The 1101518-nt window shown below is 43.5% G+C and overlaps 13 protein-coding genes and 2 non-coding genes across 28 annotated transcripts; 9 read left to right on the plus strand and 6 right to left on the minus strand.

The window, feature by feature from the left end:
• Positions 1–18762: 18762 nt before the first annotated feature.
• GFRA1 (GDNF family receptor alpha 1) lies at positions 18763–249758 on the minus strand. Of its 4 annotated transcripts, none has more exons than XM_061403584.1 (11): positions 249634–249758; positions 249040–249333; positions 247915–248208; positions 246590–246673; positions 180546–180560; positions 89769–90105; positions 56468–56577; positions 53526–53660; positions 49551–49732; positions 21797–21850; positions 18763–20867 (listed from the first exon to the last, which is right to left on the minus strand). In XM_061403584.1, exons 2-11 carry the CDS (start codon positions 249077–249079, stop codon positions 20712–20714), a joined length of 1407 nt encoding a protein of 468 aa, XP_061259568.1. In that variant the 5' UTR covers positions 249080–249333; positions 249634–249758; the 3' UTR covers positions 18763–20711. The 4 variants fall into 4 exon arrangements, with proteins under 4 accessions (XP_061259568.1, XP_061259569.1, XP_061259570.1 ...); XM_061403585.1 differs by having other exon boundaries at positions 249456–249758; XM_061403586.1 differs by lacking the exon at positions 180546–180560 and having other exon boundaries at positions 249634–249757.
• A 53054-nt stretch (positions 249759–302812) lies between these two features.
• Positions 302813–360824, plus strand: CCDC172 (coiled-coil domain containing 172). Its single transcript, XM_061403588.1, has 9 exons — positions 302813–302902; positions 303350–303492; positions 303664–303749; positions 334308–334424; positions 335646–335811; positions 339357–339458; positions 340135–340237; positions 359618–359705; positions 360530–360824. The coding sequence occupies exons 2-9, from the start codon at positions 303483–303485 to the stop codon at positions 360569–360571; spliced, it is 714 nt and encodes a 237-aa protein (XP_061259572.1). The 5' UTR covers positions 302813–302902; positions 303350–303482; the 3' UTR covers positions 360572–360824.
• A 45234-nt stretch (positions 360825–406058) lies between these two features.
• Positions 406059–528922, plus strand: PNLIP (pancreatic lipase). Of its 2 annotated transcripts, none has more exons than XM_061403593.1 (13): positions 406059–406065; positions 508884–508929; positions 510491–510645; positions 511395–511517; positions 513384–513518; positions 518380–518491; positions 520012–520131; positions 520220–520339; positions 520834–520952; positions 523757–523886; positions 525186–525294; positions 526380–526544; positions 528799–528922. In XM_061403593.1, the coding sequence occupies exons 2-13, from the start codon at positions 508884–508886 to the stop codon at positions 528860–528862; spliced, it is 1398 nt and encodes a 465-aa protein (XP_061259577.1). In that variant the 5' UTR covers positions 406059–406065; the 3' UTR covers positions 528863–528922. The 2 variants fall into 2 exon arrangements, with proteins under 2 accessions (XP_061259577.1, XP_061259576.1); XM_061403592.1 differs by lacking the exon at positions 406059–406065 and adding an exon at positions 508758–508771.
• PNLIPRP3 (pancreatic lipase related protein 3) lies at positions 409810–453421 on the plus strand. Its single transcript, XM_061403589.1, has 12 exons — positions 409810–410020; positions 421311–421471; positions 426065–426184; positions 426835–426966; positions 428516–428624; positions 433984–434103; positions 434193–434315; positions 441809–441927; positions 444670–444802; positions 448641–448752; positions 452043–452210; positions 452497–453421. Exons 1-12 carry the CDS (start codon positions 409972–409974, stop codon positions 452558–452560), a joined length of 1410 nt encoding a protein of 469 aa, XP_061259573.1. The 5' UTR covers positions 409810–409971; the 3' UTR covers positions 452561–453421.
• Positions 500691–503577, plus strand: LOC133239445 (dnaJ homolog subfamily C member 10-like). Its single transcript, XM_061403591.1, has one exon. It carries the CDS (start codon positions 501084–501086, stop codon positions 503463–503465), a length of 2382 nt encoding a protein of 793 aa, XP_061259575.1. The 5' UTR covers positions 500691–501083; the 3' UTR covers positions 503466–503577.
• Positions 528923–535444: 6522 nt separating the features above from the next.
• LOC133239447 (inactive pancreatic lipase-related protein 1-like) lies at positions 535445–553423 on the plus strand. The gene is given in 15 exon segments (XM_061403594.1): positions 535445–535493; positions 536438–536592; positions 536919–537044; positions 538941–539068; positions 539787–539900; positions 541661–541707; positions 541710–541781; positions 541882–542001; positions 543754–543872; positions 545056–545088; positions 545090–545147; positions 545150–545185; positions 547386–547494; positions 548212–548379; positions 553360–553423. Coding segments are annotated over 15 exon segments (1398 nt in total).
• A 5413-nt stretch (positions 553424–558836) lies between these two features.
• On the plus strand, positions 558837–558909 carry TRNAG-CCC (transfer RNA glycine (anticodon CCC)). The gene has a single exon. It is a non-coding gene; the product is annotated as a tRNA-Gly (tRNA).
• Positions 558910–564441: 5532 nt separating this feature from the next.
• On the plus strand, positions 564442–584252 carry LOC133239448 (pancreatic lipase-related protein 2). Its single transcript, XM_061403595.1, has 13 exons — positions 564442–564523; positions 564718–564820; positions 567877–568031; positions 570198–570323; positions 572741–572875; positions 573609–573720; positions 574744–574863; positions 576070–576189; positions 578995–579113; positions 579531–579660; positions 580862–580973; positions 582301–582468; positions 584133–584252. Exons 1-13 carry the CDS (start codon positions 564479–564481, stop codon positions 584194–584196), a joined length of 1509 nt encoding a protein of 502 aa, XP_061259579.1. The 5' UTR covers positions 564442–564478; the 3' UTR covers positions 584197–584252.
• An 18600-nt stretch (positions 584253–602852) lies between these two features.
• Positions 602853–610653, minus strand: SPMIP5 (sperm microtubule inner protein 5). 2 transcript variants are annotated; one of them, XM_061403609.1, is made up of 6 exons: positions 610549–610653; positions 609263–609326; positions 605799–606017; positions 603947–604133; positions 603332–603432; positions 602853–603213 (listed from the first exon to the last, which is right to left on the minus strand). In XM_061403609.1, the coding sequence occupies exons 2-6, from the start codon at positions 609315–609317 to the stop codon at positions 603068–603070; spliced, it is 708 nt and encodes a 235-aa protein (XP_061259593.1). In that variant the 5' UTR covers positions 609318–609326; positions 610549–610653; the 3' UTR covers positions 602853–603067. The 2 variants fall into 2 exon arrangements, with proteins under 2 accessions (XP_061259593.1, XP_061259592.1); XM_061403608.1 differs by lacking the exon at positions 610549–610653 and adding an exon at positions 609426–610318.
• A 1847-nt stretch (positions 610654–612500) lies between these two features.
• HSPA12A (heat shock protein family A (Hsp70) member 12A) lies at positions 612501–785586 on the minus strand. 2 transcript variants are annotated; one of them, XM_061403596.1, is made up of 13 exons: positions 785499–785586; positions 771342–771429; positions 647128–647213; positions 645489–645616; positions 642050–642236; positions 639536–639640; positions 631872–631988; positions 624001–624172; positions 620325–620411; positions 619639–619743; positions 618679–618937; positions 617890–617993; positions 612501–616714 (listed from the first exon to the last, which is right to left on the minus strand). In XM_061403596.1, the coding sequence occupies exons 1-13, from the start codon at positions 785499–785501 to the stop codon at positions 616077–616079; spliced, it is 2079 nt and encodes a 692-aa protein (XP_061259580.1). In that variant the 5' UTR covers positions 785502–785586; the 3' UTR covers positions 612501–616076. The 2 variants fall into 2 exon arrangements, with proteins under 2 accessions (XP_061259580.1, XP_061259581.1); XM_061403597.1 differs by lacking the exons at positions 771342–771429; positions 785499–785586 and adding an exon at positions 690319–690510.
• Positions 784313–812948, plus strand: ENO4 (enolase 4). 4 transcript variants are annotated; one of them, XM_061403606.1, is made up of 14 exons: positions 784313–784770; positions 790628–790756; positions 791659–791849; positions 794044–794189; positions 795864–796033; positions 796139–796270; positions 797927–797980; positions 801985–802041; positions 803334–803501; positions 805579–805704; positions 807041–807236; positions 809355–809422; positions 809939–810056; positions 812114–812948. In XM_061403606.1, the coding sequence occupies exons 1-14, from the start codon at positions 784696–784698 to the stop codon at positions 812233–812235; spliced, it is 1752 nt and encodes a 583-aa protein (XP_061259590.1). In that variant the 5' UTR covers positions 784313–784695; the 3' UTR covers positions 812236–812948. The 4 variants fall into 4 exon arrangements, with proteins under 4 accessions (XP_061259590.1, XP_061259591.1, XP_061259588.1 ...); XM_061403604.1 differs by lacking the exon at positions 784313–784770 and adding an exon at positions 785358–785664; XM_061403607.1 differs by lacking the exons at positions 784313–784770; positions 790628–790756 and adding an exon at positions 785357–785664.
• Positions 812949–815183: 2235 nt separating this feature from the next.
• SHTN1 (shootin 1) lies at positions 815184–925035 on the minus strand. 5 transcript variants are annotated; one of them, XM_061403598.1, is made up of 17 exons: positions 924453–925035; positions 906837–906889; positions 895271–895331; positions 881935–882029; positions 876783–876951; positions 874709–874806; positions 872697–872778; positions 867738–867832; positions 863177–863323; positions 860299–860452; positions 858393–858495; positions 853667–853749; positions 846870–846979; positions 843524–843577; positions 837991–838111; positions 833484–833676; positions 815184–816987 (listed from the first exon to the last, which is right to left on the minus strand). In XM_061403598.1, the coding sequence occupies exons 1-17, from the start codon at positions 924508–924510 to the stop codon at positions 816777–816779; spliced, it is 1887 nt and encodes a 628-aa protein (XP_061259582.1). In that variant the 5' UTR covers positions 924511–925035; the 3' UTR covers positions 815184–816776. The 5 variants fall into 5 exon arrangements, with proteins under 5 accessions (XP_061259582.1, XP_061259586.1, XP_061259583.1 ...); XM_061403602.1 differs by lacking the exon at positions 924453–925035 and adding an exon at positions 917209–917214 and having other exon boundaries at positions 906837–906887; XM_061403599.1 differs by lacking the exons at positions 906837–906889; positions 924453–925035 and adding an exon at positions 902346–902368.
• On the minus strand, positions 830222–830293 carry TRNAS-GGA (transfer RNA serine (anticodon GGA)). The gene has a single exon. It is a non-coding gene; the product is annotated as a tRNA-Ser (tRNA).
• Positions 925036–1004972: 79937 nt separating the features above from the next.
• On the minus strand, positions 1004973–1011093 carry VAX1 (ventral anterior homeobox 1). Its single transcript, XM_061403610.1, has 3 exons — positions 1010824–1011093; positions 1009481–1009668; positions 1004973–1007334 (listed from the first exon to the last, which is right to left on the minus strand). The coding sequence occupies exons 1-3, from the start codon at positions 1011062–1011064 to the stop codon at positions 1006759–1006761; spliced, it is 1005 nt and encodes a 334-aa protein (XP_061259594.1). The 5' UTR covers positions 1011065–1011093; the 3' UTR covers positions 1004973–1006758.
• A 53816-nt stretch (positions 1011094–1064909) lies between these two features.
• KCNK18 (potassium two pore domain channel subfamily K member 18) lies at positions 1064910–1077791 on the plus strand. The gene is made up of 3 exons (XM_061404007.1): positions 1064910–1065366; positions 1067743–1067871; positions 1076602–1077791. Exons 1-3 carry the CDS (start codon positions 1064955–1064957, stop codon positions 1077393–1077395), a joined length of 1335 nt encoding a protein of 444 aa, XP_061259991.1. The 5' UTR covers positions 1064910–1064954; the 3' UTR covers positions 1077396–1077791.
• Positions 1077792–1101518: the final 23727 nt, after the last annotated feature.

The following is a 1101518-nucleotide window of genomic DNA, read 5'->3' on the forward strand; positions in this document are numbered from 1 at the left end:
TTTAGTTCTGCAAATACCCGCAGGGTGAATGAAAGCTGCTCGGTTTTCTATTTACCTCTTGGGTTCATACCTTTGCTTTTTGTGTGTGTGTGTGTTCATGCTCCTTATTTTCTTACCAGCTCATCATGCACTTCAGAAGGTGTTCACAATTTTTCTTTTTGCTAACATTTCAAACAATTTTCAATGGGAAAATTGGTCAAGGTACCTTGTTTATTATTTTGCTGGAAATGAATATCAAGTTCCCTGTTTTTTTCTTTCCCTGGTTACAGACCAATTAGTGTATTGGGCATGACACTTATAACTATACATGTTTTATACACAGTGCAAAGCCAGCTTGGATTTCTTAGGTCAGTGTTTTACAGGAGGTGCAGATGGAAAAATAAGTCAGGAGTACTATTAGATAGCTGTTTTCACAGACCTTTCTCTCCCTGTTGATTCCCTGGCTACAATCAATTATAGGCCAATATGTGTGAACCTAACAAAGTCTTGTTACTGAGGCTTGTCCAGACCATGCTCTGGGATACCACTGAGTGTATCACTGTCACAGCCCCAAATGGTTGCCAGAATGATCAGTTAATAATTTCCAGCACCAAGGAAACAATTTCTGGCATCCGCATCTTTTTAACCTGTTCCTTAGTGATTGAGGGCACTTTTTTGAATGAGCTTGGAGAGTGCCTGGGTGCAATAAAGAATAGAAAAATATGCCAGGGAGATAGTTTGTTATTACTACCTGGGAGTGGCCAGTAACAATAATGAGCTAGAGGATGACATTGGGGGGTTAACTTTGTACAATTCACCATTCTTGCGACTTACCCAGACTTAGCAATCCAGGTGATCTCATCTAATTAACCTCAAGAACAACTGGCCCTGCTGTTTAATAATTGCCAGAATCAAAACTGATCAGGAGCTGTTGTATGGCTAATAAACCACCTCAGCCATTCACCTCATTCACGCACCTTGCCATTAAATTTTGGCAACTTGCTCAGGTAGGTGGGCGAAACTCTCAGCACTGAACCCCATAGATGTTTCAATGGTGTATTTTCATGGATGAGGTAGATACTTAGTTTTCCTATTGCGAAGACATCTTGAGATAAAATTATTACAGTTCTATGACATGAAAATGTTAGGCAAGAAACCCTATTTGTCTAAAACAGAGTGTGCTATGGAAAATCTTGGGTCTGTCTGCAGGGGCATGTTTCATCACGGCCAAGTGGAGATGGAGTGGCTTCCTCATCTAATTCAGAATCTGGATATACAGCCCATTCATTCTGTACACCAGTGATTTCCAAACTGTGTGTAAAACAATCTCAAACCTACCCCAAAATTTGACAAGGACGCTACAAACAGCTTTTCTGTTCTGAAGTACTTGAGAGTAAGCTGCTGAATTACAGATTATCAACTCATTATTTTCATTCCTGTGTTGGCACGGTCTTGTCTTCACTTACCAGTTTTGCCTCCTACATGGGTAAAGATTGAGAAAAAGTTAATGATGTGAAGGTCAGATGACACAGTCTTGCCAAGAATAAAAGAGGGGGCCCTATTTGGGAGGAACATGGGGAGGAGTGCGTGCCAGCTGGTGTCTGGTTCTCACACTGCTCTTGGCAAACCTGGATGACAGTCATCGCAAGGGCAGGGATTCCATGCCTAGGTTCTGAGGTCTGAGACCTGTTAGTGAAGAAGTCAACAGAAAGTTCTTATAGGACTCATGGGTTCATACTGACATATGGGATGTTTAAGGGGAAAGAATCAGTTCCTAGGTAAGTGATCCAGGGAAAGTCTTTGGTGGTAACAGGAAACATCTCGCCCATTTTCTGTGAGATTTTGTATCCCAGTTCCAGGACTTCTGGTCTCTAGACACTCTTAACTTATTCTTGTGTTTAGACAGCCTATCTCTTCTTGCGGGTAGGGTGATTCCAAGATGGGGTGAGCTTTGGGAAGTGCCTGAATGACCTTTCAGATCAGATCAGATCAGTCCTTTATGTTGTTGTAAATTATTATAACAGGCAGGGCCCATCTATCCAGTTTACACTGTGAAAGCGATGCTGCTCTGTATTTTTAAAATTGATTTCTTAAGATGGCTCAAGTCTTATCCATGTCATCACGGGTGGAGAGAAAGAACATGAGCTTAGGGATCTCACTTCCCAACATGCTAGGTCAGGAGAGAGATGCATTTATAATCCTCATCTGTAAAATGGGAGAAATCATCACGTCTTCCTTATGGGCTGCCTCGAGGAGTTAATGAGATGAAACGTAAAGCGCTTTGCCAGTGCCTGACATACGGGGGCTGCTGTGTGAGGGTAGCTGAGATGCCGATGGTGGTCGATGCACTCAGTGAGTGTTTTCTTATCAAGTGGGCAGGGCAACAGTGAGGAGCTCCCAGGGTGGGAGATGGGGGTTGAATGTCCCTGCCACTGGGGTCCTTCTCAGCTTCACTCTGAGGTGAATTGGTTGACTATACTGCCTTCCGGAGGAATCACTGGCCACAGATGATTAAAAAACAATTACCAAGTCTCTCCTGGAGAAGGGAATGGCAACCCACTCCAGTCTTCTTGCCTGGAGAATTCCAGGGACAGAGGAGCCTGGTGGGCTACAGTCCATGGGGTTGCAAAGAACTGGGCATGACCGAGCAACTAACACCTTCACCTTTTCACTCTTCACCAAGTCTTTCATCTCCTCACTGCCAACTCAATTGCCTGACTTCTCGGTAGACTTTTTCACCAAAACTCTGCCAGCAGGTTAAATATCCTGGCCCCGATATCCAACATGATCCCCGTACCTCACCTCGCCTGGCCCTATCCCTGGAAGCATCTCTGAACCTTCCTTGCATCCACTGCCTCTTTCCCTGCTTTCCCAAGCCAGGGACTTTCAATATGACAGCATTTCCCAAGAGCCAATATATAAGTTAAAATGGGGAGTGTGGAGTGGAGGGCAATAGAATGAGCACCCGCACCTAACCCTCCCCTTTAGCCCTGACCCTGGGGCTCACCCCAAAGCTCTGGGGAACAGTTTGAAAGTCACTGCCCTGGACAACTGTGACTGCCTTCCAAAGGGCCCCAACCCCTGCTGCATGCCGCTGTCACAGGCGGTATCTTTGGTAACTTCCAGCTGTGTTCCTTCCCTGCCTAAACTGTCTACTGCTAATACAGCCCACTACTCAGCTTGGTATTGCTGGCTGTGTGACACTGAGTAAGTCAGTGTGTGCCACTCAGTCTCTCTGCATCTCAGTTTCCGTATCTGTAAAATGGGGTTGTAGTGAAGTCAGATCCAACTATGCATAAAAAATCCTCAGCTCTATGGCTGGCACATTATGAATAGTGTTCAGGAAATCTTAGACGACAATCTATTCATTATTTAAAGACATCTCATGCTTTTCTTATTCGATTACAAATTTAACCCAGAAGACTTATAATCTAGTGCTTCATAAGTGGCCTGACATATACGTTTTTGCTCAGTGAAAATTTTGACTTTCTATATAGTTTTTCAGAATTGTGGCTTTGGACTGATAGATTATTATCTCAAAGTGTGGGTCAGATATGACCTGTATCAGAATCATCCCGAGCGTGTGGAACTGCCGAGAGCTTATTTCAGACTTCCTGGGGCCCAGGAATCTGCACTTCAACATATTTATGTAGGGATTCTTTTTAAAATTAATTAGGCTGCATGGATCTTAGTTGTGGGCCCTTTGTTGCGACATGGGGGATCTTTCACTGCGGTGCATGGTTTCTCCACTTGCTGCGTGTGGGCTCTCTAGTTGTGGTGTGTGTGCTTAGTTGCTCAGAGCCATGGGGGCCTTAGTTCTCTGACCAGGGTTCAAGTCTGCATCCTCTGCATCGCCACTGGACCACCAGGGAAGTCCCACATCTAGAGATTCTTGTGCGCCCTGTAAACCGATGTGCATGTTGATCCTTGCCTCTGGTTCTATCCTAGGCTCGGAGGACCTCTCTCAGCTTTGAGATGGTGATTCTTCGGTCCCATTCCCATCAATTCCTTTGTATCAACATTTAATTTTATTTCCAGATCCTCTTCCTGCCCCATGATGATGTGTGTGTGCTCAGTCAAGTCTGACCGTTTGCAGGATATAGCCCAACAGGCTCCTCTGTCCATGGAATTCTCCAAGAGTACCGGAGGGGGTTGCCATTTCCTTCTCCAGGGAATCTTCCTGACCCAGGGATCGAACTCAAATCTCTTGAGTCTCCTGCATTGGCAGGCAGGTTCTTACCAGCTGAGCCACTAGGGAAGCCTCCCCATACTGTCCTATACTGCCCCATACTGTCATATAATCAGCCCCATGCCAAAAATATTGATTCAACACAAGAAATTCTTGCAAAGCTATTTCTCCTTAAGTCATGATGTTATCTGGGGTTGGGGTGGACTGGGTCTTTTTGAATGGCTAGGTCTCACTGTTTAACAGTTCACAATTAACAGCAAAAGGCTTTCCATTTTTTCATTCATTTACCGTCGTGGTGAAAGCTTATTTTGGTTCCATAGAGGCAACTAATTAATTACCTAATGTTCTTTTGCATTTTTACCAACATTAGACCAAATTTACGTTGTGGAACAAGCCATCCATACCGTATGTGTCATAATTACTGTTTTGCAATTTCACACCAGCAAAAATTTATTAAAACTTCACGACTCATTAATAGTAAGTGATCATAATCACTTAATAGAAAAGGAAACTGTGCTAATGATGGCGGCTTTGATTAACATATTTGACCTTAAGTCATAAAGTCAAGTGAAATTAATATCACTGAGTGTTGAACATAAGGTTTTTTTACAGTTTGCATCATTTCGATCATCATAAAAGGCAAATAAACTAGTTTTGAGTTTGACTAGATTTGAAACCATCTTAACTCTGCACAACAGATTGAGGGAATATCAATGAGCTTCTATATAATGATGATGAAGTGAGAAAAGGTGAGTAGATGCAGAGGTGGCTCTTTTCTGTCAAGTCCTAGAGCAACACCATCCACCTGGCTGGGGAAATGTGCAGACACGTCACTGGAGTAGGAGCTTGTCTTGGCAGAATCCAACATATGGTGCATGCATACCAAGTCACTTCAGTCGTGTCTGACTCTTTCGGACCCCATGGACTTTAGACCGCCAGGTTCCTCTGTCCATGGAATTCTCTAGGCAAGAATACTAGAGTGGGCTGCCATGCCCTCCTCCAGGGGATCTTCCCGACCCAGGGATCGAACCTGTGTCTCTTATGTCTCCAGCATTGGCAGGCAGGTACTTTACCATTAGTGCCACCTGAGAAGCCCCTAACATATGGTAGTAAGGGACTTCTACCCTCTAATTTCGTCCACTTCTCTTGCCCTCAGAACCTGCCCCACCCTCCTTTGCACAGGCCCTGTACTGGCCCTGACTGTTCTCTCTGGCCCTTTGCTGGCCTCGTGGGTATGGGAGACCTCCTGCCTACAGTTCTGTGCCCTCTCCTAGTGCACAGCATCCCTGCCCATCTCCAGCTTCCCCATCTCTCTCCTCAGTCCCTCCATGACAGCCTTCAGCCTCCCTGGACTGACCACATTTGTTCCCACCTCTTGGCCTTGACACTGCCGTTCACCTGCCTCGAGCACTCCCTCCCCACTTCTGGTGCATTCTTAACGTTTAGACTTTACATCTGAGGACGAGCTTCCCAGGTGGTGCTAGTGGTACAGAACTCACCAGCCAATGTAGGAGACATAAGAGACATGAGTTTGATCCCTGGGTCAGGAAGATCTCTTGGAGGAGGGCATGGCAACCCACTCCAGAAATCTTGCCTGGAGAATCCCATGGACAGAGGAGCCTGGCAGGCTGCTGTCCATAGGGTCACAAAGAGTTGGAGATGACTGAAGCGACTGGGCACACAAACTCAATAAGCACTTCCCATGTATTTAGTGCTTCACTGAGTGCCCATATTATAAATACCTTGCCTGAATAAGCTCACATAATCCTCAGCATCTCCCTGGTATTATCGTCCTTATTTCTCAGATGAGGAGATCAGAGAACTGGCCAGCTCACATTTCTTTTTGTTTACCATCATAAATGTTCTTCCCTTGCCTGGGTAAGGGCCAATGGGAAGAAAAGTTTGTCTTCTCATATCCTCCAGCCTGAGCCACCCAGGTGGCACTAGTGGTAAAGAACCTGCCTGTAGGAGATGTAAGAGGCTTGGGTTCCATCTTCGGGTCAGCAAGATCCCTTGGAAGAGAAAATGGCAACCCACTCCAGTATTCTTGCCTGGAGAATCTCCTGGACAGAGGAGCCTGGTGCATACAGTCCCTAGGGCTCGGACACGACTGAGCAGACACAAAAAAGATCCTCCAACCATCCCCTGTGGGAAGGATGCCTGGTACTGAGTAGGGCTGACAGAAGTCAAAAAAGCCAGTGGGTTGCGAGAGTTGGAGGGAGGAAAACCTCCCCTGTGGGCAGGCTGGTTCGAGGAAGGTTCATTCTTCCCAGGGAGGCGGGAAATACTGGAAGCTGTGGGGGTGGGGGGGGCATAGGGAAAGCCATCCTGGGTCCTCACTCCAGGTGGCAACTAAAGCCAAGCCAGGGCAAAGGATAAAATTGCCAAAGAGGACAGGGCAGCAAGAAAGAGCAGAGGAACAGAGACTGAGCCTTTGTGGGCAGGGAAGTTGCTTGTATAGATACACAGACAAAGTTTGGAGTCAGAACTCATGAAAATGCCACCATTTCACTCATTGCCTTTAAAAAAAAAATGGGGTATAGTTGCTTTACAATGTTGTGTTAGTTTCTGCTGTACAACAAAGTGAATTAGCTATATGTGTACATATATCCTTGGAGAAGGAAATGGCAACCCACTCCAGTATTCTTGCCTGGAGAATCCCAGGGACGGAGGAGCTTGGTTGGCTGCTGTCTGTGGGGTTGCACAGAGTCGGGCATGACTGAAGCGACTTAGCAGCAGCAGCAGTACATGTATCCCCTCCTGGACCTTCACCCCAGCCCCCATTCCACCCCTCTGGGTCATCACAGAGCCCCTAACTGAACTTCCTGTGCTGGACAGTAGGTTCCTACTAGCTATCTGTCTTATACATGGTATAGATGTTTATATGTCAATCACAGTCTACCAATTCAGCCCAACCCCCACCGCGTCCATACATCCATTCCCTACATCTGCAGTTCTATTCCTGCCCTGCAAATGGATTCATCTGTACCATTTTTCTGGATTCCATGTACATGCATTAACATATATTTGGTTTTCTCTTTCTGACTTCACTCTGTATGACAGAAGTTCATTGCCTAAAGGACAGTTCTGTTTTACTGTCAGTAAATCCCAAATTAAAAAAAAAATCTAAACACATACATTGGTTTTTTCACATCACAAGAGGATTACCAATTTAAAACCTCAGGTTTCCAAAGACCTAATCCCTCTGTGGCTTTTACAAATGATGTGATTTTGCAGGAAGCCACTTCAGGAGCCACGCAGTTGCAGGATAAACAGCCAGTTGGTATCAGGCAGACCCTCAGGTTGAGCTGCTGGGGTTTGAATGCTGGGGTCTCCCAGCCAAGTTACCTAACCCCTGAGGTGATTTCTTCATCGGCAAAACTGGGACAGCAGCTCTCGTTTCAGGACTGCTGGAAAGATCCAAAAACAGGGTCAGTATTAGTGCTCAATAAATGAAGGGTGCAAGGAAACGCAGGTCTTCTACTGAAGATAGGAAAAGGCAAGGAACAAGCAGGGACCAGACAAGAAATGGGCTCAATACGGGAGGGGCTGGGAGTTGGGGCCAGAGACAGATCTGCAGTTTCCAGCTGGTGCCTGGGCTTTGTGGTTTTGTGCAAGTGCTGAGTTCTGAGGATGTAGCCACGCTGGACGTGGGGGCTCCCTGCCGGGCAAGGCAAGGCCAGCTCATCAGCACCTAGAGGTAACGGGGTCCACCAGTGGGCAGCCTGGGCACAGCCCTCGTCACCCTGCCCCCACACCTTGCTCTTGGTGTGCAACCTTGAGACATTTTATTGAGGTTGCCACCATCCCTGGAACAGAGGCCACCCTCCCCTGCCTCGGCTTCATCTGTTGGTCCACCATGGCCGAGGCTTCAGAGTAAGGGAAGAGCACAGATCACCTAGCAGATGGGTGCGAAGGTTCTGGATTACAGAAAAGGTCTTCCCTGGTAGCTCAGCTGGTCAAGAACCCGCCTGCAATGCAGGAGATCCCGGTTTGATTCCTGGGTTGGGTAGATCCCATGGAGAAAGGATAGGCCACCCACTCCAGTGTTCTTAGGCTTTCCTGGTGGCTCAGACAGTAAAGAATCCGTCTGCTGTGCAGAAGACCTGGGTTCGATCCCTGGGTTGGGAAGATCCCCTGGAGGAGGATATGGCAACCCACTCCAGTATTAATGCCTGGGGAATTCCATGGACAGAAGAGCCTGACAGGCTACAGTCCATGGGGTCGCAAAGAATCAGACAATACTGACCAACTAAGCACACAGCACAGATTACAGAAGAACACTTAATACCCTTTAAAAATTGCCTTGAAAAACTCAGTGGAATTAAAAAATAAACTCTAGAGGTGCTCGGCAAAAGCTGATAGTCAAAACAGTTTGCTATTCCCCAGTGAGTGAGAAGATGCCAGCAAAGGAGAAGGGAAGCTAAGGAGAAGGTCATGTTGTCGGAGGCGGGGCTGAGTGACAACTAGGGTGGGGAAGGGGGGCTTCTCTATCACTTGCAGGATAAAGACCTTTCTGGGCTTCTATTTTCACATCCATAAAATGGAGGTGCTCAACAACTCCCCACCTGGCAGCAGAAGAACGGAAGGAGAATGTGTGTAAAGGAGCTTGGTAAGCTGTAAGCACTTGCAGGTAAAGGAGATATTATCTGAATACCCTAAGGGTCCCCCAGAGACAGAAATGTTCTGCAAGAATGGAAACCAAGGAGCTTCGCATCAGAGCGCAGTGGCTTCTTTCCTCTTCCGATACTGGTTCCCACGGTTAGTGGGAGAGGCTTGGGGATTCATTCTCGATTGACTTCAAGGGAAGCAAGCCTAGATGAAGCTCGTGCATTGCAGAAATCACCTTTTCTTTCTGCCTGTTGTCCATTTTCTTCTCAATTTGGGTACCATTTTCTGAAGATCCTGTCCTGGAGTAGGAATGGAATCCTGGCAAGTCAAGGAATAAGACCCACTTTCCATTACTACTCTTGGTCTGTCCACTTTGAAAGTAGATACCCTAGGCCTGAGATAAGATAAAAGGAGCTGCTAAAGCCACAGGCTCTCTCTCCCCACACATCTTCCAGTCATGGGGGCAGAAGTGGGAGAGGTCAAATTTAGGGTATGAGGGATGAAGTGGTTTTCCTGAGCCAGCCACCCTGACAGTGACAGCTGGGGGAGTTGGGGGCTGTGTGTTCTGAGGATGTGACTGGGCGCCCCTCGAAGTTGGTACTGGGTCAAGTACCTCCAACATCTCACAGTAACAGGCCAGCCATGCTTTTCTGGGCACAGTCTGCGGGTAAATGAGATCCTGAAAGCAGTTAGGCAGGCTTTTGTCACTTGTTAACTGTGTATGTTGCAGCGACTTTAATTGGTTTTATGTCTAGAGTGAGGGACCGAGATGGAAGTGGGACTCTTGGGGGAGCGGTCCTGGCGCTCAGATGGCTTGTTACATTTCTTTTTTAATCTGCTGTTCTTTTCCTTAAGGCGAGGGAGGGAATATAATTATCTTTTGAAGACGAACGCATGCTGCAATATGTCAGCTTGGGCTGCTCTCATAACATGGCCTCCAGTGTGGGTGGAGGGAAATGAAGTGGGAATGTGGGTGGATCTGTGAGCTTTCCTACTCAGAAGTCAGGAGACTTTCCCCCGACAGGCTGGAGGGCAGAGAAGAGTTTGAATGGGCACAGCCCTCGAAAATCTGAATTCCTGTCCAGCTTTCCCGTGGCTGTGTGACTTTGCATCAGTCATTCACCCTCTCTGAGCCTCAGTGGCTTTTGCAGCAACATGAGATTAATTCTATCTAGGAGTTACTGTGAGGACTGAATGAGATCCTATGCACAGAGCCCATCCATCCTGGTCTGAGGGGCACGTGGTGAGCATCCGGTCCCACCAGCTGTTATTACCAGGCCATTATTGTCCTGAGCATTCTGAAGGCACTATCCACAGTGCAGGGTAGGCAAACCCTTGACGCTCTTGTCACCAGAAGAGCTGACCCAGCCTCCCCTTGTCTGGATGGGCCCTGCACAGAGAGGACTTCATCCCATGTCACCAACCAGAGTGAGGAATTATTTAAAAAATCCTCCTATGCACAGAGTGTACACAGCACCTCTGAGGTGCTTCTTCCCCAAACTGTGGCAATTCATCTCTAAAGAGGTTCTGCGGGGCGGATGCTCACTGCCTCTTGGGCTCTGTGGGGCTTTGCTGGACAAATAGAAAAACTCCAGTCCTGAGTGTGGGCTGAGACAAGGCTGCCCCTGCCTCTTTCTTCCGAAGGGCGGGAACTCTGAGCTGGTTTCCAGCCACTGCACACCTCAGTTTACTTTATTCTTTTCTTCTTTAACACTATTGATAAAAATAATATCCAGACATGGTAAAAATGCTGAATCTAGGTAATATCTATCCATCCATCCATCTATTCATCATCTATTTATCTATCCGCCTATTTACACCTTCTGTCTTATCTATGTATCTATCATGTTTTTAAATGTACACAAATAGGACTGTATTTTCATTGTTCTGTACCTTTGCTTTTTATTTAACATATACCATAGACCACTTTCCTTTTCAGTGGATGTACATCTAATTTTAAAAATAGTTGCGTTGTTGTTCAGTCACTCAGTCATGTCCAACTGTTTGTGACCCCATGAACAGCAGCAGCACACCAGGCTTCCCTGTCCCTCACTATCTCCCAGAGTTTGTTCAAACTCATGTCCATCGAGTCGGTGATACCATCCAGCTATCTCATCCTCTGTCGTCCCCTTCTCCTCCTGCCCTCAATCTTTCCCAGCATCAGAGTCTTTTCCAATGAGTCGGCTCTTTGCATCAGGTGCCCTAATATCCCCTTATTCAAATGCACCATGAGTTCTTTTACCAGTTCACTGTTGACAGACATCAAATGGTTTCACGTGCTTTGCTATTGCAAATTATTCGCCATGAAAATCCTTTTGCATGTATCTTGGCACTCCGTGTAAGAATGCAGGGAAACTCCCTGCAGTGGAATTGTTGGCTCAAAGAGGACGTGGATTTTAAATTATGACGTGTATTGGCAAACGGTTTTCTAGAAAAAGATTGCCCCTTTTTACGTACCCACCCAAGGTTTTCTTAGGCCAGGCGCTCACTTTATCTTTGAAACATGGTGAAGTCTTTGTCTACTAGCTGGGAAGGGAGAAACCTTCTCGAGGATAAAACCCATCAGGGCAGCAGCACCGCCAGTTTATGTGACTTTTATGGATACCCCTCTCGTATCCTTCACATCATTGTGTTTTCGTTTATGCTTTATTTATTTCACCAAACACAGTCTTGTATCTTGTTTCTGTCACCGCTTTTATTCACTTTCTTGGTATTTCTCTCAGGGTTTTATTAGTCATTGCTTGTTCCAGCTCCTAAAATTTCGATCACCTGCATGCTGGGGATTTGGTTGTATTCAGGAGATGATTAGAATACTAATAACTGCCAGAGGAAGCTTGAGGTCTCCCTCCCCTTTTCTGTTTGGTGATTCAGGGGACGGCAGAGTTCTGTCCTTCCTGGGGGGCTGGCCTGCTGCTGCTGGTCTCAGACTGAGCTTGGAGTTTTGATCAGGCTGCCCCAAGCCTGATATGTTGGGGTCTAGGGCTTTCTTGTATCTTTAAAATATCAGGCTCAGCTCCAAAGGCTCCCAAACTTTGAATCCAAACTATTGAGTCTGGCAGAAATCACCCTAAACTTGATCATTTGAAAGCAGCTCAGAAAGGGAATAGGAAAACGCAATTGAATGAAAATTCACAAAGAATAAAAATAAGTTCTACAGAATCTCAAGCAAAATGCAGCCTTCTCTGTCCTAACAAACAGCAAGGTCTTCTTGGTGTTGAGTGGGCTGCAGCTTTTAGACTGAAGCAAGTAACAATGGTGATATTAATTGCTGTGATTTGGGTTTTAATAATTTATCTTAAAAAAGCCAGGTGGTGATTTGGTACCAGAAATAACTTTCCCAGGGAAGTGAGGAAGTCATATTTTGAGCAACCATGATCATGATAAAAATCCAGCCTTATGTGGTATAAAGTGATTTCTCCTTGCCCCAGCACTGAGTTAGAAGTTGGAAATAAGAAAATGTCCCTGGGGGACTTCCCTGGCGGGCCTGTGGTTAAGACTCTGTGCCTCCACTAAAGGGGGTGTGGATTTGACCCCTGGTCAGGGAACTAAAATCCCACATGCCGAAAATGGTCTACTCTGTCTCAGTGGTTGTTGAGCACTAAGTCGTGTTCAACTCTTTTTGACTGTAGCACTCCAGGCTCTTCTGTCCTCCACTATCTCCTGGAGTTTGCTGAAATCCTGTCGTTAGTTTTTATCAAAATATTTACAATTTGTAACTGAATACAAATAATTTACCAAGTTTCTCTGGTGGCTCAGACGGTAAAGAGCCTGCTTGCAATGCGGGAGACCCAGGTTCGATCCAAGGGTCAGGAAGATCCCCTGGAGAAGGAAATGGCAACCCACTCCAGTATTCTTGCCTGGAAAATTCCATGGATGGAGGAGCCTGGTAGGCTATAGTCCATGGGGTCGCAAAGAGTCGGACATGACTGAGCAACTTCACTTTCCCTTTGGTTTCACAAATAATACATGTATGATAGTAACCAGAGAACCCACCAACCTCATCCTCTTAATATAAAACTGCACACTGAAGACACGAGATAAATATCAGCTGTGGCCTCACACTAGAACCAGGTTCCTCATGGTATAGCACAAAGGAGCTATTAGGTTGGGTCTAAAACTGTGGCTTCAACAAGTGGTGATGTTGGCGATTTGCTGCTGCACCCTCCCAGGTACTTGCAGTGTCTTTGGTGGAGGGTAGAGGCTGCCTCTGGCATCTGTGGGTAGAGACCAAGGATGCTGCTAAACATCTTACAAAGCATAGGACCAGAAACCCCTCGATGTGATGACACTGGGCACTTCTAGTGTTGGGAGATTTCAGTATCACTTTCCAATGAATTACAATAAAAGAAAAAGGCACCACGATAATCACTTTAAAAAAAAAAAAGAAAGAAAACAATGTTTATTAGGATATTCTGGGGCAGGGGAGATGGTTGAAGGGACTCCATACGTACATTCTGTAATGCTTGAGCAATATGCTAACAGAAAATTCAAATATCACAAAGCTACTTCCAAAAGTCCAAAGAAAAAAAGGTGTACTTCTGCATGGAGATGGTCTTGTGTGGGTGGTGGTGATAAAGCAAGGTGCAAAACAGCTGCGTGAGGATGCTGCATGGGAAGGACCCCAGGAGAACATCCAGGTTCCTCAAGAAGCAGATACATGAGATGATGAAATAAACACATTATCTTCTACATGTGAAAAACTCAGGAAACACACAATGTGAAAAGGAGACCAGAAAGAAAGCTGCTCATCCATACCCTCTTCTAACTGGGGGCTTCTGCAGGGCTCACTCTACCCCTCACCCCAGCTCTGATGAGGCTGGGTATCTGAACCCCTCTCCCAGGACAGAATTCTATAATGATCCTAAAACCCAGAATCCTTCTTCTCTTCCACCTGTATCGTTAACTTGCGTGAAATAGAACTAACATAACTGAGATGTACCCTCCGGTTAAGAGGAAAAATGCAACACCATCCAAAAGACACAGTAAAACAGCCCCACTTCCTACAGCTCACAGGGCTTCTCAGCAGGAGCTGGATTAAACAAGAGAAAATAATTTCAATATCAAGGGGAAATGCACAGAGGATGAGAAAACTCTTTAAAGCAAACTCTGGTTTAAAAAGTGTTTGCCCACCTCCCTTGGGGGAGAGAAGGGAGAAAAAGAGAAAAGACAGATAATTAGGAGAACTCTAAGGCCATGGATTTCAGGTTTCCGAAACCACTGCTTCAACCCTCTGAGGACAATCAGCTCTTTCTGAATCCAGAAAAACACATCAGGAATGTCTGATTACCAGAAGACCACAGCCAAATCAGGCAGGCAATCTGTGATTTGGTTCTGTTGTTTCCATTCTTTTTTTCTCCCCCCCGCCCCCACATTTCAGAAACGCCTTCAGCTAAAGCTAAAAAATACAAAACCAAATTCTAGACCAAGCACACTTTGCACACCAGGAAGATAAAGCTGGATCATCCAGCCCTGCAGCACTTGTGACACAGAAAGAGAATGGGAGCTTTACAGATGGAGCTTTAAGTGCCGCTGAGCCCAGAGAGCCCAGAGTACCTTCACCTGGACCCATGCAGACATCCTGCCAGCCTGGTGACAGGCTTTTACTGACTTCTAACAGCCTTACACCCAGGGTATCCACCGGGTGTTCTGATTTCTCATTCTGCTCTTCGCTAGTTCTAAGATTTGTATGTGGCGGACAGCTCTGGGGTCTCCCATTCCCACCAGCACCATGGCTGATGCCTGGCAGCCGGGACTTCCACTGGCCTGTGGAGCTGGCCGTGCTCCCGTGCTCACAGCCCCTGGAGGCTCAGAGGGGTGACTCCATTGGATTTTCCATTTGGCCTTTTGGGTACAGGCTGAGAGTGGATATATCTGCCTTCTTCATGATGGGTGGGCTGGGTGGGTTGTAGGCATGTGGACTGGGACTTACCTCTTACAGACTGAGTCTGAAAAACAGCTTTATGGACTATCTACAAAGACAATTTAGATTCTCCAAGAGATATCAGAGTGAAAGATTATGCCAATCTGGAAATGATGGTTGTTCCCTTAAGTGGCTGTCAGAGGGTCTTGTATTCTCAACTTAGCTTCGGCTCCAAATGATGGTTCATTCAAGCACGGTAGATGTTCCACACACATGCTGAATTGTTCAGCACCCGAGTTCGCTTCTCAGGATGCTGGCAGAGGCTGTATCCCTGGGGTTGGTCAAGACTGGTGGAAGGCTCCATCTTTCTTGCCAGCATCCTGCATTTGAGGCAAGGTTAAAACATCAGCAGACTCACTGGCTAATTTCCCACAAAGTCCACCCCATGTGGAGTCCTGTCCTTCCTTTCTGGTGACACTGGTCCATCACGCTCAGCTTTTCCTGGGGACAAATGCTAGGTTTTCATCTCTCAGCAGAAAACGCAGCAGACAGATTGAGGGTCACTTTGACTCTAATGCTTTTTTTCACCCTTTCTCCCAGGTCACCCTCAATAGCTTCATGAGGATACCTTGCAGCATCTTCATGGCTGCAAGAGGATGTTAAATGGGCCAGTCCTGACTACTGTATTACAGAGGAAACTGTTTGACGTCCTGAAGTTTTTCATTTACCCAGCAGTGTTTAACTTCCTACTATGGGTCACAGTTTCTGCTAGGGAAGCTGGTAAGGTGCAGAAAAAAAATGTTAGAAAGAAGGAGGTGATGGTCTCTGGCCAATGCCTTGGCATTTTCTGCAAAACGAAAAACGGGGATGGGTAAGAAAGCTGGGTCTGGGATGAAGAGAAAAAAATCAGAGAAAACCTTCTATTGATGCTGGTGCTGGGTTTGGCAGCTGCCCTTGAGCAAAAATAAACTCCCCGTGGCAGTGGGACAAGATGCTGAAACGGGCACCTGCCAGCAGCAGATCGCCGAAGTCGCAGCTGTGCTGGTCAAATGAGCCTGGAGCCCTCAGGGGGCTGGGAGCACCATGGCTGTGAGCAGGCTGCGTTCTCTGCAGGCAGTTTATTGAGACAGGGCTTGCGTGCCTTCCCCACCCCTCCAGGCTGGGTCTCAGAGCTATCACAAGTGCAGGTGGTGCAGCCCGCTGAACGAGCCGGGCTAACTCCGGGAGGGAGGAGAAGCTCGACAGAGAGCTCTGGGAGCAACAAAGGGATGCAGCAGACAAGACAATCCCAGAGTTCAGAAGAGGGAGCTCGGGAGAGGGCTGGCTGGATGCACTTTCTACTCTGGGATTAGCATCATCTTCAAATCGCCTGGCTCCTCAGAGAGACTTCTCCGGCTTCAAAAAGCCAGGGTTACGTGTCGAACCAGCATCTGACTGAACAGGAATTAATTTGGGTAGGACTAAATTCAGAATGATTACAATGAAGAACTGATAGGAAGAGACTCTGTTAATTACTTGGGCAATAAGTAACAAGGGCAGGGACTGGGGTTATCAATAATCAGTATGCAAGAAAAGGGAATCAGCCGGTATCTTAAGTTAATGACCCTTGGGCAATGAGGTGTCTCACTGAATACAGCCCAGGATGGAGGCAGTGGCCAAATCCACAGATTTAAGGCCTCTGCAATGAGAATGAAGTTCAGAGGTTTAGTCGTCTTGAAAATCCTAGACAACAGACTTCAAACAAATGGTCACTTGGAAATAAAAGCTGTGTCAAAGTCAAGAAGTATCAGATAAACACATGAGGTGCTTATCTTAGGGAGGAGAGAGAAACATAGCTTGTAAGGGTGTCTAATGAAATTCCCAGCTGTTTTGTTGTTTCAGAATTTCTAAAAAGGAATTTCTTCCTCTGTTCTCAAGATATTAGCTCTGGCTTGCTTTCTGCAAAGGCACTGGTATCTAATTCAGGGAACTCTGGCTGTTTGGTTGGGACAAGTTGCGTATTTGGATCAGACGGCAGGCTCCATTCAGCCGTAGCACGTGGTCTCTTGTGGCACCTTGATCTTTGCTCCATGTCTTCAAACTCTCCAAGCTCAGGGCAGACAGGCCCTTTGGCCAACATCATGTTCGGGCCATTGATAATTCACTCTTGTGTGTTGTCATTGCTTTGGGGTCGTTCTTGAAACGGTGGGTCTGACATGGTCTCATTTGTTTAATCAAAGAGCAGGAGCAACAAAGATCAGGGGTGTACGAATCCAAGAGATCAAGACAGTTTGAAAGAGAATGAGAAACTGTGTGTTCATTTAAACAGGCATTTTCTGGCCCTGCAGTTTATTGACTTAAATAAGTCGTGCATGCCTGACTACATGAATGAAAACTTATTTTCCAAAAGACAGCTCCTTGGAGGCCACTATTTTGTAAATAATAACAACAGAAATACATGTTAGCTGGATTCTAAGAAAAGAATTTGCTAATTATATAAACTCCCACTGCTCTTACATCTCTTTTCCCAAGCACTTAACACTGATTCAGAAATGCTTCCGCTCCCCCACTTCCCCAGCTCAGCAGATGGAGTGTTTGGGAGTGTCTGATTTAGACTACAAAGGGCAGGTGGGGGATGGGGATACAGCTGGAGACAACCCATCCTTGGAGCATGTGCAGGATAGGAACAATCTTAATATAGACCAGATCAAAGGCCACAGCAGCTCTGGAGGAGCCGTGGCCTATATTTGATGAGCTTGAAGACACAGCTTTTAAAACATTTCTTACTACAGGATTAAGAATTATTAAAAAAAATTTTTGTTTTTCTAAATGGAAGCAACACTCCTATCACACTTTGGATACAGTTTGCTATACTTAATGAAAAATAATCTATGTCATTCTCAACTTACACTGCTTCTACTAGAGCCTTGGAATAAATCAAATATGGAAAAATAAATATTCGGTGGCATTCTGAATTTCCTCTCTTTATTGTGCCCTTCTTCTTTCATGTGCTCTATTTTAAATGCTCCAACACCTCCAACACTTACTCCAACACCTCTTGGTCAAAGATACTCAACATTCTCAAGTGGACTGAACGTGCTTCTAATCGGTTTTGCAATCTTGCTTTTTTTTTTTTTCCTCTCTGAAAGGAGTGGGGCGTGGCTAGAGTTGACTTGGAGGCCATTGGTCTCCATGCATTTAAGTTACTATTTTATGTTTTGCCAAAATCAACTACAAGATGCTTTCTGCGACAGGCCCAGACCTCAGCAAACAGTCCTTGGATTTTGGTGGCACTTTCAATGCAGGGCAGTGAAGGACAGGAAGTAGTGAATCATTTTTTGCTTTTAGTGCTGCCAGAGGGAAGCCAGAGAAAGCCAGAGAAGATAAAAGGTTTGGCCTGTTCCAGTACTGGGGCAAATGATCGTGTTTCTGGGTCACCATGTTAAACTGAGATCACCCCAAATGGCATAAACACTTGCTTGGCATGATTTTTCTTGTTTTGGCTGCACCGAGAAGCAGGTGGGATCTTAGTTCCCCGACCAGGGATCAAACCCACACTCCATGCACAGGAAATGTAGAGTCCTAACCACTGAACCACCAGGAAAGTCCTGGCATGAGTTTATAAGAATCTCTCTAATGAGTTGTCATGGAACATCCTTCCCCGTTTATCAGTAATTTATTTTCAGACTGACGATTTGGTAACTCTCATGTGCTTCTATCTCTGAAGAAAAATGCGATCTATGTTGGTGAGAAATGAGGCTGTTTACAATTTAATTTATGTGTTGCACATCCACGCATTCTTCACTGAAGGCTACCCTTGTTAGCTCTGGTAACTTCCATTTCCTATTTGGTCATTTGAAACTAATTAGAGATGCTGTTTATTACAGAAGTAATCAATAGCTTTCTACAGTAGATTACATAGAATCAGACCTCTATGCAATTAGTCCAATGTAGATACACAGATACCTTAATTAAAACAAAATATGCTCTGAAGAGATATGTTTTCACAGATGACTGGAATTCCAAGTATTTCAACACATTTAATGTGTTTATTTAAAGTATGAGTCTTTATGAAACCTTTCACTAATCGAATTTGTTTGATGAATTTCCCTTGAAAACATTTTGAAGTGAAAAAACTCGGTACTTAGTATTATACATTTATGTTTATTAACATTTGGATATAAATGTACTTCAAACACCAACAGAGCTAAAAGACTATGCCTTCATCTTGGGTTTAACAGATTTCCCGCCCTAGTAAGTAGATTAATTCTTACAAGGCAAACATCCGTGGGCAAAGGGAATCAGGATGAAATGGGCACTGTGGGTTTCCTCCTCCATCCACTCTACTGATGTCAGAAGAAAGCCAACTTTTCGGATACTCTATTGGGTGAAATTTCCTCGCCTCTGTTCAGTTGCAAAGAAACATGGCTACTAGCACTCGATCCTTGTAGATTTCAAATCTCAGCATTTCAACCAGACTTCAGAAGTGCACTTTCGGGGCTATTCACTGAAGGAAGAGAATGATGGAAGGGACGTGCAGTTAACAAGTCAGATGCCTTATATCCAGAGTCCCTGTTCTGTGTCTCTGGGCCAACTTATCTCCATGGACCTAATGGTGACCGTGACTCTCTTGATGCCCCAAACTTTTTTCTTTTTCGCAGAGTCAGTCACAGTCTATCACAGAGGACACAGAACACAGTGCGAGCAGATATCTGATGACTTCAGACCAAACCGATCCACAGAGCGGCCAAGCCATCACAGGTGAAAGTCAAGACAATCCTTAGGATAAGAGCTGTGTATCCCGGGCATGGATCTGCTTCAGAAAACAGGGCAGCACGTCCTGTCTCCTGTCCCAGTCAAAGCTGCCATTGTCAGGTAACATGAAAACCAAGGCCCTGGTTTGTGTCAGCTGGCAACGGTGCCATTTGTAGTGTTTGTAGAACACTGAGTGGCCACCAGTTTTCCCACAGGTATGCACGCTTGTGTTTCCAGAAATGATAAAAGACAATGCTTGGCTGCTCTATTTCCTGCTGCCTGTCCACAGTAACGTGATGCAGAGCTTTCTGCTAAAGCATGAGGCTCCTCAGAGTCTGCTGTTGAAGACCTGTCTTCGAGAAGTCAACATCGAAGCTAACGCTACTTATGAGAGGAAAACAAGCTCCATGTATTTTGTATTAAACCACCGGTAAAAAAAAAAAAAAAAAAAAAGAATACAATATCATTACTTTCAAAATATAGAAAGTCAATAGTTGAAATCATTTAGTAGTAAAATTTTTTTTCTACATATAACCTCATACATGTAAAGATTATTAGAATGATGCTTCAGCTATATTTGACTCTTGTTAGTGTAAGGGCTTCTCACTCAAGTAAGGCTTTGGAGACTGTCTCAATGCTCAAGGTTCTGCGAAGTCTCACACCCACTCTCATTCTCTATTTTGACTAGGAGACAGACACTACATTGAATGTGGCAGGTGTGTTTTTTGTTTTCATAAGAGAGTGCAGAGCTGTTTACTGTACATAAACATTAGCGTGGCAAACGCTAGTACGTATAGAAAGAACACTGGTACAAGCTTGTTTGCACAAAGTCCATCAAGATTGTCATGAGAATCTTCGCTTTGTGACAAAAAAAGTTTGGCTTCCACGTACCACTGCCATGGTATGGTCATGTCATCGGAAAGCAAACCTATTCCATGAGATATAGAAGATTCTTTAGGATTACTGACTCCTTCTCTAGCTAGTCAAGACCAGAGTGAAACTGTTAAAAATCATCATCCTTATCAGGATCTTGAAAGCCAAGGCTCCAGTCCGCTTTACAGCCACATCAACAACAAACCATCTCTTTAAAATCCAGCATGCCCCAAAGCCTTCTGAGTGTGGAATGTAGCACTGTATCGGGGGATCCCATAAAAGCCTTAAGGATCACAAGAAGCTTTCTTAGAAAAAAAAAAAAAAGAAAGAAAAAAGTTCCAGTTGGATGAAACTGTTTTAGCAGTGTCTCAACTGAGCTCCTAAAATTTCGGATATACAAGAAGACAGGAAACAGATAACTTGGTTTTTGTCTTTTCACACGTCCATATGGTTCTGTAAATGCAGCTACGATGCTTTGGCCAAAGATAAAGACAATAGGGTGGACAGGGCAGTTACCACCAGGGCCAGCAGTGGGCTCAGACCGCAGCTTGGAGGAGCAGCCATTGATTTTGTGGTTATGTGGCTGGAAGCCCCAGCGAGACCATCCTTTTCATAATCACGCTGTAAGAAAGAACGTTTTCATTATCACCCACTGCATGTATTTGTTCTATCACGGCATATTTTAGCTGCACTCTTTCCCTCTTCGATCCCTGCCCCCAACTAGCTATATGGTTTACCAAAGCCCAAGATTTTTACCCCTGCTCCTAAGGTCACCCATCAGCTGTGCAACATGGAACCATCCTCCCTTTGGGTATCACTGACTGAGAAGGGATGCTCGCCCTCTCTCTCTGTCATGAAGGAGGGCAGGAAGAATCATCTCAGGAAGCCTGCCCAGGCAAGTACGGGCTCACATAGAGATGGGTCACAAATTGCATTGGAGCCTGGCAGTAGCCTTTCCCTCCACCGGCTGGTTCAACCCTGGACTTTACAGATGGAGGATCTTGCCCTGCTTGTCAGAGTCCCAGCAAGGACCCAGGCTCCTGAACTCTCAGTCAGCACAGCTGTTCTTCCCCAGGATGGATTCCTTCACCCCCATCCCTAGGACCTGCTCAACTCCAGAAAATCACATCCTGCCATGATGAGCTATAACTGTAAATTGGGCAGGGTAACGTGGCCTGCATTGGCTACTTCTGGGTCGCTGTGAAAGTCAAAGGAGCAGTCTAGGGGATATTTGGTAAGCAGCAAGAGGTGTTATGTATCTTCTCTGTGCCGGTTGAACTTATGTGACTGTGATCACAGAGGTTCTCATGGTACCAGGACAATGGTATCTGTGCTGGTCCAGTTCTGAGATGAGGGTCCTACACTTGGTGCTGCTTTGTACACCAGCATCTGCACCTGGTTCCGAGGGCAGAGGGACACCATGGGAGACTTAGATTTTTTTTCTGGGCCTGAAACCTTGTTGTCTTTGAGCCCTTTCCCATCACACCCTGTTCCAGGGACCCAAAGGCTCTGTTTCTAGATGTAGGGAGACTCAGAAAGAAACAACTTACATCAGAAAGACAGAGGTGAGTACTGCCTGATATGTTGGATTTCAGCTTCTGTGCCTGGGAAAAGACAAACACACACAATTATTTGTACATACTATGTAAGAGTTGGAGAAGGAAATGGCAGCCCACTGCAGCGTTCTTGCCTGGGAATCCCATGGACAGAGGAGCCTGGCAGGCTACAGTCCGTGGGGTCGCAAAGAGATGGACACGACTGAGTGACGAAACCATTATGGAAGAGTAGTTATTGATGATCAACAGTTTAAGACTGTGTCATTGTTAGAAATATGTGAGTCACAACTGTGAGCCCATACATAATTTAAATTTTTCTACTAATCCCATAAATAAAGAGATAACAGGTAAAGAAAATTTTAATGACATTTTCTTTAACTCAATATATTACCATTTCAACATGTAACCAGTATAAAAGATGATTAATGAGATACTTTTCTACATTTGTTAAACTTTCATACTAAGTCTTCAAAATTTGGTGTGAAAAAAAAATTTGGTGTGTTGGACAAAATACACCTGAGTTTGTACCCGCCCCCTCTCAAAGCCACTGCACAGGTTACAAAAGAAAAAAGTTTTAAAGTCATTTGCGATCTGTACTCATTTATAAGTTCTGAATATTAATGTTTATGAAGTGCCTTCTAGGTAAAAATGTTGTAATAAAAATCCTCATTCATCAGTAATATAGAGATAGGTCTTCCTGAATCTTGTGTATTTGTTCATTTGTTTATTAGTTGTTCCAGTCCACAAATACTTATTGAACAATTTTCCAGGGTTGGGCATACAGTGATATGACAAAAAGGCTGTGGTCCTGGGCTCCTGGGCCTGCCTTCTGGTGGGTAAACTACTCAGCGCTGGGGGGCTCAGGCACAGGGCAGGGACCCTTTGACAGGTCCCTTCCAAGAATCATGAAGGGTATCACAGACCCCAGCTCTATCCATCTTAAAACTGCTTCCTGGGAAGTTATAAGTTCCTGAGCTGTGAGGGCTCTAAGCTCCCTGTTTTCTCACAAATGGAACAAGTTTCCACTGGGTTTCTACCTGAGAAATCAAGTTAGAGGAAACACTCCATTGCTCAATTATAATAAAAACTGCTGACCCAATACAGCTCTCTTGTTTTATAAAGGAAGACAAATTAGAGAGCAGAGACGTTAAGTGACTTATTCAGGGTCACAGAGTGATCTAAGTTGTAGTCAACATTTAGAATACAGGTCTCTGAAACTTCTGAATGGAATCGTGCTCTTTCCTGCTTTCCAGTGTTTCTCCCGGAGATACTAGCATGCTTGACTCTTCATGCGCTACTTGCCCCCCAAATCCACTCAGAGAAACCCTCCTATACCCCCTCCCCCTGAAACTAGGAGCCCTTTGGTAGCAAAAGACAGAGAGTTCGTTTGTCAACAGGATGGCCCTGGTTAAGCATCACACCTGAATCTAGGAGCATCTGGGCAACCAGCTCTATGGGGATGCATTGGCAGGCTGCCTGCTGCAGGACAACTTCTGCAACTTGTTGAAGACATGCTAGGCTGAGATCATGGTATAGTCACACAAGGAGTAATTTATTGACCATAATGCTACTTGGGAGGCATCATAATCTTTACCTATATTTGCATATGCCAGCTGTGAATATGAAATTGAAACCTTTAAACAGGCATCAAGAAAAAGACACTGTGAAGCACCCCTGGGCTGTTCAAAGGTCACTAAATGTTACGTATAAGAAGATCAGAGGGCAAATCAGAAGAGGGATGGAGCCTTCCTCAAAAGCCTACTTTTAATCTATATTAATAGCAAATCTGGTCCACTGCATTGTAACCTATAGAGAATAATATGTAGAACTTTGCACATTTTATTTCTGCTCAAAACTGGAATTGTGCCACACACCAAAATGGCCCTAAAACATCACATTCTGTCTTTTCTTTTCCAGGTGGTAATCTATAAAAGACATAAAACCTTGCTAAGTACCTTTGCATAAGTAAGAAGTTCACTAAGACGTCCAACTCTTTGCAACACTATGAACTGTAGCCTGCTGGCGAGGCTTCTCCATCCATGGGGTTCTCCAGGCAAGACTACTGGAGTGGGTTGTCAATTTCTACTCCAGGGAATCTTCCCAACACAGGAATCAATGTCTCCAGTATCTATCTGCACTGGCAGGCAGGTTCTTTACCACTAGTGCCACCTGGGAAGCCCCCAATCTGTAAGAGACGTAAAGCCTTGCCAAGCGCCTTTGCATAACTCAGAAGTTCACTAAAACGTGCAAAGAAGGCAGCCTGACTTGTCTGGGATGCATTAATCCTTCCATTTGCTTCTGTGCTATTGTCATAGTTAAGCTACACCTCCGTGTCCTAGACTGCAGTGCCCACCAAGAGATCCAAGCGCTGGTTGGGTTTCCCTCCTATTTTGTTCTCTATGATTAGCAACAGACTACAGTGTTTTTCTCTTTGTTTGCACCATCTGAGAGACTCACTGGCTACACTTCTAAGTCACTTTAGGAACCTGCTGATGTATTAGAAAAGAAAGCCCGTCTATATTACCTGATTGTAAAGAGGCTACCACCAACGGAGTTTAAAAGGTCTTTGTGCTGTGCTATGCTTAGTCGCTCAGTCGTGTCCAACTCTTTGCAACCCTGTCGCTACTTTAACTAATTTTCTTAAATGGATTCTGCATTGACACAGGTAAATTCTGGTCCTCAACTAGTCACTGAGAGTTCAACTGTGTACAGGATTACAGTTGTACAACTGGGTAGACACGCCCTGGTCTAAATTCCTAGGCTCTTGCTTTCTGTCTGAGAATGGTTGGGATGACTGGTCAAATCACACAGGAAAATACATGGAGATCAACTCCAAGCCTGTGAAGGCTCTGAGCTCCTCTTCCCTGCAAGGCGGGCCTCTTGTTGGCCTCTGTCTAAAGCAAATAGTCAACTTCTGGCCTTGTCTCCCTGCAGCCCGATGGCTTCATTAAAGCTAGAGGCAGAAACTTCAAGCTCATCTGGCTTCAAGAACTATTCAGTGGGCAGAACTGGATGAACTGCTGAGGGAAAGTAACCATGTGCCACCAGGCTTCTGCAGAGTCTCTGAGAAAATGCTTTCTCTCCTATCAAACCCATGACCAATCCACAGAAGCACTCAGCACCCCAGAAGCTTAGCAGTCCATGTACGCTGGCTTCTAAATACTCTGCTTATATACTGAGTTGACACTGCTTCCCATCGAGAGGTTGCGGGAGCCCAGAAACCCTCACAACCTCAGAGGCAGGGCAGAGCAGACCCTGAGTTCCACCAGAACCTCATGAGAACCGCAGTAAGATCTGTGATGTGATTAGGAGGTGGAGGGAAGATAACACTTGCATAAACGAATCAGATTGCACACAGACATGAGATCTTTTAAAATCCCACACCAAACCTGGGCTGGAGGGCCAGTGGTCTGCTGCTTGGACTCAATGGTGTCAGCTGGGTGTCCAATGCCTCTAAGGGTTCATGAGCTGCAGGTGGAGGGGCAGAGCCTGGGAATTTATACCTGTGCATGCACTAGCAGTGTGCATGCTTATAAGTCCTGTATTCATTCTGAATCCCTCCTGTGACCAGCAAGGGTCAGAAATCCCCCTATGTGTATCCAGAGCCCACTTAAGAAAATCCAGCTCTTGGGAAGTCCCTTTTAGAAGCCTGAGCAATCTGTTACTTCCACCATGAAATTAGAAGACACTTGCTCCTTGGAAGGAACACTATGACAAATCTAGATAGCATATTAAAAAGCAGAGACATCACTTTGCCAACAAAGGTCCATATAGTCAAAGCTTTTTCCAGTAGTCATGTATGAATGTGATAGTTGGACCATAAAGAAGGCCGAGCACTGAAAAATTGATACTTTCAAATTTGGTGCTGGAGAAGACTCTTGAAAGTCCCTTGGACTTTGAGGAAATCAAACCAGTCAATCTTAAAGGCAATTGACCCTGAATATTCATTGGAAGAACTGATGCTGAAGCTCCAATACTTTGGCTACCTGAAGCAAAGAGCCAACTCATTGGAAAAGACTCCAATGCTGGGAAAGATTGAAGGCAAAAGAATAAGGGGGTGGCAGAGGATGAGATTACTAGATAGCATCAGCAACTCAATAAACAGGAGTCTGAGCAAACTCAGGGAGACAATGGAGGACAGAGGAGCCTGGCCTGCTGCAGTCCACGGGGCCGCAGAGTTGGACATGACTTAGCGACTGAACAACAACGGCAACAATCCTGAGTGCTTTTTAAAACATCAGCTATCACTGCCTTACTAGTCAGGTCTGATAAATGCAAACAGATACAATTACAGGGCATCTCCCACTTTTAGCTATTACAAAGATTATTTACATATTTTGAACATGGCCTCAATTGATGAAAATTCCAACAGTCCCAGGAAAACTGAAAACAAAACAAACCAACAAAAATTTCTGAGACTTTGCAAAGTATAAGGTAAGGTAGAAGAAACTGGAAGAGCACCATTTCCAAGTCCCAAATTGATAAAAGCAGGAGTGTAATAATGGAACGCATCCCATCTGCCAAGCCCTGCTTATTAAGAAGACAGGGGACTTCCCTGGTGGTCTAGTGGTTGAGAGTCCGCCTTCCACTGCAGGGGTCGCCATTCTATCCCTGGTCTGGGAACTAGGATCCCATATGCCATTTGAAGCAGTCAAAAGGAAGAAAGAAAGAAAGAAAGATAGGAAGGGGCCCAACATAGAGCTTGACTAGCTAGATCTATCTAGACACCAAACCATACCGTCTGTGGCTTTAAAATATGCTATCTTTCTCTTTAAAAAAAGGGGGGGGGATACAAAGGAAGAGAATGGATTTCAGTTTTTCTAAAAGTCAATTTTAACCACAGTTCCAGCATATTGAAAAATGAATTATTTAATCTCTTTTGTGAAAGAGGGTTTCCTATCACCTAACTGATAGTTATGTGGTTATGGGAGAAGCCTCCAACTTGGGGAAAACACCACCAAAACATGGGACTACAAGGTTTTATCTTGAGACAGTGAACAGGCTGCTGGAGAAATCCATCCACAAACCAGTAGCTTTTCTCTCTTTCTGGAACTTAATCTTTAGGCTCTTCACAACCCTTGTCCCTCCAACAGTCTTACAAGACTGTCACTGGCAGTAATCCCCAAGTCCAGGCACGTCACATAATAGAATTTTCATGTCACTGTAATTGCTGCCGGACTCCGCCAGTCCCTGGCACTAGAGGGTTAATAAATGCATTAGATGCTATTAATCTCTGTTACCTGGAGTCAGACAATGACTCTCCTGCTTTTTAACCCTGTGATTAACATTTGGAAAGCCTGCCTGGTGCCGACTGCTTTCCTGTACAGAATGCTCAGACACACATAAGAGTCCAGAACTCTTGGTCAAGCTAACTCATCAGGCACCGCGTGCCCCACGCGTTCTGGCCACAGTGGGCTCTCCCGGAGCCTCGGGCGGGATCAGGCTTTGGAGTTGCACACTTGCTCTGTTTATAGAACTGGAGGCTTAATACCATACCCACTTGCAGCTTGGCTTTTGCTGCCCCAGGACTCCATTTCTGTAGAGAAGCCAGTGTTTAACCAGTTTTATTTTCTGGAGATTTCTCTACTCTCCTCCATGTATAAGAAAAGCCAGTTTCTGCTCTACCTCCAGAAAATAAAACTGGAGGAAGTTGCTCAATCCAATAGCAACAGATTGCCCAGGCTGCAGCCAAATGGTCATAATTAATGATGCTTCTGGTTCTTTTCTCCCTTGCTTTACTGATTAGAGAGATTTGCTATATTAAGAACCTGTTTGCTTAATGACAGAATACAAGCAATAAACAGAGAAATACACAGACTGTAAAATGCAATCAACTTTGCTCTCCAGCACTCACTAAGTACCAAGCTGTATCTATCACACTTGTCAATACCAGTTTATCAGCATACGAGCCTCTTCTGCAGCACAAATTGGACCGTTGCTAGGGAAAACCATCGCATGAGTTCTTTCTGAAATAGTCCAGAACTCAAAGCCACTTCTCAATTTAAATCTGCACATTTTATATTTTCTCATAAGACAAAGCCTAAGAAGGCTGTGTACCTAATTTGAAGGATAACAGAGCAATCACTTATTACTTTCTCATTTTTCACACTGCATTTTAACAAAATGGATTCACCCGATTATAGACATTTATGGGTACATCTTACTATATAACAATTCTGTATGTGCACTTGACACATATTTGCCCAAGTTAATTTCTACACACACAGAAGACAGAAAAAAGAAGTTGCCTGCTTAGCAGATCTGAGCAAAGTAACGGTCGTGTGCCCAGTGGCACACTTTTCAGCTTTTCGGATTTTGCCTGTTGACTTTGGGAGAGGCAGGAGATGTTTTATTTCTGGTCAGGTCACAAGCAGTTGGCTAGGCTTTCTAAAATCCCTGTCCCTGTCTGTTTTGAAACTCACCTTCCAGGTGATTTGCTTTTGCTACGAACTTGGTAACAACCGCTTGCAACCACTGGTCTGAATAATGTGTAGTCAAGTCAGCGTGTAAAACAAGTGGACACATAAATAAGGTCTGCTCTAAGCCCCTGGGTTCGGGTGTTTGTCTTTCAGAGCCTATGTTCGGCTGTTTCCTCCACGCCGATTTCTGCCAGCCCCACGGGTTGGGAAGGGGCGGAGGAGGGTCTGTGAGGAGGGTACAAATGAGATAGGAGTGAATAATTCTTGGGCAGCTTTCCTACCACGTCTCGTCTACCTACTCCCCCCAAGACACTGTGTCTGCATATTCCCTGAACCTCAGCCAAAAGGCTTTCATTATATTAAGCTCTAAGAAGACCTTATAAAGATGTTTCACTCAGTACAGGTTTTGGAAGGCTCACTGGGTGCCAAGTTTAGCTAGTCTGGCAGGCTCTGGGCAGGTTGAGGCCGGTCATAAGAAGTGGGTGGGGAGAGGACTGGAGGCCTGAAGGCATACTTCCTCACCCCAAGAAAGCGCAGGCTCAGATCCCAGTTGGGCTGTTTAGACAAGGCCTCCAACAAGCAGAGTGCAGTGAACTCAAATGAGGCCAGATTGCGTGTGTGTGTGTGTGTGCGTGCGTGTGTGTGTGTGGTAGCCTTGAAGGTGATGCGGATTCATGTTCTAGAGTCTAGAAGGTCTTGGATTCTTGGGACCTGTGGGTTGTTCCAAGTGTAACATGGCAATTTAGGTTGAGTTTACGGCCAAGCCTGAGGAACTTCCCTCGTGGTCCAGTGGTTAAGACTTTGCCTTGCGATGCAGGGGGTGCAGGCTCAATCCCTGTTGGCATTAGTGGTAAAGAACACGCCTGCCAATGCAGGAGACATAAGAGATGTGGGTTCAATCCCTGGGTCAGGAAAACCACCTGGAGGAGAGCATAGCAACCCACTCCAGTGTTCTTGCCTGGAGAATCCCATGGACGGAGGAGCCTGGCAGGCTACAGTCTACAGGGTTGCCAAGAGTCGGACACGACTGAATTGACTTAGCACGCACGGCCAAGCCTAGAGTAGAAACTTCCTAACCTGACAGCACTGGGGGCTGGGCCCCTGGTCATTTGAGAAATTAAGTTAAGAGCAAAATCACTAAATCATTTTAAAATTACACATTTGTATCCTTTTTTTTTTTTTAACTTAGAAGCTCCTTTTTTTAAATCACTGTGATAAGAACACTTCACATGAGATTTACCGTCCTAAATTTTTAAGTACAACACAGCACTGTTATGGGCAGGCACGAGGTTATACAGCAGATCTCTAGAACTTACTCATCTTGCATAAGTGACCCTGCATTACTGCTGAACATCTCATGCTCCCCTCCCTCAGCCCCTGAAACACAAATTCTGTTCTTTGCTTCCATGAGTTTGACTATTTTAAATACCACACGAGAGTGGAATCATGCAGTATTTGTCCCTGTGATGCAGATGTTTCACTTATCAAGAGGTTCACATCCTTGCATATTGCAGAATCTTATCCTTTTTTAAAAAAGGCCAAGTAATATTCCATTCCTTCCAAAGAACACCCAGGGCTGATCTTCAGAATGGACTGGTTGGATCTCCTTGCAGTCCAAGGGACTCTCAAGAGTCTTCTCCAACATCACAGTTCAAAAGCATCAATTCTTCGGCACTCAGCTTTCTTCACAGTCCAACTCTCACATCCATACATGACCACTGGAAAAACCATGGCCTTGACTAGACAGACCGTTGTTGGCAAAGTCATGTCTCTGCTTTTCAATATGCTATCTAGGTTGGTCATAACTTTTCTTCCAAGGAGTAAGCGTCTTTTAATTTCATGGCTTCAGTCACCATCTGCAGTGATTTTGGAACCCCCCAAAATAAAGTCTGACACTGTTTCCACTGTTTCCCCATCTATTTCCCATGAAGTGATGGGACCAGACCTGGGTGTTCTTTGGAAGCAATGATGTTAAAGCTGACACTCCAGTACTTTGGCTACTCATGCGAAGAGTTGACTCATTGGAAAAGACTCTGATGTTGGGAGGGATTAGGGGCAGGAGGAAAAGGGGACGACAGAGGATGAGATGGCTGGATGGCATCACCGACTCGATGGACGTGAGTTTGAGTGAACTCCAGGAGATGGTGATAGATAGGAAGGCCTGGCGTGCTGTGATTCACAGGGTTGTAAAGAGTTGGACATGACTGAGCGACTGAACTGAACTGAACTGAATATTCCATTGCCTGTATTGTATCAAACATTTTAATTTAAAAATTGAATGGCATGCATTGACTGATTTTTGGATACGTAATCAAGGCCACTTTGAAAAGTTTTTTAAAGAAAGAGTTTGCTGACTGGAATTCCCTGGCTTACGTTCTGCCTAAGCTACACCTATCATTTACAATCTGCAACATCCAGTTTTCATTTCTTTAAAACAGGAATGACTTTTGTTTGATACCCACCAGGGAATCTCAGTGCACAATTTCCATATACTTAAATTTTTTTTTTTCAGTCTTTTATTGTTGGTTGGCCTACACCTAATCCAAAGCCATTTTTCAATGGAAGGGGAATTTACGCTGTAGCCAGCTTATTTAATTAAAATAGGTAAGCAAAATACCAAGTACAACGGCACCTAAAGGTTTGAGAACAAGTGATCCTGAATCTTTCAAGCCTGCATCTCCATTGGAGAAAGCAAGGGGCCCAGGTGAGCAGGAGAGAGGCCCCTAGTGTGGGGCATTCAGCCTGCCTTAGGCATCGGATATTTACAGGGGAATGGTGGAGAGGTTGGCTTATGTGGTGAATTGGTTAAATGTGGGTCAGTTAGAACTTCTAGAACTGACTGAGAACTCTAAATTGAATGATTTAGAAATCACTCCTGGTACCAGCTTGATTGATATGGTATGCTATAAAGAACACAGGTTAGGAAGATCGTGTCCTGGCTTTCCAACCATCATCTATAATTATAATAACCGCACCCTGCTGCCCACTTCACAGAGTTGTGAGAATCAAACGTGATACTCATGTTGGAAGTGCTTTTAAAATCCAAGTTGCTGTTGATGATCTCTGAGCTCTTCTGTGGTCCCTACGTTGAGTGTTCTCGGATTCAGGCAGGGGTGGGAAAAATGCAAAAGCTTCAGCTAATTTGCCTTGTGAACGTGACACTGAATAGAACTGGCTCGTGATCTTCTGTGTTTCCTCGGATTTAAAAATGAATGTGATGAAAGAGATACAGTCCTGTAAGATATATCAACAGTCCTCCATTAGCTAAGCAGTCCCTCGGGCTGGCCTGTCAGTCTCCCGCACACCATAAAAGGATGTCTGCAGCCTGGCGCTTGTAATTTAACACTAATGGCAGGATGGCAAGTAGCGCTGTGTGCAGACACTGTCTACAGCAGGGAGCTCAACGTGGCATTCGGCCTGGCCTTTCTTCTTTCCCTAACTTCACCGGATCATCTTACATCTATTTCGCTTTCCCCCAAGTTAGGGCAAAGACAGGTTGCCAACTACATCAGAGAACCGTGTGTTTTCATTCATGCTTAACTTGCTTGATTAGTAAAATACTCAGACAAGAAGCAATTATGAGCTGCATTTTAGAAAATTAGGCCCAATTAACAGGAAGATTATGCCAAACGTTGCTTGAAACAGACGTTTTGGTTTGGGGGTCGGGGAGGAGCTTTGTGGAGCCAATATTCAGTGATCATGCTGTAACAGTGACTGGGGGGGAAGCCCTAAAAGGAAAAATCTGTTTTCTCAAATGTGCATTCAGAAATGCAAGTGTGCAGACAGCAGCAGAAAAGATTCATCGTGGTCCCTGATGAGAAGTGCATAAAGCCGATCTCATCAGACACGTGCCCTCATCACCATCAGATAATATTTATTAAGCCTCTCATTCTCCTGTGCATTTATGTGCAGCTGAGAGTGTCCCTGTAATGGTTCTGTGACTTATGGTGGCAACTAAGGTTCGATATAAAACGCCCAGGTCTGGAGACAGAACGGACCCTGGGCTTTTGTTCACTTGCTGGATGGCAAGACAGAGCACTCGTGGTGCAGCAAGAAACAAGTAAAGGCAAAAAACTGAAAAACTTTTGGAAAAAACCATGCTTTTAGTAGCCAGAGAAAAATATTCTAGAAAATAGAGGAAAACCAAGTGGACTGATAGTGATAATGACTGTGATGATCATGACTGCTACTCTTGAGTATAGCCTCCATTGATAATGATTCCATCCACATGGTACTGAATGCTCTCCAAGAACTCAAATGACTTTCTGAGGGGGCATTCCCCTTTGGTATAGATCAGAACACAGGGGTTTCAGAGAGGTTGGGATCTGCCCAAGTTTCCACAGCTCTGAGTGGCTGTCCTGAGATTTGAATCTCTTTGATTTCAGTCTCTTCGAATGTAAAACTCATGCATATAACTCCATGCCAGACAGGGCAAACTGAAGTTTTAAGTCGCTCACTCTTTGCAACCCCAAGGACTGTAGCCTGCCAGGCTCCTCTGTCCACAGGATATCCCAGGCAAGAATACTGGAGAGGGTTGCCATTTTCTCCTCTAGCAGATCTTCCCCACCCAGGGATCGAACCTGGGTCTCTGCATTGCAGGCAGCTTCTTTCTGTCTGAGCCACCGGGGCACACATTACCTATTATCACCCATAATCCTTAGATCAACGCTTAGAATAATAAGAGTAAGATGTCTGGGGTCACACAGCCACCATGGACAGAGCCAGCTGAGGGAGCCTAGAATCAACCCAAAGGGTCAGAGGTCAAGCCAGGCCTGGTGGGTTTTGCTCCCCCAAGAGCCCCCAGAAGTGAGCATCTGTCAGATCACACTTAAGGTCCCTGGAGCCAAGGGGCAGGTAGGGGACAGCTGCCGTGGGGGAAAATCCTGTAATGTCTTCTCAGTACCCACCATCCTGAGCTCACACTCTAGCCTTATCCATGATGTGACTGGGCCTCAAACAGGAGGGACGCAGGGGAGGGGAGCCCTTCATTGAACCTCCCCCCAAGAGAACCAGAGCCAGTTTCCTCCCACAAGTGAGCTCCACAGTTCAAACACAAGGCACAGTCTATTATTCAGGGAAGCACCGTTGGTTAGAAGTCCAAAGGATAAAAGGTCAGTAGGGGATACAAGAAATTGGATTTATTTATAGTATGCGATCTAAGTGTGCTCAGAGGTATTCTTGTAGGTTCCCCAGAACAAGAGAACATATTTATAGCCAAGATGGTGCAGACGTCCTATTCCTTTTTATTAAGCATGTTTATTACCCAGCAATTGGGTTAAGCAATTGTCCAACTGCTGAATTACTATCCCTCTGATGGGCCGGCCTCACTGCCCTCTGGACCACAGGGGCTGGTGGCCTGATAGCTTTTCCCAGAATGCACTGAGGGGGCCTACTCTTCCCCTCCCCATCCTTAAGTGGTTATTCTCCCTTTTTGAGAAAAGTAGCAAAAAAAAAAAAAAAAAAAGTTTAGGAGAACACATCATAAATGAGTGACCATATGAAATTATTTCAACTTGACACCTACTCCCACAGGGTCCACACCCTGTACAATGCCCACGTTCATTTCCCAGATTATTCTGGGATAAAAGTCACTGAATGGTCCCTCCATAGAGGCTCCTTCTGTCTCATGGTCAGCAAAGATGAACCAAGAGGATAAAATAATGATATAAACGGTTACTGTGCTGGAGGCTCAGTTACTATGCTTAAGAATTTTAATTTGCTTAATTATCACAACCCTCCCAGGTGGTCTGCACATTTCCCCCATATTACAGACAATGAATCCAAGGACTGAGGAGCTGAAACTACTGTCTGCCGCAGTCCACAGGAAGGCCCAGTTTTATTGTAGCAAGAAGTCTGGTCCTTCAGTATTTTCTACTTCGAAGCACATGGCCTCTTTTTCCTAAAAAAGCAACTTTGAGAAACAACCATGCCACTCTTGATATACTGTCTGCATGATCCCTTGTCCAGCATCGGCACGGTCAAGGCTCGAGGTACATTACCTGAAAGTGAACTTGGTTTTGGAGAAAAACAAATGGTGGCATTGCCTTGACTCTCCAAAGGAATCCAGAATTACTAAGTGATACCCTCCCCTGATATAACATAGGGGTTGTCAAGTGCTGGGGTGGGGAATAAGTGCAGATAGCAGCTGAAGCCTGGAGCACATGCCTGTCCCTGGGCAGCAAGAATGCCCTTCAGCTGTGGCATCAATGCTGAGATGACCCTGACCCGGCAAAAGATATCCAAATGCGATTGGATAATGGACAGCCTTATGTTGCTCCTAAGCAACATCAAATTTCAAATAGAAATTCTCTGGAGCTGACTAAGAAGGGTGTGTCATCTAGAGCAGGGCTTCCCTGGTGGCTCCTTGGTAAAGACTCTGTGGGCCAACGCAGGAGATGCGGGTTTGATCCCTGGGTCAGGAAGATTCCCTGGAGAAGGAAATGGCAACCCCACTCCAGTATTCTTGCCTGGGAAATCCCATGGACAGAGAAGCCTGGTGGGCTATAGTCCATGGGGTTGCAAAAGAGTTGGACATGACTCGGGGACTAAACAACAACAGTCAACTAGAGCCCTGAGTGTGAGACAGAAAAGGAGCTAAGGCTGCATCATCTCCAGGGGATGCAGGAGACGGCTGTAGTCACTGTGGACGACCACTCCCTTTTTACTTCTCAGGTGGGCGGTTCAGAGTCAGCCTCCCCACTGTTCACAGACAAGGCTGCTTATAACAGAGTAGAAACAGGCTGTGGGGCCCAAGTCCTCAGATTGCATCTCAGAGAGAAAGGATTCCAGCCACACAGGGCTTCCTCTGATTGATGCCATTTCTCTGTAACAGAAACAGGGCTCTGAGCCAGAGCTCCACCCCCCTCACAACCCCAGAGAAACACACTGCACCCAAGGATTCTGGGACTGTATTCCCAAGGTATGCTCTGCATGCTCCATGGTTACCGGGTTTGGGTACCTGGCCCAGGACCTCTTATCTACTGATTTAGTGGTGGGACGATATACCCTGGAAAACCCCAGAAATACAATAACACGAACTATAATTCCAATGATAACATGACACAACGCCTTCTCCCTGACATCATATGTCAACACTTTTATTATGTGTAATGAGGAAATTAATCCTGAATATTCATTGGAAAGACTGATGCTGAAGCTGAAGCTCCAATACTTTGGCCACCTGATGTGAAGAGCCGATGCACTAGAAATGACCATGATGTCAGGAAAGATTGAGGACAGGAGGAGAAGGAGGCGGCAGAGGATGAGATGGTTGGATGGTATCATCGACTCAATAGACATGAGTCTGAGCGAACTCTGGGAGATAGTGAAGGACAGGGAAGCCTGGTGTGCTAAAGTCCATGGGGTTGCAAAGAGTCGGACAGACTGAGCAACTGAACAACAACAATAGTGTACAATTGTATGATCATGTGGGCTTCCCTGGTGGCTCAGACGGTAAAGAATCTGCCTGCGATGTGGGAGATGTGGGTTCGATCCCTGGTTTGGGAAGATCCCCTGGAGGAGGGCATGGCAGGCTACAGTCCATGGGGTCACAGAGTTGGACGTGACTGAGCAACCAAGCACAGCAGAGCAATGTAATAATGTAGGGCTCCCCGTGTTGCCACTCACACCACAGAAGGTGAAGTAGGGGGTTATCTGGAGGCATTTCTACAAGACTTCATAGAGTTCTTAGAGTTCTGAACTTCTTAGAGTTAAGAGTTGGGGTTGAAGTGGTGAGATCAAGGGGCTATTTGTAAAATGCAGAATCTTCTTAAGAGAGAGCCAATTCACTCCCTGTTCCTACTGAAACTTTACTGGCCTGGCTGCCATTCACCACGTGGGGGCCACAGGCTTATTCCAGCTCTAGGAGATTAGGGATTTAAGAGGGAAAAAGGGGAAAATTATAACTCAGAGATACTGTACTCTGTGCGCTTAATTTGCAGGGCTTTGCGGCTGAGAAAAATAGATGTTGCGATCTGCCTTTGTTGAGAAGGTGACATCTGGGTTCATTAAAGGTGTACAATAGATTTGGATAAAGGCTATTTTTCTCAGTCATTAAATTGGTTTTTAGGAACTTTACACTCTCCTTCATTTGAACAATTATTAAACTATAAAATAGAATTGCGCAATTGCTAAAATTGTAATCTGAAATTTTACAGCCAGCTATAAAATGCTATATTATTAAACTATACTGAAGATGCTCAAGCCCATTACAACTTTTTAAATGAATTATAAAACCCTTTACTGCTGATAAAATAATCTTAAATTACAGTATTGTGGATTCCAACAATATGTTGAACTGAAGTCAGCTACCATGCAAATATGCCAATCACAAAGAAATCATTACTTGAATTAAGTTTGCAGAAGCCCGAAATCTGATAGCATCTGATTCAGCACGGCAGACAACACCTGATGTTTGTAGGCTTCTCAGGAGAGCTGGTCCCCTAGGGAGGTGCCTTTCCTCTCCCCACATTCCTTCAACCACAGAACCACCAACAGTCAGAGCCTCTCATGTTCAAAGGCTACACAGGGGACATTTAGCAGAGCCCTGGGGATTGAAGAACTGCTTATGATAACAGCAAACTTCTCCCCTTAAAGTCACTCCATAGGTGAGATTTTTAAAATGCCAAATGTTTTGTTGCTGAGTACCTGCCATCTGTGTTATGTTACGGGCTCAAAAATTCATACATTGAATTCCTAACCTTCAGTGATCTCAGGATATGACTTTTGGTGGGGTGGTCACATAGGTGACAGTGGATGGAGACAGGGTCTTTAAAGAGATACTAAGTTAAAATGAGGCCATTAGGGTGGCCCCTCACCCAGTCTGACTGGCATCCTTATACAAAACGGAAATTTGGACACACAGACTCCAGGGTGTGCACACACAGAGTAAGGACACAGCAAGAAGGAAAAGTATTTACAAGCCAAGGAGAGAAGCCTCCAGAGAAACCAAACCTGTTGACACCTTGACATTGGACTTCCAGCCTTCAACACTGTGGGAAAGACTGCATTGGCCAAAAAGTTTGTTCGGGTTCCCTACTCAATACATTTCTGTTGTCTTACCCGCTGAGTCTACGGTACTTTGTTAAGGCTGCCCCAGCAAATGAACAAAGGCATGACGCTGCACTCTGGGCGACAGGGTGATGTGCATACGCACCTACTAGGAAGCCTAGGCTCCGAGATGAAATTCCTGTGTTTTGGTACCCGTTTTACCCTGCAAGCTTCCATTTCCAATAGGCTTTGACTACACAGTTGAAAATGCATTCTGGCATGCTGGATTGTATGGCAGCCTTAACAGAGTCCTCCCCAATTCTGAACTCTGAATTCAAGCATTCTCCTGGATGAAGGGCTTTGGAAACGCTCTACAAGCAGTTATTTCCAAAAGCGTTTTTACAACAAAAGCCTATTTCCTCCCGGGGCTACCGTGGGTGGATTCTGGCACCTGAAGCCGTGAAGATTAAGTCCCAGGAGGTCACTGTCAGTCTCCACGCTGTGAGTAGCTGGGCCCATCACACAGGCCCTGGGGCCACTTGGCAGTCTGATCCCGAGCTCTGTCACCAGGCTGCTGGGGGGACCCAGGGGCCGCAGTGGGTGGGGGACCCTGAGGTTTCCTGCTTCTGCTAAGGGAAGACCACCCCCACCCCTCCAACTCCCCGCAGCTCATTTCTCCCAGGACATAAACTCCATCTGAGTAGGAGAGCATTCTGCAAAGGAAACTCCAGGTGCAGCAAAAATTTGGATTTTTTCTTTTTTTATGACACATGAAACAACAGTGGGTGCTAGAAAACACTGTGTATTACACAGAAATGACGGCAGCCTCACAGAAACCATAAACCAAGCGCCACAAATAACATACCGCACCAAGACTGTTTTCTTAAACAGAAGGCCCGGGAAATGGCACCCAGAAGTCACATTTATCTAGATTCAGCGCATGTGCTGAGGGCTCAGTGCTGATCCGTCTGGTACTGGCCTCATGATCCCAGTGGGTCCCAGCCCTTCCTAAAACTCCCCCAGCCTCAAAGTCCACGCAGGAGAAACCCAACTGCAGTTTGGTCTAAACACTTCTATCCAATCTGGTTGCAGAGTAAAAGTCTTTTGATGTGTCACTTATCTGGGATGCTGGCTGGGTGAAATTATCACTCAGAGGGGCTGAGGCCTCAGAGGAGGCCCGAAGGCCGCAGTCACCTGCGGGTCCCTGAATGATGAGAAGCAGGTCAAATACTTCTGTTAACACCGCTTAGGACTCTATCACGGGCCTCACTCTGAGGCGAGTGTGGCCTTGGGGGAGTTAAGTGTCACAAATTGGGCATGTGGTGGTCACAAGAGCCCCTTTTCGTTGCTCTTGCTGGCACAACTTAGAAAGATTTGGTCCAACGCACCCGTCTGCTCTTCCATCTCCTGATGTTCCTCACCACACACAAGAAACCCGAAAAGACTCTCACATACCGCCATCTCCCATATTAGCAGAAAGAGGGCTTTTGAAGCAGCCCTCATTTCCTGGTCGAGTGTGTATGCTCATTTGTGTCTGATTCTTTGCGACCCTGTGGACTGCAGATCGCCAGGCTCCTCTGTCTATGGGATTCTTCAGGCAGGAATACTGTATTCCAGGAATACAGGAATACTGAAGATCCTCCAGGGGGTCTTCCTGACCCAGGGATCGAACCTGAGTCTTCTGTGTCTCTCACACTGGCAGGTGGATTCTTTACCACTGAGCCGCCTGAGTGGTCCTCCACCAGGGGTGAGTATGTCCTGCTGGGGACATTTGCTAGGTGTGTGGGTCCACTTTTGGTTGTCACAGTTGGGGAAAGGGGCTCCTGGCATCTAGAAGGCAGAGGCCCGGGATGCTGCTCAACAACCTACCAGGCACAGGGCAACCCCCAAAACAGAGCATTACCAGGCCAACAGGTTAATAGGGCTGGAACTGAGTAAGCCTGACCTACAGAACTCTTCCATTCACAGCCAAGAGGTCACTGAACAGCCTTTACGGAAGTTTCCACGACTGAATTTTTAGCCAGTTGGTCAGAAAAGCAGGTGGCCTGGAGACCCCTGAAGTTTGGCTGGCATCTGAAGTGGGCAGTCTTGTTGGGACCGTGCGCTTAACCTGTAGCATCTGTGCTAACTCAGGGGGCTAGCGTTGGAATTGAGTTGTACCGCAGGACACCAGTTGGCATCAGAATAAGCATCATTACCTTTCTTTATGCTGGTTTATGAACCAGTCTGGCACCTCAATCTGCCAGATGTTCAACAAGAATTTAGGGACTGATTTAGTCTCTACTGAATGAAAAATGTTATCCAGAAACAAAAAGGTAAAATGTTCTGATTTACGTATCATATAGTATAGCCAGTTAAAAAGGCACAGAGGAGAAATAGGCTGCTGTTCAATTTCTCTTCTCCTGATCAAGCCTCTCTGTGTCTCAGGTCTATCATCTGAAAAACGGGAATCATAACAGTAGTAACCTCATCAAGTTACTATCAAAATTGAATGAGTTTATATACATACATATATATATATGCACACATACATATTGTTGTTCAGCTGCTCAGTCATGTCCGACTGTTTGTGACCCCATAGAATGCAGCATGCCAGGCTTCCTAGTCCTTTACCATCTCCTGGAGTTTGCTAAAACTCATGTCCATTGAATCAATGATTCCATCCAACTATGTCATCCTCAGTCACCCTCTTCTCCTCCTGCCCCCAATCTTTTCCAGCATCATATAGCATATAAATATATTTATGCAATGTGCTTAGAATAGTTCTTGACCCGCCGAGAGAACCATTTGCATATTTGCTTTATTAATACAAAACCATAAAAAGCAGAGGTGATGCAAGTTACCAAAGAAAATAGCTCTAGGATCTGTCATATGAATAGATTTTAATGTTTCCTAAAGTGGGGTTTGGGAACCACTTGCATATGGGACATTATTTAGTAGCATAAAAACATTTTTATTACTTTAATATATATAATGATTTTTTTAATATAGAGAGCTATTGCATTGACTCTGGTTTCACAAATGTTATTAACGGTATACCTATTAATAGACATTGAGTTTAAAGATAAATATTAGGCAAATAAGAGCGCTGGTGGAATGCAGAAACAGGAAAGACTGCAAACTCTTGGTCTTTGAGGCTAAGAGGCAGGGTTAGCTCTCAAACACTATCTTTTTAGCAAATAAGAGTGCTTCCTTTTTACCAGCGTGTCACCTCTTCCCAGTGTCAGCACTAGTTAAGGAGATGTGGCGACGGCCTAGGGCAGACAGTCCTACTCTGACACCCAGGCTGGACCAAGACCTGACTACTGTCATAGCTCCAAGTTCACAGCACCGAGAATCTGCTTTTAGGCAGTTCTCTCATGAGACTCCTGGGCATGGAGGGATGGAGCTTCAAACAGTTCTAATCCCAGGTCCTTTCTTTATTGCCTTGGGTTTCCTTTTCTTCTTGGCCGGCTGTCCATAGAATATTCCTTCCCTTCCCCTCCTTCCTTGGGACATCCTACAATGACCACATAGAGAAAGCAGCAGGGTATCATGAGGTTCAAACCCTTCTTACAAGTTAAGGAAGCAAAACCTAAAGGGCTCCATCTTTCCTCATCCATGTCCCCCTCACCCCCAGCCCAAACCAGAGAACAACCTTCCTGTATGGCTCCAAGATCCAGAGCTAAAGCTCATCAATCATGGTAACAGCGGCCACCTCCAAGTGCAGAGGGCTGGCTAGTCACGCTGAGCCCTCTGCATAGTGGCACTGGTTCTCTAATCCTCACAACAAACCCCAGAGGTGGGTGATAACTTACAGGAGACATTTAGAGACAGTAAGAAATATGCCCCAGGGCAGAGAGCAATGCGAAGTGACTAGGAATCTCACTCAAGTTCAACCAACTCCAAAGCTGGTGCTCCTCCCAGCAAAGCAACTCTTAGGCTGCCAACCACAGGCTGAAAAGGAGGCACCTGCAAGGCAGCTCTAACCACTGGCAAGCATGGCATGAGTCCAGGGGACAAGTCCGCCATGCAAGGGACTGAGTGTGGAATAAGCATCTCTCCCAGCAGTCAGCCTGTGCAAAACCCCACCACCCTGGCCTTGCTCTCCAGCGCCTCTTCTCCAGAAGATTAACGGGACGCCAAAGCACCCCATTGCTCTGCTAGCATAAATTGCAAGGAAAACATTTAGAATATTGATTAAGTGCTTCATGCTAGAAGATTTAAATTTACCTCCTGTATTTCCAGGATTAGCTGACATAATGGGGTCAGTCTGCTGGCACAAATGATTTACAGAACACCCACTGGCAGCTTTCCTTTTAAAACTCAACACTTAAAATTTTCACTGGTCACAGCCAGCAGAGTCCTGGGTATTTAGCAGGGTTGGATAATTGCCTTCTTGCCATATTGAGACTTTTGGGGTTTGGCCTGTCTGGGAAGAGCTTCAAAATCATTTCTGGTCTGGTCTGGCCCTATCCGGGCAGATGGACTTTGTTTAAGGTCTGATGAAGTATTGGGGCAATGGAAGGGTAAGGCATGCTGTTTTTCCAAGATGGAAGATCTTCTTTCAGATAGAGATTTTTGCAATATTCTAATATTCAATATTCAAACATTCTAATATGTATGAGTTAAAGAGGTTATATGCAGAGGTTAAAGACAGCCAAATTGCATCACCCCCTGCCCCTACTGGGCTTTCCTGGTGGCTCAGCTGGTAAAGAATCCACCTGCAATGTGGGAGACCTGGGTTTGATCCCTGGGTTGGGAAGATCCCCTGGAGAAGGGAATGGCTACCTGCTCCAGTATTTTGGCCTAGAGAATTCCATGGACTGTATAGTCCATGGGGTCACAAAGAGTTGGACATGACTGAGCGACTTTCATTTTCACTTTTCACTTTCCTGCCCCTACTACCAATCTGTAAATGTGCTACAGCAAACAAGGGGCTTCCCTGGTGGCTCAGTGGTAAAGAATCCGCCTGCCCATGCAGGAGACGTGGGTTAGATCCCTGGGTTGGGAAGATTCCCGGGGGAAGGAAATGGCAACCCCTCCAGGGTTCTTGCCTGAAAATCCCATGGACAGAGGAACCTGGGCTGCAGTCCATGGGTTTGCAAAGAGTTGAACACAACTTAATGACTAAACAACAACATTCAAGCGCCCAGCGTATTTCTATAAACTCCAAACTGTACTCGGCCAAGAGAAGGGACTGTGCTGAGCGGCCAGGCAGGTGCAGACCTAGCCTGAAATCAACTGAATCCAGGTGGTCTGCTCCAGAAAAAAAATGCCCACCTCAAAGTCTTTGCCCTCGTGGCCCACAGAGGGCCAGCACGGTCCGTCTCAGGGCTAGCACAGTCTGACTGACAAAGAAAATGACACGATTGTTGAAGTGGTGAAGGGACAGCCAGGCTTTGCATTGCTGACTTTAGGAATAAGCATTCTTGCAAAAATTATTCATTTAGACCCTGCTCACATCTCCTTTCTGATTGAAAAAGTTGCTTTTATGAATCCTCCCCTAGAATGCTGCCTTAAAAGTCCCACTAGGATGAGGGGAGGGGACTTAAACCCGAGATGCACAACTGCTGTCCCTCCATGTCTCACTCACAGATATGTTTTTCTGGTTCATAAAAACAAACTGACTTTGGATGTCACTAGCCGTGTTCCCAAGAGTCCCCACCAAGTGCCCACAACCACCTGACCTCCATCCTGCAGCTTTGGCTCTGAGGGTGTGTCCCCACCTATCAGATTTTCTTCTCTCAATCACACATCACATCTCCTTCCAAGAAAAGGGACATAAGCAGTGAAGATTTCTCAAGGATCCTCAGCACTAGTCCCAAGGCTATATCCCCCAGTCTGTACAGTCTTATTTGATCGTTGTAAGCTAGGGCCGAAAAAAAGGCTACTTTAAGAGGTTGTCACTTTAAGCCACCAGAGTTAAGTGATGTTCAACAATGCAAAGTAGAGATTTTTTTCTAACACCTACACTTCCAAAAGATATTTACTTTAAATAGGTGACAAGTACAGTCCATTTGATTTAAATATGCTGAGCTTTTTCCAGCTCTTAGGCCACTCAAATGCACAGAAGATGAAATAATTGGTAGGATTTTTAATGTTTCTTTATCATGTGACCACTTTGTACAAGTCAAAGGGATATGCCAACAATAGCACAGCCTGTGTCACGCTTGTTACTAATATGCCTGCCAATTAATCCTGACATGGGAGCTTGGCTGGTTACCCAAAACCTGGTATTTTATCACCTCAGGGGGTTAGCTCTTGGATGTTTCTATGACATTTTATACTAATAAATCAATTTTGCTTTTTTTTAAAGCTGAGCCTTTCATAGGAACTGCAGATGAGCCCTATGCACACCACACCCAAAGCTACTCTTTTCCTCAAACAGAATTGTGTTTGGTTTGTTGATAATTACACTTTGAAACCGACTTTTGAAAATGTTTATTCTTATTTCTTCCCTTCCAAGGGGGAAATCTATCTCAAATGTTAAGACAGAAACCCAAGTCCCTCCGAGTTTTCTCATATTATTGTATATTTAAAAATATTACAAGAGGGTGCTTCTCAAGGGAAGTGAACTTTAAAGCTGCCAAAGATAGTTGACTTTCTCCAAATCTGTTACCAATGGATCCCAAGCTGGTTTAAGTCAGTTCTATTCTGAGTAATGACACATGCACTGGGACAAACGCCATGCTAAGATATTTCTAGGACCCCCTGGCAAATGGTAATTTGTCTGAAGACAGCCAGGCAGGCAAAGGAAGGACAGATGGGAAGAATGAGTCTCCTGGGAGCCCTATGTTGAAGCAGGAGTCCTAAATCAACGCCAGGGACCACGTTCTCATGGGCTAAGTCCCATTTCTCATCAGTCACTCATCCCTCCCGATCCTCTGGCTTCCACTGATTCTTTCAACCATTCTTAATGTAGGTCATTTTAAAGAGATCATCAAGCTGCAAGAAGTTTCACTGGCAAACTTTGTCTTTCCTTTATACTCTCTCTCCTGGGATTTAGTCTTGAAACATCCCTGCCTAAAGCATGAGCTTTCTGTTTTTTCCATCATTCGAACTGCTGCCTTCAGGAAGCACTGGGACACATGGGTCTGTCAAATCCAGCTTCTCCTTTCCTTTTTTTCTATCCTCCCTACCCTGCTACAGCTTTATGGAGGTATAACTGACAAATAAAAATTGTATTGACTTCAGGCATACAACTTGATGTTTCAATATATGTGTATATTGGGGGCTTCCCTGGTGGCTCAGATGATAAAGAATCTGCCTGCAATGCAAAAGACCTAGGTATGATACTTGGGCCTGGAAGATCTCCTGGAGAAGGGAATGGCTACCCACTCCAGTATTCTTGCCTGGAGAATCACATGGGCAGAGAAGTTTGGTGGGCTACTGTCCATAGGGTCCCAAAGAGTCAGACACAAATGAGCAACTAACACTTTCACTTTCATACACTGTGAAAGGCTTACAGCAGTCAAGCTGAGTAACATATTATTACACACCTGACATAGTTAGCAGTTTTGGGCATGGGGCGGGGTAAGAACAACTAACATGTATTCTCTAAGCAATTTCAAGCATGTAATATGGCATTGCTAAGTACTGTTGCCATGCTATATATATCCAGATCTTGTTCATCTTGCATGTCTGAAAGTTTGTACCCTATAACCAGCATCTTCCCATTTTCCCCACTCTTAGCCCCTGGTAACCACCATTCTAGTCTCTGCTTTAAACAGTTCAACTTTTTTAGATTCCACATATAAATGAGATCATGAACCTAGAGGACATTATGCTAAGTGAAATAAGCCAGACACAGACAAATACTGCATGACCTCTTTTTCTATTTTTTACTTTTTCCTCTCTATCCAGTCCTAATTCAAAGAAAGAGCCCAGGTCATGGAGCAAGGTGAACGTGCACTGGCCTCGGAGTCAGACATCTTAGCCCCACCAGAGAATTACTGTGCGATCTCAGTTAAGTTCCTAGCATGTCCCTGCCTCAGTTGCCTCATTTGTAAAAGAGAAGTATGACTACCATACCTGACTGTGGGATGCTGTGAGGACTAAAAAGCACAATGCATGTGAAATGTTTCACAAAATGAAACTCACTCTACAACTGTTAGTGCTAACTCACACCACCGTTCCCCAGTGTAACACCCCAAGCAAAGCACAATGCCACCATCCATCTCTTGCAAAGGGACTAAATGGCCAGCTGACTTGGGATTAAGCATCACATGTGACATTCTGGAACATTTACTCTACCCCAGGCAATGAAAAATTACCACCATTTAATCCTCTCAATCTAGCAGCTAGGAAGTCTGACTCTTTGCAACCTCGTGGACTGCAGCTGGCCAGGTTCCTCTGTGCATGGGATTTCTCAGGCAAGAATACTGGAGTGGGTTACCATTTCCTTCTCCAAAGAAGTCCTAGCATTTTGTAGATGAGGAAGTGGAGGCTTGGAGAGGTCATAGCGTTGGTGAGGATGAGAGTGTGGGTCTGCACACACGCTTGACTGCAAAACCCAAGCCCTCACCCCTTGCCTCACATGTCCAAAAATGAGCTCTGATAGGGAGTTATCTTAGGAGGTAAGGTGAGGTTTCGTGGAACCCTTAAGAGCTCCCTATAAGTAAAATGCTGTTTAGCTCCCAGGTGGGTGGACTGTGCGTGTATCATCAGGAAGCGAGGTATAGCTGTCCCCCCGCTTCCTCTGTATTCCCCCGTCTTCACTGCCCCACTCTGCTGAGAAGTTAAATGGCAATCCTGAGAGAAACATCACGCTTTAATTGTACTTAGTCCCTCTGTTTATGAGGCAGAGTCCCTACCACTAATATAGGAGAAGGAAAGGCTATTTCTTGGGAATAGATCTCATGGATCCCCTGACGTTGTCAGGGAAACCCTGCCTTGGTATAGGGTTCCCCTTACAGGGGAGATGGTCGAGCAGATCTAGATGGAGGTAAATACTGATGGCCAGACCAAGCACCACACCCCAAAAAGCAGAGGACAGATGACCTGGTGGGGTGGGGGCGGGCAGGGAGATGCAGAGAAGAACACCTCCTCATGGCTGGCAGACTGCTCTCCCATGGGGAAAAACTGATTTCAAGGAGCTTCCAAAATGACTATTCTTCTGAGATGCCACCTATTCACAGAGTCTGAACTTCCAAAGACACTGACCAGCTGCATCTTGCCTACTATTTGTACATTCACAGAGGACAGAATTTCAGTTTTGAATGCCCACCTCCATGAAGTTTCCAGAACACCAAAGGAAGTTAATAAGCAGGCTGGACACTGCCTCTGCCGTCAAGCTCCATGTACTTAGACACGAGCAGAGAAGAACCTGTTTCTGCTGCAGCCAGAGCTTTGCCTCTTCCTGTGGTCAGGAACCACCTCTGGCCACTGTTATCACCTCATTATAACAGGGTCCTGTCCTCATCTGGCCACCAGTCTTTATTGATGCTGGAGTCTGAGCGGACCCGATAAGAACTGAAGGCTGACCTAGGAGGAAGCAGGACACTGAGGCTTGGCCACAGAGAAAGAAGAGACTGCTCTGTGGTGCTACATCTGCTTCTAGACACATCTCTAACCAGCTGGTGACTTGGTGCAAGCGGCTTCCCCTCCCTGAACTGCAGGGCTCTGCTGCAGGGTGGTTAGATGCCGCAGTATTCCCCAAGCCTCCTCCTACTTCTGGCATTTTATGCATGGTGCTTTGAAGATGGGGACAGCTCAGGAAATGCTTTAGAAGTATGAAGAACATCTGGTTGACCCTGGATGCCTTCCCACCCACCTTCTCCTTAGTCTTCTGTGTGAGTGCATTTGAGAGTGTGATGTTGGTAGGGACTCAGGAGGACGAGAACAGAAACATAGCTCAGCTGAATGGCAGGTGGGATATCTAAGAAGAAGAGGGCAGTGTTGGGGCGAGAAGATAGCAAGCAAAGCAGAAGGAGAAAAACTGCCCCCGGGACCTCACTGGTGGTCCAGTGATTATGAATCTGCCTTCCAATGCAGGGGACGCAGGTTTGATCCCTGACCCATTTCAGGAAATGAAAATCCCACATGCAGCAGGGCAACTCAGCCTGAGGACTGCACTAGAGAGAAGAACTAGCAAGGAGCCTGAGCACCACAACGAAGGATCCCATGTGCCACAACTAAGACCCAGCATAGCCAAATAAGTGAATAAATAGTGTAAAACAGAAAAAAAGAAAAACTGCCCCCATACTTTCTAGGGAACAGACGAGGCGGTGAGTCGAGAAGGTATTCGCAGAGAAGTTTCTGGTAAGTGTTCTGTTGAGGGGGATCTCAGTGGGGCCCCAGGCGGGGGTGGTGGAGAGGTGGGAGGACATGTTTCTGTGACAAGGCTGAAGGGACAGCACTGTGCTTGGCACATGTCCCTTCCCCTAGCATGGCAGGAGGTAGCAGTCGCCACGTGGTCAACACTGCTTCTCACATCCAGGAGGAACCGTGGAAAGAACACAAGCCTCTGGATTCCAGGGCCGGTTCCATGACTTGCCAGCTCTGTGGGCTCGAGCCGAAGTGTCCCCTCACTGAGCCCCACATCCTCTGATGAAAGAACAAGGTGGACAATGCTGCAGTAAGAGCACAATCATACCATCCCTCCCCCAGCCCCCAGGAGGGTAGTATCCGAGGAGGTGAGGTGTGTGGAAATCCTTGGCGAGGATATGAAGAGGTTCCCAAATAGCTGAATACTCATTATGATGAAAAAAATAAAAAGGCAGAATAGGCACTCTGCTTTGACTAAAGTCAGGAAATGACCATTCGTAGGTCACTGTGGTCCTGGCCCTTAGAGATCTGCCTCAACCCCAAATAAGCCTCTGGGCCATTTTCACTGGATTCTGTTCACGCGAGGGGCTTTCAGTGCAGTGTTTCACAGCAACTCAAACGACAGAGTATCTTCTTGTGCTTCCTGAAGAATGAAGCTGTCCAGGATGCTACATTTGCCTTAATACTTCACTAATAACACTGTCTCTGGTATAGCTTTAGACACAGTTAAATACTCCACATTGAGTCTAAATGCTAGTGATGGAGACAAAGCCAAGGGCTCCCAAGACAATCCTCTGAATGGGAGAAAATATTTGCCAAGTGATATGACTGATAAGGGATTAATATCCAGCACATATAAACAGTTCATACAACGTAACATCAAAGAAATAAACAACCCAATTAACAAATGGGTAGAAGAACTGAATACACATTTTTCCAAAGAGGAAATGCAGATAAAAACCACAAGGAGATATCAGCTCACACCTGTCAGCATGGCTATCATCAACAAGGACACGGACAACATGTGGAGGATGTGGGAAAAGGGGATTCTTGAGTACTGTTGCTGGAAATGTAAGTCGGTATGGCCACTGTGGAAAACAGTATGGGAGGTTTCTCAAAAAAAACTAAAGACAGAGCTATCACATGAGTCTGCAGTTCCACTCCTGGGTATATACACAAGGGAAACAAAATGCTAATTTGAAAAGATACCTGCACCCCAATGTTCACAGAAGCATTGTTTACAGTAGCCAAGACACGAAAGCAGACTAAGTGTCCATCAACAGATGAATGGATAAAGAAGATACACCCACACACAACGGACAACTACTCAGCCATTAAAAAGAATGGAACTTTGCCATTTGCAGCAACACGGATGACCCTGGAAGGCATTATACTAAGTGAAATAAGTCAGACAGAAGAAGACAAATACTGTATACCACTTATATGTGGAATCTAAAAGATACAATAAATTAGTGAATATAACAAAAACAAAGCAGACTCATGGACAGAAAGAATAAACTAGAGGTTACAAGTACAGAGAAGGGTTGGGGGTGGGCAATACAGGAGTGGGAGGCACAAACTGCTGGGTAGAAGATAGGTTCAAGGATGTATTATACAACACAGGGAATATAGACACTATTCTGTAATAGCTGTAAATGGAGAGTAACCTTTAACAGTTGTATAAAATTAAAAAAAATTCTTTTTAGAAAGCCAAGAGTTCCTTCTTCCTTTTCTGTATGCTGCTGCTTTGGACAGAACACTGAAAAGCATACTAAATAAACAAATAGCCAGCTCAAATCTACCACTTCGCAAACAGAAAGCTTAAGGATTCATCTGCCCAAGCCCCTCATTTTACTGCTTGGACCAAAGGCCCATGCCTCGTAAACGGCAGAGTTGGTCCCAGAGGCCATCTGTCTCCCCACTCTACAAGTACATCATGATCTTCACCTCTTGTGGTTAAAATGCACTTTTAAGATTTAAACCTGAGCAGCATTCTATCTCTTTCCAACCATCTCTCAACGCATTTCAGAAAACGAGTCTGCGTCCCCACCCAGAAGACCGAGCCGACGGAGAGTTCGGGCCTCTTCTCTTACCTGTAAGTTTGCACAAGGTGGTAAAACATGAGTGGGGATTTCATTCTCAGAGCCTGCTGGCCCCAGGGGCTTGTTCTTGACCCGGAAGGCTGTGGTGGTGGTGGCAGTGGTGGTCTGAACTGGGAGGGCTGGCTGCCACACAGTCACATCCGAGCCATTGCCAAAGGCTTGAATTGCATTTTCTGCAGTAAAACAGGAGGAAATCCAATTTCAAAGTCAAGCGGCAAATGTAACAGACAGGATACGTGAAGCCAGAGAGGCACACTAGAAATTCTGATGAGAGCACTGGACTTCTCTAAGCAAAACCCATCCATCCATCCACCCCCTACACACTGAGAGCCAGCCACGGGTCAGGTGCTCTAAATCAATTCACTCATTAAACCCTGAACTGGACACTTAGCTATGCTCTGTAAGTGCAACAAATATTTACCATGTCCCTCTTTAGGTACCAAGTACTGAATAAGATCCTTTCCCTGAAACATCCATCAGTCAAGTCTTTTGAAACGTGACTCAAAATAGCCTCAGATCTGCTATTTGGGATCATAATCACTGTTCCATCTTTCAAAAAAATGCTTGTGTCAAAATTTTATACTAAAGGCAAGCTAATTAGTAAGTACCACATCCCTAATTATGAGACTGGGGTGACTCAGTAGCATTCATACGAATTCAGCAGGCAGTGAAATCAAACAGCAAAAAAAAAAAAAGTGATCTGCTACCAAAGAGCACCTACTATGAGCTCGGCATTGCTCAAAGTATAAACACAACCGATTTCTTTAAAAGAAAAATATATCCCAAACCTCATCAATAATATATCATGAAAATGTAAGCAAGATTATTTTTTTCCTTTCTGCTCCCAGTCTTCTGAACAAAATCTGCATAATTAGGAAGGTGCAGCCCTGCTTAAATGAAAAGTTTAAAATGTAAAACTTTAAAAGCTTATTACAATTTCATGGGATTAGATTGTTTTTTATGGCAAGAGTAAATTGGTTGTGTGTTGTTCCCCTCCCCGAGATGAATAAAAAACAGGTTTTAATCAGGTCCTCAGGGATTTGGCCTGGATTTAGGAATTTTTTTTTATTTCATATTCATTGTATAAGAAATCAAACTCTTCCATTTGGGACCTGAATGTGCAAATTGTTAATATATGACTCTTAGCTGGCATTTTTCGATATACGAGACAGAATAATTTAAGCCTAATCTTCCTCTCAGAAGTGACATTTTGTTCTAAAATTGTTATCCTTGAAGTTCAGCAAATTGGAAGCTTGTTTTTGAAAACTTTACATTTTTTAGTCTGTAGGAAACAGCTTCAAATTAATATCAATGCTTCTTGAGCTCCCAGCTGGGTTACAGAGCTTAACGGGTGGGTGGAGGGTAAAGAAGGTGGTACTTGGGCAACCAGTTTCCTTCAATGACCCCGGACTACAACAATAAAACAAAACCTTCCTTTGTCCCGTTAAGGCACGTAGATTCAGGAGACCCACGTCATTTGTTGGAACTGTGATTTCCAGCATGTTTGCCTTGTCATTTGGGAAGACTGTCCACTTGCTCACTCAGTCATTCGGGTGTCAATGGAATACCTACTAAGTGCCAGGCACCGTTCTGTGCTGAGAATCAGCAGGGGACGAACGACACCAACACGACAGAAAAGTCCCTGTCCCCTTGGAGGCTATATTCTGGTTGAGGAGGCAAACAGAGAAAGTATACAATACACTCTTGCTGTTCAGTTGCTAAGTCATGTCTGACTCCTTGCGACCCTATGAACTGTAGCCTGCCAGGCTTCTCTGTCTATGTGGTTCTCCAGGTAAGACTACTGGAGTGGGTTGCCATTCCCTTCTTCAGGGGACCTTCCCTTCCCAGGGACTGAACTCGGGTCTCCTGCACTGCAGACAGGTTCTTTTACCCTCTGAGCCACCAGGGAAGCAACAGATTGGCGTCATGCTTGTGCTAGGGGAATTAGAGAGGTCTGGTTAATTCGAAGGGATGGGGAACTGGGTTATTACATTTGGGTTGAAACCTACAAATTCCAATTCCTTCTACCCTAGGGCCTGTTGCAAGAGGCTGAATTTAGTCTTTGTCTTTGGTAGGCTGTGCTCCATCTAATCAAAGTATAAATGGAACGACTATGAAAAATTCTGGCTGGCTTTGGTCCTCATTGAAGACCAAATGTGTTTATGTTTATTAAAAAATCATTAGCATTAAGATGCCATTCTTCCCTTCACCAAAATATTACTAAGCAGGGACCACTTTAATTTCTCTCTGAGGCAGTGGTTTTCCAGCCCAAGTGAGTATAATCTTTTTTTTCTCACACTGACCTCTGTTGTCATTGCTTTATCTTCATTAAAACCTGGATTCTGCCAGAAGAGTGTGCAGGACGTGAAAAAGAGGGTACACACACACACACACAAACACACACACACATGATTTATTTCAGTCAAGACCAAAGAAGAGGCTTAAGGTATAGTTCCACGATATAGTGCCCAATGTTATTCTGGCAAATGTCTCCACACTTTAGACTGGTTTGAAATTTCACTTCAGCATCCAAAAGCTTGTTTTCATTTTAAGATGATCAAAGCATTTGGTTATAGCCAAGTACCCACTGAGTGAATCTCTTAGATTTCTCTTTTCAACAAAAGAAACAATGAGGAGGTTTTTGAAGTATCACTTAATAGCTTTCCTGTGTACAAGCAGTAAAAAGTTTGCTAATTCTTTACAAATCAGTCAGAGTACCATGGAGAAATTGTCACCTAAGGGCACAGTGCTCAGAGGTAGGTGAACCTTGGCCCACGCTTCCCACTGGGAAGTTCTACCTGGTCCTTGATGTTCAGGCTTGTGTTTTTATCCACCAGCCCCTCAATCTCAGGCCTGATGCAGAAGCCCATGGGGTGCAGGGGCTGCAGAGGAAGGAACTGGGTGGGGCTTTGGATCCTATCTCTGGCGTGGCTGGTCTAGGTGAATACCAGCCGCTTATTCCACTGTGACATGGAGATACTATTAAGTGCATCTCCTAGGATTCTTGTGCAGGTTATAGTCAATGAGACAATGTATTGGGCTGGCTAAAAAGTTTGATCAAGTTTTCCCTAACATCTTACATGAAAACCCGAACAAGCTTTTTGGCCAACCGGATATAAGTTACACTCCTCCTAAAAGGGAGTTTGCACACAGAGGAGGCAGCCGATAAATGAATGGTGGCTGCTGCAAGACACGAATGAGGTATTCGGCTGGATCTTTGCCTGGGGCACACACATCTCGGTGGATAGGAGGGAGACCTGGCACAGTGCTTCGAAGTTCATTTGATGAGGCTCATCGTTCACACTCGTACATTTCTCTCTATCCCTCTTCCCCTGGGAAACGTGTTTCCAGATTGCCTAAAGGAGCCTGCAATAATAATGGTACTGTTTCCAAGCAGAAACCTCCCCCCGACTCCCACCCCCAGCTCATCTCATCTCCGGAGGTATTCGAAGCTCCTGGCTGCATCACCAGCCCATTCCACTCAAGAACTGCTGCTTCTCCTCTGAGCCAACCCTGAACATCCAGGGGTCTATTGACGTTAACATTCTAATTTTTCTCAGAGCCCTTGGAGGCCTACCCTCATCTAACTTGCCCGAGTCTTTCACATTGTGTATGCTGCCCAGGTTTTAAAAACCTCTGGAACTGATGTGGGGCTGGTTGCCAAGATCAACATTTCATCTGTGGGTGGAAGTGTTCCTCCCCACACGCTGTGCCCTTGGCTATTGAGTCTTTCGCTTCCTGGGGCCTCTGGACTCGCCACCTTGGCAGCACCCAGTTCATCACTTGCTCTGGTCCTGCTGCAACATGCAGTGTGGCTAAAAGGATCTGGATTCACCATGAGCGATCAGGGAAAAAAAAAAAGAGAGATACACACACACAGACGAGGCGGACATAGGAAACACAAAAGTACAGTTTGAACTTAGGGGAAAACGTTTGTGTGGCTGTTGTCTATTTTTTCAAACTCACTAAGACATGTGTTGTCCTTGAAGAAATTCAGAAATTTCAAGCATTCCTCCAGGTCGTTTCCGCTGTTGTTGCAGTCACACCAGGGGGCCACGCTGAGGCTACTGGAGTCTATGTAGTTGGGGGTCATGACTGTACCTAAAAGAGTAAAAACAAGGCGTTTTATTCTTGTGTGATGATATAAACTTTCCTATAGCCTGAAAAGAAACAAATGTTCCTCTGACTACGGATGCGCCGTGGATAACACCGTGGATAATTACAAACACTGTGTTTGCTGAGTGGGAAATTATGTTAAGCAGTGCATTTTCTCGGCAATTTATCTTGAGCACATAAAATAATTTACACATTTACTTAAAAAATTCTAACAGAACTCCTTGAGCTGCGCTTAGGGTATTTTTCTCCGCACAAATGGTATGGATGTCATGGAGCAGGAGAGAATTAACTTAGAATGCATGAATTGCAAAATCCCTTGCATTTTCTTGAAAACGTCATTAATCTTCACAAATAGATAGAGCTGGTTTTACATATCTTAAAAGGCCTTTTAGGACTTTGCCATCTACTTCCTTCGGAAGCAAATGGCTCCTTCAGAGTAACCCAGGGAAGCTTAGAAGCTTTCCTTATGGGTTACCCCACGTTCTAGATGTATTCAAGGACGCCTCTGCTCACTAGACTCTCAACAGATTTAAACAAGGTCTTCCAAGTTGTGATGGAATTGGAAACAAACAGTGGAAATTTCCTAAGCCAGTGGCTCCTCCAGTATTGTCTTAATAGTCCTCAAAAATCCTCAAAGAAATGCTGGGTGGTCTCTTGCCCACATCTTCCTGTGTATCCATTGTTCTTCTGATGAGTTCTGTATTGGTGCAAATAAACAATGCACTTACACTTAACACAACCCAAATGTCTTCTCCCAGGTGGCTCACACCAGGCAATGCCTACTCATGCCAAGAAGCCTTCTGTTTTTATATATTTATTGGAAGTAAGAAGTAATAGGCAGTCCAGTGAGCCACAGGATATATTTGGTTCAGAAACAGAAAAAAAAAAAAGAATTCTTTTTAAGCTCTTATGGATCAAGGAAATATCTTCTTTGCGGTACATTCCTTACTGACTTGAACTAAACAATGTCCCATTCTACCTTGGGAGGAAAACTTCGACCCACAGCAAAGAGAAGCTTGTACCTTTAGGTGAGAAAGAACAGGCACCCCCAACACTGAATGAAGAGGTTAGAGTATGTCTGCTAAGCACCCACTGTATGTCTGGCTCCAGAATGGATCTCTGACATTTGGAAAAGGTAGGAACTAGCTTTGTCTTCAGAGATCTTAGAACCCAATGACCAGAGTGGAGGGAAAGATCTGGACCCAAGAGAGAAATAAATTTTGGCTCACAGAATGCACTGTTTCAACTAGTTCTTCCCTTAAGTGATTTCATTATCCTCAGGTATGTAATAGTTTGTTGAGCTTGAACCCACATGGAGTTTTCAATGAGCATGTGCACCTCGAATGTGCAGACTAAGGTATTAACAGTGATTATATCTGCGAGTGGAGCTACAGATCTTTTAACACTGTGGGTTTTTCTGCATTTTAAAAAACTCTTTACAATGAACACAACTTAATTCATTGTTATTTCTTAAACATGTAATTCTATCATTGATAAATAATCCTTACTAGGGACTACTTTATTTAAGAGAAGGAAAATCTGAATGCAAATTTGGAGGAGTGACTTCCCTGGCCGCCCAGTGGTTAAGACTCCAGGCTTCCACTGCAGGGTGGTCATGGGTTTGATCCCTGGTCAGAGAACTAAGAAGCCGCATGCCAGTCCGGCCAGTCTCACAGCATGGCCAAATAAAAAAATAAATAAAAATGGAGGGCTGACTTAAGGAAGACAAGTTCATGGGACCTATCAGTGCAAATGGTCAGTCGCTGGTGAAAGGTATTACCCAAGACAGCACAGGTATCCTTGCAAATAAAATTGGGCTGAGTGTACAGCACCTGCATATCCCAGCATTCAGTATGGCCAGTGATTTTCCCGGTGACTCTTGCTGAAGACATGCTGGCGACAAAGACTTTGGTCTGTGCTGTCACTCTTGATAGGACGTTCTTCTGCCCAGGGACTAGTGTGATAGTGGCAGGAGCTGGCGCCCTGGCTGAGCCATCAGGCTTCTGACAACTGTGATTTCCCTCATCCTTCCCCAGCTTTCACTACGTGTTCCTTCTCACACGACAGTCGTGAGGGAGCCCTGCCTCCAAAGCTTCCCACAGCCCCGGTACCAGGAGCCTCATCCTTTTCTCCTGCTGCCCTGTTTATTTCTGGGCACGAACCTGCCTCACTCCTGTCCTCTCCCAACTCACCAGTGCCTTGCCTAATTGCACTGCTCTCCTGAATGCCAAGAACCTCAGGTTTTAAAAGACAGAACAAGACTACTTCTGCTATGTTTGTTCTCAGGGAAAAAATATTAGGGAAACCTCCCCCCGCCACCAGGAGCTGAATTACCCAGATTATTAATGGCAAGCAGAACACCAAGTCTTTAGGGATTTTCCTTCCAAAGGGCCATTTCAGGGAAACAGCCTTTCTGACTTCCCCAGACTGCATGACTTCCAAGCTCCCCCTCTCCAAAGTTATGTACTTCACTTGGTTTGACTTGCTCTCCTCCTCCATAACCATGCTTTCCCTGCTTACTTCTGTTCTGTGCAGTCAGTTCTTCAACTGAGATGCGTCCCCGGTCTTCACACTTGCTGCCTCCCTGCTCTTTAATAATCCCTGCCTTTGTGCATTCATTATTCTTTTACCCCACTTTTTTAGAGACAAGTCCTAAAGAACTGAACATCAAAACGCCAGCACAGAGGGTTCCGGGGAGATTTTTACAACCACAGAGGCTACAGGCTACAATGGAAGGACTCTGGGTATTTGTGAACCAGCATTTTCTCCCATCCCATGTCTCCCCATCTTACCAATAAGCCCCGAGTAGGCGAGGAGGCAGTCAGCGTAATTTTCCTTTAGACAGCTGCTGACAGACCTTGACTCTGGCTGGCAGTTGGTGAAAAAATCGGCCAGGCGAGATCTGCAACAGAAGAAAGTTGGGGGAGGGGGGAGGATGTGTTTCAAAATAGCCCAAGCTTCTGCACAGACATAATTTTTCCTTATTCCTTTCTCGATAGGCCTTTTTCAACATCCCCAAATACAGAGAGTGTAGACTCTTAAAAGGTTAGCATCTTCTCTTATATACAAGCCCCTGGCCATCCCCTCGCCCACCTGTGTCTGCTTCTTTGCAGAGAAGTCTTCAGGGCCTGCAACTGGAGAAATCTTGATGCTTTGAAGTTTCCCTTCAATATTTATTTCTGACTAGACTTATTTGCATCTTTAGGAAATATGCTTCTGCACACACTCACCGGAGATCCACAGTGGGAAAATATTTACTTTATACAGAAACATGTCCCTGGCGTCCAAATAGGATCCTACAGCCCATCTGCTCCCGTAATTCCTAGTGGCTTTAAAAATATGCGTATCTGGTCTTCTAAGTCATCTCTCATCTACCACCCCAGGGAGGGCAGTAGTATATTCCAGCCAAGGGATGCTGAGGGGGAAGTTCGCCTTTCCAGCACTGCAGGGAAAGGCAAAAGGAACCGGGTGACACTGGCTCAGGATGCGACTGGCTGTAGGGGGTCCCCTGGTCGAAGTGCAGCATCTGTCTGCAGTTCAGGAAGCCTCCACGGGCCAACACAGTCCACCCAGAAGCCCTGGGTGGTGGTGAAGTTGCCGAAGTACAAAGGGGCTGCAGACATCACTGGTCTGCAGAGGAAAGGGGCTCTTTGTGGCCAACCGGCTGTTTTTCAGTCTGAAGAGGATATTGTTGGAGAAATTCTAAATGAGAACTGGGCCATCTCTGAGGTCATCCGAGCAGACAACAGCTCTGTTTCTATGTGAGGAACACAACAGACTTCAAGAGAAGCTAAATTATCTGGCGATTACAGGAAACAATGGATGGCTGTCTTAGCTTCTTCTCTTTAGCACACTCGAGTTGGCAGCCAACATACCCAGGGCTGTTTTTACCTCTTTCCACCCAAGAAATTGTATTTACTTAGCATCTCTAATGGTATAAATAGGGTTGCCTGGGTGGGGCTGAGCAAGGTAGAATGTGTGGAGATCACAGGGGTTTGTAAAGGGTCTGTAGGAAGCATATTCTGGGCCCTTTTCCTACAATTTGAACTGGAAGAAGATTAAAAGGCCTGATGAAATGATCTGTGTGCACAGCACATTGGAAAGGCTGCACAGTGTTCCTATGGGATTGGTCTCTCCTTGAACCCATGTAAACAAGGCGTGTCTGAGCTTTCCTATCTGCGCCGATCTGTACACTCCGTATGTCGTGTGCCTGGTTCCATAACTGTGACTCCCCGGGGCAGGTGCTGGAGTTCTGTTTTATTTTCTTTGCACAGCACCTGACACTCCTCAGAATGCTTCCCAAGCGGGGCCATGTGGTGCAGTTAAGTGGCTTGGCAAAAATCCTCCAAATGAGGCTGGTGCATGCGTCTGTGTGTGTGTGTGTGTGCCCGCATCCCTCCCACAGTCTGAGCCTAGCTGGTGTTTTCTGACTCTAATTGAACACACCGAAGGGCGTAAAACCTGGCCATTTTCTGTAGCCTGGTTAAAGGATTTATCTTTCAGAAGAAATCCCTAAAGGTGACTCAGACTTACTCAACTGGCACCAATGGCATCCATCTTGGATCGAGTGTCAATTTCAGAAGAGTTTTCCTGGTCATGAAAGTTAATGATCTCATGGTACTGGGCTTCTAACTTTGCAGAGGCCAACTGTGTGGTTCAGGCAGCTGGGACTCCAGCTCTGCACACAAGCTGATCAGCTCCCTGACCTGGCAGCCCCGCGCTCCCAGCTGCCCCCCAGAGAGGGATGAAAGGTCGCACTGTCTCCAAGCCTCCTGCTTCTCGTAGTCTCTCGAGCAGACTATTAACTGAACAGCACCGTGACTCGGATTACTATCCTCCAGCGGGAGGCTAATGCCACCAGACTCATTTTGCTTAACAACCTCAGAATTGACTCACAATTGGACTCTGGAATGAAAGGCTAATTGAGTTAGTCTGCTGCAGAGAACATAACCCTGATTGGGAGGATAAAACTAGATATACTGCTCTGAGCATCGCCCTGAACAGGCTGGTTTTGGAGAGAAGATTGTCAGCCCAGATCTCAGTACTAAGACAAAACCAGCCAGCGGATGGCAAGAGTTTCAAAAATAACGGTGAGCCCACGAGGCATTGCTGAAACATGAACATTTCGCTGGTTCCTTCACCTCTGATCCACCTCCCTCTGCCATTCATGTTTGGAGACACGATGATCACTTTATGGGATTCACATTTAACAGATACAAAAACTGAAGGCAGAAGAAGTTTATACGGTGGTTGCGCAAGCAGGTGGACTGGTACATTTTCATGAATTCTGCGAGTTGGTTAACTTCAAAGTGGTAGCTTGAAAGTGGACTAGGTAGGAGAATTTTCATCATGGTAATCTGCCAGCTCTACAAATCACAACCCTATGCTGTTCTTAGAGATCAGATCAGATCAGTCACTCAGTCGTGTCCGACTCTTTGCGACCCCATGAATCGCAGCACACCAGGCCTCCCTGTCCATCACCAACTCCCGGAGTTCACTCAAACTCACGTCCATCGAGTCAGTGATGCCATCCAGCCATCTCATCCTCTGTCGTCCCCTTCTCCTCCTGCCCCCAATCCCTCCCAGCATCAGAGTCTTTTCCAATGAGTCAGCTCTTCGCATGAGGTGGCCAAAGTACTGGAGTTTCAGCTTTAGCATCATTCCTTCCAAAGAAGGGCTGATCTCCTTCACAATGGACTAGTTGGATCTCCTTGCAGTCCAAGGGACTCTCAAGAGTCTTCTCCAACACTACAGTTCAAAAGCATCAATTCTTTGGCGCTCAGCCTTCTTCACAGTCCAACTCTCACATCCATACATGACCACAGGAAAAACCATAGCCTTGACTAGACGAACCTTTGTTGGCAAAGTAATGTCTCTGCTTTTGAATATGCTATCTAGGTTGGTCATAACTTTCCTTCCAAGGAGTAAGCGTCTTTGAATTTCATGGCTGCAGTCACCATCTGTAGTGATTTTGGAGCCCAGAAAAATAAAGTCTGACACTGTTTCTACTGTTTCCCCATCTATTTCCCATGAAGTGATGGGACTGGATGCCATGATCTTCGTTTTCTGAATGTTGAGCTTTAAGCCAACTTTTTCACTCTCCTCTTTCACTTTCATCAGAGGCTTTTTAGTTCCTCTTCACTTTCTGCCATAAGGGTGGTGTCATCTGCATATCTGAGGTTATTGATATTTCTCCCGGCAATCTTGATTCCAGCTTGTGTTTCTTCCAGTCCAGCGTTTCTCATGATGTACTCTGCATGTAAGTTAAATAAACAGGGTGACAATACACAGCCTTGACGTACTCCTTTTCCTATTTGGAACCAGTCTGTTGTTCCATGTCCAGTTCTAACTCTTGCTTCCTGACCTGCATACAAATTTCTCAAGAGGCAGATCAGGTGGTCTGGTATTCCCACCTCTTGAAGAATTTTCCACAGTTTATTGTGATCCACACAGTCAAAGGCTTTGGCATAGTCAATAAAGCAGAAATAGATGTTTTTCTGGAACTCTCTTGCTTTTTCCATGATCCAGCGGATTTTGGCAATTTGATCTCTGGTTCCTCTGCCTTTTCTAAAACCAGCTTGAACATCAGGAAGTTCATGGTTCACATATTGCTGAAGCCTGGCTTGGAGAATTTTGAGCATTACTTTACTAGCGTGTGAGATGAGTGCAACTGTGCGGTAGTTTGAGCATTCTTTGGCATTGCCCTTCTTTGGGGTTGGAATGAAAACTGACCTTTTCCAGTCCTGTGGCCACTGCTGAGTTTTCCAAATTTGCTGGCATATTGAGTGCAGCACTTTCACAGCATCATCTTTCAGGATTTGGAATAGCTCAACTGGAATTCCATCACCTCCACTAGCTTTGTTTGTAGTGATGCTTTCTAAGGCCCTCTTGACTTCACATTCCAGGATGTCTGGCTCTAGGTCAGTGACCACACCATCGTGATTATCTGGGTTGTGAAGATCTTTTTTGTACAGTTCTTCTATGTATTCTTGCCATCTCTTCTTAATATCTTCTGCTTCTGTTAGGTCCATACCATTTCTGTCCTTTATCAAGCTCATCTTTGCATGAAATGTTCCTTTGGTATCTCTGATTTTCTTGAAGAGATCCCTAGTCTTTCCCATTCTGTTGTTTTCCTCTACTAGCACAATGCTCTCAAAATACCAGCATGGTGTAGTCAATCCCACAGATAAAGGAAGTATCTTTACTTCCTTCGAGTTCTTGGGAACTCAAAGTTCTTGGGAGTTGAATTTCAGAGCTTCCTGGATGAGCTACCTCTCCCATCCCTAATCACCTTTGTGTCAAATGACATGTGAAATGGTGTCATAAATTAACCTCCCGTCTCCAGTATCTTCCAAAGAAAGAAAACAGTTCTCTCTAAAGATGCTCCCATCCCAACAACACAGCCACTGAAATCTCTCAAAGCAATGTGTGCAAATGATTACAGGTATTGACAAAGCAGCTGACTTCTTGTCCTTTGTATTGACTGAATGACGGGTCAAATGCATGTGTTAATAAGGATGAATGAGTTCCCTGTCCCTGAACCCAAATAACCTGCCATCTAGAAGCCGAGAGAAACAAGTAAAAAGATGATAATACCACTATGGCTAGTTCTCAGTAAAAGACAGGAAAGGTTGCTAATAAAAGTAACACAACATGAATCAAGTGTTTAGAATATGTTAGGTACGTCTTCATATACTTTATATTTTTCCCTGGCAACTCTAATAAGGTAAGGACAATTACTCTGTTATCTTAATTTCACAGAGGAGGAAACAACATCTTATTGAGTTTTGACTAGAGTGAAATAGTGAATAGCAGAACCAGGATTTAAAAGCTATGACAAACCTAGACAGCATATTAAAAAGCAAAGACATCACTTTGCTGACAAAGGTCTGTACAGTCAAAGCTATGGTCTTTCCAGTAGTCATGTACTCAATGAGAGTTGGACCATAAAGAAGGCTGAGTGCCAAAGAACTGATGCTTTGGAACTGTGGTGCTGGAGAAAACTCTTGAGAGTCCCTTGGACAACAAGGGGATCAAAGCAGTCAATCCTAAAGGAAATCAATCCTGAATACTCATTGGAAGGACTGATGCTGAAGCTGAAGCTCTAATACTTTGGCCACCTGATGTGAAGAGCTGAATCATTGGAAAAGACCATTATGCTGGGAAAGACTGAAGGCAGAAGGAGAAGAAGGTGGAAGAGGATGACTGTTGGATAGCATCAATGGACATGTCAATGGACATGAACTTGGGCAAACTCCAGGAGTTAGTGAGGGACAGGGAAGTCTGGCATGTTGTAGTCCATGGGGTTGCAAAGAGTTGAACACTTCTTAACAACTGAACAACAACAAATTCTTACTCTACAAGTTAAGCTTTTAACACAGCAGGAACTAGTTTCAGAGAAGTTGTAATATTGAGACTGAGGCTTGGAGGATCAGTAGGATCCTTCAGGTAAAGGTGGAAGAGGGTGTTCCCTCTGCAGAAGGAAGCAGTAAGTAATAAAGTAACCACATTCATAAAAATCCCAGGAGAACAATCATAGAGTATTTGTACCTGCCAGGCACTGATCGAAGTGTCTGGCATCTATTCACATATTTAATTTTAACTGTAATAGTTGATACTCCCAGTCCCATTTAGCAGATGGAGACACTGAGGCAAAGAGAGATTAAGTAACTCCTCGGAGGTTGTAGAACTCTGTGCTGGAGCTGTAATGTGACCACATTCTATGGGACTCCAGAACCATAGGACATTCTCAACCACTACACCTAACACACGGAGTCAAACAGACTCAGACATGACTTGGCAACTAAACAAAAACAGCAGCAGCAGCTAACACATGCCTCATCCAGAAAATTGTCAATTGTTCACTTGGGATGGCGGGGCCACAGGTGAGTGACAGGAGATGGTGCTGGCAAGATCAGCAAGGGCCTTGAATGACCTAAGAGGCTGGATTTTATCCTGAAAGCAGAGGGAACCACCAAAGGATTTTAAACAGAGAAATAACACGATCAGGTCTGCAGAAGAGAAGGACTCTTGGGTGTTTCCGTTCTTAAGCAAAGATTTGCTTGAAGCTTCTTCTGTGCCCTCCCTGCAATAGCAAAGATGAGAAGAGCAGGAAACTGGCCAAAGGAAGGAAGGAGGCTGAGCCAGTGAGTACCCAGAGGCAAGAACTGAGGACTAGAGGAGAAGGAGCGAAGGAGGATGCCCTGAATGGTAGGTGTTGAGTGAGTGAGTCAAAGTCAACTCAGTCCAGTCCAACCTGTGACCCCATGGACTACAGAGTCCATGCAATTCTCCAGGCCATAATACTGGAGTGGGTAGCCATTCCCTTCTCCAGGGGATCTTCCCAATCCAGGGATAGAACCCAAGTCTCCCTCATTGCAGCCAGATTATTTACCAGCTGATCCACCAGGGAAGCTCATGGTGGGTGTTGATGGAATGAAAGTCAAGACTGGGGATTTCCCTGGTGGTCCAGTGGCCAAGAATCTGACTTACAACGCACGGAACTCAGGTTCAATCCTTGATTGGGGAACTAAGATCCCGCATGCCTGTGTGCTAAGTTGCTTCAGTTGTGTCTGACTCTGTGTGACCCTATGGACTGTAGCCCGCCAGACTCATCTGTCCATGGGGTTCTTCAGGCAAGAATACTGAAGTGAGTTGCCGTGTCCCCCTCCAGGGGATCTTCCTGACTGAGGGATCAAACTCGCATCCCTTATGTCTCCTGCATTGGCAGGCATGTTCTTTACCACTAGCGCCACCTGAAAGGCCCCAAGATCCTACATGCTATGGAGCAACTAAGCCCTAGCGCTACAAATACTGAGCCCTCGTGCTCCAGAGCCTGTGTGCCACAACCAAAGATCCCGAGTGATGCATCGAAGATCCTCAGTGCCACAACAAAGACCCGACACAGCCAAATAAATAAATATTTTTAAAAAAGAAAATCAAGACTGCAAAAAAGAAGGGGGCAGAATCAGCTCAGTAGACTGTGGAGTCACAGAGTGTAGTGGGGCACCCAGGAGAGGACAGTTTGCAGGGAAGATAAGAGAGGTGGCTTGTGACTGTGCTGAGGTCATGGCACCACGGGAGTCAAGCATCTAGCAGGCTGCACGATTCTCAGACCTCCATCTGTCCAGTGGCCAACCAGCCCCGCATCCCAGGACGGCCCAGTACACATATCCTCCTGCCCACCCTGGGTAAAGAACCACACGATAACCTTTTTCAATGACTTCCTCTGCCTGGGCTGCAGTGATCCAAACAAGAAAGCTTACACGGCCAGGGTGGGATTAACAAAGAAATTCCACAAGTGCATGTCTTCTGGAGACATGAAATCTCCATGACAACAGCAGTGATGAACCTGATTGTTTTTCTCTGAGAAAATGAAAAGAAAATGAATAGGCACTAATGTAGAAATGTATCTCCCTCTGAAAGGAGAAATTTCCCACCCTTAAAGAGGAGAAAAATGCCCGCAAATGCCAAGTTGGCCTTAGGAAATCTGCTGAAGAGAAAACAGTGGTTTATGCAGAAAATATCGTATTAAAGGAAGCATGCTGCTAACTGGAAATAGAAAAATGATTATAATGATAAAATCTAGGAGAGTCTTCTCAAACAGCAGATGGTCTTTTGACAGTGGAGGAAAAATCATTTACCTACTTTTTCTGCTAACATTTTTAGGAAAATAGAGTTATGGGGAACAGTTCAAAAACATACTAGTAATGCCCAGTTTCACTCATCCTGGATTATTCTAATCCTGTAAATGTTTGTGTTTTTTTTTCTTCTCCCCAGGGCAAATCCCATACTTGGACACAAGCTGTGTGGTTGATGGAATGGAGCCTTGGGCGAAGAACTGTGAGATCCTGAATGGGATCCAGGCTCTGACACTAATTAACCAGAGTTCCTAAACATCATCATATGTTTGACAACTTTGGATTTCCCTTCCACTTCAGAACAGTCTGTTGGACACTTGAAGCTACTTGGAGAAGAAACCCACTTGTTTTCCATGCGTTATTATTATTTTCATCCATGATTCCACTCCACCATTACACACGATTTTAGTGTCAAGGCATTTGGCTTCTTTTGAGTATAGAGATCACATCTTTTTTTTTTTTTTTAAAGATGTTTTTGATGAAGACCATTTTTTAAAGTCTTTTATTGAATTTGTTACAATACTGATTCCATTTGTGCTTTGGTTTTTGGCCCCAAGGCATGCGGGATCTCAGCTCCCCGCTGATAGAACTCGCACCCTCTTGTACTGGCCGGTGAAGGCTTAACCACTGGGCCACCAGCGAAGTCCCTAAAGACCAGATCTTTCTACGGGATCCCCGCATCTCACATGCAAGAAAGCTGAGGGCCGAAGAGGTTAAGGTCCTGCTCACTGTCACATGGTGAGCGGTGGTAGAGGGCTTTCACTGGAAGAGGAATTGCTAGCTGTCTGTAACAGCCCAGGAAGGAAGAAGTAAGGAGGGTGTTGGACTTTAATTTCCCTGCGATTGAATTAAAGTCATCTAGTGTAATGGCAACCCACTTGCCTGGAGAATCCCAGGGACAGGGGAGCCTGGTGGGCTCCATCTATGGGGTCGTACAGAGTCGGGCACGACTGGAGCGACTTAGCAGCAGCAGCAGCAGTGTATAACTGCTCTGGCCTTCCCACTGTTTGACCAGAGTGTTCTCAGTCCTCTTCCTAAGATTCCACTGACAGCCTCAGTGAGCACTTTGCAGGCAACACTGGGGCTCAGGAGGGGTCAGAGAGGGTGCAGGACTCTGCCCAAGAAGGTGGTGAGTCTGTCCATGGACGAGGCTACCTTTTATTAAGGAGTCTTTGGGGCAACACCACTGCCCATACAGGACCGCAAGACTCGCTGACCCACTAGCAACTCAGAAGCTTGGAATAGAATCCACTCATTAATTTGCTTGTGTTAGAAATCACTGGTGTTTTGCTCTGAATCCAACATGAGTGTTAGGGCTTTAAAGTCTTGGATCGCAACTCAAGGCATTTAGTTTCTAAGAGCACTCTCAGTGGGTCAGTTGGAGGAGCCAAAAAATGACGGCCCTGGGAGTGGCATGCACCTGTTTCTAATCCCAGTCCTACCTTCCATGGTCAAATAACTTAGCTACGTATTGGACATCTCTAATCCTCAGATTCATCACCAGGAAAATGGGGTAATGGAACTAGAGTTGCCTTAAACGGCTGCCATGATACCTTACTAACAGTTATATGAAGCACCTTGCTCAGAGCCTAGAATACACTTTGTGCAACACATTTTTATTTCCCACCCCTTCATCTTTTCTCCCCAATTTCTGGTCCATTCTAATGCAAAGCACTTGCCACAAAAAAATACAGCAAGCTCAACACAGAGAAATATGTATCTTAATCTATCTTCTGCTGCTCTTTATATGACAGACGAGCAAACCTCAGAGATGTTGCAAGTAGTAAAGCGGATACTGCAATAAAGCAAGTCACACGAATATTCTGGCTTTCCCATGGATGTAAAAGTTTTGCTCTTACTATATAGCATTCTCATTGAGTGAGGGATACCATTAGGTCCAAAAAATGTACATACCTTAGTTAAAAATACTCTGCTGTTAAAAATGTCAAAACAAATGCAATAACAACATCAAAGGTCACTGATCACAGACCACCACAACAAATCACTTATGTATTAACTAGTATAAGAATTACCAAAATGTGACACAGAGACACAAAGTGGGCAAATGCTACTGGAAAAACGGTGCAGACAGACTCGTTCAATGCAGGGTTGTTGCAAACTTTCAATCTGTATAAAACGCAGCTTCTGCAAAGTGCAATAAAATGAAGTATTAACACATCTGTGCCTAAAACAGGTTAACCTGTATCACTGAGGGCAGTAAGACTGACCAAAACAAACTCAACAAATCTGAAGCTAGGGATCCTGAGGTGTTACTTAAAAACCTCTCAGCCATATGAGCTCATAGAACAAAAGCATTTTAAGAAAAGCTATTTTTCCCCCCCAGGAGTTTAGGGGGAAAACATATTTTTTTAAATGACTAAACATCAGTAAGTTTGTTAAAACTGCTGATCTCTTATGAAGAATAAAATCAATTAGAAAAACACACTGCCTAGGATGACAAAGCAAGAGCAGGGGAATGGTAATTTTCTGGAACAGTGACACAAAACAGATTTTTCCTCTTTCTGTTTTTAGAAAATTACCTTAGCCCTTCTTCTCCAGCAGCCTACTGGAGAACACATCTGGAAAGCATCCTTCAGCAAATCAGAGTCTATGTTGAACAGATTTTGCGGGCGGACGGTGGGGGGCGGTGGTGGTGGTTGGGGTGGTGGTTCCTGACTTGCTGGTCCCTTCCTTCCTTGGACAGTACACTCTGGCTTCCTGAAGCAGAGGCCCAGTGTTTGCCAGGGACGGGCTGGGAAGAGGGGCTCAGGCTGTCCTTCAGAAAGCCCGGGTCCTCCCACTCCCTGGGAGCAAATGTGACCTCTCTGGAGCAAAGGCCCGGGGCAGGTTCGCATGCCCCAGGCGCAGAAAGCCAAAGCCCCGCTGTGTTCCTCGGCCCCTTGACGCGGCTTCCCACCCTCAGCCAACTGATGTGTTTCTTGGTGACTTAGCCAGACCGCAGCCACATGTGACTGGGAAAGGGAGGTGTGAGGTCCCAGCAGTCTTCAAGGTTTGCCTAATATTTGTGTTTCCTGGAACAGGAAGGCCCCTGTGACCAAGCAGAAGTCAATGCCTGTTCCCCCTCAAATCCCTGCTCAGGTTCATCCAGATTCTTGGGGAGGTTCCAGCCCCTTTAACCCAACGCCCTGCACCTGTGCCCCTCATCCTCGGGAGGCCCTGCTCCGCTGGCTCCTTGGCGGCTCCCAGTCTAGCATATGGGTCCCAGGAGGCTGTGGTCACTGCCCTCTGGGCTTGACCCACAACAAGAGCGAATGTAGGTGGAGGCACGCATTATTTTAGTCCACGCATCTGGCTTGGGGTCTATCTCTGGGTGGTGGGCTTGGTAAAAGCAGGCTGCAGGGCAGAGATGCGATGCCTCCTCAGCCTTTCTGTTCACATCGAACTGCAGCAGCCCCCAGAGGGAAGTCCAGGTCAGCATCAGCTCAATCTCCACACCCCTCACCAAGTCACCCAGCATCAACAATAACAGCCATCCATCCACATCTGCAGAGGGCTGACAGGGCTTGACAGCTCATCTCTACATGGCAAATCTGAAAAGCAAGCTAGGGTAGTCGGTACGGGGATCCATCCCAACCCAGAAGAGGCTCCTTGCAGTCCCTGACTTGATGCCCCAGAGCTGTCCTTCAGCTGAGACTCCTCCCTTCAGCTCCCTCAGCAAATTTCTCCAATGCACACACCGCTAGTCATGCAGTAAGCAGACCTCAGTCATGATGGGAGTATAGCTACATCACAAACAACGCTATGCTGCATAGTCAAATCAAATAGATCTGTTTTGTATTATCCATGCTATAGAACGCCCATTATTGCAGAAAACCTAACTTTGGTGGTACTTGATTTTACAGGAAGAAATGGAGGTAGAAAAGAAATTGGGAGTTTTTTTTCTGGATAATGAAAGTATCATTTATGCTCTCAAGTATCCAACAGCTGTCTGTGACAAAGATGCTAAACCTCTTGAAGTGAATCTTATCCAATACTTTTTTTTCCTTTAATATTTCTGCAGGAAAACTTCAGTAATCAGTTTTGTGACTTTTGGCCACTAGGAGAAATAGAAATCTAGATGTTCACCCAATCTATCGCCAATAGAACCACATCCTAAAAACTTCAAACCAACAAGCTGTGAATTTACTTCATGTGGAATTCTGCAGGTGGGGCTTCCCAGGTGGCTCAGGGGTAAAGAATCTGCTGGCTAATGCAGGAGATGAACATTTGATCTCCAGGTCAAGAAGATACCTGGGAGTAGAAAATGGCAACCACTCCAATATTCTTGCCTGGGAAATGCCACGGACAGAGGAGCCTGGTGGGCCACAGTCCATGGGGTCACGAAGAGTTGGACACAAAGTAGCACACTAAAAAACAAAATCAAGAACTCTGCAGGCACCTCCATCCTTAGGAGTGAATTACAGAAGTGGCCTGACATTCATCCTGGAATCTAAGAAACTCTAAGTCAACTGCCTTAGGTACCCAGGGCAGCAAAGGTCACCCACCATGGTTTCATTTATTTATGCCCACTCTTGCTTCAGAAAGAATTTTGAGATGAATTCAGATGTAGCTTTAAAGCAACAGAATAAATGCAAAAACTAATGTGGGTATTTGGGGCCGAAGAAAGATAATAGAGAGGCAGTGGTGTGGTTAGTACAAAACGCACACATTGTCCTGGCTAGATTAAAGCTAGGTACCTGGTTCTGTGATTTCTAGAAACCACTGGGAAGGGGTGGGGGGTGGGAATCTGGTTCCACAATCCATGGTACACCAAAAATTAAAAACAAGATAGACGCTCAGGAGAGAAACTACTATGGGAGGTGGAACAGTGGTCCATGAAGATGCGTGCATTCTAGACGCTGGAATCTGAGACCTAAGACTATGTCAGCTACCACAGTAATAGTGCCTTCTTGCAGATACGGTTAAAGTTGTGGACCTTGAGGTGGGGAGATTAATCTGGATTGTCCAGATGGGCTCAATGTAATTACAAGGGTCTTTAAAAGTGGAAGAGGGAGTCAGATGAGGAGGTCAGGGTGATACCATGTGAGAAAGACCGGACTGGCTGCTGCCGATTTGGAAGACGGAGGGAGGGGCCGTGAATCAAGAAATGAGACAAGACAATAGAGTATATTTTCCCCTTAAGCCTCCAGCAGGAATTCAGCCCTGCAGATGCCTTGATTTCAGCTCAGTGGGATCCAGGTAGTGCTTCTGACCTCCAGAAACTGGAAGAGAATACATCTGTGTTATTTAAAGCCACCACATTTATAGTAATTTGTTCCAGCAGCAACAGAAAATGAAAACACTATGAAAAAGCAGGACTCAGTAAAGGTTTTGCATATAGAATTTGAAAATGGGCCAGGACTTAAATTTCAATTCAATCGCTTACTAAACCATGACATTTGGGGCAAGTACCTTAACTGTCCTGAAGCTTAATTTACTCTGGCTGAATGACAGGAAGTCCTTCCAAGTGTTCCTGAAGGATTATGTGTACCTGGCACCTATCACCTGTTTACAACCGAAGCAGATTCCTAGATGAGGGGAGCACTCATCTGCGCTGCTGTTTCCTGTTCTGCTCTGACCTTGAGACCTCTGTGAAGCCCGAGGGTAGAGATGACCACACAGATACTTCCCTTAGAATCCATCTGCTAATAAGTTGGCAGATGAAATGCTTTGTCCTGAGGTCACTAATCCACCTGTTCAGGGTCTGTATGTGCTCGATAAACTCATGATTAACATCGGGCCTTTTCCTTCCATTAGGACCAAAGAGAGATTTTTCTGGTGAGTCCTCTACATCTTCAAGCAGAGAAATAAGTTTTTAAGGCAGTGGAATCACACCCACAGAAACAGGTCAAGGCAATTCTACAGGTCACCACCCATGATCCCCATACGATATCCTCTACTGGCCTGGCTGGCATCAAGCCAGTGAAATTTAAGGAGGTGCTGTCTGCACCCCCAGAAGGACATAATGTTGCACGACAATGTTTATGACCAGAGAAACTGAACAATAATTATGGATACTTCTTTGATGAAACACAGGTAAATTCTAGAAATTCTCCCAAATGCTGCCAAGCTTCTTCAGTCAAACCTTGCTGCTTCAAGGGTTCCCAAAAAATGAAAAATTAAAATTACACAGGCTCTCTTGACTTAACCAATTTGCAAAGCTCCTTCTTTGTCCCTCTCTACCCCCAAACGGCTGTCCTGTGAGACCTGAGCCCCACGGTCCAAGCTCCGCTCAGTTGAATGTTAATCTGCCACATATTAAAGGAGCCTAGTTTCTGTGCCCTTCGAGGGGGTGGAGAGGGGGAAAGGCACACGGATGTCTGAATGGTTACAGCCTGCACTTGCACAAACAGACTTTAAGCAGAAACATATGAAAAGAAGATCTCCTATTAATCTTTAATAGGGTTGCAGACTTCCTAAGGAAAATTATGTTCAATAGTAAATACACACGAGGTCATTTTTCTTCCAGGCAAGTTGTTTTAAGGTCAACAAAGACTTTGAGCTCAGCAAACAACTAGTCCCTAATATCTTCCTTCCTAGATGGGGCACTGTTCAAGAGACGGGATTGTGGTGTTACATGTCAAAAGAATAAATCACTTATTCCACTACCATCAGACGATGACTCCCCCAGATTTCAGAAAATACATCCTCTTTTTAGGGACCTATTCTCATGTTTAACATCCTCCTTTCAACAGCACACTTCCACTTCACTCCATACCCCACTGCACCCACACTCCCAATCCCAGTTTCTACATGTTACCTAACGCTCTCAGTTGAATTTAAAACTACATTCCACCTTTTTCCCCCTGCAGAGCAGAGCAGCTGATTTCCATGCTTCTCATAAACCATTTTCTAATAAACTGTTCCCTCAACCACTCCACCCAAATGGGTGATCTTGAAGAGTTATTTTGACTCCTTTACAGTGACATCAAGGGTCTCCTCTGAGCCCTCCCACCAACTCTCCTTCCCGCTCTGAGCCCCACGGAGCGTGTTGGCTTTGGCCTTTGCATCCACATCTCCCTTCCATCAGTTTCTTTTTCACCTCTTCACTTTAATGATACACTGCTTCCGCCATGAGAAGGCAAGCAACTGGGATTAGGCCTGGCACAGTCGGACTGTGACTGCAACCATGAAATTAAAAGACACTTGCTCCTTGGAAGAAAAGCTATGACAAACCTAGACAGTGTATTAAAAAGCAGAGACATTGCTTTGCTGACAAAGATCCATATAGTCAAAGCTATGCTTTTTTCAGTAGTCATGTACTCATATGAGAGTTGGACAATAAAGAAGGCTGAGCAAATTGCTTGCAAATTGTGGTGCTGGAGAAGATGCTTGAGAGTCCCTTGGATAACAAGGAGATTAAACCAGTCCATCATAAAGGAAATCAACTGTGAATATGCACTGGAAGGACTGATGCTGAAGCTCCAATACTTGGGCCACCTGATGTGAAGAGCTGACTCATTGGAAAAGACCCTGATGCTGGGAAAGATTGAGGGTAGGAGGAGAAGGAGGTGACAGAGGATGAGACGGTTAGATGGCATCACTGACTCAATGGACATGAGTTTGAGAGAACTCTGGGAGATAGTGAAGGACAGGGAGGCCTGGCGTGCTGCAGTCCATGGAATTTCAAAGAGTCGGACAGGACTGAGCGACTGAACAACAATAAGGCAATGTTCAGAAAACATTCACTGAATGAGTGAGCGAACAAATGAATCCAAGTGCCACACGCCACAGGCTCCAGTCACCTGCTGGTCAATATTCTTCATGGACATCTTGGTGTTAAGAGTTGGGTTCAGATGAGGGGATACAGCAGTCCACGTCCAGCTGCTCCAGGCGCTGCACAAACAGCTAGGTTTATTCACAGCCTGTCACCATGCCCCATAACACCCCATAACCTGACCAGCCAGCTTAGTCTTATTTTACAGTGGAGGACCCTGGGGTCCAGAAAGGCCAACATCCAGCTGGTAAGAGATAGAGCCAGATTTTGCAAAGAAGATCAGGGATCCTCCAGCTTACACTTACTCCTGTAGCAATGAAAGAAGAATTAATGTTCCATCTTTTAATTCTAGCTCTTGGACATTTGCCGCCATTTTGCTGTGAACTGTGCATATAAGAAGCCGAAATCTGATTTAAAGGGATATAAGTGATCTTTACTAGGCCCAATAAAATGTAATGACAGAATTAGTGGGCATTCTTTTGGTTTAATAGTGCTTGCAGTTTAAAAACATAAAATAAAAAATAATATCTGTTGCTACTGCTCAGTAAGGTCCAAATCATTCCGAGGACACAGCCATGTGGAGAAGTCATCCTGGCCCAGGTGGGCCCTCCCTGAGCATCTCACCTCCCCAGGCGGTAAAGACGGTCATCCTCATCAAGGGAGGGGTGCAATACGTGGGGCTCCCCAGATCCACAGGGAGAAGAGAGCAGCTCCCTAAACACCCTTTTCTGGCTACAGAGGCCACTCCTGAGTCTGGAGACAGGAGACAGGGACTGATCTGGCCGGGACCACCTCTTTGGGTGCCTCGCCCAGCAGAGCAGACACACATGTGGGCCCTCCCTGGCACTGGTGGGTGTTGGGTATAGTGTAAAAGGGTGTGCGTAAGTCCTGAAGTCAGACCATGGTTCCAATCCCAAGAGCCCCTGCTGCGTTTTGTCCCTGCAGCTCCCTGAGTGTGAAATACAAGCACTTGACAGCAGGGCTGTGGGAGGATTAAGGCCCAGAATCCAGTGCCTGGCACCGAGTTCAGCACTTCACGAAGGACCGGATATGAGTGCAGCCATTACTACTACCAAAGGGCTTTCAAGGCCGGCTCTGTGTCTCCAGTCTCAATCCTGAGGGGCAGGTAACAGGGCAGGTGAGTTAAGTGAAGGGACAGGTAGAGAGGAAGCAAGCGCATTCTCCAGGACCCCCAGCCTAGGAGAGTCACAACATCAGCTGGGTTCTGGAGGCACCTGAGGCCAGCACCCTCCACTCCCAGTGGACGAGGACACTAAGCCTGGCTCCCTCAAGAGGATGCTCTCCCAAGGGGCCTGAGACAGAGTCCCACGGACAGGCAGTGTTTAGTGGCACCTCTTATAAATCCAGAAAACAGCCCTTCCTGCTTTCTCCGAGCCTAGGGATGCTGGGGAACAGCCTAGACAGAACCCCAGCATCTGACTAACAGACTAACAAAGGCACCTCGGCATCTAGGTGCCCAAGACCAAGGGTGCTGATCACCTAGCGCCTGGCACAGTGGCTGGCACAGGCTGCACTGGGTTCAACAAAGACACCCATTTCCCAAGGACCACAGTCACTAAGCACCTACGACGCGAGATGCTGCGTGTGAGGTGTGGCCCTGGTGGAACAGGGACAGAGATGGAGATGCAGCCCCGCTGGCACACTGCATCTGGTCCCCCACCAGCCGCACCTGCCCTATGACCAGCAATGAGCTAGCGGCAGGGAGACAGCCTGCTTATTTATTTGAACAAGTCAAGGTTCACGGTGATCTTGCTCATGGAATCGTAGCACTTTTGAATCTTGAACATCCATGTGTGGTTGAGTAACCTGTGTCACAGCTCCTCCAAAGGCACAGCCCATCCGAGTTCCCTCCTGACAACCAGAGACACTTCCACTTGGAAAAAGCAACAAGAAGAGCAGAATACGCATGTCAGCTTTCCTCATGTGAATCATTCATGCCGAAGAGTGCTCCGAAGGGCATTTTAGAAGGAAGATTTCTATTCAGATAATTGTCTTAAAACGCTCGGCTTTGCTTTCCTTTTTTTCTGGCATAACTCAGCCAAATGAATTCCAGTCTCAGGCCAAGCTCAGCCTATGGATGACCAGACTGTCTACTTCCTCTGCACAATCAATGCGGCAGGGTTCTGCCCTGCTGTTGGACTGGTTCAGGCGGGAACTAAATAGATTCACCTTGGCCATGGTTCAGCATCCTCTGAACCATCCATGGCTCAGTTATGGCCTGAGAAGACCTTAGAGTCCTCCACAGTGGGTCCCACAGCCATCCAGATAGAGCCCAACTTAGGGCAGCACAGAAACTGCCCAGCTGTTGTCTCCTCCTATGCACCAGCCCCCAAATCTGGGCTAACAGTCCACACTTCAGCCACAGTGTGCTGGCCTCTTCTAGGGCCCCTCCTAAGTCTCAGTGCCCCACAGGGCCCATGTGGCTGCCCACTCCTTCTCGTCCTCAGCTAGCAGACCCCGAAAGCAGGGTGAGGCCCATTAGCCTTGGCTATCACCTGGTCAACCTTCCTTATTTTTGTTCAGTTGTTGAGTCGCGTCTGACTCTTTGTGACCCCATGGACTGTAGCCTACCAGGTTCCTGTAGCAACGTTCCTTAAGACAGTGTCTTTCCAAGTGTGGGCCCCAGATCAGCATCAGCATCACTGGGAATGTTCTGGGCCCCACAAAGCACCGGGCACCCCAGCCCTGCTGAGCCACTGAAGGAACCAACCACCTGCTGGAAGGCTTGAGCAGAAAGTCAGCTTTCTCAAACCATCTTTGTAGTTAAAAATGCTTCAACTTGAATTTTTGAACTTGGAACATGGAAGAGGCATCTCCCATTTGCTTTGGTCTATTTCCACAGAAAGGTTTTCCCACAAGACAATGTCAGGATCCTTTGCTGGAGTGAACATCTCCCCAGATCCCCGTTCTAAGAAGTTTAAAGCTGTTAGATGGAGCCAGCTAACCATCTAATAGGAATGTCTAGGTGCTCACAGGACGCTCAAACTGCCAGTTTCCCAGCATCTCTTATTCTAAGGGTTATCTCGGGCCTGATTCCATTACAATCCTTTAGTTTCCCCCACAGCAAATGATGATGAAGCAGAAAGCAGAGAAGGGTTGCCTCTGACATGGTCCACATTCCACATATTGCAAGGACCAGACGGTTACCGGGGACACTCTGACCAAGCCCTTCCCGGAGAAAAAAGCACCACTGAGTCTTGGACACAATGTATTTTTACACGTCAGTCCAGAGTTCTGCCTGACTGCGCTGAATACGACACTAAAAAGCTTTGTTGCACTAGAAACCAGAAGGGAGGTGCTGTCTGTCGGGAAGGCATCTCCCAGGGCAGGAAACCAAGCTGGGCCAGACTCCCTCACTGCCACACAGCCCCGGAGTGGCAGCCGATGGGAAGTTCAGCAGCTTCCTGGTTACTGGTACCCACTTCCACCTGGAAGGGCTGTGTCAGCGGCTCCCAGCCACCTCCTCCAGCCTCACCATCCTGACCTGCTGGAGTGAACAGGCTGGACACGAGGCGGCCACACACACAATCAGACTGTCTCAGTTCCAGGAGACCACATGGACACTTGTGGGCACACGTCTTCCAGCCCAAGACGATTCTGATCTTAGTGCAGCAGTTCTCAAAGTGAAGCCTGGGAACCTGGCAATCTCAGAGAGACTTTTAGGTGTTCTTGAGTCAGAACTATTTTCCCAGCCACGCTAAGTCTTGGTTTATCCTTCTCATTTTCATGTCCTCACGAGAGTACTGCGGAGTTTTTCCAGAGGCCAGAGGTGACATGCAATACTGAAACCGCCTGAATGCCATAGCAGATATAAGAATCCACATGTCCCCTGATCTAGTAAGGCAAGAGGAGAAGGCAATGGCACCCCATTCCAGTACTCTTGCCTGGAAAATCCCATGGATGGAGGAGCTTGGTAGGCTGCAGTCCATGGGGTCGCTAGGACTCGGATACGACTGAGTGACTTCACTTTCACTTTTCACTTTCATGCATTGGAGAAGCAAATGGCAACCCACTCCAGTGTTCTTGCCTGGAGAATCCCAGGGATGGGGGAGCCTGGTGGGCTGCCGTCTATGGGGTCACACAGAGTCGGACACAACTGAAGTGACTTAGCAGTCCTCTGGTCAGACACTAGATTTCTGAAAGTGTAAAACGATGTCACGCTTCTCCCTGAATTTTTGTTTTGTTTTGTTTTGGAAAAATGTAAGGATTTTTAAAAAATAAAACTATGTTCTGTTATTCATGGTAACCTGTAATGGGTATCTTGGTCCTATTTTTAAATGAAGTAATAAATGCATAAACACTTTTCCAGCTTTGACTCCCAATACTGTAAGCATAGATAGACAGCCCACATATACAAAAGCCCTTTGGGATCCTCAGTGATTTTAAGAATATAAAGGAGTTCTGAAACCAAAAGTTTGAAAACCACTGTCCTAATGAGAAGTGAATCATTGGGTTGGCCAAAAAGTTCTTTCAGGGATTCTTCCACTTCCACCTCCTCCACCCCCCGTAACATCGTATGCAAAACTGAACGAACATTTTGGCCAATCCAAAATGTTTAATGAGGGGGCATTTATGCCTTATCAAGATCCCAAGGTCTCTTATTTAAAATTTTTGCTTTAAAATGAATAAAGAGTTAGAAACAAAATCACCTGTAATATCCGACTCCACATACCCCGAGCAGGTGGTTTTCAGGAGACACACGCATTGCACCAGAAACGGGCAGACAGCGGACAGAACTCTGGCTTTGCAGCCCCTTGGACCCCCTGGGCTCTGGTTCCAGTGACACCACTTGGAAAACTGCAGAAGCTGCTCAAGACCGCGCCCCCTCCTCTGTGGACCAGGGAGGAGGATGTCAGCCCCCACTTCCAGGGTGGTGGAGTGCCCAGCACAGTGCCTGGCGCACTGCAAATGTCACATAAATGTCACCCTCTTTGTCATCACCTCCATCATCATCGCTGTCACCCACACGTTCCTGCAGTAATGCCCCTGCTCTGCGGATTCTGAGCCCCTGAGTCTTGCACGAGCCATCCTGCGCCTGGCAGGAGCTTGCTTCCTGACAGGAGGATCAGATGAATCATGGCACAGAACCACGCAGACAAGACGAAGGGTCAGATTCAGCAGCCCTGAGTCAGTGACTGCCCTTTGCTGGGTGCCTCACATCCCTGACTCAGACACAAGCACCTCTAAGGACACTTTATTCATGGTTACTCTGGGTCACTGAAGCAGCACGTGCCCGGAGAGGCTGCCAGGGGCACCCCCACTGCCCATTCAGTTTAAACAATAGTGAATCTAGGACTCCAGGCCCAACAAACTCGTGGCCAGCTCCATCCGCATCTCAGTGGGTATCTTTGTATGGTGATAATTCTCTCTTATAGACAGAAGCGTTCTTGAGATGACGCATGCTCCAAACACCTCTGGACTCTGTCAACCCCCACCTCCGCCTCCCACTTTTCCCTAATGGTACCAACTGAAAAGATGGTGATGTATCAATACGAAGCTTAGCAGCACAGCTTCAGTGCTGTGTTGGATGTAACAGTGTTGGAATTTCCGCGTGCTGCTTAATGCTGTGGGTGCATAAACGTGTAAAGCAGTAAAAATCTACCCTTTCCACCCACAAATCCTACTTTAAAGGTCTCCGTCTGCTGATGGAGCAGGGATGGGGTGGGAAATGTTGCATTTGGAATCTTACACTTCCTTTGTCCTCTATGATCAAAATGTGTGGAAAGCGTGAGGGAGGGAGAAAGGAAAAAAGATTTATTGAATGTTTGCTCTGTTAGGTGGCAGGCTCTGTGCTAACGCCTTTGCCTAGATATTGCATTTAACCCTTATGGCTGCCCTGTGAAGATGGAGTCATTACCTCCATTTATAGATGCAAAACTGAGGCCATGAGCTGTTCATGTCCTTGAACCAGCAGAACCCAGATGAGAGCCCAGGGCCGCCTCACAAACACACTGACAGCTTACTGAAGGGGGAAGAAAGGCCCAACTCCAGCTTGGTGGCACTTTTCACATTGATGGTTGTTTTAAATGCTTGGTTTTTTTTTTTGATGCAACATTTTCTGCATAATTAATTGCTTTCGGAAATCACAGAGCAATTTCCCATTCACTGAGCCGGAAATGCCTCGTAGAAATGCAAATGCCAACGTGACTGCAGGATGTCTAAGCTGGGGCACTGCCTGAGTGGGGATCTGGGGTGTTCTTGGGTGGAGTGGGACTCCAAGTCTGGGTGTGAGAGCCAGGCACTAGTCAACGTGACAGCCACCTGGTGCAGGGCGGGGTGGGGGGCGGACTTTCCTGCACAAAATGAGATGGCTCTGGGTCACAGGCTAAGGGAACCACTGTCAGCAACAAACTTCACGTGATCAAAAGAAGTTGAGTGTCCTGTGGAGGCTGGGATGGGAAGGAGCAGCCTCAGCTTAAGGGCCCAGTATGCCCGCCAGAATGGGTACCCGTGGACCCCAAAGGCTGTTGGTCTGGATAAGGGGAAAGCCCTCTGGGACTACTAGGACCTCTCTTCCCCCCAATTGTTTGCTCCGTGGATAAAACACATGTGAAAAAAAGAAGGGTATGAAATGAAAGCATCCCCTTCTGAAATAACAGAGAAAAAAAAAAAAAAGAGAGAGAGAGAGACTCCAAAATCTGTATGTTGGATTTAGGTCTAGACTTAAGAGGGGAGCTAGGTGACGCTGTCTGGGAACTTCATGGGCCCTAGTACCTGAAAAGGTCACTGGGCAGAGCAGAAGAGTCCCCTTGGAAGAGCAACAATCTGCACAAAGCAGCAGAGGGGACCAACTGGGATCTTCAACAAAATGGGCTGAAATCTAGGGTCCCAGAGCTCCCTGCAAGTCCCCCACCCACCTCCGTTTCATCACTTTTCACCCACCGCCTGTTTTATCCGCACTTCATTCAAGACGCAAGCCACAGCATGGAGGTCTTCCTATGATTCATGAACTGGCCAGAGGGCAAGGAGAACATACGTAGGAAGACCAGCACTTGGATGACCCCAACTTGGGGACAAAACCATGGACTGTTTAGAGCCAGCTGTCACTCTGTGACAGCAGAGAGTTCATCTCCCCTGAGATACACAGCCAAGTCCTTGGTATCTGCTGCCCAGAGCAAGGTGAGGGTCAAGGACTCTAAACTCCGGCGACAGTTCAGCAAGGAGTTATGGAGGGAGCCCAGGCAACCAGGTGAGTGGGAACTCCTGGGTAACAGTCACGTGACTTACACAGCTGGGACCCTCGGGTCAGACAGACTGCGCTCAGTGAATGCGCCCGAGTAAGCGGTTGAGTTAATACTAAGAAAATCAGTGTGGTCTGGAAAGATTTTTTCCTATTTGTAAAAACAACTTTTGCCATCAGTAAGCTGTCACAGAGAAACCACTCTACAATAAGCAATGAGTGCTCAAAAGGAAATTAGATAAAGTAAGAACTTAATGAACATGTATTACCTGAGGAGCACTTTTTTTTTTTTTAATGTTTCGAATGATGCTAAGAGGCTGTGATGAACATTATGTCCTAAGCTCTGTGAAAACTGTCTTTAAAACCGATGCTGTCTTAGTTACTGAGCCATAAAGAGCGTCGAGATCCAGAGGCTGGCCGGGATGATCATTCTGCCTGTCTGGAACGAAAGGTAGTAAGGCTGAACGATGTAAGAACATTACATTCTTGTCGTGAAAGACAATCGTTTGGAAAGAATGACAGAAAACAGATTTCGGAGTGAGCGAGACCAGGCTGATATCCAGCTCCTCCATGTGGGCTGGGATCACAGAGACCAGTGCCTCTCATCACTAAAACCCAGCAAATGGGTTGTTGCTCCCACGTCTTCCTCAAATCCACAGCCCTGGGCCTCTATCCCGTTTCTACCACCGCTGGTCTCCTCCATGCCACTCATCCTTTCAGCCCTATTCAGAGGGCAGCTTCTCCAGGAGGTTTTGCTGACCCCCACCCAGGCCAAGGCCCAGTCGGCTATTCTTATCTCTGCCCTCCCGTAGCGCTTTGCGTCTTCCTGACCACAGACTCCCACACCAGGCTGAAATAACTGTATTTGCAGCTGTCTTCTTTTTTGTTTGGCTGGTGAGAAACCAGGTCTTTACTCCTGGCACAGTTACTGCAGACCAGCTGGATGGATGGACGGATGGACAGACAGATGGATAAGAGGATGGATGGATAGACGAGGGATGGATGGACGGGTAACTGGAGGAAGGGAGAGATATAGGTATGGATGGACAGATGGGCAGGTAGATTTCCTGTACGCTAAATCCATTCTGATTCCTCCTCTTCCACCCTCTATACCTTTGAACGACACAACAAGGCTCACCCCACTTTTATTCCTAAGAACCTGATCTCCCTCAGCTCTGCTGAGGTCTTTTGTGGATTCTCCAACTCTCCAACTTCCTACCTCCGTAAGGCCTTTGCTGCTGCTGCTGCTAAGTCGCTTCAGTAGTGTCCGACTCTGTGCGACCCCATAGACGGCAGCCCACGAGGCTCCCCCATCCCTGGGATTCTCCAGGCAAGAACACTGGAGTGGGTTGCCATTTCCTTCTCCAACGCATGAAAGTGAAAAGTCAAAGTGAAGTCGATCAGTCGTGTCCGACTCTTTGTGACCCCACGGACTGCGGCCCACCAGGCTCCTCCATCCATGGGATTTTCCAGGCAAGAGGACTGGAGTGGGGTGCCATTGCCTTTACAGATACTTTTTACCATAAACCTGGTGTTCCACAGGTTCAGTCTTTGGCCTATTTCTCCTCTCACCCACTTTCTCTGGGGAATAAATTCTATCATATTTACACCCTCAATGACTTCTATGTTGATAATCCTCAAATCTATCCCTATATGCAACCCCCTTCTCGGACCTTCCCTCAAGTTTTACACTGATTCACTCATTTATTCATTCAGCAAATACTAAGTGTAGAATACTGTTCAGGCACAGTTTTAGGCACTTGGGATATATCACAGTTCAAGAACCCGAACTGGGGAAGTTACATTATAGTGGACAAAAGAGGCAAATGATAATCAAAACAAATAAATAAATTATATAGTATGTTAGAAGCTGATTAGGGGAGTGGGCAAGGACTTACATGTTAAATAAGGTGACCAGTGTGAACACATTAAAAGGAGATTTAAGGAGACTTGGAGGTGATGGAGTTTGTCTGGGAGCGTCTGGGGAAAGAGTGGGCCAGCAGAGACAACAGCTGGACCAAAGGCTAGAGGTGGACACGCATGTGCATTCGAGGACCAGCAAAGGGCCCAGAGTGTCTGAAACAGATGAAGCAGAGACAGGGGAGCCAGAGGAGAGGCCGGACAGGCAAGGGCAGGGGGATGGTTCATGCTGGACGCTGAGATCATTAGAAGGCCTGTGCCTTCATCTCCGAGTGCCTGGCTGTATGGGCACTTCCAGGTGGGTGGAAGCGTGCACTGTGAACCCCATTTCATTTCCCTGAGGCTGGTACTCTCCCCTCCCTCTTGCTGTAGACACTGCCAACGGTGGCTTCTACTGGGCCAGAGGACATGGGCCCTCTGGCTGGTCCAGGGATGGGCACACGAGCCAAACAAGGCTAAAGTCTGTGACTGGGATTTTCCCAACAGGTTTCAGTGGGGGAAGCCCACTCTTTGATGGTGAGATGACAAGATAAGCACCTCTTATCTTGGGTGGGGGGAAGGAAGCGGAGCCCCTGCGCTGCGCAGGCGCAGGGAGGGCCTGGCTGGGGAAAGCCAGAAAGCTGAGTATATCTGGACAGGCATTTTTCAACAACAGGCTCCAGCAGGAACAGACAAATGGCTTCACACCCGCCTCTGCCAAAGGAGAGATAAGGAGAGAGATAGGAGGCGACAAGACGGAGAAAGTTGTAGTGGGTTTCCGCTTGATTCACAGCTCAGGTTACCCCTGTGAGACAGGGACATGGCAGGCTCAGACCCTGCTTAGCTGGTGCCAAGTGGATGCGCTGGCTTGGGGGTGGAGATCTGGAAGATCCACCAGGAAGTGCGCTCCTCCCCACCATTCAGCAGATGCTGGGGGGAGACAGCCCTACTCTCTGCTTGATGAATCTCTACACATACAGGAGCTTTCCCCGACCCCATGGGAGTCCCGGGGGGCTCCAGCCCGGACTGGGTGGCAGGCAGTTCAGGCAGGTGGGGCACCTTAAAAAATGAACCATCCCACCCTGCATCGCTAAAGACACCCATGTAATCATTTGAAATGAAAACTGCTCAAATGAACTGGAAAATGTTTTACTTGTGTTTTGTCATATTCCTGAACCTTTCTTTCCATGGTTCAAAAGTTTGCATTGTCTAATTGCTGATTTCCATTTGTGAATGAATCAGCGTAAAATAAAATTAAGTGCCAAATTAATCTCCCCTTCTAGTTTTAGGCATTAATTATCCTCTGAGCCATTTTCTCGTGCGCTTGCCACATGTCAACACAAGCCCGGAGATCGCGTGATGTCGAATCTAGTTTTCAACTCAGGAAGGTAGCCCAAAGAGCGGAGGACGTCCTTGCTCTTTAAAAGTCGCAGTTTACTATGCAAAAGAGCTTTGATTCCAAGCAAAGGAAATACATTCTCCTCTTTTAAAGATATATTAACACTGTCAGACCAAGTAAGTCACTGGAGAAGAAATTCGCTGCATGGTCTTGTAACATGCTTCCCCAGTTGTCCAGTTAACACATTAACAACAACATATTTCCTCTACGTATAACAGGGTCAGCCTCAGTGTGGAAAATGCGGTGTTGGCTAGGGCAGAATTTTGAAAGTTACATATGCTGTTCCTCTGGAGCTGTACCAAAGCAGACCTTCATGGTTCTGCTAAAAAAGCAAAACAAAACACAACACAACCAGGCCTCCAGGATACAATTATAGGATCCTTAGTTCCGGGGAAAGGTAAATCCGTATATGCTTGGTCACTTGGTCAAAGCTACCACTCTTAGCAACTATGGGGAGGCAGAGGCTGGGTACCAAGTCGGTTTTGTTTAGTTGCTAAGTTGTGCCTGACACTTTTGCAACTCCATGGACTGTATAGCCTGCCAGGCTCCTCTGTCCATGGGATTTCCTAGGCAAGAATACTGGGGTGGGTTGACATTTCCTTCTCCAGGAGATCTTTCCAACCCAGGGATCGAAAACCAGTCTCCTGCACTGGCAGTGTGTGTATATGTTAAGTCGCTTCAGTCATGTCCAACTGTTTGTGACCCAATGACTCTTTGTGACCCCACCAGGCTCCTCTGTCCATGGGACTCTCCAGGCAAGAATACTGGAGTGGACTGCCATGCGCTCCTCCTGGGGACTTCCCCAACACAGGGATTGAACCTACGTCTTTTATGTCTCCTGCATTGGTCGATGCTTTCTTTACCACTAGCGCCCCCTAGAAAGCCCCTGCATTGGCAGAGAAGCAAGTCAATCCTGGAGTAGGTGTGGACGAGAAAGCCTTGGAGACAGAGGGTCCCGATCCCTTTCCTTTTAAAATTCAATATTATCAGAATCTGTTGAAAAGGTATGCGATACCCTTGACCAAGCACTGTTTAAGCCTTAAAAAAGCAATATGAAACAATATGGATGAACCTGAAGGGCATTATGTTAAGTGAAATAAAACAGTCACAGAAGGACAAATACTGCATCATTTCACTTTACATGAGGTACCTAAAATCATCAAACTCACAGAAGCAGAGAACAGAACTGTCTGCTGCCAGGAACTAGGGGAAGCAGAAGCAGATAGTTTCTGATCAGTGGGAACAAAAGTTCAATTATGCAAGATGAGTAAGTTCTAGAGTTCTACTGTACAATATTTTGCCTGTAGACAATTCCATATTGCACACTTAACAACCTGCTAAAAGAGTAGATTTCATATTAAGTGTTCTTATGGTAGAAAGTGAAGAAGAACTAAAGAGCCTCTTGATGAAAGTAAAACAGGAGAGTGAAAAAGTTGGCTTAAAGCTCAACATTCAGAAAACTAAGATCACGGCATCTGGTCCCATCACTTAATGGCAAATAGATAGGGAAACAGTAGAAACAGTGGCTGACTTTATTTTTCTGGGCTCCAAAACCACTGCAGATGGTGATTGCAGCCATGAAATTAAAAGACGCTTACTCCTTGGAAGGAAAGTTATAACCAACCTAGACAGCATATTCAAAAGCAGAGACATTACTTTGGCGACCAAGGTCCGTCTAGTCAAGGCTATGGTTTTTCCAGTGGTCATGTATGGATGTGAGAGTTGGACTATAAAGAAAGCTGAGTGCTAAAGAATTGATGCTTTTGAACTGTGGTGTTGGAGAAGACTCTTGAGAGTCCCTTGGACTGCAGGGGGATTCAACCAGTCCATCCTAAAGGAGATCAGTCCTGGGTGTTCATTGGAAGGACTGATGCTGAAGCTGAAACTCCAATACTTTTGCCACCTGATGCGAAGAGCTGACTCATTTGAAAAGACCCTGATCCTGGGAAAGATTGAGGGCAGGAAGAGAAGGGGACGACAGAGGATGACATGGCTGGATGGCATCACCGACTCAATGGACACGGGTTTGGGTAAACTCTGGGAGTTGGTGATGGACAGGGAGGCCTGGCATGCTGCAGTCCATGGGGTCGTAAAGAGGTGGACACGACTGAGCGATTGAACTGAACTGAACACAATAAAACTTCAAGAAAAGAAGGAAAATGTTAACTACAACACTCAATCCCACCTAGGATGTACTGCCAGTCAAGGGAGAGTCTGAGATGCTGTGTTCAAGCTGCAGGGCTGGATCTGATGGGAATCCCCTAGGACCCAGCCCCCAGGGCAAAATGTCACGTTTTGGGAAATAGTGGGTGCAGACTGAGTAGGAACTAAGAGTTGTTAGTCTGCACCCAAGGATGTGGCACCTGAGCTGCAGGTGCAGAATAACCAAGAAGGGCACAGCCACCAAACCACCAAGCATAGTCCAGGCTGCTCGCAACAGCGACACCATGAGGCGGCTGCAAGAGTCACAAGTCAGGAGCGCTGGTCAGTAGCCTCCGGCTCCCTCTTTGCCTCCGGCTTCCCTCTTTGGAAGCAGAACAAGTTCTGGCACATAAGTCTATAATTCGTAGATGAAAACAGGAGGGGGCTTGCTCAAGAGGAAGATACTAGTCCTTTTCATAATGAAGAACAGCGAAGGTGCCTGAGTGATTAATTAGAAAAATTAAAGAGCTATGAACATATTTGTTTGTAGCACCCAATAACCTCAGACATGCAGATGACACCATCCTTATGGGAGAAAGCGAAGAAGAACTAAAGAGCCTCTTGATGAAAGTGGAAGAGAAGAGTGGAAAAGTTGGCTTAAAACTCAACATTCAGAAAACTAAGATCATGGCATCTGGTCCCATCACTTCATGGCAAGTAGACGGGGAAACACTGGAAACAGTGACAGACTTTATTTTGGGGGGCTCTCAAATCACTGCAGATGGTGGCTGCAGCCATGAAATTAAAAGACGCTTGCTCCTTGGAAGAAAAGTTATGACCAACCTAGACAGCATATTAAAAAGCAGAGACATTACTTTATTAACAAAGGTCCATCTAGCCAAAGCTATGGTTTTTCCAGTAGTCATGTATGGATGTGAGAGTTGGACTCTAAAGAAAGCTGAGTGCCAAAGAATTGATGCTTTTGAACTGTGGTGTTGGAGAAGACTCTTGAGAGTCCCTTGGACTGCAAGGATATCCAACCAGTCCATCTTAAAGGAAATCAGTCCTGAATATTCACTGGAAGGATTGATGCTGAAGCTCCAATACTCTGGCCACCTGATGTGAAGCATTGACTCATTTGAAAACACCCTGATGCTGGGAAAGACTGAAGGCATGAGGAGAAGGGGACGCCAGAGGATGAGATGGTTGGATGGCATCACAGACTCAATGGACATGAATTTGAGTAAATTCCAGGAGTTAGTGATGGACAGGGAGGCCTGGCGTGCTGTAGTCCGTGGGGTCGCAGAGTCGGACACGACTGAGCGACTGAACTGAACTGAGCCAGGGTCCAAGTGCTGAGCTTACTTAGTATGTCAGAGTTTGGGGGGAAGGAGGAGAGTTGCCAGTTTAAATTTTGTACATATAACCAGGTGCATCAAGGATAAAGGAATTGGCTCCCTTTAGGATCAAACCCAGTCCTGACATTCTTCCAGGCACTAAGGAAGACAACCAGAGAAAAGGGGCAAGGGAGATACTGCGCTTCAGGGTAAGACCTGGAGGCTGTTACATTTCATCACCCCCTTCCTGCTACTGCCTCCCAGTTTGCTTTTCTGCAGACAAGATTAGGAGGACTAAACACTCAAGCTCTCACCTCTCCCTTGCCGCTCCAAGAGGAAAAAAACCTGTCGGCTTCTCTAAAAGGGGAAGGCAGTAAAGGCAAATAAAGTCAAAAGGCAACGCTGAAGTTGCATCTGCTCTGTTTGAAGGCGTAAGGCCGGAGAGACAGGTTTTGTGCAGAGGCGCTGCTGATCCCTGGGGAAGGAAACCTGTGTGCTTCGAGTTGGAAAACATTAAGTGCAGGGAAGTTTTAATGAGCTTCAGCAGCTCTTTGATAATGGCTGATGTTGAGATGGCAATGGAGCATTTGAAAGGCAAGCTTTCAAAGAATATGCTTTTTAGGAAGTGATTTCCCCTCCTGTCATCTCTTCCCTTTGGGGATCCTCACATTGGGCCTTTCGCCATCCCACTGGGGGTACCTCCCTTCCTCCAGTGGATCTAGGTCAGAGCTACTTTAACGTAGCTACTTTAACAGGAATCCCCCTCTGCCAAAGCTCCAGCTGCTGCTGTGGGAAGTAGTAACTACAATGGCTTCACCGAGATGGATCGAGCAGGGATGCAATAAAAGGCATAAAATTAAAGGCAAGATTAATAAAACCTGAAACCTGATGAAGGAAAACACTGCCAGCCTACCTAGCAGCTTAAATTACATTTACCACATGCGACAGGGAGGGGGTAATCATGAGTAATAAGTCCAGGCTCAGCTAGGGAAAGAAATTCCAGCCTAAATAACAACAGGTAACACCAGGGGAAGTCACTGAATCACCTTCCTAGAGAGGACTCAAGACAGGGTATAAAACCCATCAATCACACTGAGGCCAATTTCCCCTGGTAGGGCCCCCGACAGTCTAGGATCTAGACTCCCAAACAGCCCAGAGCCAGAAACACGGCAGACACACAAAAGTGGCTTCTGGTTGTCACTTCCAGTCCAGTGGTGGCTGCTGTCACCACAGCCCGACCTTCGGAGTGACCAGGCACAGTCAGTCCTTAGGTGAGGGCTGTCCAGCTGTCCCCTGTTCCTTGTCACTCCATCAGCTGAAGTCACTCCATGCCACCAGGGCTGCCGCAACACACATGGTCCCTGGAGCCAACCTGGTCCCTAAACAGCACCCAAACCATCCCCTTACCTACAGATTCTTCCTTCCTCCTCCTCGGAACACTCGCAAGTTCCCAAACTTCTTGCTGTTTCTCACTGCAGCTTAGCAGGGAAGCAATCTGATTTGACTAGTTCTCACCAACCCTCCAAAGAATCTCTCTTTTCATAGGGCAGGCCAAGTGATGCAAACGAACCCTCAGAATAGGCTTTCAGGCTGCAGAGGGGTATCAGGAACCCCCTCTGGACCTCTCGTGCAAGACACACCTCGCTAGAAGAGGAGGGAAGGCTCCATCACCATGCTCTCTCCCTCCTCCCAGCCGTGGCCCAGTGGACAGAGGGCTGACTCACTGCTCCATTCCCCGCTTACAGCAGCCTCCCATCTCCAGGCCTCCTGGCTTGAACCATCAGTGAAAAGGTAATGTTTCCTGCAGAGACAGGGATGGCTGTAGCTGGCTTCCAGCCAAGGAAAACCCTGGAAAGTCCTGCTCTTAGCAAAAGGATTCCTTCTGCTCAAACCAAAGACCGAAGGGGACCAGGAACATGGGATTCAGGTGCAGGGTCTTCAGGTGATAATTTTTAGATTTTCAGCTCCCTGGCATTCTAATCCGAGAGGAAGCTCCGCAGTTTCTCCCTTGGTCTGGCCCCTCATTGCACTTAGTGGTAAAGAACTTGCCTGCCAATGCAGGGGACATAAGAGACGTGTGTTCGATCCCTGGGTGGGGAAGATCCCCTGAAGGAGGGCCTGGCAACCCACTCCAGTATTCTTGCCTGGAGAATCCCATGGACAGAGGGGCCTGGCGGGCTACAGTCCATGGGGATCACAAAGAGTCAGACAGGACTGAAGTGACTTAGCATTAGAGAGTTCTCAGAGTCCCGGGATGACTGGTTTCCGCAGGTTATGGCTGCAAGGAGGCCCTGCCTCTTCCTCAGGACCCTTAGAATACAGCCATCCCTGCTCGCAGCACTCAGCTAGGAGGGTCTCACTGAAACAGGGGTGACAGGTGAGGAAGGGCCTCACTGCCTGAACACCTGACTTCTCCCACAACGAGCTCAGTCATTTGAGTTCTTCCTCATATAATTTCCGTCTTGGAAAAAAAATGGAGACACTACTTCCAGAAAGTCTTCAGCACGAGGGGGGTTCTACGATTAACGAGCACTTCTATTTTCCTTTGGTCACTATTAGAGCTAGTCTAAGGAAAGAATGGGACTCCAGTCTATCAGAAGAAAAACCGACCAGAACTTTCCCTCACCAGAATCCTCCCAACTAATCAGACAGATTCTTCTCTGCCTTCTGCTCCTGAGAAAGGGGAAACTTACAAGAAAACAAGCATAGAGTCACACCTTCACCTACTTGTCCGCCCGTGAAATTCATCAAGTGCGTGGGATTTTGTCAGCGACCGTATTTGAAGACTCCTGACTCTGTCCCGGGGGCAGAGTACAGGCGCTGACCGACGATGCCCCCGTCTGCATCTTTAACCTGACATCCACCCTGTGCTCTGAATGCAGCACCGGCATTGCCTCAGGCTGCGAAGACTCGAGCCTCTGCTAATCAAAATCTACCGGCTTCCATCAGCAATGAATTCAACCCGAGGTTCTGGAAGGACACACATCAAATTGTTGACAGTGACGGCTGGGAGCAAGTGAGAACAGAAAGAAAAGAAACCTTTCCTCTCTTTCTACTTAATTCTCTACAGCTTTTTTGCTCTGAAAAAAAAAAAAAAATATATATATATATATAGAATATATTCATGGAGTCCCCGAAACATTAAAATAAATTAATACATGGCCAAAAAGGAAAAGCAAGTGCCTGTTTTCGGCAACACAGCCCAGACTCTGCCAGGTCTCTGATCGGGGCTAAGATCCAGAAGCATGGAAAGTATCTATTCTCAGACAGGTTGATGATTAAATGGCCCAGAACAGACCTAGGCATTCTGGAAGTTCTCTTCAGGGCTGGACACAGCTCCACCCTCTTGCTGCTGTCTTCCAGCTTTGTGATCTTGATGCAAAGAGCCCCTATATTTCTATCAGCCCTCATCCCCCTTTTGGACCCCTGGCAGATCTCAGTTCTAGTAGTGAGGGCACATGCCTTCAAGCTCACCTGATCTCAGGTGACTCTCCAAACTTACTGAGCACAGTCCTATTTCCCTCATTCCCTCATTCTCACATTAAAGATGGAAACCTTCCTGAGTGCAAGAGCCTGATGCCTGACCAGTTTCTGAAGGACCTTGTACTGGAGGCAGAGGTCAGTTTTGGCCCCATCCATCCCAACCACTCCCCTCTCCCACCCCACGCAGAAATTGAGAAAACAGAAACCGGGCCACTGAAGCCTCGAAAAGGTTCTCTCCGCCACCTCATTCATCACGCAGCTGCCAGCTCACTTACCTGCAGATGTAATTGGTCTTGCAGGAGTCCTGCAAGTTCAAGCAGTTGGGTTTCTCCCTCTCCTCGTAGGAGCACACGGGCACGATGGTCTGCCGCCTCCGCTCGGTGCAGGCGATGTCCCGGCAGGAACAGAAGAGCATCCCATAGCTGTGCTTGGCCGGGACCTTGTCGAAGAACTGCCGGAGGGCCTTGTGGCACTTGCGCCGGTTGCAGACGTCATTGGACATGCTGGTGGTGCACGGGGTGATGTAGGCCGACCGGTACTTCTTGCAGGTGTCGTCCAGGTTGCAGGCCTTGGCAGCGTCCAGGCAGTTGTTCCCTTTCGAGATGTGCTCCACTGCGGAAAGGAGAGAGAGGCAGGTGACCACAGGGCTGGGTGCCGGGGCAGCTTGCACAGGTCCTCTGCTTGCACGGAGACCTGGCCTCTCACCACCTGGCAGGCCTGGCAGCTCTCCTCAGCTCTGTGTTTTGAAGCTAATAACTTAATGAGTTTGTGACAATGAGGAAGCATCAGGGGCACAGAGGCTAGGAGCCCGAGGCTGCACACAAGCTCCTAGCATTGTCTCAGAGGTATAATTAGGAGGTACTGAGTGAGGCCAAAGGAGCTCAAGACACCTGCCTGCCTGGGTCTAAACAAGGCAACAGGAGAACAAGTTTCCAGCTCCTGGCTGGTAAACTGAAATTAGGATAAAAGAAAAAAGCAGCAAATTATATACTTGTTTATTATATAGTATATAAAATGATATGCTGAATGTAAGTATAATTGCCATGCGATCCTCCAGGAATATAATTATGTAATAAATGCACATAGCACATGCTAATTACTATATGATTACAGAGTAATTGCATGGTTATTTGAGCCCAGAAGACAAAATATTATGCCAGCTCTCTAAACAGGAAGAAGCCACTACATCGAAGCTGTATTTAAGTTTGAGCTCACAGGCCACTGGAAGGAAACCAGCATAAATTATGTAAAAATTTGCAAACCTCAATTACCATTTAACTTACCACATAGAAAATGTGGGATCTATGAGTACTGAGGTTGCAGATTAGAAAAATTCAGTTAGTATCCTGGATAGAATTTCAGGGGGCTTACAAACCATAGGCCTTAGAAATCTCACAAAACATAGGTTGCCTTCTGCCCAAGCCCTCTGTGCTCAGGCTTTCAGAGAAACCAGGGCCATCCACGGCCAGGAGGCCTTCTGTGAGGCTGGAGACAGAACACAGAGGAGGTGGGGCCCACTGGGGTGGCTAGGTGGGCTGGCAGGGCCAAGTCCAATGGGCAAAGTTAAAAATGAATGGACAAGGGAAACGAAGCCTATTTTTCACAATATAGGTCTTACTAAAGAGAGGGGAAAGTGATGGAAAAACCTCCGAGAGCCAAGTTATATATAATATGGCCCATGGAAAATTAACAATTAGGTGCAGCAATGACCCTCTGGAGACAGCTAGGAGGCAACAGGCAGGCATCCTACAACTGTGGGATTCAAAGCCCAGGAAGTTTCCGTTCAGGCCTCAGTCCCTTCTTGGGTCCTGAAACCCCCTTTCATTCTCTTTATGTCCCCCATTGATGGGGACCATGACGGCATTTGAGAATTAGCACGAGGGGAAAGAGAGTTCGGCCGGATTGGATGGGACCGAAAGACAGGACAGTGCGTTTAGTGTCCATATAAAGGGCACCTGGGATGTTTTTCCACCTTAAAGAAAGAAGGAAACATGCCATGTCCAAAAACATGAATGAGCCTTAAGGACATGATACTAAGTGAGATAAACCAGTCACAGGAGGACAGTATCCTCTATGACTCTACATGTGCAAGGCATCTAAAACTCTCAGACTCATAGAAGCAGAGAGTTGAATGGTAGTTACTGCTGTTCAAAAGTACAAATGATAGTTGCTGCTACTCAATAGTATAAGTGGTCCTACTCCCCATTTCCTCCCTTGTTCCAGCAAGGGAGGAAATGGGGAGTTGTTATTCAAGAAGTATACAGTTTCACTGATGCAAGATGAGTAAGTTCTAGAGATCCGCTGTACAGCATCACAGTTACAGTTAACAATACCGTATTGTGCACTTAAAATCTAAGTGGCATGATTTCACTCTTTTTGATGGCTGAGTAATATTCCACTGTGTATATAAACCACGTCTTCTTTATCCATTGATCTGTCCATGTACACTTTGGTTATTTCCATGTCTTGGCTAATGTAAATAGTGCTGCAATAAACATAGGGGTGCATATATCTTTTCAAATGATAGTTTCATCTGAGTATACGCCCAGGAATGGGACTGCTGAATCATAAGGCAGCTCTATTTTTAGGTTTTTTGAGGAACCTCCAAACTGTTTTCCACAGTGACTGCACCAATTTACATTTCCATCAACAGTGGAAGAGGATTCCCTTTCCTCTACATCCTCTCCAGCATTTGCATATTGTAGACTTTTTAATGATGGCCATTCTGTCTGATGTGAGGTGATACCTCACTGTAGTTATGATTTGCATTTCTCTTAATGTGATGTTGAGCATCTTTTCATCCATCTATTGGCCATCTGTATATCTTCTTTGGAGAAAGGTCTATTTAGGTCTTCTGACCACTGGTACCTAAAAATTATCATACTAAGTGAACTAAGTCAGAAAGAGAAAGACAAATGCCATATGATATCACTTATATGTGGAATCTAAAATACAATACAAATCAACATATCTATGAAACAATAACAGACTCACAGATAAAGACAACAGGCTTGTGGTTGCCAAGGGGGAGTGGGGTTAGGGGAGAGAAGATACAGGAGTTTGGGATTAGCAAAGGCAAACTATTATATATAGAACGGATAAACAATGAGGTCCTTACTGTATAGCACAGGGAACGATATTCAGTATCCTGTGACAAACCATGGTGGAGAAAAATGGGAGAGAATGTATATATGTGTATGGAAACTGACACAACATCATAAATCAACACTGTAAATCAATAAAATTTAAAAAAGAAATATGTCAAGAATATAGTGTTAGTCACTCAGCCAAGTCTGACTCTGTGACCCCATGGACTGTAGCCCACCAGGCTCCTCTGGGCCTGGGATTTTCCAGGCAAGAATACTGGAATGTGTTGCCATTTCCTTCTCTAGGGGATCTTCACAATCCAGAGACCAAACCTAGGTGTCCTGCATTGCAGGCAGATTCTTTTTACCATGTGAGCCACCGGGATCTCATGTTAAATATTCTACTGTTATAAAGCAAAATTTTATACAAGAACAGACACAATAAGTCCAACATTTCAGGGAATGAAAAATTCTCCTTGGTCTACTGATGGTGTGCCTCACTTTAAGAAAGAACTATGTGTAAATATCTGAAATCACAAAAATATACTCGGGCACTACTAGCAGTATCTTATGATGCCCCGGGTTCATGTTTCTATGACATGCGAATTCAACAATTTAACGTGCAAGGCTATAAACAAGACCTTCCACCCTTCTTAGGTGAGCAGTGCAGGACGCCAGCAGCTGCACGCACATCCTGCTGGTTTAACAAGCACACCTGAAGCACTTTCTCCATCATGATCTTCCCAAAGTGGCTTCGCTCCTGCGCCTCTGTTTTCACACTCAGGCATTTCAGGACCCAAGGAGTGAAATATTCACCACATGCCCCAACAGATCCCCAGGGCCTCCACCAGGCCCTGGTGACACTTCTGGTTTTTTCCTCTTTTGAGAGGTGGTGCTGTTGAGCCCGCTGGCAGCAGTGATGGATAATCCTGAAGGACTACAACTGTAGATTTCTTTTATTTATTTTCATTTAAAGCTGTCTGGGTCTTCGTTGCTGCGCCTGGGTTTTCTCTGGTTGCAGCCAGTGGGGATATGCTCTAGGTACGTCACGTGCGCTCCAGAGTGTGTGAGCTCAGTAGCTGTGGCACATGGTCCTAGCTGCCCCATGGCATCTGGAATCTTCCTAGACCAGGGATCTAACCCCCCAGGTCCCCTGCATTGGCAGGCAGGTTCTTAACCATTGGACTACCAAAGGAAGTCTTGGAGCTTTCTAAGTTATGCATTTTGGAATGATGATCTAAAATAAAGGAATATGACCAAACTCTGGATCATCCGGATAAGGCCCTTAAGGCTAGTTGATAAGTCGTGTCCCGCTCTGTGACCCCATGGACTGCAGCATGCCAGGCTTCCGTGTCCTTCACTATCTCCCAGAGTTTGCTCAAACTAACATCCATTGAATCAGCGATGCCATCTAACCATTTCATCCTCTGTCGCCGCCTTCTCCCCCTTCCCTCAATCTTTCCCGGCATCAGGGTCTTTTCCAATGAGCTAGCTCTTCGCATCAGGTGGATATACTTTATGATCTCTGGCTAAAATGAAAGGAATACAGGCGCAGAGGTTGACCTAATACTTACATGATGTAGCCAGGGACATAGGAACAAACAGTTCATGTAAGTTCAAATGGAGAAAAATGACAGAAAAATTAAGTGCAGGCCTGTCAAACTCAAACTGTCAAACTCAAAACAGAACATGCTGAAACAGAGAATTACATACAAACTGTAAGTTTCAGCAGACAGTATTATTTCTCATATTACATGTATGTTACCAACTCACATTTCATAGTTTTTAATGTTTTGTTAACACTTAATTTGTGTGTGTTGTCTTTACAGTTTGTATAAAAGCAAAGAATAAGAGCTGATGGTTTTATGTTTATAAACTTCAAATAAAATTATAATGAAAATAATTAAACTCAACACCCAAGGTCCAGAAAATTTACTTCTCTCTGGCAGTTATCCATATAATACAGTTTTTAAAAATTGGCCTGGAAAAAAGCTCTTTGACATGGGTTTTGGCAGTGATTTTTTGGGTATGACATAACCCATAACAACAAAAAATAAACAAGATGAATTACACCAAACTAGAAAGTTTTTGCACAGCAAAGAAAACCATCAACAGAATGAAAAGGTGACTTATGGAAAGGGAGAAAATACTTGCAAATCATGTTCTGATATAGAGTCAATTTCCAAAATATATAAAGAACTTATATGATTCAATCACCAAAGTAACAACAATAATAATAATAACTCAAGTTTAAAAATGGGCAAAGGACCTGAAGAGGCATTTTTCCAAAGAAGATATATGAAAGGCCAACAGGTCCATGAAAAGATGCTGATTGGTAGGGAAATGAAAATCAAACCACAATGAGATATCACCTCAGGCCTGTTAGAATAACTGTCATCAAGAGAACTTGTCAGAAAGACAAGAGATAATAAGTGCTGGTGAGATGGTGGAGAAAAGAGAAGCCTTGTGTACAGTTGGTGGGACTGTAAATTGGTACAGTCACTACAGAAAACAGAGAAAACAGTAAAAAGGTTGCTCAAAAAATTAAAAATAGAGCTAACATTTTCACACGACTGCGAGCTATCATATGATCCAGCAATTCCACTCCTGGGTATATATCCAAAGGAAACAAAATCACTTTGTCAAAGAAATATCTGCACTCCCATGTTCATTAAAGCATCATTTACAATAGTCAAGTGTTCATCAAGGAACAAACAGATAACAAAAATGTGGTGTAGATTTTCAATGGAACCCTATCCAGCCATAAAAGGAAGGAAATACTGCTATTTGCAACAACACAGGTGAACCTGGAGAGCACTATGCTGAGTACAATACGTCAGACAGAGACAAATATCGTCTGATCACATTTATATGTGAAATCCAAAGAAAAGTTTTGCATGAAGTGGGAATAGGATGAATCATTTTATGTCCAAACCAATGGCTCATAGTTCACTCCATTCAGCACCTGGCATGCTTCAGCCTCACTTTGAGCTGATTCTGTTTTCACTGATAAATAACACTGCTAGAGCACCATCTCCTTATCATTATTTCAGCCAGATTCCAGAGTGTGCAACCTGGCACATTACGATAGGCAAGAGGCCACTAACTGATTTCCAGCTTACAGGTAAATGAGTCACTTTTTGCTTCTAATTCTCATTCACACAAAACATTCTCATAACCCTTCCCAAATTGATACATGAAGCCAGCATTACCCAAATAGTAGAATCTAATGCAAAACAAGAAGAAAATTACAGGGAAATATTTCTTAGAAAAAAGTACAAAAAACAACATTAAATAAACTGGTAAGTTAGATTTCACTAAGTTAAAAACTCATCAAAAGACACTTAATTTCTTAAGAAATGAAGAAAACAAATAAGACAAATCACAGACTAGAAGAAAATATTTGCAAAACATGTATCTGACAAAGGACAAATATCTAAAACATATTTGCATTCATGCTCAGTCGCTAAGTCATGTCCAACTCTTTGTAACCCCATGGACTGTAGCCTGCCAGACTCCTCTGTCCATGGGATTTCCTAGGAAAGAATACTGGAGTGGGCTGACGTTTCCTTCCCCTGGAATCTTTGCAACACAGGGATCCAACCCATGTCTTCTGCAGGGGTGATTGGCAGGGGGATTCTTTACCAATGAGCTACATGAGAAGCCCAACATAAAAAACAACCCAATTGAAAAATGGGTTTTTCTTCATAAAAGAAGTTGTATGAATGGTCAGTAAGCACATAAAAAGTGTCAAACATCATTAGTTATCAGGGAAATGCAAATTACAACCACTATATTGGTGGTTAAATTTAAATCTGACAACTTCAAATGTTTACAAAGATGTGGAGCTCCTGGAATCTCATACATTCCAAAAGGAAAGTAAAATCGTCCATCCACTTGGGAAAGCTGGGGGCAGATTTTTATAAAATTACACATATACCTACCCTATAGCCCAGCATTTCCACTTCTAGGTATTCACCCCCAAAAATGAGGATATATGTCCATAACAATATTAGGACAAGAGTATGACAGCACTTTATTGATAATAACCAAAGACTAGAAACAGCTTATGTATCCATCAGTAAGAAAATGCCTAGCAATCCGTGGTCTATCCACATAATGGAATAACCCTCAGAAATAAGAACAGATGAACTATTAATACACACAGTGGCATGGATAAATCTCAAAAACACTGTTCTAAGGGGGAGGGAGGAAGCGTTACGAGAAAAGTACACACTGAATAATTTTGGGTTGGCCAAAAAGTTCGTTTGTATTTTTTTTTTCATAACATCTTTTTATCCAACTCAACATGTACTTGGAAGTTCTGGAAGAGGCAAAATTAATTTATGATGGAAAAATAATCTGAAGAGTGGTTGCTTCTAGGGGATGGAGGTGGGGGCTGACTGGAAAAAGGCAAGAGGAACTTTCTGGAGTGACAGTAATATTCTCTATCTCCGTAGAAATTTTGGTCAAAACTCAGAGAATGGGACACAATGTCTGTACATACAGAAATTTTACCTCAAAGAAAAATAAATATTAAAACTGGTTAATGGTAAATATCCTGAAGCATTTAGGGGAAGCATATTGATATCTGCATTTTTAAAACTTTGATGAACTGCTAGATGCACAGAAGGATGGGTGGATGGATACTTACAGAGCAACTACATTCAAATGTCATGGTAGCTTCTAGAAGGCAGCTTGATGTAAAACCTTTCCCACTTGACTGTATGTTTGAAAATGTGCAAACAAAACACTGAAAAAAGTTGATTCATGTATATACCTTATTCTTTTTTTTTAAAAGAAAAGTCTCACATGCACAGAATATGGAAAACAACAACCCTTAGCACCGAAAACTTTCACCTCCCTTTTAAGAGTCCTCACAAATTCACTGCCAGCTCTCTCTCAGATACCCTGCTGCAGTGAAGTTCACAATAAGCAGAGGTGAAATCACAGGACATAGCAGTCAGAAGTGAGCTTTTACTTGGTGGGAAGATTGATGCCCCATATGTATTAAATGCATTTCCCAGTGCACAACACTGCGACCTCACAGACTTGAGGGCAGAGGGAGAAGTGGCCAGAAGACGTGGATTTAGGGCACTGAGTCACACCCAACATCCCATCCACTCACACACGGGAGGGCGGAGGCGCAGGCGCGCGCCTGGTTTACGGGCTGGGCACGCGCACCTTCTCGCCTGTGTGGGAGGGCTTCGGAACAGCTTTACCATAACTCTGAGCACCATCCTCTCCACAGCTCATTTTAGAGCTCAGCATTAAACTGTTGCTACCCCGCTCCTCCTCCAACTCTAATCTCCCCCTCCATCTGCTGTTACTCATTCTTTAACTCGGTAGAATGTCTGGGATGCTGTCTGAATGGGAAGCATTCTCAGAATGAAGGCTGTTTACTAGAAATTCTTTCTTCTGGGGGAGGGCGTGTGCGTGTGGGTTTGGCGGGCTAAAGAACTCCCTCCAGCACCCGCCGGGCACTGTGTGATGGAGAAGCCCATTACCCAGCTTTTCCTTTCAAAGTTACACATCACCCCGCTGTTACTTTGCGGGTTACATATGGCTTTCTCTGTCATCATTCTAAGCTTTTCTGGCTGTGATCACATCTGATGTGACTTGTTTCCTGTTTTCTTGGGAGGTATAACCTTCACAGCAACTGGAGGGCCAGCTCCCAGACCATAATAAAAAGATGTTGCTAAAGGAGCAATGAATTCAGAGTCAGGGGGTTGAAACATGGTCCAGTTACCTGAGTGCTTTTCCTGGGTGGGCCTCAGTTTCCCCACTTTTAAGATGATATATCTAAGGTCCCTTCAAGCCTCAGGGTTTTTTATTTGATGCTTATAATGTAAATTGCCTTTTCTGATTGTAATATCGAGTATTTAGGATACAACTTGATCAGGGATGGAAGATAAAAAACGAAAACCAAAACCAAGCCAGCTCTTGACCTCTCAGCTGTTTGCTGCTCCAAAGAGTATACAAACCAACGATTTCCACCCCAACCTTCAGACGAAGCAAATGTAAAGAGTCCCTGCAATACAGGGAGATGTGGAGGTGTCAAGGATGAATTACGCACTGGGAGATGTTTTCACATTCTAAATTCCTCTGGTGCAAGGATCTGCCTTTATCTCAAGTACAATCCTCACACTGTCCCAAATCAAAGAGGCTATCGCTGTGTCTGGCAGCCCTTCATTATTTACAGTTAGAAAACGCCACCATTATTGGCAAATGCTCAGACCAGCAAACCAGTCAAAATGATTCAGGATGAAACACAGATGCAAGGATCTAGAAATCATTTCTATAGGTTATGAGGTGGAATAGAACAGTAACAATATTAAAATTTGCATGGCTCGCATGAAGATGCGTTTTTATTAAGCAGAAAATTCACAAGACATAGTGAAAGACCGTTGTTTACAAATGCTTGCCAATTTCCGGGTATCTTTCTGCCCTTCTTTTTAAGGCTGCAGAATTGAATTCACAACCAGTTTCCTCTTACTTTCTGGCTTGATTAATTACCATGTTGACATAACTACTGTTCTTCTCCTAATAGGCTCCCTCTAACGTGTTATCCCAGCAAATAAAAAATACTCAAAAAGCTCCAAGCTCTTCACAGGGGTAGAGCAGGCTTTTCTGGAAGCTCACATGGACAGTCTGGTCTTCTGCTGTCCACGTGGATCAGATGGCAAATCTGATCGTACAGGCTGTGACCCTTGTAATCGATCCTACAAGAGCTTGGCCTTTTCCAGCTCGGGTGCTAAAAATTACATTTAAAAGGCAATGTTGGCTCTTTGGAGCCCATTTTGTCCTTCATACACCGTTTGAGACATATTGTATTACACAATGATGAATCTCCTCCTTGCCCTGTTTTTTCACACCTTCCCCAACTACATTAAGCCTCAAGTCATATCCAAGATTTCTCTCTAGGGTTCACAGTGACTGAATTATTCTGAATATCTGTGAATTTGGATATAATTCTTCTGCCTGGTGAAGACAGTGCCCTGTATTAACCACGAGTCAGGCACTCGCCCCATGCTTGCTCACTCCAAGTTCACCCATTAGAGCTTCTGTTCCCATAAAGAACACACTGTGGCCCACACCCTCCACAGCATCCATATCTTAAAAAATTAGATGCCTCCTATAAGTGGTGTGTAAGTAAGTCACATGCTTGCTGCTGCAAAATGATTAATAGTGCTGTCTCAGCAAATGGGATCATTACATTTTTAATTAACCTTTCCAACCTCCTCCACCTTTTCCTTTTGTTACACATCGGATCTCTGAAGTTTTCTACTTGTTTATGTTCAACTAGCTTTGAAACAAAGGCATGAAAAACGATAGCAGGTGATGCAGGAGCTGGTGCCCAGGTGAGGTGGCTGGTGAGGGGCAGTGCCTCATTGTACATGGGACCTGGGGACAGGCACTCGGAACTTGATGGCTGGGTTCCCATCTAATTTTTGTTCTGGCAGCTTAGCGTTATTTAATGGCCTTGGCTACCAGGAAACTGGCTTTTTAAAATCTCTTTCAACCTAATTATAATTACTGTGTATAAATCATACAATGATCAATTATAAAAATCTCGGGTTCATAAATATTTAACTTAGCATTTAAATCCACACTGCAGGAGTGCATGAAAATTCCAAGTCCATCTCTTTGCAAACAACTGCTTTATTTCAGTTCCAATGCCAATTACTGAGAATTGAACCAAGTCTGCGTTGCAGCACACTCAGGCACATACTTGAACATAATGCCTTTCTGTGTATTAAGATGGCACAATTTAGTTATTTCTAAAATATGCATGCCTCTCATTAAAAAGATACTCACAAAGTCTTCTACTGCTATCTTTCAATTCCTCAAGTGTGGAGAGGCACAAGTATGATATTAGACATAAAAACACTCATTAAAATATATTTTATCTAATGTACGATAGATTCCAAGATAATTGAGGTCAGATTTGTTTGGAAAATATATTAAGACATGTGCAAACGCTGATGCAAAGAGGAAATGATCTCTTACAAGGATTCAAATAAAACAGCTAAATATTTTTCAGCAAAATCATAAAGCCGTAATTGGATTTCAATTTAGTAATAGTCAGCCTAAGACAGGCCATTTTTAATAATCTAATTATGTGTTCGAGGGCCTACCCCAGAACTCAGCCACTGCTTCAGAACTATTAATTGTCCTCAACGCTGTTGTATCTTCAACCATGAAATTTGCTATTACATGTAGACTGACTCTCACTTATGAGTATTTTTTTTCCCCAAATCTCAGATCATCTTTATAACATCCTCAAATGCCTACTCCTTTAATTTTCCAAAAGCAAAGTCTTTAAATGACTTTCTCTGGACCTGAACACTTGATCCCAACTAGCTCAGATTTGTGGTCCTGCTACAGACAAAAGTCACAATGAGATGGATCTACAAATATCTCTATTTTTGAAGATACAAAGAGCAGCCCTGCCTTTTGTCTGATTTTCATTAATTAGAGGTATTTAATTACTAACATCTCTTTAGCAGTAAAATTAATGAGTACTTCAACTACAGGAAAAGATCTGTATGATAATGTAAACCTAATTCATTTTACGGGGTATACACTGTGACTCCACTAATATTTAGCCTGTGAAAGCTTCACTGATATCTAGTCATTTCAACAGTGAAGTGCTAAACACTTCTTCAAAACTACTGCTGCTTCTTCCCTGAGAAAACAATAAACGTGGGCCAACCAAGCAACCAAGAACCTAAATTTCCCATCACTTTTCCACCAACATGCCAAAGAGAGCTAACTGGAAAGGAAACATGGAGTGGTTTGTTTAACAGTTTTCTGAGTTACTATAAAATAAGAAAGCCTTAAAATAATGGGCCTGAACTTTCAAACTAGCATGCCCAAATTTAGAAATTTCTAAGTGTGTGCCATGGAAAGTCTTTGCTCTGAGAAGCTGGACACTTATCCCAAAGAGGCTGCCAACACTCTGGACGTTTCATGGAACTCTTCCCTAGAAGCCTGAGGAGGCGTGTTCTCTGGAATATTCTGAGCAGCCACGAACCTCTACAACAGGGATGGATTTTAAAAGCCAAATGTCATATAGCACTAAGTGTGGTCATGAAATAGGTGATGATGCTGGGTAATGTTTGCTGCTGCTGCTAAGTTGCTTCAGTTGTGTCTGACTCTGTGCGACCCCATAGATGGCAGCCCACCAGGCTCTCCCGTCCCTGGGACTGTCCAGGCAAGAACACTGGAGTGGACTGCCATTTCCTTCTCCAATGCATGAAAGTGAAAAGTGAAAGTGAAGTCACTCAGTCGTGTCTGACTCTTAGCGACCCCATGGACTGCAGCCTGCCAGGCTCCTCCGTCCATGGGATTTTCCAGCAAGAGTACTGGAGTGGGGTGCCATTGGGTAATGTTTAGGGGAAGAAAATAAGTGATAAATATATGTAAGAATTTTTTCATATGGGGGCACTTACAAATTGGTCATGAAAATGACCATTGAAGTGGTTTTCCTGCACAGGTTTTGATCCAATGAGAGCCCTGGAGTAAGTGTTTTTCCTCGAGGTGACTATTGGAAGGACAAGATGAATTTGGATGTATGTGCTCTTGGTAGTTTTACTATCCATACTCATACCGATGTGCTGCATTTCTCCAATGAGACACAGCAAAAGGATGCTACCAGAAGGCAGGCTGGAGGCTTAAATGTCGTCATCACTATACAATCTATAACAGTTTTTCTGACCTCTGATATATAAACAGAGAAGAAAAGTATGCATTCTAAAGCCAAAGAATCAGCTGAAACAATGAAAAATGAAGAGGCTGAAGATCCTATTAAGTCCCCTGGACGATGCTGAGATAATAATGAATCATTGATGATGTTGGCGTTTGTCAGGGCCCTCACGGTGCAGGATTTCAGCAAAGATAAGCTAAATATCAGGTCTTTATTTTTAGTTAAAGAGCATAAAATCCAATGCCTTTCTTCCCACGAGCCTATTTACATACCTGCTGTGCTACCTATTTGCCTTCACCTGCTTCCCAATTAATACCCCATTAAGCCGATCCACCTGCAGTGGCTTTTACCTCTGCCACAGCCCGGCAACCATCACTCATCTGCTACAGCTCAATTGTTTCTTTGGGGAAGATAAACAAAAGCCGCATGAATAATAATGGCAGGCTTTTGTATTTTCAGGGTGTGCTTTCTCAAAAGATAGTAGCCAGACACTGAGGCTGGTTTCAGGGAGAGAAAGCCACCAGCTGGGCAGAAACGTCTAGACTTAGTGTAGCCACATTCCAGAAAATGATGGGGAGAAGGGACATCCATCTTAACTGGATTTGTGAATCTGGATTTTATCTATATGCATGCATGCATACTAAGTTGCTTCATTCGTGCCCAACTCTTTGCGACCGTATTGTATCCTGCCAGGTTCCTCTGTCCATGGAATTCCCCACTGGAATGGGTGGCTATTTCCTTCTGCAGGGAATCTTTCTGACCCAGGAATCGAACCCATGTCTCCTGTGGCTCCTACATTGCAGGCAGATTCTTTACTGCTAATCCACCAGGGAAGCTCATCATTATTTATATACATATTTTTAAATGATGTTTTTGCTTTATTCAAGAAAGTGTTTCATATCAAGTTGGGTTAATAAAATTTTGTTTGGTTAAAGATTCTTAGGTGACCTATTTCAATGAAAATTAGCACACCTTCTCTCTTTTTTGCCAACAGGTTTTAAGTGTTTGAAAAGTTGGTTGCTTCAAGCAGTGACAAACCTCAGGGACCTCAGAATCCTCTGGAGAACAAACTTGAAGAAATAAGGGGGAAAAAAAGCCCCAAACACACAGATTCCTAAGTTTTTCCTGTGCTATCCTCCCAAGAATCTGTTTTTTTTTGTTTGTTTGTTTGTTTGTTTTTGAAAATCTGTATTTTTATAAAGCTCCCAGAGTCAGACACGACTGAAGCGACTTAGCAGCAGCAGGAGCAGGTACTGCCAATGGTCAGACTTGGAATTCCTTGGTCTTCAGTCAGTTAAGCATTTCTTTTTACTATCCACCTGCACCTCCATTTATTTTCCTAGGACATCTAGACTTTCTGGTTGGTTCTGGTCACATTTTCAGGAGTGCAGTCCCCAAGAGGTACCTTCCAGTGGGTGACTCATTCAGGCCTCATTCCATGAAGACCTTGTTGAGGAGAGGATCCTGCATGACTGTGCTTCCAGTGTAACTTCATAATGAAGCCCAGAATAGATTTATCAGGGAGTCCCAGCCCGGATACTTCTAAGGTGGGCTAAGACAAGGCCTCTCCCACCCCATGTCCCCCACAACCTCTCATGAGCTGCAGAGAAAGCAGACAGCAGGACCAGAACGGGCGTGTATGTCCGTCTATGTACGTGCCTCAGTGAACCTCCGGGTTTTATTTTAATGGTGTATTAGCAAGCGTCCTTGTTCATTTCATTTCTAGCTTTAAATTGGTTCCAAATGCATTCACACGTTTACCCTTTTGAGCCCCAGCATAACTTTTCTTAGATCCCCATTTGAATGACTGTATCAGTGAGCTCAAGGATTAAGTTTAAAACCCGGGAATTTTTACATTAAAATTCCTTAGCCAGGACCTCCATTGTGTCTGTGCAACTTAATCTACAGCTCTGTCTCCTGCAGGAATGGCAGAGTAAATACAGCTATCTCCGCATGGTGGTTAGTGGGCACCTAGCCACATCTCCTCCCTGGAGGTGCTCTCCCACCTGGTTCCCATCCATGGGATGCTGCAAGGCTGCTGAGGCAGGTTGAGGCAGGGGGTAACCCAGAAGTCTCAGGCTGCTTCTAGAACGCGTCCTTCCTCACTGTCTCACAGGAGCATATCAGCTATAGAGCGGCTGTGTCTCTGATGTACACACACAGTGTGTTCCTGAAGAACACTGGGCTCAATGAGAGCAATCCCAGCTCCTAGAACCTGATATTTCCACTTAGCTATGTGCTTCAGAGAGCTTCCTGGGTGGCTCAGTGGTAAAAAACGAAAAAATCCACCTGCCAATGCAGGAGTTGTGGGTTCGATTCCTGGGTCAGGAAGATCCCCTGGAGAAGGAAATGGCAACCCACTCCAGTATTCTTGCCTGGGAAATGCCATGGACAGAGGAGCCTGGCAGGCTACAGTCCATGAGGTTGCCAAGTGGTGTCCAACTCTTTTGCAAGTTGGACCCGACTTAGCAACTAAACAACATGCACTTCATCAAAACAGGTACTGTGTGTGCTAAGTCACTTCAGTCGTGTCCAACTCTTTGCGACCCTGTGGACTGTAGCCCACCAGGCTCCTGTGTCCACGGGATTCTCTAGGTAAGAATACTGGAGTGGGTTGCCATGCCCTCTTCCAGGGGATCTTCCCAACCCAGCGGTCAAACCCACATCTCTAATGTCTCCTGCATTGGCAGGCAGGTTCTCTACCACTAGCACCACCTGGGAGTGGGTGCCCTTTCCCTTCTTCAGGGTATCTTCCTGACCCAGGGATTGAGCCCAGGTCTCCCACATTGCAGGCAGACTCTTTACCATATAGGCCACCAGGGAAGCCCCCTTCCTGAAAAAAAAGATACATTTTAGGCAAAATACATGTGTTCTACCCTAAAACTTCTTCAAGCATCAAAATGTGCCTTTTTTGATAAGAGATCCAGTTTTGTGTATTAGCTAGTTTGTTTGTTTTTTTTTTTTCAAGAAATGGCCACTCAAATGGTTACATTTAACCCTGGGCTGAAGCTGGATGTGAGTGCTGGGGTCAAGATGATTCCATCAACTTTATGCCTGGAGAGATCAGAATGACATTCAGCGTAAGTGCCAGGGTGCAGGCCAGCTGCTAATGCTGTCCTCAGCACCCGTGGACATGCCAGAGGTACAGGGTCACCCTTTCGAGAGGGCATTCAGGGACAACAGAAGTGAGAAGGGCCAGCTGCAGAGTGGCCAGCCACGCTGCTCTCTGGTAGGAAAGGGATAGAGAGAAGAAAAGCAGCTGTGAATTTCTGCTTTATGGGAGGAAGGCCTGGGCCCCAAACACCCCTGCATTCATGGAAGAAGCTCTGTGTTGCAGAAAATCTTGTTTCAAGACACAAGAAGAACCAACCACACAAAGCCAGACCTTTTAGGTCTGTGATTTAGCCTTCTGGTAGCTCAGATGGTAAAGAATCTGCCCGCAGTGAGGGAGACCAGGGTTTGATTCCTGGGTTGGGAAGATTGCCTGGAGAAGCGAACAGCTACCCACTCCAGTATTCTTGCCTGGAGAGTCCCGTGGACAGAGGAGCCTGGCGGGCTACAATCCATGAGGTTGCAAGAGTCAGACACGACTGAGCAACTAAGCACACACCACAATATTGCCAAACACACGGTTGGCCTTAAAAAAATGAATAATGAACAACTCCTGAGAATTTCCCTTGATGTGTCTAGAGTTGCCTCCCTTACTGGGAAAAACTAGACAGTTTTCTCCCTGTGGTACTAGCTAATAAAATTGACCCAAGAGAGTTGGGAAAGTTCCTAAAGTAGAAAATTTGGTAGAGGGGACTTCCGTAGAGGCCCAGTGGCTAAGACTCTGCGCTCCCATGCCAGAGGCCCAGGTTCAATCCCTGGTCAGCAAAGTATATCACGTGTGCTGCTACTAAAAGATCCCATGTGCCATGCAGCAACTAAGACCAGGAGCAGCCAAATAAACAAAATAAATATAAAGAGAAATATGGTAGAACTATAGGTCCTAAAGTAGAAATGGGGATTGCTCTGACTCAGTAAGAAAGCTGGCATTCCCAGGACCATCGTGTGCACTCTGAGAAGTTCTTAAAACAAAATGGAAGCCCAGTTGGCTATTTTTTGGGGAATAAAGCTTTCCCAGTTTTTGTTTTATCTATTGCATAGGACTGATGATCTTCAGGGTAAGATTTAAGACCTAACAGTTTTACTGAAAGTAGCTCCCTCTCTGTTCTATGAGCCCGTCAAGGAGTTCACATAAGAAATCCTGTTCAGTATTAAAAGTGTGAACATATTTACTGGTGTTTGAAGGTGATAGTGGTGGCTTATGCAGTTTGGAGATTTGACTTAGGAATACATTTGTTAAAAAAAAAAGCAAAAATTAAACATAGCATGATAGCATAATAACAGAGAATCAAACTTTTGGAAGTCTAACCTATACCCTGCAATTGCGAATTAATCTCTGCATATTAGAAAGCTAAATAAAATTGTCTAAATCTATTTCTTGACACCAATGAGAGATCCTCCTAGTGTGGTAAAGACTTCTTTATAGTACTGTTAACTCAGAAGTGCTTCTCACTGGAGAGAGAATAGGAAGAAAATTATAAACGTGATTACATATAATCCACACTGTCTTTGAAGGAAAGGGATGGCAATCATCTGCTAAAACTGAACACCACAGAGGGGAAAAGGTATCCACAGGAGATGAGCGTGTCAGTAAATACATAAAGCACAGAAGTCCCACATATTTGACATTTGAAGAACAAAGTGATCCATCAATGTCCTTGAACAGATCGATCAGACAGAATGCTACTGCTGAAAACCTAATCGTATGATGGTAATAATGTAGCCATAAAACCTCTGGTCTGTAATTGACTGCTTCCACTTGAAGCTAACATGTCTAAAGCAGTGACTAATATCCACCTAAAGATTTCACTTGCGTTGAATGACAATCAGTTACACCTGACACTAGTCTCGGTGGATGACTTGTGCTGGATAACGGCCCAGGGACAGACGCCAAGGGGTAGGGGGAGAGTACATCCCTAAATCAGCGATGCTCGGGTATGTGATGCTTAAATATGGATCTCATATCTAAATGCCACCTCCTTAGATCTGATGAGGCTGCCACTTTCTGACAAAGTCATTAGAAATGTACGAGGCTATAGAGTCCAGAACCATTACAGCACATTCCTCAGGGCATCCAGGTCGTAGTTGTTGAGTTTTGTTTAGTGAGCATATTACTGTAAATCCCATTCCTGGGCCTTAAGAGCTTATGCTCTCTCTCCTTGCAATAACCAGATGCACAGAACCCAGATGTGTGTGGGGGAGGGTGGGGGTGGTGTGGGCAAGGCAGGGGCGGCGGGGGAAACAGCATTCTCACGTCTTGGCTTTCTCTCCTCCTTTTCTTTAAGCTCCTAGATTGTCTGTGATTTGGGGACCAGTCTGGTAAATAGTTTAGCTGATTGAGTCTTCTCAATCAGTCTTCTCCTTGGACAGGAGATACAGCTGGGCTGTTGGCAGTAAGAACCGAAGTCTGAAAGGAAAGCTCACTACTGTTGTTAGATGACAAAATGGTAGATTATCTACCTCTCAGTACAAATTCAGAGGTGTCCATTAGTACAAATAGCTACTGCAGGGCAGAGACCCTGCTGTGGGGCTCATTCATTGTGGGCCTTTGCCACAACCAGATTGATCAAATGCAACACTGCCTGGCCACACAGCAGGATCAGCTAGGCTGGATGACACACATCTTAGTGTTTAGTTTCGTCTTTAATCTCCAGTGAAGTTTCACTGCACCCACCAATTTCGCAGGCTTCCCAGGTGGCAGTAGTGAAAGAACCTGCCTGCCAATACAGGAGACGTGGGTTCAGTCTCTGGGTCGGGAACATTCCCTGGAGGAGGGCATGGCAACCCACTCTAGTATTCTTGCCTGGAGAATCCTATGGACAGAGGAGACTGGCGGGCTACAGTCCATAGGTTCGAAAAGAGTTGGATACGAATGAAGCAACTCAGCACTCACACAGGCACTATTTTGGGTGGTGGTTTAGTTGCTGTCATGTCCGACTCTTGTGATCCCATGGACTGTAGCCTGCCAGGCTCCTCTATCTATGGGATTCTCCAGGCGAGAATACTGGAGTGGGTTGCCATTTCTTTCTCCAGAGGATCTTCCCGACCCAGGAATTGAACCCCGATCTCCTGCACTGCAGGCAGATTCTTTACCAACTGAGCTATGAGGGAAGGCCTACGCACCATTTTGGTAATGCTTAATTTCAAATTATGAGAATTCCTCCCTTCCCTTCAACACACACACAGGAGAAGACCCTGTCCCTTTCCATTCACAATCCTGAGTAACAGCCCTTTATATGTTGGATTCAAGTAAAATAAAATCATTCCCAGGTTCCACGAAGGCCCTCCCCTGCCCTCAAATAGATCTACAAGCTCCAGCTTTTCAGCTAGCCCATACCTATTTGTTACTCAAAGCAGAAAATTTTTATGCACATTGTAAAGTTCATTGTAACTAGAAATTTTAATTAATATGTCTGGTGGCCTCTAATGGACTTTGAGTACACATCAGATTGCTTTGTGCTCTTTGATATATACTTAAAGGTAATTGGGTAGTCCTACTGATGTATTTTTAAAGAGCAAACTATTGATTAATAATGTTTCAGTATTAATATAACCACTTTGTGTGGATCAAGAGACATCGATGGTACAAAAAAAAAACCCATATTTATCTACAAATTAACAACTCTATATAGATCTGTTACTTTAAGCTAAATGGGGTGCATCCACTCATTACCCTCCAACAGAGACTCGCCTCCTCATAATAAAGATTAAAGCCGAAGTTGGCCTTATTTCCCCACTGCATGAAATGAATGCTTCTCACCACTCCATGCCCTGGTGCAGCTGAAGAATAGCGGCAGTTAAGCACAGGTCCACTGCCCTCTCTGACAGGCCGGTATTTTTAATGCCTGACTTGATGAAAACATTTCATACTTTGGGAGCTTTAATTGCCACTACTGCCGAGCAGAATGAAATAAAAGATGATTGTACCATTCAGGATGGAGGTGAGGATGATCCCAGCTTTATCCCTGCTTAAAACCAGTTGTTCGGTTCATATACTCTGAGTGTATGTTCATTCAAATTGAATTACTGTGAAGAGAAAAGGCTGGGAGTATTTTGGAGACTTGTGATGAACTAGTTCCTGAGGCTGGGTTTTAGGACACTGGGCAAAGCACTTCTCAGACAAACAGGAACTGTCAGTTCCCTTTTATTTTTTTTTTTTAATACCTAGAAGTCCTAATGACTCTCCTAAGAAGGATGGATTGAATAAAATTCTTAGGTTGTCTTTAGCATAGCACGATGGGTCCACTGACCCTCAGGCACTCTGTGTAAACAACTGTTTGAGTGGCTAACAACCTACAAATGCCAGTGATGGTGGTTTCCAGGTTGGACCCCAAGCCAGATTTCAGAAAGGGTCATTTTGCTCTGAACTCATGACAAAATATCTGTACATTGCAACTGCTACCCGAATGTTATTTAGATTTACGGGCCGAGGACAAGATAGCAGCTGGCAGGGCTTCTGGTCCTAGTTTAACTCTCTCTCCCCTACAATGAACATGGCCAATTTAACTGTATCTCCAACGAGCAGGAAGAGCCACAGATGGGGAAATTAACACACAGGGAAATAAGAAACATGCATGAGGAGGTCACATGACCTCAGAAAAAGCCAGGAATATGAGACTCCAGGATCCAATCTTAAGCTAATGTTTTCTCCACTCTAATGTGTTTTGACCTGCGAGTGTGATGGATTTGCTAAAAGAGGTGAGCTGGCCTAAATGACACTGCTCTGTCGGGTAGAATATCTGAACAGGGATTCTGAATGACATTTCACTAAACAGGTGACTTAAAATTCTGATGAGCGATTAAGAATCTCCTGGAGACCTTGGATCCCACTCTACAGAGTCTGATTCAGTGGATCTGGGGTGGGATCCTGTAATGTGCATTTTAACACACTTCCATGTGATTCTGCAAGGCCACATTTTGAGAAGTACTGCTCTCCTAAGAGAAAACGGCTTCCTAGAAAGCCAAGTCCATTAATGAGATCAATTTCCTGCATCCTAAAGTATAAGATAAACCAATAATAATCTAAGCTATAACAAGTATCCTTTAAGAATTCTATCATATAACTCCTTCATCAATTCACTCATTCAATCATTCACTCATATTTTAACATTAACATTTATTGTGTTTACTATGAGGCTAAGTTGCCTAAATTTTGCCCCTGTTATTCTAAGACAGGAAATGCGCGTGACTATTCACTTACATTTAGGTCAAGTTAGTGAATATTAGCTAAACAAATTGCATGGGCTTAACTGTAGTGCTGGTTACCTGTGAAGACTACAAAATAATGCCAGCTAAGCAAGTTAGCCCTTTCATGTTAAAAATCTCAAGGAACAAGCATACCCAAGGAATAAAACACACACACATATGTGTGTTTGTATGTATGTGTGTGTGTGTGTATATATATACATATATATATGAATGTGTGTGTATATATGTATATATATATATATATTTGAATTTAGCAAAAACTGTCACTAGGCAAAAGTTGACCTACTTAAAAACAGTCCTATGACAACTGGATATTCCCTTGAAAAAAACTAAAAATTAGATATCTAAGGCATCCATTTACAAAAATAAATTCTAAATAAATGAAAGAATTAAATATGAAAAACAAAACTTTAAACCTTTAGAAGAAAACATAAATTATACTTATCACTTTAAGATAAGAAATTTTTAAAGAAGACACATAAATCCTCAGACCATAAAGGAAATGTTAATAAACTAACTGCATTAAAATTTAAAACCTAGTAGAACAAAAAATATCCAAACACACAGAACAAAGACATGCCACGACTAGAAAAAGGTACTTAAACCCAAAAAATGACAACAGAATGATACCCAAAAATCATTTAGAACTTCTCTGAATCAATATGAGAGAGAAATATGATGGGATTATCAATAATAGACTGTCAAACATAAAAATATACTGCATCAAGATAAAATTCTGAGAATGGAAAAATAGAATTTCAAATTCAAAGGGCAAAGGAAATAATATAAACTTTCTAACTATTAAAGGATATCTTAATAGTATATTGTTTAAATGGATGCTAGTGAGAGTCAAATCATTACACTATTTTCATTTCATTGAATTCTTTTTCAATCTTCAGTTTTATTTTTAAATATCTATATTACAATGTTATGCAAATTAATCCTTTCCAACTACATAAAGTTAGATTGAAATACTTTTTAGATGCCAATTAAAAATGTATGAAGAGTTACACAGTTTTTCAAAATTTTTTTAGGAAATATCCAAGCAAAAAGAGTTTACAGGTCACAGCTATAGAGCATCTCTCACACAGATGAATAAGATTTTCGTTGTGTGCTGTTTACTTCCATGTCATCATTATTATAACCCAAGTGCCCATTGACAGAACATAGGACAAATAAATTATAGTATATTCACACCTTGAAAACTATGAAAGTGTTAGTCGCTCAGTTGTGTCTGACTTTGCGACCCCATGGACTACAGCCTGCTAGGCTCCTGGGTCCATAGGACTTCCTGTGCAAGAATACTGGAGTGGGTTGCCATTTCCTCCTCCAGGGGATTTTCCTGACCCAGGGACTGAACCTGGGCAGATTCAATCACTGTACTGTATACTACAGGAGGATTCTTCACTATCTGAACCACCAGGGAACCCCATATAAAAACTATAAATCCAGTGAAAATAAACAAACAAGAGCAATATGTATCAAAATGTATAACTCTCAAAACAATGTCTGAAAATAAGTTGTAGAAGTATTTGTACTGAATTAATAACAATTTTGGAGAAGGCAATGGCACCCTACTCCAGTACTCTTGCCTGGAAAATCCCATGGACGGAGGAGCCTGGTGGGCTGCAGTCCATGGGGTCGCCCCTGAGAGCTCAGTTGGTAAAGAGTCCACCTGCAATGCAGGAGACCCTGGTTTGATTCCTGGGTTGGGAAGATCCCCTGGAGAAGGGAAAGGCTACCCGCTCCAGTATTCTGGCCTGGAGAACTCCATGGGGTTGCAAAGAGTCAGACACAACTGAGCGACTTTCACTTTCTTTCAATAACAATTTATATAAAGAAATAATTTTTTAAAAAGTGTACACACACAAACACATATGTTTTTAAAAAAGAAAAACATGCAAGAGAATGAGAAACACCAAATCAAGAGGGGAAGAGAATGTAGAGTCTAAGCACACCACAGGCTTGGAGGCCACAGCATACACAACAGGAGGAGCTCTTTGAAACATGAACACAGAGTTTTGAGCAGAAATCACGATGTGTTTATCACTGTGTATGCTACATTATCAAATATATTTCTAATAGAGTATTTCCAATGTGAGTTAGGATTGATCGAAGTAGGACAGTTTGCTTATAACTTAACATGTTGAATGATGTGACATTTTTTTCAGAGGCTAGTTTCTGACTCTATACATCTCAAACTGTTTCTCCTCTTCTACCCACAAATATCAGGTGTGGGCACCACAGGACACATCCATGTTACTCTATGACTTCTGGTCCTGTGCCCTCATGTCGTGTTGCTAGTGGGTGGGAACAGTGGGCAGTGGGGTATTCCTGGAAGCTGTGCCATCATGCCTCCACCGGGATGTCTTGCTGTAACTTAAAAATACAATGAAGTAACTGGGAGCCTCCTAAACATATCCTGCTAAACTCAAACTAAAGGTATTTGCAACATCAGCTTCCCCTTATCCAGATGCTTGAGTGTCTGAGACGCGTCTGATCCTCTGGACACAGGAGGGAATATGTGATGGAAGAAAGGTCAGGGTGGGAAGAGACTGCAATCTTCACCAATTGCCGCTAAAATCTCTCACTTGTGTGAATTTTGCAAAGCTTTATAAAAATATATAATTATTGAGACACTTTGCTAGGGCCTCTCCTAGAGATTGTGGAAGAAAGGGACCGTCATCTTAAGTTTCATTAGCTTCACAGCAAATCCGTCCCTGGGGAGCTGGGGATGATGAAGGGATCTGCAATGATTTATTTATCTGCATGTGCGTGTCTGTCTGAGTCTGTGTGTGAGAGAGACAGAGAGAGAGACACACACACACACAGATCAGATGCAAATACAGCAAAATGTTGAGATTTGAGGAAGCCGGGTTGGTGGGTACTTGTATATTACATTTATGTTACTGTTTATGTTTGTATAAGCGAAATGTTCCATTAAGAGATACTGGCGGGGAACATGGAGCCCACTGAATGTGCCTGCATTCCCAAGTCTCCTGGGGAAGGGTGGCAGAGAGCCCTGCAGAAACAGCTATGAGAGTTGACGGCTCCAGAGGCACTGAAAGCCCGACAGCTCTTGCGACAGCTGACCATCGCCAAAGGTCAAGCTCATGGGCACTACTGGCTACAGCTGGGGGTTCACACCTAAATATATCCTGCTAAACTCAAACTAAACGTATCTGCAACATCAGCTTCCCCTTATCCAGATGCCTGAGTGTCTGAGATGCCTCTAAAAATGCACACGGTGACACATCCTTCTTCCAGGAGAGGCCGGCTCTTGTCCCTGCTCCTGACTCCCCACAGAAAGGCTACGTGTTTTTATCAACACAAAAGAAAGCGCCCGCGCCAAGCGTGACTCTCACCACATGTCACTTCACATCAGCTAGCACATGTCAAAGGGTGACACAAGAAGCTGCCACCTGCCACGCTCTCACAGAGCACATCAAACCTCCTTTTGTAGAACACTTCAACAGCAAGCAACAGAAAATTTCCTTTATGAACCACGATGGCCACCTCAGTGAATGACAGCGAGGTGGAATCTCGCCTCCTCCAACTGGAGGTGACAGAGGAGGAAGCAACCCTCCAAAAAGATCTCAAGTTAAAAATAGACCCTCCACTCTCCCCGCCGACGAACGTTCCTTCCCCAGATACTCGTTTCCTGGGGACCACCGTGGAGGTGTCAGAAAGCCACGCGGAGCCTTTTTTGGAATATGAGTTGTGTAACAGTTTCTTCATGAAACGATGGATATTATAGCATGGGACTGCTGGAATTCTTTCCACTGTGCTGTCATCAAAAGTGATACTGATGCAAATTATTTGGTGGGAGGTAAAGGGGAGGAGGCGGGGAGGATGTTTTCAGAATTGTGCCTTTTGTCTTCTGGCTTAAGCTTGGAGCACTTTATTGTAATAATTATGGTGAATTTTAAAACTTAAAGGCTCAGTGTGGAGATCATCTAGTCCAATATTCTCATTTAAAGGTGATAAAAAGCCACACAGCAAAGCTAAGAGCAGAAGCAGGACAAGCACTCAGTCTTCCCACAGCAGGAACCTGAGTGGCTCTGGGCACAGACTTTCAACCCAGACCCCTACAGTCACGTGATTCTGGACAAGTTACTTAACCTCTATTCTTCCATCTCTTCATCTGTTAAATGGGGACATGCTATCAGAGTAGGAACCTCTTGGAGGTGTTGTGAGGATTAAATGAGATAATGTCTGCCTCACACACAGACCCGCCAATAGTGTTGCCTGTTCTAGTTTTATCATTAACTAGTTCGCTTACTTCTTCCACATTGCCATGACTCCACTGTCACCTGCCTTGTTCCAGAAAGAGCTTTACTGTGGGTACCTACTGACAGACTAATACACAGAAAATGAGCATTTCCATATGATGACTTCTATAAAATAATTGGCTTTGATCTTAAGTAAAAAAATGATTAAACACGAGGATGCAGCTTTTTCTCAAGACATGGAGAAAAGAGAGGAAGGATGAGAAGATGAGAAGCTGGTAAACTAGAAATGAGACAAGTGAGAAAAATGCATCTCTATTCTCATGGAATCAATTTTTGACTTGATTCAAATAAAATCTCCAACAGTATTTTTTAAAGGAAAGAAATCGCTCTAATAATAAGAACCCACTGGGTCTAAGGGTGACTGCACATACCTGGACAAAAGTCTATCTGGGCACGGTCACCACGCACGTGCCCCAGAAGCCCCGGAGCATGTGTGCATGCTAAGTCGCTTTAGTTGTGTCTGATTCTTTGTGACCCCATGGACTGCAGTCCACCAGGCTCCTCTGTCCATAGGATTTTCCAGGCAAGAATACTGGAATAGGTTGCCATGCTGTCCTCCAGGGCTCAAACCAATGTCTCTTGCATCTCTTGCAGTGGCAGGTGGGTTCTTTACCACGACCACCACCTGGGAAGCCCAGGCCTAGGGGAGTCACTAGCAAATTATATGGATTAACCATCTCCCATGTTACACGCATCTTTAAAATATGCTTCCAGTGTGCACCTGGAAGACAAGAGCCACTGTCATGTTGGAGAAGTTATAGCAAATTAATAAGGGTCTCAATATGCCTGAGAATACTTGGGGTATAACAATGAAGTCATTACTCTTTATCTCCCTGAATCCCAAGAAAGCAAGAAATAGCAGCACAATAAAAGATCTTTCATATAACAGTTGATTAGAAAATATGGCCTGCAGATAGTCAGGCTCTTGTCGCACTTTGCACATTAAAAATCCAAATATGCCAGAGAAACTGGGATTTTTAACCCCCACAGCTTTAACACAAAGGATCACATTAATAAGATACAATTTAGATTTGCATTTTTTAATAAGCTCAGGATCAAAGAAAATGCATAGCTGAAGGGGTATTAAGCTGTGTGCACACAAACTGCCTACTACACACTGAAGGGAGAAAACACGTGTCCCCCTGCAGGAAGGCACCGATAATTTGAGAAATAGAAAATGTATTCTTTTTCTAGTACGTGATCTCCACTGCTTTATAATTTCCAAGCATTTTATATCAGTCCAGGTCGATTCATTACTAATCTACTTAAGGACTCAGCCCATCCTTAATGTTGTACCTTCTGACATGTTCATTGAGGGCATTCAAAAAAAGGACCCGATCTAGGACCCTCTTATGCACATTCCCAGTTATGTAAAGATAAAAATAAGTCCCTTAAATCCTCCGGGTGGGTCACATATGAGAGTGGTTTAGTATTTATAAAAATAAAGCCACTACCATTTTAAAGGGCTTCCCTGGTGGCTCACTGGTAAAGAACCCACCTGCCAGTGCAGGAGCTGTAGGTTCGATCCCTGGGTCAGGAAGATCCCCTGGAGAAGGAAACGGCAACCCACTCCAGTATTCTTGCCTGGGAAATTCTTCTAAAGTTTGGAATCAGGGTCCCAGGGGCCAAGAGAGACTCATATAGAATCTTCCTTCTTAACATGTTCCAAGTGCTCCAAGAATGACCCACTGGGGGCAGGTCAATTACAGCCTTCTAAAGATTATTGGTTACATCAATTAATATTTACAGCTTTCTGAAGATTACTAGTTATATCAGTTAACATTTATGGAGGGTTGACTATATGTCTAGCCTGGTGTCAACTAAGCACTCTACCCGCATCATCCTACTCTGTTCTTCCCATTTTAAAGATGAGGAAATGGAGGCCCAGAAAAGCGAGGTGCTGGGGCTGCGATCTGAATTCAGGCAGAGGCCTCACCTCTCAGTCCACTGCATTCCTGAAGGTCCTTCTTGCTCCCACCCCCACCCCAGGCCAGCATATTCCCAGTCCAGCATACTCCTCTTCCTTTCTCTATTCTGATGAACAGGATTCCAGTGCTCTCCACTGACTGCTAAAACCAAAAAAGGGTATTGAGGCAAGACCCTTTTATAAGCCCCAAATGGGCCTTCAGTGCCTAGGTTTCCAAAAGACACACCCAGGTACCTAGTCCCCTCTATGAATTAAGCAGGTGGAGTTGGTTTCCGTTATCCCCAACCACTGAAACCATGGAGGAAGAAACATTTCAAAGGGGAAGCTTGATACTTTATGCTACTGATGAAGGAAGCCCCTCAGACAGGGAGGCTACAAACACACACCCACCAGGAGGCCAAAGTGGGAGGGGCACGCATTAGGCCAAACTGGGAAGGGCACGTATTAAGTCACAACCACCGACTCTTTGTAAGGGCAGGTAGCCTATGATCATTAATGGGGGACTGGAGCAGTAACTTATCACTGGATAAAATGGAACTGGAGATGAAACTTGAATGGAAATGACGAATCTGCCAGGAAGACGAGAGGTTCAAGCTCCTATGGCAAAATGGAAGGAAGAGAGCCTGCCCGGAATCTGTGACTGTCAGTGAAAGGGGCAGAGAGCCGGCCTGGTGGTTGGTGAGGGTAGGATGCGGAAGAACAGATCCATGATGACCACCTGGCAGGCTGGGGGCCCTAGAATCCAGGATGTGCAGAGGCTGATGACAGGTGGTCATTCATTTATTTATTCAGTTATTGAGCATCTGCTGTGTTCCAGGAGTGAACCACCGCTTAGATTTAGTGAGGGAGAGAAGCAAGAAAAACAAACAAATACACAAACAAGATATATAATATCGTGCTAAGAGAAACAATCAATTCTACCACCCAACTATAGGGGGAGAAGTCAAGGAAGAGCTTTCCCAGATCTCAAGGATTAAGCCAAGCTTGGTGACTTGGAGACTCCAGGAAGGAGACTATTGTGTCTAGAACACAATGTGAGAGGGAGAAGAGGTAGGAAATAAGATGAAAAGCTGGCAAGGGTCAGGTATGCAGATTCAGAAGCCCAGGAAAGCATCTGGATAATATCCTAAGTGCAACGGGAAATCACTGAAGAGTTCTCATCAAGGAAGTGACAAGACCCAACTCACGTCTGCTGGGTGGACAGTGGGTGGGCATGGTGGTGTTAGGTGGACCAGAGAGGAAGCAGGAATCCCAGCTGGGAGGCTACTGCAATTATTTTGTACCCTCCACACTATGTAATATCACAATTTCATCTTCATGACCACCATTTAACAATGTTCACCCAAACGCCCCTCTCTAACAGCATATTCACCCACTTGGTAGCAGTCAGGTATCAGTTCAGTTCAGTCACTCAGTCGTATCGGCTTTTTGCGATCCCATGGACTGCAGCACACCAGGCCTCCCTGTCCATCATCAACTCCCAGAGCCTACTCAAATTCAAGTCCATCACGCTGGTGATGCCATCCAACTATCTCATCCTCTGTTGTCCCCTTCTCCTCCCACCTTCAATCTTTCCCAGCATCAGGGTCTCTTCTAATGAGTTGGTCCTTTGCATCAGGTGGCCAGAGTATTGGAGTTTCAGCTTCAACATCAGTCCTTACAATGAACACTCAGGACTGATCTCCTTTAGGACTGACACGTTGGATCTCCTTGCAGTCCAAGGGATTCTCAAGAGTCTTCTCCAACACCACAGTTTAAAAGCATCAATTCTTTGGCACTCAGCTTTCTCTATAGTCCAACTCTCCCATCCATACATGACCACTGGAAAAACCATAGCTTTGACTAGACGGACCTTTGTTGGTAAAGTAATGTCTCAGCTTTTTAATATGCTGTTTAGGTTGGTCATAGCTTTTCTTCCAAGGAGTAAGCATCTTTTAATTTCATGGCTGCAGTCACCATCTGCAGTTATTTTGGAGCCCCCAAAAATAAAATCTAACACTGTTTCTAGTTTTCCCATCTCTTTTCCACGAAGTGATGGGACCAGAAGATATGATTTTAGTTTTTGAATGTTGAGTTTTAAGCCAACTTTTCCACTCTCCTCTTTCACTTCATCAAGAGGCTCTTTAGTTCTTCTTCGCTTTCTGCAGAAAGTGCAGAAGTAAAGAAGAACTTTCTGCAGTCACTTATACTCCAATTTAAATATGCAGTGTCTTTTATGCATTTATTTGGATGGTATCTCAAAATCGCACACCTTTGCTACCATGATCACAGGACAAAGCTGTACGTGGACAAAGTGGACGTCTTACATAATTTAAACTTATATTAGTACCTGCTGCACTAGATAAGCTAAGCTGATGACATTACTATTGAACAAATAACTATTGCTGAAGTTAGGCAGGGAGTAGAAAAATAAGTGTGCTTATTCCAGGTGCGTGTGCTCAGTCGCTCAGTGGTATCCAACTCTTTGCAACGCCATGGACTATAGCCCACCAGTCTCCTCTGTCCATGGGATTTTCCAGGCAAGAATACTGAAGTGAGCTGCCATTTCCTCCTCCAGGGAGGGAGGGATCTAACCTGTGTCTCCTGAATTGGCAGGAGACCCAGGGATCTAACCTGTGTCTCCTGAATTGGCAGTCAGATTCTTTACCACTGAGCCACCTGGGAAGCCCTGTAAGTTCTTTTACTGAACACAAAACCATATGTCAACACTGGACTGAGTACTTTATAAACCTAGTCTTATGTAATGGACAAAACAATCAATCAACCATCCATCCATCCATCCAACAAATAAATACCCTAAGAGGTCCTCTTTATTGTCCCAATTTTAAAGATCAAGAAACAGACTCAGGACAGTTAAGTAATCTGTTTAACAGTACAAAGCCAGCAATCTATGGAGTTCCTGAGCCAGGGAAACTGGTTAGAAGATGGACACCAGGATTTTCAAAGGATGCAGAGACAAGGTAAGTAAGAGGAGTTCTGAACAAACAATTAAGACTTTCTCAGAGCACCCACGGCTACCATTTCACCATGCCCTCTCCCTTTATAAATCTATCTGGAATTCCTAGAGCAGAAGTGGGTTACTACAGAGGAAGAATAGGACAGTTGTGAAAAGTCAGCAATCTTCTATGGCTACCTGGTCAGGGTCAGGTCCTTTGTGGAGCAACAGGGCTTTATAAAACCCATCCCACCTAAGCCATGCTAGAGTTCCTGACAAGTTGGGTGTTACCTGCTGCTTTGGAAATTAAAGAGTCATCACCTTACGATGTCACCGTGGATAGCTCCCTGTTTGAGAGTTCTTTAAAAAGTAGTAGTTCTACTATCTCTGAAAGTAAATAATAAACTTTCTAGAAAATAGGAAAATATATTAATGACTTGAGATAGGCAAAAATTTCTAAAACTAGACACAAAGAGCAGTTATCATAGAAAAAACTGATGAGTTGGAATACACTAAATAAACAAACTTTTGTTCATCAAATGGTATCATTTCAAAAATGAAAGGCAATCTATGGTGTGGGAGGAGATATTTACAATACATTTATCTGACAAAGGGCTTGTGTCAGGGCTTTATGAGCACTCTATAAATAAATCACAGAAAGACAAATGAACCAGTTGAAAAATGGGCAAAACACTCAAACACGCATTCACTAAAGACAACTTTCAAGTGGCCGAAAAAAACAATATAAAGTGCTCAATATCATTAGTCATCAGAGAAATGCAAAATAAAACTGCAATGAGATCCCACTACAAACCCACCAAGATAACTAAAATGAAGGGACAAATTTTTTTAAAATATGTAAGGGAGATTTTGGAGTTGTAGTTCTCTTACAGCCTACTGGGGGAGCATCAATTGGTACAACCACTTTGGAAAAATAAACTGGTAGCATAAAACTGCATATAAGCATTGTAATTTTATTTAGCATAAAAGTATATACATATTCACCAAAAGAAACATACAAGAATTTTTAAAACTTTTTATTTTGTATTGAGGTATAGCTAACTAACAAGGTTGTTATACTTTAGGGTAAACAGCAAAGGGACTCAGTCAAAAATATACATGTATCTATTCTCCTGCAAACTCCCCTCCCACCCAGGCTACCACATAACATTGAGCAGAGTTTTACTGGAACATTATCCATAGCCCCAAACTGAATATGACCAAATGTCTAACAACTATAGAGCAGGCAAGGTGTGATGTAGTCACAAGATGGAATACTATATAGCAATGAAAATGAATAGACTGTCTCTCCATGTGGCAACACGGATATATCTCATGAACATAATAAAGTTGTGTAAAAAGGAACAAGCCTCAAAAAGTACATATTATATAATTTCCACGTATGAAATGTGCAAATGGGCAAACTCAATCCATGCTGAAAGAGGGCAGAATAGGGTGGCCACCTCTGGGGGAACAGTGACCAGGAGGGTACAGGTGGGCTCCTGGATGCTGGCAATGCCCTATTTCTCCATCAGGTGGTGTTTCCATGGCTGGGTTCACTCTGCACAGCTGCACCTAGCTGTATAGTTAACTTCAGTGAAAAGTTAACTTTAAAAATACCAACCCCTAACACCTTCATCACAAGCACTTATTGAGCACCTACAATATACATAGTCCTGGCCTGCAGCAGAGAGGAAAGGAGATCTGCTCCTGCAGAAGACCAGGTCCCCTCACTTCCAGCTTTGAAGTCCCTGAGTCCCACTGCCTTGGCTGCTGCCGCCTAATCAGTGGAGACTATTAAATCAATAGACAATTAACCAGACACTAACCAGGAGATATCCAACTGAAAGCAACTCTACCAGTTCTTCAGAAAAGGGAATCACCCTGAGTAACAGAATCAACAGTCCAGAACCTTACCTGTGTTCTAGAGTCGGGGGTTATTTACTAGATATAGTAAAGCTGAAAATACTTGCTACTTTCAGTCTCCTCTTAAAGAGTTTCTCAGAACTCTTATATGTCAGGAATTTAACGTCATTTAATCCTCACAGCAATCCGAGGAGATATATCTTATTATTCCCATACTTAAAATACGAAAATAGATTTAAAGCAGGTGAAGTAACTTGCCCCCCCCCCCCGCCCCGGTCACGAAGACGAGGACTGGCAGAACAAAACGAATTCAATGCAGGTTCCTGTGCTTGCATACCTTTCAAGAACTGGTGGCTCTTAAAGCAACACAGCGACACACTCTCCCTCTAAATCCTCCACCCACTAGTCGAGGTAGGGAAGAGGTAAACATAGGAGGCCAGCTGTCACCTGCCTGTCACTCACAGGGTGCGGACAGGCAGCCCCAAGGTAAGAACGATCTGCTCCAAGTCATCCATCAACATCTAGAGAAGGCCCTGATGGAAACAAAGACCTTTCTCTTCCAGAGCCCAGAAACTGATCAAACATTAATGGAATACAAGATGATAAAATATGATTTTATATTTCACCACCCAGATTCACTGATTTGCTGGGCAATTTTTATCAACAGTCAGATTCAAGGAAACCCAGTGAACAAAGGCAAGCTCTGAAAGCAGTGTGCTGGGGAAAATGCGAGAAGGCACAATTAGTTCTCTAGCACCTCATGAAAAATTGAAGGTTTGGCTGTCAGGGTGTAAACAGCCCTGCTTCCGTGCCACAAAGCCATCACGCTAGATGCATGGTGGAGCCACGGGCTGTGCCAGAGCCATAACGCTTTACAGATTTGGTAAAAAAAAATAGATGGTTACAAAGACCAACCCTGGGTGATGAATCTAGCCCGTTGGAAAGGGAGAAGCCCTTTGTTGGAACAGGCTTTCCAGCACACCCGCTGAAAGAAAATGCTAGAAAACAAAGAAGGCCACCATTCCACGCAGACCTGGGTGGCCCCGAAAAACTGGCTGTGTGTGAAGCTGGTACCTAACGAGATTATTTGCATCTACAAATGGGTCTCTTGAGTCAAGGAAGAAAGCGATAAAGGGCTCCATGTTCAACCAAACTGAAGGGTGGGATAGAACCACAGCTTTCTGAACGGTTCCTGCTTCCAGAACTTAGATGGTAGATTGGCAAGGACAACAAAAGAAGATTCCTTTTAATGAGAATAATCTATCACCACCACATCAATCGGATTAATGTAATGGGACTATTTCAAAAGGAGGAAATTACAGGTCATTAGGAGTAATTTCAAATTAAGTTATGGGTTTCAATGATTTTCTTCAGTTTTCCACAGAATTTACCGAGAATTTTATTTTGCGTGTTTCATTCAGAAGACAAGTAATATTTACATGATTTTACAAACCTTGTCCATGTATAGAACCGTGTGGTAGTCGGAATGCTGAAATACAACTAAAACTGTTTCAAAACTCTGTCTTGCCCCGCACGTCTGCCAGACAGTGTTTTTTCCAGTTCCATCGATCACACGTTCCATCCCAACTGATTCTTTATTTATTTTTTTCAGTGATAAAACAAACACCTCAATTCTAGGTTGTTTACAAAGTGGTTTGATAATCGGATTCCAATTAAACGGCTAAGTACTACAATAAGAACAAAAATCTAAATCATGTTAACCATCTGTTTTTGGCTGACAAAGGCAGCAAATGGAAAGGTTACGTTGATACTCTTCTGCATTTCAACTGTGCTATTGTGGAAGGAAAACCCAATTAGAGACGATATTTCATTGTAGGCTTTATACTGTTTCTCTTTTGTTCTTTAATTTGAGTTACACCCATTGTTTTACCAAACTAGGGGAGGGTTCATTATCTCCTCCTCCAATGTGTGGCACTACAGTGCCCTCATTTATAAATTGAACATTGCCAACGTTGGCTAATTATAACCAACTACTCTCAACTAACGAATAACTCCTTTGCAGTTTAGCAGCAGAAACTGTCTTCAAACCATGAGACAATGGACTCGATCTCAACCCGCGGTGGTCTCCCACGTCTAATGACTCAGGTGAGAACTCGGTGAAAAGGTGCTTTCAAACATTACGCATTAAAAGGAAGGGCGAATCCAAACACTTCCTCTGGCCTCAGCTCTCTGGACGCGTTACGTGAGTGGACAGTAAAATCTGGAGGTAGAGTATTCCGAAAGAGTTTATTGAGAAAATCTTGCTGGCTGACCTGAATGCAAATTCCTCTCCAGGTGGATTCCAAAGTAGGGTTCTAGTGATTTCTTCTGAGGGTCTGATTCGCAAAAGCTGCAAGATCAGGGTGTCAAATGCCCAGGAGAGGCAGGCATGCTGTTTCTCGCACATTTCTGAACTAGCCGCCTGGGGAATACTCTGCCCACCTGCTCTTAGGTCACTAATGGCAAAAGGGACACCATCTGTTCTACCACTTTCCATAGAATCTAGGGTTCTGCTTGACCAGGCCTTCATGCTTCTGAACACGCCGCCCCTATGCCCTTAGCACCTCCTCACCCTTCTGCCAATTTCCTCCTTGTCCCTAAAGAAAAAGCCTTCCCTGCCAGCTTTACCATGCTGCCTTTGTCCTCCATGAGGCTGATCTTCTTCTGGGCCAGGCCACACTCTCACAGAACCGGTGACCCTTGTCCCGCACTTGTGGGCATGTCTGTCTGTCCTGCTAAACTGAGAGTTCTTTACTACAGAACTACCTTCATAAGCTTTGCATTCCTAGTGCCGTATACAGCAGTTATTCCTGATGAAGGACTGAGTGAATGGACAGACAGATGGCCACAGAGTCCAGTTCTTGTCTTGAATCTCGGGGTGGTGATGAGGGGCATCTCTGATGTGCTCTGAGGTTCCCCTGTGCTGTGTTTAGTCACTCAGTCATGTCCAATTCTTTGCAACCCCATGGACTGTAGCCTGCCAGGCTCCTCTGTCCGTGGGACTCTTCAAGAAAGAATACTGGAGTGGGTTGCCATGCCCTCCTCCAGGGGTTCTTCCCAACCCAGGGAATGAACCCAGGTCTCCCACATTGCAGGTGGATTCTTGACCATCGGAGCCACCAGGCAAGCCCCTAGCTTTGCATAAACACGGCAAACCTGAACTGACCGGAACCTTCTGTTCCTCAAAGAGTAAGCTCGGCAGGTCTGAAAACCTCCAACTAGGAAGATCATCATCCATCCTGGATTTACTTCTACTAACTAGTCCTGGTGGTGTGTGACCTGTCATTCCCGCTTTCACTAGTTGTCCCTGAGTTATGTTGATGCAGAATCCCTACCAGATCCATCCCCTCTCCTACCCACCAGTGGAGGCAGTAAGTACACTCTGCCAAGAGTCAACATCCATGGGCTGGAAGGTGAGAGGGCTACTCCTGGTCAGCATGCTGCCCAGAGAGCAATGTAGTCAGAGTGACCCCATGACTGAAGCTCTCCCTTGTGCCAGTGATCAAGCACATTCAGAAATGCCATGACCAGATTTCTGGAATGAAAACTCCCTGACGGCTGGGATCAATGATGGGCAGGGTGGCAGGCTCAAAAGATATTTGTCGAAGGAATGATTCAGGCAAACACTTGGATGGTGGGCAAAACAGGTGGTTTGCTGTGCATTTTACTCATGAGGAAAGTCTGCAGGCCCAAAGAGATGGCTCTATGCAAGTTGGAGTTGAATATCAGGCATCTAATGCAAGGCAGGCATGAGGCATAAGGTCCTGGAGCGGGGCCAGGCCAACAGACAGGAGACCATCAGTCCAGAGGAGAAGCCAGCAGTGCTGGGAGGACAGAGTCAGCCTGAAGACACTGGGGTCTAACCAATGCTCAGCGGATGCTGGATCCACCAGAGATGAGGAAGGGGGAGAGGAGACCTGTTCCCTCTGCCCCCAGGGAACACTCAGAGAGAGCAAAACAAAGAGGGTTCCTGCAGAAAGCTAGAACCCAGAGTCCTGGGGGCTACCCTGGTGCAAGGGCAGTGGGTGCCCAGGGGCGAGCTCACGGGGGTGCAGGGTGCTCCAAGCTCGGTAGCAGTGCTGAAGGCCCCACCCTGACACAACCTGCACCCCACAAATGATGCACCCACACACCCTGGGCCCCTCGGCGCCACCAAACACAGGGGCGGCCCATCGTCCACAGCAGACTGTTGCGCTGGAAGGCAAGAGTGCACTCTCACACCCTGAGAGAAACAGCTGCATTAAAAACAGATGCCAGCGTGTGTCCTGACGGTATTCAAATACGGATGACATAGCCATGGGCCAAAATGAGTGAGCGCAGGCCAAAATGGTGGAGGAAAAGCAAACCAGTCTCTGTCCTGACCTCAAAGTCACAAAGATCAGGGCCCCAGGTTACCTTCTGGCCCAGCCTCTCTAAAGGGGGGCAGGGTAACCCGGAACCCCACTGTCCCCAACTCCCTCTACACCCGTGGATCTCCCAACCCAGCGCTTCCCTCACGTGCCCTTCAGAACTGGAGGAAGGGGGTCACATGAAGAAGGTTTCCTCAGTCCAAAAGACCCGGGCCATCCTGGTTCAAAAGAAGCGGAGCACATTTCTTTCCTGTTCCCCTTCCTCCCCCTACCCCGTCTTCCCGCCTCCTGGGCCCAGTCCCTCTCCCGTGAGCACACGTTGTCACTGCAGACCTCCTCAGAGACTTTAGAGGCTACCATGTGGACGATGCCCAAGCGGGTGACACGTGTCCCCCACCGTCCTTCCCAGAATGGGCCCCAGAATAGAGGAAGCCAGAGTTTTCTGTCACAGGAAACCTCCCCACAGGACGGGGCTCCTTTCAGGGTCTAAAGCTCCATGGTGCCCGGGCCCTTGGGTCTGGCTGGCCGGAAGTGAGAACTCAGAAGGCTCTCTGTACCCGGCAAGGCTTTGGTTCACACTGTCCGCAGACAGGTGAGGTGAGAGACTGTGGCTGCGAAGGAGCCGCCAGCCCGCTCTGCTGACCCTAGGTGCCCTCCTGCGGCGTGCGGGCCATAGGTGGCCATGTACAGAGGGCCAGAGGGTAGCACATGCTTCCCCACCCCTCCGCCCCAGAGCTGCATTTAGATAGATTTGGAAAACAAAGAGAACACCAATTTGCAATTTACACAGCACGCTGGGCTGTGCTAAGTCGCTTTGGTCTTGTCTGACTCTTTGTGACCCGTGGACTGTAGTGCGCCAGGCTCCTCTGTCCGTGGGATTCTCCAGGCAAGAATACTGGCGCGGGTTGTCGTGCCCTCCTCCAGGGGAATCTTCCAATCCAGAGATCAAAGTCACGTCTCTTAGGTCTCCTGCCTGTGGCAGGTGGGTCTTTATCACTAGTGCCACCTGGGATGCCCTTACAAATCATGTAAGCTACTAATTAATCCCACCTCCCATTGATGACTGAACCCTAAAGATTCAAATACGCAACACTGATTTTCTTTACAAAAACAATTAAGTGATTTTTTTCCCCCCACCAACCAGTATATTAAGGACATCCTTCCTGGTCATCACACAACCTCCTCATCCACGCCATCTTCACTCTACCCCCTTGTAATTAACTGTCACTTATTCCCCAGTCCTCTGTTGCTGAACATAAAAGATTTTTTTTTTCCTTTTGGCTTTTATTTTCTGTTGTTACAAATAATGTGGCAATAAGTATTCCAGACTTTATGTCTTTAGGCATCACGTTTTTACCCTCAATTCTTAGAGACGGGATAGCAGAGTCATAGGAAAGGCTATTTTTAATTTTAAAAGACATTGTCAAATTACTCTCCCAAACCGATGTAACCATTTTACATTCCTGCCAACACTATAGAAGGGTGCTGAGCACTTTCCTGTAATAGTTATTTGGGTGTATGTCTTATTTTCACAACCAGTCTAGAAAATGCCTAGCGGGCAGCAAGCATCACTTATGCATCTGAGTAGCACAGGCATGGTGTTTCATCTCACTCACACTAGATGCTCAAGGAATATTTGCTGGATGAATGTCAGTGAGAAATCATTAGACATCATTCAAGTGCCTGGGATGAAACCATAATCCACAAGCAATAAACTAAGATCCAGTGTTATACAACATGACAAAGGCATACAATTATCTGTAAGAATAACTGTCCTAAATGGGCTGGAGATCAATGACCAATTAATGGGCAATATAAGTTTCACAAAAGGATGTATTGCCTTTAACAAATCATGCCTTTAGACAACCCCCAAGTGGCAGGACCACCAGGCACACGGCCATGAATAGATCTGAATCTCCATTCACGTGCCACATTCAATTCTACGCAAGCCACCATGGGTTCCTGAACTACTCGGAAAGGAGGACACCTGTCAATAACAACAATGAATTATTAATTCTATGGCTACAGGATCTTAATTTACTGCTCATTTTCTCATAGGAAATCCATGCAAGAGTAGAAACCGGGACATACCAGGGGCTGTGTCTCCTTCTCAGCAGGCAACCAGAGACAGAGGCTGGTTTTCAGCCTGCAGGATGGGCTGGGGAGGCAGAACTCAGTACAGGCATGAGAGCTAAGCTGCCAACTGGGAGAAGAGAGGTGAGCTCCAGTGCCTCGGGCTTCATTCATAAGACTAACAAAATTAGGGTGGGAGGGTGCATCTTTAAGCACAGTTGGGGAAATTTCCCTCTAGAAAACATACTCTGCATGGTCTTCTGAAACTCCAAGTTTTCTTCAGTGAGGTCACTGAGAGATCAATTCTCCAATCTGATGCTTCTCCCATGACTAACAGCATCTGATGTGTTGTTTCTCCTGCTGGTTCGGAATCCAAGACTCTCACCTTCCAACTCCCAAACCTGCAGATTCTCATGTAGGATAAACCCCACCATGTTGTACAAGAACAAATTTGGAAATAGTGGCGTTTCTGTAACAGAGCCTGGAAACCGCCTATGTCAAGAAGGAAGCCGATTACAACTACACCATGAAAAAAGGGCATCCTTTGCAAAATCCACTACTATTGTGCACAAAAATTGTAAGCTCATCTGCAAATGGCTCACATATAAGCTCATTTTCAAATGGCCCTTGTTAACAAAGTACTGAGCTGGTAGGCTACAGTCCATGGGGTCGCTCAGAGTCAGACAGGACTGAGCGGCTTCACTTTCACTTTTCACTTTTATGCGTTGGAGAAGGCAACGGCAACCCCCTCCAGTGTTCTTGCCTGGAGAATCCTGGGGACGGCGAAGCCTGGTGGGCTGCCGTCTATGGGGTCGCACAGAGTCGGACACGACGGAAGCGACTTAGCAGCAGCAGCAGCAGCAGCAGAGGGCCATTTAAGACACTCAGAATTCCCTTAGGCCACAACCTCAGATAGTAACACTCAGCTAAGAAGGGGTTTGTTTTCCATGTTGCTTCCTGCTACCACTTTCCGCCTCAGGTTCGTAGGATTATCTTCCTGAATTTGTTATCTGGGACTCTCCTGAGTTCTGACCACATCATGTCTTATCAGCTCTGGCAGAATCCAAAGGTGCCAAGACTGGGTTAAGCCAGCAGTAACTGGACCTGGAGTCTCTGCAGCCAGGCCTGGCCTGGCCCATGTCATGGATCAGAGTGGGAGAAAGTCAAGCCAGAGAAGGCCAGGGACCTAGGTCTAGGTAGAGAGAGGCAGAGATCAGACAGCCTACAGAGTAGCATTAACTCTAGTCTCAGAGCTCAGAGCATTACTTCTCCATCAGCTTTGGTGAATACCTGAACACCAAATTAATCAGTGAGGAAGTGGCTGGGGGCTGAGGCAATCTTGATGGCCTCCCCAAACTGCTGCCTTCCTGGGTAGGACTTCCAAAGCTCAGTTGGCTCACAGTCCCTTCTTGCTACGTGGTCAGGCCTCACAGTCCATCCCAAAGTTCATCTACAGAGCCTCTGGAGAACACACACATACACACAAACACACGGACACTTGACTTAACGCAAAAAGCTCACAGGAGTGCAAAAATCTCATGTTTAAAACTTTCAACCATCAAAATAGATTTTTTAAAAGACAACTATTCCATCCTTCAAAGGACCCTGTGCTGTGACGGTTGTACAGCTCTGTGAATATACTAACAGGCACTCTAAAGGGTGATATCATGCCTGTGTGCTAAGTCACTTTAGTCACTCTTTGGGACCTCATGGCTGTAGCCTGCCAGGCTCTTCTGTCCAAGGGATTCTCCAGGCAAGAGTACTGGAGTGGGGCGCCACTGCCTCCTCCAGGAGATCTTCCATCCAGGGATCAAACCTGCGACTCCTGGACTCCTACACTGTAGACGAATTCTTCACTGCTGAGCCACGGGGGAACCCCAAAGGGTGACATCAATGGTATGCAAATTATATCCCACTTGCTTACAAAAAGACACCGACTTAGAAAAGACTTCTTTGCCACGGCTACGCCTGCCTTGAGTGGAAGGACAAGGTGACTAGATTCACAAAGACAGATTTTGGATCTGGAGGCTCTGTCTTACAAAGGGCAAGATATACCTTCATGTGGAATAGAATGGGAAGCAGCCACCTCCTCACTGTAATGGTCGCAAGGCAACTGACCACTCTCATGCCACAGGCTGCTGCTGGCAGGCGACCCCTGGTCCACAGTGTGGGAAAGACCAAGCGCCCCACTCTTAACCTCTCTGGGCCTGGACGGGGAAATCAATGTAATGACCCATAAGAGAAGCCCAGTCATAAAGAAGGTCACTGAACACCTCTGGTTATTAGCTGGCTCTTCAGGAAAGAGAATACCATAAAAATCTGTGAATAGGGCATAACCCCACGCTCCATTAACACACGTGACTTGGGGAGAAAAAGGACTCATGAGCACTCTAAATAACACTTTCAGTCTCGTTTCTGTACATGCCCACCACCCTTGCTGGGGTTCAGCATTCACTACGTGCCTACAAGCCAGTACTTGCTGGAGAAACACCAGGGGCCAAAGCAGAGGCCCACACCCCAGATGAGCTATCTGTTCTGAACTCATGGAAGACGTTGTTGAAAAAAAACTTATCCACAGTCCAAAATTTCTAGCATCACAATCCTTCAAGGCCCATTTCATTGCTGGTTGTCAGTTGCTAAGTGCAAATGCCCGGCAGCATCTTGAAATTCATGTGAATTCATGAATAAATACAATTTGCTCCTTGGAAACAGGCCTTGGCCTTTCCCAGGAGGCCTCCCCCACCCCGCCCCCCGTATGAGATAGCCCAAGGCAGGTCCACAGAACGCAAAGCACATGGCCCTCACTTAGGGGTCCTGGACCCCCCACCTTCCCTTTGCAGACTGGAAGGCACACGGTGACTGTGGGGATCATAGAGGCAGGGGGACCCTGGGTGAGCCACAGCCTCATACTCTCCTTCAACGCTGGTCACAGGTCTTCACATTTAGGGATTGACTCAGGTGAGCCCTTGAGGGTCTGTGTCTTCAATTTAGTCCCTCTCCCCAGCACCAGGGTGATCCGGACGTTGCACGCCAGTGGTCCCTACACAGTGTCAACCGTCCTTGCTGCGGATGCTCCATAGATGCTCCCACTGAACCTCTGTTCAGCTGACATCATTCCTGTCCCTGAAGAGGTCTGCACAGCCCTAGATCCCCTGAGGGGATCGACAAAGGACAGCCATGCTTCTTAGCCCCTCTTGTCATACGGGTTCTGTGTGCCCCAGACAGAATGCTGGCTAATTCAGACTGACAAGCCCAAAGATCACACTCTCCTGGATGGCCCGTCACACCACAGCTCCTCATTACTGGATGTCTGAATGCACCGTATCCACGAACAGCAAGGCACAACCTGGGGCGAGGCAGCACTCACAGAGCATCAAACCCTCCAGCACCTCTCCTATTCTGTATTTCCCTTTGAATAAAAATTCAACACTGGCCCCCTAAAACCCTCAGACTGCTTGGTTTTTTTGGTAGTTTTTGTGTAACCAATTAGTCTCTTTTGTGCTGTAGGTCCTGCTTGGGTTTGGGCTAGAGTGAACAGCATTTAAAATGAAGGCATTGTTTATTCACAAATCAAATAAGCTCCTGACAGCTGCCCCAGCGGCTTCCTCATTCAGTTAAATTAATGCCCAAGGCCTCAGGGTGAATGGTCTTCTGGGGAGAATGTGGGCATTTATTTTCGGATTCCCATTTGGTGTTGGGTCTTTTAATGCCAAATTCTATTTAATGTACTTGTGTTATGTTAAACTGTGTGCAAATTTATTCTATGGACTACTTGACAGAATTCGTACTATTAGAGTCAGATACGATTTGCACTTGAAAAATAAGATCTTTACTCCACTTCCAAACAGCAGCAACTCAGTGTCACCCTTTAATAAGTGGAAGCCTGACCAGACCTGTCCTCCCTCCAAAAACCATCCCTTGTTTTTTTTCCCAACGACCAGTGTCAAAAAAGATCATTTAAAAGTATGGCTGACATCTTGTTCCTCACTTATGAAATCACTCATACGAAATTTTTGGAAGATTTCTTATAAAAAAAAAAAACTATTGTTCTTTTCACAGATGTTACTGACACTACTTCCTGATATTGTGTTTTCGCATTCTACCTCTCAAGGACAGACAGCTCTTAATAACGAGTTACTGGATTTTATAACTGGTCTTCAGACTCTCTTCTCTGGAAACACCAGGCTTCTCAGAGCTTTTAGTCCTAAAGTCTCTGCACCTGCGTTAAGTTTTGAATCAACTAGTCTTAAATTTCTTTGGTGGCTCTCTCTTAAGTACCTTGGCCTGTCTTCAACACGTCCCAGTGGTCAAAAACATCTTAAGAATGCTCTAAAGAGCAGACATATGAAGACTCTGCATTGTGATACTTTGTTTTTATCACTCAAATATGCATCTCCTATCGTGGATTGTTGCTGTTCAGTCGCTCAGTCCTGGCCGACTCTTTGCAATCCCACGGACTGAAGCACGCCAGGCTCCCCTGTCCTTCATTAGCTCCACGAGTTTGCTCAGATTCCTGTCCATTGAATCAGTGATGCTATCTAACACCATCTCATCCTCTGCTTCCCCCTTCTTTCTGCTCTCTCAGTAGTGCTTCAGATCAACTACCCACCCACAGTTATTAATAGTATTTTCTTTGGTCCCTGAAATCACTTCTAGCCAGGATAAGACTGGGGAATTATTGCTACTCTCCCAGCCCACAGAACAATTCTGGAAGCCACTGTGCAGCTATGAAGTTTCCAGTTACTGCCTTGGTCTTGGTCTGTCTGTTTGTGTCTCTCTATCTATCTCTGTCTCTTTCTAACATACACACACACACACACACACCCTCCTCATATACACATGAAAGAGAGACAGAGACAGGAATGTGACCTCATGGCTAATTAAACCCATTCCCATATCTATCCTTGTTTTGTGGGGCCGCTTCCCTTATATCTTTCATCTTCAGTTAATCTCGATCTCTCCACAAAGTCTTTTTCTGTGCATAAATATATTCAGATCCCCTCTCCAAAAAACACCTCCCCTCAGCTCCTCAAATTGCCATGGTACTATGGACAATCCCAGATCCGTCCTGAAGTTGGAAAGAGTAGAGCTAACACTTCAATCCCTTTTCTTATCCTTTCCTTAACAGACCAACCCATTTCTTTAACTCTGATTTCAGCCAAAACCGGCCATGGAAGTTCCTCCCTTGAAAGATCCAATGCCCTCCTTAATCTCAAATCCAACAGCGTGTTCTCAGACATATTTTCTTTAACCTTGAAATAGCAGGAGACTGTCAACTGTTCCCTTCATGGGCATCCCCCCCTGACACCAGACTCTCAAGGTCTTCCTAATTTGCCATCTGCTCTGCAAGTCTTTCCCATATCAGAACTTAGGCTAAAAATTTCCTCAGACTTGAACTTGTCTTCCTTCTGTCACCCACTGTCTGACTCCAACCCACCACTGCAGGTCCAGCTCCATGATGCCTTTGTCTTTGCTCCCCTCTGTCTTTCTCTCCCCTGAACAACTGTTAACACTTTATCTGATGCCACCCTTTTCCTCTCTACCTCAAGGTCATCTCTATTCACATCATTCCCTCCCTGGCCAGATCCTAACCTTGTTGCTGATGGAGACTGTCTCCATCCTCTTAAAACCTCTGTGCATTTGGCCCAGTGCCTGGTATGGAACCCCTGCTGCATGCTGAAGGAGTTCATTTTCAAAATTAGCTGTGACCCAAGTCGTTTTTTTCCTTTCCCAGTTTCTTTGTTAGAATCTCATTTGGTGGCCCCGGAAGACCAAAAGCTCTCAGACTGTACTGTGCAGAATAATTCAGAGAACCTGGAGTTTAAGATGGAGATTACCAGGCTCTGCCCCTCAGATCAGCTGAAGCAGTGGGTCTAGGCCCGATCTCCAAAACCTGTATCTTCATCAAGCATTCTGTGATACCATGACACACTTCGAGGAAGCCTGCTTTCTACTCAGAATCCCAATATAACCCTGCTTATGAAATACCCATGAGAGTGAACCTCTGGATCAGGTGCAAAGTTCAGTCCTGATTCATGAAATTCTTATTAAGAGTCAGTGGTCATAACCTTTTTAGGTCAAACAGGTAAGCGTGATTGTCCACTGATAATTATTCCTTGAGAGCCTACTAGGTACAAGGCACTGTTCTAGGTACTTGGAATATGGCAATGAGTTAGACAAAGCAAAAAACCTGCCCACCTGAGAGGCTTGACTTTTGGAGGAGCCTGGGCATCAGTGCTCTCCCCAAACCTGTTACCAGGTCTCAAGAGAGGACAAGGCAGGGAAAAACTGGTTTCCAAAGTTTCTCATAGGGTCAAACCACAAGTGTATCCAGAGCCTGTGAAACCAGTTTCCACACTGGGCAGCCCTGGCCCGAGATCCACCTGCATCAGCTACTTCCTTCCCCAAATGTCTGTCTGCTGCTGTGTCATCCTTGGCCCTGGTCCGGTCCCACCTGCTCAGAAGGCCTTTGAAGGAAGGGCAGAGGGGCTGCCCTGTGGAAGTAAATGCTCGGTCCCCCTTCAGGTGACACGGCAGGGGGGCAGGGGAGGGAGAGGACAGGGTAGCCCTGAGGGGTCTGGGCAAGGGGTTTTCCTAAGGTCCCCAGAGAGCCTCTCTTCCACTGTCTGGCAGGCAGAGGCTGTGGGGCTGGGTGCTGCATCTTTCATGTGTATCGGCTGCTGTTTTAGAGCTGTTTTATTCATTGTTACTTTTATTTGATCCAACTGTTTCTTGACGCCAACCACATTCAGCGTGCAGATTACATACATACTAGATTTTCTTTCAGAGATAAAACACACAATGCCTCTGCTATGTAAACAATCTGTTAGTACTTCTGATCACATCAGTAGCTTCCCTTTGAAAACAAAACCCCAAGTGGTATTTCAGGGGGTATCCAGATGGGGCAGCCTTTGCCCCTGGGAAATGAGCAGCCATTTCTCGAGGCAGGCCGTGGGCTGGGTCTCATTCCCTGACCTTTACTCACTTTGTACCCATTCCCTGCACTGGTGCTTCTCTCCACTAAGAAGTTCTGCCTGCAAATTCAAAACACAGGATGAACTCCAGGGCCTTTGTCAGATTCACCCAGTGCACCATGTGGGCATTAAGATTCTCCTTGACTTGAGTATTATAGTTCATTCTTTGCCTTTCAAAGGCTCATCTGTATCCTAAACTTTAAAAAGTGAAATAAAATACTCCTTCCCCCAAAGCTGACCCTAACTACCCACTCATCAAAGGCCTCAATGAACTCACTATAAGGATAGACTAGGAGGAAAATGACCAAGTTATCCACAACTTGACACTGAGCCTGTCTTGTTACGGAGTCTACTAAGTGAAGAGTTGGATCATAAAGAAGGCCGAGCGCTGAAGTATCGAGCTGCTTTCGAACTGTGGTGTTGGAGAAGACTCTTGAGAGTCCCTTGGACAGCAAGGAGATCAAACCAGTCAATCCTAAAGGAAATCAACCCTGAATATTCACTGGAAGGACTGATGCTGAAGCTCCAATGCTTTGTCCACCTGACATGAAGAGCTGACTCAGTGAAAAACACCCTGATGCTGGGAAGGGCTTCCCTTGTGGTTCAGCTGGTCAAGAATCCGCCCGCAATGTGGGAGACCTGGGTTCAATCCCTGGGCTGGGAAGACCCCCTGGGAGAAGGGAAAGGCAACCCACTCCAGTACTCTGGCCTAGAGAATTCCATGGACTGTATAGTCCATGCGGTCGCAAAAAGTCAGACACGACTGAGCGACTTTTACTCACTGATGCTAGGAAAGACTGAGGGCAGGAAAAGAAGGGGGTGGCAGAGGATGAGATGGTTGGATTGCATCACTGACTCAATGAACATGAGTTTGAGCAAACTCCAGGAGATAGTGAAGGACAGAGAAGCCTGGTGTGCTGCAGACCATGGGGTTGCAAAGAGTCGGACACGACTAAGTCGCTGAACGACAACAAGTGAATAGGACACATTGAGAAGAATCCTTAACCATTTTTTTAGCATCCACTGGGTATGTGACATTGCAAAGGAAGAGGGAGAGGTTAACCTTGTACTCTCTCTGGGCTACAAGGCTCACAAGCATCTCACTCTACTTTCAAGTTCTCAACAGATAATTCATGCAAAATGCTAGGAATATGACCTGGAAATCATAGTTACTCAACAGATGCTGCTCCACTCGCCCTGCTAAACTCCCATATTTTGGGCCAAATCAAAGAAAACCTGTACCTCTTTGTAACTGACTGCAATAGCAGAAGTCTCTTCCACTCTCTCCTTCCCCACCTCTTCCCTTAAACACATAAAAAGCAGATCTGACGCTGTGACTTTGGAATGTTCAATAAATATCTGAAGGCAATTTATTCATGTTGGTCAAGGCTTTGGAAATTTTGAGTTAAAGACTCAACAAGGCTCGGGATTCTATTCTCCAACAGGCCCCTGCTTTTTCCAACCTGATCATAATAAATCAAATGAAACAAGCTAGACTGTTTATGTAAATTTAAACCTATCAGTTGATAAAGCTGGGCTCAGATAGCAAAGAAAACCCCCAAGAGTTTTAGACGAGAAGGCACCAGACAAAGAGCTTCTCCTGAAAGCTTATCTGTTCTCCAGGGAACGTGATTTGCATGGCTGCTGTTAACCTGATGTCGAAAAGTTCTAGAAGAATTCATTTTCAATGTTAAATATTCACAGGACACTTCCTTTGGCTAACACACCCTGGCCAGGACTCCAAAGTCATCCTCACAATATTTGCAGGCTAATCTTTCCATGTTTAGTTGTAAAAGCTGTCAATTAGGAAACACGCTCTCTCTCTGACAGTCAGGAACTGCCTTGTATTTTCATGTACGTAGACACACTGTGAATCATAGGCTTCACTAATCCGTTAAGAGTGTTAGAGGTCCCGGGAGACTGTCGGAATGAAGGCAAACCCTGCCCTGTATTATGCTATTTCCTACTAATCCTAGGAAAATGAATGTTAATTTATCATGAAAAAGGGTTAATTATGCATTTATTTCCGACGTAGGTACATGAGATCAGGCTCAGAAATAATACCGAGCCTAATTCTCTTTTAAATGAGGATTCCATTTTAAGCATTTTTATCAAACAGACGCTAAACTGGGAGCAACTGTGCAGAAGAAAAAGGGTGGCTGGGTAATGACAAGACCCAACTATAATTTTAATTAACCTTCTGATCCTGTTTAAATATATTTTGCCTTGTAAAAATCTGTAATAACATCTATTTCAATCTCCTCCGCTATTAGTTATTATATTGAAAATGGATGCCTAGACTGATTTGGCAAAGATATTCAAGAAATTTTTCTTTATTCTCTCTGGTTTATTAAAGTAAGAATTTGCAGCATAAAAAAGTTCTCTGATGAAGTAATTTAGTGTAATTAAATCACCAGATTTATTAGGCTTCCTGAAGCAGGACACACACAGCTGGAACGATGGTGACTGCTGGCAGATGCTGAACCACAATCACATCTTGGCAGTGGCTCTCCGTGAACCTCCCTGCTTCTCAGACCAAGAGTTCATCAGTTTCACATGCCCTCTCCCATGGACTCTGAGGTTTCGAATGTTTCTGCCTACTGACTCCCTCCCACTTGCAATTAAAGAAGAGTCCCCAGGAAGGGTCACCCTGCAGGTGTTGGTGTGGAAAGAAGCAGAGGGGAAGGTGTGTCAAGGAAAAAAACACTCAGATTAGTCCCCACGCAAATGTCTCACGTTCCAGCTTGGTGGTTTCACCTCTTCCCTTCTCCTGCATCTCCAACAGCAACTTCCCCCCGCCCCCTGCCCCCCACCAACTGAATGCCTTCCTTGTCCGGAAGCTGCATTTCAAGACATCATCCTTGACTATCCTCAGCTCTGAGAACCCCTTGGAAACTGAGACCAGGTCAAATGTTTCTGAGCCAGATTTTGCCAAAAGCCTTATAAAGCCTTTGGGGTTTTGCTGGAACAAGAGCAGAAAGAATCCGGGATGACTCACTATCTTAAAAGAATATGCAGTCCCCAATCTCTTTGCCAGGCTGTTTGATCCTGGGAATTGATATACTAAAAATTACCAGGTAAGACGTGGAAGCTTTCATATCTCCATCCATCCATCCATCCATCCACCCTCCCAACAGATGTTTAGTGAGAGCCTATGAGGCTGAGGTGGTAGGGAGGAGAAACAAAGACCCAGGAATCCTCCTCTTGCTAAGTTCAGAATCTAGTAAGGAAGGCAGACACAGATCCTAAAAATCACAGTCCAACATGGTAAGGTTGTCAGTGTGAAACAGGAGGAAGCCCAGACATTGGTGGAAGAGACGATGCAGAGGTTTTCAAGAAAAAGTAGTACTTGTGTCCCTTCTCAAAAGGGACAGGTCCAGAGAGAGAGGGCCAGGCAGAAAGGGGGGCAGCTGTGAAGGCAGGAGGCCACACAGGGACTGGAACTTAGGGGGCACTTGAGTAGTTCCAGCCGGCCTACAGCGCAGTCTGTGTAGGAGGAGGCTGGAGAGCTGGCAGGAGTCACAAAGCGCATGGCCTGCGTGTAGGACGAGGTGTGGGGACCCTATTCCAACAGGGCTGCGCAGTCACCACCTGAGGGTTTCAATCCCCACCCTCTTGCTTGCTGGACAGACCGACTTGCTCAGCTCTGTGCTGGCGGAAGGCATCTCTGTGAGAAGGCGGGCTTAAGAAAGGGCGCGCTCAGAGACCCAGAGCCTATTGGTTAGCTGTTGTCGACATCTAGAGCCGTGAGGACAAGATACCTGATACAAAAACATCCTCAGTGGGCCGTGAGCTGCACCTTTCAGGGGTTACTTTGAAGGAGGCAGTATCAATTTTGATACATAAATTCATTCACTCATGCTATATAAATATATATATACACATATATATACACATATACACACATCTGTGGAATATATTCTGTGTCTCTGGTATTGGATACATAACTCTTTACAATCATAAGTTGTTACAGGCTCAGTTTCTTATATCAACACACTTTTTTTTTTTATTGGTAGAAAATTGCTTTACTATGTTGTGTTGGTTTCTGTCGTAAATCAATCATATATATATATATATCTCCTCTCCCTCTTGAACCTCCCTCCCCTCCCCCCATCCCTCTCCTCTAGGTCATCACACAGCACCAGGCTGGGCTCCCTGTGTATACGGCAACTTCCTACTAGCTATCTATTTTACACATTACACATGATAGTCAACGCTGCTTTCTCAATTCGTCTCACCCTCACCTTGGCCACAAGTCTGTTCTCTGCTAGGCTCATCAGTACCATTTTTCTAAATTCCATATATATATTCCAATACTTGTTTTTCTCTTTCTGACTTACTTCACTCTGTATAACAGGTTCTAGGTTCATCTACCTCAATACAACTGATTCAAATCCATTCCTTTTTATGGCTGAGTAATATTCCATCACATATAGGTACTACATCTTCTTTAACCATTCATCTGTCAATGGACATCTAGGTTGCTTTCATGTCCTGGCTATTGTAAATATTGCTGCAATGAACACTGGGTTACATGTGTCTCTCTTTTTTTAATTATTTTAATTGGAGGCTAATTACTTTACAATATTGTAGTGGTTTTTGCCATACATTGACATGAATTAGCCATGGATGTACATGTGTTCCCCATTCTGAAACCCCCTCCCCATTCCATCCCTCAGAGTCAGAGTCATCCCAATGCACCAGCCCTGAGCACCCTGTCTCATGCATCGAACCTGGACTGGCGATCTGTTTCATACATGATAATAATATACAAGTTTAAATGCTATTCTCTCAAATCATCCCACCCTTGCCTTCTCCCACAGAGTCCAAAAGACTATTCTATACATTTGTGTCTCTTCTGCTGTCTCGCATATAGGGTCATCATTAACCATCTTTCTAAATTCCATATATATGCGTTAGTATACTGTACATCAATACACTTTAAAGAGTACTTTCGTATAGATGATTTGGTCTCATCCTCACCCCTGCAGCCCTGGATACTGAGAACACCGTCCTGGTGGTTCAGAGGGTAAAGAATCTACCTGCAATGCCGGAGACCAGGTTTGAGCCCTGGGTTGGCAACCCACTCCAGTATTCTTGCCTGGAGGATTCCACAGGCACAGAGGGGTCTGGCGGGCTGTAGTCCATGCGGTTGCAAAGAGTTGGACACAGCTAAGCAACTAAACCACCACCACCATCACCTCTTTGGGGCTTCTCTGGTGGCTCAGATGGTAAAGAATCTGCCTGCAATGCAGAAGACCTGGGTTTGATCCCTGGGTCGGGAAGATACCTTGGAGAAGGGAATGGCTACCCACTCCAGTATTCTTGCTTGGAGAACTCCATGGACAGAGGCACCTGGCGGGCTACAGTCCATGCAGTAGCAAAGAGTCAGACATGACTCATTGACGAACACTTCACACTTCACCCCTGCAGTCCTGGGTAGTGAGAACTTCTACCTCACTTCCTGGAGCAGGTGCTATGGGACCGGTGCTTTTCCGGTTGCTGAGCCACGTGGTCTCGATTCCTTTATAGGAAAGGCTGGATCACAGTTCTGAGGGTGGGTATGATGGAGGCATGATGGCTGCTACGAACCCCATCACACATATACAGAAACTGAGGTTCAGAGTGTCCAGTGTCACAGAAGCTCAATGATGGAGCTGAGACCAGATGCCCCTTTCAAACCTTCCCCGTGCAGTGATTTCTCCTATACTGCCCTGCCTCTGGCATAAGGCACATTTTATATTTTAATCCAAGTACAATGAAGAGTACCCCTACTGCTTTCACACGATTGGCTTTCCAGTAACTCTACACATTCCCTTTGAAAGGTACCAGACAGATTAGTACCCCCAAGGATTCAGAACGATTCCCCTATTCAAAACTGAAGCACAGAATTTGATATTTTAAAAACAAAACATTGCATGACTACCTCCTTAATCTAGAAGAAGCTTTCTGTTATGTCTGTTTAGTTTGGACTGAACAGGTTTTTTGGCAGGTGAAAAAAAAAGTCCACCAGTGGTCCGATCTGCCAACCCTGATCTTTTCGAATTAAGCTTCTTTAAAAAGAGCACTTTGCTTTTTCCTCGCAAACCTCCAAAGAGTGATCGTGTCCTTGTGGGCTAAAATACGATTCCACTATATTTCTGATCCATATAAATTTACCATGTAACCAAGAGGCCCTTTCCAGACTCTGATATATCTATATTTCAGGAAAGGGTGCTTAGTGAATTCTAACGAACAAAATGAGCTAATTTTCTGAATCTTTCAACTAGTCTTTTCTCTGCATTCTTCTCCTTAATAACCTATAAATTTTAGTCATGAGAATCATTCTTCAGTGTCTGGGGCAGTAAAACTCTTGCTAAAAATCAATAGTCTGCCTACTTTTAAGACTTCAACGTGTTGTTAGGCTGAGCAGAGGAGGCTTTTCTTTATAAAACTCCATAATGACCTAAAACAGATTTGATTCTAGAAATCAGAATTCTCACACTAATAGACTTTCATTTAAGAAGGCTCTCGTAACTGAGAACAGACTCACCAAATGGGTTAGATTTTTCAATTTTATTCCTTAGTCCATAAGTGCTAATTTCTCAGTGGAACAGTCAGATAATATACTACTGGAGATTACTGAAACCTCTAGTCACAGTTCTGAATTATTAATTTAAAAAGCTATGCACCAGTGCTAATATAAATTATCTTTTAAAACTATCTGTATGGGTAACATTTTAATAAGCTTTAAACCATGATTTTTCTCTCGATATTGAAAGCAAAATATAATATATAAATGGCTCTGAGAGAGCTATGGATTTATCGTATTTTTTTTTCAAAAGATTTGCACGACCATTTCCCGTAACTGATGAGAAAGCCCCAACCACGGGTCCTGCCTGCAAATGCACTATCCTAATCAATTTTGGGTGGCAGGTGCACCTGGTTCCCTTGGTCCTAGGACTCCAAATGAAATCTCTTTCTTCCGCAACCTGTTAGAAAACCTGCACACGGCATTCAAGCTTCACCTGAGCACATCACGGTGAAAGGCAGGATACAGTCAGGCCCCAGGGGAAGCAAATAAAATACCAACGCTGCAGCAGCCTGCAGAAATGTCAGCTTTCCTCCAGGTTAATAGCGTTTGTTCTGAGCCGAGTGCAGAATGTGCACTGGGTTTTATCCTCAACATGGAGCCTTATCCTTGGGAGAAAGGATGACTTGGAGGAAACATGTGACTTCTAACTACGTGCCAGCTCCACAAGATAGGCTTGACATTTATCAGAAAGCGTGGGCAAGTGAGAGCCCAGCAGGCTGCCTTCCACCAAGGACAGAGAAGGGAAAAAATGCAAAGTTAGATTACCATGCATAGATCATTAAAGGGCGAGATGAATGCGGGTTGATTTTACGCTCATTACAATCCTTGCCGGGGAACCTCATCTTAGGATTCCCTTGCTTAGCTTGACTTTGTGGGCTAAATTATGAGCTTCAGAAAAATGAGTAAAGGTAACTGCACAGACATTTCCCATCCTCAGGGTCCCTATGTTTACGGGGCACTGCTTACCCTGCATCCCTCACCACGGGACTGCTCCATTTAACCATAGTTACAAAATGTAACCATCAATACGGTAATAAAAGGAAACAAAGAATTTAGTTATGCTGCTTTCCATGTTCAGGAGAAAATGGAAATCTTGATTTTCTCTTTTTGTTAAGTTCATTGCCTTATTTTCCAAAGGGACCTGGCCATTTCAACTTTGCAGGGCCTAAGCATTAAGTTAAAAAGCAGGCCTGCATGGGAGATGGAGTTCCCAGCTGGTTACCAAATGCCCTTCCTTTAGCTTTTTCCTAAGTGGAGGCTTTAAAAAATATAGGGGCTACTAATGTCTGATGCAGGCAGACTGTTTCCACCACAAGTAACCCAGCAAATGCACTATTTTTTAAAAAGATGACAAACAAAATCTTCAATTTATAAGCAGAAAAAAACTACCAACCAGCTTTTCTTCTTTTCTTTTCCATAGCCCAAGAGTTTTAAAGCACATTTTTCATAAACACATCCATCGATAAATACTAAGAGCCTACAATGTGCCAGTGCTCCTGGTTAGACATGGAGCAGCAAACAAAAAGTCCATGACATCCTCAGGCATCAGGGAGACGAGACAGAAGCGTCTGCTTGGAGAACAGAATACCGAACGGAATTCATTCATTCCTTTCTTCCACCTTTCCCCCTTTTCCCTTCCTTCCTGTCTTCCCTAACTCTCCTTCCTTCCATCCTTCCATCTATCCAGCTATCCCTCCTTCTATCTTTCAAACCATCCCTGCACCAGTGATATCAAGCCTACCATGGACTGACCCTGGAGATACAAAGATAAGATTCAAGAAGTTACCTTCTACTAATGCACCAACAGACATGCAGGAGACTGCCAGGCAGTATGGCAGGTGATGATGTAGAGCTGGGGTCTGTGTACAGAGCTTTACAGAGAAGAGACTTCTGAGCTGAGGCTTGAAGGCTGAGCAGTCATTCTTGAAGGAAACAAGATAGACAGAGACGAACAGACAGCATGATCAAAAGCACAGAGGTTGTACCAAATCTGGCTTGTTTGGGAAAGGCAAAAAGTCACTAAAAATAGAGGATGCTAGATAAGCTAAGGTGTAAAGGAACATGGAGCCCTGACTGCGAAGAATATCAAAGGCTTATAAGAAACGTAAACCTCCTCCTCCAGCAATAAGGAGTCACCCAGGTTTCTTGAACTAGACAATTATAGGGGCATATCTGTGTGTGATGACGGTGACCACAGCGGCAGTGCGGAGGACAGAGAGAGCATGGCCATCAAGAGGCATGTGTGATAGTCCAGGCAACATAACTAGGGCCTGGGCTAAGAGAGGAGATACAGGAATGGGACCAACGAGGAGGACTCAAAATTGACCCAGAAGGAAGAATCCCGGATCCTAAGGAATATCCACGTGGTGAATGGAGAGGGGAGGAACAGGAGGAAATAGGCTGAGTCCAGGCTCAGGGCTGACACAGTGTTTCTGAAAGGAAACACAGGAAGCGCACAGGCCTGGGCTTGGGGCACGGATGAGGCAGAGAAGGCTGAGGGAGAAGCATCAGAAATGAGGATCTGGAGCTTGGGAGGAAGGCCTGGGCCAGTTGGCAGGTATCAGAATACAGGTGGGTGATTGCAACCAGGAGGGCAGATGAGACTATGCAGGAAAGCGGGGGGAAAAAAAGAGGGAGCAAGCATTCACTCCCAATCTCCACAGGAACATGAGGCACCACCGAGATGGTACTTTACCCTGGAAAATGTATCACACGGACAAGGAGCAATAAAACTGCTTCCTGAACATCTGCATCATTTCACTATAAATATTAAACACCTCTACTCACCTCCTCCTATTTATTCCTCTTGACAAGTAAGTACACACACCTGTGTATTTGGGAGCATTGAGGACAAAGCCAAATGTCCCAACTCCTGTTTTTGTTGTTCAGTCACTAAGTCATGTCCAACTCTTTGTGACCCCATAGACTGCAGCACACCAGGCTTGCCTGTCCTTCACTATCTCCTGGAGTTTGCTCAAACTCATTTCCATTGAGTCGATAATGCTATCTAACCATCTCATCCTCTGTCTTCCCCTTTTCCTCCCACCCTCAATCTTTCCCAGTGTCTGGGTCTTTTCCAGTGAGTCTGGCTTTTCGCATTAGGTAGCCAAAGTATTGGAGCTTGAGCTGTAGCTTCAGGATCAGTCCTTCCAATTCTTGAGCTACCACGAAACAGTCTCCACCAAGGAGCCTAGGATCAGAGCAGCCATGAGACCCCAGTCTAAGCCCATTCCGCCATATCCACTAACAACAGGTCCTACTGCTACAACTACATTCTCAAAATCTGCACTTTGGCACTTCTTACAATAAAGTATGCACATTAGACTTATAAAATGCACACTTTCAAAAGCAGGGACAGTTCTGCCTGCAGTGTTCCTTGAACTGCATATAGATTTTGTCAGGGCTTGGCTTATTCCCAACTGGTAAATTGCGACGTTTTCAAATAAAGCTGAATTATAAACACACAGATCTTCACAGCACCCTCCCCTGGAGCACTCCAGCCCACAAGGTGTGTGTGTGGTGGGATAGGGGCTCTCTCTCCCCCACCAAAACTCACACAGAATGTATTGTTAATTAACTACTTCTTGATTTATTATTATTTAATTGTCATTTAGTCAGATGTCAGGCTTCTTAAGATGGGCAGATTTACACTGTTCTGTGAGTTCCCATGCAGGAATGCACTCAACAACTTCACCGCTTCATGAATGTCATTTAGCAGTTTGGAGAAGCAATCCAAAAGGTTTCAAAATTGGGTGCAGGAGACACATCCATAACCGATGAGTAACTGCACCAAGTTCTAAAAGAGGGAGAAACCATGGGCACTGGACACCCAGAAGAGGGCTGGGGTTAATTACCGTCTGTGATCTGATCGAGGTCCTTCATGGTGTACGTCTTTGCTGAAGTCAGTTGATGGTGTTCAGTTGCTAAGCAGTGACCAACTCTGCAACCCCATGGACTGTAGCATGCCAGGCTTCCCTGTCCTTCACTATGTCCCAGAGTCTGCTCAAATTCATGTTCATTGTGTTGATGATGCTATCCAATCATCTCATCTTCTTTTGTCCCCTTCTCTTCCTGCCCTCAATCTTTCCCAGCATCAGGGTCTTTTCCAGTGAGTCAGCTCTTTGCATCAGGCGGCCAAAGTATTGGAGCTTCAGCTTTAGCATCAGTCCTTCCAATGAATATTTAGGACTGATTTCCGTTAGGATTGACTGGTTTGATTTCCTTGCAGCCCAAGGGACTCAAGAGTCATCTCTAGCACCACAGTTTGAAAGCATCATCTCTTTGGTGTTCAGCCTTCTTTATGGTTCAACTCTCTCATCTGTACATGACTACCAGAAAAACCATGGCTTTAACTATATGGACCTTTGTTGGCTAGTCAGTAAATATACTCAAACCAAGGCAGCCTTGAGTGGAACCCAAAAACACTGTCCCAAAAGGAACAGAGGTGCACAAATAGAGAAGCATCGCCCTGTGCCTTCCCCCTTCTCCCCTGTGCTCTTCTAGGGCCCTTCCCCCAAGGGGTCATCCTCGGGGTCACTAAGAGGAGTTTCAAGTCCATCCTTTGAAGCCCTCGTATGCACTGGAGCACTCTGTATACAGGGGGACCACCTCTGTTTCCAAGAGCCAAAGCTCTTCCCAGCTCTCATCTGTTTCCGTCCTCAACCATGCTGATGTGTTATACAGTGTTAGATGGAGAGGGAGCTACACAGAAGCATGGGGTTGGCTGGCCCCCAAGAAGATGATGATGGTCCAGATGAGAAGACCAACTGCAACCCCAACCTAACCAACTAGGCCCTCAGTATCAAATGGCTATACTCTCAGGACTCTATTTAACATATTAAGCCCAGGATATGTCAGGTACTGATCTAAGTTCATAAAGAGTAACTAATTAACTCTTCATTAAAACTCTATGAGGACATTCCCACATGTAAAATAGATAGCCAATGAGAATTTGCAGTATGACTCAGGGAACTCAAACCAGGGTTCTGTAACAACCTAGAGGGATGGAATGGGGAGGGAGGTAAAAAGGAGGTTCAAGAGGGAGGGGACATATGTACACCTATGGCTGATTCACACTGAGGTTTGGTAGAAACCAACACAATTCTGTAAAGCGATTATCCTTCAGTCAAAAATAAATACATTTTAAAATTTTAAAAAACAAAACCTATGAGGCAAATACTTTCATCACCTTCTTGCTGATGAGGAAACGGAGGCATGGAAGATAAGTGGCCAGCTGTGGTTACGTGGCTGGTAGGTGGCTGAGCTGGCATTTGAACCATCCCCTTGGCCATCACAATACATGGTCCTCCACTCGTGCAGACACCAGGACTGGCCTCCAGAGACAAAAGACACAGCCGGCCCTTTGGGGCCAGTGGTCTGAGAGAATGGTCAGAGATGGAGAGGCACGGTGTGGGCCTGGAATAAGGAGTGGGATTTAGACAGAAAGAGAGGGCTGGAAACAGGCTACTCCAGGCAGAAAAAGGCTCAGAAAGAGAACCCAGAAAGTGCTGAGGGATCCTGAATAAACTCGCTCGGCTGGAGTGTTGGGGACAGCGGGAGAGTCAGTGGGAGAGAAGGCTGGACTGTGTCCTGTGCTCATCATAGAGCAAAGGCTGCCTGCAAGAGGCAGCTGGAGACAACTCACCAGTCCTGAAGGCTCTGAAGAGTCACAGGGGTTTGGAAGTGAGCAGGTACTCTAGAGAGACACATGTTTTATGGGAACAGAAGAGCAAGGGGCAGAGTCTAGAATTCAGGAGTCATTGGCCCAGAGAGGCTGGCCCTATGCACTGTCCCCCAGACTTGAGGTCACCCACCAAGATGACCTTGCAAAGGAGACATGTTATTTCCTGACTCCTGTAACGCTGTTAATCCACAATTTGTCAAAAGAATTCAATTCCCTAATAATCATTATTCCCATCCACGCCATTCAGCAAGTATTTCTTCCTGAACAAATACAGAATTAATTCAGACAACACCTTTTTGACTCAAAGGTTTTTAAAGTGCTTGGCTGAGGTGAACATGCAGGAAAAATAATGGTATTTCCAAAGGAAAAATCATACGTAGTTCAATTTACAATACTGTAATAAGACTTGGCAGCATAAATTCCAGCACACTGGACAGAAAACCTATTTGTGTAGCGTGTGGGAACATAAATAAAAGCCAAATACTTATACTGTCCTCACAAATACGAAATTTTCTTTTGTGAATCTATGCTCCCTGACACATATTCCAAGAAAGTTGGGGCCTGTGATAAATATTTCGGCTTGAAGGTCTTCATCAATATCAATGCTCTCTCTCATTATTCAGTTGCTAAATAATAAGGGTTGTAACAATAGAGTAACAAATAACAGAAAGATATAATTAAAGTTATGTATCAACTTTCAGCCAATATTCAGTCACTACAAATTTTGTCACTAACTTCTTAACTTTTCCTCCCAACAAAACTAATTACAAGCAGACCTCGTTTGGTTTGATTGCACTTTGCTTTATCGTGCTTCACAGATATTGCATTTTTTGCAAATTTGACAGTTCATGTCTACCAAGACTACTGGTGCCATTTTTTCCAACAGCGTTTGCTCAGTTTGGGTCATAGTTCGGTAATTTTCGCCGTATTTCAAACTTTTCCATTATTATTATTTTTATTACCATGATCTGTGATCACTGATCTTTGATGTGACCACTAAGACTCACTGAAGGCTCAGATGATGGTTATTGTTGCTGCTTAGTTAGTAAGTCGTGTTCAACTCTTTTGTCTGCCAAGCTCGTCTGTCCATCGGATTTCCCAGACAAGAATACTGGAGTGGGTTGCCGTTTCCTTCTCTAGGAGATCTTCCCGACCAAGGGAGAGAACCCGAGTCTCATGCTTAGTAGGGAGATTCTTTACCACTGAGCCACCAGGGAAGCCCAGATGATGGTTAGAAGATGGTTTTTAGCAACAAAGTATTTTGAATTAAGGTATGTACTTTTTTTAGCAATATAATGCTACTGTACACCTAGCAGGCTGTAGTTAATATATGTTTATAGTGTAAACAACCTTTATATGCACTGGAAAACCAAAAACTGTGTGACTCACGTTATTACAATACCTGCTTTATTGTGGTGGTCCGGAACAAAACCTGCAGTATTTCCGAGGTGTGCCTGTCCCTCATCCTTACTTTCTAGCTTCTATCCCCAACAACAGACAGACATTGGCCTCTTTCTACCTGCTTTTCCCCTCCTTCTTATCTTCTTTTAAGGATTCTAAGCTCTGTTTCGGTTTTGAATTCTGGGATTGAAGCTTCTTTTTTGTTCCAATTAAAAGCTCCATCCCTTCTCAGCTTCCATAGCTCCATCATCACCCTCTTCAAATAATATTCTTTCTAGACTTGTCTGTAAATTGTGTCTGTAGTCTCTTTAGAAAAAGCATCCCTCTTCTGAGATCTTTGTTCCATTTCTGAACAGTGTTTATAAGCCTTTCACAGAGCCACAATTCTAATAAGGAAAAGCCTTGGGTCCAGAAGCCCGATCTTCTCCTCCCTTCTAAATCATCGCATGCAACTATTGTCATCCATAAGTAATGTGTTTCCTGGTAGAGCGCCGATTTTGATGAAGCTCTTGAGGTGGATGCTAATAATGAACTGAAACAAGCCCACTGGACTCCATTTGTGAGAACCTAGAAACAAAGACACTATTATTCTTATGCCCATAAGAATAATCACATGCTGGGAAGACTACCTTTGCACTAGAGTATGGGAGGCTCTGCTAGCTCCTGTTGAGTAGCAAAGAGCAGAAAACATGGGTAGAAATGGTCTGTGAGCACAGCCTTTGTGAGACTAATAGAACAGGAGGGGAGAGGCCAAAAGCCTGGGTGCTCAGGCTCTGTCCAAGGGCTTGATAAGGATGTAATCAACAAGATGACCATGATCAGACCCTTTAACAGGCTCAAGTCACCAAGAGGTTTTAAAAAACTGAGGTCACGGACACAGTGGTGGAAAGAGCACAGAACGGGAGTTAGAGGTGAGGCCTGGCTCTGCCGTGTATGTGTGCCAAGTCGTTCTAGTCGTGTTTGACTCTTTGCGACCTTATGGACCGTAGCCCACCAGACTCCTCTGTCCATAGAATTTTCCACGCAAGAATACCGGGATGGGTTGCCATGCCCTCCTCCAGGGGATCTTCCCAACTCAGGGACTGAACCCACATCTCTTTCATCTCCTGCACTGGCAAGCAGGTTCTTCACCACTAGAACGACCTGGGAAGCTCTGCTGTTCACCTTCATATATGTTCTTAGGCTCGAAGTCTCAGCTTAGTTATTTGCAAAATAGCCATAATAGCACAACTTTTTCCAAGAATTTACTATTTTCTTAAAGACTATTTTGATATGGACCATTTTAAAGTGCATTTATTGAATTTTTACAATATTGCTTCTATGCTTCAGTTTTTCGGTCGCGAGGCATGGTGAGAGCTTAGCTCCCTGACCAGGGATCGAACCTGTAAGCCCCCTGCGTTGGAAGGCGAGGTCTTAACCACTGGACCACCAAGGAAGTCCCTCCAAGAATTTATTAAAATGCTCCTGCAGAAGAAGCTATGAACTCTTTCTACCTCTAAAAACACGAGTTGATCTTTTAAAAAGTTTTGTGTGGAAATATAAGAAACTGAACAAGCTCTGAAGTGCAATATCATTTGTGCTTTTTAAAAAATGGGCACATAAAAGCATCTTTTTCATGGATACACATATATTCATGAACACACATATTCAAGAACACAGACTAAACACATGTGAGTGGGGGTCAAGGGTGGGAAGGAGGGCACAGATGAGAAAGGAAGGGGGGAAACCTAGATATACCAAAGCTAGATAAACCTAGATAAACCAAAAAGCCTGATGCTGCCCCTTTGACAATGTAGTGACAACTGTCTTCCATAAATCAGGGAGGATGACTAACTGACAAAATGATATTAATAATAACACAAGAATTTTCTTTCTGGCTCTGAATTTCATTTAGGAACCACAGGAAGAGAACATGTCTTATATGTTCACTTAAAAAGCAAACGTGTTTTAAGTGGCAGAGTTTGGACTGAACATCATTCTGTCTGTAATCACTCCCCTGCCCCCAAGCCCCAGAAGTCAAAGCCTAATTTAAAAAGCACTTCCAAAGTTGCTGAGTAAGCGGATCTGCAGCGCTCTCGACTCTGGCCAGCAGCAGTCACTGCCCAACGTTCAGGAACACCCTAGATGCTAAGGCCAGTATCACAGCAGACCAAGTTGTTCCTCATCTTCTGAACTGGAGATGATCCAGAAGCAGCTCCGTGACTCAGTGACTCAGGAGCCAACAAACCACCATTTGTCTCCTGTCCAGCTTCTGGGCCACTAGAAAACCCCACCCATACCATTCTCACGCACCACAGATGGAAAGACATGCAAAGGACTAGTCGCTACCACTTTGCTGGTTGTGAGAGCTTTCCAGGTTTGGGCTTGGAGCGCAGCAGGCAGCAAGCCAAGTCTAGGACTGATGGCTGTAGTCACTTGGGCAATGACCTCCACCTTTAAGTCTCACCAAGGGCTGAGCCCACCAGGAATACACTTCACAACAATCTTGAGACCCTGGTTCCCCCACACTTCCAGCCTAAAGTAGCCCAGGAGTTTGTGATGACAGCACAGGGCAATTTATCCATCAGAATCAAGGTCACCCAAAAGAAAGAAAGTGAAAGTGAAGTCATGTCCGACTCTTTGTGACCCCATGGACTGTAGCCCACCAGGCTCCTCCATCCATGGGATTCTCCAGGCAAGAACACTGGAGTGGGTTGCCATTTCCTTCTCCAGGGGATCTTCCCAACCCAGGGATCGAACCCAGGTCTCCCGTGTTATAGGCAGATGCTTTACCATCTGAGCCACCAGGGAAGTCCAAGGGCCTCCCCAAATATCTGTCTGGACACACTTTTCCCTCTTCATTGTTCTTTACTTCCTGACTTTCCCAAGTCTTGAGTATTAAAGGGAGAAAAAAATGTATTCTTTTCCTCTAAGAGAACAAGCATGGCATTTGTTGATCAATTTTCTTTTCTTTCACTATTTCAATACCATCTCATCGGTACATTCTGGAAAGACAAGGAAGCAGCTTTGCTCCCTGGGACTGGAGTTCAATGCTGATTGATCCCCTCGGATCAGATAAAGCCAAGTGGGCAAGAACAGCACCTCACACTGGGAGGTTACCCACCATTCAGAGAGCACCCCAACTGGTCCATCCTCATTCTAACAGCTCATTCTCATTGCCTGCAGTGTGTATCCCTTGCCACTGTCTACTAAGGGTTTTAAATGCATTATGTTATGAAATTGTCTCAACAGCCCACAAGGTGCCCCTTATTATACCCATTCCATGGAGGATCTCAGGCTTAGAGAGGTTAACTTACTCAAGATCAAGAGGCTGGATTTGAATACTGGTGGGTCATGCTGTTTCACCCCCACTTTCAGCACCAAGTGGGCTGAACCCAGTGGATGGAGGGCAAGGTGCTTATATGCCATAAACTGGTAAAAGCATGAGAAGCAGGAAGAGGAAGACACTAGCAGTTCTTCCTTTTCCCATCCTTCTCCACTCTGGGAAAGGCCGAGGGCTCCTCAGGCTGGGAAGAGATGTCCAGTTCATGGTCCTCCCTCTTCTTTTCACCCTGTCCCCGTTTCTTCCTTTGCTCATTCACCTACTCCTTCTCGATGGTCACTGGGTCCCTCATTCAGATAAAGGTAACAAGGGCTGATGTCCTTGACTAGGCATTTTGGTGCCAGGCTGCTCTGTGTTTGGTGACCCATCAGGGCTGATCTGAGCATCACTGCCCACCTATAGATCCAGTTTCTGCTCGAGATCCCTGAAGGCTGGGAGAGTGTTTTCTCCATCTCAACATCCCCAGGGACATGCTCTGACTTCAAGATCAGGATCCGGGACAGATCTCCAGATCACCAGACTAATGTTCTTCACGTCACACCACTGCCTCCCCTGGGAAGTTCACTGGTGTGAGCGTCACTGCCTGGGCCAGTGCTCGGGAGCATCCCAGGGCACCGGCTGCAGAAAGTGCTTCCTGAGGTCGCATGGATCATTTTCACAAGGTGTGGTGCCCACCACACCAGGAAGCCTTCCAAGAAAGTCACCTGCTTTTGCCTAAGCCCAATTACTCATGAAATGCACACCTGTAACAGATTCTATGATTTCCGTATCCTGTAAACACAGGCCCAGAGGGGAAGCTTTCCTGACTTTCTATTAACCAGGTTGTCATATTGCCAGGCAAGCAATGAGATGCCCTCCAAAGCCCCCAGACAACCAGGGGAGCCCCTCAAAAGCACAGGCTGCCAGGACCTCCTGACTGGCTGTTAGAGGAGAGGTTTTGGAAAGGCTACCCACTCCAGTATTCTGGCCTGGAGAATTCTATGGACTATATAGTCCACCTGGTCGCAAAGAGTCAGACATAACTGAGCAACTAGAAGAATGAGAAATAACCCAGCTTAGAGGAAGACAGGGCAGGCGGGCTCCTTCTCTCTAGGTCCACATGCCAGCATCCATCAGCTTCCCTAATTTTCAAATATGCCCTCAACTCACCAAGCTAATGATAAGTGACAGCGTTTCCCCAGAGGAACAACGTGTTCCTTTACTGGGCCTGGCAGGGACCTGCAGCTTCTGGGTACAGCCCCAAACCAATCGCCAGACAGGCTGGGGTGGCTTTTGGCCACCAGAGAAGGCTGCTCTCTCACAAGGCCCTGACCTCCAACAGGAGGTGGCACCGTAGCCGGGCTCCCTGGCTGGCTGCCCCAGGACTAATTGAAACGTCTTCTCAGAGGTCACAGCAGAGATACGAGGCCCCCTCGGTGCCTCTTCTCTGCCATGGCAGGCGGCAGGATTGAGTTCTCAAAGCAGGAGGCTCAGGGAAAACTGGCCACATCAGTTACACCCTGGGGTCTTGGCTGTTTAACCAGAGCCCTGGCCGATGAACTAGAAGCTTCTTTGCTTTGGAGCGGGGACCCATGTGGAGAGCGTATTTGGCGGGACACCCCTTTCCCCAGGAGCCCACATGCCAAAAGGCCTTCATCCAAATCTGTCCTGGCTTCTCCCGCTTCTCTGTCCTGCCTCCCCTGCTCCCTTCCCAGTTTTTCAGGCAGTTCTTCCTTAAGGAATTATTTGCACACACATTCTCTTCTCAGAGTCTGCCGAATGCTAGCTGGACAATAAAGGCTGGGAACCATTGTTATCGTTACTTTTTAAACTATAGGTATTATTGTACCTGTCACAATGTCCTATAGGACTAAATTCCCCTAGTTGATATCTAGGCAGGCGAACTCTGTACCGTCAGGAAAGCTGCAGTTTAGGGCCTCTTTTTTTTTTTTTTTCATGAACTTCATTATTTTGGGGATGACTTCCCAGGTGGCTTAGTGGTAAAGAATCTTCCTGCCAATGCAGGAGATGCAGGAGACTCGGATTCAATCTCTGGGTCAGAAAGATCCCTCAGAGAAGGGAATGGCAACCCACTCCAGTATTCTTGCCTGGAGAATTCCACGGACAGAAGAGCCTGGCGGGCTACAGTTCATGGGGTCGCAAAGAGTTGGATGCGACTGGGCACGCATAGTTGGCTTACAATGTCGTGTTAGTTTCCTCTCTATAACGAGGTGAATCAGCTGTATGTAAACATATATCCCCTTCTTCCTGAGCCTCCTTCCCACCTCACCATCCCACCCCTCCAATCCACCTCTCTAGGTCATCACAGAGCATCGAGCTGAGCTCCCTGTGCTATACAGCTGCTTCCCACTAGCTACCTATTTTACACATGGTAGTGTATAAATGTCAATGCCACTCCGTTTTGAACCTCTTAAATTTATTTTACTTTATTCTTTTTTGGGGGGTGTGATGGAGAAAGTACCACAGGGAATTTCTTCTCAGGGCCTTAGGACACTGGGTCAGCCAGCAGCACCTATTCTGTGGTTTGATCCCAGCACGGGATTCCAAGAAAGCCTCTAGTGCTAACTGGAGTGGCAGCAGCACCAGCCCAGTGACAGTCCCCAGGAAAGAGAGAGACGGCCGAAGGTTCAAATGCAGTTAAAACAGTTCCGGACCACCTTGTCATTTCCAAATAGGTTTGCATTTTACCAGTGATGAAATGTAACTCCCCCATACCTCCTCCGAGGAACCAAATGACAAGAGGAAAAGAAGCCACATTACTTCCCGCAGAGGTGGTGGCAGTTCCTAATTACTGATGCGCCACTAAGCAAGGTCTTGCCAACAGCCAAGTGAGCGGGACACTTACAGAATGAGGGCATGTGGCCCAACTGATTGGTTCACACATATGCCAGTGACACTACACAATTCTGAAAGGCCAGACTCTTTATCTGCATAAGTCAAAGGGGAAAGGCTCTTTTAAAAAAACTTACACTTAAATGCCATATTGTTTCCCATCCAATTATCTCTGTACTCTGTATACAGATGGGGGGAAATGCTGAATGTTCATTTTAAGTGCCATCTATCATCCGCTTAATTAATCGCCAGCAAACTCCTATTTGCATTTCAGGTGAACAGAACATAAAAGAAATGAGATTTTCCCAGCAAATGAAAGTATGGTATTTATAAGGAATATGACTTTTTTCCTCAAAGAAACAGAACAATATTAACCGCAGTTCATGTCTCAAGTCCATGTGAGCTTTAAGCAAACATCAAATGGTTTTTCCACTCACCAGCCAGGCTCAAGCTAATGTCCCTTCAAGCTGTTACTCCCCCAAACTAGAGATGACCTGTGCACACGGGGTCACATCTCTGCACTTTTCTCAAGAACCAGTAATGTTCCTGGGAACTCGAACGTGAGAACTCAATGTACAGGTACCTTGAGGATTTTCACAGATGCCTTCAGATGACTGCTATTTAAAGCACTGCATGTCAGTGAAGATGAGGTTTTCAGGGCAGTGAGGTGTAAAAAACAATGAGGGCAATACTTATATTTGTTTTAAAAAGTACCAAGAATTGTAGAAAAAGATTTCACTCTTCCTGAATGCAAATACTCTGTGAGTGTTTAGTATTCACACACTGTTTTCTCAGAACCCTGTTCCAGTGTTTGCTCGGCCAGCATTTCTGGAGAACTCTGGGTGTCCCCGGAAGTCACCTCCTGCAGTATCTCCTTCACACAGTGACTCAGTTGGACTAGGTGCTCAGTGAGGCCCCTCGGACACTTCCTAGCCTTCTTCAAAGAGTTATATTCGAATTCTCCAGGCCTGAAAACTGCTATCTTATTTTTAATATTAATAAAGTCTAATTAGCATAATAATCTAAGAGTTAGCGGCTTGAATAATCCAGTGAAGCAGCTCAGCCATAAGGCATTTTATCATTTTATCAGGCACAGGAAGGTGGGGATTGACTTTTCTGTAGAAGAAATGTTTTAGCTTTTAATTGTGTTTTATTTAGGTGGGTATTAACCTTCTCCGAGTACATACCCATGGAAGGGATAGAGCAAAGCCGTTCACAATCTTGTTGCACCAGGAAAAGGAGCAGTCTGAAATCCAAGTGCTTGTGCTGGAAACTCCTTTGTAAAGGTTGGGCAGACTCTAATGAGAAGAGTTAGCATTTATCTCTGAAGCGCTCAAAACACAGACACATGTATGACCTCATGAGGGTTCACAGCCAAGGCTAGAGCCAGACGCCTTCCTTCACCCTCCGTCCACTACCCTACACTACAATGTTTACTGAGCACTTATCATGTGATAAGTGAGCACTAGGTCATGCTCCAGATAGACATCTAGATGCCTAGACGCCCCAGCCCTCTCAGATCTTGTAAGCTGGTGGAGCCATCAGACAATGAGGAGGAAACCATAAACCTATACATAATTCAGGCAGACAGGAAAAATTAGAGCAATAAGCAGAATACAGGGGCCAAGAGGGGGAAGGGATCTTAAGATAGGATGCTCTTCAGTGCACTGGGACAACCCAGAAGGATGGGATAAGGCGAGAGGTGGGAGGGGGTTCAGGATGGGGGACACATGTACACCTATGGCTCATTCATGTCAATGTATGGCAAAGACCACCACAATATTGTAAAGTAATTAGCCTCCAATTAAAATAAATAAATTAATTAAAAAAAAACAAAGATAGGATGCTCTTTGCAACCCTATGGACTGTAGCCCACCAGGCTTCTCTGTCCATGAGATTCTCCAGGCAAGAATACTGGAGTGGGTTGCCATGCCCTCCTTCAGGGGATCTTCCCGACCCAGGGATCGAACCCGCATTTCTTATGTCTCCTGCATTGGTGGGCGGGTTCTTTACCACTAGCACCACCTGGGAAGCCCTAGCACACAGCACAGGGCAACAAGGAGAATTCAGAGACCAAGATGGGGAAACAGAACCTCTTAGGACGGTTGGGGTGTGGGGCCCCTTTTGAGGCAACACCACTTAAGCCAAAAAATCTGCAGAGGGAGGGATCTAGTCACATGAAAATATGCCCATAGGAGCCGAGGTTGAGAAGAACAAATACCTGTTACATAGACTCTTGGTTATGATAAACCAGTCTCCAAAAAAGTAGACAACAATGAAGTAAGCCAGGCACGAAATGACAAATGTGGTATGACTTCTCTTATATGAGGTGTCTAGAATTGTCAAATTCACGGAGACAGAAAGCAGAAGGCAGGCTCTCAGGGGCGAGGGTAGGGGAGAAAGAGGAGCTATTGTATAAGGGATACAGGGTTTCAATCTGGGAACGTGAAAAAGTGCTAGAGATGCCCAGTGGCGATGGCTACACAGCAGTGTGAATGTATTTAACCCCTCTGAATTGTACACACAAAAATGGTTAAAACGTTAGGCACACCTAACATAAAATTGACCATTGTAACCACTTATGTGTGTACAGTTCAGAGGCATTAAATACGGCTTCCCTGGTGGCTCACACAGCAAAGAATCCACCTGCAATGCGAGAGACGTGGGTTCCATCCCTGGGTCGGGGAGATCCCCTGAAGGAGGGCATGGCCACCCACTCCAGTATTCTTCCCTGGAGAATCCCCATGGACAGAGGAGCCTGATGGGCTACAGTCCAAGGGGTCACACAGAATTGGACATGATTGAACAAGTAACATGTATATTACTAGAATTATAAGGAAAAGATAGATGGGCAGGCAATTGGGCATTTTTAATGCACCAAAACATGCTCCCTGGGCCAGTTAATGAATCCACCTGCAGGGAGAGATGTGGTTCTGCCTCTTCCCTGATTTAAAGGTGGAATAAACGTCCTTCCCCCCAAAGAGGGCAAGTGCTTGAGGCGGAGGGTCTCGGGGGGCAACCGGCACACAATACTTCTGTTCCTCCAAGTCCCAGCTCAAGAAACATTTCCTCCAAGGACCATTCTTGACCAACATATCTTGTTACCGAAGGACTAGCACTGCTGTGTTCATCTACACATTCACCTTCCGCTCTGCCTCGGAATGCATCGTCCCTCTGTCCTGCTGCCACACGCTCCCACCCCTACTCCGTATATACCCCGTCTGTTTTACTCTTTGGGGCAACATTTATATCTGCAACTAGATACATTAACCATCTTAAGTTTTATTCCCTTCAAGTATCAGGTGCAGCAGAATTAGTACATAAACAGGTTCTGAAATTCAGTCATATAGCTGTTCATGGATACTTCTTGAGTGAAACATCTCTTAGGCAAGAGAAATAAAGAAAGTAGATTGAAAACCATTGACTTCCCCAATTATATTCAACGCTTTGAGTTTGATTTTCTATTACAGTTTACAGTTCCAATTTTATCCAGTACAATGCTTTCTTTCCAAGCCAAAGACAGAATTTTCTTTGAAAACCAGGGATATATAATAGTTATCCATTTCTCCACTTATAGCACTCATCATTTTAGACGGTCAAGGCAAATGTATTAGGCTAGAGGGTTTTTTTTGGGGGGGGGTTGTTTTTTTTTGAAAGAACTCTTTTCCTGAAGAAGGTGAAGGTGGGCATAGGCTTTCTGCTGCTGCTGCTAAGTCGCCTCAGTTGTGTCCAACTCTGTGCGACCCCATAGACGGCAGCCCATGAGGCTCCCCCGTCCCTGGGATTCTCCAGGCAAGAACACTGGAGTGGGTTGCCATTGCCTTCTCCAATGCAGGAAAGTGAAAAGTGAAAGTGAAGTCGCTGAGTCTTGTCCGACTCTTAGCGATCCCATGGACTGCAGCCCACCAGGCTCCTCCATCCATGGGATTTTCCAGGCAAGAGTACTGGAGTGGGGTGCCATTCTAGAAGGAGACAAATACCCCTCGTGGAGGCATTTCAAACCTGATGAGAGCCCCCAGGCAAGGCAGGCAGAGAAACCAGAGCTGGGGAGGGCTCACATTTTATAATTGGGATGCAGCTGAGGGGAGCAGTCAAAAGTCAGGCCCAGAGCTGATACAGCATGCAAACACAACAGCTGGCTCCCATCGAATAAATCAGAATCGTTTATTCTCTGTGAGGTTCCCAGCACCCACCACGACACACAATGGGTGTACCCAAAACTTCACGGGTGTTTGAAATCAAACTTCTAGAACCGAATCATCCCCAGATTGTACTTCTCTCAACCTAGACAGAAGAGCTGAGCGCTGCACCCCACTTACTGAGGTTCAAGAGCAGTGGGCTCCCAGGAGGTCAGGTCCACTGGAGCCAGGGCTCCCAGACAGGAAGTTGGGATGGGGAGCTATCATTTCCTCCCACTGGGGGCTCCTTTCCTGCAGAGACCTGAAGACTGCCACCTGGATCCCACCCTCTGCTCCACCTCCTATGCAGGAAAACTGCAGAATGTATGTCTCATTCAGTCCTTCCAAAGAAGTCTCAAAAATCCTTCCCCCAAACACAGAATCAGGATCTGCCAATTCCCAAAAGCCATTTACGAGAGGTTCTGAAAGAAAGCTGAAAGCAAAGAGCTGGGAGAGAAGGAAGAAAAAAGGAAGTCTGATCTGACTCTGTCTAAGGGGGGAAAAAAAAAACCCACAAAGCCTTTCCCTTCATTCCCTTTGTGCCACCGATGTGCGTCATTTATTTGGTGACAAAGCCCTGAATGTTAATTGAATGCATTAAAGGCATAGTAACACAATCCAGAGAATTGTTTTGCCATATTTTTAAACTTCCGTGTGCCCGGCTACCTACAGCTGAACAAGTACAGGTAAAAGATCTCTCTGAAATAAAAAACAAGGGGACTCGAGAGGGGAAGCAGGCACCTACTTGAGCGTTCAGGGGTTCCCATGGAGAAAAGGGCAACTGCCTGGTGCAAGGCAGTTTGGTATCAATGCAATAATTTCTGGATAGCTGCCAGTGCGAAGGTTAAAAACAATATTACAAGGCTTCTATGATGACAGCCTACTGGGAGACATTTGTGGAAAATTGCTTTGCCTATCATTTAGTCAGCAAAAAAAACTCACAGTACTAGTTATGCAAGAACTCTGTTGAGTGTGCATCTATAAATGATTCAAATTGTAAGCACATAAAGCCCCCATACAGGTAGATGTAATCACCATAAAAGCCTAGAGCCTCAGCTCTGTTCTTTTACATTGATAGGCCGTATAAATTTTCACCATATGTTGCCAAATAAGAAGCATAATTATAAAGAAAGTGTATTCTGAGTTTTAAATTCAACTTTCAAAAATGAAATCACAATGACTTTTTTTGGCACAAGGCAATAAACTTTTCAGCAGCCACACCATGAAAAACTGACATTCTAAACCACACAGCATCCTGCAAGTTGACTTAATTTTAATGACACCTTTCACCCTGCAAGAAGGGACAACTCACACATTGCCAGGGAAAGATGACAAGGTTTTTACTAGGCTGTCTCCTCCAAATACAGTTGGCCCTCTGGAGCCACAGGTTCCACATTGTGGAATCAACCAATCACGGATCAAAAGTATTCAGAAAAAAGAAAAAAAATTCTACAAAAGTTCCATAAAGTGAGACATAGCATTTACATGTACTTACAACTATTTACCTAGTATTGTTGTTGTTGTTGAGTTGCCAAGTCTTGTCCAGCAATTTGTGACCCCATGGACTATAGACCACCAGGCTCCTCTGTCCATGGGATTTCCCAGACAAGAATACTGGAGTGGGTTGCCATTTCCTGTTCCAGGGGATCTTCCTGACCCAGGGATAGAACCTGTGTCTTCTGCAACGGCAGGCAAATTCTTTACCACTGAGCCACCAAGGAAGCCTTACCCTGTATTAGGTATTATAAATAATCTAGAGATTTCTAGAGATAATTTAAAATATATAGAAGGATGGGTGTAGGTAATATGCAAATTCTATATCATGTTAGATAAGAGGCTTGAGCATCCTCAAATTTTGGTATCCATGGGAGGTCCTGGAATTGATCCTCTACAATTCCGGGACAGGGTTGGGAGGTGGACTGTACCTAAAAACATTTTGAAATGAGCTAAAGCATTTAAAAGAAAACTAAAGGCCTGACGATATTTCGGTGATCAGGATAACATGAACAAATCCAAGTTAGTTTGCAGCCAACAGGAGGGTAGGAATTGTCTGGTAGAGCACAAATGAATCCTTTCTCTTGTTCCTCCCTACAAGTAAAGGAATAATTTCATTACTTGGTGGTTTGGGGCTTTTTGCCTGTACTGAGATAAAATGAACTTGTTTTGAATGCCCCACCCCACCCCCAAGCAATTCTTTGTCCCTCTGGGTGAAGAATGTCTATCTTAAAGCAAACAAATACATCCGCATTCTGACCAGAGACTGGGAGTTGGGGTTTGCAGGCTGGGTGCCTTGAGGCCTCTCATCTAGGAAAAGAGCTGAGGTAGGTCTCTGTTTGCACCTAGTTGTTAGGGGCTGTTATGCCCAGGAACCACCATTCAATTACCTGTCCCCAGCACCTCCATCTTTGATGGTGGATTGTGCATATGCGCTCAGTTGTGTCCGACTCTTTGGGACCCCATGAACTGTAGCTTGCCATGCTCCTCTGTCCATAGAACTTTCCAGGCAAGAATCCTGGAGTGGGTTGCATTTCCCTTTCCAGAAGATCTTCATGACCCAGGGATCCAACTCAGGTCTCTTGAGTTTCCTGCACTGGCAGGCGGGTTCTTTACCAGCTGAGCCACCAGGGAAGTTAGTAGATGGAGTCCCTGCTTCCAGGGCATCCCAAGTCAGATCAACACCAAGGGTCTAGTGAGGGGTGAGTGAACTGTCCAAGGCAAATACAGAGCTGGCTTTGTCTGGAGGCTGAATCCACGAAGAGTCAAACTGAAGAATCTGAGAATCAGAAGAACCTGCCTAGTGCACCTTCACCCCAGGAGAAAACCTCTCTCTCAAAGCTGATAAGTTTCTGTCCATCCAGCCTCAGCCCAAGCACATCCTCTTAGAAGCAGGGCTTATAAAAACACGGAAAACTCAATATGAAGGTGGCTCAAGATCCAAACTGGCCGTCCCAACAACCAGTTCTGGGCACCAAGAACAGTCAGAGAATTTGAAATGTTTCCTTTCTTTCTCAACCAAGCCTGGAGAAACAGAGGCAGTCCCAGGGGAGTGTGAGAAGGTACACTTTCTGCCTTTATGTTTTAAAGTGGTCAAGTGAAGGCAGAAACAGCTGCCACCTAGGAATCAAGTCCCTCCGCCCTTCTCACAGCTCACCCCTCCACCCTCATCTCTCCCCAGCTCCCCTCCACTCACACAGCCAACCCCCATGACAAAGAGCTGCTCTCTGATCAAGCTGGGAAACCATATTTGTCAGGCTAATTTTCAGAAGTTACAAAAGTGGCCTGAAAAAATGGAAGCCAAGGAGCATCAAGATTATGAAATAAAAATAGATTTTTTTTTTCTCATTATTGAGGCATTTTAAGAGCAATTATGTTGTGGCAGTCATAACAGCCACTTCTGCAAACAGCAGGTTTAGAAAGTACAAAAGACTCCTGCCACCTCCACACCCACTCCAGGGGCTATTAAAGTCTGGGGAGGGGCAGGAAACACAAAAGATTTTTAAGACGTTGGGGTTTTTTGAGTTGATTCTTAAAAATCTATTAACTTATTCTTTACCATTCAAAGGAAATTAAAACCAAATACATTCTGGGGAGATGAAGTGAAAAAAAAAAAAAAACTACGTTGGGGATAAGAGATAAAGGGCTTCATTAAGTCCCAAGTTCATGGAAATGTCACCAATCCCTCACCATCAATCACATCTGTCTTGTATTTTCTGATGTAGCCAGCAGAGAAGGACTGGTCTCCTAAGAGACACAAATCCTGTCTTTGTTGGAAAAATTCTGTATTCTGCTACCTGAGAAGACAGGCAAAGAGGTTGCAGACAGTCTCAAAGCCAAGTCCAGTGGGGGTCCTCTTACATTTGAACTTGCTTCCAGGTAGCACTCACTCCCTCCCTCCATTTACCTGTGCCAGCCCGTACCAAAGTCAACCAGTCAACAGTCTATAAAAAGGAAGCTCATTATAAACTCTTAAATGAGAAGCTTTAGGATGGTGAACGAGTTACTAATAATTTGCCGTCTCTCAACCTGCTGTATATGCAGACAGTAGTTTCTAAATATTCCTGTGGACTTATTTCACTATTTACAAATTGGGTCTGTTAGGTAAATCAATGTTGCCAAAGTTGACTGATAAATGAGAACAGAAAATCTAAAAATAACCACAGAAATTCTTTCCCACCAGAAAGTCAAGACAACAAAGCCATCTCCAATGAATCATTCCTGACCCAGCTCACCTTTCTGGGTCACCTTTAAACTACTTCTTACTTTGGGTGAACCCAGTAGACTCTCCATGCTCTCTAAATTATCTTGAAGAAATCGAAAGGGAGTTTGAAAGGTTAATTAAAATTTCTAGTATAGCTCTTGTCGATATCTAACTAAGTGCACAACATTTAGCTGGATCAAGGACCAGTTTTCTGAATAATGAAGTATTCTGGTTGACACAGAATTACCCTATATCCATGGATTACCAATGCTTAACAATTAGAACCAAAACAAAAACACTCAGAAACTTTTTTATAACCAACCCTTAGCCTACTGATTCACACATAGAGGAGCATCAATAATTTTTTGCTACATGACTGAATTAAGAAGATACTCCAACTTTTAGGAGCCCTTCTGAGACACTGAGAAGCTCATTTCATCAGTCCATCAACATCTTCATGTTAATTCCCTCAACAGACTGAGAACCATCTCTGAAACCGCTGATTCATTTTGTCTGCTGACCAAACACCTGCTGCGGAGGAAAGGAGGACAGGGGTTGGCAAATACTAAATGTTTTCAGTCTGTAGATCACATAGGCTTTGTGGAAACCGTTCAACCACCACTACAGTATGAAAGCAGCCATAAACAACATTCAAATGAGGGGGTGTGGCTGTGTTCCAACATAGTTTTATTCATAAAAATAACCAGCTAGCAGGCCACAGTTTATGAGCCCCCTATACTAAAATAATACTTTCGTTTCCTTCAGGACCAAGTTTAGAAAAAAAAAAATCCCCCACTGAGCCTTCCTTATTGTCTTTGGGGAGAACTTCTTCCCTACTTTAAGTTGACCTACTGATTTAGTTCTACCTTTTTTGTTATACTTTCACTATCAGACTGAGTGTCACAGCCTTCCAAATGGACTGCTAATTTTGTGCCCTTCAAATTGACAGCCTTTAAACAGTATCTCAGCATTCTTGTAGGAGGCAGGCAAGTGCTGTTTCAGGGGAGGTTAACCGGGACCATCAGTGGGGCTCTCAGATTCCCTACTTAGTTTCCAGCAATTCAGCTCAGACTCAAACTTGCAAACTCTGTTCATTGAACCCTAAGCCTCACCAAGGAAGAGGGTTCCTTTAGGGTTCTTCTAGTTATCCCAAACTATGCATCAAACAACCTTTTCCATATATATCTTGTATTCTTTTTTAAGAAGAGTCTTATAGGCTTTTCTAAACCATATTTGATAATGTTTGAGCACCCCTCATCCCTGCATACATGGGTGCCCTAAGCAAAGTCTTTTTTTCCATGCAACATAACGTAGTTCACACGTTTCAAGGATTTCGAGGCACAGATCCTTGGTGGGCCAATATTCTGTCTGCCATACTATCTTTAAAATCTAAAAGAATAGGGGATGAATGGAGAAAGAGACAGGCATTAGTTTCTGAAGGAGCGTTGTGCTGCCAGCCGGGCCACTCCACACTGGGAATCCCCACCAGAAACAGAGAAACCTTTTGAGTAAGGCTTCAAAAGCTGCCCCCAAAATTCGGATTGACTTTTTGGAAACCTGAATACCACTATTTCAAACAAGAAGCAGGTTCACAGAAGAGATAAAGTCCTGATGAGCTGTTGAAAAAACCAAGGCAGTCTCAGGGTGATTAACACTTAGTTCAAAGTGAGATGAAATACACATACACAGCTCACCATGCCCCTGGGGATGCCATGATGGAGGAGAGGCCTAAAAGCTAGTTAAGAAGGAAAGATTCAAACTGGGGGTGGGGTTGGGGAGAGAGACAAGGTATAAACAGCTTACAGTATCAAAGCAGAAGTGGTTGGAAGTCATCATTTCATAGAATAATAGACTACACAGGGTTAGTCTTCAAGATGTTGTCTAATCCCTTCATCTCATAGATGAGAAAATTCAAGCATTGAAACTAACTTCCCTGATAACACAGTAGTTAGGTACAATCCCCCCAAAAGTCCCCAAGTCCTCCTCAATGCCAGTGTACTACGACATGAATTTTCTACTTTTCACTCTATACATTTTTAAGATTTTAGAGCAATTACACTTTAGTGACTATAAGAAAACATAAGAACCACACCTTTGATCCATCATTATAAAAACCCTCATCAAGTTCTCTGGGGTTGAGACACATAGTTTTTTGAAGCAGAAGCCTGGTGTGTCTCCCTTTGCCTAGCAAAGCAATAAAGCTATCCTTTTATACTTCATCACCCCCTTCCCCAAAGAAAACATAAGACAAGAATTTAAGGAAATGGCAACCCACTCCAGTATCCTTGCCTGGAAAATCTCATTGACAGAGGAGCCTGGTGGGCTGCAGTCCATGGGGTCGCAAAGAGTCGGGAACGACTGTGCAACGAACACTTTTCCACTCAAACATATAAGCCATGACCATACCGCCAGGGGCCTCCTTGAACAGAACAGAATGCTAATATGTACCTTTAGAGTGGCCACACATATAATCATTTTTCTAAATTCTATACAAGGTTATTTTTCAGAATAAGGCTCACCATAAAGCTATTAGTCATCCATCCACCCATCCATTCATTCAAACTCCCATTAAATACCCACTGTGTAGCAGGCCTAGAAATAAAAGGATGACTAAGATGGGTCCCCCCAACAAGAAGCCTGTAGTCTAGTGGAGGAGACAGGAGAGCCATTCTGCTACCCCTAACACTACATTCTATTTCAGACCCAGACTGGCAATACCACAGCTGATGACTGGCTCACTTCAGTTAGCGATATGAACTTTGAGTGACCTTGAACTTATTTCCAAAATCCAGTCATCCTCATATAACCAGACATGCACTAGGAAAGGATATTAGAAAACCTATATTCTATACTACTTTTTCTTAAGAATCACGTTTTATTATTTACCAAAAAAAAAGAGAGAGAGAGAAAGTTATAATAAGGGGAAAGACAAGCTTTATACAAAAGTCCTACAATGTAACTCCCTTTGGCTAAAAACTGTAAAAACTGGAAAATTTGTTTGTAGATACTAAATATGAAGTCACATAGTCTTACAGTACAGAGAGGCTAGAGAAGGTCTGCGGGTGCATCAAAGCATATTTCCTTCAATAAAAAAATCAAAGTATGTACATTTTCACCAAAAAAAAGTTAAAATCATGTATATGTGTGAGAGAAAGAGAGAGACAGAGAAAAGCAGGTAAATGGCACTAGGGTGGGCTAGAAAAGATGCAGGCACAAGCAGACCCTCAGGAACTAAAATGACGAGTGACGTGAGCCTGCTGGCCTTGAGAACTAGAGGTGAGAGTTAAGATCAGGCACCAAGAGATTCATCAGGAGTCAAATCCACAGGATGATCAATTCTAAGACAAACAGCAGGCCCTACTGGGTGAAAGAGATGTGTTTGAGTGAAAAGGAGAAAAAAAAGTCAAATCCAAGTTTTCTTTTTTCTTTTTTCGGGGAGAGGAGAGGAGGGGTGACCATCAGAGTTACAATCCACCAGAGTGCTGTGCCTTCCCGGTCTGTCTATAGCGGCATACTCATCTGGCCCAGGTGTGAACAGCATCCAGCTCACTCATGGAAGGTCAGGCCCCAGGGGAGTCCAGCCTTGGGCTCCGGTGGGGTGTGCATGGAGGCTGCCTGTCCCTGTGCCTGTGAGGACTTCCTTCTGCTCCAGGACAGGCTAAGACCCCAAACCTCCCAGGGAACGTTCCAGCTCTGGCTTGGTAAGGTATAAAACTATACTATTTGGGGGAGATGCATTTCAAATAAGTCATAAAGATTCTAAGGATAACATTTTTAATTTCAATAAAGCTTTTGTGATGTAGTAGACTAAACCTCAACCTGAGGACCAGAAGGCTTGAGTTTGAATCCCGACTCTTCCAAATGTGTGACTTTGGGTGAGTGAATAAACCTCTCTGGGTGACATTTTTATCACCCAGAGATCAAGACAACGCTTATCCCACAGGGTTCATTAATGTGACAAATACTTATTGAGCACCTACACTCTGCTCAGCACTATTCTAAACACTGGGATGTAGGGATGAACAACACAGCAAGGCCCTGGTACCTGAGTAGTTTATATTCCAGCTGGAGAGACAGGAAAACCATAAGCAAACAAAAAAATGAACAAATGATTTCAGACAGTATTGGGTGCTATGTTAGTTTCTTAGGACTGTTACAACAAATGACCACAAACTTGGTGAATGAAGATAACAAAAATGTATTTTCTTGCAGTTCTGGAGGACAGAAGGTTAAAATGAAGGCATCAGTAGAGCCACATACCCTCTAAAGTTTCTAGCAGAGAATCCTTCTTTGTCTCTTCCGGGTTCTGGTGGCTCCAGGTGGTCCACGGCTTGTGGCAGCATCACCCCAATTGCTGCCTGCATCTTCATGTGACCTTCTCTCTGTAGTTCTCTGGGGCCTCTCTTCTTCTTACAAGAATAGCTAGTCATTATAGGACCCCCTCTAAATCCAGGACGATTTCATCTCAAGATCCTTCACTCACACTATTTCCAAATAAGGTCACATTGTGAGGTTTCAGGGAGCATGAATTTGGGGGGCATACTAGTTATTTTTAAACCATTTAATTGTACCCTTTATATCTTAAATTTTAAGAAAAAGATTTTGCTGTCCTTTGTGGCATGCGGAATCTTAGTTCCCTAACCAGGAATTGAACAGGCACCACCTGTCTTGGAAGTGCGATGTCTTAATCACTGGACCACCAGGAAGTTCCCTGGGGCACACTATTACCCCAATACCCATCTTGTTCAGTGCTCTAAGGAAATAGATGAGGCAATGGAGGAACGTGTCTGGGGAAATATCTTCAACAAAGATGGCCAGGGAAGGCGTCTCTGAAGAGGTGATTGCCTAACAAAGAGCAGCCTGCTACAGGAAGAATGTTCTGGGGTCCAAGAGCCCAAAAGGATGCCTAAGGAGGTGACCAAGAACTGAATCTGACATGAGAACTGAATGTGGTGAAAGATCTCAAGAACCAGGAGGTATTACCTCCCTCCTCCAAAGGGCTCAAAGGACTGAGCTTGTAATCCCCCCACCAAAGAGAGTGGGTGGTCCACGCTCAGGAAGCCCCAAGCCACAGAGGGCCTCCCTTCCAAGAGCACATTAATTTATACGCCTCTCTCCCCACTGCCCCTCACAATGCAGGTGGTTTCCTGACGCAGGATATTAGCTTTCAGCTGCTGGAGGTCCCTAACCTCCATGCTGGCCTAAAAGGTTTCGTCAGGTTTGGATAAGCCTCAGATAAGGAGCTGAACTTTTGCAGGCTTATGAGAACTGCACCTCCAATCCTTCAGAGATTCGCTCATCACGAACCTTAATCCATCTCAAATAAATCTTGTGCATACAGACGTGGTTTCCCACCATGGCTGTTTCACAAGGAAAAAGAACAGCTTTGTCTGCTCTGCAAAAGCCCTCTCTGTTGACATTGTGCCCGTAGATTTAATTTCCGAGATTTACATTTTAATTCTTTAAGATATTCAGGAGATAAATAAACAGAGAGGCCCATGGTTGAGACACAGCCCTTTCCTCGAAAACCTACTTGCCTTGTTTTCCTCTCTCTGGAGCCCTTGTTTCTTTCTCTTACCAAATTTAATTCAATTTTCTTCTCCACTCTGCTCAGGGTTCCCTCCCTATCTTTTAACCCTTTACTTTCTTTTCAGCCACCTTGTCCTCCCATAATCCCCTCTCCTTATACTGGACCTCCCAGATTGGCTGGTCACTTGTCATGGTTGAGTGGTGTCCCCAACTCAAAAGTTCATGTCCACTCTGAACCTCAATATGTGATCTTGCTTGGAAATAAGGTCTCTGTAGATGTCATCAAGTTATGACATGGTCACATTGGATTAGAGTGGCCCCTAAATCCAGTGACTGTTGTACTTATGAGAAGAGGCTGTATGATGGTGAAAGAAGAGATTGGAAAGATGCAGCTACAAGCTGAGGAAAACCAAGAGTTTCTGGGAGCCTCCGCAGCCTGGTTAAGAGGCAGGGAAGGACCCTCCCCTAGAACCTTCAGAGAGAGCAGGGTCCTGCCAACATCTTGACTTCAGACCCTTGACTTCTGAAACTGTGAGAGAATAAAATTCTGTTGTTTTAAGCCTTGAGGGCTTAAGTTTTTGGTTATTCATTACAAGAGCACCCAGGAAACTAGCAGAGCACTCAGCCTGCTCTCCACCTGTCTCTCACCTGGGTCCCCACCTCACCTGGAGTCCCACAGCTGGACCCCAGGACCGGCCCACTCCTCTAGGGAGGCCCAACCTCTGACTGACCTTCTCGTTATCCATGACTGTGGAGGCCATGTGATCTCTATTCCTATGAAGAACCCAACTAAGGTTTCTTTGTTCTCTCCATATTTTATTATGAAGTCTTCAAACATATAGCAGAGGTGAGATAATTTGCAATGAACACCCATATAGCTAACACCTACATTAACCATTAATCTGGTCCCTCCAAAATGACTTTGTGATTCGGTGGTAAGAATTTGAACTAAGTCCAATTGCCTGGTTCTGAATTCAGGCCCTGTTCTTTACTAGATGGGAGACCCTCTACAAAGTACAGCTACATGAGCTTTCTGAATCTATTTCAGCATATGAAAAATGGGGATAAAAAATGAAGATAAATGAGTACGTGAAACTCTTAGGGTCATTCTGGGGAAGAAGGGCGTTAAAGTATGTGCCTGGCACATTGTACACAAGTAAGCAGAGGCCGTCTTTATCCTCTGCCACCCAACACATAGCACTTTCATCGTGTACACAGTACATGCTATTTCTCTGCTCAAAAAGCTACAATGGCTTTCTTGTGGTTCCTAGAACAAATCTAAATTTTGCTGCCTAGATTTAAAAATAACCAAGAAAACTATTGTTCAAGCTATCTAAAATATCAAGCTAGTTTTTTTATGGATTAAACTTCCATCAACTCAAGGGCATAACTAATTCACTGTAAAGATTAGAAACACTGATTGGTCAACCTTAAACAGCAAAAGGCATAATAAAATGAATAAGGAAGTGCAGTAACTCAACAACAATACTATGCACTTGGTAGACAAAATCTTTTCAATCACACTGGTAGATTTTGGGGCACAAGAAAGCAGAGAGGCTTTTGGCCCTTGACAGTCTGTGAAGCCTCCATCACTGGTCCCACCCAGTCCTAACCTAGAGCCTGGTGAGTTTACTGCACTCTCAACATCCCACAAGCACAACACCAAACTTGTCTTTGCCTCCACCTCCATTCAGACTGTCTTCCATCTGCCACCTACAGGTCTGCCCTGGTCCTGTCCACTCAGGTCTTCCGCCTTCTTTAAACCATCTCCAGCCCCGCTCTTTCAGCGGAAGAACCCCCACCCTCTATGACTTCCTCCAGCACTGAGAAAGGGTAGTGCCCATTGGCCCCTTGACAGACTGGCTTTGAGTTTCCAATAAAGTGTCAACTCTTGGAAGGTAGAAATGTGTCTGCTATATACCTCATGTTTCTGTTCATACCCGCACAGACCACAGTACATAATACCTACTGATTCATTCTGGGTCCAAAACCTGTCCCCTCAAAAAAAAACAAAAACAAAACACTGGTGAAGGAAACAGAATGGAAAAAAGACTTTTGGACTCACGGATAAGAAAAGATTTGGCTTTGCTGTCAACATCCAACTGATGCAGTGACAGCATCTGCTTCAACCTTACTAAGCACTTAAATTGTCGAATATAAAAGGAAGTGTGTGTACATGTGTGTGCACGTTCATGCATGTGCACACACATAAACCATACACACAAAATGCAGTTCCTCTGAGCTTTGTCGTTTTAGTCCACTGTTATTCATCAAACATCTATTGAGCACCCACTATGTGCTAAGCACTGCACTTGGTGCTGGGAATTCAAATTAAAAGACACAGTTCCTTCTGTCCAGGGGCTTGATCTGGGGTGGGAAGACTTGCTCAAACAGATCATTACAACAACATGAGTTGAGAGAAGTGCTGAAGGAGGCAGGAGGCGATGATACGAAACTCCACAGAGTAGAAGGCAAATTCCCCACCTGCTGGGACGAGTGAGTCAGGGTAACCCAGCAGAGAGTTATCCTGAGTTTTACAAAGTGAGCAGGAGCAGGGACATATCTAGGAGAGGAACTGGGAGGGGAGCTGAACTCACAACCATTTCAAGATAAAATGTCATTGCAGGGATTGTAAGCATGATCCTAATAAAGACATTAGAGGAGACTGTGAAAATGCAAGCTTGCTTCTCACACACACATACACACATTGGAGACATGAGCATGGACCAAAGAGCTCATTCCCTTCTGCTTCCTGGGGACACAGAGAAAAGACAGCTTTCTCCAGATCAGGAAACTAGCCAGCAGCAGACATGGAATCTACCGGCAACTTGATCTCATACTTTCAGGCTCCAGAACCATGAGAAATAAATGCTTGCTATTCGACACCCCACCCCACTCCCCAGTTTATGGCATTTTGTTACAACAGCCGGAACTGACATAGATAGGTATCTAATAAACTCACCCCTCTGCATCTGGGTGGTCCTGTTGAGCCTAGGGAAGGTCAAGAATCTGCGACTGCAATTCACCAGGAGTAGAATAAAGTCCTTCAGTGGGAATCATGACAGTGTGTTGTAAAACCTAAGTCAGACTTCCTGAGTTGAAAACCCTGACTTAAGTGTCTCACCTTGGGAGTGGGAATGTGCGGATAAGCAAGGGGAGAAGCCTAGAATGATCCATGTGGTAATGATGAGAGCTAGACACACCAGTAAGAACTCGCATTTAATATAGATACAACTGGTTGTACATAGAAACAGACAGGCATATATACATGGGTTAGAATACACACACATGCGTTTTTTGCTCTGTTAACTGAGAGGGCCTAAAAGAAATGACACCCCAATAACAATAAGCATACCCAGCACCCAGATCTTGGTTTCTAACATCATTCTCCAATAAAAGGAAGCAGGGATCCTTTAGGAAATGCCTGAGTCAAGGACAGAGATGGGAAATACACAAGATGAGCATGGAGCATCTTATAGTACCAGAAAGTATTGCAGAAGGCCTCAAAAAATAATTGACAGTGATATGTCAAAGGGACACAAGGAGTCTGCTGAAAGAGCTTCCAATGGACAAGCCAAGAAAATAAATTAAATGTGTATTACATTGTAACCCAAGGTTTAGAGTAAAATTCTATGAGTCGAGGAGCCTGGCGAGCTACAGTCCATGGGGTCGCAAAGAATCGGACACAACTGAGCAACTATCACGTAAGATAGAGAATCCTTTGCCAGAGCAGGAGTTGTGAGGCGGATCCCTGGGTCAAGAAGATCCCCTGGAGAAGGAAATGGCAACCCACTCTGGTATTTTTGCCTGGGAAACCCCACAGACAGAGGAGTCTGGCAGGCTACAGCCCATGGACTTGCAAAAAGTCAGGAACAACTTAGCGACTAAATGACCACAACAAAATAGAATAAATAATCATAAGTCCATACTGATCTAAATATATGATTGAATAAAGTAATAAATGAAGCATAGGAACCAAATCTCCCTTGTAGAAAAATAACTTGAGTAGCTAGCCTCTGTATAATAAGATGGAACGATGGAACATAGCTCCGCACTTTCGCTAAGAGTAGGCTATGCATAGATTTCCTTCCAAAGAGTACAGTGTGGAAAGGAGTCAGAAAGTAATTTTGCAGTGGAAAAACTTGACAAACACTACGTCAGCCAGGTGTTCAAGATCAACATCAAGAGTCACAGATCGTGTTGACAGGAAATGCCTTTGATATGAAGTCAGGCAAATGGAGCTTTACCTCTGTGATCTTCCCCAAAACCCATAACCTCTGTCTAATCATGAGAAAAACGTTATTCAAATTCCCAGAGAGGGACATCTACAACAGAGACTTCTCAAAACACCAGGACTTCTCAACACTGTCAAGGTCATCGAAAACAAGGGAAGTCTTAGAAACTGTCCCTGCCAAGAGGACTCTAAGAAGACATGGATACTAAAAGTAATGTGATGTCTTGGATAGGATCCCCGAAAAGAGATGGAACTTAGGTAAAAACTACGGGAATAAGAATGGGCTTCCCAGGTGGCGCAGTGGTAAAGAATCCGCCTGCCACTGCAGGAGACAAAGGAGACGCAGGTTCAACCCCTGGCTTGGTAAGATCCCCTGGAGGAGGAAATGCAACCCACTCCAGTATTCTTGCCTGAAAAAATTATATGTAAAGAGGAGCCTGGAAGGCTACAGTCTATGGGATTGCAAAGAATCAGACACAACTGAGCGAATGATCATGCACACATGCACTCATGCAAGGGAATCTGAATAAGCCATGGAGTTTAGCTAATAATAATGGATCAATATTGGGTCATTAGTTGTAACAAATGAACCACGTTAATGTAAGATGTTAGTAATGGGGAAACGGGATGCAGGGTATATGGTGACTCTCTAGCTTCACAATTTTTCAGAAAATCTAAAACTTTACTGTAGAATAAGGTATTTCAACCAAAATAAATAAATATATATTTCCCTGGTCCCTGTCCCTTCTCCCTGTGCCCATCCTCTTGTGTCTAAGATTGTACCCTCTGCCCCCAGTCCAGCCCCGGTCCTTTCCTGAGTCCCTAGTGCATAGTATAAAGTGGTTATTAAATCCCCATGTATCCCGGAGCCAACTGCTGCTGCTAAGTCACTTCAGTCATGTCTGACTCTATGCAACCCCATAGATGGCAGCCCACCAGGCTCCCCCGTCCCTGGGATTGTCCAGGCAAGAACACTGGAGTGGGTCGCCATTTCCTTCTCCAATGCATGAAAGTGAAAAGGGAAAGTGAAGTCGCTCAGTCGTGTCTGACTCTGTGCAACCCCATAGACCACAGCCCACCAGGCTCCTCCGTCCATGGGATTTTCCAGGCAAGAGTACTGGAGTGGGTTGCCATTGTCTTCTCCTTCCCAGAGCCAGGGCCCTGCCTTTATCTCAGCATTCACACCCACTTTCCCTCCCCTTCTGCCTCCCACTCCCAGTCTTGCTCTCCTCGGCCCAAGCCCCCCGGGGCAGACAGGTAAGTAAAGAAGAGAGCAGAGCAGAGGCTGAGGTTGGAACTGAAACCAGCTGGAAAACACTGAGATAGTGTAGGGGGGGAGGGTGGGAGTCTTTAAGAAAAAGTCAGAAAAAGAGGAAAGGAAAAAATAAAATAAAATTGACTCTGGTGGGATTCGAACCCACAAAATATAAAATAAAATCCTGCCTCTACTATTCATTACTTATATAAACATCACTAGATGAATTCTATTCTGTGCTTCAGTTTTCTCCCCTGTAAAGTGGGATTATTGGTTATAAAACCTACTTCAAAAAATACGGGGACAGATTCAACGAGAAAATGTGTACAAAGCAATTGTCCCAATGCCTGGAATCCAGGACGTGGACAAATACTGATGGTACCATCATCATCATTATTATCATCCCAATAAAATAAAATTTGCAAAAGAAAAATTCCTCTTGTTATTAGCAACCATCTCAACAATAAAACTGACCCCCTTTCATTGATCTGGCAATTGTGAAACTCAAGTAACTGGGAGGGAAACTCTGAGACCTCACCTGAAATGCATACTTCAGGATTGGAGTGAGGACACAGAATCTGCTACAAGGAAAAGCATTACTCGAGGCCAGCTGGCAGGGAACAGATCACCTTGCAGAGCCCACGCAGAATGTTATGAAGCATCTCAGTGAATGTGATTATTTAAATATGCCTCTCGTTTTCCTACACAACACACTCACACAAAGTGAATCTACGTGAAATTAAATGGTAATGTTCAGTTTGTGCTGGAAAGATGAATGCATTTCCTACATGACTCGGAATATTCTACTGAGTCTGAACAGAAAGGGGGATGATATATATACAACATAAATATTAGCATAGAAACGTGTGACCAGGGAACCAGCCACTTTCCACCATAAGAATGTTCACGCATTTTTCTCATTTACTAGTTAGCATCATATGACAACTTGGAGTTTTTCCCTGGAGGTGGTAACAATAGATTTAATTTATTCACCCAAATCCCACATTCATAAAGAAAACAATATTTCATAATGTATAATGTTACCAGGGGGACCATAATTCATGGCTAAAGGGTCAGAGTTTTATAACAGATGGGTTTTCTGAAGTGGTTGGGAAAAACCTAAGATCCAACTCCAGCAGTTAGACCAACACATTTGAAAAATGCAAAAGAGCTTAAGTCAAGCACATTATAAATGGCAATGGTCACTGTTATCACAAACCCACCTCAACAATTAACGAGCTGGGCTGGGCTGCCAGAAAGCAAACTATGATTTATTGTTCTTTTCAGATTAGTAAAAGCAATGCCACCCAGTGTGAATTCCATTATTAACACACATAGGAAAGAACTGATGTTTCCAAAAAGCCTTGAGAGTACGTTACACTTCTGCAACCGTGCTTCTTTTCACCTTAATTCTCAGCCACCTCATTCTCAACCTGTTTCCACCCATGTTCTCTGGGCAATACTCAAAATCTGCAGCATGGGACATTTTTGTACTCTTATTAACTCAAGTTCACTTAAAACTTCTTAAAACAGAGCATCAGCAGGAGGCCACATTGGGTCAAGGATCTCCCCAACTCTCATTTTACAGATAAGAAAACCGAAGCTGCTGGGCAAAGCTATTGGCCCAACCTCCTCAACAAAGCAACAGCCCGACTGGGGGAAAAACTGATGTCTACTAGGCATATTTATACACACACACACACAGTAATGTGCTGTGCTTAGTTGCTCAGTCGTGTTCAGCTCTTTGCAACCTCATCGACTTTAACCTGCCAGGTTCCTCTATCCAGGGGGATTCTCCAGGCAAGAATACTGGAGTAGACTGCCATGCCCTCCTCCAGGGGATCTTCCCAACCCAGGGATTGAACCCAGGTCTCCTGCATTGCAGGCGGATTCCCTACCATCTGAGCCACCAGGGAAGTGCATACATTAATAATGTATATGTAATACAGATGATGAACACATACATATGCACTGGAGCAAAGTGGCTTTTTACAATCTGAAGACACATAGAAGAATATTTTATTGGTGTCTTTGAGGAGTATAATTTGCGAGCCTTAAGTCATGGCACAAGACTCCACACAGGCACAAAATATGGTTCTCAGCAGAGGTGAGCTGGCTGGGTGGAAGTTCCCACTACCCACCACACTTCCTCAAGGGAGCAACTAGGGCGAGGGCAGGGCCCCATCTCAGCCCAGCTCGAGCATGCTCAGCACTCAGCCTCGGTCCTGGTTTTAACTTCTTACATGCTGTTCTCGTGCATTTTCACAGCAGTCAGTGTGGTGCTTTTAAATGTTACTAAGACCATGTGACTCTTCTACTTAAAACTCACCACTACCACCATGGACTTCCTTCCTCTGATCCCTAGACCATGCCTGCCCTCCTCTCTCTGCTCATTTCATACAACTTCCTCTCTCACACCAGCCTCCTTCTGATTCTGGAATATGGGGGCGTTCCTGCCCACCAGGCCCCTCCCTTGCAAGTTTTCTTGCTGGTCCCCAGATCCTCCAATAGCTGGTCTTCCTTGTCACTCTCTGGCCACATCCATGTAACATCCCTGACCCTCTGAGCACCTAGCGTACCATCCATGATATTTTCTTCACTGCTTATGCTGTGCTGTGCTTAATCGCTCAGTCATGTTCAACTCTTTGCAATCACATGGACTACAGACCATGGAGAATCCATGGGGATTCTCCAGCTAAGAATACTGGAGTGGGTTGCCATGCCTTCCTCCAGGGGATCTTCCCAATCCAGAAATTGAACCCAGGTCTCCCACATTGCAGGCGGATTCTTTACTATGTGAGCCATCAGGGCAAGCCCAAGAATACTGGAGTGGGTAGCCTATCCCTTCTCCAGGGGATCTTCCCAACCCAGGAATCAAAAGGGGTATCCTGTGTTGCAAGCAGATTCTTTACCAGCTGAGCTACTAGAGAAGCCCTTACTTCTTGTATCCCTCTTGAAATTTACCTTGTTTATTAATTTGCATGCCTGGCACCAAATGTTCCCCAAGCTCGACCATGAGTTCCATGAGAACAGGGGACTTCGCCGTCTCAGTCACTCCTTTATCCTCATAGAAAGTACCTCACACACAGTTACCGGTTACAAGATAAACAAGTGCGCTATGTTTGAAAGGTATCAAAAATTACTTGAGCTGGAAGAAAACCCTCTCTAATAGCAAGATCCCAGCTCCAGGTGAGAAGTGAGGAGGAGGGAAGGCTATGCCTCTTAAGGCACAGAGTCTATAAAGGACTTCAGTTCACTGAGCAGAGAATTAACTCAATGGTGAAATCTTTATATGGTGCCTGCTGACGCTTTCAAATGCCCAGCTGAGTGGTGGTATTCTCATTTCCAAGCCACTCAGTTTCTGTTCGATTTCAGAATCAAGGTTGAGCCCATGGATGAGCATTCAAAGGTGCTTCAGTAACTTCAAATGAGCTGTGCAGTGTGTGTGTGCAGTCTTGACTTCATTATTAAACGATCAGTATAAAAGTGCCCTAAAACTCAAGATTCTAGACACATGCGCACGTACAGCATTTTCAATTGCATTTGATGTTGTGAAGAGCAATTCTGTGGCTCTTCAGAATTCCTGAGAGCCATCCAATGGCTCATGAGCTCTGTGGATGCCAGAGAATGTGGGTCAATTAAGGCTCCTTGAACATGTGGGCCCATGGTCCCCAGAACTCCTACACACGGAAAACCCAGCTGCGGACCCACTGGTCCCTGACTGTCCTCGGGCCCTGTGGTCTAACTGTCACAGCAAGTGGCATTTACAAATGAAAGAACCGAGACGAGCTCAGAAACGGCTCTGAGGGTAGAAATCGGCTCCCATGTGCACACACCACAGTACCAGCAGAGAAAGGCCGGCAGTAGCTGCTGCGCTGTCACCCGCTATAACAAGATTGATCTGTAGTGAAAGAAAAGATAATGCTATCCAGAGGAAAAAACTTGTTTCCTCTGAGAACATCTGATGTTGTCAACTTGCAAGTCTGTTTCCCTCTTCTGCCAGCCCTAATGCACAGCAGCCCCAACATGCAAGGATTCCTCTGGTCAAAGAGACCTCACTCACTCACGGCCAAGAGTACATTTTTGCAGACCAGCACCCCGCAACCCAGCTGCCCTTCAGTCCCTGGGTAAACCAAAGCAAGCCAGGCCTGATGCCCATGGCATGGCCAGCCCAGAGCCACTCACAGTGGCCTCGTGTAGATGGGCGGCAGAAATGGCCCTGTGGCTCCTGTTCACCTGAAACCACATAGTTTTCTGCTGTTTATTTCTAGCACACTTCATGGCCCCTGCGTTTCAAGTTAATGGCACAATTCTGGTAGCAGAGTCTCCGTGCACCCACCCCCCATCCCCCCGCCCCAAGAAGAAGCTGTGCAGTCACGTTTCAGACATTGTCTGCAAGACACAGAAGCTTTGTCTTTTTCCTGAGGTTACTGTCACTGACACATTTTTACTGAGCATTCATTTCACAGGCAGAATGGCCAGAAGCAGAGGTAAGGCGGGGTACCAGCTGGTGAGTTCTTGGCCATCATTTCAGAGAATGTCCCTCTGTATGAAACAGTCCTGCAAGGCCAGAGCCATGTAAATAATTCACAAAAGCAAGTTCAGTTCTCCCCATCTGTAATGCTAGTACTATCTCACAGGGCCAGGGGTAGCTAGCAGCTTCTGTCTGTGGAAGATGCTATTAAGTCTCGATAGTCCGAGATTTGCAGGTGATTTTAAGTTTTGCATATCATTGTTACCGACAGTCAAATCCCATCAATGGAATGGCATGACTGATTAAAAAGGAGGCAAACTTGACATGAGCAGCCTGATAAGCCATTTTTTATACTGAATACAATAACTGAACGCTCATGGTTTTAGGTAGAAAAGCCAGATCTGATACCAACCTTTTCTCTCTCCATTCTCCAGGGGCCTCAGCACACCAGCTCCAGCGAGACTTTTCCAAACTCACGCATTTTATGTCTCAAAAGAAGACATGTAGTTTGGCATTGGGGAGAGCTTGGCTCTCTATAGAAAAAAATAAAAACTGCCTCCCAGAGCATGTCATTGAACTCTCAATGTGTCAAGGAGGAAAACGCACTGTAGCCAGGACCCTGACGGCAGCACATGCCTTACACCCACAGTCATGGCACCTTCTCAATTTTGCCCATCGCTTCGTCTCCAGCCAAATGGAACTTATTACTTCTGGCTGGTTTAGATTTATGAATTATTTATAAAAGTAGGTCTATGACTCCACACTCTTAAAAGACAACATAAGTCCCTTCGTTGTTACCCACAACTGCACTTCGATCAGAGAAAGCAGACAGACCTTCTCCATCACACGCTGCATGTTTGGGGTAAAATAATCGTCGAGAAAATATCCAGCCCATAAAATCATTTGGAAGCTACTTATGGGATGCCTGGATTTTTTTTTTTTTTTTACACTGGTCTCTTTTATCCTAAGGCAGCCTGGGATTCGAGAATGAGGTGGCAGGCATGGAATACACATGCTTCCCATCTTGAATATATAAACAATCCGGTCTGTCCACTTTCTTCCAGTAGTTTGAGATGGTGATGAAAAACGGAAAGAGGCAGTTGCCCTGAATGTGTATCTAGTGGGTTCGGTAAGGCCATGCCCGCGAGACTCCCAGAGCGCAGAAGCTGTGTATCCTGAATGGGGACTTAAACATGAGCCAGAAGGACACGTAGCCTACGCTGTCCCTCTCCAGCTCCCCAGAACATATAAACTTGACTGGGAAAATGTGTAAGACACTGCACGCCCTTGCCGGGTTCCTCTCAATCACTGGCCCAATTGGAGGGGTTGTGAGGTTCCCTTGGGCTAAAGGGCACAAAGTGACCGGCCAGCCATGGTCTTGCCCACACCTTTGCTTGACAGAGAAGCCCCCAGGTGGAGGTGGCGTGTGGAGACCTGAAGCAGAAGCTGGCCTGGATGAAGGAGCTCTGAGAAACAGGGGCCTCCACCCGATGCCCTCCAGAGACATCTGCTCCCCACCTGTCTCACAAGCCCACAGCAGCCCTGCCCTCGGACAGGTGCCTGGGCATGAACCCGTGCCCAGTGTCCCTGCCCCAACTGTCCAGTCCTCGTTCTACCCCCAAGCAAGGTCCAGAGGAAGGGGCAGAGGCTGGATAGCAGAGGCTCTGGAAGGCTCATGGCACTTCAGGCCACCCCGGGCCATGCTCCTCACGGTACCTCTGTCCTAAAGTCCCCGTGGCACGTCCACAGAAGGATGGAAAGCCCCATAACCCTCTGCACACAGGTGATACTCTTTCCCAAAAGAGCACAAGCAATAGAAAAGCAGAGAGGAGGCAATGAGCTTACCTTGCTGGAAAACATCTGCCAGGAGGAAGGAAAAGCAGGAGGAAAAAGGCAGAGAGAAAGGAGAAAAAAATTAGTAATTATGTTGCAAATGACAGTGATGAGCATCACAGCTAACACACACTGACTGTCCTAAACACTCTCAGTACAATATTTCCTCTACTCAGAGGCAGCGGTTAAAAGCTTGAGCTCTGGAAGGGAACTGCGTGGGTTTAAATCCTGGCTCAATGCTTACTAACCCTGTGGCTTACAGATTCCTAAACCACAAATACATTTGCATTGGAAAGATTAAACAAACTGTGTCCTGTGTTTTAAAGTCTTAGACTGGTGTCCAGAACACGGTAAACATACAAAAGTTGCCAGTTACTATTCATTTTAATATTATTATTTTCACTACAACCCTATGAGGCAAGTTGCAATATTATCCTTACTGTATAGATAGGGAAACTGAGCTTCTGGATGGTTGAGAAACTGATCCAAGACCACAGAGGAATAAGCAATGAGCTCAGGATTGAACCCAATCTCCTGATTCCACAAACCATCTTCTTGCCTGCTACTAAGCTGCCGGGCTGGTTTATAAACAACCCAAGTGACAACGGCACACCACAGGATAAACAGAGGAAAGACCTGTGAATCTACTACAGTTCCATATTTAAATCATAATAAGCACAAAATCTGTATGAATTCTCCACATACAATTCACAACTAATAACACCAGGTCTTCATATAAAATCTGAAGTCAAAATCTGTGACAAGTTGAAAAAAAAATACTTATTCATCATTTTCAACAAATATTTGAGAGGCTACTATATGCCAAGCACTAGGTCTGGCATCTGAAAACACACATATTAGCAAAGAGCATAAATTAACAAGCACTGGCTAACGCCCTCCAGTAGTAACCACTAGGTATACTTCTGGGCTCTGTGCTCATTTGCTTCAGTTATGGTCAGCTCTTTGTGACCGCAGCCCACCAGACTCCTCTCTCCATGAGATTTTCCAGGCAAGAATATTAGAGTGGGTTGCCATGGCCTCCTCCTCCAGGGATCTTCCTGACCCAGGGATTGAACCCATATCTCCTGCATTGCAGGCAGGTTCTTTACCTGTTGAGCCAACAGGCTTTGTATAAATGGATTAATCCAAAACGAATTTGTTCTGTCTGCCTTCTTTACTCTACAATGATTATGGGGGTCATCCATGCTGTGGCATGTAGTAGGTCATTCATTCTCACTGCCAGGTAGTATTCTACTGGGTGATTTTATGATTTTATCATAATTTATTTCTCCATCCTAATGTGGATGGATATTTGGATTGTTTCTGAAGATCAATTGTTGGGCAATTACAAACTGTGATGTTTTGTCCATATCTTTTGGTGAACATGAATGCATAAGTCAGGTACATTTTTCAAGAATTTTTTTTTTGATGTGGACAATTTTTAAAGTCTTACTTAATCTGTTACAATATTGCTTCTGTTATGCTTTGGGTTTTTGGTCACGAGGCATGTGGGATCTTAGTTTCCTGACCAGGGATCGAAACCTTACCCCTTGCATTGGAAGGTGCAGTCTTAACACTGGACTGCCAGGGAAGTCCCTACAAGGTACTTTTTGACATCAGGCTCACCCTGCTTCTACAGACTCCCAATCACCCCCAAAATATTCCTGTCTGGTCCTACTTTCTCATCCAGTAATTCAAAGATGGAGGATAGCATTGGCAATACAGACACCACCATGCAGATGTAAGCCAGTTCCTGCCCTGATCATGGGGTTGTGCCATGCTCAGTCACGTCCGACTCTTTGCAACCCTAGGGACTGTAGCCTGCCAGGCTCCTCTCTCCATGGAGATTCTCCAGGCAAGAACGCTGAAGTGGGTTGTCATGTCCTCCTCCAGGGCATCTTCCCAACCCAGGGTTCAAACCAGGGTCTCCCACACTGCAGGTATATTCTTTACCATCTGAGCCAACATGGGGTTATAAATAGGTACAAAACTTCTACAAGATAGTTTGACAGTATGTATGGAAAAGTTAAATATACATCCTTAACCTAACAACACCACTGCTAAGGATGTCATCTAATGAAATACCTAAAGTCTACAAAGATGTTCATTACAGCATTGTGTATAAAGGACAAGCAACAGAGACTGTCTATTTGCCTGTCAATAGAGAATCAAGTCAAAAACAATACATCCATTCTATGGTTCAGCCATTTAAAAAGGGGGAAGATTTTTATTATTTTTGAGCAAAGAAATCAGAAAGTAACATGCAACATGTATCCTGAGCCCATGTATGTGCATGTATGGGTGTGTATGTCTAGAGACCTGTGATGATGGTCACAGAAATGTTAACCTTCAGGTAATTGCATCTGGGACCATTTTAAATATTATATAAGAATTTCTGTATTATTTTAAATTTAACAATGAACATGCCCTACAATTACAAGCTGAATTTAAAATTTACCTGCATCTTAAAAACTAAATGAGAATTATATCATCAACATCTGTATTTGCTGTCAGTCTTCAGCTAAAACATCAGCTCCCACAAGGTCACAAAGAGCCAAGGGGCCACAAATGGTGTGGATAACCATGTACTTAATGGGTTAAACAGACTGCAAGGAGAGAAAACCAGTGAGAACAGTTTTCATTCCAGGTTCCTCCGCCCATGGAAATCTCCAGGCAAGGATACTGGAGTGGATTACCAGTCCCTTCTCCAGGGGATCTTCCTGACCCAAGGATCAAATCTGGGTCTCCTACATTGCAGGTAGATTCTTTACCATCTGAGCCACCAGGAAAGCCCCCACTGGGGCACATGTGCCCTCATAAGGGGTGTCACTCACATGCAATACACATGCTCCCCAGGGCACACCTAGGCCAGTGGCTATAGGACAGATGAGACCAACATAGGCTTACAACTCCCAGGGAGTTGGCTAAATCACCACCCCTTCTCTCACACTCAGGAAAGCCAACTGGAATGTAAATGGGCCAGACTGGTGCCATTACAGGAAAACTTAAACCCTGCTTTAATTTATACATGCCATACATTACTCTCTAACCTCAGTAATTCATCACTGGCCCAAGTTCTGACACAGCAGTGTATACAAAGCTACTCGGCCCCCATGCCCTGACGGTCCAGAGACGGTGAGAAGGACCATGTGCAGCTCCCTAAATTAACACAGTCACGTGCATCTGCCGCCTGCAATGCACAGTCTGAACCATCCACCCTCTGACCAGCCTGCACACCTGGAGAAGCCCTCCTCCTCCCCCTTCAAATGTCACGGCCACTGTGAAGTTTCTCAGAGCCTATCCCTGCAGAGAAGGAAGTCGCTCTTTCCGCCTCTGTGCTCCCAGAGTAACTTGTGCATGTTGCAATTAGAGTTCATACTATAATTAGTTATTTATGAAGATCACGTGCTCCTGAGAACAAGAGCTATGCGTCTTGATGGCCTTTGTGGATCCTAACTGCCTGGCATAGGGTGTTCCCACACAGGAGGGAAGGGCAGGGGGCTGGTCTCTCTCAACACTCATCTGCTACAACCCCCTGTTTTCTAGATGAAGAAACTGAGTCCCAGAGAAGGAAGAGATCTCTCCCAAGATCACACATGGTGTCTGTGAAAGGCTGAGCCAGGACGACATGAGATTCATTTAACCTTAATGAAGCACAAAATCATCCCTATTAGTAGCAAAGTACAAATTAGAGATTTATCATTATCCTTTAATGAATACAGAAAAAAATTTCCAACATTGAAAACATCAGTGAAATGAGATTAGCCTTTCAAATACGGATCCAGCCTCGACATCCGTCCAGAAACTTCAACCTCCTTTCCATGGCTTTCAGTACTGATCTGAGTTACTGGAAAGTATCAGTGGGCAGGGAGGGAGGAAATTCAGGCAGAAATTCAGGAATCAGAGACCTTATTCATTCCAATCCCACTGTATATGTCATGGTTTAACAGACAAACCTACATAGAGTACTATTCCTATCTTCTATCCCAGAAAACTCTCCTGATTTTCATATAAGCTATTTCAGATTCTTTTCAAATCCACTTTTCAGCTTCATTTACATTTTGCACCTTTTTATTCAAATGTAAAATTTAATAAACACTAGTATAAATATTACAACAATTTTGCACATGAGTTATCTTGTAATTTACACTCTAAATTTATGTCTTTTGTACTCTATGACATAAATCATTCCATTCTTAGCATTACTTAGCTCTTTGCTTTGAATAATAACTGCTTGGGTATCCTCTTTAAAATTTCACTTTTCCAGACAGAAGCAGCCATCCAGGCTCGTGTTCAAATGATTCATGGACAGAAGAATGGAAAATAAGTGAGAAGAAGGTAGATTCTGTGCCATTTTACACCTGCCGAACTGCAGACCTCAGAGGACATCAGCCACAGAAATACCTTTTGTCATCTTCTATTCTGGTGCATGTGTCCACCACCTCCAACCCACAAGAACTAGTCACTTATAGGAATTAAAGGGTCTCAAACTTCGAGGGCAGTCATCTCCGTCCAGTCTAACCAACCACTAAGAATTATTTGGGAGTCAATCACTTACAACCTTTGAACCAAGCTGACCTGGAGAGATTTTAACGCTCATGCCATTGCGTTGGGGAGGTTAAGTCTGATGATTTACAAAAACCTTTCCTCATCCCCCATCCGCTGCAGCAGAGAATGACTGAGAATAAGACTCGGTGCCATCTTCTCTGCTCCGCCAGGAACTGGAAATCATGCAATTAAGGAGTTAGGAGTTTCCAGTACCCAGCCTAGCCACAGTCAGGTTGAACCCAAAGGACACCAGGGATACTTGTGCAGAGGAAATGAACTCCTTCAGACAAAGCTCTGCTCATACTCACTTCCCAAGGGAAAAAACCTCAACCCTAACCATTCACGTCAACAAAGAAAAGCCTGTTCTCTGACCCCACCCCCACCAGAGCCATTCTGGTCCTATAGACAGATGAAAGGGCATCTATAAATTGGCGATTCAGATGTAGGAAGAAGCAAATAAGAAAGAACGAACTCAGATTTGCCTTTCTTGGCCTCAGTGTCCACTTTCTTCTGTTAGGAATGAGCATCAAGGATATTTGCCCACCACCCCCACAGCTACTGAGAGATTCACACCCCAGAGATCTTTAATGCACTGAGTCCTCCAGAGACAGGAGCCATAAAAAGACCAGATTATTTATTATTATTAATAAGTTATGGCAATTAGGCTGGGTGATTCCTAAACGTTGCTGATTAAAAACTTGCTTGAGTGCTACTCATCCACATGGCTCGTGTTTACCTCTATTAAAAATGATTTAACCACACTCTGGGTGAACCCTTCTCTTGTGCCTGGGTTAATAATTAGCGGTGCACAGAGCCACGCAGGTTAAGTGAGTTGGATCTCCTTTATTTATCTATTGCTTTGTTTTATGAGGGGAACTAGATGGCAGTCTTATTGCCCGTTCAGTCTGCTAGGAATAATTTACTATTTCAATCCATAGCTCAGCTCATAACTATGGTTAGAGAAACCCCCACTATTATTATAGAATCACATTTAGCCCACATCCCACAGCATTAAAGAAATGCCAAATAGTGAAAGTGTGCCTGACTTCTCTAAGACTGGGGGAAGTAGTTACTGGCCCTCGAACAATGTGATCATACCACTCTCTCAATTTTGCTTTCTTTTCTAGGTTAAATTATGTATGAAGGGAGTTTAGTTTCTTGAAAATGCCTGTACTTAACTCCCATTTAGGAAGTCTCACCTGGGGAAAGAGCTGTCTCGTGAGTCCTCCTGTGGTTTGAACTACAGAAAGAACATTCTCTTTCAAGTACCATTCTCTTTCAAATGTCATTACAGTAAAGCCCCATAAATGCTACCGGGACCTAACTAACCAGGGGCAAAAGAAGGGACGTAGGGAGCAGTTGGAATGAACATCACTTCCTTGGATGGGGTCAAGTTCACCATTAACCAAAGTCAATTTCAAGGTCAGCGGAGCTGCCCCCTCACGAAGTTTCAAAAACCAGCAAGCTCTAGGCACAGATATTGAAGAGTTTCTAGAATTCAGTCTGTATACCTCTGCAAATCTCTGTAAATTTATTTTCAAGGTTGACAAGTGGGGCTCACCAAAGCCTCCCCCGCACTCCAGAATAGTTCAGCTTCAAACTGAAGAAGTCTAGGTCCAAAAATGACAGGTGACTTTCTCAGGGAGCAGGGTTAACACCTTCTCCCCCAAATACAGTCCAGGGCTGAGTCTCCACACGATTCTGGCCACCTGAACCCATGACCTAAGACTGGGTCCCAGCCCCTCACCAGGTGGAAACCCAAAGTGAAGCTTCCTGTAGCCTATGTTCTGACTTGTACAATCAGCTGATAGAGATAAGCTTCTGTCCTACCATAGGAGTATCATGACGGTCAAGTTAGATCATTTAATCAGCATGCAGCTCATAGACTTCAAAGTCACATAATACCAGGTTCAAATACTTGCTAGTCTACTATCCTAGCCATCTTGGGCCACTATTCAACCTCTTTGAGTGTCAGTTTCTATATGTAAAAAATGACGATAACAAAATTTCTTTCAAAATTCATAAGGATAACCCAGATCATATATGTAAAGCACTTTTAGGACATGGAGCTGGTTTATGGTAGACATTCAATAACTGAATTTAATGTTGGTGTAACAATAAGCAACAGAATAGGGTAGCAAGGTAGCAAAGAACTCAGGTCCTGAAGTCAGAACTAGTTCCATTTCTCGCTGTGTGATCACAGGCAAATTACTTAACCTTCCGAAGCCTTGTTTTTCTCATCAGCAACATGCAGATAATAAAAATAGCTAATTTTTGTGCTGGCTCATAAATTGCTTTGGAGATTAAACGAGGTAAAGCATATAAAGTGCACTGCTGCTGCTGCTGCTAAGTCACTTCAGTCGTGTCCGACTCTGTGCGACCCCATAGTCGGCAGCCCACCAGGCTCCCCCATCCCTGGGATTCTCCAAGCAAGAACACTGGAGTAGGTTGCCATTTCCTTCTCCAATACATGAAAGTCAAAAGTGAAAGTGGAGTCACTTGGTCGTGTCCGACTCTTAGCGACCTCATGGACTGCAGTCCACCAGGCTCCTCCATCCATGGGATTTTCCAGGCAATAGTACTGGAGTGGGGTGCCACTGCCTTCTCTGATAAAGTGCACAGTGACTAATATTTAGATAGACTTCTATAACTTATAGCATTACTAGCCAACAGACATTTATTGATTGCCTACTATTTGAAAATAATCATCATTTGTGACTTGTATGTGGGGAATGTGCTTAGGTACTCAGTCATGTCTGACTCCTTGCGACCCTAAGGACTGTATACCCACCAGACTCCTCTGTCCATGGGATTCTCTAGGCACAAATACTGGAATGGGTAGCCATTCCCATCTCCAGGGGCTGTTATTTGAAAATAATCACCAGTTGTGACTTGTACAGGACTGTAAAATATCATAAGAGGAAAATCCATTAAAATTAAATGATCGTTTTAATTCCTTCTTGTCATCCATAGCTACATACCATTAAGAAACTCTAAGGAATTATTAAATATTATTTTATGAATGAATTATTTTTAATCTTTAAGATCAGAGATCTATTTCCATCCTATCTCCAAACTCCAGTTTTACGGGGTTGTAATGAGCACCAGATGTTCCAGAAATCCAGAGCCTGGCCTTCATTTTTGGCACCACTTCACCCCTCTGGCAGTACCTGTGCCATTATGTCTCAAGGCCACCAGGGAAGGGGCTCACCCATCCCTGCCCTAGGGTGTGATGAGTGGAGGTCCAGGGTTTAAAAAAGGTAAGACTGCATGTGGCAGCTGAACTGAGAACCACTCTGCTCAGGACAGTGGGGTTCAATGAAGAATTTGCCTGGAAAGGGATCTGCTACTCATCAAATAAATTAGTAAAAGTTTGAACACAACAAACCACTTAAGTGGAACCCCTTCCTGTCCGAGTGCAGGTCTGTGCTCTCTTGGAGTCCAGCCAGAGCCCCTGCCTGGCCTCGATGGCACCACACGGGGGCTGTGATTAGTTTTCTGTGTCTCCAAAGCCAGACAGCACAGACAGCTCAGGCAGCCACGTGGCCACAGACCTCATGTCCCTGCCCCTCCTGCTTCCCCAGGGGTACCCAGGCAGCTTCTCACCGCCCGGAGCCCAGTGAGTCTTGGTAGTTAAGGACTAACTGCAAGGCTTCATTCCCCATCTCCTGCCCTCTGTGCCAAACACTAACTTGTTCTTTAACTTGTACGATCTATATCATCACGCTCTCCTTTTTCTTCTCTGTCCCATTTTGGATGCGGGCCAGGGAAAGTTCTATTGTTTTCCTTGCTCCTGGCTCCCCTCACCTTTTACCATGTTAGAAATGAAGACCCCTCCTTCGCCTGTCACTGTTGTTGAGTAAGAAAGAACTTGCAAAAGCCCCAAAGTCTCTTCCTGCTTCACTTCCTCTGGAATGTGCGACCAGCATCAATCTGAGGCTCTGGACTTGTGGCCCATCAGCTGACACTGAGTTGGGGAGGCGGTGCACAGGCTGTGAGTTAGTTAAGTCCCTAACATTTTTATGACACTCTATCCCGAGTATATCTCATTCCTAGCACAGAAGGATAAAGCTCTTAACTACTGAAAGAACATAAAAAAATAGATTTAGGAATAATACTTTTTATGATTGCATTCTGTATACTGTGAAAGTTATGTTCAAATCTGCTAGTACTTTATGGAGCTGATAAAGTAGAACAGTATGGCTTCCCAGCTAACAGGGTATTTTATATCCATTTAAAATGTTTTCTCTTAAATTGAATTACTTTTTGAGTAATTATAATAAGACTAATCTGGGCCTAATGAATTCATGTACAAATACTTTAGACTGCATTATTAAAACCTCTGTGATATGAAACTATATTAAACTCCATCCCTCTAGCAACCAGGGCTTTGCTTTGAAAAGCACAGCATATATGACTTTCTCTGAATTCTTTTAAATCTGCTAGCTGGGAAATCATAAGAAATCACATTAATAGCTCAAACCAAGGAAGATGCTGACAAACAATATTGTTCTAACTTCTCTAAATTTATTTCAGCATTAATTAGGAGTCACAGAAAATACTTTTATTAAGCACCGACATGTATAAAGGGCTGAAGAATTGGTTCATCTTGCAAAAGAAATCAATTATAGCTATGATTAACAATGCCATAAAACCACTATGGGTTAAAAAAAAAATACTAAAAGTGAGCGTGTGGGTATCACACCTTATGTTCTAAAAAAAATCTCCAAACTCAATAATCTAAATATCTGGATTCCAGTTCACACTATGGGCCAAGCCACTTGCCTTCTCTGGGGTTCTGTTCCTCCATCTGCAAAGTGACTTGTATTAGATGATGTCTAACGTCCCTTATGTTCTTAAACATGATGCTTTTAAGTTTAAAATTACACACATTATATCAAATGGGCTTTATGGCATATAGCTTATTTGTCATCTCATTCACGCTAAATTACATTCACAGAAAAAATTTCATTCCCTACAATTCACATACATCCACAAACATATCCATAATATGGCTAGTGATTTCAAATGTATTCCAAGATCTTATCTTGATGGTAAAGTATTTTTCCCATTACAGATAAATTATAAATCATCTGAAACTTTTAAGGGTTATGCTTCTTTGAATCAGTTTTTATCCACTTCCACCCCCATCCAACATATACTTCCCTAAAGATGCTTTCATCTCCATTTCAAAGCCAACTGATTAGTTTTATCATATGTGAATTCCTCAGGCAGGTCTGTGAGATCTGGGTTTTAATTTGATTGGTTACCCAGTCTCCTAAATCCAAACTAGATATTTACAAATGTCTAGTAGAATAATCTAGACAATCTTTCTTTGCCAGGTGATCATTACCAGGATGGACAACTTTTAAGTAAATGTAAGACAATGGCATCATCATTATTCTGATGACTTGGCACAAATTACTGTCATAAGAGCTCCCGGGAGCCAGAAACAATTAAAGTCTGAGTTCAGAGAAGCTGCCCCAGCATCAAGCATTGTTGATGAGAATGATTTTGGAGTAAATGTTACAGCAAATTGGCTCAAGTCCTCAAGGAGGAGGTTTGGCCATGTGATGTTCACTAGTCTAACATCAGTTTCAGGAGATACAGGTTCTGTCCTGGCTCTTCCATAAATCTCTGAATAAATGGGGCAAGTCATCTAAGCTTTCTAGATTCCAAAGAAGGTTTGACTAGAGAGTCTCCGCAATTCTTTCCTGCTCTAAAGTTGTATAGTGAACACAATCAGGATCTTTCAGTAGGACCCTCTGTGATACACTCAAACCCCACCTGTGTGTCTTCTTAGTGCACAGGTACACACTTGCAATTCTCTCACACTTGTAATTCTCTCTCTCTCCTTCTCACTAAGCTGAAAGCACTATGATTCCAGGGATGTTTTGTCCACTGATGTGTCCAAATCCAGGGAAGAATATCAGAGCATAGCTGGCCCTTTTTGGCATGCTGCAGATTAGGGGGTCACAAAGAGATGGACACAACTTGGTGACTGAACAGTAACAATAACTAACGTGTTTTCAAAGCTTCTCATATATCAGGTGCTATTTTAAGTGTATGACAGACTTTGCTTTAATTCTATCAATCACCATAAGAGGTAGTTAGAACTATAAGCAGATAAGGAAGCAGAGACTCAGAGAAGGTAATAATTAAAGTTGTCAAAAGTCACAGGGAAGAAGTGATCTGGGATTCAACCTAAGCAGTCTGGTCTCAGAGACTAACTCTACACCACTGTTACACTGTCTCAATGATAGCCCAGTTGGTAGATGTATGGATAGATGATTGAGCAAACATATCACATTCTTGGGGCTTCCCAAGCGGCCCTAGTGGTAAAGAACCTGCGTGCCAATCCATAAGAAGTAAGAGATATGGGTTCAATCACTGGGTTGGGAAGATGCCCTGGAGGAGAGCATGGCAACCCACTCTAGTATCCTTGCCTGGAGAATTCCATGGACAGAGGAGCCTGGCAGGCTACAGTCCATAGGGTCGCACAGAGCAGGACATCAGTGAAGCGACTTAGCATGCATTCTTTCCAAGCCTTCCACCCCCAGGAGTTAATTTGAGCCATGCCCATATTTTTAATACCATAATCCCTGTATGTCTAGAGTTCTAACCTTTATTATCTGCAGATTTGGGGTCCAATTGCAGAAACCACCTAGATGTGCCTTTACCTTTTTAAAAGTTTACAAATTCTCTTAAAAAAAAAAAAAAGCAACTATCTCAGTAGGTTTATGGCAACAGCTAAGGCAAGGGGGAAGGATGCAGCGCTGAATGAAAAGAGGAGAATTCCAAGAAGAGGATCGGGAAAAGAAGAAAACACAAGGACACATGGCTGAGTTACAAAGATGTGTGCAGCTGCTCCTGATCCAGCTGTCATCTTACTAGGATTCATGGAAAGGAGGGTGTGACAGGTGGAGAGAGGTGGTGGGAGGCAAAGAATGGAAGTAACTGGTAAGTCAGGGGAGGTAATACGCATGTGGGCTCTGGAGTCGAGTGCTTGCGTTTTGATCCCGGCTCTGCCGCTGGCAAAGTTAGAAGCCCTCTCTCTGTCTCAGCATCTCCACATGATACGGTGGGAGTGACAGAGGCTGTTGTCAGGATTAAAGGATGTTAAGCTCCTAAAGACTCAACACAGGGCCTGACACACAGAAGGCACTTACTGGAAGCAGGTAATCTGGACAGAGACTTGGGAGAAATTGAGTTTCAGGGTATCATTAAGATCAACGAAGTTCTTTGACACCCCAGCCTATATTGGGATGAATAAAATGTACTTGCATGGATTCTACAATCAAACAATCAGACTCTAGTAAAATATCACGGAGCCTGCTCTCCAGGTCCACCACCCTCCAGCATGGAAAAATGCCGGAGGGGCAGGGAGAGATATAGAAAACATCTCTAGCAGGGGAGCACGCAATCCCTCCTAGTCACAGGTGTGCTCTGGAAGCAGGATCAATGCTTATCACATGAACAAACATTAAAGCCTAGAAGTATTACCCCACACTCTACATCACGTAAGTGCTAGTATTTTTCATGGGTAGCTCAGAGCAAGTAATCAAAGGTGAATTCTAGATGCATCATGAATCGGTCAGAGCACAAGTCCTTCTCGTGGAAGGCAGTACATGTTTTTAAAGTCACCCACTCACAGGCTCAGGAGCAAACGCAACTCTTGTCCCTCCATCATCCACGTCAGTCACGGCTGGACAGCAGGACCTCACACTGTGCTGGGCTCTTCTACCGTGAAGCCAGGCAGATCAGGGGGCAGAGAGAAGAGCTGAGGACACCTTACAAACAACCTCTGTAGTTGTAAATGTCCATCCTGCTGAAGAGTCAGCAGGCAGTAATGTGCTTACCACAGACGGTATCCCACTGAGCACCTTTGCAAAAGGTGCTCATTTAAACCCGTATGGTATATTTCACCTAGTTTCAAAAGGAAAAGGGGAAGTTCATTTAAACCTGTATTATATTATTCACCTAGTCACAAAGTCATGAAATGTAAATGTCATTTTCATGAAGGATTTGTGAGGTTGGCTTGCCCTGAATAAAGGGATTCCAGCATCTCACAGACCTTAAGAAATTTATATATATATGTGCTGCTGCTAAGTCACTTCAGTCGTGTCCGACTCTGTGCGACCACATAGACAGCAGCCCACCAGGATCCCCCGTCCCTGGGATTCTCCAGGCAAGAACCCTGGAGTGGGTTGCCATTTCCTTCTCCAGTGCATGAAAGTGAAAAGTGAAAGTGAAGTCGCTCAGTCGTGTCCAACTCTTAGCAACCCCATGAACTACAGCCTACCAGGCTCCTCCATCCATGGGATTTTCCAGGCAAGAGTATTGGAGTCGGGTGCCATTGCCTTCTCCGTATATGTATATATATATATATAAATACTGTAACATACATTGCATATGTAATATACATATTGTATATAATATGCATATATAACATAATAGGGCTTTCTAGGTGGCTCAGTGGTAAAGAAACTACCTGTAAATGCAGGAGATGTAAGAGATATGGGTTCCATCCCTGGGTCTGGAAGATGTCCTAAGGTAGGAAATGACAACCCACTCTAGGATTCTTGCCTGAGAGATGTCATGGACAGAGGAGCGTAGCAGGCTACCATGGGGTCGCAAAGAGTTGGACACAACTGAGCACTGAGCACAAGCATGATAACATAATAAAAATATATATATATACAATATAATAAATATGATATATACACAAGTACAATATAATACAGAATATATACAAATTATATAATAGAATAAAACATCACAGTATTACTCTTCATGTCCAGAGGGCTAGATTCTGGTCCTAGCTCTGTCCCTAAATGGTTATGGTTAGTACCTTAGCCTCTCTTGGGCTCCACCTCAGTTTCCTCATCTGTAATTGAGAATAAACTCTGCTTTAACTATTTCTTTGAGGAAAATATAAGATAGTAGATGTGATCACATTCAGAAAAAAAAAAACTTAAAATTCTTCATAGTTTTTTAGTGTCTACCAGCGCTAACACACTATAATGAGCACTTCATGGACCCCAAAGAAGCTAAAACCCAGACCTTATAGTCAAAGAGCTTATAATGATAAGGCAAGTGATACACACTCAAGGAAAAGGTGCTAAATTCTACACAGGGAGGAAAACAGCACAGTGAAGAAAAGAGATACTTCAAGGTTGGGACTCTGAGCAGTCTTCATGGACCAGGTACAATCTAAGCCAGATCCTGAAGGGCAGTCCTAAACAAATCCAACACTTATGAAGCCCTCAATTCTGAGAACCTTTCTTAAATATTCCACATAATGCTCCCCAAAACTCGAAGAAGTAACTATCATTCTTATTCCCATTTAACCGATCAGGTTAATCTGTCAAAGATCCCACAGGCAAGCTGATTGTAAGGCCCTTCCTCACCACCGCACCTCTTGGGACTCAAAACTTGAAAACGAGGGAAAAGGGAACAGCACGATAAGTGAATCAGAAAACATTTCAGTATTTACCAGCTGGAAGACTCAATATTTTTAAGATACTAATTCTCCCCAAATTGAGCTACATATGGAACACAATCCTAACAGCAATTCCACCAGACTTCTGGTGGGAAATGAAAAGCCAGTTGTAAAATGTATAGGAAATATAAGAATCTAGAGTAATCAAAATAATCCTGAAAAAGAGTAAAGTCAGAGGACTGACACTACTTGACCTCAAAACATACAATAAAGCTATAATAATCAAGACAGAGTGTTGCTAACATTTGGATAGACGAATAGATCAATGGAGCAAAATAGTTAAGTCCAGAAACAGACGCGCAGCTTTACAATCACGTGATTTCTGACAAAGGAGCCAATGCAATCCAGTGAGGAAAGGCAAGTCTCTTCAGCCACTGGTACCTGAACATCCATGTGCTATGCTATGCTAAGCCACTTCAGTCGTGTCCGACTCTGTGCGACCCCAGAGACGGCAGCCCACCAGGCTCCCCTGTCCCTGGGATTCTCCAGGCAAGAACACTGGAGTGGGTTGCCATTTCCTTCTCCAATGCATGAAAGTGAAAAGTGAAAGTGAAGTCGCTCAGTCGTGTCCGACTCTTAGCGACCCCATGGACTGCAGCCTACCAAGCTCTTCCGTCCATGGGATTTTCCAAGCAAGAGTACTGGAGTGGGGTGCCATTGCCTTCTCCAGAACATCCATATAGAGAATAACAAATTTAGACCCTTACTTCACTCCATACACAGAAAAATTCATGATAAGTCACAGACCTGCAAATAAATGCTAAAACTGCAACATTTCTAGAAAAAAAAAAAAACAAAAACAGCAAAATACTCCAGTGACTTAGGAGTAGGTAAATTCATCTACAACTCACTAACAGAAAGACAAACAACCTGTTACTCAAATGGGCAAAATATTTGAACAGACAGTTCGCAAAGAAAGATATACAAATGATCAATCAGTTCAGTTCAGTTCAGTTGCTCAGTCGTGTCTGACTCTTTGCAACCCCATGAACCGAAGCACGCCAGGCCTCCCTGTCCATCACCAACTCCTGGAGTTCACCCAAACCCATGTCCATTGAGTCGGTGATGCCATCCAACCATCTCATCCTTGTCGTCCCCTTCTCCTCCTGCCCTCAATCTTTCACAGCATCAGGGTCTTTTCAAATGAGTCAGCTCTTCGCATCAGGTGGCCAAAATATCGGAGTTTCAGCTTCAACATCAGTCCTTCCAATGAACACCCAGGACTGATCTCCTTTAGGATGGACTGGTTGGACCTCCTTGCAGTCCAATGACCAATAAACACACAAAAATTGTCCAACGTTATTAGTCATAAAGAAAATGCAAATGAAAACCACAATAACATATCTCTATACACTTACCAGGATGGTTAAAGTTAAAGAAATTTACAAAACCATATGCCAGTGAGGATAAATAACAGCTAAAACTCTCATTCATTGTTAGGGGGGATGTAAAACTGCACTACTTGGGGAATAGGTCTAGTAATTTCTTATAAAACTAAAAATACACCTACACCATGATCCTGCAATTCTGCTTCTAGGTACTTACTTAAGACAAATGAAAACAAATTCCTCAAAAACAACTTGTATGTAAATCTTCATAATAGTTAGAAACAGTCCAGGTGTCCATCAACAGAAGAACGGATAAATAACCATAAGTACAACATATTCATCAAATAGAACACTACTCAACAATATAAAGGAACATAAATAGTAATAACACAGAACACGAATGAATCTCATTAATACTAGGCTGAGTGGAAGAGGACTTACACAAAAAGAGTATATACTGTACAGTTTCACTAATATGAAATTCTAGAAAACGAAAATTAATCTATGGTGGAAAAAAATGGCAATTCTCCCCAGACTCATCTACAGATCCAACACAATCCCATCAAAATTCCATTATTTCTTTGCAGAAATTGGTGAGTTGATCCTAAAATTCAAATGGAATTGTAAGGGATCTTGAACTGCCAAAAAATCTTGAAAGAGAACAAAATTGGAAGACTATATTTCCTGACTTCAAAACTTACTACAAAGCTACTGCTGAGTTTTCCAAATTTGCTGGCATATTGAGTGCAGCACTTTCACAGCATCATCTTTCAGGATTTGAAATAGCTCAACTGGAATTCTATCACCTCCACTAGCTTTGTTCATAGTGATGCTTTCTAAGGCCCACTTGACTTCACATTCCAGGATGTCTGGCTCTAGGTCAGTGATCACACCATCATGATTATCTGGGTCGTGAAGATCTTTTTTGTACAGTTCTTCTGTGTATTCTTGCCATCTCTTCTTAATATCTTCTGCTTCTGTTAGGTCCATACCATTTCTGTCCTTTATTGTGCCCATCTTTGCATGAAATGTTCCCTTGGTATCTCTAATTTTCTTGAAGAGATCTCTAGTCTTTCCCATTCTATTGTCTTCCTTTATTTCTTTGCATTGGTCACTGAAGAAGGCTTTCTTATCTCTCCTTGCTATTCTTTGGAACTCTGCATTCAGAGGCTTATATCTTTCCTTTGCTCCTTTGCTTTTTGCTTCTCTTCTTTTCACAGCTATTTGTAAGGCCTCTCCAGACAGCCATTTTGCTTTTTTGCATTTCTTTTCCATGGGGATGGTCTTGATCCCTGTCTCCTGTACAATGTCATGAACCTCATTCCATAGTTCATCAGGCACTCTATCTATCAGATCTAGGCCCTTAAATCTATTTCTCACTTCCACTGTTTAATCATAAGGGATTTGATTTAGGTCATACCTGAATGGTCTAGTGGTTTTCCCTACTTTCTTCAATTTAAGTCTGAATTTGGCAATAAGGAGTTCATGGTCTGAGCCACAGTCAGCTCCTGGTCTTGTTTTTGCTGACTGTATAGAGCTTCTCCATCTTTGGCTGCAAAGAATATAATCAATCTGATTTCGGTGTTGACCATCTGATGATGTCCATGTATAGAGTCTTCTCTTGTGTTGTTGGAAGAGGGTGTTTGTTATGACCAGTGCATTTTCTTGGCAAAACTCTATCAGTCTTTGCCCTGCTTCATTCCATATTCCAAGGCCAAATTTGCCTGTTACTCCAGGTGTTTCTTGACTTCCTACTTTTGCATTCCAGTCCCCTATAATGAAAAGGACATCTTTTTTGGGTGTTAGTTCTAAAAGGTCTTGTAGGTCTTCAGAGAACCGTTCAACTTCAGCTTCTTCAGCATTACAAGTTGGGGCATGGACTTGGATTACTGTGATACTGAATGGTTTGCCTTGGAAATGAACAGAGATCATTCTGTCATTTTTGAGATTGCATCCAAGTACTGCATTTTGGACTCTTTTGTTGACCATGATGGCCACTCCATTTCTTCTGAGGGATTCCTGCCCGCAGTAGTAGATATAATGGTGATCTGAGTTAAATTCACCCATTCCACAGGACTGGAAAAGGTCAGTTTTCATTCCAATCCCAAAGAAAGGAAATGCCAAAGAATGCTCAAACTACCGCACAATTGCACTCATCTCACACGCTAGTAAAGTCATGCTCAAAATTCTCCAAGCCAGGCTTCAGCAATATGTGAACCGTGAACTTCCTGATGTTCAAGCTGGTTTTAGAAAAGGCAGAGGAACCAGAGATCAAATTGCCAACATCCACTGGATCATCAAAAAAGCAAGAGAGTTCCAGAAAAACATCTATTTCTGCTTTATTGACTATGCCAAAGCCTTTGACTGTGTGGATCACAATAAACTGTGGAAAATTCTGAAAGAGATGGGAATACCAGAACACCTTATCTGCCTCTTGAGAAATCCGTATTGCAGGTCAGGAAGAAACAGTTAGAACTGGACATGGAACAACAGACTGGTTCCAAATAGGAAAAGGAGTTCGTCAAGGCTGTATATTGTCACCCTGTTTATTTAACTTATATGCAGAGTACATCATGAGAAACGCTGGACTGGAAGAAACACAAGCTGGAATCAAGATTGCTGGGAGAAATATCAATAACCTCAGATATGCAGATGACACCACCCTTATGGCAGAAAGTGAAGAGGAACTCAAAAGCCTCTTGATGAAAGTGAAAGTGGAGAGTGAAAAGGTTGGCTTAAAGCTCAACATTCAGAAAACGAAGATCATGGCATCCAGTCCCACCACTTCATGGGAAATAGATGGGGAAACAGTGGAAACAGTGTCAGACTTTATTTTGGGGGGCTCCAAAATCACTACAGGTGGTGACTGCAGCCATGAAATTAAAAGACACTTACTCCTTGGAAGGAAAGTTATGACCAACCTAGATAGCATATTCAAAAGCAGAGACATTACTTTGCCAACAAAGGTTCATCTAGTCAAGGCTATGGTTTTTCCTGTGGTCATGTATGGATGTGATAGTTGGACTGTGAAGAAGGCTGAGTGCCAAAGAATTGATGCTTTTGAACTGTGGTGTTGGAGAAGACTCTTGAGAGTCCCTTGGACTGCAAGGACATCCAACCAGTCCATTCTGAAGGAGATCAGCCCTGGGATTTCTTTGGAAGGAATGATGCTAAAGCTGAAACTCCAGTACTTTGACCACCTGATGCAAAGAGTTGACTCATTGGAAAAGACTCTGATGCTGGGAGGGACTGGGGGCAGGAGGAGAAAGGGACGACAGAGGATGAGATGGCTGGATGGCATTACTGACTCGATGGACGTGAGTCTCGGTGAACTCCGAGAGTTGGTGATGGACAGGGAGGCCTGGCGTGCTGCGATTCATGGGGTCACAAAGAGTCAGACACGACTGAGCGACTGATCTGATCTGATCTGATCTAACAGTGATCTGTGGCATGGTTATATATTTTAGACACATATCTATGAAATAGAATTAAGAATCCATAAAAAGAACCCTCACATTTATGATCAACTGAATTCTGATAACACAATTCAATGGAGGAAAATAATATTTTCAACTAACAGTGCTGGATTAACTTGCTATCTACATGCAAAATAATTAGATTATTTAATTTATTTAATAAATAACCTCATTTCATACCATATACTAAAATCACCTCAAAATGGTTCAAAAAGGTAAAACTATAAAACTCTTAAAAGGAAACACAGGGATAAATCTTTTGACTCTGGATTAGGCCAGAGTTTCTTAAGTACAGCATCAAAAACACGAACAATAACAACAAAAAAAGAATATAGATAAACTGAGCAACTTCAAAAGTAAAAACGTCAGTGTCTCAACGGGCATCATCAAGAAAGTGCAAAGACAACCCAGAGAATTATAGAAAATAATTGCAAATCACATATCTGATAAGACATTTGTACCTAAACTATATATAAAGATGAATTACAAGTCAAAAATAAAAGACAAATAACTCAATTTAAAAATGGGCAAAGAATCCAAACAGACAATTCTCCAAAGAAGATATACAAATGGCCAGTTAGCACATGGAAAGATGTTCCACATCCCTAGGCACCAGGGAGATGCAAATCAAAACCACAGTGAGACACCTCATCACACCACTAGGGTAATAGAATGGCTACAGTCAGAAACATAACTTGGTAAAGATCTGGGGAGGCTGGAACACTGCTGGTGGAAACGTAAAATGGTGTACCCACTGGAAAACCTGGCAGGTCCTCAGGTCGTTAATACAGAGTTTATGATATGATCTAGCTATTCCACTCCTAGCTGTTTACCCCCAAAAAGGAACACACACATCCACCGATATATGAATGTTCACAATAGTATTATTCATAATAGCCAAAAACTAAAAACACCCTAAATGACCATCATCTGGGAAATATTTAAATAAAATGTGGTATATCCATACAATGGGATATTATTTGGCAATGAAAAGAAGTACTAATACACGCTACAGATGAATCTTGAAAAACAGCATGCTAAGTATGGTTTCATTTGTATGAAACGTCCAGAACAGGTAAACCTAGAGACAGAAAATAAATAGTAACCTAGGGTAGACGGCAGGAGAGGATGAAGGGAGTGACAGTTCAGGGGCACAGGGTTTCTTTTGGGATAATGAAAACATTTTAAAATTGACTGATGGAAGGACAACTCTGCAAATATACTAAAACCCACTATATTGTACACTTTAAGTGAGTGAATTATATGGTATGTGAATTATATCTCAATAAACAGATTGAGGGAAAAAAGAGTGAGTCTTGGGCTGTTGGCTACACTTCTAATGACTGGCAGGGTCACTACTTCTTTGGGCCACAGCCGGGCAAGCCAATCTCATAACTGCATGCAGCACTTCATCCTATGGACACATCTGAAGAATCATGCTTAGGTACTGGGTACCATACTGGGCATCGAGAAAGCTGTGCATAAATGAAAAACAACATCCTCATTTCTCAGGGGATCCCCACCTAGTGCTTCAGTGTAACCTAGCCACAGGTGGCTACCGAGCTCTTAAACGTGGTGAGTCTGAATTGAAAGCGTAAAATAGACTGAATTTCAAGGACTGAGCAAAAAAGGTAAAATCGCTCATTAATAATTGTTTATACTGAATAACATGCTGAAATGATATTTTGGACAGGCTGGGTGAGAGTAAACATTAAAATTAATTTCACCTGTGCTTTTTTTATTTTTTGAATGTGAAGCTAGGGACACTTAAAATTACATCTATAGCTCATATTCTATTTCTATGGGGCAGTGCCGGTTTAGGTTTTTAAATATAAATAAAGCACTGAAACTTTCCTGACCCCCAGTGTTTTGCAAGATTATCTTCTACAGACTTCTAAATGGTAATTAACTCTGAAGTCCACTCAGTGGTTATAAAATGCCCACTGCTCTACAATTACGGAGGCACAAAAGGTCTCTTGTTTGCTGCCCTCTGCCAATTGGTCCCTTGGACTAGAGATGAAGATGCTCGGCTTGGCCTTTTAAATATTGGCGTGCCCGAGTCTTCACAAAGCACAAATGTTTCCCAAATAAGGCAGGCCCAGAAAATTTCATCTGAACTCTTTAAGACTCACGATCAAAAGGGTTGCCTTTTGAAAATGATTAAAGATCACACGGAAATGACAGGCGCCTATTCACAGAAGGAAAATTTCTGCTGAAAGAAATTCCATCTACAAGGGGCTTTGCATGTCATCTGCGAGGGTTCCCTTCAGCCCTCACTTATGAACCCTGAGCTGTTTAGAGAGATTTTCGCTTCTCCTTCTTTGACTTCCTTTTTGATCCACATGTCCAGGGTAATAAGAACTGGGCCTATGGGGCAGAGGCAAGCTCTACACTTCTGACCTTGTTGAAACTTTATAAGAAATCCAGAGGTATGTCTGTGCCCCTGGAGAGGACACAGAAATGGACCCCAGATGTGGCAGGCTATGGAGATGAATTGAGATCACAAAGTAGCTGAGACCCCCTACCAACAACATCATATTGTTTCTTCTTTACTCAGCAAATGCCCAAAGAAGTGTGCCAACTGACCTTTTTATTCCTTGGCTCTCTGGAGTTAAGAGAGAAGGTTTGGGGACTTCCCTGGTGGTCTAGTGGTTAAGAATCTGCCTTGCAACACAGGGGATGTGAGTTCGATTGTTGGCCGGGGAACTAAGATCCCACATGCCACTGGGGAACTAAATCCACGCACTGAAACTAGAGAGCCCACACCCCACAACTGTTGAGCCTGTGAACCACAGTGAGTTTCCCATATGCCGTAACTCAGACCCAAGGCAGCCAAATAAATAAACGAATATTTTTTAAAAAGAGAGAGAGAGATGGTTTGGAGGTGATGCAAGGTATCCAGAGTCGCAGTCCTGGTAAGTGGCACAGCTACGCTTCCAACTTGGGACGGGTGAAGTCCAAAGCGAGCAACCTTCTTCCGCGCTGAACTACACTGTCATCCTTTCATTCCACAAACACCACTCTGGGGTGTGTGCGGTGTGCATAGAAGCTTAGGGTGACATGTTTTGAAAAGATAATATGCACCAGAATCCTGCCTCCTCAAGGGAGATGCTCTTCAGTTCCTACACCTACTTCTGTTCAGTGGCTCCAGTAAACTGAAATGGAAGGCAAGTTTCATTGGCTTAATTACCTCCAATCTCGGCATAATGGAAGCAGAGACAAAATCTCTCAGGATCCTTCACCTCTTCTGGGGGGTGCAGTGAGTAGAAGTAGGGAACACAGGGCTTCATTCAGCATCCTGTCATAAAAGACCCACTTCTTCCACACAAGTGGAGGGCACGCCATGTACCACGCTCGTTCTACCACCCAAGGCAGGCCGTGCACGGTGCTCAGCGCTGGACATACAGAGACGCATACAACAGGGCCTCTGCCCTCTCGGCTGTTCCTCAGTAAGTGCCTACCAAATTATTTTAAAGGGCCTATGTTTGGGGCAAAGTGGGCTGTAAAGAACAAAGCTCATTTCTGGAGCTGGTTTGTGGCTTGAGACGTTGTCTCAAATTATAGCAGTCGTTACCAAATGTACCTGATTTTGTGTTTCAGAAGAACCCGATGTAACATGGCTATTTCTAGACAGCCTGTTGCAGGGCCCGGGTAATCAAAGCTCTCATTAACCATTCTCCTCCCACCACTTCCATTTTCTCCCAGGCCTGGCAGACAGTAAGCAATTGCCTGCCTTAGAAAAACCCTGGATGGTGTGATTTGGAAAAGTAAAGAAATTATGATGGAAATGACATTGTAGACCATCCTAAGTCTGAAGCCCTCTGTTCAAAGATATCTCAATTATCTCCAGCTAGAGACTCCTAGGAAGCCAGATGGCTTCAAAGGATAGCCAGGGCCAACACCCTCTCCTTTATCTCTGAGTACGCTGGGCAGAATAATGGTCCCTTAAAGATGTCCATGTTCTAATCCCAGCAATCTGTGTCTATTTTACCTTAATTGGCAAAAAGGACTTTGCAGATGTGATTAAATGATGGGTCTTAAAATGGGGAGGTTATCTCAGATTATCTGGGTGGAAACAATACAATCACATGAATCTCTAAAAGCAGAGAGCCTTTCTCTAGAGAGATGCTCAGACAGAAAAAAGGGCCAGAGAGATGCTAAGATGCTGATTTTGATTATGGAGGAAGAGAGCTATGAGCCAAGGAATGCAAGCGTCCTTGAGAAGTTGGAAAAGGCAAGGAAATAGATTCTCCCTTAGCGTATGCAGAAAGAACACAGTCTTATTAACAAGTTGACATTAGCCTAGTAAGACCCAAAATAGACTTCTGACCTATAGAACTGCAAGATAACAACTTTACATTGGTTAAACCACTGAGTTTGGAATAATCTGTCGGGGCAGCAAAAGAAAACCAACACTCTGGTTACACCCAACCAAACAGTGGGGTATCAGGCAATGAGGACAAGTGACCAAGGCAGTGACTGCACAATCAAAACAACTGGCTTAACCAACTCGTCCATTCTGTCCCAAAGAAGCTCAAGCATTTCTATGGAATGACCCCGTACAACTCCCATCAAAGATGAGACTGAAAGTGTAAACTGCACCAAAGCACTGGGCCGCAGAGAAGGAGCCAACACTTTGGGTTGATTCTGTATGTTCTTGTCGACCCTACAGAACTGTCGCGTCATTATTCATCTAGGACCTGCTCAGCATCATAGTATCAGACAGACCTCTTCTTGTGTGGAAGGAGATTAGAGAAAGCAAGAGTAGTATTCCCAGAGTCTTGCTCCTAAGACTTTGATCCTCCCCAACCTCCTTAAGGGGTTTCCCTAGTAGCTCAGTCGGTAAAGCATCTGACTGAAATGCAGGAGACCCGGGTTCAATCCCTGGGTCAGGAAGATCCCCTGGAGAAGGAAATGGCAACCCACTCCAGTATTCTTGCCTGGAAAATCCCATGGACAGAGGAGCCTGGCAGGCTGTACAGTCCAAGGGGTCACAAAGAGTCGGACACGACTGAGTGACTAACACACAACCTCCTTAAGTGTAGCCTGATGTGTTCAATGCAGACACTTGGAGTGACAAATGGAGATGAGGAGGTTGCTCCTCTCCTGGCTTATACCATAAACCTATGGCACCCCACTACAGTACTCTTGCCTGGACAATCCCATGGACAGCAGAGCCTGGTAGGCTGCAGTCCATGGGGTCACAACTGGGCAACTTCACTTTCACTTTTCACTTTCATGCATTGGAGAAGGACACGGCAACCCACTCCAGTGTTCTTGCCTGGAGAATCCCAGGGACGGGGAGCCTGGTGGGCTGCCGTCTATGGGGTCGCACAGAGTCGGACATGACTGAAGCGACTTAGCAGCAGCAGCAGCACGATGCTTCTATACAGAAAGTTAGTTGTAGGATTGCCCTTCCCCCCAACACACACATGTTTGAAGGAAATATGTTAGTTTCTGGAACTAACTGCTGGGGCTTAGTTCATGATGAAGGGACTGGTGGGCACCCTTCTCCCTCTTCCTTTTCTCCTTAAGGAAGAGATGATAGTTGATCTTAAGCAGTTATCACTGATAAAAATAATTGTGTTGGAGCTTCTTTGAGCCGCTTTGTACTTGATTACATCATCCATCCAAGGAAGTAGTCATCCACCTATTTGACAACTTTCTGGAGGTCTCAGTGTTTAATTTCATCAACCCAAAGAGCAAATCACTGAATAGCAAATAGGGTAACTGAGAACAGACAAACTTGTCAAAAGTATGGTTCCTAACCAAAGGGATTCCTGATCCATTAGGATGATTCTCAGCACCACTGCCTGAGTGCCTACCCTATTCAACGTACTGCATACGTGTTTTCTGATTTAATCCCAATAGCATCCCTAAAAGACGAGTTCATTATCCCCAGATGAGGAAACTGAGACTGATAACATGTTCAAGGTCACAGTGCGATTAAATAAAGGCGCTTGAATTCAGAATCAGGCCTTTCTCATGCCAGCATCCAGGTTCTTCTCACTATGTTGGATGGCCTTCCAGATGGACAATACTTGTTCCCCAGAAATTTCTTAAAAAGTGCTACAGTGTGTGTGTGTGTGTGTGTGTATGAGATTCTCAGTTGAAATCTAGCTTCTCTAACTAGTACAGGGACGGGTTCTTGGTGACATAAACAAGACTGGTTTCAATTCTAGAAATATTTATTGAGCAACTATTAGACAGAAGCCATGCATATAAACAGGCCAGAGCCCCACATTCTACTAAAGAAATGAGGCCTGCACACACACATGTGCACACATACACACAATTATAAGACAGAAAATAAGAATTGTATCAAAGCTGTCAGCTAGAAAGGTTCTAAATAAGCAGCAGCCACTGAAATTAATGGGCTTCAGGTGGCTCAGTGGTAAAGAATCCACCTGACAGTACAGGAGATGCACGAGACACAGCTTCAACCCCTGGGTTAGGAAGATCCCCTGGAGAAGGAAATGGTAACCCACTTTAGTATTCTTGCCCGTAAAATCTCATGGACAGAGGAGCCTGGCAGACTAGTGTTTAAGGCGGTCACAAAGATCAGAAAAGATTGAGCAACCAGGCACGCGCTGAAATTAACTGAGTATGCTTCAGAGAGAAGATACACTCCAAAAGCAGAAGCCGAAGGAAAACATGGGGATGTGGAAACACAGAGCGTCTCAGTGTTCTTAGGGCAGAAGAAAACAGAGAGGACGCTAGAAAGGTAAGAGGGGGCTAGATTCCAGGTTGGGGAAGGCACTGAATATGATGTTAAGGGAAGTTTGGACATTATTTTCCATTATAAAAATGTTGTTATATATATATATTTAAAATTCATTCCAAGGGGAACCATGAAGCCTTCTGAACAGGGAACTGTTTTCAGCTGTGCTTTAAGAGATTTCCAGAGACAGGTATGGGGATTGGCAATGGCAGTGGGTCCCTGTACAGTCCTGAGTCTGGGAGGTCTGGAGCCTAGGAGCCTAGATTTCTAGTCCCAGCTTGTTCACCACTCTCTGACATGAGTCAACTTATGATTAACTTCCTGAACCTCAGTCCTCACATACCTAAACTGATGAGGTTGAACTAAGTAATTGCTAAAAATCCATCTAGCTCTAAACTGCTATGATACAAAGTTACAAATCTGTACACATCACAGCAAATGTGCCTTTGCATCATGAAAAGCATGGAGATAACTAGTCCAAAAATCACTTGGATCTCATTGCGGAGTCAAAAGACATAATTTATGTAAAGTATTTTTTCTAATGTATGATATATGTTAAGTAAATCCAGGTGAAAGTTTCTTATTTTGAAGGCTACCTTGATTAAATAATGTCTTCCTTTCCCAGCCTTAAAAAGTAGTATTCCCTTTTCCCTTTCCAAATCAAGATCTTTGTCTTAACTAAAACCAGCTGCCAAGTTTTTCCCAACTCACCTGCTTAGTGAAGAAAAATAATCTGTTGGAATATACCCATAAATTTAAATTCTAACTACAATATAAAAGCTAATGCTCTGTGGCAGGCATTACTTCACATTTCCACAGCACCTAAATCAAGACCTGGGCACACAAGCTTATTTAAAATGAATTCAGCCAAGATATGAATCAACTGCACTTCCATCTGCAAAGAGGACCATTTCAGAGGGATTTTTTTTCCCCCCAAAATATGGCTATGTGAATGATGATGTTATTACTGGTATGGAGAGGATGGCCAAAGAGAAGAGAGAGGGGAAGCAAACCTCTCTCTTCCTCAATGGTTCACATTCTCTTCTTTTCAACAAATATCTAAGGACTCAAAGGTCAAGAGTTTCAGATAAGAGGGCTGCCTCTTTATGTCAAACTATCCAAAACAGCTGTTGAACTCTGGAAACTGTTAGAATAGACAGGTTAAAGATTAAACATATTCCATACTATTCAGAAATACCGTGAATAAAAACACCAGAGAATTCATCCTCCCAGGGAATATACATCACAGAGTATCATTTGGCCACCCTCCAGAATCTTGTCTTAAGTAGCTATTGGGTGATTTAAAGAGATGAGTATTTTAGTGCCTTGACTTTTCTTTAAATATACACCATTTTAATGAATTCATTTATTGCAAATATCAAGGCATTGTGTTTAAAATTCCATATCTCAAAAAAAGTTCTCGGGATTTTTCTTTAAACCTTTTAAAATAGTTAAATGATTCCAAATTAAAAAAAAAAAAAAAACCACGAATCCTGGTGTTTAATGATGATAAAGAACTTGTCTATTTTTGTAACAAATCACCAGAACAAAAAGCTATTATGGAGTAATTAAACACCACATTCGGCATAGATATGGAGAAAGGAAGAATTGCAAATTACTTTTTACAGCTTGTTCTGAAGTCTTCTGAAGTGGAACACATTTTAATCATTAAACTCCTCAAAGGTGTTTTTAAAAAAAAGTAATCAGGAAGGTTATGGGACCATCTCCAATTCAAGGGCCCCAAAGGCTCAGATGTTCCCAGGATCTACAACTAAGGGTCATCATCAGTGTGAAGTGCCATCTTGATCTTGATAAGTCACTTCAGAGGGAACTCCTGGAAAGCCCACTTCTCAGGTATTTTCCTGCTTAGGAGATCTCTGACCTTTCAGTACAGCTTGCTTGTTCAGGTCAAAGAAAAAGTTAAGTTCCGGCCTAAACCAGAATTCTAAGACACTCCCTTCTGTTCTGTGTTGTGATAATTCAAAAAGTATAGTTATGTTGAATTGAGTGAGTCAGATTTCTGAGTACACCTGGCAGTGTGTGAGCATATTAAATTATAAGGATTCCGTGTCTCAGGGAGTTCCCAGGATTAATCCCCAGTATCTCAGAGCAATCCAGCTAATGATTTCCCTGCACAGATGCCCAGGGCGCATACTGCTGCAACCTGGCCTGGCCCAGCTAGGATGCTGAGTCTCCCTGGTTTAAGGACCCAGGGCTCACTCTCCTCTCTGGTGACCCTCTCCCACCAAGCCCTGTTACACCTAGGGCTTCACAGAGGCACAGCCTGCCTGCTCCCTTGCTCACCTGGCTCCTCCTCCCTTCCCAGCCAGAGCCACAACCCATGAGACACTCCCAATCTATCAGCATCTTTCTCCTATTCAGCCCAAATGGCTTCCTCTTTGAAAACTCAACAATCTAAATACTTTGCCTGGCTTCTTTTAACACAACACACTTTTTCATTTTTTTCCCCCCAACACAAATTATATATAAAAGTCCGTCTCACATAAAAGGGGGAAAAAAGAATTTATTTTCCCTAAAACTCACTAACATGGCTTTGGGGAAAAGTCTTTTATTTACTATAACTGATGCCTGGAATGGGCAGCTGCTAATCGATTCACTTTTGGATATGGTTCCTTTTGTTTCGCTCCTCAGCCCCTGGGTTAAATAAGCATTTTAAATCTCTTTACTCTTTGGGAACAGGTAGAACTGCACTTACATTTACAACTCTGCTGCATGCCGAGTTTTTGTGCTAATCCAGAAAAGTGCTCTGATGACCCCACGATCACTGATTTTTGGTTACCTTTCAAGAAAATGCCCACTCTGAGTTGTTTTGTTCCCTGTCCAGTGTAACTTTTAAAGAGCTGGGAAGAACTTCCAGCTACAGAAACTCATTGAATTCTCATTTGACTAAGTCACACCACTTATTTTAACTGGAGAGCATCTTGGGATCTAGCGATATAAAAGGACAAACATAAAGAAGAAACCAGCTCCAACTGGTGTGGGGAAATCAGGGCTAGAATCCTAACATTTAGACAGCCTTTTTCACCTGGGGTGGATATTTCTGAATCCTCAGAGTAGAGCTTAAACTCAGGATACATAGCAATGGAGACTTCACTCAAGGGAGGTCCACTCACTGGGGTCCAGATTAGCTAATTCTTCATAGACATGGGCCTGTAAACTCTTCCCTCCATTAGATTATGCATTTGATCTCTTACTGTCCCCCTTATATACACAAACACTCTGTAATGTAAATTATACTACAGACATACAAAAACTGTATTACTCAGGGCCTCTGCATGGAGCTGAAGTTACACAAGGACCTACACCACTAACCCAGAGTAGCACTAGGAAAATCAGTCTTCAAGCTCCAGATCCACTGAGTCAGGATCATCTGTACCCCTCTCAGAGATCAGATAACCAAACCACACCAAACCCTTGGAGCTGGTTTGCCAAGGCCAGTCAAAGGGAAGACACGTGTAGCTGAAAGGACCATTGTAGCTTGTCTGAAGTACATCCTTTCCTAAGGAGCTCCAGGCTGTTAATCAAAGTTTCATTTTCTGATCCACAGATTTCTTTTTTTAAGAAATAAATCTCCAAGTACATGTACTCTCCCTAACAACGAGTGAAATGGTGCTGACCACATCTGATTGAATATCCGAACATTTTGCTAACTCATAACCCACCCCCAGTACACGGAACCCCAATCCAAACCAAAGAAGTCGATCCAGCCAGTGGCTGCCCCACACTGAGTAAGATGGCAGAGTCCACCAGAATCAGTTTCAGCAACTTTCCCTCCCCAAAGCTGACAGATGTCCACTTCTACCAGACGGAATGTCTATGACCACACTCCCCTCAAATGGCATCATGCTGGTACCCCACTTCCCAGTGTGATGGTATTTGGAGATGAGGCCTTTGGGAGGCAGTCAGGTAGAGATGAGAACCCTCATGCTGAGATTAGAGCTCTTCGAAGAAGAGACACCGGAAAGAGCTTGCTCCCCACATTCCAACCACCCCCCAACTACCAACAGACACGAAGAGATGATTTGAGCACACAGAGAGAAGGCAGCCACCTACAAGCCAGGAGGAGAGGACTCAGAATGAAACCTACACCTTGTTGGCACCTTGATCTTGGCCTTCCCAGCCTCCAGTGAGAAACATATTTCTATTGGTCAAGGCACCCAGTCTATGGTGTTTGTTATGGCAGCCCAAGGGCTTCCCACGTGGTGCTAGAGGTAAAGTACTTGCCTGCCAATGTAAGAGATATAAGAGTCAGGAAGATCCCCTGGAAGGGAGGCATGGCAACCCACTCCAGTATTCTTGCCTGGAGAATCCCATGGATAGAGCAGCCTGGCGGGCTTCAATCCATAGGGTAAACTGAGAAAGACATCACCCCTGTGAGCTTTGCCATTGCCCTTCAGGACAGTGACAGAGGAGGAATCCAGTAAAGGGAGCCATAAAGGTCACGTCTATTCTGACCGGAACCTATTTACCATTGCTTTGGCATTTGTTGGAGACACATAACCAGCAGGAGATGAACGTGGGCGCCCCCTAGTGTCTGCTGAGAATAACCACCCCTACCCAATGTCCCCCGAGGAGAGGGGCCCCAAAACAATGGGGCTGCCACTCCCTCCCCTGCCTCACCAAATAACTCCCCGGAAGGATCCTGAAGGCAATGCCTTTGCCAGGAACCACAGAACGGAGAACAACAATTCCCTTTCAGCACGGAACAGGGCCCCGGGTGGAAAATTTTCCTTCCATTCCCAAAAAGAAGGTTGCCAGGACCAGATACAAAAGGAGAAAAGTACATACTGTTTCATATTTATAAAAATTACCAAGTAAGAACAAATCACTAGGAAGAAAACAAGCTAAATTAATACGGTTCCTGCCTTCCAGGAGACAGGTGATCTGAGGAAAACAGATCCAGAGGTGGGGGAAAATATGATTAAAACCAAGCAACTAGTGAAAACTACTGAATAAATCCTCCATATATATACAAATTAAATATCCACTGTGGGTATCCCATATGAGGGAAGAAGCAGCTGTTAGAACTAAATGACACATTTATTTAATCAAGAAAGGATTTGAAGGTATATAGCGTTGTCACCTGGAGAAGGCAATGGCACCCCACTCCAGTACTCTTGCCTGGAAAATCCCATGGACGGAGGAGCCTGGTAGGCTGCAGTCTACGGGGTCGCTCAGAGTTGGACATGACTGAGCAACTTCACTTTCACTTTTCACTTTCATGCAGTGGAGAAGGAAATGGCAACCCACTCCAGTGTTCTTGCCTGGAGAATCCCAGGGACGGGGGAGCCTGGTGGGCTGCCGTATCTGGGGTCGCACAGAGTCGGACATGACTGAAGCGACTTAGCAGCAGCAGCGTTGTCATCACCTCTGCAAGGCTCCCTATCTCTTCCCCAAGACACTGAGGAAACAATCTCAACTAGGATTCCAGAATGTTTTATTCCTTCCCGGGCACCACATTGGTAATATCCTGTGAGTATCCTTTCTCCACTTCATAGGAAAGGCTTCCTTCTTACATGTAACTTTGTTTCAACATTGCCACCACAGCAACATAACCCGTGCTTATTTTGAGCCAGGCTTTGGATAAGAACTTGAGGTGCATGATCTCATTTAATCCTCAGAACTAACTTGCAAGGCTCTACTATCATTATTTTATAAGAGGCAATATATTTACATGGTATAAAAATATTTTTAAAAACACCAACATAAAGGTATATAGTACAGTCTCCCTCCCACTGCAGTCCCCCAGAGGCCAAGTTGCCACACCCCTTTCACATGTGCTATGCTTAGTCATTCAGTCATGTCTGTCTCTTCGTGACCCCATGGACTGTAGCCTGCCAGGCTCCTCTGTCCATGGGATTTTCCTGGCAAGAATAATGGAGTGGGTTGCCCTTTCCTCCTTTCCTGCATTTCCATCCTTCAGGGGATCTTCCCCACCCAGGAATAAACTTGCATCTCCTATATCTCCTGCATTGCAAGCAGATTCTTTACCACTGAGCCACAAGGGAAGGCCTTTCACATATAACTATTATTATTCGTGTCTTATGTATCCAACCACAGTTGTATATATGTCTCATGTTTTATATAAAAGGTAGCATATTATACAAATTGCTCTGCACTTGGAAATTTTTACTTATATTGGAGATCTTTACATAGAAAACTCTCATACTTTTCTTATAGCTATATGGAATTCCACTCTGTGATTGAACCAGAATATATTTAACCACACTTCTACTGATAGACACATGGATGCTGACACTATGATATTTTACAGATGAGAAACCTTATGGCTCAGAGAGGTTAAGTGACTTGTCCAAAGTCACACAGTTGGTATGTGGCAGAGAGAGGACTCAAGTTGATTCGATTCAAGCCTAAACTCTTAAGCAATTTGCTGTGTTTGTTGCCTGGCACAATGCCTGGCATGTAGCAGATACTCAATAAATATTTAATGAGTAGATTAATGAGCCAACAAAACTGCAAAAAATATAAAAAGAAAAAAGAAAAAACAGCAAGAGGAGCATCTCTTTCCTGCATTCTTCACTGTTAACCACTATTCTTCTGCACTCCCTTAGATACCCACATCTACTTCTGTATACTGTATCGTAACAGCAGAACAAAGACTTTCAGCCATTCCCGGGTCCCGCCTGATCCCTGTACATTGTTTAATCCTATTCAGATTCTGGATGAAGGACATCCTAGAATGGATGCAACATCACCTCTGTTGGCCAAAAGCCCCAAAGGGCTGCTCAAGAAGGTCACAAGGAGGTGGGAAAAGAGAGTTCCTAGGGCCAAACAACACCTGTGCCTAGACCCCGGGGGCCACAATGACACATCTGAGCGTCACTGAGGATTAGACAGCCAACTTCCAGATCACTCCCGGACTTCACAGCCGATTTTCCTCTACAATGCAGACATCCCCCAAACCTTCAGCTCCTTCCAAATGTGCCAAAAAGCTGACACATGTAGCCTTGTTTTTACACACTGTTTTACGTTCGGCTCAGCCGTCCAATAAATTTAACACCAGAATTATATACAACATTAAGTGCGTTCAAACACAGCTGATTTCTTCACAGGCCTTCGTGAGCAGCTGCTGGGAAGGTACAGTATCTGACAACAGGAAAGCTGTGTCTTTCAACACTACAGGCCCCAGGGATAACTGGCCAGGAAGGTAACCTCCCTGTGACCTCACAAGGTATCAGAAGGGTTTAATTCTCCTGACTTGTGTTAGGAGAACATTACAAACATCACCATCTGCACTCAGCCTTCCAGCCCCTCCAAAGACATGGGATGCCTGCCTTCAGATGAACCAGACTTAAAATGACTCAGAACATGACATATACCATGCTGTGTCTACATTCTCTCTGTGTATTCTGTATACATGTGAAATTTCTGGAAAGTGAGTGACCGCCTGGAGAAACACACACCCATCCTGCCTCTGATCCTTTGCTGTCGTGTTTGATAATAAGAGTTATTTATTCAACAAGGGCTCAGAATTACAACTTAATTGGTTGTCATCTGCTCAATGAAGAAATAATGTCCTCTCCAATTATTCTAATCTAATCCATTTAATCTAAAATCCATGCGACATTACAGATTTTCCTGAGACAGAATAGTTCAATCTCTTCCTCCCCATTTAATTCCAAACTATTGACATGCAAAACAAATGGCCATTCCTTTTAAAGGTTGCAATACCAAAAAAGAATCTATCATTTTTGCCCATCTTGAAGGCTAGCGTGCTAGCTATAGGATTAACATTTGCAATTCCCCTAAAGTGAGAAATTTCTGAAGATTATGTGTTTGCCTTTCATTTCCTCAACTGGGCTCACCCTGAAACACGGAGAACAGAAATCTCAAAGCAGGAATATCATGAGCCACATTCAGCTATGTTAGAAACAAATAGAAAAATGCATTTTACCAAGATGTCCAGAGAGAAAGAGACAGACGACATCCAGCCAATCAATCAACAGACACGTTCATCTTCATTTGTGGGTTTCCATTAAAAATGTTTATAGACATAGTTCTTTCTAACACATCATGTTAATAAATGTTGTGTGAACAAAGCCTGTGTCTAAACACTTATGCTTTGCATGCCTGTGTTTATCAGGTTTCATTCATAGTCAAAATGCAGATCACGACAGAACAATTTCTTGACATTTTTGTTTTATAATTATTATTATCACAGTGCAATTCTAGTGGGTCTTTGCCGGATATATATCAGAGGTGAAAATCTTTTTAAAGTAAATCATTATAAAAATCCCTTTCCTTTATACCATGCTGCAAGTGCAGCGTCTAAAGGTCTTCTGGGAAAATAAATAATGGAAATTTTGTTATTGATCTCATGCAGAGGCAGTGAATCTAATGAGTTATTGTTATTTTACCCAGAGCAAATATTATGTGGTCCAAAATAATAACATTCAATTAAAGAAAGAAAGCCAGATAGGACATAAGATAAAAACGTAACTTAACAATGAATTCCTTTTCATACTTCCTAAATGCTAATTTAGTCTGTCATGTACTTAGAATGAAATTCTTTTGAAAAAGTAGTTTCCCATGCCATGGTAATAATTAAAATGATTATTTATCTTGTTATAGACAAGTATCATCATCAACAAAAGAAGGTTACTGGTCTTCATTAAAAGATAATTTATATTTGGGTTTTTTTTTTTTTAATCTAACAACAATAGCAAAGCCAACAATCAAGTCTCCCAGGATTTATCAAAACTTTTGAAGAGTTAAGTCTGAGCAAAACCATAAATGCAATCTTGAAAATGTTGCACAGTGGAGCCCTATTAGCAGGGATCCTCATCATATGAGTTGAGGGTCATCAGACTAAAAGGCCACAATGTATCTCTTAGGACTTGCTGGATCTGGGAAATCAGAGCACTTCACCTTCAGCGAGAGAAAAAGAGGCATCTACAGCAGGTGTTTGATTTCTCTATGGTATATTATCAAAAATGGGAAGCCACTGCATTTAAAAATTCTGTATCTGGTTCATCAAGCCACCAAGAAAATCCAAGTGACTTGAGTCTTAGGAAGCAGCTGCCATAATCCTAAATCCTAGAACAAAGCTCCTACTGTTTTGCCAGGCTAACCTAACACACTTGGCTTTTTACTCGCATCCTTGTGACTTAACTGCTCCACAGCTCTGTGCTTGCTGGATGGTGAGACCTCCCAACCCTGGGCTCACGGACTCCGCTTTATCCTCGCATTATTCTTTCTGGGCTCAGACAATGCCTCAGCCATCTCCCCAAGCAGCAAAAATTAAGACTAAAATCTTCGCACCCATGGCTATTTTCTTCTCCATAAACAGAAACAAAACTAAATTTACAAAGAGGTGTTTCCTAAAGATGGATTTCTCTTCAAGGGGTTGAGTCCTAGCTTCTCTCAAAAACCAAAGAACCCAAAGAGTGAATGACTCACTTTGAACATTTTCCGTTTATGGACACATAAATGACATCTGAGTGGGAAAAAAGGTCTTCATATAGGCAGGAAACAACTAGAAAGGGTATGTCTGTCTACCATTCATCATAGGGTATCGCAGGTAGCTTTCACCTGCCTTTCAAACCTATTAGCCATGAGCGGCTTGCCAGAGGATAGAGACTAAATCTTATGTTTCTCTGTAACCACACAAATATTTGTAGACTAAAAGGAATAAATGAATGAAACCATCTGAGTGCTCACTCTATGTCAGGGAAGACACTAAGCTTTTAATCTTCAAGACAATCTCATAAGGTACGTAAAGGTATGTCAAGATCATCCTGTTTTGCAGATGATGAAACAGAAAGGTTTAAATTATCCAGCTAAGACTTAAGGAATTGGGACCTGGTTATCAAACCATATAGGGCTTCCCAGGTGGTGGTGGAGGTAAAGAACCTGTCTGCCAGTGCCAGAGATGTAAGAGACACGGGTTCCATCCCTGGGTTGGGAAGATCCCCTGGAGGAGGGCGTGGCAACCCACTTCAGTATTCTTGCCTGGAGAATCCTACGGACAGAGGAACCCGGCAGGCTATGGTCCACAGAGTTTCAAAGAGTTAGACACAACTGAAGCAACTTAGCAGGCATGCACAAAAGAATATGTTCCAGAACTTATGCTCTCAATCATTGTGCTAAAGTACTTAAGTGATTAATAAAATGGCTCTCAATCCTCAAAAGCAAGTCCTTACTTAAGATGCAACTATTTTCACATAATGGATAATTTATAATTTAACGATACACTGGATTTCTAAAACATGTGCATTTTTGAAAAACAATACTCTCAGACATTGTAGTATCAGGGTGTCTTTTGCCAGAACTTAAAGAACTTTAAAAATCAACAACAGGGGGAAAAAATGAATTCACACATTTCCAAGAACCTGTCACCAGGAGGTTCATGGTCCCCATGCTTTGGTCCAACTCTCTGGTTGTGAGCATTTCAAATTGCCTGGAAGAGACTGAGAAAGCAGAGGGGCCCTGGAGAACCAAATCTGTCAAAACAGATCTCAGCCACACAATTTCTCAGCTCTTATCGTGCTCTCACCCTGATGCAACAATGCAGAGTCTCTGAAGGTCTCCGAAACCTCCTCATTGAGAATCTCATCATTGTCCCCCTGACCGCGTTAGCATCCTCAGCTGATCCAAGCAGCAGCTCCACGGGTATTAATCTGTATTGCTGCACAATGCAGATGAGTTTGGGAACGGAATTAAAATGCATTGGCTGAGCCTCCACTTTGGCAGTAAACAGAGGCTCATCAGAAGCAGGTACCATCTGGAACTGATAGGATGGTCAAATTGGATATGTTTCTAAACACAGGAGTATTTGCCATGCTATTTGTGATTGTTAGATACAGGTGAAGACCGAAGCCTTTTTAATGTGCAGGACTTGATAGCACTGGCTAGACATCTGATTTCTCTAGAGGTTAGCTAGAAATATCACGAGGTTCAAAAAGAAGCTCTTTCAACCTTAGGTGCAGGAAAATCAACCTGCTACCCAGCCATTTTCCCTGGAAGGCAGACAGTACCCAAGTATATGAAAAGTAGGTTCAAGTATACGATCCATAAGCAAGAGTTTCGATATTGAAAAATGGTGCTTTCCAAAATGGAAACTGGAAGAAAAAAGTCAACCATACAACAGCTGTGTTTACACATACAAAGTGAAGTGGAAAACTGAGGCAATTACCCAGATGATTTCAATCAAAACATCCTCTCAAGTGAAATATCCAGAAAAGTGAAGATATAATATGGGGGACTCTTCTTTTTTAGCTTGAATTATCCAGATAATTGCTTCATCTCTCCACTATTCTTATTTAGACATAGCCTAAAACCCAACCTGTGCATTGGCAATTGAAAATACAATCATTTGCAGATGTACATACTTAGGGACACAAGTGTCTATGGTTACAATTATATGCAGATGTAACTCAACACAGACCAGACCAGTCAAGTCTGAAGATTTGGAAACCTGTTTTGAAATTCTGACTAAAAGCAGAGATTGTTCCTTTTAAACTCCACCTCCTATAAAAAGTCACTTTCACAGATAATGACAATTTATCCCCAAAACCTAATCCATATAAAACAAAACAAATCCTTAAAACTGCCCTAATTTGATTATTTCAGGAGAGAAATTATCTATGAAAGCAAATGCTTTAGTAACAAAGAATCCCTTCAAAAATTGCTTCCTTTTTCACTTCAAAAATATATTTCTTAAATCAGCTAGAAAAATGACCTCCTTTCTAAATATCACTTCTTTTCACCTTGATTTTTGAACTATCAGCTTTCTTCCCCCTCCCAAAAGTCCATAATTCCCATGTGTCCCCCCTCCAAATCTAACTTATTTTGGAATATATCTCCAACTACAGAAAATATTCAAATATTCATATCACAAAGGAGAAGCAGAGAATGCCACTAACTCAAATGCAGCCCCAAACTATAAATTCATTTTAATTAAAGATATTTGATAAGCACACATGCTGAAAGGAATGAAGAGGGGAGGGCTCCAGAAAAAGACTTATCTTTTTCAGAGAAATTAAAAATTGCACGAAGAATTCAACAAGCCAGAGAGGCCTCTTGAAACTTTCTATTTAAGTCCGATTATCTAAACACACTGGTTTAAATGTGGTGCTTCTCATTTCCGGTCAATACGATAACCCGAACAGATGCAGATATATAAACTCCTCCCCGACCCTCCCCCAAAAGATAAAAAACTAAATGCAAAAACAACAACAAAGACTCATGAAAGCTAGAAAAAAATCTGGGGAACTGGGCACATGCTTATGTGTATATGCTCAATTGTGTCCAACTCTTTACAACACCATAGGCTATAACCCGCTAGCCTCCTCTGTCCATGGGATTTTCCAAGCAAGATTACTGGAGCAGGTTGCCATTTCCTACTTCAGGGATCAAATCCAGATCTCTTATGTCTCCTGCAATGGCAGGAGGATTCTTTACCCACTGAGTCACCTGGGAAGCCTTGGTATATATTTATAAGGCAATAATTTTCAACTTAATAAATGTGGGTTGCACATTTAGAATCAACTAGAAGCTTTAAAAAAAATCTCTGTGGTGAGGTACAGGTTTCAGGATACTAAAGCTCCCGGGTGATTCCAATGTATTTTGAATTGTACATTCCATGTACAACCTACATGGAATTCCAATGATTCCAGCGTACAACCCAATGTACACTGGTGATTGCAATGTACACTGTTGGAGGGATGTGAGGGAACAGCCACCATGGTCACAGACCTTTGACCAGAAAACTCTGAAAGCCCTCCCTGCATGAAACCAGAGACCCAGAAGTTCTAGAACTTGAAAAGAGACCCAGAGTATCTCTGTTCACTAGCCTGGGGCAAGACACAGAAAGAAGCTTGAATCTTTTAAGAGTGCGGAGTCCCAAGAATGCTCTTCATATGATGTGTGAGTTCCAAACCCATAAAATCCATAAAGCCCAGCCAAGTAATAGAGATTACCTCAACAGCCTATGGTCTTGAATTTGGTTTCTGGAATAAGAAGGCAGCAATTTTTGAAGGGGCTCTCTGTTATTAAAAACTGTTTTCTAACACAACATTGTAAATCAACTATATTGCAATTAAAAAAAAAAAAACCTATTTGCATGGATACCTTCTCTCCTAAAATAATGAGAGAAGCAAAGAAGAGCCGTTAAGGACATGTTTTGTTTAATATGCATTCGTCTGGGGAGGGGACAAATTGTCATTCTCTGCTTAAGTGACTTTTTATAGATAGTGGAGTTTAAAAGAAATGATTTCTGTTTTTAGTCAAATTTTTAAAACACGCTTCCAAAACTTCAGACTTGACTCTGTTTATGCCAAGTTGCATTGCCTTCAAGAATTCTGCAGTACTTCGAGGGAAAGCCATTGTCACTACAGATAAACTTATAGTTGAAATATTAAAACCTACACCAAAGTAGATAGGAGCAGCAACTGGAAGAATGAGAGAAGAGATGAGTGTGAAAGTTTTTAAAAATATACATTCAGTGAGACAGAAAGAGAAACGGGAGCCACCAGAACACAGCTCAAAAAATAAGATTTTTTAAAAACACAGAGATTCTAAAATGAAAATATACTGTTTAAATAAAAACTTCCATAGATGAGTTCAGTGAAACATAGAAGAGAGAATGACTAGGGAGACAGGGCTGAAGAACTCAGAGAAATACAGAAATAAAAATATGGATCCACAGTTCTGAGAAATTGAGGAAAGAGTAAGACCTCTGTCTTACAGAAGTTTAAAAGGAAGAGAATTGAAAGAACAGAGACATACTGGAAGAGATCATCACTGAATTTTCCAGAACAACACAAAGGTACAGGTGTTCAGATAAAAGACAGAATAATACCTATTACCAAACAGGACAAATTAAAAACAAATCCTACCCAAATATCAGTGAAATCAGTGAATAGAAAACAACAGGGAAACCGTAAACTATTCAGATTCAGTAGAAAGAAAGAAAAATTTGAAATAAAAATTAAAAGGCTGCTCCAAGAAACAATCAGTAGACTGGCAACAGACTTCACATCAGCAACAACAGAAGCCACCTAGCAGTGGAATAATATTGTAAAAGTGCTAAAAGAAACTAACTGCCAAACTAAAGTATTATACTCAGGAAAATTATCCAAAAATGAAGACTAAATTAAGACATTTTGAAGTGTAAAAAGATGCAACGAAACACATAACTGATTTTAAAAATTACATATAAAACATATAGAGAACTCTTAAAAATCAATAATAAGAAAGCAAACAATACAGTTTTCAAAATAAGTAAAAATCTGAACAGACTTCTCACCAAAGAAGATACACAGATGGCAAATAAGCGTATGAAAAAGTGTTCAACAGCATATGCTACTAGGGAATTACAGTTTAAAACAACCATGAGCTATCACTCCACATCAATTAAAGTGGCTAAAATCCAAAAACCTGACGATGTCAAAAGCTGATGAGAATACAGAGCTACAGAACTCTCATGCATCACTGGTGAGAACACAAAATGCATGGCCATTTGGAAGAGTTTGGCAGTTTTCACAACGCTAACTATACACGAAAAAAATAATCTAACAATTGCACTCCTAGGTATTTAGGAGTTGAAAAGCTATGTCCACAAATGAGTTGAAAAGCTGTTCAGTTCAGTTCAGATCAGTCGCTCAGTTGTGTCTGACTCTTTGCGACCCCATGAATCACAGCACGCCAGGCCTCCCTGTCCATCACCAACTCCCGGAGTTCACTCAAACTCATGTCCATCGAGTTGGTGATGCCATCCAGCCATCTCATCCTCTGTCGTCCCCTTCTCCTTCTGCCCCCAATCCCTCCCAGCATCAGGGTCTTTTCCAATGAGTCAACTCTTCGCATGAGGTGGCCAAACTACTGGAGTTTCAGCTTTAGCATCAGTCCTTCCAATGAACACCCAGGACTGATCTCCTTCAGAATGGACTGGTTGGATCTCCTTGCAGTCCAAGGGACTCTCAAGAGTCTTCTCCAACACCACACTTCAAAAGCATCAATTCTTCAGTACTCAGCTTTCTTCACAGTCCAACTCTCACAGCCATACATGACCACTGGAAAAACCACAGCCTTGGCTAGATGGACCTTTGTTGGCAAAGTAATGTCTCTGCTTTTGAATATGCTGTCTAGGTTGGTCATAACTTTCCTTCCAAGGAGTAAGCGTCTTTTAATTTCATGGCTGCAGTCACCATCTGCAGTGATTTTGGAGCCCCAAAAATAAAGTCTGACACTGTTTCCACTGTTTCCCATTTGCCATGAAGTGATGGGACCAGATGCCATGATCTTCGTTTTCTGAATGTTGAGCTTTAAGCCAACTTTTTCACTCTCCTCTTTCACTTTCATCAAGAGGCTCTTTAGTTCTTCTTCACTTTCTGCCATAAGGGTGGTGTCATCTGCATATCTGAGGTTATTGATATTTCTCCCGGCAATCTTGATTCCAGCTTGTGCTTCTTCCAGCCCAGCATTTCTCATGATGTACTCTGCATATAAGTTAAATAAGCAGGGTGACAATATACAGCCTTGATGTACTCCTTTTCCTATTTGGAACCAGTCTGTTGTTCCATGTCCAGTTCTAACTGTTGCTTCCTGACCTGCATATAGGTTTCTCAAGAGGCAGGTCAGGTGTGAAAAGCTATAGCCACCACAAAAAATCTCAACACAAATGTTTATAACAGCTTTATTTGTAATCTCCAAAAACTGAAAGCAACCAAAGCTGGAAGGAAGACATCCTTCCATAAGTGAATGGATTAAAAAAAAAAAAAAAACACCTGTGGCTCATGCAGACAATGGCTATCATTCAGTAATAAAAAGAAATGAATTACCAACTCACAAAAAGACATGGAGGAAAGTTGTATAATTCCAACCTGTGGCATTTTGGAAAAGACAAAACTAGGGAGGCAGTAAAAAGATCAGTGGTTGCCACAGGCTCAAAGAAAGGGCAAAAATAACCAGATGTAGCAGAGGGGATTTTTAGAGTGATGAAACCATTCTATTTGATACTGTTATTGTTTAGTTGCTAAGTCCTCTCCAACTCATTTTTAACCCCATAGACTATAGCCCGCCAGGCTCCTCTGTCCATGGTATTTTCCAGGCAAGAATACCAGAATGGGTTGCCATTTCCTTCTCCAGGGGACCTTCCTGACCCAAGGATCAAACCCCTGTCTCTTATATCTCCTCACTGGCAGGGAGATTCTTTACTGCTAAGCCACCAGGGAAGCCATGATACTGTAATTGTGGATACAAGATATTCTACATTTGTCAGAAACCCACAGAACTACATAACAGAAAAAGGGAACAGTACATTTGTTAATAATAACATGTCAATATTGGCTCATTAATTGTAACAAATGTCCCACATTAATGCAAGATATTAATAATTAGAGAACTGTGGAAGAGGAAGCTATATAGGAACCTCTACACCATCTGCTTAGCTTTTCCATAGATCTAAAATTTAAAAATTTTGTCTATGATTTTAGAAAGAAAAAAAAGGGCAGCAATTACTAGGCATGGATACTTTATGAAATAACTATTAAAAGATATGCATCAGCAAAAAGAACACCCAGAAGGGTTGGCAAATAAATCAGTTAAATATGTTAGTAAATTGAAAAATGTACTGACTACTTAAAAACAATGAAAGTGGTTTTGGAAGATTTAAAAACACATGAAAATATACATCCCCTTATATGGTAAGTGAATTATATCTCAATAAAACTGTTACCAAAAATAAAATGTACATGGCCCATAGCCCAGTAGCTCTGTTTCCAAGTATAAATTCTGCCATATACATACAGAAAGCCCAGAAAAAAAAAATTATTGTGGCATTATTTGTAACCTCAAAAACACAGAAATAACCTAAATGCCCACCCACAGTGGACTATCATTCATGAAAAAACATATACAGCAAAGCACAAAACATGGACAAGATGAACAGCCCTGTGAACACCAAATTCCAGAGAGGAAGACCTCTGTTCGGAAGACTAAAAGCATTTTAAAGTTTAACATGTCCAAAATGGAATCCTAAATCCTCACGTCCCAGAGCAAATAACAGCACTCACCCCTGGTCTTTCCCATCTCAGAAAATGACACCATTTTTCACCCAGCTAAATGACAGCACCCACATTGCCTAGAAGTCATCCCTGCCTTCTCTCTGTCTCCCACCCTTAATACTCAACCCATAAGTAAGTCCTGTGCATCTCTCGAATCTAACTGCTCCAAATCACTAACCCAGTGTGAGCTGCCATTGGCTCAAGGGTTGATGCTACACAGTCTTCTAACTGGGTTTTCGGCTTCTCCTCTTGTCCTACCAGAGGCAAGATCTACAATCAAGAGTGCTACTTCTAAGACAAATAAGATCATGACTTTATCTTGCCACAAATCCTTCATTGGAAAAGACCGTGATGCTGGGAAAGATTGAAGGCAAAAGAAGGGGACGACAGAGGATGAGCTGGTTAGATAGCATCACCGACTCAATGGATATGAATTTCAGCAAACTCTGAGAGACGGTGAAGAAAAGAGAAGCTTGGTTTGCTGCAGTCCATGGAGTCACAAACAGTGGGGCATGACTTAGCTACTGAACAACAACTACAACGAACCCTTCACAGTCCTTCCAAGAGCTTCTCATCCCAGATGGTACAAACCCAAAGTCCTTATCATAGCCCAGCAAGTCCTCCAACCATGTCACCAGCACCAGCTGGCTCTTCTACCCCAGCTCATTCCATTGTCCTCCCATCAGTCGCCATGTTCAGGATCCAACAGTTCCCCAGCCCTGGGCCTGGGCATTGGCTGGTTCCTCAAACACTGTATCAGATTCCATGGTTACTTCAGGTCAAACATCTCACCAGAGAAGGCTTCCTGTGTCTAAGTGAGTGCTCACCCTCTGCTCCTCTCATCTCTCTCTCCTCTCTTTGCTTTCATTCTACATCCCTTTATCATCTGTCTCCCCCTGGCTCCTTGAGGGCAAGGCCCTTTCCTGGCTTGTTCCTCACTGTATCCTCGACATACAGAACAGCGCCTAGCCCAGAGAAAGAATCATAAAACACCTGGAGAATTAATCAGTTATTTAGTGATGCTTTTGTACACATCAGCTTTACATATAATAGCTTCAAATGGATAACCAACAAAGAACTACTGCACAGCACAGGGAACTCTGCTCCATATTCTGTATCAACCCAACTGGGAAAAGAATTTGAAAAGGAATAGTTACATGTATATGTACGATTCAATCACTTTGTTGTACACCTGAAACTAACACAATATTGTTAATCAACTATGTGGATGTTGCTTCAGTTGTGTCCGACTCGTTGCAATTCTATGGACTGTAGCCCGCCAGGCTCCTCTGTCCATGGGATTCCCCAGGCAAGGATAATAGAGTGGGTTGCCATGCCCTCCTCCAGGGGATCTTCCAGACCCAGGGATTGAACTTTCGTCTCCATCATCTCCTGAATTGTTAGGCAGATTCTTTACCGTGGAGCCACACTCCAATGTAAAATAAAAAGTTAGAAAAAAGAAAAATATAGAAGGCAAACTGAGGAGCCATTTGTGTGTTCCACAGGTTGAATGAGACAGACTTGTAGTCTCAAATTCCTCGTAGAATGTGGGTGGGCTGGGGACCAAGGGGCAGGAGGAGAAAAGAGGAGCCGTCAACCAAAAAGCTCCCTCGGGCTCCTTCGGGTCCCAGAGTTCTGGAGCTCATCATTTCACACTGTCTTGAATCCAGTCTCTCCCCAGAGTTGAAGGAAAATCAAAACAACCTGGGTTTGACCCGTGCAGTTCACAAAGCATCGCAGGCCACGTGTCATCTCACGCCTGCCTGTGATGGGCCGAGGAAGTACCCAGGGCAGGCGGAGTGTGACCCCACTTCACAACTGAGGAGACTGAGCCTGGGAGGACAGAGGGCATCAAAGAAAAGGGGGTTCTTTCTGAAACGCAAATGAGCGAAAGCCCTGGAAACCAGAGCTTGGGCTCAGGGCCTCTTCTTCCCAGATGACTGTAGTCAGTCCTTCCCAAATGTGACAATGACGACAGTGGGTTGAGAAAACCATGCAGCCCCACAGTTCCTGCCACGGTGCATTCTGACGTTTAGGCACACAGGCTGCGTGTGCAGGCCAGTCCTCCCCTGCCCAGTCTAACCAGCCGGAGGTGGCTCCTCAGTCTCAGCTCCCACTGGTCTCCTTCATCGCCTGCTCTCTCACATCACACGGCCTCAACCTCTCCCTTCCCTGCCTAGAATGTTCTTCCCACCCAGACCAAGTCTGACCCCCATTACTGGCTCTTATACAGCCCCACCTGTCTCTCCTTATGAGCATTCTTTATACCTGGAACTTTCTATGCGTGTGATTGTGTCTCTCTCCCCTGCTAGACTATAAACTCCATGAGGACAGAGCCAATCTGTCTGTGTTCCTCATTATACCAAGTATCTAGCCAGGGATGGCACATGTGAGGCTTTACGGTCTGGAAATGCTGAGGACCTTCTGTGACCATGAGGGAGGAGTATGCGGTGGCAGGAAGATGTCACCCTGCAACCCCTGGAGGGGACCGTTCAATACCAAGAGCAGATCCAAGAGCCAGAGGTCAAGAAGCCATGTTCTTGGTGCAGTGTTCGCCATTCACTTCAGTTCGGTTCAGTCGCTCAGTCATGTCCGACTCTTTGTGACCCCATGGACTGCAGCAGACCAGGCCTCCCTGTCCATCACCAACTCCTGGAGCTTATTCAAACTCATGTCCATCGAGTCGGTGATACCATCCAACCATCTCATCCTCTGTCGTCCCCTTCTCCTCCTACCTTCAATCTTTCCCAGCATCAGGGTCTTTTCACATGAGTCAGTTCTTTGCATTAGGTGGCCAAAGTATTGGCGTTTCAGCTTCAGCATCAGTCCTTCCAAAGAATATTCAGGACTGATCTCCTTTAGGATGGACTGGTTGGATCTCCTCACAGTCCAAGGGACTCTCAATAGTCTTCTCCAACACCACAGTTCAAAAGCATCAATTCTTTGGCACTCAGCTTTCTTTACAGTCCAACTCTCATACCCATACATAACATAAACCCACTTAATCTCTGGATATTTTGCATAATCTAAAAGGTAGTAATTCAGCATTCAAGCCTCTTAGGGGTGAGTTTTCCACCATTTATAAGACAAAGAATCCAATAGATGTACTTCTTTAACAAAACTGTTAAAGTTCCCAGCCTAGTTTTTGTACACTTCTGTTCCACCCAAGTGCTAGGCATGGAAGAAGTACTGAATAATTTGTCTTCACCTACCTGGCCCTAGCTCGCTGTACATCCATTCACCCATTTATTCATTCGACAAATTTTTGCTAGGTGCCTAAATGTGGCTTCCTCGGATTGAAGAGAGAGAAAAGGACAAGCCAGACGGGGTCTTTGCTTTTATGCAACTTAACATTCAAGTGAGAGAAATAGGTAAACAAGAAAATCAACCACAAAGTTTTGGACAGTGGTAAAACCTGTGAAGATAATGAAATAAGGAGATGGAATAAGGAAGGAGGGGGAAGCGAATTACTTATCTAGGTGGTTATGGAAGCCCTCTGAGTTGAAAATGACGAGGAATCAGCCAAAGGAAGATAACGCAGAAGAACACTCCAGACAAACAGGGGAAGCCAGAGCAAAGGCTCTGAGACAGAACAAACTCAATGTGTTTGAGGGACAGGCAAAAAAGCAGAGTGGCTTAAGAATCTATCACCCTCCCTGGAAGAGAACAAGGCAAGATGAGGGGCAAGACGAAGCAGACAGGGACTCAGTTATTTAAAAATTCTTCTTCCAAGGAAAGTCAGATGCCCGCCGGAACAGAGTCATCATGCCTTCAACTTCCCCATCCTCAGGCATGACTTACTCGGACACACTGCATATATCAGCTGGGAGAGGCATGAGTGTGGGACTGGGCCCCAGGATCAGTCTGCCCCCTTAGCAAGCCCCTCAACCATTCTAGTCTCCAGTCCAGTCATCCATTCATCAGCCAAAGGCCTGGACTTGGGGATCAGAAAAGACTCTTTCATCCTCAATGGTCTACAATTAACTTCCATTTCTTTGTCTTTAAAAAAGAGGCTAATCAATGGAAACCATAAATCCAGACTCGAAAGAGAACTCTCATTCGAGAATTATATTTTCAAAACATGTATCAGGAGGGCAACAGAGCAAAGTCAGAAACACTCAAACACAAAGCTTCCAGGTCCAACCCCAGCAGCTGCTCTGCTCATACCTCAGAATTCTAGAGCAGTTAACGGAGACATGGAACCTTTCTCGTGTAAGGTGCATGAATGTGCCTCCCCAAAGCAGGAACCGTGGCTCCAAAGCCTCCTAGTGCTCCCTGCACCCCCACCTCCACCGTGGCTCCCTTCTGACCCCCAGTGTCAGCCTTGCCCCCATCACTGGCCCCCTGCCCAGGGCAGCAGCAAGAGACCATCACCGGCAAAACGGTACAAGTCTCCCACCACACTGGCCTCCCTGTTCACGGAGAGGGCACCCGGGGGCCTCTGCACTCTGCTAAATGCACTCCGATCAGTGCTGAGGATGGGTAGTTCTTTGTCATTTAGGGCTCCGAGCAAAGTCACTTGCTCAGGGAGGCCCTCCTGTTGTCCTGGTGCGGTGGGGTTACCCTCTCCCCTCTATTTGCTGTCATATTGGTCTATCGTCTTCATATTACTTACTGTTATCAAAAACCACTAACTTCTTTGGACTCATTATGCCTCCTCCACTAGACCATAAGCTTCCTGAGTTCAGAGCCCCATCTGTCTCACCCATGCTGTGTCCTCAGGACCTAGCTCTGTGTTCAGCCCACAGACAATTGACTCGGTAAAAACTGGTTGATGAATGGAAGGAAGAAGTCATCCTAAGATCCCTGACAAAGCATCAAAGACCACAAGGCAGGTCAAAACCGACAAGTTCCCATGGAAATCATGGAGTTGTAGCCCAACAATTTTCAGCCAAGACAGCACACCTGGGGTGGGGTGGGGAGAGCCATCAGGATATCATAAACCTCCCCCATAGGACGATGATGGTACGTAATGCTCTATGATGCCAGGTCAGAACCACCAGCACAGCCCTCTCGCTGCTTTGCCAGAGAGGAACAGAGGGGCCTAGCAAAGGAAAGTAACTCTTTTAATGGGATGCTCAGTCTCAAACCCAGGTGTCCGACAGCAGCATAGACCTTCTCAAGGCCCCCAGTGCCGGTCTTCTTGGAGTTTAAACAACCCAGTCAACAGAAGCTGGAAACCAGTGGGGAGGGAAGTCTGCCAAAGCCAGCATCCCACAGTTGGCACGTGGAGATCCACAAGGAGGGACAGATAAGGTGGTGCCAGGTCCAAAATCAGGGCATCCAGAGCAGAAGAGCAGAGTCACTGGGGATGGGAGTGGGAGGGAAGGATTCATGTCTAAAAGGGGCATGGGATAAAGGTGGACTGAGAGGGAAAGTTCCAGAATGGGCAGGCCAGGAGGGTACTGCTCTGCTGTCATTCCACGTTACAAAAAGCAGCTCAGAGGAAAGGGGAAACAGCAATCGACTTTTTTTTTTTTTTTATAATCATCAGATATAAAACCCTGAGTGTAAATTTTTCTATTTTAGGGCTTCTAAATAACATTTAACTTAGTGAGTGTTTTACATGTAGGGTAAATATTTGCCCGGCGTTTCTGGCCCACGTCAGAGCGCTTATCTAAAAAAGCTCTTTGGTTTTGCTCCTGATAGGAAAATTCTACATTCAACTCAGCATCCTCACCAGGCATGTGAACCCACGAAGCACTCTCCTTCCCCCAGTCTCCAAGGTGCACCCCGACAGTAGCAGCCACAGGATGGGCGTAAGAGCACTTTCTGGAAGGTCTACCAGTGTGTGCTGTACTTTCTCTTAATTAAGGGCAAGGGCACAGAGGAACAAGTCCAGGACCGACCCTACTCCACCAGGCTGCAGAATGTTTGGGGACATCAAGGAGCTGTAAGGCAGGATTTCAGATAACAGCAAGAAAACAGAAACAGCCAGTGCAGCTCGGCTTCACGAGCTGAACCAGGCCACTGGTCACCGTGCAGCTCAAGGTGGCAACTGCAGATATACCAGGAGGTCCGCAGAAAGCAGTCACCTGGTCTGAGGGAAATCCAGAAGGCTGGGCACAGGACTGTCACCCTCTCCCTGGGTGCAGTGCAATGTCTTGAGGCTGAGGAGTAAGTTCTCATTTTTTTTAGTAAGAATCATTATTTTTTTTTAAGTAAGAATTTCTATCATTTCTGCGTGCATGTGCTAAGTTGTTTTAGACATGTCTGACCCTTTGCGACCCTATGGACTGTAACTTGCCAGGCTCCTCTGTCCATGGGGTTTTCTAGGCAAGAATATTGGAGTGGGTTGCCGTTTCCTTCTCCAAGGGATCTTCCCAACCCAGGGATCGAACCTGCATCTCCTGTGTCTCCTGCATTGGCAGGTGGGTTCTTTACCACTAGCACCACCAGGGAAGCCCTCTATCATTTCTACTTAAACACAATGTCTCACAACTCAGTTCTCACAATGACCCTGCAGCGTAGATATTATCTACACTGGAAAAAGTGAGAAATGGAGGCTTAATGCAGGTAAATAACTTGCCAAAGTTATGAGATGATGAAGTCAGGATGCAAACCCAGGTCTGACTCCAAATCCACATTCTTTCCACTTGGGCACTGCTCTCCCCAACCTATGAAAGTATCTCCCTAAAGGTTCTAAATAAGCCTCTTCCTGGTTCCCCCTGGTTTAAGAGAGGCGAATTTAACATGGAGCACATCTGAGTTACGACCGGAATTAACTCCAATATTTGGCGGCACCACCCAGCATGAAGTTGGATTGACTTAGCTCAAAGAGACTCAAAGAGGGCTCCTCGAACTGAGTACGAAGACTCCAAGGGAGATACTGGTCAGAGCAAGGGACTCAGAATAAAGTCCAGAGGAGCTGCATCAGCACGGAGGTGGAAGCAGAGACCCTGAGAACACCCACAGGCCAGACACAGTCAGTCCAGCCAAGGCAGGTACTCAACACACTATACCAGAGTTCAAGGGCAGGGAAGTATCTGGGAAAACCTTTGGCCAAGTCCAGGGCATCTTCCTGGTTGCTGTTGCTCAGTCACTAAGTTGTGCATGGGTGTGAACTAAGTCACTTCAGTTGTGTCCAACTCTTTGCAATCCCATGGACTGTGATCCTCCAGGCTCCTCTGTCCATGGGATTCTCTAGCCAAGAATCCTGGAGTGGGTTGCCCTGCCCTCCTCCAGGGGATCTTCCCCACCCAGGGATCAAACCCACATCTCCTGTAGCTCCTGCATTGCAGGCAGAATCTTTACCGCTGAGCCACCTGGGAAGCTCTACTAGCTACCTTTCAACCCTCTTTAAAATTAGAAAGATACTATTGTTTCTATTCGAATACAATAGTGCTGAGACCAGAGTTAACTGAGAACCCATCTTGCATTTGGTTGCTTTTGTTTCTGACCTAACAATAAAAAAAAGCAACAAGCAGAAGAGCTTATCAGAACCCAGATCTTAGGAGCTGGACAAATTTGGCATGAATTCAAGATCTTCCAAAAACTAGCTGTGTGGCCTTCGGCATGTCACTTGACTTTTCTGAGTTTGGGTTTCTTCTTACATAAGATGGAAATAATGCTTCCACCCCACCCCAGGCCAACACTCAGGATGAAATGAAATAATCTAAGGAGGCATCTGGTATCCTACTGCTGGGAAGCCAGCAGGCATTTCACAAGTGATGTTCTTCACAATTGCTCTCTGGCAATCATAGCCGGCTTTGACTCTGACCTCTCAGCTGGGACTTGAGTTCCTGGGGACCATCCCCTTCAAGACTGAACAGGCTTTCGATGGACATCTCAATCCTTGCTGGCAATGCCTAGTTCCCTAAGGTAGAATCTTGTCACATACACAAAGAAAAAGGTACTTCAAAATGCCAGAGGCTCAGAAACAGTGCATTGTGTGACCAACCGGCCAGCATTCAGGAAGCAGTTGCCACTAAATCCAGAAGGAAGTCATTTCCAGGCAATACTCTTCTCAGAGAGGATTCTAGAGGGATCGCAAACCCAGACAAAGGGGGCTGAGATGAATGGGCAGTGCTCAAGAATCCTGACCCTCACCTGACCCCGCGCACAATATAGAGGCAGTAACTTCACTTTCTCTGCAGTGACACAGCCCTCAGCAGCTGTGCAATGTCAAAAACAAGACTGGTCGGGTCTAAAGTTACCCCTCCTCCATCGGGAGGGGAAAGAAAACACATTTCAGAGTCTCTCCTTCTTTATGTTTTGCTTATGAGGAACAAATGTCGACAAGATATAGGATACGCTGCTCTGTTTGCCACCAAGATGCACAGAACATAATTTTATACGAAGCTACACCCGCTTAATTGTGATGCATTAAGTATTATGTTCATTGTTTCTAAAAGTGGGTAGAAATGAATAATTTATTTCAGACAAAGGAAACTCTTGAATATGAAATGCCTCATCTTTTAAAATTACAATTTGGAAGACAAGGATGAAAAAACAGCCATAGCCAGTGAACCTTATACTGCTAATAGAAAACAATGCTTCGACTGTTTCTGCTTTGTTTGCAAACATCACATTTTTTAAAACATTCTTGAGAATAATCAAGAAAAAGACACACTAGGTCTGCAGCATGCTCACAGCTGCTGAACACAGGGCTAGCCTATCTTATGTTAATTTCTCTGCTGGGTTTCCTTTCCCTTTCTACCAGCGCACCCTGGCTCACCTGGACTCCACCTCTGTCTCCCAGAGCTTTCCTCTCTCTAATGCATCCTACTTCCCTTTGTGGCTCTTCCTTCCCGCTCCCTGCCTGCCAATCCCTGTGCCCTGCATCCTCTTCCTGGTTCCACCATCCCCCCAGCAACTAGCCCAGTGCCAGGCACACAGGAGGTTCTCAGAGAATGCAACTACTATTATTTTTAGAGAAGATAATTGATGTTTTGGACTCAACTGAATTGGTGATCATCATTTCCCGTATAGCTATTGGTGTCTTTTTTTTTTTCTTTCAGAGCAGAAAAGAAATCTACATCCACTCAGATAATCTACTATTGCTGTTTCATGCCAATAAATTGGGAGAGGAGGGAGAAGGCAGGAAGTTAGGGCACATATAAAAGGAAGCTCCTGGCAGTCATTCACCTACCATTTCCCAAGCACTCCTCAGTGCTCATCCTAAGTGTTACCGCCAATAACTTTATGAATTGGATACTATTATTATCCCCACTTATAGGCCGAGTCTCTATTAACCCTGGGTCCCACAGCTAGTAAGTGCTGGCATGTGGAACTCAAATCTGGGTGTGTTTAACCCCAAGACTTTGCTCTTTACCACTGCTATTCTGCATTCCATAATTTCCTAGGATCACTGGGACCTCATTCCCCTGCCCCTCCCCAGCCCCACCCCAATCTCCGGAATGAATACAGATGGTCTGCCCAGTGGCTCTTGAGCAAAAAGGTCCCTGGCTCTGGGTGCGTTCTTACAGGAGATCAGCAGCAGCCATAAAGGGCAAAGTACAACCTCTTCCTGCTCCCACCCCAGCGGTATCATTAAAACACCATCATAAACACACTCTGGGCTCAAAAAACGACAGAGAGGGTTTGGTTTCTTCTTAGGAACCACTCCGTGAGCTTCAGCAATTACTGGCTGCAATCCCAAAGGCCCTCCTTCCTCATCCTTCTCTCACTGGGCTTGCCCTGGGGTTAGCGGGCATCTCTTTCAATTAAGACAACTCCCTGCATTTAGAATCTTTGAGTTTTTATTCAGACAGACTCTTGCAAAACGTTCTGAAGCAAGTCAAGAATGTGGCACAGAAAACTGCCAAGTGAGACCCAGGACTAGGGAGCCAGAAGGATTAAAGAGTATCTAGAAAAGAAATGCAGAAACAAGCCCATACATCAAGTCCTCCCAACAGGTGGACACAGACAAGGTGAGCAGGGCCATCTCTCCCAGCCAGGAGGACAACTCTGGCCTGGAGATCAAACCTGACCCATGACTGACCACTGTCCCCAAGTCAAAAAGCAGAAGCCCATCCTGATTCCAGGCTGGAGGACAGCACTGGGGTTGGATTTAGGCACTGCAGAAGGTAGACGGCAAGCACTGGAATGGTTGAGATGGTGGTGGTTTGGTCACTAAGTCGTGTCCAACCCTTGCGATCCTATGGACTACAAAGCCTGCCAGGCTCCTCTGTCCATGGGGTTCTCCAGGCAAGAATACTGGAGTGGGTTGCCATTTCCTTCTCCAGGAGATCTTCCCAACCCAGGAACTGAACCCAGGTCTCCTGCATTGCAGGCAGATTCTTTACCGACTGAGCTAAGAGGGAAGCTTGGAGTGGTTGAGAGGTAGAGAATCCACTGCCAATTCAGGGGACACAGGTTCGATCCCTGCTCCAGGAAGACCCCACATGCCTCAGAGCAACAAAGCCCATGTGCCACAACTACTGAGCCTGTGCTCCACATCAAGGGACGACACCACAATGAGAAGCCCATGCACCGCAGAGAGTAGCCCCCGCTCTCTGCAACAGCCCACGTGCAGCAATGAAGATCCAGCATAGCCAAAAATAGATACATTTAACCTTGGGGGAAAAAAAAGAAGGCAGGTGGGGAGCCATTCCTCTGGGGGATCCAAAACTGTCCACAATCCCAGTGACCTCCAGGCTAACCCTTTTCACCAGCCAGATCACTCAGTGGCTAAGGGGCTCCACTGAACAATTTTCCAGGACACCCTTTCTCCTGCTACAAGTCAATATGTCTCCTATAACAGCATGAAGACTTTTCATAACCTGGCCCCAGACCACCCTGCTTCCTGCACTCAGTCCCGCTGTGACCTGCTCTCCAGGCGCCCCACTCCCTTTGCGAGCCCACCCTGTGAGGTCCAGGCGGCCTCACTGACTCCAGCTCTTCTGCCCGCCCTGAGCACCTAAATGGGGGGCTGTGTGCAATGGGTACCTTTGGCATCTTCTCCCCCCAGGGAGAAGGTCTGAAAGAGAGAAGCTTAAACTTGACCTACACTTGCTCTGTGTCCATCAGGAGCTGAGATAAACAGGTACTTTCTGAGATGAGGAGTTACAAACCCTAACCCTATGTCATTCTCCAGTCTGGGAGCATCCAGAACCCTACGTGCTTTTATGACACAAAACTATATTAGGTTGAGCCATATGAAATGTGTGCTATTCTACCATGCTGACCTGCAAAAATGGCAATTTCATACGATTCAACCTAAAAATCCCGATTGTGCTAAGATACACGAGCCGTCATCCTTCCCTGGTTCTGCTGAGACAAAGGCCAAGCCTCTGAGCGTGAAAAACCCACATCTCTGCCCAGCTTGTCTTCCACCACTGCTCATACTGACGTCTCCAGCAGCTTATAACTGCAACCTGGACACTCAGCATCTTTGCCCAGGCTGTTGCCCCTGCCTGGAATGCTCCCCCCACACCACCTCTAGGTAGGAAACTTCTATCCACTCCTCAAAACCCAGCTCAAAGTCCCCTTCAGAAGCCTTTTCTCCATCTAGTCCAATATTCTCTCCTTAGGGCTACATCTGAGCCTGTACGGAGTTCTACTCATTTGCCTACCATTTTGCAACATAATCTGCTTTTTTTATACCTATCCATAAAACCTATTTTTTTTTGTTTTGTTATATACCTATAACCTATTTTGTTTTGTTTTATTCCTATCCCTAAAACAAGAAAAAAGAAATCTTAAAAGGCAACAGTAGGGTCTGAATCACCTAGGCCTCTCAGTAGGCTCGTCATACATTCTCAATAAGTATGTGATGAATGAATTTGACAGAAATGCCACTCTATCACACCAAAATACTGAAAGTCAACAGAGATCACAGAAACCAACCAATTCTTCTCTTCGTTATAGTGTACTTATTTTATATATAATATATATTACCTGTGTATATCATACACATGCTGCTGCTGCTGCTAAGTCGTTTCAGTCGTGTCCGACTCTGTGCAACCCTATAGACAGCAGCCCACCAGGCTCCCCCATCCCTGGGATTCTCCAGGCAAGAACACTGAAGTAGGTTGCCATTTCCTTCTCCAATGCATGAAAGTGAAAAGTGCAAGTGAAGTTGCTCAGTTGTGTCCAACTCTTAGCGACCCCATGGACTGCAGCCCACCAGGCTCCTCCGCCGGTGGGATTTTCCAGGCAAGAGTACTGGCGTGGGGTGCCACTGCCTTCTCCGATCATACACATACACACATATATATAACTCAGCACAAAATGTCTATGACTTCATGCAGTTTGTGCTCTTGACTTTCAGGGACTATCTCTCCTGTTACATGGATGCAGACAGACACTACAGCATGGGTTCTGGAGCAGGCCTCCTGGGTGAAAATGCAGCTCCACCCATTCCTAGGCATGTGCCCTCGGGCCAGTTCCTTACTTGGGTCTCAGTCTTCTCAGCCAGGAAGTGGGGCTAAGAGCACCTTCTACTAAACAAGGTTAATACAAGCTATTGTGTGTAAAACACCTAGCTCACTGCCTCTCACAGCTGTTGCTAATTATTATTTTTATTTTTCTTAAGGTCTCCTGGGGAGGGTAACCATTTCCATCAGGAGTATGTTTAGAGTTCACCTGGTCACTCCTCCCATTCAAATCCCACTTGCCATTCCTAAACATATGAAAATATAATAGTTCCATCAAGAACTCTCCAGAATTCTCTGATCTCCTGGTATCTTCTTCATCAAGAGTTTATTTGAAACTCATACTAACAGGGATCAATGAAACATTTCATAAACATGGGCTTTAGGAAACCTGCTGGCCTATTTCTACAAAGAATGCAATCAATACTTATTTTCATACACTATTAACTATACACAAAACAATAATGTACACAGGGCAACAGGAATAACAGTTGGCATGGTGCTTCTTACACCATCAGAGGGACGTCAAGGGAAGTGGTACCAGTATGATGGAAGACAAATGAATAGCCTATTAGGTCACCTTAAAGTGGGACTAAAGTATGTACTCCTTTCTTTACCACTGTGTAATGCTATTTATACAACAACATGACAAAAAAAATGGCTCTAGGCATTCTGCTCTACTTTAGAATCCTTCCATCTCACACTGAAATGAAAAAAAAAAGATACAAACCAGAAATTGCTTCTTTGGTTAATATTTCTGCAGTTCCGCAGGAATGGTTTTAATAGCACGCGTGTTCTGGATTTTACTTGTCAATTAAGAACCCATCGGAATGCAGGGCTAAGTACTAAAATAATAGATATTGGTTTATATTTCAACTTTAAAGGCCTTTTGTCAAATAGTGCTTTAAGGTAGAAGACAGAGGAAAGGAAACTGGGAATTAAGGGAAGACAGCAGGAACTACGTAGGTTCCTCCTTAATAAAGGATCAGGTCTGTGCTTAAAATTTCATCACATAACAGTAGAAAGAGCACAGGCTTTGAAGATGCAGAAATAAGATGTGAGACTTAACTCTTCTACTTAATGGCGGTGTGGTGCTGAGAAAGTTAATCATCCTCTCTGATCTCAGGTTTCCCTTTCAGGAATCAGAATATTATACCTACCTTTTCGCATACTATTAAGTGCTAACTGCTCAGTCAAGTTTGACTCGTTGGGACCCCATGGACTGGTAAGCTGCCAGGCTCCTCTGTCCAAGGAATTCTCCAGGCAAGGATACTGAAGTGGGTTGCCATTCCCTTCTCCAGGGGATCTTCCTGACCCAGGGATGGAACCTGGGTCTCCCACATTACAGGCAGATTCTTTATTGTCTGAGCCACCAGGAAGGCTCACCTTTTAGCATAGGTGGGGATCAAAAGGAAATAATGGCCTTGAGGGCACTCAGCGGGGCCTCCCCTAGGAACTCCTCTCCCCACAGTTATATCCTCTTTAAAGAGACAGCAGGTCTAGAGACAATACAGCTCTAGGACTAAGGGCAGAGCCCCAGAGGCAACTGTGGTTTGACCAGAAATAGGCCATTTGACCAAATGATTAAAAGTCTGTCATATGCTAATGCTTGGACGGGGCGGACCGTGGGCCAATTTAGTGGGAGTAAATTGCAATTGATTTTCGAAGAAATTGCTTGTTCTCTTGCCTTTCCTCAGCTGTGTCACACTCTCTCACACACAGCTGTCTTTGTCACAGCCAGAACCGACTGAAACACGTGTCAAGGAAGATCTTTTAGAGGCAAAATGTTTAATAATACAGACATCCACACTCACATACACACATATACACATGAACAGGCAGATATATAAATATATCTCTATCTGTGCGTGTGTATATACATGTTTATATAGATGTTTCTAAGGGGCTCAAATTCAGTAACAATTCTGCACCATGACTGTACCCTTCTGTGTGTTTTACAAATCCCTCTGTGGTTGGAAAGCTACCGAGTCATTTTTATTTTTACAACAACCCACTATTTGAAGAAAGATCAGAAAAGAGCACACCCCTAAAATCTCCTCTCCCTGCACTTCCCAGCTCTATCTGTGTAAATCCCTGGATATGAAAAGAAAATGGTTAAAAGATCACAGAAGATAAAAAATCATAAGAATAAAGGTTAACAATGGCTGCTTTCACCCTTAATTTCTGATATGGTGATAGACCCTCTTAGAACATTAATTAGAATGGGAAGAGAGATGAAAGAAATGCCCAGGGGACATAATAAATTAGCCCCTTATGCAAATTACCCATTCGTTCTCATCACTGACCCAGCTAGTTGAGTCTCTAAATTACGGGAAGTGGTTAGTTTCTTTAACAAAAAAAAATCCAGACAAAAGATTAATTTTTTTTTGAACGTGAAGGCTGGGCAGGCTTCAAGCAACAAATAATTTCTTAGTTTTCATTGCAGACAATTCTGAAGGGGGTCAAAAGAAAAGAAAATGTACATTCTGGCCACTGGGTTCTGTTGCCAAACAGAGACCTATTAATTAACCCTTGTTCTGAAATAATTCCGAAACAATGGACAGCCAACCCTTTAACTGAAGTCAAAGGCTGTGCTTCTCGCTCTAACTGTGAGAACAAAGTCTGGCAAACTAAAAGGGTGCATGGCTGAGGAGCGAGTGAAGGACAATTCAAAGGAGGTGAGGAAATGCCAGGAGATGGAGAATTTCAAATATCAATTTAAAAACAAACACATACCTAATTTTACTTGTCATCACTGTCCTCGACAATTTATGTTTCACCATCCTGGAAATTTATGGAACTCTCAGTTTTCTTATCAGTAAAATAAAAGGATTGGACTAGAATGACCTCCAAAAGTCCTATGGCATCTACCATCAGGGATTATATTTATCCCTTTGTTTTCACACTGTACTTCCAATAATTTGATTTGTTAAAATATAATCTTATGACATGCATTTTGTCTTCACTCCTGGCTTCCTTTTCTCTTTCCTACTCTCGTTTTGCCCTCTTCTTTATTTTCTCCACTTTCTTATTTTATCTTCTTGCATGTATTCAAATGAGATGCTTTAAATACACTCTGGTGCAAAGTAAGGTACATATTGAATAAATCATGCTTTACAAATGTCATTAATATGAAAATGTATATGGCGAGATGATGATTTTCTCTGGTAGGAAGAAAAGGCCGGATAGAAAAACAGTAAGTCACAGAATAACACAAGATTCCATAGTCAGGCCCTTAGAGAAAGAAGGAAGACATTACAGGTCATCTTCAGCGGCTGCCCTCATTTTACAAAAGGAGAAGGTGTCTCTCTGGAAAGGCAAAAACTTGCCAAGGTCACTGGCTAGCTGCTGGAGGCAGAACACAGGCTCTTGATTCCTGGACCAGTGCTCTTTGGATAAAACGATCCTGATGACTTCTCTTGATGATTCTCCACTGTATTCCAGACAATAGCAACAACAACAAAAAAAGGACATCCTTTGGAAAAAATAAGCTTCGACAGCAGAAAAATTAAGAGGTGGCAGAAAGAAATACTTCAGAAGACTAAGGGGAAGGAATGAGGACAGACATATTGGCTATAAATAATTTTGCACCTTGTAACAATCTTCAGTTCATGCAATTACCTGTCACTCACCGATGTTTTATCTCCCCTCTTTGGGTAACGGGACCTACAGTAATTCTATGCAAAATATCTGACTGTCTCTACTTCCACAGCCTGCACTGGAACATTCCTGCCGTTGCCAGAAGTATCGAGACACTGCAAAGACCTGAGGCCTTACTCACGGAACTTCTCAAGGTTGACAGTTCATCTAAATAATAAAGCTTGCCCTTAGGAAGGGGTCAGTGACGTAAGAAGACCCAGATTCCTCAGGTCATGAGGCAGGTAATAAGAAAGCAGGTGTAGACTACGACTTCATTTTTGTAAAAAAGAAAAAAAAGATAAATATATATGTACACACACAGTTATATATATTCATATATATAGGAAAAAAGCTGCAAAGGCTCATATCAGATGTTTACAGCGGTTATCTTTGGGAGCTGAGACTATGAATGGTTTAAATTCGCTTTCCTTTCCTACCTGTTTGTAATTTCTTACTGTCGTACCATAAACATGGATCGCTGAGGGGCCAGAGAGTGAGAGAATAGAAGCCAAAAGTAGCGGTCTGTGAAAGTGAAATGGAAGTGTACTTAGCAGGGCCTGTGGAGACGGAAGCCTTTCCCAGGTTGAAGGCATGCCCTTCTCAGGCAGCAGTAATTCTTCCCGCTATGAGGGGCGTTGCAGAGAAGATTTATGGGGAGAGGTTAGAAGAATGGGAATCAGTCAAGCTGAGAAGGGTAGGCTGATCACAAGAATCCTTAAGTACAGGAAGAGCTCCCACCCGGGGTGACAGCCAGCTGCAGCAAGAGCCAAAGGAAGGATCCGGCCCCAGAGGAACAGGGGGATCAGAGCAGGCAAAAGGAAGACCCTCCCCAGGGGGGATTTAAGACTCAAATTGGGTTATTAAAAGTTAGGGCTTTCCTCCAGGGCCCTTTTGATAGTGGATAGATTTCTTCTTTCTTGTCCAAGCCAGTTGATGAGCAGCCTTTCTGAAAGCTTGGGGTTGCTATGCTTTTCTAGACATAGAATCATGGTTCCATGATCAGGGAATCACGTGTGCATGTTCAGTCACTCAGTCGCATCCTAGTCTGTGTGAGCCCATGGACTGAAGCCCACCAGGCTCCTCTGTCCATGGGATTATCCAGGCAAGAATGCTAGAGTGGGCTGCCATTCCTCCCCAAGGGGATCCTGCCGATCCAGGGATCGAACTTACGTCTCCGGTATCTCCTGCACTGGGAGGCAGGATCTTTACCACTCAGCTACCTGGGAAGCCCTTTCCAGGGAATATGGTGTGTCGAAAACGAGCCCCACTTTTGGAGTCAGGAGTGAGCTGACAGCTAACACGGCCTTGGCACAGTATTAAAAATGACTGAGATTTTATTGAGGACCAATTATATTTCAGGCAGGAGGCAAGGCTTTGTACATATAGCCTTTTTAATTCCCAAGAACCTGTAAAGGAGGTAGTATGACCATTTCATCTTATATCCAAGGATTCTGAGGTACCATGAGATCAAATGACCTGCCCAAAACAAGCGGCAGAGCTGGAGATCCGCCCAGGTGAGTGCAATTCTGGAGCACGTGTCCCTTCTCCAGCACCAGCACATACAAAGATGAAAGAGGCACAAAGCTGCCCAGAGGACTGGTGGGACAGCAGCTGGTCAACCTAGTTTCTTTAGACACGGGCGACTGGGGTGAGATGGGAAGTTGATTAATAGAAGAATCTAACAAGGGAGACTGAAACCCGATCACTCCTGGAAGTCACCAAGGTGCTAAGGTAACATCTGGCAATGGGTGGCCAGGTTGAACAAGGAGAAACCAGACACAGGCGTGGAGCCAGTAAGAAGGCCAATGCAAAGCTCAAGTGAAAGGTAAGATAGGTAGACTAAGGGAATGGAGAGAAAGGCAATTCAAAAAACAGCAAGTAATTTCAGGAGGACTTAGTGATGGGTCCAGCGCAAGGAGTTGAGGAGGGGAGGGGAGATGGTGGAGATGATTCCAAAGCTTACGAGTTAGGCAGGCAATGCCTTTACGTAAGACAAGAGACTCAGGGAGAGGAGGAGAAAAGGGGAGAGATGATGAGATCCATTTTGGATGCACTGAGTTTGAAGTAACTGAGATATATATATCCTGATGGATTCAGCTGGGTTTCAACTGGAAATGCTGGTTTAGAGCTCAGGAGAGGCTAGAGAGGAGTAGGAGAGAAGGCTCTGAGTCATAGTGTCCATGGAAGCTGAGGTCCCAGAGATAGATGATGTCTGTTCAGACAGTAGGCAGAACAGAAAGAGGTCAATGCCGACATGCTCTAAGGCAGGACCAGATCCAAGAAAAGGTTCTGGAGGAGACCCTCAAGTAATGTGGCCCAGGCCAAATGGCTTCCCATCTCTGAACTTCAATTTTGTAAAAGCAAAGGATTGGACTAGATCTGTTCTCTGATATTCAACCACCTATGGTTGATAAAGCCTTCCCAGGTGGTACTTGTGGGAAAGAACCTGCCTGCCAATGCAGGAGGTGTAAGAAACGCCAGTCCAATCCCTGAGTCAGGAAGATCCTCTGGAGTAGGAAATGGCAACCCACTCCAGTATTCTTGCCTGGAGAATCGCATGGACAGAGGAGCCTGGCGGGCTACAGTCCATGCGGTTGCAAGAGTCGGACAGGACTGAAGTGACTTAGCACATATGGTTGTGCTAATGCCTGCTTACAGCCGGGAAGGATGCTCGATGCTGAGCAAACACCCGGCATCTCAAGCAAATCCCCGACTTTCCAGTGAGAAAGACAGACGCATAAATAAGTGCTCTCGATAGGCTGTGATTAACAGCTACCATAAAGGCAAGAGCGAACTGCAGCGTGAGAGAATCCTGAGTGGAAGTGCCTGTCTGGGGGAATTCCAGCACGGCCCTCAGAGATGAAACCTGATCTCGGTCTTGAAGAACTAACAGAAACCTTCCAAACAGAGGCAAAGCCAAGTGTCAAGGCACGGGAAAGCAAACATGCATGCAATACCTGGGAATGGTCTACTCGGTGAGCTTGACTGGAGAGGGGCAGTGGCTTCTAGAGGGACGGCAGAGCCAAGGTGGCCTAGGAAGATGGTCGTATGCTGTGTGTTCAGTCGCTCAGTCGTGTCCAACTCTTTGCAACCCCATGGACTGCAGCCTGCCAGGCTCCTCTGTCCATGGAACTTTCCAGGTAAGAATACTGGAGTCGGTTGCCATTTTCTACTCTTGGGCATCTTCCCAACCCAGGGATCCAATCTGCATCTCTTGCTTCTTCTGCATTACCAAGTTGATTCTTTACCACTGCACCGCCTGGAAGCCCCATGAAGGAGTTTAATACATACCAGAATAGAGAACAAAAGACTTATAAGGGTTCTCAACACAGGGACACATGATTAGAGAGCTGAATGAAAAGGAGAGGACCACCACACACCCCTAGCAGCTAGTACTTACAAGCGTTTCTCTCTTGTCATGATTTGACAAGACAGCAGATGGTCTTATAAGGCTCTTCTTCAACATATAAACATTTTAAGAAACTTTTCATTTAATAGTTACATAAATATGATGGTTCATTAAAACAGAAATGTTAAACTTGGCTCATGATTTACAGCATCATTCAAAAAGGAGCCAGACTCAGGACAGCTTAGGGGCATCTGATGCTGCGGCAAGCCATTTCCAATTACATGGGAACCAACCTCAAGATCCTAAGGTTTCCTCTGAAAATCTAAGCCACTCTCTGGGACTTTGGTAGGGAAATGGCTGCAAAGCCAAAGAACTAGAACTTTGTCTTTCACCAAAGCAGATAAAGAATGTTCAAATACTGGCACGACTCTTGTCCCACAATCTCTCCACTTGACTCTTGTTTGCAAATACCATTGACTTTGATTACCCCTGAAGAAGGTCTGACATTTCTTGACTCTTGTCTTCAAAATCCGACCTCCCAATCAATACTTTTAAGCCTTGGAGCCCTTTCTTAAAAAATATCTCTTGCTGCCCTCGAGGGGCTTATATCCACTCTCTGATCCTCCATCTCCAGGCTTTTCTCAGCACCCACTCCACTTCCACTTTTCAAATTTCTCACTGCTTTGCGCTCCCCTTCCAGAGAGTCCAAAAACAGTGCTCAAAGGCTCCTCTTCCTTTCAAATTACTATTTATTTCTTGCTGCATTTGAACTTTGGTGAGGAAGAAAAGGCAAAGCAGAATGGAAGTGAAAGAGTAAAGGCATGGCTAAGAGTCACAGTGTGAAATTATCACTTGACAGCTCCAACCTCCGACGCTCTGAGCACCCACACAGCTCTGCCCTCTCGGCTCCCAAGACACTTTCCTGGGTTTGGGCCTCTCTTCCGACGTCCTCTTGCACTGACTCACTTCTTCCTTCACTGATTCACTTTCTTGACTGTGTGGTGGGACCCCTAAAAACCACACCAGCATCCAGCCGCAGAAAGGGCGCTTCCCAGAGCCCTTCAAAGTGCCTTGGAGGCCAATGCTTCCACTTCTGCTATTGTGCTTCCAGGAGAAGAATCCCTCCAACTTCCTACCTCAATTCTCGCCACACTAGCCTGCTTGATTTCCCTTCTGCAGTTCAGGCTTCAGATGACAGTTTTAACATTACTCTACCTTATTTTTGGTCCCTTCCTTGTTCCCATCACTGATAATATCTCCATATGGCCTTTTAACTAGTGATCAAGTAAACAGTGCCAATGATGGCTGTGGGTTTGATGAGTCCAAGGAAAATGGAAATGCAAGAACGTCAAACATGTCTTGTTCAGTGAAAGGATTCAGCTCACCCTTAGCGTATGTGGATAAACATTCTCTTCACCTTGGGCAGACACCCAAATATGGAAACTCTGATGGCTACCCTATCTGTAAAAGGCAAAGGCCCTGCTGTCCCAGTTTCCTCAGAGACATTCTTAAAACAGAAGAGATGTTCTAGAAACTCAGGTTCAAACCATGAAGAGCAGCATTCATCATCCCGATCCTCTGTCCCTCTCCATCCTACAAATGCCAAACTGGATCATATGCATTATTCAATGGCTCGAAACCTCTCGAGGCTCCATTTGGCTCTCCTATACCCACTTAAGGAACACAGTCACTGTAGAGGTCAAAGCTCATTACAGCTGGAACCTAAATCCAATGCCCTTGAGATAGAAAATGTAGCTCCAGACAAGATCTTCCTGGCTCTGAGTTATGACTTCTGGGTCCTCAGCAGGCTGGGTCTTACAACATATTTGTTATGAAAACATATCTGTGTGAGAGAGCGATCCAAAAAAATGAATGGGTGGGACTTAGTCCAGGCAGAAGCATTTGATACCCATCAAAAAAAAAAAAAAAACCCAGACAAGCCAGTGGTATCCAAGAATGGCCAGGTCACTTTAAGTGGAGAAAGAATGCAAGGATTGAAAAGGGGGGGATTTTGGAGATGACCTCAATCTACCCTCAGAATCATGGACTGTTAGGACTGGGGATTTTTACTTCAATGGTCTCATTATACCAAAAAAAGAGAGACCCAGAGAGAGTAAAATGAGTCTATTACAGCCCTATAGTTCACAACAGTTTTGAAATTAAAACCCAGATGAACCTTCTTCCTTACCTATTTCCTTACTCTCACTTTCCCAGCAGGGGAGAAGGGTTCATATCCTTCCAGGCATTGGTACAAAGACTGAGCAGTAATGCTTCCAGGGCACAGGCAGCCAGCAGGAGGCACTGCCCCTCTCGGTACCAGGAAGGTCAGCCAGGTTTCTGGTACCCCACCCTAGTTCCTACTGATCTGCTAACACAAAAACTCTGATGGTCATACACTCTTGTCTGCACATTCCTGATACACTGTCTGAGCCACTGTCCTGGCTGGGCCGAAGGGACAGAGAACATTAATAGGGATTTGGGGTATAAGCTATCAACATTATTTAGGATCATGTATGAATGTCTCTGACACTAAACTTGTCCTCTTATATTTTATCCCAGAAAGAGGCCATACAAACACACACACACATACACACACACTTTTTCTCTGAACCAAAAAAATAATAGAGAAGAGTGATTCTCAAGTTTCTTGAGCATATAAAGCACTCAGCCCAGGGAGCTTCCTAAAATGTAAATGCTCATCCCACAGCTCTGGGAAGTAGCCTGAGAGTCCATACTTCTAACAAACTTCCAGGTGACATCAGTTCATGCTGATGGTCTGAGGAGCACAGTCTGAGCAGTAAGAGACAAATGTTACAAAACCCTGCAAATAAATCTGAGTTTAAATTCTGGTTCCACCAGTTAGGAGCTCTGTGATCTTGGGATGGTTTCCTAACTTCCCCTTGCCTCAATCATCTCATCTGTAAAATGGAAATAACAATATGTAAGACACACTTGATGATGACTACATAAGCCAGTGATGAAAAGATCTTAAACAGTGCCTGGCACATAACAAGAGCTTAATAAATGCCAGTTGCTGGCTGCTTCTAAGATTCACGGGAGCAGATATGCCTTCTATCTGGCTCACTGCCAAACTCCCAATGGTGAGAATGCAGCAGGTGCTCAGTGGATGTCTTGAGTGAATGTGTGTATAATACACTCACACATAATTTCAGTATTTACATACTGTCTTGGTTCTATGACTTTCTGCAGGAAAGCATAAAACATTTAGAACACTAGAAGACGCTCACCAGGACCAAACCACCATCTCATAGAATTACATTCAGTGTGAACCACCACGTTTAATCACCAAGAAACATACAATTTGTGATGGCCATGTATACTTGAGAAAGTCTTAACTGTAAACAAATAAAGACAACATCAGTCTGGAATCTGTATGTCATTAAGGGAAATCACTGCCTCACTCATTATTTGTGGGGCTATCTGAATGCAGATGTTATGGAAAACTTAACTCTAAAACTAAGTTCACTTCCAAACCAAATGTAGCTTTGCAAAGACAAAACAAACCATGGGAAGTGAGACCACTTTTGAAAGGGCAGGAACATATTCTTTCGTATATGCACATACTTGCTCGGGAAAAATTAAGAACAAAACAAAAAAATGTTAACAAATAGTAGAGCTTAATCTTTTCAGTCAAAGGCAGACACGTGAGTCTGTCCAAGTCTTCAACAATCTAAGATGATCTTCAAGCATCTTGTAAAGTAAAGCAGCATCATTTAAATAGATCCCATTTCCAGGGAGGCACCGTGTACAGTATGCAGCAAGAAGGGAATACGATTGCCACCTACAGACAGAAGTGGCACTCCCTTTGCAAGAGTTGGCCAATCATATTTTATTGCGGGGGGCGGGGGGAAGAAATTCAACCAAGTCACTTCCCTCCAACCTCTTTCAAACCACCACACCACATTTACTTCATTTAGAATTACTTTCAAGTCGTACAATCATCTCTAGGCATTCTGCCTCTTCATTATCATCATCCTGTTTCTAATTTCCCAGAAACACTGTGCCATTCAACTATCTCCTTATACACTGCTTGAGAGCCAAAGGGAATGCAAGCCAACGGATTTCAAGCCGGCGAAGGCATCAGAGTGGAAGTATGAATCTGCTTACCTGGTATGAATGGGACCACCCGGAATATATCAGACAATCTGCTGTTTACTGGCTCATACGGAGAATCTTCAAGCAGATCATTTCCTAAAAACAACAGAAAGACTGGGCTCAGATTGGAAAACAGGCATATTTCAGGCAGTTTTTGTTACTGAATCTGAATTCTAATTGTGTTATGATTGTGTAACAAAAAGATGCTGAAACTTTCAAAGATTTCAAATGCATCTATTTGGCTCTGGTTATTTCTTTTCATTCCCTCTGCCTCTGTTGTCCTTGCTCTCCCCAGAGTGCCATGAAAACATTGGAGAACAACCCAGGCTGATCTTGCCAGAAAACTCTCCCACTCTTTGCAAAGGAAGGAAACCAAAGAGGAAGGAATCAGTGACGTCACACGCCCAGATTGCCTCCAGGAGCCAATGGAAGAAAGGTGACCCCAAAGAGCCCCCACTCCCCCGATTTTGGTTGTTTTTTTTTTTTTTTGCTCCCAAAACATGGCATGCCATCACAAAGCAGGTACTCTGGCTATTAAACAGTCAGCCTCTGAAATAGGTTTTCATTAACAGGTTCTGGAGGAAGTAGCAGCTGAGAGGTCAAATCTGTATATTACAGATTTTCAGCAAGAGTCTCAGTGGAGAATGAAGGCACTGAATGTTTGTGTTAGATTTACAAACATGAGCCACCTCCTGCACACAAGGACCAAAAAACTGCCATTGTAATGAATGACTGTAACAAGTAGACCTGTCCCTCTCTAAGTCATTTCTGTATGAACCAAGGCTGAACCACACTAGCTGGTTCAAGACTCAGATCATCTAAGATGACAATTTTTTTTTCCCCCATATCTGCCTTTGATCAGGTTTGGAGGTGGGGGGATGGTAAAGATAGAATAGATTCCACTAGACTTTTTATTCTGAATTCTTTATCTTGTGTCAGAATAAAAGGGGAGAAGAGAGAAACTCCAAGCAAGACGCAGTGCAAGCTTTCCGATTATCCTGTGGAGCCAGTGCTCCTCCTTGGAGGGAAGTCGCAGATTCCTCGAGGCGGCCTTTAATGGATTCCTAACTCCGATGTTCTGACCAAGTTTCAGAGAGGTCAGCAGGGGTCCCTGGGATGTCCCTCCACCCCATCACGGGTTTGCCAACAACCAGGCCCCGACAGAGCTGCTAGGGAGGCAGCAAACACCAGCTGCCGACGTCCCTGAGGGCCCATGAAAGGTCCTCATTCTGCAGCTGGGGAGAACTGAGTGGAAGATGAGGTCAGCCAGACCCCGGGGCCCAGGGGCCCCCTGCCTTCAGGGGCTGGGGGAGGGGAGAGGAGCCGGTCGCGCGTACCCTGCAGGCTCTGATACATGCTCCAGTAGATGCGCAGACAGTTCTTCTCCTTCTTCATGCCCCGCTTGCAGCGGCAGTTGTAAAGGGACTTCTGTTTGAGGGCCTCCATGGCGCTGCGGCACTCGTCCTTGGCCTCGAGGCCCGAGGTCAAGCTGAAGTTGGTCTCCTTGCCCGCCACGCACTGCCGGAGCGTGCGGTACTTGGTGCTGCAGCTCTGCTCCTTCAGGCACTGATCGCTGGCTTTCACGCAGTCCAGGCGGTCCCCGCCGCTCACCTCGGCCGACAGGAGAACGTCTGCGGGCGGAGGGGAGGGCGCGTGAGTGCGGCGGGGCAGGGGCGCGGCGCGCCCGCGGGGAGGGAGGACGCGCGCAGGACCCTGCTTCTGGGGCTCCCGGCAAACCCGGCACGCCCGCCCCGCTACGCCCCAGAGTCCATCTTCCCGCCCCGGCACCTCCTGCCACCGGTCTCCCCTACTCCATCCCGAAGCTTGCGGGTTTCTCGCGATTTGCCCGCGAGCCAGCGCTGCCCATCGCGAGCGCCGGCCCTGCCGCCCCGGGACCCACCGGCCTCAGAGTCCGCTCGACCTCCAGGGCCGCCGGCCCCGGTTCCAGCCATTCGCTCCGCCCGGCCCGACTGAAGCCCAGGGGCTTTCGGAAGGCGAGAGCAGCGGGCTGGGCACTGGCCACGGTGAGGGCGAGTCCTGGTCCCCGGCCCGCCCGGTGGGGAGCCCTGAGATGCTATTGGGGAAAAAGTTTTTCCCTTCCAACTTTGCTCTCCTGGTCGGGTACTCGTCCACACCCAACCTGCCCGCCGCGCCTCCGCGAGCTCCCGTGGATTCGCAAGGAGCGTCGGGCTCGGGGCTGGAGGGCTCAGACCCTTTCATTGCCCGCAGGCTAGGTCAATACAAAACGTAGGAAACAAAAACCAAGGAAGAGAAACTGCGGGCAAGTGCCGCGCCGCCCGCGCCCCACTCCCCAACCGGGGTTGCTGGGGGTTCAGCAACGAAACTTCCCGCTCCCACCCCACCGCACCAGCAACACAATTGGGGGGTGGGGGTGGTCTGCTGCCGCTAGTGCTCCCGGAAAGACTCCGCAGATAAAAAAGCCAGCGGCGGCCTCGACTTACCCAGAAGCGGCAGTACGAAGTACAGGGTCGCCAGGAACATGGTGCCGGCGCGCAGCTGGTCCCCGCCCCCCCGAAAATCCCGGCCTGCCGCTCGGTCTCGCCAAGGGAGCTCAGCATGCAGTGATCCCCGGACGGTCGCGCTGTTCTGGCCGCCCAAAGTTCAGCTCCATCCAGGGCGAGAGGAAACTCCCCGGTCCGTCCGCCGCCACCGCCGCCGGCGACTCAGCTCCGGGCGGGCGGTTGGCGCGAGGGCGGGAGGCGGTTCCGCTTTTAGGGGTTCAGGTCCGACCCAACCTGGAAGGGAGAGCGCGCTTTGAAACCAGAGCGGAGAGCGCTGGAGCCTCCCCCGCCCCTCTCCCCTCCCTGGCTCCTGCCTTGGGGGACTTTTTAGCGCCCGGGTAAGGGCCCACCCCTACCCGGATCTGGGCACGGGGAGGGGGCCCCCGGGGGTGCATGTGCGTGTATTCCCGGGAGCCGCCCGCACGCGCAGGGTAAAGGCTGGAGAGGTCAGACGCGGGTTCCCAAAGTCCAAGGGGGTGTCTACTGGGTCCAATCCAAGAGGTCGAACGCAAGCAAATAAATAAATAACGTTACTTTCCGAGAGCGAGCCGGCCGCTGCCTGGAGTCGAAGCACTCGGCGGCGGCAGCTTTCTCGCCAACCCTGGCGCGGAAAGAGCCCCTTCTCCCGGGAAGTTCACCGCCCCCTCCTCGCGCCAGCTCTCTGGCTCAGCCGGCCCTCTCCACCCAAACCACCAATCGCTGCCCCCCATTGCCGTATCTCCTCCTCCTCAGGCTCGCCTCCATTCAGAGGCAGTCGCGAGAGGGGGAACCGATGTCCCGGTTGGGGCTGAAACCCGGCTCGCGCGCCCCTACCCGCCGCGCTGTCCTCGGCTTTCTGGCGTCCGCGCCGCGCAGACACTAGCCCAGCGCCCCGGAGTCGCGCGCATCATCGCCGTCACCGTGGCCGAGCGCACAGGGCCCGCAGCTCTGGAGCGCCAGGGCAGGTGCAGCCCCGCGCCGCGCAAGACGCTGCGCCCCAAAGTTCAGGGACGCCCACAAGACGGGTAGAGGGGAATGAGGGCGAGGCGACGGGTTCCCAAACCGACAGAATGGGAGAAATCTATCCAAATGCTACCAACCTGGACTTAACCAGCTGCGGCGAGATGCCAGTTTATTTATTTATTTACGGGGGGGGGGGGGCGGTGTTGTACTCGCCCCCTCCTTCCCTTTCCAATCTCACTTCTCTGCACTAGGAAGAAAGATGCGGTAATCTTCGAGAGCGCAGAGGACCAAGTTGGGCCAGGGTGTTTTCCGAGCAGAGCCCCGGCTCGGGAGGTCCCTTAGGGATGTTAGTGGTCACTGGGAGCTGCGCGGCGAACAGCGGGTTCCTTGGCCAGATTTCTTTGCCGGAGGACCCTCTGCCTGTTCCTGCTCCCGCCACCCCGCAGCACGCCGCCAGCCCCTCAGATACTCGCCCGCAAGGACGCCGTAGATGCACACACTCACGGGCCGTGGGACCCAGGGCCGGATCCAGCAAGCGCGCACAGGACGCACAGCGCTATGCAGCCGGCCGCGAGCGCCGCTAGTCTCTCTCTCTCTCTCTTCCCTCTCTCTCTCTGTTCTCTCTCTCTTTCACACACACACACACACACACACACACACACGCACAATACACAAGGCCTCTTTCTTCCTTCCCTCTTAGCACAATCAAACCAGGCGCCTCTTCTCAACGCAAAGTTTCTCCCCACGTCACCCGCGGCTGTGACTCAAGATTTGGCGTGTTAGAACACACACTCAGACCCTGGCCCTCGGGGCTGCGATCGCGGGATGTGTCCAGCCAGTCATCCACGCCAACGCGCTCACACTCACACTCGCACGTGCACACGCAGTCTCTGCCTCTCTTCTCGAGCCTAAACGAGGAAACAAAAGCGCACCCCCTGGCCCACTGCATTTCAACCGCGTTAGACCTAGCTTTGGGAAATTTATAAGCCGACCTCCATCTTGGCTGTTTCAAGAGTAAAATGTAAAATAATAATAAATTTAAAGGTTCACACGCGCAGCCCTCGACCCCAACCCTTGGAACCACTCATTCTCAGCCAGGCTGCTGACCCCCTACCCCCACCCCACCCCGCCCCGAAAACACGCTCCCCTCTTCACACGCCGGGGGGCGCACGGGGCACCAACGTCTACACTGGGTCCAGAGAGGGGTCTGGGCAACAGCTCGCGGTGGCAAGCTCATCCAGCCGCTCAGGACTTATATATGGGATCTTTGCTGATGTCTGAGTTCACCTCTTGAGGAAGCCGAGTTTTGCATCAAGTCTAGATGAGCCCATCTGTCAAATATGCAAACCCATCGTACTAGACAATGGGGTGCCAGAGAGAGACGGTCAATTTGATCGACGGAAGGGTGGGTAATTGAAAAGGGCAGGGGCTTGGGTTGAAGTTTGGGGCCGGGGTGTAAGGGCGGGGGGAAAGGAGGAAGGAAGCGGAGGGCTGCGTAGCTCTCCATTCAACTACACATCAGTCAGGCGTGTCCCTCATCGCGGCGGCGGCCGCTGGGTTGCGGGCTGCGCTTTGTTTGGAGTGCGCGGGGGCAACAACACTGGCTCCAAACCGAGGGGACATCCGACGGATCTGCGCTCCTGTGCACGTGTTCCTCCGGGGCGGGTATGAAACCCTTAACAAGCACACCCCCTCCTCACACGCGCCGCGCATACAAACGCGCACACACACACACAGCCACACCACACACGGATTTCTTGTTCAGTGTATCAGTTTACGCTTGGTTGTTGAGTAAACAAAGCAAACATATGTCACATTTTCGCGACAGATGGTTCAAACCAAAGGCTACTTGCAGTCTCAGTCTCTGGCAGTGGTAACAGTCTAAGTTACAGAGTGGACTAAGCGGAAATGCAATTAAGTCTTCCAATCAGTTTCTCCACGTCAAAACAGTTTATTTCCATATTTTCACACACAGACTAGAGAAATCCTGGGGAGGTGGTTTCAGTGAGAGAATTGCAGAAACGTGAATTAAGAGTTTATCTGAAGACTGTTTCTCCATGGACACCCAAAACATAAAACTCTTTCATCACTCCATTTTAAAAGTAGTGATGAATATCTCCGTTTGGAAGTAATCGGATGGATGGACTAGGGCTTGTCATTGCAGACCATATGGAATGGTTGGAGGACAATGAGATTTCATTTAAGGACATCATCCACGTCTTTTATAAGGGTTCTTTGTTAAAGTATCCTGTGCTTTCTTACCATTCCACAGGCATTTTTTAAATAAAATTTTGACAGGGAGCAGATATAAATAAAAGTTCTCCAAATGTAAAATATAGAACTTCTTTTAAAATATTTGTAAGCTTTGAGATATTTCTGAACTTTTCACTCACTCTAGTCTTCATTAAGTTCTTACTGATGATGAAAATGGGGTTTTAAAAAAATAAGCCACAAAGTATATAACTGTATTGTCCAACTCAATAGTCACTAGCCACATTTCCATCACCAGAGAAAGGTCTGTTGAACAAAACTTTACAATGTTGGTGTAAAATTATTTCATGTGATGTGTATATAAAGTTCACTAGCCATGTGAGTATTTCAATGAAAATTAAATAAAAGAAAGATGCAGTTCCTCAGTAGCACTGTGTGTGAGTCACTCAACAGTATCTGACTCTTTTTGAACCCATGGGCTGTAGCCAGCCAGTCTCTTCTGTCCAGGGAATTCTCCAAGCAAGAATAGTAGAGTGGGTAGCCATTCCCTTCTCCGGGGGATCTTCCTGACCCAAAGATCAAACCTGGTCTCCCGCATTGCAGGTAGATTTTTTACTATTCAGTAGCACTAAGTATATTTCAGGTACCCAATATCCCTCTGTGGCTAGTGGCCACCATATCGGACAGCATAGATATGGAACATGTCCATCATCACAGAAAGTTCTGTTGAACAGTCCTACTCTATAATGTTGGTGTGAAATTATTTAATGTGGTGTGTATATAAAGTTCTCAGAAAGTAGAACAAAGCAGGCCTAAAGTGAGTGTTTCATAAGCAGCAACAGTAGTCACCATTACTGTAATGATGATGATGATGTTAATCGTTCTAAGGAAGTTGGAGAATCCATGAGAACATAGCCCACTGCTGATTCTCAGAAGAATATCAACAGGTAAAGAAACTAAGGAAAGGGAAGTGATCTGCCAAGGATAGCTGTGTGCAGAAAGATGTGGCCCTTACACCACCCTAAAACTTCTTATAGTAGGAGCTCAAAAAAACCTCTGCTTTGCAACTATATCCACTACTTTCTAAAAGCGAGAAAAATACATGGCTGAAAAGTCCTTGGAATTTAAAAGATAGAAATGCAGTGTGAATTACTGTATTAGTATTATCTCTGTTCCTTTGGAGCTTATCTGTTCCCATGTGTACAGGACTGATCTCAGGATGAAAGGTGACATTGAAATATCAAATATTATTAATAATTATAAAGGTTCATGCCATCCTCTGTGACATGTTTTCTCAGTGGGAAATTGGTTTAATGCTACAAAATTAGGTTCAATCCACCCATAAGCACGTGAAGTGAGCAATTTTCTTGCATTTCTTGATGTAAGTGTATTTTCATAAGTTAACAGATGAGTCATGGTGAGTATGACAGTTTTATTCCATGCAGTATTTTGTCTCCTACTTTCACTGCCTTGGTCCTATAGAATATAATGCAAAATACATTCATTTTGTCAAATTATACTGCTCACAAATCACTCAAGGTTTTTTTTTTTTTTAAACTCAGACTAGTCTATCAAAGTATTTGACATTAGGCAGTTTGACAGGCTTACCTCTGTAACTACTCGAAACTGCTCATTATTACCTAAATGTGCCATGTTTTTGTTTTTTTTTTTTTCCTGCTACAAGCTTGCCCATGCTGTTCTATCTCCATCATATGCACTTTTCATCCTGATATGTGAATATCCAGCTAAGCTTTAACAGGTCATTAAGGATAGTGAGGACTTTGGTTAGGAAGAATCGTTGTTTATAATGTGTCCTCTCATGGACCAGTTGGAGTCTTTATCACAACTACTGTGACATTGCATTGTAGTTGGTTGCTATATCTGCATGTTCAACTGGAATGTGAGTTCCTTGAAGGCAGGAACATTTTCTACTCATTTTATTTTTGCATCCCCACCATTTAGAGTGATAACGGACACACCGTCACCTCCAAGAAATGTACTGATGCCATGCATAATAAGTGAGGCTGTTTCTCATTTTCCTCTGACACAATAATTCTACTGAAAGATTTACATAAAATCCCTTTACTATAGGAAAAATACTAAATATAAGTACCTCATGCAATTGCTGGTATTGCTGTTTCAATAATAGTATCAAATATGTATTATTCCTTTGGGGATTTGACATTTACTTTAAAAAAAAAACAAACCATTATTGTAATAGAATGCTGTTTTTCTGGTTCATTTTAATAGTAACATATGACATATTTCATTTCTGGGAAATGATAGCTTGCCTTAGGTCATATTTTAAGGCATAAAGCCAGAGGCAGAGTAACAGTCCCACCTGAAGTTCTCTAATCATCTAGAAATGTGTCTCTGGGAGAGAAGAATTTAGAAGGGCCAGATTACAGTTAACCTGTAGGCTTCATGCTCAAAAGCAAATTTTTAGAAGCCAAGTTGATCCAGAGTGTTAGCAATTCTCTTATAAACATGCAAGACCTTGTGCGGTCTTTCAGGAAAATGAGATATTAGAAATCATCCAAATCTAGGAGGCTGGCATAGGGTCAATATGGCAGCACCAATTTCACCCTTTAGGGCTGTACATCAATGTTTGCCCTTTGTGGGTATAGAAAGAGCCCGTTGCTCTCAGATTTCAGAGCCCTTTTCCAGCCTGACAATATTAAGGTATGTCTTTTGAACATCATTTGCAAATGGAAGCTTCTTATTGGCTGTCAAGGTGCCTGACCCTTAGGAGCCTCTGGTAGGAAACCTCACTTCCTCCTTAGTTTTCAAGCACTTTTCATTTCTTAGTAGTAATAAGCCAATGCATTTTAATGCATTTGTGAACGAATATTGCATTTTGTGAGAGTTGGAAGTCATTTGTACTTTGGCCTTATGCCACAAAATGCATTCAAGGTGTGCAGCTCTGATGCAATAAAGTGCCTGTCATGTCTTATTGCTTGGCTAGATGGCAAGAGATACCCCATCTGCAGGGGACTTGCGAGGTTTTCTTAGCAATTGCCAAAAGTGGTAGATGAAAAGCCCTGTACATTTCATTCCTCTTTATCCAGAAAGGATGGGGAAGGGCTGCACTGAGGAAACACCTTTTCTCTCCACCGCTCTCCTGATAAGCCCTAAACCCTGTCCCGGAGGGACTGTTCCATCATGAGGGCAAGAGGGAAGCTTAATCCCCAGCTTTGTCCAGTAATTAGCCTCTCACTCTCCGGAGGCAGCAAACACAGATGCCGATCCGGATGAGCTTTGGGATGTGGAATGAAAACAAGCCTGAAAACACTGACTCATTTCTTCAAAAGCCTTTTAGCAGCCTTGAAGGCAGTAAAAACTTCTGACTTCTTTTGCTACTCATTAGGTCTAAAGTGGTAGGATGGGGCCTCTCCCAGCAGTGATGAAACAGAGAAGCAGGAAAGACGACCAAAAACTTGGGAGTGAGTGGTTCAGAGGCACTGCCTGCAACAATGCAAAGCTCTGTAGCAAAGCACACCCTTGTCCTGCCACTTACCCAGGCGTCCTTCAATGAATGCCATGGAAATGCACTGTTTACCAAAACCAAAACCTCTGGCAGCGCTGCAGTAGGAACCCACTAACAAAATTAGCCGGCAGTTAATGATGCGGCCCCCACCAGAACTAATTAAGCCAACAGTGCTTGCAGCACAAAGGATTTGGGCCTGTTTTAAAGCATCGATTGTGACATCATTTAAAAGTCATTTCAAACTCATCCAAAACTGTTGCTCAGAAAACAAATGCAGTGTAATGTTCTTCGCGTTGTTGGTTTTATTTTCCCCTGTCAAAAATCTGACAAAAGTCAGTTGAAACTGTCAAGGAAGAAAACATCACACGGTATGAGGTTTTCCCCAGACTTGAAATGTATCGAAGGAATGACAAATCTGTTATATAGATTATTCTAGCACAAAAGTAAATTAGGATGGTCTAGGAGATACACGAGAGCAATGAAAATGTGAGACTGCCCTTGACACAGTTCATAAATTTGAGGCCATGACAAAGAATTAACACAAGATCAATTTGGTTTTGATCTGAATTATCTGTTAAGCTTAAAATACAGAAGGATCAATAGGATGGATATTTGTGTGAGTGTTTTATCTGCACATAACCCATAATAAGAGACAAAAATAATTTCTTCTTTTCCCATCCCTAGAGGGTCTCTTGGTGGAAAGCCCCCTCTAGCCTTCAATACTCTGTCTCAAGCGTCAGTAGAGATTCACCTTTATTTTCTAAGATTTCATTGATTGCCCAATTGATTCGTGGTCTGATTACTTTGGTTGACTTATTTATTTTCTTGTATACATCCAGGACTGTGAATAGTACTGTGATGTACACTACAAAGGATGCGGGTACTTGATCTTGCCTAAGGTCAGACCCAAATACTTCCTTCCCAATAGAGACTCCTAACTACCCGCTAGGATTCTTCTCTCATCCTTTCAGAGTAGTACCTTTCAAATTGCAGGCCATACTCCATTCATTGGTCACAAAGAACATTTATGAAATATAAAAATGCGTTACCCAGAGAAGGGGTAAAAATAGTTTCAAAAAACTTTTAATTTCTGAATGTGTCTGATGCCTGTATTGGATTGTCATGTAGAATGTGTTTCTTATCGTGAATCATGGTTAAAAACCTTGAAAATCACTGCTCGAAATTAATTAAAGCTCTGATTTTTATTTGGACATCTGACCCCCACAGAATAAAGATTATACTTCTGAGCCTTCATTACAGCCAGTTGTGGTCCTGTGGCCTGGAACTGATGAATCAGAGGTAACAGAGAGGATGTAAAGAATCTCTGAGGGCCATCCTTACTCTACATTTTTCTGTTGTTCTCCATCCTGCTGCTCGGTGTGTTACATTTGACCAGGTAGGTGAGAAGAGCAACTAGAGAAACAGAGCAGCAAACAGAAGGGACTTGAGTCCCCAGGATGACCTCCTGAAACAAAGCTGCCTGTCTACCCTGGACCTTCCATCTCCGTAGCATTATGTGAGAGACAGATAAATGTGTCTTATTAAGCCACTGTTATATTGGGTCTCCAATGCCGTGCTGTGCTATGTCATTTCAGTCATGTCCAACTCTTTGTGACCCTATGGACTATAGCCCACCAGTCTCCTGTGTCCATGGGATTCTCCAGGCAAGAATACTGCAGTGGGTTGCCCTGCCCTCCTCCAGGGGATCTTCCTGGCCGAGGGATCAAACCCGTGTCTCCTCCAGCTCCTGCATTGTAGGTGGATTCTTTACCGCTGAGCCACCAGGAAAGCCCTTGTGTCTCCAATACAAGCAGCCAATCTGGTGGAACTAGTCCATCCAATTTCTAATGGAAGAAAAAGAAAGAAAAAGAAATCCAGCAATTATTTCCTGAGACTCTATCATGGACCAGCCACCTGCTCCATTGCTGTGGGAAATAACAGAAGAACATCGGCGCTGAAGGAAAATGTAATCTCATTGATGAGCTGTGTGCCTGAAATAATCAATATGGTAAAGGAGTGTAGGGTGAATTGTCAACATGAAAGGAAATAAAAAATAAAGCTCTTCAGAGTCGCAGGAGATAGGTAGAAAGATAGAAAATGAGTGGAACCATGGAATTGAGAAAAGGGGGAAAGAGAGGGTCATGGAGTAGAAGGAACATTCTTGAGAGCTTTTCAGCTACTCTGAAGGACTAGAATGAAACTAAAGACCCCCAAAGAGAAGTATTATGCCCTTTATCCCAGGTCTCCCTAAAGCATTCCTCTAGAGCGTTCAGTCAAGGCTATTAGTAGGGCTCCATGCTACACCAAAGTGGCCAATCCTCAGACTTGTTCCTTATCTAGGCACAGACTTACTCTCATTTATCAAAGCCTTTGTTGCTATCATGATGGGCGGAAAGCTCTTTTGTTTGTACCTCATGCAGGGCTTCCCTGATAGCTCCGTTGGTAAAGAAACCGCCTGCAATGCCGGAGACTCTGGTTCAATCCCTTGGTCGGGAAGATCCGCTAGCGAAGGGATAGGCTACCCACTCCAGTATTCTTGGGCTTCCCTTGTGGCTCAGCTCAGCTGGTAAATAATCTGCCTGCAATGCGGGAGATTCGGGTTCGATCCTTGGGTTGGGAAGATCCCCTGGAGAAGGGAAAGGCTACCCACTCCAGTATTCTGGTCTAGAGAATTCCATGGACTGTATAGTCCATGGGGTCGCAAAGAGTTGGACACGACTGAGCGACTTTCACTTTCACACGCAAGGATGGGATGCTGTCTCTGTGGGAAGTTACTCTGGCATTGGTGGGGATGACTTCCTTAGGGGGTCACAACCATCCCATACCTCCACTTTAGGATGCATTGGTGTCGGCCTTTGTTGTTGTTGCTTGTGTTGCTGTTCAGTTGCTCAGTTGTGTCTAACTCTGCAGCGCCATGGACTGCAGCAGCCAAGCTTCCCTGCCCTTCACCATCTCCCACAGTTTGCTCAAATTCATATCCATTGAGTCAGTGATGCTCTCTAACCATCTCATTCGCTACTGCCCTCTTCCCCTTTTGCCTTCCATCTTTCCCAATAAGGTGTCTGCCTTATTCTACAAGTTTTCAATGAGGTTTCTAATATTTCTCTAGGTAATTCGACTTGGGAGTTCTGGAATTCTGTTTTCTGCATACCAACTCAAAACCATTTAACATTCTGGCTTCTCAACTTGGAAGATGCATGAGTCGGAGACGCCTTGCTGGCAAGGCTGGGCCATGTGAAAAGGCAAAGTGTTATTTCAGCAGACTCACCACAGAGGTATGTGTTAATTAAGTTAATTGCACCATCATTGAAGCAAAGGATGGCAGTAACTGCTCCCCATAATGGGGCTGGGTTATTGCCATCATTTATTAAACACGCTGGTTTTCTTAAATGCAATCACTTTCTCCTGTTCTATAAGTACATATGCACACACGCACACACACATATACACAAGCATACACAATTCGTAGTTTATCAACCACTTCTACATGAACTCAATCACACTATTTGATCCTGATACCTACTTGGTGATAGAGAGAAGATTTTTTTTTGATTGAGCAGATGAGGAAACTGAAGCTCAGGATTGTTTAATGACTTACCAAAGACTGATTAGCCCAAGGCTACCCAGCTTCTTAGTCAAAGAGCCAAGTTCTAAGTCCTGTGTCCTTCCCCTTATGCCACAGTATTAATCCAAGATTCGTGATGTTCTGAAGGGCAAAACCCACGTTTTTATATTCTACACTCCCTAGTGCACTGAATTGTTAGGTGTGGAATATAAACATGTCTGTGACAATGATTGGTGAATTGTCTAATTGATCCTTTCATGAAATGCTAAAGAATGATCAAGGCCAAACACAGTATGGACAAATGGAAATACGGATTTGAATTATTACCCTAGATCCCTTCACCTATATGCCTCCGCAAAATATTAGGAGACAGTTGGCTTAACCTGAGTCATTCTCACTGTAATCACTGTGAAGACTAAGAAATGAAGAATAAGAAATAAGAAATGGTGAAGAACATCAAGTCAGTGCAGCCTTTCAGTGAACTAACTGAGGCTGCTGTTGAATGCTTCCAATTTAGAGTGCGTAGAGGGTTCACCTGAGGGTTCAGGACAGCTTCCTATCCTACAGAAATGATTCTCTGCTTTGTTGGCTGAGGATCCATCTTTAAGGCTTTGCTATACTTAGTGCCCCCTGTCAAACACCAGCATCCGTGGGAGAAATAGCTTGAAAGTATTTTCAGCCAATTTTATTTTCATGTAACTGAGTTTGTGGTCACTTGGTTGGAAGGAGAAAGGGCTGCAGATTACACCATTTCTGGAGCAGAGAAGCATGTCCTGGAGCAGATGAGCATCAAGCTTACCAAAAAGAGACTCATTTCTGGAAACCTGTGGTCAGCTTGGAGTTGGTCTGTAACAGCACCCAAATGCTTGAGTGTAATACTTCTAAAAAAGGTATGATGAACTCCCACTTTTACCTCATGGTCAAGGAGTTGTAGGAACAGAGATAGAAAGGTTGCTTTGCCAGATAGCTGAGACTCACTCTGTCATCTTTTACAGGCTTCTTAGAGGCGTCATCTTAATTACTAAATAGAAGAAATCTGAATTCATTGATAAGTATATCAACCCAGCATGAGTTGGAAAGAGTGCTCCGAGAAGCTGAGTAATGTCTGCATTCACTATTCCCTGTTAGCATAAACACTTATTAGCAAAACCTAATGAATTGTGGAAAACATGTCTTTGGAACTGTGCAGGGAAAAAAGGCAACCCAGCAGACCTTCAAGTGCTATCCTGAGAATGCCCTGTTTTAAAGATTGGCCCTTATCTGGCATCAGGGAACTTAGATTTCAGGAGGGTTCCCAGCATTTCCTGACAAGAATGACTCACTGTGCCTAAATGGTTTGTGGAAACAATATGCTTTATCCTAAATACTCCCTTTTCTTCTGGGAGTCTAGAATTTTGGTTCATGCTGGAAAGAGGGTGACTATATGACCAGCCCCAGTAGAAACCTTGGCCACCAAATCTCTAGTGAACTTCCCTGTTACATAGTATTTTTCACATGTTGTCACAACGCCTTGTTGGGAGAATTAAATGGATCCTGTGTGACTCATCTGGGAGAAGACTCTGAAATTTGTGCCTGGTTTCCTCAGACTTTGTCCCATATACCTTTTCCCTTTCTGATCTTGCATTGTCTCCTTTCACTGTAATAAACCGTGGCCATGAGTACAACAGGACTTCCCGAGTGGCTCACTGGTAAAGAATCCACCTGCCAATGCAGGAGACACAGGAAGTGTGGGATTGATCCCTAGGTCAGGAAAATCTCCTAGAGAAGGAAATGGCAACCCCCTCCAGTATTCTTGCCTGGAGACTCCCATGGACAGAGGAGCCTCATGGGCTACCGTCCATAAGGTTGCAAGGAGTTGGACATGACTTAGCAACCAAGCATGTGAGTACAACTAGATGCTGAAATCTTATGCATCTTTTTAGAAAATCATTCAACCTGGGGGTAGTTTGGGGAACTTCCAACACTGAAATATTCTACATGTAATACAAGAAATGAATAGACAAGCAGTGTAAGAATATAAAGGATTAGGTTAGACACATCAAACAAGAAGTGGTTTCATGAGCATGAGATGGGATCCATGTTTACAAGGGTCCTGAGCTTGGCTTAATGCTCTGCTGTTGCTATTTTGAAATTCTTAATAATTTATGAACAAGGAATCCTGCGTTTTCATTTTGCATTGGGCCCCACAAATTACAAAACTGGACCTTGATTGAGTGACAGTGAAGAAATAAAAGAATGGAATATCTTACACCCCCAAATGCTTACCCTCTCACCCCTGGCAGTTTTTCACTCAGTTTTCCACAGGGCCTCAACCTCTAGCCATGAGTGATGCACTTTGTGGAGGAGAACATTCAGGAATATTAAATGGCTATTAGTTATTCACAACATAGGGAGAACTCACTTGCTCATATACTCACTGCATATTTGCCTTCCCTTGTGTGTGCATGCTAAGTCCCTTCACTTGTGTCCTGCTCTTTGTGACCCTATGGACCGTCACCTTCTAGGCTCCTCTGTCCATGAGATTCTCCAGGCAAGAATACTGGAGTGGGTTGCATTTCCTCTTCCAGGGGATCTTCCTGATCCAGGGATTGAACCTGTGTCTCGTATGTCTCCTGCATTGGCAGGTGGGTTCTTTACCACTAGCGCCACCTGGGAAGCCCACATTTGGGGTAGCAGGGACATCATTCAATGCATAACAAACTATCATCGTTTCCCAACATGTTTAGCTATTTGAAGGCCTAACTCACATGAACACCCTATGGAAACAATATTTCCCAGCATAGACTGAGAGATGAAGAGGAGAAGACCTGTGTGACTGCCTGGCTACAGTGCAGAGTGCCCAGAGGCGAAGGGGAGGGCCTGGGGGAGGGCAAATGGCAGGAGGCCTGGGGGCTAAAGTGGATAGGGGCCAGAAACTTCTCTGGATTCTGCCCTCTGGGTAAAGCAGATGTATCAGAGATTCATCTAGAACTTCTTAGGAATTTCTCACCAGGGAAGTGACAGCATTAAAGATGTCAGTGGAGACTGGAAAGGGCAGAGGCTGGAGACAAGGAGACTGAATAACACAGCCTGGGGTGCATGGTGAAAAAGTGAACTCAACAAAGGCAGCAGCAGTGGTGAGGGAGAAGGACTCCACTTAAAAGGTAGTAAAATATAAAAGATATACTTCCATTCATATATATGTGTATAGATTAAAATATATAAATATATTTGAATATATATTCATACCCATTACATATATTATGCATATACATTTATTACATATATATGAATATATTATTTTATATATAGGATCTTTATAAAAAGATTTCAGAGGAAGTGTCTTTGCCCTTGGAGCCTTTGCTTAGCCTAGCTGGTGGCCCTCAGGTGAAAACTCACAGAGGGCTGGTCTGGGAGGTCTGTCAGGCTGGGAGGACCCTACTTTGTCCCTATCAGTTTGCATGAATTCTGAGAGGCAGATGGAGTGACAGGGTCTTACATGATCTGCCCAGCTTCACCTTGCACCCTTCCCTCTCCCATTCCTAAGCTCCAACTGAACTGACCTTCTTTCTCTTCCACCTCAGAGCTTTATAATTTGTTGCTCCCTTAGCCTGGCTGTTGACTTGACCACTCTATTGTTTGGCTGAAGATCTTGTCTTCTAAGACCCTTCCTCTGGGAAGCCTTGTCCGCTGCTATCCCTTGGCAATGTCTCATCAGACTTGGAATCCCTTGTTCAGCATGTCTTTTTCCTCTAGACTCTAAGCTCCACGAAGGCAGACACATCAACCGTATTGTTTGTGTCTCCAGCACCCAAGGGCACTCTAAATATAAGTTGGGTGAATGAATGACTTACTATACACAAAGAATTTGAAACAGTGTAATGGAAATAATAAAAACAGAGAAGGGACTAGATGGTGTGATAGATTAGAAGTGAGTGTAGAAGCCACCCTTACCAAATGACTTTTAAATTTGAAGCCAAAGCAAATCTTAAAAAGTTTCTATTAACTTACTCTTATCCAAAGAAAATTCCTCTTTCTTAGAAAAATAAAAAGTATCCAGATTTATTTTCAAAGCTTCATAGACATCAAATTATTTTCACAAAGGAAAAAAAAAAAAGGAACCCTTTAGATAAATGTGTGTGACTAGAAATAGCCAGAAACATGTGGATTGCATTTCCCTTAAACTCTCTTGGGTTTGCAAATCAGGAAGAGTGGTTTGGAAGAAAATGTATTTTCTATTTTCCTGAAGTCAGTATATTTGGGAAACAGTGATGTTTGAGATGTTCAGGAAACTGAAAATATATGTGGGTACTTGTTTAAGTACTGTTATTTCCAGTAGTAACTAAAGTGGCTGATAAGAAAGAGGAAGTGGGCATTTTGCATCTGAAAAGAACCAATTCAAAAAAAAATTTTTTTTTCTGTGAGGCTTTCACACTCTCAAGAGAAATCTCCCTCTGCCTCCCCCCTTGACCACAATCAATATTTTTAGGGGATGAAGGCAGAAAGAGGAAAGAGTTTATTCAGGCTTTTGTATGTGACTGAGCTGTGGAAACAGGATGAAGATTTTGCTAAATCTGTCCATTAAGTGCCTCTAAGTGCTTTTAAAACATGTCCTAGAGCAAAATGGAGGGCACAAGAAAGAGAAACTGGGAATTAAGGCTAAATTATAACATTTATATGTCTCGATAGTAGAAATGTCAGAAAAAATAGCAGGAGTGACAAGCAGATAAAACTTCAGATGCTCCACTTAAATCTTCTTTTGTTGAGCATCCCTAAAAGCTGAAGAGTTGTTTTGGTTCTAAAACGGTCAAATTGTCTAAATTTCGTGGAGTGAGTGTTTCTTGTTCTTGATTTTTGTCAGTATCATTCTATAGATTTCCCCCAGATGTGCTAGGCAAGAATTGAATTAAAATATACCAACCTAAATGCTTAAATAGGATTATCAGACATTTTAATAATTTACCACATCAATAGAAATTTACTTTCTAATTTAGATTTTTAGACGAATACTTTCAGCATAAAATCAAGAAGCTCAATTACACATAGATTAAAAAAAAATTAATGGAAAGGAGAAAAAAGTAAAAAAAAAAACAGGAAAGAATTTTTGACATATCCTACTGGCAATTCTGTATATGGATTAAATAAAATTTAGATAAGATTAATCTATTGATATTTAGAGATGATGATTAAGAATCGTCCATTTTTAGATCGAAAACTGTTAGAGCAAAGCCATTTGAGTCCGAAAGGTGGACTGCTAGAGCCCCCTAGCTGTTAGAAATAATTCTGTCCTTCTGGGTGTAGAAAAAGAACCTAACTGCAAAGGCAGTAAATAGTTCACCAAGAAACCTATTGGAAAACAATTAAATAAAAGCGTCTGGCATGATCCCTCACTATCTTACCATTCAGGTTGGTAGTGATGGTCCGCACTGCTGTAAGCCTCCATGAACATGCATCTTGGCCTGCCATAGCCCTGGCCTTCCTAACAGGTCAGTATACAGACAGTGCCCACATCCTTTCCCCTATTGTTTTGATTGCTTTCAACTAGATAGTCTCCAATACCCAGAAGTACAGTGAGCCCTAACAAGACGGATGCTTCCAGTTCTGTTTTCATACAAGGAGGGTCTGTCCTGCAGACCTACGGTGTTCTGGGCCTCGGGATGAATCTGGGGATACAAACTCATGGCCCATGAACTAATGTGTTTTATTTGGTTTACACAGAACTTTCAAAAACTTTAAATAACCAGATGTCTTTTATAAATTGTGAAAGTTCAGGTGGAAACTCATGTTACCAGCTTTTCTTAAAAAAAATAAAATAAAATAAATAAAAGATCTGCTGGGTCCGGACTTGAGTACTCTTCTAGCACCAACAGACAAAAGCTAGGTAGTGGTAACGTCTTTTAGATGAACTATAGACACTCTGACCTCCACAGTACCCACCACTTTCTACTGGATATTATAAACCCAGCATGCTGAAAGCAATTTCATTACCTGCTTGGAGGCTGTAGGTATCTAAGCCTGTAACTCCTGGTCTAAACCTTGAATAGTTATACTCCTCCCCCTTCTAGGAATAATAATAACAGTAATTGAGCTCTTACTATGAGTCAGGCACAGTGGGAAGTCCTTTATGTGTAGTATCTCAAATTTTCTTATCAATCCCTTAAGACAATTATTATATTTATTTTCAAATAAAGTGTATGAAGCTCATGTTCAGACAAAGCAATTCAATCAATATATGAGTGCCACTCAGAGCCAGGTATTGTACTAAATACTGGAGATGCAATGCTGAGCAAGACATCCATAGTCCCTGCCCATGTGGAGCATACGGTCAAATTACAAGCATGATGACAGAGTGAGTGTAGATTGCTGTGGGAGGTATAAAGCACGGGCTATTTAATGTGGTTTGTATCTGTGTTCTGACATTTTCCATTCAATTTTTTGACTTAATAAGCCAGAGAGGAAGCCAGGAATATATACTTTTGAATGGCATTGAAATATGTATAATATCATATATGAAACGAGTCGCCAGTCCAGGTTTGATGCACGATACTGGATGCTTGGGGCTGGTGCCCTGGGACGACCCAGAGCGATGGTATGGGGAGGGAGGAGGGAAGAGGGTTCAGGATGGGGAACACATGTATACCTGTGGCGGACTCATTTTGATATATGGCAAAACCAATACAATATTGTAAAGTTAAATAAAATAAAATTAAAAAAAAATAAATAAGTAAATAAAATAAATTGTGGTGAAGTATAGATAACAAAATATTTACCATTTTATTAGTATTTAACACATTTAAGGCTATAGTTTAATAGCATTAATACATTCACATTGTTGTGCAACCATTTGTACTATCTTCAGAACTTTTTTCATCTTCCTAATCTGAAACTCCATCTAATAACTCTCCATTCTGCTCTCCCTCCAGCAATAAAATATCCTTATGTTTCTTCCCTGTGATAGCATGTATCAGAATTCCTTTCTTCTTCAAGGATGTATAATATTTTATTATGTGTGTGTATACACAGATAATATTTTATCTATTCATCTGTTGATAGACACTTGCATTGCGTCTACCTTTTGGCTATTGTGCATAATGCTGATATGAACATGATTGCATCAGTATCTGATACTGATAAGAATCTGTACTTTGATTAAGAACCCAGGTGGATCTGATACAGGTGGGTCATGAGGCAGACTAGTCCATGCGGTCGCAAAGAGTAGGACACGACTGAACGACTTCGCTTTCACTTTTCACTTTCATGCATTGGAGAAGGAAATGGCAACCCAATCCAGTGTTCTTGCCTGGAGAATCCCAGGGACGGGGGAGCCTGGTGGGCTGCCGCCTATGGAGTCGCACAGAGTTGGACACGACTGAAGCGACTTAGCAGCAGCAGCAGTATAGGAGTTGGAGAAGGCAATGGCACCCACTCCAGTACTCTTGCCTGGAAAATCCCATGGACAGAGGAGCCTGTTGGGCTGCAGTCCATGGGGTCGTGAAGAGTCGGACACGACTGAGCGACTTCACTTTCATGCATTGGAGAAGGAAATGGTAACCCACTCCAGTGTTCTTGCCTAGAGAATCGCAGGGATAGGGGAGCCTGGTGGGCTGCCGTCTATGGGGTCACACAGAGTCGGACACGACTGAAGTGACTTAGCAGCAGCAGCAGCAGCAGTCTAGGAGTTAGGGAAAGCCTCCCAGAGAAACTGACGTTCAAACCAGGTCTCAGAGCATGAGTAAGAGTTGATCAAGTCAAAGGGAGGTAATAACATTGACCCTGGATGCTTGGAAGTGAGACTTTGACCTTTACCTGAAATACTGAGATTTTGGAATCAATACAGAACATTCATCAGTCTTGAGGACTGTAAATCACTGTCAAAACTTAGTTTTTAGTACCTAGAAAAAGAGTATGAGTCAATCATTCTTTTACCAAATCTGTGTTAAGTGCCCTCTGTGTGGCAGGCACCTTGCTAGGTCCAAGAAATAACATGTGCTCTTTCATTCATTCACTTAGAACAAGCCAGGCACCATGCTATATGCTGGAAAATTGTAGGAAATTGTTGCTGTATATAATTTTGATAATTGTTTCACAAAATCCACAAAAATCACTTAAAATTATTAATAATTTCCCTCCATGCTGATTCCAGGAAATGTCAAAGGATGATTTAGTACTTAAATATCTATCTGTAGAAATCTAAGCTGATGACATTAATTTTTTTTTCCTTAGGCATGATAGAATTATCACTGGTGATAATATCTGTGTTTTGGGGGCATTCTTTATTTCAATCACTAGTCCATCCCTTTGTTACTGATCAAATATTAGCATTGATTTATTGGTTTCCTCCTTTGGGAGTGGCTCTTACACATTCACCAGAGTTCACCAACACTATATGAGATTATCAGGACACAAAAAGTTGACTGGAAAGCTTTTGTTCTTGGAGAGGGAAAATAGAGGAAGTCTTTCATGGCTAAGTTACTTTGAAAAGACCTGATATTATGAAAAAAGATAGCAGGTGGGACATGATTTTTTAAATGTCTGACTCAAGAAATAAAAGTTTAGGCTGAGGGAGACTTGAAATTCAGGAGAATGCTTTTCTGAATACTTAATCCACTTAGAAGTGAAGTCACTCAGTCATGTCCAACTCTTTGTGACCCCATGAACTGTGGCCTGCCAGGCTCCTCTGTCCATGGGATTTTCCAGGCAAGAATTCTGGAGTGGGTTGCCATTTCCTTCTCCAGGGGATCTTTCCAACTCAGGGATTGAACCCAGGTCTCCTTCATTGCAGGCAGACTCCTTACCGGCTGAGCTACAAGGGAAGTCCTTAATCCATTTAACTTGGATGATGTTTATTATAATATACCTTGTATTATAGGTTACTGTGTATATTTCTTATTTTACTTTACTAGGTTGCAAGTTTCTTGAAGGTAGGAATGATTTCTTAATGATCTTTGAATACCTCTCAACAACAGTACTGAGTAACAGCACTGAAATATCTCATAGTATATTATGTGATGGATACTTTTTTTAATAAAATGAGATCAAATAAAAATTCAGTGAATGAAAAAAGAAATGAACATGATTCGCAGAATTTGTTGTTGTTCAGTCACTAAGTTATGTCCGACTCTTTACAACTCCATGAACTGCAGCAGGCCAGGCTTCCCTGTCCTTCACCATCTCCCAGAGTTTGCTCAAACTCATGTCCATTGAGTTGGTGATGCTATATAACAATCTCATCCTCTGAAGGAAGCAATTTGGAAAGAGGCAAAAATGGGTTCAGTTCAGTTCAGTCGCTCAGTTGTGTCCGACTCTTTGCGACCCCATGAATCACAGCACACCAGGCCTCCCTGTCCATCACCAACTCCCAGAGTTCACTCAAACTCATGTCCATCGAGTCGGTGATGCCATCCAGCCATCTCATCCTCTGTCGTCCCCTTCTCCTCCTGCCCCCAATCCCTCCCAGCATCAGAGTCTTTTCCAATGAGTCAACTCTTTGCATGAGGTGGCCAAAGTACTGGAGTTTCAGCTTTAGCATCATTCCTTCCAAAGAAATCCCAGGACTGATCTCCTTCAGAATGGACTGGTTGGATCTCCTTGCAGTCCAAGGGACTCTCAAGAGTCTTCTCCAACACCACAGTTCAAAAGCATCAATTCTTCGGCACTCAGCTTTCTTCACAGTCCAACTCTCACATCCATACATGACCACTGGAAAAACCATAGCCTTGACTAGATGGACATTTGTTGGCAAAGTAATGTCTCTGCTTTTGAATATGCTGTCTAGGTTGGTCATAACTTTCTTTCCAAGGAGTAAGAGTCTTTTAATTTCATGGCTGCAGTCACCATCTGCAGTGATTTTGGAGCCCCCAAAAATAAAGTCTGACACTGTTTCCACTGTTTCCCCATCTATTTGCCATGAAGTGATGGGACCAGATGCCATGATCTTCTTTTTCTGAATGTTGAGCTTTAATTTACCATTTGCTTAAAATTAATATATTTATTATGTGTTAGAGAAGGAAGGCAGCAAAACAATTATGAAAACAAAATGTTGCAAATAAAAGTTTTTTTTTAAAGAAAAGCAGTACCTTAAGACGCTTGTGACTTAGCCGTCAAAAAGTGCCCTTCATAGAAGTGGGAAGGAATACTCCTGTCTGGAAGGATAAATTGGACCAGGTGCCAGGCTAGGAGAAGTTCAGGAACCCGTACTACCTGGAATAAAGAGATTGTTCCAAAGTCAGTTATAGGACATGAGAGAACAGACAGATGTATTTTGTAGTCTGTACATTGAGGCTTCAGGGGCTCAGACTGACACATGATCAGTGCTTTAGTCAGGGAAAGGGTAAGCAGAGAAAAATGGATGGAAGACAAGACATGCAGAGGGAAAGGAAAGAGGAAGTTTTAACTTGAAGTTTGAAAGGCTCTTTCCCCTCTATTCCAGGGAGAGAGAAAGAATTAAATAAAGCATTCATACAATAGAATATTATTCAGCCTTTAAAAAAAAAAAAAAAAGGAAATCCTGCAATTTGCAATCAGGTGGATGGACCTGGAAGACATTATGTTAAGTGAAATGAGCTGGTGCAGAATGACCAATATGTACTACACAATTTCACTTATCTATGGATTCTGAAAAAAGTCAAATTCTGTGAAATGGTGGTTACTGGGGGCTGGAGGGTGGGGGATATGGGGAGACGTTGGTCAGGTGGAATAGTTTTAGTTATGCAGGATGAATAAGTTCTTGAAATCGAATATACAACTTGGTGACTATGGTTAATAACACTGTATTGTATACTTGAAATTTGCTAAAAGCAGATCTTAAATGTTTTTACACACAAAGAAGAATTATAGCTAATAAATAAATCAATAAATAAGTCAGCAAAGCAAAGATGGAGCCTCACAAGATTGTTTTAAGTTACTTTGATACATTTTCTTCTGAAAGAATTGTTTCTAAAAAATATTTGCATATTTGGTCATTTTCAGGGGAGAAATCACAATTGAAGTTGTTTATGCTGAAGTTCACATAGGCCTGCTTATCTACCATCCTCTATTTCTGAGAGTTAATCATGTCATGTCCCAGTTACTGCTTCACTGGTTTTAATGGGAGTTCAAGAAAAATCTTGAATCTGTTTATTTCTATAGATTCTTGGTAACAGACTTCCTAAGCATTTTATAAACTGCCAGTGATTCCCAGAACCTTTTTTTACCCCTATTTAATCAGAACACTTTTAGATAAACTTCATTTGAGGCCAAATTCTATGTGAACTAGGGGAGGAATGAGCACACTGCAGGAAGAATCTAAGTCAATTGAGAAGACTTGGAAAGACAGAGGGGAGAGTTTGCAAACCCCTCCAGTTCTCTCCAAATGCAAGAACACCAAGGTCAAGCTGGCTGACATGCTGTAACCCAAACCACATTGTTTCCGGAGAGTATAAGGCTTATACATTTTTAAATCCTGTCTTCTCACGGGGATAACTTAGGGAGTCTGGACACAAGGGGTCCACAGTGTATGTCAGCAAATCAAAATCAAGTGTGTAGGCTTCCTTTCCGCTTGTTCTGGGCTGTATCTTACAGAACTGGGAATAAAGCCGGAAACACCCCCATCTGACACCATCTCATATATCATTTCTGATAACTGCGCTGGCTCTGCTAAAAGAGTGATTTTTTTAAAAAAAAGAAAGAAAAACTTGGGAATTATAAACATAGGAAAATGACCATGAGGAGTGTTCACTTACAGTAATATGTACTGTCTGCTAAGTCGCTTCAGTTGTGTCCGACTCTGTGCGACCCCATAGACGGCAGCCCACTAGGCTCCTCTGTCCCTGGGCTTCTCCAGGCAAGACACAATCTGAAGTACAACCTCAGTCTCCAGAACTCTGAGCACTGGAGAAAATCTACACTAGGAGGGGCGTCTAGTCTTTTCAGTCATCTCCCAAAACCTGACCCATTGGGAAAGCTTCATAATGTTTGTGGAAGGCAGTGGAATGTATGCAATGATACTCTATAGATAATTGTACAGCATGTAATTAGGAAGAGCTTGCTAAATCAAAAACCAAGCAGTTGTCCATGGGAAGTGATTATGCAGTATAGCAATTGTCAATTACTCAGCCCTTTGGATTAACTCAGTCTTGCCAACAATAGACTGTTTTCATTAGGGTGAACCATATGAAATTGCCAACATCTGACCATTTTTTGATCCCCCAAGTGACATTTTAATAGAATTTAATCTAGTCTAATTAATATAGTATAGTTTTAGTAGGCGGATGAACCATATGAGATTGCTATTTTTGCAGATCAAACACTGTCGGCTACCAAGAACTTCAACCAGTCCAACCATAGTGATAAATATGTAATCATTTGTTATTAGTGGAATAGCAATAACAGCTCCTATCACCTATTAAGTATTTACCATGTCTGCACATTTTGCTAAGTAGTTTATATAGACATTATTTCATTTAATCATATGAGATAGGTTCTAATAATATCCCTCAAATTATGCAAATACTCCAGGAAATAGTAAGACACTAAGCTTTTAGTCATTTTCATTCCTGAGACAGGCTTATCATTGGCCCTAGTGGCATGTTTTCAGAGACATAAGAATTGAAAGCTGAAGGGACTTCCCTGGTGGTCCTGTGATTAAGACTCTGTGCTTCTAATGCAGGGGTCACTGGTTCCATCCCTGGTTGGGAAACTAAGATCACGCATACTGTGAAGTCCAAAAAAAAAAAAACACACACACACAAAGCCAAAGCCATAAACTTAAAGGGAAACAACTTCAGTGAGGCAGGGGCTTGGGCCAGTTTTCAATTCTAGGCGGTGTTTTGTGGGACAAACTCGAATTTCATACATGGTTCCCAATTGGTCTTGAGGTCACAGCTATGCCCTGGGAAGGGCAGCGTGTCCCCTAGTGGCGGAAAAGACACACATACACACACACACACATAGAGAGAGGAGCTCTACAGATCATGCAGTGAAAGCTACTAGAGGGAGCTCTGTGTTTCACTGGGCCCAGGGAATGTACTGATATATGCCTGCTGTTCCTGCATAATTATTAAAAGTCCCCTAAGTCACCCCTAACAGCAGACTTAGAAGTAGGGGAATGAGGTGAGTGAGGTATTTGCTAGGGTGCAAAATTTAAGTGATGCCAAAAACCTCAGCAATCAAGATATATCACGTGTGTGCTCAGTCACTCAGTCATGTCCAACTCTTTGTGGCCCCATGGACTGTATTCCTCCAGGCTCCTCTGTCCATGGAATTCTCCAGGCAAGAATACTGGAGTGGGTTGCCATGCCCTACTCTGAAGGATCTTTCCAACCTAGGGATAGGATCAAATCCACATCTCTAGCATCTCATACATTGGCAGACAGATTCTTTACCCCTAGCGCCACCTGGGAAGCCACAATATATCATACTTTACAGCAATTAAAAAAAACCTTAAAAATGCAAAAAAAAAAAAAAATCCATGACTAACAAAATACCAAAAATTTAAATAAAAGAAAGATCAGTATTGCTGATTTTTCCTTTTGCCTCAGGCTCCCATATGGCTCCGCCTGGCACTGCTCAAAAGCCTACCAGTTTGCACAATAAATTATACGCTTTCCTAATTTAGAGTACTTCATAAAATAACAGCTAATGCTTACACAGCGATTCCACAACGCCAAGTACTATTCTAAGTGTTCTACATATATTAACTACGAGGCAAATACTGTTATTACCCCATTTACAGCTGAGGACACTGAGGCTTGGAAAGATTAAGTAGTCTGCGTAAAGTCATACAACCAGGAAAGAGAGAGGTCAACTTTAAAATCCAGGCAATCTTGTCTCCAAAGTCCATAGCCATGACCCTATACATGGTTCTGAGAAAGAACTTAGTGAATGTCACAAATCTGATTATTATTATAAGTGATAGAGGAGGAGAGAATCACCGGGGAAAGGGAGGTAAGAAGACAAGGAAACAAGTTTTACCTACTTCTCAATCTGGATTCAGTACAGCTCAGAATACAGCTGTTTGCCAGCTGTAACTTAACCTTTCTGAGCCTCTGCTTCCTGTCAAATGAAAAGATTGGACCAACTGAGCTCTAAGGTCTCTTTCATCTCCAAATAATAGCCTTTTACTCTATGAATCCTCATTATTATAGAGTATTTCTCTGGCACTCTCCAGTCTTCCAAAGTACTTTTTCCCCCCATCCATTTTCAGTTTCTGTTCATCCCCATCCTCCCTCCATATGGTTTCCCCTTGGTGATCTAATCCATTCTCACAGTGTCCACTCTCACCTCTCTGTGGCTGACTCCCAAATCCTTATCTTAGCTGCATCCTCTCTCCCAACCACATTTCCAGCTGTCAGCTGAACTCTTCTCCTAAGTCTCCCATCGGAAATTTTAAGTCAACATGTCCAGGATCAAATTCATCACCTCCCACCATCCTCTCCTTACCCAGACTCAGCCATCCACTGGTTTCTTGCACCCCCCACTCAGGCAGCTGCTGGAACCTGACTGTTTGACTTCTGCCAATTCTTCTGATTGCTCCCCTTCTTTTCATTCCAGCTGCTGTCACCCCCATCAGCCTCTCACTGCCTTCCTCCTGGTTGTCTCCCTCCAGATGCCCCAATTTTCACGAAAAAGGACAGTACTAGGATGAGTTTTCCTAGATTCTGATAGGATTCTGGCTCTCCTACCCAAGAACACTTAGCAGCCTCCCAGTGTCTGCAGAGGAAAATCCAAACACTGCTTTTGTTATTTCAGACCTGCCTTGCCACATTTTGGCTCCAGTCTGCTTTTCTAGTCTTATCTTTCCCTTCTCTACTTTCTATATTTTATATGCCATGTATATTGGATAATGTTTCCTGAATATACTATATAATATGTGTACTGTGGAGATCAAACTATGGAGATCAACCCTAAAGGAAATCAATGCTGAATATTCATTGGAAGGACTGATGCTAAAGCTGAAGCTCCAATACTTTGGCCACCTGATAAGAAGAGCCGACTCATTGGAAAAGACTCTGATGCTGAGAAGATTGAGGGCTGGAGAAGAAGGGCGCGACAGAGGGTGAGATGGTTGGATGGCATCACTGACTCAATGGACATGAATTTGAGCAAACTCCAATGGACATGAATTTGAGCAAACTTCAATAGAGAAGGACAGGGAGCCTGAGGTGCTGCAGGGCATGGGGTCACAAAGAATCAGACACAATTTAGCAACTAAACAACATTAACAAAAATACATATTTAGTATATCAATATAGCATATATTGATAAACACACATATATATTGCCCTTTGTCATGGATTCCCTTTGTTTAATATTCTTCTCTCTGCCTCTTCTTACCCACCCTTCAAGATTCAACTCAAATGCCCCCTCCTTTATGAAGTCTTCTCAATTTCCTCAGGGCAGAAACAGTCTTTTCCCCTTGTAAATATTTATGGCACTTTATCTATACATCTCTGCAGGCACTTATCTCCTTCTGCATCGTCTTAGAGTTCTATACATTTGCTTTTTATTCCACCACATTAGAGGCCTCTCAGCTGCAAGGTCAAGGCTTTCATCTCCCCCACCACAACCCCTCCGTGGTGCCTATCACATCATCGCACAGGAGGTGCTTGATAAATATGCAAGCACTAAATCACTTGATGTAATTTTTTTAATTACGAGTCTGTAAAATAAAGTAACTGACCTATACTTCTGAGTGAGTGAAAGGACAGAATCCAGATTATTACTCTCTCCCAGAGGGAAGTTATCCTGTCTCAAGAGTGTTCCTGTCCTGCTGACAACATTCCTTCAGTGCCTGCCCAGCAGCCTACAATTCATAATCTTTTTAACAGCTCGAGAGCATCTCATACCTAGTGAGGAGTCTGAAATTTTCTTTTTTGTGAAGATACTCCCAGGATTCTTGGGCAGCAGCTCTCTGATTTTTCCTCCCAGGTGTGCTGAACGCAAATGTTCCTTGGGTGATGACTCAGCATCTTCCAAACCCTAATCTACCCCTGTTTGTGTGGGTGCTGTTATATTCAGAGAAGGCAAAGAAAGATTTTGAGATAGGCTGCTCTTATGATTAACTGAAAACACTGGGGACACTTAGAAACGGCTAAAGATAACTTTCCACACTACATTTATATTTGGGCTTAAGAACAAACCCAAGAAATACGTAAATAAGAGCTAATGATTGCAAAAGGTTGTTTGTTCTTAACCTAACAGTTAAAAGACAACATTTACAAAAATGCATTTCCTGTTCAAGTGTGTCCTTGGAGTAACAACCGATCATGGAATTTTAATTTAATATTACCACATATGCTGTCTTTCTGAATTTAAAAATCCATGACTTGACTCCAAAATGTTTTCAAGTTCTCCAGAAGAACATTCTCACCAAAATAAGGTCATCAGTGGTAGTATTTATAATAAATTTACAATTTCTGAAAAAATGGAATCAATATACACAATTAATATTGCAAATAAATGTCAAAATGATATACTTTCCACTGTATAAATGAACCTTGTTTCACACATAAATGTGCTCTGTGGCAATGGTTCAAAATCCTTTTTCTTCAACAGTAAGCAGATTGAATGAAATAAAAAAATGATGTGCCAGAATTCAAAGGTACAAATGGTACAAATTTCAAATTATTGATTGCTGACTGCGCTTACAGACATCAAACAATACTTTTTCAGGCAGCTATAATCGTCCACTTCAATAGAAACATGATATATTACAGGAAAATTGAAAATGTGAGGACTATTTGACTGGTATGGTCATTTTAAATTATTAAGGTATGGAGTTTTGTTTTATTTCTAGGTTATAGAAAAAACAATGCAAATTAAGAGGAATCTCATTAACCTCAAACATTTCTTACCAAGTACCTTTATGATAGTTTGAAAATTTCCAAGATATTTAGTTAGACTATAAACTCACTTTGTGTTCCAATAAATGCACAATTGCAGAATCCATAGACAATGACATCTTTAATGGAGGCCCTAGCAGGCCAAAGCAATCACTCTTGAAGAGCCAGAATGTATTTATATAGGCAATAAGTTTTATCAGGAGGTAAATTCTGATGGATCAGTAAGACAAGTGTTTTAATAAAGTCTGAATCTGAATTCTCTCAACCTGCTCACTCCTTTAAGTTCACTCTTAGGTAACATCTTCCCAAAAGTAACAGTCAAGTATAGCTCCAAGTATAGCATCCTTTGGGCAGCAAGATCAAACCAGTCAATCCTAAAGGAAATCAACCCTGAATAGTCATTCAAAGGACTGACACCAAAGCTGAAGCTCCAGTACTTAGGCTACCTGATGTGAAGAGCTGACATATTGGAAAAGACCCTGATGCAGGAGGAGCAGGGGGCGATAGAGGATGAGATGGTTGGATGGCATCATCGACTCAATGGACATGAGTTTGAGCAAACTCTGGGGGAGATAGTGAAGGACAAGGAAGCCTGGTGTGCTGCAGTCCATGGGGTTGCAAAGAGTTGGACATGACTGAGCGACTGAACAACAGAGCATCAAAATTAAGTCAATGGCCCTGCATCATTGCACTTGGAATACCCTTCCCATAACCTGGAAAAGGGAAGCAGATTTATGTATTAGAAAAATATATCGGTCAGATCATTTTCAGTTGCAAGTGACAGAAACCAAACTCCCGCTAGCTTCAGCCAAAAGATAATTTATTGCCACATGTTACTGGAGAGTGGAAGCAAAGCTGGATTCAGGGGTTCATATGATGTCATCAAAAGTATGTTTTTTTTCCTCCATCTCTTAACTGTGCTTCCTCTGTAATGGCCTCATCCCCAGACTGGCTGCAACCATGTGAAAGGCCCCTGCAGAAAGCTGCCGTGGCCAGGAGGACATTTTTTTTTTTCCTATGCTCCACCAAGGGGTAATTCTTTTAAAGTTCTCACATTTGTTTTGTATTGATCAGCACTTGAGGCCAGAGCACTCTTCTGGATCTCTTACTCTGTACTGTGTACTATGTTCCCCACCCAACACATACTCCCAACTCTTTCCTCTCTCATGGGTCCACCCAACGGCTTCCGTGCTTTCACAAGGTAAGAGTCTCTATCTATCTGTCTTGCTCTGTATTTGTTTCTCATTTCTCTTCCTCCTCTCCACATCCCTCCCAATCCATATCAAATTTTGAAACAGGACACTAATTGGTCCTGCTAAGATAACCAACCCCCCCCAAACCTGACCAATCACTGTGCCCAGTGGGATGGAGTATTCTGGTGGGCCTAAGGTATCCCATCTCTGTGAGAAATTGAACCATATCTTAATGGACAGCTCCACCAAATATATGTGCAACTGGGGTAAGGGAGGGAGTCCTTAGAAGTAAGTGTGCTACCAAACGTAAGTAAGAAACCACTGAAACCCCTGTGAATAATCAGAATTTGCTGTTTTGTGTGATTTTCCCTGATCTTAGTTTTCTGATTCAGTTGAGATCTAAACAGCCAATTGAAATAATTCCAATACAGAGGTCTGTCACTGGGAGGTAAATGAGGAAAGGAAGGTTTGATTCTATTCCACCTCCTGCTGGACCCACCCTAACCAAAAATGTGTTGCTCAAAACTTGTGCACATGTACCCAGGCTTCCAAATGTGGACAAGGGACCAGGCCGTGGAGTAAGCTGGTGTTTCTTGCAAGAAATGAGGGAAAGCACTAACAATGGGAAGTTTCTCTTCCCTTGGAATTTGACTAGGGAGGCTATTTCTGGTACTGCTGCTGCTGCTGCTACAAATCTGGTTAAATAAAGATGGACTGCACAACTTTTACATATCAAACATTATGGGGACTTATTGGTGAATTTTTTTTTAATTCCCTGCCTTCAGAAAATGTACAGCTTTTAGAGAAGCGCAGGAAAGTGTGAGAATGCCATAACAAAGTGTTATAGGAACAAAGAGGAAGAGGTGGTGCATTTTGCTGGAGATGGAGGGAACAAACAGGAATCAGGGAAGTGGGGAGAGAGGAATCTCAGTAGAGGTTTCCCAGGAGAGATGACATCTGACCTGCAGAACAAGAGGGAGCATGATAACTTAGAAGGAGAGCAGCATTTTAGGCAGAGGAAACAGTAACAAAAGGGAGGGAAAATCAATCCAGCATCTCTCTAATAGTTGCTGGCCAAGTTTCTACAGCCAGCACAAGCGGGAGGATTGAAGCAATTATTGAGAAAACTGTCTCAATCTTTCCTTTCCTCCTGGCTGTGGAAATTTGGCCATTACTGCATTTTTGTTAAGAGCAAAGAGTCTTGGTTCCAGAGACCACACAATGTTAAGTGATGGAAAAATTATTTTTTAGACAGAACAGAGAAAAACAAGAACACCTGATTTCAGCTGGGGAAAACTAGACTTTATGAAACAAGGAAACAAAAGCCTTTCTTCTCTCTCTCTCTCCACTTTTTCCTCCACCTTTTTTTTCCACCCCCTGGAAGTGGGAGTGAGGAGGAGGGTTTCACCTCAGAGAGCAAATCCACGGGGTAAAAACCATGTGTCTATATGCAGTGAGTGTCTTATGAAAGCTTTGTAAATAGTTGTAGTAGGATGATGGTAATTATTCAAATAATTTTTCAAGAATTTACTAACATCAAAATCAAGCTAAAGTTGAACTCCAGGAACTGACTTCCAGGCCTTCTTCTGTATTATCCCATCTCCCCAAATGTCTGGGTGGCTTGTCAGCATTCAACATATCCTTTGAAGATTAAACAGCGTTAAATTTTTGCCTTGCAAGGAAAGAGATTATGAATTCATGTGAAAACAAGTCTTTGGTAAAAATGCATGCAGAAATCTGAAGAGGGAAGAAATACTGACTTAAAATCTACAAAATGCATCACAAATGAACAGAAACTAGATGGACGTCAGTTTGAATTTTAGCGCTAACATAATTAACTGTGTCACTTGAGATGAGTTTCTTAACTTCTCTGCTGCTGCTGCTAAGTCACTTCAGTCGTGTCTGACTCTGTGCGACCCCATAGACGGCAGCCCACCAGGCTCCCCCGTTCCTGGGATTCTCCAGGCAAGAACACTGGAGTGGGTTGCCATTTCCTTCTCCAATGCGTGAAAGTGAAGTTGCTCAGTTGTGTCCGACCCTCAGCGACCCCATGGACTGCAGCCTATCAGGCTCCTCTATCCATAGGATTTTCCAGGCAAGAGTACTGGAGTGGGGTGCCATTGCCTTCTTCGCTTAACTTCTCTAGATCTCAGTTTTAAAATAGGAATCTAGAGTATCACATTATTTTGGGTACTACAATCAACAATCCATGAAAAAATGTTTTACATCATGCCTGGCACACAGTATTATCTTGAAATTAATAGAGCAATGAAATTATAGAAAATTGCCCTGAAATTGGTACTAACTGGACTTCCCTGGTGGCTCAGATGGTAAAGAATCCATCTGTAATGCAAGAGACCATAGTTTGATCCCTGGGTTGGGAAGATCCCCTGGAGATGGCAATGGCCACCCACTCCAATATTCTTGCCTAGAGAATCCCATGGACAGAGGAGCCTGGTTTCACAGGGTTGCAAAGAGTCAGACACGACTGAGTGACTAATTGTTTGTTTGTTTTTTTGGTACTAACCACAGAAGCAGACAGGCTTCCCTGGTGGTACTAGTGGTAAAGAACCCACCTGACAATGCAGGAGACATAAGACATGTGGGTTCGATCCCTGGGTGGGAAAGATCACCTGGAGGAGAGCATGGCAACCCACTCCAGTATTCCTGCCTAGAGAATCCCATGGACAGAAGAGCCTGGTGGGCTACAGTCCATAAAGTTGCAAAAAGTCGGACAGAACTGAAGCAATTTAGCAGGCATGCACAGAAGCAGACTTTACATCAAGATTTTAATCTGGTACCATCAATCTCACCTGTTGGTCCCTTCATCAAGGTGTTACAATAACAAGGTTTGGGAACTGTCACTATGACATTGATCCATGGTGAATATCATCAAGAGGCCAAGCGATGACCTTTAGTGCTTTTTACCCTTCTGTTATTTGCAAAGAGGAAAGACAAGGGCATTGGGCTCCTTTTGCTGGAAACCTTGGCCATTTGGCAACACAAGAGCTTGGTTGAAGAGAGAGAAGGAGGGGGTGCTAGTGTGATGTTAATACTGGGCCCAAACAGCCATAACACAAAGCTTTTTACATCCTCAAAGCAGAAATTCCTCTTGTTGTCTGAAAACACACTTCCAAAACATGTCAAGCCTCAGAATTTGCTTATGTTTAATCTTTGGCTTGAGCTGTACGTTCTCTTTGTAAAACAGAAGGAAGCATAAGCTTCTAAGTGAAGTGTAGTGTGGGTTAACAGTGGAGTTGTCTATGATTCAAAAATGACGATGAATGTTGTGTTTATGTTACCCATAAGAAGTAGGTATATAATTCAGGGCTGCATGTCTTTAAAATGTATTTGCTTATTGGGCTCTTGACTTGGAATAGATTTCTTAGAAAGGAGCTGAAATATGAATTTGTGTGAAAGCAGAAGTCATGGCAAACTTTTCAGTGGGTTGTATTGTAAATAGATCTTTGTGTAACTGCTTCAAAACATTATAATTCATCTTGTTTAACATGAAAGGAATAACATATGACTGATTGCAGATATCAAATTGAGAAGAAGCTCCTGGAAGAGAGTACTTAGGGCTACACACTTTGTGGGCAGAATTTCCCATGACTTTATTCACATAGTTGCCATTTAAATTCACTTTTAGCTGGATATATACACCAAAGGGAAATGTCGACTGTTTGTGATTTATTGAAACAGCTGAACAGTAGTAAGACATGGTTCCTTGTGGTCATCCATCATTGTGAATGATGATTAAGTACAAAAGGGAGATACAATTTAGAAAAACTATAACATGTATTTGGAATAACAGGAGTGGGCCACACCATGGTTTGTATTCAAAATGAAATTTAAGAAAAAAATTAATGGAAAAATCATAAAAGGTATGTTAGATTTTGCAAAATTAAATAAACATAACTTTGCAGGATGGATAATTAACATAATTCCTATTCATAATTAAATGCTAGTTTCTTACATCAATTTCTCAAGAGACAGCGTGATGGTCTTTGGCTGTGTGTACACTGATTTCTGGCCTTTCTTTAAAAGAGTGTGAAGTTAAAAAAATGTTTAATTGGACAAAGAATCTATAGACTTTAAGGCTTCTCAGTTTAGAAAAAGCTAAGCAAAAGTGGTGACTTTTGTTTCTAGAACCAACTCTTATCACTTGCACATTTGAACAAATCAGAACCTTCAGTATCTTGATCTATAAAATAGAGACCGTGATCATAATTGTTCTGCTTCCTCACAGAATTGTCGTGAGCATCAAATGGGATAACAGATGTGAGCTACCATTATTAGTAGCTGAAAACCAATCAATTAAGAAAATTGCAGCTATTATTTTTTCTTAGATAGCTTAGATGTAGCCTTGTGTGGAGGCAGGGTGATGATACGCTATTTTCAAAGATAGCAATTGTCTTAAAACTGCGATATCATTGTGCTATTTATTTTGCAATCTTATTTTTATTCCCAGCCTGAGGGGTCATAAGGAAATATTGGTCATACTTACGTATCATGAGAAATAATGTATATGGAGAAGCCCTCCTATTCATTTGCAAAATTGAGTGTGTGTGTGTGTGTGTGTGTGTGTGTACACATGTGTGAAGACCAGGAATTCTGGAACCAGAAGGCTTAAATCTTAATCCTACTTACTTGTTGGTAATCCCAGCTCTCAATCTTGCTGTGTCTCAGTTTCCTTATCTGGAAAAGAAAACAGTTAGGTATGTTAATGTGGATTTAAAGAATTTATAGCCAAAGTAGTGAGGATGGCATTTCTATATACTACAAGTGCTGAATAAACATTCATTATTTTTAAAAAATATGTATATTTGGCCACACTGGGTCTTCATTGCTGCATGCAGGCTTTCTCTATTTTTGCAGAGAGCCAGGGCTATTCTCTAGTTGCTGTGTGCCGGCTTCTCCTTGCAGAGGCTTCTTTTGTAGAGCACAGGCTCTGTGGTGCGGGCTTCAGTAATTGAGGCTCATGGGCTCCAGAGCGCAGGCTCAGTAGTAGTTGTGGTGCACAGGCTTAATTGCCCCTTGGCTTGTGAGATTTTCCTGAACCAGGGATCTAACCCATGTCCTCTGCATTGGCAGGCAGATTATTAACCACTGAACCACTGAAAAGCCCAAATGTTCATTATTTTTGTCATCAAGGAAACATGTTTTAGCCGCAAATTATCAGTGATGATTTGCTCTATTCAAAATATACAGTCATGTCTTGTTCCCCTGGTGAAGACCAGTTTACTGGAATGCAAGTCTAGATCAGGAATATAACTCTCAGAATGCCTGGCTGGAAAGAAGCTGAATAGCCTATGACTAAGGCCTTGGTAGCTGCCTAGGACAGAACTCCGTACCAGGCTTGGAACCATATTATAGATTGCAAGACATCCCCAGCCCTAATATGGTTAAGTAAGTTACAGGAAACAAGGGTCATGGCCAGATTTGTTTGGGATCATTTCTTTAAACTCTACAAATCAGGTTTGTTTTTTTTTTAATATCAGGATGTCTCAGAACCTTAATAAACTAATGTGCATTGTGAGTCTCCAGGGAACTGTAGAATGCCGTTACCAAACTTTTTTCGTATAGAATCATTGCTCTTATTTTCTAGTGGGTTCCGGCATCCTCCTGTAGATGGAGGTTCAACAGGTTGTTGGAATTTCAGTGCTCTCACAGGAGGAAATGAGCACTTCTACTCCATCATCTTGAACCAATATCTGTTATTTTTTAAAGAAAGCCTATGAATACCTTGAGAAATATCTCATGCTAAGTGGTTGTAGTCATGTCCGATTTTTTGTAATCCTATGGACTGTAGCCCACCAAGCTCCTTTGTCCATGGGATTCTCCAGGCAAGAATACTGGAGTGAATTGCCATGCCCTCCTTCAGGAGATCTTCCCGATCCAGGGATGGAACCCGCATCTCCTACACTGGCAGGTGGGTTCTTTACCACGAGCGCCACCTAGGATGCCCAAGGGTTCCTTAAGGCACAGCTTGGAAAATACCTCTTTATGTATGTTTTCTTAAGCTCAGATATTTTAGGCTGGTAGGTTTTGAATAGCAGGAGAAAGAACCAAAAGAATCCAAGTCAAAAATGCTGTTTTGGGTGGGGTGGTTTCAGGGAGTCCTCTGCTGGAAGGTCTTAGGGTTGTCTTTGTAGGTAATGAATTAATTGTGGCTTTTCAGTCATTTTAAAAGGAACCTAGAAATTGCTGTGGAATGTAGAACCATAGACACCATGAAAACTAGACTTTAGGGAGATCACTTGCCCAATTTAAAGATGAGAAGGATTTCTTTTTTTTACGGATTAAAACAAAATTGTTAACTGCAGAGCAGAAGTTGGGTCAGACAGACATATTATTGCTCCTGAGAATGCGCTGCTGATGACTTGTATTTTATGACAGCTGAAGAATTTGAGCTGCTTGTTAATGAGACCAAGCACCATTACATATATTATGGGCATCCATAGAAGCTGCAGATCTATTTTAAAATATCTTTATGCTACATTTGTTCAAAGCATTGTCTTTCTGTTAAAAGAATTCACCTGCACATTGAATGCTCTCTATAATACACTACTGATAGTTTAGAGATTTATTTCTGTGTATCTCTGTCTGAATCTGGAAGCTGTGTATTTTCTTTGAGTTCCATTTCTTCTGAAAACTAGTTGTTGACAAATACAACTGTCACAGTGATTGTAAGACTGAATCACCCTGTTGATTCCCTAATTCGTTGCCTGAATTGTAATGACTCAAAAGAAGAGCAGTGTCTCTAAAATATTTTGTCATCTTACACTGTTTGAAAGATAAATGGTCTTAAACAGAATAGTTGCCGGAATTCTTTGTTAGAATTGAAGTTTTAACATCAAGGTCTATATCAGAGAGAATGTAGGTGGCAGGAGTGCTCTTTTGGGGTTGGTTTTTCTACTCCAAGCAGGGGAATTCTGTAGGGTCAAGTCTAACTTTAAAAGGAGAAGATGAAGCAGATGGATTTCTAAATCAAAAAGAGAGTTAGAACTGGTATTAAAAAGAGTACAGGGTTCCGGTCTAGATCCGTCATGAAACCTTAGGTAAATCAGACAGTTGTCTGGATGTCAATTTTCAAATTTATGAAATGAAGGGAATAGACATCAGTAATCTCAATAATTTTTATTAGAAAGATGATATGGAAGGGGGGGCGGAAAGAGGGAAAATATAGAGTCTTTCAACTGACTCCAGGTTTGTTTTTTTATTTTTCCCATGTGCTAAATGTGGCAAGAAAGTCATACCATTAGGACTCCTAATTCTGTATCCTTTGGTTACCATTTCACATGTAGATTAGCAATGGCTATTGCTTTGAGGGTTTCAGCATTTCCAAACTTGATTCATTTTTTCTGCCTAGAACTTTGTATGTTTTTTTTATGCCCAGAATGTTTTTTTCCCACTTCTCATTTGAAAGGCTTTCACTTACTATGCCTATAAGCTATGATATTAAGGCTCACTGCCAGTAAAGTTTCAGGGGAAAGAGTGAGAAAATTATTTAAAAGGACTACTTTTTGATAATGGCAGTGTTTTGACAGTTTTTGACAGGCAATTTGGAATAATGCAACCTCCTGGATTACAGCCAACCTCTGAAATGGGCTGTAATTTAGAACGATGGCAGCTCCTATGACCTCTATATTGGAGAGTCACTGGAATTAAAAAAAAAAAAAATTCTCTAAACAATTTAAGTTTATATTTGAAAATCTGGCTTAAATGTCTGACATGGAGCCATTTTATTTCATGAAAGGATTTTCTTGTCCTAGCCACAGCTCCAAATACTTATCCTAAAGCTGGAGAAGATTTTCTGCCTTTTTTTGTGTGTGGTAGAATTCTCCTCAGATTCCACTCCTAACCAGATTGGGAACATTCTAATGAGCTGGGTGTGGGCAGGTTTGCTCTCTTTGTTTCACTAGATGAAATTAGACCCACTCTGGTCTGTAACTATATCTCCTTCCTATCCTGCAAGGAGGGGAAGTCTAAAGTTGTTACAGTTTCCAACTTTCTCTTTATACAAATGTCTTGTCTCAGGTTCTGAGTTTGATCCTCAAGGCTCCCGTTTTGAAAAATAGGTTCTATTACTCCCTTAATTGTGAGAGTTAAATGCCTTTTAAAGAGTTATGTGAGTTAAATATGAGCTGGGTATGCAGTGTAGGGTTTTTTTTTTTTTTTTTTTTTTTACCAAACTGCAATTCTCCAAACATACCAATACATTCCAAAATTGCTAGTTGCAGGCCATAAAATATTTACATTACGGAGTAAATAATGTATGTTTAGTAAGAAATGATGAAATATTTACAGTTTTTCTAAAGATACTATACAGGTTTTTTCCTCTACCACAGCCATTCTTCTTGAAGCAGGCAAAATAGGCAACTTTAAGAGCTCTGAGAACAGCATGGAAGCATCTTTGAAGGAAGAGAATGTTCTCAGGCAGTAAATGGTGATGTTTCTATAAGGGAAAGAAACAACAGCTGATCCCAGATATCAAGATATACATTTCATATGGTAAAGGTCTAGGGATGCATTAGCACACAATTTTGGTATTTTTACCATTAAATGGAAAAGTCACTGGGTCCAGGTCATGTCATGCAGTCATTTGCCAAAGCCAATCAGTTGGAGTTGTGAACTCAGAAGATAGTCTGGCCATCTACGCTTCCAAACACATACCTTTTAAAACCTCTCCCACATGCTCAATGACCCTGAAGAAGCCAATCACAGTGTCATGAAATCTCCATTGCGTGTGTTTAGAAAAGACCCTGAAGAAGCTCTAATGAAAGTTTCCCACAAAATCACCGGAGTCTTTCAAAGACCTTCTCAGGCCCCACCCAACCTAAGAAATTCTGGTAGGATCACTCTAGCATAGGGTCTAAGAAGCTCTGTTATTTTTATTGAGTATAGATTTACAATGCTGTGTTAATTACAGCTATACATACAGTTATACATACATATACATATATAAGCAGTCTTCCCTGGTGGCTCAGTGGTAAAGAATCCATCTGCAATACAGGAGACTCAGGAGACACGAGTTCGATCCCTGGGTCAGGAAGATCCCCCTGGAGGAGGGCATGGCAACCCACTCCAGTATTCTTGCCTGGAGAATCCCAGGGACAGAGGAGCCTGGCGGGCTACAGTCCATAGGGTCACAAAGAGTCAGATACTGCTGAAATGACTGAGCACTCGCACACACATTCACATATACATTCTTTTTCTAAATATTCTTTTCTGTTTTTTTATCCTAAGATATTGAATATAGTTCTCTGTGCTATAATGTAAATTCTTATTGCTTATTCGTTTTGTATGTAAATGCTTATGTCTGCTAACCCCAACCTCCCAGTCCATCCCTCCCTTAACCTCTTCCTCTTTGCAACCATCAGTCTGTTCTCTCTGTCTAAGATTCCATTTCTGTTTCACACATAGTTTCTCTTGTGTCATATTTTAGATTCCACGTATAAGTGATATCATATGGTTTTTGCCTTTCTCTTTCTGACTTACTTGCTTTCAGTTAGTTCAGTCACCGAGTCGTGTCCAACTCTTTGTGACCCCATGGACTGCAGCATGCCGGGCTTCCCTGTCCATCACCAACTCCTGGATCTTGCTTGAACTCATGTCCATCAAGTCGGTGATGCCTTCCAGACATCTCATCCTCTGTTATCCCCCTCTCTTCCTGCCTTCAATCTTTCCCAGCATCAAGGTCTTTCCTAATGAGTCAGTTCTTCACATCAGGTGGCCAAAATAGTGGAGCTTCGGCTTCATCATCAGTCCTTCCAATGAATATTCAGGACTGACTTCCTTTAGGATGGACTGGTTTGGTCTTCTTGCAGTCCAAGGGACTCTTCAATAGGCTTCTTCAACATCACAGTTCAAAAGCATCAGTTCTTTGACGCTCAGCTTTTTTTATGGTCCCAACTCTCGCATCCATACATGACTACTGGAAAAACCATAGTTTACTTTACTTAGTATGATAATCTCTAGTTGCATCAAGAATCTCTATATTGAAAAGTTTCCCAGGTAATTCTGATGACCATCTGGGTTTGAAAAATGTGGTAGACTGAATAATGGACCCAAAGATATCCAGATTCTACTTCTTGGAACCTGCAAGTGCTACCTTAAGTGATAAAGGGGAGGTTACAGATTGATTAACCTAAGATTTTTGAAAAGGGGAGATTAGCTTGGATTACATGGATGAGCAGTGAACGTAATCAAGAGGGAGACAGTGAGCTTTGACTATAGAAGGAGGCAAAATGATGATAGAAGCAAGATGCCAAGCCTCTGGCTTTGAAGATGGAGAAAGAGGCCAAGAGCCAATGCATGTAGGTGGAACTAGAAGTCGGAGAGGGCAAGGAAAGAGATTGTCTCCTACAGCCCCCAGAAGGAGCAAGCCTTGCTGGCGTCTTGACTTTAACCCAGTGAAAGAGATTTTGAACTTTTGACCTTAAGAACTGTAAAATAAATCTGTGTCGTTTAAAGTCACTGTGTGTGGTAATTTGGTACAGCTGCAATAGGAAATGAATACAGGAAATCACTACCCTAAACTGTATCAATTTTAGTAGTCCCTGTTGCTAAACACAATTCCTCGAGCCAGAGCTTTCAAGGCCCTAACCTGTTTCCAAGGGTAGAAGGACACAAAGGCAGCCTTGTCTCTAGCAAATACTGCTGTCCCCTCCCGCCCCCCACCCCCCGCCCTCCCCGCCCCCCCCACACAGACACCTGTGTTGAATACTTTGCTCACAGTCACATTCCCCTGAGGAAGTCACCAGTGCCCAAGAGAAAAGGCAGCCATGTGGGACCCTGGCCAATAAGTGCATCCTTCAAGCTTAGACATCAAGCCACAAGGATTCATCATACCCCTCCCGTGCACTCAGCATTCTGCTGGCCACTGTGGGGAATGCAGAGAATTACAAGAGGTTACTCCCCATTCTCCTGCTGAGCACAGACATCGCAGAATGATTCCAAACAGTTTAGGCTGCATTTTCCAGAAATGTCAAAGCTGAGCTCCCCTAGTTACAAAGGATATTGTCTCATTTGGGGTTAGGGCAAATGCATCACATTTAGAGGAAAGAAGATGATGTCAAAGCATGGGCTTCCCAGTTGTACTCTGATTAGAAGACCTGGAAATCAAGTCATTTTTCCACAGTTTCAAGTTCTCAGTCCACTGAGGGATGTATTAATGAATTATCGGTGCAACATTTGAAATGTAGTTTTATTTTCTGAGCTAGGTGAGCATAGTGGGGGAGGGGGATCTCTATATTTTATCAGTTCTTGCTCCTATCAGAACTGCTCATAGAGAAGGTGGCGGGGTGGTGGGGGGAAAGATGGCAGCTGCATAGAGCTGGGATAGCATCTCGTTTCTATGACAACAGTGTCTGCTCTGCTCCCCAGTTCCATCTGGTATTTTCAGGCCTAACAGCCAGGTAGCATCTAAATGCCTAGCGGGGAAAAAAAAAAAAAAAAAAGGTTTCAATAGAGATTCTTCAGATCAGGCACAAATGAACACAGCAACACCATGTCCTTCCTAAGAAACACAGTGAATTACTTCACCAGCAGCAGGGCGTTATGAAAGCGGGCCACTGAGTACATAGGGCACACTCAACTCTAGCTCATAAGCTAAACAAGCACAACACGAAGGTAAAATTAAAGTAGGCTGTGGGAGCTGATGTGGGCTCTTTCCTAAAGGCAATCTAACAAAACTCACACAGGGCGATTCTATTTTTCCCTCTTGCCCTTTCTAGGTCCAGCTTGGTCCTGTTTAGTGGAACCGTGTTTGCTTTAGGTAATATGGATGCACCAGTTCTTACCTGCCTCACTGACTTTCCCTCCAGATTTTATCCTTGTTGATTACTGTTCCCCGGTAGCACTGCAGAATTTATGAGAAGCTGAATTTCAGTCCCCGCTCCATGGGCACTGGCTCACGGTGAAGCATACTTTTAAAACAGCGCAATGCAGCACAGCCAGTTTGCACTGTCTGCCCCCATTTGTGAACACAATCTCCTGACAGCACTTCCTTTTCTTCCTGCATAATATCATCGTTAAGGCAGTAACATCTTTACAAAGTTACAATTTGTCTAAAATATGATACAATATGACATTATAGCTAGATTGCCATACAATATTTGGAAAACACTTATATGAAAAATTATTCGTCGTTTATCTGATGTTCACATTTAACTGGGCACCTTGTACTTTTATTTGATAAATCTGGCAACTGTATTTATAGACAGGAGTACAGGGCTCTCATTCATTTGATCATTTAGGTTCTGATATGATGCATCAAAATGCAGTACATTGAATTGAGTATTGGTTTCTAGCATTTTCCTGTTATTGAAAGGAACATTTACACATTCATTGCCTATACAAAAAGACTTTGTTCATACCAAATATTTTCATATATTTATTTTTTTTTCTTTTCATTTAACACAGTTTCTGGGCCCCTGCTCTTTGCCTGGCACAAGATCTGGGAATTGGTGGTGACAAGACTAACAAGCACTTCCTAGTGGAGCTAACTGTCTGTTGTGGCTCCTGGATTTTATTTCAGGACACTTGTTCTCCCTGCATATGAGGCATTTTTTTTTCTTTCTTTCCTTCTTCACTGTGTCTTAGTTGAGGCATGCAGGACCTTTCGTTGCGGTGGAAGGGCCTCTCTCTGGCTGTGACATGTGCCCAGTAGTTGCAGTATGCAGGCTTAGTTGCCCTGTGGCGTCTGAAAATCTTAGTTCCCCACCCAGGGATCAAATCCACATCCCCTACGTTGGAAGGTGGATTCTTGACCACTGGACCACCAGGGAAGTCCCCAAGGCATTTTGATGTACAAAGACCCACCAGATATGGCCCAGCCCTCTCAAATTAGCTGTGTCTTACCCATCTTTAAATTTCCCCAAACCTCATCAAACCAATCCCATGTAGTTCCAGGGACATTAGGTCCCAGAGGAAATTCAAATTGCCATTTTTCACTTCCTTTGTGCCTTAGTATACCAGGTTGAGAGACAACTGATCCTGGAAGGGCTGGACATTATCTGGTGAATCCCACCATCAGTTTCTGGGGTCTTCTCTAGCCTTGTTGGGATCCATTCACTTGAAGGTCTTTGCTCTTCCCCTTCTCAGTCTTTACAGGAGATTTGGACACACAAGTAATATTTCTATTCTTTCTCTCTCTTCCTTACTCCATCTTTTTATATTTCTCCCAACATTTTTTCACTTTTAACTGTTTCATCTATTTGATACTGAGAACTACTAAATCAGATGGGAAATGAAAAGTCTGTAGTATTTAAAATAGTTCTTGAGATGTGGACCTATATTTTTTTCTGTATGACAGATTCTGTCATGTGTCAGCTTTTGACTATGACAATCAGATCTATTTTATGCAAATGTTAAAGTAACTTGTTATATACATTCAGAGATGATATTTTAAATATATAACCACTGTGGCAGTCAGAATAATGGCCCCCAAAGATATCTGCCTCTAATCCCTGAAACTTCAATGTCAGTTTATGTAGCAAAAGGGACTTTGAAAGTGTGATTGAAGTTAAAGATCTTGAGATAGTGAGATCATGACTTACCCAGGCAGGCTCAGGGGAGCCACAGGGTCTTTTAAGAGAACATCAGAAAGGTTAGACAAGGAGAGAGATTTGAGGATGCTATGTTGCTGGCTTGAAGATGGAGAAAGGGGCCAGGAGCCAAAGGATGCAAGCAGCTTCTGCAGGCTGGAAAAGGCAAGGCAACACATTTTCTTCTAGAGCCTCCAGAATAATGAATTAAAAAAAAATTTTAGCCCACTAAGACTGGCTTTGGACCTCTGATCTCCAGAACTGCAAGATAACAAATATTTTATACCCTTGAGTTTGTGGCAATTTGTTATAACAGCAATAAGACAATATTCTGATAAGTCTCGGTAGATATCAGAACTGACCCTGATCAGGTTCCTTGAGACCCTTTGCTAGGCCAAGCCAAGTATCAACCCTTAGTTGCCAGATAGTGGAGACCTGCATCATCATGGAGGTGGGCAGTCTGGCAGTGGGAGTTGACACTAGAGGGCTAGGGGCCTGGTTATTTACCAGCCAGTGTGAGAGTATTTCAATATTTTTGCAGTCCGAATGTGTGTGCTAGGGAATTTTGCTGTGCATACACTTATGAACAACTAAATCTAAAGGATATAGAGTAGATTCTAGCATCATTCTTGAATTTTTCTTCCTTAGGGCCCTGATATAAACTTTAACCAAAGGGACAAAGGCAATGACTCTAACAAATTTCTAGATTCTTTTCTATATATCCTGTGCTGTGGTGTTGCCTGTCATGTCCAACTCATTTTAACTCCGTGGACTGTAGCCCACCAGGCTCCTCTGTTCATGGGATTCTCTAGGCAAAAATCTGAAGTGGGTTGCCATGCCCTCCTCCAGGGAATCTTCCCTACCCGTGGATCGAATCCAGGTCTCTTACTGTCTCCAGCATTGGCAGGCAGGTTCTTTACCACTAATGCCATCTGGGAAGCCCTCTATATATCCTACGTTGGGCTTTTCCAGAATGGGGACTGAGATGACTCCTTCTTGCTTAAAGACTTTTATTAGTATTATTGATACTAAATTCTTAGTTGTTTGCTTTTTCGGTTTACTATCTGAAATTTCCATCTGCCAAGTATTGAGATTACCTTTATCATCTCTTTTGTTTCCTTCTCTCTTATACTCTTCCTCTCGATCCCCATTTGAAAACAAATGAAATAAGGAGGATAGAGAGTCAGTGACTTGTGCAAGGTCACATAACTAGTGATCAGCCAAATTAAGCTCTGGACCCAGGTCAGCACTCTGCATTTCCATCCAGTGATGTTTAGTCACTCCTCCCCCAAGGGAACAGGGCTTAGTGGTCATCGTTTGTTCTTAAAATGCAATCATTCCCCTACAGAGTCCTTTCATGACCATCCACTGCCTTTTGAATAAAACCCAAACTCCTTCCATTGCCTTCAAGACTGAGCATGATTGTGCCCTGACCATTTCACCAACCCCATCTGTGCTTTGATCCTACTAGCTTTCTATCTGTCCTCCAGACACCAGCTCTGTCCAGCCTGAGAGACTTGATGAAACATAATGTACCAGCCACAGCCTGCAGTGGGTCTCTGCCTCATGCGAATAGGTTTTTACACCATCACTCACTCAGTGTGTATTGAGCTGATGAATGTGTGTCTGTTATTTCCTGTGGCCCCTGTGGGCTCCATGCGGGCAGAGAGCTTATCCATCCTGCGTATTGTTGAGCCTGGTACGCACTGGTTATTCAATGAACACTCCATGAATGATGTTTGTGGTCATTCCTCCTGGCCTCACCCTAAATTCCTGCCACCACTCTATTCCTGGTCCACTTCGTATACCACCAAGATGGGCTGCCAATCAGATGCTGGGACTGAATAAGGGAAAGACAAGATGCCTGGTCAGTTATAGAAAATATCTTATTAAATAGATGGTACCGAAAGAAAATGGAAAGTAGCTTTCTGACCTCTCTGGTAATCAGCTTACACAGTGAAGCAGGAGATTTGAATCCCCTTATCTATTTGTTGATGAGAATATTATGTTTTATTCACAGCTACAGCCTTCTGGACTGAAATATCATATTTGATGAGTAATAGCATCTTTAAATAAGATAAAGACATCAAAAGAAGAAAATGAAAACATTTAAAATACAACAGTTGCTGAAATAAAATCATCTTTAGGACATACTTCTGACAAGTTCTCTTAGGCTTTATTAATTTCTTCTGAGACTATCCTCATGAATAGTCTGGGTCTTGTGTTCACAACCCTTGTGATTTTTCACTTAAATAAACAGAGTGCAGGATCTCGGCTGTTTTCTGCTTTTCTCTGTTTTCTTACCTTAGAAAAGGAAATGGTAAAGGTACATTATCAAACGGTTTAGGAGACCTGTGCATGTACACATTTTATAAGGAGAATAATGAGATATAACAACTGCAGAATTTCAAGACTGTCAAATTTCAAATGATGATGTATACACAGATGCAGTAAGTCTAATATATTGCAATATTTCTTCATTTATTTTCACATATTTAAATTCCTTTTACTCTCTTTATTCATTCCGTTCAACTGTATCCCAGAACTGCTTCGTATTACCTGTTAAATAATCAGTTTATTCTCTGTTTAAACTGTTTCTTAGGGAGCTCTTTTATTTAAATGCTAATTAATTGTTTCCTTTAACCATCTTACAGAGTTTCCATATCCTATTATCAACACATCTGCAATGTCAAATGAAAGGTAAGGTTTATGAGCCATGTAAACTATGATAGAACATTTTGAACTGTCTATGGCATCATGAAGAAAAAATAATGGCAGTGTTTAACTTTTATAGTGTAATACTATTGTACTAAGGCCACTAAATTTATTTTAAATATTGGAAACATAAAGCAATTTTACCCTGATACATGAGCAATTTTTCAAATTATTTTAAGAATATATAGGATTTATGGTTCACTCTATCTACACATGTATATATGTACATTTTCCTTCAAACTTTCTAAAGAGTCACTGTGAATAATTCATAGAAAGTAACAAAAATATTGAAATTTACCTCACATTTCCAAATAGTCACCATGATTAATTCACTGAATTAAATAGAAATTTTCATAAAAATTGCAAAAAGAGATTAGAGTATAATGTATTGATTGTGGGTTTAAATTTGGACTTAATAACTAAGGAGTCAATTATTTACTAAACTGTCATGAACTTATTAGGTAGGCAAAGAATACATTAATGACTAAAATAAATAACTGGTAAGAAAATAAACAAGTAACATATTCCATGTTCCTGGGTAGGAAGAATCAATAATGTGAAAATGACTATACTGCCAAATTCAATCTACAGAATCAATGTTATCCCTACCAAATTACCAATGGCATTTTTCACAGAACTAGAACAAAAAATTTCACAATTCATATGGAAACATGAAAGACCCCAAATAGCCAAGGCAGTCTTGAGAAAGAATAGAGCTGGAAGGGAACCTTCTTGACCTCAGACTGTACTACAAAGCTGCAGTAATCAAGAAAGTAGGGTACCAGTACAAAAACAGAAATATAGACCACTGGAACAAGATAGAGAGCCTGGAAATAAACCCATGCACCTGTGGGCACCTTATTTTTGACAAAGGAGGCAAGAATATACAATGGGGCAATGTTAGCCTCTTTAATAAGTGGTGCAGAGAAAACTGGACAGCTACATTTAAAAGAATGAAATTAGAACCCTTCTGAAATACACTTCCTAAACACAATACACTTCCTAAAAATACCCTTCCTATGCACAAAGATAAATTCAAAATGGATTAAAGACCTAAGTGTAAGACTAGAAACTATAAAACTCTTAGAGGAAAACATAGGCAGAATACTCAATGATATGAATCAAAGCAAGACTCCCTGTGACCCATCTTGTAGAGTAATGGAAATAAAAACAAAAATAAACAAATGGGCCCTGATTAAACTTAAAAGCTTTTGCACAGTAAAGCAAACTATAAACAAAGTGAAAAGACAACCTTCAGAATGGGGGGAAATAATAGCAAAGGAAACAACTGACAAAGAATTGATTTCCAACATATACAAACAGCTCATACAACTCAATATGAGAAAAACAAACGATCTAATCAAAAAGTGGGAAAAAGACCTAAACAGTCATTTCTCCGAAGAAGACTTACAGATGGCTAACAAACACTTGAAAAGATCCTCAACATGGCTCATTATTAGAGAAATGCAAATCAAAACTACAATGAGATACCACCTCACACCAGTCAAAATGGCCATCATCAAAAAGTCTACAAACAATAAATGCTAGAGAAGGTGTAGAGAAAAGGGAACCCTCTTGCATTGCTGGTGGGAATGTAAATTGATACAGCCACTATGGAAGATGGTATGCTGCTGCTGCTGCTAAGTCGCTTCAGTCGTGTCCGACTCTGTGTGACCCCATAGATGGCAGCCCACCAGGCTCCCCCATCCCTGGGATTCTCCAGGCAAGAACACTGGAGTGGGCTGCCATTTCCTTCTCCAATGCATGAAAGTGAAAAGTGAAAGTGAAGTTGCTCAGTTGTGTCCGAATCTCTGTGACCCCATGGACTGCAGCCTACCAGGCTCCTCCGTCCAAGGGATTTTCCAGGCAAGAGTACTGGAGTGGGTTGCCATTGCCTTCTCCAGAAGATGGTGTGGGGACTCCTTAAAAACTAGGAATAAAACCACCATATGATCCAGCAATCCCACTCCTAGGCGTATACCCTGAGGAAATCAAAATTGAAAAGGACGCATGTACCCCAATGTTCACTGCAGCACTATTTACAAGAGCTAGAGCATGAAAGCAACCTAGATGTCCACTGACAGATAAATGGATAAAGAAGCTGTGGTACATATATACAATGGAATATTATTTAGCCATGAAAAGGAACACATTTGAGTCAGTTCTAATGAGGTGAACAAACTTAGAGTGTATTATACAGAGTGAAGTCAGAAAGACAATTATAAATATTGTATACTAAGGCATATGTATGGAATTTAGAAAGATGATACTGATGAACTTATTTGCAGGGCAGCAATGGAGAAACAGACATAGAGAACAGACTTATGGACATGGGGAGAGGGGAGGAGAGGGTGAGATATGTGGAGAGAGTAACATGGAAAATTACAACACCATATGTAAAATAGATGGCCAATGGGAATTTGCTGTATGACTCAGGGAACTCAAACAGGGGCTCTGTAATAATCTAGAAGGGTGGAATGGGGAGGAAGATGGGAGGGGAGGGAGGGTTCATGGATGTACCAATGGCTGATTCATGTTGATGCTTGACAGAAAGCAACAAAATTCTTTAGAGCAATTATCCTTCAGTTAAAAGTCTTTTATTTGTCTTTTACCTCCTCCTGTGTAATCCCCAACCACTTAAATTTATTGTCATGGAAACTATAACTTGATATGACCAGATTTCAATTTTCTTGTTTATTCTTCTTTGTAATCGCAGATTCTTACTTGCCTTACATATAGAATATACATAGTAAATATTTACGAAGTAAAAGAATTTTACAAGGTGGAGAACAGTGGTTTCAAAGTTCTGTTTTATTTTTGTTTCCTGGGCCTAATAGTCTAATCTCATGTGGAGTAGCCTTCCTGGATCCTGTGCTGGGTTCTCGGCTCTGACAATGTAAAAATCAAGTTCAGTAGCTTTTTTCTTCCAAAAACCTTGGTATTTAATGACTCCTATGTGTAGAGTACATCATGAGAAACACTGGGATGGAAGAAGCACAAGTTGAAATCAAGATTGCCAGGAGAAATATCAATAACCTCAGATATGCAGATGACACCACCCTTATGGCAGAAAGTGAAGAGGAACTAAAAAGCCTCTTGATGAAAGTGAAAGAGGAGAGTGAAAAAGTCGGCTTAAAGCTCAACATTCAGAAAACGAAGATCATGGCATCTGGTCCCATCACTTCATGGGAAATAGATGGGGAAACAGTGGAGACGGTGTCAGACTTATTTTTGGGGGGCTCCAAAATCACTGCAGATGGTGACTGCAGCCATGAAATTAAAAGATGCTTACTCCTTGGAAGGAAAGTTATGACCAACCTAGACAGCATATTCAAAAGCAGAGACATTACTTTGCCAACAAAGGTCCATCTAGTCAAGGCTATGGTTTTTCCAGTGGTCATGTATGGATGTTAGAGTTGGACTGTGAAGAAAGCTGAGCACTGAAGAATTGATGCTTTTGAACTGTGGTGTTGGAGAAGACTCTTGAGAGTCCCTTGGACTGCAAGGAGGTCCAACCAGTCCATTCTAAACAAGATCAGTCTTGGGTGTTCATTGGAAGGACTGATGCTGAAGCTGAAGCTCCAATACTTTGGCCATCTCATGCGAAGAGTTGACTCACTGGAAAAGACCCTGATACTGGGAGGGATTGGGGGCAGGAGTAGAAGGGGACGACAGAAGGTGAGATGGATGGATGGCATCACCGACTCGATGGACGTGAGTCTGAGTGAACTCTGGGAGTTGGTGATGGACAGGGAGGCCTGGCGTGCTGCAATTCATGGGGTTGCAAAGAGTCGGACACAACTGAGTGACTGAACTGAACTGAATATGTTAATTGGGCTTCCCAGGTGGCATCTGTGGTAAAGAACTCACCTGCCAGTGCAGGAGATGAGAGAGACTCAGATTCGATCCCTGGGTCAGGAAGATCCTCTGAAGGAGGGCATGGCAACCCACTCCAGTATACTTGCTTGGAGAATTCCATGGACAGAGGAGCCTGGCGGGCTATGGTCCGTGGGATCACAAAACGTGGGACACAACTGAAGCAACTGAGCACACACACACATGTTAATGGAATTTCTGCAGTATATTTTACAACCAAAAAATAGAAGTTTGTTTTTCTTAATCAGTAACTAAGAATTGACAGTTTACTTTCATTTCTGTCTAAAAATGAAAACCTTAAAGCATTTATATTATATATATGATTTCATCATGTATATGTGAATATATATATATATATGTTTGTATATCAGATCAGATCAGATCAGTCGCTCAGTCGTGTCCGACTCTTTGCGACCCCATGAATATGTTTGTATATACTCACATATGAATCTATATGTGAGTATATTTGTTTGTCAATACTTACATACGTATATATGCACTTGTGTTTTCTCTACATCTGTCTACCTGTCTCTGCGTGTGTCTCTCTCTGTCTGTCTCTTGTTCCATCTATCTATCTACCTGATTTCCTTAAGGAGGACGGGCTCCTGCAGTAGATAATTGCCTGAGGCCTGCTCTGTACTCTAGTTGTGATACCCTTTCTTCAAACTCTTACTAGAAAGTTCAATATGGAAAAAGATAAAAGAGGAGTTGCTTTAACTGAAGTAGTTGAAAGCCACTGGTGAACAAAACAGATCTTTTATTGGAGCAGAAGGAATTAGGAGGGAGTTCTAGACGTAGCTCTGACATTAATTGCCTGTGCAATGTTGGGAAAATCCATCATCCTCCAGGCCTCAGTGTTAACATCTAAAAAATAAGAGGATTGTGCAAGATCTTTTCTAAAGTCAATTAAACCACTACAAATGCTTTGATTGTAATAGAAATAAATCTTAAAATTAAAAGAATCATAATTCTTTCCCGCAACTGAACTTTTAAGGTTTGTTATGATTTTACTTGCAATCCCCAATAAGAGACGTGAAGTCCTAACCCCCCAATAACTCAGAATGTGACCTTATTTGGAAATAGGGTTGTTACAGATGGAATTAGCTAAGATAAGGTCATACTGAAGTAGGGTAGGCTCTTTATCAAATATGACTGGTGTCCTTATAAGGAGAGAAGAACAGACAAAGAGGCAGGGACACACAGGGAGTCCGCCAAGGAACAATAGAGGCAGGGATAGGAGTGATGTATCTGCCAAAGAACTCAGAAGGCCAGAGACTACCGGTGAGGACAGTAAGCTAACAAGAAGCACAGAAAAGATGCTCCCTCAGAGGGCCTAAAGGAACCAATTCTGTTGACACTTCGATTTCAGACTTCTAGTCTCCAGAACTGTGATAAGATAAATTTCTGTGTTTTTTTAAACCACCCAGTTGTGGTACTCTGTTATAGCAGCTGTAGGAATCTAATAAAAATATTAAGAAACTAATATACTTTGTATGTGCTATGTTATGCTCAGTCTCTTCAGTCGTGTCTGACTCTTTGTGACTCCATGGACTGTAGCGTGCCAGGCTCCTCTGTCCATGGGATTCTCCAGACAAGAATACTAGAGTGGGTTGCCATGCACCACCCTCCACAAGAGGATCTTCCCCATTCAGGGACTGAACCTACATCTCCTGCGTCTCTTGCATTGCAGGTGGATTCTTCACCAAATAGTTTCATTTCTTAGTTTCATACTAATTTCATTTCTTAGTTTTACGTATTAATATGTAGCTGGTTAAATAAACATTTATAACAAATATGATCCATCTTCAATTATTTTGCTTTATATCACATTTAATTTTAACTTGTAATAGATGCATTGTGTTACTAATCCAAATTCTAGAAATCTGCAAGGTGTCTTAAAAATATGACATTAATTTGTTGATGGTAAGTATTTTTTAGAAAATGTATCTGTCTTGAAATATTAACAGAGATGCTGAAATTGTCTCATTTTCTCCAGCCTTTTATTTTTGGAGGCAGTAGATGAAGTGATTAAGTGTTTGCTTTAAGAGATTATCAGGGTTCAAATCCTGACTCTGTTACTTCTTAGCTAGTATTATATGTGACCTTGGGACAAGACAAGACGAGCTCTCTCTGCTTTGCTTCTCTGATTGTTAACTCGGAAATAATAAAAGCATTGATCTCATCGGACTGTTGGATTGATTATACTAATGAAAGCGTGACAAGGTCTCAAACAGTGGTTGGAACATAGTTGTTAATACATGTTAGCTGTTAGCCTTTCCTTTCTAGTGCTTCTAACCCGTTGCCAGATTGACTACGTAAAGCAATTCTGATGTGCCACTCACCAGCTAGCGAACATTACGGATATCTCCATCACATACATAAAAATGTTAAACACTGTCCAAAAATTGGCATCATCTAAGTTTCTGCTTTTTTTCTCCCTTACATGCTATCTACTGAAGTTTTATCCTCCTTTAAAATCCAGCTCGTATTTTATTTCCTTCTGAAAAGTCTTCCCAGATCACCTACGTCAGACATTCTTTTCCTCCCTGCCATATTTCCATCACATCAGCGTGAAGCTCTCATACACAGCCTACCAGGAGTCATGCCTGCTATGTCCCATTTGATAGATTATGACCTCCAGGAGGGCAGGGCCTGTATCTTATAATTTTGTATCCCCCATAGTAGTTACCAGAGATTTTACACTTAGTAGATACTCAATAAATGGTTGTTAAACTTGGTTGAACCCACATTTTTTTTCTTTTTGGCAGATGCCCTAAGAAAATCATAAAACAAATGAATTACTTTTCTTCTTTTCATTGCAATATATATGCCCTGGGCTAGTGGATATTTGCAAGCCTGGTTTAGAACTTAGGGAAGTCATCAATCTAAGAAAGGAAAGGAAATGCATTTTAAATCACAAGAGCAATATAGCCCCATATAAGGCCTTCTAGCAAAGCAATTATCGATGGCTCAATAACCCAGGTGCTAGTGTTATTATGAACAAAAATATGAGGTTGAGAGGCAGTGAGTGATCTCAACTTTTATATTCCATAGGTACACAATTCAGTGAAACATGTACAGATGGAAAGTTTAGATCTGAGAATCATATGTGGGTATCATAACACAAATAATTGGCTTTCTTTCTAAAGAACATCTGTTTAAACATCTGAAAGCAGTTGTTTATACTGCTGCCAAGATGCTGAAAAATATAATAATTCTCCAATGAGGTTAGAATATCCGGGGGAAGAAAAATACTTTTTATGTAGTTCTATTTTTATTAAATCCTGTTGTTGTTTCTCTAATATGGCACATAGGATATGCTCAATAATATTTGTTGAATGAATAGCAGAGAGTCATTAAACAGTTGTTGAATGAATCATCTTTCTTTTTAGGTTTTAATATATATTTTCAGAAAATAGAATGCCCTAGTTTTGCCATGTCACATATAATTTTTATTTGGCATAAATTTAAGTAATGCTACTCTTGCTCTAAACATTATAGAATGTAATTAGCATGCATATCTATAAGAAAAAATATCTTAACACTATGGAAAATGTTTTAATAAAGCTTGATACAGGACAGCAATATCTTAATATGTTACTTTCACTCATTATTATGAAACACTTTTAAGAATTGTGACCTTGCATAATTGTGTTTGTGCCTATAAATAAAATGAAAAATCCTGCTAAAGCCTATAGGTGTGATACCTCTAAGAAGACTCAAACTTGGGATTTAAAAGCACAAAAATATTCTGAGAGGTGAAGAAGACTACAAAAGATGAAAAAGCCATATTTCCCATGCCCCTTCCCCAGAACTTCCAACGGTGTTCTCTTCCATACTCCTGTGTGACTAAGGCGACGCTCCCTAAAGTCTGCCCAAATTTTTCTCTGCCAAGTTTTAGCACAGAAAGAGCATGTTAAATAATAAATGTGAGTTTGAGTGTAACTAATAAAATTAGAATGCTAAAGAGCAGCATGCTTTTGAAAACCAGCCTCCTTGTGAGGATGCTCCCACTGCAAGTCCACAGGAAATCATTCTGAAGGGAGTGATATTAATTAGTAATATAATTTATCTTCTGGAAGCCCTTTCCTTTGATGATTGCTGTGGCATAGTTCATAAGCCTCCAAACGAGTGCTCAAAGAAAAATGGTTCACACCACAATTTCAGCTTTGTTTTCCATCGCTGAACAGATAAAAGTCAAATTTATGTCAATATATGTAAATTTTACACATGCATCCATATGACGGAAGACTATGAAGTTCTAAAAATGTATTAATAAAAGAGTTTTCAATGAAATGGTAAAATGCTTGTGCTGTAATAAGAAGGAAAAAGAGCAGAATCCAAAATCAAATTCATGGCCTCTGATCTCAGAGCTTGCTCTGCTACATACTAGATGTGCAATCTTGGCAAAATACTTAACTTCTGTGCCTCAGTTTCCTCAACTATGCTCTGAAGGTAATAGTAAAAATCATCTCAAAAGGGCTTACAGTGTTCAGAATAGTACCTGGCAAATACTCAACAGATAATAACTATTATTATTACTTATTCACCATGCATTTGTAAAGAAAAAATGCAAATGCATGGTGAGGAATTACCTGAAGGGCAATAACCAAAACATTATGAACATTTGCTTCTGAATGATATATTTATGGGAAATTATTTTCTACTTCATTACACTTTTTGTATGTGTTTTTTATAATAAAGTTTAAAAATTAAGTTTTTGCATACAAGTCTTGAAAAAAGGTTAACATTTATAACCAATTATGCTATAGCATTATTGAAATTTTAATTAAGTTTATTATACAAATGATGTGACAGAATTTACATTTACCATTTTTTACTTAATATTAAATACATTTCATTAAAGTTTAGCCACTTTGAATTTAACATTTAGACAGAAAGTCAAATGTTTATTATAATCTTAATATTTTGACCTACTGAAACTAAAAATATTTTATTTTTTAATATAAAAATCCCATACCAAAGTCCCAAAGGTGCCTTTCATGTTTAAGCTTTAATTAGCAACCACTTTGGTCTCTGACACATATTACGCAGATATTGAAGTGTTAATATTACCACAGCTTGATTACAAAAGGCAGTGATTAATTTAAAAGCAGACAAAAAAGATACGCCCTGATTACAAAGGAATGATTAAGGCGAATGTCAGACATTGTACATTTATAGCAGTCTTTCCCATCGTCAAATGATAAGACTTTGCAAAAGTTTATATTTAGAATCACAGGCACTTTGTACTTTATTATAAGACTGGGTTTGTGCCTTGGAGACAGATCATTCCAACTCCCAGGACGACCTAAAGACTGTTGGGGGCCACATTGCCAGAGCGGAACCAAGCAAAACAACTGAATGCGCGTAATGGGCCCAACGAGACACCGTAGGCTCAGGTCCCAGAGAACCCCGCGAGGTGAGGCCTTCTGCTAGGTGTGCAGCCCACTATATTGTTGCAAGTACGTATTTTGCTGAGAGATTGCTTTGAGGACTTTCTATTTGAGACTGGGCATTGCGGAGCAGGGAAATGAGAGGCAAAGCCCGAGCCCAGAAAGGGCTGCTGTCCAAACTGCTCCAAAGCTCAGGCCTCGGTGACTCCATTTTTTTTTTCTCCACCCCCAACGAGAACGAAAAAGAACCCCGCACAGGGGCCAAGGCCTTGTCTGAGGGGAGCTGCGCTCAGCCAGAGGAACAAGGCAGTTTGAGACAGGTCACAGGAGAAACGAAGGCGCACAGAAGGGAAAAAAAGTCTGTCCAACTTGAGGCCCTGGAGCCTTGGGCCTCACCTCACCCCGTAGGGGCCCCGTCCTTGTTGGGCGGGGGGCGGGGGAAAGACAGGCCGGGGACAGGCCTCTGGAGGCCGAACCAGAAATGACCCTGGAATCAGGCTTCTTTCTGCTTTCCAGGATCCTCAGACTCGGTTATAAAATATTTTAAGGACGAAGACGGGAGCGGCAGGAGCGCGGCCTGAGATGAGTCTGGAGTCTGTTCCAGCACATCATATTCTCCGAGCACCAGGCAGAGGAGAGTCGCCGCTTGATGCGGGAAGGTCAGGGACTCTGCTGTTTGAGTTGGGGGCTTGGAGCCGGAGGGAAGGCCGGGGGCAGTGGGCAGGGTAGTGAAGGGTCGGGGAAAGACAGCCGAAAGGTGTCTTATCACAGGCCCCAGAATAGGGACTCCAGAGAGATGGACGTGTTTAAGCATTTAATTTTTATTACAGTTAGGTCGGAAATAAACAGATGTCGTGAGAAAATTAAGAAAGCAGCAGAGCAGCTGAATAAAGAGAAAATCCAGTTGGAATCTAAGGTATTGACATGCAGAACTTGCTCATTATCACTTGAAAAGGTGTTTTTATTTGACTTTTTGAGAATTTGATACTATTTAACTGGTTGTCCTTCCCTGTGGTGATTATGATAAAGAATCCTCCGGCCAGTGCAGGAGACCCACGAGATGCAGGTTGGATCCCTTGGTGGGGAAGATCCCTTCCAGGAGGAAATGGCAACCTACTCCAGTATTCTTGCCTGGAGAATCCCATGGACAGAGGAGCCCGGTGGGCTACAGTCCATGGGGTCACAAAGAATCGGACATGTATGAACATGTACAAAGACACACAGACTCACACAGACTCACACACAAACACACACGCACCCACCCACCATCATGAAGCATGCTACTATGTTAGTGAGTGTTCCATGCTGTCTGGTAATATTTAAAGTTCTGAATCTGGTGACACCTTCCACCCTAACATGAATTTGTCCTATAGAAACCAGTGTAAGTCATGAAGAATTCATGGTCCGTGTTGTGGAATGGTTACCGTTTCAAAAGAGCATAATGCCATTGGAAAAAGAATGATTCAATTAAGTAGTTGGTGTGGGAAATAAGTTTAGAAGAATAAATAATTTAAGAAGTGTGTTGTGTTGATGAAACAATTGAATGTAACTTTCAAAGGAATCTCTACCTTTTTTATTATAATGACTTTCTTTTTTTCACATTTTATTTTAATTGGAAGATAATTGCTTTACAATATTGTATTGGCCTCTGCCATATATTAACATGATTCAGCCACGGGTACAAATATGTCCCCTCCCTCTGGAACCCTCCTTGCATCTTACCATTTATTTTTCAGTTTTCTGCCACATTTTGGAATGTCTTTCATCCAGAGGAATCATTTTTTTTCACTAGCATTCAGTCTTTTCTGCAGCATTTGTAAAGTTCTGTTATTTTACACAGAAACAAAGGAATCTGATGATATCTTCAAGGTGGATTTTGAAATGTGGATAGCATTTTGGAGAGGCAGAGTGAAGTATAATAGTAAGAGAAAAGTATTTGAAGCAGGGGGGGAATATGAACAGAAGGGAGGCATAGGCAAGGCATTTGTGGAGAGAAATCTCTCAAAGCAGGGGTTGATGCCTGGGAATAGGAAGAAACCATCGCAGGATTTTGATTAGGGAATGGTGTGATAAAAGTGGGTTTTGGAAGATCTCTCTGAGCTCTGGGAGGATGGGAACTAAGCACATCATCCAAATAGGTCACCCATAGCCTTGCTATGAGTGGAGGGCAGACAGCCATACAAAAATATTTATCCAGCTCCTAAAGATAAATTATATGAGCAGTGTGCAATGGGAAATCTGTTTGACGAAGTCTGTTGGCTAAAATAAGTCAAATAGGCTTAACACTGTGAGAAATTTCCAGCTCTCTTTTTGGATAAAATAATCATAGATTCTTTCTTCACCTCTCAAGCTTCTTTAGTTCTTCCTTTCTTGTTCAAACACCACCCGAGAGCCCTCCCTTGTACATCTTGGAAAGATTGTTTTTATCGTAGCATTTGGGATATCACCTTATCATTAAACAGAGCATACTTGTATTTGTGTTTGTATCCCTCATTCTTTTGTGGGCAATGTATTTGGAATTTTTTTCTTAACCATCTTTTATTCCCACAGCCTGTATTCCATAACACACAGTATACATTAGTGTTTTGAATGAATGAGTACTAAAGGGAGATAATAGGGAGAGTTCAGTTCAGTCGCCCAGTTATGTCTCTTTGCGACCCCATGGACTGCAGCATGCCAGGTTTCCCTGTCCATCACCAACTCCCGGAGCTTGGTCAAACTCATGTCCATCGAGTCGGTGATGCCATCCACCATCTCATCCTCTGTCAGCCCCTTCTCCTCCTGCCTTCAGTCTTTCCCAGCATCAGGGTCTTTTCCAGTGAGTCAATTCTTCGCATCAAATGTCCAAAGTATTGGAGTTTCAGCTTCAGCATCGGTCCTTCTAATGAATATTCAGGATGTACTGTCTTTTAAAATAGAATTTGGAAATATGGTTCAGTGAGACCTTAGGTCCTATTTTGCCTGTGAGTAGTAGATAAACTAACTGCTAAAAATAATTCTAAAAGCTGATGGCATGGGCAAAGTTTTGAGAATGTCATGGTGTAGCTTAATTTCCTCTTTAAAAATAATTAAGATACTTTCAGAATTGTTAACTAGAAGCTAATACAAGTAATAGGCAAAACATATGGAATTAAGTAATGCATATCTAACACTTATTGCACACTTACTGTATTTTGGGCACTGTTCTAGATGCTTCCCTTGTATTAACTCTTTTAATCCTGCCGGGAATACTGTGATGAGGCACCATCATTAATTCCCCTTTTTGGGGGAGGAAAAAGAGAGGTTAAATGACTTGTTCATGGTATATAATTTAAAAACAAATGACAATAATGAAAGTAGTAATTGAGTAATGACAGTGTATTTTATTAAAACATTTTTTAAAGCTCATCTTAAACTTTTTTCTTCATGGAATTCATGTATAATAGGGTCTGAAGCTTTTGCATCTAGTCTAGGGCAGTATTTTTAAAAGGATAGTGATGTAAGTTTTTGTGCAAATATGTATTTCCTGGATTGGCAAAAATATTGACCTGGCAGATAACAAATGTTAAGAAAAAAAAGGTTTATTCTTGAATATTTTTAGAAAAATAGTAAGTTTACTCTTTGTAATATTTTCTCAGTTAAAAGCCTATTTTGCTGAAAATGGAAATGTAGTTTGTTGATATATACACATACATAAAAAGCTGATTCAAATAGTTTTATTTGAGAGAATAAAGAGCAAATCCCTAGCATTGCTTGGAAACATTTGCTGAAATTACTAATTAATATAGGCTCATGAATGCACATTGCTTTTTAATCAGCTCATATATGTGGGTAATAATACAATTGCTTTTACTAATACAATTAACATATGTGGTTCACAGTTCATACAGTACTAATTTATAACTGAAATAATTTGATTTATTATATAGTCAACATGGGGTGTGTGTGTGTGTATATAAAGATCTTTAAAGTGGAACCACAATTATAATGTAAATGACGAATGGGAAGAACTGAAGAAGTAATCATAAATTGATTTCTTGTTTCTTTTATTCTCAGAGTTAATTATATGTCTGCCAATAACAATGAAAATATATTTACTTGCATATTTGACTTGGCATTTATTGACCAATTTATCAAGTAGAAGCAGCATAAGGAGAAACTAGAACATAATTTGAATAGGCCAAGTGGTTGAGCTATTTGCACAGTGATACATTCAGAAAGTATTTTGGGCATTTATTTTGGAAGTTGCTTGTGGTCAAAAAATGAATTCAGGAAGTATAGTATTTATATTTTTCTGTTCTGTAAAACCCAAGTAGCATGTAATTAGAACTTGAATGATAGCATTTGCTTTTCAGGGCTCAATGAGTACTTTAAAATATATGGTTGCAAAAGTCTTAGATTATGTAGTATGAGTACTTTGTGAATTGGAGAACTATGATATGCCTGGTTAGGTTTGGTAATGTGAAAACAGAAAGACAAGAACATGCTCTGGATTTGTGTTAATGCTTACCAATACCTATAGCTTTTGATCATCAAGGAAAGGTTTTATAATATTGATGACAGGAAAAATCAAAATTAGGGACTCGAGGACATTTGTTGTTTTTTTTAAGCATCTGAAAGAGTTTTTCTTTTAAAAATAGTAGTATATGGTTAAAATTGGGACATTTTAATCTTTAGAAACATATTACAAAAAACCTAACATAAATCCATCTTCCCTCAAGAGGAAGTAAATGGAGGAAAATCTGAGGCAGTTTTACTTTTTTCTTCTTCCAGTTTTAATCTATTACATAAACATCATAACACTAATGAAATAATATTTCATGAATTTTTAAAAGAAAATGGTATTGAAATAAACAAGTAACTTAAGGTGGCTTCATTTACTTCTTTACTTCAGAATGTATGCTTTCATTTTTTTTCAATTGATAAAAATTATGAACTCTCCTAGAACAGCAGGCAGAGTCTTAATCTGTTAGGACTGATGCTAAGGCTGAAACTCCAGTACTTTGGCCACCTGATGCAAAGAACTGACTTATTGGAAAAAACCCTGATGCTGGGAAAGATTGAAGGCAGGAGAAGAAGGGGATGACAGAGGATAAGATGATTGGATGGCATCACCGACTCAATGGACATGAGTTTGAGCAAGCTCTGGGAGTTGGTGATGGACAAGGAAGCCTGGCATGCTGCAGTCCATGGGATCGCAAAGAGTCTGACACAATTGAGTGACTGAACTGAACTCTATTACCTAATTAGGGAAAGAACAAATCACAAATTATTATCATTTATAATAATGAAGCTGTGTAATTAAGATTTTTCCCCTTTTTAAGAAGTTTAATCAAAAATTTGTATACTACTTATGTTTCATTTTATTGTTGATGAAAAGTTGCTTAAAACATAGATAAAAGAAAGGCATTTCTTTTCTCCAATTAACATTTGTTTAAATAACAATACATTTGAATTATTTAATCTTAATTTTGAAAAATAAAGTTCAAATTCTCCTTACCATAGTTTAATATATACCTGTAGCTGTGTTAATCGTGACCAAGACACTTTTGAGGGTTCAGTTCAGTTCAGTGACTCAGTCGTGTCCAACTCTTTATGACCCCATGAATCGCAGCATGCCAGGCTTCCCTGTCCATCACCAACTCCTGGAGTTTACCCACACTCATGTCCATCAAGTTGGTGATGCCATCCAGCCATCTCATCCGCTGTCGACCCCTTCTCCTGCCTCCAATCCCTCCCAGCATCAGGGTCTTTTCCAATGAGTCAACTCTTCGCAAGCTTCAGCTTCAGCATCAGTCCTTCCAGTGAACACCCAGGACTGATCTCCTTTAGGATGGACTGGTTGGATCTCCTTGCAGTCCAAGGGACTCTCAAGAGTCTTCTCCAACACCACAGTTCAAAAAGATCAATTCTTTGGCGCTTTTGAGGGTAGTTATACTTAATTGCTTTTAATCTCTGACCTTTCCACATGAAATTACCAAGTTCTCTTGTCTTAAACATGTATAGCTGATTTTTTAAAGTTGTCATAGAAGTTTAGGTGTATTTCCCCTTTTTTATTCACCTTGGTCAGTTGTATAAGTCCATGTCCTTCTTGGAGCAGGGTATGGCAACTCACTCCAGTATTCTTGCCTGGAGAATCCCATGGACAGAGGAGCCTGGCGGACTACAGTCCATGGGGGTCACTGAATCTGGAGTTTCTTGTATGAAAAGTAATTTTTCTTTCACATCCAAGGTACCTCATAATTGATGGTTTGATGGATGTCCTCTTCACTCCCCAGTGCTGCTTCTAGGACATTATTTCTCTCCTTGCTTGTGGTGGTTAATCCTGTATGCTAGACTCTGCCAACTTTCCTCCCTGCTCTTTTCTGTCATTTTACTCGCTCACTGGGTAATCTCCCTTGTTCTTTAGAATTTGGCACCTGGCTCTCAGGCTTCCACTCTATCTCAGCTCTTGCCAGCATCTTGTATGATGTCATTGTCTATGTACTCTTCAGCTACCTTCCTGACCTGTTGGTTCTTTGGTCTCCACATGTTCAGTGACCTTATTCTTCATTCTATCTCAGCTTCCTATTTCCAGAATTATATTCTGGGTGAGTCGATTATTTACTACTATGCCAACACTCAGGAAATTCTAGGAGACATTTGATTCAATGTATATATACATGGATGTTGGCTTTAGTCTCAGTTGAGACTTCCACACTGCCTGGAAAACTGCTGCATTTCTCTTTCTCAGTCTCTGCAGTGACTGTTGTAAACCTTTTACTCTCATGTATTTTGTCCTTCTTCTGAACTACTTAACTGTCATGATAACTTTGCTTTGTGATAAAAAAAAAAAAAAACAACCTATAAAAGTTACATAAGCATGATACCATTTAAAAACACACAGACCAAATAATGCATCTTGTAAGGGATTTATATGTATATAGTGAAATTATAATGCTGTACATAGGAATGATAATAGCATATCAACTTAATGATTATCTCTGATGGGAGTAGAAGACAAGTGTAATCAGGGAAGGATATACAGGGTATTTCAGCTGTATCTATAATGTTTTATTTCTTAAGCTGGGGAACATAACTGTGAGATTACTTTAAAAAATAAAGATATGTCTTAAAAGTTGCAGAGTGGTGGCTTTTAGTCCATTCAAAAGGTTGTGCAACCATCACTATCTGAGCCCAGAATATTTTCATCACCCCAAAAAGAAACTGTACCCATATCAGTCACTCCTTCATCTCCCTCAAACCTCATGAGCTCTCGGTCACCACTAGTCTACTTTCTGTGTCTGGACATTTCACCTAAGTGTAATCATACAATAATGGCCTTTTATGGCTGTCTTCTTTCACTTAGCATGTTTTCAGGATTCATCCATGTTATAGCATGTGTCTGTACTTGATTCTTTTTCATGGCTGAATAATATTCCATCATATGGATGCACTTTGTTTATCCATTCATCAGTTGATGGACATTGGGTTATTTCCACGTTTTAGCTATTGTGAGTAATGCTGCTGTGAACATTTGTGTACAAGTTTTTGTACGAACATTACATTTCAGTTCTCTTGGGTATTCCACCTAGGGGTAGAATTTCTTGGTCATATGGTTAATTATAGGTTTAACTTTTTGAGGAAATACCAAGTTTTCTGCAGTGGCAGTTTTACATTGCCACCAGGAATATATGAAGGTTCCAGTTTTTCTATATACTCACCATCACTTGCTTTCTTGGAATTTTTGGTTTGTTTGATAGCCATCTTAGGGGCTGGGAGGTGGTAGTTCATTGTGGTTTGTATTTCCAGTTTCCTAATGAGATTAATATTGGACATTTTTTCAGGTGCTTATTGGCCATTTTGCAAATATATTTTCTAGATGGCCTACTTAATTAATAGTCATATAATTGGTTGCAGTTCTTTTATGGGAGGGTCTTGTCTCTGAGAAGTAGTAATCTTTCTCTATATTAATATAACTGAAATGATTTTATTTCTAAATGAAGTAAAATATTATTACATATAACATTTGTTGGACTCCTTTTTCTCAGCTTTGTTTTCATGATCTTAAGAAAATCTGAGTAATATTTCATGGTAATAGCAGTATAGAGCAAACCATATAACAGTATGCCAGATAGCCTTTCTATTTGCAAATGCGTATAAATCACAAACATTGCACATTTCCTGGCTTGGATCCATGAAGTGGAGAATCTACTGCATTGTTTCTAATTGTTAAATCTACTAGTGTGCTTCTATTCCTTTTTTAAAAAGAGCTGCTGCTAAGTCACTTCAGTTGTGTCTGACTCTGTGCGACCCCAGAGACGGCAGCCCACCAGGCTCCCCTGTCCCTGGGATTCTGCAGGCAAGAACACTGGAGTGGGTTGCCATTTCCTTCTCCAATGCATGAAAGTGAAAAGGGAAAGGGAAGTTGCTCAGTCGTATCCGACTCTTCACGACCCCATGGACTGCAGCCCACCAGGCTCCTCCACCCATGTACCCACTCTTTCCAGGCAAGAGTACTGGAGTGGGGTGCCATCGCCTTCTCCCATTAAAAAGAGCTACTCTAAATAAATTGTTTACCCTGAAATGTTAGAAGCATTTTAAACAGGAAAGAAAAGAAATACTTCTTTTCCAGGAACTGAGACAATGATCTTCTAATTAAAGACAGTAAGTTTGTGGCTAAGTATGCAGAAAGCATGAGATTAACATTGAGTTTGCTAGCCTCCTAAGAATATACAGCACAAAAGAATACCTCATAAAAAGTTTACCTTTTGATTTGTGATTTCCTGCAAAATCAATTAGCTATGCTCTTCACTTCTGTTATTCATTCACTCAACAAACATTCATTGAACAACTCTTAAATGAAAAGCAAAGGAGAAAAGGAAAAATATAAGCGTCTGAATGCAGAGTTCCAAAGAATAGCAAGAAGAGATAAGAAAGCCTTCTTCAGAGATCAATGCAAAGAAATAGAGGAAAACAACAGAATGGGAAAGACTAGGGATCTCTTCAAGAAAATTAGAGATACCAAGGGAACATTTCATGCAAAGATGGGCTCGATAAAGGACAGAAATGGTATGGACCTAACAGAAGCAGAAGATATTAAGAAGAGATGGCAAGAATATACAGAAGAACTGTACAAAAAAGATCTTCACGACCCAGATAATCATGATGGTGTGATCACTTACCTAGAGCCAGACATCCTGGAATGTGAAGTCAAGTGGGCCTTAGGAAGCATCACTACGAACAAAGCTAGTGGAAGTGATGGAATTCCAGTTGAGCTATTCCAAATCCTGAAAGATGATGCTGTGAAAGTGCTGCACTCAATATGCCAGCACATTTGGAAAACTCAGCAGTGGCCACAGGACTGGAAAAGGTCAGTTTTCATTCCAATCCCAAAGAAGGGCAATGCCAAAGAATGCTCAAACTACCGCACAATTGCACTCATCTCACACGCTAGTAAAGTAATGCTCAAAATTCTCCAAGCCAGGCTTCAGCAATATGTGAACCGTGAACTTCCTGATGTTCAAGCTGGTTTTCGAAAAGGCAGAGGAACCAGAGATCAAATTTCCAACATCCGCTGGATCATGGAAAAAGCAAGAGAGTTCCAGAAAAGCATCTATTTCTGCTTTATTGACTATACCAAAGCCTTTGACTGTGTGGATCACAATAAACTGTGGAAAATTCTGAAAGAGATGAGAATACCAGACCACCTGATCTGCCTCTTGAGAAATCTGTATGCAGGTCAGGAAGCAAGAGTTAGAACTGGACATGGAACAACAGACTGGTTCCAAATAGGAAAAGGAGTACATTAAGGCTGTATATTGTCACCCTGCTTATTTAACTTATATGCAGAGTACATCATGAGAAATGCTGGACTGGAAGAAGCACAAGCTGGAATCAAGATTGCTGGGAGAAACATCAATAACCTCAGATATGCAGATGATACCAGCCTTATGGCAGAGAGTGAAGAGGAACTCAAAAGCCTCTTGATGAAAGTAAAGAGGAGAGTGAAAAAGTTGGCTTAAAGCTCAACATTCAGAAAACGAAGATCATGGCATCTGGTCCCATCACTTACTTCATGGCAAATAGATGGGAAAACAGTGGAAACAGTGTCAGACTTTATTTTTGGGGGCTCCAAAATCACTGCAGATGGTGATTGCAGCCACGAAATTAAAAGACGCTTACTCCTTGGAAGGAAAGTTATGACCAACCTAGATAGCATATTCAAAAGCAGAGACATTACTTTGCCAACAAAGGTCCGTCTAGTCAAGGCTATGGTTTTTCCAGTGGTCATGTATGGATGTTAAAGTTGGACTGTGAAGAAGGCTGAGTGCCGAAGAATTGATGCTTTTGAACTGTGGTGTTGGAGAAGACTCTTGAGAGTCCCTTGGACTGCAAGGAGATCCACCCAGTCCATTCTGAAAGAGATCAGCCCTGGGATTTCTTTGGAGGGAATGATGCTGAAGCTGAAACTCCAGTACTTTGGTCACCTCATGCGAAGAGCTGACTCATTAGAAAAGACCCTGATGCTGGGAGGGATTGGGGGCAGGAGGAGAAGGGGACGACAGAGGATGAGATGGCTGGATGGCATCACTGACTCGATGGGCATGAGTCTGAGTGAACTCCGGAGTTTGTGATGGACAGGGAGGCCTGGCGTGCTGCGATTCATGGGGTCGCAAAGAGTCGGACATGACTGAGCGACTGAACTGAACTGAACTAAATGATACCAAGAGTAACTGGCAAATAAATTATGTAACAAACTTCTACCTTAAATAGGGGGTTGACATTAAGCAACTTCAACTATAGAAACCTAACTGTAAATTCAAAATTCTTGATGTTCTCGCTTTTTAAAAATTCTGTAATTACTTTAAATTTTCTGTGTAGTTCTCTAAAGAAAGCCTTATAATGTTTGTCATGAATTCTTTTCTAAAATGGGGAACTAGAATAATTCACCAGATATTTTAATGTAGCACTGGCATTTTCTAGTAGCTTACCACTAGGGATAATCTGATTTTCTAGGGTGTGTACCTTTGCAGTGGGTTTCTGAATTCTTGATTGAAAGAATAGTTTTGAATGTACCAGCCGTTCTTTGACCTCAGGGCCTTCGCACTTAGTGTCTTCTCTGCTTGAAATGCTGCTCTCAGCTATTGGTGTTTTATACACACTTCTTTTAGCTCTCTCCCAGTAAGGAGGCCAACCATTCTATGAGAATGTGAGACTTTCAGTTCTCACGTTGGAACAGTCACATGTAAGTCTTGATGGTTGGTTACCTTACCTCTCAGCTTAGTTGGCACTTTAGAGCCGTGGGTCTGAAAGTGTGATCTATGATCCATTGTTGTTCTGTCGCTCAGTTGTGTCCAGCTCTTTGTGACCGCATGGACTACAGTACTCCAGGCTTCCCTGTCTTTCACCATCTCGGTGTTTGCTCAGACTAATGTCCATTGAGTTAGTGATGCCATCCAATCATCTCATCCTCTGTTGCCCCCTTCTCTTCCTGCCCTTTATCTTTCTCAGCAGCAGGGTCTTTTCCAGTGAGTCAGCTCTTCGAATCAGGTGGCCAGAATACTGGAGCTTCAGCTTCAGCATCAGTCTTTCCAAAGACTATTCAGGATTGATTTCCTTTAGGATTGATGAGTTTGATCTCTTTGCTGTCCAAGGAACTCTATGCCATACCACAGTTTGAAAGCATCAGTTCTGTGATCTATAGGAAGAATTTTGTGAGGTCAAACTATTTTCTTAATAATATAAAGCTACTATTCATCATTTGCACTGTTCTGATATGTACATTGATAGTCAAAGGCCAATATTGGCACCTCAGAACAAATTAAGGCAGTGGCAACAAACTTCTAGTAGTCATTGTACTATTCACTGCCACACGCTCACAGTGAGAAAGCAAAACCCACCAATTTCACTGTATGCCCTTGATTAAAGTGTAAAAAATATTGTTTTGAAACTAACCATTCTGTGTATGTATTTTTAATATTGTGTGGGATGAAATGGGAAGTTCACATAAAGTACTTTGATATTCTGAAGTACAATGATTGTCTCACAGGAGAGTATTTATATGATTGAGTTTCAATATGAACTATTCTTTTTCTGGAGCATCCTTTTTACTTGAATAATTGACAGATAAGTGTAGTTATTTAAACTTGAGTATTTGGCATAATTTTCTCATGAATGAAATGACCCTGACATGTCAAGGCAAATATTATTATTTTGCCAATGATAATGTTCAACCTTTCACACAAAAATTACAATGTTGAAAGACTCAGATTTGTCACTATATGTGCAGTGTATGTGTCACTCTGTGTTCACTGTATGTGTCACTATTTGTCACTATATGTACGGTTTCCCAGTACATAAAGATTTTTCTGAGTTTGTAGGTGATGTTAATAAATGTTAGTTTTTAATATTGCATTATGGAGTGTATCAACTGTTGGAGAACCTGAATAATTCAGTGAAGGAATATTTTCGAAATGACCAGCACACAGTTTTAATTATACACGGATAGAAGATCCACTCAAAGCACAAAATAGACCAGTGGTTTTCATTGTAACAGGATGAAAAATTTATTGAAATGGTTTCAGATCCCACATTGCAACTAACCTTTAAGGAACTACCACTCATTAAGTTCCTGAAGAATATGGCATAATTATTCAGTTAGGGTATTAAAATACTCCTCTCATTTCCAGCTCTACATCTGTGTGAGGCTAGATTTTCTTCATATACTTCAACCAAGAAACAGTGCAAGAGATTGGATACAGAAGCAGATATAAGAATTCAGTTGTCTTCTGTTAAGCCAGACTTAGAAGAGATTTGCAAAAATGTAAATGCAATGCTTCTTACTTCATTTTGTTTTGGAAAATGTTATTTTTATAAAAATGCATTTATTTTAATATACAACAAATTTATTGTCATTATTCCTAAGTGAATTAAATATTTTCAAAGTTTCTCAGTTTTAATCTTTGATACTGAAAATATTTATAGATACAACTCACAAAAAATAATTAAATAAAAATCCTCAATAATTTTTCAAGGCTATAAAATCTTAAAGACCAGAAGTCATAAGATCAAAAAGTTTGACCCTCCCCTAAGTCCATATATAAAATAACATATAAACCGTATATAAACCTCATGCCATCTCTCTCTCTCTTTCCTGGTTTCTGCTTTATTTTTCTTTGTAGCTCTTAATTTCTTTTGACGTGTTTTTATATTGATCTGTTTACTGTTTATCTTTTCTTGTGCTGCATGTGTACTAAGGCGCTTCAGTCCTGTCCATCTCTGTGTGACCTTATGAACTGTAGCCTGCTAGGATCCTCTGTCCATGGGATTTTCCAGGCAAAAATATTGGAGTGTGTTGCCATGCCCTCATCCAGGGGATCATCCCGACCCAGGGATCAAACCTGAGTCTGTTATGTCTCCTGCTTTGGCAGGTGGGTTCTTTACAACTAGCACCACTTGTGAAGCCCTTGTGGATGTAAACTTCACACGGAATACATATTCCTCTGTTTTGTTTACTACTGTTATTCTTACTGTCTAGAACAGTGCCTGAATTACAGTAGGTGTTACATATTATTGAGTGAATAAATAAAACTTTTTTTCTCTTAGAATTCAGTTTCTTTTTGCTCTTCTGTGAATTCTGCTTGTGACATCTGTTGACGTTTTCACGTGGTGGTACACTTTTTTATGAGCCTTAAAATTTTTTATTGTGAACTTACCTTTAGCAGAACTTTCCTTTCTTGGGAGTCCTACCTAGTCTTGATAAAAAAAGATGTTCCTAAGGAGCAGTTTCAGCCCTGCTGCCAGAACCATGCAGAGTTCATTTGTTCAGGATGAATTTTCATGTTAATTTTTGGGCTCAGGACTTCTGCACTGCCTGGCTAGGAGACATTCGAATCTCACATCCATGAACGATACAAGTGTGGGTTTGGGGGTTCTAGGGTATGATTCTTTTTCTGTTCATGGCTCAACAGAGGCAGCTCACTTCGCTGCTGAATCTCTAAACTGGTGGTGGACTTTTCTTACTCCACGTGCATGGCCAGCATAGGCACTTTTTTTTTTTTTTTTTTGCAAAGAACAAAAGCAGCATTTTAGTTGAAAAGTCTGATAGTGTTGAAGTCGTTATACTTACTCCTCTGCCTTATTTCCAGACTCAGAGGTAGTCTCTGTCAGCAATTTCCTGTTAGGTATTTTTAAAAATTGACATATGGTTAATTTATGATGTTGTATTAGTTTCAAGTGTATAGCAAAGTGATTCTGTTGCATATATATAATACATATATGTATATAACACGTGTTATCCATATATGTATCAGTTCAGTTCAGTTGTTAGTTGTGTCTCTTTGCTTCCCCACGAACTGCAGCACACCAGGCCTCCCTGTCCATCACCAACTCCTGGAATTTGCTCAGACTCATGTCCATCGAGTTGGTAATGCCATCCAGGCATCTCATCCTCTGTCATCATCCCCTTCTCCTCCTGCCTTCAGTTTTTCCCAGCATCAGGGTCTTTTCCACTGAGTCAGTTCTTCACATCAGGTGGCCAAGGTAGCATCAGCCCTTCCAATAAATATTCAGGACGGATTTCCTTTAGGATTGACTGGTTGGATCTCCTTGAAGTTCAAGGGACTCTCAAGACTCTTCTCCAACACCACAGTTCAAAAACATCAATTCTTCCATGCTCAGCTTTGTTGATGGTCCAACTCTCACATCCATACATGACTAGTGGAAAATTCATAGCTTTGACTAGATAAGCCCTTGGTGATAAAGTAATCTCTCTGCTTTTTAATATGCTATCTAGGTTGGTCTAGGGCTTCCCTCATAGCTCAGTCAGTAAAGAATCTGCCTGCAATGCAGGAGACCCAGGTTCAATTCCTGGGTCAGAAAGATCCCGTGGAGAAGGAAATGGCAACCCACTCCAGTATTCTTGCTTGGAGAATCCTATGGACAGAGGAGCCTGGCAGGCTGCAGTCTATGGGGTCACAAGGGGTGGACACAAATTAAAGACTAAAGAGAGAGAGGATGGTCATAGCTTTTCTTCCAAGGAGCAAGTGTCTTTTAATTTCATGGTTGCAGTCACCATCTGCAGTGATTTTGGAGCCCAGAAAGATAAAGTCTGTCACTGTTTCCATTGTTTCTCTGTTTGCCATGAAGTGATGGGACCAGATGCCATGATCTTACTTTTTTGAATGTTGAATTTTAAGCCAGGTTTTTCAGTCTTCTCTTTCACTTTCATCAAAAGGCTCTTTAGTTCCTCTTTGCTTTCTGCCATAATGGTGGTGTCATCTGCATATCTGAGGTTATTGATATTTCTCCCACCGATCTTGATTCCAACTTGTGCTTCATTCAGCCTGGCATTTTGCATGATGTACTCTGCATATAAGTTAAATAAACAGGGTGACAATATACAGCCTTGACATACTCCTTTCCCAATTTGGAACCAGTCCCGTTGTTCCATGTCCAGTTCTAACTGTTGCTTCCTGACCTGCATACAGGTTTCTCAAGAGGCAGGTCAGGTGGTCTGGTATTCCCATCTCTTTCAGAATTTTCCACAGCTTTTGTTGTGATCCACATAGTCAAAGGCTTTGGCATAGTCAATAAAGCAGAAGTAGATGTTTTTCTGGAACTCCTTTGCTTTTTCTGTGATCCAACGGATGTTGGCAATTTGATCTCTGGTTCCTCTGTCTTTTCTAAATCCATCTTAAACATCTGGAAGTTCTCGGTTTACATACTATTGAAGCCTGGCTTGGAGACTTTTGAGCATTACTTTGCTAGTGTGTGAGATGAGTGCAATTGTGTGGTAGTTTGAACATTCTTTGGCTTTGTCCTTCTTTGGGATTGGAATGAAAACTGATCTTTTCCAGTCCTGTGGCCACTGTTGGGTTTTCAAAATTTGCTGGCATATTCAGTGCAGCACTTTAACAGCATCATCTTTTGGGACTTAAAATAGCTCGGCTGGAATTCCATCACTTCACTTGCTTTGTTTTTAGTGATGCTTCCTAAGGCCCACTTGACTTCGCAGTCCAGGATGTCTGGCTCCAGGTGAATGATCACACCATTGTGGTTATCTGGGTCATTAAGATCTTTTTTGTATAGTTCTTCTGTGTATTCTTGCCACCTCTTCTTAATATCAGAGAAGGCAATGGCAACCCACTCCAGTACTCTTGCCTGGAACATCCCATGGACGGAGGAGCCTGGTAGGCTGCAGTCCATGGGGTCGCGAAGAGTTGGACACGACTGAGCAACTTCACTTTCATGCATTGGAGAAGGAAATGGCAACCCACTCCAGTGTTCTTGCCTGGAGAATCCCAGGGATGGGGGAGCCTGGTGGGCTGCCGTCTATGGGGTCGCACGGAGTCAGACACAACTGAAGCGACTTAGCAGCAGCAATAGCTTCTTAATATCTTCTGCTTCTGTTAGGTCCATACTATTTCTGTCCTTTATTGAGCCCATCTTTGTGTGAAATGTTCCCCTGGTATCTCTAATTTTCTTGAAGACATCTCTAGTCTTTCCCATTCTATTGTTTTCCTCTATTTCTTTGCATTGATCACTGAGGAAGGCTTTCTTATCTCTCCTTGCTATTCTTTGGAACTCTGCATTCAGATGTGTATATCTTTCCTTTTCTCCTTTGCCTTTAGCTTCTCTCCTTTTCTCAGCTATAACATATATATATGTGTGTGTGTATGTGTGTGTATATATATTCTATTTCAGATTCTTTTCCATTACTGGTTCTTATAAGACGATGATATTCCCTGTGCTAGACAGTAGGTCATTGTTATTTATCTATTTTATTTATAGTAGTATATATATATGGTAATCCCAAACTCCTGATTTCTCTCTCTGCTCTGTCCTACTCTCCCCTTTAGTAACCATAAGTTTTTTTCTGTGTCTGCGCATCTGTTTCATAAATAAGTTCATTTGCGTCACAGATTCCACAGATAAGTGTTACCGTATGATATTTTTCTCATCTGACATACTTCGCTTAATATGATAATCTCTAGGTCTATACATGTTTCTGTAGATGGTATTATTTAATTCTTTTTTACGGCTGAGTATTATTCCTTTGTATTATATATGTATACCACATCTTCTTCATCCATTCATCTATCATTCTTGACATGCTTCCATGTCTTGGCTATTGCAGATAGTGCTGCTATGAACATTGAGGTGCATGAATCTTTTCAAATTATAGTTTTCTCCAGGGATATGCCCAGGAATGGGATTTCAGAATCATATGGTAATTCTATTTTTCGTTTTTTAAGGCATGTCCAAACTGTTTTCCATAGTGGCTGCACCAATCTTTGTTCTCACCATCAGTGTAGGAGAGTTCCTTTCTCTCCACACCCTCTCCAGTATTTATTATTTGTAGACTTTTTAATGAAGGCTACTTTGACTGGTGTGAAGTGATACCTCATTGTAGTTTTAATTTGCATTTCCCTAATAATTAGTGATATTGAGCATCTTTTCATATGCCTCTTGGGCATCTGTATGTCTTCTTTGGAAAAATGTTTATTTAGGTCTTCTGCCCAATTTTTGATTGAGTTCTCTTCTGATATTAAGCAGTATGAGCTCTTTATGTGTTTTAGAAATTAATCCCTTGTTGGTAGCATCATTTGCAAGTATTTTCACTCAGTCCATTGGTTGTCTTTTGTTTTGTTTATGGTTTCCTTTGCTGTGTAGAAGCTTATAACAACCCAAATGTTTGTTTTATTCCTGACTTTATCCAGTTTCATCTCCCTTTGGCTTTGACTTTGAGTCATATTTGAGCATTTTTAAAATCCTAGCCCCTGTTGCCTGTATCCAGTCTCAAAGATACCCTTTGGACTTGAATTCTAGCGTGATGACTTCTGGCATGATATTTCTGTCTTGTTTTTTGACTTCCCTATGTTAATGATATAGGTTTTAAATTATTTATATTTTATCCAGGATTTCTCTGTCTTTGAATAGAAAATGAGTCTTTGTTTGCTCTTATTTTTTTGTGGACATATCTTTGTTTGCACCTCTTGAGGACATCAAATAGTTGATTAGCAAAAAAATTTGTACTTTATAGTAAAATTATTATAGATATGTACAGTATTTTATCTCTGTAATTCTCCAGGCAATTCTCTTTTTCTCTTCTGTTATAGGGTTTACATTGTTATTCTGTGAGAACTGTTCAGACTTACATTTTGCCAACAGTTAGCATATATAAATTGTTCTTTCCCCCATTCTTGTTTTCTTGAGTTCTTGAAGAATGAACTGTCTTCTTGGAACTAAAGCTGCCGTTTGACAAGTTGATGTGAATATCTCCAACCTGTTTCTAGCATTATTGTGGAATACTTGACTGAGGTCTGATCTTCTCTTGCTTGTGTGCCAAATTTTCTTATTATGAGCAGGAAAATACATGTTTTAAGAAGCTGTGACATTTTATAGATCTTCCGTTAAAAGCAGTACATGAAAATTCACTACCCTCAGCATTCCATTGTTTTATACCCTGACAGAACAGGAAGATGTAGTGATAGGTAAGGTAAGGTTCTGCTTCCTAAGTTGTCAAATTGCACAGAAGTCACCTTATTTCAAGTAGCTCCCCAGGGAGAGTCTTTCAGATTAAGAAGTATCATCACAGACTGTTCCTGGCCTACCACTATTTGTATTTTACTATTCTTTCCCTAGTCAGATTAATGCCTAGCTGAATCAGCAATTCTCTGGAAATGGGAGTTTTATTTGAGGAAAAGGAGAAGAAGAATTTTGAAGATGGAGGGTTATTTTGAGAAGGCTGTCTATGGACTTTGGAACCCCGGATAGGTTCAGAAAAGGTGAACGAAAACGGTCAAAGGTAAACTGGCTATGTATAGCTGTGCCTGTCATCTCAGTGCTGCTGGGAAGAATTTCTTATAGCCTTTGGTGCTTGTGTGTTCTTATGAATTGTTATAGCCTGAATTAATATTTCAAGATTAGTTGAAAGGCTGCCTACCTCAGCTTCTTTGGTTCAAGCTAGTTCCATGGTTATAAATATAGTCCAGTTTTTCTTGCTTAAAATTCTAATCAGTTCCTCCCAAGAGAAGACAGAAAAGTGGACGGAATGGGAGATATGTGACCACCACAATAGGAAAATAGATCAGGCTATTACTCTAAAATGTTCTTTTCCTCTTTATTATCAACTCCTGCTCCTCTCATTTTTTTTTCTTAATATATGTATTTTATTGAAGTATAGTTGACTTCTAATGTTTCAAGTACACAGCAAGGTAATTCAGTTATACATATATACACATATTATTTTTGAGATTATTTTCCATTATTGGTTATTACAAGATACTAACTAGAGTTCCTGTGCCATACAGTAAACCTTTGTTGCTTATTAAGTGTCTTTTAAAATTAGAAATCTAGTATTCTGTTCTTGTAAGTCAAACAAGTGAAATCAGAATGTCATAAATTTTTTGAAGCAACTTAGTAGCAGCAGCAGCAGCAGGCAAAAATTGTTAAGTTTTCTAAAATACATGTACATACTATTTATGTACATATATACAAAAGCTTTTCTACTACACTTGATAAAGGCTTGAGAAAGAACACAAAAAAGGAGATGGAGAAATTGGAAAACATAAACTAAATGAAATGGGAGCACTGAATATGAAATAGAAAAGGTGAAACAACCTAGATAAAGTAAAAGATCATCAAATAGTCCAGTTGCTTTTAATCATGGCTGCTCATTAGAAACATATCTGGAGCTTTGGAGAAAAAAAGCAATACCTGGGCATTTGTATTTTTCAAAAAACACCAAGATAATTCTGATATGCATCTGGATTTTTAAAAAGTGATTATAAGTTTTTCTATTGAATTAAATAGATTTGGCGATATAGAATTCTATTATTTTTCTGTTGACCAATCATGATACAATGGCATTAAAGTGAGTAATAGTTACATAATCACAGTAGTAAAAGAGGTTTATCAGTTTTCACAATCAATAGCCAGACAAAGAATAAAATACAGTTGTAAGCCATAATGGGAACATTAACCTAACAGTATAAAATAATTACATGCAATTTTTGGGGTCAAGCAAAGTGATGTGGTAAGTGGCAATGCACACATGCACATGTTTTCATCCACTCAGCCAGTCTGTGTCTTTTGGTTAGTGCATTTTAATCCATCTACATTTAAGGTAATTATCAATATGTATGATCCTTTTGCCATTTTCTTAATTGTTTTGGGTTTATTTTTTGTAGGTCTTTCCCTTCTCTAGTGTTTCCTGAGTAGAGACGTTTCTTCAGCATTTGCTGTAAAGCTGGTTTGCGTTGTGCTAAGAATCGTGTCCAACTCTCGTGTCCAACTCTTTGCTATCCTATGGACCGAAGCCCACCAGGCTCCTCTCTCTGTCCATGGGATTCTCCAGTCAGGAATACTGGAGTGGGTTGCCATGCCCTCCTTCAGGGGATTTTCCAACCCAGGGATTGAACTCACATCTCTTAGGTCTCCTGCATTGGTAGGTTGGGGTTTGTTTGTTTTTTTTTTTTTGGCCACTAGTGCAACCTAGGAAGGCCAAAGCTGGTTTTGTGGTGCTGAATTCTCTTGACTTTTGTTTGTCTGGAAAGCCTTTGATTTCTCCATCAAATATGAATTAGAGTCTTGCTAGGTAGAGTATACTTGGTTGTATGTTCTTCCCTTTCATCACTTTAAATATATCATGCTGTTCCTTTTTGGCTTGTAGAGTTTCTGTTGAAAACCAGCTAATAACCTGACTGGAGTTCCCTTGTATGTTATTTGTCACTTTTCCCTTGTTGCTTTTAATATTTTATCTTTGTCTTTAGTTTTTGAAAAAGCAAGAGAGTTCCAGAAAAAAATATATTTCTGTTTTATTGACTATGCCAAAACCTTTGACTGTGTGGATCACAATAAACTGTGGGAAATTCTGAAAGAGATGAGAATACCAGACCACCTGACTTGCCTCTTGAGAAACCTGTATGCAGGTCAGGAAGCAACAGTTAGAACTGGACATGGAACAACAGACTGGTTCCAAATAGGAAAAGGAGTACGTCAAGGCTGTATATTGTCACCCTGCTTATTTAACTTATATGCAGAGTACATCATGAGAAACACTGGGCTGTATGAAGCACAAGCTGGAATCAAGATTGCCGGAAGAAATATCAATAACCTCAGATATGCAGATGACACCACCCTTATGGCAGAAAGTGAAGAACTAAAGAGTCTCTTGATGAAAGTGTAAGTGGAGAGTGAAAAAGTCGGCTTAAAGCTCAACATTCAGAAAACTAAGATCATGGCATCTGGTCCCATCACTTCATGGCAAATAGATGGGGAAACAGTGGAAACAGTGGCTGTCTTTATTTTTTGGGGCTCCAAAATCACTGCAGATGGTGATTGCAGCAATGAAATTAAAAGACATTTACTCCTTGGAAGAAAAGTTATGACCAACCTAGATAGCATATTGAAAAGCAGAGATACTACTTTGCCAACAAAGGTCCGTCTAGTCAAGGCTATGGTTTTTCCAGTGGTCATGTATGGATGTGAGAGTTGGACTATAAAGAAAGCTGAGCACCAAAGAATTGATGCTTTTGAACTGTGGTGTTGGAGAAAACTCTTGAGAGTCCCTTGGACTGCAAGGAGATCCAACCAGTCCATCCTAAAGGACATCAGTCCTGGGTGTTCATTGGAAGGACTGATGTTGAAGCTGAAACTCCAATACTTTCACCACTGGATGTGAAGAGCTGACTCACTGGACAAGACCCCGATGCTGGGAAAGATTGAAGGCAGAAGGAGAAGGGGACCACAGAGGATGAGATGGTTGGATGGCATCACAGACTCAATGGACATGGGTTTGGGTGGACTCCAGGAGTTGGTGATGGACAGGGAGGCCTGGTATGCTGCGGTTCATGGGGTTGCAAAGAGTTGGACATGACTGAGCGACCGAACTGAACTGAACTTAGTTTTTACCAGTTTGCTACTATGTGTCTTGGGGTGTTCCTCCTTGAGTTTATCCTGCCTGGGACTCTGCGCTTCCTGAACTTGGCTGACTATTTCCTTTCCCATGTTTGGAAAGTTTTCAGCTATTATTGCTTCAAATATTTTCTGAGGTCCTTTCTCTCTCTGTCCTCTCCTTCTGGGACCCCTATAAAGCAAATGTTGGTGCATTTAATGTTGTCCCAGAGGTCTTTTAGGCTGTCTTCAGTTTTTGTTTTTGTTTTTCATTCTTTTTTCTATATTCTCTTCTGGGGCAGTGATTTCCACCATTCTGTCCTCCAGGTCACTTGTCTGTTCTTCTGCCTCAGTTACTCTGCTATTGATTGCTTCTAGCATATTGTTCATCTCTGTTTGTTTGTTCTTTAGTTCTAGGTCTTTGGTAAACATTTCTTGCATCTTCTCTTTTCTGTTTCCAAGATCCTGGATCATCTTCACTATCACTATTCTGAATTCTTTTTCTGAAAGATTGCTATCTCCACTTCATTTAGTTGTTTTCTCAGGTTTTATATTGTCCCTTCATCTGGGACATAACTCTCTGTGTTTTCATCCTGATTAGCTTTCTGTAATGTGGTTTTTGTTTTAGCTGCTGTGGAATTGTGGTTCTTTGTGATTCTTCTGTCTCCCTCTAGTGGATGAGGCTAAGAGGCTTCTGTAAGCTTCTTGATGGGAGGGACAGGGTGGAAAAAACCAGGGCTTGATCTAGTGGGCAGCACATTGCTCAGTAAAGTTTTAACCTAATTATCTGCTAATGAGTGTGATTTTGCTCCCTCCCTGTTAGTTGTCTGGCCTGAGGTGACCCAGCCCTGGGGTCTGTGGGCTCTCTGGTAGGGTTAATGCTGACCTCCAATAGGGTTTATACCAAGGGGGACCTTCTAGGACTGCTGCTGCCAGGACCCCTGTCCTGTGTTGAGCCGCTGCCAACCCACACTTCCACAGGAGACCCTCCAACGCTAGCAGGTAGTTTTGGTTCAGTCTCCTGTGGGGTCACTGCTCTCTCTTCCTCTGGTATTGGGGTATGTAGGATTTTGTTTGTGCCCTGCAAGACTGGAGTCTCTGTTTCCCGCAATATAGTGAAAGTCCTATAATCAAATCCCACTGGCCTTCAAGGTCAGATTCCTTGGTATTTCCCAGTCCCTTCGTCAGATCCCAGGCTGGGAAACCTGACGTGGGGCTCAGAACCTTCACAACAGTGGGAAAACTTATTTGGTATTATTGTTCTCCAGTTTATGAAACACCCACCTGGCAGGTATGGAATTTGATTTTATCATGATTGTGCATGTCCTACTGTCTCATTGAGGTTTGTTCTTTGTCTTTAGATGTGGGACATCTTTTTTTAGTGTGCTCCAAACCAGGTGGTCTGGTATTCCCATCTTTTTAAGAATTTTTCACAGTTTGTTGTGATCCACACAAAGGCTTTAGCATAGTCAATGAAGCAGATGTTTTTCTGGAATTCTCTTTCTTTTTCTATGACCCAGTGAATGTTGGCAATTTGATCTCTGGTTCCTCTGCCTTTTCTAAGTCCAGTTTATACATCTGGAAATTATCAATTCAGGTACTATTAAAGCCTAGCTTGAAGAATTTTGAGCATTACCTTGATAGCATGTGAAATGAGCACAGTTGTGTGCTGGTTTGAACATTCTTTGGCATTGCCTTTCTTTGGAACTGGAATGAAAACTGACCTTTTCCAGTCCTGTGGCCACTGCTGAGTTTTCCAAATTTGCTGGCATATTGAGTACAGCACTTAAACAGCATCATCTTTTCAGATTTGAAATAGGTCAGTTGGAATTCCATCACCTCCTCTAGCGTTGTTCATAACAATGCTTCCTAAGGCCCACTTGATTTTGGACTCCAAGATGTGTGGCTCTAAGTGAGTGATCACACCATCATGGTTTTCTGGGTCATTAAGATCTTTTTTGTACAATTCTTCTGTATATTCTTCCCACCTCTTCTTAATCTCTTCTGCTTCTGTTAGGTCCTTATTATTTCTGTCCTTTATTGTGCCCATCTTTCCATGAAGTATTCCCTTGGTATCTCTTATTTTCTTGAAGAGCTTGCTAGTCTTTCTCATTCTATTTTTTTCCTCTTTTTTTTTTTTTTGCATTTTCCACTTAAGAAGGCTTTCTTATCTTTCGTTGCTGTTCTCTGAAACTCTGCATGCAATTGGTATATCGTTCCCTTTCTTCTTTGCCTTTTTCTTCATTTACTATACCTTGGATATATCAGTAAATATATATCTAAGTAAACAATTTTTAATGGTAGCATAGTTTCCCATTAAATGGCTATGATATATTTTATGTAACTGATTTTCTATTTATAATGTGATTATTAATATCACTGTGATGATACTTTTATACATACATCCTTGTGCGCTTATTTTTTGGGGGTAAAGTCCTAGAAATCAAATTGGTAGATACAGTTGATCCTTGAACAACATAGGCTTGAACTGCATGGGTACACTTACATGAAGATTTCTTTTAAATAAATCCTGCAGTACTGCATGATCTGATGGATTGAATGTGAGGATTAGAACTGTGGTTATGGAGATCTAACTATGAATTATACATAGATTTTTTACCGTACCAAGGACCAGTCCCCCAACCCTTGTGTTGTCCAAGGGAGGGTCAACTGTATTCTTAAGGCTTTTGATAATTTCCAAATTGTCCTCAGAAAAGTTCCAGATTGTATTTCCACAATTTCACTATTTATACAATAGAAATGATTGATTTTCTTTACAAATGTATCAACAGTGACGGCTTTTATGGTTTTAATTTGAACTTTTTAGGTTACATATATTTTCATTCGTTAGGATTGTTCATAGTTACCTTGTGTATTGCCTAATAATATCCTTTTCTTGTCTTTTTCTCACTGAATTCTAGCTTTTTATATGCAATAGATATTAACTCTTTCTTTGTCATTTGTTGCAAATTTTATTATTTGTAACTTTTTTAAATCAAATTTTAGAATCTTTGTGTTACTAGAAATTTTAAGTCTTTTGTTTGTTTCTGAAATTCATTGTTTAAGCAGTGTCTTTTTCCAGTACTTTTACAAGCTTTTTTCTTACTCATAAATAAAAATGGTTGCCTATTTTTCTCCTGGGTAAATGTCACATGTTTCTCATTGACTGGAAACACCATCTTTATGATGTAGTTTTATATATATATACATGTTATATATATACCAGCTTGTGTTTTTGTGTGAAACTGTATATTTGTGTCTGTTCTAATGTATTCTGTATAATTCTGTTAATCTATTTGTTTTGTCATCAGTATCACATTCACTTAACTTAAATTAGCTTTACAGTATCTTTGATGCTCTGAAAGAACAATTTCTTTTTTAGAATTTTCCTGATTCTCTTTGTTTGTTTGTTTTCCAAAATGAATTCGAGATCATTTTATCAAGATCCAACAAATGTATTGCAGTTTTAATTAAGATTATACTCAGTTTATATGGGGAGAACTGATATGTTTACAACTATGAATTTTCACATTCATGAATACAGTGTTTATGTTCCTCAGTATAGGCTTTTTCATATAGGTCTCAGATACTTCTTGTTAAGTTTATGTGTGGTTTTATTTATTTTGTTTTTGCTGTTATAAATGGGATATTTTCCTTTTTTTTCCTACTTGTTGGTAAATAGAAAAAAATACTAGTTTTTGGTATTTATTTTGTAACTAGCCTTTTTACTGAACTCTTCATTATTTCTAACAGTGTCTTAGATTTACTAAGTATACAATAATCATATTTGCTCAAAGAAATGAAAAAGAGAGAGAACTGTGTGCCAGGTTTTTGAATCATCATATCTCTTGCAGAACAGACCTACATAGCAGTGGTCTTATCAGGCATCCTTATAATCTTTAGTGAAAAGAGGAGAGATGAGCCAAGACCTGACTGAGATGAAGGAATGAACCATGAGGAATCTGGAGAAAGAGATTTCTGCAGAGAATAGTCAGTTCAAAGGCCTTGAGGAGAGAGTGTGGCTGGATGTTTGGGGAATAACAAGGAGACCAGTGTGGCTAGAGAGAAGTGATTGAAGAAGAGACTGGTAGAAGATAAGATTATAGAAGGAATCAGTTCAGTTCAGTTGCTCAGTTGTGTCCCACTCTTTGCGACCCCATGAACTGCAGCACGCCAGGCCTCCCTGTCCATCACCAACTCCCGGAGTTCACCCAAACTCAGGTCCATCGAGCTCGTGATGCCATCCAGCCATCTCATCCTCTGTCGTCCCCTTCTCCTCCTGCCCCCAATCCCTCCCAGCATCAGAGTCTTTTCCAATGAGTCAACTCTTCACATCAGGTGGCCAAAGTATTGGAGTTTCAGCTTTAGCATCAGTCCTTCCAAAGAACACCCAGGGCTGATCTCCTTTAGAAGGGACATACTAACGCATATATATGGAATTTACAAAGATGGTAACAATAACCCTGTGTACGAGACAGCAAAAGAGAGACTGATATATAGATCAGTCTTATGGACTCTGTGGGAGAGGGAGAGGGTGGGGAGATTTGGGAGAATGGCATTGAAACATGTATAATATCATGTATGAAACGAGTCGCCAGTCCAGGTTCGATGCATGATACTGGATGCTTGGGGCTGGTGCACTGGGATGACCCAGAGGGAGGGTATGGGGAGGGAGGAGGGAGGAGGGTTCAGGATGGGGAACACAGGTATACCTGTGGTGGATTCATTTCGATATTTGGCAAAACTAATACAATATTGTAAAGTTTAAAAATAAAATTAAAAAAAATAAAAATAAAATAAAATAAAAAAGAAGGGACTGGTTGGATCTCCTTGCAGTCCAAGGTAAAAAGCATCAATTCTTCGGCACTCAGCTTTCTTCACGGTCCAACTTTCACATCCATACATGACCACTGGAAAAACCATAGCCTTGACTAGATGAGCCTTTGTTGGCAAAGTAATGTCTCTGCTTTGCTATCTAGGTTGGTCATAACTTTCCTTCCAAGGAGTAAGTGTCTTTTAATTTCATGGCTGCAATCACCATGTGCAGTGATTTTGGAGCCACAAAAAATAAAGTCTGACACTGTTTCCACTGTTTACCCATCTATTTGCCATGAAGTGATGGGACCGGATGCCATGATCTTAGTTTTCTGAATGTTGAGCTTTAAGCCAACTTTTTCACTCTCCACTTTCATCAAGAGGCTCTTTAGTTCTTCTTCACTTTCTGCCATAAGGGTGGTGTTATCTGCATATCTGAGGTTATTGATATTTCTCCTGACAATCTTGATTCCAGCTCTTGCTTCCTCCAGCTCAGTGTTCCTCATGATGTACTCTGCATGTGAGTTAAATAAACAGGGTGACAATATACAGCCTTGACGTACTCCTTTTCCTATTTGGAACCAGTCTGTTGTTCCATGAGCAGTTCTAACTGTTGCTTCCTGACCTGCATACACATTTCTCAAGAAGCAGGTCAGGTGGTCTGGTATGCCCATCTCTTTCAGAACTTTCCGCAGTTTGTTGTGATCCACACAGTCAAAGGCTTTGGCATAGTCAATAAAGCAGAACTAGATGTTTTTCTGGAACTCTCTTGCTTTTTCAATGAGCCCGTGGATGTTGGCAATTTGATCTCTGGTTCCTCTGCCTTTTTTAAGACCAGCTTGAACATCTGAAAGTTCACGGTTCACGTATTGTTGAAGCCTGACTTGGAGAATTTTGAGCATTACTCAAAATTCTTTATTTACTGGAACCCAAACACTAATTCCACATCCTCAGTCATTCTCAATTTTCAAGTTATTTTGGTGGAAAAATACCTAAGGGTGTCCAAGTGGCAAGAGTAGTGAAGAGTCCCAAAAAATGCCCGTGCTGAAAACTGACCTAGTTGACCAGATAAGTCAACTCACTGGGAAAGCTACAAGCTCTATTGACAGTTCAAATATCCCAGGAGAAATAAGACAGAGGAAGAAACAAGCAAAATCTTTATTGCTGAAAAAGGTAAAATTAACCAGAGTGTTGGCACTGTTATAAATTAAAAATTTTCAAAACAGCAATATTTTCTGACAAAGCTTGGCTGTTTGATTCTAGAATATAATTTTACAGCTGCACACGGATATTTTCATTTCGTTTGTAGTCAGAGGAAGGAACAAGATGAGAAGGAGAAATTTGAACCTTCCACACCTTTCTTTTTATTGTTTGTAGCCCCTTGAGATCCTTGGGTAATTTAGCAGATATTGCCAGTAGTTTCTTTTTGTAAGTAGGTCATTTTGTTTGTTTGTTTGTTTGCTTGCTTTTATCATGGATGTCCAGGCTACTATGAGTGTAAGATAGTGCCTCAATTCAAACCTGACTCAGAGATAAGTTCAAAAATATCTTTTTAAATTACAATTTTGAATCTCTTTTAGTATCTTTCCAATTCTGATTCCTACCCATACTTTTGCAAAAAAAGAAAGATGAGAGAAATCTCTAATGATGATTTATTCTGTGAAATGACCTCATCTTGTGACCCTATCAGTATCTTCAGGGTTATATTTGAAATATTTATACAGTAGTAGATATGGTTTTAAAAAGTCAGAATGTGAAAAATAATTTAAGAAATTAGGTGTGATAACAGGAAGAACAAAAGGAATAGCGAGAAACACATTCCACAAATAGGTGGTCTTGAAAAGCTTTTTTAGTAGTAAAATTAATAACTTATACTTGGTAGATGGAACTGGATGGATCCTAAAGCGTTTGACCCCTTAGTTACAATAAAATAGAAGGCCTGATAATAGACCCCATGTAGTTCCCACAGCCATAACTTATTGCCGTCCTCAGCTTGTGAGTCAGCATATCATAGGCCTCTGTTCTTTCTTAATCTTCCTAACTTGAGCTTTTCCAAAGTCCTGCTTCTTTCTTCTATTGCTCTCTTTTCCCTACTTGCCAATTCTATTATGCATTAAATGTTTTCATCACAGATCCTAAGTAAATTTAAAAATTAATGTTACTGTAATCTTTCTGTAGTAATTGATTCTCTGGGACTTTTTAGGTCTTGATTAAAAGAGGAAAATGTATGAGAAGATAGAGTGTAAAACAGAAAGTAAGAATGAAGAGTACACCAATAATGAGTTAAAGCAAAGAAGTAAAAAGACCTCAAAGTGGATAATTTACATAGAATTTTAGGGAAGAGAAAATTTTCAGCTATACCTTTCTTACAGATCTTTTAAAAAGTTGTCTAATTTTCATTTGGTGTATTTAGATTTCATTTTTTTCAGGTTATGGTGAAACATTCCAATTAAATGACAGTATGTCTAATATCTTTCTTTAATTATTATTTTCCCTTTTAAGAAAGAAGACATGAGTTCAGTGATAATTTTAGGTCTTAGTGAACGCTGTAGTAGCACACCTTAACTTCTGAGTCCTTAACATAAGGCTTTTCTGAATCTGAGTAATAAATTTGTTTGTCTTATTTTAAACTTCCTTAGTTTAATAAATAATATTTTCTCCATTTTTGGTTTTCATTGCAGGTTTGACTACAGATAGTGGTAGAAGCAGAATCAGAATTTAGGAATTTTGATTCTGAAAGGCATGTTACATAAAATACCTAATTGGATTAACCCAAAATTTATCCAGCCTGATGTTTGGTCTCAAAGCATTTTTGTTGGCATTGATGGTTCTTGTTCATAATTGCAACTCTGAGAGTTAGGAGTATACTGCAAGCAACCTTTTCTCAATGAGTTCTGATAGACCTAGTATTTGGTAATTTTTCTGTCTCTTATCCTGTATACTTTCAACTTATACTGTTGTCAGAGACTGAAGTCCTGTTTTAGTTCCAAAAGTATCTTTATATTACTGTGAAATAGTTCTAGTATTTCCATAATAGGATAATGGTTTAGAAGCAGTAAAGTCAGAAGAACTGAATATTAGTCCTGGGTTTTCCCCTAATTAATTATATAACTTTTGTTAAGGTATTAATGTCTTTGGAACTCATTTTACTCTCATTTATATAATATATATTAGATAGCTTAGAAGTATTTTCTTATTTGAAATAAATGTGATAGAATTCATGATCATAGATTTGCTCACTATTGTTACCAGTTTGTATATGATTTTATAGATCAGACATATATTTTCTAATTTCTGTCTTCTCAGACAGTAAAATACTGCCCCATTCTCCCCTCCCCCAATTCTGAAAGTATTTTCTGAATCCCTTTGGTCATGTAAGTTGCACCTTTCTAATCTTTCTTTATTGATGATAGAGTTGATGACATCAGCACTAAGTGCTGAAGGTATGGGCAGATGTGCTTTGATATTATATAAATGTAAGATCATATTTTCTGTTTTATTTCAGCTGCTTTTTTTTTAATGCCAGTATTTGTAGGGCTTTTTAGCCATATCATTTCAAAATGTCTTTTAGGCCAGCCCTTTGGGTCTGGACCAGACTATTCCTAAGCTCTTTACTATTCAATATCTTCTGGGACAGAGATTTCACAACCTGTCTCTCACCTTGAAGAAGCTCTTATAGCTAACATAAATCTTGCTTTTGCAATTTAAGTTCGGATTTATTTCCTTTTTCTTTTCTCTTTGGAGATGGGAACAGCCCCAGACTTGAAGTGATGCTTTCTTATGAGGGCCAGTACTGAATGTAGTGTAAGGATTGTTTCCAGTCTGGCATCATTTTTAGCTTTTATATATTAAAGCTTCCTGACTTTCATTTCAATATTCATGGTCTCAAGAGATACTATTCTTTATAGCCCAAATGAAATAACAGTTACCTATCTAATATTAATGTTTATTATATCTTTTGCTAGTTAGAACTAAATGAGGTACTGAAACAAAAAATGAGTTCTCAAAACCCATTTGAGAACTTTAACAGATTTGTGTTTTATTGGGTATAACTATAGTCATGGGAGTGGATTTTTGCCTGTGGTTTGTAGATTTGATCTCATTATTTTATTCGTCATATTGTATACATAATTTCTCCATCATATTTTCTAGTAATAAGACTAAAAACTTATTCTTTAAAACAAGCTGTCTTGAAGTGAATTTCAATGTGTGTCATCAAAAAGCTTTAGTACCTAAGCTACCAAATGTACTGCTGCTGCTGCTAAGTCGCTTCAGTTGTGTCCAACTCTGTGCGACCCCATGGACTGCAGCCTACCAGGCTTCTCCGTCCATGGGATTCTCCAGACAAGAACACTGGAGTGGGTTGCCATTTCCTTCTCCAATGCATGAAAGTGGAAAGTGAAAGTGAAGTCGCTCAGTCGTGTCTGACTCTTAGCGGACCCCGTGGACTGCAGCCTACCAGGCTCCTCTATCCGTGGGATTTTCCGGGCAACAGTACTAGAGTGGGGTGCCATTGCCTTCTCCCACCAAATGTACTAGATATCAGGAAAAAGCAAATGCATTCTCTGCCCTTGATGCGCCTATAGTTTTATTAGAGGAAGAGATTATAAAAATTATAAAGCACTTATAAAATAATTTAAGATAGAGCATATAAAGTAAGATGTTTAATGTGAATTTTATTTTGCATTTTAAAGGTTGATATAAAAATTTTTATACTATACAGATCTATTCTATTAACTAAGATACCCTGAAATGTCTAATTGTTTAATTCTGATTCCTTTTTTTTTTTTTTGCTTTAAAGGTTCAGCAGTTTTCTGAAAAAGCCTTCCTCTTACAGCTTTTGAAAACGCATGAAAATGCCTTAGAAAGACAGTGCAATGAAATTACAACCCAAAGGAATATGCTTCTCCAAACCTTTGTACGTTTCCAGCCACTTGGAATGTTTATTTTACTAATTGTATCAAAAATTTGTATAAAAATATGCTTTAGATATATGTTTAGAAAAATCATCCATATGCATATTGGCAGGTAGTCCTGTCGAGATATGGAAAATTATTAAGTGCTATTTTAAACCAATTGGTAGAGTAATATAGTTTGAAAGAATTAAATTGTCAGGATGCACTATGGAAATTATTTGCTATTGTAATAAGCATAAAATAAACATTGAAACTGAGTTGAATTGCTCAGGCTTCAAGATCTTGGTTTTAATGCTTTTGAAAGGCACAGAGGTTCAAACTTGTGGATGTGGGTGCAAAGATAGATTATGTTTATTGTTTTAAATCATAAATCACAGCAAACAGACTCAGTAGCTTTAAATGACAAGAACAGCTTAGGAATATAATCTATAACTAATTGACTTTTTGAAAAAATACATTTTGAACTGTTAAAAATATATATCCAGAGTCAGAATCAACCACCAAATGGTTATGAATGGCATGGCAAGTTTCCAGCTGTAGCTCTTAATTAGTTATGTTTCTTGGAAAAAAATTGGAAAACACAGTAATGTTTAGGTTCTACCATTGTCAAAAAGTTTAGGTTCTAGTATTGTTTAAAGTTTCTGGAAATTCTTATTTCTTTCTACTTCATGTTGACATTTTATGAAATTTAAACTGTTATTTAGAACTGTATTTGAAATGACCATGTAATTTTACCTTGTCTGCATTTTAAAAGATTTTCTTGGAATTTACACTCAAAGGACAGTAATTCATTTGAGTGTAGATCTGCATTTTCAACTTTGGTCATTTAATTCTTTTACTATCCAGTTGCAAAGTAATTCCTTTGAGTATAGATTTTCAACTTTGATCATTTAGTTATTTTACCACCAATTTTGCAATGACAAAATGGCATATATTCCTGTGAGTTTAATACACAAACAGACACATACATAATGATCGGTGGTAAAATTTCTACCTCAATAATTCTTCTAAAATATTAAGGATAAATCTTTCACATGAAAATAGTTGGTTGTTATCATGTAATAACCTAAGTTTTTAAATTAATACTGCTGGAGGAATATAGCATTTTAGTACCAGGAATATAATTTTCTGTTTTGTTCTCAGTATTTCCAAATGATTGAATTTTAATCAGTAAAGAAGAATATTGTTGCAATTAACACCTATATTTGGTTTCCCTTTTTCAGGAGACTACAAAGAGAAGAGTTACAGAGGAGGAAGAAAAATTTATTAAGGAAATTACAGACTTCAATAATGAATATGAATTAACAAAGAAACGAGAGCATTTGATGAAAGAAAATGTCAAGATTCAAATATCTGACTTAGAAAACCAGGCAAATATTCTTAAAATGGGTATGAAAACATAGTACCACCTCATTTATCTGGCATTAATGAAGATAACTTATTTTGAATTAATGAATTTTCCAGAAATTTTACATTTTTATAAGTAAATTGGGTTATTGCATTGCTATTTTTTTACTTTTATCTTAATTGTATGTCTCTTTTACTGTGAGTTGTCTCAAGCTCTTTAGAAGTAGGTGTGACATGATCATTGGTCATTTATTTAATAACCAAATTCTGTTTACTATCTGTTATATATTAGGCACCCTTTTAGGTCCTGGAGGTATAAAACTAAAATGAGGGAGGATGAAATATATAGGCAGATATTTATAGTACATTGTGATAGAAACTATATAGGTGGTATTGTTGCTGTGATCTTTATTCTACCATCAAAACAGTTTAGGAAACACTGTTACACAGTGGGGTACGGAGAATTCCATTTCAGAAACACTAGTATGCAGGCAATTGCAGGTAATTGTCTGTAATAAGATGCTGAACTAAAGAAATTATCAGAGAGGCTAGTGGTGAAGAATCCATCTGTCAATGCGAGAAACACGGGTTTGATCGCTGGCCAGGGAAAATCCCATATGCAGCAGAGAAGCTAAGCCCTTGTGCCTAAACTACTGAAGCCCACATGACCTAGAGCTTGTACTGTGCAGAAAGAGAAGCCACCACAATGAGAAACCTGCCACAGCAACTAAGAGTAGCACCTGCTCACTGTAACTAGAGAAAACCCTGCACAACAATGAAGACCCAGTACAGCCATAAGTAAATAAAATTATTAAAGAAAAAAATAGAAGTTACCAAAGACAGGAGAAGACAAAGAGATTTTTAGAAAGAATGACAGATGTATCACTGACTAAACAGATATAAAGAAAGTCAAGCATGAACCACAGTTTTCACACTTCAGAGATTGGGTAGAATATGGTACCAGGAGGAAGAGCAGAAATGGAGGCGAACTATAGCCTTTTCTGGACAAAAAAATTAAGTTTTGTTTCAGTGTTTTTAGTTGGAGATGTCTATGGGATAAATAGGTAGAAGTGCCCAAGTAGCAGGTTGAAATTGGTTGTGAAACTGATACAAGAGATCAAGCTAGAACATTAGATGTGAGATTCCAGAGAAGTTGCTAACATAATTCAAAGGGAACATGTAGAGGGAACATAGAGGGGTAGCAAGGACCAAAGGCAGAAAATGGAAAAGCATAGCATTTAAGGAAACGAAGAGAATAATGAGACAGAGATGTCAAAGAGGGCAAGAGAACCAGCAGAGAGTAATATGTGATTTGGGACAAGATGCTTAAGTTTTATTTGCTTCAGTTTCTTCATCTATGAAGATGGAGGATAATGATAATGACCTTAACAAGATTGTTGTAAGTACTCATGAAATAATATTTAATTACATAAAATGCTACCTGGATCATAATTAAACCCTTAAAATATAAGGATTATACTTTTTAATTAGCTTAATTTCATAGATGAAAGAAATGAGGGTCTCAGAGATAGGTTGCTTTGTGTAGAGAGTATAGGACAGAGGTTCTTAAGGCATACATATAAGCATACATCTTATAGGCATACATCTGGGAAGTTCTTATATATATATATATATATTATGATCAGGAAGGAGCACAATACAAAAAACTGGAACTAGAAGAAATGTATTAAAAACTGTTTTTAGATATTAAGGACAAGATACTGTCCAAGGCTATGATTCCTAAGAGAAGGCAAACACATGAGGCATGATTACCTAGGCTTTTACCTGGTTGCAGTTTTTTGACAACAGGAGTGAGAGAGGGAACTTAAAACATAGTGGCCTGATTGAGTCGAGGATACGATACAAAGACTGGAGTTCAGGGAGGCTGAGTTAGCTGAAATTTTCAGGACAACGTACTGAGAGGAAAGAACTGCACAGACAAAACCTCCAGAAATCTACATAGAGGTTGCTTTGAGTCTTTGGCTATATATTATTCTTTGCATACATAGGGGAAAATCCTCTAGACTGAATAAAGAAAAACTGCTGGGGCATCATAGGATCAACAATTCTGTGAGCTCACCCAGGACTGGGAGACATTCATGTTCCATCCTTTCAGAATAGAAAGAGCTCATTAAACAGAGGAATCCTGCCTTAATAGTAGGATTCAATTAGCCTTCGACCTAAGGCTACTCTGCTGCTAAGTTGCTGCTAAGTCGCTTTGGTCGTGTCTGACTCTGTGCTACCCATAGACGGCAGCCCACCAGGCTTCCCGTCCCTGGGATTCTCCAGGCAAGAACAGTGGAGTGGGTTGCCATTTCCTACTCTGGACACACACTAAATCTTAAAAGCATGGTTTGAACCTAATTATGTTACCTAACTGCATGCTAAATAGCAGGTATCAACATGCTTGAGGGGAAGAGAGCAAAATTCGAACATCAACAAAATAGTAAATAAAATGTCTAGTATCCAACCAAAAATCACTATATCTGTGAAAAAGAAATTGTATCTCATACCAAAAAGGAAATTAGGTCAACAGAAACATCTCCAGAAATCACAGAGATGATGAAATTCACAGAGAAAGACTTTTAAAATTGATATTATAAAAATATTCAAGACCATGAATATAATACAGATAAATAAAAGATATAAAATAATAATAAATTCAAAAAATCATTTGGCAAGATCCAATACCCTTTCATGATAAACACAGTCAATAACCTAGACATAAAAGGGACCATTCTCAACCTGATGAAGAGTATCTTTGAAAAACCATGGTGAATGTTATTTATGATGAAAGAATGAGAATTTCTCATCTAAAATCAGGAAAAGATGAAGATATTCATCCATTCCTAGTACTTGTATCCAGCATTTTACTAGAGATTTTAGCCTGGGCAATCAGGCAAGAAAAAGAAATACGAGACATCTAGATTGGAAATGAAGTAGTAAAACTATCTCTATTTGAACATTGCATGATCTTGTGTATAGAAATCCTAAGGAATCCATAGGAAAACTATTTGAGCTAATAAACAAGTTCAGCAGGGTGTCAGGTTATTAGATCAATATACACAAGCCAAATGGACAATTTGTAAGTTAACATTCAGTTTTCAATCAAAAAAGAGTAAAACACATTTAACAAAAGTTTAAGACTTGTATACAAAAACTACAAAAAACATTGTTGAAAGAAAGTAGAAGTAAAGTGAAGTCACTCAGTCGTGCCGGACTCTTTGTGACCCCATGGATAGTAGCCTGCACCAAACTCCTCCGTCCATGGGATTTTCAAGGCAAGAGTACTTGAGTGGGTTGCCATTTCCTCCTCCAGGGAATGTTCCCAACCCAGGGATCGAACCCAAGTCTCTCACATTGTAAACAGACGCTTTACCATCTGAGCCACCAGGGACCTAAATAAATGGAAAGTCATCCCAAGCTGATGGATTGGAAGATCTAATATTGTTAAGCAGTACTTCCAAAAGTATATGGACCATACATTGCTTACATTTTTACTACACAAGAAAAAGTTAATCATTCTTGACAGACATTAGGCAGAGCCAAAAGTAGTTAATGTGTTTTTTTTGCATATTTATTTCTAGAAATGAAGTCAATGGAACATGATAGTGACTTGTTAAATGAACTTCAAAGACAAAAGAATGAATTAATACAAGAATTATTTACTTTGCAGAGAAAGCTTAAAGGTATTACATGTATGAGTTACTTTGCTGATGAATATAGTTATATATCTGTCATTTGTTGTTCAGTTGCTAAGTTGTTGTGTCCGACTCTTTGTGACCCCATGGACTGTAGCACATTAGGCCCTCCTATCCTTCCGCTCAATTCATGTTCATTGAGCCAGTGATGCTATCTATCTCATTCTCTGCTGCCCCCTTCTCCTTTTGCCTTCAGTCTTTCCCAGCATCAGGGTCTTTTCCAATGAGTCAGTTCCTATCAGGTGGCCAAAGTATTGTTCCATCTTCAGCATCAGTCATTCCAGTGAATATTCAGGGTTGATTTCATTTAGGATTGACTCCAAGGGTCTCACAAGAGTCTTCTCTATTATAGGTTAATATTATTCTTTCAAAATGTATTTACTCATTGAGATATAGGTGATGTAAAAAGGGAATTTTGTTGATGTGAAAAAGGAATAGGTAAAGCACTAAATTGATAAATGTTGAATCTGGTGTTTTTAATTTCACAAATTTTAAGATCTTTTTTTGTGTCTTTAATTGCTACATTAAAGTAGAAAAATAAAAATCATTAGTACATGTATTTTACATGAAACACCGAAATTTAGAGCATTGTTCTTATGAGTGAAGAAAGATAACCTTTATATTTAATTTTTTAAAGAGTATAAGAATTGTCTTAATTGTTTAGGTTTTGAAGATAAAAAAAATGAAGCCATTTGTACTACAAAATACCTAGAGGCAGAAAAAATAAAAATCAATGAAAAACCTCAAAATGATGCTGAATGCTTAAGGTAAGAATTGCCTATTATACTTTGATATAAAGTCTGGTAATTTTTCAAGTTGTCAAGTAGATTTCAACATAAAGCCAAATGCATAATTATTTCAAGATCATTTAAGATGTATTTCCGTCTATGTGTATTCTGAAATATGTTAATAAGCAAATGCTTTACTGGCTAAAAGCACATAAGTTTTAAATCGTATCAGGTTGATAATATTGAAATCAGTCTTTTCCTTTTCCTCAAGAACTCTTGAGTTATTCACATCCTAAAAAATAAAATGTAGAATCATTTCCACAACTCTTTTTTTCTATTATCCCTAAGTTTTTGGAGTGAAATGACTGAAATTATCTTTTTTGGTCCTTCTAGATTTCAGGGGGAAAAATAATCACAGTCTACTTTACTCGAAATCTGTGCTTCTGGTTTTGTGCCTAAAGATTAAAAATGTATTTTCTCTATGGAATATTTAGATGTTTTCTGTGTATTTGGATAATGAAAGAATGGGTGAGGTCTGAAATGACATAGTTATATACAAAAGGAGAACATCTCCCCCAGTTTATTAATTTCATTGTTATTTCTTAATAATTCAGTGTTAACATTTGCTGGTTTAATTTTAAAGAGCTTCCTATACTTTCTAGGTTTCATGTAAGAAACAGAAGCCTCATTACTGAATCTATGAAGAGGCAAATGAAGCCTTCTTTCACATAAATCACATAGGAAATATGTCCACTAGAGCTGAACAAATGCTTCAGATTAGCAGTGTATCGCCTTAGGCCATAATTTTAGTAGATTGTGAGAAAATATTTGCAATTTAATTTTATGTTAAGTTTTATAAGCATGAAATATCAAATCTCTTGGGTGATATGTTTGATACAGAATGAGTTTCTGTAATGACAGTCTGCTCATTGATTTTTTTTACACTTTTAAAAATGGTCATGCCCACTGGTATCATTATAGTTCATAGTGTAAAGGCTTCCAGTATGAACTCCAGTTTTGTGGGTTTATCCCTCAGTCATAAAAGTTTTCCCTGGTTTAAAATTAAACACTCAAAGTCTGTTAAGAGGGCCATTTCCTTCAGAGATGGTGACAGAGGAAATTTGGATAGAAAGAAACATCAGTTAATATGTCTAGTCCATTCTTTGCATTTTAGCAGTTACTGAATGAAATGCCAGTATTTAACAGTTCCCACTTTAAATTCTTTAAAATGTGTAGGTTAGTTTCCCTTCTGGTATGTTCCATAAAAATGATTTCGAGTATGAAGAACAGAGTCAAAGTACTAAGTATAGAGATTTTGAAAAAGAGCCTCATCAGTCTTATAAATAGCAAAATAACAAGGCACTAATAATGGTAGCAAGAAATGATATGACATTTATTGAACATCACTAAGACCGATATTAAGTTGATTTTACCCCTAAATTTTAGAATAGAATCTTTTTCATTTCTGTGTTCAAATGTATACTGAATTCTGTAGTGATGACCTTCATCTTAAATTTTCTGATTTAACTACTATTGGTATAGATACTGTTTTTATAGTAGGGTTTCTCAGACTTGGCACTGTGAGATTTTGGGCCAGGATATTCTGTAGTGGGAGAGCTGTCCCATGCATGTAAGATGTTTATTAGCATTCCTGGTCTCTACCAACTAGGTGCCAGTAGCACTACTCACCCCCAGTTGTTACAGGCCAAAAGTGTCTCCAGATACTACCCAATGTCCCCTGGGCAGAGGCAGGTGGGCACAGTTGTCCCCAGTTCAGAATCAGTCTTATTTTTAAGGTTTTTATCATTGTACTTCTACTTTTATTAAACTTTAACCAATAAGAAAGCAATTGCAAAAAATTAATACTTCATTTCTATGAGCTTATTGTTTCTGCTTTTTATAATTAGAAAAATTTTGATACCTATTTTGTTGTCTATATTATTGAAATTCTTTTATAATGATTATAAAGTTAGAGTTTTTTAAAGTTGATCTGCCATGTTCAGGTTGTTTGTTGGACTTAATGCCATTCATTAATGAAGAGAACCAGTACTTTATATTCACAGTGTTTTAATGATCTCGGCTTTAATTTTTCCCTATTTATAAATTATAAGATATTTGTTTATTTAAAAGATTCTGTTGTAAAGAGTATGGGATCATTAATTAACACATGTTAAGGCAACTAACTTACAGAATATTTCTATGCTTAACACCTAAACTAGAGGTTGGATTAATTTCTAAGAAGCATCCCTGAGAACTTTATAACTGATCAAGCTAGTGTTTTTCACATAATCTGGGGAGGACAGAAGTGATAAACCTCAGGGTCTCAAGAGGCAGTAAGCATAGAGATGAAGGTTACAAACCCTTTGAACCCCAACTTTGCTATTTACTAGGTTGGTGACCCCAGACAAGCAATTTAACATGTCTGTGACTCATTCTCTACATCTATCAAATGAAGTTAATAATGGCAACCACCTCACAAGATTATAATAAAAATTAAATGACTTAATATATGTGTGTGTATGTATGTATATATATATATATACATAAGGTATTTACATATATATATATAAAGCCCTTAAAGCAGTGCTTAGTACACAGTAAATACTCTAAATTATTATACATAATTATAATTGTATAATTACTTATGATTTCATTTGTACTTCTTATTATCCATATGGATTTCATGCCTTTGAAGCTTCTTTCTCATTTTTTTTCCTGTCCTTTTAATGCAGAGACTTCCTGATAGTTATTGATTGGATTCTTATTTTGTACTCTCCATGGCTTGTCTCATCTGGTCTAAAGTTTTAGTTATAGTCTACAGATAATTTTTAAATCCCTGTCACTAATCCCTCCTTCCTAAGATCCAGCTGAATTCTCAACAATGTAATTATTGTTATTTTGTTCAGTTGCTAAGTCATATCTGACTCTCTGCAAACCCATGGACTGTAGCACACCAAGCTCCTCTGTCTTCCACTGTCTCCCGTAGTTTGCTCAAATTCATTCCCATTAAGTCCGTGATGCCATCCAACCATCTCATCCTGTGTTACCCTCTTCTCCTCCTGCTGTCCATCTTTCCCATCATCAGGGTCTTTTATATTGAGTCGACTCTTCACATCAAGTGGCCAAATTATGGGAGCTTCCTCTTCAACAGTTCTTCCAATCAATATTCAGGGTTGATTTCCTGTAGGATTGACTGGCTTGATCTCCTTGCAGTCCAAGAGACTCTCAAGAGTCTTCTGCAATACCACAATTCAAAAGCAACAATTCTTTGGTGCTCAGCCTTCTTTATGGACCAACTTTCACATCCATGCATGACTACTGGAAAAACCATAGCTTTGACTGTATGGACCTTTGTCAGCAAAGTGATGTCTCTGCTTCTTAATACTGTGTCTAGGTTTGTCATAGCTTTCCTTCCAAGGAATAAGTGTCTTTTAATTTCATGGCTGCAGTTACTGTCCACAGTAATTTTGGAGCCCAAGAAAATAAAGTCTGTCACTGCTTCTACTTTTTTTCCCTTCTATTTGCCACGACATGATGGGATTGGATTCCATGATCTTAGATTTTTGATGGAGTTTTAAGCCAGCTTTTTCACTCTTCTCTTTGACCTCTTTCAATAATGTAATATAATCAAACAAAACCAAAAGTATAACTTATGTTATCTCCCTGCATTTCTGTCACATACTCTATTCTACTAGCTCATCAGAATACTATTTGTGCATTTCCAAATATGCCAGAAGACTTCACACCTCTGTATCTTTCTTTTTCTTTTCCATTAGCTAAAATCTGATTTAGTCCTCAAGGCATAGCTCACATGGTATTTTTCCTGGGTATTGCTCAAACCCAAAATGTGAAACCGAGAAGGACCCTGTGGGGCACCTGGGCACAGAAGTCTTTTGTCCCCCTTTTCTTATAGGCATGGAGCTTCCCTGGTGGCTCAGAGGTTAAAGCATCTGCCTGCAATGCGGGAGACCAGGGTTCGATCCCTGGGTCAGGAAGATTCCCTTGGAGAAGGAAATGGCAACCCACTCCAGTATTCTTGCCTGGAGAATCCCATGGATGGAAGAGCCTGGTGGGCTACAGTCCACAGGGTCGCAAAGAGTCGGACATGACTGAGTGACTTCACTTTCTCTTTTCACTTTCACTTTCCTATAGGCAAGGCTCCAACCTCCATGGCCTTCCCTGAGTTCCAAACGACAGGTTTGAATAGTTGTTAATCAAGAGAGGAGTAGCCAAGAAACCACCTGAGGCAAGATTAAAGGGACTAGAGAAGCTCCTCAAGATTAGGAGACTCTAAATGAGAGTAAAAGAGTGCAAGCCCTGCATATACCCTAATTTTGTCAGCAAGCCCACCCTTGAACTCCTGCCATAAAACTCCTCATCAAACCCTCCCAGATTGGGACACATAGTTTTCAAGAGCAGGAGTCTGCTGCATCCGCCTTTACTAGGCATCCCCTACTCTTGTCTACTTTACCCAAAACTCTTGTGTCTTCATGATTCGCTTTGGCACTGGTGCAGAGAGGCTGAGCTTTTGGCATGATATGTAGCAGGTGTGTTTGATGTGTTCACAAATCATTTCCACCCTATTCCAACCCATCACCAAATTTTGTTGCTTGTGCCTCCAAAACATTTCTTGAATCCTTCCACTTCTCTCTCCACAGCTAACATCCTATTTCTAGTCACTTGTCTCTCTTCCCTGGATCCCCGTAACAATCTCTTTTCTGCTTTTCCCTCATCCACTCTTGCTACCATTGCATAGTAAATTGACTTGCATAATTTCCCTTATTAAAATCATCTGTGGTTTCATAATGACCATAATACAACCTAAAGCTCATGCCTTGTCACCATATGGTATATGACCACCTCCCAGATGTTTTTCCCAACCATGGTTACCAACAGAGGTCCATCTAGTCAAAGCTATGGTTTTTCCAGTAAGCATGTGTGGATGTGAGAGTTGGACTATAAAGAAAGCTGAGTGCCGAAGAATTGATGCTTTTGAACTGTGGTGTTGGAGAAGACTCTTGAGAGTCCCTTGGCTCGCAAGGCAATCCAACCAATCAATCCTGAAGGAAATCCTAAAGTCCTGAATGTTCATTGGAAGGACTGGTGGTGCAGCTGAAACTCCAATACTTTGGCCACCTGATACAAAGAACCGACTCATTGGAAAAGATTGAAGGCAGGAGGAGAAGGGGACGACAGAGGATGAGATGGTTGGATGGCATCACCAATGCACTGAAAATGAGTTTGAGTAGGCTCAGGGAGTTGGTGATGGACAGGGAAGCCTGGCATGCTGCAGTCCATGGGGTCACAAAGAGTCGGACAGGACTGAGTGACTGAACTGATTGACTGATGGTTCCCTTCTCACTCTGCTCCCTCAAGCAATCCAGGCTTTCTTCCACCAAAAACCTTTATCTATGCCTTTCTTTCTCCTCAGGTTATCAGATTCAGTTCAGTTCAGTTGCTCAGTCATGTCCGACTCTTTGTGACCCCATGAATCGCAGCACGCCAGGCCTCCCTGTCCATCACCAACTCCCAGAGTTCACTGAGACTCATGTTCATTGAATCAGTGATGCCATACAGCCATCTCATCCTCTGTAATCCCCTTCTCCTCCTGCCCCAATCCCTCCCAGCATCAGAGTCTTTTCCAATGAGTCAACTCTTCGCATGAGGTGGCCAAAGTATTGGACTTTCAGCTTTAGCATCATTCCTTCCAAAGAAATCCTAGGGCTGATCTCCTTCAGAATAGACTGGTTGGATCTCCTTGCAGTCCAAGGGACTCTCAAGAGTCTTTTCCAACACCACAGTTCAAAAGCATCAATTCTTCGGCACTCAGCCTTCTTCACAGTCCAACTCTAACATCCATACATGACCACAGGAAAAGCCATAGCCTTGACTAGACGGACCTTTGTTGGCAAAGTAATGTCTCTGCTTTTGAATATGCTATCTAGGTTGGTCATAACTTTCCTTCCAAGGAGTAAGCGTCTTTTAATTTCATGGCTGCAGTCACCATCTGCAGTGATTTTGGAGCCCCCCAAAATAAAGTCTGACACTGTTTCCACTGTTTCCCCATCTATTTGCCATGAAGTGATGGGACCAGATGCCATGATCTTCATTTTCTGAATGTTGAGTTTTAAGCTAACTTTTTCACTCTCCTCTTTCACCTTCATCAAGAGGCTTTTTAGTTCCTCTTCACTTTCTGACATAAGGGTGATGTCATCTGCATATCTGAGGTTATTGATATTTCTCCCGGCAATCTTGATTCTAGTTTGTGCTTCTTCCAGCCCAGCATTTCTCATGATGTACTCTGCATAGAAGTTAAATAAGCAGGGTGACTCTTACCTGATGGGACATACCTTATCCTTTAGATCTCAGTTGAACTATTTCCTCAGGGAAGATTCCCTGTGATCTTTTTATAACTTGTTATTTTTACTAATAACACACTGTATTTTTTCCTATCTAACACAGAATCCATTTTGTAATTATATATTTATGTGCTTTATTTTATTCATGTTTGTCTCATCACTCATCATATGCTCAATAAGGGGAAAGATCTTACCTACTTTGTTTACCATTGTATACTAAGTGTAGCCACTCAGTCGTGTCCGACTCTTTGCGACCCCATGGACTATAGCCCACCAGGCTCCTCTGTCCATGGGATTCTCCAGGCAAGAATACTGGAGTGAGTTGCCATTTCCTTCTCCAGGGGAATACCTACTCTAGGCCAAGCTCTGTACAAATGTATTAGTATTAGACCATGGTATACTCATACTAATACCTTTGTACAGAGCTTGGCTTAGAGTAGGTATTGAATAAATAAATGAAGGAATAAATGAGCATAATAAATTGTGAAAGCATTCCACTACTGTTTTCTTCTCTGTGTTCATAGAGATTATAATTCCATTATATGACTGATCGTATTCAGTGATAGCTATGTGTATCAGTCTCTCCCACTGAACTGGGAATTCCCTCTACTTCTTGTTTTTCTGTCAGTGCCTGCATCTAACATAATCAAGGGCACATAATGTTTAATAAATATTTGTTCCAGTGAGTATATCTACATTTTAAAAAACTTACTACAAAGACGATAGAAGTTCCTCATGTATTTTCAATATTCTTTGCAAACACATGGTATATATTAACCACTGGGATAGCCACATGGAATTCTTCTTCCCGCTCCTGATTGTTTCCTTTTATGTAGAAAAAACTTTACTGGTTTAACTCTCCTAGCCATCCCCCCAGAACTCCTTCTTTCTTATTCTAAGGTAGAGAGGAGTGATTCAGTCTGATTGTTGAGTTTGGAAGGATAAACTGAAGACCAGCTCCTTTCTTTGCCTTATCTCTTGGAGTCTGGCCTGCCTCACAGTGTGTGTTCTACTTTGCTCCTCTATCCTTTGAGTTTTACAGTGGTAGGACTTCATGGGAGAGAGCTTTTGGCATCTGCCTTTAATCGTGTGAGTTAGGTTAGTCTAATTCTGGGTTCAGTATTAGTAGTAAATCCTTTGTGTATAGATACAAGCCACATTCTCTAGTGTCTGCTGTATTAGTAGCAAACATGACATCTTGGCTTCCCTTCTGCCTTCCTCGTTTCTCAGATGCACAGAATTCAGGTAGCAAAGAATAGACCCCTTCAAACTTCCAACACCTATTATTTGTTATTATTAATCAATACCAGGATAACCAAAATACAATTCTTCGTCATGAATTTTTATTTACTCCAAATAGTAACATACCAGACGACTTGAAACATTTCGGGCTTTTTCTTACTCACAATACTTAGAATGGTTTTACATTTTTAATAATCAATGTTTGTACTGGTTTAATGCAACAGGAAGTTTGTTTCAGAAATGAAGCTGCAGAATCAACAGCCTGGATTTTCGTTCTTAGCATTTGAAGATAGTATGGTTTTGTGAAGAGCATATTTGCAATGGAAACTGCACAAAAGTTAATATATACCTGCTACTGAGAGACTCTAAATGCATTTATATGAAGTAATAAATCAATGCTGTTGCCTCTTCAATGAAAAAGTCATCCAGTTAAGTTAGTTGTAGAGGTCACATTGATGGTCCTTAGTGCAGGGAGCCAGCGTGAGGAACTCCGCCCGTGGCAAAGGTCATGAGGAAGGAGGCTCGGTGTACACAAAGGCGGGATCGAGCCTCAGGAATCCCCCTGGAAATTCTCGAGCATCTACCCCCAAAACCAGAGTCTGCCTACTTTACTGCTTTGTGCTCTCACCTACACCTCTGACTTTATGGGGGGCTGTCCCCCACCACCATTTCTCTCCCTTTCTCGGAAAAAGAGTTAATTTACAGCTCCAGTTAATAAAGTTCCTGGGTGTGACAAGGGTGTTTTAGTTCACAAACTCCTTTGGAAGTTCTCTAGCCTGCCTGAATAGGTTTTTCCGGCCACATGTGATTGTTCAGAGCCTCCCAACTGTGAGAGGTATGAGATGTTCTAAACTGTCTAAATACAGATTCCTTTGAGCAGTTAAAAGATTGATTAGAAATTGTATTGGTGAAGGGTTTTTCACTTTTTGGGCCAATGTTTGCTGCTAAGTTTCCATATCCCTTACCTACTGTGTCCCTGGAAGTGTATTGAATAATATAATTGGTGTATAGGAATGTAAATAATAGCTTTAATGTTTGTAACCTTGGACCTTTGAGTTAATTCTTTTCTTGTTATAGCCCACCACACCTTTGCCCTATAGGAAAGCAACTTTATCTAATGCTTTCGGAGGGTGGCGCCTGACTTTAGAATAATCACCTTTAGAGAAAAATAAGTTTTTTGAAGAAAGGATCATAAAATGTTAACAGGCCTCCTGGCCAGAAGATGATGTAAATCACGTAAACTTTTGCATATGATAAGTTTGCAGGAAGAAAGCCTGGCTTACTGCTGACTCTACCCCTTCCCCCATTATCCTCTATGCACAACTTAAGGTATAAAAACTGCTTTGGAAAATAAAGCGCGGGCCTTGTTCACTGAAGCTTGGTCTCCCCATGTCGTTCTTTCTCTCACCTTCTGGCTGAATTCCCATCTGGAGCGTGGAGGCTCATCAAGCCTACTAATTTTGCCTGGGCTTCTAAGATCTGACCAGGGAGGCCTTAATGTCTCCTGTCCTTCGGGAGAACGGGAGGACGCCTGTGGCCTACGTAGGTGACGCAAATTCCTTGTCTTGGAATTTTATTGGCTTTCCACGTAAACCAAGTTATTCAGCCTCTTTTCTCCACTGAATTTTCTCACTGAGCTATCCTTATTTAACCACTCTTTGTATCTTTAATTCTATCGTATCCTGATCGCTGAAGCCGTCTCCCCTTTGAATTCCTTGGATCCACCTGGGCTGGACCCCAGCACCTTAGATTTATAGGAAGGTAAAAGCACATGATGATGTTAGAATACTTCTAACCTCTCTGAAAGATACACAGATAAATATGTATATTTACATATGTATATATTTTTTATTTTACCAAATATGAATAGTTTTAAATTATGACAGTAGACTATGTTGATTAAATAAAAAAAATAAAGACATTACAAAAATGTAAAACATCAGTCTCCTCTCTCATGTCTTGTTAAAAGTTTGACACGTATCCTGTCAGAGTTTATAGTCTGTGTGTGTGTGTGTGTGTGTGCACACGTGTGCATTTAACATTGGTCTGTAGTTTGCTTTATTACTTAGAAAACAGATATTACTCATTAATATGTACTGATCAACTTGATTCTTTTTAATGCTGATGTATAAAGATGCCATATTTTGTAAGCTTCCTCCCATTGATGGATGGGAGGAAGTACTTAAATATTCATAATTAGAAGCATTTTTATAAATGTATCCTTAAATACTGTGGAAGTGTTTCTGTAACATCATTTAGCAGAGTAATAAGAATTGTTATCTAGTCTATATTGAGGAAATAATGCACATTTACGTTGCAATACTCTTGATTATCACAGTAATAAACTCCAAGTAGACAGGTGTAACAAAATCTCAGTTCTAAAGTTTCTAGAAAATACTAGTCAAAAATTAGATATCTGTAGCCAACCCCTATCATCTCTTTAGTTTTTAACATTTATAAAATATGAAAATCCTCATTTAATTCCAGGATCATTCTTAGCTATGTATTTTGTTGAATATTTCTGTTGACTCTGCATTTTTCTGGTCAAACTTCATCATTTATTCACTAGCAGAAGTGCCTTTACAGCATTGATTATGTAGCCTTCAAGCTAATAGAAATCCCCTGTTTCGTGAATTCCTGGCACACACAGTAGTTATTAAAACTTCAAGTAAATACAAGGGAAATTTTTATGGTAGAAGTCAGTTGATTATTTTAAATGTTATATTCTGATATAAATGTGCCTCTTTGTAAATGTCCCAAACTTTGAAATAATTTTGCTTATTATATGAGCCATATATAATATTAATCATTTCCAAAGTTCATTTGTCCCTTTGATATCATAGTGCACATTTTTTTTTCACTTTCACATGTTTATCTTTAGAAACAACCCCTTTTGGTTGTGGGATGGGGAAGGTGATAGAAAATACCTGGTGAAAGGCGATGCCTAATCCACCCAAACCAGGATTTGTAGTAATGGAGGTGCTGGTAGCACTCCTCTCTTTTACTTCCTTCTCAGTAGGTCTCATCAGTTCAGCCTTACCCACCTGTGAAGGTTCCTACCTGTCTGCTGATGGCCTGGACTGAAGGAATGCATAATTAGAAAACTGAAATTCTACTTGCATAGAATGAACTTTGAAACCCATGCTCATAAATAAATTGTGTATGAAAGAGCATGACATATGTATCTTTAAAATGGAGTATTTTGTGTTTAAATGGCACTGAAATAATTTTCATATGAATTACTATAGAGAAATGATATTAAGAATGTCACAGCGTGAAAAACTAGTGAAAAGTAGTAAGGATTGCTTATTAAATCTCTAGTGTGATTAAGGTAACCAAAAAGGATAAGATTCATAGACTTAACATGTTAGGTCTAAAATTCCATGTGTCAGAAATGGCATCAACATGGAATGATAATCTGGGAGAAATTTGTAGTACTTATGATGAACAAAGGGTAACAGTTTATCAAAAATTAACAGATAAAAAGTCAGCAAGAAAACACTAAAAATCAGTAGTTTTTAAGTTATGTATTTATCCAACAAGCATGTATTAAACACTTGCTTTTCCCATACACTTTGCAAGTTACAGGGATACCAAAGTGAATAAGACAAGGTAATTCAGTTATATATCTTATTATTTAAGTGCAGATTAAAACTACTGAATATCAATTTTTTTATCAAATTTTGAAAGATATACTTAGATGACCATACTGGAAATTGGCCACAGTATGGTACAGAGATAATTTACTCATTGCTGTGGCAGTATACATTGCTTGTATTTGGAATGCAGTTTGATGTATACAAGTTATTGTAAGCATCTTTAAAATGTTTATGCCATTTAAAGCAGTAGTTTCACTTAGCTGTATCCCAAGGGAAATAATCCAAAGCATAGAGGAAGCTTTATGAACAAAGGTGTTCATAGAAATTTATTTATGGTAGAAAAAAATAGGAAGAACTTAAATGCTGTACTATAAATGAATGATTAAATTAACTGTGTTATAGCCACTTAAACTACTATATATTTATCTTAAATGGTATTAATTGGCAAATGTAATTAACTGGGGGAAATATATATGACAGTATAAGGCAAAAGAAAGAACTAGAAGGCAAGATTACATAATCAATATCATATGGAAGTAAAAGACCTGAGATGAAGCATACCTACATTTTAATCTCATTGAATTTGTGTACTAGGACTTTGGGTGAAAATTGTCCTCCTTTCTAATTAAATAGTATTTGTTTATATTTCTATAACTAAAAAGAGTGTTCTTTTAGTTAAGGCTTCTCCATGGCACTAAGAGGTAACTGAAAAAAAAATACAATGATGCAAGAAACTATAAAAATACATGGAACATACATTTTGCTCAACTATCAATGTTGGCCCATCCTCATCAATATCTGATGATTCAGAGAAAGGAGACAGTAACCAGTGCAAACTGCCCTTAGTTACTGTGCAGTAGGTGAGGGAAGCTTTTCTTGACTCCTGTAGGCAATCAGTCTATGCACTGAAGCATGAGATCTGCTTACCATTATAGAGCTCCAGCCTAGCTGCAAATACATAAATATTCATACCGTTAGCACCCAGCCTCCTTTAAAGCTAGCAACAGTAATCTTTCCTTTAAGTGAGATCTGAATTCTACAACTTGGTTATAGGCTGAATTGTGAAATGCTTCCTATAATTCATCTTAAATGCCGTCCTTAACTTAAGTAGTCTCTCCTCCTCCTTGTTAGCTAACTAAAATGGAAACCAGTCACCACCCAATTCTGATGGGCATCAGAGCTCTGACCAAACCATTTGAACTGAAAGGTGAAAAAGGGCAAGTATTGATGGCATAGTGGGAAGAACGATCCCTACTGTTGTATGTATTTGAAAAGATATATATATTAAAATGAACATTGTATAGCAGCATCTATGGTATATTGTTCCTCTCCGTTTAACTTTACACTTACTTTAAAAAAATATTTTTTGCGAGGGACTTTATGCTTGTGTAAACATCTAATGCTCCAAATCATTAACTTTTTCTCTCTTTGCAACTTGAGCATTCCTTCAGAATTTTTATTCACTATTAAATTCCTACAAGTTCAGAACACAGTGAACTTCATATATATTAGGTATTGTTTCTCAATCCATTCTTATTACTATTGTGTTTTTTTTCCCCTATCTAGGTGTTAGTTCTTAAGTACAATAATATAGTGAGGACCTGTGAACTAGGCTAAAACATTACCAGTATCTTGCTATGGGGTCCTCCATTAACCCACACTCCCTTCTTTACCTCAGATGTAATTGCTGTCCTAGAGTGTTTCATTTGTGTGCGTGCGTGCATGTGTGTGTGTGTGTGTGTGTGTGTGTGGTATGACTTACTTAATTCTTTCCTTGCTTATATATAATTTTCTTTGTTACTTTATGATTTACTAACTTTATGTCATATATTCATAAATGTAATCTACCTGTCATTTATATGCCTGCCAAAACAAAATATTGGTTATTTTTGCTTGTTTTTGAGTTATGTACAAAGGGTATCATTCTGTCCGGGACTTGCTTTTTATTCACTTGTTTCTAAAATTCATCCATGTTGTTGAGTATAGATATGTGAACATGCTTTTTCTCTTTTTAATGCACATTTGAGTTTTCAGTTGTTGTTGTTGCACGCAGTGCTGTTTTGATCATCCTGGTGCACACTGCAAGAGTTTCTGTAGGATATATGCCTGATGGAGTTGCCGAGTATAAGACATGTAAATGTTGAACTTCACAAGGTAGCGACAAGCTTTCTGTCGAAGTGATTAAACCATTTATACTTCCATTGGCACATTACCGAATTCCCCAGTGATCTGTATTCTCTTAAATGCTATATTTTCAGACTTCTTGTGCATTAAAAATCTCTGTCCCAACTTATGAAGTTTTGTTTGGTTTTCTTCCTGCTGTTGTGCTTCGGTACGTTTCTTACTCTTACGATGGCTGAAATCATCAGTCATTTCTTCTTGTGGTTATCATTTTTGTGTCTTGTTTAAGAACTCTTTCCCTACCTTAGATCAGAAGGTTATTCTCCTGTATTTTCTTTAATAGTTTTTAAGGTTTGTGTTTCACATTTAGGTCTTTAGTTTATTTGGGACTAATTTTTGCTTACATTCCACAGTAAGATATAGCTTTATTTTTCTCCATTTATTGAGTAGTTTGTCCTTTCTCTAGTGATCTGCAAAACCACATCTTTTATTTAAAAATAATAATCAGAATAACATTTGTGAATCTATTTTAAGATTCTGTTTTCTATTCTGCTAAATTGGTCAACATTCATTTCTTTCATAACTGTTTTAATTATTGTTAAATGCACGCTATTAACTTTTAACTAATTACTGTTACTTTATAATGAATCTTAATCTAAAGCAGAACACTTCCCTTTATACTTCTTTGTCGTCATCAAGAATATCTTGGCTGTACTTGACCCTTTGCTTTTTTATGTACATTTCCGAATCAACTTAAATCCATGAAAATCTTTTATGATTCCACTCATCCTACAGTCTCTTTTGAGGGATTTTACATCTTTATTAAGCTGAGATTTCTCGTCTGGAAACTTAGAATATACTGGGTTTTTTTGTCCTAATCTTTTAATAAAAATCTTTTGTGAGTTTTATTTTTAGATACCTTGTAGTTTTAAGTGTAAATTTTTAATGACATCAGTATTCTCTTTATTGCTGGTGCATGGAAATATAACAGATTTTTGTATGTTGATTTTTTGGCCACTATCTTTGTTAAACTCTATTTTTTTTAAGTTTTATTATAGAAGATTTAGAGCACATACAAAAGTAAAAAAGTAAAATATAGTGAATCCTAGGTACTTATCACTTAACTTTCAGTTGAGTTCAGTTGCTCAGTCATGTCTCAATTTTTGTGACCCCATGAACTGCAGCACGCCAGGCCTCCTTGTCCATCACCAACTCCAGAGTATACTCAAACTCATGTCCATTGAGTTGGTGATGCCATCAACCATCTCATCCTCTGTAGTTATCCCCTTCTCCTCCTGCCTTCAGTCTTTCCCAGCATCAGGGTCTTTTCAAATGAGACAGTTCTTTGCATCAGGTGGCCAAAATATTGGACTTTCAGCTTTAGCATCAGTCCTTCCAATGAACACCCAGGACTGATCTCCTTTAGGATGGACTGGTTGGATCTCCTTGCTGTCCAAGGGACTCTCAAAAGTCTTCTCCAGCACCACAGTTCAAAAGCATCAATTCTTCAGCACTCAGCTTTCTTTTTTTTTTTTTTTTTTTTTAGTGCATTTGAAATTTATTTTTAAGACAATATTGCTTTTAAAAATATTTTGGAAGTTTGCACATTGTATGTAGTGCTTTTTTTTTTTTCAATTTTAATTAAAAAAAATTATACATGTGTTCCCCATCCTGAACCCTCCTCCCTCCTCCCTCCCCATACCATCCCTCTGGGTCGTACCAGTGCACCAGCCCCAAGCATCCAGCATCGTGCATTGAACCTGGACTGGCATCTCAGCTTTCTTTATGGTCCAGCTCTCACATCCATACATGACTACTGGAAAAACCGTAGCCTTGACTAGACGGACTTTTGTTGGCAAAGTAATGTCTCTACTTTTTAGTATGATGGCTAGGTTGGTCATAGCTTTTCTTCGAAGGAGCAAGATTTTTTAATTTCATGGCTGCAGTCACCATCTGCAGTGATTTTGGAGCCCCCAAAGATAAAGTCTGTCACTGTTTCCCCATCTACTTGCCATGAAGTGATGGGACTGGATGCCATGATCTTCGTTTTCTGAATGTTGAGCTTTAAGCCAACTTTTTCACTCTCCTCTTTCACTTTCATCAAGAGGCTCTTTAGTTCTTCACTTTCTGCCATGAGGGTGGTATCATCTGCATATTTGAGGTTATTGATATTTCTTCCAGCAGTCTTGATTCCAGCTTCTGCTTCATCCATCCCAGCATTTCTCATGATGTACTCATGTAAGTTAAATAAGCAGGGTGACAATATACAGCCTTGACATACTCCTTTCCCAATTTGGAACCAGTCAGTTGTTCCATGTCCAGTTCTAACTGTTGCTTCTTGACCTGCATACATATTTTTCAGGAGGCAGGTCAGGTGGTCTTAACAGGTGGTCACTTTAAGAGTTATCAATTTGTATTACTTGAAACATATCATACATATTATTATCTTATTATGTCTGTAAAAAAGTACTTTAAAAAATATAACTAAAATCCATTATTACACATAAGGTAATTGACAACAAATAACAATTCATCAAATATTGTCAGTGTTCAAATTTCCAATTATTTATAAATGTCATTATTTTGTCTGTGTGAATTAAGTTCCACATAAGGTCCACACATGACAAGCAGCTGATATTTTAAATCTCTTTTAATCTAAAAGCTCCCACTACTTAAAAAAATTTTTTTGACATATAATTGATTAGTGATGTTGTGCATCTTCTCATTTCCCTGTTAGCCATTCATATGTAGTCTTTGGAAAAAATATCTGTTCAAATCCTCTGCCCATTTTTTAATCAAGTTGTTTAAGAGTATAAGCCATAGTAGAATGTCTCTCAATTTAGACTTATTTGTTCCTTAGAGATTAGATTCAGGTTAAATAATTTGGGACAAGAATAATATATAATTAAGATTGTGTCCTCAGAACATTGCATCAGAAGGCATATAATGCCAGTTTTGTTTCATTTTCAGTTATGTTAGGTTTGATCGCTTAGGTAAGATTGTGTCTGCCAGGTTACTCCAATGAGAAAATAGTCTTTTCCATGGATATTTACTAAATGATATAGGGGATGACTCAGACCTTGTGCATAGCCTTTTTCCAGGAACTTTTCACGCAGTCATTTTAGCGTCCACTAATGATGCTTCCTGAGTCAATTATTACATAGGTGGTTGGAAAGTGGCAACTTTCTAATAATGGAACTCCTGTTCATTTGTTAGCTAGTAAAACTCTGGGGGAAAAAAGACAGAAGTTCCTCTTCTTGTTACCCCATTCTTTTAATTTCTCCTTTTTAGGATTTTCTGTGGACTTATGAATTTCTTTTTATGTCATGTGTTATAAATACATTATTGTCATTATTTTTGATGCTCAAATTGTCCCAGATTTGGATATAGGCAGCCCCTTGAACTAAATTTCTCTGTCTTTAGACATGTTTCATTAGTTTTTGGTCAGTTTCCTTCCTTCTTGTGCAACAAACTATTCTAGGCTCACCTTGAATATTACCCACCTCAGCCCTGGGACAAATTGTTTCAAGGAGTCCTGGTATCTTTTGTTGGTACTGGTTTTAGAAACTAAGATTAGCATGCTAGATGTGCTCATTACTACTGGGTGTTGCTTCCAAGTACTTTAAATGGACAGAAATAAAAATGCCATTTTTTTTAAATCATAAATTTTTATACTGATTTCTTCCATTCAAATCCAAAATGAGTTTTTTTTTCCTCCATCCATTTTCTATGTACATCTTCCTTTTCCTAGTGAAAACTCTGGTTTGTAACAATATCAATGTAATTATCCATTTCTTATAACTTTCTAAAATAATTTTAGAATAACTAGCTGTGTACCCTCACTAACAACAAAAGTAGTAAAATTTGATTCCTTTGTAATTCTTACTGCCTTACAACATATCTCACTGAAGGTATATAGACTACTATTTTTGAAAATTACTTGAGTTCTTTTTAATTTTTATCTGTGATTATTAGTTTGAAAAACTAATTTTCTAAATTTTTCTTAAAAAAGCTAGATTTATTTTGTTCTGTTTGCTTTTAATTCAGCTGTCATTTTGTGTTAAACTTTATGGTTCTTTTTCTCAACTTTATTTAATTTTATTTGTCAAGTATATAAATAATCATCATGGTTCAAAAGTCAAAAGTATATAAAAAGAGATACACACAGATGAGTTTCATTTTATTCCTTATTTATTGCACCCCATTTTCACTCACTGTTATAGGTGATCAACTTTGTTAGTTTCTGCTTCATCTTTCTGTGTTTCTTTTTATCTTCATTTTTTATACTATATAATACTCCATTATATGGATGTGCTATAGTTTATTCAACCCATCTCTTAAGGATGGACATAGGCTGTTTACAGTATTTGGTGATTACAAATACTAATGCAGTAAGAACTTGGTGCATATATTGTTTTGTACTTACAGGGTGTATTACTGGTGGTGAATGGTGAAGTCAAAGGGAAAATTTAAATGTAGTTTTGTTAGATACTACCAAATTCTTCTCCTTTGAAGTTTAACCATTTTAAATTCCCCTATCAGTGTTTGAGTACACATGTTTACCCACAGCTTATGAAAAAAATGTGTCAAGTTTTTGGAGTTTTACCAATCTGATAGATGAGACATGATATCCCTGTGTAGTAAACTTTCAAGTCGTTATTATGAGTAATACTGAGCACTTTTCATATGTTTAGGGATGATTTTTATACTTTTTCTGTGAACTCACTTTTTATGACTTCTTCAAGTTTTAATCAGCCTTTTGGTCTTTTTTCCCCTTGATTATAAATTTCCTTTACATATTAGAGAGATTAGACTTTTATCAGTGATATATGTGGCAAGTATTTTCTTTAAGATTGTCATTCATCTTTCTACTCTACTCATGTGTTTTGCTGTGCAGTTTAAAAAAAAATTGAATACTCTTAAATTTCATTTATATTTTGAACCATAGTGAGAAAGTTCTTGAACACTATCAACTTATAAAGGAATTTCCCTGTTCTTTCACTTTCACTTTGTCCTTACTTATTATTTTTGCACTTAAATCTTTGATCCACTTAGAGTGTATTTTGATATGTGCTGTGAGATAAAGAGGCAGTTTTAGCTTTGACAGTCCATTTATTGTCACATAGCAGATAGCTCTCTAGTTATTCTAACACAGCTTATTAAAAAGTCCATCTTTTCTTTTTACAGTGATTTTAGGTGACTTTTTTAGCATATGCTAAATGTCCATTTGTTTCTTAAGCTATTTCTATCTTCTGTGTCCCACTGGTCTATTTATATGTCAGTACTATACTTTTTAAATTATGAAGGAGTGATGGTATGATCTAGTTTCTCATAGAGCTAGTTATCCTTCTTTGTTTTCTCTTTTTTTTAGAACTTTCTTGAAAAAAAAATTCAAGATTTTTTTCTAGACTGTTCTCTTCTTTTAATATATGAACTTTAGAATCAATGCACCCAGCACCAGGGGAAAAAGTATTAGTAGTTTTTCTTAGGATCAAGTAAAATTTTATTTAACTGGGGATAGTAACCATTTTTCTGATGTCCTATTCATGGAAAAACCCTGAAGGAGAAAATGGACACCCACTCCAGGATTCTTATCTGAAAAAATCCCATGGACAGAGGAGCCTGGTGGGCTACAGTCCAAAGGGTTACAAAGTCAGACGCAACTGAGCAACTAAGCAACTAAGCAAGCCATCCATAAGAAATTCAAGTTAGTTATTTGACAAGTTAGTTGGTGACAATGAAGCCTATTTATTTTTGTTTGCTAATTTTATATCTTGTCACCCTACTGAATTGTTTTATTATTTGAGTTGGTTTTATCAATGATTCTTGGGTTTTCAAAGTATGTTTTTAAATCACCTGAAAATTAGGTAGCTTTATTTCTTCTTTCATCTTTCAAATTCTTATTCCTTTAATTATTTTTGCTAGACTAATTTTAATGGATAGAATATAGAAAATTAAAATCTCTTCCCAAATTCTTTAATGTTAACTTAAAATTGTGATGATAGAAGCTACAAATCTGCCACTATTCATTTAATAAAGAATTATTATAAAATTTATTGCTGAACTAATTACTTAAGTGAATTTTTCCTTTAAAACAGACTTAAAAAAGAATTAGAACTTTATAAGGAAGACGACATGCAAAGTGTTCATGATGCTCTCCAAACAGAAATAGAATTTTTGGAGTTGGTAAGCCATCACTGATTGTTTAACTTTTGTTTAGCATTTTTTTTTTTAACCTATTGATAAGAATGTTTTTACTGTAATAAATTTCATTAAATTAATGTTCTGCCCTTCACATGGGTTTGCACTAGATAGGAAAAACAAAACAGCAACAAGCAAAACTAAAGTAAAAATATGAACCTGTGAAATGTTCTGAGTCTTGGAAAATTGATGCTGCATAAGACAAGTTATATTTAAAGAGAATATAAATTAAAAAAAATTTAAACCTGACCTCACAACATCCCCTTGACTGAAACTGTTATTAGAGGATTAATGCACTGAAGAAGTTTAACTATCATAATGCTTAAAAGCTTTTTGTTTTTCTTAGGAATAAATTATACTTCTATTATATTTGACCCTAAAACTTTCTTATTACAGATTTTTATGATTTCAAGAATTTTGGATTCAATTATTGAAAACCTATTTTCAGATTGTGTGGGAACACTTTGAATTGCTTTTAACCTCTTTGGTTGTTTATAAAATGAACAAGTATTTGTCATGCTCTGTTTTAATAGAGGACATACATAGCTAGCTTTAAAGCATGTTAAAATATAGTTTTAAATTAATACAGTTTGTTTTCTTTCATATTTATTTTCCAGAAACATTTTCTTGTTCAAAATTTTCCAATAGATTGTGTTAGGACTTATATTTTATAGGATTTATATCTTTATTAAAACTTTCAGTAGTAAAATTTAGAAATGCCCAGTTGTGCTAAATTTACATGAATTTTATGTAATTCTTTTATTAAGAATTTCATTTGTTTCATGAAAAATCGTATGTTTTTGTTTCAGACATTGGCACAGAAAGATCATCAGGGAACAAATAACTTCTAAAGAATTGATCAACTATCCTAAGATTTGGTCAAAGCATCTTAGTATCAGATCTTTGTGGTAGATACATGAATGATACCCATTACAACAGATTGTTGTGGAAAACTTGAGGTTAAAAATATTTAGAGTTGTTTGATATCTAGAATTGATATATTAGAACTCTAAAATATAAGTTTTGGTCTTGTTACCTACTGAAACTTAAGGGTTTTTATGTGGTTTGATTGTGTTTCTAAAGGAATTAAAAAGGAGAAACAGATATTGTGTTCTCAGATTTTTTATTCACCCTGACCCTTAAGCTGATTTGTACTTTCTGATGTTATTCATTCTTTGTTTGCAGCTTACCTTGGATCAAATCAAACACATATAGGTGGAAAAGATTATAGACCCAATTTTTGTCAGTACCATTTGCACCAGCGAAGATGTTTACTTTGATTTTAATCCTTTGTAATCACAAGGTGATGTCTTTTGACAGAGGCCTTCTGAGGCCTTTCATCTTGAGCAGCCAGCTTTCTCCACTTTTCTCTAAATATATCTATAGATTTGAGTCTGGGGGCACCTGCAGCCACTTTCCAGCACTTTGTCCTGCCAGTTTTATTCCTAATGCCAGTGTTGGTTAGAATGAAATAAGTCATTTACTTGGGGAGTAACCAAGTCTTCTTGGTTGCTTCTTGGATGTTTCTTGGCCATCCAAATGTTTCTTGGATGGCCATAGTCTTCTTTTGGCCATCAGGATTCACTTTTGCTGATGTCCTAAAATATTGAAACTGAAAACAGTGTACTTATGTTTGGATCAACCTTGGTACTGTCACTAAATTTCCCACATCAGATCTTTCTGCTGTTGGAAGTCCTAACTAGGAAGAAAGGTATGTTTTAATCAGTTTCTTTAAAATTTTTAAATTATTTTTTTAAAAAATCTTTGAAGTATACTCGATTTACAACATTGTGTTAGTTTCAGGTGCACAGTAAAGTGACTCAGTTAAACATACATACGTATTCATCATGTCAGATTCTTTCCTGTATAGGCTGTCACAGAGTAATGAGTAGCATCCCTTGTGCTATACAGTAGGTCCTTGATGGTTATCTCTTTTATATATAGTAGTGTGTGTTTGTTAATCCCAAGCTCCTGATTTATCCCTTCCCTCCATGTTTCCCATTGTGTAACCATAGTTTGTTTTTGATATTTGTATGTATTTTCATGTATAACTCAAGACTATATATTTGTGGTGGGAAGAAAGAAGGAAGCAGGAATAAACAAAGAGGAAGAAATAAAAGGATATTTATTACATTCTCTTTTTTTACCTAGTTGGAACTATCAGAATTAGAAGTCATATGTCATAAGTACAAATTACAAATATTATATAGGCTTCTACAGTTCTGCCTGTGGTTATCATTCACTGTATCGATGTACATATAGCAATATAATCATGGCACAAAAAAAAGTATATTGAAACTGTTCAACAAGGCCCTAAATTGTGGTTGGTGGGGAGGGAAACAAAATCTATTTTAAGATATATCTCAAAGTACTGAATGCAAATGTTTTGTGATTGTAGTTGAATTAGTTTGATATCAAATATGAGATGTTTACAAATGTCTTAGATATATTGATATTAAGGTAGTATTGTTTCAAATCAAATCTTATTTGGGCATAACTTTTTGTATAGGTTGCTTTATATCCTTATTTTTTTTTAAGTAGCAAAGTTAAGACTCTCTTTTGAGATGTGTAGCAGTTGCCATCTGTTTAAGTAATTTGCATATTTAGAAGTTATTTTTATTTTGATTCTTTAAATATTTAATAGTAAATTACTTTTGCTTAAGAAGAAAAAAAAGTAATGGTACCAGGGAATTGCAGTCTATTTTATATGCAAATATAGAGTGGGAAGTGGTTACTGGGATTAGTCATAACTTCACTTCTGTCTTATTTTAGTCCATTTATCTAACCACATTCTAAGTTCTGAGTCCTGTGAATATTTATTATTAAATGTGTATCATATCATTAATATGCAGGGTAAGTTTACATGTAAAGCCTTTTTATCAGTGACTTTTGTTCATTATTGATTTTGTAGCTAAAATATTAATGTGAAGTAGAGATCTGCCTATTATTTATATAACTTACACAGAATGGCATACATGCAGAATAAACTTACTGATGTAAAAATCTTTTCATGAACGTGTATATGGACTATCTAGATTGAATATTCAGTAATGGAGTCAGAATTCTTATGAACTGAATTTGAGAAAAATGGAAGGCTCAGAACATATTTTCATTATTTCAGAATGTTTAAAATGAATATTTTAAGATTTAAACTAATTTTCAAGCAGTCAAATGATTGTTTTAAGATTGCATGGTAGACTACACTGCTCAAGTAATATCAAACAGAGTAACTGGGACTGTTAGAATCAGGTAGTCAAAGGAAGAAGTTCACTGAAAAAAGGAAATACAACAATCAGTAGAAATTGCGTGTACAAAACTACAATATATTAGATGTCTATTCTTAATTTTTTTTTAAGAATTAGTAATTCATTAAACTCTTACGTAGGAAAAAGTAACTGAAATTACCTAAGTAAAAATGTCTCAGACTGACTTTAATTACTCTAGAACACGACATTGGCTATCCAAAAAGGCAGTTTTCAAACAAATGCTCATTCATTAAATGAATTCACTAAATTTTCCCTATACTTAGTTATAACTAAAGCCTAACTAACCCAGAGTAACTGCTACAGCGCTGAGGTTCCTGACATGCTACCATAGTTCTTTCCTGTAATGGAAGTTATTTTAGAAGCAACTTACTGATTCTCAGCCCCCCACTTGGTATAATACTAGGATGTATAGATAGTTTGCCGCATGTTTTTCCTGCTGATTAATGGAGCTATTTGGCTAGGGGAAAAACAGCAACAAAATTACAGGATGTAGAGCATAACCACTGGACTAGAAATTCCTTTCTTTATTCCCTGGCCTAATTATTGAAATGGGAGGAAAAAAGCAAAGAAAGGGAAAAGCTTTAAGGCCTGTACAATCAGAAAGATTTCTAAACTACTCATTGTTTTATCAATAGTTTTCTTCTGTAAAAGAAACAAAAATTGAGGATTATCTGCCTATTCTTTTTCTCTTAAAACTTGATAAATCATGATGAGTTTCTTAAAAGTCCAAGATAAGAGTGAAGTCATTGTATCATAGTGAATTGGAATCTAGAAATGACTCTAAAACAGAGTCAATTGAGATTTGATAATTTATTATAGAGTAGATATTATGCTGAGAAAAGTCTATTGAGTCTTTTACCAGAAGGGCAGTCAGTAATTCAGCTGGCTAACTGCAGATGGACAGACAGCATGCACTGGACAGGCCCTATTCTAATCTCTGATGAGGACAAAGTCCCTTTCTATTTCGTACCAATCAATCATACATAACTGTGTCACATTATTATGAATAAGTCATTTATTTGCAGTCCAGAAAACAGTAGCAGTTCAATGACATGATTAGAAATAAATTTGATATGCTTTTAAATCCTGGCTGTAGAAGGCTAAGGTGTTCTGTCATTCAAATATTTATTTATAGTAAAATTTGATACTTAAAGTTGTTAAGTATACTAAAAAATATTTTAATGTATCTGAAGCAGATATATTTTAGTTCAAGTTTTATGTTTCTTCCTGACTTCTCTCCTTTGTCATCCTGAAAAACTCAGAGTCTTGTTCAGAGCATTTTCTGTCAAGGGAATTTTTTCCAAGACGTGAACTAAAAATGAAAAATATTTTTTGTCATTAGCCTAAAGCAGGGATTAGGTCTCGGAGTTTTGTGGCCCTTTTATCTTAACACACCAGATTTTTTTTTTTTTTTAATGAAAGAACAGGAACAATGAAGTTATCTTTGAAAATGTTGGAGGTAGGAATGTATAATTAGTTGCATTTATGCTTTCTAAAGTTGCATTTATGCATAAAGTTGCATATATGCTTTCTAAAGGGCTTCCTTTGTGGCTCAGCTGGTAAAGAATCTGCCTGCAATGCGGGAGACCTGGGTTTGATCCCTGGGTTGGGAAGATCCCCTGGAGAAGGGAAAGGCTACCTACTCCAGTATTCTGGCCTGGAGAATTCCATGAACTATACAGTCCATGGGGTCACAAAGAGTAGGACACGACTGAGTGACTTACGTTCACATACTTTCTAAACGTTGTATTTCAAATTTAACTAAACTTTTGCTTGGTCTGGTAATAATTAAATCATCCTACCAGAGAAGAACCTTTATTTTCTTACTAACTTTACTGACATTTGACAAAGGAATGATACTGAGACAGCATCATCTAATATATGAATGAAATAATACAGTAACTCTGTCTCTGAGGGAAAATAGGGATATCATTGGTTCGTTGTTAGAATGAACTAAGGGTCACATTCATTAAACATGAGGAAAATTTAGCAGGGTAATGCTAGTTGTAAAAGCATATTTACTTTGATTGGAAAGAAAGTCTAACGAGGAAAGGCATGACTGATGGTAAAACACTGTCCTAGCTGCTCCTATGCAAAGTATCAAGAGCAAAGCTGACAGTTAACGAATGCTTATTTAAACAGCTGCTTTTGATATATAGCAAATTCATCTTAAAAAGACCTTTGTGAAATTGACAGCAGCAGAATTCAAATGTCTGGGAAAATAAAGAGTAAGTAAAAATGTGAAATTAATAACAATGACTGATATTAGTAGTTGTGGGAAATGAGGCCCATAGAGTGGGAGAAAAATGATTTTCTTTTTTTCTTGCAACCAGAAAAGCTGTACTGTTCTGTTAATTCTAAGTTAATTGTTGTCATACTGGTAATAAATTGTCATTCTAATTAGTTGGTAAATAAAATCTTGTTAAAATAAAATCCTCTTAATCTACATTTAATAGATGCAAACACAATTACTAATGAATATTTCTGGGTAGGGCTTTGTGATTGCTGAAAGTGTTTGTAAATTCACACCACCAAAGTACATGATGTTGATGGCTTTTGTAGCATTTAGACAAAGAAACTCCTGGTTGGAAATGGGTGACATGAATGCAATCATAGCAATCAGTGTAATGTCAGCTGTAAAATATGGTGCCAATTAAAATCTGTAAAATAAAGGTTATATTTATAAAAATATTTTTATCCAGTAAAAGCAAAGCTCTTTATTGAGATTCTAGTTGGAAGTCTAACATATATTGCAGTTTTTGCAGAAAAAGCTGAGATTTTGATTGATGTGAGATTGGAGAAGGCAGTGGGTCTCTTTATTTACTGTTTAATTTCTTGGACTTCAACCATCTTAAAAATACATTGTTTTTGAAAATGTGCTTATAATAAAATCTTAACAGGTAAATATTAGAAGATAACAGAAAATTGAGGATCATTTAAATCACCCTTTTGCTTCCAGAAAACATTGACTAATCAGAATCAGTAATATGAATCTTTAATTAACCAAGAATATCCTTTAGACTCCGTGAGAAGTACAAAACAGACTCAAATCAAGTATTATTGAAAATTCACCTTCTGGGTATCTCTTGAAATTAATACCTATTCATCCCACTTTTTTACATTTTCTGCAGATTTTTTTCAGTGCTACCCTGTAGTTATTGATAATTTAAGGTGGTAACCTGAAGGATGGCATCTTCTTAAACTCGTACATAATGAGGTGTATTCCTATCTTCAGTACCTGCTAAGGCAAGAATATGGACTAATGGAGAATGTCCAGAAAGATCAGCATGTAAAAGAATCTCTGATTAACCTAAAATCAGCACTCTTCATATTTCTTTCTTTTTCCCTTTCTGTTGTTCCTTCCGTCCATTCTTTCATCCATTCATCCTGGCTCCTAGCTACCTCTTAGAACTCAGGTCATACCCTGTCCTTCTTGCACATTCCTCTCCAGCCACAACTGCCATTCTTTCTGTTCTTTCTGCTCCCCAAAGAGCCCTGACTCACTCTGGCCTTGGGTTCATTTCGAAGCTGTGTTCCTCTGCCCAGGATGCTCCTCCTCCTGGTCTTTGTATGGCCATCTGTTCTGTAGTCCAGATGTCAGCTGAAATGTCACCTCCTGGGAGAAACCTTCCTTTAAATAGCCAGTCTGAAGTAGTCACATGATCACATCACACCATCTAGTTTAATTCTCCTCATACTATTGTGATTTCTGAAATCGTTCTTGTCTGTTTTTGCTTATAAAACCAAAAGTTCCATGAGCAGGGGTATTGTGTGTCTTATGCACCACTTTTTTCTCAGAGCCTAGAGCAGTGTCAGCATATGGGAAGTATTCAATAAAGGTGTGTTGAAGTATGGCTTGAATAAACTTGTTCATTAAACCCATATTTAGTAATTGAGGATTTCTTGGTTATCCAGTTCTTAAACTGGGTTCATTTATTGTTTACTTTCTTTCTTAGTTGAATTACCATATCCAAAATGGCAACCCACTCCAGTACTCTTGCCTAGAAAATTCCATGGATGGAGGAGCCTGGTGAGCTACAGTCCATGGGGTCGCAAAGAATTGGACACGACTGAGTGACTTCACTTTCTTTCTTTCTAATTTTCTTACTCTTTCTGAGCCTCTGTTTACTTAGTTGAAAATGGTAGTAATAATGTTTCCTAATTTCAGAACCCATCTATATAGAGCAACCAATAAAAGCATGGAAGAGAAAGTGGAAGATAATAATGATCCCATATGCCATCATGAGAAATGTTTGTGAGTCTCTTCATGGTCACTTACAGCCTTCTATTATCAAGCTGTTGATTGGCAGGTAATGATTATGAATGCTTACTTTCTATGAGCTGCTAGAATGGAAGTGAAAATTGTAAGTTGCTTGCAAGCTACGAATGTGCATTAAAGCAGCTTAAAAGCATTATTTCTCCACGATAATAGAAAATTTTCAAATGTGTTTGCTTCCAACTATGATTTATTTGGTCTTTCTGGCCTGAAATACAAAATTTAAACAATTGAAGTTTTTAATTCAGCATCCCATTTAGAAAAATGTATGAGTGCCACCTGCTGGATTTCTCTGGTACAGCCTTGAATAAGATCATGTCATGAAATTGGAGGAAGTTTGGAAATAGCAAATGCTTGCAAAAGAGTGACGCTTCTTCCTTCCCTCCCTCCCTCCCTTCTTTCCTTGTCTTCTTTCTTCCTTCCTTCTGTCTCCATTTATGTAGATATAAATTTAAAATTTCTCTCTATATACATTTTCCTTTTGTTCCATATATAATTTTTAATACTATGTATTTGATACTTAGTTTCAAATTAGTTTCACATGTACCCTTGAGAAACTATAAAGTTTAAGGAACATAAAAGTGAAATCTCAGTAGCATTACTCTACTGCTTTTACTTTTGCTAAACTGAAAAGAGCCTTATTGGTTTAATCGTTACATTTTATTTTTGAATTAAAAAATATAAGTAAAAGCCTTTCACCCTGAGACCACATGAAAAGTTGATGCTAAGTTGTTGATTATTGAAATAACTTCCGTGTGTGTTAATCTTGATTATTTAGTATTTTTCTTTAGTCTTCAAAGATTCATCATGAATTATTGGTCCATCAAATAAAGTGAAGGCATTCTATTTAGGATCTTTGATAATTGACCTGTCAGTCAGCTTTATCACCAGAGATGTGTTTCCTTTAAAGCTTTACTTTAAAATTCCTATCTCCTTGTCATCCTTGCTCCTTGCAGCATCCTACAAGTGTGGAAAGAAGCAGACTTGGCCGAACCGAATGAGTATTACGCAATGACAATATTGTGTTAAACGGGCTACATTTAATTGTTTAATTCAGTTCTATTTTTTGTTTTTATAAAACTGCATTGCTGCTGCTGCTGCTAAGTCACTTCACTTGTCTCCGACTCTGCGACCCCATAGACGGCAGCCCACCAGGCTCCCCCATCCCTGGGATTCTCCAGGCAAGAATACTGGAGTGGGTTGCCATTTCCTTCTCCAGTGCACGAAAGTAAATAGTGAAAGTGAAGTCGCTCAGTCGCGTCTGACTCTTAGCGACCCCATGGACTGCAGCCCACCAGGCTCCTCTGTCCATGGGATTTTCCAGGCAAGAGTACTGGAGTGGGGTGCCATTGCCTTCTCCGAAAACTTCATTAATTAGGTTTAACTGGAAATATAATTGGGCTTCCCCGAGAGCTCAGTTGGTAAAGAATCTGCCTGCAATGCAAGAGACTTCCTGGGTCAGGAAGATCCCCTGGAGAAGGGATAGGCTACCCACTCCAGTATGGAGTATGTAATTATTTAAATGAAAGTTGTTTACATTACAGTATGGAAATGTAATTATTTAAAATAGTGAGAAGCAGAGTCAGTTTTTGTTAACAAAAAAGTGATGATTTTATTTGTACTTTGCACGCTCAGTTAAATGAGAGTCTGTTAGCTTGCTTCGGAGAGTAAGACCAACAATGAGTTTACATATACTGACTGCTCAATCCTGTTAGTTTCCTGTTGACTCTATACACATTGCCACAGGTTTAGTGGCTTAAGACAGCAACTGTTAAATCTTACAGTTATACAGATTAGATGTGAGTCTTTGGACTAAATGAAAAGTGTTGTCAGGGCTGCGCTTTGGCAGGAAGCTCAGCTGATCAGCAGACTTAATTCCATTTGCAACCTGAGTTCCTCTTTGCCCTGTAACTGAACATATTCATAGGTTTTGGAGATTAGGGTGTGGACATCTTTGGGGGGGCATTAATGCACAGACCAATAAAATATTTGTCTTTTCCAGATGGGTTAAGCTGTCTTCTAAATTGGACAACACATTTTGTGGTGGTTTTCCTAACAAGTCCTTTTAAATGGAGTGAACAACTCAGTATTAGTTAATGACATTTTACTTTGTATGACTCTGTGACATATCTCTTGGCCTGACATAACATAAAAACGTGTAGCTGAGTAATTTTTTTCCCCTTCCCAGGAAACAGGATCCTGTGGTCCTGTAACAAAGACATTTATTTCACGGGCAGTTGTAAGCACATTTTTTTCCTTTCCATCTCCTCCTCCTCCTAATTGTTAACATCTCTGCATTTCCTTTTAGAGCTTCTCCCAAACAAGCTTAAAAATATTTTTTTCTTTTATTTTTCACCTCCCTCCTGTTGCCCACTCTTTTATCTGTCTACCAGATTGCTTCCACTTTAGGGTAGTAAGTGAAGCTGTGTTCCTTTATTTGTTAGATTTTAAAACTTGATTACTCTCTAGCTGAATCTCCCTTTTCTGATTAAATTCTTCATTTAGAAGTCTCCCTAGAGAACATAAAACTTCAGAATGACCTATATAAACTAAAGCAAGAATATCCACCCTGAGAATATCCTTTGGGAAAACCACCTTGTTGGTTCAAATGCTTAGAATCTATTTTTGTTTAAAAAAAAAACAGAAGATAGTGCAAAGTAATGTTAACAAGCTCTGTGTCTCTCTGAAGGCTTTTCTGTCCTGTTGATTCTTTTGGCAGAAATCCATCTCATAACATACCATTTATATTTATAATAATCATAAATGAATTGGTTCTTATGTATTACTCATAGAGCTACTAAATTATAAGTCTTCAATTTAATGATATTTTGCTGTATTGGGTGCTGTATGGGTCCCACACCTACACAAAATAAGATGTGGTCCAAATCTGTAAAAAACTTGAATTCAAATATGCTGTGTTAGATTACAAAATCAGCTTCGTTTATTACAAAAACAAAATTTATTTTATGTTCAAAATAAATGTTTTTATTTGCTTTTAACTCATGTCATATCAAAATGGTTATGTTGGGGCTTTAGAATAAGATAAGCGTACAGTTCTATTATGCTTTGCCCTTCCTGTATGGCCTTCAACTGGTTTCTTACCTTTTCTAGATATCAGTTTCCTAATTGGCATTAAAAGATTAAAACACATAATGCCCATCTTAGCAGATTGTGTAAAGATTTGATGAGACAGAGTACATAATGGAACCACCATAATTCTGACATTGGATATTTGTTCAGTGAAGTATAATTTTAATTGTTGTTGGGCAGAAGATAATATGAAAAAGATAAGAATATCTTAGCATGGTATTAATGATTTTATTGTTGCTCTTTATATGCAAAGATAAACTATCTTGTTCACATCCTTTGGTTTCTTGCTTTGAGTCACCAGTATTTCATATATGTATCTTGTATTACAGACCTGTGGCACACTGGCTTTGGGAGAATTGCAGTCTAAAGCTGTCAAACAGACTTTTCACTATACAAACATAGTTGATTTCTTTTGCCAAGTCTGACACGAGTAAAACTGACCAGCCTAGTGTAACTTTTGAGGATGGTTCAGTGTGCTTTGAGTACATCCTGTTTGTTTTATATTCTGAGATATAATCAGAGTCTGGGAACATGGTTCCCATGTTCACTCTTCTAACTTCCAAATGAAGTTAGCAGACTGAACACAAACTTTTACCTCTGTTTCTCTCCCAAACTCCACTGAAATGATAGTAAAATGATTTTCTTTTAAAGTCCTAATGGATAAAGAGATGATGTAGAGAGTTGATAGCAATATGATTTTGGAAGTTGGGAAATAGATGGATGAATGGGAAATGACTCATAAAATTTGACGAAGAGCCCAAACTGGCAAAAAGGTGCAAACCACCTTACTGCTGCTGCTGCTGCTAAGTCGCTTCAGTCGTGTCCAACTCTGTGCGACCCCAGAGATGGCAGCCCACAAGGCGCCCCCATCCCTGGGATTCTCCAGGCAAGAACACTGGAGTGGGTTGCCATTTCCTTCTCCAAAACCATCTTGACTTGCCCCCAAAGAATCCTCAGAACACTTGAAGATTGGCAGTGCTGTGTATTTCTGGAAATGAAAGTGAAAGTGGGATTGGAAACAAAGGGATTGATTGAATATATGCTTAAGAAACACTGAGAAGCTCAGTCCTATTTCCCATCCCAATTAGGGAACATCCCTTACTCTGGCAGAATATTTAGGCCTTATTTTCTGGCTTAAAACAGAGGATCTCTGGATAGAGCACTGTAGGCGCTATTGAGGACAGTATAGTTATTGGAAACAAGGATTTTTAAACCTTACATTCTGAAGATTGTAATCCAGTACTTTAACTGAGGTCTTGTGGGCAATCCAGGCCAACCAGTGTTCTCAAAGTATGTTCCTAGGGCCTGCAGCATTAGTATTATCTAGGAACTTGTTAGAAATGCAAATTCTAGGTCCCTATCCCAGACCTATGAATCAGAATCTCTGTAGGTGGGGCCCAGTGTTTTAACAAACCTCATAGCTGATTCTGTGGGCTTCCTAGGTGGCACAGTGGTAAAGGATGTGCTATTCTGTGCTTAGTCACTCAGTTGTGTCCGACTCTTTGTGACCCCAGTGACTGCAGCCCACCAGGCTCCTCTGTCCATGGGGATTCTCCAGGCAAGAATATTGGAGTGGGTTGCCATTTCCTCCTCCAGGAGATCTTCCCATCCCAGGGATCAAACCTGCATCTCCTGAGTCTCCTGCATTGGCAGGTTGATTCTTAACCATTGGGCTTCCCTGGTGGCTCAGATGATAAAGAGTCCATCTGCATTGCAGGAGATTTGGGTTCGATCCTTGGGTTGGGAAGATCCCCTGGAGGAAGGCATTTCAACCCACTCCAGTATTCTTGCCTGGAGAATCCCCAGACGGAGGACCATGGCGGGCTGTAGTCCCTGGGATCACGAATGTGACTGAGCACACACAAGCACTAGCTGATTCTGATGCACACTCACATTAGAACCATACTGCTCTAAGCAAAAGATTGAAATATTTTAATCTGAGGAATTTTACAAGCTCAAAAGGAAAGACTTGAGGAAAGGAATTTTTTAATGAAGCAGTTCAGCCAGATAATCCCAGAGTTAAACTCACGGTTGACAAGTACCACCTATGCATCTAGAGCTTCAATTAGCCTTTCACACTTTCACTCTTGAATGGAGACAGTCCATATTCACACAACATGCCTTTCACATAAAGAGGACCTGTCCAAACAATTAGAGAAGAAAGCAAATTGCATTGATATCCTCAGAGAGATGAGAAGATATCTGCCGTTATAGGATACAAATAAATGAAATTTAAAATGTGTTAGCAGATGTTTTCAAAAAGTAATGAAAGAGTTAAAAGACCTAAAGAAAGTTGAGGAAATCTTTCAGAAAGTACTGCAAAAAGACATGAAAAAATGGGAAATATTAGAGAAGTTCATTTTGCTCAACATCTGAATAACAGACGTTTAGAAGGGGCAGAAAAAAACAGAAGAGAACATTTTCAAGAATTAAAGGGTATGAGTTTTTAGATCGAAAGACTCTTAAAGGTCCAGTGGAATCAATGCAAAACCTGCTCCAAGTGACATCATTACAAAATTTCAGAATATAAAGTGAAAAATGAGTCATCTCTTAGGGATAAAGAGTCAGAATACTTTGGACTTCTCAACAGCAATATTTTAAGAACAGTCCAACAATTGATTTAACAATTTGCAAGGGAGGTGATGAGAATCTCACAGATAGAGGGAAGGTAAATTCCAGAATCATAACTGGGTACCACCCTGGAGAGCAGTCAATCCAGATGACAGCAGCCTCCAGAGACATGTTTCCCAGAAGGGTAAATTACTGAAATACCTGATATGTTGGAACTATTGAGAGAAATTTTAGATAATTGGATAGAATTTTTGGTATAAATCAGTGATAAATAAGTAGAAAACAAGGCAAATTAAAAAGGCATAGAAATACCAGTAACTCCAGAGAAAACAAAAAGTTGTGCAAGGAAGGAAAAGTAATACTAATCATAATACTAGACAGCTCAGCTGTGAATATTTTCATAACCATATTAGTATGAACACTGAATATTGATCTAACTAAAAGTATAACACAACGCTGGAGGCATAGGAGTGGTGTGGAATGTGGTTTTGATGTTGGCAGGTGTTCTGTGGGAAAGAAGACTGAATTCATATCTTCCGTAGTGGGAAACAGTCAATAATGTCAAAACCGAAAGAATAAGTAGCAGCATGAGCATGTCATGAGTGACATGAAGGCACATCCAAGATTCAACAGACAAAAGATCTGAATTCATTGTTTGCAAGAAGTGGTAATAGGATTAAAAGGGGAGCAGGGAAGGAGGTCTTGATAGTCTCCATTAATACAAATACTTTGTGTAGAACTATATCTTGGAAAGTTTATTGACCACAACTCTAGACATGACGTGCGATGCAGATCTTTATTTTAATATAAATCATAAATCCAGTTGTGTGCTGATAAACTAGCCCTTGGGTGGGAGCTGGTTTGGGGAGATCTGACTTCTAATGTGTTGTAAAGACTTCTGCCTTGGGTGATTTTGAGCTAACAATAGTTTTAACAGCTAGCTTGCAAAGTTCGTAGAATTTTAACAATCAGCTCTTGCAAGGCGGCGTAAATCAACTTACAAAGACTTCAATAAATGTACATGTGTTTTCTGAGTAAGGAAATCCTCTCTGACCTGCATAAAAAGCAGTGTTGCCATGCAAAACATCATTCTATATTTTTCTTTGCTTTTTTTTTCTTTAAATTTTAATCAGTTTTTGAAATGTAAAAGTAAAGTAAAGTGAAGTCGCTCAGTTGTGTCTGACTCTTTGCAACCCCATGGACTATAGCCCACCAGGCTCCTCCATCCATGGAATTTTCTAGGCAAGAGTACTGGAGTGGGTTGCCATTGCCTTCTCCAGGGGATCTTCCTGACCCAGGGATTGAACCAGGGTCTCCTGCATTGAGGGCAGACACTTTACCATCTGAGCCACCAGGGAATCAACCTGAAATGTAATTCACATACAATAAAATGCACAGATTTTAAGTGGACAGTTTGATGAGTTTTGACAAAGGTTAACCCCTGTGTAACCACCACCAAAACTGAGGGATAAAACAATTTCATCACCCCTGAGAGTTTCCCATGTCTCCTTGCAGTCAGGTAAGGACTTCTTACTCCCACCCCTCAGGTAACCACTGTTTTTGTGTTGTTTTTTTTTTTTAATATTTATTTATTGATTTGGCTGCACTGGGTCTTGGTTGTGGCGTGTGGATCTAGTTCCCTAACCAGGGACTGAACCCAGGCCTCCTGCATTGGGAGTGTGGAGTCGTAGCCACTGGACCACCAAGGAAGTCCCCGTAACCACTGTTTCGATTACTATTAATTTTTTTTTACTGTAGATTAGTTTTTCCTGTACTTGAATTTTATATAATGAATTATACAGTATAATGGCAACCCACTCCAATACTTTTGCCTGGAAAATTCCATGGGCGGAGGAGCCTGGTAGGCAGCAGTCCATGGGGTCGCTAAGTTGGACACGACTGAGCGACTTCACTTTCACTTTTCACTTTCATGCATTGGAGAAGGAAATGACAACCCACTCCAGTGTTCTTGCCTGGAGAATCCCAGGGACAGGGGAGCCTGGTGGGCTGCCATCTGTGGGGTCGCACAGAGTCAGACACGACTGAAGTGACTTAGCAGCAGCAGCATGCACTTAAATCTAGCTTCATACAGTGTCTATTGGATTCACTTGTGTTGTTGCATAAACAACATTTCAATCATTCAGTTTACCAAGTATTTCATTATATGTATACACCTCGGTGTTTATGATTTTATGCTGGATACTGTGGGTGATAACATTGTGATGAATTTTGATTATGACATCCTCCTTTAAAGAGTGTTTCATTTTTATCCCAGCATTTATTAGATTGCTTGGAAAATCTTTGGATCCTGTTAGTCCTGTTTTTAGTGTTTGGGCAGCTCTGTTTTCATTATGAACTTAGTTTTAGGGTGGGGCCCTTGGTCTAGGGTGTGGCTTAGAGCTGTGTGGCTCTAAGGTATACTGTGTGGCTTTGTGGCTTTCCTGACGTCTTAATCCCACCCCTACTTCTTACGCTGTACCCCTTACTCAGGCCTCTTTACTCCCACTTTGTTGGGTAACAGCCTCCTCTTTAGTAGCCTGCCCCCCAGATTAGAGGCTGCTGCAGCTGCCTGGAACTTGGGTGGGTCTGTGCCTTCTCACTCAGGAAGAGGGAGTGCCTACCTCACCTGTCTTGCTAGGCTTACCTGTCTGTGCAACAGAAGCAGAATTGCCCCAGGTTTACCACTACTTGTCATTCCTATCCCAAAGGCTGTGATTCTGATCTCCCTGTTTCAGTGCCTGAAAAAGTTGTCTCATATATTTTGTCCCATTTTCTCCTTGTTTTCAGTGGGATTGCAAGTCCAGGGAGAGTCCCTTGGACTGCAAAGAGATCAAACCAGTCAGTCCTAAAGGAAATCAACCCTGAATATTCATTGGAAGGACTGTTGATGAAGCTCCAGTAGTTTGGCCACCTGATGCAAAGAGCCAACTCACTAGAAAATACCCTGATGCTGGGAAAGATTGAAGGCAAAAGGAGAAGGGGACGGCAGTGGATGAGATGGTTAGATAGCATCACTGACTCAATGGATATAAATTTGAGCAAACTCTGGGAGACAGTGAAGGACAGAGGAGACTGGCATGCTGCAGTCCATAGGGTTCCAAAGAGTTGAACATGAGTTAACGACTGACAGTAACAATAATTCTGTCATGACTAGAAGCAAAGATGTATAGAGGAATTTGACTCAAGTTATAACTTGGATAAAACTAAAAACTGAGCAAAAACAACTGACTTCTTTTCATTCCCTTTTTTGAGAAGAATTCTCTAGAGCTTCTGAGCTCCTAGTGAGAGAGATGGTGCCTCATCCATTGTTTCCATTGTTCATATTCCAAGGCGGAGCACTGAACCCAGCACTGTCGACTGTCAGTGCCGACTGCATAAGTGAATAATGTACACATCACTCAGGGACTAAATATGCAGCTGTGCTACAAGCCTTGAGAAATATTAAAGCACAATGTATTTGTCCTTTGATCTCCTCTCCCCTACTCCACAGGATAAATGAAGATAAGGGGGTGGTTAGTTTAGCTGGAGGCTAGGCGTAACTGATGTTAGTTGGTGAGGGAGCTAGTTTAAGGATCATTTATTTACTTGTTAGAACAGGAATGAAGATGGAAGGTTTTTCTTTTTTTAAGTTTTTGTTCAGCAGTTGCCAGCTATGGCCCTGAAATTCTTGTTTGTATTTGGCCTCTGTAGCAACACCTCAAAAATTGTCTCTTATCAAAGAACGGTGAGTATGTCAAATGAATCTTCTTGGAGGAGGATGCCACCAGTGTGATTTCATACCTGTGCTCCTGGAGGAAGGTGGATGTGGTTAAGACCTTGTGCTGTGGCAAAACTACAGAGGTACCCCACAGGTAGCCTGGAAAAGTCATGATGTCCCTTTGGAGATAAAGGCAAACCACAGCTGAGACTCTGTAGAAGTAGACACTGAATAGAACATGTTAGCCAAATCTATAAGAGCAAAATACTGAGAGCTGTTGACCAAGTCAGTAAGTTAAATAATACTGAGTATTGATATGGGGCCGTAATGGATAGGACACGAGTGTTAAATATCAACTCCAAGGTGGTGTTAGTGGTAAAGAACCACTAACTCCTGCCAATGCAGGAGACAAGAGGCACAGGTTCGATCCTTGGGTTGAGACGATCGCCTGGAGGAGGGCATGGCAGTGCACCCCCGAATTCTTGCCTGGAGAATTCCACAGACAGAGGAGACTGGCAGGCTATAGTCCATAGGGTTGCAAAGAATCAGACACGACTGAAGCGACCTAACATGCACATGCACGTCAAGTATTATAGTGATCCACCTTGCAGTGCCCTTTATTTTTTCAAGGTTTAATACCAAGTGAATTTGGTCTATTAAATGTAGAAGTCATGAGAATGGTCACCCCTTCATTAATTAGGTTATATGTAATAACATTTTTTTCCTTGAAGGCTTTGTTTTAATTTGCATTGGGCCTTATTAACTATTTTAACTAGAAGTCCATAAGGTCTCACATCAAGCTACTTTATAAGTGAAAACTTCAGTTTTCATTTGTTATACACTGTGTTGGAGCATTTATATCCAATATGGGATATTTTAGGGCAGTGGGTACCATGACTATGGAAAATTTAGGCAAGGCTACAGTTGAAGTGTTGGTGATGGACAGGGAGGCCTGGCGTGCTGCAATTCATGGGGTCGCAAAGAGTCGGACACGACTGAGCAACTGAACTGAACAGTGGAAGTGAGACATGTCTATTTGTTAAATTTTACATTTAGGTACCTTTTACAAGCATATTGTTTAAATTTAGTGTGATCTTCAGGTATAACTAAAATTTGAGCGCTGTTATTGATTAAGTCTGTGAACCTCTGTCAGTGCATTTTAGCAACTGCTAAGGTTAATAATTTATGAGTTTGAGCAAGCTCCGGGAGTTGGTGATGGACAGGGAAGCCTGGCGTACTGCAGTCCATGGGGTCACAAAGAGTCGGACACTACTGAGAAACTGAACTGAAAGTTAATTTAGAATCAGGGTTTAAGAGTTACAAAAGCCAATTGATGGCCCTTTTCATATATTTGTTATATAAATTCTTTAGTATATAAATTTTGGATTTCTAATTTTAAAAAAGAGATGAGTGTGCTATAAATAAGATTGTCAAAGATAGACTGTGTTTGAATTATGTTAAACAGAAATGAAGGTTTTGTGTGTATGGAAAAGCTACAACATCGAAATTACACAGGATGAGCTCAGAAGATATAATTTCAATACATGTGTAATTTGATAATGCGGAAGAAATAGTGAAATCATGCCCTCATGAATTGGCAGTGCTCTAATCATAATGCATGTTGTTTGAATATGACACAAGTTATGCAGATCTTTTGGTTATAAATTAAGAATAGGAATTGTTCCCTGGTGCTTGTCAAGAAGAAGTGACATCATAATGGTTGGTATAAGGGTTGATTCTAATAGCTTAATATAGATATAATGAATAAGTTCTGTAACCTTGCCTTGAATCTTTCTGTTCAGAGCATGAACAAAATGCATAGCCTTCTTTGAACAAAACCGAACAAATCATTTCTTTGTAGTATACCATGATTCTTATGTATGACAGTTTGAGGGATGAAGAAGGAACCTTAAGACAGGTGCTTTAAGAGACATCAAAAACCTTGCATCTGTGGGGTGCTGAGAGAGAACAGAAATGTAAGCTGTCCAAAACTTAACTTCCTTTTTTGCTTATGCTGTTTATTTCTTTGACCCAGAGTCTTGTCTCAAGTTTTCTCCCCAATAACTGGTATACTTTTTAATAAGTATTTATTGAGCACTGAATAAGCTGGGACACTGCTTACAAAAGACCAGATATTCCACTCAAACTAGCTTAAAAAAACAAAACAGGAGTGTGTTGTCTGAGGAGATGGATAAAATGGCCTGGGGAGAGTGAGCAGACTTAGAAGGCCTATGACAGTCTCTGGAAGAACCACCAAAATTTAAGAGTCAGAGAGAGGAGGAGGAGTCCGCAGAGAACAACAGGAATTGCCCTAAGAGATAGGAGCGAAAAACAGGGGAGTTTGAGGGGCAAGCATTGAGGAAGACTTTCAAGAATAGAGCTTTCAAGAAGAAAGAAAGGGGCATTTCAACTTCCGTCAAGAAAAGTAAGAATTAGAACTTGTCCATGCCATCTGTCAGCTAACTTTTACCGTTCTTTAATTCATCTGTCAAATGTTTATTAAACATCAACAGTTGTGTCAGGCTTGGTGCCAGGTACAAAGAATACAAGACTAGTAAAAACTTGTTGTTCAGTCACTCGGTTGTGTCCGACTCTGTGATCCCGTGGACTGTAACACACCAAGCTTCCCTGTCCTTCACTATCTCCTGGAGTTTGCTCAAACTCCTCCTGTCCATTGAGTCGATGTTGCCATCTGACCATCTCATCCTCTGCCACTCCCTTTTCCTCCTGCCCTCAATCTTTCCCAGCATTAGGGTCTTCTCCAGTGAATCAGCTCTTCCCATCAGGTGGCCAAAGGATTGGAGCTTCAGCTTCAGCATCAGTCCTTCCAATGAATATTCAGGTTTAAAAAATTTCCTTTAGGATTGCTAAAAACTTTTAGGAAATGGTTAATAGATATCTGTTGAATAAATGAATAATTGAGCTGTTTTTATTAAAAATTCAGATAAGGCTGCTTGAAGATAGGATAAAACATGTAAAGATACACATAATTTTATGACTAATATTCACCCAACTTTCTGCTTCTCCCAGTGGCTGAACAGTTTCAGTGACAGAAAACTGTCTTGGGCTTAATTAATCTGGGCCAAAGAAAGGTGTCATTGGTAGACAGAAGATTTATTAGGAGAGTATACAGGAGCAGTTAGTGTCTCTCTCTTAAAAGATCTGTTTGCAGGTGTAGTCAACTGTCAGATCTCACACTCTCTTAATTCCTCATGGGAGCTCTACCACTTTTTCATCTAGGTTCACATAGAACCTGTGATTCTTCTAAAAAAAATTTCCTATATTATCTAATAGCACCTGCATAATTCTTTGTATCATTGAATCAAACCAGGTAAGATAGTTAACCAGCTTCTTTTCCTGTGGCAGAAGGTGCACAATGAATACAGTGAATACCATCAAGAGTCTTCATTTTTTGTCTGGGCTATGTTATTTCTCATCCCAAGAGCATGAGACAGCGACTGCAAGGCCAACCAACATACATTACACCTGTGTTCCGTTGTCTAAGGACATTTTGTTCTCAAGGATGAATCATAAGAATTTAAATTATTTTCTGATGCTTGTCATGAAAGATGGTATAAATGTCTTAGTGTGAGTTGAATTGAATTAATTAAAATTCAGTTTCCTGGAGATTTAAATTTAGCTGAATTTGTTATTGAATTTAAATTTAGCTGATTTGTTAGCAGAATATGGCAATAAGAAAGCAATATTCTCCATGACTGGCGGGGGAGAGGAGTCTCACCGAAATCAGAAGTGTATAGAAAATGAAGCATTAGCTTCCTAAAGGACTTTAAAGTAGTACAGACTCATTGTGTTAGCCATTGCCAAGATAGAATTAATAATAACAGTTTCATACACTGAATGCTTATTATACACTGGATATTATGGCAGAATCTTTATAAACATTTATCTAACTCTAATAGTTCAAAGTATCAAAAATAGAGAAAGAAATGACTGCAAGGAGATATGATAAACTTCCTAAAGTGATGAAATTATTTTATTCCTTGGTTTGAGTGACGGTTACATGGGTGTTTACCTTTGTAAGAAGTCATCAAACTGCTCCCTTAAAATCTGTGCATTTTGTTGTATGTGAATTAAGTCTCAAATAATGACGTAAAACATCCAACACACAAACACATATGCACACCCAAAACTTGGAAGACATATTTGCAACAAGTGATAAGTGAAGGGTTAACATGAATAATATAGAGAGAACTTCAAAAAGTTCTAAAAAGGTAGCATTAGAAAAATGGGCAAGGGATATCAATAATAGAAAAAGATACAAAGGTTAATATTTATATGAAAATATGCTCATTTATAATTAAAAGCAAATAAAAACAAGATGCAATGTTTCCTGTAAACTGAAAAACTTTTAAACAAAAAGATTATGCCAGTATTGGTGAAATTAGAGGAAGAGGGCATGAGTATTTTTGGAAAATCTTTATCATCCTTTTAATTTATAATTTAGCAGGTACTACAGGGGACCACCCAGATAATCACGATGGTGTGATCACTGACCTAGAGCCAGACATCCTGGAATGTGAAGTCAAGTGGGCCTTAGGAAGCATCACTACGAACCAAGCTAGTGGAGGTGATAGAATTCCAGTTGAGCAATTCCAAATCCTGAAAGATGATGCTGTGAAAGTGCTGCACTCAATATGCCAGCAAATTTGGAAAACTCAGCAGTGGCCACAGGACTGGAAAAGGTCAGTTTTCATTCCAATCCCAAAGAAAGGCAATGCTAAAGAATGCTCAAACTACCGCACAATTGCACTCATCTCACACGCTAGTAAAGTAATGCTCAAAATTCTCCAAGCCAGGCTTCAGCAATATGTGAACCGTGAACTTCTGATGTTCAAGCTGGTTTTAGAAAAGGCAGAGGAACCAGAGATCAAATTGCCAACATCTGGATCATGGAAAAAGCAAGAGAGTTCCAGAAAAGCATCTATTTCTGCTTTATTGACTATGCCAAAGCCTTTGACTGTGTGGATCACAATAAACTGTGGAAAATTCTGAAAGAGATGGGAATGCCAGACTACCTGATCTGCCTCTTGAGAAATTTGTATGCAGGTCAGGAAGCAAGAGTTAGAACTGGACATGGAACAACAGACTGGTTCCAAATAGGAAAAGGAGTTCGTCAAGGCTGTATATTGTCACCCTGTTTATTTAACTTATATGCAGAGTACATCACGAGAAACGCTGGACTGGAAGAAACACAAGCTGGAATCAAGATTGCTGGGAGAAATATCAATAACCTCAGATATGCACATGACACCACCCTTATGGCAGAAAGTGAAGAGGAACTAAAGAGCCTCTTGATGAAAGTGAAAGAGGAGAGTGAAAAAGTTGGCTTAAAGCTCAACATTCAGAAAACGAAGATCATAGCATCCGGTCCCATCACTTCGTGGGAAGTAGATGGGGAAACAGTGGAAACAGTGTCAGACTTTTATTTTTCTGGGCTCCAAAATCACTACAGATGGTGACTGCAGCCATGAAATTAAAAGACGCTTACTCTTTGGAAGGAAAGTTATGACCAACCTAGATAGCATATTCAAAAGCAGAGACATTACTTTGCCAACAAAGGTCCATCTAGTCAAGGCTATGGTTTTTCCTCTGGTCATGTATGGATGTGAGAGTTGGACTGTGAAGAAGGCTGAGCGCCAAAGAATTGATGCTTTTGAACTGTGGTATTGGAGAAGACTCTTGAGAGTCCCTTGGACTGCAAGGAGATCCAACCAGTCCATTCTGAAGGAGATCAGCCCTGGGATTTCTTTGGAAGGAATGATGCTAAAGCTGAAACTCCAGTACTTTGGCCACCTCATGCAAAGAGTTGACTCATTGGAAAAGACTCTGATGCTGGGAGGGATTGGGGGCAGGAGGAGAAGGGGACGACAGAGGATGAGATGGCTGGATGGCATCACTGACTCGATGGACGTGAGTCTCAGTGAACTCCGGGAGTTGGTGATGGACAGGGAGGCCTGGCGTGCTGTAATTCATGGGGTCGCAAAGAGTCGGACACGACTGAGCGACTGATCTGATCTGGCAGGGGACCAATATGGGTTGTGTGAATGTTTGTGAACAAGAATAAAGCATTATTTGTAGTTTAAAAAAATTTGGAACTGGCCTAAATATGGGATCAAAGGAATATTAAGCAACTTTAAAAATTGAGGCATATCTGTATTATCTGTTTTGTAAGATATCCATGATATATTGCTAAGTAAAAAAAAAAAAAAAAAGCAATTTAGAAGACAACAGTACAGTAACATTTTAAAACCTGTAGTGAGGAACTTACATGTCTGTTGATACTATAAATAAGAAAAAATAAAAAAAATTCAAAAGTTGATCCTTTGAAAGATTAATAAAATTGATATACCTCAACAGGCCTGATCAAGAAAGAAAGGAAACACAAATTACCAATGTCTGGAATGACATTGGTTCAATGAACTATTTGGTACCCTAAATGAATGAGCTGCTGTTACATTCCACAATACAGGTGAGTTTCATAGGCATTGTATGAAGCCAGATTCAAATGAATACATATAAAGTTCAAGTCCAGGCGAAACTAATCCACAGTAAAAAAAAAATAATAATAATCAAAACAATGGTTACCTGAGGCGTAGGCAGGAGTGGGAGTAAAAAACATAACAAAAAACTCAGCAACATAGAGGCAGACAACCCGATTAAAAATGAATCAAAAATGAACTTAACAGACACCTCCAAAGAAGATATTCAGACAGCAAGTGAACATAAGAGCGGTGCCCCACCTTGTAGGGGAGTGAATGTTTAGTGGGTGCAGCTTCAGTCTGGGTTCTGAAGTTGGAGATGGATGGTAGTCATGGCTGCAGCACAATGCGAGTGTACTTAATGCCATTGAACTGTACTGTAAAATGGTTAAAAGTGATAGATTTATGTTACCTATAATTCACCACAGTTTTATAAAAAACTCACTGAAATGAACACTTAAGGTACATATATTTTATGGGATACTAACTATACCTCAATTTAAAATATTTTTAAAAAGAAAATGCTGAATAAACAAAGCAAATGAAAACCAATGCCAAGACTTTAACGCTCCTTGAATAACTCAGCTACACTGAATATTCAGTTAAGTCTGAGAAATGCTTTAATGATTCTGGTATTATTTGGTTCCCTGGGGGAAACATATTCCAGTGGGCCATTTCAGAGTTGGATTCCTCAGCACCCATGGCAGGAGACGACCCTGGTAATTCCACAGTTTTTTGCAAAGATCTGCTTGTTAAGAAAAAAGCAAAAAAGGTGGAGCAGACTTAATGATTGCCTGTGAATTCTCAGTTTGCTTAGAGACAGCTGACACTGAGCAAGACACCATCTTGGTGTCTTCATTGGACAGACTTTGATTTTTAATATAGGACAAGTGATACTGGAGTGATGAGAAACCCAGTGAGTCTTAATGGTAATTTTCTTCAAAGTGATAATCCTTGTTATCTCCATCATCCAGTCTGCTTGACTAAATTGCTAGTGGCAAACATGCTGCTGCTGCTAAGTCGCTTCAGTCGTGTCCGACTCTGTGCGACCCCAGAGACGGCAGCCCACCAGGCTCCCCTGTCCCTGGGATTCTCCAGGCAAGAACACTGGAGTGGGTTGCCATTTCCTTCTCCAGTGCATGAAAGTGAAAAGTGAAACGGAAGTCACTCAGTTGTGTCCGACTGTTAGCGACCCCATAGACTGCGGCCTACCAGGCTCCTCCATCCAGTGGCAAACATGAGGACAGTTCAGATAATCCCTTAGTTCACAGACTTCCCAGTATCAACATAGACAAACTGATTCCCTTATTCTGACTCTGAATCAGAAACCATCCGACCTAGTGATCTGTCAGTTGCAAGTAACAATACAACTATCACTATGTCACAAAAGTCTATTTTGTTGCTGGTGGCTAAGAGCCAAAGATAATAACCTTGTTTTTACTACCTTTGAGATGCAGTCCTATGAAGGCTATTGTAGAAATTGGGGAAGAGTGGATTATCCTGATTTATCTATGTATCTCTGTCTGTCAGTTGTTTTTGTGTTGTGTTTTCTTCCCCTTCCCCCCACCACCCCCAGTCCCCCGTAAGTCTGCAATGCTTGGTTCTCTTGCCTCTTCCTGGCCTCCTTTCTGTTTGGAGAATAAAATCACTGGACACTGTCCTGGCTCTTAGGGGACTTATTCCCGAACCTGGACCTCCTCTCTGCCCAGACTCTGACACTCGACTGCATGTGAGTAAGACTGGCATTCGCCTTGCTCTTCCTGTCAGAAAGTTCAGGTCCAGTTTATCCAACTACCCATTTCCTACTCCCACTTGGTTTAACTATTTACACTAAGACTCAGAATGGCTTCTCTCTGTCCACTAGTTCAAAACATATGCTGCATCCTTGTAGCCCAGAAAGCAACTTGTGATCAACATAAATTATATAGACATAATTAGACATAATTCTAGAACTTCTTAGCTCTGAAGTCGGATCAAGGGCTTCCTTTAATTGGTTCCATTTTGAAGATGACATTGTCCTTTAAGAAGAGTATTCCTCAGCACCGTCTGATTTCCTAATGTGAAGCAGAGTGATTGCAGCTTGTATTTGTAATGTTCTGGCACAAATTCAAGACTCAGCACCTGCTTGATATTCCACAAAGCATCTCTGTGCTGGTGAATTTAATATCATGGAACAACATTTTTCTAGTGGGCTATAAAACAATTCAGCAGTAGTTCACATTTATTGACCAAAAATACAGCAAAAAACTGAGTAGCTTGAAAGCACTAAATATAGGTACCTAAGTTCTTATTTGATGGATCGCTGGTGGTCTGTCAACATGTTCCTGTAGTTCTGTGCTTGAGACCTTTCTGAAGGACTTGGTATAGTCTACTGGGGGGGGGGGGGTCCCACTAGTCTGAGGCCCTCTTTTTTCATTAACTTAAGTGATGTTCAGCTTTTACGCCTTTAGAACAACAGATACATATTTTAGTTTTCAAATAAACTGGTGTAATATCTGAATCCAGGTGGATTATACAGTTTTCTTTTTATAAACTCCCAGTTCCCTGGATTATGTTTTAGGAATTTGTGAATCCCTTCTTTCCCAGACACTTTAGTAAGCTGTCCCCCTGCCTGAGTTGCTGTTGCCCTTCTTTGCACTCTTTTTAGCCCCACCAGACACTGCGCTTATCTGTGCAACGGACCATGTGGGGACGTTGTCTCTCTTGATTGACTTCCAAGACCTGCAGTCGACATTGCCATGGCGATTTCAAGGGCGATTACTAATGTTTCCCTGCCTTGAGGTCTATGCCCTAGTGTAGACGCCCTGAGTAAAAGCCTTTTACAGTTGAGATCATATGAATATTCACATCCACTCATGAAATTCATTATACTGTTGCTGAAGTCTTCATCCTAATGGCAGGTTCACTGAAAGGAGCACTTCCTGAGAAAACATACATACTGTATCCTTGAATTTGTAAGTTAAGTTTTAGATACCACAGAGCCCAAAGCCTGATATTCTGATGCATGCGCTTCATGTGTTCTGCTGACTCTGTGGTCAGCAGCTTTCTCCTTGTGTAATATGGACAACATTAGTATTAGGATTATGTTTCTTTAGTTATTGTGATGCTTGGTTATGTGGTCTCACTGATTGGGGAATTTACTCAGGTTGAGTTCAGTCAGAAAGTATTTGGAGTGGATTTTATTGTTAACTCCATGTTAGATTTTTGTCCTTTGTTATCTAAGAAATGCAAAAAACAAAAAACAAACAAACAAAAAAAACACTGAAATGTTGAAAAAGATGTGTGGATCTTTAACCTAAGCAACTTAGTTCTTGGTTCCATTTGTAAAGGGGTAACCCTGGTGTCTCAGACAGTAAAGAATCTGCCTGCAATGCGAGAGACCCGGGTTTGATACCTGGGTCGAGACGATCCCATGGAGAAGGAAATGTCAATCCACTCCAGTATTCCTGCCTGGGAAATTCCATGGGCAGAGAATCCTGGTGGGCTGCAGTCCATGGGGTCACAGAATCAGACACAACTGATTAACTAACAGCACAGCTTTTGAGAAATGCTTGATGTTAGGCTCTGATGGTCAGTGCTACTACTATAAGAGAAGTAGTAGTGATGGGAAACCTTATCAAAATACGTGAGCAGATTCTATAAACTGCTCAGAGGCATCTGGGGGGTTTTTTGTGTGCAAAGGATAGCCATCAAAGAAATCCTGGCACATATGCTGATCAACATCACACTCATCCATGTGTCCCAATCTGCTCATTTTAAAACAAAGGATCTACTAGAGTACCAGGTTGGAGATCAGGAATAATGAGAATTGAGTTGATTATACCTGTCTATGTCCAGTTTTCTTTTCAACAGTTTTCTTCTATGTCTCCATAAAAAAAGAAGATAAACCAGTTCTTCCAAATAATTTTTTATTGGGTAGAAAGCAATTCTAATCTTATCTTGTTCTAAAATACTGCCATATGCAACACAGGAATTCAAAAGGAACAAAAATTCTAACAGTTGATCAATGGTCTTTGACATGCAAAATGTTTGTTTAGTTTCTAATCCCGTGATATTTCTTTCATCCATAGCCTGTAGTCAATCAGAAACCAATCCAGACTTTTAGATCTCAAGAGATGAATGCAAATTTTTAAGTGATTTTCATTAATGATTTTCAATATTTAAAATCAATAATAGTGATTTCTCTAATTCTTTGGGGCTTACCCTAAAGTCCTAGTTAATGAGATGTTGTCATTTATCTTCTAAAATGACTTATGGCCATGACTACAAATAGAATTTCAACTGTTGGTCTTTGACCCATTTATTAATTCCTTCAACATTCATACTAAACTTCCCAATTCTCTTCCACTGTGCTAGGTGTTGGAGGCAAAATGATGAATAAAACAGGGCCCTGCCCTCGAAGAACTCACAATGTAATGTGGTAGTTAGACTTGTGCACAACTTTAGTTCCTGCCAATTAGGAGGTTACAACTGAGAGGTGGCAAGAATACATTATATTTTTTCTTTTTTTGAAAATTGACTGGATATGCTTTAATTTCCTGCATTCCCCTATTGCCTTCTACCCACACCATCCCCTGAATTAAAAAAAAAAAAAAAAGCAGTGAACTCTTCTTTGGTAAAAGTTCCTCATAGTCAGCTATTGAGAATGATACTACATTCTAGAGTAATAGAGTAGGGGAAAAATATTCCCTTTTAGGTCCACACTTGAATTTGTAGAGCCAGGGAGAGAGTGAGAGCTAATAATATTATTTAGAATTAAAGTAATCAAGTGTTTTCATCCTGTGTGTCTTAAATGATGGAACCACCTTTGCTTAGTGTTGAGTATTTCATACTTGTGTATTCACATGTGTGCCAAGTCGCTTCAGTCATGTCTGACTCTGTGCGACCCCATGGACTGTAGCCTGCCAGGCTCCTCTGTCCATGGGATTCTCCAGGCAAGAATACCAAGTGGGTTGCCATGCCCTCCTCCAGGGGATCTTCCTGACCCAGGAATCGCACCCGCGTCTCTTGTCTCCTACATTGGCAGGTGGATTCTTTACCACTAGCGTAAAATACCCTGGCAAGCCTGCGTATTTTATAAACGGACATAAATGTGAAAACGGACAGATTAACTGGATGACATGGTCTATAAATCCAAACTTTTCATTTGTGAGAATTTACAGTTTGAAACATAATGCAAACATTTAAAACAATTATAACCAGTTCTATGTGTGATTCTTTATTTAAAACAAAGATAAATCTCTGTAGATTTTTAGTTTTAGCAGATGTCAAGACAGAAGAAGAAGAGCCCATAGGTGGTATGACACGTTATTCTTTTTCAAAAAAGAAAAAGAAAAAATCTTAGCAACAGTAGCTAAGCAACACATTTAAAATGATTTTGAGGAAAAGAGACCTGTTCATTGTTGTATGAAAGACTAAAAATTTTTATAATACTGTTGCTAAAGATATCTGTGTTATGTATTGATAATACATTGTATTATTCATTTCTTACTTACTTTAACCTATAATGTAAGTTTATCCTCCAGATTAATGAAAGAGAAAAAGATTTCATTAGAATTAGAAAAATATAGTATGAAAATTATCCCAGTCATAGTTGATTTTTTTTTCTGAAAAAGCCTTTGAACTAGTTTAAGATGAGAAATTTCATTAAAATGACTACTTTTTAAAAAAAATTAAACTTAATCTAATTAGACTGGATCACATTCTTTGTACACATTGATGATTGTGAACATGGCTAAATTTTTTATTAGTAGTGTATTAAATTTTTGGATGAATTTTAAAAGCTTATGTATATATTCCACTACATATATATATATATATGAATGAATATATTCTATATATTCAGTAATTCATGTGAAGCTTTATGAGGTTGGTTCAACAGGTAATTCTCTCCGTTTTATGTGTGAATAAAATGAGCCTTTAAATGTGTTTCCTGAGACCAAGGACCTACTGAGAATGTCCCTACTGGAACTGGGAAGGCTGGTCATCTCTTATGGGGTAGATCCCTGTGTTCATCTGAATACCTTGACTGATTTTGATATGAAAGTTTGAGGATGAAGTTGTAAAAAGAAAAAATTAATCTGCATAACAGAAGGAGAAAAACTTGGAGGTTCCTGGGCCTGATCAGGAGAAATTGTTGTAAAGAGCTAAGAGAGAAACAAGGAAGAGTCTAGAGAAACTAGGTAGAAACATCGCCTTCCTCTTTCCTTAAACCGTTGATAGTTTTACTGATTTTCTAAAATACTTGATATGACTGTACGATTTGGAAAACTAAACTTTTTATGATGTTGATTTTCCTTGAGCATTCACCTGTCCTTTCAAGAATTAGTGATAAACTGCTATTGGCAAGCCCTGCTTCTGGTGCTGTGGACACACCTTGTGAAAACTATCATCTGCTTCCAAGTCAGCAATCTATAGCCTGCAGGCCAAATGTGGCTTACACACTAAAAATGATTCTCAAGTGGTTGAAAAAGAATCAGAAGAAGAATAATATTTTATGGCACGTGAAAAGTATGTGAAATTCAAATTCCAGTGCCATTATTGTGACACGGCCACACTCATTTGCTTATGTATTGTCTATGACTGATTTCATTCTAAAGTGCAGAAATGAGTTAGTTGTGACAGTCCATCTGGCCCCAAATGTCTAAAATGTTTACTATCTGGTCCTTTACAGAAAAGTTTTCCAAATCTGGGCTTCCCTCATAGCTCAGTTGGTAAAGAATCTGCCTGTGATGCAGGAGACTCCGGTTTGATTCCCTAGGTCAAGAAGATCCCCTGGAGAAGAGAAAGGCTATCCACTCCAGTATTCTTGGGCTTGCCTGGTGGCTCAGCTGGTAAAGAATCTGCCTGCAATGCGGGAGACCTGGGTTCGATCCCTGGGTTGGGAAGATCCCCTGGAGAAGGGAAAGGCTACCCACTCCAGTATTCTGGACTGGAGAATTCCTTGAGGTTGCAAAGAGTCGGACACAACTGAGCAACTTTCACGTTCACTTTTCCAAATCTAACATATAGTAGATGCTAAATAAGAGATTATGATTGTGCATAGTAAGTTACAGTAAGAGAATTCAGGGTTATATGACTCATATAGCTTGTCAAACAACTCAGACATAATTAGTAATATGAGTTATCTGTACTACTCAGAAAAAAAGTCAAGACTCTGCTTGTCATAGAAACCCATCCTAAACCAGCCTAAGCCAAAAAGAGAATAGACTGGCTTATGTAACCAGAAAGACCAGGGAAAATCCTGGCTTCACAAATGGCTGGATTCAGCAATTCAAATGATATTATCCAATTTGTCTGTTTTCTTCCAGTCTTTTTTTTTTCTTGGCTTTGATATCTTCCTCCATGTTGGCATGACTTGAAGTAGACTCTTCCAACAAGGTGACAAAAATGACCACAACAATTCTAGACTTCATTGTACTTTCAGGTAGTGAGCCCTAAGGAAAGAGAATATCTCAATTGTCTAAACAAAAACCTGGGATGGATTCTGACTGGGCTGGCTTGGATCACATCAGTTCAGTTCAGTCACTCAATTGTGTCTGACTCTTTGTGACCCCATGGACTGCAGCATGCCAGACTTCCCTGTCCATTACCAACTCTCGGAGCTTGTTCAAACTCATGTCCATCAAGTCAGTGATGCCATCCAGCCATCTCATCTTCTGTCATCCCCTTCTCCTCTGCCTTCAATCTTTCCCAGCATCAGGGTCTTTTCCAATGAGTCAGTTCTTCAAATCAGGTGGCCAGAGTATTGGAGTTTCAGTTTCAGCATCAATCCTTCTAATGAATATTCAGGACTGATTTCCTTTAGTGTTGACTGGTTGGATCTCCTTGCACTCCAAGGGACTCTCAAGAGTCTTCTCCAACACCATAGTTCAAAAGCATCAATTCTTCAGTGCTCAGCTTTCTTGATATATAGTTCAACTCTCACATCCATACATGACTACTGGAAAAACCATAGCTTTGACTAGATGGACCTTTGTTGGCAAAGTAATGTTTCTGTTTTTTAATATGCTGTCTAGGTTGGTCATAGCTTTCCTTACAAGTAGCAAGTGTCTTTTAATTGCATGGCTGCAGTCACCATCTGCAGTGATTTTGGAGTCATTGCAAATGACTCCAAATTAAGTCTGTCATTGTTTCCTCATCTATTTTCCATGAAGTGATGGGATCAGATGCTATAATCTTCATTTTTTGAATGTTGAGTTTTAAGCCAACTTTTCACTCTCCTCTTTGACTTTCATCAAGAGGCTCTTTAGTTCTTCGCTTTCTGCTATAAGGGTGGTATCATCTGCTTATCTGAGGTTATTGATATTTCTCCCAGTAATCTTGATTCCAGCTTGTGCTTCATCCAGCACAGCATTTCGCATGATGTACTCTGCATATAAGTTAAATAAGCAGGGTGACAATATACAGCCTTGACATATTCCCTTCCCGATTTGGAACCAGTCTGTTGTTCCATGTCCAGTTCTAACTGTTGCTTCTTGACCTGCATATTTCTCAGGAGGCAGGTAAGGTGGTCTAGTATTCCCATCTCTTTCAGAATTTTCCACAGTTTATGGTGATCCACACAGTCAAAGGCTTTGGCATAGTCAATAAAGTAGAAGTAGATGTTTTTCTGGTACTCTCTTGCTTTTTTGATGATCCAGTGGGTGTTGGCAATTTGATCTCTGGTTCCTCTGCCTTTTCTAAATCCAGCTTGAACATCTGGAAGTTCACAGTTCACATACTGTTGAAGCCTGGCTTAGAGAATTTTGAGCATTACTTTGCTAGTATGTGAGATGAGAGCAATTGTGCGGTAGTTTGAACATTTTTGGTGGTGGTGGTTTAGTTGCTAAGTCATGTCCAGCTCTTGTGACCTCATGGACTATAGTCTGCCAGGCTCCTCTGTCCATGGGATTCTCCAGGCAAGAATACTGGAGTGGGTTGCCATTTTCTTCTCCAGGGGATCTTCACAACCCAGGGATCAAACCTGGGTCTCCTGCTTTGCAGGCAGATTCTTTACCGACTGAGCTACACCTCTTCTTAGGTCATTCTTTGGCATTGCCTTTCTTTGGGATTGGAACGAAAACTGGCCATTTCCAGTCCTGTGGCCACTGCTGAGTTTTCCAACTTTTATGGCATATTCAGTGCAGCACTTTCACAGAATCATCTTTTAGGATTTGAAATAGCTCAACTGGAATTCCATCACCTCCACTAACTTTGTTTGTAGTGATGTTTCCTAAGGCCCACTTGACTTCCCATTCCAGGATGTCTGGCTCTAGGTGAGTGATCGTGCCATTGTGGTTTTCTGGGTCATGAAGATCTTTTTTGTACAGTTCTTCTGTGTATTCTTGCCACTTGGGTCACATGCCCATCCGTAAATCTCAGAACTGTGGCTAGCCTGCAGCACATAACATCTTCTCTATGATGGTAGATGCACCTCGTAGGGACATTCCCACCAGTAGAAAGAACGGATTGGGATAACAAAAATAAGAGATTCACACTATAAACTCACATCTATAAAATTTTTGCAAATGTTTGAAATGTTGGAGAATATATAGCCCTCCAATCATGGTAGTCAATGTAGTCTCAAAAAAGTAAAATTCTATGAAAATATCTAACAGTTTAATACAGAGATTGCATACTGGACTCTTTCGGCTTGCTGACCTATTTTGTCCAGCTGTTGACTTGGAGTGCTTTGTTGTTGTTTTTGTTGTTTAATTGAGCCAGTCATTTTCAGGTTCTCTTTTCACAAGTTGGTTTTGGCAATCCTAGACTTGCATTTCTGCATGAAAATTACCAGCCACGCCTTTTTATATAGAGCAGCAACGTTTATTCCCTTAGATGGAACATTTGCTCTTTCCTTAGCTACAATCACTATGATTCCTTACTGTATCTCTAACACTGGAACTGATTTTAGTTCTCCCTTGCACTTGTTTCTCCTGTAAAAGAAAAGAGTTTCTCTATACCCCATCTCCTGGGAAATAGTGAAGGATAGAGGAGCCTGGCATGCTACAGTCCATGGGGTTGCAAAGAGTCTGACGCGACTCAGCAGCTGAACAATAACAACAATACCCTATCTCCACTGAAAGTAGGATAAGGATGCTTGATTCAGGCACGATGGAAGATAACATCTTTTTCTGATGAAGTGGACAATTGTATAAAATAATATATATTATGTGTTCTACATGAAGGCAAGCATTTGTCAATTTAAATCTTACTAGAAATACTATTAACCCACAAACTGAAGTCATGTCTTAGCACTTCTAGAAAAGTTTTTTGAAATATGTTAAATTGGCTGTAGCATATTCTATTCCATCAAAATAGAATGGGTGATGAGAGCACAGATATAAATGATACCACATAGTCAGCTATATTGGTGATATTGACAAAAAATTTTTGTGTTGGAAGATATGGAGGCTCTGACTAGAATTTAGCAAATGACTTCTCTTTGTCTGTAAAAAATTTTGAAAAATGTAATATAATTGTTCAAGATGAGTAAGTGTGATTCAACTTCTGAAATGGACATGGTTACTGTGAAAACTTAAACTCGAGAAGGTAACATTTTCCAAAAGACATAGAATTTAAGTCTCCTGATTTATATCATTTTTCAGGAATGGCTTTGTGCTAAAAAAATTTTAAATGCAATATACCTGAATGTACAAGTAATTTAACAGTGTAAACTGGATAAAATCCCACAGTGTGAAATCCAGGTACTCCAGGCCTTCTTTTTATGAATCAGATGTATGCTGTGATGGCCTGTTGTAGCACATGGATTTATGTGACTGAGTGTTGAAAGACATTTTTAGACACTGTTATGTTATTGAAGAGAAAAATCCTTACTCAGTATTTAACAGTAAAAATGGGACTTCAGTCTTGGCCTTTGAGTCATTAGAACCTATCAACTCTGAAGAGTTCTCTGCAAAGGCTTTCACAAACACTACACAAATGTACAATTCAGTTATCTCTCTTGAAATTATACCTTTAAGAAACTAATTTGGCAAGGAATAACCTCACCTATTACCCTACACTGAAATCATTTTCCTGAAATGAAAGTCGTGGCTTAAGCCACATTACAAAAGCTATAGACTTGAAACTCCAAAAAGAGTCTCTGATTTTAAACTTTATGAAAATAAACTAACATTGAAACATTAGAAAGTCTAACTTTATAATGTTTTATTGATATGAAAAAAGAACTACAAATTGAAGTTGTTCACCTGCAAAACAATAAGTGACTGAAAATTAAATAGTGATGTTAGAATGTCATAACACTAGACCAGAAATAACCTTCATAGTGGCACTGACGTTTGTAAATTCCATTTTGCGTATGAAATTGAGTAAACACACTGCTGCACCCAGTTGAAGGACTTGTGGTTTAGGTTCACATGGTCTGATGGGGCCATACTAGGTTCAGTAATAATTGAAGAAACAATAAAGTATGCAAAAAGATTTAAGTAAAGAAATACTTTTATGTTTTCAATTTTATTTTAAAATTTTTTATATTTCTAAAAATCCCATACATACCCATTTATACTGAATTCAGGCAGTATAAAGGAAATTTGGTTGTTTTTCTGACACTTGACTTTTCTCACCTCTCATCTGCTTCACTTATTTCTATGACTGACTGGCCCTTGTAGGCATTTGAATGAGTAAGCTCTGCCTTGACCTAAGCCTCTATATGGTATGTAATCATCCTTTGATGAAAGATTATATTAAAAAGAATGACCTGTATGATGTCTATAAACAGAGATTCGGAAAGCAAGAATTTGTCAGAGTGTCTCCAGCACTGTCTAGGGGAAAAATATATCTGACCAGTGGCCTCAAGGATGTTGTTACTGCGGAGATAGATGCACCAGTCCTTTCCTAGGTGGATAACAGTGGCCATAAATATCATCCAACTAGCTATCCTTGATTAGATGCTATGCTCATCAAGCAACAGGAGCATTATTGATCTGGCCTAAGGGAGAGACCATAATTATCAGACACCAGGATATCTTTTCTCCTTAAAAGTAATTTTTTCTCTTCCACATTAATAAATTTTCTTTTCAGTTTACATAGCATCTTCTTGACAGTTTGGGTGGTTAAATCAGTTTCTAGAGCCTTAATACTAGAACAGAGTAAGTATCTCGATCCATGAACAATGGACCTGCTACTTCTTTATAACCGAGTGTTCTAAAAATGGTTAGACCATGCCCACTACCATTCAACTGAATTTATAATATGTATGACTAGTTAGGAACATCAGTGAAGGCTCCCCTACCACAATAACTTAGAAATAAAAGTAATCTTCAAAAGCCCATGTAAAATAGATGAGCTTAGGCATTGGTGAAGACTTTTGGAGAAATTTGGGAACTGTTTAAAACACTAATCAAAATTGCTAGTGAGAAGTTCCAGGAAAAGATAGTTACATTAATGCCTTTTTTTTTTTTTTTGCTTTATTTTAATCTAATCCAGTGACTTTACATTTTGAAAAATGTACCTATGGGTTTACTGTTACACGGAAGTCACATTAAAGAAGATTGTAGGCTGAGCCTACAGGGCTTCCAACCATGGCCTGCAGCTGCCAGAACTTCACTAAATAAGGCACAGGCCAAGTGGGTAATGGCCCTGGTAGGCTTTTCCTCAATAAATTAATTAATATGGGTTTATATTCTTCTCAGAGAGAATCAGCGTTCTCTGACATGCACCCATTAATATGAGACAAAGTATTTGAATTATATAATCACACCACATAAGACTTTATAACTTGTACCAAGACTGTCAATACTGGAGTCAATCAAAGTTGAGTGACTGTGAAATAAGATTCTGAACAATTAATCTTAAAGCTAAAATAGTATGAAGAGTGAATGGAAATTATAGATGTATTAAGTGTATTATATTAGTCTCATTTCTCTGGTTTGTATTATATAAAATAATTAAGTTTTCCGTTAAAAAATCCATCATGATTATATTGGAAAGTATGTTAGTACCTGCCTTTTTAGAAATAGTTTTAAATATGCTCTATCGATTTTTTAAAACTGAATTCTCAGACATGTTTTAAGTAAATTAATTAAGAACATTTGTTTTAAGAGCTTGTGTTGGAAAAATGATTTCTTACATTTATGCAAGAGGAAAATATCTAACTAGCTGTGAATGAGACGGAAAATCAGACAATCCTGTTTTATTTTTTTTTTTAATTCCTTATTGTAGTGATAGTTTTAATAAAACCACAAAGCATTTGTTGGAAAGGACCTTGAAGGTCATGTAGTTAACTTCCTACCAGATGTATAAATCTCTCTTACGTCACCCCAAATAGGCAGGCAGCCTCTCCTTGAACAGTGCCACCACCGCTGGATTTATTACCTTTCTGCTCCGTTCATAAATTTTACCTTCTGTCTGGTTTTAGAGTTCTTTATGTATGTGTTGTATGACTTCTACCAGACTGTACTCTCTTTGAGGGCAGATTCAATATTTAAATCCCTAATATCCTGTTTACAGTAAGTTTTCCTTATAACAATGTTCTCAAATGTGTTATTGAAGTAATTAATAGGTTCCAATTTGAGGACATGCAGATGGTGACTGCAGCCATGAAATTGAAAGACACTTGCTCCTTGGAAGAAAAGCTATGACCAACCTAGACAATATATTAAAAAACAGAGACATTACTTTGCCAACAAAGGTCTGTCTAGTCAAAGCTGTGGTTTTTCCAGTAGTCATGTATGGATGTGAGAGTTGGACTATAAAGAAAGCTGAGGATCGAAAAATTGATGCTTTTGAACTGTGGTGCTGGAGAAGACTCTTGAGAGTCCCTTGAACAGTGAGGCAATCCAACCAGTCCATCCTAAAATAAATCAGTCCTGAATATTCATTGGAAGGACTGATGCTGAAGCTGAAACTCCAATGCTTTGGCCACCTGTTGCAAAGAACTGACTCATTGGAAAAGACCCTGATGCTGGGAAAGATTGAAGGCAGGACGAGAAGGGGACGACAGAGGTTGGATGGCATCAGTGACTCAATGAACATGAGTTTGAGCAAGCTCCAGGAGTTGGTGATGGACAGGGAGGCCTGGCATGCTGTGGTCCATGGGGTCTCAAAGAGTAGGACATGACTGAGCAACTGAACTGAACTGAACTTATTAGAGAATTACTCCTTAAGTTGAACTCGTCAACATCTGTCAACTGGTCCTATTCTTTCTGAAGAGCCTCCTAGCCCAAGGTTGGGGCTTCATCTTTAACGTAAAGCAGCTCCTTATCGTTGCTTCCTTGTTACTCCCTTCCACAGTGGGGAAAAGAAGCTGGTCCCAGTTTATGGGTTTCTTTAAAATAAAAGTGATACTCATTTTCCTCATTTTCCTTGCCACTGCAAGGTCTCACTGCAAGGTCTCAGATTTTTGTTGTTGTTGTTCAGTCGCTCATTTCTGTCCGACTCTTTACGACCCCATGGACTGCAGTACTCTGCAGTACTCCAGGCTCCTCTGTCCTCCACTGTCTCCTGGAGTTTGCTCAAGTTCACGTCTATTGAGTCGATGATGCCTTCTACCCATCTTTCTCTGTTCCTCCCTTCTCTTCCTGCCTTTAATCTTTCCCAGCATCAGGGTCTTTTCCAGTGAGTTGGCTCTTTGCATCAGGTGGTATTGGAGTTTCAGCTTCAGCATTGGTCCTTCCAATGAATATTGAAGGTTGATTTCCTTTAGTATTGACTGGTTTGATCTTCTTGCTGTCCAAGGGACTCTCAAGAGTCTCCTCCAGCACCACAATTCAAAACCATCAATTCTTTGGCACTCAACCTTCTTTATGGTCCAACTCTCACATCTACATGACTATTGGAAAAACCATAGCTTTGACTATATGGACTGTTGTTGGCAAAATGATGTCTTTTCTTTTTGATTTGCTTTCTAGGTTTGTCATAGCTTTCCTTTCAAAGAGCAAGCATTCTTTAATATCATGGCTGCAGTCCCCATTTTGCAGTGATTTTTGGAGCCCAAGAAAACAAAATCTGTCTCTCCTTCCACTTTTCCCCCTTCTATTTGCCACAATTTGACTTGGATTTGACTGAACCTAAATCAACCCTTTTACTCACCAAAGCACACTGGTTCTTTGGGTTTCTTTTTTTTTCAATTGCAATCCTAGTTGTTTTCCATTCTTAAAATTACTTCATGATATCCTGCCCCAGGAGAAGAACTCCTTTCTGGGGAGTGCCAAGAGTCATCACCTGGCTATGGTAAACACTGAGTCAGTACAGATGGTAAGAAATAATGACACTTTAGATGGTTTTATGGTTATAGCACCAGAATTATTGTGAGAGAGTTCCCCCTTCCCCTCAGGAGAAGAGCTTACTCAAATATTTATGAATATGACCCTTAAAATTCAAAGTATAGACTGTTTTAGAACCACAAAGGGTATTATATGACAGAATTCAACTTCCTCATTTTGTAGACCAGGGGGTCACACTCAGAATGTGTTTTCCTCGGTTAGCTAGTAGTGCTGGTATGCGAAGCAGAGACCAGAACCTTTTATTTATGTCATCTCTCTGTGTCCAGGGTGCTTTCTCATACAGCTTTCTTCAGTGGTCAAATTTTGTCTTTTCTGTATCGTCTATTGTCACATAAAATTTAAATATAAAATCTGACAGAGGGAAATAAATTCTTTGGTTAAAATGCGTTTTGTGATTTATCAATTAAGGAGCTTAAGGATATGTATTCAATAAACCTCAAATAGTAGTATGTCATTCTGTCTATAGCAGCCCATACTGGCTTTCTTGTGGAAAAAGAAAACTGAATTATCTTCAAGTTACCCCTAAATCATCTTTTTCTCGGAAAATTTAAATTCAACTAGCAACTAGACATTTTGGAAATATGGAAGCACAAATTAATAAAATTGAACTAGTTAATGGATAATCCAATATTTACCCTGATTAGAAATAAATGTTCATCAGTAACAAAGTTGAATTCATGGTATTATTTGTTGTAGGAACACACATATTTGTTATATCAGGATACATATATCACTTTTATTATCTCAGTGAGAACAATACATAATAGTGATCCTTGGATTTCAGAGACTAGGAACCAGACCTGAAGTTGATTTTTTTAAGTGCCTGCCTATACTAGAATATGTGAAGAATGGAAGAATAAACTTGTAGGATTGCTTCCTTCTCTGTAAGTTGTTGAAAATTACAATTATAGGAATATGGACCATAGACAAGAATTTTACTTTTTGATATATTTAAACCCATCTGAGTTCATTTAATATTTATTTAGATAGTTTCTTTCCTTTCTTTGTTCAGTTTTTCATTTGCTCATTTATTTATAAAAGGTCTGTTAAGAAGTACTGGGTGTCCACCAAGTGACAGGCCCCTTACCTGATACCAGGAAACACAAAAATGGCTATGGACATTGATTTCCTTAACCTCAAGATGGCAATCAGTTGGCATAGTCCAATGTGCGACTAACTATAATGTAATAATAGCATCAGAGTTGGAGATATCTCTGGATAAGTATGGAGGATCCTAGAATGAGTGATAATTTCCAATTGTGGGGTTAGGGTGATTTCGCATAGTAGATAATAGTCGAGCTGAATCTGGATGAAGGATTAGGGTTTACTCAGTAGAGGTGAGGGAGAGGAAATGGTGTAGAAATAGCCAAGATGAAGGCACAGGGGCCTAGACATAGACAGTGTGCTTGCAGGGCTCTAAGTGATTGCGCTTGATGTGTGCTTAGAGTGAGGAACAGTGGGAGAAGCACAGGGGAGACGTTTCAGGAAGGCCATGCATTACATGCTGGTGAGTTTGAACTTTATCTCATAGACAAAGCAGGGGAATGGAATGATCAGATATGTGTGCTAGGAAAAAAAAAAAACAAAACCTGTACTAATCAGGTATCACAGCAAGCATATAATTCCATAGTCTTGGCTTTCAAGTTTACAGTTTATTAATGGCGATGAAAAAAGTTACATGAATTTTTTTACAGTTATGGGAAGGATAAAAGGTAATTATATGCATTATTTACAATAGCAAAGATACAGAAACAACCTGTGTCCATTGATGGATGAATGGATAAAGAAATTGTGGTATTTACATACACTGGAACATTTTTCAGTCATAAAAAAGAAAGAAACCTTGCCATTTGCAACAATGGACCTCAAAGGCATTATGCTGAGTGAAATCAGAGAAAGATGGATACCATACGATTTCTTTTTTATGTGGAATCTAAAACAAAACAAACTAAAACAAACCAAACTCATGGATACAAAGAAGAGATTGGTGGTTGCCAGAGCAGGGGGGCAGGAGGTGGGAGAAACAGGTGAAGGGGGTCAAAGATAAAAAGGGGAAAAAGGCAAGAAAATTCTTTGGAAATTGTCCAGTATTAAAAATGAAATGATAAAAAAATGTAATAAGGATAAAAATAATACGAGACGCAGTGGATATCCATAAACTGCAGAGATCATATATGACTAAGAGGAATCAGAAAAAATATTCATGAAAGGTATTGTCATATGTGAACTGGTTCTCAAATTATGAGAATGGTTTTGCACATCGTGAAGGGTGAGGAAGAACTGGCAAGGTTGAAGAACCAGCATGAGCAAAACCTCAGCAAATGCAGTGGGTGTGAAGGGGTGTGGACTTGCAGGCACAGAAGCTAGACTGAGGAGAGGACAGGAGGTCCTTTATGCAAGTCAAATAGTTTGTTTCATTCATTAAAAACTTTTGAGGAGAATATGATTAGAGATGTGATTCAAGATGAATAATCTGTAAGTAATGTCTAGAATATGTGATTGAAGAGACAGAAGCCTGGGACAGCAGCAGCATTTCAGGCAAGAGATGAAACCCCGAGCAGGGATTCTGCAGTGTGTTTCATAGTAGGAAGCAAATGAGGGAGACACCAAAGAGGAAGCATCAACAGAGCTCAACAGGACTCTCTGGAAGCCAGGGACCTTGAGGGTATCAAAGACCACGTGCACATTTCCTGCCAATGACTCAGTGAATAGAAGTTCCTACAACAGGAAGGGGAAGGCTGTGAGGAGAAGCTATTTGGACAGAAAAGAGTTTCTCAAAACTTGAATATGGTAACTTTATGATTCACATAAGACACCCAGTTAGAAAGGCCCAGTAGACAACTGGTATTTCTGGGCGAGAAGCTTTGGAAAGAGGAGGGAAATCTTATAAAGAGACAAAAGGTGAGTTATAGGAGGGGGCTGTCTTGCCACACGTGGAAATATCTACACATCTACAAAATATGGAGAAAAGAGATGACTCTTGGGGAATAATTGTGTTTGAAAATAAGAAAACTGAAAAAGTCGCCAGCCATGGAACAAGAGAAGCTGTAGAAGTAGGTGGGAAAACATGATTTCAGGAAACTTGTTCAGTGCCAGGGACAGTAAGTGCAGCCGAAAGACTGGGGAAAATCAACAATCTGAAAGGCTATTGAGAGACATTGTAGTGTTTAGGGTTTGTATTGGGTGCACATCAGCTTTCATAATTATCTTGGGGATTATTTCTTTAACATACGTAACTTCAACTTCCTTATCTGAATAAAAAGTGAAACATATCAGGGTAATTGTGAGAACAAAATGGGCTAATGTAAATGTAACATCTAATACAGAACCTGATTAGTAAAGGGTAATTAACTCACATCATGAGTTTCTGGGAAGAGCAGGGTAGGCTCCCATGCTGGTCTAAAAACATCTGGAGAGGGGAGATAAAGGATAATGACTTGGGACTTTTTGGTGGTGAGGAGGTGAGGCTGGGACAAGGGTTTCCATTCCTACACGCAGGGGCTTCCATGGTTTGGACTTCCTATTCATGCCGAAAGAGGCTTTCTCAGCCCATTCAGGCTTTCTTGCCTAGTTGTGGGGCAGAAAGGACAAAGGTAATGGTGACTCTTAAAAGTTGTCAGCAGTCAAACATCAAAAAGTGGAGTCAGACTCTTACAAAGAAAGTGTTAATTGCTCAGTCGTGTCCAACTCTTTGCAACCCCATAGACCGTAGCCAACCAGGCTCCTCAGTCAATGGGATTTCCCAAGCAAAAATACTGGAATGGGTTGCCGTTTCTTTCTCCAGGGTATCTTCCAAATGCAAGAATTGAACCTGGGTCTCCTGTGTTGCAGGCATATTCTTTACCACCTACGCTACTAGGCTACTAGGGAAGCCTTTCTTTCTTACAAAGTGTTTCCCAAGATCTCCCTTAGCTCGACCCCAGAAATACCCACTGCTACTATAGCACCACCCTAAAAAGGGGAAGTATGATGGAAGAAAAGCCAGAGTGGAAAGAGACTTAAAAGTCTTAAACGACTGCAGTCAAAGTATCTTACCAAGTAAAACATTGCTAAGGCTTGTTCCAGGGCCTTGAAAGCACCGATATGAGAGAAGAGCCTTGAAATCCTTTTATGGATGAGCATTTGAATTATTTTAAAATGTGTTTGGCTGGATTTTCTCTACTTACGATCTTGTTGTCCTTTTGATGGGTGGAAAAATGTGACAGAAATACTAGCAAAGGGTAGAAATGCTGTTGGTAATGGAACAAGAAGTGTGTGGGACAGAAGTTTAATCCACACTGAAACAACTCATCACCCTCTCATTTCTTACCTATAAGTCACCTTCTTGTCCTTGGACCTACTTTTCTTGTTCTTCCTGAAATCCCTGCCCATCAACTAACCCTTTGCTCACCCGTATCTACCTACCTCATCATATTTCCTCCTGAGCCGATCTTCTAGGACTCTCCCTGTGATTCATTTCTGTTGGGTCCACATTCCCTCATAATCGCATAAGCCATTTACATCCAGACTTCCCTATTGTTATTTCACTTTCTCAGAACACCTACCCGTTGATGATCCTCTCTTCCAGTCCTGCCTTTGTCCTAGGCTTGTTTGGACAAGTACCTAGCCTTTCTCAATGACATTCACTGAATATCTCCACACATTAACAGGAGCCTGGATTGAACCTACAAGTGATTATTATAGCCCCTAATTATAGAATGTTTACTGTTTGCCTTATGCTAAGCTAAGCCCTATATGAGCATAACCTCATTTTATCTTGACAGTAATACTCTATGGTATATAACTCCATATCACTCAGTCATGGTGATCATTTCATGATTTATCAGATCAGATCAGATCAGTCGCTCAGTAGTGTCCAACTCTTTGCGACCCCATGAATCGCAGCACGCCAGGCCTCCCTGTCTATCACCAACTCCCGGAGTTCACCCAGACTCACGTCCATCGAGTCAGTGATGCCATCCAGCCATCTCATCTTCTGTCGTCCCCTTCTCCTCCTGCCCCCAATCCCTCCCAGCATCAGAGTCTTTTCCAATGAGTCAACTCTTCTCATGAGGTGGCCAAAGTACTGGAGTTTCAGCTTTAGCATCATTCCTTCCAAAGAAATCCCAGGGCTAATCTCCTTCAGAATGGACTGGTTGGACCTCCTTGCAGTCCAAGGGACTCTCAAGAGTCTTCTCCAACACCACAGTTCAAAAGCATCAATTCTTCGGCGCTCAGCCTTCTTCACATGATTTATAGGTATATCAAATCATCACACTGTATACTTTAAATGTATACAATTTTACTTTTCAGTTATACTGAATATAGCTAAAGGAAAAAGAAAAATGAATAGTTGGACTAAGGATAAAAGGCAAACAGTAATATTCAAAATAAAATTAGTGCAGGCAAGATATTGAGACATATACTTACTACTTAACATACAGAGGGAATCTGAGGCTCAGAAAAATTAACTAAGTTGTCAAAGATAGTGCTGCTAAAGAAGTCCTGCCTGGCTTGAATCCAGATCCAATTCTAAAGTCCAGGCTCCACATCACCATTTCTGCCAGGAGAAGCTGCTTCTAGAAGTGAAGCCTTTTCAAACTATATTGAAATCCCACACATGATTTGCCAATTCTTAATGCAGGTATAAATCCTCCCAACCTCTCCTTTCTTTACAATTGCCTCTTCGATGGTGACATTTTTCTTTATTATATTATTCTGACTTTGCTGAATGTGAAAGAATTTAACTTTCCAAAGTGTAATTTTAATATGCCACATTCTAGTATGGCAAATTACTATTATGAAAAGTGTGCTACTTGGAAACTTCAAGTAGCCTTCTAGAGTAACTTGTAATTATAATGAATTGTGTTGATGTTATGTGCATTTTTATTGTATATAATTTAACAACTATGTGATGACTATCTAATTATAGTCTATAGTTCACAAAGTAATAGTTTACAACAATATTTCCTCAATAGAAGTTATACTTCCACAGGAGGTTCTTGTTTTATGTCTGCATACAAGTGGTGTATTACTACAAAATGTGCATACAAATAAAGCCTTACGAACAAAAAGAAAAAGCTTTAGAAGCATAATCTGTTTTAGAAACATATTTTCCAAAATTTGCAGATAAAAATACATACCTTAAACCAATGAAAGTAAACAATTCATTAAAATATTTTTGTCCTGTCAAGCACTGTAAGAAATATCCTGGCAATAATGAGAGAAAAGTACATTATTCAAGAATAAATCAGAAAAAAAAAAGTAAATTTTTCTACCTCTGCAAGATGCACTGGGTATGCGCCTCAATCATTACATCCCTTAAGCACTAAATCGAAGAACAGAGACAACAATAAAGGAAATCTTGTTGACTCTATCTTCAAACTACATCCTGAGCCCATCCACTTCTCACCACCTCCATTGGTACCTTCCTGTCCAAACCACCATCATCTTCACCCATCACTGCAGTAGCTTCCCGACTGCTCATCTGGCTTCTTCCTTCCCTTTCCTACAGTCTGTTGTCAACAGAGCAGCCAGAAAGACCCTGTTATAACCAAAGTCTAACCTCTATTTAGAGGCCGCCACTGGCTTTCTTTTCTCTGAGAGGAAAAGCTGAAGTTGTTACTGTGACCAGCAAGGCCTTACCCACTCTGGCCTCCAGGCACCTCTGTGACCTTGTCCTCTATTATTCCCTCCTTCTCCCTCTGCCCCTGACACACTGGCCTTTCTGCTTTTCCTCATAAATATGAGGCAGATTCCTGCCTTTAGACCTGGGCTTACCTCTCCTTTTTCTGGAAGTGTTACTTAGTCACTCTCTTTTGCTCACCTTGTCAATGAAGCCACCCTGGACTACCAAAATTAATAGCAATCTACTCTGCCAATCAGTTCCCAAATGCCCCAACCTCCTTTACTCTGCTTTATTTATTTCTCCATAGTTTAAGCCACCTTTTCACATACTTTAGAATTTACTGGTTTACTGTGTTTATTGGCTGCCCCTGGTAGCTCAGTTGGTAAAGAATCTTCCTGCAGTGTGGGAAACCTGGGTTCGATTCTTGTGTTAGGAAGATCCCCCTTAGGAGGGCATGGCAACCCACTCCAGTATTCTTGCCTGGAGAATTCCACGGTCAGAGGAGCCTGGCAGGCTACAGTCCATGCAGTCACAAAGAGTTGGACGACTGAGTGGCTTGCACTTTCCCTTTCCTCACTATAATATTCAAGAGGACAGGGTCTTTGTTTGTTCGTTGGTGTGTCACTAGAAACCAGAAGAGTACCTGGCGCATAGCAGCCACTCAGATATTTGGCGAATGAATGAATGAGTGCTAAGATTACTCAGGCACATGTCTTTGTACTTCACTCTTTCTTCGCTTCCCCAAAATAGCCATGATGCCAGCCTCCCTGAAATCTTGGATAATTCCAAGAGCTGTGCATTAAGAAATAGTCTAAAAAATTATTTAAGAAATTATAGCCATGTTATTCAGGGTTCTGACATTAATATTGAAATATTCATCATGACACATTGAAAGGTTCTCTGCCTTACTAAATTTTAAAAATAATTTATCATACCAGGGACAGAATTAATTGAATTAGTTTCTACTCTTGAGTCAAGAATTCAACTGATTTGCTATTTTTCCTCGTTTTTGGTGTGCTGTCATATATAAGCACAGATCTGATTTTGTGATGAGCTTTTAAAAGCTATTGTTAACTCCTCTATGTGACATTTTTCAAGCAGAACTGCCACAATTCCAGTGAGCAAATAGGATTCACCAGTATCTGAACCTCGTTAAACATAATTGTTAAAGTATAATGAGTCTTTAACTCTCAGCATGATAATCTGTCTAGAGGAAGAATTTCCTTGAATGATATGAGATCAGTGAAATCTAAGACTACATTTTTTCTTAACAAAGATTGACCATATGTCTACTATGATAGAATTATTGCTAGATGCAGGAGCCCAAAGATGAACAAAAACCAGCTCTTCTCCCAGAATGATTTAGTTTGGGAAAGGAGACTAATAGGTAATTGCCTAATAAGTCTGTGACATGCTAAGTGTTATAGCAGTTTCATTGAAAAGTTCTGTGAAAACATCGAAGAGAGAATTTTTTTTTTTCATTTAAACATGTTTATTAACCACCTTCAGCACTGTGGTGCTGGAGAAGACTCTTGAGAGTCCCTTGGACAGCAAGGATATCAAACTAGTCAATCCTAAAGGAAATCAACCTTGAATGTTCATTGGAAGGACTGATGCTAAAGCTGAAGCTCAAATACTTTCTTGGCCACCTGATATGAAGAGCTGACACATTGGAAAAGCCCCTGATGGTGGGAAAGATTGAGGCTAGGAAGAGAAGGAGCTGATTGAGGATGAGACGGTTGGATGGCGTCACTGACTCAATGGACGTGAATTTGAGCAAAGTCTGGGGGAGATAGTGAAGGACAGGGAAGCCTGATGTGCTGCAGTCCATGGAGTCGCAAAGAGTTGGACACAACTTAGCGGCTGAACAACAATATTAATCACATGTTCATGTAGACATGAATAAGATGCTGTCTTCTGAGAGGTATTGATTATGTTATTCACACTGATCCTACGTGTGTGACTGAAAACATTGAATCTTGAAATGCTACTTGGGAAAAATGTCCAGTTATAACTGGTGAAACTTTCAGAGCACACCTTTTTTGTGGTGTAGTTACTGGACTCAGTGTGCCAGGCACTGAGCTTGGTGCTGCTGCATGGTTTAGGCTCTAATCACTACAGTCTGCATGCCAGGGTAGACTGGCCACTATGAGTTCCGGGAAATATTGCACCAAAAAAGTACCCGAGACTCGTAACTAGTCTTATTCAAAACCTCTCCTTTGTCTGATTCTTGCACAGTGTTACAAGTTTTATATAAAAAGGCTGAATGCTTCATAAATAATTAAAAGTTTTAATGCTATTAGAGTGAGAGTAAAACATTAAGAAATACTTTCAGCCATCTTCCATGAACATTTAAAAATTGAGAAACTGACCAAGGGATATCTGTGAGTTGAATTGCTCATCATTTAATGAAGTAGCCAAAAAGACAAATTTGTATTACATTCAAGTGTATGAATCCTATGTACAATGATGTATATTAAGTGTACAAGGGTATACTTAGCTATATGTGAACACAAACTTGCTCTTTTAACTATTAACATACTTGAAAATGACAATAATAAAATTTATACAATATAGTACTTACTGTATATTAGGTCAGAGAAGGCAATGGCACCCCACTCCAGTACTCTTGCCTGGAAAATCCCATGGATGGAGGAGGAGCCTGGTAGGCTGCAGTCCATGGGCTCGCTAAGAGTTGGACACGACTGAGCGACTTCACTTTCACTTTTGACTTTCATGCATTGGAGAAGAAGATGGCAACCCACTCCAGTGTTCTTGCCTGGAGAATCCCAGGGATGGGGGAGCCTAGTGGGCTGCCATCTATGGGGTCGCACAGAGTTGGACACGACTGAAGCGACTTAGCAGCAGCATATATTAGGTATTATTCAAATAGTAAGTAATTCAGTCATCTAAATGACAATATTATGAACCAGGATTATCCCTGGTTTTTTACAGGCGGAGGAGAGCACAGTGAGCTTACTAGCCCAAGGTCATTGCTAATAACTGGCATAGCCAGAATTTGAACCCAGGTGATCAGGCTCCAATCACCAGGTAAATTCTATGCTATATTGCCACACAGGTAAGACAGCCAAATAAGCCATGTTCACTATTTAATTCATAGCATATTCTAGTAGGGCCTATTTGTATTAAGTGGATGTTTGCACTCAGAAATGTGTTAGATAATATTCCATTGTTCCCTTTCTTTATCTATTCATCCATCAGTGGACATTTAAGTTACTTCCACGTCCTGGCTTTTGTAAATAGTGCTGCAGTGAACACTGGAGTGCATGTATCTTTTCGAAGTATGTTTTTCTCTGGCATAAAAAAGAATGAAATAATACCATTTACAGCAACATGAATGGACCTAGAGATTGTCATCCTGAGTAAGTCACACAAAGAAAGACAAAAATGTGAAATCGCTTATCAGTTCAGTTCAGTCACTCAGTCGTGTCTGACTCTTTGCGACCCCATGAACCACAGCACGCCAGGCCTCCCTGTCCATCACCAACTCCTGGAGTCTACCCAAACCCATGTCCATCGAGTCTGTGGTGCCATCCAACCATCTCATCCTCTGTCATCCCCTTCTCATCCTGCCCTCAATCTTTCCTAGCAACAGGGTCTTTTCAAATGAGTCAGCTTTTTGCATCCGGTGGCCAAAGTACTGGAGTTTCAGCTTCAGCATCAGTCCTTCCAAAGAACATCCAGGACTGATCTCCTTTAGGATGGACTGGTTGGATCTCCTTGCAGTCCAAGGGACTCTCAAGAGTCTTTTCCAACACTACAGTTCAAAAGCATCAATTCTTTGGTGCTCAGCTTTCTTTATAGTCCAACTCTCACATCCATACATGACCACAGGAAAAACCATAGCCTTGACTAGACGGACCTTTGTTGGCAAAGTAATGTCTCTGCTTTTTAATATGCTGTCTAGGTTGGTCATAACTTTCCTTCCAAGGAGTAAGCGTGTTTTAATTTCATGGCTGCAGTCATCATCTGCAGTGATTATGGAGCCCCCAAAATAAAGTCAGCCACTGTTTCCACTGTTTCCACTGTTTCCCCATCTATTTGCCATGAAGTGATGGGACTGGATGCCATGATCTTCATTTTCTGAATGTTGAGCTTTAAGCCAACTTTTTCACTCTCCTCTTTCACTTTCATCAAGAGGCTCTTTAGTTCTTCTTCACTTTCTGCCATAAGGGTGGTGTCATCTGCATATCTGAGGTTATTGTGGAATCTAAAAAATTGGTACAAATTAACTTATTTATAAAGCAGAAATAGACTCATAGATGTAGAAAAAAAATTTATGGTTGCCAAGGAGGAAAATAGGGGGTGCGGGATAAATTGGAAGATTGGGACTAACATAAACACACTACTACATATAAAATACATAATTAATGAGAACCTGCTGTATTGCATAGGGACCGCTTCTCAATACTTCGTAATGGCCTATATGGGAAAAGAATCTAAGAAGAGTGAGTCTAAGTGTTTGTGTCACCAGTTCACCTTGCTGTACAGCAGAAACTAACACAACATTGTAAATTAACAATTAAAATTTAAAAATTAATAAAAACTTAAACAAAAATTGAAATAAAGAAATGTGTTAGGGAAAAACACACATAATGTATAATCCTAGTTTGGAAAATTTTTGCTTGTTTTAATGTTTCTTAACTATAAGACCATCCCAAAGTACTAAAATAACTTTCAAGAGAGACTCAGTTTATGCCTAACCAAAATATTGCTAATGATGAAACAGCAACTCAGAAGTTTTAATTACCCATCACATAATGCAAGGCACACCCTGCTAATTATATCTCTTAACATGAAGTTAGAAGTTCAGACTATGACACATTTACTTCGCAAGGCAGAAGAGTTAAAGGTAGTATGAGTCCCATGCTCTTCTGGACCCAGAACTTAAATACTAATTGATACCATTGGAAAACTCCTTGATATTTTTATAGTTCAGTGATTTTGCAAGCAAAAATTTTCAAGATTTTATGTGATTTTTTAAAAATCAACTCAGATGTTTGGAATTTGGATTCCTGCACTTTTATTCTTTGGCAAATCACCAGGTAAGACTCATAATTTATAATTTCTTTGAAACAGAGTATATTGACATCTTAAATGTAATTGACATGGACTTTGACATATTAGCTGTGTTTATATTTTATTCTTCATAAAATTATCTAAAGGAAAATGCACCATTTTCATAATAATGAATCTGACGGGTATATGAAAAGCATCTATTTCCAATAAAATAAAAGTCACTGGACACTCTTGTACTGGGCCTCCAGCTTCATCATTTAGTAGCTTTATGGCCTTGGACAAATAATTCATCCATTGAAGTCTCAGTTTCTTCACTTCTAAGATGAATATGTGGCAGTAAATGAGTTCATGCATATTTCCATTTTCAGTACCTGATTCACAGTAGATGCTCAATAAATGTTTGAATGAATGAATGAATGATTAATGCTGATTGGAAACCCCACATTGATTTTTTCCCTTTGTGTCACGATCTTACCCATTAGCTCAATATTTATTGACTTCTGAACTTTATATTGTAGACTCTTTATGTACTAACATTACCTATGTAATAGTTATTGGTTTATTTTGTTCTCACTACCCTGCTTCAACATTGTACATGTAAACACAATAAAAGTTAGTTGACGCATTTTAGCCAAAATAGAATCAAAGGATTTCAGTGTGTTTTAGTCCCTGCTCTCCAGCTCTCCCTATGGAATAAAAAATAAAGGGATGGAACCTTTGTTAGTTTTAGTATATGCCAGGAACTGTGCTCTATTTTCCATGATTTTCCTACCCCAGGACAGTTCCAGTTGAATGCTGAAAGCAGAGTAATGAGTTCCAGAGCAGAATTAAGAAATGAGTGAAGTATGCCCTGGTCCATTTTCTTGTATTGTCACATCTCTTCTCAGTGGTATCTCCTCCGTCTAGACTTCAGAGACCTTCTTGCTATCTTTACTCCCAGCCCATCCCTCAAAATCCTCTCTGAACAAGGATCCGAATACATTTTTCTTTTAAATCAACAAATACAATTGCCTACTTTGTGCCAAGTACTGTGTTAAGCTCTGGAGACCCAGTTGTGATTGGTAAGTTCCCTATCCATCAGAAATACGTGTTTTTCTGATTGGCTTTTCAATAGGGAGTGACTTCTGTTTAGAAGCTCACTGAATTAAGCACAAAGTATAAAATGGCAAGTACCAGAAGACTGAATACAAATACTCTGTTAAAAATTGAATAGATGTGATATAGTTTATAAAACAAATATGGACTCAGTTTTTAAATTATGGCAGCTAAGATATGTATGTGTAATTGAAATATATATAACCTATAAATTTTATATAACTATTTTTAAAAAAGCATTATATCTGGAAGCTAACTCTCTCCTCAGTCCCCTCCTTACCCAGTTTAAATGTGATCAGTCATGCTCATTCCTTGGTGTGCACACTAGACTTCTCTGCTGCTCTTCGTTCCCTTGGCTCAACCATGACCCTGATTAAATCTGACGCTTTGCACTGTTGTGACTGCACTTGTACAGCTGAATGTGCCTGGAGAAAAACACATACCATGCTGACAGTCTCACTGTGAAATCATGGTTATTAAACTAAAGTGGAGCATGAATCTGCCAAGCCATCATATTCAGCTTTCCTGGTTGTTTCATTTTCCCAGACTCCTGGGTTACTCATTCTTCTCCATTCTTCTCCCCTCTACTCAAACCTCCAGTGCTTTCCTGTCCACTAATACCCTTGGCCAATGGGCTTGTTTCCTATTTCAAAAAGAAAATAGAAATAAAAAGAAGAGTCCCTCCATAAATTTCCAGTACCATACTTACCCAGTTACCTGCATGTATTTCTATAGTAAAACCTATGTATTCACATTAAGTGGAATAAAGAATATATATATATATATATATATATGGCTTTTAGACCCATTTTTTTCTGCCAAATGAGTTTGCTGAAAACTAAAAAATGAAGAAATAAAAACCCCACTTTTTTCCTCAAAGACTTGTAGATTTTTAACTTGCAGACTAAGGTGTCGTGGACCCACCTCTCCCCACACCCCCACCCTGGTTCTTCAGTTCCGTTCAGGCAGCCTCCTCGTAATTCTTCATCACACCAGCTGTGCTTGTACTTCTTCCTTCTGCCTGGAATGCCTCCCAGGAAATCCGTAAAGTTTACTCCTCACCCGCTCCAGGTATGGATTCAAGTGCCACCTTTCTTAGCTAGGTCTTCCCTGGCCACTCTATCCGAATTGTAACCCCTCCTGACACAAACACACACACACCTTCACCCCTGCCATGTTTTGGGTTTCTCCCAGCACTTGCCACACTTAAACATATACCGTATTTTATTTATTCTTATTCATTGCCTGTCTTCTACCCCCCCAGCTAGATTACATACTCCATGGGTACCTGAACTACTTTCTCCACCGCTGAGTCCTTAGTGCTGAGAACCACCCCGGCACATAATAGGCCCTCAGATAAATACTTCTTGAATAAATTAACGAGCCTATTTTCCAGCTTTTCTATGTCATTGAAAAAGGCTGTACACAATACCATAAAGAAAAGACTCATTTAGAAATTGAAAATTAGGGAATCTGGTCTCATCTCTTCATGGCAAATAGATGGGGAAACAATGAAAACAGTGACAGACTTTATTTTCTTGGGCTCCAAAATCACTACAGATGGTGACTGCAGCCATGAAATTAAAAGACGCTCCTTGGAATGAAAGCTATGACCAACCTAGACAGCATATTAAAAAGCATATAGATTGCTTTGCTGACAGAGGTCCGTCTAGTCAAAGTTACGGTTTTTCCAGTAGTCATGTATGGATGTGAGAGTTGGACCATAAAGAAAGCTGAGTGTCAAAGAATTGATACTTTTGAACTATGGTGGTGGAAAAGACTCATGAGAGTCCCTTGGAATGCAAGGAGATCAAACAAGCCGATCCTAAAGGAAATCAGTCCTGAATATTCACTGGAAGGACTGATGCTGAAGCTGAAATTCCAATACTTTGACCACCTGATGTGAAGAACTGACTCATTGGAAAACACCCTGATGCTGGGAAAGATTGAAGGCAGGAGGAGAAGGGGCTGACAGAGGATGAGATGGTTGGATGGCATCACCGACTCCATGGACATGAGTTTGAGCAAGCTCCGGGAGTTGGTGATGGACAGGGAAGCCTGGCGTAGTGCAGTCCATGGATTCACAAAGGGTCAGGCCCGAGTGAGCGACCGAACTGGCTGAACTGAGGTGACTCAGCAGGTAAAGAATCTGCCTGCAATGCAGGAGACAAAGGAGACAGGCATTCCGTCCCTTGGGTGGGGAAGATTCCCTCCCTGGAGGAGGAAATGGCAAGCCACTCCAGTATTCTTGCCTCAGAAATCCTTAGACAGAGGAGCCTGGTGGACTACAGTCCATGGGGTTGCAAAGAGTCAGACATGACTTAGCAACTGAGTGCTTATGCCAATTTATGATTTGTTAACCAATTAAAGCTAGTTTCATATAATGTGCTATATTTCAGATGCTCCTTTAAAGAACTTTTAGGTCAAAGAGGAAACAAAACATTTCCATTGAAAAATATAGCAAAATATGACTCAAGAATAGAAGAAACTATAAAAGAACAATTAACATTGAAATAAAAATTTAATTAATAAAAATAGAGGTTAATACATTAGAAAAACAGGAAAAAAACAATATAATTGATAAATTTGTGTCGTGGTTGCTTCATAAAAGTGAAAAAAAAATAGGAAGCCATGATGGCAGTTTTAAATAAAGGGAAATAACCATAGATGTGAAAGACATTTAAATGATTACATTTTGTATAAATTTATGCTAAGAGAACTGAAACTCTATACTTTATATCAAAGTAAATCCCAGATAAAATGAACATTTAAAAGTAAAAGAGTAAAACAAAAAGATTATGAAAACAGTGAAATCGTTGATGATCTTAGAGTGAGGACGGTTTTTCTAAACAAGAAAAAACTCCAAAGCCATAAAGGAAAAGATGGATTATGTTGTTGAATAAAATGCAAACTTCTTTATGATAAAAAGTAAAATCTATTAAACAAAAATATATAGCAACTAGAATGTCTTTGCTAAATATCTGAGAAAGGGTGTAAATATTTTTAACTGTTCAAAGAGTTTTTAAACATAAATAAGGAAAAATAACCTTTTAGAAAAATGTACATAGAGCATGAAAATCTCACCCGTTAGACAATGTGCAAATGCCAGAAATACACAAAAAGATGTTCAAGTGTATAGGTAGTTAAAGAAATGCAAACTAAAATGGCAAAAGTTGGTGCATATGGAAATTTAAATGTGCATACCCTTCCGCAGTAGATTTTATTGTTCCCCCTCATTTACTCCTCCACCCCCGCCCCCGCCCCCGCACAAAGCGTTCCCACAGAGCCACCTTTGTCCACAGGACACCGAACGGTAGGGAATAGAGCCAAGTCTGAAGGCCTGCTTGAAATCTGCCTGGTTCGGCTGTTACATCCATTTCCTCGCCCCAAGAGCGCCGAACAGGGTCTGTTCCTTAAGCTTGGATCCTGTAAAAAAGGAGACTGATAGCTCAGAGCCACATCCAACCTAAAACCATTGCAGCCGGAATACAACATGAATAAGAAATGAATTTAATTTTTATAAGCCAATGAGATTTGGAAATCATTTGTTACCACAGTCTAACCTAGAAAAAGCTAATTTACGACATACCTCCCCGTTCTGTTTAGTGATAGATTGACCTGCATTATGGTTCATTTTTGCTTATGAAACATTGAACAAGGTGATCACCTTTTCTAAGTCTTCCTTTCATCACACATGACACACAGGGCTTAATCTGTTTTTGCTATTTTAATTATTATTAATATAAGACAGAGAAACCAAGGTGGACATAATTTGGTGGAAAAGTACTCTTCTTTTTAGTTTTGTGACTTTTTTCTTATTACAGAGGTAATTTGTATTCATTATTGAAAATTTGAGACCATAAATGAATAATATGTTGGAAAAAAATAAAAACCATACTAACACCATTGTTAATATTTTGGTGGAGTTCCTTTGAATTTTATCTTTTCCCTCATACATTTTAAATGAAACTATATTCCAAGTAGTTCACTTATCTGTCTTTTCCCACCAACACTATATCATTCTCACTTTCTTTAAAAGTTTCATTACAAATTCTCTGTAAACATTTAAATGGCTAGATAATATCTTTAATTCTATAATTTTAAAACTATATCCTTTTTTATTTAGACTATTTAAATTACTGGCCCAATTTCAAGTTATTAATTTTATACCAAATGTATATTTTTAAACAGCTGTCAATCTTTCCATTTTTTTCCTAAATAGTTTTAATAGCTTATGATGTTGATAAGCTATTGTGTGTTAGTTGCTCAGTCATATCTGACTCTGCGACCCCATGGACTGTAGCCCACCAGGCTCCTCTGTCAATGAAATTCTCCAGGCAAGAATACTGGAGTGGTTCCCAGTTAAATCACATCTAATTTCTTAACCACATCTAATTTCTTCTACTTTTATACACTCTCTGTTGCCCTATGGGAAAAGGGCTTGATGACCAATACCCCTGGTAAGTTACAAACATAGAAAACATGCAATATTTACAATCTTCATTTTTAAACCCAAACTCTCTTTCCTTGACTGAATAATGTAGTTGAGAACTTAGAGTGTTGCAGTGGTGGGTGTGGGGGCGTGGGGCATGGAATGCAAAAACTAAGGCAGCTGGACTTTCTAGGAAAAATTGATGGTTGTATTAGAAAGCTATTATCCAATATGAAATCATTGGTTCAAATTGGAACAGAATGTATATGTGCTTTAAGAGGAAAAACAGAATGGATTCCAGGCAGGAGAAATATTGATTGAGACACGGCACTGTTCTAGGGATATAAGAAGGAGGCACATGTTCACACTTCCAACAGGAGGAAACAAAGTCAGCCAGAGAATCCTGGAAAACAGAAATGGCACACAAAAGGCATGATCTGAATGTGGAGCCAGATAAAGTGACACTGACCTAGAGGAATTCGTGTATTGTGAGAAGTAAGAGTTCATTTGAATATTCTCCTTTGAAGGGAATGGGTATGTGAACAGTGGAAGTGCAGAGAAGGAAATAGCATGCTAGCTGGCTCTGAAGGGAAGAAATATTTATCTAGTCATAGTAATATAAATTTGGTTTATTGATTTTCAATTTTTTTAGAGTCAGTGTACAGATAAGACAGGGGTGATTTAATTATCATCATAGAACAAGGACTGAATATTATCAGTCTTGACAGTATGAATGTAAAATTGCAGCGGACAGATATCAGAGATGGAAGAGAGGCAGCGATGCAGAGGCAGTAGCTCTTCAAACTTTGTCTTGCAAAGGTATGGAGTCAAGTTATAAGGAATATGAGATCTGGATCAAGAACTAGAAGATGACTATCTAAGCTTACCGTGGAAGTCAAGAAATGGGCTGAAAACAGTGTTAGTGACTATACTGGAGGAGGAGTGGAGACAAAGTGGAGAGCAGCCTACTGAGCTGCTGTTCCTCAGCTGCAAGTCACCCTTGCTTTGCCAGCACTGAGAAATGGCCAACACGGTCCACCGCTTCAGTCCTTCCCGGAGAGGCACTGTCAATAGGGACTCTCGGTTCAGTTCAGTCGCTCAGTCATGTCCGACTCTTTGCGACCCCATGAATTACAGCACGCCAGGCCTCCCTGTCCATCACCATCTCCCGGAGTTCACTCAAACTCACGTCCATCGAGTCGGTGATGCCATCCAGCCATCTCATCCTCTGCCATCCCCTTCTCCTCCTGCCCCCAATCCCTCCCAGCATCAGAGTCTTTTCCAATGAGTCAACTCTTCGCATGAGGTGGCCGAAGTACAGAAGTTTCAGCTTCAGCATCAGTTCTTCCAATGAACACCCAGGACTGATCTCCTTTAAGACGGACTGGTTGGATCTCCTTGCAGTCCAAGGGACTCTCAAGAGTCTTCTCCGACACCACAGTTCAAAAGCATCAATTCTTTGGCGCTCAGCTTTCTTCACAGTCCAACTCTCACATCCATACATGACCACTGGGAAAACCATAGCCTTGACTAGACGGACCTTTGTTGGCAAAGTAATATCTCTGCTTTTGAATATGCTATCTAGGTTGGTCATAACTTTCCTTCCAAGGAGTAAGCATCTTTTAATTTCATGGCTTCAGTCACCATCTGCAGTGATTTTGAAGCCCAAAAAAAGTCTGACACTGTTTCCACTGTTTCTCCATATATCTGCCATGAAGTGACAGGACCAGATGCCATGATCTTCGTTTTCTGAATGCTGAGCTTTAAGCCAACTTTTTCACTCTTCATTTTCACTTTCATCAAGAGGCTTTTGAGTTCCTCTTCACTTTCTGCCATAAGGGTGGTGTCATCTGCATATCTGAGGTTATTGATATTTCTCCCGGCAATCTTGATTCCAGCTTGTGCTTCTTCCAGTCCAGCGTTTCTCATGATGTACTCTGCATAGAAGTTAAATAAACAGGGTGACAATATACAGCCTTGACGTACTCCTTTTCCTATTTGGAACCAGTCTGTTGTTCCATGTCCAGTTCCAACTGTTGCTTCCTGACCTGCATACAAATTTCTCAAGAGGCAGATCAGGTGGGCTGGTATTCCCATCTCTTGAAGAATTTTCCACAGTTTATTGTGATCCACACAGTCAAAGGCTTTGGCATAGTCAATAAAGCAGAAATAGATGTTTTTCTGGAACTCTCTTGCTTTTTCCATGATCCAATAGATGTTGGCAATTTGATCTCTGGTTCCTCTGCCTTTGCTAAAACCAGCTTGAACATCAGGAAGTTCACGGTTCACATACTGCTGAAGCCTGGCTTGGAGAATTTTGAGCATTACTTTACTAGCATGTGAGATGAGTGCAATTGTGTGGTAGTTTGAGCATTCTTTGGTATTGCCTTTCTTTGGGATTGGAATGAAAACTGACCTTTTCCAGTCCTGTGGCCACTGCTGAGTTTTCCAAATTTGCTGGCATATTGAGTGCAGCACTTTCACAGCATCATCTTTCAGGATTTGGAATCGCTCAACTGGAATTCCATCACCTCCACTAGCTTTCTTCATAGTGATGCTTTCTAAGGCCCACTTGACTTCACATTCCAGGATGTCTGGCTCTAGGTGAGTGATCACACCATCGTGATTATCTGGGTCGTGAAGATCTTTTTTGTACAGTTCTTCTGTGTATTCTTGCCATCTCTTCTTAATATCTTCTGCTTCTGTTAGGTCCATACCATTTCTGTCCTTTATCAAGGCCATCTTTGCATGAAATGTTCCTTTGGTATCTCTGATTTTCTTGAAGAGATCTCTAGTCTTTCCCATTCTGTTGTTTTCCTCTATTTCTTTGCATTGATCGCTGAGGAAGGCTTTCTTATCTCTTCTTGCTATTCTTTGGAACTCTGCATTCAGATGCTTATATCTTTCCTTTTCTCCTTTGCTTTTCGCTTCTCTTCTTTTCACAGCTTTTTGTAAGGCCTCCCCAGACAGCGATTTTGCTTTTTTGAATTTTTTTTCTATGGGGATGGTCTTGATCCCTGTCTCCTGTACAATGTCACAAACCTCAGTCCATAGTTCATCAGGCACTCTATCTATCAGATCTAGGCCCTTAAATCTATTTCTCACTTCCACTGTTTAATCATAAGGGATTTGATTTAGGTCATACCTGAATGGTCTAGTGGTTTTCCCTACTTTCTTCTATTTAAGTCTGAATTTGGCAATAAGGAGTTCACGGTCTGAGCCACAGTCAGCTCCTGGTCTTGTTTTTGCTGACTGTATAGAGCTTCTCCATCTTTGGTTGCAAAGAATATAATCAATCTGATTTCAGTGTTGACCATCTGGTGATGCCCATGTATAGAGTCTTCTCTTGTGTTGTTGGAAGAGGGTGTTTGTTATGACCAGTGCATTTTCTTGGCAAAACTCTATTAGTCTTTGCCTGCTTCATTCCGTATTCCAAGGTCAAATTTGCCTGTTACTCCAGGTGTTTCTTGACTTCCTACTTTTGCATTCCAGTCTTGGAGAAGGAAATGGCAACCCACTCCAGTGTTCTTGCCTGGAGAATCCCAGGGACAGGGGAGCCTGGTGGGTTGCCGTCTATGGGGTCGCACAGGGTCGGACACAACTGAAGCGACTTAGCAGCAGCAGCAGCCCCTATAATGAAAAGGACATCTTTTTTGGGTGTTAGTTCTAAAAGGTCTTGTAGGTCTTCAGAGAACCGTTCAACTTCAGCTTCTTCAGCGTTACTCATTGGGGCATAGACTTGGATTACTGTGATATTGAATGGTTTGCCTTGGAAACGAACAGAGATCATTCTGTCATTTTTGAGATTGCATCCAAGTACTGCATTTCAGACTCTTTTGTTGACCATGATGGCCACTCCATTTCTTCTGAGGGATTCCTGCCCGCAGTAGTAGATATAATGGTCATCTGAGTTAAATTCACCCATTCCAGTCCATTTCAGTTTGCTGATTCCTAGAATGTCGACATTCACTCTTGCCATCTCTTGTTTGACCACTTCCAGTTTGCCTTGATTCATGGACCTGACTTTACAAGTTCCTATGCAATATTGCTCTTTACAGCATTGGACCTTGCTTCTATCACCAGTCACATCCACAGCTGGGTTATGTTTTTGCTTTGGCTCCATCCCTTCATTCTTTCTGGAGTTATTTCTCCACTGATCTCCAGTAGCATATTGGGCACCTACTGACCTGGGGAGTTCCTCTTTCAGTATTTTATCATTTTGCCTTTTCATACTGTTCATGGGGTTCTCAAGGCAAGAATACTGAAGTGGTTTGCCATTCCCTTCTCCAGTGGACCACATTCTGTCAGATCTCTCCACCATGACCCACCCATCTTGGGTGGCCCCACGGACATGACTTAGTTTCATTGAGTTAGACAAGGCTGTGGTCCTAGTGTGATTAGATTGACTAGTTTTCTGTAAGTATGGTTTCAGTGTGTCTGCCCTCTGATGCCCTCTTGCAACACCAACCATCTTACTTGGGTTTCTCTTACCTTGGGCATGAGGTATCTCTTCATGGCTGCTCCAGCAAAGCGCAGCCACTGCTCCTTACCTTGGACGAGGGGTATCTCCTCACCGCCGCTCCTCCTGACCTTCAATGTGGGATAGCTCCTCTAGGCCCTCCTATGCCCACGCAGCCATGGCTCCTTGGACGTGGGGTTGCTCCTCCCGGCCACCGCCCCTGGATTCCGGCATTGGGGCGTGGAGTAGCTCCTCCCGGCCGCCGCCCCTGACCTTGGATGCGGGGTAACTCCTCTCGTCACCACCCCTGACCTCGGACGCGGGGTAGCTCCTCTAGGCCGTTTCTGCCCCGTCGCAGCCTGGCACTCTCAGCCACTGCCCCTCACCTCGGACATGGGGTAACTCCTCTTGGCCGCCGCCCTTCGGGCATGGGGTCCTCCCGGCTTCAGCCCCTGACCTTGGACGTGGGGTAGCTCCTCTCGGCCGCGCCTAATTTTCCCCAAACCTCTCATTTTAAAGATGAGTGAAGTGAGCTCCAGAAAGAAGAAACAGTTAAAACTAAATGAAACTTTGCTCTCATTTATACTCTCAAGGGATTCCTAAGTGGTGCTAATGGTAAGTAATCCACCTGCCAATGCAGATAAGAGCCACAGGTTTGATTCCTGAATGGGAAAGATCCCCTGGAGGAGGGCATGGCATCCCACTCCAGTATTCTTGCCTGGAGAATCCCATGGACAGAGGAGCCTGACTAACTACAGTCTATATGGTCTCAAACAGTCAGACACAACTGAAGCAACTTAGCATGTAGGCATACACGCTGAAACACTTTTCAGACTCCTGCTGTGTGCCAGGCATGGTACTAGGCTCTGGAGACACAAAGATACCTTTCATCAAGAGTTATAAGTCTTATAAGAAAAAGAAGACCTTCAGGGAAGACACAGTATCCAATCTTATGTCTCTGGCCCATTTTAAGGAGGACTATCCTGTGTAATAGTTCATTTAATCTTCATAACCAGGCTGTAAGGTAAGTGAAATTATCTCCATTTTACAAAGAAGGAAACTGAGATTCAAAAAAGGTAAAATAATTATCCAAAGTCAGGGATGTATCATGTCAAATCTCCTACACTCTGATCTGCCGTTCTGAAGTCCACATGGTTGTGGCTGTGATATGGAGAAAGGGTGGGAGGGGAAGGGGAAGGGAGAGCATTTTTTTGAAAAGGCTCTCCCTGAGTCACACTTGTTTAAAGACTAATTTCAATAAAGCCTCTTAGTGTGAAACACAGCCGTTCTCTGGGCCTGGTTCCTATAATACTAACACTCTATCTTTTAGCTGCAGGGGAAGAAGTTTGCTATGAAAGGGTGGGATGCTTTAAAGATGGTCTGCCATGGACTGGGACCTTCTCAAGACAGTTTGCAGGGTTACCATGGTCTCCAGAAAAGATAAACACTCGCTTTCTGCTCTACACTAGACAGAATCCCAAAGTCCATCAGGTAAGTTAACTCGCTGCCTGCACACACATATTATTCTAAAATAGAAGATGTCTCTGCAAGTACAGAAGCCATAGATAACCTATTCTGGTAGAAACTCTTGAGTTAAAGGAAAACATTTCTTTTTAGTGTTGTGAGCCAGATATTTCTCTCATCATTTGCCCTGGTATTTAAAAACAAAGATTGCTCTGAATATGTGTTTCATATGGGATAAATTTGATATTTCGTTCAGTTAATATATTAATTGAGAACCTTCCACACTGTAAGACTGAAGAAGCAGCAATACCTATTATGTACTAAATTGAATAAACAAGACAGTGCCCTAAATTTATTGTACTAGGAGAAATGAGATATGTAACCAAATAGCCTTATTGCAGCACTTTGGTCTGTGATGTAAGGTAACAGACCAAAGACTTTGGGAACAGAAAGAGGAAGGGATTACCTTCCCCTTGGGAGTGGGGATGGGAACCAGGAAAGAATTCGAGGAGGGTTTGAGGTGTGTCCTGAAGGAAGGGCAGGGCTTTCGAAAGCAAAGACAGGGAAATGGTGTGAACACACACACAGAGGAGAGACAATAGAGGGTGTTTGATAAATGACTCCACTGTTGGATTAGACAAGGCAGAGAGGAAGTCCTCAAATGCGGAGTGAGTTAGAAACACAGTTTTAGAAACAATTTGTATAATTCCTTCCTGGGGAGATGGGCTATTACCCTGGGAGCCATGGGGACCCATTGTGAGTTTTTAGGAGGCTTTAGGACATTTATTCAGAGAAGGCAATGGCACCCCACTCCAGTACTCTTGCCTGGAAAATCCCATGGATGGAGGAGCCTGGTGGGCTGCAGTTCATGGGGTCACGAAGAGTCGGACACGACTGAGCGACTTCACTTTCACTTTTCACTTTCATGCACTGGAGAAGTAAATGGCAACCCACTCCAGTGTTCTTGCCTGGAGAATCCCAGGGATGGGAGAGCCTGGTGGGCTGCCATCTCTGGGGTTGCACAGAGTCAGACACGACTGAAGCGACTTAGCAGCAGCAGCAGCATAAATTTGAGGCTTGCTTTCCACCAGACCCATCGCATGCAGGGCTGGTCTCACCAGCCAAGACAGTCTTCTTCTAGGCCTTCACACCCTGCAAGCATAGCTATCTACTTACCAGACTCACACATACATACGTACACATAGCTCTTTACTGAAATATACCATCTGCTGTATAGATTACGGCTCTAGCGAGAACAAAGAAGAAAAGACAAGACTTTACTTTGAGTACAGAGAAACTTATAAAGAAAATGTCTTCAAAAGTTTGATTTAACTGTTAAAAAGCAAAAAGTATTACCAGCTGTAGAAAGGAAATGAAATTCTAATAGGTTGTACAATATCTTGCAAACGTTTTGCTAAATTGAATATGCCAGACACAAAAGGACAGATATTATATGATTCCAGTTATATAACATACCAAGAATAGTCAAATTCATAGAGACGGAAAGTAGAATAATACCAATAGTTACTGGGGTTGGGGGAGGGGGTGATGGGAGTTACTGTTTAATGGGCACAGAGTTTCAGTCTGAGACGATGACAAAGTTCTGTAAAGGTCCTGTTGCTTGCACAACAATGTGAATGAGAGTGCGAGTGAATTTTACTCTTAATGATGGATGAAACAGTAATTTTATGTTATGTGTATGTTACCACATTTTTTAAAAACGTAATACAAATGTTTTGGGGCACCTCTATCCATTTAGGACTTTCAGGGTGAATTTTTCTGCCCAGGACTAACTGTATCCCCGGATGTTGACCCTCAGCCTTCATAGGACTTGCTGATCCTTTATCCTTCTGGACAGAGACATGCACTAGAACTTTGTAGAGCACAGGCAGTAAGACAGAAGGTGATGAAGACCAGTCTTCAGGCAAGGCTGAGCCCAAAGGGCAGTGAAGAGAACATCAGAAAACCGAATACTTTCCTAAGAAAGAGGCCATAAAAACAGTGCTTCCCACATCTTTCCCACTCCCTTCCATTTGGAAAGAATCATGTGTGACAACACAGATCTGTACCCGAATTTTGCAATAGATAAACACCTGAGGGTTTGCTGTTAATGTGGTTTTTAGTAACAGCTAGATTGTATACTGAGTCATGGTGAGATACTAAAAGCAGGACCATCACAGGTTTGACCCATGTGCTATACTGTATAAATTTGATTACCTTTGTTTATGAGAAAGAAGTAAATCGTGCAGTAGCTTAGCAATTGAGGCTTAGCAATTGAGGAATTAACAAATAAGGAATTAGTAATCGAGGCTTAGCAATTTGTGAATTGTCAAGGATCAATTTGTTGATGGAAATGGTCTTCTGAGGCATAGGTCTCAGCTACTTTCCTGGAAGAATAAAACCAACTTCTTTTTCCCATGAATCTGTGACTTCTTTTTTTTCTTTCTTTCTTTTTTTGTTTTTTAAATTATGAGAGCATAGTATCCGTGACTTCTTAACCTTAAGTGACTCATTGCCATTGCTAGTTGGGATGCATAGTTGCGTAATTACAGTGGTTCCTGAGCCTGCAGCTTTTGTCAAGGCTAGAACATGCCTAACTGGTGACTATTTTTGCCTCACTTATAGTATGGGTTGATTCCATGTCAGTTAGGCTCTATGACTGCTCAAAGATAAGAATGGTAAAAGAAAACACCCCAGCACCCAGCTAAACATCAATACTCCACTCTTATCTCCAGATAATCTGTCTGTCCTGACACCCTTTTTAGCTTCTGTCCTTATGGCATCCAAGTTGTCTTCTTTCGATCCCATGATGTTGTTAGGGACTTTCCCATTTTCTAAGTTAGTGTGTCATTGTGTGCTAGACTGAATGCACAGTGAACAAGTTGTTTGTGGCCTTTTCCTACGTGAATAAATCCTTAATGGCTTTTGTGACAACAGAAAATGCTTGGATCCCATAATACTTGTCAGACCACCATTCTGAGGCTTGTTCAAGGTTCCACTTTTTCAAACTATTCTCATGACAGTGGAAAACTATATGCACTTTTTCTACTAAATGACCTTTCCTAAATAGAGGTTTTTTTGGTGTAGAAACAGGAATACAGTAGGTATTTAAGGGGCTCTAGCTAGAGTTGGAATGAGCATTGAGTTCTTTTAAATACATAGATAAACAAACATTTTTGCACTTGGGTTCGATTATTTAGCAGAGAAGTGCTTCCTAAAAAGCCCCAATACAATAGATTTTATTATCTACATCACAAATACGTCAGCTGGTATGCATCCCATCAGGAGAAAGCAGTATGATCAGATCACAACTTGAAAGCCCAGTGGTGAAGTGCACGGCTTTATAGAGAGACCGTGTGGGTTTGGATCTTGCTCCAGGATTCATCAGCTGCAGTGCTTTTGGACAAGTGACTTCCTTTGTCATTACGCCCCTTCCTAACCTACAAAGTTCGTACCTGCCTCACAGCACTGAGAGGGCCAAATGAGCTACTCTACAGAGTACTTACAGGGCTTCCCTGGTGGCTCAGAGGGTAAAAAATCTGCCTGCAATGCAAGAGACTTGGGTTCGATCCCTGGGTCCAGAAGATCCCCTAAAGAAGGGAATGGCTCTCCATTCTAATATTCTTGCCTGGAGGATCCCATGGACAGAGGAGCCTGGTAAGCTTCAGAAGTCCATGGGGTTGCACAGTTGGAAACAACTGAGTGACTAACACTTTCACTCTTTCACAGAGAACCTATAATCTAGATAGATACGAGTTTTATCTGTATCATAATTATTGTCATTTGTAAGCCGGCTTGGGAGTCTCTTAATTTGTTTGCTCACACTCTTGGAGAAACTTTGGTAAGTTGTATGATTAATTGTATACACTGCTAAACACAGGTAGCTAGTAATCAGTCATTCATTTCATTTTCATGAGTATCTAAATTTGCTGCTTTTCAGTTTAAGATTACCATGGTCAAACTTGCTATTTGCTGATTTGACCTTTTATTTTTTCTCTACTTAACTGCTTATACTTTTGACTTCTAATTGTTCTCTTAATAACAAAGTCACTTACATTAATGGTATTCTAACGTCTTCAAGAGTTTTGTTATAAAAACCATTTAACAAAGTACAAGAAATACAAAACAATATTTAACACCATCACATAAAATATCTTAAATATGCTGTTGTATTTCATGTGACAAGGATCTAACCTCTACTCCTCGTTCATAAAGTGTGGTGGACAGTCCATCTTGCCACCTTTGGAATACGCATCTAAGCCTTGAATAAGGTAATTCTCATGAGTTATATTGACAACTGAAAAATACTGTACAAAAGTAAGGCTTACTGACATTGTAATTAAAACTGAGCCAACATTGTCTTACAAACATTACCTTAAATCCATACATTTTTATTTCTTTTCCTTATGATTAAATTTGTACATTGCATTTTGTAATGCATTAATAATTCCTGGGTACTATTGTAATATGTAGCAGTAACTATTTGTTTGATAAAAATGTATTAAAGATGGTTGTTAAAGTCAAACTTAGAAGACAATTTTTGAGTGAATTTAGAATAATTCTACTAAATGTTAAATAATTTTCAATTATTTTACCTTAATTTCTTTTCACCTGAAACAGGAAGTCAGTGCAGTTAATTATTTAACTATCCGAGCCTCACACTTCGCCACACACAAGATCACACGTATCAACATACCTGGATGGAAATCAGATGGCAAATGGCAGCAAGACATGTGCAATGTATGACGTGAATAATCTCTTCTTTATACTAGTATTAAAGTTTTATGTTTAATGTGAATGTACTTTGCAAGGTACTAACGTGTATTCATGGAAATTCTCCATTCAGTTATTCACATTGGCCATTTTCCAAGACCGCAGATGAATTACTCATTTCCCATTTATTTTCACTTATTATGAATTGTACAGATTATGATAGAAGATTTTTATAATTATTCTTGGTAAATTCACATCTTTGACAAAAGATTGAATGGTATGATAAATTTCTCATTTAATTTAAGGAAAACATTTCCAAGTTCACTCCAGGAAATTAATTTTCCTCTCTTCTACTCAAGATTAATAGACTGCTAACGTAGTAAGCAATTAATTATTTACAAGCCATATAGTGTGGTAGAGTCAGGCTGTCTGGCATATTATGATTCTATTGACTAGCTCTGTGGTCATGGGCAAGTTAATTAACCTATCTTTGCCCAGGTTTGCTTATCTTTAAATGAATATTAAATAAGTTAATGTATGTACAAGTGTTAGGACAGGGCCAAGCAATAGTAGGTCCTCAATACTTGCAGATGTCATTTCTTATTGTAGACTCAGTTGTTTGGGCTCTCAGGTTTCCTTTAATTCTTGCTTTTAATACTTACAATAAATCTTTTTAGGTACTGCTAAAAGTAGAAGATGTGAACTGCATTAATTTAGACTGGATTAACGGTTCACTGCAATATATCCACGCGGTAAACAATCTCCGCGTTGTTGGTGCTGAGGTGGCTTATTTTATTGATGTTCTCGTGGTAAGAACAGTTGATTTCTTTAAAATTACATTGAACCAGCTTTGTGTCATAACACTAAGAATTTGGGGGCAATCCTGTATACTTTTTTTTATTAGTTTACACAAGTACCGAACATGTGAAATAATAAGTGTTGGTGTATGGCAGCCAAAAAGGGAAAGTTAGGTTCCTTTTTGGAGAAAGAAGTGCCTGTAGTTCTACAATTCGCCACTTGGTGACAGTGTGTCTTCACCGGCTCCTCACCACATCTATCCCCGCCCTTCAAGGTCGCTGCTTTGGTCAGCCTGGAGGACCATCTCGGTTCCTTTTCAGCACAGTATAAACCTATCCTTAAGGATAGAGAAGAAACCGTTTCTGCGTTATGGGCGCTATCTGTGCAGAATGTGAAATGCGTTTTCCCCACAGAAACTGGGTTCTATGGCAGTGAATTAGGTCCCTAGGCCAGTCCAGGCACAACTCTTGAACCTACACATTTTCAAAGAGAATAAAATAGGCTTTGCTATTTATAAGGGCTATACTCTGAGACATTTATAAATCTCCAAATGCTCCACCATAATAGGAAGTAGTTTCCCACCATGCACTGCAGTGAAGTAAAAAATCTAAAGATTTATGACCCTTTCAGATTCTTAAGATTTCACTCCTTACAGTCAACAAATATTTCACTCTGCACTTGCTGTGGGCCGGGCTCCATTCTAGGCACTGGAGGTACATGGTGAGCGAGACAGCGTTTCTGCTCTGACGGAGTGTGGGGACAGGACTGTGGAAAAATACAAGGCAACGGGAAGGGGACTGGCAGGCGCTGCTGCTCACTTTGAGGGTCAGTCAGGAAAGCGAGCCCAACTCTGAGCCCAGTTAGGACACAGGCTGGAGAAGAGTCGGGGAGCCAAATACTCACCGCTGCCCTCCCTCTTCTCCATCCACTCTTCCTGCTCATCAGGGGAGGCTAGACTACACGGAGGAACTTCGAGTGTGTCTTTGTCCACAGAGGATGGAAACAGATTATCTCCTCCTCAGAGAAAAACCAGGTCTAACTAAGCTTTCCTGAATTTCTTCCTTGATCCTGGGGCCTGAACTGTGGGCTCCTAAAGGCTCAGAAAATAAGTAGGAGGAGATTTTGCTTAACTGAAGGGGAAAGTGTTGGCTGACTTAAATGTTCAGTGAATTGTTTGCCCCCGCTGGGTGTGAGCTGCCTTTAGCCCATGTGGGGGTGTGCGGGATGGTTTGGGACTCAGGAAGGATGAACATGGACTGGAAGCCACAGAAGGGTCACTGGGCTGGTCTCCTTCCTGTTCCCCAGAACTGCGAGGCCCTTTAGCACAGGGAGAAAGCTCTGACAGAAGGCATTCCTCCAGCCCACCTGGTGCTCTCTCCCTCAGCTGGATAAGGATGTAGGTGGACATGGGCTGCTTTATCATTTTACCAGTCTCCCCGTCCTGGGTGGGAGAGGGAGAAACATGTCAGCCCCTTTTTCATTTTAAGCCAGTTTCAGCCATTCTACCTATCTTTTTTTTTTTAATGCTTGTTCTGTTTTCCTTTTAAAATATCCTCTCAGAAAAAATTTGGATATTCCGCTTCTAAAGTACATTTGATTGGCCACAGCTTGGGAGCTCATCTGGCTGGGGAAGCTGGGTCAAGGACGCCAGGCCTTGGAAGGATAACTGGTAAGCCTGCCCTGCAGATGGGCCTTGGATTTGTTTAGGTATTTGTTTGTGTACAAAGTATCAAATATCTGAACACCAAGGAAGTCACAGAAGCAAATGGAAGACAAGAGAAAATGTGACCCTCCCTAAACTAAAACATGAAATGCTTCCAAAGGGTGAGTGTGTGAATCCATTTTCAAGAGTGTTCACCATAGCAGTATCTGTGATGACAAGGAGTGGGACCTGTGATCACCTACCTGTTGGGGATGTGTCGACTGAATGATGACACATTCCATGCTTTGCGATTCCATAATGGCTTCTACTCAGACTGAGACAGAAACTGCAGGGTGGTCCTGCTCACCCAGTGTAGCTGGATTGCTGAACTGTTTTGTTTAAGCCCATGCTATTCCAGTTGCTAAAATTTTGAATATTGTCCCTGAGTGTGCCTGCTTCAGCAGCACATATACTGAAGTTGAATATTATCCCTGAGTATAATGTTAAGCCTGAAAACAAGTTGCAAAGTGAGTCCTATGAACAAGGTGTTGGGAATGAGATTTAATCGCATCCCTTCCCTGTACTCTTGACTTCCAAACTACTTGAGTCTGTTGACTAGAAGTCAAAATATCAGCTCCATTATTGGTAAGTTGGGCTGGCCCCTCCCTTCTCTGTGTCCCCCACTAAGTCAGTCATCAAGCCCCTCGTCTCTTCCACCCTTCCATCTTCCCCCGCATCTGCTCTGCGCCTCTTCATGGCCCGGTCACTGTCCCGGCTCAGGCCTCTCCATCTCCTGGGTTTTTGCCATTCGTGGCTGGTACCCTGCCTGGTTCTGCTGCCAATGAAACATACACAATATGGGTTCGATTCCTGGTTCAGGATCCTGGAGTAGGAAATGGCAACCCACTCCAGTATTCTTGCTGGGAGAATCCCATGGGCAGAGGAGCCTGGTGGATTACAGTCCATGGGGTTGCAAAGAGTTGGACACCACTCAGAACAGGCTGGCACTCCAATCTTACACAGGTATTGCCAGTATCAATCTTTCTAAACAGGCTGTGCCACTCCACTGCTTGAAACTTTCCACTGTCTAAAGCATCTGAACTTGTATGAATGTTTCGTATTTTATCACATATTTTCATGATTCTGTGCCTTTGCAAGTCCTATTCCCCTTCACCCTAAACACCCGCTGGTCATCCTTTGAGAATTTTCTCAGATATTTCTTCCTCAGACAGAGTTAATTTTCTGCTTCCCACACTCTTTGAAATATACCTTTATTGTATATGAAGATCACACACATACACATACACACAAACACACACACACACACAAACACATACACACACATACACACATACACACACATACACACACACACACACACACACACATGTGCTTTAATTTCAGATTTAAATTTAAAATATTTTTTCCAAATTCTAAATCGGGTTTAAAGTATTAAAATATTGCCTCTGCAGTCTCTTGGTATAACAGGCTTTTCCTGCTAAAAGTTTCCTCTTTTTCCCAGATCTCTGATTCCAACTCCAACCCTAGCCCACCACCACCATTTCTACGTAGAATATTAAAATTTGTATATTTACTCTGAAATTGTTGTTCTTTATGTAGTCACTTGGAGAAGACAATGGCACCCCACCCCAGTACTCTTGCCTGGAAAATCCCATGGACGGAGGAGCCTGGTAGGCTGCAGACCATGGGGTCACGAAGAGTCGGACACGACTGAGCGACTTCACTTTCACTTTTGCCTTTCATGCATTGGAGAAGGAAATGGCAACCCACTACAGTGTTCTTGCTTGGAGAATCCCAGGGACGGGGAGCCTGGTGGGCCGCCGTCTATGGGGTCACACAGAGTCGGACACGACTGAAGCGACTTAGCAGCAGCAGCAGCATGTAGTCACTAAGTTGTGTCCAACTGGTTGCAACCCCATGGACTGCAACACACCAGGCTTCCCTGTCTTTCACCATCTCCCGGAGTTTGCTCAGACTCATGTCCATTGAGTTGGTGATACCATCTAACCGTCTCATCTTCTGCCGCCCCTTTTCCTCCTCCTGCCCTCATAATAATAATCTTTCCCAACATCAGGGTCTTTCCCAATGAGTTGGCTCTGAAGTTATTGTGTAGCAAAAATCTTCTTTGCCAGAGAATGGAAGAAATGGGCCCAACTCATATGAATGGAATCTCATGGGTCTCAACAGTCCAACAGGGAGGCATTTCAGCTGTAAATTAAAAGGAGGGACATTGCCATAAATGTGTCAAAAATTCACAGTAGGTTGCAATAAGTTTATGGAGATTTTGTTTTCCTGAATTCTTATTTCACAACTCGGATAATTTTTAACTCCAGGGTTTCCTGCCAAGTGAATTATCCTATTGAATAAATAGAAAATAATAAGTTTTTAAAGGCTCTCTAAACATCTGAAGAATCTACATAATTTGGATGTTGCAATCTATATTCCTTCTAAGTGCTTAGTCTTTGAATAATCATGTTCCTTGGATAACAAAAGAACCAAGATCTCAAAAAAAAAAAAAAAAGTTGGCTTTATAATAAAACCAGTTAAAAACAAAATATGGTAGATTTTAGGACATGCATAAGTTTCACCGACTCGATGGACGTGAGTTTGACTGAACTCCGGGAGATGGTGATAAACAGGGAGGCCTGGCGTGCTGCGATAAATGGGGTCGCAAAGAGTCGGACACGACTGAGCGGCTGAACTGAACTGAATTGAAGTTTCTGTGTCTCTGGTAATTCTCTATGACTGGTAGGCAGCTATCATAGATGACTATAGCATGGGGGTTACTCGGTCAAGGTTTTGTTTCCTTTTATCTATAAACGGTGTCAGTGTTTTCCTGTCTTCTCTATTTCCATAGAGAAGGGGTTATTCTCTATGCTGATACACTCATGCATCCAAATACTTACATACTAACAAACTCAGCTCCCAAAGGCTGTGCTCTCATTCATGCAGCAAGGGTCATGCCTCCGCAACTCAGATCAATTAAGAGGTTGAACCTTCCAGTTTTCCCTCCTGTTGATCTTCCTCCTGAGATCTCTTAGAACCACAAATCCAAGATTCTGCCTTCCCTGCCTCTTGAAAACACTAGTTGTATTTTTTTAAAAAAAGGTATCTGGTTGCCTTGTCCTCACATCAGCATCATTTGAGGTGTACCTGCTATATTTGGATCCATCTCCACTGAACTCCCGACATCATCAGAAGATTGTATCTAATTAGCAATTGTACATTAGCATAAACAGTTCTCCCTAGAGTTGAAGATTAATTGTGAGACAAATGCTTGTGCATCTTTCTTTTAAGCTTGGATATTTTGCACAGATGCCTGTTGGTTTACTTCATGGACCCCTCTGTCTAATTTCATCTTTCCACCTGTGCTCTGAGTCCCTGGCCAGCGTTGGGGCCCTCACTGTCATTTGTCTGCTTTTCCTCCCATCTTGTCATGCTCTTTTCCCCAACTCTATTAGAACTGACATGTCCCAGTTCCTGCTTAGACCACAGCCTCTTCTCACCAATACCCTAGCTTGCCTCACTCAGATTCCAACTCCTCTAAAAGGAAGTGGCCATGTTTCCTTGAGGGCTGTGCTCTCCTCAACCCATTGCAGTCTGGTTTCTTCCCCAGTCCTGCTAGCAAAACCACTAAGACCACCAACGGCTTCTTAGTGGGACTCTTCCAGGCCTTTCCCATCTTTACTTTCCTTGGCCCCTCTGCAGAATTTGACTCACTAAGCCCTCCTCACTGGTGGAACAGCCTCTCTTGGTTCCTGTGGTTCCCTGTCTTCTTGCATCTCTTTGGTTGTCTTTGTTCTTGTCTGACAGCTTCTTTCCAGGCTTCCTCCCAGGTTCCTTTTCTTTCGCCTTTCCTTACGTGTTGGTGTCCCTCAAGGTTCTATCTAGGCCCCTCCTCTCTCCTCTCCTTGCCTCCTCTCATTCTATCATTTCTTTCTCCATGATTATATGACTCAGAAAAATAAAAACAAAAATGGAATCATATAACAGTCTATCATTTCGAGGTAATACACACCCCACACCTGTGGCACATTCATTGCTCACTCCTGCTGCATTTTCCCAGGGGTCAGATACAGCTCAGCTCTGAGTCCCCTCTGCTCTGAGACCCAGTCTCCACTTCACAGCAAAGAGACTTTGCTAAAATACAAATCTGACTGTAAACCTCCCCTTTGGCAAACTTGTAAGAGCCGCCCGTCAACAACCAGGTCATGTCCAAACTCATCATAGCTCAGCTGATTACATCTGGCTCCTGCCTGCAATGGTGTCTTCATCTTGCACCAAATTCTAAACCCTATGCAGCAGCGCTGGCCCTTGAAAGCTAGTTGCAGTTTCCCAAATGTGGTTAACTCTGGCCTGATGTCCACGTGTACTCTTTGCACTCTTCCCAGGATGCTGCTGACCTCATCTTTACCCCGGCTAACTCGTCTACTCCCTCAGATCTCTGCTTGCATTTCTCATCTCTAGCAGAAGCATGTCCCAGGTTCCCAAGACTGGGTTGCCTGTTTCTTCTCTGTGCTTGCATAACACCTGCGCTCACCTGTCTCAGCACTGAGCACATTGAGTTGCAGTGCCTTCCCCTCCAAGGGAAGAGACTAGACCTTATTCCTTGTATCCAGTTGCAAAACCCTGTTCCTGGCACATAATAAGTGCTTGATAAATAATTGTCAAATATGTAAATGAGGAGTTTGTGATTGATCGTAACATTTTGGAGACCTTAAATATCTTAATCTTTGTTTTAGTAGACATTCAAATGGGAGACAATGGACTGAAGTCTGGCCATTTTGCATCTAATATATAATGGTCCATTTTGCATCTAACATACGATGGCCTTGTCAAGTCCCTTCCCTATCCTGGGCTTCAGGCTTTTGTTGGTAATACAATGAATGGAACTAAGTGAGCCTTAACTGAGGACTATGATTCTATTATTTAAACTGTGTTTCTTTGTGGTTCATCTTTACATTTTAAAGAGTTCTTAGCTTTTATTTATTTATTTTTTAACATATAAATGTTGCTCTTAAGGTGGTCTGCAATCCATAACCTTAGTTGTCTGCATGGTATTCCATGTAGAGACCTTAGAGTAGCTGCTTTGACTTTTCTGACTTTGTTAGCTGGTTTGGTATTGTCCAGACACAGCCTTGCTTGTGTGTAGGAATCTGACATTGCAGTATATACAGATCCTGCATTTATAAATATAAACACATCCTACAGTTTATGTATCTGTCCTTCAGGCTGAGTGGTGTTTGACCTACATAAATCATGTAAGAAAGAATACTCTGCCTTCACCATCTATCCTTCCGAAATAGCAACACTGTCAGTGTACCTTTATATGTCTTAGTTTAATACACATTATGCTTTTTCCTAGGCTTGGACCCAGCAGGGCCGTGTTTCCATGACACTCCAAATGAAGTCAGGCTGGATCCCTCAGACGCCAACTTTGTTGATGTTATCCATACAAATGCTGTTCGCCTCTTCTTTGAGCTTGGTAAGGTTTTAACACAAAAGTGCACTGAAAGATGGAGGAGAATTTTAGGAGAATTTTAGAAGCATGTACCTTGCTTTTTTTAATTTCAGGTGTTGGAACTATTAATGCTTGTGGTCACCTTGACTTTTATCCAAATGGAGGGAAGCACATGCCAGGATGTGAAGATTTAATTGCACCTTTATTTAAATTTGATCTCAATATTTACAAGGAAGGTAAATGCTTTCTAAACTGCAGTTATACACTCAATGAGCACCCTTCTTGGATAGAATATGCTTTCGAATATCAGATCAGATCAGTTGCTCAGTCGTGTCCGACTCTTTGCAACCCCATGAATCGCAGCACGCCAGGCCTCCCTGTCCATCACCAACTCCCGGAGTTCACCCAGACTCACGTCCATTGAGTCAGTGATGCCATCCAGCCATCTCATCCTCTGTCGTCCCCTTCTCCTCTAGCCCCCAATCCCTCCCAGCATCAGAGTCTTTTCCAATGAGTCAACTCTTCACATGAGGTGGCCAAAGTACTGGAGTTTCAGCTTCAGCATCATTCCTTCCAAAGAAATCCCAGGGCTGATCTCCTTCAGAATGGACTGGTTGGATCTCCTTGCAGTCCAAGGGACTCTCAAGAGTCTTCTCCAACACCACAGTTCAAAAGCATCAATTCTTCGGCGCTCAGCCTTCTTCACAGTCCAACTCTCACATCCATACATGACCACTGGAAAAACCATAGCCTTGACTAGACGGACCTTTGTTGGCAAAGTAATGTCTCTGCTTTTGAATATGCTATCTAGGTTGGTCATAACTTTCCTTCCAAGGAGTAAGCATCTTTTAATTTCATGGCTGCAGTCACCATCTGCAGTGATTTTGGAGCCCATAAAAATAAAGTCTGACACTGTTTCCACTGTTTCCCCATCTATTTCCCATGAAGTGATGGGACCGGATGCCATGATCTTCGTTTTCTGAATGCTGAGCTTTAAGCCAACTTTTTCACTCTCCTCTTTCACTTTCATCAAGAGGCTTTTGAGTTCCTCTTCACTTTCTGCCATAAGGGTGGTGTCATCTGCATATCTGAGGTTATTGATATTTCTCCCAGCAATCTTGATTCCAGCTTGTGTTTCTTCTAGTCCAGCGTTTTCTCATGATGTACTCTGCATAGAAGTTAAATAAACAGGGTGACAATATACAGCCTTGACGTATTCCTTTTCCTATTTGGAACCAGTCTGTTGTTCCATGTCCAGTTCCAACTGTTGCTTCCTGACTTACATACAAATTTCTCAAGAGGCAGATCAAGTGGTCTGGTATTCCTATCTCTTTCAGAACTTTCCACAGTTTATTGTGATCCACATAGTCAAAGGCTTTGGCATAGTCAATAAAGCAGAAATAGATGTTTTTCTGGAACTCTCTTGCTTTTTCCATGATCCAGTAGATGTTGGCAATTTGATCTCTGGTTCCTGTGCCTTTTCTAAAACCAGCTTTTTACATCAGGAAGTTCACGGTTCACATATTGCTGAAGCCTGGCTTGGAGAATTTTGAGCATTACTTTACTAGCGTGTGAGATGAGTGCAATTGTGCGGTAGTTTGAGCATTCTTTGGCATTGTCTTTTTTGGGATTGGAATGAAAACTGACCTTTTCCAGTCCTGTGGCCATTGCTGAGTTTTCCAAATTTGCTGGCATATTGAGTGCAGCACTTTCACAGCATCATCTTTCAGGATTTGGAATAGCTCAACTGGAATTCCATCACCTCCACTAGCTTTCTTCATAGTGATGCTTTCTAAGGCCCACTTGACTTCACATTCCAGGATGTCTGGCTCTAGGTCAGTGATCACACCATCGTGATTATCTGGGTCGTGAAGATCTTTTCTGTACAGTTCTTCTGTGTATTCTTGCCACCTCTTCTTAATATCTTCTGCTTCTGTTAGGTCCATACCATTTCTGTCCTTTATCGAGCCCATCTTTGCATGAAATGTTCCTTTGGTATCTCTGATTTTCTTGAAGAGATCCCTAGTTTTTCCCATTCTGTTGTTTTCCTCTATTTCTTTGCATTGATCTCTGAAGAAGGCTTTCTTATCTCTTCTTGCTATTCTTTGGAACTCTGCATTCAGATGTTTATATCTTTCCTTTTCTCCTTTGCTTTTCGCTTCTCTTCTTTTCACAGCTATTTGTAAGGCCTCCCCAGACAGCCATTTTGCTTTTTTGCATTTCTTTTTCATGGGAATGGTCTTGATCCCTGTCTCCTGTACAATGTCACGAACCTCATTACATAGTTAATCAGGCACTCTATCTATCAGATCTAGGCCCTTAAATCTATTTCTCACTTCCACTGTTTAATCATAAGGGATTTGATTTAGGTCATACCTGAATGGTCTAGTGGTTTTCCCTACTTTCTTCAGTTTAAGTCTGAATTTGGCACTAAGGAGTTCATCATCTGAGCCACAGTCAGCTCCTGGTCTTGTTTTTGCTGACTGTATAGAGCTTCTCCATCTTTGGTTGCAAAGAATATAATCAATCTGATTTCAGTGTTGACCATCTGGTGATGTCCATGTATAGAGTCTTCTCTTGTGTTGTTGGAAGAGGGTGTTTGTTATGACCAGTGCATTTTCTTGGCAAAACTCTATTAGTCTTTGCCCTGCTTCATTCTGTATTGCAAGGCCAAATTTGCCTGTTACTCCAGGTATTTCTTGACTTCCTACTTTTGCATTCCAGTCCCCTATAATGAAAAGGACATCTTTTTTGGGTGATAGTTCTAAAAGGTCTTGTAGGTCTTCATAGAACCGTTCAATTCAGCTTCTTTAGCGTTACTGGTTGGGGCATAGACTTGGATTACTGTGATATTGAATGGTTTGCCTTGGAAACGAACAGAGATTATTCTGTCATTTTTGATATTGCATCCAAGTACTGCATTTCAGACTCTTGTTGACCATGATGGCCACTCCATTTTTTCTGAGGGATTCCTGCCCGCAGTAGTAGATATAATGGTCATCTGAGTTAAATTCACCCATTCCAGTCCATTTCAGTTCACTGATTCCTAGAATATTGACATTCACTCTTGCCATCTCCTGTTTGACCACTTCCAGTTTGCCTTGATTCATGGACCTGACATTCCAGGTTCCTATGCAATATTGCTCTTTACAGCATCGGACCTTGCTTCTATCACCAGTCACATCCACAGCTGGGTTATGTTTTTGCTTTGGCTCCATCCCTTCATTCTTTCTGGAGTTATTTCTCCACTGATCTCCAGTAGCATATTGGGCACCTACTGACCTGGGGAGTTTCTCTTTCAGTATCCTATCATTTTGCCTTTTCATACGGTTCATGGGGTTCTCGAGGCAAGAATAATGAAGTGGTTTGCCATTCCCTTCTCCAGTGGACCACATTCTGTCAGATCTCTCCACCATGACCCGCCCATCTTGGGTTGCCCCATGGGCATGGCTTAGTTTCATTGAGTTAGACAAGACTGTGGTCCTAGTGTGATTAGATTGACTAGTTTTCTGTGAGTATGGTTTCGGTGTGTTTGCCCTCAGATGCCCTCTTGCAACACCTATCGTCTTACTTGGGTTTCTCTTACCTTGGGCATGGGGTATCTCTTCACGGCTGCTCCAGCAAAGTGCAGCCATTGCACCTTAGCTTGGATGAAGCGTATCTCCTCACCACCGCCCTTCCTGACCTTCAACGTGGGATAGCTCCTCTAGGCCCTCCTGCGCCCGTGCAGCCACTTCCTTGGACGTGGGGTTGCTCCTCCCGGCCTCCGCCCTTGGCCTCAGGCATTGGGGCGTGGGGTAGCTCCTCCCGCCCGCCACCCCTGGCCTTGTGCTTAGGGGCGTAGGGTAGCTCCTCCCGCCCGCCTCCCCTGACCTCGGACGCGGGGTAACTCCTCTTGGCCACCCACCCTGACCTCGGACGCGGGGTAGCTCCTCTCGTATATTTTAGCCCAAAACACAGTAGCATGTATGAAGTTCCCAGCAGTCGTGAGGTCTGTGAGGCCAGGATCCATGTTTTAGTTTAGTCTATAACCCCAGGGTCTAACAGAATGTCTCACTAGTATGAACAAGGAGGATGTAGTCATCCAATAGATATGTATTTAGTGCTTACTATGTGCCAGGCACTATTCTAGGAATAGCAGATGTAGGAATGCATACAAAAGACAAAAATTAGTAGGAGCTAATACCCTACTTTCAGAGAAGGCAATGGTACCCCACTCCAGTACTCTTGCCAGGAAAATCCCATGGAACGAGGAGCCTGGAAGGCTGCAGTCCATGGGGTCGCTGAGGTTGGACACGACTGAGCGACTTCACTTTCACTTTTCACTTTCATGCATTGGAGGAGGAAATGGCAACCCACTCCAGTGTTCTTGCCTGGAGAATCCCAGGGACGGGGGAGCCTGGTGGGCTGCCATCTATGGGGTCGCACAGAGTCAGACACGACTGAAGCGACTTAGCAGCAGCAGCAGCAGCAATACCCTACTTTGCTATAAAAACAGTAATAGAATAAGTGCTAAGGAGACCAAACAAAGAATGTAATGGGAATCTGATGTGTTGGTGACACTGCGGGTGACCTAGGGGAAGGAGATTTTTGGTAGGGTGGACAGGAAGTCCTTACTGAAAAGATGACCTGAAGGAGTTAGCCATGCAGGTACCTGGGTGAGAAGCATTCCAGGCTGAGGGGTGGGAATGGCAAGTGCAAAGGGCCTGGGGCAGGAGCCCGTGAGGGTCATGGCAGCAAGGAGCCTATTGTGGCCAGAGTGAAATAAAAGAGAGGAGAGTAGTAGGGCATGAGGTTAGAGAAGGAATGGGGCAGAGGGAGATAACGTAGGGTCTTATGGACTGTAGCAACAACTTCAGCTTTTACTTGAGGGGGATGGGAGCCATGGGAGGATTTTGAGCAGAAGAAGTACATGGTTTGATTTGCTTTTTAACAGAATTACCGTGGATCACAAGTTAATTTAATCACAAATTAAACAAATAGTATTTAGCCCTTATAGCAGTTTCCAATAATAATAATAAGGCACTTTATAAGACACCAGAAAGTTATTATTTGGGAGTTCCATTCCTCCCTATCTCTATATCATTATCATATAAACAATGATATGTATCATCCATAATATATGATAAAGCACAGTCATATAATGTATGATGACATGATAGTAAATTTTTCGATGATTCTAAATATCCCACTGCCTGACCCCATGTGGTCAGAATGTCTAGATGATGTAATTATTCTATCTTCCGTCTGGCAGTTGCAGAGGAAAGAAACACAGATCGTGGCATTGAGAGTAGCTTGAATTTCCTCTTCACTAGCACTAACTTACAAAGTTTTACTACCTGTTTTGAAAGTAAATGTAATTAGAAATATCCATTTGCAATGACTACTTAAAACTGGTAAAACTATAGATACTCAAAATGAGAATTAAAGCCAGTTCTATCTAGTGCTGGTAAGCAAAATTCTTTCAAAAAAGACCTATTATAAAACTTCTTTCTCATTATCTGTTATATTATGATTTGAAATCATTTCTATTAGGATAAAATGTAGATCATAAGACTTGTTTACATAACTACATTGTTATATACTTGAAATTCTGTAAAATAATGAATTAAAATAAGCCTACATTTATCATAAGCTATCATTTTGAGATACTGTAATTCCTACAACTTTATTAGATTAAAAGCATATTTATCATTCATGTCTTCAAATGACTTTTCAGCTTCAAAATATTTTATTTTACATATATTTGTTACTAAGAAACCATTTACTTTTAAAATTCATAGTTCCCTATGTTCTAAAGAACCATCGTGTCTAAACCACAATTAGTTATGAATACAAATTTGTATGTAAAGAAACCTGATATAAGAGAAGTCCTCCTCAAAAAAAGATGTCAATTCTTTATTACTGCTATGTTGTATTTCTGAAATGATCTCAGTTATCTATTGTATAACAAACCATAGTGGCTTAAGAGAACAATGGTTTATTGCCCATGGTTATGAGGCTCAAGATTCAGGCAGAGCTCTGCTTTGCTATGTGTCCATTGGGTGAATGTACATGATTGCATCCAACTGGGAGCTGGGCTGAGCTGGGCCAAAATGGGTGGGAAGGTCCAAGATGGCCTTCCACGGGTAGTATCTTGGTACTAGCTCTCCTCTCTAAGTGGTCTGTTATCCTTCAGAGCCTCTCTCCCCAGCCAGTTCACCTGAATTTCTTAACATGGAGACTGGGTTCCAACAGAACAAGAATAGATGATGGAAGGTCGCTGAAGACCAAGGCCATGATACTTGCCCAGTGGCAGTTCCTCTATATTCTCTTAGTCAAACAAGTCACAAGACTAGCCTGTAACCCAGAAAGGTTTTTAAAAACCTTTATTTAGAATCATCCAAAAATTTACTGTCATGTCATCATCAGTTCCACCTCTTGATGGAACGAGTAGTAACATTATATTGCAAAGGGGTGAGGACCTAGGAAGGAGTGACTCTTTGGAGTCCACATTTATAGATAAGTGATTTGCCACATCTAGTGACTCAAAGGTGAGTCAAGTCATGTAGGTCATGAGAAGAATAGCCCATGCCATGTAGTAAAAATATTGTTATGTAAGGAAAAGAGAGCATAAATGACTGGAATGTATTTCAGAATACACAAATGTACTTAGAACTTTTATGAATTATTGCAGTAATCCTAACTACCAGTGGCAGTAATGCTGTGCCTGACAATGACAAAACCAATTTGTCTATAGCATTCTTTATAATACATTCCACCTGTCACATCTTGAAACTCAGCTGAAGCTGTGCACTGGTTAACCTTGCTGCCTGTTTCATGATTGAATAGGAGGGAGTTCAGTCATTCCTGCAGAAACAGGGAGACAAGAGAATTAACTGGTCTAAGGCAGAGATACTGTGTACACAGTGATACTTAAAATTCTAAGTGCTTATGTCAGATATCTGGGAAGTGTTGGTGATATTAGTATCAGAACACAGTCATCTACATTAAATGTCCCTTTCAGTTCAGTTCAGTAGCTCAGTCGTGTCCGACTCTTTGCGAACCCATGAATCGCAGCACGCCAGGCCTCCTTGTCCATTACCAACTCAGGGAGTTCACTCAGACTCACATCCATCGAGTCAGTGATGCCATCCAGCCATCTCATCCTCTGTCATCCCCTTCTCCTCTAGCCCCCAATCCCTCCCAGCATCAGAGTCTTTTCCAATGAGTCAACTCTTCACATGAGGTGGCCAAAGTACTGGAGTTTCAGCTTTAGCATCATTCCTTCCAAAGAAATCCCAGGGCTGATCTCCTTCAGAATGGACTGGTTGGATCTCCTTGCAGTCCAAGGGACTCTCAAGAGTCTTCTCCAACACCACAGTTCAAAAGCATCAATTCTTCGGCGCTCAGCCTTCTTCACAGTCCAACTCTCACATCCATACATGACCACAGGAAAAACCATAGCCTTGACTAGACGGACCTTTGTTGGCAAAGTAGTGTTTCTGCTTTTCAATATGCTATCTAGGTTGGTCATAACTTGTCCCTTTAGACTCACACAAAGAATTCTTTGGTACAAGAAGATGATATGTAATATTAATAAATGTGGAATATCTAAAAGTACACACAAGGTCTGGTGACCCAGATCCAAGTCAAGAAACTATCATTCAACATTACTTTTTCTAGGAAATGTTTCATACTCTCAGTTATCAGTTCATTGCTACCAGTTAATCGAAAATTGTTTTCACAGAAGTGTTCTCCTTCTTTGATTGCAACCATGCCCGAAGTCATCGCTTTTATGCTGAAAGCATTCTCAATCCTGATGCATTTATTGCTTATCCTTGTAGATCCTACAAATCTTTTAAAGCAGTAAGTAAAGCATTTTGCCATGTAATTCAATTAGCAAGTCATTTTTTGAAGCATGATCAGTCAACTAAAAATTAGAACATTGAGTATGTAGCAAAAAAAATGCATCTGCCATTTTGGTAAATAATAGATTCTTTCTGTGCTGAGTACTGAACAGTAGCTGGGGTTGCTGAAGGGCTTAAATAACTAAACCAACTATTTGTATTCTGGTTGTTTCAGTTCTTTTGAATTATATACAATTTTGCTTTTTTGGTCATTTGTTATGCAGTTATTAGATGTTGTGTACCAGGCATAAGTCCAGCACAAAAATTTTTGTGTGTATATATTTTAAATGTCATCCTCTAAGATGCCCTGAGAAGGCTGAACCAATTAATAGCTACAGTCAAACATATTACTATTTACCTGGGACATGAAAATTATTTTATTAAAATTTGATTATTCATACAGAGCAGAACTGAAGCATAGATAGCTCACAGGAATTCCATGCAAATCAATATACATTACAAAATACCAAATTTGATTTTACTTGAGTCATGAAGCACGTGGTGCCAGATCTGAGCTGACTATATTTTTCATTTGCTTATCACTATGAAAAGGTAAAAAGAAAATCTATTTTGTAGTGGAAAGTAGAAAGATTTTCCTGCTTGTGCTTTAGAGACTTATCCCCTGTTTTATCAGGGTAGAAAAATATGGGGTTTCAAACCAAAGTGTGTTATAAGCAATAGCACATTTTGTGCTATTTTGTGAATAAGAATAGTGTTGGGACAGGAGTAAGTATTTCCCTCCTGTTACAGACCAAGGTGAGTGAGCCCTCAGGCTGTCTTCCTGAGCATGTCTTCCTTGTTCATACTGTGGCTGGTGAACTGCAAGTCTCAGAAACCTTGCCAGACAAGCACTGACATTTCCCCTAAACCTCCTTCTCCCCGAACTCATCCTTCTTCAAGCCCCAGATGCTGCTCTGAATGGCTAAAGGGATCCTGACATTCACTACATCAAAGGCAGGTGAAAGCAGGTTCTCAAAGTCATAGCATATTCAGAGTTAGTGGGGTTTAATCAGCTCAAAAGGGGAGAACTCTAGGCTCCTATGCCACATAGATGCTAATTACGGCAACAAACTAGAGAACATTAAGTCAATTTCCTTGACTTGTTTTATTGTACTTTTATCCAACAGTCATAAAAAATGAGATGGAATTTTAAAAAATAAATAAAGTAAGAGGGGTTTCAGTGCTGGGCCATCTGATTCACATTCTTGTGCCTTCACTTAATAGACAAACAAACTCAGACAAATAGCTTACTTCTCTGGGCTTTAGTTTCCTCATCTGCTAAATAAGGAGACTAAAAACATTATAATAATAATATTTTGTGAGGATTAATTGACCTAAATGCACATAAAGTGCATCAAACAGTGCCTTGCACATGGTAAGCACTCACTCAATCAATATGAGCCCTTATTATTTTGTTAGTATTTTTGTTCATTAAAAATGGAGTTTTAAATGGGGTGTTTTACTATAGTCCTAGGCTTCTCCGGTGGTTCAGCAGTAAAGAATCTGCCTGCAGTGCAGGAGAGGCAGATTTGATTCCTGGGTTGGGAAGATTCTCTGGAGGAGGAAATGGCAACCCACTCCAATATTCTTGGTTGGAGAATCCCATGGACAGAGGAGCCTGAAGGGCTCTGAGGTCCATCGGATCACAAAAAGTCAGACACGACTGTAGTGACTAAGAATGCATGCATGCACTACAGTCCTAGCCTAAATATCCATAGTTTATAAGTCCGAAAGTTCAAAAACCTAAAGTAGCAAATACTCCAACATTGCTATCCAGGTTTTTTTAAGTTAGTATTTTGTTAGTTTTGTTTTAGATTTTAAAATACATGGATAAAATTTAAGTACCTTATATTCCCTTCATGCCCTTCCCTAAGGCAAACTTTGAGGGAAATTTATATGTATGTATGTATATATATATATATATATATATATATATATAGTATCTTGCTATAAGTGTCTTTCTGAATTTCTTTTTAAATTTTATAAGATCTACATTGACATATATAGACCTATTGTATTTAGTAGGAATTCTGTAGGAATCAGCCACATTTTATTTATTCATTCCCCTACTAACGTACATTTTGGTTGTTTGCAGTTTTCATTATTAAAAGCAATTCTGCAATAAACACCTTTGCGTATCTCCTTATGTACTTGTGAAGAAGTTTCTTTATGACATGTAATAGAAGTGAAATTTTCAAAGCATATGTGCATTTCCATCTTTATTAGACATTACCAAATGTCTGTCTGCAATGTCTGTTAATTTATATTCCCATAAGAAGCAAATGAGAATTCCCCACTCCATATCATACCAATACTTGGTATTTCCAACTGCCTTAATTTTTGCAAATCTGCTGAGTATGAAATTGTATGTTGTTTTAATTTGTACTCCTGACAACTAGTAAGATTGAGCATCTTTTTACATAGCTATTGACTATTGACTTTCCTCTTCTATGGACTGTCTGTCTATTCATGTTATTTACTCATTTTTTTCTAACAGCCAGCCCCTTTTCCTTATCCCTCAGTTGTTTTTGTTTTATTATGTTTTGTTTTTGAAAACAGGCAGGATAGTCTATTAGGCAACTTAGTCATTCTTAAATGCATATACTTTATTTAGATTTGAAAGATTTATTATAGTTTAATAATACATTCTGAGTTTATTGAAAGTCAGCATTTCTAATTACCTCTTATTTTCTGTCACCAGGGAAATTGCTTCCATTGTCCCAAGGAAGGTTGCCCAACAATGGGTCATTTTGCTGATAGATTTCACCTGAAAACAATGAAGCCTAATAGATTATATTATTTTTTAAACACAGGGACTGTTTCGCCATTTGCCCGTAAGTATGTAGCTGAATTTTATTGTAATGCCTTAAGGCACTTACCTTTAAATATTCAACAGTTTTTACTGAGTGTCTACTAAATCACTGGGCATCGGGCCAGACTCTGAGGATGCAGTGAAGAACACACAGTGAGTCTAGGCTGGGGGAGAGAAAAGGAAGAGTCTCAGTTTCAACCCTGAGTAATAGGGTTGGGAGATGCAAAGAAGGAATTTCTTTCTGTTGGGAGATGCAAAGAAGGAATTTCTTTCTGTTGGGAGATGCAAAGAAGGAGTTTCTGCACTCAGATCGGGGAGCCTTCCAAGAGGAAAGATGCCTTTAACACTGATTCCTGAAAAGTGAGTAACAGAGGGAAGGAATGGCAACCCACTCCAGTACTTTCGCCTGGAAAATCCCATGGACGGAGAAGCCTGGTAGGCTGCAGTCCATGGGGTTGCTAGGAGTCGGACACGACTGAGCGACTTTGCTTTCACTTTTCACTTTCATGCACTGGAGAAGGAAATGGCAACCCACTCCAGTGTTCTTGCCTGGAGAATCCCAGGGACGGGGAAACCTGGTGGGCTGCCGTCTATGGGGTCTCACAGAGTCGGACACGACTGAAGTGACTTAGCAGTAGCAGTAAGCAAAAGGAACTGCATATGAAAATGCCTGGAGATAAGGGAGAGCTGGAATCTAAAAAAGATCCCCCTGCTGAGATTGTAGAGACCAGGAGGAAGGCAACATGAGGCGGGTAAGATGAGAGAGGCAAACCGGGTCAAATAATGAAATTATGCTCCATATGGGAAGTCTGGGCTTTATCTTTGGGCAGGTAGAAGCAAAAAGGACCTGGCTGAGGGGTTTCCCTGGTGGTCCAGTGGCTAAGACTCCATGCTCCCAATACAGGGAAGGTGGGTTCAATCCCTGGTCAGGGAACTAGAGCCCACATGCTGTAACTAAAGATGGAAGATCCTGAGTGCCGCCACTAAGACCTGGCATGGCCAAATAAATAAAAACAAATAAAAAGAGTTTTAATTAAAAAAAAAAAAAGGAACTGGGTGAATGGGTTTGTCAGTTCAGTCACTCAGTCGTGTCCGACTCTTTGCGACCCCATGGACTGTAGCACGCCAGGCTTCCCTGTCCATCACCAACTCCTGGAGCTTACTCAAACTCATGTCTATCAAGTCAGTGATGCCATTCAACCATCTCATCCTCTGTCATCGCCTTCTCCTCCTGCCTTCAATCTTTCCCAGCATCAGGGTCTTTTCCAGTGGAGTCTGTTCTTCACATCAGGTGGCCAAAGTACTGGAGTTTCAACTTCAGCATCAGTCCTTCCAATGAATATTCAGGAAAGATTTCCTTTAGGATGGACTGGTTGGATCTCCTTGCATTCCAAGGGACTCAAGAGTCTTCTCCAACACCACACTTCAAAATCATCAATTCTTTGGCACTCAGCTTTCTTTATAGTCCAACTCTCACATCCATACATGACTACTGGAAAAACCATACCTTTGACTAGACGGTCCATCTAGTTTTTCCAGTAGTCTTGTATGGATGTGAGAGTCAGCCTTCTCTAACTCAGTAAATGGGTTTGAGGGATGCAGAAAGTGGAGAAGTCAAGGATGATTCCATCTGGGCAGATGACATACCATATGCTGAACTTGGTAACCAGGCAGAGAGGCTGGTTTGAAGTAAGTTGATGGGCTCAGTTTGTAACATATTAGGTCTGAGATGCTGTTAGAATTTGGGCATGTGCAGTTAGATTGGGTCTCATCCTCTGGAGACTGCTGTGGTCCACAGCCAAAGATTCGAATGTTTAGACAGTAACCTAAGCTATGAAGTGGATGACATAATTACCCAAGAAGAATGTATCAGATGAGAAGAAAGAGAGCAGAGAAAGTGGTCCCTGTGAAGGACACTGAGGAATGAATAAAGAGAGAAAAGATAAAACCATGTGGCAGTCAAGAAAAGAAAGATGATGAAAAAGAGAGAATGCATTCACTGCCCCAAAGACAGGTCCAATGAGACAGGGCCCAGAGGGGTTCGTGGGATAAGTCCCATCACTGGTGAGTTTAGCTTTCAGTGGAGAGGTGATGGTGGCGGTCATAGTTCAGTGGAACAGGCAAGGAGGGAAACAGAGCTTTCTGACGAGGATTAATTTGTGAACTGAAAATTCTCTCTAGTAAATTTTTTCCCCTTTCAGAGGCTTTTCAAACAACTTTATGAAGAATTGCATTTTTTTTTCTGTTATTAAGCATACAACAATTTTAGAATTCAGAATGAAAGATCTGTTTAGTTCTAAAGTTCTTTAAAAGTTATACTTGACTGTTTGCAAAGGATTTATCCTGTTGGCAGGCTTTGTGTTGACTCAGACCTGTACTGACTGGGAACTCCTAGCACAAAGTCTGGTGAGAGAGGAAGGGACAATTCATTCCGCCTCTGAGTCATTAAAAAAAAACACAGACTTTCTTGCTCAATAGGTTTTCTAGATATTTTTCTGGACTAATTGTCAAACTATAGCAAATTAGAATTTGACTATGGAAAGCAAGGAGTCCCTTGGACTGCAAGGAGACCCAACCAGTCCATCCTAAAGGAGATCACTCCTGGTTGTTCATTGATAGGACTGATGTTGAAGCTGAAACTCCAATACTTTGGCCACCTGGTGCGAAGAGCTGACTCATTTGAAAAGACTCTGATGCCGGGGAAGATTGAAGGCAGGAGGAGAAGGGGATGACAGAGGATGAGATGGTTGGATGGCATCACTGATTCAATGGACATGGGTTTGGGTGGACTCGGGAGTTAGTGATGGACAGGGAGGCCTGGTGTGCTGTGGTTCATGGGGTCGCAAAGAGTCGGATACGACTGAGCGACTGAACTGAACTGAACTGATGGACTATAGCCTGCCAGGCTCCTCTGTCCATGGGATTCTCCAGGCAAGAATACTGGAGTGGGTTGCCATGCCCTCCTCCAGGGGATCTTCCTGACCCAGGGATCAAACCTATGTCTCTTGTGTCCCTGCATTGGCAGGTGGGTTATTTACCCTAGCTCCACCTGGGAAGCCTAGAGAGTTGCCTTAGCTGCTATTAATTCTAGGTAAACCAAGAGAATGACCAAGAGAATCAACCAAGAGAATTACTTTTGCTTTTTATACTTGAGTTTCTGCCATAAAATGATGTAGAAAGACAGAACAGATAAATCTTTGGTTTATTTTTACAGGCTGTATACACATATCCAGATTGGGAGAAGATAGATCAAGAGTACGTAAGAAATTCCTAGCTAGCAGATTAGGAACACTCTCTTTTATTTTCAAAGGGTGTGAAATCACCCTTTGTCTGCTCTAAGTCTTTCCAAAACATATCCTGAAACATCAATACTTTGGCCAAAGTATTGGAGTTTCAGCAACTGAACTGAACTGAACTGATGGAAAGCATACACACCACAGAATACAAATGTAATGGGTCAAAGAAGACACACACATTTTTCTAAAGTCCAAAAAATATATGGAAAACTAAAGAATTTCTTTAAAAATATTATTAACTATTTACTTTGCAAAATCAACATGTGATAGTTTATATGTTTTTAAAAATATAACCTCACCAAATTCACTCAAGCTGTATAAAGTTGTATTAATATTTTCTCATGAACATGAACAGCCCTCTTCCTCTTTAACCCTGAAAGTTACATTTACACTGAAGTAGCCAGGAGATAGTGAAGGACAGGGAAGCCTGCTGTGCTACAGTCCTGGAGTCTCAAAGGGTCGGACATGACTTAGCAACTGAACAGCAGTAACAAAGATGTCATGCTTCCCCGTGTTCTAAACCCTTCTCTCTCTCTCTCTCTCTCTTTCCTATTTTGTTTCCAGGTTGGAGGCACAAACTGTCTGTCAAACTTGATGGGAACAACATCACTCAAGGAAGTATATTTCTCCGTGTAGGTGGAACGATTGGGAAGACAGGGGAGTTTGAGTTTGTCAGGTAGGCAAGGATGATGACCTGGCAGGTAACAGTGCTGTACTCAGTTCATCATGCTCAGTAAGGCTCAGGCTTTTCTTTTCCTGTAATACAGTACCACCAGCTATCATCTGACAGTAACTTTTCTTTTTTCCCAAATATAAAATAGAAATCATAGTATCTATTTCATCCACAGTTCCAGCTACAGACAGAAAATTTTAGGAAATGTTAAGATGAAAATACAGATCTAGATAATAAAGCAAGTGGGAAAAAAACTGACAGGAAACAAGATATGCTTTTAATTCAGTCTGTTATTGTTATACAAATGTGGGCATATTGCTTTATTTTTAGGGCTTCCCTAATAGCTCAGTTGGTAAAGAATCTGCCTGCAATGCAGGAGACCCTGCTTTGATTCCTGGGTCAGGAAGATCCACTGGAGAAGGGATAGGCTACGCACTCCAGTATTCTTGGGCTTGCTTGGTGGCTCAGCTGGTAAAGAATCCACCTGCAATGCAGGAGACCTGGGTTCAATCCCTCGGTTGGCAAGATCCCCTGGAGAAGGGAAAGGCTACCTAATCCAGTATTCTGGCCTGCAGAATTCCATGGACTGTACTGTCTATAGGGTTGCAAAAACAATATATGCCATTATTGTTATACAAATTTGGGCATATTATTTTTATAGATTCCATATGAAATAAAGTATTTATATGAATAGCCGAATTTCTAATAAGCTCCCTAAGTAGTACTCACAGGTATAGTATATGTGTTAAGATAGTCAAAGGTAGGAATAATTCAGTAGAGACATTCACCCTGCACTCTCATAAAAGGTTACAGTATCCTTCTATCTTGAGTTTTCCTTAATTTTTTCTTTGATCAGCCTTAGCATTTTTGAATTACGTCTTCCACTTTCATCACTTAATTCTGCAACTCATTTCAGAATTAACATTGTACACACTAATTAGATGTTACCGTTTTGTGAACTGATGAATTAATTAGATGTTTTGGCTCTGTGATTTACATCATCTTCAAATACAAGGCAGAGGCACAAAAAGCAGAGGTTTTGTGGTTGTCGGTCGAGGGATACGTCAGATTAATCACTCTGGCAGCCTTTGTGCTCATCATCTTGCCTTGGTGCAGCTGCCTGTAAAGGTGAGTTCAGTCAGTGATCGTCTGGATCCCAGTTCACACACAGGCTCCAACCCATGATTTCTAGCCGTGCCTCCCATTGTTTGGCTTTGTTCATCTTCAGCTTAGCCACATTACCCTGACTACACTGCTGCTGCTGCTCAGTCGCTTCAGTTGTGTCTGACTCTGTGCGACCCCATAGAGGGCAGCCCACCAGGCTCCCTGGTCCCTGGGATTCTCCAGGCAAGAACACTGGAGTGGGTTGCCATTTCCTTTCTCCAATGCATGAAAGTGAAAAGTGAAAGTGAAGTTGCTACCCAGCATTAAAATAGATCTAACCCTTTCCTCCCTTCCTGACTTTTATCCATGCTGTTTCATGTTCCAAATACCCTTCTCTGTCTTAGTAGATCGCATCTTGTCCTTCACATCTCCATTAAGCTATTCCTCTGAGAATAGTTCAACATGATCTTGTGTCTGTGGCTCTAAGGCCTACAGTGCACTCATTGCCTGAGGCTGTAGAATCTGTGTCCTGCACAAAGGCAGCTGACCTGGGTCAGGTAGGGAGAGATGCGTGGTTCCCACCCCTTCTAAAATTTGTGAGAATGTTTTGTCATCTCTCTACTTCTTTTGCTAATGTCTAAAGAGGCTACTTGTCATGTCCTTGCATAATCATCCAATCCTCTTTTTTAAGAATAATTAAGCATTTCAGGTCCACAGTAAATGTTTCATCTTGGAATGAGGTCTGCTAAATGAATTTGTGTGCTAGTCTAGTCCCACTCTTCAGTCAAGCGTTAAGAGTCTGGCTTCACCATAGATTGCATGCTTGCATACTAATGCGCTCAATTGTGTCTGATTCTTTTGCAAACCCATGGACTGTAGCCCATCAGGCTCCTCTATCCATGGGATTTCCCAGGCAAACATACTGGAGTGGGTTGCCATTTCCTTCTCCAGGGGATCTTCCCAACCCGGGGATCGAACCCACATCCCCTGAACTGACAGGCAGATTATTTACCATGGAGGCACCAGGGAAGCCCTCACCGTACATTATATTTTAGTCATTTGGGTTTCCAGTGACACCATCGTTAAGGGCTGTGCTGTGTGTGCAGTGAGTGAAGGCAGTTCATGGAGCAACAGGGAAATGACCCCTTGAAGTGAAGTGAAGTGAAGTGGAGTCACTCAGTCGTGTCCGACTCTTTGCAACCCCATGGACTGTAGCCCAGCAGGCTCCTCCATCCATGGAATTTCCCAGGCAAGAGTACTGGATTGGGTTGCCATTTCCTTCCCCAGGGGATCTTCCTGACCCAGGGATCAAACCCTGGTCTCCCGCATTGCAGGCAGACGCTTTACCGTCTGAGCCACCAGGGAAGCCCAGTATAACCTGAAAAAAGTTACCCTCTGGTAATTAAATCAATTAATTCTACATGTAATAGAACAAGACAGGCCCTAGGAATAGCAGCATCCATTCTTGCATTCAGCAAACATGTAAATGCCTATCGTATACCAAGAATCGTTATAACTGCTGGGGAAACAGACACGGGTCCTACTCTCATGGAGCTCTTCCTCCAGTTAGAGGAGACAAACAATACATTAACAAAGCAGTGAGAAATGGCAGGACTAAAGAAACCTCATCTAGAGTAATTTTGGCTTGCATAAAACACATCTTATGTCTCAAGTCTCTTATGACTTATTCTATTTCCACACTCACCCTTTCTTTATCATTAGTTTGGTTACCCAGTTCTTCTTATACAGATGAAGAAGGTACCAGGGGAAGGCTAGGAGTACATTTTGGTTAATGAAAAGGAAGCATTGCACCGCTGTTAGCTGATCAACAGGCTTCTAGTTTTTCTTTCATTTTTGTGTGAATTTAGTCTATCATTGATAGTCTGATGATTTTGGGGGTGTCAATAGACTCTAGTTTCTGATACCACAAAGCCAAGACCAGAGCTTTCACTGTGGAGAACTAGCCCTTAAAAATCAACTAATCAGGCTTCTCATTCTCCCTCTTTTTTCAAGCTTTAGAATTGTGCTGTTCTGAGATGCTGACCAAGGTAAATGGCAAGAATAAATCTCCTATAATCAAATGCAGGGAAATGAAACTTTCTCTTCCATGATACACACAGGTGTTGTCTTCCACTTCAATATTATGAATACCAAGCACAAGCTTATCAGTTTTATTCTTCCATTGACAGTGGAACACTGAAGCCAGGCATGACTTATACAGATTTAATTGATGCAGACATTAACGTTGGAAACATTACAAGCATTGAGTTCATTTGGAAGGAGTATTCATTTGAACGTTCTCAGAGTAAGCTGGGAGCAGAAATGGTGATAGATATATCTGGAAAATACGGATATAAGTAAGTCTTACTTTTTCCTTTGCATTTTCAAACACAGTTTAAACTTTGTAATTGACATTTAAAATCCATATATAATTTGAAATTTTCAAATAGTATGAAAATGTGTGCCCCTCAAAAGTTTGCAGTTAAAGAGAAGAAAAATTATTTAAGAAACCAATACTGTATTTGTGAAAGTGTTTATAAAATAAAAACTACTCATTAAATTAGAAGACCTACCTACATTTTCTACCTCACCTACCCTGGAATCATATTAACATTGTCTTTTTTCCCCCTTTAAATTTTTCAGATCTGCTTTCTGTAGCCAAAACATCGTAGGACCTAATATTGCCCAGATCCTGAAACCATGCTAATCTCAGATATATCACATATAATCTTGATGGATTTACTTAATGGGAGCAATGGGAACATTAATCTCCCTCTAGCTGGCATCCAGACCAAACTTGGCCCTTGTAAATGAGATAGAAAGGTACAGTTGCCTTTTTTCTGTATAGGATGTTTTTCTTATTGAAAAGCTTTTATCTGAACCTTAAAACCAGACTGAGCCCTGGGACAAAGTACAGTACTGTGACCTATAGGATTCTGGTTTTCAGTGACCAAATAGAGCTGTGTTGCAATTTCTCTGAATTAAGAAGAGGTGCTCCAAGGATGGTGGTACAGACTTGTCAGTGAAAATGAGCCTCTGTCTGATTGAGTGTGTGAAGTACATTTAGAGCATTTCCAAGTGGAATAGCCATTGTTCAAAACGATTTGAAGAATATTTGCTATGCTGTTAAATCTTGCTAAGACAAATTATGTCTATAGCTCATGATGTACAGTAGATGGTGACCCCGTGGGTTGGTACATCTATTGATTAATAATGAAAACTAATGAGAGCACATTAGTATTTTCAAGGTGTTCCTTGGTCTTCAGAGTGAGTGAGAGGTAGAAGAGATTTTGGAGCTCATCTGTGATGTTTGCATCAGTAAGTAATAGGTCCTGAGGATCTTCAGCATCTTCTAGAAGCCTCCTATCACAGAATTACTTATCATTCTAGGCCTTGAAGGTCCCGTTACAAATTTGTATTTATTCTAAGGCAGCATTTCATTTCCAAAGCACTTGACGAATGCCTTGCGTTTATAATAACAATATTGCAATGTCTAAATGTGTTGTTTTCTCTTTTATTTTGCTTCAATTTCATCTAATTCAGTTGTCCTCACCCAGTGAAAATAAAAGACGAGCATTTTTATTTGTTCTGTTTTCTGTCACTGGCCTCAGTGTTTAGCACTGGGCTATAAACATTATTGGAAAGAAATAATGACAGATACTCTGCAGGATATTTCTTGATTCTCCTTGGTGCCTGGCTGCCAACTGAATCTTAAGAAGAGACCCATGGCTGTACATGAGCTTGAGTTGTGGTAGAAAGCAGAGAACAGAGTGGGGTTACTTTCCCATTGAACAAGGAGGAGATAGAAGGTTGACTGGAGAACAAGGCGTAGTGGAAGGAGGAAAGGAGATGAGGATGTTTTCAGCATGATCGGGCTGAGCATCCTACCTCCCTGGTGCCGTATCAGCCCGAGGCCCACGCCAGCGCAGGAACAGGGTGGCCAGGAGCAGCCCCAGCAGGAGGGCCTGGCCCCTACTAACTGTGTCACAGCCCCAGTACTCCTGAGCAAGCTGGCAATGGAGTCAGCTGCATGGCTCTAGGGGCCAGAAACTTCCCGTGAGACAGCTGCCTTAAGCCTGCACTACTCCCTGCTCAGCCTTTCTTCCTTTCAGGAGGGTCTCACCAGCTGAAGGAAGAATTATGAGCCAGGATACTGCATTAAACTCTGTGAGTCCTGGCCTGCTTGCTTGTTCAAGGGATCTCTGGGCTGGCTCTTTCTTAGCTTGAAAAGACAAATTGGAGTCAATTAACTTCTGGGATCCCTACTTTAATTAACTATAGAATTTCTGTCCTATTGTTCTTATATCTGTCCCCTTTTCTGCGTTATAAGAATGTTGTGAATGTGAAAAATAGAGCAGGAGCTAGCCAGGCAGATCTGAGAGTTCAGGGTGACAGCACTGAAGTGCATTTAGAGCATTTCCAGGTGGAATAGCCATTGTTCAAAATGGTTTGAAGAATATTTACTATGTTGTTAAATCTTGCTAAGACAAATTATGTCTATAGCTCATGATGTATAGTAGGTGGTAACCCCGTGGGTTGGTACATCTAATGATTAATAATGAAAACTAATGAGAGCACATTAGTATTTTCAAAGTGTTCCTTGGTCTTCAGACTGAGTGAGAGGTAGAAGAGATTTTGGAGCTTTTCTCTGTATATTGCCACCTAGGAAAGCTCTTTTTAAAAAATTCTTTTTCTCTCTGAGTACCCTGTGTTACTATAGAAGGGTATTTGTGGTGAAGACCGTTAGGAAATTCTTCTGCTTCTTGAGCGAACTGCCCTTAGTGCTGAAAAGTGACTTCCCACCCCATTAGTCATCACTTCCTTCACTGCCCATCGCCATCGATCCGCACTCCAAACTTGTCATCACATCACCCACAAACAGCGCCTCTAAACTTGCACATGGGAGGGTCTAGCTCTTGGACCACATCTGCTTCCTCTTTAGGCCAATGGAGTGAACTTCAGATCTTACATGTAATACCATCTCTCCCACCTACACATCAGTATGAATCTGTAAACAGTAAATTTGTTGAACATAACTGTAATATCTATTTTATAAAAATTGACAGTAATTTTTAAATAGATTTAAGATTAAAAGAATTAACAATAATTCCTTAATGTTATCTTACATTCCAGTTGTTTTTACATTTCCCAGATTGTCTGAAAAAGGTCTTTGGACCATTGATTGGTTTAAATTTATATCCAAACAAGATCCAAAAATTTCATATGATTAGTAGGTCTCTGTCTCTAGAGGTTTTCCCTCCCCCTTCTTCCACACCAGTTTTTAAATAAACCAAATTACTTGTCCTCTAAAATTTCTTGCATTCAACTGATGGGATCCCCTTGATATATTGTAGTACATTCCTCTCTCCTGTGTATTTCCTATAAACTAGTTACTTAGGTCAGGATACTTGTTGGGATTCAGGTGGGCCTTGACCCCTTCCATGCTCGTCTGCAGGATACACACTTTCTGCACCTTACTTACAGCTTTCAAGTTAACTGGTGATCTTTCTTTTTTAAAAAAAGTCTTTGTTGAATTTGTTACAGTATTGCTTCTGTTTTATGTTTTAGTTTTTTGGCTGCAAGGCATGTGGGATCTTAACTCCCCCACCAGAGTTTAAACACGCATTGAAAGGCAAGGTCTCAACTATTGGACCACCTGGGAAGTCCCTGCTGGTCATCTTTTATTCATTCAAAGGATTATGCCCACACTAGCACTTCATAGATTTGAAAGGGCTATACCAGTTAGAGTTGTAGGTAAAATAAAACACCGAATGTCTTTGACTTTAGTTGCTAAATGGCAAGGTAAGAGGAGAAAGGTGACATGAAGAAGGTTTATAAGGGTTTGTGCTCTGGGAGGACTGGAAGAAAGGGGCAAATTGTGTAAAGATCCAGTTATGGACGAGGCATTGACCTCTGCACTGCGTCTAGGGCTGGAGGAGCTCCATCATAAATGTTCCTGCAGAAGTAAGGAAAATTCACATAGCTGCTTAAGTTGTGTGTCTGTTTCCCCAGGCTCCTCAGAACAAAGTGAATAATAGAAATCACCCTGTGTAAAAGAGCCCTCAAGTTTTGTTGACTCTGCAAGTCTTCAGAACAAGCAGAGCATTTCAGGAACAGAAGTATAATTTATGCCAAGTTGCTGTTTGCCAGCCTTTTAAAATCTAAGCTCATGTTAGATAAACGTAAAAATCTCATGTCCCTTCTGGGGACTTTTCTCTTCTACTTCGGAAAATCAAATTTTTTTCATATACCCTCTGGCTAAAAAGAGTTGGGAAATCTTTGCTTTCTGCAGATTGTGTAATAAAAATAATAGGTGTGTTTTGTGTTATGTTGTGTGATTTTTCCCCCCAAATACATACTTATATTATAATACCAGATGGGCTTCTTGATTTTACACGTGATTCTCTAGAGTTCTGCTCTAAGTGATTTATACTCAGGAGAGTGGAATGTTTCTACTAGATTTCACTCCAATATGAGGGAATGTCTGAATGCCTATATAGACTGGGGCAAAGATTTTTGGTCAATGTTTTCTCACTTGTACGTCTGTTTTTAATTTATTTTTGGCTATGCTGGGTCTTCATCGCTGCATGTGGTCTTTCTTTAGTTGCGATGAGTGGGAGCTATTCTCTAGGTGTGCTGAGCAGGCTTCTCATCGTGGTGGCTTCTCTTATTGTGGAACATGGGTTCTAGGACTGTGGGCTTCAGGAGTTGTGGCGCACAGGCTTAGCTGCTCAGAGGCATGTGGAATCTCCCCAGACCAGGGATCAAACCCTTGTCCCCTTGCACTGGTAGGCAGATTCTTAACCACTGGACCACCAAGGGAATCCCAGTCTATTTTCAAAGTTTGAGTTTTGCAAACATTTCACCTTTATACAGTCATATATCTTTCTTTTATTTTCATAGGCTTTTTAAAATTCATTCATTTAAAAAACATTTACTGAGTTACCTTTTACGTGCCAAGCATTGTGGCTAAGTCATGAGGTTATTTGAAATATACAAGAGAGCATTGCAGAGGACATAGGAAAATTAATCTTTGAGCATAATACATCATGATAAGAACTGTGACAGAAGCAGACACAGAGGTGACAGTGGCATAGAAAAAAACACCTTATTCGACTCAGCTCACACCTCCACCCTTCACTCATTGATCTCTTATAAAAGCAATAATGATAAAGATAGTGCAGTAGGTTTTCATTTCTGAATTCTGTGGTTATCGTATCTATTTTTATAAGTGATTCTATTTTGGAATTCACTGTACTGTATTTTTCCAGTGTCTTTGGTCCTAGAGAAACAGAACTGATCTTTCACTCAAACACTCACACATAAATCTGTCCATCACAGATCCACTGACTGTCAGCTATGGCCATAAGAGCAATAATTTCCTTAAAGGTCCCAGGTCATGCACAGCAGATTTAGGATGATGCCAACCAGAGCATGACTAGTCTTCTCATCTCAGGCTCCTCTAAGACTCCATCCAATGGTCTTAGTGGAATCAACTGCAGAACAATGCCCATGAGACATGAACACAGATACAGTTATCAAACGTCAATCCATCATTTAGGTATAACCACAGCGAACCTAGGCATCTCAGATGGTGCTAGTGGTAAAGAACCTGCTTGCCAATGCAGGAGGCATAAGAGATGCAGTTTCGATCATTGGGTTGGGAAGATCCTCTAGAGGAAGAAATGACAACCCACTCCAGTATTCTTGCCTGAAGAATCCATGGACAGAGGAGCCTGGCGGGCTAAGGTCCATAGAGATACAAGGAGGCAGACATGACTGAAGCGACTTCATATGCACAGCAGCCTAACATTTAAAATAACTGAAGGCTAGAGATGTATGAGTGTATCAGATCAGATCAGATCAGTCGCTCAGTCGTGTCCAACTCTTTGCGACCCCATGAATCGCAGCACGCCAGGCCTCCCTGTCCATCACCAACTCCCAGACTTCACTGAGACTCATGTCCATCGAGTCAGTGATGCCATCCAGCCATCTCATCCTCTGTCATCCCCTTCTCCTCTAGCCCCCAATCCCTCCCAGCATCAGAGTCTTTTCCAATGAGTCAACTCTTTGCATGAGGTGGCCAAAGTACTGGAGTTTCAGCTTTAGCATCATTCCTTCCAAAGAAATCCCAGGGCTGATCTCCTTCAGAATGGACTGGTTGCATCTCCTTGCAGTCCAAGGGACTCTCAATAGTCTTCTCCAGCACCACAGTTCAAAAGCATCAATTCTTTGGCGCTCAGCCTTCTTCACAGTCCAACTCTCACATCCATACATGACCACAGGAAAACCATAGCATTGACTAGACAAACCTTTGTCGGCAAAGTAATGTCTCTGCTTTTGAATATACTATCTAGGTTGGTCATAACTTTCCTTCCAAGGAGTAAGCGTCTTTTAATTTCATGGCTGCAGTCACCATCTGTAGTGATTTTGGAGCCCAAAAAAATTAAGTCTGACACTGTTTCCACTGTTTCCCCATCTATTTGCATTGAAGTGGTGGGACTGGATGCCATGATCTTCGTTTTCTGAATGTTGAGCTTTAAGCCAACTTTTTCACTCTCCACTTTCACTTTCATCAAGAGGCTTTTTAGTTCCTCTTCCCTTTCTGCCATAAAGGTGGTGTCATCTGCATATCTGAGGTTATTGATATTTCTCCCAGAAATCTTGATTCCAGCTTGTGTTTCTTCCAGTCCAGTGTTTCTCATGATGTACTCTGCATATAAGTTAAATAAGCAGGGTGACAATATACAGCCTTGACGTACTCCTTTTCCTATTTGGAACCAGTCTGTTGTTCCATGTCCAGTTCTAACTATTGCTTCCTGACCTACATACAAATTTCTCAAAAGGCAGATCAAGTGGTCTGGTATTCCCATCTCTTTCAGAATTTTCCACAGTTTATTGTGATCCACACAGTCAAAGGCTTTAGCATAGTCAATAAAGCAGAAATAGATGTTTTTCTGGAACTCTCTTGCTTTTTCCATGATCCAGCAGATGTTGGCAATTTGAGCTCTGGTTCCTCTGCCTTTTCTAAAACCAGCTTGAACATCAGGAAGTTCACAGTTCACACATTGCTGAAGCCTGGCTTGGAGAATTTTGAGCATTACTTTACTAGCGTGTGAGATGAGTGCAATTGTGCGGTAGTTTGAACATTCTTTGGCATTGCCTTTCTTTGGGATTGGAATGAAAACACCTTTTCCAGTCCTGTGGCCACTGCTGAGTTTTCCAAATTTGCTGGCATATTGAGTGCAGCACTTTCACAGCATCATCTTTCAGGATTTGGAATCGCTCAACTGGAATTCCATCACCTCCACTAGCTTTCTTCATAGTGATGCTTTCTAAGGCCCACTTGACTTCACATTCCAGGATGTCTGGCTCTAGGTCAGTGATCACACCATCGTGATTATCTGGGTCGTGAAGATCTTTTTTGTACAGTTCTTCTGTGTATTCTTGCCACCTCTTCTTAATATCTTCTGCTTCTGTTAGGTCCATACCATTTCTGTCCCTTATCGAGCTCATCTTTGCATGAAATGTTCCTTTGGTATCTCTAATTTTCTTGAAGAGATCTCTAGTCTTTCCCATTCTGTTGTTTTCCTCTATTTCTTTGCATTGATCGCTGAAGAAGGCTTTCGTATCTCTTCTTGCTAGTCTTTGGAACTGTGCATTCAGATGTTTATATCTTTCCTTTTCTCCTTTGCTTTTCACTTCTCTTCTTTTCACAGCTATTTGTAAGGCCTCCCCAGACAGCCATTTTGCTTTTTTGCATTTCTTTTCCATGGGGATGGTCTTGATCCCTGTCTGCTGTACAATGTCACGAACCTCATTCCATAGTTCATCAGGCACTCTATCTATCAGATCTAGGCCCTTAAATCTATTTCTCACTTCCACTGTTTAATCATAAGGGATTTGATTTAGGTCATACCTGAATGGTCTAGTGGTTTTCCCTACTTTCTTCTATTTAAGTCTGAATTTGGCAATAAGGAGTTCATCATCTGAGCCACAGTCAGCTCCTGGTCTTGTTTTTGCTGACTGTATAGAGCTTCTCCATCTTTGGCTGCAAAGAATATAATCAGTCTGATTTCCGTGTTGACCATCTGGTGATGTCCATGTGTAGAGTCTTCTCTTGTGTTGTTGGAAGAGGGTGTTTGCTATGACCAGTGCATTTTCTTGGCAAAACTCTATCAGTCTTTGCCCTGCTTCATTCCATATTTCAAGGCCAAATTTGCCTGTTACTTCAGGTGTTTCTTGACTTCCTACTTTTGCATTCCAGTCCCCTATAATGAAAAGGACATCTTTTTTGGGTGTTAGTTCTAAAAGGTCTTGTAGGTCTTTATAGAACCGTTCAACTTCAGCTTCTTTAGCGTTACTGGTTGGGGCATAGACTTGGATTACTGTGATATTGAATGGTTTGCCTTGGAAATGAACAGAGATCATTCTGTCGTTTTTGAGATTGCATCCAAGTACTGCATTTCAGACTCTTTTGTTGACCATGATGGCCACTCCATTTCTTCTGAGGGATTCCTGCCCACAGTAGTAGATATAATGGTCATCTCAGTTAAATTCACCCATTCCAGTCCATTTCAGTTCGCTGATTCCTAGAATGTCGACATTCACTCTTGCCATCTCTTGTTTGACCACTTCCAGTTTGCCTTGATTCATGGACCTGACATTCCAGATTCCTATGCAATATTGCTCTTTACAGCATCAGACCTTGCTTCTGTCACCAGTCACATCCACAGCTGGGTATTCTTTTTGCTTTGGCTCCATCCCTTCATTCTTTCTGGAGTTATTTCTCCACTGATCTCCAGTAGCATATTGGGCACCTATTGACCTGGGGAGTTTCTCTTTCAGTATCCTATCATTTTGCCTTTTCATACTGTTCATGGGGTTCTCAAGGTAAGAATACTGAAGTGGTTTGCCATTCCCTTCTCCAGTGGACCACGTTCTGTCAAATCTCTCCACCATGACCCATCCGTCTTGGGTTGCCCCACGGGCATGGCTTAGTTTCATTGAGTTAGACAAGGCTGTGGTCCTAGTGTGATTAGATTGACTAATTTTCTGTGAGTATGGTTTCAGTGTGTCTGCCCTCTGATGCCCTCTTGCAACAACTACCATTTTACTTGGGTTTCTCTTACCTTGGACGTGGGATATCTCTTCACGGCTGCTCCAGCAAAGCACAGCCATTGCTCCTTACCTTGGACGAGGGTTATCTCCTCACCGCCGCCCTTCCTGACCTTCAGCGTGGGATAGCTCCTCTATGCCCTCCTGCGCCCGCGCAGCCACGGCTCCTTGGACGTGGGGTTGCTCCTCCCGCCCGCCGCCCCAGGCCTCGGGCTTGGGGTGGGGTATCTCCTTTCGTTGCCGCCCCTGACCTCAGACGCGGGGTAGCTCCTCTCGGCCGTTTCCGCGCCGTCGCAGTCTGGTACTCTCGGCCGCTGCCCCTGACCTCGGACGTGGGGTAACTCCTCTTGGCTGCCGCCCTTCGGGCATGGGGTCCTCCCGGCTTCTGCCCCTGACCTTGGACGTGAGGTGGCTCCTCTCAGCTGCTCTTGGCGTACGTCGCAGCCACCTGCGCTTTGGCGTTAGTTGCTCAGTCGTGTCCAATTCTTTGTAACCCCTTAGACTGTAGCCTGCCAGGCTCCTCTGTCCATGGAATTCTTCAGGCAAGAATACTGGAGTAGGTAGCCATTCCTTTCTTCAGGGGATCTTCCTGACCCAGGGATTGAACCCAGGTCTCCTGCATTGAAGGCAGATTCTTTAGCATCTGAGCCACCAGAGACATTCAAATGCTACTTTAAAGTAGAGGAAGCACCACTTTTTCTGGACTTTAACCTCAAAGAGCATGTGGGCAGCAGGTAATGCCTTTGAACCTTGTTCATTTATAAAATGAGACAAGACCCTCAAGCTCTTTGTTTAAATAAGAATTCTATTCCAATCATAACACAACATGCAAGAGTGAGAAAAAAGGAAGTGTTAGTGATTCCCTTCTGGCTTAAAATGAAAAGATATGCACACTTAGAGCTTCTGGAAAGCAGAACAGAATTTAAATTTTATCTCCACAGCGAAATGTTTTTAAGTCAACCAATCAGATTCAGACCTTTTACAGGGCAAGGGTTATTTTCACAGGATACAACATCACCACCTAAATTCCAGGTGTTTTACTAACATTCATTATACACAATGCGATTTGCTTTTTCTCTGAAGCTGCAGGAGACAATACAACATTTTTCCTGTATTATTTGCAGAGGTTTCTTTTACCAGCACTTCCAAAGGCTCATGGATTTTCAAGGGTAAAAATTGTAGTTCTGTTGGTTATTACAAAAAGAGAGACAGGCCCAAGGAGTCCAAAACACACAATTTGGAGAAAGAAAACTACAGAAAACAAATGCAATACGGGACACATACTGGTTTGTACCAACAATGCGGATGATGTTTTCTGAAATCTCAGAAAACAGAAGGTTATTTTTTTTTGAACTTCCAAAATATCTTAAGATTTAATGTAGTGAATACAGAGCATGGGATTGTGAATTGGAGGTCTGGTCCTGATTCCAGAATCAATTAACAAAGAGAACTCAGGTAAACAATTTCAATTTGAGCCCCCATGTGTGTCCGTCCACCTTTAAAATGAAGATGATATTTATGACTTCTGGGATTGCTTTTTCATTCTGATATCCTTTGGCTAATTAGGTGAGGCTTTACATACACAATGGAGAAGGCAATGGCACCCCACTCCAGTACTCTTGCCTGGAAAATCCCATGGACGGAGGAGCTGGGTAGGCTGCAGTCCATGGGGTCGCTAAGAGTCGGACACGACTGAGCGACTTCACTTTCACTTTTACTTTCATGCATTGGAGAAGGAAATGGCAGCCCACTCTAGTGTTCTTGCCTGGAGAATCCTAGGGACGGCGGAGCCTGGTGGACTGCCATCTATGGGGTCGCACAGAGTCGGACACGACTGAAGCGACTTAGCTAGCTAGCTAGCTTACATACACAAAGGCTTCCCTGTGGTTCAGATGGTAAAGAATCTGCCTGCCATGCAGGACACCCAGGTTCAATCCCTGGGTTGGGAAGATCCCCTGGAGAAGGGAGTGGCAACCGACTCCAGTATTCTTGCCTGGAGAATTCCATGGATAGAGCAGCCTGGTTGGCTATAGTCCATGAGGTCGCAGAGTTGGACATGACTGAGTGACTAACACACACATGTATTCATGAATGAGTGGATAGGTGGGTGAATCGATCATTTAAAAATAAAGTTTAGATTTTCTTCAGTATTCATAATTTTTCCCAACCATATAATGCTCTCATTATGTATCTATATGCTTTCAAATGTACACTAATTGTCCCTAATAAATTCATATTTTCTTAAAGTTTGATTTATCTTTTTATTACAGAAAGCCTTGCTTACTTAATATATTATTTATTAAGCTGTCTTCTAGTGGAGGAATGAGCGTTCTGTGTCACCCAGTGATAGCTTAATGTCAACAAACCACTGAACAACACTCTGCGTTTTTAATGACTCAAACCTCTGTGCTATATGCAGTGAAATTTTTAGTTCTCAAGATCTCAATATGGATTAAAGACCTAAGTGTTAGACCAGACATATAATACTCTTAGAGGAAAACATAGGCAGAAAACACTTTTTCACATAAATCACAGCAAGATCTTTTTTGACCCATCTTCTAGAGTAATGAAAATAAAAACCAAAATAAATAAATGGGGCCTAAAGAATGAAACTAGAGCACTTTCTAACACCATACACAAAAATAAACTCAAAATGGATTAAAGATCTAAACGTAAGACCAGAAACTATAAAACTCCTAGAGGAGAACATAGGCAAAACACTCTCCGACATACATCACAGCAGGATCCTCTATGACCCACCTCCCAGAATATTGGAAATAAAAGCAAAAATAAACAAATGGGACCTAATTAAACTTAAAAGCTTCTGCACAACAAAGGAAACTATAAGCAAGGTGAAAAGACAGCCTTCAGAATGGGAGAAAATAATAGCAAATGAAGCAACTGACAAACAACTAATCTCAAAAATATACAAGCAACTCCTACAGCTCAATTCCAGAAAAATAAATGACCCAATCAAAAATTGGGCCAAAGAACTAAATAGACATTTCTCCAAAGAAGACATATAGATGGCTAACAAATACATGAAAAGATGCTCAACATCACTCATTATCAGAGAAATGCAAATCAAAACCACTATGAGGTACCATTTCACGCCAGTCAGAATGGCTGCGATCCAAAAGTCTACAAGCAATAAATGCTGGAGAGGGTGTGGAGAAAAGGGAACCCTTTACACTGTTGGTGGGAATGCAAACTAGTACAGCCACTATGGAGAACAATGTGGAGATTCCTTAAAAAACTGGAAATAGAACTGCCTTATGATCCAGCAATCCCACTGCTGGGCATACACACTGAGGAAACCAGAATTGAAAGAGACACGTGTACCCCAATGTTCATCGCAGCACTGTTTATAATAGCCAAGACATGGAAGCAACCTAGATGTCCATCAGCAGATGAATGGATAAGAAAGCTGTGGTACATATACACAATGGAATATTACTCAGCCATTAAAAAGAATACATTTGAATCAGTTCTAATGAGGCGGATGAAACTGGAGCCTATTATACAGAGTGAAGTAAGCCAGAAAGAAAAACACCAATACAGTATACTAACACATATATATGGAATTTAGAAAGATGGTAACAATAACCCTGTATATGAGACACTAAAAGAGACACTGATGTATAGAACAGTCTTTTGGACTCTGTGGGAGAGGGAGAGGGTGGGATGATTTGGGAGAAGGGCATTGAAATATGTATAATATCATATATGAAACGAGTCTCCAGTCCAGGTTCGATGCACGATACTGGATGCTTGGGGCTGGTGCACTGGGACGACCCAGAGGGATGGTATGGGGAGGGAGGAGGGAGGAGGGTTCAGGATGGGGAACACATGTATACCTGTGGTGGATTCATTTCGATATATGGCAAAACCAATACAATATTGTAAAGTTAAAAAATAAAATAAAATTTAAAAACAATAAATGAATGGGGCCTAATTAAATTTAAAAGCTTTTGCACAGCAAAGGAAACAATAAATAAGATTAATAGACAACCCTCAGAATGGCAGAAAATATTTGCAACTGACAAGGGATTGATCTCCAAAATAATACAAACAGTTCATGCAGCTCAATATCAAAGAAGGAACCCAATCAAAAAATGATTGGAAGGCCTAAATAGACATTTCTCCAAAGAAGACATAAGATGGCCAATAAACACATGAAAAGATGTGTTTTATTATTAGAGAGTTGCAAATCTAAACTATAATCAGATATCACTTCACAGCAGTCAGAATGGCCATCATCAAAAAATAATGTGCAAACAATAAATTCTGGAGAGGGTATGGAGAAAAGGGAACACTTTTACATTGTTGGTGGGAATGTAAATTGATACAGCCACTATGGAGAACAGTATGGATGTTCCTTAAAAACTAAAAATAGAATTACCATATGCCCCAACCACTCCTGGGCATATGCCCAGAGAAAGCCATAATTCAAAAAGATATGTTCACCCCAGTGTTCATTGCAGCACTGTTTACAATAGCCAGGACAAGCAACCTAAATGTCCATCAACAGCAGAATGGATAAAGAAGATGTAATACATATACACAACAGAATATTACTCAACCATAAAAAGGAATGGAGTTGTGCAATTTGCAGAGATATCAATGGACCTGGAACACAGAGTAAAGTAGTCAGAAAGAGAAGAACAAATATCGTATAATATGGCTTATATGTGGAATCTAGAAAAATGATGCAGATAAACTTATTTGCAAAGCAGAAATAGAGACACAGACATAGAGAGTGGACATATGGATACTGGCTGGGGTGTGGGCGGATGAATTGGAGATTGTGATTGACATATATATAGTGCTATGTATAAAATAGATAACTAGTGAGAACCTACTCTATAGCACAGGGAGCTCTACTTAGTGCTCTGTGGTGACCTAAATAGGAAGAAAATCCAAAAGGGGGATATATGTATACATATAGCTGATTCACTTTGCTATAGCAGAAACTAACACAACATTGTAAAGCACTATACTCTAATAAAAATTAAATACATATATATATATATATATATATATATATATATATATATATGGATATCACTCTGGTTAAGTTCACTCCAAATTCTGATTTTGAACCCATCCTGAAATTTAAGAATAACAACATATATTAAAGGTAGAATATAATTTTTAACCCCCACCCTGATCATTGAATTGTCGCTCTTGGAGGAACAGTGTGCACTGGATTATATAAAACATGAAGGACATTTTGTTTACCAAATGCATGAATTATGTCAGTAAAGAAGGAAAGGCTTGTGGTCCTGGACTCTTTGCTGGTTTGTTGTTTGTTTTCCCAGCACACATATCAGGTAAGACAAGGAGTGTGCCCATGGAACTGAGAAGCTGAGCACTGACTGTAATAGTGATGGTCCAGCCTGGTGGCTCAGACGGTAAAGAATCTGTGAGATTCTTTGGGTTCGAGAGACCTGGGTTCAATCCCTGCATCGGGAAGATCCCCTGGAGAAGGGAATGGGAACCCAGCCCACTCCAGTATTCTTCCTAGAGAATCCCGTGGACAGAGGAGCCTGGTGGGTTACAGTCCACAAGGTTGCAAATAGTCGGACACCACTGAGCAACTAACACTTTCATTTTCAGTTTCAGCTTCACAGAATGTCTAGCGAACGGGAGGAGAAACAGCACACCTTGGGGTGTTCTTCAGGTGTCTGTCCTCAGGTCATATAAGAACTTAGAGGTCATAGGCACTAGCCTCTGTTTCAGTGTAATTGTTGGTGTAGTAATCAATAAAGATATTTCTTTCCAGAGACTGAACTTTCCCCTTGGTTGAACAGTACCCAACAGTGTGTAAACACAACATTTAAGCTCTGTCCACAAGCTAATTTAATATAATTAACCAGTCAGTTTTATTTCTAAAAACTAACAAAAGCATTTAAGTCAAGCAGCAAGTTAATTGTTTAAACAGAATTTCACCAGCTGTTGATTTAATTTTGTTAATAATATATCAATTCACTAGTTCATCCAAAAAGATAACATTTGCTATGTGTATAGAGTGTTATGGAGAAAATAGAAAGCTGTAAAGAGATATGGTAACTTGAATGTCACAGGGTTACATAGCCACCTTGGGTAGTAGTTTATAGGGTGACATTTGACATCGTAAGTTTATGTAACAACTCTTCATATTAAATTTAGATTATTCCTCACAGCAAAAAGACAGAAACTAAGGAGCTCTATGACAACTGATTTTAAAGTAAGATACATTTCTATTTTATGGAACGATTTTATGATTAATGAATCTTTGAGGCTCTGATTTTTTTTTTTTTTTTTGCATTGAACAGAGCAAAACCTTGCCATCTCTTTGTAGCTTTTGTCATTAGATTGACTTATGTTTGCAGGGATTCTCTGCATTTTAATCCTCACCCTTTATATCCTATCCTTCTGTTGTTCACCCCATTGACAATAGACTGGGCTGAGTGGGTAGCCTTTCTCTTCTCCAGGGGATCTTCCCAACCCAGGGATCGAACCCAGGTCTCCTGCATTGCAGGTGGATTCTTCACCAGTTGAGCTACAAGTGAAGTCCAAGAACACTGGAGTGGGTAGCCTATCCCTTCTCCAGTGAATCTTCCCAACCCAGGAATCGAACTGGAGTCTCCTGCATTGAAGGAGCTCTTTACCAATTGAGCTATCAGGGAAGCCCAGTGGGGTGCTAGAAGGAGGAAAAATGGGGCCTTGGTGGGTGAATCACATGTTGGTAAAGTGAGTATAACCCAGGTCACTATATAACACGGACACCACCAGGAGAGGGACTTACGTGATTTGTTTCCATTTTCCTCACTTCATTACTTCATTTCATTTCACTTCATTTTTATTGAAGTACAACAAACATACAAGAAAGTACACAAACCATGAATCTGCAGTTCTGTGTATTTTTACAAGGTAAACAACACAACTTTGTACATTAAACACACACACACACACACACATGACATTACAGAAATCTCCTCTGTGCATATCTCAATCATTATACACCCAAAGGTAACCCCTCTTCTGATTTCTAATACCATAGGTTAATTTTGCTTGATTTTCCTATTTGATATAAATGCAGTCATAAACATCTATTCATTCTTAGTGTGGCCTGTTGGTGGACACTTAGATTGTCTCTAATTTGAAGTTATTACAAATAATGCTGCTGTAACTATTTTTGTATGTATGAATATGTATATCTTTGGTGCATTATTTTGAGTATAAACCTAGGGATGGACTTGAAGATTCATGAAGTGTGCACATACTCAACTTTGCTAGGAACTGCCAGGAAGCTCTCCAGGTGAGTGTAGCCATTCATACTCTTATCAGCACTGTTGAGAGTTTTTTGTTTTTTTGGGTTTTTTGCCCTCACATCTTCACCGCCAGTTCTTCTAATTTAGCCATTCTGGTGAGTGTGTAGTGATATCTCACACCACTCTGTGGTTTTCATCAGTTCTAAAAGATTCTCAGCTATTATTTTTTAAAACAAGCAAAGCACCATACCTTCCAGCATGAGGTTTATTAATAGGAGATGAGATCAAGAATCCAAAGACATCTTTTGAGCTCACCTTCCTTGTAGTAAAAACAGGCTCAAGTCACAGTATTACAGAAAAGCTTATGAATCCAGGGTCAAGGTCGGAGACAGACATTTTTGAAAGAGCACAGAATGAGCTATTGGTGAAATTCCTTTATCAGATGAAATTGTTGCACTTGCATAGCATTATAGGGGAGGAAAACGATACCTTTTTCCTCTTCTCTTTGCATTGTTGACTGGAACCCCTGTAATAAAAGACATTAATAAGAGAAAATCATACAATATAAGGTTAACGTGACACAGGAACCTTCCTAAGGAAATGAAGACTTGAACAAACAGTTACACTTGGGCACTTTTATGCTGTTTGGTGAGGTTTGATGAGAGTGGAAAGTCATGGAAAGATGTGAAAAGGCAAAGAGTAGGAGCTAAGTGTAGTAAACTGGGGGAAATTATCAAGGCTTGTTCATTCACATTCCTCTCTGTGTCCCTTCTGAGTACAGAAAGTCACCTCTCACATGAGGGTTTTATGACCTGCTTCGTGGGAAGGGCAGAAAATCCTTCCTGTACATGCCCTTTCTTAAATTCCTTCAACTTAAAATATTCAGTATGCCAGAGGGTCATATTTTGGGGTAGTATGTCCTAAACCCTGTTGGTACCCATAGCACACGACCCATGGAATTGCTATCATTTATGTTGGAGAAGACTCTTGAGAGTCCCTTGGACTGCAAAGAGATCAAACCAGTCCATCCTAAAGGAGATCAGTCCTGAGTGTTCATTGGAAGGACTGATGATGAAGCCAAAACTCCAATATTTTGGCCACCTGATGTGAAGAACTGACTCATTGGAAAAGACCCTGATGCTGGGAAAGATTGAAGGTGGGAGGAGAAGGAGACGACAGAGGATGAGATGGCTGGATGGCATCACTGACTCAATGGACTTGAGTTTGGGTAAACTCCGGAAGTTGGTGATGGACAGGCAGGCCTGGTGTGCTGCAGTCCATGGGGTTGCGAAGAGTCGGACACAACTGAGCGACTGAACTGAACTGATGTGAACTGAACACATACAGCTGTAGAAAACCAGACATGTAAAGCTGTGCGAGGGAAGATGTCTGATGACTTCTCCTACCCCCACTTGCTGCTGGGGGAAGGACTTCCATCCAGTAAACAACTGGTTTGTGAGCCGTAAGATAAACTGGCAAAAATATACTAGGGACAGTATGAATAGCCTCAGCTGTGTTGGCAGCAAAAATACTGTGACTACACAACTGAGAGTCACCAGAAGGCTAGCTGACGCATGGCTGGATTCACAAGGAACAGTTGGCTGACAAAACACCTTCTGATCCTGACTTGGTGTTGGAAAAAGTGGTGACATTTTTAATAGGATCATGTTGTGGCTGTGGAAGCTGTGTTTGGCGTGCTGTGTGGAGAGAACTGTGATTAAATTCCAAGGGGAAGTGTGTTCACATGAAGGAGACCAAAACACTTTCAACACCTGTTTTCAATGCCCCAGTGATACCTGATCCTGGATTTTAAGTGAGGTACCTCAGCATTGTGTTCATTTCCCTGAATAGCCTAAACTTCTCACTTCTTCGATAACTTAACACATAAGTTTTAATGTTGATGATAAAATTTTAGATTTTCTAAAAAGAGCAAACTGGTGGAAAACTGCTTGATCTCCAAGATTTCAATATTTCCCAACACTTGTTAATTTTCACCTCCATCCCCATAATCCCTATTCCTGTCCGCAAAAAAGGCATATTTTTAAGAATAAAGAAGAAACCTCCTTTAGGATGTTTCCTCCTTTAGGATGTTTCAAATGCTGGATTCTCAGATATTCTTCATTCTGTCTGTAATATACACCAACCGGTATCTATAGCACAGTGACTTAGTTATGTGCCTGTACTCATGCATGATCTCAAAGATATTTGCCCGTTGTAACTTGTTGGTATCGGGACCCAGTTTAATTAAACTTTGTCCCGTCGTCCTTGTAAATCGTCACCTCACTTTAACTATAAAAGTACACCCCAGAATCTCATGGGGAGCTTTAAAAATCCCAACGTCTGGATCAGTCTCTAGCCCAGTTGATACCAGCATCTCTGGAGGTGAGTCCCAGGCATCAGCATTTTTTTTTAAAGATCTTCAGATATTTTCAATGTGCAGAAACAAAGATTGATCACAAGGCTAATTTAAGTAGGGAACAAAAGAAAAATTTCTGCACAAGTTATTAGCTTGGTTTTATTTCTCCTTTTTGTTTTTTAAATCACAGCTCACAACGACCAGACTATCTTCACTGGTTCTGAGGAGTTCTACCTCTTTCTTTTTGGGATTCCTTTTACTGAGTGTGGCATTTGACAAGTCTTCTCATTACCATTTTGAGGGCTCTAGGATGTAACCTAGCTTTATATAATTGCTGATGAAGTTTCAGATAGTGTGAAAGAAGGCCATTTTCCTCCACCTACCCTCTGTCCCCCAAAAGTCCTATATGCATAGGCCTAGTCTCCTTGTATGTTGTTTCATCACTGTCTGTGACTCTGATTCTTCATGACCCCATGGACTGCAGCACGCCAGGCTTCCCTGTCCTTCAGTATCTCTCAGAGTTTGCTCAAACTCATGTCCATTGAGTCGATGATGCCATCTAACCATCTCATCTTCTCTCTCCCTTCTCCTGCTGCCTTCAATCTTTCCGGTATCAGGAAATGGGTCAGCTTTCCAATGAGTCAGCTCTTTGCATCAGGTGGCCAAAGTGTTGGAGCTTCGGTTTCAACATCAGTCCTTTCAATAAATATTCAGAGTTGATTTCCTTTAGGATTGACTGGTTTGATCTCCTCATTGTCTCCTTAATAACATGCTAAATAGACATAGAATACTTAAAAGAGGTTGAGAAAAAAAAAAAAATATCACAGCGGGGCTGGGCTGGAACAAAACACCAAAGGGCAAGATTTCATGCCTAGGAGGGAATTACTGTACAGATACCCACGTAATGCCAGCATAGCTGTGTAAATCATTGATGAGGGAGGCGCCCCAGTGTTACGAGGTACGGCAGGAGAGCAGGAGGCAATGCTTTTGCTTGAGCAGAATGAAGGAGAGAAATGAGAGGGCAGAGGTGATACAGGTGTCAGCCCTGTATCCCCAGGGCCTTTGGGGAATCCCACTCCTCTGCTGAGCCTCATTCTCAGAATCCAGTCTCTGCCCTCTTTCTAGAATTCATGTGGGAAGACACAAGAACAACTGTTGGTTTTTCTGCAAGTCTTTGTTTCTTATACTTTCAAACTCACGCTCACTTACTTATTCAACAAATATTTGCCTCAAGTAAGAACTTGATTGTTGTGTTTGAAGGACAGTACAGGGTTCAGGGTGGTCAGAGCCCAGAGCACAAGGAGGAACGTGAAGGACATGACATCAGGGAGAGAGTGGCCAGCCTTACAAGAGGTGGTGAGAAATTCGGAATTCATGCCAAGAAAGTCTGGGGACCAGTGGAAGATTTTGTGCTTTCTAAAATATAACCCCCTAATAAAATAACTTTGCCATTAACTTTTGCAGAGTGGTTGGCTAAAGATGTGTCCAGTTTTTGTGAAGAGGTTTCCTATTAACAGACTATATCAGTCTGGGAAATTTGGTCATCTTTCGTGCTTTTTTTATTCTTAACTTCCTATTGGGTGTTTTATTTAATGAATTGATTCTTCTGAAGAATGACTTCCTTGCAACTTCTCTGCAAGTAAACATCTTCTTTTCTTTTTTAAATGCTTTTGTTTCCAAGTCATTCTTTCATCCAATCCACAAGCCTTAGTGACTTCGCTGTGCTCAGAAAGAAGAGCAGATTCATGAGAACTGTGTTCCCTCCCTTGATCTCAGACTGCCTGGGAATCACAGTTTCCACAGGCATGATAAGTAACAACGGTTGTAACAAGTGCTCTGCAAATCATGGGTTTTAATTTAGCGACAGCAAATGGAAAAGGTTTTTCTCATATGCTTCTTTTAAGATACAAGTGTTATAAGCAAATATCATTTCTTCAAAAATACTGATAAGTATGGCCCAAAACATTAATGATATTTGCAACCCTGTAGGAGTGTTTTTTTTTTTTTTTTTCCCCCACTTGAACTTTTAATGGACTTTAGGGGGAAATCATTGGAAAATGAAATGCTGAAATATTCTAAACTACTTTTCTACTGGGAAATAAATGGCACTCTAGCGGCTTGAATAAATCATTACAGCTAATAAAATATCCTGATATTGCCTCCAGTAAATTTGCACCAGGAAGATTGAATTCCCACAGATTTATACAACCAAATAAGGTCAGTCTATATAAAAGACTGCTGTTTATCCAGCATGGGGGCAACATAAATTTGGACTATTCATTATGTAACAACACCTTCAGTGGGAGTCCTTTGTAGTTTTCCTGAGATTGGAGGCTAGAAGGCTTACATTGCTAGTAGTACTCATTACTGCCAGTAACAGAGGCTCTACAGGACTTGTTCCAGGAGATTTGACTCAAAAGTCTATGTCTTTAGTCATGATGGGCTTATGTTTTTACCTCATCAAACTGATATCTCATTTTAATTTGCATCTCTCATTACTATACTTCATTTTTACATTTTATATATTTTGTTTTTACATATAATTTTCACTTTTCATTATTATATTTACACACATTTTTAATTTCTGAATATCCTTTTTATGTGCTTTGCCTATTTTATCTGAATGGTTTGTCTTTTCCTTATTGGTTTAGAAAAACTCTTTGCATATAGGAGGTTTAATTTTTTGTCTGACCTACGTACTGCACTTATTTTCCCCAGGTTGTGATCTGTATTTTGTTTTTATACTGTGGAGATGTTTTTAACTCTTATTAACTGTCAGGTTTGGTGTAAGAAATGAGGTTAGGATTGACCTTATTTTTTTTTTTCAAATGGTCTATTAATTATCTAAAATTCATGATGTTCTGCTGGCTTAGTGACACCTTTTATTAGATTATACTTTGATAGTTAGGTCTAATGCTCCTTTCTCTACTCTCTTCTATTCATTTGTCTATTTTAGTTTCCCTGCCTTGCACTATGGCGTTTGTGGGCCAGATTATTCTTTATTTGGGACCAAATTATTACCAAGGGTAGGAGTGAGGGTTGTTCTATTTTTAGCAGCATCCTTGACTTCTATATACCGATGCAGTCCCCATCCCTGAGTTGTACAGTCAAAAATGCCTCCAGATACTGCCAAATCTTTGAGGGGCAAAGCTGCACCAGTTTGAGAACCCTGGTCTGTTTCTACCCCAGTACCTCATTTTTCTAATAACTATGGCTTTATAGTATAGGTGGTGCAGTGGTAAAGAATTCACCTGCCGATGCAGAAGACACAAGAGACACAGGTTCAATCCTTGGGTTGGGAAGATCCCTTGGAGTAGGAAACGGCAACCTACTCCAGTACTCTTGCCTGGAAAACCCAAGGACAGAGGAGCTTGGTGGACTACAGTCCAGGGGGTCGCAGAGAGTCAGACACAACTGAGTGACTGAGCACACAAGGCAAGTTACCTTTTTTTTTCCCCCCAGAATTTCCATATTTAGGTTTCCAGAACTCAGAATCATTTGGCAAATTAAGAAAAAAATCCTGATATGAATAATTATAAATCAATACAATTTTATATTTAAAAATTCTGTCAGGATTTTTTTGGGTTTAAATTAATTCAAATATAGTCTGTTGAGAACTGACAGCTTTCATGACATTCAGCCATCCTATTCACAACATGTGTTAGTGTTGGTTGCTCAGTCATGTGCAACTCTAGAACCCCATGGACTATACCAGGCTCCTCTGTCCATAGAATTCTCCAGGCAAGAATACTGGAGTTGATAGCCATTCCCTTCTCCAGGGGGTCTTCCTGACCGAGAGATTGAACTCAGGTCTCCTGCATTGCAGGCAGATTCTTTGCTGTCTGAGCCACTAGGGATGCTCTTCTTTGTAGCATATCTTCCCTGAATTGGGTGTTTCTATGATCTGTTAGTAGAGTCCTTTGGTTTACTTTGTAAAAGGTAGAGGGAAAAAAGAAAAAAAAAAAAAAACCTATGAAAGAAAAAAATAACCCAATAAAAATGGTCAAGACTTGCCTAGTGATCATGAACTTTGGTTGAAATCCTAACTCTACTGTGATCTATGGATGACCTTGGCAAGTTATTGAACCCTTCTGCAGCTCAGTTTTTTCAGTTACAAAATGAGTAGTAATAATACATAATCATAGTTTGCTTTGAGGATTAAGTGATAATGTAAAAAATCCCTCACACTCAATAAGGGCATTAGTGGCAAAGAACCTGCCTGCCATTGCAGGAGATGTAAGAGACTCAGGTTCGATCCCTAGGTTGGGAAGATCCCCTGGAGGAGGGCATGGCAACCCACTCCAGTGTTCCTCCCTGGAGAATCCCACATACAGAGGAGCTTGGCGGGCGACAGTCCATAGGGTCGAAAAGAGTCAGACATGACTGAAGTGACTCAGCACACATTAGTTACTCTTGGAATTCCTAGGTATTTACTGTCATTGTTTTGGTGAGCAGAATCTCTTCTTTTGTGATATGAATTATTTCCATAGAAATGAATCTGTTGAATTTTGCATATAACTTTTACAACTGATTATGTTACAGAATTCTCTTATTGTTTTTGGTAGTTTTTTCATAAATATAGTGATAGCTTCTGGAAATAAGAGAATATCACCTCCTCCTTCCCAGCTGGTATATTACTTGTTATTGAAATGTTGCAATATTTGGCACCTTCATAGCAACCTAAATTATGATAAATAACAAACATCTGGTGTAAATGAAAATGTTTCTGGTCTTTCATTATTAAGCATTGGTTCCTGAGAGGTGTTATTGTTATGTTAAGGAAGTAGCTTTCTATTCTTACTCTCCAAATTGTTTTTTAAATGAGATGTTGTTAATCAACAGGCGTAAAGTTTCAGTTACTTCTGTTGCTCAGTTGTGTCCAACCCTTTGTGAGCCTGTAGACTGCAGCACGCCGGGCTTCCCTGTCCTTCACTATCTCCCAGTTTGTTCAAACTCATATCCATTGAGTCAGTGATGCCATCCAACCATCTCATCCACTATCACCCCCTTCTGCCCTCAGTCTTTCCCAGCATCAGGGTCTTACCATGTAGGACCACCCAAGACAGATGAGTCATGGTGGGGAGTTCTGACAAAACGTGGTCCACTGGAGAAGGGAATGGCAAACCACTTCAGCATGCTTACCTTGAGAACCCCATGAATATGTGAAAAGGCAAAAAGTTTCAGTTATATAAGATGAATAAGTTTGAGAGATCTGTTGTGTGATATTGTACCTATAGATAGCTATCTGTACTGTACACTTAAAATATGTTAACAGGGTAGGTCTCATATAAAGTGTTCTTATCACAATAAAATAAAAATTGAATTAAAGTAATAAATGTTGAGTAAAAAAGCAGACAGATCAATGGAACAAAAGATGAAGACCCACAAACATATGGAAATGGTACAATTTTGAACTGGAATCTGCAGAATAGTGGGAATAGGTTAGATTTTTTTTTTTAAACTTTATAATATTGTATTGGTTTTGCCAAATATCAAAATGAATCCACCACAGGTATACATGTGTTCCCCATCCTGAACCCTCCTCCCTCTTCCCTCCCCATACCATCCCTCTGGGTCGTCCCAGTGCACCAGCCCCAAGCATCCAGTATCGTGCATCAAATCTGGACTGGCAACTCGTTCCATATATGATATTATACATGTTTCAATGCCATTCTCCCAAATCATCCCACCCTCTCCCTCTCCCACAGAGTCCAATAGACTGTTCTATACATCAGTGTCTCTTTTGCTGTCTCGTATACAGGGTTATTGTTACCATCTTTCTAAATTCCATACATATGCGTTAGTATACTGTATTGGTGTTTTTCTTTCTGGCTTACTTCACTCTGTATAATAGACTCCAATTTCATCCACCTCATTAGAACTGATTCAAATGTATTCTTTTTAATGGCTGAGTAATACTCCATTATGTATATGTACCACAGAGCTTTCTTATCCATTCATCTGCTGATGGACATCTAGGTTGCTTCCATGTCCTGGCTATTATAAACAGTGCTGCGATGAACATTGGGGTACATGTGTCTCTTTCAATTCTGGTTTCCTCAGTGTGTATGCCCAGCAGTGGGATTGCTGGATCATAAGGCAGTTCTATTTCCAGTTTTTTAAGGAATCTCCACACTGTTCTCCATAGTGGCTGTACTAGTTTGCATTCCCACCAACAGTGTAAGAGGGTTCCCTTTTCTCCACACCCTCTCCAGCATTTATTGCTTGTAGACTTATGGATCGCAGCCATTCTGACTGGCGTGAAATGGTACCTCATAGTGGTTTTGATTTGCATTTCTCTGATAATGAGTGATGTTGAGCATCTTTTCATGTGTTTGTTAGCCACCTATATGTCTTCTTTGGAGAAATGTCTATTTAGTTCTTTGGCCCAATTTTTGATTGGGTCATTTATTTTTCTGGAATTGAGCTGTAGGAGTTGCTTGTATATTTTTGAGATTAGTTGTTTGTCAGTTGCTTCATTTGCTATTATTTTCTCCCATTCTGAAGGCTGTCTTTTCACCTTGCTTATAGTTTCCTTTGTTGTGCAGAAGCTTTTAAGTTTAATTAGGTCCCATTTGTTTATTTTTGCTTTTATTTCCAATATTCTGGGAGGTGGGTCATAGAGGATCCTGCTGTGATGTATGTCGGAGAGTGTTTTGCCTATGTTCTCCTCTAGGAGTTTTATAGTTTCTGGTCTTACGTTGAGATCTTTAATCCATTTTGAGTTTATTTTTCTGTATGGTGTTAGAAAGTGCTCTAGTTTCATTCTTTTACAAGTGGTTGACCAGTTTTCCCAGCCCCACTTGTTAAAGAGATTGTCTTTAATCCATTGTATATTCTGGCCTCCTTTGTCAAAGATAAGGTGTCCATATGTGCATGGATTTATCTCTAGGCTTTCTATTTTGTTCCACTGATCTATATTTCTGTCTTTGTGCCAGTACCATACTGTCTTGATGACTGTGGCTTTGTAGTAGAGCCTGAAGTCAGGTAGGTTGATTCCTCCAGTTCCATTCTTCTTTCTCAAGATAGCTTTGGCTATTCGAGGTTTTTTGTATTTCCATACAAATTGTGAAATTATTTGTTCTAGCTCTGTGAAGAATACCGTTGGTAGCTTGATAGGGATTGCATTGAATCTATAAATTGCTTTGGGTAGTATACTCATTTTCACTATATTGATTCTTCCAATCCATGAACATGGTATATTTCTCCATCTATTAGTGTCCTCTTTGATTTCTTTCACCAGTGTTTTATAGTTTTCTATATATAGGTCTTTAGTTTCTTTAGGTAGATATATTCCTAAGTATTTTATTCTTTCCATTGCAATAGTGAGTGGAATTGTTTCCTTAATTTCTCTTTCTGTTTACTCATTATTAGTGTATAGGAATGCAAGGGATTTCTGTGTGTTGATTTTATATCCTGCAACTTTACTATAATCATTGATTAGTTTTAGCAATTTTCTGGTGGAGTCTTTAGGGTTTTCTATGTAGAGGATCATGTCATCTGCAAACAGAGTTTTACTTCTTCTTTTCCAATTTGGATTCCTTTTATTTCTTTTTCTGCTCTGATTGCTGTGGCCAAAACTTCCAAAACTATGTTGAATAGTAATGGTGAAAGATTTTTTAACAAATAGTGCTTGAACAATTTGTTATACTTATGCAGTTGGAACCTCTACCTCATACTGTGTAGTTAAAAAAAAAATCTATTCCAAGTGGATTGACTTACATTTTAAAGGACTAGCTACAAAACAATTAGATATTATAAATCAACTATCTTTAAAACTTTTTAAGAAGGATAACTGAAAAAGGAAATACATATTTAATTACACTAAAATTAAGAACTTCTGTTCATGAAAAGAAAACAAAGTAAAAACTCCATGATCTCACAATCAGAAGATATAGTGACACATGTGTAACTGATAAGCTATTTATATTCAGCATATGTAGAGAATCCTTACAAATATGAAAGAAAAAAATAACCCAATAAAAATGGTGAAGAGGCACTTTACAGAGGAAGAAACCTAAGTAGCCAAAGAAAAGGTGCTGAATGTCATTGATAATCAAGGAAACATGGACTGAAATCACGAGGTGGTTTTGTTGCCAACAGATTGGCTAAACTGTAAAAGTCTGATAACATCAAGTTATTGTAAGGACGTGGAGCAACCAGAATAGACGTACAGTGCTGATGGAAATGTAGATTGGAACAACCTCTTTAGAAATATCAGCAATTTGACACAACCACTAAAGAGCAAGAACAAAAGGCTGTCAAAAGAACTTTACAGCCTATCAAGTCCAGTCCTAGATATGTAATCTGAAAACACAGTCACACAGGTAGTATGTAAGAACATTCACAGAGAGTTTTTGTAACACCAAAACCAGATACAATCCAAATATCAATAAGCAGGAAAAAATGGATAAATTAGTGGTGGTGTAATCACAAAATAAAATTTTGTGATTTCAGTTTTTGGCAAAAACTGAGCCAAAGCTACTCACAACATGGATGAACTTCAAAAACATAATGTTAATGGAAAAACCAAATCGCAGAAGAATGCATACATACAGTATGATTGCATTTATAGAAAGTCAAAGACATGAAAAACAAAGCCATATGTTTTTAGGCATACAAACACATATTGTATTTCAAGCACACAAAGTAGTTTTAAAAACTGCAGGGTGGTGATAAACAAGGTTAGATCTGCGGCCACTGCTGATCGAGGAGGAAGGGATGGAATGGAAGAGGGTCATGGAGAGGATTTGTCCTGTTCCTTCAGCTGGGGGCCAGATACAGGGGTGTCTCCTCATATACACACTCACCAAATATTTACCCAGAGCCCTCAGTGTATCAGGGGAGACGACCATGAACAAGACAGACGTGCTTTTTGGAGCTGATTTCTGGTGCTAAAGTGGTAAAGAACCCGTCTGCCAAAGCAAGAGATGTAGGAGACCTGGGTTGAATCTCTGAATCAAGAAGATCCCCTGGAGAAGGAAATGGCAACCCACTCTAGTATTCTTGCCTGGAGCATCCCATGGCCAGAGGAGCCTGGCGGGCTACAGTCCATGGGATCGCAAAGAGTTGGACACGACTGAGCATGCACACGCCTGGTGCTTAGAAATAGACAAAAAAATATGATTAATAAATAATATATGTTATATAGTGATAGAAACTAAAGATTTTTTAAATGAAGCATAGAAAGAGATGAGGAAGGAAGTGTTGACTAGGATGAGTTGAAATTTTATGTAGGGTGACCAGGGAAGGCTTGCTGTGGAGATGGCATTTTTCCAGTAGTCATGCATGGATATGAGAGTTAGACTATAAAGAAAGTTGAGCACCGAAGAATTGATGCTTTTGAACTATGGTGTTGGAGAAGACTCTTGAGAGACCCTTGGACTGCAAGCAGATCCAACCAGTCAATCCTAAAGGAAATTAGTCCTGAATATTCATTGGAAGAACTGATGTTGAAACTGAAACTCCAATACTTTGGCCACCTGATGCAAAGAGCTGACTCATTTGAAAAGATCATGATGCTGGGAAAGATTAAAGGTGGGAGGAGATGGGGAGAACAGAGGATGAGTTGATTGGATGGTATCACTGACTCAATGGACATAAGTTTGGGTAACCTCTGGGAGTTGGTGATGGACAGGGAGGCCTGGCGTGCTGCAGTCCATGGGGTTGCAAAGAGGTGGACACGACTGAGTGACTTAACTGAACTGAACTGACCAGGGAAGGCTTGCTTTGGAGGTGGCATTTGGATGAAGTCCTGAAGGTAGCATGACTGAAGCCCTGTGGCTGTGTGGGGAGGAGAGCTGCAGGTAGAGAAAGGCCAGAGGCCTGCTATGGGAGCAATCAACCCTCCAGGAGTAGGGAGAAGTCAGGTGGCTGGAGCCCAGCTGAGGACTGGAGGGTGGGGAGGTCAGGGGTGTGGGGTGCAGGGAGGGTGCGTAGGAGACATATTGGAAGGTGCCGGGGGAAGTGCATCACAAGGAAGCTTTTGGTTTTATTCTGAGGGAAACATGATGCTATTGTGGTTTTGGACAACAAGTTAACTGTCTTTTATCATGATTCTTTATTTCACACACATATTTTACAAGTATTCTTTTGTGACAATTCAATATGAATTTTTATGCGTATTTAAGAACTAAAGTAAGTCTTTCTCCCTCTCCTCCTCTCCTTCTTTCTGCTTTATTCCCATGGACTTACGAAACAGGAGACAGGTGAACATGCAACTCAAATGTTTAATTAGTAAATAAGCTTATAACACAACTATAAATAGCAATAGTCATCAGGGACTCGAAGGTGTACTTTCTAAATAGCAGCCAGAAGCAGCTATGGAGAACTCACTTTTGTAACAAGCCCAGACTTAGTCTCTGGCTGTGACTGAAAGGTTAGCTTGATATTCACATGACCAAATGCCTTGAAGAATTAGGACTGTGATTCTTAGAAGTTTCTGTTCTCTGATGTTTTAACCCAGTTCTGAGATAACGAGAGCTCATTAAAATCCCCATGCAGGATTTTACAGACAGCTGGTGTGATGATGCCCGTTGAACAAGATAATTCACTCTTCCTTTATCCATAACTAATCTGACTTTATCAGAACTGGTTCTTTTCTCTGTGTGTGTCACTACAAGCAGGTCACTCACTAAAACTTCTCGATCATTCATTATACACAAAAGCCTCTGCCCTTTTATTCCTCTTGTTTTCTTCGTTTCTGCACCTGCTCTCTTATCTGGGCACAGAGTCATCTTTTTCAGGGACACATATTCAGGATTCAAAGGCAGTGGCTCTTTATCATGAGTCTCGGCTCCTGGCCTCACAGAGCACATCTGAGCAGGTAGATTAGACAGATGCTGTACACATAAACCTCCAACTCTCCTCAAGAGAATATCTTTTCTGTTTTTTTTTTTTTTCTGGACAGAATTTTCCAAGTTGAATCTCAGCTTATTCTCTCCCTCGTAGTTTCATCCGATGGTCTATAACTTGTTCTTCCATTATGCGTTAACCACAGCTCCTTCACTTAGCTCACTTTTTCTTCTGCATTATTGTTGAGAGGTAAATTGGTCGGGCATACTTTATTCTAACTTAAACTCACTTTTCTAGAATGACTGAATGACTTGGTTGAGTTTGCAGTGAAGAATTATCTTCAATTTCCTGTTTGTGAATTTACTGTGGTTTAGTCAAGCTGTTCAGGAGAAGGCAATGGCACCTCACTCTAGTCCTCTTGCCTGGAAAATCCCATGGGAGGAAGAGCCGGGTAGGCTGCAGTCCATGGGGTCACAAAGAGTCGGACAGGAATGAGTGATTTCACTTTCACTTTTCACTTTCATGCATTGGAGAAGGCAATGGCAACCCACTCCAGTGTTCTTGGCTGGAGAATCTGAGGGACGGGGGAGCCTGGTGGGCTGCCGTCTATGGGGTCACACAGAGTTGGACACGACTGAAGTGACTTAGCAGCAGTAGCAGCAGCAGTCAAGCTGTTCACAGAAAAATATACATGGGTAGGTAATTTTGAGGGTTTATTTGGCAACCTTCCCTAACAGGCTCTGTGGTAACAAAGTCCTTTTCAATCACAAGCATATTCCAGAATCGTGGAATTAAAAAGAACCACATTGAAATTTAAGCATTGCTTATTCAGATGTAAGGAGAAGGGCATGGCAACCCACTCCAGTATTCTCGCCTGGAGGATCCCCATGGACAGAGGAGCCTGGTGGGCTGCAGTCCATGGGGTCCCAAAGAGCAGACATGACTGAGCAACTAAGTACACACCCACTCAGATGTAAAGATAAATTTAATGTCTATACTTATGACCTTCCCTCAGTGTTTAATGATAAAAGTTTTTCAGTGGTTAACATTGGAAACATTTGTGTTCTCTCTCTTTGGAATTGCAAGCAAAGGGAAACATTTACCCATAAAAGGACATTTCTATTCTAGCACAGTGTATGGAACCTCCTGAAACTGCCTGGTGAATGGGGAAAATTTGTCCTATTAGATATTGCAAATGCTTTTTTTAAGACATAAAACATACTTCATACCTATCTACTTTTAAGTTAAATTTAAATATATCGTGGCTTTGAGTATTCTGAGTCATATACACTTAAAAAATGTCACTGTTAAATATCCTTGAGAGTTTTTTAGATATAATTTACATAAAGCAAAGTGTACGATATGGCTTAAATGTAGGGCTTGAGGCACTCTTATGCATACTGTGTAACCTCTACTCAGATCAAGATGTAGAACACCCTAGAGAGTTCCCTTCTGGCCCTGCTCTCAGCCTCCCCCACTCAGAGGTAGCCACTTCTCTGACTTTGTCACCGGATGATAGTTTTCTGTTTGTGACCTTCACATAATAGGAATCATACAATATTATTACACGTTTTTGAGTTTTTAAAAACTGAATTATTGTTTTTAAAAACCATATGATCCAGGAATTCTATTTCTGAATATAGGCCCAAAGAAATTGAAAGCAAGGCTTCAAACAGACATTTGTACACCCATGCTCATAGCAGCAGCATTCACAGTAGTCAAAAGGCAGAAGCAATGAAGTGACCATTCATGGATGAGTGGATAAGCAAAATGTGGTACATACAAATATTACTCAGTGCTAAAAAGGCAAGAAAGAATACACAAGTTACATCATGGATGATACTTGAGGATATTGCTCTAAGTGAAACATATCAGTTACCAAAGGAAAAATACTGTGTGAGTCCAGTTACATGACGTACCTAGAGTACTCAAGCTCATAGCACAGAAAATAGAACGGTGGTTGCCAGGAACCATGGGGAGAATAGAAGTGTAGAGTTATTCTTTAATGGCACAGAAAATCAGTTTAAGTGAAATAAAACTGAAAGAGATGGATGGTGGTGATGATAGCACAACAATGTGAATGTTTAATGCCACTGAACTATATACATCAGAATGGTTAAGATGGTAAACTTTGTTATTAGTGTTTTACCACAATTTTTAAATCAAATTATTTCAGTCATTTTTCCAGTCTTTGAAAGCTAGATTCAACAGTTTTTGGCACTTGTTTGTAAATGCTGCTGTTGGGGGCAATGGCAGAGAAACACAAATATTGTGTTTCAAGAGTTGTCTAATGAAAGCCTTTGTAAAGGGCTAAAACCCTATACTTTCAAATTACTCAACAGGTCAAAGTTTGGCTATGCTGCATATTTTTTTAATTTAAAATCTATATTCATAAAATAGCCTTAGAATCTTGAAAGAAAGCCATACATTGTTTTATCTGTAAGTGCATTTGGATCCAGGATATCTCCAGCTCAAGCCAGAGATGGAAAAATTCATGCATGAAAAGGGAAGTCTTCTGACCAAGATAGGACCCTTATGCTCGAGTTTAAAGCCTAAACCAAGAAAAATAAAAAAACGAGTATTTCTCCTCCCTCTGAATTAATGGTCATGGACACCAGCATTGAGTGGGAAATAAGGTTGGAAAGTATGACTGACCTGAGAAATGTCAGGGATAAGACACTTCTGTGCTTAGAAAAGAGCATTTCTGCTGATGATATTGCAGTTAATTGTTGACACATTTGTTTGGATGTTTGGATGTGAGTTGCTAAGACAGAGGAGAGAGCGGGGAAAGACATACCTGCTACAATGTGTGTGTGTGTGTGTGTGTGTGTGCGCGCGCACGCGTGTACACACGTAAGAACCCAATGTGAGATCTACCCTGATAACAAGTTCTTCAGTGTACAATACAATATCGTTGACTATATGTACAGCATTATACAGCAGATGTCTAGAGCTTATTCATTTTGCTTAACTGAAATGTTATGCCTTTCGATTCATAACTCCCCACTTCCCTTTCCCAGCAACTGGCAATCACCATTTCACTCTGTTTCTGTGAGCTTAACTATTTTCAGTACCTCATATAACTGGAATCATGCAGTATTTTTCCTTCGGCAACCTTATTTCATTTAGTTCATGTCCTCAGGGTTCATCCATGTTGTCACATATTACAAAATTTCCTTCCTTTTAGAGGCTGAATAACACGCCATTGCACACATGTGCCTTGTCTTTATCCAATCATCTGACAATGGACACAACTCAATGTCATAAGAAATAATAGCCCAATTTTAAAATGAGTGGAAGACTTGAATATCCTTTTCTCCAAAGAAGACATTAAAATGGCCAACACCTATGGCTGATTCATGTTGATGTTTGACAGAAAACAACAAAATTCTGTAAAGCAATTATCCTTCAACTGAAAAATAAATAAAAATTTTAAAAATTTATGAAAAAATGCTCAGTGTCTCTAATCATCAAGGAAATGCAAATCAAAATGAGAATGAGGTATAGCCTCACCTGTCAGATTGGCTATTACCAAAAAACAAAAGACAACAAGCTTTAGTGAGGATGTGGAGAATTTGGAACTCTTGTACAATGTCGGTGGGAATACAAAATGGTACAGCTGCTGTGGAAATCTATATGGAGGTTCCTCAAAAGATTCAAAATAGGACTACCGTGCATCCAGCAATTCCATTTCTAGTTAATTATCTGAAAGAATTGAAGTCAGGAGCTCAAATAGGTATTCAGTTCAGTTCAGTTCAGTTCAGTCGCTCAGTCGTGTCCAACTCTTTGTGACCCCATGAATCACGGCACGCCAGGCCTTCCTGTCCATCACCAACTCCCGGAATTCACTCAGACTCATGTCCATTGAGTCGGTGATGCCATCCAGCCATCTCATCCTTATTAGCATCCTTATATTCACTGTAGAACTGTTCACAGTAGCTGAGACGTGTAAACAAATTTTATGTTGACTCACCATGTACTATTTGGCAGAAGAAGGTCCTTAAATCATGTTCTGGATAAACTTGAAATTCATTTTGGAATGCTTTCCACATAATTTTCCGTGAGCAGCCATTTGAATCCTCCTCAGGGAAAGATATGAATATCTGCTCCTCTAAGGATAACAAAAGCAAACTTTACGACTACTCTTTTTTTTAATGCCTATGTATTTTATCTAATCAAAATGAAGTTAAACTTATAAATCTTTTTACCTATAATGCTGTAATTCTACTTTTGATATATGTTCACCTGAAATTACAGTTTACTCTTGCCAAAGAGATGTGTTCTCAAATACTCGTAGTATACTGCAGTAGCCAAAAACCAGAGACATCTCATTGTCTGCCAATAACAAAGTGGCTAAATAAATTGTGGTATATTCATGCAATGAAATAACACACAATTTCTATAAAGAAAGGACTACTGATATATTCAACAACATGAATTATTCTCATAGACATAATATTGAATGAAAACTGTCAGACACAAAAGAATACATACCATATGAGTCCATTTATATGAAGCGTAAAAACAGGCAAAACTAATGAACAAAGGTGATATAGGTCAGAATAGGACTCTTGGGAGTAATTTCTCACTCAAAGGGGTCCTAAGGAAGTCTTCTGGGTGCTGAAATATTCCATATTTTGATTTTAGTAATGGTTACATGGATAAATATACATGCATAAAAATTCATCAGGGGGTGTACTTTTTCTATTATAAGCCCTTAATTTTTTTAAATTTAATTTTATTTTTTAACTTTACAACATTGTATTGGTTTTTCCATATATCAAAATGAATCCGCCACAGGTGTACATGTGTTCCCCATCCTGAACCCTCCTCCCTCCTCCCTCCCCATACCATCCCTCTGGGTCGTCCCAGTGCACCAGCCCCAAGCATCCAGTATCATGCATCGAACCTGGACTGGTAACTCGTTTCATATATGATATTATACATGTTTCAATGCCATTCTCCCAAATCATCCCACCCTCTCCCTCTCCCACAGAGTCCAATAGACTGTTCTATACATCAGTGTCTCTTTTGCTGTCTCATATTCAGGGTTATTGTTACCATCTTTCTAAATTCCATATATATGCGTTAGTATACTGTATTGGTGTTTTTCTTTCTGGCTTACTTCACTCTGTATAATAGACTCCAATTTCATCCACCTCATTAGAACTGATTCAAATGTGTTCTTTTTAATGGCTGAGTAATACTCCATTGTGTATATGTACCACAGCTTTCTTATCCATTCATCTGCTGATGGACATCTAGGTTGCTTCCATGTCTTGGCTATTATAAACAGTGCTGCGATGAACATTGGGGTACACGTGTCTCTTTCAATTCTAGTTTCCTCAGTGTGTATGCCCAGCAGTGGGATTGCTGGATCATAAGGCAGTTCTATTTCCAGTTTTTTAAGGAATCTCCACACCGTTCTCCATAGTGGTTGTACTAGTTTGCATTCCCACCAACAGTGTAAGAGGGTTCCCTTTTCTCCACACCCTCTCCAGCATTTATTGCTTGTAGACTTTTGGATCGCAGCCATTCTGACTGGCATGAAATGCAATCCCTTAGTTTTTAAAATGCTAAATTTTAATGTCTAGAAAACTTCAAACAGTGAAATTGTATGTTTGGAGATCTTTAGAGTCAGTAAGCCCAAGACATTTATGTAATTTAATGTTAATTGATATATTACATTGGTATTATTTTTGTTCTTCCATATAATAAACATATTCCATATAATAAATATAATAAATAAATATGTATTATTAATTTCTTTTTTCCATTATATGAGGCTTTTGGTAACTATGATCTATGAGAATAATTCTCCTCATAGATCTATTTTTAATCAACTTTGTCATAAACTTTGTTATTTAAAATAAACTGCAGTCAATTAAAGTAGATGATTTGATGAGTTCTGACAGTTGTATAAGCTGTTAAAACTGCCACCATAATGAAGATATACCCTCAAAAAATTCCTTCTCTCCCCTTTACTGTCCATTCTTCCCTCCATCCTGGCTCTAAGCAACCATTCTGTTTTTGTATATGCAAAAAAGATTCACTTGTATTTTCTAGAATTTTAAATAAATGGTGTCAGACAATACATATTCTTTTGTTTCTGGCTTCTTTCACTCAATGTGATGACTTTGAGATTCATCCACGTTCTTGGGTGTGTCAGGAAGTCACTCCTTTATATTGATGAGAATTATTTTCTTGTATAGACATGCACGTTTGTTAACCCAGCTATTTGTTGATGGATATTGGGTATTTCCAGGTTTGGCTACTGGAAAGAAAGATGCAATGAACTTTCATATGTAAGTCTTCCTGTGTACATATTTTTATTTTTCTTGTATAAATACCTGGGAATCAAATGGCTGCATTATTTGGTAAGTGTATATTTAACTTTAAGAAACCAAGAAGTATTTTTCCTAAGTTCAGTTCAGATGCTCAGTCGTGTCTGACTCTTTGTGACCCCATGAACCGCAGCACGCCAGGCCTCCCTGTCCATTACCAACTTCCGGAGTCTACCCAAACCCATGTCCATTGAGTCGGTGATGCCATCCAACCATCTCATCCTCTGTTGTCCCTTTCTCCTCCTGCCCTCAATCTTTCCTCGCATCAGGGTCTTTTCAAATGAGTCAGCTCTTCACATCAGGTGGCCAAAGTATTGGAGTTTCTTTCAGCTTCAACATCAGTCCTTCCAATGAACACCCAGGACTGATCTCCTTTAGGATGGACTGGTTGGATCTCCTTGCAGTCCAGGGGACTCTCAAGAGTCTTCTCCAACACTTCAGTTCAAAAGCATCAATTCTTTGGCACTCAGCTTTCTTTGTAGTCCAACTCTCACATCCATACATGACCACTGGAAAAACCATAGCCTTGACTAGACGGACCTTTGTTGGCAAAGTAATGTCTCTACTTTTTAATATGCTGTCTAGGTTGGTCATAGCTTTCCTTCCAAGGAGTAAGCGTCTTTTAATTTCATGGCTGCAATCACCATCTGCAGTGATTTTGGAGCCCAGAAAAATAAAGCCACTGTTTGGAGCCCAGAAAAATAAAGCCCTACCCAGCCACTGTTTCCCCATCTATTTGCCATGAAGTAATGGGACCAGATGCCATGATCTTAGTTTTCTGAATGTTGAGCTTTAAGCCAACTTTTTCACTCTCCTCTTTCACTTTCATCAAGAGGCTCTCTAGATCTTCTTCACTTTCTGCCATAAAGGTGGTGTCATCTGCATATTGAGGTTATTGATATTTCTCCCAGCAATCTTGATTCCAGCTTGTGCTTCCTCCAGCCCAGCATTTTCCTAAGTGGTTATATATTATTGCATACCTACTAGCATTGTATTTTTCAGTTTCTCTGTATTCTTGTCAACACTTGGTATTGTTAGTCTTTTAAATTTTAGCCAGTCTAATAGATATAGTGGCATCTTATTATGATCTTAATTTGCATTTCCTTGATTATGCTAATATGTTCAGTGGTATAAAGGAAATTATGTCATAAGGAATGAACACAGAGAAAATCTTAGAAGAGAAGTAAAAACTATACAAAAGGATGAATTAGAAATTCCAGCATGAATACATAAAATATATTAAAAATTCCACAAATGGCTTAATAGATTGATGATTACAGAAGAACTTGACTATAGATCAGTAGAAATTATCCAATTTTAAGAACAGAGAAAAATATTGAAATATAATAAAGAACAGAACCTTAACAACCTGGTGAGCCATATCAAAAAGCCTAACATACATATTATAATTTGAGTACTAGAAGAAAAGGGACAGGTTGTACATTACAAATATTTGAAGAAAAATTCCCAAATTTGCTGAAAGATATAAATTTACACATTCAGTAGGCTTAGCAAACTGCAGGGAGGATAAATGCAAAGAAACCACACCTGGGCACCATATAATCAAAATGCTGAAACCGAAGATAAATTCTTGAGAACAGCTGGGGAAAACAACATATTACACATGATTTAAATAACTGCTCACTTCTCATTAGAAATCTAAAATCCAGAAGAAAACAGAATGTCTTTAAAATGCTGAAGGGATAAAGCATCAGCCATATTTCTATATCCAACAAAATACCCTTCAAGACTGACATGAGAAGAAAACAAAAATACTAACTCAAAAAGATATATACATTCCCATGTTTAGAGCAGCATTATTTGCAATAACCAAGATATTAGGAATCAACCTAAGTATCCATCAACAAATGAATGGATACAGAAGATGTGACGCACTACACAAGCACACAGATGCACAAAACTTGAACAATGGAAGACTCATGCTCAGTCACTCAGTCATGTCCAACTCTTTGCAATCCCATGGACTATAGCCCACCAGGCTCCACTGTCCATGGAATTTTCTAGGCAAGAATATTGGAGTGGGTTGCCATTTCCTTCTTTGGGGAACCTTCCCCACCCAAGGATCAAACCCAAGTTTCCTGCATCTCCTGCTTCTCAGGTGTATTCTTTACCACTGAGCCATCATGGAAGCCCAATGGAATGCTACTCAGTCATTAAAAAGAATGAAATATTTTCATCTGCAATAACATGGATGGACCTTGAGGGAATTATGCTAAGTGAAATAAATCAGACAGAAAGACAAATACTGTATGTTCTCACAAGTGGAATCTAAAACCAAAACTAAGCAACAGCAAAGAAAACCCCAAGCTCATAGGTAGAGACCAGATCAGTGGTTGCCAGGGGTGGGGGTAGGGATGGGGCAAGTGATATGGGTTAAGGAGATCTAAAAATACAAACTTCCAATTATAAATAATTCATGGGGTGTAATATACAGCCTGGTGACTATGTATTGCATATTTAAAAGTTGATTAGAGAGTAGATCTTAAAAGTTTTCATCATAAGAAAAGGAATTGTAACTATGTGTGGAAATGGATGTTAACTGCACTTACTGTAGTGATAATTTCTCAGTATATACAAATATTGAATCATTATCTTGTATACCTGAAACTAATGAGATGTTATAAGTCAGCTATAAATGGTCTGCTAGGTCACTTCAGTCGTGTTTGACTCTTTTGTGATCCCACCAAGCTCCTCTGTCCATGGGATTCTCCAGGCAGGAATACTGCAGTGGGTTGCCATTTCCTCTTGCAAGGGATCTTCCTCACACAGGGGTCAAACTCGTGTCTTTTATGTCTCCTCCATTGGCAGGCCTGTTCTTTATCACTAGCGCTACCAGGGAAGCACCCTCCCCCCTCAAAAAAAGTGGTGTGCCAAGTCATTAAGGTGACAGAGGATGAGATGGTTGAATGACATCACTGACTCAATGGACATGAGTTTGAGCAAACTCCAGGAGATAGTGAAGGACAGGGAAGCCTGGCATGCTACCGTTCATGGGGTATCAAAGAATCAGACATGACTTAGCGGTTGAACAACATGTCAACTATACCTTGATTTTTTAAAAGAGATTTTAAAAACAGTTCAAAGAATTAGGGAGCCTGCTCTAAGAAGAGTAATGCAAAATTATGAACGTAAAATTAGGCATAGAACCTTGAAAAGACCCATGCACCTGAAAAGGGGCTCTAAAATTTAAGCCAGGTAGATCTGGCTTGAGATGATTCCTGCTGGCATTCTGCTTGCAGACAAGTTTCTCCTTTTTCAAAAACATAATACCAATTCTTAAAAAATAAGCCTTCTGTCTTGTCTGTCTGTACTAGGGCTTAATAACTATACTTCTATTCCTCATTCTATTTCTATTTCTGTTCCTAATTGCTATTTCTCAATTTGAGTTAACTTGAGAGCAGTCAGAAATGGAAGTTTCCTGGTAAAGCCGTTTACAATGTAAAAGTCCTCTGCTCTCAACAACCTTTCTTTTGTGGCCTGAATCTTATTGTGTCCCATGATTTTAGGCAAGAACAGTATCTTTATATTGAATTTCTTTTAACCTAAAGGTTGCTTGTGTTTGTATCCAGAGCACTTTCCTCAGTAATCTGAAGTCTCTCTTGTTAAGAGGTTTTTCTTCCTTTTCTTGTCATCGCTAATCCATGCATTAGTTACTTTTCTGAGTTACTGCAATTTCATCGGTTCTCAGGTAGCACTGCTGCTGCTGCTGCTGCTTCAGTCGTGTCCGACTCTGTGTGACCCCATAGACGGCAGCCCGCCAGCTCCGCCATCCCTGGGATTCTCCAGGCAAGAACACTGGAGTGGGTTGCCATTTCCTTCTCCAATGCATGAAAGTGAAAGGTGAAAGTGAAGTCCCTCAGTCGTGTCCGACTCTTAGCGACCCCATGGACTGCAGCCTACCAGGCTCCTCCGTCCATGGGATTTTCCAAGCAAGAGTACTGGAGTGGGGTGCCGTTGCCTTAAAATAAAACCCTGCCTGCCAATGCAGGAGACATAAGACACATGGATTCAATCCCCGGGTGGGGAAGATTTCCTGGAGGAGGAAATGGCACCCCACTCCAGTATTCATGCCTGGAGAATCCCATGGACAGAGGAGTCTGGCAGGCTACAGTCCATAGGGTCACAAAAGAGTCGGAAACAACTGAAGTGACTCAGCACACCCGCATAAGCATGAACGCATATTCTTGCTTATAAAGAACTAGTTTAGTAGAAAGATTGTGGAATTTCAAGTCAGAGGATCTGGATTTAAGTGCTGACCTACTCTACGTACAACCTATATTGTCACTTAATACCTGTTCTCAGTAATTTGTCATGAAATGGGGATAAGGTTACTGTGAGAGAAAATCATATGGGAAAGCAGTTGTAAAAGAAAAGAATGTGTTTTAAAAACAAGAGTGAAGTGAAATGAAGCCGTTTTGGGATCAAAGAAAACAAAGCGAATGTAGGCCTTCTAGACTACGAGAAATTCCAAAGACGGAAACTTGCGATGAAACACATCAGAAATGGTAAATATGTGGACAAATGAAACAGATTATCTTTCCACCCATAACATTTTTCAAATCTGTGACTTGATTGTGACATCATCCTGTGGGGTGTGTCTTATTATATACATGTAATAGGTATGACAACTATAGCATAAAGGGACAGAGAATGGTAGGAAATGAACCTACACAGCTGCAAAGTTGTTAACATTTATGTGAAGTGGTACAGTGTTAACTCTAAGTAGTCTGTGAAAAGTTAAAGATACATGTCTCCCTAGAGCAACTGCTAAAAACCAATAGAGGTTAAAATAACACAGTAGAAATTAAAATCAATGAATTTGTATAATCAGAAGTAAATACCTGAAGGGATACCTGGAGCATAACTTAAGGCCAGAGGTGTGTGGCAGGAGGAACACAGTTCCACTTCTAATGATGAAAACAGCAGTGTTACCTCATGCTCAGCCCCAAAGTCAGGGGTTTCAAGGACTCTTCCTAGGTAGGTAGATAGACTGACAGATATTGACAGATATCAGTAGAGGTGGAGAATAAAGCTACATTAGAGACAACTGGGGAAAGCCTGGCAGTGGGGCTTGGAGTCTGGTCTGGACTCTGCAGTAACTGATGCTCTGTCCCTGTGCAAATTACTTTCCCTCTTTGAGCCTTGACTTCTCCAATTTTGGTGAAATTGAGAATGTGAAAGATTGTTTCACATAATATTTTGGCCACTTGATGCAAAGATCTAACTCATTTGAAAAGACCCTGACGCTGGGAAAGATTGGAGGCGGGAGGAGAAGGGGACGACAGAGGATGAGATGGTTGGATGGCATCCCCTACTCAATGGACATGAGTTTGAGTAAACACCGGGAGTTGGTGATGGACAGGGAGGCCTGGCGTGCTGCAGTCCATAGGGTCGCAAAGAGTCGGACACAACTGAGCGATCGAACTGACTGACTGACTGACTAAAAGATTATTTCTAAGATTGCTTCCTTTAAACAAACAGGATTTGGAATGAGGTTAGGCTATTTCTAAATTAATTACTTTTAAGTTTTTTTGTTGGTGGTTTTCGCTTTCCCTCTAGCTCTAATATAGTAAGATTTCATTTTTTTATTTTGCTTATGACGTTCTCCTTTATCGTAGACTCCTCACATTATAAAGCTCTGGTGAGTATCTGTATGTTTTCATTGGAAGTAACTTTCCACTGATATGTATTAATGGTAGAGATGTAAAAGTCATTTGATGTTTTTTAATGGTCTTTTAATCATAGGGGAAAAAAACCTTTTTTCACTTCCCTTCAATATATTTAGTTAAGGGGCCCTCTAGTGGAAGAATCTTGCATATAGCACTACAGTAGTTAAAATGCTTACAGATTGATGGCTCAGATGGTAAAGAGTCTGTCCTCGATGCAGACCTGGGTTCTATCCCTGAGTCGGGAAAATCCCTTGGAGAAGGGAATGGCTATCCACTCCAGAGTTTTTGCCTGGAGAATTCCCTAGATAGAGGAGCCTGGCGTGCTGCAGTCCATGGGGTTGCAAAGAGTCAGACATGACTGAGCGACTGAACTGAACTGATACATTAAAAAATAAAATATCTATGCTTATATTACAGTAAAATTCCCCAAATTCAGGCCCTCATTTAAATTAAACTTCTAGTTAATTCATTATCAAAATATAAGACTGCATAGATAAGATTATAACAGTTAAATTCTTTCGGTCCCAATTATCGTTTGTTGCCATTAGATTAACCGTGTGCGTGAGAATGTATAAAATAGAAGTGATATTACGTTACTCCCCAAAAATGTGTCCAAAGAAAAGACACTTGAGTCCCATATCATTTACCTCTTTCCTAGAGAGTGTCTGCATTTTTCAGGTGAAAGAAAGACTGTGTCGACTGGAGAGAAAGTACACTTAGAACAGAACTTGGGTCTCTCAGAGTGATGGTGGGGGCCAACGTGCATTTCCCCTTTTGCTTACATGTCAAAGGAAAGTCACAAACACTTCTAGCTACAAAATATGCCTTATCAAAAACAAACAAACAAAATCTGACCTGTTACTAGGTTCCACAGGTTCCTCCCTTAGGAATTTGTTCTAAATTAATTGCATTAATTGTGATAACCTATACACGTTCTTCCCTTAATTCAGCAGAAAAGTACTGTGAAAGGCAATGATTTTTAAGCTTCATTCGGAAGCCAGCTTGACCTCATTTGCAGTCAATTATGCTGAAAGATATAAATATATCTAAAGCAATTTAATTAATTAATCTGGTATGTATACTGAGTTTCAATCCATTATTAGTTTTAGCTTTAACAAATTGATATAATCCATCTAAAATATCAAATTGGTTGTATTAAAAGGAGCCTCAAAGGGCAAATGAAAAACTGAACTTACTAAGCAGAAAGAGATATGAAAATCATCTTAGACTTGAATTTCAAGAGGGTAAGTAACTATTTTAGGGCTTCCCTGGTAGCTCAGTCAGTAAAGAATCTACCTGCAGTGCAGGAGACCTGGGTTCAATCCCCGGGTCAGGAAGATCCCCTGGAAAAGGAAATGGCAGCCCACTATAATATTCTTGCCTGGAAAATCCTGTGGACGGAGGAGCCTGATGGGCTACAGTCCATGGCGTCACAAGAGTAGGACATGACTTAGCGACTAAACCACCACCAAGTAACTATTTCATTATTAGTTTTAAAACAGGTTCCTAAATTGGTTTCTGATAAGAACCTTAAATGACTCATCAATAAATTTAGCTTTCTTTTCACAGTAGAGGGGCAAGATAATGACTCATGACAACTACCTTAAGAGTTATATGTACTCTTATTTTCTTTATAAAAACAAAGAAAAAAAATGGCTAAAAATATTTGGAATGCTTTTATATCTTCCCTTGCTGCTGCTGCTAAGTTGCTTCAGTTGTGTCCGACTCTGTGCGACCCCATAGACGGCAGCCCACCAGGCTCCCCCGTCCCTGGGATTCTCCAGGCAAGAACACCGGAGTGGGTTGCCATTTCCTTCTCCAATGCATGAAAGTGAAAAGTGAAAGTGAAGTCGCCCAGTCGTGTCCGACTCCTAGCGACCCCAGGGACTGGAGCCTACCAGGCTCCTCTGTCTATGGGATTTTCCAGGCAAGCGTACTGGAGTGGGGTGCCATTGCCTTCTCCGATATCTTCCCTTGAGTGGACCTAAATCCCACTGTTCCTTTTAGATATTACTGTCGGATTGTCTTGTCAAGTCAAAGTGCCAGAGGTTTCCACTGCATATGCTATTTTGTTATTGACTCATTTGGGCACGTTCTGAAGCAGTTTACTGTCTGAAAGTGGACACTTGTCTTCTGAGGTTCATGTCCCTGGAGACTCCTGGCTCCCAGTCTCCTGGGAGGGCTGAAAGGACAGATGGGGCCACCAGGCAAATCAGAGCCTGTCCATCCTGCAGCTCTGGGTAGGAAAGGCAATACATTTAAGTCCTCTGATTATAATCCAATACAAGAATTATAGTTCTTGTATGTATGGATTTATTTTTAAAAGTCAAATATCCCACTGGTGTATCCTGACCAGGATAATAATTAGGAAAAAAGAAAACAGTCTTTAATGTATAATCAAGGCTGATTTCACTAGAGAATTTACGATGTGTAAACATTTAAGAAGTAGTTATTCTAGTAGCATTCTCAACTCAGAGAGTTTTGCAGGATATCCTTGCCCTTCCTGTAATGTTTAATTGAGAAAAGTATTTGTCATGACATGGAGATGACTAGGGAATGGATATCACCCATAAAAAATGGACAGTATTTCCAGTAATTTTTATGACTCATACAATTTTCTCATACATTAAAGAAATTCTTTATATAACTGCTTATCCAGGAAAGAGTATTTTAGAGAAAGTGGAATTTAATTTAACTTTGTACTATATTTAGTATAACTTAAGTTATCCAAATGACTGCCTCATCTAAAGTATTTACTTTTCAGCAACATGCTCAGCACTCTCCAGACAAAGTTATAGTCATCCTGTAAATGAAGAAAACATAATTGGCTTAATTATCACTTACTGTGTTAACTGTGATTTTCCTTATGTGCTTTCAATTACTTGTCAATTATTTCTCATAATCAAGTATAAAAATACACATATTTATTAAACTCAGACTTGGTGAATATGTATCATTTCACAATTAAAATATCAAATTATATGTTAAGCATGTATTTTTAATCAGAGGTAAGATATTTTGGCCTAGAAGGGGGAAAGATTGAGTTTAATTAGAAATAAATAAAATAGATTGTTAGTAAATTCTGCAAAGCCTTATAGAAGCACAAATAAAATAGGAAAAGTTCATCAGAATAACAGTAATAATAATAATAATAATAAATAAATCGTCTGCTCTACACCAGGCCCCATTCTACTGCTTTCCCTTATCTACTCCTCACAGGAGCACAATGAGATAAGTTTTGTAGCATCTCTATTTTATAGATGAGGAAATTGAAATACAAAGATCATTAGATTTCATTGGTTTTTCTATGATGTGCATCAGTGTGATTTTCACTGGATTTATCCTGCTTGGGGATTGTTGAGTTTCTTGTATGTATGGATTCATTTTTAAAAGTCAATGTTAGACATTTTCAGCCATTATATCTTCAAATACTTAATTTAGCATCTTCCCCAGGATTCCAATTTTGTATATACTAAAATGCTTGTTATTTTCTCACCAGTCACTCTGGTTCTATTCAATTTTTCAGCCTTTTCTTCTCTATCTACTTCAATAAAATAGTTTCTATTGCCATGCTTCAGTTTACTGATCTTTTCTTCTGTAGTGCGCAATCTTTTGTTACATCCATTGTTAAAATTTCTATTCTAACTCATGTGTCCATGTTTTCCTTTAGATCTTGAATATATTTATGGTGTGTGTGTGTGTCTGTGTGTGTGTGTCTTAGTTGTGTCCAACTCTTTGTGACCCTATGGACTGTGGCCCTCCAGGCTCTTCTGTCCATGGGATTTCCCAGGCAAGAATACTGGAGTGGGTTGCCATTTCCTCCTCCAGGGGATCTTCCCTACTTAGAGATCAAACCCATGTCTCCTACACTGGTAGGCAGATTCTTTAGCACTAGCACCACCTGGGAAGTTATGGTAGATATTTTTAAATTTTTATTTTCTAATTTTATTATTTCCATTAATTCTGGATATCTCCCTATTAACTGGTAAGTCATATTTTTCTGCTTCTTTGCATGTCTGGTAATTTATCATTGCTGGTCATTTATAATTTTACATTATTGAGTATATTATTGTCTTCTACCAAAGATAATTTTATGAGTTTAATTTTTCTTTTTTAGTTGAATGGAGGACTCAGTTAATTTACTTGCAGATCAGTCTAATCTTTTTGAAATTTGTTCTTATGTTCTGTTAAGCTAGATTAGGATTAACCTTTATTCTTGGGCTATGTTAGCTCTCCTCCTACAGCATGGCCTTTTGGAAGGTATCTATTGAATGCCTTGATCATTCAAATTAGATCTCTTAATCTTCTTAGGCCATATGTTTCCCAATTGTGTGTGAGCTGCAGGAGTTGTTCAGATTATAAATTTTTCCCCAAACAGTTAATCTTTCCCTAATCAGTTCAGTTCACTCTTTGAGACCCCATAGACTGCAGCACACCAGGCTTCCCAGTCCATCACTAACTCCCAGAGCCTACTAAAACTCATGTCCATCATTTCAGTGATACCATCCAGCCATCTCATCCTCTGTCATCCCCTTCTCCTCCCGCCTTCAATCTTTCCCAACATCAGGCTCTTTTCCAATGAGTTGGTTCTTCACATCAGGTGGCCAAAGTACTGGAGTTTCAGCTTCAGCATCAGTTCTTCCAGTGCATATTCAGGACTGATTTCCTTTAGGATGGACTGGTTGGATCTCCTTGCAGTCCAAGGGACTCTCAAGAGTCTTCTCCAACACCACAGTTCAAAAGCATCAATTCTTTGGTGCTCCGCTTTCTCTATAGTCCAACTCTCACATCCATACATGACTACTGGAAAAACCATAGCCCTGACTAGATGGACCTTTGTTGGCAAAGTAATGTCTCTGCTTTTTAATATGCTGTCTAGGTTGGTCATAGCTTTTCTTCCAAGGAGCAAGCATCTTTTAATTTCATGGCTGCAGTCACCATCTGCAGTGATTTTGGAGCCCCCCAAGATAAAGTCTGTCACTATTTCCATTGTTTCCCCATCTATTTGCCATGAAGTAAGTGATGGGATCAGATGCCATGATCTTAGTTTTCTGAATGTTGACTTTTAAGCCAACTTTTTCACTTTCCTCTTTCACTTTCATCAAGAGGCTCTTTATTTCTTTTTTGCTTTCTTCCATAATAAGGGTGGTATTATCTGCCTATCTGAGGTTATTGTTATTTCTCCCGGCAATCTTGATTTCAGCTTGTGCTTCCCCCAGCCCAGCGTTTCACATGATTTGCTCTGCATATAAGTTAAATAAGCAGGGTGATGATATACAAGCTTGACCTACTCCTTTCCCGATTTGGAACCAGTCTGTTGTTCCATGTCCAGTTCTAACTGTTGCTTCTTGACCTGCATACAGATTTCTCAGGAGGCAGGTCAGGTGGTCTGGTATTCCCATTTCCTGAAGAATTTTCCACAGTTTTTTGTGATCCACACAGTCACAGGCTTTAGAGTAGTCAATAAAGCAGAAGTAGATGTTTTTCTGGAACTCTCTTGCTTTTTTGCTGATCCAGTGAATGTTGGCAATTTGATCTCTGGTTCCTCCGCCTTTTCTAAATCCAGCTTGAACATCTGGAAGTTCACAGTTCACATGCTGTTGAAGCCTGGCTTGGAGAATTTTGAGCACTACTTTGCTCGCGTGTGAGATGAGTGCAATTGTGCTGTAGTTTGAACATTCTTTGGCATTGCCTTTCTTTGGGGTTGGAATGAAAACTGACCTTTTCCAGTCCTGTGACCACTGCTGAGTTTTCCAGATTATCCAAGATTCAAGTGGAGCCCCGTGCCATTTTCTGAAAACTTTTCATCTTTATAGCTTCCTGCACTCCAGTACTTTGCTCTGCACCTTCTAACTACTTTAGGCTCCGCGAACTCCACTCTTTTTCTCCTCGGCTCAATTAGTCTGCCTTGCTCCAGCTGGAACCTCCCTCCTTGTGCTGAGGTTCAGGAAATGCCTCCAGGCATATAGCTAGAGAGATCAAAAGTCTCACCTCATTTGTTTTTCTTTTTACCCCATTTATTACAATCCTGCACTACCCATTGTTCAGTCTTTGCAAATCACTGATATATTGTCCAAACTTTTAATTATGTATGGTAAAAGAACAATCCTGATACCAGCTGCTCCATCATGGCTTGAAAGAGAAATCCATTCGCTTATAATTTTTTAAGTGGATTTTGCCAGCCTTAAAAGGTTAGTGATGAAATGCACCTGGTGAGACAGCCTCTGGCTTTGCCTGCCCTCTGTCAGTTTCCTCAGATCATTTCTAATTGTTTGATCCCCCAAACATCTCAGGTATAGAACAAAAAAGATTTTTTACAAATTATTAGTTTAGTATTTTTCTTTATTTTTTTTCCTTTGTTTGTTATCTCTCTTTTGTCCCTCTTTCATCATAGCTCTCAGTACCCAAGCTGTGACCTCTGAGTCTGTTGAATTTTGCATCTCTCTACCTACTTGCTATTTCTTCCTGCTCAATGACATCTGCTGAATCTTGTTATTCCATTCTTTAAGTACCTTGTAGTTGCATCCTATTAAAACCTCTTAGAGCTCATGTCTTGAAAGGAGTTCAGAGTGGCTGGAAAACGGTCCAAATGGGTATCAGCAAGGTTGGAGACCTCAGGGAAGCTAATCGTATCTATAAAGTCTTACTTGTAGTGAGGAATTCCCCAGACACTAGCTACATGTGGCCACTTGAAATGTGACGCCTGTTGAAATGATAATATTTTGGATATTTTGGACTAAGTAAGTTGTTAAAATGTATTCACCTATTTCTTTTTACTTTTCAAAATGTGGCTTACGATACAATATTCCTATCAGGCCGTGCTGACCTAGAAAGCACAGGGCAGGGAAGGAGGCTAAAGTTTTAAGGACAATAGTGTGGCCAGTCTGTGTTTTAAACCTGACTGTCAGGCAGTGTAGAGGATACACACTGTTCTTCTGGGAACAAGGAAAGCAATTAGAAGACTACTGTGACGGTCCAGGAAGAAATTATTATCATATTTAATATCACAATGGTTTTATTTCCATTGGAAAAAAAATTGCCATTTGCTGCATTAGTAGTAAGGGAGCAAAATACAAATAAAGCAAGTTATCAAAAAAAAAATGTGGGGTCCGCGGCGCGCATCCGCCGCAATGGTCGCCGCAATGGTGCGGGTGCGCGGGCGTAGTGGTTACAGCGTGTTCTTCAGCTCCGGGTTGAAGCCGGAGCCGGACCCGGAGCCGGATTCCGCGCCGAGGGCCACGTCAACCTAAACCTACACCGCACTCCCCACCCCGTTCGGCCCGCAGGTCCTTAGGCGAATCCTCCCAAGCTGCGGCCTCCACGCCTTTCCCACAATGCACCGCGCCAGGCCCCGCCCCGCCTCGCCTAGGAGACCGCCGCGCGAGGAGCAGACCGGAGCCGGCTGCGCTGGTAGCTGCCGGTGTGGCTGGTCCAACCGCATCACAGGCGCGGCGGCCCAGCGGTCAGAGAGTTTTTTTGGTGACGTGAGAAGAAAGGATTAGAAATGAATCGAAAACCGTTCACAGATTAACATTTGGGGAGACAATTTATGATGCCTGTTTCACTTTTGGAGTAATGTGGACAGAAGTTCTCAAATTTGCATATTACATCAACTGGAACCAGTGGCATTATCTTAATGTTTATTTAAATCAGAACTTGTACAAGAAAAACAATGGGAGTCTGGTTAAATAAAGATGACTATGTCAGAGACTTGAAAAGGGTCATGCTCTTTTTTCTAGTAATGTATATGGCCATTTTAGTGGGTACAGATCAGGATTTTTACAGTTTACTTGGAGTATCCAAAACTGCAAGCAGTAGAGAAATAAGACAAGCTTTCAAGAAATTGGCATTGAAGCTACATCCTGATAAAAACCCGAATAACCCAAATGCACATAGTGATTTTTTGAAAGTAAATAGAGCATATGAAGTACTCAAAGATGAAGATCTGCGGAAAAAATACGACAAATATGGAGAAAAGGGACTTGCAGATAATCAAGGAGGCCAGTATGAAAGCTGGAATTACTACCGTTATGATTTTGGTATTTATGATGATGATCCTGAAATCATAACATTGGATAGAAGAGAATTTGATGCTGCTGTTAATTCTGGAGAACTGTGGTTTGTGAACTTTTACTCCCCAGGGTGTTCACACTGCCATGATTTAGCTCCCACATGGAGAGACTTTGCAAAAGTAGTAGATGGATTGCTTCGAATTGGAGCAGTTAACTGTGGCGATGATAGAATGCTTTGCCGAATGAAAGGAGTCAACAGTTATCCCAGCCTTTTCGTTTTTAGGTCTGGAATGGCTGCAGTGAAATACCATGGTGACAGATCAAAGGAAAGTTTAATGAATTTTGCCATGCAGCATGTTAGAAGCACAGTGACAGAATTATGGACAGGAAATTTTGTTAACTCCATACAAACTGCATTTGCTGCTGGTATTGGCTGGCTGATCACTTTTTGTTCCGAAGGAAGCGATTGTTTGACCTCACAGACATGTCTCAGGTTAAGTGGTATGTTGGATGGTCTTGTTAATGTGGGATGGGTGGACTGTGCCACCCAGGACAACCTTTGTAAAAGTTTGGATATTACAACAAGTACGACTGCCTATTTTCCTCCTGGAGCCACTTTAAATAACAAAGAGAAAAGCGGTATTTTGTTTCTTAATTCATTGGATGCTAAAGAAATTTATTTGGAAATAATGCATAATCTTCCAGATTTTGAACTCCTTTCAGCAAATTCACTACAGGATCGTTTAGCTCATCATCGGTGGCTCTTATTTTTTCAATTTGGACAAAATGAAAATTCAAATGATCCTGAGTTGAAGAAACTAAAAACTCTACTTAAAAATGAACATATTCAAATTGGCAAGTTTGACTGTTCCTCTGCACCAGACGTCTGTAGTAACTTCTATGTTTTTCAGCCATGTCTAGCAGTATTTAAAGGACAGGGAACCAAAGAATTTGAAATTCATCATGGAAAGAAGATTCTATATGACATACTTGCCTTTGCCAAGGAAAGTGTCAATTCTCATGTTACCACACTTGGACCTCAAAATTTTCCTGCCAATGAAAAAGAACCATGGCTAGTTGATTTTTTTGCCCCTTGGTGTCCACCATGTCGAGCTTTATTGCCAGAGCTGCGAAAAGCATCAAAGCATCTTTATGGTCAGCTTAAGTTTGGTACATTAGACTGTACAATTCATGAAGGACTCTGTAACATGTATAACATTCAGGCTTATCCAACAACAGTGGTATTCAACCAGTCCAACATTCATGAATATGAAGGACATCACTCTGCTGAACAGATCTTGGAGTTCGTAGAGGATCTTATGAATCCTTCAGTGATCTCTTTGACACCTACCACTTTCAACGAACTGGTTAAACAAAGAAAGCATGATGAAGTCTGGATGGTTGATTTCTATTCTCCATGGTGTCATCCATGTCAAATCTTAATGCCAGAATGGAAAAGAATGGCCCGGACATTAATTGGACTGATCAATGTGGGCAGTATAGACTGCCAACAGTATCATTCTTTTTGTGCCCAAGAAAATGTTTGGAGATACCCTGAGATAAGATTTTTTCCCCAAAAATCAAATAAAGCTTATGAATATCATAGTTACAATGGTTGGAATAGAGATGCTTATTCCCTAAGAATCTGGGGTCTAGGATTTTTACCTCAAGCATCTATAGATCTAACACCTCAGACTTTCAATGAAAAGGTTTTACAAGGGAAAAACCATTGGGTGGTTGATTTCTATGCTCCTTGGTGTGGACCTTGCCAGAACTTTGCTCCAGAGTTTGAGCTCTTGGCTAGGACACTTAAAGGAAAAGTAAAAGCTGGAAAAGTAGACTGTCAGGCTTATGCTCAAACTTGCCAGAAAGCTGGTATCAGAGCCTATCCGACTGTGAGATTGTATCCTTATGAAAGGGCAAAGAGAAATACTTGGGGAGAGCAAATAGACTCCAGAGATGCAAAAGAGATTGCTACCTTAATATATGAAAAATTGGAAAAGCTCCAAAATCATGAGAAAAGAGATAAGGACGAACTTTAATGACGTTGAAAATGAAGAAAAAATTGAAAAGAAATCGACAGATGACATCAGAAGATACCTTTTCAGAAAGTTACTTATATTCCTGATGGGAATAAATGAACCTTATCTTGGACTTACAGTTGCACTGCCTGAATCTGTACAACATTGATATAAATGAAAGGTCTGCAGACTTTTCTATAAACGGCCATATCATAAATATTTTAGGCTCTGTAGACCATGTATGGTTTTTTGTTACATATTCTCTGGTTTGGTTTTGGTTACAACCCCTTAAAAAATGTAAAAACCATTCTCGACTCAGGGCTGTGTACAAATAGGCCACAAGCCACATTCAGCCTGTGGGCCACGGATTGCTGACTCCCAGAAAGGTGTTTAGGCTGGCTGGCCTAAGAAATAAAAGTGTATTTTATCACTTAACTTTTTGGGGCTGGCCTGTAAGGAGAACTTGGTTTTTAGTCACCTGTTCTAAAAAAATCTCGGAGATTGATGCTCTGACCATGTATTATTTCATTTAAAAAAACATTCAAAATGTGGGAAAACCATCTTTCTAATGGTTGAAGAATTGTTGTAATTTTTCACATATGACAAAAAATTTTCTAACAGTAAGTAAACAAATCCTATTGACTTATACAGTATTCATAAATATCTGAGGGGGTGGAATATATATAGTAATTAACTGGGCATTGTAAACTATCTCAAGTATTTCTGTTTTAAAGATAAGTGTTCATTTATTTTTTGAGCTGCTTTCATAATAGTTTTTCCCTGTGATGGTAATTGATTTTTTGAAGCATCTTTCTAGTAATTCATTTTTAGCTCCTGGGCTTTGATGCATGTCCTCCATTTACATTTGCCTTTTTTCCTTCAGAGTTGTGGTTTTTCATTCTTCAAAACTTTATTGGTCAAGAAGGAAAAATTTTGTTTGTTTCACTATAGCTCCTTATGATACTGTGGTTATTTCAATTATTTACTGTTGGAGGCTGCCATTTTCAGGTAAATATTGGCATAATAACTGAAGTTATTTCTGTAAGAAAATCAAATATAAAAATTTAAAAAAAAATGTGTTATTTTCTTTTGGAAAACAGATACCCCGTCTTACACACAAATATATACATACACATTTAACATCGCCTACTGTACCCATTCCTGACCATTTTTTATATCAACTCTAGACTAACACAGTCCTGGAGGGAACATGGCCTTTTGTGAATTTACACAAGTCATCTGGGGCTGGAGGAAAGAAATTGTCCCCAAGACACCTCTGATTGTTACCAACGGCATGAGCCTGGAAAGCTTGCTTCAAGCCTCTGAGTCTCACCATCCTTATAAGTAAAACAGCTGAAGTATCAAGGTTTCTGCAGGAGATTAACTACAAAAACTTTAGAAGTACATAAAACTGAATAACGAATGCTCTAAAATTTTAAGTATGCTTGTTCGTCTTTTTCACAACATAAACCATCTTCATGCATAACAGAGGGGGGCTAGAAATTATTTCAGTCCCTGAGTCTGGGGGACCTGAAACCCCTCACATTTGGCAGGACAGACGCTCCGGAAGGTTTAAGACACAGTAACCCCCAGATGACTGCCATCTCCTTCTGCTCAGGGGGCGTCTGGCTTCCCCAGGCAGGTGTGTTCTCCATCCCGCTGAAGGCCTTGGTGGTGGGCAGAGCCAGATAAAGGAAGCCAGACAGGCTCTCTGAAGGTTAAGTAAATGAGACTCTGTTTGGCTAACACGCTGGTTATCTGGCCACACAGGTGTCCCAGGGTCTTTCTTTCCCTCACCTGGAATTTGGTATCACGAGGTTGCCAGAATCAGAGCCGAAACATATTAAATATGTTAATATTTAACTCCTCTGCAAACATAGCTACTGGCTTAGAAACGTCTAAGTTTGGATTTTTTACATTTAAATGTCCAAGGTTTGAGGGTCAAAACTGAATCAATGTTATGTAGTGCTCTGCTGAATCTAGGAGAAAGGAGTGTTTTGAATTATTTTTCAATTAAAGGCCACTTTCAGTGCCATATACTACCTGGGGAAGGACTGCTATGGCTCTGTCACCCCTTCCCAGGGTCCACCCTGTAGCCTGCAATCCTGAGATGTCAGGAGTAATAAAAGCTGGTGGAGAGCAGAGTTCCAGTGGTAGCTCCAAGCCCTACTTATGATGTTTGAGAATTTCCTCTGTACCCAGCACACATAAATTGCATCTGGGGACCTAGGCAACACTGGTTGAATTTTTACTAAAACTCGAGGTATCATTTGGCCTCAGATTGCTTTTGAAAACAATGGTCACCCTCAGGGTCTGAACTGAAAAATGTCCATTAAAATTAAAATTCTATAAAAAAGGAGTGAAGAGTAATTAATTTTTATAATTTAGGAAGAAAGGAGTTTTTTTAAACCAAAAATTGGAAAATCATCTGTCAAATTATTAATGTTTTGCTTAATATTTGCATCCAAATCTCATGGTAAAGTTTACAGCCCAGGATGAAAAATCCCATGGACAGAGGAGCCTGGTAGGCTACAGTCCTTGGGGTCACAAAGAGTCAGACATGATTGAAGCGACTGAACACACACACACATTCAATGTTCGGTACCAAAGCTGTTCTTGGAAGTAGGAGAAATTGTACAATAAAATAATCTCCATTAGTTAAGTTAATGCTAATTGACATAACCTGAAATATCAGTGGCTTAACATAATAGGAATTCATTTCATGCTTATGTACAGTTCAAAATGGATGTTTGTGATTGATGAGAGCTTTCCTCTAAGCAGGGAACCCAGGCTCCTTCCAGCTTGTGGCTCCACCAGCTTCAACACAGTCTTCAAGGTCACTGTTCTTGTCTGCATCAAGCCATGGAAAAGAAGGAGCATGGAGGGTCACGTGTAGGTTCTTCATGAACAGGACTAGAACTGATACACATCTGTGCACTCACATCTTATTGGCCTGTTGATCTTGTGGCACATCTTGCTGCAAGAGAGATTGAGCAAGAGAGTTTAATTCTATTCTCTGTGGGAAGAGGCGAGCAATCTCTGCTATGAACTCTATAAACACCCATTCCTAGAAAGCATGTTTGTGATATGAATGAAACAATATGGTTCACAAAATTTTACAAGATTGAATTTAAGGGAAGTTATTCATCTGGAATAGATGTGATAGACTGCTGATTATGTACAATTCCTTTCTTGGCTTTTATAACAGTTTTGGAAACTGACTCTTCCTAAAGCACTCTAAAATTTGAGCCTATCTCCGTTCATTAAAATATTCTCCATGGACTCTAGTCTCTGTTTCAGAACTTAGTGACTTTTAGTCCTAAGTCTACAATCTATACTGAACAAAGATCACCTAAATTATGGATTAAATTTGTATCTAAAATGCCTACTTAGAAATTCTGTATGAATTACTTGGTAATTCATACAGAATGTATTTTATTTTATAGTAAACTCCAGTGTAAAGAAAGCTGAGCACCAAAGAATTGATGCTTTTGAACTGTGGTGTTGGAGAAGACTCTTGAGAGTACCTTGGACAGCAAGAAGATCCAACCAGTCCATCCTAAAGGAAATCAGTCCTGAATATTCATTGGAAGGACTGATGATGAAGCTGAAACTCCAATACTTTGGCCACCTGATGCAAAGAGCTGACTAATTTGAAAAGACCCTGATGATGGGAAAGGTTGAAGGCGGGAGGAGAAGGGGACGACAGAGGATGAGATAGTCAGATGGCATCACCGACTCAATGGACGTGAGTTTGAGTAAACTCCAGGAGTTGGTGATGGACAGGGAGGCCTGGTGTGCTGCAGTCCATGGGGTTGCAGAGTCAGACACAACTGAGTGACTGACTGAACTGAAAATCATAGTTAAAAATCACAGTTCTTTACTGTGAGTTTGTGTAGGCAGTTGTTACTATAGCAATGATTCAAGCTGTATTGTTTTTTGTATTCATTCCCTCATTTGTTTGCTCATTCTTTCAAGGGGGATGTGTTCAGGGACTGTTTCGGGCCAACCTGGCTAGATACTGAGATAGGACATGGCCTGGAGAATCCCAGCCAGGTCAGAGTTTCTGATCCACAGCTGCTTGTGATGGGTGTCACATGAGGCTACTTCTGAAGGGAAGTGTTTCTAGAGGGGAGAGAGAAACCAACCTCATCAGGATTGGAAAAGAGTCCATAAGGATGGGATTAAATGCTGAGACCGGAAGGATCCAGTGGGACTTTGCCACGGCTCCCATCCATGGAATTCCTTCCTTGCAACTTCTGTCCTGGTGTTCATATTTCCCTTGCTCAACTTTCCTGAGTTTTATTCATGCACAAATCATTTTGTGTTTTTTTTTTTTCCTTTATCTGTAAACTCTGTCAGGGAACTAGACTATTTGACCATTTTTGACCTACAAACGTGGCTATTTCAAATCATTCAACCAATATTTGTGATGCTGTCAGGCCAAATGCTGTGGTCTCTTAAAATTATGGTATCCTATCACAGTCTTTCTAAAATTAATTTTAAGCAATCTATCACCCAATGATAGATTGGGTGATAGATGCTACTTCTCTTCCATATTATATTTCCCAGATCATTTTCTTCCAAGTTGAATTTGGTTTTTCTCTTATGGGTAATTTCATTTGGTGGTAGGGTCACTGATTTCACCTCTATGTTCTTAGAAGTACCCCCAGTTCCTTTCATCAGTTCATTTATTCTGTCTTCCGTGTTATTGTTGAGAAATAAACTATTCCTATGGACTATCAAAATAAAATATCAACAGCTTTCCCCAAAGAAATGAAATCTCTTGAAGAATTGCCTCTATTTCATTGTTTTGGAGGGTAAGGCAAGATTGTATGAAATTGCATGAGCTGGTAAGCTCTTAGTATTTGTTGTCAAGACTATGGCTGTCAAATCCGTGGAAACAATTTAGTTTCACACATACCCACAAACCAGCCCAGAAAACTGTAAACTAAGAAAGGGATAGACCAAAAACTTCACTACAATGAACTTATTCTAACCATTATAATCCCATTAAAACAGAAGGACAGGGAGGCCTGGCGTGCCGCGATTCATGGGGTCGCAAAGAGTCGGACATGACTAAGTGACTGAACTGAACTGAACTGATTCATATCTACCGTTTTCTCATCTTTCGAAAACTACGGTGGAAAACTTTACTTACTCTATCAGTCATGGTTTATTTATGACTAAAATTAGAAATACACCCTTGGAACCTCCTCTTTTCTCATGCCACTTTTCCATGGCATTGCTCAAAAAGATAAGATTTGCCTATAAAAGGACCTCTAGGTGCTACCTGGCTGTGCGCAGAACTCAACAGAACTGCCACGGTGAGTCTGAAGCTTGTTGTCTAGTTTATTCGAATTTACCCATTCAGACTTGTATTATGCCAGTCTTTTAAAAACTTACCTGGACTCAATTATATTTTAAAATTTTATTTAGATGCTGCTAATCTGGACACTTTCACTGTTGCTGGGAGCAGTCGTAGGTAAGAAAAAATATTTTTGTCATGCTGGAAGAGACTTACTGCTCAATATTTGGAAGAAAGACTTCAACAGCTGAATTCAAGCCACTATGAGGATGAGGAATAAGTGAGTAGGAGAGATCCATGATTAGGAGCCTAGGTATTGGGAGTAAGGCTGCTAGGTAAAAGCTAAGACACCCTGTTAAAATTGAATTTCAGATAAAACCAAGAATATATGCCACAGTCATATAAATAATAAAATTTATCGTTATAAAAAATAGAATTTAAATTTATTGTTATTTTTACAATAAAAATGTATTGTTTATCTGAAACTCCAATTTAACTTGGATTTTCCTTTCTAAATTTAGCAATCCTAGCTTGGAGTCATGTGTAGACTTTGAACCCGGGTTCCACCAGCCACAACTGTAATTCCCTGAGCAAAATTCTTAACCTCTCTGTGCTTCACTATCTTCATCTGTCAACTGGGCATATAATACCACCCCTACTGTAAGATAATTGTGAGACATAGGTATGATAATGTATGTAAATCATCTTGCCTTGTACCTGGCGCATAGTAAGTTTTCAAGAATGCAGCCCCCACAACAACTGCTACTCCTACTGTTAATGGTGTAACTCCTGGATTACCCTTCCTTTGCGTTGTTCTTTTATGGGTTAACATTCAAGTGCAGAGTTGTGTCAAACCATGGACTTTCTTTTTATTTTAATTAGATTAATTAATTAATTAATTTTTGGCTGTGTCGGGTCTTTGTTGCTGCACTGGCTTTTCTCTAGTTGTGGCGTGTGGGCTTCTCATTGCTGTGGCTTCTATTGCTGTGGACCATGGGTTCTAGAGTATGGGGGCTTCAGTAGTTGTGGTACGTGGGCTCAGGAGTTGTGGCTCCCGGGCTCTAGAGCACAGGCTCAATAGTTGTGGCATGTGGGCTTAGTTGCTCCATGGCATGTGGGATCTTCCTGGATCAGGGATTGAACCCCTGTCTCCTGCATTGGCAGGCGAATTCTTTACCACTGAGCCACCAGAGAAGCCCCACCATGGGCTTTATATTTGATTATTTGTGAGCAGCCTTTTTCATCACAAGAATTTAGGATGCCTCTAAATATATCCAATAGGGTGAGACCTAAATACTCACCCAGGTAGATATATAAAGTTTGGACATTTGCATGAAACTTAAGCTCTCAACCCCAAACCCAAAGTCAGAAGACGGTTGCAAGAAGGTAAGCACTTCATCCCTTACTCCACAGCCTGGGGACACAAAGCTACTCCTTTCTTGGGCACCGGAGGCCCAAAGAAGACATCTGAGTTGAGAGTCTTAATCAAGCCCTAGCATGGGACCGGACAGGGACAGAAGGGGAGTGAGGCGGTCCTACGTGGTAGAAACAAGAAGTAGCAGCATGTCCTTAGCTGGGATGTTGTGTGTTGAAGTAGTTTTGTGAGTGTGTGGATAAGAAGGTATCTGAGGATGTGGAGGAAGAAAACATGTCACAAAAAGTAATTTAACTCAAACATTAGCAGGGAGACCATTAAAAAGAGCATTCTGGCGAAACTAACACTGCTGTGTGATTGCAGGAAAAGAAGTCTGCTACGATAGACTTGGCTGCTTCAGTGATGATTCCCCTTGGGCAGGAATTATAGAAAGACCCCTCAAAGTATTACCTTGGTCTCCAGAAGAAGTCAACACTCGCTTCCTCCTATACACTAATGAGAACCCAAACAACTTTCAAGTAAGAACACTCATTGTTTTCAGAACTAAGTTTCATCTGTTTCATGTAATAAGGATACTGAATTTTGTCTTCTGAAAAGAACAAGTCACACAGTGGAGATTTTTAGGGCAGAGAGCTTAAGTGTTATTTCATCTAACTTGTTTATTAAAGTCTTGTTTGATAACTTGTTTAAAGTATCCATTTACTTAGTATTATTCTTATTCTACCTCTATGGTGCATTTAATACAATATTCTAAAAATGGTTATTATATATAATCTCCAGATGTTATGTGTAATCTCCTAACATATTTTGTATCTATAAAATACATACATATGTAGTTTTCCATTGGTCAAAGACAAGACCCCACCACCAGTATTGTGGTGTTGTTGTTTAGCCTCTAAGTCATGTCCAACTCTTTGTGACCTCATGGACTGCAGCACGCCAGGCTTCCCTGTCCTTCACCACCTCCCGGAGTTTGCTCAAATTCATGTCCCTTGAGTCCGTGATGCTCTCTAATCATCTCATCCTCTGCCTCCAATATTATAGCAGACACATTACCCAAGTGGAGCAAATGCAAAAATTTTACAACATCTGGAAAGGAGTGACTTGGTAATGTTTGGAAATAGCTTGGTTGTAATGAGAGACTCTTTACTCCCAAGGACCCCGAGACTCAGTAGTCTTCTCCCACCTGCCACTTCCCTCCTCGTACAGGCAGCCCTACTGGATACTCTCAGAAACTTGACGTTAAACATTTTTCTCCCCCAAACAGGAAATCGTTGCAGATGAATCAACCATCGCAAGCTCCAATTTCAAAACAAATAGAAAAACCCGCTTTGTTATTCATGGATTCATAGACAAGGGAGATGAAAACTGGCTGCAGAGTATTTGCAAGGTGGGACTGTAAATCTATTAAGGAAGTTGTTTCCAGAGTGGTAATTAACAAGGCAAGGCCCCAACAGTCAGGACAGATTCCTGTCAGCAGGAGGTTGGAGTCTCCTCTGACCTCACTGGGCCTGGGGTTCCCAGAGGAGGTTCAGGAGGTGACACAGGGTGCAGGTCAGACCAGCAAAGCTGGCAGGCATGTGGTGGCTCTAAGCAGCGATTATTTAGTAACTAATACAGAGATATTTCAAAATTTTCACAACAGATGCTGCCATACTGATGCAGCATTTGTTGCATTGTCGATAGCTTTCATTTCTTCAATAGGCTTGGATTTCTCTGTGAAGAACTAAGATAACTCATTTTGCCCAAACTAATTATTTTCCTGTGATTTTCACTTGCTACTCGTTGATCTCCTATAGTAGCGATAGCTTGAAAAACTGTGTAGATTTTCATTTCTGGCTCCTGTTGTTTCAACAGTAGTGATCCTATTTTCTTGAATTTGTCTTTGGCTATGTGCCCTGTGATAATGAAGAATTAAAGGACAGAAAATCAAACAGAGTACATTTTCTGAGTAACTGCTAGTGCTGGAGGAACATTATTGTTGATTCATTTCTTCATCAAGCTTTTGTGGCCAACTGTGGCACCAAGATGCGGTCTTTTCTTTAGAGGTCTTATTTCAGGCCTGTCTATGACTCAAATTAAAGGCTGAATTAACTTCAAGAGAGTTTTGACTGATCCTGAAGGCAGTTAAGATTAGAAATAATCAGTAAGGCCACAACTTGTCTTCTAAAATACTTTATAGTTGATTATTGAGCTGGGGGAGGAGGGAGGGTAAGTAATAGATTTATATACTACAGTGAAGAAAAGATAAGTTTACCATTCTCAGCTCCAAAGGTATGTAGATTTTCAGATATATATATGTATAGTTTATTTTTGAGATCCCAAAGGCAGCTGTGTTTTTCTTGCATTTGATTGACTTTGGGCATCAAGATGGAGGAGTGAGTAGGTTAAATTAGAAGAACAAATGCCCTAAATTCCAGTTCTGACTCTATCCTCGGCTAACCAGGACACTAGCAAATTGTTGCCCCTCTTTGGATTTTACTCTCTGTAAAATGAAAGAGTTGGAGATGGATTCTAAGATTGCTTCATTCTCAAGTTCTTCTTGGCAAAAAGGTGAGGATATGCATAAATACATACACAAATAAACAAAATTTCTGCCAAGTCCAGCATTCATGAAACTATCACTGATCCTCACATCCAGTAGATATCTGGAAGGTTGTATTTTTATGTGAAATAACTTCAGTGATGTACAATAAAACACATTCATACAAAAACTTAGATTTATCTTTCTATCATGGAAAAGCCTATTCATTTGCCTTCAATATCTTTATTTAAAGGGCCCTGACACAGTCTTTCACTTATTCCATTATTTAGTAAATATTTATTGAATACCTACTATATGCCAGGAACTGTCTGAGGCACTGAAGATACATCAGTGGACAAGACAGGTGATGTCCTGGGGTGCATTCTAGTAAGAGACAATGTAGTCTTGTGAAGCTGATGATGCGCTAATGAGATAAACCACTGTACCACATTTTATGCACCTTTCCCCAAAACAAACATCCATGCATCTGTTGTGTAGACATCCCAAGAATCCATTTCCCATTATGGCCAAATCTCTAGTTTAGAGCCAGTGTTAAGCTTTAAAAAGTATTCTGTAACTGTAACAGAAGTTTTGTTTACTGACTTCGGGTTAAAAAGTGAGCATGATATTGTGTAGGTCAAGAAGAGAGTTGATCCTAGAGTTCCAGAGTGTTAATTAGGAGTTAGTTAAGATCCTGAATTGTTTACCAATTTACGGTGTCCCTCCCACCAGAACCTGTTCAGCGTGGAAAGCGTGAACTGCATCTGTGTGGACTGGAAAGACGGCTCCCACACAGGATACACACAAGCCACACAGAACATTCGGATCGTGGGTGCGGAGGTGGCGTATTTAGTGGATGTTCTTAAGGTAACGAACTCTGGGTTACATAAAAGCCCATGCACATGGCTGTCTGAATTCTCTTCCCCCCAAATTGCTGCATGTATGAGAATTGATAAAATATTTTTTCTACTGAGAGCTGCATTCTCCTTGATTGAAGAGAAAAATGCAAAAAAAAAAAAGAATCTTGATTTAAGCTTCATCAATTAAATCAATTTGAACTTCATCAATTCATCGCCCATTAAGTTGAAATTAAACTAATTTTAAGTGCTATTATTCAAGCAAACCAGGTAAGGTCTATCTACTGAATTCCACTGTTAGTTTTTTTAACATAACCAATTATTAAGCCAAGTTGACATGATAATTAAACTAGGGGTTTTGTTTGTTTGTTTGAAGAGAAGCACAGTGATAACAAGTTAACCTGATTTGCTAACTAAAAACTTAGAAAATATGAAACTTGAAAAAGCTTAAGTAATTGCTTTCATTATTCTTTTCTTTTCTCTCTTTTTTTTCTTTTACTTTTTTTAAAAACTGAAGTAAAGTTGACACACAATATTCCAATAGTTTCATGTGCCAGTATATATAATTGCAATGTCTGGTTCGTGGATACAGCAGAACATTTATTGATTAAATTCACCATCCACATGACTATGGTTTGTGGCACCCCAAAACAATTACAGTAGTAATATCAAAGGTCACTGATCACCGTAAGAAATACTATAATAATAAAAATTTTGAAATATTCTGACCATTACCAAAAAGTGACACAGAAACACAAAGTGAACAAATGCTGTTGGAAAAATGGCGCAGTTAGACTTGTTCAAAGCAGAGTTGCCAGAATCCTTTAGCTTGTAAAAAACAAACAAACAAACAAAAAAAAACCACAGCATCTGTGAAACACAATAAAGCAAAGCTCAATGAAACACAGTATGTCTGTACTACATCTTCTTTATGCACCTATTGATAGACTCTTGGGTTGCTCCCATAGCTTGGCTATTGTAAATAATTCTGCAATGAACATAGGAACGCATATATCTTTTGGAAATCATGTTTTCATTTTCTTAGAAACAGTACCCAGAAGTGGAATTGCTGGACCGTATGATAGTTCTGTATTTAATTTTTTAAAGAACCTCCATACTATTTTCCATAGTGGCTGTATCGATTTACATTCCCTATGTCCATTCACTGACATACTTGAGGATTCCCTTTTCTCCATATCCTTGCCAACACTCAGTATCTGTTGTCTTTTTGATAATAGCCATTCTGACAAGTATGAGGTATTGTCTCACTGTAGTTTTGATTTGCACTTCCCTAACCAGTCCATTCTGAAGGAGATCAGCCCTGAGATTTCTTTGGAAGGAATGATGCTAAAGCTGAAACTCCAGTACTTTGGCCACCTCATGCGAAGAGTTGACTCATTGGAAAAGACTCTGATGCTGGGAGGGATTGTGGGCAGGAGGAGAAGGGGATGACAGCGGATGAGATGGCTGGATGGCATCACTGACTTGATGGACGTGAGTTTGGGTGAACTCCGGGAGTTGGTGATGGACAGGGAGGCCTGGTGTGCTGCGATTCATGGGGTCACAAAGAGTCGGACACGACTGAGCGACTGAACTGAATGATTAGTAGACTGACTAGTTTTCTGTGATTATGGTTTCAGTGTGTCTGCCCTCTGATGCCCTCTTGCAACACCTACCGTCTTACTTGGGTTTCTCTTACCTTGGACATGGCGTATCTCTTCACAGCTGCTCCAGCAAAGTGCAGCCGCTGCTCCTTACCTTGGACGAGGGGTATCTCCTCACCGCCACCCCTCCTGACCTGTAACATGGAGTAGCTCCTCTCGGCCCTCCTGCCCCCGCGAGGCCACCGCTCCTTGGATGTGGGGTAGCTCTTCCCGGCCGCTGCCCCTGGCCTTGGGGAACTAAAAAGCCTCTTGATGAAAGTTAAAGAGGAGAGTGAAAAAGTTGGCTTAAAGCTCAACATTCAGAAAACGAAGATCATGGCATCCGGTCCCATCACTTCATGGCAAATAGATGGAGAAACAGTGGAAACAGTGTCAGACTTTATTTGGTGATTGCAGCCGTGAAATTAAAAGACACTTACTCCTTGGAAGGAAAGTTATGACCAACCTAGATACCATATTCAAAAGCAGAGACATTACTTTGCCAACAAAGGTCCGTCTAGTCAAGGCTATGGCTTTTCCTGTGGTCATGTATGGATGTGAGAGTTGGACTGTGAAGAAAGCTGACTGCTGAAGAATTGATGCTTTTGAACTGTGGTGTTGGAGAAGACTCTTGAGAGTCCCTTGGATTGCAAGGAGAACCAACCAGTCCATTCTGAAGATCAGTCCTGGGATTTCTTTGGAAGGAATGATGCTAAAGCTGAAACTCCAGTACTTTGGCCACCTCATGCGAAGAGTTGACTCATTGGAAAAGACTCACATGCTGGGAGGGATTGGGGGCAAGAGGAAAAGGGGACAACAGAGGATGAGATGGCTGGATGGCATCACTGACTTGATGGACGTGAGTTTGGGTGAACTCCAGGAGTTGGGGATGAACAGGGAGGCCTGGTGTGCTGCAGTTCATGGGGTCGCAAACAGTCAGACACGACTGAGTGACTGAACTGAACTAAACTGAACTGAATGATTAGTAACCTTTTTCAGTCAGAAGTGGCCACAGTACCGCACAATTGAACTCATCTCACACACTAGCAAAGTAATGCTCAAAATTCTCCAAGCTAGGCTTCAATAGTACATGAACCATGAACTTCCAGATGTTCAAGCTGGATTTAGAAAAGACAGAGGAACCAGAGATCAAATTGTCAACATCCGTTGGATCATCAAAAAAGCAAGAGAGTTCCAGAAAAATATCTACTTCTGCCTTATTGACTATGCCAAAGCCTTTGACTGTGTGGATCACAATAAACTGTGGAAAATTCTTCAGGAGATGGGAATACCAGGCCACGTGACCTGCCTCCTGAGAAATCTGTATGCAGGTCAAGAAGCAACAGTTAGAACTGGACATGGAACAACAGACTGGTTCCAAATCAGGAAAGGAGTAGGTCAAGGATGTATATTGTCACCCTGCTTATTTAACTTATATGCAGAGTACATCATGAGAAACGCTGGGCTGGAGGAAGCACAAGCTGGAATCAAGATTGCTGGGAGAAATATCAATAACCTCAAATATGCAGATTACACCACCCTTATGGCAGAAAGTAAAGAACTAAAGAGCCTCTTCATGAAAGTGAAGGAGGAGAATGAAAAAGTTGGCTTAAAACTCAGCATTTAGAAAACTAAGATCATGGCATCTGGTCCCATCACTTCATGGCAAATAGATGGGGAACAATGGAAACAGACTTTATTTTCTTGGGCTCCAAAATCACTGCAGATGGTGACTGCAGCCATGAAATTAAAAGATGCTTGCTCCTTGGAAGAAAAGCTATGACCAACCTAGACAGCATATTAAAAAGCAGAGACATTACTTTGCCGACAAAGGTCCATCTTGTCAAAGCTATGGTTTTTCCAGTAGTCATGTGTGGATGTGAGAGTTGGACTATAAAGGAAGCTGAGCACCAAAGAATTGATGCTTTTGAACTGCTGTGTTGGAGAAGACTCTTGAGAGTCCCTTGGGCTGCAAGGAGATCCAACCAGTCAATCCTACAGGAAATCAGTCCTGAATATTCACTGGAAGTACTGATGCTGAAGCTGAAACTCCAATACTTTGGCCACCTGATGTGAAGAACCAACTCATTTGAAAAGACCCTGATGCTGGGAAAGATTGAAGGCAGGAGGAGAAGGGGATGACAGAGGATGAGATGGCTGGATGGCATCACCAACTTGATGGACATGAGTTTGAGTAAGCTCCTGGAGTTGGTGAGGGACAGGAAGGCCTGGCATGCTGCAGTTCATGGGGTTGCAAAGAGTCAGACATGACTGAGTGACTGAACTGAACTGAACTAAATGATTAGTAATGTTGAAGGTCTTTTCATCCATCTGTTGGCTATCTGTATGTCCGACTTAGAATGTCTATTTGGGTCCTCCCTTCATTTTTTAATCAGATTATTTGGGTTTTTTATATTGAGTTATGTGAGCTCTTTGTCTGTTTTGAATGTCAGCCTCTTATGGAATATATAATTGCAAATATCTTCTCCCGTCTAATAAGTTGCCTTCTTGGTTTGTGATGGTTTCCTTCACTGTGAAAAAGTGTTTCGGTTTGATTAGTTCTGTTTGTTTATTTTTGCTTTTGTTTCTTTTGCCTGCTTTTGATACATCCAAAAAAATATTGCTAAGATGGATGTCAAAGAATGTACTTCCTATGCTTCTTCCGGGTGTTTTATGGTTTCAGGTCTTACGTTTAAGTTTTAATCCATTTTGAGTTTACTTTTGTGTATGGTTTAAGACAGTGGTCCAGTTTTATTCTTTTGCATGTAACCGTCCAGTTTTCCCAACATCATGTGTTAAAGAATCATCCAGTTCAGTTCAGTCGCTCAGTCGCGTCTGACTCTTTGCGACCCCATGAATCGCAGCACGCCAGGCCTCCCTGTCCATCACCAACTCCCGGAGCTCACTCAGACTCACGCCCATCGAGTCAGTGATGCCATTATTACTTTCTAATCCAAATACTTGCTTCATCCCCTCAGGACAACAAGTCCTTATACCATCAAAGGTTTCCTCTATGTAGTGAAACAGTAAAAGAGAGTACTACTTCCACCAGTTTAAGTACTAAACTATCGCCATTTTCTATTATAAATGAACATAATCCCTGAAAATTGATTGCTTGGAAGGGGCAGCATGTCTTCTTAAAAGTTGAGTTTTCGGAGCTCTCTCTTTTCTGCCCGTCTTGAATTTTGCCAATTTGAAAACATTCTGAAGGAGTTTTCTTTTCAACAGTCATCATTTGAATACTCGCTTTCTGATGTCCACATCATTGGCCACAGTCTGGGTGCCCACGCTGCTGGGGAGGCAGGAAGGAGGACCAATGGGGCTATTGGACGTATCACGGGTAGGTCAAAACACTAAAAAGCTGCAAAATTGGACCAGGTGAAGCCTATATGGGGTCTACAAGGATAGAAATTTGACAGAGAGGCCTGATTTTTACCTGAGGAGACAAGTTTTTACATTTTCCGAATTAGGTCACAGGATCAGAGAAATCAGTGTGTTCTGCTGCTGCTGCTGCTGCTAAGTCGCTTCAGTCGTGTCCGACTCTATGCGACCCCATAGACGGCAGTCCACCAGGCTCCCCTGTCCCTGGGATTCTCCAGGCAAGAACACTGGAGAGGGTTGCCATTTCCTTCTCCAATGCATGAAAGTGAAAAGTGAAAGTGAAAGTGAAGTCACTCAGTCGTGTCCGACTCTTCGTGACCCCATGGACTGCAGCCCACCAGGCTCCTCCATCCATGGGATTTTCTAGGCAAGAGTACTGGAGTGGGGTGCCATTTCCTTCTCTGAGTGCATTCTGAGACCTTATTAATTGTTTATTAATACTGATCTTTGGTCTACAGAGCCCTGTTTAGCATATAAATACTCACATGTGACTTAACATCTGGCGGCCTTATTCATATCTATTTTCTCTTTGTCAGATATTCACAAAGGATGAGTTTAGTGGATAAAATAAATAGCATAAATAATAGAATAAATAGAATTAAACCCAAAGAGATCAAAATGTATTAATTAGTTATATTCTGCTTCACAGCACTTGGTAATTATTCCAATCCTCATCAACCACAACCCAAGTGGTGGGGACAGATAGTCTGGGAGCCTGGGCTGCCAGAGCTCAAGCTGCCAATTAGATCAAAACTGTCATTTTACCAATCTCAGACTGGTTGCATTTAGCCAGTGGAGTCATGTATTGGGTACCCAGGTCCTGCAAAAACCTTGTAACTTTCTAAGAAGGACTTTGCTTTCCTGGATCTGAGAGGTGACTATTTCAGGGAATGATTACTTATTCTTGCATCTTCCGACTCTGTCCCCAACTCCTGATTCTCTTTTTTTAGTACTTCAGATAAGTTGGTTATATTTGGATTGGTGAGGGCAACTGGAATATTTCTCTTTAATTTGCTGGAGAGAACTTTCCTTTTCACAGTCCATTCACGTCCAGTGGAACCTGCTCAGTCAGGCACTGTGTCAAACTGTGGTCCCAGTGACTGTGAATGCCGAGATCCTCGCCCTCAGGGGAGTTAGTGTAGGTGGAGCTCTTTTAGCCTGAAAATCTCTCAGGAGTCCAGTGCTATCTCCCGGAGTCTGACCTCTTTCGTTGTAACTGTACTAGTGACAGAATTGACCCAGTGACTAAGTATCCACGAACATTCCATGGCTCAAGGAAAATTCACTTTAAAGCAAATGGTAAATTAGACATAGATTTCCTTTCAGAAAAGGGTACATTACAGAAGAACTGACTTATCTCTTTGCACGCCCTACTCGTGATTACCACCTGCACTTGCACTCAGGTGTGTTACTAGTGAGAGAGGCGAACATGTGTGTCCACTAATCAGACACTGAGATGACACATCCTGTCTGTTTTAGGGTTGGATCCAGCGGAGCCTTGCTTTGAGGGCACACCTGAATTGGTCCGATTGGACCCCAGCGATGCCCAGTTTGTGGATGTAATTCACACAGACGCTGCCCCAATGATCCCCAACCTGGGTGAGTCCCTCAAATTCATCCTCCTGGAGTGTTTTTTGAATTTAAGCGTTTTCGAGTGTTTTGAGTCCCATATTTTAAAATTTCTCAGGGTTTGGAATGAGCCAAGTTGTGGGCCACCTAGATTTCTTCCCAAATGGAGGAAAAGAAATGCCTGGATGTAAGAAGAACGCTCTGTCTCAGATTGTTGACATCAGTGGGATCTGGGAAGGTAAACCTATTTATTATGTACATAAGGAGAGTTCCTTGGGGCAGAATCTGTGTTTTCTTTTGGTAAACATGCTACATATTTTTGGTACAGGTGTTATGTTTTCTATAAGCAAGGACTTTTCATCATATCCCCGTGATACACATTTTCACCAAGGGAAGTGGACATGAGCAGACTACAGGAAAGAAAATGTACTTGTATTCAACTTTCCAAGAATCTAACTCAGGGAATACATTACTAAATTATACTTGTATCTATATGGACAGATCTTTTCTTACTAGAGTTATTTTTCCATTTCATTCATCTGTGGCATAACTATTATAATCTTAACTTCTGATTACATCTCAAATAATAACAACCCTTCATAAATTTTGTTCTGTGACTGCCAGGAGTTTGCACTAATTAGAGAAACCTATTCAACAGCTATGTTCCAAACATGACATTAACTTGGAAAAATAACATCTGTCTCTGATGTGTAATCATGTCTGATTTCAAAGGAACGCGTGACTTTGTGGCCTGTAATCACTTAAGAAGCTACAAGTATTATGCTGACAGCATCCTCAACCCTGATGGCTTTGCCGGATTTCCTTGTGCCTCTTACAGTGCTTTCAGTGAAGTAAGTACATCGTTTCTTGCACCTGAAGGATTTTGGGACCATCACTTCTCATGACTGGTGTGGTTCAGTGCATGCAGTATACACTCAGTGAATGATACTATATGACTGATACCTTATTTATGCTTTCAATCATACATGTTTATTCTAATAGTGATAAGGCAAGGGAGAACTTTAGAGAGATGGATGTGTAAACTGAAATGCTGTGTCCACCTTGTTCTTTATCACTTATGTGTGTGTTGAGTAAATGTGAAAACTTGCTTTGAAAATAATTGGAAGTCCAAAATTTATCTCTGGAAACCTGAGCTATGGCCTCAGGACACTGATGACCGTGGAAAAGTTGTCTTAAATGTTAACCTTACAAAGGAATAGGATTGTGGGCATGTGGACCTTTCTGTGCAATCACATAATTGCCCAGGTTTTTTTTTTTATCATCTTTTTTGGTAACCTCTGGATATCTAAGTTAGGATCCTTAAATCTGATCTTGAATGTGTGCCTGTGTGCTAAGTTGCTTCAGTCGTGTCCAAGTCTTTGTGACCATATAGACTGTAGCCCGCCAGGCTCCTCTGTCAATGGGATTCTTCAGGCAAGAATACTGGAGTGGGTGGCCATGCCCTTCTTCAGGGGATCTTCCCGACCCAGGGATGGAAGGAACTATGTTTCTTTTGTCTCCTGAATTAGCAGGCAGGTTTCTTACGACTAGCGCCACTTGGGAAGCCCTGATCTTGAATATAACATAGCAATTGCCTTTTTCTTTTTTTTTACTATTGCTTTTCCTTTCGCTATAATTTTTTTGAATAAAAATGTATACCATGTGTTATTTAATATGTACCACATGTACATGTTTATTTGTACATATTTAAATATGTAAATTTTAAAGTAATATGCCAGGTGAAGTTATAATTATCAAGCAGTTATACTTTAGCAATGAAGAGAGAGGATCTGATTCCCACTTCCACAGTTAAAAAGGTGAATGATTTGGGGCAAAACATTCAACTTCTCTAAATCACTTTCTTCATTTTAAAATGTAAATAAAATGGTAAATTCCATGTATGTGGTAGGAGGAATTAATGAGATAACATGTTCTAATTACTTAGCCCAGAACCTAAGGTATAATAATTAACACTCAACAAATGTTAGCTCTTATGTGTAAGGGAAAGAAGATGGGTACATATTTTATTTACAATATAGCTTGCATGTACAAGAACATCCTGGCTTCTTTATTTTATTTTCTTCCCAAACCCCCATTTTCTAGGTAATGGGGAAAACAAACACAGAAGCTTTAAATTCCATCCAGTTAAAACTTGACCTGATTCAATAATATAAACAGTCCTTTTAAGTGATGCTCACTTTTATAGGAAAGCATTTTCAGTTTCGCAGATTTCTCAGCCTTTGGGCCACCTATCTCCAAGTTGATATTGGGCAGGATGATCTTGGTGGTGGTGGTGGTGATGGTGTGTGTGTGTGAGAAGGTCAGAAAGGAAGACTTGGGGATCCACCACATTGAAGGGCTCACTGCTGCCATCTGCAGGTGATGTCTGGGCATGTCCACTCTCACAGGTTGGGTATTTCTTCCGGGCTGACTCCATTTCCCCTTATGGCACCCCACTCCAGTACTCTTGCCTGGAAAATCCCATGGACTGAGGAGCCTGGTAGGCTGCAGTCCATGGGGTCGCTAAGAGTCGGACACGACTGAGCTACTTCCCTTTTCCCTTTGCTGGATGCAGACCTTGAGATTTGGCCCAGTCCCCATCTGGTCCATTGATTCAGGAGTTCACCACTCGCCTCTTCTGTGGGGCAGCCTTGCCCTTTCATAGTAGGTATTTCTATATCTCTCTACCTGTCTACCTCCCCCTATTCATTTCTGTCCCTCTTTTCTTCCCATCGTTTCTTGATCCAAAAAGAAAGGACATTTTCCTATATGATATAATTTTCTTCAGACCCTCACCTCATGGCTAAGTCTTAATAACCAACTAGAACAAATTCCCTTCACATTGGGAAAATTCTGAGATTTGAATCTTTCAGACCTTGATATGCTAAGTGGGAACTAAAGAAATTGAGAAAAATGACTTTTAAGTCTGTTGTCTTCCCAGTGGATTCTATTTTGTTTATCAGAAGCTGATTATCACCTTGTTCTTTCTTTTCAACTTTTCTAAAATAAATTCTGACCACCTAAAACAAGAGGGGGTGTCTTGGGGCAACTGGAGCAACTTCAGAGAGGCAAAAGAGAAAAGGCTAAATATATATATATATATATATATATATATATATATATATATATATAATCTTAAGTGACTTTTATAATTTTTTTCTTAATATCGTGTTATTTAGCAGTGAACTCAGAGAAGGCAATGGCACCCCACTCCAGTACTCTTGCCTGGAAAATCCCATGGATGGAGGAGCCTGGTGGGCTGCAGTCCATGGGGTTGCTAAGAGTCGGGCACAACTGAGCGACTTCACTTTCACTTTTCACTTTCATGCATTGGAGAAGGAAAAGGCAACCACTCCAGTGTTCTTGCCTGGAGAATCCCAAGGACGGGGGAGCCTGGTGGGCTGCCGTCTATGGGGTCGCATAGATTCGGACTGAAGCAACTTAGCATCAGCAGCAGCAACAGTGAACTAGCTGACTTATTGTTGTAAATAATGAGACTCATTTTTAACCTTTGTTGAGGCACCGTTCAAATCTTCTGTTACTATCAGAACAAGATTGGGATTAGAGTATTTGAGAATTCAACAATATGTAGAATAAGATAGTACGCTATTTTTAAAAAGAGCATCCTTGTTCATCATTTGCTTATATTCTCTAGAACAAGTGTTTCCCCTGTCCAACTGAAGGCTGCCCCCAGATGGGTCATTATGCTGACAGATTTCCTGGGAAAACGAAATCAGAGGGCCAGACATTTTATCTAAACACCGGTGATGCCGGCAATTTTGCCCGTAAGTTCCTATTTTGTCTCAAATTCTCAATACTATGTATTTTGTCATGTCCAGTGGAAATGTGTGAAACTGCTTTCCTGTACAAAAGTTTTAAACACTCCTCTCCAAAATGGAAGAACACTTCAATGCCATGCTTACTGTAAACATGGCTAAATTTGAGGGGCAGAGTGGAATTTAGAGCCTGATCCTAGGTGGCACAATGGCAAAGAATCCACCTGCCAATGCAGGAGACATAAGAGATGAGGGTTCCACCCCTGGGTCGGGAAGGTCTCCTGCAGGAGGAAATGGCAGCCCACTCCAGGATTCTTGCCTGGGAAATCCCATGGACGGAGAAGCCTGGTGGGCTACATCCATGGGGTGGCAAAGAGTCAGACACAACTGAGCAACTGAGCAGGCATGCATGCACGATATCAATTGATACAAAAATAAATTTCTCCACAATTGATACTGGTGCTGAATTCAGGAAGCTTCTTCTGCTCCAGCCTCTTCATACTCTGTTAAAAGTTTAACTGTGCAAAATTATGAGATTTTTTTTTACAAACAGAAAAGTAACTCATGAGAGAGATAGCAGAGGTTATGGAAATGGAAAGGAGGTGACAGATTCAAGACATATCAGGATTGTAGACTTCATGGGTGATGGAAATCAGAAGATGTGGGAACGGTGAGGCCTAGGGACAGACCCTGGGTTTCTTTTCTGGGGTAGCAGAGGAAGAAAACTATTTGTATGGGAGTTAATAGAGTTAACTGCATAATAAAAACTAAAGCTAAATTTTATCGCCTTCCCAATTTGGCCCAGGCTAGCTCTAAGTGGCAAAAAACGGCAATTCACTATTGACTGGTACTATAAAATGATTACCATAAGTCAATACAATTCCAGTGATGATGGAAAGTTGACTTATAGAATATTTGAGATAAATGTAGGTTATTTAGACAAAAAGATGATAGTACTCTAAACTTCTGTGATCTATAAAAATGAAATAAACTGATGAAAATATCACATTATCTTTTAATATAAAGTTCTTCTAAGATCCTGAATACATTGTTAGGTTAAAAAGTTGAAAGCAAAATATATTACTTAGTCCCTTGGCTTGAAATCTTTTGACCTTGGGAAGAGTCTGTGTTCCTCCCCCACCCCCTATTGTTAGCCCTCTGAACACTTAGTTAAAGGAATATCCATCTCTATGTGATTAGAACTACCAAAACCAGACAAAAATTATTCAAAATTCAGCAGTAATGGAATCCTGTTTTTGGAGTAATTTTTCTAAAAGTTGATATTTTGCAAATATTTCCCCTTTGTAGGTTGGAGGTATAAGGTGGATGTCACACTGTCTGGAAAGAGAGTTACAGGACACATACTAGTTTCTTTGTTCGGAGATAAAGGAAACTCCAAGCAGTATGAAATTTTCAAGTAAGTAAACTCTCAGCTCCTTAAATATTGGAATCCTTCACACATATAAGGTATGTAATGGACATAAGAGTTTATTCATTACCATGTGAGAATGCAGGGAAAGAAAGTTTTTTGCTTTACCTTTCTTGGCTCTTTGGCTAGTCTAGTAATAAAATTAACATAGGCAGATAACAGGAGAAAAGCTAATTTAATCATGTACATATGGGGCTCCTGTAATATGAGACCTACAACCAAACAATTGAGGCTTATATGCCACTCTGAGCTAAGGAGAAGGGAGCAGGGGTCTGGGACTTGAAAGGGGAGAAAGGAAGATGGGAAGACCAAATATATGGTGAACAAAGGCTTGCTGTGCCAGGCAGAGACAGCGGGACATGGAGAGGAATTTGGATCGCCAGGCCCACCGAGCTCCCTGCCAGCTTGTCACACCCAGGCCATATTCCTTGTACTTATCTCAGGCGATATTTCTCTTCCTGAACCAGGCCTTCTACCTAAATTCTTTTAGGCAGGTAAGGGAAAAGTAGAAGTTATTGAATCTGACGAATCTTGATTTTCTTCAGCTCAAAATAGTCCACCTGCCAAAGTGGCACATTCTGGAGAGACTTGCTCTGAACCCCTTCAGAATTATAGAACTGCCATGTGTCATTAAAAGGAAGATATTATTTCACCCTTGTACCTTAATATGTTTTAGAATTCTGGTTCCTAAGTTTTTCCCCTACTATTTCCTGAGAAAACCACAGTTATTTATTTTGATGTATGGCATCTGATTTATAATCACTAAGTCATTATTCTACCCATGAAACAACTGGAAAAGGATGACATCATGATGTCATCATTTATTAAATTGTGGGAGGATTGTGTTTGAAGTTTTATCAAAGTAAGGCTGACTTTAAAGTAATATGAGTTATTGATGGCAAATGAACTACCACTGACTGAGCATCCATGTCTGTGTTTATTTAACCATTAGACTGACAAGTGTAGTGTCAATCATCTTACTAGAGATACACTGTAAGCTGGTTTTAGAAACAAATACATATATGTATGTATGTTTATGTATGTTCATGTGTGTGTTTAACTTCACTCCCAAGCGGTACTCTCAAACCAGACAGTACTGAATCCAATGAATTTGACTCCGATGTGGAAGTTGGAGTTTTGCAGAAGGTTAAATTTCTTTGGTACAACAATGTGATCAACCCAACTCTACCCAAAGTGGGAGCATCCAAGATCAGCGTGGAAGCAAATGATGGACAAGTGTAAGTAACAGACATCCGAAGAGCTCGGAAGCACTGTTACAATTGTAATTCTACTCCCACTGAAAAGCAACTCTAAGTTAAATGATCTGCAGTGGTTCTCCTCTGTCTCAGCAGTAGCTGCTCCCTAACACCTTTTATTTCTTTGGGAGAAAGTGTAGAACTTTAGGAAAACAACTTTAATAGATTTGTGGATGACCGTATGGGCTTCTCTGGTAGCTCAGAAGAATCTGCCTGCAATGCGGGAGACCTGGGTTCGATCCCTGGTGGAGAAGGAAACAGCTACCGACTCCAGTGTTCTGGCTGGGAGAATCCCATAGACTCTACAGATCACAAAGAGTCAGACACTGCTGAGTGGCTTTCGCTTTCACTGTGTGATCTGATACAAATTAAGTGTTAGCTTGAGAATCTTGTTTCATGAGCCTGACGTGAACAGGTTGGTTTCATTTAGCAGTTGTGCTTTGTGCTATGTGTATGCTCAATATGAGTATCTTCCCCAAACTTCCTGGATTCACCAAATCGCCACTTCCATTACCAGGAAAACATGCAGTGTATCAAAGAACACAAATAGGTTGTCCTGTATCATTGGCCCTTTTAGTGAAGACAAAGATCAACCCTTGGTTCTAATCAAGATTGGAGTGTGCGTGAATCAAAGGACATTTACCATAGGGAATCACTAGAAACAGTGAGTTGAGGATGACGATACTCATAAAAGTACTAATATCAGTCCAGTGTATTGAGTATAACGCCCCATTCCGAGGTACAGAGCTATGTGGCTTCTTCCATCATATCATTCAGTCCTCCTGTAAGTCCAATGAGAAGCTTTTGCTTCTGACAAAGATGGAGACGCAAGAGACCAGATTTACCTTCCCACTGAAACAGACAGAAATTCAGACAAAATATATCAAACCACAGTTTTTTAGATACTGAACATTAGGCAACAAAGGAAAGTGATTGCTGAGAGATGATAAACAAATAGTGTAGTCTTGAAATTGTCCTGGCTTACAGCCTTAAGCGAGTAACCAGGATGTCCCACAAAGAGGGAAAATTCAAGCAGAGCCCACTACCTGACCTGAAGAAACAGATCTGAGAATCCAGAAAATCCAAGACAAGTAGATTTCATAGGACTGAGTACCAGCAAGGAGAAAGCTACAGAGAGGGAATCTCAGAGAGCTGGAAAATTTCCTTAAATACTCAGCAGACTGCTGACCAGCACACATGTGTGAGGAAACTAGCCAGGGCTGTGAGTGAAATAGGATGGGAAGGAGAGATGGCAACGGACAGGAGAAACATTTCAAAATAATGGTTATGTTTCGCTCTTGATGGTGGTAATGGAGGTAAGTGCTACTAATATCCTCATTTTACAAATAGTTCAATGAAGTCTCAAAGCCACAATTCAGGGGCAGGAAATCTGACTTCAGCAAATTCTTCACTACCCCAAAACAAATTCAATTCAACTTTATCAATATTTATTGTGTGCTCTTTGTTTCTTGTGACACTTTTGAGATTAGTTTTTAACCTTTAATTTGCTATTTGCACATCTGCTAGCCATTAAATTACAGGGAAGAAAATGAAGATGAAGAGAAAGAGTCTTTGCTGAGCATGTTTTATGCCTCAGGCATTTACATATGCTTATGTATTTTGTTGGACATCCCTGCTGGTTCAGATGGTAAAGAATCTGCCTGCAAAGCAGGAGACCCAGGTTCAATCCCTGGGATGGGAAAATCCTCTGGAGGAGGGCATGGCAACCCACCCCAGTAAAAAAATGTGCCTCCTAAGTATCATTCAGTCTTAATGAGTAAAATTATCATTTCAGTCGAATATTGAATTAAAATAAGAACACCTGGCCAATGTAATACCAGGACCTCAGGATTTTTACTTTGGCTTGTTTCTTTTTCCTTTTTATTAAAACTGTAGCTGATTTCTTGTCATGCTGCCAACCCTCTTCTTCCTCACTGCATTCATGGACAACATGCCGTATTTAGTAGGTCCTCCAGGGATGTGACTGGTAGATCTTCCCTGTCCTTTGAGAGTCTGATAATATCTTTTCTGTCTGCTATTGCATAGTCATGGCATAAAACTGGAAAGGAAAATGCAGTCCTTTGTATCCAAGAGGTATTCCCTCAGCCAGTATCTAGTCTCAGGCACAAGGTGTCACACTCACTCAGACTGAGAAGAGGCAGAGAAGAGGCTGTCATCACACGTGACACACCAGCTGTGTGCCAGGAAGAGCTGACGTCTTGTTTTCTTTCCCCAGGTTTGACTTCTGTAGCCAAGACACTGTGAGAGAAGAGGTTCTGCTCACCCTCAACCCATGTTAGGAACTCCGGCCATGTGAATACTGAATCTTACTGCTAATAAAATCTGGTGGTAAAGCAATACATTCCTTTTTTTGCCATCATGTCCATTATTTCCAGTGAAATTTTTGGATAATAGGGTTAAAGATCCAAAATTTGGAGTTGGTCTGAAGAACCACAAATAACTATTAAATTTTGCTACATGTTACTTGGCATTTGAACTTGGGAATATCGTTTACTTGATACTGGCATCATGCTCATTATTGATGTTACCGATGTCATTCTGATCACTTAAGGAAGACTTCCAGGTCCAAAATGAGCCTTCTGTTGGTTGTGGGCATATGTGATCAGTACCCACCTTTGCCACTTTTTCCATAATCTTTAATCAAATGATATGTTATATTTTGTGGACCATGTTGAGACAGAGGTATTGTAGGAGATGGGACTAAATGGGCCTTGATTGACCGTTTATTCCCCCAAAGAGCACTTGTTGAGCACATGCTGTGTGTAAGGCAGTCTGCTAGGTACTAAGTACACACAATGAGCAAAGCGTGGACCCAGCGCCTGGTCCATGGCCATCAAATGATGGAAGACTTCCATAATGATGAGCAGAGACCCCAAAAGGCTTTGAGAAGGGCAATGACCTGACCCACGTATGGGGTTTATGTCAGTCCCTTTGGTACTTGCGTGGAGTGCAAATTCTGATCATTTTCTAATCTAAATCCTGTTCCACCTGGCCCAGAACTTTCCTACTCTGGGATTCTGAAAGTTGGGGCTGTTTTGGAAATTCTCTCACACCCTACAAAGGTTATAGACTTTGGGGCCTAATTTTCGCCAACTGGCACCAGGTCTACCGATCTGAGACTTTTACTTAGTAGTCAGTCCACAAGAACTGGTGGAAATCTACCATTGGCATTAAGGGCTTTGGGAAGTCTAAGATACACTCAGAACCTGAATTCACTTCCCATAGATAGGCATCTCTGATAAAAGAAAAAGATAGAGGTCAATAGTTGACAGATGATAAGGCAATGTCTTGCACCCCACTTTCCTTCACAACAAACACAGGGAGAAATTCAACCAGGTCAGGGGATGTTTTGAACTGTGATTCAAACAAATGTAGGTGAGGGTCCAGGCTGTGAAAAAGACTTAGAAAAACAGATTTTTCAGGACAAAAACTTCTTTGAAATTAAAGGCCTCCGAGAACCCAGCTTGAACCAACCTTCTCTTCCCCTAGAACTTACGAGATCATTGTCTTATGAGATGACAGGATATCTATACGTAGTGAACTTGAAATTAAAGGAGAAAAAAAATAGAGCTGATTGGCTGGAGGAAAGCAGCTATTTGGCTCCATCTGGACATGTGGACATGACAAATGATGGCTAACAACCTTATTCTCTATCTTTGTGACTTCTAAGGAGTCATACATCTTGAAGACTGGAGAGTTGTCTGGTGGAACTGAACTTACATTTTCAAAAGAGATCCACAGATTCGTATGCCTTAAATCCCTGAATCTGACCAGGGTACAAGTTCATTCAACATATTTCAGTTGTTATTCTCAGTGAAAAGCCCCAACCAGGAATCTTTCCATCTTGTTGTTCAGTCACTAAGTCATGTCTGACTCTAATCTTATCTGGGTCTCTCACATACTTAGGAGTCAGCTGGCTTTGAGCTGGTCCAAGATGTTGCTGCCATCACATTTAATAACCAAACCAAGTCATACAACCAACCAGATTCAAATGGTGGAGAAACGTACTCCACTAATTGATGGAAGGAGCTGCAAGATCATGTGGCAAAGGGCAGCTTCGGGAAGGGGAGGGAGTAAAGAACTATGACCATTTTCACAACCCATCCATCATCATCTCTAACCTATTTCCTCACTCCAGGGAAGCCTGGAGCTGGGAAAGCAACAGGTCAGGTGTCAGAAAAGTTTTCACAGCAATGGGTCAACCCAGGCTCCAGACTCCAGTCTTCTTTACCTCATGTGATTATCAGAAGTGAGGGTGCCTTTTAGGTTCATTTGCTTTTGTCTTTTGTAGAATACTAAGTGCTCCAGTATAGCACATTTCTTCTTAGACAACTAATGCCCATAAGTACTAATGGCTTCTTCTTAACACAATGCAACAGTACTGATCAACTTTCCTGATCAGCAAGTCCAATCGCCAGAGTTGCCAGTCACTCTTGATGGCTCAGTGGCTAAAGGATCCATCTGCAGTGCAGGAGACACAGGAGATGCAGGTTCGATCCCTGGGTCAGGAAGAACCCCTGGAGGAGAAAATGGCAACTCGCTCCAATATTCTTGCCTAAAAAAAATCCCATAGACAGAGGAGCCTGGTGGGCTAGGACTACAAAGAGTCAGACATCACTGAGCATGCATGCAAAGACAAGGACTTGACGACTCAAAAGGAAGAGATCATCCCTTTATTATTTCAAATTCTGATAAGCATAAGCAATACTCTTAAAGAAATCCCCTACCCACGGGCACTGCCCCACCACCTGTGCACTTTGGTACAAAGTGAGTAGATCAGTTGATATAGGATTGTTATTTGATTCTGCGGAACCACATACCTCTTGCAGTGGCTGCCCAGCTCACAAATTCACCTCCATCTTTGGGCATAAAACCAGACCTGCCCAACAGGACCCATATCCTATTACTAATTAATTCAGGGACAGCTCCTGGCCTCATCAGACCAATCATCTGATAGACTAAAAATTCTGGGCTGAGATGTTCAAAGCCAGGGAGCAGAGGGGCTCTGAGGACGATTTGCAGAGGTCTCCAGGGTGGTCCCATTTCTTGGTCTTGGTCCCCGAGTGTCACAGTTCAACAGCTTCATGGATTCCATGAGATGCCCCAGTATGCTTCCAACAAATGTCTTCTTTAAAAAAAAAATTAGCTATCCAGAATTGATTTCTGTTGCCTACAACTCAAAGTCTCACAACTAACATACCTCTAAAATGTTACCTATTTAAATAGTGAATGGTCTCTCCTTCACTCTTGTTTCAGGATTGGGGTGGAAAGAATAGCCAACATACACAAAGATTTCTAGTAGAGTTATCAGAACATAGAAACAGAGTGGTAACCACTACCAAATGTTAAATGTGCTATCTTTTGTCCCTTAAATTCCATTTTTTTAAGGAATTTACCCCACAAATACACCATCCATCCAGAAAACAAATATATAATATTCATAAGACACTATTTCTAATAGTACAAGATTGGAAACAACCAAACATACATCAGTAGAGAACTAATAGTAAATACCCAAATGTCAGAAGGCTATGCAGCTGGTAAAAAGATTGGACTTTTTATGCACTGATACGGAATGGTTTTCAAACATATAGTTAATTTTAAAAATCAGTTTCCAAAATAATGTACAGAATGTGTTAATCATTTATATTTTTAAATAAAATACAATATATATATATATATATACTTATAATGTATAGACTACCTTTGGAAGGACACACAAGGATCTGGTGAGGCATCATTTTTTAAACTCTGTATTGTATCAGATGTAGAAGGGCATATATTACCTATCTACAAACATGAAAGAGAAAAAAATTTTAGGAAAGAAAAATTAAGCCCTAAATGCCCATAGTTCTACACTCGAGTGTCTGGAGTCCACACGCTCTCACTGCTCAACTGAGTGGCTGCTAGAGATTAAACCTTCCTTTCCTGCCCAGAAGATGTCACATCAGCTCTGATCACCTTAAGGTAGTTTCAGCCGTTGAAGCCCTGACTCAGGGGTGTGCATGGAACCCACAGATGAACTTGGCAGTGAGGTGAGCTGAAAGGGAAGTAGGCAAGGGAAACTAACCTCTTAGCAAACTGTGACAGATCATGCAATGATTGTTTCTCCTAAATCTAGTCAGACGTTTGTATTCTTCTTGCTTTTCTGAAGAAAATATCTTTTTTCCCCACCTTAGAACTGTGCCCTCTCACCATTCCCAGCCATGAAATCCACTCTGAGAATAAGGATAAAATGTCTATGAACTCTATTCATGTGTGTATTCTTCCTTTCATTAATTCATAAATACCTGTGTTGGTCATGGTTCTAGAAGCTGGGAGCACAGCAGTGGTTAAAGCAAAAGAGGCCTGTGTCCTCATGGAATTGCATTCTAGATGGGAAAAGCAAGAATGCAAATAAATAAACAGAAAAACAACAAAGATAATTATAACTTGTGATGAGTGATGAGAAGGAAGCAAATAAGTTGCCAGGGAGCAAGGATCTGGGTGGGAGACGAGCAGTGGAGGAGTTTCGAAGGTGGCCAGGTTGGCCTTACTGAAGAGGTGACATTTAAACTAATCGTTGAATGACAAGAAGGAGCCAACCCCACAGAGGTCTAAGGGAGGGAGTTTCAGGCCAGTGCAAAGGCCCTGAGGGGGGAAAGAACTTGACATGTATGATATGGGGGTATGTGGGGAAGGTCAAGTGAATGGTAGGAAGAGAAGAGGTCCAGGGAACAGATAGAGTTATCCAACATCTCCTATATAAAAAAGCCAAGACATCGTTTTGCCTACAAAGTTCCAAAAACCAAAGATGTGGTTTTTCCAATAGTCGTGTACGGATATGAGAGTTGGACCATAGAGAAGGCTGAGCACAAAAAGAATTGATGCGTTTGAACTGTCGTGCTGGATAAGACTCTTGAGAGTCCCTTGGAGTGCAGGGAGGTCAAACCAGTCAATCTTCAAGGAAATCAACCCTGAATATTCATTGGAAGAACCAATGCTGAAGGTGAAACTTCAATATTTTGGCTACCTGATGCAAAGAGCCAACTCACTGGAAAAGACCCTGATGCTGGGAAAGATTGGAGGCAAAAGGAGAAGGGGGCAGCAGAGGATGATATGGTTAGATAGTATCAGCGACTCAATGAACATGAATTTGAGCAAACTCCGGGAGATAGCGGAGGACAAAGAAGCCTTGCGTGTTGCAGTCAATAGGGCCACAAAGAGTTGAACGTAACTTGGGGACTGAACAACTAAAGCAACAATCACCCAATTACCTATTTTACCTGGGCTTTGTCATAAATCTCATCCCACCTTAGTGCTGCAACATCAAAGAACAGCATTTGTCTTCTCCACAGTCTTCATCAAGTGCTCCAGTACCTTCCTACATCACATAAACAGATTTCCAAAGCTTGAATACCTCGTCAGGTCAACCAGATGGTTCAAGTCTGGAGTAGGGAGAAATTTATTTTCTATCTCAATTTATTCTATGTAAGTATTTCCCCTATTCTTGGCAGCTGACACTCAACAAATCTTGTTGATAACTCGCTCAAAATAACTGATATTCAACAACTCCATATTTCATTCTGGATAGTTCTGGATTCAAAGCCCATTTTATCACTCATTGTCTGCATGATATTATAAGCGTGATATTAAAGGCTGGTGCCTCAGTTTCCACATCTGTTTACCTACCTAATGAGGTTGTTGTGAGACTTAAAGTCTCCGTACATGTACTTTTGAAAGTACATGAAAAGTACTCTGACCACACATACTAAGCCTCAGTAACTGCTGGCTGCTATTCCTTATTAGCCTAAGGGAAGTCCTTTCTGTCCCCTTCACAGGAAGGGGGCCCTCTAGCCTGTACCCCAGTGTCTTGTTTATTCAGGAGCAGTGTGAACTTTGACAGTGAGATATATTCAACTCGGAGGTGGTTAGGACACCAAAGGCTCGGCTGTGTGAACCAGCCAAGCTGCTCACAGATGCTTGGGTAAGTGGGTGATTCATGATAGCTTCACAAGGTAGTCTCATAGAACAGGTGTGCAAACTTCAGAAGGTCCGAGGACACTCAACAGACATTATGTGGTCTGGTGACATGGGCTTTTATGGGCCCCTGAACCCAGCTATTCCAAATTATAGCAGGATAATATGATTGCTCTTGTTTTAAACCCTTATGTTTTGGATTGGCTCATCCCATAGCAATAGGTAATTAGAACACTAGTTAGTGGGGAATTGTAGTCAGAGGATATTATGGGGCTGTTGACTCTGTCTTCACTGCTCATATGCTCAAGTATTACTAGACTTCGAGAGAGAGACAAACAGAAGGTTTCCTTAGACCCTTCCCTTTGCTGTCAGCTACTTGCAAGGGCATTTTCATCCATTCTAAGTGAGAATGGGTTCATTCACGGTTAGAGTTTGCTACAGTGTCCTTCTTGGGACTTGTAAAGTACTAGATGATCAAATTTAAAAAATTGGAAAGTGGGGTCCACTTGGCACATAATTACATGCACAGGTACATAAGTGCAAAGTTAGACCTTTCCCCTCCTTTTAATCAAGCATCCTTCATCTTACTAGACTTGTGGGAAGATTTGACCTCTGTTTTAATCTTGTTTTATGTATTTGTGCAGACTGAAATATTAAGTGCACACAGCATGTTCTATCATCACCTGCTCTTTCTTTGAAGCAGTGTCCCAGTGATAAGGCTCGAGTATAAGAAAATGGCCCAGGCACTTGATCCAGGGAGAAGAAAGATCTGGAACATCCAACAGGATAAGTCTTCCCAAAGCTGTGAAGTGGGGAGGCAGGGCAAAGAGCCTTGAATTCCTGAGTCTTTGCTCATTACTCTGGTCATGCTTGGTAAAGCTGAGTGTCTGAATTTCTTGTAGATGGTGAGTATTTGGACAATTTCTCTTTTCCTGCTGGGAGCAGCCGAAGGTAAGAAACATCCCACCTGCCTTTTGGGAGGGACATAAACTCATCATCTCAGCACTGGCCCGAGAAACCTCAGCCATGGCTGGGCTTCCAGCAGCTCCAGACAGCTCCAAGGTTCCACAGAGAGGCCGACAGGGCTGCCCCAGTGCCTGGGAGAGGAGGCAGTTTGTGGGGGACCTGCCTCAGGGCATCTATCATCAGCCCACCTTTATGCCCAGGGTGCCCGAGGCCAGACTTTTCCAGATAAAGCATTAAATCCTTGTCTGGGTTAACATATTGACTGACCACTGCCTGTTATCATATTAGTAGTCAAATAAACACATCTGAAGCTCTTGGGATAGAATTTTTTTTTTTTAATTCAAAGGAATTGCTTTACATTGTTGTGTTGGTTTCCGCTGTACGACAATGTGAATCAGCTGTAAGTATACATATATCCCCTCCCTCTGGCCTCTGGGTCATCACAGAGTGCCTAGCTGAGCTCCCCGTGCTGTATAGCTGCTTCCACTTGCTATGTAGTTTGCACATGGTAGCGTGCATATCTCAGTGCTACTCTCGAAATTCCTCCCCTCTCCTTCCCCTCTGTGCCCACAAGTCTGTTCTCCATGTCCGCCTCTCTGTTTCTGCCCTGCAAATAGGTTCACCAGTACAATTTTTCTAGATTCCATGTATATGTGTTAATGTACAATACTAGTTGTTGTTTTTCTGACTCATAACACTCTATATAACAGGCTCTAGGGAACACAGAACTTTTAAGTTTTGCTGGTGGTTCGAGGCAGAGAGGTCTCTGTGGGATTCAGTGGGACAGGTCCCTAATCAGAAGACGGGCATGGGGGCCAGGAGATGGAGCTGAGGCAAGACTCTGCCTGGTCTTCAGCCTGTCCCCAAGCCGGGGAGTGACCAGCCTAGCCTTGGGAGCTAATCTCTGAGTAGTCATCATTTCTCTCCAGGAAACAAAGTTTGCTATGATTCTATCGGGTGCTTCTCTGACTCCAAGCCCTGGGCTGGGGCTGCAATAAGGCCCTTGAAAATTCTCCCCTGGAGCCCGGAGAAGGTTGGCACCCGCCTCCTGCTCTACACCAACAAGAACCCAAACAACTTTCAAGTGAGACCTCTACTATTCTAACGTTGTTGTAAAGGAGTGAGCGGCTGTGTCTATGCGGAGACCAGAGGTTCCTTATTCCTGTACCCTCCTCCTCCACCCCATCCTACCAGCTGCTCCCCCAGGCCTAGCCAGACCTGGACAGAGTAGGTCGCTGGTAAAAAAAAAAAAAAAAAAATGGCTTGAATGAATGGTTCCCTTTTGTCAGAATCTCTAGGTGGTTATGTGATTCTGGTCTGTGGCATTGGAACAGGCAGAAATGGGGCAGAAAGAGACAGGCCAAAGTGGCTGGGCTACAAAAACATGGAACCCTTCTGTGTTTGTCACAGATTCTCCTTGCTTCTGATCCATCAACGATTGAGGCGTCCAATTTCCAAATAGCCAAGAAGACCCGGTTCGTCATCCATGGCTTCATAGACAAGGGAGATGAGAGCTGGCTGGTAGACATGTGCAAGGCAGGGCCCAGCTCTAACCCCTGTGGCCTGTGGCCTGTGCCCCAGGCATCTGCTCTTCCTTTCCATGAATGCCTCCACCTCCCTTTATGCGATCTCAATTAGTGAACTTGGAAACAGGAAACCCTGACATATTGAGGTTTTACTATGAAATTAAAACGCCTCTTCACAAAAATAAAAAGCCCTTTCCACATTTCTGGACTGCATCAGTAGCCTGAAGCAATGGCATTTGCTCTGTGAACAATCACTTCCACCCTCTCATTTCTAATTAGATTATGCCTAAATGTTGTCTGCTTCGTTTCAGTGAGGCTACTTTGTATTTCCATAGATGAGGGATTATGTTCTTTTTGTTCAGTTCTTTCCCACTTCCCTAAGAGTCAGAGATATGTGCTATGACTGTTTATTTGAGATATGAGGAGCTAAGGCTGACCAGGAGTCCAAAATAGCAGAATGTGTGCATGCTTAATTGCTCACAGATTCTCGTGTCCGACTCTTTGTGACCCTATGGACTGTAGCCGGCCAGGCGCCTCTGTCCACGGGATTTCCCAAGCAAGAATACTGCAGTGGGTTATCGTTTCCTCCTCCAGGGGATCTTCCCTACTCAGGGATTGAACCCGTCTCTCTTGCTTCATCACCTGGGAAGCCTTTGCACTAAACTGCAGAATAGGAAGTGCCAAAACCCACTGTAGTAGAGTGTCTTTAGGTCAGAAGGACAGACAATGGAATAACACACATGTGTACACATGCACACACACACATGTACACATACACACAAGCATACATGTGCAAAGGCACACAAACACACACATAATATACCATCCATGCCTTCTTGTCTTGTGTTCACTGATTTAATGTTTTTCTGACACCTAAGAATTTATCCTAACAGCCTGCCTTCCACACACACATTAGTAACTCCAACCTAAAATGTCAACAGGAAAAGTCACAAACCCTGAAAAGTGAAATAATTCTGCATTTGACCTCAGTTTTTACCATGTATTTAACTCTTAGTCTGTCCCATCATTAATAAGTATCTTAGTGTGTAGACTGTAAGATATAGTTTATACTCTAAATTCTCCAAGTTTGTAAGAGATTCCTCAGGGCTGCTTTAGAAATAAAGGTCCTGAGAAAACAACTGTTGGTATTTGTGTGTGTGATCACACATACTAGTATCATGTATGTGAAAAGATTCTTGATGGATTTTTAATTTATAGCACCATTTTAGACTCAATCTGGTCCTATGTCTTCCCTGGCAGAACTTCTAAGCATATATCAGTTCCTGTGACATCCAGGAAGAAGTTTCCCTTTCAGAATTCTCCAATATATTTTAAATCAGTACAGTTCTATTTTTCAAATATCTGCAGTGTGTCTTTCTTCTGTGAAATACTATGCTATCCTAACTCTAAAAACAGTGACCCTTCCCTCCCACCTTAGAACTTACGTAGTGTCCTGTAGCCTGGGGTGGAGCAAGCCCAGGCTTTGTTAAGAGGCTAAAAGGACCCCTAGTGGTCAAATCCACAAAGTCAGTTAGACCCCGGCTTCCAGAGAATGAATGCACTTGAGACCTTTTCTTTGCTCAACAGGGCTCTTTAAATGATGCCCTGGTTTTATCCACCTTACTGAATCAACCTTACTGAATCTGGTCAAAGAAAACCAGAGTGGTCAGCTTTTAATTAATCTACAAACTAGAGAGAAAACTAATTTGCCTTTCTCATAACATACCCCCCGAGGGATAATTCCTGTTGGCAACAGGATTCCTAACAAAGTCAAGTTCATCCCAGTGCCCCTGCTAGGAAGGACAGAAAGATGGCCAGGGGTAACTCTCAGGGACTATTTCTGAGCCCTGGTTGGATGTGGATTCCTAAGCCCCATGATAACCCCCTGGAGTCTCTCCAACACCAGAACGTGTTTGAGGTGGAGGAGGTGAACTACATCTGCGTGGACTGAAAGAGAGGCTCCCAGACCACTTACACTCAGGCCGCCAACAATGTGCGCGTGGTGGGTGCCCAGGTGGCCCAGATGCTGGCCATGCTCAAGGGGAGTGATGGCCGGGCTGCAGAGGAGGTGACACGGCTGGTCTCTGTGCAAAGATGCAACTGAGGGTTCTGTGTTTAAAGAGGAAATATAATTGATAGCTCTCTCAGAGTCTGACTCCTAAAACTCACTGTGAGTCGAGGCGCTGTGGATCTGTAGACGTAGTAAACAAGTACATTTGGGTGAACATCTCTGAGACCAGCGGGTGTGAACACTTTGAGCTTTGTGTTGTCTGTTTGTCCATCCAGTATTTAGGAGCACAGTGTCACAACTGAGGTCCAGGCCCTGGGGGAGTTTACAGTGACAATAGGGTGTGATCAGGGTTCTGATGTGGGGATAGGCCGGGGTAGCTACAAGGCTTTATAGGAGCACATGGGGGTCAGTGAATTTAGTCTGGAGAGGGGGGCCGTAATTAAGGATGTCTCCCAGAAACAGACATCTAAGTTGAGAGCTGATGGCTAAGCTGTGGATGACAACAGGTAGAGAAGTTGAAAGCAGACCCAAATACAACATATTTGAGGAACTGAAAGTTCCACAAAAACTTTGGGTAGAAAAAGAGTCTAGAAAAATAGGTGTTGAGTCAGGAAAGCTCTGAGGCTTTTGTAATGAGTTGGGTTTCATTCTAATGGCAGTGGAAGGTTTTCAGCAGAGGAGTAATGGCTTTAGGTTTGCAAAAACCACAGCAGAGAAATATCCTGACAATATAATCTTCCCTCTCCAGTCGAACTACAGCTACTCACCTTCCCAAGTCCACCTCATTGGCCACAGCCTGGGGGCCCATGTGGCAGGAGAGGCAGGGAGAAAAACTCCAGCCCTGGGCAGGATTACAGATAGGACTCGAGGGCCAGGGCCCCAGGTTTTGTCCCCAGTAGCCCCAGGACATGATACAAGACTCCCTAGCTTGGAGATGGCCCCAAGGAGTCTGTCCCCTTGGCTGTGGCAGAGCTGGCTGGAGTCTGCACAGAACATTTTGGGAAGCTCCTCAGAAGCCTATCTTTGTGGCAGGGGAGGTAGTGGCTTTCTTCCCTCTGCTTCCTCCACTCTGTCCGCATTCCTCCTCTCTAGATCCATGTTTTCTGTTGGTGTGGTTCTCTTAGCAGGACTGGGCACCCAGGAAGATGCAGAGCAAGACTGAGATGAACATGAGCAAACACAATTAAGAAGGATCCATGTCATCATTCTTTTTCCCCTTCTCTGAAATCAAGGGCAGAAGAAAACACAAAAATTCCACTGCCTTCGTTGGCAGAAGAAATACCATCACCACCATACCAAAAGCATCCTTTTAACCCAAGCAAAGCTTTTAAATTATAACAACAAATTACATCAATGTAATATAATCATTATGAAGCTAATATAACTATTACAGTAAGCATAGATTAAGTGCCTACTTATCCCAAATACTTTGCAAAGTGCTTTACATTTTTCTCATTTAATCCTCAGAACTAAAGAAAAAGGCTGAGGGAAGCAAATGACTCGCCCAAGGTCACACATCTAATCAGTGATAGAACTGACCCTCAGTCCCGGTTCTCCTATCTTATGGCTTAAGCAAATCTCTACCTTTATAAGAAGCCTACCATTTATTTTCAAGAGACAGTTATGTTCATGTCTTTACAGCTTTTCTGATAAAATCTTCAAAGACAACTGTTAAATCCAGGAGTCCTGTCGAGAAGGAGATATAGTCAGTAGTGTCCAACTCTTTGAGACCCTAAAGAGCCTGGAAGGCTTTGCCACAAGCGCCACCATATAGTGAGGGAAAAATAATACTAAATATTTACTTACACACCCATAACAATGTGCCAGGCACTTTGCTAAATGCTACATATCTATCTCATTTAATCTTATCCTAGCTGAATTATTACCCCTATTTTATAAATGGGGAAACTGAGGCATAGAAAAAGTCAGTGATTCACCTAAGGTCATGCAACTTGCTCAAGAAATAGCCAAGCAGGGCTTTGGAGCCAGGCATCCTAGTCCCAGAGGGCTTCCGAGATGGTGCTAGTGGTAAAGAACTTGCCTGCCAATACAGGAGACATACGTGGGTCCAATCCCCCCATCAGGAAGATTCCACTGGAGGAGGGCATGGCAACCCACTCCACTATTCTTGCCTGGAGAATCCCATGGACAGAGGAGCCTGACAGGCTATGGTCCATAGGGTCATAAAGAGTTGGACATTACTGAAGTGACTTCGCATATACGCACACATGCATGCATCCTAGTCCCAGAATCTGTGTTTTGAATCAGGATACCTTACTACTTCTCCCCTTTTCCCTTCAAACTTGCAAAGGGAAAGAGAAAGCTGAAGAAGAAAGATATACAAGGAAGTGGGAGAATCTGTTGTAGAAAAAAATAAATCCTTTCCTAAACAAAATCTGAATTTCTTTGTTCACTGCCCTTCTCTATCCAGGCACTAGAACGTAATAAGCATCATAGAGATTTGATGGCTCCACATTTCATACCCTGGCCATGGCACTGCACAGCTCCAGGGTATCCCTCGAGTTGGGGAGTGCACAACCTGGGCAACTGTACAACCTCCATCTTGCTGGCACCTACAGTCAAACCTATTGTGCACAGAACTGGCCATCTCTTTTGGGGTTGGACCCTGTAGAAGCAAATTTCGAGGGTGCTCCTGAAGAGGTCCAATCGGCCCCTCCAATGCTGGCTTTGTTGATGTGATCCACAGGGATGCAGCTCCCCTGATCCTATTCATGGGTGAGCCCTGCAATGTTCCAGCTGCAAGCACTTTGCAATCGTGTTTTCAGCAGGAGAGACCTGCATTAGGAAAAGCTCACCACTGTTCTAAATATTTCAGGCTTTGGAATGAAACAACAGGTGGATCACCTTGACTTCTTCCCAAATGGAGGAGAGGAAATGCCCGGATGCAGGAAGAATGCCCTGTCACAGATCATAGACCTAGATGGCATCTGGGCAGGCAAAGGCTGAGCAGAGTGGGGGAACCACTTCCCTGGGGATCAGTGCCATTCCCACAGCAAAGCTTAACAATGAAAACACACTGTTCTTTAAAAACAGATCTCCCCTTTCTAGAATATAAATAAGATCTCCCCTTCTAGATCTTTTTTTTTTCTTCTAGATCTTATTCTTAAAAATACAGCCATGTTTCATTTGTTATATCTCAGCTCTGCTGGTTGTTATTTCCTTAAAATATTGTTGTGGGTGTCCTGGAGTGAACAAGCAACAAAGGTTTACAAAACCACTTCTTAGAGCTGTTAACTCAAACAGTCAATTGATAACTACCTAATGAAGGAAATATCATAAAAGTAACTATCCTGACTTAAAGAGAATTTTTCTACCAGTTCTTGCTTATGATATGGTTCAAGCTTATATAACTGGCTTCAATTCCATGGATAAAATGGGAATATTCCCAATCGTGTCCATGGCAAACCCGTTTGCATGAGAGTCACTGCTCTTCTATGTTGGGACAGCAATAAGAAGCAATCACAGGTAATGAAGGTCAGAGCAGAGACTTGCTACTCAATGTGTCTGTTCTTTATCAATGGTCAGCAACTGGGATTAAGGGCATCATTCAGATATAGCTCTCGTATCAGATGAAGTCAGAATGACAATGAATAGGTGAAATTTTCAGCCAGACTCATCATTTGGCCCCACAAATGATGCAATATTTTTATTGAATGTGAGCGTAATGACTTGGCAGGGATGGACACCGTCAAAACAAAAGTTAGGGCTGAGGACCAAAGTGTTTGTCTTTCATGGCTTTATGAGGCTTTGAGAGAATAGAGTAGCCTAGACTCTCCATCAGTACCAACGAAGCACGTTCAGGCCAGGTCCTGAAGGTGTGCTATGACAGCGACCACTTGGCAAGAGTTTTTAGGGGCCAAGGACGTTTCTAAGAAGGAGCAAGACATCCTGAGAGTGAAAGGGGTGCTCACATAAAGCCACCTAAAGCCATTCAGCCTTCCTTTTTATTTGCCTATGTCATGAGAATGTCCTTGCCCTGCTTTTGTCATGTCTTGGAGGTCATGTCACATCTGACTGTATCCTCAAGAACCTCCAACCTGGTGCCTGGAACACGGGACAGCACAGAGGTTAGAGGCCTGGGCTCCAGCCCCAGAGAGGCTTGGGTTTAAACCCCAGCTCCACTGCTCCTAGCTGAAATCTGAAACCTGAGGCTGGAGTCTATATGACTTTCTGTAATTAAGGATGGGTGTTACCCATCTTTGAAGAAAAGTGAAAGTGTTAATTGCTCAGTCATGTCTGATTCTTTGCGACCCCGTGGATGGTAGCCCACCAGGCCCCTCTAGCCGTGGGAAACCCTGTTTGCATGAGAGTCACCACTCTTGTCCATGGAAATCCCATGGACAGGCAAGAATACTGGAGTGGGTTGCCATTCCCTTCTCCAGGGGATATTCCTGATCCCGGGATCGAACGTGGGTCTCCTGCGTTGCAGGCAGATTCTTTACTATCTGGGCCACTAGGGAAACACCTGAAGAAAGGTGAGGGTTATAGGGACAATACACGTGAAGAGTTCAAAACATTGCCCAGCAATCAGAAAGCAGGCTTTCTATGTTAACTGTCATTTTGTGTCTGGATTTTGGACTTATCTTAAATTTCTGAATATATAGTCCCATCCCACTTGAAGGGAAATGCAGAGAAGTTGTCATAGGACCCCGGCCACCTGTGCAGACTTCCTCCTTTACTTCCCCAGGAACCTGGGACTTTGTGGCTTGCAATCACTTGAGAAGCTATAAGTACTACTCGGAGAGCATCCTCAGTCCCAATGGATTCACCGGATACCCCTGTGCTTGCTACAGGGACTTTGAGTCTGTAAGATGTTATCCCACCTTGAGTCCCACGGTGGTGCTGTGGTCCTGCTGTGTTGGGGTCTGCAGTACTCTTCACCAGTTTCTGCTGCTGTTGCTAAGTCGCTTCAGTCGTGTCTGACTCTGTGCGACCTCTTAGACGGCAGCCCACCAGGCTCCCCCATCCCTGGGATTCTCCAGGAAAGAACACTGGAGTGGGTTGCCGTTTCCTTCTCCAATGCATGAAAGTGAAAAGTGAAAGTGAAGTCGCTCAGTTGTGTCTGACTCTTCACGACCCCATGGACCGCAGGCTACCAGGCTCCTCTGTCCATGGGATTTTCCAGGCAAGCGTACTGGAGTGGGGTGCCATTGCCTTCTCTGTCACCAGTTTCTGATCATCCCTAATTTTTTTTGGCACTGCATGTCAGAGTTCATGTGGAGTGAACCCCTCCGTGGAGTGGAGGGGAAAAAACCTTTAAGCAGGAGGTAGCTACAATTCTAGAAGAGTCACATGGGAGAGGAAGATTCTGGGAAATCAGAGAGTAGAGCAATCAATTCAGTGATCTAGGAAGGCTTCCTGCTGGAGGCAAAGTTTGAATCTTGCTTGGAAAATCATAGATTTTAGAAGGAGGAGAAGGAGTGCAGATTTCTGACTAAAGCAGAACAAAAATAGAATGTGTGAGAGAAGAATATACACACCAGAGAGAAGGAAAGTTGGGTGCCAGGCTGGGGGCTGGGGGTGGAGGGTTGTGTCTCGTGCAGCTGGCAACAAGAGAGACAGAAGAAATGATACCCTGGAGCCTGGTGTGACCATCTCTCCCCAGCTCCCCATTCAGTGACATCATGTTGGTAGCCTGAAACTGGCCACAGTCAGTATTTATAGCATGGAAATTGGTAGACATTACAAAAGACTTTTTGTTCCAGTGTTGCCTATTAATCATTCACCAGCATACCGCTTGATGAAAGCCATATTTTATCTAACCTGGGGTCTAGGCATCAATATTTTCTGAACCTCCTGAAGTAGTTCTAATGTGATGTGCCTCAGGCTTGGGTACTACACCCTAGATGAAGGTAGTTTAGAGACCATCTACTCCACTCTCTTTCCAGTTATAAAAGAGGAAACTCAGACTATAGGAACATTGCCCGTAAGATGGCTGGATCATAGCAAGACAAGCATACCTTACAGCCAGGTCCATCTTTCTCATTAGAACAAGTGCTTCCCCTGTCCAGATGAAGGGTGTCCCACAGATGGGACACTCTGCTGGCAGATTTGCTGGCAAGACACGTGAGGAGCAGCAGAAGTGCACGTGAACACAGGAGATTCTAGCAAATTTACTCGTAAGTTGTGTTGTGACTTTCCTGCCCTGGTAAAGGTTTGGTTTCTGTTTTACGTAAATATGAATACTAATAAATAATAAATAAATACTAATAAATATAAACATAAATAACATGAAATATTTGTGGGTACATTTTATCTTAGTAAAAGGACACATCCACTCAAACTACCCCATTTAAGACTCACTGAGAATTTAGAAAGAGTCTGCTTTACTTCCAGTTTATTTCTACATAAAATGAGCTCATGCAAATAGCATGGCTAATGGGCTAACAGCGATTTACATGTTTCTGTGGCCATCTTCTTTGAATTTTTGCCACTCCACAGTCTTTTGTTCTTTTCATCATAAAAACTGTCTTATCCACATCTGTTTTCCGATTCATTCAAAATTTATTTGATACCAACTCTTTGCCTGTCCAGCCCACTTAGAAGCCCAACTTCAATCTCTCCATTTCCAGCCTTCTGTCCACGTGTCCCTCTTGATCATGGGTGTGGGGGAGGGGTGACTGTTTGGTGGAGGGTGAATAGGGATCAGAAAAGGGGTAATTTCTCTCCAAATTCAGCTGAATGAGCTCAGACAAAGGGTAGATATGGACATGTTTCAGCCACTTTGTGCCAACCTGCCCTATGAAAGTTCCTTAAGATGTTGCACTGTAAATAAAAAAGAGAGAGAGACTGTGTATATACAAATACATAAATATAATACAAGTCTTATATAGTACTTTAAGTCAGGATTATTGGGATATAATTTATGTACAGCAAAAGTCAGCCTTTGTGGTGTATAGCTGGTTCTGTGGGTTTTGACAAATGAATAGTCATGTAGCCATCTCCACAATCAAGACAGGGAATATTTCCATCACTGTATACATATTTATTTAAAAAGACATTGATGAATCAATCCTTCTTCAGATGTGGTGATGCATGAAATACATGCCCATATTTTAAAACAACAAATTAAACATTCAAAAGCCATATATTCATTCCTCAACTAACATTTATTTACGGATCACAGACTGTGCTAGACATAGCGGGTGCAGGGAGGATGTAAACACTCTAGTATGGAATTTATAATGCAGCAGAGAAGATGGAAAGTGAGCAAGCAGCTCCAAGTGCACTGGGCTTGGCAGATTGCTGCTGGGATATTGGGAGACAGAGCACACAGCCTTGACCAGAGGAAGGAGCAGAGAAAACACCTCTGCGGACCTGAAGGACACGTGGAAGTTGGGCAAAGGGTGTGTGGGGGGGGGTGTGTTTACATTCCTATGTGTGCACGCGTGGGAATGTGAATGTGTATATGAGTCTGTGGGTGTATGTGTACATGTGTATATGTGTGTGTATGTGTGTGTTTATGGGGTTTTCCAGGTGGTGCTAGTGGTAAAGAACCTGCCTGCCAGTGCAGGAGGTATAAGAGATGTGGATTCAATCCCTGGGTCAGGAAGAGCACCTGGAGGAGGGCAAGGTAACCCACTCCAGTGTTCTTGCCTGGAGGATCCGTTGGACAGAGGAGCCTGATGGGCTACAGTCTATAGAGTCTCAGAGACTCGGACACAACTGAAGTGACTTAGCACGCACGCACGTGTGTGCTTAGGTATGTGTGTGAATGTGTGGTCATAGGTGTGCCAGTTTGTATGCACGTGTGTGTGCTCCTGGGGGCCAAGACAGCTCTTCAGATATAAATCTTGATGACCTCTGTGCTGGAGACTGCTCAAGCCACAGAGAGGCAAAGGAAAGACAGGCTTGGCCCTTGAGACTCTGAGGACGGAACCCCGAGTTGCTTTTCAAATGCAGAGACAAGCCGTCACTCCTTTGCCTTCACTCACACTGCTGTCCTTCTAGAGGGGAGCTGCCCAACAGAACTCCAGTTCGTGGTGGCGATGCTCTGTGCGGTCCAGCGCAGCAGGCATCAACCATATGTAGCAATTCAGCACTTTCCATGTGGCTAAGGGAAGTGAGGGTTTTTTTTTTTTTAATTTTATTGAATTTGGATTTAAATTTAAGCAGCAACATGTGACTAGTGGTCCCTTTACTGGGGTGGGGCCACTGCTAGACACGTGCTTCTCCTTAGGGCCTAGTTCCAGTTGTAGGTTAACATGTGGAACTTTCTATCTCAATGCCTCCATGTAAGGAATGAGGAACAGGGATCTGAGATGTGGGTCCACTGTCTTGCGCGTGAATAGACTGAACTCTTTTCTATACCCCGTGCAGGCTGGAGATATGGTGTTTCTATAACACTGTCTGGAAGAAGAGCCACTGGTCAAATCAAAGTTGCTTTGTTTGGAAATAAGGGAAACACTCGTCAATACAATGTCTTGAAGTAAATTTCCTTTTTTGACACCCTCTCTCACATGGTGATACACAAGGCTTTCATATGCATGCGCTGACATGCTTGGCGTATTTTTCTGAATGGCTTTTAAATTATTTACTTTATGTACTGAAGTTAATTTCAGATTTCTGCTAACAAGTGTTCTTTTCTTTATTATAAATCCAGGCATTTAATTCTTTCTTTCTCAATAGATAAGATTTTTTAAGATTAAATCTAATGTTATCCCAGATATCATGTTTTCTGACTAGCCTAGTCACACATGTGTTTTGTATTAAAATAAGTGGATAACTTGTTATTACACAAATAATTCGACCAGAAAAATATGAAAGAATTACAAGGTTTTCTATAACAAAGTTTTGAAGATAAATGAACTTACATTTGAAGAAATAATATTTAAATAGTAGTTTGAGGAACTTCCCTGATAGCCCAGTGGTTAAGACTCCTAGCCTCCAGTGCAGGGGGCACAGATTTGATCCCTGGTTGGGAAACTAAGGTCCCACATGCCATGTAGCATGGCCAAAAATAAAATAAATAGTAGCTTGAGACTGATGGCATTGTAACTGCATTTTTCATTTTTCTAACCTTTATCTGAGAGTTAATTTGGAAAAATTATCTAGTTAATCTTGAGTAGGGAAAAGTGGCGGGGACTTATATGTTCATTAGAACTTATTGCAGTGAATGGGAATGTTTCTATTTCTCTATTTCAAGTGGGATTATCAAACCAGGCTCCACCCTTTCCGGTGAGTTTGACTCAGATATTGATGTTGGAACAATTGAGAAAGTCAAGTTTCTTTGGAATAACAACGTGATAAACCCAACCCTCCCCAAAGTGGGTGCAGCCAAGATCACCGCACAGAAGGGAGAGGAGCAGACAGAGTAAGTGTCTTTGCTGGCTTGCTTCTGAGGATGTTTGTAGAAAGTTACATTTGTCATGGAAACGCGCCCCGGAAGGTCAGCTAACGTTCAGCCAGGGTCCTCAGCACTCTCTTTGGGAAGCACAGATGATACAGCTCCACTTTCAGTGAAAACTGAGGAAGAAAAATAAGAGAAATAAGAAATAATTTCTGAGGGATATAAAGTTCTAAATATGGGTTGGAGGATGGCTACATGTTAAAGAGGGGACGATCCATGAAAGCTCAGAGCAATAGAAGAAGAAATCAGTTTTAGCAAAAGATATAAAATTTGAGATGAGACAAGAGAGAGCTGAGGTGTCCATATTTGCAGAATATTCATCCTGACCCATGATGTCCCAAACTGTCCCCGCTGTGGGGGATATGGGGGTAATGACCATAGCTCAGACCCCAAGTCCAGCCAGGAGGACACCTCTGTGTGGCTTGGCGGAAAGGGGCTCCTGGGATCTTGGTCACTGACTAAGGTTTGGGAGGTCTGGTGGAGTCACTAACCTCAGGCCCCAGAGAATGTCCCTCCCCTGGGCAGAGGGACAGCAGGGTTGGCAGAACTCACAGCTGTCCAGAGGCTGGATGACCTCTGTGAAGTTCTCCTTGTCTCTCTGAAGGGAGGATGGAGAGGCTGGCCCAGGCAGGTGGTCAGCAGAACAAGAAGGTCCTCTCAGAGAGAGCACAGCACTGAGAAGGCAGGTGGGGAGCACTGGGCAGGCCGGGGGTGCAGCAGAGGCCTCCCCTGCCAGCCCCACCAGAGAACACTGGGGCTTGAAGGCCAGTTCCCCAGGCCCTGTAAGGAAGTAGAACCATTGCCTGCATCCTGGGACCATGTGGTTAAAATCAGGTCAGAAGAATGTGGTCTCATTGGAATCTTTACAACGCGAGGGCGAGGCATTCCCAGGAGATGACTTGCTCACAGGTAGATCTGAGAAAGGAAAAAAAATATAAGACCGAACCAGCCAGGGCAATGGATCCTACAGTGTCTTTCTGCACTTTCTAGAAAGGGAACAGAATGTGCTTGAGGCCATGCCTGAGGCCCTGAGTCCATCAGCTGCCACCTCAGCTCTCCAGAGGCCTGTGTGGGGCTTCCCCACCTGCCAACTCCAGAGGGAATCTCCAAAAAAAGCTGGATGGTGGACATCAGATATTTTAAATATAGGAAGATCGAACCTCACCAACTAGTCTGGGGAATGAAAATGCTGAATTCATTAACTTATTCAAATATTTTGCTGTTGGGAAAACAGCCAATAAGTAACATTTTAAAAAATAATAATAATTGGGAGACCAAAGAAAAGTAAGACTTTGGTCCAACCTCCTCTCAGATACCCCTCAGATTATTTTTAGTTAATATGTGGAAGTTACTGTGGTTTCAAGTCCTACCAAGGAATCTGCTGACAGGAATTCCCTCCAGTGACATGGTGTCAAAAGAAAAAAATGTAGCTTTCTCCCCTTTATTTCTCTCTGCCCCCAACACTGGCCTCCTCCCTGCCTTCCTCTCTGACTTAAGTGCCAGGAATGCCAGGAGTACAGGAGGGGGATGCAAAGACAGAGTGGAGGATGCTCTGGAGGGCTTAACAATGTAGCTGTTGGCAAATTAGACTTATAATTCATGCAAAAGGTCAAATTACACAATAAGAACTTCCCATGAGGGGCCCAAAGAGAGTGGCTGGGAAGGCAGGCAGAGGGTCCCGGAGGATGAGAGGGGCACGGGGAGGCCAGGCTGCTGAGGGCAGGCCTCCCCTGCAGAGGACCAGAAGATGATTAGGTTAGCTCAGATCATGAACTCCTTATTGCCACATTCAGACTTAAATTGAAGAAAGTAGGGAAAACCACTAGACCATTCAGGTATGGCCTAAATCAAATCCCTTATGATTATACAGTGGAAGTGAGAAATAGATTTAAGGGACTAGATCTCATAGACAGAGTGCCTGATGAACTATGGATGGAGATTCGTGACATTGTACAGGAGACAGGGATCAAGACCATCCCCATGGAAAAGAAATGCAAAAAAGCAAAATGGCTGTCTGGGGAGGCCTTACAAATAGCTGTGAAGAGAAGAAAAGCGAAAAGCAAAGGAGAAAAGGAAAGATATAAGCATCTGAATGCAGAGTTCCAAAGAATAGCAAGGAGAGATAAGAAAGCCTTCCTCAGCGATCAATGCAAAGAAATAGAGGAAAACAACAGAATGGGAAAGACTAGAGATCTCTTTAAGAAAATTATAGATACCAAGGGGACATTTCATGCAAAGATCGGCTTGATAAAGGACAGAAATGGTATGGACCTAACAGAAGCAGATGTTAAAAAGAGATGGCAAGAATACACAGAAGAACTGTACAAAAAAGATCTTCACAACCAAGATAATCACAATGGTGTGATCACTCACCTAGAGCCAGACATCCTGGAATGTGAAGTCAAGTGGGCCTTAGAAAGCATCACTACGAACAAAGCTAGTGGAGGTGATGGAATTCCAGTTGAGCTATCTCAAATCCTGAAAGATGATGCTGTGAAAGTGCTGCACTTAATAGGCCAGCAAATTTGAAAAAGTAGTAGTGGCCACAGGACTGGAAAAGGTCGGATTTCATTCCAATCCCAAGAAAGGCAATGCCAAAGAATGCTCAAACTACCACACAATTGCACTCATCTCACACGGTAGTAAAGTAATGCTCAAAATTCTCCAAGCCAGGCTTCAGCAATACATGAACCGTGAACTTCCAGATGTTCAAACTGGTTCTAGAAAAGGCAGAGTAACCAGAGATCAAATTGCCAACATCTGCTGGATCATGGAAAAAGCAAGAGAGTTCCATAAAAACATCTATTTCTGTTTTATTGACTATGCTAAAGCCTTTGACTGTGTGGATCACAATAAACTGTGGAATATTCTGAAAGAGATGGGAATACCAGACCACCTGACCTGCCTCTTGAGAAACCTGTATACAGGTCAGGAAGCAAGAGTTAGAACTGGACATGGAACAACAGACTGGTTCCAAATAGGAAAAGGAGTACGTCAAGACTGTATATTGTCACCCTGCTTATTTAACTTATATGCAGAGTACATCATGAGAAATGCAGGGCTGGAGGAAGTACAAGCTGGAATCAAGATTGCTGGGAGAAATATCAATAACCTCAGATATGCAGATGACACCACCCTTATGGCAGAAAGTGAAGAGGAACTAAAAAGCCTCTTGATGAAAGTGAAAGAAGAGAGTGAAAAAGTTGGCTTAAAGCTCAACATTCAGAAAACTAAAATCATGGCATCCAGTCCCATCACTTCATGGGAAATAGATGGGGAAACAGTGGAAATGGTGTCAGACTTTATTTTTTTGGGCTCCCAAATCACTGCAGATGGTGACTGCAGCCATGAAATTAAAAGATGCTTACTCTTTGGAAGGAAAGTTATGACCAACCTAGATAGCATATTGAAAAGCAGAGACATTACTTTGCCAACAAAGGTTCGTATAGTCAAGGCTATGGTTTTTCCAGTGGTCATGTATGGATGTGAGAGTTGGACTGTGAAGAAAGCTGAGAGCTGAAGAATTGATGCTTTTGAACTGTGGTGTTGGAGAAGACTCTTGAGAGTCCCTTGGACTGCAAGGAGATCCAACCAGTCCATTCTAAAGGAGATCGGTCCTGGGTGTTCTTTGGAAGGAATGATGCTAAAGCTGAAACTCCAGTACTTTGGCCACCTCATGTGAAGAGTTGACTCATTGGAAAAGACTCTCATGCTGGGAGGCATTGGAGGCAGGAGGAGAAGGGGACGACAGAGGATGAGATGGCTGGATGGCATCACCGACTTGATGGACACGAGTTTGGGTGAACTCCGGGAGTTGGTGATGGACAGGGAGGCCTGGCGTGCTGCAATTCATGGGGTCGCAAAGAGTCGGACACGACTGAGCGACTGAACTGAACTGAACTGAACCTAACCTAAGCTAACTGGAAGATGATTAGGTTAGGGTTAGGGTTAGGGCTTCCCGAAAAGACAAATGAAATACAGAGGAAAATGGGGAGGGGCCAGTGAAGGTGAGGAAAGAGATGAAGCTGCAGAGCTCATAGGTGGTTAGACCTGAGAGAAGCCCGTGTTTCTGAGAAGAGCTATAACCATCACCACTTAAATCTGCATTGTTTTTAAATTAATTATAGAGCTTTTTTACATGTATTGTCATGAGACGTATTACCAACATGGAATTCTCACTAGTCACGGGAGAGAGCTATGCCCTCTTCTACAAATGACACCGGTGGTGAGACTCAAGTAACAGCTTCCTGTCATGTTGGGAAGGCAGGAGGGGGGAGCCCCAGCAGAGAGCCAGGCCCCCGACTCCAGGCTTGAAAGGCAAGGTCACGGTAGCTTTGACCCAACCATAGAAAATGTGGGCCATGACGTCAGCTAGACCTGTATCTGCATCTTGGTTCTTCCACATATTAACTGAGAGCCTTCTGTGCCTCAGTTTCCTCTTCTGTGAGGTAGGACTTGTGACAACACCTCCGCATACTTGTTCTCATCGCACACACAGTGAACAGCTAGTGTCTTTGCAGCCAGTAGCTCAGTCTACTGTAGCAACTGTGTTTTCTGGAGCTACTATAAAGTTGAATCACGTCCTCTGAGTGACTGAGCCAAGAGTGAGTCCATCTGTAAATCCATGTGCCAGGGTTTTGGGGTGTTCGCATGGGTTGTGGAGAAGGAGAGCTGTGAGAGGCCCAGTCCCTGCTCCAAGGAGCTCACAGTCCTGGCTGCCAGAGTGTCCAGAGACCATCCACCCCGCTCATGTCCTGAGTTCAGCCAGCCATTCCCACTGGAAGCCCTCAGGCAATCAGCCCTCCAGTCACTGTTCAAAGCTACCAGCCTAGGGCAGCCCTCGGCCTTTTGAATTGTAAATCAGCAATTACCTCCACTGAATGAGTCCAGTTGCCAGGTAAGGATGCCCGGCACTTAGAAAAAGCCTTCCTTTTCTCTCCACAGATACAGTTTCTGCAGCGAAGACACCGTGAGAGAAGACGTCCTGCTCACTCTCATGCCCTGTTAAACGCCAGGCACGGTGCCACTGCGTGTGACACCAATAAAATCCATTCATGCATCTATCTGCTCTCCTCTGTTGCTGATGTCAGCTGCCCACTATGGGACATTTGGAAACTGAATATTTTTAAATGTCCTGCACATTTTCCATATATTTGGATTTCCTGCCCTTGACCTCCAGTTACCACGTCTTTTCCCCCAACCCAGTTTCCTTGGTCCTTGTGCCCACTGTCTTCTCCTCATCTGAGGGGGTGGCAACAAGCAGCGGAACTCCCTCAACAGAGGGTGGGCGTTGAGGGGCCTCAGCAGAGCTTTAGCCCTGCCCCTTCATCTACAAGTGAGGCAAGAGTCCCAGAGCAGGCTTGGGGAGGGTGGCAGGGGGGTGTTCGCTGTTCCAGCACATAGAGAGGATCACTGTCCTGTTGTTGGGACTGAGGGTCAGGCCTCTCCCTGGCTGCCTTGAGATCACGGAAGGCTGTGCTAGGACGTGGCCTCTTTGTGGTGGTAAATTTGGTGGTGATGGGCCCACCCGGAAGCTTTGGCTCTTGGTGAGGTTAAAGGGGCTCCGGCTTCCAGAGGCTGTGGTGGGAACATTTGCAGAGCATAGACAGTCTCCCAGTCCCCACCCCACCCCGCCCCCTGCGGTCCCTGGACTGAGGCTGCCTCAAAGCCTTCTCTCTGCCTGCCGGGCAGTGCCATCCTAGGCAGGGTCAAGTGCTGAGAAGGGGTCCAGGGAATGGCTTCTGAGGGGAGTGTCCAATGCCGACCCTGTAGAGAGGGATTTTTCTGACGTGGGAGGGTGGGTATGACTCAGCCAACCAGACCTCACCATGAGTCCTAACCCACAAAGGTGTTCTCTACCTGGTGGAGGGAGGGGTGTTCAAGGTGGTCCAGCCTGTCCCATGATCAACCCCAGGGGGGCTCTGAGGGAAACTCATCGCCTCCCCTGAGTATCTCCCCTCTTGGTCACCCAACCACCACAGCAGTTTCTAACCCCTGGTGGCACGTCAGGTGTTACTGAGCTTCAGACTTGAGGGCAGAGCTTCCCTGAATGGCTTAGTGGTAAAGAATCCACCTGCCAAGGCACGAGACATGAGTTTGATCCCTAAGCTCGTGCACCGCAACTATTGAGCCTATGCTCTAGGGCCTGGGAGCCACAGCTACTGAGCCCGAGTGCCGCAACTGCTGAAGCCCTCACGCCCTGGAGCCCAAGCCCCACAACAAGAGGAGCCGCCACAACGAGAAGCCCACAGACTGCAGGTGGAAAGTAGCCCCAGGTCGTTGCAACTAGAGAAAAGCCCACTCAGCAACAAAGACCCAACACAGCTAAAAATAAAGAAAGAAAAGTATTAAAAAAAAAAAAACCCACAAAACTCGAGGGCGAGTGGGCTCCAGAACAGTCCTTACAAGCAGAGAGTATGATGAGGATTTACTGAGCGACTGTAGTAGAGGCTTCATAGTAAAGGGCAGGGGGCGGGGGGTGGTGCTCAATAAACAGTGTAATGAGGAGGAGGGAGCCCTGAGCAGGAGAGACCCAGCCCTGGCCATGAACCCACACTCTGGACAGGGCAGCAAATTCAGTCAACAGGATACAGACTCTGCAGACACTCCTAATGCCAGCTCTGTGCCAGGCACTGGACTGAGGGGAAGCGGCCTACCGTGAGGCAGTGCTCTCTGCATGCCAGCATGTAATCAAACACAGCCCTGCTGCCCTCTGCCTGCCAAAAGCAAGGCGCATCCCAGGACAGGACCCAGAAGAGGCAGGAGCAAGACGGGGAAGGCTCCACAGAGCCGGGGGTTCTAGGCCCGGGCTTGCAGGAAGACCGCCAACTGAGACTGCAGGCTGGGAGGCCAGCGAGGAGGAGGAGGCCCCCGCAGACTTCCAGGGGGGCCGTAAGGAGACCCCCCTTGATGGAAAAGACCCTGATGCTGGGAAAGATTGAAGGCAGGAGAAGGGTGGGGAACAGAGGAGGATATAGTTGGATGGCATCATCGACTCAATGGACATGAGTTTAAGTAAACTCCGAGAGATAGTGAAGGACAGAGAAGCCTGGCATGCTGTAGTCCATGGGGTCACAAAGAGTCAGACACAAGTTAGCTACCTGAACAACAGCCATGAAACCCTTGGAGGGTGGCACATGGAAGCAGGTATGATGGAGGGGATGGTGAGAGGGCCTCCCTGCTCAAGGACAGCCTGCCTCACCTGCTCCCCAGACTAATAGATACAGGCAAGAACTTGGGGGAAGTGATTTAAAAACAGCACAGAAGCTAAGAAGAGACTGAAGACGGGGAAAGCAACTTGCTGAGGATCCCTTAGGCTGTTGGCCGCACCATAAGCACACAGTGGAGGCTCTGCCCTGAGCCTCGGGTGACCTGGGTGACCTTGGACTTGACGACAGGTGCAGTGATGGCCATACACCCCAGGGACATGGAAGGCAGCTGTTGGGGACCCAAGCTGGAGCGGGGCCCCAGGTCTCTCCACCCAAGTTCCTCTCCTACAATAAGCTTAAGTCCTGTTATCAGAGATACTTCCTGAGAAAACTCCCAGGAAGGCAGAGATCAGAAGGCCCCACGATTAATGCCTTGGATGCTGTGTGCGTCACAGAGCCCAGTGATAAGGCCGGGAAGAATCACAGACCTGGAGACACACAAAACCTGGAGCCCCTTCGTTAACTGAACACAAACAGCACACAACACAGCTTAGTCAGAGTAGGGAAACGAGGAAAGGGAGTAAACACTCTAAGAAGAAGTTGGGAAGGAAGCATGTCAGCAAGAGCAGGGGTCTTGGTCTGGCCACGGGTCTTGAGACGACCATGAATGGGAAGTCACCCCCTGCTCGGACAGGGCCTCAGGCAGCGTCTTATCTGCGACAGGTCAGCACTGTGGGATCAAATCCTCCAGCAAAGAGCCTTCTTTTTTAAAATTAACTTTTATTGAGGTATAGTTGCTTTATAATGTTGTATTCGTTTCTACTGTATAGCAAAGTACATGAGTTTTATATATATATATATATATATATCTTCTTTTTTTAAATTTCCTTCCAATTCAGGTCACCACAGAGCACTGAGTAGAGTTCCCTGTGCTATATAGTAGGTTCTCATTAGTTATCTATTTTATACAGAGCATCAATAGTGTATATATGTCCATCCCAATCTCTCAGTTCATCCCATTCCCGCCTTTCCCTACTTGGTATTCATACCTTTGTTCTCTACATCTGTGTCTCTATTTCTGCTTTGTAAAGAAGATCATCTATACCAATTTTTTCAGATTCCACATATATGCATTAATATATGGTGTTTGTTTTTCTAGTTGCTGGGCTCAGCGTTTCTCTTCAAGGAGTGCGTCAGTAGGTGAAACTGTTGCACACACGGTATCTTCTCTGTATTGATTGCTCCTTCTGTTCCAGTTACATATGTTCCCATCCCATTTCTTATCTCCATCAAATTTCTTATCTAAAGTACTGCTCAGTTTCTCACTCTAAGACACTCACAATCCCGCAGCAAATGCAAGACATCTAATACAGAAGTTCACGTTGGCCACTGTGACTCCATTTTGAACTGTTTGCTGCTGCTGCTGCTGCTAAGTCACTTCAGTCGTGTCCGACTCTATGTGACCCCATAGACGGCAGCCCATCAGGCTCCCCTGTCCCTGGGATTCTCCAAGCAAGAACACTGGAGTGGGTTGCCATTTCCTTCTCCAATGCATGAAAGTGAAAAGTGAAAGGGAAGTCACTCAGTCGTGTCTGACTCTTAGCGACCCCATGGACGGCAGCCTACCAGGCTCCTCTGTCCATGGGATTTTCTAGGCAAGAGTACTGGAGTCGGGTGCCATTGCCTTCTCCTTTTGAACTGTTTAACATGGCTTAAATGCTGTAAAGTTTCACCTAAAGTAAGTAGGAGAAGCCACATTATAACACCTTGGCTACTCATTAGTGTAGCTGTGAGACCCCATTTCCTGTGATCTCTGGGGAGTCCAAGTTCTGCATCACACATCCTTGATCCTAACACACAGCCTGGGAGACGGGTGTTTAGGCCTCTCCATGGTTACTCTGGGGGACACTTGCAGTGTCTATGTGGCCCTGTGTGTGTAAGTCATTTCAGTCATGTCTGACTCTTTGCTACCCTATGGACTGTAGTCCTCCAGGCTCCTCTGTCCATGGAATTCTCCAGGCAAGAATACTGGAGTGGGTTGCCATTTCCTTCTCCAGGGGATCTTCCTACTTAGGGATAGAACCTGGGTCTCCTGCATTGCAGGCAGATTCTTTACTGTGTGAGCCACAAGGGAAGCCTTCCACGTGTCCCTAGCAGATGTGAAATCCAGATTTCGGGGGCAGCATGGGACCAGCTTGATTAGACTCCGTTCCTTTTTGTTTTTTAACTAACAGAGGTGGTGAGTTTTCAGAATGCATGTGAACACGGCCTTTGGAACAATGAAAATACGTCACATTCATAGTCAATGTGTTAACACATTGTGCTCAGAGGGACAGCCAGTCTGGTTGGAAGCAGCAAGAAAAGACACTGAGTCAGCAGTCAGGGTTCTCGTCAAACTTGGTGACCCTGGGCCAGGACTTTCCACCTCTCTGGGTCTCAGCTTCCTCAACTATAAAATGAAATGGAAGACTCCATCCTTGAGTCAGCGAGCTGTAAGATGAGGGAGGTACGCTATGGAGTGTGGCCACAGTCTGACCCCAGATTCAAAGCTACCAGAAGGGAGCAGGAATGGGCTTCCCTAATGGCTCAGGGGTAAAGAATCTGCCTGAAATGCAGGAAATGTAGGTTTGATCCCTGGGTCGGGAAGATCCCCTGGAGAAATGGCAATCCACTCCAGTATTCTTGCCTGGAAAATCCTGTAGACAGAGGAGCCTGGCAGGCTGCAGTCCCTGGGGCTGCAAAGAGTAGGACATGACTGAGCTAAACCACCAACCACCACAGACACAGAGCAGTGCCTGTTAGGGGGGTTCTAGCTCACCCAACCCAGGCCTTGTGTGCTCACCCCATGGTGCGGGAAACTGGGCATCTGAGGGCCCAGGACTGGTTGGGGAAGCTCCAGGAGTGCGCCATGCAGCCCACAAACCAGATCATCTGGGAGCTTGAAAAAACTGGGGTGGGAGGAAGGATCCTAAGCCCACCCTGACCAATTCAAGAACAAGCCCAGGTAACAGGCCTCTTTATAAGCCCCTCAGGTGCTTCTCCTGTGTAGCTGGGTGACACTCTCCCAGGATTCAGTATTTCCTGACTCCTCTAAAGGTGAGTGCTCTCATCCAAGGTCCAGGTGCACTCTTATCTGGGAATTTATTGTGTTTTCATTTTGATGATAATCTTTTATTTTTTTAGCCAGTTATAAAGTTTTCTCTTTGTTGTGGTAATTTGCAGTAAGAGTTTTGTTTCCTAAATTGCACTATAAAATAAGCTCAATGGGGAACTTCCCTGGCAGTCCAGTGGTTAAGACTCTGCACTCCCAATGCAGGGGACACAGGTTCAAACCCTGGTCAGGGAACTAAGATCTGAGCTGCTGTGTGGTGCAGCATAAATAAATACATATGTAAATAAGTAGATAGATAAATAAATAAAATGAAGCTAAGGGGAATGTCCCAGGACCAGGGGAGTGGGGGTGCTATGGGAATTTTTTGTGACAATGGTGTCCCTGTCTTTACTCAGGTCTGAGTAACCTTGGCGAATATAGTCTGGGACTGAGAATGTGTCACAGGCTGTGAGAGCAGAGAGTCAACTCTAAGACCAGAAATGGAGGCACAAATGTGGCCAGGGAGGAGAAGGGAGGATGGGGGAGGAATGAGCCTGGGGTGGGGACAGGAATCAGAGGTTCCTCAGTGGGGAGATACAGCTGACATCCCTGGCGGGGGGACCCACGGGTGCAAAAGTTCAGAAGAGGGGAAGAACAGGTTCATCTTCAGGACTCTGTGTCCTTCCACACGAGCAGAGCTGCCATAACAAAGGCCCACAGATGAGGCGGTTTAAACTGCAGGAGAGCTTCCCTGGTGGCTCAGATGGTAAAGAATCTGCCCGAAATGCAGGAGATCTGGGTTAAACCCCTGGGTTGGGAAGATCTCCTGGAGGAGGGCATGACAACCCACTCCAGAATTCTTGCCTGGAGAATCCCATGGACAGAGGAGCCTGGCGGGCTACAGTCCATGGGATTGCAAAGAGTTGGACATGACCGAGCGACTAAGCACAGCACAAACAGCAGAAACTTATGATCTCACGATTCTGGAGGCTGGAAAGGCCAGGACCAAGCCATTACAGGGCTGGGTCCTTCAGGCATCTGTGAAGGAGACCCTGTGGAGACCCTGTCCGTGTCTCTCTCGTTTTGGTGGTTGCTGGCCATCCTCGCTGTTTCTTACAGGAGCATCACCCAGATCTCTCCATTTCTGTTTACATGGCCTGTGTGCATGTCTGTATCCAAAGGTCCCCCTTTTCATCAGGACGCCAGTTATACTGCATTAGGACCCACTCTAATGGCTTCACTTTACCTCTGTAAAAAGTCTAACTCCAAAAGGTCATGTTCTGATGTCCTAGGATTTAGGACTCATCATATCTTTTGAGGGAGAATACAGCCCAATCTAAGCAGCAACCAACCTTGCATGTCTGGCTCAGGAGCCTGGACTCCACTTAGGTTAGATCCCTCTCCACCCAGCATTCCCAACTTTTCTCTTTTGTGAAAGCTCAGATTATGTGGTTCTGGTACAAGCCCTCATCAACATGTGTCTTTTCGTTAGCTCATTTTGTTTGCCATTGAGTATTTATTTTGGGCAAGCAGCATCTGTGACCCAAGGGAGCATCAGTCCCACAAAGTACAGGGCAGGAGAATACTCTGTTCCCTGTTTTACCCTCAGGCTGGAAGAGCATCCAGCCTGTGATCATATAAAAATGAACATGAAGGAGTGAACAAACACACAAAACAAGCATCTAATACTGTGGTAGCTTCAAGGAGGAGAAGGCAGTGGCACCCCACTCCAGTACTCTTGCCTGGAAAGTTCCATGGACGGAGGAGCCTGGTGGGCTACAGTCCATGGGGTCGCTAAGAGTCGGATATGACTGAGAGACTTCCCTTTCACTTTTCACTTTCATGCATTGGAGAAGGCAATGGCACCCCACTCCAGCACTCTTGCCTGGAAAATCCCATGGACCGAGGAGCCTGGTAGGCTGCAGTCCATGGGGTCGCTAAGAGTCAGACACAACTGAGCAACTTCACTTTCACTTTTCACTTTCACGTATTGGAGAAGGAAATGGCAACCCACTCCAGTGTTCTTGCCTGGAGAATCCCAGGGACGGGGGAGCCTGGTGGGCTGTCATCTATCGGGTCACACAGAGTCGGACACAACTGAAGTGACTTAGCAGCAGCAGCTGCAAGGAAGCTGTGGGGAGGTTGATGCAGCAGCCTAGAGAGAGGTGATGTCAGCCCCTCAGGGGCAAGGGCAGGGGGAGGGAAGGGGGGACAGACAAAGGAGGTGATGAAGATGAGAAACGTCTCAAAAGGCCTCAGGGTGCTGGCAAAGGAAGACCCAAGCCACCCCTCCCCAGGGCAGCAGCTGGGCCAGCTGGCAGCACTACTCAGGCCCTGACCCTGCCACCTGTGGCCAGTGAATGACTTTTCCCACAGGTGCTGCCCTTCGCTTCCTTCCCAGGGCAGATAGCTGGCGGGACTTCAGAACCTCGGGCATGCCCGCCAAGAGGAAGGAGGAGCTGAGCTGGCCCTGCCGTGGTGAGAAGCCAAGTGGGAGGCAGCCTGGGGCCCTGCCGGCCTGCCTTGGGCCAGCCACCATGCCACGGAGACCAGGCAGGCTCCGGACTGCTAGGGAGTACCCAGTGGGTCTGTCCCCAATCACTGGTGACTGCAGCAGGGGTGCCCAGGCCCCTGGGGAGCAGCGTGGTGTAGGGATGGTGTTCTTCAATCCACCTAGAATCCCCCCCCATTTACAGGTCAGCAAACTGAGACCTACAGAAGGAGAGAGCCACAGCAGCAGCACAGTAGAAGGTGGTGCCTGAGATCAAGGCCTCCTCAGGCTTCCCTGGTGACTCAGTGGTAAAGAATCCACCTGCCAATGCAGGAGACACGGATTCGATCCCTGGTCCGGGAAGATCCCACATGCTGTGGAGCAACTAAGCCCAAGCGCCCCAACTTTAGAGACCTGTGCTGTACAGCTGGGGAGCCACAACTACAGAGGCTGCACACCCACGCTAGAGCCCATGCTCCGCAACAAGAGAAGCCACTGCGATGAGAAGGCTGTGCGCCGCTACAGAGCAGACCCCGCTGGCTGCAACGAGGGTAAAGCCTATGCAGTAGTGAAAGCCCAGCGCGGTCAAAAACACATAAACAAAATCATGTAATCTATATAAATTATATATATATAAAAGATCAAGGCCTCCTCTTCCATTCACCCTTAACTAACCCCTTGCTTCCCCAGCCTCTGACACCTGGGCTGTAGAATGGGAATACACAAGGCCCCTAGAGGCTGGAGCTACAATCTGATTGATGCCTGCTGTTTCCTCTCAGGACACCTTTTGAACCAACACCACCTATTTCTCCTCTGATATCTAGCTCTAACATCCTCAATATCTCCTCTGGACGCTCTTCCCAAGATGTGTTTGTTCAGCATATATCTCACGACTTAGATATTGCAGCCTCATATTGGGTGGTTCCTCATCCACTTTGAAAGAGGTATTTGGGTGCTGTGCTCCTTTGGAGTGACTCTTGCTCAGATTAGAAAGGTGAGTCCTTTCTCTAGGCTGCAGTTTCCCAAATTTCCTGTAGGATCCCAGATTCGAAAACAAGCTTAGAAGTAGACCACCGATGTTGCCCCTCAACCGGCGCTGGGCTTTGGCCCACCTCTACTCAGTCACAACGTCATCCAAGTGAGGAGGGGACCCTCCCCTCCAACAAAGCTCTGTTCTATTTCCCAGTGGCTCTAGCCTTTAGGAAGTTTTTCCTCATATGGAGCAAATCCGCCTCAGTGAGTTCCTCGAAGACAAGCGTGGTCACGACCTGCTCTCGGCATTTAGAACAGAGTCCGGTGACCTGAAAATATCAAGAATTATCTCTTGCCTAAATGAAATATAAACTTCCCCTTTCTTTCCAGCTCTGCCCTCTCTTTGGCTGTTGACCAGATGAAACACCACTGGTCCCTTTGGAGAGAAGATTTCCTGGATTCCTTGACCAAACTGTAGCTGGAACCAGGAGAGCATAGAGGATGGGACCCAGGGATTATCTGAACGTGTTTCACTAAACCTTTGTCAAAAACTAAATCTAGTCACAGAAAGGCTTGGCTGCTATTAGTGTGGGTGGTGAAACCAAAGAACTACACAATCCCAAACTTTCCTAATGAGGATGGAAAGGTCATCAGGAATAGAGAGTCAGGAAGGGGCAGTGCCTAAGACCCAGCTAAGCCCCCAGAAGGACCACGGGCCTCTGAGACTGGGACTGGGACTGTCTCCTTTCAGGGGAGGTCCAGTGGCTAGGCACACCTTCCAGGGCCCCAGTGGCAAGAGACAGCCACTCCAAGGGCTGATCAGAGGGACTGTCCACAGAATTGTGGACAGGGTCAAGGGAATCCACTAGGGAGGCTAAATCACCCAGGGATTAGCAACCCCTGGAAGCTTCTACTTTCCTACAGTCTGAAGCTTAGCCGGAGGGAGCTGTCAAGAGAGTCTAGAAAGAGCTGGGGGCCAGGTGACGAGCTGCTTGAGAGGAGCTGAAGCTGGCAGGAGAGAGGGGGCAGCTATCATGGCATCACAGCACAGAAGGGAGAGAGCCTGGGGAAGATATACCCCAACCCTCCCTCCTCCCACCTCCTTCCCATTGATGGAAGCCAACCAGAAGACCAAGGGCAGGTAGTGCAGAGATGCTGTCCATGGAGAGAGCTTCTAGGGCACAGAGCAGGAAGGAGAAGGCAGGAGAGACCTGGAATGGATTCAGCTCACTGTTGGCTTCCACTGTCCTAGTCTTTCATCCAACAAGTGTTTACAGATCACCTAGTGTCTGTCAGATGCATGGTTATGGGAGTGGTGGTATCCCAAGACACTTCCGGCTGCCAGAAATGTTTTTCAATCTGGTGCATATACATTTGTTCCCTGGTAGCTCAGATGGTAAAGAATCTGCCTGCAGTGCAGGAGACTCAGGTTCAATTCCTGGGTCAGGAAGATCCCTTGGAGGAGGAAATGGCCACCCACTCCAACATTCTTGCCTGGAGAATTCTGTGGACAAAGGACCCTGGCAGGGTACAGTCCATGGGGCTGCAGAGTCGGACACGACTGAACGACTAACACTTTGTTTCATCTTCACACATGTGTCAAAGTTCATTAAACTGTACTTGAGTTTTAAACATAGAATTTATGCACTTTGGAGCATCTAAATTAAATGTCAATTTTTAAAACAGTGGGACGGCACCTGGCTATTCACCCAGGATCTCCTCTTGGCCCTGAAGGAAAGAAAACACCTCCAATCTTCTTATCTCTGGGTCTTAGACGATACTGTTTCCAAACAAAGCTGTATTTGAGCAGTGTTTATTTTACTCTTTTGAGCGCCTCCAACTGCAGGGCTTTTATAACTCTGTCCAGGTTCTCTAGAAGGATGCTCCCCGCCCACCCTACCACCAAAGTAACCAAGGGCTGTCTTCATAAGCCACCCGCTCCTGCATGGCTTTGCCAGGGTCTGCAGGACAATGAGATGAGTCTGGGGTTCCTGTTTCCCTAGGGATTTTGAACAGGAAGCCCTGCAGCTTAGCGTTTCTCTGTTATCTCTAGGGGAACACAACCTTTGGGCAACTGTACCCGTGAATTCAGGTTAACAGAGCCCTTTGAGATCCCACAAAGTCAGTTTCCCTTTCCTTGAATCTCACTTCATAAACAGTCCTGCTCCCCTGGTCGAGCTGGCTTTGTGTGTTTATGATAACCCAGGTTCAAAGCAGGCATGTGCAGAGCGCTGTCTGCCCCGGCTTCCCCCACCCTACCTCGCCGCCCTGTACCACCCCCCCCCGCCCCGCCTCCCCGCCCCTCCACCCTCCGGTCCTTTCCTGAGGAATCCAAAGGATCAAGCCTGGTTATAAAAAGCCATGACCAACCTGCTGGGCTGTGCGTGGAAGCCCTGGGGCCACACGGTAAACCACTTGCCCTGTGAGGGCAGGGAGAGTAGGAGGTGCTGGGGCTGCCAGAGAGACCTGGCCCAGAAGAGGGGTGCTGAGGCTGAGTCCAGGATCTGAGAGAGGTGCTCCCCACCTCCCTGTGCGGGGAGGCTTCAGGGTTCCTGGGGAGGGCCCCGAGGGTACTGAGGGACACATACCCTGTTCACCAGCCTCCTGCCCGTGCATCTGGGTGTCCGTGCGCGTCTCTGGCTTCATCCACGAAGATGCTGCCCTCCTGGACCATCGGTCTTCTCCTGCTGGCCACAGTCAGAGGTGAGGATGCAGTCACCACCCCTTGGTGACCATGCCTGGGCTGGCCTTGCTTGGGCTGAGACAGACAAGAGGCATCATTGTCACCATTCTCATCATGCTAATTAATAACGTTATCCTTATTTCTTGATAAAACCATCAGTACAATTCAGGGAATTTGACTCTATGGCAAACACAGGGCAGCCTGCTCAACACAGATGACCAGCATCATCCAGCTTGGTCCCATTTCTCCAGTGCAGCTTGATCCCATTTCTCCAATGGCTGGAGTGGGTGACAGGGGTGGCAGGCAGCTGGGGCAGGTGGACAGTGTGGGGACGGGGGGGCGGTTCTTGTCAGGCCCCCAGTACCCTCAGTCCCTGGGTGTGGACAAGGGCTCTTCTGCAGACTGAAAGGCATGGATGTGTCCCCCTGAGAACTCCCGTCCTGGCCCACCTCCTGCCCGGGGGAGATGCAAAAACCCAAGTTTTTACTTGTCCTGCTGCTGCTGCTGCTAAGTCGCTTCAGTTGTGTCCGACTCTGTGCAACCCCATAGACGGCAGCCCACCAGGCTCCGTTGTCCCTGGGAGACACTGGAGTGGGTTGCCTTTTCCAATGCATGAAAGTGAAAAGTGAAAGTGAAGCCGCTCAGTCGTGTCCAACCCTCAGCGACCCCATGGACTGCAGCCTTCCAGGCTCCTCCATCCATAGGATTTTCCAGGCAAGAGCACAGGAGTGGGGTGTCATTGCCTTCTCCTAAAACCTCCCAAAGGCTCCTCGAGCCCCAACCTGCTTATTCCCATCCCCCGCTCCTCGAAGGGGTGCCTCCCAGCTGCTCTCTTTCCCACGCTGTCCCATCTTCGCACCTCCTCTCCCATCAGTCAGAACCCCTCACTGCCTGGCTCAGGCCCCCAAACCCTGCTGAGCACACTCTCGCCAAGAGCTGGCATAGTCTCTTCCAGTCCTTTCGAGGGCTTTCTCCTGCAGCCAGACTCTTGCCCCTTGTCTCCTCAGCTTGTCCCCAGCCCCTTCTTATCTTTCTAGAATTCCACCCTGGCCTTGCAGCAAGACCCGGCCCCTGACAGCAGAGCCCCGGGTGGGATTTGGCAGTTCCTCCAGCCTTCTGGATCCCTCGTGGTCTCCTCCACTGCTCTGCTGCTTCCTGCTGCCCTAGGGGCGGGCATTCCCAAAGGTCACTCCCAGACACCCTCCTCATCTTTCTCTTCCTCAGGGTCACCCCCTTGCCTAGTGCCCTCCAATACCCCCTTAGCCCTCCCAAGTTCCTGGCAGCTCCACTAGGGTCATCCCCCACTCCTCAAACTCACTTGTGCCAAACCACACTCAGCCATCACCCCCACCTCCAGCTCCCTACTTTTGCCTTAACTCCCCTGAGAGGGCAGAATGCCCACCCCTCTCCAGGCCCACAGGCGCCACACCCCAGGGTCTGCTGTCTCCCAGCCTCTTATACTTGGCTCCTTAGAACACCTTCGGGAGCACAGCCCTGCCCACCCCACTGGCCAGTTCAGCATCCCCAGCACTTCCCCACTATTCACCCAACAGCCCAGGTGTCTTCACCTGGCCTCGAAGCCCCCACATATCTCACCTGAAGCAAAGATTGCTTTAGTCTTCTGTAGCCCTTCGGGTAGGACTGTTCTCTCTTCCCACAGTGTATCCAACACTATCACTATTCCTTCCCAGTTACATTTCCTCTCTTTCAGGGCAGGGTTTGGATCTGATTTGTCTGTGGCTCCCCAGCTCCTGGGCTTCCCTGATGGCTCAGGCAGTAAAGAATTCCCCTGCAATGTAGGAGACCCTGGTTCGATCCCTGAGTTGGGAAGATCCCCTGGAGAAGGAAATGGCAACCCACTCCAGTATTCTTGCCTGGAGAATTCCATGAACAGAGGAGTCTGACGGGCTATAGTCCAGGGGGTTGCAAAGAGTCAGACACGACTGAGTGACTAATACTCTCACACTTTCACACACACCCCAGCTCCTACCTTTATTCCCAGTTAAGTTTCTGGGGTTCAAATCATGGATCCACCACTGGCTGTGACCTTGGGGAGCTTCCTTTGTCTCTCTGTGCCCTGGGTTCCTCTTCTTTCAAACAGAGATAAATTCTTTGATCATAGGGCCATTTGGAGGCTAAAATGGCTAATACTGATAAAGTGCTGGTGTGGTATCTGGTACATTGAAAACAACAAGTATTAACTATCACCAGTTTTTGAATGAATGACCAACGTTTGACACCATCAGTTGAAGAAGGCTAAGAGAAAAAATCCATCATAATCCTCTAGATTTGAAATTATGTCACCCTTAGTCATACCAGGGGTGACATAACTGTGAAAATGTATCATGGACTGGAGAAAGGACCTTCAGATTTAGATGAGGTTATTTGAGTCATCAGTTGCATGCATGGAGCCTCTACTCTATACAGTATGATGTGAAAATAAATTCTCTCTGTTCTTAGGGCATTTAGCTTTTCAAAGAACAGCAGGGGAATCTGAAATGGCAGAGAATAACTTGAGGGGGAAAAAGGTGCATTAAGGGATGACATGAAAACATATGGATTGAACAAATGCCCAAGAATGCCTACTGTGTGCATGGCCTGTGCCAGATATAAGGGAGACATCCAGCCTCATCACATAGCATCTCTGTGCCACGGGCATTCATAGGCACTTGATAAATACTTGATGGTTGATGAGTGGCTAGAAAGGGCCATCTGGGAGTTTGCTGGAAGAGGTAGTTTTAGGGCCAAAGATCCCCAGATTTTTCAGCAATTCTCCAACTTGCCTGATGAACAGGGGCATTTATTAAATATGCTGTTTCCAGGGCCCCACCCCAAACCCTCCAAATCAGAATCTTTGAGGGAGGGGCCTGGGAGTGTGTATATGCTCATTCACCCCCAGCATCCAGGTGGTTCTTATTACCCAGAAGTTTGAAGAACACTGATAGCAAGGATGAAGATGAGATTGGCCTTGGTCAGCCCTGGGCTGCACCCTGAAGAGTCCTCGCAAGCAGCTGAGATAACATTGCTCCTTCTTAGAACCTCACAAGGGTCCTGTTTGTTCCTCTTCCTGCCCCAGGAAAGGAGATTTGCTATGAACCTTTTGGCTGCTTTTCTGATGAAAAACCATGGACTGGAATCCTTCAGCGGCCTTTAAAGTTATTTCCCTGGTCCCCTGAGGACATCGACGCTCACTTTCTTCTATATACAAATGAGAACCCAAATAACTACCAAGTAAGAGGGCCGTAAAATGACCGTATAGTGGTGGTGGGGTGGGAAAGGATTTGGGCACCCACACTGGAGCCTTCATGTGGTTGTCTAAGGAATTATTCATGGCCTTGGAACTTTCCAGAAGGTGCTTCCTCACCAGTGATAGAGTTAGAACTGACTGAACTCTAGGGATCTGATGAAATCTATGGATGCCCAACCTGAAAACTGAAAGTGACGTATTCACACACTTATGCAGAGAACTTCAGGACTTCTAGGATTAGAACCTTGATCGGGGGAGAAAGTGGGTATGAGTAGCTTTTACGGATAAACCCAGGTCTTTGTGTCCCTGGGAGGGTCTGGGTTCTTTCTGCACCAAGAAGTAGAGGGAGCGAAGCCCCTCAGAGGGTAGGGGACCGGAAGACAGAAATCCTTCCTTAGGCGCTAGAAGGGAAGCAGGGGACATTTAATGACAAAGGAGAAAAGTTGGGGACCCTCGGAGCAATCTTCAGTTTCCAAAAAGATTGCCAGGTGAAGACCAGCAAGCTTACCCCAGGTGCTCATGTAAAGTAACTATACTCCAATAAAAGTTTTTTTAAAAATAGGGAATGAGACTGGAGCTCCTGAAAGGGTAAAGTCATGAGAGTCCTTCTAGCACATCAGGATGTATGGACTTGACCCACCGGGGAATGACCTTCCTAAGGCAATATACCTGATTGTGCAATAAGCGCTTGCATGGAAAAAAAAATTGTAAAATTAAGATTTTAAAAATTAAGAGAATTTGCTCAGAACTCAAGCAGCTCACAGCTCTGGCCCCAAACCAAGTTTGAGATAGCACGGTGTCTGGATATAGGTCCCCAGGGTCACCTACTGTGAGATTCTAAGTGACAAACCCCACACTCAGAGTCCCCATTACAAAAAAAGTAGATTTAAAAAAATGAAATTTATGCAAAAAAAAAAAAATTCCTGGAAGGGAATGGTAGACGTCTGCTGATGGCCAAAGAGGTCCTGGGAGAGAAAAGCTGAGGAACCCCTGGGCCTAAAGCAGCAGGCATGACAGGAGATACAAATTCAAGGAGCAGAAAGGGCTTTAAATGCATAAAATAAACAGCATTGGATACCAAGGAGTCATCTTCCCTGGTGGTTCAGATGGTAAAGAATCTGCCTGCAATACAGGAGCTGCTAAGTCACTTCAGTCATGTCCGACTCTGTGCGACCCCATAGATGGCAGCCCACCAGGCTCTGCCGTCCCTGGGATTCTCCAGGCAAGAACACTGGAGTGGGTTGCCATTGACCAAGGTTCAATTCCTGGATCAGGAAGATCCCTTGGAGAAGGCAATGGCTACCCATTCTAGTATTCTTGCCTGGGAATTCCATGGACAGAGGAACCTGGCAGGCTACAATCCATGGGATTGAAAAGAGTTGGAAACGACTGAGCAATTTTCACTTCACAAAGGATACTAACTATATTGGGAAATAGTTATCAGAACATTTAAAAAGATTAATGTGGGATATGGTAAAATAAGCTAGTATATGGTAATAATTAACTGCTTTATTATCTTGCTAAATAACAAGGTCTAGGGTTTGGTCCATGGGGTCGCTAAGAGTCAGACATGACTGAGTGACTTCACTTTCACTTTTTACTTTCATGCATTGGAGAAGGAAATGGCAACCCACTCCAGTGTTCTTGCCTGGAGAATCCCAGGGACAGGGGAGCCTGGTGGGCTGCCGTCTATGGGGTCGCACAGAGTCGGATACGACTGAAGTGACTTAGCAGCAGCAGCAGCAGGGGTTGGTCTAATAACTTCTGTCATTTTAAATAGTAATGAGTACAAATGATATTTTTAAACATCTAAAACAACTATAATATTAAACGAAAATACCTGTGACTTCTACTGGTGACAGAGTATGGCTAAGACTACTGTGGTTTGTTGCTCACCATTTAAAAAAACACTGTATTTCAGTATATGCTGCTGCTAAGTCACGTCAGTCGCCATTTCAGTATATAAAGATCCATAAACTTGGACATTCTGAATTCTATCCTCAAACCCAAATAGGTCAGGAACTCCTTTTCTAGACTTACCCAGGTTCATGGGAGTTGAACCCGTGACCTCAGTCTTACGGGAATGTGCTCTTAAGGGCCTGTGGCTTAGAAAGGCCAACATTCAAATTCATCTTTTCTCATTTAACCAGCGGATCAATATCACTGACTTAGCCACTGTCAGGGCTTCAAACTTCCAGCTGGACCGCAAGACACGCTTCGTCATCCACGGCTTTATAGATGATGGGGATTCGGGCTGGCCTACTGACCTGTGCAAGGTAGGCACCCACCCTCCTCATCTGGTGAGATAAACGCCACCGGCAGACGGAGTCAAACACTGCAGCCCTGAAGGCTGGGAAAGGACGACCTCCAGGGAAAGGCAGGCTCTTCCTAAAACCACCGAGGAAAACTCAGATTCTCAGGGGCACCCACTCTCAAGTTCTCCCAACTCACCAACCTCTACCCAAACATCTCCTTATGATGCTGAAAAGACCCAGAGTCCAATCAAAAAGTCCCAGAGGTGGAGATGACAGCCAATTACCTGGCATTTGTGTCTGGTGGTTTCTGTAAAAACCCCTGTGTGGCATAAAAAAATTCATTATCCCCTACAGCACTGCTATCCAGTAGAACTTTCTGTGATGATGGAAATCTTCTATATCTGGGCTGCCCAAATCAGGAGCCCCTGGCTACCTGGGCTTATCAAGAAACTGACATGTGGCTAATGTGACCAAAGAACTGAATTTTAAATTTTACTTCTTTGTAATCAATTGTGAAGAGCCACGAGTGGCTAGTGGCCATGGTACTGGGCAGTGCAACTTTAAAGTGATCGTGAATACTGGTAATGAATTATTATTCATACCATCCATTTCCTGAACAGTTACCGTGACTCTGGCATTGTGCTAATCATTCCACAGTCAGTCCTTGTCCTGTTTAACCCTCCCAGCCTGGCTGTGAGGTAGGTACAGTTATGGTTCTCACTCTACAGATGAGGAAATTAAGGCCCCCCAAAATTCAGTAGTTGCTCAAAGTTGAATCCAGAGGTGGAATGCAAAACCAGGTCTTCCATACCACAACTCCATGTGTCTACAGCTTTAGCTTGTAGGAGGTGCCCACACATGGCTCTTAGAGGCTTAGGCTGCACTGGGATGGACCTGAGCAGCTCCTTCTCAAGGTTCTCTGCTCCCCTTTGGCTGGCTGTTCACAAGTGTCTCCTGAGGCCCATCAGGCGGTGTAGGCCTGGAAATTGGAGAGCCTGGTGCATGCAATCCACCATGTCGTCCTAATCTCCAGCCAACTCTTCCCAACCTCAATGAACAATAACGAACAAAGGAAAAGTGTTCATTTCCTCTAAGAAATGGAGGCCTCCCCGAATGAACAAAGGAAATAGTGTTACCCTTTCTGTTATTTGGGCTTCCCTGGTGGCTCAGATGGTAAAGTGTCTGCCTGCAATTTGGGAGACCCAGGTTCAATTCCCAGGTCGGGAAGATCCTCTGGAGAAGGAAATGGCAACCCACTCCAGTACTATTGCCTGGAAAATTCCATGGACAGAGGAGCCTGGAAGGCTACAGTCCATGGCCTCACAAAGAGTCGGACACGACTGAGCGACTTCACTTTGTTATTTATTTATTTGGCTGTGCTGGGTCTTCATTGCTGTCTGCGGGCTTCTCATTGCGGTGGCTTCTCTTGCTGTAGAGCGTGGGCTCAGTAGTGTGCCCCACCGGCTTAATGGTCCCACAGCATATGGGATTTTCCCTGATGAGGGATTGAACCCCTGTGTCCTGCATTGTCAGGGGGAGTTCTTAGCCACTGCACCACCAGGAAAGTTGTTTCTTTTTCCTCCCAAGGGACCAGTATCTGTGCTTGGATAATACCACATGACACAAAAGATGCATGTATACGGTAGAGTGATATCCTACCTCTGTCTAAATTTCATCTAATCAGACTTGTCCCTCAATACAAAGCATTGTTGGGAACATGAAAGCAGCCTCTGTGTGGTTTCAACTATCTAGTGTAAGAATCTGCAAACTTCCTCGTAGAAGAGCAGGTAATAAATACTGTAGCATTTGTGGGTCGCATGATTGTAGTTCATATGGTTTCTGTTGTGGCTATGAAGCAGGGGTGGGCAACAGGTAAACAGATGGATGTGACTGTTTGCAGTAAAACTTTTGGGCTTCCCAGGTGGTGTGGTGGTAAAGAATCCACCTGACAATGCAGACAAGAGACATGAGTTCAATCCCTGGGTCAGGAAGATCCCTCAGAGAAGGAAATGACAACCCACTGAAATATTCTTACATGGAAAAATCCCATGGACAGAGGAAGCTGGATGGTTACAGTCCATGGTGTGGCAAAGAGTAGAACATGACTAAGTGAGCACACACAGTCATAAAAGCAGGTGGATTTGTCACTCAGGTAGCAGTTTGCTAATCCCTGACCTAGTAAGTCATCTTTCTGACATGGTTGTGTCAATGACGTTCTGTAAAACCTTAGACAAGTTACTTTGTTCCAGGCCTCAGTTTCCACATCTGCTAAGTGGGAATAAGTATAGTCCCAGTTCATAGGGCTGTGGTGAGGACCAGGACAAATGTGAGGAATATTAAAGCCTTGACACAAACAAGCTAGGTGCTTGATAGATGTGAATTCCTGATTCTGGAGTGTGCAACGGGTGGCTGTTAATAAACTGGTTTGTCTTCCCCAGAAAATGTTTAAAGTGGAGAAGGTGAACTGCATCTGTGTGGACTGGGAGCACGGGGCGTGGACAAAGTATACCCAAGCCGTCCACAACACTCGGGTCGTGGGAGCAGAGATAGCGTTCTTCATACAAGGGCTGTCGGTAAACCCCTGCCTGGGCCCCATGCTGTGGGGAGGGGTCAGGGAGAGGGCCAGGTCAGCACCCCAGAGCACCCAGAGGCAGCCTGGGGACCATGGGGTGAGGCAGAGCCTGGAAGCCAGGAGCCAAGGAAGGCCTTTGCTTCAGGAAGCTGCAAAGTTCTCCGTCCCCGGCTGTCCTGAAGATCCCTAGCTGTGAGGCCCAGGGCAGACTAGCCTCTTTGAGCCTCAGTTTTCCTTTTTGAGATAAGCCTTCCTTGAAGCTTGATCTGGGAATTGGAGAGCGAACTGGGCTGCTCGGCAGCTCTCAGCCCAGTGGAGTCTTCATCCTTAGGGAAGGTCCCTTACAGCCTTCGGGAAGGTTGATTCTGGAGAACCCCAGAGCCAGGGCCATGAACCACGCTCTGAACTGGCCCCTATGGGGGACTCCGGTGGGGAGGTCCATGGTGGGGTATGGATGGGACTTCGCAGTGTGCACAGCCCGTCCTGGCCAAGGTGGCCTGCAGATGACACGGTGGTTGCTGGTCAGCACCAGTGCCTCACAAGCCAGCTGGACCCCAGGATCTGCAGACTGTGGCCAGCGGGAGGCCGAGTCACGCTGTCCTAGGTGGTGGCCTGGAGCCAGAGGTTATTCCTCCCAAGCTTCCAGGCCGGGTCCTGTCCCCATCCCTGCTCCCCCAGAGCCAGCGCATGTCTCTACTCATTCCTCTGGTAACTGACGCTCCACCCCTCTGCAGACCGAGCTGGGCTATGGCCCGGAGAACGTGCATCTCATTGGCCACAGCCTGGGTGCACAACTGGCAGCTGAGGCCGGCAGGAGGCTGGGGGGCCAAGTGGGCAGGATCACAGGTAGGGGCGCAGGGTGATGTAGGATGGGGTAGGAGATGGGAGGGGGGAAGGGGGAGGGTAACCCGGCCAGGGGGGTTATTGTTATCATTCCCACTTTCCAAGTTCAGGGAGAACAGGCACTTTGAGCAGCACCAGCACTAGATGTAGGTCATCGAGTCCTGGATGCCCTGCTTCTTCCACCCTCAGCTTCTATTTGAAGATGAAATTGTCATGGCCCTTAGCTCAGGAAGGGCTTCCCTGGTGGATCAGCTAGTAAAGAATCTGCCTGCAATGCGGGAGAGCTGGGTTCGATCCCTGGGCTAGGAAAATCCCCTGGAGAAGGGAATGGCTACCCGCTCCAGTATTCTGGCCTGGAGAATTCCATGGACTGGATAGTTCATGGTGTCGCAAAGAGTCAGAAAAGACTGAGTGATTTTTCACTCCATGCCTCAGGAAATTCATAGTCTAGTGCAGGAGACAGACGACTAAGTAGGCAAATAAAATCCAAAGTAGAATTAACACATCAGAAGAAGTCTATACAATAAGGAGGGGGCGGAGATGGGCCAAGAAAGGAGAGGCCACATGTTCCATGAGGAGCTGGGATCTGAGGGGGCCTTGGAGGGGCGAGGTTCAGATTAGGGGAGAATGTGGGGAGGTGAGCTGCAGGCTGGGGGCTGCCTGAGCAAAGACACAAGGGAACAGACTGTGTGGGACTCAGAGGCTGGGCAAGGACCGGGTCAGGCCCAGGAGATCAGATTTGGAGGGTAGCGGCCCCACAGGAAGGAGTGAGGGGAAAAAGAAAAAGGGAGACGAGGGGGGCAAGGGCGCCACCCCGATCTTCCATGGAGCCAGACGGTGGGGACTTCCTGATACTGTTTGGCAGCCAACGACCCCACTGGCAGCCTTCTGAATCCTTCCAACTGTGACTGCTGGGGTGTGGCCCCCTTTGTCCAGGGATCTCCGCGGATTTCGCGGGTACAGGGTTTAGATCCTGGTTGGTCTTAGAGTGCGGCCTCCCTGTCCACCTCCCCTCCCCATTCTCAGGGCTGGACCCAGCTCAGCCATGCTTCGAGGGCACGCCCGAGGAGGTTCGGCTGGACCCGTCTGACGCCATGTTTGTGGATGTGATTCACACGGATTCTGCCTCCATAATCCCTTTCCTGAGTGAGTCCCCTCACCTCACCTCTCAGGGACCAAGGCTGTAACTGACGGGAGCAGTTCCAGGCCCAGCCATGCAACCCCTGCCACCCTCCCCCAACCCCCCACACATACTGCAGGGTGGTATACAAAACAGGTAGCCACGGGAAACAGTTTGGGCACCAACTAGCCAAAATAGGTGTCAGTCACAAACCAACAGTTCAGTGCCGGTGATAACAACCCGAGGCCCCGAACGGACAGCAGACGTCTATAGGCCACGGGAGGCTCACCCAGTCTACAAACTCTACATTCTTCCCTGGTCTGCCAATATCGAGAGTGGCAGATGTATTTATTATTGACGTTTGACCTGTACTTACAAAATGCAAAGTGAATTTTTTTTCTTCTTATGGCAACGCTTTGGTTAAAGTTTGTTTTGTCAGAGATTAAATATCATCTTTAATTCTTCTAAAATCAACATTCTTTTTGCAATATTTTCTTGCAAAACCACTCATGAAATGTGCCAATGAAGATTATGTTTTCATGATGCTATCACTTACGGAAGGTTTATCATGTGCTGCATTGAACATTTTATACACCTTCACTCATTAATCATTGTGACAGCCCTGAAAAGTGGGTATTGTTATTACCATTTCGTAGCTGAGGAAGCTGAGGCTCAACAAGGTCAAATGCTTGCCCAGGATCACAGATCTGTAAGTAGAACCAGAATGTGATCATGGGCCTGTGGGCTTCAAAATCCAAACCACCTAACCACTATGCTCTGGTTCTCAATACAGCAATATAATTTATGTGGTCTCAGCATAACACTATAATGTAGAAACCAAAATTTTTAAATGAGTAAAGTCATAAAAATTGCACCAGCCCTGACATGTGTCTTCTGGTGCATAATGGTATTAGGACACTGATAATAGTATCCATGTTGTTCAGTCTCTCTAAGACAGACACACACACACAAATACACGTGTGCCGGCTCACCCAGAGCCTACCTTCCCCCCTCATCTTCTGTGCTGCGTTGTCTCCTCCCTTCTTGTCTTGCCAAGTGGTCATCTCTGAGAACTTTCTACAGAGCCAGAAACAGGGTGGCCGTGCTGAGGACAAAATTTGCCAAGCAGTTTCTTGCTCCCGCTGGAAGGAGCTGAATGCTTTCTATAGCCATCACCTGAGCCGGAACCACCTTCCTCCCGCTCCCTGTTCACCTCTGCTCCAATGTTTCAGGTTTGGGAATAAGACAAAAGGTGGGCCACCTGGACTTCTACCCAAATGGAGGAAAGGAAATGCCTGGATGTCAGAAAAATATCCTGTCAACCATCATAGACATAAATGGAATATGGCAAGGTACATGAATGAGAGAAGCGAACCCAGCTGCTCCACTTGGAGAGAAGGCAGGGTGTGTGGTGTTGACACCACACATTTCACCACACTGACATTTTCACCACAGTGGCCTGAGATAGTGATTCTGGTTAGCCCCATTTTACAGACAAGGAAACTGGCTCAGAAAAGTGATAAAACTTGCCCAAGGCCATTTTCCGGCTGCGAAGCCCAACCACATGCCCAGCCTGCGCCATCCCCCGCCCTGCACCAGGATGCTGAGACATGGGCTGCCCTTGCCCATAGGCTAGGACCCAGTTCTGGCTTTGGCTCCCATGCTCTCTCCAGGGTCGGCCCCTTGGAGAACTGCAGGGTGGAAGCAAAGATGTGAAAGGGTTTTGACTTTCTTGCCATTTGCTGTTGTCAGATGCTAGGAATGGAAAGGAAGTGAGCTGGCAAGAAGACAATGGGGAGAAGGAGGAGGGCGTGCCCTGGGGGTTTGGAGGCCCGAGTGAGGAGGCAGAGGCCGGGGGTCTGGGAGGCGGGGGGCTAACCTTGTGTGTGTGTCTGCTCATCTAAGAAATCAGGCTCAGTGCCCCTAATGTTACGTGACCTGAAGCACCATTGCTATCAGCCAGCCGTCCCTTTTTCTGGCTTTGGGCTATGCCTGTCACCCCTTCAGTGAGAACAGGTTTCCCTCTCCTGCCTGAAAGTGGAAACTTTGAGTCTGAGATCATCTCATTTCAGTCTTTATTTTTCAGAGCTGGGAGTTCCCCAAGGCCAAAGGCTGTGTCCCGGGCCTCTGGGCCTCTCCTTGGTACCCTGTGCTGGCCCAGAGCAAGCTCTAGTCCACTCATTACCTTGAGTTGAGCGGCCTCCTGTGGCATCTTAATATTGCTTGAATTTCATGTGAAAGAGCAGAGTCGATAAGACAACAGCCAGCATCCATCACCAGTCGGTGGAGCCTTTGACCTCCCCTCTACTCAGCACCTGGCAACCCACTCCAGTGTTCTTGCCTGGAGAATCTCAGGGACGGGGGAGCCTAGTGGGCTGCTGTCTATAGGGTCACACAGAGTCAGACACGACTGAAGCGACTTAGCAGCAGCAGCAGCTACTCAGCACCAGGCACCTCCTGGTGTGTATGTGGAGGGGGCGGGGTGGGGGGGGAGCAGGGGTGCTCTTCTGCTGATCTGCTCGCAGAATGAACACCAGAGTCACAATGAGGGCTGCCCTCTCCCAGAAGTGACAGGCTGGGCACACATAATAGGAAGGAGTCCAGGTTTAATTAGAGAGACAACAGGGAGAGAGAGAACAGCCTAGATGCTGGAGCATGTTTCTATTGTGTGCACACCAGGTCACCCTGGCGCAGGCACTGAGGAACAATTACATCCACTTGCTCCTCTATTATGCAATCCCTGGGTAGCAATTTTGGATGAAAGAAACAATTAAGTTCGAAACAGGTTCTGTGGTCTGGTAATGAGTGCTGGTGTGGGACATGCAGGACTGGGGGCACTGTGAGGTGATAATTCTCCCCCAGCACAAAGTGCAACCTTCCTTTCCCCCGTGTTGAGGGATAAAGCCCAGCAGACCTCCAGAAGTGGCCACCAGGTAGGCCAGGGTCACTGTGGATCACTCCATGGGAAGTTTGGTACCAAGTATTAATAGCTGGAGAGATAAAAAAAGCAATTTCCCCCAACAAGAGGACTTCGGTTTAAAAAGAAAGATGATCGATAAAATGCAGTGAGAGTGGTCAGAGGCCACAGTGACCTTGCCTTCTATGGCTTTTACCTTGTGCCTGGAGGAGTAAGAAGGAGGAATTTCTCAGCCTGAGACGGTAGACAGAAAAGCTGGCTTCGTGTGAAAGCTGAAATATATATATGTATATGTATACTCAGTCATGTCTGACTCTCTGTGACTCCATGAACTGTAACCCACCAGGCTTCTCTGTTCATGAAATTGTCCAAGCAAGAATACTGGAGTGGATTGCCATTTCCTTCTCCAGGGGATCTTTCTGATCCAGGGTTCAAACCCGTGTTTCTTGGGTCTCCTCTTTGGCAGGTGAATTCTTTACCAGTGAGCCACCTGGGAAGCCTCCTGGGAACCCCCAAACACACACACCAGGAGGTGCCCGGTGCTGAGTAGCTGCTGCTGCTGCTGCTGCTAAGTCGCTTCAGTCGTGTTCGGCTCTGTGCGATCCCATAGACAGCAGCCCACTAGGCTCCCCCGTCCCTGAGATTCTCCAGGCAAGAACACTGGAGTGGGTTGCCAGGTGCTGAGTAGAGGGGAGGTCAAAGGCTCCACCGACTGGCAATGGATGCTGGCTGTTGTCTTGTCGACTCTGCTCTTTCACATGAAGTACAAGCAATATTAAGATGCCACAGGAGGCCGCTCAACTCAAGGTAATGAGTGGACTAGAGCTTGCTCTGGGCCACTGGGAAGCCACCTGGGAAGCTAGGCACACCTCCAAAGCCCCCAAGCTTTCGTCAGCCATTTACGATACATGCCTGGCCCTGGAGGATTAGATAAAGGTGCTTGTTAGAACTGCTCACTCCCTAACACTTGCCTAGCCCTGAGGAGGACCTTCCCAGAAAATGGACAGTACCAGGGTGCAGAAAGCAACTCCAGCCAACCACCACTACAAACAAGCCCCCAAATTTTCTACTTGCCAAGTATGTCAAGGTCAATGATAGAAGTTTTGAACTGTGGCCAAGGTGTTCAGGAGCAGTGATACCCACCTGTGAAATGCAGAGCTGATTCCTCTCTCAGTCAGAATGGTTCAGGCTTCAAAAGTTTAATGCCTCTTGTGAGCCTCTGTGGCCTTTGTCTTCCCAGGAATCCAAGACTTTGTGGCATGCAGTCACTTAAGAAGCTACAAGTACTACTCAAGCAGTATTCTCAACCCTGATGGCTTCCTCGGCTACCCATGTGCCTCCTACGAAGAGTTTCAGGAGGTAGGGCACACCAGGGGCCCAGGGAAGATGGTGGTGGTGGTGATTTTGTCCCTGTGACTTGGAACAGAGCAGAGATGTAACTCCATGGCTGAGGAGAGCCTTCCTCCCAGGAGTAGGATGGGCAGGAGAGGAATAGCACAGACCTGAACTGTTCTGGGCCTTCCCTAGATCCCCAGCTTTCCATTCTGGAAAATTCCCAGTGGATGCATGGATGGGTAGATGGATGCAAGCATGCATGGATCAGTGTGGGGTCCTGGGGAGCAGACACAGAATGGATACCCGAATGGAAAGGTGGATAGGTAGATGAGAAGATGGATGAGGGATGGATGGATGGATGGAATAGAAGATGAATTGTTGATAGAGTGAGTGATGAGTCCAAGGCCTTCGGCCCACAGACAAACTGTTTTCTTTCACCAGGGTGGCTGTTTTCCTTGTCCAGCGGGAGGATGTCCCAAAATGGGGCACTATGCTGACCAATTCCAGGGGAAAACCAGTGCTGTGGGACAAACCTTTTTCCTGAACACAGGGAGCAGTGGTAACTTTACAAGTAAGTTTCCATTTTACGAATTTAAAAATTCTTGCAAATAATTTTAAAGGTGTTTCAGCCTTCATAGGACCCTCGGTAGCAATTTAACAGAAACTCAGCTCCAACCATTTTAAGCTATAATGGAAGGACAGAAGAATGGCATTTGTCTTAGGTCTCAAGTTTACCCTTTAGCCAAAAATCCCAATCAATGGAATAAAGTATAGTGATTGGCCCATGCTGGGTTACAAGTTCACTCACCCCTGTGGCCAGAAGGACAGATCCATTAACAGAAGAAGAGCATTCAGTTCAGTTCAGTTGCTCAGTCGTGTCTGACTCTGTGTGACCCCATGGACTGCAGCATGCTAGGCTTCCCTGTCCTTCTCTATCTCCCAGAGTTTGCTCAAACCCATGTCCATCAAGTTAGTGATGCCATCCAACCATCTCATCCTCTGTCGTCCCCTTCTCCTCCTGCCTTCCGTCTTTCCCAGCATCAGGGTCTTTTCCAATGAGTCAGCTGTTTGCATCAAGTGGCCAAAGTATTGGAGCTTCAGCTTCAGTATCAGTGCTTCCAATGAATATGCAGGACTGATTTCCTTTAGGTGAGGTGGGGCAAAGTCACTGTAAGTCAAGAAGTCTCCCCACTAATTATATGTCATATCAGTCCCCCTACATACACATAATCATGTTGTGTTTTTGTTGTTTTGCCCAGCTTCTCATTTAAAAAATACCAGATAGTGAAATGATCAAGATTCATGTGTTATAAGTAATGGTAGCCGAATGAAGAACAATTGTTGTTCAAAGGAGTTTCAAATTTTAAAAAGTTATGTAGCACTTTATAAAACACTTCATGCAATCTTCACAGTATTTGTCATGAAAGATCACAGTTTGGCAGTCTCTGTAAAGTCTTACATGCATAGGACTTTAACCCAGCCATTCTTCTTCCCAGAATTTACTTAGGAAAAACACTTGCATGCGGGAATGAGAATATGTGCTCAAGAATGGACCCTGTAGTGTTGTTTTTAATACCAGAAAATTGGCGGTTGGGGGAGGCCAGGGAGAGCAACCTGAATCTCAGGACACCAAGCCTCACTGAAGAAAATCATCATGCATAGTCATTCTTCCCCCTCACCCACAGAGGACTCAGCTTGGAACAAGACTGCCTCCATAGGGTCATTTCTTTCAACAAGATGAGTTAATTTAATGATTGCATTTCTTTGGACAGGTTGGAGATACAGGGTATCCGTCACACTGGCTGGAACAAAGAAAGTGAGGGGGTCCATCAGAATTGCTTTGTATGGAAGTAATGGAAACTCAAAACAATATCAAATTTTCAAGTAAGTTTGATAGTAAAGTGAAATGACCAGACTTTCCATGGTAGATGATTCATATGAGATTAGGTATAAACTGCTTTATAAACCTAGCCACCTATGACACAGAACCATTGAATCCTGAAATGTCAAAGCTGGATGGAAGCCTTAGATCTGGTTCAATCACCCCATTTACACACGAGAGGAGAGAGGGAGAAGTCACTATTTAACATGAGACAAATGTGGACTTCTGAATTGTCAGTTGTTGCTTCCTGACTTAGGTTTTATGAATATCAAATTCTCCTCAGGCCAGGTGTATTTGTGTGGCAACTCCCTCCTCACCAACACACACACTTCATCCCCTACACACACACACACAGGAAGCCTGAGGCCACCTTCTCATCGCTATAGCCTCAGTGCCTACTTCTGCTGGGTATGTGAGGTGCTTGGTGAATGTATGTTGGACAAATGCATAATAATGCTGTAAAAGGGCTTCCCTGGTGGCTCATATAAAGAATATGCCTGTAATGCAGGAGACCTGGGTCAGGAAGACTCCCCTGGAGAAGGGAAAGGCAACTCACTCCATTGATTCTTGCCTGGAGAATTCCATGGATAGAGGAACCTGGTGGACTACAATCCACGGGGTCACAGAGTCAGATACGACTGAGCAACTAACGCTTTCACACTTTCAATGATGTACAAATAGATTGTTTTTTGCACTAAGTTCTACATAATAATTTTCGTGTTAAAGTTCTTTGACCACTTCCTGTGCTACACATGAGGTGATAACAAATGACCTCAGCTGACCCACAGGCATCTTTGAACATAAGATACTGCATTAATTAGTCCCACAGTAAACCAACAGGGTTAATATGCAACCCCAAATACTTAACTTCCCTCTAGGGACAGACTGTATGTGTGTGCTTGGTCGTTCAGTATGTCTGACTCTGCGACTCCATGGACTGTAACCCACCAGGCTCCTCTCTCCATGGAATTTTCCAGGCAAGAATACTGGAATGGGTTGCCATCTCCTACTCCAGGGAATCATCCTGACCCAGGGATCGAACCCACATCTCTTGAGTCTCCTGCATTGGCAGGCAGATTTTTTACCACTGTGTCACCTGGGAATCCCAGGGAAAAACAAAACAGTGAAAATCTAGAGTCTAATATTTTTAAAAGTTGTATTGTTTACAAACACCTTTGTGATTTACCAGTCCCTGGATGTGTATGAAGTTATACAATTTATTTGGAGAAAATCAGCAACAGTGGCTGTTGTTTGGAGAAACAATAGATTGCTATCAACCTATGTATTTATATATACACCTGATAAAATATTTTATGTCTATGTTTTCAGAGGATCCCTCCAACCAAATGCAAGTCATACGCATGACATTGATGTGGACCTCAATGTTGGAAAAGTCCAGAAGGTCAAGTTCCTTTGGAACAACAATGTGATAAATCTCTTCTGGCCCAAACTAGGGGCTTCCAGAGTTACAGTGCAAGGTGGTGAAGATAGGACTGAGTGCGTATCTTTTATTCCATCTAAGTTTTATTTTCTATATTTAGCTATCAATCTGTTCACCAGTCCATCCATTCATCCATCCAATCACCAACCTACACATCTATGCATTTATCCGCTGACACATTCATCCAGCCCTTTCTGTTCATCCACTTATCTGTCCACTCCTCTATCCAGCCATCTATACAGACACCTGTCGTCTCATGCTTCTGGCCATCCAGCCAACTATCCATTCATCTACCCAACTATTCATCTCAACTCTCCACCTATCCATCAATTTACTTTTGAAAAATAAATAATTTCCTTTAGCCAAACTCACGTTGGCAGGAGCAAGGCATCAGTATTTAGGCATATGTTCAAGAAGCGCTGATTCATGTTGATGTTTGGTAGAAACCAACACAATACTATAAAGCAATTATCCTTCAATTAAGAATAAATACATTTTTTAGAAAAGAAAAGAAAAATAAAATCATGTAGACCCATGAAAAAAAGAAACAGGCAAATATGAAACTTTTATCTTAAACAATAAGGAAGACACCTGGGCAGTACTTGGCGGAAACCTCTGAGTTAATTTCAGCTGGGGAGCAGTTAGGAATGTAAATTGCTTTGTTTGGAGACTATGGCGTGTATTGGATCTAGCTCATAGTGGCAAACTCTTCTCATTCAGAGGGAACAGAACCTTACCTGGTAGGAGCTGGGAGAGTACCTAACTATATCTAAAAATATGAAAAGAAAGTCCACCTTAAAAGAGGACCATCATTGCCAGGCTCAAAATCCTTTGGGTTTTTTTTTGTTGTTTGCTTTGCTATTTTATTTTTTTATTAGAGTATAATTGCTTTACAATATTGTGTTAGTTCTGCTACAACAAAGTGAATCTGCTACATGCATACCTGTACACCTCTCCCTCCTGAGTTTCTACCCTACACTCCCGTCCCACCTCTCTGTGAGTGTGTGCTGAGTCACTTCACCGACTCTGTGCAACCCTATGGAGTGTAGCCCACCAGGCTACTCTGTCCATGGGATTCTCCCGGCACGAATTACTGGAGTGGGTTGCCATCCCCTCCTCCAGAGGCGCTTCCCAACTTAGGGATCAAACTGTGGGAAGTTTCCCAGGTGTTCTGCATTGGCAGGCAAGTTCTTTACTGCTAGTGTCACCTGGGAAGCCCCATCCCATCCCTCTAGGTCATCACAAATATCATCCATTAATGCACATATATGGAATCTAGAAAAATGGTACCGATGAACCTATTTGCAGGGCAGGAATACAGACACAGATGTAGAGAACAGACATGTGGGGACAGTGAGGAGAAAGGGAGGGTGGGATGAATTGGGAGGGGAGCATTGACGTTTATACACTACCATGTGTGAAGTAGATAATCAGTGGGAAGCTGCTGTATAGCACAGAGAGCTCGGTGATAACCCCCTGGGTTTTGAAAATCCTTGATCTGACCACTGATTCACTCTCAGCTCTTTAAAAGTCCAAGGAGGGGAGGAGATTCTTTGAGGGGGTTTGCTTTCTGAGCATCACCTGGACTCTGCCTCGGGTAGCAGAGCTTTTCAGTCAAAGGGGTCTGAATTCCAGCGGATTAGCCAAAAACTGTTTACTTACCTGAAGTCATTTTTCAACTAGCAAAAGAGCCTAATGCCAGAAATGTCTTCCTCCACAGGTATAATTTTTGCAGCAACAACACGATGCGAGAAAATGCATTACAAACCCTCTACCCTTGTTAAAAATGTGGTGCCCCTTTAATCTTTCTGATAATAAAATTTCAATGGCCTTGTTCTGATGTTGTTAGTTTGACATTCTGCACGTTCTGGGTCACATTTTAGAAAAGATTTGGGGGACTGGAGCCAACTTGGCCACAGATAATGCCTAAAACATTCTACTGGTCCACCTCCTCCACCATCTCTCTCTTCCAGGATACTTTGTGTATCCTGTCCTAATGGATTTTATATCCTTAGACAGTGGAATTCTGTCCTGCTTGAAAAGATTGCTTCCACATGTTGCCCACTCAGCTTGCAGTATCCTGGGGTACCCCATGTAAGACCCCATGTAAGAGCAGCCTGTGGCATGAGTGACTCTGGGGGTAATCTAGGTGGAATCTGCCTCCACCATGGAAGGAGAAGAGCTTTAAAAGAATTTACTACACGAACATGGCACAAAATGTAAACAATGCAGAAGTGAGCTTTTACCCAAGGTCCTGTCCTTCCAGCTATGCCCTAGGGCCTCTCACTTCCTCTTCCCAGAGACAACTTGAGTTCTCCCTGAAATAGTTTCTGTATAGAATATTTGCACACCTATCTCACATATCCCAGCCCTGCTGCTGCTGCTGCTGCTGCTGCTAAGTCGCTTCAGTCGTGTCCGACTCTGTGCGACCCCATAGACGGGAGCCCACCAGGCCCCACCGTCCCTGGGATTCTCCAGGCAAGAATACTGGAGTGGGTTGCCATTTCCTCCTCCAATGCATGAAAGTGAAAAGTGAAAGTGAAGTCACCCAGTAATGTCCGACTCTTAGCGACCCCATGGACTGCAGCCTACCAGGCTCCTCCATCCATGGGATTTTTCAGGCAAGAGTACTGGAGTGGGTTGCCATTGCCTTCTCCGATCCCAGCCCTATATCTCCCTTTTTAAAAAAAGAATTTATAAGCTATGACAAATGTAGACAGCAACAAAGATTCCCTTAGTCAAAGCTATGGTATTTCCAGTAGTCATGTATGGTTGTGAGAGTTGGACCATAAAGAAGGCTGAGCACTGAAGAATTGATGCTTTTGAATTGTGGTGCTGGAGAGGATTCTTGAGAGTCCCTTGGACAGCACAGAGATCAAACCAGTCAATCCTAAAGGAAATCAGTCCTGAATATTCATTAGAAGGACTGATGCTGAAGCTGAAACTCCAATACTTTAGCCACCTGATGTGAAAACCCAACTCATTGGAAAAGCCCCTGACACTGGGAAAGATTGAGGGCAGGAGAAAAGGGGGTAATAGAGGACGATGGTTGGGTGGCATCATCAATTCAATGGACAGGAGTTTGAGTAAACTCCGGGAGATGGTGAAGGACAGGGAACCCTGGTATGCTGCAGTTCAAGGGATCACTAAGAGCCAGACATGACAGAGCAGCTGAACAACAATAAGTGTCCTACTAATTTTTTCAGAAAAATTAAATTCTCTGGATAAGTATAAGTTCTATACATACAAGGTACTTGTTCTTCTAGTTTTGATTTACTTCTTAGAAGTTTTCCTCTTTCTGGCCATCCAACATTTTGTAAACCTCTTGGCATTTTTTTTTCTGGGATCCCCAAGCATTATTCAAAAACAGGGCTGCAACCTTTTTTTACTTTAACCTCTGGTTGTCAAGAGATGGGAACTTGTTTATAGTAGTTCTGTTGGTTCCAGGATCATAGAAACAATTCTGAATGAAGGTCTTGCCTGCTTCTTGCCTTGAATCTCTCAAATCTTGGTCTTTTAGCCTTATAGCCAGGTAGCTTTTATTCTGGACAACAGTCTGTAGTTTTTGTACTTTAACTTTCTTAGTCACTTCCCTTTTCAAACAAATGGAAACATACAATACACACTGTTCTCACCTTGCTTTTCTCACTAACAGTAAATTTGGATATTATTCTCTAATGGTCCAGAAAGGTTGTCTTCATTCTTTGTGTGGCTTCACAGAGTCCATCGAGGGATGTATGTGGTGTGGTTGTTTTTGCTGATGGACACACAAAATTTTCCTATTAGGAATATTCATGCAATGATCCTTTTATGATATTCTAACATGATATAAATTTGTCCAAGAAATGTTTCAGTTCAGTTCAGTTCAGTCGCTCAGTCGTGTCCGACTCTTTGCGACCCCATGAATCACAGCACGCCAGGCCTCCCTGTCCATCACCAACTCCCGGAGTTCACCCAGACTCACATCCATTGAGTCAGTGATGCCATCCAGCCATCTCATCCTCTGTCATCCCCTTCTCCTCCTGCCCCCAATCCCTCCCAGCATCAGAGTCTTTTTTAATGAGTCAACTCTTCGCACGAGGTGGCCAAAGTACTGGAGTTTCAGCTTTAGCATCATTCCTTCCAAAGAAATCCCAGGGCTGATCTCCTTCAGAATGTTTATTTTGATCAGTGTTGCTAAATTGCATTCCAATCTACATGCTGACCAACAACACGATAGGCTGAACTATGTGAAATTATTGCTCTTGGGAGCCAAAAAAGTCAAATATTGATAATTCCATATGGTTTGTTCTAACACGAGAGGGTTTTGCACCTTCACCAGCTTGGTAAATTGTCTAGCTTTTTGTCTATTAGGTACCTGAAAGTGCTTTTCCTTTTGCTACAATTTGTGTTTGTTTTGTGATAAATGAAAAGTGAATATTTTTTCAGTGTTTAGTGGCCTTCTGTGTTTCTTTTTCTGTGAATTGTCCAAATTGTGTGTTATTTTAAGCTTTTTTCAAAAAATATAATATTTATTCTAAAGAGTTCTATAATACTAAGAAATTGGAGGACTTCTCTGGCCATCCTGTGTTAAGACTGCTCTTCCAATGCAGGGGTGAGAATTAATCCCCTGGTTGGGGAACTAAGATCCCAGATGTCATGGGGCAGGGACAGAAGAAAAAAGAAAATTGGATTGTGCTGTTGCAGGAAGATACTTCACCCAATTTATCCCTCTCCCTGAGAGAAAACCAGAAAGTCAGTGGGAGGGCCTAGAGCAGCCACTCACAGGGCCTGTAACTGCAGCCTGGCCGCAGGTCCTACAAAGTTTCTGCAGATGCTGTAATCCCGGGCTACCCAGAGGACTCACCTCCCTGACCTCACACTGGGTCAGGGTCAGGTTTCAGCTTTCCTTCCTGAGCTGGCTAGGCCCTCGGCCTATGTGGTCTTCATCCAAGGCCAATGAGCGGATGGGGAGTCTGTGCTCAGAACTTAGGGGGCTCAGTGCCGTCACGGGCAGAGCTGCCAGGATCACAGCAGAGTGTAGCCCACTTGGCCTCCCAACGGCCCCCAGCTGACCTGCTCGCTCAGACCTGGGGCCCCCGTGACTAAACAGGTTGGTTGGAGGAAGAAGGAGGCATTTTCAGGGCTTGGGGATGGCAGAGGAAGGCACACTTATTGGGCAGAGTGGGTATAGCTACCACTCAGTTCTGAGAATGCAGAAATTGCTCCTTTAGCAATTTTGTGAATGGCATTGTGCTCGCAGGGATTGGGGACTGAAGAGAATGGCTGGTGATTCAGCCCCTGAGATTCTAAGAATGAAGCCAGAAGGAGTCTGCCCCTCCCTTTATAAGAAAGCCTCTTATTTGCAGCAGAACTAAAGGGTCTGAGTTCAGTACCTTGGGGGTTTTCTTTCATTCTCCTTTTTCCTTTGTATTTTCAAAAATGTTTTTTTCTTGAAGCCCTATACAGCATGTACGCTCTCAGCCTGATGCTATGAAATAGGTCCTTGTCTGATACCTTCTAGACTTCCTAGATCTCAATAAAACTACAAATTAAAGAACAAAAGTTCTCAGCCTTGGCTACGTAGCAGCATCGCTCAGAGAGATTAAAAAAAAAAAAAAGCTCATGTCCAGGCCACACCCTAGACCAAGTAGGATTTCTGAGTTGAGGCCCAGCATCGGCAGTTTGTAAAACTCCTGGGAGACTCACAGCTAAGGCTGAGAAGTGCCACATGTGTTTCCTTCTAAAAGTTCGTAAGGACACTTTGCCATCTTTCCTCTTTTAAATGATACAGGACTTAAATGCCCGGCTCTGAAGGAAGAGGGAGTTGGCCTTGGGTTCCCAGCTCTCTCTCTGCCTGTATCACCTGGGTTGGCTCCTTCCCTTCTCAACCTCCCAGGAATAACAGTATCCCCTCTCCCCCACACAGGGTGGCTGTGATGATTAAATAAGATAGTTCAGTGCCCAGCACATGATAAACAATCAATAAAGGAAGCAGGAAGGGCAGGCAGCCCTGAGCTATTCTGTAAGAGTGACATAGACACCAAAGATCAGGACTGAAGACAAGCACAGCCTCAGAGAAGGTATATGAAGTGGACTCAACAAAGGATTGGTATTCAGAATACATGAAGGAAAGACCAGCCACATAGGAAATCGGACAAAATGACATAAGCAGGCAACACATAAAGAGATACCTGGATCACAAATGTTTGAGATTCATCTTCACTAGTCATTGAGGGAATACAAATGAATTTTTTAGGTACATTTAAGTGAAGTCACTCAGTTGTGTCCGACTCTTTGTGACCATGGACTGCAGCCTACCAGCCTCCTCTGTCCATAGGATCTTCCAGGCAAGAGTACTGGAGTGGGTTGCCATTTCCTTCTCTAGGGAATCTTCCCGACCCAGGGATCGAACCCAGGTCTCCCGCATTGTAGGCAGACGCTTTACCGTCTGAGCCACCAGGGAAGTAATTTGCACCCATCCAATTACCCAAAATACAACTTCAGCAACAACAGAGAAGGAGCTGGGGTCCACATGTATCACCATAAGTACATCTCCCAAATGTTCTGTTGAAGAGAAAAGCAAGCGTCAGGAAGATAGCATCTAGACACAGAAGTTACCATTTATATACATTTCTGTTCACAAAATATAGCTACTCACTGCAGATGTGGTTGTTATTGTTGTTTAGTCACTAAGTCATGCCCGACTCTTTGCGACCCCATAGACTGTAGTATACACTTCAGGCTCCTCTGTCCACTATCTCCTGGAGTTTGCACAAATTCACACCCACTGAGTCGCTGATTCTATCTAACCATCTCATTCTCTGCCACAAATGTGGTCCAAAATATCAAAACAAGGCCATTTAAAATCCTTCTTTATTGGTGGTGTCATATTTTTAATTAACAAAGGGATTTGAAGCATTATGACAAAAGGCTTATCTTGGCCAATTCCAGGTGGTAATTACAATGGTGTTGGTCAATGTTATTTTTTGGTAGTTTTCACTTTTTATCCAAATTTAAGAGAAAAAAGGAGAGGGGAGTTACAATAATTTGGAGTTCGGGATCTGCAGCTGGTAGGCAGGGTCGCAGATGAAAGGTTTCTAAGACCCCAAGATGGCCCCCGTCTGCATTTGGACTTGAACCCTGATTTATCTGTTACTGTTCCCAAGACACAGAGTAAGAGCTTCCCTCCTCTTACTCTCGGGGCCCTGTGTCTGTTGCACCAAAACTCTCCATCATCAGCTCCGGACAGTCTTGTCCTCAGTGTTCGGCCGTCACCCCTGTGCCGGTGGCTACTACTGATAAGGACCACATCCAGCACCCAGACAGCACCCTGATGGAGCCAGCCAAGACCACGCCTAAGTAAACAGCTTTATTTCTTAGCGTTTACTGGCTCAAGCACAAACCTCATAATTCTACAAAGATCTCACTGAACCAGGATGTTAACAGCAACAAAGATGCAGCACAAAGCCCTCCATTAAGAACCAGCATCTTCATCCTGTCTTCTAAGCCTCTGTAGGGGGGAAAAAATGTGAATATTTTACAAAGCTCTTTCGCAAAATGGTATGTTAAATGAACAACAAATTACTTTTTCTTTGACTAGCTTTTAATGCTAATAGTGCCATTTATTCCTGACCTTCAGAAATATGAGATATTTTAAATGACAACATAAAAAGAGTTCTTGTTTGAAAACGCAAGCTACTTTAGACTGTGTATTATTACCTGTAAGTATAGCATATGCCAGCATCACTCATTTCAGCATCCCATTTATATCTAACTGGTATATATTTCAGTTGACATTTATTGTTCTCCTGCATACGTGTCAAATTCCTTAATGATGACTCTGACAAAGGCACAGACCTCGGTATATATAAATTACATTTGCTACCATATAATCAGTGTTATCTATTAGAATGCTATTTGTGACAAATCATGTTCCAAATAAATATTGAATTGATTTTTCTGTTATTTTAATATTGTGCCGCTCGCAGCGAGCCTTTGATTGAACCTTAAACACTTTAATGCTCTGTTTTTGTTTGAGGCAGATCAGAAATGGAGTTTGCACGATTCACAAAGCTAAAACGATTTGTAAAACAACAAAATCAAATTTCAAAAAGCATCTTTATTTTCAAGCCAAGGGAATAAATTTGGTAAAGCTATCGTTAGAGGGTACACAGCCTAATGACGAAAGCCTCGCATGCATGGTTAATTTCTATGCATCCATTTTCATCTAAATTAGATTTTAACTTTAATGCAGGGTATGAAAAACCTCTACAGGTTTTTATTTCTACCTTTTCTCTCAAGCAACCACAAACCTTCTCCTGACTAAACTGAGACTGACATCACCCCCGTCCTCTCCCTCTTGGGAGTGAGTTTGAATTACATTGTGTTTTCTGGGGCACAAGGGGATCGATCTGTGATCCTCCTGAAGGATCTCTCTCTCAGAAGAGCACTTGCTTGACCTATCCTGCTTACTAAAGAAAGCACTTACAACTTAATCCTGACTAGCATCAACCTTTTGGGTTAAGTTCTGGTTTAGAGCAGGGGTCAGTGACTTAGGGCCACAGGCCACCTGGTTTTGTACAGCCTGCTAGCTATGAATGGTTTTCACATTTAAAAATTTTTTTAATTCAAAAGGGCAATCTTTCCTGATACATGAAAATGATATAGAATTAACATTTTAGTGTCTATAAATAAAGTTTTATTGGAACACAGCCACACATACATTTACATATTGTCTATCTCAACTTTCCTGTGCAAACAGCAGAACTGAATAGTTGCAGCAGAGAACATATGACCTAAAATATTGACTATCTGGCCCTTTACAGAAAAAGCATTCAGTCCCCAGGTTTAGAAAGAAGGGCTGCAGTGATTTTTGTTCATTGAAAGGATGAGTACCCTCAGAGCAGGAGGCTGAGGTAGCACCAGACAAAACACTACATTCATGGCCATAAACCTCATAGAAAGGTTTTTGAGACACTGGTTAGTAGTAGTGTTAGTCGCTCGATCGTGTCTGACTCTTTGTGACCTCATGGACTATAGCCCACCAGCCTCCTCTGTCTGTGGGATTCTTCAGGCAAGACTACTGGAGCGGGTTGCCATTTCCTTCTCCAAGACACTGGTCTTCAAAATGTTCAAAGGTAGGTAAAAGGAGGAAAAGGACAACCAAGGGAAATAAAACGTTACAAGGCTGCAGATATGATAAGTGTGCACACAAATCATAAAATTAGTCTGAAATGCTCTTAAACTAATTTAAGAGCATGTGCCAAAATTGGATTGAGCTTAAGCAAATAGGAGTGATTTGAGGTCAACTGAAGCTGGAGTCTGGGAGTGTGGAGGGCAGCGGGATGCGTCCAAGGCAGACAAGAGAGACCTGGGGAAAGCTGTCTTTGGTGTGACCTTGAGGGGAACACAAACGAGAAACAAGGCCTGAAGACCCTGGGGCTGGGTGGCCAGCTCCTCTAGGTCATGGAGTGCTTGGTGCCTGTTCCTGTTGGTTCCCTATGCTGGTCAGGAAAGGGGGGATGGGCACATGCTTCTTCTCAGTCTTTGGAGAATCCAGACAAGCCCAGTTTGAATCCAAATACTGACATGCGATTTTTATCAGGGATGGATCAGCTGCCTTTGAATGGCCACCGGCATTTTTTTCTGGGAAAAATGGCCCTGAGTGAATTGTTTAACTTCTGTGTGCCTCAGTTTCCTCATCTGTTAAATGAAAGTATATATACTAAGTAGTATTAATTAAGAGCTTCCCTGGTGGCTCAATAGTAAAGAACCCATCTGCCAATGCTGCCAATGCAGGAGATGGGGTTCGGTCCCTGGATCGGGAAGATCCCCTGGAGGAGGAAATGGCAACCCACTTAAGTATTCTTGCCTGGGAAATCCCATGGACAGGGAAGCCTGGCAGGCTACAGTCCACTGGGGTAACTAAGCATCCGACTGAGCAACTAAACAACAATACCAATTAAGTAAGCTATTCCAGGTAAAGGACCAGAATCTGACGTGAGCAAGCATATTAATGAGGCAGCGGCTGCTGTTTTATTTTTGGCCAATCACATCTTTTCTGCCTGCCTTGCAGGGTTAGAATGCCTGGAAGAAAAGTACAGCAGTGAAAAGAGCAGTTGACTAGGGGCCAGGAGCCCTAGGTTCTGAACCCTCTTCCATTGAGAACCCAGTATGTGGACTCATCACTTGCCCACCCTCAATCCATGTCAGCTCCAGCAATGTACCCCAAGTTCCTTTACCCCAAAGATAAGGGATAATATTTACTGAGCATAGGTGGGTCAGATTTATATACCTAATCTCTTCAAACTCATGAAATTGGGTTGGCTCTTCTGTTATCTTCCGTTTTTATCAAAATAGAAATCTGGGCTTCCCTGGTGTCTCAGTGGTAAAGAATCTGCCAGCTGATGCAGGAGACACAGGTTTGATCCCTGGTCCGGGAAGATCTCACGTGCCACAGGGCAACTAAGCCCATGGGCCACAACTATTGAACCTGTGCTCTAGAGCCTAGGGTTGGCAACTACTGAGGCCTCATGCCACAAATACTGAAGCCCAAGTTCTCAGCAACAAGAGAAGCCACTGCAATGAGAAGCCAGCACATTGCAAGTAGAGAATAACCCCCACTCACTGAAACTAAAGAATATCCCACACAGCAATTAAGATCCAGTACAGCCAAAAAATAAATAAAATCATTAGTTTTTTTAGATAGAAATATGAAGCTCAGAGATTAAGGAAAATATCCAGAGTTACACAGCCAGGACAAAAAAAAAAACAACAGAGTTGAGATCTGAACTCAAGGAGCCTCTGACTCCTGGCCACATGCTTTTCAGCCATGCTGGAATAAGGTTAAAGCCATAGTTGAGATCCTGTTTAGAGCCACCAGTCATGGGACGGGGACAGGCATCCCCTCCCAACATCCAGAATACAGAGGAAACTGTCAATTCTCCCACAGAAAGAGACAGAAGGGACCCCAAAGGAGCACTTTAACTGCCACAGAATTCAAACAATCCCCACAAAAGGCCCCGTTGTCATAAGAAAACATACGAACCCATACCCTCCGTTTCTTTAGCATTTCCAGATCCAAGGGATTTTGTCTCATCAGGTAATAGAATTGTTTTTAGCGGCAAGAGTGAGCTCATTACAGATGCAGCTTGTGCTAATAATGATAATTTGCTATGCAGTAAAATCACCTCTCGCTCCCCTGACAGATGATGCTCTAGAAATTATAGGCTAGGGAGAAACAAAGGATAAAGATTAAGGGAAAGAATTGCAATGCGGAACTGTTTCAACAAAAGGAGTTTGATTTGCATATTGAACTTGGTGATCTTAATCATGAAGTTGTAGAAAAATTAGATACATACTATTAGACAATCTTTTAATTGCCTTTGTTCAATTTGGTTATTTCTGCCATTGGGTTGTTGGTTTTTGTTTTTGTTTTACTGCTCAAGTCATTTTTAAAGATCAGTGCCAAATGAATTAGCTAGTGACTTCAATACTGACATGATTCAGTCCCATAAGTGAAATTAAGATGAGGGCTGTTACACAAAGTGGTTTCAGTCCTGAAAGTGTTAGTTGCTCAGTTGTGTCTGACTCTTTGTGACCCCATGGACTGTAGCCCACCAGGTTCCTCTGTCCATGGGATTCTTCAGGTGAGAATACTGGAGTGGGTTGCCATGCCTTCCTCCAGGGGATCTTCCCGACCCAGGGATTAAAACCGGCTCTCTCGCATTTCAGGCAAATTACCATCTGAGCCACCAGGAAAGCTCCAGCCACCAGGAATGCCCCAGATTTCAGTCTCGGTATTCCTTAATTAAAAAAAAAACATGGTCCGCTGGAGAAGGGAATGGCAAACCACTTCAGTATTCTTGCCTTGAGAACCCCGTGAAGCGTATGAAAAGGCAAAAAGATATGACACTGAAATGAACTTCCCAGGTCAGTAGCTGCCCAATGTGCTACTGGGGAAGAGTGGAGCAATAATTCCAGAAAGAATGAAGAGATGGAGCCAGAGCCAAAAAAAAAAAAAAAAAAACACCCAGTTGTGGATGTGACTGGTAATGGAAGAAAAGTCTGATGCTATAAGGAACAATATTGCATAGGAACCTGGAATGTTAGGTCCATGAATCAAGCTAAATTGGAAGTAGTCAAACAGGAGATGGCAAGAGTGAATATCAACATTTTAGGAATCAGTGAACTAAAATGTACTGGAATGGGCGAATTTAATTCAAATGACCATTATATCTACTACTGCGGGCAAGAATCCATTAGAAGAAATGGAGTAGCCATCATAGTCAACAAGAGAATATGAAATGCAGTTCTTGGGTGCAATCTCAGAAATGACAGAATGATCTCTGTTTGTTTCCAAGGCAAACCATTCAATATCACAGTAATCCAAGTCTATGCCCTGATCAGTAATGCTGAAGAAGCTGAAGTTGAACAGTTCCCTGACAACCTACAAGACCTTCTAGAACTAACACCCAATAAAGATGTCCTTTTCATCATAGGGGACTGGAATGCAAAAGTAGGAAGTCAAGAGATACCTGGAGTAACACAGAAGAACTATACAAAGAAGATCTTCATGACCCAGATAACCACGATGGTGTGATCACTCACCTAGAGCTAGACATCCTGGAATGTGAAGTCAAGTGGGCCTTAGAAAGCATCACTACGAACAAAGCTAATGGAGGTGATAGAATTCCAGCTGAGCTATTTCAAATCCTAAAAGATGATGCTGTGAAAGTGCAGCACTCAATATGCCAGCAAATTTGGAAAACTCAGCACTGGCCACAGGACTGGAAAAGGTCAGTTTTCATTCCAGTCCCAAAGAAAGGCAATGCCATAGAATGTTCAAACTACTGCACAATTGCACTCATCTCACATGCCAGCAAAGTAATGTTCAAAATTCTCCAAGCCAGGCGTCAACAGTACATGAACCATGAACATTCAGATGTTCAAGCTGGATGCAGAAAAGGCAGAGGAACAAGACATCAAATTGCCGACATCTGCTGAATCATGGAAAAAGGAAGAGAGTTCCAGAAAAACATCTACTTCTGCTTTATTGACTATGCCAAAGCCTTTGACTGTGGAAAATTCTGAAAGAGATGGTAATACCAGACCACCTGACCTGCCTCCTGAGAAATCTGTGTGCAGATCAAGAAGCAACAGTTAGAACTGGACATGGAACAACAGACTGGTACCAAATTGGGAAAGGAGTACGTCAAGGCTGTATATCATCACCCTGCGTATTTAACTTATATGCAGAGTACATCATGAGAAACGCTGGGTTGGAAGAAGCACAAGCTGGAATCAAGATTGCTGGGAGAAATATCAATAACTACAGATACACAGATGATACCACCCTTATGGCAGAAAGTGAAGAACTAAAGTGCCTCTTGATGAAAGTGAAAGAGGAGAGTGAAAAAGCTGGCTTAAAACTCAACACTTGGCAGCAGCCCTAAGATGGCGGAAGAATAGGATGGGGAGACCACTTTCTCCCCCACAAATTCATCAAAAGATCATTTGAATGCTGAGCAACTTCCACAAAACAACTTCTGAACGCTGGCGGAGGACACCAGTCACCCAGAAAGACAGCCCATTCTCTTTGAAAGGAGGTAGGACAAAATATAAAAGACAAAAAGAGAGAAAAAAGAGTTAGGGACAGAGACCCATCCCAGGGACGAATTCTTAGAAAAGTAATAACCTTTCAAAATTGAACCAGGAAGAAATAGAAAATCTTAACAGACCCATCACAAGCATGGAAATAAAAACTGTAATCAAAAATCTTCCAACAAACAAAAGCCCAGGACCAGATGGCTTCACAGGTGAATTATATCAAAAATTTAGAGAATAGGTAACATCTATCCTACTCAAACTCTTCCAGAAAATTGCAGAGGAAGGTAAACTGCCAAACTCATTCTATTAGACCACCATCACCCTAATACCAAAACCAAAGATGCCACAAAAAAAAGAAAACTACAGGCCAATATCACTGATGAACATAGATGCAAAAATCCTTAACAAAATTCTAGCAAACGGAATCCAACAACGTATTTAAAAGATCATACATCATGACCAAGTGGGCTTTATCCCAGGGATGCAAGGATTCTTCAATATTCACAAATCAATCAATGTGATACACCAGATAAACAAATTGAAAGATAAAACCATATGATTATCTCAATAGATGCAAAGAAAGCCTTTGACAAAATTCAACATCCATTTATGATAAAAACCCTCCAGAAAGCAGGCATAGAAGGAACATACCCAACATACTAAAAGCCATATATGATAAACCCACAGCAAACATTATCCTCAATGGTGAAAAATTGAAAGAATTTCCCCTAAAGTCAGGAACAAGACAAGGGTGCCCAGTTTCACCACTACTATTCAACATAGTTTTGGAAGTTTTAGCCACAGCAATCAGAAAAGAAAAAGAAATAAAAGGAATCCAGACTGGAAAAGAAGTTAAACTCTCACTGTTTGCAGATGACATGATCCTCTACATAGAAAACCCTAAAGACACCACCTGAAAATTACTAGAGCTAATCAATGAATATAGTAAAGTTGCAAGATATAAAATTAACACACAGAAATCCCTTGCATTCCTATACACTAACAATGAGAAAAAAGAAAGAGAAATTAAAGAAACAATTCCATTCACCATTGCAATGAAAAGAATAAAATACTTAAGAATAAATCTACCTAAAGAAACAAAAGACCTATATATAGAAAACTATAAAACACTGATGAAAGAAATCAAAGATGACACAAATAGATGGAGAAATATACCATGTTCATGGATGGGAAGAATCAATATAGTGAAAATGAGTATACTATACAAAACAATCTATAGATTCAATGCAATCCCTATCAAGCTACCAATGGTATTTTTCAGAGAAATAGAACAAATAATTTCACAGTTTGTATGGAAATACAAAAAGCCTCGAATAGAAAAAGCCATCTTGAGAAAGAAGAATGGAACTGGAGGAATCAACCTATCTGACTTCAGACTATACTACAAAGCTACAGTCATTTAGACAGTAGGGTACTGGCACAAAGACAAAAATATAGATCAGTGGAACAAAATAGAAAGCCAAGAGATAAATCCATGCACCTATGGACACCTTATCTTTGACAAAGGAGGCAAGAATATAACAATGAAGAAAAGACAATCTCTTTAACAAGTGGTGCTGGGAAAATTGGTAAACCATTTGTAAAAGAATGAAAACTAAAGCACTTTCTAACACCATACACAAAAATAAAATCAAAATGGATTAAAGATCTAAATGTAAGACCAGAAACTATAAAACTCCTGAAGGAAAACATAGGCAAAACACTCTCTGACATAAATCATAGCAGGATCCTCTATGACCCACCTCCCAGAGTAATGGAAATAAAAGCAAAAATAAACAAATGGGACCTAATTAAACTTAAAAGCTTTTGCACAAAGAAGGAAACTCTAAGCAAGGTGAAGACAGCTTTCAGAATGGGAGAAAATAATAGCAAACGAAGCAACTGACAAATTAATCTCAAAAATATATAAGCAGCTCATGCAGTTCAATTCCAGAAAAGCAAACAACCCAATCAAAAAATGGACCAAAGAACTAAACAGACATTTCTCCAAAGAAGACATACAGATGGCTAACACATGAAAAGATGCTCAACATCACTCATTATCAGAGAAATGCAAATTAAAACCACAATGAAGTACCATCTCATACCAGTCAGAATGACTGCTATCAAAAAGTCTACAAACAATAAATGCTGGAGAGGTTGCGGAGAAAAAGGAACCTTCTTACACTGTTGGTGGGAATGCAAACTAGTACAGCCACTATGGAGAACAGTGTGGAGATTCCTTAAAAAACTGGAAATAGAACTCCCATACACCCAACAATCCCACTGCTAGGTATACACACTGAGGAAACCAGAATTGAAAGAGACACATGTACATCCAATGTTAATCGCAGCACTGTTTACAATAGCTAGGACATGGAAGCAACCTAGATGTCCATCGGCAGACAAGTGGATAAGAAAGCTGTGGTACATATACACAATGGAATATTACTCAGCTATTAAAAAGAATGCATTTGAATCAGTTCTAATGAAGTGGATGAAACTGGAGCCTATTATACAAAGTGAAGTAAATCAGATAGAAAAATACCAATACAGTATATTAATGTATATATATGGAATTTAGAAAGATGATAATGATGACCCTATGTGGTAGACAGCAAAAGAGACATAGTCCAAAAGAACAGACTTTTGGACTCTATGGGAGAATGTGAGGGTGAGATGATTTGAGAGAATAGCATTAAAACATATATATTACCATATGTGAAATAGATCGCCAGTTCAGGTTCGATGCATGAAACAGGGTGCTCAGGGTGGGTGCACTGGGATGAACCTGAGGGATGGGATGGGGAAGCAGGTGGGAGGGGGGTTCAGGACGGGGGACACATGTACACCCATGGCTGATTCATGTCAATGTATGGCAAAAACCACTACATTATTGTAATTAGCCTCCAATTAAAATAAATTAATTAATTTAAAAAACCCTCAACACTCAAAAAACTAAGATCATGGCATCTGATCCCATCAATTCATGGCAAATAGATGGGGAAACAATGGAAATATTAAGAGACTTTATTTTTCAGAGCTCCAAATCACTGCAGATGGTGACTTCAGCCATGAAATTAAAAGACACTTGCTCCTTGTAATGGAGAAGGCAATGGCACCCCACTCCAGTACTCTTGCCTGGAAAAATCCCATGGATGGAGGAGCCTGGTAGGCTGCAGTCCATGGGGTCACGAAGAGTCGGACACGACTGAGTGACTTCACTTTCACTTTCACTTTTCATGTTCATGCATTGGAGAAGGAAATGGCAACCCACTCCAGTGTTCTTGCCTGGAGAATCCCAGGGACGGGGGAGCCTGGTGGGCTGCCGTCTATGGGGTCACACAGAGTCGGATACAACTGAAGTGACTTAGCAGTAGCAGCAGAAGCTCCTTGTAAGAAAAGCCATGACCAACCTAGACAGCATAGTAAAAAGCAGAGACATTACTTGGCCGACAAAGGTCCATCTACTCAAAGCTATGGTTTTTCCAGTAGTCAGGTATGGATGTAAGAGTTGAACTATAAAGAAAGCTGAGCCCGGAAGAAATGGTGCTTTTGAGCTGTGGTGTTGGAGAAGACTCTTGAGAGTCCCTTGGACTGCAAAGAGATCAAACCAGTCAATCCTAAAGGAAATCAGTGCTGAATATTCATTGGAAGCTGAAGCAGAAACTCCAATACTTTGGCCACCTGATGGAAAGAACTGACTCACTGGAAAAGACCCTAATGCTGGGAAAGATTGAAGGCAGGAGGAGAAGGGGATGACAGAGGATGAGATGGTTGGATGGCATCACTGACTCGATGGACGTGAGTTTGAGCAAGCTCCGGGAATTGGTGATGGACAGGGAAGCTTTGCATGCTGCAGTCCATGGGGTTGCAGAGTCAGACACGACTGAGTGACTGAACTGAACTGATTCCTTAATTTCATGGGCAGAGACTTCAAAACTTTAGGTCCAGAACAGACATCTGCAAACTCTGTACGTTAGGGAGAGTGGAACAGGCATAACTGCCTCTTGTGTTTTTCATTTCTGAGGGGCCAGTATGCATGCAGCAGCCTGGACCAGCAGCCTGAAGCAGATGAGGGATCAATCTCCTTCCCAGGACTGTGGGATCACTCTCCCAGGGTATTAAAAAAAAAAAAAAAAGCTGGAAAAGCCCCCAACTATTCACTTAACTAGGTCCTAGCCCTTGAAAGATCATGCAACTACTTTCTATTGAGTAGCTTTTTCCTTTAAACACGGGATCTCTAAAAGATTATTTATTAATCTCTTCAAAAGAGGATTTTATCAATTCAAATAAGGAAAACAATATTTTTTGAATGTGAAAGCAATACCTGTTGGCTGTAGAAAATTGGGACAAACACAAGAAGGTAAAAAACACAAATAATACCATCAGCCAAATAATCACTCTTAGTATTATGGGTTAGCTCCCTTTACCCCTCTGACCTTATTTTTAAACAGAAAAACAGAATTATTATGTGTGTGTTTGTGTGTGTGTGTCTGTGTGTGTGTGTACTCATGAGTTTGTTGTTTGCTGCTTTTCTCACGTACTATTACCATAAATATTTTTTCACACTAGCATTCTCCTATCACATTATCTTTTTAATTAATGATTTATTTTTGGCTGTGCTATAGATCTTTGTGGCTTTCTCTAGTTTCGACAAACAGGTGCTACTCTTCATTGCGAGGCACAGCCTTCTCGTTACAGCGGCTTCTCGTGTTGTGGAGCACAGGCTGTAGGGCATGCGGGCTTCAGTACTTGCAGCATGCAGGCTCGGGAGTTGTGGTGCATGGGCGTAGTTGCCCCACGGCATGTGGAACCTTCCTGGACCAGGGACTGTATCTGTGTCTCCTGCATTGGCAGGTGGAGTCTTATCTGTTGTACTACCAGGGAAGTCCTACATCATCTTTTAATAACAGGATGCATTGTAATGTCACGTCCCATTGGGTTTGGGGTGTTGTTTTGTATGACACTCATCTTTTACACACGTCTTCAGTTGTTCCCCAGGTAGGGTTCCTTTCCATGTCTGTGCCCTGGACCCTCTGGCTGTCTGGCGAACCTTGGACCTCTTCTCAGAACAATGTTTTTTAATGTGTAAAGTATAATACATGAGAAATATAATTAGCAAACTAATTATATTGAAATACTATCAAGAAACTAAAAAGAAAAAATTTGTGATGTTTGCTTATACATACACTGAAGAACAATGTTAGAGAGTAGATACAGTATCTTCAATAACAACTATAATTACAAGTACTGATCAACATTATTTCAAGCTGTTTGCAACAAATGTCATATGATATGAAAAGATCTGGGATTTATTTTGGGCCAAGGTGACAGGTACAGCGTGGTTTGTTGCCTACATTCATCAACAAAGGAAATATTATATTTCACTTGGACGTTAGTGAAAACAAAAGTGTACCTTTTTTCTCATCCCAGTTCTTGTTTCCCATCAGAGTCAAAGACATGACTACTGATTTCTACCCATGGAAACTTGGGGATCCAGAGAGCCCAGGTGAAAATTCCCACCTTGGGGGAAAACTCCCAAGAGTGGCTCAGTTCATCTTTTGCCCCAGCAGTTTTTTTTAAGTCTTTATTGAAGTTGTTGCAATATTGTTTCTGTGTTTTTATGTTTTGGTTTTCTGGCCATGAGGCATACAGGATCCTAGCTCCCCAGGCAGGGACTGAACCCACACTCCCTGCGCTGGAAGGCAAAGTCTTAACTGGGAAAGTTCCTGGCCTGGCAGGCGGTTTTGAAACTTTTGATATTAATAACAATGGCCTTATGACCCCAGGAACTACTACTTTTGATTTCTTCTTTATGCCAATGGCTTCAGAGTAAAGTCAGTGAGAGTGCCTGTCAGTGATAGAAATTCAGCCAGTGTTAAGGGTTGAATTGTGTCTCCCCCAGACCCCCGACTCCCACCCTCCCCCAAAAGGATAATTGAGGCCCTAATCGCAGTACCTCAGAATGTGACTTGTTTGGAAATACGATGGTTGCAGGTGTAATTGTAATTAAGAAGAGGGCCTACTGGAGAAGGGTGAGCCCTCAGGCAGTATGACTGGTGTCCTCACTAGAACACGGCCATGTGAAGACACAGGGACACAGGGAAGTCACACAATGACAGAGACTGGAATTATGCACCAAAGATCACCAAGGATTAACAGCAAACCCCAGGAGGTGGGCTCCCCAGGTAGCTCAGAGGTAAAGAATCTGCCTACCAATGCAGGAGACACAAGAGACTTGGGTTTGATCCCTGGGTCAGGAAGATCCCCTGGAGAAGGAAATGGCAACCCACTCCAGTATTCTTGCCTGACGAATCCCATGGATGGAGGAGCCTGACGGGCTGTAGTCCTTAGGATTGCAAAGAGTTGGATATTACTAAGCACACTCATGCGCGTGTGCACATGTGTGCACGCACACACACACACACCAGGAGGTGAGGAAGAGCAAGGAGTGATTCTCTCCCAAGGTTTCAGAGGGTACATGATCCTGCTAATACCTTGAAAGAGGACTTCTAGCTTCCAGAACTATGAGACAATAAATTTCTGCTGTCTTATCCCACCCGGTTTGTGGTACCCGTGCAGCAGCCTTAGGAAACCAGTACAATGGCTTTCCTGGCCTGGGGTTCTGAAACAATGGGGTTGGGGTGGGCATGGTTCTGTGCCCATGTTGGGGATTGCCACACCATGACCCAAGGTGACTGATGGGGGCCGACTCATTAGAGGGCTGGGCTAGAGCTTCAGCCACAATGTTACCAAGCACACAATGTTACCCTGGGGTCAGGAAGAGATGGTCCCACCCATCAGGGTCAACGGAACCTGCAGAAAATCTACAGAAAGCTTCAGAAGGTTGAGCAGTATTTCCTCTTTATTCTCACACGATGATAAAAGGCCTTTATCAAGAATGACATATTATTGCCCAACGGTCAGGATGCAGGTGGCAGTGAAAAGGATTCTTAGGAAATTTCCCCTATGTCTGTCGGGTGTGTGAAGCACTCTCGTGTGAGGACAGGAAGCTTCTGATCCCCCGGTAATATTCGCCTCTCCTTAGGAAGCTCTCCACTCCTACCCTTCCATGTCCTTTCCTCCAGACAGCGGCTCTAGATAAATCTTCCCACTGCACCAAACACTTGGCCTCTGAGTACAGCCACACGTCATCAGGGGCCTGGGGTCCTCCATCAAGGCTCGGCTGAGGGTAGGACACCGCGCACCTGAAAGAGAAACCAGCCCCACACATCGAAGGCAGGTGGTCCAGCGAAGCAGAGGGGCTACTGCAAACATCCTGCCCGCTTTAAAAACAGCAGGCCAGGAAAGAAAGTCCCTTCTTACCTGGAATAGAGAAATCCGGATATTTTGGCAGCAGCCCTTCATGCAACAAAACTTTTGGAGGAGGAGTAGGAGGAGGTGGTGTGGACTTAACTCCATATATTCTAAAGTAAGAACAAAAGTCATAGTTATTCCTTTTACTGATAAAAATAAGTATAATCTATGCAGGTCCCATATGAGCACAGTATATTCATTTCTGATCCTGACAATTTACCTTCAAGGATCATCATCTCCATCTTACAGAACAGAAAACTGAGGCCACAAGAGCCCCACTCCCAGCAGTGTCCTACCATCCTTTCTTCAGCAACCTTGAGCCTCAGGTCGCTGCCAGGACGGGGGTGGGGGGCCCTGTTGGTTTTTACTCCCAGCCTCTCGCTGCAAACCAGCAAAGGCCAGAAGCAGGGTTCCTGGAGCTTGTTGGGTGCAAGTGGGGAGCTGGGGGGCAGGATGTGGCTTCCTACTTGGAAGGTCCCGCAATTATAAACATGGCCGCCTTGCAAAAACAAATCAGACACACAAAAAAATCAGTCCTAGCTTTGGGCTGGGGGCATCTAGAAACCCTGATCGGCTCTTCCCCTGGTTCTGGCTTTCTGCAGTTACCACCCTAGCCAGACTTACTTCTCATATGGTTTCAGGTGTGCTTGTTTGGCCCGCTCCATGAGGTCCAGGAAGTCCCTGTAGCAGTTTCTGGCCATGACGGTGTACCGCGTGGAGCAGCCTAATTCAGTGACCCTGGCTCTCGGCAGGTAGCCTGCCCAGCCGGGGATAGGGGGCTCATGGAGAGGTTTCTTTATATTCTTGCATTCTGTGAAAAAGATGTCATGCTTCCTTGAGGGCTTTGAGAAGCCATCCAGTGGGCGGCACTCCCAAGCCAATCAGCATCCCAACAATCAGCCCTGGGGAGAGCCCTAGGCCCTGAGATGTGATGAGGACAGCTACCACTGGTTGGTTTATTCTGTGTGTCTGCGTTTGGTGGGGATTTACATAGGCTCTCTCTCTCATCTCATTGTCTTATAAACTCTAAGAAGTCGGTGCTATTATCACCAACACTTCCGTGGAGCAGGACATTGAGACCTCAGAGAGGTGAAGAGAATCTTGGCCGAGTCACAGAGCAAGGGAGTGACAGGGCCAGGATTTAGACCCGCGTTTCTCTGATTCCCGTTATTGCTCTTAAACGTATCCCACTCTTTTCTCAGACTAACAACAACAACACAAAAGCTTCAGGCATTTGATGCTCCTTGATGATTTAACTAAGAGAATCAAGAGAAGCATGTAGGTCAGGAAAAAGCACATCACAACTAGCTCTGGCCGCCTGGTGGGCTGACCTTCTGCAATTTTACATTTGTGAGATGAAAGATAACTGCCTGCCCTCTGTCTCCTCCAGTTGCTGTAAGAATTGAATTAGACCAGAGAGTCCCAGAACCTCAGAGTTGGAAGGCACCCTAGGGAGTGTCTAGTCCATCCTTCCCTGCCTTAGATGAAGGAACTGTAGCCCAGAGATGGGAAGTCACCTGCCCTACGTCACACAGCAAAGAGTCACAGAGCTGGGCTAAAGCCCAAACTCTTAGGCTGGTGCTTCTTATAAATGGCTGGGAAATTTCCAAAGCATGACAAACATGTGAGTTACCATGTATTGAAAAGTCCCCAGTTACAGTAATAATAATAAAGGTAATCAGTCCTTTACTTTTCCTGTTGGGTGTTAGACCTTAAAAACCAGCTAGGATAAATCACTGTTTTGATGATTAACATTATACAGTCATATCATCAGCTGTTTTTTTCCACTATTATTATGGTTGTTATTCAGTGCAAAACCCCTTCCTGCCCAGCTAGCACCTGGAGGAGCTGGGTTCAAACCCCAAGTCTGACCTCAGACAAGGGACACTATGCTCAAGTGGGAATAATAGTATCGACTTCATATGGCTGTCATGGGTGGTTAATGAAATAACGATGCTGGGCACAGAGAAAGCAACTAAAAAGCCATAACTACTGAGACCACAGGGGCTTCCCAGGTGGCGGTAGTGGTAGAGAACCCGCCTGCCAATACAGGAGACATGAGAGATGTGGATTCAATCCCTGGATCAGGAAGATCCCCTGGAGGAGGGCGTGGTGATGCGCTCCAGTATTTTTTGCCTGGAGAATCCCATGGACAGAGGAGCCTGGTGGGCTACAGTCCCTAGGGTCAGAGTTGGACACGACTGAAGCGACTTAGCACACATGCACACTGAGACCACAGCTGCTCTCTGAACCTCCGTGATGACCACCCAGGGAGCTGAGTACCAGAACCCTCTTCTCCAGCTGTCTCCCTCTCCCCCTGGATATGTTTCTTTCTCCTTTTAAGCAACTGAGCCTCTCCACTTTGCATAGACGCCTGGGGATCTGGAACGGTACTCTTGGTGGCTGCTCAGTGAGCCAGTCAGGCCCTGCAATGGGGCCCAGGGTGAAGGGGGGGCCAGTGTCCAGAAGCCAGTACCCAGACTTAAGGGATGGTACTGCCGGTAATACTGGTGCAGTGTCCGCAGGACTGTCCCTTCCGAGCGGACAGGTTTCAGTTTTGGGGCAGTGGCCACAGAGCAGTGGAATTCCTCCAGCTGGTCTTTATACCGCCGTGTGTTCTCCTGGAAGATTTTCAGACAGTTGGCCATGTTGTCCTCGCTGGAGGTGCCCTGGCAGCTCAGGTAGGGCACGAAGCCTGCAAGAGTCGAGGAGGGAATCACAACCTTCGGCAAGAGATTCAGATCCTGCCCAAACCCCCAGAATCTCTGCCCAGCCCTGGCCATTTCTTCCTTGGCCGACAACGCTGCATTTCCTCAAAGGCCATGAATACAAGCCATGCTATTATTTCCACTGTGGCTGGGTCCTCCCAAGGCCACAAAAAATGACCTTGGAGCGGGGAGGGAAAGCCCGTTTCCACAAAGGCGATGACAGTAATGTTCTTTGATAGCAAAGCCCCCGATGTCAGCCCGAATGGCAAATGGGGAAAGCATTTAATGGGCCAAAATGATAGTCTGAGGAGTAATTGAAATTATTCATCTTTTTAAAGAGAAAGCTTATTTTCCTTGACACTTTCCAAATGCAATTTGGGATCTTTCTTGTCGGACCATCAGAAAATTGCGGGCTTATTAAAAGCTGAGACCTATTACACAAAAAGGTAAATTCATTATCTGTGAGACCCACCCTGAGCACAATTTTTCAGCATTTCCCACAAAATAACATATAATCGTTACAATTAGTATGGGTAAAACACAACTATTTATTTAAACTGGATGCTGAATCCTAAGTACTATAATGTTGTCATAATAAGGCCATTTTTAAAAAGAACAAAGAATGAAAAAAAAACTGGTTAAGGCTTAGCTTTAAATTGCAAATAAATAAATAAATATATAAGTCTCATTATTGAAGCTCAACATTTTTGCTTTTATCCCCAGGTAAGAAAAGCTGGCCTCAGAGTTGAAGGCAGTAACCCTCACCCTCTGCACTGGCAAGAAATCTCCTCTGGAGGACTCGAATTATTAGACTGTTCTTGACAGTGCTGGAAGCCTTCCATTCACTAGCCAGGCTCCCAGTTGGACTTGGGAGATTAAAAGACATGTTGGACAATTAAAAGACAATTAAAAGATACACTAACAACATGGAGGAGACCCTAGACACCCAGGGACCTCATCACAGTGGTTCTTCTTCATCAGGGTCTACTCTGATCTGCATAGATTTTACCTGATTGTGTATATGTATGCACACACACACACACACACACACAGAAATACAAACAACCTTTATTATTATTTTTTTTTACAAACAACCTTTATTGAGTCTTGCTAAAGGCCAAGATATTTCAAATGTATGTCAGCTCCTTTAGTGAAATTGAGAATGTGAAAGATTGTTTCACATAATATTTTGGCCACTTGATGCGAAGATCTAACTCATTTGAAAAGACCCTGATGCTAGGAAAGATTGAAGGCAGGAGGAGAAGGGGATGACAGAGGATGAGATGGTTAGATGGCATCATCGACTCAATGGACGTGAGTTTGGGTAAACTCTGGGAGTTGGTGATGGACAGGGAGGCTTGGCGTGCTGTGGTTCATGGGGTCTCAAAGAATCGGACACGACTGAGCGACTGAACTGAACTGAACTTTTTATAAGGAAAGCTATGACAAACGTAGACAGCATATTAAAAAGCAGAGGCATCACTTTGCCGACAAAGGTCTGTATAGTCAAAGCTATGGTTTTCCCAGTAGTCACATATGGATGTGAGAGCTGGATTGTAAAGAAGACTGAGTGCCGAAGAATTGATGCTTTTGAGCTAAGGTGCTGGAGAAAACTATTGAGAGTCCCTTGGACTGCAAGGAGATCAAACCAGTCAATCTTAAAGGAATTTTGAAGGACTGATGCTGAAACTCCAATAATTTGACCACCTGATTCGAAGAGCCAACTCATTAGAAAAGATCCTGATGCTGGGAAAGAATGAAGGCAAAAGGATAAGGGGGTGACACAGGATGAGATAGTTGGATGGCATCTCCCACTCAATGGACATGAATTTGAGCCAGCTCCGGGAGATGGTGAAGGACAGGGAAGCCTAGCGTGCTGCAGTCCATGGGGTCGCAAAGAGTTGGACACCACTTAGTGGCTGAACAACAACAAAGCTCCTTCAATCTTCACAATAGTCTTATGAGGAACCTATCCCTACCCCATATAGTGGGCTGAATCAATAGATCTACCCAAGTCCTAACCCCTGAAACCTATGAAGGTGAACCTATCAGGAAATAGAGTCTTTGCAGGTGTAATTAAGGTTTCAGAAATGAGATCATCTTAGATTGAGGATGGACTCCCAAATCCAATGGCTAGCTTCCTTCTAAAAGAAAGGAGAGGGTGATCTGAGAAACAAAGACACAGAGACACTGAGCCGATGGCCACAAGAAAAGTCACGAGAAGATGGGGGCAGAGACTGGAGTGATGCTGCCATAAGACAAGGAACACCAGGGCCCATCAAAGAGTGTGGTCCTGCCCATACCTCATTTCAGACTCCTGGCCTCCAGAACTGTAAAAGAATAAATATCTGCTGTTTTATACAACAGCCCTAGAAAACTAAAACAACCATTTTATAGAAATTTCTCCTTACCATACAGAGGTAAGTAACCTACTTACAATCACATAGATAATGGCCAGGAAGAGATTGGAATCCCAGTTTATTAAAATCCAAAGCTTATTCTCTTAACCAACCAGTAGGACCAAGGTGAGCGTGGGCAACCTTGGAATACTCTCCATGAATCTCACCTCCTGAGACTACCTGTATGTGAGAGCAGAGGGCTTCTGGGGAGCACTAGGCTCGACACCCACCGTGATGTGATTTAGTAAATTTTCAGTAGCCCAGAAGGCTGAGAAGGAGAAGCCTTCGGATAGAGTAACTAGTTCTGCTGACTTGCCAAGGGCTGAGGGGTTTCCTGGGATGCAGGACTTTCAGGGCTAAAACTGTGACCGTTCCCAATAAACCAGAGTAATTGGCCACCTCCCTCTAAGGGACACAGGAAGAAATGGGACCATAAGGACAGCCCTAGGGTTTGAGAATAGCACAACTTGGAAAGAAGAGCAGAGCCTCAGTTTACTCATCTGTGTCTACCCGGGTCCAATGCATGTAAGAGACATGAGATAAGTGTTTCCTGGATACCAGACCATGTCCTGGGAGATTTGAAAGTGAAAGTGAAAGTTGCTCAGTCATGTCCGACTCTTTGCGACCCCATGGAACAGTCCATGGAATTCTCCCTAGATTATATTTCTCCACTTATCAGAACACAGTGATCTGCCATTTTCAACAATGGAGCACTTTCAACAGGTCTCTTAAACGCTAAAGTGCCTGTACTGGTCCATTAAACTGGTCAGACATGGATAACGGGGCAAGGAAGAGACAGAAATGGTCCCCCTGCTGGGCCTGTCACCACTTACCACTGTAGCCTGGTGTGATCGGCATCTGTCTCATGAAGGTCTTGGAAGACTCCATGATTTTGCTCTGTTAATGAAGGGAAGAGGGAATGAAATCATCTCATCAGAAGTCCCTTCCTAGAGAACTCATTGCACATGTGCCAGAGCCCTTGGGAGTAAGACTAACCTTGCCAGGGAATTGGGACAGAGAAAAAGCACTGGCATTAGCCAAGGATGCCACTAAACATTCATTGTGCAGGACATAATGAAGAATTAGAGTAAGCTGTGGCTGGAGTAAGCTGTGGCTGATCGCTCTTGCCATCAGAAGTCTCTAAAGTTGGCATGGAGTCCAAGCTGCGGTTGCGGAGGGCAGCAGGGTGGGGTACCACACAGCATCAGTTTACATGGATGCTGTCTCCAGGGCCAGACCCCTTCCTCCTTCCAGGATGGCCTGTGCTTGCCTTAATACAGGCCAGGTCCTGCATCTGGCATCTACCCTGCCCAGCCAGTTAATCTCAGAAATGATGCCTTCGTGGCCAGGACAAATGGCCTCAGGGGTAGAAGAGAGGGTCTCCATCAGGGTATACTCAGCAGTGATGGGAATTTTAATAGTTCAGACATTCACTTGCCACCACACAGCTGAAGACAGGACTGCATTCCTGCCATTTCCTTCTCCAGGGATCTTCCCCAGCCAGGGATCGAACCCTGGTCTCCAGCACTGCAGGCAGATTCTTTACCATCTGAGCCACTAAGGAAAGCCTTGTTAAATCCTCACTGCTGCCCTAAGGGTTAATTTCTATTTCAGTCCCGGTTTTACAGATGGTAAAAGCACAAAGAGGTTAAGAAACTTGTTTGAAGATTTCTGCGTCCAAGGAGGTCAGACGGTCTAAACTCTGGGCGTAGGATTGGTGGTGGTGGTGGTGGTTTAGTTGCTTGCGGACTATAGCCTGCCAGGCTCCTCTGTCCACGGGATTTCCTAGGCAAGAATACTGGAGTGGGTTGCCATTTCCTTCTCCAGGGGATCTTCCCGACCCAGGGATCCAACCCACGTTTCCAGCGTGGTAGGCAGATTCTTCACCGCTGAGCCACCTGAGAAGCCCGGTGGGGACAGGAGTGCGTGCGCGTGGTTGGGGATACGGCGGCGATCTGCGCAGGTGGGTGATGGGCTGCTCACCACTACTGGAGGCCTGCCTGGAGGAGGCAGAAGGGAAGAGGCTAGGGAGGAGCTACGCTGGGGGTGGGGCCGGAAAACCAATCAGAAAGCGCGGACACCCCGCTTCCCCACCCTTGCCCCACTCCAGGGTCCTCACCTGGGCCGGCCTGGATCACAGCCCCACGGGGCCTCCTACCCACTCCTGGCCTTCGCCGGAGCACCCGGCCTCCCGGCCTTTGTGCGCTCACCCCAATCGCGGGACTAAGGGAGGAGAAAGGGGGCGGAGTCGCACCCCCAGCCTGCCCCTCCCCCTTCCTCAGGTTTCTGCCTCTCGACTGGAAGCCCCCCCAGGAGTCAGAGGAGACTCGCTCAGCGTCCGCTCTTGGGGTAAAATCCAGGGATTTTCCCAGCAAGGATTTTGCCTCCGAAGCTGTTCTCTGTTCAGGGTACGTGGTCTCCCGCAGGTGAAGCCGCTCTGGGTGTGGAAATTGGGCCGGGGAGTGCAGTAAGGAACCCGTCTTAAAGCCAGCTTTTCTTATGTGGACACTGGGGAGCCTGGGCTTGGGGGAGAGGATTGGTGGGAACAGGCCTTGGCAGGGGTGGGGGGAGCAGCCTGGGAGGGAAGCGGAGGCTCTGTCCAGGCGGCTTCCCTTGGGCTTCTTACACCCCTGCACCCGCAGCCTGGTGTCCCTTACTAGGAGAATCTCCAGGCGGACCAGGACAGGTAAGCGTGAGAAGGGGACCAAACACCCAATGAAGGATGCTGGGCAGGCAGTACCATACTCCTTCTGACCAGCCTCATTTTATGGGAGCTGAACTTTCACACTGGACTGAAACCAAGATGCCCACTGTGTGACCCAGACCAGGGACTGCATGGCCTGAACAGACTGCCAGTTCCAGCTTTCCCTCTACAGATGAGGAAACCATCCAGACAGCCTGATGGCCCTCCTTTCACAATACATGTTTCACTCCACCTCCCAGACCTCCCCGCCTCTCCTCAGGGCCACTGAACTTCAGATGAAACCTCAGTGGAGCTACCCCCTTAGGAAGAACCCATACCGTGATGCTGGGAAAGACTGAAGGCAGGAGAAGGGGATGACAGAGGATGAGATGGTTGGATGGCATCACCGACTCAATGGACATGAGTTTGAGTAAGCTCCAGGAGATGGTGAAGGACAGGGAAGCCTGGCATGCTGTAGTCCATAGGGTCACAAAGAGCGGGACACAACTTAGTGGCTGAACAACAACAGGATCCTAGGGCTCACCTCTGGCTATCCAGAAGTTTTAGAGCCATCTCTGGATGGAGGTTGACCCAGACTTAGAGTCTGGAATAAACACAAAACCCTAGATTCAGCAGCCAGCTAGGTGTGCCTGCTGGGACACCAGAGGACAAGCCAAGTCATCCATCCTTGGCCTTTTGCTTTTCTTTTTACATGACGTTCCTTTAGGTGCAGTGGAGTTGCCAGTGGGCACTGTGGTTTTTCTGCCTTCTTTCTATTGGGGCTGCTTTCTTTGGCTTCAAGAGAAAGGGGGCTAATGGATGTTGAAGGTTTGGTTCCCAGTAAACAGAGGAGCCAGTCTTATGGTGTGTATGCTTAGTCGCTCAGTTGTATCCAATTCTGAGCGACCCCATGGACTGTAGCCCACTATCTATGGGATCCCTAATTCGTCAGTCATTCAACATTTATTAATGCCTGCAATGTACAAAGGAAATCCTTTGACAGTTCTTCTTCTAAGAAACTTGAACCTCAGATAATATGTCAGAAGCAACTGACTAATGGGTCAAGATAATAGACCTCTCTGCCCATGGAATTTTCCAGGCAAGAATACTGGAGTGTGTTGCCATTTCTTCCTCTAGGGGATCTTCCCAACCCAGGGATCGAATCCATGTCTCCTGTGTCTCCTGCTTTGCAGGCAGATTCTCGACCTACTGAACCATCAGGGAAGCCCGTCTTATTGGAGTGAAAGTTAATAAAGCTTGTAACACCTAAGAAAGGACATGAAAATCAACTTCCACCCGAGATGGGGTAAAGGGGAAGGTCAGTAAGTAGCTATAATTCCATTTACAAATTTAATGAAAAAAAACAAAAACAAAAAGTCCAGGCCACATGAGATCCAGAGTTTTGCTTTATTAGACATCTGTGAAGAAGAGTCTGCAGATACAATCAAATTGTGAACTGTTGCAAAGTTCTGTGAAGTTTTAATTTATCCTTTAGTGAACAGACCCCAATGGCTGATATTTTAGAATATAGTTCCATATTCCAAGCAGATGAGAGATGTGATGTTATGGCCAACAACTTTTATACTAGTCATCCACTTAAGCCGTTTCCCAGCATAAATATGCAGTTTAATCACAGCTATTTCATCTCTACAATGTGTGATTCGATCTTCAACTAATAATGCATTTTGACTCCTGTTTATATTGGTGCATGCGATTCTTTGCCACTCTGGCAATTAACCAGACCTGGACTCTAAAAGCTAAACTTGATCTAAATAACATTCTAGGGGTAGGGCAGGCTCTGTAACATGGACTCGTCTTAGCCATCAGGCTGCAAAAGCACTTGTATGTCTCTTTTTTCCTACGTGTCTGTCTGTAACTTGTCTGTCATTCAACATTTATTAATGCCTGCTGTGTACAAAGGAAATCCTTTGACAGGTCTTCTTCTAAGACACTTGAACCTCAGATAATATGCCAGGGACAACTGAGTGATGGGTCAAGACAACAGGCCTTTTAGAAACTTTCTAAGATGAGAAAACGTGCCCAAATGTACCCATCCAGTGCTCTTACTCTAGAATATTTGGGGGGGGAGGGCGTGGAGAAGGGAGAGATGGATCTGAGGATTCTAAGTGTGATTATTAGGACTGCATCTCTGAGGCCAGAAGAAAACCCAGTAAAATCATCACCCTCTCTCCATTATCTTTTTGCCAACATTGCAAATTTCAACCATTTCTTTGAAGAGAAATAGTGGACAAGGAGACATCCTTAACACAAGGTGGGAAAGGCCTTGCATTAGCCACAAAAAGGACTTGACTCTATTACTCACACTTAATCCAGTAGGAAGGCTGAATTTGTGTACTACCTGATTCCTTCCTTTGATTCTAGTGTCCTGAAAACATCACCATTTTGCCCTCAGAGTGATTGCATTGCCCCAAAACGAGAGGTTGACAACTCTGCAGGACACACTTTTTGGAGGTTTCTCTACACAGTCATGTGGCTTACAGAGCCAGACAGTTCAGCTCTCAAAGACAGGACAGGAGAATCAATACATTATTATGCTTCTTTAAATATAAACTGTGAACCTTTGGGAAGGATGTGCATGTGTAGAAAGCTCTGATGAAGCTGTCGATGCATCTGGTCTATTTCTTAGAGGACTCTGACCCTAGGCACCTCTGTCTATTGTTGAGTCTACACACACAGTCCATAGCTTAGCATCAGTACAAATTAAGCATGGTCAAGAAATGAAGCCATGGAAAATTAAAGGCAGCAATGTCATCAACAAAATTCAATGAGCATTTTCCCTTTTTTCTTTTTTAACAAGAAAAGCACATTGTAGAAATCAAGATTCTGTACAATTTTCTAATATTATATGTACATAAAATTATATTATAACTCAATTGAAAAGTCTTGTTTGTAGAGTATGGCTGGCAACACCAAAGAATGACCCATAACATTAAGCTTTTGAAGCAGAGCAGGCAGCAAGAGGACCCTAGTGCACACACCTTCGTGCCTGGATGCAAAACCCGGCTCCTAAGGATGTGTCTAGCATTCTCCAGTTCTCTGGTGTGTTCGTGTTTCACATTCTAGTAGGGAATTCTGCAGCAAGCGATGTGAAAAAGGAGACACGTTAAAATGAAATTGGAAATGCTGTTTAAAATCTGCATATGATAATGGGCTGTGATCATGGGTTTGTGAATCCAACTCACATTCAAAGTTAGTGGCTCAACCATCTTCCCCTCTTTTATTATGCATGCCTCCAGTGATTTAAAACCGACTGAACTCCAGCAGGTGGAAAAGACAGCTTTGACAGATCAGACGGGCTGTGAGTCAGGTTCTGGATTCTTTTCCTGCAGTTGGCTCCTGAAAGTGGAAGGCTGGCTTTGCAAGTGGGGAAGGATGGGGAGCAGGCACACACACTAGTTGGCTCATCTGCCCCATTCTTCAGCTGCCTTTCTTCCAATCTCTTTCCTCCCAGCTCCTGCCATCCCCAAGCCAGGTGGAGCTCCAGCCCCACTCCCCAGAGGGCAAGGGGTGGGCTCCTGGCCCTTCACTTGTAGATCCTCCCCCTCAAGGAACCTAACCAGAGGCTGCAGTCCGTGCCCCAGCTTTCAAAAAACCTAAAGTTGGGAGTTTTCAGATTCCAATTCAGCCACAGTCCCCTGCGGCATTTACTAAACATTGCAGATTTGGGTTCCCTCTCCAAGACTCGAGTTCATAAAAGGGAGAGGATCCAGGAACCTGTTTTTAAGAAGTCCCCAGGCAGTTCTTGCAGGGGAGATCCACAGATCTGCTTTGAACAAAAACAAAAACCAGCTTCATTCATTCAGTATCGATCTCCGAATGCCTGTAGGTAGAATCTTCAGTTCAAGTTTAGAAACGGAAGATTTTAATGAAATATTTTGTAGAACAGATTCTCTGCCTGTGTATCACTAATGTAGTCTTCCCCAAATGTGGAATTAAATGGCCAAAAACTCTTAGGGAGATGAGGGCGAGCCGGGAGGAGGGAGTTAGTTGAAAATATGTGTGCTCGTTGAGGAAAGGGGCTGTTTCAAAGCCTGTTCCCGCGTTCGCGCCCAGGCTTGGTGATGTGAACAAGGCAACTTGCGACTTCATTTTCTCACACAGAATCCTACTGAGGTTAACTTGAATTACTTATGAATTCAGAATTCAGGATTTGGCCTTTGGGGAGTTCTTTCCCAGCATATAAATAACCTGGGATATGTCAGTAGCTCGATATCCATTTCCCTCGAAGCAAATTTTCACCTGCTGAAAAGCTGAGGCGTCAGTGCTCCCACTCACAAATCCTCATGGATTAGCTGAAGCTGCAGTTATTCTTCACTGAGCCTATTTGGAAGTTAAATTATGAGAACCTAAAATAGTGCCCAGTGTAGGCAGGCTTCTCCCACCGGCTTAAAAAACCCTCCAAGCTCCCACTGAGTCACCACTTTCAATCACATGATGATGAAAAGGAATTAACTGTAGATGGGTGGTATTTTATATGGACTGCCATCCAAAATACGTAAAAAGGAAAGTCTCAGAGAGATGAAGAGTCTCCTCTTGGCTCAAAGATCTTATTTCAAATCTGGAAAGGTTGTGATAGGGCATCCTAAGTTCTACGGAAGGGAGATCTCTTCAACCCCAGCCTAATCACTGCTGCAGAAATGTACTGATTCCCTTGTCAGGTGGGCGTTTCACCACTTTTTACCTGTGAACACTAGCTGCTCTTCTAGGATGCTCAAATTTCGTATTCCCCAACCTCCATCTTCACTGCCGACAGTTTTTCTGACTCCAGTGTGCCCTCAGAAACATCCCCTAATTATGTCTAGCCCTGGCTGTTCTCATCTTCCCCGCTGGAATTCAGATGGGTGATGGCAAGGGTCAAGGGCAGGGAAAGAACAGTCAGGGTTGAGGTCAGCAGATGCGGGTGAGCCAAGTCCACGGAGGGGACCGGTGGCGGGGAGGGCTGGTTAGTAATTTAAGAAGTCGATCCCAACCTTGACACTCTTGGAAGTGGCTATATCAATGGCCGTGGCCTTGATCTCGGTGTCCCCGAACTGCATGAGGGTCTGGATCTCCCTGCGGGCGGGCACGTTGGTACTGCTGGCCCCGGTGAGATCCAGGCGCAGTGTGCCGCACTTCTTCACCCCGGGGTCGGTGATGAAGCTCACGTCGTCCAGCTCGGAGCTGTAGATGTTGATGACGATGACCAGCTGGGAGGGCTTGGCCGGGGTGTAGCTGCGCTTGACCAGCTCGCCCAGGGCCACGGACTGGTCGGCGGAGATGAACTTGTCGAAGACGTCGGTGCACCAGCGGGTGCCGTCCTTCACCAGCAGCTTCTCGGGCGGGTGCTTGCCCTCCACGTAGCGGTTCAGCACGCCCACCCCGTACGTGAGTGGGGACCGGCGCACCTTGATGACCGCGGGGTCCAGGCCGAAGAGGACGGCGCCCTTGAGGATGGTGAGGCCCACGTCCTGGGGGATGATGACGCGGCACTTGTCGCCGAAGGCAGCCTGCACCGCCTGCTGCAGGAGGGGCGCCTCGGCGAAGCCGCCCACCAGGAAGAGGAACTTGACTGTGGACACCTCCGGCTTCTGAAACAGGTCCCCTGAAAGGGAAGAGGAGGGGACAAGCGACCTGTCACCAAGAGCCAAGGGGGACTGGGTGGCCTGAGAAGGCGGGGAATGGACCAACTGGAGGACACTCTTGGTCTGAACTCAAACAGAATAATTTTGTAGAGCTAGTCCTTTAAGGAAAGGAGGTTTGATGGGCTTCCCTGGTGGTCCAGTGGTTAAGAATCTGCCTCGCAATGCAGCGGACACCAGTTCGATCCCTGGTCCAGGAAGATTCCACCTGTCGCAGGGCAACTAAGCCCGTGTGCCACAGCTAGGAAGTACACTCTGGAGCTTGTGCTCGGCAACAAGAGAAGCCACTGCAATGAGAAGCCTGCGTGCGCACCGCAGCTGGAGGGCAGCCCCACCTGCTGCGACCAGAGAAGGGCCTCAGGCAGCAACAAAGACCCAGTACAGCCAAAAGTAAATATATGTCTATATTACTTTTAAAGAAAGGAGGTCTGTACATCAGTATGCTCAGGAATAAAAACTCAAGCTACTGCTAAGTAGAAACTCATTTTCACAGCTAGATGGTGATCAGTTTAAGCAGTTCTTTGTTAGGTGTAAATGAATACCCCTCACCCTCTCCAAACCTGTGGTTCTCTTGAGTCAAGGCAGGCTGTCAGAAATATTATTCTTTGGTTTTCATCAAATTCCCACCCCACCCCTGGGGGTTCTGATTGGCCAGGTACAGAGTGGGAGGTGGAGGCCCTGGATACCGGAAGAGGCCCTGGATACTGGAAGAGGCCTTGGTGAGTCTACTGTGTCCCCAGGTGAGGGCTCTGGTGTGTGTTTGGTGACGGGGGTGGGGATAGACCTTTGGTTTACATAACCGTTCCTCCATCCCAGCAGAGGTTATGGTTTCTAATCTATTCTGATAAAGCAAGGACCATCCCTTCACTAAGGCCAGTCACTCGACGATATACTGCTTTAGACGTCCCAGCTCTCTGACCTTTGAAGCCAGACAGAAAGCCCAGATGAGAAGGGGCTCTCAGCCACCCTCGTACATGCCCAGGCCCTGCCCACTCCTGCTGGGACCCTGACCTGTGGCGCCAAACCCTGGACCCCCTGCCATCCCAATTTCACATATACTGGTGGGTGATGCTGGAAACGCCAGTCCCCATTCTTGGCTCTGCCCCACCAAGTGGCCAAGCCCTGGCTGATCACTTACGGAGATGCTCAATGATGCTGTCGATGGTTGGCTTAAAAAGGGCATTCATGGCATCTGGACTCATCCTCAGCATCCCCTGCGAGGACCACTTGACAAAATCCACACTGTGGGGCGGGCAGAGAGAGAGTGAGAGTGTAGAAAGGATACCCAAGTCACAGGCCTTGACAGAACAGCTGTCACATCTGAGGGGGGGAAGGGGGTCTGAAAGTCCAAAGATCCCTTAGTAATACCCTAAACCACCAGGATCTAGACCCTTAGGAGCTTAAAAGCTAAGGCACAACCTCTTCCGTTTCTCTTTACTTTGGGCTCTGGCCAACCCTCTCCTGATACAGTGAAACCCAAAATCTAATGCAAAAGACAGAGTGATAATTCATTCAACAAATATTTACTGAGCACCTACTCAGTGCTCAGTAACCCACAACAGAACCCACAACAGGTTCTGTTGTGGACTCTGGGGACAAAGCAGGAGCCAAACTTCCCTGCTTTCGTAAAGCTCATCTTTTTAGTGCATAATCATAGCTAACACATAGATAGCACTTTCCAGGTCCCAGGCATTGTGCTAAGCGTATATGAATTCATTTCACCCTCACAGCAACCCTTTGAAGTAAGTGGAATTATCATGCCCATGTTCCAGATGAAAAAACTAAGGACCAGAAAAGTTGACTCACTTTCCCGAGGTCACACAGCAAGCGTGTAGGACTGGAACTCAGAGTCCACACCCCCTTCCTCCCTCTCATCAACATCTTCTACCCCCTAGACTGTCCTGAGCCAAACGTGAGCCCGACTCACTTGCTCTTCCTCAAGGCGTGCTCCACGCTGTGTCCCCGGAACTTCTTGTAGTAGTCAATGAAGGAGAAGGGCAGGGTGATGTTCAGTGGGTTAGTTCGGTCTGGGGCAGCCGCCCTTTTTCGAGACTCAAATGCAATCATTAAGTCAACCCAGGCTGCAGGACGCTTAATTTTAAATTGCTCAATAAAATCCTCTCCGAATATCTTACACAGAAGCTTTTCGAATTCATAGTCTACTCCTAAAGATCCATAAGGTCCACCTAGGTCAAGAACAAAATGGGAGAGCACTCTGTTAAAAATAGAAACAGAATCCGAAGTCTGAGTAGCAGCCTACCCTGGGTTTTGCCAAAGACAGTAGCCCAAATGTGGGCCCACTTAGCCAGCAGACCACAGCTGTGTGTTTTTACTTACTCTTTAGAACCCTTAGGTTCTTCTTATTCCACATGGAAAAACTTTGCTATAAAAATCACTCGTCAACCATTGGTTTAAAATTATTTACATTTTAAATAAAATCAATGCATTTAGCTAATTGGGAACATCGTGGTATTCCTGCCCAAGAAATCTAAGGACTGAGTCTGTGAAGCCAGCAGACCTCACCAAGTCCTTGTGATCTACTAATTACTCATCCTTTCCATCCCCACTAAAAGGACAAGCATGTTCTTTGGTTTTGGTGGTCTCATCCTGGGATCTCCATGGAAAACTTAGCCACAGCACCAAATCACAGGTGATGATCATGGCCAGGATCTGAAACAGGCTCACTTTAGGCCCGGACCCAAGTTATGGCAGTTTGTGTTTAAAGGCCATTTAATGGCATTTTGCTGTCTGGTCTCACACATCCATACTGCTCATAATCTCACGTGCTGATGGCACTGAAAGAGTGAGATGCTGAGAGAAATCAGAAATGAGTAAAACAGCTCAGGTATGAGAAAATTAGCCATTTTCCTCATTTTCTCAGGCTTACCTGTTGCTTTGTACAGTTCTTTAAGATGTCCCTCTGGTAACCGTATCTGATGGACTGTCAGGTCCACGGTGCCGCCGCCACTGTCCACCACCACATACTTGTCACCTGGTACAAAACAGCCATCCTTTATACAGACCACTTGTCCACTGTGTCCTGGAACAATCTGGCAGGTGATGATGGGGTACCCAGCTAAGCTCCATCAACACCCATTAGTACAATGGTTTTGCTAATTAGGAGCACAGCGAGTTATTCATGACTAAAGAGAATGAGATAATGTCTGCCCAGAAATGCCAGTTAGCATGGACTGTGAACACAGACGAATGAATCTTTAAGACTAAAGCATTCATGTCACACGACACCGCAAACCTGGCATGTACAAATTGACAACTTCCTGCCAAGGTAACAGCACCATCGAATGACCTGCTGTTTATAACACAAGGCTTACCCTGGAACTGGTGAGTTCCAGCTCCTATTTTTGTTCTGAAGAGCCTATATGGTTTTAGAACATGCAAAATTACAGCTCCAAAAAGAGCTCTCCCTGGGCAAGCAGGTCTGTAAAACCGATTTGGAACATTTTCCAAAAGTGTAAAAAGAACAAATAGGAATGCATTTTTGCCAACACACACACACACACACACACACACACACACACACCAGCAGGGGCAAAGGACATTCAAGGACACTACCTTCCTCCAGCTCAGACCAGATTTCTCCTATGACATTCTCCACCAGAAAGGTCCGACTCTGCCGATTACGTCGTATGTGTTCCTTAGCTAGTGGCCAACAGAAAGAAAATAACAACGGGTGAGAAAGCATGAAAGAGCCGCAGTCCCCGAAGTCAGTGGAGGTGAGAGAGCGTGGGAGGTTTGGGAACAGAACATTTGGTGATCTTGATCAGAATGATTACATAAATACAACATGGGGAATGACAAAGCCAGCTCTTCCACAGCAAGGAGCTATTTCCACCGGCCTCCATCTATTCATCTGCCTGGAGCTAGCCAGTGCCCTGCTGAAAAGCTCACAGTGGTGAGATTCCCTTCCTCCAGGAACAGTTTCAGGGGAATGGAAATAAAATAGGTCAGTTTCCTGGCTCTGCTGCCCTAGGGAGGAAGCTGTCTGCCAAATGGCCTGCAGTGCGCTTGGTTAAATAATTTCACATCAAGGAACTTGGTCTGATACATGGAATGCGGGGTATGTTTTCCTATCTGGGTCTGGGATAAACCGGCCTGGAGCCCTTTCCAGACTCAGTTGAAGTCGATATGCTCTTCCGCCACAAGGTGGCGCGGCTGAACCTAGCGAAGCCGGCGCCGCCTTTTCCCCGCACAATGCGGGACAACCTAGGGGTGGCTGGGGTACTCAGTGGCTGTGATGCCTTGCATGGGTATTTAATCTCCCGCTGGCTCCCGACAGCCCCTTGAGACGGACAGGGCCCAAATCATCGTCCTGTGCTCAGATGAGGAAACCAGGTCAGGGAGGTCAAGGGACTTGGCGTTCCCACAACTCTGTCTTGCAGCCTGAAATGAACCCTCAGACGGTGGACCCCCTGCCTTTGAGACTTAACAATTTAGAGTGAAGTCTGAAAACGCTGAATAGGAATGTTAAGAGGAGGGAAAGATGCTGTGAGAGGGAGCCTGGGAAGCACCAGAGCACAGGCACGATGGGAATTGGGGCAAATCACTTAACCTTTCTCGGCTTCAGTTCCCTCATCCATAAAATGGGATGATACTACCTGGCCCAAGCTCCACGCAGGCTGAGCAGGGACTGGCCCTCTGATTTGTTGTCAGCACCCACTGTGACACCAGGCACACAGTAGGTGATGAGGAAGGCAAAGCACCAAGTATGAGACAGTGAACTCAACAAATGACCCCCACCATGAACAGTTCAGAGCAATCCTGGTTTTACAGACAAAGGCTCTAATCCACCACTCTGCGCCCCACCAAATCTTTAGTCCCTCAGCCCTACAAATCCATCTGCTGCTTGTTATCCAATAAAGGACCCTTGACCCTCCAGCTTCCTTCAGCAAGGAGCACAGTGTTCACAAGGCTGCATCTCCTCTGGGGATTAGAATGACAAACATCAACATCGGGCCAGCCTTAAGCTCCTCAGGCCGTCCCTGATTAAAGAGCTCCGGCAGGCCTGGGGTGGTGGGGGGTCCCAGGACTCAGGGCTTCTCTCCTATGCCCAGCTCCAGATGAACTTACATTGAACACTTTGCAGTGGGGACTGACTTTCCAAAACAGCCTAGGTGGCCAAGAAAATGGCATGTGTAAAAAACGGCCAAGTGAGGCTAATAAAACATGTTCTGAGCACTCAGAAAATCCTGTTTTTCAGGCAAATATGCCCAAGATTGTGAAAAATGTAGCCTTTACAAATATCGTTAAGTCCTTTTGGAGTCGAATAATACCAACAGTAAACCCTGCAGTGCTGGAGACAGAGTCTATCAGGGAGGGGCATCAGAGGGCAGAGAATGGCCCGAGGTGGGGGGGCTCAGGCTACTGATGCCATCCTGGGTACCCCCTGATTAAGCACTCTGCCAGGCCTTCCCACACAGCACTCTGTCCTTCTGGGAGGGAGGTTCTCAGCAAAAAGCAAGGTTAAGATGGAACCCCTGCCTCACTGACCCTCTGAGGGGTGGTAGCCAACAACATGAGGATTTCAAAAACCAAAGACACTGCTCTGAGCACAGAAAACAACAGCAAATTCCACAAGGCACAGGGCACAGACATGGAGCAGTGTGGGCATGATAGGATACATTAAAGGAAAGAGAGACAAAAACTCCTGAGCTCCTGGGAAAGGCAGGCATTCTAACGGGTCCTCCTATGTGAATGTTGTGCTTAAGAAGTCTCAAGGAGAGCTGTGCTCAATCAGCTAATTCTGGCATGAGCGGCTGTCTATGAACAATTGAGTAAGGATCAGTATATGAAATAGCCCAGTCAGACATTCCTCTTTTTTCCAATTAAAACAATGATCCTGAATATTTAAAATGTGAATGCATTGGGTTTAGTCAGCAGTGAGGCTAGCCTTGTGAGAAAAAGGCAACTCGAGCCCCGAGACTTGGAGGGAAGCCTGTTTCCGTTCGCTCTGGGTGAATCAGATCCAGGCGGCGAACACATGGCCCTGGCAGGCTGAGGGGGCAGCAGCCTGGTGACAAGTGAACTTCCTGCCACTGTCTCATCGCTCAGGTTCACAGACTCCTCCATCCTAGGTTAAAAATGAAAAGCATGGCCGCTGGAGCAGAGTCACCTTGTAAAGAGGAAGAGAGCCCTGTCTGGACAGGAATGTGTGCCCGCCAAGGGTGAGCCTGGGGCCCAGTGTCCCAGGCAGTGCAGAAACAGCCTTCAAGCTGAGGATCAAGGAAAGCTCAGGACTAACTGGTGACAGTTCTCACTCATGTCATCCCTGTCCTCCTCCAGGACCTGGGCCTTCCAGGGCAGGATGGAAGTGGGCTGCAGTGATGGCAGCGGGGGGGTGGGGGGGCGGCGGAGGCGGGGGTTGCCCTTGAAGTCCTCACTTGGGCAGAGAGCTCAGAGCTGGGGTGCACAGTGCCATCCCCCACAGCTCCTTAGCATCCGTGTTCACCCACGTGGCTCTAACTGCCCAGGGTATCTGCAGACACCATGGCCCTGGACAGATCTAAAGAGCCCTACATTCCAGGGAAACAGTTCTGAGGAGTAAGCTTGTGAGCAACTTGCATATAGGTCTATCAGGTTTTTCCACAAATTGTCACAGAATTTTTGGCCAACCCAATATTGGAGAGAAAAAAGGCCCTTAAAATGCCCAACCTGGGTTTCCCTGGGCAGTGCTCCTTCCCACAGTTAAATGAGCGTCAACCCCTCAGGGAAAGTCCACCCTTTTCACCTCTAGCCTCAACTCTCGCCAGGTTTATAGTTAAGATTCACAATGAGCACATCACATACAAAGTGGCCCCAATGAATGAGTCAGCAATAAATCAACAGTCTTAATGGAGGCATTAATAACAGGCCAGTGGAATTAGATTAAGAATCAGTTAATAGGAAAGACTTAAAAGCCGAGTAAAATGCATGGCCAAGAGCCACTCTTGGACTGCTCTCACGTTCTTGGGAGAGAAGGGTCCTCCCCTTAGGCACTAGGGTTGGTGATGAACAGGGGTAGCCACTGCTGAGTTTACAGTGTCCTTGGAGGGGCCGGGTTGGGGGAGGGGGGAGCTGAGCACAGAGGTACTTAACTCCAGCCTCCTCCAGAAGCATCTTGAGGTCTCCTGGCATCTTGAGGGCTCCTGACGGCCTTTGCAAACTCTGAGGCAGAGACACATGCAGGGGGCCGGAGAGGGGCCAGCGGGGAGGGGAGAGGGACCAGCGGGGAGGGGAGAGAGAGAGCAGGTACCCTGTGCAAACCCAGCTCCTACTGTGTCACTGGAGCTGTACCCGTTGACCGCGGCCTTGCTGCTCAGATCGGTCATCTGGTGCAGCCGCAGCTTCCGGCAGTAGATGGAGGCTGCCTCGGGCTCCAGGGCAATGATGAGCTGCTCCGAGTTCTCTGGGGAGGCCAGGCCTGCCTGGAAGACAGAAGGCAAGGCTGGGACCCCTCCGAGGACACCCCCACCTTGGGTGTGAGCACCCCCAAGGAACGGGCACTCATCCTCTGCTTGTTGGGGAAACTCCCTCCACAGGCCCCTGCAGAGCCTAAAATCGGGGGTGACTGGGTGCTGAACCCTAAGCCAGGTACCCAAACATCCCAGACTAGGCAAAGGAAAGAAAGTGAAAGTGAAGTCGCTCAGTCGTGTCCAACTCTTTGCGACCCCATGGACTGCAGCCAGCCAGGCTCCCCTGTCCATGGGATTTTCCAGGCAAGAGTACTGGAGTCAGTTGTCAGCGTACAAGTATTCTTGACAAGTGTCAGGCTTTGTGAGCCTCAAGGCCGCCTGCATGTTTGGCCCGCTTGGCCCACAGTTGAGAAGCCCAAAGGGGCAAAGGACTCAAAACTTAGAAAACAAACCCTGGATAGAAGGGCGATCATGGACTGTTTCCGGCTCCAGAACTAAATGGTAGGACCGAGGCCTAGCAAACACCAATGGTTGGCGGCCTAGGAAACAGAAAGACCATCTCCGGGCCTCAGCTGTGCGAGAATCTGAATCTGCTATGTGGGCATCTGACCTGTTAACTCCGGAGCACCACGGGGGCTCCAGGAGAAAGCCCCTCACCCTCACCCTGGAATCCACAGGGTCCTCAGGTCGTAGATGCGGGGAAAAGCCCACTGGCAGTTATCCTGTGCAAAGCCCCTCTCCTGTTCACAGCAGATGTGCGTCTGCCCCGTGACGCCTGGCTTGCTCCAGCCACAACCCCTCCAGGCCTCTCGAAGGGCAGCCAGGGGGCTTCAGGAACACCCCTCTGAGGCTGCGCAGAGACACAGACCGGCTTGGCCTTGACCTGGAGCACGAGGTGTGCTTGCTTGCTGAAGCTGCCCATGCGTATGGATGCCCTTGGTTGCCAACACGATGGGAAACTAAAACTAGCTCGTTCTGGCACCGCTGTGTTTGCTGTCTTTGCTGCCATTTCCGAGGGAACCCGGGATGTTCCCTGGGTGCAATATCCACTTTGGAGAAGGCCCCCGGTTCTCCCCAGGCCCCAGGAGAAGGCCCCCAGGCTCATCTTGTCAGCCAGGGTCGGCCTAACATCACACTCGTAAATGACCCATGGGGAAGAGCCAGCCTAGGGTCATGAGCAGAAGGGGCTTTGGAGGGTCAATTATTGGGCAAGGAAGGGAAGGGAGTTGAGGTTAGAAATTGCAGATATCTTTTATCCAACTCCTTCACTTTATGCAGAAAGAAACCAAGGCTTGGAGAGGTAGGGTCACCAACTGTCCTGGGTTTCCTGGGACACTGATCTCTCAGTGCCCAAACTGGGACAGTCTTGGGCTCCAGGGTAGCCAACAGAAGTGAGAGCCAGCCCAGGCCCCACAGACTAGCTCTAGAACTGGTTCTGAGCTCTCCTGTTCTTAGTAACTCCAGTTACTGAAGTGGGGCCCAGGCCTCCATGCTTTGACAGAACTCCTGGGTGCCCCTAACACTCCCCTCCTGAACTGGTTTGAAGGTGCGATCTCCACTCATTTAGTCTGGGACAGGACTGCCTATACCTGCTGCCATCTGTTCTCCCGAATAACCGTATTATCCCAAATGAACCAATCAATTAGGTCTCAGATACCCTTAGCCGGCAGGTGACAAAGTCTCTACTTTGCCAAAACTAAATGTCTGCCAAGGGCAGAACCCTTCTGGAAGACTGTCCTTCACAAAACCAGATGGAACCACACGTGGCTTCACCCTCCACGGGAACCTGCCTCCTTCCTGCTTCAGTTGAGCCCAACCACACAAGCAGGATCTGTTGCCCATCAGCCGGGCCCCCAGGTTGAAGAGGCTAGGTCTGCCCTGAGCTTACACAGGTCAGTGGGTGATTGACGCAGGTGTGTGCCAAGATTCTGGTCCAAGGGATTAAAGTGCCCCCTCCCCCAGCTTCACTTTCTCACAGGATCTCATCAGACATCCTCAGTAAAAAGGCAGCCGAGGGTTAAGGTGCCTGATGAAAGACGCCATGGGTTACCCACGGCAAGTGCTGCCAGGAACAGGGAAACCTCTGAACCTTTCTCCCCAGGATCCCAGAAGAAAAACTCCAGAGTGACAGCAGGAGGAGCCCTGTCTACCGCGCAGTGCTCGTGGCCTGGTTCTTCCATCCTCATAAAGCCAAGACCCTTCTAGACCAGGAGCTCACAGGCCCGGCTCCCACCACGTGGACTGAGGAAGAAGGAAAGATGAACAACAACAGGGGGCCCGGGATACACAAGCCTCTCCTGCAAAGCTCAGGATAGGAGGAGGCTGCGGAGGGCAGAGCAGAGGGCGCCCAGGACTCGGTGTCAAGGAGGAAAGGCACGTTCCTGTCTCTCGGTACAGCCAGGCGGTGCCTACATGGCTGGTGAGAATAGCTGGGTCCAGGGCCTGTCTGGGGCAATGGGGACTGCAGGGGACAAAGGAACAGAGAAGACAGACACCTTCATTCCTCTCCAGGCCTTCCTAGAAATTCTGAACAGGCTAACTTACATGTGAAACATCCATGGAAAATCACATCAAGTCCAGAGGAGTGAGGGGTCTTGAGTAGAATGATACAATTCAAGGGCGTCCGAGGGTCCCTTGGTGTTTGACTGAGACCACCTCCCACCGGGATGCTCCCACATCCTGAAGATGTAAAAGACTAGCAGACTGATCCGAATCTGCCCCCAAAGAGCCGGGGCTGCACCCCTCAGGGGACCATTCATCTGTCCCTCCCAAGCTGGACTGGGATCAGCTCCACAGCAAAAGCTTTGACCCATTTCCGTGAGGAGTTCCCCACGATACCTGGGTAAAGATGCAGATGGAAGCGGAGGTGAAGAGGACCCCAAACCAGAGGGGAGGAAAAGGCAAGGTCGGGGGTGGGGGGTGGCCCGGCAGTGTCTGGGAGGCCCAGGACCAAGTAACCACACTCCTCTGCTTGAACCAGCCCCCGTCCCTGCTCCCCAGCAAGACCGAGGCGCCATGTCCCCACCAGCCAATGCTCAGGGAGGCCACAGGCAGAGCGGAGAGAGAAGCCAGAGAAGACAGCTGTCTCTACACAGATTCCATCTCCCCAGGAGGCTTCTCGGAGCTGCCGGGAGACTCTGAGTAAAGGAGGAAATGCAGATATCTCCGCCAGCCTCTTGCAAACCCAGATGTCTTTCTCTCTGAGCAGAAGGATGCCGTGCCCTGAAATGCAAGCTTAGTTTGTCTATAAAACCACTCCCTGTCCTCAGCAGAAGCCCCCTGGCCTAGGGGCTACAAGAGACCCCGGGGGTCTTTGCCTGGGATCAGTTCAGGGTCAGCCAGGATGGAAGAGCTCACTCTCCGCTTCCAGTAACCCTACCCCTGGAGCTGGTATCCCAAGGCCACGGTTCTGTTCAGTGTGAGCTCTCCCTCTGCACAGCCCCCGGCCCAGCACGTGGCATGTTCTGCCTCCCACCGTCGATCCGTGCGGACCTGTCTAACTTCTCCTGCAAGAAGGGGTGTTTTCCAAGGGCAGCTGTCAGGTCTTCTGGCCCTAAAGCTCACAGTAGGTGCTGAGAGGGCAGCTGCCAGATGAATGAATCGCCCATCCCTCCAGCTAGGCTTTCTGCGATCCTCGGGCCCCTCTCAAGAGAGCTTTGCAGGCATGACCTGAGGATTCTACAGTCAGAAAGCCTCTGAACCAAGAGCAGTCTCCTCCATCTGACTCTCCGCATCTGGGCCAGCAACAGCTCAGTCGTAGTATTAGTTTTTAGAGCTCAGTTTCCTGGTCACAAGCTCCACTGGGAGGGGCGGCGGGGTGAGAAAACCACACTCCAGGGAGGCCAAGGACGAGGGCGGTTACCACCCCGACTTCTCTGCTCCTTGGCCCTGCAGTCGGCCAGGAAAATTTGCCAAGGGGCTGTGTCCACAGCTGCGTAAAAGGCCCAGCCTAGTTGAGTGCTTGGCTGGCCTGGCATCGATCGACCTGCAAAGAGCTACAGCCACAGGGCTTCTGAGTGCCGGGTTGGGTTTCTTTCTTGATGTGATTATCTTTCACTGCTTGTTCAGAAAGGGAGGCAAATGCAAGCTCTGTGTTAGATGAGATCATCATGGGTATGGCAATATAATTTATTTAACAGGTTTCTGGAACCTATGAGAGTTACACATTTTAAGCAAAATTCATCTAGAAATACACTACACTACTTCCTATGCATGATTCATGCAGGACACAGTGGAACTGTCTCCTATTCTAGCTCTTTTCTGAGGGCCTCAGAAGAGGCATCAGCTGTTCTTTCTGTTGCCATCTTTCCAGTGAATGCTCTTAAAGGGTCTAAAGCTGCCCCAAGAAGGTGGATCATAAAAGATGGAGCTTTAACCCACTTCTTCAGTAATCACTTGACACAAGAGGGGTTTGGGGGGATTCACAGATGAAGCTGCCCCCATGTCAAGTGCTGGGCAGCCCTCACTGGCTGTGAATCACAGACCTTCAAGTTCAAGCCCCAGCCCCACCCCCCTTGCAGGCCTGCTTCTCCCCAGGATTGCTTCTGTTTCTCTCTTCATCCAGGCCTCTTCCTCCTCCACCAGGCTGATGGGAGGTTGACATTCAGCCACGTGACAATGCCATGAACTTGCACCCAGGAGCCTGGAAGGAGGGGCTCCATTTGCCACATGCAAGCAGGGTGGGCTGACCAGTTTCCCAGCTGCCTTGATGGAAAACCATCCTGCTCGCCCTGCCTGCTCATCTGCATGAAGCCAGGCCGGTGGGCTGTGCTTCTGGTGGAAGGGCTGCTGGGAAGGCTCAGGTCTCAGAAGCTGGGTGGGCCAGGAACTATCCTTTTTGCTCAGGTTCTGTATGTGTCAGATTTCTTCAGAGAAACAGAACCAGTAGAATGTTTGTATATGTAGAAAGGGGATTATTATAAGGAGTTGGCTCACATGATTGTGGAGACTGACAAATCCTAAGACTTCAGTCGGCAAGCTGGAGGCTCCGGAGGGCAGACAGTATAATTCCCTTGCCAGCAGGCTCAAGACCAAGCAAGAGTCCAGTTAGAGGCCAAAAGCAGGGGAAACAAGGTCCCAGTTTGAAGGCAGGCAGGCAGGAGGAATACCCTCTTACTCTATCTAGGAAGGTTCAGCCTTTGTTCAAAATCAGGCCTTCAACTGATTGGATGAGACCCACCCACCTTAGAGAGGGCAATCTGGTCTATTTAGTCAATCAATGTAAAATGTTAATCTCATCCAGAAACACCCTCATGGCAATACTTGGAATGATATTTGACCAAATATTTGGATACCCTGAAGCCCAGTCAAGCTGACACATAAGAAGATTAACAGCCACCATTCTCACTCTGTATAATAAATGGGAGGTGAGGAAGGAAGAGTTGGAGAAATGCTAACTTGGGAGAGTAGCAAACTCCATTCACTTTGTCCTGAAGACTCTTCCAGAAGATATGCTAAAGAGGGTGCCCCTAACATGTTACAGACCCTTTCCCAGAAGTACAAATGGCTTCAGTGAGCCACTTGGATGTGAGCAATTTGAGAGCAGGGCCCCTGAGCACCTACTGCATCCTGGAAAAGCAGGCTGCTAGCACAGGCTTGTTTAATGAATAAATGAAACAGTGAACAAAGAATGAATAAATAATTGGTCCCTGCCATCTTCAAATCCATCCAGTGACTGTAAACTGAACACAAGTATCAAAAAGAGCCCCAAATAAAGCTGCACACACAGTGGCCTGGACAAACGTTACCCGGTAAGGAGAGGACAGATCCACTGGCAGGGCATCTCCTGGCCTCAGGAAGCAAATCCTCCCATCCCTTCCATCCATGCTTGTCACCTGGGCCCTGCCCAGGAACTGCTGGCCCTCCTACTGCCCGAGGTGCCAAAGCCCAGAGGACACCCCATCCACCCCAGCCTGGCTTCCCCCTTAGCCTCCTCAGTGTAAGGGGTCTTTCCCTACACTCCCCAGCTACCCACCCAGAGAGGCATCCCTTAAAGAGCTGGCCCAGGACTCCACAGCCCTGATGAATCTACCAGTCTCTGCACCTCTTACTTTTTCAGGCTAAAAATAAGAACTGTCCCATTTCCAGGTCACATGTTTGTTGCTGAAGTCTTCCTGAGGGCTGGAAAATGAAAAAAGTCCAAACGATGAATCTTGAGGATCCTTCCTGGGAAAACTCAGGCCCCTGGACAGTGTGTCTCAGCAGACACCTGGGTCCCCGGGTCCTGTCTCTGGATCCTTGGACTCTGCCTGAGGGCTGACACCTAGGAAGAGCTCCCTGATGCCCAGGGCTCCCGTGGGCAGTGAAACTGCACTTGGATCTCTTCCTTTTTAAAGAAGTTGTCTGTTTCTGGAACTTCTACCCGCTTTCCTTGTCCCTATAAAAACAAATCTATTTTTGGCAGATGCATAGACTGAACCAGATTCTCACGCTGAACAGAGGAAAGGGAGAGCAGAGGAGACAGGCTGGGGCAGTGGAGGGAAGGAGCGGATCAGGGGTGGGGTAAGGAGGGGACACTGTCCTTCCCTGAACTGGAGTAAAGCCCCAGGCATGGAGGACAATTTAAGGTACGCCCAGGCCCATCTGACTGGTCCTCAGTGTGTGTGTGTGTTAGTCGCTCAGTCGTGTCCGACTCTTTCAGACCCCATGGACTATAGCCTACTAGGCTCCTCTGTCTATGGGATTTTCCAGGCAAGAATACTAGAGTGGGTTGCCATTTCCTTCTCCAGGAGATCTTCCTGACCCAGGATTTGAACCCAGGTCTCCCACATTGTAGGCAGATGCTTTACTGTCTGAGCCATCAGGGAAGTCCATGTGATTTTCCAGGCAAGAATACTGGAGTAGGTTGCCATTTCCTTCTCCAGGGTTAGTGCTCAGGGTGGATTCAGTTGAGGTTTTTGAAAGGAAAGGTCCATCCTTTCCTTTGAGTCTGTGGCCACACACTCAGCATTAGAGGTGCGTCTCCTGGGAAGGGCAGCTAACTCCAGGAGGCATGGCAGAGGACATGGGTGATGTTCCCCAGCCTGCTCAGGTGGAAGGTTCTGGAAGCTGACTCCCAGGGTAAGCACACATTTATTAACCTAGGGGACTAAGCACAAAAGGATCCCACTCTGTCCCGGGATCATAATAGCAGGTCAGTATGGCTGGCCACTCCCACCATGAAGTCAGCCCCTCATGGGAGCCCCTCCATGGCACAAGTTGTCTGCAAGTGTGAGGGGTGGAGGCCACGAGGGTTAGGGTTAGGGTTGTGGCCCCAGTGATGCCCTCCAGCACCCATGAAGGATGGGCTGGCCGTTGGTGCTGCTGGTGTTCCTCCTGCCCAAGGTGCCAAAGCCCAGAGGACAACACACCCCCTGCCCTGGAGCCTGGCATCCCCCTTGACCTCCTTACTGTAAGGGGCTTCTCCCTACACTCCCCCGCTACCTACTCAGAGAGGCAGCCCTTGACCTCAGAGAGACAGGCCTTGACAACAAGACCTGGAAATGAATAAAGCCAGAAAGAAAACCAATGCCAGCCCCTCCCCTTGTCCATCAGACCCCTTATCCTTTCCAGGGAGGAAGCTGAGGAATGAGAAGGCTCCTGACCTCCTGGCTGTGGGCGACCTCTCGCTGCCTCCTGAGGAGGCCTCTGAATGCTGGGGGACAGCTGAGTGGGGTGACAGCCAGCACCATGTACATCTTGGGCCCCCACCTGCCCCCAGCCCCGCACTCACCTGGTAGGCAGCTTGTCTCATGAACTGCTTGGCCGGCTGCTTCCAGATGGCGGGCACTGTGATGACCCATCTGACATCAGAGTTCTCGAACTCCGAACCCGCCTGGTCGCTCAGCTCCTGAAGCCAGAGAAAATGCAGCAGGTCAAGTAGGCAGAACTGGTCTTCCCGCGGCTTCGCCGAAAATCCAGATTTCTTGGCCACGAACTTTTGGGGCGTCTATTCTGCAGTCCCCTGAACCTAACCAGCATCAGGAACAAGAATCCGTTGTCTGAATTTTCAGCAAACAGGGAGCTAACCAGCTCCTTCATTCACTGGATGTGGCTGTGGGTAGAGGCGGGCAGATTTGAGGCCTTTGGTCACTTCCTAGTCCTGTGATGTAGGGCAAGTGACCACCTCTCAGGCCTCAGATTCCTTATCTGCACAATGGGGATAAGAGTAAGCTCATATCATTGTTGGGAGGATTGATCGTTTTCTCAGAGCTCCACTTCCTGACAGCTTCCTCTGCCATGTCAATCTTGTTAAGCTCCTTCCATACCTCATCTCCATGAACCCATTTGAGAATCCTGTCTGGAAGAGGTAGGCACGGCCCCTTCTCTACAGATGGCAAACTAAGGCCTAGATGTGTTCAGTATCTCTGTGATGACTGACCAGCTAGAAAGGAGCAGAGACAAACTCTGCACCCAGACCCGGGTCTATGTTGACGCTAAAGGCCAAGAAAGGTCTTAACAAAATTGTTACTTTTGGTCTCAGATCTGAACAGTGCCTGGCCTACAGGAATGTTTAGCAGCTGGTGGCATTTGTTATCAGAGTTGTCACTCACTCACCTTACTGCAAGCCCAGCACATCAGGGGGGTTTTCCTGGCAGGCTGGGAAGGGTATGAGCAACATGACCTAGCAAGAATGGTGCTGCCCTTGACTTTCAGTTAATGTAAAACCTATCTACACACAGAAACAGGCTCACAGACACAGAGATCAGACTCGTGGTTGACAAGGGGAAGAGGGAGAGGAGGAGGGATGGACTGGGAGTTTAAGGGTGGTAGATGCAAACTATTACATTTGGAATGGATAAACAATAAGGTCCTGCTGCACTGCACACGGGCTACGTCCAGTCTCCTGGGATAAATCATAATGGAAAAGAATATATATTTTTTAATGTATAGATGTGTATAACTTTGCTGTACAGCAGAGACTGGCATAACATTGCAAATCAACTATACTTAAAAAAAAAAAATCAGTGAGACCCACCTGGATAAACAGCATGGGTAGAAACATCAGAGGTCTCAATCAGGCCCATGAAGACAAAAGACCTCTGATCAATGCTCACGCCACCTGCCCCTCCCCTCCTGCTCCCACATTCCCCAGACAAATTTGAACTCAAACCCGGTGCTGGTGTTTTAGTCACCAAGTCACGTCCGACTCTTGCGACCTCAAGGACTGTAGCCCTCCAGGATCCTCTGTCCATGGGATTTCTCAAGCAAGAATACTGGAGTGGGTTGCCATTTCCTTCTCCAGGGGATCTTCCCGACCCAGGGATTGAACCCATGTCTCCAGCTTGGCTGGCAGATTCTTCACCACTGAGCTACCTCAGAAATATATACATACATATATAGGTATATATATATCTACATATGTAGATAGATATATGTAGATAGATACATACATATGTATGTAGATATATATATACTTCAAATTCTTTTCCATTATAGGTTATTATAAGATGCTGAATAAAATTCCCTGTGTTATACATAGGTCCTGTTTTCTTCCATTTTATACATAGTAGTGTCTGTTAAGGGCTTCCTTGGTGGCTCAGCTGGTAAAGAATCCGCCTGCAATGTAGGATACCCTAGTTTGATTCCTGGGACAGGAAGATCCCCTGGAAAAGGGTTACGTTACCCACTCCAGTATTCTTGGGCGTTCCTGGTGGCTCAGATAGTAAAGAATCCCCCTGCAATATGGGAGACTTGAGTTTGATCCCTGGATTGGGAAGATCCCCTGGAGGAGGGCATGGCAACCCACTCTGGTATTTTTGCCTGGAGAATCCCCATGGACAGAGGGGCCTGGCGGGCTACAGTCCACAGGGTTGCAAAGAGTCAGACATGACTGAGCGACTAAGCATAGCACAGCACAGTGTCTATTAATCCCAAACTCCTAATTTATCCCTCCCCAACCCTTTCCCCTTTGGTAACCATAAGTATGTTTTCTATGTCTCTGGATCTACTTCTGTTTTATAGAGAAGTTCATTTGCATCATTTTTTAGATTCTACACATATGTGATATATGATATTTGTCTTTGATTTACTTCACTAGTACAACAATCTCTAGGTCCGTCCATGTTGCTCCAAATGACATTATTTCATTCTTTTTAATGGCTGAGTAATATTCCATTTTTATTTGTACCATATCTTCTTTACCCATTCATCTAGTCAATGGACATTTAGGTTACTTCCATGTCTTTGTTACTGTATAATAAATAATGCTCCTATGAACCTTGGGGTGCATGTATCTTTTTAAATTTGCATGTATACTTTCATCTTTTCTGGATATATGTCCAGTAGGATTGCTAGTAAAACAGTCATTTTCTGTTTGTGTCTTTTTTTGTGTTTATTTTTTTGATGTTTTATTTCCTTGAGGGCTTCCCTGGTGGTTCAGCTGGTAAAGAATCCACCTGCAGTGTAGGAGACCTGGGTTTGATCCCTGAGTTGGGAAGATTCCCTAGAGAAGGGAATGGCTGCCCACTCCAGTATTCTGGCCTGGAGAATTCCATGGACTGTATAGTCCATGGGGTCGCAAAGAGTCAGACATGACAGTGACTTTCACTTTCTGACAGGAGGTCAAGATGGCAATCTCGGACTTCAAGGAGATCAAACCAGTCAATCCTAAAGGAAATCGGTCCTGAATATTCATTGGAAGGACTGATGCTGAAGCTCCAATACTTTGGCCACCTGATGTGAAGAACTGACTCCTTGGAAAGGACACTGATTCTGGGAAAGATTGAAGGTAGGAGAAGGGGATGACAGAGGATGATACAGTTGGATGGCATCACCAACTCGATGGACATGAGTTTGAGTAAGCTCCAGGAGTTGGTGATGGACAGGGAAGCCTGGCTTGCTGCAGTCCATGGGGTCGCAAAGAGTCGGACACGACTGAGCGACTGAATTGAACTGAACTGATTTCTCTGTAGGTCTGCGCTGGGCTGTAAAAGTAGGTGAGACTGTAATGGGTTGAGAGGGATGCTAAGGGTACCACCTATATTAACCGTCCAGCCTATTTTAAACTCTTTAAACAGGAAAAGGCTCAAAGATGAATGACGGGCTTTCCTAGCCATATGGAAAGTTGTCTGGTTGGGCTGTTTGCTCACCAGAGGGTGGAGACCAGCTTGGAAGGGAAGGAAGCTGGCACTGACTGAACATTTCCTGTCATGGCACTTTCACCGACTGTCCCTCGTGAACAACAAGACCGCTCCAGGGATGTGATTTCTGAGAAAATCTACTCGAGCTTATTCAGGTCCACCATGCAGCAGTCCATTGCTCTGAATCCACCTGCCCCTTGAACACTTGCCAGCCTCTTGTGAAGGACCCAGTTCCTATACATCTCCTCAGACTTTTCTTCACAATGTGTTCCCTGCTGGGAGAAAGTTCCTGAAGGCTCTGGCTGAGCCGACAGGTACACAACCACCCCCCGTTCACCCATACTGTGCCTGATGACCTCTGTCCCCTCCCATCCCTCCCTCCCCTGAAAGACGGACTGCTCAGGCCTGTCCTCACGTCATGGCCAACCTGAAACACACGCCAAAGTCACAGACTTTCTCAAGTCCTACATTTTCCCTGAGTTCCCGTGGCTCCTCGTCTTAATCTGAAGACACCCTGCCCCCACCGGCCTCCTTTCATGCCTGCATCTTCCTCTGGGCACTCAGTCAGTCCCCCTGGAATTCCTCTCTTCAGGCCCACAGAGGGCCACCTCCTCCCCTGCTTTAAGGCCTTCTTGGACCCACGGCGGCTCCCTTTCACTGCAGCCATGAAATTAAAAGACGCTGGCTCCCTGGAAGAAAAGTTATGACCAACCTAGACAGCATATTAAAAAGCAGAGACATTACTTTGCCAACAAAGGTCCGTCTAGTCAAAGTTATGGTTTTTCCAGTAGTCAGGTATGCATATGAGTTGGACTATAAAGAAAGCTGAGTGCCGAAGAAATGGTGCTTTTGAAATGTGGTGTTGGAGAAGACTGAGAGTCCCTTGGACTGCAAGGAGATCCAACCAGTGCATCCTAAAGGAAATCAGTCCTGAATATTCATTGGAAGGACTGATGCTGAAGCTGAAACTCCAATACTTTGGCCACCTGATGCGAAGAGCTGACTCACTGGAAAAGACCCTGATGCTGGGAAAGATTGAAGGCAGGAAGAGAAGGGGACGACAGAGGATGAGATGGTTGGATGGCATCAGTGACTCGATGGACATGAGTTTGAGTAAACTCTGGGAGTTGGAGGTGGACAGGGAGGCCTGGTGTGCTGCAGTCCATGGGATCGCAAAGAGTTGCACATGACTGAGCGACTGAACTGAACTGGACCCATGGCAGCTCCCTTTCCATGGGTCCCCACTGGCCTCCCTGCTCCTGCCTCTGACTGATCGCCACCTGCTTCCCAGTGAACCCACCTCTGTCTCTCTCCCACTCCCTTCCCTAGAGTCCTCTCCCCACCCCCTTTGATGAAGGAAACACTCCCTCCCTCCATCACATCCCGTTTATCTTCTTGGTTTCCACGTTCCTCAGATGAGCCCGCAGGTGGCGTGTCAGCCTCTCCCTCAGCCCTCAGGCCTGCGTCAGGGTCTGAGAGAGCTGCCAACAGGTCACTCTTCTTCCCCTGCAGGCCCTGAGGACCACGGCGGTCTTCCCTCCTCTAACACTGCCCTTGAGACCACTCACTGCCCTGAGAGAAGTCCCGTGAGGGCTCCCCACGGCCCAGGAAGAATTCCTTCTACTGGCATTCGAGACTCTGCACCATCTCATCCCCCGCTCACTGGTCCCGCTCTCTCTGCAGCTTTGCCCTTCGCCTGCTCCAAACCGCCCGCTCCCCGCAGCGGTTGGCCATGTTTTCTTTCCCCTGAGCTGTTCCTGGGCCGTTCCACCAGGTGAAACACCTGCCCTGCCAGCTGCTGCGTGTCAGAAGCCCCCAAGCCCTCTCCACCGGGGGGATTCCCTGCTACTGTTGTTGGGTAGAATCTCTGCCTTCACTGAATTCCCGACACCCATCAATTGACTGCATACCCCATTGCAGTTTGTTTCCACACAACCAGAACTCAGAGAGGACCTGGCCCACACGAAGTACTCAAAACAAAAGGTACTTGAATGGATGAAAGCAGTATTAGGTTCTCACTTCTTTGGCTCCTGCTAGCCCTATTTCTGCGGAGAACGCAGTGGCACCCCACTCCAGTACTCTTGCCTGGAGAATCCCATGGGTAGAGGAGCCTGGTAGGCTGCAGTCCATGGGGTCTCGAAGAGTCGGACACGACTGAGCGACTTCACTTTCACTTTCCACTTTCATGCATTGGAGAAAGAAATGGCAACCCACTCCAGTGTTCTCGCCTGGAGAATCCCAGGGACGGGGGAGCCTGGTGGGCTGCCGTCTATGGGGTCACACAGAGTCGGACACGACTGAAGCAGCAGCAGCAGCCCTATTTCTGAACTTCCCAAGTGGCACTAGTGGTAAATAACCTGCCAATGCAGGACACTTAAGAGATGCAGGTTTGATCCCTGGGTTTGGAAGATCCCCTGGAGAAGGGCATGGAAATCCACTCCAGCATTTTTGCCTGAAGAATCCCATGGACAGAGGAGCCTGGCTGGCTACGGTCCATAAGGTTGGGGACACAACTGAAGCGACTTAGCATGCACGTACGCAGTCCTATTTCTAGAATTCTATTCTATTTCAAGAATTCACTAAATTTCTTCTGTTTGTTTTGTTATTTTAGTCACTAGGTCGTGTCTGACTCTTTTGCCACCACATGCTCCTCTGTCCATGGGATTCTTCATGAAAGAATACTGGAGTGAGTTGCCATTTCCTTCTCCAGGGGATCTTCCCGACTGAGGTATCAAACTCACATCTCCTACTTTAGCAGGTGGATTCTTTACCACTGAACCACCCAAGAAGCCCCACATTTCTTCTAGTGATCCCATAATACCAAATGCTTCTGAGGTTCCCAGTTCTTTTGAGACAGAGCTCAGTACAAGGCTCTTTAATGCCCTGATCTACACCCACTCGTCACCATGCCCATGGGAGGGGACTCTTAGCAGACCGCTATATTCCCCTGGGAAACTAGCCGTTTTCTTCATTCTGAGCCATCATTGAACAAACCTTTGTGAAAGGCCAACCAAAGGGGGCTTATTCACCGGGTCAGCTTCTTCCATGGGGTCTGGGGTGCGAGCCATGGAGAGAGACAGCAGCAACTATTTGCCATGTGTTTACTCCTTCCTGAGCCCCATGGGAGGGGCTCATTTAACATTCAATCTTTCACTTATTATCAAACGACCCCCAGGGAAGGTGCCTGCCTCCTTCTTCACGTTAGGTATGTGGGTATCAGAGAAGCTGAGCACCTTGCCCAGGATCACACAGTTGCGACGTGGGTCCCCTATCTTTCTTTCTTTTGTTTGTTTTACTGAGATATAATTCACATGCCATAAAACTCACCTTTAAAGTGTACAGCTCAGTGGGTGCGAGTATATTCACAAGGTGGTGTGACCTTCCCACTGTCTAACTTCATCATCCCCCAAAGAAAACCATACCCCCGGCAGTCACTCCTCACTCCCACACCCCCCCGCCTCTGGCAATCACTCATCTACTTTCTGTCCCCATGGATTTGCCTCTTTGGGACATTTCCTACAAATGGAGTCCTACGCTAAGTGGCCTTTTGTATCTGGCTTCTTTCACTTTGCATCATGTCGTCGAGGTTCATCTGTGTCACGGCATACGTCAGTACTTCATTCCTCTTTAAGGCTGAGTAATATTCCAGTGTGTGGGTGGATCCCATTTAGTTACCCTTTCATCCACAGATGGACATGTCGGTTGTTTCTGCCTTTTTGGTTATTATGAACAGTGCTGCTATGAACATTCATGCACAGGTTTTTATGTGAATATATGTTTTCTTTTCTCTGGTACACACCTAGGGTTGGAACCTCCAGCTCGCTCTGTGTTCAACCTTTTTTTTTTTTAGTTAGTTACTTTTTGGCTGTGCGGGGTCTTCGTTGCTGCACGGTTTTCTTGCTCCTGGCAGTGAGCAGGGGCTACTCTCGTGGTGTGTGGGCTTCTCACTGCGGTGGCCTCTTCTGTTGTGGATCACAGGCTCTAGGATGTGTGGGCTTCGGTAGTTTCAGCTCTCAGGCTCTAGCGCACAGGCTCAATAGCTGTGACACATGGGTTTTAGTTGCTCTGTGGCATGTGGAATCTTCCCGGACCAGGGATCAAATCCCCGTCTCCTGCACTGGCAGGCAGATTCTTTACCACTGAACCACTAGGGAAGCCCCTGTGTTTAACCTTTTGAGGAACTTCCAGGCTGTTCTCCCCAGCAGTTGCCCCATGTTCCCTCCCCACCAGCAGCACACATGGCTGCATCCTGCTTTCTGAATACGAAGCCCACATTCTGTGCCCCTCCACAGTACAGGCTCTGGTATGTGCCTACCTTCAGTGCTTGCTCCTTAAAGTACTGCAGGGCGTAAGCAAAGATTTCAAGGGCTTTGACTTTCTTGCCGTTTGCTGCTGTCAGGTCTGTATCCATGGTGAGGTCCTGGAGGGGAGAATGAAGTGAGATAGGAAGAAGAAAGCCTCCCTTCTGGCTTTAGGCACTGCCACTCGGAGACCCAGGAATCCCAGTGAACCATGTTTGTGTTTCCTGCAGACTAGGATGGCATGCCCCCAGGACAGGGCTGGCAGCATCGCCCCCTTACTGTGTAGAAGGCCCTGGCTGCCCCCCCCAATCCCATCTCCACTGCTGCCCTCCCTCCCTCTTTTCTTCCCTCTTCTGGACCCTCTGGGAGCAGAGGTCTTGGGGCAGCAACAGAGCTGGGGAAGAAAGAAAAGGCAGCAGCCGCCACTCCCAATGCAATTTACATACTATTTCCACACATGGACACACATGGTCACCCTTGGGAACCCTCCTAATCGAGGCCTAGATAATCATGCCAACTCGCTGATGTGCATGGCACTAAACAGGCATGAAGCTTTCACTACCCAATGAGCTGCCAACCAAGTCACAAAAATAGAAGGGCTCCTATTTTAAGGCTTGTGCTGTCTAATCCACTGAGAGCCCAGCATCACTGCCTTCTTCTCCTGCCAGAAGCCACAGCAGCTGCTGCGTGTGATCCTCGGGTGGAAGATGCTCCGTGAAATGCCAGATGGACTGAGGTCATTAAAAAATGATGAAAATAGCCCCCAGGGGGTGGGAATGGGCAGAGCAAATATCAGGAGGAAGCCCCTAAGTCTCCTGGAACCAGCAGACTTATCACCACTGGGGGAAAAAATCAGTGTGGCCTCTGGATTGATCCAGGTTGGGTAATTAGCCTTTGCCTTTGGAGCGTGAAGGAGTATCAAGTGCTAAACTGGCCTTGTGGGACCTGCCCGTCATCTCAATCCATCTGCACAAGCTCACTACTCCAACACCTGGGGTTAAGCAAAGACACCCCAGCTTTGGGGTGGTGGCTCCCAGGCCGCTTCCAGCCACCAGGAAGGCAAGGGCTTGGAATTTAAAAATTCAAACTGAAGAAATTCTGGGCTTCCACTTGCAGGAGACTGCTATAAGGCACCGAATCCCATCAGGTGAAACAGGAAGGACGCTTTTCGAGCAGATGTTGGTCTGCTTGAGAGAGAGACCACCACGTGCACGAACACAGAGCCCTGGGTGCTGGCTGCAAGATCTCCCCAGTAACATCTGTTTTGTCACCTGCAAACCCTTAACAGTAGACAGATAAAAGCGATACTAATAGAAGGTAGCAATGGACTTTAACTTGCTAAGGGCTGGCATGGTTATAAGGGCTTTGTGTATTTTGATTCCTTTAATCCTTACAACCGGAGAAGGCAATGGCACCCCACTCCAGTACTCTTGCCTCGAAAATCCCATGGATGGAGGAGCCTGGTAGGCTGCAGTCCATGGGGTCGCTAAGAGTCGGACACGACTGAGAGACTTCACTTTCACTTTTCACTTTCATGCATTGGAGAAGGAAATGGCAACCCACTCCAGTGTTCTTGCCTGGAGAATCCCAGGGGCGGGGGAGCCTGGTAGGCTGCCGTCTCTGGGATCACACAGAATCGGACATGACTGAAGTGACTTAGCATAGCATAGCATAGCATAGCAATCCTTACAACATCCCGATAAGAAAAGCACAAGTAAAGTCTCCATTTCACAGATAAGGTAAAGCAAGGCAGGAGAGGCTCAGTGACTTGGATCAAGTATCGCAAAGGTGGCAGAGGTGGGATTTAAACCCAGACCATCTGGCTTCAGGGTCTGTGGTCCGAAACACTATCGGCATCCTGCATCTCTAACTGTGCATGTTAAGGAAAATTTAAGGGATAAGCTGCTTAAACTGAAAAAATTGTATCCTATGGACCAACATTTTGATGAAGCTCAGGGGAGGGTCCTAATCGACTTGGCCATCTCACTGAACCCTGGAAAGTAGGGAGCAAAACTGCCTCAGGCACTGAACCTCCAATTATTGGGGGGAGGGTTGATTTCCTGAGCCACTCCTTCCCCACACAGAGGGTTAAATGAGCTAGCTCTTTTGTTACTTCCAAACTGGTTCACTAATAGCCACTACCCTGAGCTCCCAAAAGGCCTCCCAGCCCCCAAGTCCTTCCTTCAGGACCCCTTGATTTCCCATAATCCAGCAACTGAAACGGGATCTCCCAGAACAGCAGGGCCCCCCCAGCCCCCTGTGCCTGTGCTCCATCCAGCCAGTGTCTCTCTGACGGGTCAATTTCCAAAGCAAACAAGTTGCTAAATATTCTGAATATCTCCTTGTCCATGTGTGCATCCGAAAATGTACCATGTGGTCCAAAGCGTGGCGTGCTCCAGGCTATTTCTAAAATCAGGTGAGTGAACATTCATTTCTGCTCGGGAGAAACCTGAGGGCCCCCAGGGGTCGGGGAGGGCTGGAGGAACCTCGGCTCTCAGGCACTTGGGGCCCGGGAGAGGCTGGCTCACCCCAGTTGTGTGCAGCTTCATCTTGAACTTCTCCAGGTACAGCCATTGCTTGGCCTCGTTGGGGTCCAGGTCATGGTAAAAGTCCCTGGCGGCATACCCAAAACTGTGGAACTTCCTCTCTGGCGTCAACAGGATGGTGGTCGGAGTCTTCTGGTTGGACACCCCAGGGTCGCCTCCTTCCCATCGCCTGCCGCCAAGGAAAGGCAGAGGTTATGGGCCTTCTTGCACGGATGTAAGCACCTACTGTGTGCAAGGCTGGTACAGATGTGGGTGCTCACAGTGGCTGCTACAGGTGCCCTCATTTTAGCTGGTTGAGTGGTGCCCAGAGACACAATTTGAGTTAATAAGTAAAATGAAAGGGACAAGGGCCAGGTTCTTGCTCAGTAACAAAGTCTATTTTATCCTTTCACTCAAAGTTTACTGAGCAGCTACTTTGTGCCAGTTGCTAGTGACACAGAGATAAAACATTTATATTTCTGCCTTCAAATAACTCGCAACATAGTAGGTAACTGTGTCTGTGTGTGTTTGGTGTGCATTTTGGTTTTTTAATCTGTAAACACTCAAGAGTAGATGGATCCTCTTTGAAACAGGCAGGGGAGAAACACACACATAAATACCTGCCTCATCAGATGGAGAGGAAGGGTCTGGGAAGACAGCCCAGAGAGGTCAAAGGAGGCAGAGAGATGGGGGCCTTGGAAAGAATGCAGGGTTCAGGGGAGACTTGAAGGATGGACAGACAGCCAGATGTTGAAAGAGGGACGGACTGCAGGCTGCTCAGAGAGGGGCAAGCACAGGGCAGGTATGGGGAATGCCAGGTGACTGTGTGGGTTGGAGAAAGCATGTAAATGAGGAGAGTGATTGTGCTCGGGTGGGGAAAACGAGACTGGAAAGGCGGTGAGGACCCTGAAGAGTGAGAGATTTAATCAGTGAGTAATAGGGAGCCACTAAAGGTTTTAGAGCAGGGGCAGACAGAATCAGAGCTGTTGTTGACCCAAAGCAAACTGGACTAAAGGAAGGGAGCCTGGAAGCCAGGAGGCTGAGAACAAAGCTCAGGTCTCAAGGTGAGGGAGCTCGTACAAGGATAGAGAGCCCTGGGAAGAGAGAGAGGGGATAATGGGGAGGAACCATCCAGAAGGAGAACCAAGCCAAATGGCCTCACTGGTGAGCAGGTGCCAGGGCACCCCACAGGTTTCAAGCTGGGGAGTCTAGAGGAGAGAGTGCCCCTCACAAATGCCAGCAGTCCCGGCCAAGAAGTAGGCAGGAGGAAACATGGAGAGTTTTATTTGAAAGTGCTGGAATTGAACTCCCAGGTGGGGCTTGAAGGTGCAAGCCAGGAAGAGATCCAGGCAAGAAACAGACCCGGGCACCCCCATCCTGGGTGACAGTCACAGTGGCAGGTGGATGAGAGTGCTGATCAGAACGGCTCTCATCAGAACAGCTCTGGTGGAGGGAAGTGACCATACCCTGCATGTCTGTGTGCTGAAGAGGAGCCAGAAGCCAGGAGGGGTGAGTACAGACTGGAGGATGCAATGGGATTAGATCCTGGAACTGATGGGAAGTGTGATGGGGCAAGCAGCGGGTAGGTGAGCCCCAGAAAAGCTTCCATCCTCCTCGCAGACAGAAAGAAGGAGAAAAGTAAAGAGTGGAGAAGACAGGTGACTGGATGCTTCTCCCTTCTTTGGGGCCACAGCAGCGAAGCCCTGGCTGCCAGAAAGACAGGATGCTGTCTCCTCTACCAGGTCCTGGCTCAGCAGGTGGCTCCAGTCCTGCCATGCGACCCCTACAAGCAGCCTCTGGGGGAGACACAGTGCACTAGGGGAAGAGCATCTTTCTCCCCAGCCCGCTCTCCTGGCTGGGCTCACACCTGCCACTGCCATCACAGTCCAGACGGAGAGCCAGCCTTTCCCTAGACCTGCCACGCAGATGGGGCCGGAGTCATCCCTGGTCAGTTTCCCAGTCAAGCCCCATCCACCCAGGGAGCCAAGTCCCCATGGTGACCCCACTGAGATGCAGAGATGATCACCATCCCAGGCCGACACTGGTGCCTGGACCAGGGATGCGTTCCACACACAACCTTTCAGAAATAGGTTTTCCAGGACTATGAACACTGACATTTCCAGTAGGTAATGGAATTCCAGAGTTTTGCCCTTCAAATGTTCAATTCTTCATTCCTATTTAAATATAAAAAATTAAACTTTCTCATTCATAATTCTGTCAGTCTGGATCAAGGTGATATTAATATGTTCTGACTGAAATAAAATTCAGGTAGAACCTTCCTCCAAAACCTCTACAATTACTAAGATAACACCCCTAGAGACCCTGAACTCTGTGAAGGCTTTGTAAGAATTCCTCCCCAGCAAGTTCAAAGTTATTTCTGCTCCTTTCTCTTTTGTCAATTTTCACTGTATGACTCTCCCTTTAGAGATAAATTTCTTAAAACAACAATACAGCCGATAAATGTTGATTCTAGTTTATGGGGGCTTCCCTGGTGGCTCAGATGGTAAAGAATCTGCCTGCAGTGCAGGTTTGATCCCTGGGTCGGGAAGAGCCCCTAGAGAAGGGAATGGCAACCCACTCCAGTATTCTTGTTTGATCCCTGGGTCGGGAAGATCCCCTGGAGAAGGGAATAGTAACCCACTCCAGTATTCTTGCCTGGAGAATCCCATGGACAGAGGAGCCCACGGTCCATGGGGTCGCAAAGAGTTGGACACGACTTAGTGACTAAACAACAATAAAGCACTTGATAGGAAATCTCACCACATTTGCACACACACTCTGAGAAGCAGGTACTGTGTTATCCCCATTTCACAGATAAGGAAACTGAGCTTTAGAAGGTTCATTGATTGCCTGAAAGTGAAGTGAAGTGTAGTCACTCAGTCGTGTCCCACTCTTTGCGACCCGATGGACTATAGCCTATTAGGCTCCTCTGTCCGTGGGATTTCCCAGGCAAGACTACTGGAGGGGGTTGCCATTTCCTTCTCCAGAGGATCTTCCCAACCCAGGGATCAAACCCTGGTCTCCCGCATTGTAGGCAGACACTTTACTGTCTGAGCCACCAGGGAAGTCCTTTGCCTGAGGTCACACAGAGAGAGACCTGGATCTCCTCCATCACAAACATCCTGTAAGTCAGTGCCTCTTGCCGAGGAAGCATGCTGGAAGTTTCCAACATACTCTCTAGGCGCTTTCCCAAACCAACTAAGTCAGAATTAAACCAATGACTTTACAGACCAGGAACCTGGAGCCCAGAGATCAGAAGCGGCTTGCCCAAAGTGGCATGGTGAGGTTAGGCCAAGCAGGGCCAGAATCCAGGAAAAGACCTGCCTACTAAGTACCATTCATCTGCTCATTGGACGATTCCCTCTCCCCTCCCCCAGAGCCCGCCCCCAAGTCTCCACAGTGACAAGTGACTGGGGCTAGCCCCTGCCCCTCTGATGCTTACCTCATCACGTGGATGCATTCTGGCTCCTTGGTGAAGCTGTAGGCATAGCCACTGGACGTGGTCCCAAAGTCAATGGCCACCACCACGAGAAACGTCTGCTGCTCAGAGACGTTCGGGTCAGCATCATTCTGTGAGATACATCATTTTGTGAGATACACCAAGTAGGGTACAGGGCGTGGGTGGGGGCAGTCAAGGCCAGCTTTCTGGAAGGTTCCATCCTGCCCTGCTGTGCACCCACTGCAGACAGAAGGACATTCCACGTTTGGTTCAAGTCTGCCACGTGGTGAGCCCTGGGGAGAGGACAGGCCTGCCTCCTGTCCACGTGCCCCCCCGACCAACTCAGGGAGAAATGGAAGGTCCTCCTGAGTGGAGGGCCAGGCCAGGTCACTGGGGAGGTCACCTGCCTACACGTGTGCACCACATCCTTTATCAACCATGCGTGAACGTGGCAAATTACAGAAACGCTTCCATTTGAACCAGAAGCCCAGTGGTTCCCTGAGTGACACTGTCTTCCCCCCACTGGCCTCCCCCAGGCCCTACACAGACCTCCAGACCCCGCTCAGCTGTGCCCTGTGTACCCTCCAGGTGACCCCTCCATCTGCCTGGGTGTGTGGGGCAGGGGTGTAGGGCTCAGCATACCAGGAACCTTGCCCAGTCCTGCCACAGTCAGCCATGTGACCCTTGGGGCCCAGAGCCTTTCCTCATCTGTCAAGTGAGTAGGTCAAGTCATTCCAGATTTCCCCCCAAAATTTTAAAGCAGTGTAGACTTCCTTTTTAACACCTACAGAACTTCAAATTATACCAATCAACTTGGGATCGAAGAGTATTGATTGGTTAGAGCAAGGGGTGAGAGCCCCACCTACCTGGCCTTTCGTCACACTGCGCCCCATCCCCTTATGTGACTCTGAAGCTTTTCCAGGGAACCCTCAGGGTACAAAGTTTGAAAACCACAGGACCTGGCTCTTCGGTGCCCAAGCCTCTCAGTTTTCCCAAGCCTGAGGGAGTTCCAGAACACAGGCCTTTCCATGGAAGCCAGGACAGTGCCGGGAAAACCAGGACAAGCTGGTGTCCCTCCTTAGTGACGGCTCTGAAGTTCTCAGCAGTGTCTTCTTTGCAGGTCTGAGCAGCTCGTATAAAACCGCCCTTCCCTCCAGGTACTTCTCTCTGGTTGGCTACGTGTAAGTGCCTTGAACAGCTGCCCCACAATACCCATCTGGGGCAGCGTGGGAACCAATGCGCAGTCTCCAGCACCCCGCTCCCGCCACCCCTGCCACCCCCACACCACCCAGGTCTACTCTCCCGGGCAAGCTGATACAGAAGCAGCTACAGCCACAGCTTTTGGTCACAGCACTTAACTGCACTAGAAAAACCACTGCTTTTCACTGATTCTCCCACCGGCCAGATGTGGCCGCGTCCTCTCAAGAGGGTGCCCCGCAGTCTCTGAGCCCTGAGTCTTTAAAGAGCTGCTTCCCCCTGCCCGCTCATGTTATTCACACCCAGGCCAATGGCTGCAGAAGCACCAGCCACACCACGGAAAGCCTTTTCTGACCCAGAGTAGGGAAAGCTGACTCAGAAAGCAAAGGTAATCAGCACATATACTGCCCCCTCCCTACCCCTGACACACATACACACTTCTTACCACAATGTGGGAAGGGGACAGAGGTGTTATTCCTGTGTCCCCCAGGCTCCGGGCCGGAGATGAATATGCAGACGTGGGGGCTGTTTCTGAAAGGAAAGACAAGTGCATCCTGAGAGGTGGTGCAGGCTGAGCTGGAGAGCTGAAATGAGGACTGCGTGGCTTTGCTCCTGCGGAAAGTGTTCTCGTCCTTGGAAAGCCAGCTAACGTGGGGCCAGGCTGAACTCCACCCAGAGCGGTAGGGTATCTGATCTGGTTGCCCCATATTTGGTATTTAAAACTTGAACAAATGAGACGCTCCTCTTCTCCCCATGACCACCAAGCCTCTCACTAAGTGTAGTCAATCTCTCAGCACTTAGCACAGAGGCTGTCCAGTCCCTAAACCTACCTTCTTTAGAGCCCATTCTTAACCCAGGCACCAGTACATGGACCAGAGAAGACTGTAGCCCCCCTGAGATGATGTGCAAATTTTGTGTTCATTTTCTTGGAAGGTCATCCACAGCCTTCAGGTTTCCAAAGGGTTTTGGGACCCCACCCAAGATTAACAACCCTAATCACCAGAATAGAGGACAGGGGTTCAACTTCCAGAAAGAACTTCTTTGCTTAGTAGAGGCATCACCTCCTCCCTCCTTCCTTCATGAGGCCCTGCCAGAACACAGGGAACTCATCTTGCTTCAGCGATGCTGAAGGATTTGGACATTCAGTAAGAAAAACCACAGCAGAAAGACATATAGATTAGCTTTCCTGGGCCCACAGTCAGGGTCCCACAACAGACAGAGATCAAAAGAGAGAAAAGCCAGGAGCGAGGCAGCCTGAACATCATTTGGTTGATTCCCCTGCTGCTCTTACAATTACTCAGGCAACTTCTGAAACCCTGCCAGAGCCCCGTGGCTCTCCCCCAGGGATGAGTTCCCAAGGAGGAGTCACCCCTGGCCCTGGTCAGTGCTGGAAGCTCCATCCCCTCTCCCTGCACACTGCCTAGGACTGGGAGCCTGCAGGGCAAGAAAACAAGGATGGTGGGCTCCCCTGTAGAGGTGATGGCCAGGCTCTTGGCATCGACAAGTCCCAGGTACCATCCAAAGAGTTCTGCAAATACTGCTCCATTCAGTATATAAACTAATTACCTGCTGGGAAAAAATGAGTAATTTGCTACAACAATATGTGGTCAAGGAAACCCAGAGTCTATGAGGTATCTGAGAAAGACCTGTCAACTTCTGGGGAGGCACCAGGAGTGGCACCATCTGCATCTGCTGCCAAATCACTTTGGTTAATCCCACGCGCTTACTGATTTCTTTTCCTGCTTCGTGAGAACTCAAACAGCATCATTACAGTGGGTGCCAAACGAGTTGAGGGAATAAAAGGAATCATGAAAGAGGGAATGCAAAGCCTCGAATCTGCACAGCCACCTCCCCACTCTGCAGGCATCTGTTCCCTCTCCTCCCGATGAGGCTCAGTTCCAACCTTTGGGAGAAAGGCGCAGAAGCAAGTTAAGTACAGAGACCAAAAATCAATCTGTGGGGGAAAGGACTTAAACAGACATTTCTTCAGAGAAGATATGCTAATGGTCGATAAGCACGTGAAAGATGCTTAACTCATTAGTCATTACAGAAATGCACTCATTAGTCAATAGGGAAATCTAAACCATAATGAGATGCTGCTTCACACTCACTAGGATGGCTATATATTTTTTAAAAATAAATAGCAAATGCTGGCAAGGATGTGGAAATATTGAAACCCCTGTATATATCTTGTGGGAATGCAAAATGGTACAGCTGCTGTGATAAACAGTTTGGTAGTTTCTTAAAATGTGAGATATAGTCTTACCATAGACCCAATTCCTTTCCTAGGAATTCCACTCCTGAGTATCTACCCAAAAGAACTGAAAACAAGGATGCTTGTATGTACACGTTCACTGCAGCATTATTTACAAAAACCAAAAAGTGAAAACCACCCAAGTATACATCAACAGATAAATGGATAACAAAAATATGGTACATCCATTCAATGGATTATTATTCGGCTGTAAAAAGGAATGCAGTTCTTATAGATGATACACCATGGATGACCTAGAAAAAATTATGCTAAATGAAATAAGCTGGACACAAAAGGACAAATATCACCTTGTATTCAGAACAGGTAAATGAAATATAGATAGCCAATACAAAAACAGAATAGGCAAATTCATAGAGACAGTAGATTAGAGGTAGTCAGGGGCTGAGGGAGCAAAGATGGATGGGGAATACAAAATTTCGATTTTGGATGATGAAAAAGTTTTAGAAAGAGTAGTAATGGTTACACAACATTGTAAATGTATTGATGCCACTGATTTGCACACCTTCAAATGGTTAAAATGGAAAATTTTATGTTATATATACTTTACCACAATAAAAAAATTATTTTTAAAAAATCAACTTGCTCATCTGAGAGAGGAAGCAGTTTCAGGTTCTACTAGCATCCTGGCTCAATGCTCTTGAAAAGAAAATGGAGACATAATCCTGGCTCCTGGACCAGCCCACAAACTTCAGCTTCCTTGCTCATCACCCAGCACAGGGTACCTCCTTCCATAAAAGCAGGGGAAGTTCAGCATCTCTACTAGTGAAAAGTCTACCCTGCCCCCACCACCCCTGGGGCAGGTGGCATCAGAGAGATGCCATCCTGTACCGGGAGCCACCCTCTCTCCACCTGCTACCTGGAAGGCCTGGGGCCATGTGTCCACATTTGCACAGAAGGTCTTGGAAGAAACCAAATGTCTAATTGCCCAGAAAATCTGGTGTTGGCAATTAGCAAACAAGCTATTATCAGCAGACAAACTATCCACCCCGCTGACTGCTTGGTTCTAATTATCCCATCACTCAGCCCTTCTCGGAGCATGGCCCACTGACTTGTAAAAGAACATGTGTTGGGCCGCACCCAGAACACATGCCTTGGGCCCCAGGAGGACTCCGGGATATGTGAGGACAAGAATCAAGGATTTTTTTGGTTCTCCCCGTACCTCCTTCTGTCTCCCTCCCACCCTGCCTCTGGTTCAGTGGAAATAAATCATTTGACATGATCGCTCAGCCAGGCCTAGAGGCAATTGAACGTCATGGCTGTTCTCCATTAGAAATTAAAATGCAGCTACATTGTGTGATGATTTAAAACTGATTTGCGTGGAAAGTATGGAGGAGTAGGATCTTTATAGACATTTGCATATGAAGCACGCCCATATCTGTAGCTCTATAGATCCCAAATCAACGATAATTCACCAGTTTATGTGCATCGATCCACCACAGGAATATACAGAGTCTGCAGTGATGACTTTGTTCTCAAGTTAATATTTCTTTATTTAACTATTTAATATGTCAAAGGGGTGCTTGAAAATTCTTAGGGAAAAGAATATGGAAATGACTACTTTAGCCCCTGAGGGATGTGTTAAGTTTTCTGGTGTGCTAATAATCCCAACCAATCTTTTTTTTTTTTTTTAATGTATTTCTTTTTAATTTGAGGATAATTGCTTTACAATGTTTGTGGATTTCTGCCATATATCAACATGAATCAGTCATAGGTATGTCTCCTCCCTCTTGAACCTCCCTCCCACCTCCCATTGCATCACACCTCGTTAGGTTGTCACAGAGCACTGGGTTTGAGCTCCCTGCGGCACATAGCAAATTTCCACTGGCTACCTATGCTTCAATGCCAACCAATCTTGAGAGCTTTCATTTAATAGGTGATTTAAAAGAAACACAACACGGTCAATGGAATATTATCTGTTGTTCTATGGATAATTGGCAGATCGAAGCTAATAGTACCCACTCCAGTACTCTTGCCTGGAGAATCCCATGGATGGAGGAGCCTGGTGGGCTGCAGTCCATGGGGTCGCTAAGAGTTGGACACGACTGAGCCACTTCACTCTCACTTTTCACTTTTATGCACTGGAGAAGGAAATGGCAACCCACTCCAGTGTTCTTGCCTTGAGAATCCCAGGGACGGGGGAGCCTGGTGGGCTGCCGTCTCTGGGGTCGCACAGAGTCGGACACAACTGAAGCGACGCAGCAGCAGCAGCAGCAGGAGAGAGTTAATAACATGGAATATCTAATGTACAAGGTCCGTGCTGTGTGTTCTGGCTACCACTTAAACCTGGGCCATTATCTACAGTAAGAAACACCAACTGTCATTAATTGTGACCCCGTTTATGCTTCTCTGTAAAGCCTATATAATAACATCTGCCCTGAGACGATCCCCACCTACATGATATTCCAGTTCAGTATACACGGAGTAACTCTGGCATTTCAAGAGCAGAAGAGAAAGGCAATGCTGAAAGCCTGAAAAGAATAGAGAGTTTTAGAGCGCAGGCTTGGAAGAGAGAAAGGAAACTGATGAAAAGAAAACTGATGCCCATCTGCAAAGGTAGGGATAGGGGCTGGTAAAACAGATTAAAGAAAAAATGCTTTACCAGAAGTGTGGTCCAGGGCAGAGCCGAGGCATCTGGGAGTTCTAAGAAATACCTACTCCGCTGTTTAAACTAGATTAAACAGATCCTCAAAGCATCTTCCATTTTAAGCACTAAGTACCCTGAAATGCAGTAACATAGAGGGATTTGATGATTTCACATCATGGAATCAGACTATTTCAAGAATGCGAAGTATCAGCCACAGAATTAAGTGGAGGAGGAAGAGACCGGAAGCTTTCTACCACCAGAAAATAATCCTCAGGTCTTTCTGACATTAGTCATAGATGATTCACCATTACTTAGGTCATTTACCTACTGTGCATCTTTTTTCATTTAGTGACCATAAAAATAAATCTGAGTTTTCCTCTAGAGCTTGTTATGCAGAGTGAAGCAAGTCACAAAGACAAAAACAAGTGTCATGTATTAACGCGTATATATGGAATCTAGACAGATGGTACTGATAAGCCTATTCGCAGGGCAGGAATAGAGATTCAGACATAGACAGTGGACTTATGGACAGAGCAGGGGCAGGACAGGGTGGGACGAACTGAGAGAGTAACACTGAAATTCTGATATATACATTACCATATATAAAATAGGTAGCTCATGGGAAGCTGCGTATAACACAGGGAGCTCAACCCGCTGCTCTGTGACAATCTGGAGGGTGTGAATGGGGTGGGAAGGAGGGTCAAGAAGGAGGGGACATATGCATATCTATGGCTGATTCATGTTGATGTATCTCAGGAACCAACACAATATTGTAAAACAATGATCCTCCAATTAAAAATAATTTTTTTAAAAAAGAAAAATAATAAAAGAGTACTTGTAACATTTTAAATAAACAAACACAGGTGTTCCTAAGTTCACTCTTAACTTGTGACTCAGCCCCCAAAACATTCTTCAACCAAGTCATTTAAAAATTAATTTTTGCAGCAAAGAGGAATATATAAATAAATGAAAATATTTACGCAGCCAAGTAGAGGATATCAATAAGTAAAAATTGGACTCAACCAACAAGTCTCCTGCCATAGGATTTTTTAGACCCCAAAGCAGGTAATAGAGGAAGAACTAGTTGAACTTGTGAGGCTAATACTCATCACTTGCCTTAACGGTGTAATAATTAAAATACAGGCTTCATCAGAGTTCCTGCTATAAAACGCGAGACATGTAAAAGCCAGACACCTTTTTATTTGCTCCTGGCTCTAATGGCTTTAATCAAAGCAGACGCTCCTAAAATAAAAAATAGTCGACAAAAGAACCTCAGGGACAGCCATAATTCATGAATGTGCTTGTTGTTCTCTGCTGGAGACATTAGTCAGCAAATGGCCGTGAGCAGAATCGTGGACTTTCTGAGATACATTAAATCGATCCTGCTCCATAAATACATTTTAAAGGATGAAGACAGAACCATTGGGCTGATGTTATTTTACAAGGCTCCAGGCTCATGCAAAACGACAGGTGGTCTCAAACAATGGTGACTCCCCAGATTTTTCAAACAGGCCTCCTTGCTAGCTTTCAGATTTATGCTCTATCACACAAATGCTGAATTTCCAAAGGATTTTTAAGATTTAGTCCTTATGATTTCTAAAAACACTATATGCTCATTTCTTTTCTCCTGATAACAGTGAGACAACAGGTATTTGCTGACAATTGCCTAAAATCAGGCTCTTTGAAAAAAAGCTCTCCCTTTCTCTTTCCTTATATTCCCTCCTTGTAGTATCATCTTTGACAATTGATCAGTTCAAGGTCATGTGTAGGTTACTGGCAAATACCTTTTAAGAAAGAAAATAAAAATTTTTATTACCCTGTAACAGACTGCATGGCTAGCTGAACTAATGCATTATTACCGTAAACTCAACTTCCATTTCAGTAAATAATTTATGGGGTTTTTTTTTAATCACCATGGTTGATGTTCAGAGTAAATGGAAATTTTATTGGTGTGAACCAGGAGACCCTCCGAGCTTCAAAGAACACTGAGTGTAAAATAGCTTCTCTCTAAATGCTGAATAATAATTATAGAAATAAGCATTTATAGTGGCAGAAAAAACAGCATCAGGCAGTGGGGGCCTGCATCAACCCATCCTGACACTGAGCAGCATTTTCCAGTTACCCTCCCCTTCACTAAATGGTTGAGGAGATGAGATGCCCCAGTGACAGAGACCTGTGCAGTGAGGTTTCCCCAGAGGCAGTGAGATCCCCAAGTTCCTGCAACCTCAGACCATGAGTGGGGCACAGTTCATAATTTCTCTCTTAACCACAAGTTCACAGGCATATGTGTGTCCAGCCAGCTGCTGTGGGGAGGTGAGGAAATGCCTTATAAACCAACAAGCTTTCCTATTAATTTTCACGAATTATACGCAGCAACCTCACAGCCCCTGCCCACCGGGACCCAGCATTTGGAGAGGCTCCACCAGATCACCCCATACACTGTATTAAGATACTTTTGTCCACTTGGCTTCTCTTTCACAGACTCTGGGCTCATCTGGGCAAAGCCATGCCTTCTTTATCTCTGATTCCTCAGCTCATGACTTGTTACAGGCACTCAGTATATGTTGGATGGATAAATGGTTGGATAGATGGACATGTGGAAGAATGGATGGATGGATGGATGGGTGGGTGGGTGGTTAGGGGGTATATGAGTGGTTAGGTGGGTGGGTGGGTGAGTAGATGGCTGAGTGGGTGGATGGATAGATGGATGACTGGGTGGGTAGATAGATGGATGGATAGATGGGTGGTTGTGTAGGTAGATGGATGGAGGGATGGATGGGTGGATAGATGGGTGGGTAGACAGATGGGTGGACGGATGGGTGGGTGGATATTTCTGTGTGCCCAAAAGTGGACTCAGTGACTATCTATAGACTTAGATGGCCACTTACGTCTTTCCAATTGAGGGATCAAACATCCCCTCCCCTGGGTCAGGATATTAGTAATAAACACGCCTAGTTACCCCAACAATGTAGGCATACATGTGTGCATGTGTGACGAAATCCATCTCTCCTCATATGTCCCCTCTGGTCAATGCAACCACCATAGCTCCCAGAAGGGAGATCTAGATTGCTCCTTCCCTTCTCACTGCACTCCCAAGCCCTGTCATTCCTACTTCTTAGCATCTCTCACCGTCAGCCTTCCTCTGCAACCTCACCGTCACAATGTTGGTCCAGACCCTGCTGACCCTTATCAGGGTTCCGGCACCACCTCTCCCAGTCTCCCCACTCTGAGTCTCTCCATCCAAGTCAGGATTCCCTGCAGTCAGAGGCACCTGGTCAGAGCTGAGTTCTGCTCACATTACTTGACCAGGCTAGGGCCTTCTGTTCCCATCCCCCACAGGATAAATCTAGCATATAGCTCGCACCTGGGCCTTTAAAAGTCCACCCCACCACCCTCTGCAGCCTCATCTCCCTCCATCGCCCTCAGCCCTGACCCCATCTAGTCCTTTCACAGACTCTGAAACACGTGTGCTCTATCCAGCCTCCCGACCTTTGCACATACTGTTCCCCTGCCTGAAGTGCACCCCACTTCCACCCCATCCTCCTGGGAACTCCCCCTCCGAAAGTCAGTCCCCTCTGTTTGTGGGAGAAGAGATTTCTCTCTTCTCTCTGAACAGAGGAGAGACGAGCTTGCTTGTCTGGGGACTGACCAGCTAAACCCAGACTCGTGGACACACTAAGAACAACAGCTAGTTTTCATCAGGAAATAAGTTACAAGGAAAATACACAAGAAGGAAGGAGGGGAAACTATAGATCAAAGGGTCTCAAATTCTGAGGTGCATCAGAGTCACCTGGACCACTTATTAAAACATATGTGCAGACCCCTCTCCCCTCAAAGTTTCTACTCCAGTGGGTCTGGGGATGCTGAGTAAAGGCATTTCTATTGAGTCAGCAGGCCATCTGGATCAGCCCCAGAAATAGACTGCCATAGCTTAAAAGAAAGACAAAGCAACTCCAGTCACTGCAATGCTTGGGGCTTTATTGGACCATGATTCAGAGGAACAACAAAATTTAAAAGACAACTGGAAATGTAAAGACTGACCAGACACTGATAACACGAAGAAATTACTGCTAATGGTGGAATTATGTAGTTTTTAAGAGTAGTTATCCACTAGTGAACCATTCTGAAATATTTACAGATGAAACAACATGATATCTGGGATGCTCATCAAAATAATACGGGAGGGGAGGGACAGAGATTAAACGATATTGGCCACAAACTGATCATGATCGAACCTGGTGACAGATTCATGGGGGACTGAATACATTATTTGCCCTCCTTTTGTGTGCTTTAAACTTTGATAAAAGAGTAGGTGTTTTCATATACCAGCTTTATGTCCATCTGCCTCCTGCTGAGAGGGTGCGATTGATGTTTTTCTTATGCTGTGTTATCAGTGACAGCACCTGGCCCATATACAGTAGGCGCTCCAGACATTTGTCAAGTGAATGAACAAGCGAGTAAGAATATATGTTCACTTAAACCTAAATATGTGGACTTTAAAGGCCTAGGAAGGTTTCTGACCCGGGTCACCAGTGGGTGAGGGGTACAGGTCCAGGTGGTTTCTCAGGAGCTGGGCCTGTGGGGACAGCCCTTGAAGGAGTCAATTTCAGCAGGTGCCACCAGACCCCCTTGCAGGCAGCAAAGCAGACGTCCGGCCACCGGCTGAGTGGCTCCCACTCTGAGGCGAGCTCCTGCCCAGTTTCAGATACAAGGCCCTCCGAGGCTGAAACAAGTGCTGCAAACTCAGGGTCTCGGAGGAGGCAGGGGCTGCCCCCCGCACACTTCTGGGTCCCTCCATGCTCTGAGAAATCAAGAGCTGCCCCTGTAGACAGGCAGGGTTTCTCCAAGCCCAGGACACACCCTCTGAGCTGTGTTCAGACTCGTTGGGCTCCCAGGCCTCTGTGAAGGCCTTGGCATCTCCTCCCTCCGACTGAGAGATGGCCAGCAGCAATGCCAATGTCAGATGTCACCCTGTGACCCTTTGTGCTAAAAGAACAAATGCCAGAAAGGGAGGGGGTGTCCCGTGGGGATGGGCTGCAGGCAGAGTGTCCTCCATGTTCAGGCAGAGCAGTCAGCTTGGGCCACAGGCTCGAGGGCTGTGTCTCCCCAGAATCAGGGCAGCTTGAGAACAGGAGCGACACTGAAGCTGGCTCCTTGGCCGCCGTTCTCAGAGGAAAGTAAGGAAGCAAAATGGCTCCTGGTGAGGATGCAGAACACGGCGCAGCAGGTGGAGAGCCTGGACGCCGGCTTGTGAGCCTGGAGAAGCTACCTCACCTCTCAGGCACATCTTCTCTCCGTGAAGTGGGAATTCAGGTTCCCAGGGCCTCTGTCCCTACTATTTCAATGAACAAAGGAGGTAAGCCCTTGGAAATAGATAACGACCGACACTCACCATTAGCTGAATTCCTTCATGGAGTCAGATATTTATGTCTGTTTTTTTTTTTTTTTTAATTTAGGCTATTTTGCAAGTTTATTAAACTCAAATTATTAATTTGAAATTATTAGAATACAAACTCAGAAATCTATTAGGAAAGCTGTCATGGTCGGTGCTCACTGAATGCGAGCTTCATGCCATGCTAAGAGCAGTTTTTAAAGGTGGCTTAGATGGTAAAGAACCTACCTGCAATGCAGGAGACCCCGGGTTTGATCCTTGGGTCAGGAAGATTCCCTTAAGAAGGGAATGGCTACCCACTCCAGTATTCTTGCCTGGAGAACTGCATGGACAGAGAGCCTTGAGGGCTACAGTCCATGGGGTTGCAAAGAGCCGGACACGACTGAGTGACTAGCACTTTCACTATATGGGCTTCTCTGTAGCTCAGCTGGTAAAGAATCTGCCTGCAATGCAGGAGACCCTGGTTCAATTCCTGGGTAGGGAAGATCCTCTGGAGAAGGGATAGACTACCCACTCCAGTATTCTTAGGCTTCCCTGGTGGCTCAGCTGGTAAAGAATCTCCCTGCAGTGCAGGAGACCTGGCTTTGATCCCTGGTTTGGGAAGATCCCCTGGAGAAGGGAACAGCTATCCACTCCAGTATTCTGGCCTGGAGAATTCCATGGGCTATATAGTCCATGGGGTTACAAAGAGTTGGACATGACTGAGTGACTTTCACTTAAGAGTTTTACAAGTGTTTCTGGAGGAAGCCTAGGGTTTCCAAGTGGTAAAACAAAAAACAAAAAAAAAAACCTGCCTGCCAATGCAGGAGACATAAAAAATGCGGGTTCAATCTCTGGGTAGGGCAGATCCCCTGGAGGAGGGCATGGCAACCCACTCTAGTATTCTTGCCTGGAGAATCCCATGGACAGAGGAGCCTGGTTAGCTACAGTCAGTGGGGTCCACAGAGTTGGACACTACTGAAGCAACTTAGCACACACGCATGGAGGAAGCCTACTGTTTAGGGGGCTAGAGGTACTGTCATCACTCCCACTCAATGGATGAGAAACTAAGTACGGTCTAAAAGGTTAAGAAAGAAGCCCGCACTGTTTGGATGCAGCCCAGATGAATTCAGAGCTCACCACCTCTGGTCTGCACCCCTGCACCGTACCCAGTACCAGGCCCCACACAGATACTGTTTCTCTTGAAAGCTGAAATTACGAGAGAGGTGTTACCGTAAATCCCGATTTTGGAAGCAGGGAAAGTCAGGGGTTCACAATCACAGGGCACCTCCAAGCCCCAGCAGCTGTCTCTGCCTCCAGGCTCAGAAGACTGTGTGGTTTGCCCTTCCTTGGGCTCCATAGCCTCAAGGGGCTCTCCACTTCAAAAATCATAATTCTTCAAATGCAAATACCAGGGTGGGAGGAGCTATGATAACACAGAGGTTCAGAGTCAGGAAAGCCTGGCCTCAAGTCCTAGTACGGCTGCTTCCCAGAGACATGCCCTAAAATGAGCTACTGAGCCTCTTCAAACTTCAGTTTTCTCACCTGGAAAATGGAGAGGGGAGGGATCATGATGATGGTGATACATTTTGAGGATCACTGCCAAATAAAGCATGAATAAATGAAATAATGTCTACAAAGCCTGGTGCATGGCATGTGCCTAAGTGATAAAAGTGAAAGTCGCTCAGTCGTGTCCGACTCTTTGCGACCCAATGGACTATACTGTCCATGAAATTCTCCAGGTCAGAATACTGGAGTGGGTAGCCTTTCCCTTCTCCAGGGGATCTTCCCAACCCAGGGATTAAACTCAGGTCTCCCACATTGCTCTCCCGCATTGCAGGTGGATTCTTTACCAGCTGACCTACCAGAGAAGCCCAAGAATACTGGAGTGGGTAGCCTATCCCTTCTCCAGCAGACCCAGGAATTGAACCGGGGTGTCCTGCATTGCAAGCGGATTCTTTACCAACTGAGCTATCAGGGAAGCTCTACCTAGATGGTATTTATTATCCTTTCCACCATCATCATCAAATAGGTCCAACAGCTGTTAAGAAAAAACAGCCATGTTCTTATACCAGGGGACAGGCAGAGCCTTCACTTATGCACAAGGGCAGCAAATGCATTTCCTTTACATCAGGCTTCTCTGGGCTCGTTAATCAAGGATAAAATGTCTCACCAGACAGGAACTTGGCAAACAGAACCTTTAGGAAAGCTCTTAATGATGGGAAACATGAGGGCTTTGCTGCCATGGGTTAGTGAGACTGTCTGGCCCTGACTTCCCGCTCAGGCCATCTGCTCATCTCAGGGGCATTTTCAGAATAACCAAGGAGAACTTGGGGAGCCACGTGGTCCTTTTCATCGGACAATTAAACTCAGGCCTTCTTGGCCTCTGTTGGGTTGGCCAAAAACTTCATTCTGACTTTTTGTGACATCTCACGGAGAAACCCAAACAAACTTTTTAACCAACCTAATACATCCACTGGATCATGGAAAAAGCAAGAGAGTTCCAGAAAAACATCTATTTCTGCTTTATTGACTATGCCAAAGCCTTTGACTGTGTGGATCACAATAAACTGTGGAAAATTCTGAAAGAGATGGGAATACCAGACCACCTGATCTGCCTCTTGAGAAATCTGTATGCAGGTCAGGAAGCAACAGTTAGAACTGGACATGGAACAACAGACTGGTTCCAAATAGGAAAAGGAGTATGTCAAGGCTGTATATTGTCACCCTGCTTATTTAACTTCTATGCAGAGTACATCATGAGAAACGCTGGACTGGAAGAAGCACAAGCTGGAATCAAGATTGCCAGGAGAAATATCAATAACCTCAGATATGCAGATGACACCACCCTTATGGCAGAAAGTGACGAGGAACTAAAAAGCCTCTTGATGAAAGTGAAAGAGGAGAGTGAAAAAGTTGGCTTAAGGCTCAACATTCAGAAAACGAAGATCATGGCATCCGGTCCCACCACTTCATGGGAAATAGATGGGGAAACAGTGGAAACAGTGTCAGATTTTATTTTTCTGGGCTCCAAAATCACTGCAGAGGGTGACTGCAGCCATGAAATTAAAAGACGCTTACTTCTTGGAAGGAAAGTTATGACCAACCTAGATAGCATATTCAAAAGCAGAGACATTACTTTGCCAACAAAGGTCCATCTAGTCAAGGCTATAGTTTTTCCAGTGGTCATGTATGGATGTGAGAGTTGGACTGTGAAGAAGGCTGAGCGCCAAAGAATTGATGCTTTTGAACTGTGGTGTTGGAGAAGACTCTTGAGAGTCCCTTGGACTGCAAGGAGATCCAACCAGTCCATTCTGAAGGAGATCAGCCCTGGGATTTCTTTGGAAGGAATGATGCTAAAGCTGAAACTCCAGTACTTTGGCAACCTCATGTGAAGAGTTGACACACTGGAAAAGACTCTAATGCTGGGAGAGATTGGGGGCAGGAGGAGAAGGGGACGACAGAGGATGAGATGGCTGGATGGCATCACTGACTTGATGGACGTGAGTCTGAGTGAACTCCGGGAGTTGGTGATGGACAGGGAGGCCTGGCGTGCTGCGATTCATGGGGTCGCAAAGAGTTGCACACAACTGAGCGACTGAACTGAACTGACCTGAATACAATGAAGCACATTTTTGAATTGACCAGGTTAAAAAATGAATCACTCTCCCACCAAGGAAAAGATTCCATTTGCCTGGGCACCTGGAAGGCCAGGGTTTAGACTTCCTCAGTTTCTATTGTGAACAGCCTTGGGACAGCTCAACCCACAGAGGCCGTGACACAGCTGGCACTGACTCTACTGAGACTAAAGCCAGGGGCAACGGCACTCCAGCTTGTTGGTCTGCCCTGGACGGGCATAATTCACCTCCCAGACACTCACTGTCTGTCCCTGGGGAAGGGAGAAGAGGGAGAAGCAGAATAGGGGGTAAGGGTTGAAGAGACAGACAGCTGGTTCACTCCCTTTAGCTGAACCCTCTGATAAGAGAACTGTGCCACCTCCAGGGAGGGAGGATTGCCCTTAGCCCACTTGCTCCCCAAGCCAGAACCCAAGTACTAACCTGCTGCACTCTGGATTCATGCACCTTACATACCCCTCTAAGGAGTGTATTGATAGAAGAAATGTCCCCAAACAGTGGCACCTCCACCCCTGGGCAGAGGTGCCATTTTCTTACCACAAAGGGGCCCTCCCAAGCCATGCACTGAAGAGCTATATTGCCCAGAATGAACACCTTATTCTAATTTTTGCACTCAGAGCAGATCTTTTTCTAATTCACCTAAAAGCACTATGAAAGGCAGCCATGGCACTTTACTATAAAAAAAGGGACGGAAATGCCTGGAAAGGTACTGAATTCTGCATCACTAGAGGAGTTCAAGTGGAAGCCAGGCCACCATTCCATAGAAGAGCAACAGAGGGTCAGAAAGAGAGAACGTGGGACTGGGGAGGAGTGGATACCAGGCTGTACGGATTAAGGCATTCAACCAAGATTCACTGCGCACAGGACTCACTACCCGCTGGAGCTGCAGAAGCTCTGTGGCACTGCCATGAAGCTCAGGAGTGTTGGACCTGTGGGGACTAGTTCAAATCCCAGCTCAGTTACTTACTGATCTGTGTGTACAGCCGCATCCACTAAGGCGATTCAGTTGTGTCTGACTCTTTGCGACCCTAGGACTATAGCTCACCAGGCTCCTCTGTCCATGGGATTCTCCAGGCAAGAATACTGGAGTGGGTTGCCAGGGGATCTTCCCTATCTAAGGATCAAACCCATGTCTCCTGTGGCTCCTGCATTGCAGGCAGATTCTGTACCACCGAAGAAGCCTCTCCCTTCTTAACTAAACACCGATTTTATATGACTAGGGGGGAGGAGTGACTCTTTCCAAGATCCAGGGTAGATCCTGAGTAGTCTGAACCAACCATGGAAACCCCTTTTTCCTTCCAGTGATGGATGTGGGAATGGGTTTGTGACTCACCATTCTGACTGATGGAGCATGAAGGGAAGTTTGCTTGAAGCATGAAGCTTGGAGCATGAAGGAGGCTCCTGGGAAAGAAATGCCCTGACCCTCAAGTGAGCCCAAGAGGCCAGCACCTGTGGCCGCCATCTTGCCACCAGCCCAAGATGCAGCCAGCATAGAAAGAACCTCCATTTATTCTTCAGGGGGCGTCTATGAGCTGCTGAATACCTGCTTTGGAGCCCACTAGACCTCTGAATTTCCCATTCATGGTGACAACTGATTTCCTCCTCTAGAAACAAGATAAAGTCAGGTTTTCCACACTTTGCAGCTAAAAACTGATTCATAGTGTGCAAGCTTGAACAAATAACTAAACTTCCCTGTGGCTCAGTTTTCCTTCTGTATTAAACAGAGATAATAATAATTCTTCCTGGAATTAATAAGAATTCAAAAAGAATAATGCAGGTCAAGGTCTTAACAAGTGTAATTATTATTCCTTATAGTGTCTCATTTTATCTTTACAAACAACCCAGCAAGGTAAGAAATAGGTAGTTATTAGTCCCATTTAACAGCAGAGGAAACCAAGGCAGAGAGAGGGTAAGCATATGCCCCAAATCTCATAGCTAGTAAGTACCTGTCTCCAATGCCCAAGCTCCTTCTTTCCACCATCTTCCAGTCCTGAGGCTCCATGACCCTAGGACTGGCCCAAACCTGTACCATTGGTAACTTGCAGCAAAGAGCAGTGAAAACTCAGAGCTCTGAGTGGAGAATGGGAATTTGGAGGGATTGCTAGTGGGTATGAGTTTTTTGGGGCTTCCCAGATGGTGCTAGTGGTAAAGAATCTGTGTGCCAATGCAGGAGACCTAAGAGATGAGGGTTCGATCAGGAGGATCCCCTGGAGAAGGAAATGGCAACCCACTCCACTATTCTTGCCTGGAGAATCCCATGGACAGAGGGGCTTGGCGCACATGACTGAAATAACTGAGTACGCACACATGAGTTTCTTTGGGGGTGAAGAAAATGCTCTGGAATTTGATAGCGGGGATGGTTACACAACCTTGTGAATATACTAAAACCACTGAATTGTTTTAAAGGTGGATTTTATAATATGTGAATTATATCCCAATTAAAAAAAAATTAGAGAGCTGCAGGAAACCACGTTGTGAGGACAACTGTCCCCTAGCCAGCCTGCCCTCAGGAGCACAGCCCTCCTTCCTGGGTGGCATCAGCTGCTTCAGCCATCCTGACTGCTGCTCTCTCCCTGGACGGAGGCCAACCTTTCTGACAAGGCAGGGTTCAGCAATTCTCCCAGAATGCCTGCTGACTACAGCCAGGCCGGGGGCAACAGCTGGCACTGGTCTGTCCCCAGACACCCTGCTCTTTAGCAACATAAGAATGTGGGCACAGAGCGGGGTCAGCGCCCCAGGTCACCGGCTGTGTCTTCACTTTTCCCCTAGATGCTCTGAAGCCGGCTGGCTAGACTCCCAAGGGACAGGCATTCTGACAGAGAACTGTGGACAGAGGGCTTGCCGACGCTTCCCCTCAGATAAGCAGTTTCAAGGGATAGAATAAACAGCAGGAGAAGCGCCCGATATCCTGCAGCCACACTAACCCTTGACAGGAGTCACAGCCTCGTCTTAGCAGGAGGGCCAAGTGCACCAGAGTGAAAACAGTCTTCTGTTAATTATTCACAAGCGCCTGTGGCCTGGGCCTGGGTCCTGGGCCGAGCGGTACTCAGGAGTCTGTCTAAGAAATTCCTGCTTCCAAAATATAAAGGAAAAGAGAAGAGAAAGACCACAAAAGGGCTCAAAAGAGCCCCTGCGGAGGTCCAGCATAGCCCATCCACTGCAGCCTGAAGCAGGGCTTTCAAGGAGGACAAATGCCCTCCAGCACAGGCACCCTGGCACCCACCCATCACAGACCACCCCTCACATGCTGGGTGAAGACTTCATGTCAGCTGGAGGGAGAGAAAGTCCTACCAGAGATTTTTAAAGACTAAGTGTAAACCCCCGAATTCTTATTTCAAACAAAACCTTCACACGGATTGACATTCTCACAAAGATGGAATCAGTAAACTGGAACTTGGACTTTGCTAAATTAAGTTTACATGGCACAATTTCAAGAGTAACTATGCTTGAAAAGAGTTAAAATAGAATATCTAACTTCCAGAGCAGTCATGGCAGATTAAAAGGAAAAAGAAGAACAAAAAACTAGTGGACAATTCCCCTAGGACAGAATTTGCTCAGAAGTTTGTGTTAGTCACTCAGTCGTGTCCGACTCTTTGCGACTGCATGAACTGTCTCCCACCAGGCTCCTCCGTCCATGGGATTCTCCAGGCAAGAATACTGGAGTGGGTTGCTATTCCCTTCTCCGGGGGATCTTCCCAATCCAGGGATTGAACCCAGGTCTCCTGCACTGCAGGCAGACTCTTTACCATCTGAGTCACCAGGGAAGCCCCGAAGAATATAAAGACCAAAGAGTATATTCTTCTCCCAAAGAACATAAAGACCATCTTAGGGACTTTTCCCAAGAATGAGGCTTACTTACTTCCTCAGGCTACTCCACAGAGCAGCAGGAAACCCTAAGCCCCAGGACCCAGAGGGTCCCCCAGAGCACCCCAAGAGCCACATAACGCCAAGCAGCTATGATGACCTAGCAGAGCTTCCGCATGAAGACACCAGAGCCAGCTCCTGTCCCAGACCGAGCAGGTGCTGACCACGGAACTTTGATCCATTTTCTCCTCTGAACTAAAAGCAAGTCCAATTACAATGAAAACAAAACAACAAAACTCCTGGTGTGAATTGCTACAGCAGGATGCTGCTGCTGCTGCATCACTTCAGTCGTGTCCAACTCTGTGCAACCCCATAGACGGCAGCCCACCAGGCTCCTCTGTCCCCGGGATTATCCAGGCAAGAATACTGGAGTGGGGTGCCACTGCCTTCTCCCTACAGCGGGATAGGAGGAAACACACCACAAACTCCTGCTAATCTCCGTAGCACCCCCCGCCCATCCCCACCATGTAGCAATGCAAACGTGAGTCCTTCCAAACCCTCTCCTGAGCTGAGGAGGGGATAGCAAGCATCAAAACCATGTGAATCCCAGGAAATAATACACATTTTATGTTTAGGGGCCATGAGGAGGCCACACAGAGGGCCCCAGATGCCAAAACACTCAGCTCCAACTCGGGTGCCCACACCCTGGTGCACGCCTGGTATTTGGGCCACGTGGCTTCCCAGGATCCCAGGTTTCAATCTCTAGCGCCCGGGCAGGCAAGAACCGAGGGCTAAGGAATGGGACTTTGCACCCTGGCTGCTACCCATGGATGGCCAGCTGCCCAACCTTGGGCTTAGGAAGCCATCCCACCCTCCATAAGCCCAGAGAGGTGTTTCTTGGCTTTCCATTGCTGCTGTGCCCAGGGTCTGTCCCTCCCGGCACCCAGACCTGCTTGCTGCACTAAGTCTAACCGTACGCCATGACGGCTTCAGACTTCATCATTATCTTTAACAGCTCCGTCTGGAACTCAGTTAATCAGCGGCTACCTCCTCTTCGGAGCAGAATGGTCAGATGCAGAGTGACCAGCCTGCCTCCCACTCTAGGCACATCCCCGCCCACTGAGCTGGAATGTCTGAGCACAGGGCAGTGACCTCCGGGAGGGGCCCACAGGAATGCCTGGGGCTGGGAAAGCAGCAGCTGGTCACGGGGACATCCACACAGCCCGTTCCCGCCCGCCTTGTCTCCCTGCCCCTCTCTCTCCACAGACCTAATACAGGAAGATCCCCAAGGTGTGGCCACAAGTCTGGGGACAGTCTGAGCTAGTGAATGAGAAGACTTCCAGAAATAACCGTGCAGCAGGGAAGCTGGCAGGGGCCACACGGCATCACTTCAGCATCCCGGCAAGTCCATCAGCAGAGCAGACAAGGGCCCCAGCCCCCGTGTGTCTGCCCACACCCTCCCCGGCCCCAACCCCACTGGGCCACCATTTGTCTTGTCCAGTGGTTACACATCACAGGAGTATTTAATGTGTGAGGATCCGACTCTGAGTTCTCAGGCCACTACAGAGCAAGTGATTTCCATTTAAATATTATAATTAAGAACACTGGAAACTTCTATCTTGCTCATGAAGTCTTTATTAGACACCATGGTAAGTGCCATGGGGGACTGAGGTCGGAGGGGGCAGGCCCAGTATGGTGAGGTTCGACTGGCCTCTTGAAGGGCAAATTTGCTGAGTGAATGAGATGGGGGGAGGGAGCTCTAGGCAGAAGGAAGAGCACAAGCAATGACACAGCGGTGGAGAGCTTCCCAGACGCCTTGCACCCTGCCTCCAGGCTGCCCCCCCGGATTGCATCACAACCACCAATCTCATCAGGTTACCCCAGCCTCAGGCACCTGCCGTGGCTCTCCCCCACCTTCGTATCAGACCTAACTCTTTAACCAATCAGACAGCTCCATTAGCCCCTCATTACTGCCTCCCCCATCATGACAGCCCCCAGACAACCCCTGCACCAGCTGGGCTGTGTTCTCTGCCATCTGGGAAGCCATCTGCCATACCCCCGGCCCTCTTGTGCACCTGTGCGCAGGGAGAAAAGGCCCCACTAACCTTCCTGTAGGAGGAACTGACCCTCGTGGCTGCCTCCAACCAGGCACAGCTTTGAGCTACTCTTCCAGGGGTGGGAGACGGGATCAAGGTCACAGAGTTAGCCGGGCTGAAAAAGAACACCCGGTTCCACCCTCACCAGCTCTGCCACCGATGGGACTCTGCCCTGGGCCTCAGTTTCCACAGCTGCAACCTGGGCTAATGACCACTCCTCATCACAGGGCTGTGTGGAGACCACTAGGGAAGGCCTGTGAGAAAACACCAGCCCCAAGCTGGGTGCGGAGCAGGAGTGTGTGTGTGCCAAGTCACTTCAGTCCTATCTGACTCTTTGCCACCCCATGGACTGTAGCCCACCAGGCTCCTCTGTCCATGGGATTCTCCAGGCAAGAACACTGGAGTGGGTTGCCATGCCCTCCTCCAGGGGATCATTCCCAACACAGGGATCGGACCCACGTCTCTTATGTCTCCTGCACTGGCAGACAGGTTCTTTACCACTAGTGCCACCTGGGAAGCCCCAAGAAGCACAGGCACACCCATCATCCCCAGCGCCAGGGCACACACCTGCTGGCTGAGGTTCTCCACCTGAGAGCCACTAAGCCGCCTGGACCAGAGGAGGCCCTCCCCCACCATGTGCCCACCCCAGAAACCACTGCAGGCAAGTGAGGTGGCCAGCCGGGCTGAGCCACACTTGTGCTTCACAGCCCAGCATTTCTGCTTGAGCTGACCATCCCCACCCTGTGAGCCAGCAACTCCACCACCAGGACTCTACCCGAGAGACACGAGTCTGTGTACACATCCACCAAAGGCTCTGTTCCAGAAGGTTCACAGCAGGTTTTTCATCATCGCCCAAACCCGGAAACAATCCAAACATTCGTTCACAGGAGAACAGATGAACAAAGTATGGTACGGCTGTGCACTGAAATACTACTCAGCAATCAAAGGGAGCAGAATCCAACACACCCAGCAACATGAACAAACCTCAGAAGCACTGCATTGACTGGAAGACCTTGAACGTGAAAGAACAGACGCTCTCAGCTTCCAATCATATGAAGTTCAGGCACATGTAAGGTGAAAGGTGTTGTTAGAACAATGGTTAACTCACAGCAGAGATAGAGACTGGAATGGGGCATAAGGGAACCTTCTAGAATGATGAAGATGTCCTCTGTCTTGCCTTGCATGGCAGTTATGCAGTGTATCTGCCTCCTATTGCTGCTGTAATAAATTATCATAAATTCAGTGACTTCACCAGACAGTGCTGGAAGTAAGAAGTCTGACACAGGTCTCACCAGGCCAAATCAAAGTGTCTACAGGACTACATTCCTCCTTCTGAAGGTTCCAGGGGAAAATCCATTCCGTTGCCTTTCCCAGCTTCTAGAGGATACCTGTGTTCCTTGGATTGTGTCCCCTGGCTCCATCTTCAAAGCCAGCAGCATAGCACCTCCCAATCTCTGACTCTGACCCTCCTGCCTCCTCTTTTATGTATAAGGACCCTTGGGGTTACAATGAGCCCCCTGATAATCCAGGACAATCTCTCCTTCTCAAACCCCTTAATGGAATCACATCTGTAAAGTCCCTTTGGCCATGCAAGGTACCGCATGTGAATGTCCCAGGGGAGTAGGACATGGACATCCTGAAGGGCCATCATTGGGCTCATCACACAAGTATCAGTTCAGTTCAGTCACTCAGTCGTGTCCGACTCTTTGTGACCCCAAGGACTGCAGCATGCCAGGCCTCCCTGTCCATCACCAACTTCCAAAGCTTGCTCAAACTCATGTCCATTGAGTCGGTGATGCCATCCTCATCTTGTCCTCTTGTCCCCTTCTCCTCTTGCTGCTCCTCTTGCAGCATGCCAGGCCTCCCTGTCCATCACCAACTTCCAAAGCTTGCTCAAACTCATGTCCATTGAGTCGGTGATGCCATCCTCATCTCATCCTCTTGTCCCCTTCTCCTCTTGCATTCAATCTTGCCCAGCATCAGGGTCTTTTCCAGTGAGTCAGTTCTTGGCAACAGGTGGTCAAAGTATTGGAGCTTCAGCATCAGTCCTTCCAATGAATATTCAGGACTGATCTCCTTTAGGATTGACTGGTTTGATCTTCTTGCAGTCCTAGGGACTCTCAAGAGTCTTCTCCAATAGCACAGTTCAAAAGCGTCAATTCTTTGGCACTCAGCTTTCTTTACAGTCCAACTCTCACATCCATACATGACTACTACTTGTGTATACCACAGAAGTATATGGTGTGTGTGTGTGTATATATATATGTATATAAATATATATATGTATGTATGTATGTGTTAAGGGGTAAAAACCCATGAACTAAACACTTAACATGTGTAGGCTTACAGTATGTAAATTATACCAATAATAAAAATAAACAGCATACAAGAAGGACACCTGTAACCTGGGCTGTGGGTGTTACATCTGGGGCATGGCATTGCCGGCACCATCTCACTTAATCTTCACACCTGCCCTGCATTATCAACTGCTTTCCAGAAACCAAGGCATGAGGAGATAGAAAACTTTACTTGCAGCTGGAAGGAGAAAGCCAAATGCAAGTCCTGTGTGCCCCCCAAGGTCACCGAAGACGGGGGATGGAACTAAGGGGAGCGGTTGTCCTTTGATGACCCCCTCTTAGTTACATGTGGGTAGGAGAACATTCCCCTAACTCGGCTCTAAGGGAAACAATGTGAGTGGGGTGAGAAATGAAAACTCAAGATAGGGACTGTGGAGGTGATGGGAGGCCCACGCTGGGGACCCAAGTGAGGTCCAGAGGGTCAGCATGCTTTAACTCCACCCAACGGAAGAGTCAGAAATCCAGGTGGCTAGGTGACGTCCCTCATGCATTCTACAACATTTTATTTATTTTTTCACTTTTGTTTGCGCTGGGTCTTTGTTGCTGTGTGTGGGCTTTCTCTAGTTGCAGCGAGTGGGGCTGACTCTCAAGTTGCAGTGCGCCGGCTTCTCACTGCGGTGGCTTCTCCTGTCGAGGAGCATGGGTTCCAGGGCCTGGGGGACTTCAGGAGCTGCAATAAGTGAACTCAGCAGTTGCGGCCCATGGGCTCCACAGGCTCAATAGTTGTGGCACATGGGCTTAGTTGCCCCATGGCATGTGGGATCTTCCCAGACCAGGGCTCAAACCTGTGTCCCCTGCATTGGCAGGTGGATTCTTAACCACTGGACTACCAGGGAAGTCCCTGTCCTTCATTTTAATTATAGGCAATGAATTCAAATGGATGAGCAAACCTTTGTCCGCAGGCCTCCAGCCTGCCGCCTGGCACACCCCACCGTGCCCCTCCTACCTGCTCCTCAAGGCGCAGCAGCAGGCAGCACCTCATCCCCTAGAGCTCTCTGCAGGGCGCGGGCACCTGCGGGGAAACTGCCAGACGGACACAAAGCCGCTTCTGTGAGAAGGGGCCTGGCTGCTCCTAAGGGGCCCACGAGGCTGCTGCAGTGAGCCCTCCTGCATGGAGGCACACACTCCAGATGGGACAAGAGGCCCCGCTCCCAGGTCCCTGCTGCTCCTGCCACTAAGGCACCCCCAGAAAGAAGGACCCTCAGGCGAGTTTGCCTTTTTGCCAGATGCCCACCTGACAGCACCTTGCTATCTGGGCCCCGGGTGACCTGTGTCCAGGTTCAGACAGCTCTGCTGAGCCACCCACAGCCCAGGCCCTTCAGGCAGCACAGCCCTGAGCTCTAAGAACAGACAGCTTGGTCACGTTTCCAGAACCCTCACCCCTCAAGCCCATGCAGAGCCTGCACCAGGGCAGTGCCCAGCCCCTCCTGCTCCCTGGATGACTGGTGAAAGGGACCCCAGGGGTCTTGTGGAGCGGCTTTCTGGTGGCTGGAGGCAAAGCACGTGAGGGAGTGTTAGAAAAATTACCCAGGACAAGGATTTTTGAAGAATACAAAAATCCAAGCTCAGAAACCATGAGGTCCACCACCTGCTCTCTCCCGACGGAGCCTTAACCAAGAACCATATCCTTTCAAGCCTCTGTGTCCTCGTCTATAAAAAGAGGATAACACCCTCTTCCCCACGGAGCTGGGTTTTGTGAAAGCTCGTCTATTGGCTCTGTCTCGCATGAAGTGGCAACTCTGGACGGCTGAACACCAAGGGGCTAACAGGGGCTGCCTGTGGGCGTGTGGTCCTGGCTGTTTCTGCCTTTCATCCTTTGGATTCGATTTTCCATGATGAATGTGCAACGCTTTTGTTACGAGAACCAAAGTTATCTTCATTTTTTCCCAGTCCCTGCCCAAGACATCATGAGGACAGAGGAGATGTTGAGGATGGGGGCGGGGATGGGGGCTTGAGCAGGGTTTGAGGCTGGCTTCCCCCTCCCCGGGGGCCCTGCTGCTCAGCCAAGGTACTCGGTACTCCTGCACAAGTTCTTACCTACTCCTGTTTTCTGCATCAGGACCCCAGCCTCCATCAGCTCGTAGTGATCACCCGGTTCCCATACTCTGGGGACCACTCTCTGTCTGGCAAATCTCCCCAGTGATCCCATGGGGTAAGCTTTATCTCCCAGCTCCACCCTAGAGATGAGGAGACAGAAGTTCAAGAAGGCTTCCAGGCCTGCCCAAGGCTCACAAGGAGTCTGCCGCAGAGCTAGCCCAGGACTTGAGCCGGTCCCACAATTCCACACTGCCTCCTCTCAGAGATGAGGGCTCAGCTCAGGGACCCGCCTGGAAGGAGCTCTTGAACTGCCTTGACCTCAGCCTCCTCCAGGCCCAGGACTTCAGTGGGTATTGCTCTGGCTCTAATAGTCAACCCCCTGTGCATGAGTGTGTGCTAAGTCGCTTCAGTTGTGTCCAACTCTTGGCAACCCCATGGACTGAAGCCCACCAGGCTCCTCTGTCCATGGGATTCTCCAGGCAAGAATACTGGAGTCGGTTGCCATGCCCTCCTCCATGGGATCTTCCCCACCCAGGGATCAAACCCAAGTCTCCCACGGCTCCAACCTTGCAGGCAGATTCTTTACCACTGAGCCACAGGGGAAGCCCAGTTAACCCCCACATGTCCCCAAATAAATGTCCCCTATCTGAAGTGGGCCATCCTCAGTGCTGAGACAGACATCTTGCCACCCTGTAAGGGGGCAGGCGTCCTGCTTGGGTCCCAGGCACCACCCTGGGCTCCTAGGTCCTCTGGGCTCCAGCTTTTCCCCCAGCACTGCCCTCAGCTTTAATCAGTCACATCCTGGTCAGGATCCTGCCGTTCGGCTGTCACATTTGGGGACAAGCCTGGAGCTGGCAGTGTGTGTGGGATGACCATACGGCTGCCCATGGGCTCTGGGCCCTGAGGGTTCATCTAGGGGTCGGGGGAAGCAGGACAGGGTCACCTTGAGTGATAAGCATATTCACAGATGGAAACCAATCCACAAATTCTTCTGAGGGCGAACGGCAAAACTAGTTGTGAGCATGGGCAGAGGTATGGAGAGGGAGACGTTTTGCTGGCAGAAGGAGGTGCGGGGGGGGGCTGCTATCTTGGGACACGAAAACCCTGACAACTCCCTCATGAGTCACAGGATGAGCCGGGCCACCCCTCCACCACGGTCATTATATTTTTGGCTTCTGTGTTTATATTTTGCTGCTTATTTCAATCTCATTGCTAGTATTTTACTAGAAAGTGGCCTCACCCTTCCCACCCCCATCCACCAAGATTTTTGAGGGGCAATGTTAGCATGACCCCCCTGCATTCTTCAGCATGCTGTATTCTATCTTAAGGTCTTACTCTACAGGAATACATGCCTATTTCATAAGATAGATAAATATATATGTAATATACATATATAATTCAGTGAGGAAGTCTGCTTTTTCCACATAAATATTCATTCAATGCACAAGGCTTAGATCAAAAAATAAGTAGGAGAAAGTGAATTCTGACTTTCCTACTGAACCTGATACATCCCATCCTGTGGGCTCATCTTCCTTCCTAAGAACCTCGGGCTCTGACCCAAGCATGTAGCACTTAGGGATCTCACTGGTGAATGTTCAGGGAAGACCCAAGGAGTGCAGTGGTGGGGCAAAATCAATGTCCACAGCTAGCCAAGTCTTTGTGGGTTCATGTTTAATGAACCATACAAAACCCAAGGGAAGATCTACTAGAAGCTTCTACAGTCTCTCCTTTCCTCTGTCTTTGTCCCTCTCCTTCCCTCTCCTCCATCTCTGTTGTTCCCTCTTCCTCTCTTGCCATACCTGCACGCACACACATACTTATGTGTACACACATACACATACACATATTCCCAGCAGTCTGTCCTGAGATAGGTCTGAAGTACTCAGAAACACTACTGAGTGACTAAGCACAGCACAGCACAGCAGGTCTCTGCTGGGTCTTTGGCACCACTGTTCACCATTCCCCTTGGGACTAGACCATCCCTTCCCCCCAGGTCCCCTCCAGGGCCCACGCTGGGTGCTGCCAGCCCACTGTCTGTACCGTCAGCCTCCCGGTCCTCATATCTCAACCCAGACAAGCAGAGCCTTCCCTTGCCTTGAGAGACATCATGATGCTATTCTCCCACTAGGTCACTGTCTGCTCTTCATGTGACTGCCACTTTCGAGGATTCTGTTTCTTTATTAGGAAAATTGAAGAGGTCGGCTCATAGATATTGAAAGCCCTATTGTACCCTCCAGCTTTAACCATTTCTCACTCTGATCATCAAAGTCAAACTAACTAAGTGCTAATGGCTCCTGAGGACCCAGCAACTCCTCCCCAAGATCTCCACTAATTCTGGTTCCCTGACGGCTTAATTTACCAAGCATTAAATCCCCCTATTTGGGCCTAATAAAGTATTGTTAAGTTTTTATTTTGCCAAGGACAGACATAAAAACTTTTTATTAAATCTATTATCTGCTATTATATTCAATCCATAAAAGAAAGGAAAATAGGACTATGCACTGCTGCTGCTGCTAAGTCACTTCAGTCGTGTCCGACTCTGTGTGACCCCATAGACGGCAGCCCACCAGGCTCCCCCGTCTCTGGGATTCTCCAGGCAAGAACACCGGAGGGGGTTGCCATTTCCTTCTCCAATGCATGAAAGTAAAAAGTGAAAGTGATGTCACTCAGTCGGGTCCGACTCTTAGCGACCCCATGGACTGCAGCCTACCAGGCTCCTCCATCCATGGGATTTTCCAGGCAAGAGTACTGGAGTGGGGTGCCATTGCCTTCTACTAGTTATCTATTGCTATTAAGAAAAAACCTTTTTAATTCCAAAAATTTAGTGGCTCAAAATGACAATTACTTGTTTGTACAGAACTCTGCAATTTGGGCTTTTCCCACCTGGGGTCAACTCATGCATGAAAGTCATTTGAAGGCTTAACTGGGGCTAAATGATCCAAGACAGCCTCACTCACTGTGTCTGATGTTCTCCTGGGCTGCTGGGTGGGGAGGCTCAATTCCCTCCATGTGGCCTCTCCAGCAGGACAGCCCAGGTGTCCTACATAGCAATGTAACAGGCGGGCGAGTCCCAGCGCACAGATGCTCATCAAATCTCTGCTGGCTTCATGTTTGTGGACATCTGGCCAAAACAAGTCATTTGGCCAAGACCCCAGTCAAAGCAGAAGGAGACTGTGCAACAGTGTGGTTACCTTTAATATAACAATCTATAATATCATAAGGGCATATCAGAAATTCTCTTTTTTGGATGGAGTAGATTTAGCCTCATGGAAACCTACGACACAGTTATCTGTGCAACTTCCTCACATACCCATTAGGCTTCACGCATCAGAGCCATTTCCAGCCCAAAGGCTGGTATTTGGAAAACACAGCATGTATCAATTACCATCTTCTTTCCAACTAGACAGAGGTGGCCTCAGAATGCCTCTCAACACAGCATTCCAGATTCCTCCCAACTGATCAGAGAGGGCACACAAAATTCAAGTCTACTTTCCATTGCTTACCTAAGAGTTTTCTCTTCAGAGAAGTAATCTTTTGAAAGATGACAAGGGAGAAGAAATGCTTAACCCAGAGGAAGATGGCGGCAACTCCAGGCACTGTGGCCAGGGTCAGGTGTAGAACCTTCCTCCATCCTTAAACCACAACCACTGGGACCAATCTTAATGTCCTCATGTGCCAGCCAATGAGCCTCACAGACCAACACATCCCTGCACAGATGGCCATTGGCAAGCAAGACCATGGGACCTTCACTTTGAGCCAAGCCACACAAGCCATGGCACTTCACACAGATGTGGCCTTTGCCTCAGTTCGAGTAGGCATGTCAGCCTCTGCCTGGCAGCACCGCCCAGACCTGGGCCTGACCTCTGCACCCTGCAGGTTCCCGCCTCCCTTCTCAAAACCAATGAGGACCCAGCAGAGAAGGACTGCTGAAGCCCCAGCCCAGCCCTGAGCAGGTGATAGCCCCAGGGTGCAGGCTTGGGGCTTGTCAGTGAGATGACCTTGGGGGTCCCTTTCTTAATGGGCAAGGTCTGGGCCTTGGGGTCCTCCCCAACTAAGGAGGGGCCCCCCAAACCAGAAGGATCTGTGTGGACAATTTCTGGATGACAAAATCTCCCCCACTTGAAAATACTCTATGTGCTGATGTGGTTGTGGTTACATGACTGTTCTCACTAGTCAAAACTCATCACACTGAGACCGAAAAACTGTGAGTTTTACCTTTTGTAAATGACACCTCAGTAAGTGCAACTTAAAAAAGAATCTCCCTAGCGGGGAACCACGCTGCACCTGCTTCGTCAGATCCACTCCCTTAAATGGCCTTTGTGAGCACCTACTATGTACCTGTGGGTGCTTTAAATAGTAAAGTTGCCAAACACTGAATGTGCACGTTTTGTGTGCAGGGAAAACCCTTCATGTGCTTGACTTTCATCTAATTCTCCAGACCATCCTGTAAGGGGTGGTTACCCACACTCTACAGAAAGGGTCGCAGGAGCTCAGAGAGGTTGAATTAACTGTTCAGGTCCAGGCCACACAACCAGCAAGTGTGGGGCCAGGACTCAGATCAGTAATTCCTAACTCAGCTAAGCCTGTTTCACTCCACCAATTTCCCATCCCACGTTAGCTCCAGGCAGGGTATGTTTGGTGTTTTTTATGCATAAAAGAAGCTAAATGACTTGCCTAAAGATCATATTGCTAATAAGAGGTGACATCAGGCTTTGAAACAAGCTGATTCCAAAGCCCCTCTGCCTTACTGCCCATGGGGGACATCTGGGGTCCCTCACACCCCATTCCACCTGCTAGGCCCTCCCTTCAGGGACTATCTGGATCCAGGTGACTCCCCTCCCTTCTCCCATCCTCCTAGCACCGGTCCTAGCTGGTGTCCTGGCCAAGATCATCAGAGGCCCACATCAAGGGATGGCCTGTAGCTAATATCTTTAGACATCTTTCGAAGGCTGGTCTGAAACCAGCAGAGGCCTTTCAAGGGCAATTGTGTGGCCCTAAATATCTGGCTCTGAAGGGACTAGGCCCAGCCAGGTTCCCAAGACAGGGACAGACACCACTGCCATCCCCAGGTCCCCCTTGTTTCCTGGAGGAGAACCCCAGGGAGCTGGTGCAGAGAGGAAAGGTCACGCCTCAGCCTTGTTCCATCAGTCTGCTCCAGCGTCCCCTTAGTGGGCCTTTGTGGATTTGGCCAGATACATCCTTTTTATTTTTAATTTTTTTTAGTGATACATCCTTGATGGGCCCTTCCCACAGCTGAGTAATAGGCCTCCCTGGAGGGTCCTCACATCATTCCTTGTACTTAAGACAGAACATCTGCTGAAGCAAATGCGTCGGTTGATGTATTTGGCATCATTGGACAAATGATGTGTCCCTTCTGCTACATCCTAACTCAGGAAACCACAGCTTGACCTGATGCCCACAGCCCCTTCAGAGCGGTCCAGCTGGCCAGCACCACATGGCTGCCATGGCCCAGTGTGCACCAGGGGAACACCACATGAGTTTGCACTTCATTTCATGGGAGAAGCCCAGAAGTCAACTACTCCACTCATTATGAAATACTTACATGGAAGAATGCAATTTCCTCCATTAAAGAAAAAGGAGTAAAATTTCCAGTAGGGCGTACATTTATTCTCCACCCATATGGAGAATAAATAGATGGTTTACCTAGAAACCATCTCCTGCAGATGACTTATTTGGTTACCAGCACCATAACTACCTGTAGGAGGGTAATTTTCCTCCTACAGGAGGAAAAGGCTGCGGGGGTGGCGACAAGTCAATAATTTATTAATGGCAAAGAGGTTTGGATCGGCGTGCCATCTCTGACTGATGGGGAGAGGCTGGCTGGACTGTTGTGCTAAGGAATGTCGACTGAAAAACACACATACAGCCTAAAAGCAGAGAGTCATGTTTTATTCAGCCGAAATGTTTAGGACTTCAAGCCCAGGAGTGTGTATATTCTTCAGTCGACAAGAGGGTTATGAGGCGACCTCTAGGTTCAGCTGGAAAGTGTGTAGAGGGTGGGAGCGATCTGGATTCTATTCCACTTGGCTTTGCCAAGTGTTTGGGGGCAGTCTCTTTAGCCCTCCCTGACCTTTGCCCACCTGTAAGATGAAAGGGTAGGCCCAACCCAGTCATCGACAACCCAGGTCTCAAAAGGCTGCAGAAGTCACCTAAAAACTCTGTTTTCTCAACAACATTCATCTCCGCTTTGGGAACAGGACTCCTGACGTTTGTGCTGTAAACAGTTTCCTATTCCAACTGGCAGAGATGGCTCCTCAAGGACAAAGAGAAAAGGAACAGAAAGGAAGGAAGTGACCAGAGGAATTCAGCCTTTAGCCCACGGAAACCTGGGGGAGAAACAGACAGAGGCCAGCCTGGGGCCTCCGCATCAGGAGGCTCCAGCCTGCCACCCACATCTTCTGTGTCCCAAACAGGACCAAGACTCTGGGTTCAGAAACCTGTTCCCAGTCACTGAGAAACCAACAAGACCACAGGGTCTGGTTTACCAAAAACAGAAGGCAACAAGGGAAATCACGTTACTGCCAGTTTATAGCAATCAAAGAAGACCAGCAAAACCCACTGCCTTTGGAGGTCTTGGGGGGCGGGTGGGGAGGAGGGCAAGTGGGCTGGAGGAACAAGAGCTCCATCCCAGAGAACTCACTACCTTCCTGGAGCCTTGGTTTTCCTGATGGTCATATTGGAACTTAGTAGGCAAAACTACCCAAAAGGTATGCAAAACATTCAGGAAGTAAAACAGTCTCCATCACGTGCATGTGCAAGTCCGACTCTTTCCAACCCCATGGACTGTAGCCCACCAGGCTCCTCTGTCTATGGGATTTTCTCAAGCAAGTATACTGGAGGGTTGCCACTTCCTTCTCTAGGGGATCTTCCCGGCCCAGGGATCGAACCCATGTTTCCTGCTCGGCAGGTGGATTCCTCACCCCTGGGCCACCTGGGAAGACCTAATATGCTCAGCAAAGAGGTGAAAATGAAAGCAGTGCCCAGAGGCTCTTCCTGTAGGCTGGCTTCTTTGAGTCCGTCTCCACCACAGGACCAATATTTTTAAATCGACACTCATCCCACAGCAGAAGTGAGCACAGACATTTCTGCTACACTGCCATGTATTTTCTTGAAAATCTTCACATTTGACAAAAATGCACACTAAAAATAATAGGCTGTGGGGGGAAAACAGGGTTGGTGCATACCAGTTACAACCTATAGAACCTAGGGACCTCCTAGTCCAGCAGCCAATGGGCCTGAAACCAACACCGCCCAGTGAATCAGTCGTTGGCTCCTGTTCCTCCTTTGAGATGAAGGAACTCAGGGGCACTCACTTCTTACAGAGACCAATTTCATCAAAATCAAAAGCCCCATCCAGAAGGTTACCTGCACCACTGATTTCTTATAAGGACAATGCCTTCCAGCTCCTTCATCTGCTCTCTGAGCTTCCCCACACAGCTTAAGGGAATGGAAAGCTATGAAAATGGTCACGACTTGCCCTAAAGGAAGGTGCCTCTATACATTTTCAATTTTTTCTTAATTCATATTGATCTTTAATTATGAGAAAGCCCACCCTGATCTACCAAAACATAAACACACTGGGAAAAATTGCCAATGAGCCAAGACAACTTGCATCTATACCCACATCATCTCCCCATTTGTCAATCATAGAAATACATGCTGTAACAATTTCCAGAGTAAGATAATTGGAAGTGGCTTTTAAGATCATTTGACTGTGAGTAACATCTGATTATGGATGTGAGAGTTAGACCATAAAGAAAGCTGAGCACCGAAAAATTGATGTTTTTGAACTGTGGTGTTAGAGAAGACTCTTGAGTCCCTTGGACTGCAAGGAGATCCAACCAGTGCATCTTAAAGGAAATCAGGCCTGAATATTTATTGGAAGGACTGATGCTGAAGCTGAAACTCCAATACTTTGGCCACCCGATGCGAAGAACTGACTCACTGGAAAAGACCCTGATGCTAAGAAAGATTGAAGGCAGGAGGAGAAGGGGATGACAGAGGATGAGATGGGTGGATGGCATCACCAACTCAATGGACATGAGTTTGAGTAAGCTCCAGGAGATGGTGATGGACAGGGAAGCCTGGTGTGCTGTAGTCCACGGGGTTGCAAAGAATTGGACATGAGTGAGCAACTGAACTGAACTGAACATCTGATTTACAAAGGGCTGATTTCTGGACAATTGCCATGGACTCACAGAACATCTTAAAAAGTGAGACAATCTAACCAACAAGTTGCTTGAAAATGTACAAGATTTAAGGTTTGTACTTTTAACATTTGAGTCAAGCTGACTCTATTAGATTAAAAACAGTCACAAATTTTTCACAGCACCTCCCATTAAGAGGTGGAGTCTATTTCTCCACTCCTTGCATCCGGCTGGCCTGGTGACTTGCTTTTAGCACTAGGATTCAGCAGAAGTGATTTTATAGGACTCCTCAGGAAGCCACTTATTTTGCAGACATTTCACTAATTTGTTATTAATTTAATAGTTTCCCCCACTTGGTCATAAGTCTTTGATTCAGGTATCAGTGATTCCTTAGGCTCCTGAGAAGGATCTAATTGAGCCCCCAGAATGGCAGTGTCTCCGAACACCCTACCAGGATTTGTTAGAAGCCAAGGGCTTGACTTCCCTGGTGGTCCAGTGGTTAAGAATCTGCCTGCCAATGCAAGGGACACAGGTTTGATCCCTGATCCAGAAAGATCACACATGCTGTGGAACAACTAAGTCCCTGTACCACAGCTACTGAGCCTGTGCACCCTACAGCCCATATTCTGCCATAAGAGAAGCAGTGAGAAGCCTGCACAGCGAAATGAAGAGCAGCCTCCACTTGTGCAACTAGAGAAAGCCTGCACACAGCAACAAAAACCAATGCCGCCAAAAATAATTTTTTAAAAAATGTTAAATTAAAAAAAAAAAGCCAAGGGCTGACTAACAACCCAAACTCCAAGAGGGCATCATTCAGTAGGTTCAAGAGGAACCCGACAGATATGCAACCCAGAGGAGGAATAGCTTGCAACATTCACATTGCTCTGATGATGCTGAAGGTTGTCTAACTATTGCACCTAAATCTTTCTGACTGTGGTAGACAGTCCCCCAAATATGCCTATGTTCTAATCCCTGGAGTCCGTGAATATAGAAAAAAAGGATTTTTGCAGATATGATGAAATTCAGGATCTTGGAAGAGGGGGAGTATCCTGGATTGTCCAGATGGGCCTAAATAAGAGATTCCCGTACAAGGGTCCTTGGAGGAAGGAGGTAGGAGGGGCCGAGTCAGGGAGAAGACATACACGGGAAGCAGACTGGAGTGATGATGTACTTGAAGATGGAAGAAGGGGCCACAAGTCAAGGAATGCAGGTGACCTCTGAGCTAAAAAATGCAAGGAAGCGTGTTCTCCCCTAGAGCCTCCACAAGAACACAGCTCTGACAACACCCTGATTTTACACCAATGAGACCCACTTTGGAATGACTTCCAACCTCCAGACTATAAGATAATACATTTGTGTTGTTCTATGCCACTGCCTTTGAAATCATTTTTATGATGGCAATAGGAAACGAATACATTGGATAATTCTTCTGGGCTACAGGAATGTAACTTGGAACCATTATTCATAAGAACAATAACAGCTAATAATAATAGCTAATATTAATTTAGTGTCTACTTTGTGGTTAGCTTTAAGTGCTTTTCTTGTATAAACTCATTTAATCCTTACAAAAACCATATGAAGTTAATCTATATTTCACAGATGAGAAAATTGAGCCTTTAAGAGGTTATGTAACTTGCTGTGTGTTAGTCCCTTAGTTGTGTCCGACTCTTTGTCACCCCATGGACTGTAACCTGCCAGCCTCCTCTGTGCATGGAATTCGCCAGGCAAGAATACTGGAGTGGGTGTCCATTCCCTTCTACAGGGGATCTTCCTGACCCAGGGATAGAACCCAAGTCTCCTGCGTTGAAGGCAGATTCTTTTCCATCTGAGCCACCAGGGAAACCCCACTTGCTAGGGCCACATGACAGGCAAAGGACAGAGCCCAGAGATGAAACCAGGAGGCCAGGCTCCAGGTCCCATGTCTAGCCATTACATCTCCCCAATCAAACCAACAATAATAATAATCAATTGTAGCCACTTCCTGAGCCCCCACCAGGCTTCTGCCCAGCCCTGGACATATCGTCTCTCATAGCACCCCGATTGTCACAGCATCCCAATGGAGCAGTATTAATCATCCTTGTTTTCAGCAAGAGAAACTGAGGCCCAGCAACATTACACCCAGATGTTAAACACATCTGAAGCCAGAAGTGTTAGAGGCCAAAGCACAGATTTAACTACACACCCTCCTGCCTTCCTCGTCCCACTTGAGGTCCAGGTGGCTGAGAAAAGGACAAGGATAAATGACACAACCACATAATTCACCTTCCAAACTGAGATACTCAGAAAGTGAACGGAGTCATTATTAATACTGTCACTGACAGGAGGCATAGACAGGAACTGTCCATCTGAGGGCGGAGGCTGGGGAGCCCTGCATAGAGTCCTGGATACAAAGAGTCCTCATTCCTCACTGGTGACCCAGTCAGAAACCCATGTGGAGCTCAGAGCCTTGGTAAAGGACCAAGTGGAAACCAAACGGCCAGCATCCTGAGACACCAAAGTGGTGGTGGAGACACCGAAGTCTCCTCCAAAGCCGGGGGCCTGCTGGACAAGAAGCCACACTGCCTGGGGCTCAGGCTGGGTCTGCTCCTTCCCAGCACTGAGATCTTGGCAGTACCCCTTCTCAGCCATCCTTTTCCTCTGAGCCTCCTGGGTGAAACTCAGCCTCTGATAACTGCTGGAGCTCCATCCACAGGATTCATAATAGTGAACAATAATAGTGGACAACAGCAAACACTCACCGTGAGTCAGGAAGTATACTCAGCACTTAGCAAGGGTTATAGGAGTAAATAAAATCCACTCTGGAGTAGGCACAAAGGTTATTCCCATTTTACAGATGTGGAAACTGAGGTGGGAGGGGGAGTAAGGAACTTGCCCAGCATTCCACTACTGGTACACAGTGAAGCTAGGATTGGAATCCAAGGTGACGTCCCCTGTAAATTCCCACTGAAACGTTCTCTCTTTCCCACCTGGCCAACCCAGAGCCATACACTCCAGTGCAGAGACACCCCACTCCCAACCCCAAGGGAGGGCCCCAATTTCCCTGGTGGCCAGGGACCAGGCAGTCACAGTTCATACTAATTCTCACCCAATTATAAGACTCACTGATGGGCTGTTCAAACATATCCCCAGGCCCCATTTCCCTGGTGGGCCTAATTTCAGAAAATCCAAGAATGAGAATTCTAATGACCCCTCCCCAGGTGATTCCTAAAGCTTTTCTCATCCTGTTCAAGTTCCTCGTGAGTCTGATTCTATGAAAGAGTCTAATGATCCCATGTCCTTGACTGCCTGTAAAACTCTCTAGTCTCCATCTGCCCCCAGAGCACAGTCTTAGCACAAAACCTTCTCTGGGCAGCAGCATCTGACTAAAGTTTATTAACTCTGTGTAAGTTCCATAGCCCTAACCATTTGGGCTATGGTTAGGGCTTCCTTGATAGCTCAGTTGGTAAAGAATCCTCCTGCAATGCAGGGAGACCCCGGTTCGATTTCCTGAGTTGGGAAGATCCTCTGGAGAAGGGATAGGCTACACACTCCAGTATTCTTGGGCTTTCCTGGTGCTCAGCTGGTAAAGAACCCGCCTGCAATGCAGGAGACCTGGGTTCAACCCCTGGGTTGGGAAGACATCCTGGAGAAGGGAACAGCTACCCACTCCAGTATTCTGGCCTGGAGAATTCCATGGACTGTATAGGCCATGGGGTCACAAAGAGTCAGACATGACTGAGCCACTTTCACTTTCCCTTTACCTTCTGTTTATGGCAAGTGATACAAGTTTTCTATTGTGGAAGTGATATAAATAAGACTCTTATAATAAGTGCATTACAAAAACAGTAGGTCAATTTTTTAAATAATCATACAGTACATTACAGTTTGGGCAGTCAGTACACATGGTGGAATCAAAAATGGGGAACCTCAAGTGGCCGACAGAGAAGAAAATGGCAACCCACTCCTGTATTCTTGCCTGGGAAATCCCATGGACAGAGGAGCCTGGCGGGCTACAGTCCACGGGGTCGCAAAGAGCTGGTCACCAATGAGCCCACACTCACAACACACACAAGTGACTGAAGACTGAGAAACAGTTCCCTGAAGATAGGAGGTGTCTGAGGAGGCTTTTCGGAGAGGCTGAGTTCTCTTCTAGCAAGAGCCCACAAGAGCAAGGTCACAGAGAGGGCGACGCACTTAATTCAATTCAGCCTCAGTTTCCCCTTGTGTAAAACCACGCACTTAATGGAGAATTTATGAGGATTAAATGAGATGATAAAAGTGAAGGATTTAACACAGTGCTGGTGCTGAAAACTCCCTGCTGACTCAGACAGTCCAGCACTGGGGAGTGGACCGTGGCAGCTGCTCCCGGCTTTCCTCCCACCACGTGCTGAAGTCCCGAGTCTGAAATGCACACATGTGAAAACTCACTGATTCTCAAACTTGTCTGCTCCCCAAAAGAGGTCCAGATAGAATAGTTTCTGGGATGGGCATCAGGACCAGGGCACCAGGAATTTTAAAACATTCTCCCAGTACTTCTAATAGGAAGCCTGGATAGAGAACCACCCGTGGTAACTAACACCAGGGAGTGTCCAGTGGCCGAAAAGTGTGGCTCCTGACACCACCTGTTCCAGACCAACCCTGGATGACAGCTGCACTCATTCTTGCTCCCCAGCAATGGAATCTGCAGAGTTGAGAAAGGTATTGAAAGGCATTCAAAAGAGCTTTCTGCCCACCCATGATCTTCACTATTTCCACAACAGAGCCAGCAGGCATCACGCTCCCCTTTCACTGACCAGGCAAGGAAAGCTGAGGTGGAACCAACCAGGAGTCTTAGGGCTCCAAAGCCACTTTGCTCCTCCAGCCCTCTGCACCTCTAGGGTACATCTGACCAAGAGCGGGGACTGGGATTTTTTTTGCAATAAAAGGAATGCGGGAGGATTTGCAGAGTCCAGTCCATTGCAGTGGGGTCAGCGTCATTTCTGAGCAGGACTTGCTCTTCCAGGTCATCTCGTTGGCCCACCCTGCTCTCCTGGCGAGGCCCAGACCCGGGTGGGAGGCGAGTGCTCCCGGCCACATGCTGCTCATTCATTAAAGCTCTGGTTCCTCCCTGCCATTCTAATTATGCGCCGCGATAAGAAAGACGCTTTCTCCCTCACCAAAGAGGCCTATTTGTGTGAGAAGAGCATTTCGCCCCCACAAGATTGAGTCGTCACTCACAGCCTTGTTGGAATCAAAGTCGCATCTTTTCAAGGGTTGACGGAGCCCCACCCACCTCCCTCTCCAGCTTCCACCCACTGCTGAGCATCTGAGTTTCTAGAAGCGCCCACTCCCCTGTGGAGTGGGCAGGACTATAGATGCCATTCCCTACTGCAGTGCTCCCTCACAGCTTGCTGACTGAGATGCACTTGACACACAGTAGGACATTTGTTGAATGCCTTCTGTTACTGTATGCCCTTCCTCAGTTCAGTTCAGTTCAGTCCCTCAGTCGTCTCCGACTCTTTGCAACCCCATGGACTGCAGCACGCCAGGTCTCCCTGTCCATCACCAACTCCCAGAGTTTACTCAAACTCATGTCCATTGAGTCGGTGATGTCATCCAACCATCTCATCCTCTGGCGTCTCCTTCTCCTCCTGCCTTCAATCTTTCTCAGCATCAGGGTCTTTTCAAATGAGTCAGTTCTTCGCATCAGCTGGCCAAAGTATTGGAGTTTCAGCTTCAACATCAGTCCTTCCAATGAACACTCAGGACTGATCTCCTTTAGGATGGGTGGTTGGATCTCTTTGCAGTCCAAGGGATTCTCAAGAGTCTTCTCCAACACCACAGTTCAAAAGCATCAATTCTTCAGGGCTCAGCTTTCTTTATAGTCCAACTCTCACATCCATACATGACCACTGGAAAAATCATAGCCTTGACTAGAGGGACCTTTGTTGGCAAAGTAATGTCTCTGCTTTTGAATATGCTGTCTAGGTTGGTCATAACTTTCCTTCCAAGGAGTAAGTGTCTTTTAATTTCATGGCTGCAGTCACCATCTGCAGTGATTTTGGAGCCCCCCAAAATAAAGTCAGCCACCGTTTCCCCATCTATTTGCCATGAAGTGATGGTCAGAGAAGGCAATGGCACCCCACTCCAGTACTCTTGCCTGGAAAATCCCATGGACGGAGGAGCCTGGTAGTCCATGAGGTCACTAAGAGTCACATACAACTGAGAGACTTCACTTTCACTTTTCACTTTCATGCATTGGAGAAGGAAATGGCAACCCGCTCTAGTGTTCTTGCCTGGAGAATCCCAGGGACGGGGGAGCCTGGTGGGCTGCCGTCTATGGGGTCGCACAGAGTCAGACACGACTGAAGTGACTTAGCACTAGCAGCAGATGGGACCGGAACCCTTCCTAAGAGTATGGAAATGAAAGGCATAGTCCCTGCTCACATTGAGAGAAAAGGGACTGAGAGAAAGAGCACAAGCTTTTAGGCTCCAATTCTAGCATTCAAGATACCAAGTTCCTCAAAGGCCTCAACTGCCTCATCAACAAAATGGGTTAATAATAACACTCTCCAACCTCATAAGGTTATTGGGCTTCCCTGGGTCGGGAAGATCCCTTGGAGGAGGGCATGTCAACCCACTCCAGTATTCTTGCCTGGAGAATTCCATGGACAGAGGAGTCTGGCAGGACACAGTCCATAGTGTCGCAAAGAGTCGGACACAACTGAAGTGACTCAGCACGCACACGTAGGGCTGTTGGGGAAATCAGTGGAATATTCACAGGTAAAACTGAACATGAGTTGGGGTCACCGAGGGTTAGTACCAAAGGTTCTGGACCACACAGAAGAAGGAGTCTAGGAAGTGCTACCTGAAGTGAGTTTTGAAGGATGAGCGGGAGTCTGCTAGAGAAAAGTGAGGATGTTCCAGACAGGGGGATCTGCATGAGGGCCAAAGGAGAGGACAGGGCTCTGGGAAATGCAGGAGACGGTTTGGCAATCACGCACAAGGGGTACATCACAGTGACAGGGGACACAGCTTCCAGGCAGGTATGGACAGGGATGTGAATCCCATGACTACAGCCCTACCTAATGATACCCAGAGCATCACTTCAACCTTTTCTCGGCTCCTCTGGGAGCCACAACCAGCAGCTTCCACGTCCACCTGTAGTTTAGTGGCCACAGGAAAGTGGAGCGACTAGTCACGCTCTATTAGTCACATACTCACTCGCCCAGACACTCAGCACAATTCCCTGGGGGCCCCGCATGTGCTGGGATACCACCTCCTGACCCTCCCTCAGCCCGTTTCCAGCTGTGCCACGCCAACCTGGCAGCTTTTTCCTCAGCAAATTGGGGGTAAAAGAGCCCCCTAGTAGAGTCATTCTTCCAGTAACAAATGTGTGTGCGTCCTCAATTGCTCAGTTGTGTTGGGACTCTTTTTTTTTAAGTTTATTTTTTAATTGAAGGATAATTGCTTTACAGAATTTTGTTGTTTTCTGTCAAACCTCAACATGAATCAGATAGGTATGCATATATCCCCTCCCTTTTGAAACTCCCTCCCATCTCCCTCCCCATCCTACCCCTCTAAGTTGATACAGAGCCCCTGTTTGAGTTTCCTGAGACATACAGCAAATTCCCATTGGCTATTTTACATATGGTAATGTAAGTTTCCATGTTGCTGTCTCCATACAGTGCCCGACTCTTTACGACCCCATGGACTATAACCCACCAGGCTCCTCTGTCCATGGAATTTCCCAGGCAAGAATACTGGAGTGGATAGTCATTTCCTTCTCCAGAGGATCTTCCCAACCCAGGGATCCAACCTGAGTCTCCTGCATCTCCTACACTGGCAGGCGGATTCTTTACCACTGCGCCACCAGGGAAGCAATAACAAATGTGATCAGGGCTAAATAAGATAATTCAATACTCTCAGATTTTAGAATAAACTAAGTCCTCAGTAAACGTCATTATTTTAAATGGTTACTTTTATTATGATTATCAGGATGGTGGGATTCCCTGGTGGCTCAGACAGTAAAGAATCTGCCTGCAATACAGGAGATCAGGATTCCATCCCTGGCTCAGGAAGATACCCTGGAGAAGGGAATGGTAACCACTCCAGTGTTCTTGCCTGGGAACTCCCATGGACAGAGGAGTCTGGTGGGCTATAGTCCATGGGGTTGCAAAGAGTCAGAATCCCATCTCCAAAGTCCGAAGCACCACCTTCAGAGTTACCCTCAACCCTGGCAAAACCCCTGCTGACTGTGCATTTTCTTACCCTCCCCCAAGCCTGGAGCCAACTACCTGGCTTCCACTGATCACATCTAGGCCTGACTCGGTCACCACAGGAGCTAGTCCAGCCTCAGTCACCCCCGCCCTGCTGCATCTCATCTCATCCTTCTAGGACTCCAAGTGTCAACCAGCTCAGCTCTTGGCTGGGGCAAGACTGAAGGTCATCTCAGCCTTTTCGGTCCAAAGCTCCAGGGGTTAAAGGGTGGCCCTTCTGATTTTATAAATTAACTAGTTTAAATGTTCTATTAAAGAAATTTGCAAGCACATACAAAGCAATCAGAATAGTAATGAATGGTCATGTACCCACCACCCAGCTTCAATTACTACCAACCTGATATACTTGTTTCATAGGCACCTCCCCACCACCATTCCCACTTGATTTATTGGTAAAAGCTTTATGGCCAGCCCTTCTAGCATGCCCCAGCACCCAGGGCTCCCACTGCTCACAGGTCCCAACCACTTTGATGTCTCTGGCACCAAAAGAAACCTTGAAATAATCCCCTGAAGAACAATCATCTTTATGTCCCTAACAGAATGGTAATCACTGGCCCACAGGGGCTATACAGGATGGTGGTGAAGGGCTAGAGCCCTGGAATCAGACAACCTGGGTCCAAATCAATACTTATTAGATGTGTGACCTTGGATAAGTCATTCTACCTAGGCTTAGATTTCCTACCCAGTAAAAGGGCAATGCTGGTCACAGGTTTCTGGTGCAGCTTCAAAAAATAAAATAACACATGTTCATTGCCCAGCACAGAATATGCAGTGAGGAAGCCTTAGGAATAGATGTGTCAGGTGGTGGCTAAGCAGGCTTTGCTCTTATGAGATACTATTAATATCTCTCATTTTATAGATGAAGGGGTGGAGGCCAGAGAGAAGCAAGGAGCTACCAGGGACACTCTTTCTGTATCCCAAGTCCATGTGCCTGAAATTGTCACTGTGCACTTTGAACCGTAGAGCCCTGAAAGTGAAAAGACACTCTAGAAAGGACAGGCAACAGTGGCAGGTGGCCCAGCACATCCAGCATGTATCCACATCCTGGATGGGGAGGAGAGACAACTACACAGTGCCTGTGTGTGTGTATGTGTGTGTGTGTGTGTGTGTGTGCAAGGTGTGTGCTAAGTCGCTTCAATTGTGTCCCTACTCTCTGTGACCCCATGCACTGTAGCCCACCAGGCTCCTCTGTCCATAGAATTCTCCAGCCAAGAATACTGGAGTGGGTTGCCATGCCCTCCTCCAGATCTTCCCGATGCGGGGATTGAACCCTGAGTCTCTTACTTCTTCTGCATTGGCAAGTGGGTTCTTTACTTCTACCACCACTTGGGAAGCCCATGTGCAGGGTAAAGGTGCTAAATTCCATTTTTACCAGACAGAGTGGGGGTGGGGGAGGTTAGTGCACATTTCTGCTCACTCTGTGATTGACAAGCCCTATGGCCCACCTTGCATTGGGTACAGCCATTCACTCTTCTAACAGGAAAAGCAAGAAGCTGGTTCCCTAACTTAAGCTTTAGCAATCCTTAGCCTTTCTGATGTCCCTCCCTTTCATCCTATATATTTTTTTTTTTTCCAATTTAAAGGGAACGGGTGCGGAAAAGATAAATCAATCCAGTTGCTGAGTGATGTTCAGACAAAAGACATCCTCCAGCCCACTGCGGGCGTTTGTCACCTCCTCCCCAGGAAGAGGAGGGGAGGGGGGCAGATTCGGGATGTTGCGTTTGGGCCCCGCCTGGACTCTCCACGTCCCTCCCGGGAGTGAGCGGTGTCAGGATCTCCCTCCCCACAGCGCTCCCCCACCACTGCAGTGCCGAGTTGGGAGGCACCTCCCAGATCCGCAGGAACAATGGGCTGGGGAGGGGGCAGGTGCGGCTCCAAGCGCAGCAGAGGGCGGGGGACACCGCCACAGACCCCAGGACCGGGAGGGCACTTCTCGGGACGGTTGTGCTGACCCTTGACTCAGTTTCCCTAGCTCTAGTCGGGTCCCCGCAGAGCCGGGCGCTCCTCCGCTGGATGCATTTTCTCTTATGCCTCGGGCATTTCGATTTCATCCGCGCTAAGAGGCTTGCCTAGTAGCTCCGGAAACAGCCGCCGGGCTTCGCTCCTCATCCCGCAGCTGCTCCTGCTGAGGCTTTGCAGGTCAGGGACGCGCGGCAGCCTCCTTGCGCCCAACTTTCCCCACTTGCGACCCTCAATCCTGGCCAGCCCGTCTCCTCTACTGGCGAAGCCCTGATTTATAGCTCTGGGCTCCAAGAGCTGCCCTTTTGCTTTCCCCTGCTTCCAGGTCCCGTCTCTCTCCTTACCCGCCCTCCCTCCCCTCACTTTCTGAGCCCGAGCCACGCTTCCCCCAAGAAAGCAGCCCTGGCACATTTGCGAAATGCGAGAGTCTGTCCTCTGCACCGGGCGCAGTCTCCTTTCCGCAATCCCGGGCGAGAGGTGGCCGCTTCTCTCCTCCTCGGCCCTGAGAATCCCCGGGGGATGGGCGGCGATTGAGAATGGGCTGCAGTAGGGCCCGGAACTACAGCCCGCACTCAGGGCGCGCCGCTCCCGGCCTCGGCGGGGTGAGAGAACAGGTCCAAATCTCTGACTCCCTCTGGTTCCCACCCCCGCCTCGCTGAATCACGAAAATGAGCGGTCGGGGACGCCGTATCACCCGAGGCAGGCTGTTTAAATGGCTAGCGCGGGCGTCCCCCGCAGAGCACTCAGGGGATGCAGAGGGGAGACGATGCTCTTCCAGACTCGCACTGGGCCCCGCAGGAGGCGACATCCCGCGGCGGGGGCAGCGAGGTGTCCGGGAGGGGGCTGAGGTCCTCGCCGCAGTGTCCGCACCCCAGCGGGGAGCGGAGCACGTGACCGGCGGGCCACCTTCTAGTCACCCCCGCCCCCGCCGGACTCCCGGCCCCGCCGCGGTGCTGCCCCTGACCCTAAGAGGGAAGGGGGCTGGGGAAGGCGGGGACGGGGCCGCCTACTTTCCCGGGACCCGCGATGGGGCTGCGGGGCGCCGGGCCGATCGCGCCCCCTCCCTCCCCGGCCCGCCCCGCCGCACCCCAGGACCCCGCACCGCGCGCTCACCTCGGGACCCCGGGTCGCCGCCGCCGGCCTCCTTGTCCGCCATGGTCGCGCAGCCCCAGCCCGCGAGAGGAGCCCCCGGCGCGGCGTCCGAGCCCGTGCAGGTCCCCGTGCGTGTTCTCAGCGGCGCTCGGGCCGGGACTGAGCAGCCGGGCAGCGGGAGCACTGGTCTGACGAGGCCGCCGCCGCAGCTCGAGCTCCTCCCCGCGCTCCTCCCGGGCCCGCCCCGCGCCCCGCGCCCCGCCCCGCCCCGCCGGCCCGTTGGGGAAAGAAGGCGCGGCGTCCGGCCCAGCCGGAGAGCCCGGGGTCCTCCCGCCCGGACCCGCCGCGCCTAGCCGGGCCCCTCCTTTCCGGGGCTCGCCCCTGAGGCGCCCGCGCCCGGGGTGATGGGCGCGCCCCGGGCCCGGTGTCTTGCCAGCTGGCCGGATGCAGGCGCGCTCTGGGCGCTCTGATGGGCGCGCGGCAGAGACTGGATGTCAGGTCCCTTTGGCCCCGCGGCGCGTTCGGCCTTTGGAGCCGAAGGGTGCGAAGTCCTGCACCAAGCACCGCACAGGCACCCCACTCTCCAGAGGACGCCCGCTCCCCCAGGGTCCCAGAGAAACCGTCAAGGATCCGCGTGAAGGAGGAACCCGGCGCCGCCAGCGCTCAGGCCGCAGGCAGAGGATAAGCGCGAGGGCCGTGCTCTGGGCATCGCCGCGGGCATCAGCCTCCAGGCCACCTGCCTGACTCCATGGCAACTCGGAACCGGGAGGCGCCTGCTGCAGAGGCTGAACCGAATCTTCCATATATGGGCTCCGCCCGGGCCCTCCTTACAATCTGAGAATAACGACATTAACAATTCAGGGACTGGGAGTCAGTGATTCATTCTCCCTGTCCTCTGGCTCCACACACGCGCCACCCGCACCTGTTTGATCCTGGCCAGGTGGCTTTTGAGTCCGCTATGCAAAAAGGCAACGAGGCTAGGATAAGATTCTAATGATCACAGTTACTGGATCCTTCCCCTAGTGCCTGACACGATGCTAAACCCTTAAGAGCCTTATCTCATTTTCTCTGGAAAACTCTGAGAGGTCGGGACTAGAGATCCCCATTTTGCAGATAAGGAAACAGATTTGAAGGTGTTAAATGATGATTCCAAGAACACACATAGCAAGTAACTGCCCAGGCTGGAATCCCACCCAGGTCAAAACCACCAGCTTCTCCGCTCTGAGATGGGCCACAGCTCCCAAAGGGCACTTAGCCTTTAGTCACATGCATTCCATTGAGGGAGGATGGGGTAGGCAGAGGTCTACAGGGAGAGCCTGGAGACCAGGGTCTGCTTAGAAAGTAATGGTAGCGTGATGAGTTAAAACGATGAACTTATTATCTATCTTCGTACATTAAAAATCTCAGGCTTCCTTAGTGGTCCAGCGGTTGGGAATCCACCTGCCAATGCAAGAGATACAGATTCAACCCCTGGTCCAGGAAGATCCCCCGTGTCAGGAGGCAACTTAGCCTGTGTGCCACAACTATTGAACCCGCAAACCCTAGAACCTGTGCTCTGCAATGAGACAAGCCACAGCAATGAGAAGCTAGAGCCTGTGCAACAATGAAGACCCAGTGCAGCCAATAAATTTTTAAAAATCCCAAATGTATAGTCTCTGGCTGTGTATGAAACCACAGGAAAGTTAGTTAACCTCTCAGAGCCTCAGTATTTTTATCTGTGAAATGGGTACAACCGGAGAAGCCAATTCCTTAAGACTGAAGAGGACTAGATGAGATGATGCATTTAATATGTTTCACTTGGAGTCTGGCGCATGATAAGCAGTCCAATAAATATTAGATATTATTAAGTCAGAGGCTTTTTAAAAAGTGGACAAAGGCCAGTTGGGCAGGGCAGTGGGCAGTAGAAGCATACGGAAGGGGGCTCCCAGAGTAGAGAACAGTGTCTTCCCCTAGAGAATCCTCTCCCTACCAAGGCTGCTTGCTTGTTGAGACAATGTCCCACCAGCTCAGAGGCAGACCCAAGAGATGATCTGGAGGCCAGAAGTATGTAGCACTCAAATGTGGGTGAGAGGAAGAGTTGAAGCAGCTTTTAGGGTGATAACCTGGACAACCAGGCTTAGGACGAAGAGCAGAAGGGCTGCCACTGGCCCTGCATCAACCCTACAGCTGCCTTCCTGATCTGCTCATATGTCCCCATTTCGCAAAGATGGCCAGGCTGAGGCTCCTTAAGTTAGAACATGAGAGGGCAAGGGCAGCCCCCAGCCCTCTGTCCACTGAGCATCAGTGTCACATGGACACATGCCTGGGCAGTGATGCCAGAAAGAGCTTTCTATTAAACACGGTTCTGACTGAGTTTCTCTTGTGCTCAAACCATGCTGGGTTCCCCTCTTCTATAGGAAAAAAACCCCTAACTCTTGAGAGAGACATTCAACACCTTTCACCATAGGGAGCCCAAACTTCCTCTTCAGTAGTCTCTTTCCCAAAAGACTTTCCTCCACCAGTCTTCCTCGGCCATGGCCACAAGCTGCCTCTATCTCCACGTTTGGCACCCCGCTCACTTTCCTCCTCCACCGGCACATATCCACACATCCTTCAAGGTCCCAGTCCAAAGCCATCAGTCCAAGGAAAGCTAGGACATTGCCCCTATCCCCAGGCTCCCATGGTATTCTACATACACACACCTCTCTTTTTTCTCCTCCCTCTACACTGTCTGCTTGGCTTCCTCAGTTGCTCAGTGGTAAAGAATCTGCCTGCAATGCAGGAGACTCGGATTTGATCTCTCAGTCAGGAAGGTCCCCTGGAGAAGGAAATGGCAACCCACTCCAGTATTCTTGTCTGGGAAATCCCATGGACAGAGGAGCCTGGTGGGCTACAGTCCATGGGGTTGCAGAGAGTCCGACACTGTCTGCTGCCCATGCGGTTCAGCACTCAGGATGCGCCTCCATTTATCTCCAGACTCTCACCTTCACACCCAGGGCTGTACCTTCCTCCAGGGTTCCAGATCTCCTGAGAGTCTCCCCAGGGTGCCTCCAGGCCCTTCCCACTCAACCAAAGCCCAACTCATCCTCTGCTGCCCTCCCTCCTGGGTGCTGGGGCTCAGTAAAGGCAGCACCACCCACCAGTTGCCAAGCCACACACCTGGGCATCAGTTTTCACGGCTCCCTCTGTGTCCATCCAAGTTTGTTCAGTCTCCAAGTCAAGTGTTGCCTGGTTGACCTTGGAAATCTCCTTTTTGTCCTCACAGGCAACTCCTAGTCCAGGACCCATCATTTCTCACTGTCTATGGGCCTGCAGGGCCCCCTCACTGGTCAGACCCCTAGGTCCTGTTCTGTCTCCTCAGTCCATTCTTTAGGAATCCAGTTTGCCCTGCTCACCTCTCCAGGTCCATTTTTCTCCTGTGACTTCTTTCAATCTCTCCCATTCAACCCTGCCTCTCTTATGCTGGGATTTTGTTGTTGTTCAGTCACTAAGTTGTGTCTGACTCTTTGTGACCCCAGGACCTGCAGCACACCAGGCTTCCCTGTCCTTCACTATCTCCTAGAGTTTGCTCAAACCCATGCCCTTTAAGTCGGTGATGCCATCCAACCATCTCATCCTCTATCACCTCCTTCTCCTCCTGCCTTTAATCTTTCCCAGCATCAGGGTCTTTTCCAATGAGCAGCCTGTCTGAATCCAGAGAGCACCCTCTCCTTATCAAAGCAGCTTGCTCGCTGAGACAATGAGCTGTCAGAAGCAGTGGGCAGCCCCCAGCCCCCAGCCTCCTGCCACCTGCTGTGGAAAGGCCTTGGGCATCATCTGCCCTCTCTGCTGATCCCCAGCTGCAGTGACAGCAAAGCAAGTGAGGAAGATGGCCGATGACACGCAGGCCCGCGCTGTGGGCACAGAGCAGACTGTTTGATTTTCAGGGAGCGTGAAAGGCAAGGCACAGGCTGCCTTGGGCTTGCCCTCTCATGGCTTTAATAATCATCACGGTAATTAGGAATCGCCCTGGTGAGCACACTCACACAAGACCAAGCTGGGCTTGGTCTCACCTAATCGTGGAGGTGGCCCTCGCCGTTTTCCAGGATATGGAAGCATACAAAGGCTGAGGCATCTGCTCGGCTTCCTCCGGCCATGAGCAGAAGAGCTGGATTCAAGGCCAAGTCCGGCTTTTTTTTTTTTTTTTTTTTTAATGTGAACCATTTTAAGTCTTTATTGAACTTGTTATAACACTGCTTCTGCCATATGTTTTGGTTGCTTTGGCCGTGAGGCATGTGGGCTCTTCTCTCCCCAGCCAGGGATGGAACACACACCCCCTGCACTGGAAGGTGAAGTCTTAACCACTGGACCACCAGGTCCATCTCTTGCCACTGGACATCAGGAAGGTCCCCCTCTGCTCTCCCTTGATGCCCATGGTCTCTTCCCCAACAGCTGCCAGAAAGAGAGCCATTACCCTTCTGTTGCCACTAGAGCTGACAGGAACTGACCTTCCAACACCTCTTGACTCTCACTCCTTCAGCTCTCCCCTCCTTCAAACCAAAACACACACCCCACCCACCTGAACACCCCAAATCTGGCCCCCTCTCGGGGCCTCTGCTCTCCTTGGTCACATTCCCCAAGAGAGTCATGGGCCCTGCTCCCTCACTGACTTTGGGAACTGCCACCTTCCCAGGCCATTCCGTGTAAGCAGCTGCCTCCTCTCAACGAGGAGGGAAGGAAGCTCCATGAAGACAGGATGTTGGACCGAGGTGCCCACCTCTGTATTCTAGTGCCCAGAGCAGTGCCTGGCATGGCGAGCACTCAACAAATGCTCAACGGTGGATGGACTGACTCAGTTAGTGAAATCAGAACACACCAGGCCTTCGCCTGGCTGGAAGGACCAAGCCCTCCTTTGGGATGTTACACTGACTCCTGGGGGCTTTCCCAGACATTTCAGAGAATGTCCAGATCTATGAGAGGTTACTTGGCTGCATGGAGTCCCTTGGACTGCAAGGAGGTCAAACCAGTCCATCCTAAAGGAAATCAACCCTGAATATTCACTGGAAGAACTGATGCTGAAGCTGATGCTCCAATACTCTGGTCACCTGATGCAAAGAGCTGACTCATTGGAAAAGACCCTGATGCTGGGAAAGACTGAGGGTAGGAGGATAAGGAGGGACAGAGGATGATGATGGGATGGCATCAGTGACTCAATGAACATGAGTTTGAGCAAATTCTGGGAGATAGTGAAGGGCAGGGAAGCCTGGTGTGCTACAGTTCATGGGGTTGCAACGAGTCGGACACAACTTAGTGACTAAACAATAACAACCTGGCAGCAAGTCCCATCCAGCTCCCCTCCCACAGCAGCCTCCATATGATTAATTCTATGCCCTCTGGGCCACTGGGGCAGTGACGATGCCCCCATTCTACCAATATCAATTTCAGGTCTCAGTTGGACCCTTGAGTCCAAAAAGAGACCCTGGCCAGCGCCAAGCCACCGCCTTCCAGCGCCCTCATGCCAGTCACTCCTGCCACACGGATCTGTCCTCAGGTTTCCAAAAAGCCAGTGTCTCCACTAGGAGCCCATTCTCCACTCATTTTGCTAGGTAAACCCCTCTTCTCCTCCAGGTCTCAGCTTAGATATCACTTCTTCCAGAAAGCCCTCCAAGACAGCATAAGGCCCTCCCCTGTACTCTGCACCTGAATCCCCAAGCCTTCCTATCCTAGCACTTACCACAACTCAGGGTTCAGTATTATTAAGACATTATATAGATGACAAAACTGAGGCCCAGAAAGGCCACCTTGTTAAGAAGCTCCTGAGCTGAGACTATAACTCTGAGAGGAGAATTCAGGTTTTTCCAACTTCAGGCTGCCCATTTCCACCTCCAGCTGCAGCAACCCAAGGGGAGGTGGGTCATGCCTACCACTGGGGATAGGCCTTGTATCCCCCAGACTCTGGCATAGTGCCTGGAACAGACACTTCAAGACAGTTGAATCTGGAAGAAAAACAGCCTCCTTAACGTCAGGCCCTCACCTTTCTCATCCTTTCCAAGATCCTTTTCACTCAACAACCCACAGACATCTCCCACCCATAGCCTCCTTCTTTGTTCTTTGACCCAAACAAAGACATACCCTCCCTCCTTTAATATTAATTCATGCAAGTAGGAGCTGGAGTCCAGTGGCCCACCTAGCTAACCACTCCACCGAGCAGTCAGGATACACTGTCTGTCAACTGCACCCACTGCCCACTGTGGAAAGGGGTTGACACATGACAGGTGTGTGTGGTACCACCACTGTGGGTGGTAGAGGCTGGTGGCTGAGTCCTCCAGGCCCCCCCAGCTGAGACAAGACTGCAAAACATTTGCTGATGGATCCCACCACGGAGGGTGCTGGTCCTGTGGGCTCATGGGGACCCAGGACAGAGGATGTACAACTGGAGGAAGCAGAGTGGAGAAGAGCATGGTTCATGGGCATCAGCCAGACCAGGGTCCAAATCTGGGCTGAGCCTCTCCCTGCCCACTTCAGGTGACCTGGGGACACACCTCCCTAAGTCTGTTTCTTCATCTGTAAAAATGCTGATAATCATCAGTAGGATAATTATGGGAGATAATGTATGTAAAACTCTCAGCATAGGGCTGGGCTACATCTGTTGCAGTAAATAGGAATTCTTATTATTTAATCTGCAAATCTGAACCACAAAAATGCCTCTTCTTTGTGTATCATAAATTATAGAATGGATCTAAGCAAAATTTTCTTGGCTGGCAAAGACACACAGAAGATTCGAGGGTGAGTGGCTTTTTTTTGTTTTTTTTTTTAATGTTTATCTGAAAAAAATTTTTTTTAAATTTGAGAAACACTGACACTCATCCAAATCTGAGCTTTTATGTGGGAAGTTTCCAGTAAAAGGCTGCTCTGGATTTTATGATATGCCACCAGAATTTTGTCTATAAGCTAAATATCCTAAAAGTGACTCCTTTATAACAAGAGCAAGAGTCAGATGAGCTAAGGCAACATAGAAACCCACGGGGAAAGCCTGGACATGTGTCAGGTTCTTGACCTCTGACCTTTAGTACATTTTAAAAATCCAGCCTCATAGCCGAATCACCATGTACCGTTTATACATCCTTTTCCCTTGGATTTCCATCCCATCTGGTGTGAATCAGTACCTCCATTAACATTCCAAAACATACTTCACGTATACAGCGTGGGCTGCTGCATGACTCTTGCAGGAGAGAAATTCAAGGGCCAGAGGAAATGATCTCTCAAGATATTACAGTCACTCAAACCTGCAATGTAAACTTTAGAAATGCCAGCTCAGGTAATGAAGGGTTATCCAAATATTTTGGGTAAGTATTTTAAACAGGAGAACGAATGTCTGTGGTTACTCTCTCAGCAACATTCTCAGAACCGTCGCTCAAATCCTGGTTCTGCAAGCTCCTGGTTCATAATGAAATGGAACATTTGGGAAGACACATCCCAAGGGGGACATTGCACAGTGAAACACGGCTCAGGGAAGGGAAACTGAAATGATGGCATGGCCAGGAGAGCTTTCACAAGAGTTGCAAGGAAATATAGACTATTAGGGCCAGAAGGTTTCCTGTTACAGAGAAAAGCTACTTCTTTTATCTTCTCTGGCTCACAGTCTAGTGCCTGTCTCACAGTAGGTGTACAATAAATAGTTGTTGGAGAAATAAATAAATGGTCAAATAAATCAACAATGGAATGGAAACTGGGGCTCTGAGACACTAAATCTCTGGTTCAAAGTCACATAATTAGAGACAGAGTTGGGGCCAGACTCCAGCCCCCTGCCTCCAAGCTCAGCTCAATTGCCACCCCAACCCCACCACCCCACCCCAGGTTCCCCTCTACAAGGGCCCAGGGACTTCCCTGTTAGTCCAGTGGCTAATCACTGCACTTCCAATGCAGGGGCCCTGGGTTCAATCCCTGGTAAGGGAACTAGATCCCACATGCCACAAATAAGAGTTTACATGCTGCAAATAAAAGATCCTGCATGCCCCAACTGAGACTCGGTGCATCCAAATAAATAAATAAATTTTTAAAAGGCCCAGCAGGAGACAGCTCACTCTGTGATTGATTGGTCATGACTGACTGGAACTGTGGTAGAGGAACCGAGGCCCTTTCTAGCTCTGTGCAAAGGAGTTCAGTAATGATTAACAGTGTCTGTCAGTGTAGACAATGATATCCATGCTTTGGTATCTTGACCCCAAGGATCCTGCCTCTCTAACTTTCTAGAATCCTGTAACGGGCAAAGAGCATTCCACACAGTGCAAAGATAAATCTGAGCGGATCCAGCCACCTACAGCCTCAAAGGCCAGGAAGAGCCCTTGAATAACCAAGTCTCCCCTAATCATGGTGCTGCCTGGTCACCCACGATTCAGCAGCAGCCTATCCAGATGGTTCAAGTCCATCCCAGGAGCATTTGCACTGGATAGAGACAGGCTGATGTGCCCTCTGGGTCTGTGCAATCATGCATTTTCTTCCTGGTGGCAGACTTGTCATCACAATATTTGCCTGGAAAAGAGACGTAAGAAGCACTGGGCTGAGAAGAAAGGAGATTCATCTTTGGGTCCCCAAGTCCCTGAGCTCGGCCTGGTGGGATCTTATTTCTGAGCCTTGATTTTCTCACTAGTAAAGCAGGGAGGTTACATTAGGGGGCTTTTAAGTCTTTCCCAATAACCCATGAGAAGATATCCTTCATTTCTCAAAGCCGTGAAAGTGTTAAGTCACTCAATTGTGTCCAACTCTTTGAGACCCCATGGACTGAGGCCCACCAGCCTTCTCTCTCCATGGAATTCTCCAAGTAAGAATACTGGAGTGGGTAGCCATCCCCTTCTCCAGGGGATCTTCCCAACCCAAGGATTGAACTGGGGTCTCCTGCATTGCAGGTGGATTCTTTACCTTTTAAGCCACCAGGGAGGCCCTCTGAAAGCCATAGGCCTTCAGTTTCTCATTTCATAGATATTGACTGAGGTTTTACTATGTACCAGGCACTGTTCTAAGCCTGGAGGAAACACAACAGCCAAAATGTATACTCTAGGCCAGTGAGTCTCTTATCTTTATTTGGGTGAAAGGGTTCCACAAAACCCTTTCAGGAAACTGAGAGTTGTAGCTCTTCTCCCCAGAACCATGCCCAAATATTCACCCACACCCCTACCCTCATGCAGCTTCAGGGTCTCAGCACCTTGAAGCTCAGCCAAGGTCCCCTAGATGTCAGGTTGACAGCCAAACTCCAAAGCCTCTGCTGCTTAGCAACGAAACAAAACGGCAGCTCTTCTACAAGTGGGCTGTGCGGAGGAGGCTGCCTTGTCCGAGAAGCAGCTTGTGACATCACTGGCTGGTGAGGGCTCTGGCATCAGACAAGCGTGGGTGACCCTGGGAAAGTTTCAGACCTTCTCAGAGCCCCTACCTCTCCCTGTAAAATGTAGACAGTGATGGCACCTCACATGGCAGGAAGATTGTTGGAGACAGTGCAGTTGGGGACTCAAACAGTGCCTGGCTCAGAGCCAACATGCCACCCCCAACCACCACCATCTCCTGGCAGCAGCTGGGGCTAACACAAGTGAAGCCATTGCTCCAATGCTGGCCCTTCCACCTGCACCTCCCTCTAGTCCCAGCCTCTGAGATTTGTTCATCCCCACTCCTTTCATTGGAGAATTCCAGATCCATATGCTTGAGATGGAATTTCAATCTGGACAAAGCTCCAGGCCAAGTGGGAACTAAGCACAGGCACCTTGAGTGAGGAGATGGAGAAGTGGGGGGTGCTTGAGGACTTTGGGGGCTCACAAAGAAATAGCCTGTGGCTATCAACTGTCCTAAGCCCCGCCTTCTTCTCCACATCTCCCTTTGGTTTTTACTTTCCCTTGGCCACTTTCCTGGTTAACAAGTGAGCGATGAGCGTCACTTCTCTGCACGGCCAGCATCCGCACACTGGCACAGACGACCCCTCTCTTCTCTCATCAGCTTGGTCCCCCAGCCATCCAGCGCTACTCCTGTGCTCCCTTCAGTTCACCTTCCTGAAGCCGTCTGACAGATGGCTGGGAAGTTTGTAGAGATCCACTTCTTGTCTGGCCATATCCCCCCGCCAAAGGACTTCCCATTGGAATTAGGGTCAAACCCAAACCTGTTTCCCAGGTCTAGGAGGCCCTGCAGATATGGCCTCACTTACCCTGCCAGCCTCATCCTGGTCAAAGCCCTGTCCCATTTTCCCTTTCCTGGGCCTCTAAGCCCAGAGGACACATGTGTGACAATTAGAACAAGAAGCCTCTTTCTCAAGACGCTTGACTTCCAAGTGCTGGAAAACTGGCATAATATCCTGATTTAGTCAAAATAACACACTCGTTTCAGGTGCTGAAAAATGGAGGGAAAAAAACATGCAGACCCACAACGTCTAGGATGTCCCTGGGATTTCTGATCAGGTCACAACCTGCCCAGCTTTCTGTGACCCTACAGCAAACCCATCTTCCTGCTTCGCCCTCGGCTTACCTCTGTCCCCACCTCTGCCCTGTTTTACATCATCCGACTGACTCGCTTTAAAGGTCAGCTCCTTGGAGCGGCCCTCCCTGGCCTCACCTGTTGCTCCATGTCTTATCACTCCACACCATTTCTCCCCAGCACACGTATACTTTAAAACCATTTATATTTGTGTATTACGAGCCTGCTCCACTAGGCTATAATCTCACTGTGGGCTGTAGTAATAATAAATTTTTATTAAGTACTTGCTCTGTGCTAGACCCTGCTAGGCACTTTACTTCTATAGCCCCATTCAAATTTCATCGTAATACAGAAGAAGGAACTATACGATGATTGTCCCCATTTTACACACAAGGAAACTGAAACCCACCCTGTTACCCAGGGCTAAGTAGCAGAGTCAGAATTTGTACCTGAACAGGCTGAGCTCAGTAGAAAGCCAGGGTCTATCCTGAATCTCATGGAAAGTTGAGCAGGGCTGTGTCCCCACACCTTGTCTGGCACCTGGCACCTAGCAGAGCCTCAAGAAACATGCTGAATGAATGAACAAATCGTCGAATGTGGAAGGCAGAATTATAGTTTACAAAGCACCCTCACATCTTGCTTGAATCATAAAGCACTCGGAAGGAGGCATCACTATTCTCAACATTTTTAAGATGAAGAAATTGATGGCCTGGTGAGATCAGGAGTATCCTTCACTGAGATCGTAATTCTAAGGGGCTGCTTTAAGCCGTTCCTTTGTTTTTGTGTTTTATTTTAAAACTGCATGTATACTTTGCATTCTATTCAACAATACATCTGCATTTGTTTTCTAAACAAAACTAAAATCTCAAATTTCTACTACTTGTTTTTAAAATGTCTTATTTCAAGCATCAACACAAGTAGAGAGACTGTTATAATGAACCCCCAAGTACCTTTCACCCGAATTACTTAATTTCTAAAAACGAGCTCTTTGAATGAAATTGACTCTCCCAGGAAGAAATCACAGTAGCTGTCATTTACAGTTTTATATAAACGTGTTCATTTAATGTTCTCAGCCCTCCCGCTAAGAAGTATAAATTAATATCAGCCTCTATTTACAGATGGGGACATTAAGGAAAGTCAAGTCACATGCCAAAAGTCTCAGAGCTAGAAGGGGCAGAGCCAGGAGTCACCCAGAACTGACTAGCAGTGCTTGGCAGTAAAGTATATGCTCTAAAACAAGTCAAGGAAATGGGTCCATCCCCTCTTTCTTTTAAAGTTTGCATTAAAATCTCACCATTTCCAAAAACATCCCACTGCCAATCAGCAAAGACACCTGGCTGTCCATTTATCTTTTCCTGCCTTCTTTTCCATCCGTTCTCTAGTTCCATCAGACACGCGCAGACCCCTCACGTGCTAGGACACAAAGTCCAGCCAGACATGGACCCAGCCCTCTAGGAGCTCCTAGTATCAGTGGGCAGGAAAGAAACAGAAACATAACCAAAATTCAAGCAGAGCTTGACTGGTACGCAGGCATGCAAAATTTATCAGGAATATGCTCTGGGCCTCACCTACCCTCTGTCTCCCCCATCAGGGAGTAAGGCTCTGGAAGGCAGTGGGCAGAGAGCAGAGTGGTTAAGGGGTGTGGATTTGGGAGCTGGATTAATTCCTTGGACAGAGGAGTCTGGCAGGCTACAGTCCAAAGGGTCGCAAAGAGTCAGACATGACTGAGCACGCCCACATGCACTGGTTTGAATTCCAGCTCCATCCTTTGCTAGCTGCTTGGCCTTGGGTAAGTCACCTATCCTCTCTAAGCAACTTGTAAAGGAGGGTTGACAAAACCACATACTCTGGAGCCACTGGAGCATACATTACATCATACTGAACCCAGTTTCTTCAACAAAGGAAGCTTTCCATCAATGTTGGCCGTTACAATTGGCTTTTACTTGCAACCAGTTCCCGGTCATGAGTCCCACCTTGCCTGAATGAGGCATCTTTCTAAAATAGTATACACAGTTCCCAGTAGGATTTTTTTAAAATCAGCCTCTCCTCAGAAAGTCTGCAGATTTGGAAAATTAAAAAAAAAAAAAAGTTCTCAGCCTTCCCTACTCAGCTGGCCAAGGATGTCAACCACTTGTGAGAAGAACAATCTGGTGGTCAGTGGAGCGAGGACAAGGACGCCGTGATGTTTCCCAGCCCAGCGCTGGCCCACATCCGCGAATCCACAAGCAAACCTATGACCAGCAGGCCTGAGTGTCCAGAGCCAAAACCTCAGACTCAGGCCATCCTGGGTCCCATCCAGCCCCTCTCCAGGATCTCCTCCTAGGTTGATAAGGACCAAGAAGACTCCAGACACATGGTATGCACTTTGCCAGCAGAGGTCGTCACTAAGTGAGCAGTGAGACAGCACCAGACATGGTCTTCGGAGCCCCAGCTCCAAGAACCAGGGGCTGCACATATTTCCCATGTGGCTTTGGGCAGGTCACCAAGCTCTCTGGTATCCAGTCTCCCCATTTGTACAGCACATAAAAATCATCACTTCTATCTCATCCTGCCTGCCACAGACCTGGAGTGGAATCCCAGTTTTGCCACTTTTGTGACCTTAGTTGCTCGAAGCCTTACTTTCATCATCTGTGAAATGGGAATAATGACTGCATCCACCGTCTCATGCTTCTGAGAAGATTAAACGAGGCAATGTGTGTAGAGTGCTTGGCCCAGGGTCTGTGTGTGTGTGTGTGTGTGTGTCTGTCTGTGTGTGTGCGTGTGTTTGCTTGGTCGTGTCTGACTCTTTGCAACCCCATGGACTGTAGCCCGCCTACCATGGCAGAATGTATGTCCATGTCCATGGAATTTTCCAGGCAGGAATACTGGAGTGGATTGCCATTTCCCCCTCCAGGGGATCTTCCCGACCCGGGGATCGAACCTGGGACTCCTGCACCTCCTGCATCGGCAGGCGAATTCTTTAGCACTGTGTCACCTGCAGAGGCTGCCACATAGTAAGTGTTCAGTGATAGAGAATGGATGTTCCATGGTAAAGAATGACTATAACACAGTTTCATCATCAGTTCCTTTTTGTGTTTGCTTATTTTATGCTGGGCACCAAGCCAACCATTTGACTTGTGACATTTCATTTCACCTTCACAAGACAGCTGGCCTCATGCACAGGACTGGAACAGCCTTCCTGGGCAATGTGGCGAGTCCACAGGTGAGCCTCTTCCTGCCACACCCCTACACGGGTCAGCTACATGCCATTCAGTCCCCAATGGCTACAGAGCCAGGGCTTAAAACTGTCCCACCGAAGGCCCTCCCAAGCTGGCAGGAGACAGAAGGCAGAGAAGGAAGTTGGCTCCTCCCGTAACAAGTCTGCCCGTGGACAGTGTTCACCCACAAAGTGAGGAGGAAACCTACTGTCCTGAATCCCTGACTCTCCCTGAGGATGGAAAGTGCTAAGGTCTGAGGAAAAGTAAGAAGGTATTGTCTACTTTACCTTCTAAAAAGTCTGTCATTTTCTTCATTTTCCACTTTGTCTTGTGTCCTGATAAGCTTCTATGTTCAGAGCAAGAGAAGAAGTTAAAGAAAAAGGAAAAAACCAAAACATTGAACCTAAAAAATTGTTTCTGTTTTTCAGAAACAAAACAAAGTGAGGTTAGAAGGAAGAAAGATGAGGAAATAGTTGGCACTACATGTGATCTAATAGGAGAGTCAGTGTGTATGATTATTAAAGTCCGAGAACTAAATATGCAAAGATCACCAAGAAATATCCCCAAGGAGAAAGCAAACAGCTAAACACATGAAAAGTTATCAATCTCATCAGTAATTTATACATGTATGTATATGGTTAAGGGCTTCCCAGGTGGTGCTAATGGTAAAGAACGCTACTGCCAGTGTAGGAGACATAAGAGACGCCAGTTCAATCCCTGGGTAGGGAAGATCCCCTGGAGGAGGGCACAGCAACCCACTCTAGTGTTCTTGCCTGGAGAATCCCATGGACAGAGAGCCTGGCAGGCTGCAGTCCAAGGGGTCACGAAGAATCAGACACAACTGAACGACTTAGCATGCATGCATGAATTTGGTTAAACACTTAATAAACATGGTGTAAATTATAAAACTATGAATCAATAATATATATATATATCTGATAATGATGAGATTATGTTAAAATCTATACTTTCATACAAACATACATACCTAGTACCATCGTACACCTAGTAGGTTCACAATTTAGAAAATTATTATGGTAACATTAAAAACACTTCAGTCAATTAAAATTCATAGAAATGTATTCTACATCAAAAGAAAATAACTACATTTATCCATGCTCAGTCGCTCAGTCGTGTCCGACTCTTTGGAACCCTTTGGACTGTAGCCCGCCAGTCTCCTCTGTTTTGTAGGATTTTCCAGACAAGAGTACTTGAGCAGGTTGCCATTTCCTCCTCTGTGGGATCTTCCCAACCTAGGGATCCAATATGCATCTCCTGAGGCTCCTGCATTGGCAGGTGGATTCTTAATCACTGAACCACCTGGAAAACCCATATTTATCTGTGTATCTTTAAATTAAAGGAGTACAATTGAATAAGATTACAAATATAAATATTAAGGTGTAGCAACGTGGGATAATGTCACAATATAATATGAAATGAAAAAGAGCAGAAGAAGCATGATCATAACCACTACAATCACGCGTGAAAACAGATCCTGGCATGCAGAAAAATCAAACACTTGTATTAAGTGAATGCGTAGTGAGGGAGGCATTGGTCCTTTTCAGATTTCCTTTTTGGCTTTATCCTTCTTTTCTATCTCCCTCTTTCTCTAAATTCTGCCCTGAGACAGCCCTCCCTTCCTGGGCGGGGCGAGGAACCACACCCTGGCTCCATCACTGCTCCAACCCTCTGCATTTGATTTGGTTCCTAAATAGCGTTGCTGTTTCTTGAAACTGCAGTTCTCAAAACAAGCTGATCGGAGGGTGTGTAAGTTCAGACAGCAAAAGAGCTCCAGCAAATACTTCATTAGAGCCAACACATTCAACCTTGTGCTGGGGCCAAGGAATTCCACATTTGGACACGAAATGTCAGTCTGCACAAAAGGCCCTCTGAGGCCCCAGGAGTGAGCTCAGAACGCTGCCCTTCCCCGAGCTCGCTGGCCTTGGTACTGGAGGCCCCAAGCAAGGGCCATGCAGGGTGGGGGTTACTCTCCCCTGGCCCAAGCTTGTGGCCACCTCTCAGCCCGTTCTGAGTCGCATGCCCCATCGACAATCTGCTAAATGCTCAGACTTTGCTAATCATTTTCAAGTGTTCATAGATTTATATGTTGGGAGTTCATTCACTCATTCATTCACCCATTTGTGCAATGAAACAAGCATATGTTGAAGGCCTAGTATGTACCAGGCCTTGAGGATCCACACAGCAGTGGGAAAATCTGGTCCCTGCCCTGGAGGAATCACAGTGTCTACAAGTAGACAGACAAGAAAATGCAATTTCCGATGAATATAGGCTGGGATATTCTGCATATAAAGTTATGCTAATATCAAGCTAAGTGAACTCCGGGAGTTGGTGACGGACAGGGAGGCCTGGCGTGCTGCAATTCATGGGGTTGCAAAGAATTGGACATGACTGAGAGACTGAACTGAACTGAACTGAATATTTACTGAGTGCTTATGAATGAGCTTCCAGGCTTGGTTCTAGACTCTCTATATTATTATTATTATTGGGGGTTATGTGGATTATTGTGGGCTATATGGACTATGAGGGTTATTGTGAGTTATGTTTAATTCACTTACTCTCCCAGCAACCCCAGAGGAAGATACCCATATTATCTTATTACAAATGAGTACACTGAGACACAAGAAAAATGCAATAACTTGTTCTAGGCTAAGTTTAAGACCTGGGACCCCGACAGTGCTCAGGCTGATAACCAAGCAGTCCTTGTCACTCTCTGATTCACTCAGGCACGGAGGGGGCTGATCAGCCAATGGAAGGAGGTCCGCAGGACTCCTTGGGCTCCCCTTGTGAACAGATGCCTTGGTGTCCTTGTTCCTGAGCTGGATTAGTAGCTGGAACCTCCCTGGGAGGAGAAGTCCCCCGGGAGAAGGGCTGACCCTTCCGGGTTCTGAGTGATGGGGAGAGGATCAGGCCCCAGACAGGAAACTGCTCACTTAGGTCCATGCTGAGCGCACGTGTGTGGACAGCCAGGCTCCTCTCCCTGGGGTCACCTGACTTCCCTCCAAACACCCCATCTCTTCAATAGCACAGGGTGACTCCAGAATGAGACTCAGCAAGTCCACACATGCTGGATGAAGCTGTACAAATACAGTCATGTTAAGAGACAGAATGTTTTTTAGGCTGAAACTAGGAAGAAAGAATAGCAGCTAATGGAGGTCACAGGTTAAAACAGACGCTTGGGGCCCTCCCTAGTGATCCAATGATTAAGACTTTGCCTTCTAGTGCAGGGCATGCAGGGTCAATCCCTGGTCAGGGAGCTAAATTCCCACATACCTCTTGGCCAAAAAAATAAAACATAAAATGAAAACAATATTGTAACAAATTCAACAGAGACTTTACAAATGTTCCACATCAAAGAAAAACCTTAGAAGAAACAGAAATTTTTTTAAAAAAGGCCTGGGTTGGATATCTTACAATGTGATTTTAGCATTTCTTGACATTTCAGATTCCACATCTCTAAAACAGGGATAATAATCTGCTTTATAGGAATGGTATGAAGATTGAATGAGTTAATATACGTGCATAGAACAGGTGACTGGCACGCAGTAAGTACCAACAAATGTCAGATGCCATTGATTACAGATTGAATGATCATGCTAGCAGATCCACATATCCAGATAAATACAAATAATATAAGTCTACTTCTCTCTCTATAATAACTACATGTGCATTGAAATCACTGGAAGAAAAGACACATTACTACTGGTGATCTCTACATGCTAAGATTGTGAGTGATTTTTTTTTCATATACATCTCCCACATTTTCAGCAGATAATATCTTTTTCTTTTAGAGTCAGAATTAAATCAATAGATGACTCTTTAAAACTGAATCAGTAGAACTGGGATAGGTGGCTTAGAGACAGGATGGGTGGAAAAGCAAGTCTCAACGCTGGGCGCCTAACAGGGCTCAACATGGCTCAAAATGACTAGATAAATGATATTACATTGTAAGTATGTATAGCCTTCCCCTCTCCCTGCTTCTAAAAGGATGCTTCTGTGTATGTACTTGGTGTTGATTTTCTATGGTATTAATGAGATGAAGGCTAAATCACACATACACACACACACACACACACACAAAACTTGAGAAGTCAGAGACAAGCTGATGCATGTGGGAAAGAAAACTATAAATCTCACTGGAGTTAAAAAGAAAAAGAAGGGACTTCCCTGGTGATCCAGTGGTTAAGAATCCACCTACCAATGCAGGGGACACAGGTTCAATCCCTGGTCCAGGAACTAAGATCCCACACGCCGCAGGGCAACTAAGCCTGCGCCACAACTACTGAGCCCACACTCTCGAGCCCATACTCCGAAATGAGAGAAGCCACTGCAGTGAGAAGCCCACACGGTAGCCCCGACCACTGCAACTAGAGAAAACCTGCACACGGTAACGAAGGCCCAGCGCAGCCAAAACTAAATAAATAATGAATAAATAAATTATTTTTTTAAGAAAAGGAAAGGAAAAAAAAACAGCCGTAATCTAAAAGGTGAAGGTGGAAAAAGAAAAAGAATGGACACTAAGAAGGAAGTTTGCGGATCTGGAAAGGGAGGAGAGATGTTGGAGGTGACTGCCATGGATATGAGAAAGTAAGAGTGGGGAGAGGCAGGTAAATATAACTGAGCTTCTCTACACGCCAGACACTGCCGCTGGGCTCTGAACACACAAGCTCAGGTCTTCTCCAAGTTTGTGATGCAGCATAGGCAACTGGCCCTTCCTCCGCTCTACTTTTCCATGTTGGGGGTCACCAGACCCCCACAGACACCCACATTCACTCCTCTTCAGCCCCTGAAGCACCTCCTCAGGTCAGGCCCTTGCCATCTCTCTGGGGATTAAACTCTGTCAATGGGCTTCCTGCCTCTAGTCTCAACCCCTTTCTCGAAATCCATTTTCTATGCTGCTGCCAAAATGTTTTTATTTCCCAAAATGCAAATCTGATCATGACTTGCCTCTATTTTAAATCTTTAAATCTTGACTTCCTCTTTACCCCTGACCAGCAGAGGTCATAAGGCCCTCGGGATCTGACCCCACTTCTCCTACATCCTCTGCATCTCATAGTCTCAAATGTTCATGCTGTCTGAAAGATGCACCAGAGCCCTCTTTTAAACTCAGCTGGCCCTCACCCCTCTTCCCTGGGTATCGCTCACCTTGCCCCCACCTCAGACAAAGCCAAGCCTTCCCCTTCTAGGGCATTTCTCTCTTTACACTCAGTGATTTGTGTACATCTGCGCCTCATACTCAACTGCCACCAACTTAGGGACAATACTGTATCATGGTCACCTTTGGCATAGCTCTAGGCATGGGGTAGATGCATAAAGAAGCTTTGTTGCTGATGGTGACAGAGATGGCACGGGACAGAAAGACACATCCTGCTGTTAGGAGGGGTTGGCACTGCCAACTTAGTAATTCCACTTGAATTTACGCATGGTGGAAACTTGCTGTTTTGAATGGATCTATTTTTTTCCATCTCATGGCATTTGTGGACCAAGAAAAGTCAATGACCTTTCAGCTAATGAAACGTCCTCAAATGACACAATGAAACATTTTCAAACAAAATCACCATAAAGAAGAAAATCAAAATCTCCCGGAACACACCACCCAGCAGTAACCACTACTGACATTCCTCAGTGGGCTCTTCAGAACTCTTTCCACGTGTGTGTTGTATATGTCTGTGCAGTGTTTTATGATCCAGTCTTTCCCTGCCCAGAGCACCCCAGCTTCTCAGAACCTCTGTGGAACTTCCTCCAGTTGGGTGGGGCCAAGGGGCCTTCCATCTGGGGCTTTGGCCCTGGGCAAAGACATAGCTGGCCCCAGTCCCAACGTGGGGCCACCTCCAGGCCAGCACAAAAGGGGCATTTTTCTTTCCCTCGTGTACAGAGTGTGCTCCAGACTGAGAGCTTTTCTGGGTTATGAGATTCAACTCAATTAGAAAAGATCATTTGAGGTCTCCCAAGAAAGTCAGATGTAAAGACCGCACAGACTGAAGTTTTATTTTTGTCCAAAATAATCATGAATTATGAAAGCTGGGGGAACAGCTGGCTTTTGTGGAAGAAAAAAAAAGAGTATGGGTAAGATCTACCCACTGATGGGACCATGGAAATGATTCTGAAAGGACCATTGAGTTATGGGAGGGACTCAGCAATGAGTCTCTCTTACTTCCTGGTGTCCTCCAGTGGGGTGTTCGTATAAGGAACTCTACGACTGGAGGATATGTGTGAGTTAATGTTAGAATTTGCTCAATGCCATGGCTGAGTCCCACAGGACTCACTGGAAGTCCTTGGTTATGGCTGCCAAGGAAGTGATGAATTCCTTTATAACCTACTTTGGGGAAAATCCATCAGTTGACACCCTATGGAAGCCATAACTACGTATGGATTTATAACTTGACCCAATAATCCCACATTTACCTACACAGATGAAACAACAATATAAAATTTGCAATTGGTATTATTTGCAATTGCAAAATACTGGAAACAACACAAATGATCTTCCTAGATTAGTTGAATAGAAACTATGGTAATCCATTGAAAGAAATTCTATGCAGCCATAAAAATGAATGAATAAAATACCTTTGAATTGACATGGAGCAATTTCCAGCATATGTAGCATTAAGTAAAACAAGCAAAAGGGGTGTGCCAACTAAGCTTATTAGAGTAATTACTTCACATAAAAGCATTAAATTATGTTGTATACCTTAAACATTCACAATGTTATATGTTAATTATACCTGGAGAAGGCAATGGCACCCCACTCCAGTATTCTTGCCTGGAAAATCCCATGGACGGAGGAGCCTGGGAGGCTGCAGTCCATGGGGTCGCTAAGAGTTGGACACGACTGAGCGACTTCACTTTCACTTTCACTTTTCATACCTCAGTAAAGCTGTATGTTAGTCCCTCATTTGTGTCGGACTCCTTGTGACCCCATGGATTATAGCCCGTCAGGCTCCTCTGTCCATGGGATTCTCCAGGCAAGAATACTGGAGTGGGTTGCCATGCCCTCCTCGAGAGGATCTTCCCGACCCAGGGATCAAATCTCGGTCTCCCTCATGGCAGGCAGATTCTTTACCATCTGAACTACCAGGGAAGCCCCCAGACAGCGAGGTGCTTATGAGCAGTGTGGCTCCTGCCGTGACTCAGATCAGGAAACACCTCAATAAAACTGGGGGGAAAAAAGATATTCAAATTTTTATAGAAGTTGAAAGGGAAAAAGAAACACGGGTGAAGAGAAGGACACGTTAGCCAGATGTTAGCAAATGGGTCAGGAGATCCCCAGTAGCCAGTTGTTCCCAAAAAGGTGATAGCGCCCCCTAGAGGAGGGCCTTTACAATGTGACGTCTTCGTGTTCTCCAGTGTTAACAGTTGTTACAGAGACAATCAGTGTCTCTACAGACAAGCACATACACATGTATTTCCTCCGTTTTCTTACCCAGTGGGAATACACTATACCCTGTTATGCACCTTTGTTTTTTTTCTTCCTGCAACACAGAACTTGGACGTTGTTCCACGGCCTATAGAACTGCTGTGTTCCTTTCGGCAGCTACTTGTCATTCCATTGCATGTACAGACCATAGTGCACGCAACCAGGTCCTGTATGAAGGGCACGCACTCTCTCTCATGCTTTGGCTGTGTCCATCTCTCCTTTTCCCACCCTTCACCTCTTTACCTCTTTGCCACACTCAGAGTTGGGCTTGAGCACTAATGTCCGCTCTGAACGTGTAAGGTGACCAACTGGTCCTGGTTTGCCTGGGACTGTCCTGGTTTGAAAGCAAGGTCTTGCATCCCAGGAACTCCCCCTGTCCTGGGTAGACCAGGGTGGTTGTTCACTCTACCTGGGAGCAAAATGGCTGCTGGCCTCAGAAGACAAACCGTTCTCCCGGGTAGAATTCACCCCTCTCCATAAAGCTCCTCCAGACACCTCTGTCAAGGCCTCAGCATCTAAAGACCTGTTCGTGAGAAAGGAACACTTTTTGCCAGTCTACATCTCCAGCCAAGGCTGCCCGATCCTGAGCCCCTCACCACGACTGCTCAACCCCCTCTCAGAGGCAGTCACATAAAAGTCCAAAGCTCCCCCAGTGGTTTGAATGCCTGGAAACGGCATAACAAAGTAACCCAGATTGTCATTTCCTCCCCGAGATTCAATCGGCTGGGCCTGGCTCAGGGGAATCCTCTTGTTTTAATCATGTTTCTCTTCAAAGTCATTCTTGCTAGGAGCAAGGGACGCCATTCACATATCTTTGGTTCAAATCATCTCTCACCTTGTCTTTCCTTATAATTTAATAAGCTAGTAATTTTATTGTGTGACTCACTTTAAATAATATGCCAGAGACTAAAAAAGGAAAAGGGAATGTTGGCAAACGTGGGTCCCCAGGGAAATGTTAGGTTTGCCTCCACCGGTCATCCCCAGAAAGATCCATCAGGCTGACAGCCAACAGCGTCCTGGGTGGGGAGTGAAGAGCAGCAGTGCCCCCGGGGACACCTGCCAAGATCTGCTCCAGACCTGTGACCCTGAGATGGGCTAGGGTTGGGAGCAGGGGGCTGCCACCTCTGGGGCTGGGTCCCAATGTGCCTGCTCCAGAGCATCTCTTCATCTCCTGATTGACCTGGAGGGAAAATTGGCCCAGGAGACACAGGTCCTTGGAAGGAGGCTGCAGAGACAAGCAGAGGACAGGGGCCTGGGCCCAGGTGGACCTCGCCAGCTGGAAGGGGCTGGAGGGCTGCAGGGGAGGAGGCTGATGCTCTGACTCCTCTCTCACCCGTGGTCCAGGTCCTGTGTCAGCATGCTTCCCCCACCAGTGATGGCAGAAATCTGCCCCTAGGGGACGGCCGATGGGCCCTACTCTTTGTCACCTTTACCCCCTAGGGCTCTGTGCCGGTCTGGGCTCAAGTCTGTTAAGAAAGTTGTGCTCGGCCAGCTCAAGGTTATTTCCTTCTCCTTCTCCCCTGTCCTGAGACAGCTTCTCTTGGCTCTGTTTTACTTGTTGTTCTTCAGTCTCTAAGTCGTGTCCGACTCTTTGCAACCCTAAGAACCGCAGCTTGCCAGGCTTCCCTGTCTTTCTCCATCTCCCAGAGTTTGCTCAAACTCATGTCCATTGAGTCAGGGATATTATCCAACCATCTCATCTTCTGCTGCCTTCTTCTCCTCTTGCCCTCAATCTTTCCCAGCATCTGGATCTCTTCCAATGAGCTGGCTCTTCGCATCAGGTGGCCAGCGTGTTGGAGCTTCAGCATCAGTCCTTCCAATAAATATTCAGGGTTGATTTACTTTAAGATTGACTGGTTTGATCTCTTTCTGTCCCAGGGAATCTCAAGAGTTTTCTCCAGCACCACAATTTGAAATTTTCCTTAATTACCCCCTTTCAATAGGGGGTGACTACCTCTTCTAAACTCTTGTAACCCCAGTATTTGACATGTAGGGCTACAAAAGTGGTCCTTGGACAATTTGGCAGTTCCTTAAAAAAGTTAAGCCAAGAATTATCAAATGACCCAGCAGGCCTGCTTCTAGATGTACACTGAAAACCCATTTTCATACAATGAGTAGCACAGGAATGTTCAGACCAGCCCTACTCACAATACTCAAGAGGTGGAAACAACCCAAATTCCATCAGTTGATGAATGGATAAATAAGATGTAGTTTATCTGTACAGCGGAATGTTATTCAGGAATAAAAAGGAATGAAGCCTGACATGAGCTACAGCATGTAGCTTGAAAATATATGCTAAGTGAAAGAAGCCAGACACCAAAGGATAAATATTGCATGATTCCATTTACGTGAAATGCCCAGAGTAGACAAATCCTTAGGAGAGAAAGCAGATTAATGGCTGCCCGGAGCTGGGGGAGGGGCATAGGAATGGCTGCTAATAGATACGGGGTTTTGCTTTGGGATGATGGAAAGAAATGTTCTGGAATTAGACAGTGGTGATAACTGCACCACACAGAAAATTCTGAAACCCCACTGAACTGTATTACTTAAAACTGGTGAACTTTATGTTTTGTGAATTATGCCTGAATTTTTTTTAAGATTTGGTATTTCTTTTCTCTTTTTCTGGCTGTGGCAGGTCTTTGCTGCTGCACATGGCCTTTCTCTAGTTGTGACGAGCGGGAGCTACTCTCTAGGTATGGTACAGGGGCTTCTCACTGCGGTGCCTTCTCTTGGGTTGGATCACGGGCTCTAGAGCACAGGCTCAGTACATGTGGCACACGAGTTTAGTTGCTTCCAGGCCTGAGGGATCTTCCTGGACCAGGGGGTCAATGGAGTCCCCTGCATGGCAAAGCAGATTCTCAACCACTGGACCATCAGAAGTCCTCATTTTTTTTTTTTTTTTTAAAGAAAGCAGTGCTCTGGGGTCACCCTGACTCTAACCTCTGCACCACTCCATATTCCTGGCAAGCTTGTTCCTCTAAATGGTCTTGAAAGTCCCTGTGCTGCCCTCTACTTCCCACGCACAGGCTCTCCTCTGCACTGGCCCAACCTACAGATGCTGCCTAGTTCTTCCCTGCCCCAAACACCCCTGCTTCTGGGGAGCAGACAGATTTGGGGAGAGTGAGAGGGTGACACAGTGCACTGAGACAAATCAGGCCACACCACGTCTCTATCCTTGGAAGTCTCCTGGCCCAGCCTCCAGCAGGGTCTCCCCTCTCACCAGCCATCACTCCAGCCCCTCCCTTTCTCCAGCCACCAACCTTCCTGAAGGGCAGGCCCTCCATGTGGGACTGTGAGGTCCAAGGTGTGACCTCACTTTTTTTTTTAATTAATTATTTTAATTGGAGGCTAATTACTTTACAATATTGTAGTGGTTTTTGCCATACATTCACATGAATAAGCCATGGGTGTACATGTGTCCCCCATCCTGAGCCCCACTCCCACCTCCCTCCCCATCCCATCCCTCAGGGTCATCCCAGTGCACCAGCCCTGAGCGCCCTGTCTCATGCATCAAACCTGGACTGGCGATCTATTTCACATATGGTAATATACATGTTTCAATCCTTTTCTCTCAAATCATCCCACCCTCGCCTTCTCCCAGAGTCCAAAAGTCTGTTCTTTACATCTGTGTCTCTTTTGCTGTCTCGCATATAGGGTCATCGTTACCATCTTTCTAAATTCCGTATGTGTTAATACACTGTATTGGTGTTTTCCTTTCTGACTTACTTCGGCCTCACTTCTTTTAAAAGATCTTTTCTTCCTTCCCTGCTACGACATGGTCATCGGTCCTTTGCTCCAGCCCAGGAAACAGAGACTTTGAGAAAGTCAAGTCACCCAGCTACCAAGAGTGGGTGTGCGTCTCCAACATAGATACTGGGGGCCTCCCATGGTGGCGGCTGGGGCTTAAGGGGGCCAAAGCACCAGGAACTTGCCCTCAGGAGCCATGTCTCCAGTCTGGCTGTTACTTATACTTGGAATGATGCCCTGGGTAAGATCTGTCCACCTTCCTCACTTCTTCCCTGATTTGCCTGGCTCGGGCCAGCTTCACAATCAATCCTCCCATCTAAGCCCAGGACTCAGAAGCAATTCGTGGTGCTGAAACATGCTAATTAGGTTTAGGCAATAGAGCTCGATAAATTAGAGTAAAACAGCTATTGATTTATCAACAGTTATCAGCTCTGCCAGAGATGCACAAAGCAGGGCTCCAAAGACAACAGGAGGAGAAACAAAGAAATCACCTAAGAAGCCCATTTACTCCCCAAAGGTTCGGTTTCATAGCAAACTTTTTTAAGAAAATGCCCTCTAGGGGAAGACAACAAACACAGGCCTAAGCTCCTTGATTTAAAATTCCTTCCACCTCAAGTACAGTCCAGACAGTGCCAGCTCGCTGGGAGAAAGCTAAGGGAGACAGTGGTCGCACAGTCCTGAGGTCATTCAAGCCATTCCCCTGCCTCAGAGAGATGCTGAAATCAGACCTCCACCCCACCTCATTCGAAAGAGGTGAACAAGCAGGGAGGCGCCGCTGCTTTTACTGTGTGGTCTTGTGCGGGTACTCAACATGCTGTGTCCCCCTCAAAAGCGGCTGATGAACAAGGTGTGCGGTTATCCCCTCTTTGTGAAGGAGGAAACTGAGGCTCAGAGAGGTCAGTGACTAGTCCATGGTCACACAGCTGCCAAAAACCGAGCGAGGACCCCTGGCTCTCACGTGGTTATGAGGAGTTCGGCTTATGTGGGCCCTAGTGAGCCCTCCTGGGGAAGCTCAAAGTACATCCTAGGATGAAAAGCTGCCTGCGCTGTCAACACAGGCGGCAGGAGCAGACAGGGCTGGGGTGGGGGCGTTAAGTCCTGTAGAGACCACCCTGTGTGCCCGTCAGAGCCAGCTCCCTGTGGACAGCCCTGGCTGGACCAGTCACAGGTCCTCTTTGGGTTTGTGAATTCACGAAGGAGGCAGAACGGCTCAAAGCCACGAGGCCCGTGGCTGGGGGTGGGGTGGGGTGGTGCCAGGCAAGGCGAAGGGTGGAACAGGTGACTGGGGCCAGGTGGGAGGAGCAGGTGGCGATGAGAGAGAGGTTGAGACCCCACGGGGCCCACTCAGAGCCACAGCTGGCATGTTGGAGGGTCCCATTTTCCTAAAGGCCCACCTGGCCCACAGGGGTGTCGCCAGGTTTCTCCCCCTCCCCACCCCTCTGTGTGCCCACTCCCCACCAGCTCTCTGTTTTTCAGAACAAGGAGCGCTGCTCTGGCAACTACCCTTCTCACCAAGCTTCTCTGAATCTTCTTCAAACATAAACGCCCCAGGAGCCTGAAAGCCTTTTATAAGGCCACTCAGGAATCTCTCTGGGTGAGATTTGCATTTTTAAAAGGAAGAACTCTCCCTCTCTGCACGGGCTCTGTGTATACTGGGAGAGGGGGCAGCTGAAAGCAGACTGGGCTCTTCTCAAGTGTGGTCAAGGGGCTTGTAAGCCAATCCTGGAAAGCCAATCCAGGGCTCCTGGAAAGCAGGGGGTGCAAGGGAGAGTGGTGGGTGGACGCAGAGGTGGTACAGGCTCGGGACAACCCAGAGATGCCCTTTCCTACAGGTCAAAGGCCACTGATATTTGTCCCCCCAGGGGACCTGGCTGGGCTGCCCCACTGACATACTCTCAGCCGAGGCACACTCATAGAGAAAATAAAACTAGACACTCATTTGGAAGGCCTGCTCATCCAAGCAGAGGGGCAGGGTGGACGGAAGCCCTGATGGCCATTTGGGACAGAGGCCCAGACCGGAAACCTAGGAATGAGCCCTGCTGTGAGGTCATTGTCAGGCCTGGCGGGGCCAGCATCTTCTGGAAGCTGAAATGGGAACTGATGGAAGAAAAAGGATTTTAAGCTGTGTGGGTACCCAGCATAAAGTGTAGTCTGAATCATTTCCAGGGCCTGGACAGAGAGGCCACCAAGGGTATTTCCAGAAGGAGTGAATCCACAGGGGTGGGGCTGCAGTTTTGAAATCCGGGCACGGGGAATCCCAGCCCGCCCTGCATGTTTGATGGGGACTCTGGGGGAGGAATCTGATCACGGGGAATCCCAGCCCACCCAGTGTGTTTGACGGGGGTTCTGGGGAAGGGAGGAGAGAAGGAGACAGGCAGTGTCCCTCTGCAGTGGACGGTGGGCCCCTCCCAGTCAAGGGAGCGTGTCACAGGGTCTGGGCCCCCAGGTTGGGAGGGTGATGATAGTGAAGGTAGACTGTCCCCAGAGCCTGGGGGCCAGAAACAGCTGAGAGGCCTGTGAGAGCGGGGTGGTCCCTTCACGTCCACACTGATGGCAGCGCCAGTCCAGGCAGCCGTTCCAGAGGCTGCAGCCCCACCCCCGGCCATGCCCGTCCTGCAGCTCCAGCTGCTTCTGTTGACTCCACGAGCTGTGAACCCGCCCCCATGGGCCTTCCGTCCTTCTCTCCTTTTCCCCTGCAGAGCCAACTTTCAGCAAGGCCACAGCAGACCCACCCGGGCCCAGGGTATTTCCCCCACCTCCCCTCAAGGCCAGGACGAACTCCTGGGCTCTACGTGAGGCCCTGCTGAGGCACGGAGGTTCGTTTAGCTGAGCAGCTGCAGTGGTACAGAAACAGGCCTCACACACAAATAGCAAACAGCGTGTTATTTCTCAAACCCTCAGCTCTGGCCAAGACACTCCCCCCCCAACCCCAGGCAAAACTAGCCCAGAGGCCTGTGAAGGGTAGGAGGCCTGGACACTGAGCCTTATTCAGAGTCAGCCTGCATGCCTGCATTCTGAGCTCAGTCGTGTCTGACTCTTTGTGAGCCCATGGACTCTTGCAACCCCGTGGACCCTCAGAGCTCACCAGGCTCCTCTGTCCATGGGATTTCCCAGGCAAGAATACTGGAGTGGGTTGTCAAGCCATCCTCCAGTGGATCTTCCTGACCCAGGGATAGAACCTGCATCTCCTGTGTTGGCAGTCAGATTCTTTACCACTGAGCCACCAGGGAAGCCCCTCAGAGCCAGCCTGGTGAGTGAGAATTGCTTTCTCTGCTCCCAGTGGGTTCCTAGGAAGAAAGCTGGGACACCTCTCTCTGTCACTTCTAAACCTCGCCTTCACTCCCTGTCCCTGCTTATAATAAATGAGTAAACCAAAAACCAACTCTGACCCACCTCCTTACACCCAGTCCAAGCCCTCAGAGGGTGCCTCAGCCAACAGTTATCAATTACAGCCTGAGAAATTGTTCTCACTGACCCACTCCAGGAAGGAATTCAACTCAGCTAACAGTGGCTCAGAGGTTAAAGCAGGAGACCCTCCAATGCAGGAGACCCGGGTTCAATCCCTGGGTCGGGAAGATCCCCTGGAGAAGGAAATGGTAATCCACTCCAGTATTCTTGCCTACAGAATCCCATGGACAGAGGACCCTGGTAGGCTACAGTCCATGGGGTCGCAGAGTCGGACACGACTGAGCGACTTCACTTCACTTTACTAACAGTGATTAAGCTCTATATGGACTCAGGCCCTGGATAAGGGCAAAGCTGCAAAACAGGCCAGCCTCAGGAATTTACAGTGCCAGGGATGAAGGTCACTATCGTGGTGAAAGAGCAGAGGGCTAGGTTCTGGCAGACCTAACTGCAAAAGATGACTCTACCACCGTTCAGCTGTGCGACCTTGGGCAGATGACTTACCCTCTCTGATCTGAGTGTCATTAGCTATGAAGTGGGGTGGGGGTGAGTGTGCAGAGAGAATGCTATGAGGATCCCAGAAGATACTGGCCCAAGACCTAGGTCAGTGGTTCTCAAACTGTGGTCCCAGCAGCATAAACATCACTTGGGAACTTACTAGAAATGTAGGCTCTGGCCCCACTGTACACCTACAGAACCAGAAACTCTGAGTGAGTCTCGGTCCCTGTGCTTTAATCAGCTCTTGTCACAGCCTGAGACCCTGTGGGACAGCAAACATCACTGGTACCCTCCTTGGTCTCTCCTCGTTGGGATTTGCCTTCTGAAGCAGAGTCTTAGCAGGAAATACTGGAGGGTGGGAATTAAGAAGCACATCTGTGTGTTTTCAGGCCCTGCCACCAGAAAACCTGGAGGCATCATCTAATAAGCTTCTCCCCAGGGTCAGAGTCCTACCCACATGGCACTGGTCTGATTCCACAGGGCAGGTCACTCAGGCCTTGAGCTCCTTCTCCCCAGTCCTCCAGCCCTGCCTCCTGGCTTGCTGCTTGGAGGCACTGCCCATGGCCCAGGTCACTCTGATGCCCTGTCCTTCTCCCCTTCCTTCCCCAGGGGTCTCAGGTGACCCCACCCCCTTAGCCAGATTTTTACCACTGGCCCCCTCCACTGAGCTCCTCTCTCTTAACAGTTTCTTATCACCTACCAGCGACTCTGCCCACCCAGGGTCCTTCTTTGGAGGACTCCAGCATTCCCCACCCCCTCCCTCCCATCTTGTGGACTGATTGAGTGCTGATTCGCCCTTCATCCATGTCCTCCAGAAAGTCTGGCAATGGTCCCCTAAGGGGCTGGGCCAGAAGCCAGTAACAATAATTGCTGCCATCAACACTGTACTCATCACCGCCAAGAATGTCAAAGTCCTTCACATCAATATCTCCATGATCATCAAACCTGCAAAGGGCTCTTATGACCCCATTTTACAGATGAGTGAACTGAGGCTCAGAAGGGAAGTGACATCCCCAGGGACACACAATGTCACACAGCAAGCAAGAGGAAGGCATGCGATTTGAACTCCTGCCTGTCTTCCTGAGAAAGAATCTCTATGGCTGGAACTAAGCAGTATACGTTCCAGAAATGGGAAATCTAACACTGACCGAGAAGTTGCTTCCTGTCTGTTCTGTATTAGTTCGCCCCTGCCCAGACCTTCAGGACAAGTTTGCTCCCCAAATAGCCTCTTGACCTTGGACTTCCAGAGTGCCTGATGAGAGATGACGGCCTTCTGATCCCACCCCGGGCCGCCTCGGGGATCCCTGGAGCCCTTGGGATGAGCCCTGACTCCCCTCCTATCTCAAGATGGCCCTGGGCCATTTCCTTTGATTGTTCAGGGAAAGGCTGAGCCCTGAAGGCCAAAGCCCCGGGGAACACCAGGGTTCAGATTTCAGTCCCTTCCTAGCCAGTCTTGGACTGAGCAAAAAGCCTGGCCCTTCTGCAGCCCCATGGCCCGCTCTGTCCATGGCCTCTTGTGGAGGGCGGAGCTGTGCTGCATGGGGACTCCAGGGAGTGTGGCTGTGTCTTTACCGTGGCCCCTTCACAAAACCCTGAAGACAGACGGGCAGGCCTGGGACACACCCATGTGTGCTGACTCTACCAAGGGCTGCAGGGGGCGGGCAGTCAGTGCCCTAGAGGACGGGCATGTGGCCTTAGGGTGGTGCGGGGAGGGGCTGCGGGTGCACTGCTGTCCTTGGGGTCCTCTCTGGCCTCCAGTTAGGTATGCCATACCACTCATCTCTGGCCTTTGAGTGCCCCCAGCACCCTCAGCTGCTAACCTGGGGCGCTGCCGATGCTCCTGGCTCCCAGGTCCCTGCTCACGGTCCACCTCACCCCTCCCGCCTCTGCCTGTCCCTCCAGAGACACCTGAACTCCCAGACCTTCTGTAGGAGACACGCTGGTCTCAGGTGTGCACACCTGGGGCACTGGCTCGGGCTCATCTATTCAGACGCCTCTCCTCACCTCCAGGTTCTCTCAGAGCTCCTGTGTCTTGCTCCCCATCCCCCAGGTGCGTTCCCACACTGTATCTCACCACGAGACCTCTCCCGGGCAGGGCTCAATACTCTCTCCTTGGCCTTCCTGTCCTCAGAGAACTTCACTTCCATCATATCCTGAATTCTTTCTATTTGTGTCTCATAGGGAAATTCTGTGATCAAAGCTCCTCGGAGATACTGACGCTTCATATTTAGAGGGAAGCTCTGGAATTTAGAAAACCTCTTTATCTCTTAACAAAGCCCGGCTTTCAAGACTATTGTTTTGCCAAGGAGGCAACACAAAATAAAAAAGTCAGCTTTGATTTTCAAAGCTGAGCAATGAATTTATTACTCTAGCAGAAACCTATCCATTCCCTGAAGCACTTAAACTCATCAATTCAAAGGATGCCCGAGAGCATCAGGATTTAAGGACAATTAAAAATACATTCGTTTTATTCCTTAAAATTATCTCCAAATATTATGCTTAAAACTCTACAAATTCGTACAAATGGACTTAATGTAATCTTTTTAGTTAGAATTATAAACAATATTTAGGAATACATATATATTTAACAGGTATCTTTAAATATGATGCAAGTGTAGCAATTTGGGGGTGCAATGCATCATATAAATTGCTTAATGACTGTAATAGGAACCTGGACTGGGTTCAAGAATTGGAGATGTGCACAACTTGGACTCCGTTCAAGTTTGCTTTTAATTTGATTTACTCCCAAAGCATCAAAGAAGCAACGCAAGGGATAAACAAAAGCCAATAAAGCATCGGGGGGGACCATCGCCTGTCACATCATCTCCTCTAGTTGCCCTGTGACAGCCCAGCGGCAGAAGCCGCCCACCAGGCTGGAGTAGCCAGGGGAGGGGAGCTGCAGACCAACTTTCACTTCGGTGGTTACCACGTGGCTGCTGTGCGGCACTGCGCATGCTCCGCACTTTTGGGCCAGCATGGCAGTCTTTTCCATTTAAGCTGACCCTGGGGTACTTTCTAGGGGCAGGTCCGGACAGGCCTGCCACCCTGAGAAGTGGTCAAAATTATCTATATAATAATAAAAGAAATAACTTGAAATTGTTGAATTAAAATAGTTCTTGCCTCTCTTTTCCAAACCCTCCATTTGGCAAACATTTAGAAGGCGTCCTCAGGTGGACAGAGCCGCGGTGCAAGGGGCCTGTCCCTCCCCCATCCCTCTAATCTCCGCACCGTGACACCCTGCCCGGGAGCCCACTGCTGGGCTTCCGCCCGCCCAGACCCGAAGGGGAGACTTGCGGTCGGAGCGGATGCACCCCCCAAGCCAGCTGTCTCAAGGCTGATGTGCGGAGTGTGCAGATTCCTGCGCTGTAAACACCCCACCTGGCCCAGTTAGCCGCCAACGTGATGTCACCAAGTGGTGGAGCTGGGAAAAGATGTGCGGTGATACAGCATCTCCATCACACAGGAGACCTCCGAAACCTCAGAGCATGCCTGCGTGCTAAGTCACTTCATGTCTGATTCTTTGTGACCCCATGGACTGTAGCCCGCCAGGCTCCTCTGTCCATGGGATTCTCCAGGCAAGAATACTGGAGTGGGTTGCCACGCCCTCCTCCAGGGGATCTTCCCAACCCAGGGATTAAACCCAGGTCTTCTGCATTGCAGGTGGATTCTTTACTGCTGAGCCACTGGGAAAGTAAAATAATTCTTAAGGGCTGAATTTGTGTACCCTACTTTTGGTTCGACTAGAATCTATTTAGTTGTAATACTCTATCACTTAATTTTTAATAATAGCTGTGTTTCGCAGCTGACCCATAAAATTGCTGAAAATTTAGCAGTCAACTCTCAGGAGCTGCTACGAGACGGGTGCAACACCTCACCGGGCTGCCGCGGGCGTCACAGCAGGTTGGAAAGAAGGACCTGGCCCTGAGAGGAGACACAAGATGGTTACTTGACATTTTCAAACCATATAGCCTTAAATACGCACTTGATTTCACTAATGCAGAGAAGGATCTCCCTTCCGACCACTCCCCGCCCCCTCGCCGCCCCAAGCACGCTCGCTCTTGCGCGCGCGCATGCACACACGCATGCACACACACACACACACACAGATTCACATGCACTGACTCTTGTGCAAGGCAGTTAATGCCCAGAAGGAAGACTGGACGTTGATGGACCAGTCTCACCAAAGCCTCTAGGTGGCGCTCTAACAGCAGCCCTTAGATGGCTCAGAAAAGGCCCTGCACCCTCCAGAAACCAGTCAAAAGAAGCCGCACTCTGAAACTTGGCGCTGTCATGTCAACACACGGATGAGAATCTCCTGTCTTGCCAATAATCCTCATAATGCAAGCCTGGCTTCATCGAAAACTGCACAGCAGAGTGGAAGGGTCCTTCTGCTCTTGGATGACAAAGGTGCGGAACGCAGATGTACGTCAGTTCACTCCCTTCAAGTTAGGCTGCAGAACACCGGTCACTCGCGGTGGTCTGTGGTTTCAGAGCCATCTCAGGGCCTTCACTGCTGTTGCTTCTCTTTGCAACATCGCAGTCACCAACTCATGGATGAACTTCTAGGAGCTTACACGCAGCTGCCAGAGCAGCACAGCTTAGGTCTGCAGCACAGCTACTTAGGGAGTGGAAGAAAGCTTGAGAATATGTCCGCGAGACAGACACCCTATTCCTGGAGCACATAGACCGGGGCTAGTCTGCCCTCCCTGAACCTAGTCTACTGAGACCGAACTCCTAATTAGAGAAGAGAAGGATCCAGAGTGAGCAGAAAGCACCTACAGGTTTTCACCCAAAGGGCCAGGATCCATGTCACCACAGGCCTGTGAAGCCTGGAGCACTGGGAAGAACAGGAATTCCTGCATGTCTGCAAAGCTGTAACTTCATCTCCCCCACCCTCCCCACACATTTAGCTTGTCTGAGAACATGAGATTTCAGCAGCTGACCGGTGGCAGGAGAGTCTTCACCCCAGAGTCCCATTTTCAACCTTCCCTGTTTCATGGACCCTTTGGTAATCTGGGGAAACCTACGGATCCCTCCTCAGAGTGTTGTTTTTAAATACATAAAATACATCACATAGGATTACAAATAAATAAGTATTTGTCAGTATGATTATCAAAGGGGCTTTCCTGGTGATTCAGACAGTAAAGAATCCGCCTGCAATGCAGGAGATTGGGGTTCGATCCCTGGGTTGGGAAGATCCCCTGGAGAAGGGAATGGCAACCCACTCCAGTATTCTTGGCTGGAGAATTCCATGGACAGGGAAGCCTGGCGGGCTACAGTCCATGGGGTCACAAACAGTCAGACAGGACTGAGCGACTAACTCTTTCACTTTTCGCACACGATTATCAAAAGACATTTTAAACTGTTGTCATAGTAATTAGTATATGTGCTTCTTCATTAACATATTAACTACCAAAGACTTAGTAGATATTTATAACAACTACTCTCTTGAAGCAGATATTTCAAAGTATGTACAAAAAGAGCAATGTGATGTAAACATACCTGTGATTTTTATGAGTGACAAGCCCCAGGCATTGCTAGCACTGTTTGCTTTGCTGCCTATGCTAAATTTTAGCTAGTGAAGTGAAAGTCGCTCAGCCGTGTCTGACTCTTTGTGACTCCACGGACTGCAGCCTGCCAGGCTCCATGGAACTCTCCAGGTCAGAATACTGGAGAGGGTAGCCCTTCCCTTCTCCAGGGGATCTTCCCAATCCAGGGATCGAGCTCAGCACTTCTGCATTGCAGGAGGATTCTTTACCAGCTGAGCCACAAGGGAAGCCCAAGAATACTGGAGTGGGTGGCCTATCCTTTCTCCAGCGAATCTTTTTGACCCAGGAACTGAACCAGGGTCTCCTGCATTGCAGGCGGATTCTTTACCAACTGACCTATGAGGTTAGTGAAAATAAGAGCATACATTTTTGTTGCCATCCCAATTCACTGATGCCTTGGCTTATAGCCTTGTTAAGATCTCCTGCTCTGGGCTGCCCTGTGGCCCACTCTTTCCACTGCCCAGTCAGTGCCCTGTGTCCCCATCAATTATGAAGGCTGAGCAGTCAGCCCTGAGTGACTTCACACGCACGTGCTCAGATGCCCTCCTCACTCTGTAGTTTACCATTCCTGGGGAAAAGATGCTTGTCGCTATGAAATGTCCCAGTAAAGGCTGACGGGGCGGTAGCAGGAACCACGTGGCAAGGGGGCCAAGGTGAGGCCAAGGGGACAGGCCCTCCCGCAGCCAGAGCCAGTGCTTTGTCCTCAGGAAATCCTTTCCTCAGCCCATTCATGGCGATCACTTAATGGTTGCTAAAAGGATCAAATTCAAAGCACTCAGCTTCTGTCTTCCCCTCACACCTCATTCGTGCTTTAATCAGTCTCCCTGCTGCCCGGCACACCGAGTGCCCCTGGGGCTGCCCCGGGCTCTGCCTCTCCAGGGGCTGCTCCTGAGTCCTTGGGTCCAGGTGTCAAATCCGACTCAACATAGAAAGGATTTCTTAAAACTCAAAATGTGCAAATCATAAAAGAATCTCAACATTTCACTATGATAAAATTAAGAACAGAACATTCATCAACATTTCACTATGATAAAATTAAGAACAGAACATTCATCAAAAGACATCATAGAGATGGAGAAGGCAGGCCACAGATAGGGAGATGATATTTGTTTCACCTATGACTGACAAAGGACTGGAATCCAGGATGAATGAAATACTTACAAATCAATTTTAAAGAGACGAAGCACTAAAAAAAGAAAAACAAATGGGGAATAACTGGGCACTTCCCAGACCAGGCCACACAAAGGGTAAAGAGAGACATCTGCACAGATGCTCAAGCCCAGACATGACTTGCAAATGATGGCAAAGCAAGGCCGTAATGAGATGCCAGGAGGTAGCCTGACATCTTCTGTTTATTTATGGTTTATTGTCTTCCTCCTCCTATAGGCGTGTAAGTACCACTATAGCAGTAACTCCGTCTGCTTGTTCATTTCTCTGTTTCCAGCACCCAGAGCGGAGCCTGGACGCTGCAGGTGCTCAGTTAAGATTTGTTGAATAAATGGATGGATGAACGAATGAATATCTAGCAGATATGCCCGGGGAGTCAGGTGTGGCTTGTGGCTGAAGCCACTAAGGGTGTCCACCCAGCACCCCTTTTAGCGGGAAATACCCCTCCCTCCACATGGCTGTCCTTCAAGTCACCATGTCCTTAGAACAGGGCCTATGTCTCTTGTCCTGGTTGATCAGCTGAGGAATGAGTCCCTGACTGAGTTGGGCCAGCACATCCCTTCCTGGGACCTTTGAGTCGAAAAAATGAGATAAACAGATGTCAACAGAGATGGACTTTCTCACGTGCAGCTGAATCTGTAATGTCACAAAGGGTCAGGGGATGACATGGCACCCAGAGCAGAGACCCAGGGAGGCCTAGGCCCCGGTGCTGTCCTCTCCAGGGCATCACAGAGCCCTTATGCCCTAATTACGTGTCCTCTGTCTCCTTACACTGATTTGAGAAGAGTTTGTTATAATCAGGAGCATCCTGGCCAATCCAGGACCACCAGCCAGTACCATGTTCTGGATGCTGAATCCAGAGTAGGCATTTCCTGGCCTTTGAGAGATGTGTCCTGAAAACCCCTCTCCCCTGAACCTGGGCTCCCGAGTGCTGGCAGCTCCCTGAAGTGTCTGTGCTCATATGTCTGTGGCTTTTATCTCAACAGAAGACAGCTTCCTCTCACCCTCAGCGCTTCCCCATCCCCACTGCCAACTCTGGCTTAGCCCTGAGGCTTAGCTCAGGATCTGACCCCAGGAGACCCCAACGTGCCCCAGCTGAGTTACCTGTACCCCTCTCTGCACTGTGTCACCCCCATCCTCAGAGTCCCCATCACACGGCACAGCCCTCTGAGAGCAGGCACATTGGGAATTCCCACAAAGTCCATGAAGGTCCCCTGACAGGGGGGTCCAGGCATGCCCCACACGGAAAGTGAAAGTGTCAGTCACTCAGTCCGACTCTTTTTGACCCCCATGGACTGTAGTCTGCCAGGCTTCTCTGTCTGTGGAATTCTCCAGGCAAGAATACTGAAAGGGTTAGTTATTCCCTCCTCCAGAGGATCTTCCTGACCCAGGGATCCAACCCAGGTCTCCCGCCCCACATAGAGGACCAGGTTTTTCTGCAGGAGGACAGAGGGGATTCTGGAGCAGAGGCTTGTAGCTGGTGGGACACAAAGTTGGGTCCAGGTATGGCTTCAGGCAGAACACCAAGGCCTGGGCACCGTGGGGGAGGCTGAGGAAGGACTGGAAGGACAATTCTAGGCCTGGCTCTTAACCTGGGGCTGAGGAGGAGTCCCAGGGTCTGTGATCACCTGAAATGAGGCCAACAGACATGCACATTTTTTCCTGGATAGAGGATCCAGTGCTTTTGTCAGAATCTCAAAGGATCTGAGATCTAAGAAAGATCTAAATCACTGTTCTCAAAGGAAAATGTCCACCCTTATTTATAATTAAAGAAATGTACGCTTAGAACAATGAGATATTTTCCACCTATCATGGTGGCTTTGCTCCCTACCTGCCCATGAAAATCTCCTGGAGAATTCTGGACCAGTACCCAGTCGCCTTCTCCTCCCCACAAGGGTCCCCCCAACCCCAGACAGAGACAAAAACTGTCTGATTCTGATTTAATCGGCCTGGGATACGGCACAGGCTCTGGCATTTTGAGAAAGCTCCCCAGGTAACTCTGACCGCAGTCAAGACTGAGAACCAGTGACCTGGAAGATTAGCCAAGGGCTCTCAATCAGGGATTGTAGCCCATGCACTGTACGGAAGTCTCAGCCAGTGCAAAAGGTCTTCGGAGAACAATCTGGCAATAAATATGAACTTGACCAGTACCTGCACCCTCTGACCAGCCCGTTCCACTTTTAGGAATTGAGTCTACGGTAGATCTTGCTCCTGAGCTTACAGCTATCCATACTAAACCACCATACTATCCATACTAAAGCTCCTGAGCTTACAGCTATCCATACTAAACCACCACTGCCGGCAGCTCCTGAGAGTAAAAGACTGGCAAGAGCCCAAACGTCTCCTAAGAGGGGTAATTCCATCAAGCAGGGTGCATCCACGCGACAGAATACTCTGCAGCCAGTATGAAATACTCTGTAGCACTCTGTGAACTGACGTGAAAGAATTTCCATCACCGCTGAAAGCAAACCAGGAGCCAAGCTGGGGGTGTGGTTTGTGAACATGGTCCACGCACGCTTCCATTTGCACAGGCACCCAGACTCTCTGGGAGGGCGTACATCGCTAAAACCTCCTAGCACTTACAGGGGAGAAAACCGGGCAGCTAGGATGGACGGAGGGAACACTTGGTTTTCACCTGCTTCCCCTCTTGTGTTGTTTGAATTTTTGTCATGAATATGTATTGCTTTAAAAATAATTAGAAGGTGAAAGAGAGAAGGGAGGAGAAGGAGGGAAAAGAAAAAGAGGCAGCTACTTGGCACAGAGACTAAGACGTGGGTGACGCTGGTCAGAAAATGGGTGAGGGGGTGGCAGGTCCCCTGCTCCACATCAGCTTCAGCGTCTCCGTGTGGGTGCAAGTTCGGGGTGGGGGACCCTATATCCCCCAGGCTGAAGTCAGGCCCCGGAGGCTGACGTAGGGTGGACCGGGGTTGATGTCGGGGTCAGTGACCTGGATTGAAGAGGTAGAAGGGCTGTGGGGTCGGCTTGGAGCGCGGTGCCACGCTGATCTCTCCCTCGTGTGCCATCTCCATGCAACCCTGTTAAAGGAAAAATGCGTATCGTGGCGCAAACTGGAAGTCACAGGACATACAGCTTATCTCTGCTCTGGTCACAGAGATGACATCCTGCAAAATTCTAGACCCTGGCGAGCAGCAGGAGGCGGCCATGCGCACAATGGCCTGCAAACACCGCCCTCTGGTGGTGCAGCCGATGAACTGCGACCAGGTCTACAATCGTGTGGCCTGTGTGTTCCGAACTGGAAGAAGGAAAAAGCACAATTTAATTCTTAAGTGAAAAGAAGTACTCAAGGAGAGAAGTACAGACCCAAACCAAAAAAAAAACAACTCATGTTTTAAGCACAGTACATGAGCCAGCTCCCAGTGAACTCTTCTCCAAATATAAAATAGCTCCCCATGCCAACAAATATATATTCAAATCTGCACGGCAGTAATATTGTAAAGCCTTAAGGAGAAGAAACACTTGCAATCATTAGGTTGTGACCAATAACTCCTGTTAGCATTTTAGTGAGCATCCCTCCACGCTGTATATAAATATATACACACAGAGACATATCCAAATTTACATCAGTGGGAGGATGTAATAAATATTATTTTGTAGCCTGATTTTTTTCTCTCCACAATACACAGTGGACAACTGAACAATTAATATAGGCACCTGATGAGAAGAACTGACTCATTGGAACAGACCCTGATGCTGGGAAAGATTGAAGGCAGGAGGAGAAGGGGACGGCAGAGGATGAGATGGTTGGATGGCATCACTGATTCGATGGACATGAGTTTGAGCAGGGCCCTGGAGCTGGTGATGGACAGGGAACCCTGGCATCAGACACGACTCAGCAACTGAACTGAATCACCACTTTTAATGTTTTCAATTGTACAAGTTTCAAAAGTATACCCAGACAATAACACAAATGAAATATATATGTTTATATATATTTATATATAAATCTTTTAATAACAGACTGATTGAGTGAATTATGGTATATCCATCTAGTGGAATACTATGCAGCTATTCATATAATGTACTGATGTGGCTATGTGTCAAAGACAGTTCATATAATGAAATAAAGTTATACTGTAAGATAATATTTACAGAATTATTTGAATATTTATAAAATTTATAGAATAGCTACAGAACTATTTTAGTTTAAAAGAATATATAGATATATGAATCTATAGCTAGCTAGCTAGCTAGCTATCTCTATGTATATGTATATGCCTATATCTGGTTTCCGTGGTGGCTCAGATGGTAAAGAATCTGCCTGCAATGCAGAAGACCTGGGTTCGATCCCTAGGTCAGGAAAATCCCCTGGGATCTTCTCCAGTATTCTTTCCTGGAGAAGTCCATGGACAGAGGAGCCTGGCAGGCTACCGTCCATAGGGTCCTATACCTGAAGAGGAAATGTTGCTTGAAGGATACTATAGAAACAATCTTAGGAAATATGATTGGGAAGACAAAGGAGCTGTGAAATTTCTTTCACTTTGTCTCTTCTGTATCGTATGATTTGAAAATACATTATCATCTTGATGATATTAGCCTGAATGCACCATGACTTATTTATATAATCCCCTATCGATTGACCTTTAGGTTGTTCACAACTTTCCTACAAGGAACCACCCTGCATATGAGTTACTCACTGTGCATTTCTCTGATTATTCCTCTGGGCCAATTCCTGGGTGTGGGGCTGCCTGGTCAGGTTTGAAACAAGTATCACCCCTGATGTTTACTATCAGCACATCACAGAGCAAATTTGACGTGGCCGTCCTGGGCCTGATGGGGTTCTTAAAGGCATGGTTCTCTGGCCACACTTTGTATCTCTGGAGGCTCTATTCTGCCAGACTATGGGTCGGGTTCACTGGCTTTTTTAGGCCCAGATGTCCCTCTTGATGCCCTGACTCCATATTTTGCTACAGCTCCACACCTTCTGCCATCCTTGTTCCCCTTTCCCCACAGCTGCCAGGGTGAGCCTTTCCTAGCAGACCCTGCTATCAACCTCCCCTCCCAAGACTTTACTCCACACTTGCAATTAACCAAGATTTGTACCATGGCCCCCGAGCGGCCCGCCTGCCATATGACCCTTCCGACCTCATGTCTGCCTCCTCTTCCCGTCCTTACTCTGCTCCGGCTACACTGGCTGGCTTGCAGTCTCTGACACCTTAAGCACACCCCAGCCCCAGGGCCTTTGTACTTGCTATTCCCTCTGCTTGCTATAGAAAGTGAAAGTGAGGTCCTCCGTCGTGTCCCACTCTTTGCGACCCCATGGACTGTAGCCTACCAGGCTCCTCCATCCACGGGATTTTCCAGGCAAGAATACTGGAGTGGGTTGCCATTTCCTTCTCCAGGGGATCTTCCTGACCCAGAGATTGAACCCAGGTCTCCCATATTGTAGGCAGATTCTTTACCGTCTGAGCCACCAGGGAAGTCCTGCTTGCTATAGCCATTCCCTAAATACCTTCAAGCCTCTCCCTCAATTTATTCATATCTCAGCTCACAGGTTGCCTTCTCATAGAAGCCTTCCCAACCACCCTGCCTTAAAATGCACCTCTCCCTTCCCTCCTTAGCCAGTTTTTTTTTTTTTCCTTCTAGCCCTGAGACTGTATTAGACATCTACCTGTTCACTTGCCTTTGGTGTTTCTCCTTCACTAAGTTACAAGCTCCATGAGAGCAGGGAGCTGTCTTGCTATGTCCCCAGTACCCAGGACAGCACCAGGCACATGTAGCTTCAGTAAGGATGTGTCATTTGAATAATGTATGCATGCATGCTAAGCTGCTTCAGTCATGTCCAACTCTTTGTGACCCTATAGACTATACCCCACCAGGCTCCTCTGTCCATGGGTATTCTCCAGGCAAGAATACTGGAGTGGGTTGCCATGCCCTCCTCCAGGATTTCTTCCCGACCCAGAGATCCAACCTGCATCCCTTATGTCTCCTGCGTTGGCAGACAGATTCTTTACCATGAGCGCCACCTGGGAAGCCCGAGGTGAATGAATGAGAAGCTGATAACATGGAAAAGTGAAGTTTGAATAGCCTAGAGATGCCATCTCTCTCAACTGCTCCAGAATGAGGTCAGGTGTGTTTAAATCATCCTTTCAATCTCTGTTGAGCTTTATTAGGAAAATCTGACAGAACCTTTTTAGTGCAACCATTTGGGAGAAAAATTGCAAATGGGGTATTATTCAGGAAAAATACTTTCCCTCCAAACCAGAGCAGCACAGCTACCCCCACATACTTGCTCCTTCAGAGAAAAATAGAAAGGTTAATATTGCCCCATCAAAGGAAAGGAGCCAATTAGCTAGACTGTGATTCAGAAGAAGAATAGAGGTTAATTGCTTGGAGTCCACATGTCTCAAATGCCTAATGCTATATCATTATTTTTTAGCTACATATTATTCATTTCATACACTTAAGTATTCCACCTTATTACTAATTAGTAATTCCTTATCCTTAAATTTTACCCAATTCAGGCTGTCATCATAGAGCCCCCCGTTTTGCCCCAAGGCATAACAAAATTGTGGAGAAAAAGTTGGCACCTCCTATTCATTCCCTGCCACCTCGGACCCCCACCAGTGTCCCCCACATTCCCGTCTCCTCTTTTACTGCCCACCGGATCTCCTTTCTCAGCTTCAGTTGGACCCCAGGTGTCCCTCTGCATCTTCCACATCCCCAGCACCGTTGTAAACTATTGAGCAAAAGATGTAAATATTCCCAGTTCAGGTGACCTTGTTCTCTCAGAAAGACCCACAACTTGGCGCCTTGGAGATGTTAACTGATTGCTATTTCCTGGGACTGTAATAATAATAGCAACAATTATAATAATGATGAAAGCTGTAAAATGCTTTTTGAACATTTTTATGTTGCCAGTGCTGTGCCAATGGATTTTATATGAGTGATTTTAATCCCTATGAAGCGATGTACATCCATATACATGGGTCATCTGAGCAAATGAATGGACCAACCCCAACCCAGCTTCAGTTCTGCAGCTGCTCAGCCTGGGAAGTGTGTGAGAATGTCATCTTCTCTTTCAGTTTTCCTCTCGGTCTCACGGGCTGTCCGAGGCCCGCACTCTCCTGTCCACTGTCCTGTTCCTGCCCCAGATCTAGTCCCAGGTGCCTAGGGAGCCTTGAGAGCACCCCTCTCCATTTTGGCTCATTTGTCTGAGATTGCAACCACGCTCTTTTCCCATTTCCTTGTTCAACAGACATGGTTGAGAACACAGGATGAAAAACAAGCCACAGCCCCAGTTCAAACTTGGACTTGTTACACGGCCAAAATCCTGCCTTAGGAAATGACACCGTTTGGGGGCTTGTCCTTGGAAGCAGAGCAGCATGATGAGGCATATGTGTGGGTGCCCTTTGTGGGGAAAAGATGCTTCTGATGAAATGAACTGGGGCATGGTCTCTCTTTTTCCCACACTCTTAGACTATAAGTCAATCATGCTTACTAAAGAAAAAAAACAAACAAGCAGGGAAAATGCACAGACAACAAGAAAAACCATAAGAGATTTGGAAAAGGACCAAACAGAATTTCTAGAATTGAAAGGTATTAGTTAGAACCTCTTGGATAAGAGAATCTTTAGTTAGACCTGAAGAAGCTATCCATTCAGAATACAGACCTTAAGAAATTATCCATGGAAAAACAAGAAATGGGAAAATATTAAAAGAGATTAAGAGACACAGAGTACAGGAGAAGAAGTTCTATAAGGAAAAGAGAGTGTGCAGTGGCAGCATAAGAAGAGATAAGGGCTGAGAACATTGCAGCACAGATAAACGCAGCCACCCCCTGGGTTCACCAAGCCCAATAAAACCAAAGCAGGGAAAGCTAAAAGAAATCCATGCCCTGACACATCATAGGGAAACTGCTGAATGCCAAAGACAAAAGGCAAATCTTAAATGCAGTCAGAAGGGAAACAAAGAAGGGTTTCAATAGAAAAACAGACCGAGGATTGACGCCCTATCAGCACAAATGGGTTAGAATGAAATGATACATTCCATGTGCTGAGAGAAAAACAAGTGTCAACCTAGAATTCTATACCCACTGAAACTACATTTTAAGAACAAGGTGAAATACTGACATTTTCAAACCAACAAAAAACTAAGAGAATATGCCACCAACAAAACTGAGGAAAGGAAACACTAAAGAATGAACTTCAGTGATTCCAGTTTGAAGATCTAAGATGTAAGAAGGAATGAAATGCAGAGACATTTAAATGAATATTGACCATATAACACAACAATGATAATGTCTTGTGAAGCTAAAGAAAAACAAATAGAATTAAAAGACACTACAACACCAGTATGTAAATGAGGAGATGAGACAGGGAGGGTGAAATTAAAATGTCTTGAGCTCTTTGTATGGCACAGAAGGGAAGGTAAAACGATTCTGATAAATTAAGTTGGAATATTGTAATTTCCAGGGTAACCCCTAAACTAATGGAAACAATACATAACTTCCAATCTAGTAGAGGGGGATAGCAAAATGAGAACAAATAATTCAAAAGGTAACAAGAAAAAGAGAGGAAAAGAAAAACAGCATAGAATGAGATGGTAAGTACAAATCCAAATGTATAGTGATCACATTAAATGTAAAAGGGCCAGTGCTCATGGTAAAAGAAAAAGATTTTCCAAAATTCAACCATTTGCTATTTATAAGGCTTACAACAGAACTTAAAGGGAGAGATAGGTGGGAAGTAAAAGCGTGGGGAAAGATATACAGGGTGAACAAACAGAACATTAGCAGAAACAATATATATTTGGGGCATAAAGCAAGTCCTAAAAAAATTATAAAGGACTGAAAACATGCAGGTCATATCTGTTCAAATTCTGATCTCAATTTACAAGTCTGATCACAATTTGTAAACTAGAAATCAATCAAAAGATAAATATTTTTTTTAAATCCACATGTTTGGAATTTAAAAATGTATTTCTAAATAACCTTTTCAGAGACTTCCCTGGTAGCCCAGTGGTTAAGACTCCGCTACCATTGAAGGTTTGATCCCTTCAGAGAATTAAGATCCCATGTGCAGCAGGGTATGGCCAAAAAATAAAAATAATTATAATAACCCTTTCTTTAAAGAAAATATGATGATCAAAATTAAGAAAACATTTACAAATTAAACAATAAAGAAAATATTCCATATCAAAACTTATGGGATATAGCTAGAGCAGTAAAGAAATTTATAGCCTTAAATAGCTCATACATTTTTAAAAAAGAAGAAAGACTGAAGACTAATGAACTAAGCATCCATTTTAGACACTGGATGAAGAAAAGCAAAATAAATCCAATCATTCCTAAAGCAAGTCTCTATGTGCTACGATTCATGGGGTCGCAAAGAGTAGGACACGACTGAGCGACTAAACTGAACTCAACTGATGGAGTACAGTCTACCCTCAAATCCAAAAATGCAAAATGGGCTTTATTCACCCTGCAGGGCTCCCTCCCACCCCCTCAGGGTCCTTTCCTCCAATGTAGTATTTCCCCAAACACGTTACGCTTTCTGCTGGTGGTACAGAAGATGATTTTTGATAGTATTCAGGCATATAGTTATTTCAGTTTTTTAACATAGTTTCCTTCTACTTAAGAACATGTAATGTAGATGTCCATTTATAGTAGGAAAATAAATTTCTTTTAAAAATATATTCATTTAGTAAGAGGATTAAATTCAAAGAATAATGTTAAATAAGTAATAGAATAATGTTATTTAGCAAAAAAAATTCTCATTTCTAAAACAGGAATAATAATAGTTTCTGTTTTTTCACATTGTTATGAAGATTAAATAAGTTATATACAATATAATACTTCAGGAATTAATATATCACTGTAAAGCTTTCTAGGGCTTCCCAGGTAGCACAGTGCTATAGAATCTGCCTGCCAGTGCAGGAGCCATAGGAGACTTGGGTTCGATGACTGGGTTGGGAAGATCCCCTGAAGGAGGAAATGGCAATCCATTCTAGTATTCTTGCCTGAAAAATTAACTGGATTGAACTGGATGAAGGAACCTGGTGGGCTACAGCCCATGGGATCACAAAGAGTTGGACAAGACTGAGTATGCATGCATGCCAAAGCTTTCTAACAGTTGCTGGTACTTAATGAAAACTTTGTAAATATTAGTTATCATAATAATATTTATTGTAATTATTACTTGAATGATGAGAATTTGAAAACCATTAATCCCAGTGGCTCAGTGGTAAAGAATCCACCTGCAATACAGCAGATGAAGGTTTGATCCCTGGGTGGGGGAGATTCCTAGGAGAAGGAAATGGCAACCCACTCCAGTATTCTTGCCTGGGAAATCCCATGGACAGAGGAGCCTGGCAGGCTACAGTCCACGGGGTCGCAAAGAGTCAGACATGACCTAGCGACTAAATAACAACGATAACAATCCGATAAGGCTCCAAAAGCCAACCTTGGACCAGCGACAAACTCTGCAGGGCAAAACAGAAAGTTTAGAATGCTGGTTTTCAGTGCCCCTGCCTCCTTCCAGGCCTCCCTGCTGGCTCAGATGGTAAACGATCTACCTTCAATGTGGCAGACTCAGGTTCGATCCCCTGGAGAATCGAATGGCTACCCACTCCAGTATTCTTTCCCAGAGAATCCCACGGAGAGAGGAACCTGGTGGGGCGGCAAAGAGTCCAAGGCGACTAACACTTACTTCCACTCTCTGCCTCCTTCCACATCCTCTGTCCCTGGCAGCGCTGGCCCCTGCTCTCGCCATCCCCAGCAAAGCCACGTTGGCAGGAATGCTGACATTCATACCACGGGACTCAGGATGTTCCTCTTTGCCTAAAATCTTTGTTTAAAGGAGCGAAAGCCTTTACCATGGGGAGATAGGAAAGTCCAGCTATGGTCTTGCAGCATCCCAGTTGAAGAGGACAGATTTGGGGGTGGGCCTCCCCATCTCGGGGCATCTCCTAGAGCGACACCTTCAGCCCAGCCGACCTTCTGACTGAGGTGGAGGACAGAGTCCCAGAGCAGAGAGGAACTGGCCTTCACGATTTGACAAGCATGATGTCTTTGGGTGTTTGAGGGCTTTCTGCACCAGGAGAACTTCCCGATTGTCCTTTTCAAAATGATTGTATCGTTTCCCCTCCCTCTTCAAAGATGATTCGCAGAGATACTTGAGGCTTCTCCACTGCAATGATTTTATTTTCCCTGAACGACTGCTCCTGCTGCTTCGGGCCTATTCTTGAGGTCTAGGAAGGAAACCCCAGAGATGCGGAAGCCACTAGGGCAACTTGTATTCTATTTCCTATTTCCTTATACAGGAGCCGACTGACAGCACTGACTCTCCGCAGCCACCAGGGGGAGCTCCAGCCTTCTCGTTGGAGCACAGGACCCCACTGTCCGGCGTTCCTCGTTCAGTAAGCAGAATGGCTTGTAAGTGAAAGTCGCTCAGTCGTGTCCAACTCTTTGCGACCCCATGGACTGTAGCCCGCCAGGCTCCTCTGTCCATGGAATTCTCCAAGCAAGGACACTGGAGTGGGTTGCCATTTCGTCCTCCAGGGGATCTTCCCAACCCTGGGATCTAATCTAGGTCTCCAGCATTGCAGGCAGATTCTTTACCGTCTGAGCCACCAGGGAAGCCCGAATGGCTTGTGGTACCCTAATAAACACAGGGGACGTGTCTGTGTCAATCCTATCTACTTCTACTTCTTGACTGTGCACAGAGCTGCCAGCGCCTCGTTGAGGGATGCTACCTCGTTCGGGGCCCCTTAGGTGGTGGCCCCAAGGTCTTACAGTCTGATGGGGGTGGGGTGGGTAGTGGAAGGATCCGCGGACCCGGGGGTCGCTTGCGGAACGGAACCTGTGCTGTGAAGACAGCATTTGCGTTTTGGTTAAGTGGCCTGTGTCACAGGGACATATACACCACTCACCCAGTGGAGGCGCTAAGGAGGGAGATCATCATCTCCCTGGAAGGGCTGTACCAGGGGAAAGCTTCCCAGAGGACCACAAGGGACGGCTGGCTTCAACTAGAAGCCCAGGCAGAGGACACCCCAGCAGAGGGCACAGTCTATGCAGACATGGTGTTTCCAGCTTAGAGCAATTTTGATGTTTCTGGAGTGACCATGGCAGAGGCAGGGGAGATAGGCAGGGCCTTCTAAGAGGCTAGAGACCCTGGCTGGCATGCGGTGGTGGTGGACCGTCCAGGGCTTTCTGCAGGGGAATGACCATGATCAGGCCACTCCTCTGCAGGGTGGAGGAGGAAGGGTCTGGGTGGGAGGACCAGCGGGGGAGGGGACTGGCAATGGGGGAGGGAAGAGGCAGGAAGCCTGGTAAGGAGGCCACTGCAATGATTCAAAAGCTTGGCTAATTTTTTATGACACCAGGGTGACCAATCAGCCTGGTTGCCGCAGAACTGAGGGGGTTTCCAGGGCTTCAGATTTCCAGTTTAAAGATCCAGAAAGTCCTGGGTTAACTGGGACAAACTGGTCACCCTATTAGTCACTAGCCACTAATCAGCCATCTCCCTCCCTCTTCTCACTTGTGATCAGGGTCCAGATCGGCAAATCTCAGATGAGTTTTAGGAACAGCACCATCTTTAGGGCTTACCAGATGGTGCTAGCGGTAAAGAACCTGCCTGCCAGTGCAGGAGAAGCAAGAAACTGGGTTTGATCCCTGGGTTAGGAAGATCCCCTGGAGGATAGCATGGCAACCTACACCAGTATTTTTGCCTGGAGAGCCGCACTATCAGAGGAGTCCAGCAGGCTTCGGTCCATGGGGTCACACAGCGTCGGGAGTCTGACATGACTGAAGCAACTTAGCACACACACATGCCCCATCTTTAAGTAAAATCTCACACAGAAATTCAGTATAGGAAACAGTGAAAGGCAGAGCCACTTGGGGTGAAGTGGGGGATGGGGCTGGAGGAGGATTAGGGACCCTCCTGCCCTTTTTATCCAGGCCTGACTCACCACAGCCTCAGGCCACCACTGACCTCCACATCAGAGGGCCCGCCCTACCCCCAGCTTTCTGACTCTACATTCATGTACTGAACTCAAAGCCCAACTGACCTGAGACCAGTGTTTTGATTCAACTGCAGACTCTACTGAAGACTAAAATTTAAACTTACTCTAAAACTTATCAATCCCTTTGAACTGGAATGAAATCCATTATTGTTTCCCTAGTTAATATCTTGGCATAAAATCCAATCTGCTCATGAACTGACCTTTACCCAAACAGTCATCCTTCTGCTTGAGTCTCTGCCAGACTTGTCCACGACCATCCTCTCCGGTCTGGGCCATGGGCTGGGAATGCAGTGGACAGGGCAGGGGGCAGGATGCCCACTCAATGTTAGCACCAGGCCTCATGCCACCCTGGGGGCCTGGCTGCTGCCTCCCACAGCCTGGCCAGGGCCCGCAGCTGTCTCCAAAGCTCTGTCTTCTCCCATACCCTCACCACTGTTTCCCTGCCCCCAACCCAGGGTATCTAGGATGTCTCACTCTCCTGAATGTGAAGGCATCTGCCATTCCTGGCCATGATCTGGGCTTGCCATGACCCTCAGCCCAGGCCCTTGGGCATCTCAGTGCCTTGACAGGCCTTCGTTCCCAACACAGCTCTTGATACCTCTTCTGCTCACCTCTCAACAGGCGCAGGGCCATCCCTTGAAAGCCAGGGCTTCTGTTGGCTCATCTACTAGACAGCATCTTTGGATCCAGTTGGTGGATTGAACATTGCATTTGGAAGCAGGAGATGTGAGTTCTGATTCTAGCTTCCCGTGTAACACTGGATGACCTGAGCAAACATACACACTCACATACACACACACTCACACCACAGCATCTTTCCTCTCTTTTTACAAGGCCCGACTAAACAGAAAGGGGTCTAGAAACTCATTAGAGAGAACATCAAACCCCTTAGCTTCCAGAAATCTCCTAACGCACTGCCCCACCCCCAGAGGTGGCCTTGCCAAGCCCATACTTGCAAAGTAATGATCTCTTCACTTCTTTGTCTCTCATCTAGACTGCAAACCCCATGAGGGCAAGGACTGACCTTTTCTCTCTGCCTCCAAGTGCTACACATGGAGTAAGTGCCCAACACGTGTTTAATGAATGACTCACTTCCTTTCATTCAGAAATATGTAGTGAGAATGTATTATGGGCTGGGTACTGGTTTAGGTGCCAGAAATACAACGGTGAACAGAGAGTGAAAAAAAAAAAACCTCTCCCTACACAGCACTTAGATATCTCATGGGCAAATGGGTATGTGGGTGGTAAAGGTTTTTTGTTGCTGTGGTTTTGTTTGCTTTGCCTTGTTTTCCCCTAACAGTATCCATTAGGAAAACGGCTTCCTCCTACACTAATTCCATGTCTCCTTTCTAATACCCACAATGGAAGAGGATGAAATAGGAACCCGCTCCTCCCAGAAAATGAAAGCATGGGACCTGATAGCCGTGAGCGACTGGATTTTTGCTAATGGAGGGCTCCAGGGTAGAGCTATGTGTGGCTCTGGTTTGGTAGTAGCCGAGTACATTCTGCCAGCAACAAGCTGGTTTTAAAGGGAAAAAAGTTCCTGTGGAAGCCCCAGCCCTCCCACCCACTCATCCCCAACTCTGAGAGCTGACGACACCGCCTGCTCCAGCCTGCTCCATCAGGGGCTGCTCACTGACACTCAACGGGGTGTCACCCAGTTACAGGCCACCATCACAAAAGGGTTAGACTGGGCAAGTTCTACAGTCCTCTCCAACTCCTAAGACCCTTCTGTGTCCCAAGAGTAGGGGTCTTGGCTCAGCAGGAAAGCCTCGGGCTCACTCATGGGAACTGAGGTCAAACTTTAGGGGAGAGAAGTTGTGAACTTCCCAGCAGTGCCCAGCTTTGCAACAACCCCTCCTGCACCCGCTGGGTGCCCCAGAGCCTTTCTCATTCTGTCTTGACTGCCAGCTGAGATCAAGAAATTAAAAAACGCCTCTGCAGTCCACCTCCAGGCCTGATTTCTTAGCTGGAGGGAACAGGGTAATTCGCAGAGGAAATTTACATGTGCTTGGCACCTCGCCCCACACTCCAGGCTGCCCTGAACTAAGTGATGCCCAGCACCTACTAGGTCACACATTTGCACCATTACTTTCTCTATTCAAACGGAAGCCCCCATGAAGACCCTGTTTGGAGACACAAGGCAAGACCACCATCAAAATATTCAGCCTTGAAAAATTGTCATTTCACTCCTATGTACCAGAGCTGCAACGGTGGGTGAGGTGAAGAGGGGGATGAGGCAGAGCGCGGGTGCTCCCAACGTCACACGCCCTTGCCCGGGACACTGCCCACCTACAATTTGCTCTGACTCTCCGTCTTTTTGTCTGTTTCAGAGAAAGACGGATCATGGTGAAACTCTACCAAATAAACAAGCTGTGTTTTAAAGTTTCTGTAAAATCTACAATTTTAGAAAGGCTTGATGTGGTTGACACTAAATTGATTTCAACACATGCTATTTCCGGTCTAATGCTGGGTTCTTTTCATCAAGAGCAAACGTCCTCAATAATGGCTTGATTCTAAGTGAATGGACTCTGTATAAATACACAGGAAGCGCAGGCCCTCACATTCATTTTCTTCCTTTTTTAGATAAAGTGAGATGGCATGTTTTACTTCCCCGAAATTAATTCCCCATAAAGTTTTCTTATACACTCATTAAAGGTTTTCAGAGTCAAATAATCACCTTGCAAACTGAAAATCCTCTTTGAGGTTTCCATTTTAGCTAGCAACAGAAGCCTGGTGCTTGCCAAGGTCAGGAGGTCATCCTGGGAGTCAGAGGCCCTGTCCTGAGAGGGTTTGAGGGAAAGCTGAGTTGGGTAAAGTGAATTCCTAGCATCTGGTCACCTCACATTGAAAACTGGACAGCCTGCTTGCACTGGATTTAGATTCAAACATTCCCACCATCATAGTAACTCAAAAGAAGGATGGAACAACTGCAAAATAAATTGCAGGAAAAGTTCTGTTTCTTATAAACAAGCCTAATATTAATATATGTTTGGTTTGAAATGTCTGTGGCAAATCTCTGTGTGTGTGTGTGTGTGTGTACTCAGTCACTTAGTCACGTCCGAGTCTTTGCGACCCCATGGACTGTAGCCGGTTGGGCTCCTCCGTCCATGGGATTTCCCAGGCAAAAATACTGGAGCAGGTTGCCATTTCCTCCTCCAGGGAATCTTCCAAACCCAGAGGTCAAACCTAAGTCTCCTGCATCTCCTGCACTGGCAGGCGGATTATTTACCAGTGGGCCACCTGCAAAGCCCAGTAAATCTATATATGAGATCAAATTTCATAAAACTATTCACCAAAAGAAAAAAAAAAAAACATGATGTAAAAACTGGTGAAATCCTAACAGGTCTCAGTTAATAGTATTGTACCAATGTCAATTTCATGCTTCTGATAACTGACTGTATACTATGGCTACGTACGAGGCTATCTTTGCGGGACTGGGTGAAGGGTAGGCTGATCACACCAATTTTGTGTACAAACAAAAATGTACAATGGGTGGTTGTTCTATGTCTGCAATTTCTATGTCAAAACTAAAAGTTTTTAAAAATCCATGGGCTGGGTAGAGTGGAACAGACCTTTAGCCACACTGGTAACAGTGTACACATTCTTCCAGAGAAGAATCTCAAAGAGTCCCTCAGAATGCAAAATGTACCAACCTAGCAATGCTACTTCAAAGAATCCAGCCTACAAAACTATTTGCACACGCTAATATAGAACATTCTTGGCAGCACTGTTGTAAAAAAAAGGAAAAAAAAATTATATTTCTGTGCAAACATAAAAAGAATAAAGCAGCTCAACACAGAGATATCTGCAGTGCACTGCTAAGTGAAAAATGTGACCACAAAATCATAGATATGGATAGAAAGATCCTGTTTACCTAAAACCTTATTTATGTGTGTATACACATTCTGGTTGTACAAGTATGGAGAATGTCTGAAGTGATACACCCTAAACAGGTCACAGTGATTGCTTCTGGGATGGAAAGTTCTTCACTGGAATGGCAAGAGTCACCTTCACTTTGTTGGAAGTATTGGATTGGTCAAATAAGTTTGTTCAGGTTTTTCTGTACTATACCAAGTGAAAATGTTTTGGCCAACTCAATACATTACAAGGAAAATGTGTTGCTTTTAGAATTGGAACAATAACAATAGAAACATAAAAGAAACAAATAAAATGGAGGCAAATTGGGAGGCCAGTGAAAGAGTACAAAAGCCCAAGTCTAGGAAAGGCTGACTTCAAAAGCCACAAGAGAGTGTTGGCTTAGCAAGAGTGGCTGTAGCCCACCAGGCTCCTCTGTCCATGAGATTCTCCAGGCAAGAACACTGGAGTAGGTTGCCATGCCTTCCTTTGAGGGATTTTCCCAACCCAGAGATCAAACCTGCATCTTTTGTCTCCTGCATTGGCAGGTGGGTTCTTTTACCACTAGCTCCACCTGGAAGCCCAGCAAAGGTGCTATGCACGCCCAAATTCTAACTACCTCTTTGAGTTACTGTCTTAAAGTTTCTCCTGAGTGAGGTGCTGCACACAGTATAAACTGTTTTTTCTGTTGTTAATCTTTTGTTGAGCTGCCCTGGGGGCTCAGTGGTAAAGAACCCACCTGCCAATGCAGGAGATGTGGGTTCGATCCTCGGGTCGGGAAGATCCCCTGGAGAAGGAAATGGCAACCCACTCCAGTATTCTTGCCTGGAGAATCCATGGACAGGGGAGCCTGGTAGGCTACCGTCCATGGGGTTGCAGAGTCGAACATGACTTAGCAACTGAACAACAAATCTTTTGTTGGTCTAATTTCAAGGGGCCCCAGACGGAGAACCTAGGAGGGGTGAAGCAAAAGGTTTTTTCCTCCAACACAATATTGTCTCTTGGGAAGACAATGCTCACACATGCAAAGATAAAGATACACTTGCTCGGAGTTCATGGGGCAATGCAGTGCAGTGAGGAGAGCCTGCCACTCGATAGGAGGAGGCCCTTCAAGAAAGAGGATCCCACAGGCATGTCTCAGCTATGATTTCTGGGTCAGCATCTGATGCCCACACACACGACCAGGACTGGGGCACTCTAATGAAGCAGGAAAGCCACCAGCAACAGTTTAATCACCCTCCGGTTTAGACCAAGGGTTCCAAGAAAACACCCACCACCTGGAGATCCCGTGTGGTGCCTCTTGTTGCTGGGATGGGTACTCTCCGTACTGTGGGAGAGCCGTTCTCTGACGATACATCCTGTGTCAGCTGGAAATGACTGGAGTCTGAACTGTATTTCCGGAAACCAGCGGTTACCCGCTTTGAACAAAGCACATCTTTGTGCAGAAGACATTCTCTTAAAGGAGCCAAAGGGGTGTGAGCTGGAAGGAGGGTGTCAATACCAAGATTTCCCCTCGCAGCTTCTTTTATCGGGTGACCAAGGCTCATTCCTAACCTGCTTCTTACGCAGAGGTCACGTGTAAGTTTCTTCTCCAAGTCTGGACATTTCTGTTTAAATCTTATGCCCTCCCCTGTTTGAAAATTACACAAGTAAGCCATGATTAGGTTTCCTCGGTAAAAGATTCAAAAGGACATCAAGCAAAACGTGAAAGTCCCCTTGACCACACACCTCCACCCTCTCCCTGGTGACTCACACACTTGCGCAACCTCTTGTGCCTTCACTCCCGAAAAGAGAGACATGAGCCTTCATCCATGCTTGGTTTTCTTCCCTCCCGCTTCCCTCTTTTCCTTCCTCTTCCCCGCAGAAATGGGAAGCATGCATCTTTCTTTTAAACCATGCATGACTCTTCTTTTCTCCTCCAAACCATTCCCAGGACTGGCTTCCTGAAGATTTCCATTTCTTTGCTTGTCTGTTCATTGGTGTTGGCTATCATGGATGCTAGACTCATGAAACACCCGTGTGTCGAGTTCTGTCAGGGGTGCCAGGGGTACGGAGGACTGAGGCTGGGTTTGCAGGAAGTTATTCAAGTCCGCCTGGGGCAGACGGGGTACCGGACTGCTCCATCCTGGGATTTGAGGGGTTGAGCCTTGGGAGACCAAAGCTCGGGGGTGTCTGTATGCCCCAGATTTCCAGAAGGGGCTGGAGAGCCCATATCCTGCATGGGATCTGCTCTCCCCAAGTCTCTGCGATTCCTAGCTGACTGTACTGTGGTCTAACTACCCTCATTGCCTGCCTAGAGCTCCCCATTCCCCTCCCTGCCTGCCCCTGCCCAGGACCCAGCAAGACCCCTCCGCTGAGGCATCAGGCATGTTTGTGGGAAGAAATGTTCCCGAGTGTTCCCATGCAACCAAATCAAGTGTGTGTGTAGGTGTTCTGTGTTTTTACAAACTCTCCTCCTTGGTTGTTATAAGATTAAAACAATTTTCTCCCTCAGTAAATGCTTCCCTTCAAAACCACTGGAAGTACATAATTCACCAGCCCATTTGTGGCTTCTATTTTCTTGAGGCTGGGAGGAAATCATGATTGCAGAGCCTGTTTCCTTCTAAGAGGCTAGGGCTGAGCAGGTGATGGACAGGAAGAAGTAATGTTTCAATGACAGCTCTGATCAATGTTTCATTTATTTTTGAAGTTCAGAAAAGATAGGTGAGCATCGCAGGTCTTCTGGGAAGGCAGGGATAGTAGGTTTGGAGGTAAATTACTCTCTTATCCTCAGTAAATTTAATGGACACTTTCATTAAAACTGCAGGGAATTTTAAGGTAGTTCTGTTCCTATTTTAAAACTATAGTTGAGGATTTTTTTTTTTTATGCTTGGATCGTTTTTTGCTGCTGAGAAATCTAAACATTTTAGAGATGGGGTGCATTTTATTTTCCTTCACAATGATGGGGAATCCACGCACACCTGAGGACACAGAAACATTACTTAAAATCATAATGGATCTCAAGGAAAAACGTACACAAAGGGAGAAAATGAAAAAGCTGGCCCGGCGGTTGTCAGGGGGCAGATACCAACTTGGGTTTGTCCTTGAAAAAAAAATTCACCTGTCACTGATCAACGGTGCCAGTTTGCCGGTGTTCGACTGAAAAAGCATTCCTGCTGACTGTAAAGGGCTCCTTCTACATGACTGTTTACATAATTACACAGCGAAACATTGCAGTCTTTCGGATTTAATACATGTTTTAACAAGCCCTTCAACTATGGTGTAGGCTTCTATAATCAAATCAAGTCTTTTCAATTAAAACACAATTAGAAAAGGTGTCAGACGGAGTCACTGTTACACTTTGCCGCATGAAAAGATTCAAGAATGGCTTGGCTGGAAACCTGAGCTGAGTTATTAAAGATGCCTGAGCTTAAAGGCCACGGCAGACCACCAGGGAGGGCACCCTGGCTGTGGGCCTGCAGGACTGCAGCACAGACGCAGGTCCTCAGCCTTGGGCCTCTACTTTGTGATTAACTGATGGGCTGCGGTTGGCCTAGAGAGCTTGTGGATGTCTGTGGCTCTGAGCTTGATGCCCAGGTGCCAGTAAGCATGTCATGGGCAGGAGGAAGATACCTCCTGCATGTCACAGGGTTACCAGAGAGATACCCACCTCTCCCTGGCATTAGCTGCAGCATCATGGGATTCTAGAGGTAGAAACTATTCTGTTGCTGTTGTTGAGTCGCTAAGTCATGTCCAACTCTTTTACAACCTCATGGACTGTAGCCTGCCAGGCTTCTCTGTCATGGGACTTTCCAGGCAAGAATATTGGGGTGAGTTGCCATTTCCTACTCCAGGGACTCCATGGACTGCAGCCTGCCAGGCTTCTCTGTCCGTGGAACTTTCCAGGCAAGAATATTGGAATGAGCTGCCATTTCCTCCTCCAGGGATGGAACCTGCATCTCCTGCATTGGCAGGTGGATTCTTTACCACTGAGCCAAAGAAACTATTTTAGGCATCACTTAATCTCACTGCTTCATGTAAAATGGGCTCTCTGAAGATCCAGACAGCCCTCAGTATTCCTGAGTTCCATATCTGCAGATTCAACCAACCATATTTTTGCAATATGGAAAATATCTAGAAAAAAAATTCAGAAAGCTCCAAAAAGCAAAATTTGAATTTGCCGCACAATGGCAACTACTTACATAACATTTACATTGTATCAGGCATTGTAAGTAATCTAGAGATGATTTAGGGGGAAGGCAATGGCACCCCACTCCAGTACTGTTGCCCGGAAAATCCCATGGATGGAGGAGCCTGGTAGGCTGAAGTCCATGGGGTCGCTAAGAGTCAGACACGACTTCACTTTCACTCTCCACTTTCATGCATTGGAGAAGGAAATGGCAACCCACTCCAGTGCTCTTGCCTGGAGAATCCCATTGATGGAGAAGCCTGGTAGGCTGCAGTCCATGGGGTCGCACAGAGTCGGACATGACTGAAGCGACTTAGCAGCAGCAGCAGCAGAGATGACTTAAAGTATACATGTACTTACTACACCATGTTAGATAAGGGGCTTGAGCATCCGCAAAGGTTGGTATCCTTGGGAGGAGGGTCGTGGAACCAATTCCCCCATGGATGCTAACAGATGAATGGACATGATCTGTGCAGGGCCATAATGTTAGTCATTCTGTGAAACAAGGTAAGAGTGTGTACCCTCCCCACCACCCCTCACTTAAGGATCATTATCTAGTTAGAGCAGATATGCAAAGAAGCTCACAGAGCTAAAGGGTAGCCTTCAGGAGAGATGGTTCAGTTCCAAACTGACAACTTGGTAACAAAAGTCAAGGTTGGTATGGTGGGTTGTAGGTGATCCACACCCCCACACACAAAGATACATATACACCAAATCCCTGGAACCTGTAAATGTTACCAAATTCTGATAAAAGTGTCTTTGCAGATGAAGTTACAGATTGTGAGTTGAGACCATCCTCGATTAATTGGGTGAGTCCTCATCCAATGTTGTTGTTCATTCTGATTCTTTGCAACCCTTTGGACTGCAGCACGCCTAATCCAATGACAAGTGTCTTTACAAGAGACACACACAGGAGACATACAAGAGAAGATGATACGAAGATGGAGATAGGGATTGAAGTGATGCAGACGTAAACCAAGGAACACCTGGAGCCACAGGAAGCCAAACAGTCGTGTCTGACTCTTTGCGACACTATGGACTGTAGCCCCCCAGGCTCCACTGTCCATGGGATCCCTTAGGCATGAATACTGGAATGGGTTGCCATTTCCTACTCCAGGGGATCTTCCTGACCCAGGGATTGAACCCAGGTCTCCTGCATTGCAGGTCGATTCTTTACCCCCTGAGCCACCCGGGAAACCCTAAAACTCTGCTCCTACCTTTGCAAACAGTCCCTTTACCAAAATGCCTTCAAGTTAATCAAGGTGAGCATGCCATATGTGCTACCAAGACCTGGTTTAATATGGTCTGTGGAAGTAGCGACACTTCTACATCCTTGGACAGTACATTTATGTAGGTCAGTGGATGATCACTATTCCTTTATGACATAGGGGTGGTGGGTGTGACTGTGCCACTCTGCCCGTGAGGCTCACAGAGATAAACTTAATTCATGATGTTTATGATACAAACGACAAACCTGCATGTCATGGCCATGAGCTGTTTCTTCTAGCATCACAACAGGCTTCTTTGGTTTTGTTTTCTCCCAGTTTGGACTCTGATTCCCTCATTAATTGTGAATCTCTTGGTTTACTCTCTAAGGTGGGGATTAAATGCTGAGCTGGTGGGAAGCACTCTTGAAATCTCCTGGCTGTAGCACCTGTTGCATTTCAAGCACTGTTCCCAGGGTTCCCAGACCCCTCGCCCTGGTCCACCTACACCTCCGTGTACCCGACCTTTTGCCATTATAAACAGTATAAACACCATCAGTAGGTGTTAACACTTCCTGATTGAGAAAAGGTTTTTTTTTTATATCCTTCTACTGCTCCCCTCCCCTTTTATGTCTGAAAGTGATGTTTCAAAACATCTCTTACATTTATACATCCTGTTTTTATAAGTACAACACTCTTACATTCATTATTTCAATTTGATAAAAATGAACAATGAGTGTGCCTCAGGAGACCTTAGGCAGAATAATCAAATCCAGTGTTTCTCAAAGTGGGGCCTCCTGACCTGCAACATCAACATTACATGCTGCTACCGCTGCTAAGTCGCTTCAGTCATGTCCGACTCTGTGTGACCCCATAGACGGCAGCCCACCAGGCTCCCCCGTCCCTGGGATTCTCCAGGCAAGAACACTGGAGTGGGTTGCCATGTCCTTCTCCAATGCATTAAAGTGAAAGTGAAAGTGAAAGAGACGTCGCTCAGTCATGTCCGACTCTTCACGACCCCATGGAGTGCAGCCTACCAGGCTCCTCCGTCCATGGGATTTTCCAGGCAAGAGTACTGGAGTGGGGTGCCATTGCCTTCTCCGCAACATTACACAAGTAATACAAAATTTCTCCAGACCGTCACAGTTCTTCAGGCACTCTACTAGATCTAATATCTTGAATCCATTCGTCACCCCCACTGTAAAATCATAAGGGATTTAAGTCATACCTGAAAAGCCTAGTGGTTTTCCCTACTTTCTTCAATTTAAGCCTGAATTTTGCAATAAGGAGCTCATGGTCTGAGTCACAGTCTGCTCCTGGTCTTGTTTTTGCTGAATGTATAGAGCTTCTCCATCTTTGGCTGCAAAGAATACAATTAATATGATTTTGGTATTGACCCTCTGGTGATGTCCATGTGCACAGCTGCTCTTGTGTTGTTGGAAAGGGTATTTGCTATGACCAATGTGTTCTCTTGACAAAACCCTGTTAGTCTTTGCCCTGCTTCATTTTGTACTCCAAGGCCAAACTTGACTGTTATTCCAGGCATCTCTTGGCTCCCTACTTTCGCATTCCAATCCCCTATGACGAAAAAGACATCTTTTTTGGTGTTAGTTCTAGAAGGTCTTGTAGGTCTTCATAGAACCATTCAACTTCAGCTTCTCTGGCATTAGTGGTTGGGGCACAGACTTGGATTACTGTGATATTGAATGGTTTGCCTTGGAAATGAACAGAGATCATTCTGTCATTTTTGAGACTGTATCCAAGTACTGTATTTTGAACTCTTTTGTTGAGTATGAGGGCTACTTCATTTCTTCTAAGGGATTCTTGCCCACAGTAATAGATATAATGGTCATCTAAACTAAATTCACTCATTCCAGTCCATTTGAGTTCACTAATTCCTAAAATGTCAATGTTCACTCTTGTCATCTCCTGCCTGACCACATCTAGTTTACCTTGATTCATGGACTCAATACCAGGTTCCTATGCAATATTTCTCTTCACAGCATCAGACCTTCCTTTCACCACCAGTCACATCCACAACTGAGCATTGTTTTCGCTCGGCTCAGCCTCTTCATTCCTTCTGGAGCTATGTCTCTGCTCTTCCCGGGTAGCATATTGGACACCTTCCAACCTGAGGGGCTCATCTTCCAGTGTCATATCTGTTTGCCCTTTCATACTGTTCATGGGGTCTCACAGCAAGAATACTGGAGTGGTTTGCCATTCCCTTTTCCAGTGGACTGCATTTTGTCAGAACTTTCCACCATGACCCGTCCACCTTGGGTGGCCCTGAATGGCATGGCTCATAGCTTCATTGAGTTCCTCAAGCCCCTTCACCACAACAAGGCTGTGATCCATGGAGGAGATAAGTACAGGACTCTTACATTCATTCTTTCAATTTGATAAAGATAGATACCCCAGGGGACCTGGTTCTCAAAGTGGGGTCCTCTGGCCAGTAACAGCAACATTATATTAGTAATGCAAAATTTCTTCAGAGCTGCTGAGATTCTAGGCGTGAGGCTAGTTATCTGTTTTTATAAGCTTTCCAGATTATTCTGAGACATGCTCAAGTTTGAGAACCACTAATCTAATTTCCTCTACAGCAGCTCCTTACTTAACAGATTTTGAAACTGAGACCCATGGTAATATAGTCACAGTCATTCTCTTACTTATTCAACAAGTATTTAAGACTTCTAGGGATTAGGGGTGCATAATAAAAAATACAAATGTGGCCCTGCCTCCATGGAGTTTACTTTGTGTAAAGAAAGAACAATGAAGATCACGATAGCTTGTGGTTAGTGCTGTGAGGAAAGCAAACATGGGGATAAGACTGAGGTTAACTGAGGAAAAGTTACAGTGGATGAGGTGTTCAGGGAAGGCTTCCTGGAGGAGGTGATATTTGAGCTGAATTTAAAGAATGAGCAGGAGGTGGCCATGGCAACAGAAGGAGGAGGCAACAGCTGATGCAGAAAGCTTGGAGTGAGAAAGCATTTGCTATGTTGCTAAGTCACTTCAGTTGTGTCTGACTCTGTGTGACCCCATAGACAGCAGCCCACCAGGCTCCCCTGTCCCTGGGATTCTCCAGGCCAGAACACTGGAGTGGGTTGCCATTTCCTTCTCCAATGCATGAAAGTGAAAAGTCAAATCGAAGTCGTTCAGTCATGTCGGACTCATAGCGACCCCATGGACTGCAGCCTACCAGGCTCCTCCATCCATTCGATTTTCCAGGCAAGAGTACTGGAGTGGGGTGCCATTGCCTTCTCCACTTCCTGTCTATAAGCACCTGCAAACAAAGATGAACTTTTTCCCATTTGATTTTGTATTAAACTCCGGCTAATATGGAGTTCAAAATGCTTGCTAACTTGTACAGATCTCTACTGGCAGAGACCCGGCACCCATCCTGATGACTCCCAGCTGTATCCTAGTGGAAGGGCCAGACCAGGCTTTGGAGTAACTGCTTAGTGTCATTAGGGGAAGGACAGCTGGTCTACACCAGATAGGGATGGCTGCTGCTGCTACTGCTGCTAAGTCGCTTCAGTCGTGTCCGACTCTGTGTGACTCCATAGACGGCAGCCCACCAGGCTCCCCCGTCTCTGGGATTCTCTTGGCAAGAACACTGGAGTGGGTTGCCATTTCCTTCTCTGATGCATGAAAGTCAAACGTGAAAGCGAAGTCGCTCAGTTGTGTCCGACTCCTAGCAACCCCATGGACTGCAGCCTACCAGGCTCCTCTGTCCATGGGATTTTCCAGGCAAGAGTACTGGAATGGGGTGGCATGATGGCTGAGAGTACCATAAACCAGGGGCCCCCAGACTCTGGGATCTAATGCCTGATGACCTGAGATGGAGCTAATGTAATAATAATAGAAATAAATAACACAAAAAATGTAATGTGCTTGAATCATCCCAAAACCATCCCACCCCATGCCCCAGGTCCTGGAAAAACTGTCTTCCAGAAAACCAGTCCCTGGTGCTAAAAAATGTCAGGGACCACTGCCAAATTGGTATTCTAACTTTTGCCACCTTTGCTTTCCTGTTGAAATCTAATTCTCCTGTTTTCTACCGAGAAAAGGTGACTGGGTTATGCATTTGCTTTTTGAGACTGCATTATAGAGAGAGGGGAACAAATTGACTTCAACCAGAGCTGGGACTTAATTTCCTAAAACCCATCAGATGAGGAAGAAACCTATAAGGGACAGTCTGGCCTTCTCAATAAACTATGAAGAATTCTAAATTCCTTTTACATATTCCCTTGTCCTGAGATTAGGCAGTTTCTTTATGCAGCTGGCTTTTGAACCCAAGTATAGGACTTTGCTTATTTAACTTATATGCAGTACCTCATGAGAAACGCTGGCCTGGAAGAAGCACAAGCTGGAATCAAGATTGCCGGGAGAAATATCAATAACCTCAGATATGCAGATGACACCACCCTTATGGCAGAAAGTGAAGAGGAACTCAAAAGCCTCTTGATGAAAGTGAAAGTGGAGAGTGAAAAAACTTGGCTTAAAGCTCAACATTCAGAAAACGAAGATCATGGCATCTGGTCCCATCACTTCATGGTGAATAGATGGGAAACAGTGGAAACAGTGTCAGACTTTATTTTGGGGGGCTCCAAAATCACTGTAGATGGTGATTTCAGCCATGAAATTAAAAGACGCTTACTCCTTGGAAGGAAAGTTATGACCAACCTAGATAGCATATTCAAAAGCTGAGTCATTACTTTGCCAACAAAGGTCCGTCTAGTCAAGGCTATGGTATTTCCAGTGGTCATGTATGGATGTGAGAGTTGGACTGTGAAGAAAGCTGAGTGCTGAAGAATTGATGCTTTTGAACTGTGGTGTTGGAAAAGACTCTTGAGAGTCCCTTGGACTGCAAGGAGATCCAACCAGTCCATTCTAAAGGAGATCAGTCCTGGGTATCCTTTGGAAGGACTGATGCTAAAGTTGAAACTCCAATACTTTGGCCATCTCATGTGAAGAGTTAACTCATTGGAAAAGACTGTGATGCTGGAAGGGATTGGGAGCAGGAGGAGAACAGGAGGAGAAGGGAACAACAGAGGATGAGATGGCTAGATGGCATCACCGACTCGATGGACATGAGTTTGGGTGAACTCTGGGAGTTGGTGACGGACAGGCAGGCCTGGCGTGCTGCAATTCATGGGGTCACAAAGAGTCAGACACGACTTAGCGACTGAACTGAACTGAACTGGACTTTAAGGAGCTTCCCAGGGGGCTCAGTAGTAAAGAATCCAGTTGCCAATGAAAGAGACAAAGGTTCAATCCCTGGGTCAGGAAGATTACCTGGAGAAGGAAATGGCAACCCACTCCAGTATTCTTGCCTGGGAAATCCCACAGACAGAGAAGCCTGATGGGCTACAGTCTATAGAGTCTCAAGTCAGATATGACTAAGCAACTAAACAGCAGCAGTGACCCAGGTCTTTAAATGTTTCCCTATTCTGTTTTAATTATTAGCAGTTTCAAACATTTAAAAACACACACACACACACTATTTATTTACTTGGCTGCATCGGGTCTTGATTTTGTCATGCAAGATCTTTGATTTTCACCACACAGGCTCTTCAGCTGCCACATTTGGGATCTAGTTCCCTGACCAGGGATCGAACTCAGGCCCCCCTGTATTAGGAGTGCAAAGTCTTAGCCCTTGGACCACCAGGGAAGTCCCAGTAGTTTCAACTCTTTTCAGACCTTTGGGACCCTTGTGAACCCAGTAGCCAATGAATCAGCCATCCTTTGCCAATTCTGCGTCACCTATAAATCTGGCCAGAGTAAGGGATTTCCTCCACTTCAGATCCAAAATACAAAAATAAAATAAACAAGCAATCAAACAAAACCCTAGGAGGGGACTGGGAGATCAGCTTTACACACGCTGAGTCAGTTGTCCAAAATAATGAGGGCATGGTCAGAATCTGCCATTTTCCTTTGGACTGCTCCCTTTGGACATAGCCCTAAAGCTGCCAGTGATGAATTCTAATTTTTCGATTGTTCTGCCTGCTGCTCACCATCTCCTGTGGATGATGCTCAAAACCAGAAAGCTTGTTTGTGGTTGGAAGGACTGCATTCCTAAGTGGTGTGTGCATCTGACAAAGTTAACTCTGTAGGATTCTCATTTTTGCTCCAGCTCTTCATTTCTACACTGTCCACAATGAAGGAGTTGGGCAATTTATATTTGAGTATTTACTGTGTATACACTGTGCTGGGCTCTTTAGGTTTATCATCTCGATCAAGCCTCTTACTTATCCTCTTGGGTGGATATTGTTTCTTCATTATAGGAAGGAGGAAATGGGGGTTTAGAGAAGTTCATGCTGGCGACAGAGGCAGTGAGTGGCATGTCCAAAACTTGACTGCCAGGTGACTGCACAGTCCTCATGCTTAACTCCGTTGGTTTAACTTGCCTAGATGATCCCCGAGGCCCCCTCCAGCCCCAAGCATCTTTTCTGAAACCTCTGTATCTTCTGGTGCCCAACAGAGGAAGAGCTCACTGTAAGACTGACTGTAAAATCCCCGAAACCATTGTTCTCCCTGTTTAGCTGGCATCTCCACACACAGAAGGTGTCTGGCCCATCTCAGGCATCACCGCTGTGAGAGCAGGGAATGTTGGCCACATGCCAGGCCAAACAATGCTCCAAATTACAGTTTGATCCACGCCTTCTTGACCTTTTCTCAGAGGCCTAGAGATTTCAGTAGCGCTGAAATCATTTCCCTGAAGGAGCAAGCAGAGGCTTTTCTGCCATCCTCCTGACTCAGGCACGCACGGCTGATGTTACCTGGAGTACTCAGAAGCATACAAGGGAACATCTTGCTCAAACGAGAAAACTCTGATACCTGATTCAAATGGCCTTTGTGGCCAAGGTCTCCAGGAAAATCTGCTGCTCACAGAAACATTAAGTGGAGGGTTTCCCTTACTTTCCTGGTGATACAAGTCTTTCTAATGAGAAATACCCAGCTTACGGTTGCCTTAAGTCTTCAACAGAGTTTTTGGTACACAGCTTAAAAGACTCCGGCTGATGCTGGAGCTTACAAAATGCTTCCAGCTACCCATTTGCTCAGCTTCTTTATTGTGACTTTTTTTTTTTTTTTCCTGATGGGCTGCTTTAAAACAATTCTCAAATGTATCAGTGAGGAGGGAAAAAAATCCAGTCACCCGAAGAAAGCAGAATTGAAATACTATGTCAGCCATTCAAGTCATGGCACCCACGTCTAATACCGCTCCTCCATGTAAATATACTGGAGAAGGAAATGACAACCCACTCCAGTATTCTTGCCTGGAAAATCTCAGGAAGAAGAGGCCTGGTGGGCTATAATCCATGGGTGCAAAGAGTCGGACATGACTTAGTACTAAACAACAAACAACATACATATATATATAGCATCCATATTTAATACTGCTCCTCCATATGTATATATAGAAGGAAATGGCAATCCGCTCCAGTATTCTAGATACATATAAAGGTATGTATATCTCAACTATACTGTTGAACATTGAAAATGAAAGCTATAGTTTGCCAGAATCATCTGGATTGCTAACTCTAAGCTGCATTCCAGAGTCAGGCAGGAATAATTACTGGAAGCCATTCCCTCTCCCCACCATCCAGATCAGTTTATTTCACATTTAATGTTTTTTTTTAAGAATTAACAAGGGAGAACCGCCATCTGTCATTACTCCCTAGGGATCTGGAATTGAGACTTCCACGGCTACTGGCTTGCGATTTTCTCCAGGTGTCTAAAAGCTTCAGAGATCTTATTTTTTCTAACGGAGGCTTTGTCTATAGTGAATGGAACCCTGGCTACGAAGTCAGCTTGGTTAAAACAATGGGAGTTACACAGACAATAGGAAAGAAGGTGATGGCTTAGTGTGCTGAGTGGTAACCCCCACACAGCCATCTGCGGTGATCTGAGCCCAGCCACTCCTGATGCCATCAAGTTCAGGGACAGGCTGATCTTCTATTCACTGCTTCCATGGCTCCAGCAGAAGAAATCCAATGGGGGATATGGCATCCTCATATCTACATGTAACAATTCTCTGTTTAAGATTTCTCTGGGCTCCACACTAACAATGTCAGGCTGCCAACAGAATGAAGAGAGTGGGAGAGTCGAAACCACTGCGTGAATATTTCAGGCTCACTTTCCCCTCCCTCTGCACCTCCTCCCCACAGAAAATCCCTGCCTCAAAAGTGTGAGTCATTCAAGATAATCTGCAGAATATGAAGATGGTGCAAGATCATCTCACCGTTTTCCCTGCGGGAGTTGAAAGCAGTGGCATCAATTTCATTGTCCAGGTCAGACACCTGACAGTCATCCTGACTTTCACAGCACAGCCTATCAGGTACCGATTCCTGTTGTTCGACCTCCACAATGATGTTCTCATCTCCAGCTTCCTCTTCCCATCCAGGGTTCCTGCCCTGGGCCTGGTCCTCACTGCCTCTCACCTGAGCTACTGCATCAGCTCCGTCTGGCCTCCCTGCCTCCTGCCTCTCCCCTCACCACACACTGCCATGGCAATGAAGGTTTAGTTGCTAAGAGGTATCCGACTCTTGCAACCCCATGGACTGTAGCCCACCAGGCTCCTCTGTCCGTGGGATTTCCCAGGCAAGAATACTGGAGTGGGTTGCCATTTCCTTCTCCAGGGGATCTTCCCAACTCAGGGATCAAACCCAGGTCTCCAGCATTGCAGGTGGATTCTTTACTGAGTTAGCCACCAGGAAGGCCCCAAGCACTGCCATGGGTTTCTCCAAACAGAAACAAACTTGATCACATCCGTCCTCTTAAGAGCTTGAGTGGTTCTCCCTGATCTATGGAATAAAGTCTCAACTCCTTGCCCTGGCAGATGAGCCCCATCCCGGTCGGAAATCTATGAGCCTTGCTGTCCCTCTTGCCCCTTGAGGACTGAGAAGTAGGCCAGGGTCTGGATCAAGGCGAGGCCCACCCCTCAGGGGAAGCCCAGCTCATCCACTCAATCTTTATCCTGCTCAGATGCTTGACACCAACCGTAACCACAGTGATGTCAGGGAGAGGGACACAGACACATCTCCCAACGCTGCCCCCCTCCAAGGGGATGCCGCAGCCTACCCCACAACACAAAAAGGCCTGATGTTTCAGAGGAAAACAGCACATGTCAGAGACGGGAAATGTCAGAGCAGGGAACGTGGCAGTATGTGGTCTGTAAATCATGTTCATGGAGGGAATGTGAAAATCAAATTTGTCTTGATAGAAACTAAAAACAAAGAAAAATAATGGATGCCGAATGGTGGAGAGATTACTCCACCACATCCCAGTGTGCCTCCCAGGGGGAGAGTCACACCTGCCTGCACTCAGGCACTCCTGGGTCTGTACCCTATCCTGGTCTGTTAACCCTTTGCAGCCCTCAGTGCCCAGGGGTGCGCACTTCCTATCTCTCCAGTGTTCACAGCTTTTTGGAACAGAGTCACATAAAGGACCGCCCCGACCCCCTGCCCAACTCAGGGACCCCTAATTTTTCTTCTTCTTAACAGACAGTTGCAACTTGGGCACCCCAAACCCTGCATCCTGTGAGTCTCTATTCTGCCAACAGTGGTTATTCACTGGCTCCAATTTCACTTACACTCTCCCAGCTCCAGATGGTAAAGAATCTGTCTGCAAAGCAGGAGACCCAGGTTTGATCCCTGGGTTGGGAAGATTCCCTGGAGAAAGCACTGACAGCCCACTCCAGTATCTTTGCCTGGAGAATCCGATGGACAGAGAAGTTTGACAGGCTACAGTCCATGGGCTCACAAAGAGTCAGACATGACTGAGTGACTAATACCACCCCCAAATAACTTTCAACCACCAGGGACCCTCCAACCTCCTCCTACGTACATGGCTCCACTTCTCCCTGGACGCACCCATCTCCCATCCCCAGCACACAGTGCAGAACCAATTCCCATCACGTGTGACCTAGGATGGGAAGGGTGATCCAGAGAACAGTGACAATATGGGGGACATCATTATATTAAATAATATGTGTGTAGGAAATGTACCTCCTAAGGGGATTTGTATGTGATCAAACATGTTTAGGAATGATGAATATGTGTTTAAGTGGTAGAAATAGGTTGAACTGGATCAGTCATATTAAAATTAATCAAGTATGTCCAAGTTAGCAAAATGCAGAAAACTGAGGAAAACCAATACAGTTTCTGAATTTTGACAAACATCTTAGGAAGACCATTGTCGACACAGGAATATCAAAGAAGAAGAAAGTCGTTTTGCCATTTTAGGGACCACAATAGAGACGGGAGGACCAGGGTGGAGCTGGAGATGAGCCCAGAGGACAGTCGCTGGGATCCCCTGGGGAGGGATGCAGCCTGCATCTCACCCTGCCCATTGTCTCCATCACTGCTGTGGCCACGAAGACTATGAGTGCATGTCAGTTCTCAGCGCTCATCACCCACGGCCAATCAGCACCACTTGCCATGGCAGCCTCTCCTCCTCCTAGGACACCTTCATCATTCAACTTCCAGGGTGCATGTTTTTCCTCTCCTTCACTTGCACAGCATCTCAGGCTTTTCCATTTCTTCTTTCTCTTCTCCACAAGCTCCAAATGTGGCCGTACCCAAGGCTTTAACCAGCAGACATATCTTTTCCACCAACACTCTTTCCTTGAGGGAGTCTCTTCCATCTTCTTTTTTTCAGCCACTTACGCAGCTTGTGAGATCTTGGTTCCCTGACCAAGGATCAAAGCCGTGTCCTTTGCAGTGGAAGCAAGAGGTCCTAACCACTGGACCACCAGGGAATTCCCTCTTCTATTTTCTTGGCTTTAAACCCCATTGCTGTGTGAAAGCTCCCACCTTGATATTTCTAGCCCAAGCCCCCCACCTCCACTTGGCATGTGTAATAGGTAACTCTGATAAACAAGCCCCCTCACCTCCCCTTCTTCCAGTCATCTGCACCTCAGTAACTAACTTCATCTTTCCAGTTGCTTGAATAAAAAATGCCAGCATCTTTTTTACTCATCTCTTTCACATCCTACATCCAGTTGCAAGAATCCCCAGAGCCTACATTTCCCACTTCTCACCACCTCCACCCCGTCGTACTGACCCAAACCAACAATGTCTCCCATCTACACCTCGAGACGGCTTCCAAACTGGTCTCACTGCCTAGCCCACTCCCCATCAAAGTCTCTTCTCAACACAACCATTGGGATCCTTTAAAAATGTAAGTTAGATCATGCCATTATGACCACTCAAGACCCTTACTTCCTGTCTCAGAGGTCAAGCTGGAATCCCTGACTGAGGCCCTCCCTGGCCTCACCTCCCAGCTATGGGGCCTCCCTGCTGGAACTCTAACACTCAAGGCAACACCTACCTCAGGACCTTTGCACTAGCTCTTCCTCCACCCAGGATGCACTTTTTCAGATATCCACATGGCTTGATCACCCACTCTCCTCAGGTTGCTGCAAGTGTCCCCTTCTTTGTGAGGCCTCCCTGGGCTCCCTATTTTCACCTCGAACCCCATCACTCCCTATCTTCCATTCAGCCTTTTAAATTTTTTAAAATTTATTTAAAACTTTTATTTATTTATTTAGCTGTGCTGGGTCTTAGTCGTGGCACACAGGACCTTTGGTCTTCAGTGTGGCATGCAGGATCTTTTTAGTGGTGGCACGGAAACTCTTAGTTTCAGCATGTGGAATCAAGTTCTCTGACCGGGGATCAAACCCAGGCCCCCTGCATTGGGAGCATGAAGTCTTAGCCACTGGACCAGCAGGGAAGTCCCTCCCCCCATTCATCTTTATTTTTCCTCTGTACCATTTATCATCTATTTGTCAAATTTTACACACACACACACACACACACACACACACACACACACTAGAATGTAAGCTCCACAAGGACGGGAATTTCTGTCTTATTCACTGCTGTGTCTTCATGTCTAGGACAGATGCTAAATAAACATCTGTTGGCTGCTTTGCAGTTACACATTGGTTCACCTGTGTCACTTGCCACCTTGACCACATGGGACCTCAGGGGACAGGATGACAAGTCACATCCTACCATAGTACCCACAGTGGGACCTGATGGCACTGGATTGACCTGTCCACCTTTTGTGTGCCTGTTATATCTCAGGATTTCCAGAGCCTACCTGTGTGTGTGTAAGTCGCCTAGTCATGTCCAACTCTTTGCAACCTCATGGATGATAGCCTGCCAGGCTCCTCTGTCCACGGAATTCTCCAGGCAAGAATAATGGACTGGGTAGGCATTCCCTTCTCCAGGGGATCTTCCTGACCCAGGGATCAAACCTGGGTCTCCTGCATTGCAGGCAGATTCTTTACCATCTGAGCCTCCAGGGAAGCTCCTAGTTACCTGGGGTCTGGAAAAAAAATGTGAGTAAATGCTTATTGAATTAGTGAAATCCAGATAATTCAGGTCAAAGAGGAACCTGAATTAAATAAGATAACAAGAAATCACAGATGTGGGTTCAGTTCAGTTCAGTTGCTCAGTCATGTCTGACTCTTTGCGACCCCATGCATCGCAGCACGCCAGGCCTCCCTGTCCATCACCAACTCCCAGAGTTCACCCAAACTCATATCCATCGAGTTGGTGATGCCATTCAGCCATCTCATCTTCTGTCATCCCCTTCTCCTCCTGCCCTCAATCTTTCCCAGCATCAGAGTCTTTTCCAATGAGTCAACTCTTCACATGAGGTGGCCAAAGTACTGGAGTTTCAGCTTTAGCATCATTCCTTCCAAAGAAATCCCAGGGCTGATCTCCTTCAGAATGGACTGGTTGGATCTCCTTGCAGTCCAAGGGACTCTCAAGAGTCTTCTCCAACACCACAGTTCAAAAGCATCAATTCTTCAGCACTCAGCTTTCTTCACAGTCCAACTCTCACATCCATACATGACCACTGGAAAAACCATAGCCTTGACTAGACGGACCTTTGTGGCAAAAAATATCTCTGCTTTTCAATATGCTGTCTAGGTTGGTCATAACTTTCCTTCCAAGGAGTAAGCGTCTTTTAATTTCATGACTGCAATCATCATCTGCAGTGATTTTGGAGCCCCCCAAAATAAAGTCTGACACTGTTTCCACTGTTTCCCCATCTATTCACCATGAAGTGATGGGACCAGATGCCATGATCTTCGTTTTCTGAATGTTGAGCTTTAAGCCGACTTTTTCACTCTCCTCTTTCACTTTCATCAAGAGGCTTTTGAGTTCCTCTTCACTTTCTGCCATAAGGGTGGTGTCATCTGCATATCTGAGGTTATTGATATTTCCCCCGGCAATCTTGATTCCAGCTTGTGCTTCTTCCAGTCCAGCGTTTCTCATGATGTACTCTGCATATAAGTTAAATAAGCAGGGTGACAATATACAGCCTTGAGGTACTCCTTTTCCTATTTGTGGGTAAAAGATCCCTATTCATGTTCTTCCCATCCACTGGTGTTTGTTCAGGCAACTGCATCACTATGTGTAACACACAGCAGCAGTACTTCACTGTGGGTACAGGCAGCTGTCCACCTAAGTTTACCAAGGATGTGGAGTTCCTGAGTTTCTGCCCACATTCACACTGGCTCACACCACAGTCCACACATGAACTTTCTCCATCATGAGTGGAGGGGGCTCAGGATAAGTCATCATATGCCATGGATTCTAGTCTTCCCTCCACACTTACCACACTTAAGTATGACTTTACTCTTTTTAATTCTCTATTTCTTCATATGAAGTTAATTCTTTTACAATGAACAAATAACTGGCTTGTGAGTTTGGGAGAAAAGATTCAGGATCAGCTGTTAAAGGAGATGTATGGTTTATGAACATGTAGAAAGCCAAGATCACTAGGACCCACAGGGGACTCAGAGGAAAAGCTCTGTCAGATAAATCCCTTCTTTGATGGGATTATTAGACTGTATAGAAATGAAGCAGGTCAAAGATTTATGAATTCAGTTGATAAGTTCAGGGGAGGCTGACTTATGGATTGAATGCATGGACTACTGAGCCAGGTGTAAGGAAGTTGTTTCTCCAATATATAAAGAGCACTTACAAATAAATAATAAAAAGATAACCCAGTGCTAAAATGGGCAGAGGATAAGAATAGACATTTTTCCAAAGAAATTTTACAAATGACCAATCACCAAATAAGAAGATGCTATCATTAAGCATCCATGAAAAGCAAATCAAAACACAATGAAATATCACTTTGCTGCTGCTGCTGCTAAGTCGCTTCAGTCATGTCCGACTCTGTGCGACCCCATAGATGGCAGCTCACCAGGCTCCCCCATCCCTGGGATTCTCCAGGCAAGAACACTGGAGTGGGTTGCCATTTCCTTCTCCAATGAATGAAAGTGAAAAGTGAAATTGAAGTTGCTCAGTCATGTCCGACTCTCAGCAACCCCATGGACTACAGCCTACCAGGCTCCTCCATCCATGGGATTTTCCAGGCAAGAGTACTGGAGTGCGGTGCCATTGCCTTCATCAAGGAGAAAGACTATAATCAAAAAGACAGATTAACAGCTGTTGGCCAGGTTGTGGGGGAATAAGAACCCTCATACACTGATGGTTGAGATATAAAATGGTGCAGTGGCTTTGGAAAACAATCTGGCAGTATCTCAAAAAGTTAAACACAGAGTTACCATGATCCAGAAATTCCACTCAAGGTATATACTAAAAAGAAGTCAAAAATGCATCTGTGCAAAAACATGTATGTAAATGTTCACATCAGCATTATTCATAACAACCAATAAGTGAACAACTCAAATGCCCACCGACTGACTAATGAATAAACAGACCATGGCTTCTCCATACCATGCAATATTGTTGCTGCTGCTGCTCAGTCGCTTCAGTCATGTCCGACTCTGTGCGACCCCATGGGCTGCAGCCTACCAGGCTTCTCTGTCCATGGGATTCTCCAGGCAAGAGTACAGGAGTGGGTTGCCATTGCAATATTACTGAGCAACAAAAAGTATAGTCAAGTGCTGGCATATGCTATAATATGGATGAACCCCAAAAACATTGCACTAAATGAAAAAAAAAACAATAGTTTCAAAATGCCACATCCTGTGTGATTCCATTGATATGAAGTATCCAGAATAGGCAACTCGTAGTATCAGAAAACAACTGGTGTTTCCCATGGTGGGGGTTTGGGGAGGGGGAATGGAGACTGACTGCTATGGGAATAGGAGATTCCTTTTGGGGTAATAAAAACGGTTTAAAATTGATCTGGTGATGGTTGTACAATTCCATGACACACTAAAAATCATTGAACTGTACCCTTTAAATGAAAGAATTGTATGGTATGTGAATTGTAGCTCAATAAAATTACTATTAAAGCAGGGGGCATATCAACAAACTGGATCTCAGAATGACAAAAGGCTGTAAAATCACATCCCAGGAAGAAAAGCTGAAGACACTGGGGATAAAACAGAAGATGCTATAGTCAAATATTTAAGGGCTAAACGTGAAAAGGGAATTAGGTGCTCGGTGTGGTCTCCAAGAAGACTCTGCTCCTCCTTCTGGATTGTTCACTGCCCTCCCACCCCCAATATCTCCTACATATTTACAAGTCTCAGCTTAACTGTCACCTCCTAGGGACATTCTCCCAACTCCCCTCCCCCATCATCTTTGCTGTGCACACCTGCTCATCACGACATGTTTATTTAACTACAGGGTTACAGTCTAAAGAACTCGGTGAATTACCAGCTCTATGAAGGGAGCGTCTAGACTTTCAATCACCTTCGTCTCCCCAGAATTTATCACTGTGCCTGGCATAGATGAAGTGCTTAATATGTATTTATTAAATGAACAAACGAACAAGAAACATAACTATCAGAGACTACAAACAGATAGTCTGAGAGTCTGAGTTGAGAGAGACTCAGTTCTCTAAAATTGATGTGGTGATGGCTGTACAATTCCATGATACACTAAAAATCATTGATGTGTATACTTTAAATGAGTGAACTGTATGGTAAGTGAACTGTAGCTCAATAATATCATTATTAAAGTGGGGGGCATATCAACAAACTGGATCTCAGAATGACAAAAGACTGTAAAACCACATTCCAGGAAGAAAAGCTGAAGACACTGGGGGTAAAGGGAGAGTGGAGAGAGAGGGAGAACCTTCTGAGAGTCAGAGTTGCCAGCAGATTGGATAAGTTGCCCTAAGTGCCTCTGCACCTCCCTTCATGGGAACTGTTCAAGCATGTGGGGGACAGAGGAGTCAGGGAACACGGTAATGCGCCAAAGAGATGGTTAGCTGGGATCTCTTTCCCTGCTGTTGGAAGTCTCATATATAGTTCATGTGCTCCAGAAAAGTCCTGAAAGGCAGATATGTGCAAGCTTAGTCACCGGTCGTGTCCGACTCTTTGTGATCCTATAGACTGCAGCCCACCAGGCTTCTCTGTCCATGAGGATTCTCCAGGCAAGAATACTGGAGTGGGTTGCCATGCCCTCCTCCAGGGGATCTTTCCAACCCAGGAACTGAACCAGGGTCCCCTGCTTTACCAGCTAAGCTACCAGAAAGAAAGTGAAGTCGCTCAGTTGTGTCCAACTCTTTGTGACCCCATGGACTGTAGCCTACTAGGCTCCTCTATCCATGGGATTTTCCAGGCAAGAGTACTGGAGTGGGTTGCCATTTCCTTCTCCAGGGGATCTTCCCAACCTAGGGATTGAACCCAGGTCTTCCACATTGCAGACAGACACTTTACCGTCTGAGCCACCAGGGAAGTCACTAAACTACCAAGGAAAAAAGCTACCAGGGAAAGGCAGATAACAGAAGTAATTTGTCAGCTGAATCACCCATAAACTCTCTACCAAGCAGCAGCCACAGATAACAGAGAGCATCCTAGATGGTGGTAATGCAGCATTTCACATGGACAAATACTGCTTTAGTTAATGAGGGACGATGAACATCTCACAACCTCTCACATAGCTCATACTTATTGGATGCTTAATGGGTGCCAGGTGCTCTGCTAAAAATTTCATGTGCGTCTGATTCTCTTCAAACCCACTGAGGCAAATACGTAATATCATTCACAGTTCATGTCACAGATGGAGAAACTGGGGTGTAGAGAATCACGTAACCTTCTCAAGATCACAGACTAGCACGTGGCAAAGCCCGTTCAGATCCCCTGGAACCTGAGTCCAGACTCCAGCACAGGTTCCACTGATCCCTGCTGAATGAATCACTGGATGAATGAATGAATGAGGGCTCAGCTTCCACCTGAGGAAGAACTGAGCTTTTCTTCTCCAAGTGCTTTGTTCTTATCTCACAAATGCTCTGTATCTTAAGGTCACTCATCTCTATCTGGATCACCCTATTTCAAGGCTAAAAATGGGGTCATTTAACAGCATTTATTTGGCTCCAATTCCCACCTGCTACTGGAAGAGCCTTCCTCCAATTGAACTGAACTGAAGTCGCTCAGTCATGTCCGACTCTGTGACCCCCATGGAGTATAGCCTACCAGGCTTCTCAGTCCATGGAGTTTTCCAGGCCAGCGTATTGGAGTGGGTTGCCATTTCCTTCTCCAGGGATCTTCCCAACCCAGGGATTGAACCCAGGTCTCCCACATTGCAGGCAGACACTTTAACATCTAAGCCACCTGGGAAGCCCCTAAGTCTTCCTCCAGGGGAGCCTCAAATACCTCCTTGGATGGGCCTCCTTGCTGTTGTCCAGGCTTCTGTCTCCCATGGAGCTGCTGCAGGGCCCTCATCAAGGGAGGCAGAGCCACTCTGGGCCGCGGCCAGCCACCCTCCTCCCCATTGGCTGAAGCTGACCGGCCCCTGCAGCTGCTGCAATGTTGCTGCATCCACTTGGAAGGTGTAGTGCCACCTCCTGCTGGTACAGGTGCTGCCCGTGCTGGTGCCACCGCCACCGCCAGTGCTGGTGCCACCGCCCCCACGCAAGTGCCACCAACACTGCCAGCGCCGGGCTCACCGCCTCTGCTGCCGCCGCCGTCACATCACTGGAGCCACCACCACGTCGCTGGGTCATCACCGTGAGGAGCTGGGCCGGCACCCCGCTGCTCTCAGAATGGGAGGTACGTGGGACAGCGAGGGGCTTCTGTCATTGTTTGCTTAAGCCTGGGCTGTAGGCAGGTGAGGGACAGACTGAGTGGCATCAAAGAAAAGAAAAGAAAGTGAAGTCGCTCAGTCGTGTCTGACTGTTTGCAACCCCATGGACTGTAGCCCACCAGGCTCCTCCATCCATGGAATTTTCCAAGCAAGAGTACTGCAGTGGGTTGCCATGTCCTTCTCCGGGGGATCTTCCTGGGTCAGGGTCTCCTATATTGCAGGCAGATACTTTACCGTCTGAGCCACCAGGGAAGCCTGAGTGACATCACGACATACTCAAAATGACCCTCTCCTCTGAGAGAAGCATCACTCTGCCCTACCTTTGGGGTTTCCTGGGAGATGACCGGTTCCTCATGCAAACAGTTTCCTGGAAAACTCATGTTCCTGATCTCTCTGCATCCCACGGGGAAACACTGGAAGCCAAGCTGATACCTACTTCATCCCCCCTCCCCGTCCAGCTGACGTGCAGGAACTGAGACACACGTTTGTGGCTCATCTTTCAAAATCCACAGGACCTCATGGTATGCATCTGTGACCTCATTTACCTTTGACTTTGCCTTGGTTCCCTTTCAGTCCTTTCTCTTGGGTGTATCATTCTTATCATTGTATTATATGTATGTCTAAAAAAGTCCCTTTTCAAGACAGGAGAGATTACAGAAGCAAAAAGAAATCGAATGAAGAGCAGGAATGAGAACTTACATGCACATATTTGTAAAAGGAAAGCCCATTTCTAAATTTGGTGTGCTTCAATGGGGAGTTCTTTCTGAAGAGTTCAAACAAGCATAAATTCTTGGCCAAATGCCCTGGTGCATGCATGCTCATTCCCTCAGTCATCTCCAACTCTTTGTGACCCCATGGATCCCAGAGGCCCACCAGGGTCCTCTGCCCATGGGATTTTCCAGGCAAAATACTGGAGTGGGCTGCCATGCCCTCCTCCAGGGGATCTTCCCCACCCAGGGATCGAACCCGTTACCCCTGCCTCTCCTTCATTGCAGGAAGATTCTTTATTGCTGAGTCACTGCAGAAGCCCAAATGACTTGGTAGTTCCATGTGAAAAACAGGGCTCTCTCAGGAAGCCTTGCGGAACATGAAATACAGAATAATTGTTCATTCCTTGTCCTCTGTAGACAGACATGAAGAACACTGCTGTGCATGGCTGATCCTGGGCAAAGTTGGCCTTCAGGGCCCCAACCTCCTTGACCTTATAGCACCTTCCGCCTAGCCTAAAACTCCTTCCTTAAAAGAGGCTCTCGTTAAGCCCTGGGTAGACCACAAGAGACAATTCATGTCTCTGCCATGTGCTGGCCCTATGCTAAGCACCACAACATCAAGTGATTTGACAAGTGTCACCACCCTCCAGGGCCTCATCATCCAGAGAGGAGAAAACTGAAACCACACAGCCAGGCTTATCAGCATGGCGGCTACTTATGATGGGAGGCAGTGTACATGGGTGGTTCTAGGTGAAAGGTGGTTAGTGCGTGTGCTCCAGGCCTCTTTCAAGGCGTGTGACCTTAAACATGCACCTTGATGTCCTCATCGGTAGTGAGCACCTACCTACAACAGCAAGACTTACACTTAGCTGGCAAACAGAAGGCCCTCAATAAAAGGGAACTTGTACCATGATGCTTTTGAACTGTGGTGTTGGAGAAGACTCTTGAGAGTCCCTTGGACTGCAAGGAGATTCAACCAGTCCATCCTAAAGGAGATCAGTCCTGGGCAGTCATTGGAAGGACTGATGCTGAAGCTGGAACTCCAATACTTTGGCCACCTCATGCGAAGAGCTGACTCATCTGAAAAGACCCTGATGCTGGGAAAGATTGAGGGCAGGAGGAGAAGGGGACGACAGAGGATGAGACGGTTGGATGGCATCACCGACTCAATGGACATGGGTTTGGGTGGACTCCGGGAGTTGGTGACGGACAGGGAGGCCTGGCGTGCTGCGGTTCATGGCGTCGCAAAGAGTGGGACAGGACTGAGCGACTGAACTGAACTGAACTGAACCATGATTACACTATGATTACTGAGAAGAATGTGAGACCCTGCAGGGGGATGCAAAAGAGAGAAAGGGCAATCTAACATAGGGGTGCCAGGAGAAGCTTGGTGGAGGAGGTGGCACAATGAGCAGGTGGTTGGACAGGCAAAGAAGAGGGAGAAAGGATTCTAAGGATAAAGAAGAATCTGTTCAAAGGCCCTGAGGCTTGAAGCATCCTGAAATGTCGATAGAACTGCCAGTACATCAGGACAACCAGAGTAAGTGTTTAAGGTCAAAGAAAACAATGGAAAAACAAAATCAGATTTGCCTTTCAGAAAGGCTTAGGTGATATCTGTGAGTGATAAGTTGCTTCAGTTGTGTCCGACTCTCTGCAACCCCTTGGAGTGTAGCCCACCAGGCTCCTCTGTTCATGGGCAACAATACTGGAGTAGTCGCCATTTCCTTCTCCAGGGGATCTTCCTGACCCAGGGACTGAACTTGCATCTCTTATGTCTCCTGCATTGGCAGGTGGGTTCTTTACCACTAGTGCCACCTGGGAAGCCCCAGATATAGCTGAACATAATTCCAGTTTTCCAGAGTCGCCACTGTAATGATCAGTTATCATGTATACAGTCGGGAGATATTAATGCCAGAGGACTCCTTGTAATTCACAGGCAGATGCAGGAGGCAAAGCACAGACAAGGGTCAGTACTGGGGCCAGAAGTGGAACCACATCCCAGGATAGAAGCAGTACAAGGAAACACAGGAAGCTGCTGAAGAGGAGGAGAAACAGCATGTGCTGCGGCACAACATGGACGGACAAAATGCAAAGTGGGTCTTTTAAGGGAAATTAGTGACAAAGGGGGCTTCCGTGAGGGCGCAGATGGAAAAAAATTCACCTGCAATGCAGGACACCCGGCTTCGATCCCTAGGTCGGGAAGATCCCCTGGAGGACAGAATGGCAACCCCCTTCCAGTATTCTTGCCTGGGGAATTCCATAAACAGAGGAGGCTGGCAGGCTACAGTCCATGGGGATTGCAGAGAGTCAGACACGACTGAGCGACTAACACTTTCACTTTTTCTTTTTTCAGTGACAAAGGTGGTCCCTGGAGGGAAAGTGTGAGACAGGCAACTAACCTGGTTGAAAAACATCTAGATTCATCTGCTCATTCACCATTCATGAGGTCAGCCTATTAGTCAAGTCTATTAATTCTCTTTGTTCAAATGTGTCCTGGGTATTGAGAAAATAGCTTGACACCACAGAACTGCTCCACATGGTCTCCAACCAAGAAGAACCTGGGACAGCGGGGAGGGGACTTAGCGCCTGATATATGCCAGGTATCGCCCTCGGTGTGCTCAGTACACTGTCTCCTTTATTTTCACAACACTCGTTGATAAAACCAATAAACAGTCTGTTTTTTCTGGCCCTACTTTTCACTGGCCCACGTTAGAGAAAACAGGAGCAGCAGGTGGGAAAGTCATCATTGTGTGAAGAAAGGAAGCTGCAAACTTGAAGTTTCAGACACCCATCACCCGAATCTCCCATCTCCTTCTTAGAACTACAATCCTGGGGTCTGGTCTTAGATTTTCATAAGCATGGCTTTCTTCAGTTCACATTTTTCTCTTTAACACAGCACTGCTCCCAAAACCCCATGTATTACTCCAGTCATTCCTTGTTTACCAGGCCTGCTAATAGGCTCAGTTAGTGTGTGTGTGTGTGTGTGTGTGTGCATGCGCACACACTCAAGTGCTAGTAGGCTGAATTCAGGCACAAATCGGCCAGGGTGTCAACTCCAAATTCTAGACACTGCTGTTCTATTCCTGTTACTCAACTGCCTTTTTGTGTCATAGATGCTGTAGCCCAGGGCTCCAGCACCAGTGGTATTTTGCTTGATTTAAGTTGTTAAAAAAAAAAAAAAAGGAAAGAAAAAACAAAAAATAAGATAATCATATCACCCCATCATGTGGTACATCAACTTAGCACGTATTTCATGGTCAACTAAGAAATTCAAAGAGCGCTGTAGAAACAATGAAAGTAAGCATGTGAAATAGCAGGATCTCTATCAATTACTCTTTGCTTCTCAGACAGTGGTTTTTCTCCTGAAAAATCAAACAATAAATTATTTATTCAGCTCCTTCTATGTGCCAGGTTCTCTATATCCAGTGGAACAGGTTAGGGTTTTTCACTGTTGTCTTTTCTTCAGTGAAAGGTTAAAGGCATTGATTAAAGCACTGATGCTTTAGCTGTTTTCTCCTCAAGGAATTGTATTACGATGAATGTCTTCAGAAGCTTAATGCTTTGATGGCTCTGCAGAGCTTTCTGGGTCTTTTTCGCTTTGTTTTGTTTTCTCCTACTATTGTTTTTCACCTCAAACTTTTCTTTCCCTACCCTCTGATTTTTTAGGGAGAAAAAAAATATCTAGCATCAGGGGTCTGAGACCACTTGAAATGTCTGGGCTGGGGATTGCTAATGACCTCCCAGAGATAACCCAAACTGCTGATTTAGCAAAGCCCATTCTTGACCTTGACACAAGACAAGACAGGCAAAGGGGAAGGACTTGGGAGGGAGCCCTGAAAGAAAAAGGATCATAGAAGCGCTCAGATCTCGCCAGGCCCCCTCCCCCATTCAGCAAACACCTGGCTGAGTTGGAAAACATGACCGGCCCAACCTTCCTATTGGCATCAATTGAAGCTGTCAGCTCTCGGCTTGTCACCAGTTGCACTGGGAGGCCCCGGGCAGCCACAAGAGCCCTAATTAGGCAGAAATGACACTTCTACAACTGACCTGCCAGGACCTTTGGCAAACCATTTAACATCATTAGTTAACATTTTTTAAAAGTGTGAATGTAAATGAACAGCCAGCGGCTTTCAATGGAGTTTGTCGGTGGCATCTCTCCCCCCTTCCCTGCTCACTCTTTCTCTTGTTACATGAATAGTCTGCTTGTTTTCTCCAGAATTGGGTGGGGTGGGGGGGTGCACTGGGGAAGAAGGAAGAAGACCAGTCCTCTGAGAGGAGAGACGTGTTAAAGCATAAACAAGCTTGGCTGAGGGGAGAGACCATCTCTTCCTGCCTTAGCCCGGTGCCCAAAGAGCGGGGGGCTGGTGTACACCAGGCGGGCTACACGGACGTTAAGTCCCGCTCCACGAGCTGTGCTTGTGAGCGTGGACCCCGACCGCCCTGGGCTTCGGGTAGGTGGGAAATGACTTCACGAGCCGAGTGCCTGAGATCCTCTTTCTCTCATACCTCTTACCACATGCTGGGATTCTGAACAAGCCACTCTGAGCAAGCCACGATTTAGCAAATACCTTAGGACGACATGTGCACAGATGTACAAGTACCTCGGCCCTCTCTAAAGGAATGGCGTCCTGGGGGGTGACCACTTCAGACGCGTTTGATACTTACACATATCAGCTCATTTCCTACCTGAAGCGGTCATCTCCCACCTGGAATCACACTTCATTTTGTTCTTTGCTGTACACCCACAGAATCTGTACACGCCAACACTCTCCATCTGTAGGAGGGGGAAGAGAGTTACACCGTGAACACATCACTTCGGGTGCCTCCAGGCTGCTCTCAAACTGTGTGCTCAGGGGGGCAGACAGACTGAGAGGCAGCCCGGGGTAGAAGGGAAGCCGCAGTTTGGGGGCAAGAGGGCAGGGGCGCAGTTGCTGTGGGCCTTTGACTTACCACCTATTCCTTGTGGGGCCCTGGGCAAGGTGCTTTGCCCTGAATCTCAGATGTTTTCATCTGTAAGATAGAGATAATGCCTTACTACTTCAAGTGAGGGGAAAAAAACAACAACATGGAAATATCACGAGAACTGGAAAGTGGTGAGTGAAAGTAAGGAGTTCGGACGCTTAGGAGCTGCCAAAATCGAGGTCCTCATCTATCATTTACCTTGGAGATTTGACATTGCCAGTCTGTCCTCTCGACTCACAAGGCAGGCTCCACAAAGCCACAGCACCACCAGCACCTCCCAGGTCCCTCCCTACCCCACCTCCACTTCTGCCTATTCTCAAAAGGGCTGCAAGTATCCAGTTAGCCCCAAACTTGTTGATTTTTTCCTTAAGACGTTATGGAAAAATCCCAGCCAACTTTTGGGCCAACCCAGTACTACAGAGAAAAGTGCATGGGTGCAAAACAAATGGGCCTATATTAGCCACTTCCTCTCTCTGCTGGATCCTTAAACAGGACAAGAAGGGGAGCGTGGTCTTGTTCACGTCTGGGTTTCGAGAGCCCCAAGGACAGTGGTAGGTACACAGTTGTTTGCTGTTAAGTCCTTCAGTCGAGTCCAACTCTTTTGTCACCCCCGTGGACTGGGGCCTGCAGGCTCCTCTGTCCATGGGATTTGCCAGGCAAGAATACTGGAGTGGGTTGCCATTTCCTCCTCCAGGGGACCTTCCTGACTGGGGGATCGAACCCACATTTCATCTCCTGCACTGAAGGCAGATTCTTGACCGCGAAGCCCTCAGGGAAGGTACTCAGAAGATGCAGAAAAAAGGTCTGCTAAGTTGAAACGCAATTGCCCTGTCCAGACCTGTGCTTAGGGCAGCCAGGATGCGTGCGCTTTAGGAAAGCAGCAGAGACCTTCACTATTACTTGTCCCTGAATTAAAAACGAGTAAAATCAAGCGGGCAGCAGCAGCGTGTGGTAGAGAATGCCTGTAAGTAGTCATGAGAGAGGAGCGAAAGAAAACAATCTTAGTTTTGGGGCGGAAAGCGAGAGAAAATATGGGGGAAAATGTCCTTAATAACAGTAAATGGGAAAAGGAGAGAGCAGCTCGTCGTGATGGAGCATTTAGTGCTTTTAAGCTAAATACCTCAGCATATTAAGCAAATAGAGAAAAGCCGGCTAGTGGATGTCAGCAAATTGAACCGACGGGTGCGCAGGAAGCCAATAGGAGGTGGCTGGCGGTGACCCCTTTCCCCATCACGTGCCTGCTCCGCGCCGGCTTGTTTGGTGTTGCTTCGTCCCTCCAGCTGCGGAGCTTATTGAAAAGCTCTCGCTCCCTGCCTGGTTTTGGCACATTTTCTGCAGGTGCCTCCTACTGCGGCCACAATGGGCTGCTAGGGAGGTTTAGACCTGTCAACAGCGACCGGGGAGGGGGGGCGGGGGGTGGGTGTGGGGGGAAGCACGGCCATTGTCTTAAAGGGCCAGCGACATTGTGCACCGCCGCCGCGGAGCCCTCAGCCCCGCACCTGCTAATGAGACGAGTCCTTTTCTCCCTGCTCTCTCTTTCTCTCTTTAATGATTTAACTTGATCTCTTTGGTTCCTTTCTGGAAGGAGAATTGCTCCATTGATCATATAAAGTAATTGCCCGTAAAACATGGCTCTGCAACGACTGCTACTTCCCTGGCTGAAAATGTCACGGCAATTGAAAAGCTCTTAGCCCAGTTCAAGAATGGGGTTGCTCAAGAGAACAATCTTTGCATAGGTTCCCGCCCCCCCCTCCCTCCCCGCCAACCCCACCCCACCTCCCGCGTTGGCGTGTTGTGAAAGTTACAAGTTTTGGGTGCGCAGGATGGATCTGTAGGATAATTTCCCTTCCCTGTAGCGAAGCATGATTTTGCCTGAGACTGTGGGACACGACCCAAACTGAGCTAAAAACAGCCTCAACCTGAATATTGGATATATTCGTTGAAGCCCAGGAAACTGTTTTCTGATTCACCCCTGGCTTTGTTTTTTCAGAAGCCCTGAATTCCAGCGCGGGGGGCACCGCCGGGTGTGACGCCCACGTGGGTCAAGCTGATTGAGGAGAGCATTCTTTCTCAGTTCCTGTCACCTAAGAAGACAATCTCTCTGTCAAGGGGTAGCAGGGGCCTTCGCTTGGAAAGAGGAATCGATTCTCTAATGGCTTAAGATTTGCTGATTTTTCTCCAGAACTGTCACTTGGCGGCAGCAGTGACACACTGTGGGAACGGGGACCACACGCTTAAGGAGTTTTCATAAATAACTTTATTAGTCATTGCCGCACCAGAGTAAGCGAGTAATTCATCTGGGGAAAAATTACTTTGTCGTAGGCGTGAAGCTGCCAGCGAAATAAACAGTGGTTAGTGATGGTTTCATTTTCCTCTGACAAGTGAAAGCCTAAGTTTATATCTAAGTAAGAGAGAGAGATGGGGTTATTTTTTTTTCCCTCAGTTGGTGGGAAGCACCACTTGCTAAATGAGATGCTGCCCAGTTACTAATTTGGGAACCAAGCTTCAGGTGAATCACCTTCCAACTGGATGAGCCATGAGTATTTTTTGTAGCTGATGGAGGGCAGAAGACATGCTTCTTATTGTACTTAAAAAAAAAAAGGCAAAAACATCTGCCTGCTTACTTGAAAGAATATAGGGAACTCGGCTATAAAAAGGTCATTTTAAAGGTATAAATCTGAAGAAAGCCATAGAACTTTTTACATCTAAACCCTCTAAAAAGTCGTGGTACAAGCTTCATAACTATAAACAGGTACAACATTTTTTTCTTGGAAGTTTGGATTTTAGACTTTTAAATCTTTTAATATTGTCAGAATATACATGATACCAGGGCAATTACACATATTACACCAAAATACATTATATATATAATAAAAGGTGTTTTCCCTTTACGCATATGATGAAGAAAAATTTAAAACTCTTTATGTTTAAACCCATTAAATAAACTGATTCCTGCATAAGAAGAATTACGTTCAGAATCTTTCACCAACAACAGGAATTTATTTTTTCTGTGTGCTTTTTATAAGGGAAGGTCTTTTTCTTTCTGGGGGGAGGGAGGTTTGTAAAATGAAGGGGTGGACGCTCTGCCCGGCTCTGTGATTTACTTATCTATAAGAATGATTCCTATCATGGCAAATAGTGAGATGAACACAAAACACGGTCACACAGTTATTTCTAGCCGCTCTGCCTATTAGACAGGCAGTCAAGACAAGAGGAAAAGTGGGTTGAGTTAAGTAAGGCCCTGAGGCCAAGACCAGGAGGACCCGAACCATCAAGGCCAGATCCCAGATATGTAAAGCACAGGAGGAGAATAGTGCTGGGAGGGTGGCGTTCATGGTGGGGGGTGGGGGGAGTGGGAGGGTGGCTGGCCAGTGGCTGATGCCCTGCCTGGTGTCCTCTATGTGAACTCCTGGAGTGGGAGCCTGTATGGACACTGTTGACACTGGTTCACCATATTTCTGGAAGGGGGAAGAGAAAGAATATTTGAAAAGGAAGAAAATAAGCCAAACCAGTGCATCATCAGGGAATGAATATCAGATCTGCCCAAAGCCAGGACTGGTTTCACTTTTGCATCTTCGCTGCAAGAGGTCTGCATAGAATTCCAAAGTTCAGAGACAACAAAACGGGGCTGCACGTCCTATTTCTCATGTAGATCTTCACAGCACATGTTAAACCACCTGACTTTACAGGGTAGAACTTAACCTTGGGTTACATGTGTTTGAACTTCATACTAAAGAGAGTTTGTCGAGATGTTTGGCATGTGTTTGTTTTGCTTTTTGGTTTGGGGAGGGGTTGTTTCTTTTGCTTTTAGATGTGCCATGCGGCTTCTGAGATCTTAATTCCCCAACCAGGGACGATGGAACCTGGGTCTCTACAGTCAAGGTGCAGAGTCCTAACCACTGGACTGCCAGGGAATTCCCAGACTTGTGTTTAAAAAAAGAAAAAGGAAAAAGAATGCATTTTAAAGTGCTACATCATCTCTATGTCTATGCACACCAATCCGATGAAAGGTACATGCTTACTGTTCTGAAAGGGAAGACCTAACATGCTTCATAATCAGATTCTGTAAATTTACTTTCGCAATGAAAGCCACAGGCTTCTCAGCCTGAGCCCTTTATTTACTCAGTGTTCACGGATTACACCCACTAAAAGTTAACGCACAGAAATGTTAAGACCTTTTGTGCTTAAATAAAAAGTTAACACCAGGCAAGTGGGTAACAGTACCTGTTGAAATGTTTGTATTCTCTATATAAGGTATGCTTGCTTTCCAGTTAGAAAAGGATGTCAATTTGAAACTTGCTTTATAGTTCCTGAATTAATATAGAACCACCAGCTAAGGAAAGAAAAAGATTTTATTCTTTTATCCCTTGGTTCAATGCATGGGATCATCCAGAGAGACACTTCAGCTGCAGTTTGTCATGACTAAGTCAGACATCGCAGAAGCTATACAAGCAGGGACTTCATTCCCCTCCCCCATGAAAAACTCGAGTCTACTTTTCTTGCGCCTTACAATTTTCATGCTGCAAAGTTTCCTTCCTTTCAAAAGTCAGAAAGCACTAAGTGCTCCCATACTGGTTTTCTCCAGTTTGTTTGATACAGGATCATGGCCCCTTTCCTCCCATCATATTCTTTCAGAGTTATAGCTTATTACAAAATATCTACTGGAAATAGACACACATTAGTCATCAACACAAGTATGACGGACCCACAGGACTAGTTCATTAAAAAAAAAAAACCTAAAATTTTAGCTATGCGTTTTGTCAAAAATGGATGAGAGACGATGGGGTGAGGTGTACAGTCCTAAAGTCTAAATTTGGAGAGCAAGGTGAGTTGCTCATAAACATAAAAATCATGCAGGCTGACTCAGAGGTGGCAGCTGAGCCTTTACCCCAGAGGGTATAGACGTGTGTGTGTGTGTGTGATGGTCTCTGGTCTACCAGCCAGGGTCTTGTTTTATGTCAAATAGGGTAGTGTATTTTTATCTTAGCATCAGGGCTGGGAAAAGAGTGCGAAAAGTTCAAGGCATCCCCTGGTGAGTCACAATCAAACCTAGGCAACAGACACAGGGGAAGGTAAAATGGTTATCTTTCTAGTTAAGAAAAAAAACACACGTGGTGATTCCTTTCATTCTCATAGGACAAATAATACTTGGAGACAAAAAGTCTATCGCAAATATAAATGAAAAGAGAGCTTATACTTTTGAATTCTTCATTTTGATTGCATTTTTGCTTTTTTAGATTTGTAATTATCCCCCAAAAAAGAAAACGAATTTTCTAACATCAGCCTTATGAGAAATATACAGAAAAAAATATTAATTGGATATCTGTATGTTTATATTTTTTCTATCGATGGTCTTAGTTAAGAATTCAAAACGACTCTATTTTCAGTAAAGTAATAAATGATACTTAGGACAATATTCATTCTAAGCTTATAAACTGATAAACACCTATTTCAAATATCATACATTAAAAGCTTTATTTTTGTTCTTATGCTATAAAACATACTCTTTGAGTCTTACCCTACAAAAGACAGCCTTTGATTTTGTATGCTCAGAACAAGCACAGAAATTTTATTTTTCCCGTATATCCTGTCAGCTTGGCTATAAAGAAAAGAAAGCAGTTGTGATTAGGCAACCAAAGTTCAGGTCAAACCCACAAGTGAATAAAAATTCCAGTAAGTGCTGGCAAGGAATAATTTTATACCCCAAAAAGAAATCTGGTACTAGCTCTCTCAAACAGGGACTCTAATTTTAAAATTTTAGAGGTAGAAAAATTGTTTAGAAGGTACAGACATCTACAGTTAACCGAGATGGCTCTTCTCTGTGAAATTCCCTGCCTTGTGAGTTCATTTCACAATCTTCTTCATTTTCAAATTCCCACAAAGGTCATACAAATATATGGCCATGAACTTTGGGAGAGATGGTACCTTAGAAAAGCTCAGGGACATATTAAGTCACTCTGTTGGTCACAAATCAACTCACATTCTTACAACAGTCTAACAGTAGCCTTTGAATAAGTGCAGCTCCTTCTGGGAGCCGAGGAGAGGGTGGACCCCGGATTACTCTCGATCCTGCTTTTGGCTGCATCTCTGCACACAAAAAGAAATGGACACCAGTGGGCACCCTGATACTTCTATTCCAAACCTTACTTTTGCCTCAATTACTTATTTCAAATTCAAATACCATCATACAAAATCACCCTAATACACCTCAGCTCTTTATTTCTGTCCGAGTATTACTGTGTTAGATTCTCTTGCATGTTTCTTTTCCTTCTTTCCCCAATTGTATAGCATTTAAAATATACTTATGCTGACTATAGCCCAAGGCAAAGATAGGCATCACTAATGATGTATTAAAATTCCCTCCATTTTAGAAATAATATTTTAATTTTTCACCATACTACGTCTCTCCTTCAAGTATTAATGGAAACAGTATTTGCTTTTCTGAAAAACTGATACTGATGATTACTACTTCCCTTTCTATAATATCCTCCTAAGGTACTGAATGCACAATCACAAAATGTAATAATTGTATTACTTAATTAAAAACAGGATCCATTACCCCTTGCTAATATACAGCACAATTACATTTAAAAAAAAACTGTACAGGAATTGCATCTAACACATTAGATCTGCATTAAAGAATCATTTGCAACTGTCTCCTTAAATAACTTTGGAGACCAATGATAAAAATTTACATATGATTGTCATATATGAAAGAGATGTACTTAAATCAGTATTGAGGAATTTGCCTATTTTATTCACTAAAAATTCATGGGAATTTACTCCAAGTCACAATTCTTCAAGAAATAATTTTCATCGCATCTATGCCGGTATTTATTTTTTTAATATTCAAAGAACTTCTCAAACTTCTCAAATATGAGAAAAAAAGGCAAATCAAGGAATAAAAAGAGAAAACAACACGAACAACAATCCTGCGTTTTGCCAATAATAAATATAAAGAGTCAAATCCTAAATTTTTGACAAGTGAATTTTTCAAATCTTCCAAATAATTTTTTGAAGGTTTAACATTAGCATGAGATTCATGACCAGGCCTGTAGAAATCATCAATTACAAAGGAACAGACAGTCTTTTGATTTTACTAATATGAAATAATCCCTCTGAAGCAGAATCTAGAACATCAAAATAGGCAGGCTCACAACTCTCAGGGGCCAAGAGACAAACCCAGTCAATATTTGTGCCAGTAGTAAGAGAAAACATTTTTAGCTATAATTTGATAAAACATCTAACTGGTCCTCTTAACCAGGATTCCTCTCTTCTTTGCTGCCCCCTATGTGGAAAATACATTTAACTTTTTCTTTGTTCATAGTAAATGCAATTACTACATTTATTTTGCCCCTTTCATATTAAAAAAAGTACAAATTAGAAAACCTGGCCTTTGTTGGATATTTTATATGCATTCATTTTGCTTTGTGAGCCCCGTAATTATGTCACAAAAATACTCTTTAAGTTGTATCTATTTCTATAAAGTTAAAAAGTATCTATTTAAAAATGGCAAAATAGCTTGCTTAAAAGAATTTCTTTTGCCTAATTTTTTCCTTTTCTCCTTACAGTCTGAACTCTCTGGATTAATTGCCCTGTTTCCGGTTTCATTCTGCCTATATAGAAATCGTGTGTCTACACCCTGAAAAATACCAATTAAACTGCCAGCAGCAGCATCTCCAACAGGATCTTTTGGTCTTGTGTCAAAGCCCTTTGAACAAACGACCAGAAGGCTGAATCGAAAACAGCCTTTGACAAGATGCCAGTTTTGAACACTCACTTTATGACTATGACTCCAGCTTCCTGCTACACTTGGGAAGCAAGAGAGAAATAACACATCAACTTTGTAATTTTGTGAAAATGGTTAAGGTTTAAAGGCCACTAATATTGTTCTAAAGGGGGGGGGGTCCCTTATCATTTAATTCAATTCCATCTGAATTCCAGTACAAAGCTAAATGAAGGTTTTCAGACAATACCACCAAACTGCAAAAAATGCTACATTTTCCTTTTCCTTAATTTCTTTGGTAATAATGACATCATTTACTACAATTAGGGCACAGCAGGAAGAAGGTCACATGGATTTTTAAATTTAAATCATAGTAATTCTGTTGAAAATACTCGTCAATGGGGAAAAATGGGCTCAGAGAAGTTAAGTAACTTGTACAAGGTCACACAGCTGGCAACTGGAAGAACCAGGACTTGAACCCATGGGGTCTGACTCAAGACCCAATACTTCCAGATCGTCTTGGCAGCATCCATTATCAACCCATTCCTGGTTAAAGCTGTAATCATTCTCTTCATGACACAATCCATGAAGAAATCTTTTAGAGCAGTGGTTCTCAACCTTGGCTGCACATTAATATCACACATTAAAAGAAAATACCCATGCTTGGGTCCCATTGCTGGAGATTCCATTTTAAGGGACCAGGCATCAGCATTTTTCAGTACCACAGCAGTGAATAGAATAGCTAATCCTTCTTGTGGTATTTAATTCTAATGGTGCTAAAATCCTGGCAGAATCTAGTAGAATCCCCAGGTAATTCTAGTGTATAGCCCTGACTGAGAACCAGTGATCAAGAGATTACCACCTTTGCCCAGGCTCCTTTCTCTAAGCTGAGTGTGAGGAACCCAACTGTCTTCTCTAGAGAGGTTGGCCAAGAGTCTTGCAAAAGATGACACGAGGCATCAGAATCTGCCTGAAAGTTCTAGATTTGAGAGGCAGTAGAGCACAGTAGGAAATGTGTGGGCGCTGGAGTCAGCCAGACCCTGGTTCAAATTCCATGTCTGCTCTTTATTAACTGTGTAACCTGAGGCCAATCACTTACCTTTTGTGACTGTTGTGCAGATTCAATGGGATGATGAAAGGAAAGACCCAGGCATATAAAAGTGATCCATCAATGATAGTTGCTTCTGGTTTTTGTGGTTTTGTTGTTAGTACTATTACACTGGAAATGACTACTGCCAGGAGGCATCAGTAATGAAAAACTGAGTTAGGAAAAACATTTTTTATTAGTCAAATCATTCCTACTTTTATTACTTAGCATTTCATTTACAGTTATTTATATTGCACTTAGCTTGGCAATCATATTTCTCATTCATGACAAATGGGTAAGGAAGGGTTACATTATTAGTCCCATTTTCTAGATGAGGAAAATGCATCTCCATCTATTCTATCTCCATCTATTCTGTCTCCAGCTTCTATGATTCTATGATTAAAGGCACCTGCAATCATGTTCATTAGTTCCCTATGAAAAATTATATTCCACACAGATGGGAACTGCAGGAAAGAAGAATTAACAAGCACTTGATAGCAACCCTGAAATAACATCTAAATAATCACTTTTGAAGATTAAAGTCATGGCAAACAGGTTCTAATTTATATAAAGGTGTTGGAAAGGATTAAGGAAAAATGAACAAATACATCTTTATTCATCCCCATTCATTTAGGTGATGTCTGACATAGCTTAGAAAATCTTTTTGAAATGCAGACTTAAAAATGATTAATTTCTTCTACAAAGGATCTTCAATTAGCAGATAGGAACAGACTAACAAGTCCTGGTATTTTATCTTGACTCAGAGCTATAAGTAGTACAGATCTGAGATGAAGAGACCCAGGTCAGTGCTTCTCACTCAATCAAGGTCCGTGAGAAACCCATGGATGTGGGCAAGTGGCCTGTAATTCCAAACGCACACCAAACATACCCCCGACACTGAAGAATGGCTTGCCTGTAAATGTATTTTTGTCATAGGTACAAAACTTCCATGAATAATATACAAATGCCTCTAGAGGGACCACTGAATTCATAGACACTATGACAGTCACAGCCACTGTTACATGGACTGTGGAGGGGGAGGGGGCTGTCTCAATTTTTTGTTGTTGTTTAAAAGGAGTCTCCATAATGAAAAAGGTTAGGAAACACTGATCTAGCCCAACACTCTCATTTCATTCATGAAGTCCCAGAAGATCTTGGAGATCACTGGGACTCCAATCTGAGTTTTCTAATTCCCAGACAAATGGTCCTTGTCCCACACTGTCCATCCTTTCCAATGAGGAAAATGTAACAATGGGGCAGGTGCCCCATTCTCTAAAAGAGGAGAGTATAGTTCTACCCTTTTTTGCTGGATATGTCCCAGAATGTTCTACATCACCTGAGCTTTTCCTTCCCTTCATCTCCCTCCCCTCATGTATTCCCCAGTTCACATCTTTAGGGTGAGCCGCACTCAATCTTTTTCAAGTTCTGATGCTCTGTAAGTGCCCTTGGACATTTAGTCTCAAGATGAAACAGAAATAGTCACCAAGGTACTGGCACAAGACATGTGTTAAGTCTATAACACATATATATGCATAAATGTATTTTACAGCTATAACCCTAATATTTCTAATATCTATGGAAAAGAAGAAAATTGGAATATTCATGAATAATAATTGTATTTATTCTGGATCTGTCAACACCAATAGGCTATTAGACCCCCAGCATACCAACTTTTCAAAATGCTTTCACATCTATTATTATTTCAGTTCAGTGTCCCAGTGGTTCACTAGGGTGTAAGTGCTACTGAAGTGCCAATAGAACGTAAGTGGCACAAAGAGAAGAAATGTTACCCACTTTATTCACTGTGTTTCCTCCAGGGCCTAGAACAGTGCCTGACACATGGTAAGCATTAAATATCAGCTGATTGAGTGAATGAGGGAAGCAAACAAGGAGGCAGATTTACTTACTTATTAAGACTGCCTGTAGTTTTTATTTGAGAAGATGGAATGATCCATAAGGGAAGAACTGAGTTTCTAAAAATATCTTTTTTGTCTTCAATTCTCCTGCAACATTTGATCTAATATCTTCCTCTCAAATATTTTTAACGTAACACTTCAAAGTGACAGAAATGATACACTCATTTCAGGGAAATCAGATACTACCAATATACAAAAGGAGAAAGTAAGAGACCCCATCACCTAAGGATGACATAATTAACATGCAAATGTATATGTTTTTAGACTTTAATCCGTGCATATGAACACACACATCTAACAGAGTCCCAAAATTTTCTGCACTAGACTCTAGGATGTGCACTTTTTTCTTTTTTTCTCTAAGTCTTTTTCGTTTGTTCCCCCTGTCTTAGATGAATTCATTCCTGAATATTTAGGTCCTGAGTTCAAGATGATTGGTTTCTCTTTTCCTTCCAGAGGATTTATCTATTCTTATTCAACTGTAAATTCTTTGTGGATGCCTTCCATCTGCACCGTCAGTCCTTCGTTTCCTCTGGGATACCCCAAGCTCCACACATCTAAAACCAAATGCACCATGTTCCCTTCATCAAAACCAGATCACTTTCTCACTTACCACGTTTCTGTCAACCAAAAAAGAATTCTACAAGTTATCCTCTGGAGTCATATTTGGTTCCCCAACCTTACATCCAACCACTCAGGGATTTTCATCCTCCCTTCCTATTACCTATCTCATCCTTCTTTTCCCATTGCTACCATTACTGTTTAGGCTCTTACATCTATGTTCTTTTTTAATAACCACTCACTCACTAAGCCCACCCAACTGCTGCCAGTTAACCTTCTCCAACACCACTTCCATCTTGCCCAGTCTATATTTACAAGGTTGGGGGTGCTCCCCACTCTTACAGAATGGTATTCCAGTTCCTTCATGATCTCACCTCAGACTACTTTTCCATTCGTATTTCTCATTGTTCCTGAAAATAGAGACTTTGCTCAAGCCAGCCTGGTGTACTCATTACTCACCCATTAACCACAAAACCTTTATGAGTTAAGTGTTTATTATGTGTAAAATACATCTATTCATTCAACACATTTACTGAATATCTTAGTGAACAAGACAAAACAAGTCCCTGTCCTCAAAAAATTAATAGGCCAGTAGGTCATAGAGGGAAGGCTCTGAGACATCATGGTCCCAGCCCAGGATGCTTCCAATCTTCCAGTAAGACATCACATGAGTCAAGACATCCCTGAGGGCTGAACTCTGTGGCCCACACTGCAAGCAGGGAAGGAGTTCAGAAGAAAGGAAGGGCTGGCCATGGTGAGAGCCAAAGTGTGGGGCATGGCTTTTTTGAAGATGTGGGACTCAACAGGAATTAAAGGATGGGTGCATGAGAGAAGTGGGAGGCTTCTATCTAAAGAGATGTGAGGAAAGGTGTATGGAGGAATGGAAACAGCAGCAACAGCAACTGGCTTATTTTGAATAAAACTTCCCTCAACACCTGTTCAGCAGAGGACATGTTCTGTCCCTGTGGGAGGCCCAGGCTCTGCTGTACTTGTGAAGATGACTCAGACTTGGCTCCACCATGGAAGGATTTCCATCTTACCAAGGACAAGGTAGGCCCATGACCATCAATCCCAACCCAGAAAGTGAGATGTTCCGTTAGCAGCAGTCCCCAAACTTTTTGCACCAGGGAAGGGTTTTGTGGAAGACAATTTTTTCACAGACTGGAGGTAGGGGGATGGTTTTGGGGTGATTCAAGCACATCACACTTATTGTGCACTTTGTTTCAATTATTACTGTCTCAGCTCCACCACAGATCATCAGGAATTGGATACCAGAGGTTGGGGACTCCTGCACTAGAGAACTGGACAAAACACCCAGAGTTCAGAAGGAGGTACACCTCTGGGTTCCTTAACAGTATTTATAGAATCACTTTATTTTTATACAAATAAAAATTAGTATTTTTACTCTACTGAAAATAACTATCTTGTTTCAAAGTGTTTTCTCACTTTCTCATTTTATTCTAACTGACTTGTGAGTTAGAATAGTTAAAATTAGTTAGTAGTTAGTAGCAGAGTAGTTAAGATTGTTTTCCAGATGAGCAAAAGTGCAGCATGAATGTTTTGAATGGTCTGCTTAGGCCAGGAACAAGGACAGAGGGGAACAAGGACACCAGGTCCATCTCAGCCCTTATCTGCAGCAGAAGAATCTAGAATAGAGGGCGCACATTAAGAAGCTGTATAAGTGCACGTGACACCTGGTAGGTGTAATGAAGCCAAGCAGGCAGTCTGGATTTAGAAGGGGCAGGACGCAGGCAGCCTCTTAAGAAGGTTCTGGAGAAGGAACATGACCCAATGACAGTTATTCATTCCTGCTTCTCTTCCTCAAGTCTTGCCTATAACACCTCCACCCTAGGCCCAGTCCTTAAGGTACATCCCAAATTTGGGGGGGGACCACACTGTTCTTCCTTCTACGGTAAAATTTCACCTCACTAATCTCCCAGAGGAGGGCGAGTAGCCGGTTCTCTGCTGGACATCGCGGTATCCACAGCCAGCACCCTGCTCGTCTCAGGGCAGGTAAACATCAGCCTAACGAACCAATGGCGGAGTCCTCCACAGCTTAGGCAAGGACACCCAGCGTTCTTACAACCTCCCCAGGAGAGGGGGCCGGCACAGGCCGCCGCTCGGAGGAGCTCCCTAATCGCGAGTAACGAGGGGGAAAGTGGGGAAGGCCTGATGGCCCGAGTTCCAGGGCCACCTGAGAACTGGCGCCACCCGGGGTTCGAGTCCCCAGCTGGAAGCGGAGGGGCTAACCCTCTCTCACGTCTCCGCAAAAAGCGCTTCGTGAGAGTGTTAACCGTTTTCCCATCTGAAAACCGCCAGGGAAACACGTCCTGGAAAACAACGCCAGAAGGGCGCTAGTATCAAGAGTAAATAAGCCCAAAACCCGGGGAGAGGGGGCGGGGGGGGGGGGGGAGGTCAAAACCTCAGGGACAGGGAGGGCGGAGGAGCCATTCGCCTCTGCCACAAGCAGGAAGAACCCAAGGCAGGAAGCCTCGCGAGATCTGAGGTCGGGAATCTCGCTGCGTTGCCTAGCGACAGGGAGGACGCTCGCGGGCCCCCAGGCTAACCCCCGCTTGTAGCCTTAAATCTCCTACCATGGGGGAAGAAGGCGGCGGCCGCAGCTGTGGGAGCACTAGGGAGCTGCAGAAGCTGAAGCAGCAGGCGATGGAGTATTACCGCGAGAACGACGTTCCGCGCAGGCTGGAAGAGCTGCTCAACTCCACCTTCTACCTCCAGCCTGCCGACGTCTACGGGCACCTGGTAGGGACCTGGGACCAGAACCCTCTTCCCTCCAGCCCCTCTCCCCCCGCCCCGCGCTGCGGCAACGCGGGGCGCTTGCGCCGCAGAGTCGCGCACGCGCGCCGCGCTGGGTCCCGGCTGGGTTGACGCGGCGCGGGGATCCTGAAGGGAAGAAGCGGAGCGGAAACCTGGCTAAAGGAATCTCGAGAGAGAAAGTGGTAGACAGGAAACTGCTGGAGGAAAGAGGGCTCTGGGCAGATTTGTAGCTACTGCGCGACAGCTCAGGGGCTGGCAGGCATCCTCACTACCTCTGGGCGGACCTGTCCGGCTGCCAGTTACCTCCTTTAATCACAGTCCTTTATACCTCATAGCTCAGTTTACCAGCCTTCAGCGGCCTCCTTTTGACCACGGAGCGAACGCATTTGGCTTTCGCTACAGCGTAGCCTTCAGCCCACCCCGGGGCCTCGTACCCAGCATCGCTGCCAAGTTTCGGTCGATTTCAAACCTCGGCTCCTTGGCTTGTGGGCCCTGCGTGCGCTCCGGGGATCCCCGTCCCACCTGACCAGCTCGTATCTAAACTTCAAATTCAGATCAAAGTCTTGCCCCCTTCGCCCTGGACTGATCGTCCTGCAGCGGCCTTGTAGCACCCCCTATTTTGTATTGAAACCCTTCCTAGGCAGCTTGTGAGCTCCTGTGGAGAGGGGTGGGGGCGGCGGGGGGTGGGTTTCGCCTTTTCACATACCCCTTAGCTCCTCTGCTCACCATCTGGCGTATATTTAGTCTTAAAGCCGTGGGCAGTTGAAACAAAGGCAGGCGTTTTCTCACTTCCAGACCCGTAAGTACTAACCAACACCCACCTTCTGAAAGGTATCATGGTTGGAACTGGTAGGGATTCGCGCTACAGTGAGGCAGAATGACAACACCAAGCAGAGTATGTAAGTGCAGTAAAGAAGCAGTGTGTCTACAGGGTTCAAAATCACGTCTTGTCAGGGCAGTTAATATAGGGTATGTTCCACAAATATTTGTTTTTTTCGGTCTTGGCCGATACATCAAATCGGGGGAGGGGAGAGGGGAGGTGTTTATCGACGCACCTTGTGTTATGTGGTTACTGTGACATCACTTCATCCCTAGGACCGCGGTGAAGTAAACCTTATGATTCTGTATTAACAAATAAAGGAACCGTGGCCCGGTGAATTTAGATGGTTTTCTCAAGGAACATTGTGAATGACAGAAATCAAACCAGGTCTGTGTCCCTAGTACCTAGCACAGTGCATAGTGGACACTCACGGTGAATAAGTGAATGCAACTCCCAATTCCATTCTCTTTCCACAGTCTCTTGCCAGAGGAATTCTTGAAAGTTAACTAGTCCAACTTCCTCATTTTAGAAAGACCCCAAGCTCTTGTCTCACAATGAATTAATGCAGAAGTGAAAACTGGTAACTTGGACTCTTGCCCCCAGTGTAATGCTCTTCCCAGTCTATTAGGCAGCTAGGGCTTTGGTTTGCACAGCTCTTTGGGAACTTCTACCTCAATTAGGGACAAGGGCCACTGATACATAAAATAACTGGAGTAATAGATAGGGTAATTCAGAATTGTGTGCCAGACTGAGGAATAGATCACTGTGTGTTTGTTAAAGAAACTCAGGGGTGGGCAAGATCCCTGTGGGCGGTAGGATGTGGGAATTTTGGCTTGGGCTTTGACGAATGTTCAGCAGTTGACATAAAGGCACCTCCATTTCATTTTCTTAGTTGCTGCTCCAGTTCTTCTCAGTTGCTGTCCCAGTTCTGGCCCTCTTTATTCTCTCCCCCTCCCCCATCAAGTTCCTCCCACTAATGCTGCCAGAGTAGTGTTCCTCATCCCAAATCTGACCATCATTCTCTCACTCAACTTCCTGTGGTTCCCTCTTGCATGCTTAGTAAGATCCAACACATTCCAGTATGTGCGACTCACAGTGCTTGCCCCTACTTTGGTACACAGGCTTATCTATGCTTTGGTACACACACAGCTTATCTATGCTTCCCTCCCCTGCTCCTTTCCATGGGCCTGCTGACTTTTTTTAAAATGTGAAGTTTCCCAATTCCCTCCCCTTCACTTATCCTATTCCGCCTACCTAAAGTATCAGCTTCTCCCTGTTGTCTGCCTGTGGATTACTACACAACCTCCTGTGTCCAGCTCAAATGCCATTTCTTCCATGGTTCTCTTACATAGTAGAAGAATTCAGGGATGGGAGAGATCCCTGTGGGCAATAGCAATACTATTAGCTCCTTCATAAAACTTATGATTAAGAGTTTGTGATTGGGAATCGGGCAGATTGGATTTGATCCTTAGCTCTGCTGCTTTGTAGCAGTAGTGAACTATTAAATTGATGGTCCCCAATGGAGAAGGAAATGGCAACCCACTCCAGTGTTCTTGCCTGGAGAATCCCAGGGACCGGGGAGCCTGGTGGGCTGCTGTCTGTGGGGTCGCACAGAGTCGGACACGACTGAAGCGACTTAGCAGCAGCAGCAGCAATGAACCACACCACCAGAATGAACAGTCTTATGGAAGTCCCTCCTATATTGACTGGGGTCGTGGCCTTATGACTTGCTTTGATCCGTAGGACCTTGGCAAGTATGATGCAAACAGAGGTTTGGTAAGGGCTGGCATGATGTACTCTTGGAATACTCCCTCTTGGAAGTTAGTCATGCTGAAGGGAAATCCTATTGCCATGCTAGAGAGAGTGAAAGAGAGAGAGATCCAGTAGAGAGAGGCCCTAGCAGATGTGAGAGACCTTCCAGATGTGCTGTGAGAAAGACAGATGGCCTGGGAGCCCCTGGATGTTCCAACCGTCCTGGCTGAGACACTGCACATGTGAATGGAAGCATTTTGGGTACTCTGAATTGGGTCCAGCCTACAGATGACTGAATCTGTATAGAAGACCCCAGGCAAGATCAACCAAAGAATTGCCCAGTTAAGCCCAGCCTAGATTGCAGAATCATGAGCAAGTAAATGGCTTGAGCCACTAAGTCTGTTACAAAGCAGTAAACATTGGTGATTTTAAGACATTGGTTAATGAAGACATTGGTTATTTTATCTTGGACAGGTTTCCTTCTGGAGTTTAGTTTGCTCATCTTTGGAACTGAGGTGATACCACCTTATAGAGTTGTTTTGAGAAGTTAATAATATAACGTATACAAAGTGTCCAAGGTTGTGTTAGACAGGTTGTGTCTGGCCTTTATTCATGTATGCAGGATTCAAATTTTATTCTTGTTTTCAGTTGCTAAGTCATATCTGACTCTCTGCAGCTCCAAGGACTGCAGCATGCCAGGCTTCCCTGTCCTTCACCATCTCTTAGAGTTTGCTCAGACTCATGTCCATTGAGTCAGATGCCATCCAACCATCTCATCCTCTGTTACCCACTTCTCCTCCTGCCCTCAGTCTTTCCCAGCATCAGGGTCTTTTCCAACTAATCAATTTATGGAATCCCAAATATACCAGGCACTGTGGAATGTGATACAGTGATAAACAAGACCAAGTCACTCCTTTAAGGTACATAAACATTTGAAAAAGTTAGTCCCATTTTCCTCCTTACCCAATATGTGGTACATTGTAGGTGCTCATTACTTGTTGAATTGAACTCACTAATACACAAAAGTTAAACTAGATAATATTTTTCTTCTCCTATTTTATTAACTTCATTTCAATACTTACTCTATACCTGGGCTTCCGAGATGGCTCAGTGGTAAAGAACCCGCCTGCCAACTCCAGAGACTCAGGAGACTCCAGTTCAATCCTTGGGTCAGGAAGATTCCCCTGGAGGAGGAAATGGCAACCCATTCCAGTATTTTTGCCTGGGGAATCCCATGTGCAGAGAAGTCTCACGCGTACAGTCCATGGGGTGGCAAAGAGTTGGACACAACTAAGCGACTGAGCACACGTGCACACACAGTAATATACAAACTGTCATCCTTAAAATGCATGGATGGCTTGAAAATTGGCTTTTGCTTTAGTTCTGCTGGGTACCACCTCAGTGCTGGCACATTGCCGATGGATGTGAGATGACCAGTTAGGTAGGTTGTGGTCACTGGATTTTGAACTGAAAGATCAGAGGCCTGGTTTGCTATGTGGAAATAAAGAGTGAATAACTGTCTGAAGATAAAAGAGGGTGAGGGGGTGGGCCTTCTCTCGCCCCTCTTCCTTCTCTCCCAGCTCCCAGCCCTCTGCACAGGGGCCCAGTCGTGAATCTTTTAATTTTTGTGTATCTATTTGGCTGCGCTGGGTCTTTGTCCTGGCATGTGGAATCTTTTTTTAGTTGCGGCATGTGGGATCTAGTTCCCTGACCAGGGATGGAACCTGTACCTCCTGCAGTGGGAGCTCAGAGTCTTAGCCCCTGGATAAGCAGGGAAGTCCCTTGAATCTTTTTACTCAGTCTCCTTGAGAGGATATTCTCCCTCAGCTTCATTCTCTTTCTTCTGTTTCTTGGATCAACTTCCAAATGACCTCTGTTCTTCCACATCAATGAAACTGCTGTCACTAAGGTTCCAACAGTCCTCTTTGAACATGTAGTTCTATGCATGAACTGATGGTAAATGAAGTACAGCCTATGTATAAGTCTTCACCTTTTAAAATACCTGCCTTGTAGGGAGAAATGATAATGAACCCACTTAAGGCTTCTTGGGTTTGAATGCATCGCAGTTTTCTAGAAGCCAATTGACTTCAGCATCTTGGATGGAAGGATAGGTTAGGGCCCATAAAGAATGAACCAGGACCTTTAAATAAAGACATGCCTGTGAGTTTCCCATGAGAGTTCAATAGACAAATTGCCCCATGTACCAGAGGCTAAATCCAAGTCTTTATGTTCCCACAGAGCTGCTAGACTAATCCCAGAATGAGGACATTCACAGAGAGGTTTACTAGAAACTAGAGCAAATGTGAATGACCTTTCAAAGATAAATTAGATGTGGTATTTTTGTGTTTTTTTTTTTAATGTGTGTGTGTGTTGAAGGCAAACTGCTTTTCTAAACTTGCAAAACCTCCCACCATATGCAAAGTTGTGGGGAAAAATGTGCTGGATGGACTTGGGCTTCCAACCCTCCAAGTGGAAATATTCTGCACCATTCAAAATTTTCCCAAGGTAGGAAGCAACTTAAACCTGTTCTTCTCTTTGTCTTGGCTCCACTGCATTTATTAGCATTTACTGTCTAAATAGTGGGAAATTAATGTTTTGAAATTCAGTGTCTGTGAGATACACATACAGTATTTGTAGGCAGTTATGAACACAAAGCATGAATCATACAATCTGCCATGATGGTTTATTATGTGCACTGTTGGTACAGACCTGAAGGTGATCTGAAGATTGAGACATGAAATGGGGCAAAAATAGTTTTAAAACTCTGACACTGCTAATGTCATGAGTTCTGTAATCTGCAGATAGGGTTATAGATTCATGTATTTACATGAAGATTTACATAGATTTGGTGGCTCAGATGGTGAAGAATCCGCCTGCAGTGCAGGAGACCTGGGTTGATTCCTGGGTTGGGAAGATCCCCTGGAGAAGGGAATGGCTACCCACTCCAGTATTCTGGCCTGGAGAATTCCATGGACAGAGGAGCCTGGCGGGCTACAGTCCATGGGTTTGTAGAGTCAGACACGACTAACCGACTCTCACTCACTTACATAGAATTATAAATATGTAGACTGATCTACGTGAAGAAAAATTCATTGTCATCCATGAAAATAATTATGATTAAATCTGTCTCCTTTTTTGCTATTTTTGAGAGAGGCAATGATAGAAATGAAGTTCAATGTAAGGTTTTTATAAGACTATTTTAACAAGGTAATAATTTTAAACATTCCTTGAAGTCAGGTTCCACCGTGTTTCAATAGCTATAAAAATATCTCAAAGAAAATTACAGATTCTCATTTTCTCTTTGAAATTGGTGATAAAAGATCATGTACCTTAAAGTTGGATACATTCAATTTCCTATTTCCTGTGAAAGGCAGGGAAAATGTAGAACACATTTATATTGTTTTCAGAACATATGTTCTGTGGTGATCGCAACTCACTTTGAAGCCCATGAGAACGCTTCACCTGAGCTAGTTGAAGCCGAGGAAGTGGAAAGGTTGGATGCTGTCAGCACCGCAGTGCAGTGGGTCAACGAAACTCTCACTGAGGAGCTCCAGGGCCTAGTGCCCTCCAGCCAGGCTGAGGTGGATCAGGTGCTCAGGTAAGTATGAAACTTTGAAACGTTAGTGTCCAGTATAATCATGTACCTACTTTCTTTCCATTTCACCTGCCAATGAAACAGGTGTGTCCAATCTGTAGGGTACAGTTGGGAAGTCAATTAGGAAACATATGCTAACGCATCAACATGCAGCATAAAATGTTGTTTTTCTCCTGAAAATCCTGTTATTAAACTTTTACTGTGTAAGGCTACGTAAGGTCTTTTGGCCTCTTTTTATGCATGGTGCTTTCCTAGGATTCAAAGTTTCTCTGGAAAAGGATCAAGAATTCAGACACCATCTTTTTCCACTCTGTACCTCCTCACATGCATCATCCCCATGAGCCTCGCTTATCCTTTTATATGACCCAGTGGGTGGTGCTTATGTTCTGATCTCCAAACACAGCCAAATATTCCAGGCCTTGCCCACAGGTTGACTCTAAAATGTGCAAACCAAGGAAGTACGGCTATGTGAGCATAGTTCACATAGCTAATCCAACCACGTTGTGGGTTACCATTACTTCTCCTTTTGTGTGGATCAATGCCACAGTCCTCGTGGCCAAAGAAGGTCAACTGGACTCTCTTTCTTTAAAGTTTTATCATTTGCTTAATTGTGTGTAACTTCACATTTTAGTTTGCATCAGAGTTGTATCATGACCTTATAAGAAAACTTTTTTTTGAATAGCTTTTTACAGGTTTTGAATCCTATATAATTTTGTGTGACTTCTAGTTATGTCTTTTATAAATAGCGTGTGCGTGTGCATGCACATGTGCGTGCTCAGTCGTGTCCGACTCTTTATAACCCTATGGATTGTAGCCCTCCAGTTTTTGAATGCTATTCCACTTCTTTGTGTGTGTTATCTGCTATTAACATATCCTTAATTGTTTTCCTAATCCCTTAGTCATACCTTCTATTTCGTTACATTCCCTTTTTTCCTGGAACTTTCCCTCCCAAATCTCCCGTCTTGAGTTGTTCCTCTCTAGCCCTACTACAGAGATGCCATAAGATATCCCTTCATTGTTCTCCTGTTTCCTGGATCCCATATCTTCCTCTTTCTTGAATTGTTGGATTACATCCTGTAAAAGTAAGGTTGAAGGCTTCTCTCATGGTACACTGGATAAGAGTCCTCCTACCAGTGCAGAAGAACACAAGTTTGATCTCTGGTCAGGGAAGATTCTACCTGCTGCCGAGCAACCAAGCCCACAACTCCTGAGTCCAAGCTCTGGAGCCTGAGAGCCACAACTAGTGAAGCCTGCGTGCCTGGAGCCTGTGCTCTGCAACAAGAGAAGCCACCGCAAGAAGGCCACACACCGCAACAGAGTCGCCCTCGCCTGCTGCAACTAGAGAAAATACTCACCCAGGAATGAAGACCCAGCACAGCCAGAAAAATATATAATTTTTTTTTTAAGTAAGGATGAGAAAAGAGTATTTGGGATATAAATTTTTGTAAGGGTATTCTTACATGTGTGAAAATGTTAGCATTTTGCCTTCATGTTTGACTGTTTAGCTGAGTATAGAATTCTCATTTGAAATCTGTTTTTTTCATTACTTTAAAGGCACAGCCCCACCAGCATCTGATGCAAATTTGATTCCCAAGTCTTTTTTTTTTTTTTTTTTTATTTTGGCTTGTTGTTTTTTTGTCTCTGGAAATTTTTACCCTCTTTTTATTCCAGGAAGCTGAAATTTTATTTAGAGGTACCTAAGTTGGGGTTCCCCAAAATTTTTTAGCTGTTCATTTTAAGCACCCACATCAAATTAAAAAAAAGTTAGTCCTGCATATAATGCTATGTATTTCACTGTCTGTGCTTGCCTCGTTTTTTGTCTGGTGGTCATTTATTTATTATTTATTCAAAAAGAATAAATGACCATTAGCCTGAATAATGACCAGAAGCCCTTAATCAAATTATCTCTTCAAATTTTACTTTAAAAATAATAAACAGGGCTCAGATAATTTTTAAAATGAGCACCCGAAATCTTTAAACATTTATTTCCAGGCCAAAATGATTTTCAGTTCTTGAACACGGTTTTATAACAGTGTCATTTTTTAGTCTCGGAAATTGAAGCAGATTTGTTCTTAGGTAGCTTAAAAAGCAGAGTTAGCTACTGCAATATTTTAGGGTCAGCACTAAAATGTGACCAAAGTTACAAGCGATCTTCCTAAGTAATCTCATTATAAATCCATACTTTCTTGCCATTAAGGACATTCTTTGAAAATAAAGTACAAGAAGATAAGGAGAGAAAAGAATTGGAAAAGAACCTAGAAGACTCAACAGCGCTTTCACCCCAGCCGCCGCCGCCACCACCTCCTCCTCCACCTCCATCCAAGAAAAAAGGACAAAAGCAAGGTCAGTGGCTGATCGTCTTGTAGAACCTTAACCATAAGTGACAAATGCAGGGGAAGAAAGGCTGAAGCTTGGACTGCCTTTTCAAGGTCAGGTCTCTCTGCTGCACACCTGGGTTGGGTTCCCACCAGGTACCATCCATCCTCCATGCCATTTCCTTGCTTGAAGCTACAATGTTAGGTCAGCACGGTTTTACCCCATCTTGCCCTCCATTTTTATTTGTAAGATAAAAAATATTTCTTACCCAGATGTAAGCACTTAGTAAACAAAGTACTCTGAACAGTACTCTCTGCCCAAGGGCAGAGAGGGTGGGGGGTGACATGGAGACCTTCAACTGCTTCTCAAATTTCCCATTAGCTCATCAGAAAGCCACTCCATATTTTAAAAATTAATGGTATCCTTTGATATACACAACCAACATTTCTTCAGTCCCAGGTAACATTAATGAAAACTGTCTTTGGAAGACCTTGCCATTTTAAGGCATATAACTAAAGTTATCATAGCCCTTTGCTCCATGCCTTCTAACATACTGTTCACCTCAGTTCCTCTGATATATTAATTCCAGAGCTGCTGCTAGTGTTGTAACAGTGTTTTGTATGTCCATCCAATTACAACACTCCTTGAAGGCACGAATCACGCCTCATTCAATTTAGAACCGCCAGTTCCTAGCATGATGCTGGGACTAGACGAAATACCAGATGAGTGTGGATTCCACTGAGTAAGAAAGCACCAGACCACGGGCCAAAGGGATCATGAATACAAGGTCTCTTACTTCATAGTTTCAGATGCTGAGGCCCAGACAGAGGAGGAGAGTTGCCCAAGGCAGAAAAATCATGTTAAACCAATCTTCTGGAAGGTGGGGATGGCCGCTGCTGAATCATAGGCAGAGACCACCAGTGGGTGTTCATTTGGTGGTTTCTTTTGACTGATAGAACGTGGAATGTAAGACGGGAAGGAGTAGGAGGGAACCTTAATTTGCTAAACATTTAATGTGTGCTGGGTGCTTGCACATCTGACTCCACTTACCTTACATACCTGACTCAGGTCAGCAGCTGTGGGAAAGCAGAGAACAGGAGGGGAACAAGAGATTTATTATGGACGCTCTGGTGCCTGATCAGACTAAGTGGCTGAGAATATATGAGGGTGAAAGATGGCTGGGGATTCTGAGTGGATGGTTAGATCTGGAAGGAATTCTTCATAGAAAAAGACACCCACTTGGGGTTGGCAAGCAAGATAACCAGTTAGATATACACATGAGATGTTCAACACAAAGCTGGGTATGCAAGAGCGATGGTGGAACATAGGAAAACAAAGGGTTTGGAATTCAGAGACTGTCCAAATGCTCTCCTTAAATTCACGTTCTGCTGGATGTGGGGCAAGTCTTTAAGCCTAAGCCCTCATTTAGATGAGATAACAATTTCTACCCTATATGACTGTGGAAGGAGTTAATACTGAATATTCTAAAATGTCTTCAGCAAAATCCATGGCTGGGGACTCTTTGGACATTAGAGAGTAGTGACATCAGACAAACTTCTCGGGGGTGGAAGTAAATACGTTCTTCCCAGCCTCAGTTTTCAGCCTTTGCATCTGTAAGTTAAACATTGAAAAATACAGTTTTATCATAGTCGCACTTTTGCTTTCTGGAAAGCAATCTTTTATCAAATTTTTTTTCTTCAGGAAGGATGGAGACTTCTGCAGAAAAACCAATCATACCTGCAGAACCCCCTGAGCCTGTCCTCTGTGGCAGCATGGCCATAGGGGCTGTGTCACTGGCTGTTGCCAAAGCCAGTGCTGTGCTGGACAATAATCCTCTCTACCTGAACATTGCATTACTGAAGCACCACCAGGTTAGTGCCCATTACACACCTTTACAAGGACCATGAGTGTCTCAACACGAATGAACCATGTTTCTCATTTCCTCTTGCTTCCCTGCCCCGCCACCCCCATTTCAGGAACAGCCAGAAAAGCTAACTATACCTCTTCTGATGGTGTCGCTGGTCAGCTGTGGGAAGTCATCACCTGGGAAGCTGAATTTGATGAAAGAAGTGATCTGTATACCCCATCCTGGATTAACAGCTAAACAAGTACCTTACATTATCTCAAAGTACCTTTTCTTTAAAAAAAAAATCTTCATCATTAGTGAGTTTTTAGTGGATGCCCCCAAGGCTTATGATACCAATGGAAAAATAATTAAATAAAAAATGAGAAAAAAATTTAGGAAATTAGGGAAGCAGGAAGAAAACAAGACCACAAATGAAAGGGGATCACATTTAGACCACCTTGGATCTCTGGCTGTTTGTAATATTGACTCATGCTAGAGGATCACAGTTGAGTTTGAGCAAGCTCCGGGAGTTGGTGATGGACAGGGAAGCCTGGTGTGCTGCAGTCCATGGGTCCCAAAGTGTTGGACATGACTGAGCAACTGAAATGAATGGAGAGGCTCACAGAGAAGCCTTGAGAGTGCTAGAAGGATGTTCTTTGGGGCAACTGAGATATCTTTATTTACTAGTCTATACACAATGGCTGCAACAAGAGGAAGCTGGCACTTTCATAGGAGCCCTTCTGTTAAGTAGGAACTGCAGAGCCTAGCAGATTGCCTGGCACATAAGAGAGGTTTAGTGCATGTTTATGGAATATGGAAGGAAGGAATCCTAAGTGGCATGTGTACTACTCAGAGGTCTGTTAGTGCCTCACTGTTCTTCAGTGGCATAAATGAGTCAATATGCCTCTTTATATCTTCATGAAATATCCTGCCAATTAGGCATTAGGCAGAACTAAGCATTCGTGTTCTGTAGTGGATGTTTACAGGAAAAGGACAGGAAGCTCTGTCCCTTCTGGGCAACATAGTGACTGATACTTTATCCAACATAGTGAAAATCTTTTTTTTTTTTAATCTCAAGATGATTTCTTTATGATAAAGAATTCTTTTTTTTTTTTTTTAAGGGAAATAGGCATTACCTCGCTTTTATCAGTTTTGGAAGACTCAAATTTATATCTGGCGCACCATCTGTCAGATCCCGTGCAGATCCTGGTGCCAGGATCTTTCCTTCAGTTAATATCTGTTGTGCTATTTGGGTACCAGAGCGTTTGGCATGCCATTCTTTGTCTCCATATGCAGATCCCACCATCAGCAGAAATACATCCTCCCCCTTTCTAAGTGACAGTGGATTCATACTAATTCAAACACTCCCCTGCAGAAGCCCTTGATGACCTGGGACATGTGTTGCAAGAAGGTTGGTCGGGAGACCATGAAAGAGAGTGAAGTTAACGTGACCCAACCAACTAAACCAGCCAGTTCTGAACGGTGAAGACAGGATAACGAGGAAGAGCCTCTCATTCATTTTCACCCAAATAAAAATGGAGAGTTGAAATTAGCATTTAATCCTCTGATATTGTAGGCCATGTGTAATTCACTACCCAGGATGTCTAATCAAAGACCCCACAAATATTCTGAGTTAGAAATATTCATGTGTGGTGTAAGTGTTTATATTTAAAATTCTAGGCTGCAGTTGTGAAGTGTGAAGTGAAAGTCACTCATTCATGTCCGACTCTTTGAGACCCCATGGACTATACAGCCCATGGAATTATCCAGGCCAGAATACTGGAGTGGGTAGCCTTTCCCTTCTCCAGGGGATCTTCCCGACCCAGGGTTCGAACCAGGGTCTCCTGCATTGCAGGCAGATTCTTTATCAACTGAGCTATCAGGCAGTTGTGGAAGATCACGGTTATTCTGCTTACAGGGTGTAGAGATGCTTCTGGAAATTCAGAAACACATCAACAAAGCAATTGAAATGGTATGTAAAGAGGATATATGGTATGTAATAACATGCTTATATACCTTCTGGTGTTGAAATTATAGTTCATATGCAACATGATCAATATTGTTGCTACAGATAGAAAAACGTATTCATCTTCTTTGGGTTTCCCCCATGACCCAAGCTCATACGTTCCCTCATTGGCTATGGGGCCAGTTTCTAATGGAATTTAATCATCTCATTTTGATTTCTGAGGCAGATGGCCCTGTGAGAAGATTGTGAGGGAAAGATCTGGCCCCTAGGATCATGAGAGGCCGCTTGGTATGATGGTGAAGGCACGGTCACATGTGCCTGCTCAGAATCCCAGTGTTGGGCAAATGAATACCCTTGACTGAGAAGCCCTTGGGGGGGATGTCACAGAGGCTGGATGGGGGCAGCTGTGGAGGCACCAGGTGGTTCCATCATATTCTTTTTTTATTATTAATTTAAATCGGAAGATGACTGCTTTACAATGTTGTGTTGGTTTCTGCCATTCAACAGTGTGAATCAGCCGTAAGTATACATATATTCCCTGCCTCTTGAGCCTCCCTCCCATGCTACCCGCATCCCACCCTTCTAGGATGTCACAGAGCGCCGGGTTGGGCTGCGTGTGTTATACAGCGGCTTCCTATTAGCTGTCTTACACATGGCGGTGTATATGTTTCAATGCTACCCTCCCAATTCGTCCCACCCTCTCCTTCCTCCGCTGTGTCCACAAAGTGCATCTCTGTCCACAGACACATCAGGAATACCTGTTCAGATGCAGGAATGTACAGTCATGTTCTGACTGGGGTCGTGCACAGTGCACAGGCTGAGGGGCCCGATCCTTGTCTTTAACTTTGGAATAATGCTGCATTTATAGAGAAGCTGAGAGTTGGTGCAGAGAGTTCGCAAACACCCCCTCACCCCAGTTTCCCCCAGGGTTAACAGGATACATCACCGAAGCACATTTATCACAACTAAGAAACCAAAAGGCTGCGTTACTACTAACTGAGCTCTAGACTTTATTCAAATTTCACTGGTTTTTCCACTAACGTCCTTCTTCTGTTCCAGGATCCAATCCTGAGCCCACAGTTACATAGTGTGAGGCTTCTAAACTACATGATTAGGACGCACTAGCTGATTCTCCTGCAGGATGGGGGCCAAGTTGCCATCTCGAAATGTTGTGAAGGAACTTTGGCTCCAGTGCAATCTTGCCAGCGCTGAATCAGTGATGGGGGCAGGTGGCTGGGGCCCATGCCCTACAGTTGATCAGAATTGCTTTAAGCACCTGGCTACCCACTCCAGTATTCTTGCCTGGAGAATCTCATGGTCAGAAGAGCCTGGTGGGCTACAGTCCAAGGGGTCACAAAAAGTCGGACACCACCGAGTGACTAACACTTTCACACATTCATACTGGAGCCGGTTTCCGGGGTGATTTCCAGGAGGCCAACTTCCTTATAGGTGACCAGCCTGCAGAGACTCAGACTTGGGCAAGTTCACCTTGCCTTTTGCGTTGCCCCTTTACTAGCTGTGGGCCCTTGTGCCAATTACATAAGCTCTCCGCCTCAGGCTCCTCGTCCACAAAATGGATATGATACATTGTGAGGAGTATACAAGTTAAATACATGCAGTGTGCTCAGAGCTGACACAGCCATGAGCAGTGCCTATGGTGGTGGCTGTCAGAGCAGGTGGAGGAGATCCAGCTTAGAATATTAGAAATTCAGGATATTTGAGCTTTCTGGAGTCATCCTGACTTTCAAATTTTTAATTATACAATTTTAATTATACAGTTTATTTTTAATTATACAAGTAGCTCATGCATGTTCTTATGAAAATTCAAACACCGATAGAGCTAGTCCCCCTCACCCCACCCCTGTGCTAACTCTACCTGCCTGGACCCCACACTCACCACCACCCTCAGTTCCAGTTCCATCTCTAGAGCTGACCACTGTTAAAAACTGTGTGGTCTTCTAGCCTTTGTTTTGTATTTATACACACAGATATCACACATCCAAGTATATAGCATGATTTGTATTTAAAATCATGTAAAATTCTGCACAAATCTCTGCAGATGCTTTATTTTTTTACCCTTTTTATTTGTGTTCATCTTTTACTGATAATCTAGGAATTCTTTCTGTAATAAAGGCTTCAGTCCTTTCTACATGTCACATTAATACCTAATTTCCTCTACCATGTTGCCTGCCTTTTTAACTGTATTTTATGAAGTCATAGAGATGTTTTTTCTTTTTCAATTTTGACAAAATAAAATGTATCACTGTGTTCTTCTAAGGCAGTGGTTCTTAGTGGGGAGTGATTCTGCCCAAAGGGACAATTTACAATGCCCAGAGACGTTCTGGGTTGTCCCAGTTTGAGCTCTCCTGGCATCTAGAACGCTGAGATCAGGGATGCGGCTACACATCCGACAATGCATGAGGCAGCCCTTCAAGCAGAGGATCACCCAGTCAAAGTATCAAGAGTGCCACAGCTGCAAAACGCTGCTTTAGGACTTTTGCCCTTGCTCAGCTCTGGGCCATGAACATGCTGCTCTTTACCTGGAGGGCTCAGCACTCCCACGTTCCCGACTCCCACCAGGTATCTGCTTCTTCCGAGTCCCCTTCCCTGACTCTTACCCAGGGAAGTCCCCAGCTCTGCACTCCCCATCACACCGCCCTCCTCCTGGTTGTTACCTGCGTCTCACTATCTGCCATCACTAGATCACAGCTTCCTGAGCCAGTGCTGTGTGTGTGTCTCCCTGTCTCTCTCGGCACATCACTTCACTTCCTATATTATTTTTATTAATACCGAGGGATAGAAAGCTCAGCTGACTCCACAGTGAAAGGAAGCAGGATAACTTCTGTATTTGTGTATACTTGAGTATGAACCTTGTTGATTCTTGACAAACATGCCTCCACTTATAGAGGCAATAACTGCTGGGCATTAAAGTGCATCGTCTTTTGGGGGGGATGGCTATGCTGGGTCTTTGTTGATTTTGCACAGGCTTTCTCTTGTGCAGAAGCTGAAGCGCCAATACTTTGGCCACCTGATGCAAAGAACTGACTCATTAGAAAAGACTGACACTGAGAAATATTGAGGGCAGGAGGAGAAGAGGACGACAGAGGATGAGATGGTTGGATGGCATCACTGACTCATTGGACATGAGTTTGTACAAGCTCTGGGAGTTGGTGATGGACAGGGAAGCCTGGTGTGCTGCAGTCCATGGGGTTGCAAAGAGTCAGACACGCCTGAGCGACTGAACTGAACTGAACTTGTGGGGCACAGGTCCTAGGCACATGGACTTCAGTAGTTACAGCATTCAGGCTCAGTAGTCGTGACATATACAGGCTTAGCCATCCCATGGCATGTGGAATCTTCCTGGCCCAGGGATCGAGCCCATGTCCCCTGCATTGGCAGACAGGCTTCTGTCCACTGCGCCACCAGGGAAGTCCTAAAGAGCGTCCTATAAAAGGCTAAATCCATGTTCCAGTGTGCTGCCAATACTGCACACCGTGGGAGTGTCTCATTGGGAATTAGCTTTGCTTTTAATGTCACATGACATCACATACATCAGATCCAGCAGATTTAATGACCATCAGCTATTTCCGAAAGTCAAACCTATCCTGTAGGTGAGAGTGTTTGCACCATAAGAATATTTAAAACAATATGTTGGGCCTTTAAAAGCAAATCCCACACTGGGGTTATTCCTTACGGACAAGAAGGGGACTTAAGACCCTCCTGTAAAAAAGAATTCCTGAACACAGCAGGAGTCAGGACATGATGAGGGAATACTTATATAAGTAAAAATGCATGAACGTGTATATCCATACCCCCATACATTAGAGTGGTTGGCATCACCCGTGTGTGTGTGTGTGTGTATGTGTGTGAGAGAGAGAGAGAGAGAGAGACCTGAAGCATGACCAGCTCGGCTCAGAACAGTTGCCAGGTCAGAGGACCAAAAGCTCTGCCTGCTGCCACAGACATGTCTGAAAATCCCAAGTGACATATCTTTATCTTCTGTCCCACAGTCCCCTCCTCCAAAGCCAGAGACAAAAAAAAGTCACGATGGAGGCAAAAGAGGCCAAGTAAGTAAATGCATTTCCCACACTCTGTATGACAGGTCATTTATTCCCCGCCCCCTCCCCTCTCCCAAAGTCACTCTGCTCCAGGACCAGGCCTCACATAAACAGAAATCGCATGGTAATATGGCTTCAAGGGGACTGACCCAGGCGGCCAGCCCCCAGAGCTGGAATATCATTCCGTCCCTGCCTCTCCGGCAACAGGCTGCTGGGCCACCACTGCCCGCAGTCGTCTGGCCCACTGAAGTCTCAGACTTTGACCTTTCCCCAAGATCATTTGGGTCCTCACACCTTCTTCCACTGTCGTGCATCCTCTGTGCTGTGTCCTTTCAGCTGGAGTCGCCCATCCTTTTTAAAATAAAACCTTTCTTGAAGAAGAGTTACATTTTTTTAACTTGCATTTTCACAGTTGTGCTGCACTGTGCTTAGTCATGTCCAACTCTTTGAGACCCCATGGACTGTAGCCTGCCAGGCTTCTCTGTCCATGCTGATTCTCCAGGCAAGAATACTGGAGTGGGTTGCCCTGCTCTCCTCCAGGGGATCTTCCCAACCCAGAAATCAAACCCAGGTCTCCTGCACTGCAGGTGGATTCTGTACTGTGTGAACCACCAGAGAAGCCCTTTTAATAGTTCAGTTCAGTCACTCAGTTGTGTCCAACTCTTTGCAGCCCCATGGACTGCAGCACACCAGGCTTCCCTGTCCATCATCAACTCCCAGAGCTTACTCAAACTCATGTCCATTGAGTCGGTGATGCCATCCAACCATCTCATCCTCTGTCACCCGCTTCTCCTCCCACCTTCAATCTTTCCCAGCATCAGGGTCTTTTCCAATGAGTCAGTTCTTTGCATCAGGTGGCCTTTTAACAGTTATATCCTTCTAAAGGAAAATGGGACACAGGAAAGAGCAGGTCTAGAGGAAGAAGGCAGAGTTAGGAACAGGTGGGACAGACATGTATAGGGACAGACTGAAGACTCACCAGCCTGGTGGTCATGGCTCAGGTCAGCCCGTGTTCAGTGGTAGAGCCAACAGAGAGATGACATGGGCAACTAAAGAGAGAGGAGTGTGTTCCCAGGTCAAACTTGAAAACCTCGGGAGTAAGAAAACTGTTCCCAGATACTACAGAACATTCATCTGCCCAGAGGTCATGCAGACATGAGCAGGAACTAGGGACAGGGTGAATGGAGAGTCCGAGGACCCTGTGTTTGTAGAGTTGAGTCTGGTTATTAGCTGCCAACCACCAGAAGCTCTAAGAACCTTAGCGTGCTATATTTACACACGTGGTTTTCTTGATCCTGCAGCAGCAGATCACCGGCAAGATGTCCCATCTTGGCTGTTTAACCATTAATTACGACACTATAGAGCAGCCACTGCTCCTCATACAAGGAATCTGTGCGAACCTGGGGCTAGAATTGGGAACGAACCTGCATCTAGCCATCAACTGTGCCGCACATGAGCTGATGGACTACGTAAGTTTTCACTCAAGAGTTTTTGCCTTCGTTTCGGTCCCATTATTTTTAAATTAGAACTCAAAAGAGGAGCCTATCTGTTTATATTTCCAAACAAAGTCTATTTTTTCAAGTAATATCACGGAAGGGTCCAAATATAAATGGAGTTGGGAAAGCCCAGTTAGCTAATGACCAGACAACATGCTGTGCTGTGTTCAGTCACTCGGCTGCGTCCAACTCTGTGCAGCCCCATGGACTGCAGCCCGCCAGGCTCTTCCGTCCATGGGGATTCACCAGGCAAGAACACCGGAGTGGGTTGCCATCCCCTTCTCCAGGGGATCTTCACAACCCAGGGATCGAATCCAGGCCTCCCACATTGCAGATGGATTCTTTACCATCTGAGCCATCAGGGAAGCCTATAGTCTTCTTCTGACAGACAATAACATAGCCATATAACTTTAAATATTAACAGGAAATGTCATAATAGTTATATAGAGAAATTCTGTAATAAAAATGACTAAAATGGATTACTTACATTTAAATCATGAGAACTGCTGAAAAATAATTTAACAAATTGGTATGTTCTGCTGAGTACATTCATTTGGTTGATGAATGCTGAATTGGTCAAGCATAAAAAGCGAGTCAATTGTAACTATGACTTGACAAGCTCTTCTAGACACATGGTTCTTGGAGTTTTTGCTGGTGACTCACTTTTTAAATATAAAAAGTATTTCCAAGTTATTGAAGTTTTTGAAGAATAATTAGTAATGGTAATTAATGTCAAATTCAGGGGACATGACCAAATAGGATTCCACTTTAATTTGCAATTCTAATTTTTGACTTCAAAGGAAATCTTGAATAGTATATTAGAAACCTAAGTATCAGCTGACTTCTAAAGTTTTTAGTTTCCTATAGAAACTAAGCACAGAAAAGAATGTTTAATGTAATTTTCTATTCTTCACATAATGATTGGTTCCTAGGCATACCATTAAGAAAAATAATTGCATGTTTTCATCTACAACGTATACCATGAACTATGAATATACTGACTGCTAGCGCTAACGAGACTGGATATTTATTGCTTATATTCGGTAAAATGCATTAGCTAGATAGCAGATAATTCTTCTTATGTTAGTTCAAAGTCATTGAAAAAGTTAGTTCAAAGCATTTCCTCTCTGACAAGACAAGATTGTATAAGTTTTGCAGTATAGAAACTAAGAGTTCTTAACCACTTTTTAATGTGAAAAAAGTACAGAATCTTTTCAATGATGGACTTCTTAGGAACCTGCTTAATTCTAATGGAATCCATTCTGTTAGCAGCCACAGGAAGGCATTAGTAAATCAGAGTTATTCTGGTGCACTCCACCTCACTCCCTGTACCTAAATGCCCCAGGTACCAGTGCTGGACACAGATTTGGACTGGACATAAGGGTGCTGTGTTTGCAGACATCATACTAAATTCTCCAGGTCCGTTCACTCCTGTACGTAAGTACCTGGGGGCATTCCAGACTTCAGATGAACAGGCTACACTAGAATTCCACTTCCAAAACAATAGTCACTACTAGAACATGCCTGCTTGCTTTCACCTAAGTCTCTTTACATTTCATATTGACTGTTCATATCTCAAAAGTCTAGCCCCGCTTTCAAATTTAAAATATTCACAGTAAAGGAAACAAGCTAAATTCATTCACTGTGAGCTGAACAATGGTAGTTCTGGTAAGTAGGCAGGTTTGCACTGCTATTCTATTTATGAATTTATGTGATTGCACATCTTCCAAACAGCCAGGGATCTGGCATCACATCCTAAAACTGAAGTAAGGAATTACTCCTCTCCTACTCTGCAGGCAATTGTTTTGTGCAGAAGGTTTCATCTGAAGTCCGTGGGAAGAGCCGTATGAGGCATTCAGAGAAATGCAGACTTGATTTCCTCAGGTTGATATTTAACAGATAAAAAGGCACAGATTTCTCGTGTGAGGGTGGCCTGAAAATAACCTGCAGTCTTTTATATGAAATGAATGAAAGAAGTTGAATTGCATCTTTAATGTTGGAAGAACTCATCATTCAGCTTTTATTTTAATATCTTCTTTACACTTACCAGAGTAAAGGAAAGTATGAAGTGATGATGGGGACCTACAAAAATGCAGCTGAGATGGTTGACCTGTATGTGGATCTGATCAACAAGTTCCCTTCAATTATTGCCTTAATTGATCCTTTCAGGAAGGAGGTAATGGGATTCACCTTGAATTTCATAATAAAACAGAATAAAGTCTCATTGTTTTCTATCTGTAGATTTGAAATGTAATTTGGGCTGGGATATTTTACTTGGGCATTTATGAGAAAAGGCCCTTACCGGGCAAATGACTAGCAGAAACAGAATTACCTAGGAGTGTGCCCATCTACGGAATAAAACACGTATCCCCCAGCACTTCAGAGTACCTCTGTGTTTACCAGCAGCCTAAGTGATGGCAGATGAGCCTGCTGTGCTGGCTGGTGCTTCAATAGGTTAATCACACATCATTTCCAAGTGCTCACAGAAACAGAACTTCAACTAGGCCAAATGTTTTTTAACCTAAATTCAGTTACTACACATGTATAGAAGTTTAAAAAAAAACATATTCTTTAAGAGATTTGAGACATTGAGGTTTTCTGACCTGTTCACACTAATGCATCCAACAAGGACTGTCTATGTGCCTATAACTCTCACTCTTCCTAACCCACTTAAACTTCAAAACGTACATTCTTGATTTTATGAACTTGAGAGCCATTAGATATAGTGAGCAGATATCCTCTTTGAGATAACTCAGCTATTAAAATTTGAGGGACAGAGAGAGAGCTGGATCTTACTGGAGCCCCAGGCTCTCTCATTCCCATCTTTCCTTTCACAGCCTGGGCTACATCCCAGCACTTGTGAAAGATACTGAGCCCAGATCTTGCATCCCACCAGACGTTATCTGCTGCTGCTTGTCCCCAGGCTCTGGCCACAGCTCTTTTTTAATGTGATAAGATGCACCTGTATTGTCTGTCCTGATGGGACAGGTGGAAATCTAGTACAACAGCTGGGAAGACTGTATATTACTATTTAAATGAGCATTTCACTTCATTTGGTCTCACCAATTAAAAATAAGGGTGTTGGGAATGAGGGTCTACAGCCCTGCAGGCTCATTTCTTTCCATTGTCTTTTTACCAGAAATAACATTAACATCCTCCAACCAGCCAGTCTTTAGCAGCATCGTGGATAACACAGTGGGTGGGAAAAGCCTGTGCTTGAAGGATGTCAGAATCAACGTGGAGAAAAGCATTTAATGTGTATTAACATTTTATTCACTAGATCTTTAAGCTCAAATTTCATCACTGTAGGTTTCTATTCCACGAAGCCTATTAACTTGTGTGGCTGTGGTACAAGCAGCATTCAGCTGAAAAATGCAAAAAACAGAAAACTCCCCCTAAACCCCTAGCTTATGTATCTCAGAAAGGTGTCTAACTTTGATTGTCTATGATTCCTGTTGTTTTGTGACGATGCTCCATTCACTGTAATGACCAATTCTTAAATATCCACCCAGGACTCTGAACAGTGGGACAGCATCTATAATGCTCTTGGTTCCAGGTGTTACATAATTGCAGGCACCGCGTCCAAAAGCATCTCTAAACTGCTAGAGGAGGGCAACATCAGCATCCTCAAATGCAGCGGGCTGATCATAAAACACATAAACCAAACTACGATGTCGGACTTGGTGGAAATAACCAATCTCATTGACGGTGAGTGGAAATACAGATCTGAAAGACTCATTATGAACTTAAATACACAGTGCATCAGGCACTAAGAAGCATGGAGTCCATCTTGGAAGAAAAAAACACCCCAGCCCTTTGTGAGTGAATGGCACCCCACTCCAGTACTCTTGCCTGGAGAATCCCATGGACGGAGGAGTCTTGTGGACTGCAGTCCATGGGGTCTCGAAGAGTCGGACACGACTGAGCGACTTCGATTTCACTTTTCACTTTCATGCATTGGAGAAGGAAATGGCAACCCACTCCAGTGTTCTTGCCTGGAGAATCCCAGGGACAGGGGAGCCTGTGGGCTGCCGTCTATGGGGTCGCACAGAGTCGGACATGACTGAAGCGACTTAGCAGCAAAATGTACCTTACTACTGATTCAGTTCATAATGTTCTAAGAACAGCCCCACCCAGGAGGTCGCCCCTTTCAGGGAGGGCTACCACAAACACATGGCTGAGGCTGCTGTTCTCTCAGCTTCACAAAACACCACACTGATTCTTTTTATTCAATAATTAGCCCACACTGGCTTTTTTTTAGTTCCTCAAAAGTTTCAAGCTCTTTACGACCTACAGGTCTTTGAACATGCTGTTCCTTCAGCCTAGAATGCTTTGCCCTGTACCATTTAGTTGGCTAACTAGTTCTGATCCTTGAGATCTTCTTGACCTAAATGAAACCTCTTCAGATGTAGATGCTTTTTCCTAATTTTCCCCACCCGTCACTGGCTACTCTGAATCTTTCTCATCCCATATTTTCAACTGTAGTAACTGGCCACAGTTTGTTCAGTTGGGTCTGACTCTGCGAGCCCAGTTTTCTCTGTCCTCCACTATCTCCCGGACATCAAACTCAGGTCTTTTGAGTTGATGATGCCATCCAACTGTCTCATCTTCTTGTTGCCTCCTTTTCCAGGGTGTTCTTGGGAGTCTTGTTCACTTATGCACAGGGCCTGAAACATGAGTATCGTGAGTGGATCTCAGGAACTAAGCAGAAGGCTAGTCTCAGAGCTGGTGCAAGGCTCAGATGGAGACTGGGAGCCAGGGGCCTGGGCTGGTGGCAGAAGATGGAATGAAATGCCTGTGGTCCCTTTGCCTGCAGCCTGCCCCGGTCTAGGACCCAGGCAGGGTGGCTTGCAGGTGGTGGGAGAGACGCCCCAGGCCTGGCCTTTCTTCCTGGGCCTGGCACTTGGCAGACATTCTGTTCCATGCCAGATCACTGCTGTAACTCCTGCCTGTAAGACACAACACTGTCACCACAGGAAGAACTCTGGATTGCAGTCTTTGTAGGCTTTGACAAATTTTAAGGGGCTTTGAGATCTTTAAACGTGATTGATTAAGTACTATTAACACTGCTCTTCTAATAAGTCAACATTCAGAAAGACAGTTTTCCTTTGAACAAAACTTTACATGAATTGTGAAATCTGTTATTTAGGCATATGATGCCCTTGTACTTACTTGTATTTTGACTCTAAGATGCACATTTTTCTACATTGAACGTAGATGATTGTATCTTATAGCTGTGGTCTGAGAAATGTGTCAATCTAACTTGAGCATTTTTCCTCTTTAGTGGTAATAATGGTGCCTCTTACAATCGAGGGTATCTTAGATTTGATGAAACATAGCATTCATTTTGGAGAAGGCAATGGCACCCCACTCCAGTACTCTTGCCTGGAAAATCCCATGGACAGAAGAGCCTGGTAGGCTATAGTCCACCAGGTCGCTAAGTCAGACATGACTGAGCTACTTCACTTTCACTTTTTACTTTCATGCATTGGAGAAGGAAATGGCAACCCACTCGAGTGTTCTTGCCTGGAGAATCCCAGGGATGGTGGAGCCTGGTGGGCTGCTGTCTCTGGGGTCGCACAGAGTTGGACACGACTGAAGCAACTTAGCAGCAGTAGCAGCAGCATTCATTTAGTGTTCATTATCTACACAGATATAATCAGGGTACTAGAAATGCAAATATATGGGTTAGAATTCTCAGATGGTCAATGAATTGACTCTTCACAGTTTTAAACCTCTGGCAGACTTTAAAGTTTTATTCTGGAGGCTTGTATCTGTTGATTAGATTCGTACCATCTAAAATGAAACGAATTCCTCTGCTTACAGGTAAGAAGCTCATCGCTGTCTTTGGAAGCACAGAAGGAGAATCATCTGATGACAGCCTTGTCGATTTGGTAAGTGCTGAAAACTGGTCCATTGCAGAATTGCCAAAACACTGCTTTTATCATGAAATGGTGTTTCAGAGTGGTGGACTTTGGCAGACAAAGTCATGTAACCTTTTATGAAAGATTTGCTTCCTCCCAGACAGCTGCCTTTTGCAAAGACCTAATCTTTGAACTTTTAAAAACAAGAAAAATTGAAGTCCTGGGAAAATGATGAGCATACTTAAATGACTGGGGTGTGCACTTGCAATCTTACCTCCTAAAATGAAGTGATAAAGGCCAGAGTGTTCTTATATAAAAGTCAGACGCTCACATGACTGGGATAGCATCTGATGTACAGTCACACTATCTCTGTACCCCTGAGTCTTCTCGGCTTGTAAGCAGGCCACTTTACACTTACGAGATGAGAAACTGACTTGAGAGTAAAACCAAAACACACAGCGGCAGTGTGTGGGTCCCTCCTCCCTAACGAGTTTAGTTTAGCGAAATATGACTCCATTTAAAATAAGCTGTTCCTCATCCCTTTAGGCTGTTGGACTTGGTGTCCGGTTTATCAAGTTGGGAGGTCTTTCTCGTGGCGAACGGGTGACCAAGTACAATCGCCTCTTTACTATAGAGGAAGAACTTGGCCAGAATGGAACACTGGGTATGTGCTGCTTTCTGCTTTGTTTTCCTTTAGCCATGAATAAGAGAACAAAGATTGGGAGAGGGAGGAATAGAAGTCTCTCAGCAGGCGGGCAGGGGAATCCAAAGACTATAAATAAGTGCTGACAAAACCAGGATGGCATTTGCCACAATGTGCATTGTTTTCTTAATGGATTATCTATTTACCTGAATGTTTAAAACTCTCGCCGCCCCCCCTTTTTTTTTTTGATGAATAGGCTGTGTGATGCTTTTCAATAAACTTAATTGATTGGAATTTCCAAGCCTACCTTTTGTTATGGTCCAAGTTATACTTAAGGTTTCTCTGCACAGCCCAAGAAAGTTAAAGACAGATGTTTCCCTGGTGGTTCTTGGCAACAATTTGCCTTACTTAAGTAGACAGCGTGTTAATTTAATCTACCTTGGCAAGACTACAGTCTCAAGAGAAATGAACCAGTCATTTATGACATCAAACTTTGTAAATCTGCATGGATAGAAGCAGCTTATGTACCAGCTACCTGGAGAGAAAACCCCCAATATGCATTTTTACTCTTTATGTATTACTGTGATAGCCAAAAGCAAGCATGCAAAGATGTTTAAAGAGACCAATACTTGTCTTTGCAAAATTCTAAAACTATTTGCATTTTAAAATGGAATTGACAGACTGCAAAAAAGGATGTTATTTAAGTAGTGCTGACGTACTTGTTACCATAAATCAGGGGTCCCCAACTTGCGGGATCTAATGTCTGATGATCTGAGGTGGATCTGATGTAATTAATAACAAAGTGCACAATAAATGTAACGCACTTGAATCATCCCAGAGCCATCCATCCCCTCACCACCCTCCCCTGGTTCCTGGAAAAATTGTCTTCCATGAAACCAGTCCCTGGTGTCAAAAAGGCTGGGGGCCGGCCACTGCCATAAATGTAACTCTTGAATGAGATAGATACATTACAGCAAGTATTGTGGACAAGCAAGGAAGTCCTACTCAGTACAGGCGCTTTTTTCAGGGACCAATAGAAATAGTAACTATAAATGTGTCACATTTAACGTATGTAATGACCTTGACACACATCCTAAGATTTACAGGAAAAAAAAAGATATAATGGGGAGACTATGTCTCAGTCATGTAAGGGCAGTCAAAAGTTCGTATTATTTAGTGTGTAACATGAGGGCTTTTTTTTTCAAATGGGTAAAATTATATGGCTCCTACTTACTGTCTGATTAATTTTTGTCATCCTGACTCATGGAAGCTTTAGATTCCCTAAATGACTGATCACATTTCCAACCAGACTTCACCACAAGGGGAACAGCTGCTTCGGGGCATCAAAAAGGACTCTAGTGACCGGAGGCCCAGCTCCTCCCTGGTGACAGTGCCGGCCCCTGAGCATTCCGGAATGGATTAACAGATTAATGAGGATTTTGCTGACATTGGCAGTGGTCAATACTTGTGAAGGGGGACCAAAAAAACTGGAAAAGCAAACCACTCCACTGAGAGGTTGCGTAGGAAATCTTGGCAAAAGCTCAGCCGTTAAAACACTGTTCTTGCCTACAGGGACCTGAGTGCAACAGTCTAAGTCGACAGAGGCTGATCTTGGAATAGTTAGTTGGCAACGGTTTGTCTCATGCAGAGCACTGGCCTTCCCTCCAGTTCATCTTCCTTTTATCCTATGCTGCTCAGCCTCTGCCCAAAGTCCGCTGTACACCAGACGTTCCAGAATGTTGTCTAAGGATACAATGCAAACTGAACAAAACAAGTGTATTGCAGCTAACGTATAACCAATGACAGGCCCACTCTTTGGCAGTTCCAGAATCCTTTCTAATGGTGGTGTGACACCTCTGGACAGTTCTGAAGCTGCTCTCCTTTAAATCCTGTAACAAAGATCAAAACTGGAACCAGGGCCTTCCCTGCTGGCCCACTGGTTAAGACCCTGTGCTTCCAGTGCAGGGAGCATGGGTCTGATCCCTGGTCAGGGAACTAAGATCCCACATGTCACATAGCCAAAAAAAAAAGAAATCAGCCACTGAATTAGTAACTTTATTGTTGTCATTTTTTAATAGGCTTCAATGAAGAACACACATTTTTCTCCTGGAATGAGGAAGCTGAAGAGGCTGGTGAGCTGCACGAGGTCCCTGAGCCCATCTTCCCCACAGAAGTTGCGGAGGATCTCGCCAAACTTTGAGCATCTTCCCACCGGGGTTGCACGCACCCCAGCTGACAGCCACACCACTCAGACTATTAGACTGAGAGACCTGGAGGATATCTTCATTTTGCTTTTGCTCTAAAAACTTCACTAACTTGTGTGTTTTTTCTTCCTTTACGTTTATTGTTTGGTGAAAGACAGAGATAGTATTTTGCCTGAAATTATACCTGTGAACCTGTCTTCCAGCCGTCACATTTCTGTGGGGATCCTGTTTGTACCTGTTCATGCTCTGGTTCATGGAAAAATTCTTGCACATGTTTGTATATGTCCATTTGAGGGGGAGAGGTCATGACCCAGTAGAACAGTCCAATATTTTTGCCACCAACTCCACACTCAGTTCAAACACCCCATACTTTACTAGTCAGAACATCTCTAAAAACAAACATCTTTTACACTGGGAGCTTTCTCTGCCAGGAAAAGGTATACATCTTCTCTTTTTATCTTAAATATCCATGCTAGAAAGCACACACACAGTTTTATAGCCAACCTCGTGCAAAACTATGAGTTTCACATATTGTTTTAAGAGCCAAACAGCTTCCTCTAACTTTCCTACCCTCAAATCCCTTTTCTCTGATTCCCACCTCTTTCTAAATTTTAATTTTTCATCTATCATTTATATCTCTGGGGAATCTCCTTAGAGCCTTTTTGGAATGAGTATAAATGAGAAAATAAATGAGTATAAATTCAGTAAACACTGAGTTTATTCATTTGATGAATGAATAAATACTCTTAAAGCTATAAAATGCATAATTATTTTTATTATAGCATCTAGTAGGTGATTAAAAATGATGCAACATATAGATTGTCTTTTTTGAAAGCTGGTATTGGGGTGATTGAGGAGAGTTAAAACCAATCCATATTCAAACACTGACCTGTAAATATAATAATATCCAGTAGCTTTATATGATTTAAATTCTCTGTTCAGTTACCATGTTTTTTTCCCCAAATTACATAAATTCCTACGTACTGACCTGTGAGAAAGTTGGCTAAGTTTAGATTTCTGGTGTATTCTCTAAGTTTTTCTAAGCACGCCGAGGACCTCTCCGTTGAAGAGAGTACTAACAGGGAGATGTAATGATCTTATGGCAGAGCCAAGGCCTTACTCTCAAAGCAGTGACTTAAAGTAGGCTCCGTGGCACGTTCGTTCAGAGCCCAAGGCAGGAGGGTTGGTTGGTATCACTCTGAAGTTAAGAGTTGTGTCACACTGCGTGACTGTGGTTGCCTTTCCTGATTCTTAGCAATAAACAATGTACCCACACACACATACACACTCACACATGAAATATGGGAGGTCACGTGAGAGTATGCTCTGAAACTGTGATACAAATTATAACCGAATGAAGCCACAACAAAAATGTACAACTTAGTAAGTGAATAATTAAAAATTAACCAAAGAGGTGACTTATTACCTCAACCAAGTCAACACTAACTTCAGTGCTGAGCACTGCCTATCCTCCTTAACCTTACTTGAGGCCTGGGGTCACCAAATGGATATTGCACTTAAAGTTTCTGAGAGTGATAAGCACTGTTTCTATTTATATATTTTCTCTCTCTACACACGTTACAGGACATGTAATAGATATAAACCGTATCACGGACCCAATGGACATGAGTTTGGGTGAACTCCGGGAGTTGGTGATAAGCCAGGGAGGCCTGGTGTGCTGCAGTTTATGGGGTCGCAAAGAGTCGGACCCGACTGAATGACTGAACTGAAGATATGACATATGAGATGAAAGAAACTCATCATACCCTTTATTAGAAATGGCAGGGGGACTGGGGAATGTGAGTGCTTGGAGGAAACTTCAAATCCAGTCCTTAAGTAAGGGCTGCTTGATGATCATATAAGGTCAATGATGATGAGAGATGCTTATCCATTCTCCACAACTTATTGCCACATAAGCTGAAGCCATTCCGTGATGAAAATGATTAAATATGTATTGGAGTGGGTAGCCATTCTCTTCTCCAGGAGATCTTCCCAACCCAGGGATCAAACCTGTGTCTCATGCATTGCAGGCAGATTTTTTACCATCTGGCCACCAGGGAAGCCCCTAAACATGTATGGTGTGCATTTATAAAAATCATCCAAGCCTTGTTTTTAACATTCTGTGAAACAGACTATCATTTACCTGACAAATATCCTAAAAATGGCGTGGAAGGATAATTAACAGTAATCTTTACCTGCCCTACTCTATTTCTAATAGACATTTTACTGTTAACAAAAAAGGTAAGGAAGGAGGAATAACTGGTGAGTAGTAGAATCTGCCTGCAATGTCGAAGACCCAGGTTTGATCTCTGGGTTGGGAAGATCCTCTGGAGAAGGAAATGGCAACCCACTTCATTATTCTTGCCTGGGAGATCTCATGGACAGAGGAGCCTGGCAGGCTACAGTCCACAGGGGTTGCAAAGAGTCAGACACGACTGAAGCTACTAACACAGAGTCAGAGCCGCAACGTCCATTGTTTTCACTCAGGCCAATCAAGGTTGCATGGTTTTAGCCCTGTTAACGCCACAGGAATTCCCACAGGAATGGTCAACTGCCAAAACCAATGGAGGTGAGTTTATATGAGACTGGCTCAGCTACAAACAGGTACTAGAAATAATTTTATCAAAGTAATTTTAAATACTTTGTGATCATGGTGAAGGAATAAGCAGCTCAGAAAAAGTAAGAACCCTTTCAGAATACCAGTGACTAAATGTTGCCTGGTCCAGCTAACACTTTCACCAGATGACTGACTCTTTACCCTGGAAAGGGTGTGTGATGAGAGATGGAATTACAAATGTAACAGAATTTTGTATTTCTAAATACCTTTAAGACACATGCCAGCAGACAGTATACACAGGAATGGGGAAAGCAGGAAGAAATGTAGCATAAAATTCCTCAAAAGAAATCATTTTGTGGATTATTAAAAATTACTAAACTTATCAAGTCTTATATAATTTTTTTATTAAAGGATGTCAAGTTTGGGGAACTAAACCAAAAATATCAATAACCACAAGTGACCTTTAGTGGGAAACTATTGGTGCTTTTCAATAAATGTGCTGAGGAGAGTTCAAATCACAGCATAACAGACCTTATTTCAGTGAATTAATGCCATTTGTAATTTGTATATCATACAGCAGTATTGTTCAATCAGGGGAAGTCACAGTTGAAAAGCATTACATTTTAATTCCCTATGAGTAAACTGATAAGCAACTGTAAAAACATCACTGGAAGAAACATGGAAACAGCCAAGCATAACGAACTTACAGAAGGATAATTATCTCCAAATTTAGGAAGTACATTTACTTGCCTAACCACCTTTTCAAGCCTATGTTTAGCATACGTGCAAAAATAAAATACAACTACTGCAATTATTACTATCATTTTCTTCCGCCCTTAGGTGAGAAACACCTGACAGCCTCATGCTGAGCTATGCTAACAAAACTAAACCTTTCACTTTCTTTAATAGTAAAATTACCATTACTGAATCATTGTCATAAGAAAATGCATTCAAGTACATTACCACTTATTTTAAATAAACACCAATTTTGAAACAATCAACTTTGAAAAGCTGCATAAGTCTTTTTTTTTAATCCCTGATTACATTTCTTTATTCGCTGTGGTAGACTGAAACATTGTATTTTTAGAGACTATCACCTAATTTGTTTAAAAACAAAACAAAACAACAAACTTGTGTAATGTAAAACAGCAGTGAAGCATGAAATTGTATGCTTGTCGCTTATCTTCACTGTACGTAAGAACTGGGATAAAATATGGTACTTGTGCCACATGAGTACATGAGAAAACACAATTGACCCACAGCACTGAACACCGTTTACCAAGATAATACTCTATTAAATTCAAGCTTTGGACTTCACCTCAAGTCTGCATTCAGGCCACTAGAGCATTCCCTCCAAAGTCTTTGGGAGGCTTTGGGCACAATCATCCCATAGTTAATAATGTGTGTAATTAACACTGAGTATGAGACTGCTAGCTTGACATCAGCTCCTGAAATTTAAGCTTATCTCAGTATATCCTAGAAAGTAATTTGTATACCACAGTGCCGAACAATTTCCATGCTATTGAAGTTTCTCCATCAAAAAAAAAAAAAGGATCAGATACGCAAAACAGAAGCTTCTCTGGGTTTTTTTAAAATCACCTTATTAAGCTAGTCCTGTTTATCCAATTATACACAAGTGCTGCAACCTTTCATCATTACATTTGATTAGCGGTATGCACATTACCTAAGAAGATAACATCTGAATTTCTTGTTATCTTCTAAAAGAAGTCACATTTAATACAGTAATTAGAAAAAAATCTTATCCCTATAAACATTAAAAAAAGCTACCAAGAATGGGTATTTTGCTAAATAGCTTACTTACATTTATAGGTGAACTACTTACAAAAGAGACATCAGAAAAGAACCTATATTCTGAATACAGTGACAAGAACAGTATCTACAGCCCTTGCCAATACACCAAAACTAATCATGTGCTCGTTACAAACGGACTTCCGAACATGCCAGCCTTCGGTTTACGGATCAGCAGTTGGAGCTGCTGGTGTCTCTCACTCTCTGTTTGTATCCTGGTTTAGTTTCACCTTCATCATCCTTGTGTTGAGCTGGATCTTTCTCAGCGACCTGGTCTTTGGTTTGAGGTTCGTGTGTGGAAACAGGATCTAAAACTACAACCGGTTTGGCTTGTTTTCCACTGCCAGTGTATTGTTTCCTGTATCCAGTGTTACTGGGAGGCCTAGGGGGTAAACAGTTAAACAAACAAACAAAAAATTAAAAGCAGAGAGAGAAAGCATTTATCTTTCCGTATTCCTGGATTCAGAGGAGCAAAAAACCCAAAACATTCTAAGTCTAGTCAACATGCAAAAAGTGGTCTTTGAGGTGCCAGCCATTTAAAAAAAAAAAAAAAAAGCTATTAGATTACATCTTAGGAACACAAGGCCAGAAGAAAGGCGGAAAAAGTCAGAGCAATTAACTGCGGAAGTGTTAAAAAGCCAAAGGCACCTACCTGCTTAATCGCACACTCTGCTCATAGAAGCACAAAGCTCACAGGTCCTCTGTGCATACCGCCCCACTGCCTGCTGCCCCCCACTCCTGCCCCACCTCTGCTTAGCTGGAAGGAGGCAGGGAGCCCCTCCCTTGTGTGCCCAGGGCACATGGAGTTGCAGACTAGCTCTGAGGAGACTACATGGAGGAGGGAAATAAATCACCACCATCCCCCATGGGCAGCTCAGAGATGTGCCAGCTGCTGCCGTTTGCTGGCAGGAATGACTCTGGTCAGACCTGGGGAGGAACGAGGGCGGATGGGAGAATCTAGAGGTAGAGGGTCAGCTGAAATGCCGAGTTATCACTTTTTCTAAAAAGGAGAGTCACATTTGAGAAATTTCTTATTGAATTTCAAATGGCAGTTTCTTTTTCCACTAAGGTTTCCTCTCTTCTCTTCTGATGTAAGAAGCTACTGCTTCTCCAGCTAAATAGGCAGTAATTTCCTTGTGGAAATGGAGATGTCCTGAAACACTCTTCTCTGGCCACGTGTCAGGAGATTAGGCTGTAGGCACCTAGTCCTCTCAGAAGACAGGACAGCAGCAACCATCTGAAGGGGCTGGACTGCTGATCTGATGCCTGGAGGTTGAGGGGTGTGTTGTAGGCAGGGCAGAGGCTATTCAGACTTATCTGGTCTTCCTGGTGGTTGCTAGGACGTTAACCATGACCCAGCACACCTCTGTCCCGTGTCCACCTCTGGATGTCAGGGTGAGTACTGATGAACTGCTGGCCAGGTCTCCCCACTGCTCTACTAGTCCCCCTGATCAGTTGATGTCTATTATTCCCTGACCCCTAGGTCAGACCTGCTGGTTGACGCTCCCTTACTGCCTCATACTTCTCCCTTGTTGGACTTACCACAGTTACAGTTAAATAGCCAGTTGTTAAATGTCTGTCTCTTTAAGTAACATGTAAGCATCCACGAGTTGGACTGTTTAGCTTTGTTCATAGTTATACGCCAGCACCCAGAGTAGACCCATTTGTGGAGTAAACAAATGAGCGAATACTAATGAACTACCGTGCGTGAAAGGCTCAGAATGAATGCTCAGAAACCAAGGCTTTTGTGTGAGCAGGTCTGGATACCTCTATTGTACAACAAAAGCAACAAGAACAAATGATCAACTGTTGAGACAAAGTGGCCTGCACGATCCAGCCACAGGTAACAAAACTCCAACCCAGGGACCACAGTTTTATCACCTAGTGCTATGAGATCTGTCCTGATGTTTGAAAACCATTATAAGGCTTTCCAGTTACACTGTGTGACTTGATTATCATCAATAAGTAACTAGCACATAACTGTATGCTTTGGAGGAGTAAAAGCAGAGAGATGATCAGAGGCCTGAGAGGAAAGTTACAACGTAGTGAGCACAGATTCCTTTATTTTTGCCTGAATCTGGCAACACCCTTTTCATTAGCAGACACCTCTGACACTGCCCACCTGCTCTGGCCAAAGATCCACTTCTCAAGATACCTGTTACTGTGTTTTGGCAATCACCATGGGATGAATTTACCCCAGTGGTATCTGGCTTGACTTTCTCTGACCTAGGGAACACATGAAAGACCGAATCCATGGTCAGAGAAGCAGAACCACCGTGAAAGGCCTACAGATTCACTATAGGTTAGACCTCAGGCAATGGAGAGAGCCAGTCAGGCAGTCTACGTGAGTCTGTGTATGATGCTGGGCCTGAAATCAGCATGTCGTGCAGGTGAGAAGCAGCAAGAAGCTGAGGACAAACAAGAGCCCCATCTCTTTCACAATCCCCAATCCTGAAGATGCAGGCGAGCTTCAGGGTAAACCTGGAGCCCTTCCACAGGGAATCACACATGCCTCTGGCTCAAGATCTGGGGAAGCTAGAAGGGGAGATGGGGGCAGCTGTTGCCACATGCCAGCTAGGTGACAATGTGCATGAGCAGTAAAAGCACCTGCCCTACACACACTTTCAGAGCATTAAAAAAAAAAAAAAAAAAGACTATTATGTCACTTCCACTTCCTAAATCTCGTGCCAATTTCTCTTGTGGTGAAGCCTAACCTGGAAACAAATGGGTATGAGAATTCAAGGGAATTCTAGAAAATGAAGTTCCAGCCTAGCTAAACTGTTACAGTCAACGTCACATAAAATCTGCCAGTCAAGTCCCTAGTCTGGTTCCACAACACTGGGTCTAAGCCCATTGCTGGCTTAGACCAGATAAGCTGGCCAGTCTGCTCGACACATGCAATGGAGGTATCCATCTCATTCCAGGTGAGCAATTTCCATCCACCCATACTGACCTTCATTCATCACTTTTGTAGAACTACCATGGATGTTTTCATGCCCACATGTGTCTGCAGGTGAAAGGGGTGGTGAACATATCCTAAAAATGCTTTCTTCATCAGCTGGAGGCTGAAAACTTCCAGGAAGTGCTCTTGGGGCTCCACAACAGCAACAAATGATGTTGACTCAACTGAAAGCTCAGAAACTCTGTATGGCCAGGCTCAATTTTCCTGGAATTGTCTCGGTCCAGAGAATTGCTGTTCTTTCCTGAAGTAGGCTTCTCAATAACTAATAGATTAATCTATTATTAAGTCACCTGTAGGCTCCAGTTTGAGAACTCCTTTGCTTGTCACTGAACTCGGCACAGTGGAAAACTTCTTTGACTCTATGCGTTGAGAATCAGAGTTAACTAGTTTCTTAAAGATAATGACCACTGGCTTGTAATTCCAAAGGGTTGAAGCTAAAAGGGACTACGGCAATCATCTAGTCCAACTGGTTCTTTTACAGATAAGGAAAATGAGGTTTGGAGAGGGGAGGAGCAAGACCTAAAATTATACAGCTTATCAGTGGCAGACCTAAGACAAGAATCAGAAGTTCCTATCTCCCTGTTCCTGATTCTCCCACAATATCACATAGCTTTTTACCAAAGGCATCTTCTAAAAACACAATGATGATGCCACAGGCTAATTCTGGTATGTTTACAGATTCTTTCTGAATCCTTGGTTTCACCTGCATGTTTCAGATCTATAAATACAAAATTCATCCCTTGTTTTCTGTCTTTCCTTTGTGACTTAAACCTAGCTCTTCCTGGTTTGACATCATTAAGTCCATTCCTGGTTCCCATGGGGGAGCGGCCCAGGGCTCCTTCTGGAATGAGGGGCCTCATTGTACCTCCAGTCCCATCTTATGGGGAGAGCCAGAAAGCCCCCCAGTGATGGTGCTCAGAACCCCGGCTCCTGCTCTAGGCAGCCACAGTGGCAGTTCTAGAAGGTTAAATCTGAGGCTTCTCCCCAAGGTGAAAAATCCCAGGTGCTCAAACACAACAATCCAATAGGAACTACAGTATACCACTGTCTGGTTCAGTTTTTCTACTTTAATTTGTCTAAGAGCAATGATCCCAAATAAGGAATTAAAGTCAGTATCCATAAAAAGGATGGCAGACCTTCTCCTGTAAGCTGCAAAATCTCCAAGCAAAGCTTAAATTTTAGAGCTGACATGAAGACTCAAATCATGGACTGTTCAGGCTGAGGGATTACTGACATGAACCAGTCCATCCTTCTCATTTGTCAGGTGAAGACACCAAAGAATAGTGGGTTAAATGCTTGTGTGGGCACACAATTTGTTAATAGCAGATAAGGATTAACATTGTGGCATCTTGACTTCCTGTCAAGTATTTTTTTTCTTACCACAACAGAGTAGCAGTGATTTTTTGATCCATTCAAATAGGTGTTTTTGTGAGTCATTTTCAATCATTTGTTAAGTGCTATTCCAAGACAAAAAGAAAAACCAAAAAGCAAAATAAAAGCTAGGAGAAAATATACTAATCTATGCCACTCTATGAAGCCTAATGCCCAAGTACTGGGGCAGGCCAAAAAATTCATTTGGGTTTTCCCATAACATCTTACAGAAAAACCCAAATGAACTTTTTGGCCAACTCAACACTACTTGGTTGCCCTTTCAGAAAGCAGTTACTTTTCCCTGCCTGCAAGAGGGCCAGAAGGTGAGGCCCTTTACTTGCTAGTAAAAGGGAAAACCTGACTCCAGCTGGTACTGGTACCAGAAGAATCAGAACAATTGCAAACGGTAATGCCCAAAATTGAACTTTATAATAAAGGGACTCAGTGATTTCTCAGACTGTGTTACAAGAGATGAAAGTGCAGCTTTCTAATTCTTAAAAAAGCACATCATTGTTTGCATTCAATGAAATTTCATTCAAAATCAACTTTCCACGTTCCAATTATATTCAACAACATTCTAGCTAACATTTCAGCTTCAATTCAAATTAACTAATGCCCTCAAAGAGCCCTAATAGACATGGTTCTGAGCTCAATTGAATACAATCAAAGCTCATGAAATGAAGGGGGGAAAATGCTTATTTCATGCAAATTTTGCATATCACTCAAGCTTAATTTTACTGATAATATAAAGGTGGGACATTTTGAACATTACAGTGAACGAAACTTTTAAGCGGCGAGAGTTATTTTATAAAATGCTACCTCTGAAAAGCTGATTGCCAAACAGTATAAAAACGGTTTGAGGCATAAATGCCAAGTTCATTTCTATTTCACTTCTGAGGTAACTATCTTTCAAATCGCAACAGCTGGACTATTTAACACAATCTGGTGAATCAAAGTATAGTTCTTCTCTGGTCTCCCAGTGGGATGCCTGCATTAGTCGGTGGCAGCCATCCAACAGATGACGCACAGCCGGACGGTCTGAACTCTGCTTCATTTACAACAAAAATGGATAAAGCCGCAATCATATTTACCACCTTCAAGGACAGAAAACAGAAAGATTTAAATGTGTCTTTATAAAGTAGTTTCTTGGGAAAACTCCAAAAAGGAAGTCCGTTTTATATTTTCCCTTGTGTAAAAATAAGAAGTCTCGCTGCCCGCCCCCCGCCCCCCGGCCCATCCCCAAGCCCTTTACAGAGTTGCTGCAGCAGTGAAGGGCAGTGCGACCAGAGCTAGTTCTGTTTCCCTTAGACGTCCCGTTTTTCAGGACATTTTAACACACTTGTTCAAAATTTCCCCAAATCGAGTTTCAAACAAGAGATGAAACTTTCTATATTATTGCTCATTCTACTACTTTTAAATATCATGAAGGTAGAATGAAACTAATTCTCTTTGGCTTTGTGTACTTTTTGAAACTGCATTAAGCTCAAAGAATAAATTAGTTGGCCAATTTGGGTCAGCTTCTGTTTGAGGGGAAAATAGATATACTTTTAAATTATGAAAAATAAATACTGTTAAGCAGCAGAATACCGCCACGCACGGATGAAAATCTGACATCACCTTCTGGATGCTGATTTGCTGTCAGGATTAACAAGAATCCCTTTTTAACAGAGGTTAACAATGGCTGGGCAAAGACTTGTGTGTCCACGTTGAGCCACAGTTTCTTTGGTGGAGTAACTGCAGCATAGCTTCTCAATGCACAGGTTACCTCCCAGACCACAGTGAATGCTACGAAGGCTTGTCCCAGTTCTTTTATTCCTCCAGTGTAAGCTGGGCTCTGTACATTTACAGATTCCAAATACACTGGCCCAGGGAGGCCAGGAAACTGGACCTTTCTCACCAGCAAAATCAATGATAAAGCATGAGCTAAGACTGATTGTAGCTCAGGCAAAGATTCTTTTTTTAAATGTGTATGATACTTTTGGGGGCTACTTATAAAGATTTTTGTAATTTTGTACAACTTAAGTCACTGTGGAAAATTCACTGAGATCTCAGCTATGAAATGTGAATGCTATCTAAAAAAGAAATTTTAAGGGACATAAAGTCTTCCACCAGAATCACCATCTATAACACGGGCACCTCAAGAAAGCTGTCATGCACAAAATGTTTGTATTTTCATTCATAATTTTCAGAAAAATATTTTTAAATTTTAAGAGACTTTTCTTTAAATTTACTATATTAAATACTTTAAACTCTCTTTTAAGATGGTAAGTTGTGAAGAATTCAGTGTGCTACTTTTCATATAGTTATATGACGAAATATATTTCAGATGAAAAGCATTTATCAGGTTTCAGAAGTTAAATCAATTTATCCTCATATCTGAAACTACACTTAACTTTTAGCCAGAACTTCTATTTGAATAAATTTTAAGTCTCCACTACTCCACTATAGAAAAATAAAAGGAAACACAAATACTGCAGAGACTACTGAAAGATGTTTAAAATAAATGACAAAGCACCAAAAGCAATTTGGTTCTCCATGCCGAAATGATATATTTTATGCTAAGTTTCTAAAAATCATACGTGTTGGCAACGGGAGGCAAATGTTACAAGGCAATTCATTCTTTGAGAGAACTGAGAATTGCTCAGCTGTATTTTTAACAGTTATTCTGAGATTTACTCAACAGAATTTTAACACTGGGTATAACAGAGCCTCAACAATTAATCTGGAAGCATTTGCTGTCTGTGGAGCAACTCGGAACACCTGTGAGACAAAACCGACAGGCCGGTCTTCTGGGCAGCCCACAGGAAAACTCCTACGGAGGGGGCTGAGTGAGGCAATCTCCACTTCCAGAACATCCAGTTGTTCTGCTAATTTTGTTGTTAAAACTTAATTGTCCATGTGCAGGCACACATGGAGAACCTTTGTCGTAGTGCTTAGCTGAGCAGAGCTGTTTCCTGCAGTGTCCGTACACAATTCAGGGGTACTAAGATTACAGTGGAGAGCACAGCAAATCCTTTAATTGTATAAGAGCATCAGATTAAGCAGCAACGGCCATGCAGTTCATTCTGCTAGCTAGTCATCTCTTCTCAGAAACAAACGTTTACTAAGTACACGGAAGGTGCCCTCCTTTCTCTGCTCTGCACCACACAAGCAAACACACGCACACACCCACACGCACACATACACAAAAGGAAAGAAAAGAGGTGGGGGAAGGGGATGGGAGTAACAGGAAAAACACACACACACACACACTCTGTCCACCACAAGGACTAAAAGAACTTGGCTCTATTCTATCTGAACAAAATGTTGACTCGAAAGAAATAGCTGTATGACCAACCAGGTTAACTTCCAGGTGAGATTTGAGACAATTTTAGGCCAAGCTTCCCTAAAAATAAGTTGAGGATCTTAATTTCTACTTGGCAACATATTTCAAAAGCTGAAATTCTACAGCTCTAATGCAAAAGAGCAATTTCATTTTTCTACATCCATTTCACACTGGAAATAATGGGGAAAAACCTGAAGAGAGACTACTTAAAAGTCAATTGATCTTTTAATTCAAACCCAGAAATGGCAATTAGATTTTCTTTTTCTTTCATAGAAACATTTGACTGATTATACTAACCATCAGACATCTAAAATTTATCTTTTATCAACTATACTTCGGTAGTCAACTGTTAATGGCTCAAACAAAATGAACTCTCACAAAAATAAATCTGTGTGGGGCCAAAAGTCACATGTATTTAGAGATACCATAGATCTAGAAATTAAATGCAAATTGAAATAAAAATGGCTTCAGTGGAAATGGTCATTTTTCTATTGAAATTGAAGTCCTGTAATTGCTACATTGGTTCTTTTTTTTTTCTTTTAATTCTTCTATGGGGCACAATGTGACCTGTTTTGACCTCCCAAACAAAAAAGGTAAGCTAGCCGCCTGTCTGATGGTTAAAAAGGAAATTTTAAAAAGCCTGATAAAGCTTAGGGTTTGGGGGAGATCTGGGACTGAAGAGAAGCATGATGAATTAGAGAAGTGTTAACTGGAAGGTCTCTGGCAATTGTGGCTTAAAAGCATCTTTAAGAATGGCCAAGAGATGAGGATATAGCTACAAGATTACTGCAAATCACACCAATTACAACAGAAACTGGGTTCTCCCCTGTGAAACAAGGTTTTAGAAATAAACTGGATGAAATGAAAAATCATCCATGAGGTTGACCACTTTGTTTAATTGTAACTGTCAGGAGGATATTCACCTTTCTAAAAGTAATTAATAGAAAAAGTGAACATAGATGAATAAAGCTCAGTACAGACAAGTAAGGCCACTTCTAAGATGAGGCTGTTCAGAGACAGAAAGGCAAGATGGTGAAAACACAAGAAACCCCTGGGCCTCTGCCTGACTGTGCTGCAGAACTCTCATAAGATCTGCTTACTTCCTTCTCCATGCTGCCGGCCCATTTGTCCTGCCTTTCTTTATAACTACCCATCTTTCTATAAGTAAGAGATGTCCCAAAATATGACGACCAATGGACACTACAGCCCAAACTCAAAGGAGCTAACGGGGAACTGACCAAAGGTGGAGTTGACTGACAGAGGTACAGCATGAAGTGGCTACAACAATGAAATTTATTTGGGGCTGTAGAATGTATGTTTTGAAAAAACAGTATTCACGGTGATTCATCTTTATATTATCACATCATTTAGTAAAACATCTTTCTAATCCAATGGTTACAGTCAGATACGTTCAAGGTACTTGACTTCTGGGAATGAACTAATCTTAAGCATGCTTGAAATGTCAATAAATTAAAAAATTCATAAATGAAACTTGGGCTTCCCTAATGGCTCAGTGCTAAAGAGTCCTCCTGCCAGTGCAGGAGAGGCAGGTTCAATCTCTGGGTCAGGAAGATCCCCTGGAGGAGGAAATGGTAATCTACTCCAGTATTCTTGCCCAGAAAATCCCATGGTCAGAGGAACCTGGTGGGTTACAGTTCATGGGGTCAGAAAAGACTTGGACACAACTCAGGGACTAAACAACAACAAATGAAATTTATGCCAAAGACTAAAGGAACTAAGGGTGGGATTCTAATGTATTAATTTCCAAAGTTTACTTGTGAAGCATGCTCCTTTACTGGACATTTGACAACATTAAAACAATTTCTTTCCAAATTCCTTTCCAGCTACTCTTTCAAGTCTTCTTGCTAATTTAGATGGACTCTGCTTTTCAGAATTCTTGGTTTTACTGGGTAACATTTTCTTCCCATGGCAAAAGATATTTTAATCGTTTAGGTTAGTCTTAGGAAGAGGAAAGATAAAAGAGATTACACCATCTAAGAGTAGGCAGGGTCAGAGGAGCAGGATGTGAGAAACATAGGCCAAATGAACTACACTGGTTCCTATAGGGGAAACCTTATAGTCATTTTCTTCGCTTCCATTCCTAGAGCTCTGAATACACTCAATGAATATGCTGTCATTCAAAAGCATGGGCTTTAAAGTTAGAGTGAAAAAGGTTCAAATAAAATCTGACCAACTATTGAGTGGGAATAGAATTTTGGGCAAATTATTTATGCCACTAAAACTCAGTTTTCTCATCTGTAAAATGGAGATAATGTCCAATCTGTACCTTTGGGAGAATCAAAGAATAAATATTAGTGAAACATTAGTAACAACAACAAAACATTACAGAAGCAAATTCCAAAACTCGGAACCTCCAAATTGGAAACTGGCACCATTACTCACAGCCTCCATTGGATATCTTACGCTGCTCTAAGTTGCTTCAGTTGTGTCCGACTCTCTCCAACCCTGTGGACTGTAGCCCACCAGGATCCTCTGTCTATGGGATTCTCCAGGCAAGAATACTGGAGTGGCTTATCATGCCCTCCTCCAGGGGATCTTCCCCACACAGGGATTGAACCCACGTCTCCTATGTCTCCTGCACTGGCAGGTGGGTTCTTTACCACTAGTACTACCTGGAAAAGTCCATCAGACATCTTGCCTACAGCAATTTAAGCACATTTCCTCTCAGTGAATGTTGCTATAATATGGATACATATTAATATATATTGATGAAGAGTAACAGAAAACATTAACTTAAAAACAGGTGAACCATATACAATGGAAGGTTATAAGCTTTCATTCCCAAATGTTTTCCCAATTCACTTCATTTATGTCAATCAAGAACATCAGGCTTTGCCATTCTGTTGATAATAGAGCTAATGTGTCTCACAGGATACAATGGAAGACAACTTTACCCATACTTAGGTATTGTACTGCATTTTCTTACTTATTGCTCAATTTATGTTTGCTACTGAAATATTAATTTCCTACCTACCCTTTAATCAATGCCCCAGATTATGTAAATGTGGAACCAGTCAACCTAACTAGAGTTAAAGAAACATGCTTTGATTTTCCTGTATTACACAGTACTTTTCTGTACATGTGGTTGGATGTCATGGGTCTGAGTCATATTTTTTTTAAATGCATTTGTAATGGTGGCAAACTGATGGCTATTTCCAAATATTGAGTCAGTGTGCAAAAGGCAAGTCATTTGGGAACATGTTGAACATACAGTGGTGGTTAAAATGGATCATATAGTTTCTTGACCAAAATGAACACTGACACTAATTCTCTCACAGGACTCGCTGAGTGGCTCTAAAGCACTCTACTTCTCATCTGCTTTTTCCACTCCAAATTAAATGGATAGGAAAGACCTTCCAATTTACTTCCTCTGTGGTCAGGTATCTCTAATCCAAGTAGGTCTAAAAGCATCTGGAGCAATAGTGACAGAGCTGGAATGAGTATCCTGGCCCTGAAGGATAACAATCATTTCCATTTGGATTTGTAAGTTCCCCTGATATAGTTTGAAAATTAAAAATTTTCAAGAAATTATTTTACATTTCTAGGTTTGTGTTTTTCTGTAAATCTATGTTTAGAGACATATTAGGAGTAGAAAATATGTGCTTAACTCTTTTCTTAACTGTGAACATTTTTATCAAGCAACCACATGTGTGAGGGATTATTGGGCTTCCCTGGTGACTAAGATGGTAAAGAATCTGCCTGCAATGCAGGCTCAATCCCTGGGTCTGGAAGATCCCCTAGAGAAGGGAATGGCTACCCACTCCAGTATTCTTGCCTGGAGAATTCCACGGACAGAGGAGCCTGGTGGGCTACATACAGTCCATGGGGTTGTGAAGAATCAAACATGACTGAGCGACTAACACTTTCACTCACTGGGGTTCTAGATCTGAAAGAGAATCTAGAGAGTACCTCAACTATTTGCCTCCATTTTAAACAAGAAAAACAAAAATAAAACAGAATAAAAGTTACATGATTTTCCCAAGGAAACCTGGACCAGTCAATAACCCAGGTGTGCAGTATCTAAGCTTTCAACTCTAACTTTTGTCTCTGATCGTTCAGTAATGGCCCAGCATTATAATTAAGATAGAAAAGGAATGTGTTGAAATACTTGCTGCTGCTGCTGCTGCTGCTAAGTCGCTTCAGTTGTGTCCAACTCTGTGCGAGCCCAGAGACGGCAGCCCACCAGGCTCCCCCGTCCCTGGGATTCTCCAGGCAAGAATTCTGGAGTGGGTTGCCATTTCCTCCTCCAATGCATGAAAGTGAAAAGTGAAAGGGAAGTTGCTCAGTCGTGTCTGACTTGTAGCGACCTCATGGACTGTAGCCCACCAGGCTCCTCCGTCCATGGGATTTTCCAGGCAAGAGTACTGGAGTGGGGTGCCACTGCCTTCTCCGTAATTTACATGACAACCCTACAAAGTTACCCTCATCATCCACGTGAGGAACCAGTCACTGGTTAAATAACTTGCCTGAGGCCGTAAAGATAATATAGCTAGCAAACCCAAGATATCATTGTAGAGCTGGCATTCTGGAAATAATTCGAAGCTACTTGCCACCCTGAGCATATGTGGGAAAACAATGGTTTATAAACCTGACCACACTGTGCTTCCCTGTTACTCCTTGCCCCCTCTACAGGCTTCTACTGATGAAAATACAACTCGTTCTTGTGCATTTGACCCTGTGCAACACTCAGTTTATTTCCAGGTACTGTGGCTATCAAAAAGTAATCAAAGTTATCTTTTTAAAATTGTAATTAGGAATTTTCCCTATTTTATATTGACCAACATGGCCATTGATTAGCTTGAATCAATGAGTCTTACTCTATTTTAACACAGTCAGTTTACTCTGGATCAGCTGCAGAGAGCATGAGAGCAAAAATAAAGCTTATACTCTTCATTTGCTTGGCCAGCTCCTTACCTCTCATAGTATAAAGGGAGATTATAAACATAATTCCTATCTGAACAATTACTAATCAGAATTAATGAAATTCAAATTCAGTTAGATTTAAGATATTATTACCAGATGGTACATACTTATTGGGCTTCCCAGGTGGTGCTAGTGGTGAAGAACCTGCCTGCCAATGCAGGACACATTTCGGGTTTGATCCCTGGGTTGAGGAGATTCCCTGGAAGAGGACATAGCAACCCACTCCAGTATTCTTGCCTGGAGAATCTCATGGACAGAGGAGCCTAGAGGGCTACAGTCCACAGCGTGACAAAGAGCTGGACATGACTGAAGCGACTTGGCACACACACATTTACTTATTAGAAATAATTAAGAGGACACATATTCCTAAAGCTATTATTAAGGGAGAAATAGAAACAATTAGATTTCTCCAAGTCCCGATTATCTTCTTTTTCATTTTTCTTCAGAAAAACAAACAAAAAACCTTGCTTGCGCAGGCTAGTGACAAGAATGTTAATTAATTCTTACAACGAAGTATCAGAGGTGTCTCCTGCCATTTCCTAAGTCCCTAAGAAATAAACCCATGTATCTCTGTCTCTACAATTTACCAAACAGGACTTACTCAGTTATTTGGAACACACACATATAATTTTAGGGATTTATTAAAAGGAAAATAAACTTTCTGGGAAGAGCTTGATGCTGTTTAATTTTCTGGATAAGTAAAGATCTTACACAGAAAACATCTATGTTTCTTCCTTCACTTTACAAGGTTTCTTAGTAGTTAGCAAACTTTCCTGTCCGCTTGAGGCCAATCAAATGAGCACAGGTGAAACATTTTTTACAACTGGGCATTCTGCAGTCTCTGGTCACTCTACCTTGTATAGCTACAAAGATGCAAAGAAGTAAAAGTGAAGTTGCTCAGTCGTGTCCAACTCTTTGCAACCCCATGGACTGTAGCCTACCAGGCTCATCCCTCCATGGGATTCTCCAGGCAAGAGTACTGGAGTGGGTTGCCACTTCCTTCTCCAGGGGATCTTCCCGACCCAGGGATCGAACCCGGGTCTCCTGCATTCCAGGCAGACGCTTTAACCTCTGAGCCACCAGGGAAGCCCAAAGATGCAAAAGACATGAAAAACTGAGCTCAACGTAAATGACTCCGGGGCATTTTTAAAAGGTTTAAAAAACCAAATAAGCAACCAAAGAATCCAAAATATCTAATATTTGGGTACACATATATCTGTATATGTGTGACTGTTGAATAATGGGGTAATGTAGGTTAACTGATATTCTGTTGATATCAACAGAGTTGATATTCTGTTTCACTAATAAAAAAGTGTATTTATTCATTCATTTAGTCAGTAAGTATTTCCTGAGAGCCTACCATAAGGCAGGAATTTCTCCAGGTGTTTGAAATATATGAGTAACAAAAAATTTCCTATCCTCATGGAGTTTATATTCTAGGAGGGGAAGAGAAAAAAACAAGCATATATATATATATATATATATATACACAAAGTATATAGTATGTTAAAGGTAACAGTCATGGGGAAAATGGAGTAGGATAAGGGTTTTAAACTGCAAATAAGAACTGCAGTTTACAGGAGTTGAGTTATAGTTTTAAATAGGTGGTTAGCATAGGTCTCACTTTGAAAAGTTGACATGTGAGCAAAGAAATGATGGAGGTGACATAGTGTAGCGACTGGAGGAAGGGCATCCCAGACAAAGGGAAGGAAAAGCAAAGAACTAGGGTAGAAGGAAAGACACTAGGGCAGAGAGGCCAAAGTGGGGCTCGGAAGGAAGCATAAGAACGGCAGGGACTCGTGTGTATGTGTGTACACGTGCATACATGTGCACAAAAAATAATGTTATGTATTAGAGGCTACTGTGATTGGTATCCTCCGTTGACCTTGACACTGCTGAGCGACTAACACTGGACCTTGACCTTGATTACCTGTCAAGAGACAATAAAGCCACTCACCTGAAATACAGTATGGTGGTGCTGCCACAGCTCAAGATAATGGTGCCACTGTCTTTTTGTTTTTTAGTTGCTAAGTCGTGTCTGACTCTTCTGTGACCCCATGGACTGCAGCCTGCCAGGCTCCTCTGTCCAGGCAAGAATACTGGAGTGGATTGCCATTTCCTCCTCCTGATCTTCCTGACCAGGGACTGAACCTGCTTCTCCTGCATGCCCTGAATTGCAGGTGGATTCTTTATAGCTGAGCCACCAGGGAAGCTGATCTCACTTCAAAGTGACAATTCAGATCCATGAGGTAAGACAATGTTGTTGCCTCTACCTTATGGCTAGTATAACAGAGTAAACCTATATAACAAAGTGAACCTATCGGTCAAAACCAGCCAGAAATAATCCCGGAAATAACCCTTCTCATTCCCGGTAGCTAAACCACTTTCAGGAGATCCTGAGAAATCACATGGGTTTTTTAACTTTTCAAGCTCGCATCCAACTACACTAAGTTAAACTTCTTTTACTCATTAAAAAGCTAGGTTTAAACACAAATGATTTGAAGTGCATCTGTTTGGGAAGTGAATAATTACCATGGACATACACAAGATACTTAGATTGATTTGGATGATTGTACTTAAGAAACACATTTTTCAGAAAGCCATTCTTCTTTGCTAAATGGCTGTCAATATGAAAATGTATGGCGTTGGCTATTTCAGAGAAAGCATGTCAAGAACTGAAATAATCAAGCGTTAGGTTACAAAGTTTAAAAGTTAATACAGCAGCACAGAGTATTTGTATTAGTGCTTTAAGTAGATAAATTAAATTGAAACGTGTCTCTTAAGCAGTCATTGAACAAGCAAGATGAGAAATAAATTGAGCTTCACATAGGCCTTTATGGTGTCTAACAACTGTGTCTGTCAACACATGGATCCTTTTCACTGTCAATTCAGCACACATTTTGCAGACCTTGGGCCTGCAATTATTTCATTTCCTTTCTTGGAAATGTAATTTCCACTTACTTTTGGATAATAAAAGGCAGACAAAAGGAGGAAGGAGTTGCAGTATTTTCTGATTAAGATTATCTGTGTAAAATGGTAAAGGAAAAAAAAAAATCTATACACACACATACACACTGAAGCATTTCTCAGAAACTAACTTGTCTCAGCCAAATTGCTTTTGTGTCTGGATATTGGTTCAAATGTAGCCAGACTGCTGATGTCAAATTAGGTGCTAAACAAATGTAATAGGAAAGATGAAGAATGAATATAGGTCATCTTTCTGTTAGAACTGTTCAAATGACTCCCGTCGAAAGAAGGAAATGCATGACTGCAGGAGAAAATGTACTTTTAAACACAATGAAATTAGATAAAACTGTAAATCAGTGAAGAAGGTCATTCATTCCAAAAGAAGGGGGGAAAAAGTTAATAGTACCAATAAGAGAAATACAAGACTGGAAGAAAATACCCGTTGGCAAAAATAGATCTAAACTGAATTTCAACTTCATTTGTCCAGGCTTCACCTTAAAACTAAGACAGGTAGAGTTACAAAAAAAAGGGGGAGTTCTTTCTTTCCTGATAGAACAGGAAATCAGAGGTTTAATTAACCGTGATTACAATATTCGCTGATCTGATTTGTCTCACCTCTTCCTTTTCTTTGTGTGACAAACCAGCTGACATCCTGGCAAGAGAACTAAAGCAAAACTAGACTAATTTCAAAAAGAGCTTGCCATTGTTATAAAACAAATTGATCCTCCACCAGAACTGTCTAAAGCACATTCAATAGCAGGATTAACTCTTTAACAATCAAAGTGCCACTTTCAAGCCAGGTAACTCTTTACATAGCATGTCTTCAATCTCAGGACACAGCAATATTAAGGCACATCTTTAATTGAGAATCAGAAAATAAGGTTGTAAAAACGTACCCTTCAAAGTAAGTTTGAAGACCTAGTATCTTCTCAAAGATCTAATATCTTCTCTGGCCACTCATGAACCATTAAGAGGAATGATCTAAGTATTTAATCTTGAAAGAATGATTAAATGTCTTCTGATGCTGAATAAGGATCATCGAAGTCAATTCTTTGTGTAGAAGAAGAATCAGATTACCAAACCAGTTAGGGATGGACTTCTCTTTATACACATTTGCTTTGCATCAGCATTAGACCTCTAAAGCTAGGAGCCTAGAATCAAAAGTTGGCTCATCAAACAGAGGAAGAAGAGTATCTATTGGCTAACCAAATCAAAAGCTCTCTAAAAGAGAAACAAAGCAAAGTAGCACACAAATTAGTCATCACAGATTTCTTCTACATACTACTTAGTAAAGAGCATCATTACTTACTGAAATGTAACCTTGGAACTTGAGCATCCTTCCCATTTACACGACCCTTCACCTGGCTCAGGTGTTGGGGGGGGCGGGCTGTTGAATTCTGCCTCCAGAGTTTTCTTGTTCAAGGCTGTTTTTGTTACACTGGATACAGAACCCAACACGGGCATGGATTTGGACTCTGAGGTGGCTAATATTCCAGTTGGACCTTAAAACCAAACACATACCTCAAGTTTAATAATTCTGTTCGATGCTTATTAATATGGAACTGAAAAACAGATTAGCTGAAAATCCCCGCAGGAAGAGAAGAGGCCAAGACTTGCTAAAATTTCAAGAGCATGCTGGAAAATCTTCCTATTAGAAATCTACTCTGCTTGGCTGGCACCACTGCTTTTCAGGGTGGCAGGACCATGCTGAGAAACTGTGTACAGACCTTTAAGCAACTATAAGACCCCAGGCCAGGGTTCCCTCAGCTGACCAGAGTCCTTGGTAACACTGGAATTGTCAAGTCTTTACTTCTCAGAGTATGGCTTTCTGGAAGCCCTACTTGAATCATTTGGCCTCTCAAGAGTTAATTCTTCCCCAAACTCAGCTCTGATTTTAAAGAGAAAATGGAATGATGTCAAAAAGCTGTTTTTAAAAGGCTCATGAAGGCTTCCTGAGCAGTAAACAGCTTTTATGAACATTTTCATTTTAATGTGATTGAGAAGTAAGTGGATTTACAGACACAGGATTATAAAAATTAAGTGGCAAAGAGTTTGGCTGTTTACCTTTTGGACTTTTCTACTCTTTTTAGATAGGATCAGAAAACTGTAATAGGGCTTACTACAATTATTGGCATATCACTCTGAAACTGCTGGCACTGAAGCTAAACTCCATCATTACTTTTTTCGTCTTCTGTTAGGAAGATGCTTGCTATCCTAGACAGCTTTTTCAAAGCATGATCTAATATGTCTTTCCTGAAACTTCAGAAGGAATCCTTAGGTACTCTTTTAAAACAAAATAATTTATAAAATGTCACAATGGTACAAATAAAATTAGAACTTCTAAAAAATTAAGCTAAAGAACAAACATGAAAGGTGCCACTAAGAAGAAAACAAAACTTGGGAGTCTCTTTATCCTTAAACAATGTCAGATCGTCTCCTAAAATGGAAAAGTACTGGTGGTACAATCCAAAATGTTACCTAATCCTTGATCACTAATATTAAGGTCTGGAAATTTATTCTTCTATTTGCATATAAATGTGTCACGTATTATAGCAGTATAACATATGAACTCCAAAAATGAAGTTCTAATTTGAAAAATTTGTGTTAAGAGAGGCTAGAAAATTGTTCAGCCATTCTGTGACTGCAGCTCCTTTAGACTTAATCCCCCCTGGTCTGGTGGAAAGCCTCAGCTCACAGAGCATCACTGTCTGCCTTTCTCATCGATTTCTTCTATACCATCGAAGCAGACAAATTTGTGGTATTATAGAATATTCTGGGTCAAAAGGCCTTTCTCTCCTGCCTGTGGCAAGCCTTATGTTGCATGGCAATGAGGGAGTAAAGAGAAAAGGGCAGAAAGATCAAGAAAGTCCAAAAAGAAAAAAAAAAAAAGTCCATTCCAAAGAATCCAGAAGTGTAACATCTAAAGGTGAGCTCAGATTTGCTTTAGAGAAGCTCTATTCTGCTCTTGGGTAACTGCTGACTGCAACACCCAGTAGCTTTAAACAATCTGTCCTTATAGAAAAGCAAGATCTAGTTTTTGAATATACACCAATGCCTGCTGCTTGTTCTGCAACTAAGCCAATTAAAAAGTGGGGAGAATGGTTGAGCTGAGCCAGAACTCGTATTTTCGTTACATACAAAAGAAAAATATGAAGAAAAATGCTTAATGTTTAAGATGATGATGATGTTTAATATTATCATTATTATTGCATCCTGTTTAAGCTGTCCAAGTATTTTCTGAGGGGCACTTGGAGCTCTTTGAAATGTCCATTTAGTAGGCCACAAATCTAGGTAAATCAAGGGAGTACCAATTAACTCCATTAAAAAAAAGTCTAAAGGAAGAGGTGCTTCTCTGGCTGTTGGGAGAGAGATTGACAAACCTGAGATAGGAGTCCTGCCAACCTCAGGCGGCCTCTGCCTCTCAGGATGCTTCTTCTCTCCATTCTGTGACCTCACCTTTAGCCTTCCCATAAGCCTTTGTGTGCAGAAGGAAAAAAACCTCAGAGACTCAAATGCACCCGAGGAACAAACTTATCAAACTCATCTTTGTAATCTGCTCCCACCATAAAGCTGTGCTACTTCAGCTCCTTATTTGTTCCCCTGGAATTTCACTTTCTCATTCCATGACCTTTATAAAAAGATTTACATAGTAAATACCTCTGCCAGCTTGATCCTTTGAAAACATCTGAACTATGTTTTAAAAAAAAATGGTATGATTTCTTTTACTAGGTGACAGAAATTGAAGTTTGATTCCTCTAGCTTTTTTTTTTTTTGCTTTGGCTACTTGAAAGAATATTTCTGCTCACCTACAAGCCACTCCCTTTAGTATGTTTCCTCTCTACCCTGCCAATTACACAGTTCTTATTTCTCTATCTAAATGTTAATGATTCTACTGAATCTCCTATTATAACTTGCCTCAAATGATACCTTGAATATCTGTATGCTGGTGGAATATAATCAATAAAATGAAAGATTCTCACTATGCCTATAAAATATGTTCCTAGCTTTCTCCACATTTGAAATATTCAGCTTTCCATACTAACTAAAATGAAAATGTTTCCTCATTTCTCCCATGGAAAACTAACTCTGAAATAGCGAGTGCTACGTGTTTGACCAAGAGAGTGAAGAATGTTTCTGGAGGAACATAAAGGTCAGTGGCAAAATAAAAAATGTAAATGACAGAGCACTAAAATGGCATTCACAAAGTCCCAAAAATGAGTGAAGACTATGAATGACGACTACACGAATACTTTCAGGATGAAATGTTGGAAAAGTCATAGCACTGATTAAGTTGCAAATGAATAACAGTTCATTGTGGAGGCTGGTAAAAACTTGTAAAGCACACATCAAGACAAAAACTCTTCTATGGTATCCTTTATTTTTCCTGAGAGGTGGTTATTCTTTCTAGGGGTGGGGGTTGTTAATTCTTACAGGATATTAACAGAATTTCTAGTTCAAACTAAAAACTGGACGGCTGATTTTTTCTAAGGAGGACACAAAGGCTTCACTTTTTTATTTAAAAAAAAAAAAAAAGTTTTGGCTGGTTTTATGCTGCTTCTGGTTCAAGGAACCAATTTACTCAATTGAGTAAATCCCTATATGCAAACTGGGCTTCCCTTGTGGCTCAGCTGGTAAAGAATCTGCCTGCAGTGAGGGAGACCTGGGTTTGATCCTTGGGGTGGGGAAGATCCCCTGGAGAAGCGAAAAGCTACCCACTCTTGTATTCTGGCCTGGAGAATTCCATGGACTGTATAGTCCATGGGGTTGCCAAGAGTTGGACACAACTGAGCGACTTTCACTTTCACTTTCTATATGCAAACTAGAGCTTGATTATCAAAACCCCAAATCCTTAATATTCTAGCAATTTAAACCTGATAGACATGATGGCAATGCAAATATAAACTGTTGTGATAGACTAATTGCAGTTGATTTAACACAGTCTAAAAGAGTCAGTCCTTTAGCTATGGTCACTGTTAATATTAGTTTACGGTGGTTTTTCAAAACTAGCCTCCTGGCAACAAGGGGGAAAACCTCACAAAGGTTCCTGCTACTTCCCATGACCAAGCTGATGGAAAAAAAACTGCAGACATACAAAGTGAGTTCTGGAACACAGGATGAAGTCTAATACACCTGTGTCATGACAGCAATGCAAACTGTGATCTCAAGAGGCTCAGATGGTCATTTACAGTGGGTGATAGAGCTGGACTTTCTCACTGGTTCACAGGCAGAGGCAATAAACTAAATGGATATGAAAAATAAAGACGTTCTCTCTACATTGGTAACTGATTTGTAATTACTACTATTATTACTAGTTATTATGTGCTTTGTCCCAGGCATTGTGCTAAGCACTGTTTATACATATTGAAACATAATGACTTGATCCTTGAAATAAGTCTATGAGGTAGTGCTTTTATTATTCTCGTTTTATAGATGAAGAAACTGAGAGAGGTTGAGCAATTTGCTTGTAGGACAAGCAGTGAATTAAACTCATGCCCTCTGGTTAGGTACCCTTCCCTAAACATTGTTACCAAAGCCCCGCCTCAAAGTTTTTAACCACAGGGCATCCTGCATTCAGCAAAGCAGATCCAGAAGACCCTGATTCCCTACAAATAACTAAACAAACCTGCGAATAAATAAAAATACATAAGAGCTCTTATGAGATATCCCTAAGTACCTTTGCCCATCCAATACTTCTCATTCACATCAAAAAAATTTTAATAATAATTTTAGAAAGATCATTTTATGTTAAAAAGAGACTGAAAGGAAGATGCTTAAGAGAGGAAGAGTAGAACTGTGGAGAATTCAAACCAGCTTACTACTGCTATCTGCTTCTGTTGTCAACTTTCTGCGACGCAAAATCCTTTCTAACTCAGTTTCACTGTTTTCAATGTGAAGGGATTTTAAGCTTCTTGAACTAGTGGATTTGTTAAGTGTCCCCTAAAGTGAAAACAAAACAAAAACAAAAAGGTTAATGTCTTAATACAATACACAAAAGAATATAAAAGTCAAACCACCAAAACATTACCAGAATTTGAATGGAATTAGGAACTAAAAATGAATTTGCTCTGTATGTATTTTTAATGCACACATCTTTAACAACACAGTGTTGGATCATTTAAGAAGACGCTACTGATGATGTAAGATGTCGAGCTTTCATATCAAAAGAACGGCACAAGAACACCTCTCGATGGGCTAACTATATGAAATTCAGTGCTGGGAAGGTACTTGCACATTGATGATTAAGATTCTGATGTGTGTTGATCGACCACGTGGAGAAGAGAACGGATATACTGAACTCACCTGAGAAGGTTATCTTGATATGGCAGCCACGAGTTACTGAACCCATATCCTTGCGGCACTGAAATATGTGGCTGATTCTTCAGAGAGAATGACCCTGGCTGCACACCTGGTGACACTGGTGTCGTGCTGCCAAAGGAGGCACAAAGTGCTCTCCGGTGGCTTACCCAAGGAAGTGCTGCACTGAACACACCACGACTTCATCGTGCAAGAGCAAAGGTTATAATCATACAGGGAGGCAAGGAAGGGCCGGCACCGCCATGCCACACTGCTGAACGGGGGAGGCAGGGAATGCAGGAGTTAGGACCCAGAAGATGCTGAAGGCAAAACAAGACAAGGACACCACAGAGCTGGGCTCCTGCTGAAAGCAATGCTGACTTTCAAGAGGACTGAGAGAGACCCAGGGAGTGCTTCCTGGCCCTGGCTCCTCCAGGAAGTACGTTTTGGAGGGACAGCTATGGTTTTCTGGCTCCGTTACTGGTCAAGTGTTTGTACAGAACACTGGGTGATGCACTTCTCAGATTTAAGGGATAAGGATTGAGCATCCACCATTAAAAGTGGTCCATTTTCTTTTCTAAGAAATGCCATTTCTTTGAAATAGCCCTCCTCAGCTGTGCCACAGGCTTGTCGAGGAGCAGGGATTTAAAAAAACAAAACAAACAAACAAAAAAAAACCCCAGTTGAACCACAATCTTCTTCTGATCAGAGAAAATCAGAACCTCAAGTCAGGTATAACTTTCCAGACTTCATGGCAGAGTTGGAAGGCAGCCTTTGTCCACCAAGGCTAATAAATAGGCCAGCCTTTGTCATCTCAGCTCACTGTGGGTTTGCCTTAATCCTGCTCCCTGCCCCCTGCCAACTTCCTGAAGGATTCTAAGAATCCTACTGGCTAAAATGGTAACTCATGTTTCTTCTTTAGCCTATAAAACAAAAAAAGTAGCTTGTAAAATTAGGTAGTTGCAAATCTCACATGATATAGGTTATTTACTATGCTGTTTTGTTTACAAAGGTGTTTTTCTCCACCCAACAGCACAAAGTGACAGAAAAGCAGTCTGTTGTCATGGGGAAATTGCCTGATATGATTAGGAGACTACAGTCTTCTGCTGCTGGCTAGCTAACCAAAACCCATGTGTAAAATACAGAAGGCTCACATTTTAATCAGGCATCCAACATTTTCCCTCTGGGAGAACCTCTTTCTCCTCTTGATTTATTGCAAAAATTCACAAAATACATTAAAGGAAAATCGTATTACATATAACACTATAATTATTTTATAATTTTAAAAAATCAGATAATTTTATTTAACAGTTAATGAGGATATATACCCACTCATCAAAGAGTTATACAGTAAGGCAGGATTGACACTGATAAGGTAATGAAAACAGAACTAAAACCAACTTAGATAACATTTTTTTAATGTATTAGAAAAAATATTCCCAAATCATTTGTGCTGAAAATTTTTAAAAAGTTGTACCATTTGTAAACAGAAAAACTCATGGCCATTACTATTAAAATCACTCATAAAACTATTGAGTGATCCTCAATTTGATATTCAAATTATTTGAATATCAAGGACATTCTGCATGCTATTTCCAATGGCTGGAGTTAATTCAAGAAAAAATAATGTGTCTGTGTATATGTGTATGTACATGTACCTACCCATACACCGTCCAGGGACATCTTTTATTGAAGAATTTATCTTTCACAATATTCTCTATTTTTGTTTGGATAAAAGCATTATTTCCCCAAACTCCTGACTGTGGCGAGCTACCCTCTCATCACACCTGATACTTGAAGGAATCCATTTTCCAAGTTCTAATCCCTGAATTCCCAACTTCTTTCTCCATTCACTGACTGAGATGGTTGATTCAGTTAATATCTGAGCAAACTTTAAATATGGAGGCAATTCTGGAGGGAAGGTTTCTGCACTGATCTCAACCGACATGATCCAGGACCTCAGCTAATAAAGTATTGAGATTGTCTTAATTATCTATTTATATTATAATCATAAAATTAGAGAATCAGAAATTACCATGTGGTACATACAATTCCTTCACTTCACAGAGAATAGAATCCCTAGGAGTTTGGGGCCAGGTCCCACAGTAAGTGGGTAATAGGGCTGAACCTTGACCTTGGCCTTTCTAGTTTCTAGAACAGTACTCTGTTTCTACTTCAAGCCACTTTCATCATTTACCAGTTTTAACATATTACTGACTGGGAGATTTTGCAAAAATTAATGCCAGTGGCCAGTGATTTGTTATGTAAGTGAATACTGAAATGTCTCTGGTCAATAAATTGTTAATCTTCATGTTAGTTAAATGTTCATAAAACTGAAAAAACTAATTGTCAGGGAGTAATTTGACAAAAACTCATAAAGTTCAAAAAGACCTAAAAGAATTTTTAAAAAGCTGGTTTTGTCTCTTTGATTTTGAGGCAACTGAACTTGAGAGGAGACTTTCAGATTAATTTCTACTGAATCATTCTTTGGAAATCATCATTTTCACTTAAGAGTGGCTTTTAAATGGCTGGGGTGGCTCCAGAGATTTCCAAAACCCTTGTGTGACTATAAGAAGTGAACTGTATATATTTCTATCCACAGACTATACAACTTTAAAAATTAAGCGCAAAGAGACTTGGAAAACTAAGTTCAGTCAACACTGAGACTTTTAAAAGTTGACCTGAAAAGTGTACAGAAGAGTGAGATTTTCCAACTCCCCAAAACATGAGATGTGTTTTCTACCCATGTGCTAAGTTTCAGCGGAAGGCTTACAACTCAGGTCACTTTCATTTCAGCAAAAAACCTGCACACTGAGCTCATTCCTGGTTTCTGTTCAGGAACAGAACTGAACCCAGCGCTTCCTGGTTTCTTGGTATCTCTTGGTACCTGTGCTCATTTTCCACTTCAGTACACATTCAGCAGACTTTTCATGTTCTTTTCATGTTTGTTTCTCACATGCCACAACTGTGAGGTTGGTGGCATGTGCTTTGCTTGGTACTAACTCCTAATAGTCTGAACTCCAGCAGGAAGCACCATTAGAGCCCCATCTGATGGGGGGGTGGGGGGGCTTCATTTCTGACCTAAAAGAAGTTGTATGGTGTCTTGGCTGAAGGTGACTAGGAGCTCCAAGTGATCCATCAGCCCTCAAAGGCAACTTATATAGTGGTAGTGCAAAGTTGCCATTTGGGCAGAGGAAAGTAGGGGAGGGCATCTTGAGTTCCACTTCTTAAAAATGTAAGGAAAAGAATAACAGCTGTTAGTGATACACATTAATACCACGTAAGGAAGGGAAATCTAATGATAAATCCAGGGCAAAAGAGGATGGGGGCAACCTGCAGAAAAGAAAGATGTTTTGACAGTTTTTATACTTTGCAAATTATTCCACAAAAATCTGTTCATGAATTTCTCTCCTTGAAGTGGCACAAAACCATAGTGAGTATGAGTGTCTAGTGAACATGACGTTACCTGTGGTGGATTCATTTTGATATTTGGCAAAACTAATACAATTATGTAAAGTTTAAAAATAAAATAAAATTTTTTTAAAAAATGCAAAAAATAAAAAAATAAAAGCAATGCTGTGATTCAGTAAACTTGCTACCATCCAGCATTATCAGGAAGTGGGATATCTTGGGTGATCAAATATCACGTGTCTCATGTCGATGACTGATTTTTTCAAATAAACCTAATTTTAACAACAAACTGAGTGCAGTTTACCTTTTCATTGAGGATCAGAACTAAAAACCCAGAACCTCAGAACGCCCCGAGGGCGTCTTTACGAACAGGAATTTACAGTGTCATGTAGAGACAACAAGAAGACCATCACAGGGCAGCCTCCTTACCAGAACACTGGATAACAACATTTTCCCACCAAAGAAACCATTAGATAATAACCACCTAGTTTTCCAAAGATTTTAATACTTTATTCTGTGGGGAGGCCACCACGGTTAGCCAGTGTTGCACACCTCTCATGAGTACTAATTCCACTCACCTAAAAACTACAGCAAACTAATTAAGCCGTTCTGGGTTAAGTCTACTGTTTCGTGCTTGATGAAAATAATTTTGTTTACCACAATTATGTGGATGTCTGCATGCAATGCATAATTAGCGCAGTAACAACAAACATGGGGATATTAGCTCTGTACCTCCGCCCCCATGTTTGCTGACTTACTGTGCATAATAACTGGTATTGAGACTGTAACGGGATCTGAGAATAGAGCTCTTAGCATCTGAAACATTTTCTAAGTGAGGCGTTTGTCTCTGACAGAAACTGTTGGACAGGACAGTAGTCATTTATTCTGTTGGCAAAAGCTCAGACTCTGGAAAGAAGAAATATGACTAGAGATGGGCAGTAAGCATGTTCTCCAATGGATGTGAATTACTTTCAGAGAATGAAATTAGTAACATAAAGAAAGGAACTTTTATTTTATTCTCCAATTTATGATCAAATGACTTTTTTTAAACTGTGAGGAAAGCAAACTGTGACTCTGATGCTGACACATTTGGGTAGAAGCTCAGATTTATATTTAGGTGCCAAGAATTCTGCTTTCAGTCTCCAAAGTTAAGCACCATTCATGTGAGATACTACTATACAATATACTGTTATTATCTACTATATTTATTGTAGATTTACTTATAAATAAATCTATAATCTAGATAGAGATTTACTTATAAGATTATCTACTATATTTATATCTATCTACTATATTTATAATATATATACTATATTTCTGGTATCAATAAGCATCTGCTGATTCTCACATCTGGCCAGACACTTTATCTTCATGCTGCAATGCAAGGATTGGAGGACAAGAACAGGAGACAGTGATTTGGGGGAAAGTGTACCCATCCTTTTAGAACAGAAACAGCGGAGTACTGACACATTATTAACACACCCGATGCAGGAGTCCACAGCACAATCAAGTAAACTATCACAAGTAATGAGGCTTATTGTAAACGGAACTAAAATATATCAAAACCAATTATTTATCAATACAGTTTAAAAATATTCTTCCATTTTCCCATTAACTAAGTAAAAAGCTGAGATCTATTCTTACCAGCATTCCTTTTAGTTCATTCACGGCACTTTCAGAGCCTTTTGCAGATTCCGGCTACAATTTTAAAAAGAAGAAAAACAACTGAGTAATTCGGTTTTAAAATACCAAACAAAGATTTTTACATGGCAAAGTGTTGGTAACTTATATTATATTGACTATGTGTTTTAATAATTAGGTCGATGTCTAACAGTTAGGAAAAAAATATTAGACATGTTAGTGTTCCCAAGGGCGCAGTTAAACAGAAAATTAGAGGCGCTAGTCAAAGCAAAAGGACTCGAGCCACCATCAGTCTACCTGTTTTATTACTTCTTGCTCTCATCATATATAGAAAAGATCTGGTAAACATTAAATTTCAAAGATTTAATTCCAAATGATTCAGAACATTTTACAACAAACTTTTCTCCACTCTCATTGCTGGACTTGAGCCAGCAAGTGAGGACCAGGAAAGCAGCAGTGCAGAGCAGAAAGCAAGCGACAGGGCAGAAAACCTCGCTCAGCTCCATCAGCTCCAGCCAAAGGCCAGCTCACAGAGGCCTGGGAGGTCTCGTCTCATGAATTTCATAACAGGGATCAGCAAAGAACCCAGATTATAGGAGAAGGTTAGCATCACTGGCTCTCAAAGCAGTAAAAGACCTCAGAGGGTGTGTAGTCCAAGCACTTCATCTTTTTTTAAAAAATATTAATTTGTTTATTTATTTGGCTGTGCCAGGTCTTAGCTGTAGCATGTGGGATCTAGTTCCCCGACCAGGGATCGATCCCAGGCCCCCTGCATTGGAAGTGTGGAGTCTTAGCCACGGACCACCAGGGAAGTCCCCACTTCATCTTATTTATGAGGAAAGTTTCACCTTGAGGAATTCTGTATTTGAGGCAGGTGTCTTGATGACAAGTCCAGCTCTCATCTGGCGACACCCTGAACAAAATCATTTGAAATGAAGTTCTGGGTAACACTTGCCTGCCCCGCCACACCTAACAGTTCCTATGGACCGCTCAACTGATTTAACAGAAGAAAAATTTGGCATGAGGCCCTAAATGAAAAGACTGGAAAAAAAAAAAAATCTTTGATTTTCCTTATACCACTTCCCTTCACAAAGGATAGAGGTAAAGAGAAAACCTGCAAGTCACGGTGAAAGGAATCCCTCAGGCCTCTCATTCCTAGAAAAGAGGCCAGGCTAATCTTGCATCAAGAAATGGGAGGTGATTCATTGCAACCTATAATCCTTTCCTCTCAAAAGGTAATAAAAGAATAAGATCCTATTCCAATTTTTTAAAATTGTACAGTCAGAAAAAGTGAGAGAGAGGTGGGGGGGGTTTGCTGCTCACGTACAAATTAGACTAAGGCATCCGATTTTCGGAGCCTTAGTTTCCTGTGACGTATACATGCCATGGGTGCCAGTCAAAAGCTCTAAGACGCTAATTTTAACCACACCAGCACCACCAGCAGCATCAAGGAATTCAGTAATATGCGGTTAAATGAGTACCCTCAAGGCAGGCCTGACTTGCAGGTAAGCTGTTTGGTGAGCAGTTACGACTTTTGAACAAATGCCCTGGCTACAGGCATATTCAAAGGTGCTGCTGCGCCACTCAAGGTGCCCTCTGACTGCACAAGCTTTTTAAAGCTTGGACTGCATACTCTCACAACCGGGGACATATCAGGAAGGCACTGACGGTACTGGGGCAAGAAGTGTGGACTGCCGCATGCGGTGACCATTTGTTTCAAAGGCTACTGACAGGTCATTCGGCACTGTATCTACATAGTTTAATGATTACCAGCAAAAAAAAAAAGTCCCGTGATCCTTGTTCAGGTGTTGTCCAGACTTTGAATTGACATTAAATAATGTGTAACTGTTGAAAGAGCCACAGCATGAAAGAAAAAGGACACAGTGATATTCTGAAAATGAAAGTATATACAGAACACTGATTGCTTACGATTTAAGAAGTTTTCAACATTTTTCTTTCTAATTTTGTTTCTTTTATGACACTGCATTTTTCCTCTAGTAATAATTTGGTTTTGCTATTCTTTCCCAAATAGTTGTGACACGAAAGCCATAAAAATGCATTCTCTTTCTAAGGTTCTACTTAGACGCTGCATTTTAAAGTGTTTTCACATTTTATTCCATTTGACCCTGATGACAACTGTGTGAGTCACAGATGGTATTCTATGGAGAAGCAGCCTGGGAAGCTGGGTGACTCACAGGCAAGTACCCAACTCCATCAACAGTGTTCTTCACTCACTAGACACTGGCGCTGGGTGCTTACACACTCAGCTTCTCGTCAAGATGCACATTCTGTCTGCTTTCAGAGCACTAGCGTAGGACTGAATTATTCTCCATAGCTAGCTGAAGCTGCACTAGATGTAAATCCTCTCTTAGAATGAAATATTCATTCCCTCTGCCCAGCCCCCTCTCCGTGGACCGCCCACACCATGGCTATTTCTGCCTTGCCCAGCGATCTTGTCTGCTGGTGACAAAGAGGCAACTTTAAAAGCCCAGCAGAATTTCTAATGAACAGTCATGACACTCGAGAACACTGAAGCAGCTGAAGAGAGGGCATCCTTGAGAGTGAGAAAGAACCATAAAGTTTGGTTTAAAAGAAGAGGAAGAGGAAAGAGAACTTTGCTAATACCTTATTTGGGTGAGGAAAGAAAAAACATTTTTCAAGAAAAATGTCAAAAGCTCTATGATTGGGTCTATTTAAAAGGACAGACATACAGGGGGCGGGAAAAGTTCTGCATTAGACGCTGGGTGCTTGCACAGTCTTGGAGCTCACTGTGGTCTAGTTTAGAATATATAGATATATAATGAGTTTCTCCTTGAAGTGACCTGAAGTGGGTTTGTGAAATTAATGAGGACAATCTTATAAACCTATTTTCCAAAAGCTGCCTGAGATCTGTTCTGATATTTTTATCCTCAACACACTGAAAAGAAGCCCCAGGAAGGCAAGAATCTTTGTCTCTTGTTCACTGCTTTATTCCCAGTGCCTAAGATAGTACCTGGCGCATAGCAGATACTCAATAAATATTTGTTGTATTACACTGTCTCTTTCAAGTAGACAGCAGCACCCTGCAATCACAGGACTTGGGGTTGGCCAAAAGTTCATCTGGGTTTCCCATAAGAGCTTATAGGAAATCCAAACGAACTTTCTGGCCAAACCCATACTTCCTGGAGTGTCCCAGGTTTACCATGAGTCAAACAGAGTCCTCCTGAAATGTGCTTTCATGGAAGCAAGTGTTTTTATGACACATTATCCTTAACCTCAGATTTGACAGTCAATTCTGATGCAGCTTTCATCAAATTTTACATGTGAAAAAAGAAACATCAAGGGGGAAAAGCATCTAGTCATTCCATACCTTTGCATTGGGCCTAGCTGTCTGATTAACCGGTCTGAGATGAACTCCCTTTTTAATTCTGTCCATCATCTCTTCAACTGCTTGCCGCTTCAGGTCTGTGACTTCTTCAGCTATTCAAAAAACATACACGTAAATCATCTTATGTTACAAGCAAACGACTACTTCCTGCTTCTGGTGACTTGGAAAGATCGCACTATGTAATTAACCACAGTCATTTTTCAGACAGAGTCACAAAACACCAATAATTTACCAAGGTTAACAGCTCCCAGGTAGCAGTATTTTTTCAATAAAAAACCTTTTAATAAGAGGTTTGCTTTGAGAAATAAGAGATATAAAACTTAAGGTCTAATTTTTAGCCTGGAAATCAATATTGGCTCATCTACATTAAACAAAATAGATTTTGTTCCGTTTGTCAACATAATAATAGATCCGGATCTCTCCAGGTCTTCAAAAATCCAATTTTGTACCTAACTCCAAATAATCATTCACCTTTGCCTCAGAGATATTTTTGTAATTTGTGGTATAACCTATGTAAAAGAAATTAGCCCAAAGCAGGAATAATCATCGAAAAGCCCATTAGAAAATAAAAAATCAAAGAGATCTTTTTACCTGTTAGAAGAAATCCACAGTCAGAAGATGAGCAGCAAATAGATAAAATCTATTTTTAAATTATCATCTTTTGTTTAGGAATCACATGGGAAGGAAACACTTAAGCAAACCTTTTCAAGTCTTTTAAAACTGTCAATGTTGAAAGAAAACATACATACAGAAATGACTGCGATTAAGTAATTAAATTTGATAAAAATAATTCAGGGTCTATAGTTTAATCTTTATACTCTTTTGCTGCAAAAACAATAAAGCTGTGGGAAAATGTATCAAATAGATAAATACAACTGAGATCAACTAAGACTTGTTGGTCAGAATAGTGAAATTTGTGTCTTGCAGGACAGCTTGACCAAAAGCACTGAATCATTTTGGAACACTTATCACTATTTATGCAGCTCTAGATTTTGTGTTTATCTGCAGCTAAATCACTGCATCCACTACCTTTAAGTTTAAATATCTCACAAACACCCTCCAATTAGCAACTTTAATGGACTCCACACTGTGGGGCGGTCACATGGAGGACACTCAGCAAGTATCTACCTATTGACGGACTTGCTAAAAGTTCAGGCTTCAAATGGCTATCCATAGTTTTACTATCTGAGCAGAAATAATTACACCTCAAAAGGATGGCTTCTAAATGTAGGCAATCACAATTACTTATATATCCCTCAGCTAATTCACAGTGGTGTCAGGCTTTGTGCTAGGGAGGCCTAAATCATGGCTTCTTTTACTGCTACATGGCAGACTTCACTCTAACTCAGAGGAGCTACTCTTATCCATGCTGGGGAAGAGGGGGGTGGGAGCAACACAGAGAATGCAGAAGGATCCATCAGCCTCTATTCTGCAGTATCACAGTGATTGGATCACTGCTACATCCACCACATAACCTAGGTATTCTCACACAGTCCTGATTTCAAATAGTGTTTGGGCACCCTCATAAGCCACTGAAAAGCTGGGAATTCAAATTTCTCAGTATCCAAACAGCATTTTACAGTACTAGAAGTCAAAAAAGTATCTTTTGCCAGACATGGGAGACATGGCACCAAAGTGAGACCACATCCACCAACAGATGGATAACAAAGCTGTGATGGATCAACTATGTGCCCTTAAGCAGTATATTCTAGGGCCACCTCTGCTGATGGCTCACGAACATCAACAAGGGGACAGACAAGAAAGTTACTATGAATAGAGATTCATTCATTCACTCACTCATTTACCAACTCCCTCATTCAATATCTAAATACCTGCTGCACATCACACAGTGCTTTTGCTGACCCTTTTCAGAATGAGAGGAAGTAAGACCCAGATCTGTCATTCAAGCACCTGATGTGGGTATGGAATTTATTCCTGGGAATTAAAAAAAAAAAAAAAATCTTCAAAAAACATTTGATTTTCAGAAAGGCTGCCATTTTGAGTAAGACTTGGGAAGAGCTGCATGGCAACGGGAACACCGCCTACAAACAGATTAGCACTCTGTAAGGAATGATTGAAACCCAATTAAATGCACCATACAAAAACTAATTAAGGCAGACAGATGGAGAATTATGGTCAACACCATTCAGATCTGCTGCAGCATCTAACATAGCAGGAATTTAAAGTAGTTTCTTATTTTTGCTTGCCAGAATCATAGTGATAATTCAGAGAAGTACCACTATCTGCATTGTGTACAGATGATAAACCAGGCTTTAATGTCTCAGTCTTTTTCAAATGTAAAGGCTTAATTGGTCTTAAGGAAAAGAAATCATTCTGATCAGATTCTCTACTCAGGAACAATTCAAGGCTTGGTTAGCTACACAAACTCTCTCTCTCACCAACCCTGTTTTTGAACTAGCAAAAAGCAATCTACACGAACTCCTGAACTATTAAGCAGTTCTAATAAATCTGCAAGAATCACCTACAGAGAGCTCATGGTATGTTTTGTAATTCTTTTCTGCAGTCACGCAGTTGGTAATTGTCTCACAAAAGCATGTAATCAGGGGGACAATAGAAATATGCAGGATACTGGAGATTAAAGAAAAGGGACAAACGAAGACAAGGGGTGTAATGTTATTGAACTGCCACAGGAAAATAAAATCAAATGTTCTTTGAGTTAGTGCTTCAAGGTCAGTCTTGGATCAGAAAGCTACATGTAATTAATTGAGGCTTAAATTTTAAGACCCACTTAAAAAATAAGTTAGTTCTTCACACACAAAAAAAGACTCACAGACAAAACCCCTATGTTATTACTCAGTAAAACCTTTTGTTACTGCCTAGAGGAAACTAAAATGAATTTCTAAATTTCACCAGTCCACTTTTCTCTTTCGATAACATTTTTTTTAAGGCATGTAAAAAATCTTACGTCATCATGAGGTACAAATTTTCTAAAGAACACGTCATGGTTGAATAAGTTTGGATTTGACCTAAGATCATAAAGTTAAGAAAATTTCCTTAATGACAGTGATCACAAGAGTCTGCCAAATGAGGACTTCTGCCCTTCATGGTGGTTGGTACCATGTCTGTATTTTTCTACTTAACATGTTGAGTATTTTCTGTGTTCTGGGCGCTACTCTAAATACTTTACCTGTGGTGAGACTCGTAATTCTCAGAACAATCCCATGAAATAGAAACTATTATTCCCATTCTACAGATTAGCAAACTGAGGTCAGACAATATCAACAAATTAAGTGACCTAAATATCAAATATGATAAAGAGCAAGCATACCTCTCAAATCTCATAACCTGTTCAATAAATGCACTCTTATCAAAATTAGAGTTATTAACTGCAAAGTATGTAATGTTTTCTTGTATTGAGATCTTATGACTACTTCTAAAATATTTCACAGGCCTTTCCTACAATCAAGCTTTTTAAGAGTCATAACCTAGCAAGAAACACTTCTCCATTCCAAAATTGAAAAGCAGACCAACCGTATAGTAAAAGCCATAATATGACGCTAATCCAGGAAAACATGTGACAGCAGGGCTGGTTCCTACATTATAAATGCAAACTCCAAAGTGTCTCAGCTGACCCCGATGTGTGATGCTCTACATCCATTCATCATGCATTTAATCACTGTCCATTCAATGACAATTTTTGGTGCAAATGATTAACAAGACACTATAGACAACTACCTTGCCAGACAAAGTATGGATATGGTACCTATCATTAAGGCAGTATGATTTTAGGATGGCTCCAGTCTAAAAGTCTCCTAAGCAATGCCTTAGATGTCTAAGTAACTACTTAGATTCCCTAAGTAACAAGTCAATAGCTCAAGGATGAGGGAGAAAATGCTGCCACATTTCACAAATTGTAAATGAAATATCATTTGCTTAAGGAAAACTGCATGGTTTCTAATACTCGGAGTTAGTAAGTTTCAGAACACATTTATTTTAAATTTAAGGGTGCTGCTGAGGTTCATCAGTTCAGTTCAGTCACTCAGTCATGTCTGACTCTTTTCGACCCCATGGACTGCAGCATGCCAGGCTTCCCTGTCCATCACCAACTCCTGGAGCTTGCTCAAACTCATGTCCATCAAATTGGGGATGCCATCCCACCATCTCCTCCTCTGTCGTCCCCTTCTCCTCCTGCTTTCAATCTTTCCCAGCATCAGGGTCTTTTCTAATGAGTCAATTCTTCACATCAGGTGGCCAAAGTATTAAAGCTTCAGCTTCAGCATCAGTCCTTCCAATGAATATTCAGAACTGATTTCCTTTACGATTGACTGGTTTGATCTGCTAATTTGATAAGGTAATATTCAATTTATTGAGAAGGGGAATTTATTTTATTCTGACTGCTTTCCTGACCCTGTAAGACTTAACCAGTTTTCCCAAAATGAGATTGAAACAAACAAAATTTTAATCTTAATTACAAGTGTCAGGGAAGATTTACAGCCAGTAATCAGTAATCCAAGAGCATGGCTGCCCTGCAGATCACAGAAGTCAGGACTTCTAAATCCTGCAATGCCCTGGCAAAGCAGAATTTACCTTTTAGCAGCATTACAATGGGCTGCAGGAGGTAAGCCAAAAAAGTCAACTGATACAATCAAACAGCTTTAAATGGTGCTGCAAGGTGCTTAATAAGAAGAAAAGACTACGTCTAAACTTTGATTCAATCAATATGCATGAAAGCTGTGGATGGCTGCAGAGAGGAGTGAGCCTTCAAACAGTCTGCAATCTGCTCAGGGGGAGAGATGTAGAAATAACTCGAACATCAGAGCAGAGTCTTGGGGTGGGACATTAAATCCTTATGGGAACAAAATTTGAAGCCAACTGCCACAGCAACACACAGTAATGGGGCCATTCATTCTGGATTATTAATACTAATAAATAAGAGAAGAGGAGGAAGAGCCAAGGAACACACCAGGCAATATGCCTGGAATTAGGACAGCACCTTGGCAGAGGGAGGGCAGGAGGACAATTCTGGGATGAGGAAAGACAGGAACGAACACACAGGGAACTTACAGGCAAGGGCCAGCCATATGGTGAGGTACATGTAAAAAGAAATGAAAGTGAAGTGTTAGTCACTCAGTCACGTCCAACTCTTTGCGACCCCATGGACTGTAGCCTGCCAGAATCCTCTGTCCATGGGATTCTCCAGGCAAGAATACTGGAGTGGGTAGCCACTCCCTTCTCCAGGGGATCATCCTGACCCAGGGATCGAAACTGGGTCTCCTGCACTGCAGGTGGATTCTTTACCACCTGAGCCACCAGGAAAGCCCTACGAGAAATGAGGCTACACAGTAAAGGCAGAAAACCACCTCTAAGCAGACCACAGGGCTTTAGATTCTATTCTGCCTCAGAGGGCAGCACAGAAATGTGCTAAGATGAAGGACAAGTTTGTTAGACCCAGGATCTGAGAACACTGCACTGCAGAGGTATGAAAATGGCTGGAGTGGGGCTAGGAGACCCAGAGGCAGTGAAAGGGAGCCAGGAAGTGTCCACTCATCTGGGCCTGAACCAGGCAAACCCACCATGCTCTATAAGTAACGGGAGTTGAGCAAACACTGCGGAGTTTACTTTGGGTTCTACGGTTCTCAGGCATAAAGGGCCAAGATTCGGCCCTAGCATTTCAAGCTTTTGTTTTAACGTGGCCACACATCAAACCACCCACGGCACTGACTCACCACCTACCCACCTGGTGCCTTGGCTCAGCAGGAAAGCTCTTCTCTCTCCATTCCCATCTCTCCCTATCCTCAACATCTCTCTCTCCAAAGAATCAGGGTCCTGTGAATGTTACTTCCCTGAACAGCTCCTGACTTTCTCCATTACTTTCTCTCTCTGCTACCACCCTCATCTCAGCCCAGGTGATGTTTGTCTGAAAAGCGCAGCAGTCTCCCTTCATCCACTGTCATTCCTGGGCAGTCTTCTCTCTGTTCTCTCACTGTAGCCAGTGTGATTTTTTTATAAAAGATGCACCTCATGTTACACTCCTACGTAAACTTCTACTGTCCTTAGAATAAGAACCAAAATCTTGATCACGCCTCTAGAATCTGGTCCTGCCTACCTAGCAGACGTCTCTTGCACCGGTGTTCTAATAATATCAACTTTTTTTTTTCAGTTTCCTAATACGCCAAGCTCCTTGCCCACTCCGAACCTTTGAATTGTTGCCCCTCTGTGTGATCTATTATACTTTACCTGAAATACCTTGACCTTCTAAATCCACAACTACTCAGCTGAAACATCACTTGCTGACACCCAGCAGTCTACCTCTATAGCCTCTTAAGTCAGTACCAACAGTCACTCCTCCACATTACTGATTCAAAAATGTATTTAAACAATTATATACTGAATTGGTAATTATTGGTCTACTTCCTGCTTCCCCCACTCAAATGTGACTCTACATCTTGTATCTCCAGTACACAGCCCTGAAGGGTACATAGCAAATACTTGACAAAGTCTCTGTTCACTTGCTATCAACTGTAAAAAGTCTTTTCCCAAATCCCTCATCTGGAATTACTCCCCAAAGTACCTCGTCCCTTAGTGAAAACACGTTTCCAGCATCCCTCACATCACAGTGACACATGTCCATCTGCTCCAGATGGTAAGCCACAGGAAGGCAATGGCTGTTCTTTGGCTTATTCTTATAGTTGTTAAGTTCACATTTCTCCCCAACAATCTGTTCATAGTCAAACAGCTCAACAAGTACATCTATTGCTGAAAAACTGTACGTCATCAACAACTTAAAAAGTGAACCCTGGAGGGTGGCTTAGAATTACTTGTTTCTGGTTGAGCCGCCTTTTCTTTCTTAGCACCGCCGCTGCTGGAGTGGGATCGCTTCCGGATCATGGACATGAGTGATCTTTGGGAGAAAGAAAAAAGATTGACAGGAGATTAGCAGATGCCTTAACAGCCAAGAAATAGAAGGTACAGGTTCCAAATAATTATTAAAAATCCAACTCTTCTCTAAGTATTTGAATATAGAACTAGAATTTAAGTAGCCTACTACTTAATAGTGGTATAATAGTATAAGTAGCCTACTTACATTTTTAATAAATTGTGAAATTTTTCATCACTGTAAGAAAGAGAAAGATGTCCTATCTCTTTCCTGTGTAAAACCAAATGAATTACTGGAAGAAGGAGGCTGCTAAAGTGAAAGAAAGAAAGTGAAGTCGCTCACTCGTGTCCAACTCTTTGCAACCCCATGGACTGTACCTAGGAGCCTACCAGGCTCCTCGGTCCATGGAATTTTCCAGGCAAGAGTACTGGAGTGGGTTGCCATTTCCTTCTCCAGGGGATCTTCCCAACCAACCCGGGTCTCCCGCATTGCAGGCAGACGTTTTACTATCTGAGCCACCAGGGAAGACGTCCAATTACTGGAAGAAGGAGGCTGCTAACATTATTATTAATATGATGCAGAGACATCTAAAAAGTAAAATAGATACAGAAAATCTTTCAATATCCATATTTAAAATTTAGGAACAGGTAACAGACTGGATAAGTATTTAAAGTAGTTTAGGGATATATACGTAGGCAAAAAAAAAAAAAACTTTTAAGGTAATGAAAGGACTCAAGGGGAGGAAGGAAATAATGTAAAATTTACTTTTTTCCATTCTGTCAACTAAAAGGCAGGAGAATACAGGGTCTCCTTGTTAACATTCCAAAGCAGGATAGGCTGCATGGAGGCAGGGGCTGTCACTAGTTGGGAGCCTCTCACTAGTCCGAGACCTCCCTTTAATCTCTCACGACACCATAACCACCCCACCTCTGATTCTGAGAGGAAGTTTTGGGAGTGTGTATTACTGTACAAAAAGATTACAGAGCAAGAAGTTATTTGTACTGCTCAGCACAGTTGTATGTATTTACATAAATGAATGAGAATAGATGTCCTTCCTTGTAAACCACTTAAGTGGATGAGAGAAAGTGTGAGCTTTAAATGTTCTGTACGTTGGAAGTACAAGTTGAAGACTGGTGCGGTGTCCACAAGAAAGTCATCTGTACTATTATAAAGAACTATCCGACAAGCTGGTGCTAAGACTAAAGAGAAAATAGACAGCGTGGGTTTCACAGGACAGGTAAGAAGACCAGAACAAGACATCTGGGACCAGTCAAATCTCTAGCAAAAACTGCTCCAGGTGGAAATATTCATCTTGAAATTGTTCTAGTGTTCGTCACACCCACTTTGATGGTTAATTTTGTGAGTCAACTGGTCTGGGTCATAGGGTACTCAGAGATGTGCATGTGTGTGTGTGTGTCCGCCCGCACGCACGTGCACGCGCTCAATCGTGTCCGACTCTTCGTGACCCAATGGACTGTAGCCCACCAGGCATCTCTGTCCATGAGGTTCTCCAGGCAAGAATACTGGAGTGGGTAGCCATTCCCTTCTCCAGGGAATCTTCCTACCCAGGGGTGGGAGATGGGTCTCCTACACTGCAGGCAGATTCTTTACCATCTGAGCCACCAGGGAAGCCTACTCAGATACATGGCCCAACTGTATTCTGGGTGTTTCTGTGAGGGTTCTGGTAACATCTAAACTGGTAGCCTGGGGGCTTCCCTGGTGGTCCATTGGTTAAGAGCTCACCTTCCAATGCAAGTCTATGGGATCCCACATGCCTCTTGGCCAAAAAACCAGAACATAAAAGCAGAGACAATATTATAACAAATTCAATAAAGACTAAAACATGGTTCATATATGTTAAAATCTTAAAAAAAAATTAATTGGTAGCCTGAGTAAAGTGGAATGTCCTCCCTCATGTGAGACAGGCCCCAGTCAGTTGGTCGAAGGCTTGAATACAACAAAAGGGTGAGCCTCCCCCAAATAAAGGGAATTCCCAGGTGGTGCTAGTGGTAAAGAACTCGCCTGCCAATGCAAAAGACGAAAGAGACGCGGGTTCAATCCCTGGTCAGGAAGAGCCCCTGAAGGACGGCATTTTGAAACCCACTCCAGTATTCACGCCTGGAGAATCCCACGGACAGAGGAGCCTGGTGGGCTATGGTCCACAGGGTCGTAGAGACAGACACGACTGAAGCTACTCAGCATGCACCCCTAAGTAAGATACAATTTCTCCTGCGTTGAAACTAGGACATCTGCTCTCTCTTGCCTTCTAAGTCATGAAAACGGAAACACTTCCTCTTCCCGGGTCTCCAGCCTGCTGATCTTCGGACTGAAACTACACTGCAGGCTCTCCTTGGTCTCCAGCTTGCTGATTTATCTGCAGATCCTGGGACTGGTCAGCCTCCACAGTCACGTGAACCAATTACTCAGGCTACTTTCTCTTTTTATGTATACGATGTATATGTACACATGTACACCATCCCCCACTGCTTCTATTTCTCTGGAGAACCCTATAACCCTATACACCAATACACCCTACTCTTTTCCCATGAGCCTACCCTTTCATTTGGCTGCTACAAAATGACCAAGGTATGCTTTCTTCCTCTCTTATCTGTCTCCTAACCGTCCTCCTGGTCAAATGAGCAGAAAGTGGGACGAAGGGGTGGAGGGCCCAGTAAAGCCCCTCAAAGAAGCCACAGGCCCTAGTCGTTTCTTCCCAGTTTCACTTCTATCCAGGACCTACATCATCTTAAAACACAGCTCAGGAATAACGTTGGAAAACCTTGTGAAACTCAATACACATGCAAATATATTTGACAAGAAAATACTCCTTATCAAAAAATAAAAATCTCTTTCTACTGAGAAATTATGTCTTTGTCTTATACTATTTAAATTCATCTTAAAAGAAAAATCATTCATGTTATTCAACAAAAATTTTCTGTAATGGGCCTTACAAGAGTTCCTGTTTTAGACACACATACTCAGCATTCTGGTTTCATTTCTCAATATAACCATAGGGTGCTCTTTGAGAAAACGCTTTATTTAGGTTATAGTTTACTTTTAATTTGAAGGGCTCTCAAGATTTCAGAGACTAAAACTTAAAGGCCAACAGTAGGATTATAATCGTTTTTTAATAGTTCCCTCTCCTCACAGACACAAGTGATCTTTCTTATCAAGCTCAAAATTCTAGACCTTAGCGAAAGATCAAAGTGATGAATTTCCTATTTTAAATGTCAAATTCAGAATATCTCCTACAGCTTTAGCGACCCAGGAGAGAAAGAATTTAAAAATACCTGAAATTCTTTCAATTGACTCTTGGATCGGTCACGTGTAAAAATTATTTTGCCTTAACTACTTCAATGGCTTAAAGTGGATTATGTCATACCCTACTCAGTAAGGAAAACTAATGAGAATCTTTTTAAAAGGCAGAGTTCCATTTTCATGGTCGTGTGGGAGGACCATGCTACTCATTCTATTGAGATGGATCTGCAAAGGTACAAAGTATGAATAAATGGACTCTCTGTGTGAGCGGATTAAACAAATCACATGAGTTAATGAAAGGTAAAACTCTAGCAAAACTATAAATTTCATTTGATCAAGAATAAATTACACACAAGTGGTTAACAGCATAAAATGAGGAGGTAAACTGTCACACAGCAGGTAGGTTGTCTTATGTACATGGATGGTAGACTGAAGAACCACAAAAGAGGCAGAATTTGACTCAAGATGTCCTGGGGTGTATTGTGCTTAGCTCAGGCTCCTTGGCATCAAGTGACCTCTGGCTCAGAAAAAGCAAATTTTTGTCAGCATATGTGATTTCCTGCTGCAAGAATTTAAACATAATTTCTTTTAATGGAATGTAACTCACTCAGCATTATTAAAGGTTTAAATATGAGGTTAAGGAGTTAAAAATAATTATACTTTTAGTTTAATTACTAGTTTACAACAATAAGAGCTGTAAGGTTTTTATTAGTTCAGTATTTTTATTTTTTTAAATAACAAACTGTAGCTTTTCAAATTAGTGAGAGAAAAACATAAAAACATTCTGGAGAAGCTCAAAATTCCTTGATCTTCTGGTTAAAAGGTAAAAGAAAATCCCAATTACATGGACTGAAAGTTTAAAACTGAGGTGTCAAAAAAAGTTTTTTTATGTCTAGCTCCTCAGCTTGGAACATCCACATGAAACCGGAATATCTATAAGAAGAACCCTGTAGGCCACAAGATGTCTTTGACAGGTATTAAGACCCTAAATATATTACAAGAGATGGGCTTCCCTGGTGGCTCAGTGGTTAAAAAAAAAAAAAAAATCCACCAGGAGATGGTTGATCCCTGGGTTGGGAAGATCCCTTGGAGAAGGAAATGGCAACCTGCTCTAGTTTCCTGCCTGGGAAATCCCATGAACAGAGGAGCCTAGAGGGCTACAGTCCATGGGGTTGCAGTTGGATACGACTTAGCAGCTAAACAACAACAATATATTATAAGAAGGGAATGATACACTGGCCTTCAGAAAATTCTCTGAAACACCTGCTAATATCTTTCAAACATTTTACCCGTGTCTAATGATGCATTCTAAACCAGTATTTTTTAAAAAGGATACCAATAACATAAACTTCAGTTTCTCTGACAAGGACTAACATTTGATGTAGAGCCATCTTCCTGGATGTGCTTACCGGATAGGATTGGGGGGAGGAGGGGGAGGAGGTGGGGGTGGAGGAGGTGGTGGCGGAGGTACTGAATTCTCAGACTGGTTCACCCGTTTCTGGAGTTCATCAACTGCACAGAGAGCAAGCATTCAGAAAAAATAGATGAAATAAGCAACTTAGCACCTTATATACAAAAACCACCTGTTCAAAATCACATTCTTTTACTAGGGCAAAGTTAGAAATTCCAGTATGAAGCTGCAGAACCTTTTAAACTTTTTATCATCAGTGAAAGAGACCTTATACACATTACCAAAAAATTACCATGTGTTTGCTATATGTACAAACTATGGAAAAGGAAAAAAAATCAAGACAATGGCTGGATGGGTGGGAAGTAAGGACTGAGTAGGCTGAAGAAATATTTGTTAAGAATGGAATATGCCACCCAAACACTAAGAAATTGTTAATATTTGACTTTTAAAGTGTATAGACCAAGAATTGAATTAATTTTAAAGATGACATTTAGTAATGAATTTTAATAGCATACTTTCCTCCTCCACTTAATCTCCTTCAAAGCTGCAAATCCTAGAGTTCATCATTTTAACCAGACTCAGACTCTCAAATGTCTAACTCAGAAACTTTTTGTTCTTTTGAAAAGCATTCTGGAAATACAATTTATTCATTCAATTCATTCAAGCCATTAATAAAACAAGTACTTACTAAGCTCCAACAATGTGAAAAGAGCCTGTGCTTGGTGCTGTTTAAGACATAGTTCCTGACTGCCAGAAAACTCAATTTAAATTTATAGCACAGATGTGAATACCTCTAATTGAGCTCTCATGGGCTACAGGTACTGTTCTCAGGAAAAGCTCTCCCTCTGTGCAGTCATTCTACTTTCCATGACTAATTGTACTCCAATGACCTGTCCATTTGTTTTTATTGCCAGCACTTAAATAAGCAGGGTAGGCTAGGTTCTCCAACACCGAGTATTCTCTAGTCATTTCATATACATGTGTCTATTTCTCTAAAGGGAATCTGATATCCTCGTGGACAATAAAGTATGGTTTCTTTTCTTCTATATTTCTTACAGCACCCCAGGGTACTGGATATGGCTGAGCATATACACAGCAGACAAAAAGAATGAACTACTTCTTAATTTTAGATAAATTTAAAAAAATAAATTGTAGTTCATTTTCATTGTGGATTAGAAAGCACTGAATATTTTTTAAAGAAAAAAAAAGCCTACTTGATTCTTCTGTACAGATTTCAAAATTCTAGTATAAAATTAACCAAAAATATCTGAAGTGAATATTGAAGCTGTTATAAAGGGAACAACCTGACTCCTTAAATTACTTACTTTCCAACAGAAACTTATTATTTATCCCTGTGTAGTAATCTAACTCACACATTCCTGTTAAGCCTTCTAGACCTGAATGAATACATCATTTAAGTACCCCCTGGTGTTTTAAAGGTTTTTCCATTTAATATACATACTGTACCCCATTTTATTGATAGGCGTGATATTGAAAGCATTATTTCATGTGTATAATTAGACATCGAAGATAAAGGTAGTATGAACCTGAAAAGCTACTTTTTAAAAATAAACCCTAAAATGGACAAAATAAGTACTCAATGAACACTCATCTCTGAATCCCTGAGAAACGCTGAAGTTTTGGTCTTCCCATATTAATTGTATCTCTGTCTCTTAATTCTGTATGTGATGCTCATAAAAGCTCCGAGTCCAAAAAGTAAGTCTAAATATTTGTGAATCATCTCATTACAGTGATCGTTCTACTTAACTACAATAGTCAGAAATGAGGGAATTTAAAAGAAAGCTTGAATTTTTCTATAGAATTCAGAGCATTCAGTAAATGTACTAGCCATGAAAGATTCACATTTTAATACTAAGACATAATAGCCTACTCAATGTTTTTACCGGAATGCTTTAAATTTCTAGCTTTCTCCTCAGAATTCTGGTATTTCAATTCCAGTTCTTTTTTATCTTCTTCGAGAAGCTCCAGTTGCTGTTTGAGACTGTGTATCTCCTTGTGGAAAGTTTCATTCTGTAGTTGCTCTTCTAGTTCTTTGACCTATAAATTATAAATAGACTTTTATACAGTGATAATAGTTTTTCCTTTGTCAAGGAAAACAAGGGGAAAAACAAACATTTCTCTTTTACTTTGCATTTCAGAGCAAAGAGATTCCAATTCATTTTAATCACACCAATCCTGGGATACAGATAATACTGGGCCTTCCCTGGTGGCTTGTTGGTAAAGAATCTGCCTGCAATGTAGGAGACTGCCTACAATACAGAAGGCGTGGGTTCGATCCCTGGGTCAGGAAGATTCCCTGGAAAAGGAAATGGCAATCTACTCTAGAATTCTTGCCTGGGAAATTCCATAGACAGAGGAACCTGACAGGCTACAGTCCATGGAGTCCCAAGAGTTGGACACGACTTAGCAAGTAAACCATCACCACTACCACCACAGATAATACTTATATTATCAGTAATGTGATTCATATAAATTTATTGGAGACTTACATCCCAGAAAATTTAGTTTTTAATATTCATATAAGTAAAAAATTCATTTAAAACAGATTAACACTTCTATGCCCATTCCAAAAGAAGAACTCAGGTAATATTAAAAGGAGTCCTGGTGAGACAATTTGGTAACAACAAAAACCATAAAAAAAAAGAAAAGGAAGGAAAGTCCCTTTGATTCAGTAATATTACTTCTAGAATTTGTTTTAGAGAAGTAGACAGGTGTTCAAATACATTCATTAGAGCATTCTCTGCAACAAGGAAATTTTGGAAATAAGCTACGTGTCCACCAATATTATTGATTTAATAAATTACAGTGTTAATTAAGTGAAATATCAATACTATGCAAAAATTTTAAGCCACATACCTCGCTATACACTGACATAGAAAGATATTAATATATTACCAATGGAAAAAAAACAGGTTGTAGAACAATATGCTTGCAATGATCCCATTTAAACTATATTCATAAAACTATATATTTACATAAAGTTTGGATATGCACCAAAATATGGAATTTTTAATTAATCTTAGTTTTCTGCTTTAGCTTTTTCTGTATTTTTAAGATTTCCTTATTATAATAATAAAAACAACACATTTGTGTTTTAAAGATTGCTGAATTTGCAAGTGAACTTACAGACAGGTAAGAAATATTTTCCAACCACGAACCTGAAAGATTATCCAGAATAACAGTACAGTAAAATAGGTTTAGAAGTACTGATTGCTCTAATTTCATTTATAACTTATAAATACTCTTCAGTACCCTACCCCAACAAGGTATACACCCAGCAATTTAGTCCCATCCTCAATATAATTTACTCGGTTCTCGGCACGCATTATTTAAGGAGGTAACTACATGTAGAAGAGGGCTTCCCGGGTGGCTCAGCAGTAGAGAATCCACCTGCAGTGCAGGAGGCTTGAGTTCCATCTCTGGGTCAGGAAGAGCCTCTGGAGAGGGAAATGGCAACCCAAACCCACTGCAGTATCCTTGCCTGGGAAACCCCATGGACAGAGGAGCCTGGTGTGCTACAGTTCATGGGGTTACAAACAGGTAGACATGACTTAGCGACTAAAACAGGTAGTAGAGCTTATTTCAAATCAGAAGATTCTAGTAGTAAGCTAAATAAAAATAAACATTCTTTCATTCTCTTTATTTGAAAAGGTAATTCCTGCATATGGGGACAAAAAAAAAAGTCCCTTCCATCCTATCCCCCAGGGCACTTTCCCAGAGCCAAGCACTATTACCATGTATTCATTTAGAGCTTCCCTACATATATGCCAACATTTCTTATTGAAGGAAAAAAAATTTACCTCACAACCAACTTGGTAAGAACTCCAGGAACATCCAAGGATTAAATGTCAACAGTGTTGCTTAAAGAGACTTCCACAGGTGCTAACATATGGCAGCTAACAGCCTTTCCCTCACCAACTAGGGACACTGTAAGTAGCATGAATATTGATGCCATTTTTCTTAAGTGGTTTCTTTAATTTGAAAGGCTTTGTTCCACCTGCTTGCCTCTCCTCCTCTCCGCCTCTCCTCCTCACCCACCATGATCACTATCCTTTCTGCCGAGCACACAGAGGTAGGCTGTGTCAGCTGGAGGAACTCTACTCAAACAAACTGAAATAACCACTTAGGAAGCCTTTAAACATATACATTTGTGCAAGTTTACAAAATCAGAAGTTTTCTCTAAGCAAACAATTACTACTAACACGGACTTTTCCCCCCTCCGACAAGCTCTTTGAGACCAATCACAATACACTCTCCTAGTGTATGCACTCTCCAAAAACACAACTGACTCATGGATTTCCAAATTGCATTATTCAAGCTCTTTTTGAGTTGTCTCTCTGCCTCGCTTCTTCCGATCCTTTGGACGGTTTAAAAGTCACTATAAACCCTACTAGTGGCTCAGTGGTAAAGAGTCCATCTGCCAACACAGGAGATGTGAGTTTGATCCTGGGTCAGAAGATCCCCTAGAGAAGGAAATGGCAACCCATTCCAGTATTCTTGCCTGGGAAATCCCACCCCATGGACAGTCCACGAGTTCACAAAGGAGTCAGACATGACTTAGCAACTAAACAACAATAGAGCCTACAACAGCGCACTATAAATCTTAGATGGGTACTAGAAGTTCATTTGGTAGTTTTTTCCTAAAAGGTGAAAACACTGGAAAGAGTAACTCAAGCAAAATAAGGAACTATGAGCTTCTGGACTAACTCCTCTCAGTTTAAGGATGTGTGTGCACTAAAAACCCAGGAGAAAATCTGTTACCTTTTGTTGATGTTGAATTCTCTCTTCTTCAAGGAGCTGGACAAGTTTTGCATTTTCATCTAATGCGTTCAAAAGCTGCCGGTCAGGAGCAGAGCTCTGTAGTAGAAGGTGGCTTTGTCTCTTTAGCTTGTTCTGTTCGATAAACATCTACAAAAGTTAATTACAAAAATGTAGATACCACTCATGTTCACAAGCCTCCTCAATGGAAACTTGAGCAAAAGGAAAGGTGGAGTTTTCATTAAAAAGGTAAACACAATTTCTGAATGGTAGTATGATGATTTTAGAAGTAATGAGTCCTATGCTAAGTTTTCATTCATAACTTTTATGTAATCTTTAGAACCTTTACCTTCATCTCAGCACAGTATATATACAGTAGTTTAGTCCTATACGGCAGCTTTTATTTTATTATTGCTTTAAAATTTATAAATACTAGCAGTAGCAGCTAATATATATCAAGAACTTATGCCAAGTATTCTACTAAATATGTTCTACACATTATTTTAATCCTTTACATCGATCCCTGTGAGGTGAATTCATCTGCTTTGAGAAGCTAAAACATACTGAAGACTAGAGGATAGGTGTGGCAGCAATCATTTTACATGCAGTTTATCATGTAATCCCTAGAACACCACTGTCAAGTAGACACTATTATTATCCCACTTTTACTAATAAGATAACTGAGGCTCTGAGGGGTTAATCAGCTTTCCCAAAGACACAAGTGAGTGGCAAAACCCAGGATTTAAACCCAGATCTGTCTGATTTACAGGCCCATGCTCTTCACCATCTGGCTAATCTCTTTCTCGGTTATTTAACAGACCTAAGATTTTTGTCTTAAACCTATCAGCTTTTCCTCATGACAAAAGTAGTTAACAGTAGGAGGGTAAAGAGGAGAAGGAAAAAGGTATATTAATCAAACTGAGCCTTTTACTAAACAATTTACATATATTCTTAACCTAATCTTCACAACTTTTCACGGTTGAAAGCAACATTATTTCCTATTCACCTATTACTTCTTTTCCTTAATATGCTACACAAAGCAGCCAGTGGGCGAGTCTGAACACAAAATGTTCTACAAATTCTGAAATCAGGCCCATTTTATAGTACAGCAACATTTGCAAGTGAAATTTACATTCTTCTTCCATCTGATGCCTGTGTAAGAATAGGAACAGAGGATGAGTAAGTATCCATGAGTGCACAAGTGTTGGGCTGGACAAAAGTGAGACTGGAAGCATCTATGCCCTAGGGAAGCATCATCAACATTCCATCATAGTATCTTAAAATTGAGACCAATAGTCTAATTGAAATGATTTGTTTCAGATTACTATTGAATAATAATATTACAGTAATTTATTTTTTATACATTTTCCCCTCTTAAAACTCAATTGGTTGGAGTCCCGTGTTGGTATCTTAGACAATATCTCACAGCCAACATGAAAGGCCAACACATGCAACTGAAACAGCTGAGATTCTCTGGCTCCCCAGGAAGTGAGGCCTTTCACCAAGAGTGCTCCGAGTCCAGGGGAAGACAGAGAGGACGCAGTCAGGGGGCTGACCAGGGCAGAGGCGAAGGGCCCAGCAGTCAGACAATGCAGGCACAAGGACCACTGATGCCAGGGCTGGCTTTATGACTCTCCCTGCCCTGCTCCTCTGTACTCTGGTTCTCTTGGGGAAAGTTATAGCTCTCAGGAAAACTTGCTCAACTTACATGATTATAAATTGTTTCAACTGTTATTTTAGAGAGAAAAGAACAAAGACTGTGTCTTAGGGATGTTAATAACATGAATTTCTTTTGCAAAGCCCTGTAACAATCCCTAAATTGCAATATAAGATGAAAAGAACATACAGAAAAGAAGTTCCTTTCAATAACAATGGCAACTTGAAAAATATTAGTCATTAGACCACCTTTTCTAGACTTTAAAGTACTAAAATAAAACACTACATAATGCCTTTTCTAAAGATGTATTTAAAGAAAATTCAGTTACCAAACACTAATGAATTTGGCTTTTAGCTATGGAAAGAACTTCTTGGTTAGCGTTATTAAGTGGGTCCCTTATCAGACAAATAATAACATTGGTACCAGAATTTCAGAGAAATTTTCCTACATCTCTTCAAAGAATGACAAGAAAATTTAGTGTCATAAATATATAATTCATTCTTTCAAAAATAACATTAAAATATTATCATCTCAGTTGTCTGAAAACAAAATGTATGTAACATTCCCTCAGTATATAAGGACTACATGTTGAAAAAGTATTCACATCTTTAAACAGAGGAAAGAAAAACTACACTAAATAGCAAAAAAATATACATTCAAAAAGTACAGGAAAGGTTTCAAGAGTTGAAATTATGTTGAAGAAATACAAAACATAGTTATGAGGACAACTGACTGTTCCCTCCTTGTAAGTGATCATGCTTTGGGTTTTTTAATTGGACAAACAATTAAAGAAGAAGGAAGAAACATTCAATTTTTAATTTACACATTTGAAAACTGTTTGCATGTTTACAGGGTATATATCTTCCTTTTGTAGTTAAAAAAGGTGACCTAAATTAACTTTAAAAAATGATTTCTATGGCTCTACACTAAATACTCCAACAGGGCGGGAGTCGTATTTGCTTTCTTCACCATTATATTTCCACTACTCACACAGTGTCTGGCTTGAAAGATATTTGCTGAATGCACTAAGAACAAAATGCAAAAGTGGTATTTCTCTAATTAAGTCAAGTCAGATACCTTTTATCAGCAGTTGTCTGTTGAAAACCTGAGAATCTATAAACCATGTAAAAGGGAAGATATACCAGTTCTAATTCAGTTTTGTCTTTTCTTCTTACTATTGTGTAGACCAAGCCTTAGATACTGTAAAATCATCAAGCACTGTTGCAAATACTTATGCTACCAGCAGTGTGGAGGAAGAAATGGCACCCCACTCCACTACTCTTGCCTGGAAAATCCCATGGACAGAGGAGCCTGGCGGGCACAGTCCATGGGGTCACTAAGAGTCGGACATGACTGAGCGACTTAGCGCATGCGTACACACACACACACCAGCAGGGTAAGTACCACTGCTCTCACTTTCCCTCCTCAAACATCTCTCTCCTCATTCTGGATTAACCTGTCTGTACTGTTTGCACCAAGCACTACAGGTTGCATGGCAGAATGAATAATTCATTTTTACATTCTTAAAGGAATCTTACTTCTTCCATCTATCCGGTTATTACATGGCCTTCAAGTTTTTCTCTGAGCTGCTTTGTATTCTAACATCATTCTGCAAACAAGAAATGCAAACTGAAAATGTCTCTCAAAATTAAGACCCTTGCATGCAGGTCAAAATCAGCCAACATTTTCAGCTTTGCAATGAAGGCATTTTCACATTATCTCTACTCTCTCTCCCCTCAACTATTTCTTTAGCTCCATTATTTATACGCTGTAGATTTTTCTGAAGGGCTCTAACACACTTCAAGTCTTTTGCCTCCTTCCAAGAAATAAGAGAATAAATATTTACTCACCTTTCATTAAACTCTCTGAATAAATTTAATCATAATATTTCAAATCAGACCTTCTCAGACTAAACTTTTATAGGGTTCATTGCTACCAGAGTTACCTTCAAGTATGGAAAAACTCTTGCACAAAACCATCATCTGATCTTCAAATGTCATTCCCATAACCCTGCACTTTGTCTTCCTTCTATACCTTGGGTACTTCCACCTAAGAATGCTTACATTTCCTTAGCTACCTTCCTTGAACCCACAGTAGGCAAACAGATTCAAAATATTTATACCTGATGGAGAAGATCTCATGTAGATCACATCATAAGCTGTTAACACATAACACATCATAAGCTGTTACAGCTCAGCCAACTGATGCCTCCTCATTTCCCTGGAAACCAGTCACAGAGCCGTGGAATACCCAACCACCACGTGTCAACAAAGTTAACCCAGAGCATGAGAAGCTCAAAACTCATCTCTAACATGAGAGGAAAGGCTCAGATAATGGGTGTATAACGTGTGTGACAATGTTCCACAGCAAGTGGCAGAATCAAGGCACACAGTGAGAGCGCTGAACAGTCACTGAAGACCATGATGTTCTTTCAGATGGTATACTGAGATGTAACCCAGTTTCTTAAGGCTTTTGGAAACATACAAAAGTCCTGCACTCAAACCAGACTTTAAATCACAAGTAATGGGATGGGTATCCCTAAATACAATTTATTTTCCCAGTATAGCATTTTCTAGTTTATAAAATTCTTATGAAGACTCATGCCATTTGATTTTACAATCCACTTGGTGAGGTTGGTATCATCACCCATGGTGAAAGTGAAGCCCAAAGAGGTTAAGAGTTGCTAGTAACAAACGACTACTACCCGAATGACATGGAAAAATGCAAACCCAGATCTCTGACACCAAGTTCAGTGAACTTGATACTATTCAAAATAGCTCCCTAGAGCAGATGATCTTTATTCAGAGTGACAAGTGTTTGTTCAACCTCAAAAAATGTTTTCATATGTCATCTGCAAAGCTCTTTAAAATATAAAACTAAAAAATGAGGTCTCTGCAAGACATTTACCTCTTGTGCAAATGACTCTGCTTTCTTTCGAAGGTCCTTCTCCAGCTCCAAGTTCACCTGCATTTCCTCATACTCTTCTACTGCTAGCATGGACACTTAAGAAGACAAGGAAAAGAAAATGGACAATAGGCCACACAGATTATTAGGCAAATGGATGAAAAAACCAGCATCGAAAAGATTCCTTATTCAGGCATACAAAACACCTACATTCACTGCTGGCTGGAATATAAATTAGATAACACCTTTTCAGAGACCAACCTGGCAATGTGAATCAAAAATCTAAAACTATTTATACCCTTTGACTCAACAATTCCACTTTTAGAAATGTATTTATTCTCCTAAGAGAATGAATCATGAACCTACAAAGATCTAATTGTAAAGGTGTTCTCTGCATCACTGCTGAAAATAATGAAACAATCTAGATGACCTAACATTGAGGGGTCAGTAAGTAAAGAAATATACAAGAAATATTCTGCCAACAGGATTACGTTGTACTGAGTGAGGTGCAGTGAGGTGGATGAACCTAGAGCCTTTTATACAGAGTGAAGAAGAGAAAAACAAATATTGTTCATTCATGCATAGATAACGGAATCCAGAAAACCAGTACTGATGAACATGTTTTCAGGGGAAGAATGGAGATGCAGACATAGAGAACAGATGATGGGACACAGCGGGGGAAGGAGAGCGTCGGATGAATTGAGAAGGCAGCGTTGACATATATACACTACTATGCGTAAAACAGATAACCAGTGGGAAGTCGCTGGATAGCACAAGGAGGCCAGCCTGGTGCTCTGTGATGACCCAAAGGGGTGGGATGGGAGTGGAAAGGGACGCTCAAGAGGGAATGATTGATTTGCATGCACTGTTGTGCACTGCTGTATGGTAGAAACCAACATAAAAACATAAAAAATTATATTGTAGAGGCATATTTCCTAAATGGGAAAGACCTTCATGATATACCTTTAAAATGAGCTCATTTCTGTTTCTTAAAAGCCACATATAAAACACATCAATAAAAGTTTCACAGAGGAGGAAATATGTAAAAGGCCAACAAACATCTTTATCAGTAACCAAGGAGATGGAAAGTAAAACCATAGCTATCTTTTTATATTCACCAAAGAGGTGACTGCCAAAAATTTTAAAGTATAGCTATATCAAGTTTGGACAGGGCACAGAACAGTGAGAACAAACACACTGTTAACAGGCATATAAACTTACAGACCTACTTTAAAAATAATCTGGCATTATGTAGTGAAATCGAAGATAAAATATTACATTTGGTGTGTACGTTAGTGAAACTCTTTGATATTTGCACCAGAAGACATGTGTAAGAATTCTCATAACACGATGATTTGGAATAGCAAAAAACTGGAAAAAACTCAAACATCCACCAACTGGATACTGCTGCTGCTAAGTCGCTTTAGTCGTGTCCGACTCTGTGCGACCCCAGAGACGGCAGCCCACCAGGCTCCTCCGTCCCTGGAATTCTCCAGGCAAGAACACTGGAGTGGGTTGCCATTTCCTTCTCCAATGCATGAAAGTGAAAAGTGAAATTGAAGTCGCTCAGTGGTGTCCTACCCTCAGCGACCCCATGGACTGCAGCCCACCAGGCTCCTCCGTCCATGGGATTTTCCAGGCAAGAGTACTGGAGTGGATACTAGATAAACAAATTTTGGTATAAACGTCAAATGAAATATTATACAGCAGAGAAAAACATACCACAGTAAAACCCTTTAATATGGATGAACCTCACAAATGCAAAAAGCTGCAGAAGGACACAGGCAAAATGACAGCATATATATCAAGTTCATGCAAAATTAAATAATATGCTGTTCAGAGATATATACATATGTGAAAAACTACAAATAAAAACTATGATAAAAATTCAATGAAGAAATACAAGTAGAGATTGATGTTCAGGGGCTTGTAAAATACCAATGGATACAAAGACTATCCTTTTTGTTGGTATTTTCTTTATACTCCATACACATTATAAACATATTTAACAAACAATTTAACCTGTATATATAGGCCTTTTGATTGAAAGATAGTTGATGCACAAAATTATGTTACAGGTGTACAGTAAAGTGATTCACAATTTTTAAAGGTTATGCTCCATTTACAGTTATAAAACACTGGCTATATTCCCTGTGTTGTACAACATATCCTTGTAACTTATCTTATACATAATACTTTGTACCTCTTAGTCCCCTACCTGTAAATTGTCCCTCCGCTCCTTTCCTCTCCTGGAAGAATAAACACTAAAATGTTAACAGTGCTCATACCTGGACTATAAAAGTTGAGATTTTTTTTTTCCTTTTCCAATATGCATTTATACTTCCCACCAAAAAAAGTATGTTACCTGAATAAAAAGAAAGAAAAATGTATACGTGTGTGTGTGTGTGTGTGTGTGTATTAGTTGTTTCAAAGTGTTATCCATGTTTATAAAGAAAAGAAGCAGCTTTAGATCTGTAGAGACCTAAAGTAAGAGCTTTGAACTAAAGAATCCCTGTGGGCAGAAACCTTCAAAGGGAATATCCTGTCAAATAGGAGCAACATGAATTCTTTCCTACTTTTTGACATTTTGTTAAATAATGATATAGATGGGACAGAGGGAGTGATGGCGTCATCACCAAGTAGGTACCACATGGGTGGATAGTACATTGATCTCTCCATCAGATTCAGGCCAGGCACTCTCAACTCTGAGCTGAGTCATAGCGATAAAAAGCTTTAAAAAGGCTCTCTTAATGGCTGCTTTCACAAGCTGTTCCTCCAGGGCACTTCAGTCTTAACTGACTAAGAACTGGTTTGCTGTGTAATGACATAGAATTTCAAACTTTGTACTCGGTCAATCTACCGCCTTCTCAGAGGAAAGACTAACAGTCTTGCTCAAGTGAAGCAATGTAAATGGTGGTTTGTGATGTGAATTATAGGTCCCTGAGAGCTAAATGATTCTCAAACCTATTTTTAAAAAGAAGTCCTAGGCAAGATAATTGACTTTCTTTCCTATGACCAGAACACTATGATAAAAAGTGAATTTTCACATGCCCTGGTCCTCTTAGATTCTGAAATAAATTGGGTTGGTCCTAGTCATGTATTTATGTACATAATCTCTCTCTCTTCCTAGATAGGGGGCTCCCTGAAGGCAAGGGCCATCATACTAACCTTTGTAGAAGCCTGTTAATAGCATAGTGTATCACAACTGAAAATTCTTCTATACCATTTATATCTTCTTAAATGCACAAAGAGCAAAGGAAATGTTACAACCTAGTGCATCTCCCACACTTAGCTATAAGTTCATTTATTAAAAAGAAAAGAATCTCAATTCATGAATGACACAAAGATAGAGAACCACCACCACTACCAACAGGGAAGGTCCTGGGTCTGAAAGGTTTCCTTTTCAAGTTGTAGTTTCTGAACTAGGAAAGACATTGGCTGAGGGGAAAAAGCAGAACAAAAAGCACATTAAGAGGCCCTGCTCCCCTTGAGAATTATGTTTGCACTTTAGCATAACTCCTTTGTTCTAAACCAGGAGACATAAGAAACAGCACCATGAGATTACATGCTATGCTTTATGACTAGGATGATAAAATCAAATTACACAGAATTTTCTCTAGAAGAAAGTTCCTTCTCGCCATGAGACCAAGTCTGCTTCTCCTGACGAAGAGGTAAATTTTTATGTGATTCACAGAAAAGATCGTGAATCTCTCTTGGCTCTGGCTTCCAGGGAGCTCACAGCCAGACTTCAGGCACACAGGCAGGAAATGTGCAAGGACTTGGAGCAAGGAGGCACTCTGCATCTGAACACAGACTTTCACTTTCCCTGTGTCCTATTTTCCATATCCTCTTTTTTAAAATTTTTTATTGCAATGTATTTGTTTTACAATACTGTGCTGGTTTCTGCCATACATCAACATGAATCAGCCATACATATGTCCCCTCCCTCCTGAAACTCCCTCCCAACTCCCACCCCATCCCACTGCTCTAGGTGGTCAGAGAACACGGGCTTGAGCTCCCTATGTCACACCGCAAATTCCCACTGACTATATTTTATATATGGTAATGTATATGTTTCCATGCCACTCTCATATGGCACTAGTGGTAAAGAAACTGCCTGTTAATGCAGGAGACATAAGAGATGCAGGTTTGATCTCTGGATTGGGAAGATCCCCTGGAGAAGGAAATGGCAACCCACTCCAGTGTTCTTGCCTGGAGAATCCCATGGACAGAGGAGCCTGGCGGGCTATGGCCCACAGGGTCACACAGAGTCGGACATGAACAAAGTGACTTAGCAGCGCCCCCTTCCACACTGCATCCATGAGTCTGTTCTCTGTGTCTGCATCTCCACTGCGCATGGACACAGAAATTTTGGTACATATATACAATGGAAAGCTACTCAGCTTTAAAAAAAGAACGCATTTTAGTAGTCCTAATGAGGTGGATGAAACCAGAGCCTATTGTACAGGGTGAAGTAAGTCATAAAGAGAAAGACAAATATTGTATGTTAACATATGTGTATGGAATCTAGATATTACTAATGAAACTATTTCCTTTTCCTCTTAATTTAAAATTTTGTCATCTAATGTTGCAGGTATTTATGTAGATATCCCAATCACTGCTGGACTGAGGAGCGGTTTACTGAATAACCCTACCAGATACATAAATACCAATATGGCCATGGTCCCAGGATACATGTAGGACAAAAGAGGATTTAGGTCTGAAGTTTCAAAATGAGTGGGTTGTGAATTCCTTAAGCAGAAGCTCTTTTAAATTTCCTCAGGCTCTAACTTAGGTGATAAAAGAACAGGAAATGAGAGAGACTCATTGCTAGACGTTAAGAAGACACAATATAGAAAACTTTTGCTACAACACTCTTTAGACACAGGTATAAAATAATACAAAATATATAGACACAAAGTAAGTTATAGATTTGAGAAAGAAAAGACTAGAAACACATACCTCTATTGCATTTTTCTAAGACTTTCCTCTGTTCAAGAACTTCCAAATTCAAAACATCTTTTTCTTGTTTAACTTTATTTACCTAAAAATGTGATATTGTGAGAGGAGAAAACATCCAAAATTGTAAAACATGACATGATGATGGGCGACTTAAACTACTGTTCAATTTTCAACCCGATGCTACACTAAAGCAGTCATTGCCTTCACTGTGTTAGGCTTTTATTAAAGCGTTTTTATAGCCTCAAAGTGTCTATTTAATTTAGGATATATACCTGGAACTTTACATATTCCAAATAGCATTAGCACTGCTCCTTAAATATGGCAATGTTCTAGTCATCCAACGTAAATGATTGACATTTCAAAAGGAAAAATCCAACTAGACTGCACCCAAAAAATACCTGAATCATTTAATCAGATATATAATATTAAATTTTGGCATTCATTTAACACTTTGATGACATTTGGCTTATGTAAAACATACACAGATTTTTTTTTTAATAAAAAATGCTTTGACCTTTGACTTAAATAAAATACATATGAAAACCTCCCCCCAAAAAACTTCAATTTCTGAACTAATTTTTGGCATCACAGGAAAAGAGACTATCATAGTAGAGTTCTAAAAAAAGAATGTAAAGTTACATATAGGAAGTGGACAGATCTCAAAAGCATTATGTTGAATTTAAGAAGCAAGTTTATACAGTTAAAAACATTCAAAATACTAGTCATTGTAGTAGATATGTAAATGTAATCACTGAAATCATAAAAACCAAGTTCAGAATAATGGTTGCTTGGAGAAACAGGGCAGGGAGTCAGGAGAAAGCACTCAGGGAGAGATACACATGGGTTTCAATAATATGTTAATGTTTTATATACTGAACTGTGTAGTCAGCATATGGATGTTCATTACTTTGTTTTTTATACTTTTCAGATGTCTGAAATAATCATTAAAAAAACTAACTTCTGAAATGGCTTCCAATAATACCTCTAAGTGGGAGGGAAGAGAATCATCAATAAATAATTATAACTGAGAAATGGAATGCATCAAAATGTCTTTCTCTCCTATGATAACACTCAAGAAACAAGCTAAGATGATGGTCCTGAAAGGGCCCCTGAATCCATCAGCACTTCCAGAGAGTCTGTGAACTGGTCTCTTTTAGTACAAAGTATACTGTTGCTTTCTGTTTAAATTAGTAACTGGTACACCCTGCTCAGTGCTTCCAAAATATCTTTGTCCTTCTTCCCACTCACACTTATTGAAACAGTAACTGAGGCTGGGAGGTAGATGGGCACTTTTTCACATTCTTTTTCACATTCTGGTCCTTAAGAATATGTGTATGGGAACTGGATGAGGCTGCTCACTGAAGGGACCAATACCCTGGGACACTTGATCACTGGCAAGATATGAAGGTGCTATAATACATCAGTTGAGAAACCTTGGGCTACAGACTCAGAACCACTGACACAAATTACATCGAGACTGCAAAGGCAGATTCAAGCCACGTGCAAAGAAGGCTAAGTACGTGCTCTTGCTTTCACAGACAATTCAGAAGAAAAAATAAAAAGATTCTCCAAATACCCACTTGAACCCATTCTACCATCTACTATATATGCCTATGTTGGGAGGTACAGAGGAGGAGAGCCTTTCTCTACTGAGTTTGCCCTCGACTAGAGAAGCAAAATCATTCTTCACCAGAAGCAACAGTGTGTGATTTCAGATGCAGGTATCATTGTCACAAATCTGCAAACAGTGAAACATGCGGGATAACAGGAAACACTTCGATGCTATTTTAGTGCATTATTTCTTGAGCTACAGAGTGGGCCCATGAATACTTATGACCTTATTTTCTATACCTTTTTGTAGGTCTGGAATAGTGGGGACAAGAGAAAATTAAAATTGGTAGTACATGGTTCTCGTGTCAGAAATAAGCTTCCAACAGCAAGGTTTTGATGCAGCCTGTCCCCAAGCATCTCAAAGCACTAAAGGTCCTGCCTTTTGGGCCTAAGATACATACTTCTTCTGTTACTTCTACAAGTCTGCTCTTGAGATTTTCCAGTTCGATGGCTAATATCTTCTTTTCCTCCTGAACAGATACAATTTGATCTCGAAGTTCTGCATTTTTAAAGAAAAAATAAAGACTTATTTTTAAAAGAAGAAATCAATCTTGTCAGAAGAATTGAAAATACCAGTCCATGAGCAGTTTACTGTCAAAGGTTTTCAACAATTAGAAGGAAAAGGAAGCAGCAGAAGACAATGGAAATTTCACTTGTTCCCCTCCCCTAATATAGCTATGTTCCTTAAATTTTCTATCAGGCATTCTATGTTAAATGTACTAGATTATGTTTTCTCTGCATTGTATCAAACCTATATTCTAGAAACTGGCATTTTAGAAGTAGGATTTTTTAAGCTTTTAGCAAAACAAATTAAGGCATTGTACTAATTTCTTTTTTATTTTATAATGGCCATGGGCTCTTGTCACAATGCAATACAAACAAACGGGGCAGCTAACAATTTGGAGATTTTGATTTAAAGGAAAAAACCCTGACGTGCTGCCAATTTATAGCCCTTAAATATTATTTGAACTGACTCAAAATATAACCTATTTGAAAAAGGGTTAATTCTAATAATTTTCTCTCCAGAGTTGTGGGTGTTTTGTTTCTTAATTTATTTCATATTTCATATTATTAACTGAAAACTGTTACTAGAGTGAAAATATTAGGCACTATAAGTGCAAAAGCTTCTGGTGTTAAAGTTACTTCTACCACTCAAATGTTAAAAAAAAAAAATACATGGACTAGCACAGTACTTAAATTTATACCCAGGCCCACATAGTTTTGCCACTTAGCTTTTAAGTGCTTTTAATTTCTTACCCTTCTCCAAGGACAATAAGAAATGCTCTTTGTGGTTATTTACTAATAAATTAAATCAAACTTTTTACATGAACCCAGATTAATGAAGGGGTTCTCAAGAGACTTATTTCAAAACCACTTTCTCCACTGCCAGACTAATCTTGAAAAAGAATCAGAAACCATACTATTCAAGATCTAACAGAAGGGAGAAATAGAAACAAAAGGAAAGCCTTTAAACTTCCTCTCCCGGTTCCTGCCAACATAAATACAATTTTTTCTTAGGTGAGAGGGTAAGTGGGGCTTCCCAGGTGGCTCAGTGGTTAAGGAATCTCCCTGCCAAGGTAGGAGATGCAGGAGACGCAGGTTTGATTACAGGGTCAGGAAGGTCCCTTGGAGGACGAAATGGCAACCCACTCCAGTATTCTTCCCTGGGAAAGCCCATGGACAGAGAAGCCTGGTGGGCTGTGGTCAGTCCATGGCATCACGAAGAGTTGAATATGACTTAGCAATTGAGCACACACAGGGTTAAAATGGCTTTCTTTTTACTTTCTTCTTTATATTTCCAAGTTTTATCTATCAAACCAACAAATATTCTTGACAGATACAGTAAGTTAAAATGCTCCAATAATTACCAAGCCCCAGACTGTTTTCCTACATCCTAAACTATATGTGTGTGCTTATTTATTAAAAGAGTTACTGTGCACTTCACAGACGTATTGTGTGGTTTTGCCTTTTGGAACTATTTGGGGACCAACATAGTTGCTTAATACTACATATTGCTTCTAGCTCATTGCCTGAGTCTTAGAAGAAGTTCTTAGAGGGCAGAGACAAAGCAACTTCAGGAGGTATCTTCCCAAAGATTTCAACAGAGAAATCAACAGACTAATAGAGGGTGTTGGCTAAATGCATTTTTATTCATTCTTTCTTTCTTTTAACAAAAATATCTTAATACGCAGTCCTATCCTTAAGACATGTATAGGTTAACTGACTGTTCCTGTCAAGATGGTGCTTTCAAAAGTACCTAATCCCAAACAAGAAAGTAACTCATAAAGCTACAGTCATCATGATTCTCAACCAGACTACCCTCTGGGACAAATAATCAGGACTTTTTTCCAAAAAAGGACCCAGGCATCAGTATTTATGGAAATCCTTATGTAATTTCAATGTGCAACCAGGGTTGAGAAGCATTATCCTAATAGGAGTCAAAACCACGTTCGATAATTAAGCCAGGAATCCTACCTTTGATCTGCTTCTGACACTGTACTGAGACGCAAGTCTTGGCAACATCCTCCGGGTCCATCGCTGAATCTTCATCATCAATGTTAATCTCCTCAGTTATTACATCTGGCCCCAGCTTGGCCATGTATAACATGCTGATTCTTTTCAATGCTTTATTTTCTTTATTTAACTAAGGCAAATATAAAGACAGTTATTTTAATAGCAAATGAGTGTCTTGGGTTTTTATACAACAGTCAAATTGTCTTTTTGTCTACACATTCATCAACATTCACAGCATGAAACAGAAGAGTCACTAAATATTATTTTGTTTATACTTTTTAACATTAAACTAATTAAGTAAGACCTATGCCTTACAGCATGTGAAAATGCTAGTTATAACTAATACAAGAAAAATTAAGATAAAACACCAGTATAGATTATATCAAATTTCAATTTATCCAGTCATTAATAGTCCTAATTTAAGACACTTTATTTGGTTTGATGCTGTGCTGTGAACACCTTTTATATGTTTGTCCCGTACTCCCTGTTTTCAAGACATTGCCACTGCCTCTTCATGTTCCACATAATTTCTGGAACAGCCAAGTTCTCCCAAAGCAATTCCTGTTCTCCTGGACAGGAACTCCTGTCCACGTGTCTGGATGTACAGTAGCTACTGGCAACCACATCACACTACTCAACCGAGGAGTAGAGAAAGGCAGTCAGCAGCAAGGCCAAAATGGAGCCAAAGTGCAGAGAGACAGAGAAAAGCAACAGACACTGGGTTTCCCACAGGGTTCCAGTCCATTCCTAAAATGCTACTAGCTCATGGATTCTATGGGATTCTCCAATATCCCTCTGAACAAACTCCTACTTTTTTCCCGCTTTTCTTGCTTAAACTAATTCAAAATGTGTTTCTGTCTATTTCTAGAATTCTAATAATACACAATAGAAGAAAGTTCAAGATATGTTTCTATTATCTCTATGTCATTGCAGATAAAGCAAACCTAATTCATTGATGTATTTAGTACGCCCTTGATGTAAAAAATGAGTTGGTTATTAATTATCATTACCTTCTTTAGCTCCTGTATTCATGTGCGTATAAATGTTAGTACAAAGCACACACAAAGACTAAACTTGATCCAAAGTCCACTGAAGGAAAATATGATTTTGCTTTATTCCCAAGACTAAAATATGAAAGATCTTCTCTTATTTAAGTAGGAAGTGTTTAGTAGATTGCTTTCTCTAGTATAAAATGTAAGATAGAGAAATGTGCTTGCATTTAGTAAGGGCTGTTGGCCATCAAAACAAGTTCTGAGTTTAATAACTGACACTGAATATAAATACAAATAGAAATAACTCACCAGAACGCTAAAGGCCCTTCTCTATGTAAACCTTACACCAGAATAAGATGTTTAGTATGGCACTTGTCTGGCTTTGGTCCTTTATTTGTCATCATGATTAGGATCCCTCAGGATTTCTCTCAGGGAAAGCCCAGCCCATATCACTAGCAAGGTCTGGAACACAAGAGGTTCCCTGACCTCTCTGGGGAATCAGGAAGGATTACTCAGGAATGGCTATGAACCCTTCCCTGGATTCTTCCTGGGAAGGCTGGCGAGATCCATTCAAGGAATCAGGCACAGACTTTTACTCCCAGTCCCCAGACACAGCTCCAGCTTCTAGCTCTCCATATTGCAGGAGAGGATCAGAAATATGATAAGAGACCCACGATTTCCCAATCTCTCTTCCTTCAGATGGACAATTCAAGTAAGCACTGTCGTGGCTTCTTTGAACCATGAATGCTAGAGCACGGCACTAGAGGCTCAAGGATCATTGTCAGTTCTCAAAGGATGATATCTTTTCAGAATGCAGGGAAAAAAGAACAATTTCAGAAAAGAGTGGAAAAACTCAAGAGCTAATTTGTAATTCTGCCTCCTAATAAACAAATGGTTCCCAATCCAGCACATTACAATCTGTAGAGTTAAAAAAAAAAAAAAAAACAACTTCCCATTATTTGGCCTGAGGAAGCAGGCCCTCCCACAAGGCCAAAAATCTCTGGCAATAGAGTCCAGCATAGTACTTCTTCAGGGCTTCCCAGGTGATTCAAATGTACATCAATACTAAGACTAATTGACACGGAGGAATGCAGTACTTGGGTATATATTTCTATACAATTAGCAACAGCAGTACTATAGCAGAGCTGAGAATACAGCTCTGCAATCAAATTCTGTCTCTGCCTCTAGAAAATCTTTCAGTGTCAGTTTTCTCATTCGCTACTAAGGATTAAAATAGTTTCCATCCCATAATATGCAGATTAAATGACATATTATATATAAAGCATTTAACATAGTGACTTACAGTAAAAATTCAGCAAATATTAGCTAATAGTAACAAAAGAGATTTATTTTGTTACTAATTAATTTTCCTCCAGAAATCATTTATAAGCTAGTATTCTTCAACCAAGGCATTTATCTATACAAAGTTCCTTTCCCCATGAAAAACTGAAAATACTCATTTTTGCCATCTGATGCTTAACATATTACTTTCCAGGCCACCATCAAAGTAACATCTGATAACGTAACAGTTAACAGTTCTGCCCTCAAAAGAGTTTAATGCTCCTATCAAACCAGGCGCCAGTATCTATCAGCTATTTGGCTGTAATACCATTACTCTATTCAACAAAGTTACTTTCTCAAGAAAAAAGCCAAACATAATTTCAAAAGTCTTCTCTGGAAACATCATTTTCATATTCTGAAAGAAGAAAATACAAGATTTATACACATGAAGTCTTATGACCATACGAAGTAGAAATTTTTGAGAACTCTGAATTCACAAACTTAAGCTAAGCAATGTCACTGCAGTTATTAGCCATCAGGTTATATAGGTTAACGCACACTACTTCTGTTTCAGAACTCTTCTAAGTTAGAAGGCAAAAATAAACCTTTCATAACCCTACAGGAACAGAACCTTGTGCTATATTCAAATTTAAACAGGGTTTTTATATAGAGCACAGTTTCATGGATAGTTAAAGATACAAAATAAGCATGTTAAACAGACTTGGATCATACAATTTAAATAACTGGTCTATATTCTATTGGTTTAACTTCACATTTCAGCAAGGCAAAGCATCCATACTTGCTTCTAAGGAAATAATGTAAATTGCATCATAAGAATTAAACATTCTATTTGCCCTTAATTTGAGAGCAAAGACTTAGAAAAATAAGAACTTACAGAAACTTTGCTGTTTAGAAAATGAAAACTATTTTCAAAAATGACAATTAATACTTAAATCAGGATGTGTTACTTTCATTTATTGATCACACATATAATGAGGCTTCCAAACTTTGTATACAAAGCTGTAGCTTCTTTCACATCGATTGAGCATATTGATAGCATTTAATCGAATAGATTTTTTTGGTTTTTTATTCTAAAGTCCACATACACTGTATCCTAAAGTACACTGTACCCTCAAAAACAAACCATTTGTCCATTTTCAAAAGGGCTTCTTAAGAAGACAAACTCTACATTAAGGGTCCTATTATCAACACTAAACCGTAAAAATGACCCCAGAGATTAGTAACACATTGTCATAGCCAGGGACGACTATACAGTCCCCTGGCAACTTTGTCAACATTCCCACGCCTGGGCCATATTCCTAGAGCAGTGGGTCTGGGTATTCTTAAGAAATCAATCCTGGTCTACCTTGAAAATTATGACATGATAATTGCAGGTTAGATGCGTGAATTCTTCCACTCAAAATCAACTTAAATACAAAAGGGGGGAAAACAATAAAATAATTTTTAAGGGGACCAATGATTAAAGTCATCATAAACAAAGCCTGTCCCATTTTCACTTTGGTCCTAATTCAAGGTTATCCTGTCATTTAAGATGAAACAACAGCCATCTAGGGAACACAATTAACCTGGTCAAAGTCACGTATGTCCAAAATTATGTAACTGGTAATAAAACCTGTATATACTCCCTCCCAAACCATTGTTTTCCATAAACTGCCAATCCTGAGAGATAGGGTTCTCACTTTGGATGTACTATAGCAACAGGAATACTTGTTAAAAACAAGAGAAAATACAGAAACTATCCTTAGCTGCTATAAGATTTAGAAGAGCTAGTATGCTCCACATACATTTTTCCTACTTGGCCCAAAAGAAGAAAAGGAAAAGAAATTCAAACAGTATTATGAACTTGTGAACACTAGTGATATACAGAATAGAAGCTCCATGTTATTCTTTTTAAAGCAACGGCCTCTATATAGATTCTTTGGACAAATAATGGAAGAGAAGCCATATACACACATTAATATACTTATTTAGGTTCTGCCTGCATATCTTATGAATTCTAATGTAGTGTCGTTATGCAAACAATTAAGCAAATACCTCTAGCAAGCACAATGCTAATGCACATAGATTAAATTGACCGATTGACTGTCTGATGTATAGAATTTCAGGAGCACCCAAAGGAACACTATGGAGGTAGGTGACAGTGGAGAGGGCAAAAAACAAAACCAGCATCACTAATGAAATCTGGCTGAAAATCGCTGTAATCCATTTTCTGATGAAGTGGTTCAGATGCATTTTGCCCAACCCAAAAAACGTAAGACAGAGATAAAAATATTCCTTAACAATAATGTACTTCTGATGAGATAGAATATAGAAAATTACACACTTGGTAAATTCATCAGCTAGAAGCAATCAGTGGAGCACTGGAGGTCACCTTTAGCATGCCTTCACTCTGCTTTCACAAATAATCACCTGAAATGTACAGTCTGAGGCTGACTTTTTCATCTGATTCAAACAGAAAACACTCATTGCTCTTTTATGTCACTTTCAGTTAGTTTTAAACTTGGTTAGCATTTTAACCAAATGCACAGACATCAGGCAAGTCGAGTTCAACCAGCCACCCTGGGACCATTTTCATAGGCAAAAAACACATAGAAATACTGAGATACACACATACAAACACTTTCTTTTATAATCGAAAGAATCTTGGCATTAAGACAGATATTTGCATAATCACATTTCAGGATTCTGAGACCTCTGATGAGGATCAGAATCAATTGATTAGAGAGCTAGAAAAGCAGAAGAAAATAGAGGTCACTATGCAGAAAAGCAAGTTGAACTTTAAAAGCTCAGGTAGAATTCCTTTATATGAAATGTCTCACCTTTGTTGCCAAAGCTTCAGCACTTTCTCGACAAGTCTTCTCTATTTCAAGATGGTTCTGCATAAAATTCACTTCCTCTATAACCATGTGAGAAACTAGGAATGAGGGGGAAAAAGTCTTAGCATTCAGAGTTAGTCAGCTATTCCAGAAGCCCACACATCTTGTCCCATGATTAAGAATACTGTAATTCTTTAGCTGGCCAGACCTTTAGCTATCACGGAAAAAAAAAATGTTGAAGATGCTGCTCTGATTAAATCTTAGCTAATATTTGAATGTAAAAAGAAAAAAGACAACAAAGAACTTTTATGGCTATTACACACATTTTAGGAAAGCTACTGAGAATTTTTTTGAGTCTCTTTTCTATGTAGCTGTCTATATAACTATAGACATGTCTGCTAATTTAAACAAAAGAACCGCTCATAAATTAAAAGTGGCAAATATAATTTCCTTTTCTTAGCAGAATATAACTTATGCATCTATTCAGGAAAACCAGCTAAAGAGAAATGTTTAAAAATAAATCTTACATATTGATCTCATAACCAGAATAACAATGTGACAGCTTAACTAAATTGAGTATTTCAATAGTAGTCTTTATTACTGACAAAGTATTTCATAAACTCCGGGGCAGAAAACTTATAGCAACAAGATTTTTGCACTAAGTGATGATAAAAATTGATGGTAACAAATTGCTTCTCACATCACAGACTGTCAGGAAGATTAAAAAAAACAACAAACTCGATGTTTAACCAATGTTTCAAAAACAGCAATTCTCAGACTTTTTGGTATCTGGTTTATATAAATGAGATTCAAAAGTATAAAATAATTTAAAACTTGAGTTATACTTTGTAGATCAAGTAAGAAAAATGCCAAATCCTTTCACCCATAATTCTAGTTGAAAAGAAAATGCTCAGAACCTCAAACTTAACTGTAGACATGTATATTTATTGATATTTGTTTGGCTTACAAAAAAAAAAGAAAAATTAAGGGCACAGAAACGTGAAACCCAACAAAGTTAGGGAAAAAGCACTGGGCTCACATAACACAAAGACAGATTACTTTTGCTTCATTTAAGCTTAATTAACCTGCAATTATGATTAAACTCAGGGGAAAAAATTTCTCTCCAAATTAAATACAAAAATGTATTACTTCCTAAGTCCATCCAAAGTTCTTATTATGTTAATATTCAAATTCATAAAGCAGCACTAAATGGCCAGAAACATCTCTAACCTTGACATTTTTTCAGGAGTAATAATGATCCGCAGCAAATGCAGGCCAACCAAAAACCACTTAACTAATTAGTAGTTGCAGTCACCGAGAAAAACATGAATCAACACTGTTATTACAAGTGGCACATTTGAGTGGCATCTAATTATGACTTGATGAGCACGATACTTGCATTATCAACATTACTACTGCATCCCATCAGGGCCTAAAAGCTGCTGATGGCATTGACTTCGAGAAACTCCCCCTCAATGGTACAGCAGCACCCAACAATCGGCTTGGCAGGGGCCCCCCTCACTAAATGACACGTTAAGCGTAATTACTGGTAGACATTGTAAATAAACAGGATTGGAAGTGAAAATTGTACCAAGTGCATAAGACACAATCTGACACATTGGAAGTGGCAGCCTTAATTGAGAGTTTCTTTGACTGCTCAAGATCATTTCAACTGCATTTCTCAGAGGACAGTGATTATAACTGTGGAGACAGACGGCATAATGGTATCGGCACTGCTGACAGAGCAGTGAATTAAACTGTATCTGCTGCTGTGTGAAAGCCTTGATGAGAGGTACAGATGCCGTAGCGGTCTTATCATTATAACACAATGGTCATGTTGTCATCAACCTTTCTGGCTCCAATTGAAAAGAAATGATTGTGTGTTGAAGCTCTCCCCCACCCCCCCCCCCACAGCACCCCCCCTTCTCCTCTTCTATCTCTTGTTCTGAATAGAACCAATTTTCAGAGAGCTATGAAATCACGCAATAGGTCCTAAAATGCAGCTGCTTGGCATACAAACGGGTCCCCATTAAACTGGAATCACACACAATATGTGTTTATGCCAGAAGAACAAATAGAAGCTGAACACAGGCCAAGTTTATTCACACACACAAAGACCATGTAGCTCTTCATCAATATAATTGCCTTTTATATTGTAGTTTAAATAATAGGCTCTATTATTTCCTTAAAGTCCTAATATTCCTGGCATTTTATCACTATGTTTACAAGGTAGGTTCTTCAAAACTGTGAAGGAAAGAGAAAAGACACCCACACAATTTTTACAACATCAAATATTACTTCAAATTTTTAGCCTTAACTACTTGACACCTTCTACCACAATCTGGTATTTCTATCATAACAAAAACATAAACACTCTGCATTTTTCATAGGAATTTGACTTTTTATTCAATAATATTCTTGCTCATAGAAGAGTAAGAAAAATCATTTCACACTAGAAAGGTTTAGCCCCACACTAGAAACGTTTAGCCCCAGTAAAGAGAGAGAGGAAAACAACAACAATACTTATTTTCTAAACATTTTGTAAAAAGTTGCCCTGTAATTTAACTTGATAAACTTAGCTGGGCAAAGCTAGTCCACATTTTCTCCAGTTCTGATCCAGTATACTCCATCAGGTAGGTTTTTATTTCTTCTTATAAGAGGGAACAGTGGAAAACTTAAACTGTGCTTTAATTTTCAGTTTAAAAAATTATCCCAATGCTAAGCTGACACCAGAGAAACCTACTTACAAACTTTCTAGATCCAAAAGAGAGGAGCATATTTCAAAGGGCATTTGTATCTTTACAAAGGATGATCCAATTTCCAAAACCAAAAGTCAGGTCACCTGACATGAAACAAATTATTTTTTGTGTGGCACTGTGTGGCACGTGGGATCCTAGTCCCTCAACCAGGGATCCAACCAGTGTCCCCTGCAGTGGAAGTATGGAGTCTTAACCAATGGATGCCAGGGAAGTCCCAGAAATTTTTTTTTAATATATAAATTTATTTACTTTCAAATGATAAAGATTTTTTAAAACTTTAACTGTCCATATAATGATTTGCCTATAGCCCTAAATTCAGGCTTTCCTCATAATATCCACAATCCATGACCCAGTGCTATACCTAAAACACCTATAATTTGGATGACAAAAAGGTTTAAAAAAGAAAAAAGATGAACTTTAAATAAAATGACCCTACTGCAGCTGTGTTTTTTAAAAATCCTAGTATTTTAGAAATATTTGAAATATTTACAGATCAAATGATATGATGACTGGAATTAGTTTCAAAATGATCTGAGGTCAGTAAGAATAGGTGTATGAATGTACAGAAGAAGACAAGACTGGACACAAACTGACAACTTTTGAAGCTGTGTGGTAGGTACATGGTGGGGACGGTTCATTATATATTTTTTACTTTTGTACAAGCTTGACACTTTCCATAATAAACGTTTTTCTTAATGACTCTCAGAATTCAGAAGTATAACCTGAAAGAGTATCAACCGCTGCTTCTATCAGTCTAGTCGAATTAGCAAAGTCTGTCTCTCCTGTTCTATGACCCCAAAACATGCTCATACACTTGCCATCATAGAATGTATCACACTGTAGGGGCACTGGGGTTCTTTTAATTTGCTTTGTCTTCCACTGAGTGAGCATCAGGGCAGAAAAATTCTTCATTCATGGCTGACTCTCTTACACCCAGCACAATGCTACGTACAAAAGTAGGTATTCATGTCCGTGTGTGTCTGATGACTGAAACCGTCTCAGGCCTAGGTTCACATATGAACACCCCTCTCATAGGAATGTTCCCCGTAGCACAGAATGGCTTAGGAAACAACCACTATCACCGTTTATCGGGCCAACAATGTGTCTATTGTGTGCTGAGCCCTTCACATGTGTCTGCTCAAAGATCCTCACAACAATCTTACGAGGTAGGCATTACCAGAGCAGTTCTTGTATTTGAGAACACCGAGGCCTGGAGAAGTTAAGGAACATATCCCAGATTACAGAGTTCTAACTGGTAAAGGCCAGCCAAAGCTATGTCTAGAGGACTCCAATTGTCTATGTTCTTTTCTAATTGCTCATATTTAAAAGTGCCATCCCACCCAGGGTGCTGCTTCCTGAGCAAAATTCCTCTCCATTCAGCCCATTCTCAGCAATCTTTAGAGGCAGGATATCTCTAATGTATACATGGCAAACATACTATAAATTCTCCTGCAGTATTGGATTACTTAGAAAGGTTTTCATGTAGTGAGAAAACAATCATGAAAGCTAGCAGGTAGGCAGGAAAATTGGTAGGCCCTAAAAGAGAGCAAAGGATCTAATGCTGAGTGGCCTAAAAGACATGAAGGAACTTCACCTTTACTTCCATCTGTCTTTCCAGGGAACATGGCTTTGCTCAGCAGTGGTGTACTTTGTCCAGAAAGACAAGAGATAGACTCGGGAAGAGCTGGTAGAGAGCCAAGAATCACAGGGAAATATGGGCAAAACCAGCTAGGAAAAGTATGGCAGGCTAGGAAGAGTTGATCCCGACAGTCTAACAAAGCTTTTTCTCACACTCATTTGGCTGTTCTTCCTACACTAAGAGAACTAGAACTAGTAGGGAAGCATTACAGGGAGGCAGATTTCAATTTTGTACCAAATGAAAACTTCCCCTGGTGCTGTCCAAATGTGGAGACTGTGTCCCGAAACTTATTCATGGAGGGTAAATGATATGAACTCAGTACTGAAGGGCAGTCAAGCCCTGGATGGCACAGTAAATGAGATGATGGTAGTAGCAACAACTAGTGTTTACAGAGTGTAGTGCCAAGCCCTGTGTTCAGCACTTTTTACATGGGTTATCTCATTTAATCCTCAAACAGCCTACAAGGTACGGTCATTTATTTCACTTTTACTAGTGTAGAAATTAATTGCTCGGGGCATACAGGCATACAGGCAACAGCAAATGGTGTTTCTCACTGGTGAAAACTGCCTCATTCCCTTCCAAATCTGAATTGCCACCCTCTGTTCTAAAGTCATGAACCGTTTATCTCAGGCACAGTTTTTTAACAGATAAAGTTTTCTTAGTTTTCATTTTCTGTTCTTTTCAGACTGAGTGAAGAGTCAATACTCTGTCTTCCTGCCATCCAAATGTAAACTAGGCTGATGCAGTAAAGGTAAAAACTCAATGAATACAATAATAAGGTGAATTCTTTCAGGCTCTGAGTTGTTCATAAAGAGAAATGCAAATTTTTTAAACTATCAAAGATATTTAGAGGAAGAGAAAGGGAAAAGAGAAATGGTAGATGAAAGCAAAGTTTACATGTTACTCTAAAGGTAATTATTTTCTTTTTAGATTCTACATATAAGGATGTTATAGGGGCAATCCTAAGACGGCAGAGGAATAGGACAGGGAGACCACTTTCTCCCCGACAAATCCATCAAAAGAACATTTGAACACTGAATAAGTTCCACAAAACAACTTCTGAATGCTGGCAGAGGACATCAGGCACCCAGAAAAGCAGCCCATTGTCTTCGAAAGGAGATGGAGAAGTCTCGAGGCTACTGTAAGAATAAGACTGAAAACCAGAGTCAGGAGGCTTAAGTCCAAACCCTGAGAACACCAAAGAACTCCTGACTCCAGGGAACATTAATCGGTAGGAGCTCATCAAACGCCTCTACACCTACACTGAAACCAAGCACCACCCAAGGGCCAACAAGTTCCAGAGCAAGACATACCATGCAAATTCTCCAGCAACACAGGAACACAGCCCTGAGCTTCAATATACAGGCTGCCCAAAGTCACTCCAAACCCACTGACATCTCATAACTCATTACTGGACACTTCATGGCACTCCAGAGAGAAGAAATCCAGCTCCACCCACCAGAACACTTACATAAGCTTCCCTAACCAGGAAACCTTGACAAGCCACCTGTCCAACCCCACCCACAGCGAGGAAACGTCCACAATAAAGAGGAACCACAAACTGCCAGAATACGGAAAGGCCACCCCAAACACAGCAATATAAACAAGATGAAAAGGCAGAGAAATACCCACAGGATAAATGCCCACCAAACCAAACAAAAGAGGAAGAGATAGGGAATCTACCTGATAAAGAATTCTGAATAATGATAGTGAAAATGATCTAAAATCTTGAAAACAAAATGGAGTTACAGATAAATAGCCTGGAGACAAGGATTGAGAAGATGCAAGAAATGTTTAACAAGGACCTAGAAGAAATAAAAAAGAGTCAATATATAATGAATAATGCAATAAATGAGATCAAAAACACTCCGGAGGGAACCAACAGTAGAATAACGGAGGCAGAAGATAGGATAAGTGAGGTAGAAGATAGAATGGTAGAAATAAATGAAACAGAGAGGAAAAAAGAAAAACAAATTAAAAGAAATGAAGACAATCTCAGAGACCTCTGGGACAATGTTAAAAGCCACAACATTTGAATCATAGGAGTCCCAGAAGAAGACAAAAAGAAAGACCATGAGAAAATACTTGAAAACTTCCCTAAAATGGGGAAGGAAATAATCACCCAAGTCCAAGAAACCCAGAGAGTCCCCAGGATAAACCCAAGGTGAAACATCCCAAGACACATGTTAATCAAATTAACAAAGATCAAACACAAAGAACAAATATTAAAAGAAGCAAGGGAAAAACAAATAACACACAAGGGGATTCCCATAAGGATAACAGCTGATCTTTCAATAGAAACTCTTCAGGCCAGGAAGAAATGGCAGGACATACTTAAAGTGATGAAAGAAAATAACCTACAGCCCAGATTACTGTACCCAGCAAGGATCTCATTCAAATATGAAGGAGAAATCAAAAGCTTTACAGACAAGCAAAAGCTGAGAGAATTTAGCACCACCAAACCAGCTCTCTAACAAATGCTAAAGGATCTTCTCTAGACAGGAAACACAGAAAGGGTGTATAAACTCAAACCCAAAACAATAAAGTAAATGGCAATGGGATCATACTTATCAATAATTACCTTAAATGTAAATGGGTTGAATGCCCCAACCAAAAGACAAAGACTGGTTGAATGGATACGAAACAAGACCCCTAAATATGTTGTCTACAAGAGACCCATCTAGAAACAAGGGACACATACAGACTGAAAGTGAAGGGCTGGAAAAAGATATTCCACACAGATAGAGACCAAAAGAAAGCAGGAGTAGCAATACTCATATCAGACAAAATAGACTTTAAAACAAAGGCTGTGAAAAGAAACAAAGAAGGACACTACATAATAATCAAAGGATCAATCCAAGAAGAAAATATAACAATTATAAATATATATGCACCCAACATAGGAGCACCACAATATGTAAGACAAATGCTAACAAGTATGAAAGGGGAAATTAACAATAACAGAATAATAGTGGGAGATTTTAATACCCCACTCACACCTATGGATAGATCAACTAAACAGAAAATTAACATGGAAACACAAACTGTAAATGACACAACAGACCAGTTAGACCTAATTGATATCTATAGGACATTTCACCCCAAAATAATGAATTTCACCTTTTTCTCAAGCGCACACGAAACCTTCTCCAGGATAGATCACATCCTGGACTGTGGGTTTTTTTTTAATTCAAAAAAATTGAAATCATTCCAAGCATCTTTTCTGACCACACTGCAGTAAGATTAGATCTCAATTACAGGAGAAAAACTATTAAAAATTCCAACATATGGAGGCTGAACAACACGCTGCTGAATAACCAACAAATCACAGAAGAAATCAAAAAAGAAATCAAAATTTGCATAGAAACGAATGAAAATGAAAACACAACAACCCAAAACCTGTGGGACACTGTAAAAGCAGTCCTAAGGGGAAAGTTCATAGCAATACAGGCATACCTCAAGAAACAAGAAAAAAGTCAAATAAATAACCTAACTCTACACCTAAAGCAACTAGAAAAGGAAGAAATGAAGAACCCCAGGGTTAGCAGAAGGAAAGAAATCTTAAAAATTAGGGCAGAAATAAATGCAAAAGAAACAAAAGAGACCATAGCAAAAATCAACAAAGCCAAAAGCTAGTTCTTTGAGAAGATAAATAAAATTGACAAACCATTAGCCAGACTCATCAAGAAACAAAGGGAGAAATATCAAATCCATAAAATTAGAAATGAAAATGGAGAGATCACAACAGACAACACAGAAATACAAAGGATCATAAGAGACTACTATCAGCAACTATATGCCAATAAAATGGACAACTTGGAAGAAATGGACAAATTCTTAGAAAAGTACAACTTTCCAAAACTGAACCAGGAAAAAACAGAAAATCTTAACAGACCCATCACAAGCATAGAAATTGAAACTGTAATCAGAAATCTTCCAGCAAACAAAAGCCTGGGACCAGATGGCTTCACAGCTAAATTCTACCAAAAATTTAGAGAAGAGCTAACACCTATCCTACTCAAACTCTTCCAGAAAATTGCAGAGGAAGGTAAATTTCCAAACTCATTCTATGAGGCCACCATCACCCTAATACCAAAACCTGACAAAGATGCCACAAAAAAAGAAAACTACAGGCCAATATCTGATGAACATAGACGCAAAAATCCTTAACAAAATTCTAGCAAACAGAATCCAACAACACATTAAAAAGATCATGCATCATGACCAAGTGGGCTTTATCCCAGGGATGCAAGGATTCTTCAATGTCCGCAAATCAATCAATGTAATACACCACATTAACAAATTGAAAAATAAAATCCATATGATTATCTCAATAGATGCAGAGAAAGCTTTTGACAAAATTCAACATCCATTTATGATAAAAACTCTCCAGAAAGCAGGAATAGAAGGAACATACCTCAACATAATAAAAGCTATATATGACAAACCCACAGCAAACATTATCCTCAATGGTGAAGAATTGAAAGCATTTCCTGTAAAGTCAGGAACACGACAAGGGTGCCCACTCACCACTACTATTCAACATAGTTTTGGAAGTTTTGGCCACAGCAATCAGAGCAGAAAAAGAAATAAAAGGAATCCAGACTGGAAAAGAAGTAAAAGTCTCACTGTTTGCAGATGATATGATCCTCTACATAGAGGATCATGAAAACCCTAAAGACTCCATCAGAAAATTACTAGAGCTAATCAATGAATATAGTAAAGTTGCAGGATATAAAATGAACACATAGAAATCCCTTGCATTCCTATACCTAATAATGAGAAGACAGAAAGAGAAATTAAGGAAACAATTCCATTCACCATTGCAATAAAAAGAATAAAATACTTAGGAATATATCTACCTAAAGAAACAAAAGACCTATATATAGAAAACTATAAAACACTGGTGAAAGAAATCAAAAAGGACTCTAATAGATGGAGAAATATACCATGTTCATGGATTGGAAGAATAAATATAGTGAAAATGAGTATATTACCCAAAGCAATCTATAGATTCAATGCAATCCCTATCAAGCTACCAAGGGTATTTTTCACAGGGCTAGGACAAATAATTTCACAATTTGTATGAAAATACAAAAAAAAACTCAAATAGCCAAAGCAATCTTGAGAAAGAAGAATGGAACTGGAGGAATCAACCTGCCTGACTTCAGACTCTACTACAAAGCCACAGTTAACAAGACAGTATGATACTGGCACAAAGACAGAAATATAGATCAATGGAACAAAATAGAAAGCCCAGAGATAAATCCACACACCTATAGACACCTTATCTTTGACAAAGAGGGCAAGAATATACAGTGGAAAAAAGACAATGTCTTTAACAAGTGGTGCTGGGAAAACTGGTCAACCACTTGTAAAAGAATGAAACTAGAACACTTTCTAACACCATACACAAAAATAAACTCAAAACAGATTAAAGATCTAAATGTAAGACCAGAAACTATAAAACTCCTAGAGGAAAACATAGGCAAAACACTCTCTGACATAAATCACAGCAGGATTCTCTATGACGCCCATCCCAGAATAATGGAAATAAAAGCAAAAATAAACAAATGGGACCTAATTAAACTTAAAAGCTTTTGCACAACCAAGGAAACTCTAAGCAAGGTGAAAAGACAGCCTTTAGAATGGGAGAAAATAACAGCAAACAAAGCAACTGACAAAGAATTAATCTCAAAAATATACAAGCAGCTCCTGCAGCTCAATTCCAGAAAAATAAACAACCCAATCAAAAAATGGGCCAAAGTACTAAACAGACATTTCTCCAAAGAAGATATACAGATGGCTAACAAACACATGAAAAGATGCTCAACATCACTCATTATCAGAGAAACGCAAATCAAAACCACAATGAGGTACCATCTCACGCTGGTCAGAATGGCTGCTATCCAAAAGTCTACAAGCAATAAATGCTGGAGAGGGTGTGGAGAAAAGGAAATCCTCTTATACTGTTGGTGGGAATGCAAACTAGTACTTACTAATACTAGTAAGGAGATTCCTTAAAAAACTGGAAATAGAACTGCCATACGACCCAGCAATCCCACTATTGGGCATACACACTGAGGAAACCAGAATTGAAAGAGACACATGTACCCCAATGTTCATCACAGCACTGTTTATAATAGCCAGGACATGGAAGCAACCTAGATGTCCTTCAGTAGATGAATGGATAAGAAATCTGTGGTACATATACACATGGAGTATTACTCAGTCATTAAAAAGAATACATTTGAATCAGTTCTAATGAGGTGGATGAAACTGGAGCCGATTATACAGAGTGAAGTAAGCCAGAAAGAAAAACACCAATACAGTATAATGCATATATATGGAATTTAGAAAGATGGTAATGATAACCCTGTAGGCGAGACAGCAAAAGAGACACAGATGTACAGAACAGTCTTTTGGACTCTGTGGGAGAGGGCGAGGGTGGGATGATTTGGGGGAATGGCATTGAAACATGTATATTATCATATGTGAAACAAATCGCCAGTCCAGGTTTGATGCATGATATAGGATGCTTGGGGCTGGTGCACTGGGATGACCCAGAGGGATGGGATGGTGAGGGAGGTAGGAGCGGGGTTTAGGATGGGGAACACATGTACACCCGTGGTGGATTCATGTCAATGTATGGCAAAACCAATACAATATTGTAAAGTAATTAGCCTCCAATTAAAATAAATAAATTTATATTAAAAAAAATAAGGATGTCGTACAATATCTTTCCTTCTTGTCTTAAAAAAAAAAGATACAAATGAACTTACTTACAAAACAAAAACAGACCCTCACAGACTTAGACAAGGAGCTTTGCTGGTGGGGGGCTGGATAGTTAGGGAGTTTGGGATGGACATGTACACACTGCTATATTTAAATGAACAATCAATAAGGACCTACTGTATAGCATGTGGAACTCTGTTCAATGTTACGTGGCAGCCTGGATACAAGGGGAGTTGGGGGAGAATGGACACACACACACACATATACACACACACACACATATATGGTTGTGTCCCTTTGCTGTTCACCTGAAACTATCACAACTGTTAATCAGTTATACTCCGACACGATAAAAATTAAGTAAATAAAGTGTAAAATAAAGTTTTTAAAAAGATAATATTTTAAATTTCTTAAAAGGAAAAAAGGTAAGTTGATTTGGTAGAAATTTGCTTCCATTTTTGCATAATGCAAAAGGTAAAATCTCTACTATCTACCTGGACCAAAACATTTTATGATAACTCCAATCACAAGAACTTGAACTATTCCCACTGCACACAGTAGGCCAACCCAATATCAACAACTAATTCAAATACATTAACTTTCAAAAATGTCAATGGTATAACTCTTTCAGCTGTAACTCAGTGTCAGTTTGAGTGTAAGAAATTCCCATTAATCCTCTATTAAGGAAGGAGAAAGTCCTGAACAACTGCCATCCACACATTCACAAATAAAAAAATATTTTTACCTATGGCATACTATGACAGTAAGCCAGTCATAGCATACTGGCCACCAAAGACAGGTTATTGTCAACAATATCCCCTTTCAGTTTTCCTTGTTACAGCCAGACACCTGAAATAAACTAGCTACTGAAACTTAACTATCCTGCTGCATTTTTATAGCTGCTTTACCTCCAGCAAGAATAAATGTTGAAATGGTTTTTAGTGTAGTTACCAAGTCAACCCTTTATGATATAATCAAACAACCTGACTACCGTGGCATCTGAGAAGGATGGAGAGGCCTTGCTTCCAAGTGAGAGGGTCACTTTCTCGGCTAAAGTCTGGCTTTCCTGTGACATATTTCCTCCTGAACCTTCTGAGCATGATCAGATTTGCTCTATTTTAGGGGATAAAGTCTGAGAAGGCAATGGCAAGCCACTCCAGTACTCTTGCCTAGAAAATCCCAAGGATGGAGGAGCCTGGTAGGCTGCAGTCCATGGGGTCGCTAGGAGTCGGACACGACTGAGCGACTTCACTTTCACTTTTCACTTCACACAATGGAGAAGGCAATGGCAACCCACTCCAGTGTTCTTGCCTGGAGAATCCCAGGGACGGCAGAGCCTGGTGGGCTGCCATCTATGGGGTCGCACAGAGTCAGACACGACTGAAGCAACTTAGCAGCAGCAGCAGCAGCAGCAGGGGATAAAGTAATAACAGATTTACATCACATAAAAAAATAACAGCAAAAATTAAGAAATTATACCTTTTGTGAGACTATCACTTTCCTCAGTGAAAGAGCTATTTCAACCATTCAAATTCCTAAAATGGGTAAGTTCTGTAAACCTAGAATTCCCTTTCTATGAATTAACCTAAGGAACTAATCAGACCATTGTAAAGATGTATGAATTAGAATTCTTATCATGGCATTACAGATAATTCCTAAAAACCAGAAATAAACTAAAAAACTGTTTAAATAAATTACGGTACTATCTTATGATAGAATATTATGGGTAACACTAAAAACTGATAAATTTCTCTACTAACATGCAAAGATGACCATGATACACTATTTACTTACAAGAGTAGGCTGCAAGATTGAGTGCAAAGCATGACTGCATTTTTTGTTGATATATTTCACAGATAAAAGAGCAGGAAAGAAAGACTATAATACACTAATGTTGGCTTTTATCAGAGTCAAAGTAACAATTTTTGCTCTCTTTTAACTGGTCTGCATAGTAAAAATTTTCATAACAAGTACAAACTGTACTTTATGTACATACAAATAATATACTTATGAAATGATAATGCTCAATCCATTTCTTTAAAAATCACAATAATGCCAGAGCATTTTTTTTGGCAAATGGGAAGACAATTCTTCCTTTCTTGGCTGCCCATTGCATCAGCAACTAAACACAGAGTACATGCCTACCCACATAACCCCAAAGCACAGCTGTATGTGTTTGAACAATTCCACTGAAATGCTTACATACTTTTCTGAAATTCCTCCAGTTTTTTAACTGCTTCATCTCGTTCTTGCCTAATTTTGTCACACTGAAACGAAAAGAAAACAAAAATGTTAAGTTTGTATCATAAGTTTGGAAAGAGAGGGTAAATTTATAAACACTTTTAGGAAAAGAAACAGAAATTAAAAATCTTTAACAAGCATTAATGATATATCCAGAAAAGACCAAAACTCTAATTCAAAAAGATCCATGCACCCCAGTGTTCACAGCAGTACTATGTACAATAGTTAAGGAAGCAACCTTAAGTGTCCATCAACAGATGAATGGATATAGAAGGTATGTGATATATATATACATATAAGCTATGACAAACCTAGACAGCATATCAAAAAGCAAAGACATTAGTTTGCCAACAAAGGTCTGTCTAGTCAAAGCTATGGTTTTTCCAGTAGTCATGTATGGATGTGTGAGTGGGACCATAAAGAAAACTCAGCACTGAAGAATTGATGCTTTTGAACTGCGGTGTTGGAGACTCTTGAGACTCCCTTGGACTGCAAGGAGATCAAACCAGTCCATTCTAAAGGAAATCAGTCCTGAATATTCATTGGAAGGACTGATGCTGATGCTGAAGTTCCAAAACTTTGGCCACCTGATGCAAAGAACTGACTCATTGGAAAAGACCCTGATGCTGGGCAAGACCGAAGGCAGGAGGAGAAGGTGATGACAGAGGATGAAACGGTTGGATGGCATCACCAACTCGACAGACGTGAGTTTGAGCAAGCTCCAGGAGTTGGTGTTGGACAGGAAGCCTGGGTGCTGCAGTCCATGGGGTTGTAAGGAGTCAGACACGACTAAGGGACTGAACTGATATATATATATGACCGTGTGAATACAGCACTTTACATTTTAATTCTACCATGTCAGATAAACACATCTGGGATATTCTTTGTAGGGGGTGGTTCATACCTCTGGATGTAAGGGAATATTACTCACCCATAAAAAAGAGACAGTGCCACTGCAGCAGTATGGACGGACATAGAGACTACCATACTCAGTCAGTCAGACAGAGAGAAATACATCACTTATACGTGGAATCTGGGCTTCCCAGGTGCCACTGGTGGTAAAGAGCCTGCCTGCCAATGCAGGAGACATAAGAGACACATGTTTGATCCCTGGGTCAGGAAAATTCCCTGGAGGAGGGTATGGCAATCCACTCTAGTATTCTTGCCTGGAGAATCCCATGGACAGAGGAGGCTGGCAAGCTACAGTCCATAAGGTCGCAAAGAGTCAGACACAACTGAAGTTACTCAACACACACACACACAATCTAAAAAATAATACAAAAAATTGATTTATTTACAAAATAGAAACAGACAGACACAGAAAACAAACAACTATGGTTACCAAAATAAGAGAGGGAGGGAGGTAAATTAGCAGTTTGGGATTAGACAGATACATATCATGGGTTCCCTGGCAGCTCAACTAGAAAAGAATCTGCCTGCAATGCAGGAGACATGGGTTCAATCCCTGGGTTGGGAAGATCCCCCAGAGGAGGGCATGGCAACCCACTACAGTATTCTTGCCTGGGAAATCCTCATGGACAAAGGAGTCTGGTGGGCTACAATCCATGGGATTGCAAAGAGTCAGACACAACTGAGCAACTAGGCACAGCACAGCATATATAAAATAGATAAACAACAAGGATTTACTGTTCAGCACAGGGAATTATGGGCTTCCCTGATAGCTCAGTGGTAAAGGAATTTGCCTGCAATGCAGGAGACACAGGCGATGTGAGTTCAATCCCTACGTCAGGAAGAATCCTCCGGAGAAGGAAATGACAACCCACTCCAATATTCTTGCCTGAGAAATCCCATGGACTGAGAAGCCTGGCAGGCTACAGTCCATAAGGTCACAAAGATTCAGACATGACTTAGCAACCAAACCACTTCAGCAACTAAACCACAACAATCACAACTGGGAATTACATTCAATATCTTGTAATAATCTATACTGGGAAAGAATACACATAGAGAGAATAACGGAATCACTCTGCTCTGTACATGAAATTAACATAATATTATAAATCAACTATAGTTCAATAAAAAAAGAAAACATATTTTTAAAAAGAAAAAAAAATACGAAGAAAAAAAGGCATTAATGGCCACAGAGTATTTATAACCACTCACCAGCATGATACTTGTACCATTTGTATCTGGCCAATTTTCTCAGACCTTCTAAGATAATGAGTCACCTTCCTGCTTATTATCTCCTCAGTAACAGACCAATTTAACATCCTTGAGTTAAAATGTATTCATTCTTTAAGAGAATATTTGTGCCTCTTCTCAAGCAGGTATTTTTCTGGCAGAGTAAAAACCCCACTCATGCACAGGACAGATTCCTGAAACTGGGTCATTTCAACTACCGAGAACCCTGGGGAGTATAGGAAGGGGTCGCTACCTGGAGACAAACTCCTCCTCAATGTCCTATGCCCTCTGTCACTCAAGAAGAAACTGTCCTTGTATCCTTAGAATTCTGAATAGAAGAAGGGATAGCAAATTAAAATTAAAACTAAAATCATGGCATATGGCCCCATCACTTCATGGCAAATAGATGGGAAAACCATGGAAACAATGACAGACTTTATTTTCTTGGGCTCCAAAATCACTGCAGATCCAATATTCACTGGAAGGACTGATGCTGACACTGAAGCTCCAATATTTTGGCCACCTGATGTGAAAACTGACTCACTGGAAGATGAGTGGAATGTTAGGTTTTTTAAAAATTCATTAATACCTTCAGGGCCAGTTTAGACATGTCCACTGACTCAGTGATACTATCCAACCATCTCATCCTCTGTCATCCCCTTCTCCTCCCACTTTCAATCTTTCCCAACATCAGACACATTCATTATGAACACAGAATTTCACAAAATAGGAAGTATAACACATTTTAGGAAGGTTTTCATCAAAAACGTCTAAAACTTTAAAAAGTGATTTTAGCTGTTAGAATGATAATTAAAATTTTAGTTGTGTGAGAATACTATTATACTACATATAATACGACACAACTTTATATTTTAATTCTACCATGTCAGATAAACATATCTGGGATATGTTTTTGGGGATTTCATACCTTTGGATATTTTTACTTTCAAATGTCAGTGGCTAAAAATTATGATGCCACTGACAATTTGGAAAAACCAAATTAAAATAATGAGATCTTCTAACAGACTGGCAAAAACCGAAAAGGTCTGGTACCAGGAGTCGGAAATGCTCACATACTACAGGTGGAAATGTCAACTGGCGTATCTACTTTAGAAACAAACTAGCAAAATTGGAATTGCAAGGACTTCCCTGGTGGTTCAGTGGTTAAGACTCTACGCTTCCAATGCAATGGGCATGGGTTTGATCCCTGGTCAGGGAAATAAGATCCCACAGGCCTTACAGCAAGAAAAAATATTGGAATTGCATATACCCTATGACTCAGCAATTATACTTCTAGATTCTATCACTAGAATCTCATTACTATGTGTACAAGATGACCTATATAAACATGTTCTGCATTTATAACAATACACTATGGTATATCCATATAATGCACTATAAATAAAGATGAATGAACTAATGTTTTATGTATCAATGTTTTATAATGTTTTACATCTATCAATATATATAAACCAGATTCTCAAAAATCATAATGCTGAGTAAAGGAGTTATAGGATATATATATCAAATGATACCTTAAACACACAAAAGTACTTCATATTTACACTGCATGTGTATATTTCCTGATACATATGGTATATATATAAAGACATGGAACAGAAGGATACAGATAAAATATATGAGAGTAGTTGCCTCTTAAAAGCCAGAGAGGGGAAGGGTCTAGGGTTGGGTGACACTGGGGACCTTCAATTTTACTTTTAAATTTGAAAAAGTAAGCTAATTCTGTGACATGTATATGTGTCATATTATTCTCTGCCCTTTTCTATGCTTTTAAAGTATTTTTAAAATAAAAAAATTAAGCTATTGTTCAGTTTTGGCCATTAGTCTATCAAGAACTGAAACTTTTTAAAAGTTTTAGTTTTAAAAACCTCTGTCTATTTGGGTAAACCCATTCTGGCTAGCATACACAGAACGAGTACACGGTGCTAAACTAGCAAAGCTATTTACTTAAATCCTGACTCAGACCCTCCATAAGAGGGATCACGCAGGACCATTTTCTAAAGGAAAAGGAATATCCTTTCAATAAGCTTTCTGGTGGGAATTTAACTTCTGCTAAAAAAAAAAAAAAAAGAGTAATTCTAATACAGTTTCTAGTCCCAACTTAATGTGTAAACCGAATTTATTGTCTTTTGGTATTTCAAGTTCCAAGTGCTGGACTCCTGGATTCTCAGCTAAGTTTATGAGATCCTTTCCCCACCAGATAGTGTAACACCTAGCTTTAGGAGCATGCTGGCCAGCTGACTCGGGAATGCTCCTCTCGTTTTCATGAATGTGGCACCTGTTTGCTTTGTACTTCCCCACCAGTCTGCCAATCTGCCCACCCATGCCCAAGCTCTCCTCTCCTAAGGCCCAGGGAGACATGCTCTGGTTAGTAACAGGACTCAGCAATCAGAGTCTTATCCCTGCATTCAAGTAAGGCATTTCTACAGTCCACCTATATGCTTTCACACTAACTCTACAGTCATCACCAGCGGCTTCAAAGCGGTCTCCCAACACACCAGCTGTGTTCTATCAGAGGTCTTCATGTTGCTTTCTATTTTCTGCAACCATATTATGCTAGAACTGGCAGCCACAGAATTTACCATCTGCTATGGATACTGAAAGGGGTTGCGGGGGTGGTGGCAGGGGGGAGATTTACACATGCTACAAAAGCAACTTATTTATTCCAAACCAGAGCTGAGCAAAATATGGAGGATACATCCGTTTACTAAGCAGAAATCCAAATATCTACTTTTTTCATCATTTTAGGTGAACCCAGAAATATATCTTGTAATCTTTATCTCATTCCACCAACAGGAAGAAATGAGCAAAGATTCTGGAAGGATGTTACCTCTTTATGTCCCACAGAAGCCCCTCACCCATCCCACCCCGTCCTCTCTCCAGCTTGCGCAGCTGCACCAATTGCAGAAACTGCTTCTTTTTGTGTGAGAATTGCTCATGAAGACTCTCCAATAGCAACAGATGTTCTTGGGCCCACATCACTTAATGATGATGCTCAACGATTCTCTGCAGCTCAAGGCTGGGGGAGAACCCAGCAGCACCAGTGCTGGCTGGCTGAAGCAAGCTGGGTAACATTACATCTATTCTAGAGTCTCTATTCTGGCTCTTCATGAAGTGGCGAATTGGCCGGTGGTTAGCCTTGCTGGTTTTGAAAGCTCTTAATATTAGAAGCCCTAGCTGTTTTCCAGAACTCTTCCTTGAGGCTCATCCAGGCAGCTACCTGGCTTCGGAAACTACACCAGCATTTCAAAGCACTGACTGGAAGGCTGACTTATAGAGGAAAGTCTTTCCAGGGTGAACTGGCGCTCCCTTCTCCCCTACCAAAATGGGCAGCTCTGTTCTTTCTGCCTCACATATCATCCAACTCCAGTTTATACTAAGATGTCTGCTCACTGGGGCTCAGCAGAAGTATAGATAACTGATTCAGACACTAAGATATCTTTATATTTTGCTGTGTATGTTTTATGCAAGAAAACCTCTGGTGTTCTGAACTGTGTCTAACTTCCACTAACACAAACATTAATTTTTATCTCCATGATGCACAGATTTAACCAAGGGTTGTGAGCCTGTAGAAACACCAATTTGGAGCCCAAGAAGTGCACATGTGCACTGCCTACACAGAACAGAGCAGACGATCTGGACAAAGACTACTACCTTACAGTTGACTGAATTAGACGTCTAAGCAGGTATCTACTGTCACCACTGAAAGCCTTTATTTCCTTCCTCCAAGTACTGAACAAATTATTCATACAGGCACTGTGTTAAGCAGGAAAAAAATACAGTGAGAAACATATCAGGCAAAGTGCTCTCATAAAACTTATGCTCAACCAAGAAAGATCAACAATCAAACAAGCAATTTATAACAACACTTGCTATAATTAGAGAAACACTGCACTAGAGGAACACCCAGCAGAGGCTACAACATTGAGTCTGAAGAGGTCTCAACTCTACACCATTTTTTACTTATTTTTCTTGAACTTCATCCCTTTTTTGTCCAGTTACAATATTTACAAGTTTAAACAGGCAGAGCATTCGAATTGTGCACATCTACCTGTGTTAGTATCTTTGGTGATGCAGTTCAAAAACCATCAAATCATTTTTAATAAAAATCAACAATTCTATTGTTCTACCTCTGTAAGTCTGGCTAGAACTCAGCTGAGCTTATCTTTAAAGAACACAGTAAATTAAATCATTCCCACTAGGACGGAATTCTTTTCACTCTCTTTCTCTTGTGCTGGTGTTCTTTCTTCAATTCAAAGTTCTTTCCCTCCAATTTTCACAGGCAATAAAGTAGTAGCTGCCCCCTAAAGCTGTCTTACAGCATTCTCCAAATTCTAGGTATTGTGTGTTAGATGGAAACACATGTCATCAGAACAGAGATCCTTGCTCTTTGTTTCTGGATAGATTGCTGTTAATAAGAGACTCATTTTCACTTTCAAACTGCTAAGTAATTACTTTTTCTCTGGCACAACCACTTGCCACTCTGTTCTAAAGAAACTGCATGTATGTGAATGTATTATGCATGAACAGTTAGCATAATGGGTGCATATCTTGCTCTTTAGAGTGGCTTCTTTATTGATTTCTTAAAAATAAAATACTTTGGGACCTTCACCTCTGAAATTTACACAAGATGAAGAAATTTTTACAATAGACAACTGAGCCAAGATGCAAACAGTATCATCTATCTTGCTTCTTGAAACCTAAGTCTTGGAAAGTGTCTGTCTCATTCTCTTTTCATTCATTGTTCCTGGCAAGCTGACAGAACCGCCTGATGCAGGGTTACAGTAGCTCACCCAAACGACTTCTAATCAGCCACTTAAACATTTATTCATTTCAAAACTCGATCTCAGAACATAGTATTAAACATAAATACTTACTGTTCAAAGGCAGACATTCTTCTATTCTACAGATTTCTTTCTTTTTATGCACACTCCACACACACCCCCACCACCCTGAGAAATGTGAAAGCTATTCCATTAAAAGCTCAAAGAAGCTTTGCCCCCACCCCCCGCCACCTCCGTATATAGGAAAAAACCACAAAGGACTATGACAAAGATTCTGAATGAGTCATAAAGGATGCCCTTCAATTGTAGAAGCATGACTAACACATTTAAATATGATAACTGCTTCACGAGCAGAGTGAAACTTCATTTGGTTGACTTCAAAATATATATATCTATTTTTCTTTTACCCCCAAAATAATTTGAAAGGGTTATTGAAATCAATGTGATAGGCCTTCCCAGTTTCTAACATATTGTTAATAATGCTACTTAGGCAAAAAATAGTGCAAAGTAACCTTTCCATCATCTCCACCTTTAATGATGTCTTTAAAAAAAAAAAAACACTAATCCAACCCATACAACTTACCTGTGCCCTATATAAGATTTTGATAATGAATTTTGGTTGATAAGATGTGATAAGTACATAAGAAATAGGTGTTTCATTACAAAGAAGCAACAATCTTGCTTGTGAGAGGGAGAAGACTTTGAAAAAAACAATTTAAGTGATATTTAAGCCAAGCATTAAAAGATAATACGGGTTTGTTGCTTGGAATTGGGTAGGAATCTTGTCTCTGTTCTTTTTCCCATCCTACCCCAAATTCTAAGCGTTCATGGATATGAACGCTTTGCGTCATGAACGTTCATGGATGTGCGTTCATGTTCTAAGCACAATTCATCACAGTCATTTGTCAACTTGCCTGTACCCCTCATTAGAGTGGTTTTATACTTAAGAGTGGGATATTCGCACATTTTTCTTTACATCCCCGTGCTCAAAAGGCATTCAGCAAAAAACTTTCCTTTCAATACAAGGTTTCCTCATCAACTCAGATCCTGATTCCATCCTCAAAAAAGTTGATAAAAACCACAAAATGATTGTGTTACACTGTTCTTAAGAAGGGAGAACTGCAAAGGGAAAGACCGTTAAGACACTGACCCACCCTCCCAAATCTCCTACTCTGACCCTTGCACTTCACTGTGTCAGAATCTACACACACGCACGCACAGGCGGGTACACATGTGCAGACACACACAGAAACACACACATGTGAGAATTTTTCTAATGTAAGATTGATTTGACATTTAACTTGCAGTTTTCAAATACAAACCAATATATGGTGAAGAAGAACGATCCAGAAAAGTATTGAATCTGATCATTTCTGGTGGAAAATTTCTGAGCTTACAATAAAAAATAAAGAATAAAACCAAGACTTTTGTGGGAAAAGTCAATTAGCTCCCCTAAGTTTACCTGCTTCAAAATGAGTATTTGGAGTCAGGATACCTATGTCTGAATCTAGACTCTGTTAAGCCCTGAAAAGGAGGTTGTGAAAGTGCTACTCGCTCAGTAATGTCTGACTCTTTGTGACCCCATGGACTGTAGCCCTCTGTCCATGGGATTCTCCTGGGCAAGAATACTGAAGTAGGTTGCCATTCCCTTCTCCAGGGAATCTTCCCGACCCAAGGACCGAATCTATGTCTCCTGCATTGCAGGTAGATTCTTTACCTTCCACACCACCAGGGAAGCCATGCTGAGCCCTGAGGTCCTGATTTCTGTGAAACAAAGCTGGCACAGGGTTGTTGGGCACATCAGATAAGGAAGATAAGGGGATGTACATGACCTGCAGTAGCTTCTTAAAAAAACACTCTCTTCAGCAACTGCCTGTTCTGAGGAAATTCACATCCCACCACCTGTCTCAACAGAGGAGATTCCAAACAGGATATAAAAAGATGTACCCAAAGGAATCACACCCCGTGTCTCTTCCCACCGATAAGGTTCGTGACCAGACAACACAGATGGTTAAACTTAATGTGGACACAAGGAAGGAAAAAACTTGCTGTTTACTTTTCTATTCCCTTCCATGTCTGCAAAATTTGCCCACACTGAATTAACTATGGCAAAAGGAGTCTTACTTTAGACTCCTATCCTTGACAAATTTAACTGAACTTGTTTGGGGTCACGAAGTAATAGCTATGAATATCTGCTGATGTGGACTGCACAAAGCTCACACAGCCAGGCAGAAGAAAGTGCTTTGCCAGAGAAAATGGTGCTCTCCATTTACCACCTCCAGAACTAAAGCTGCTTTTACTCATTCTGTGCTGTATAAAAAGGCTTTTATTACAGGCTTCCCTCCTTTGTCATACAGCCCCCTTTGGGGGACAAATCTGCAGTAATAAGCCTGCTAGTCTTTTAACACAAGATAAACAAGAGTGTGGTAAACTTAAAGCCATCCTATTTTGTTTTACCCGACCACAAAGCATTCCATATCGCTTTCATGTCTTTTCTTCCCATTTCTGTTAATAGTTATTTTTAAAGAATGAGTATAGGAGCAGGTCAATAGAGATGTTACAAAACTTTCTGGACATACTCTGTGTAGAGAAACATGTTAACAGGTAAAAGGCCAAGTTAATTTTTAATCCTTCTTTTGCCAAATGCATTTACCTGCTGTTCACTTGTATTACAGATGGTTCACTTAAAAACTCACTGCAGAAAGTGGCTCGCAGTTAAACAACCTTCATCATCACTAATAACAGATGTTTATAGAATGTCTACTATTTTTAGGGCAATGCTAGGTGTACAAATAAGCAAGGATTAAAGAAGGATAAGAAAAAATACAAAAAAAATTTGTTCCTCTTATGTTATTCATGTTCTCCTAGATCCTTCTTTCTCTGTCATATGGAGACATGTTTACTTTCCCTAGTACTATTTTCTATGTAAATCAAAGAGTTCTTCTGAATTAACTCTTCCTACTTGATTTGCTCTTTCACTCTTGAACCAGAAACATCTATGGAGGAGACTCAATTGCTAAGTCTTGGCTCTTTCTCCCCGAGCTGGAATATGGTTGGGTATCTTAAGGAACGAGGCTCAAGCTATCTGGCTTAAGCATCACCTATCGGCTTTGCTTGAAATTATGGGGCATCAGGGACCCAGGATCTAAGCACACACTCCCCACCTGTTGGCAGACTTGGGACATTTGTGGTTTTGTTGTCTAATAATTGAGAACCAGAAAACCTGTCAAACTTTCTTCTGTGACCTTCTTACCATATTAGATGCATGTACCAGCTGTCTTCTATCACAAATATTCTCATTACCCACCCACCATTTCCTGTACTGCCTAGTAAAAGGAAGGGAAGATACTTAAAATTTTATAGAACACCAAAGGTTTATTTACAAATGAGCAAAGGGGCAAGAAATCTGAGTGAAAAATAACGATCTAAAAATCCATCATAATGGGCTTTGAACTAGAGTACTTACCATTAATACTACCACACCAACATCTATATAGGTGGCAAATTAATATGAGTTAAAAAGTTAAATGTTAAGAGCTTAATATTAAAAGTCGATTCTTAAGAGCTCAATAAATACTCCGCAAATATGCCACAATTTATTATTTTACCCCTCCAAAATATTTAGCTGTCTGCCAATTTTCATTACATCTCTTACTCTGAAATTTTCAAGACAAGGTTGAATAATTTGCAGCAATGATGAGCACCTTCTTTAATAACCACAAAGAACCTGTTTTATTAATTTTCCACCATGGATGTTATGCTTTGAAATATTTGGTCTATCAAACAAATTTCTAAAAATGGAAATTTTAAATTTCTAAAATAAACTTCATTTATATCTAAATAACAATAATGGACAGCTCTCTGTCTCTCTCCTCCTTTTCATTCTCTACTTAGTCCCTGTACTTCTTAAAACTTAGCTTTCCCTTCTATTTGTCCCTTCCCTAAACTAATAAAGAAAAGAAGACATATGTTAAAAAAACACTCATGAATCTTAAATGGGTATGTTCAGAGACATAAACGTAAGTAGAATTCAATTATTTAACAATTAAAAAATAAAACTGCCAGAGCCTAGGAAAATATTCACCGGCTCCACCATCTTCACATTGGGTGTTTTTCAATTTCCAAAATATTATTCACATATTTAGAGGAAGCAAACGTACAAAGGGTTTATGGAGACATTTGAGCTAAATGCCAATGGACTGATTCCAAAGAGTGCCCTCCAGATCTAAGATGCTTAAACCCCAAAGGTAAATGTCTCAGGCCTTCAATGCCATCACTAGAATCACAATCTGACTGTTGGAAAAAGTACACTTCTTGGGGGCCTGAGTTCCTTGGCCTGGTGCCTTGCTGCACATTTAGCCGCGTAGTTAATCTCCCAGAGCAGCGCCCACTGTGGCATGCCTGCTATTCTTTACCATCTGGAGCCTGGAGTTGATATTAGCCTGAACCACACATGCAGGAGAAAAGAAATTAAAAAAAAACAACTCTCATTCGCATTTAACTGAAATTGGTGGCAGAACAATGCACCATGCTGTCTAGGCTTTTTACACATGTAAGAGAGGAAAGAAAGAGTAAAATACAAACCTTCTCCTTTGTCTTCTGGTTCTCTGCTCTAAGGTCTTCATATTCACCTATTGCTAAAAGAAAAACAGGAAAGAAATGTCACAATGCTATCAAAAGTTTACTGTGGGAAAACCTGTGAACCCAACTACTGTCTATTAACAGATTGGGGGTGGGGTGGAGAAGAGGCTACAGAAGATGGGCTCCTGCTTTAAAGAAAAAGGAAGATAAAGAGACCAGAGCGGATGTGAGTCCCCTGAGCCAAATTTCAGTTCTCCTAGGTCATTAGGAAGACTTATGAGCCATAAATGCCGATGACAAGCCACTTCTCATCTCTGATGTTCAGCAATTCTGAAAGGAGACAGGTGGGTGTTCCCCGAAGTTCCTTCCAGCATGATCAGGCTGCGGTACTGTAATCAGAGGTGTATTTTTGAAAACTGGCCTCCAGAAAATGAACTCAGTGTCACATATCTGCTCTACCCACAGACGAAAGTTTATGCTATGAGCATTCAGCTAAGAACAACTATTTTCAGGCACTGCAAGATCATCAACCACTAAGCTATGACCAGATCCTAGCCAGATTCATTTCTCTAAGTTGCAAGAATATGGGAGTTGTTTGCAAATATATCCAACTATGTGAGGAAAGTAGCAGTTTTCTACTTAAAATCCTCTACTGCCAGAAAAATGATCATAACCCCCGCATTCAACTTTTAGCCAAAGCACCATTTTTAGATATCCTCACAGTTGAGAATGTGATGTTCAGAGTTTATGGTGGGAAGAAAGAGGATGATCTAGGATTAATGATGGAGCAGAATGTCTAAGGTGGGCCCAGGAGAATTGCTGTCTACTCCCAGACCAGCACCATTTTGACCGGTATGAGAGAGCCAGGCAATAACCAAGCTTGGATTTTTATAATTTGACATTTAAAAAATTTAATTGGTATTTATCTTCAAAAGCTCAGTTTTGGTCTTCCTGGTGGCTGAGTGGTAAAGAATCTGTCTGCCAATGCAGGGGACACAGGTTCAATCCCTGGTCCTGGAGGATCCCACGTGCCATGGAGCAACAAAGCCCGTGAGCCACAACTACTGAGCCTGCGCTCTACAAGCCTGGGATCCGCAACTACTGAAGCCCATGTGTCCAGAGCCTGTGCTCTGCAAAGAGAAGCCACTGCAATGAGAAGCCAATGCATGGGAACTAGAGAACAGCCCCAGCTCCCTGCAGCTAGAAGAAAAGCCCACACAGCAATGAAGATCCAGCACAGCCAAAAATAAATAAAAGTAATTAATTAATTAAAAAGTTCAGCTTTTCTTTAAAAAAAAAAAAAGACAAAGCTCTCTATATCTATGAAGAACCTGAAGGCAGAAATAAAAAAATCTGAAACCTGTAGTTTTAAGGACATTCCAAATAATCTGGTCATTAATGCTAGAGTGTATGATTCTAACCACTGGAGCAGACACCCGAAAAACAATTCATATAGTAAAGTACATGCTGTTTCTTTCAACAGCAATCTGAAGGGTAGTTTCTATGATGGCAGGACTGAAATCTTAAAATCCAATTCAAATAAACAAATATTTATGGGATTATATCATCAATGCCCAGAAGTATTAGCAACACTTCATCTAAATATGAACTAACAGACAATTTTTATCACAGCCACACCCAAAAAGAATCTTTGAAAATTAGCCCATAGATAGCTTAATGCATACATGTAAAGATATACCCCTTTTAAAAACAGTTTCAACAGAAAAGATTTGATTAATCACAGACTGAAGCTCACCAGCTCCTTATCAGCCACCATCATACAAACCAAACCAATGAGTATGAACTAAATTGTCCTCGGGTCTGAAAATTCAATAAAATGTCCTGTCCCTCCTTTTTTAACAAAAAGAAACAAGAACTAAGAGATTCTAAGACTAAGAACTAAGATTCTAAGAACTAAGAGATTCTATCCACTTACATCACTGGGTAGTCTATGGTCATGGTCTCAAATCTTATTACTACTTCTAATATTGTTTCAAAAAAGAAATAAATATTTTAGTGAGAGACTTTGCTTCAGTTTACTTAACATTCAAAAGTATTCTTAGATAAAGTTGAAAAATCAAAACTGGTTTACCGCTCTATTCTTGATGACCTACATTACAGATATACAAAAAAAGCAATAAAGGATTATAAAACCATGATCTCACATTGACCTTAAGAAATTTTTTTTCCTATTTAAAACATTAGATAATGGCTTTGAAGGCCTTTTCAAAAAAACTGATAACTGTTCTTCCATTCCACTGCCAATAGAGTCCAGACTCCCAATTACTGGGTCTTTATGAAAAGCATTAATTATGAACCCTTCACCTATCATATCTTAATGGAAACCACAGAAAATATGTTTTCCAAGACTGAATACAATTAAAAAAAAGAAACCAGGTACCTGCCCAGTGGTAGAAAAAGTATGGGAAGAATTCAACCATTTAGTAGTGGGAAGGGGCACCTGGGGAATAGGACATAGAAACATTTACTCATATACTTCTATTTCTTTGAAATTAAAAAACCAAGCTCACTGCCTTACCAACAGTCACATATACATACATCATAGTGAATACATATGTAACCCCATTTTTAGCAAAACTTGCAAACACTAAACTTGTAGTGACCTATGTTATTCAGCTACTTCTTTTTTGGCAATGCCAAAGTGTCACAGAGTAAGCCTTATCATTTCATACCTGGCTCACAGTTTCAAAAACTTTTACCATGAATTGCACAACTCAAGTGATTTGATGAGAGAAATCTTCCAAATGCTGAATTAATCAACAAAAAAGAAGAAATTATTTGACCAACTCTTTCACGGGAAAGATACCTGCAGCTTGGGAAGACGTCATCCCTTAAAGTATATTTCACTGTAAAGTCACATCACAGCAATTTAAAAGTGCAGCCCAAGCATTTCACTTATCCACGGGCATTGGGCAAATTGGTTATTCTGAGTCTCAGATTCCTCATCTGGAATACAGGAATAACACTTGTACATCTCTCATAGTACTGTTATTAAGAGTAGGTTGACTAATATGTAAGATACAAGGACGCTTAGGCATAGTAAATGTTCAACTGTTGCGACTTCCCTGGAGGTCTAGTAGCTAAGACTCCATGCTCCCAAGGCAGGAGGTCCAGGTTTGATCCCTGCTCAGGGAACTAGATTCCACGTGCCACAACTGAGCATTCACATGCCTTAACTAAAGGACCCCATTTGTCACAAGTAAGATCAAAGATCCTGAGTTTTTGTTAAAATGATTACTATTACATCAAGGTATGTCAATCCTTACACAAGGTATGAGATCAGGCTGCTCCCTAACACCCTTCAGTCTCAGGCTAACTTCTGTCATACGTGGCCTGAAAGATGGCAAAAATCTCTGAAATGCTAAGTACTATTACCCTCCACCAAATAAAAGGAGAAGAGAGCGGGGCTAAAGATCAATTGTAGTTTGTGTAGTAAAAAGCAGAAGGTGCCAAAGAAGTGTAGGCATGTCTGAAGCTGTACTTTTCAATCCTGGCTGCACGTTAGAATCACCTGAGGCACTTTTAAATCCCACAGCTGCCTAATTCCCTCTCCACTCCCCCCTAACCCAAGATTCTGATTTAACTAGGTGGGCCTTGGACAGCCATATTTTTTTATGAGAAGTAAGCACCCCAGGTGATTTTAATGTGCAGCCAAAGAAGAGACTCACTACATAGGAGAACGGAATGGAAGAAAAAGGAAGATGTGGAGAAAACAAGGAGAATATCAGGCAAAGCACGTGTTTCAAGAATCATGCTGGTTTTCTATTTTCTAACCCCCTAAAGCCAAGAAAGGGAATTTTCTTTCCAAGCTGCAGACCATGCCATAGCCATCCCAGGAAGCAGCTGAGGAGACTTAGTTGTTTGAGAAACACGACAACTAAAGTCATAATTACAGGCCAATAACACCTCTGGCTAGGATGAACAACAATCAGTTTGCCTGGACCTTTTCCAGTTCTAGCATTTTAGAGTCCAGTGCGCCTCTCAGTCCCAGGAAGCTTAACCACCCCATCCTGGCCTTAGCTCCAGATCAGTATTTCCAACCACTACAAAAGACCTGCACTGTCAAATCTGGTAGCCACTGGCCACATGTGGCTACTTACATTTAAGTTAACTAAAATAAAATTTTAAATTCAGCTCTCCAGCTGCTCAATAGGTACACGTGGCTAGTGGCTACCACTGTGGACAGTGAACACAGAACACTTCCATCCCAGCTGGAAGTTCTACTGGACAGTATTTCTGGACATCTCTGCCCAGATACCTTACAAGCACCTCAAACACAACATGTTAGAAAGGGAACTTATCAATTAAATTTTGCCCAACCACCCTACTTCCTGTATGCATGACCATCATCTACCTAGTTCTAAAGCTAGTATCGCAGCATCAAGGGAATCATCGCCTTGATTCCCCACCTCCCCCTCACCACCAAAGGATCTTCACACTACTCAGATCTCAAAATGTCTCTCCAATCTGCCCTTCCTCTGTAGTCAGTGCTTCTTTCGAACTGTGCTGCTGGAGAAGACTCTTGAAGAGTCCCTTCGACAGCAAGGAGATCAAACAAGTCAATCCTAAAGGAAATCAGCCCTGAATATTCATTGGAAGAACTGATGCTGAAGCTGCTCCAATATTTTGGCCACCTGATGTGAAGAGCCTATGCACTGGAAAGGACCCTGCTGCTGGGAAAGACTGAAGGCAGGAGAAGGGGATGGCAGAGGATGAGATGGTTGGATGGCATCACCAACTCAACGGACATGAGCTTGAGCAAACTTTAGGAGATGGGAAAGGGCAGGGAAGCCTGGTGTGCTGCAGACCATGGGGTCACAATGAGTCAGACACAACTTAGTGACTGACAACAACTCCTCCTCTAGCCTCTAGTTTCCCTGTATACGAAGTTCATTCTTTACAAAATAGATAGCATTATAACAGAGCAATCTGGTTATTTCCTTCTCTTGTTTAAAAGCCACCAAAGATGTTAGCATCACATCTGGGAACCCCACTCCCCTCTCCTCTCTCCATTCAGCGAGAGACCTGAATCTCATTCAGAGACCACAACTCACTCCCATCACCCCCAAAGCTCCAACACTTCCCTAAACCCTCTAAGACCTTTCAGACGCTGGTGTCTTTACAAATATTTCCCCCTCTGTCTATAAGGTCTTCCCTTCCCCATCTTCCGCACATCCTCCTTTTCAATGCAGTTCAACTGTCATTTCTTCTAAGAAACTCTCCCCATATACCATGGGCAAAAATCAGCATTTATAGTGACTTCCCAGGTGGCTCAGATGGTAAAGAATCTGCTTGCAATGCAAGAGACCCAGGTTTGATCCCTGGATTGGAAAGATCCCCTGGAGAAGGGCATACCAATCCACTCCAGTATTCTTGCCTGGAGAATCCCATGGACAGAGGAGCCTGGCAGGCTATAGTTCACAGGGTCGCACAGAGTCAGACACAGCTGAGTGACTAACACTGTAATTTTCACCAGTGTGTACTGTTCACATATCTCTACTGGAGCATCTACATGCAACATTAATAAGTTGTCTGAAAATAAATCTGTTTTCTTGCCTTTTCTCCCACTCAATTGCTGTAAACCTTACACTCAGCTGAATACTAAGCCAGAGTCCATGCCTATAATGAATGAATGGCTGGCTCATATAAATCTATGATGTAGAGCAATTAAGCCAAATATTAACATCCACTTTTTAAATGTGAAGATACAAATGCGTAGATAAGTCAAATCCCACGGTAAGAAATGGTGGAAGCAGAACCAGTGTGCTGATTCACAAAGCCATCCGTGTAAAAACACTTCTGAGCATCACTGTGTGTGATGGGCACTGTGCTGGTGTGCTTACTTGCTCAGTCGTGTCCGACTCTTTGTGACCCCATGGACTGTGCCCGCCAGGCTCCTCTGTCCATGGGATTCTCCAGGCAAGAATACTGGAGTGGATTGCCATTTCCTTCTCCAGGGGATCTTTCCAACCCAGGGATCGAAGCCAGGTCTCCCCCATTGAAGGTGGATTCTTTACCATCTGAGCCACCAGGGAAGCCCAAGCACTAGACAAGAAATAATCCTCTGGGGTGAAGACTGTGTCTTTATCCATCCATTGTGCCCTCTTCTAGCACAATGCCTGACATATAGAAGGCACTTGATAAGTGAGTGAGTGAAAGTCACTCAGTTGTGTCCGACTCTTTGCGACCCTATGGACTATACAGTCCATGGAATTCTCCAGGCCAGAATACTGGAGTGGGTAGCCTTTCCCTTCTCCAGGTGATCTTCCCAACCCAGGGATCAAACCTAGGTCTCCCAAATTGCAGGCAGATTCTTTACCAGCTGAGCCACAAGGGAAGCCCAAGAATAGTGGAGTGGGTAGCCTATCCCTTCTCCAGTGGCTTCCCAACCCAGGAATCGAACCAGGGTCTCCTGCACTGCAGGCGGATTCTTCACCACCTGAGCTATCAGGCACTTGATAAATGTGTGCTAAATTCAGGAAGAAGGCAGAACGGACCTAGGTCTTTACATGAACAACTTATGCAAGAGCACATACTTTCCTCCCCAAACTAAAAGGGCCTCTTACCTCATATGTTACAACAAGGTGCTTTAGAAAAATGAAGCTTTAAAAAGCCATCAAATATAACCAAAACAAACAAACAAAAAAAACACTGCCTCATGAGATCATCTAATACATATTCTCATCTGTTGAGTCTGCATCTCTGAAACCCACGGAGCCTTGAAACATCTCTTACTAATGGGGTATAAGGACATGAGTCATAAGAGATAATGTTCAATTAGGACATTATTCCCTTCTCCACACATCCCAATAGGTCCTGCTCTTAAAGGCAGAATAGAAAGAGAAGTCATTTATACCTCAGTTGTTAATGAAAGCATTAGAAGAGCCAGGGAAAACACTGCTGGAAAGCCTAGTCAAACACAAAGGTGAGACATTTCGTATCTGAAAAGAAGTTACGGCAAACCTGAAATTCAATCTTTACCTGATAGAACACACAGTACAGCACTGACGATTTAATGATGCTTAAGACGTCATCTCAACAAACTATATTAAGGACTTCAAGTTAACCAAAAGGAAGGAAGGAAACTAGGTAACTTTAAAACACATTTATTAGCCTGGTTTCTGGTCTGGCATTTAAGGAGCTTGTAAGCTGACACTGTGGTTCTCACAACAACAACAAAAGCTGAACAAACAAAATCAACAACTCTTCTTAGATCCATGAGAGAACGGAAGACACTGGGCAAACTGCTACTCTAAAAACCAGAGATACACTCAGGTAGATACAGAGGATCACAACCTAGTGGAGAAGAAGCCAAGGTACAAAATCCCCTCCTGTGCCAAGCCAGGGGAAGAAAAATTAAACTCTTAACTGACACACTGCTAGAGGTTCAGTTGCAACAAGTTTTGAAAGTTAAAAACTCCAGGTGAGGGGCAGGGTTAGGAAGCCCTGACGCTTTTATGAGCCCTACCTCCAGGAATGCTACCAGGACCTCACAGTCAATACTGAGGAAAATTCCCTACTGGTCTTGGCAGGGGACAAGAAAAGTACCCATGATGAAATACGCCCACAGCCTCTGTTCTTCTTAACAAGGCCTTCCCTCAAGGGAAATTCTTTTATCAGAGCCTAACAGATTGAAGAGACTGTAATAACCACCTCCAACCCTTTGTAGTCTTGTCTTACTACCAGGGAAAACTAAAACTAGAAGCACTTATGAAAGTCACAGCCTAGGGCGTAGCTCACTGAAACACGGAGACCTATTCTAGGACTCCCCCCTTCCCCTACCTCACCACCGCGTGATTGTTTACAGCCGCTTTATTCATAACTGCCAGAACTCGGAAGCAAACATCATGCTCATCAACAAGTGAATGGAGAGACTGACAATGGTACACCCATACAATGGGGTATTATTCAGGGATAAAGAGAAACAAATGAGCTCTCAAGCACAAAAGACACATAGGAAGCCTACGTGCATATTGCTAAGTGGAAGAAGCCAATCGGAAAATGCAACATTCTGTACAATTTCAAATATATAACAAACGGAAAAAGCAAAACTGACGGAGTGATGGGTGGCTGCCAGGAGTTCCAGGGTAAAGTAAGAGAAATGAACAGGTAGGACAGAGGAAGTTTTTGGAGCAGTGAAATTATTCTGTTTGATAAATGTTATGATGGGTACCTGTCATACCTTTGTCTAAACCCGCAGAATGTGCAACATAAAAAATAAACCCTAATGCAAACTAGGACTTTAGTTAATAATAATGTATCAATACTGGCTCATCAATTCTAAGAACTGTAGTACAGTTTTGTAGTACAATAATCTGTACTACACTAATATAAAATGATAATGATAGAAAAAAGTGGGGGAAGATGAGGGATTATGCGGGAATTCTCCGTACTTTCTGTTCCATCTTTCTACAATCTAAAACTGCTCCCCAAAGTCTTATTTAAAAAAAAAACAACAAATACATATACATATATGTGTGTATGTATGTATGTGTATCAGTCTCAGAATCATACCCTGAATTACATCATATAGGATCTGAGATAGAATCAAGTAACTAAAAGGATCCTAATATATTACTGTCCACTATATCATACAAAAATTTCAAAACTCATGATTTAATGTTTATAATACTTAGATAGTTCAATTTAAAAAAAAAAATAAATGAAATAAAATGCTTAGCCAGCATGGGAAGCAGAGAAGACCAAAAGCAGTGTTCCTTCCACATTTTAAAGCGAATCTTGGCTGTCTTAGCAGCTCTGAATAAAATCTACAGCACAAGAAAGTTTAAAATACCCAGACTTTTGTGATTTAACAGTTGCACTCCTGAGAATTCTTCCTACAGCTGCACTTACAGCTATATGTGTACAAGGTTGTGGGCATTACTGATTCTAATAAATTTGATTTTATAAACTTTAGATCCATAGCAAAACTGCCCATATAGTAGAGCTCCCGTATACCGTACACTCAGTTTCTCCTATTATTAACATCTTACATTATTGTGTTACTTTTCTTTCAATTACTGGACGAATACTGACACACTATTATGAACTACAGTCCACACCTTACTTCCTTAGTTCTTACCTAGCGTTCTACTTTTGCTCCAGGAGCATTCAGATGTCACACTATATTTAGTTGTTGTGTCTCCTTAGACACATCTTGCTGTTTGTTCAGTTGCTCAGTCATGTCCGACTCTTTGCAATCCCATGGACTGCAGCACACCAGACTTCCTTGATCCCTCCCAGAGTTTGCTCAAACTCATATCCATCGAGTATCTAGGCTGTGACGAATTTCGCAGACTTTCCTTGTTTTCGATAATTTTGACAGTTTTGAGGAGCACTGATCAGATACTTTGTAGAATGTTCCTTAACATGGGATGTTGTCCTCATTAGACTTGGACTACAAGTTTTTAGGAGAGGATTACAGGTGAAGTGCCATTTTCATCAACTCTTACTAGAGGTACATATATACGATCCTGAGTGCATGCTTAGTCATGTTCAACTCTGTGAGCCCTTGGACTGCAGCCCGCCAGGCTCCTCTGTCCACGGGACTTCCCAGGCAAGAATATTGGAGTGGACTGCCATTTCCTCCTCCAGGGGGTCTTCCTGAACCAGGGATCTAATCTGTGTCTCTTGCGTTTCCTGCACGAGAAGGTGGATTCTTTACCCCTATGCCACCTGGAAACCCCCACACCCCCCAAAAAAAAGACTCCTTTGGAGAATATAATAAAGACTCGGAAACAACGAGCTAGAAGGAGTAGCTAATTGTACTTTTCAGTCCATATGCTTTTTTTCTTCTGTAAGCATATGTTTACTCTTACATCTAACAACAACAACAACAAAGTAAGACTGATCTACCTAATTGCAGAGTTAAGATGGGAATACCAGACCACCTTTCCTGGCTCCTGAGAAATCTGTATGCAGGTCAAAAAGCAACAGTCAGAACCAGACATGGAACAATGGCCTGGTTCCAAATTGGGAAAGGAGTACGTCAGGGCTGTATACCGTCACCCTGCTTATTTAACTTATATGCAGAGTACACCATGCGAAATGCCGGACTGGATGAAGCACAAGGTGGAATCAAGATTGCCGGGAGAAATATCAATAACCTCAAATATGCAGATGACACCCCCGAAATGGCAGAAAGGAAAGAGGAACTTAAGAGCCTCTTAATGAAAGTGAAAGAGAAGAGTGAAAAAGCTGGCTTAAAACTCAACATTTAAAAAATGAAGATCATGGCATCTGGCCCCATCACTTCATGGCAAATGGATGGGGAAACAATGGAAACAATGACAGACTTTATTTTCTTGGGCTCCAAATCACCACAGATGGTGACTGCAGTCATGAAATCAAAAGACGCTTGTTCCTTGGAAGAAAAGCTATGATCAACCTAGATAGCATATTAAAAAGCAAAGACATTACTTTGCCAACAAAGGTCCATCTAGTCAAAGCTATGGTTTTTCCAGTGGTCATGTATGGATGTGAGAGTTGGACCATAAAGAAAACTGAGCGGTGAAGAAATGACGCTTTTGAACTGTGGTGTTGGAGAAGACTCTTGAGAGTCCCTTGGACTGCAAGGAGATGAAACCAGTTCATCCTAAAGGAAATCAGTCCTGAATATTCATTGAAAGGACTGATGCTAAAGCTAAAACTCCAATACTTTTGCCACCTGATGCAAAGAACTAACTCACTGGAAAAGACTCTGATGCTGGGAAAGATTGAAGGCAGGAGGAGAAGGGGACAATAGAGGATGAGATGGTTGGATGGCATCACTGACTCGATGGAAATGAGTTTGCACAATCTCCGGGAGTTAGTGATAGGGAAGCCTGGTGTGCTGCAGTCCATAGGGTCTCAAAGAGTTGGATGTGACTGAACAACTGAACTGAACTGAACAGTGAAATTCTGACTAGACCATCTAGTTCTTCAGGCCATGCTGAATGTCCATCTCAAGACAAGTAACCCAACTGAGGTTTCTTCAGCAGTGGCTCAAAAACTTTAGGAAAATGCCTTTTCAATAAATACTCTGGTTTACAAAAAATCATATGGCCCACAAAGCCTAAAATATTTATCTCTGTCATTTATAGAAAAAGTCTGTTGACCCCTGATCTCTAGTATATTAGCTTAAAAAAATTTTTTTTGTCTTATTCATACAGTGGATGAGCAATCTATCTTAGGATTCTGGAGATGAGAAGTGCAAAATAGGTTTCACTGAGCTAAAAGCCACGTGTCAGCAGAGCTATGTTCCTTCTAGAAGCTCAAGGGGAAAATCCACCTCCTGGCCTTTTCCATTTTGTGGAGCCTGTTCACAGGCTTCCCAGGTGGCTCAAATGGTAAAGAATCTGCCTGTCAAGGCACAAGACATAGGCAACGCAGTTCAATCCCTGTGTCAGGAAGATCCACTGGAGGAAGAAACGGCAACCCACTCCAGTATTCTTGCCTGGGAAATCTCATGGACAGAGGAGCCTGGTGGGCTACAGTCCATGGGGTCACAAAAAGTCGGACATGACTGAGCAACTGAGCACAATGCAAACAAATGAACTACAATTATATGCAACAATATTAATAAATACCATACACATAATGAGTAAAAGAAGACAGAAGCAAGTAATACATACTGTATGATTTCACTTCTGTAAACTTCAGAAACTTGCAAAACTTATCTTTGGTGGTATTGAATATCTTCGGTTAGAGGAAGCTGATGGTATTGAGGGGTTATGAGGGGCTTCTGGAAATGTTCTGATTTAAGTGTTGTTAGGCAATGGCACCCCACTCCAGTACTCTTGCCTGGAAAATCCCATGGATGGAGGAGCCTGGTAGGCTGCAGTCCATGGGCTCGCTAAGAGTCGGACACCACTGAGCGACTTCCCTTTCACTTTTCACTTTCATGCGCTAGAGAAGGAAATGGCAACCCACTCCAGTGTTCTTGCCTGGAGAACCCCAGGGACGGGGAGCCTGGTGGGCTGCCGTCTATGGGGTTGCAGAGTCGGACACAACTGAAGCGACTTAGCAGCAGCAGCAGCAGGAACATATTGGCTTTTTAAAAGTAATTCACTGAGATGCTCATTTATATTTTGCAGACTTTCCTCAATCTATGCTGCTGCTGCTGCTAAGTCGCTTCAGTCATGTCCGACTCTGTGCGACCCCATAGATGGAAGCCCACCAGGCTTCCCCATCCCTGGGATTCTCCAGGCAAGAACACTGGAGTGAGTTGCCATTTTCTTCTCCAATGCGTGAAAGTGAAAAGTAAAAGGGAAGTCGCTCAGTGGTGTCCGACTCTTAGCGACTCCATGGACTGCAGCCTACCAGGCTCCTCTGTCCATGGGATTTTCCAGGCAAGAGTACTGGAGTGGGGTGCCATTGCCTTCTCTGTCCTCAATCTATACTTTGTTGTAAAAGCAAAAAGTTTAAATATAAATCTTATAAAAATGTAATCAGATGAAGAAAAAAAAATTTACCAGCCTTTTCATAAACAACTCAGTAAGTACATATATTCCCTGGCTCTTTCAGACACAGTTGGCCCCCGGACCACACTTAGAAAATAGTGGTATAAAGTCAAGTTTGCACTTGACACCAAGGCAACCAGTTAGTCCCAAACAGCTTTCTAGGGACTGACTTTGCATGGATCCAAGACTGACAATGCTTCGGCTTTGCACACTAATATGGTCATCGTGGTGGACAACAGCTTCAGTCCTTTTGTCAAAATACCGCTCTGGCTACTTTACAGCCTAGAAGCCAAAGGAACACTGGAAGAAGCCTCTTTTAATTACTATCTCAGCCTTAAGAATAAGCTTGACTCAATTTCCATCTGAACTTTTGAGCGCTGGCTCAATAATTTTGGAGAAAATGATACCAACTCTCAAGGTGAAAGGTTATCCTGCCTTAAAACCAATTATCTTGCCATTTAAAAGTGTTAGTCCAAGCCTAGCCCATAATTTTTATTTATTTGTTGGTGGTGGTCTTATGTTAGAACACCAGTTTTACTAAGTGGGAATCATTCTCTACAAAATTCCTCCACAAGGTCCAAATGACACGGCATTATGATGGTGACAGTTTACTGGACATCTGCTGTTTGTGTCTGCCCAGCCTGCATGCCCCTCTTCTGGTAGTGGCACATCATTCTATTTTGGACTATTCCAAACCTTTGGTCTTTGTGGAGGCTGCCAGTCAAGATGCCCCGCCCTTCCTTGGCCAGAGGATTTTAAACACATGACCCAAATGAGGCCACCAATTCTAGACTAGGAACTCCACGAGCAGGGACAAGATTTTTTGCATCTCTGATGCCTAGCACAGTGCCTGGCTATGAATATTCAATGCATGTGGGCTGAATGAAATACAAAGAAAATCATGTATCTTAAACAAATGCTGAGCTAAGTCTATCATTTCCCAGCAGAATTCTGGAAGGGGAGCAAATTGTAACATGTTTTGTAAGAAAAATGTCCACTTTAGTAAGCTTGGAAATAGTATCCCAAGTTGCCATTTCTCAGTGCATTAAAGATGTCAATCAGTCCAAAAAAAAAAAAAAGCCCCCAAAAAGACAAAAGGAGAATTACCTCATTACCTCAACATCTGCTTGAACATAAGCAATCGCACACTGGCTAATTTTTTTTAAAGGGACATAATATAACTTTCTAGAAAGACATAATATAGCTAATTATACCATTCACTAGAAGAGAACATACAATGTTTTGAAGTAATTCAGAAGTGGGTGTGATTTATAAGACATAGAGCTTAGGGAATGGTAAGTATAAATTAGAGATTGTTCATATTATGACAGACTCCGTCATTACATTTCACAACTTTTGTCAAAAGCAACCTTATTCACCACACCACTAAAGGCTTCACATTAGGGAAGGCTGCTGTCAGCTCTGCCATTCACAGTGGATGGGAACTTTCTTTCTGAACACCCTCCTGAAGAATGGGTGCAAATTTTAGACTTAAAACACTAGGGAAGGAATGATATGATGAAACCTAAATGGTCAATCAACATGTAAAAACGATTTCAAACCTCACTAATAACCAGGTCAAACACGTTTTTTAAAGGTTTACCATTTTTGTTCATCAGATAGGCAAAAATTAAACAAACTGTCAAGATGTCAACAAAGACTACACTGGTCAGTGTTGACCAATGCGTTGGAAAATGGACACTGCTGTGGGGAATGTGAACTGGTACAGCCATTTGAGGTGGGCAAGGGGGCATTTCTGCAATGTCTAGCAAAACTTTATGTGTATACGCCCTCTAAGCCAACAAAAATCTATCTAAAAATCTAGAACAACAAACTGTTAATTGTACAAACTGATGTATATGATTATTTGATTAATGACTGTCTACTAGACATTAAACTTGTCTGTCTGGTTCACTATCTTCTCTCCCAGTGCCTAGCACATGGGCCTCACATGTGATAGGTACATGCTATTTGTCAAAGGAGTAAATGAATATGTTTACTCAGCATTAGAAAAAAAAGCCTTTAATCAATAATGGTTCTTGTTCACATTAACGAGAGATAGTGGAATTATTCACAGTGTTAACAGGCAGTGAACAGTACTGTTTACTTTCAAAAATAAATCACACACATCAGCTTACAAAACTGATCACAATATTGGTAAGAGTCCAAACACCTAGGTGCCTGTTTTTACACCTCAAATCCCTAGCTTCCCAACTCAGTTCTGTAGGTTCAACAGCAACAAAACATTCTTGAAACAAGTCAACTGCTATCGAAGTCTATGGTGGGGTGATGTTAGTCACTCAGTTCATGCCCAACTCTTTGTCCATTGACAAATAAACGCCCCCATTTTGAAATCTATAAAAATTACACTGTGGGCTGAAAAAGAAATCCCAGTACCTGTGTAACCAGACTCAATATGCTTAAAAAAAAAATGTACTCTTTAAGAAACACAAATTTCAAAGTCCAGCTGTTCTACCCTCTTTGACATGCCCTATTTAAGAAATATATCCTCTAAAAGTACAATGCACAGATTTCCCAATATAATTGGAAAAAGAACCAGAAACTTAAGAATCATCCCTTTTCCTCAGCTCTCAAATCCAACACAGAGATAGAGATGTGTTCCAAAATCAAATATAAATAACTTGTGCATTATGTGGATTGGTAAATTACCCTTGAAATTATATATAGAATAAAAAGAAGTGAAATTTTAAATTTTAACATTATTTGAAAACTGACCATCCAACAAAAGATCTGATATCCATTGACAGATATCATCAATAATAAAAGTTTCAACAGTCTAGAATATGAATTGAGACAAGCATGTTGGGGGTGCGCATACATGTTCAGCTGCTCAATCATTTCTGACTCTTTACGACTCTATGGTCTGTAGCATGCCAGGCTCCTCTGTCCATGGGATTTCCCAGGCAAGAATACTGGAAGGGGTTACAATTGCCTCCCCTGGGGGATCTTCTTGACCCAGGAATCGAACCCACATCTCCTGCATCTCCTACATTGCAGGTGGATTCTTTACCACTGAGCTACAAAGAACCCCTTATGTTGGTGGGGGTGGTATTATTAGCAATAAAATACTAACAAAATCCAGCCCTTCACTAAAACACTTGAGAAATTCCAGATAAAGGCATTGTGCCCACCCACTAGACTAATCAAGGATGGGAGCTGAAGGTACTAGGAAGGCAAAAGCCATTAACATGTATCCAGTACTTTCCAGATGCTGGATACCACAGAGAAACGTGTTGTGCCCATTTTGGAGAGGTTAAATAACTTCCCCAATGGAAACAATGGAAACAGTGACAGACTTTACTTTCTTGGGCTCGAAAATCACTGCACATGGTGACTGCCACCATGAAATTAAAAGACGCTTGCTCCTTGGAAGAAAAGCTATGACCAACCTAGACAGCATATTCAAAAGCAGAGACATTACTTTGCCAACAAAGGTCCGTCTAATCAAAGCTGTTGCTTTTTCAGTAGTCATGTATGGATGTGAGAGTTGGACTATAAAGAAAGCTGAGTACTGAAGAATTGATGCTTTTGAAAGTTGGTGTTGGAGAAGACTCCTGAGAGTCCCTTGGACTGCAAGGAGATCCAACCAGTCCATCCTAAAGGAGATCAGTCCTGGGTGTTCATTGAAAAGACTGATGCTGAAGCTCCAATACTTTGGAGCTGATGCGAAGAACTGACTCATTGGAAAAGATCCTGATGTTGGGAAAGATTGAACGCAGGAGGAGAAGGAGACAACAGAAGATAAGATGGTTGGATGGCATCACCGACTCGATGGACATGAGTTTGAGCCAGCTCAGGGAGTTGGCAATGGACAGGGAAGCCTGGTGTGCTGCAGTCCATGGGTTCACAAAGAGTAGGACATGACTGAGTGACTGAACTGAACTGAAATAATTTCCCCAAGGTCACCCAGTTACTAAACAGTCATGATGAGATTTGTTTTCAGGAATGTGGACCCCAGAGGGATCCATATACCCTATGAACAGGTTGTGATCTCAGGGAGCAACAGGTCTTAGTACTGGACAGATCTCATGACATCATCTGGTTTAGCTCTTGCCTGTAGTCAAGTAAGGCTTGATTAACCATAAGATCCATAAAAGAGAAGTGACTCTCCCAAGATCACAGAGTTGGTGAGTTGAGTCAACAGAAGTGAAAAAGCTGGGACTAAACACCAGGATTCACCACGGAGCAGGGCCCCTTCCACGATCCGGTCGTGTTAGCAAGTTATTCAGAAAAAAAAGTATGTTCCCACACATTTTTACTTCCTAAATCTGTATGGTTCCTCTCTTTCTTGACCTGTATTCTCAGGCCACCTTTGGTCAGGGACATAATCATTTTAAGTTGAAAAGGTGTTCCGTTCACATGCGATCTTAATTTGGCTTTGTTCAGACCGGTGGTGAAGCGATGAAAATGACTAAAACTGTTACTTACTAGGATACTAAAACAGTTCTGCATCTAATTACCCGGCAGTGTAGAAATGCAGGTTACAAGGCCTGGCTTTTCTGCGAACCAGAGCCAAGTCCTAAATCAAGAAGCCCTACACCATCAGGGTGCCGCCTCACTGGCGAATCCACTGCTAGAAATGGGAAGCGATAAAGCACACCACGGCCTGCAAATCCCAGCTGGGGAAGGAAAGAGGAACTAGGCCAAACCAGAATGAAAAGCTGGAGAAAGGCTGTCAAACCGCGCGGCAGGCCTCCCAGCGCCAATGTGCAAGGGTGGGGCCGCGGCCAGGGAGCCAGGCCAGCGGAGCTGCCCACACTGCGCCCTCTCCACGACAACCAGCCCCACTCGCCTCTCCCGCGTGGCACGGGAGGGGACCGTGGGACCGTGTCCGCGCCGAACCCCCGTCCCCTTCCCTAAAACCCCATCTCCAGCTAAAGCCACCAACGGGGAATTGCTTCCCGCACGGCCCGGCGCGACCCTCCGGGGCACAGGCACGTTAACCCTCTGCCCCGGGGCTCGCCCAAGCGCGCGGGGCGCGGCGGACGCCTCTCCCCGGGGTGTCGGAGCTACTGGGGGTGACGGTGGCGGCCGCGACCCCTCCCGCCCAGCTTCCACCCGCTCCGCACCCGGTGCCCCAGCCGTCCCCGCCCACGGGCCGCGGCCGCCCGCACCTGGCGGCTCCGCGCCCGCCTACCTTGTTCCTTCAGGCTGGAGATGAGCTGCAGCTGCTTCTCCTCTTCCGAGCTGTTCATTTTGGCAGGTGGGGCCGGGAATAAAAGGAAAGGAGGGAGAAGAGAGGGGGTGCAGCAGGGGTGTGGGGGTGGGGGGGAAGAAAAAAGCAAGATGCCGCTGGCGGGCGGCTTCGCTACCCGGAAGTTGGATTTGCTCCCGCTCCTCCTCCTCCTCCTCCTCCTCCTGCAGGCGCGGGGCGCGCGGGTGAGATCATCCCAGCGCACCTACTCCTCGGCCTCAGCGGCTTTACCTGCCGGCCGGCGGAGAGGCGGGGAGGGGGGCGGAGACAGGCCGGCAGCCCCGGGGGCAGCGGGGAAGGGTGGGGACGCCGGAGGCACCCTCGGTGACCACGGGACCGTCTACCGTGCTAGCCTGCGGCGGCCGCCGACGCGCTCGGCTTCCTCCGCCGCCCAGGCCGGCGCCGCAGGATGCGCGGGCGGGAGGGCGTGCGCGGGCCCTGCGTTGAGGTGGCACTGGCTGGTTCCTGCACCCCCCGTCTCCGCCTGCACCCCACTTCTCCGCCTCCACCCTCCTTTTGGACCGCCACCCCCACCCTCGGCCAGGCGCGTGTTCTGGAGGAAGCCTGCCCTGGGTCTGCATCGTCTATGAGAAGCCCACTTTGAACGCTGTCAAAGGCCTTTCCCCACGAACTGCTGTTAATGCAGAGAGCGAGATGTTATGAGCTAATAAACACCCAGATTCTTCCCCAGTTGTTGCATAGAGGACCCTGGGGGTGGGGGCTCCGTGTGGATAAACCTAGGTTCCTGCCCTCTTCCCCCAGGGGCAGGCTCTGTGTTGTACGTTTGGCTCTTTGCAAAGCGTACAGATATTGAAACAGACCAGACGGGTAAGGTACACAGTGAGCCAGGGAGGGCGTGGTAAATTAGTTAACTGCTCCTGGCTCCCGGGCTGGCTTCCTCCAGCTGCACTCGGTTTGAGAAATGGTCAAAACTGAGCCCTGCAGCCCACAGATCACCAGACCCTGCAAATCATGTGGTCTGTAGTGGAAAGATCTGTCCAGGGTAGAGGCCATTGCAGTCCGAATGCCTAAGGTCACACAGCTGCCTGACATCAGAGGCTGGTGACGTTTGACTACCTTCTGCTCTATTTGAACCCAGCTCTGGGTTCGAGCCTGACCAGAAGAGGGGCGGTAGGCCTGCCAGATTTCAAAATGGCTCTCCCCTACTCCCAGCAGCCAGTCCTTAGTCAAGTTTCCTGATCTCTTTGAACTTCATCTGAAAAAAAAAAGGGGAATAATACGAATATCCACTCTCCCGGAAGAGTTGTTAAGTGTTCAACAAAGAGAGAAAGATACACAAAACGCCACATCCATAATTTGACATACACTAGGTCCAGTGTTCTTGCCTGGAGAATCCCAGGGACGGGGGAGCATGGTGGGCTGCCGTCTATGGGGTCGCACAGAGTCGGACACGACTGAAGCGACTTAGCAGCAGCAGCAGCAGGTGTTCTTTTTAAAAAAAGAAAAAGTTTACAGCTCTGTGAACAAGGCGTTGTGGATGCTAAAATGGGCACAGGCACTTTTATACTAATCATTAAGCATACAACGTAAATCCAAACTCAATTAGGCTCACTACACATCTTGAGTTTTCTCACTATCTCAAAGCTCTTCATGTGGGTTCTACACCTGCACAGTGCTTCTCCTCATTCCTCACTTGCTATTTTATGTAAATACCCAACTCTGTTTACTGAATGGATCTCCATGATGGATGGTGGAGGAGTGCTAGAATACAGGTAAATACTGTAACTAGTATCTGTCTGATACTCCTCCCAAGTTCTAATTCAAACCAAACTGGAAAAAGATGGTAGCACTGCTTCCTCTTTTTCTAAAAAGGCAATATAACATTTTAGCATGAGTGATTTAGTGTTAGAATGATCTAAAAAAGGCAGCACAGTGTTTTTAAATAGAGTGAATTAAAATTTTGAAATTTTAAAAATAATTTTGGCATGAGGTCTTATTGTTCAGTCTTTTCCCTAGTTTTTTCATAAGATAGTTTAAGAAATAATAATAACCAAATGGTCTTTGCCTTAAGATTACCCGAGATGGTATCTTAATTCTCGGAGTTTAAAGAAGGCCCAGTAAAATCCTCCGAGTTTAAAGAAGACCCTGAATTGCTTCAGACTCAAGTACATGAAACATGAATGAAATGTGCTGCCACCAGTTATTTTGCATCATGAGAAATCATTTCTTTCCAGAAAAAAAAAAAGATTTGAGTAACAAATCATGGCCATCTAGCTTTCATACTGCAGCCAGGAAACCTATTATATTAATAACTGATCAGTCACTCTGCTGGATAATGCCAGAGGCCTCCTCCAAATCTAAATAATCAATTTTCTTACATTAAACCAAATACCAGCAGAGTGCCCGTTAAATATTTGGGTTAGTTCACAAGCCTCCATTTTTTAAATGGCTGATTTTTCTACTCCAATTATACAGTAATGTAGGTATCACTTTTGGACTTTAAGAATGAGTTAATTAATTATCAAATCTATAATCAAATTGAGTGCTTTGGTTCCACTCTGCACCCCATTGAAATTAATCTTGTTTACCTTCCTTGAAATTAAAATAGCCTCCTGAAATACAATATGGTATTATCTTGAGGGCAGGGAATGAATTATTAGGATGGCTATTAGAGTCAGTTATAGGGATTCAGCTCTCCCATTACACTATGGTTTATTTATATGATATGAATATTGATGGAAAGGATAGAAGTGATAATAATTAGTTTTTGTTCTATTTAATAATGCATATAGGGATTTATGTTGCAAGCATCACAATGGATTCATTAACCTCCATAAAACATGTAATTAAAAACCTTTAAAAATGTGTTTTTAATATATACTAAAAGAGAGAGGGGAAGGAGAGACTTTTCAAAAATGAGTTGAAAGGATATGTACCAAACTTGGGATGATGGCTGCCTCTAGGGGTAGAGGGCTTCCCCGGTGTTTCAGTGTAAAGAACCCGCCTGCCACTGCAGGAGACACAGGAGACATGGGTTTGATCCCTGGGTCGGGAAGACCCCCTGAAGGAGGACATGGCAACCCACTCCGTATTCTTGCCTGAGAAATCCCATGGATAGAGGAGCCAAGCGGGCTACAGTCCATGGGGTCACAAAAGAACTGGATACAACTTAACAACTAAACAACAACAACGAGGGGTAAAAAGTAGAGGAACGGGCCCAAGGGGTGAGGAGTGGAGTGGGAGAGAGCAGGGATCAGTAGATTTTCTCTTAATGTTTGTGTTGCCAGGAAATTACTGTAAAATCACATTGTTTATGTAATCTTTTGAGGTATACAGACATAAGACTGAAATACAATAGGAAATGAAGGTTCATTTCCTTTTCACTAATTCCATATTAGGTAATCTACCCTAAAAGCCTTTACTATATTATTAATTATGATATAAAAATAATAACATTGGAACACTATTTAACAATAAAAAGAAATAAAAGTATTGATACATGCCACAGCATGGATAAACTTTGAAAACATTAAGTGAAAAAGCCAGTCAGAAAACACCAGACATTGTATGATTCCATTGATCTAGCATGTCCAAAATAGGCAAATCTGCAGATAAAGTTAATCAGTGGTTGTCTAGGACTGTAGATGGTTGGGGAAATGGTAAGTGGCTGCTAGTACGTATGGGATTTTTCTTTGGGGTGGTAAAATTTTTCTAAAATTGATTGTGATGGTTGAACAACTCTGTGAACATATTCAAAACTGTTAGGTTGTACACTTTCAGTATATACTTTGCTGGGAAATTTTGTGGTATGTGAATTTTATCTCAGAAAAGTTATTTAAAAAAACAACAACAGGTTTTCAGAGGAAGAAAACTTTTACCTTAATAGACTACTTAAATAACTCTATTAAATTTATATTCTTTTTGTATAAGTAGTTTTCATTTTTCAAATATTTATATATATTAATTCTACTTTTTACTAAACATTATGTCATATATATATGTATTATCTTGCATCAGTAAAGTCTACATACTTAGTATCACTCCATTATATCAATGAATACTTAGCTATTCTCAAATTCTTAGACATTTGACTTGCTACTAGTATTTGCCTCTATAAAAAAACGCCACAGAAATACTAGGACCACTCCTAGACATTTCATAGTCAAATTGTTAAAAACCAAATATGACAATCAGGTCTTAAAAGCAGTCAAAGAAAAATACATATTACATACAGGAGAACAACAATAAAAATGATGGCAGACTTATTATTCAATGTTGTAATCATTAAAGGATTACAATAAAATTCAACACTCAACAATATGAGACACAAATACATTGAAAATAAAACAATGAAAAAATATCCCATACAAATAGTAACCAAAAGAGAAATGGGGTGGTACACCAATATCAGAGGAACAGACTTTTAAGTCAAAAATCTATTACAAGAGACAAAGGAGGACATGATATATTCACAAAAGTGTCAATTCATCAAGTATGTATAACAATTATAAGCACATATACAGCAAACAAACAACTCCCAAAACATACAAAGCAAACATTGACAGAACTGAAGGGAGAAATAGTTTAACAATAATAGTTAGAGATTACAATATCCCACTTTCAATAATGGATACAAAATTTAGGTAGAAGATCAGTAAAGACAGAGAGGACTTAAACAACACTATAAACCAAATAGATATAACAGACATATATAGAACACTCCAAACAGCAGAAGCACAATTCACATTCTTCTCAAGTGCACATGGGAATGTTCTCTAGGATAGATATTATGTTTGGCCAAGAATTTAGTATAAATAAATTTTAAAAAATTAAAGTCATATAATGGTACAAAGTATTTTCTTTAACCATAATGGAATGATATTAGAAAATCAGCAGTAGAAGAAAATTCTGGAAAATCCACAAATATAGGTATTAAATAACACCCTCTTCAATAACTAAAGGTTCAAAGAAGAAATTACAAAGGAAATCAGAACACAGGATAGAAAACAAAAATATACAAAAACTTATGCGGTGAAGGCAGGTGAGTGCTCCCAGTGAAATCTATAGCTGTAAATGGCTAACTTTACACGTTGAGAGAAAAGAAAAAGAAGAGTAAAATAAATCCAAAGTTAGCAAAAGGAAAGAAGTAATGAAGATAAGAATGGAGATAAATACAGTAACACAAATGGAAACACAATAGAATCAATGAAATCCAAAGTTATTTCTTTGAAAATATCAACAAAATTGACAAATCTTTGGCTAACCTTAGTAACGAGAGATGATAAAAATAACTAAAATCAGAAATTAAAGTGGAGACATCACCAACAATATGAAAATAAAAAATTATAAAAAAATAATGTGAATAATTATATACCAACAAATTAGAAAACCGAGATGAAATGAACAGATTTCTAGAAACATACAAATCATATAGATTGACTTAGGAAAAGAAAATCTCAGTAGACTCCTAACAAGTAAAGAGACTGAATCAGTGATCAAAAACATTACAGTGAAGAAAAGTCCAAGACAGATGCCTTCACTAGTGAATTCTACCAAGTATTTAAAGTACAATTATCATTTTCTCTAAACTCATTCAAAAAATAGAAAACAAGGAACACTTCCTAATTCATTCTATGAAGTAAACATTACTGTCATATCAAAGCCAAATAAAGCTATCACAAGAAAATTTTAGACAACCCTTGTAAATACAGATAAAAAGTCCACAACTAAATACTAGCAGCTAATCCAACAGAACATTACAGGGATTATACAACATGACCAAGTATCCCCAGGATATATCATGTTTTTAGCCACAAAATGTTGTAACAAATTTAAGAAGACTAAACCATATCAAGTATCTTTTCTAGTCACAATGGTAGCCATTTTGAAATATACCCAGAGAATTCTGTTATCTTTAACAAGGCCTGTCTTCAGGAGAAACTATTTTACTGAAATTTTATTAAAGCTTAATAACCTAGAGAATGAAAATAGCCAACAGAGGCCTGGTCCACTCTCCCACACAGGGAAAGAAAAATACCCAACCCCAGTCCCTTCATGCGGCATAAGGGATTCCCCAACTCCAGTCTTCTCATCTACCAGAAAGGGTAAATTATTTTTAAGGTCACAGCCCAGGGGCACAGTTTCACTAAAAGACCAAGGTCCAATCATAGGTCTATAGAATGCATCCCTTCCCCCTTAAACTTTATCATCACATCTGTAGCATTCCTATATAATAACAGGGGATTACAATGGAAAAAATTGCATGTCTAAGATCTTAAGTCTTTACAGAAACCCCAAAACACAGAAGAGACAAAACAAGGTCACTAGACGAAAATTTAGCCCCTGACACCTACAGCTACAGCAAACAGAAAACACAGCTTACTGCCTAGCCAAATAAACATAAAACTTCACAGTAAAGGCCTATTTACCTCAGTTCTTTTTACTCAGTACATCATGAACAGGTTTAAACAAAGAATTACAAGCCATACTAAAAGATCAAAAACAAAAACAGCTTAAAGAGACACAGTAGTCTTCAGAACTGGCCTCAGATATGGCAAAGTTTTAGAAATTTCAGACCAGGAATTTAAAATGGCTACAAATAACATGTTAAGGGATGGAATGAAACAAGTGGACAATGTACAAGATGGGCAACGTAAGCACAGAGACAGAAACTCTAAGACAGAGTCAAAAAGAAATGCAAGAAATAAATATTTTAACAGAAATGAAGAATGCCTTTAATGGGCCCATGAACAAACTGGACACAAATGAGGAAAGAAACTTCCCAAACTGAAAAGCAAAGAGGAAAAAAAATCAACACACTATCCAAGAAATGTGGGACAATTACCAAAGGTTTAATATACATATAATTGGTCTTCCTGACCCAGGGATCGACCCCTTATGTCTCCTGCATTGGCAGGTAGGTTCTTTACCACTAGCACCACCTGGGAAGTCCAACTGAAATACCAGAAGAAAGAAAAAAGTCTAAGAAATATTTGAAGTAATAATGACCGAGAATTTTCCAAAGTTAATGACAAACACCAAACTGCAGGACAGGAAGCTGAAAGAATACCAAACAGAATACAAAAAAATCTACATGTTGGAATGTCATATCAAAAATGTCAAGAAAAAAATGGCCAATGAGTCATGAAAAAAAAATGGCCAATATTACACAGGAAAAGATGTGCAAAATCATTAGTCACTAGGTAAATGCAAATCAAAACCACAATGAAATACCACTTCACACTCACTAAGATGGCTATAATCAATAAGAGAGACAATAACAAGTGTGTGAGAATATGTGGAGAAATTGGAACCCTCATACATTGCCAGTGGCAATGTAAAATGCTGCAGCCATTCTGAAAACAATTTGGCAGCCCCTAAAAAAGTTTAAGAGTAACCATATGACCCAGAAATTTCACTCCTATGTATATACCCAAGACAATTAAAACCATATGTTCACACAGCAACTTGTATGTGAATGTTAACAGCATTATTTATAACAGTCAAAAAGGAAAAGCACCCCAAATGTCCATCAGTTGGTAAATGGATAAACAAAAGATGGTATGTCCATACAACAGAATAGGAAGATCCCTTGGAGAAGGGAATGGCTACTCACTCCAGTATTCTTGCCTGGAGAATTCCATGGACAGAGGAGTCTGGCAAATTACAGTCTATGGGGTCCCAAAGAGTCGGACACGACTGAAGGGCTAACACTCACTTTTTTCATACAATAGAATAGTATTTGTACAGGAATGAAGTACTGATACATGCTATAAATGGACAACCTTGAAAACATTATGCTAAGAAGACACATATTATATGATTCCATTTACATAAAATGTCTAGTAATGGAAAATCGGAGACCAGAATTAGATTAGTAGCTGCCAAGGGCTGGAGGTAGGAGGGAATGAGGAATGGGTATGAGGTTTCTTTTTGTAGTGATGAAAGTGCTCTGAAATTAGATAGCAATGACATCTGCATTTTTATGACATCTGCTTTTAATATATTAGAAACACTTTAAAACTGTACAATTTAAAAGACTGATTTTATGCTATGTAAATTGTATCTTAAAAAATTATCTTAAAAATAGAACTTTCTGACTATGTATGGTAATGGATGTTAACTAAACTTACTGTGGTGATCATTTTGCAATATATACAAATATTGAATCCTTGTGTTGTATACCTAAAACTAATATATATGTTAATTATATCTCAATTTTTTTTAAAACCTAAGGCAATGAATGATACAGTATGATACTATAACAATGGATGCATTTGTCCAAACTCAGAATGTACAACACCAAGAGTAAGCCATAATAAAAACTATGGACTTTGGCTGATTACAGTCTGTCGGTGTAAATTCATCAGTTGTAATAAACATCTCATTTTGGTGTAAGATGTTGATAATGGAGGAATCTATGCGTACATTGGGACAGAAGGTACATGAGAACCTGTGTACCTTCCTTTCAATTTTGCTGTGTACCTAAAACTATTCTAATAAATAGTCTTTAAATATGGAGGGGAAGACTTTAAAAAGAATAATTTACATCATTCAACACTGGGAAATTATTAAACATGGGTCGTGTACCAGACACTGTTAGACTTGGGTGATAAGAGAAATGAATATAAAATGACCCTCACTCTCAAACACACCAATCTGTTAATTAAAGCAAACATAGAAAAAGAGAGCTGCAACACAAGTATCTGCTACTTTTTGAAAGTTCACTGTACAACAACTTCACTTTTACAGAAGATCTACAAAAGGCAGAGGAACCAGAGATAAAATTGCCAAAATACGTTGAATCGTTGAAAAAGTAAGAGAGTTCCAGAAAAAAACATCTGCTTTATTGACTACACCAAAGCCTTTGTCTGTGTGGATCACAACAAACTGTGAAAAATTCTTAAAGAGATGAGAATACCAGACCACCTGACCTGCCTCTTGAGTAATCTGTATGCAGATCAAGAAGCAACAGTTAGAACTGGACATGGAACAACAGACTGGTTCCAAATCAGGAAAGGAGTAGGTTGAGGCTGTATATTGTCACCCTGCTTATTTAACTTATATGCAGACTACATCATGTGAAATGCCAGGATGGATGAAGCACAAGCTGGAATCAAGATTGCCCGGAGAAATATCAATAGCCTCAGATATGCAGATGACACCACCCTTATGGCAGACAGCGAAGAAGAACTAAAGAGCCTCTTGGTGAAAGTGAAAGAGGAGAGTGAAAAAGATGGCTTAAAACTCAACATTCAGAAAACTGAGATCATGGCATCTGGTCCCAACACTTCATGGCAAATAGTTGGGGAAACAATGGAAAGAGTGAGAGACTATTTCTGGGGGCTCCAAAATCACTGCACATGGTGACTGCAGCCATGAAATTAAAAGACGTTTGCTCCTTGGAAGAAAAGCTATGACCAACCTAGACAGCATATTAAAAAGCAGAGACATTACTTTGCCAACAAAGGTCTGCCTAGTCAAAGCTATGGATTTTCCAGTAGTCGTGTATGTATATGAGAGTTGGACCATAAAGAAAACTGAACGCTGCAGAATTTATGCTTTTGAACTGTGGTGTTGTAGAAGACTCTTGAGAGTCCTTTGGACTGCAAGGAGATCCAACCAGTCAATCCTAAAGGAAATCAGTCCTGAATATTCATTGAAAGGACTTATGCTGAAGCTAAAGCTTGAATACTTTGGCTACCTGATGCGAAGGACTGACTCATTGGAAAAGATCCTGATGCTGGGAAAGATTGAAAGCAGAAGGGGACGACAGAGGATGAGATGATTGGATGGCATCACCAACTCAATGGACATGAGTTTGAGCAAACTCCAGGAGTTGGTGATGGACAGGGAAGCCTGGCATGCTGCAGTCCATGTGGTCACAAAGAGTCAGACATGACTGAGGAACTGAACTGAACCTGAAACTGAACCTGTTTTCACTTTTATTAAAGGAGGCATAAAGCAAAAATAGTGTTCAGTGTTTGTTTTGCAGCAAGCCCAATGGAGCTGCAAGAGTGTCACACCAAGCTCCTTCCCTGGGAACTCTACTCAGCATCAAGTTGCCATAGCTTTGAACTCTGTGAGCATCTCTGCTTTATTTTGATATATTTTGTTCATATGTTAGCAAGATGCATTCTAAGGTAACTGCTTCTTTACCTTATACCATTTCAGCTTAGGAAAGATTTCAGAAAGATGTTCTACTTTTGAATAGTCATACAAAACCTGTACAGTATGATGGATTTGTGATGGTATCAATATTCAGAGGCAGTAAGTGAGATAAAGGAGGCAATGATTCACTCTGTTAGAATTAGGACATACTTTCCTGAGCGATGGAATTTCAAGGCAGATCTTGAAAAATGAATTGCAGTTTGCAGGGGATTTGCAGAGAAACTCCAGACACTGAAAACGATTATGCAAATACATGTGTGTTTAAAAAAAAAAGACTAAAAGTCAGTTCAGTGGTATAGTCTTAACCAACCTGCTTGAAACAGAACTGAGTTGCCTTCCTTGAATTAGCTGTCATCATATCAGTGTGAACAGTGTCCTGAAGATCAGGTTTCTCTGAGTAGAAATGCTTTTTACAACTATAAAAGGGGTGGGCCATAGTCCAGTGGAAGAGAGGGGAACCATACAAACACCCCATGTACAAACAAACCCTAAGAGTAACAACCATAAACAAAAGTGCGTGACAGTAACTCTTGGAATATATAATTAACGTTATGAATAAGATTAAGTGGATCTATGTGCTGAGGCAATGTAAATATCCCCATGAACGCAATCAGACCCAAACAATGACGCTAGCTTAACTTATCTGGGTAAATAAAAGCTCTCATTGTTTTCATATTCTTACAACTAGATAATCAACACTCATTCATAAAGCGAACATAGCTATGATTAAATATAAATTCCAGATAGGAAAGATTCATTTTACAACTTTCCCAGCTGATTAGACACATTGGCACAATCCCGTTACCTACCCCCTTCTCTGAGGCAGACTTCATCAATCTGGAAAATGAAGGCAGGCCATTGATTGGAGGGCAAACCTGAAAAGGATTAAACACTTAGCATGGCATTCTAAAATACTGTAATTACAGTGCAATTAACCATACTGCATATTAAACGTGCAACTCTGAAATGTGTTCAGACTCCCCAATTATAACTAGTTATTCTTCAAAGAATTTTGCCGCCCACATTGAATTTTCTCTAGTGCTTCTTTGTTATAATTCAGGTGTGACAGTCACTAATATATCTAAGAGGACAGGTAATAAAAAGTAGGCATTCTTTACTGTAAACCTAACACATGCATGCCAGGTAATACCCAACCATTACCACTAATAATCATGTTTCAGACAGGCAGATCTCCTATACAACTGGACTCTGCCCTCTTTAAAATGTACTTAATGGTCAGCTATGAAGAGGAACTGAGGTTGAGGCAAGAGTAAAGGCCTTAGGTAGGAATTTAGAAACTTGTCTACTTTTTTTTTAAATTTTCCCACTTAGCCTTTCTGAATCTCAATTTCCTCATCTGTCAATCGAGGTTTGCAACTGCCCGGCATTTTGGTGAGGATCAAAAGGAGAAGTCTGAGTAATACTTCATTGTGTATATGTACCACAGCTTTCTTATCCATTCATCTGCTGATGGACATCTAGGTTGCTTCCATGTCCTGGCTATTATAAACAGTGCTGCGATGAACATTGGGTACACATATTAGTCAGCCATTAAAAAGAATACATTTGAATCAGTTCTAATGAGGTGGATGAAACTGGAGCCGATTATACAGAGTGAAGTAAGCCAGAAAGAAAAACACCAATATAGTGTACTAACGCATATATATGGAATTTAGAAAGATGGTAACAATAACCCTATATGCGAGACAGCAAAAGAGACACAGATGTATAGAACAGTCTTTTGAACTCTGTGGTAGGGGGGCGGATGATTTGGGAGAATGGCATTGAAACATGTGTAATATCATATAAGAAACAAATTGCCAGTCTGGGTTCAATGCAGGATACAGGATGCTTGGGGCTGGTGCACAGAAATGACCCAGAGGGATGGTATGGGGAGGGAGGTGGGAGGGGGTTCAGGATTGGGAACACGTGTACACCCATGGCAGATTCATGTTGAAGTATGGCAAAACCAATACAATATTGTAAAGTAATTAGCCTCTAATTAAAATAAATAAATTTAAATTAAAAAAAATTTTAAATGATGGGCTTCCTGGCCAGTATACCTCCCTCCAAAAAAGAATAAATGATCACGTGATTCAAGTAAAGTTGAAAAAAAAAAGAAAAACAGGTAGTAAATTCAAAAGAGGATGCATGTTAAATTAATAAAATGAGTTTTCGGACTATAGTTGCCTGTCATAATGCCTGCCCGGCCCAAACAGGGACTCGAATAAATACCAGATTGAATAACTGAAAAAAAAAAAAAAAGAATAAAGAAACCTCAGGAATTACCAAAAAAAAAAAAAAAAAGGAGAAGTCTTTAAAAGTTGATCATCCCACCCAAATCTAAGGTGCTACTCTGCTATGGGTTCAGACTATATTTTAAAAGAATGGTCGATGGGAAGGGGCAGACAGAGATATTTGTGGTCATAGTTAGGCCAGAGAAGGTATTCAAAATAATTAACCACAGCCCTAACCAGTCATAAAGAAGTCAGCTTTGGCAACTGATAGGGCCTGCAGGGTACAGATCAGTTTTAGATCATCCTGCTGCTGCTGCTGCCAAGTCGCTTCAGTCGTGTCCGACTCTGTGCAACCCCATAGACGGCAGCCCACCAGGCTCCCCCGTCCCTGGGATTCTCCAGGCAAGAACACTGGAGTGGGTTGCCATTTCCTTCTCCAATGCATGAAAGTGAAAAGAGAAAGTGAAGTCGCTCAGTCGTGTCCGACTCTTCGCAACCCCATGGACTGCAGCCTCCAGGCTCCTCCGTCCATGGGGTTTTCCAGGCAAGAGTACTGGAGTGGGGTGCCATTGCCTTCTCCATTAGATCATCCTAGGTTAAAGAAAAGCAGAGATTTTAAAAACAGGGTAAAAAAAATTGCAGAACTTGTTGGAAAACACAAACACCTCATGGCGTTTTAACCTAGCTCGTGTTAATGGCAGTAGATTTCTATAGCACAGGAGACAGTGAGATGTAGTCACCCTTGAAATTACTTGTTTAAATAGTTCTCTCCCCTGTCAGACAGAGCAATGAAAAGAGGGAATATGTCCATCTTAATCATCTCTATATGCCTAATAAGCACAATGTCTGGTATAGGAATTCAGTAAATGTGTGTTGAATGAATGAATCAACAAATTAATGAACTAAAAAGGAATGAATAGGCATTCCTGTTCTATTATTCAATAGCCAGACCAATCCAGAATTCTGTTCCAGGTACCATGATTTAAGAGAGTTATAAAGGAGAGGGGCCACAGTTGAGGAAATGAGGGGCTCATTTAGCCTAGGTCCTGAAGATTCTATATGTAATAGGTATCTTAACATTTTTTCTGTATAAAAATACAGCTAATCGAAATATGTGGGACACAGCTAAGATAGTACCGAGATAGTACTAAGATAGTACTGAGAGGGATGTTTATATTGCTAAATGATAACACTAGAGAAAAGAGTTCTCAACTCAATAATCTAAACAGCTATCTCAAGAAACTACAAAAAGCAGAGCAAGGTAAATCCAAAGCAAACAGAAGGAAGGAAATAAATGAAACTGAAGATGGGAAAACAAGACAGAGTATCAGTGAAACAAAAAGCTGCTTCATTTAAAAGATCAATTAAGATTGATAAACTCCTGTGCAAGACTGAGAGAAATAAACAGAAAAGACATGAGTCATCAATTTCAGGAATGAAATAGAGGATGTTATTACAGCTATTAAAAATATAACAGGGGGTTAAATAACCAGTAGATCAAAGAATAAATTAGAAGAGTAATTGGAAAATTTTTTAAGATGAACAAATGAAAATACAGTATGCCAAAATGTATGGGATGTAGCAAAAGCAGGGCTCAGAGGAAAATTTATAGCTGTCAATGCCTAGATTAAAAAAGAAGAAAGATCTCAGATTGGTATTCTAACTGTACATCTTAATGAACTAGAAAAAAAGAAAAGCAAATAAAACGCAGAACTAGCAAAAGTTAGGAAATAGTAAAGATTATAGTAGACATAAGATAGACAACTAGAAAAACAATAGGAAGAAATAGTACAACCTAAGGTTATTTTTTTTTAATCAGCAAAATTGACAAACTTTAGCTAGAATGAAAATGGAAAGGAGAGAACACTTAATTACTCAAGTCAGAAATAAAGTGAAGACGTTATTACTGAATTCAAAAGTAAAAAAGGATTATACAATGAACTGTTGTATGCCCCAAAACGGACAATGAAAAACCCCCAAAAAAGAAAAAGTATAGAAAACAATTTCATTTACAATAACATCAAAAAGAATAAAATGCTTAGAAATTAATATTAAAATTTCATTACTATTCAAAGCAATCTGGACTTCCCTGATGGCTCAGCAGGTAAAGAATCCACCTGCAGTGCAGAAGACGCAGGAGACATGGGTTTGATCCCTGGGTTGGGAAGATCCCATGAAAGAGGAAATGGCAACCCACTCCAGTGTTCTTACCTGAAAAGTCCCATGGACAGAGAAGCCTGATGGGTTACAGTCCAAAGGGTCACAAAGAGTTGGGACATGACTGAGCATGCATACAAAGCAATCTACAGATTCAATAAAATCTCTATTACAATCCCAATCCCAATGACATTTTTAATAGAAATAGAAAAATTCACTCTAAGGTTTATATAGCATCTCAAAGGGATCAGGAATAGACAAAACAACCTTGAAAAAGAACAAAAATGGAGGATTTACACTTCTGATTTCAAAACTTACTGCACAAACTCATCATAAAAATGTAGTACTGGCATAAAAACAGACCAATGGAATAGACTTGAGAGGCCAGAAATAAATGCTCACATACACAGACAAATTCTTTTTGACAATAGCATCAAGACCATTCAATGGGAAAGGACAGTCTTTTCAACAAATGGTGCTGGGAAAACAGTATATTCACTTGCAAAAAGATTGAAGTTAGACCTTTAACTAAACCCATATTCAAAAATCAACTCAAAATGGGGCAAAAGCCTCTTGACGTTTGATTTGGCAATGATTTCTTAAGTATGGCACCAAAGGAATGGGCAACAAAAGAAAAAAATAGACAAATCAGAGTTTATGAACATTAGAAACGTTTGTGCATCAAAAGACACTATCAATAGAGTGAAAAGGCAGCCCACAGAATGGGAGAAAATACGTGCAAGCCATAGTTCTGTAAGGGATTAACATCCAAAATATATAGAACACTTCTAAAACTCAATAGCAAAAAAGTCCCAATTTTTAAAAGTAGGAAAATATTTGAACAGACATTTCTCCAAATAAGATATATAAATGACCAATAAGCACATTATTGCTCAATATCACCACCCTTTTGGGAAGTGTAAGTTAAACCACAATGAGATCTCACTTTATATCCTTTATAATGACTGCTATAACAATACAAACAGAAACTAGCAAGTACTGGCGAGGATGTGGAGAAATTGGAATCCGTGTCCAATGTTACTGAGAATGAAAATGGTGCAGCTGCTGGGGAAAATAGTACAGTGGTTCCTCAGAGAAATAAAATAAAAATAGAATGAGCCAGCAATTCCATTTCTAGGTATACCCAAAAGAACTGAAAGCTGCATCTTCCAGACAGATTTGTACACCCAAGTTCTTAGCAGCATTATTCACAATAGCTGAAAGGTAGAAGTGAAACCGTGCCCCACGGGTTAAAAAAAAACATCCTGAAACCATGCCCCATAGGGTTAGCAGAAACTGCTGACTGACAGAAATTCCTGAGCTTGTCTTACAGAACAGCAGGTAAAACAGCTTGTTAAAAATGCCTCTAAGCTCATACAACTCAATACCAGAAAAACAAACAGCCCAGTCAAAAAGTGGCCAAAAGACCTAAACAGACATTTCTCCAAAGAAGATATGTGTGTGTGCAAGTCACTCAATCATGTCCAACTCTTTGTGACCCGATAGACTGTAGCCCACCCGGCTCCCCTGTCCATGGGGATTCTCCAGGCAAGAATACTGGAGTGGAGTGCCATTCCCTTCTCCAGGGACCTTCCCAACCCAAGGATTGAACCCGGGTCTCCTGCATTGCAGGTGGATTCTTTACCATCTGAGCCACCAGAGAAGCCACAAAGAAGACATACAGATGGCTAATAAAAACATGAAAAGATGCTTAATATCACTGATTATTAGAGAAATGCAAATCAAAACTACAAGGAGATATCACCTCATACTGGTCAGAATGGCCATCACCAAAAAATCCGCAACCAATAAATGCTAGAGGTGTGGAGAGAAGAGAACCCTCTTTCGCTGTTGCTGAGACTGTACATTGAAACAGCCACTATGAAGGACAGTATGGAAATTCCTTAAAAAAAAAACTAGGAATAAAGCTACCATATGACCCAGCAATCCCAAGACTAGGCATATACCCTGTGGAAACCAAAACTGAAAGAGACACATGTACCCAGTGTTCACTGCAGCACTATTTTACGATAGCTAGGACATGGAAGCAACTTATATGTCCATCAAAAGATGAGTGGATAAAGAAGCTGTGGTGTATACATATATATATCAGAGAAGGCAATGGCACCCCACTCCAGTACTCTTGCCTGGAAAATCCCATGGATGGAGGAGCCTGGTAGGCTGCAGTCCATGGGGTCGCTAAGAGTCAGACACGACTCAATGACTTCACTTTCACTTTCATGCATTGGAGAAGGAAATGGCAACCCACTCCAGTGTTCTTGCCTGGAGAATCCCAGGGACGGGGGAGCCTGGTGGGCTGCCATCTATGGGGCTGCACAGAGTCGGACGCAACTGAAGCGACTTAGCAGCAGCAGCAGCAGCAGCAGGTAAAGGATACTTGGGGATTAGGTATCTCAGCATTATTCTTTGCAACTGCATATGAATGTATAATTACCTCAAAATAAAAATTTTTATTAAAAATATAGTTATTTTTTCATTTTAAAATGTTACTTGTATTAACATTTAGTGGGTGTATTATTATTTTTAATGGAATGAAATAAATGTTTTTCAATTTAAGTTTTAATTTCTAATAGAGTAAACGACTTAACGAAAAGCTCTTTGGGTCCTCAATAATTTTAAAAATGGATAGTTTCAGAACTGCTCCTGTGCCCTATAGCTAATATTAATAGATTTAGATTTCTCCATTCATGGCAAAGCATGAATAGTGATTTTTTAACTTGGAACTCAGGTGATTTCAAAGATTTAAGAAACAGAGAGTAATTGATATGTAAGGTCTTTCCAACCTTGATTATCTATATAACAGCTGCCAACAGTAAGCCAACCAAGGTAACATGCCAGAAGCGTACACAATACCCACGAACTTCACCTTGAGTAGATAACATGGAATACAAAGGGTAACAAATTTCAACCAGATGATACTGTTTTCATGATGACTGTATTGCCTTGAGGTTTGTTTCACAGCCTAATAGCTCTTTTAAGAATTGATGTTACAGAAAGTTGTGATTTTTTTTTTTACTTTCCCTTATAATTTTATTTATTTATTCTTTCATTGCAATATTTTATTGTAGTAAAATATATACAACATAAAACTTGCTATTTTTTTTAATTGGGGAAAATTGCTTTACAATGTTGTGTTGGCTTCTGCGATACAAAAACGCAAATTAGCCATGATTATACATATATCCCCTCTCTCTCGAGCTTCCCTCTCCTCTCCCCATTCGGCCTGTCTAGGTCATCACAGAGCACCAGGCTGGGCTCCCTGTGTTATATAGCAACTTTCCGTATGGGAAGTAAGAGGAAAGGAAGGTTAGGAATGGTCACATCTCTAACAAAATCCTGAAGTGATACAGTGCCTAGAACAGAACATCTCTGCTTGAATTATCTGTTAGAGACATTGGCTTCTAATTTTAAAATATAAGGAGAAGAAGAACTAATATTGAACTAGCAAAGAATCCAGTTTGGAAAAAACAACTTTTTTAAGCAAATTGATCAAGGTTTTCTGGCATTGTCTGTATGATGTTAATACATTATTATTATTATGGATATTCAAGATGAAATCTACAATTATTGTACTGCCTGAAACTTTGATTTGTATCTAATGATAACAGTTATCTTTTCTATAGATTTTGTACAGAAAGGGCAAGTCACTATACTTAAGCTTCTGAGAAACCTAACAATCAGTAGCAACTAATTAACCTACTTCTATGAACCATATTCCAGGCTACATTTTAAAACAGCATTCCCTTACTAATGTGTGCACGGTGTTTCTCTCATCTGAACTGTAGGTAAAGTATAATGGCATTTCGTGGGTTTTCTTCAGGTTTAAATGAACTCCAAGCACTATTTAGCTTTTACATTGCTGCTAATCTCAAAAAAGGGTCAGATGGTACTGAAAAGGAATTTAAGCTCTTCTTCCAGAAGAATTCTTTTCCCCTTCAATCACTGTGGCCTCATCAAAATACTGCAAAACTGTTCACACTGGTCTATCTTAATTAAAGTTTGTATTCTCAACAAAATAAGCATATTAAAAATCAAGCACTGTTGAGTACCATTTGTTGAATACCTACTATGTCACAGGACACAGAATGCATGAGCAGTCACTCAGTTGTGTCCAACTCTTTGCAACCCCATGGGCCATAGCCGGCCGGGCTCCTCCATCCATAGAAATTTTCCAGGCAAGAACACTGGAGCAGGTTGCCATTTCCTACTCCAGGAGATTTTCCCAACTCAGGAATTGAACCGGCAACTCTTGTGTCTCCTACATTGGCAGGCAGATCCTTTACCACTCTGCCACCTGGGAAGCCCTATAGACATTACAATGTCTCATTTAATCCTCACAACAAACCTACAGAGGAGGGGAATAAATTTTATGACATTTCTACTATGAAGAGAACTCTATGACTAATGGGTAAAAGTGAGAAAATTTACCCCACAGTAAAAACAAAAATAAAAAAAAAACTTTCTTGACTATAAATTTGAAGTATCGTTAGCAAAAAAAGGTAAGTCTGAGACACTAAAGATCCTGCGTGGTGGGTCTCCTGCTCACCTAACACAGAATTCCCATTGGGAATTTTCTCACCAGTGAGAAGAAAGTCACCAGAGAGAAACTTAACATTTGGAGGGTCATGGTGAGGAACTCATCCCAGGTCTAGGCTGGATGCTGCACTAGAATCGTAGGAGCACAGACTTTGGGTCAGAAAGTCCTAGTGCAAACACCAGAACTGCCGTGTATTAGTTTCATACATTAGCTTACTTCCTTCAGTCTCAGGCACCTCTACCAAAAAATAGAGATAATAGTGTTCACTTTGTAGGTTTGTTGTGAGCATTAAATGAGATGGAATGCCCTGTAATGCACTGTAACATACAGATACTTCACAAATGATATCTACTTAGCAGGTCCTTTTGTAGAACTCATAGGTCTCTACTGGAAAGAGAATATATGATCAATAGGCTTTAAGTTAAGCAACTGGGGAATTCACTAGACAATGTGACCCATAAATGGACGTGACTTTGTAAGCCCCAAAAGGGAAGTTGTCATTATTATAATACATAATGCTGCAGTTCAGGGATTCTTACCCCTCTTCTCACTTAAAACTTGTACTGACTCATACTCGTTGTCTCTAATCCATCATTTTCTACTCTTTTGAACACCCACTCTTTTCTACTCTGCTTCACAATGTTGTGGCCAAGAGTTTATAAACTACACTCTCCTATTAATTTCTACAATAGGACATAATGGCAGGAGAACAGAAGGCAAAAGGTAGGGGGAAAGTTGTCTCTTCTCTTTTCATTGTCTTCTTCTCTCTCACTCGCCTCTCTCCTGACAGCAAGTTCAGTAGCTCTGTCCTTTGGGGACGGTAGCTCCTCCACCAAGGCCCCTACTCCATCCTACTCCATGGTCCCAACCACCTGCCACATGGGTCCTTTTGGGCACTCCTGGCTTCTACCACCACAGTTCCATGGGGTTGAAACCTCAAGTTCAGTTCAGTTCAGTTGCTCAGTCGTGTCTGACTCTTTGCGACCCCATGAATCGCAGCACGCCAGGCCTCCCTGTCCATCACCAACTCCTGGAGTTCACTCAAACTCACGTCCATTAAGTCGGTGATGCCATCCAGCCATCTCATTCTCTGTCGTCCCCTTCTCCTCCTGCCCCCAATCCCTCCCAGCATCAGAGTTTTTCCAATGAGTCAACTCTTTGCATGAGGTGGCCAAAGTACTGGAATTTCAGCTTTAGCATCATTCCTTCCAAACAAATCCCAGGGCTGATCTCCTTTAGAATGGACTGGTTGGATCTCCTTTCAGTCCATGGGACTCTCAAGAGTCTTCTTATCTCAAAAGAAACCCATTGCTTTTCAGCCCTCCAGTGGGATGTAACCAATTTCCTTCTGCTGAAACTATGTAGAAGTTTCTGTAAAAGCCCAAAGCCCTTGTTGTGGCCTCGAGATCCTACATGATTGTATCCCTACCTACCTCCCAAGCTTCATCTATTGATCATTTTTCTCTGACTCTCCAAGGCCTTTTAAATAAACTTCTTCAAATAATCCAGCCTCCATCATGCCTCATTATCTTCACACATATAGTTCCTTCTACCTGAAATATTCTTCCTTACATTATTCACAAGGGGCAATGTTTATTCATCCTTCAGATCTCAGCTTAGACGTCACTTTCTCAACGAGGTCTTTCTTGTGATCCCAAATCACAAGAAATCAGATTTTACATTCTCACAGCACTCAGGCTCCTCCTTCATAACAATTATGACAATTGTGTTCATATAATCTCTTGTTTACTTATTTGCTCAATATTTGTCTTCCTTTTATCAACCTTAAGGGACACAAGAACAGACTAGGTCTGTTCTCTGCTTTATACTTGGTGTGCATCAAATAAAGTAAATATTCAATAAGTCTTTGTTAAAAAATAATAAATATCCTTTACTCATACTTAGAAAATGGTAAACAAAACATCTTCACAGCTTATCTTTGATCTTTACAATAGCTTTGTGAGGTTAAATCAGGCAGATATGAGAAAAGAATGAGCCCCAGTTTCCAAGAGATAGAAGCCAATGTGTAGCTCAGTCAACCTGAAATGACCCAAATCTGACCAGACAGAGCTGTGGTATACTCCAGAATGAAATAAACATAGAGGCCACCGCACAGTTGAACACTTAAAGAAAAATAAAGAAAGAGAGTCTTTTTGCTCAATGCTATGCTATGCTAAGTCACTTCAGTTGTGTCCGACTCTGTGCAACGCCATAGACGGCAGCCCACCAGGCTCCCCCGTCCCTGGGATTCTCCAGGCAAGAACACTGGAGTGGGCTGCCATTTCCTTCTCCAATGCATGAAAGTGAAAAGTGAAAGTGAAGTCGCTGAGAATCTAAAATGAAGAGGTAGAAACTGCTTGTTGACTACTACTCTGGTCTACCTCAGGTCCCAGGGGAAAAAAAATCTTATGAACCTGGGACTGTTCACAGCTGGCTGCGGACAGTGCATATAATTAGGGGCAATGACCCTTCACCCTTCCTAGATCAGAGCCCAGGTGCTGAGCACTTCCTAAAGCCTCTTTTGGAAAGAGCCAGAAGTGTGGGCCCAGGCTCTGAGGCAGCCACAGAACCCTGTGGCTAGCTCTATAGCTAGGTCCCTTACTAACAGAAAGTATCTTTACAAGACAGCACTTTTCCAGGGTTCTCTCACCTAGAGTAGTTATATCGAAATCAGAGGCTTCTCTTTTATAGTCTTATTTCCTCCTAAGGTCCAATTAGAATAGCAGGAATGTAATTATTATTGCTTCAGCTGCTTCAATTCACTTAGAGGAACAAATTCAATAATTCAAAACACTTCTGACCAAGTTTCTCTTGGTGCAACAAAGTATTTCTGATTCATTCAGCATTTTAAACATGGAATATCTGATAGAATCTGTAAAGCATCTACTAGAAATGGTGAGTTTAGCAAAGGTTAATATACAAAAATCAATTGTATTCCTATATACTGTCAACAAATCATCAGAAGTTAACATTTTACCAGTAAAAATGTAGAAGTATACCATTTACAATAGCATCAAAAATATGAAATATGGATAAATGTGGCAAAAGATGAGAAATATCCGTAAACTGAAAACTACTAAATACTGCTAAGAGAAACTAAAGAAGAACTAGATAAATGGAGAAGCATAGATTGTTCATGCATTAGAAAACCCAATATATTTAGGATGTCAATTCTCCCCAAATTGACCTATGTAGGTATAAAGTAACCTCAGTTAAAATCATTACAGAAGTTGACAAGCAGATTCTAAAATTTACATGAAAATGAAAAATGGAAAAGATCTAGAATGGAAATGAAATGAAAAAGAAAGGAAAAAGACCTAGAATCATCAAAAGAAGAACAAAGCTGGAGGGTTAACACCAGCTTTTCTCAAGACTTAAAAAGCTACAGTAATTAAGTCAGTATAATATTCGATGGACATGAGTTTGAGCAAGCTCCAGGAGTTGGTGATGGACAGGGAAGCCTGGCGTGCTGCAGTCCATGGAGTCACAAAGAGTCAGACACGACTGAGCAACTGAACTGAACTAATGATATTGGCATAAAGACAGACAAATTAACAAATAGCACAGAACAGAAATCACCCTTACACATTCAGACAACTGATTTTTGACAAAAGCAGTGTAGAGAAGGATAGACTTTTCCAACAAATAGTTGGAATGACTATTTATTTATTTGTTTGTTGATTTTCATTGAAGTATAGTTGATTTACAATATTGTATTAGTTTCAGTGTATAAAACAGTGATTCAGGTATATATACATACATATACATGTGTATATAGATATATTTTTTCAGATTCTTTTCCATTATAGGTTATTACAAGATACTAAATACAGTCCCCTGTGCTATACTGTAAATCCTTGTTGCTTATCTATTTTATGTATATTAATAAATGTTAATCCCATACTCCTAACTTATCCCTTCCTCACCTTCCTTTTCCCTTTGGTGACCATAAATATATTTTCTATGTCTATGACTTCTTTCTGTTTTATATATAGAGTCATTTGTATTAGTTTTTAGATTCTACATATAAGTGATATATATTTGTCTTTCTGTATTTACTTCACGGACTATGATATTCTCCAGGTCATCCATGTTGCTGCAAATGGCAAAATTTCATTCTTTTCTATGACTGAGTAATACCCTATCATATATATGTTTATGTGTGTGTATTATATATATACATATTCTTAAACCAATTGTCTGTCGATGGACACTTTGGTTGTCTACATGTCTTGGCTATTGTATAAGATGGCTTATTGGAAAGCATCCATCAAACAGCTCTCCACATATCCATAAGAAAAAGGAAAATTAGGAACAATACAGAAAAAGGTTACACACAAGATCTCATGTCTAACTAATAACAAGACCACAAAGAGTTTGTTTACGTCTAAAAAACATTACCCCTAGGAACTAAGCTTGTCATTTTCTCTTATCAGTACTGCAAGTGTATCACCTCAACTTCTAGAGCAGTCATTCATTCATTTTTCCATTTCAAGAATATTTATAGAGTACTCACTACACAGGAATGAACAGGATAGACAGGGTCCCTTGTCACCTTTGGGGAGAGAGAAAGAGGCAAAAGAACAATAAAGAAACAATAAACAATCATAAGGGCTAGGCAGAGAATAAAACTAGGATGTGTGATAGGAACCATATGGTTACATTAGACAGTGTGGTTAGGAAATGCCATTCTGAGGAGGTGATATTTACAGTTAAGTCTAAACAACAAGGAATCGACTGGGTGAAAATATTCCAAGGTGAGTGAGTAGTTAGCCCTAAGACAGGAACAAGCATACAAACTGTACCCTAACTGCCATTTTTCCAAGTTTCAACTATTTTCTGAAAATTCAGCTGAATTTTCTAAGGCCTTGAAGCTACAGCAATGGCTATCAGATAATACCCACAACACTGAGAAAGTAGTGGCATACTAGAAAGAACTTGGGACTTAGAAGAACCACTCCATGCATTCAACTAAAATTTGAGTATTTGTCTGCTAACAGACATTATGCTTCCTTGGTGGTTCAGATGGTAAAGAATTTGCCCACAATGCGGGAGACCTGGGTTCCATCCCTCAGTCGGGAAGATCCCCTGGAGAAGGGAATGGCAACCCACTCCAGTCTTCTTGCCTGGAGAATTCCATGGACAGAGGGGCCTCACGGGCTCCAGTCCATGGAGTCGCAAAGAGCCGGACACAACTGAGCAACTAACACACACACAGACACTATGCTTAACATTTAGACTATAACCACAAATAAAATATCAAATAAGCAGTTAGAAACCTATGGAACAAATGTTACAAAAGGAGTGAGACCTGAGTACCTCGAGTACTCCAGATAGGTACTCACTTAGGCTTAGGGTATGAGGGAAGAGTTCCCAAAAGTATTGTTTAATCAAAGATGTAAACACAAGGACTTAAATCAATGTGGAAAGGGTTGGAAGAGGAAATGAAAGAGCATTACAGGTAGAAGGAGCATCACATGGCCCAAGGCGAAAAAGGGCAGAGAATGACAGCATCAGGAGAGAAAGTGGAAATGGAGCTGGAGACATTGGCAAGCACTGGGTTTTAAAAGCCTTGTATGTTAGAATTTATCCTGAAAACAATGGGAAGCTATTTAAGAACTTTAAGCAGAGGAGTGATATGACCAAACTTACACTTTATAGAAAGATCCCTGGCTGTAATGAGAAGAATATTTGGAGGAGGCAGGACTAGAAATAGGGGGAACATTTGGGAGGCTGTTGCAGAAATCTGGGGGGAAATTATGGCCTAAATTAAGACAGAAGATATTTAGGAGATAGAATTGGCATTATTTGGTAACATATTGGATGCAGGAAGGGAATGAGATGAAACCCAAGTTTCTGACATGAACAACTGGGTGGACAAGTGATACCACTTACGAAGAGAGGAAGCCCAAAATGAGGATCAGCTTTTAGGGACAAAGAGTCTGAAATACTTTTGAGGCCTTCAAATGAAAGTATCAAAGATCAGCTGGAGACTTGGGTTTCGAGCCCCAGAGAGAGGTCTGACTGGCAGGATTAGAAATGGGGACTCGCTTAAGAACCATCAACTTTTTTGAAGCTGGAGTCAAACAGAGCAACTATTAAAAAGATAACTTTGAGACAATCATAGAAGTTTAGAGAGCACTGGATGACACTTGGAGAAGGCAATGGCACCCCACTGCAGTACTTTTGCCTGGAAAATCCCATGGACGGAGGAGCCTGGTAGGTTGCAGTCCATGGGGTCGCTAGAGGCAGACACGACTGAGCGACTTCACTTTCACTTTTCACTTTCATGCATTGGAGAAGGAAATGGCAACCCACTCCAGTGTTCTTGTCCGGAGAATCCCAGGGATGGGGGAGCCTGGTGGGCTGCCGTCTATGGGGTCGCACAGAGTTGGACACGACTGAAGCGACTTAGCAGCAGCAGCAGCAGCAGATGACACTAAGTCATTACTGTTAATTCTACTTCGGTACAGAAATGGCGTGGTGGTTATTTTTAAAAGCCTTTATGAAACAGATTTGACATATTTACAGGTGAAATGACAACATGCAAAATGTCAGTAGCTATTGTAGCTGAGTGAAGGGCCCATAGGCATTCATTAAACTATTATCTCTACTTTTATGTTTTAAAACATCTGTATTAGTTAAGAGAAAAAAAGTCATCTACCTATAGAGGAAAGAGTAAGAACTGGGTAATAATTGCTCTGGGATGAGAAGCAAAGGGAAGAAAAAGGAGAGTGGGGTGAGTAGACGCTGAAATTCTAAGGCATCTCATTATTTAAGAAAAAGCACAGGAAGAGGAGTCACCAAAGAGACTGAAGACTGACAGAGATATAGCAGAAAATCCAAAGCAGGTGAGGTCCCCAGAGTCAAGGAAGAGCTGTGAGAAGGCAGGAATAACCAATAGCATTAAACAGCACAGACGACTCAAGCACAGCGACTCAACCAGGTAGCTGGTTGCACTCAGCGACCAGATAGTTGCAACACCCTTTACCAAGTCAGTCCAGTACTGTGGTGGACACCAATGCTGCATTTCAGTGAGCTGAAGAATAAATGAGACATGATGAAATGGTAAAAGGGATACAGATCGCTCTCAAGCAGCTGAGCTCTGAAGAGAGAAAAAGGGAGTTGTAGCTAAAACTTTTGGAGACTGAGAAAGGGACTATGGGTCTTTAGATGGAAAAGACTTGAGCCTGCTTACAGGAAAGAAGAGGTGCCCTCAGTCACTTACTCATCATGAACTTGTAGAAGTCATATCTGTAAAATGGGATAACAATTAGGACAACACTTCAGGATTCAAACCCTGTAACATGAGGGAAAGTCTTCAGTAAACTGTCGGGTATTATATACGTTACTATCATGAAGTAGGTAGATGACTACTATTAAATTTGTAAAGTCCAAGCAGCCTTCCCATTCTGCTTGCTTCCTCTCCATAAGCAAAGAACATTATATCTTCACCAGTATAGAGGGAAAGAGAGAGATTACAGCAAAATAGATAGTGAAGATAATCAGGAAATAATATATGCCATTTTTCTGTTGGGCATGGATGAGGTTATGATTTATTCTGCAAAGCAAATGAATCAGCAATCATTTTCTATTAATGGTAAACAGGAAAAATATTTAAAGCCTAGCAATATGTAGCCAACAGATTGTACATATTACAAAGGCAAATGTTAATAATAAAGGAAGTAGAGTTCTATAAAAATTAAATAATGAAAATGGTATTCAGAAACCCATTAGCAAGGAACTATGATGCAAGGGAAAGTAGCACTTTCAGTGTAAGCAAAGACCTTTGCTTTTAAAATCCTTAATGAAGATGAGTCCAAAAAACAGTACTAAAAGCTATGGGAAAGTCTTGAAAATCAAACTGTAAAAAAAAAAAAAACCCAGGCTGCTGTGTTGATGCCCGTAATGGACCCTGAAGTCAATACCACGCGTGTTAGTTAAATGGCTGCAAACCACCACTAAATGGATATGTGAAATACATTTTGTGTGTCTATTCTGGGTTTTTTTTCCCTTGTTTAAATCAAAGCCTATTGCTAGAACTAAAGACTTTCAAAACTTCAGATTCTGGTTTAAAACTGCAGCCAGTGGAGGTTTTCTCTGAGCTCCCTTTTGACTCTTGCTCTCTGTTCTTCCCTCCACCATATACCTTTCTCTTCTTTCTTACTCTTTTTTCTCCCCATCTTCTGTATCCCCAGCAAAATTACTGCCAAGAACTTAACTGATTTCAGTCATTTAATTTTCTATCCTGAGTATGAAGTCCTCTTCCAAGAAGCACTTGTATAAGGAAGTCTCCATATTCTGGCAAGCAAGATTCTCTTTGGGGGAAAGGCAGCTCAAGTCCTTGACATTGGGTCCCACGGGCTGCAGCACCCTGAGTTGATGCACAAGTTCAGTCTGGACATAAAGCTCTCCTCTTGACTCTCGGCTCACCAACCCAGATTTAATCAAATTGAGCATCAGATGCTTTCTTTTTTATGCTAAGGGTCCTCTACACTGCCAGAAAACCACTGCAGTTGTCTTGAGGTCGAGAACCCTCTTGTCAATCCTACTGTTGTATATGTCATTGCAAATGTATTCGAGCTAACAGGGAGCTAATAGTATATAAATTCAAATCCCCTGTGGTTTTCTTATGAACAATAATCATTTGTTAGCTTAAATGAAATGCACACCCTTTCTGAGAACTGCCATTCTGTGAAATTAACAGCTAAGACCTTTTTCCTCATAAGAAGTTTGCAATTGATACTTCACTATGAATGCCAAGCCAGGATTTCTTACTGTCAACTAATCATGACTACAATAAATGAAGACAGCTTTATTTCTAACACACAGGTGATTTTACCTAGCAAGGGAACCAAGAGAGTATCCCAATTAACGAGCTGATCAATCAATCATTCATCTACGCATTCATTCAAAAGATAACTTATTAAATACCTACTACACACTAGGCGCTGTGCTAAGCCAACAGAGATATAATAATAACAGCTAATATTTACTGAGCACTTTACAGTATAGGAGGCATTTTCTAAAGGCTTTACAAGTAACATCTCATTTAATCCTCATAAGGAAATACTGGCCTGTCTCTAGCATTTGCCAGATTAGAAGCAAGGGTAAAATAGAGGAGCCTGGTCGGAGTCCCGACCTGCAGCATATCTTTCACTCCACGAGGAACCTTGCGGCCATCAGTATACACACCCTGGCTCAGACATTTGAGCTGTGCCCTTCTTCCCACTCTGCACACAGCAGATCCTCAGTTACCATAAAATCTCAAAGTGTGCACGCCAGTGACACAGACCAGCTCTGGGAGAATGGACCTGGGGAAAAGCCCAGTGAGGTCTGAAGGCTTGCTTAGAGCTACTGGGGCAGGGAGTCCTGGGACCTCAAGTATCGGAAGTATGGTTTAGAAGAGGCAGACACAGACATGTACCTTTAGCCTATGAACTGTTTGCCCATGGAGTGGGACACGGCTGGAAGAGAGTCAGAGCAGGATCCTCCAAAGCACTGCCCAGGGCAGGAGCCCCAGCTGCCTGGATTTAAAGGGTAGTATCAATGTGGAAGGTGGGAGAGGGGCACTGGCTTTTTTAAGCCTTGGCGTTTTGAAAATATTAGTTTAAAGCACATAGTTTCCCCCTTTCGCTATCTTCAGCTAATTCTCCTTTTTCTAATTGTACATCCATGTATGTTCACTAAAAAGCTGATGGTATCCAACCACTCTCAGCAACACCAAAGGATCCTCTTTTTGTAGTCCCTAATAGGCTTTGGGCTGACACAGTATTATAAATTAATAAAGTACATATCAAAGCATGTAATCAAACTCTGATTGGCTACATGTTTTGGAAATATTTCATTTTTAATAACAAATTCATAAGCATAAGAATCTCTAATAACCCTCACTCCCTGCCCCCCATACCCAAATCTTAGAATTTAGGAGAGGTCTTCAGTAAATATATTCCAGCAGAGGCTCTTAATCCATAGTTTATGAACCTTCTGAAACTGTATGTAAAACTGTTAAGTGTGTATGTGTATATTTCTAGGGAAAGGATCTCTACCATTCATCAGGTTCTGAAATAAAACACAACTTCCAAACAACTAAGAATTTCTATATTTCAGTGATACCACCACAGATCTTTGTTCCTCTCTTATACAATTTCGATATGTGTATATTTATTTCTGTGTTGCTTGGGGAAACGATGAGGATTTCAATTTCAGTCATTCATGTCATTTCTACTGGGGATAATTAGAAGAATAGGGAACTGAGAATAGGGACAGGAAATGCAATAGTTGACAAGACAGGAATAGAACTTTTCACAACATCCTGAGGGAAATAAAGAAGTTCAGGAAAAATAAATCTGCTTTTGCACTGCCCTCCCGTGTCTGTAGGGAGGATGGGCAGACAGCATTGCTGCAGCTTGAAATCATCTGGGTCAAAGTTAAGGCTCTCAACTGGAGGAATTAAGAAATAGAGAGGTCCTCCCTGGGTTCAACTCCTCAACACCGCCAGGACATCTGGGGTTGAAAAATGAAGGTCTTATGAACAAAAAATCTTCCTGTATTTTCTAAAATAAAACAAAATAGGCATAATTAACTGATTTTACACATCTTAAGGTAGTAGAAATGGACACTGTTCTATTATTTTTCATCTACCTTTCTCCTGATTGGTAAGGAACATTTCTAGGATCTCCTTTCCTCAGAGTTTCAACATAATATTGATAAATCTGCATTGCTTCAGAGAAGGCAATGGCAACCCACTCCAGTACTCTTGCCTGGAAAATCCCATGGATGGAGGAGCCTGGTAGGCTGCAGTCCATGGGGTCGCTAAGAGTCGGACACGGCTAAGTGACTTCACTTTCACTTTCCACTTTCATGCATTGGAGAAGGAAATGGCAACCCACTCCAGTGTTCTTGCCTGGAGAACCCCAGGGACGGGGAGCCTGGTGGGCTGCCGTCTATGGGGTCGCACAGAGTCGGACACAACTGAAGCGACTTAGCAGCAGCAGCAGCTGCATTGCTTCCTTGGAGATGCTCTGCATACTGAGAGTCACTATTTCACAAGCCACATAGAGGCATTTCAGGTGTGGGGATGAGTCAGAGCTGTCCTTTCCTGACCTGAGTTCCATTTCCTGCGTCTAACAGTGATGTGAAGAGCCGACTCATTGGAAAAGACCCTGATGCTAGGAAGGATTGAAGGCAAAATGAAAAGAGGGTGGCAGAGGATAAGATGGTTAGATAACATCACCAACTTAACGGACATGAACTTGAGCAAACTCCAGGAGATAGTGGAGGACAGGGAAAGCTGGTGTGGGCAGTCCATGGGGTCACAAAGAGTCGGACATGACTTAGCAACTGAACAACACCACAGTGATCTCCGTACAAATCACAGAATAACCTGTGCATTTGAGATGGTAATGGCTCTACGTCAGCCTGTCACATAAATTACAGGCATTCATTCATTATTTCCCAAATAAATCCTGGGCACCTTTTAATGCCATGCATTCTGCTAAGCATTGAGAATGCAAGAGTGACCAAGACAAGCATGGCCTGACCCCTCACAGACTTTCCTATCTAGTGGGAGATATAAACTAATCATTAGAAGCAATTATCACAAAAGGAAAAGCGGGCAGGAGAGGATGAGATGGTTAGATTGCATCATCAACTCAATGGACATGAATCTGAGCAAACTCAGAGAGATGGTGAGGGCCAGGGAAGGCTGGCATGCTGCAGTCCATGGGGTGCAGAGTTGGACACGACTTAGCGACTGAACAACACAACAACAAAAAAGAAAACAATGGGTCAGAGAAGAGTTGGAAGCACATGACAACCACCACTTGGAGCACCAATACTAATAATCAGTATTACTAGAATAAGCTCGTAAGGGAGATATGGTAGACAGAGGGCCAGAGCAGTAAATCTGTGTAAGTCACGTTTAAAACCTGAGACTTTTTCGTGAGAGCAATAGAGAGGTGTTGAAAGGCTTCAAGCAAGAGCTTGATAGGATGATTTGTATTTTAGGAAGGTGACTTTGGGTATCTTGGAAACAGACAAAATGGGCCAAGACTGAAGACAGAGAAACCAGTTACAAAGACAAAGGGGAGTGATGGCTGTCTAAGGAAAGTGACAGGAAGGGTAGGAAGAAGAGAACTGAGTTGCTGCAGTTACATCCTTACATTGCTGATCTAAGGCCCAAGTTTTCTTGGCTTTAACTTTCTCTTTACTAGGAGTTTACTGGGAAGACTCTCTCTCCTTCTCCAACATTTACTCACCTCTCTTCTCCATTCCCAAACCCATGATCTGATAATACCAACACTGGAATAGAAATCCTCAAGCTCGCCCCCAAAACACTGTGCAGAAATAAATATATTGCAAGCCATAATTTCATACAAGGTGACGAATTCCTAAGTTTACTGAAGTCATACTGGATAGGAGAGATGAAAATCACCAAGCGATTTCATCATTTCAAGCATCCAAAGTTATTCTGAATAAAGCTCTGGCTCAAAGCTTGAAATTCTAAGGAAAAGTCAATATTAATTTTGAAAATTATTGAATGTGAAAAACATTCAACTTTTGGGAAAGGAAAGAATACTACTCACTAATTTGCCAAAGGTCATATAGAAGTCTTGAATATGCACATTAGCTGTATTAAAGTGAAAAAAATTTACAAGATTCTGAAGAAAAGAGTGGCAAATGAAATATAACTGCATAAAAAAAAGAAATATAACTGCATAGTATCTGTTATTATTAATATAAGATACATAACATTTCATTGGTATTGTGTTTAGTGTGCTGACTTTATTGCTTTATTTTAGTGGAAGAAAAGTTTAAGGGCTTTCATTGTTACGCTCACACCTCAGTATCTCTCATTTTATTTTTTTGTATTATATTTTGAGCTACTCTAGCACAAAAGCCTTTACAGAAGTTGAAGAAGGAATGCAGTTACAAAGCTAAAATGCCTCACCTCTAGGAATAAGTTTTCTTAACTGGCAAAGGAGTTACGAGTTTCGAAAGGACTTTCTCCAAGCAGAAAGTGGGGAAGGATGTCAGTTTTTCCCTAATGACTGATCAGAAACAGGTATTAAAGGAAGTGAGATTCTAAAGAGTATGCATTCGACAGAAGACAATGGCGTTAAAGTGGAAAGACTTGCAATGTCATGTAACTTCTGATCTTGTCAGTAGTATGTGTGTAAAGAACAGCTCCATCTGTGTACTTAAGGAAAATGAGTTTTTCATTGGCAAGTCTGCCCCTGGGAGAGAGGAAAACTAGGAATTTGGAGCACTCAGGCACTATAGAGCAATCATGGAAATCTTTAAAATAATGATTTAGGTGGACAAGGTTCCACTTTGGAGGAATCATCAACTGTATTTATTTGATAACTCTGCATGACCAAAAGAAGAAAAGAACCAGTGGCAAAAGAATAAAAGTTGAAATTATTTTCTTCTTAAACATGAAACACTTCATTCAAAGAGACTAACTATATTAAAATAATATCGATGCAAGAGGAGTTTCTTTTTAACTAAATAAAAGTTAATTTATTCAGTTGCATATGGAAGAAATACAGCTCATAAAATAAACCAAAAGCCAGAGTTTTAAGATCAAATTCTTAATCATAGAAGTGAAGTTGCTGTATAACACAGGGAGCTCAGCCCGGTGCTATGTGACAACTTAGAGGGGTTGGGACAGAGGAGACATATGCATATTTATGGCTGATTCATGTTGTTGTCGGAGAAGGCAATGGCACCCCACTCCAGTGTTCTTGCCTGGAGAATCCCAGGGACAGAGGAGCCTGGTGGGCTGCCGTCTATGAGGTTGCACAGAGTCGGACACGACTGAAGCGACTTAGCAGCAGCAGCAGCATGTTGTTCTATGGCAGAAACCAACACCACATTGTAAAGCAATTATCCTCCAATTGAAAATATAGCAAAAATGTTTTAAGTAATTGGAAAAAATATGGGTCAGCAATTTTACAGTCAATTTCATATTTCCATCAAAGTTCTACTTGAGAAGGCAAAAAGGAATCATAACTACATCTTCCTCAAATGACTTGAGTTGGTTATCATTATGAGGGAATAAAGTACGAAGGGAGAGAGGAAAACATGGAGTATGCTCCATGAACGAAATGCCTTATTTCCTTTAATTTCTCCAAAAGATGGATAAGAGAGATAAGAATAGAACCATTTTATATGCTAAATGAGCAAACAGGCTCAGAAAAATTATGTAATGTATCAAAGTGATATAGCTAGTAACTGGCAGAGTAAAGATCTGTACTTTGAAATCTTAACTGAACTAGAAAGTCTCTGAGGAAAAACAGACAAGAGGGATGAAGACTTAGCTATCGAGTCCCTCATTAGCCAGGTTGGGAGGCTTATCATTGTTGTTGTTATTTAGGCACTAAGTCGTGTCTGACTCTCTTGTGACCCCATGGACTGTAGCCCACCAGGTTTCTCTCTGTCCACAGGATTTTCTGGGCAAGAATACTTGAGTCAGTTGCCATTTCCTTCTTCAGAGGATTTTCTAGACCCAGGGATTGAACCCGGGTCTCCTGAATTGGCAGGCAGATTCTTTACAACTGAGCCACCAGGGAAGCCTGTGTTTATAGACTCTAAGAAATGTCAGCCCTTTCGCACTAGGTCCACATTCATGTAACGCTATTTCTAAAGACAAGGCTCCTTAAACAGTCAGAAAGATACATATTTTAAGACCCTTCTGGAAAACTCACAAGACCCCATTAGTACATTAAAAGATATCAGAAGTCCCACATTAAAGAAACCCGTTGGACACGTATCCCAGCAGGAAACAGACATCACACCCAAAGAGAGTAACTGAAGAAAGTTTAGTGAAGGACTGTTGACAAAGTTTAGGCAGAGTTCAGGGAACCAATACGGTACAAGGAATCACCCTGGGACCAGCAAGAGTGGGACGCCGTTGCAACCACTGGGTCAGAAAAGGCACAGGAGAGAAACAAAGACCAAGAGGCTGATCCCAGAGAGGAGAGAACTGTGCAGAAGTCAACCGATGTTCTGTAGCCTTTTCCCCATGAAGTGTTTGCCATACCTAGGTTCATGGAAAGCAGCTGTAAAGTACAGAGCAAAAGGCGGAGAGCAACTCCTGAAGAATTGATGGATTCCCAACTATGAAAACCAGAAGCCAAAAACTATGAAAGACAGAAGACTATGAAATAACATTTTTAAAGTGCTGAAATAAATAACTGCCATCCTAGAATTCTATACCCAGTAAAAATACTCTTCAAAAACAAACCTGAAATATGTATATTTCCAGAAAAGCAAAATGTTGGGAGAAGCAGTCTGCCACGTATCCTGAAGATATCTGCACACCTTTGCTGTGTGTGTCAAACTGCAAGGTCAAACCATCATCTTGTCCTGAGTTATTTCAGCAGCCAGTCACAGGCAATTAAGTAGGACACATGACCATGGCATGACTAACATGCAACTGATCACTTTCTGGGAAAGGAGACTGGCTTGCTTATTGCTTACTACAAAAGATGCTGAGCCTTTGGGCTTCTGTTCTTCCACTGCTGCACAAGGTGCTGTGTGTATAGCCACTAGAGGATTCAAGGGCAGAAAAACCTCTACAATTAGTTGTATGATGTAGAAGTATTTTTGTTGCTGTTGTTGTTGCTCATGCTTTGCTGTCATATCCAAAAAGTCATTGCCAAGGCCACTGTGAAGAAAATTTTCCCTATGTTATCTTCTAGAAGTTTTGTAACATAGGTCTTATATTTAAGTCTTTAAGCCATTTGAGTTAATATTTGTGCACAGTGTAAAACAGGGGTCCAATCACATTCTCTTGCAAGTGAATATCCAGTTTCCCCAGCGTCATTAACTGGAGAAGCTGTCTTTCCCCTGTAGAGTACTCTTGGCCCCCTTTTGAACTGGGGAAGTGTGAGTTTACTTCTGGACTTGGTTTCTGTGGTCTATGTGTCTGTTTTTATGCTGATACCAATACCATATTGTTTTGATAACTATAGTTTGTAATGTGGCTTGAAATCATAAAGTATGATGCCTCCAGCTTTGCTCTTTTTTCTCAAGAATACTTTGGCTATTTGGGGTCTTCTGTGGCTCCATGGATTTTTTTCTATTTCTGTGAAAAATTCAGTTGAAATTTTGAGAGGAGCTATATCAAATCTATAGATCACTTTGGTAGTATTGATGTTTTAATAATATTAATTCTTCCTATCCATGAATGTGTGATATTTCTCCATTTAGTTGTATTTTCTTCAATTTCTTTCATCAGTATCTGATAATTTTCAACCTACAGATCTTTCATCTCCTTGATTAAATTTATTTATATTGTATTATTTTTATGCTATTATGAATAGAATTATTTCTTTTTCAGATAGTCTGTCATTAGTATAGATAAATATGTCTAATTTTTGTTTATTTTGTATCCTGCACATTTACTGAATTCACTGATTATTTCTAATAGTTTTTGGTGACATCTTTAAGATTTTCTATATTTAAGATTATGTCATCTGCAAAGACAATTTACTTCTTCCTCTATGATTTGAATGACTTTTATTTCTTTTTTAGGGGGCTAAATGCTCTGGCTGGGGTTTATAGTACTATGCTGAATAGGAGCGGTGAGAGTGGATGAAAGTGAAAGTCGCTCAATCATGTCCTACTCTTTGTGACCCCCATGGACTATACAGTCCATGGAAATCTCCAGGCCAGAGGATTAGAGTGGGTAGCCTTTCCCTTCTCCAGGGGATCCTCCCAACCCAGTGATGGAGTCCAGGTCTCCTGCGCTGCAGGCGGATTCTCTACCAGCTGAGCCACCAGGGGACAGTGGGTACCTTTATCTCATTCTTGAATTTAGGGAAGAAGCTTTCAACCTTTCACCCTTAAGTGTGGGACTTCCCAGGTGGTCCAGTGGTAATGAATCTGCCTGCCAGGAAGGAGATGCAAATTCGATCCCTGGGTCGGGAAGATCCCCTGGAGAAGGAAATGGCAACCCACTCCAGTATTCTTGCCTGGGAAATCCCATGAACAGAGGAGTCTGGTGGGCTACAGTCCATGGGGTCACAAAAGAATTGGACATGACTTAGTGACTAAATAACAACAACATCGGTTTGTTTATAAACACCCTTTATTATATGAGGTATGGTCCTTTTACACCCAATTTATCGAGTTTTTAATCATAAAAGGGTATCGAATTTTGTCAGATGTTTTTTCTGTATCAAGGAGATCATATGATTTTTATCCTTCATTCAATTGATGTGATGTGTCAGTTTACTGACATGCATATGTTGAACCATCCTTGCACATCAAGGGTAAACCCTACTTTTTCACACTGATCCTTTTAGTGTCCTGCTGAATTTGGTTTGCTAGTATTTTGTTGAGAAATTTTGCATCTATAACCCTCAGAGATATTGGCCTGTAGTCTTCTTTTAAGTATTCTTATTTAGCTTTGGTATCAAGGTAATGGTGCCCTTTTAGGGGAGGACTTCTTTTTTTAATTTTTAAAATTTATTTATTTTTAATTGAAAACACAAAGACAAAATACTCACATAAAAAAGATAAAATATAAGAATATGCAAGGTACCAAAAAAGAAACACACTTGGCAAATGAACAAATGATAGAGATGCTCAGTCTTACTAGAATCAGAGAAATGAGAGTAAAGACCACATAAGAAATAATTTTATACTTTTTTTGTTGGCAAAAGTAAAAAACTGACACAATTGAGTGTTGGAGTACAGGCAGATCTGCCATAATATTTGTCATGAAAAGGTGACTCTGTTCCAATGCAATTAATATATTAATGAACAATTTGAGCATAACATGAATTTTGTATTTGATTATGCACAATTTCATCCTGAGAGATGCAGAAAACTGCATCCAGCTGAACCAAAACACATAGGAATATACGTTACACACACACCTCTATTAATAATATCTATCAATACCTCAGTTCACCTTGGATTATGAGCCATGCTGCTGCTGCTGCTGCTGCTAAGTCACTTCAGTCATGTCCGACTCTGTGCAACCCCATAGACGGCAGCCCACCAGGCTCCCCCATCCCTGGGATTCTCCAAGCAAGAACACTGGAGTGGGTTGCCATTTCCTTCTCCAATGCATAAAAGTGAAAAGTGAAAGTGAAGTCATGTCTGACTTAGCGACCCCATGGATTGCAGCCCACCAGGCTCCTCCATCCATGGGATTTTCCAGGCAAGAGTAATGGAGTGGGATGCCATTGCCTTCTCCGATTATGAGCCATACCCATCCATATTTGGTGCTACAGCATTCCATTCAATTTCAGATAACCTTCCTTCCACCACTACACAATAACTCACAAACTCCCTTCCAAAATGCACTTCCATGAGCAAACTTCAGGTCTTTTTCAAGGTAAAGGCCTATATTTATTATAATATTTATATATTTCTCAAGTACGTAATGTGTATAAAACTCTGCTACTGTTTTGAAATGCCACTGACAAAATTTTCAAGCACTTCCCCCAACTCCATTTTCCCCCCATAAGCCCTGTGGTTTTTATTAGGTAATTATGCATAGCACGGTGACTTCGCATAGTGTGGTGACTTCTAGGACACAAGTGCTGTCTTAGAGCAGAATTGACAATAGATGAATAATGGGCTCATATGTGGGTGCCAGCGTGTGCACATGCTCAGTCACTCAGTTGCATCAGACTCTTTGCGACTCTATGGACTGGGGCCCACCAGGCTCCTCTGTCTATGGGATTCTCCAGGCAAGAATACTGGAGTGGGTTGCCATGCCCTTCTCCAGAGGATATTCCTGATCCAGGGATTGAATCCATGTCTTCTGCACTGCAGGTAGATTCTTTGCCCCTGAGCCACTGGGGAAGCCCTATACATGGGGACACAGTTTAAACATCCATAATCACTTTGGAAAATAATTTGATGGTAACTTGAAAAACTGAACATTGACATAGTTTATAATTCAACAATTCTACTCCTACATATATAGCTGAAAGTACTGTAATGTGTATCAGTAGACATGTTCAAAAATATCCCTAGCATCAATATTCATGATAGCAAAAATCTGGGAAGAACACAATCAACAAGATAGCAGATAAAATGTGACATAGTCACAGAATGGAATATTATATGGCAATAAAAATAAATGAAGTTGAAATGGAATAGAAAAAAGCAAATTCCAGAAGACTGTATGAGGTACCATTTCATAAAGTTCAAATATCTGCAAGACTACTGTTTAGGCAAATACACACTTATTGCTTATACGAATACATTGTTGCTATCTCACAACTTAAAAGTATGGTAATGATAAACACAAAATTTAGGATCATGTAAAAACATAAAATTTCTACCTCTGAAAAAGAGGTGAAAATGGAATAAGGAAGAACACCTAGACCACGGTAATTATGTTTTACTACCAATTTCTAGCTCTCAAGCTAACTTCATAGAAATTCATATTATTAATCTAATTTTGTTTACTTAAAGTCTAAATACAAAATTTTAGAAAAATATTTTATTTGAGAAACAAACAGCATATTCTAATGCTTTCTGATGAAACTAACATTTGCTTTTGTTTAACAATTATGGACAAAAGTATTTAAAAGAAATGAAAATTTTCATTTATCACAGAAAAACAGTAGCATTTATTTACAGGTGATTCAAGCCTAGAAATATTTCACTATAAAACACTGACTAAATCTTAATATTGATTAAGTTACTTCACTTAAAAGCTATTTTTCGAATTACACCTCCTAACTTCTCTATTTCCTTTTAAGGAAATTTTCAGGCCATAAGGTTAGAAATAAGCACACACAAAAAAATCAATGTGTCCATTAGAAAAAGAAACTGAAATAGCTTAAAGGGAAGAAGCTGAGTCATTTCAGTAGAATGATGAAACATAAGCTTTCAAAGATGAAATTTCCCTTCCTTCTCCTAATTTGTCAATTTCATGGTTGTCCATTAAGAAGTCAAAACGTCTGTACTCAGCAAGACCTCCAATACAGGTGTGCAGATGGCAGCACCTGCAATGGGTGGGCTGTTTATTTTTCTAGAATTTTGTCATTGGCGTTGCTGCCTGTGTCTCTGAAGAGTCTTTGATCAAATGCACTCAGGTGTTGATTTGCCTTAGGTCTGCCACTAAACACAGCTGTCTAAAGTCACTATTAGAAACATTTCTTGGACCACACACACACATACACTGGGGACCTTGTCTGGGGGCACTTTCAGTGAATCATACTTAAGTAGCTCCCAGTAGATCATGAATATCTCACATGTAAAGAAACATTAACCATTCCTCTATGTATCCTTTTGACCTGACACATTATTGATGAGTTCTGGCTGAAAAGGCAAACTGAAATCTTATATCTGGCTCATAAATAGAGCTCCACAGACCCACCAACCCAGGTAAGCCCAGTGCCTAATTTAGAAACAGGTGGGTCAAAAACCAGGAGGTTGGGCTTCATCTTCATCTTAGTGTCCCTGTAAGTCCTCGTCCAGCTCTAAGATTCTAGGATTCAATGAGTTAATCCTACTGATACCATCAGTTCCTGTTAACTGATAAATCAACAAACATAGAAAAGCACCTTTAGCAGGTATTGTGCTAGATAATGTTCAGTTCAGTTTAGTTCAGTTCAGTCGCTCAGTCGTGTCTGACTCTTTGCGACCCCATGAATCGCAGCACGCCAGGCCTCCCTGTCCATCACCAATGCCTGGAGTTCACTCAGACTCATGTCCATCGAGTCGGTGATGCCATCCAGCCATCTCATCCTCTGTCGTCCCCTTCTCCTCCTGCCCCTAATCCCTCCCAGCATCAGAGTCTTTTCCAATGAGTCAACTCTTCACATGAGGTGGCCAAAGTACTGGAGTTTCAGCTTTAGCATCATTCCTTCCAAAGAACACCCAGGACTGATCTCCTTTAGAATGGACTGATTGGATCTCCTTGCAGTCCAAGGGACTCTCAGGAGTCTTCTCCAATACCACAGCTCAAAAGCATCAATTCTTCGGCGCTCAGCTTTCTTCACAGTCCAACTCTCACATCCATATATGACCACTGGAAAAACCACAGCTTTGACTAGGCGGACTTTTGTTGGCAAAGTAATGTCTCTGCTTTTCAATATGCTATCTAGGTTGGTCATAACTTTCCTTCCAAGGAGTAAGCGTCTTTTAATTTCATGGCTGCAATCACCATCTGCAGTGATTTTGGAGCCCCAAAAAATAAAGTCTGACACTGTTTCCACTGTTTCCCCATCTATTTCCCTGGGTGACACTAAAAGATTTGGACATACTTTATGTATCCAAAGAGCAGCTCAGGATTCCAGAATTTACATGAAAGTGCAAAGGATCTAGCCAATACAATTTTGAAAAATAAAAAAGTGGGAAGATTTACACCACCTGACTTCAAGACAATACAAAGCTATATAGCATGCAAAACACTGGAGTACTGGTTTAAAGATAAACATATGTAGACTAACATAACACAAGAAAGTCTAGAGAATGACCATATATACATCAATTGATTTTCAACAAAGATGCAAAGGTAATTCGATGAGTAAAAGACAGTCTTTTCAAGAAATATTACTGGAACAACTGGATAATCAGATGCAAAGAAAAGAACCTCTCAGTCCTTACTTTATACTATATAATAAAATTAATTCAAAATGGAAACAGACCTAAATTTAAGAACTAAATTTATAAAATTTCTAAAAGAAAGCACAAAATTTTTATGATCTTGAGATACATAAAATTTTTATAACACAAAAAGGGCAAGCCATAAAAAAAAGGTTGATAAGTTGAACTTCATCAAAATTTTAAAAGTTCCACTTTGAAAGACATTATTAAGAAAACGAGAAGGATTTGAGGAAGATGGAGAAGTAGAAATCACCAGAAATCTGTCTCCCCACATAGACAATAATCACACTGGCAGAATCTGTCTGATGGAATTGTTTTGGAACTCTGGAGTCCATTGAAGGTTACAACTTCCAGCAGGACTGGACTGTGAATTGAGGCAATTTTAATCAATCTCAGTTTTTAGCACAGTAGCAGCCACTTATCTCCCACCCCAGCCATGTGGCAGGCAGCCATGCGCCAGGAGCAATTGCATACTGTCTGACTCTCAGCACAGAGACCGTGACCAAGTGAGACTTGTCCCTGCAATTCAGGGATGGTTCAACATACAAAAACCAATCACTATTATATACCACACTAACAGAATGAAGAAACAAACAAAAAACCTACATGATCATCTCAATTGGTGTAGAAAAAGCATTTGACAAGTTATAATGAAAACTACAAGATACTGCTTGAAAGAAATTAAATAAAATTTTTATAAATGGAAACCAATCCTATTATCATAGATTGCAAGACCTAATAGTGTTAAAACGTTAATACTTCCCAAAGTGATCTACAGATTCAATGCAATCCTATTGAGAATCTCAAGGTACCCCCGAAAAGTCAAAACAATCTTGAAAATGAACAAAACTGAGAGGGTTCACACTTCCTGATTTCAGATTTTATTACAAACCTCCAGCAATCAAAAGAGTGTGGTACTGGCATAAAGACAGACATACAGAACAATGGAATAGAACAGAAAGCTCAGAAACTCTCGCATATATGTCAAATGATTTTTGACAAGAGTGCCAAGACTGTTCAATGAGGAAAGGACACTCTTTTCAACAAATGGTGCTGGAAAAAACTGGACATCCACATGTAGAAGAATGAAATTGGACTCTCACCTAACACTATATACAAAAGTCAACTCAAAATGGGTCGGAGACCTAGGGACTTCCCTGGTGATCCACTGGTTAAGACTCTGTGCTTCCAATGCAGCGGGTATAAGTTCCATCCCTGGTTGGAGACTAAGATCCCACATGCTTGCATGGCACAGTCAAAAAATTTGAAAAAAATGAATCCGAGACCTAAATGTGAGGTCTGAAACTATAAAATTTTTAGAAAACATGACAAAGCCTTACAACATTGGGTTTGGCAGTGACTTCTTGGATATGATGTGAAAGACGTAGGTAACAAAAGAAAAAGTAGACAAAAATTTTGTGGATCAACCATGTAAAAGACAACCCACACACAATGGGGAAAAGTATGTGAAAATCTGATATCTGAGGTTAATGTCCAATATTAAAAAACACCAATATTAAAAAACGCAACAACGAAATCAAACATCCTAATTTAAAAATTCCCAAAAGATCTGAATAGACATTTCTCCAGAGAAGGTATACAAATAGCCAGTAAATACTTGAAAAGATGCTCAATATCACTAATCATTTAGGGAAATGCGAATCAAAACTACGAGGAGATACCACCTGTCATTAGGATGGTTACTACCCACCCCCCACCCCCCTCAAAAAAAAACAAACCAGAAGACAAATATTGGCAAGGATGAGGAGAAACTGGAACCCCTGTGCATTACAATAGGAATGTACTCTGCATAGTCACTGAGGAAACAGTGTGAGTATGGGAGTTCCAAAAATAATTTGAAATAGAATTACCGTATGATCTAGCAATACCAATTCTGAGTATATATGCAAAAGAATCGAGAAGATGGTCTCATAAGCATATCTGTACACTCATGTTCACAGCCTTATTCATAACAGCCAAAAGGTAGAAGCTTATTCACAGCTGTTATTCATAACAGCCAAAAGGTAGAAGCAATACAATTGCCTAAAAGGATAAATGAATATACAAAAGGTGGTATATAAATACAATAAAGTAGTATTCAATCTTAGGAAAGAAATTCTGACACATTCTACAATATGGATGAAACTTGAGGACACTGTGAAATAAGCCATTCACAAAAGTACAGATACTGTATGATTCCTCTCGTATGCAGTACCTACAATGGTCAAATTCACTGAGACAGAAAGTAGCATGATCGTTATCAGTAGCTGAGAGGAGGAGACAATGGAGTTATTTAATGGGTGTAGAGTTTCAATTTTGCAAGACAAAAAAATTCTAGAGATTGGCAGCACAACAATATGAATATCCTTAATATTATTGAGTTGTACACGTAAAGATGATCATAATGATAAGTTTTTATGTTCTGTGTATTTTGTCGTTGCTTTAGTTGCGAAGTTATGTCTGACTCTTTTGCAGCCCCATGGACTGTAGCCCACCAGGCTCCTCCGTCCATGGGATTTCCCAGGCATTCCCCATTTCCCACAGAGTGGGTTGCTATTCTCTTCTCCAGGGGATCTTCCTGACCCAGGGATTGAACTTTCGTTTCCTGTATTCCCTGAGCCACCAGGAAGCCCTCTGCGTATTTTATCATGATTAAAAATAAAACAAAACAATGACCACTAAAAGGACTCAGGAGAATTCAAAATGGGATGAGGGCTATCTCAGATGGTTGAGCAAGCTGTCTTGCACAAGGGCACCTAAGCCATGGGTTTGAAATCCAACCGACATCATTCTCCAAGTCAAACAACCTAATTTGTAAAGAAGGAAGGGGAAAGGGAAAGGGAAGGAGGAAGGAAGAAGAAATTGAGAAACAGTAAGAAAGGCGGGATGGAGGAAGAGAAAAAAGAGGGAGCCAGGCAAGCAATGAGGAGGAGGCAAGAGTGGAGGAAGGAGGGGAAGGTTCTGCCCAGGGGGGTGGGTTTGTTCTGAGAACTTCTGTTTTAAAAGCTTCCCACTCTGTGACAGAACCGCACCAGGTGGCTTGGAATTACTATTTAGGATCTGTGTTTCCCTTTCAAACTACAGAATGAGCAGCAGCACTAAATTTTCCCCTAGAACATACGATTGAGGGAACTGGATCACCTTTTTCTAATTCTCTCACTGACCTCTGTTTCCAGGCAAATGATTATGCTGAAAAATCCCACCATTTCCCTCAATTAAATGCTGCCTCCTTCTGAATGGAAATATTCTGGGAGTAGTTAACATATCAATATTAACATTTATTGAGCTTTTTCTTTGTTCTAGGGACTGTTCCAAGCACTTTACATATATTACTATGTCACTGAATCCTGCAATATCCCTGATGAAGTAAATACTATTTCTCCGCAATTTTTAATTTTATAGATGAAGAATCTGAGATACAGGTTGTGGTGGTGGTTGTTTAGTCACTCAGTTCTGACTCTTTGCAACCCCATGGACTGCAGCACACCAGGCTTCCCTGTCCTTCAGCATCTCCCAGAGTTTTCTCAAATGCATGTCCATTGAGTTGGTGATGCCATCCAACCATCCCATCCTCTGCCATCCCCTTCTCCTCCTGCCTTCAATCTCTCCCAGGATCAGGGTCTTTTCCAATAAGTTGGCTCTTCACCTCAGGTAACCAAAGTATCGGAGCTTCAGCTTCAGCATCAGTCCTTCCAATGAATATTCAGGGTTGATTTCCTTTAGGATTGACTGGTTTGATCTCCTTGCTGTGAAGAAACTGGCAGAGCTGAAATTCTTCAACAACTCCAGGGGCTTCTCAGTAAGCACAACAAAACCAACTAATTATTTATATAGCACTTATTTATGTTTCAAATTCTGTGCCATGAGCATTACGTAAGATAATGTGCATTAAAAAAAAAAACAAAACAGGGCCTTGGACTGAGCTCTACTTCAATAAATGTCAGTAGTTGTCATTATGTCTATTATTATGAACATTACCACCCTCAGTTCACCTACTCCTCCCAACAACACAAGAGGTATATATTTTTATCATCCCCATATTAGAGATGAGGAACTAATTAACCTTAGGCAGGTGAGATAACAACCTCACAATTAGAAATTGAGCACACAATTAGAAAACAAGGTGCGTTGGGGAGCACAGCACAGCACAAGGCAGACAAGCCCTAGAGAGCAGAAGGTATTGGTATAGTAGCAACGGTGCGTGTGTGCATGTATGTGTTAAGTTGTGCACAACTCTGCCACTGCACAGACTGTAGCCCGTCAGGCTCCTCTGCCCCTGTAATAGTTCAGGTAAGATTAATGGAGTGGGCTGCCATTTCCTTCTCCAGGGGATATTCCGGACCAAGGGACTGAACCCTCCCCTTTTATGCCTCCTGCGCTGACAGGTGGATTCTTTCCCACCGTGCCACCTGGGAAGCCTGGTAGCAGTAGGAAGCACCATTTCAACTACAGCTACTATAGGTGATCCTGTGCTGAGCACTTCACAGTCATCTTTAAATCTCACACCAACCCTGCAAGGCATTAGTATACCTTACAAACATGAGGACACTGAAGCTCAGAAAAGTCAAACCCAAGGTCTCATAGCTAGTGAGAAACAGGCCAAATTTAAACTCAGATCTGCTAAGTCACTTCAGTCGTGTCCGACTCTGTGCGACCCCATAGATGGCAGCCCACCAGGCTCCTCCATCCCTGGGATTCTCCAGGCAAGAACACTGGAGTGGGTTGCCATTTCCTTCTCCAATGCATGAAAGAAAGTGAAAGTGAAGTCGCTCAGCCGTGCCCGGCCCTCAGCGACCCCATGGACTGCAGCCCTCTAGGCTCCTCTGTCCATGGGACTCTCCAGGCAAGAGTACTGGAGTGGGGTGCCACTGCCCTCTCTGAAACTCAGATCTACCTGACCCCAAAGGCTATATACACTTTTCCATGACACTGCGCTTCTTTGGCCATAAGTTGTGTTGTAATGCATTCCCTAGGAAACCACTATGGACACTGTACTGGGGCCCCCACACACTGGGCAGTCACCAAGTGGACTGCGTGTGTGCGTGCTCAGTCGTTCAGTCACGTCCAGCTCTTTGCGACCCCATGGACTGCAGCCCGCCAGGCCCCTCTGGCCATGGGATTTCCTAGGCAAGAATACTGGAGAGGGTTGTCGTTTCCTTCTCCAAGGGATCTTCCCAACCCAGGGATCCAATCTGCATCTCTTGCGTCCCCTGCATTGGCAGGCGGGTTCTTTACCACTGAGCCACTGGGAAGCCCACGTGGACTGCACTTTGCGGATTCTGTTGTGAAGACAGCACAGGGGAAGAAGCCAAATACCTGGCTTCCCTGGTGGCTCAGCTGGTAAAGAATCCACCTGCAATGTGGGAGACCTGATCCCTGGGTTGGGAAGATTGTTGGAGAAGAGAATGGCTACCCACTCCAGTATTCTGGCCTGGAGAATTCCATGGGCTGTGTAGTCAGTCAATGGGTTACAAAGAGTCGAATGAGACTTTCACTTTTATGAATGACTCCAAGTTCAAAAACGAATGCTTACAGTCAAGGGCATTTGTATACTCAAGTGACAAAACTGGATAATAAAAGGGAAAGAAGAAACCATGGGGCTTTCTTACGAAAATTGTATGGGGAGAGGCTAACTTTTCAAAGATATTATTTTGGGAATTCAAGTTTGATACAAATTAACTAAATGTGGAACTGAAGATAAGTGGGCTTCCTCTACTCAAAAGCTTCACAGACAATAAACAAGCCACAGAATATCTCTTCTCCAATACACAGCTGTGTTCCACAGCCACTACCACAGGCATCACATTGCTCAGATGGGAAAAAAAAAAGTACTGCCCAGAAGAGACCTAGAATATGTTAAAAGGAGCAGAAACTACAGCTTCTGCCTTGACTTATGTTGGTGTCATAGATGTTGCTGCAGAGTACAAACTGTACGGTGATATTTGCTGATTACAAAGTTATACACTTCAGTTTGGACTGATGGATCTTCAGTTTGGACTGATGGATCTTCAGTGATGTCCCTGGAGGAGAACACAGCAACCCACTACAGTATTCTTGCCTGGAGAATCCCCATGGACAGAAGAGCCTGGTGGGCTACAGTTCATGGGGTTGCCAAGAGTTGGACACGACTGAGGGACTAAGCACAGCACAGTACATCAGTTCTGTAGGAAACTACAGATCTTACCTTGTAAAAAAAAATTTTTTTTTTTTAATTTCAGTCCAATTTGTCAGTTCTTCTTAGGGTTTCACCTCTCCCAGTTTTCCCCTCCTCAGGAAAAAAAAACAATCTTTAAAACCATTTCATAGATAAAAATAGGTTTGGAGTTTCACAGGTGTAACCTTGAAATTTTGTTTCTGGGTTATTGCTATGTGTTTCTTTCGAACACTTGGGTCAGTTGTCTAATTTGAAAAACTCTAACACCCTAAAGAACTTGTTCTCTTGTTACTTAACATACGCGTAAGAAGTTTCGTAGAAGATAAGCAAACTTTGACATTCCTTTCCCTGGTGTGAACTCAAAAAAGAAATGTAAATATATATTATCATTGAGTTGTGATTTTTAATTACTGAAAAATGTTATTCTGGTGAGGGTGATTCCAAGGGTAATAAAGATAAAAGCTGTCAAAATTAATTAAGCACATATTCATTAAACCCAAGGTAGCTTCGGTTTCTTTATTGCACAAATATAATTAACACTTAATCTGAATCTTGATAAGTTACATAATCATGTGACTCAAAATAAAGGGAGGATACAACCTTGGCCTTCTCGGTTTTACATGGGAAAACATTAATGACGCTGACATCGGAGACAATTAGACAGTGTCAGCCAATTGTTTTTAGCCAGCTTTCTCTCACATCTGTGGTGTCTACAAGCAAGAAGGCTCATTGTTTTCACAGGCCTCCTTGGGGCCTTGGCTTTTTGTGTAAACCGTCAATCTTTTGGCGAATATCAAAGCCGTGAGGAAATTAGAACAGACCAGCTCCGCTGCCCCACACTAAAGCTTAGCAGGGTGCATCCACTATGCTACTAATTAGGCAGTGACCAACAAAATAACCTGTCAATGTCTGCTAGCCATTTCCCACACACCTGCATTTCATACCCTAATAAGCATACAGCAAGAGAGAAAAAGGGATAACTGCTGAAGTGTGAAAAATGAACAAAATATAACAATGTTTCCATCCCCACCTATACTTCTGGCAATTACCATTTAACATTAGGGGGACTCAACACGTCCGAAGACTCACAATACAGTATCTGAAACTAAAACCCAGGGGGGAAGCCACACACTGAGACTGCATTAAGGTTTGCTTCGAAAATATCACACTAAGAAGAATCTAGAGTTATGTATAAAACCCAGGAAACTGAAAATGACCATAATTTAGATTAGGGACCAAGAGCCTGACTCTTTAAAAACATTTTCCATTCAAGCCGTTGAAAACGAAATGCATACTATTTTCTTTATCGTTTCCTTCCATAAAACAAAAATATATCGCAGGACAGGAAGTAGGTTGTCACGTTTTTCCTACATTCCAGCCTCACTCAATAAATGTGTGATCACCATCATTCTTTTGACCAACCACATATTAATTTCTTTTCCAGGTCTCTATTTTTTCCCGTGGATTCCCACTGTAGGTTCTGAAAGCAGCGTTTTATTTTCTAGCATTTTCAATCATAGAAAAAGCTACATGCCCTGGCAGTTGAGGAAGCTAGAAAGGTGCAACACTAAATGGTTTGAAAGCACTCCTTTACCCCGGATCTTTAAGACATATTTTAAAAACTCTCATCATCCAGGTGTATAAACAGTTTCCGTTACATCTTTAACAACATTATCCTTAATCCATTCCAACTGGATTTTTTCTATTTAAGATGGTTTCCACTTAGTTAGGCTATAAAATCTCTGACTCTATTATCTCCATTGATTCCGGTATTTCTGAGCTCAAAAGTACACACGACCTCAAAAAAAAAAAAAAAGTTTTTAAGAGAAAAAAATAAAAAGTGTAACAATTTGGTTATGGTGATTAAAGCAAAAACAAAACTAACTGGACCCCTCTGAAATCGAAGGGTTAATAAACAAACAAACTTTGCACAATGGCTCTCTCCACTTTATTTTGCCCTAAACAAAGGTTTTGTAGTACAGGTATCCATACGATAGATGTATCATGAAAAGGCTACTGGCTTTTAAGACCATATATCCACTGGAGCAGCTCCTTTTTGTACCCAGGGATCCAGCTGAACTTTTTTTAAACAGAGAACAAGAGAAATGTAAGGACAAAATCGTTATGTGAAGAAACATCACTCCAGCTCAATATGTGCCAAGAAACAGGCTATATTGTGAGAGCATCCTTGATAGAATCACGTACAATATAGACCAACATTCAAACGGTATTTGTTAGATACTTCTGAGCACTACTTTTCTTTTCACGAGACTTTATCCAAAAACAGCATTTTCAATGATAAATAAAAACTTTCTCCACCTCTTCCTACTTGAACTCAAGTACAGAAGGCCCCTATTTAAAATGCAGCCCCGGAGCCGCCACCAGCCCGCCTGTTCAGCTGCCAGTGGCTTTTGTGTACAAAGATGTTAATTGGTCCTAATCCCCTCCTAGAAGCTGTTTTGGTAGCCTGACCTGGCACCCTGAAGAAGGACACCTTGGTGTGAAAAACTAAAGGGTCCATTGAGGAGGTAGTGAAAGGCAGCCAAGCATTCCAACACATTTTAATTTCAGGAATTAAAAAAGAGGAACATCATCATGGCGATCCTAGAGAAATCTCTTACAAAGCTTTAATAACAGTGAAGTAAGTCCTACAAACACCCAAGCTACACACACACCACACACACACACACACACACACACACACATACACGGAGAATGAAGCCCCAGAGCAGGGGCAAAAGGAAATTCATATTCTCAAATTATAAACTTCTTCAGCTTATCAACTCATTCTCTGAAATTCAAAGACTGAACTTGACTAGTTGAGGCACTTATTTTTTTTTCTACCTTAATTTACCAAACTTATATGCTTATGAAAATCAGATTCCCACTCTATACAGGGTCTTATTTGGTCACAGTATAGTATCTGTCTCAGTGACTCCATTTATATTGTAACTCACAATATAAAACTCACAGTTTCTGGAAGAAAACGTGAAGAGAAGAGGAGCAGAAATTCTTATGGCAAACTTTTAATTCACTTTACTACAGGTCAAATAAACAATCTTTCCTTATCACACTGTAAAATACCATCTATATAATATATCAATTCAAGAAATTTACACCCTGGGTGGCAAATTATGCTAATAGATGCATGATCTACAACTGTAGGGTTTTGAATTTTTTGACAGAGTTCACAGATCAACTTCATGGGTCAAAGGAGTTTGACTTGCATCTGATAAAAGAAGAAAGATAAGAAGGTTATGGATTACTAAAATTGCACCAAATGCCAAATAGTCAACCATGACCTACTTTATATTTTAATATCCCACACTGGTTTCTGAAGGTTGTTTTTTTTCTCCCATTAGTACATGAGGGACAGACAAGGGCAAGAGGGTCCGAGAGCTGTCTCTAGCGAGCGTATCTTCCAGGTGCATCATTTAAAACAGAGTAGAAAGCCCTCAAAAGTACTAAAAAGTCACAGAAAGGGAACAGACAGTTTTTCTGGCAGTTAATGGTCATTCTAGGAGCAGAAGGTATTCTGGTGTGCTTTTAGGTCTAAAATTTGAGACGCTCTAGCCCACGGAATAGTCTCCCCCGATGGCTCAGACATAACAAATCCACCTGCAATGCAGGAGATGCCGGTTCAGTCCCTGGGTCAGGAAGATCCCCTGAAGGTAGAAATGGCACCCCACTCCAGTATTCTTGCTGGGAAATCCCATCACTAACAACTATCTACCAATATCACTTCATTTGTTTTTTCTCAGGATACTTAGAATAGAACTTAAATAACTTACCCAAAATCAAAGAGCTGTTAAGTAGTGGGGCTAAAATTTGAGTCATGTTTGATTCCAAAAATCACTTTCTTTTTCACCACACCATGACACCATATGCCTCTCCAAATTATTTTAAAATCTCACTAGGTAATCAGAGAGAAGTATAAAGATGTTAGTCTTTCAAATGTCCAGCACTATCATAATCATATGGTAGGTGCTCAATATATATTTGTTGAATTAAATACAAATGAATTTATTTACAAAACAGAAGCAGACTCACAGGTTTAGAGAATGAAGTTCTGGTCACCAGTTGGGGGAGGATCGGGGGAAGAAACAGGGAGTTTGCAATGGACATGTACACGCTGCTATATTTAAAATGGGTGACCAACAAGGTCCTATGGTATAGCACAGGGAACTCTGCTCAGTGTTATGTGGGAGGCTGGATGGGAGTTTAGGGGAGAATGGATACGTGTGTATGTATGGCCGAGTCCCTTGGCTGTCCACCTGAAACCATCACAACATTGTTAACTGACTATACTCCAATATAATATAAAACGTTTTTAAAAAGTTATTAGATATTTTCTTTCTCTTATCTTTGAAGCCCAGGTTCAGAGGTTCAAATTAATGTTAGAATCTCAGTCTTTGTTTTTCTAAGCTGGGTGGCTCTAGACAAGCGACTTCACGTCTGTGAGCCTGTGAAAGAAATAAACAACTGCCTATCAGATTGTCATAAAGAGTAAATACATACAAAGCACCCGGCACACACTAGTTCGGGGCCTGGGAGACGATCGCTGGCCGTCCACGATCACCTGTTTTGTCTCTGTCACTCTCTGTTGGACACTGCCGCACACATTCCTTAATGTACTATCCATGGTTGCTTTCAGGCCATAGTTGAGTTCAGTAGAGACTGCATGGCCCACAAAGCCTAAAATGTTTACTATCTGGCCCTTTATGGGATAAGTCTGCCAAAACCTGAAGTTGGTAATGAATAAATCTGTTTCCTTTCCTTTACTGAATGAGGTCACTTCAAGTTAAATGAACTACTTTTTTTTTTTACATTTTTAAACCCAAGTACATTGCCATCAGCACCCATGCCTACATATTCAGCCAACATAACATAAGACCTGTATGTAAAACGTATCAATGGAAGGAGCCACAGAAGAGCTGAGCACACCTCTGCAGCACAGGCTAGAGGGCTGGACTATGCTCATCTCCAGGACATGGATCTCAGTTTGCCTGCCATTCATTTAGCCAGGGCATTTCTTCCAGGTTACAGAAGAGCTTCTTGAAAAAATCATATCTGAGCTGAAATCTAGAGATTAAGAGTTAGCTAGGCAAAAATGGAGGGGATAAGCATTTGAGTAAATAGAAACAGCCTATCAAAGATTTTGAGGTGGGACAAATCTTATGAAACAGCCAGTGTGACTGAAGCAGAGTGAACAATGTATAAAAAGGTAAAAATGAGGTGGGGGAGGCAGGTAGTCAGGATGGAGTCCCATCTTGGAAGACTTTGTAGGTCTCAGTAAAAACTTTGGATTTTAGCCTAAGATCTAAGCGGGTTAAGAAAACATTGAAGGAGTTTAAGTGATATAATCCAATGTACATTTTAAGATCACTTTAGTATTTGCATATTGATTAAATTAGTAGATGGGAAAGAGTTGAAATAGGAAGCCTCTATGATTGAGAACAGGCTAAAATCCAGAGAAAAGGCTAAAATCCAGGTCTCCTAACTTTCAGTTATTTTTCACTACAGTGGGCTGTTTTAGAGAAAGCAGCTCATATAACATCTGGGTCTTTTCCAAGCTTTGATTCTTCTGGAAGGGGCTTCAGGGACAGGCAGCTACATGAGTGTCAAGACTTAAAGGACAAGGTGATAGACAAAAACTCTTCTGTCATAAACCTCAGGAAATTAGCCCAATTGGAGAAATATGGCTCAGCTACCCAAGGAATAAGAGAACAGCTATAGAATGAATAATCAGAGCCCTGCCCTTAAAAACCAACATATGATTACATCTAGGATGAAAAAGGCAGGCCAATAAGACATCTGAATTCTTAATTCTGAGAAACAAGTGAAGAAATTTCAAGTGGCAGACAGAACTAATTTATTCTCTATGGTCCCAAGAGGATAAAGCAGGGCCCATGGGTTAAAAAAAAAAAAAAAAAAAACTAATGGAAGACATGTTTTTATCTCATGATGAGGCAGAACTTTCTAACATAAAGTTGCCCAGAGAGGCACCTCTTCCTGACGAGCTGATTCAAGTCACTTCCTCACTGGTATACCATACTAAGTACTACAGCCAGTTCCCCATCACTGAATGCTTTTCAGGGGACTATAAAAGTCCCTTCCAACAGCAGCTTGGGCAGTTGCTGAAAGTGCCCATGTGTTGAAGTATTCTCTTGTTGTTCAGTCGCTAAGTCGTGTTTGACTCTTTATGACTCCATGGACTGCAGCATACCAAGCTTCTGTGTCCTTCACTATCTCCCGGAATTTGCTCAGACTCATGTCCACTGAGTCAGTGATGTGTTAGAAGTATGTGCTGTGTGCTATGCTGTGCTCAGTCACCTCAGTCCTGTCCGACTCTTTGCGACCCAGTGGACTGTAGCCCGCCAGGGTCCTCTGTTCATGGAATTTCCCAGGCAAGAATACTGGAGTGGGTTGTCGTGCCCTCCTTCAGGAGATCTTCCCAACCCAGGGATTGAACCCCAGTCTCTTACCTCTCCCACACTGGGTGGTTCTTACCACTAGTGCCACCTGGGAAGCCCGTGTTAAACATGCCTTTCTTCTACTTCCAATTGGGCTTCCCTGATGGCTCAGACAGTAGGGAAACCATATGCAATGCAGGAGACCTGGGTTGATCCCTGAGTCAGGAAGATCCCCTAGAGAAGGGAATGGCTACCCTCTCCCGTTATTCTTCCCTGGAGAATCCCATGGACAGAGGAGCCTGAGAGGCTACAGTCCATAGAGTTGCAAAGAGTCGGACTCAACTGAGTGACTAACACACTGCTCCCAATTATAAAACAACAAGTATTTTTAAATGAAAGAAGTAAAGCCATCAGTAAAGTTGAAACTTTGTCCCTTTTCACAGTGAAAACGTTTTCTGTAAAAATGACCTGTCTACATAGCAAGACTAGGATACTGACTTTCTCATCTCCAGCTAAGGCACAGTCACTGCTGTATCCCAAGAAACAGGATGACTTGCTGTCTGCTCTAATCAGAGCACCCAGTGCGACAGAGGAATAGCCAGGGAAGCTTACGTTTCTAAAAGGACAGTAATACAGCTGTCCTTTCAGATTCCTGTGATCAAATCTCAGATACTTTCTTGAGTCTTAGGCAGAGAGTGAGATTAATTATTGGGCGCTACAAAGAGCTGGGCATCCCTCCTCAAATCTTACAAGCCGAAATTAATTCAGCCCAAATGTTCCGGGACTTATTTTTTCTCTCACTTCAAATACCTGAGGAAATGGGCTGCCACAGAAAAGCCTTGCATTGTTAGAAAATCTGAACCACAACATGCTTCCTGGGATCTGAAAATTAGCAGGAGCTCGCCCTCCAGCTTCCTGCCCTAGTGTTTTCTTGCCTTTTTCCCTCAAACAAGTGGATCTAGTTACATTTGTTTCACCTCTCAGATATTTCGGCAATTCTCCTTTTTGAACAGAAGAATTCAGTTCCTTTCTTCACAAACAGTCCAAGCAGGAAAGGCAGGTGAAAAAGTTAACTGAAAAAAACCTGGCGGTGCTGGTCCCATAATTACCCAAGGAATATAAAGCTCTATTCTCTCAGTGATGAAAAAGGGGAATTACACATGTAACTTCCATTAACATTAATGGGACTTACCTACATAAATCCCTTAAGCATCAGTGGGAAGAATGGACTCAGCATAACTATTGGCCCGGCTCCTTTACTCTTTCAGTCATTTCTATTATACGATTAAAAGGCACAGAGATGGGTGCTCTGCAAACCAGAACCAGATGAAGCTTCATTCCGAAGAATTCATCATCACCTGTTTCTTCAGGGCCACTTCACCAGAATGGTTATAAAAACTGAGGCCTTTATTTCATTTTCTTCCCTTTTTTCATATTTGACCTGATAGAAACTGAACCTAATATGCCACATACAGTTTTTCACATTGAGTTTTCCCTTGGCGGTTGTGGGTTTTAGAGTTATGATTTCTGCCCCCAAATGCAATTATCACCAATGATGGAAAACAATGCTTAGCTAGATACACTGCTGAGCAACAGCTTAGTGGAAGGAGACACTCTTGTACCCGAATCATTAAGACACAAAGCAGAGATGAGGACTACTCTTGTGCAAGCACACATTTAAAATGCGGAGGGCATCCCTGCTGGCTCAGTGGTAAAAGAATCTGTGTATCAAAGCAGGAGACACAGGTTCAATCCCTGGTCTGGGAAGATCCCACATGCCACGGAGCAACTAAGCCCCTGGACCACAGCTATCGAGCCTGTGTTCTAGACCCCAGGAGCTGCAACTACTGAACCCTACTGTGTGCCCTGGAGCCTGAGCTCCAAACCAAGAGAAGCCACTGTAATGAGAAGCCTGAGCACCACAACTAGAGTAGCCCCCACTCATTACAATGCGAGAAAACCCCACACAGCAACAAAGACCCAACACAGCCAAAAATAAACAAAAATTAAAAAAAAATAAAATGCTGAGAAAAAAAACAAATTTTACTGAGGATGAAGGGGAAATGTTATGAAAGAGGTGGTATTTGAATTGGGCCTTGGAAGGTCCTTGAATAGGGCTTCCCTGATAGCTCAGTTGGTAAAGAATCTGCCTGCAATGCAGGAGACCCTGGTTCGATTCCTGGGTCAGGAAGATCCACTGGAGAAGGGATAGGCTACCCATTCCAGTATTCTTGGGTTTCCCTTGTGGCTCAGCTGGTAAAGAATCTGTCTGCAATGCAGGAGACCTGGGTTCCATCCCTGGGTTGGGAAGATTCCCCTGGAGAAGGGAAAGGCTACCCACTCCAGTATTCTGGCCTGGAGAATTCCATGGACTGTATAGTCCATGGGGTCACAAAGAGTTGGACACAACTGAGCAACTTTCATTTGGAAGGCCAAACCAGACACAGATACAGGAAACACTTAAAGAGCAGACAAGAAGGCATAAAATAATAGTAAAGATAATGGATTTAGTGCCAGATAAACCCGAGTTTGACTTCAGGTTTGACTAGCTGTGTGACCACACCAAGCCTCAGTTCCCTCATCTACAAAATGTGGATAATGACATCTATTTAATAAGGTTGCTGAGAAAAGCAAATGAGGCAATTGTGGAGTTTACTGGAAACCTCAGCCCTATGTCTAATAGTATGAATTCACCATTCATTTCTTACTATTACCATTACAATTACTTGTCTTGAAGAGCCTCCAAATTATTTTAGCATTAATAGGTTCCATAGTAAAAGTCTGATATGTCTGAATATCCCTGGGATAAGAATTATTTTTCTTGTTTATACATGAAGTACCCAAGTCCAGTTACTTCCCTTGTGGCTTAGTGGTAAAGAACCCACCTGCCAATACAGGAGACTTGAGTTTAATCCCTAGGTCAGGAAGACCCCCTGGAGAAGGGAATGGCATCCCACTCCAGTATTCTTGCCTGGGAAATTCCATAGACAGAGAAGCCTGGCAGGCTATAGTTCTTGGGGTTGCAGAAGAGTCACATATGACTTAGCAACTGAACAACAGTCAAGCCCAGAAAGGTCAAATGATGTGCCCATAGTCACGTAGCTGGAATCTGGCAGAGCTGGGACAAGAATCTCAGTCTTCTGTGTCCCAGTCCCATTTCTCATTAGCACAGGACTTTAGTCCAACTAAGCCAGGGATGAACCAACCATGATTATAGCATATTTTTTTAAACAAAGTAAGAACAATCACACATGTGATTGTTTTTCAGTTTTTTAAAAATTTGGATTTGTGACCCTAAAATGATCCTGGTTTTAAACTGCCAAATCAACTAAATTAAATAACAAAAAGTTCTAATGATGTCCTACCTTGAGACCAGACCAGTGAGGGGCAGTAGAAACACAGCCGTCCCTAGGACTCTACACTTTGTGCAAACTTCCTGGGCACAAACCTTTAGGGTGAACAACCAGAGGAGACAGTTTGGGATAGAAATCGAACATTCAGCTGCTGTAGGGTATAATTTAGGCTCCCTAGCCTGACCTTTAAAACCAAAGAAAAGCTCCAACTACCTTTCAAACCTCCCTTCTACTACTCCTTTCCTTACAGTTGTGGGGGAAGGGGCTGTGAGTCAAGAGGTTAAAGAATTATATATTGCCATGGATACAATCTATTAAATTAGTGGACATTAGACAGTGACCCTAACAGGGTGAGGGAAGTAGAGAGGTGAGACACACTTGATCTTGCATAGACCTGGGCTCATATTTGGGGTATACAAATTTTTCACTGTAGTATACTTTGGGTGTGGGCTTCCTAGGTGGCTCAAGTGGTAAAGAGTCTGCCTGCCAATGCAGGAGATGCAGGAGACATGCATTTGATCTGGGGTGGGAAGATGCCCTGGAAGAAGAAATGGTAACCCATTCCAGTACTATTGCCTGGACAGTCCCATGGAGAGAGGAGCCTGGTGGGCATCAGTCCATGCGATCGCAAAGTCGGACATGACTGAGCGTGTGAACACATGCATACCTTGGGCAAATTATTTAACACGAGCCTCATTTTTCTCATCTGTGTGTGCAGGCAGTCTCCCTCAGAGAGTCTCAAAGTGGTTCCTGAACCAACAGTGTCAGCACCACCTAGGACCTTGACAGAGATATAAAATCTCAGACTGTATTGAAAGACCAGTAGAATGAGAACTCTAGAATGAGAATTCAATACTCTGGTGGCGGGCCAGCAATGTGTTTTTACAAGCTTTCCTGGTACTACTGAGGCACAGCAAAGTACAAGAACCAATGTCTACCTTACAGCAAATTTTTAGTCTTGACTGTACATTGTAACCATCTAGACAGCCTTTTACTTTGCTAACAAAGGTCTGTCTCATCAAGGCTATGCTTTTTCCAGTAGTCATGTACGGAGGAAGGATAGAGTGGGAGGTTGGGCTTAGCACATGTAAGTTATTATAGAATGGATAAATAACAAGGTCCTACTGAACCGCACAGGGAACTATATTCAATATCTATGTTAACCATAATGGAAAAGAATATTTAAAACATGATGTATTGATAGATATTTTTCATATATATATATATACACATGTATGCATCAGTTCAGTCACTCAGTCATGTTTGACTCTTTGTGACCCCATGGACTGCAGCACACCATACTTCCCTGTCCTTCACCATCTCCCAGAGCTTGCTCAAACTCATGTCCATCGAGTTGGTGATGCTATCCAACTATCTCATCCTCTGTCGTCCCCTTCTCCTCCCACCTTCAATCTTCCCCAGCATCAGGGTCTTTTCTAATGAGTCAGTTCTTCGCATCAGGTGGCCAAAGTATTGGAGTTTCAGCTTCAGCATCAGTCCTTCCAATGAATATTCAGGACTGATTTCCTTTAGGATTGACTGGTTGGATCTCCTTGTAGTCCAAGGGACTCTCAAGAGTTTTCTCCAACACCACATTTCAATAGCATCAATTCTTTGGCACTCAGCTTTCCTTATGGTCCAACTCTCACATCCATACATGACCACTGGAAAAACCATAGCTTTGACTAGATGGACCTTTGTTGGCAAAGTAATGTCTCTGCTTTTTAGTATGCTGTCTAGGTTGGTCATAGTTTTCTTCCAAGGACCAAGCATCTTTTAATTTCATGGCTGCAGTCACCATTTGCACTGATTTTGGAGCCCAAGAAAATAGTCTGTCACTGTTTCCACTGTTTCCCCATCTATTCATCATGAAGTGTTGGGACCAGATACCATGATCTTAGTTTTTTGAATGTTGAGTTTTAAGTCAGCTTTTCCACTCTCCTCTTTCACTTTCATCAAGAGGCTCTTTAGTTCCTTTTCACTTTCTGCCATAGGTGTGATGTCATCTGCGTAGATCTGAGGTTATTGATATTTTTCCTGGCAATCTTGACTCCAGCTTGTGTTTCATCCAGCCTGGCATTTTGCATGATGCATATAAGTTAAATAAGCAGGGTGACAATATACAATCCTGACGTACTCCTTTCCAAATTTGGAACCAGTCTGTTGTTACATGTCTGCTTCTAACTGTTGCTTCTTGACCTGCATTCAGGTTTCTCAGGAGGCAGGTAAGGTGGTCTGGTATTCCCGTATCTTGAAGAATTTTCCAGAGTTTGTTATGATCCACACAAAGGCTTCAGAATAGTCAATGAAGCAGAAGTATATGTTTTTCTGGAATTCTCTTGCTTTTTCTATGACCCAGCGTATGTTGGCAATTTGATCTTGGTTTCTCTGCCTTTTCTAAATCCAGCTTGAACATTTGGAAGTTCTCAGTTGATGTACTGTTGAAGCCTAGCTTGTAGCAGTACTTTGCTAGCATGTGAGATGAATGTACTTGTGCAGTAGTTTGAACATTCTTTGGCATTGCCTTTCTTTGGGATGTATGCACATATATACAAAGCCTGCATAGAACCTGCCTGCAGTGAGGGAGACCTGGGTTCCATCCCAAGTCACGAAGATCCTCTGGAGAAGGGAATGGCAACCTGCTCCAGTATTCCTGCCTGGAGAATCCCGTGGACAGAGGGGCCTGGCGAGCTACAGGCCATGGGGTCATAAAGAGTCAGACACAACTGAGCAACATATATATATATATATATAATCTGAATCACTTTGCTGTAGGGCAGAAATTAACGCAACATTGTAAATCAACTTTACATCAATTAAAAAAATAAAGACCGGAACCCTGAAAATTCTCAAAGTATTTGTCACAATCCCCCTTAACTTTGAGTTCGTCCAAATGAAAGTTTTCTCTTTAAATGCAAATCTAGCAAAGTCAACTCAACAGCCCCTGAGACATCTGTGGTGACCCTCTGCAGTGGGGAAGGCACAAACCAAGTTCTAGCTCCCCAAGCATACAGCAATTTTCTTAATAATAAATTCCTGATCATCAGAAGCAGGGCCACCAGTCAATCACAGACAAATTCAACAAAGTACCCCAGCCCTTCATTACTGTCTGTCTTTTCACACTACACAAAGGCTGATGTTATTCATTAAAGCCTTTTCCTCTCACCACCAACAGAGGGCCTGACCTGCTATGATGAGAAAAGACAGCAAAATAAGAAAATGCATGAGGACCTTACAGGGCTTTAAAATTTACAAAGCATTACCACACCCACAGTTTTATTAAGGTTTCATAACAATACTCTGAAGTAGGTATTATTATCATTTTATAGCTGAGGAAACAAAGGCTCAGATGGGCTTGGTGATCTGGCTAAAGCCCCACAGTTAATGAGAAAGAACTGGAACTAGAACCCAGTTCTCCCACCTCCCAGCCTAGGCATACGTCCACTGTCTCTTGATCCAAATTAGGGGAAAGTTCAAATTAAAATTTATCTCCCCGGCTCCCTTCTTCCTCAGCATATTAGCAAGAATGAATCATTATGGGTAACTACATGAAGAACTCTAATTGCAGGTCTCTGAAAATGGAGAAGTTTAATTACATAGTTACATATGTGATTTATCAACCAGTTTTGATCGTTGACAATTCTCTTTAAAGAATTCTTTTCCTCTAAAAATTAAAATAATGTATTTTAAAATCTGCCTTGGGATGCTTTGTTTTCATTCAAATAAAGAGATGACTCTTTCTTATAAGTGTCATGATTTCTAGGCAATTGGTCTAATGTCAGACAGGCATTAATTCCTGGTAGATTTATCATGATTAGTTCTGAAACTGCAAGGCTTTATCTAGAGCAATAGTCATTTTCTGGACAAAGCTAAGTAACAGAAAGTTGTCTGAAGTGGAAGGGGGCATTTTTACAGAAACTCTAAATCTTTCATTCCTAGCTCTCTTTGGGCAGGAAATCTCCTCCAAACACCACTCATCTTGAATGATGCTGGTACAAATTTGGTTTTGCTTGAGGGAAGGAAAAGCTGATGAGCCATCATGTCAAAGGACAGAAAAAGTCAAAATTCCCAGTGCTAATGAGGCAGGCCAAGACTGAGGAATAAGCCTGATGTTCTACAAGAGCAAGATTGGGGCTTTGAATCAAGACTGGGTCTCAGGGACTCTGACCAACAATCTTCCTCCAAGTTTCTCAAGAGGGCTGTGTGCATGCTAAGTCACTTCAGTCGTATCTGACTCTTTGCAACCCTATGAACTGTAGCCCTCCAGGCTCCTCTGTCCATGGGATTCTCCAGGTGAGAATACTAGAGTGGGTTGTCATGCCCTCCTCCAGGGGATCTTCCCAATCCAGGGATTGAACCCATGTCTTCTATAGCTCCTGTATTGCAGGAGGATTCTTTACCTCTGAACCACAGGGGAAGACCCTAACTACCAAGAGGGTTAAGCTCCTGCTAATCCTTTCCCCCCAGGTCCCAAGAGGGCCAGTCCTGACCATTACTGAGATTTTCTCCTATTTTCTACTTTACCAGATAACCATAGGCATTATTGCTCAGAGAAGTTAATTTACTTGTTAAAATAGCACAGCTTATACGTGGTAGAATGAAGATTGAAGCACAAGTAGAATCTCATTTTTTAGTCCACAAACACTTGCTTAAATTTTCTAAGTGCCAGACTCTGAGCTAGGTGGTAGATAGAATAAAATGAGCCTTAAAAGTACAGTTGGAGAGGCGAGTTTGGGGGAGAATGGATACATGTATATGTATGGTTGAGTCCCTTTGCTACTCACCTAAAACTATCTCAACACTGTTTGTTAATTGGTTATATTCTAATACAAAACAAAAAGTTTTTTTTTTAAAAAGTAAAGTTGGGGGGACTTCCTTAGTGGTCCAGTGGCTGAGACTCAGTGCTCCCAATGCAGGGGGCCCAGGTTCAAACCCTGGTCAGGGAACTAGATCCCGCATGCCATGGCAGAGGGCACGCCTCAATTAAGAGTTCAAAAAAGATCCTGCAAGCCACAAGGAAGATCAAAGATCCTGCGTGCCACAACTAAGACCCAGGGCAGCCAAATAAATAAATATTGTTTTGAGAAGTGTAGTTGGAAAATGTAGTTGTGGGCTCAGAGGAAACAGAGCTGCCAGCAGCAGACAGAACACGGAGCGGATAAAACACCACTCGCACTTATGTTAAAGCTGTTCCTGCATGCAGACAAAAGTTTCTGCTGGTACGAAAAGCATCCTGTCCTGATTTTTCCCCCTTCTCCTACATCCTCCTCAAACATGATTTGCCACAGTCCAGGCATGGTTTCCTTTACCCAGGGGAAAAACTATGTACTAGGCAGGAAGCAGGCCCTTGGAGAGCTGGGTTGCTCTTCTACACCCCAGAGCTCGCATTAGAGCAGTCACTTACTAATGGTACCCTACAAAGTGCAATTTACCAAACAGGACTAATTTAGAGCCTGGTGCTTGAACAGTTAACATGCCTCCCCCCAGAGGTGCCTAACTGACTTCCTGCCAAGATGGTCTCAGAGGGATCTGTCCAGTGCACTGCAGTTCTTCCAAGCTGTTCAAGCTTTCTGCTGCCTTCATAGGAGGTACCAGAGATGGAGATGCAGTGGCCCGGGGTGGGGACAAGGGGACTGGGTTCTTGTGTTGGCTCTGTCAGTTGAGTCACTCTGTAACAAATTCTTTCTTCTTCTTTCTATGCCTCTGTTTGCCCAGCTTTGACATGAAGGCAGCAGGCTTTTGATTTTTAAGTATCCTTCCAACTTTGACAGTCTAAGACAGTTGTTCTTCTCTTTTGGAGTCACAGATTCCTTTGAGAAATCTACTAAATCAGTGGTCCCCAGTCCCCTGACCATGGACCAGTATCAGTCTGTGGCCTGTTGAGAACCGAGTCACATAGTAGGAGGTGAACTGATGGCAAGTGAGCAAACTTTCATTTGTATTAACAGCCACTCCCCATCGCTTGCATTACCATCGCCTCCCCAATCTGTGGGAAAAGTGTCTTCCACAAAACCAGTCCCTGATGCCAAAAAGGTTGGAGACCAGTGTGCTAAATGATAATCCCCCCACAAAACTATGCCTACAATTCCATGGAAAATTCATGGAACTCCTAAAGTTCAAACTAATATTCTCAGTGCAGTATGGACTTTGAAGTCAACTAGGTCTGGGATGGAACCTTGGAGATATCCTCCCCAACCCCCATCCCTTTCCCTCCTCCTTCCATGGATGAGTCTCTTACCTGCAAGCCTCATCCAGAAAAATGGCACCAATAACACCTACCTTGCAATATTGCTGTGAGACTGAGAAATAATTATAGACAAGTGTCTGTCCATACAGGGTACTAAAAAAAAATAGGTAATGGTACCTGTCATGGGCGCTCAGAGAATGTTAGTTTTCTTTCTTTCCCACAATAACCAGCAGTTATCTGTGCATTTCAGGTGTTCCAAAAATGCTGCTGCTTGACTGTCAACGTTATCTTAAAATTCCCTTCCCTGTCAAGCTGTTCTACTGATGGAACATCTTTCCTTACACTCAAGTGGACTATTTCAAGTCTCCAAACATCTCTTTGTGTCTCATCTCGCCTTCTAATATCTCATCCTACTTAGCATTGTCACATTAAGCTCCCCCAAATGAACACTGAAACATGACATACCCCACAGCTCATAAACTTTTAATAATCTACCATGTTTTTAAACATTTCACTAATTGCCTCAAGTGAAATAATAATGGTGGCTCACGTTATTGAGCTCTTACTATATGTCAACCATTGATTAAGTGAATACATTGTCTCATTTAATCCTCTAAACAGCCTTACAGGCAATTTAGTATATAGAAGAGTAAAAGTATAATCTCTAAAGTTTGCTTGAGCTTGACTCTGTTTCCACCACTTACTGACTATATAATCTTGGTCAAATCATTTAACCTCTGTGTCCTTCACTTTCTCATGTAGAATCGAGATAATTATAGAAAATGGCTTACGGAATATCGCAACAAATTGAATGCAGGAGCAGACATAGAATCCAATTGTCATCTATAAAGCCAGACATGACCATAATTTGCAAACATATTTTTAAAATGCCATTACTGATTTTTGTTTTGGATAATATACTTACTTTTCATAATCTTTGGATTTAACATGTAATAGGTTTATCATTGCTTAATGAACTAATAAATCTCATTTTGAAATGTCTGCCTTTCATTACTAGTAAAGTAACTATCAATAGATATAATCCATGTAACTAAAAATCTCTGTGGTGTACTCAATATTTTTTAAGAGAATGAAAGATTCCTAAAGCAAAAGATTTAAGAATCACTAGTATGAAGTATCGGAGAAGGCAATGGCACCCCACTCCAGTACTCTTGCCTGGAAAATCCCATGGACGGAGGAGCCTGGTAGGCTGCAGTCCATGGGGTCGCCAAGAGTCAGACACAACTGAGCGACTTCATTTTCACTTTTCACTTTCCTGCATTGGAGAAGGAAATGGCACCCCACTCCAGTACTCTTGCCTGGAGAATCCCAGGGACAGGGGAGCCTGGTGGGCTGCTGTCTATGGGGTCGCACAGAGTCGGACATGACTGAAGCGACTTAGCAGCAGCAGTAGCAGGAGTGTGAAGTATAAGAAAATGATCGCTAGCAACATTTTGATTTCTCAATCACAATTTCTTAGGAAGGTCTCACAATCTTGGGCAAATGTCACATTAGTGCCTGAAAGGACAATGTTAAAACTGCTGTGCTGAATGTCATTGGAGAGCCCTGTGGGTGGTGCTGGGAATCATTAACCGACTTTCTGAAGATCCACAGGAACGCTTTACGAGTGACTCACTGGTAAAATTCTCAGGAAAGGGAGGAAGGGAGGAAGGGAGGAAGGGAGGAAGGGAGTAAAGGAGGAAGGAAGGAAGGAGGAAAGAAAGAGGAATGGCTTTACAGAGATATGAAAATCAAAAAAGACAATAGATAGATAGGTAGGTAGATAACTTATATATAAAATTTAGAATTTAGAATCTGCCACATAGCAAGAGCTAAATACATATGAGGTTTCAGTTCAGTTCAGTCGCTCAGTCATGTCAAACTCTTTGCAACCCCATGGACTGCAGCACACCAGGCCTTCCTGTCCATTACCAACTCCCGGAGTTTACTCAACCTCATGTCCATTGAGTCAGTGATACCATCCAACCATCTCATCCTGTCATCCCCTTCTCTTCCTGCCTTCAATATTTCCTAGCATCAGAGTCTTTTCAAATGAGTCAGTTCTTTGCATCAGGTGGCCAAAGTATTGGACTTTCAGCTTCAGCATCAGTCCCTCCAGTGAATATTCAGGACTGATTTCCTTTAGGATGAACTGGTTGGATCTCCTTGCAGTCCAGGGGACTCTCAAGAGTCTTCTCCAAACCACAGTTCAAAAGCATCAACTCTTTGGCGCTCAGCTTTCTTTATAGTCCAACTCTCACATCCATACATGGCTGCTGGAAAAACCATAGCTTTGACTAGACGGACCTTTGCTGGCAAAGTAATGTCTCTGCTTTTTAATATGCTGTCTAGGTTGGTCATAACTTTTCTTCCAAGGAGCAAGAGTCTTTTCATTTCAAGCCCTACCATCTTGCTGGGGCTTCTCTGCCCCTGGACGTGGGTTTTCTCCTCAGCTGCTCCAGTGCCGTGCAGCCACCAGATATGAGGTATAAGAGCTATTTTTATTCTGCTCATTTTATAAATAAGGAACTAAGTCCCATGTTAAGTTATAAATCAACATTGCCTAAAGTCAAATAGTTACCCCTCCAAAACTGTGTATTGGAAAGCCAATGTCTGTTCTGATGGTTTGAATTATTTGCCCTTCATTCAGAGCCTTCCAGAATCTAACTCCAACTTACACTGTTGGGTACTTATATAAAATTCTTTCTTTCCACCTCGATTTATTCTTCAACTTCTGAATGGTGGGGCATTTACTCCTCAAAGGTAGAGACTGGGGGGATTTCCCTGGTGGTCCAGTGGCTAAGACTCCATGCTCCCAATACAGGGGGCCTGGGTTCAATCCCTCATCAGGGAACTAGATCCCACGTGCCACAGCTAAGAGTTGCTAAAGAGTTTGCATGCCACGATGAAGATCGATGATCCTACAGCTGAAACTAAGACCTATGCAGCCAAAGAAATACATAAATAAATTTTAATAAGAGATAAATTTAATAAGAGAGTTCATTCTTGAAACAATAGCAGGATATTACGTTTTAAAAATAATTTAGAGCAACACTGTCTGATAGAACTTTTTGTAATGATGGAAATGTTCCACATTTACACTGTCCAATATGGTAGGTACTAGTTATATGCGGCCATAGATCCCTCAAAATGTAGTTATACAACTAAGAACTGAATTTTAACTATACTTAATTTTAAAGTAGCCACATGTGACTAGCGGATGCCACACTGTACAGCTCAGATTTATCAAATTGAACACAGATCTTGGATACTAAAAATGCAAAATGCAATAGCCAAAATGAAAATCTTGGCAGAATGAAGTTTTCTAATCTTGTATTAGAAGATAAAGTTGGCCAGGCACTGTTCTAAGGACTTTATAACATATTAACTCATCCAAACACCAAGTGACAGAAACTAGGAAAGAAAATTACAAGATCAGTCCGGGAGATCCAATATCCAGAAAAATGGCCAGAGGAAAAGGAAGGAAAGAACTTATCAAAGAAATAATGCCAGATAATTTCCCAATGAAGTATATGAAAGACTTGCTGAGTACCAGCATAATGACTATAAAAAGGCCTACTTGAAGCACACTTCTTTGAAAGTTCAGAACACGAGGATAGAGAAAAGACTCTAAAACCTTCCAGAGAGAAATAACAATCACATTAAAAAAAAAAAACTGTAAGTCAGAAAAACACTGGATTTAACAGCAACACTAGAGCTTAGAAGGCAATAAAGAAATGTCTTCAAAATTCTGAGAAAAGACAGTTCCAACCAAGAATTCTACATTCAAGTAAATAATCATGTAAGTGTAAAGGTAGAATAGGGCTACCTTCAGACCCGCAAACTCTCAAAAATTACCTCCACGCACCATGTCTCAATGAGCCACTGAAGGAAATGCCCTATCAAAACAAAGGAGTAAATCATCAAAGAAGAAACAGAATCCAGGAGACAGAGCTTCCAACCCAGGAAGAGAGGATGATCCCCAGAATAAATGAAAAGAAAGATGCTAGGAAAACAGCTGCATCACCAGCTTAAAGAACCAGCTGCTGCTGCTGCTAAGTCACTTCAGTCGTGTCTGGCTCTGTGCCACCCCATAGACAGCAGCCCACCAGGCTCCGCCGTCCCTGAGATTCTCCAGGCAAGAGTACTGGAGTGTGTTGCCATTTCCTTCTCCAATGCATGAAGGTGAAAAGTGAAAGTGAAGTCGCTCAGCCGTGTCCGACTCTTCGAGACCCCATGGAAGATGTCTCCACAAAGAAGGAACTGGGAGAATATTTGGTGCATATGAACTATCTGTAAGATTTATACTCATGGCAAACTTTGAAATGAATGCATGTAGTACCCAGAGAACCAATTAAGCAAAAAAAAGTTTAGGGACTTCTTTGGTGGTCCAGTGGTTAAGACTCCACCTTCCAATGCAGGGGGTGAATTCAATCTCTGGGAACTAAGATCACATCTGCAGCAGGGTGCACGCAAAAATTAAAACAAAAACAGATCCGGAACTCCCACTTGATACAGAGAATCTCTGGTTTTTCCACATTTGGGAAGATTCCCTAGAGTAGGAAGTGGCAACTCACTCCAGCATTCTTGCCTGGAAAATTTCATGGACAGAGGAACCTAGTGGGCTACTGTCCAGAGGGTTGCAAAAGGTCAGACATGACTGAACACACACACGCCATCTGTAAACAAACAAACAAAAAAAGGCTATTCCTGAGGACAGTGTTTTTCTTTATCTATTCTTACATTTGAAAAAATGTTTTAAAAATGACTACCTCCAGGAAAAACAAGAGTTGCATGCAAAAAATGGATTTATTATATATATATAGTAAACAACTCAACTGTGAATAGGATTTGTTTGCCATAATAATGTAAATAATAAATGTTTATCTAGCCACCCCCTCCTAAAAATGTTAAAACTAAACTGAGTATTGGAGGGGAGTAACTATGGACATATCAAGGAGATGAAGAGGAGGAGTTAAAAAATTAAAGAAAAAATTCAAACAAATTTAAGGTGGTTACAGCTTGAGAATGAGGGCAGGGGACTGCTCTTTTATGAAAAGTCTTAACACTTTAACTTTTTAATCCCTTTAGAATACATCTGTTTCATTTTAAAGGAGATCCTAAATGATCTACAAGATTAATAATCAATACAGAAAAGAGAAGAAGCAAGCTATATTTTGCAGTACATTCTGGGTATTCATGTTGTATGTAGTTTCAACACCAATTATTTGAGAAGCTAGCATATAGACGAGTCTCAGATGGATCATATCCAGGATTGTGCTTAGTCATTCAGTCGTGTCCGACTCTTTGCAATTCCATGGACTGTATGTGTTCTGACTCTTTGCAATTCCATGGCATATGTGTGCAATTCCATGGACTGTATGTGTCCGACTCTTTGCAATTCCATGGCATGTGTGTGTTCAGTCATGTCTGACCTTTTGCAACCCTCTGGACAGTAGCCCACTAGGTTCCTCTGTCCATGAAATTTTCCAGGCAAGAATGCTGGAGTGAGTTGCCACTTCCTACTCTAGGAATTCCAATCCCATCAGGCTCCTCTGTCCATGGGGTAGAAATTAAACTACCCAGACTAACTTTCAAAAAATTGTGAGTGGGAATATATAAATAAATTTGTTCAGTCTTTGAGTAGTACCTAGTGAAATTATTAAAACACATATTGTTTGACTCAATAATTTCACTTTCAGAAATATCATATACATGCAAAGGCACAGGAATGTTCTCATAAATATATCTGTAAAGGAAAAAAAAAAAAGGAAAACAAATTTCCATCAATAAAGGATACACCCATACTATGAAACTTACAGAGGTTAAAAAAACAGACCTATAAGCAATAACAGGGGCAGCGGCCGAGAGGAGCTACCCCACATCCAAGGTAAGGAGCAGTGGCTGCACTTTGCTGGAATAGCCATGAAGAGATACCCCACATCCAAGGTAAGAGAAACCCAAGTAAGACAGTAGGTGTTGTGAGAGGGCATCAGAGGGCAGAAACACTGAAACCTAGTCAATCTAATCACAGAAAACTAGTCAATCTAATCACACAGACTACAGCCTTGTCTAATTCAATGAAACTAAGCCATGCCGGGTGGGGCCACCCAAGACGGGTGGGTCATGGTGGAGAAGTCTGACAGAATGTGGTCCACTGGAGAAGGGAATGGCAAACCACTTCACTATTCCTGCTTTGAGAACCCCATGAACAGTATGAAAAGGCGAAAAGATAGGACACTGAAAGATGAACTCCCCAGGTCGGTAGGTGCCCAATATGCTACTGGAGATCAGTGGAGAAATAACTCCTGAAAGAATGAAGGGATGGAGCCAAAGCAAAAACAAAACCCAGTTGTGGATGTGACTGGTGATAGAAGCAAGGTCCAATGCTGTAAACAGCAATATTGCATAGGAATCTGGAATGTTAGGTCCATGAATCAGGGTAAATTGGAAGTGGTCAAATAGGAGATAGCAAGAGTGAATGTTGACATTCTAGGAATCAGCGAACTAAAATGGACTGGAATGGGTGCATTTAACTCAGATGACCATTAAATCTACTACCGTGGGCAGGAATCCCTTAGAAGAAATAGAATAGTCATCATAGTCAACAAAAGAGTCTGAAATGCAGTACTTGGATGCAATCTCAAAAATGACAGAATGATCTCTGTTCATTTGCAAGGCAAACCATTCAATATCATGGTAATCCAAGTCTATACCCCAACCAGTAACACTGAAGATGCTGAAGTGGAACAGTTCTATGAAGACCTACAAGATCTTCTAGAACTAATACCCAAAAAAGATGTCCTTTTCATTATAGGGGACTGGAATGCAAAAGTAGGAAGTCAAGAAACACCTGGAGTAATAGGCAAATTTGGCCTTGGAGTACAGAATGAAGAAGGGCAAAGGCTAATAAAGAGTTCTGCCAAAAGAATGCACTGGTCATAGCAAACACCCTCTTCCAACAACACAAGAGAAGACTCTACACATGGAAATCACCAGATGGTCAACACCAAAATCAGATTGATTATATTCTTTGCAGCCAAAGATGGAGAAGCTCTATACAGCCAGCAAAAACAAGACCGGGAGCTGACTGTGGCTCAGATCATGAACTCCTTATTGCCAAATTCAGACTGAAATTGAAGAAAGTAGAAAAAAACCACTAGACCATTCAGGTATGACCTAAATCAAATCCCTTATGACTATACAGTGGAAGTGAGAAATGGATTTAAGGGACTAGATCTGATAGGCAGAGTGCCTGATGAACTATGGACAGAGGTTCGTGACATTGTACAGGAGACAGGAATCAAGACCATCCCCAGGAAAAAGAAATTCAAAAAAGCAAAATGGCTATCTGAGGAGGCCTTACAAATAGCTGTGAAAAGAAGGGAAGCGAAAAGCAAAGGAGAAAAGAAAAGATATACCCATTTGAATGCAGAGTTCCAAAGAATAGCAAGGAGAGATAAGAAAGCCTTCCTCAGTGATCAATGCAAAGAAATAGAAGAAAACAATAGAATGGGAAAGACTAGAGATCTCTTCAATAAAATTAGAGATACCAAGGGAACATTTCATGCAAAGATGGGCTCAATAAAGGACAGAAATGGTAGGGACCTAACAAAAGCAGAAGATATTAAGAAGAGGTGGTAAGAATACACAGAAGTGTACAAAAAAGATCTTCATGACCCAAATAATCATGATGGTGTGATCACTCACCTAGAGCCAAACATCCTGGAATGTGACATCAAGTGAGCCTTAGGAAGCATCACTATGAACAAAGCTAGTGCAGGTGATGGAATTCCAGCTGAGCTACTTCAAATCCTGAAAGATGATGCCGTGAAAGTGCTACACTCAATATGCCAGCAAATTTGGAAAATTCAGCAGTGATCACAGGACTGGAAAAGGTCAGTTTTCATTCCAATCCCAAAGAAAGGCAATGCCAAAGAATGCTCAAACTACCACACAATTGCACTCATCTCACACGCTAGTAAAGTGGTGCTTAAAATTCTCCAAGCCAGGCTTCAGCAATACGTGAACCATGAACTTCCAGATGTTCAAGGTGGTCTTAGAAAAGGCAGAGGAACCAGAGATCAAATTGCTAACATCCGTTGGATCATCAAAAAAGCAAGAGAGTTCCAGAAAAACATCTATATCTGCTTTATTGACTATGCCAAAGCCTTTGACTGTGTGGATCACAATAAACTGTGGAAAATTCTGAAAGAGATGGGAATACCAGACCACCTGACCTGCCTCTTGAGAAACCTGCATGCAGGTCAGGAAGCAACAGTTAGAACTGGACATGGAACAACAGACTGGTTCCAAATAGGGAAAGGAGTATGTCAAGGCTGTATATTGTCACCCTGCTTATTTAACTCATATGCAGAGTACATCATGAGAAACGCTGGGCTGGAAGAAGCACAAGCTGGAATCAAGATTGCCGGGAGAAATATCAATAACTTCAAATATGCACATGACACCACCCTTGTGGCAGAAAGTGAAGAACTAAAGAGCCTCTTGATGAAAGTGAAAGAGGAGAGTGAAAAAGTTGGCTTAAAGCTCAACATTCAGAAAACTAAGATCATGGCATCTGGTCCCATCACTTCATGGCAAATAGATGGGGAAACAGTGGAAACAATGTTAGACTTTATTTTTCTGGGCTCCAAAATCACTGCAGATGGTGACTGCAGCCATGAAATTAAAAGATGCTTACTCCTTGGAAGGAAAGTTATGACCATCCTAGACAGCATATTAAAAAACAGAGACAGTACTTTTGTCAACAAAGGTCCATCTAGTCAAGGCTATGGTTTTTCCATTGGTCATGTATGGATGTGAGAGTTGGACTATAAAGAAAGCTGAGTGCCAAAGAGTTAATGCTTTTGAACTGTGGTATTGGAGAAGACTCTTGAGAGTCCCTTGGACTGCAAGGAGATCCAACCAGTCCATCCTAAAGGAGATCAGTCCTGGGTGTTCATTGGAAGGACTGATGTTGAAGCTGAAACTCCAATACTTTGGCCACCTGATGTGAAGAGCTGACTTATTTGGAAAGACCCTGATGCTGGCAAAGATTGAGGGCAGGAGGAGAAGGGGATGACAGAGGATGAGATGGTTGGATGGCATCACCGACTCAATGGACATGGGTTTGGGTGGACTCTGGGAGTTGGTGATGGACAGGGAGGCCTGGCATGCTGTGGTTCATGGGGTCGCAAAGAGTCAGACACGACTGAGTGACTGAACTGAACTGATAAGCAATGACTAACAGGATCTCCAAGATATGCTGTTAAATGAAAAGAAAGTTATAAAACACAAAACAATATGTAGAAAATGAACCTGTTTATGTCAAGGGAAAACAGAAACTTAACAACATGTATGAGTGAGTGTGTGTGTGTGTAAAAATGCATAAATACTGCTCTGCAGGCTTCTCTGGTGGTCCAGTGGTTGAGAATCCACCTTGCAATGCAAGGGACACTGGTTCCATCCCTGGTCCGGGAAGATTCCATATGGTTCAGAGCAACTATGCCCATGTGCACAGCTACTGAGCCAGTGCTCTAGAGCCCTCGAGCCAAGACTCCTGAGTCCACGCACTGCAACTCCTGAGTCCACGCACTGCAACTCCTGAAACCCTTGTGCCCATGTTCTGCAACAACGGAAACCACCTCAATGAGAAGCCTGCATACTGCAAGGAAGAGTAGCCCCTCTTGCCTCAAATAGAGAAAGTTCACATGCAGCAACGAAGACCCACCACAGCCAAAAAAATAAAATAAACTGCTCTCGAGATACAAAAATGTTGAAAGTGTATCCTTCATTCTACCAATTTGCAAACAGGACTCTCTTATTCTATGCCATGTACTCCACATCCAACATCTCCATGAATCTTCACAAAAATCACAGTTACAAAATTTTCCCCAGGTGAAAATCTAGTCAGAAGTTGATGCTCAAGACCTAAAGACAAGGTTATGTTCAAAATGGAAAATAAACAGCTGATCAATACTTGTTGAGCTCATAGTTGGTCACTAAGTACTTTAGGCTTAGGTTGAAAAAGTAATACATTTCTATTTTATAGATGAATATTCTGATTGAAAGGGGTTGAGTAATTTGTCTAAATTCATGTGGCTAAACAAAAGGCAGAGATGGAATTCAAGCCCAAGTTTTCTTATTACGATCAAATTGTGGGGGTCTGTGATGACTGGGATGTTTGCGGTAAGGCATTGCCCCTGGGTTACTTGGAATCAGCTCCCCACTCTGCCATGACTTTCCAGGCCAAGAAAACCACTGAGTCAAAACCAGACCCAGCTCCTCACTCAGAACCTAGAGAAGCAGCCTGAATTTTGCAGTTCTCAGAATTACAAAAACATCTCCGATGGCTATGGTAGACATCACTTTTCCAACTGATGGTTGATGAGGCTTCAGAATCCTCTGCAACTCAGTATGACAGGCAGCCACCATCAATCAATCCAAGTTAGCACCAGAGCTGAAACTTATTTGCCACCTTCCCTGTTGTCTCTGAACAGAGACATTCATAGGAAGACCAGGAAAAGAATCTTAAAATGAAATAATGCTTTTGTTTAGGAGTTTTGGTATCAATGTATTGGCTTACACCTAGCCTCCATCGCTGATAAGATAAAAAACATTAGCTCCTACCTACTTTTCATTCTCCCCACCTGCAACCTAATTTCGGATCTCAATACCTAACTTCAAGATTCACTAATATTTCTCCTCTCTCTGCACCTGCCTGATCCAGTTTTCTACTCATGGTGCTTACCAAAACCCTCTTGCCTACAGAATAAAGACCTTTAGCTTGGTATTCAAGACCTTTCTTGATGGAGCTACTTTTCCAGCCTCATCTTTCACCTCTACTCAGTGTATGTCCCTGACACCTCCTTTCATTCTGTTTCATTTTATTCCCTCCCTTCTCCAGTTTCTCCCTGAGCTGCCTTTGCAAAGGCCTGAAACACCTTCCTGATCATCTCAGAATCCTACAGTCCTTCCTGACAAGCTCTCTGCTCAACCTAACCTAAGAATAAACGCCCTCTCACCTCTCTGGGCTTGCTCTTCCAAGCCCAGAGCATCAACTGACAACTGGGACAGAAACATTTAACTTGCATTTAGCTCTTCCTTGGAATGGAAAGTCTGAACCTAAGTACAATGGGCTAGATGAACTTCCCTACTGACCACCTATCTAATTCAGTTTCAGTTCAGTCACTCAGTCATGTCCAGCTCTTTGTGACTCCATGGACTGCAGCACACCAGGCTTCCCTGTCCATCACCAACTCCTGGAGCTTACTCAAACTCATGTCCATTGCATTGGTGATGCCATCCAACCATCTCATCCTCTGTCATCCCCTTCTCCTCCCGCCTTCAATCTTTCCAGGATCAGGGTCTTTTCCAATGAGTTGGTTCTTCGCATCAGGTGGCCAAAGTATTGGAGTTTCAACTTCATCAACAGTCCTTCCAGTGAATATTCAGGATTGATTTCTTTTAGGATGGACTGGTTGGATCTCCTTGCAGTCCAAGGGACTCTCAAGAGTCTTCTCCAACACCACAGTTCAAAAGTATCAATTTTTTTGTGCTCAGCTTTCTTTATAGTCCAACTCTCACATCCTATTTAATAGATGGCAGATGGTTTTGAACTGTGGTGTTGGAGAAGATTCTTGAGAGTCCCTTGGACTGCAAGGAGATCCAACCAGTCCATTCTAAAGGAGATCAGTCCTGAGTGTTCTTTGGAAGGAATGATGCTAAAGCTGAAACTCCAGTACTTTGGCCACCTCATGCAAAGGGTTGACTCATTGGAAAAGACTCTGATGCTGGGAGGGGTTGGGGGCAGGAGGACAAGGGGACGACAGAGGATGAGATGGCTAGATGGCATCACCGACTCGATTGAAGTAAGTTTGAGTGAACTCCAGGAGTTGGTGATGGACAGGGAGGCCTGGCGTGCTCCAATTTATGGGGTCGCAAAAAGTCGGACGCAACTGAGGGACTGAACTGAACTGAGTCTTACTAACAAATGAAAGAAAAGGGAAACAAAGCAAAACCCAGGCACTTACTATTGGGCATTTTAGCAAACTCTGCATCCCTGTTTCTCTTCTTCCAAGAGATAAGTGAGTCCATGACTGGGGTCCAGCTTGTGTTGCTGCCCAGAGCGCTGGTCTGGAGACTGGAGAGGTAGCATTGGGCCTGCCTCACGCTCCTCTTTCATGAGCTGAGCAGTCAGGTGGGGACAAGGGGCTTCAGGCTTGGAGGCCACACCTCCTCATGCCGATGGTGCTCCACAGACCTGGTCACTGCTTACCTCTTCAGAGACCGACCTTCAGGGAAGGTGTTTCCATTGCTTATTCCTGTGCAGACTGGCAACAGGGCGCCACGGTCAGGTTCAGACTAGGTCAAGGCAGGAGGTCAACTCTCCACTTCCTTGGCATCTGGCACCTCAAGTGAGTGCATACTATGCCCCTCGGGAGGGGAAAGGGGTGAGGGGCGGGGGTCTTGGCATAGGCGACTAGAAGCCCACTCACCCCGATAATCCTTCCAACCCTCCTGCCTCTGGGGAGAAGCAGCGCCTAGTGTGCACGCCGGGTTTGTGCAGAGGGCGCATGCTCCGTGATCTTCCTGCCCTTTGACCTTCCCACCGCCGGGTCCGGGGCTTCCACCAGAACTTGCTGCTGCCACCAAAGCCTTGGGGGCTCAAACCCTTCTGGGGTTCACGCATCTCATTCCTTCCATGACTCAAAGAAAGTAATTTCAAAGTTCCCCTTGAGCCAATCTTGGAATGAATGCCACCACCCCGTGACCTCCATTTGATTACTAGGATCTGTTGATTTAAACTCAGGAAATACCTTGAACCCATCCTCTCTTCTCCATTTGTGCTGCTACTTCACCAACTGATGCTGCCACCGCCCGGTCACCACCGTCGTCCTCTCTTGTCCCTCTTGCTGTGAACTCACCGACTGAGCTCTGGCTCAAGAATCCTTGTGCTCCTGTTTCCATATCATCCCCTCAACTGCCAAAACATCTTTCAAAATATAGACCTGCAACTCACAGATACAGAAAACAAACTGGTGGTCTTGGAGGGTGGGGACAATATGGGAGAAGAGGGGAGGAGATGAGAGGCACAATACAAACTAATGTGTGTAAGATAGACTCAAGGATGCATTGTACAACACAGGGATATAGCCAATATTTTGTAATAACTGTAAATGGAAAATGACTTAAAATTGTATTTTTAAAAACTGTTTAAAAAGAAACAAAATACAGACCTGCAATGATTTCACGATCCCCTTGGGAGAAACTTCCAGTGACTCCCTATCACCTTAATGGTCAAGTCCAAATATGGTTAACATGGTATGCCAGGCTCTGCCTGCATTTCTGCCTCGTCACCCACCATCTGCCCTCAGTCACTCTGTGCTCTAGGTCCTCAATGTTTCCTCTCCGATTCCACCACTCAACCTGCTCTTTCCCATGACATTTGATGCAAGTCAGGTTCCCTAAGAGGTGGAGAGACTGGCATGTAGGAGGTTTATTAGGAGTGCTCCAAGTGCAACAAGGAAGAGAAAATAATAAGGTAGTATTGGACAGGAGGAAAGTCAAGCTGCACTGAAGTCTCACCAGAACCAGATGGGATGGCCCTTCAAAACTATCCAAAGTTGGAGCGTGGACCCGCAGGCTTGTTCCCAGGTCTCTCAGTCATTGGAAGCCAACCACCGGGGATGACCTTGGGCCAGGTGGTTCTCTGTTCTCCTCAGCTGAGGCAACTCCCGAAAGTGACTTACCACTGAGGCTTGCCTGACAACTGACAGCTGAAGACTGTCTGCCAAGTCATTAAAATAATAACTTAACACTTTTGGTAAAAAAAAAAAAATGCTGTTCTTACTGATGGATGTGGTGTCCATTCTAAAGGCAGGGAGAGTAAATTCCATTACGACGGGCTTAACCACAATTCCAAGTCTTTCCTACAAGTCAGGACTTAAGGCTAACCCCCTCACTCTACAGATGGGGAAACTGAGGCCTGGAGATAGTCTCAGACCATCAGCTACCACAGTAGCACAGTCTTGTAATAAATAGTTGATATTCGAATGTTGATACTAGGTTGTACCAGATGCTTTACATGCCTTATCTAATTGACTATTCATGAAAATTCTATGAGGAGCTACCAGTATTATCTCCATTTGACATATGTAGATACAGGCTTAACACAACCAGCTGGGTAATGTGTCCAGGATTACACAGCTGCTAAGTGGGGGACCTAGTATGTGAACCCATGTCACTCTGACTCTGGAGCCTTAACTAGTAACCACTAAGATGCATTACCTTCTCTTAGTGCAGCAAGTCACCATCCTGAGCCTTGTGAGATTCTGAGGAGTGTGTGTGAGTGGCTGCTCTTTTGAAGAATGGATACACCACTACCACATAAAGCATAACATTTATTTTCTGTTTTCAGGCTAAGAGGATAAGCACACATACTTCTAGATAGAAAATAAGTTTCTTATCAACTAAATAAACCAAAGAACGTGGTGCTCGTTTTCAGCTTCGATGTGTATTCCATGCCAGTTCCTCTGGACCTGGTGGCCTTGCTCCTATCACAGCTCTGATGTCTCTCCAGCTGACACCTATGGGTCCCATCAAGAAAGGTGTGCATCTGAGTGTCTTTCAGCAAATATGGAGGACTCTCCTCCTGCCCTCCTCAAACTCCCAGGTCTGAACAGGAGCAGCCCAACAAGATGGTCCCAGTTAGGTTAATAAAAGACCTTCCCTTAGATTTGTTCTTGTTGCTGAGTTGCTAAGTTGTATCTGACTCTTGCGACCCCATGGACTGTGTAGCCCACCAGGCTCCTCTGTCTATGGAATTTCCCAGGCAAGACTACTGGAGTGGGTTGCCATTCCCTTCTCCAGGGTATCTTCCTGATCCAAGGATGAAACCCTCGTCTCCTGCATTAGCAGGTGGATTCTTTATCACTTAACTACTGAGTAAGCCCCACCCTTAGATATGAGATACCACCAGAATCTATCCATCTTCCTCTTCTGCTTCATTAAATGAAATCTACTTAAGTGAGAAGACTCTGATCTGTAAGGATTTCCCAATGTAGAAATGGTGTTAAATTACAATAGTATGAGGTGATCCAAGAAACTTGTGTCAGAAAATGTGGATTATTGTGTTTAATAAACATGCAACCTCAGGACTGCAGGAGATTGGAGGATACAAAGTGTAGGGTAAAGAGGGTAATGGGCATCATTTCAGAGGGAAGTAGAGGCAAGGAATTGGGTACTGGCAGGAAAAAAAAAAAAAAACCAGGAAGAAGGGAGAAATTCGGATCTCTTGATGAAGGCACCAAGTTAATCCTCAGCAGCTGGTGTAGTAGAAAGAGGCCTGGAAATAGGAGGTGGCAGACGTGGATGCAAATAGGCTAAAGAGTTCCATTAACTGTGAGCCAGAGGTTCTGGACATAAAAGAAGGGAATGAAGGAAAGGAGGGAGTGAGGGAAGTAGCAAGGCAGGAGAGGGAGGGAGAGAAGAGGAAGAAACAGAAAGAGGAAGGCCCTGAACCTAGGGGGAGCTTATAGTCCTGTGGTTCTGACTATGTGGCCCTGGGCAAGTCATTTGAGAGCTCCCCGCAGGGGTGGGGGCGGGGCAGCTGTATGTGGCTCTTTAAAATTAGGCTAGACCTCTGGAAGTAAGGAGAAATAGAGGTAGTATATGCAAAGGCTGTTTTGTATAAAGAATTGCTAAATGATGCTCATTACAAATTGATTCTGGCTCAGAGTTAGGCCCACTGCAAGCATGGATGTGATCATGTCTGGTTCAGCTCCTGAAGTGACTTCCCTCATCTTTGCCACACCTGACCACCAAACTCACAGGAGTTTGGTGAGACGTTTTCCCTTTTTCTTCTCTGCTCTGAGCTACCTTGGATTATGGCTTTGTGCAGGCCTGGGCATGAGATTCCTTTCCGCACGCCCACCTCCAGCTGTTCTCCTTGACCCCAGAACCCTTCCACCTTCTCCCCAAAAAGGGCCAGCTGTTGTCCCAGAAGCCACCTGCCTCCTCCTTGGCCTATGAGTCACTAGTTGGGGGCCAGAGGCTTCACTGGAGGATTCCGAGGACCAAAGCAACTGGCTGGAGGCCCTTGGGGAAGGAGAGGAGACAGGGCAGACATTAAAATGAAATCAATTTTCTATAAATATTTTTTAATTAAAATTGTAGTTCTTATTCCGTGCAGAAGAGTCTAAGAACAACTTTGCTCCAAGTGCCAGGCGAAATGCTCAGCAGCTCTCCCAAAGCCAGGGAGGGGAAGGGAGGTGAGAGCAGAGAAGAGATTCGGGTAACTGGTTCTTTCTACTTTTAGGGATACAAAGCAAAAGGAGAAAGGCCAGGGAGCTGGTAAGGGATATTCTTGATGACTCCCCAAGCTGAGGCTCCTGGGGCAGGGGGCTGAGCTTCTTGGGGGCCCTGAAGCTGGAATTTTTGTACTTTCCTTTGTTCTATAAAATTATGCCACCTCTCACTCCCTTTTTCCCCCTTGCAGCCCCCCCCCCTTTCTCCCCCCGGCCACCAGCCATGAAACTTCAGCCAGAACCACCCACGCATTGGCCTGGGGGCCACCCGGGCAGACAGAGGAATCAGAAAGCAGGGAGAAAGAGAGAGGGAGAGGGAGAGACTGGGGACAGTAGAAATCTCCAGATGGAGACTGAGTGGAAGAAGGGAGAGAGACAGTCTGGAGAAGGGATGGAACAGGGCAGAAACAAGAGGGTGGAGACAGAGCCCACCAGAGGAGAGAAGTCCTTAGAGGGAAAGACAAAGATACAAATCAGGGAGGAGGGAAAAGAGGGTAGGAAGAAAGGACAGGGAGGGAAAAACAGGTAGCAAAGCTGAGGGGTGTGTAGCGACTCAGAAACAAAAGTCTAGGGTTTGCGGCTGCTCTGAGCCCCGGGAAAAAAAAAAAAAATACCGTGAGCTCACAGCGAGGGTCCAAAGCATAGAGAGCAACTCACACTCAGCTCAGGAACTCCACCGCCCCGCCCTGTGCCGCCGCCTCATTTCGGATGCCTCAGACTTGAGGTTTAGGTGCAGTACACTCACGGTGGCCCGAGGGGCCTCACTTGGGCAATTTCCCCAAGAGAACTGTGACCCCCGCCCCCGCCCCCCAGAGGTTCTGACGCCATATGAAGAGAGGGCTAGGGTTAGGAGAGTGTGTCCCAGGGTACCATCCCCAGGCCTCCTAGCTCTCCCAGATTTCTGACTGCAAAATCTACATGGGTCACCATTGTGTTAGTGTAGTGGGATGGGGTGAGGGTGGGGGCGGTGGAGAGATCTCTGTAAGAATTAATATCTATTTTATTCTCTTGCTCCTTCAAAGTTTCTCTTTTACCGCCAAGCGACTTCTTGACAGTCAGAAGAAAGGCAAATCTTTCCTCTTCGGGACCCTGTGATTGCACAAATCCAACATACTGCTGCCAGGGAGATGCGGCTGGAAAACTCTAGAAGCTGGAAGCGTTTTCATTAGGCAGGAACTCCAGGGTGTCCAGAGACAAATTCCTAAATAAACCTGGAAACATCAAAGTGGGAGACGGAGGAGAGAGGGACTGAAGGTTGGATACAATTGGGACAGAGGGCTGGAGAGTGAGACCCTCATGGAAGCCGAACATCGTGGCAGGCTCCTCTGTCTGAAAACCTTGTCCCAGGCGCTCAGGGTACCAGCTGTAGGGCCCGGCACCCGCGGGGCAGCCACCCTCTGCCTCAGACTTATCACTTGCTGAGTCTTTTCTCTTCTTCTTTTTTTTTTTTAATCCTTCAAATACAAGACAAAAATACACCTCATTTATCATCATAGATATATATATTTCACTCTCACCACATAAATACAAAACATCCAAATATCCAAAACATTCAAAACAGTTAGTAGTCAGGATTCAGTAACACCTACCCGCGTGTGAATCGTTCATTATTTTATTCACTATTTGCCTAAAAAAAAAAAAAGAAAGAAAGAAAAAGGAAAAAAAAAAAGAAAGAAAGAAAAAAGGAAAACGGGGGAAAGCTTCCGACGTAAATAATTTACAATAAAATTACTATTTTTTAAAATGCTCTGCGCTCGCTTCCGATGGACGAATACATTCTTAAACGCTGCAGCACCCGCCGTCTGGGTCTGTGGTTTTGGTCAGAATATGCGTGGCCGTGGCCATGGGGATGGGCGTCGTTGCGGGGGAAGGGGTGAGGCCGCGACCGAGTGGAGGTCTGGGTTTCTCACTTGGAACCGTGGAAACTCTGTTTCTGTTGTTGTTTTATAGGGAAGGAGGTGGGAAAGGATGCTTTTCCTAACCACGCAGGGAACTGATCCGGATACGGAGACTACCGACAGAGGAGGCCGGGTCGCCCTGTCCGCGGCTGCCATTCGGACGTTTCCAGAGTGCTGAAGGGTTTTGTGAATCCGGGGGGTGGGGGAGAGGGATGGGCACTGATTTGTTTCCAAACCTAGCAATGCTGCCCGGAGCCACGGATCCGGGAGACGGTGGGGAGGAGCGGCCGGGAGCTGCCCTACTCTCTCCCGGAGGAGCGTGATGCCGTCGGTTATCTCCCGCAGCAGCCTCGGAGAAGATCCTGAATTTTCTATCATTCGCGGCATAGGCATTTCTTTTGCTTTTTTCCCTTTTCAATTCCTGTTTAAAGTCGTAACACCCGAATCTTTAATTTTGCATTGCCCTGGATGCATTTTCTATCCTGAATTTTCTTACCGCTTCCTAACTCCATCGTTATGAGTTTTTTAAAAACTGCTTCCACTCCACTCGGTTCTGTATGGTAATTACTCTCCTTTTATTGCTGATTAGATCAAACGTAGTACCACAGTCGCCTATCATGATGTTTGGTTTATTGTCTCCTGGGATCGGGGTTGGTGGTGATGGGAGTTTTTCTAAAAGGGGAGAAGATTCGGCACGATTTGTCCAGCCAGGAAGCTGAGTGTGCGCCGGCTCTCCCGAGATGTCCGCAAAGTGGGGTCCAGCGGCTTCCAAAAGCCCTGGTTTCTCTGGCGAGAGGAAGGAGCCTCCTCCTTTTTGGTCTAACGAAACCTGTCAGCCTTTTCAGCTGGGGTCTGCGTGCAGCTTCCCTTTTTCAAATATTCATAAGCATAATGAACGGCAGCAGCGGCTCAATCTAAAGCAGATGTCCTGTGCTTTGGACTTAGAACCAGTCTTTCCCTCCAGGGCCAGGCACTGGTTGGGGCATCAGGTTGGTTTCCGCCCCCCCACCCCCCCGCAATTCTTTGGATTCTCCTGGATGCAGAAGGAAGTTGGCGCCGGAGGGTGGGTGTGGGACGACACAGAGGAGGGGGCGGAGGGGGGGAGAGTAGCCCAAATGGCAGAAACTGATGCGGAAGGAGAGCTGTCAGAGGCCTCTTGGGAGCCGGGTGCCCAGCTCAGGAGCCCCGGCGTCTAATGCGCGTGAGTCCATAAATATCACCACAATAGATACTATAAATATAAATACAGGGAAACACTTCAAATCAGTCCAGCGCTTTTTTCTCCGCCCCTTCTTTATTGTTGGTCCGGGAGTAAGGTTCGAAGGCCGAGGAGCTCAGGTATCGGGCGGAGAGTTCTTGTAAATTCCCGGCCAGCGAACCGGCCATTGTCAACGGGGCGGAGGAAAGACGGCTGGCGACGGAGCCGAGCAGCGAGGGCACGGGCAGGCTGAAGAGGCCGTGGCCGGCGGCCGGTGCGCCCGCGTGCAGTCCCCCGGGCCCGGTGGGCCCCGGGCCCGGAGCGCCGCCCACGGCTGGCGGGTGCGGGGATGCGGCGCCGACAGGACCCGGGGCGGCGGCGGCTGCGGCGGCGGCCGAGCCCGCGGCGGCGCCCGTGCCCAGGGCCGGCAGACTGGGCCCGCGGAGCGCGGAGCCGAGCGCGCCTGTGGCGCAGGGCGGCAGGAGCGCTGGCAGGCCTGGCGGCGACAGCAGGCGGCCCTGCTCCAGCAGCCGGAGCACGCTGCACGTGGCCGCGGTCTCTGACACCACCGAGCGCAGCTCCGAGTCTTTGCCCTGGTCCTTCTTCTGCTTCGTGCGCCGGTTCTGGAACCAGACCTTCACCTGCGCGCCGGCCCCGGGGAGGGTGGGAGAGAGGGAAACGAGCGTCAAGGGGAGCAAGCTCCCGGGGCACAAGGGCTCCGGGGAGGGGGGGCTTCCCCCAACTCCAGCCAAACCCCCGATCCCAACCCCAAGCTGGAGCCGGGGAAGTCGGGCCCGGGAGCAGCGGGGCAAGGGCGGCGGGAGTCGGGGGGCTGGGGGGACAAGGGCCGCCAAGAGGGAAACACAGCTCCCATAGGCTGCGCTTCCGGGTGGGTCACGGAAGCAGGCCTAGCCCGACCCCGGTTACAAACAACAAAGAAATAAAAATGCCCATGACCCTAACTGGGAAGATCAGAAATTACTTCACTGGGCCACCGCACTACTCGCAGGGGGACTGTGGATCATCGCTGCGTAAAGGCCCGTTTTTCCAGGAGAAGGTGTAAGGCCTAAAGGGAAGTAGGAAGTGAGCGTGAATGGGAAGGAGTATTGCTCTGCCTTTCAGGACCCAAACCCCTGGCCATAACCGGCTCGAATTTAGCCCCAGAAGCACTAATTCTGTTGAAGGCTACAAAAGACTATTTCTTGCTTTTTAGGGTCAGATGGACTATCAACTAACAGCAAGCAGGGAAGATGTCTACACAGAATCTGTGCAGGATGCATTTCATAAGCCAAACTTTCTCCATCTCCTCACCAGCTGCTGGACTGGAGGGTCTGAGTGATGTCCTTAATTTATAACCTAACTCTGCTGCTGTCCGTCATGGACTTTGGAGTCATGGGAGGAAGTCAGGAGGCTGGGGTAGACTAAGTACTCTCCATCAATCTCCACTCTTACTTCCACATCTCACTCTGTCCCTCTTCAGGCCTAACTGGTGGCCCAGAATGGCATTTGGCAGCTCTAGGGAAAGGTTATTCTGTCCAGATTTTGTAAACTAAGAGGATGGTAGCAGAAAGAGTAGGGGTAAAGCTACATGCCAACTCAAACTCAAAATGGATATCCAGTATGCTCTCCCCTTGGGTCTCAGCTCTGCCCGGATCCTATATCTAAAATGCTCCCCATCTGTTTCAGAGCTGGACACAGTAAAAGGGACTGGTCCTCAGAAAGAAATATGCCTTACCTAGGCCAAGCTGAAGCCATGCCCTGGGCAGGTCCTAAATGACCTCCACAAGGCAAAGCTCTTGGGCCCCAAAGACCTCTAGGCCAAGCTGAAGCCATGCCCTGGGCAGGTCCTAAATGACCTCCACAAGGCAAAGCTCTTGGGCTCCAAAGACCTCTAGGCCAAGCTGAAGCCATGCCCTGGGCAGGTCCTAAATGACCTCCACAAGGCAAAGCTCTTGGGCCCAAAGACCTCTAGGCCAAGCTGAAGCCATGCCCTGGGCAGGTCCTAAATGACCTCCACAAGGCAAAGCTCTTGGGCCCCAAAGATCTCTTGGGCCCAAAGTCCCAGTAGAATATGGATTTTGAGTAAAGGAGAAGACCTAAAGCACAATTGTCAGTGCTGGCTCCCAAGGGCCCAGATTTGTTTCCTATCTCATACCTCACCCATCACTGGCACTGAAGGTGCCCAGAGTGGATGCTTGGGGCTGGTAATGGGGCTGAGTCCAGTTCAAGGCCAGCAAAAGCATTAAGGATCAGGGCAGCCTGGTAGGCAAAAGCAGATCTCCAGAATGTGCACCTTTTTAATCCCTGGTTGTCACCCACAGTTCTGAAACAGGGGTCTTTGGTCCTAGAGCCATTCTTGCTGAATGAGCCTGGGTGCTAGGGAAGGTTACCATCTCCAGAGAGGGTGGTGCCAGGAAATCTGGCCAAAATAGGGTGGCCAAAACAGGGGCAAACATAGGTTCCTCCACGAGGAGAGGCAAGCAGGGAATTCTCACGACTAGGGTCTAAAAAGAAACCAAAAAGACAGGGTTTGGGGTCCTCCTGAGCTAGGCCAAGGTGGGCAGACATGGGCCCTGGAAGATGTGGGGTGTAGGGGGAAAGGGATGGCTTAGCAAAGGGAGAAAGCCTTCAACCCTTCTTTTCCATCCTCCCCAATTCCTCTGCCCCACCGTGGGAGGCTTGGTCCAGAGTCAAGCTAGGTGGTCAGGAAGAGCTTCTAGAGCTGGCTGGGGCTGATGGGGAGGGAGGCTGATGCAGAGAGCTGTGTGCGGCCTGATCTCTCAGTACCTGCGTCTCGGAGAGGTTGAGCTGCCGTGCGAGCTCCGTTCTCTCTCGGCCCACCACGTACTGGCAGCGCTGGAACTCCATCTCCAGGCGGTAGAGCTGCTCGGCGGTGAAGGACGTGCGTGTCCTCTTGGGCCTATCCAGGTCCAGGCCTTTGGGGAGGATGATCTCTCGGATGGACCCCTTGGCATCTGGGGAAGGGGAGATGTCAAGCATCAGAACCCATCCTCCTGCTTTCCTCCACCTCCCCAAGCCGGAGCTGGCTTCTGAACAACAGTCGGGAGGTGGATGGTGGGGGTGGTGGGAGTGGTGGGGGTGCAGCCACAGCCGGGAAACAAGGACCCTATGTGTGTTTGGGGGGTGAGGGGACTAACTCCACATAGCTGATGGGAGGGGGAATCGCTGTTGGCCTTTGTAGAGCCCTCCGGACAGGGGAGAAAAAATAAGTGGGCTGACGTTCCTTTTAGCCTGGGAGCCTCGGCTGCATGGACAGGATCCGCTGTAGTTTGAGGGTCCCCGCACTGACCCGCCCAGGTCCTGCCAGCCCCAGCTCTAGAGCAGGCTGACCGAGACCGTGCTACAGCGGTCCCCACCCCCATCCCGGGGTCTCCTTCCCTCCCGAAGCCAGGCGGCGGAAGGAGGAGGGACCGAGTGGGAGCCTGCAGGGCCTGGCGATCGGTTGGTGGAGGCGGCGCCCGGCTGGGGCCGGAGACGGTCCTCCGCACCGCCACCACCGGAGCCGAGCGCACCCTGCGCAGCAGAGCGGGGTCGAGCCCAGCACTGAAACGGCATCCGCGGCCCGGCAAGCCCGCCTGGCTGCTTCTCCCAGCGGCGGCGGCGGCCAGCCTGGAGCACGGCGCCTGGCCCCCTTGGCCCAGAGCGCCAACTGGCCGGGCAGTTGCTGGCGGTCCTCGGCTCTTCTCCAGCGCCCGCGTCCCCTTGGGTGCGCTCGACTCGCAGGGCGCGGGAGCCCCCAAGCAGGCTCCCCGCAGTTCCTCGGATCCGCCGGACGCAAACACGTCCTTCAGAGTTTCCTGCTGCCTTCCCGGGTCGGAGGCCGCAGCCTGGAACCTGGGCCCTACCGCCCAGTCCCTCGGCTCTCCCCCAGCAGCCCAGCCGGCGGGGCCCCTCGAGGCTTGGAGGGATCGAGGCTCCTGGAGAGCGTGCGTCCCAGGTGGGAGTCCCTAGCGGCGGGCGGGACCCCTGCCCGGGGAGGGCCAGCAACTTTCACCTAAGTCCCGGGCGGCAGACCCACCCCGCCGGGTAGGGTAGGCGGCGGCGTGCCTCTCGGGTCTCGGAGTCGCCCCTAAAGAACGCCCCCCACAGCAGCCCTGCCCCGTTCCTACCTCGGACCAGGATCCGGCGGCAGTAATCCGGGTCGGCTGCTGAATTGCCTTTACTTTTGTTACAATCTTCCGGGGCGCCCGACGCAGAGAAGGCGCCCTGTGGCTCCTTGAGGAAGGCGGAGGGGAGGTTCCCCTCCGCGCCCTTGCTCTCCCGGCTCTCCTTGTGCGCGTTCTTGGAGACCCGGGCGGCCTCTGTGTCCGAGTGGCACCGAACGTCCATTTTGTCTGGTTTCCCGAACATAGGAGAGGCACGAGCAACAACAACAACAACAAAAAAAAAAGGCGAGGAAAAAAAAATAGAGGGGGGACAAAACCCCTACAATACAGCCCTTACGCCCGGCCCGGAGAGAGGCAAGCGGCACGAATGAATGTCCCCGCGGGGCGGCCGCGGGCGGGTCAGCGGCGACCGCCGAGTGGCGCGCTCGCCGAGAGGCGGCGAGTCTGGTCCAGGATCCCGGCGGAGCAGCGGCGAGGCCGCCTCGTCAGCGCCCGCGTCTTCTGAGCACGTCCAGTGTCCCCAGCTTGGCGATCAGGTAGCGAGCAGCGCAACTCCGAATTGCTGTGGCTCCCGCCTATTACTGAGACGCGGAGTTGCAGTTGTCCGACACCCGGGGGGGGGACGCGCACTCGCTGTTGCAATTGATTACGGGTAATTTCGCAGCCCCCACGTTTCGGTTACCTCATGAATACACTAAATTGTTTGGATAATATATCAGATCGTAATGGATGGTTTCTGTCCTTGTCCCCAATCAAGTAGGGGTTTAGCCAGTGAATAAACGGAAATGATTGGTCTTGCTTTCAGGAAACACACAATCAAAGACCCATACTTCCAGAAAAACTTTTGACAAGATTCATCCTGAATTGTTAGTACCATTAGCGGGCATTATTAACTTTCCCTTTGCCTTTGACCCTCCTGCTCACATACGGGCTAGAGGGGCTTTCTCCACACTCGACAGATAGAGCTGAATTGGGGGTGGGGGTGGGGGGAGGAGAAACAAAACCCCTTACACACCCTCAGCAGAAGAAAGCAGTCGCCTCTAGGAGGGGGAAAAAAAAGAAGGGGGAAGAAGAAAAAGTTTTCCCCAAAAGTATCTCCCCCACACTCTAAAAAGCCAAGCTTTCCTCCCAAACAACTCCTTAACACACCTCGACGCTGACAGCCATCTTAAACTGCCACCTCTCTTCATTTAGTTCCAGTCGGATTTTTTCAGGCCTGCACCTCCAACAGCCCTGAGGCAGCCCATTCAAAGGGCAGCTTTGTACTCAGAGTCCAGCAGGAGAGAGAGAGGGGGAGAGGGAGAGAGAGCCGCGAAAATCTCAACTGTGAGATCTGCTTCAAAAAAAAAAAAAAAAGTTTTCCCCTAGCTATTTCATTGTCTCTGCTACAATATCTTTGAGAAAAGCAACAGCCAGTAATCCAATAAGAGCATTGATTAGGCCACAATGATTCAATTCAAGCGCATGGCCTTGTGCAAGGAGCATGCTCCAGCCCTTCTCGTCACCTTGCCGGGGCAGAAGCCCTCTCCACGCCGCTCTCCCCATTCATTCCTTTATGGGAAATACGGAGCAAAAGGAGTGAAAGATGGCAATTATCTAATTGGACTATTAACAAACAGTCCTCTGAGTGCGGCGGTCTGGCGTGGCTCCTGGGCGGGGGAAGGGCCGTGTTCCTGCCCTCATTCACAAAGAGTGCAGGGGCCGGGGAGGAAAGGGGGTTTTTTAAAGGGAGTGGGGCGGGGGGGAGAGGAGAGGTGGGAGGTTTGGCTGAGAATTTTTCCACACAATTCCAAGAATGGGGGCGGAGGCAGGCAGGCAGGCGGGCGGGCGGGGAAGGGGAGGGGGCTGGGGCGGGGGTCGCGGCGAGCGGATGGAAGAGGGGGAAGGCAGGGGTGCGAGAGTGTGCGGTAGGCTCGGCGGGGCTCGGTCTGACAGCCAGGCGGACTCTGCCCGCTCCACCCTCCCGCCGCCGCGGTCGCCGCCCAGCCGGCCTCTGGCTAACGTCGGGGGCGGGGATGGCGAGGGGCCAGGAGCCCGGACCTTCGCTCTCTTCCCCACCCCGCCCCTTCGTCCCTCAGCCCCTCTGGCCCCCAGGGAGAATCCACGCTCTGTCCGATTCCGACCTAAAGGAATCGGACAGCCTCCTCTGTCCCCGGAGGCAGATCTTGAGCTTTTACTTTATTTCATTGGTTGGTGATTGTGTGTACGAGTGTGTGTGTGTGTGAGAGAGAGACAGAGAGTGTGTGTGTGAGAGAGAGAGTGTGTATGTGTGTACGCCCGATTGTCCCGAGCTCCCCTCCGCGGGGCGGCTGGTTTCCCGGGTCCCCAGCCGACCGGTGGCCCGTCGGTCCCCTTCTGCACCGGCGCGACCCTCCAAACTCGACGCCAGCGCGGTCTCAGGTGGACAGTGCCTTCGATTCCGCGTCTCGCGGGCGGGCTGGTAGGGGCGGGTGGGCGTGGAGAGCGGGGAGAAGGACCCTTGCGGCGGCCCCGTCCTGAAGACGTAGAGCAGGCTTGAGACAAAAATCCAGCCAACCTTCCAGGGACCTGCGGCACTGCTCAGTAAACCCCTGGGTTGGCGCTCCGAGGCCCACCGAGGGCTTCGCTCCCTAGCGGGCCGAGCCGACGCGGGGCGCCGCGGCCGGGACTTGGCGGTTCCGGGATCTGGGTCCTCTCGATGAGGATTCGGGCGGTGGATGGGGTCCTTGTTTCCCCGAAGAGCTCAACCAGTCAATTACTGGGGCCTCAGCGGGCTGGGAGATGGTGTGGTCCCAAATCCCTGCCCACCCGCCCTTCCCTGCCACCTGGGAGTGGGCCTCGAACCCTCCAGCTCCTGGCTCTAGCCGGGGTCTCCCACCCCGACCGCTCCGGGTCCCTTGTTCCGGAGGATTCGGGGCCTTCCCTCCGGAGACCTCCGGCCAGCGGAGAGTCAAGATCGCAGGGATTCTCCCCGGCCACACCCACTTCCAAAGCCCGCAAAAACCTTGTCAAAAGCCCAGAGGGAAATCTTTAAAAATAAAAATGCCCCACCCACCACCTCTTAACTTCCCCGGTGGCTCAGATGGTAAAGAATCTACCTGCAAAGCGGGAGTCCTGGGTTTTATCCCTGGGTTGGGAAAACCCATTGGAGAAGGGAATGACTATCCACTCCAGTATTCTTGCCTGGAGAATTCCATGGACCGAGGAGCCTGGCGGGCTAGAGTCCATGGGGTCACAAAGAGTCTTACACGACTGAGCAATTAACACACATACCACCCCTCTTATTTTAGGTCTAGGAGGTTGAACTGGCAAAGCAACAGAACTACTGCCCGTAGTAAGGGCACCATGGTGGGTGTCCCAGGATGGTGGTCCCAGAGATGCATGGCCACATTTCCCTGGCACCAAAGAATACACCCAACTGTAGCCAAGTACCAGTTTGAGGTTGGGCCTCAGACAGTCTCCCCTCCTTCTTCTTGTAGGGGATAAAAGTGGCAACTATTTGTTGAGCAGTCACTTACTGACCAGGTGCATAAATTAATTTTTTTAACCTTCCCATCAGGGGGATAATAATATGCCTGCTTTGAGTTTTTAGAATCTGCCAGTGATGGTGAGGTACAGTGCAAGGACCTTCATGTTAATGCCTGATATCCTGAGTATTAGGCATCAATTTTCATGAATTTTACACTGATTGCATGAAATACAAATGCAAACATGAAATTCTTGTTTCTGATAATGCTGTTTGTTTCTAACCATGAACATTTCTTAGTAGTCCATCACCCTCCTACATCAAGCTGCCCCGGATTGAGTGAAATGTAGTTTTATTGGCTCAAAACCTACTGAATGAACATCTGAGAGCAGGGTCCTAGAATGTACATTTCTAGTTGCCGCCCCAGGGAAACTTTCCACAAGTTAAAGTTGGAGAACTACACCTTTTAAAGTTAGCTTAAGTTAGGAGATTCTGCTAAGCTTCTTGAGGACAGGGTTTTCCCCCTCCTCCTTATTGGAAATGTAATACTTATTGGGGAAGGGAAGAAAATGGGGTATTATGGGGAAACAACCAATTTAAATTAAGCAGCCAGTTACCAAGAGTCCAGGGTTGCTACAAATCATATAGAGCTTCTCTCCACAGCTTCAAGGACAAACCCTTATCTACTGGCCCTAGCCATGGCTCTGAGCTGGCAGCTCAGATGGTGCTGTTGAACGATGCCCTGCTATGTTCCAAGTCCTTGAAAAAAAAAAAAAAATTCGATAAAGAAACAGTCAACCCATAACCTGTTTTTGCTTTTTGTTATGTATAGCACTTTTTTTGTGACTGGATTAAAATTCTATGGGCATCCATCCAGAAAAACCATGACAGGTTTCTGAGAGAACACAGGGAGACGGAAGCCCTGGGATGGAAATTTCAGAAAAGCAGCTGCTGCTCCCAGAAAAACTAAAGCTGTGTGTCCATTGGCAACGGAAGGAGAGAATCCAGTCAATTATTTGGTTAATCTGAGACAAGCCTGTCTACACAACACAGGAGGATGCAGGGCTGCCCCAGGTAAAAAGTGTTTTATTCTCTCGACTAAATGTACCTCCCTCCTCAGTACCCTTCCTGCCCCCACATCACTGTCTGCAGGTGCAGACAGACCCAGAATAGAACTGTAGAGCTGGAAGAATTTTTAGAGATCATCTATTCCATAACCTTCATCTAACTTGACAGATGAGAAAAATGAGCCTGGAAAGACAAAGTGACTTGTTAAGGATTAGGGAACTAGTTAGTGGGGACATCTGTGCTACAATCCTTGTCTCCTGACTTAAAACTGCACTCCCACCACTATCCAGACTGCCCAGAACCTGAACAAGATGAATGTGCTCTCTGGAATTGATGAAACAATGGCATTTAAATTAATTTCATCATAATCTGGGCCTTGGAGGTACTTTTCATATTTCCTGCCTCCACCTTGTCACTGCAACAGAAAGCAGGATCAGAGGTACTACACATTGCTTCCTTTTCCCATCTTCATTTTTTTATTTCAGAAAGAAGTAGGAGGGAAAAGCAAGCTGGCAGAAAAATCTGAGATCTTCTTAGGTTATGAGTGACTTAGGGATAGCATAACAATGTCTGAGACATCATTTTAAAAAGAACTGCACCAGAGGAGATGATGCCACCAGAAATTAACTTTCTGTAACAATAAATCAGAGTACCTGCTAATAATGACTAATTAAAAACAACAACACCTATCAAAGTTGCAGTATCATCTAATTGTCATTATCCTCATTTCACAGAAAGTAGTCAGGGCGCTGGGCTTCCCTGGTTGCTCAGTGGTAAATAATCCACCTGAAAAGCAGGAGCCATAGGAGATGTGGGTTTGATCCCTGAGTTGGGAAGATCTGCTGGAGGAGGGCATGGCAACCCACTCCAGTATTCTTGTCTGGAGAATCCCATGGACAGAGGAGCCTGGTGGGTACAGTCCATAGGGTCTCAAAGAGAGACACAACTGAAATGACTTAGCTTGCATGCAGGCAGTCAGGGCACTGGAGAAGCAATTGAATTGAGAACTGGTGCTGAATATCCAAGGTGAAAAATACAGCCTTATATCCAGATACTTCTTCCCCATTTTAGCTAAAGATAGAGTATTAGCCAAAAGGCAGAGAGTTAAGTTCTGAATTATTCTGACCACATTTCCAGCAAATATTCCCAGGAGACTCCATTTCTCAAGTTTGTATTTTGTAACAAGAAACCAAGTTCTTTCAACTACTTTATATATTTTGTAGGTAGAAGCAGGATACAATTTTTGAGTTGGAGGGGGGTCTTAAATCTGTGTAATAAACAGGGTTCTGGGGTCAACCACGCTGTCAGATTCATATGTTCTTAGCTCTACTACTTACTAGGTATGTAGCTTTAGGCTGGTTACTTTGCTACTCTGTGACTCAGCAGCCTATCTGCACAGTAAGGTTAGCCCTAGTACCTATCTACCTGCAATGCAAGAGACCTGGATTTGATCCTTGCATCGGGAAGGTCCCCTGGAAATGTCTACCCACTCTAGTATTCTTGCTTACAGAATTCCATGGACAGAGGAGCCTGGTGAGCTAGGCTCCTCTGTCCATGTGGTTGCAAAGAATCCGACATGACTGAGTGACTAATACTTTCACATTTTCACGGTATCATGTGAGGCAGGGATGAGCCGTCCATGCTGAGCCCTGTCCAAATAACATAATCTTGAAAAAAATTACAGTTGCTGTTGTTTTAAACCGTGCTTTGGGTGGGTTCGTTATGCAGTAATTGATAACAGAAATACCCATATTTTGGATGAGAAACTGAGGTTCAGAGAAGTTAAGCAACTTGGTGTCACAAGTAGGCGGTGGTATAGCCTGGATTTAAACCCAGGGCCATCCTATACCCAAATTCATGACCTTGGCCTATGAACTATGTTGTACTTCCTAGGGAATAACCGACTTCTAAAGAATAATTTATTAGTTTCTTTTTGTAATTTGTCTATTTCAGATCTTAAACATTAGACTAGTAAAAGATATAGCACATCTCTCTAAACACCAAAGAGGATAAAAGTGTTAGAGCTAGAAATGGACGAGTGATTGTGGCCTTTGCTAAGTTCTTCATCACTTCTTGTGAATTGTGTGGGGCTACTTCGCTGGGATGTACCTCCGGGTGCAGAGCCCTAAATTACTTAAAAAAAATAAAGATGCAAATGAACATATTCTGTTCTCACCTTTAGGAAATCAGAGACCCATTTCCACTTAGGGTGGTAAGTGGAAAATGACAACAGGTGCTCGCTGGCTGTGACATTCTCTAAGTGAAGCATTCTGGGAGAAGGAAAAGAAAGGTTGATTTTATTACATTTTCTGGGTCAGGAATAACTTTGAGGTTTTCCAGGAAAGCTGGCTTATAAATCTGTATCTTTCTAACAGGAGTACATTTGTGTTTCAAAGCGTCTTTAAACCCATCATTTTCTAAAATGTCTGGCTGCCTGAATAGCTGCTAGAGCCATTTATTCAACAAGCAGGTACTGACACCTACTCTGTGCAAATCTCTAAGAACTTCCTGTATCAGAACTGTAAAGTGTTTTTATTGCAGTGTTCAGGAATGCTTGCCCTGGAGTCACTTATATTATAAACCTCACCCCGTCTAGAAGAGAGCCACAACTGGAAAAGAAAGAAGGCAAAGCCACGGAGTCGTTAAAAGGTGTGTATCAAAGAATGTAAATTACAACCTGGGTTCTTGGCTTATAGGAGACCTTCTCAGTCCCTCATTCAAAGCCAATTTACTTTCATTCTAGACCCAATTCTAACAAACCCAACTCTCCTATTTCCTAGTCTACAGACGATTAGAGGCAGCAAATGGGAAGGGAAAATACTGCTTGGAGAGAGAGAGAAAACAGACTAAGTAGTTGAAAAATATCACAGACTGGGGTGATTTTGCTTGGACACAAGTAACTACAACCTCAAGTGCTCTTGAGGGCATGAAAACAGTCAAATGCAACATGACAATGGATATCCAGGGAAATGACCCTCAAAAGATTAAATTGTGTTTTTAAGAGGGCAGAGAAGCACATGAAACCTCTGAGAAACATTTTATTATAAAATAAACTCAGAAAATTACATACATGTCACACTGTATTCATTTATAATAAGGTAGAAATAACTGTAAGTTTGAAAGGAAAAATTATATCGGTATGAAAACAGTGCAAGCCCTGAGGACTTCCCTTCATTCTCAACTTAAAGCTGACAGAGGTGAGAGCATTAACATAGGAAGACAGAACTGAGCATAGTTTCATTCCAAGATGTTTTGTGTTAGATCTCTGCAACAGAGCCAAAGGAATCAAGAGAAGTGGCAAGATGAATTGACTCGCCCAAGGTCACCCAGCAAAAAACATTAACCCAGACAAGAGAAGAGGACACAAAGGGAGGGAGTGCCTGGTACTAGGTGGGCACTCAGTATCTGCAAAGAGAGGAAAAGAAAATGAGAGGACTGTTGGCTGTTTTTGAGAGACGTTTGTTCTAAGAGTTTGCCAAGACTCTCAGCTGTGACAGAAGGAGAGAACTCAGGGGGCCTCAGGGGGCTGTAACTGGCCTGGGACCCCAAGGTGACCCCAGAAGGAGACAGAAACACTCTCCAGGAATGAATTATGGTCAGAACTAACACGCACCCAAAGAGCTGGAAAGGATGACATTTATAACCAGGAGATGTTATCGTAAAGTAAATTGAGTAATTTCTAATACTTATACTTCGTCCTTCTCCAGCACTTTCCTTCTTCACAAGTGCTTTACAAACATTCACTAATTAAACCAGCATGACTTCTGGAAGGGAAAATTGAGCCTCTGTAATCTGCTTGAGTTCTCTGAAAAAGCTAATAAAATTAAGGTGTAATGTTCATGAAGAGGAGTACACAGAACTGTAAACAGCTTTTGTAAGGGATTAAATATGGAGGTGTGACGGTGGCATCTGATACTCTCAGAGGCTGTTTATGGCAACATTATGTCACTACCATGACACCACCAACAGAAGACCAAGTCCAAACATGGAAGATGCTCTCTTTCTTCAAGCAGCCTGATTGTCTGCGGCTGGCTGTGGTCCCCTCTCCTTACGGTTCTTTCTGTGAAGGGCTTGTCTGAGCCCTGGGTACATAGAAGGAGGAGGAAGCCTGACTCCTGGGTAAATCAAGCTCCATCCACCATCTCTGCAGAAAGGGCCTCATAAAGAGGTGTGGGGAGCAGACACTCTCGAGAAGCCCTACACCAGCCAGGGGCCAAATATCTGGTGCAGAGTAAGACACTCAGCCCTACCCCCACCCCGTTCAAATATTTGATCCCTGCTGCCCAATACACACATCCCACTCCAGTACTCTTGCCTGGAAAATCCCATGGACGGAGGAGCCTGGTGGGCTGCAGTCCATGAGGTCGCTAAAGAATCAGACAGGACTGGGCCACTTCACTTTCACTTTTCACTTTCATGCATTGGAGAAGGAAATGGCAACCCACTCCAGTGTTCTTGCCTGGAGAATCCCAGGGATGGGGGAGCCTGGTGGGCTGCCGTCTATGGGGTTGCACAGAGTCGGAAACAACTGAAGCGACTTAGCAGCAGCAGCAGTAGCAGCCCAATACACAAATGCTTTAAAATAGTCACTGTTTTGAGATTCTACAGCATCTTCCCCCACTACATTCTTAATCTGGACAAGTTCTTTTGCCTGTTTTTACATGTTGCCATGTTTTTCATAAAAGGGGGATGTTGTTACTCTTGGCGAAGAAATTCAGCGGCAATCAAATGAAAATGCACATCAGAGCATTCTGATTTGCCAAATTAGAGTTCCACTCGTCCTGATTTTTACTTCAGCCATAAACAACAGACCACAGTGCTGGCCACTCATTCAACCTGCCTCTCATTCTACAGTGGCTTGAAATCCCAGTGGCTCAGAGGAATACTGGTTCTCAGGAGACTGTTGTTTGGGGTTGTATGTGTGCTAAGTTATTCAATCATGTCCAACTCTTAGTGACCCCATGGATTGTAGCCCACCAGGCTCCTCTGTCCATGGGATTCTCCAGACAAGAAACTGGAGTGGGTTGCCATGTCCTCCTCCAGTGGATCTTCCCAACACAGGGATCAAACCCGCAGCTCCTGCTGCCTCCTGCTTTACAGGTGGATTCTTTAAATCCACCAGGGAAGCCCAAGTCTGGGGTTGAAGCAGAGGCGATTATTTTATAGGAGGAAATGGAAGCTCTAGGAAAAAAGGAAGGAAATAGGACCAGGGTTGGGCTGCTTCAACTAGTTCACTAAAAATCTGAGTGATCCCAGGCAAGACTCCACTCCATCTAACCTTAACTTTCTTTTTTTTTTTTTTAAAGGAAGAAGGAGCAAGACATGATCAGTGGCCCAAGGAGAGCTGGTGATCCCAGCTCTCACATTCTCAGACTCTGTAGTTACACATGTAACCCTACGGGAACTGGGTACTTAGGCAGAGGCTACTTGATTCATGGCAGAATCATCAAGCTATCCAAATTTGACCGCTGCTGGGTATTTAGACAAGGCCAAATAAAAACGCAGTGTGTGCACTCAGTCATGTCTGACTCCTTGCAATCTCATGGACTGTAGCTCATCAGGCTCTTCTGTCCATGGGATTTTCCAGGCAAGAGTACTGGAATGGGTTGCCATGTCCTACTCCAAATAAAAACATAGATAAGTCACAAAACAGCTCCACCGAGCATTTACCGATATGCTCGCATGGATTACTTGAAAGCAGAGGCTTGAGACCTGAGCCAAATCCAGTCTGTGATTTTGTGTTTTGTTCACATTTTTAAAGTTAATTTCCAATGTTTAAAAGATAAGCGATTTCATCTAAAAGCCTGAACTCCCATTTCTCTTGAAAAATTAGATGACCTGGTTGCACTGGGCTCATTTTTCCATGTCAACAGTCAGCTGGAGGTGAGAAGTGACTACCTTTCCTGGAAAGGATATGGGCGCCCCAGTTCCTCACCAGGTGGGCTCTTGAATCAAATTCCTTGCTTGGGCCTAGAGGTGTCTGAGTCTAAGAAATGCTGCAGGGAGCAGGTACTGTAGACGTGTCTGTCCAGCCGGGTTCACAAGCAGCTGGCGGTGCAGGCTGCCATCGCTCTGAGCAGCAGACAAGGTGGGAGAGCCTCAGCGTCTGTCGGGTTCTCCCTGCTCGCTGGTCCTAAAACACATCTCACAAAACTTCCCATTGGGGTTTGCACCATCCACGGAATACTTAGAACGCTGAGTCACATCAGGGAAGTCCTACATCAGTGGAATGGCCCTGAGGCCCCACCCTTCCTACTCCCCAGTCCAGAGAGCCAGCCACAATGAGGCTGGGGAAGATGAGAGGACAAATGACAGGCAGCTGGTGAAAACAGTGAGAACAACCACATCCTCCCGGGGAGTGACACCTCCACAGGAACCTTCACATCAATCTTCCCCCACTGTCTGTGCCATTTTACAGATGGGAAAACTGAGGCTCAGGGTTCCCAGAATGACAAGCCTAGAGGAAGCAGAAACAGAGTCGGGATGACCAGCCTACGTTTTTCACTCCAGCATCCACGTTCCCTCTCCTGCACCCGAAGAGTTGGTATCAGAGACCGCAGGCTGGTATCCACCCTGCCAGACACGGAGCAGGAGAAAACACGGGCACGTGTCCGTGGATGCCAAGGCTGGTCCTTCAGCTCTAGAAGAGGAAAGAAGAAACAGAAAGGCAATGTGAGACCCAGAGGTTCAGACCCCAACCCTGCCCCAGGTTCTGAGGATTAAAAACAATAAAACCAAACCCAAAAGGATTCCAGCTGTCTACACAGATCAACTCACTTGACAGTAAAAAAACATTCTAGTTAAATTCTCTTTACAGGGCAAATCCTCGCATGCCAGAAGGGGAGGGAGGGTGAGATCGGGGACTGTGTGGCCCAGTGGCTAATGTCTCTCTGTACCAGGACATTGACTCTGGTGGGTGTTTGGAGGAAAACAGGAGAAGCCGAGTGTGCTGAGTAAGAAAGAGCACGGTGCCAAGAAGGGTGAGAAGTGACAGCTGGTGACGGGCAGGCCAGCAGGGCCTGCTGACAAACCCGAGAAGGTCGGTAAATGGAACGGAATCACCAGTGATGCAAAACACTCTCAGAACGTCTGCTGGCTTCTCCCTTGCTTTGAAACACTGGTGTGTTTGTGCAAATAAAAATGGAGCTCTCTTCTCTGCAGACTCTCTGCCCAAGCCACGTTACCCTGTTTGCTGCCCCAGGACCCATCACTCAGTGCCACCTCCCATCCCTGGCTCCCCAGAGTTTCTTCTCTTCCTCCTCTGCTCCATTGCATCTGCCTGTTTTTCTGGGACCTCTCCAAGTCACTTCTTTCTCCAGAAGACATTTTCTTTGTCCTACTTGGGAGTTCTAAAATTTTGCATGATTGCTGTCATTCACGAAATTGACTGGAACTGCTATGACTAATTCACATAGCTACTATTAACATGGTATCCTATATGCTCAGTTGCAAAGTCATGTCTCACTCTTTTGTGACCCCCATGGACTGTAGCCCACCAGGCTTCTCTGTCCATGGGATTTCCCCAGCAAGAATACTGGAGCAGGTTGCCATTTCCTTCTCCAGAGATCTTCCCGACCCAGGAATCGAACTCAGGTCTCATGTTGCAGGAAGATTCTTTACCATCCCTTACATATATTAACTCATTTACTCTTCATGACAATTCTACCAGGAAGAAACTATATTAGCTCCATTTTACAGGTGAGGAAACTAAGGTACACAGAGGATAAAAGACTGGTCCGAGGCCAGCCAACTGTTAGTAACTGTGTATATTTTAGCTTACTAGGGCTTTCATGGCAAAATAGCATAGACTAGGTGACTTAAACAACAGGAATTTAATTTTTCGCAGTGCTGTAAACTGGAAGTCTGAGATCAAGGTGCTGTCTAGGTTGGTTCTGATGAGACCTCTCTTCCTAATTTGTAGACAGCCACTTTCTCACTATGTCCTCACATGGCCTGACCTCTGTGCTCATGTGGGGAGAGAGAGATCTGGTGTCTCTTCCTCTTCTTATAAGGACACCAATCCTTTTGGATTAGGTCCCTACCTTATCACCTCGTTTAACCTTCATTGCTTGCCTAAAGTCTCTGTCTCCAAACAGAGCCACAGTCGGCATTAGGGCTACAACATACAAATTTGGGAGGGCCAGAATTCAGCCTAATAGTGTGATATGACTTTTTTCATTCATTCATTCACTTACCAGTTGCCAAACAGTCTGTTAAGTATCTAGAGACAGGGCAGTGAAGACGGCAGGGGTTTCCCTGGTGGCTCAGTGGTGAAGAATTCACCTGCCAATGCAAGAGACATGGATTGGATCCCTGAGCCGGGAGAATCCCACATGCCATGGAGCAACTGAGTCCATGTGCCGCACCTCCTGAGGCCTGTGTGCTTAGAGCCTGTGCTCTGCAACAAGAGAAGCCCATGCGCCACAGCTAGAGAGCAGCCTCCACTCGATGCAGCTGGAGAAAAAGCCCGCCCAGCAACAAAGACCCGAAGAAAGTGAGAGTGAAAGTTGCGTCCGACTCTTTGTGACCCCACGGACTACATAGTCCATGGAATTCTCCAGGCCAGGATACTGGAGTGGGTAGCCTTTCCCTTCTCCAGGGGATCTTTCCAATCCGGGGATTGAACCCGGATCTCCCGCATTGCAGGTGGATTCTTTACCAGCTGAGCCACAAGGGAAACCCAAGAATACTGGAGTGGCTAGCCTATCCCTTACCCAGGGAGTCTTCCTGACCCAGGAATCGAACCGGGGTCTCTGGCATTGCAGGCAGATTCTTTACCAACTGAGCTATGAAGGAAGCCCCAACAAAGACCCAGCAGAGCCATAAATAAATAAATAAATACTCTTTTTTTTTTTTTTTAAAGAGAGAGGTTTTAAAAAAAGAAAAAGGCAAACAAGGGCCTTGCTTGTTAAAATATAAGCTCCCTTTCAACAGTCCCCAACCTGTTTGGTATCAGGGACCAGTTTTGTGGAAGACAATTTTTCCATGGACCAGAGGTGTGAGGATGGTTTTGGGGTGAGTCAAGTGCATTATTTTTATTGTGCACTTTATTTCTATTATGATTACATCATCTCCACTTCAGATCATCAAGCATTAGAAAAGAGAGCTTGGGAACCCCTGGAGTGGCAACAAACGAGGAACATGTGAACTCATTAGCCAACTAGATAATTTCAAACGATGATAAGTGCTATGAAGAAATAATAATAAGGTGTGTTATTGGACTAACTTGGTCAGGAACGATTAAGTATCTATTAAGCACTTATTATGTGTAAAATCTATTTACCCACTCAACAAATATTTACTGAGTATCTATTCTGTGGGATAATGTACTGATGCTGGAAACACAGTGGTGAACAAGACAGATCAAGTCTGCGTCCTCGAGAAATTTACTGGTGAATGTGTTATAGAGAGGAGGCTCTAAGACATTATGGTCCCAGCCCAGGATGCTTCCAGTCTTCCATTGTCAAGTTAAGACATCTCTGAGGGCTGAACTCTGTGGCCCACACAGCGAGCAGGGAAGGAATTCAGAAGAAAGGAAGGGCCAGGCACAGTAAGAGCTAGAGTGTGGAGCATGGCTGTTTTGAAGACGTGGAACTCAACAGGCATCAAAGGATGGATGTGTGGCGGGGTTGGGGTGGGAGGGGGTGGTTTCTATCTAAAGAGATATAAGGAAAGGTGCATAGTGGAATGGAAACAGCAGTAACAGAAACAGCTTATTCTGAATGAACCTTCATTCAACACCTATTCAGCACGTGCTCTGTCCCTGTGGGGCCCCAGGCTCCTGTCTTCCAGGTATTTCCATCTGGCAAGGAGAAGGAAGGCCCCTGATGACACATTATACCCTAGAAAGTGAGATGCTCTGTTAGAGAGCTGGGGATAACACTGAGGGACATGAGAGGAGTCGATCTGCCTTTTGTGTATAACAGTAGCCGTAGAAACTTGTGTGTATGCCTCCCTATCTATACATGCATAGACAAAGAACAGCTTATACTTTCAAAGTGCCTTCGCATTTATCCATAGAAGTGACTTTGTTAAACATGCACAACAGGAGGGATGGTGACTTCTATCTTCCATGCGCATAAATGCAGTGCTTTCTCAGTCAGGACCCAGGAAGGAAGCCTGGAGCCCCAGCTCTGCCCACTGCTGCAGTGCCCTGCTCTACCATCAGTTCAGAGCTGCTGGGGAAATGCACGAGCACGTACCTGGGCAATGGCCGTGGGGACAAGTGGGAGGACTCAGGACATAGTTAGAAGGTTGAACTGGCAGGACCTGCTGCTGGGTTGAACGTAAGGCTAAGTGAAAGAGAGGAATGAAGGATAATGAGATCGGACACGACTGAAGTGACTTAGCAACAAGGAAATAAAGGTGGAGGGGGAAGGGAAACAGTTAAGATATTGTATAGCACTGGTTTAGCTACTGAGAGGCTGTTTGATTCCAAGCAAGCATTTCTTTCTCCAGGTCTCAGTTTTCTCATTTGTAAAATGAAACTATTTAGACCCAATAACTAAAGTTCTTTATGTATGTATATACATATGTATATATGTATGATATGTAAATATTTCATATATACCAACATTTATAAAACTGAGACAGTGAACATTCATGTGACCACCTCCAACATAACACATAACACACCAACATAACTTAAGACTCTTTGCAAAAAAGATAAAAAACACTCTTTGCACAGCCTTTTGAATTGAACCCCCTACCCTTATCCCTACTCCAGATACAACCATACTGCCATGCTGTTGAATCTGGCATTTGTCATTAAATCTTTTACTGTTTAATAAGAATTCTGTTATTTTCCTGCATCTTACACTTTAACAATGCTCACTCTTCTTCTGTATAGTTGATTTGTGGTTGACGGAAAGCTTCCCATACAGACATGTCCTCTGGTTTTCACTGAAATCCCATGAGAGGGGCTGACCTTTGAGGATTAGCTCCAGTTTTTCAAATGAGCAAAGGGAGGTTCCAAGTGCGGTATGCCATCCACTTATCATCTTGACTACATTTTCATCCCCTTCTTGCCTTGCTTTCTGCTGCTAGTTATCTTTTCAAGCACATGTGTCCCCATAACTAGGCTATAAGTTCTTGAGAGCAGGGATCTCTTCCCTGAAGCTGTGGCCAGTGCAGTGAGATTATGGGACTCAGGCTTTAGTCAAAGAAACAATGATGACGGGAAAGCAGCTTATGTGATGGGGTGGTTTCATGGGTAACACAGGAGAAAAGATGTAGAATTGGATCTAAAGAGAACAGAACCAGTGAGCCCCAACCCAGTAATCAAGAAAGCGCTTAAGAGATCAGAACCCATGACTTTGCATTCTAGGCACAGTTTTGCTTAAAAAGCAAAATAAAGAAGTTTTCAGAATAGTTGTAAGAAACCATAGGGGTTATCCAGTGTGCTTGTTGGCATAATCCTGGACTTCCTGCAAATGTAACATATGTTTAGTAAAATGCAATGGGATCATATTACAAACCAACCAGTGTAGTCAGGAAAGCATGACCTTCTAAGTATAACATTTCAGAATCAGTAAATTTAGGACTAAGGACTGCCATGGAGAAAGGTATAAAAGATAACCATAACCTTAAAAAATTATCTCCCAAAAAGCTGGAGGCTACTTCTTTTGTTCATAGGCTTCTCAGAGTCTCAGCCCATCAGTAGGGAAATGAAAACTTCTTGTATGCCACCAATCAGCTCATACAGCATAAGTTACTTGAAAAAGGTCTCTCAGATTTCAAGCGGCCCTTATGAAGGGTAAATTTTGTTACATGACTAGTATTTTAAGGAAAATATGTTGGTTTCAATGATCTCACCTCTTGGTCAGTCTTGATATACTCCACTTGAATACTCCAATTTATTCCTGCTTCAAGGTTCCTATCTATAAAAACTAGAAAATCTTGGATTTCTCAACTCTCATAAAAATACAAGAATCAAGATTGGGAAGACTACCTTGTTTGCAGAATGTGTCCATAAACGTATAGGCCAATTAACGAAGCTTTATTTGTATATGACAAGTCTCTTATGGTCTAGGAGTAAAACGTGACCACAATATCTTTGGAACTGACAATCTTTCTAGTGACAGGGACAAGACTAGAAAGAACTACAGGGTTGGGTCTTGGATGCTCCGTGTATACACAGATAATACTGATGATCACTAACATTGAGTGCTGAATGCTTTACATCCAACGTGTCATTTAAGCTTTCTAACAAATAATAGAGCAGTATTATTCTTATTTTCTCTATTCTTAAAAACAAGGCAACAGAAGCTCAAGAGTGGTTAGTAACTTATTCAGAGTCACCAAGAAAGCAAACAGAGGAGTCACGATGCAAACACAGGTCTGTCTGTCTCTGGAGCCCCAACTCTTAAGCGTTTTGCCATCTCATCTCCTTCAATGGCTCTCTCGCTTTCCAGTAAGACCTAGGCTCTGAGCTGTTTCTGTGCTAGCCATGTGAAGGTAGGTTTGCACAGATCCAGCCTGGGGTTGCTGGAGAGAGGGACTACTCATTACCATCTCAAAGTAAATAAGCATACGACCTTGGCCTCATTAGCATGAGGTTCAATCCCCTCAGGTTGCCTGTCTTGGCCAATTATACTTTTATTATAAGCAGCTGTTATGTTTTGTGCTTCCCGGGTTACTCCTAGCTAAACAGGAGTAATAAATGGATAACAGCTCCTGGAGTGATGCCGACAATTAGCTTGCCTCAGGTCCAAGGCAAAACAGTCTTAAGTGTCCTACTGACTCTTTAGCTCCAGGACAAACAAATCTTTCTGCCACTAGAACTGCCTTAAGCTTCATAACATTTTCCAGGTGAAAACATTTAGGGCGATAGACCTGTGTGGGGATATGTGAAAAGAGAGATGCCTATGGCAGATCAGAGGGTTTCTTTCCCTTCTGTGGGCTTGTTTCACTTTCACAGAAGATCTCAAGTGTGACAAAATAGCTCCAAAGGATTAATATTTATCAGTGTTTGTCATGAATGTTAGAAATCTTGACATATCATAATATTTTACATATATATATACATGTACACACACAGACATATATGTATCTGTGTGTGTATATGTATAAAGTGAGCAGACAGGAAACACTATGACCCAGTGGAAAATATTTGAGATTCTATAGTTTCTAACCTTTTGGGGTTTGATATTCAATAATACAATATTAGAAAATCTTTTAGGGGTTTGCTATTCAATAATACAAAACCAAAAAAAATGAGACAACTATAAATAAATCCTATCTAGCTGATTTAAATGATAGAGCCCATGCAGCTTGAGCAAATCTTCTTCCTTTAGCCATGGTGTGATTCCTCTTGATTGAGAATTGAGTTTCTGGGCTGTTCTCAGAGAACGAAATTACAAAACACAGGACAGCAGATTTTTGAAAAATGTGTCCCCAGGTATCCCTGCAGAATATCAAGTGACTAGGTCAGAAACTCAGTCGGAAACTTTGCTTCAGGAAGAGCAGAGCAAATCCCTCTCGCCTGGGAGGCCAAACAGAGCATTGTTTTAGTTCTGTAGGAGTTGATGACAATGGAATGGGACATTGTCCCTGGTAATGGTCTCCTGCTGCTGGGGAACCGCGGAGGCTAAACCGAGGTGCTCAGCAAAAACAAACAAGTGGCTGAACTGCTACCTTCTTTTTAACGCAAAAAACTGTTGATCCTGGAACCCAGCCCCTCCCAGCAGCTTCCCTTTGGTTAGAAAAGTCTTGCTTTTGGAGGCTCTCTGGGCTGGGGTGTCGCTGAATGGGGAAGCAAGCTCGGAGGCTAACTGGCTCTCCTGTTTCTGAATTGCTGGCTTCAGAGACAGGCTTTGGGGACCATTTTGAATTTCACCAGCTGCTGGACAAAACAGGCTTTCCATAAAAAACAATCCCTGCATCGCGCGTCGGTACCAGATGAGTCCTCCCTGCCCCCATATCCCACTCTCACCACCTCCCGTTTCAGGGCTGCTGATCACACTGGTGGACTTTGTGCTAGCAAAGTTCCTCATGTGAGAACACCTTTATTTTTTGAGTATTAATCAGAGATGTCTGAAGACAAAAACCAATAGCTCATTTCTCTGGCATAGAAAGTCAGAACCTTCCTTTTCTCTCTTTTTTTCTCTGTAAAATAATATTAAATGTAGAGAATCTCTAATGTGCATCTCAAAACATAATTTAAAGTGGATAAAAAGTGGAAATGATGGAAAATTGGACATTTTGGAAAATAACAAATATCCTTGCACATTTGAAACCAAAAAATAAATGAAAATTCAGGGTCAAAGTCGTCCCTCAGCCAACTGAAGCTTTTGTAGCAAATACAGTTCAAACTCTACCACACAGATGGAAAATAGTCTGTCTGAATGCAAGCTGGCACTATTCTTTCAATCCACAAACTTCTACAATCTCCATTAAAGCTGCGTGGCATTCAAAAGTTGCAGTCCAATTCATCTTCGCTGTTACTGAGACATTTTACAAGCGTATTTTTTTTCTTGGGAAAAAATTTTAAATTGGGTAAAACAAATGGGAAGTGGATATTTTTTTAAAAAAGAACAACTCCTGCCTGGTCTGGTGATTGACTTGCTTAGAATTCTGAGCAAGCATTTCATTTCCCGATAACTGCCATTTCCACTCCCATCCCAAATTCCCTCTCCTTGGGGCAGACACAGATCATGGAAATACTAATTTGTTCTGCTGAAATTCCCTTCAAGTGTTTCAACAAGAGAATTATTTTGTATCAGCTGTCAGGGTGTCCTTCCAACTTTTCCTTTTCCTCTATGTACAGGTTTTCCTACAAAGAAGGATGCCAGAGATTGTCAGTTATAGGAACGAGGCATTTGGGGTTAGACACACATTTTGATGTTTTATATGGCCACTATTTGTGTTTTATAATGTTGCTAGTAGAAAACAACTCTGGACGTGAATATCCAATGGCAATGCCAATTTACATTCGTCTCACAGTAATTAATCCAATATTTCTAATTTAAAGACATCTTGTTTAAAACCCTGAAGGAGAAGATGTTTTTGCCCTCAGTCACATGTTCATGATTTTCTCATTTTTCTCCCTTACCTTCCTGGGTTGACTACGGCTCCTTGGTTAAATGATACTCCAGTGGGTGAGAAAAGGCATCAGTTAATTTTTAAAGTGTTTTGAAAATGTGTTCAGTAATGTAAATCACCATCATAGAAACCTCAAGTGAGAAAAGAATAAATGGGGAAGAATAACAAGCAAGGAGAGCTAGTCTGAAGTACAGGAATAAAGAGGGGGAAAGTAAAAATTTGTAGGGACAGAAAAACTCTTTAATTTGAAGATCTAGTTGTTAAAGAACAAAATTAGAGTATAAGCATTTGGATTAGGCAGACTCAGTTCAAATTGTTACCAACAATATAGGGAGAAAGCAAAGCAAACAGTTTTACGGTAAATCCTAGGTACTCAGAGCTGGCTAAACAAAACGAGCTCTGGAAAAGGATTGAAAATTGGCAATAAACAGAAAGATACAGAAACACTGAGGACAAGTCTGATCTCACTGCCTCTTCATTATCCGAGTGTATCCTGTAAAACAAGGGATTATTGGAATTTTGTCTTCATCCTCTGTGCATCTGGCTAGATTTTGCATCTTCCTCATTTTGTCAGCATGTCCAAAATATCTGCTGGATTTTACACTGATGCCAAGTCCAAAATCTTGTCCACCCTAATAGGCATCCAAAAATTTGCATTTCTTCTGGACTTGCCATAAAGCAGAGTTCTCCAGGAAGGCAAAACTTCCCTCCTGACAATTCTGCTTCCAGATGAGGAAGGTCCAGGCACCCAGACATGCTCAATTCAAAGAATCTGGCAGGAAATTGATGGTTGTGAATGTTGTGCTCCAACTCCTGTTTCTTAAAGAGTGCTGCCAGAAATATTATATTTAACGTGAAATTTCTTTCAGAAAAAGTTAATGAAAATTGTTTTAGAATTTTAGGAAAGTGCATTTGGTAAAGGCGGAAAGTTTTTCAACTTCAGAGACTTTTTGAAAAAAGGAAACAAATTTCTATCACTTTAATATACATTTTTAAAAGCGATTTCTGATAACTGTAGCCTGCCTGCTGATGCCTAAGGCATAGGCTGAAGTTTCCAAGTTGAAACATCATCCTTGTATTTGGGAAACGTCCTCTCAGCAATTCTGACAAATATTAAAAAAATATGGAAGCAATTGTAAAATCACTTTAACCTGAGCAGTATCCTTTTTTTTTTTTTTTTTTTTTTAAATGACTGTGTCCAGATTACATAGCTAGGGTTACAGATTTTCACAAACAGTTTCATTGGTGGTAGTTATGTGGCTGAAATTCAAGGCTGCTGCTTGATTCTATTGAACGATTCATTGCTATCTTTGCCCTCTCTTCCTTCTGCTACTTAAATCGGCCAAGAAAATGTCAAGAAACTAAGAGGAATGGAAAACAGGAGGTAGAGATCATATTCAGAGGACTGAAATCCATCACGTGAGAAACATTAAGTGGATAATAGTTGGGGTTACCTCCCAGCTCCAAGTCCTCCATCTGTGCAATGGGCTAACGTCCCTGGGCTGGGGATGCCTGAGGATGAAGACAGAAATCCTCAGCCGCTGCAGAGATGCTAAGAAAACAGCCAACTGTCTCCAGACTTAGAATGTTTCAAAGCTTTCTGGCCTCTCGGAGGAAGCCGACCCAAATCCTCCCGGTGTCAATTTGCCTTCTAGAAGCAACAGGATGCGCACAAGGATCTGGGCAGGGCTTACATTTTTAGTTTATTGGTTTTATGAGGGTTGTTTGGGGCTCTCCCTGCGATCTGCTGCAGAGTGGGGGGCGGGGGACAAGGTGGAGAGGAAAGGAGTCAGCGAAGAAGAGAGTAAGAGAGAAGCAGGGGGGGGGGGGTGGAAACCCCAGGAGGGAAAGGAAATGCCCAAGGCGGAGAACGCAGACAGAGGAGGGCCGGGGAAGAGGCTGGGCGGCACTCGGGCTGCGTCCGGAACCAGAGGGCCCGGACCGGGCTCCGTTTGAGCACTCCGCTCAGCCCGGGGCCGCGCCCTCGGCAGCCGAACTGGGTCCCCGGGCTCGGCCTCAGCCCAAGGCCCACTGCCCGCCCCCTCCCCTCCCAGGTGGCTGCCTCCGGGAGGCAGGAGCCGCGGAGATGCCGAACTCTGTCCGCCTTCCTCGCAGGCTCGATCGGGGATCTGCACCAGCCGCGGAGACTGAGCCGCGGCGGGGGCAGCCCGCGGCCGGGTGGCTCTCCAGGCTGGATGGGGTGGCCTGTTTTACCAGGCGCTGGTGTTTGCAGGAGGCAAGGCCACTTGGGGCCTCCCTGACCCCTGCGGGCCGGGCCAGGGAGCCGGGAATGAAGATGCAAGTCGAACTCCAGATTCTGCGTGTCGCTGGCGACCGCCGGGCGTGAACTGCCCTCCTCGGTCTCGGTCCCGGCCGGGGGAGGTGCCCCTCACCGCCTCCCCCGGTTCTGAGTCGCGACGCCCTCCGGGACCTGGTGCGGATCGCCACGCGGGACCCGGGAGCCGAGCGGAGAGGGAGGCGCTCTGCGCGCCTCGACTTTCCCTGCGCGCCGACGGCTCGGAGCGCCGGGGGGCCCCTCGCGGGCTAGGGGTGCTCCCTCGTCCGCCCTCCCCGCGACCTCACCTCGGCGTCGGGCCCTGCCTCGGGCCGCGAGGATAGAGGCCCGGCGCCGGCTCCGCTGCGGCCGCATCCCTAGCCAGCCCAGAGGCTCCTTCTCGCCCTTTCCACCCCAGGGACCTAAACTCCCCAAACCCCGTGCAGGGGGCAGCGGGGTGCCGCGGGGAAGACAAAACAGTCCAAGTTTTCCTCCAGCGGCGCCAAAGAAACTTCTTGGGGGGTGCGCTCCAGGTTCGGGGGGTGTCGCCTTCCCAGGTGACTTGATGGAGTGGGTGCCAGGCTGGGCCTCTTGACAGTTTCATCGATACTTCTAAAGTCTCCTTCGCTTTGAACTCGGGGAACTAGCCCCTCTTCTTGGAGAAGGAGGCCGCGCCCGCACCCAAAGGGAATCCTCAGGTGACCGGGAGGAATGGGGCTGTCTGTCTGGGTGTGCGACTTGGGGCCAGGAGTTGGAGATTTCTGATGCAGCTGAGAAACATAACGGCGTCAGGGGGAATAAACTAATAGTAGGACTGGGCCTAAACTTAATTTTTTTTTTTTTTAAAGTCTCAAATTGTCCAGTTTGTCTTTTTGCTTCTACTGAAAACATTAGGAGAATGAATGAAAGGTGACCGATGAGTCACCCCGTGCGTCTAGTTTGCCTTCATTTCCTTCGTTTCTCCCGCAGTTGTCCCAGCAGTGCCCACGTAAAATATTTTCTTCTGTCGAACTCTTGCAACGAAATCGGATTTTCTATTTGGATGGTTCTACGTCAAAGACGGTCTGCAGCGGCACCCGGCTTTGCCCGTGATTAACGGAAGGACATTTCCTACAATAAGGTAGAGTCAATGCGGTGCGCCCAAGCCATTGATTTCCACCCCTGTGTCGTCAGCTTGTTGTTCACTTTCTTTTAAGATTATGGCAGCAATCATCATCATTATAATAACCAGGACACAAACAGCTCCTGAGAAGCCGCTTATAACTACCTCTTCTAGGAGGTGAGACACACGCACACCACCCTGTGGACCTATGTTTTATTTTTGCCAGAGGAACGGCAGAATTGCCTGAGTTTTTAAAAAATGATCTATTTACAGACTTGCTAATGCCTCTGCAGAAATCCTGTTTATCAGCCCAATAGTTGTGACAGGGTTAGAAAACCATTTTAAACTGTTAATCGGCCACAAAAAGGGTCCCAGATTGACGCCTTTCACTTACCTTTTGAAAGGCTATAAAAGCCATGCTGTACATTGGGATGAAATTAGACAGCGACAAAATCATTACCTTGACTTCCCACAATAAAGACAGCCTTAGAGAGGGGCTATTGATGGTTTCAAATTACATAACGGTGGTTTATAAGTTCTTCCTCTGGGCTCACAGAAAGCAATTTTAAAGTGTGAATTCTTCCAAGAACAAACGGCCACTAGCATTCAAACACTGACATGCAGCTGCCTTTTAATTTTATTTATTGCAAAATGGCTATTAGTAAAAAAGAGAGAAACACAAAAACAAAAATCCCAGCAAGAGCAGGCCGAGCCCAAAAAGAAAACCATGTTCATGTTGTATTTCACCAAGCTCCCTGGGCGCACACTTGGCCAGGGAGCTCCCTGGCCAGACCTTTTCCTCCTCCACGGGACAGGGAGTGGAATTCATAGCCTCGGGAGTAGGAAGAGCCCCGTGAGTGTCACCGGGTCCTGTCTACCCCCTGCATCTGCAGGTTTAAATCCGAACACAGCCTCCTCTAGGCTAGAAGGAAAGACATTTTTTCCATACAGCACAGAATCTGGGGGAGGGGTGGGGGGGGGTGGGCCTGGGGGCTGGGTCCTGGGCTAAAGATCAGCCCTTCCACCCTCATCCCTCTGGGTTGGCTCCAACATGACCGAGGGTGGGACTCCACCTTTCAGAGGACCTTTACTCAGACTGATTTCTACCTAAATCCGGGAGGCGATGGAAAACTAGTGGTCCTTTCCTTTGCTCTCAAAGTGGGATGTGCATTTTTGCGGGATGGCCCCCCCAAACCCCAACCTCCTTTGTTGACCTGCGAGGCCTGAAAAAAAAACCCGATGGGGCACCATGCCGCCCCAGCTTCCGCTTCTTGGAGACCAAATCAGTGGTGGAAAAGCAACCAGGTGGCAGTGTCTTTACCGAGCAAAAACATTCAGGACTGCCGCACCAAGCGCAGTGCGAGGAGGGAGAGGAGCGCGCCCTCTTTAGTGTGTTGGGGCGAGGGGCCTTTTGGGGTCAGGAGCATTCTAGGTGCAACTTTGCAGCGGATTTGAGAGACCAGAGGGGAGTCGGAGAACCGGAGGCAGGCTGGGGTTCGGCCACATTAGCTGCGCAGCACTGCCCCCTGGTATCCTGCGCCAAAACTGCCCCACTAGGCGGTGGCGATCTCCCTGCTCCGCGGCCCCCGGGGTTAATCTTTTTCTCCTTTTTTAGGCCACAAGCCCTCTTCTAGAAGCTCCCCGGGAGGCCTCAAGAGAGCTCTCCTGCGGAGCTCTAAAGCCGTCCTTCCCGCCCCGCCCCAAGCACTCACCTTCCCAAAGAGGACTCCCGAAACCAGGCCCCCGGTGTGACTCTGGCACCCAAGTGTCAGCTGAGATATGAGGGCTGCCAGGAGGCGTCACTGCAGGCCTGTGTGAGCGGGGAAGGCTTGCGTACACGGAGACTCATTTAGGATTGGGAAGGTTCATTCTTTTAATGAACACCAGTTCCCTGGGCATCTTTTTTTTCTTGGCATTTGGGCTTTCTGGAGAAGAAAGAAAGGGGAGGCAGGGTCACGGTCTTCTTGGCACCCCGAAGTGGGAGAGATGGGTAGGTATCAGGTGACTCATTCAGAACACCAGGGCGTGGCTCAGGAGGGTCCAGAGTCCTGCCCAGTTGCCCCCTTCCTATGGGTCCCCAATAGCCCTGCCTTCCTGCAGGTGTCCAGAGGAAGACTGCCCTCTTCTCCAACCCATACTGGGCATCTGGTGCCTGGTGTGGGTACCAGCCTCAAGACACCCACCACCAACTGGAGGACTGGGCCCCTGCTTGAGGCTAGGGCTTGGGGAGAGGTAGGTGTTTAGATCACTGGACACAGAGAAGGAGTTCAGACCTCCAAACCAGGTCCGCTCTGGGTTCCAGCTTGGTCACCTGCAGACGGTGTGACCTTGAGACCTTCAGCCTCTCTGTACATCTCTTTCCTTGCTACTTTTTCAGGGAGGTTGTGAGAATTGAGATAATGTTCTTCAAGTGTGTGCTCAGTCAGGGTCACCACTGGTGACTGTAGGCGTTCCCTGCAGGAAAGTGCCCCAGAGAGCATCCCATAAGGAGGGGGGCCTGAAGCACCACAGTGGTGCTAACCCCAGTTTTCAGGAGAGGTGGATACAGAGCAGTGATAGCCCTGAAGGCTGTGCCCTGGGTCCCAACGCTTCCTGGGTGTCTTCCACCAGGGCCCAGGCTTTGCTCGAAGGGAGGACTTAGCTCACTCCTCTTGGCTCTGGGAAGCTAGTCATCCCTGTTTATGACAGCATCTAGTGTTGAGAACCTTGGCCTAACACGTGTCACACACCCAGCCTTAACCTGCATCAGACACAGGGCTAAGAGCTTCGCGTTCACTATCCTATTTCATCTTCACAGTGATGGGATAGAAGTAGTTAAGTTTTCAAAACTCCATTTTACAGAGCAGGCAACTGAGCTCAGAGAGGTGGGGTAACTTGCTCAAGATCACAGAGCTGGTTTTTTTTCAGAGGCTAAGTACTTTCTGGTGCGACATTAGAAAGCATAGGCTTTCACTCTTCCGTTTCCACTCATGCTGCTGCTGCTGCTGCTAAGTCACTTCAGTCGTGTCCGACTCTGCGACCCCATAGACAGCAGCCCACCAGGCTCTGCCGTCCCTGGGATTCTCCAGGCAAGAACACTGGAGTGGCTACGTTCTTTAAACTGCAGTTTCTTTTTCCCTGCGTTGGCACCTACGTAAGCTGAGGCGGGCTCCCGGGAATCTCAGGCCTTGACGCGAATTTTCACTCAATCGAGTCTGCTTCGGTCTCTAGTCCCCTAGGTGATCTCAGATCAGAATGACCCACCTGAGCATCCGGACAAGAGTTCGGGGAAGAAACTTCTCCCCTCCCTGGAAGCTGAGATAAGCGGTTAAGACGTCCAGAAAATAGGTGAGGCCAAGCCTGTTGAGTCCCCGGGAGGCGCAGGCGCGCGGATCCGGGATGCTGGGATGCTTCGGGGACTCCTCCGGATACCCACGCCGCGCGAAACCTCCCTCGCTCCCTCACCCTAAACCAAGGTCTCGAGGAACGGGGGTTGGGGTGCGGGGAGTGTACTGCGTGTAACGGGTGTCGCGGCGCAGGGCACCAGCAGTCAGCTATGGAATGGACTTGACCATGATGTTCCCGGGCCAGCGGTTCCCTGCGATGGGAGTCCCCGAGCTACCCAGTCGGTAAATATCCGACGATTGCCTCCTGGGAGCCACGCCCGGCATCCACCCCTCTCCCCACCCGCCACGTCCCAGTCACGGTCAATTTCCAGGCCGTCCCCAGGGCCCCCCACTCTGTGTCCTAACCCCCGCCCTCCCGTGGGGCCAAGTTGAGGGCACCACCAGCGCTCTTCGGAGTGAGTTTTCTGGTGGGGCCCAGGCTTCGTTGGATCGCACACACCCCGCCACCCATCCCCCAACTGCTCTCCCCGGAGCGGCCGCGCCGAGCGAGGCGCCCCCTGGCGGCAGGAAGCCGCGCGCACTCGTCTCCCTGGTGGCTCCGGGCTGATCCCCTCCGAGCTCCCGGTCCCCTCCGCCGCCCGACCACCCGGGCGCCCTCGCCGGCCTCTCCCACTCTTCCGTCTCCCACGGAGGTGGCTACCTTGTTCCCAGAGACTGTCCGAGAGACGCTCGCGGCTTTCCTTGACTGGCCCGGGCGCGCCCTTGGCCCAAGCCCCCTCCACGTTCCCCAGCAGCGGGCCTGGTCCTCCCTCAATAGAAACCACTGATGCCAGGTAACCCCCACCCCACTGCCGGGCTTCACTGGACGCTAGGCCCCTCGGAGGCCAGCGCTATGGTTGAGAAAAGAAAAAAAAAAAATCCACCCATCCACCTAATTCAAGGGGTGAAGGAAAACCGTATTCATCTGGATTTTCAAAAAGAAAACGTCCCCCCCCCTCAACAACCTCGCATCCACCGCCCCTTGCACGGATCCTGTGAACTGGAAAGGCAGATATCCCACGGCCTTCTCGCCGGTCACATGAATGTCCCCGGTGCTATCTGCCCACATCTCTGTGTGAAGCAGTTTCTTTCCCTCGAAATCCCACCGGGAAGACGCGATGGAGAGAGAGGACTCATTCGAACAAGAATCTGGAGAAAAACGCCCCGAGAGCGTTCAAAAACCCAGCAAGCTGCATTTTAGCCGAAATTCCTGGTTAGAGCTCCCTGAGTTTCCTGTGGGTTTCAGGTCTAGTGTCAGAATGACCTGAATTTGAATCTTGATTTTGTCACTTAATAGCTGACTCGGGCAAATTACCTTCTAAGTACCAGTTTTCCCTGTTACAGTAGTTACCTCACAGGCTGTCATAAAGATTAAAAGATCATACTGTGAAGTTTAGGCAGGTAACTGTATCTTGATTATTTCCCCTAAAGCCAGAGTTCAATGCTTGCTAAGCCTCTTCAGTTGCAGTCGGTCCGGCTCTGTGACCCTGTGGACTGTAGCCCAGCAGGCTCCTCTGTGCATGGGATTCTCTAGGCAAGACTACTAGAGTGGGTTGCCATGCCCTCCTCCAGAGGATCTTCCTACCCAAGGATGGAACCTATGTCTCCTACCTATCCTGCATTTGCAAGTGGATTCTTTACCACTAGCACCACCTGGAAAGCCGAAGAGTTCAATGAGACTTTAGCTAGTTAAGGTTGGAAAATTGGATTTGACTTGGACTCAAGGATGAGACCGGGGGCAGAGATACTGTTACAAGGTGAGTTTTTAATCCTGGGAGGGCTGAACTCACAAATAACCATTCGGTGGGGTGGAAGCTTGCATCAGTGAGAATCAATAAGGCTGGGAGTTGGGACCCTAGGGCTCTCCAAGGACCTTCCCAAGCCTAAGTGTTTTCTTATGCCTGCCTTGGGGCAGGGCTGGTCTTTCTCTTTGTACTCTTGCACCCAAGAGGCAGCCAGTTACTCAGGGTCCATGCTGGCTGCTGAACGAGTGGATTTGGTCATCCCAAATGTGGCCTTACACAAGTCATCTTTCCCTTTGCTTTGTTAACTCCTGCCTTCTCTGAACAGGCCAGATTCCCCTGTCATACGCTCTCAGAGGACCATACACTTTCTCTTCATGACGACTTTTCACTGTTAAAACTTCACATTTATTCATGCAATCATCAGATTGTCTTCCTTTTGCTGTGAGCTCCATAGCCGTTTTCCTGTCCCTGAGTTGTTCTTAACAGTTAATACAATGGATAATGGTTGAATGGCAACGAAATGGCTTTTTTTGTAGCTAGATTCAGAAAGTAGTTTAACCCTACCCATCACCCTAATTAGCAGTCATGGTAGGTAATTCACAATACACTCTTTGAATATGTTGTAAAGAAATTAGCCTCCAAATGCACTACCAGGCAGGCTATTCTAGAGGTGACAGAATAGAAAGGCACACAGACCAAGTTAAGATGCTTTAATCTCACAGATTATTGGATAAATTGAAAACACACAGGGAGAAGAAAGATAAAAAGAGATGGGATAGGTTAGCAACAATATGATCAGATATAAGAAGGTGGGGAGGACCACTTGCAGAATCGTGGGTTATGTAATATATCATGTTCATGTTCCCTTCTCCCTCCCCCCTATAGTAAGTTCAGTTCAGCTCAGTTGCTAAGTCATGTTCAACTCTTTGCGACCCTATGGAACACAGCATGCCAGGCCTCCCTGTCCATCACTAACTCCCAGAATTTGCTCAAACTCATGTTCATCCAGTCAGTGATGCCATCCAACCGTCTCATCCTCTGTCGTCCCCTTCTCCTCCTGGCTTCAATCTTTCCCAGCATCAGGGTCTTTTGCAATGAGTCAGGTCTTCACATCAGGTGGCCAAAGTATTGAAGCTTCAGCTTCAGCATCAATCCTTCCAATGAATATTCAGGACTGATTTCCTTTAGGATTGACTGGTTTGATTTTTTTGCAGTCCAAAGGACTCTCAAGAGTCTTCTCCAACACCACAGTTCAAAAGCATCAATTCTTCTGCGTTCAGCCTTTTTTAAGGTTCAACTGTCACATCCGTACATAACTACTGGAAAAACCATAGCTTTGACTATACAGACCTTTGTCAGCAAAGTAATGTCTTTGCTTTTAAATATGCTGTCTAGGTTGGTCATAGCTTTTCTTCCAAGGAGCAAGCATCTTTTCATTTCATAGTTGCATCACCATCTGCAGTGATTTTGAGACCTCCCAAAATAAAGCCTGTCACTGTTTCCATTGTTTGCCCATGTATTTACCATGAAGTGATGGGTCTGGATGCCACGATCTTAGTTTTTTCAATGTTCAAGCCAACTCTTTCACTCTCCTCTTTCACTTTCATTAAGAGGTTCTTTAGTTCTCCTTCACTTTCTGCCATGAGGGTGGTGTCATCTGCATATCTGAGGTTGTTGATATTTATCCTGGCAATCTTGATTCCAGCTTGTGCTTCATCCAGCCCAGCATTTTGCATGACGTACTCTGCATATAAGTTAAATAAGCAAGGTGACAATACACAGCCTTGACATACTCCTTTCCCAATTTGGAACCAGTCCATTGTTCCATGTCTAATTCTAACTGTTGCTTTTTGACCTGCATATAGATTTCTCAGGTTCCCCCTTGATGATGTGGTTACAAGGACTAGAGTTGGGGGTGGGTACTGAGATAACAGACAGAAGGTGCCCAAGGCAGTGACACATACTTTCACCGTCAAGTTCACCTGGCTAACAGTGGGAGCTCTACTGTTAGTCTGCAGAACACCTTCAGGTTTAGCTGTGCGTCATGGGCAGAACACAATGGGGACCACAGTGGATGTCACCAGTGAGTGGCTAGTTTAGAGGATTACATAACTGCCAGCTCTGAGGTGGCATGATCGTACCTTATTACTTGGTCTTTTCATCTCTATTTGTACTTAGCACTCTGGTTTGTTCTACACTATTTTTTTTCTCTCCATCTTTACCATATCCTGCATATTGCTGCGGAGAAGGCAATGGCACCCCACTCCAGTACTCTTGCCTGGAAAATCCCATGGACAGAGGAGCCTGGTAGGCTGCAGTTCATGGGGTCACTAAGAGTCGGACACAACTGAGCAACTTCACTTTCACTTTTTCACTTTCATGCATTGGAGAAGGAAATGGCAACCCACTGCAGTGTTCTTGCCTGGAGAATCCCAGGGACGGGGAGCCTGGTGGGCTGCCGTCTGTGGGGTCGCACAGAGTCGGACACAAATGAAGTGACTTAGCAGCAGCAGCAGCATATTGCTGATTTACCTGCAGGTGAACTCTGCCATGTCCCACAAGATAGTTGTGACCCCTGCTCTAGAATGAACACTTCCTATGAACTTTGCTTATATTTCATTGTCTACTGACTTGCTTACCATCACACTGCTTATGAGTTTCATCCATCTGTTTCTTTTTCCTGTCTTCTGGAACACGATTCAGTATTCTCAGATAACACAGCACACACATATTGCACAGTATGTGTAACTAAATGCTAAGCATCATGCTAAGCAGCCTTCTAGTTAGTGGAAAGACACAATCAGTCCACACAGTCATATGGAATGGGACAAATGCCGGGCAGCTGGGCCAGGGGAAGGTTGGAGAGATCTGCTGTCCCAAGAACATGCGATAAGCAGTCAGGGAGAGCTTCCTGGAGGAGATAGCACTTGAGCTGAGATCTGCAAGGAGAGCTCCATAGTCCTGAGATTTCTGAAATTCCTGATAAATAAACATCAAGGTCTATTGCTTTTCCCCATCCCACTTTTGAGTCATATTTAGCCTGTTTTCCCTTTGACTTTCAGAGGGAACACTAACCTGTTCTAGTCCCCCAAATGCGCAAATGTTATGTTTTACACAATAATAAGAATGAAACACACCTATTGGCAAAAGACATTGCAGAACAGTGTTTAGGCTTATAAATGGTTCTAACTGGGATCAACAGCCTATAATTAGACTTTAACAATCTAAGAGAGGCGTAATGTGCACCCCGCAGGACAGATTGGCGTCTTTTTCTTTAGTTCTGCAGGTTTGGTGGGTAGATTGGCCCCCGACGTGCCTCCTACAATAACTGTCCCACCGAGGTAAACATGTCACAAACAAGAACAATGAGATCACCAATAATATAACACTAATACTATAAACAAAAGGAACGCCACCTTCAGCTCTGGTGGAATAAAAAACACAATGTGGACCAACTAACAGGGCTATTTAAAAACAAGTTACTCACGGCCAAGCTTCTTAGCTCTCCAAACGCAATTTTCCGGGAACCTCAGTACAAGAAGAAGTTTTTCCTGAAAGGGGCCTGCCTCTGCTGCTTTCTGGATAGCGTTTGCTTACAGATCTAAGGCCTCAAAGAAGAATATGCCCCACACAGACCCACCTCAATGCTTATTCTCATTTATTTCCCCCCAAGTTGAGACATTTCTAGGGTCAAAGGTTACTGTAAATGGAGAGTCTGTAAGCACATCCTCGCAGTGACATTTTCAAGAAACCTCAGGCTTTTCCCAAATGCCAAAGCCCTCTGATTACAGGCCACACTTCCTTGATAAGGACTGTTTTCCATGTTTTCTTAAAGAATGTTTAAGTGGGTGACAGAATATTAGCTGCAGTGGACCTTTTACGAAACTGTTCGGTCTGTCCCTTTCATTTTGTAAACAGGGCAACCGGCTCCAGGTGCAGACTGGAAGACATGACAGGCCTTGCTGTGAAGAAAACACAATGTATCCTGATGCAAATAAATGAGGATCAAGCAAGATGCCTGGCTGGTTTCACCGGCGTATGGCAGTTTGCCCTCATTCCATGAACCAACTCGTTGGGCCAAGGGATGAGTAGCCAGAGTCCTCAACTAACTTCCATGTGACTTGACAAGAAGGACAGAGACAAAGCCCGTTGTCTAGAAAAGGAAGTGTGCAATTAAAATGGGATGACTGCTAGTTGTCGTAGAAGAGATGTTACATTGGATAGGACCTTTGAGCCAACTCAAAGCTGACCTAAGAAATGAAAGGACTTTACTGGACCACATAACAAAAAAGTCTAGAAAAATACTCATTTCAGACATAGTTATCTCCAGAGACCAATGGTATCACATTCTCTATTTCTTGGGTCCCTCATGGTGACAAGATTGCTGCCAGATACTCCAAGCCTGCATCCTACCAGGTTTAAGTACTGTGAAAGAGAGTGCCTGTCCCTTAATGATCACAGCAGGAGTCTCAGTGCTTCTGACTGGGCCGTGTGCTCATGCCTTAACCAATCACTTGGGCCAAGAGAAAGCAAAGCTCCGAGTGCTCAAGTCTGAATCGCATGTCCATTCTTGACACAGGTGAAACATCATTCTGAATATGAGAGAGAGTGGTCACTCCTAGAAAAATCGAGGTATCAGGAAGCAGACAGGGTGATGGATAGCAAAACCTAAGACAGCCACCATAGATGTGAAATTGAACACAAGATATTCCTTAGAGCATCAGCCTTCTAGTGGCAGCAGCAGGTTATGTGGGTTCTGGAATCCAGATACTTACCCAGAGAGTCTTGCAAACTCAAGCACAGCTCTTTGATCAATATGAAGTATCTCTGATTAGCATTATCTCCTCCATGAGGTAGGCTTGTAAAATCAATACTTCGGTTTCAGGACTTTCACTTCTACGGATTTGTAATATGGTTTCTGATTCACCAGACTTGGATGCTGGCAAGCCTCTGTTTCCTCATCTGTCTAATGGGGATAACACAATGAAAGTGGAAGCATTTTGCAAACCATAAAATGCCATTCAGAAGACGTGAGGGTGGCTGGGAAAGTCGGGATTCCATGGCTACAAAGCCAAAAGCGTGGATGTTCTAGGCCTTTTCAGATGAGGGGCAAGCTGATCTGCGGGTGAGCACTATAGTTAAGGGATCTCTGAACCAGAACCCTGGGTACACTGTCTCAGAGAGAGTCTGGGTTTTTGACCATGCACAAGAAAGAAAAGGAACTCCAATGCACTCTTTATTCACAGAACCCCAGAGGGCAAGAGTGTCACACCTCAGGTGTGAGTCGTGAATATCGCCCGAGGCCTGGGGGAGGGAATAAGACCCAGGACAGTAGCAGCCCCCGTTAGTCCTGTCACCTGACTTGGCAGCATGCAGAAGGTGCTTCTTGGGGAACACGTGCTGGTGCAGGCCAGGGGGCTGCTGGGGGTGAACCTAGCGTGGTGGTGACAGTTACCTATCAGCCTTCCAGGAGAAACCCAGGCGACACCTGTCCTTGGAAGGCTTTCCAGACAGCTCCAGGAGCAGTTGCCACTCCTCTGTCCATGGAGTTCTCTAGGCAAGAATACTAGAGTAGGTAGCCATTCCCTTCTATGGGGATCTTCCTGACTCAGGGATTGAACCTGGGTCTCCTGCATTGCATGCAGATTCTTTACCATCTGAGCCACCAGGGAAGCCACACGGAGTGGTCACGCACTCCTCTAATGTCTTCTGAGAGCAGGAACAGTGCATCTGATCATGTCGACAAGCCTACGGCCTCCTTCAAGCCTACGGCGCTCACAACAGCAATCTGTGCTGAACCCCCAAACCCGAGTGTCAGGGCCATTTCCCTCTGCCACCCACTACCCCTCGCTGCCCTTCTGGTTGCCCCTTATGTCCTTTCTGCACGATAACCACAGGCCCATGGGCCCATGGGAGCATCAGCCCTCTTCACAGTTCTGTCTCCAAACACATTTTAAAAAAGGGAACTTTCTGCAGGTGCAAAATAATCTTGAGAAGAAAAAAAAAAAAGCAGGCGCGGCATCCTCATGTGGTAATATGGATGATAACCTCATGAACACCAACTGTTCTAATCAACAAGTGATCTCAGGTGGGGTTTGTCGTGCTACTGGATGTGGTTGCTGCATCTCCTCCCTGGGGAGTCTCCTCACTTCTTCCTGGAAGCAGAACACCACGCTGCCGTGTCCCCATCCCAGCCGAGAGGCGGACCTGCAGTAAAAAAGGGGGCACATGGAATCAAGTAGCTGGAAGCCATGTCCACTTTAGTTCCAAGGCCTGGCTAACACAGTCTGTCACATCAGTGTTATCATATGTTTGTTGGAGTAGCTTGGTAAAGAGGGCCCCCGAGGGGTGCGGCTGGCACTCCTGTTGCTGTTGGAGATAGGATCTGGGTTCGATTCTGGTTGGGAGAGCGGTTCCAGAGGCTGTGAATCCAGACAGGGAGAATGCTAGCATCTGATCCTCTGGACAGTGCACTACAGCAGAGTATCAAGGCAGGACTTGTGCTTTGCGGATCATGTGTGTCTGAAATATTCTTGGGAAACCCATGGGGGAAGGCAGCTGTTCTGTAAATCTAAGATATAGATTAATTTTGCAGTGTGTACTTGTCATAAATTCATAGTGAAGTAAAACCATTAGAGGGTTTACACTGGTCCTTGGACTTGCTGAGAGCAGAGAGGAGCTTTTTCCCCTCTTCCTTCATAAACACCGAGAAAGCAGAATTCAGACTTGTTCTTAGAGCTCCCTCTGGTGGCAATTACAAAAAAAAACCCCAGCTCTGAGGGTTGTTTTTTTGGCGGGAGTGGGGGAGGGGGGCTCCGGGGTTGGGGAGGGGGTGCTTCCCTGATAGCTCAGTTGGTAAAGAGTCCACCTATAATGCAGGAGACCCCGATTTGATTCCTGGGTCAGGAAGATCCGCTGGAGAAGGGATAGGCTACCCACTCCAGTATTCTTGGGCTTCCCTGGTGGCTCAGCTGGTAAAGTATCCACCTGCAATGTGGGAGACCTGGGTTCAATCCATGGATTGGGAAGATCCCCTGGAGAAGGGAAAGGCTACCCACTCCAGCATTCTGGCCTGGACAATTCCATGGACTATATAGAGTCAGACACGAGTGGCTCAAAAATCACTCCAGATGGTGACCACAGCCATGAAATTAAAAGACCCTTGCTCCTTGGAAGAAAAGCTATGACAAACCTAGACAGTGTATTAAAAAGCAGAGACATTACTTTGCCAACAAAGATCTGTATATGGTTTTTCCAGTAGTCATGTATGGATGTGAGAGTTGGACCATAAAGAAGGCTGAACACCTTCTTTGAATTGATGCTTTTGAACTGTGGTGTGGGAGAAGATTCTTGAGTCTCTTGGACTGCAAGATCAAACCAGTCAATCCTAAAGGAAATCAGTCCTAAATATTCATTGGAAGGACTGATGCTGAAGCTCCAATAGTTTGACCACCTGATGTGAATAGCCAGCTCACTAGAAAAGATCCTGATGCTGGGAAAGATTGAAGACAGGAGGAGAAGCAGATGACAGAGGATGAGATGGTTGGATGGCATCACGGACTCAAAGGACATGAGTTTGAGCAAGCTCTGGGAGATGGTGAAGGACAGGGAAGCCTGGCGTGCTGCAGTCTATGGAGTTGCAAAGAGTTGGACACAGTTGAGAGATTGAATATTAACAAGAGGCACAGAGGAGCTTCCTGAGGCCTCGGCAGGTAAAAAGTCCACCCGCAAAGCAGGAGGTGCAGGAGACGCAAGTTCCATCCCTGGGTCAGGAAGACCCCTGGAGAAGAAAATGACAACCCACTCCACTATTCTTGCAGGGATAATTCCATGGACAGAGGAGCCTGGCGGGCTACAGTCCATGGGGTCGCAAAGAGTTAGACGTGACTGAGTACAGTGGCACAGAGGTCACCTGAGTTTTCAGTAAGAAGCTATAGGAGAAAAGGTCCTCTACCCTTTCAGTGTCATGGCAAAAAGTCCACCATCCTCTTCTGTAAGGGGCTGCCATTCGGAATCTGAGAAGTTGAAATTCCTCCGGATGTCTGGTCCTGTTGATGTGCGTGTATCCTGGCGTGAATGATTCTTGCAGGGAACTTGGAAAGCTGCTCTGGACCACTTTGATGCTTGTCTTCTCATCTGTGCATGCTAAGTCAATTCAGTCGTGTCCAACTCTGTGTGACCCCATGGACTGTAGCCTGCCAAGCTCCTCTGTCCATGGGATTCTCCAGACAAGGATACTGGAGTGGGTGGCCATTTCCTCCTCCAGGGAATCTCCTTGACCCAGGAATTGAACTGGAGTCTCATGTGTCCTGCATTGGCAGGCAGGTTCCTATCCCTAGAGCTTTCCTATATTGGCCCCCATTTCTCAAGCAGATCAGCAGTTTCTCCAGTGCCGAGATGACATCTTAATCACCCGAGCAGGATGCCTCCCTCCCTCCAGCATCTAGCAGGGGACTTTGCCTATGGGAGGACTTCCTGGGAGATGCTGGAGCCTGGCCAGTCATGAGGTGAACTGCCATGCGCCTCTGAGGCTGATGCTGAGTGACCAAGCTCATCAGCTGCTTGCCTGCCCTGTGCGGGCTGCGATCTCATAGGTCTTGACAGACAGTGGCAGCTTTGACAGGTCGTCAGCCTCGTGTGAACGCTTGTCCCCAGTCGCTGCTCTCGGACCGCCAGCTCTGATTCCAAGAGCTGGGCTTTTCAGCTAATGTTTTTGCCCCGGGAGATGGGGGCCGCGGGCAGCGTGGCGGGAGTTCGAAGACAGCCCGTAGCGTTGGAAGAGACTTGCTGCAAGAAGCGGTGAAAAGTGCTCCTGTCAACGCGCAGACACAACTTGCTCTGAAAGCTCGAGAAAAGGCTGAGAAAAGCTCAAGAGCAGGAGGCTGCGGCACCAAGAGCCTCAGAAAACACTAGACCAGGGTTCCAGGCCTGGCTCTGTGGTTCTAGGCCACTCATGCAACCCAGTTTCTATCTATATAAACTCGATATAACATGTTTTCCAAAGATTCTTTTCCAGATCCAATATTCTTTTAAACAAACCTACTATATTAAAAAAAAACAAAAACAAAAACACACCAAGGTTTATTTTTCACTCACAGTGTGCGATCATCACGGGTTGGCTGGGATACCATTCTGTGTTTTCATCCTTCCGTGCTATTAGAACAGCCACTCTCCATGTGCGCTGTCGCTAAGGCAAGTCTGACTCTTTGTGACCCCATGGACTATAGCCTGCCAGGCTCCTCTATCCGTGGTATTTTCTAGGCAAGAATACTGGAGTGGATTGCCATTTCCTTCTCTAGGAGATCTTCCTGACCCAGGGATTGAACCCAAGTCTTCTGCATTGGCAGGTAAATTCTTTACCGCTGTGCCACCTAGGAAGCCCTATACTATGTATTTTCAAATAGCTGATGGTGTTTTCAGTGACCTGGGGATATTTGCTACCACTTTCAATGATGAAAATGAATCTGCAGCTCAAGAATTCTAATTTGTCTTCCTCTTAACCGGTGGGGCATTTCCTGAACACCACTGCCCCCTTGTGGCAGTGAATCTAATCTTGTAGGGTGGTGAAGACAATTTCTAAAGCCTTATAAAGCTTAAACTGGATGGGCTTCTCAGGTGGAGCTAGTGGTAAAGAATCCGCCTGACAATGCAGGTAGCCATAAGAGACGCGAGTTTGATCCCTGAATCAGGAAGATCCCCTGGAGTAGGAAATGACAACCTGCTCCAGTATTCCTGCCTGGAAAATTCCATGGACAGAGAAGCCAGAAGACTACTTTCCTTGGACTTGCAAAGAGTCGGACAAGGTTGAGTGACTGAGCACGCCCACGAGCACACACACAAACACAGACACACAAACTTGGATTAACAAAGGGGCCTGGAGATTGTCCCCCAAACTTTACTCATCCCTGGAAGGAACACATACTTGTAACTAGATGAGATGCTTGGGTCATTCATCCCCTTAATGCCTTGGCTTTACTTCAAGCTGGTAATTTAGAGGCAATCGTTAAGTGGATTGACAGCCAGATTATTTAAATCCACTGATAAATCGACTTGTGGATTAAAATTTGCAAGCTTCTGAGACCTGGTACACTCCTGTTTCACAGTGGATTCATTGAAAAGAGAAATGACACTTGTAAACACTTGCAGTTAACACTGGTTAACACTTGTAGTTATTAAACATCTCATTTGTATGAAGACAGCTTCTACTTTTTCTTGGAGTAAGATTTTTTTAAATTGTTGATTAGTTACTACGTTGTGTCCGACTCTTTTGTGACCTCATGGACTGTAGCCCAACAGGCTCCTCTGTCCATGGGATTTCCTAGGCAAGAATACTGGAGTGGGTTGCCATTTCCTTTTCCAGGAGATCTTCCTGACCCAAGGGTCAAACCCATGTCTCCTGCATTGCAGGTGGATTCTTCACTGCTGAACCACCAGGGAAGCCTTGAGATAAGGTTTACATAACATAAAATCGGCCATTTTTGCAAACTGAAGTATAGTTGATTAACATTATTGTATTAGTTACTGTGTACAATAAAGTGATTCATACACATATATTCTTTTTCATATTCTTCTCCATTATAGTTTATAAAATCAATCATTTTAACATGAACAATTCAGTGACATTCAGTACATACACAATATTATGCGACTATTATGCTATGTGAATGTCCTAGTTCCAAAACACTTGCATCATCTCAAAAGAAAACTCCTGTACTGATGCAGTTAGTCCCCATTTCTCTGGTACCTGGAAACCACCCATTTATTTTCTGTCTGCATGTGTTTACCTTACTCTAGTAAATGAAATGGAATCATACAATATTTGTCCTTTTGTATCTGGCTTCTTTCACCTAGTATAAGGTTTCTGAGGTTCATACAAGTTGTAGCACATAACAGAATTTCATTCCTTTTAATGGCTGAATAATATTCTATTACATATGGTACCACTCATCCACTGATGGCCCTTTGGGTCGTTCCCACCTTGTGGCTATTGTGAACAGTGCTCCTATGAACATTTGTGTCCAGGTATGTGTCTGAGTCCCTATTCTCAATTATTTGGGGTATGTAGGTGTGTAGTCCACTAGGAGTGGACTTTCTGGGTCATGTAATAATTCTGTGTTTAACTTCTTGATGAACCGGGTATTCAGGTAGAAAACATGTTCTAGCATCTAACAATTCCTGCCACCTGCTCATCTGTTCTGCATCTGTTGCAGGTCTGCCAGCTGGCCAGAATGCCTTGGCTTGGGTGGGAGTAGGGGGGTTCTGGTTGGCTCTGTGTGTCTGGAACAAATAGCTCTCAGAGATGCTCTTCTCACTGTGCATAGCAGAAGCCTAACCCATCCACGCAAACACATTAAAAAGCCTTCTCCGTCCTCATAGCTGCTGCCCTTTCATTGTCTAAAGTCGCATCGGTTCGGTTCAGTTCATTTCAGTGGTTCAGTGGTGTTAGCCGAGCCCAACTTTAATGGAGAAGGGATGTGACTGTGGGAGGCTTTGCAAAGTCACAGGGCAGAGGGTGTGGCTGATTTGTGGTCTTAGAGGCACAGAGTAAGGAATGGGAGAAATCACCCTCCTCAACATCGCTGGTAAGATTTGGTTCTCTTTGTACCGGGCTGATTTTCAATACTTAACTTACTTTTTTCTACATCATATTTACATTGTATCCAGGACATTCATGGTCTTGATGCAAATGTGTTTGCACTGTGGGATGTTTCTAGCCAACCACAGCTGTGGAGCATCCCGATTGCTGGAAACGCCTCTGGGGAAGCTGGGCTTGCTCTGGGTGGAAACCTCCAGCCTCCCTTAAGATGGGCCTCTTAAGGAATGGGCATCAATAAGTGGCATCAATTATTCACCTCCAGGAACGTTCTCGGAAAGGAACAGCAGGCTGCAGAAATCGCCAGCAGTATTCATGCTTTTCAGTGTTTGGACCTCTGTTCACTTTCTGAAAGACTGGGCATTTCTAAACTATTAAAAATTCAGATTTCAGAATAGAATGACTCTACATTGTGCTGAGATGTCAAAGCGACCCTGAGGTTCCTTTTACACTTCTTCTGCAGGGTCAGGGGAATGTAGGAGCATCTTGTTCGTGGGAGATGCCACAGGCCCCTCTGTGATGTGACCTCAAGGCTGCAGAAAGGGTCTATCCTCTGTTCAGCAAGGTCTTTGCTACCTGTCTACCGAGATAGCAGAAATTCATTCCCCTGGTAGTTCAGTGGTTAAGACATTGCCCTTCCAATACAGGGAGTGCAGGTTCGATCTTTGGTGTGAAGTGAAAGTCACTCAGTCGTGTCCAACTCTTTGTGACCCCATGGACTATATAGTTCATGGAATTCTCCAGGCTGGAATTCTCCATACTGGAGTGGGTAGATGTTCCACTCTCCAGGGGATCTTCCCAACCCAGGGATTGAACCCAGGTCTCCCGCATTGAAGGCAGATTCTTTACCATCTGAGCCACCAGGGAAGCCCTCAATCCCTGGTTGGGGAACTAAAATTCCACATGCCACATGGGGTGGCCCAAAAAATACCTAAAACAAAACATATTAAAAACCATTCTGAGGGATTTGCTTCTTTGGAAGACTCCTTTCAGAATGCAAAACCATGGGAGGGAAGGGAAAGAAAATTAACATTTATCAAACATCTAAAATGTGGATGAATCCTCACCCACAAGAATGATACACTTTACAGATTGCTTTATTAGATTTTCCTTTTAAATAATGAATACCTCACAGAAATATGTAATACTGGGAAAGTTTTTTAAAAAGGAAGAGTCTCTGCATTCCAGCCCTCAGAGATAATCTCTGGCAATGGTGCAGTGTTTAACCCTCCAGGATTTTATATATGCTCTATATACTCACATGTATTTGTATCTCACTTGACCCGTCAGCAGGCTTCCCTGGTAGCTCAGCTGGTAAAGAATCTACCTGCAATGCAGGAGACCCCAGTATGATTCCTGGGTTGGGAAGATCCGCTGGAGAAGGGATAGGCTATCCACTCCAGTATTTGGGGCTTCCCTTGTGGGTCAGACAGGAAAGAATCTGCCTGCAATGTGGGATCCCTGGGTGGGCGAGATCCCCTGGAGAAAGGAATGGTTACCCACTCCAGTATTCTTGCCTGGAGAATTCCATGGACAGAGGAGCCCCGGCAGGCTACAGTCCATGGGGTCACAAAGAGTTGGCCAAGACTGAGTGACTTTCACTTTGATCCATTAGCAGCACTTGATGGGGTTGATGACATTGGGCTGTCCCAGCTTCAGAGATGGAATCCCCCTAGTTCCCACTTACTGCTCTGGCTGCCTGATCTCAGTGGTTTCTATAGGTTTCTCTTTTCCTTGTTGGGGTTTCTTGGTGCTCAGCCATGGACCATCTTCTCTACTCATTCTATATGTGTTGGGAGGTCTTGTTCACTCCAGTCCCATCATATACTATCTGCCCAATTATGGATCTCCAGCCTTTTTCTCTCTTCTGAGCCCTGACTTAAATACCCAACTGCTTTCTGACATTTGTCACTAGTATGTCTTAGAGGAACTCCAAACTTACTTTGAACAAAACTGATATGTTGATCTTTCTCTTTCAAAATCTGCCTCTATTCAGTGAAACACATCTTGGTTACTTCCAACTTTGAAGTAATTATGAATCAAGCTGCTGTAACATTCACACACAGGTTTTGTGTAAGTTTTCAGCTCCTTTAGCTCCTTTTCAGCTCTATCAGGCCTAGATCTGATAGATAGAGTGCCTGATGAACTATGGACTGAGGTTCGTGACATTGTACAGGAGACAGGGATCAAGACCATCCCTATGGAAAAGAAATGCAAAAAAAGCAAAATGGCTGTCTGGGGAGGCCTTACAAATAGCTGTGAAAAGAAGAGAAGCGAAAAGCAAAGGAAAAAAGGAAAGATATAAACATCTGAATGCAGAGTTCCAAAGAATAGCAAGAAGAGATAAGAAAGCCTTCTTCAGCAATCAATGCAAAGAAATAGAGGAAAACAACAGAATGGGAAAGACTAGGGATCTCTTCAAGAAAATCAGAGATATCAAAGGAACATTTCATGCAAAGATGGGCTCGATAAAGGACAGAAATGGTATGGACCTAACAGAAGCAGAAGATATTAAGAAGAGATGGCAAGAATACACAGAAGAACTGTACAAAAAGATCTTCACGACCCAGATAATCACGATGGTGTGATCACGGACCTAGAGCCAGACATCCTGGAATGTGAAGTCAAGTGGGCCTTAGAAAGCATCACTACGAACAAAGCTAGTGGAGGTGATGGAATTCCAGTTGAGCTATTCTAAATCCTGAAAGATGATGCTGTGAAAGTGCTAAACTCAATATGCCAGCAAATTTTGAAAACTCAGCAGTGGCCACAGGACTGGAAAAGGTCAGTTTTTATTCCAATCCCAAAGAAAGGCAATGCCAAAGAATGCTCAAACTACCGCACAATTGCACTCATCTCACATGCTAGTAAAGTAATGCTCAAAATTCTCCAAGCCAGGCTTCAGCAATATGTGAACCGTGAACTTCCTGATGTTCAAGCTGGTTTTAGAAAAGGCAGAGGAACCAGAGATGAAATTGCCAACATCCGCTGGATCATGGAAAAAGCAAGAGAGTTCCAGAAAAGCATCTATTTCTGCTTTATTGACTATGCCAGAGCCTTTGACTGTGTGGATCACAATAAACTGTGGAAAATTCTGAAAGAGATGGGAATACCAGACCACCTGACCTGCCTCTTGAGAAATCTGTATGCAGGTCAGGAAGCAACAGTTAGAACTGGACATGGAACAACGACTGGTTCCAAATAGGAAAAGGAGTTCGTCAAGGCTGTGTATTGTCACCCTGTTTATTTAACTTCTATGCAGAGTACATCATGAGAAACGCTGGGCTGGAAGAAACACAAGCTGGAATCAAGATTGCTGGGAGAAATATCAATAACCTCAGATATGCAGATGACACCACCCTTGTGGCAGAAAGTGAAAAGGAACTAAAAAGCCTCTTGATGAAAGTGAAAGAGGACAGGGAAAAAGTTGGCTTAAAGCTCAACATTCAGAAAACGAAGATCATGGCATCCGGAAATAGATGGGGAAACAGTGGAAACAGTGTCAGACTTTATTTTTCTGGGCTCCAAAATCACTACAGATGGTGACTGCAGCCATGAAATTAAAAGATGCTTACTCCTTGGAAGGAAAGTTATGACCAACCTAGATAACATATTCAAAAGCAGAGACATTACTTTGCCAACAAAGGTTCGTCTAGTCAAGGCTATGGTTTTTCCTGTGGTCATGTATGGATGTGAGAGTTGGACTGTGAAGAAGGCTGAGCGCCGAAGAATTGATGCTTTTGAACTGTGGTGTTGGAGAAGACTCTTGAGAGTCTCTTGGACTGCAAGGAGATCCAACCAGTCCAATTTGAAGGAGATCAGCCCTGGGATTTCTTTGGAAGAAATGATGCTGAAGCTGAAACTCCAGTACTTTGGCCACCTCATGCGAAGAGTTGACTCACTGGAAAAGACTGATGCTGGGAGGGATTGGGGGCAGGAGGAGAAGGGGACGACAGAGGATGAGATGGCTGGATGGCATCACTGACTCGATGGACGTGAGTCTAAGTGAACTCCGGGAGTTGGTGATGGACAGGGAGGCCTGGTGTGCTGCGATTCATGGGGTCACAAAGAGTCAGACATGACTGAGTGACTTATTTGAATCTGAATCAGCTCCTTTGAAGAAGCACTGAGGAGTGTGATTACTGCATCATGTGGTAATGGTGTGTTTAATCTTATGAAAAAAAAAAATCTAACTGTCTTCCAAAGTGATTATGATATCGCTAAGGCAGCAGTGAGCGGTGGCGGGAAATGAGATCTTAATTCCCTACCCAGGAATTGAACGTGGGTAGCCTGGATGAGAACCAGGAATCCTAGCCACCGGATCAGCAAGGGCTAGAAGTTAGAAGCTATCTTTCCCTGGATCTTTGCCCCAGTGAAAAATGCATTTATTACGGAGGCAGAAACTGTAAATGCAGGTACAAAGTTTATTATCAGAGACGCAGCACACAAGTGGGAGAGCACATGGAGAAATGGCTTGTTTAGCTAAGACAGAAGCAAGGCAGAGATGCACACCCAGAGAGGAAGGGTGAGGGCATCCCCTCTAGTGAGAAGGAGAGCAGTAAACAGGTGGTTAAGGCATTCACATAGGTCAGTGCTTCTGGGTCTTCCTTCAGGCCAGTTATCCCGTTTCTTTTTCCTTACCTCACCTACCTGTGTGCTGCAGTCCATGGGTCACGAAGAGTCCGACTCGACTGAGCGACTGAACTGAACTGAACTGACCTATTCTGAGACCCTCCCCTGACTTCGCACCCACCCCTCAGGCAAGATGGATCTTGAAGTGAAGGCTTCTGGGAGGAGCAAGACTCATGGCCTGGAGTTATCCCTTCACTTTTGATCCACAAGGAGACTTTCTGTGCATGAGTAATATCTCCCTTGTTTCCAAAGAAAGGGGGAGTGGAGATCCCTCAATCTTTTACTCAAACAGAGTTTTATCCCTCTTTGTCCTTGCGATGGCTGTTACCTTAAGGTGTTTTTTGTTTGTTTGTTTTTTGTCGTGTCCGACTCTTTGCGACCTCATGGACTGTAACCTGACAGACTCCTTTTTCTATGGAATTTTCCAGGCAAGAATACTGGAGTGGGTTGCCATTTCCTTCTCCAGGGGATCTTCCTGACTCAGGGATTGAACCCAGGTCTCCTGTATTCTTTACCATCTGAGCCACCAGAGAGGCCTGGTGTTTACAAGAGGCAAACGTGGCTATTTACCCTGTTACTGTTGTTACTTCCATTTGGGAAGGCAAACAGGAAGCTGATTGTAAATGCCTTAACTGGAGCCCATCTGTCTCTTGTCTCAAGAAATGCTAACTATTTTAAGTATCCAGCCTGAAGCCCACTTCTTCATGCCCCATGAAATGCAAACAGGAGGCCAATTATAAATGTCTAACCTGCAGCCCATCTATCTCCTACATCAACTATACCATTTTGCATTTCCACCAGCAGTAGATGAGAGTTCTTGTTGCTCACCAGCATTTGGTGTTGGCGGTTGTTTCAGATTTTAGCCATTCTAAGAGATGTGTAGTTGTATGTCATTGTTACTTTAATTTGCAGTTCCCTAATGATGTACGATTGCGTACTTGCGTTCATGCTCAGTCGTGTCTGACTCTTTGTGACCCCTCGGACTGTAGCCCACAGGCTCCTTTGTCCATGGGATTTCCCAGGCAAGAGTACTAGAGTGGGTTGCCATTTCCTACTCCAGGGGATATTCGGGACCCAGGGATCGGGTCTTGCATCTCTTGTGTCTTCTGCTTTGGGAGGAGGATTGTTTACCACTGAGCCATCTGGGAAGCCCCATGATGTATGTGCTGAGCATCTTTTCATATGCTTATTTGTACCCGTGTATATATATCACTTTGGAGAAGGAAATGGCAACCCACTCCAGTGTTCTTGCCTGGAGAATCCCAGGGACGGGGGAGCCTGGTGGGCTGCCGTCTATGGGGTCGCACAGAGTCGGACACGACTGAAGCGACTTAGCAGTAGCATGTATATCATTTATATATGTCATTTGAAGTGTCTGTTCAGATCTTTCACCCATTTAAAAGTTGAACAAATTTTAATTTATTTACTTATGCCTGTGCTGGGTTCTCCTTGCAGTGCTCGGGTTTCTCTTTGCAGTGGCTTCTTTTGCTGCTGAGCATGGGCTCTAGGGACTTCCCTGGTGGCTCAGATGGTAAAGCGTCTGCCTGCAATACGGGAGACCTAGGTTCCATCCCTGGGTTGGGAAGATCTCCTGGAGAAGGAAATGGCAACCCATTCCAGTATTCCTGCCTGGAGAATCCCAGGGACAGAGGAGCCTGGTAGGTTACAATCCATGGGGTCGCAAAGAGGTGGACACGACTGAGCGACCTCACTTCACTTCACTTTCACTTCATGGGCTCTAGGGAACATGGGCTTCAGTCGTTGTGGCGCCCGCGCAATAGAATCCTGGCTCACTAGTTGTGGCGAAGAGGCTTGGTTGCCTAGCAGCCTTTGGAATCTTCCTGGACCAGAAATCTAACTTGTGTCCCCCTGCAACGGCAGGCAGATTCTTAGCCACTGGACCACCAGGGAAGCTTTTTCTTGTTAAAAATTAAAAATATTTTATTTTCCAGCTTTATTCGATGTAGTTGACATGTATGTAGCATTGGGTAAGTTTAAGGTATACAGCATGTTGATTTGATGCTCTTATATAATACATTACAAAGTGAGGTTGTTCTTTTTGTTGAGTTCTTTATATATTTTAGATAAATCCTTTATCAGGCATTTCTTTTGCAAATATCTTCTCTCACTCTGTGCCTTGTCTTCTCATTTTCAGTTAGTTTTAAATTTCATATTTTTAAATTTTAAATTCTAGAATATCTTCTTGATGGTCTTTTAGAGAGTCCGTAGTCTTTGTACCTGGCCTTCCTGTAACATCATATCACATCTGAACTTCATTCCTTATCATTGTAGTTTACTTGAACCCTTTGTGAACTCTTTATGACAGTCTCTTTTTCCATCAGCAGTTTGGGTTAGTTAAGAGTTATGTCTAGCTAAGGATACATATATCTCCTTTGGACTGAACATCCACAACTTGCTAGTGTGGGTCCACCTGTTGTGTTTTTGTCCCCAACTTCTCCAGCCCTGTAGAAACTTGCTGTACCTTAGTCAATGATCAGCTCAATACTTGTGGTTCTTGTGGAAAGGACTGGGACCAGACTTTCAAGACACCAAATCAACCTATGGCATGTCTCTTATGGCAGATAATGTGCCAGTCTATTGGCTTGGAAAATCATCAGTATATGCTGCTCCTCTCCTCAAGGTGGAAATCTCTCCAGAAGTGTCTCATCTCGTTATGGTAACTACTGAATCAGTGTAGAGTCATCAGAACCAACCAACTGTCATAATTGATGCAGTGTACTCTTCTAGCCCAAGGCAGGTATCAAATTGCATTGTAATGTGTTTAAACTAGTTTTGTAAAAGATATCTTAGTTCTGATTTCATCCAGGCTTATGATGAATGTGAATATTTCAATGTCTGTTTTATTATGTATGTATTGTTCTTGTTTCTCTAAAGAACTCTAGAAAGTGTTGATTAGATGTCTGGTATTTATGGAGAAATGAGTTCTCTGGAGAACTGCACGATGAGCTCGTCTGGCATCAGCAGATCAGCAGTTCACACTAGTCTGGAGAACCGTGATGACATCATGGTATACTCTGGTTGTGCTAAACAAGTTCCTTGTGTCCCCATTTAAAATTGTTCAGCGGAGTAGAGTTAAAGCTTGTCTCAATGTTGCGTTCTTGCAAACACCTGCAATTCTTTTGTGAGAAAACATCAGGGTGTTCAGCCGGACCCTTGAAGTTTAAGCACACCACTGTTTCAGTTGTAGAAAAATTGTTGCCACATTCCTACAACCCCAGAATTCATGTCCTTCTCACTGAGGGATGAACATGTGCTGCCTGAAATAACCACATGGTGATGCCCATGCAAAGAACCCCAATGCTGGTGTATGTGATCCCTGGGAAGAATTTAGGCTTCCCTCTACGTCAATTCTACCCTAGAAGAAGGGGAAAACCCCTGTTAAAAGTCTGAGGGTTAGTAAGATTACTTCAGACTGAATATTTAAACATTGCAACATTATTAGCTACCAGTGTTGAAGAACAGGTGGGGGAAAATGTGAATTTCTGCTTCTCAGTTTTCAAAATGATTTGTAACAGATGAAGCCTCTTATTTACTTGACAGTCCTATCATTTGAAGAAATAAGAGAAGTCGTGGTTACATGATAAATTTTAGGAAAGCTCAGTGGCATTTCATGCAGCTACCTCCTTAAATCCATGACTTTTAAAGATGTTGATAGCATTGATTAGTCTCTCATTTGATACAAGAGATCTTTGGAGCTCCTATGTAGAATACAGGACCAAGACTACAATGAAATTAAAACTGTGAGTTGGCTTTAGTTTTCTTAGACTTCATTTAAGACTATCAGCAGAAGTTTGTATCCAGCAAAGCTTGAGACCAGTAACTGCTGACAGATCTTACCCTGAACGTCAGTACTCTCTCATTTTTGGTAACCTATTTGGGAAAGAATACCTAATATTCAGCCTTCATCCTCGTGTATTTTTCTGTAAATGGACAAGTTCTGGTGAAACACTGCTCTTTATGTATTTTAGGCAGCACTTACGAGTCTGTATTAAGCATGGCCTAAGTATCTAGTGCTTTAAGCTCCAGAGTAAACATTCATTTAAAATGGAGTTCACTGGGCAGATTTCTCTTTATCAGAGGTTTAGGACACAGTTTTGCTAACTGGTAAAAAACAAATGTCTTATGTTCCATGTTAGTTACAGTTATGTTAAAGTACTTATCTCCTTATTCTAACATCTGGATCACAAGTCCATGATTATGTTCACAATTTCATATCAATATGTCCTGAATAGGCAGAATGAAAAGGGTGGGAACCTGTGCTATGTGCTACCCCAAATAAGGAATTTACACAGTGCTTTAGACGCGGGTTTGATCCCTGGGTTGGGATGATCCCCTGGAGGAGGAAATGGTAACCCACTCCAGTATTCTTGCCTAGAAAATCCCATGGAGAGAGGAGCCTGGCAGGCTACAGCCCATGGTGTTGCAAAGACATGACTGAAGTGACTTGGCACGCTTAGAGTTCCCAAAGCACTTTCTTAACTGCAGGCAGTAATAAGAAGTCATCTCTACAAGGAGATTTTATGAAAGCGCTTATCAAAGACTCAGATTCATGTGTCTCCATCCACAGGAGTGGTGACTTAGCCACAGTCTCAGGATATCTTGCCCCATGAGTGTGGTTGTGGTCAATTCTGTGCTCCTAATCAATCCTCCCTTCTTCCTGGGCAGTTGCCACTGCCAGATACTTTGCTTACATCTTCTGGATGACCTGGTGGCTCAGTGTGAGGAAGTCCTCATCAACTGAATGTGAGTACAAGCGATGTGTGCAATTTCCATCTCACTGACGTTTAAAAAAAATAGTTCTCATCCTGACTTCCCCTTTCCCTTCCCTTGAGATAGGACAGGGATGAGCTTAAGAGTCTGGTGTTTTGGGTTTTTTTTTTTAATAAAGTGGTCAGCGAAGAATCAAAGGTATTTTTACATTTACTCTTGGCTGTGCTGGGTCTTTGCTGCTGAGTGGGCTTTTCTCTAGTTATGGAGACTGGACGCCTCTCTCTAGTTGAGACGCACTGGCTTCTCACTGTGGTGGCTTCTCTCGTTTCGGAGCACAGGCTCTAGGCAGCATGGGCTTCAGTAGTGGGGTCACATAGGCTCAGTAGTTGTGGCTCCTGGGCTTTGGAGCACAGGTTCAGTAGCTGTGGTGCACAGGCCTCGTTACTCTGCAGCACGGGGATCTTCCTGGATCAGGGATTGAACCTCTGTGCCCTGTATTGGCAAGCAGATTCTTTACCACTGAGCCACCAGGTGAGCCCGAGAGTCTAGTTTTAAGCGTGCAGCTGGGGTTGATGGCTTAGGGCAGTGCTTCTCAAACTTTAATGTGCTTTAGCATCACCTGAGGAGCTTGATCACAATGCTGAGTCCCACCCCCAGAGTTCTGAATTCAGTAGGTCTGGGACGGGGCTCAAGAACTTCCATTTCCCTCAAGTCCCCAGACAATGGTCATGCCACTTGTCTAAGGGCCACATTTTGAAAACTGCTGCCCTAGGATATGATGGGGCAACAAGGTGGAAAGACTCTGGTGCTTAATGACTGTGAGGCAGGAGATAGATGTGCCCCAGCCTGAGCAGCTGGAGAGTCTGTCCCCTGTGGACAGTTACTCCTAGATGAAGAGGAGGAGCTGGGCGAGCCCTGCCCAGATAAGAGACCACATTTCTCTCATTCTCAAGGTCATGGAGACCTTCCCAACTGCATCTGTGCAGAAAGGCTCCTTGGGGATCACCTCACAGTAAGTGATGTCAGCCTGCCCATGGGCCTCTTCACTAGAATCCGTCTTGGCCGCATGACCTACACATGAGAAGACTCTGAGATAAATTAAGAACAAGCTCAGGACCAGGCAAAGCAAGACAATTGGCCAAAGGAGACCCGGAAGAAATGTCCCATGTAAGTGATTCAAACTACCACGTGGACAAAACTCTCTCCAAGTCCACCCGTGTATCTATCCACATGTATTCCTTTCCCTCGTAATAAACACTTAACTTGTCTCATGACTTTCTGTGTCTATGTGGACATTTATTTCTGCAAAGCTGTTGGGCCAGGGCCTTGTCACTGGTCACTTGGTCTGTGGCTGGGATTCAGAGCTCTCACTGCCTCGGCCTAACTTCAGTCTCTGTCTGGGAACTGAAATCCTGCTTCAAGCCACTGCAGGCCAAGGCCCCCTGAGATCAGCTGGATGAAGTGGAGCTGCTCCAACAGCAAGGAGCTCCTGCTTCCAGCCTGTTATGTAAGAGGTCGGTATACTTCCATTTCTTTTAAGCCACTACATGTATTTTTTGGTCCTCTCATTAAAGCAACTTCGCCTTTATTCCCATCTAGGACATAGGGTGATGGCCAAGAAAGGAATAGTAGTCTGTGGGCGGGTCTTTGGTCAATGACGTCCTTAAGGTTTAATTTCTTCTCTGGGCCTATGACTTCTTCTGAAGGAATCATCCTTTTCCCATGCCCTGAGATGTGGACAGCAGGTCACATGTCTCTATTTCCATGCCAAAGCCATACAAGTTGATTGTAACATAGCAATTTGATTTTAGGAACCAATGCCATGTTTAATGTAGAAGTGTAATCAGCTTCTCATTATTTCTACAAGAACTGGTGGGTTCTTTGTGATTGAGAAGCACACTCCTTGATTGCTCATCCTTTCTTAAGAGTGAGAAATCGGGACTCTCCTGGCGATTCAGTGGTTACGATTTAAACAAAAAAGAGTGAGAAATAGACACAACCTGAGGCCACGTGAGCCAGTGTGGTGCGGGCTCTTGGGGTGGGGCAATGAGCCACCTCACTTATTGTCAGTCCCGATTCCCAGAGTGAAGTGATACTCATCACGAAAGATGACGAGCACACAGGCTCTGTTATCCTCTACACTGTTCTAGACGTTTGGACTATGTCTTCTGGAAAGACTTACCATTAACATGCAAACACATTAAATAGCACTCAGAATGCACTACATAATAAATAACGAACGACTTATGCCTTCTCGTCTTAAGATGTTGATTCTTGACTTGAGTAAAGAATGATGGGAGCACACTAAGGCAGTATTCAAAAACAATGGCCAGGAGCGACATCCTGTGTTCATGGACTGGGAGGTTCAACACAGTTTGGTGTCGAGTCTCCCCACATTGTTCCGTGGGTTTATGCCATTCCTATCAAAATCCCAGTGAGGTTTTCTGTAGACATAGGTAAGATAATTTGAAAACTTACATAAAGGGCCTTTTTGGCTTTCTTTTTAAATTGAAGCATAGGGCCTCAGTGGTGGCTCAGTAAAGAATCTGCCTGCCAGTGGAGGAGACATGGGTTCGATCCCTAGTCCGGGAAGATCCCACATGCCGAAGAGCAACTGAACCCATGTGCCACAACTACTGAGCCTGTGTTCTAGAGACCGGAAACCACAACTGCTGAGCCCATGAGCCACAACTGCTGAAGCCTGCGAGCCCTAGAGCCCACAACAAGAGAAGCCACTGCAATGAAGGGTAGCCTCTGCTTCCCACCACTAGAGGAAAGTCCACGCATCAGTGAAGACCCAACATCATTAGAAAAGACCCTTATTCAGCTGAGAAAGTATGCTCCTGTGCTAGGGTAGAAAGGCAGGAAGAACAAGGTAGGAGGAATCATTATACCTGATATGAAGGTGTTCACACTGCAGGGGCAGGGAGAATATGGGTAGTAACCGACTCAATCAGGAACGAGGATTTGGGTCACGCCATTGGGAAATCCACTGAAAGCAGCAAAAGAGGTGGCAGGGGGCAAGGAGAATTTAGAATGAATAGTGACACAGCGGAAGCTGTGCTTTGTACTACAAACTTCCCTTTCTAGGTTTGCCTCCAGGGGATCAGACACAGCTCTGGGAGCTGCCTCAGCGACTTTGACAACAACAGACAATAAACTGCAAGGGAAATGCAATCCATGCTCTCAAGATTTCTTGTGACTGGTAAGATGTATAGGCCAACCAAGAGAACTGTCTTGGGATGGAATAAGACTGATGGCAGACTGCGTCCCTTGTAGATGATCCATGATCATGCCAGACCTGGACTGTAAAAATACTGGTGCCATTCCCTTCTAGACCTGACCTAGAGATTGAGCAAAGCCACTTATCCTTATATTAATCATCTCTCTCCTGCTTTAAATGCCGGGTTGTTGCACTTGTACACCATACAAGCTCACCATTGACAAAAATTTAACAACTGCATGGCAATCTTGAGCCAAGGACTTTTTGCACACCATCTCCTTACCGATGAGTATTGAGCCATCCTGCCTTCTCAGATCACCCCCGGTGCCCACTACTGCAGACTGGATCCCTTGTGAAGCAGACACAGATAGAGTAAGGCATGCAAAAACTCTATTTATTAGCAAGTAAAGGAGAAGGGAGGAGGATCGACCCTGCATATTCATTAGAAGGACTGGTGCTGAAGCTCCAATACTTTGGCCACCTGATGCGAAGAGCTAACTCATTAGAAAAGACCCTGATGCTGGGAAAGATGGAGGGCAGGAGAAGAAGGGGACAACAGAGGATGTGATGGTTGGATGGCATCACCGACTCAATGGACATGAGTTTGAGCAAACTCCAGGAGATAGTGAAGGACAGGGAAGCCTGGCGTGCTGCCGTCCATGGGGTTGCAAAGAGTCAGACATGACTTAGCGACTGGACAACAACACAATATGCAAAAGCTCTATTTATTAGGAGGTAAGGGAGAGGGGAGGAAGCAGGATGGGACACGGGGAGCCTTGAGATCATGATGCAGACCTGATAAAATTTCTGGTAGACCAATAGAGAGCAAAGATTTCAGGTCAGAGGAGTTTGGCAGATGACAGAAATGGTTAAGCTCTTGTTCCCCTCACCTTGCTCAGCCAATGGACAGGGGCTTCCCAGAGAACACGGCCTGAAAGCTGAGGCAAACTCCGAAAGAACGAATAGCTGGAGGCTGTCAGGAGCCATGCTCCTTGGAGCTGCACAGAGAATCCTTTCATGAAGGGGGATCTAAAGGCACACACATCTCCACGTCTGCCATCTGGGGCACGTTTTTACCCTCATAGCAGAGACAGGGCACAGGGCAGCAAGTTGCACTTCACATTCACGTTTCAGGCGCTTGCTTACATCATACCTTCTAATACTTGATTGGCTGGAGCAAGCCACGTGGCTTAGTCCAACACTAAGAAGCAGGGAAGTATGCTCCGCCCACCTGAGGTCAAGGCAAGGGTTGGGGTACGCTACTGAGGAATGAAGAATTGGGACCAACAATTAGATCCACACAGGATGAAGGCCGTTTGTAAACCATGGAGCTTGGCCACAGTAATTAAGATTTGGCACCCCGCTCCAGTACTCTTGCCTGGAAAATCCCATGGACGGAGGAGCCTGGTGGGCTGCAGTCCATGGGGTCGCGAAGAGTCGGACCTGACTGAGCGACTTCACTTTCACTTTTCACTTTCATGCATTGGAGAAGGAAATGGCAACCCACTCCAGTGTTCTCGCCTGGAGAATCCCAGGGACGGGGAGCCTGGTGGGCTGCCGTCTATGGGGTCGCACAGAGTCGGACACAACTGAAGTGACTTAGCAGCAGCAGCAGCTTCCTGTCCAAGAGTCTGGGTACCACACATACCCAGGAAGGACCACCACTGGCTATAAAGCAAAAGGCGCTTTCGGTACCTGGAAGTCAAAAGTGCAGCTTCGGAACGGGAAAGGCCAAAGCACAAAGCAACCAGCAGATAGTCTTTCCAAAGCCCCTGAAGGGCAGCTCAGGGGCTGGCCAGGCTGCTGGGCGTGCACTGGCCCGGTGGATTAATAGCAATTTGGGGCACTGAGTAGGGGTGGGCCGGGGAGAGGGGTGCGCTATCCGAGAAACTCGAGAAACTCGCAGGAACTGAATGCTGTGCTTGCCGGCTGCTTCCCGAGTCCTATGGGTGGGGGAGGCGGGGAACCCTGGCACCAACCACTTAACGCTGGAGCCGAGCCATTCTCAGAGCGCTTTCCTCCACCTCCCCCCGCCCCCCGCACCTCCTCCCATCCTCTGGACTCCGGCCTCTCCAGCATTTCCTGTCCTGCCCACTGCGGGGAGGATGGAGGCTGCGGGGCTTCCCCAGGCGAAGAGCTGCTTCTGGGAGGCCCTGGAGAAGCTCTTCCCTCGTCTCTGTTTCCTCTGCTCCCTGGTGACCTACGCACTAGTGGGAGCTGCGGTCTTCTCAGCCATTGAGGGCAGCCAGGACCTGAGGGCAGAGGACCCGGAGTTTGAGGAGTTCTTGGAGAAGCTCTGTGGCATCCTGAAATGTAACAGCACAGGTAGGTGGCTCACCTGGTGGGCAGATCTTTTCTCTGTTGGTGGAAGCAGCCCCCGGAGAACAGCGGGTTTGGAGGAGGCTTGATCTGGGAGCCCTTTGCCTGCCTCCTCCCCATCCCTGGGCAAACTTAGGCAAGTGACTTCTCTCTGAGTCTCGGTTTTCCCTTCTGTAAAATGGGAGAGAAGAGCAGACGGCCTCTCAGGGTTGTTATAAAGAATGTAGGAAAAGCACTGGACATCCAGCAGGTGTTCCCACCCCTTTGCCTCAGCTCCAGCCCCACCCAGAGCGGCATGGTCCATGGAGGACCGATTGCTGGAGATTTGATGGGGTGGGGTGGCATGGATGGCTGGCCAGATCTGGAGTCGGGGACTCCTAGGCCGGTCCTAAGAACTGCCTGCCCCACCTTGATTCAGTTTACAGGGACTAGAATTCAAGGAACCATCCAAATTGGATAGGCCCCAGCCTGCCTCTGTGGTCTTCTACTTCTTGTTTCCAAAGGCCTTTGTGTGTGTGTGTGGTCCGACTCAGGGGAGATAAGAAGGGTCCTGAGAAGAACCTGGGTCCTGGTTCCAGGCCAGGTGCTCTCCCAGCTTGCTGTGTGATCTGTGGCAGAGTAATTGCTCTCTCTAGGTCTCAGTCTGCCAGGGAGAAGAAGGCCCACAATCTCAGGTCTGCCAACCCCAGGGACCCTGTGGGAAGCAGATGAGATAATAGATGTGAAGCCTCTTGGAAGGCACAGGGCACTTATGTCTATCCTTATTGCTTTTCATTGGTATTTGTCCCTTATTTCTATTCTGTTCTGTCCCCTAAAACTTGCAGAGATGTATTCAACAGAACAAGATAAAATAATAGAGAGTGAAGAAAAGACAAAGGAAACACAGACTCTAAAGTTCAGAGGAATAACAGGGTCCCACGGTACGACAGGTCCTCAGCCAGGCTGTTAATGACGCCTCTGACCTGCGGGAGGTCCCTTCAGTGGGGATGGACCAGAGGCTGCTCACAGGTGGCAGAGTCCTTCCTCGGTGGAGGGTCCTTCTCTCTGCCTCTGGGCCACGCAGGTGACCCACGAGATGCCATCAGACACTGCGCCATCACTGGATCCAGACTGTCAACAAGTTCAGGGATTTCCAAACCTGGCCACATACCAGAGTCATCAAAGGAGCTTATCTCAAATACACATTCCCAGGCTTTTCCCCAAACCCACTGAAGCAGGATCTCCAGGGCTGGGCTGGGAATCTCATTTTTAAAAAGTTTCCTGGGTGATTCTGATGCACAGAATGGTACGGGGCACAGAGCTGGCCCATCCCCTGATTTTCACTGGAGAAAGGGCTTGGTAAGTGCTGGCTTCTGCAGCCCCTGTGCCGAGTGTTTTTCATGCACTATCTCACTAAATCCTCCCACCAACCCTATGAGGTATGAATTGTCCCCCTTTGACAGATCAGAAAACTGAGGCACTGGGAGTGAAACAACTTGCCCAAGGTTACCCATGAGAAAAAGGAGCCAGGGATTCAATCTGAGGCATTTAGATTTCTAAGCCAGAACTTTTCACCTTGTCATGCTTCCTCCTTCATGGGGAAACTGAGGCTCACAAAGAAGCCTCATGTCCATAGCTACGGGAACTAGTCAAGGGCAGAGCTGGGTCTAGACTGCAGGTGTCTGGACTCCCAGTTTAGTGCCCATTCAAATAAGGATGGATTTTCTTTTATAAAATTAAGGAATTGTGTAATATTTCACAAAAATAAGGGTTTTCTGCTGTGTGCCTGGCTGTGTGATCTTCTTCTTATAACAGTGCCAGCTGGCAGGCAGTTTCTGGGATCCCTAAACCCCCTAAGTGCTGGGCCAAGGGAACCATTTGGGAACCTCCTTGAGAAACCAGGGCCCCCAACCTGGCCTCCACCCAGGCTTCCTAGACATTCTCAGGCAGCTGATGCCAGCCTTATGCCCATGCTCGATCAGGCTTAATGGTCTCCGGGAGTGGGGATGGTTTGCAACATGCAACTCCTCTCATTTCATGAAACGCTTTTCCTTTCAGTCCTTAAGACCCTGGTGAAAGAGACAGAGCAGAAGTTAGTAAGCCCCTTTGCAAGGCTCAGAATGTTCAGAAAGCCCCCAGGGCGCTTCCATAACTGACCTCAGGCTGGTGGGCATCTCTCTCCGGTGCTCGTCACGCAGGTTTACATGGGCTCCTGATCTCCGCAGCTGCCAGAGCAGGACCTAAACTGCAGAGACGTCGAGCAAAGGGCTCCGAGAGCTGTCTCGCATTGATGAGGGCCACAAGGCATGGGGCGTGGTCCCAGGGGAAGACACCCCTTCACTTGGGCGGGACCTGTTTTAGAGGGTGGGACCTTCTCTCTCACTCTGTCCTGTCTGTGTGGAGTTGAGGAAGGCCGGAAGCGGGACCTGGAGAAGCTGCTGCAGAAGGTGAAGCCCCAGTGGTTTAGCAGGTCTGCAGACTGGTCCTTCCTCAGCTCACTCTTTTTCTGCTGCACCGTCATCAGCACAGTGGGTAAGTCCAAGGGCGAGGGCAGGCTTGCGAGAGAAAGCAGAGGTGGGGGTGGGGGCAACGCTTGGTAGGGATGCTGAAGTGTTTACTTCATTTAGTGCAAGAAATGGCTGTGGCGTGCCTACCCTGTGCTCAGCAAGATGGCATGAGTGAGGCTGCCACTGGCCCATTTGTGCGAATCAGGAAAGCATACCCTTTCAGTTCGGGCTTCCCTGGTGGCTCAGATGGTAAAGAATCTGCCTGTAATGCTGGAGACCCAGGTTCAATCCCTGGGTTGGGAAGATCCCCTGGAGAAGGGAATGGCAACCCACTCCAATATTCTTGCCTGGAGAATCCCACGGACAGAGGAGCCTGGCGGGCTACAGTCCAGGGGGTCACAAGAGTCTGACATGACTTAGCGACTAAACAATCTTTCCTTCGGGTGGGGGCAGCCCCATGCGAAGGTCCCAGTAAGCAAGGTGCAGGCTGCATTTCAGCTTCTTCTTCGTCTCCGGGTGAGTGCTGTTGTACAAAACATGCCATGTACCTGCCTGCCCAGGGTCTTGGACTCAGAGGCAACTAAATGTGGTCAGTGTGATGTGCTTAGGGTAACGTGAGAGCACAGTCACTCCAGTCTTGGGGTTTCAGAGTCACCGGCACACTGATGGCTGCTGACTCCGAAGGAATGGAGGAAGGCACTCAAGGAGGGCTCTTCGTGGAGAGGGAGAAGAGTGTGCCAGAGCAGGACCGGAGCACTAGCCATGAGACAGAGGAGGAGGAGTGGGAGCTGCAGGGCTAACGAGAGCTAACAGCTGCCTGCAGGGGCTGTGCTAAGCCACCTCCTTTAAGGCCCACAGGGAATCAGGTCAGGGAGCCCGAGCCCAGAGGGTGGATGTCAGGGGCCAAGGTCACACAGAGAGTGGAGCTGGTGCCCATGACAACCACTGAGACTCCAAGTCCAGTGCTCCTTCCCCGAAGGAGGCCGCTGGTTTGCAGGTCTGTGGGAGTGCCGTGGGGACTCTGCCTCCTGCTGCACAGGGAGCTCCTGGGAGGGCCTGGCTGTTCCTGGGAAGCAGGGACCCCTCGGATTCCTGCGTCCAACTGGAGTGGATGATGGTGCCCGCAAGGAAGGGGCTTGCAGAGAGAAAGGAGCTGGCCTCCACCCTGCACCCTGCACTTGCTGTATATGTGTCTCCAGCCTCGGAGCAAGGGAGAGACTTCCGTGTGAGTCCTTGTCCAGGGGATGTCCCTCCCAGAACCCCGGCGGAGGAGAGGGTGCAGGGACAGACCTGCCCCCACCCCACAGTGAGCACTTGCATGTTTAAAGATGGACTTGTTGACCCTCAAAGCCACAGACTCTCCTCTCGATGGCTGCACAAAGGGTGGGCTCAGGGAATGGCAACCCACTCCAGGATTCTTGCCTGAAGAACATGGACAGAGGAGCCTGGCAGGCTGTAGTCCATGAGGTCGCAACGAGTGTGACACAACTGAGCGAGTAACATTTTCACTTTTCATTGCCCTGGGTGACAGAAGACACTGGAACTGGGCCGTGGAGATAGCCTTTGCTGCCTCCCTTCTTTCCTTAATTGACACATACTGAACACCTATGACTGCAACAGCAGCCGCTGCGCTGGCTGACACATGTGTATTTACTACTGACCAGGCTCCATTCTAAGTTTTTTGCCATGATTAGCCTGTTGAACCCTCGCAGCAGCCCTGAGGTAACTGCTGGTGTGTGTCCCACTCTCTGGATGGGGAAAGTGAGGCAGGGCAGGTCCACCCTGTTTGCAAGGTGACAGCTCATGTGTGTCTGGGTTCAGGCTGTCTGGGTCTTAACCTGAGACCCCGCTGCTTCTGTCTGGACCTGACTTTCTCTGTACCCAGCATGGGACTGAACTAGGTGGATGCCTCCCACCCCAGTGGGGCTCCGAGTCTAACGGAGGGAGGAACAATGAACAGCTAAGCATGCAGACGAGCTCAGAGGAGAAGCTTGGACTGTGAAAGTGGGTGAAACAGGATGTGGGTGTGGTCCTGAAGGGTGGGGAGCAGGGAGAGGATTGTCAGTGAAAGTGACATTGGAGCTGAAGATCTGTGGAGATAAACCAGGCAAAGAAGGCTGAGAGCTTTCCAGCCAGACAGCAGGGCAGAACTCTGAGGGAGAGGCCACCAAGGCTGGCGGGCTGTGAGGGACGGGGCTGGTCTTGCATTCAAGCACCATATCCCTAGGTCAGTATCGGAGGGCCTCCTAGCATCTGGGCTCATACATTGGCCACCTGATGCAAAGAACCAACTCATTGGAAAAGACCTGGGTACTGGGAAAGATTGAGGGCAGGAGGAGAAGGGGATGACAGTGGATGAGATGGTTGGATGGCTTCACCGACTCTATAAATGTGAGTTTGAGCAAACTCTGGGAGATGGTGGGGGACAGGGCGTGTTGTAGTCCACAGGGTCACAGAGTCGGACACGACTGAGCGGGTGAATGACAAGAAGGTTCCCTCTGTGTTGCAGCAGTAGGAAGGGCCTAGTGAGAACAGCCAAGCCAGGGTTGGTAGGAACCTCCCTTGCTGGGGTAGGGTCACCATAGTAGAAGCGATGGAGCAGCCCTCAGCCACGAGGCAGGAGATCCTGGCTCAGCGTCCCCACCAGGTGTGTGAGCCATTGCTCAGCCCCTGCCCCTTTTGGTCAGCACAAAGGACGGGGGCTCCGTCTTCATTCAGGAGGACATCAATTCAAGACAGTACCAATCCGAGGGAAGGGGGACGGTAAACCTGGGCTCACAAGGATCGTGGCTGGGCACTCATCCTGGAAGTGGAGCACAGTGGCTACTATGGATTCTGGGGGCCAGCCACCTGGGGTCAGAGCTGTGTGACCTCCAGTAAGCAATGTAGCCGGTCTGAGCCTTGTTCCCTAATCTCTAACTCCTCCCAGACCTGCCTTCAGGGTCTGTGTAAGGATCAGTGACAAGCACCTATATAAGCAGCTGCCACTAACAGAAAACCCAAGACAACTGGCTTAAACCGCAAGGAAAATATGTCACCTTGCAAGTAAGAAGGCCAGTGGGGGACGGCTCTCAGGCTGCTTGCTGGGCAGCTCACTTGTGACACTGACCATCAGATTCTCTCCATCTGGCTCAGCAGGTCATAAGATGACCACCAAGGTCCACTCCCACTCTGCTGTAGTCACATCTCATAGGCAGAGGAAGGGCTGGCTGTCGTAATCAGCAAGGAAACTTCTTCCGAGAAGCCTCCCACCCCAAGCCAGTCCCTGGCAAAGGGGGTTGGATTACTGGGATGATTTAGACTAACTGGATCTATCGCTGAATCAGATGAGGGAGCAGCGGCATTCCAGGGAAAGAGGGGGGAATGGCTGCTGGATGGACAGGCAGTGTCTACTGTGAGGAGCGCATACAAATGGGCACGTGCTTGTGTCGAAGGGCGTCCCCGTGTGGCTTCTTTCAGAACAGCTCTCATTCACCTGAATGCTGATACAGGCAGGGACAGGTAAGGGGCAGAAAGTGGGATAGTTGTTGTTTATTTGCTAAAGGAGTAACAGCAACTTAATAGCTGTGCTACTGAGCACGTACCAGCGTCAGGCATGGTGTCAGCATGTTTCATATGCACGATTTTATTTAATTCTCACAGCAGCTCTACAAGGTAGGCGCTGTGACTGTCCCTTTTGGGAGTGACCTTGGACTTTGGCATGGCCGATGTCTTAGACTAAAGGATTCTTTACAGTGGGGGCTGTTCTGTACACTCATCGTGGGATGTTTATAAGTATCCCTGGCTTCTCCCCATTATGGAAACCCAACTTTTTCCCTGCTGTCTCCACCAGTTGTGAAAGCCCAGAATGTCTCCAGACATTGCCAGATATCCCTTAGGGAGCAAAGCTGCCCCCTGTTGAGAACCACTGATGTGATGTAATGGTTGTCAGATCGTGGTCCCTGGGCCAGTGGCATGACTATCACCAGAGAACCTGTTAGAAATACAAATTAATTATCAGGCCCCATCCGAGACCTACTGAGTCAGAAGCTATGGATGCGGGGCCAGTGAACTGTGTAGTAGCCAGCTCTACATGTGATTTTGATGCACAAGACATTTGAGAAACACTCTCCTGGGACAAGTGTTCTCAGGCCAGGCTGCACATCAGAATCACTGGGTTATCATTTACAGGTGCTCCCTCCCCCCGCCGCCATGCCTGGACCCCACACCAATCAAGTCAGGCTTACTCGGGACAGGCCCAGACATCAGTGTTTTTCAGAGCCCTCCAGGTGATTCTAATGGTAGTCCAGGCCATGAAGCACTGATCTAATGGAAATGCATTAGCTTGGTTTATATCCCAAGAAAACGATGCTCCCACTCATGTCCAAGTCCATTAGGACATCAGGCCATCCAGTAATTACTACTGGAAGGGGATGTTGGGGCCGTTTCTGCACTGCCCACAATCAATAATGGCCCTGCTGGTAATGCTGCTTGCTGCCCCACATCTCTGGGTCACCTGAAATGCACCTGACCTTGATGATGAGGAAGGGACCCTGGGCAGGTATGAGGGTGATCAATCCCCAGTCATTTCCAAATGGATCAGCCCCCTGGGATTTGAGAGTGCATGGGCTGTTAAATCCTCAGAGACTAAGTGAGGTGAACTGATGGCATTAGAATTTACGCCTGCATTATAAGAAATGATATGATTTTTCCATTCTGTGTTCTAGCATTCAGTAATTGGGGAGGCAATCCATTTCCTTCACAGGGGCCTGTGCTCTGAGACTTGCCTTTCTGCCGTATGGCCCGTCCTCTGGATTGTAATCGTATTCCACTCGGAGGCAGCCACAATGACTGTTTATGATCCACTGAACCCACCTTTGCCAAGGACAGCATGTGGGTGGCGGGGCGGAGGTCTTTGGGCGAGGGGTGCATACGCTTGTTGGCTGTGGGCTGGGGGCCTCAGACGAGTCACCTGACTTTCCTCTTCCTTGCCCATTGACATGCAGTAATAGGGGTGGTTGCCAGCATTAGGGGTTCTGGTATGCATGGAATTCTGACTCTAAAAGGCACTTTACTCCATAAATCCGGTAAGAAATGTGATATTCTTCTCTTTACATAGATCTCACCTTAAGACCCCATCCTGGAGGCTGGGGGGCTTCCACTGGGAGCTTTTCCTGATTTTCCTATGGGTGCACGAAAGCTGGGGACTTACGCAACATCTGGAAAACGGGATAACTCCCTGCTTACGGGTCCCTCTGCTGACATCTTTTAAGGACTGCCGGCCCTGCAGGGCCTGTGACAAGCTCGGGCATGGAAATCTTTGCTGACACCCAGGCCCGGACCCCTCCAAGACTCCATGGCCTCTCTGAACTCCTGTCCCCATGAGGGGCTCCGGGTGCCCTCCTTTCTTCTTTTCCCTGCCCTGGAGAATCTCTCTACCCCCTCCACACTCACCCTGGCTCCAGAGAGCAGCTGCCCTGGCTTTAGCACTTAAGGGTTTTACCAGAACAGGAGACCCTGAGTCCTGGGCACATGGGGTAGTTGGTCCTCCTATCCAGGGCCTCCTCTATTCCCCACCTCCGCCCTCTCCCTGAGATGCCACTGCACCCCCACCTCCTCGGTGGTCATTGTCACTGAAGTATGGACGAGACGCTGTCCTGAGGTCCCTTCTGCCACCTCCTCTCCCCGAGGGGAGGGCTGAGCTGCTGGAGCCCTGCAGGGAGCAGAGACCAGAAACCCTGGGCTCCCTCAGCATGGCCGGCCCCACTGAGCAACCCTGGTGTCTGATGGGCGGTTTAGCCAGGGAGAGCTCACTCCCGACCCTGGTGCTGTCAGTCCTGCTGGGAACTGAGGGAGCTGAAGTAATGGCTTTGCTTCCCTCTTGAATAGGAGCTCCTGGAGGGCATGACCTCTGCCCGTTCCTCACTGCATCCTCAATACTGCCCACAAAAGCCTGGCACAGAGTAGGTCCTCAATAAATATGAATACAGCTTGGATGCCTTTGTTCCAATCTAATTTGTTGTTGTTCACTCGCTTGGGCTTCCCTGATAGCCCAGTTGGTAAAGAATCCACATGCAGTGCAGGAGAGCCCAGTTCGATTTCTGGGTTGGGAAGATCTGCTAGAGAAGGAATAGGCTACCCACTCCAGTATTCTTGGGGTTCCCTGGTGGCTCAGCTGGTAAAGAATCCACCTGCAATGCAGGAGAGCCCAGTTCAATTCCTGGGTTGGGAAGATCCACTGGAGAAGAGATAGGCTACCCACTCCAGTATTCTTGGGGTTCCCTGGTGGCTCAGCTGGTAAAGAATCCACCTGCAATGCAGGAGACATGGGTTCGATCCCTCGCTTGGGAAGATCCCCTAGAGAAAGGAAAGGCTACCCACTTCAGTATTCTGGCCTAGAGAATTCCATGGACTGTAGAGTTCATAGGGTCGCAAAGAGTCGGACACGACTGAGCGACTTTCACTTTCACTCACTAGGTTGTGTCTGACTCTGTGATCCCATGGACTGCAGCATGCCAGGCCTCCCTGTCCTTCACTTTCTCTTGGAGTTGGCTCAAATTCATATCCACTGAGTTGATGATGCTCTCTAACCATCTCATCCTCTGCACCCCCTTCTCCTTTTGCTCTCAGTCTTTCCGCTGTCAGGGTCTTTTCCAATGACTCAGCTCTTGGAATCAGGTGGCCATGTTTTCCTCTTTGATGACCTGTTACTGATCTCCACGTGCAATTGCGTACTTGCTGTGCTTAGTTGCTCAGTCGCGTCCGACTCTTTGCAACCCCACGGACTGTAGCCCACAGAGCTCTTTTATCCATGGGATTCTCCAGGCAAGAATACTGGAGTGGATTATCATGCCCTCCTCCAGGGGATCTTCCTAACCCAGGGATTGAACCCAGGTCTCCTGCACTGCAGGCAGATTCTTTACCTTCTGAGCCCCCAGGGAAGCATACTCACTGGGTGGTTATTTGATTCATATTTGCCTCCTTCACTAGACCAGAAGCTCACCGAGGTTGGATCCCGTATCTGTTTGGCTCACCGCTATGCCCCAGTGCATGTAGCGAGTGCTTATGTGCCTAGACCATATGAATGTAGAGCTCGCTGCGCCTGCCATCAGTGGTACCTTGCGGAAGCAGCAGGGTGGTGTGGAGAGCCCTGGGAGGGATGCACACGGAGGAAACCCTCCGAGGGCCTCCCCCGGGACCCCAATGAAGATGGGCAGCCTGACCACCTGCGTGTGCCTGGAGGGCAGACGCTGAGGCCAGAGTTTGCACAGGAAATGGTGGCCCTGGAGGAGGTTGCGGTTTAGCGAGCTTGTCAATTGCCTTCCAATTAATTTACATAATTGGGCTGGGGCTTTCTGCACGAATCATCCTTTAGGACATCAAAAATTAAACACAGGCATTAAATACAGAAGCTTCTCCCTCTTTGTGGGAGGCACTGAGCTTACCCACTCCAGAAGATCCGGCGACTTGTACTGTGGGATTTGACAGTCCTCTGCTCCTGGGCCTCTGTCGACAAGAGAGGAGGCTGGGGTGATGGGAGGAAGCCGCTCGTGAAGAGAAGGAAGACTTCAACCTAGCCCTCTCTTTGCTTCGCTCACCTGTCCTCAATGGTTAGCATATCCAGCCCCCTTGTTGCTCCTGACCCAGCGGAGGGAGCTGGCTTGGGAGCCAGATGGGATTTCCAGGCATCCATCCTAGAGTGGCATTTATTGAGTACCTACTGTAGGCCAGGTTTCAATGCTTTGACCTCCAGCTTCACAGTTTATCACACGTATGCTCCTGGCTAAGTCAGTTCACTTCTCTGAGCCTCAGTTTCCCCGTCTGTGATGGTGATCACCATAGCTACCAATGAAGGCTTGTTAATACCTGGCCACCAGTAAGTGCTCAAAAAGCCAGCTCTTATTATTAGATCGAGGACATTGACTGCCTGGGAATGACACGCCCACCGCGTGTGAGGCACTGGTCTCTTGTAATCCCTCCAGCTGGTCAGTATGCAAAGCAGGGGTGGTCCACCCCACTTTAGAGATAAGAAACCTGAAATGTGAGCAGTCACATCACTTTCTAGTAAATGGTAGAGCTGGAACTGGAAATGAGGCTGGCAGGATGCTGGATGCTGGGGTCCTCAACTCTCCACTGTTGTTCACGAACAGTCGTCTGACCCACTCAACCGCAGCTGGCTCTGAGGGCAGCAGTGGTCTGTCATTCACTGCTCCTCTTCCTGCCATCCCAGGAGCTGTGTGCACTGCTTACCCACCACTGGCACGTAATTGCTCTTATATAGAAACAAACCTCATACAGAGACCCAGACCCAGACATCCCAGAAAGGATGGGCGTGGCTTCTTAGGAACCCATGCTTTCATGGAGGATGACAGAGGCGATGGGTTTGCTTGCAAAGCCACCACACCTGTCACCTGAGCTCATCGCGTTTCTCCAGGTGTGCTGGCTCTGTCCTCTTTCAGACGCTCAGAGATGGCAAAAGGCAAGGCAGTCAGCTCACTCCCACATGCGGGCTCGTCTCCTGCCAAGGACATGAGTCTCCCTTACCCTAAAGATAAGCTGGGTTTCACCTCCCACTGCCCCAACCGAAGCAGACCTAACATCAGACAAGCTGATGAATGTTTTAAGATGAATATTTTTAAAATATGTGGTGCAAAATGTCATGCCAAGGAAAGGAAATGGCAGAAGGTCTCTTTAAAGGTGTTTTGTTTTTTGTTTTTTTTTTTTGCGGCGGAGTGGGAGGAGCCGCCGACCACCTGCGCACGGTCTTCTTTTTCAGGTTACAGCCACATCTACCCCGTCACCAGGCTCGGCAAGTACCTGTGCATGCTGTACGCTCTCTTTGGCATCCCGCTGATGTTCCTGGTCCTCTCGGACACGGGCGACATCCTGGCCACCATCTTATCCACGTCCTACAATCAATTCCGAAGATTTCCCTTCCTCCCCACTCCCCTTCCCAATTGGTGCTCCGGACGCCCCAGCAAAAGACGACCCGACTCCTGTCCCGCAGATGAAGACGTCCCGCACGTGGTCATCCACGACCCGGAGGTCCCGGCCCCCAAACCTGCCCCCGTGGCCCCAAGCAGCAACATGGAACTGTTCGAGAGACTTCTGGCACGGGAGAAAGACAATACCCTCCAGGTACCTCCTCAGGCCATGGAAAGGAGCACATCGTGTCCCGAGCTGGGGTCCAGGCGGCTCTCGAGCTCCATCATCAGCAACCTGGATGAGGTGGGGCAGCAGGTGGAGAGGCTGGACGTCCCCCTCCCCGTCATAGCCCTCGTGGTCTTCGCCTACATTTCCTGCGCGGCCGCCGTCCTTCCCATCTGGGAGAAGCAGCTGAACTTCGAAAACGCGTTCTACTTCTGCTTCATCACTCTGACCACCATTGGGTTCGGGGACATTGGGCTGGAACACCCTCACTTCTTCTTGTTCTTCTCCATTTACATCATCATTGGGATGGAGATTGTGTGCATTGCTTTCAAGCTGGTGCAGAACAGGCTGATTCACCTCTATAAAACTCTCATACTCTTCTTTGCAAACGGGAGGTTTTCCAGTCCTGTCAAAAAGTGAAACTGCTCCATTGACTCCGGTTTTCCCATCTTGTTGAAGAGGGAAGGCTGCGTTGACTCTCAGGTGACGCCGCCGGCCAAGCTGATTGTCTCGTCCTGTGTTTGGGGGCGCTCTAGTTAGAACTGGTGTCGCCTGAGACCTTGGAGTCACATTCCGACATGACATCTAATTACTGTCTTGAGGCCCTGCAGAAAAGTGGCCAATGTCTTGATAGGAAATCAAGACATTAGAAAGAACTGTCACCATCCTCTGAAGTCCAATTAATTGCCATCTCCATTTTTCAAAAGCTTCCCCTGATGTGAATCAAACCACCTCACAGATGTCACTGGGTTTCTTACAGCAGGAGGGAAAAAATTACCTTTGATTTTGCCATTTGTACTTTCAGCTAAATTAAAACCTTCCTGAGCCGCTCCCCTTCTATCCTTGGTGAAGCAGAGCGAGTCTGAGCCACTTCTTTTCTTGAATGACTGCATGAGTCGGATCAGCCCAATCCCCGCCCTTGTAACATACACCGATGGCACTAAGAGAAATTGTCACCTGTGTTCACAGGGGCCTGGCAGATTTCCTGATTGCCAGATTCAGTGTAGACTAGGGCTCTCACCAAGTGGCACAGGATCGCATCTCCTGAGTGAGCTGGCATGTGAACATGTTGATGTTTATGGATGGGTATGTAAAAGGGCTGGTGCTTATCTGGTGGATGTGAGCAGTTCATGAATGAATGGGGGGTCTGTGTCTCATGTGGCCTGGTACTCCAGCTCCCTTTGCCGGAGGACTTTCTCTGGCCACTAAAGCACAGGCATGTGCAGGGCAGGCTAGAAGTGCCAAGGGGTTAACACTCCCGGGTACGTCCCTGAGCCGATGACCCGCGGGAGTGGGTGGACATATGGCCCCAGCTTCTTGCCCCTCTCATGGGATAACTTTGAACCACATTCAACACTGTCTCCCCGAGCTCCCCAGGGCAGTCGAGCCTCACTTGCTCATGAGTGTGCCCATGTATTGGTGCGCCCTCCTTCATTTCTCTGTCTCACATCCACTCCTCTTGAGATCACCCCGAGATAACCCACTTGCACATAAAGCCCTGTCTCAGAGTCACTCCTGGGGGCCCCAGCCTGGGAGAGGAAGTACCAAATCCGTATAGAAAACCGGTTGGATTGTGCATGGAATAACATAAGCCACTCTGTTTCCCTATTCACTTATTGGAAGTGTATTATTGGAGAGAAGCAAAGTTTCCTGAATGCTTCTTTGAAAGAATCTTGAAAAAATCAACTCATGCCCTGTGATTGGCCAAATTGCATAACCAGTGAATTTTCCTCCAAGGTATAGAACAAAATCCCGAAGTCAGGAAGATCCCCTGGAAGAGGAAATGGCTACCCACTCCAGTATTCTAGCTTGGGAAATCCCGTGGATGGAGGAGCCTGGTGGGGTACAGTTCCTGGGGTCGCAAAGAGTTGGACAGGATTGAGCGCCTGAGTGCACAGGTAGAGCAAAAGTCACAAGAACCAGTGAAAACTGCCAGTGGGCTCCAGTTTGAAGTAAAAGGAAGCCAGCTCCCAGTGGGGGGTGCAGGCCTTCCTTTCTGGATCTTTCCTTTTCTACCCTACTACTGTTGCTTATGCAAGTTAACAGCTTGCAAGTTTCTGTGCCAGACACAGCGTGACAAGGTTTGTGTTAGTTGCTTAGTCACATCCTCGATTCTTTGTGATCCCATGGACTGTAGCCCATCATGGTCCTCCATCCATGGGATTCTCCAGGCAAGAATACTGGAGTAGGTTGCCATTCCCTTCTCCAGGGGATCTTTCCTGACTCGGGGATCGAACCTGGGTCTCCTGCATTGCAGGTGGATTCGTTACCATCTGAGCCACCAGGGAAGCCCAGAGGAAGGTTTACCGCAAGGCCATGCAAGTAGACGGGTGCTAATGCCCTAAAAAGCCCTGAGCTCCCCAAAGGATTTCAGCAAAAAACTTTTAGAAACCAGATGAGAGAGGGGGGTTGCAGGGTCTGTGATCAGTTCGTGAGCAATACTCTGGGTGATGGTGTCATATGGTGGCATGGTGACGGTGATGGTGGCAGGGTGGTGTCACAGGGGTTAACATTATCAGTGCCCAGGATTCAGGAGGCCTGGGGCTAGGTGCTCAGGGTCATCAAGTAGTTAACACCTTCCATTTGTTGGAGAGGTGGAGGGTTTTTTTTTTTTTTTTACATTCGCCAAACAACTCAGGAAATGTGCATCAAATACTATTATCTGGGTACTTCAGAGGAGCTAAAGCAGAGGATATGGGGGTCTGTCCCCCGTAGGTCCCATAGGGTCCTCGGTTACACTGTTCAGCTTTTTGCCCCTTTAACTCTTTAAGACCTACCTCAGGAAAGGGAATTGATACGGTGTGAACAGGAACCACTGAAAGACATGGAATTTCAGGCAGCAGCCACTGGGACTAGGGTTTTTGTGAAGTCTCCCCACATCCCTGAAGTCAGTCACCCAGTTTCTGTGCAGCAAAGCTGCTCAGACCCAAAGGTGATCAAGACTAGCCACTCATGTGAGACAACATGATTGGATTTAAAGTCCAGTTCAGCAAACATTCATTGAGTGCTTGCTGTTTTCCAGGATCATAGAGGATTCCAAAGATAATCAGGCATATTCTCAGAAACGTGGAGGTAATTACTGGTGATATTCAATCTCTCCATGGACAGAGGATCCTAGAGGGCTATAGTCCATGGAGTTGCAAAGAGTCAGACATGACTGAGTGGCTAACACTTTCACACTTTCACTTGCATTGAATCGCTCAGTCCCTTCCTTCTTAAGGAGAGTCCTGTTCAAATGCAAACAGAGTTTGTTAGGGGTAAGTTTTATACAAATTAAAGGTTTGCTTATTACATTTGCTAATGGATGTTCTTCTGTGGTTCTGAGAAAATACAAATTCTTCCCTCCAAGACTGGAGGGAAGTTGACTGAAAAAAAAATAGTCACAACCTGAAATTAGAGGGCTAGAATGACAGATAGCTGTGACATCCTTGTTTATTGATATGGCAGGAGACATTCCATTTCATGATATTCCAGTCATGTATGGATGTGAGAGTTGGATTATAAAGAAAGCTGAGTGCCAAAGCATTGATGCTTTTGAACTGCGGTGTTAGAGAAGACTCTTGAGAGTCCCTTTGACAGCAAGGAGATCCCACCAGCCCATCCTAAAGGAAATCAGTCCTGAATATTCATTGGAAGGACTGATGCTGAAGCTGAAACTCCAATACTTTGGCCACCTGATGCAAGAACTGACTGATTGAAAAAGACCCTGATATTCTGGGAAAGATTGATGGCAGGGGAAGGGGATGACAGAGGCTGAGATGGTTAGATGGCATCACTGACTCGATGGACATGAGTTTGAGCAAGCTCTGGGAGATAGTGATGGATAGGGAAGCCTGGTGTGCTGCAGTCCTTGGGGTCGCAAAGAGTCAGACACGACTGAGCCACTGAACTGAACTGATTCCATTTTGCAACACTGACACCTGGGGGCTCAGAGAATTCACATGTCTCCCCATCTCCCTCCCCTTGAGATTCAGAAGTCATTGGTCGAGTTGCCACTTGGGCTTTTTAAAAGTTCCCCCAGTTGATCCCAGCGTGTGGTCAAGAGTTGAGAACCATGCACTAGCTGCTCTCTCACCTGAATGCCCTTTTCCCTTCTAGGACTGATGAAGACTTAAGTTCCTGCCTCAGCCCACATGTCCCCTCCTCTGGGTAGTGTCCCCTGACTTCTGGTTTCCCCTATGCTCCCACTGCACCCACCGTAACCCCTTCCTCTGTGACAGGTCCTCTCTCCGAGTAAAATGATTGTGTCTTTTTCATTATCATTGTTCTTTGACTCCTCCCATCCATACGTCGCCGTGTCTACCACAGACGGGAGAACTCTGGGCAGAACTTCGGTGCACCAATGCCAAGGAGAACAGCCACCCCTTAGCGCTCACCTGCCACCTCCAGGCCCCAAGCTGAGTCCTTCCCCGAGTGGCCACCAGGTGGCGCCGCCAGACCGCGCGTGCCCCGCGCTCCCGGGGCCAGCAGGTGGCGCGCCTGCCGCCCGGCGCCTCGGAAGAGAAGGGGCTTCAGGGGTGTTTGTCTCCCCCCAATCCCATCCCATGGTCTCCCCTACGAAGGGGAGAGTCAAGCTCCTGTCATCCGCTGTGGTCCTCTGAGAAGGGACGCCTCGGACTTCTCACCGCGGACACCGGGAAAAGCAACTCGTGGGTGCCTCGGACGTCTGTCCCGCATCTCTGAAATCACAGCTCAAGTCAGGGCCTGAAATGTTACTACTTGAGTCTCAGCCACTAGACACGTGGTGTCCTGTTAGTAATCCCGCCGTTAGCTCCCTTTCACCCTGGATGTTTTTCTGACCCACCAGCCTCACTGGGGAGAAGGAAATGGCAAGCCACTCCAGTATTCTTGCCTAGAGAATCCTGTGGACAGAGGAACCTGGTGGGCTGCCGTGTATGGGGTCGCAGAGTCGGACACGACTGAAACGACTTAGCAGCCGCAGCAACAGCCTCCCTGGAGGGCAGGGCCCTCCCTAACACTATCCCCTCTCCAGTTTGGGTGGATGGGGCCAAATACTAGAAGGTGGTGCTTGCCACAAAGGATCAGAGACTCCCAGTGACTCTGATGAAGGTCAGTGTGTTAAAAGCAGAGGTGATTTACCTGGAAACTGATGACGCTTAGGCTCAGGGTCCCGTGGCTCACCTGGGACCTCCTTTGGCTGGGAGATATCCTGGCAGTGAAGTCCCTCAGTTGTATTTTGTATTCGTTGGCATTTTAATTTGTTGTTAAATGTTAAACACTCTAGAAAATTATTCACGATCAAACCCAATTTTGAATGGGCAATTTTGTATTGTTTTCTTACAGAAGCCCCTTAAATTGAATCAACATCCACAAACCTTCCCCTGCTGACAGGTACTCGACAGAAGGAAATGCTGTCCAGGGGGACATCCCTTTGGCCAGCCTCCTGCTGATCCAATGTCCTCCCCCAGACAGAGGTCCAGCCACTTTGCCACTGGCCACAAGATCCCCTCTGGCCACATCAGCCTCCGCGCACACAGGCATACAGTAAATAACCTTAGGAGGAGCCAGGAACTAACAGGATTTATGCCCTGGTTTCCGCCAAGTGGTAAGACTGCCCACTGTCCAGAGATGCCCCCAAAAGAAGGTGACTTATAGAAAGAGTCAAGAGGAAAGAACTTGAATGCCAGCCCAAAAATTTCCCCAGGAGCACCTTCAATGTGCTGACCAGGAAGAGACAGGGCCAGGCCAGCTCTGATCAAAAGGGGCTTGGAGAAACCTAGTGCTTCCTGGAAGGGCTGCTGGGGATGGAGGAACAAGGAATCAGAAAACCTGGCCAGACCACCAGTCCTGGGTGTGTCCCTGCTTCTGAGTTCTCCGGAGAGGAGAGGATCGCCCCTGTGTCCTGCTGCTTTGATGGGTGGGAAATAGGAATGACCAGCTCCCTAACGACGAACCCTGGCCAGTTGACGCAACAATAGTACTGACCTCAGAGGGTTGTTGTGAGGGTCAAACAAGATAATCCACGTGAAGCACTGTAGCCCTGTGCCCACCTTTGCATGCATGCATGCTCACTCACTTCAGTTGTGTCCGATTCTTTGCAACCCTGTGGGCTGTAGCCCGCCAGGCTCCTCTGTCCCTGGGATTCTCCAGGCAACAATATTAGAGTGGGTTGCCATTTCCTCCTGCAGGGGATCTTCCTGACCCAGAGATCGAACCCATGTCTCCTGTGTCTCCTGAATTGCAAGCAGACTGTTTACCACTGAGCCACTGGGGACACCCATGCCCACCTTTACTAGTGCCTAAAAAATCCTAGCTGTCCCCATTACTGTAATTAGGGGGCAAAAAACGCCAGCTTTCCTCTGTCTCCAGCACCCCTCACTGATTAGGGGTGCTAATCACCTAATCAGTGATTAGCCGATTCTAGGGTGGTCTTATTCCTGCAGGCCCAGGCAGAATAGGCAACCCGCAGCCAGATGGGACACGTTCAGTGGCTGGCACCCCAGCACACCTCTTCCTCGGCTCCCCACTGGGTACCCTGAGGTCCCCAGACATGGCTAGATCCTTCTTCTCCAGCCTGCGTTTATCCTTTCTTGTGGCTTCCGCAACACCTCATTGCCTGATGCTCTCTGATGGCTCTGTTTCTGCTGGGCCCTCCTCATGGGGCTCCAGGGCTTACACCTCGGACCATTTGTTTCTTCCCTGTCTCCACTCCCTCTCTTTTGTCTCGTCCATGCTAGTGGATGTAAACACCATCTCCAGTCCTGGCTTCTCTCCAGGACTGCAGACTCACAGCTTCTTCCGCAGCCTCTCCCTGGACAAGTCCAAGACACAGCTCGAACCTCTCCCCGAGTCCTGCTCCCTCCCACCCACCCTGGGAGTGGCAGCTCCAGCCTGCTAGCTGCCCAAGTCACATGCCTGGGAGGCTGTCTTGACCCTGCTTTCTTCTCTTGCCCGCTGTGACTTGAGAGGCATGTGTGCAGCGTTTATGAAGCCCCCCACTCCAGTCTTGAGAGATTCTGCTGTTGCTGATTTCAGGAGGGGCTCAGCATTTGTATATTTTAGAAGCTCCCAGCTGGCTCTGGCTGTGTCTTCATGCACTTACTCATCACAAGCTTTTGTCCAATAACTGTGTGCCGGGCACCGAGGCAACAGCTCTGAAGAAGAACACACAGGTGCCCCTGTGTGCTGAGGTGGAGGTGGTGACCCAGACCTGCCCCCCGCCCAACAGAGAAGGAGCAAGATGGCTGGATGATGGAGGGGCCAAGCTGGGCAGGTCGTCAGACTCCCCACATCCTGTAACTTCCTGGAGCTGGGCTGTCAGGATTGGGCGGGCTGGGCGGCTTGGTTGTTGCCATGGTGACCAATGCGCATCTGTCTGCTCAGCAGATAACTTTGAAGTTGACTTGGACGTGGGGACAACAAAGGGCACCTCCATCTTGGATGCAAATTATGGCTTCTTTTCATCCTCCTGGGCTCTTTACTGTTTTGCTTTTATTCTTGCCTTTTAGATCAGAGAATGAAACCCTTTCAAATGCTGTAAATTCAAGACACAGGCAATTAAGGGGGCCTCTCTGAGATTCAAGCCCCCTCCTTTAGTCTCTTTGGAAAGCAATCTCATGTGTAGAACAAGAGATGACCTCACAGAGACAGCCCTGCTTGTATGTCAGTATCCAATAAATATTTACTAAGCACCTACTGTGTGCTAGGACTCAGGGTGGGTTGGGTGCTGGGGATTCAGCATGGTAAAAAACTAACCAGGTCTCTGCTTTCTCAGAGCTTATGGTCAGGACTGCCTCTCCAGGCCTGTTTCCCAGAGTACAAGGGGGCTGAAGGAGCCTAGGGGTTTTCATACGGAGGTTTCTGAAACCCAGGTGAAGATCCCAGTCACTTACTTTGCTCCATGTTATATATTCCACTTCCCTATAACATTTCGTTTGAAAAAAGAAGTCCGTTAAAAAAAAAAAAAAAAGGACTTCTTTAGCAGTCCAGTGGTTAGGACTCCTCGATTCACTGCAGAGGGCACAGGTTTGATCCCTGGTTGGGGACCTAAAATCCTGCAAGCCACGTGTCAGGGCCAAAAAACACCCGAAATGGAATGGACTGCCTGTCACTGGCGTATAGGCTCAGTGGACTCTTGGCTTTGGGGAGTCCCTTCCTTCTGGGTATGTGTGGGGCTTGGCATCACCAGCAACCTTGCTAATCAGCCCCTCCTTCATCTTTGGGGAGAGGTGAGCTGTGGGGAGTAGAGGGCAATGTCAAGATCTGAAGCAGGCTGTTTGGTCAGCACACAACGCACAACCCATTCACCCTCTCATTTTTTATTTGCATAAAGACCTTAAAAAAACTTTTAAAATTAGCAATATGTAATCATGCAAAATATGTATTCATGCAGTTTTGGAAAACATTTGACACTTGGTGGGAAGGATGAAGCTTGGGTATCCCATGAGCCAGCAGTTCCAGTCCCAGGCACGGACCCTAAAGAAACTCAGGTCACAGTCTCTACAGCAGGGTTGCTAAAAAACAGCCCTGAATGTGGAACACACCAATGATGTCCATCCAAAGACATCCAATGAACAAAGAAATAGTGATATAGCTTTGTAATGGAATACTACACAGCAGTGAACAGGAATGGCCTTTAGGTATTCATGAAATGGATGAACCTCACCAGTGATATTGGTGACACGGAAGAGGAACCAGAGAAAGAAAGAACATCCACAGAAGGATTCCACTTATAAAAAGATAAAAAACAGACAAACCTTGATTATATTTGTAGGGAAGCACCATAGGTAGTCGGAGAGGGCAATGGCACCCCGCTCCAGTACTCTTGCCTGGAAAATCCCATGGACAGAGGAGCCTGGAAGGCTGCAGTCCATGGGATCACTGAGGGTCGGATATGACTGAGCAACTTCACTTTCACTTTTCACTTTCATGTATTGCTGCTGCTGCTGCTGCTGCTGCTGCCAAGTCGCTTCAGTCGTGTCCAACTCTGTGCGACCCCATAGATGGCAGCCCACTAGGCTCCTTTGTCCCTGGGATTCTCCAGGCAAGAACACTGGAGTGGGTTGCCATTTCCTTCTCCAATGCATGAAAGTGAAAAGTGAAAGTGAAAGTGAAGTAGCTCAGTCGTATGCAACTCTTAGCAACCCCATGGACTGCAGCCTACCAGGCTCCTCCATCCATGGGATTTTCCAGGCAAGAGTACTGGAGTGGGTTGCCATTGCCTTCTCCACTTTCATGCATTGGAGAAGGAAATGGCAACCCACTCCAGTGTTCTTGCCTGGAGAATCCCAGGGACGGGGGAGCCTGGTGGGCTGCCGTCTATGGGGTCGCACAGAGTCGGACACGAATGAAGTGACTTAGTGGACCATAGCTGGTAGAATTATAAAAAAAGAACAAGGAACAGAAAATCTAACAAGTCAGGAAGTCTAGAGGAAAGGAGATGATTGTGATGGAGGAGAGGCCCCTGGGAGCTCCGGGGCCTCCAGACGGGTTTTATATCTTGACCTGGGTGAGGTCGCATGTGGCTCACTGAATGATTATTTTTTACTCTGTAAACATTGGCTTCCCTGGTGGCTCAGTCAAAAAAAAAAAATCTGCCTGCAATGTGGGAGACCTGTGGTTTGATCCCTGGGTTAGGAAGATTGCCTGAAGGAGGGCATGACAACCCACTCCAGTATTCTTGCCTGGAGAATCCCCAAGGACAGAGGAACCTGGCGGGCTACAGTCCACAGGGTCTCTAAGAGTCAGACACGACTGAGCATGGCATGGGTGGGGTAGCATGTGGCTCACCAAACAATTATTTTTTACTTTGTAAACATGTCTTGTGCTCTCCTTTGTATATACGATATATCCCATAATGAAGATATGAGAAAGAAGCAATAGAAGCTGTGCTAAATAATATATTTTTTAAATTGGATGGACATAAGATTACCCATGGAGAGTGAAAATCTGCACCCTCCTACTCTCCTCTTCCCCCATTATTTTCAGTCCCTGGAACTAAATACAGTAAATACCACTGTGGGCTGACCATCAGCCATCCAGAATTAATCTGTTTTCCGCATTTTGCATTAATACATGTATGTAAAGCCTTTTCGATAAGTTAACTTGCTTTCCTAAATGAATCACAGCAGACACACTGTCCTGTGAGCTTTGATTTCACAAATCAAAGAATGAAAAATACAGAATGAAGAATGTCCTGGATGCTTTCCCAGGGTGTACCTTGTGCTGCCTCATCCTCTCAGCCCCTGGGCACTTCACTGTCAGGATGACCGCCACTTACTTTCACAGGGCCCAGCATGCAGACACTCAGGAGGCTTCCAGTTCTTCCCCACTGCAATTTTAAAGTCACACAAGTGACTTGACATACAAATGTCTTAACTAATTTTCAAAAGATTTCTCATGCCTAAGTATTTGGTCTCATTGGGTGGGGGGCGGGGGGGGGCACTGGAAAATTCCTGCACTTGCAGAAGATACGCAGTGTCTCCATGCTGCCACTTTAAAGGGATTCATTCTCTGTTCTCAGAGGAATTAGGAATTAGCAACATCTGGAACTTCAAAAATTAGACCCAGAGAGTCAGCTATGTAAAAGCAGCTCTGGTCACCCGTGTGAAAAGGGTGGATCAGAACCTTCCCAAAGTCTCCTAGAAAAGGGATAACTCTATCGTGTGTGTGTGAGTGTGTATGTGTGTGTGTTTATGTGTATGTGTGTGCCTGTGCCTGTGCACGTGTGTATATGTTTATGTGTATATATGTGTGTGAGTGTATATGTGTGTTTATGTGTGTGTGTGCGTCAGTATGATTATGCGTGTGTGTGTCCATGTGCACACGTATATGTTCCTGTGAGTGTATGTGTGTGAGCGTGTATACGTATGTGTGTCTGTGTGTGTGTGTGTCCCTATGACACCCGAACGCTGGTTTTGCAGGGAGATGACATCTTCAACAACAAGACAACAATGGTCAATATAAATCCAATTGGCCGTAATGACTGGATCTCTCTCCCCCCTTCAGACACGGTGACTGTGATTGCTCAGATGCCTTTTAGTTACGGACAAGTTTCTGAACAAAATAATTAGGTTTGGGGCTTTGCAGTCTGCCCTATTGGACTATTGATTATCCACTAAAATCTCCTGCCCTGCGGACACCCGGGTGTGCAGTCAGCATAGCAAGTGGGCGAAGACAGATCTGGGCAGGGGTGAGGGGGTGGGGGCAGAAGCCTCCACACAGCTGCACCCCAAGTCCCTCCCAGCTTCCTCTGTGGCCGAGGACCATCCGTGGGCACCCACCTGTCGGCCCCTCCAGTGCTGCTCATCAGCCGTCCCCAAACCACGAAGGTCCAGGGAGCAGAGTTCCATCAGCCGTCCCTAAAGCACGAAGGCCCAGGAAGCAGCGTTCCATCAGCCGTCCCCAAACCACGAAGGTCCAGGAAGCAGCGTTCCAGCTCTCACTGCTGTGTGACCTCGGGCAGGGCTCTGTCTGTCTCTGAGTCTGCTTTCCCATGTGGAAAGGCAGCCATTAGACTCAACAACCTCTCGGGCACTGATATTCTAGCCCCGCACTATCCAGTAGAAATATAATATGAGCCACAAACACCAGTCGCACAAATCATTTCATGTCTAGCAGCCATGTTTAAAAAAGTAAAAAGCAAGAGGTGAAATTAGTTTTTAATAACATATTTTATTTAAGCCAATTATAAGTATCTAAGATACTAAGATCTAAGATCTAAAGATCTTATCTAAGTATCTAAGATATTACTGTTTCAGCGTATAAGCATAATAAACATTAATGAAATTCCTTACATTTTTTTTCATACTAAGTCTTTGAAATTCAGTGTGTATTTTATACTTAACAGCACATCCCACTTTGGCCTCTGGCACTTTGAGTGCTCCTTGGCCACGGGTGGTGAATGGCTACTGGACTGCACAGCTCAGGTGTCCTTGGTCCGTTCCTTGTCTATACAGATGAAGACACTGAAGCAGACTCACTGGGACAGATGGCTCTAGCCCCAGGCTCCTGCCTGCGATCGGATACTGGTTGCAGGATTTACTCTTTACAGTGCACTGTACAAGCCACTCTGGGGGACGCAGAGGAGGAAGGAGTCCCTTTGCCATCAAGGAGCTATTAATCCAGTTGGAGAAAAGAAAAAGAATGAGCCCAGAGGCACCTACTGGGGACCAGTGCTGGCTGGTGAAATTTTAACGGGAACAGGCTATTAGGGCTTTGTGCGCTCTTAGAGGTAGAGACCCAGGGCGGCTGTGGGTCATCCCAGACTTGACTTTGTGTGAACAGAGGACTTGAGTTGGGAACCCAGGGTAGGAAAAATATTCAAAAACTCAGAGAGATGTGGAAAATATGAATAATGTCCGTTGCTGGGGAATTGAGGGGGCCAGTGTGATTAGAGTGTGGTGGGGTGGATTGTGGACAACCTTGAAACATAGATGCTGGGAAAGATTGAAGGCAGGAGGAGAAGGGGACAACAGAGGATGAGAAGGTTGGATGGCATCACTGATTTGATGGACATGAGTTTGAGCAAGCACTGGGAGTTGGTGATGGACAGGGAAGCCTGGCATGCTGCAGTCCATGGGGTCACAAAGAGTCGGACACAGCTGAGCAACTGAATTTGAAACACAGAAGTGTTTAGACAGGAGTATTGGAAGCCACCTTTGGCTCTTGAGCTGGGGAAGGGTTCGCTGGAAGCGGTGGTTCAGTGAGATCCACTCAGTCACTGATGGATTGGAGGCAGCACCTGGTGCCAGGGAGCGGGTGAGGGGACCGCTGGAGCAGGAGGTGGTGACGGGAGTTGGGGGTAAGAGGAGCCATCTACAGAATGAGAGGATGCCAGTCCCCTGGGTCTTCAGCTTTGATGGTGAAACCGTGAGAGTGTGATGACATCTGGGCATTTTGTTTCCTCCTGGGCTCCCCTTCCTAAGGGCAGGAGGGTCATACTATGTGGGTGGTCCTGCTTAAGCAAAGACTCAGTCAGGAAGAAACAGAGGTTGGGGTGTTGGAAGTCAGTTGGCTGCTGGTAACTGCTGGGGAGGGAGGGGGCATGAAGGAATCAATTACTTCAGGCCTTAAGAAGCAGAGACAGCAATTCCTTGCTTGGGTGCTTAGCTGCTCAGTCATGTCCGACTCTTTGCGACCCCAAGGACTATAGCCTGTCAGGCCTCTCAGTCCATGGAATTCTCCAGGCAAGAATACTGGAGTGGGTAGCCATTCCCTTCTCCAGGGGATCTTTCCAACTCAAGGATCGAACCTGGGTCAGTGCATTTCAGGCAGACTCTTTACCATCTGAGCCACTAAGCCTTGGCATCATAAATTGAGCAGAGTTTTAGTGAGTGGATCATGGCATCTGGTCCCATCACTTCATGGCAAATAGATGGGGAAACAGTGGCTGACTTTATTTTTCTGGGCTCCAAAATCACTGCAGATAGTGATTGCAGCCATGAAATTAAAAGACGCTTACTTCTTGGAAGGGAAATTATGACCAACCTAGACAGTATATTAAAAAGCAGAGACATTACTTTGCCAACAAAGTCCGTCTAGTCAAGGCTATGGTTTTTCCAGTAGTTATGTGAGAGTTGGACTATAAAGAAAGCTGAGCATCGAAGAATAGATGCTTTTGAACTGTGGTGTTGGAGAAGACTCTTGAGAGTCCCTTGGACTGCAAGGACATCCAACCAGTCCATCCTAAAGGAAATCAGTCCTGAATATTCAATGGAAGGACTGATGTTGAAGCTGAAACTCCAATACTTTGGCCACCTGATGCGAAGAGCTGACTTCATTTGAAAAGACCTTGATGCTGGGAAAGATTGAAGGCAGGAGGAGATGGAGACAACAGAGGATGAGATGGTTGGATGGCATCACTGACTCAATGGACATGAGTTTGAGTAAACTCCTGGAGTTGGTGATGGACAGGGAGGCCTGGCGTGCTGCAGTCCATGGGGTTGCAAAGAGTCGGACATGACTGAGCGATTGAACTGAACTTTAGTGAGTTGGTGGAATGATAGGAAAAAGGTTTTTCAACCCCAACCAGGTAAGAGGGGTCAGGGCTTGGGCAGGTAGGAGACGGTTGGTGGAGGGACATCACTCTTGCAATGGCCTATGAGCTGGATGGGGTGTAGCAGCTTGTTCCTGTTTCTAGACAGCCTGGGAGAACAGAGGTCAATTCCATGAGTCACCCTCAGAGGGCGCTCACTGCCAAAGTGATCTCCAAGCCTGAGTCAACCACTGCATTTATGGATACTTAACTGTGCCAGGCAGCATGAGGCTCTAGGGGGAAGACGTGGGGAGCAAGACCACAGCGGCCTTGCCCTGGCCTCCGATTGTGTGAAGGAGGGATGGAGAAGTCAGACATTAATCACAATCTCACAGTCACAGATTATAATTGAGAAATGGCAGGAATCAATCAACATCAGATCAGTCGCTCAGTCGTGTCCAACTCTTTGCGACCCCATGAATCGCAGCACACCAGGCCTCCCTGTCCATCACCAACTCCCGGAGTTCACTCAGACTCACGTCCATCAAGTCAGTGATGCCATCCAGCCATCTCATCCTCTGTTGTCCCCTTCTCCTCTTGCCTCCAATCCCTACCAGCATCAGAGTCTTTTCCAATGAGTCAACTCTTCGCATGAGGTGGCCAAAGTACTGGAGTTTCAGCTTTAGCATCATTCCTTCCAAAGAAATCCCAGGGCTGATCTCCTTCAGAATTGACTGGTTGGATCTCCTTGCAGTCCAAGGGACTCTCAAAAGTCTTCTCCAACACCACAGTTCAAAAGCATCAATTCTTCAGCGCTCAGCCTTCTTCACAGTCCAACTGTCACATCCATACATGACCACAGGAAAAACCATAGCCTTGACTAGACGAACCTTTGTTGGCAAAGTAATGTCTCTGCTTTTGAATATGCTATCTAGGTTGGTCATAACTGTCCTTCCAAGGAGTAAGCGTCTTTTAATTTCATGGCTGCAGTCACCATCTGTAGTGATTTTGGAGCCCAGAAAAATAAAGTCTGACACTGTTTCCACTGTTTCCCCATCTATTTGCCATGAAGCGATGGGACCGGATGCTATGATCTTCATTTTCTGAATGTTGAGCTTTAAGCCAACTTTTTCACTCTCCACTTTCACTTTCATCAAGAGGCTTTTAGTTCCTCTTCACTTTCTGCCATAAGGGTGGTGTCATCTGCATATCTGAGGTTATTGATATTTCTCCTGGCAATCTTGATTCCAGCTTGAGTTTCTTCCAGTCTAGCATTTCTCATGATGTACTCTGCATATAAGTTAAATAAACAGGGTGACAATATACAGCCTTGACGTACTCCTTTTCCTATTTGGAACCAGTCTGTTGTTCCATGTCCAGTTCTAACTGTTGCTTCCTGACCTGCATACAGATTTCTCAAGAGGCAGGTCAGGTGGTCTGGTATTCCCATCTCTTTCAGAATTTTCCACAGTTTATTGTGATTCACACAGTCAAAGGCTTTGGCATAGTCAATAAAGCAGAAATAGATGTTTTTCTGGAACTCTCTTGCTTTTCAATGATCCAGCGGATGTTGGCAATTTGATCTCTGGTTCCTCTGCCTTTTCTAAAACCAGCTTGAACATCAGGAAGTTCACGGTTCACATATTGCTGAAGCCTGGCTTGGAGAATTTTGAGCATTACTTTACTAGCGTGTGAGATGAGTGCAATTGTGCGGTAGTTTGAGCATTCTTTGGCATTGCCTTTCTTTGGGATTGGAATAAAAACTGACCTTTTCCAGTCCTGTGGCCACTGCTGAGTTTTCCAAATTTGCTAGCATATTGAGTGCAGCACTTTCACAGCATCATCTTTCAGGATTTGAAAGAGCTCAACTGGAATTCCATCACCTCCACTAGCTTTGTTCATAGTGATGCTTTCTAAGGCCTACTGGACTTCACATTCCAGGATGTCTGGCTCTGTGATTATCTGGGTTGTGAAGATCTTTTTGTACAGTTCTTCTGTGTATTCTTGCCACCTCTTCTTAGTATCTTCTGCTTCTGTTAGGTCCATACCATTTCTGTCCTTTATCGAGCCCATCTTTGCATGAAATGTTCCCTTGGTATCTCTAATTTTCTTGAAGAGATCTCTAGTCTTTCCCATTCTGTTGTTTTCCTCTATTTCTTTGCATTGATTGCTGAGGAAGGCTTTGTTATCTGTTCTTGCTATTGTTTGGAACTCTGCATTCAGATGCTTACATCTTTCCTTTTCTCCTTTGCTTTTCAACACAGTAGGTAAGGGATATGGAAACTTGGCAGCAAGCATTAGCTCAACAAAGAAATCCTCTACTAGTTCTTTTTTAACAATTTTAACTCTCTGAGCAGCTCTGCATTGTTAGAATATCTTAAGCTTCCCGTGCCTCTCGTGGTTGGGAGGCTGTGAATCTGAACAAACCTGTCAGGCAAGCTAGAAAGTCATCAGAGGTGGTTGAATTGAAACACTCCTATTATGCCCAGGAGACTTATTAACTAGAGTTTTAAGTTGATTTTCTTACAAAGGTGGTCAGGGATAGCCACCCCCCCCCCCGCCCCCGTTAATGTCAGAAGAGTTGGTGAAAGTCATGAAATAGTAAAACAGACAGATTTTGGTTTTGGGGTAGATGCTCAGGCAGGTCCAGGGAGGGTGGCCCTCGAGTCCTGACTCGCCTTTGCATATCAGGCCTCTCCGTATGACCTTTGTCATGGGTGGGAACTCCCGTGCTGGCTGCCAGCAGGAGAAGAACTTCACAGGCAGAAGGAATGGAGTGTACAAAGGCCCTGAGGCAGAGAACCTCAGTGCAAGGAGCCCTCTGTGGCTGCAGGGGGAAGGCAGGGGCCATAAGAAGTGTGGAGGCTGCATGACCCAGGAGCGGTACGGCCTCTGGGTCAGGGTTCCTCTGGCTGCAATGCTAGGACCCCCGTGATACACACAGACATCTGATGCCACGTGAGAGCCCTGCTAATTAGAAGGGAATCTGATCTTATGTCAGCGGCAGGAACAATGTGGTAAATGAGGATGGAGGAGTGGTCGAGGCCAGAGCAGGCACTTCCTGTTGGGCCACATCGAAGATGTTTGACATTATCCCAAGTGCAAGGCCATTGAAGGTTTAGAGAGGGAGTGGTATCACCATTCTGGTGTTTTGGAGCTCTCTAGAACAGGTGAGGAGGGTGAACTGCAGGAGGCCTGGGTGACCGTCAGCGTAGCCACTGGAGATGATTGCAAAAGTCCAGGTGATAGTGGACGATCAAGGCTTACAGCTGATGAAAGGCTGCCCTTCACAGCTGCCTGGCTCCTCTGCAGCCTCTGATTACAGCAAATGTCCTCAGACAGGTTAGTGATTCTATTAAAGTGGCCAAACCTGGAGACCCACATTTTACAGATAATGCTGCATGAAGCCAGTTAATTCAGTGATTGAATTATTAAGTTAGAGCATCTATGACTTAATTTCATTGGCCGTCAGCAAGGCCTCCTTCAAGTAAATTGACATTTGCTTTGCCATTCTGTCTTAAAACCAGAACAGTAGATCTGGTTAAACTTTATACAGAAAATGTGCCTTTGCAGTATGCAGAAGAACTCAGAAAAGAATGAAAATAAAATGCATCTTTTTCCTACTTGTATTCTCAGTCTTTATATACGTGGTCAACAACAGATGGAGCTGGCTTCAAGAAGGAAGAAAGTTCTCTGAATGAGACCGATCTTGGCTGAGACCTTCCAAGAGCTCTTGAAAAGAATGTGAAGTCATTTGTTCAGGGTAAATAAGTATCAATTAAACCAAGGTGGTTGATGGCGTGGTTTTGATCTTCTACGTCTGCTGATTTTTTGGTCTAGGTGTTCAGATTCTCTAGTTTGGATTGTGAAATTGTCTTTTTCTCTTATTTAATTCTCTCTGGTTTTGTTTCATACATTTTGAAGTTCTCCTCGGGTGTATACACATTGAGTCTTATGTCTTCTACTGAATTGATCGCTTTTACCATGATATTAATGTAGTCATTTCAGCACTCTTACGCTTACAGTTTGCATGCTGTATTTTTTTTTCATCCATTTGCTTTCCACCTACCTGTGTCTATATTTAAATGGTCTCCTACAGACATCATAGAGGCGGGACTATTTAAAAAAAAAATCTATTCTGACAATTTTCTGTCTCTTAATTGTGTGTTCCCCATACACAATGTGGAGAAGGAAATGGCAACCCACTCTAGTGTTCTTGCCTGGAGAATCCCAGGGATGGGGGAGCCTAGTGGGCTGCCATCTATGGGGTTGCACAAAGTTGGACACAACTGAAGTGACTTAGCAGCATACACAATGTAATTGTTAATATAGCTAGATTTCAATCTCATTTTACAATTTTTTATTTCTTTATTGACTTATTTTTGGCTGTGCTGGGTCTCTGTTGCTGCAGGAGCTTTTCTCTAGTTGCAGCAAGCAGGGGGCTACTCTCTCATGGGATGTGGGCTTCTCACTGTGGTGGCTTATTTTGTTTCAGAACATTGGCTCCAGGGTGCCTGGGCTTCAGCAGTTGTGACTCCCAGACTCTAGGACGCAGGCTCAATGGTTGTGGTGCACAGGCTTCGTTGTTCCATGACATGTAGACTCTTCCTGGATAAAGGATAAAAACTGTATTTCCTACATTGGCAGGCAGATTCTTTACCACAGAGCCACCAGGGAAGCCCTCAATCTATCATCTTATTTTTTGTTTTCTACTTGACTCCTCTAGGTTTTTTTGTTTGTTTGTTTGTTTGATTTCTTTTTATTTTTTCTTGCTCATCTGTTCCTCCTTCCTACCTTTTACAAGTATTTGAATACTTTACAGAATTCCATTTAATTTTCCTGTTAGCTATTTATTCTCCTTTTTATTACTTTTACAGGGGTTGTGCTAGAGATTACAATACACATTCTTGACTTCTTACAGTCCATTGACAGTGAATAATATACCACTTCACATAAAATACAGATATCTGGCTGCTTGATATCCCCACAACCACCCTCATCCTCTAAGTTATAGTTGTTTTAAGTAGTACATCTACTCGTCATCAATTCCTCAATTGTTATAGTTTTAAATGTTATAAATTTAAACAGTTAAAGACTTATTTATAAAGAGGGACAAGGCAAAACAAAACAAAATAAGACCAAAACACCAGCTGTATCTTTTGCATTTAGCCAGACAGCTTACTCTTTCTGATGTTCTCTGCTCTTTGCTGGACCTGGATTTCCATCTGCTCTCACTTCCCGTCAGTCTGGGTTAGGACTGAGCGCAGCCCTGCCTGCCCTGGGAGATAAAGCCCATGTGCAGCCTGTGTGTTCAGAGCAGCTAACTCTGTACTGAAAGGCTTCAACTTCTCTAGGCGCCCCATTGTGGGCAACCATGGGTGCAGAGAGTTGAGTTGATCATCTGTCTCATCTCTGATCATACTATCATCATTGGTCCTTGTAAGGCCCATTTCTTGGTTTATTTCCACTTTTTCCCCCCAACATCCCAGATGCTCACTCCTGGGCCCCTCCCCTATGAAGGCACCCACTCTGAAGAACTTAATACGGACACTCAAATAGGAATGAAGCCTCCAAAATAAGTGGTGCTCTGTGTGCTGTTACAACATGGAATGTTACTTTAGAGCCTGCTCACCTCCTTGAGCCTTTACACTCAAGGCTTAGTAGAATCTGTGCACAGACACGTGGGTAATCCCACATCCACGGCACTCCATTCTGAGCATCCTCCACATTTCAACTATTTATTCCCTAGTGATGGAGACCAAGGTTGCCTCCAACTCCCTACTGTGACCAACACTGTAATGCCTTCCCTTGTTCTTCCCCTCTTGGGATTTCCCTGAGATGTGGACTTGATCAGAGGATGCACAGTGACTTAATTCCACCAAGCTCTCTGGAAAGGCTGCCCCAGTCCCCACAGCGCCCCCAAGGAAAGGGTCCCTATCTCCTTACATCTTCACCAACATCGGCATTTACCCAGCTTCCTAGTTGTTGCCAGTCTGATGGGTATAGAGCTGCCTCTTCCTCCCATTATAATTGGTATTTCTCTGATCACTAGTGTGTCTGAGCATCTCTTCATGAGTTTGGGAGCCATTGGGGCTCCCTCTTCTAGGAACAGCCTGCTTCACCCTGTGCCTGGCTCTCCACTGGGTACTCCACTCCTTATTCTGCCCATACATTAACCAGTGTATTGGGTTTTGCTGGCCCATGAACCATTGTGTCTCTTCAGGATGCCATTGTTCATCTCTACTCTGATCCCTTGGGTGCATGTCACAGGTTAATGCCCAGGTCATAAATCTGTTTTCCTTATTTCCAAAGTCTCTGGTGGGGGGAGTGCCTGAGGATTTTCCCATGGACCACTCACACCTCCCACGTATCAGCACTTTCACTTTTCTGAGGCCAAGAAACCCTTCAAGTGTGAGCCTCTGCTCTGCGCCAGGCACTATGGCAGCTCCAAACAGCTCTGCTGGGTCGGTGGGATGGGGAGGGGGCTCCTATCATGCTTGAGTGACAGATGCGAAACTGGGGCATGTAAAAGTTTAATGGCTTGCTCAAATTCACAGAATTGTAAGTGACCCAATCAGAAGCCATCCATAGCTTACACTCTTGTTAGTGTATCTCCCATAGTGCCTATTTCAAATAACTGCTACGTTCCAGAAAGCTCCATGCCTTATCTTTCCTAAATACTGAAATTCGGTGGGGAAAAAAAAAACAAGTCAACCCTGGTGGGACCTTTGTACCTTCCCAGTCCCTAGTGTTTGAAAAGGGTGGGAGTGGGAGGAGGCAGGGGGCTGAGTGGCTGAGCTCACCAGTCTGAGTTCCCAGGAAGAGTAAATACTGGGTTGGCCAGGAAGTTTGTTCGAGTTTTTCCTTAACATCCTACAGAAAATCCCAAACTTTTTGGTCAACCCAATAAATGTGTTCACTAGAAAATGAAAGTGAAAGTATTAGTCACTCAGTTGTGTCCAGCTCTTTGCGACCCCTGGACTGTAGCCCACAAGGCTCCTCTGCCCGTGGAATTCTCCAGGCAAGAATACTTGAGTGGGTTGCCATTCCCTTCTCCAGGGGATTTTCCCGACCCCTCCCACATTGCAGGCTAATTCTTAATCATCTGAGCCATCATTGTTCACTAGGGGGCTTCCTCAAAGCCTGGTCCTAGAGGAGTGGGGGAGAGAGACAGGAGGGTAACCTTGACCTTCCAGCAAAGGTGCTTCTCTTTCAGGTTCCCCCTGTTCTGCTTCAGAAGGGAACCTGACCTACCCAGAACACATTCTCCTTGCAGGTATTTAATGAGCTTCATCTGTGTTCTGGAACCTCGGTGATGACCAAGAAGGGGCTCCCTGGTCCTGATACCTGGAGAAACAGAGATAACTGATCACACCTATGGGAGAGCAGCTCCTCATGGACAGACATATTCTGGAGGAAGTAACAGTTCCATGAGGATTTACAAGAGAAGGGGACCTGTCTGATACTTGGGGCTGGGGTGTCCATGAAAGGATGGCTCCCCTTAAGAAGTGGCATTAGGACTGGTAACGAAGAATGAGAAGGTGATAACTAGAAGCAGAACTTCCTGGGCAGAGAACGTGGCAGAGAAGGACCGAGAGAAGCAAGTGTGGCTGGAGAGGGGAGGTAGGGGCTGAGTCAATTAAAAGGCTGTGGAGTCCCAAAGTCCCCGATCAGGCAGGGCTTTCCAGGTTGCTCTTCAATCTGCTACTTCAGGATACTGGGTATATATGAAGGTTTCCCAAGCCATAGCAGATGCTCATTCCATATGTCCTGTGCTTAAAAGTTAATCTGGCTGAGATGGACCCACCCAGGTAGAGACATGAGGGTTCTCTTTTATCACTTGCCCTTTCAACAATCTCCTGTCTCCCACTGGACAAAGAAAGGCTTACCTCCCACCCAACCTAACATGTACTGTTTTACTGGGTTACAGTGTTCTGAGGCATAAAAACATCTAGAGACAATATGGTTTCTTTTCTGTTAAGGCTCCAAAAATCCTCTCTCTACTCATCTCATTAGGTAATACACGTCTAATATGTTTCTCTTTGTGTTTAATGTTTATCAAAATTCATATCATACATTTTCAGCTTTATCATTTATATACTACTAATAATTGCTCTAATAACACAATCTTAAAAAAGAATTTTCAAACTTAGGACCTTATGGCCTAAAATGCTAATACATGTTAAAATGCTAATACATGTTCATATATCTGTTGCAGTTCATATAATAGATAAGGTAGTAAACACAGAATTTAAGTAATAAAAACATTACAGTTAGATAAAATTCTGTTGAAAGTGGCTAGAAAATATACTTTGAGAGTATAAAGGAAACAATGTAAAAATTTTACATTGTTAAAGAGAAACAATGTAACATTTACAGTATTAAAGAAAAAGTTGTTTGTATTTTTAAAAAATACGGTAATTTTATAATCCATTGGGTACATTTAAAAGAGAGTCATAATGGTTTTATATATAAAGGTGAATATAGCCTGGTGTGCTGCAGTCCCTGGGGTTGCAGAGTCGGACAGGACTGAGCAATAGAACTGCATTGAACTGATACACGATATGGGGCTTCCCTGGTGGCTCAGACGGTAAAGAATCTGCCTGCAACACAGGAAACCTGGGTTCGATCCCTGGGTTGGGAAGATCCCCTGGAGAGGGGAATGGCAACCTACTCCAGTATTCTTGCCTAGAGAATTCCATGGACAGAGGAGCCTGGTGAGCTACAGTCCATGCAGTCACAAAGATTTAGACACAACTAAGTGGAAAATCCCATGGATGGAGGAGCCTGGTAGGCTGCAGTCCATGGGGTTGCTAGGAGTCGGACACGACTGAGTGACTTCACTTTATTTTTTCACTTTCATGCATTGGAGAAGGAAATGGCAACCCACTCCAGTGTTCTTGCCTGGAGAATCCCAGGGACGGTGGAGCCTGGTGGGCTGCTGTCTATGGGGTCGCACAGAGTCGGACACGACTGAAGCGACTTAGCAGTAGCAAGTGACTAACATACACACACATACATGATATACCCCTAAACTATTTAAATTTATGATGAAAGAATATTTTAGATGCCAACTGGGAAATGTGTGAGGCACACCTATCTTTTTAAAAACACTTTTGGGCATGTCAACAAAATATCTGAAGCTGCTAATATAGGCTATGGTGCTCTAGTACGGGTGGCAGAGATCAGGAGAAGGGACCCAGGGATTGGCATTTTCCCCTAGCACCATATTCTTCCAGATGGCTGGGCTGGAGTTGGTGTGGCTTCCTCTGTGCACCATTGTGGTATTGCCACCAGAATGTGTAAGCACCCCAAGGATGGGGATTTTATCTCTTTGGGCCATTAATATCTGTCCAGTATCAACAACAGTGCCTGGTTGTGGTCAATGCTCAATAAATATTTGTTGGGTGATGAACGGTGGATGCTGACTTTTACTTTGTGCCAGGCACTGTGTTAAGGAATCCCTGTGGATCCCCACAACACTGCATTATGTCCAGTTGGCATCATGTCCAGTTGGCATCCCCGTTTCAGAGATGAGGATACTAAGGCACGGAGAAGATACATAATGTGCCCGAGGTCACCTATCAAGGACACAGCGGACTGGCCCCAGGCATCCTGATAACCACGACACCTCTCTGGCCCAGGGAGCAGAGGGACAGGGCCTGTGTCTTTGTTCCGAAACTCCAGGCACTTTGGGCCACCCCATGAACGTGATACCCTTCTCAGCCATCTCAAACAGCTCCCTGCCAGCTGTTCTCTCCTCCTAAGTGGTTTTCCTCCCCTCCTCCCCGTTTAATATTTAAGTTGCACACATCCTGGGACATCCCAGAGTCCCCATGTTACTGACCTACTTGCTTATCCAACCATTTCTCTCACATCGGGGATGGCACAGGGGGCATCTGGAAGGGAGGAAGGAGGTACAGAGAGAGGGGAGCCCCACACAGCACCCCGCTGCTCTCAGCAGTCTCCAGCTGACAAGCAAACATTAATAAAACATGGCCAGACTCTACCGCTACAGTCGCAGCAGATAACGTTTAGTCTAAGAGGCTTTCCAAGAAAACACCTTCTGCTCCTCCCGCCTGCCCCCTAAAGGGTCTCCAAAGCTCCAGCCGTGTCAGGAGGGGAAGTCTGTCTGTTTCTCTTTATAAAATAGAGGGACTTGGAAATCAAAGTGGGCTCCTGTCCTTTGGTAGTGAAGATGACAGCTTCAGGTCAGCCACAAACAGGCGCTTTGCCAGAATCCCACGAAAACACTGAGCGGAGAGCACTATAGTGCACAGGGCTTGGGCAGCTGCCCACGGGGTCCTTTTATCTGGGCACCAGGCACTCACCTAGTCTTCAGTGCCCCCTGCTCAAGGGGACATGGTCCTCCTTTCTGGGACCTGAACTCAGCAGCCTGGGGCCCTCATATCCTCACTCTCACTGTGGGGGTGATGCTGAGGGATGTCCCCTTCTCCCCGCCCCCCCGCCCCCGCGTTTCCACATCACCATCTGGAGGGTACCCGAGGACCCAGTGGTCAAAGAGGCCGAGGGGCATTCTGAACCAAGATCTGGAGGCGGGAGAGGGGAGGGGTGCTGGGATACTGGTGGCTTCTCCAGGGAACAGG

Source organism: Bos javanicus, chromosome 26 (genome assembly GCF_032452875.1).
Source record: "Bos javanicus breed banteng chromosome 26, ARS-OSU_banteng_1.0, whole genome shotgun sequence".
In the NCBI taxonomy this organism is placed as follows: domain Eukaryota; kingdom Metazoa; phylum Chordata; class Mammalia; order Artiodactyla; family Bovidae; genus Bos; species Bos javanicus.

What these genes read in the sequence shown, in the direction of transcription:
- SHTN1 (XM_061403598.1), bottom strand. Translation starts at nt 924,510, where the DNA reads ATGAACAGCTCGGAAGAGGAGAAGCAGCTGCAGCTCATCTCCAGCCTG. An exon ending in ACCAGAAGACAAAGGAGAAG is followed by an intron (nt 895,332 to 906,836) that starts GTTTGTATTTTA and finishes TTTTCGTTTCAG; the next exon opens with TGTGACAAAATTAGGCAAGA. An exon ending in GGCGGCTCAACCAGAAACAA is followed by an intron (nt 846,980 to 853,666) that starts GTAATTCTAAGC and finishes TTTTTTGAATAG; the next exon opens with CTGAAGAAGTCACAGACCTG.
- LOC133239448 (XM_061403595.1), top strand. Translation starts at nt 564,479, where the DNA reads ATGACCAACCTGCTGGGCTGTGCGTGGAAGCCCTGGGGCCACACG. An exon ending in GGAAGCCCTGGGGCCACACG is followed by an intron (nt 564,524 to 564,717) that starts GTAAACCACTTG and finishes CCTGTTCACCAG; the next exon opens with CCTCCTGCCCGTGCATCTGG. An exon ending in CCTGCTGGCCACAGTCAGAG is followed by an intron (nt 564,821 to 567,876) that starts GTGAGGATGCAG and finishes TTCCTGCCCCAG; the next exon opens with GAAAGGAGATTTGCTATGAA.
- CCDC172 (XM_061403588.1), top strand. An exon ending in AAATCCAGTTGGAATCTAAG is followed by an intron (nt 303,750 to 334,307) that starts GTATTGACATGC and finishes TTTGCTTTAAAG; the next exon opens with GTTCAGCAGTTTTCTGAAAA. An exon ending in TTTGCAGAGAAAGCTTAAAG is followed by an intron (nt 339,459 to 340,134) that starts GTATTACATGTA and finishes TTAATTGTTTAG; the next exon opens with GTTTTGAAGATAAAAAAAAT.
- ENO4 (XM_061403604.1), top strand. Translation starts at nt 785,500, where the DNA reads ATGGGGGAAGAAGGCGGCGGCCGCAGCTGTGGGAGCACTAGGGAGCTG. An exon ending in CCGACGTCTACGGGCACCTG is followed by an intron (nt 785,665 to 790,627) that starts GTAGGGACCTGG and finishes TGTGTGTTGAAG; the next exon opens with GCAAACTGCTTTTCTAAACT. An exon ending in GAGGTGGATCAGGTGCTCAG is followed by an intron (nt 791,850 to 794,043) that starts GTAAGTATGAAA and finishes CTTGCCATTAAG; the next exon opens with GACATTCTTTGAAAATAAAG.
- GFRA1 (XM_061403584.1), bottom strand. Translation starts at nt 249,079, where the DNA reads ATGTTCCTGGCGACCCTGTACTTCGTACTGCCGCTTCTGG. An exon ending in CGCCTACTCGGGGCTTATTG is followed by an intron (nt 53,661 to 56,467) that starts GTAAGATGGGGA and finishes TTACTCTTTTAG; the next exon opens with GTACAGTCATGACCCCCAAC. An exon ending in CACCTTGTGCAAACTTACAG is followed by an intron (nt 21,851 to 49,550) that starts GTAAGAGAAGAG and finishes GTCTTTTCCCAG; the next exon opens with GCACAGAAGCTGAAATCCAA.
- KCNK18 (XM_061404007.1), top strand. Translation starts at nt 1,064,955, where the DNA reads ATGCTGTGCTTGCCGGCTGCTTCCCGAGTCCTATGGGTGGGGGAGGCG. An exon ending in CCTGAAATGTAACAGCACAG is followed by an intron (nt 1,065,367 to 1,067,742) that starts GTAGGTGGCTCA and finishes GTCTGTGTGGAG; the next exon opens with TTGAGGAAGGCCGGAAGCGG. An exon ending in CACCGTCATCAGCACAGTGG is followed by an intron (nt 1,067,872 to 1,076,601) that starts GTAAGTCCAAGG and finishes CTTCTTTTTCAG; the next exon opens with GTTACAGCCACATCTACCCC.
- PNLIP (XM_061403593.1), top strand. Translation starts at nt 508,884, where the DNA reads ATGCTGCTAATCTGGACACTTTCACTGTTGCTGGGAGCAGTCGTAG. An exon ending in CCCAATGATCCCCAACCTGG is followed by an intron (nt 520,132 to 520,219) that starts GTGAGTCCCTCA and finishes AAAATTTCTCAG; the next exon opens with GGTTTGGAATGAGCCAAGTT. An exon ending in AAGCAGTATGAAATTTTCAA is followed by an intron (nt 525,295 to 526,379) that starts GTAAGTAAACTC and finishes TTCACTCCCAAG; the next exon opens with CGGTACTCTCAAACCAGACA.
- PNLIPRP3 (XM_061403589.1), top strand. Translation starts at nt 409,972, where the DNA reads ATGTTTGGAATTTGGATTCCTGCACTTTTATTCTTTGGCAAATCACCA. An exon ending in TCGCCTCTTCTTTGAGCTTG is followed by an intron (nt 434,104 to 434,192) that starts GTAAGGTTTTAA and finishes TTTTAATTTCAG; the next exon opens with GTGTTGGAACTATTAATGCT. An exon ending in TCTGGAAAATACGGATATAA is followed by an intron (nt 452,211 to 452,496) that starts GTAAGTCTTACT and finishes TAAATTTTTCAG; the next exon opens with ATCTGCTTTCTGTAGCCAAA.
- SPMIP5 (XM_061403608.1), bottom strand. Translation starts at nt 609,560, where the DNA reads ATGGCAAGAGCGATCAGCCACAGCTTACTCCAGCCACAGCTTACTCTA. An exon ending in GATCACACCAGGCTACAGTG is followed by an intron (nt 606,018 to 609,262) that starts GTAAGTGGTGAC and finishes CGACTCTTGCAG; the next exon opens with GCTTCGTGCCCTACCTGAGC. An exon ending in TCCGGATTTCTCTATTCCAG is followed by an intron (nt 603,214 to 603,331) that starts GTAAGAAGGGAC and finishes TTTCTCTTTCAG; the next exon opens with GTGCGCGGTGTCCTACCCTC.
- HSPA12A (XM_061403596.1), bottom strand. An exon ending in GTGGGAGATGACCGCTTCAG is followed by an intron (nt 647,214 to 771,341) that starts GTAGGAAATGAG and finishes CTTTCCTTTCAG; the next exon opens with AAACAGCCCCCACGTCTGCA. An exon ending in TGAAGCTGCACACAACTGGG is followed by an intron (nt 639,641 to 642,049) that starts GTGAGCCAGCCT and finishes TCTCCCCTCCAG; the next exon opens with GACCTCACCATGGATACAGA.
- LOC133239445 (XM_061403591.1), top strand. Translation starts at nt 501,084, where the DNA reads ATGGGAGTCTGGTTAAATAAAGATGACTATGTCAGAGACTTGAAAAGG.
- VAX1 (XM_061403610.1), bottom strand. Translation starts at nt 1,011,064, where the DNA reads ATGTTCGGGAAACCAGACAAAATGGACGTTCGGTGCCACTCGGACACA. An exon ending in CCGCCGGATCCTGGTCCGAG is followed by an intron (nt 1,009,669 to 1,010,823) that starts GTAGGAACGGGG and finishes CCCCTTCCCCAG; the next exon opens with ATGCCAAGGGGTCCATCCGA. An exon ending in TCAACCTCTCCGAGACGCAG is followed by an intron (nt 1,007,335 to 1,009,480) that starts GTACTGAGAGAT and finishes GCCGGCGCGCAG; the next exon opens with GTGAAGGTCTGGTTCCAGAA.